General features: G+C 41.4%; 2 protein-coding genes across 3 annotated transcripts in view; one reads left to right on the forward strand and one right to left on the reverse strand.

Moving 5' to 3' along the window:
* The window catches only part of PDS5B (PDS5 cohesin associated factor B), a 3,703,643-nt gene extending 3,331,413 nt beyond the window's left edge, over nucleotides 1-372,230 (forward strand). For both annotated transcript variants that reach the window (XM_044073218.1, XM_044073219.1), the window contains exons 32-35: nucleotides 5,533-5,996; nucleotides 126,569-126,673; nucleotides 304,834-304,993; nucleotides 371,395-372,230. In XM_044073218.1, coding sequence (XP_043929153.1) covers nucleotides 5,533-5,996; nucleotides 126,569-126,673; nucleotides 304,834-304,993; nucleotides 371,395-371,424 — 759 coding nt within the window. In that variant the 3' untranslated portion in view covers nucleotides 371,425-372,230. The remainder of the gene's footprint in view (nucleotides 1-5,532; nucleotides 5,997-126,568; nucleotides 126,674-304,833; nucleotides 304,994-371,394) is intronic.
* Nucleotides 372,231-445,833: 73,603 nt separating this feature from the next.
* KL (klotho) lies at nucleotides 445,834-974,428 on the reverse strand. Its single transcript, XM_044073220.1, has 5 exons — nucleotides 972,821-974,428; nucleotides 566,570-567,080; nucleotides 534,955-535,223; nucleotides 448,052-449,168; nucleotides 445,834-447,797 (listed from the first exon to the last, which is right to left on the reverse strand). Exons 1-5 carry the CDS (start codon nucleotides 973,580-973,582, stop codon nucleotides 447,451-447,453), a joined length of 3,006 nt encoding a protein of 1,001 aa, XP_043929155.1. The 5' UTR covers nucleotides 973,583-974,428; the 3' UTR covers nucleotides 445,834-447,450.
* Nucleotides 974,429-1,008,566: the final 34,138 nt, after the last annotated feature.

The raw sequence follows: 1,008,566 nt of genomic DNA on the forward strand, positions 1-1,008,566 counted from the left end.
ATCTCTTGATAAGAAATATGTATTAGAGATGGTAAATAACATACAACAGGTTAGCAACCATTCCTTAAAATGTGGCTATGATGCACTGGAGGCTTCATTTAGATCAGCCATGACAGGCACAGTGATAAGAAGGCATGCATGGCTAAAGGAACAAGCTTTACCGGATCATGTTAAAGCTAAGTTGCTAGATGCTCCTATGGACAAGACAAGTTTGTTTGGTACACCTGCCCAGCAGGTTATGAAGAAAATGGAAGAAAAGGCAAAATCTGTTCAAACTGTTAAAGATTTCTTGCAGGTTCAACCCCCAAGGTTTAGCAGGAACTGGCCTGCCAAAAATTGGTCCTATCCTGACTCCACAAAATTTCAAAGGGGCAGGAATAGACGTTCCAGAGGCAGAAACCAATCCAGAGGAGGTGCCTACAGAGGACGACAGTGGCAAGGTAACAACAGAGGCACAGACACAGCCACTGCTACTACATCAGCACAACCACAGTGACTTAATCCTAAATCCGCCTACCAGGGAACAAATAGCAGCTCCTCTAGGCGGAAAGTTAACCTTATTTTCAAAGAACTGGCACTACATAACAAAAGACAAGTGGATTTTACAAACCATAGATCAAGGTTACCGGTTTCACTTCCACACTTTACCAGTCAAAAGAGGAATGCCAAATCTACCTCCAAGTCAAAAAACAGAGGCTCTACGCCAGATAATGGAGTTAGCAAACATGAGAGCTGTGGAAAGAGTGCCAACAACAGAACAAGGAAAGGGGTTCTACTCCAGACTATTCCTAGTTCCAAGAAAGGAAAAAAGTTGGAGACCAATTCTCGACCTGTCCACCTTAAATACATACATCATTGTCCCAAAATTCAAAATGCTGACCCTACAGCAACTTCTTCCCATGCTGGGCAAGGAGTCTTGGCTGGTAACTCTAGATCTCAAGGAGGCATACCTGCACGTCCCCATTCGACCAATCTGCAGAAGATACCTCAGATTTCTTGCAGGATCAGAGCACTATCAATTCTCAGCATTGCCCTTTGGCTTATCTACTGCGCCCAGAGTATTCACAAAATGCCTGGCATCAGTAATCGCCATTGCAGACTACAGGGAATTCAAATTTACCCATACCTGGACGACTGCCTGCTACAAGGGGACAACAAAAGCAAGCTGACAACAGATTTACAAAGGGTCATTTACTTGCTACAAGGACTGGGATACACAGTCAATTTACAAAAGTCAAGGCTGATACCATCCCAAACAAGGACATTCTTGGGCTGAATTGGACACAGTACAACAAATGGCATTCCTGACTACAGAAAAACAAAAGAACTTCCTCTTTACTTCTTGGCACTAACAAAACTGAACAAGTTAACAGCAAGAAAAGTTCTGCAGGCCTTGGGCTTCATGGCATCATGCATAATCTTGGTCCCATTTGCCAGACTACATATGAGGAAACTACAGTGGTACCTAAAGAATTTATGGTCCCAACACAGACACAGTCTAGAAACAGAAATCCCACTAATTCCATGCTTAAAACAGGAGTTCCTATGGTGGGCTCAGGCATGCCAGTCAAACCCAGGCCTACCCTTTCGCAGATGTCAACCAAGCCAGACCATCACAACAGACGCTTCAGACCTAGGATGGGGGGCCCACATGCTGAACAAATGCGTGCAAGGATTGTGGACACAGGATCAACTTCACCTGCACATCAATCTAAAAGAAATGCAGTAAAACTGGCAATCCAAAAGTTCAAACCATTTCTCAAAGAGGGCCAGTTGATGATAAGGACAGACAACACCACAGTCATGTGGTACATCAACAAACAGGGAGGCACTCATTCATACCCCCTATGCAGAATGACCTTGGAGCTGTGGACCCTGGCACTCAGCTACAACATTCAGTTACAGGCGATATTTGTACCGGGGAAAGACAATACTCTAGCAGACATATTAAGCAGAACCACTTCGGATGCCCACGAATGGAAGCTGCACCCGGACATCTTCAAGACCATCTCGAAGAAATGGGGAATGCCACAGATAGACCTATTCGCATCACCTCTCAATCACCAGCTCAAAAAATTCTGCACAAGGACATTCCACCCACTAGCATGGAAAGTGGACTCACTCTCCTTCAACTGGAAAGGCCTAACAGCATATGCATTCCCACCTCTTCCTTTGATACACAAGGTACTACTAAAAATCAAGGAAGAACGTCCAAGGATAATCCTGATAGCTCCAAACTGGCCAAGACAACACTGGTACCCACTACTGAAGAGCATGTCTCGGAACAATATGTGGCCAATACCCCTGATGCCTTTGATGTTAACTCAGAACAACTACAGCATCATACATCCAAACCTAAAAGCGCTGCAACTGACTGCATGGAACATCACATAGCAGCAGCTAATCCAGAACTTTCCCAAAGAGTTAAAGACATTATTCTTGAAGCACGCAGACCTTCAACAAGAAGGAACTATGCTGGAAAATGGAAAAGGTTTGTCATTTGGAGTACGGAAAGAGGAAAAGATGTGTCAAACATAGATATGCCTAACATTCTGGAGTATCTGGCCGAACTTCTTCATTCAGGCCTGTCCTACTCCTCCATCAAGATACATGCATCAGCTATTTCAGCAGAATACAGCTTTGATCCACCTGTTTTTCGCACCCTTTGCTCAGGCAGTTCCTCAGAGGAATCAAGAATGTAAAACCTCCAAGGAAACCACCATTACCAGCTTGGGATTTAAACTTTGTGCTAGAAAAGTTGACACTATCACCCTTTGAACCAGCAGCAACAGCAGACCTACAACACCTGTCATGGAAAACTGCTTTCCTACTGGCAATTACTTCAGCAAGGAGGGTTTCAGAACTACAGGCCTTAATGGCAGTGCAACCCTTCCTAATCTTCCACCAAGATAGAGTGTCCATGAGGACTAATCCTACATTTATGCCCAAGGTGGTATCCAGAGTGTCTTTAAACCAGGCAATCCACCTACCTACCTTCTTTCCCAACCCACAAAACAGAGGGAAAGAATACTGCATACCTTGGATGTACATAGACAGCTACGCTACTACTTGGACAGAACAAAAATAGCAGAAAGACTGACCAACTTTTTGTAGCCTATGCAACAGGAAGGGAAGGAAAAGCTATTTCCAAACAGACAATCTCCAAATGGATAGGAAATTGCATACGATACTGTTACTCCTTCCATGGAAAACCAATTCCATAGAACATAAGACCTCATTCTACAAGGGCAACAGCCACTACCACAGCCTTCTTACGAGGAGTGGCAACCAAAGACATTATTGAGGCGGCTACTTGGACCTCCGTGCATACATTTGCCAAGCATTATAATTTGCCTCTATATTCCAGATCCCGAGCAGGGTTTGCCACTGCTGTACTGCAAGGGATCCTAAACACACCATAATCTACTTTTATCCTCCTCCCCTAGTTGGCTATGGTATTCTACCCACTTGTTATGACTGCAGATGCATCCATGAAGGACATAGTACAGTTTTGTACCTACCATAAATGTAGATGTCCGAACTGGATAGCATCTGCAGTCAGGATTACCCTCCCTCCTTCCCCTCTGTGGTACTCCTAGGGTGTTTACCCTCCTAATAGCTAGCTGTTGGGGGGGAGTCTTTTATGGTGTATTTGTTTGTATATATGTACATATATGCTTATTGTTGTGTTTACCTCTATCTATTTGGAAACATTGGCATCTATCCAAATTTTTAGCCTGCAAGAGGGCTACTGGCATCTGGGGCAAGAAACACTGAGGAAAATGGCGTCGGCGCCTGGGCGAAAATAACTTACCTTAGCGTCTTCTAAATTATGTAAAGCCTTTCTTAAAGGGGCCTTTTTCCACAGACCTCCACTAAAGGATCCTTCTACTCTGGGATTTAACTATTGTGCTTCAGGCCTTAACCCAAACTTCCTCTGAACCATTAGCTAGAGCAGGTCTAAAATTTTTGGCTTAAACTTTTTTTTCTGGTTGCTATTCCATCAGCTAGATGAGTATCTGAACTGCAGGCTCTATCTTCCAAATCTCCTTACCTGGTTTTCCACAAAGACAGGGTGCCTTTGCAGACCAAGCTGTCTTTTTGGCTTAAGGAAAATTCTGAGCACAACATTAACCAGGTGAATAAACTCTCAGTTTTCTTTCCAAAGTTTTAAATAAGGGAGAGTACATGCTATATCTATTGGATATACATAGACAACTTTGCTTTTATTTCCGTAGAACCAAGGACTTCAGGTAAACTGACCAGTTTTTTTTTTCCTTCTCACCTAACAGATTCGGCAAACCAGTTTCTAAAGCTACACTGGTCAGATTGTTAACCAATTGAATCTCCTTTGTCTATAGTACAATAGAATCTCGATTATCCAAAACGTCAGTTATCCAAACGCAGCCTTCCAAAGTTTTCGGGTAGGAAAAATCATAAAGTCTGAATATGTAAACGTATGTATTCGCTTGTACTACAATAATATACTGTACCATTTTGTACTTGCAGTACATTTGCTTTATTTTTTTTTGTTTAACATTCATCAAAAACATTTTTAGAAGTTTTTTATATGGTTCATTTGTGTGTTTGATTATCCGTACTACCCTAGGTCCCAATTAGTTTGGATAATTGACTTTCTACTGTAAAAGATGATCCTTGCCTAAGCCTTTTAGAGCTCTTTCCACAAGGTCCATGGGCAGTCTCTTCAGCTTTTTGGTCAAGAGTTTCTGTAGATCACATTTGTGCAGCTGCAACTTGGACTAATGCTCACACTTGTATTGCTCATTACAGATGGATTTAGTTTAACATTCCATTTGTGTTGTCCATTTTCATTCTTCCTCAATTTCCCGCCCACCTTTCCCCCGTCCCTTTGCTTCAGGGATGACCTAAGAGTTTTCACAGGAATCTTTGTTCCTTGTTTGAGCTCCAGCTGCCCTTTTCTTTTTGCCTTTAACTTCTTTAACATGTAGCCCATTTATATGTAGGGGTGGCAGACTTGATCTGAGGTATGTTAGGATGTTGGTGCATTAGGGGTAAAGGAAGGGACTAAGGAGTTTTGGATCTGAAGATCTGGTAGAAGCAATGGAGTCTTATCCGAGTCTCTGATCAGAACCCTTCAGTTGAGGAATAATGAAAATGGACAATACAGATGGAATATTATGGTGAGTACATAACCTTTTTTTAAGCTGTATCCCTAAGTTTCACATCCTGTATTCCAGTATCCAGGTCATATATAGCTGTTTAAGGAAATTCTTTTTGTTGTGCTCTATTAGAATTAGAATGTGGCAAAATCTTATTTCTTATGAGGTTTAGCCATGCTTAATTCTGTTGGTTAAGGGTGAGTGTTTCATACAGTAGCAAAATATTAGACCATGTACCTAGCAGTACATGTGCCTTTGGTTGTTTGACATTCTTACTATCAGCAAAATGAAATAAATAAATAAATGATTTGTTGGAATTTGCTGCAGTCTTTCTCAATGCGGTGCTATATTACAGAACATAAAGTACTGATGAAATGATCTGTCTCTGCAGACAGAAGTAGAGAAGCCGAAAGGTCGAAGGAAGGCATCTGCTGGAGATCAGGATGACAGAGTAGGCAAAGAGGACACATCAAAGGTCGGACAGGAACCCAACAAGAAAACAGGACAGCGTGGTAGAAAACGAACAGCTGCTGCATTAGCCCTGGAATCGGATGATCAGTCTTGGCCAGAAGAGAAAAGACTGAAGGAGGACTCATTAGAGTTTGAAGATGAGCAAAACAGCCCGCCAAAGAAGGGTCGAAGGGGGCGACCTCCAAAGTCAGCTGCTGGGGGTACTCCAAATGAAGAAAGTGCAGGAAAGACCAGTAAAAAAGTGCGAAAGAAGGCAGCTCCAGTAGCAGTAGCAGCAGAAGAAGTAGCAGAGGAGGAGGAGGTGACAGAGGAATTAAAGGACATTGAAACAGAACAAAAGCCAAAAGGTGGTCAACGGTCAAAAACACCGAAGAAATCTAAAAAGTAAGGTTTATTGGGTAAAAATTATGTAATTCTGTGAACTGTTTTATTTTCTCTTGCTTTCAGAACACTTTGAGTAGGTAACAATGGGTAGAACCTCCAGGCCCCAGGTGGCATTCTTATAGATTTTTCCAGATCAGTTTTTTCCAGGGTTACAGACCTCTACTTTATTTGTTGTCATCATCTTTAACTTATCTCAAACTTATCATTTGTTTTAGTTTTGCCATTTTTTAATGTTTCCATTTTTTTCTCAAAAAAAAAAAAAAAAAAAGTGCACTTTTTTTTTTTTTTAAAGATTATTGTTAGTTTTCCATCACTGAAGATCTGTAAATAAGTCTGGGCTGGCTGTCTAGAATCGTACATGAACTAAATCTTTTCTGACAGTTGTGCCTCTCATGTGACTTACAGACTTTCTGCTACTAGCATCCAGACTGCTTTGCCACAGGAGGGGAGGACCCAGCAATAAAGAAACGGCTGTAACAATAAAAACAGTCTCCAGTTTTGTTTGCATCTTTCAGCTTTTCCCGGTTAGGGGTCGCCACAGCAGAACTCCGGTCCGCTAATGATTGGCAGTTGATTTTTACGTACCGGCTTGCCAGGCCTGATGCACAACCTTCAACAAAGGTACGCCCATTCACGCATGTCTCCACGCATAAGACGCTCTAGCTGAGAATCGAACCGGGCAGCGTCTTACTGTGATGCGACAGCGCTATCACAGCACCACCACCGCGATGACTAAAACAGTCTCCAGTGTGCTAGTATATTTTGAGATGTTTAACACAGATGTTTCATAAAAATAAATATGGCAAAGTGGCAAGTACATATACAGTTGATAGAAAAAAAAACATACAAACATGTCCTTTATTTTTCATGCAGTGTTCATTTAAAGTTTTTATTCACTCCAGCATTACATAAATTTGTCAGTTCTTGCCTTCCCTTTAATATTATTCCTCCTCCTGAACTTTGTTTTGCATATATTAACACAAATTCCATTTATTTCTGTGTAATTTGATTTGTCCCTTCAAGGATGCATCTGCAGTCCTCACATATGGGTTTTCCTGCCTCAGGCAGCCCTTCGGTCGGCCGGATTCCAAAGTCTGGGTTCGGCGTCGGCTGATGTCGCCCTTTCCCCGACATCAGAGCGCCTGGGGTATGAAAGCGTCAGCCGACGCCATCTTCCTCAGTCTTTCTTGCCGCGTGGTGCCCGAAGCAGAAGCAGTTCGCAAGTGCCGGTCGGCCAGCTCCTGTAATTCAGCTAACCGAAGACTTCAAAAGCTAAGTACCCCGTTGGGGACTCTTTCTTGCCTCAGCCGATGTCAGATAAAGTTAATAATTGCTTAACTTGTGGGAAACAAATACCTCATAAGGATTTCCACTCTTACTGCCTCCCCTGCCTAGGCCCAGACCACGTCTCGGCCTGTTCAGCCTGTGCTTCCTTCAATCGACGCACTCTTAGGCGTCGGGCGGAGTTTGCAGAGGAATTTTTTGGGGCTAGTTTCTCCTACAACATGCCGTCTGAGACTCCGACTCCTCATTTAGCCAAGAAACGGAAGGACAAGGACTGACACACGCGGACCGCGGGTTCGGCTGAAACCACGGCTAGGCCTACCGCGAGGGTCTCGGCTGAAACAGAGTCCTTGGTACTTCCGACCACCGAAACCGCTCAACCGACAACCTCGGCCCCGGAGGCCCCTACTGAGTTGGTTATTGAATTTCCTTCAGAAACTGGTGTCTTGGAAACTTCCGACACCTTTCCTTTAGACAAAACTACACCAGCACGTGGTGCAAGCCAGGCCTCCTGCTTCCATGTCCATAAAGGCTTTCACCAGGGCTAAAGCTGCTAAACGCACAAAAACTATGCCTCCCAGGGTTATTCCTCAGGGACCCTCTACAGGTTCACAGATTCTAAGTTTAGCAGAGGACCTTATCTCCTTAATTAGGGGCCCTCAGCCCCATCCAGACAGGGGCTCTCAACCTCCTCTAGACAAAAGGCCCAAGGTTGAGCCCTCTGATCCCCACTCCTCAGATGAGACTTCTGATGGCTCTGCTCTCTCTGACTACCAGGAGGAGGGTTTTTCGGCCTACGAGGATTCTGATGCAGAGGAATCTATCCCCTCGGCCTCCCCTCCTGAAGAACTATCCTTCGGGGAGACCCTTCACACTATGAGAGAGCATTTCAAATGGCAGGGCCAGGAATTCTCTGATTCCAGGAAGAGATTAAGGACTTTTCTGCATTTACCTCAGCATAGACCTTTGGCTATTCCTCCTGTTTTAAATGTCATTGATGATGTGTACTCTGAGTCTAGCATAACCCCTGACACTCTTCCACCGGCCACTGTCAAACCCGATAGGTACTACAGGGTCCCGGACTCGCATCTTTTTCTTTACAAGGCCCACTCTGCTGATCCAGAGACTATTTCCCAGGGCCCTAAAGGGGTTGCAGCTGCCACTTCTAAAAATCCACTTCCCTCTGAAAGGGAGTCAAGGGCTTTAGAGAGATGGGGTAAAAAAGTGTATACTTCTGCTACTCTTTCTATGAGGGCATTAAATTGTCAATTTCATATGATACAGTACCAAGAGTATTTGTTAGATGAATTGCATAAGAAACTGTCTTCTCCTGAACCCCTAGATCGCAAATCACTTCAGGATCTGGTACATAACTCCCAGCAGGTTAGCAACCATTTCTTACAGTGTGGTTATGATGCATTGGAAGCTTCATGTAGGTCAGCTATGACAGGTGCAGTCATACGTAGGCATGCTTGGCTGAAGGAACAATCTCTGCCAGACCATGTTAAAGCAAAGCTTCTGGATGCTCCACTGGAAAAGCAAAAGTTATTTGGCTCCACTGCTCAGGAGGTCTTAAAGAAATTTGAGGAAAAGGCAAAATCTGTACAAACAGTCAAAGATTTTCTCCAAGTCCAACCACCAAGATTCAGCAGAAATTGACCTACCAAGAATTGGTCCTTTCCAGACACAGATAGATTTCAGAGAGGCAAGAACAGACGTGCCAGAGGTAGAGGGCAAGCTAGAGGCTCCTACAGAGGACGTCAATGGCAGCCTCCCAACCAAAGAGGTAGTGCAGGACCTACAACTGCTGCACAAGGACAGACTCAATGACTTTACTTTGACTCCGCCAACCAAGGCTCAATTAGAAGCACCTTTGGGCGGAAAGCTTTCTTTATTCTCAGAAAATTGGCACAGTATTACAAGGAACAAATGGACACTGCAAATAATAGACAAAAGGATACAGGTTCCATTTTCACACATTGCCAAAAAGAAAAGGCATGCCAGACCTGCCACCAAATCAAAAGGCAGAGGCTTTGAAACAAATCTCCAGCTTAATGCAAATGAAAGCTATAGAAAAGGTTCCTCCTTCAGAACAAGGCCAAGGATTTTATTCCAGACTATTCCTTGTTCCAAGAAAAGAAAAACAATGGAGGCCTATTCTCGACTTGTCCGCACTGAATACTTATCTCATTGTGCCAAAATTCAAATTGCTGACTCTACAGCAGCTCCTTCCCATGCTGGGCAAGGGGTCTTGGCTGGTAACTCTAGACCTCAAGGAGGCATACCTGCATGTCCCTATCAGACAAAGTTGCAGAAGACACCTCAGATTTCTTGCAGGTTCAGAGCATTATCAATTCTCAGCATTGCCCTTTGGCTTATCTACTGCGCCCAGAGTATTCACGAAATGCCTGGCATCAGTAATTGCACACTGCAGACTTCAGGGGATTCAAATATACCCATATCTGGACGACTGCCTTATACAAGCGGACAACCAACAAACTTTGTTGAAACACTTGAATTATGCCATCCACCTACTTCAGGCCTTGGGATATACAGTCAACATTCACAAATCAAGACTTGTTCCATCCCAAAGAATAACTTTTCTGGGTGCGGATCTAGACACAATCAACCAAATGGCTTTTCTCACAGAAGAAAAACAAAGACAACTACCGGATTACTTCAAGAATCTGACAAGACAAACTCAGCTGACTGCAAGGAAAATCCTGCAGGCCCTGGGTTACATGGCATCTTGCATTCTTCTGATTCCACAAGCAAGGCTGCATATGAGGAAACTACAATGGTACCTAAGCAGTTTATGGACTCAGCACAGTCACAGCTTAGAAACTTTAATCCCACTCATTCCATGCCTCCAAAAGGAATTTATGTGGTGGGCTCAAGCAAGCCAGTCAAACAGGGGTCTGCCCTTCAGCAAACCAATACCCAGCCAAACCATTACAACGGATGCGTCAGACCACGGTTGGGGAGCACACATGGAGGACAGATGTATTCAAGGACTATGGTCACAAAAGGAGCTACACATGCACATAAACCAAAAGGAAATGCTGGCAGTGATACATGCAATTGAGGCCTTCAAACTCTTTCTGCATCAAGGCCACCTGCTAATAAGGACAGACAACACCACTGTTATGTGGTACATAAACAAGCAAGTGAGGTACCCATTCCTACCCTCTTTGCAGACTGACAATGAATCTATGGGAACTTTCCCTGAAACTCAATATAGAGCTGCAATCACAGTTTGTGCCAGGAAAAGACAATATACTGGCGGACAGCCTAAGCAGAAATATCATGGATGCATACGAATGGATGCTGCACCCTAAATTCTTCCTTCAGATAACTCAATTATGGGGGAGGCCGGACATAGATCTTTTTGCTTCCCACCACAATCATCAGCTGAAGAAATTCTGCTCAAGGGCATTCCACCCACAAGCATGGAAAGTGGACGCCATCTCTTTCAGCTGGAGAACTCTAACAGTGTATGCATTTCCACCTCTCCCATTAACGACCAAGGTCTTACTGAAGATCAGGACAGAGCAGCCAAAAGTGATTCTGATAGCTCCGGACTGCCCAAGACAGCACTGGTACCCACTGTTAAAGAGCATGTCACGAACGAAACCGTGGCCTCTTCCTCAATGCCCACTTCTGCTGACACAGCACAATTACAAAACTCTGCATTCCAACCTGAAAACCTTGCAACTAACAGCCTGAAGAATACCTTGACTCCTTCCCAGGATAAGCTGTCCAAGAGAGTGAAGGATATCATCATGGAAGCTCGCCGGCCGTCCACAAGAAAGGCATATTCAGCAAAGGAAAAGATTCCGCACTTGGAGCACCACAAAGGGCCTAGATGTGACAGTGATGAACATGGCACATATCCTGGAGTACTTGGCAGAAATGCTCCACAATGGCCCGTCTTACTCTTCCATTAAAATTCATGCTTCAGCAATTTCAGCAGACTACGATACTGATCCACCTGTCTTCTCTCATCCTCTCCTAAGACAGTTTCTAAGAGGAATTAAAAACATCAATCCTCCAAGGAAACCACCAGTGCCTACATGGGACCTTAACTTCGTGTTGGAAAAACTAACACTGCCTCCCTTTGAACCAGCAGCATCTTCAGAATTACAGTCCCTTTCTTGGAAGACTGCCTTCCTTCTGGCCATAACCTCGGCAAGAAGAGTATCTGAGTTACAGGCCCTCATGGCAGTACAACCATTTCTTATTTTTCATCAGGACAGAGTTTCATTGAGAACCAATTCCTCATTTATGCCAAAGGTGGTATCCAGGGTCTCATTGAACCAAGCTATTCACCTGCCTACCTTCTTTCCAAATCCACAAAACAAAGGGGAGAAACTTCTGCATACCCTGGACATTCACAGACAGTTGCGCTACTACTTGGACAGAACTAAAAGTTACAGAAAAACTGACCGTTTGTAGCATATGCTGCTGGTACACAAGGAAAATCAATTTCCAAACAGACAATTTCAAAATGGATAGGGAATTGCATTCGTTTTGTTACTCCTTTCATGGCAAAACTGTGCCAGCTAACATTAGACCTCATTCCAGCAGAGCCACAGCCACCTCCACAGCCTTCTTAAGAGGGGTGGCTACCAAGGACATTTTAGAAGCTGCTACATGGAGCTCCGTGCATACATTTTCCAAGCATTACAATTTACCTTTATATTCCAGATCCAGAGCAGGCTTTGCTACGGCAGTCCTGCAGGGCATTTTAGCTACACCTTCCTTTACATAGATCCTACCACCCCCAGATTGGCTATGGTATTCTACCCATATGTGAGGACTGCAGATGCATCCTTGAAGGACATAGTACAGTTTTGTACCTACCATAAATGTAGATGTCCGATAGGTATGCATCTGCAGTCAGGTTTACCCTCCCTCCTTCCCCTCTGTGGTATTTCTTGGGTACTTATCCCTCTCATAGCTAGCTGGAGTTATCTATTATGGTGTATTTGTTTTATATATATATATATATATATATATATATATATATATATATATATATATATATATATATATATATATTTCTGAGCATGTTTGGAATTTATTGCATTTCTCCAAATTTAGCCTTCCTTAGAGGGCACCTGGCATCTGGGGCAAGAAAAACTGAGGAAGATGGCGTCGGCTGACGCTTTTATACCCCAGGCGCTCTGACGTCGGGGAAAGGGCGACATCAGCCGACTCCGGACCCAGACTTTGGAATCCGGCTGACCGAAGGGCTGCCTGAGGCAGGACAACTCATATGTGAGGACTGCAGATGCATACCTATCGGACATCTACATTTATGGTAGGTACAAAACTGTACTTTTATCTCCTTTACAGTACTTAAGTTGCAATTGGCTTAGATTTTGATTTTTATTTTCTAGTGACTTTTTTTTTTTTTTTTTTTTTTTTTTTACAGACAGTGACATTAAACTTAGGTCTCTCAAAGTCTAGCAGTTCAGATGTCCTAGATTAAAAGTTTGTTACATACCCAAAAAACATGTTCCAAATCACTTCTCTCTTCCATCAGACCTCCAGTATCTCTCGAGCAATTATTTAAAATCTGCTTTGGATACAAATACACCTCCATGAAAAAATCTTAAACCTTCTGCACTTTTATGAGGATGGTTTCCTACCTTTCCCACGTGCATCATCATACGTCTCCCAGCACAATGTCTACATCCATCACCTGATCTACCAGCCACCTTCTTAATCCTCTTTACTAAATTTATAGGGCTGCGGCCAATGCCAATAAGGAACTTGAAGTTGTTCTGGAAGTCTGGCTTTCCAACCCCCCCCCCCATTAGTCTCTTGTTCTACATCCGCGGGTTTGTAAGTGCAGTGCAGAAGTCCAGTATATTGCCTCACCTCTGCAGCAGCTCAGCCTTATCCCTACCCTATCCCTCCTTTGTCACTCAGTGGCCAGCTGGATGTCCCCAGCCTCTGTCAGGACTGTCACAGGAGACGCCAATGGAACCACCCACAGTGGATGTTAATGCCCATCCTTCTAGTCAGACACTCAAGCTGCTAATCTAACCCTGATAGCCTGTATAGTAGTCAAGCCTTTATCCATCTTACACCACAGGAAAGGCTCACCTTCTGGATTTTCTTGCTTACTTAGGTGCCATGCAGATGGTAACCCCCACTTTTGCTTTGTATATTGCCTTGCCATTCTATCATCCAAATGTTTTCTAACCTTTTTCTGAGTGATTCTTGTAGTTGTGCAATATTTTACATACCTTTTAATAGCAACTTCTGTTATAGATTTAACTAAAAACTAAACCGTAGCTGGTGTTTTACTCAGCAGTCTTCTCTCCATTTTTCTTTGCTTATACTGTGTTGGCAATCACTGGTAGCGAAGGCAGTCTCTAACCTGCAATCCAAACTTCCACTTGGCCTCAGCCTTCTCCATTGCCTTTCCTTTTGTAGTTATTTGTTCCCATTACTTTGGTTCTTTTGATACTTTTTTTCCAATAAATTTCAGCCCCTTCTTGCCTATTTTCTGTGCCCCCTATTTGCAGTCATCCCTATTGATCCTTTACCATGTTGGCATAGTTCTTAGAATACTTCCTGCTACTTTTATAAGTAGTATAATCTGTGTGGCAGATGCTGTTAAGAACTTGGTTCCAAAGTCGTACTCTTCTTGTTTCTTGAATTTCCCCTTTTGCATTGTTATGCCTTTCCACTTTGATTTGTAACAGTCTGCTTCTGTTATGTATGAGAGCCTTTACTGAGTAGTTCTAAAGTATCTCTTCAAGTCAGGTAATCCTAAACCCTCATGATGTCCTTCCTTATCACTGTTACAGTAGTCAACACATGTGAAATCTCCTGACAAAGATAGCCAAGTATTTGGCCAGTATACCAAAGCCTTTACATCCTCCCAGAGTCATACGTCAGGCTTATGTTGCCCATGCAGATGCAGGGCATAAAGTTGATGTACACACATTCCATACTGTGAACTTCTTTGCCACCTGTCCAAATACCACAGTTGAACATTGGTCTGAACTCATTTCGCTGAACTGGTTTCTACCGAGCCATTTACAGATAAGTGCTCCTTTGGAGTTCCTTACTTTCCATTTTTCTCTTTGTGTCCTGAGACTTCATGTTCTCTAGGAAGGGAAAATGTCACTGTGGGACTGGGAGGCAGATTCCCCAGAAAGATTGTCACGAGAAGTGCTTGTTCTTTTTAGGTGCTGCGCATGACCATAATCTGTGTACCATTTGTCAGGCTTTTGTTACAAAAAATTCTTTGTAGCCTTCTGCTTTCTTTGGCTGTCTACCTTAAGAGCCTATGTCTGAAACTTTTGACCAAGGGTAACTTGGCCAAATCTGCCTGCCTCAAGGTACAGCCATCTCTCAAAAAGAAGACTGAAATGTCTCAGTCTGACTCTACTGCAGTCCAGCCTCCACCGGACGTCTGTCTCAGGGTGTATGAAGACCCCCAAGAATGTGCATTGCCAACACCATTTTCCTGTCCCACAACCAAATCAGAGGCAAGCATGGAACAGACTTCTTGCATGTCCTTTGAGGCTGTGCAAACATCCTCAAAGGACATGCAAGAAGGCTGTTCCAAATCAGAGGCAAGCACAGAACAGACTTCTTGCATGTTCTTTGAGGCTGTGCAAACATCCTCAAAGGACATGCATGAAGTCTGTTCCAAATCACAGGCAAGCATGGAGCAGACTTCTTGCATGTCCTTTGAGGCTGTGCAGACATCCTCCATGGACATTGAGAGGGAACCATAGCTGATTATTTCTGACTGGCCTAAGGGGATTCCCCCAATTCTTACTAGAGAGGAGGCTTCTGGTATCCTTAACGAGAATAGGCATGGCTCTGAGCCCACTAGGTTGGTCAAAGCTGACAACCCATTAAAACAGAATACTAAACATATTCTTCCCTTTGCTAAAGATCCTCTGAAAGAATGGCAGAGCTTTTCCCAGGGTGTGTTCAGTGTCTTGATGGTCTTGAATCCCCCCCATTACTTTACTGTTCCTGCTTCTCCTTGGTCTTCTACTCCAGCCAAAATGACTATGGTAGGAAATCTGATTTCTCAGATGAGGAGTTGGATTCAGGAGATGAATCATTGGCCTGTATCTCACATATCACTTCACCTGTAGACTGTGGGTCAGAGGAAGAGAGTTTCCTGAGTTCTGATCCTCCCTTTGAGGAGATGTCCTTTGAAGACACTTTGATTCACATGATGGAGCATTTTAAGTGGGATTGCTCTCAGGTCTCTGATATTCAAGAAGTATTCTGAACTGTTAAAAATTTGATCTCGTAAAACCGTAAACCTTCTGCTGTTCCCCCTGTTTTGGATGCTTTGTTAAATATATTTTCAGCTGCTGCTTTGGCTCCTGATTCCCAGCCCCAGCCCCCAAGAAGCCCAATTTACTTTTATAAGGTGGCTGCGGCCTTTAAATATGTTTACAAGTGTACTCCTTCAGACCCTGTTGTGGTCTCTGTTTTTGTGGACAAGCCATCCAAGCTTTTATCCTCTTCCAAACTTCTCCCTTCTGATAAAGTCAGTCGGGTTTTATAGTGGTTGGGGGGAAAACGGTTTACACTTTTGGTACTCTGGCCTTCAGTGCCATAAATTTAGACCCATATGACCAGGTATGTTATGACCCTTTTGTCTCAGCTTGGGCTGGGTCTTATCAGACCTTCTTGAGTTTGAAAACAAGACTACTGCCCTTTTCTTGTTGAGCTGTGCCTTACAGGTAGCCCGTCACTCTTGCAAATGCACTTATGATGCAGCCATTGCATCTTCTAGAGCTGTTGCTTCAGGTTCATTTATGAGAAAGTACTCTTGGCTTCGCCTCCAGGCCTTACCTGACAATATTAAGGCCAAGCTCCTAGATGCTCCCTTGGACAACCAGAATCTTTTTCATACGGTTACTGTTGGCTTGTTTAAGACTCTACAAGACAAATTTATGCAGGACGTTAAACAAATGTTTGTTTTTCTTATCCCCAAATTTCAGAGAAACTATCCTAAGTCTATCTTTGTTTGTAGGCAACCTAATCAGCCTTTTGAATGGAAAAGCGTTCCTAAGTGCATGTTTTCTGATATACCCACCCAGACATCTAAGACTCAAAGGCCCCCTTTTCAGGACAGATGTGCTCCAGCTGACATATTTTCTCCCAGTCTCCTTGGCCAAGTTCCCTTCCTCCTGAGACTTTTTCTGTCTGGCAACAGATTACTTAAAACTCTGGGTACTTTCCATTATCTGTCACAGTTACTGCATGATTTGGATATCCCTGCCCCCCTTCTCGAGTCTTCCTCACTGTCCTCCAGGCAGGCTTCCTCACTTTTATATGGTCCTGCAGGATCTATCGGATCAGGGAATCATCCAACTCATCCCAGAATTCCAGGGAAGAACAGTGGTTTATTCCACGATTTTTCTGGTTTCCAGAAAAGAAGGATCATGGCGACCTATCATGGATCTCTCCTTCACAACTTCTTTCTAAAGATTCTTTCAGGATGCTTTCCCTCCAGACTCTTGTTTCCCCTTTAGCTTCCACAGGCATTTCTAGTCTTCTAGGCTTAAGGAAATCTGTCTTCTTTTTCCCATTCACCATCTTTTCAGGAAGTTTTTACATTTCTCTGTTCCTTCCCCTCATTTTCAGTTCTCTGCTTTGCCCTTTGGTGTTTCTGTGGCTCCAAGGGTATTCATCAAATGTATGGCCCCTGGCATAGCCTTTTGCAGGCTTCAGGAGATCCAGATATTCCCATATCTGAATGACATGCTGCTTCAAGATCCCTCCCAATCTAGGTTTCTTCATGATCTACACGTCACCATTCTCCTTTTGTGCAGTCTGGGATCCTCCAGTCTCAGGAAGTCAGTCTTGATGGTTGCAGACTCCAAACAATTCCAATTTTGGCCTTTAGTCCTTCTCCTAAGGTTCTGTCTCTAACAGCATGCTTCCGGTCTCCATTTCCCTTTCTCTCATTCCTGTGAAGGAATTTCTCAGAGCCTTGAGGTTCATAGCATCTACCATTCCCATGCTTCTCTTTGCCGAGCTTCACATAAGAAATCTTCAATGGCACCTAGAGCCGTTTTGACCCCAGCATTGCTACGGCTTCTCCACTACCTTGTTTTAAACTCTAGGTTTCATTAGTGGATTCTGCAGATCTCCTTCGATCTAGGCCTGCCTTTTCAGACTCCTACCCCTATTCGAGAACTGTTCACAGACTCTGAAGGTTCATGGTCTGTGGCCCCATAATCAGCAGTCAAACCACATCAACATAAAGTAAATGAGAGTGCTTATTCTTGCTGTGCAGGCCTTTTTTTCTCTTTGGCTTCCAGGCCCTCTAAAGGTCTCTACAGGCAACACCGCAGTCATGTGGTACATCAGCAAACGGGGGGGGGGGGGTTCATATTTCTTTGTAGACTAGCCCTTCAGCCCTGGGACTTTGTCTGCCATCAGATAACCCTTCAGGTAGTCTAAATCGCTTTGGAAAACAGACTTATTACAGACTCTCTGAGCAGGTCTGGACATTATACATTGATAGGGTGTTTCTCAAATGGATCTTTTTGCCTCCCCTGTGATCAGGCAACGTCCTCACTTCTATTCCAGAATCCCAAGTCTGCTAATTTGGTAGAACACCAAGTCCTTTTCTTGAAATGGAATGTTCCTATATGTACCAAGAAGAAACTTCACAGTGTGGAGGATGTGATACCCACTTTCTGAATTATGTTATGCACCTAGTTGGCTTAATAAAAATTAAACTGCAAAATTTGTGTTGCAGAATAATCAAATAGAAAATAGTAGGTAGTCCACAGTAAAAAATGGAATATCCTTTACTGAAACACACAAACAAGGGATCCTAGTTGGGTGTAATGAAAAGCATCAAAAAACATTCCTTACTTGTATATAATCAGGTTGTTTATTTTGTAGCATGTATTTTACAGTTCAATTTTTATTAAGTGCCATTTTTAACTCAACTGTGGGCTACCTTCTCTTTTCTATTTGACTATTTTGTAGCATGTATTTTGCAGTTTGATTTTTATTAAGTGAACTAGGTGCATAACATAATCCAGAAAGTGAGCCTCACACCCTACACACTGCAAAGTTTCTTCTTTGTTTGTCTTTGACCCAGTATAGGTTGAATACTGTGTTTTTCCTGAGACTTTTAAGAGGGATACCACGCTATTTTCTTTTTGAATGTTCCTATATGCTTACCTCCATTTCTGATTCTCGGTGTCTTGTACAAGATCAGGAAGGACTCCTCCAGAATCTTGCTGGTGACTCCTTTTTGGCCTAGATAGGACTGGTTCCCTTTTTGCTTTCCCAGGAGGAATCATCACAAGTTACATCACCATATGGATCTTCTCACATAAGTCAAGGGGTCTCTTATTCCTCCTCATTTATCCACTCTTCAGTTGTCATTTTGGGTGATAGGGTCTTGATCCCTTTTTAGATGCCACTTTCTGAGGATGTGCTTAGGGTTCTGCAGGAGTCCAGGAAACCCACCACCAGAAAATCCTTTATGGCTAAATGGAAGAGATTTTCTGTGTGGTGTCTCAAGCCATCACTAGAATCCCTTCTCAGGGGGAAGGGTCCCTTTGGTCTTTTCTTACATGTGTTATCTGCTCTATCTGGCATAGCATATTTTTCTGTTAAAGCTCACTTCTCAACAATCTCTACTTGGCTGCCCTTGAACCCGTTGTTGGCCTCTCATTTTGAAGTGAAACATTTCCTTAAAGGCATCCTTCATATCAGGCCTCTAGGAAAACCTTTTCCTCAGTCTTGGGACCTTAATTTTTTTTATTGAAAAATTGATTCAGGCTCGTTTGGTGCCTGCTTCTTCCCCCTTGCAACAACGCACCTGGAAGACTGTTCTTGGTAACTCTTACTTCAACCAAGTGAATCTCTGAACTTCACGCTCTAGTTGCAGTTCCTCCTCTTTTCTGATTTTTCATAGACAGGGTGTCTCTGCATACTAATCCTCTTTTTATGTCCAAGGTGGTCAATGAGTTGCCTTTGTTATCCTGAGTCTGCTGCTGTTCTTTTGGGGCATTTCATTTCTGAGTGTGGAGCATACGTACGTCACCTTTATGGCCTACATTTGTACAGGGAGCATACGCTTTATCTACAGTGCTGGGAGGATGTAAAGGCTTTGGTATACTGGCCAAACATTGGGCTATCCTTAATAGGAGATCCCATATGTGATGAATACTGCAGCATTGAAAAGAAGGACATGTATTGTTATGCTAAGATCTTACACAGCTGTACTTTCTACAAAGACAACTTACCCCACTTAAATCTTTCCCCTCTTCCCCTCTCAAATAAATTCAGCTCTGTTTTTATTAATTGTCCTCAGCATCATCTCTTATAAAAATATGCTTAACATGTATATATACCTAAAGGGATTAGGGAAACCATTTCACTACTTGTATCTTATTATCCATATCCGTAATCAAGAGCTTCCAGCCTCTCGATCTTTGCATTATTTTTATTTTCTCATACATCTTTAGCTGCCATGACAGAATCCTTGTTTATCCATGCTGCTAAGTACTTTATCATATGTCTTCATAGTTATGGGCATTGCTCTTCCATTGTTTGGGTACATGGTTTACTGCTATAGCCTTTTTTTTAATCTTAGATCTGAAGTTTACTTCATTTGGTCTTCAACCTGTGGGAACACTGATCCGAGCCGGGAAAAATTACTGGGTTCATAGGTTCATAGATTAGTACTAGGCTAAATGTCCTTGCAAGGCATTTTAAGCCTAGCCAACTATGCCTTGTGAGATTCAAACCCTGCACCTTGTGTTTGTAAGGCAAACACCTTAACCATTAGGCCACCCTCCCAACCCTTTAGGCCATCCTCCCAATTCTTAGGCCACCCTCCCAACTAGCATCAGCTCTGAGCTCCAGACTCCTCCCCTTTCCTATAATATACCTCCACTGTCTTCCATCCCCAGATCTCGTTTGCCGCGATTTGTAAAACATCATATCTGTAGAGCTCCAGCTAGCAGGGTAATTCTGACTGTAAGTTTGTCTAAAATTTCTGTTACTTTTAGCCGTTTCAGGTTAGTATAGGTACCCTTTCTCCCCTCCCATTGCTTTGGCATGGAGTGTAGGTTTGTAGTTGAGTTAGTTTAGAGTAGATGTTCTTCGTGTTTCACTGTTGCAGTCATTACATTAGGGGGTTATCTCCTGGCAGGTTGTCCTCAGTCGGCCTGAATAACAGTCTTGGGTCCTGCATCGGTTGCTGTCTCCTCTTCCATGACGTCAGGTCGTCAGGGGTATAAAACATGCAGCCAACGCCATTTTATTTAGTCTTTCTTGCCGCGTGGTGCCCGAAGCAAAAGCAGTTCGCAAGTGCCGGTCGGCCGACTCCTGAAATTTTCGTATTTGAGTTTCAGAACCAAAGTCTTCAAACTAAAGCTAAGAACCCCGTTGGGGAAACTTTTTCTTGCTCCTTACCGATGTCAGTAAAAGTTAATAATTGCATTACTTGTGGGAAGCAAATACCTCATAAGGATTTTCATTTGTACTGTATTCCTTGCCTAGGCCCTGATCACAACGTGCCTTGCTGTCAGTTTTGTGCTACATTTAACCAACTCACTATTAAGCGACGGTATATTTTTGCTAATAAATCTTTTGGTTCAAGATTTAATTATCCTGAAATGTCGTCAGTAAGCAATCCGACTACCAGATTTCATAAAAAACGCAAAGAAAAAGGCAGAGACAGACCGTCGATGTCCAAAACCACCAACGAAGCTTCTCCTAAGCCGGTTCGCCGGTACTCAGTGAGGCGCTTTCGCAGCCCCTGATACCCGCTACTTTTGAGTCGCAGGCCTCTACCGAGACCCAGCTGGAGTCCGGTGTGCCGCGAGATCCTCAGAGTATTGAACACACGGATGTCTCTCTCTTAGATGGGTCCGGAGCTGCTGAGGGTGTTTTCAGGCCTCAACATTTTTATATTAAACCGATGCCAGCAACAAAAACAAGGTCAAAAACAACTTCTATGTCTAAAAAACTGATGCATGAGCTACGTGCTCAGGCCCCTATGCCTAAAAAACAGATTATCAAAATGGCTGAGGATTTAATTACACTGATCAGGGCCCCCCCTGCTAAGAGGCCTAGGCAAGGCACTGATTATGAATCTTCAAATCAGGTTTCCATTTCTTCTGATTCCTCTTCTGATCAGGAATTTTCTTTTACACTCTGTGATGATTCTGATGCAGAGGAATCCATCCCATCTGCATCTCCTCCTGAGGATTACTCTTTTGGAGAGACTTTGCATACTTTAAGGGAACATTTTCACTGGGAGAGTCAGGACTTCTCTCAATCAAAAAAGAGGCTTAGGGATTTCCTCCTTCTTCCTCAGCATAGGCCTTTGGCAATACTTCCTGTTTTAGACATTGTTGATGATGTGTTCTTGGAATCAAGCATGGCTCCTGATTCCCTGCCTCCGGCTCCTAGTAAGCCAGACAGATATTACAGGGTTCCTGACTCCCACAAATTTCTTTTCAAAAATCCTGCTGCTGATCCTGAAACTATTTCTCAGGGTCCCAAGGGTGTAAAGGCATCTACAGCCAAGAATCCTACCCCTTCTGATAGAGATTCCAGAGCTCTGGATAGATGGGGTAAGAAGGTATATATGCCTGCAACCTTGGCAGTCATGGCTTTAAACTGCCAGTTTCATATGCTTAAATATCAACAGCATGTTATGGGCTTACTGAAACAGAAAATAATGTCGATTTCTGATTGTGTGGAAAATAGAGTTACATGAATTATTGCATTCCTTGGAGGCCTCTTGTAGGGCCGCCGTTACTGGATCTGTGATTAGAAGGCATGCCTGACTCAAGGAGCAAAATCTGCCTGATCATGTTAAAGCTAAATTGTTGGATGCCCCTTTGCAGCATGATACTCTATTTGGTAATAAGGCAGAAGAGGTTTTAAAGAAAATGGAAGACAAAGCTAAATCTATGCAAACTGTAAAAGATTTCTTGCAAGTGCAGCCACCCAGGTTCAGTAGGCACTGGCCTACTAAAAATTGGTCCTTTCCTGTGTCCAACAGAGCCACTCAGGGCAAATCCAAGTGCTCAGAAGGCTCCAGATACCAATCACAGGGTTCTTACAGGTCAAAGCAATGGGGTACCTCCACCTCCAAATCTGGAGGAAGCAAAGCACAACCCTACAATAAGCAGTCTCAGTGACTTTCCTCTACCATCACCAAGCACTTATCTTTTGGCAGCCCCCTTGGGGGGGGAACTAGCACTTTGTGCTCAAAATTGGCAGTTAATTACCCAGGACAAGTGGGTATTAAACATAGTATCCCAGGGGTACAGATTTCATTTCCATACTTTGCCAATTCCAAACAGATGTCTAGATCTGCCACAAAACCAGTGGGCCAAGGCACAGAAACAAGTCATGTCCCTCATGGATATGGGGGCTATTCAACTGGTACCAGAAAAGGAAAAAGGACAAGGTTTTTATTCAAGTCTTTTCTTGGTACCCAGAAAAGACAGTTCATGGCATCCAGTACTGAATTTATCAATTCTGAACACGTTCCTGGACATTCCAAAATACTGACTTTACTACAGCTACTGCATATGCTAGGCAGGAATGCTTGGTTAATAACTCTAGACTTAAAAGAGGCATACCTGCATAACCCAGTAAGGGAATCATGCAGAAGATACCTCCGCATAGCAGGTTTTTTGCATCACCAATTCTCTGCACTGCCCTTTGGCTTATCTACTGCACCCAGGGTCTTTACAAAATGCCTGGCACCAGTAATTGCATTCTACAGACAAAGCATTCAAATTTATCCTTATCTAGACAATTGTCTCATTTAAGCAGAGGACAAGGACACTCTTCTTCAACGTCTGGTGTTTGTAAAAAGGTTTCTAGCATGCCTAGGGTACACCATAAACGAAAATAAATCACAATTGGTACCCTCTCAAATAATTACATTCCTGGGTGCAAGCTTGAATACAACTACCCAAATGGCTTACCTCATGCCAGACAAACAAAGGCAACTGACAACATACTTCAAACAAATGGCAACAAAAACTCAGTTATCTGCAAGACAAATTCTGCAAGCTTTGGGGTTCATGGCATCCTGCATCCTACTAATTCCATATGCGAGACTGCATATGATGAAACTTCAGTGGTACCTAAAAAGTTTATGGAGTCAACATTGTCACAGCCAGGAAACAATGAATGTGAAGTTGTTCTATCTCGCCGTTCTGTTCTGTTTCACGTGGGGTTCGGAGCAGATCCCTCGGCTCCGAGTCGGCCGCTTTTCAAGCTCAAACTCTCAGAGAAGCTCGAGACACAGTATATATCCCATGATGCTCTACTGTAAACCCCAGATCTAGTTTGCCACTGCAACGGATCTACAGACTCATTGGAGGAAGCTCAGGCCAGTGTTATTTTTCTATATTTAAAAAAATATTTTTCTCTTGTATTGTTAGCTAGTGTTGTTTTCTTTAAAAAAATAGAGTTTAGTTAGAGTTAGTGTGTAGACTAGTATATTTTTTGGAGTGTTTTTCTTAACGGCTGTTTTTTCTAGGCCTTTCTTAGTTTTTTGGGCGTGACAGGGCTCTGTCAGCTCCTTTGTGTGTGCTAATTTTATTAGTGGTAGTTTAAAATTAGAATATTTAGAGATTAGCTAGTTCTGTAGACAGTTAATATTAAAAAATATTTGAATAACATTTTTTTGTATTTTATATACTCGTAATATTGAGTTCAGGGATCTGAACATATATATATATATATATATATATATATATATATATATATATGTATATATATATATTTCCTCTCTCTTTTCTAAAATGTCAGAGAAGCAAAAGTCTGGCTTCAAAAGGTGTGAGTGTGGCCAGAAAATGTCTGTGACGGGCAACCACTCCACCTGTGTGTACTGTTTAGGATCTGTTCATTTGCAGGAAGTGTGCCCTATCTGCCACTCCTTTAGCACCAGGGTTCTTCTGGAAAGGCGCAGGAAGCTGGTGGATAGAGGACTCCTGAAGCCTGATTTTCAGGCTGCGCTGGACAAGACCGACCTTTCTTCCAAGGCTTTGAAGGAGTTGAAGTCGTCCAAGGGGTCCTCGGAGCCCAAGTCCTCGTCTCCGAGCTCCTCTAGTATGGTTCGATCATCGGCTCCACAGCCTCTGGAGCCGTGTACCGAACCTTTATCTCTGAGTCCAATTGTGGATCCAGTGTTGGAGACTACTCAGTCTCAGATTCTTCAATCGATGCCGTCTGCTTCGACCCATCCTTTGAGGTTATCTGATGTGGACCTGGACCGCGTGGTTAAGAGATTGCTAGAGAACGCGGCCCTGGCCAAAATGCTTTCCGCTTCGAGCCACTCTGCTTCAAAGCCTGAAATCCCAGTCCTACTCTCTACTCCTCCTCCGAAGCCAATCGAACTCTTGGAGCCGGGGCAGAGAGAACCGATGTTGGTAGAGCCCTAGGAGCCGAGGTTCGATCCAGCTCCTTCGGCTCCGTCGACCTTGATCTCCTCGGTTCCAACCATGGAGTCTTGGAGCTGACACTCCCTCGCTGGCTCCGGGATGGAGAGTCAAACCGAGTCTTCAGTTCCGACCCTTCCCCTCTGGGCTTCGGCGCAGGTGAGATCAGCTCCGTCCTCTGGATTGGAGCGCGGGTTCTCTGCTTGGGGAGGGCTGCCGGCCTCTTCGGAGCCGACAGACTTCTCGGACCGGGATTCTGGTGCCTTCGATGCCATGAGGAAGGTCATGTCTTCTAAGACCACTACCACTTCGGATCTTTCTTCCCCTCCCTCTAAATGGCCACGTTCTGTCTCTTCCCCACAGGTCCCTACCAAGTGTCGAGACCCAGAGCCTCAGGTATCCCCATTGGGCAGCCTCTCCTCTACAGGGACTTCACCGGACGCTCCCACTGATGAAGTACCTAGGAAGAGACTGTGCAAGAGGAGGCACTTGGATTCCCCACAGGAATCCCTGACATCGGACACTGACTTAGAGGAGTCAGAAGGGTCCCTACGATCCCCCTCAGGGGGTGTCTTATTTGCAGACCTATTGGAGATCTTAAGGCAGAGGGGTGATTGGCAGTCCCTTGCCCCTACTGAGGATGAGTCGGTACTCCTGAACGCCTTTGGGTCACAACCATCCACCTCCTGGGTTACTCCTCCCTTCGACGAACTAATGGATTTGGTTGCTCGAAGGGTGTTGGAGTCCCCTGATTCAATGGAACCGGTCCCTCGGTGGCCCAACAAGTTCATTACTTCCCCTGCTGACAAGGCCTTTCTTACCAAGGGAGTCCCAGTTGATGCCATGGTGGTAGTGGAAGCCACCAAGAAAGAGATGTCAGAAACCTCTTCTTCTGTCCATTCTCCTAATAGGGATTCTAGAAAGATGGACAGGTATGGGAGGATGGCCTAATGGTTAAGGTGTTTGCCTTACAGACACAAGGTACAGGGTTTGAATCTCACAGGGGATAATTGTCTAGGCTTAAAATGGCTCACAAGGGCAGTTAGCCTAGTACTAATCTATGAAAAAAAAAAAAAAAAATGGGAAACGCATATTTAGTTCTGCGGCATTTTCCATGAGATCGCTCAACTACCTAACCCACTTTACCCACCTTCAACGAGATCTCCTTAAAGAGCTGGGAGATACTTTACAGGGTAACACAGCTGATGCAGTTTCTGAGAAAGTGACTGCACAACTCATCACCCTCAATTCTGTAGTCAGCTCATCCATGCGGCTCATTTCTTATGCTGCCGATGGATCGAGTAGGGCTGCAGGTTCAGTGATAGCTCTTCGGATCGTCAATACCCCATTCGATGGTTCCGCCTTGTTCGGGCCTAAAGTTAAGGAGACGCTTACTAGGTGTGAACAAGAAGGAAAGACTCTGTCTGCTGTAGGAGTCCATTTTTCCACTCCAACTAGACCATACCCCAAAGGGCAATGAACTGGAAAAATGTGGTTTTGAAAGCCCCAAGGAGCTTTCCAGAACACACCTACTAATACCCCCTCTAGGGGCAGAGGAGGGGGTAAAAATGGAAGACGCCGCCCAAACGGCAGAGGGGGTCTGCAAAATCAGGGTGACAGGGAGCAGTTCTCTGGTAAGCCCTATCAGCGTTCCTGAAAGGAAGCCCGGCTGTCATGCTCTGGAGGTGTTTGGGGGTCGCTTGGCTTTATACCCAAACTCCTGGCTAAACATTACAAATGATTCTTGGGTAAAAAGCATCACTTCCAGAGGTTACTACATTCCCTTTACAAAATTCCCTCTCATGTGTACAAGTATTCCAGATGTTCCACCCAGTCTGCGAAAACTAGCAGCCATAGAGAGTCAAAACCTACTAGACAAAAGAGTCATCCAGCCAGTCCCGGCGGACCAGGTAGAATCCGGAACTTACAAAAGGTTCTTTTTAGTTCCAAAGAAAACAGGGGACTGGAGGCCCATATTAGACCTCAGCAAACTCATTCGTCAAGAAGGAAAAGTTCCGGATGGTCACGCTTCAATCAATACTTCTGTTTCTAGAAACGGGCGATTGGATGTGCTCTGTAGATCTCAAGGATGCTTACTTACCACATCAAAATGGCCAGATCACCCAGAGATCACTTTAGTTTCCAGCTGGCAGCCAGTCATTACCAATTCAGAGCCCTGACCTTTGGTCTCACCACAGCCCCTCACCACAGCCCCCAGAGTGTTCACCAAATGTATGGCAGTGGTCACGGCTCACCTGAGACGCTTAGGATTCCGGGTGTTTCCATATCTGGACAACTGGCTCCTCACCGCCACCTCCAGGCATCAACTAATTCAGGCAAGAGACTGCACTGTCAACCTGAGTTCCCAGTTGGGCATAACCTTAAACTTCAAGAAATCTGCGTTATCGCCCTCGCAGTGTATTACCTTTATAGGAGCAGAGATAGTCACTGTCGATTCAAGGATCATGTTGCCTCAAACAAGAATCTTATCCCTAAGAAGTCAATTGTCCAGTCTGTTGACCCAGAACAAAGCTCCTGCATCCCAGATATTGAAGCTGTTAGGCACAATGGTGGCTACGCTAATAGCAGTCCCGTTGGGACGCATGCACATGCGGATACTCCAGTGGTTGCTTTTCACACAGTGGTCTTACCAACAGCTGCCCATGTCGCACGAGATTCTGTTAACAAATCTTTGCAAGAAGGATTTCAGTTGGTGGCTGAACAGCGAGCAGATAGTCAGACGTCCCCTTGTTCTCCCCCAAGCCACAGTGACCACGGATGCTTCCCTGATAGGGTGGGGGGGGGCTATTTCAGGGAAAGACTGTCCAAGGTACTTGGTCGAGCATGGAATCACATTTGCATATAAATGTCCTGGAGCTGAGAGCGGTGTTCCTGGCGTTGCAACACTTTCACGACCGTCTTCCTCCAGGGACAATTGCAATTTAGACGGACAACATGTCAGTAGTCTGGTACATCAACAAGCAAGGGGTAACCAGATCATATCCCTTATGCCGAGAGGCCCTAAGAATTTGGCAGTGGGCTGTATCCACCAGGCACTTTCTGATAGCAACTCACATCCCGGGGTCATCTAACTTGATAGCGGACAAACTGAGCAGGGCCATCCTGTTGCCTCAACGAGTGGTCCCTCAAACAACAGGTGGTGGACAGATTTTCCGCAGGTGGGGCCAGCCTTGCTGTGATCTGTTTGCATCTCCGATGAATGCCAAATGCAGAAGCTACTTTGCCCTTTATCCCCCACCGGGGAGAAACCAGAGGGACGCGCTTGTACACGATTGGCCCCCGGGCCTCCTGTATGCCTTCCCACCAATTCCTCCAATTCCCAAGTTCATAAAGAAAGCCAAAAGTCTGGGAAGGACTGTTATTCTGATAGCCCCATCTTGGCCTCATCAGATTTGGTTTCCCTTCCTACAGAAGTATCAAGTGGAAGAACCATGGGTTCTGGACCCAGTGCCAGACCTTCTGACTCATTCGTCGGGAGTTCTTCATCCCTCCCTCATCTCCCTAAAACTAACAGCTTGGCTGCTCCAATTCCCATATTAGCCAGGTCTCAAGATTTGTCTCCCACATTCCAACGTATTATAGTTTCCTCCCATAAACTGTCAACCAGGAAGCTATATAATAGCAAATGGAAACGATTTGTTCACTGGGCTTCTCACCACGACGTCGACCCATATGTTGCGCCTATTCATACCATATTAGAGTTCTTGTCCTCCTTGTTCTATGATGGCACAGCAGCTGCCACCATAAGGGTTAATTTGTCTGCCATTTCCAACTTTCATGTAGAGTTTAACAGATCTAACATCATGTCCCACAGACTATGTAAAGCCTTTTTGAAAGGGACCCACCATCTCAGACCACCTATCAGACACCCTGTTTCTCCCTGGAATTTGAATCTTGCCTTATCCCAGTTGATGCTTACCCCCTTCGAACCCGCATCATCTTGTGATTTGAAGTTTCTGTCTTGGAAAACAATATTTCTGGTAGCCATTACATCTGCGCGTAGGGTCTTTGAACTCCAAGCTCTATCTTTCAGGCCCCCATATTTGATCTTCCGCCCTGATAGGGTGTCCCTCAGGACAAATCCTACCTTTCTTCCTAAGGTCTGCTCCGAAAGTAACTTAAATCAGTCCATTGAGCTCCCAACTTTTTTTTAGACATCATACCAACAGATTGGAGTATATGTTACACAAGCTTGATGTTCACAGACAATTGAGATTCTGCTTGGACAGAATGAAAGATTTCAGGCAATCTGATCAACTCTTTGTCTCCTACGCAGAGAACAAGAAAGGTTCTGCGGTATCAAAAGTCACATTATCTAAGTGGCTTTTTGATTGCATAAAATTAATTTATTCCTCCACTAATCAGCCATTACTGACTAACATCAAAGCCCATTCTACTCGGGCTGTTTCTACGTCATTAGCTCATGCAGCTCGTTTACCCTTGGATACCATCTGTGCAGCTGCTACTTGGTCCAAACCTCATACCTTTATCACTCATTACAAAGTGGGCAGGGCTTCCTTTGGTTCCACTGTGCCCAGGAATGTTCTCCCTTGAGCCACTCAGGATAAGGGTGCTTGGGACGCTACCCACATGTAAGAACAAAACGGCGAGATAGAGCAACTTCACATAAAGAAGTTATGTTCTTACCATAACGTTCCATGTGAGTTGTTCATCTCGCCTTTTTGTTCTTACATTCCCTCCCACCGTCTCCCTCCTGGTGAGAAAGATGGTTGCCTTGGTGGATTGGTTGGTCTTGTCAGCTTGTCTCCTTAAGACAAGACTGTCTTTCTTTCTTTCTGCAAATCTAGAGGTACCTAGATAGGTAGGTACTGCAGTGCTTATTTTTTTTTTAAGGCTGTCTTCGGATGCAGCATACTAGATCTGGGGTTTACAGTAGAGCATCATGGGATATATATTGGGTCTCGAGCTTCTCTGAGAGTTTGAGCTTGAAAAGCGGCCAACTCGGAGCCGAGGGATCGGCTCCGAACCCCACGTGTAAGAACAAAAATGCGAGATGAACAACTCACATGGAACGTTATGGTAGGTACATAACTTCTTTTTCCTCTCATTCCCTGCCTACAACATGAGTTTCTTTGGTGGGCAGAGGCATGTCACCAAAACAAGGGACTATCATTCACTCTGCCCCCTGCCACCCAAACCCTAACTACAGACGCATCATGCTTGGGGGTCCCACCTAGCAGGGAGATGCATTCAGGGCAAATGGAGCCCAAACCAAATGCATCTGCATATCAACCAAGAAGAGATGCTAGCTGTTCAGAATGCTCTGACAGCCTTCAAGGACTTACTTCATCCAGGACAACTACTGATAAAGACGGACAACACCACAGTTATGTGGTACATAAACAAGCAGGAGGGGTACACATTCCTGCCCTCTTTGCAGACTAGCCATGGCTTTGTGGAACACAGCTTTGACTTACCAAATACAGCTTCATGCTCAATTCCTGCCAGAAAAGCAAAATACTCTGGCAGACGACCGAAGAAGAAACCTTATGGACCCGCACGAATGGAAACTGGATCCACAAATCTTCAGCATGTTAACACAGAAATGGGGGATCCCAGACATAGATCTATTTGCCTCTCCCCAAAATTATCAGTTGGACAAATTCTGCACAAGAGCTCATCACAAAAAAGCATGGAAAGTGGATGCTGTATCCTTCAGCTGGAAAAAACTATCAGTGTATGCCTTTTCCCCCTCTGCCTCTACTCTCCAAGGTCTTACTAAAAGCCAGGCAGGGAAAACCAAAAATGATCCTACTTGCTCTGGACTGGCCTCGCCAGCACTGGTACCCGCTTCTAAGGAATATGTCTCACCTTTCTCCATGGGACTTGCCTCAAATGCCTCATCTGCTGTCTCAGCAGAACTATCAAATTCTGCACACTCGGCTCCAAACTCTGAATCTTGCAGCATGGCTAATCAACTAATTATTCAAACCAACTCCTCTCAGTAAATCTGTGATGGATGTCATTTTGGAAGCCAGAAGGCCTAGTACTAGAAAATCTTATGCTGATAAATGGAAGAGATTCTGTGTTTGGAACCAAGCACAAGGAATATATGTAGCAAAGCCCAATATTCCTCAGATTTTACAATATTTGACTAAGATGCTTGACAAGGGCCTGTCTTTTTCTTCAATAAAAATCCATGCCTCTGCCATCTCGGCTCATTATAACACAGAGCCTCCCCTATTTTCTCATTCTCTGCTTAAACAGCATCTTGGAGGGGCCAAAAATTTAAGGACAGCCAAAAGAGCACCAACTCCTGCATGGGACCTCAATTTTGTGCTGGAAAAACTCACCCTGCCTCTTTTTGAACCAGCAGTTACTGCGGATGTAAAATTTCTATTTTGGAAAATAGCTTTCCTTTTGGCAGTCACTTCAGCAAGAAGGGTTTCAGAACTACAGGGTCTCATGGCAGTGGAGCCTTTTTATTATATTTTACCCGGACAGGGTGTCCCTCAGGACCAATCCTTCTTTTATGCCTAAGGTGGTATCCAGTGTGGCTCTTAACCTGACCATTCACCTGCCAACATTTTACCCATATCCGCAGAACAAGGGGGAGCGGATTCTGCATTCATTGGATGTACACAGACAACTAAGATTCTACTTAAATAGTACCAGATCTCTAAGAAAGTCTGAGCAACTACTGGTAGCATTTGCTACAGGGTCAGAGGGGAAGGCTATATCAAAGCAGACTATTTCTAAATGGATAAGCCACTGCATTCGTTTCTGCTGTTTGCACCACGATAAACCGGTGCCCAAGGGGATCAGATCACATTCCACCAGGGCTGCCTCTACTTAAGCAGCTTTTCTCAGAGGGGTCCCAACCAAAGACATTCTAGAAGCTGCTACTTGGAGCTCTGCTCATACCTTCACAAAGCGTTATCATTTGCCTCTCTTCTCCAAATCCAGGGCAGGCTTTGCCACTGCAGTCCTGCAGGGCCTTATAACTGCTCCTAATGCTGTTTAGCTCCATCCTCCCATCCATAGCGTTGGGATTCTATCCAAATGTAATGACTGCAACAGTGAAACACAAAGAACATAGTACAGTTGTGTACACTTACCATAAATGTAGATGTTTGAGTGTATTCACTGTTGCAGTCCGGGTTACCCACCCGCCATCCCCCTTTCTATACCTTTTCTTTCCTTCACTATACTCAAAAGCCTTTGTGGTGTATTTGCTTTTAGTTGAAGGTAAAATTTGTTTCTTAAGTACAATTATATATTTACTGTTTGTGTATATATATATATATATATATATATTTTTTTTTTTTTTTTTTTTGCTCCCCATTTGGGGGCACCTGACATCTGAGGCAAGAAAAACTAAATAAAATGGTGTCGGCTGCATGTTTTTTTACCCCTGATGACCTGACATCATGGAAGAGGAGACAGCAACCGACGCAGGACCCAAGACTTCTTGTTATTCAAGCTGACTGAGAGCAACCTGCCAGCAGATTACCCCCTAATGTAATGACTGCAGTAGTGAATACACTCGAACATCTACATTTATGGTAAGTGTACACAACTGTACTTTTGTCTGTGGTGCCCCCCCCACCCCCCTTAGTCAATCCAGTGTGGTGAGTAGGTGTGTGTGTTATTAGCCTAAAGAAAGAAAGTTTTGTCTGTCTGTTTCTTTTTTAAGGCTTCTTTCCTTATAGTATGGCTGAAAAGCTTATCTTTAAGCGCTGCACAGAGTGTGGCCATAAGCTCTCCCCAACGGATTTCCACACCCTGTGCATGTTGTGCTTAGGTGTGGCCCACCTTAATGTGGATTGCTCCATTTGTGCGAGGTTCAATACCTGAGCTTTGAAGGATAGAAAGGCTAAGTTGGTCCTCAAAGGTCTTCTGTCTGCCACTGAACCTCCTTCCTTGTCTTCGGCTTCATCTCCCGCTTCTCTTCCTCTGGCCTCCCCTCCCTCCCAGGCTGGGACTCAAACTCCTGCATCTAAGCCTGTGGTAGCGGAGCAGAGGAGAGGTAGAGAGTGGGAGAAAGAGTGGAAGACGATGGAAAAGATGAAGAGGTGCCTGGACCTCTTGTCCCCGAGCAAGTCTGCACAGATCCGTGACTCCCCTCGGCTCTGGTCTCTGAGGCTCTTCCTGGAGCCGGACGAGGCACGTTCAGTCTCCCTGGGCCTCGGTTCCTTGACCGGCCAGGTTAGAGTTCGTGGCCTTGTCACAGTCTACCCATTCTTTACCGGACATGGATCTGGATAAGATGAGGCGCTTTATCCGTACACAGATCCCGATGGGGGTCTTGCCAGCCCCCCTCCCTCAGGAGGGGTGAGCTTGCTTCCCTTTTTTCAGCCCATTTCTCCTTCTCCGATCCGACCTTTGGCTTTAGAGTTCTCTGATCCGAAGTTGGCCTTCGTCAGGGGGTCGGCGCCGACAGCTGCCTGGAGAATCTCAGATCCGACCAGTTCGGATCTGAGACGCTCTCGGATCCGGAGCCTGGGTGTCGGATCCGAGGGAGTGGAACCTTTTCCATCGGCTTCGATGTTATTGGGCCAGGTTCCCTCCCTCAGAGCTCCATCCTCTTCGGTTTCGGCTCCAATTCTCACGTTGGATCCAGGGAGACCGGCCTCCTTATTAGTTTCCCAGGAGGTCCACTCTCCTTCGGCGTTCGATGTGGTAGAACGGGTCCTCTCTACCAAATCGAGGCCCCTTACCGCCCCCATGGATTCTGCCCGGACCCCCTCGGCTCTGTCTACGGTCCCCATTGTCTTACCAGAGAAACAGCCTGTCCTCGAAGAGCCCCAGACGGTTCCCCCAGAGGAACAGATAGCTTACGAGCACTCCCCGGAGAGCCCCACGGAAGATGTGCCTCGCAAGCATACGTACAAGAGGAGGCATTTGGACTCCCCCGAGGACACAGATTTAGATGATGGGGAGGGCTTCCCAAGATCACCTCCCGACAGTGTCTCCTTTGGGAGACATCATGGAGATCCTGCACCAGCAGGGAGGTTGGTCTGCCCCCAAGCCCTCCTATGATGAATCTGTGTTTCTGAAGGCTTTCGGCATGGGCCCATCTACGTCTGCATTTTGGGTGTCCCGTCCCACGGATCATCCTTTAGTGGATTTGATAATCTCACAGGCATGGAAGAAACCAGATACCATGGAGCCGATCCCCAATTGCCCCAATAAGGTTTTAAGTCCCCCTATTAACATGCCTTCCTGGAACAAGGGCACCCCAGTGGATGCCATAGTGGTAGCAACAGCCACGAAGAGGGAACTATCTCAGGAAAGTTCCTCGGTTCCCCCTCCTGACAGAGAGTCACGGATGATGGACTGCCTAGGGAAGCGGGTGTGTGCTTCAGCTACCTTTTCAGTAAGGGCACTGAACTACTTGGCCCATGTTGCAAGACTCCAGAGCGACCTAGTGAAGGAGCTGGAGGAGTCTCCACCCAAGTCCATGTCTCAGGTGGAAAAGGCTTCGTTCTCCGCAAAAATGGCCATTCTGAGAGCAGTATCAAATACATCCATGCGACTCCTCTCCCATGCGACGGAAGGAGCAGCTAGGGCGGCTGGGTCTGGCGTGTCCATGAGGCGTAACGCCTGGCTCAGGTTGTGCCAATTTACCAAACCCTTTAAGGCTTCTTTGACAATGTCCCTTATGACAGCTCGACTCTTCGGTAAGACCGTCAAGGAGATATACTAGTCCAGGGTGAGGAGGACAGGGCGACACTGTCTGCCGTCGGGATCCGCTTCTCTAACCCTCAGAGGCCCTTTTCCCGGAACCAGAGAGGGCAAAAAAAGATGTGGTTCCAGAAGTCTCTGTATTTCCCTGGACACTCAGGGCTCTTCTTCCCCTAGAGGCAGAGGGGGATAGAATGGACACCGGCCCAGAGCTCGAGGGGGTCCGCGGAACTTCGAGTCTCGTGAACCATTCTCAGACAGACCCAGGCAGCAACCCTGAGGGGTTGCCCAGCTGCTGTACTCTGGAGGCAGTCTGGGGACGATTGTCCTTGCACCCAGTGGCATGGGAGTCCATACCAGACCCCTAGGTTCTTCAAATCATATCCACAGGATATTCTGTCCCCTTTGTCGGTTCCCCCTTATCTCCCAAATATCCCCTGGACATTCCACCCATGCAAAGGGAGGCAGCAGCACAAAAAATTTCCAAAACTGCTAGGAAAACGAGCCATCGAAACCGTCCCCCCAGATCAGTCCGGATCAGGCTTCTACTCCAGGTTCTTTTTGGTGCCAAAGAAAACTGGGGACTTAAGGCCCATTCTGGACCTCTCTACCCTGAACCTGTCAGTTGCTAAAGGAATGTTTTGGATGGTCACACTACAGTCCATCATGCCGTACCTGCAAGAGAGTGACTGGATATGCTCGTTAGAGCTCCAGGATGCTTGCTATCACATAAAATTGCACAGATACTCCAGGAGGTTCCTCCGCTTCTGGCTAGGGGCCAGTCATCAATTTCGAGCCCTACCCTTTGGTTTTATCATAGCCCCAGGGTGTTCAAAGTGATGGCGGTTGTAGCGGCTCACCTGAGGCTTCAGGGGATTCAGGTCTATCCATACCTGGACAATTGGCTCCCTTACTGCTTCCACCAGGTGTCTACTTTCCCAAACCAGGGACTACTTTCTGACACTGGCCCTGACTTTGGGTATCACAATCAACACATCCAAATCTCTACTAGAGCCTGTACAGGTGATAGACTACATTCGTGCCAGGATAGATGCACTCCAGGGCAAAGTGTTGCTGACCTCGTAGAGAGTTCAAAACCTCAGGATGCATGTCTCCCTAATTTACTGTTCTCACCTCCCGACAGCGGAATCAGTGTTGAGGGCCCTAGGCTCGATGGCGGCGACCATAACTCTTCTTCCATGTACTCGACTAAACATTGTTGGATTTACCACTAATCTGTCCTATCCACCTAAGTCAAGTGTGTCAGTCGTCCCTCATATGGTGGATGAGCTCTCCGGACATTTTGCGGGGACGACCCTTCGTTCTAGCCCTGGCCCAAACCACAGTGACCACAGATGCCTCCCAACTCTGGTGGGGGGAGGGCATTGTTCAGGCAGGACAGTCCAAGGCCTGTGGTCCTCCACAGAGACTAGCTTGCACATCCGTGTCCTAGAGATGTGGGTGGTTCTTCTAGCGTTTCAGGCCCTTTATGCCTTTCTTCCTCTGTGGACGATTGCCATTCAATCAGACAACATGTCAGTAATCCAGTATATCAACAAATGGAGAAGGACCAGATCTTATCCCCTTTGTCGCAAGGCCATGAGAGTGTGGGAATGGGCAATCTCCACCGGTCGCTTTCTCATCGCAGTGCACATTCTGGGATGGTCCAACATTCTAGCGGACAGGCTGTCGGACCATTCTGATGCCTTACGAGTGGTCTTTGAATCTATCGGTAGCGGAACAGATCTTCAGTGAGTGGGGTCAACCTTGTTGCGATCTCTTCGCAACTCCTTCCAGCGTGAAGTGCTGCAGGTTTTTCACTCTGAAATTCCCACCCAGGGGAGACCCCCAGAGATGCTCTAGTTCGTGCTTGGCCTCCCGGTCTTCTTTATGCTTACTCGCCAGTTCCTCTCATCCCGAGGTTTCTGCAGAAAGCTTGTTGACTGGGGAGCAAAGTGATCCTCATTGCCCCATTCTGACCTCGCCAGGTTTGGTTCCCCTTTCTTTGGTCTCACCTTCTGGCTCCTGCTCTCATACCCATCAGGGATGTCAGAGTCTGGACAGCCTGAAGCTCACAGCTTGGCTGCTCCAGTTTCCATAATTGGTAGGACTCCCGGACTTTCCTCCTCAGTTAAGTCTATTTTGGTGGCTGCTCATAAGTCTTCAACCAGAAAGGTTTTATCGCAGCAAGTGGAAACATTTTTCTTTCTGGGCCTGTCAGAGGAGTTTAGACCCTTTCCTTTTTCCGCCATCCTTGATTTTCTAGCTGATATTTTCCAGCATGGTGCTAGTTCTTCTACTGTCAAAGTTCAGTTAGCTGCCATTTCTCATTTTCATGTGGGCGAGAATTCTGCATCCTTGGCATCTTCTAGACTGTGTAAAGCCTTTATTAAAGGCACTTTTTTGCTATGCCCCCAGGTCAGATATCCTGCCCCCCCGTGGGACCTTACTATGGTTCTCCAAGCTCTGGTCGCCCCGCCTTTCGAGCCTGCCGCTACTGCAGATCTAAAATTTCTATTGTTGAAAATGGCCTTTCTGGTTGCTATTACCTCTGCTAGAAGGGTTTCAGAATTGCAGACCTTGTCCATAAAATTCCCGTATATGATTTTCCATAAAGATAGTTTCCTTTCGAACCAACCCATCTTTTCTTCCTAAGGTAGTATCACCAGACAATATCAATCAGACTATACATTTGCCCGTGTTCTTTCCCAATTTTACCAACAGGATGGAATACAAACTACACATGTTGGATGTTCACAGACAGTTATGATTCTACTTAGACAGGACAAAACATTTTCGTAAATCTGATCATTTGTTTGTTTCGTTCTATAGACCCTTTTTGGGCAAACCTATTTCCAAGGTCACTATAGCTAGGTGGATTTCTTCATGCATCCTGCAGGTCTATAAGGACAAGGCATGTCTCCTCCAAGTCAGGTTAAAGCCCATTCCACTCCATGGCTACATCTGCAGCTTTGTAGTCTAGGGTATCTTTGGACGACATTTGTTCTGCAGCTACTTGGTCCTCATCTCATACGTTTATTTGCCATTACAAATTGGATTTGACATCTAGAAGGAGAGCATCCTTTGGCTCCACGGTGCTCCGGAATATCCTTCCATGAGGGCTTCCCAGGAGTTTAGTAGCTGGGGACACTCGCACAGGTTGAAGACCAAATTAAGTAAACTACTTCAGATAAAGAAGTTATGTACTTACCATAACGTTCCATCTGAGTAGTTGTACTTCATTTGTCTTCAACCGTCCCTCCCTCCTTCCCCCGGACCTTTGGCACATGTTCAGCCCTACGGGCTGCAGTATAGGTCACAAGTATGTTATCAGGTCGGGTTATAAGTATAGTTTCAGCAAACTCGATCTGGGGATGGAAGGCATTGGAGGTATATTATGGGTAAGAGGAGGAGTCTGGAGCACGGAGCTGATGCTAGTAATCTTTGCCTGCTCGGATCCGATATGGATCCGTATTCCCACAGGTTGAAGACAAATAGTACAACTACTCAGATGGAACACTATGGTGAGTACATAACTTATTTTTTTATTTATTTTACTGCCGTGCCAGTTATGCCCTTGGATTTGAGTCCTTTATTTTCTTTGCCAATGGCTTCAAGTACAAAGCAAGTAACAAGGGAGGAAAAAAGAAAAAGGTTAGATTATGTTCTTAATCCTATTGCCCAGAAATCTAAACATTATCTAAGAGACTCATGGCACTTAATAGAATTTTTAAGAGAACTTGACATCACTGAAAGACGAATTTATTTTGGCACTTTGGATGTCAAGTCGTTATATACTTCAATAGATCAAGAAAGGGGTGCTGAATATCTCACTAACCACACTGACTGTTCATATATCCTTCTAATTATTATTCTGTCAGGGAGTGCAAATGCTATCCTTACCCTGCTCATAAAATCCCAACTGTCTCTCTCAAATGCCTTCTCTACAAAAAGACCCTTCACGACTGGCAGCATTTTCTTATGCTTCGATTTCCTCTGGATTGTCATTGTTATGTTAATATTGTCAAATGTTTGCCTCCCCAGAAAACCACATTGAGCCATATCTGTCAGTTTTGGAAACACATTTGCCATTCCCTTAGCTTGTAGATATATGTACACTTTGTAGTCATTGTATGACAATGAAATTGGTCTGAAGCTGTATTTGAGGGATCTTTTTCCTGTTTGGGTAATACAGCCTCCACAGCTTTCTTTTAATATACTGATACTGTCCCTTATTATGAAGTGATAATAAATCCTTCCAGGCTTTATCCTTTTCTCTGATCCTAACTTCCATAGGAATACTATTTGTTCCGTAGACTTCCCTGTTGATTTGATTTTACATTGTCATTTTTCTCTCATTTCTTCCTGTTTAGCTTTTAGGTCTTAAGCCTCATTTTCATTTAACTGAGGCATAGTTACATCTTCCATAAATTTTCATTTTTGCCTTTTCTTGGTTTCTCCATTTCTCTGATTTATGCAGATGTTGATAGAATTTCATAAATATCATTTAATACCTGTAGAGAATGTTTGGATATTGATGTTCTTGTGTTTCACTGTTGCAGTCATCACATTTGATTTATCTGCCTGCAGGTAGCCCTCAGCCGGCCTGAATACCAGAGTCTTAGATTCCTGCGTCGGATGCTGTCTCTTCTTCCATGACGGGTCGTCAGGGGTATAAAACATGCAGCTGACGCCATTACATCAGTCTTTCTTGCCACACGGTGCCTGAAGCAGAAGCAGTTCGCAAGTACCGGTCGGCCGACTCCTGAAATTTTCGTGTTCGAATTTCAGATCCGAAGTCTTCACTAAAAAGTTAAGTACCCCGTTGGGGAAACTTTTTTTTTTTGCTCCAGACCAATGTCAGAAAAAGTTAATAATTGTATTTCTTGTGGGAAGCAAATACCTCATAAGGACTTTCATTCTTACTGTATTCCTTGCCTAGGCCCTGACCACAACGTTGCTAGTTGTCGGTTTTGTGCTAGATGTAACCAACGCACTATTAAGCGTCGGTACAATTTTGCATTTCACTATTTTGGCAGAAAGTTTAACTATACAGTGTCATCGGATAGCCATCCGACTACCGGAACTCACAAGAAACGCAAAGAAATAGAAAAGGACAGGCATCCGAGGTCCAAAACTGACTATGAGGCTTCTAAGCCAGTCGCCGGTTCTCAGTGAGGCGCTTTCGCAGCCCCTGACACCCGCTACTTTAGAGCCGCAGGCCGCTTCTGACTCCCACGTGGAGCCGACTAGACCACTAAAAACTCAAGGTATTGGAACCTCTGAATCTATTCCCTCAGATGGGTCCGGAGCCGCTGAGCAGGCATCGGCTTCTGAGGGTGTTTTCAGGCCTACACAGTTGTATATTAAAATGACTTCAGATTCAAAGGCAAAGACTAAAGCACCTCTAAAGGCAAAGAAACGAGTACAACAGCCCCATGGACAGGCCTCCATGCCTAAAAACAGATGCTCAAAATGGCCGAAGACCTACTTACTTTGATCAGGGGTTCCCATCCCCCTCCTGATGAGAGGCCTAGGCAAGAGACATAATATGAATCTTCAGATCAGGTTTCCATTTCTTCTGGTTCCTCTTCTGATAAGGGATATTCTTTACCCCCCCCCCTATGAGGATTCTGATGCTGAAGAATCTATACCTTCAGCATCCCCTCCTGAGGATTATTCCTTTGGGGAAACCTTGCATACCATGAGGGAGCATTTTCACTGGGAAAGCCAAGATTTTTCAGAATCTAAAAGGAGGCTCAGGGATTTCCTTTTACTACCACAGCACAGGCCTCTAGCCATTCCCCCTGTGTTAGACATTGTAGATGATGTGTTTTCGGAGTCTAGTTTGACCCCTGACTCCTTACCTCCATCTCCTGTTAAGCCTGACAGGTATTACAGGGTTCCTGACTCACACAAATTTCTTTTTAAAATACCTGCTGCTGGCCCATTTCACAGGGTCCCAAGGGAGTTAAGGCCTCTATAGCAAAAAACCCAACCCCCTCTGACAGAGATTCAAGGGCACTGGATAGATGGGGAAAAAAGGTTTACACATTTGCAACTTTGGCTACAAGGGCCTTAAACTGTCAGTCTTGTATGCTCAAGTATCAGCAACATCTCATGGGATTGCTTAAACAGAAAATGATGTTAAATTCTGAATGTGCTGAAAAGAAGGAAATGCAGGATTTATTGCATGTAACTGAACAAGTTGGAACGCATACTTTGCAATATGGTTTTGATTCTTTGGAGGCCTCCTGCAGGGCTGCAGTTACGGGTTCTGTAATTAGGAGGTATGCTTGGTTAAAGGAACAAAATCTCCTGATCATGTTAAAGTTAAGTTACTAGAAGCACCTTTATAGCATGATACTTTGGTGCTAAGGCAGAAGAGGTGTTAAAGAAAATGGAAGACAAAGCTAAATCTATGCAAACTGTTAAAGATTTTTTTACAAGTACAACCACCTAGGTTTAGTAGACACTGGCCTACAAAAAATTGGTCCTTTCCTGTGTCAGACAGACCTCAAAGGGGCAGATCCCAGGCGCAAGGTTCTTATAGGTCAAAACAGTAGGGTGCTTCTACCTCCAAAGCTGGAGAAGATAAAGCACAAACATATGCAGAAAGCAGTCCCAATGACTTCCCCCTGCCTGCACCAAGCACTTATCTTCTGGCAGCACCCTTAGGGGGGAAAATTAGCACTTTTTGCTCAAAATTGGCACATTATAACCCAGGACATGTGGGTTCTAACTATAGTGTCACAAGGCTACAAATTCCATTTCCATACTATGCCAAAGGCAAACGGTTGGCCAGATCTGCCAAAAAAATCAATGGGCAGAGACACAAAAACAAGTTTCATCCCTCATGGACATGGGGGCCATTCAGCAAGTACCAGAGCAAGAGCGGGGACAAGAAGTCGTGTAAACCCTATTATTCTTATTATCCAATAAAGAATCTAGTAACATGATGGCCTTCTTTTGGTGTAAACGTAGGTACATCAGCAGGATTTACAGGAAACCAACACATTCAAACACCTTTCTGCACTTTTCAAGTAATCACCCCTACCACCAAAAGAAGGCCATTATTAAAGGTCAGATGGTTAGGGCAACTCGAATGGTGTCTGATGATGCTGAGTTCGAGACTGAATGTGAAAACCTGCAAGGCATGTTCACTCATAGAGGTTATCCTGTTTCTTTGATAACATCAAGCAAGAAGTTTGCCATAAAAGAATAAATGGGCATTTTCAACCTTTACTTAGTAGGTCAAAGCAACAGCACATGTTACTAGATTCTTTATTGGATAATAAGAATAATAGGGTTTACACGACTAGTTTCTTATCTACGTTTTCCTTAGATTATAAACTTATTAGGGATATTATTAACAAAAATTGGAATGTCATCAGAGAAGAGCTAACGTTGATTAAAACATTAGGGGAGAAACCATGTATTACTTACAGGAGAGGGCAAAACTTAAAAGCACTACTTGAGAAAAAGATAAGAGTTGCAACTAGCAGGGGGAAAGGTATGTTCAAATGTGGTGCTTGCCCTCAGTGTAAACACATACTTGAAGGGACTAGATGCCTAATTAACAACAAAACATACATGATTGGTTCGAGATTTAATTGTGACAGCAAAAGCGTGGTTTATGCAGTCTTACGTTGCCAATGTAATGCTTATTACATTGGCAAAACAGAAAGGAAACTGAAACAGCATATGTATGAACATTTTTATGCCATTAGTAAGGGGGACATTAAAAATGCTTTGGCTAAACACACTTTAGAATACCCTGGGCATATTTTTAAATTTTTAGTTTTACAACACAGAGATAACGACATCAGAGGAGGCCTTTGGCAGATTTTAAATTGATTAGCTTATCTGGCAAATAAAAACAGGGGCATCCATCCCACCAGGGCTGAATGAAAATGTATCTATTAAATGTGTTTTGAAACTGCATGCCCTTTGGAGATGAGCACCTGATAAGTAATGATCTGAAGTAGGAAGTTCATTTGTCAGCAACCTGTGGGTCTTGGATCCGATATCGAATCCGAGCCGGCAACTTGTTTCAAGCTAATGGATCCGAGCTCCTTGCTCCTCCCTTCACCCATAATCCCCTGCTAACCCTCCATGACCTCAGATCTAGTTTGCCGCGCTTATGGATAGCTGGATTCCCTTGAGCTCATCAGCTAAGTAGTATCTAACTGTGTTTTTCTGTATAAATTTTCTTTTTTATTTAAAAATAAAAAGTGTGTAAGTGTTAGGAACCCTTTAATATATTTACTTTAATTTTTTCCCCTCCCTTCGCTGGTTGTTAGTGTGTGCGTGTGTGTTGTGTTTTTTGGGGCCTGTGTGTTTGTGTAGTTATCTTCTTTAAGTATGGCTGAGGCCCCAAAAGCCATCTTTTCTAAATGTACCGAGTGTGGCCATAAGCTCTCCCCGGCTGATGGCCACACTCTGTGCGTTCGGTGCCTTGGGGTTGAACACCTTACCTCAGGCTGTACCATCTGTGCAGCGTTCAACCCCAGGGCACTGAAAGAGCGGCGGTCGAAGCTGGTCTTAGCGGGACTTTTACCCCCGGACTCTGCTTCGGCCTCCGCTGCTCCCGTGGCTCCACCACAGCCTGTGGTTGCTGCCACTCCTGCCCCCCCCTTCCTCCGTCCGGGACTGAAACTCCCGCTAAAGTGTCGGAGGACAGGGAGGCCAGGAGGGAGAAACAGAGGGAGAAGCACCACAAGCAGCGGGCCAAGACCTCCGTTTCGGCCCCGCCAGCTAAGCGGGCTTCTCCCTCCACTGCTTCTAGGTCTCCTCCTCCTCGGCTCCGATCCCCTTGCTTCTCCCCGGGGCCCGAGGAGGAGGAGACCCGATCTCCGTCTAGGTCATCGAGGCGGCATTCCAGGCCTGCCTTGGTGACCTCTTCGAGGTCTACTTTTAGCATGTCCGATGCAGACTTGGACCGGATGATGCGAAGGTTCATCTAGGCCCAGCTGCAGATGGGAGTGCTCTTGCCTCCCCCCCTCCTCCGAGGGGGAGCTTGACACCCTTTTTCCATCCTATTGCTCCTTCTCCAACCCGCTATCCGGGCTCGGAGCGTTCGGAGCCGAGCAGCGTTGGAGCCGGGGGTGGGTCGGCGCCGACAGTACTTGGTACTTCGGATCCAGCCCTGCCCTCGAGCCTGTCGGATCCGACCTCTCAGAGCCGTGGCCCGAGCTTCGGATCCGAGGGATTCAGTGTGCCTTCGGCTCCGTCCAGGTCGGAGCGCACTGATCCTTCGGATCCGATAGTCTCGGCGCCAGCTCCGATCCCTTCATCGGATCCGAGTGGGAGCCGACTTTCGGATCCAATAGAGAGTGGCTCTCCCTCGGCCTTCGATGTTGTGGAGAGGGCTCTGTTGAGAGCATCCGGACCCCCGGTCCTTGTCTCGGCTCCTCCCTGCACTCTCTCTGCTGGGCCAGGCTTCCATCACCCGGCCAAAGGGACAGCCTGCTTCGATGTCACAGATGGTTCCATTGGAACAAGATGTTGCTGGCGAGGCCTCCTCGGACAGCCCCCCCCCCGAGGAAGTGCCCCGCAAGCATAAGTGCAAAAGGAGGCATGTGGACTCCCCTGAGTCCTTAACCGAGGACACGGACTTGGAGGAAGGGGAAGGCTCCCCAAGATCGCCCCCTGAAGATGTCTCCTTTGGAGACATCATGGAGATGCTGAGGATCAGAGGCAGATGGTCTGCCCCAAAGTCTTCCTCTGACGAGTCCGTGTTTCTGGAGGCATTCGAGGCAGGCCCGTCTACCTCTTGGGTGTCCCCTCTGGCCGACCCCCTGGTGGACCTCATTACCACCAGGGTGTGGAGGGATCCGGACACCATAGAGCCAATACCAAAACGCCCGGATAAAATACTTGGCCCCCCCCAGACTGATCACACTGGAGTAAGGGGCCCCCCCGTAGATGCCATGTTGACGGCGGCAGCCACGAAGAGGGAATTGGCTCAGGAGAGCCCCTCAGTCCATCCACCGAGCAGAGTCCCGCTTGATGGACTGCTTAGGTAAACGAGTTTTTAGTTCAGCGACCTTTTCGGTAAGGTCTGTGAACTATATGGCACATGTCATCAGGATGCAGCGGGATCTTATCAAAGAATACGCTGCACCCCCCCTGAGTCCATGTCGGAGGATGACAAGCAATTGTACTCCACCCGAATGGCCACTCTGAGATCAATTTCAAACACCTCTATGCGGCTATTGTCCCACGCCACAGAGGGAGCCGCTAGGGCTAGCGAAGCAGGCCTAGTCATGAGACGTCAGGCCTGGCTCCGTCATTGTGACTTTGCGGAGCCTTTTAAAGTGTCCTTTGCGAATGCCCCTTTCGATGGTTCTGCCTTGTTTGGCAAAACAGTTCGCGAGACACTTGTCCAGAGCGAGAAGGACGGGAAGACGTTGTCTGCCATCAGAGTCCGCTTCTCTGCTCCCCAGCGGTCCTTTTCGAGGAACCAAATGGGTCAGAAGAAGATGTGGTTCTGAAAATCACAACATTCCCAACCCGCTCTGGACAACCAGTCCTACCGTGGCAGAGGAGGACAGGGAGGACGCCGCCCCAGGGGCAGAGGGACTCCGAGAAACTTTGGGTCCAGAGAACCTTTCTCTGAGCGGCCCACGCAGCAGCCCTGAGGGGTTGCCCGGCTGCTCCACTCTGGAGGCAGTCGGGGGGGCGCTTCTCGGAACACCTAGCGGCATGGGAGTCCATCACGACAGACCGCTGGGTGCTTCGCATTATATCCAGAGGGTACAAAATGCCGTTACTCCATGTCCCCAAATCCAAGAACCTCCCCAATGTACCACCCGATCAGAGGGAGGCCGCAGCTGCAGAAATTCAGCAGCTGCTAAGGAAAAGAGCCATCCAGCCCATCCCCCAAGACCAGCTCGGATTAGGGTTCTACTCCAGGTTTTTTTTGGTGCCAAAAAAGATGGGGGACTTGAGACCGATCCTAGACCTTTCCCACTTGAACCTGTCAGTAACCAAGGAAAAATTCCGAATGGTCACTCTTCAATCTATTCTCCCCCTTTTAAGGGAGAAAGATTGGATGTGCTCCATAGACCTCAAGGATGCGTACTACCACATTTTAATGGACAAACGATCCAGGAGGTTCCTTCGCTTCCGGCTGGGGGCCAGTCACCACCAGTTCAGGGTCCTTCCCTTTGGCCTCACCACAGCCCCCAGGGTGTTCACCAAGGTATTAGCAGTGATTGCGGCCCACCGGAGACTCCAGGGAATACAGGTCTTTCCGTACCTGGACTGGCTCCTGACCGCACCAACAAGGCATCTACTTTGCTCAGCCAGAGACTTCTTTCTCCATCTAGCCCCACAGTTAGGCATTATTATCAATGTCGACAAATCTCTTCTGGCTCCAACGCAGGTCATAGAATTCATAGGTGCCAGAATAGACACCAGAGAGTTGCGTGCCTTCCTAACTTCCGAGAGAATCCGGAACTTACAACTCCATGTGCAGGCTATCCTCCAATCAGAGACTTCACCAGCGGAATTGGTCCTGAGGGCACTAGGCTCCATGGCGGCAGCGATTACGCTCCTTCGATGCGCCCGTTTAAACATGCGGGTACTGCAATGGACTCTACTAGTGCAATGGTCTTTTCTATCCCTTCCTCTCCACCATCCCATTGCTATCAGCAAGGCTTGCAGGAGGGCGCTACTATGGTGGCTTCAAGCCTCGAACTTCCATACGGGCCGTCCCTTCTGCACCTCTCCTCCTCTCGCCACGGTGACCACGGACGCTTTCTGCCTCTGGTGGGGGGAGCATTATTCAGGCAGGACAGTCCAAGGCACGTGGAACGATACAGAGACCTCCCTGCATATCAACGTTCTGGAGATGAGAGCGGTGCTTTTTGCGTTGCAAGCACTTCAGGACCTCCTCCCCACAGGAACGATTGCAATTCAGTCGGACAACATGTCGGTGGTCAGGGAGGAACCAGATCTTACCCTCTATGCCGCAAAGCCATGAGAGTGTGGGAATGGGCGATCTCCTCCAACCGCTTTCTGATTGCAACGCACATTCCGGGGAGGACCAACATCCTAGCGGACAAGCTCAGTCGCACCCTCCTTACCCCGTACGAGTGGTCTCTCAATCCACTAGTAGCGAAGCAGATATTCGCAACATGGGGGCAACCCTGCTGCGATCTTTTTGCGTCTCCATCAAACACCAAATGCGGCAATTTCTTCGCCCTAATCCCCCCTCCAGGGGAAACTCCAAGAGACGCTCTGGTGCATGCTTGGCCACCTGGTCTACTCTATGCCTATCCTCTTCTACCACTAATGCTACAACTCTTACAGAAAGCCTCACGGTTGGGGAGCAGGATGATCCTCATTGCCCCATTCTGGCCTCGGCAAATTTCGTTCCCTTGCCTGTGATCTCACCTTGTGAATCACCCTTGGATTCTAGATCCCACTCCGGATCTCATCTCCCATCCGTCGAACTTACCGACCCCAAACCTGGACAATCTGAAACTGACAGCTTGGTTGCTCCAGTTCCACTCCTAGTTAGGACTCCCGGTATCTCTTCACCAGTCAAAGCCATCCTCGTGGCAGCGCTTAAGCCCTCCACCAGGAAAGTGTATCGCAGTAAATGGAAATGTTTTTCCATCTGGGCGGAGCATCATGATCTGGATCCCGTTACGGCTCCTCTTCCATCCATATTAGACTTCCTAACTGAACTCTTTCAGGAAGGCGCTAGTTGTTCAACTGTCAAAGTGCAATTGGCAGCCATATCACATTACCATGTGGGGCATGATACAGGGCCTTTGATGTCGGCCAAGTTGTGTAAAACCTTTCTCAAGGGCACCTTTTTACTTAGACCCCCTGTAAAAGAAGCCGTGCCACCCTGGGATCTTACATTAGTTCTTCAAGCCTTGACTGCTCCACCCTTTGAGCCCACTGCTTCAGTAGATCTCAAATTCTTGTCATGGAAAACAGCATTCCTTGTAGCCATCACTTCAGCAAAAAGAGTGTCTGAGCTTCAAGCTCTCTCTGTGAAGCCTCCTTACCTGATCTTTCACCCAGATAGAGTGTACCTCAGGATCAGTCCCTCTTTTCTTCCCAAGATAGCATCAGAAACCAACATAAATCAATCCATAAATTTACCGGTTTTCTTCCCTAAATATCAGAATAAGGGAGAGTACAAGCTGCACTCATTAGATGTTCATAGGCAGCTTCGCTTTTATACTCATAGGACAGCTGGCCATAGACAATCCGACCAGCTGTTTGTTTCCTTTGCCAAATTTAACTTGGGGAAAGCTATCTCAAAAGTATCTTTATCTCACTGGATTTCTCAATGTATCCTATTGGCGTATCAAGCCTCGGGTAGACCCGCACCCGAAGGAGTTCGTGCTCATTCCACCCGCTCCATTTCTACCTCTGCGGCCTTCAAGTCTAGAGATCCATTGGATGATATTTGGATGATATTTGTTCTGCAGCCGCTTGGGCTTCATCTCATACCTTTATTAACCACTACAAACTAGACGTGCTTTCTAGAGGGAGAGCATCCTTTGGCTCTGCGTTGCTTCGTAATATCCTTCCATGATGGCCACCCAAGGTGCAGGTAGCTGGGGACTCTGTCCCACAGGTTGCTGACAAATGAACTTCCTACTTCAGATTAAGAAGTTATGTACTCACCATAACGTTCCTTCTGAGTAGGTAGTTTCATTTGTCTGCAACCATCCCCCCCTCCTTCCCCCTGGCCTTCTTCGGATCTACTGGTAGTTGGATATCTTTTTGTTGGATATATATTGAGGGGCAAACTCGATCTGAGGTCATGGAGGGTTAGCAGGGGATTATGGGTGAAGGGAGGAGCTAGGAGCTCGGATCCATTAGCTTGAAACAAGTTGCCAGCTCGGATCCAATATCGGATCCAAGACCCACAGGTTGCAGACACATGAAACTACCTACTCAGATGGAACGTTATGGTGAGTACATAACTTCTTATTTCATCTAGTATTTATACAAAATGGCATATATAACGCTGTATTTGTATTTATTATTTTTATTTATATCTTGCCACATTTTTTGGTTCATATATATGTATATATATATGTATATCTATATATATATATATATATATATATATATATATATATATATATATATGTATATATATATATATATATATATATATAGATATATATATATATATATATATATATTTATTAGTAACTACATAGGCGATGGATGCATTTATAAATTAATTAATTTTTTACATATATATTGTCTATCTCAGTTTGCAAACCACTTTATGGTTTGTCTAACCATTAACCTTGCTACGGTTAGTTTAGTTAATCAGTTATAAGGCTTGATGTTTTAATTCATGGCAATTTTAGGCACCTTTTGAATTAATGTGTATTGTTGCTCTTGCTATTTTTAATTAATTTAATATATAAAACAAATGCGTTCATGCTTGCACACGATTTTAAGTTAAAAATAGTGCAATTTAGCAGCGTATTATTTGAAGAATGTGTATGAAGGCTTTCTCTTTTAAGAATTGATTGGGTTCATTAATTAAGGTTTTAATATAATGATTGTCAGGTTTTTTTCTATATAAAGAATGTTAATTGATTTCTATCTTGTTTTAGTCTGATGAAGGTGAGGCACTGATCCACACCGAAAGCGCTTACTAATAAATGCCAGTTTCTTTTACTGTCAGTTTGCCAGCTCTCATTGTGTTCATCCTCGCCTATTTTTTAGCAGTTTGTTTTTTTGTTTTCCGTTTGTCCCATTCCACCAGAGCTGCAGCCACTTCAGCAGCCTTTATCAGGGGAGTACCAACCAGAGACATTTTAGAGGCGGTTACTTGGAGTTTAGTGCACACCTTTACAAAGCGTTATCATCTGCCACTCTACTCTAAATCCAGGGCAGACTTTGCCACTGCAGTTCTGCAGGGCCTCATAGCCGCTCCTAATGCTGTTTCGCTCCAGCCTCCCAACCATAGCTTTGGGACTCTACCCAAATGTAATGACTGCAACAGTGAAACACGAAGAACATAGTACAGTTGTGTACCCTTACCATAAATGTAGATGTTCAAGTGTATTCACTGTTGCAGTCCAAGTTTCCCACCCACCATCCCCCTTTTTTCTATGGATCTTATCTTTCCTTCTCTGATTTATACAACCTATGTGGTGTATTTGCTTATAGATGAAGGCAAAATTTATATTGGTGCTTTTATTGATATATGTTTGGCTACCCTTTTAAGGGGGCCCTTGACATCTGGGGCAAGAAAAACTGAAGAAAATGGCGTTGGCTGCATGTTAAGTTGTCTCTCTAGCCTTCATTCTTGCTGGTTGGGTTTGAAGCCGATCCTCGGCTCTGACTCAGCCATCTTCAAAAGCTCGAGAGCTACTTACTGGCTCACTCCCCCCTATATCCTATGATGCCTGGCGCTAGATACCCAGATCTCGTTTGCCGCTTCTGCCGCGAGGTTGCTTTTACTGGCTCAGGTCATATTTTTCAATTTTATTGTCATTGTATAAAAATATTTTATATTATAGTTGGTGTTTAAGATAGTGTACATTCAGTAGTTGTAGTTAGCTATTTGTATTTAGTCTCCTTCCCTTGAAAACTCGTTTTCTTGTTCGATAGTTTTCCCCTCCCCCATTTCTGTTCTTAAAGGTAGCTGATGTTCTTCATCTCACATTGCTGCAGTCCTTACACTTGGGTAGTCCGCTGTCCTCGGTCGGCCCGAATATCAAAGTATAAGGCTGACGTCGGTCAAGACGCATTTGACTGACATCAGGACGTCAGGTTACAAATGCGCATGACCGACGTCATATCCTCAGTCTTTTTTGCCGCATGGTCCGATGCAGAAGCAGTATTGCAAGTGCCGGTTGGCGTTCTGAAATTTTTCGTTTTCGGAGTTTCAGACAGAGTCAAAGTTGGCTAAGTACCCCGTTGGGGAATATTTTAGTTTTTTCTTGCCTCAGTGGTTTACCGGATGTCAGAAAAAGTGAATAATTGTATTTCTTGTGGGAAACAGATACCGCATAGAGACTATCATACTTTGTGTATTCCTTGTTTAGGGCCTGAGCACGACGTTGTTGGGTGTCGCTCTTGTGCTAGATTTAATAAGCGCACTATAAAGAGGCGATTAGATTGTGCCAGGTTAGTCTTTGGGAAGCGGTGCAATTACAAAATGCCGTCGGATGCTCCGCCCGCTTCTTCGAAGAAGCGCAAGGACAAAGCAGTGAAGCCTAGGCTAGAAGAACCGTCCGTACCGGATGCCGGTTCTTTAGAGGTGTCGGTGGAGCCGGTGGTTCCACCGGAGGTTTCTTTGGGATCCCAGGGAGAGACCTTGTTATTGCAGGATGTGGCCTCTCAGGAGGCAGGCCAGGGTGATGGGGCTTCTCAAGTTACTATACTCCCCTCCCTGCCTAGGGTGGTTAGGCCCTCTCCTTCTGTTTCCAAGGCTTCTCCTAGAGGCAGGCCAGGTTTAGCTTCAGTTGGTGTCACCCCTAGTTCTTCTGGAACTGTGCCCAAGAAGCATATGCTTAAAATGGCAGAAGATTTGATTACTCTGATTAGGGGTTCTTGCCCCCTCCTGATAAGAGACCTAGGGTGGAGCCTGAGCTAGGGAGTTTTGAGCAGGCTTCGGATGTTTCAGAGTCTTCGGCTGAAGACTTGCAGGAGTACTCTCCTTATTCTGATTCGGATGTGGATGATTCTACTCCTCCTGCTTCTCCTCCTGAGGATTTTTCTTTTTCAGAAACTCTTCATTCCATGAGGGAGCATTTTAAGTGGGAAGGTCAGGACTTCTCTGATTCCAGGAAAAGGCTTAGGAATTTTTGTTTTACCCCAACATAGGCCTTTGGCTATACCTCCTGTTTTAGATGTAGTGGAAGATGTTTTACAGAGGCTTCTCTTAATCCTGATTCTTTGCCTCCTGCTCCTGTTAAACCGGATAGGTATTACAGGGTGCCTGAAGTTCATAAGTATCTTTTAAGAGTCCGAGGGCGGACCCAGAAACTGTTAGCCAGGGGCCTAAAGGTGTTAAAGCTTCTGTTGTCAAGAATCCGGTTCCTGCAGATAAAGAAGCCAGGGCCTTGGATAGATGGGGAAAGAAAGTTTATACTTCTTCCACTCTAGCTATGAGGGCTTTGAATTGCCAGTTTCACATGTTAAAATACCAAAACTATCTCCTTTCACAGTTGAAGTCTAAGGTTGATGCTCTGGCGGAAGGTATTGATTGTAAAGAGTTACAAGATTTAGTACATGTTTCTGAACAGGTGGGTAAGCATTCTTTGCAATGTGGTTTTGATGCTGTACAGGCCTCGTCTAGGGTGGCTGCCACTGGGTCAGTTCTTCGCAGGCACGCCTGGCTGAGGGATCAAAATTTATCTGACCATGTTAAAACAAGGATTTTAGATGCTCCTTTACAATCTGATGTGTTGTTTGGTTCTCCTGTTGAGGCAGTTTTAAAGAAAATGGAAGACAAGGCTAAGTCTATGCAGACTGTTAAAGATTTTTTGCAGGTTCAGCCGCCTACGTTTAGTAGGAATTGGCCTGCTAAAGGGTGGACGTATCCTTCTTATGATTCCCAGTCTAGGGGTAGATCTAGACGTGGTAGGGGCAGAGCTCAGGGTTCTTTCAGGCCTAGAACAGGGAGTTCTCCTGCACAGTCTTCAGGTGAGGGTAGGGGTCAGTCCTTTCGTAAACAGACCCAATGACCTACCTTTTCAGCTGCCAGAGCCTTCTCGTCTGGCAGCACCTTTGGGAGGAAGGTTGGCACTTTTCAAAGAAAATTGGAGTTTAATTACCCAAGACAGATGGGTATTGGATATCATACACCAAGGTTACAGGTTTTATTTCCATACCTTGCCTCCTTTCAGGGGCATGCCAGACATTCCTCCTCAACAAAGAATAGAGGCTCACAAGCAAATTTCTCTGTTACTTCAACTAGGGGCCATTCAGCCGGTCCCTATGCCAGAAGTGGGCCTAGGATTTTATTCTCACCTGTTCCTAGTTCCAAAGAAGGGGAACACGTGGAGACCAATTTTGGATTTATCTATCCTCAACACTTATCTGGACATTCCCAAGTTCAAAATGTTGACGTTACAACAGCTTTTACCTCTGCTGGGCAAAGATCATTGGATGGTAACTTTGGATCTCAAGGAGGCTTACCTTCATGTTCCTATCAGACTAAGTTGCAGGAAGTATCTGCTTTCGAGCTGGGACTTCGTGACTATCAGTTCTCTGCATTGCCCTTTGGCTTATCTACTGCCCAGAGTGTTCACGAAAGTTCTGGCTCCAGTGATAGCTTTCTTCAGGCTAAAAGGAATACAGATCTATCCTTATTTGGACGACTGCCTGATTCTGGCTCAAGGAAGGAAGAGCTTCTTCATCATTTGGAATATGTGATAGCAGTGCTAAGATGCCTGGGGTATTCTGTGAACGAAATAAAGTCCAGTCTAGTACCCTCTCAAGACATGTGCTTTCTGGGTGTAAGACTGAATACAGCATCCCAGATGGCCTTTTAACCCCGGACAAACAAAAGAGTCTTTCCCTTTACTTCCATCAACTATCTCATCAGTCCGGGCTGACTGCAAGGACAGTCCTTCAAGCCTTAGGGTTCATGGCATCTTGTATTCTGGTGCTTCCCAATGCCAAACTGCATATGAGGAAGCTGCAATGGTATCTCAAAATGTATGGACACAGCACTGCCAGGATCTGGACACTGTCATTCAAATAATACCTTGCATTCAAAAGGAATTTTTGTGGTGGGCTCAGGAATGTCACCTAAACAAGGGACTCTCTGTGACCCGGCCAGAGGCGAGTCAGATTTTAACGACAGATGCCTCAGACAAAGCTTGGGGAGCTCATCTAAATGGAAAGTGGATACAAGACAAGTGGCCTGCCAGACTACAACATCTACATATCAACCTGAAGGAGATGTTAGCAGTCCAGTTTGCATTGATAGCTTTCAAGGATTTACTTCTTCCAGGGCAGGTGTTGATTCTAACAGACAACACAACTGTCATGTGGTACATCAACAAGCAAGGGGGAACACATTCTTATCCTCTATGCAGGCAAGCAATGATTTTGTGGGAGACTGCTCTCAGTTTACAGCTCAATCTTCAGGCAAGGTTTCTGCCAGGAGCACAGAACTCCTTAGCAGATGTGTTGAGCAGACAATTATGGATCCCCACGAGTGGAAATTGGATCCTCATGTATTTCAGAAATTGACAGTGTCATGGGGAACTCCAGACATAGATCTGTTCGCTTCTCCACTAAACCATCAGCTGCCAAAGTTTTGCACAAAAGGTTTCATCCCACAGCTTGGAAAGTGGATGCTCTTTCTTTCAATTGGAGCAATCTTCATGTGTATGCCTTTCCACCTCTGCCTCTCCTCCCAAAGGTACTTCTAAAGGTCAGACAGGACAAGCCAAGGATGATTTTGATAGCTCCAGATTGGCCTCGACAGCACTGGTACCCATTACTGAGAAGTCTGGTACGGAAGCCTCCATGGCCTTTGCCTTCGATTCCACACCTGTTGTCACAGGAGGACAGCCATTTGCTCAATGTCAAACTTCACTCTCTTCACCTAACAGCCTGGCATATTCTGTTTTGAACCATAGAGGGTCTCAGCTTCCTCAACAAGTTTTGAATGTGATTTTGGAAGCTAGAAGGCTTAGTACAAGGAAAGTGTACGCAGATAAATGGAAGAGATTTTTATTTTGGAGTGCAGCAAAGGATTTTGATGTTTCTGAGCCTAATTTAAGTGTGGCTCTTCAATATCTTACCGAGTTACTGGACAAAGGTTTGTCCTTCTCTTCTATTAAGGTTCATGCTGCAACAATTTCAGCTCACTTTGAATGTGACCCTCCATTGTTTTCTCATCCTTTGTTCAAGCAATTTCTTAGAGGGGCAAAGAATATAAGACCCCCACGAAGAGCTCCTACTCCTGCTTGGGATCTCAATTTTGTGTTGGAGAAACTCACTCTACAACCTTTTGAGCCTGCGGCTACTTCTGAGTTGAAATATTTATCATGGAAGACTGCCTTTTTGTTGGCCATTACTTCTGCAAGAAGGGTTTCTTAATTACAGGCCCTTATGGCGGTGGAGCCTTTCTTGATTTTCCATAAGGATAGGGTATCTTTGCGTACTAATCCTTCCTTTATGCCTAAGGTGGTTTCTAGTGTGGCTTTAAACCAAACTATTCATTTGCCTACTTTTTATGCAAATCCCCAAAATAAAGGGGAAAAGATTTTGCACACTTTGGATGTACACAGGCAGTTGCGATATTATTTGGACAGAACTAAAGGGTTCAGGCAGTCTCAGCAGTTGTTTGTTTCTTTTGCTTTGAGTTCTCAGGGCAAGCCTGTGTCAAAACAAACTATTTCTAAGTGGATTGGGTTTTGCATTGCTTTCTGTTATTCCCATCATGGCAAGGAGATTCCAGCTGGGATTAGGCCTCATTCCACTAGGGCTACTGCCACTTCGACAGCCTTTTTGAGGGGAGTGGCAACCAAGGATATTTTGGAGGCAGCTACTTGGAGTTCAGTGCACACTTTCTCTAGGCATTATCACCTGCCACTTTACTCTAAATCCAGGGCTGGTTTTGCCACTGCTGTTTTGCAGGGCATTTTGGCAGCTCCTGCTTCCTTGTAATTTGGCCATCCTCCCTTACCTCTGCTTTGGGATTCTACCCAAGTGTAAGGACTGCAGCAATGTGAGATGAAGAACATAGTACAGTTTTGTACCTACCATAAATGTAGATGTTCGAAGATCCACATTGCTGCAGTCCAACTTACCCTCCCTCCTTCCCCTCTGTAGTTAGAGGTGGTTGTGTGGGTTGGGTTGTAAATATTGTATATATTGTATATATTGTACGTATAATTAGTGCAAGGGTGGTTGGTTGTTTGTTTGCTGTCTTTTGGTTTTGACCTTTATGTTTAGGGTCTTCTGACATCTGGGGCAAGAAAAGACTGAGGATATGACGTCGGTCATGCGCATTTGTAACCTGACGTCCTGATGTCAGTCAAATGCGCCTTGACCGACGTCAGCCTTATACTTTGATATTCGGTCCGACCGAGGACAGCGGACTACCCAAGTGTAAGGACTGCAGCAATGTGGATCTTCGAACATCTACATTTATGGTAGGTACAAAACTGTACTTTTTTACTTGGAGGCTAATCCTCGTTTCAATTTTTTATGTAATAGTTTCTTTGTTAGAAATTGTGGTAGATTAGTAGGTCTCATTACTTTTTCTTAGATAATAGTGTGTGTGTGCTGTTAGGGTGTGGTAACTTGTGTTGAGTGTGTGTGTTTTTACTAGTTACATATTTCCCATTTGTTACTTTTTCTCTGTAAATTGATTTTTCCGTTTACAGGTATGTCTAAAGATACGAAAGTATCTGGATTCAAGAAGTGCGACTCATACTGTCAGAAGATGTCATTGACAGATGGTCACACTTCTTGTGTGTACTGTTTGGGTGCCCTACATCTGCAGGACTCTTGTTCGGTGTGTTATGCCTTTAGTCCAAGAGTCCTGCAGGAGCGTAGGAATAAGCTAATCCTTAGGGGTTTGCTCAAACCTGAAGGGTCACCGGCTAAGGTTCAATCAGTGAAACCCTCTAAGCCAACAAAGCCGCCGGCTCCCAGTTCGGAGCCGCCGCCGGGTGTGGCGTCTGCTTCAACTTCAGCTCCGACTGGAACCGAAGTACCTATCTCCCAGTCAACTTCGGTTCCGACTGGAACCGAAGTACCTATCTCCCATCCGGCCCCGACTCTGGTGTCGGAACCGTCAGGGAGTCGAAAACGCTCTAGGTCTCCATCCTTAGAGTCGATACACTCAGCTCCGGGGTCGCCTCTGTTACAGTCGGAGCGAAGTCACCAGTCCCACTCTTCTCGGTCTTCTAGACTATCTGGCCATGATTTGGAGAGAGTGGTGAGCAGGCTCCTAAAATTGCAGGCCCCTGGCTAAAATGTTATCCAGCCCCCCTTATCAGGGTTCGGCTCCGCCTGTCTCTGCAGTAGTTCCTCCTTCGACTCATCCCTCGAATTCGAAGCCAGAGCTTGCTGGGACTCGGATCGTGGAACCGTCGGCGCCGATACCTACCCTTTTGGTTCCGTCGTCAGCTCCGATCTCATCCATGGTGCCGTCCTTGGAGGGATCTGGGCGCCGGGACTCCCTCGTCGGCTCCGAGGGGGGTGAGTGGTATCGGACCCTTGTCCGACCCAGTTCTCCCTCTCGGAGCTTCGGCGCCGGTGAGTTCATCTCCTACATTGGCCTCGGAGCCGTCTCTCTCTCGGTGCTGGAAAGGATCCTGGTCTCTTTGGAGCCGGAGCCTTCTCCGGTATCAGGAAGGGGCGCCTTCGAGGTCATGAGAAGTGTGCTGTCCTCTGAGTCAGCCCCACGATCAGCCTCATCGGCTCCTCCCCCCATGGTGCCTGCGTCTGCCTCTGCCCCTCCTCCAGATCCCAAGTGTGGGGAACAAGCGCTCCAGGGCACCCCATTGGGTGTATCTTCCTCTTCCGAGGCCTCCCCTGGTCATTCAGAGGAGCCCCCTCGAAAGAGGAAATGCAAGAGGAAGCATGTTGACTCCCCTGAGTCTGTCACTTCAGATACCGACTTGGAGGATTCGGAAGGGTCCCCGAGATCCCCCTCTGAGGACGTCTCTTTCTCAGACATCCTTGAGATACTTAGGCAGAGGGGGAACTGGACTACCCTTAACCCTTCCGAGGATGAGTCGGTATTCCTGGACGCGTTTGGTTCCCGACCCTCCACCTCCTGGGTGTTTCCGCCTTTCGATCCACTGATGTCTGTGGTGGCTCGGAAGGCGTGGTTAGCCCCAGACACAGTGGAACCAACCCCCTGAAGACCCACAAAATGCATTACTGCACCACAAGACAAGCAGTTTCTGACTAAGGGTGTTCCAGTTGATGCCATGGTGGTAGCAGCGGTCACAAAAAAGGAGTTGGCTGAAACTTCTTCGTCTGTCCATCCCCCTAATAAGGAATCTAGGATGATGGACAGATATGGGAAGAGGATGTTTGCATCAGCGACCTTCTCCATGAGGTCGCTGAACTACTTGTGCCACTTTACCCGCCTTCAAAGGGATCTTATTAAAGAGCTAGGAGAATACCCTCCAAGATCCATCAGCTGCGGGGGTCCAGGCTAAGGTTGCCTCCCAGCTGGCGACTCTTAATTCGGTAGTAAACTCCTCCATGCGGCTCATCTCTTACACAGCCGATGGTGCGAGTAGGGCCGCAGGCACAGGCGTGGCCTTGAGGAGGCATGCCTGGATGCGGTTATGTAACTTTGCGGAACCCTTCAGGGCGTCTTTCACAAACACCCCCTTTGATGGTTCTGTTCTTTTTGGACCACAGGTGAAGGATACCCTTACCAGGTGTGAGCAGGAAGGCAAGACTCTCTCTGCTGTGGGAGTCCGTTTTTCCACTCCTTCAAGACTGTATCCCAAGGGTCAGAAGAGTGGGAAGATGTGGTTCCGGAAACCCCAGGGAGCCGTGCCTGACACACGTGGAGAGTTCCCCTCCAGGGGCAGAGGAGGGAATAACAATAGACGCCGTCCTCGGGGCAGAGGGGGGTCCACAAAATCAGGGCCAAAGATAATCTTTCTCTGACAAGCCCTTCCAGCATCCCTGAGGTGCTGCCCGGCTGTCCACCTTCGGAGGTAGTCGGGGGAAGATTATCGCTGAACCCAAAAGTCTGTCAAAGTATAACACAAGACAAATGGGTGCTGTCTGTCATATCCGAGGGCTACAAAATCCCTTTCTTTTGCACTCCCTATGTTCCCAACAAATCCCTTCCAGATGTTCCACCCAATCTAAGGGATCAAGCAGTTCAAGAAATTTCAAAACTGCTAAGAAAAAGAGCCATCCAGCCAGTCCCGGCAGACCAGCAAGGATCCGGAATTTACTCGAGGTTTTTTTTGGTACCAAAAAGACAGGGGACTGGAGACCCATTCTGGATCTCAGCAGACTAAACAGGTCTGTTCAAAGAACGAAGTTCCGGATGGTCACGCTACAGTCCATTTTACCCTTTTTGGGTCAGGACAATTGGATGTGCTCCATAGATCTTCAGGACGCGTACTACCATATCAAAATGGACAGACGCTCCAGAAGATTCCTCCTCTTCCGGCTGGGAGCCAGTCATTATCAGTTCAGAGCTCTGCCCTTTGGTCTCACCACAGCCCCCAGGCTGTTCACCAAATGTTTGTCAGTAGTTACCGCTCACCTGAGATGGCAAGGATTCCAGGTGTTTCCATATTTAGATGACTGACTCCATACTGCAACCACCAGGCATCACCTGCTGCGAGCCAGAGACTACACCATCCAAACTTGCTCCAAACTAGGCATCACAATAAATTTCGAAAAGTCTGCATTGTCGCCTTGTCAATCTATTTCCTTTATAGGCGCAAACTTAAATACAAAGGACATGTCAGCGAAACTTCCATTAGACAGAGTGCTAGGCATTCGCCAACATGTCCAGGTCTTATTAGGATGCAAATAAATTCAGGCCAGATTCGTCCTAAAGACCTTGGGTCTCATGGCAGCGGCTATCATACTAGTCCCCCTCGCTCGCTTTCATATGAGGATTCTTCAGTGGATGCTGTTCACCCAATGGTCTTTCCAGCAACTTCCAATGTCTCACAAAATAATGATCACACAGACATGCAAAAACCAACTTGCTTGGTGGATGGTTTCCCCGTCAGTACCCCAGGGCAGACCATTTGCTCTTCCTCCTCCAGTGGCTACTGTGACCACGGATGCCTCCCTGATCGGGTTGCGGGGGGGGGGGGCATTTTCAGGGCAGAACAGTCCAAGGCACCTGGCAGCCTCACGAGTACCATCTGCATATCAATGTCTTGGAGATGAGGGCCGTGCTTTTGGCGTTGCAAGCTCTTCACAACTCTCTTCCTACCGGGACCATTGCAATTCAAACAGACAATATGTCGGTAGTGTGGTACATCAACAAGCAGGGCTGAACCAGGTCCTTCTCCCTATGTCGAGAAGCACTCCGACTCTGGCAGTGGGCGATCTCTTCTCAACGGTTTCTGATAGCAGCGCACATCCCTGGGAAGTCCAATGTTATAGCGGACAGGCTGAGCAGAACAATTCTCATGACTCACGAGTGGTCTCTCAATCAGACAGTGGCGGACCAAATCTTCCGCAAATGGGGTCAGCCTTGCTGCGACTTTTTGCCGCCCCCTTCAACAGCAAATGCAACAATTTCTTCTCTCTCCTCCCTCTTCCCGGACACTCCCCCAGAGACGCTCTAGTTCATGATTGGCCTCAGGGACTTCTTTATGCATTCCCTTCGATGTCCTTCAAGGATGCATCTGCAGTCCTTACAAATGGGTCGTCCTGGCCTCAGGCAGCCCTTCGGTCGGCCGGATTCCAAAGTCTGGGTCTGGCCACGGCTGATGTCGCACTTCACCCGACGTCATAGCTGCAGTTCTGCGGGTATAAAGGCATCAGCCGACGCCATTTTCCTCAGTCTTTCTTGCCGCGTGGCGCCCGAAGCAGAAGCTGTTCGCAAGTGCCGGTCGGTCAGAACCAGAGATTACTACTACCGAAGACTTCTAAAAAGCTAAGTACCCCGTTGGGGACTCTTTCTTGCCTCAGCCAATGTCAGAAAAAGTGAATAACTGTTTAACTTGTGGGAAACAAATACCTCATAAAGATTTCCACTCTTACTGCCTACCTTGTTTAGGCCCAGACCACGACGTAGCAGCTTGTCTAGCCTGTGCTTCTTTCAACCGACGGACGCTTAGACGTCGGTCGGAATTTGCTGAGGAGTTTTTCGGCTCCGCTTTTGCTTACAATATGCCGCCGGAAACTCCGACTTCGCAATTAACTAAAAAACGCAAGGAAAAGGACCGACACCCGCGGTCTGCGGTTTCGGCCGAAACCGCGGTTAAGCCAACCGCGAGTGTCTCGGTTTCGGCTGAATCCGAGTCCACGGTTCTTCCTTCGCCAAAGCTTGCCTCCTACCGAGGCCTCATCCAGCATGGCTGAATCTGCTACTGAAATCCCACCTGCTCTTGCAGGTTCACAGGATTTATCTGATACTATACCTTTAGATATATCTACTCCTGCACGTGGAGCTGCTAGGCCCCCTGCATCCATGTCGATTAAGGCTTTTGCCAGGGCTAAAGCAGCAAAATCTACCAAAACTGTGCCTGCTAAGACCCTCTCACAGGCCTAGCTCTAGTTCTCAAATGCTTAGTCTAGCAGAGGATCTCATTTCTTTGATCCGGGGATCCCAACCTCACCCTGACAGGGCCTCTCACCCACCTCCAGAGAAGAGGCCTAGAGCAGAGCCCCCTGAGCCAGTTTCTTCAGATTACTCCTCTGATGATTCAGATAATACAAACCCTTCAGAGGGCCCTTATTCTCCTTATGAGGACTCTGATGCAGAAGACTCCATTCCTTCTGCCTCTCCGCCTGAGGAATTTTCTTTTGGGGAAACCTTGCATGCTATGAGGGAACAATTTCAATGGCAGGGCCAGGATTTTTCAGACTCTAGGAAAAGGCTTAGGACCTTTTGCATTTGCCACAGCATAGGCCTTTAGCCATTCCTCCAGTACTCACTGTTGTGGATGATGCATTTAATGATGCTTGTACTGCTCCTGATTCTCTTCCTCCGGCCCCTGCTAAGCCCGACAGGTACTACAGGGTTCGGACACACATTATCATTTGTATAAGGCTCCTTTTGCAGATCCTGAAACTATCTCCCAGGGACCCAAGGCTGTAGCAGCTACCTCTGCCAAAAACCCTCCCTCTGAAAGGGAATCTAGGGCTTTAGAGAGATGGGGTAAAAAAGTTTACACCTCTGCTACTCTTTCGGCTAGGGCCTTAAACTGTCAATTCCACATGATTCAGTATCAGGAATTTATGTTAGATCAGTTAACTAAAAAACTGTCCTCGTCTGAACCATTAGACAAAAAATCTGTTCAGGAAATGGTACATAACATTCAGCAGGTCAGTAATCATTCTTTAAAATGCGGCTATGATGCACTGGAAGCTTCCTTTAGATCAGCTATGACTGGTACAGTGATCAGAAGGCATGCATGGTTAAAAGAGCAGTCCTTACCAGACCATGTTAAATCAAAGCTCCTAGACGCTCCCATGGATAAGCTCAATTTGTTTGGCTCCCCTGCACAGCAGGTGCTGAAGAAGGTGGAAGAGAAAGCAAAATCTGTCCAGACAGTCAAGGATTTCTTACAGGTCCAGCCTCCAAGGTTTAGTAGGAACTGGCCTTCCAAGAATTGGTCCTTTCCAGACACCTCCAGAGCTCAGAGAGGCAGGAAGAGACGCCCAAGAGGCAGGGGTCAATCCAGAGGTGCCTACAGGGGACGTCAGTGGCAGCCTAACAACCAGCGAAGTACTGCCACAGATCCAGCCACCACCACTTCCACAGGACAATCACAGTGACTTGGCTCTGAGACCGCCTACCAGGGAACAACTAGAAGCACCCTTAGGCGGAAAGCTAGCCTTATTTTCAGTAAACTGGCATCACATCACAGGAGACAAATGGATGTTACAGACAATAGACCAAGGTTACAGGTTTCACTTCCATACTCTACCAAGGAAGAGAGGAATGCCAAACCTACCTCCAAATCAGAAGACAAATGCTCTACAACAAATACACCACTTACTAAGGATGAGAGCTATAGAAAGGGTACCGTCCATGGAACAAGGGCAAGGATTTTACTCCAGACTTTTCCTGGTACCAAGAAAAGAAAACCAATGGAGACCTATTCTCGACCTGTCTGCTCTAAACACATACATCATTGTTCCAAAATTCAAAATGCTGACCCTTCAGCAGCTTCTTCCCATGCTGGGCAAGGAGTCTTGGCTGGTAACTCTAGATCTCAAGGAGGCATACCTGCACGTCCCCATACGACCAAATTGCAGAAGATACCTCAGATTTCTTGCAGGATCAGAGCATTATCAATTCTCAGCATTGCCCTTTGGCTTATCTACTGCACCCAGAGTATTCACGAAATGCCTGGCATCAGTAATTGCTCATTGCAGGCTTCAGGGAATTCAAATTTACCCTTACCTGGACGACTGCCTGTTACAAGCGGACAACAAAAACAAATTAGAAAAAGATTTGAAAAAGGTCATTCATATACTGCAAGCCCTGGGATACACAGTCAATATAAGAAAGTCAAGGCTGATACCATCCCAGAGGATAACTTTCTTGGGTGCAGAACTGGACACATCAAATCAAATGGCATCCCTCACAGCAGAAAAACAGAAGCAACTTCCTCTCTATTTCATGGCATTAACAAAGCAAACCCAGCTAACAGCAAGGAAAGTCCTGCAAGCCCTGGGTTACATGGCATCCTGCATAATATTGATTCCACATGCCAGACTACATATGAGGAAGTTGCAATGGTACCTAAGGAATTTATGGTCTCAGCACAAGCACAGCCTAGAAACCCAAATTCCAATAATTCCATGCCTGAAGCAAGAATTCCAATGGTGGGCTCAGGCCTGTCAATCGAACAAAGGGATGCCCTTCCACAGCACTCAACCAAGCCAGACTATCACAACGGACGCCTCAGACCTCGGTTGGGGGGCACACATGCTGGACAAGTGCATACAAGGTTTATGGACTCAAGACCAGCTGAACCTACACATAAATCAAAAGGAGATGCTGGCAGTAAAACTGGCAATTCAGACATTCAGACCACTTCTTCGACAGGGTCAATTGCTGATAAGGACGGACAACACCACAGTTATGTGGTACATCAACAAACAGGGCGGCACACATTCATACCCTCTATGCCGAATGGCAATGGACCTCTGGAATGTGGCCCTGAGCTTCAACATTCAGTTACAAGCAATATTTGTACCAGGAAAAGAAAATATACTAGCAGACATCCTAAGCAGAACTACCACGGATGCCCACGAATGGATGCTACATCCAGACATCTTCAAATCCATTACAGAGAAATGGGGACTACCAGAAATAAACTTATTCGCATCCCCACACAACCACCAATTGAAAAAATTCTGCACGACGGCATACCACCCACTTGCTTGGAAGGTGGACTCCCTATCTTTCAATTGGAAAAACCTGAAAGCATATGCATTTAGCAGAGCTTTTCCACAATGGTCTGTCTTACTCCTCCATTAAGATTCATGCATCAGCAATTTCAGCAGAATACAACATGGATCCTCCAGTCTTTTCTCAACCTCTACTCAGACAGTTTCTCAGAGGAATTAAAAATGTAAAACCACCAAGGAAACCACCATTGCCTACATGGGATTTGAACTTTGTGTTAGAAAAGTTAACACTTCCCCCTTTTGAACCAGCAGCAACAGCAGAATTACAGTACTTATCTTGGAAGACTGCATTCCTACTTGCAATCACTTCAGCTAGAAGGGTTTCTGAATTACAGGCATTAATGGCAGTACAGCCCTTCCTTATCTTCCATCAGGATAGAGTGTCCATGAGAACTAATCCTACCTTTATGCCAAAAGTGGTCTCCAGAGTATCTTTAAACCAAGCAATACACCTGCCAACATTCTTCCCCAACCCACAGAACAGGGGGGAAAGATTGCTGCATACATTGGATGTACACAGACAATTGCGCTACTACCTGGACAGAACCAAGAACTATAGAAAAACTGACCAGCTTCTGGTAGCATATGCCACAGGAATGGAAGGAAAAGCAATTTCAAAACGAACAATCTCAAAATGGATAGGAAATTGCATTAGATTTTGTTACTCTTTTCATGGAAAGGCAACTCCAGAAAACATCAGACCTCATTCCACAAGGGCTACAGCCACTACTACAGCTTTCTTACGAGGAGTGGCTACCAAAGACATTTTAGAGGCTGCTACTTGGAGCTCCCTGCATACATTTGCCAAGCATTATAATCTGCCTTTATACTCCAGATCCCGAGCAGGTTTTGCCACTGCTGTTTTGCAAGGGATCTTAAATACACCATAAACTCTTAGTGCTTCCTTAGTGCCTCCTCCCCAGTTTGGCTATGGTATTCTACCCATTTGTAAGGACTGCAGATGCATCCTTGAAGGACATAGTACAGTTTTGTACCTACCATAAATGTAGATGTCCGAGAGGTATGCATCTGCAGTCAGGATTACCCACCCTCCTTCCCCTCTGTGGTACTCCTAGGGTATTTGCCCACCTTGTAGCTAGCTGGGGGAGTCTATTATGGTGTATTTGTTTGTATATATGTATATACATGTTTATTTCTATTTGTTCTCTATTGTTTGGAAACATTTGCATTTATCCAAATTTAGCCTTCCTAGAGGGCACCTGGCATCTGGGGCAAGAAACACTGAGGAAAATGGCGTCGGCTGATGCCTTTATACCCGCAGAACTGCAGCTATGACGTCGGGTGAAGTGCGACATCAGCCAAGGCCAGACCCAGACTTTGGAATCCGGCCGACCGAAGGGCTGCCTGAGGCCAGGACGACCCATTTGTAAGGACTGCAGATGCATACCTCTCGGACATCTACATTTATGGTAGGTACAAAACTGTACTTTCCCCCTGATTCCCAAATTGATACAGAAAGCTACCGCATTGGGATGCAAGATGATCCTCATTGCCCTTTACTGGCCTCGACAAATTTGGTTTCCATTCCTGCATCATTACGTTCTGGAGCAGCCCTGGACCCCGGACCCAGTTCCAGACCTCCTGATCCATCAGTCGGGTGGGCTGCACCAATCCCTCCAATCTCTCCAGCTCACTGCTTGGTTGCTCCACTTCCAACCTTAGCCAGGCTTCCGAACATCTCCCACTCGATGCGTGAAATCATCTTATCGCACATGTCTACCACTAGAAAGACTTATGCTAGTAAGTGGAAACGTTTCTCTTTCTGGGCAGAGGCTAGGAATATAGATCCCTTTTCAGCGGAACCTTTTCGTGCTGGATCTTCCTCTGCCACGATTAGAGTTCAGTTAGCTGCAATTTCAAACTTTCATGCAGGTCTATCGGATACTAGTATTATGTCCCATAAGCTTTGTAAAGCTTTCCTCAAAGGGACTACTTGTCTCAGGCCCCTAGTGAGAGATTCCCCCACCTCCGTGGGATCTAAATTTGATTTTAGCTTCCCTGATATTGCCCCCCTTTGAACCGGCAGCTTCTTGTTCCTTGAAGTTTCTTTCTTGGAAAACCCTTTTTGTTGTTGCAATTACTTCTGCCAGAAGAGTTTCTGATCTTCAGGCTCTATGTGTTCGCCCTCCTTATCTAGTTTTCCACAGTAACAGAGTGTCTCTCAGGGCTAATCCTTCCTTCCAAAGGTTTCTTTTGACAATAATTTGAATCAGTCTATTGATCTGCCTGTTTTTTCAAAATTATTCCAACAAGGCGGAATACAAATTGCATCAGTTGGATGTTCATAGACAGCTACGCTTTTGCTTGCATAGAACTAAGCAAATAAGAAAATCAGACCAGCTGTTCCTGTCCTATGCTGAGGGTAAACAAGGTCTACCTGTGTCGAAAGTAACCTTATCTAGGTGGTTGACATCTATCATTACATTTATATATCAGCTAAGGAAATAAAGAGCTTCCTGCTAAACCGAAAGGTCACTCAACTAGAGCTCTAGCTACTTCAGTGGCTTTTCAGGCAAGATTGCCAATGGAAACTATTTGTGCAGCAGCTACATGGGCCAATCCTCATACCTTTATTTCACATTATAAGCTGGATGTGGCCTCCAGGAGCAGAGCTGGTTTTGGTTCCACTGTTCTGAAGAGTCTGTTCCGATGAGCCACCCAGGATTGAGGTGCTATGGACGCTGTCCCAACCAGCAAGAATGAAGGCGAGATAGACAACTTAACATTAAGAAGTTATGTACCTACCATAACGTTCCATGTTAGTTGTCTTCTCGCCTTCTTTCTTGCATCCCGCCCTCCATCCCCCTATCCTAGTAGATAGAGAAGAGTTCCTTATGTTTTTCTCACTGACTAAGTCTTCTCTGGCTATTCCTTCTGACTAGTAGTCTCTCCAATAGGATTTATGCATTCTAGGACACAGGATTCCTGTATTGTTATTATTATTATTATGTCTGCAGTTAGACTTACCAAACGGGATCTGGGTATCTAGCGCCAGAGCCAGTAAGTAGCTCTCGAGCTTTTGAAGATGGCCGAGTCGGAGCCGAGGATCGGCTTCGAACCCAACCAGCAAGAAAGAAGGCGAGAAGAAGACAACTAACATGGAACGTTATGGTAGGTACATAACTTCTTATTCTTTTATACCCCTGACAACCTGATGTCAGGGAAGGGGCGATGGCAGCCGACACAGGACCCAAGACTTTGGAATTCAGGCCAGCTGAGGGCAACCTGGCAACAGGATTACTCAAATGTAATGACTGCAACAGTGAATATACCTGAACATCTACATTTATGGTAAGTGTACACAACTGTACTTTCTCTCTCGTCTAAGTATCAGGGCTATTCAACCTGTCCCAGCAGAAGAAAGGGGACAAGATTTTTATTCAAGACTTTTTCTGGTACCCAGAAAAGACAGCTCCTGGCGTCCTGTTCTGGACCTGTCTATTCTAAACACCTTTTTTGTAATTCCAAAATTCAAAATGCTAACACTTCAACATCTGCTTCCTATGCTAGGCAAATATGCCTGGTTGGCAGCCTTAGACTTAAAAGAAGCTTGCCTGCACATTCCAATAAGGGAATCTTGCAGGAAATACCTATGCTTCAGGGCAGACTCCAAGTACTATCAGTTCTCTGCACTTCCCTTTGGCTTATCTACTGCGCCCAGGGTATTCAGAAAGTGTCGAATTCTAGCCATTGGATTTTGCAGGCAGAGAAATATTCAAATATACCCATACTTGGACAATTGTCTGATTCAGGCAAAATGCCAGGACTTGCGTCTAAAACATCTGGCATTCGTAAAGAAACTTCTAACCTCACTGGGGTACACCATAAATTAAAATAAATCTCACCTAGTACCCTGCCAACAGATTGTATTCCTGGGAGCAAGCTTGAACACAACTTCCCAGATGGCTTTCCTCACTCCAGAGAAACAAGTTTATTTGGCAACCTACTTCAAACTACTGGTCACAAAGACCCAGCTATCTGCAAGCCCTGGGGTTCATGGCCTCTTGCATTCTACTAATTCCATATGCAAGACTGCATATGAGGAAACTACAATGGTATCTAAAAAGTCTATGGATTCAACATTCTCAGGACCTGGAATCAATGATTCCGATCATTCCTTGTATAAAGACAGAGTTCCTTTGGTGGGCAGAGGCCTGCTACCACAGTAAGGGGCTCCCTTACACTCTACCCCCTGCCACCTAAGCCCTAACAACAGACTCATCAGACTATGCATGGGGGCTCATTTGGCAGGGCAGTGCATTCAGGACAAATGGAACCTGAGACAGATGCACCTGCATATCAACCAAAAAGAAATGTTAGCTGTACAGAATTCCCTGACAACCTTCAAAGACCACATTCTTCCAGGACAATTATGTGGTACATAAACAAGCAGAGGGGAACACACTCGTACCCTCTTTGCAGACTAGCCATGGCTCTGTGGAAGACAGCCTTGCGCTACCAAGTGCACCTACAGGCTCAGTTCCTGCCAGGCAAGCTAAATTCTCTGGCAGACAACCTAAGCAGAAATCTCATGGATCCACACGAATGGAAACTGGAACCAAAAATATTCAACCTCTTGAGGAACAAATGGGGGACTCCAGAGATAGACCTGTTTGCCTCTCCTCAGAACTACCAATTGGACAAATTCTGCACAAGGACGTCCCACAGTCAAGCTTGGAAAGTGGACACCCTGTCCTTTACCTGGGAAAGCCTCTCAGTTTATGCCTTTTCCCCTCTGCCTGTCCTCTTGAAGGTTCTGCTAAAGATCCAACAGGACAAGCCAAGGACAATACTTATTGCACCAGAGTGGCCACGCCAACACTGGTACCCCCTCTTGCGCAGAATGACACTGCTGGAACCATGGCACCTGCCTCAATCCCCTTCCCTGCTGTCCCAGCAGGCGGGCCAGATTCTGCACCCTCAGCTTCAAACCCTAAACCTTGCAGCCTGGCTAATTCCTTGAGCTCTCCAATAGCATTCCTCAGTAAGCAGGTGCTATATGTCATTCTGGAGGCAAAGAGGCCTAGTACTAGAAAATCCTATGCTGAAAAGTGGAAAAGATACTGTTCCTGGAGCCAGATTCGGGGGATGGGCACAACGTTGCCCAGCTTACCTCATATACTTCAGTACTTAACAGAAATGCTCCACAGGGGCCTATCCTTCTCGTCAATTAAAATTCATTCCTCTGCAATTTCAGCACATTCTAATACTGAACCACCCCTTTTCTCCCATCCCCTGCTAAAGCAATTCCTCGGTGGGGCCAAAAATTTGTCGTCCCCCCCCCCCAGAAGAGCCCCTACTCCAGCCTGGGATGTTAACTTTGTTTTGGAAACGGTCACTCTCCCTCCTTTTGAGCCAGCTGCAACTGCAGAGTTGAAATTCCTTTCTTGGAAAACAGCCTTCTTTCTAGCCATCACTTTAGCAAGAAAAGTGTCTGAATTACAGGCCAGCATGGCAGTGGAGCCCTTCATTTTCTTCCGTGCCGACAGGGTTTCCCTCAGGACCAGTCCTTCCTTTTTGCCCAAGGTGGTGTCTAGTGTGGCCCTTAATCAGTCCATTCATTTGCTTACTTTTTTCCCGAATCCACAAAACAAAGGTGAACAAATACTGCACTCTTTGGATGTGCACAGACAACTTATATTTTATTTGGACAGGACTAAGCCTCTCAGAAAATCAGAACAGCTGCTAGTTGGCTTTGCTGCAGGGGCAGACCATTTCAAAGTGAATAATTTCTAAATGGATAGCCCATTGCATTCATTTCTGCTATAAGCACCATGGAAAACCTACCCTACAGGGGATAAGATCACATTCCACCAGGGCTGCATCTACCTGTACAGCCTTTCTCAGAGGTGTCCCTACCAAGGACATCCTAGAAGCTGCTACCTGGACCTCTGTACATACCTTTACCAAGCATTACCACATGCCTGTTTTTTCTAAATCCAGAGCTGGTTTTGCCACTGCACTCTTGCAGGGCTTTATAGCTGGCCCTTATGCTCTCTAACTTCCTCCTCCCTTTCTTAGCTTTGGGAATCAACCCAAATGTGATGACTGTAGCAGTGAAACACGAAGAACATAGTACAGTTGTGTACACTTACCATAAATGTAGATGTTCGAGTGTATTCACTGTTGCAGTCCTAGTTATCCTCCCTCCAGCCCCCTGACTTCTCTTGGCTCTACCTTTCCTCCTCCTTTGGTGTATTTAAGCTTTCTGGTGTCTTTGCTTTTTGATGGAGGGGTACCATAACATATAATTGCTTCCCATTGTGGGGGCACCTGACATCTGGGGCAAGAAACACTGATGTAATGGCATCAGCTGCATATTTTATACCCCTGATGACCTGACGTCATGGAAGAAGAGACGGCATCCGACGCAGGACTCCAAGACTCTGGTATTCAGGCCGGCTGAGGGCTGCCTGCAGGCAGATAACCCAAATGTGATGACTGCAGCAGGGAATAAACTTGAACATCTGCATTTATGGTAAATGTGCACAACTGTATTTTCTTGCTGTAGGCTGCCTAAATTTGGCAACAACCCTTTTTACATTCTGTTACCCAAGTCATTGTGCTAAGAGTTTTTGTACTCTGGAGTTATTAAAAAAGCAGCCTTTCTAAACTCCTGCATATTATCCAAATAGTCAGTTATTTTCCCTTTAGCACTCAATAGATGTTCTTCGTGTTCCACTGTATGCAGTCATTACATTTGGGTTATCTGCTTGCAGTAGCCCTCAGTCAGCCTAATTATTAAAGTCTTGGGTCCTGCGTCGGTTGCTGTCCCATCATCTGTGACGTCAGGTAGTCAGGGGTATAAAGCATGCAGCCGACGCCATTACATCATTTTTTCTTGCCCCAGATGTCAGGTGCCCCCCTTAATGGGATGCATTTAAATATATATATACAAGGTTGTACGTCCAACAAAAAAGCTAATACGCCAAAAAGCTTTTAGGTATAGTAAAGGAGAATAGAGGTATAGCCAAAAGAAGTCAGGGGGCTGGAGGGAGGGTAACCAGGACTGCAACAGTGAATACACTCAAACATCTACATTTATGGTAAGTGTACACAACTGTACTTTTCTCCTCTTGTTCGGTGAGATTCCCCTTCCACTGCAGTACTTTGACAGTCCCACTAAATAATTCCTATTACACCTTTCCCATATCTCTTTCCGTTTTCTCTCTGTCGTATTTCAAACTGAATTTGCATTTTATTCCATTCCTTAGCTATCCCTTCTGGATAAATGTCCGTTTCCCTAATAATTCTCAAATAATTTCCAGTACACGTTCCTTAAATTCCTCTGTTTTTAACAAGTAGGAAAGCACCTGTTTCTCATTTTTAATTCTGTGCTGTGCCAATTTATCTTAGATTTTATTGGTCCATGATCTGAAATAGTTATTGGATGTGTTTCAGAACTTTCATTTAAATCCCCATGTTCCTGTGAAATGTCATTTCTTTTCAATTTAACCCAGTTATTGCACCACGAAGAAGAATATATAAATTCTGTCTGAGCTCTTACTAGTAAATTCATATCTTTCATTCCACATACTCGTGCATTTCTTCATAAATCTATCCTCTTTTGTTATGTTTTCCATTCTAGGTTCCTCTGATACATCCTCATGATTGCAAAGCAAGTTCCATTCCCTTCCTCTAAATAATATTCCCTGCTGAAAGCTAATCATTTCTCCCAAAATTCTCTTAATCTCCATGGAAGAAGATTTAGGTGGAATATAAATACATGCTAGTGTAATAATCCTTCCCTGCCAATAACCCCTTATTACTGCAGATCTATCATAACTCTCAACGCTCTTTTCAGCTGCCACTATTGTGTTGTATTTACCCTCCCCCCCTTGTCTCTGGTAATCTGCTTAATATCATTCTGAAGTCGTTTCTTTGCCAAATTCATGCAATCATTTCTGTCTGGATACATCTCCTGTAGCATTATTCACACCATAGACATTTTAATGTAATTTAACTGTCTTAGCTTTTTGTCTACAACTGCAGTGCCTTTGACATTTCATAATAAAATCGATAAGGTAGTCATTCTGGTAAGAAGCTATTACTTACACACATTCTGCATGAAAGTTGATTTGAATATGTGTTGCCAACTTGCACACATTAACGCTTGGCAGGCTGACCTAGCATGCACATTACTGCTTCTCATCTGTTTGAACCCTTTCCACGTTTTCCCAGACTTTTTGCTTCAGTAAAAACACTCAAAAATAAGTATACTTTGAATCTCCAACCCCTTTAACTCACAGCGAACACCCAACTATGTGTACACTTTCTAAAAGGGGACGTTACCTCTCCATATAGGGGAAGTTGACGCAAATAACTACACCAACAGGTGTTACCTAATCTACATTTTGGTGTACTGATGCTGGAAGCACATGCTGGGGCTCGTTTCCCCCTTGCGCAGATACCATATGATGATCATGGTGCATTACTGTTGCAGTAATAGTATAAAGTATCCTTGCTGTTGTAGCCCTTGGCCAGCCAAAATGCCAGAGATTTCATCCCCTTTTCCAGGGCTGGCCCACGTTCTGTGCCTGATGCTAGGATGTCTGGGTATACGAGTTGTTGGCTTGCATCATTTTTTCAGTTCTTTCTTGTTTTGGGGGTTGAAGCATCTACTTGTTTGTGCCATATATCTCCCAAAGCTAAGTGCCCCTTTGGGAAACTTTGTATTGTATAATTAGATGTTGTGTAAGAGAAATACTTATTTAAAGTATTGAAAGCAAATTCCGCACCAGACTTCCATACTATCTTTTTTAATTGGGCATGAAGCACAACATGCCAGATTGCTGCCACTGTGCTTATTTTAGTAGCTGAACTGCTGAGTGTAGGACTGAGTCATTAGCGGAATTCTTAGATAAAAAGGGCTGTTGGGGGCTTTCATGCAGTTTGGTTTCTGCTGCCTTCAACCCTGTCTTGTAAACAAAGGGAAAAATGTCGGAAGCTTATAGCCGATGATAGTGATTCGTTATCCTCTAGTCCACCCAGACTCCTGATTGTCAAAGGAGAGGAGATGCTTTTGCAATCCCCTCATGGCTGAAGCCTCTGCCCAAGACCCTTTTGGAGTCTGATATGCCAGCAGCTGTCTCCACATCCGGCAAAGAATCTTTGGTTAGGTCCGGGATCTCTTTTCAGGTCTCTGCTTCTGACTCTAACTAGGTATTCAGAAGGGGAGGGTGGAATCCCCCTGGGTTCTAAATTTTGGTTTACCCATGCTTGAAGCACAACCTGGAGCCTGTGTTTCTCAATCGCATAAATAAAATCTGATGTTCTTCGTGTTTCACTGTTGCATTCATTACATTTGGGTTATTTTCTTGCAGGTAGCCCTCATCCGGCCTGAATATCAAAGTCTTGATTCCTGCATCGGATGCTGTCTCTTCTTCCATGACGTCAGAGGTATAAAACATGCAGCCAACGCCATTACATCAGTCTTTCTTCCCGTGCGATGCCCAAAGCAGAAACAGTTTGCATGTGCCCGTCGGCAGACTCCTGAAATTTTCGTTTTCTAGTTTCAGAATTGAAGTCTTCAAAAAAGCTAAGTACCCCGTTGGGGATCCTTTTTCTTGCTCTTAACCGATGTCAGTAAATGTTAACAATTGTATTACCTCTGGAAAGCAAATGCCTCACAAAGATTTTCATTCGTACTGCATTCCTTGCTTAGGTGCAGACCACGACATCCCTCGCTGTAGATTTTCTGCCTTATTCAACCCCCGAGCTATTTGTCGTCGGTCTATTTTTGCAGCAAATTATTTTGGTACTCGGTTTAACTATCCAGAAATATTTTCTGTAAACCATCCGACTAGCGACATTCCGAAAAAACGTAAAGATAAAGACAGAGACCTCATAGTTCCAAAACTGCTGACGACGCTTCCGTTAAGCTAGTCGCCAGTTCGCTGGTACTCAGTGAGGCGCTTTTGCAGCCCCTGATACCTGCTACTTCAGATTTGCAGGCCTCTACTGAGACCCATTTGACGTCCGGTGTGCCGCGAGATGCTTCTTCTACTGTGAAACTTGCGGATGTCTCTACCTTGGATGGGTCCGCAGCCGCTGTGCAGGCACTGGCTTCTAAGGGTGTATTCAGGCCTACAGATTTGCATTTCAAACCGACGCCATTTTCTTCATCAAGGCCTAAAAATCGACCCACGTCTAGAAAAACAATGTCCAAACCGCATGGTCAGGCCCATATGCCTAAAAAACAAATACTTAGAATGGCTGAAGACCTTATTACTTTAATTAGAGGAAGCCAGCCTTCCCCCTCTAAGAGACCTAGAACTGATTTTTCTTCTGATTCTTCTGATCAGGATTCTGAAATTTCTGTTTCTTCTGATTACCGGGATTTGCCCTTATCCACCTATGAGGATTCTGATGCTGGGGATTCCATTAGCTCTGCTTCCCCGCCAGAAGATTTTTCTTTTGGTAAAACCTTGCACACTCTTAGGGAGCATTTCCGCTGGGAAAGCCAGGATTACTCCGACTCCAAAAAGAGGCCTAGGGAATTCTTACTCCTCCCTCAACACAGGCCTTTAGCTTTCCCTCCTGTTCTAGACATTGTAGATTATGCTTTCTTGGAATCGAGCCTGGCCCCAGACTCTACATCCAGCTCCCAGAAAACCTGACAGGTATTAGACAGTATCTGACTCTCACAAGTTCCTTTTCAAGAATTCTACTGTGGATCCAGAGACCATTTCCCAAGGACCAAAAGGCATTAAGGCTACTGCTGCCAAAAACCCTGCTCCCTCTGATAGAGATTCCAGGGCCTTGGACAGATGGGGGAAGGAAGGTATACACTTCTGCTACTTTGGCCATTAGGGCCTTAAATTGCCAGTTTCATATGTTAAAGTATCAGCAGCATATTATGGGATTACTTAAACAGAAAATTATGTTGATTCCTGACTGTGCTGAACATAAGGAATTGCAGGATTTAATGCATTCTGCTGAACAAGTTGGTAAACATACTTTGCAGTGTGGTTTTGACTCTTTAGAAGCATCTTGCAGGGCTGCTGTCACTGGGTCTTTACTTACAAGGCTTGCTTGGCTTAAGGAGCAAAACTTGCCAGATCATGTTAAAGCTAAATTACTGGATGCTCCCTTAAACCAAGACCGCCTGTTTGGCAATAATGCAGAAGTTCTTAAAAAGATGGAGGAAAAACAAAATCTATGCAAACTATTAAAAATTTCCTGCAAGTAGAGCTTCCCAGATTTAGTAGGCATTGGCCTTCTAAGAATTGGTCCTTTCCAGTCTCTTCCAGGCCTTCTCAGTCTCAAACCCAGGAATAGCAGACCACCTAGGCTACAGTCTCAAGGTAAACACAGGCCTAAGCAGTGGGGGACTCCCACTTCCAAAGCAGGAAGTAGTAAGACACCCCCATATGGAAAAATGTCACAATGACTTAACCTTAACTCTTCCAAGTCCTGCTCAACTGCCTGCTCCCTTAGGGGGAAAGCTCGCACTTCGTGCAAAAAACTGGGAAATCATTACCCAGGACAAATGGGTTTTGAAAATAGTTTCCCAAGGAAACAGATTCCTCTTCCACACCCTACCAACCCCAAACGGTTGGCCAGACCTTCCCCCAAATCAGTGGGCAGAGGCTCAGCAGCAAGCTCTCTCTCTTCTAAGTATCAGGGCTATTCAACCTGTCCCAGCAGGAAAAAAAAAAGGGTCAAGGTTTTTATTCAAGACTTTTCCTGGTACCCAGAAAAGACAGCTCCTGGCGTCCTATCCTGGACCTCTCTATTCTAAATACTTTTTTGGCAATCCCAAAATTCAAGATGCTAACACTTCCAACAGCTGCTTCCTATGCTAGGCAAAGGTGCCTGGTTGGCAACCTCAGTCTTGCAGGAAATACCTACACTTCAGGGCAGGCTCCATGCACTGTCAGATGTTCTTCGTGTTTCACTGTTGCAGTCATCACATTTGGGTTATCTGCTTGCAGTAGCCTTCAGTTGGCCTGATTAACAAAGTCTTGGGTCCTACGTTGGTTGCTGTCTCTTCTTCCATGACGTCAGGGGTATAAAACATGCCTCCCACATCATTACATAAGTCTTTGTTGCCGTGCGGTGCCCGAAACAGAAGCAAGTTCGCAAGTGAATTTTCATTTTTGAGTTTCGGAACGAAGTATTCAACTAAAAGCTAAGTACCCCGTTGGGGAAACGTTTTCTTGCTCTAATCTGATGTCAGTAAAAGTAAATAATTGCATTTCTTGTGGAAAGCAAATACTTCAAAAAGATTTTCTTTCATGCTGCATTTCTTGCCTAGGCCCTGACCACGACGTACCTCACTGTCATATATGTTGTCGGAATATTTTCGCTTCTAAATATTTTGGTGCACGGTTTAATTATCCTGATATGTCTTCGTTAAGCCATCCGACTGCCTTCATTCTGAAAAAACGCAAAGGTAAAGACAAAGACAGGCCGCCGAGGCGCCGGTACTCAGTGAAGCGCTTTCGCAGCCCCTGATACCTGCTACTTCAGATTCGCAGGCCTCTACTGAGAGACATTTCGGAGTCCGGTATGCCGTGAGATGCTTCAACTGTGGATGTCTCTACCTTGACTGGGTCCGGAGCTGCTCTGCAGGCACTGGCTTCTAAGGTTGTATTCAGGCCTACTGACTTGCATATTAAACCAATGCCATCTTCTTCTTCAAGGCCTAAAACTCGAACCATGCCTTGAAAATTGACGCCCAGACCGCATGGTCAGGCTTCTATGCCTAAAAAAACAAATGATAAAAATGGCTGAAGACCTTATTACTTTAAACAGGGGAAGCCAACCTTCCCCCTCTAAGAGACCTAGGACTGAGTTTGCTTATGATACTTCTGACCAGGATTCTGAAATTTCTGATGTTCTTCGTGTTTCACTGTTGCAGTCATTACATGTGGGTTATCTGCTTGTAGTAGCCCTCATTCGACCTGATTAACAAAGTCTTGGGTCCTACGTCGGTCGCTGTCTCTTCTTCCATGACGTCAGGTCGTCAGGGGTATAAAACATGCAGCTGACATTGTTACATCAGTCTTTTTTTGCTGTGCGGTGCCCGAAGCTGAAACAGTTCGCAAGTGCCGGTTGGCCAACTCCTGAAATTTTCGTTTTCGAGTTTCAGAACCGAAGTCTTAAACTAAAAGTTAAGTACCCCGTTGGGGAAACTTTTTCTTGCTCTAGACCGATGTTAGTAAAAGTAAATAATTGCATTTCTTGTGGAAAACAAATACCTCATAAAGATTTTCATTCGTACTGTATTCCTTGCCTAGGCTCTGGCCACGACGTACCTCACTGTCTGTTTTGTGCCTTATTTAAACCAGGAACTATCCGTCATCGGTATATTTGCGCTTCTACATTTTTTGATGCTCGGTTCAATTATCCAGATATGTCTTTGGTAAGCCATCCGACTAATGACATTCTGAAAAAACGCAAAGATAAAGACAGAGACTGGCTGCCCAGTTCGCCGGTACTCAGTGAGGTGCTTTCTCAGCCTCTGATACCCACTACTTCAAATTCGCAGGCCTCTACTGAGACCCATTCAGAGTCCAGTATGCCACGAGATGCTTCAACTGTGGAACCTGCGGATGTCTCTACCTTAGATGGGTCCGGAGCCGCTGTGTAGGCACCGGCTTCTGACGGTGTATTCAGGCCTACTGACTTGCATATTAAACCGGCGCCATCTTCTTCTTCAAGGCCTAAAACTCGAACCATGCCTAGAAAACTGACACCCAGACCACATGGTCAACACTACTAGAAACTCCTGATGTCCACCATGGCAGTAAAACTTAATAGTAAAATCAAAACTTTAATAAAAAGAATATAACATAAAATAAGCAGTCCTCAGTCTTCCGATAAGCGCTTTCGGCAAATAAGCCTTCCTCAGATCATATGGTCAGGCCTCTATGCCCCAAGAACAAATGATAAGAATGACTAAAAACCTTATTACTTTAATCAGGGGAAGCCAACCTTCCCCCTCTGAGACCTAGGAATGAGTTTGCTTATGATACTTCTGACCAGGATTCTTAAATTTCTGTTTCCTCTGATGACCAAGATTTACCCTTATCTGCCTATGAGGATTCTGATGCTGAGGATTCTATTCCCTCTGACCCCCCCCCCCCCAGAGGATTTTTCTTTTGGTGAAATCTTGCATACTCTCGGGGAGCTTTTTTGTTGGGAAAGTCAGGATTTCTCTAATTCTAAAAAGAGGCTTAGGGATTTCTTACTCCTCCCCCAGCACAGGCCTTTAGCTATAACTCCTGTACTGAATATTGTTGATGATGCCTTTTCGGAATCTAGCATGGCCCCTAACACTTTACCTCCTGCTTCCAGAAAACCTGATAGATATTACAGGGTTCCTGACTCTCACAAGTTCCTTTTCAAAAATCCTACTGCGGATCCTGAAACCATTTCAGAGGGACCCAAGGGAATTAAAGTTACTACTGCCAAAAATCCTACCCCCTCTGATAGAAGCTCTAGGGCGCTGGATAGATGGGGTAAGAAGGTATACACTTCTGCAACTTTGGCCATTAGGGCCTTGAATTGCCAGTTTCATATGTTAAAGTATCAGCTGCATATTACTGGATTGCTTAAACAGAAAATGATGTTGATTCCTGATTGTGCTGAAAATAAGGATTTACAGGATTTTATGCTTTCTGCTGGACAAGTTGGTAAACATACATTGCAATGCGGTTTTGATTCACTAGAGGCATCTTGCAGGGCTGCGGTAACTGGGTCGGTACTTAGAAGGCATGCTTGGCTTAAGGAGCAATCTTTGCCAGATCATGTTAAAACAAAATTACTGGATGCTCCCTTAAATCAGGGCCTCCTGTTTGGCAACAAGGCAGAAGTTGTTCTTAAAAAGATGGATTAAAAAGCTAAATCTATGCAAACTATTAGACTTTTTACAAGTACAACCTCTAAGATTTAGTAGGCATTGGCCTTCTAAGAATTGGTCCTTTCCTGCCTCTTCCAGACCTTCAGTCCAAACCCAGATCAAGCAGATCACCCAGGCTTCAGTCCCAGGGGACGCACAGGACTAAGCAGTGGGGGGGGCCTCCACTTCCAAATTTGGGAGTAATAAAACTCCCCCTATGGTAAACTGTCTCAATGACTTCTTTTTAAAACTCCCAAGCACTTCTCAACTGACTGCCCCTTTGGGGGGAATGGTTGCACTTCATGCAAAGAACTGGGGACTCATTACCCAGGACAAATGGGTTTTAAATATAGTGTCCCAAGGATACAGATTTCACTTCCACATGTCATCAACTCCAAGCAGTTGGCCGGATCTAGCTCCAAAGCAGTGGGCAGAGGCCCAAAAGCAAGTACTCTCTCTCTTAAGCATAGGGGCTATTCAGTTTGTACCAGAAGAGAAAAAGGGACAAGGTTTCTACTCGAGATTTTTCCTGTTACCCAGAAAAGACAATTCATGGCGTCCTATCCTGGACCTGCCTACTCTAAACACCTTTTTGGTGATTCCAAAATTCAAGATGCTGACTCTTCACCAGTTGCTTCCTGTGCTAAGCAAAGATGCCTGGTTGGCAACACTAAATTTAAAGGAAGCATACCTGCACATCCCAATCAGGGAATCTTGCAGAAGATACCTACGCTTCAAAGCAGGCTACACGCACTATCCGTTCTCTGCACTGCCCTTTCGCTTATCTACTGCGCCCAGGGTATTCACAAAGTGCCTAGCTCCAGTCATTGCATTTTGCAGGCAAAGAAATATTCAAATATACCAATACCTGGACGATTGTCTAATTCATGCAGAAAACCAGGACATACTTTTGAATCATCTGACTTTTGTACAGAAGGTGCTAACTTGTCTGGGGTACACCATAAATGAAAAGAAATCACACCTGGTACCATGTCAACAAATTATATTCCTGAGAGCAAGCTTGAATACAACTTCCCAGATGGCTTTCCTCACGCCAGAGAAACAGATTCACTTGACAACCTGCTTCAAACAAGTGGTCACAAAAACCCTGCTATCTGCAAGGCAAATGCTACAATCCTTGGGGTTCATGGCCTCCTGCATTCTTCTAATCCCATATGCAAGACTGCATATGAGAAAACTACAATGGTATCTAAAAAGTCTATGGTGTCAATATTCTCAGGATCTAGAAGCAATGATTCCTATCATTCCTTGTCTACGCCTAGAGTTCCATTGGTGGGCAGAGGCCTGCCACCAAAACAAGGGACTACCATTCACACTACCCCCTGCCGCCCAAACCCTAACAACAGACGCATCGGACTATGCATGGGTTGGCGCTCCTGGCAGGGAAGTGCATTCAGGGCAAATGGAACCCTATTCAAATACATCTTCACATCAGTCATAAAGAAATGTTAGCTGTACAGAATGCTCTGACAGCCTTCAAGGACCACATTCTTCCAGGACAATTAATGGTAAAGATGGACAACACCACTGTTATGTGGTACATAAGCAGGGGGTACACATTCTTACCCCCTTTGCAGACTAGCCATGGTATTGTGGAGCACTGCCTTGAACTACCAAGTGCATCTACAAGCTCAATTCCTGCCAGGAAAACTAAATACACTAGCAGATGGACTAAGCAGAACCCTCATGGGCCCACACGAGTGGAAACTGGAACCAAGGATTTTCAACATATTGACAAGCAAATGGGGGATCCCAGATATAGACCCGTTTGCCTCCCCCCAGAACTATTAATTGGAAGCATTTTGTGCAAGGACTCTCCACAGACAAGCTTGGAAAGTGGATGCTCTGTCCTTCAGCTGGAAAAACCTATCAGTTTATGCCTTTCCTCCTCTGCCTCTGCTCTCCAAATTACTACTAAAGATCAAGCAAGACAAACCAAGGATGATTTTGATTGCACCAGCCTGGCCACACCAACACTGGTACCCCCTCCTGCACAGTGTGTCACTGTTGGCCCCATGGCACCTGTCTCAGACTCCTACCCTGCTGTCTCAGCAGGAGAACCAGATTCTGCACCCTCAATCACTGAACCTAGTAGCCTGGCTAATTACCTAAGCTCTCCTTTGCCATCCCTCAGTAAACCAGTGATGGATGTCATTTTAGAGGCAAGGAGGCCTAGTACTAGAAAATTTTATGCTGAAAAATGGGAGAGATTCTGTGCCTGGAACCAATCTCAAGGGATGAGCATAGCAGTGCCCAATTTACCTCAGATTTTACAGTACTTAACTGAGATGCTTCACAAGGGCCCGTCATTTTCCTCAATAAAATTTTACGCCTCAGCCATTTCAGCTCATTATAACACAGAACCTCCACTCTTCTCTCTTCCACTGCTCAGGCAGTTTCTCAGAGGGGCCAAAAATTTAAGACCACCCAGGAGAGTTCCAACTCCAGCCTTGGGACCTTAACTTTGTATTGGAGAAACTCACCCTTCCTCTTTTCGAGCCAGCTGCTACTGCAGATTTAAAATTCCTTTCTTGGAAAACAGCTTCCCTTTTAGCCATCACTTCAGCAAGAAGGGTATCTGAATTACAGGCCCTTATGGCAGTGGAGCCTTTCATCACCAGAACAAGGGACAACCATTCACATTACCCCCAGCCAGGCAGACACTAACAACAGATGCATCAGACTATGCCTGGGGGGGCCCACATGGCAGGAAGATGCATTCAGGACACATGGACCTCAAACCAAATGCATCTACATATCAATCAAAAAGAGATGCTAGCTGTTCAGAATGGCCTGACAGCCTTCAAGGACCTATTTCATCCGGGACAACTACTGATAAAGACAGACAACACCACGGTCATGTGGCATATAAACAAGCAGGGGGGCACACATTCTTACCCCCTTTGCAGACCATCCATGACTTTGTGGGACACAGCATTGACTTACCAAGTACATCTGCAGGCACAATTCCTGCCAGGAAAGGAAAACACTCTGGCAGATGAACTAAGCAGAAACCTCATGGATCCCCACGAGTGGCAGCTGGATCCACAAGTCTTCAGCATGTTAACAAGGAAATGGGGATGCCCAGACATAGATCTATTTGCCTCCCCTCACAACTACCAACTAAAACGATTCTGCACAAGGACTTATCATAGACAAGCATTGAAAGTGGACACCCTATCTTTAAGCTGGAAAAACCTATCAGTATATGCCTTTCCTCCACTGCCTCTCCTCCCCAAGGTACTCCTAAAGGTCAGACAGGAGAAGCCAAAGATGATACTGATTGCCCCAGACTGGTCCCGCCAGTACTGGTATCCAATCCTAAGGAACTTGTCTCAATGCCCACCTTGGCCCTTACCTCAAATACCTCATCTACTGTCCCAGCAAAACAGTCAGATCCTGCACAACCAACTCAGTACTTTAAACCTGGCAGCATGGTGGATAATGTAGTCATACAAAACACACCTCTCAGTAAAGCTGTGAAGGATGTCATTTTGGAAGCCAGAAGGCCTAGTACTAGAAAATCTTATGCTGGAAAATGGAAGAGATTCTGTGCTTGGAATCAGGCACAAAGAACTGATACAGCTGTACCAAATATTCCTCAGATTTTACAATACTTAACTGAGATGCTGGACAAAGGCCTATCTTTTTCGTCAATTAAAATTCATGCCTCTGCCATTTCGGCTCATTACAATACAGAGCCACTAATTTTTTCTCATCCTTTATTAAAGCAGTACCTCAGAGGAGCCAAAAATGTAAGGCTTCCAAGAAGATCACCAATACCTGCATGGGACCTCAACTATGTCTTGGAAAACTCACCCTGCTTCCTTTCGAGCCAGCTGCTACTGCTGATATAAAGTTTTTATCTTGAAAAACAGCTCTGCTCCTAGCAATAACTTCTGAAAGACGAATTTCAGAGCTTCAGGCACTCATGGCTGTGGAACCTTTTATCATTTTTTATTCAGACAGGGTCTCTCTGAGGACAAACCCAACATTTATGCCTAAGGTGATGTCCAGTGTGGCTCTTAACCAAACTATTCATCTGCCACCTTTTTATCCAAATCCACAGAATAAGGGGGAGAGAATTCTGCATTCTTTGGATGTACACAAACAGCTTAGATTCTACTTGGACACTACCAAAGTTTTCAGGAAGACAGAGCAATTACTAGTGGCATATGCTACAGGACACAGGGAAAGGCTATCTCAAAACAGACTATTTCAAAGTGGGTAGGCCACTGCATTAGTTTCTGCTACTTACACCATGGCTAGCCAGTGCCTAAGGGCATTAGGCCACATTCAACCAGAGCTGCAGCCACTTCAGCCTTTCTCAGAGGAGTACCAACTAAGGACATTTTAGAGGCTGCTACTTGGAGATCAGTGCACACCTTTACAAAGCACTACCATCTGCCACTCTACTCTAAATCCAGGGCAGACTTTGCCACTGCAGTTCTGCAGGGCCTCATAGCTGCTCCTAATTCTGTTTAGCTCCATGCTTCCCATCCATACCTTTGGGACTCTACCCAAATGTAATGACTGCAACAGTGAAACACGAAGAACATAGTACAGTTGTGTACACTTACCATAAATGTAGATGTTCGAGTGTAATCACTGTTGCAGTCCAGGTTACCCACCCGCCTTCCCCCTTTTTCTTCTGATGGAACCTATCTTTCCTTCTCTGATTTATACAACCTATGTGGTGTATTTGCTTGTAGAGGAAGGTAAAGTTTATATTGTTTCATGTATTTATAGATATATATATATATATATAAGTTTTGGCTACCCTTTTAGATGGCACCTGACATCTGGGGCAAGAAAAACTAAAGAAAATGGCGTCGGCCGCATCTTTTATACCCCTGACGACCCGACGTCAGGGAAGTGGCGACAGCAGCCGACGCAGGACCCAAGACTTTAGAATTCAGGCTGACTGAGGCAACCTGCCAGCAGGATTACCCAAATGACTGCAACAGTGAATACACTCGAACATCTACATTTATGGTAAGTGTACACAACTGTACTTTATGTGGTACATAAACAAGTAGGGGGGTACCCATTCATACCCCCTTTGCAGACTAGCCATGACTTTGTGGAACCCAGCCTTGAGCTACCAAGTGCATCTACAAGCTCAATTCCTACCAGGAAAGCTAAATACACTGGCAGACGAACTAAGCAGAAATCTCATAGACCCACACGAGTGGTAACTGTAAAAGTCTGTCAGTTTATACCTTTCCTCCTGTGCCTCTCTTCTCCAAAGTACTACTAAAGATCAAACAGGACAAACCAAGGACGATACTGATTGCACCAGACTGGCCACACCAACACTGGTACCCCCTCTTGCGCAGTGTGTCACTGCTGGCTCCATGGCACCTGCCTCAGACCCCTACCCTGCTGTCCCAGCAGGAGGGTCAGATTCTGCTTCCTCAGTTTCAAACCCTGAACCTGGCAGCCTGGCCAATTACTAATCCTCTCCTTTCCCATCCCCTCAGTAAACAAGTGTTGGATGTCATTTTGGAGGCAAGGAGGCCTAGTACTAGTAAATCTTATGCTAAAAATAGAAAAGTTTCTGTTCCTGGAATCAAACTCAAGGGATGGGCACAGCATGGCCCAGTTTACCTCAGATTCTTCAATACTTAACTGAGATGCTTCACAAGGGCCTTTCTTTTTCCTCCATCAAAATTCATGCCTCAGCCATTTCAGCTCATTACAACACAGAACCCCACCCCTCTTCTCTCGTCCACTGCTCAAGCAGTCCCTCAGAGGAGCCAGAAACTTAAAGACCACCCAGGAGAGCCCAAAGTCCTGCCTGTGATTTCCACTTTATAGTGGAAAAACTCACTCTACCTCTTTTTAAGCCAGCTGCAAGTGCAGAGTTAAAATTCCTTTCTTGGAAAACAGCATTCCTTTTAGCAATCACTTCAGCAAGAAGGGTATCTGAATTACAGGCCCTTATGGCAGTGGAGCCTTTCATCATCTTTCATGCGGACAGGGTGTCCCTCAGGACCAATCCCTCCTTCATGCCCCAGGTGGTATCCAGTGTGGCTCTTAATCAGTCCATTCATTTGCCAACCTTCTTTTCTAATCCACAGAACAAAGGGGAATGGATACTGCACTCCTTAGATGTGCACAGGCAACTTAGATTTTACTTGGTCAGAGCTAAACTTCAAAGAAAATCTGAACAACTGCTGGTGGCATTTGCTGTAGGGTCAGAGGAGAAGGCTATTTCAAGGCAAGCCATTTCTAAATGGATAGGCCATTGCGTTCATTTCGGTTATAAGCACCATGGAAAACCTAACCCACAGGGCTGCATCTACCTCTACAGCATTCTCAGAGGTGTCCCTACCAGGGACATCCTAGAAGCTGCTACCTGGAGTTCTGTACATTCGTTCAGTAAGCATTACCATTTGTCAATTTTCTCTAAATCCAGAGCTGGCTTTGCTACTGCAGTCTTGCAGGGCCTTATAGCTTGTCCAAATGCTATCTAAATTCCTCCTCCTATCCTTAGCTTTAGGAATCTACCCAAATGTGATGACTGCAACAGTGAAACACGAAGAACATAGTACAGTTGCGTACACTTAGCATAAATGTAGATGTTAGTGTATTCACTGTTGCAGTCCTGGTTAGCCACCCTCCAGCCCCCTGACTTCTTTTGGCTATACCTCTGTTCTCCTTTACTATTCTTAAAAGCTTTTTGGTGTATTTGCTTTTTTGTTGGAGGTATAACCTTGCATATATATATTTAATTGCTTCCCATTATGGGGGCACCTGACATCTGGGGCAAGAAAAACGAATATAATGGTGTCGGCTGCATGCTTTATACCCCTGACTACCTGATGTCATGGAAGATGAGTCAGCAACCGATGCAGGACCCAAGACTTTGATAGTCAGGCTGACTGAGGGCTACTGCAAACAGATAACCCAAATGTGATGACTGCAGCAGTGAATACACTCGAACATCTACATTTATGGTAAGTGTACACAGGTGTACTTTAGCATTGCAGGCCCTCCAGAATGCTCTCCCTTCAAGAACAATACATCAGTAGTTTGATACATCACCAAAGAAGGAGGCACCATGTCATATCCCTACTGTCAAGCAGCATGCAGTGTGTGTCAGTGGGCAATCTCATCCAGCCACTTTCTCATAGCAATGCACATTCCAGGGGAAGACCAGTGAGACAGAAGACAAATCGAGCAGGTACATTCTTCTACGTCATGAGTGGTCTCTCAACAAAAAAGTAACACAGGTGAACTTTTATCAAAGGGGCCAGCCTTGCTGCAATCTTTTTGCTTCTCCTCTAAACAACAAATGCAGCAGCTACTTTGCCCTAATCCCCTCACAGAAGCAATCACTGAGGGCTGCTCTACTTCACAGTTGGCCTCCCGATCTGCTTTATGCCTACCTGCAAATTCCATTATTTCCAACATGTCTGCAGGAAGCTGCCAGGTTGAAGTGCAAAGTCATCTTCATTGTACCTCACTGGCCTCATCTAGTTTACCAGCCTTGGATTCTAGATCCAATTCAAGACCTCCTGTCTCACCCGACAGGCATCATTCACCCAGACGTCTGAGACCTCAAGCTTACAGCCTAGTTTCTCCAATTTCATTAATAGCCCGACAACCAATGCTCTCTTCCCCTGTCCATCACATGTTTTTATCTTCCTTTAAACAGCTAGTTCCTCTACCATTAAGGTTCATTTAGCAGCAATATCTAATTTCCATACTGGATTTCAAGGTTCTTCAGTAGCCTCTGAAAAACTGTGGAGAGCATTCTTGAGAGGCTCTCTTCTTTGAGACCTCCATTGAAAGACCCTAGTCCACCATGGGACATGAACTTTGGTACTGCAGACATTAATACATTCCACCTTTGAACCAGCAGCTAAATGTGAACTTAAATTTCTTACTTGGAAAACTGTCTTTCTTCTAGCCATTTCCTCGGTTAGAAGAATTTTAGAAATTCAAGTCTTGTTTTCAAAACCTCCGTACTTGATTTTTCATACAGCTAGAGTTGCACTATGAACAAATGCTTTTTTCCTTACCAAGGTGGTGTCAGAATCCAATATCTATCTATCCATTAATTTGCCAGTATTCTTTTCTAAATTCGTAAATAAGGTCAGGTACATGTTGCATTTATTGGATGATGTTCATCGTGTTACACTGCTGCAGTCATTACACTTGGGTTAACCTGCCGTCAGGCAGTATCCCAGTCGGCCTGAGTTCCAAAGTCTTGGTCCGGCGTCGGTTGCTGTCGCCTCCTCCCTGACGTCAGTGCAACAGGGGTGTATAAGATGCAGCCGACGCCATTTTCTTCAGTCTTTCTTGCCATGCGGTGCCCGAAGCAGTTCGCAAGTGCCGGTCGGCTGACTCCTGAGATTTTCATCCGAATCCAGAACCGAAGTCTTCTAAAAAAGCTAAGTAACCCGTTGGGGAAACTTTTTCTTGCCTCAGACCGATGTCAGTAAAAGTTAATAAATGTATTTCTTGTGGGAAGCAAATACCTCATAAGGACTTCCACTCCTATTGTATTCCATGCCTAAGCCCTGACCACGATGTCACAGGTTGTCGGCTTTGTGCTAGGTTTAACAAGCGCACTATTAAACGACATTATTTTGGCAGAAAATTCAATTACACCATGCCGTCGGAACTTCCGACGACCGCAATGCATAAAAAGCGCAAGGACAAGGACAGGCATCCGAGGCCCAAAACTGACGATGAGGCCTCTTCTAGGCCGGTCGCCGGTTGTCCGGTTTTCAGCGAGGCGCCTACGCAGCCCCTGATGACCGCTTCCACAGACCGCCTCCGACTCCCACGTGGAGCAGGCTGGGCCTTCGGTCGCACTAGGTTTTCAGCTTTCCGATCCTAACCCTACAGAGAGGACCGAAGTAGCTGAGCAATCCACAGCTACAGAGGGTGTTTTCAGACCTACCCAGTTATCTATTAAACCCTCTGCTAAGTCGAAGCCCCCCTTAAAAGCAAAGAAACAGACACAACTCTCTTCAGCACAGGCTTCCATGCCTAAGAAGCAAATGCTAAAAATGGCCCAAGACCTAATTACCCTGATCAGGGGGACCCATCCCCCTCCTGATAAAAGGCCCAGATAGGATGCAGACTATGAATCTTCCGACCAGGTGTCCATTTCCTCTGACTCTTCCTCAGACCTAGGATATTCTTTACCCCCATATGAGGATTCAGATGCTGAGGAATCAATTCCATCAGCCTCTCCGCCTGAGGACTACTCCTTTGGGGAGACCTTACATACCATGAGGGAACATTTCCATTGGGAAGGCCAGGATTATTCAGAATCCAAGAAAAGGCTCAGAGACTTCCTTTTATTGCCTCAACACAGACCCCTTGCTATCCTGCCAGTTTTAGATATTGTGGATGATGTGTACACTGAATCCAGCTTAAACCCTGACTCCTTACCCCCAGCCCCAGTTAAACCTGATAGATATTACAGAGTCCTTGACTCTCACAAATTTCTATACAAAAGCCCTGTTGCTGACCCTGAAACTATTTCTCAGGGACCCAAAGGGATTAAGGCCTCATCAGCAAAAAACCCAGTTCCCTCTGACAGAGATTCCAGAGCATTAGACAGATGGGGAAAGAAGGTATATACGTCTGCAACTTTAGCAATGAGAGCCTTGAACTGCCAGTTTCACATGCTAAAATATCAGCAATTTTTGATGTCTCAGTTGAAACAAACGATGCTTCCAGATTCAGATCCTCCTAATTTTAAAGAAATGCAGGATTTATTGCATGCAGCTGAAGAAATGGGAAAACATACTTTGCAATGTGGGTTTGATTCCTTAGAGGCCTCCTGTAGAGCAGCAGTTACAGCCTCTGTCATTAGACGGCATGCTTGGTTAAAAGAACATACGTTACCAGATCATGTTAAGGTCAAATTATAGGATGCACCTTTGCAGCGGGATGTGCTGTTTGGAGTTAAGGCAGAGGAGGTATTAAAGAAGGAGGAGGATAAGGCAAAATCTATGCAAACAGTGAAAGATTTCTTACAGGTTCAGCCTCCTCGTTTTAGCAGAAAATTGCCAACAAAGAATTGGTCCTTTCCAGTCACAGACAGACCTCAAAGGGGCAGATACAGACGTCCAAGAGGTAGAGGTCAGACATAAGGCCCTTACAGGCCTCGACAATGGGGCACACCAGACCAGAAAGGAGAAGACAGGCCTCAACCTTATAATAAGCAGCCTCAATGACTTTCCACTGCAGCTTCCAAACAGCTCTCTCTTGGCAGCCCCCTTAGGAGGAAAACTGGCACTTTTCTATCACAGTTGGCATTGCATCACCAAAGACAAATGGGTTCTCAGCATTGTATCTCAAGGTTGCAGGTTCCACTTTCACACTGCCAAGGATAAAAGGAATGCCAAATCTGCCACCAAATCAATGGGCAGAGGCTCAAAAACAAATTACAGCACTTATGGACATGAGATCTATTCAAAAGGTACCACCACAGGAACAAGGACAAGGATTTTACTCAAGACTCTTTCTGGTTCCCAGAAAGGACAAAGCCTGGAGACCCATTCTGGACCTTTCTTCACTAAACACTTACCTGGATGTTCCAAAATTCAAGATGTTGACACTACAGCAGCTTCTTCCCATGCTGGGCAAGAAAGCTTGGCTCGTGACTTTGGACCTCAGAGAGGCATACCTGCATGTCCCTATCAGACAAAACTGCAGAAGATACCTCAGATTTCTAGCAGGTTCAATGCACTATCAATTCTCTGCGCTGCACTTTGGCTTATCTACTGCGCCCAGGGTCTTCACAAAGTGCCTGGCACCAGTAATTGCTTTTTGCAGGCAAAAAGGAATTCAAATCTATCCATACCTGGACGACTGCCTGATTCAAGCAGAGAGCAAGGACATTCTACTAAAGCATCTGGCGTATGTAAAAAAGTTATTAAGTTGCCTGGGGTACACAGTAAATGAAAAGAAATCAAAACTAGTGCCCTCACAACGGATAATATTCCTGGGTGCCAGCTTGAACACAACGGCCCAGATGGCTTATCTCACGCCATACAAGCAAGGACAACTGACTCAATACTTTCATTTAATGGCAACAAAGACCCAACTCCCTGCAAGAAATATTCTGCAGGCCTTGGGCTACATGGCATCTTGCATACTACTAATTCCGTATGCCAGACTGCATACGAGGAAACAACAATGGTACCTAAAGAGTGTATAGCCTCAACACTGTCAAAGTTTGGAAACAGTTATACCACTAATTCCTTGCCTACAACAGGAGTTTCGATGGTGGGCTCAAGCTTGTCACCTCAACAAGGGACAGCCTTTCACTCAACCCACAGCCAGGCTAACACTGACAAACAGATGCATCGGATTACGCCTGGGGAGCACACATGGCAGGAAAATGTATTCAGGGCGAGTGGCCCACAGAGCAAAGACATCTCCACATCAATCAAAAAGAGATGCTAGCTGTACAAAATGCAATTATAGCTTTAAAGGACCTGTTGCATCCAGGACAATTACTACTAAAGACAGAGACAACACCACAGTTATGTGGTACATAAACAAGCAAGGGGGCACACACTCCTACCCCCTCTGCAGACAAGCCATGACCTTGTGGAACACCGCTCTAAACTACCAAGTTCATCTGCAAGCACAATTCCTGCCAGGAGAGAAAAACACACAGGCAGACGACCTAAGCAGAAACATCATGGACCCCCACAAATGGGAATTGAACCCACAAATATTCAGAATGATAACACAAAAATGGTGGAGCCCGGACATAGATATGTTTGCTTCCCCAATGAGCTGCCAATTACAGAAATTCTGCACAAGGAGCTACCACCCACAAGCATGGAAAGTGGATGCCCTCTCATTCAGCTGGAAAAAACTACAAATATACGCTTTCCCTCCTTTACCTCTTCTTCCAAAGGTACTCATAATAGCCAGGCAGGAAGAGCCAAAGATGATCCTGATTGCACCAGACTGGCCACGCCAGCACTGGTACCCAATCTTAAAGAACTTAGCACAAGAACCACTCTGAATTTTGCCTCAGATCCCACAGTTGTTGACACAGCACAACAATCAGATACTTCACAGCCAGCTAAAGACATTAAATCTAGCTGCATGGAAAATTCCTTAGTCAAGCAAGCAATGCCTCTCTCCAAAGCTGTTATGGATGTCATTCTGGAGGCCAGAAGGCCTAGCACCAGGAAAGCCTACTCGGATAAATGGAAGAGATTCTGTGCTTGGAACCAAGCGCACAGCCTTGACCCTCTTGTCCCAAACTTTCCTCAGATACTTCAATACTTAACTGAGATGCTGGACAAGGGCCTCTCTTTTTCATCCATCAAAATCCACACCTCAGCTATTTCTGCTCATTGCAACACTGATCCACCAATTTTTTCTAATCCTTTGCTCAAACAGTACCTCAGAGGGGCTAAAAACATAAGACCACCCCGTAGAGCACCTACACCAACTTGGGACCTCAACTTTGTTTTGGAAATATTAACTCTACCTCCTTTTGAGCCAGCTAGCACAGCAGAATTAAAATACATCTCTTGGAAAACTGCTCTGCTAGTGGCAATAACATCAGCATGAAGAGTTTCAGAATTACAGGCACTAATGGCAGTGGAACCTTTCCTCATCTTCCACCAGGACAGGGTGTCTTTAAGAACTAACCCTACGTTTATGCCAAAGGTGGTATCAAGTGTGGCTCTAAGCCAAACTATTCACTTGCCAACTTTTTATCCAAACCACAGAACAAAGGGGGAGAGACTACTACATTCTTTGGATATTCACAGGCAGTTACGCTTCTACTTGGACAAAACCAAAGCTTTCAGAAAATCTGAAGAATTATTGGTAGCATACGCTGCAGGAACACATGGAAAAGCCATTTCAAAACAGACTATTTCAAAATGGATAGGACACTGTATACGTTTCTGTTACACCCACCATGGGAAACCTGTACCTAACAGCATTAGATCTCACTCCATCAGGGCAACAGCCACTTCAACTGCCTACCTCAGAGGAGTACCTACCAAGGATATTTTGGAAGCAGCAACATGGAGTTCTGTGCATACCTTCACCAAACATTACCATTTGCCCTTATACTCCAAATCCAGAGCTGGCTTCACCACTGCTGTACTGCAGGGCCTTATAGCCACTCTTAATGCCTTATAGATCCAGCCTCCCTACCTCAGCTTTGGGATTCCACCCAAGTGTAATGACTGCAGCAGTGTAACACGATGAACATAGTACAGTTTTGTACCTACCATAAATGTAGATGTTCGAGTGTAAACACTGCTGCAGTCCAGGTTACGCTCCCTCCTTCCCCTCTTACTTTCTGGTACTTACCTAGGTCATCTACCCTTTATTACCTATGGGGAGTATTTGCTGGTAACTAAAAATGGTTGTTTGCTTTTCTTTTGTATATTTTACTAGCAGTTTGAATTGCCTACCTATTTGGGGGCACCTGACATTTGGGGCAAGAAAAACTGAAGAAAATGGCGTCGGCTGCATGTTATATACCCCTGTCGCACTGACGTCAGGGAGGAGGTGACAGCAACCGACGCCGGACCAAGACTTTGGAACTCAGGCCGACTGGGGAACCTCCTGACGGCAGGATAACCCAAGTGTAATGACTGCAGCAGTGTTTACACTCGAACATCTACATTTATGGTAGGTACAAAACTGTACTTTCACAGACAATTACACTTTTACTTGCATAAGATGAAAAAAATCTGAAAAACAGACCAGTTGTGTGTTTCCTTTGCACATTTAAAATTGGGTAAACCATTTGAAAAGGTGACTTAAGCCAAGATGGTTAACTGTTTGTATTTCTTTGATCTGTAACAAATTGGGTCTTTCTTTACCAAAACCTGTCAAATTCCTTCCAACAAGATCCATGGCAGCTTCTTCAGTCTTTCTATCCAGAGCTTCCATGGACAACAGGCCAATTCACATACCTTTATTACTCATTACAAATTAGATCTGGGCTTGAGGAGGTAGAGCATCATTTGGTTCAACTGTGCTCAGGAATATCCTTCCTTTTAGTCCATCCGGGACTCTAGGTAGCTGAAACTCTGTCTCAACAGCTGAGCATAGAATGAAAATTGACAGTATCAGATAAAGAAGTTATGTACTCGCTATAACATTCCATCAGTGTTGTCCATTTTCATTCTTCCTCAACTTCCCACCCTCCAACCCCCATCCCTTATGTCTACCAACGTCTAGATGAATGAGATGGTGGAAGAACACCACTGTCCTTTTGCTTGAGCTTCTGATATAGTTTTGTCTACAGGACGTGTACAGTTTTATGTATCTTTTATTTATGCATGTTAATACATAGTACTACAGGTAAAATCAGCAAACAAGATCTGGGGTGTGTTGGGGGTTGGTGCATTGTGGGTCAAGAGCTTTTTGGGTACCATGAGCTTTAGTAACGGCAGAGTCAGATCAGAGGATCAGATCCGAACCCCAAAAGTTGAGGAAGGCTGGTTAGGGTTGCCTGGTCTAGGGCTTGGAGTAAGGACCTCATTGGTTCCTTTGAGCTTTTTTTTTTTTTTTTAAGTTGTTTCAGGTTTCAACCTTCTGTTATTTAAGAAGTCACCTTGTGAGTGTTTCTGCCATTTCACACAGAGCTAGACTGAGGAGGGGCACTGACCAAAACTCTGATCTGTGATGTATAACAATAAGTATCCTGTTTTTTTTTAAATTTTACTAGTAATTGCTTATTCTAGGTATTTGTAGCACTTTTTATTGCCTGCTGCATACTTTTTACTGTATTTTATATCTATAAACTCATCTGCACAGTTGTACTAAAATTGTCTGCCTAACAGGGCCTGATAAATAAGGGTTTTACTGTCACACTGTTTGTAAATCTTTTCTAGCTAGTTTCACTGTGTGTAAGGTATTAACTGGAAATTTTCTTCATTTGTTAAACAGCTGCCTGTTTTTTCTGATTTCCTGCCAAGGAGCGTATCATATAACTGATGTGTTTGCAGTTAAAGGAGCAAGGAGACTCTAGAGAATGTTTTTATCTGTTTAAAACTTTCATTTAGTAGCTAACTGCTGTTTGTCTGCTGTGATGAACATTTCTGCAGTGTTTTCTGCCTAAAATAGTTTTCTGCCCTCCCTCCCTATTGGTATCTTGTTATTATAATCGGTGGCTTTGCAGTTGCCCGCCCCCTACTGTAAATTTGATCTGGGACACTCTTCCCAGTCTAGTGTCATTAGCTCATACTACCTAATACAGAGAGTACATTTGAGAAGGCCAACCCACCTAGTTTTTTTTTACCTTGAATTATCTTCTCTTTCTCCTTTCTCCCTTTCCACTTTACTTAAAAAAAAAAAAAAAAAAAACTTTGGTAGAATCTCCTTGTGTTCTGACTGAGTGTGCTGCTCAAACAGTCTGGAAATATAGAGCTGACAAGTACATTTTTTGGCACTTTTTAACTGTTCAAAGTTGAATAAAACAGTAATTAAATTCAGTTCAGAATATCGTTTAAATAAACTGCATTTCTTTAAACTGAATTTGCTTTAATATTGCTACAACTCAAGTGTTCTAGCTTGCACTGGGTTTGAATTGTTTTTAGTGCTGTTTTAGCTGCTTTTCTGTAAAAAAAAGTTCTAAGCTTGTTTCCTGCCTTTCCTTTAAATAGTCTAGTCCAGATACAGATTTGTTGTATCCAGGACTGTTTGTAAGCTTCTCAGCCCCTTGTTTGAGGGAAACCTTCTAGCTTATCAGTGAGAGTGGTAAGCACTAGGTAGCCTATCTACCACAAGAGGAGTGGTTTCTGGCCCAGAAATTGTAGTTTATTGGCCGTTTGGGCAGTTTTTCCATATCTTTTAACTTTCTGGTTTAAAAGCCCACATTCAAGCTTGTTTCCTGCCTTTCCTGTAACTAGTCTAGTCCAGGTAAAGGTTTGCTGTATCCAGGACTGTCTGTAAGCTTCTGAGCTGTGCCAAAAAGTCTGCTCTTCAATTTTTCCCTTAGATCTGCTAGTTCTCTCCTCTCCTGCATGTTTATTAGTCTAGCACTTTGCCAAGCTTCTTGTAGCAATTATTGTAGCACACAAAAGTGCTACCAGCACTAAACATTCTACAAAGAAACCGCTCCAGTACTTATTATTAGTGCCCATCCCTCCAGGCATGTCTAAATGTCAGTTCCCTGTGCTTTCTCCTATTAAACTGGTGAACTTGGGCATCCTGAGGCAATGTAGCAACTGACTCATGTACACTGACAGTCCTCTCCTCTTACTTCCCAACACTCAGACTTGCGAGAGATACACTTGTATACCCAAATTAGAAGCCACGCACTCTAGAAGGTCAACACTTGCACCACACCACATGGAACACCACATGGAACACATATCCCTCCAGAACACGCACCAGCACTGCCTTCACATAAAAACACAAACCGCGCACCCACGTTCACAAGGCTCTCAATAAAAATCTACCCAAACAGCAGATGCCTCCAAGGCAGAAATGCACTCTACCACCACAACACAACATTAATTACGAGACACATAACTCTCCTAAAGAGTGTGCCACTCAACCAAAGTCCCTAAGGCAAAACAGCATGCCCAGCACACTAGTCATAAGTGACTCGATAGTGAGGCACACTGATATCCCACTCACTAGGTTAAATAAGAAGAAAAGTAACAGTCAGATGTTCTTCGTGTTTCACTGTTGCAGTCATCACATTTGGGTTATCTGCCTGCAGGTAGCCCTCAGCCGGCCTGAATACCAGAGTCTTGGGATTTCTGTGTTGGATGCTGTCGCTTTTTCTATCACGTCAGGTCGTCAGGGGTATAAAACATGCAGCTGAGGCCATTACATCTGTCTTTCTTGCCGTGTGGTGCCTGAAGCAGAAGCAGTTTGCAAATGCTGGTCGGCCGACTCCTGAAATTTTCGTTTTCGAGTTTCAGACCTGAAGTCTTCAGAAAGATAGGTACCCAGTTGGGGATCCTTTTTTCTTGTTTTAAAAATGTCAGAAAAAATTAATAATTGTCTTGCATATGGAAAGCAAATACCTCATAGAGATTTTCATTCTTACTGTGTCACCTGTTTAGGCCCAGGCCGCAACTTCCCTCGCTGTTGGTTTTGTGCCTTGTTCAATGCCCGAATTGTTCGTCGTCAGGCTATTTTTGTAGCTAAATACTTTCGTTCTCGATCTCCGTACTCTAAAATGGCTTCATTAAGCTGTTCGACTACCAATCTTCCGAAAAAGCATAAGGATAAAGACAGAGACAGACCGCATAGTTCCAAAACTGCAGACAACACTTCCGTTAAGCTAGTTACCAGTCTGCCGGTACTCAGTGAGGCACTTTCGCAGACCCTGATACCTGCTTCTCCAGATTCGCAGGCCTCTGCTGAGACCCATTCAGAGTCTGGTATGCCTCGAGATGCTTCTTCTACTATGGAACCTGCGGATGTCTCTACCTTGGATGGGTCAGGAGCAGCTGTGCAGGCACCAGCTTCTGAGGATGTATTCAGGCCTACGAATTTTCATATTAAACCGATGACTTTGTTTCAAGCTAAAAATACCAAATTCCTCAGGCCTAAAACTCACATTACTCCTAGAAAATCGATGAACAAAGCACTTTCTCAGGCCCACATGCCTCAAAAACAAATGCTTAGAATGGCTGAAGACCTTATTACCTTAATTAGGGGAAGCCAGCCTTCCCCCTCTAAGAGACCTAGAACTGATTTTCCTTCTGATTCTTCTGATCAGGAATCTGATATCTCTATTCCTTCTGACTACCAGGATTTACCCTTATCTACTTATGAGGATTTTGATGCAGAGGATTCCCTTCCCTCTGCTTCCCCTCCAGAGGATTTTTCTTTTGGTGAAACCTTGCATGCCCTTAGAGAACATTTCCGCTGGGAAAGCCAGGACTATTCACAGTCCAAAAAGAGACTTGGGGAATTCTTAAACCTGCTTCAGCCCAGGCCTCTAGCTATCCCTCCTCTTCTGGAGATTGTAAACAATGTTTTCCTGGAGTCCAGCCTTACCTCAGACACTGTCTCCAGCTTCTAGGAAAGCTGACAGGTACTAGAGAGTACCTGACTCTCACAAATTCCTCTTCAAGAATCCTACTGCGGATCCAGAGACTATTTCCCAAGGACCTAAAAGTATTAAGGCTTCTACTGCTAAGAATCCTGCCCCTTCTGTCAGGGATTCTAGGGCTTTATACAGATGAGGTAAGAAGGTATATACCTCTAGTACTCTGACTATTAGGGCTTTAAATTGCTAGTTTCATATGTTAATGTATCAGCAACATATTATGGGACTACTTAAACAGAAAATTATGTTGATTCATGACTGTGCTGAACTCAAAGATTTACAAGAATTAATGCGTTCTGTTGACCAAGTTGGTAAACATACTTTGCAATGTGGTTTTGATGCTTTAGAAGCATCTTGCAGGGCTGCTGTCACTGAATCTGTACTTAGATGGCATGCTTGGCTTAAGGAACAAAACTTGCCAGATCATGTTAAGGCTAAATTACTGGATGCACCCTTAAACCAAGACCACCTTTTTGGCAACACTGCGGAAGAAGTCCTAAAAAGAATGGAGGAAAAAGCTAAATCTATGCAAACTATTAAAGATTTCTTACAAGTACAGCCACCTAGATTCAGCAGGCACTAGCCTTCAAAGAACTGGTCCTTTCCAGTCCCTTCCAGGCCTTCAGTTCAAACCCAGGAGCAGCAGACCACCAAGACTTCAGTCTCAGATTATGCACAGATCTAAGGAGTTGGGAGGCTCCCACTTCCAAAGCAGGGAGTAGTTAGCCATCCCCTACGGAAAAATTGCACAATGACTTATCCTTAACTCTTCCAAGCCTTGCTCAACTACTTTCACCTTTAGGAGGAAAGCTCGCCCTGCATGCCAAAAACTGGGAATTCATTGCCCAAGACAAATGGGTTTTAAACGTACTTTTTCCCTAGGATACAGATTCCACTCACTTCCATCCCCAAGTGGATGGCCAGACCTCCCCTCAAACCAGTGGGTGACGGCCCAAAAACAAAGATGTTCTTCGTGTTTCACCGTTGCATTCCTCACATATGGGTTATCCGGCTCCCGGTATCCCTCAGTCAGCCCGAATGCCAGAGTCCTTGGTAAATGACGTCAGCTGCCGCCGGTTGTAAAACTGATGTCAGTACGTCAGTTATAAAGGGAGGCAGCTGACACCATTTCCTCAGTCTTTCTTACTGCAGAGCCCGAAGCAGATGCAATTCGCACTAGTTTCGGTCAGCCCGTTTACCTTCGTTTCACTTTCCGACTACCAAGTTGAAGACGACTTCAGATAAGTACCCTGTTGGGGATCCTTTTTTCTTGCTTTAACGAATGTCAGATAAAGTTAATAACTGTCTTGCCTGTGGAAAACAGATTCCGCACCGTGATTTCCATTCCTATTGTCTAACTTGTTTGGGCCTTGAGCAAGACGTCCCTAACTGCGATCTCTGTGCTTCCTTTAACCCGCGTACCATATGCCGTAGAGCTAAGATTTTGTATAAGCTTTTCAGAGTCTGGCCTAATTTCGTCGGTATGGCGTCTTCTGGTCTCCCGACTTAGGATATACCTAGGAAACGCAAAGACAAGGACCGCGACAGGCCTAGGGTTAAGTCTACTGACATACTGGTGAAATTGGTCGTCAGCACAGCAGTAGTCAATGAGGCATTTTTGCAGCCTCTGCAGTCCGCAGATTTTCAGCTGCAAGCCTCTGCCGATACCTTTACGGAATCCTCCATGCCACAGGCTGCTATTTCGTCTTCAGACCCTCCGCCTGTCACCACCTCAGATGGGTCTGGACCCGCTTTGCAGGCACCAGCTCCTGACGCCTCTTCTTTTCGACATGAGACCAGAACCAGACCAACTACCTTAATTCAGACTTCTGCAGTTGCTAGCCCCCCTGTTCTTTTGAGCAACCCATTTTTTTCTCACCCCTTGATGAAACAGTTCCTGAGGGGAGCTAGTAATCTTAGACCTCCAAGAAGAGCTCCTACTTCTGTTTGGGATCTTAGTTTTGTCCTGGAAAAACTTACTCTGCCTCCCTTTGAACCAGCTGCCTCTGCAGATTTGAAGTTTCTGTCGTGGAAGACTGCTTTCCTTTTAGCTATTACTTCAGCTAGAAGGGTATCTGAGCTGCAAGCCTTAACGGCAGTAGAACCTTTCATTATTTTTCACTCAGATCGGGTTTCTCTGAGAACCAATCTCTCCTTTATGCTTAAGGTGGTTTCCAGTTTAACCCTTAACCAGTCTATTCACCTGCCTACATTTTTCAGCAATCCCAGAAATAAAGGGGAAAGGATTCTGCACTCTCTTGATGTGCATAGACAGCTGAGATTTTACTTAGGACGAAATCCTTTCGAAAATCTGAAAAGTTATTGGTTACTTTTGCTCCTGGGGCTCAGGGTAAAGCTATTTCAAAACAAGCCATCTCCAAATGGATTGCTCATTGTATTCACTTTTGTACCTGCAGCATGGGAAGGTTCCCCCGCAGGGTATTAGGACCCATTCTACTAGAGCAGCCTCTACCTCTGCAGCTTTTCTGAGAGGTGTGCCTACTAAGGACATTCTGGAAACAGCTACTTGGTCTTCTGTCCATACTTTCACAAAGCATTACAATCTACCTTTGTTTTCTAAATCCAGGGCTGGTTTTGCCTCTGCAGTTTTGCAGGGCCTCCTTACCAACCCTTAATCTGTGATCCTTCCTCCCCCCTTTGTCTTCTTACTGGGCTTTGGGAATCAACCCATATGTGAGGACTGCAACAGTGAAGCACAAAGAACATAGTACAGTTGTGTACACTTAAATGTAGATGTTTGGTGTATTCACTGTTGCAGTCCTGGTTTCCCACCCTCCATTCCCCCTTTTTTTCTAAGGCACAGACTATGGATTTTTATTTTTTGTATGACGTGTCCAGGGTACTACCATTCCTGGGTTAGCCTTCTTTTGGGGGCTCCTGACAGTTAAGGCAAGAAAAACTGAGAAAATGACGTTGGCTGCCTCCTTTTATACCTGACGTACTGACATCAGTTTTATAACCGGCGGCAGCCGTCATATACCAAGGACTCCGGTATTCAGGCCGACTGAGGGCTACCGGGAGCCGGATAACCCATATGTGAGGACTGCAACAGTGAATACCCTCGAGCATCTACATTTATGGTAAGTGTACACAACTGTATTTTTGTTAACCGGGAAAGTCCATTGGGCCAAAATGAGCCCATTTTCAATAGGTGCCCAGGAAGAAAAGCTCCATATACAATTATTACAAAGATAATGTCAACAAAGTTAAGTACAATGCAGTTTTCAAAACTACTAAATACACAGTAATATAGAAGACAGAAAAATAACATTTGAGCAAGGTGTTGTAACAAAGCATTGAATGAAAATAAAGCATAAGTATTTTGTATTACATAAGTATAATTTAGAGTGCAGACACTTGTACTCTCAGTTTCATGAGGTGAGAGGTAGGAAGAATTAGCAAGAGAGTAGAACAGTGAAAGGTGAATAGGCTGAGTTATGAGAAAGGAGGAAAGGGAGCGGGAGTGGAAATGAAATGAAGGGAGTCACTAGGGTAAGTTATGAGAAAGGAGGAAGGGAGCGGGAGTGGAAATGAAATGAAAGGAGTCACTAGGGTAAGTTATGAGAAAGGAGGAAGGGAGCGGGAGTGGAAATGAAATGAAAGGGAGTCACTAGGGTAAGTTATGAGAAAAGGAAAAGGGAGTGGAAATGAAATGAAGGGAGTCACTAGGGTGAGTTATGAGAAAGGAGGAAGGGAGCGGGAGTGGAAATGAAATGAAAGGGAGTCACTAGGGTAAGTTATGAGAAAGGAGGAAGGGAGCGGGAGTGGAAATGAAATGAAAGGGAGTCACTAGGGTAAGTTATGAGAAAGGGAAAAGGGAGTGGAAATGAAATGAAGGGAGTCACTAGGGTGAGTTATGAGAAAGGGAAAAGGGAGTGGGAGTGGAAATTAAATGAAAGGAGTCACTAGGGTGAGTTATGAGAAAGGGAAAAGGGAGTGGAAATGAAATGAAGGGAGTCACTAGGGTGAGTTATGAGAAAGGAGGAAAGGGAGCGGGAGTGGAAATGAAATGAAGGGAGTCACTAGGATGAGTTATGAGAAAGGAAAAAGGGAGTGGGAGTGAAAATGAAATGAAAGGAGTCACTAGGCTGGGTTATGAGAAAGGAAAAAAGGAAGAGGGAGTGGAAATGAAGGAGAAAAGGGAGAGGGGAGTGGAAGTGAAATGAAGGGAGTCGCTAGCCTGAGTTTGACAAAGGAGATAAAAAAAGAATGGAGGAGCAGAAATGATATAGAGGGAGTCAGGTGGGGTGAAAGCATGACCATTCCCAGGGAGAAGACAGATGGGAATGGAGCATGGTCTTGAAGGCGGAGTGCTTTTGGGTGATTCGAATGTGGGTGGGGGAGTGAATTCCATAGGCGAGCGAGAAAGACAGGATAAATTGCCCCGGTGCACGTAAGGGTTTGTACACTTCGAGGAGGTTCTGGTTACTGGACCTGAGTAGTCTGTCAGGATGATGCAAAGTGAGTATGGAGGAGAGGGAAGGGCAGATGTTCATCGTGTTACACTGCTGCAGTCATTACACTTGGGTTATCCTGCCGTCAGGCGGTCCCGCAGTCGGCCAGAGTTCCAAAGTCTTGGTCCGGCGTCGGTTGTTGTCGCTTCCTCCCTGACGTCAGTGCGCCAGGGGTATATAAGATGCATCCGACGCCATTTTCTTCAGTCTTTCTTGCGCGGTGCCCGAAGCAGAAGCAGTTCGCAAGTGCCGGTCGACCGACTCCTGAGATTTTCGAAGTCGAATTTCAGATCCGAAGTCTTCAATAAAGCTAAGTACCCGTTGAAACTTTTCTTGCCTCAGACCGATGTCAGAAAAAGTTAATAATTGTATTTCTTGTGGGAAGCAAATACCTCATAAGGACTTCCACTCTTACTGTATTCCATGCCTAGGCCCTGATCACGACGTCACTAGTTGTCGGTTTTGTGTGAGATTTAACAAACGCACTACAAAAAGACGTTTTGATTTTGCTTTGCACTACTTTGGCCGAAGGTTTAATTATACCATGCTGTTGGATCAACCGACGACCTCAATACCGAAAAAACACAAAGACAAGGATAAAGCCAGGCATCCGAGGTCCAAAACCAACGACGAAACCTCTTCTAGGCCAGTTCCCGGTTCTCAGTGAGGCACTTTCGCAGCCCCTGACACCCGCTACCTCAGAGCCACAGGCCGCTTCCGACTCCCACGTGGAGACAACTAGGCCTCTGGAAACTCAAAGTATTAGGCCTACGGAAACTAATCCCTCAGATGGGTCCGGAGCCGCTGAGCAGGCATCGGCTTCTGAGGGTGTTTTCAGACCTTCACAACTTACCATTAAAACAACAGCCAAGACAAAGGTACCATTAAAGACAAAGAAACAAGTGCAGCATTCTCCTGGACAGCCCTCCATGCCTAAGAAACAGATGCTTAAAATGTCCGAAGACCTCATTACTCTAATCAGGGGTTCCCATCCCCCTCCTGAGAAAAGGCCTAGGCAGGATACAGACTATGATTCCTCTGATCCCTCTGATCAGGTTTCCATTTCCTCTGATTCTTCGTCAGACCAGGGATACTCTCTTCCCCCCTATGAGGACTCTGATGCTGAAGAATCTATCCCTTCAGCCTCTCCTCCTGAGGATTATTCTTTTGGGGAAACTTTACATACCATGAGGGAGCATTTCCATTGAGAAAGTCAGGATTACTCAGAATCCAAGAAAAGGCTCAGGGATTTCCTTTTATTACCTCAGCTAGGCATTGTGGATGATGTGTTCTCTGAATCCAGCTTATCTCCTGATTCTTTGCCCCCTGCTCCAGCCAAGCCAGACAGGTACTATAGAGTCCCTGACTCTCACAAGTTTCTTTACAAAAACCCTTCTGCTGATCCAGAAACTATTTCCCAGGGTCCAAAAGGGGTTAAGGCTTCCATTGCAAAAAATCCAGTACCCTCTGACAAAGATTCCAGAGCTTTGGATAGATGGGGGAAGAAAGTATACACTTCTGCAACTTTAGCAGTAAGAGCTTTAAATTTGCCAGTTTCACATGCTTAAGTACCAACAATATTTAATGGCTCAGTTGAAACAGAAAATGTTTGCAAGCTCAGAAGCTCCTGATTGTAAAGAAATGCAGGATTTATTGCATGCAGTTGAACAGGTGGGAAAACATAGTCTGCAGTGTGGTTTTGATTCTTTAGAGGCCTCTTGTAGAGCCGCAGTTACAGGTTCTGTGATTCGAAGACATGCTTGGTTAAAAGAACAGAGTTTACCTGATCATGTTAAGGCAAAATTATTGGATGCTCCTTTACAGCATGATACCTTGTTTGGTGTTAAGGCAGAATAGGTGTTAAAGAAAATGGAGGATAAAGCTAAATCTATGCAAACAGTCAAGGATTTCTTACAGGTACAGCCACCTTGGTTTAGCAGAAATTGGCCAACAAAGAATTGGTCCTTTCCAGTGTCAGATGGGCCACAGAGAGGCAGATACAGACGCCCAAGAGGCGGATCTCAACCTCAAGGCTCAAACAGACAACGACATTGGGGTACCTCAACCCCAAAAGCAGGGGAGGACAAGTCTCAACCTTACAGGAAACAGTCACAATGACTTTCCCCTTCGTACGCCAAGCATGTCCCTTTTGGAAACCCTCTTAGGGGGAAAACTAGTACTTTTTTCTCCAAACTGGCAAACAATCACCCAAGACAAATGGGTTCTGAATATTGTGTCTCAAGGTTACAGGTTCCACTTTCATACTTTACCAAGGCTAAAAGGAATGCCAGGCCTGCCACAAAATCGATGGGCAGAGGCACAAAAACAAATTTCAGCCCTAATGGACATGAGAGCTATTCAAAAAGTACCACAACAGGAACAAGGATTTTACTCAAGACTCTTCCTGGTCCCCGGAAAGGACAAGGCCTGGAGGCCCATACTAGACCTTTCAATCCTGAATACTTACCTGGATATTCCAAAATTCAAAATGTTAACATTACAGCAGCTTCTACCCATGCTGGGGAAGAAGGCTTGGCTTGTTACTCTGGACCTCAGAGGCATACCTGCATGTCCCTGTCAGACAGAATTGCAGAAGATACCTCAGATTCAAAGCTGGTACAATGCACTATCAATTCTCTGCACTGCCCTTTGGCTTATCTACTGCGCCCAGGGTCTTCACAAAGTGCCTGGCACCAGTAATTGCATTTTGCAGACAAAAAGGAATTCAAATATATCCATACCTGGATGACTGCATCATTCAAGCAGAGACAAAGGACATTCTTCTACAGCATCTGGCGTTTGTAAAAAGGTTGCTAATTTCTCTAGGGTACACAGTAAATGAAAAGAAGTCAAAACTAGTGCCCTCACAACAGATTATATTCTTGGGTGCCAGCTTAAATACAACGGCCCAGATGGCTTACCTCACGCCAGACAAACAAGTTCAACTAACTCAATATTTTCATTTACTGGCAAAATGTCCCATCTCCCTGCAAGAAAAATTCTGCAGGCCCTGGGATTCATGGCATCCTGCATTCTACTAATACCATATGCCAGACTGCATATCAGGAAATTACAGTGGTACCTAAAAAGTGTTTGGACTCAACACTCTCACAGTTTAGAAGCAGTAATACCAATGATTCCCTGCCTACAACAGGAGTTTCTATGGTGGGCACAGGCATGTCACCTAAACAAAGGCCAGCCTTTTACCCAACCCACAGCCAGGCAAACTCTAACAACAGATGCTTCAGATTACGCCTGGGGAGCACACATGGCAGGAAAATGCATTCAGGGCAAGTGGACCACAGACCAGATGCGTCTTCACATCAATCAAAAAGAGATGTTGGCTGTTCAAAATGCCCTGACAGCTTTCAAGGACCTTCTGCATCCAGGACAATTATTACTAAAGACAGACAACACCACAGTAATGTGGTACACAAACAAGCAAGGGGGCACTCATTCTTATCCCCTATGCAGGCAAGCCATGACCTTGTGGAACACAGCTCTAACGTATCAAGTTCACCTGCAAGCACAATTCCTGCCAGGAAAGAAAAATACTCTGGCAGACGATCTCAGCAGAAATATCATGGACCCTCACGAATGGAAATTGAATCCACAAATCTTCAGCATGGTAACGTAAAAATGGGGATGCCCAGACATAGATCTTTTTGCCTCCGCACTGTATTGCCAACTACGAAAATTCTGCACAAGGACTTATCACAAACAAGCATGGAAAGTGAACGCTGTCTTGTTCAGCTGGAAAAACCTAAAAGTTTATGCCTTCCCGCCACTGCCTCTCCTTTCAAAGGTACTCCTAAAAGCCAGACAAGAAAAACCACAGATGATCCTGATTGCTCCAGACTGGCCACGCCAGCACTGGTACCCTATCTTAAGGAACTTGGCTCAAGGACCACCATGGATTTTGCCTCCAATTCCACACCTTCTGACTCAACAAAACAAGCAGATCCTGCATGGCCAGCTCAAAACCCTAAACCTAGCTGCATGGCAGATACATTAGCCAAACAGGCAACACTTCTCTCTAAAGCTTTTATCGATGTCATTTTGGAGGCCAGGAGGCCTAGCACCAGGAAAGCATACTCAGAAAAATGGAAGAGATTCTGCACCTGGAACCAGGCTCAAAACCTTGACCCTCTTGTTCCAAACATTCCTCAGATTTTACAATACTTAACTGAGATGCTGGACAAAGGCCTATCCTTCTCATCAATTAAGATCCACGCCTCTGCCATTTCAGCACATTACAACACGGATCCTCCTTTATTCTCTCATCCCTTGCTAAAGCAGTACCTCAGAGGGGCTAAAAACATAAGACCGCCCCGGAGAGCACCAACACCGACTTGGGACCTCAATTTCGTTTTGGAAAAACTGACCCTACCACCTTTTGAGCCAGCCAACACAGCCGATCTAAAATCTTTATCATGGAAAACAGCTCTGCTCCTGGCAGTAACTTCAGCACGAAGAGTCTCAGAGCTACAGGCATTAATAGCAGTGGAACCTTTTATAATTTTTCATCAGGACAGGGTTTCTTTAAGGACAAACCCTACCTTTATGCCAAAGGTGATATCTAGTGTGGCTCTTAATCAAACCATCCATTTGCCAACTTTTTATCCAAAACCCCAGAATAAAGGGGAGAAACTTCTGCATTCTTTGGACATACACAGGCAGCTATGCTTCTACTTGGACAAAACAAAATCTTTCAGGAAAACTGAGCAACTGTTTGTAGCATATGCTGCAAGATCACAGGGCAAGGCTATCTCAAAGCAGACTATATCCAAATGGATAGGACACTGTATTCGTTACTGCTACACACAGCATGGAAAATCAGTCCCAAGTACCATTAGGCCACATTCCACCAGGGCAACAGCCACTTCAACAGCCTTTCTCAGAGGAGCACCTACCAAGGAAATTTTGGAGGCTGCAACTTGGAGTTCAGTGCACACCTTTACCAAGCATTATCGCCTGCCTCTTTACTCTAAATCCAGAGCAGGATTTGCCACTGCAGTTCTGCAGGGCCTCATAGCCAATCCTAACTCTTTATAGACCAGCCACCCAACCTTAGCTTTGGGATTCTACCCAAGTGTAATGACTGCAGCAGTGTAACACGATGAACATAGTACAGTTTTTTACCTACCATAAATATAGATGTTCGAGTGTTCACACTGCTGCAGTCCAGGTTACACTCCCTCCATCCCCTCTGAACTAGCTGGACTTATCTATACCTTTTTATCCTATACAACCTTTGTGGTGTATTTGCTTGTAACTGAATGTATTGTTTTTATTTTATATGTATATTTTTTATTAGCAATATGTATTGCCTACCTATTGGGGGCACCTGACATCTGGGGCAAGAAAAACTGAAGAAAATGGCTTCGGATGCATCTTGTATACTCCTGGCGCACTGACGTCAGGGAGGAAGCGACAGCAACCGACGCCGGACCAAGACTTTGGAACTCTGGCCGACTGCGGGACCGCCTGACGGCAGGATAACCCAAGTGTAATGACTACAGCAGTGTGAACACTCAAACATCTACATTTATGATAGGTACAAAACTGTACTTTAGAGGGTTTGAAAAAGAGTTTTTGAGCAGTTAACAGATGAATGTAAGAGAGATAGTGGGGGTGTTCCAGCCAGTTCAAGGAGTGGAGTGCATCACAATGGTGGGAGGAGGATTTGGTTCCAGTAGCAAACTTAGCGATTTTATTGTAGCAGGATGGCAGTTTTGACTTTAGGGAGGATTGAAGGTTGGTAAGGAGAGGGGCTTCATACAACAGAGAGGGGATGAGGTATTAGACAGTATATGTTTGGAAGAGGTAGTGAGATAATGGCTGTGATGATACAGCATTCTGAGCTTTTGGTGTGTTTTCTTAATACTAGTTTGTATATGACTGTCAAACTTTAAATGTTCATCAATAATAACACCTAGAAGTTTTGTATGGGAGACTACTTCAATGGGAATCTTATTCTGACTGACTATGGAGAAGGAATTTTTATCGATAGAGGTGTTTTTAGATGGGGTAAAGATCATGATTTTGGTTTTGGATGCATTGAGAACAAGGTGATTTTTCAATATCCAAGACACGGTGCCCGAAGCAGAAGCATTTTGCAAGTGCCCGTTGGCCAATTACTGAAATATTCAAGTTCGAGTTTCAGAACTGAAGTCTACACTAAACCTAAGTACCCCGTTGAGGAAACTTTTTTCTTGCTTTTTACCGATGTCGGAAAAAGTTAGTAATTGTATTACTTATGGGAAGCAAATACCTCATAAGGATTTCCATTTATACAGTATTCCTTGCCTAGGCCCTGATCACAACGTGCCTGGCTGTCGGTTTTGTGCTAGACTTAACCAATGCACTATTAAGCGTCTGTATAGTTTTGCATCAAAGTATTTTGGAAACGGATTTAACTACCCAGAAATGTCATCGGATAGCAGTCTACTTCCGGATTACATAAAAAAACGCAAAGAAAAGGACAGAGAAAGGCAGTCAAGATCCAAAACCGATGACGAAGCCTCTCCTAAGCCAGTCACCGGTACTCAGTGAGGCGCTTCCGCAGCCCCTGATACCCGCTACCTTTGAGTTGCAGGCCTCTACCGACACCCATGTGGAGTCCGGCATGCCACAAGATAGTCAAGGTATTGGACCGACAGATGTATCTCCCTCAGATGGGTCCGGAGCCGCTCAGCAGGCACCGGCTTCTGAGGGTGTATTCAGACCTCAACATTTGTATATCAAACCAACGACAGCTGCAAAACCAAAGACAAAAGCAACTTTTAAACTAAAAAACTGATGCATGAGCCACGTGCACAGGCCTCTATGCCTAAAAAACAGATGATCAAAATGGCTGAAGACCTTATTACCTTGATCAGGGGTACCCATCACCCTCCAGATAAGAGGCCTAGGCAAGACACTGACTATGAATCTTCAGATCAGGTTTCTATTTCTTCTGATCAGGAATTATCTATACCTCCCTATGAGGATTCTGATGCTGAGGAGTCTATTCCATCTGCATCTCCTCCTGAGGATTATTCATTTGGAGAAACCTTGCATACTTTGAGGGAGCAGTTTCACTGGGAGAGTCAAGACTTCTCAGAATCAGAAAAGAGGCTCAGGGATTTCCTTCTCCCTCAGCACAAGCCTTTAGCCATTCCCCCTGTTTTAGACATTGTGGATGATGTGTTTTCGGAATCAAGCTTGACCCCTGACTCCTTACCTCCTGCTCCCAGTCAGCTTGTCAGATATTACAGGGTCCCTGACTCACATAATTTTTTATTTAGAAACCCTGCTGCTGATCCTGAAACTATTTCACAGGGTCCAAAGGGAGTTAAGACCTCAACAGTAAAAAATCCTACCCCCTCAGACAGAAGGACAGATGGGGGAAAAAAGTTTTATACATCTGCAACCTTGACAATCAGGGCCTTAAACTGTCAATTTCATATGTTTAAGTACCAACAACATGTTATGGGATTGCTGAAACAGAAAATGATGTTGATTTCAGAATGTGCAGAAAATAAAGAATTGCAGGATTTATTGCATGCAGCTGAACAAGTTGGAAAGCATACTTTGCAATGTGGTTTTGATTCCTTAGAGGCCTCCTGCAGGGCCGCAGTTACTGGATCTGTGATTTGGAGACATGCCTGGTTAAAGGAACAAAATTTGCCTGATCATGTCAAAGCTTAATTGCTAGATGCATCTTTACAGCATGATTCTCTGTTTGGTATTAAGGCAGAAGAGGTTTTAAAGAAAATGGAAAGCAAAGCTAAGTCTATGCAAACTGTTAAAGACGTCTTACAAGTGCAGCCACCAAGATTCAGTAGACACTGGCCTACAAAAATTGGTCCTTTCCTGTGTCAGACAGCTCAAAGGGGCAAATCCAGACGCCCTAAGGGTTCCAAATACCAGGTGCAAGATTCATACAGGTCAAAGCAATGGGGCGCTTCCCCCTCCAATTCTAGAGGAGATAAAGCGCAAACCTAAAGAAAGCAATCCCAATGACTTCCTTCTGCTACACCAAGCACTTATCTTTTGGCAGCACCCATAGGGGGAAAATTAGCACTTTTTGCTCAAAATTGGCAGTTAATAACCCAGGACAAGTGGGTACTAAACATCGTATCACAGGGATACAGATTCCATTTCCACACTCTGCCAATGGCAAATGGTTGGCCAGATCTGCCAAAAAATCAGTGGGCAGATGCACAGAAACAGGTTTCGTCCCTCGTGGATATGGGGGCCATTCAGACAGTACCAGAACAGGAAAAAGGACAAGGTTTTTACTCGACTGTTTTTGGTACCCAGAAAGGACAAGGCCTGGTGGCCAATACTGGATTTATTTATTTTGAACACACACACCTGGACATTCCAAAATTCAAAATGCTGACTTTGCAGCAGCTTCTGCCCATGCTGGGCAAGAATGCTTGGCTGGTGACTTTAGACCTAAAAGAGGCATACCTGCATGTCCCAATAAGACAGTCGTGCAGAAGATACCTCAGATTCAAGGCTGGCTTAATGCATTACCAATTCTCTGCACTACCCTTTGGCTTATCTACTGCGCCCAGGGTCTTTACAAAGTGCATTTTGCAGACAAAGAAGTATACAAATATATCCTTACTTAGACGACTGTCTCATTCAAGCAGAGAACAAGGACACTCTTCTATGACACCTGGCGTTTGTGAAAAGGCTTCTAACTTGCCTAGGGTACACAATAAATGGAAAGAAATCACAACTGGTACCCTCTCAAAAGATATAACATTCCTGGGTGCAAGCTTGAACACAACTGCCCAGATGGCTTACCTCACGCCAGACAAGCAAAGGGAACTGACTACTTACTTCAAGCTGATGGCAACAAAAACCCAATCTTCTGCAAGACAAATTCTGCAGGCTCTGGGCTTCATGGCATCCTGCATCCTACTAATTCCATATGCAAGACTGCATATGAGGAAACTTCAATGGTACCTAAAATGTTTATGGAGTCAACATTCACACAGTCTGAAAACAATGATTCCTCTCATTCCCTGCTTGCAACAGGAGTTTCTATGGTGGGCAAAGGCATGTCACCAAAACATGGGACGGCCCTTCACTCTACCCCCTGCCAGCCAAACCTTAACAACAGACGCATCAGATTATGCCTGGGGGCCCACATGGCAGGAAGATGCATTCAGGGCTTTGTTGGAAAAGCTCACCCTGCCTCCATTTGAACCAGCTGCTACCGCTGTTATAAAGTTCTTATCATGGAAAACAGCTCTGCTACTAACAATTACTTCAGCAAAAAGAGTTTCAGAACTACTGGCCCTCATGGCTGTAGAGCCTTTTATCATATTTTACCCAGACAGAGGGTGTCTTTGAGGACAGATCCTACTTTTATGCCTGAGGTGGTTTCCAGTGTGGCTCTTAACCAAACAATTCATCTGCCAAATTTTTATCCAAATCTGCAGAACAAGGGGGAGAGAATTCTGCATTCTTTGGATGTACACAGACAGCTAAGATTCTACTTGAGCAGGACTAAAGCTCTAAGAAAAACTGAGCAGTTGCTAGTGTCATATGCTGCAGGATCAGAAGGAAAGGCTATTTCAAAGCAGACAATTTCAAAGTGGATAAGCCACTGCATCTGTTTCTGCTAATTACACCATGGTAAACCTGTGCCCAAGGGCATTAGGTCTCATTCCACCAGAGCTGCAGCTACTTCAGCAGCCTTTCTCAGAGGAGTACCAACGAAAGACATTCTAGAGGCTGCTACTTGGAGTTCTGTTCACACCATTACAAAGCATTACCATTTGTCTCTCTAAGTCCAGGGCAGGCTTTGCCACTGCAGTGCTGCAGGGCCTTATAGCCATACCTAATGCTGTTCAACTCCAGCCTCCCAACCATAGCTTTGGGATTTTACCCAAATGTAATGACTGCAACAGTGAAACACGAAGAACATAGTGCAGTATTGTACACTTACCATAAATGTAGATGTTCAAGTGTATTCACTGTTGCAGTCCAGGTTACCCTCCAGCCATCCCCCTGTCATTCTGAAGTTTATCTTTCCTTCTCTATCTTCTACAACCTATATGGTATATTTTCTTGTAGATGAAGGTAAAGTTTATATTGATGCATGTATATACATATATATATAATTTTGCTACCTTTTTGGAGGCATCTGACATCGGGGGCAAGAAAAACTAAAGAAAATGGCGTCTGCTGCATGTTTTATACCCCTGACTACCTGACGTCATGGAAGAGAAGACAGCAACCGACGCAGGAGCCAAGACTTTGGAATTCAGGCCGACTGAGAGCAACCTGCCAGCAGATTACCCAAATGTAATTACTGCAACAGTGAATACACTCGAACATCTACATTTATGGTAAGTGTACACAACTGTACTTTTCTTGGCATTAAGTTTGAGCCCATGGCTCTGGCACCAGGCATCTGTTTCTGTAAGGCCCTTTTGTAGAATATCCACATCATTTGGGAATTCAATAATGGCTCCCAGTTTGCAGTCATCTGCGAAGTTTGTTAGCCAGAGTGCCTTAATGTTGGCCTGTACTTTAGAGAAGTAGATACCAAACAAGAGTGGTCCCAAGACTGAACCCTGAGGTTCTCCACTTGTCTGAAGCTGGATTTGGAGTCGGCTACTTTTACAGTCTGGGTTCTGTCAGTGAGCCAGTTGGCAACCCATCGAGTGATTAGCCATGGGATGGATTTGGTTTTGATTCTTTTAGTTCTGGGGGGAGCGAAGCTATTTAGTCGGTTATTTATTTATTTATTTTACATTTGTTGACCGGGAGAATCTGACTGGATAAATGTCCATTTTAAGCAGAGGCCCGGGGGGTAAAGCTCCAGAGTTTGTAAATATACAAAGGCAAGCAAACACATACAGAGTCATTTAACAAATACAGAGCCCGGGTACAAAAACTTAACATATTAGAAGTATATAGAGGAAAGAAAAGAAAAAAAAAAAAAAAAATATATATATATATATATATATATATATATATATATATATATATATATATATAAAAATATATATATATTTTTTTTTAACTGCAAATTTTAGTAGCAGGACACGTTAGTTGTATGTCCAGTAATTTCTACTTGAATTAATAAGGGTATGTATAATTCACCCATAGATATGTGTAAATTTACAATATTGTATGTAGTATTGAAGTATGTAACAGCATCGTCAAGAAGGAAGGTTTTTACAGGGTTCCAGTTCATATGTTTTAGTGATGCAGAGAAAGCTAGAGGGTTGAAGTTTTTTAGGGTACTAGTTGTGATGTAGTTGTGGTGAAGATGGAGGGAGGATGGTGAGCGATGAGCAAAGGCAGGGAGAGATGATCACTGAGGGAGTTGGGTAAGGTGCCATTGTCAGAAATGGAGTTGGTGTGAGAAACTAATATCCATTCCAGAATACTACCGGAGTTATCTTTATTAAATCGGGTAGGAGAGGTAATTATTTGGGTGTAATTGTATAGGTTTATATTCTGAGGTGATGGAGGTGACTGAATAGAAGTTCAGTTTATATTTACATCACCTAGGAGTATAGTTTCATTGCTTATGTTGGATGAGAGCCAAGAGAGGATATCTTCTTGCCACAGTAAGCATTGAAAGCAGCATTTGTTTCCACCCTGCCTCAAGCCCCCTTTCAGGATTTAAAATTGGAACAGGGATTTGTTTTGTCTTTGCTTAAACTGAAGCCATCATCAGAACAGCCATTAGTGCCAGTGTTCCCCCTCTTTAAAAAAGTAAGAGGGTACCCCCTTCAGCAAGAATCCTTGGACCTGCAGGTGAATGAACTAATGAATTACTTATGTGGATGAGAGGTGCAGGTTTATGCAAGATGGCGTGGCTGAATGTCATGTCTTGTCCAGCATTTTTTGTATGTCCAGCATTAAGTACTGGATGCCTCTTTCCAGGAAGAATTCATCTTTGGGAAGCCTCAACAGGAAAGAAAGGTTTTGTCCCCCTTTCATGATTTGCACATATATGCTACCAGGAGACACAGATAAAGCGATGCAGTAAAAATGTTCATATAACCAAAATATTGATTTATTTGACATTTGTTGACCGGGAAAATCTGACTGGGTCAGGAACCCATTTTCAGCGGAGGCCAGGGCAGAAAAGCTCCACAGACTAAAAACATTGATGAAATAAAAGTGCAGAGATATTAAATTTACATATGGGAGTGTAGGTTACAATACGTTACAGGCAGACAGTTGGTATAAGATTGCCACAGTAAACATTGAAAGCAGACAATTGGTATAAAATTACCACAGTAAACATAGAAAAGAAGAAATACAGAAATATAAGTTTATACTGTTGGTGTAATTCTGTAATTCTTTTTAGGTAGACTTTTAGAATGCAATTCGAAAAGTTTTGTGTAGTTAGATGTCATATGTTTGATTTTAGGAAGACTACTGGTGTAGATTTAGAAAAGAGGGTAAAATAGTCAACTAATATACATCAGTAACAAATTTAGAGAAAAAAAAAGAGCGTAATATTTGTAATCAGTGAGTATATCAGGTTCCTTGTCAAATTTCAATAATATAGCTGCTTTGTCCTTTGAAGGGGGAAGAAGGAAGCAAGTGTAGTACAGGTAGTAGAGTAAAGTGAAGGGGGGAAGGCGAGGGGAGGAAGAAAAGAAGAGTAGTACGGGAAGTAGAGTAAAGTGAAGGGGGGGAGGCGAGGGGAGGAAGAAAAGAAGTGTAGTACGGGTAGTAAAGTGAAGGGGGGGAAGGCAAGGGGAGGAAGAAAAGAAGTGTAGTATGGGTAGTAGAGTAAAGTGAAGGGGGAAGGCGAGGGGGAGGAAGAAAAGAAGAGTAGTACGGGAAGCAGAGTAAAGTGAAGGGGGGAAGGCAAGGGGAGGAAGAAAAGAAGTGTAGTATGGGTAGTAGAGTAAAGTGAAGGGGGGAAGGCGAGGGGGAGGAAGAAAAGAAGAGTAGTACGGGAATTAAAGTAAAGTGAGGGGGGGGGGGCGAGGGGAGGAAGAAAAGAAGTGTAGTACGGGTAGTAAAGTGAAGGGGGAGACAAGGGGAGGAAGAAAAGAAGTGTAGTATGGGTAGTAGAGTAAAGTGAAGGGGGGAAGGCGAGGGGGAGGAAGAAAAGAAGTGTAGTACGGTAGTAGAGTAAAGTGAAGGGGGGAGGCGAGGGGAGGAAGAAAAGAAGTGTAGTATGGGTAGTAGAGTAAAGTGAAGGGGGGAAGGCGAGGGGAGGAAGAAAAGAAGTGTAGTACGGGAAGTAGAGTAAAGCGAAGGGGGGAGGCGGGGGGAGGAAGAAAAGAAGTGTAGTATGGGTAGTATAGTGAAGTGAAGGGGGGAGGTGAGGGGAGGGAGAAAAGAAGTGTACTACATGTAGTAGAGTAAAGTGAAGGGGGGAAGGCGAGGGGAGGAAGAAAAGAAGTGTAGTATGGGTAGTAGAGTAAAGTGAAGGGGGGAAGGCGAGGGGGAGGAATAAAAGTGTAGTACAGGTAGTAGAGTAAAGCAGAGTGAAGGGGAAAGGCAGGGGGGGAGGAAAAAAAGAGTAAAGTAAAGGGGGGAAGGTAGGGAAAGGGGGTAGGAACTGGGTTTTTAGGTAGTTTTGGAACAGGGGCAGCTACTTTGTTACTTGAATGCATTTTTTTAGTATGAGTTTAAAATTCTTGTGGTTTGCTATTGTTCTGATCTGTGCTGGTAAGACATTCCAGATTTTTGCTACAGTGTACGAGTGCAGGCACTGCCCAGCTTTTTTTTGTTTGGTTTTTGTAGAGTTACTAGGTGCTTGTCTTCAGATCGGAGAGTCCTGGTGAGTGTGTAGGTTTGAAGGAGTGATTTGAGAGCAGGGCAGTTATTGGGTTGATATATAACATTGTTTGCCATATTGAGTTGTAGGTGGTCTAGGGGATGTGGAAGTTTGAACCAGTTGAGGTCATTGAGAGCTGTACATTGGTGTGTGTAATGAGGTACATTTATTGCAAATTTAGCAATTTTGTTACAACAGGATTCAAGTTTGTTTTTTAGGGTAGTCTGAATGTTTTTCAGAATGGAAGCACCATAGAGGAGACGGGTGCAGGTAAGTAGTGACAAGGGTGGTTTTGGTGGTTCTATTCATGAAGTTTTTTGTGCCGGTAGAGCATTCCTAGTTTGCACTGAGGGTTTTTGAGTGCATTGTGGATATGTAGATTGAAGGAAAGCTTATTGTCTATGGTCACGCCTAATAATTTGGCTTGAGATACAACTTCTGTTTGAGTATTGTTTAGTGAAAAGATCTTAAAGTTGGCTGAGAGATTTTTGGGTGTGAAAAGGAGGAGTTTGGTTTTATTTGGGTTCAGTTCATTCGTTGAATCGGAGGAGCTGTGCATTGTTTAGCCAGGTTTCGATGAAAGAGAAGGCAGACTGGATTAGATGTAGAAGATGTTTCATGCTGTTGGAGGAGGAGATGATGGTGGAGTCATTGGCATATTGGATTAGGGAGCTATGGTGAGAGGCAGTATGTAGGTTGTTAATGAAGATGTTGAAGAGTAATGGCCCAAGAATGGATCTCTGAGGAACTCTTGTGTTATTTGGTCGATAGCAGGAGAGACTTACCTGCCATTTTACACATTGTTGCCTGTCTGTTAAGTAGCTGTTAAACCATTGTTGAGTTGTGGGGGAAAGACCAAGGGTAGAGAGTTTGTTATAGCAGTTTAGGGTGGGAAACTGTATCATAGGCCTTAGATAAATCAAGAAGTATTACAGAGGTTAGTTGTCGGGCATTCCTGGCTTTGTTGACTGTATCTGTGAAGTAGAGTAATGCAGTAATTGTATTATGTGACGGTCTGAAACCGTGTTGGGTGGCGGTAAGTAAATTGTTTTGAAGCGTATGATTAAGTAGTTTATGTATACATTTTTCTAGCAGTTTGGATAGGAGTTTAGGATAGCTGTAGGACAGTAATTGGAAATGTCATTGCATTTACTGCCTTGCCTTTGCGTAAGGAGGTTGTTATGTATTTTATTTCCATAGGGGGTGGGGATGTAGGATTCTGTGATGGATGGATTGATGAGTATGCTGATAAGATAAGCTAAAGCATCAGCAGCGTATTTTAAGTACTGTGGGGGGAAGGTTGTCAGTGGAGGGAGAGCAGGGTTTTAATTTAATGGGTAACCCGTGTATGTGATGAGTGGGTACTGGTTGGAGAGTAGAGAGAGGAGGATGTTGGTTGGTTGTAATTGTGTCCTGGGGAGAAAGGAAGAAGAGGAGGAGTTTTTTGTATTAGTTTGGTAAGTGTCAGGAATGTTCATGAAGTGTGAGTTGCAGGGTTTGCTGGAACGATTGAGTAAATTGAGTGTGCTGTTGATAAATTGTGTGTTGAATGTTTCTGCCATTTGGAATAGGGCTTTATCAGTGGCAGGATATGGGTTTTCTGTAGTTCCAGGCATGAGGAGTTGAGAAATGGTGTGCTAGGATTTTTTTGGTTGTTTTTATGGATGATTATCTGCTGGGCGAAATAATGCTTCTTATCTTTATCTACTTTTTTTGCTTAGTTGTCTAGCTGTTTATACTTTTGGTACTTTAGGTCATTTTTGGTTCTTTGCCAGGCTTAATCTGTTACTAGTAAGTTTTGGTAGGCTTGGTTAGCCAGGGAGCATGATTATTTTTTATCATTTTTGTGCCATAGTGGGGCTAGGTTGTTAAGGATATTCAGAAATATTTTGTTGAAGTGGCTGATGGCCTCATCCAAGGGTAGGATTTTTAGTATTGGCCAGTTTATTGATTTTAGTATTGAATTAAAGTGGGTGCAGTGCTTAAATGTGAGACATTAATGTGCCATTCTCACGTTGCATAATTGGATCATGGGAGAATACTAAGCTAATGGCCCTAGGGCCCTTGCAAGCCTAGCCAAGTTCAACCCTTGTTCACAAGATTATCTGTTTAAAGCAGACATTAAAACCAGTACCTACTGCCCCTGTCCAAGAATGACACAGGTGGAACCCGCTAGGGTCAATTTCCTGTTACCCATCCAATTGTCCAAATTGCGCTTAAATTGGGTCAACAAAGGGGCTCATTTAACATTAAATGCAAGCCTTTTCCAAAGGTGAGGTGACCTCTAAGAGACAAAAATCTATCCTTCCAGCAGGTTCTGTTGATGTCACATATCCGGTTTAGGTCCTTAGAACGAGTGACCTGTGTGCCATTTTACTTACGAATGTGCATTTCCACTGAAGCAGGGTCGGAGATTGCCTTATATGCAAGGCACAGGTCACCTCCGAGTAATCTGTATGACACAAAGTAAAGTGACAGTGATTTCAGTCTGTCCACATATGACAGATGCTGGAGACCCTGAGTTTTCTTTGTAAGGACCCTTTGTGGTCTCTCCAGTTGCTGCAGGTGCTTGGAAGGGTACATACTTTATTATTGGCCTGATGAGGGAAGAGTACAGGTGGGATATAACCTTTTTTTTCTGAAGGCAATGCCCTTACTTATGAGATGAGCAATATAAAATGCCCTTCTTACCACTGTGGAGACATGGTGATCAAAGGTAAGTCTGCTGTCGACCTGTGTGCCCAGATCTCTCACCACTGAATGCGTGTTTAGGGTGTTGCGATTGGTGTGGTAGTTTGCAGGAACATCGCCCTTGCCGAAGAGGAGGATGATGCATTTTTTTTGCACTGAGGTTAAGACCATGGCTTTGGCACCAATCATTAGTCTGCATAAGTCCCTCTTGCAGGATGTTGACATTGTGTAGGGACTTTGACCACTCCCAGTTTGCAGTCATCAGAAAATGTCAGCCATAGACCTTTAGTCCTTGCCTGGATTTCAGAAAAGTAGATTCTGAACAGTAAGGGTCCCAGAACCAATCCTTGTGGAACGCCATTGGTTATGGGTCTGCTGGAGTAGGTGGAGTCCCCTATTTTGACTGTATGAGTTCCGTCAGTGAGCCAGTTTGCAACCAAAGTGACAGTATATGGGTTGATACCCAATTGGGTGAGTTTATCAATTATGCCTGAGTGGGGGATTGTGTTAAAGGCCTTTGCTAAATCTAGGCAGGCCATATGCAGCGATTTACCCTTGTCTAGGGCTTTGGTGACTGTCTTGAAGTCCACCAAGTTTAACAAGTGTGATCTACCCTTGACAAAGCCAAACTGGGTGGGGGTCAAGCGTTTGGAGATTCATTGTTAATAAGGTCCATGACAATATGGTCCATGGCCTTGCAGATAAGGCTGGGCAGGCTAATGGGTCTATAGTTCCCAGGGTCAGTGGATGAACCCCACTTTGTGCAAAGGGATGACGGCAGCTGTTTTCCATTTTCCTGGAACAAAGTCAGTGCTTATGCTATGATTGAAGAGAGTACCCAGTAGTGGTGCTATTTCCTGTTTTAACCTATGTAGAATGCAACCTGAGATGTTATCTGGTACCATAGAGGCTGTATTTATGGCCTTGGAGAGAGGGTATTTAAGACCTGCTGTCTACAGATACTAGGTGATGGATAGGCTATAGGGATGCTTTGGGGTATGTGTGGTGGGGACAGGGGATGAAGTTTTCACTGAACCTGTCAGCCAGCAGGTTTGCTATATCCTCAGGTTCTGTTTATGTAGCCCTATTAACTATATGTTCAGCACAAATCTGGGACTTCCTTTGATTTTTCGTATGTAACTAAAGAACACCTTATGGTTGTCCTTAGTTTGGAAGCCAATATGGATTTGTAGTTAGCTTTGGAGGACTTCACTAGATGTATAATTTGCTTGTTTAAGTTAAGGAGGGAGTTTTTCCAGTTTTGAGGTTGTTCCTTCCTAATCCTAGATAACAATTTCTTTCTCCTGTTGATGTCAGATGTCCAGCAGTCAGGTTTGTTCTTCCTTGAAGATCTTAACTTTGGTGCTGTCAGGTATGACAGAGTCACTACAATTATACAGATGTTCATATAAAGCATTGGTGTATAACCCAGCATATAGGTATCCATACCATCTGTGTGGGGAGGAGCTATGAAGCTATTTATGCAGTCTCGTAGGAGGTTGTAATCGGCGTTGGAAACGTTTTTTTTTAGCCTAGTTGCTGCTAAGGGGGTTTCTGGTGTTATAGTTACTTCTAACGAGATTAGTTTGTGGTCAGATCTCACCAAGGAAGGCAGTACACTGGGGGTGGTGCATCCCATGTTGGTGAGCATCATAACCAGGATATTTGAGCCCCTTGTGGGGATGTCAACCAGCTGATCCAGGAATTTTTAGACAAATGTGTTAGAACACATGTAATTTTCCCAGTCAGTGGACAGGTAATTAAAGTCGCCCAAAACCAGGGTGTTAGGTTGAGTCTTGATTGATTCAAGTAGATCCAAGTAGGCTGAGTGGATGTCCTGACTCATGGAAGGGGTCCTATAGCTGGCTATGACTTGAAGCGAGGTCTTAACAACAGTCAGTTGGCCATGGAGTAATTCCAGGTTAACCAATCTAGAGGTGTATTTATCTTTAATGAGTAATGATACATCACCTCTTGTAGTTCTCACATTTTAAGTTTGTGGTCTGAACGTGTAGAAGGAAATGTAGCCTGGTATGGTTGGGGTGCTCTTTGCAGCCTTAAACCATGTCTCTTTGACTGCACAAATGTCAGCATGTTCCACGGTAAGGACGGCTTTCAGTGAGTGCGGTTTCAGATTTTTAGCAGCATAACCTTGAGGTTGTTTTTAGAGGGTATTTTTGTGTTGGAAATGTTATTCTTCTGACATTGCCTAAAAAAAGGCACTATGGCGGTGGCAAGAGCTTTAGCCAGTACCCAAAATCCCAGGGGTGAGAGATTAAGACTATCTCTGGCAAAGCATTGAGGTCTGTTGACAATATCGTAGGCTGACAGATACTGGATCCAGTTAGAATGACACCAGAAACTTAACCAGTTGTTGAAGTCAGTCATTTTTTTTGTTTATATTGTGATTATAGTATCACAGGGACTTTTTGTCCCCAGTATATTTTGATCTCTGGTTTAGTGTGTATATGTAAGTACTGAGGGTAAATGCAGGTAATCTTTTTGTGAATATATATTGTAATTGTTATAAGGTAGCCTTGGCTCTAGATGACTGTTACTGTTAAAGTGACACCCTGTCCCCATGTGTAAAAATTGGAAAAGGAGGTTGTGGATAGATACATGCAAGTAATAAGGGTGTGGAGGGAGCACATCCCCCAAATGCATATATCGGGAGCAGAGCTCCTCTGCAGAAACTCCTTCGTACTAAATTTGTCACTTTTGAATTCAAGTTGATGTAAAAGAAATGTGCTGGTATATTCACTAAACCTTCAGTGCAAGATTTTTATTTAAAACACAACAAAAAGAGTACTTCATTCCAAAGTTGCCCTAATCCACCTTTGCCTACATTATTGTAGATGTCCTTCATGGATGCATCTGCAGTCATAACAACTGGGTTGTCCTGTCGTCAGGCAGCCCTTCAGTCGGCCGGATTCCAAAGTCCGGGTCCGGCTTCGGCTGATGTCGCACTTCACCCGACGTCATCTCTGTTGGTCTTCGGGTATAAAGGCATCAGCCGACGCCATTTTCCTCAGTCTTTCTTGCCGCGTGGCGCCCGAAGCAGAAGCTGTTCGCAAGTGCCGGTCGGTCGGATCCAGAGATTACTTCTACCGAATACTACTTCGAAGACTTCTAAAGCTAAGTACCCCGTTGGGGACTCTTTCTTGCCTCAGCCGATGTCAGAAAAAGTTAATAATTGTTTAACCTGTGGGAAACAAATACCTCATAAAGATTTCCACTCTTATTGTCTGCCTTGTTTAGGCCCAGCCCACGACGTAGCAGCCTGTTCGGCCTGTGCTTCGTTCAACCGACGAACGCTTAGGCGTCGGTTGGAGTTTGCTGAACAGTTTTTCGGTTCTGATTTTGCGTACATTATGCCGTCGGATCCTCCGACTACCCAATCTGCCAAAAAACGCAAAGATAAAGACCGACACTCGTGGTCCGCGGTTTCGGCCGAAACCATGGTTAAGCAAACCGCGAGTGTCTCGGTTTCGGCCGAAACCGAGAAAACTGATCAAAGTACAGCTGAATCTATCTCTACAACTGAGGCCCCTGCTACCACTCTTGAAACGGCCTCAGAAATTTTATCCACTACGGTGGTTGCCACTGACTTATCAGACACCATACCCTTGGATGTCTCTACCCCAGCACGTGGTGCTGCTAGGCCTCCAGCAGCCATGTCCATTAAGGCCTTCACCAGGGCTAAAGCAGCAAAGACTACTAAAACAGTGCCTGTTAACCCCCCTACAACCAGGCCCTCCTCTAGTTCTCAAATGCTTACTCTGACAGAAGATTTAATTTCATTAATTAGAGGATCTCAATCTCACCCAGACAGGGCCTCTCAGCCCCCAGAGAAGAGACCTAGGGCAGAGCCCCCTGAGCCAGTGTCCTCTGATGAGTCTGCCGATGAATCAGACATAACTGATCAGCCAGAGGCTCCTTTCTCCAATTTTGAAGACTCTGATGCTGAAGAATCCATTCCAGCTGCTTCCCCACCAGAAGAATTCTCCTTTGGGGAAACCTTACATGCCATGCGAGAGCAGTTCCAATGGCAGCAACAGGATTTTCAGACTCCAGAAAAGACTTAGGACCTTTCTGCACCTTCCACAGCACAGGCCCTTAGCTATACCTCCTGTTCTCTCTGTGGTGGATGATGCTTTCAATGATGTCTGCTCCGCACCAGATTCTTTACCTCCAGCCCCTGCCAAACCAGACAGATTTTACAGGGTGCCAGACACTCATCACCACCTTTACAAGGCCCCACTTGCAGACCCCGAAACTATATCCCAGGGTCCCAAGGCAGTAGCCGCGACCATAGCTAAAAACCCTATTCCTTCTGAAAGGGAAGCAAGGTCATTAGACAGATGGGGCAAAAAGGTCTACACTTCAGCTACTCTCCCAGCTAGAGCTTTAAATTGTCAGTTTCACATGATACAATACCAAGAGTTTATGCTTGATCAGTTAACTAAAAAGCTAACCACTGATGAATCTCTTGATAAGAAATATGTATTAGAAATGGTAAATAACATACAACAGGTTAGTAACCATTCCTTAAAATGTGGCTATGATGCACTGGAGGCTTCATTTAGATCAGCCATGACTGGCACAGTGATAAGAAGGCATGCATGGCTAAATGAGCAAGCTTTACCGGATCATGTTAAAGCTAAGTTGCTAGATGCTCCTATGGATAAGACAAGTTTGTTTGGTACACCTGCCCAGCAGGTTATGAAGAAAATGGAAGAAAAGGCAAAATCTGTTCAAGCGGTTAAAGATTTCTTGCAGGTTCAACCCCAAGGTTTAGCAGGAACTGGCCTGCCAAAATTGGTCCTTTCCTGACTCCACAAGATCTCAAAGGGGCAGGAATAGGCGTTCCAGAGGCAGAAACCAATCCAGGGAGGTGCCTACAGAGGGCGACAGTGGCAAGGTAACAACAGAGGCACAGACACAACCTCTGCCACTACATCAACTCAACCACAGTGACTTAACCCTAAATCCGCCTACCAGGGAACAAATAGCAGCTCCTCTAGGCGGAAAATTAACCTTATTTTCAAAGAACTGGCACTATATAACAAAAGACAAGTGGATTTTACAAACCATAGATCAAGGTTACGGTTCCACTTCCACACTTTACCAGTCAAAGAGGAATGCCAAATCTACCTCCAAATCAAAAACAGAGGCTCTACAACAGATAATGCAGTTAGCAAACATGAGAGCTGTGGAAAGAGTGCCAACAGCAGAGCAAGGAAAGGGGTTCTACTCCAGACTATTCCTAGTTCCAAGAAAGGAAAAAAGTTGGAGACCAATTCTCGACCTGTCCACCTTAAATACATACATCATTGTTCCAAAATTCAAAATGCTGACCCTACAGCAACTTCTTCCCATGCTGGGCAAGGAGTGTTGGCTGGTAACTCTAGATCTCAAGGAGGCATACCTGCACGTCCCCATTCGACCAATCTGCAGAAGATACCTCAGATTTCTTGCAGGATCAGAGCACTATCAATTCTCAGCATTGCCCTTTGGCTTATCTACTGCCCAGAGTATTCACAAAATGCCTGGCATCAGTAATCGCCCATTGCAGACTACAGGAATTCAAATTTACCCATACCTAGACGACTGCCTGCTACAAGGGGACAACAAAAGCAAGCTGACAACAGATTTACAAAGGGTCATTTACTTGCTGCAAGCACTGGGATACACAGTCAATCTACAAAAGTCAAGGCTGATACCATCCCAAACAAGGACATTCTTGGGCGCGGAATTGGACACAGTAAAACAGATGGCATTCCTAACTACAGAAAAACAAAAGAACTCCCTCTTTACTTCTTGGCACTAACAAAACTGAACAAGTTAACAGCAAGAAAAGTACTGCAGGCCTTGGGCTTCATGGCATCATGCATAATCTTGGTTCCACTTGCCAGACTACATATGAGAAAACTACAGTGGTACCTAAAGAATTTATGGTCCCAACACAGACACAGCCTAGAAACAGAAATCCCACTAATTCCATGCTTAAAACAGGAGTTCCTATGGTGGGCTCAGGCATGCCAGTCAAACCCAGGGCTACCCTTTCGCAGATGTCAAGCAAGCCAGACCATCACAACAGGCGCTTCAGACCTAGGATGGGGGCCCACATGCTGGACAAATGCGTGCAAGGATTGTGGACACAGGATCAACTTCACCTGCACATCAACCTAAAAGAAATGCTGGCAGTAAAACTGGCAATCCAAAAGTTCAGACCATTTCTCAAAGAGGACCAGTTGATGATAAGGACAGACAACACCACAGTCATGTGGTACATCAACAAACAGGGAGGCACTCATTCATACCCCCCTATGCAGAATGACTTTGGAGCTGTGGACCCTGGCACTCAGCTACAACATCCAGTTACAGGCAATATTTGTACCGGGAAAAGAGAATACTCTAGCAGACATATTAAGCAGAACCACATCGGATGCCCACGAATGGAAGCTGCACCCGGACATCTTCAAGACCATCTCAAAGAAATGGGGAATGCCTCAGATAGATCTATTCGCATCACCTCTCAATCACCAGCTCAAAAAGTTCTGCACAAGGACATTCCACCCACTAGCATGGAAAGTGGATTCGCTCTCCTTCAGCTGGAAAGGCCTAACAGCATATGCATTCCCACCTCTTCCCTTGATACACAAGGTATTACTAAAAATCAAGGAAGAACGTCCAAGGATAATCCTGATAGCTCCAAACTGGCCAAGACAACACTGGTACCCACTGCTGAGGAGCATGTCTCTGAACAATATGTGGCCAATACCCTGATGCCTTTGATGTTAACTCAGAACAACTACAGCATCATACATCCAAACCTAAAAGCGTTGCAACTGACTGCATGGAACATCACATAGCAGCAGCTAATCCAGAACTTTCCCAAAGAGTTAAAGACATTATTCTTGAAGCACGCAGACCTTCAACAAGAAGAAACTATGCTGGAAAATGGAAAAGGTTTGTCATTTGGAGTACTGAAAGAGGAAAAGATGTGTCAAACATAGATATGCCTAACATTCTGGAGTACCTAGCGAACTTCTTCATTCAGGCCTGTCCTACTCCTCCATCAAGATACATGCATCAGCTATTTCAGCAGAATACAGCTTTGGTCCACCTGTTTTTCACACCCTTTGCTCAGGCAGTTCCTCAGAGGAATCAAGAATGTAAAACCTCCAAGGAAACCACCATTACCAGCTTGGGACTTAAACTTTGTGCTAGAAAAATTGACACTATCACCCTTTGAACCAGCAGCAACAGCAGACCTACAACACCTGTCATGGAAAACTGCTTTCCTACTGGCAATTACTTCAGCAAGGAGGGTTTCAGAACTACAGGCCTTAATGGCAGTGCAACCCTTCCTAATCTTCCACCAAGATAGAGTGTCCATGAGGACTAATCCTACATTTATGCCTAAGGTGGTATCCAGAGTGTCTTTAAACCAGGCAATCCACCTACCTACCTTCTTTCCCAACCCACAAAACAGAGGGGAAAGAAAATTTCATACCTTGGACGTAAATAGGCAGCTACGGTACTATTTTCACAGAACTAAAAGTAGCCGAAAGACTGACCAACTTTTGTAGCCTATGCAACAGGAAGGGAAGGAAAAGCTATTTCCAAACAGACAATCTCCAAATGGATAGGAAATTGCATACGATTCTGTTACTCCTTCCATGGAAAACCAATTCCACAGAACATAAGACCTCATTCTACAAGGGCAACAGCCACTACCACAGCCTTCTTACGAGGAGTGGCAACCAAAGACATTATTGAGGCGGCTACTTGGACCTCCGTGCATACATTTGCCAAGCATTATAATTTGCCTCTATATTCCAGATCCCGAGCAGGGTTTGCCACTGCTGTACTGCAAGGGATCCTAAACACACCATAATCTAGTTTTATCCTCCTCCCCTTGTTGGCTATGGTATTCTACCCAGTTGTTATGACTGCAGATGCATCCATGAAGGACATAGTACAGTTTTGTACCTACCATAAATGTAGATGTCCGAACTGGATAGCATCTGTAGTCAGGATTACCCTCCCTCCTTCCCTCTGTGGTACTCCAAGGGTGTTTACCCTCCTAATAGCTAGCTGGTGGGGGGGAGTCTTTTATGGTGTATTTGTTTGTATATATGTGCATACATGCTTATTTTTGTGTTTACCTCTATCTTTTTGGAAACATTGGCATCTATCTAAATTTTAGCCTTCAAGAGGGCTACTGGCATCTGGGGCAAGAAACACTGAGGAAAATGGCGTCGGCTGATGCCTTTATACCCGAAGACCAACAGAGATGACGTCGGGTGAAGTGCGACATCAGCCGAAGCCGGACCCGGACTTTGGAATCCGGCCGACTGAAGGGCTGCCTGACGACAGGACAACCCAGTTGTTATGACTGCAGATGCTATCCAGTTCGGACATCTACATTTATGGTAGGTACAAAACTGTACTTTTTCCCACATATTCCCACCCCTGCTCAAAGGTCTTAATTTTTGTCTTGTTCTCTCTGAAGTCTTCTTTAAACTGCTAGGATAAAAGGAATAGGGAGAACTACTTCTTTTCTCTACATTTCATAGAATATATATTTTATTATGGATTTTCAGTCTGATTTCTGGGACCATTGATGTTTTGGAACTGAATTCCTATCCCAGTTTTCTTGACGAGATTTATCTTTCTGTTTTTGCTCATTGAATGTATACTTGCTGTTTGTTAATGGATTTGATGCTATATTTAACAAATAATGGAGCATTTTGGAGACAGACTAATTTGGCTGCAAAGGGAGGCAGTTTCTCCCAGCCTTCCTAGCCATCTTCCCTTTTTAGTCCTGCTGTGCATTGTTACAGCATGGTGGTTGCAGAGCTGTTAATGTCTGTAAATCCGACTTATTTTAATTTTAAATTTCTTTGCAAGCCATTTCTTTGGTAATGAACCTTTCTTCACTGTTTAAATGTGGGTTAGTAATCCATGTTATCAGTGCACTTGTTCTGAATTGAATTTGGCATCTTGTGGAAGCTCTGCAGTCAGAGCAAACTGCCTGCATAACCATCCTGATTCTGCCTGCAGTCTTGTATTTGCCTGTTTTGCATGATGACTGAACATCTGTCTTACATTACCTGCTGAAAATGTTTTTGAAGATCTAGTTTTATCTTAGGCTCATTTTTAAGTACGGTATCAATAGTGATCCCATATATTACCTATTGCCATGTCTTTAAATTTGTATTTTCTGACGTAGGGCAGAGATAACAGATTCAAGTCAAGATGACTCTGGAATATCAACACCACAGAAGAAGCGCGGAAGACCACCAAAAACACCACAGTCACAACCAAAGAAGAATGCGTAAGTGGTGTATAACACCAGTCCCATATTTTTCTGTATATACGAGTTATTTTATATGTTAGTTTATGTACAATCCAGTTATCATCTTTGGGCATCAGTTTTCACTTCACAGCTACAAGTTAAATTTGAGTTGAGGAGTAAATCTTAATGCTGTCATCTTCATTTATTTCCCACTACTGTCATTGTCAGAATGTCTTTCTTAACATTTCTCTCAGAAAATTGACATTGTTTTTCTGATGAAGGAAGGGTTGGGGGAGTCATCTCCTTATGTTGTTAGTCAAATCTCAAGCAAGTACCGTCACTAGTTTAGCATGTTTCATGTGAATCATTCTTGAGAAACTAACAGATCCAATGTCAATTTCGTCTGATTCAACAGTTAGGTTATTGGATCTGACCGGATTCAAACTTGTTGCTTTTTCAAGAGCTTGGATCCATTGCATTGACTCTTCCCCTAACCATAATTCCCTGTGGTCCCCAGATTACTCTGGATCTCATTTGCTGCATGATTACTTCAGGGTGTGGGATTCGAGTCTCTGCAGTAGAATAGAATAAGTGATCTTTCTCGTTTTTTATTGGCTCATTTACTAGTTTGTTCTTTATCTTTTACTCCATTGTGTTTTATTTCAGCTGTTTGTTCTGATTTCCTTTTAGAAACTTAATTTTTTCTTTTTCCCTTTCGGACCTTAAAAAAGAGTTGTTCAATCTCGCCATTCATTCTTCACTGATGGGTTCGGAGCCGATCCATCGGCTCCGACACGGCCGTTAAAGGTATACCAGTAGCTCGAGACCAAGCCCCTTATACCATGATGCACTGCTGGAATTACCCCAGATCTAGTTTGCCGCAGCACGGATCTCAGGGGTTCCAGTTCGCTTGAGCCTTTTTTGATACAAAATCGCTGTTTGCAAGTCCTTTTTCAAAAACTTCTTTATCTCTTATAGATAATTACTTATATATATAGCTCCTGTAGTTGTGTCTCTAGACTTATTTCCTTGGTGCTTCATAGTTTATCATATTTGTAGCGGCCTCGTGGTAGGCCTAGTTTTTCAGTGTGTGTTTCATTATATTACTATAGTGTTCATAGTGTAGATAGTGTGCTGTTACACATTTAGTAGAGTTGGGCTTCCTTTCCCAGGCCATTGTTAGTGTGTTTTGTATTAAAGTTGAGCCCAAGGATAGCTTTAACATTTAGGCTGTATTATACTGTTGACCGTTTTTCTCGGCCATTTGTTAAACTGTGTTGGTTTATTAGTGGTGTTATCTTGACCCTAAGATAGATTTTTCTTCTAGGTTGTTGTAGACTGTCTATTCTGTATTTTGCTTATTATGTCTGAGGAAAAAGACAAGCATCCAAAGTCTGGATTCAAAAAATGTTCAGACTGTGGGCAAAAGATGTCTCTCACTGATGGGGCATGTTCAGTGTGTGTATTGTTTGGGTGCGGTGCACTTGCAGGAGTCCTGTAGCATTTGCCATTCCTTTTCTTCAAGGGTTCTTTTAGAGAGGAAAAGGAAACTTGTGGATCGAGGTTTGCTGAAGCATCCTTTTACTGAAGCTTTGTCTGACCAGGATGGGGCCAGCAAGTTCTCTAAATCATCAAAATCATCTACTGATTCCAAGGCATCTAAAAAGTCTAAGAAAGTGAAGGATTCCAGGACTTTGGCTCCACAGCTGTTGGAGCAGAGTGTCTCTTTCGGAGCCGGCCCACTGTCTTGGAGCCAGTCTCTGAGAGACCTGTATCTCCACTCCTCCAGTCGGCAGCTTTGGTGCACTCCTCTAGATATTTTGTCAGCCTCTCGGATGTGGATATGGACCGGTTGGTGCAGAAACTCATACGGGCACCAGGCCTTGTCAAATTGTTGTCGGCTCCGACCCCAGCGTTGGAACCGAAGATCACCATCCCAGATTTGACTGCTCCTCCTCCGAGCTGTACTGGATCTTCGGAGTTGGAGGGGGCCAACCTGCTGGTCGTGGAGCCTTTGGAGCCGAGACCTGCTTCAGTGTCATCGGTTCCATCTACTCTGACGTCCTCTGCGCCGACTGGGGACTCTAGGGGCCGACACTCTCCTGTCGGGTCCGGCGAGGGTAGCCGCACCAACTTGTCAGTGCCGATTCTTCCTCTCGAGGCCTCGGCTCAGATGAGCTCAGCTCCTACCTTCGGCTCGGAGCGGGAGGGGATGGCTATTCCTTCGGATCCGTCGACTCCTCATCGGAGCCGTGATGCTTTCGAAGCCATGAGGAGAGCCTTGTCCCCAAAGACATCCTCAACACCAGGTCTGGCTTCTTCCTCCCCCAAAGTGCCTGTGTCTGCTTCTGCCTCCATCGTCCAGGCCAAGCGTAGAGACCCTGAGCCTCAGGTAGCCCCACAGGACGCACCTTGCTCTTCCGAGACCTCCCTAGAGGCTCCCACTGAGGAGGCCCCCAGGAAGAGATTGTGTAAGAGGAGACACTTGGACTCCCCCACAGGAGTCTTTGACATCTGATACTGACTTGGATGAGTCAGAAGGGTCCCCCCGATCCCCCTCTGAGGATATCTCCTTTGCAGAGATACTCAAGATCCTTAGGCAGAGGGGTGATTGGCAATCCAAACACCCTACTGAGGATGAGTCAGTTCTCCTGAAGGCTTTTGGGTCTCAACCTTCCACCTCTTGGGTCTCTCCACCCTTCGATGAGCTCATGCAGCTGGTCTCTCGAAGGGCGTGGGAGTCACTGGAGTTCATTGAGCCTGTTCCTTGGAGACCCAACAAGTTCGTTTCTGCCCCGTAGATAAAGATTTTTTGTCTAAAGGAGCCCCTGTTAATGCCATGGTGGTGGCGATAGTCACCAAGAAGGAAATGTCTGAGACTTCCTTGACGATCCATCCTCCTAACAGAGAGTCCAGGATCATGAATCGATATGGGAAACGCATGTTTAGTTCAGCGACTTTTGCACTCCGATCCCTGAACTATTTGACCCACTTCACCAGACTGCAGAGAGATCTCCTTAAGGAGTTTCGAGATACTCTTCAGGGTATGTAGCTGCAGGGGCTTCTGACAAAGTTGCCACCCAGCTTGCTACCCTAAACTCCATCGTGAACTCGTCCATGTGTCTCATATCATATGCATCTGATGGGACGTCATCCAGAGATCATTTGCGTTTCCAGCTGGGAGCCAATCATTATCAGTTTCGAGCCCTGACCTTTGGTCTCAATACAGCCCCCAGAGTGTTCACCAAATGCATGGCAGTGGTCACGGCTCATCTGAGGCGTCTAGGATTCCAAGTGTTTCCATACCTAGGCGATTGGCTCCTTACCTCCACCACCAGGCATCAACTTATTCAAGCAAGAGAATACACTCTTGACACTCTGCTATCACTTAGACATTGCAATCAAGTCAGGAAAATCTGCCTTGTCTCCATCGCAGCATATTGTCTTTATAGGGGCAGAGTTGGACACTTCAACCACCACTCTGACTACCATCTGAGAGGGTTTTTCTCTTTTGCCAGCATGTCAACTCACAGCCGCAGAACTCATAAAAGTATTAGGTTTGATGGCTGCAGCGATCTTGGCCATACCATTAGCAAGGATGAATATGCGGATTCTTCAATGGCTGCTGTTCACCCAATGGTCCTATCAGGAACTTCCAATGAGTCATATGATTTTGATTACAAACTCTTGCAAGAGAGATATCCAGTGGTGGTTGACGTCTCTTCATGTAACCATAGGATGTCCCTTTGTTCTACCCCCTCCATTAGCCACTGTGACCACGGATGCTTCCCTGATAGGGTGGGGGGGGGGGCATTTTCAGGGAATGACCGCCCAAGGCACATGGACGGATCAAGAATCACACCTGCATATCAGTGTCCTGGTGATGAGAGCAGTACTTATGGCATTGCAGTACTTTCAGGACTCTCTTCCTCTAGGGACGATTGCAATTCAGACAGACAACATGTCGGTAGTCTGGTATTTGAATAAGCAAGGCGGGACCAAGTCTTACCCCCTTTGCCGAGAAGCCTTCAGAGTTTGGCAGTGGGATGTCTCCTCCCAGCACTTTCTGTTGGCAACGCACATCCCGGGGAGATCCAACGTGATAGCAGACAAACTGAGCAAGGCAATTCTGTTGCCACACGAGTGGTCCCTCAAACGAGATTGCGGACAGGATTTTCCGGAAATTGGGCCAGCCTTGCTGCGATCTTTTTGCCAGTCACGTCAACACGAAGTGCAGAGGCTACTTTGCTCTGAATCCCCCCCCCCCCCGGAACAACCCCCGAGAGACGCACTCGTACACGATTGGCCCCAGGGTCTCCTCTTTGCATTCCCTCCAGTCCCACTTATACCCAGACTTCTACAGAAAGCAGTGTTGCTGAGAAAGGACTATCATCCTCATACTCCACATTGGCCTCTGCAGATTTGGTTCCCATTTCTTCATCATCATCTATTGGAAGATCCATGGATTCTGGGCCCAGTTCCAGACCTTCTGACACATCCGTCGGGGGACCTCCATCTCTCATTGCAGTCACTGAAGCTCACAGCTTGGCTGCTCCAGTTCCCGTCATAGCCAGGCTTCATGATCTGTCTGATGAGACAAGACAGATCCTGTTGTTGTCTCATAAGCTGTCCACCAGGAGACTATATCTTAGTAAGTGGAACAGATTTTCCATATGGTCTTCTAGGCATAACATTGATCCTTATCAAGCACCTTTGCTGTCCATTTTAGAATTCTTGATTATGATTTTTAATGAAGGAGCTGCAGCTGCTACAGTTCGAGTCCAGTTGGCTGCTATATCTAACTTTCATCTTGGAGAGGACGGGCTAAACATAATGTCCCGCAAGTTGTCCAAGGCCTTTCTCAAAGGGGCCTTCCACATGAGGCCTCCAGTGAAAACGCCTTCTTCTCCTCCTTGGAATCTAAACTTTATGCTGTCTCGCATGATTCTTCCCCCATTTGAACCAGCATCATCTTGTGATCTCAAATTCTTATCATGGAAAACCATCTTTCTGGTGGCTATTACTTCTGCCCGCAGAGTGTCAGAACTTCAAGCCTTATCTATCAGCCCTCCTTATTTGATTTTTCATGCTGATAGAGCATCTCTTAGGACAACCCCCTCTTTTTTGCCTAAAGTTTGTTCTGAATCCAATATTAACCAAGTCATTGAGTTGCCAGTCTTCTTCCCTAACCATTCCAACAAATTAGAGTATATGCTGCACAAACTTGATGTTCACAGCTCAGATATTATTTGGACAGAACAAAAGATGTTAGAAAATCAGACCAGCACTTTGTGTCTTTCTCTGAAGCCAGAAACGGTAGACCAGTAGCTAAAACAACGCTTTCGAAATGGCTATCTGATTGTATCACCTTTGTTTATTCAGCTGCTAATATGCCCTTACTACACAAGATTAAAGCTCATTCTACCAGAGCAGTTTCTACATCTTCTGCATTTCAAGCCAAATTACCCCTTGCATAACATTTGTGCTGCAGCCACTTGGTCTAAACCTCATACCTGTATCACTCATTACAAGGTTGATAAGGCCTCCAGGGACAGGGTTTCCTTTGGGTCTACGGTCGTGAAGAATGTACTTCCATGAGCCACCTGAGATTCAGGGCGCTAGGGATGCTACCCATAAGTGAAGAATGAACGGCGAGATTGAACAACACATTAAGAAGTTATGTACTTCACCATAACATTCCATGTGAGTTGTTCCATCTCGCCTTCATTCTTACGTCCCTCCCTACATCCCCCGCCTGGCTGATAGTTGACCTAGAGACTGATCTCATCCTGGTTATTCAATCCTTCTCTCTTTTGGGAGAGTAGTTCTCTCACAGGGATATGGTACAAGCAGCAAACAAGATCTAAGGTAATTCCAGCAGTGCATCATGGGATAAGGGGCTTGGTCTCGAGCTACTGGTAAACCTTGAACTTTGCTAATGACCGTGTCGGAGCCGATGGATTGGCTCCAAACCCATCAGTGAAGAATGAAGGTGAGATAGAACAACTCACATGTAACATTATGGTGAGTACATAACTTGTTATTGCTGATTAAGTTTGGCTTTTGCAACTGCTGTTGATGTGTCTTTCGGCTTTTCCCGGTTAGGGGTCGCCACAGCGGAACTCCGGTCCGCTAATGATTGGCAGTTGATTTTTACGTGCCGAGTTGCCAGCCCTGACGCACAACCTTCAATGAAGATACGCCCATTCACGCATGTCTCCACGCAGAAGACAAGCAAAAGACGCTCTAGCTGTGAATTGAACCGGACAGCGTCTTACTGTGAGGTGACAGCACTACCGCAGCACCACTACCACTGCTGTTACCTTGTTGAAATTAATAGTTTCTAGTTATTTAGGGTATTGGCTATTGCTCTTTGTTTGTACTTGTTCCCTGGTTATTGGTACTGTGATTGTCTCTTTTCTAGCATGTCAGGCAAGCTTGCTGGTTTCAAAAAATGCTTAGCTTGTAAGCATAAGATCCCAGCACAAGACTCTGTCATTGTTTCTTTTTGGGCATGAGCCCTGCAAAGACCATGATGACAAATTACATTTGAAGGGCTGCCTTCTGCCCATGGGAGGATTGGCTCCTACTGCGAAGATGTCCTATCCTTCATTTAAGAAGTAGGCCAAACCCAAACTTACCAAGGACAAGGAGAGTGAAAACAGCAAGGAATAAATCAGAGAAAAAGAGTGGGAGTAGGAAAAGATTGCTGAAAACCGTAGAGAGGTGTCTCTGGAACTGTCAGAGCAGTGTGGTTTGAGATCTAATATCCTGAGATTACTTGACAACCGTTTTTCAATGCACATATAGCACATTTTAGTTCCATGATAGGTTTAGGGGGTGAAAGTATTTGTGAGGATTTTTTAAAAAACAGAAGGAATATAAGTTATAATTTGACATTTAGGGAATGGATGCATTAAAATAATTACAAAGTCGGAAGGATTTAATAACAAAACCAGACAATAAAGGCAACGAGTTAGTAGTTATGAATATAATACAATGTTATAGTGTGTGCATGGACCATTTAGAAAATAAAGAAGTGTATGAAAAATGTGACAAAAAAAATCTATGAACAAGCTTTAATTAATTATGAAGTTTTGTTAGATAACAATGTGAGGCTAGGATATTTTGCTGCAAAGGATGAGAGAGATAACAGTGAAAAAGCAGTTTTTTTCTGCCTGCCAAAAATACATGAAAGTTTAGAGAACTCTCCAGGTAGACCAATAATTTCGACCTGCAAGTATTTTCTACATAACATTAGTTTAGTGTTACATAAAGTGTTATTACCATATTTACAAAGGTCACCTGTATATGTACAAGATAGTTTTGACTTTTTTTGGAAAAAAATTTCTCCACTTGTATGAAAAAAAATACTGGTTAGTACTTGATGTAAAAAGTTTATATACATCGATAAAACATGAAGATGGGATAGAGGCCATTAGATACTTTTTGGGTGATACTTCTTTTTCTAATTTTATTATGGAGATGGTAGATTTTTATTTGAAAAATAATTATTTTTATTTTGATTATCAAATGTACAGACAAAAACAAGGTACAGCCGTGGGGGGCAGCTTTGCCCCTATGTATGCCAACCTGTTCATGTCCTTTTTTGAAATTATTTTTTTTTTATGTAAATTAAGTTTTATGAAAAAATAAGTTGATTTTTAATTTTGATATGTAGATGATTTGATTTTTGTGCTTGAAGGTGGTTGGGCAGAAGTGGAGAATTTTATAACTGATTTACATAAAAACCCTTTTGGCCTGTCTTTTGATGGCCTGTAAAAAGATAGAAAGGTTATTTATTTGGATTTAGTTTTAGAAGGAAAGGAGAATGGAAGTATCACAACAAGCATACATAGAAAATTTGAAGATGGTAGTCAATATCTTCATGCTACCAGCTGTCATCCCCCCATGTATTGAATGCCTTACCCCATGGGGAGTTACTAAGGTTATCCAAGTTGTGTAGTGATGAAAATATTTGTTACAAGAAATGAAACAAACAGTAAAGATGTTTTTGAGAAGGGGGTATGTTCCAAGTTCTATACAAGAAGCCCAGGATAGATACTAAATGGGATGAATGTAGAGAAGGGAAAAGAAATAAGAAATATGGGGTACCAGAGATGTGAGAAAAATAAAACATAAAGGACCCAATGTATTGTGTATCGGTTTATAATGTTAATAGTAAGGCAATGGTGGATTTGATTAAATATTATTGGGAATATCTAGTACAAGACAAATTTCTGGCAACTATTTTACCAAAGAAACCTTTTTTTTTTTCATACAATAGAGGCAAAAATATAAAAGATATGGTGGTCCGAAGCACCTTCAGTATGCCAGTAATGGAAATTAGAAGACCCCTGTCAGGACAGGGAACTTTTAAATGTGGCAGGTGTAGTATATGTGCACATATTAACACAATTTACAGTGTTGTTGATGTGAAATTTGTATCTAAGAGAATATTTTCTTGTGAAAGCAAAGGAGTAATATATGCTTTGTTATCCATATCATTTGTATTATATAGGGGGAGACTAAAATAAAGTTGCAAGTTAGACTTCTGGAGCATTTCAGAGATGTAAAAACACCAAAGAGAAGATAAAATAATATCCTCACATTTTAGAACTTATAATAGTGATTCTAATGTGCTGCATGGCACTATTTTGGAACAAATTGAATGTATAGAAGGTAATGAAAATATACTAAAACAAAAAATGTATAAAGAAAGTATATATATTTTAAAATACAAAACTTTAGATGTTCTTCGTGTTTCACTGTTGCAGTCATCACACTTGAGTTATCTGCCTGCAAGTAGCAGTCAGTCGGCCCGAATACCAGAGTCTTGGGATTTATGCGTCAGATGCTGTCTCTTCTTCCATGACGTCAGGGGTGTAAAACAGAGAGCCGACGCCATTACATCAGTCTTTCTTGCCGAGAAGCCTGAAGCAGAAGCAGTTTGCAAGTGCCGGTCAGCCGCTACCTAAAATTTTCGTTTTTCGAGTTTCAAACCTGAAGTCTTCTAAACCTAAGTACCCCATTGCGGATCCTTTTTTCTTGCTCTAACCGATGTCATTAAAAGTTAACATTTGTCTTGCCTGTGGAAAGCAAATACTTCACAGAGATTTTCATTTTTACTGCGTCACCTGTTTAGGCCCAGACCACGACGTCCCTCGCTGTCAGTTTTGTGCCTTGTTTAACGCCCAAACTATTCGTCGTAGGGCTATCTTTGTTGCTAAATTCTTTTGCTCTCGTTCTCCATATTCCGAAATGGCTTCGATAAGCCATTCGACTACCGATCTTCCGAAAAAACTTAAAAATAAAGACAGACACAAACCGCATAGGTCCAGAATTGCTTACGACACTTCCGTTAAGCTGGTCTCCAGTCCACCGGTACTCAGTGAGGCGCCTTTGCAGCCCCTGATGCCCATTTCTACAGATTCGCAGGCCTCTGCTGAGACCCATTCTGAGTCCGGTATGCTGCAAGATGATGCTTCGACTATGAAACCTGCAGATGTCTCTACCTTGGATGGGTCCAGAGCCGCTGTGCAGGCACTGGCTTCTGAGGGTGTTTTCCGACGTATTGATATTCGAATTAAACCAACGACTTTGTTTTTAGCTAAAACTACTGAGTTTCTTATCCTCAGAGTATGCACTACGCCTAGAAAACCGACCAAAGCGCATGCTCAAGCTCCCATGCCACAAAAACAAATGCTTAGAATGGCTGAAGACCTTATTACCCTAATTAGGGGAAGCCAGCCTTCCCCTGCTAAGAGACAAAGAATTGAGTTTCATTCTGATTCTACAGACCAGGAGTCCGATGACTCTGACCCTTCTGATTATCAGGATATGCTCTTATCAACCTATGAGGATTCAGATGCAGAGGAATCCATTCCCCTCTGCCTTCCCTCCAGAGGATTTTTCTTTTGGTGAAACCTTGCATACTTTAAGAGAGCATTTCCGCTGGGAATGTCAGGACTACCCTCAGTCCAAAAAGAGACTCAGAGAATTTTTAGAGTTGCCGCAGCACAGACCTCTAGCTGTCCTGGATGTTGTAGATGATGTCTTCATGGAATCCAGTGTTACTGCAGACACTTTACCCACGGCCCCTAGAAAACCTGACAGGTACTACAGAGTACCTGATTCTCACAAATTTTTCTTCAAGAATCCTACTGCGGATCCAGAGACCATTTCCCAGGGACCTAAAGGTATTAAGGCTACTACAGCCAAAAACCCTACCCCTTCAGACAGGGATTCCAGAGCTTTAAACAGATGGGGTAATAAGGTATATACCTCTGCAACTCTTGCCATCAGGGCATTGAATTGCCAGTTTCACATGTTGAAGTATCAGCAACATATTATGGAACTAATTAAACAAAAAATGGGGTTACTTCCAGATTGTGCAGAAAATAAAGATTTACAAGAGTTAATGCATTCTGCAAACCAAGTTAGTAAGCATAAATTGCAGTGTGGCTTTGATACCCTAGAAGCATCTTGCAGGGCTGCAGACACTAGGTCTGTACTGAGAAGGCATGCTTGGCTGAAGGAACAAACATTGTCAGATCATGTCAAATCAAAATTACTAGATGCTCCTTTAAATAAGGACTGTTTGTTTTGCACCAAAGCAGAAGGTGTTCTTAAAAACAGGGAAGAAAAAGCTAAATCTATGCAAACTGTTAAAGAATTCTTACAAGTGCAGCCACCTAGATTCACTAGGCATTGGCCTTCTAAAAACTGGTCCTTTCCAGCCCCTTCCAGGCCTTCTCAGTCCAAACCCCAGGGAAACAGGCCACCCAGATTACAGTCTCAGGGTATGCATAGATTTAAACAATGTAGTGCTCCCACCTCAAAAACAGGGAGTGGTAAGCCTCCCTTTTATGGAAAAAGCTCACAATGACTTTTAAATTATCATTCCCAGCCCTGCCCAATTACTTGTGCCCGTAGGAGAAAAACTTGCCCCTTCATGCAAAAAACTGGATGTCCATTACTCAGGATTGATGGGTCCTAAACATTGTATCCCAGGGGTACAGATTCTACTTCCATTCACTGCCATCCCCAAGCGGGTTTCCAGACCTTCCTCCAAACCAGTGGGCAGAGGCTCAAAAGCAAGTACTTTCCCTGCTCAATATCAGAGCTATTCAACCTGTTCCAGTGGAACAAAGGGGGCAGGGTTTTTACTCCAGACTTTTCCTGGTGCCCAGAAAAGAGGGCTCTTTGTGCCCAATCCTGGATCTATCAATTTTCAACACCTTTCTGGTAGTCCCAAAATTCAAGATGCTTACCCTGCAGCAGCTTCTCCCTATGCTAGCTAAGGATGCCTGGTTAGTCACTCCAGACTTGAAAGAAGCTTATCTGCACATCCCCATAAGGGAGTCATGCAGGAAATATCTACTCTTCAGGGCAGGCTCTATGCACTATCAGGTCTCTGCACTTCCCTTTGACTTATCTACTGTGCCCAGTGTATTCACAAAGTGCCTGGCTCCAGCCATTGCATATTGCAGGCAGAGAAATATCCATATTTTCCCATACTTGGACGATTGCCTGATTCAGGCGGACAGTCAGGAATTGCTACTTCAGCACCTGCCATTTCTAAAAAGCCTTCTCACTTCATTGGGGTACACCATCAACGAAAAGAAATCACAACTGGTGCCCAGTCAGAAGAGTGTATTCCTGGGAGCAAGCTTGGACACAACTTCCCAGATGGCATTTCTCACTCCAGAAAAACAGGTCTGTCTGACCAACTATTTCAAACAAATGGCCACCAGAACCCTGCTATCTACAAGGAAAATACTGCAAGCCCTAGGGTTCATGGCCTCATGTATTCTGCTAATTCCATACGCAAGACTGCATATGAGGAAACTTCAGTGGTACTTAAAAAGCCTTTGGTGCCAACATTCTCAGGACCTGGAAACAATCATTCCAATAATACCTTGTCTAAGGGCAGAGTTCCTTTGGTGGGCAGAAGCATGCAATCACAACAAGGGACTGCCTTTCACTCAACCCCTCTCTGCCCAAACCCTGACAGCAGACGCATCAGACTTTGCATGGGGGGCGCACATGGCAGGCAAGTGCATTCAAGGCCACTGGAGCCCAGGCCAACTTCTCCTGCACATGAATCAAAAAGAGAGAGATATGCTGAAAAGTGGAAAATATATTGTTCTTGGAATCAGTCTCAAGGAAAGAGCACAGCAGTGCCCTCCTTACCTCTAATCCTGAATTACCTAGCAGAGCTACTCCACAGAGGCCTATCCTTCCAGGGAGGAAGCGTGAGCTTTTCCAGTACAAAGTTAAGGTCCCAGGCAGGGGTAGGTGCTCTCCTATGAGGCCTTAGGTTGTTAGCCCCTCTCAGGAACTGTTTAATGAGAGGGGGATAAAATAGAGGTGACTCAGTATTATAATGAGCTGAGATGGCAGAGGCATGAATCTCACCCTCTCATCAAACAGTTCCTAAGAGGGGCTAACAACCTAAGGCCTCCTAGGAGAGCACCCACCCCTGCCTGGGACCTTAACTTCCCCCTTTTGAACCTGCTGCTTCAGCAGAGTTAAAATTCCTCTCTTAGAAAACAGCCTTGCTTTTAGCCATAACTTTAGCAAGAAGAGTATCTGAGTTACAGGCGCTAATGGCTGTGGAACCCTTCATTATTTTCCATGCTGACAGGGTTTCCCTCAGAACTAACCTGTCCTTTATGTCTAAGGTGGTAACCAGTGTGGCTCTAAACCAATCCATCCATTTGCCAACCTTCTTCCCTAATTCTCAGAATTAAGGGGAAAGGATCCTGCACTTCTTTGACATGCGCAGACCGCTCAGGTTCTACCTTGACAGGACTAAACCTTTGAGAAAGTCTGACCAGCTGCTAGTCAGCTTTGCTACAGGGGCAGAGGGCAAGGCTATTTCAAAACAAACCATTTCCAAATGGATAGCACACTGCATCCATTTCTGCTACAAGCACCATGGAAAACCTACCCCACAGGGGATCAGACCACATTCCACTAGGGCTACTTCCACTTCTACAGTATTTCTCAGGGAAGTCCCTACTAGGGACATTATGGAAGATGCAACCTGGAATTCTGTACACACCTTCACCAAGCATTACCACTTACCTATTTTTTCTAAATCCAGATCTGGATTTTCTACAGCAGTCTTACAAGGCCTGCTAGCCAGCCCTAACACTTCTTGACTGCCTCTACCCTTCCCCAGCTTTGGGAATCAGTCCAAGTGTGATGACTGCAACAGTGAAACACAAACATAGTACAGTTGTGTACACTTACCATAAATGTAGATGTCTGAGTGTATTCACTGTTGCAGTCCTGGTTTCCCTCCTTCCAGCTTCCTGGTTTTCTCCATATCCTTTCTAACTATCCTCTCTGTGGCCATTTTTACTGGCAGTGGTATTTACTTTTTACTGGTGATTTCCCCACCATATACTAGCTTCCTATTTGGGGGCTCCTGACATTTGGGGCAAGAAAAATTGATGTAATGGTGTCGGCTGCCTGTTTTATACCCCTGACATCCTGGAAGAAGCAACAGCATCCGACGCAGAAATCCCAAGACTCTGGTATTCAGGCCGACTGAGGGCTACCTGCAGGCAGATAACCCAAGTGTGATGACTGCAGTGAATACACTCGAGCGTCTACATTTACGTTAAGTGTACACAACTGTACTTTCCTAAAGGTTTGAATAATGAGTTAAATTGTAGAGGTTTGCTTTAAATTTAATAGTATTTTAATTAATTGTTTAATTAATTGAATGTAATTTAAAATGTGATATAAAAGATGTGGTTTTTGAGACTGTTTTATTCCTTGAAGGTGATTACACCGAGGCGCTAGAATAAAGTGAGCTTGTTTTACTACATGTTTATTTCTTGCTACTGAAAGGACAGAATTACATTTCCATTTGGATTGTGGTTTTCGAGTAATTTTGGGATAGGAGGAGTAGTTTTGGTTGTGGTGCTAAGATCCTGAGATGTTTGGATCCAGAGGTTCGTTGGATCCATTCACTATCTACTACTCTACATTTTTCCCTGGAGCCAGTCGGTCCCAGGCTTCATTCTCCTTACAAAAGAAGCATCATTGTTCTTCCCTGCCACCATTGATGGCTTCATCCTTCAGGTCCTTCCATTCATCGAGGAGTCTTTCAACAGCTGAAAGTTACAGGATGATGAGGAGGTTCATTCAGGCAAAGATTCAGCATGGGGTCCTCCCGGCTCAGACCTTTTTGGTGGTCTGTGCTGCACTGCCATTAATATCTTCTGTTCCAGTCAGATGTTTGGATCTAAAGCCCAGGGACTCAGTGCACTGCAGGACTAAGAAGAGCAGGTGACTAAGCAGGCTGGGAAAAATTGCCTCCTATAGAGCACCCACATCAGAGCAGGCAGTACTTTTAACTTTAGCTCCAACTGTTTCTCTCACTCTGTCAACTCCAGCCTCATCAGATCAAGATGAGCCTTGTGCTGAAGTGTAAGAGCTGAGGCTCTGGGATCGAGGTTGACTCTGAAGTTATTTAGGTCTTCCCTGCTCCTCAGTGCCTCAGTTCTGGACAGCTCAGCGCCACTGTCGATCTGTGAGTCGAGTTGTATCAGAGCAGGAGGCACTCCACCTCTTCCCCCCCCCCCCCCAGTGGCTCGTTTGGGGGGGGGGGGTCTTCTTCCGCACCAGTTTCATCTTCAGATTTTGAGGCATTCAACAAGGTTCTCTCCAAGGTCTAGAGAAGAGGTGAGACTCCATCACTTAGCTCTATCCTGACCTCCTGTGGATACTGTGCCCATGACCATACATCCTGATCAACAAGGGACAGTCAGCTTCATTTAGCAGCAAGGTTTCTTGTCAGGCGAGTTCCCCATCTGATTCCAAGCATTCCCCTGAAGCCCCCATGGAGAGAGGGCCAGAGGAAACAGACCTGTATGGAGAGAGACTTCGTCTCATCTCCAGAGTTGGTTACAGAAGACACACATTTAGTTGAAGGGTAGGGTTCCCCAAGATCCCCTCTGAAGGGTATCTCTCTTGGAGACATTCTGAAGGTAATTAAGCGAAAAGGAGGTTGGTCCATCGAAGCCCCTCCTTAGATTAATTGGTGTTCCTCAAGGCTTTCAGAGCTGGCTGTTCTACTTCCTGGGTGGTTACACTGCTGGCAAACTAATAGGCCTGGTTTTTCATCTGGCATGGAAAGAGACTGATGTGGTAGAGCCAATTCCATATAAACCAGATACAATGTTAGTAGCTACTAGGAGTAGGTCCCACCGAAGCAAGAGTTCTTTAGTAGATGCCAGGGTTGTTGCGGCAGCAATAAAAAATGAGCTCTGAGAGGAAAGCACATCTGTTCTTCTCCCTAACAGAGAATCCTGGGCATTGGACAGATTTGAGAAATGGATGCACACTTCAACATTTGCACTTGGAGCTCTGAACTACACACCTTACATGACATATTTCTAAAGAGACTTGACAAAAGGAGTCGTCAGAATCCCAGTCTGGTAACCTGCCTGTGGACATCCAAAAGTCAGTGGTGTCTTAACTATCTACCCTCCAATCCACGACTAATATATCTATGCATTTGTTATCAAAAACAGCTGATGATACAGCTAGGGCAGAAGGCACCAGCATTCCCCTCCCATCAGCACACCTGGATGCTCCTTTTGATTTTACAGAAGGCTTCAATATATCTTTCATCAGTGCCCCTTTAGTTCAACCCTTTTCAGATTTAAGGTGAAAGAGATGCTTACCAGAAGCCAGCAGGGAGGCAAGACCCTGTCTGCAGCTGGAGTAGACCTTTTACACTCCACAAAGGACTAGGAACCAAGAAGGGGAGTAAAAATTATGGTTTTGAAAGTCCCAGTGCTTTGGCCAGAACTCTTCTGCTGATAAAATCCCATTACTCCCCTGGGTAGGGAGGGGATAACTTTAATGGACATCACCCTAGGGGCAGAGGTGGACTGCAGAATCAGTTGTTTTGAGGCCTTTTCACAGAGAAACCCTTCCAGCACTCCTGGAGGGTTGCATGACTGCCACATTCAAGGCATATGGAGGTGCTTATCCCGGCACCCTCAGACCTGGCATTCCGTTGGTCAAAATTTCTGGATGCAGAGAATAATCAGTAGAGGCTACATTGTTCCCTTTGTTTCTCTTTCTTGGAAAAAGAAGAGAATTACTGATGTTCCACCCAGTCAGGTGGAATTAGCAGCAGAAGTCACAAAGTTGCTAGAAAAGAACTCCTTAAAAACTCCTTAAAAAAGGCACTCCTTAAAATGGAGAACATCGACATCTGTGCAGTGACAGAGACCTGGTTCAAGGCTCCAGAGAGTACCCCCGCATTACCAGGCTATAATTCATACCACACCTTTCGGCCACCTGACCTGGACCGAAACACTAAAGGCGGAGGCGTGTCCATATTCATTAAGGATATCCACACCTCCAGGCTAGTTGCTCAGTGTAATGCATCCGAAATTATCCAAGTGCAACTAACTCTGGGCAAGACCGCAATCCAAATTGTAGCTTGCTACAGATCCCCCACCATGCCCCAGGATTCCCACTTCTCATTTCTTAATACACTGCAAAATATTAGAGTACAACCTAACACCCTAATAATGGGCGATTTCAACTACCCTACCATTAACTGGGAAAACTACTCCTGTACCAATTCTTGTGCTCAACGTTTTCTGGAATTCATAAATTCCAATGCCATGGATCAACTTATCCACACCCCCACCAGGGGCAGCAATATCCTAGACCTGGTTATTGCCAACATGGGCAACTGGTGCTCCACACCAGAGGTCAATTCCTCATTGGTCAGATCCGACCACAAGCTAATCACCCTAGACACCCACATCCCTCCCCCACCCCCATTAGGGAAACCACAGTAAAAAATTTCTCCAAAGCCAACTTCACACTTCTTAAGACAGAGGTGGCAAACGTCACGACACCCATGCTGACGGACAATAGAGGTATGACTGCTGAATCCTACACAAATGCAATTTATAAGCACTTATACAAGTGCATGGATCGTGCAATCCCTAACAGAACCAAGATGCTATCCTCCAAAAAAAGGAAGCCAATCTGGTGGTCCCCTGCCAACAAACTCTACAACAGAAGAAAGAAACTGTTGCAAAAAAAAAAATTTTTTGTACACTTTTACCGAGGATTCACAATGATAGAGAGAACTATAAGGAACCTATGGCCAATGGTAACTATGCAGGAAGAAATTTCAGGATTTGTCCCCACGAAAATAGGGTTTGTCAAAAAAACAAACATCAATCTCAAAGGGTTATTTGAAAGGAATTTAACAACTGAGTTAAATTCAAGGAATAGTAGTGCAACTGTACACAATGGAACATTTCCATGTGGAAAATGTAATCAATGTCAGTACATTTTACAAGGGGCTCAAGTGCGCATTAAGGCAAGAAACACAACTTTATATGCCAAGGGGCATTTTACATGCAACACCACAGGTGTGGTTTACATTGGTCTATGTCAGGCTTGTCCGGCATTTTATGTCGGCAAAACTGACAGGGCTTTCAAGCATAGAATATACGAACACCAATATGATATCAACAAAGGCAAAGACACCAATGCCTTTTTTAGGCATTCGCTAACTTGCCCACAAATGGCCATAAGGTTCTTTGTTATTGACAAAATACAGCAAGATCAAAGGGGGGGGACTGGGAAACTCTCTTGGCTATTAGGGAACTTATTTGGCAGTTGCAGTTAAATGCAACAAGATATCCTGGTCTAAATGAGGGTACTAGTTTGGCACCAGTATTGAAAAAGAAAAGGAGCATACTATGATGCCCTAGAACTGTTTTTAAGTTTATATTTATTTCATTTTCCTTTTTCACGTTTATTTTTTATTTTTACTTTCCTGTTATGCATTTTATTTGTTTAAAGGTTTTTTCAAACAGTTTTATTCAATTTTAATGTATGCACAATAAAAATTAAACAATGAATGGTGTTGCCCACAAAGGGTCCCATAAGAGCTGAAATATTAAATCTGTCCAAGTCCATTTAGCATACTTTTAATTATTGTTTTTATATTTATGGGCAATTACATGTCAAACTTTTTGGAAATTATTTTATTCAACAAACATCAGTTAATTATTTCACTTTTTCAAGCATATTCAAATTGTCAGTAATATTGTAATATGTTTTTTAATTCAAGTTTTAAGTATTTAATATTTTCAGAGCAATTCATTATTAACTGTTTTTGAAGGGTACCAACAGCAGTCAAATGAGTTTTTAAACACATTTTTGTATAATGGATTTCATGGGGTTAAATGTTCTAGCTTGCAATGGATTTATCACATTACAATTATAGTGATGTATTAATTGAACTCCAATTAAGGCAATGCGCCTCTTGTATAAAGACTTGTTCCTTTTTTAATTCAGTTACACTTGAGAAAGCCTGGTATGACCAGGCGAAAGCGCTCGTGATTGAATCTGTCTTTGTTTGTCGTTGGAATAAAATTTTTTACATCGGATTTTGTGAAGGACATTTATATTCACTTTAACAGCCAAGCTGCTTTCAAAAGTTTGGTTCAGTTGGAATACAACCTTAATTTACAGAATTGTGTTGGAGTTATTGGTGTGCTTACTGCAGGGCTTGGTGGGTCCTTCTCCGGTGTTTTATTTGTGACGTTGGTTTTTTCATTTTATTGTTGCAAAAAAGAGCAAAATCCCATTATTGGAGAAACTCCCTGGTCAGCCTCAGTAAGAAGCTGAGATCCCTCATAAAATCCTCCAAAGCTAGTTATGAAAACAAAATCGGCACTGACTCTAAAGACAACCACAAAGCATTCTATAGCTATGTCAAGAATCTCAATGGCAACACTCAGATCTGCTCTGAGTTACAGCACAATGGCACTAAATATACAGAACCAACTGATATTGCCAACATCCTGACAGATAGGTTCAGTGCTAACTTTACCCCTCTGTCATCCCCTAAAGGGTCCATCTCTATATCAGAAGAATGCAAAGTTCCTGTAATCATGGCTGCACAGGTAAAAAACACACTATCCAAATCCAAGAACACAGCATCCATGGGACCTAACGACATTCCAGGCTGTGTTCTACATGAACTACAGAACGAAATGGCACCCCACCTAAGTACCATGTTCAGTCATAGCCTCACCTCAGGCTGTGTGCCCACTGAATGCCGCACAGCAACAGTTATCCCACTCCACAAAGGGGGAGCCACCACAGACCCTGGAAATTACCGCCCCATTAGCCTAATGAGCCTGTTCTGCAAGGCTATGGAGCGTATCATCATGGAACTTATAAACAATGACATTGGTAATCTCCAAACTCAGGACCACACCCAGTTCGGGTTTGTAAAAGGCAGATCATGTCTCCTAAACCTGATAGACTTCTTTGAAGCAGTCACCAAAGCCGTAGATGATGGTAAGGTGGTTCACACAGCCTATCTAGATCTCACCAAGGCTTTCGACACCATCTCCCACTCTGGAATTCTAGATAAACTCACTAAACTAGGTATAAATCCCTATGTCACAAGTTGGGTTGCCAACTGGCTCACTGACAGAACCCACACTGTGAAAGTAGCAGACTCCAAATCCAACTTCAGATAAGTGACAAGTGGAGTTCCACAGGGTTCAGTCCTGGGTCCTCTCCTGTTTGGTATCTACTTCTCTGAAGTACAGGCCAACACAGAAGGTCTTTGGCTAACGAAGTTCGCAGATGACTGCAAACTAGGAGCCATAATCAAAACTCCAAAAGATGTGGACATCCTACAAAAGGGCCTCACTGAGACAGATGCCTGGTGACAAAGCCATGGCCTCAAGCTCAATGCCAAAAAGTGCATTGTCATCCCTTTTGGTAAAAACTCAGTATCCATGAACTATCACATAGGTGGTAGTCTACTTAACACCGAAAGTGTGATAAGAGACCTTGGGACACAGGTGGACAGTAGTCTCTCCTTTGATAATCACATTGCCACAGTAGTCAGGAAATCCTTCTATGTGGCACACCTCATCACAAAAGGTTTCTCATCCAGGAAAAAAAGAGGTCATTGTTCCCCTCTACTCGTCACTCATTAGACCCATTATAGTGTACAATGCCCCTTTTGGTATGTACCTCACAAGACATATGTACCTCACAAGACATCTACAACAACTGGAATGGCCACAGAAATACCTCACAAAGAGGATTACCAGCCTCAAAGAGATGCCTTATGCAGACCGTCTCAAAAAAACTGCAGCTTTACTCCGTTGCATATCACCTACTCAGAGGCGATCTCTGCCTAACACACAAAGCTATGTCAAACCCAGAGCTTTTAGACATGCTCCACTTAAAGAAATCCCAATCCCTACGAGCTACACGCTCTAAGGACCTAAACCTCGTCACCACAATAAAGAGAACATGCTGGAGGGATAGATTCCTATCCCAGAGACTTTCCATACTCTGGAACAAACTACCTATCTATATCAAACAAAGCTCCTCATTAGCACTGTTCAAGAAATCTCTTGATGATTGGATGGGAGATAGGAAATTCACCCCTGGGGTCACTTCTGTGGCCCTGCTTGACAGTGGCACATGAAAATAATTTTCTTGGGTGGCGAAAGCCAGGGTACATTTGGCTAGGCTTATATAGGCCCTAGGGCCAATAGCCTAGTACCTACCTATGAACATCATCCAGCTGGTTCCCCTTGACCAACTAAGATCTGGAGTCTATTCAAGATTCATTTCAATTCTGAAAAAAAATGGACATAAGGCCCATCCTAGACCTGAGCTACCTCAACCAGTTTGTGAGACGGACAACAATTCCAGAGTACCATGGTTCACTCTGTTCTACATCTCTTGAGGACTGTGCTCCATAGAGCTTCAGAATGAGTATTACTGCATCAAGATGTCAGTACAGTCCAGGAAATTTCTCCATTTCTGACTGAGACCATCATTTTCAATTTAGAACACTGACGTTTGGCCTCACCACTGCCCTCAAGATGTTCACCACTTGCATGGCAGTGCTAGCAGCGTATCTTAGGCTTTCACAATTCCAGATATTCCCCTGTTTGGACAATTGGCACCTCACCCCTCCATCCAGGGGCCTACTAATTCAATGCAGGGATTTCTTGCGCCATTTAGCTCCACAGATGGAGATTTATATCAGACTTGCCAAGAGCCAGCTTACAGCAGTATAGAGAGAGTTTATCGGATGACACCTGGGCACAACTACTCAAGTAGGCATACTCGCACAATCTAGAATGTCATCTATGCCCCAGATGGATTCAGAGGTTTTCCTATCATCCTCATCTCGCAGGTAGACTTATTCTCTGGCTTCTAGACTTGATGGCATGTTTTGCTCACTCTTATTCCTTGGGCAAGATATTACATGAGAGCTCTGCCGTGGACATTTTCTGTTTAATGGTCCTTGTTGTGATGATGTGAGGTAGTGCTATCTGTGGCAGGAGAAGTAAGGCAGTGGATGTGTAATGTATACCAGAATAGCTGGCTGGAGTTTGTAAAGAATTATATGTCATTTGTATATCAAACAGAGTTGTACAGATGCTTGTGTTGAAAAAATGTATTTGTAAAACTGCTTGTGTTAAAAGTGTACCAACAGTGGGTCATGATGGACAGAAAAGAAATGCACCTTTATGTCAGACTGTATTGTAACTGCTGAAATGAGTATATTGCAACAGAGGATACTGGAAGAGAACAGGTTAATCTCAGTCCAGCTAATTTTGAAAAATAGTTTGAAATTAAATTGCATAGTTTAGGCCACAACGATTGTATTTTACAGATGTTCTTCGTTCCACATTGCTGCAGTCCTAACTATTGGGTAGTCCGCTGTCCAGTCGGCCCGAATACCAGAGTATATGGCTGACGTCGGTCAGGGCGCATTAGACTGACGTCAGTACGTCAGGGTACTAATGCGCATGACCGACGTCATATCCTCAGTCTTTTTTGCCGCATGGTCCGATGCAGAAGCTTTTTTGCGAGTGCAGGTTGGCGTTCTGAAATTTTCTGAAGCCGGAGTTTCATACCGAATCAGAGTTGGCTAAGTACCCCGTTGGGGAACATTTTGGTTTTTTCTTGCCTCAGTATTTAACCGGATGTCAGAAAAAGTGAATAACTGTATTTCTTGTGGGAAACAGATACCTCATAGGGATTACCATACCTTGTGTATACCTTGTTTAGGGCCTGAGCACGACGTTGTTGGATGCCGCTCTTGTGCTAGGTTTAACAAACGCACTATTAAGAGAAGGTTAGACTGTGCCAGGTTAGTGTTTGGGAAGCGTTGCAATTATAAAATGCCGTCGGATGTTCCGGCCGCTTCGTCAAAAGCGCAAGGACAAAACAACGAAGCCTAGGGTTGATGAACCGGCAGTCCCGGACGCCGGTTCTTTAGAAGGCTCAGTGGAGCCAGAGGTTTTGCCAGGAGTTTCTTTGGAGTCTCAGGCAGAGACTTTACTGTTACAGGATGTGCCTTCTCAGGAAGTAGGCCAGGCTGAGGGGGCTTCTCAGGTAACTGTTCTTCCCTCTCTTCCTAAGGTAGTTAGAGCCTCTCCTTCTGTTTCAAAAACTTCTTTGAGAGGTAGGCCAAGTTTAGCTTCAGTGGGGGCTTCTCCTAGCACTTCAGGCTCTGTGCCTAAGAAACATATGCTTAAAATGGCAGAAGATTTGATTACTATGATTAGAGGCTCTATGCCCCCCCCTGATAAGAGGCCTAGGGTGGAGCCTGAGTTTGAAAGTTTTGAACAGTGTTCAGAGGCTTCTGAGTCTTCTGCGGAAGATTTGCGGAGTTCCCCCCTTTTCTGATTCTGATGTGGATGATTCCACTCCTACAGCTTCTCCTCCTGAGGATTTCTCATTTTCAGAGACTCTGCATTCCATGAGGGAGCACTTTAAATGGGAAGGCCAGGATTACTCTGATTCCAGGAAAAGGCTTAGGGAATTCTCGTTTTACCCCAGCATAGGCCCTTAGCTATACCTCCTGTGTTGAATGTGGTGGAAGATGTTTTGCAGAGGCTTCCCTGAACCCTGATTCTTTGCCTCCTGCTCCTGTTAAACCTGATAGGTACTATAGGGTGCCTGAAGCTCATAAGTATCTTTTAAGAGTCCTAGGGCAGACCCGAAACTGTTTCTCAGGGACCTAAAGGTGTTAAGGCCTCTGTGGTTAAAAACCCTGTTCCCACTGATAAAGAGGCAAGGGCTTTGGATAGATGGGGAAAGAAAGTGTATACTTCTTCCACTTTAGCCATGAGGGCGTTGAATTGTCAGTTTCACATGCTAAAATATCAAAATTATCTCCTTTCACAATTGAAATCTAAGGTGGATGCTTTGGCGGAAGGTATTGAGTGTAAAGAGTTGCTGGATTTAGTTCATGTGTCTGAACAAGTGGGTAAGCATTCTTTGCAATGTGGTTTTGATGCTGTATAGGCCTCCTCGAGGGTGGCTGCCACTAGTTCGGTTCTTCGCAGGCATGCCTGGTTGAGGGATCAGAATTTAGCTGAGCATGTTAAGACAAGGATTTTGGATGCTCCTTTACAGTCGGATGTGTTGTTTGGTTCGCCTGTTGAAGCAGTTTTAAAGAAAATGGAGGACAAAGCTAAGTCTATGCAAACTGTTAAAGATTTTTTGCAGGTGCAGCCACCGAAGTTTAGTAGAAATTGGCCTACTAAGGGTTGGACATATCCTGCTTATGATTCCCAGTCTAGGGGTAGGTCTAGACGTGGTAGGGGCAGAGCTCAAGGTTCTTTTAGGCCTAGAACAGGGAGTTCACCTGCTCAGACTTCTGGTGAGGGCAGGGGTCAGTCCTTTCGTAAACAGACCCAATGACCTGCCTTTTCAGCTGCCAGTAGATTCTCGCCTGGCAGCTCCTTTGGGAGGAAGACTGTCTCTTTTCAAAGAAAATTGGGATTTAATTACTCAAGACAGATGGGTGTTGGATATCATTCACCACGGTTACAGGTTTTATTTCCATACATTGCCCCTTTCAAAGGCATGCCAGACGTTCCTCCTCCACAAAGGAAAGAGGCTCACAAGCAAATTTTTCAGTTACTCCAAATAGGGGCCATTCAGCCAGTCCCTGTATCACAAAGGGGCCTAGGATTTTATTCTCGCCTGTTCCTAGTACCAAAGAAGGGGAACACGTGGAGACCAATTTTGGATTTATCTATCCTCAACACTTATCTGGACATTCCCAAGTTCAAGATGTTGACGTTACAACAGCTTTTACCTCTGCTGGGCAAAGATCACTGGATGGTAACTTTAGATCTCAAGGAAGCTTACCTTCATGTGCCTATAAGACTAAGTTGCAAGAAGTATCTGCGTTTTCGAGCTGGAAATTCTCATTATCAGTTCTCTGCATTGCTCTTTGGCTTATCTACTGCGCCCAGAGTATTCACAAAGGTTCTGGCTCCAGTGATAGCTTACTTCAGGCTACAAGGAATTCAGATCTATCCTTACTTGGACGACTGCCTGATTCTGGCTCAAGAAAAGGAAGACCTTCTACAGCATCTGGAATATGTTATAGCAGTGCTAAGATGCCTAGGGTATTCTGTGATCGAAATAAAGTCCAGTCTAGTACCCTCTCAAGACATGTGCTTTCTGGGTGTGAGACTGAATACAGCAGCCCAGATGGCCTTTTTAACCCCGGACAAACAACAGAGTCTATCACTTTACTTCCATCAACTATCTCATCAGTCCGTGCTGACTGCAAGGACAGTCCTTCAAGCATTAGGGTTCATGGCATCTTGTATTCTGGTGCTTCCCAATGCCAAACTGCATATGAGGAAGCTACAATGGTATCTCAAAATGTATGGACACAGCACTGCCAGGATTTGGACACTGTCATTCAAATAATACCTTGCCTTCAAAAAGAATTTTTGTGGTGGGCTCAGGAATGTCACCTAAACAAGGGACTCTCTGTGACCCGGCCAGAGGCGAGTCAGATTTTAACGACAGATGCCTCGGACATTGCTTGGGGAGCTCATCTAAATGGAAAGTGGATACAAGACAAGTGGCCTGCCAGACTACAGCATCTACATATCAACATGAAGGAGATGTTAGCAGTCCAGTTTGCATTAATGGCTTTCAAGGAGTTACTTCTTCCAGGGCAGGTGTTGATTCTAACAGACAACACAACTGTCATGTGGTACATCAACAAACAAGGGGGAACACATTCGTACCCATTGTGCAGGCAAGCAATGATTTTATGGGAGACTGCGCTCAGCTTGCAACTAACTCTTCAGGCAAGGTTTCTGCCGGGAGCACAGAACTCCTTAGCAGATGTGTTAAGCAGACAAATCATGGATCCCCACGAGTGGAAACTGGATCTTCATGTATTTCAAAAGTTGACTGTCCTGGGGAACTCCAGACATAGATCTGTTCGCTTCTCCACTGAACCACCAGCTGCCAAAGTTTTGCACAAAGAGGTTTCATCACACAGCTTGGAAAGTGGATGCTCTTTCTTTCAGTTGGAAAAATCTTCATGTGTATGCGTTTCCACCTCTGCCTCTTCTTCCAAAGGTGCTTCTAAAGGTCAGACAAGACATGCCAAGGATGATTTTAATAGCTCCAGATTGGCCTCGCAGCACTGGTACCCATTACTGAGGAGTCTGGTAAAGAAGCCTCCATGGCCTTTACCCTTGATTCCACATCTGTTGTCTCAGAAGGAAGGTCGTCTGCTCAATGTCAAGCTTCACTCTCTTCATCTAACAGCCTGGCATATTCTGTTTTGAAAGACAGCAGGTCTCAACTTCCTCAACAAGTTTTAAATGTGATTATGGAAGCCAGAAGACCTAGTACAAGGAAAGTGTACGCAGACAAATGGAAGAGATTTTTATTTTGGACTGCAGCAAAGAATTTGGAGATTTCAGAGCCTAATTTGAGTGTGGCTCTTCAATATCTTACTGAGTTATTGGACAAAGGTTTGTCTTTCTCTTCCATTAAGATTCATGCTGCAGCAATTTCAGCTCACTATGATTGTGACCCACCATTGTTTTCACATCCTTTGTTCAAGCAATTTCTTAGAGGGGCAAAGAATATAAGACCCCCGTAGAGCTCCTACTCCTGCTTGGGATCTCAATTTTGTGTTGGAGAAACTTACTCTACAACCTTTTGAGCCTGCAGCTACTGCTGAACTGAAATACTTGTCATGGAAGACTGCTTTTTTGTTGGCTATTACTTCTGCAAGAAGGGTTTCTGAGTTTCAGGCCCTTATGGCGGTTGAGCCTTTTTTGATTTTTCATAAGGATAGGGTATCATTACGTACTAATCCTTCTTTTATGCCTAAGGTGGTTTCTAGTGTGGCTTTAAACCAAACTATTCATTTGCCTACTTTTTATGCAGATCCCCAAAATAAAGGGGAAAAGATTTTGCATACTTTAGATGTGCACAGGCAATTGCGTTATTATTTGAGCAGGACTAAGGATTTTAGGCAGTCTCAGCAGTTGTTTGTTTCTTTTGCTTTGAGTTCGCAGGGCAAGCCTGTGTCAAAACAAACTATTTCTAGGTGGATTGGGTTTTGCATTGCATTTTGTTACTCCCATCATGGCAAGGAGATTCCAGCTGGGATTAGGCCTCATTCCACTAGGGCTACTGCCACTTCAACAGCATTTCTAAGGGGGGTGGCAACTAAGGATATTTTGGAAGCAGCTACTTGGAGTTCAGTGCATACTTTCTCTAAGCATTATCACCTTCCTCTCTACTCTAAGTCTAGGGCTGGTTTTGCCACAGCTATTTTGCAAGGCATGTTGTCAGCTCCTGCTTCTTTATGATTTGCCAGCCGCCCTTACCTCTGCTTTGGGATTCTACCCAATAGTTAGGACTGCAGCAATGTGGAACGAAGAACATAGTACAGTTTTGTACCTACCATAAATGTAGATGTTCGAGGATCCACATTGCTGCAGTCCAATTTACCCTCCCTCCTTCCCCTCTGTGTTTAGGGGTGGTTGTGTAGGTGAGGTTATATGCTGATATTTTTGTATATACTTTTGTATCTATTGTACATATTTTTGGTGCAGGTATGTTGGGCCTTGTCTTTTTAGGGTCTTCTGACATCTGGGGCAAGAAAAGACTGAGGATATGACGTCGGTCATGCGCATTAGTACCCTGACGTACTGACGTCAGTCTAATGCGCCCTGACCGACGTCAGCCATATACTCTGGTATTCGGGCCGACTGGACAGCGGACTACCCAATAGTTAGGACTGCAGCAATGTGGATCCTCGAACATCTACATTTATGGTAGGTACAAAACTGTACGTTCTGGTTGCAGCCATAGACACAATGTCTTTGAAAACCAGGAGTAGGAGTCCTACTGTGTTGTCCTTAAGCATAAACTAATTGCTACCCTGGAAGGGTGGAACTTTTTGAAATGGTTTTATACTTTCCAGATGCTATAATACAACTTAGCAAAGTTCTCTGTGTGTGTATGGCAACACATAATGGAAAATTCTGGTTCACTTTCTAGTAAATGGTGTAGTGTGGGAACCAGATGTCAAGTGACCATATGTATCTGATGTCATTCTGTAATCCAGGATTGAAACAATGTTTTAATACTAGATGTGACAAGTCTCAGGACAGTCTGATTTTTAAACTTGACAAAGAAGGAAGACCACTCACCCACATCATCTTGCCTTCACTCTAGAAAGTGAAGTAGGGGACAGTAATTCTTTAGTTCAGTGAGGAAAATATGGTGAGATTAATTAAGCACTTTTTTCTGTATCTGCGTGAATCTATCCACCTGTGTTATTTTTAGTATTTCCTGTGATTGAAACTCTGGTGTTTACTGTAATTAGATATTTAGTATATTCATGTTATTTTATTATTTATTATTAAATATATTTAAACTTTTCATTGTGGCTGGTGTTTTAGAGAATATTTTAACCTTTGAGAGTGCTTATATTTATTTGGTGACACTACGGTCGCTCATGAAAGCCTTGCTGCATTGGTCAAACACTACCATTTGTATTAGTATTAATTTTACTCAATATAATTAGGTACCCTTTTAAGAGCATTAGCGTAGCTTGCTTTAGAGTGTTTTGGTTGCAGTGTGTACCTTATAGTCTGGATAGAGGGGGCATAGCTGGTAAATATGTGCTAGTCTTTCCCAGGTATTGTGTGAAAATCAAATCTCTGAGTGTGTGTGTCAGCTACTTGAAGCCCCGATACTGAGCACTTGTTTCATGGGGAGGGTGGTGGAGAACTTGACTAGGAACACTCTGATGAGGACTCAGCTCTACAGCTGTGGGCAGTGTGGGGTCTTACTTTGGGGCCTGGTGAAAGGGAGGGAAACCCAGCCCCAGAATGGGAGAGAACTTGTGCTTGTTGCAGAGTGCTGCATCTGGAAAATACTGTATGTATCTATTTTTGTTCCAAGTGAACATCACTCACTGGTGTCCATGGTGAGGATTGAGACTCCTTGATCACTGGTGCAGAGGAGGGTAATCACAGATGTATCATCCCCTTCATACAACAGTACATGTCTCGCATAAGAAGCACATCAGTTAGTGGTTAACCTTCCACCAGTGTCATGGGGTCACCCGTTCTCCCCACCACCCCCTGTAGCCACTGTAACCACGGAAGCTTCCCTTCTTGGGGTGGTGCATTTCAAAGGGAAGTGTGTTCAAGGTTTTTGGTCAACGACAGATGCCAGTCTTCACATCAGTGTCTTAGAGATGAGAGTAGTCCTCCTAGCACTGCAGGCATTTCAGGACTCCCTTCCCAAGGGTGTGATCTCCATCCAGTTGGTCAACATTACGATAGATATGTCAACAAACAAGGGAATCCGTTCATATCCACAGTGCTGGGAGCCATATGAGTTTGGCAGTGGGTAATGTCTTCCAGTTGCTTCTGACTGAAACACACATTCAGAGGTGTTCTTTGTACTGGCAGGCATGTTCAGCAGGTTTATGCTTATGCCTCACAGGTGGCCCCTCGATCAATGAGTGACAACGTTGACATTCATTTGCTGGGGCATACTTTACTGCAGTATTTATTTTTCTTACCTAGACAAGTGCAGCAGGTACTTTGACCTAATACCACCACATGCGACAGGCACCAAGGGACTCTGTAGTCCATAATTGGCCCCCCAGGTCTCTCTCATGCATTTTTACCACTCCTTCTGGTGATAGTTTCCTCAGAAAGCCAGGAGGTGCAAGATCAGGATCCTTCTGTATCATCTGTCTGGCCAGCCTCACTGAAACTTAGACAATGAAATTGACTGCACAGTTCCCCCAGTCTTAATGGTGGCCAGAGATACCAGGCTGTTTGCTTTGGTTTTTCAGATTTTTTTCATCTTTGCAAAAGACTAGTACCAGAAAGGTTTTCCTTAACTAAGTGGGAAAGATTTATCTTATGGACCTGTTCCTTAGGTTCTCATATTCTCAGTTCCTCTTCCATCATTTTGATTTTTTGACAGAATTGTTTCAAAAAGGCTCTACTTTTTTTAGCTGTCAAAGTCCAGTTGGCAGTCATTTCCAATTTTCATGTTGCACAGAATCCAACTCTTTAAAAATTTATAAGGCTTTCCTAAAGGGTTCTTTTCTCCTAAGACCTCCATTCAGGGACCTGGTTCCCCCTTGGGACATTACAATTATGCTTCAAGTTCTGACCAAGGCTCCCTTCAAGCCTGTTTTTTTCAGTAGATCTAAAATTTATTTTGTGAAAGGCACTCTTTTTGATGGTAATTACATTTGCCTGGAGAATCTCAGACTTGCAGCCTCTGTCCTGCAAACCTCAATATATTTTTCATAAAGATAGAGTTTCTCTTGGAACTAATTTTCAATTCCTTCCTAAGGTGGCCTCTGAAGTAAATATAAACCAAACCATTAACTTGCCAGTCTTCTTTCTAAAATTATATATATATAGATATATATATAGATATATATATATATAGATATATATATAGATATATATATATATATATATATATATATATATATATATATATATATATATATATATATATATATATTTTGGATGAAGGATTTTAGAAAACCTGATCAGCTTTTCCTCTCCTTTTCAGAAGCTAAGTTAGTCTCCTTTTCAGAAGCTAAGTTAGGTCAAGGAGTTTCTAAAGTAACATTACTCAGGGGGTAATTGTATTGCCTTTATTTATGGAAAGATGGGATCGACTTTACCTAGCAAACCAAAGGCTTATTCTACCAGAGCCGTGGCTACTTCTACTGCCTTCTTAAGTATGGTTCCCATTGATGATATTCGTGGTACAGCTGCTTGTTTTACAGTTCAGCCTTTGCATCACACTAGTTGGATATACAACCCAAGTCCCGTGCATCCTTTGGCTTAACCATACTCGGGAATATTCTTCCGTGCATCCTTTGGCTTAACCATACTCGGGAATATTCTTCCTTGATGCCAGCTGTTTTTTTGGGTAGCATGGGATTCTGTCCCATGCGTTGAATTGGATAAAAAAGACGATATAGTTTATGAAAATTATAGTGCTAAATCCATGTTGTCTTGTTTGGTCCATTTCAACATTCCTGTTTTGACCTTCCTTACTTATCATTCTTGGATTCTCGTTTGAACCTGACCAGGAGCCATGTGCTTTTTGAACAAACTTTCTCGTTGTTTTTCACATATTGTTATTGTTAGCTAAGGTGCTTAATTAAGGCCTGTTTGTTCGAGAGAGATTACAACTTTGAGCAGGCAAACTCAATCTGACGTAAGCTGTGAATCAGAGGTAGTTTGGGTAGGGGAGAAGTCAGAATCCTGGATCCTGAAAAAGTGCCAAGGTTGTTTCCAATAACCTGGTTGTTGCACTAGACAAAACAAGACCACACAGCTCTCGTATTATAGTAAGTACATAACTTTTGTTAACTGATGTGGCATCACATTTATCAGTACTTCACAGCATTGCTATGTCAGTCCTCAAGTTTAGTACTGAGCCACTTGTTTGATCTGATCCGGCATTCCAGTGCTCCAGTCTCAGGCTCTTTTAAGATTGCTTCCCTCATGTAGTACCCCTTCATACCAACTCTCCCCAGCCATATCCCATTCGCCATTTTCATCTTATGGTCAGAAGTTGAACCTTTGGCTAAGCTAAGCACTGCACCTTTATTTGCAGCTTATTTCTTTTTACTGTATAGGTGTAGTGGCTAGCTCTTCTGTTCTAACTGGTGTTGCATCTGAAGCAGGAGTACATTCCATTCTAGTATATCTGGGCCACATAAAAACAAAGTTGTTGTTAAAATCATGTACATCACCCATTACCTCTGAAGGAGAGGTAGCTCCTCCCCCAAGTGTTTCATCTAACACCATTTTGATATATGTAACTCTTCAGACTAATGAAGTATCCAATAATATTCATGTTCATATAGAGAAGGAGGTGGTGCTTGAGCTGGTTGTGAGGAAAAAGATATCAGCTACTACCAATGGACAGGTTTTTTTTTCTATTCTCCCCCTTCCGTTTTGCAAGAACAGGTTGAAATCGGCAGAAACAATATCAAACCGAGGCGGGCAAAAGAGGAAGCAACCGGCACACAAGTTAACTACACATACCATCAAGAAAATGTGGACATTAACCGATGCCAATTAATGTGGAATATATCTGAAAGGAACCTTAATGAATTTGAACTAGCCATGCTGAATAAAGGTTTGTCAGAGACTTTGATAGAATTTAGGCTTTTTACTCATGTTTGGTAACACTGAACTGGATAAAGCTGCATGTTTTTTTTAGAAAACCAAGTGCTTTTGTACTGCAAAGTCATCGTGTGTTAGATTTTTTTATGAAGGCATGTGAAGATAAACTATATAAACTGTTTAATTGCAGTAGGGAAGGGAGGAAGTTTTGTAATCTTGCGGTAAAAGAGGAAATGGCACTGTCTGATCTACAGATTGACCATGATATAATGATCAGGCCTGCCGATAAAGGTGGGCATGTGGTTGTGATGAATAGGGAATATTATTTCACTGGGATTAAGAATATGTTAAGTGATTTGAATACATACAGAGTAATTGACAGACCCATTGTAGAACTCATGAAAGAGCTGGTTATGGCATTTACTATCGAAAGAACTGTTTCAATATTTTATAGTAGAAAATCCCTTCGTACCGAATTTATATGGGCTGCCTAAGATGCACAAGGACCCGTATAATCCACCATTCAGGCTGATTGTACCTGGAGATGGGTGGCTAATGGAACCAATTTCCATCTATGTAGAGAAGCAGTTGCGAACTGTATTAGAACAGTATCCATTTGCATTGAGGGACAGCAAGCAGTTTTTACAAGACCTCTAAGTATATTTGAAAGATAATCAACAGGGAAGTTTTGATCTATTAGTTACACTTGATGTAACTTTATTATTTACTGTGATACCAAATTTGGAGGATATTGAAATGGTCAACGCATTCTTGATTTAGGAATAGTGGTTATGACATGCAACACATTGAATTTATTTGTTATGTCATGGAGCTTGTATTGGAACATAATGTGCCTGTTTTTGTGTGCCAATAGCTACGCCAACCTGGTTATGGCTGAATGGGAGAGCAATAATGTACTGAAACTAATGGGTCATCAGATTGGTTTCTTTTGACGTTTTGTGGATGACCTTTTCTTATTATGGAGAGGTGGGGTTGAACAATTCACTGAGTTTGTTGAGGCAATGAACTGTACCACTGAATTTTTTTTAATTCTTTTTCAGTTACTCAATGACACGTATTGACTATCTTGATATACATGTTATTAAGGGAAGTGATGGAAAAGTTTCCACTAGCCTGTTTAGGAAAGATTATCGCATCTTATGTACATCACAATAGTATTCACCCTAAACATGTGTTCTCCAATGTTATTGAAGGGCAAATGATGCAAACGTCGAAGGTTTTGGTTGAAGTAAATGACTTTGAGCAAAGTCTACAACAGATTAGCCGTGATTTTGTTAAATGGGGATATAAAATATCTGAGATTGAGGGAGCTTGTATGTTGGCTAGGAGTCGTAGGAATACTACTGGGAAACCTTATTTTTCCTCTCCCATTAAGAGTAGACAAACGGATTTAACTAGAAGCAGTTCTGTCTTTTGTTTAACTTATAGTAATGATGTCAGTGAGGTAAGGGATATCATTATTCGTAATTTGGCATATCTACAAACAGATGAAAACATTGCTGAGTTAGTAGGCTGTAGACCGGTTTTTAGTTATAAGAATAAAAAATCGCTTAAACAGAGGTTATATTATCCCAGGGCCATAAGAGGTGTGGGGAGGAACGATTTAGTAGGCATGAAGAAGTGTGATGCATGTGCCTTTTGCAAGTATATAGATCAGTCCCCGTTCTTTGTACATCCTAACACTGGAAGAACATTTTATATTAAAGCAGTAGCAGACTGTAACACTAAGCATATAGTATATTCGGCTCATTGTGAAAAATGTAGTGTGTGTTATACAGGAAAAACAAAGAGGCGGTTGAGAAGAATGTATGGGGGATCATGAGTATTGTAGGAGGAAAGTCTTGGACTACAGTGCCTTAGCTAAACATGTGAATGAAAAAGGGGATGATCATGGATTTCTTTTTCAGGTATTAGAGGTGGTACAAGAGAGTTTGAGGATAGGGGTCTTGGTTAATGAAACTGATCGTACTGAGTTACGGTTTACTATCAAAAACACGAAAATCACTTAAGTGAACGGTGATTTCCATGACAAATAACATCGACTCATACCTATTAGGTTGTATGGTTGATGCAACAAAGTTGACAATTTCTGTCGATTTTACTGTGTAAATCTTCTATTGACAACCATGCTGTGAGTCCCTGCCCTGTGTACGTCCTTCTAAACGGACATACACATGAACGTCAACATTCCGACTGTTGCTCCTACCATGTCCGAGGAGGAGGCTGTCGTGCATGTCAATGTCGACCTTTTGACTGTAAACCACTGAGTTACACTGGATGTTGAGGCTTAGACCCCGTAGAGGTTCAGGTTTAAATTATTTAATTTCTTTAAAATCAGAGTTGAAAAGTAGGAAGTTAAATAAGTAGATTATATATTTTTATGATTGAGCTGTGTTTATGTAGTATAATCTGTGTTGCCTTTTAGTTATGCAAGGCTTTTACCCTGCGACTATATGGGTACTCTGAGACTAGTTGATTGATTTGAGTGAACACAGTTGTATATACTATTTAATTAGCTTGTGCTTGTTCTTACTTGGTCTGAAAAAGCTAGTAGTTATTGTGAAAGTGCTTACCGTTTTATTAAATTCTGTTTTTAATACGTATCGTGTCCTATCCTTTGACAGTGCATCTGTGCGAGTCTGTTTGTATTTGCAAGTTCATGGTACTAGCTGCACCACATCATGCATGTTTACATATTTGGATGTTTGTATCCAAGGCCAGAGGCTACCTGTTACAACTCTGCCTATCTTTGGGCATTTCTGTAAATTATGAAAAATCAGATCTTCAGCCAACTCAATCCATACTGTTTACTGAATGCCATCTAGACACTGCAAAGTGCATAGCAAGTCTCACTTCAAATTTGATTCAATCAGAGCTTCATTGTTGAGGCTTCAGAATCATTCCTTTTTACCAGAAATCTTGGTACTTTCGGTCATGGCATTGATGGCTTTGACGATAGTCATGTTAATTTCTTTTTTAAATTGTTACGTTCACATTCAGAAATGGTTACTTAGAGTCTAGTGGTCTCAGATCACACTTCCACCCAGTAATTATCACTCAGCTGTGGAATAGTGGCTAACTTTAACCACAATTCATACAGGGAGATGATTTGTTCTTCCTTCTCCCTGGGCAACATTCGCAATGGAAGCCTCTTGTTTGGGGTGGGGGTGGCACATTGAGAGGAGCTTGGTCCAAGGACCTTGGAATCAAAAGTCAACTGTTGCATCACTACCCTGGAGGTGGGACTAATCATCTTAGCACTGCTGGAATTCCAGAACCTTCTACTTCCAGTAGTGATCTCCATTCAGACAAACATCGTGTCTGTACTGTGGTATTTGAACAAGCAGAGAGGAATCAGATCCTACCCTGTTTGCCGAGAGGCCATGAAAGTTTGTCAGTGGGCAATTGCTTTGCATCTGTGTCTGGCTGCAGTGCACATTCCAGGAAGAGCTAACTGCCTTGTAGACAGGTCCAGCACATCCATCCTTATGCCTACATCCATCCTTATGCCTCATGAGTGATCTTCTAATCCTATAGTACCTTATTACATATTCAGTTGCTGGGACCAGCCTTACTATGATCTCTTTGCATCCCCTGCCAACACCAAATGCAGCAAATACTTTGTTCTGATCCTGCTGGAATGATGTTCCTCATTCCTTTTATCTTCTGTTCATCAATATAGTTTTGGGCCATTAGCCCTTTCTTACTTCTGTTTCTACCTTTTGTTGGAATGTCTCAACTTAGCATCATTGGTATTAGTCTCTTACATTTCTACCTTTTTGCTATTTCCTTTACAATTGCAGTATATTTTTCTAGCTGATGCTTTCTCTGCTTGTTAACAGTTTCATTATACCAGATAAGCCATCCAGTTTTAAGAACTGCTAATCATTCTTAGTGTGTTTATTGATTGGGACCAAGACATTTGAATACTGAATGTGACATTTGTGCTGGTTTTAACCATAGGACACTGGTAGAAAGGAAGAACAAATTGATTCTGACAGGTCTCCTTTCGTCATCCTCATATTCTGCCTCTGGAACTCCACCCTCTTCTAAAAAGCCTTCAGAAGAGGCAGTGGAAAAAAGCAAAGAATTGAAGTGTTCCTCTCTCCTCCAACTTCTTTGGGCTAGGCTCTGCCTGAAAAAAATCTCTAAAACGTCAGATCCGTCAACTTCTTAAAGTCTGACCCCAACCAAATCAAAATCCTGTGATCCGACTACACCCTTGCATTTGACCCCAGCAAAGACTAAGTCACTTCAGGTCTCATCTAAACTTTCTGTGGAGCCAGTGACTTCGAGGATGTACTCCTTACCTGCAGGACACTGTTCAAAGGGTATCACATCCACCTTTAACATCCCTCGTTCCTCAGGTCATGAAGAGCCTAACAGAAGCAAGTTTGCCACAGACAAACCAAGAGACACTATGAAATCAACCCTTACACATCCTTTCTCTTCATTCCCCTCCAGCCTTGCTTGTGTTACAGCTCCTTGGATTGATAGCAGCTTTGTGTTGGTACACTTACGCATGAGGGTACTACAATGGACTCTGGTGGTACAGTGGTCAGTAGGGCACCATCTTTTACAGCACCCATTCGTATAACAAACCTTTGCAGCACACAGCTTTTGTGGATTCATGCAAAAGTTTCTTTGGACTTCCCGTTTATTCTTCCTTTGTCCAAGGCCACAATGACAATGGATACATCCCAACTTGGTGGGGGGGGGGCATTACTTGGGAAGGATAGTCCATGACACGTGGCAATCTTCGCATGCCCTAGAAGTGAGAGCAATCCTATTGGAGTTGCAGGCTTTTCAAGACCTTCTCCCTCTAGGGATGTTTGCTATTCAGACATACAATATATTGGTGGTCTGGTACATCAGCAAACTGGAAACTCGATCATATCCACTATGTTGAGAGGCAGTTGGGAGTCTGGCAATGGGAGATCTCTTCTGGGCACTTTCTATTTTTAATCCCTATTAAGGGAAAACTAGTGTGCTAGCAGACAAACTGAGGAGGTCCATTTTACTCCCTCACAAGTGGTCTCTCAGTCAGTGTAAATGAGATTTCAACATTGGGGTCAACCATGCTGCAATCTCTTTGCTTCTCCCCTCATTTCCTAGTACAGTAGGTACTTTGCCCTGATCCCTGTGGAGGGAGAGTCACCAAGAGACTCATGTTCATGATTGGCCACTCTTCTATACGTCTTTTCCCCCATTCCTGTCATCCCCATCTTTCTCCAGAAAGCATTGCAGCGGAAGGGCAAGGTAATCCTCATTGCTCCATTCTGGCCTTAACAGGTGTGGTCCCCTTCCTATAACCTCATCTGGTTCATCCTTCCTGGATGCTAGATTCTTTTCAGGATCTTCTGTCTCTCCCATCTGGATTGCCTCACCTAAATATTCAGTCTTTCAAGATAACCCCATGGTTTGTTCATTTCCATTGATAGAAACTCCAAGCTTTCTTCCCCGGTTCATGACATTTTTACATCATTCCAAAAAACTTATACGAGGAAAAATTGTAAGGACAAGTAAAAGATTTTCTGTCTTGCCCCTTCAGAGACAATTGGATCCCTTTTCCACACCTATTCCAGCAGTTCTTTAATTTCTTGCTTCTATTTTCAGTAATGGAGCTTGTTATTCAACAGCTAAAGTGCAACTTGCTGCCATCTGAAATTTTCACCTAGGCAAGAAACAGTCTTCTCTAGCCACCTTGAAGTTGTGTAATGCTTTTCTTAAGGATGCTCTTCTGTTCAATCTCCTATTAAGTATCCCGTTCCTCCATTGGGTTTAACAGTTATCCTTCAATCTTTGACCCAACCCCCCTTCGAGCCTTCAGCCAAGGCAGAATTAAATTTTTTTGTTATAGAGAACTCTCTTCTTTGTTGTCGTTACATCATTTGGGCAGGTATCAGAGCTCCAGACACTTTCTTCCCAGACACTTTTCCTGATTTTTCATAAGGATAGAGTATCCCTTTGGGCTAACTCTTCCTGCCTAAGGTGCTGTCAGAAACAAATCTTAACCGGTCAGTTGACGTACCAGTATTTCCAAATTTTTCCAGCAACGGAGAATATATGCTACATTTGTTGGTTATTCATAGACGACTCAGATTCTATATTCACAGAACTAAAAATTCAAGAAAATCTGAATTTTCTTTTTCCAAGGCTGTCATGCAAAGCAGTATGAAAAGTAACCTTGGCAAGATGACTCACCGATTGCATCATTTATGTCTACAAGAGTAAAGGTTTATCATTGCCGAAGTCACCTAAAGCACATTCCAGCAGATTTGTGGCAACATCATCCGTCTTTTCGCCCAGAGCGTCCATAGATGGTATTTGTGCTGCTGCTACATGGTCCAATGTTCATACTTTATAACTCATTAAAAATTGCATATTTTATCTCAGAATATGGCAGCATTTGGCTCCACTGTACTCTGGAATATCCTTCCTTGTTGATCACCTAGGGTTACTCTAGATGGGGACTCTGTCCTGTCAGTTGAGGAACAGATGAAAAAGACAACATCAGATATTAGTTATGTACTCAACATAACTCTGCATTTGTGTTGTCTGTTTTCATCCTTCCTCAGCTTCCCACCCTCCAACCCCCTTCCTTTTTGATAGTTTCCTAGTATGTCCTGAGGAGTTTCCCCCCATCAGCCTTGCTACATGAGCTGCAGATTTTTTTCTTCTTCTCCTTCCTTTGTTCTATCCTTAGGTTATAGTTATGCTTCTAAGTATGGTAATAGTTGATAATACTTTTTCATGTTGTGATTAGCTGAATAGAGGGCAAACTCGATCTGAGGTAACTGAGGAGAAGGGGATTATGAGTAAAGGGAGGAGATTAAGCTACAGAGCCTAAAGTCTACTGAAGTTGTCAAGGAAGAATCCATTGACTGATCTGAACCCATCAGTTGAGGAAGGACAAAAACAGACAACACAGATAAGAGTTATGGTGAGTATATATCCACCAAGTTTTAAAGCCAGTTTTTAACTAACATGCATGACCTGCATATACTTCCCAAAACATCACAATCCATTCCTCTCAACTGTCCAGATTTTTGCCTTGTAGTTTTCATAAGTTCATCATAAAATTTATGGATCTGATGTCAGTTTTCATTCTGTCCTCAACTGTTGAGTTCAGATCTGATCCTCCGATCCAGCTCAGGAGTTGCTAAAGCTCATGGTAACCAAAAAGCTGTCAAGCTTTTCCCTCACCCATAATGCACCGACTCCTAAAATACCCGAGGGCTCGTTTGCTGCTTTTCGCAAAAGGATGTGGTCAACCATAGCTCTTGAGCTTCATCGCTATTGTTCATCTAAGTTACAGTCTATCCTTTCAAAACTTAATTTTTTGCTTCTTCCACTTTAAATTTCTAGTTTTGTACTGATAGTATTACTCTATATACCATCATTGGTATTTATCTTTTTCTTCCATTACATGTTAGTGTTTTCTTAATTACCATTGTTGGTAATAACCTTTTGTCCTCTTCTAAATTCCCTACTTAGACAATTTTTTTAAATCTGCTTTATTTTTGTAGTTTGTAAAATTACCAAGAAGGGCCCTTCCAGTTTCAAAAAGTGTATGAAGTGTGGACACAATTTACCTGTCTTTGATTCCCACAGTCTTTGAGCTTACTGTTTAGGTCCACAGCACCTTCAAGAAGATTGTTCCATCTGCTACAGTTTTAATTCCTGAGTGTTAGTGGACAGAAAGAACAAACTAATACTGAAAGGTTTGTTGCCATCATCGTTCAGAGAAGCTATTTCAGGGGCTCATTCCCCTAAGCTGAAGTCCAAGGAGTTGAAATCTCCTGTTGCTTCTACTTCCTCATCTCCATCCTTGGAGTTGTCCAGGAATAGGACTAAGTCTAATTCAAGGAGGTCTCAAACCTCTTCCTCCTTGGATCCAAAGAAAAAGAGGTCTGTGGATCCGATGTCTTTGGAGCCGATTACGTTGGATCCTATTGTATTTCCTAGGACCCTTTATTCCCCATCTGTGAATTCAATTCCTTCCAGGGTCCCATCTCCCTTTATGGAAAGACTCCATGCTAAGTCACCTTCACCAGCCTTGTCTCAGTCATCCAGGAGTTTACTGAAGAAGATGTGGATCAGATGATGAGGAAATTTCTCTCGGAGCAGATCCAGATGTGTGTTACCGGCTCCTACCATTTTGGTTCAGGAGGCCCGTACATCAACCACTCCACCACATCAAATTCCTCCTCTGATTCCTTTGGTTGCTTTAGGAGTTCTTGGACCCAAGTCTCCTGAGTCCATCAGGCTTGGATCCAAAGATAGCTTTATCCTCGGATCCAAAGCTAACTTTGAGTGCCCTGGCTCTGACATCTTTGGACTCTTGGAGCAGAAGCTTCCTTGTTGGATGCAAGGCACTGGGATCAACTCCAAAGGTTTCTAAGCCATCTCTGCACCTTGGTGCTTCATCATTGGATAGGCTTAGTGCCAACTTCCTGTTTGGGGAGGATTGCTTTCAGGATTGAAGCAGATAGCGGTCCAGAAGCCTGCCTTCTTGGTACCAGTGCCTTCTCTTTCTCAGCCTTCGAGGATGTGAAGAGGGTGTTTTCTGCTTCGACAGGGTTGGCAGACCCCACCCCCTCGGATCTTCAGTACAACACCCAGATGTCGCTGCACTTGGAGCCTCATCATTCAACACCACTGGGACAGCCAGCGCAAGACCTCCAGTCTGCCCAGCAGGATTTTATAGTCTCTTCTGACACTTCCTCGGAACATCCCACCGAGGAAATCCATAAACTTTCTTGACTTTCAAAGTTAAGCTGATGTTATGTAAAAATTTCTGTGATTTTATGGAGCTTTTCTTCCCGGGCCTCCACTGAAAATGGGCATTGGCCCAGTGGACTTTCCCGGTTAACAAATGTCATAAATAAATATATGAATAAGAAGAGAAGGTGCAAGAGAGGAGGCACTTAGATTCTCCACATGAGTCAGTCACTGAGGATATGGACCTCGATGAGGGCAAATGGTCCCCAAGATCACCTCCAGAAGACGTCTCATTTGGAGACATCCTTGAGATACCCCCAGCAACCTTTCACCTGAGGAGTCAATATTTCTTGAGGCCTTTGGAGCTGGCCCATCTACTTCCTAGGTTACTCCACCTGCCTGTGAGCTCATTGATTTGGTCTCTCAGCTGGCATGGAAGGAGCCTGATACAGTTGAACCAAAGGCCAAATCCACATAGGATTCTAGCTCCACCTGCAGGAAAGGAATTTTGGGCTAAAGGAGTGTCCGTTGATGTCATGGTCATGGCAGCGGCCACCAAGGTGGTCATCCCCCTAACAGGGAATTTAGGGTGATGGACAGATTTGGAAAATGTGTCTATGCTTCAGCGACCTTTGCTGTTAGGTTGCTGAACTGTTTGGCACATTTTACTAGGGTGCAAAAGGATTTGATCAAAGAACTTTCAGGGATCGTTTCTGCTAAGGCCCAATCGTCTCTGGCTTCGCAGCTGGCTACCTTCCAGTCTATCTCAAATTCATCCATGAGGCTTATTTCACATGCAGCCAATGGTATCTCGAGGGCAGTGGGTTCAGGCATATCCATTAGGAGGCCCACCCGTATGTGTTTGTGATTTTGTGGAGCTTTTCAAGTCCTCATTCATCAATAATCCTTTTGATAGCACTTCTTTGTTTGGTCCCAAAGTGAAAAAGACATTATCCAGGTGTGAGGAGGATGGAAAGACCCTCTCTGCAGTGGGTGTATGTATTTTGACCTCTCAAAGATCCCTTTCGGGGAATCAACAAGGTGATTGAAAGATGTGGTTCAGGAAGTCCCAAGGTCTTTTCCAGGACACATGGAGAAATTTCCCCTAGGGGCAGAGAGGGGACTCCAATGACAGTGATGCTCCCATGGCAGAGGAGACCTGTAAAACCAAGGGACAAGGGATTCTTCCTCAGAGGACCCTACCAGCATTCCTGAAAGGAGGCCTGATTGTCCACCTTTGGAGGCAATCAGGAGTTGGCTCTCTCTGCATTGGAGAGCCTGGCTAGACATAACAAAAGATACTTTGCTACAAAGGATTATTTCCAGAGGTTATATAATACCCTTTTCCCCTTCCACCTACATCTTTATGAAAAATTTCTGATGATCCAAATCCAGTACAAATACAAAAGCTTCTAGAAAAGAGAATCATCCAAGTGGTCCCACCAGACCAGATAGAATCCAGAACTTGCTGAAGATTCTTTTTAGTACCAAAGAAAACAGATCAATTCTGGATCTTAGCAACTTGAACAACTCAGTTCAACACACAGAAAATTTTGGATGGTCACGGTTCTGTCCATTCTCACTTTTACTGAGCAAGGATGACTGGATGTGCTCGATAGCACGCAACCTGAAGGTCTGTCATACAGAGATGAACAGACAATCCAGAAGGTATCTACACTTCTGCCTTGGGAGCCAGTCACTACTAGTTCTGAGCTGTGCCCTTTGACCTAACCATAGCCCCCAGGGCATTTACCAAATGTATGGTAGTAGTTGCATCTCACTTGAGACTGCAGGGATTCTGGATGTTTCCATATCTAGATGACTGGCTCATTACCACCCTGTCCAGACATCTGTTAGTAAGGGCAAGAATCAGGTAGTCCAAATTTGCTGTCATCTGGGGATAACCATAAGATGTAATGGGATCCTATCTCGCCTACATTCATAACTGATGGGTTCGGAGCCAATCCGTCGGCTCCGACTCGGCCACTATACCTATAACGAAGTCTCTCATTGGCTTGGCTACCCCTTATCCCATAATGCACCACACCTACTTCCCCAGATCTCGTTTGCTGCTTTTCAAACCGGACGTGGTCTCGACTTGGCTGGAGCTAAGTGATTTTTCTTGACCTTTGGGTTGTTTTTGACTAGGGGTTCTGTCAGTATTTAAACAAACAGCTGTTTTCACAGCTTTGTGAGCATTTGTGATTACTTTCGTGAAAATAAATTTTTTTTCTACTTCGCGCTACTTGTGTACCGGGCAAGGCCCATTTAAGTTAGAGGGCTCTTGCCCTTATTGTATACTTATCTTTGTTTTTTTCTTGTTGTGACTGAATTAGTTTCGGGCTAAGCCCGTTTAAGGGGCTTTAGCCCGCGTACTTCTCTCTCTATGTTGTGTCGGGCTAAGCCCGTTTAAGTTAGAGGGCTTTAGCCCATTTGTCCTGTTTACTGTTTTTTGGCTTATTGTAAATTACTTGTATTTATTGTCACTATGTCTAAGGAACAAAAGTCAGGTTTCAAGAAATGTGCAAAATGTAATTATAAGATGTCTATTACGGACAGCCATGCTGTCTGTGTGTACTGTTTAGGGCCTAAACATTTACAAGATACCTGTAGTGTGTGTCATGCTTTCTCTTGCAGGGTTCTCCAGGAGAGAAAAAACAAATTGATTCTAAGGGGCTTGATTAAGCCTTCTTTTGAAGAGGCTTTAGCTTCTTCACCTGCTCCCAAAAAGAAGAGATCGTCGGCTCCAACTCCTAAGAAGCACAGATCGTCGGCTCCGACCAGTCCGTCGAACCCGACAACTATGAAACAAGGCTCAACGTCTTCTTCCTCATCTCCAATGGCTTCGGAGCCGATGGCTGAAGGGTCTGCCTCAGTGCTTCTCCCCTCGGCTCCATTGGTTTCGGAGCCGCAGGTGAGTGCATCAAGAGGCCAAGCACCTTCCTCGGCTCCATTGATCTCGGAGCCGTTGGAGGTGTGCAGCTCAGACTCTTCCCCCTCAGCTCCGGAGCCTCCTTCGGCGCCGACACTGTTGCAGCCGGACCCAGTCTCGGCTCCGATAGTGCTGGAACCCTTTCGGAGCCGGTCCCCTGCTTTATCGGAGCTGAGGCAGAAGTCTTCTCGGCCCCAATCTGTTTCCTCCAAATCCTCTAGGTTGTCTGATTCGGATTTGGATAGGGTTATCCAGAGGCTGTTCCAGTCCCCAGTCTTTACTAAAATGATCTCGGCTCTGGCCCACGCGGCTTCGGAGCCGATTCCACCTCCCATGCACTCGATTCCTCCTCCGACCTCCTTGGAGCCGTTGGAGTTGGTGCAGGTAGAACGGAGCGGAATCGTCCAGTCGGAGCAGGGACCCCCTCGGAGTTTTTCTGCTCCGACTTTCATTCCTACCCTGTCCTCTGTGTCAGGGTTTGGTACCGGGTCTTCCTCGGCAGGGGCCGAGGGCAACACTGTAGAGCTCGCCTCTTTGATGCCCAGTCTTCCCCTCGGAGCATCTGCCGCGGGCATTCCCGGTACCTCCGTGGTCCCTCAGCAAGTGCTCTCCGTGGAGTCTGGAGGGCCTGCTTTTGAGGCCATGAGGAGTGCGCTGGCCATGGCTTTGCCGTTTCAGCAGGTTTCTACCTCTCCATCCCAAGTTCTGGGTACTGGTGCCTCTGGAGACATTCTTTCCCATGACAATAGGGCCCCAGGGCCTGAGGATACCCCCTTAGGGGGTTCCCTTCTTCCGGGGGGTCCTTCTGAGTCTGCTTCGGATGAACCCCCATGGAAGAAACTGTGTAAGAGGCAGCACGTTGATTCCCAAGATGAATCCATCACTTCAGACACTGACCTCGATGATGCGGAGGGGTCCTCTAAATCGTCCTTGGATGACGTCTCTTTCTCCGATATCCTTGAGATTTTGAGACAGAGAGGCGATTGGCAATCCAAAGCCCCTACCGCTGATGAGTCAGTTTTCCTCAAGGCCTTCGGGGCCCAGCCCTCCTCCTCCTGGATGTCTCCACCCTTCGATGAGCTGTTGGACCTTATCTCTCGGAGGGTGTGGGAACATCCTGACACAGCGGAGCCGGTGCCTGCCAGGCCCAATAAGTTCCTTTCAGCACCCCCCCAGAAGGAATTCCTTACCAAAGGCATTGCAGTTGATGCTATGGTGGTGGCATCTGCCACTCAGCAGGACGTGGCAGAGGCTTCGACGTCTATTCATCCTCCTAATAAGGATTCTAGGAGCATGGATAGGTACGGGAAGCGTACCCTTTCTTCAGCGACCTTTACCATGCGGTCGCTGAACTATCTTTGTCACTTTACAAGGCTCCAAAGGAACCTCCTCAAGGAGTTAGGAGAGTCCCTTGCAGGTAACCTTCCTGAGGCGTTAGCACAGACTGTAGGTGCCCAGATGACTACCCTAACTTCCATTGTGAACTCGTCCATGAGGCTCATTTCCTATGCAGCCGAGGGGGCGAGTAGAGCAGCGGGCACAGGAGTGGCTCTTAGGAGACAAGCCTGGCTACGCTTGTGTCCATTCGCAGAGGCCTTTAAGTCTTCCTTCACCGACACCCCCTTTGATGGGTCTTCCTTGTTTGGACCCAAGGTGAAGGACACGCTTACTCGGTGCGAGCAGGAGGGAAAGACCTTGACTGCCGTTGGGGCTCGTTTTTCCGCTCCCTCTAGACCTTATCCCAAGGGCCAGAGAGGAGGGAAAATGTGGTTCAAAAAAGCCCAAAAGGTTTTCTCTATGCCACCGAGTGATCCCCCCTCCAGAGGTGGGGGGGGGGGATTCAGGAAGATGCCGCCATAGAGGTGGCAGAGGCACCGCGACTCCTTTCGTGGTTCCTCCTACCCTCAACGTCCCTAGGATGTGGCCCGGCTCTGCTTCTCCGGAGCCGGTCGGGGGTCGTTTTGCGAAACACCCACAGGCTTGGGAATCGATAACCAAGGATCAGTGGGTGCTTCGCATTATAACCAGAGGTTACCTCATTCCCTTTTTCAAGCCCCCTCCTCCTACAAGGAGAATCTCGGACGTGCCACCCAGTCAACGGGATCTGGCAGCCGTAGAAGTTTCAAAGCTGCTAAGCAAAGGGGTCATCCAGCCTGTCCCCGCCGACCAGATCGGATCAGGAACTTACTCAAGATTATTTTTGGTGCCAAAAAAGACAGGGGACGTAAGGCCCATTTTGGACCTCAGTCTTTTGAATCGGTTTGTGAAGAAGTCCAAGTTCCGGATGGTCACCCTTCAGTCCATTCTCTGTTATTGGAGAAGGATGTCTGGATGTGCTCCATAGACCTCAAGGACGCTTACTATCACATATTGATACGTCAGGAGTCCAGGAGTTATTTACGCTTCCGCCTAGGAACCAGTCACCTCCAGTTTCGTGCACTGCCCTTTGGTCTCACCACAGCCCCCAGGGTGTTTACCAAGTGTCTGGCAGTGGTGACAGTTCACTTGGAAAGTCTCGGATTCCAGGTGTTTCCCTATCTCGACAACTGGCTCCTCACTGCCACCTCCAAGCATCTACTGATTCGAGCGCTGATGGCCACAGTAACCTTGGGTCTCTCGCTAGGAATCACTTTCAATTGGGAAAAATCTGTGCTGCGGCCATCTCAGCGTATCACTTTTATAGGCGCAGAGTTAGACACAAGAAGGATGCGGGCATTTTTGCCATCAGACAGAATTCAGATTCTACAATCACAGGTCCAAAATTTATTACCCAAATCTCGAGTTCCTGCCAGACAGATTCTTCAGTTATTGGGTTCGATGGCTGCAACTATCCTCCTAGTACCTTTCGCCAGGTTGCACATGTGGATGCTCCAATGGCTGTTATCAGTTCAATGGTCATACCAAGAACTCCCCCTGAACCACCCGGTTCTGATTACGGACAGTTGTCGTCGGGACCTCCGTTGGTGGCTATGTCGGTCCAACCTGGACCGGGGGCGTCCCTTCGCCCTTCAGCCCCCTGTTGCCACAGTGACCACGGACGCCTCCCAGATAGGGTGGGGGGGGTCATTATCTGGACAGGTCTGTCCAAGGCACGGGGCAGGATTGCGAAGCCCACCTTCACATCAATATCCTGGAAATGAGAGCGGTGCTTCTGGTTTTACAAGCACTTCATCATGCTCTCCCCCAAGGTACCATTGCGATTCTATCTGACAACATGTCGGTAGTTTGGCACATAAACAAGCAGGGGGGGGGCAGGTCCTACCCCCTTTGCAGGGAGGCCATGAGAGTATGGCACTGGGCCAAAGCCTCTCGACGTTTCCTAGTAGCCACGCACATTCCGGGAAAAGCCAATGCGATTGCAGACAGACTCAGCAGGACTCTCCTGTTGCCCCACGAGTGGTCCCTCAACAACAGAGTGGCTGTGCAGATCTTCGCCAGATGGGGCCTCCCTTGTTGCGACTTGTTCGCCAGCCCCAACAATGTGAAGTGCACAGAGTTCTTCACTCTGACACCCTCTCAGGGACAGTCTCCCAGGGACGCTCTAGCCCACAATTGGCCCCCGGGTCTACTTTATGCCTTCCCCCTGATTCCTCTTCTCCCGAGGGTGATTCAGAAGGCCCTTCATGTCGGGTGCCAAATGTTTTTGGTCGCCCCACATTGGCCCCGTCAGGTTTGGTTCCCCTTTCTTCAGAAGTATACAGTACAGGGCCCTTGGATTCTGGACCCAGTACCGGATCTGTTATCCAATCCGTCGGGGCACTCTCATCCGTCCCTCCGGTCGCTCCGACTGGCTGCCTGGCTACTCCACTTCCATCCTTAGTTAGGGATCTTTCCTTTTCTTCAGAAGTGATGTACATCTTGTCTTCTTCCCACAAGCCGTCTACCGTTAAGCTGTAGTCCAGCAAATGGAAGAGATTTGTTTGCTGGGCCCAGCAGCGAAGCATTGATCCTCTCACGGCCCCAGTACCGCAGGTTTTGGAATTTGTAGCTTCATTGTTTCATTCTGGCTCTTCAGTCTCCACACTTAAAGTTCGACTGGCTGCTATATCTAATTTTCATGTTGCTATAGAGCCTTCTTTAATGGCCAACAGACTGTGCAAGTCTTTTCTTAGAGGAGCCTGGCTCCTCAGGCCTCCTATGGTTCATCCTGTGCCCCCTTGGGACTTAAATTTAGTTCTGGCCTCCTTAACTGCCCATCCCTTTGAGCCGGCAGCCACTTGTGATTTTAAAATTCCTATCTTGGAAAACTGCCTTTCTAGTGGCAATAACTTCTGCTAAGTGTGTTTCAGAGCTTCAAGCTCTCTGTTCTTCCCCTCCTTATTTGATCTTCCACATAGACATAGTTTCTCTTAGATTGAATCCATCCTTTTTGCCTAAGGTAGCATCCCCTTTATGCATTCAGCAATCATTGGAGCTCCCAGTTTTCTTCCCAAATTTTTCTAATAGAGCAGAATATACCTTCCACCAGTTGGATGTTCACAGGCAACTGCGTTTTTACTTGGATAGGACCACTCAGACTCGAAAATCTGACCAACTGTTTGTGTCCTTTGCGGAGAATAGGTTAGGTCTTCCAGTTGCCAAAGCCACAATTGCCAAATGGATTAAGGATTGCATCTCTTTCATTTACTCCCAGTCAGGCAAAGAGTTGCCTTTCCCAATCAAAGCTCATTCTACCAGGGCTATGGCCACCTCTGTAGCTTTTCACTCCAAAGTGTCAATAGATGATAACTGTGCGGCTGCTACTTGGTCTTCTCCGCACACCTTTATTTCTCATTATAAACTTGATGTGGCTTCCCGAGGTAGAGCTTCATTTGGTTCCGCAGTTCTCAGGAGTGTGTTCCAGTGAGCCACCCGGGGTTTTAGGTGCTAGGGACGCTGTCCCGTCAGTTATGAATGTAGGCGAGATAGGATCCCATTACATCTTTTAGTTATGTACTTACCATAACTTTGGATGTATGGGATCCATCTCGCCTACATTCATACATACCCACCCTCCTTCCCCCTACCTTTTGGATTTGGAGGAAACATTGGTCCTGCTCTGCTCTCCTCTGGAAGGGCTCTAGTTGGTTACATTTATCGGTATGTGTTCTGTACCTGTATGTATGTATGAAAGCGAACAAACAAGATCTGGGGAAGTAGGTGTGGTGCATTATGGGATAAGGGGTAGCCCAGCCAATGAGAGACTTCGTTCTAGGTATAGTGGCCGAGTCGGAGCAGACGGATCGGCTCCGAACCCATCAGTTATGAATGTAGGCGAGATGGATCCCATACATCCAAAGTTATGGTAAGTACATAACTAAAAGTTACGACGAGTCTCAACAACAAACTCAAAATTTGGAATTCATAGGAGCAGTTTTCAACACAAAATCAGTGATGGCCTCTCTTCCTCTCTCAAGAGTTCAGATTGTCAGCTTACAAGTCATAATTTGCATTACCAAGATTTCAGCCCGCTTGGTCCTTCAAGCTTTAGGATTATTGTCAACAGCAATAAGTTTAGTGCCTCTAGCCGGATTTCATATGAGAATTCTTCAGTGGATGTATGCAACACAGTGGTTAGTTCTTTACCAGCATATGTCACCATAAGTAAGAATCAGTCAGGTAGTGGATTTGATCAGGTCATGTTTTACAAAGTCGTCCATTCATTCTCCCTCAGCCCAAGGCCATAGTGACTATAGATGCTTCAGAGTTGGGGTGGGGGGCACCTTTTGGGGAAAACAGTCCAAGGCACTTTGTCCCCTGAAGAGTCCATACTGCATGTAAATGTCCTAGAGATGAGAGCAGTGCTTGTTAGCGTTGCAGGCCCTCCGAGGGATGCAGTACTTCATGACTGGCCTTGCAGTCTGCTTTGTGCATACCTGCCAATTCTGTTAATTCTGAAATTTCTGCAGAAAGCTGCCAGGTTGAAGAGCAGAGTCATCCTATTTGCACCTTACTGACCTCTACAGGTTTGGTTTCCCTTCCTATGGCCTCATCTACTTTACCAGCCTTGGATTCTGGATCAGATTCCAGATCTCCTTTCTCACCAGGCAGGCAAGATTCACCCAGACATCTCAAACATCAAGCTTACAGCCTGGTTTCTCCAATTCTATTAATTGCCAGACAGCCTATGCTGTCTTCCCCTGTCAGCAATATCCTTCTTCTCATTAGCCCTCAACATGAAAACTCTTTTCCAGTAAATGGAAAAGATTTGTTTACTGAGCACAACAAAATCTTATTGATCCTTTCTCAGCTCCTGTACATAACATACTTGAATTTTACCATTAAGATTCAGTTAACAGCAATATGTAATTTTCATATTGGATTTGAAGGTTCTTCAGTAGCTTCTGCTAAACTGTGCAAAGCATTCTTGACAGGTAGTCTTCTTTTGAGACCACCATTTAAAGACCCTACTCCACCATGGGATCTGAATTTGGTACTGCAAGCATTAATACATTCTCCCTTTGAATCAGCAGCTAAATGTGACCTTCAGTTTCTTACCTGGAAGCTGTCCTTTTAGTAGCTATTACCTCAGCTAGAGGAATTTCAGACATTCAAGCCTTGTTTTCAAAACCTCCCTACTTGGTTTTTCATAAGGATAGAGTTACACTATGAACCAATACATCTTTCCATCTGGATGAATGAGACGATATAAGTACACCACTGTCCTTTTGAATGAGCGCATGATATGTTTTCCTCTGTAGAACACACATACAAGTGTCGTTTTTTATATGCATGTTAATAGACACCACTTCTGGTAAAATCAGCAAACAAGATCTGAGGGATGTTAGGGGTTGGTACATTATGAGTAAGGGAGAAGCTCGAGAGCTTTTTGGTTACCATGAAATTTAGTAACAGCCGAGTTAGATCCAAGGATCGGATCCAAAAGCAACAGCTGAGGAAGAATGAAAATGAGCAACACAGATTGATGGCTTCTTTTTTATGACAAATCATTGAGGATTGAAGTCTCTAAATGCCACACATTTGAATTCCAGATTTTATATCCTTCAGAAAATGTACGCTAACAAAAAAAAAACTATTAATCTGCAACTTTCTAAGTTTATAAGGGCAATATTTAAAATCTGTCCCTATTTCTGGGTCTTTGTCCCCCATTATTTTAGTCTTTGTCCAGATTTTTTTCACCAAGAGGTTGAGAGGTATGGACAGTATCACACACACTTTCTACACAAGTAATATAAAATGGAAAATGTTATATTTTTCATAATGTTTTGCAAACACCTGTTAACTGTAGCCCTGTATTTTCCTCAGGTAGATAGCAAATGTTGGAGGGTTGATGGGGAAGAAAGAGGTAACTGTAACATATGTTTTGGGAGTGTAATGACTTGGCAGATTTTAAAAATTCCATACAGAGTAATCTGCCAGAAATATTGGATGAGCAAATGGCTGTAACAAAGGACATTATTCTTTTGAGCGGAGACAACAGGATCTGAATTGCATTGACATAGTAAGGCTTGCTAAGTGTATTTCTGCTGGCTTCCAAAAAAAATCAGTTGCTAGAAAATGGAAATCAAAGTCTAAACTAACTATATTTGAAGTATTGACTATTATGAGAGAGAGAGAGAAAAGAACTGGAAGCGAGATCCTTAGAAAAGGAAAGGAGCAAATTGCATAGAAACAAATGGAAATTGTGGGAACAATGCTTGCAGAATATTGTTCAGGAGGAGGTTTAATGGAAGGCAGGAATTGAGCAAATTAAGTAATTTTTGTGTGATTCTCAGCTGGAGTGCGGGGAGTGCCTTCTGTGTGGAGTCTGCATATCCTCCCCGCGGTTGAGTGGGCGTTTAAAAACATGCATAAATGGGCATGCCTTCGTTGAAGGTTGAACGTCAATCTGGCACCTCGGCGTTCGTGAAAATCTACTGCTAATCATTAGCGGACCGGAGTTCCGCTGTGGCGACGCCTAACCGGGAAAATCCGAAAGGCAACATGTCATTTTTGTGTGATGTAAAGAAAGAAATGTATGTGATGTGTATTATGTGTAATGTATATGGTTCCCTATTACGCTGTAGCAGACGCAGGTTGTCGAATGTGTCTGTCAAAAAGTAAAGCACTGAAAGACAAAATAGTGCAGCATCGTTTCAGCGAATTCTTTCCCTGGGAAAGAATTAATTTGGCCACTTTCGTTACTTTGCCTTTTCGGCACTGTAGTGCAGTCTCGGAGTTGGTATGTTTAAGTAGGAGGGGTGTGGGGGACAAAGTCCCTCACTTTAAATAATGTTTTACTGTTTTTTTCAGAAGAGCGATTGTTTTCCATTGGAAAATAATCACTGTACTGAAGTTTCGACGTTGTAAGCTTTCGCTTACATGGGATCTATTATCTGTCATTCGTTCTTCAATATGATAATATAGACCCATGTATATAAATGTAAAACATGTTAATGTGGCTTGTTTTCTTTCCTGTTGATGTATGTCTGCCTTTGTCTTAAGTGATAACTTAATGAAGGATTTAATGAAGGTGTTTGAAAAAGGAGGTGTTTGAAAAAATGTAGCCGTGTACTTTCCACAGTGACTGTTTGTGCTTGCCTAGTAAATCACGGGAGCTTGTAGATGGCACCTTAGTTTATCATGCACAACAGTTAATGAGATACTAGGCTTAATACTAGAGTATTGTTATTCATACCATCTATCTCAGACAGCTAGTTATGTTGTGCTTGTGTTTCTTACCCAAATGTGTATCGCGTAACATTTTTGTTTAATATAAATATGTAAAATAGTTTATATTTTTCATTGTCTTTTGCTAACATTCTTCATTAACTAGAGCTTTGTACATTCAACATTGAGGTTTTTATTGAGTGTACCTGCTATATCCTGGCAGCATATTTGCTAATGCAGATATGGGAAATATTTTGTCATTTATCTGACCTTCTGCCAGCACTTACTGTACATACCCAAGTGATGTTTTCACTGTGGATATTTAACATTAGAACACAGGCGCAATATCTGTGGAATTTCTGCAAAACCTGTCACTGGATAGTATTTGTGCAGCTGCCGCATTGTCTGTTTTGCATACCTTTGCCAAACATAGCTTGGATGTGGTCTGAAGATCCTTCCAAAGCTTCCTTTCAGGCTACTCTTAAAAAAATCTTGTGATGTTATATTGTCCTATCTCGCCTTCATTTTTACAGTGATGGGTTCGGAGCCGATCCTCGGCTCTGACTCTGCCAAATACTTAGCTGAAGATCTCAAACTTGGCTCGTGGCAAGAAGGTATCCCACAATGCAGTGGTGCAATTCCCCAGATCTCATTTGCTGCTTTACAAGGTTGGATGCGCTCATCTTGGCCGTGGCTAAGTTGTGAAACTTTTTCTTATATTTCTTGTCAAAACTAAATATTTTTGCTGATAATATATAGTTCTATCACCAATATATTGTATTCGTTGGCTTCTCTTTGCTCTTTTACCTCAATTGAGATAATTTTTTCCTCAGGCCCGGCTTTTTTCTGTTGCTTTATAGGCCTTGGTATCCCTGTAGTGGTGGTTGTTTGTTGTAGTTTGGTGTGTCTTTATAGCTCGTTTAAATTAGAGAGCTTGTTGTAGTTTGTTGTGTCTTTATAGCTCATTTAAATTAGAGAGCTATACGCCCATTTTAGTTAGAGGGCTTGTCCTGTTTAATAGTTTTGTGTTTGAAAATCAGAGCCGTTTAAATTAAAGGTTCTAATTTTCTTCCCTATTTTTTCATACTGGCATTGTTTTTGGTAGCATTAGTCTTTAAATGTTATACTGTCAGATATAGCTTCCTTTGTTAGTGTCAGCATGTATAAAGAACAGAAAAAAAGAGAACATAAGCCTTCGGGTTTCAAAAAATGTCAGAAATGCTTGCAAAAGATGTCCATCACTGATGAACATATTGGTTGTGTTTATTGTCTTGGTGCTATCCATCTCCAGGAGGACTGCACCTTCTGTCATTCGTTTAGTGCCAGAGTTCTTCAGGAGAGAAGAAACAAGTTGATTCTTAAAGGGCTGTTAAAACCCTCCTTTGAAGAGGCCCTTCATGGTTCTTTCTCTTCTTCTTCATCTCCTTCTAAAAAAGGTAAATCACATAAAAGATGATCTCCGTATGCATCAGCTCATTCAGAGCCCCACCAGTCAAACTACTGAAAATGTCTAAGGCCACTACTTCCTCGGCTCCACAGTCTTCGGAGCCGTCGGAAGTTCTTATGGTTGACAGGCCTGGTTCTTTGGCTTCAAAGCCTTCAGCGGCCGCAATATACCTCTACTTGGAGCCGATCCATTGAAATTTTGCCGGGTTCTCTGACCTTGAGATTGCCTATCCTCCATAGGTCTCGATCTCCTTTATTATCTTCCAGGTCTACAAGAAGCTTATCTGATGAGGATGTGGAACGGGTGATACGTAGGCTCCTTAAGTCGCTGGTGCTGACTAAATTGTTTTCAGCTCCAACCCATTTGGTTTTGGAGTCTACTTTGCCCACTATTGTTCCTTCTCCGAGCCAAGCTGGTCCTTCAGAGCCAGAGTGCTTGGTGCCGCCTTCTGTGGATTTGTTGGATCTGGATCCCCCTTTGGTCTCCATGGTGCCAACTTCTTCGACTCTCTTGGCGCCATCTGGTGAGTCTGGGAGCCGGGATTCCCTGTTCGGCCCAGAGGGGGATTCTCGGCCCTTATCTTCTTCGGTGCCAAGCTTGTCCCTTGGGGCATCTACTCCAGTTAGCTCTAATCCTCCATCAGCCTCGGGTCTGATCGCATTGGCTCCGTTGCCTCTCTCTGTCTCTTTGGAGACGGGGGGGGGTGTCTTCGGAGCCAGCAGGAACCATTTTTGAGCTGAGGAGTGTATTGTCTTTCCATTCAGCACCACAGAGGGCTACCAGTACTCTTCCCCCCAAGGCGCACTGGCTACTGTCTCAGCACCACCCATTCCTCAAGACAGCAGAGACCCAAATCCTCAGGATCCCCCTTTGGGTGAACCCCTTTCATCCAAGGCCTCCCCAGAATATCCGTCTGAGGAGCCACCTCGAAGAGAACCTGCAAGAGGAAGCATGTTGACTCCCCAGATGAGTCCATTACTTCAGACTGACCTCAATGAGTCGGAAGGGTCCCCAAAGTCGTCCTCTGACGATATCTCATTCGCAGATATTCTGGAGATCCGTAAGCAAAGAGGCGGCTGGCAGACCACTACCCCTTCTGTTGAGGAGTCAGTGTACCTGAAGGCTTTCACGTCTCAACCTTCAGCCTCCTGGGTGTCTCCGCTTTTTGATGAACTCATGGATCTGGTTAGTCGAAAGGTGTGGGAGTCACCTGACGCTTTGGAACCGGTCCCTCAGAGGCCAAACAAATTTTTGTCAGCTCCTATGGGCAAAGAATTCTTGACAAAGGGGGGGGGGTACCTGTAGATGCTATGGTGGTGGCAGCAGCCACCTAAAAGGAACTTACAGAGACTTCCTCATCTGTTCATCCTCCCAATAAAGATTTGAGAATGATGGACAGGTACGAGAAGTGTATCTTTTCTTCAGCGACTTTTTCTTTGCGATCGCTGAATTACTTATCCCATTTTAGAAGGCTACAAAGAGATCTCCTGAAAGTGCTAAGAGATACTCTACAAGGTTCACTAGCAGCGGCGGTGAATGAAAAGGTCTCCTCCCAGTTGTCCACCTTAAATTCTATTGTCAACTCCTCCATGAGGCTTGTATCTTACGCAGCAGATGGAGCGAGCAGGGCAGCGGGTGCCTGGATGTGCTTGTGTAATTTTGCAGAGCCTTTCAAGTCCACCTTTACTAACACCCCCTTTGATGGTTCCTCCCTCTTTGGATATAAAGTAGAAGACACTCTAACCCGATGCGCGTAGGAAGGAAAAACTCTCTCTGTCGTTGGAGTACGTTTTTCTGTACCTTCAAGACCTTATCCCAAAGATCAGAAGGGCGGAAAGATGTGGTTCAAAAGATCCCAGAGATTTTTCCAGGACGCACAGGCTGATATCTTCCCCAGGGGCAGAGGGGGAGGTAATAATGGTAGACGCCACCCCAGAGGCAGAGGGGGTCCGGAAAACCAAGGTGACCGTGATTCCTTTCACGGACGGCCTTATCAGTGCTCCAGAAAGGAGGCCCGGCTGTTCTACTCTGGAGGCAGTTGGGGGACATTTGCCGATGTACCCAGAAACCTGGCTAAATATCACCAATGACAAATGGGTACTAAACATAATATCCAGAGGGTATGCCATTACCCTTTGCTTACCTCTCCCGAAGACCAAAACTCTCCCGGATGGTCCACCCAATCTAAGGGAACAGGCAACTATAGAGGTTCAAATGTTTCTCCAAAAAAAGAGTCATCCAAGAAGTCCCCGCAGACCAAATAGGATTCAGAACTTACTCAAGATTCTTTTTAGGGCCAAAGAGAACATGGGACTGAAGGCTCATTTTGGACCTAAGCAAGTTAAACAAATCTGTCAAAACGTCAAAGTTCCAAATGGTTACATTGCAGTCTATACTTCACTTTTTAGGGAAAGACATTTGGATGTGCTCGAAAGAGCTTCAAGATGTTTACTACCACATAAAAATGACCAGGACATCGAGAAGGTAATTATGCTTCCCGCTGAGAGCCAGCCATTATCAGTTCAGAGCTCTGACCTTTGGTCTCACTGCAGCCCCCAGAGTGTTCACCAAATGTATGGCAGTAGTCACGGCTCACCTGAGATGTCTAGGATACTGTGTTTCCCTATCTAGACGACTGGCTCCTGTCTGCCACCACCAAGCATCTACTCCTGTAAGCCAGGCATCTAACGTTGGACATCTGCAATCATTTGGGCATTACAGAAAATTTGCAAAAATCTGCCTTGTTGCCCTCTCAAAGTATTACATTCATAGGCGCAAATCTAGACACTTCCTTGATGATAGCACATCTTCCAGCAGAAAGGATCTTCACTCTCAGACATCAAATTCTTCACATCCTTCCCATGGACAAAGTGAAAGCAAAAGTAATTCTTTGCTTTTTAGGAACAATGACCTCCACGATTACCCTAGTTCCTCTTGCCAGAATGCACATGAGGATACTTCAGTGGCTATTATTCTCCCAATGGTCTCTTCAAGAACTTCCTATGTCTCATCTGATCAGGATAACAGAATCATGTAAGAACAACTTGAGATGGGGGATGCATTCCACTCCTGTAACAGTAGGCAGACCCTTTGTTCCACTTCAGCCAATATCTACAGTGATCACGGACGCTTCCCAGACAGGGTGGGGGGCACTATCTGGAAAGAACAGCCCAAGGTACATGGCAAGATCATGAGGCTCACTTGCATATAAATGTTCTAGAGATTAGAGCAGTGCTCCTTGCATTGCAAGCAATTCAAGACTTTCTCCCTTTAGGGACTATTGTGATCCAATGAGGCAATATGTCTGTGGTTTGGTACATAGACAGGCAAGGGGGAACCAGATCCTATCCCATGTCGAGAAGCCCTAAGAGTTTGACAATGGGCAGTTTCTTCACAGCGCTTTCTAATCACAAGGCACATTCCAGGGAAGTCCAACGTGATAGTGGACAAGCAGAGCAATTCTAATGCCTCACGAGTGGTCTTTCAGTCACAATGTAGCGGAAATGATTTTCCAAACATGGGGACAGCCTTGCTGCGACCTCTTTGCCGCTTCCATGAATACCAAGTGCAGCAACTAATTTACCCTAGTTCCCCCTCCGGGGGAGACACCGAGAGACGCTCTGGCTCACAATAGGCCCTTGGGACTTCTATATGCTTTTCTACCTGTTTCTCTCATACCCAGAGTAATCCAGAAAGATCAAAGCTTGGGAAGCAGGATAATTCTCATTGCTCCTTACTGGCCTCGACAAGTTTGGTTCCCCTTCCAGTGGCCCCACCTTCAGGAGAAGCCTTAGATCGTGGACCCAGTACCAGATCTGCAGACTCATATGTCGAGGGAGCCTCATCAGTCTCTTCACACCCTAAAATTAACAGCTTGGCTGCTCCACTTCCCAGTTTAGTCAGGCTTCACAATTTCATTCATGCTGTAAAACATATTTTAATGTCCTCCCATAAAGCTTCTACTTGAAAGCTTTATTCTAGCAAATGGAAGAGGTTTTCCCTGTGGGCTCAAGATAAGAACATTGACCCTTTCTCTGCACCTATTCACTCCATTTTGGAATTTCTGTCAGAACTGTTCCAACAAGGCTCAGCTGCAGCTACCATCAAAGTTCAAGTTGCTGCAATTTCAGATTTTCATATTGGCGATACTTCTTCAAACTTAATGTCACACAGATTGTGTAGAGCCTTCTTAAAAGATGCTTCTTTACGAAGACCTCCCTTTAAGGAACCTCTTTCTCCCTGGGATCTAAATTTTGTCTTGTCCCATCTCACTTTACCTCCCTTTGAGCCATCTTCATATTCAGACCTTAAGTTCCTTTCATGGAAGACTTATTTCTAGTTGCTATAACTTCCGCTAGAAGGGTGTCAGAACTACAAGCTTTTTCTGTTAAACCACCATATTTGATTTTTCATAAGGATAGGGTTTCCTTACGCACTAACCCTTCCTTTTTACCTAAAGTTGCTTCTCCAAACAATATAAACCAATCCATAGAACTCCCAGTATTTTTTCCTCAACATAGCAACAAGGCAGAGTACACATTACACCAAGTGGACATGTGCACAGACAACTCAGATTCTATTTACATAGAGCCAAATACTTCAGAAAATCTGACCAATTATTTGTATCCTTTTCTGATGCAAAACAAGGGTCATCAGTTTCAAAAACCACTCTTTCTAATTGGCTCTCAAATTGTATTATATTTATCGACAAATCTAATAAGGATCTACCTTTCAAAGTAAAAGCTCATTCCACTAGAGCATTGGCGATGTCATCTGCTTTGCAAGCCAAAATTCCTATAGATATTTGTGCAGCAGCTACGTGGTCTACTCCACATACTTTTATTACTCGTTACAAAGTGGATTTGGCCTCCAGGGACAGGGCATCCTTTGGTTCCATGGTGCTGAAAGGTAAACTCCTGTGAGCCACCCTGGATAAAGGTGCTAGGGACGCTGTCCCATCATTGTAAGAATCAAGGCGAGATAGGACAACATAACATAAAGAAGTTATATACTCACCATAAGGTTCCATGTTTGTTGTCCATCTCGCCATTCATTCTTACGAACCCTCCCTCCTTCCCCCTGCCAAAGACTTCTTGTGGACCTGATAGATTTACTCTACCTGAGGGGCTCTTTGTCTCAGCTTGTTTCTCCTTCCAGTATGTTTGGTATGAACTTACATATTGTTTATATGTATATGTGTGTAAATATGTATATAGTATACATATTGCTCAGTATTAGCAGCAAACAAAATCTGGGGAATTGCACCACTGCATTGTGGGATACCTTCTTGCCACGAGCCAAGTTTGAGATCTCCAGCTAAGTATTCGGCCGGGTCGGAGCTGAGGATCGTCTCCGAACCCATCATTGTAAGAATGAACGGCGAGATGGACAACAAACATGGAACATTATAGTGAGTACATAACTTATTTTTAGTAGCACCCAGTGTCTTAGGAATTGATCCAATCATTACAGTGTACATTACAAATGGAGATGAATGTAAATACGAAAAGTTATGGACTTACCATAATGATAGATGTAGTTTATCTCTCTTCATACACTGTAACTAACCCAGCAACCATCTCCCTTCAAAATTTTCATTGTCCTCTGAGATCTGGAAGAACACCAACGGCCTAGAAATTAGCTAGTTAGGTGCATTTTCTGTTTTATGCTATATGTCTATTTTTTGTTGAGTAGAGGCAACATGACTAATCCCTGCAATTGGTTCTAGTGGCTACATTCAGTCTGGAGAGGCTAAACAGTACAGCAGTATTATGGTTAAGGGGAATAGCTCTAAACTCTTGAGAGAGGCTCAACTGCCGATATGGTGTGCCGTTGGTGTCCAGTCCAACGATTAACAGTGTATAGCAAAGATCAGCTGAATCTTTCATTGTGGTAAATACATAACTTTCATTTTTGCATCAAAATGCATTTTATGGAAGATATGAAGTCTGAACTAAAATGTCTGTCATTGTTTAGTAAGTGCAGTCCTTGGTGAATTCATAGCAGACTCACCAATGCCATAAGAGAGAGAGATGGCATTCACCATCTCTATCTCATTTCTTATCCTGCTAAACTGAAAATGTAGGTAACTGTGTTTTCTTGGGTGGTGGCTTTGGTGATCATCAGTGTGTTTCATTTTTGAAAGAAATCAACCAAGTAAGGCTTCTAAAATCCCAGCTTTGAGAGCACACTAGCACCGTAGCTCAGAGCATCCAACCTTCTTGTTCACTTTCCTGAAAAATGGAGCCCTCGTGAGAGGGATACCCCTGCCTTTGGCCCACTTCAGGGGAGGTGCAGTCTTTGTAACCCTTACTTGTTTAGATATTATATTGTTTGAACAGAAAAGAGGTTCCTAAAGGCATTGTCTTTTTCAAGGCTCTCAAGGTCAGGAGGGCTACTTTTAATTCCAGCTGGTGGATATGGATGTCGTCTTTATCTTTACAAGAGGGAACCAGAATTTCTGCACTGTGTGGAGCTAACCATCCTTTAGTCAGGGTATCATCAAAATTTGTGATGGCTTTAATGGCACAAAAGGGAAGTTCCACCAATGATTGGTGGGGATTGTCCACCACTCCAGAGCCAGACAACAAGTGTCTTATAACAGAAGAAAATCTGTGAGCAGGTGGTGTCCCTGAACGATACTGACCCCTAATAGCTTATTGCAACATACGAGTCATCAGGCATGCGAGTGGTGTTGAGATCATGACAGCCGTTACGGCCGTAAACTATAACAGATCTTGTACTGGAACGTATGTTTACACCCTTGTGTAGCTGATTAAGGTCATGACCTCTCAATCTCGCTCCTTGGGCAGGAGCAGCTGACTTTTGAGGGTATAAGCTGTGTGTTGATAGTGGCAGTCATCTGACCTAAAATCCTTTCTCCTTCCTCCTGTGCATGGTTACCCCCAAGAGCTGTAACCATGGCGTACCCACTGCAGGACAACTCCAAAGGATTAAAAAAAATAGTTTCTCTCTGGTCAGACACCAGGAACTGTGTTTTAATAAAGATGTGAATGCTGTAAATTGTTCATTTAATTATTCTGTTAGTACTTTTTGGATTATTTCTGGGGGAGTCCCTGGATAGCACTATCAAGAATCAGTCTTCCAAGTAAGGCACACAATTGTCCAACAAAGCTTCAACAATCGTGGCTAACTCCTTGATAAGCATTTGGGTGCTACTAAAAGCCAAAAAACAATATTTTGCATTGATTGTGATGCCCACTAAGAGCAAATCAAACCAATTTCCTGTTTGGACCCCCAGTTGCTGGTATGTCAGAAGGATTCATCTTATTCAGTGACACTGTCTTGGCACTCTGGGAGCAAAGGTTTGAGTCCCTGAAGGCTGACCATCCAAAATGAAATTAACAGGTGAGTTAAATGAAGTCACCAAGGACCAGAGCAGAATGCAACTCATTAGTTTCCTTCTGGACCAAAAAAAGGGTAAAGTCAGGTCCCCTCCTTCTGAAAATGTGCATTTTCTACAATCCATCTGAGTAGAGCTTGTCCCATGAGCTCCAGTGAGACAGATTACTTTTACAGTCCAGTTGTTTGTTTTTTTTTTGTTTGTTTGTTTTTTGGTGGGGGGGGGGGGGCTGAGCTCCAAAATGTGGCCTACTGACCACACACACAAGTCACTGTTTTTTGATGATGGTAATTCAGGTTAGGAGAGTTTGACAAATCTCTTCCTCCTCCATGTGGGGAGTCCCAAACAGAAGTCCTTGATTGTAGCAGAGCAGCAGGATGAGTTCCACTTCTTGAACAACATAGATGACATGGCAGGATGGTTCAGGATCCTGTGATGCTTACAGGCCTTCTTCATATACCAAGGAAATCTTCTGATGTGAAGTTGTTCAATCTCACCGTTCATTCTTACACATGGGTTCGGAGCCGATCCCTCGGCTCCGAGTCGGCCGCTTTCACAACGTGAGGTTTTACAGTACCTCAAGGCCAAGTTCCTATCCCATGATGTTCTCTGCCTCACCCCAGATCTAGTTTGCCGCTGCAACAGATGGGAGGTCGAGAGTGGAGCTCGGGCCAGTATTACTATTTTCAATTTATTATTAGATAGTTTACTTAGATTTTTTTTACATATATCTGTGTTTCTTGGCTAGTTAGCCTTAGTTTTTGTTTAGGCATTGTCCTTGTTCTCCTGTGACGAGTTTTCGTCTTTATAGAGCGGCTGCTATTAGGCCCTTCTTGGCCGTTTTTGAGTTTCTTCCCTATCCTGTTTTAAAAAAGTTTAAAAAGTTTTACAGTTTAAAAGTTTAGAAGTTTAAAATTTTTGAAGAGTTTAGCTTGATATTTATACCTGTTATAGCATTTTCTTAGTGTGTGTGTGTGTTTGCGCGCTTAATAGTTTTCAGCTTTTTGGATTGGTCTCTCTTTGTCTAGAGGGGTGTTCTGTCTAGACAGTTTATATGTAGATAACTTAGACATATACTGTTTGTTTCTTTGGATTATGGCGGGTAAAGAAAAAGAGAAACAAAAGTCTGGATTTAAGAAGTACCGTAAGTGTGGGCAGAAAATGTCAATCACAGATCTGCATGTCAGTTGTGTGTACTGTTTAGGAGTAGTCCATCTCCAGGAGGACTGCTCCATTTGCCATTCTTTTAGCAGCAGGGTCTTGCTGGAGTGCAGGAGAAAACTGGTAAACAGGGGTTTGCTAAAACCAGATTTTCAAGAATCGCTGGACAAGGCCGACCAGACTTTAAAATCTTCAAAAGCTTCTTTGGAACCGAAGTCTTCGGCTCCGAGACTTGCTGAGAAGGTGCGGTCGCCAGTTCTGCAGTCCGCGGAACAGAGCTTGTTTTTCGGAGCTGGTCACCGATATTGGAACCGGTCTCCGAAACTTTGAAATCACCCATTTTACAGTCGATGGCTTCATCGATCCCTTTGACTCTTTCTTTGAGTAGCCTCTCCGATGTGGATGTGGACCGAGTGGTGCAGAGGTTTCTCAAGAATCCGGCACTAGCCAAATTATCGGCTTCAGCCCAACCGGTTTTGGAACCGAAGACTGTTTTACCTACTGTGTCTACTCCTCGGAGCTGGGGGGAGGTGGAACTGATGATTGTGGAACCTTCGGAGCCAAGGCCTGTTCCAGTGCCATCGGCTCCTTCAACTCAGACTACTTCGGTGCCATTCGAAGAGTCTGGGAGCCGACACTCTCTGGTAGGCTCCGGGGGGAGAGTCGAACCGATGGGGTGGTTCCGACCCTTGCGCTTGGAGCTTCTGCATAGATGAGCTTGGCCCCTTCCTCTGGGTCGGAGCCCTCTGTGTTGCCGCTGGGGAGGATGCCATCTTCTTCGGAACTGGCTACTTCCTTGCGTCTGAGCAGTGAAGCCTTCGATGCCATGAGGAGAGTTATATCTTCCAAGACTCCCACGTCATCAGGGCCTTCCTCCTCCTCCCTGAAAGTGCTGCTTTCTACCTCTACATCACAGGTCCCTGTAAAGCGTCGAGACCCAGAGCCTCAGGTAGCCCCATTGGGTGACCCATGTTCTACTGAGATCTCACCAGAAGCTCCCACTGATGAGGTTCCCAGGAAGAAGCTTTGCAGGAGGAGGCAATTAGACTCCCCACAGGAGTCTGTCACATCAGACACCGACTTAGAGGAGTCAGAAGGGTCCCCCTCGGAGGATATCTCCTATGCTGATATTCTTGAAGTCCTGAAAAAGAGGGGGAACCTGGCAGTCCGTTAGCCCTACTGATGATGAGCTGGTGCTTTGGAAGGCTTTTGGGTCTCAACTCTCTACCTCCTGGGTGACTCCACCCTTCGATGAACTAATGGAGTTGGTTGCTTGAAGGGCGTGGGAGTCTCCTGATAATGTGGAATCTGTCCCTCAGAGGCCTAACAAGTTTATTACATCGCCACAAGACAAAATGTTCCTTACCAAGGGAGTGCCGTTAGATGCCATGGTGGTGGCAGCGGCAGCCACCAAGAAAGAGATGTCGGAAACCTCTTCTACTGTCCATTCTCCTAATAGATATTTCAGGATTATGGACAAGTATGGGAAACGCATTTTTATTTCAGCGACTTTTGCTATGCGATCGCTCAACTATTTGACACATTTTACCCGTCTTCAAAGAAATCTCCTAAAAGAGCTTGGAGATTCTCTACAGGGTATTACAGCTGAAGGTGTTCCTGATAAGGTGACATCCCAACTCAATACCCTTAATTCCGTAGTTAACTCATCCATGCGGCTCATTTCTAATGCAGCCGATGGTTCGAGTCAGGCAGTGGGTTCAGTAATAGCTTTTCGGAGACATTCCTGGATGCGCTTATGCTCCTTTGCGGAAGCCATCAAGTCCTCCTTCGTTAATACCTTATTTGTTGGCTCATCCCTTTTCGGGCGTAAAGTCAAGGAGACCCTCACTAGGTGTGAACAAGATGGAACGACACTGCCATAGGAGTCCGTTTTTCCACCCCTACTAGTCCTTACCCCAAAGGGCAAAAGGGAGGAAAAATGTGGTTCCGGAAGTCCCAAGGAGCTTTTCATAATTCACGTAGTGAACCCTCCTCCAGGGGCAAAGGAGGGGGTAATAATAAAAGACGCCGCCCAGGCGGCAGAGGGGGTCTGCAAAACCAGGGCGACAGGGATCAGTTCTTTGGCAAGCCCTACCAGCGCTCCTGAAAGGAGGCCCGACTGTCCTACTCTGGAGGCAGTCGGGGGTCGCTTGTCTTTGAATCCAGACGCCTGGCTAGAAATTACAAAAGATTCTTGGGTACAAAGAATTGTTACCAGAGGTTATGTCATTCTGTTCTCAGAACCTCCCTCTGTATGAAAGAAAATCCCAGACGTTCCACCCAGTCTCAGGGATCAAGCAGCCATGGAAATTCAAAGGCTGCAGGAAAAGAGTCATCCAGCCAGTCCCAGCAGACCAAATAGGATCCAGAACCTACTCCAGATTCTTTTTAGTTCCAAAGAAAACAGGGAACTGGAGGCCCATCTTGGACCTCAGCAGATTCAACACCTTTATAAAGAAGGAGAAGTTCTGGATGGTCACGCTTCAATCGATTCCTCCGTTTCTAGGAATGGGTGATTGGATGTACCTATAGATCTCAAAGATGCGTGCTATCATATCAAAATGGCCTGACCATCCAGAGATCACTTGCGTTTCCGGCTGGTAGCCAGTCACTATCAGTTCCGAGCACTGCCCTTTGGTCTCACAACAGCCCCCACAGTGTTTACCAAATGCATGGCAGTGGTTAAAGCTCACCTGAGGCGTCTAGGATTCTGAGTGTTTCCATATTTGGATGACTGACTCCTCACCGCCACCTCCAGGCATCAACTACTTAAGTCCAGGGATCACACTCTCCATCTGTGCTCTCAGTTAGGAGTAACTCTAAATTTCAACAAGTCTGCGTTGTCACCATCACAGTGTATCTCCTTTATCGGAGCAGACTTAGACACCACCACCGCCATGGCAAAATTGCCACTGGACAGAATAGTCACTCTTTGACAGCAGGTATCAGACATTCTGACGAGCAAAAAAGTACCAGCCTCTCAAGTGTTGAAACTACTAGGTACTATGGCAGCTACGCTCATAACAGTTCCTCTGGGGCGTATGCACATGGGAATACTTCAATGGTTACTCTTCACCCAGTGGTCTTACCAAAAACTTCCAATATCATTCTTGATGATGTTTACAGATTCATGCAGAAAGGATCTTCAATGGTGGTTGACCAGCCATCATGTAACTGTAGGTCGCCCATTTGTTCTTCCCCCACCATCAGCCACGGTGACCACAGATGTTTCTCTGATGGGGGGGGGGGGGGCTTTTTCAGGGAAGAACAGCCTAAGGCACCTGGTCAGAGACAGAATCACAGTTGCACATCAGTGTTCTGGAGATGAGAGTGGTACTTTTGGCGTTGCAGTATTTCCACGATTCTCCCTCTGGGAACCATTGTGATTCAGACTGACATGATGTCAGTGGTCTGGTATATCAACAAGCAAGGGGGGACCAAGTCTTACCCCTTACGTCGAGAGGCCCTGAGAGTTTGGCAGTGGGCTGTATCCACCGGGCACTTTCTCATAGCACCGCACATCCCGGGGAAATCCAACGTGATCGTGGACAAACTGAGCAGAGCCCTTCTGATGCCGCACTAGTGGTCCATCAAAGACGAAGTTGCGGAGATGATTTTCCGCAGATGGGGCCAGCCTTGCTGCGACCTGTTTGCATCCCCTATGAATGCCAAATGCAGAAGCTACTTTGCCCTGAATCCCCCAGCAGGGGAGAAAACCAGGGGATTTGCTTGGCCCCTGGGACTCCTATATGCTTTTCCACCAATTCCCCTGATTCTGAAATTCTTGCAGAAAGCCAAAGCCCAGGGGAGGGCTGTAATTCTAATAGCCCCATTTTGGTCTCAACAGATTTGGTTCCCCTTCCTTCGACTCTACAAACTAGCGGAACCTTGGATTCTGGACCCAGTTCTAGATCTGCTGACACATTCATCAGGGGCTCTTCATCCTTCTCTTCATTCCCTCAGATTAACAGCTTGGTTGCTCCAATTTCCAACTTAGCCAGGTCACACAATTTTTCCTCTGAAGTACAGTATATCCTTGTAGCCTCTCATAAAGCTTCCACCAGAAAGTTGTACGCCAGCAAATGGAAGCGTTTTGCTTTCTGGGCTTCGCAAAACAATATTGACCCATACGTCGCCCCAATTACTAGCATTTTAGAGTTCCTAACTAAGCTTTTTAATGAAGGTGCTGCAGCTGCCACCATACGAGTTCAATTGGCTGCAATTTCAAATTTTCACCTCGGCTCGGAAGGTTCTAATCTAATGTCTCTCAGATTATGTAGCGCCTTCTTAAAAGGTATCATACATCTTAGACTGCCAGTTAGACAACTTTTTACTCCATGGAATCTGAATTTTGTTTTATCAAGGATCATTTTTCCTCCATTTGAGCCTGCATCATCTTGCCAACTAAAATTTCTGTCTTGGAAAACCATCTTCTTGGTAGCCATTACATCAGCACGTAGAGTGTCCGAACTTCAGCCCCCATCTATCAAACCCCCATATTTGATTTTTCACCCCGACAGAGTGTTGCTGAGGACTAACCCTTCCTTCCTTCCAAAGGTATGTTCGGAGGCTAATCTGAACCAAACTGTTGAACTCCCAACTTTCTTCAGTAACCATTCCAACAAGTTGGAGTATATGTTGCATAAACTTGATGTTCACAGGCAATTAAGATTCTATTTGGATAGATCAAAATAATTTAGAAAATCAGAACAAGTTTTTGTTTCTCATGCTGACACCAAGAAAGGGCTACCAGTATCAAAAGTTACTCTTTCCAAATGGTTGACTGACTGCATAAAATTCACATATTTCTCCGTGAATCAACCATTAGAACATAGCGTGAAAGCACATTCCACTAGGGCTGTTTCTACTTCTTCAGCTTATATGGTTAGGCTGTCTTTGGACACTATATGTGCAGCTGCCACTTGGTCTAAGCCTCATACCTTCATTACGCATTACAAAGTAAATAAGGCCTCCAGGGACAGGGCTTCCCTTGATTCCACTGTCCTCAGGAATATACTCCTGTGAGCCACCCAGGATGAATGGTGCTTGGGACGCTACCCATGTGTAAGAATGAATGGCGAGATTGAACAACTTCACATAAAGAAGCTATGTACTTACCATAACGTTCCATGTGAGTTGTTCATCTCGCCTTCATTCTTACATCAACCCGCCTTCTCGCTCCAGGCTTCTTGAAAAACGAGTAAGAGTTGTTGCAGTCTGGTGGGTCTTATTCTAGGATTTCTTACTCCGGCTGTAGTAATTTTTATGTGTTTATTATGTTATACATGTTGGGATCAGCAAACTAGATCTGAGGTGAGGCAGAGACCATCATGGAATAGGGACTTGGCCTCAAGCTACTGTAAAACCTTGAGCTTGTGAAAGCGGCTGACTTGGAGCCGAGGGATCGACTCCGAACCTATGAGTAAGAATGAAGGCAAGATGAACAACTCACATGGAATGTTATGGTACATAACTTCTTTTTTTGTACTTTACTATGAAGAGACAAAGTGTACCAGAATTTCAGGAAAGGTCCTGCACCTGCAGTCATGGTATAAATAATGCTTAATGAAGATGTGAACTAATGGACAGGGTGATGCCATTCAAATGTTTACAGTGGAGTCATTTTTGTAGCAGTCAGAGGAAGTAGACAACATCCTTGGAGGAGTGTGTTTTGACAGCAGAATTTTACATTAAGCGCTGAGCTGCCTGGCTGAAGAAGATAATGCAGATAGCAAACCTCTTCGACAGGGTTTGTTTGACAACTGCTGTTTCTCTTCCTGGAAGAAAGGAGATAAACAGCTGATGTTCTTCGTGTTTCACTGTTGCAGTCATCACACTTAGGTTATCTGCTTGCAGTAGCCCTCAGTCGGCCTGATTATCAAAGTCTTGGGTCCTGCATTGGTTGCTGTCTCATCTTCCATGACGTCAGGTAGTCAGGGGTATAAAGCATGCAGCCGACACAATTACATCAGTCTTCCTTGCCGTGCGGTGCCAGAAGCAGAAGCAGTTCACAAGTGCCAGTCGGCCAACTCCTGAAATTTTCGTTTTCGAGTTTCAGAACCGAAGTCTTCAACTAAAGCTAAGTACCCCGTTGGGGGAAATTTTTCTTACTCTAAACCGATGTCAGTAAAAGTCAGTAATTGTATTTCTTGTGGAAAGCAAATACCTCCTAAAGATTTTCATTTGTACTGTTTTCCTTGCCTAGGCCCTGACCACGACATACCTCGCTGTCAGTTTTGTGCCTTATTTAAACAATGAACTATTCATTGTTGGTATATTTACTCTTCTAAATATTTTGGTACTCTGTTCAGTTACCCAGATATGGCTTCAGTAAGCCACCCGACTACCATCATTTCAAAAAACGCAAAGATAAAGACAGAGACAGGGCCGCCTAGGTCCAAAGCTGCCGACGATGCTTCTCCTAAGCTAGTTCGCCGGTACTCAGTGAGGTGCTTTCAAGGAGCCTCTACTAAGACCCATTCGGAGTCCGGTATGTCGCGAGATGCTTCCACTGTGAAACATGTGGATGTCTCTACCTTGCATGGGTCCGGAGCCACTATGCAGGCACCAGCTTCTGAGGGTGTATTCAGGCCTACTGACTTGCAAATTAAACCGACACCATCTTCTTCTTAAAGGCCTAAACCTCGATCCATGCCTAGAAAACCGACGCCCAGACCACATGGTCAGGCCTGTATGCCTAAAAAACAAATAAGAATGGCTGAAGACCTTATTACTTTAATCAGGGGAAGCCAACCTATCCCCTCTAAGAAACCTAGGACTGAATTTACTTATGATGCTTCTGATCAGGATTCTGAAATTTCTGTTTCCTCTGATGCTCAGAATTTACCCTTATCTACCTATGAGGATTCTGATGCAGAGGATTCTATTCCTTCTGCTTCCCATCTAGAGGATTTCTCTTTTGGTGAAACCTTGCATACTCTTAGGGAGAATTTTCACTGGGTAAGCCAGGATTTCTCTGATTCTAAAAAGAGGCTTAGGGATTTCTTACTCCTGCCCCAATACAGGCCTTTAGCTATCCCCCCTGTATTGGACATTGTTGATGATGCCTTTTCGGAATCTAGCTTGGCCCCTGACTCCTTACGTCCTGCTCCCAGAAAACCAGATAGATATTACAGGGTTCCTGACTCTCTCAAGTTCCTTTTTAAAAATCCTACTGCGGATCCTGAGACCATTTCACAGGGACCCAAGGGCATTAAGGCTACTACTGCCAAAAATCCTACCCCCTCTGATAGAGATTCTAGGGCGCTGGATAGATGGGGTAAGAAGGTATTTCTGCAACCTTGGCCATTAGGGCCTTAACCTGCCAGTTTCATATGTTAAAAGTATCAGCAGAATTTTATTGGATTGCTTAAACAGAAAATTATGTTGATTCCTGACTGTGCTGAAAATAAGGATTTACAGGATTTAATGCATTCTGCTGAACAAGTTGGAAAACATACTTTGCAATGTGGTTTTGATTCACCAGAGGCATCTTGCAGGGCTGCTGTCACTGGGTCTGTACTTAAAAGGCATGCTTGGCTTAAGGGAGCAATCTTTGCCAGATCATGTTAAAGCTAAATTGCTTGATGCTCCCGTAAACCAGGATCACTTGTTTGGCAACAGAGCAGAAGTAGTACTTAAAAATATGGAGAAAAAAGCTAAATCTATGCAAACTGTTAAAGATTTTCTGCAAGTACAGCGTCCAAAATTTAGTAGGCATTGGCCCTCTTAAGAATTGGTCCTTTCCTGCCAATTCCAAGCCTTCTCAGTCCAAGCCCAGAACCAGCAGAACACCCAGGCTTCAGTCCCAAGGTACGCACAAGACTAAGCAGTGCGGGGCTCCCACTTCCAAAGCAGGGGGTAGTAAGACTCCCCCGTATGGTAAACTGTCTCAATGACTTGACTTTAAAACTTCCAAGCCCTTCTCAACTGACTGCCCCTTTAGGGTGAAAGATTGCTCTGCAGGCAAAAAACTGGGAACTCATTACCCAGGAGAAATGGGTTTTACATATAGTTTCCCCAAGGATACAGATTCCACTTCCACACTTCAACCCCAAATCAGTGGGCAGAGGCTCAAAAGCAAGTTCTCTCTCTCAAGTATAAGGGCTATTCAAACTGTCCCAGAAGAGGAAAGGAGGCAAGTTTTTTCTACTCAAGACTTTTCCTGGTACCCAGAAAAAACTCCTGATGGTCCTATCCTGGATCTCTCTATCCTAAACACTTTTTTGGTGATCCCAAAATTCAAGATGCTAACTCTTCACCAGTTGCTTCCTATGCTAGGCAAGGATGCCTGGTTGGCAACACTGGATTTAAAGGAAGCTTACATGCACATCCCAGTCAGGGGAATCTTGCAGAAGATACCCACTCTTCAAAGCAGGCTTCATGCATTATCAATTCTCTGCACTGCCCTTTGGCTTATCTGCTGTGCCCAGGGTATTCTCAAAGTGCCTAGCTCCAGTCATTGCATTTTGCAGACAAAGAAATATTCATATATATAACATAAATATACCCATACCTGGACGATTGTCTAATTCAGGCAGAAAGCCAGGACATACTTTTAAATCATCTGGCGTTTGTACAAAAGGTGCTAATTTCTCTGGGGTACACCATAAACGAAAAGAAATCACATCTTGTACCCTGCCAACAAATTGTATTCCTGGGAGCAAGCTTGAACACAACTTCCCAGATGGCTTTCCTCACACCAGAAAAACAAGTTCATTTGACAGCATACTTCAAACTACTGGCCACAAAGATCCTGCTATCTGCAAGGCAAGTAATGCAAGCCTTGGGGTTCATGGCCTCCTGCATTCTCCAAATTCCATATGTAAGACTGCATATGAGGAAACTACAGTGGTATCTAAAATGCCTATGGTGCCAACATTCTCAGGATCTAGAAGCAATGATTCCTATCATACCTTGCCTACAGTTAGAGTTCCTTTGGTGGGCAGATACCTGCCACCAAAACCAGGGACTGCCATTCATTTTGCCCACTGCCGCCCAAGCCCTAATAAAAGATGCATCAGACTATGCATGGGGGGCTCACTTGGCAGGGAAGTGCATTCAGGGCAAATGGAACCCAAATCAAATGCACCTGCATATCAATCAAAAAGAAATGTTAGCTGTACAGAATGCTGTGACAGCCTTCAAGGACCACATTTTTCAGGAATATTAATGGTAAAGACTGACAACACCACTGTTATGTGGTACATAAACAAGCAGGGGGGAACCCACTCATACCCTCTTTGCAGACTAGCCATGTCTCTGTGGAACACAGCCTTGAGATACCAAGTGCACCTACAGGCTCAATTCCTGCCAGGAAAGCTAAATACAGTGGCAGATGAACTAAGCAGCAATCTCATGGACCCACACGAGTGGAAACTGAAACCAAAGACATTCAGCATGTTGATAAACAAATGGGGGGAGCCCAGAGATAGACCTGTTTGCCTCCCCCCAGAACTATCAGTTGGACAAATTCTGCACAAGGACTCCCCACAAACAAGCTTGGAAAGTGGATGCCCTGTCCTTCACCTGGAAGTATCTATCAGTTTATGCCTTTCCTCCTCTGCCTGTCCTCTCCAAGGTACTACTAAAGATCAAACAAGACAAACCAAGGATGATACTGATTGCACCAGACTGGCCACGCCAACACTGGCAACCCCCTCTTTTGCAGCGTGTCACTGCTGGCACCATGGCACCTGCCTCAGACCCCTACCCTGCTGTCCCAGCAGGAGGGCTAGATTCTGCATCCTCAGCTTCAAACCCTGAACCTGGCAGCCTGGCTAATTGCCTGATCTCTCTGTTACCATCCCTCAGTAAACAAGTGTTGGATGTCATTCTGGAGGCAAGGAGGCCTAGTACTAGAAGATCTTATGCTGAAAAATGGAAAATATTCTTTTCCTGGAACCAAACTCAGGGGATGGACACAGCAGCGCCCAATTTACCTCAGATTCTTCAATACTTAACTGAGATGCTTCACAAGGGCCTTTCCTTTTCCTCCATCAAAATTCATGCCTCAGGCATTTCAGCTCATTACAACACAGAACCATTCCTCTTCTCTCAACCACTGCTCAAGCAGTTACTCAGAGGGGCCAAAAACTTAAGACCACACAAGAGAGCCCCAACCCCAGCTTGGGACCTTATCTTTGTATTGGAAAAACTCATTCTACCTCCTTTTGAGCCAGCTGCAAGTGCAGAGTTGAAATTCCTTTCTTGGAAAATAGCCTTCCTTTTAGCCATCACTTCAGCAAGAAGGGTGTCTGAATTACGGGCCATGATGGCAGTGGAGCCTTTCATCATCTTTCATGCGGACAGGGTGTCCCTCAGGACCAATCCCTCCTTTATGCCCAAGGTGGTATCCAGTGTGGCTTTTAATCAGTCCATTCATTTGCCAACCTTCTTTTCTAATCCACAAAACAAAGGGGAACGTATACTGCACTCCTTAGATGTGCACAGACAACTTATATTTTAATTGGACAGGACTAAACCTCTCAGGAAATCTGAACAGCTCCTGGTGGCATTTGCTGCAGGGGCAGAGGGGAAGGCCATTTCAAAGCAAATAATTTCTGAATGGATAAGCCACTCATTCATTTCTGCTGTAAGCACCATGGAAAACCTATCCCACAGGGGTTAAGACCACATTTTACCAGGGCTGCATCTACCTATACAGCCTTTCTCAGAGGTGTCCCTACCAGGGACACCCTAGAAGTTGCTACCTGGAGTTCTGTATATACTTTCACCAAGCATTACCATTTGCCAATTTTCTCTAAATCCAGAGCTGGCTTTGCCACTGCAGTCTTGCAGAGCCTTATAGCTGGTCCTAATGCTATCTAATTTCCTCCTCCCAGCCTTAGCTTTGGGAATCTACCCAAATGTGATGACTGCAGCAGTGAAACGCGAAGAACATAGTACAGTTGTGTATTGTACACTTACCATAAATGTAGATGTTCGAGTGTATTTACTGTTGCAGTGCTTGTTACCCTCCCTCCAGCCCCCTGACTTCGTTTGGCTTTACCTCTACTACTTTTTACTATGTTTAAAACTTTTTGGTGCATTTTCTTTTTTTGTTGGAGGTGTAACCTTGTATATATATTTAATTGCTTCCCATTAGCGGGACACCTGACATCTGGGGCAAGAAAAACTGATGTAATGGCGTCGGCTGCATGCTTTATATCCCTAATGTCATGGAAGATGAGACAGCAACCGACGCAGGACCCAGGACTTTGACAATTAGGCCGACTGAGGGCTACTTCAAGCAGATAACTCAAATGTGATGACTGCAACAGTGAATACACTCGAACATCTACATTTATGGTAAGTGTACACAGCTGTACTTTCCATTTCCCTAAACTCATGCAGCTGCTTCAAGTAGAATGTGACTTTTTGCGAAGGGCTTTACTAGTCTGGTTTCTGTTACTGCAAAGAAAACGGGGGGTGAATGAATAGATTCAGTAAGTTTTTATAGCCTGTATTGGATGGTGAAGTGAAATAATCCTAATGGACACCAAGTCCCTTTTTAAAAAAAAAAATATATATATATATATATATATATATATATATATATATATATATATATATATATATATATATATATATACACACATATATATATACATGCACACACACATTTATATGTACGCATAGATTTATATATATATATATATATATATATATATATATATATATATATATATATATATATATATGTATGCTTACCTTTGTAAAGTGGTGCGAATGCTCATTTGAGTGACTCGTAACCACGAAAGTGAAAACGCCGACAGTCCATAATGTTTGAAAAACAGCAAATTGAAAAGCAGATACTCTGTTTTTCAAACATTAATATCGAATGCAAAAAAAAGAAGTGTAAACCAAGGGGGGCAATTCCACCTGCACCCCCCCCCCCCATGCGGGAGGCTACACCCCCCCCCCCCCACACACACACACCCTTACTTTACAATTCTAAGTCTGAGATCGCACTACAGTGGGGAAGGGACTATTTTCTGATTCCCACTATAGTGCAATCTACCCCACAATGTCGAATTTGCAGTGAGCGAATGTCACTCTGCATTCGCGCATTGCACATTCAAACCTTTTTTCTTTTGGGGTTTGCAAAATTTGCAAACAGCCTTTCGAACAATTACTGTTTGCCCAACTGTGTATCGCCTTTATAAAGGTAAACCATATATATATATATATATATATATATATATATATATATATATATATAATAGATCGCTAGACATAAGGGCTTGCAATTCAGTGATCCTAAGAGCAGAGGTGACACCCACAAGAAAGATCATTTTCCAATAATAAAAAAAAAATCTTTCAGTGACACTGAACTTATACATTCAGACTTGGAATTGGAGATGAGCAAACTTGTTGGCATGAAGTTTTAAGAAACAGCTTCATCATTGGGTGCAAAGCCACAACCCCTCCCTCCACAAAGTCTAAAATGTTAGGAATAACTATGTCATGGATCTTGGCCATGAAATAACTAAGGCTGAAATTACATGTCCAAGGTTGATCAGATCTACATACAGATTCTCAAAATGGGATGGTATAAGTTAGTATTGTGGCCAGATCAACAACTTTTAATCAGCAGGGTACATCTGTGGAGTTCAAGGCTTCATGGTAGCTTCAGCAACTTCTGGTCACCCAGCAGGGAGATCTGGTATAATCATGATCCACAGAAAAGGGTGGCCATAATCTGGTGCCTTATGTAATTTCAGCTGTGGAGAACCTCTGTGGCAAAAACCAGCAGAGATTTTCTGTACTATTGGAGAGACGATCCTAAAACTGCATCCTTCTCAGCAGGTATTTCAATGGTTGAGGTGGAGACTTGGGTAAAGAAGTAAATCTTTTGTGTGCCCCAATTCCATCATACCTGGGAATGTGCAAACCCTGTACCAGTGTGATGTGTACTGCCCCAGGTATCTATGCATCACCAGTGAGTCCTTCAGTTTACTTGTAACCTGAGAGCAGGCAGACTTCCTATAAATATAGAAAAAATGTTTTGACATCTACAGTGACAGCAAGCATTATGTTTCCATAGTTTTTAGGAAGGTGCCACATTTACAGATTGGGGGGTGCATTGAGAGATTACTTGAAACCTATAAAGAAAGCCCTTAACCTGCATCAAGTGGTATACCAAGAACATACTTTTTGTTCATTATGGACTGTCACTGGTGGGTCTCCAACTGGGATGAATTTCAAGAAGCATTTCCCCCAGAATAGAAGGTGCCAAAGGACTGTCAAAATGATAAAGACTCAGAAGGCTGTGTCCTGAAGTAGTGAAAGACCGAAAGTGACCCAAATCCTGGAGTCGTAGTGCAAGCAGTAATGCTTGCTAAAGATGTGAACTGGTAAGTGACCATGAATAATGTTTTGTAAGGAAGGTAATCTTGAAGCAAACATTGGAAGCAGCTCTTCCTCCAGTGGAGTAGTTTTTGACAGCAGCATTTTCAAGTGTAAAGGGTGAGCTACTTTGTTGCAATAGATAATGTGGGTGGCCATCCACTTGGAAATATTTGCTTGTTGACTATACAACCCTTGTGTTCATGGAGCAAAGGAGGTGAACAGCTAATTTGTTTTTTTTTTTAAACACATGCACCTATTTCAGGTAGAAGGAACAGGATTTTAGTTAAACCAGTTCATTTATTTTCTTGTTTTTCCTTTACTGGGGCAGAAACTAAAGAAAGATTTTTCATACTCCATACAGATATATATATATATATATATATATATATATATATATATATATATATATATATATATATATTACATGTTTAGGAAGACTGAGCAGCTTTGCAGCTCCTTTATTGATGGATAGTCAGCTGCATTATCTTTTACTGTTAGGAGGCAAACTGTCCATTCTGCAGAGCTTTCTGCAGAGACAGTACTGCTTCCAGTGATTGCATCAAAAATGTCTCCACTGTAAGCCAGCTTTGTGGTGTATAGGGATAAAATCCTGACAACAGGCAGGCAACCAGAGTTTACTTTACGTCTTGGGGGTCAAGGTGCTGGCATAGAAGCATGGGTGTTTGCCCATCCTTGTGGGGTGCTCACCTGGACATTTCTTATACTTTATCCCAAGTGGAGGGCTTGGACACGGGAGGGAGGGGTGTGAACAATTGGAGGACATTGGTTGAGTCATCGCACAAGTAGGCCAGTATGCCAGCACATCTCCAGTGTACTCCTGTCCATCAGATGTCAGCAGGTGACCATACAGTGAAATGAGAAGTTAGAGCAGAAGCAGAACCACCAGTATCAGCAGTGAGAGATTGCACCTGGACACTTCAGTCTCCTCACTCTCTCCAAGCATGGATTGTAGCAAGTTTGGAGGAATTAGGAGAGTCCGGTAGATGTGAGGCACCAGTGGAAGTAAGATGATCAGTTGTATAGTGAAAAAAATCTCCACTTCATATGTGCCATAGTCATTTTGTAGTCTGTTCACTTGTTCACTAGGTGTAGTTGCACCTTGACTTAAGGAGTCAGAAGTGTTTTGATACTTCACGACTGTGGAATTCTGAGCATTCACCCCTTATGATTTTACAGTTTGGGATTCTTCCTAATCGTAGACTAATTCGGTCTGTGGTCCCTGATATCATAACACACTTTCTTAACATATCAGTTGCTGTACAGTGAGGAACCTTCTTGATTGGTCAGAAATACTTTTCTACCTCTCGCTGTGTCTGGTCATTCCGTCCATCCAGAGACTGTTGTTAGATTTCTCTTGTAGGGGTTTGGATGGAGTCTAGGCTTAAGTGCATTTTCTTAGTTTCATGAGTGATATCAGGAAATGAGTATGCATCCCTGACTTCAGAAGCTCAGCAGAAAAATAATTGAACTGGAGTGGAAGATAGGATAATCTGAATTGTAAAGTTACCAAGGAGGTTTGTATCACAGGGCATTTGATATGGAAAGACATCCCTCTTAACATTCTGCACTTCAGTCTAGATAGGTTGCATTCTCTGGGGAAAATGTTGCCCTTTGGCCTATCCTCCCAGGGTTTTCATGAAAGTACTATCTCAGGGTAACTGTGTCCTTGTGGAGGTGCAGTCCCCTGGTCTCCCCTTACATGTATGACTGGTTGCTGCTAACCTCCAGAATTTCTGAGGGTATTTGTATCTTGGGCATTATTTTGAATGCATTTGTTTTTGTTAACATTGTCTTAACTAGTTCTCACTAGTCCAGTTGCAACATATTTCATTAATATGGTGATTCTGGAATCTGTCTAGATCTGCATCCTAATTCCTTTATAAACATGTCTTGTTCAGGGATCTTTTGTTTTCTTTCACTTTGTCGTTCTGTTTGGGCTGACTTCACTTGCACGTCTCTACATTGGACAATTTGCAGCCAGTGTCAGTGGTGTCAACATTCACTTTTAAGTATGCTTGTGATTCAGAAGTCCTGCTTACTGCTTCACTGGTTGACGAGTCTTTGCCTGAAAACTGGTGATGGGGTTTCCCTTCTCAAAATTATCTTCCTTCAGCCACCAACCTGTTCCCCATATCAGGCATATCTGTGCAGGATTCAGCAACCTAGTTCATATCTGTCCCGTTTGACCGCCATTGGTACTTCTGAAGGTAGATCTCCATATCAGCTTCCTTGACATGAGAGTGGTTCTCTGGCTTTGCTGGTGTAAAAGTGTATCTTAGGCAGGATCATGTGTTAGTGAGACTGAGCAGTTGGACAGTTATGTAGTATCTTTATAACCACAGCCTGTATTTTTCCTGTTGTAGATTCCTTTTGATGGATGTGTTTGTCAGGCTGTATTTCAAAGAAGTGATGCTCTATAAATTGACTTCTTTGCTGTTCAGTTAGTATCTTTCCATCTATTGTTCTTGAGTCTCTTCCAACTCCTTCAGTGACTATGAACAGCTGTTATCATCCACAGAAGATTACTATGCATATAGAGAAAGGAAGTGGATTCTGAGGCTTTCTTCCATATAGAGAAAGGAAGTGGATTCCAAGGCTTTCTTCCATATCACACACTCACATACACCCCTACCTACCTACCTTTGGACAGTTTAGTTATATGTGCCTATCATTTCTTTAGGATGTTGGAGAAAACTCATTTAAACACAGGAAGTATATGCATATTCTGCAGAGATGGCAGCCCAGCCTAGAACAGACCTGGAGAAGCTCTTGCTGTCAGTGCACCACTGTGATGCCCTTCAAGTAAGCATAGTCGGCTATTCAAAAATTACTGCTTGTAAGATTGTAGTGTGTGTGGGCTGTAGACTTACTATCTCTGAAGGGTGGGTGGTGAATATGTTCCTCCCCCACCCTTTATCCTCACTTGTTATTTCTGACTGGAGAGGCCAAGACTTATTTCTGATGTCCTGTGTGGTTCAGGAGAACCTTTCCTACCATTTGAATATTGGCCTTTCCAGAAATTGTATTGTTTGAGGCATGGAGGCTCCATCTCTTTGTCAAGATGGCAGCCTTTCCTTTAAAGTATAACATTTGCAGTAGTACTTGCTCAGCCACCCAATGCCACCAGGAGGTTTTGGATGTCTCAGAAGTTACTAGGAAGCCAGATCAGTAAAACACATGCATCTGGAAAAGGTTCTTTAAGTAGAGAAGAAACATCTTCCTTCTTAATCTGTAAATTGTAAAGATTGATGAGTCTGGTCTCTCTCAGGCTTCTTTTTCATCTGTATTTCAGTTATTCTGCTTTCATTTTAGATCTCACAGCATGTTGTCATTTGTCATAGGCCATATTCTTCTACATAAGCTGATATCACACATTCTGTTTCTGTAGCATCTCCTCCATCTTGAGTGAGTAATCCATCTGTGCCCAGTTTCTGTAGGAGTTCCCTCATCTCTGATTTCCAGTAAGTAATCCAGCTTCACCATCAGGCCTAAACTTTGTTATTGGCATGTTGCAGTATGCACCATTCAACTTATTTATTACAAGCCTGAGGTTTGTGCCCTGAAAGACAGGTACTCTTAGTGGCCTTTATTCTCTGGTGCTGAATTTATGTGCAAGGATTACTAACATTTACTGAAAGGGACCGCTATTGCTCAGGATGAGCGTCGTCTCAAAAGTGGTTACTGAACTCTCCTACACCATATCCATTCATCCTACATTTTTTTCTAGATGCTAAAAATGAGAAGGAACATACTGTTTATATCCTAGTTTTGCAGTACTGGTTGTTGATGTACCTAAGCAGACATTGTAAACCTAGAAAAATGACATCCATTTCTTTTTTCTCTTGTGATAGAAGTGTTTGCACTTGCCACACAGTCCTTATACTAATGTATGGTCAGTGACAGTTTCATCTTTTTATCATTAAGAAGTTAAGATGCTAGGCTTCCAAAGGTGGGCTTAGCTGCTTCTAGTGCCTGCTTCATGATTTTGTTCCCTGTGGACATCTCTGCTGTAGTCACTTAGTATTTTGTCCATTAACTGAGGTTTAGAGCACTAGTTAGTAAGGGTTTGCTAAAGGCATTCTGCCAAGAAGTCATCTTCATTTAGTAAAGGTATTGTCTCATTTTAGTTTACTGCTTGGAGTATTACTGCAAGTGTACTAATTTCAGAGTTTGTTATACTATGGTGTAACAGTATGAGAGTACTCAAGAGTATCATTAGTCTTTGAGAGGCCCTTTTGCAGTGAAAGCATCATGTCCACCTCCCATCGCCTCTGCTTGGAATACTTCAGCGGCAGTATAATGATAGCACAACTGGTAAACCTTAAGTAAAAAAATTTATAACATTGTTATTTAAGGCATTTCTTGCAGATGTTACTCACATGGCACACAATTCTGTTAACTCTGGCTGAGATGCATTATATGTTTGACCTAAATGAGTTGTTTGCACCCTAGGTGATGTGCCCAAACATTTCAACCACTGCTGAGGGCTCCCTGATCATTGAACATCATGGGTTCTCACATATTTTGGTTTAAGTACTTGCCTTCTGACCAGGTAGGTTTTGCTAGGTGTGGTATATTATGCCAGCTCTCCCTAGGTCTTCTGGCATCAAAAAATGTTGTAATGTTAAGTTTTTTTCTCTGAAATGGAATCATTTCACTGTGTGGGTATTTTCAAAGGGTTTATATTCTATTCTGTTAACATGGCATATGTCTTAGAATTACTGATGTCCTTACATTTTACTGCTGCAGTATTCTTTACAAAAGGGATCCCCTGCGAAAGACGGCCTGACATCCGGCCAGTATACCAAAGCCTTTAGGTTGTTTTAAGGTACGCCATATGTCACATGTATGCTTCCCACGTATAACTTAGGCCATAAAGGTGACAACTGGACATACCATCCTCAGAACTTTGTTTACCGCCAGTCTGAACACCTTCATTTGATCATCGGACTGAACATGTGCTTCGTTGCTGTTTCACCAAGCCATTGCAAATAAGTCCCCCATTGGGGTTTTTGCTCTTATCTCTTTTCCTTTTGTTTGTTGCTTGTGGGGTTTCATGTTATCCAGAAAGGGTAAATGCCAGTGCGGGAGACAGATTCCCTGTAAAGACCACCACAAGCATTGCCTGTTTGGTCTCAGTGCCTCCCACGATCATATGTCCTGTTCCATTTGTCAAGCTTTTGTCCCAAAGATTTTCCATAGTTGGCTTTCTTCTTTGGCCTTGTATTTAGAAAACCAATGTCTTAAGCTTTTAGCAAAAGACACTATGGGGGAACTTCCCACTCTGATTGTCAGCTGTCCATGAAGATGGCCAAGAAGTCTCGGTCTGATTCTTCTGCTCTACCACCTCCACCAGATGTCTCTCTCTCTCTCTTAAGGCTAGTGAAAGCCCAGTGGTTCACTCGGTTCCTCCGTTGGATTCCTCTGCCGTGACCCCTTCGGAGGCCAGCATGGATCCGATCTCACTCGCATCCCTGGAGGCTTTGCAGATGTCTGCTTTGGACGTTCATGGGGAACTGTGGCTGATTATTACTGAAGTGCCTAGGGTATTTCTTAGATTCTGGTTAGAGAGGAAGTTCCGACTAAGATTGTGGAATGTCATCCGCCATCTGAACCTTCTAAGTTTTCCAGGGCTGATGTCCTTTTGAAAAAGAAACAAAAATCAAAGCATGTTTCTCCTACTCCTAAGGACCCACGGAGTGAATAGCAGAGTTTCACTCAGGGTTTGTTTAATGTTCTTTTGGCTTTGAAACTTTCTCAAGGAGTCTCTGTTCCTGCTCCATCTTGGTCCTCAACTCCTTTTAAAAACCCTAGGGAACAGGATTCCTCTGAGAAATAGGTGGATTCAGATGAAGAATCCCTTGCTTATTCATTCCTGATTCCTTCCGCTTTAGACTGTGGTTCTGAAGAAAAGGAGTATACTAGTCCTGACACTCCTTTTGAGGAGATTTCCTTCAGGGACACAATTTCCAGGATGATAGAATTTTTTAAATAGGATTGTGCCCACGTTTCTGAGGTGGAGAAGAGGTGTTACAAGCTTCTGCAAATGGACTCTGCCAGACCTTCTGCTGTCCCTCCTGTTTTGACTGCCTTGTTGGATGCCTTTTCTACTGCATCTCAGGCTCCAGATTTCCAGCCCTCCAAAGAACTGATAGGTTTTGCAGGGTGCCTGAGGATTGCAATTTTTTTTATAGATGTCTTAGATGTCTTCAGCTGATCCCTCTGTGAGATCTATGGCATCTGACAAGCCACTTCAATTACTGCCTTCTACAAAGCAGTACGACTATGGAAAGGCTAGGTAAGAAGGTTTGTACATGTGCTACCTTGGCTTTTTAGGGCTGTCAGTTACTAGACCTATATGTCCAGATATATTTTGGCTCTTCTTTCTCAGGCCTTGTCGGGTTTATTCTGATCTTCCTGATTCTAAAGGTAAGACTTCTATTCATTCCTTGTGGACTTCTCAGGTGGCTCACCGTTCTATTAAGTGCAGTTATGATGCACTAAATGCTTCTTCAGAGCTGCTGCTTTTGATCTTGTAAAGAGGAGATATTCCTAGCTTTGGTTTCAACCTTTGCCTGAGGATATTAAGACTAAGTTGATGGATGCTCCTCTGGATAGCACTTATTTGGTGCAGCTGCTGCTGATTTGTTTAAATCTGTTCAGGATAGGAGCAAGGCATTGCAGGAGCTTAAACATGTTTTTGTTTCTCCTGTACCCAAGTTTCAAAGAAATTATTTTTATTTAATTATTTATTTGCAGTTTGTTTGCCAGGATGGTTCATTGGGCCTGGAGGGGCCCGTTTTCAATGGAGTCCTGGGGAGAAAAGCTCCAAGTTACATAGGTTCATAGGTTAGTACTAGGCTAACTGCCCTTGCGAGCATTTTAAGCCTAGCCAATTATCCCTTGTGGGAGTCAAACCCTGCACCTTGTGTTTGTAAGGCAAACACCGTAACCATTAGGCCATCCTCCCAACCCCATTATACATAATAAAAAAACATAATAAAAACATAATTAGGTACAAGTTATTACAAAATACAGAAGTAATGGTATTAATAAAACAGTACAGGTGTTAGGTGCAAAGCATTCAATAATTACCCTAGTAAGCTGGCCTTTGTTCATAGGTAGTCTCGCCCTCCTTCCAAAGGTAAAAGGGGGGGGGTAAAAGGGCTTCTCCTGCTAAAGCTACCCAGACTCCTGTGACCCCAAAATCTTTTCCTGACAGACCAGTTGATGTTCCTCTCAGCCACATTACTCTCTCTTCATCTCTCCCTGTCTCTTCCAGTTTGGTTAAAGATTACTCAGGATTTCTGGGTTCGTTCCATTGTCTGCCTTAGGTTATTACATGGTTTGGAAATCTCTTAACCCTTTCAGGGGAAATGTTCTTCATGTTTCACTGTTGCATTCCTCACTTGTGGGATTTCCTGCTGTGAAAGCCCTTGGCCAGCATAAGTACTAGAGAAAATTCTCTCCTACTCCTAAAGGTGGCGGACACCCTAACTGACATCAGTACACTTGGGTAGATAGGGAGCCAGCCTATGTCACAAAATCAGTCTTTTCTTGTCATCAACCCCCTCAAGAACAGTTGGTTGTTCGTGTTTCACTGTTGCAGTCATTACACTTTGGTTATCCTGCTGGCAGGCTACCCGCAGTCTGCCTGAATTCCAAAGTCCTGGTCCGGCGTCGGTTGCTGTTGCCTCTTCCCTGACGTCAGTGTGCCAGGGGTATAAAAGATCCAGCCGAGGCCATTTTCTTCAGTCTTTCTTGCCACGCGGTGCCCGAAGCAAAAGTAGTTTGCAAGTGCCAGTCGGCCGACTCCTGAGATTTTCGAAATTGAATTTCAGAACCGAAGTCTTCAATAAAGCTAAGTACCCCGTTGGGGAAACTTTTTCTTGCTCCAGACCGATGTCAGTAAAAGTTAACAATTGTATTTCTTGTGGGAAGCAAATACCTCATAAGGATTTTCACTCTTACTGTATTCCTTGCCTAGGCCCCGACCATGACATTGCTAGTTGTCAGTTTTGCGCTAGATTCAACCAACACACTATTAAGCGTCGGTTTGATTTTTGCTTTACATTACTTTGGCCGAAGGTTTAATTATATAATGCCGTCGGAACAACCGACGACCGGATTTCATAAAAAACGCAAGGACAGGCAAAAGAGGTCCAAAACCGACGACGAAGCCTCTTCTAGGCTAGTCGCCGGTTCTCAGTGAGGCGCTTTCGCAGCCCCTGACACACGCTACCTCAGAGCCACAGGCCGCCTCCGACTCCCACGTGGAGACACCTAGGCCTCTGGAAACTCAAGGTATTGGGCCTACAGAAACAATACCCTCAGATGGGTTCGGAGCCGCTGAGCAGGCATCGGCTTCTGAGGGTGTTTTCAGACCTACACAGCTTTCTATCAGGACTACTTCAGCAGCCAAGACAAAATCTAAAACACCTATAAAGACAAAAAAACAAGTTCAGCATTCACCTGGACAGTCATCCATGCCAAAGAAACAAATGCTTAAAATGGCCGAGGACCTAATTACTATGATCAGGGGTTCCCATCCCCCTCCTGATAAAAGGCCTAGGCAAGATACTGACTATGATTCCTCTGACCAGGTTTCTATTTCCTCTGATTCCTCTTCAGAACAGGGATATTATCTTCCTCCCTATGAGGATTCTGATGCTGAAGAATCTATCCCTTCAGCCTCCCCTCCTGAGGATTATTCTTTTGGGGAAACCCTGCACACAATGAGGGAGCATTTCCATTGGGAGAGCCAAGATTATTCTGAATCCAAGAAAAGGCTCAGAGATTTGCTCTTATTGCCTCAGCACAGGCCCCTTGCTATTCCCCCTGTACTAGATATTGTTGATTTTTCTGAATCCAGTTTGTCTCCTGATTCTTTACCCCCTGCACCAGTTAAGCCGGATAGGTACTACAGGGTCCCAGATTCACATACATTTCTTTATAAAAACCCTGCTGCTGACCCAGAAACAATTTCACAGGGTCCCAAAGGAGACAAGGCTTCCACTGCAAAAAATCATGTTCCCTCTGATAGGGATTCAAGAGCACTGGACAGATTGGGGATAAAAGTCTACACCTCTGCTACTTTTGCTGTAAGGGCTTTAAACTGTCAGTTTCACATGCTTAAATACCAACAATATCTGATGTCTTTGCTCAAACAGAAAATGCTTACAAGCTCAGAATGTACTGAAAATAAAGAAATGCAGGATATGTTGCATGCAGCTCAACAAGTGGGAAAGCATACTTTGCAATGTGGTTTTGATTCATTAGAGGCTTCTTGCAGAGCCACAGTTACAGGTTCTGTCATTCGAAGGCATGCTTGGTTAAAGGAACAAAGTATCCCTGCTCATGTTAAACCAAAATTGTTGGATGCTCCATTACAGCATGATACTTTGTTTGGTGTTAACTACGAACCAGATATAAAACGTAAAATGCTGCAAGCCAATCCAACTAGCGTGAACCAAGTGAAATACGCCAATAACCAGCGAAGCTATATTATAGCTTCGCTGGTTATTGGCGTATTTCATTTGGTTCACGCTAGTTGGATTGTTTGGTGTTAAGGCAGAAGAGGTGTTAAAGAAAATGGAGGATAAAGCAAAATCAATGCAGACAGTAAAGGATTTCTTGCAGGTTCAGCCACCCAGATTTAGCAGGAACTGGCCTTCAAAAAATTGGTCCTTTCCAGTGTCAGACAGGCCACAAAGAGGCAGCTACAGACGCCCAAGAGGCAGATCTCAGCCACAAGGCACATACAAACCTAAGCAATGGGGTGCTTCTGCCCCCAAAGGCAGAGAAGACTAATCTCAACCCTATAGGAAACGGTCCCATTGACTTCCCTCTACCAATGCCAAGCACTTACCTCTTGCGGGCACCCTTAGGGGAAAAACTTGCACTTTTCTCACAAAATTGGCACAAAATTACCCAAGACAAATGGATACTAAATATTGTTTCCCAGGGTTACAGGTTCCACTTTCACACCCTTCCAAGGCTAAAAGGTATGCCAGACCTGCCACACAATCAATGGGCAGAGGCGCAAAGACAAATTTCTGCTCTCATGGACATGAGGGCTATTCAAGAAGTACCACAGCAAGAGCAAGGACAAGGATTTTACTCAAGACTTTTCTTGGTACCCAGAAAGGACAAAGCTTGGAGACCAATACTGGACCTGTCTACTCTAAATACTTTCCTGGACGTTCCAAAATTCAAAATGTTGACACTACACCAACTTCTACCCATGCTGGGCAAGAAGGCTTGGCTAGTTACTTTGGACCTCAGAGGCATACCTGCATGTCCCAATCAAACAATCTTGCAGAAGATACCTCAGATTCATAGCTGGCTCAATACATTATCAATTCTCTGCACTCCCCTTTGGCTTATCTACTGCGCCCAGGGTCTTCACAAAATGCCTGGCACCAGTAATTGTATTTTGCAGACAAAAAGGAATTCAAATATATCCCTACTTGGACGACTGCCTTATTCAAGCAGACAGCAAGGGCATTCTACTAAAGCATCTGACATTTGTAAAAAGATTAGTAATTTGCCTAGGGTACACAGTAAACGAAAATAAATCAAAACTAGTGCCCTCTCAAGAGATAATATTCCTGGGTGCAAGCTTAAATACAACTGCCCAGATGGCTTATTTCACGCCAGACAAACAAAGGCAACTGACTCATTATTTTCAAATGATGGCAACAAAGACCCAGCTACCTGCAAGAAAAATTCTGCAGGCTTTGGGCTACATGGCATCCTGCTAATTCCATATGCAAGGCTGCATATGAGGAAGCTACAATGGAATCTAAAAAGTGTTTGGACTCAACATTGCCACAGCCTGGAAACAATAATTACTCTCATTCCCTGCCTGCAACAGGAGTTTCGATGGTGGGCACTGGCCTGTCACCACAAAAATGGACAGCCTTTCACTCTACCCACAGCCAGGCAAACACTAACAACAGATGCATCGGATTATGCCTGGGGAGCACACATGGCGGGAAAATGCATACAGGGCACGTGGCCCACAGACCAAATGCATCTTCATATCAATCAAAAAGAGATACTAGCTGTACAGAATGCCCTGACAGCCTTCAAGGATCTGTTACATCCAGAACAACTATTACTAAAGACGGACAATACTACAGTCATGTGGTACATAAACAAGCAAGGGGGCACACATTCCTACCCCCTCTGCAGGCAAGCCATGACTTTGTGAAAGAGAGGCAAGTGATAGTGCTTGGTAAAAGTGTGCACTGAACTCGAAGTTGCAGCCTCGAAAATTTCCTTGGTTGGTACTCCTCTGAGAAAGGCTGCTGATGTGGCTGCTGCCCTGGTAGAATGTAGCTTAATATTCTTAGGCACTGATTTGCCATGTGAAGGTCTCTTCCTTTCGGATTTATTCCCTTCAGACCTTTGTTCCCACTACTGCTTCCTCAAGCTTTTCTAGTGTCTCAGGACCTCAAGGATGCTTTTCTTCACATTCCAATTCATCCCATTTTCAGAAAGTTTTTACATTTCTCTGTTGCTTCCTGTCATGTTCAGTTCTCTCCTTTGCCCTTTGGGCTTTCTACTGCCCCAAGGGTACTTCACCAAATCCCTCACTCCTGTGATTGCTTTTTCCAGGCTAAGGGAGATGCAAGTCTTTCCTTAATTAGACAATCTCCAGCTGCAGACATCCTCTCCAGAGATTCTGCTGCAACATCTTCACTTTGGCATTTCCTTTCTGCAAAGCCTAGGGTTCACATTAAATTTCCAAAAGTCCTTTCTGACTCCTTCACAAGATCATGTATTTCTTGGGTGCAGGATCCAGAGTATTCCAATGCCTGTATCCCTGCCTCCTCCCAAGGCCTTGACTCTCACTTCTCTCTCTGTCCCCTCTTCCTGTGGCCTTAATCATAACACGGGAGTTTGAGAGAGCTCTGGGTTTTATGGTCTGTACCATTCCTATGCTCCCTTTTGCCAAACTCCACATGAGAAAACGTCAGTGGTTTCTAAAGTCAGTTTGGCTTCAACAATCTGAAGTAGTTAACTTCATTTGTCCATCAACCTGTGGGTATCGGATCCATATCGGATCCGGGCCGGCAGCTTCAAACAGCTAAGATCCGAGCTCCAAGCTCCTCCCCTTACCCATAATCCCCTGTCACCCCTCTCTGATCTCAGATCCGCGGTTGACTCAACAGCTTTGAACGAGTTCCAGGCATGGGAGTTAGTCGTTCCGTGAGAACAAAAAAAAATTTCTGTTCTAAATTTTCTGTAGATTGATATTGCTTGTTGTTGTGTGTGTTGCCCCTTCTATTAAAACCCTTTAGTTTTAATATTGTTATCTCATTAATTTTAGTGTAGTTCATTCCTCCCCGTGTGTGTGAAGGCGTGTGTGTTGGGCCTTGTGTTGTTTTTAGTTTAACTATGTCCGAGGCCCCAAAAAACTTTTTCTCTAAATGCACCGAGTGTGGCCATAAGCTATCCCCGGCAGATGGCCACACTCTGTGTGTTATTTGCCTTGGGGTTGACCACGTTTCCTCAGGCGGCACTATTTGTGCAGCCTTCAACCCCAGGGCTCTAAAGGACAGGAGGTCAAAGTTGATTCTAGCGGGACTTTTGCCCCCGGATTCGACTTCGACTTCCTCTCCCTTGGTGGCACCTGCCGCGGAAGTGCCCCCTTCCACCCCTGCTCCCCTGGCGGGACTCAACCTCCCACCTTAGGCCAGGAAGAGAGGGATGCTAGGTGGGAGAAGAAAAAAGATAGACACCACAAGCGGCGGGCCGAGTCTTCCTCCTCTGCTCCGCCAGCTAAACAAGCTGCTTCTCCCAGGGCTTCCGGGCCTTCTCCTTCCCGGCTCCATTCACCTCGCTTCTCCCCGGAGCTGGAGGAGGCGACCCAGTTGCCTTTGAGGTCATCGAGGCAGCACTTCCGGCCCGGCTCGCCTTGGTGGCCTCTTCTAGGTCCACCCGAAGCTTGTCCGCTGCAGATATGGACCGGATGATGCGTAGGTTCCTCCAGGCCCAGCTGCAGATGGGAGTGCTCATGCCTTCCCCCCTCCTCCAGGGGGGAGCTCAACCCCCTTTTTCGCCCCTATTGCTCCTTCTCTGAACCACTTCCGGGGTTCAGAGCCTTCAGATCCAGGTTGCATAGGAGCCGGGGGAGGTTCGGCGCCGATAGTGCTTCGTACTTCGGCTCCGACCGCACCCTGGAGTTTGTCGGGTCCCTTTTCGGATCCGAGCTCTTGGAGCCTAGAGCTGAGCTTCGGATCCAGAGGGGTCAGTGTGTCTTCGGCTCTGTCTCGGTAGGAGCATACTGGCCCTTCAGATCAGACTGCTTTGGCGCCGGCTCTGATCCACACATCGGATCCAAGGGGGCTGCACTCAGATCCTAGAGAGAGCAGTTCTCCCTCGGCGTTCGATGTAGTTGGGAGAGTATTGTCGAAGGATTCCAGGCCCCAGGCTCCGACTATGGGTCCACCCTGCACTCTCTCTGACGGGTCTACCTTCCATCACCCGCCCCCAGCGACAGCCTGCGCCTACATCCCAGATGCTTCCCTTAGAGGAACAAGATGTGGTTGGTGAGGCCTCTTCAGACAGAGGAAGGGTCTTCAGAGGAGGTCCCTCACAAACGCAAGTGCAAGAGGAGGCACTTGGACTCACCTGAGTCTTTCACAGAAGGCACGGGCTTAGAGGAAGGGGACATTATGGAAATGCTTTGAATTGGGGGGGGGGTCAGCCCAAAAGCCTTCCTTGGATGAGTCTGTGTTTCTCTAGGTGTTTGACGCAGGCCCATCTACCTCTTGGGTGTCCCCTCCCGCCGATCCCCTGGTAGATCTCATCACTACCAGGGCATGGAAGGAACCGGAGACTGTTGAGCCCATTCCAAAGAGACCGGATAAAATCCTTAGCGCCCCCCCCCCCCACTGATAGGATGTTATGGAGCAAGGGTGCTCCTGTAGATGCCATGTTGGTGGCGGCTGCCACCAAGAGGGAACTGGCCCAGGAGAGTTCCTCGGTCCATCCTCCCGACAAGGAGTCTCAGATGATGGACCACCTGGGGAAGCGGATATTAGCTTCAGCTACCTTCACGGTAAGGTCGCTGAACTATATGGTACATGTCATACAACTCAGCGGGATCTCATCAAGGAATACGCCAGGTCGCCCCCAGAGTCCATGTCGACTGAGGATAAGAAGGTGTTCTCACCTCGAATGGCCACAAGTCCATCTCGAACACTTCTATGTGGCTCCTCTCCCATGCTACAGAAGGAGCCGCTAGAGCTAGTGGAGCGGTTGTTGTTTTGAGATGACACGCTTGGCTCCGCCTCTGCGATTTTGTGGAACCCTTCAAGGCATCCTTCGCAAATGCCCCGTTTGACGGTTCTTCGCTTTTTGGCAAGACCGTCGGCGACCCGCTGGTCCAGAGAGAGAAAGACGGGAAGACGTCTGCCGTCGGAGTCCGCTTCTCGGCTCCCCAGAAGTCCTTCTCCAGGAATCAAACTGGGCAGAAGATGATGTGGTTCCGGAAGTCTCAACAGTCCCGTTTCGCTCCGGACACCTCGTCCTTCAGAGGCAGAGGAGGACAGAGCGGACGCCGGCCCAGAGGCAGAGGGGGACCAAAGAATTTCGGGTCGAGATAACCCTTTTCGGATCGGCCCGCACAACAGCCCTGAGGGTTACCCGACTGCTCCTCTCTGGAGGCAATAGGGGGACGTTTCTCGAGGCACCTAGCAGTTTGGGAGTCCATCACAACAGATCGCTGGGTGCTTCAAATCATATCCAGAGGTTACAAAATTCCCTTTCCTGAATCTCCCTCCCAGACACCGGAGCCTCCCTGATGTCCCACCCAATCAAAGGGAGGCAGCAGCCGCAGAAATAAAGCAGCTGCTAGAAAAAAGAGTGATCCAGCGCGTCCCCCTAGACCAGTTCGGATCGGGCTTCTACTCCAGATTCTTTCTGGTGCCAAAAAAGACGGGGGACTTAAGGCCAATCCTCGACCTGTCCTTACTAAACCTGTCAGTGGCTAAAGAAAAGTTCCAGATGGTCACCATTCAATTCATTCTCCCCCTCTTACAGGAGAACGACTGGATGTGCTCGATAGACCTCAAGGATGCATACTACCACATATTGATGGACAGACTGTCCAGAAGGTTTCTCCGCTTCCGGCTAGGAGCCAGTCACTACCAGTTCTGGGCCCTCCCCTTTGGTCTCACCACAGCCCCCAGGGTGTTCACCAAAGTTTTGGCAGTAGTAGCGGCCCACCTGAGACTCCAGGGTATACAGGTCTTTCCCTACCTGGACGACTGGCTCCTGACCGCCCCCAACAGGCATCTACTATGTTCAGCCAGAGATTACTTCCTCCACCTGGCCTCCCGGCTGGGAATCACAATCAACCTCAACAAATCTTCCCTTCATCCAACCCAGATTTTAGACTTCATAGGAGCCAGATTAGACACAAACCTATTGAGAGTCTTCTTAACTCCGGACCGGATTCGTACCCTGAAGCTCCATGTACTGGCCCTTTTACAATCCTCGGCTTCTCCAGCGGAATTGGTTCTGGGGGCTCTATGTTCCATGGCGGCCACGATCAATCTGCTACCTTTAGCGCGCTTGAACATGAGAGTTCTACAATGGACCTTGCAGGTTCAGTGGTCCATCCTGCTACGCCCGCTGAGTTCACCCATCCCCCTCAGCAGGGCTTGCAGGAATTCCCTGCTCTGGTGGCTCCAATCACCGGACCTCCAGATAGGGCGCCCCTTTTCTATGTCCCCGCCTCTATGCTTCTCGCCTAGGGTGGGGGGGGGCACTGTGTGGGCAGAACCATCCAAGGCACGTGGACCCATTCAGAGACCTTATTGCATATCCATGTCCTAGAGATGAGAGCGGTGCTTTTTGCATTGCAAGCACACCGAGCCCTTCTTCCCTTAGGGACAGTTGCAATTCAGACAGACATGTCAGTGGTCTGGTATATCAACAAACAGAGGAACCAGATCCTACCCACTTTGTCGAGAGGCCATGAGAGTTTGGGAATGGGCGATCTCCACCAACCACTTTCTCATAGCGACGCACATTCCGGGTCGGTCGAACATTTTGGCAGACAGGTGAGTCGAACCATCCTCTCGCCATATGAGAGTGGTCTCTGAACCCCAGAATAGCGAAGCAAATCTTCCTCAAGTGGGGTCAACCTTGCTGCGATCTCTTCGCGTCTCCTTCGAACGCAAAGTGCAGCGACTACTTCGCTCTGATTCCCCCACCAGGGGAATCCCCCAGAGATGCTCTGGTGCATGTTTGGCCATCCAGTCTACTTTATGCTTATCCTCCTCTTCCCCTAATTCTGAAATTCTTGTAGAAAACCCGTCGGTTGGGCAGCAGAGTGATCCTCATAGCCCCATTCTGGCCTCGTCAAACATGGTTCCCATGCCTATGGTCTCATCTAGTGAATCCTCCATGGATTCTAGATCCCACTCAGGATCTGATCTCTCACCCACTGGGTTTACCAACTCCGAACCTGGACAACCTCAAGCTCGCAGCTTGGCTGATCCAGTTCCAGTAATAGTTAAGGCTCCCGGTATCTCGTCCCCCGTTACGGCTATTTAAGTGGTCGCTCATAAACCTTCTACGAGAAAGGTTTATAACAGCAAAAGGAAACTCTTTACTATCTGGGCGGAGCATAGAAAGTTGGATCCCTTTACAGCTCCCATACCAGCGGTGTTAGAATTTTTGTCAACCTTATTCGACCAAGGTGCTAGCTCTTCCACGGTCAAAGTCCAGTTAGCTGCGATTTCCCATTATCATTGGGAAGTGACCTCGGTTCCTTAGCATCTTCCAAATTATGTAAGACTTTCTTAAAAGACACCTTCCTCTTAAGGCCTCCGGTGAAAGACGTAGTCCCTCCATGGGATTTAACTCTTGATGTAATGTGATCCTATAAACAGTAACAGAGTGCAATCAGCTCGAAAGAACTCTCAAATCTTCTTTGAAAAATTTTAATGACACGTAACGAACATCCACATTAACGCTATTCAATCCACAACTGTTATCATGCGTTTTCGTCCAAACCAATGGACTTCATCGGACAACTACTAATAATTAATTGGGCATTTAAATACAAAACTCATTTAAACACTGGCCAATGAGACATAAAATGCAACTTTTAAATGTGCAAATCAGGCAATCCTAACTCATGAATATTTGATTAGTTAAAACTATTCTAACTGTGTTACTATTTATTATATAAAAATCTTGACAACATCTATAATACATATCATAACAATTTAAATAGATAAAATATATGTCTTATAGCATTAATAAATAGGAATAAATAATGTAATTTAATATAATAAATTCTTAAAAAATATATAAAAATATATTATCCTCATAAAATCTAATTGTAGACGCCCTCTGGTGTTAAAAAACTCTTACTACACTTATATTGTATTAGCTTTTAGCTTTAACAAAGAAACTATACTTAAAAAATCATTTAAGCCAGGTTTTTTACCTGCTTCTAGGTGTACCTGCCACCACAGTTCCCTACTCTCCAAAATCTCTTCCCAAATACTACCCGTGGCATCCTGTTTGACTTGTTGAAGGACAAAAAACTGGAATCTACAACCCACACAATTTCTACTATGTTTAAAGAGTGCATTTGTTTCCTTTTCCCTTAATATATCATAGGAATGTTCATACATTCTTTTCTTTAATTCTCTTTCAGTTTTTCCTACATAGTAGGAGGGACATTTATCACAAGTTGCCAAATACACCACACCTTTGGTATCACAATTATAAAAACCCTTACTTTTAATCAATAAATTTCTACTTTCTAAAAAAATTTCACTTTTGTTACTAATGTAGGAACATTGATTACACCTAACACATCTAAAAGTTCCTACCTTTTTGTTGTTACTTATCTGTGGTGTGTTCTTTTTCCTTTTCTCTAACATGTTCTTTAGACTTCTAGAATTTCTATATATTATTTTTGGTTTAATATTATTGATTTCCTCTATATCAGTAAGGGCTACAAATTTATCCCATTCTTTTTGTAGTGTATCTCTAAAATTAAAATTATACATATTATATTCCACTATCAAGTTTCTTTGGAACTTTTCTTCTCTAGTTTTAACTTTGTTTTGTCCCTCTTGAAATGTCATAAAATCATTTATTCCTATAATTGGCCTAAATCTGTCCCCCCTACCTTCTTCTACTTCTCTTTTTATATTGGACACAAACTTCTTCGGATACCCCCTTTCTATAAACATCTTTTCCAGTTTATTACATTCCTTTTCAAAATCTTCATTTAGACTGGTCATTCTCGATCCCCTCACGAATTGTCCCTTTACTATGTTTCTTTTACAGTGCAGGGGATGAGCACTATCAAAGTGCAAATAGGAATTGCAATAGGTGTCCTTTCTAAACACCCTAGATTCAAAACTGTGTTGGTCTTTATTCTTACATATTTCTATATCCAAATATTGCAGTACCTCTGAACTGACATTATACGTAAATCTAAGGAAATTGGTAGTGTGGCCAATATACTCCATGAATTCTAAAAACTTTTCATGACCCCCAGTCCAAAAAATGACTATATCATCGAGGAATCTTCGGTAAAGTAACCATTCTTTATTGAAGTCAGAATTCAAAACAAAATTCTCTTCCCATTTGGACAACACTATGTTGGCGTATGTGGGTGCACACGCTGCCCCCATGGAGACTCCTTCTTTCTGTTGGAAATATTCCCCATCAAATAATAAAAAATTATATCTTAATATAGTATCCATAAGGGCTACTGATAGTATTTTTTCATTATGTGTCATAGTGTTGTCCAAAAATATACTTTCTTCGAACATTTCCATCCCACTATTGTGTGGAATACTCGAAAAAAGATCCACAATATCTATAGTAATGAACAACAAATCTTCCTTAAAAATCCCGGGAGAAAGTTGTTTAAAAAAATCCCAGGAATCTTTTAAAATGGTTTTATTGTTGACCCAAATGTGTTTTGTTTTAGAGTCTACGTATTTCGCTAAAGGAGTCGTTTTTGACCCTTCAGCCGTGACTGTAGGTCTAAGGGGGGGGTCTAACCAATTTTTATGGACTTTAGGGATTCCAGACATAGTTGCTATCCTAGGTTTATGCACAGTAAGAAACTTAAATAAATCAGGATCCATAATTCCTTCAAACATATAGTCTTTTAACATAATGTCTATACGTTGATATGCTACAGTGACTTCGTTTCTGGAAACTACTGTATATTTGTACTCGTCCCTAAGGATCATGTTCATCTTCCCTTCATATGTAATATTATCCATAATTACAATCCCCCCACCCTTATCTGGCTTCATTACCCTTATGGAAGTATTATTCATTAATTCTACTAACACTTCATTCTCACCCTTCTTTAGATTATTTACATGTCTGTATTTGTTCTTGTCCTGCATATCTCTGATATCTTCTTCTAATATCTTTTCAAAATTCTTTAACTGTGGTAATAAGGGTGGATTGTAAATAGATTTTCTTCTCAACCCCATTTTATTACTTCCATTCTCATAACCATTTCTGGAAGCTAAAATTCCTAAATTAATTTTCCTTACGAAGAGTTTTGTATCTAGTATAGTGGTGGCTATATCACCCTTACTCCACGGTATAAATTTACATCCTTTACTAAGTAAATTAAAATGATCTTTGTTTAAAATAAAATTACTATAATTGTAAATAGAAAAGTCTTTGTAAGTGTATTTGATGTTGTCAATCACAATATTGTCGACACCAGCCTCATTGGCTATTGTGGAGGGGCTGTCTAAAACCTCCCCCTCCCCCCCCCCCCATGTAAAAATTTCCCCTTCTGTTTTGAGGCATGAATCCTCCATCCATTTCCCTTTCTAATGGCGGGAATTCCTGTTCATAATAACTATTTTTCCTGTAGTCATTTTGTGTGGTATCCTGTTTGTTCCATTTTTTATCATTTACATTGAAGTCCCTTTTAGAGAAGGATGGTTTGGGGTAATTATTACCAGACTCATAGTCTAAAATGTCTCTATTTAATTTGCCCATCTTACGTTGCATGACTTCCTCACATTTTCCATCAATTTCTTGTCTAATTTTATAATACTTATTCCTTTCTTCCCTAATACCATGTATTAGGTCTTTCTTAATACAGTTGTCAAGCTCATCTATTTCTTTGCCCAAACATTCTTGTTTTCTTTCATTTTCTTCTATTATAAGTTTAATTATATCTAATCCACACTGATTAAAAACTTTTACCAAACTGGTATGAAAAACAGATCCTTCTTGAACATTATTCGGATATTTGCATACACAAAGTCCCTTGGGGACAATTTCTTTCTTTAAACATTCTCTCAAGTATGCATTCTCAATATTTATAATTTTAAATTTTGTCATTAGAGTTTTCAGTTTATCTAATTTAATAAAATAAGGCTCTCCATCTGTATGCCTCGAGCCAACATTGTTGCCCATACTGAACAAAAACTCTCTCTTTAACCACTCAGAAGTTGTAACGACATTAGTGCTCATAAAAACAGTACCTGTGCTTAAACCATTGGAAGTCGGCTTCTTAGGACGAGTCCCAGCTTCCAAAAGGGGCTCGCTTCTCTCCTCAGCCCCTTCAGGTTCAGTACCAAAAATAGATGGGGTATTGAGTGGATTGAAATTAGTTCCCTTTCCATGGAAAAAGTCGCCGGCGTCATCTTCCTCGCCCATAAGCTCCCTTTTTCTTTTGCTGTTTTGAAAATGCAACCCTTCGGTTCCATTTTCATCTGTACATGATCTTGTTTTGCTTACCAGCAAATTGTGGCAGAGGCGCATTAGCAAATCTATGAGTTATATATTTTTATATATTTTTTAAGAATTTATTATATTAAATTATATTATTTATTCCTATTTATTAATGCTATAAGACATATATTTTATCTATTTAAATTGTTATGATATGTATTATAGATGTTGTCAAGATTTTTATATAATAAATAGTAACACAGAATAGTTTTAGCTAATCAAATATTCATGAGTTAGGATTGCCTGATTTGCACATTTAAAAGTTGTATTTTATGTCTCATTGGCCAGTGTTTAAATGAGTTTTGTATTTAAATGCCCAATTAATTATTAGTAGGTGTCTGATGAAGTCCATTGGTTTGGACGAAAACGCATGATAACAGTTGTGGATTGAATAGCGTTAATGTCGATGTTCGTTACGTGTCATTAAAATTTTTCAAAGAAGATTTGAGAGTTATTTCGAGCTGATTGCACTCTGATGTGATAGTGTTCAATCTCGCCGTTTGTTCTTACACATGGGTCCGGAGCCGATCCTCGGCTCCGTGCCGGCCTCTTGCAAGCTCTGCATCGAGAAGAAGCTCGAGACAATCTAATACCCACAATCCCCCTCTGCCTTTACCTCAGATCTAGTTTGCCGCTGCTGCATACGCATCGTTGGGAGCTAGCTCGAGAGTCTAAGCTAAGATATAACTTTATTTTGTTATATTTTATTAGGATTCTATTTCTATTTGATGTTTCAGTATTATTCTGTATGATTGTGTTGTGGTCTCGTTGAGTTATTGGTACCGTTAACTAATTTTATCGGTTAAATATTTTTCGGGGCCTACACCCTTCATAAATTTACCATAGTTGAGGAAACTTTATACGGATTTGACAATTTTATCGGATTTGACAAACTTTAACGGATTTGACTGCATTACTGGATTTGTCTCTCTTTCCTATAATGTCTGAGAAGGTGAAGTCAGGTTTCAAGCGTTGTCAGTGTGGCCAGAAAATGTCAGTGACTGACAACCATAGTTCCTGCGTCTACTGCCTTGGCCCTCTCCACTTGCAAGAGGACTGCTCCATCTGTCACTCTTTTAGTGGGAGGGTCATGACAGATAGGCGAGGAAACTAATGGACAGAGGTCTATTGAAACCTTCTTTCCAGGAGGCTCTGGATGCTTCTGACCAGGCATCGAAGTCCTCTAAGGAATCGAAGACGTCGGAGCCCAAGTCATCGGCTCCGAGCTCTTCAACAAAGGTTAGATCACCGGTTCCACAGACTTCGGGGCCGAGTGTTCAACTGGTATCGGTTCCTGAGCCTCGAGTCTTGGAACCGGTGATGGAGCTCCCTCCTTCGACCTTATTGAGGTCGGCTCCATCTTCGGTTCCTTCGACCCGTTCTTCCTCCAAACTTTCGGATATCGATGTGGATCGCGTGGTGCAGAAGTTATTGGAGCATTCGGCCCTCTCCAAACTTATTTCGGTTTCCACCCAGTTGGTGTCGAAACTTGAAGGCCTCCCTGTATCTCCATCCATTCCTCCTCCGAGACCGATTCAGTCTTTGGAGCCGGAAGAGGCTGATCTACTGATTGTGGAGCCCTCGGGTCCAGAACCGTCCTTTTCTCGGTCTGTTCCTCTCACCTCGACTCCGTCGGACCCGATACCGAAGTCTCGGAGCCGACGGTCTGTCCTTGGTTCCGGGGCGAGTCGAACCCACGTTTGGTTCCGACTCTCCCCTCGGGCCTCAGCGGATCGATTCGGCTCCGTCCTCGGGTCGATGCCTTCGTGCCCGTGTCGGGGATTCTTCCCATTTCCTCGGAACCGGGGACTCTTCGATGCAGGACCGGGAGCGTTCGACCTGATGAGGAAGGTGTTGTCTACCCAGACAACCACATCAGTGGAAGCAACCTCTCCTCCCCATAAAGGGCCGTTATCTTCATCTGCACCCACGGCCACATCCAAGCGTCGGGCACCAGTGTCTCAGCCACCCCTGGAGGGTGCCCCTCTTCCTCCGAGGCTTCTTCGGATGCTCCCCACGAAGAAGTCCCTAGGAAGAGATTGTGTAAGAGGAGACACTTGGATTCTCCACAGGAATCCTTGACATCTGATACTGACTTAGATGAGTCAGAGGGGTCCCCTAAGTCACCTTCGAACATGTCTCTTTTTCGGACATATTGGAGATCCTGAAACAGAGAGGTGACTGGCAGTCCCTTCCCCTTCTGAGGATGAGTCAGTTCTGCTGAAGGCATTTGGTGCTCGCCCTTCTTCCTCCTGGGTCACTCCGCCCTTCGACGAACTAATGGAACTAATTGCTCGAAGGGCGTGGGAGGCTCCTGACACAGTGGAACCAGTTCCAAAGAAACCTAATAAATACATCACGGCACCTCAGGACAAGTCCTACCTTACAAAAGGAGTTCCAGTAGACGCTATGGTGGTGGCAGCAGCCACGAAAAAGGAGATGTCGGAGTCTTCTTCGTCTGTCCATCCTCCTAATAAAGATTCTAGGACGATGGATAGATACGGGAAGCGCATTTTCAGTTCAGCGGCTTTTTCCATGCGATCCCTGAACTATTTGACCCATTTTACACGTCTGCAGAGGGATCTAGTCAAAGAGTTGGGAGATACTCTCCAGGGTACTACAGATGCGGCTGTCTCAGAAAAAGTGACAGCGCAACTTAATACCCTTACATCTATTGTTAACTCGTCCATGAGGCTGATTTCCTACGCATCCGAAGGTTCGAGTAGGGCAGCAGCTTCAGCGATTGCTCTTCGCAGACAATCCTGGATGCGCTTATGTTCCTTTGCGGAAGCCTTCAAGTCTTCCTTTACTAACGCCCCATTTGACGGTGCCACTCTCTTTGGCCCCAAAGTAAAGGAGACCCTTACCCGGTGTGAACAGGAGGGAAAGACTCTGTCTGCTGTCGGAGTCCGTTTTTCCACCCCAACCAGACCGTACCCCAAAGGGCAACGTGGTGGAAAAATGTGGTTTCAAAACCCCAAGGATCTTTCCCAGGCACACAGGGTGATGCCCCTCTAGAGGCAGAGGAGGGGGCAGAGGTGGAAGACGCCGCCCTGGCGGCAGAGGGGGTCCGCAACATCAAGGTGACAGGGAGACACTCCCTGGTAAACCTTTCCAGCACTCCTGAGAGGAGGCCCGACTGTCCTGCTCTGGAGGCAGTCGGGGTCGCTAGCTTTATACCCTCAGGCCTGGCAAAATATAACTACAGACAAGTGGGTAAAAAGCGTGGTTACCAGAGGTTACAACATACCCTTTCTATCTCATCCCATCCCAAAGAAAAGACTCCCAGATGTACCACCCCATCTGCGAGAGCCAGCAGCTATAGAAATTTCAAAGCTGCTAGAAAAGAGTCATCCAACCAGTCCCAGCGGACCAGCAAGGATTCGGGACTTACTCAAGGTTCTTTTTAGTTCCAAAGAAAACAGGGGACTGGAGGCCCATTCTGGACCTAAGCTACCTCAATACCTTCGTCAGGAAAGAAAAGTTCCGAATGGTCACGCTTCAATCGATCCTTCCATTCTTACAGAAGGACGACTGGATGTGCTCAATAGATCTAGAGGATGCATACTACCACATCAAAATGGCCAGGGCATCCAGAGATCATCTGCGCTTCGGCTGGGGCCAGTCACTTTCAATTTCGAGCCCTGCCCTTTGGTCTGACCTCAGCCCCCAGGGTCTTCACCAAATGCATGGCAGTGGTAGCGTCTCACTTGAGACGCCAGGGATTCCAGGTGTTTCCGTATCTGGACGACTGGCTCCTTTCTGCCACCACCCGGCGTCAACTACTACAGGCCAGAGACTTTGTTCTTCAACTGTGTGTTCACCTAGGGATTTCCGTAAACTTGAAAATCCTTACTTCAGCCATCACAACATATCTTGTTCATAGGAGCAGAATTAAACACACGTCAGTTGATTCTGAGGCTTCCCCCAGAAAGAATATTATCACTTCAGACTCATATCGTCTTCTACTCTTGTCAAGGAAATCTCCTGCAAAACTAGTACTGAAGGTGTTGGGCCTCATGTCAGCCTCCCTTATTGCAATTCCCCTGGGAAGGCTGCACATGAGAGTCCTACAATGGCTGCTGTTTGCACAATGGTCGTTCAACAACTACCTCTAACACACGAGATTCTTATAACAAAGACATGCAAAACAGATCTAAACTGGTGGCTTCAAACGTGCAACCTTTCCAAGGGGAGACCGTTTGTGCTACCCACGCCCACAGTTACGGTGACCACGGACGCTTCCCTGATAGGGTGGGGGGGCATCTTTCAGGGACAGACAGTCCAAGGCGAATGGACCAATTTGGAGTACAATCTGCACATCAATGTTCTAGAGTTGAAGGCAGTGTTTCTAGCGTTGCAACACTTTGCTCCCCTTCTTCCTCTAGGGACTATTGCAGTTCAGACGGACAACATGTCGGTAGTCTGGTACATAAACAAGCAAGGGGGAACCAAGTCCTATCAGCTATGCAGAGAGGCCATGAGAATTTGGCAGTGGGCGGAGTCCACGGATCGCTTTCTAATAGCAGCGCACATCCCGGGGTCATCCAACGTCGTAGCCGACAGGCTGAGCAGAGCAATTCTGTTACCGCACGAGTGGTCCCTAAAACAGTCAGTGGCGAAAAGGATTTTTCGCACGTGGGGCCAGCCTTCCTGCGATCTGTTTGCATCTCCAATGAATGCCAAATGCAGGAGCTACTTTGCCCTACTACCCCCTCCAGGGGAAGTCCCCAGGGACGCACTGGTTTACGATTGGCCCCCGGGACTCCTGTACGCATTTCCTCCATTTCCTCTGATATCAAAGTTTCTCCAGAAAGCCAGGAACCTACACAGGACAATAATCCTCATTGCCCCATTCTGGCCTCGTCAAATTTGGTTTCCCTTCCTGAAGATACACTGCATTCGGGGACCCTGGATTCTGGACCCAGAGCCAGACCTATTGACTCACTCGTCAGGGGTTCCCCATCCCGCTCCTGTCCCTCCATCTAGCAGCTTGGCTGCTCCAATTCCCAACTTAGCCAGGTCTGATCTTTTGTCATCAGCAGTCCAGGATATATTGGTGGCTTCATAAAGCTTCCACTACTAAAACATATGCTAGCAAATGGAAGCGATTTGTATTCTGGGGAATACACACCATGTGGATCCTTTTATAGCTCCTTTGAATAAGATATTAGAGTTCTTAACGGACTTATTCCATCAGGGTGCTTCTCCTGCTACACTAAGAGTTCAATTGGCTGCCATTTGAATTTCCATGTGGAAGAATGTGGAGCTCCTGTTATGGCTCACAGACTTTGTAAAGCCTTTTTAAAAGGGGTTTTTCATATTAGACCACCGGTCAGATCTCCTACGTCACCTTGGAGTCTAAACTTATTGTTATCTAAATTAATGTTGCCCCTTTGAACCTGCCTCTTCTTGCCCATTAAAATTTTTATCCTGGAAAACTCTCTTTCTGGTAGCCATTACTTCCACTAGGCAGTATCTGAACTTCAGGCTCTCTCCATCAAGCACCCTTATTTGATCTTTCACTCTGACAGAGTTTCTCTTGAACCAATTCATCCTTCCTCCCTAAAGTGTGTTCTATTAACAATATTAATCAGTCCATTGAATTACCCACTTTCTTCAAAACCACTCCAACAAAATGGAGTATATGTTACACAAATTAGATGTTCACAGACAGCTAAGATTTTACTTGGATAGAACAAAAGATCACAGAAAAACAGATCAACTCTTTGTGGCTTTTGCTGATAGCAGGAAAGGACTTGCAGTTACCAAAAGAACTCTTTCTAAATGGTTAATGGATTGTATAATCTATGTCTACGATTCTTCAAATCAAACCCTTTTACACAAACCCAAAGGACATTCCACAAGGTCAGTGTCTACATCTTTGGCTCATGCAGCCCGCCTACCACTGGACGCTATTTGTGCAGCTGCTACTTGGTCTAAGCCACATACATTCATTTCTCATTATAAGGTAGACGAGGTTTCTAGGGACAGGGCAACCTTTGGTTCCACTGTGCTCAAGAACGTCCTCCCGTGAGTTCCTCAGGAACAAGGAGCTAGGGACGCTACCCATGTGTAAGAACAAACGGCGAGATTGAACACTATCACATATAGAAGTTATGTCCTTACCATAACGTTCCATGTGGAGTGTTCATCTCGCCTTTGTTCTTACAGTCCCACCCTCCCACCCTTAGGAAGAACGTTCTTTGATGCCTGGCCAGGAGCATTCTGCTACTGTTGCAATATTGTGTACATAGTTGGCATATATATATTTATGTGTCTGTTTGGCTTATATATATATAGTTATGTGTAGATTCTTTCTGTGCATATGTGATGTAAGCATGAATGTGCTATTCTGTAGATTGGTTTGCTTGCAAACTAGATCTGAGGTAAAGGCAGAGGGGGATTGTGGGTATTAGATTGTCTCGAGCTTCTTCTCGATGCAGAGCTTGCAAGAGGCCGGCACGGAGCCGAGGATCGGCTCCGGACCCATGTGTAAGAACAAAGGCGAGATGAACACTCCACATGGAACGTTATGGTAAGGACATAACTTCTATTTACTGTTTATTTGGTCCTTTGAGTGCTTTCCACTGCTTTTTACTGGTAATGTGATCCTATCTCGCCTACATTCTGTACTGATGGGTTCGGAGCCGATCCTCGGCTCCGACTCGGCACGCTACACTATAGAACGAAGTCTCTTATTGGCTGAGCTATCCCACCTCCCAGGATGCACCACCACTGCTTCCCCAGATCTCGTTTGCCGCTTCTACAGCAAAGACGTGGTCTCGGACTTGGCTGAGCTAAGTGCTTGTTACTTAAAATTTCTGTCAGAAATTTTTGGCTAATCTACCCAAAAGCTGTTTTAACAGCTATTCGTTGTTGTGTGACTGTGAGATTGAGTTCTTTTTGTGGTAAAATTGTCTTAGTTTATGGGAAAGGATCCAGTTTAAGTTAGAGGGGCCTTGCCCTCGCACGTTGTTGGAACTTCTTAGTGTGAGTCTTTTGTGGTATAGTGTTCTAGTTTGAGTACAAGTGATTCCGTTTCAGTTAGAGGGGCCTTGTCCTCAGCTTACGTATTTCTTTAAGCTAATTTTTTGTTAAAGATTTTTTCTGTGGTAATAGTGTGTCAACATGTCGAAAGAGCACAGACCATCTGGATTCAAAAAGTGCTCTAAATGCAGTTACAAAATGTCCATAACGGACGACCACTCTTTGTGCATTTATTGTTTAGGCCCTAAGCATCTTCAGGAGTCATGCAGCGTTTGTCACGCTTTTTCCTCCCGTGTCCTCCAAGAGAGGAAAAACAAATTGATTTTAAAAGGACTTATCACCCCTTCCTTTGAGGAGGCTTTATCTTCTTCCTCTTCACCTTCAAAGAAGAAGAAATCGTCGGCTCCGACCAGCCCATCGGAACCGGCTACAAAGAAATCTCGGCAGGCTTCTCCATCGGCTCCACGGACTTCGGAGCCGAGGGTGGAACGGTCTGCCTCGATGCCTCCAGCCTCGACTGCTTCGAGAGGCGGGTCACCTTCATCGGCTCCACTGTCTTCAGAACCGATGAGAGTTGCCCGCTCAGACTCTTCCCCTTCGGCGCCGAAGTCCTCTTCGGCTCCGAGGGAAATTGCAATGGTTGTGGAGTCTCCCTAGGCACCGATATTTATCGAGACTATTCAGAGCCGGTTCCCCAGTCCTTCGGAACCGGTGGAGAAGTCGACTCAAACTCGTTTGGTCTCTTCTCGGTCTTCGAGAATGTCAGATTCGGACATAGACAGGGTACTCCAAAGGCTGTTTCAGTCTCCGGTCTTCCAAAAGTTGGTTTCGGCTCCAGCCCAGTCTGCTCCGGAGCCGGTTGCCCACCCTGTTGTCTTGGTTCCTCCTCCAACAGCCTCAGCACCGTTGGAGTCTGTGCTGGTGGAGCCGGTGGAGGTTTTCGGGTCGGTTCCGACCCTTACTCCAACCCTGCCCTTCGGGTCGGAGTTCGGTACACGGACCTCCTCTGTCGGCCCCGGGGGTGACGCTTCGGGACCGATGTTTTTGGTTCCGAGCCTCCCTCTCGGTGCGTCAGCTGCGGGAGTGCCGTCTACTGTTATGGCCTCGGGGGTTGGACCTTCCCAGGACTCTGGGGGTCCCGCCTTCAGGGCCATGAGGAGTGCTTTGGCCAAATCTTCTTTGGCCACCTCCACCGTCTCACCATCACCTTCCCTTGGCACGGAGACTGGTTCCTTTGTAGTCCCCCTGTCACAAGACAGCGGTGCCCTGGGGCCTGAGGTCACCCCCATCGGGGGTTCCCTCCTTCCCGAAGGTCCCTCCGAAGCATCTTCGGAGGAACCTCCGAGGAAAAGACAGTGCAAGAGGAAGCACGTCGACTCCCCTGACGAGTCTCTCACCTCGGACACCGACCTCAATGATGCGGAAGGGTCCCCCAAGTCGTCCTCGGATGATGTCTCCTTTGCAGACATTTTGGAGATCCTGAAGCAACGAGGCGACTGGCAGTCCAAACCCCCTTCCGCTGAGGAGTCGGTACTCCTCCAGGCCTTTGGGGCTCATCCCTCCGCCTCCTGGGTGTCTCCGCCTTTCGATGAGCTTCTGGATTTGATCTCTCGAAGGGCGTGGGAACACCCGAATTCTGTGGAACCGGTGCCAGTTCGCCCCAATAAATTTCTCTCAGCACCCCCTGAAAAGGATTTTCTCTCTAAAGGTGTGGCTGTAGATGCCCTGGTAGTGGCATCTGCTACCCAACAAGATGTGGCAGAGGCTTCAACGTCTGTCCATCCTCCTAATAAAGAGTCTAGGAGCATGGATCGGTACAGGAAGCGCACCCTTACTTCAGCAATCTTTACTTTAAGGTCTCTGAATTATTTGACGCACTTCACCAGACTTCAGAGGGATCTGGTCAAGGAACTCTCAGATACCCTCTCTGGTAACTTACCTGAGCAGTTGGCCTAGACGGTTAACTCTCAGCTGGCTACCCTATCATCGTTATCGAACTCGTCCATGAGGCTCATTTCATATGCAGCCGAGGGGGCGAGCAGGGCGGCGGGAACAGGAGTTGCTCTACGGAGACAAGCCTGGCTCCGCCTGTGTCATTTTGCGGAGGCCTTTAAGTCTTCCTTTGCCGACGCTCCCTTTGATGGGTCCTCTTTGTTTGGACCCAAGGTAAAGGACACCTTGACTCGCTGTGAACAAGAGGGTAAGCCTTTAACTGCCGTAGGGGCACGGTTTTCCACTCCCTTCAGGCCTTATCCCAAGGCTAGAAGAGGGGGGGAAATGTGGTTCCGTAAATCTCAAAAGCCTTACTCTTTGCAGCAGAGTGATCCCCCTTCTAGAGGCAGAGGAGGGGAAATTTTTCAGGAAGACGCCGTCCCAGAGGCGGCGGAGGCCCCCGCAACACTGGAGACCGCGAGTCCTTTCGTGGCTCCTCATCCTTCCAGCATCCCTGAAGGAGTGCCCGACTGTGCAGCTCCGCAGGCAGTCGGGGGTCGTTTTTCGAAGCACCTAAATGTCTGGGAGAGTATCACTCAGGACCGATGGGTGCTCCGAATCATCGCCGGAGGTTACACCATCCCCTTTTCTCAACCCCCCCCCCCCTCCATCCCGAAAAATCCTGGACCCACCACCCAGTCAACGGGATCTTGCAGCCAACGAAATATCAAAGCTGCTTCAAAAAGGAGTCATCCAACCTGTCCCCGCAGGCCAGACCGGATTAGGGACTTACTCAAGATTCTTTTTGGTGCCAAAAAAGACCGGGGACTTGAGGCCATTTTGGATCTCAGCAAGCTGAATTGATCAGTCAAAAAGTCCAAGTTCCGGATGGTCACCTTGCAATCCATTCTCCCGCTGCTGGAGAAAGGTGTTTGGATGTGCTCCATAGATCTCAAGGACGCCTATTATCACATCCTGATAAATTAGGTGTCCAGGAGACACTTGCGCTTCAGCCTGGGAGACGGTCAGTTCCAGTTCTGTGCACTGCCCTTTGGTCTCACCTCAGCCCCCAGGGTGTTCACCAAATGTTTGGCGGTGGTGACTGCTCACCTGAGAAGTCTAGGATTCCAGGTGTTTCCATACCTAGACGACTGGCTCCTAACTGCCACCTCCAGGCGTCTACTCTTGCAAAATCTAGCAGCCACGATATCTCTAGGCAACTCCCTAGGAATCACCTTCAATTGGACAAAGTCCGTGTTGCTGCCATCTCAGCGCATTCGGTTTATCGGAGCAGAGATAGACTCAAAGCAAATGCGAGTCTATCTTCCTGCAGAGAGGATAGAAACACTACAGTCTCAAGTTCGAGCTTTACTCCCCAAACGTCGAGCCCCAGCAAGGATGGTCCTACAACTGTTAGGTTCTATGTCGGCCACCGTTCTCCTAGTCCGCTTAGCAAGACTACATATGAGGATTCTCCAGTGGCTCCTGTCAGTCCAGTGGTCTTATCAGGATCTCCCACTCAGTCACCACATTCTGATCACAGAGACGTGCAAACAGGAACTTCGTTGGTGGCTTTTTTCCACCAACCTGGATCAGGGGCGACCCTTCGTTCCACCACCTCCAGTGGCCACATTGACTACGGACGCCTCCCAGACGGGGTGGGGGGGACATTACCTGGGTAGGTCAGTCCAAGGCAAGTGGCATTCTGACGAGAGTCTCCTCCACATCAACATACTGGAAATGAGGGCGGTGTTTCTATCGCTGCAAGCACTACACAGTTACCTCCCCCAGGGCACGATCGCCATTCAGTCCGACAACATGTCGGTAGTCTGGTACCTGAACAAGCAAGGAGGGACCAGATCCTATCCCCTTTGCAGAGAGGCCATGAAGGTATGGGATTGGGCGATTGCAACCAAACGTTTTCTGGTAGCAACACACATTCCAGGGAAATCCAATGTGATAGCCGACAAACTGAGCAGAACTATTCTCTCCCCTCACAAGTGGTCTCTGAAAGACAGAGTGGCAACTCAGATTTTCAGGAGATGGGGAATTCCTTGTTGCGACCTTTTCGCAACCCCCCTCAACACGAAATGCCGACAGTTCTTCTCTCTCACCCCAGTTCTGGGGGAGATCCCCAAGGACGCCCTAGTCCAAGCTTGGCCCACCGGTCTGCTATACGCCTTTCCACCGGTTCCCCTTCTTCCCAAGGTGATCCAGAAGGCGATTCGCTTGGAGAGCAAAATGATTCTAGTGGCCCCATACTGGCCTCGTCAAGTCTGGTTTCCCTTTCTTTGCAAATATGCTCTGGACGGTCCATGGTTCCTGGACCAGGTTCCGGATCTCTTGACACATCAGTCGGGACAGCTTCATCAGTCCCTCCACTCGTTGAAGTTAACAGCTTGGCTCCTCCTCTTCCGACCTTAGTCAGGAACCAGGCTTTGGACCCGGAAGTCGTACATATGTTGTCCTCGGCCCACAAGGCTTCTACTAAGAAAATGTATAGTAGCAAATGGAAGAGATTTGCTATTTGGGCCCAACTCCGGGGCTTAGACCCCATGACAGCCCTCTGTCAGAGGTCCTGAAGTTTTTAGCTTCTCTGTTCAATCAAGGTTGTTTGGTCTCTACCATCAAAGTTCAATTGGCGGCTATTTCCAATTTTCATGTGAGCATAGAACCACCTTTGATGAGCAACAAGTTGTGTAAAGCCTTCATGAAAGGTGCTGGGCTGCTACGGCCCCCGATATCTCATCCCGCTCCACCGTGGGACCTTAATGTCGTGTTAGGTGCTTTAACCTCTTCCCCCTTTGAACTGGCAGCAACTTGTGACTTAAAATTTCTTTCTTGGAAGACTGCTTTTTTAGTTGCAATTACATCAGCCAGGCGAGTTTCAGAACTCTAAGCCCTATATGTTAAACCACCATACCTAGTTTTTCACAAGGATAGAGTATCCCTCAGACCAAACCCATCCTTTGTTCCTAAGGTTTGTTCTAATTTTTGTCTGCAACAATCACTGGAACTTCCAGTTTTCTTCCCGAAGTATTCAAACAGAGCGGAATACATCTTTCACACCTTGGATGTCCACAGACAATTACGCTTCTATTTGGATAGGACGCACCAAACACGGAAAACAGATCAGTTGTTTGTGTCCTTTTCGGACAATAAATTGGGCAAAGCCGTCACGAAAGTCACTATTGCCAAGTGGATCAAAGACTGTATCAGTCATACTTACTTTATTTCTAACAAAGAGCTCATAGCTACAGTGAAAGCTCATTCTACCAGGGCTATGGCCACTTCGGCAGCTTTTCATTCCAAGCTTGCTATTAGTGATATTTGTGCGGCGGCTACTTGGTCTTCTCCTCACACCTTTATTTCTCATTACAAATTGGACGTGGCATCTCAGGGACGAGCTTCCTTCGGTTCCACAGTTCTCAGGAGTGTTTTCCAGTGAGCCACCCAGGAATCAGGTGCTAGGGACGCTGTCCCATCAGTACAGAATGTAGGCGAGATAGGATCACATTACATCTTTTAGTTATGTACTTACCATAACTTTAGATGTATGGGATCCATCTCGCCTACATTCCTAATAACCCACCCTCCTTCCCCCTGCCTTGGAGATCAGAAGAGACCGGACGGTCCGAGTTTAACTGTTTCATCTCTTGAAACAACTGGCAATATTATATCAACAGTCTATGTATGTGTGCATGTGTGCAGACAAACAAGATCTGGGGAAGCAGTGGTGGTGCATCCTGGGAGGTGGGATAGCTCAGCCAATAAGAGACTTCGTTCTATAGTATAGCGTGCCGAGTCGGAGCCGAGGATCGGCTCCGAACCCATCAGTACAGAATGTAGGCGAGATGGATCCCATACATCTAAAGTTATGGTAAGTACATAACTAAAAGTTCTCCAGTCCTTGACTGGCCCTCCGTTTGAACCCGCAGCCTCGGTGGATCTGAAATACTTATCTTGGAAGACGGCCTTTCTCATCGCTATCACTTCGGCTAGAAGGGTTTCGGAGCTTCAAGCCCTTTGCGCCAAACCACCGTACTTGATCTTCCATAAAGATAGAGTTTCCCTCAGGACCAGTCCCTCCTTTCTACCCAAAGTTGCTTCTGAGCCCAATATTAATCAATCTATTAATTTACCAGTTTTCTTTCCAAATTATCAAAACAAGGGTGAATACAAATTACATTCTCTGGACGTACATAGGCAATTGAGATTCTACTTGCACAGGACCGCTGAACATAGGCAATCTGAGCAACTCTTTGTATCCTTTGCAAGACCCTCTTTGGGCAAACCAATATCAAAAGTTACATTGTCCAGATGGATTTCCCAATGTATACTTCTTGCATATAAGAGTTCTGGTAGACCTGAACCTGAAAGTCCACGCTCTTTCTACCCGATCGATTTCTACTTGTGCTACCTTTTGCTCCAGAGTGTCCTTGGACGATATTTGTTCAGCAGCCACTTGGGCTTCATCCCATACTTTCATTAACCATTACGAGTTGGATCTATTTTCCAGAGGGAGAGCATCCTTCGGCTCTGCAGTGCTTTGGAATATCCTTCCATGAGGACCCCCCCAAGTTTGGATAGCTGGGACTCTGTCCCACAGGTTGATGGACAAATGACGTTAACTACTTCAGATAAAGAAGTTATGTACTCACCATAACGTTCCATCTGAGTAGGTAAACTTCATTTGTCAGCAACCAACCCCCTTCCATTCCCCCTAACCTATAGTGCGTCCTAGAAGGATTCCTTGTCCTTTTCTCCGGCTAACACCAGGTTAGGAGTTGCAGGTGATCCTTTTGTTGTAATATGTTGTTTTACTGTAGCAAACTCGATCTGAGGTCAGAGAGGGATGGCAGGGGATTATGGGTAAGGGAGGAGCTTGGAGCTCGGATCTTAGCTGTTTGAAGCTGCCGGCTCGGATCCGATACCCACAGGTTGCTGACAAATGAAGTTTACCTACTCAGATGGAACGTTATGGTGAGTACATAACTTCTTTTTCTCATCCTCTGAACTTCTTAGTTCCTGTTCTTCCATGAATCAAGCTGGAATTTCAGTGGTGGAGTCAGCAGTTGACTAACAATTTAGGGTTCCCTTTTCAACCCCCTTTTTCCTCTCAGGAGCTGTTCACAGACACTTTAGACATGGGATGGGGGACATCCTTTGGCTTTCCAAAGGTGCTGAGTCCTTGGCCGCCTCACCAAAGGAAAAGACCACATTAATATCAAGAAGATGAAAGCTCTTCTGTTGGCTGATCAAGCTTTTCATCCTCTGTTCTCCCTAGGGCCTTTCAAGGTGTTGACAGACAATACCACAGTGATGTAGTATGTCAGTTCGCAAGGGGGAACAAGATCTTACGTACTTTGCAGGTTGGCTATTCTGTTGTGGGAACTAGGTATCCAGTACCATGACAGCCTGTCTGAACAGGTCCATAACACAATTCCACAAGTGGATGCTTCACAAGGATGTGTTTCTGGATGTTGTCCACCAGTAAGGTACTCCTCAAGTAGATCTGTTTGTCGCCCCCTCTGTACAAACAACTTCCTCTTTTTTATGCCAGAGTCACAGGTCCTCTAGTCTGAAAGGTGGACATCCTGTTTTTCTTGGGGGATTTTTTGTATGCCTTTCCTCCCCTTCTCATTCCAAATCTCCTGTCAAAATACAACAGGATACTCCCAAAATCTTGTTGGTGACTCACTTTTGGCCCAGACAGTATTCATTCCCTCTTCTACATTTATCCATGTGCAGTCATCACAAGTTACCTCACAGGGTGGATCTCCTCACACAAGACAAGGGATCTCTCATCCATCCTCACCTGTCCACTCTTCAGCTGACACTGTGGATGATAGGATTTTGATTCCATGCAGACACCTCTTTTCTGAAGATTTACTTTGGTTCCTGCAGGAAGCTAGGAAACCCACAACTAGGAAATTCTACTTATCCAAATGGAAGCAAAGGCATCCTTCATATTAGACCTCCCAGGAAGCCTGTCCCTCCTCCCCAGGATGTTAATTTTGTTTTAGAACAATTGACCCAGCTCCTTTTGAGCCTACAATTTCACCTTCCTTACAGCATTGTTCTTGGAGGACTGTATTTTTGTTGGCCCTTACAAGCCATAAGGACTTACAGCTGTCACTGGTATCTGAGCTGGAAGCCCTTATGACTTGTCCTGTTTTTTTAGTTTTTTTTGTATAAGAACAGGGTGCCTCTTCATTGTTCATTTGCCCACTTTTTTTCCCTTCTTCGCATTCTGCTAGTGAGAAGTTGCTGAACACCTTGGATGAGCATAGCCAACTCAGATTTTATTTGTAAGACTTTTTTTGCAAATCTGGTCAGCTCTGTTTCTTTTTATCCTAGATCCTTAGGTTTGTCTGTTTCCAAGCAAACTATTTCTTCTTGGATTTCTAAGGTCATTTCTTTTTGTTGTGCCTTCCTGGCAAGAGCCTTTCTTCTGTTAAAACTCATTGTGCTAGTGCTGTGGCTTCTTCTGGTGGTTTTGTCAAGGGCTTGGATACTAACTCTATTTTTGAGGGAACTATCTGGTCTTCTGTGCATACATTTACCAAACAACACAAGTTGGATGTGACTTCCAGAGCTGGAGCTGGCTTTGCAAGAGCCATTCTCCATGGGCTGTTGAAGAGCTCTGCTGGTCCATCTTCCTCCCTCTTTTCTTCCTGTGCTTTTGCGCACTCCCTTTATAAAGAATACTGCAACAGTGAGATGAAAGTACACAGTACAGTTATGTGAGATCTTACCATAATGGTAGATGTCCAGCTCTTCACTTTTGCAATATTCACTCCCTCCCTCCTTCCCCTTGGTTCTTTTCTGTTCTGGATGTAGTGGTTACCTCTTTTTCCTTGGGCTGGTTCTGAAGATGGTACATCTGGACTTCACCTTTATGCCCTACACGATAAGTGGGAAGCATACATGTGACGTATGGTGTACCTTAAAGCAACCTAAAGGCATTGGTATACTGGCCAGACCGTCAGGTTACCCTTGGTGGGAGATCCCTATTGTAAAGAATATTGCCACAGTGAAGAGAAGGACTTCTACCGTTATGATAAGATCTTGTACAGCTGTGCTTTTTTCGCTTTGAGGCAAACTATCATAAAAATGGAAAACAATATTTTCCAGCATTTGATGGGATTTATATACTAGTTGAAGCATCAGTATCGTGTTTACTTCATTTTAATTTCTTATAACTAAAAGTAACCGTAATGAGACAGCCTCAGGGACATGATTTGGTTTTTCAGTCTTGTTTTCCTCATCCAAGAGTGGAGTTTGGGTCCGTGTAATATGACTTGACCTAGACATTTTAATTAGAGTGATAGTGAACTGTATATGCAATCAGCTTTAGTTTTGTTTTTAACTGAATTACTCTGATCTGTGCTTAATTTAGTTTGTTAAGAAGGCTCCCTATTGTAAATCCAAAACTTGCATGTGACAGCCCAGAATTACGAAAAATAACTTAAGAAATTCCAGGAGAGCAGTGAATGCCAAACCTTCAGTATGCATCTGCCAATGTGGTATACTTAACTTTTTGTACTTGTGAACAAGAGTATCTTTATGTAGTGTTGCAGTACAGTTCATCCCAATTTTTCATGTAAAGAATTACAACTAATGTCTGTTCTTCCTTTAAAGATTTCTCCAGCAACTAAGTCTTTGGACAAAGTTTCCTCATTGGCTGTTTATGCCCATTACTAGCTTCAGCTAAACAGTGTTAGATGTAAAGTTGTGAGTGTTGACTAGCACTGTCAACTGCAAAATCTGTTTAATTTCTGCAAAATCTGTTTAAATTCTCCAATTCTTTTGGGTTTCTTGTACCATGATGGGAACGGATCACATTCCTAAGTCAAAGTGTGATTAAAGTTCGTGAAAATAGTAATGTGAAATTGTTCAATCTCGCCGTTTGTTCTTACGCATGGGTTCGGAGCCGATCCTCGGCTCCGAGACGGCCACTTCTACAGCTCTGCATCTTGAGAAAGCTCGAGGCACAGTCCTATCCCACAATCCCCTAGTGCTAACCCTCAGATCTAGTTTGCAGCGGCAGCAGATGCATCACAGAAGCTCGGGCCAGTAAACTTTTTCTATTTTTCGAAGTTTTCTATAACTTACCTTATTAGTATAGATAGAAATATATATATATATATATATATATATATATATATATATATATATATATATATATATATATTAGTCTTTTACTAGTGTAGTTGCAGGGGGAGTTGTATATTCTTCTTATTATTATTTTATAACTTTTTCTAAGGCAATTTTCAGGCCAATTATCCTGTCTTTAACTACACCATGCAGGCAGCCCAGGCCTAAGCCAGATTCCGAGGCCTTGGCTGATCCGGTCTCCGGTCCTCAGTGAGGCTCCGGCGCAGCCCCTGACTACCGCAGATCTGGAACCCGAGACCGCTATGGAAATTTTGACGGAATGTACCAGGCCGACGCAGTCTTTTACTTCAGGCCCTTCCGACGACTTTGCTTCAAAAGACGGTGCTACAGAAACGCCATCGGTTTCTGAAGGCGTTTTCAGACCGGCAACTCATACCATTAAAACGTTTTCTAAGTTGAAGACTCCTTCTAAATCTAAAAGGACTGCACTTCAGTCTCCTGTTCAAGGCCCTATGCCTAAGAAACAGATGCTCAAAATGGCTGAAGATTTGATTTCTTTAATCAGGGGTTTACAGCCCCCTCCTGACAAAAGGCCTAGACAAGAGGAAGATTTTGCTTCCTCTGAGCAAATGTCCATTTCTTCAGACTCCTCTGAGGACCAAGACTATTCCTTCTCTCCTTATGAAGATTCTGATGCTGAGGACTCCATTCCCTCAGCTTCTCCTCCTGAAGACTACTCCTTTGGGGAAACTTTACACACTATGAGCATTTTCATTGGGAAGGTTTCATTGGGAACATTTTCACTGGGAAGGTCAAGACTACTCTGATTCAAAGAAAAGGCTCAGATAGTTTCTTTTACTCCCCCAACACAGATCACTTGCCATCCCACCACTTTTGGACATTGTGGATGATGTTTATTTAGAATCCAGTTTCAACCCAGACTCTCTACCTCCTACTCCAGCTAAGCCTGACAGATACTACAGAGTGCCTGATTCCCACAAATTTCTTTACAAAAGCCCAGTAGCTGACCCAGAGACTATCTCCCAGGGTCCCAAGGGGGCTAAGGCTTCTATGGCTAAAAACCCAGTACCTTCTGAGAGGGATTCCAGAGCACTAGACAGGTGGGGGAAAAAGGTTTACACCTCAGCCACACTAGCTATGAGGGCACTGAATTGTCAATTTCATATGCTTAAGTATCAGCAATTTCTAATCTCTCAGTTAAAGCAAAAAATAACCACTCTCCCTCAGCAATCTGAATTGAAAGAAGTACAGGATCTGTTGCACGCCACTGAGCAGGTGGGCAAACATACCTTACAATGTGGGTTTGATTCTTTGGAGGCCTCCTGCAGAGCAGCTGTCACTGGGTCTGTTATACGTAGGCATGCTTGGTTAAAGGAACAAACTCTGCCTGATCATGTTAAAGCAAAACTACTAGATGCTCCCTTATAGCAGGATTTTCTTTTTGGAGTTAAAGCAGAAGAAGTTTTAAAGAAAATGGAAGATAAGGCAAAATCTATGCAGACAGTCAAAGATTTCCTACAAGTACAACCCCCTCGCTTCAGCAGAAACTGACCAACAAAAAATTGGTCCTTTCCAGCCACTGAAAGACCGCAGAGGGGTAAATACAGACGCCCAAGGGGCAGAGGACAACCACAAGCCCAGTATAAACCTCGCCAATGGGGCACTACAACACAGAAGGGAGGAGAAGACAGGTCTCAATCCACTAGATGGCAAACTCAGTGACTTGCACCTCATCTGGCCAAGCAATATTCTCTTGGCAGCCCCCTTGGGGGGAAAACTCGCACTTTTTGCAGACAACTGGCACATTGTCACGAAGGAAAAATGGGTCCTAGACATAATTTTACGAGGATACAGATTCCACTTTCACACCTTACCAATGAAAAGAGGAATGCCAAACCTGCCACAAAATCAATGGGCAGAGGCACAAAAGCAAATTACAGCTCTCATGGACATGAGCCATTCAACTGGTACCTACTCGAGAGCAAGGCCAAGGATTTTACTGAAGACTCTTTCTAGTGCCCAGAAAGGACAATGCCTGGAGACCAATTCTGGGCCTTTCAATTCTAAACACTTACTTACAAGTACCCAAATTCAAGATGCTAACACTACAGCAGCTACTTCCCATGTTGGGCAAGGAAGCATGGCTAGTAACGTTGGACCTCAAGGAGGCATACCTGCATGTCCCTATCAGACAAAGTTGCAGAAGATACCTCAGTTTCATTGCAGGTTCAACCCATTACCAATTCTCTGCACTGCCCTTTGGCTTATCTACTGCGCCCAGAGTTTTCACAAAATGCCTGGCACCAGTAATTGCATACTGCAGACAGAGGAATTCAAATATATCCATACCTGGACGACTGCCTCATCCAAGCAGAAAGCAAAGACATTCTCTTACATCATCTGGACTTTGTAAAGCATCTACTAAACTGCCTGGGGTACACAGTAAACGAAAAGAAGTCAAAACTAGTACCCTCACAAAAAATGACTTTCCTGGGTGCCAGCTTGAATACAACAGCCCAGAAGGCTTATCTTACGCGAGACAAGCAACTACAACTGACTCAATATTTCAAGACAATGGCAACAAAGACCCAATTAACTGCAAGAAAAATTCTGCAGGCTTTGGGCTTCATGGCATCTTGCATACTAATAATACCATTTGCAAAGCTGCATATGAGGAAATTACAGTGGTACCTAAAAAAACGTATGGTCTCAACACAACCACAGCTTGGACACAATGATATCTCTCATTCCCTGCCTACAACAGGAATTCCTATGGTGGTCACAGGCATGTCACCTCAACAAGGGTCAGCCTTTCACCTTGCCCCCAGCCAGGCAGACTATGACAACAGATGCTTCAGACTACGCCTGGGGGGCACACATGGCAGGACAATGCATTCAAGACCTATGGACTGCAGATCAAAGAAATCTGCACATAAATCAAAAAGAGATGCTAGCTATACAGAAAGCTCTGACAAGGATCTATTACATCCAGGACAACTTGCAATAAAGACGGACAACACCACAGTAATGTGGTACATAAACAAACAAGGGGGTACACATTCTTACCCTCTATGCAGGCAAGCAATGATCTTATGGGACACAGCTCTGGCCTACCAAGTCCAGTTACAAGCTCGATTCCTGCCAGGACAGAAGAACACATTGGCAGACGACCTCAAATATTTGCAATGATAACTCAAAAATGGGGCCTTCCAAACATAGACCTGTTTGCCAGTCCTCAAAACTACCAACTGACAAAATTTTGTACAAGGACATTCCACCATCAAGCTTGGAAAGTGGACTCTCTCTCTCTTTCAGTTGGAAAAACCTGACAGCATATGCCTTCCCTCCATTACCTCTCCTCACAAAGGTTCTTTTGAAGGTCAAAAAGGAGAGACCATGACTGATTCTCATAGCCCCAGACTGGCCACGCCAGCACTGGTACCCGCTATTGAAAAATATGGCCCACAGCCCACCATGGATATTGCCTCAAATACCCCATTTGCTCACCCAACAAAACAAACAGATTCTTCACAGCCAGCTCAAAACTTTAAATCTGGCTGCATGGCAAATCAACTAAACATCCAACCATCTCCTCTTTCACAAGCAGTTCTGGATGTTATTCTGGAAGCCAGGAGGCCAAGCACCAGGAAGGCTTATTCGGACAAATGGAAAAGGTTTTGTGCCTGGAACCAAGCTAAAGGCCAAGACACAATTCAGCCTCACATGCCTCACATTCTACAGTATTTAGCTGAGATGTTGCACAAAGGACTTTCCTTTTCCTCCATTAAAATCCATGCTTCAGCTGTTTCAGCTCACTACAACACGGACCCACCTTTATTTTCATATCCTCTTCTAAGGCAGTTCCTCAGAGGGGCAAAAAACATTAGACCACCCAGGAGAGCCCCTACACCAACATGGGACCTCAACTTTGTTCTGGAAAAACTAACGCTACCTCCCTTTGAACCAGCTTTCTCTGCAGATCTTCAGTTCCTATCACGGAAGACTGCCCTGCTCCTTGCAATAACTTCAGCTAGGAGAGTCTCAGAGCTACAGGCACTAATGGCAGTGGAACCTTTCCTCATTTTTCATCAAGACAGAGTTTCTCTACGAACTAATCCTTCCTTTATGCCTAAGGTGGTTTCCAGTGTAGCTTTAAATCAAACCATCCACTTACCCACCTTCTTCCCCAATCTGCAGAACAAAGGTGAGAGACTCCTGCATTCCTTGGACATTCACAGGCAGCTTCATTACTACTTGGACAAAACTAAGGCTTTCAGAAAAACTGACCAGCTCTTTGTATCCTATTCTACAGCTTCTCAAGGGAAGGCTATATGTAAGCAAACCATTTCTAAATGGATAGGTCATTGCATACGTTTCTGCTATACCCATCATGGGAAACCAGTTCCTGCTACCATTAGATCCCAATCTACCAGGGCAACAGCTACCTCTACAGCCTTTCTCAGGGGGGTTCCAACCAAGGAAATTTTAGAAGCTGCAACTTTGAGTTCAGTACACACCTTTACCAAACACTATCACTTACCTCTTTACTCTAAGTCCAGGGCGGGCTTCGCCACTGCAGTTCTTCAGGGCCTTATTGCCTCCACTAACCCTCTATGATACCTCCCCACTACCTTAGTTTTGGGATTCAACCCAAGTGTGATGACTGCAGCAGGGTAACACGATGAACATAGTACAGTTTTGTACCTACCATAAATGTAGATGTTCGAGTGTTAACCCTGCTGCAGTCCAGGTTACCCTCCCTCCATCCCCTCTGATCTACTGGCAAAATCTCTTCTATGTCTTACTGATGTATATGCTTATAGCTGAAGGGATTTTGTATTTGTGCAGTGTTCATTCCATTTGGTACTAATTCTGACCACCTTTATGGGGGCACCTGACATCTGGGGCAAGAAAAACTGAAGAAAATGGCGTTGGTTGCATTATATATACCCCTGGCGCACTGACGTCAGGGAAGAGGCGACAGCAACCGACGCCGGACCAAGACTTAGGAATTCCGGCCGACTGCGGGACCGCCTGACTACAGGATAACCCAAGTGTGAAGACTGCAGCAGGGTGAACACTCGAACATCTACATTTATGGTAGGTACAAAACTGTACTTTTCCTGCCTTTCCTGTAGGTCGTCTAGTCCAGATACAGATTTGCTGTATCCAGGACTGTTTGTAAGCTTCTGAGCCCCCAAGCCTTTCTGTGTTGGAGGGAAGCCTTCTAACTTAATTTTGTCTATTAGAACTAGCCATTTTTCTAGTTTCAGCACTCAAATCTGTTTTTGAGCTTGTTCAGAACTTGTTCAGAACTCATTGTAAGCACTAAATAAGCTACAAATTACTACTGCACTCAACTTTCCTCACTTGTCTAGAGGAAAACTGTTTTTAGTACTTAATAAATAAGCACCTATCCAGGCATGTCTAAGGGTCAGCTCCCGGTGTTTTCTCCTGTCTACCTGATGAATCTGGGCATCTTGGGGGCAATGCAGCAATTGCCTCATGTACACAGACAACCCTCTCCTCCTACCACCCAACACTACAACCTGAGAGAGATGCACTTATATAGCCAAACTGGAAGCAAAGCTCTATTCATCCAAGACTGGACTAGACAGTCAAGGAGAAGGTAAATACTTGCACCACACCACAATCCTCACATAGTCCCTCAAAACCTACACCACCAAAACACACACACACACACAAACACAAAATATACACCTACATTCGCGGAGGATCTCAATGAAAATCTACCCAAGCAACAGGTACCTCCAAAGCAGAAACGCAAGCAACCTCCACCCCCCACACAACCCAATTGACACATAGCCCACAAGCTCAGTGTGCCACTCAACCACAGCCCCTAAGGCATAACAGTGTACCCAGCACTCTAGTAATAAGTGACTCTATAGTCAGGCACACTGATGTTCCACTCACCAGGCTAAACAAGGAGAAAGTTACTGTCAGCTGCCTGTCAGGTGCCAGGATCCGCCACATAACGCAAGCACTTAGATCACTCCACAACAAGTACAAATATGACTCTGTCATTGTCCATGTTGGTGTGAATGACCTGAGACATACCTCCCTGGACTACATGAAAAGATACATGGAGGAGCTGTCCAATCTTGTAGCCCAGGCAGGTATGACCCTAGCCCTGAGTAGCATCCTGCCATCACCCAGAATGATACCATAGTACAAGAACAAAATGATTGACTACAACAATTGGCTAATCTTCTGGTGTCATTCTAAGGGGATCCAGTATCCGTCTGCCTGGGATGACATGATCGACAAACCACAATGCTTTGCCAGAGATGGCCTGCACCTGTCGCCCTTGGGATTCCAGATACTGGCTAAGGCTCTTGCCACCCTTATAGTGCCTTTTCTAGGCAAGGTTCAAATGACAAATTCACCACCGTAACAGGTACAAGCAAGCAAAATCTGAGGGTAATACTACTTAATGCTAGAAGTCTAAACCTCAAAATGCACTCACTCAAGGCACTCCTTAAAATGGAGAACATCAACATCTGTGCAGTGACAGAGACCTGCACCCCATGCATTACCAGGCTATAATTCATACCACACCTTTCGGCCACCTAACCTGGACCGAAACACTAAAGGTGGAGGCGTGTCCATATTCATTAAGGATATCTACACCTCCAGGCTAGTTGCTCAACATAATGCATCCGAGATTATCCAAGTGCAGCTAACTCTGGGCAAGACCGCAATCCAAATTGTAGCTTGCTAAAGATCCCCCACCATGCCCCAGAATTCCCATTCCTCATTTCTTGATACACTGGAAAATATTAGGGTACAACCTAACACCCTAATAATGGGCGATTTCAACTACCCCACCATTAACTGGGAAAACTACTCATGTACCAACCCTTGTGCTCAACGTTTTCTGGAATTCATAAATTCCAACGCCTTGTATCAACTTATTCACACCCCCACCAGTGGCAGCCGTATCCTAGGCCTGGTCATAACTAACATGGGCAACCGGTGTTCCACACCAGAGGTCAGTTCCTTGTTGGTCAGATCCAACCACAAGCTAATCACCGTAGACATCCACATTTCACCCCCCGCCCCCCATTAGGGAAACCAGTGTAAAAAATCTCTCCAAAGCCAACTTCACGCTTCTTAAGACAGAAGTGACAAACTTCATGACACCCATGCTGAAAGACAATAGAGGTAAGACTGCTGAATCCTATACAAATGCACTTTATAAGCACTTACACAAGTGCATGGATTGTGCAATCCCTAACAGAACCAATATGCTACCACATAGGCGATAATCTACTTAATACCGAAAGTGTGATAAGAGAACTTGGGACACAGGTGGACAGTAGTCTCTACTTTGATAATCACATCGCCTCAGTAGTCAGGAAATCCTTCTATGTAGCACACCTTATCACAAAATGTTTCTCAACCCGGAAAAAAGAGGTAATTGTTCCCCTCTACTCATCACTCTTTAGACCCATTATAGAGTACAACGCCCCTTTTGGTATGTACCTAACAAGACATCTACAACAACAGGAAAGGCCGCAGAAATACCTCAGGAAGAAGATCACCGGCCTCAAACAGGTGCCCTAAGCAGACCGTCCAAAAAAAACTCCAGCTTTACTCTGTCGCATATCGCCTATTCAGAGGCGATCTCTGCCTAACATATAAAGCCATGTCAAACCCAGAGCTGTTGGACATGCTCCACTTAAAGAAATCCCAATCCCTCCGAGCTACATGCTCTAGGGACGTAAACCTTGTCACCACAATAAACAGAACATGCCTGAGGGATAGATTCTGGTCCCAGAGACTTCCCATACTCTGGAACAAACAACATATCTATATCAAACAAAGCTCCTCATTAGCACTCTTCAAGAAAAATTTTGATGATAGGAAATTCACCCCGGGGATCACTTCTGTGGCTCTGCTTGACAGGGGCACAGGAAAATAATTTTCTTGGGTGGCAAAAGCCAGAGTACCATTTGGGTAGGATTATGTAGGCCCTAGGGCCAATAGCCTAGTACCTACTTATGAACCTATGAAGAACAGGACGAGCAAATTGATTTATAGTCTGGATTTTGTTCCTAGATGGCAGGGCTGTTTTACGTTTTTTAGTCTTCCAAAATATTGCTTACTGAGATTTGTTAACATTTGTTCATGTTTTATTGCCGATCCTTCATCACTTCCCAAGTATTTATATAATCCCTTCTGTTCAAGTTTCTTTATTCCACATTCCTATCCCAAACTTACATTTTCCTGGTGTTGCAACTTTCCCGCTTTAAATGTTGCTTTTGCACATTTATCAAGACTAGATGCCATTCTTGTGTCATCTGAGAAAGTTTTGACCACTTGCAATTGCGCTTTCAGCTCCTTATCTGATAAACTATATAGTTTTCATCCTCAAAAAGAGGATGTCTTTACACTTTTTCTGAGAACCAAATTGTAACCATGACCTAATCTATTTAGTAGACCACTTAATGGGGTAAGGGCAAGATAAAAGAGCAGTGGTGACAAGAGTCACCCTGGAATATCCCCCTTGGAATTTTTATCCCTGGGATAATAAATTTTGTAAGAAAAAATATAGGAGAAATTTCACCCAACAAAACCAAGAATCCGCTTCAAAAAGGTGAAAATCGCAGACACCAGCCAAAAAATATAAACTTTATTTAACACTACCAGTTACCACACATTTTCGTCTAGCCACGTAAACTTCTTCAGAAATCAAAAACATTGCACAAAAGAGTCATCCATTTTTATAGGTGTGCCATTATAATGCACCAATCCAAATCCTCCCCCAATCAGTTAAATTAGTTAAATGAATTAATCAAATTAATTGATAGTTCCTTATAAATGAATCTGATAAAATCCAGTTGAAAGACATAGTTTGTAGCACTTTAAAATTCATATCCAGAATTACCATGTAAAATACAGTAAACATAAAAACAGTTCAATATATTGTGCATATACAAATGTTTTAACTAGTTCAACCACATATTAAAAACATTTTAATCAAAACAGACCATCTACTGGCCAACAAATATATGTGTGTTATCAAATCACAACTTACATAAAATCCTATCCAAAATGACCATTGTCTGAATAAAGAATGTTAAAATATATATAGTTAATAAAGAAATAATGAAAATTAGTTGATAAAGGAAATGCACAAAACAACCTACTCTTATCATATCAGAGCTTAGCAGCTCTGAGTTTCAATAATGGGGTTATATTAATGTTTTCATTGAGCCCTGGGTCCCTAGCTGCATCCAGGGTTACCTGCCTGTAAAGTTCCCTATATTCTAACAGGTTTTCCCAGGGCCCACCCCTATTGTCCACTTGTACATCCTCCAAAATAAAAAAGTAAACTTTGCTTGTTTGCAAACCTATGTCTGCTTAAATAGAGCATTTCTCTCATTCTTGGTCCTAATCTCATACATGTGTTCATAGATACGTCTTCTAATCTTACGCTTTGTCTTCCCAACGTAAAATGCACCACAGAAGGAGCAATTAGTCTTCCCAACGTAAAATGCACCACAGAAGGAGCAATTAGCCAAGTAGACAACTCTTTCACTGTTACATTTAAAATAAGACAAACCAGAAATCTTCCTGTCTCTACTAACAATATAAACAATGTCACAGTGTGCTATATATTGACATTGGGAACAAGTCCCACACCGAAACGTCCCTTTATGTTTACTACAGAAGTTCAAGGGTCTACCATGATCTTCAAGAATACTTTTTAAATTCCTCCCCTTCTTATAAGTGAACTTCAGGGGGGGCAATTTTGCCACGGGATAGGTCGGTAAATTCTAGAATATTGTTCCATTCATCTCTAATTATATTGTTACAATGAAGGAAATCCATATTATATTCGTTGATAAAGGCCATTTTGTTCTCACCTTTATCTGTTTGCTTAATTCCCTCATCATATTCATTACTAGTTCCTACACCTAAAACTGGACTGAATTTCCCACCTCTGTTAGATACAGTGTCAGTTCTAATCTCATGTAGAAACTTAACAGGATACCCCCTCCCTCTGAAGAGGCTGTCAAGGTAGTCACATTCAGTCTCAAAGTCACCATCCTCAGAGGTCATCCTACTAGCCCAGATGTATTGTCCCCTTACCAAACACCTTTTTTCGGAATTTGGGGTGAAGGCTGTTGAAATGCAAAAAAGAATTCGAGTAGGTGTCTTTTCGAAAAATTTTAGATTTTAAACTACCCTTTTCGTTCTTTTCAATAAGTACATCTAAGAAATGTAATGTATTTTTTAGAAACATTACTAGTAAAATGTAAGAAATTGGTGGTTGCTTCAATGTACTGCAAGAATTCCTACAGTTTTTCATCAGACCCTACCCAAAACAAACAAATGTCATCCAGAAATCTAATGTATTGTACCCAGCAATTCCTAAATTCTGATTCGAGAACAAAAGTCTTTTCCCACCAGGCTAAAACTGTGTTGACATATGTTGTGGCACAATTGGCCCCCATTGCCACGCTTTTAGTTTGGTGGAAGAATTCTCCCCAAAGAAAATTAAATTGTTGTACAAGACTAATTCCATCAAATACAGAACTAAATGCAGGTCACTGGAAGAGATATTTCGTTTTTCAACCAATGTTGCCTCCAACCACTCCAGGCCCATAGTGTGGGGAATTACAGAGAAGAGGTCCTTTAATGTCTATTGTTACAAAAGTCAACTGCTGATAGTTGACATTAAGCTCAATTCCCTTCAAAAATTCCCATGAGTCCTTGAGTATTTGGGTGGTAAAACCCAATGACTTTTGCAACTTCTGCCCATGCTGGGCAAGGAGGCTTGGCTAGTAACTTTGGACCTCAAGGAGGCATACCTGCACGTCCCAATCAGACAGTCGTGCAGAAGATACCTCAGATTTATAGCAGGCTCACTGCATTACCAATTCTCTGCACTGCCCTTTGGCTTATCTACTGTGCCCAGGGTCTTCACAAAATGCCTGGCGCCAGTAATTGCATTTTGCAGACAAAAAGGAATTCAAATATATCCCTACTTGGACGGCTGCCTTATTCAAGCAGAGAGCAAAGACATTCTTCTAAAGCACCTGGCATTTGTAAAAAGATTGCTAATTTGCCTAGGGTACACAGTAAACGAAAATAAATCAAAACTAGTGCCCTCTCAAGAGATAATATTCCTGGGTGCAAGCTTAAATACAACTGCCCAGATGGCTTATCTCACTCCACACAAACAAAAGCAACTGACTCATTACTTTCAAATGATGGCAACAAAGACCCAGCTCCCTGCAAGAAAAATTCTGCAGGCCCTGGGTTTCATGGCATCCTGCATTCTACTAATTTCATATGCAAAACTGCATATGAGGAAACTACAGTGGTATCTAAAAAGTGTTTGGACTCAGCATTGTCACAGCCTAGAGACGGTCATAACCTTGATTCCATGCCTACACCAACAGTTTCGATGGTGGTCCCAGGCCTGTCACCACAACAAGAGACAGCCTTTCACCTTACCTACAGCCAGGCAGACAATAACAACGGATGCGTCGGATTATGCCTGGGGAGTACATATGGCAGGAAAATGTATTCAGGGCATGTGGCTCAAGGAACAAATGCATCTTCACATCAATCAAAAAGAGATGCTAGCTGTACAGAATGCCCTGACAGCCTTCAAGGACCTAATACATCCAGGACAACTATTGGTAAAGACGGACAATACCACAGTTATGTGGTACATAAACAAGCAAGTGGGCACACATTCCTACCCCCTATGCAGACAAGCCGTGACTTTGTGGAACACAGCACTGACCTACCAGGTACATCTGTAAGCACAATTCCTGCCAGGAACAAAAAATACACCGGCAGACGAACTAAGCAGAAATCTCATGGATCCTCATGAATGGAAGCTAAATCCACAAGTGTTCAACATGATAACAAGGAAATGGGGACGCCCAGACATAGATCTTTTTGCTTCCCCTCACAATTGCCAAATACAGAAATTTTGCACAAGGACTCATCGCTCCCAAGCATGGAAAGTGGATGCTCTATCATTCAGCTGGAAAGCCCTGACGGTCTATGCCTTCCCTCCAATGCCTCTTCTCACCATGCTGCTTCTAAAAGTCAGACAAGAGAGGCCAAAAATGATCCTGATTGCACCAGACTGGCCGCACCAACACTGGTACCCAATCCTAAAGAGTTTGTCCCAAGGTCCACCTTGGCCTCTACCTCAAATCCGTCATCTTCTGACGCAACAAAACAATCAGATTTTGCACAGTCAACTCAGAACCTTAAACCTTAGCAGCATGGCAGATAATGTAGCCACTCAGACTGCACCTCTCTAAAGCTGTTATGGATGTTATTTTGGAAGCCGGGAAACCCAGCACTAGGAAATCTTATGCAGAAAAATGGAAGCGATTCTGTGCTTGGAACCAGGCACAAGGGCTCGAACCACTTGTCCCTAATATTCCTCAGATTTTGCAATACCTAACTGAGATGTTGGACAAAGGCCTATCTTTTTCATCCATTAAAATCCATGCCTCTGCCATTTCAGCGCATTACAATACGGATCCTCTACTACTACTCCTTTCACATCCTCTACTGCAACAATACCTCAGAGGGGCAAAAAATATAAGACCCCCCTAGGAGAGCACCAGTACCTACTTGGGACCTCAATTTTGTTTTAGAAAAACTAACACTGCCTCCATTTGAACCAGCCAGCACAGCTGATCTAAAATTATTGTCATGGAAAACTGCTCTGCTCCTAGCAATAACTTCAGCAAGAAGAGTCCCAGAGTTACAGGCACTGATGGCTGTGGAACCTTTCCTTATTTTTCATCAGGACAGGGTTTCTCTTAGGACAAACCCAACATTCGTGCCAAAAGTGGTCTCCAATGTGGCCTTAAACCAAACCATTCATTTACCTACTTTCTACCCAAATCCTCAGAATAAAGGGGAAAGACTTCTGCACTCTTTGGATATACACAGGCAGCTACGATTCTACTTGGACAAAACAAAAGCTTTCAGAAAAACTGAGCAACTGTTTGTAGCATATGCTGCAGGATCACAAGGAAAACCTATTACAAAGCAGACAATCTCCAAATGGATAGGACGCTGCATCTGCTTCTGTTATGCACAACATGGAAAATCTGTGCCTAAGGGCATTAGGCCTCATTCTACCAGAGCAGCAGCCACTTCAGCAGCTTTCCTCAGAGGAGTACCTACCAAAGACATATTAGAAGCTGCAACCTGGAGCTCAGTGCACACTTTCACCAAGCACTACCACTTACCTCTCTACTCCAAATCCAGAGCAGGCTTTGCGACTGCAGTTCTGCAGGGCTTGTTAGCCTCGCCAAATCCAATTTAGACCCAGCCACCCAACCTCAGCTTTGGGATTCTACCCAAGTGAAATGACTGCAACAGTGAAACACGATGAACATAGTACAGTTGTGTACTTGCCATAAATGTAGATGTTCGAGTGTATTCACTGTTGGAGTCCAGGTTACCCACCCACCACCCCCCTTTTCTTTGCTGGGACTTTTCTGTACTTCTCAACTCTCTACAACCAATGTGGTGTATTTGCTTGTAGATGAAGGAAATGTTTTTAGCAATATATGCATGTTTGTTTGGCATATTTTTATCTTTTCAGCCTTCCTATCTGGAGGCACCTGACATCTGGGGCAAGAAAAACTGAAGAAAATGGCGTCTGTTGCAACTTTTATACCCCTGGCGCGCTGACGTCAGGGAAGAGGCGACAGCAACCGACGCCAGACCAAGACTTTGGCACTCTGGCCGACTGCGGGTCGCCTGCCAGCAGGATAACCCAAGTGTAATGACTGCAACAGTGAATACACTCGAACATCTTACATTTATGGTAGGTACACAACTGTACTTTTGTCTTATTTTAACTGTAACAGTGAAAGAGTTGTCTACTTGGCTAATTGCTCTTTCTGTGGTGCATTTTATGTTGGGAAGACAGAGTGTAAGATTAGAAGACGTATCTATGAACACATGTATGAGATTAGACCAAGAATGAGAGAAACGCTCTATTTATGCACACCCAGGTTTGTAAACAAGCAAAGTTTACTTTTTTATTTTGGAGGATGTACAAGTGGACAATAGGGGTGGGCCCTGGGAAAACCTGTAATAATATAGGGAACTTTACTGGCAGGTTAACCTAGATGCAGCTAGGGACCCAGGGCTCAATGAAGACATTAATATAACCCCATTATTGAAACTCAGAGCTGCTAAGCTCTGATACGATATGGGAAGGTTGTTTTGTGCATTTCCTATATCAACTAATTTTCATAATTTCTTCATTAACTATATATTTTTTTACCATTCTTTATTCAGACAGTGGTCATTTTGGATAGGATTTTATGTAAGTTGTGATTTGATAACACATATATTTGTTGGCCAGTAGATGAAGTCTGTTTTGATTAAAATGTTTTTAATATGTGGTTGAACTATTTAAAACATTTATATATGCACAATATGTTGAACTGTTTATATGTTTATTGTATTTTACATGGTAATTCTGTATATGAATTTTAAAGTGCTACGAATTATGTCAACTGGATTTTATCAGATTCATTTTTATGGAACTATCACTTAATTAATTCATTTAACTAATTTAACTAATTGATTGGGGGAGGATTTGGATTGGTGCATTGTAATGACACACCTATAAAAAAGGATGACTCTTTGGTGCAATGTTTTTGATTTCTGAAGAAGTCTGTGTGGTTAGACAAAAACGTGTGGTAACTGGTAGCGTTAAATAAAGTTTATACTTTTTGGCTGATGTCTCAGATTTTCGCCTTTTTGAAGTGGATAATAAATTTTGTCCTTTATCATGGCGTAACTCCAAAGTGGTTTATCACTGCTTCAAGGTCACTGTAATGTAACTGATCAGTGAAGGATATATTTTATATGTTTGTAAGCACTCCTTTATCCATGAATGTGAGAGGCTATCATATGCTTTTTTGTAACTTGTCCATGCTGTTGGATGCTGTCATATGCTTTTTTGTAACCTGTCCATGCCATGCTTAGATTTCTCAACTTTTTAACAATTCTTCATTGACTTTAACAACAAATGGTCCTTTGTTTCATATAACTTTCTTTTGTTACCCTTCTGCTCTGTTGCCATGATTGAGTTTTCTTCTAAACGACTATGAACTCTGTCGGCATCAATTCCAGTATATACTTTATACATCGGTAGGCAAGTTTTTGGTGAGTAGTTTTTAGGATAGGTTGCTGTGTGGAGGCATGCGTGAATGGGCGTACCTTTGTTGAAGGTTGTGCGTCAGGGCTGGTAACTCGGCACGTAAAAATTAACTACCAAACATTAGCGGACCGGAGTACCACTGTGGCGATCCCTAACCGGGATAAGCTGAAAGACACAACAACTGTTTCTTTTACTTCTCTCTGTTCAGCATCTTTATAATCCACAAGATCTTCATATACATTTTTCTGAAATGAATATCTCTCCTTTTTTGGTGGAGTTTTTATTCCTTTAGCTTTGTTTCCTAATTCTATACTTTTTTGGGTCATCGATGAATTGCTTATTTTGTACTTTTCCTTTATATTTATCTGCACATCTGCTAAGGTTTTCTGCATGTGCTGATATTGTTAGTGTAGTTTATTGTTTGCAGTAGTGTACAATATATCCTGATCTGTTTTGATGCTGCATATTGCTTTTATCACAGTCTCTTTCTAAGTGTTTTTGTTGATGTGCTCCATACTTTTCTAATAGTGACACTTGTCTTAATTGTTTTAAACTAATATTTCCATGTTCTTCTTTTATTTCCCCTTATTTCCCTGTGTTTTTGAGGTAAGACTTTATCTCATTAATTTTGCTTCACAATAGTAACTGTTGTATCACAGAATTTCTGTTAATAGTCTTACTGACTTTCAGTAATCTGTTTCTTTTATTGATCTTAATATGTCTGTCTTTATTAAGTCAAGCAACCCTTTCCTTAGATCATTTTTTTCTAAACTAAGGGCACGTTCTTTGTTTCCTGCGAGCATTAAACAGAAAGTTCCAAAATATCTTCTTATGGCCTATTCTCTTCAGCTGCGTCCTGCATTATTCATTGATTTTTCATATGGGAGTTCACTGTCCTATCTCTCCACAACATTGACTGCATCAGAGTTGCCACTATTTCCTGCACCTTCTCTTGCTGTGCAACTCCAACTGAAGTTTTGTCGTGGCTTCCTACCGATTGCTCCAAAGTGTATTCATGTGGCAATTGATCAGATGCTTCCTGTTCCACCTCTTTCTGCTTAATTTGGGGTCTCATTGTTCCATCATGCTGTGACATTACCAGAAATGGATTTTCTACACTAAGCCCTTCACTTTGTAAGTAATCCATAACTTCAGTTTCCATTTCCTTAGCTTCTCCATTACTAATCATCTTTTCTACTGTTCTCCTTTGTATTGTGAAATTGGCTATAGCCTGATGCCTTTGCCTATATTTCTCTTCAAAGATCTTTGGTGCTACATTTTTTGTATTGATCAGTTTTGATTTCTGTTTTGCATAAATATTGCACCATATTAAATCTCTCGTTCTGTCTTTCCCATGTTCATATTTCTTTTTCAGATGTCGCGCTCCACCTGTTTCCCGTTACTTTGGGGACTCATTTCTCCATCATGCTCTGATATAACTTGCGTTATGACAGCTTTCTACACTAAATCCTTCACTTTGCAGTTAATGTCAGAAAATTCAACTTGTTTGTTTAATTTTTACTTTACTCATCTTCTGTTCTGCATCCCCCCTTTGTGCTTTTATTTTTTGTTTTGAGAAATGTTCCATATCTGGGTGCCTTTGCCTGTATTTCTCTCTAAATGTAGTTGAAGTTTTTTTTATATATTGATTAGTTTGGCTTCTCCTTTGTATAAATATTGCACCATATCAGACCTCTCTTTCTTTCTTTCCCATGTCCATACTTCTTTTTTATACCTTTCAAAAATCTCTAGATTTTGTTCTTCGTATTTTTGCACTTCCTCAGTCACTTCTTTTTCTGAACGGCTCAAGGTTTCTTGGTCTAAGTAATGTTTCTCATCAATCTGATGAATGCAAATTCTAATGCATTTGAAGCTTTTGACAGTTTTTCTTATGCAAGTATTTTTCTTTCCTCTAATTTCTCTGTCTTTTTGTATATCTTCTGTCCTTAAACTCTGGGTTTCTTGCATAATAGTAACAATGCATAGATTATATTGTGTTTTGCAGTCATTACACTTGGGTTATCCTGCTAGCAGGCTACCCGCAGTCGGCCTGAATTCCAAAGTCCTGGTCCGGCATCGGTTGCTGTCGCCTCTTCCCTGACGTCAGTGCGCCAGGGGTATAAAAGATGCAGCCAACACCATTTTCTTCAGTCTTTCTTGCCGCGCGGTGCCCGAAGCAAAAGCAGTTCGCAAGTGCCGGTCGGCCGACTCCTGAGATTTTCAAAATCTAATTTCAGATCCAAAGTCTTCAATAAAGCTAAGTACCCCGTTGGGGAAACTTTTTTCTTGCTCCAGACCGATGTCAGAAAAAGTTAACAATTGTATTTCTTGTGGGAAGCAAATACCTCATAAGGATTTCCACTCTTACTGTATTCCTGGCCTAGGCCCTGACCACGATGTTGCTAGTTGTCGGTTTTGTGCTAGATTTAACCAATGCACTATTAAGCGTCGGTAAGGGACAGCCATTCACCTTACCCACTGCCAAGCAGACACTAACAGATGCATCAGATTATGCCTGGGGGGGCACATGGCAGGAAAATGTATTCAGGGCACATGGCCCACAAACCAAATGCATCTTCATATCAATCAAAAAGAGATGCTAGCTGTACAAAATGTCCTGACAGCCTTCAAGGACCTACTTCATCCAGGACAACTACTGATAAAGACGGACAATACTACAGTCATGTGGTACATAAGCAAGGGGGCACACATTCCTACCCCATCTGCAGGCAAGCCATGACTTTGTGGAACGCAGCATTGACTTTTCAAGTACATCTGCAAGCACAATTCCTGCCAGGAAAGACAAATACTTTGGCAGACGAACTAAGCAGAAACCTCATGGATCCTCACGAGTGGAAACTGGACCCACAAATTTTCAACATAACAGGGAAATGGGGATGCCCAGACACTGATCTATTCGCTTCCCCTCACAACTGCCAGCTACAGAGATTCTGCACTCAGACTTATCACAAGCAAGCATGGAAAGTGGATACCCTTTCATTCAGCTGGAAAGCCCTTACAGTATATGCCTTCCCTCCTCTACCTCTCCTCTCCAAGGTACTCCTAAAGGTCAGACAAGAGAAGCCAAAAATGATACTGATTGCCCTAGACTGGCCACGCCAGCACTGGTACCCACTCCTAAAGAGCTTGTCTCAAGGCCCAGCCTGGACATTGCCTCTAATACCTCATTTGCTGACCCAACAGAACAATCAGATCCTGCACAGCCAACTCAGAACCCTAAATCTGGCTGCATGGTAGATAATGTAATCATTCAGAACACACCTCTCTCTAAAGCAGTTATGGATGTTATTTTGGAGGCCAGGAGGCCCAGCACCAGAAAATCTTATGCAGAAAAATGGAAGAGATTCTGCACTTGGAACCAAGCGCAGGGAATTGACTCGCTTGAACCAAATATTCCTCAGATTTTGCAATATCTAACTGAGATGCTGGATAAAGGCCTATCCTTCTCATCAATTAAGATCCATGCCTCTGTCATTTCAGCTCATTACAATACAGACCCTCCTATTTTTTCTCATCCACTGCTAAGACAGTTTCTCAGAGGGGCCAAAAACATAAGACCTCCAAGGAGAGCTCCAATACCTACATGGGACCTCAATTTTGTCTTGGAAAAACTCACACTGCCTCCTTTTGAGCCTGCCAATACAGCAGGGATAAAATACTTGTCATGGAAAACCACTCTTCTCCTAGCAATAACTTCAGCAAGAAGAGTCTCAGAGTTACAGGCACTAATGGCTGTGGAACCTTTTATTATTTTCCATCAGGACAGGGTTTCTCTAAGGACAAACCCAACATTTATGCCTAAGGTAGTGTCCAGCGTGGCTCTTAACAAAACCATACATTTGCCTACCTTTTATCCAAACCCACAAAATAAGGGGGAGAGACTTCTGCATACTTTGGACATACACAGACAGCTACGCTTTTACTTGGACAAGACTAAAGCCTTCAGAAAGACTGAGCAACTCTTAGTGGTATATGCTGCAGGTTCCCAAGGAAAAGCCATTTCAAAGCAGACTATTTCAAAATGGATAGGTCACTGCATTCATTTCTGCTATTCACAATATGGCAAATCAGTGTCCAAGGGCATTAGGCCACATTCTACCAGAGCAGCAGCCACTTCAGCAGCCTTCCTCAGAGGAGTACCAACCAAGGATATTTTGGGGGCTGCAACATGGACTTCAGTGCACACTTTTACAAAGCACTACCATTTACTCCTCTACTCTAAATCCAGAGCAGGCTTGGCCACTGCAGTTCTGCAGGGCCTCATAGCCACTCCAAACTCTATTTAAGCCCAGCCGCCCAACCTCAGATTTAGGATTCAACCCAAGTGTAATGACTGCAACAGTGAAACACGATGAACATAGTACAGTTGTGTACCTACCATAAATGTAGATGTTTGAGTGTATTCACTGTTGCAGTCCAGGTTTACCCTCCCACCATCCCCCTTTTTTCTTTGCTGGGACTTATCTCTACGTATCTTTTCTATACAACCTATGTGTTGTATTTGCTTGTAAATGAAGGTTATGTGCATGCTTTTTTATGATCATAATTTTTACAGCCTACCCTTTTGGGGACACCTGACATCTGGGGCAAGAAAAACTGAAGAAAATGGTGTCGGGTGCATCTTTTATACCCCTAGCGCACTGATGTCAGGGAAGAGGCGACAGCAACCGACGCCGTACCAGGACTTTGGAATTCAGGCTGACTGTGGGTAGCCTGCCAGCAGGATAACCCAAGTGTAATGACTGCAACAGTGAATACACTCGAACATCTACATTTATGGTAGGTACTTTTTTTTTCTTATCCGCAGTCTCCACTCTGTCATCTTTATGGCTCTTTTTGGCATATATGTTTTTGTGATTTTTGTGACTACTACTTTCTTCTTCAACAGGGGATCCCTGCTGTGCAGCCTAAGTCATGCAGGAGACAACTCAGTTTTTCTCTTAAATGATGTGAGGTTTGAATAGGAAAAAAAATGGTGACACCTTTTTCTGTGGCAGGGGAGATGAGTATAAATGAAAAATTTTAGATATGAACAGTACTGAAGGGTTTCTCACCACTAAATGTTTGGGGGATAGTACCAAGAACAGAATAACTCTGGGATAAAGTTACCTACATTGGAGGGCGGAGAATTTTCTTTAAGATTTGTCATTCTGCTGTCTTGGCATTTCATGAACTTGTGGATGGTGGGATGGTAGGACTTTTCCTAGCTGGATATGCTTTGTACATTTTGGAGCAATTCTGCTTCTAATTTGAAAAAACTCTTTCCATTGGGTCTTTTGTTAAGAGTTCCCTGTTGTGTACTCTTTCACCTGATTAAGGAGCACAACACAAAGGAAACCCACATTTGTCTGTTTTTTAACCCAAGTACCAGTGAGAAAATGTCCTGATCTACTTGATTTCTTATAGGATGACAATAACAGAGGGTCTACAGCAGTGGGTTTGCATAAGGATACTGCATGTTTCCAGGCAAAACTCTTGAGCACATAGAGGTGGTGGTCCAAATTTAACAGAAGTTGCTCACTGAAGTGGTCTTTGAAAAAAAAAAAAAACAAAAAAAAAAACACGCTATAAGGTCTCTCTCAGCTAGTGAGGTATTGAGGTCAAGCTCATCAACAGCTAGCAACTTAGAAGGTGGTTGGAGAGGTACCACTTGGTTTTCCACCTTTGGAGGAGAGTCTTTGCATGTTAATGGTGTTCCCACTGCTTGAGTTTCTGGTGTCTGCTGGAGTGCTGTCTGTCCACATTAGGTGGTTGCTTGACTTCCATAGTTATAGCACCATACTTCTCAGCTGTCCAGATTTTCTCAGAATGTCCAGATTTTTTTCTTATATTTTTGGCCTGTTCTTCATAATATTTGTGGTTTTCTGACCATTTGTTGAGGAGTGAAGTCACTAAATAGTGACACACATTTGAGTTTCAGACTTTATTTCCTTCAGAAAATGCATATTAATATAAAATCTACTATCTGAGGTTCACTAATGAATACCAAATAAGGGCCTGAGTCCGAGGTAAAATAGAAAAGTTTAATGCCACAAACCAAGCAGGAAAAACTGATAACACGTGTTGGAAAACACCGAAGCACATTAACGCTATCAAATAGTACGTTTTCGTACACCTTCATCAGATGCAAATACCCCATACTAATTTAACTGTGTTCTTATGTGTGTGGCTATAAATCATAAACCAATCCCTACTTAGAACAATTGATTGATTGAAACCGATCAAATTCATTATTTGGAAAGAAACTCATGGGTATTCTTTATACATCAGGGTTAAAATCACCTTAATAAATACATGAATGAAAATTGTTTGCATTTAAAATACATATGCTGTATAGTTTCTCCTAACAAAACATTAAAAGCAATAAATAATAAATAGGTAAGTATATAAATAGATAAATAAATAAATGCTATTAGCTGTTAAATCCATGAATACATAAGAGATGCAAAACTACCATCTAGTGGCTTTGTGGAAAATTACAATTTGGCAGCTCTTAAGAACTGGAAGAATAGAGAGCATGTCATTCAGAAAAGGACTTCTTGTAGCTTCCAAAATGATCTGCCAATATAACTCACGGTATTCCAATTTAGCCTCCCACATGCCGCCTCTAATCTCTTTGGGCACAACCTCCTATACAAAAAATGTAAAAGATGCCTGTTCACATACCACCTTGTGACGGAATAAAGCATTGTTCATATTTTCTTTCCAAATTTCATAAAGGTGTTCATAAATTCTCAGTTTTAATTTTCTTTCTGTCTTCCCTACATAAAATGAGTTACAAAATGGACAGGTAGCCAAGTAAACCACACCACATGTATTGCAATTGGAATAACAGGTGCTCATAATTTTCTTATTCCTACTTTCTGTTTCTATGAAGGATTCATTGTATATATGTGGACACTGGGAGCAAGTCCCACATTTGAAGGTCCCCATTTTTCCTTGTCAACCTTGTTGGTTCTGGCCACCCCAAACTCAAATAAGTTCTTAATATTTCTATCTTTTCTGTATGTTAATTTTTTGTATTGGAGGTTGTGCCCAAAGAGATTAGAGGGGCATGTGGGAAGCTAAATTGGAATACCTTGAGTTATACTGGCAGATCATTTTGGAAGCTACGAGAAGTCCTGGTCTGAATGACATGCTCTCTGTTCTTCCAGTTCTTAAGTTAAGAGCTGCCAAATTGTAATTTTCCACCAAGCCACTAGATGGTAGTTTTACATCTCTTTTATGTATTCATGGATTCAACAGTTAGCAATATTTATTTATTTATCTATTTATACACTTACCTATTTATTATTTATTGTTTTTAATGTTTTGTTAGGAGAAACTATACAGCATATGTATTTTAAATGCAAACAATTTTCATTCACGTATTTATTAAGGTGATTTTAACCCTGATGTATAAAGAATACCAATGAGTTTCTTTCCAAATAATGAATTTGATTGGTTTCAATCAATCAATTGTTCTAAGTAGGGATTGGTTTATGATTTATAGCCACACATATAAGAACCCAGTTAAATTAGTGTGGGGTATTTGCATCTGATGAAGGTGTACGAAAACATACAATTATTTGATAACATTAATGTGCTTTGGTGTTTTCCAACACGTGTTATCAGTTTTTCCTGCTTGGTTTGTGGCATTAAACTTTTCTATTTTACCTCGAGCTCGGGCCCTTATTTGGTACTCATTAGCGAACCTCGGATTTTGGTTTTAGTTCTATTATATGTTCACTTTCATCGTATTTTTTTGGTATAAAACCTGCTATCTTAGCAACTTTCTAAATTTATAAGAGCAATATTTAAAATTTGTCCCTATTTCTGGGCCCTTGTCCTCCCATTATTTTTGACTTTGTCCAGATTTCTTCTGTCAGAACCGGCTCAAAGAGGAGGTTAAGGAGATTCCTTTTTCATGTGTTTAATGGGTCCGTGGTTTCCTTGTGTCAAGAGATGCACGAAAACAATAAGTAGCAAGGTGTCACGAAAAAAACAATTGGCAAAAACCAAAAGAAAAACCCAGCCAAGCAACTTTACTTCCTATGGGCATGCATGTTTCAGGCTGAAACATGCATGTCCACATCTAGTGGGGTTTGACTTTATTGGCCTGAATTTGTCTATAACAGACTTAGAAAAAAGTCATGGGCATTCAGAACTGCCATATAGCTGAAACACCTGATGTCCTTAAGGGGTCATGTGCATATATCCCATGTTGCCTCTAATACAAGAGGTTTTAAGGAATCACCCAATGGAAAATCTAGCTTGTCTGGTGTCGAGAGATGTGGAAACGGTGTGAAATTATCTGTGTGCATTTTCTAGTTCTGGATACTACTGTGGCTTCCTGTGCATAAGCACTTCTCTGACACATCTTTTTTTTATGTTGGTAACCCATTGCCTGACATCCATACCTCTCAACCTCTTAGAGCAAGAAATCTAGACAAAGCCATAAATAATGGGGGGGGGGGGTCAAAGGCCCAAAAATAGGGACAGTTTTTAAATATTGCTCTTACAAACTTAGAAAGTCGATAGACTGAAAGATTTTGCATTAGCATGAATTTTCTGAAGGATACCATTACATCCAAGTGACGCCTCCAGGTGCATCTGCAGTTAACACCTACTGACGTGTCGAGGCATCAAATATCAGTTGTTCATATTTGCATCAATAATTCCTAAACCATGCTATGTACAAGGTTTTAAAAGATTTCATCTGAAAGCTGACACAACAGCAAACTCAACTGGGTTAATATCTGACCTCTGTTTAGTGCAGGTAAATATATATTAACTCTTGTTTTTTATGATATTGTTTTATATAGTTATCATTTTCAATCTTTTGTAAATATCTCAACAACCAAGTAACACAGACAAAACTCCTTAACCTCACATGAAATCTCTCAGCTAGATGAATAAAATGCTACTTGACAGTATGTGTGTACCTTGAATGGTTGCTGCAATATTATAAGTTGTTTACAAAATATTACAAATGTAATAGTTACTGTGACTTATGAAATTCGGTTTAATACTTAGAACCTAAAGAATATTACCACTATAAAAATAGTTTGTGCTGAAGAGTGTGCTATTTATACTTCTTTCATAATCCCTTTGGTTCCAGAGATATGAACATTTGTTTGAAATGTGAGGATATAATTTGATCCTGTCAGAAGGCTTAGGCTCCATCTATTGGAAGTTGCAGTGCAAACTTCCTGAGCTCCATTGGAGTGAATGAGTTAAGTCTGAAACTCAAATGTCTGCCTTTAGAGAGGTCAAGATGGCCGCTGTTCTGTGAGTACTGCTAATACCTAGCTCTCTGAAATACCCTGGATTAAATAAACCCAGAAGACAACACAGAACACAAAAAACACAGAAATAAGACTAAATATTTATTTCTGATAACAAACAGAAATCAAAGGATTGGAAAAAAGCAACGGATTCCTTTTAAATATGACAGGATTAACCAAGATTTTGTCAGACAACTGGAACTGTGATACTGAGGCCCTGCTGTTGCACACAAAATCTGAAAACTCTCCTAGTTGCAAGATGTCGAAAGAAGAAAACAATATGGAGACTCTGACAACTAAGACCACATTCTCGGTTCTAACCTCACCAGATAAGGACACAACTTCAAAGAGACAAAGGACAAATAAACAGCCAGATAATATTAAATCTACAAGTAAAACCAGGACAGACCAGCCAGCTAGCCTGGAAGACATTAAAACAGCCTTACTACCTATGCAGCAAGCAATGCGGGATCTAACCTTACAGTTTCAAACATTCGGAGATTCACTTAATCAAATGTTATCCAGAGTTGAAAAATCAGAGGCAAAAATACTTGAAAATGAAATAAAAATGGACTCTGTAGTGCAGAGAACTGATTCCCATGACAAAGAGCTGAAAGGCATACAAGCAAAAATAATAGACCTTGAAGCAAGAGCTTGGAGAAACAATATTATCATAAGGGGAATACCTGAAAGTGTGACTCATAACTTAATACCAACTATTAAAAACACCTTTAAATCCCTGCTGGATGACCCTGAAGAAATACAATGTGATAATTGAGAGAGCTCATAGAGCCCTGAGGGTAATGCAATCTCCTCTGAGACCAAGACCTGTCTATATTAAAATCTTAAACTACCAGGATGTAAATAAAATGATTTTTGCAGCTACAAAGAAAGGGACACTCACCTGGAATAGTAATAACATTTCCTTGGCTCAAGACCTGCCCATCCAGATAAGGCAAGCAAGACAACTTCTGTCTCCATACTGCAAGTTTCTAATAGAAAAGAAAATTAAATTCCAGATGAAATACCCAAACCTTCTCATTTTCACTGTAAAAGAGGTTAAATACATGGTTGCTGACCCCAAAGAAGCAAAACAAGCATTTCTAGCCGTTTTTATGCAGATTCCACCTTCAGAAACAAAATAAAACATCCAGAAACTGAAAACGACTCGAGTGAATAATCGGCTGAATTACGATAGTTTTGGATGGGATACCAACTCTGAGAGCCTCCCCTTGCTTCCTAGGCCCTTAAAATGACGATGGGAGCAATGAGGAACACAGGAAATGCATAAGAAAACCAGGTAGGAACTAAAATACAACTGCTGTTTCCTATGCACGCCTTATGAATGAGCTCCACTTCCTGAGAATATGGTATGTAAATTCATTCCCCCTTCCAGCTCAAAAGTCTCCATTACAAATAGGGTTACCACCTGTCCCACTTTGTGAGGGACAGTCCCTCTTTGGGCAGTTGTGTCCTGACAAAAAATTGTAAAAATAGCAAATGTCCTGAGATTTTAGGACAAAATTATTTCCTATATTTTATGTAATAGTTGCATAAAACAGTTATTCTGTATCTGAAATACCTAAATGTTATAAGAAACAGAATAAGCAACTAAACTGCTACAAGAATAAGCTTTTATTTAGGCAAAAAAGTTAAGTTCTTTCCTTTGTACTGACCGTGGGTATGTGTCGGCCTGTAACATCTGATGTTTGTACCAAAAATGTCCCACTTTGGCCATTTGAAAAGGTGGCAACCCTAATTGCAAATCCAAAACGACCTGTAATGAAGACGCACAGTAAGGCTAGGAAATGAATATTGTCTTAGAAATGCAAAAATTGATTAAACCAACTAAAAGATAAAACCTGACTGAGAAGATGACCAGAAACCTGCATAACAAGAACCTGATGTCTAAGTTACTGTTTCATTAAAACAATCACTGAGGCTTTGACTCCCTTATTAAGACTAATTATGCAAAATCCAGCCTTAACTATTGGATGAGAGACTGTCTGAAGCTGCTTACTTGAAGGCTGTTTGACAGAAATACTGTTGTCTGATTAAGATAACTGAGAGAATGACAAAAACACTTTAGAAAAGAGAGAATACCTGATCATGCTAATATTGACTTTTTTCTTTCTAACTGCAGAAAGCATGATTATAACCTAAATATGTAGACTATAATAAAATATATATTGAAAACATTTTTTTTCTCTCTTTCCCTCACATTCTTCTATCTATAGGTGTCAATAACATAATTTATGTGCATATTAGGCTTGTACAATAATCTGCATACCAACTAAAATAGGGAAGTTCTTTAGTATAATACATAGGAGGGAAAGAGAAATATAGGAAGTAGAAATATGTGACCAGGACAGCCCTGGTTTAAAAGGCATGGTATATTGTTGTGTATCTTGTTTTATCTAACCGAGGATTTGAATACTAACATGCTGTTTGCATAGGACAACCCTGGTTTAAAAGGCATGGTATAGTGTAAATATGTGAGCAGGACAACCCTGGTTTAAAAGGCATGATATATTGTTGTGTATCTTGTTTTATCTAACTGAGGATCTGAGTACTAACACGCTGTTTACAAAATGTTTTATCAGAAGGTTTAAGTCATAAACGAAAAAAAATATAAGTTGTCTTTACACATTACTATAATTGTATATAGGTTAAAGCAAGAGACTAGGGATATGATGTAGCAGCGCTTTTTTAGGGAACGTAAGGGGGATACCTTGTTTTATACCTATACACAAAGAGAATACACAACTTAAAAACAGAGGGAAATTTATAGTATACAACAAATTCTCATTGTATTCCCCTGGTTATTCCTGGTCCAGGGATATGGTGGTTAGGCACAGGGAGGGGACTGGAATAGTATGATGCTTTTCAAAAATACTGTACAGCAACACATACAAAAATCTTAAATACAAGTTAACACATACATCAGGCAAACCAAACATTTTTAACACATAAATGTGGGAAATTGAGACATGGAACGTTAAAGGACTCCAAAATAAATAAAAAAGAGAATTGTTTCTGCACCTTACATTGAAATCCAAAGCCAATCTTATACAAGAAATGCATTTAACTACAGAGCAATGGTCCGATATTGGTAAAAAGAAGTGGATAAGACAAATTACAGCATCAGAGGGTAAGACTAACAGTGCTGGTGTAGCAATAATAATCAAAAATCAATTTCAAGATAAAATACTTGAAACTAAGAGTGATAAAGAGGGGAGGTGGTGTTATGCAACTTTCACCAACCCAGTATTACCAAATCCCATAATGGTGCTTAATATATATGCACCGTGTAACAACCAACATCACTTTATTATGTCACTTTACCCAATCTTAAACCAAATTAAAGATCACTATATAATAATTGGAGGTGACAGGAACACGCATCAAAACCCAGAAAAGGACAAATCTAACCCGACCAAATCTCATAATAAGCTGCAATAGCTCTAAATGAATTTAAATGAGATTTTAAACTGTATGACCCCCTTCAAGTATGGGAATAATGACAATACAACTGGGAAGTTCACATTCTATTCCCAGTGCCAGAAGATGTGGTCGAGAATAAACTATTTTTTAATCTCAGACCCCTCAATAGTCATACACACCAGATTTTTCTCGGACCATTCCAAAGTTGCATTGAATATCAATTGGGACAAAAGATGGCATCTAGCAGATAGAGGTCACAACTGGTCTTTAAATCCTAATCTGCTTACCAAAACAGATATAATAAAAGAAATTGGCATATTAAAAACATCCCTTGTAAATGTCCCCACAAGTCCCAGTGGATATAGAATGGGCGGCGGCCAAAGCACAAATCAGAGGAGTACTCATCAAAAAAAGCAGCACATTATAAAAAAAAATGCAACTAAAAGAGGGGAACACACCTTGAAACAGAAGATAGAACAACTTGAAAGAGAATTACTAAATGACACTAATAATCAAATGGAAGTTGATCTCCTAAAAACACAGAGAGACCTGTATATGTTAGAGAACAGAAATCTATCTTTTAGCCAATTATGCAGAAGCACAAATTCCCTCCAGAGCTTTGTCCAGAATTATTTCACAACATAAAACCACCTCAAATACAGCAGAAATAAATTACAGGGACAAAAACTATATAAAAAATGAAGAAATTATCAAAGTATTCGAGCAAATATATTCTCAAATATATGGAGAACAGACATTACAAGCCTCTAGGGAAGAAAGGACTCTTTTGCTTCAAAAATTAAAATTTCCTAAACTAATCTTAGAACAAAAAAAAAATTAACGGAACATATTTCTATTAATGAGATAATCACAACAGTTAAACATTTGAATTCACACAAGGCCCCCGGACCGGATGGACTGACTTCAGAGTTTTACAAATCTTTCACTCCCCTTATTGCAAATCTTTCACTCCCCTTATTGCTAAAGTACTATATAATGTGCTGAACTATATAATAACTAACATAAATGATATTCACTTTAACGCCTCCAAAACTATTTTCATATTAAAAGAACATGCAGATCCCAAAAACCCAGATAGTTATAGACCCCGCTCCCTTTTAAATATAGATTTAAAGATCCTAACTTCGATACTCACAAACAGATTAAAAAACCTAATACATACAATAATTTCTCCAGAACAATCCAGGTTTACACCACATAGACCAGTGATAACACGCTAACAGTGGATGTATTGATATATTTTGCAGATGAACATTAACATTTACACAATGGTGGTAGATGCCCACAAGGCATTTGATAGGGTCAACCTAGAATTCTTACTTCAAACATTACCTTATTTTGACATACCTAACAACTTTGTACAGATTATTCAAATTTTCTATAGTAATCCCTATACATCTCTTTACATAAATAAAACATGGTCAAATAGAATTTCGATAAAAAATGGAACAAGGCAAGGATGCCCACTATTGCCTTTTCTATTTAACTTATACTTTGAACCACTGTTTTTATATATAAAAAAATGCTTATCATAATCCCCCTCAATTCATAACCTCAAAATATTTCTTTCCACTTTTGCAGATTTAAATATATATTTCATTACACCAAACTCCGACATGACCAAAATAATAAATGCAGTTGAACAGTTTTCCTTGATGTCTAATTACAAACTAAACCTTAAAACTAGTATCTTCCCTTTGAGGCCAAACAGGCTTATTTCATTGATACCACTTTTAAACACCATAAAAATAAAGGATGAGATTAAATATCTGGGAATCACTCTTTTTCAAAACAATAAGGAATTCTACCAACATAATATAACTCTTAAATGGCAAAGCATTATGCAAGACTGTACAAGGTGGAACAATCTTAAGCTTTCATTTCTGGCCAAAGTCTCAGTAATTAAAATGAACATATTACCTAGGCTAACGTGTAAATTTATTACATCACAAATATTTATATATAATAAATTCTTTAAACAAATTCATACCTCCCTAGCAAAATTTATATGGGATCTTAAAAAGTTTAGAATCTTGTACCAGAAACTAACATTCCGCAAGAACAAAGGGGGTCTGAACCTACCAGATTTTAAAACGTATTACTCTGTTATCCACACAGACAGAATACTGAGAATAGCAGAGTATAACCCGTCAGCAAATACTTGGTCACCACAATGGGTGATAATATACTACAGATGCATCAAATCGCTAGGCATCAATCCCAAAGTACTTCCCTTTTGAACAAAAAAGATCTAGAGGCACACAAAATTATAGACCCTCTAAAACATTCTATAAACATAACACAAAAGTTATTTCATTCCTTAAACCTGGGGCAAGCTCTGATAGCATTACAACCCCTCCATAAAAATCCTAATTTAAAAATAAATAACAAGATGCTAGATTTAGTTTCCTTTCCCCATTTAAAAGAAAAAAGAATACAAGACATCTACCCACTACTTAATTGTACTGTCCAAGAAATGAGAAATAATCTGAATTTTCCTAAATCTTACGTCATAATGCTTAGACAAATCAAAGAGATGTGTTCCAGTTACCTCCAAAATCCTACCATACCCGATAGTGACATGGAAAAATGCACTCTGCTCTGGGAGACTATCCTCATGACAAAGAAAACTATAACAAACTCATACAAAATGACAGGGGAAATCAAATTTCAGAAAGACCTCCTTTTCTGTAAATATTGGAGGAAAATACAACCATCTTTGGACAACCACCAGATACAAAATGCTATTAGCCTAATACTGAAAAGCTTACCCCTTAAAAAATTGTTGTGCACACAGCTTATGATAAATAACAATGCATATTTCACACCTGCATTACTACACAAATCCAATGCAACAAAATCACCATACGGTCCACACTGCAAGGATCAGATAGCAGACTTAATGCATATATTTTGGAGTTGCAAATGTGTCTATAAACTCTGGAATTTACTGAAATTGCAATTGCAAAAAGTGGGATATCAATCATCAACACTTTAATGGGAATTTACCATATTACATATTCACCCATCTAACTTCTTAGTAAAACAAGCTAACTCACTTATAACCATATTCTCATTAATGAAACTATATATAGCCCTCAAATGGGTAGACTCTATGAACATCTCTTGGGAGGGTTTTAAGAAAGTGGCTATTAAACATCTGTTAGCTCACAAAATAGTAATGGATAAAAGAAACAAAAACAGCAAAACTCGAGCAACTTGGGAACAAACCTTTAATATCATACTAGCATAAAACATCATACACACTATAGAGTAACGTGTTATAAGGGAACCTAGCAATATATCCACAAACTCGCAACAAAATATGGTATTGCAAACATTAATGTATGTGTTGTCTTTATATTGTTTAAACTTGTTTGAGAAAGCATCTATGTATATAGTATAAATAGGTTTGTTATATGACCTTCATGTTTCTATATTGACTACAATGTATAACTTTCTCTTATGGTCATGTTGTACGTATGAAAATTTTTGTGTCTTTTGTAAATGCAAAATGAAAATAAAAATTATTGAAAAAAAGTCTGCCTTTAATTTCTAAATTTAGTCCTCAATGATTTGACAGTGATTTGCCATAAAACCACAGTTTTATGAGAAACAGGCCAAAAATACGAGACAAAAATCTGGACTGTTGAGAGGTATGCTGACACCTGGTACCAGCCTGCCATTTTTCAATGCTGCTCAAGCATTGGCTGCCCTCATTCAGTGCGTATAGTAATAAATAGGCTTTGTGTCCCTCATTATCTGCCTGGGAGAGTGAGTCTAACAGCAGTGAGGCCTCATTTCACAGACCGTGAATTGATAACTCTCTGCCCTATGGCTCTCCATTGCCCCTTTTTGCAGAGATTGTTAGGCTTGCAGAGGCCTCTGTTTATTCATCTGTACCTTTCTGCCATTTTCACCAAAAGACACTGCTAAAATCTTAGTAAAAATGACAAAGAACTCTGAGCCTTCCCTCCTCCTTTTTGGAAACTTAGTAGTCTAAAGATATGCAGGCGCACTTCCTTGTATGTCGAAGATTGTAGAGAAATTCAGTAAACCCCCAGAGAAGTGGAGTAACATACTCACCAAACATCTTGAGAGACATTACTTTGCGACATATTTGGTAATGGGTACCACAACAGCTTGCAAGTTGGGTACTGTATATTGCTTTCTGTCCAAAACAAGAGCATCTGTTCTTTGGCCACTGTGGGACTTGGAACTCTTAATTTTACTTTTAGCTGCAGGAAATGTAGTTGTCAGTTCTTGCAGAAGTTTGCAGAATTCCCTGATTCTGAGATCAGGTTATTTCTAATAAAGGCCCTTATGGTGACATACTTAGTGATGTCCTTCTATTCATATGCTACTGTATTCATGACATCAGGGAGTTTGCCTCTGGTGAACTCTCGTACATCCGGCCATTATACAAAAGTTAAATGCTACCGCTAGGGTGCGCGTGACTTCCTGCACCTCTGTCAGACATCAGTCTTAAATGGACGTCCGCATGCACCTCTTCAGAACTTTACTGCCGCCTGTGTGACTGCCAGCTCCAGTTGTCGCGTTGCCAGTAGAAGCATTTCTTCATCCAACTTCAGATAAGTACCCCTTAGGGGTTTTCTATTTGTTACTTGCTACTGTTTTGGGTTACATGTCAGATAGGAAGGGCAAGTCTAGGTGTGGAAGGCAAATTCCACATAAGGATTCTGATGAGCTCTGCCTAGGCCGTGAACATGGCCGTACCACCTGTAGTATTTTGTCAGGCCTTTGTCCCCAAGACCCTCAAAAGCCATCTCGCAGCCTTAAAACTATACCTTGAAAATCAGAGACTCAAGCATCTAGCTTCCAGGATGGGCCCAAGGTCAGAACCCTTGGATGATCCCCCAGTCAAGAAGGCCAAAAAGGGTAGGCCTGAATAGACTGCTACACCCTCCACTCTAGTCATTGCTCTCGAGGTCAGTGAAGGCCCGGAGTCCTCGGAGCTTTGGTGGAAGGCCCGGAAGAAATCTCTACTTTGCCCGAGATCACATCCTGGAGGGAATCTCAGGCATCCGATTCGGTCGTTGAGAGGGAACCAAGGCTGATTATATTTTAGGGTCCACGTGATGTCTCCCAAATCGTAGTACATGAGGTCATAGTCTCTTGATGTAGTGGAGTGTCGGCCGGCGGCCAGCCCTCCGTCCCTCCACTGTATTTCTGAATTTTCTCCTCCAGACACCCATAAGAAGGGGAAACAGAAAACTAAACACATTTCTCAGCTTCTGCTTGCTTCATCTGTTGAACAGAGTCCGGATTGGCAGGCCTTCACCAAGACCTGCTCAGTGCCTTTCTGGCCTTGAGTCGGCCCAAAACCTGCACAGACCCCCATGCCCTGTACCCCTAAAGGGCCTGCTCCAGACGTCTCTTCCACAGAAGATTCATCGGATGATGAATCAGTAACCTATACTTCTCAGATTACTTCAACTCTGTGATGTGCTTCGCCAGAGGAGGAGTCCAACGGTACTGACTCCCCTGGTGAGGACCTCACCTTTGGTGAGACCATCACCAAAATGCAAAACGTTTATAAATGAGACAGCAGTCAGGTCACTGGGACCCAAAAGAGATATTATGAACTCATACAACTGGAGTCTGCCAGCCCTACTGCTGTGCCACCAGTACACCCTGTCTTTCTGGATGCCTTCTTGGCTGCTTCCAAAAATCCTGGCTCTCAGCCCCCAGCACCCAAGCGTCCAGACAGATTCTTTAAGGTGCCTGAGGAGGCAACCTTCCTGTATAAAACCCCTTCTGCAGACTTTGCAATTATTTCTGTGACCACTGACAAAACCTCAAAGTTACTAACATCCTCCTCGCTGCTGCCCTCTGATAAAGAGAGTAGAATGATGGAATGTCTGGGAAAGAAAGCTTATACTTCTGCCACCCTAGCAGTAAGAGCAATTAACTACCAAATGCACATGGCCAAGTATTCCTTGGCTTTCTTGGAAGATGTGGTCAAGCAACTGGGAGAGCTCCCTGACTCTACTGCTAAAGCTAAGATTTCCTCTCTCCTGAACTCCTGCACACAAGTGACCAAACACTCCAAGTGCACTACAGTGCTGTAGAAGCATCTGCAAGGGATGCTGCCTCTGAATCTGTCATCAGAAAGTACTCCGGGTTAAGATTACAACCTCTCCCTGATGACATAAAAGCCAAGCTACTAGATGCGCCCCTGGATAACAAAAACCTGTTTGGGTTAGCTGCTGCTGAACTCTTTAAGACCCTCCAGACCAAAGGCAAGGAACTTCAGGAATTGAGACATATCTTTGTCTCCCCAGTTCTACGCTTTCAGAGAAACTATCCAGCTTAAACTTATTTTGTTAGGTCCTCAACTAGGAGATTGCAAAGTAAACCTAGAAAGGACCACAGGAAGTAGCATTCTTCAGGTCTCTCTCCTCTACTCCACCCTCTAAACTGTCCTTTCAGGGGAAAGCCTGGTAGTCTGTGACTACCAGGCCCTCCTTCCAGACACCCCTCTTTCCATGTGCCTCTCCCTTCCCGCTTGGAAGCAGGTTACCCAGGACTCCTAAGTCCTATCTATCATAAAACAGGGATACTTCATTACCTGGGAGACCAAACCCTCTCCCAAAGGTATCCCTCCCCCGGCCAGAGACCAAATCCCCTTTCCCCCCAATCCTACAGGAACTTCTGTCCCAAGGAACCATTCAAGAGGTCCCAACCTCTGCAAGAGGGAAGGGATTTTACTCAAGAATTTTCCTAGTCCCCAGGAAGGAAGGTCCATGGAGGCCCATCCTGGAGCTATCCCACCTCAACACCTTCCTCCGAGTCCCCTCCTTCAGGATGCTCTCTCCCCCTACCCTTCTTCCACGTATTCTGCCTCAGGCATTCCTAGTGTCCTTGGACAGAAAGGATGTCTACCTGCACATTCCTGTCCATCCGCTATTCTTCTTAGTGGATTCTGCACACTATTATTTTTGTGCTTTACCCTTTGGTCTTTTTATGGCCCCAAGAGTATTTACAAAATGTCTGGCCCCAGTCATGGCCTTTGCCAAGACGAAGGGAATACAGCTTTTTCACTATCTAGATGACATCCTTATCCAGGCTACTTCAAGCCTTGGGTCAACCTGTTTCCAAGCAAACTATATCCTCTTGGATATCAAAAACATTTCCTTTTGTTACACCAACCATGATAAGTCACTTCCAGCCTCAGTTAGGGCACACTCAACCAGGGCAGTGTCCTCTTCAGGGGCTTTCCTTAAAGGATTGGACACAGCAGTTGTCCTTGAGGCAGCTATTTGGTCCTCAGTTCACACTTTCACCAGACACTACAAACTGGATATGGTCTGTAAAGCCAGGACAGGATTTGTCAGAGCCATCCTACATGGGGTTTGTGGAAACCGCTTTTGGTCTGCCTCCCCTTCATTAGAACAGGAACTTTTGCACTCTCCCTGATGTCATGAATACAGCAGCATATGAATAGAAGGACATAGTATTGTTGTGTAAGAACTTACCATAACCTTAGATGTCCTCCTGTCTATATGCTGCTGTATAGTTTCCCACCCAGCCTTCCCCCTCACACTTGCCTGATTCTAGTTTCCTGGAGTAACCACTCCATAGTCACTGATTCCGGCGGCATTCAGTTCTGAGAGAGGCACAGGACGTCATGCTCACCCTAGCAGTAGCATTTAAGTTTTGTATAACGACCGGACATGCAAGAGTAAACCAGAGGCAAAGTCCCTGATGTCATGAATACAGCAGCATATAGAAGAGAAGGACATCTAAGGTTATGGTAAGTTCTTACACAGCAATACTGTCTTCCACATATCCAACTGTAGTTTGTTATTCTGATACCATTACCAGGGCTTTGATATTAGGTGCTTGCCTGCACCAGATGACATGGCTTAGGCCTTTCTCCTTCAAAGACAAGCTGAAAGTCCTTTCTCAAAGTAATTTTCATTAGACATGGTTAACAAGATCATATTAAAGATCAGCAAAAGCAAAGCAGGTGTTAAGTGCCTGTTAGATTAGGGACTTCCATTTTAACATAGTTATTAAGCATTAGGCAGACTAAAAGGTAAAAGTGGCCTAGAAATGTAGTGTCCGAATTGTGTTTCATTTATGCATGCATTTTAGAAAAGGCAGTCAAGCAGAAGGGAAGAATAACCTTGCTGGTCAAGCATGAGAAATGGTTTCCAAGGGAAGGCTACAGACTGTTCTTTTTCTAGTCCTTTCTCAAGGGAAAGATACAATCTTGCCAGCTACAAAATGTTCCTTTCTCAAGGGAAAAGATGTACATAGCAATGGAATGCTAGATAGAGGCACATGCAAGGCTAAGGAAGCATGTAAAGAATTACAGGGTTTTGGTATTATTAAAAAATACTTCAGATACAATTAGGGAAGTCTGTTAGTTAGTTCGGCCTGACATACAAAAAGATTAAATATCCAGCATTTTATAAAGGAATCTATAAAACAGACACTCGAGTACAGAAGACAGGACAAATAGACTGATGTCCTTCAAGGATGCATCTGCAGTCATAACATATGGGTTGTCCTGCCTCAGGCAGCCCTTCGTTCGGCCGGATTCCAAAGTCTGGGTCTGGCCTCGGCTGATGTCGCACTTTCCCCGACGTCAGAGCTTCTGGGGTATAAAGGCATCAGCCGACGCCATTTTCCTCAGTCTTTCTTGCCGCGCGGTGCCCGAAGCAGAAGCTGTTCGCAAGTGCCGGTCGGTCAGATCTAGAGATTTCAGCTACCGAAGACTTCTAAAAAAGCTAAGTACCCCGTTGGCGACTCTTTCTTGCCTCAGCCGATGTCAGACAAAGTAAATAATTGTTTAACTTGTGGGAAACAAATACCTCATAAGGATTTCCATTCTTACTGCCTTCCTTGCTTAGGCCCAGACCATGACGTATCAGCTTGTTTAGCCTGTGCCTCCTTCAACCGACGGACTCTTAGACGTCGGTCGGAGTTTGCAGAAGAGTTTTTTGGATCCGCTTTTGCATATAAAATGCCGTCGGAGACTCCGACTACACATTTAGCCAAAAAACGCAAGGAAAAGGACCGACACTCGCGGCCCGCGGTTTCGGCTGAAACCACGGTTAGGCCTACCGCGAGTGTCTCGGTTTCGGCTGAAACAGAGTCCCCGGTTCTTACTTCTGCCGAAATCACACCTCCGACAACCGAGGCCAGAGAGGCCCCGGCTGCATCGGCTACAGAAATCCCTACCGAAGAAGCAAGCGCACAAGAATTGTCCGACACCATTCCATTGGACATTTCTACTCCTGCACGTGGGGCAGCTAGGCCCCCTGCTTCTATGTCTATTAAGGCCTTCTCCAGAGCTAAAGCAGCTAAAATTTCAAAAGCCTTACCTGCAAAAGCTACTTCTCAGAGACCACCCTCAAGTTCTCAGATTCTCAGCCTTGCTGAGGACCTTATATCCATGATTAGGGGTTCCCAACCTCACCCAGACAGGGCCTCCCACCCTCCTCCTGACAAAAGGCCTAGGACTGAACCCCCTGAACCTCTCTCCTCAGACTACTCCTCGGATGGATCTGATTTATCAGACCATCAGGAAGGGCCATATTCTCCTTATGAGGATTCAGATGCAGAAGACTCTATTCCTTCTGCCTCCCTCCTGAAGAATTTTCTTTTGGGGAAACTTTGCATTCAATGAGGGAACACTTTCAGTGGCAGGGTCAGGATTTCTCTGACTCTAGAAAAAGATTAAGAACCTTTTTACACTTACCACAGCATACGCCTCTAGCCATACCACCTGTGCTAACTGTAGTTGATGATGCATATAATGATGTCAGTTCTGCCCCTGACTCTCTTCCCCCGGCCCCTGCAAAACCTGACAGATATTACAGGGTCCCAGATTCTCACTTCCATTTGTATAAAGCCCATGCTGCAGACCCAGAAACTATATCTCAGGGCCCAAAAGGCGTTGCAGCTGCCACTGCCAAAAACCCCCTACCCTCTGAAAGAGAGTGAAGAGCATTAGAGAGATGGGGAAAAAAGGTTTATACATCTGCTACTCTTTCTGCAAGGGCATTAAACTGTCAATTCCACATGATACAGTACCAGGAATATTTGTTAGATCAGCTGAATAAAAAGCTTTCTTCTACTGAACCTTAAGACCGAAAGTCCCTTCAGGATTTGGTACACAACTCTCAGCAGGTCAGTAATCATTTCTTAAAATGTGGCTATGATGCACTGGAGGCTTCATTTAGATCAGCTATGACTGGGGCAGTAATTCGAAGACATGCTTGGCTAAAAGAGCAACCCTTGCCAGACCATGTCAAGGCTAAACTCCTAGATGCTCCAATGGAGAAACAAAGTTTATTTGGCTCCCCTGCACAGGAGATTCTAAAGAAAGTGGAAGAAAAAGCAAAATCTGTGCAAACAGTAAAGGATTTTCTGCAGGTTCAACCTCCGAGGTTCAGCAGAAACTGGCCTTCAAAGAATTGGTCCTTTCCAGACACCTCCAGAGCACAGAGGGGCAGGAATAGACGCCCAAGAGGCAGAGGTCAATCAAAGGGTGCCTACAGGGGTCGTCAGTGGCAGCCTGCCAACCAGAGGAGTAGTGCCACAGCTACAACTACAACCACTTCCACAGGACAGACACAATGACTTGACTCTGATTCCGCCTACCAGGGAACAACTGGAAGCACCCTTGGGCGGAAAGCTGTCTTTATTCTCGAAAAACTGGTATTGCATTACAAAAGACAAATGGACATTGCAAACCATAGACAAAGGATACAGGTTTCACTTCCACACTTTTCCAAGAAGGAGCAGAATGCCAAACCTTCCACCAAACCAGAAGCCAGAGGCTTTAAGACAAATCCACAATTTACTTCAGATGAAAGCTATAGAAAGGGTGCCATCTATGGAACAAGGCCAAGGATTTTATTCCAGACTATTCCTTGTACCAAGAAAAGAAAACCAATGGAGACCTATTCTCGACTTGTCCGCACTAAACACATATCTCATTGTGCCAAAATTCAAGATGCTGACCCTACAGCAACTTCTTCCCATGTTGGGCAAGGAGTCTTGGCTGGTGACTCTAGATCTCAAGGAGGCATACCTGCACGTCCCTATACGACCAGATTGCAGATGACACCTCAGATTTCATGCAGGATCAGAGCATTATCAATTCTCAGCATTGCCCTTTGGCTTATCTACTGCGCCCAGAGTATTCACGAAATGCCTGGCATCAGTAATTGCACATTGCAGGCTTCAGGGAATTCAAATCTATCCATACCTGGACGACTGCCTAATACAAGCGGACAACAAGACAAAACTAATAAAGGATTTGGCCTATGTCATGCACCTGTTACAGGCCTTGGGATACACAGTCAACATCCAGAAGTCAAGACTAGTGCCATCCCAAAGGATAACATTTTTGGGTGCGGATCTGGACACAATGACTCGGATGGCTTTTCTCACAGAAGAAAAACAAAAGCAACTACCAGTCTACTTCATGGCTTTGACAAGACAAACTCAGCTCACTGCAAGGAAAGTCCTGCAGGCCCTGGGTTACATGGCATCCTGCATAATCTTGATCCCGCATGCCAGGCTACATATGAGAAAATTACAATGGTACCTAAGGAATGTATGGTCTCAACACAGGCACAGTCTAGAAACCATGATACCAATCATTCCATGCCTGAAAAAGGAATTCCTGTGATGGGCTCAGGCCTGCCAGTCCAACAGAGGGTTGCCTTTCAACAAACCACAACCAAGGCAGACCATCACCACGGACGCTTCAGACCTAGGATGGGGAGCACACATGGAGGACAAGTGTATCCAAGGCCTATGGTCTCAGGACCCGCTGAACTTGCACATAAACCTAAAGGAGATGCTGGCAGTGAAACATGCAATCGAGACATTCAAATCATTCCTCCAGCAAGGACATCTGCTGATAAGGACAGACAACACCACAGTCATGTGGTACATAAACAAACAGGGAGGCACGCATTCCTACCCTCTATGCCGGATGGCAATGGATCTGTGGAACCTAGGCCTGAATCTCAACATCCAGCTGCAGGCCAAATTCGTACCCGGAAATGAGAATTCATTAGCAGACGGCCTAAGCAGAACTACCACGGATGCTCACGAATGGATGCTGCATCCAGACATCTTCAAAATCATAACAAGCAAATGGGGAATGCCAGAGATAGACCTGTTCGCCTCCCCACTCAACCACCAACTGAAGAAATTCTACTCAAGGGTATACCACCCACAAGCCTGGAGGGTGAACTCTCTCTCTTTCAGCTGGAATGCCCTAACAGTGTATGCTTTTCCACCTCTCCCATTGATGTACAAAGTTCTACTGAAGATCAGGGAAGAACAGCCAAAGGTGATACTAATAGCTCCAGTCTGGCCAAGGCAGCACTGGTACCCGCTACTGAGAAGCATGTCCCGGGCGAACTCATGGCCTCTACCCCTATGGCCTCTTCTTCTAACGCAGAACAACTTCAAGACCCTGCATCCAAACTTGAAAACACTGCAGCTAACTGCCTGGAAAATTGCTTAAAACAAAACAAAACTGTTTTATCTCAGAGGGTCAAGGACATTATCCTGGAGGCTCGCAGACCCTCCACAAGTAAGACATACTCAGCTAAATGGAAGAGATTCCTTATTTGGAGCGCATCAAAGGGTACAAATACCACACTGGCAAACCTAGCACACATCCTAGAATATTTAGCAGAACTGTTCCACAATGGCCTGTCCTATTCCTCCATTAAGATTCATGCTTCAGCAATTTCAGCAGAGTACAACATGGATCCACCTATCTTCTCTCACCCTCTCCTCAGACAATTTTTAAGAGGGATCAAAAATGTAAAACCTCCAAGGAGACCCCCTCTGCCTACATGGGATCTCAATTTTGTGCTGGAAAAATTAACATTACCCCCTTTTGAACCAGCGGCATCAGCATACTTACAGTTCTTATCTTGGAAAACTGCTTTCCTTCTGGCAATCACTTCAGCAAGAAGAGTATCTGAGTTACAGGCATTAATGGCAGTGCAGCCTTTCCTTATTTTTCACCAGGATAGAGAGTGTCTGAGAACCAATCCAACTTTCATGCCAAAGGTGGTATCCAGGGTATCCTTGAACCAAGCTATCCATTTGCCTACGTTCTTTCCTAACCCACAGAACAGGGGGGAAAAACTTTTGCACACCTTGGATGTACACAGACAACTAGTCTACTATCTGGACAGAACTAAAACCAGCAGAAAAACTGACCAACTTTTTGTAGCATATGCAACTGGAGTGCAAGGAAAAGCAATTTCCAAACCGACAATTTCAAAATGGATAGGAAATTGCATTCGTTTTTGCTACTCTTTTCATGGAAAGACAGCTCTTGAAAATATCAGGCCTCACTCCACAAGAGCCACAGCCACCACTACAGCTTTCCTATGAGGGGTGGCTACCAAGGACATTTTAGAAGCTGCTACTTGGAGCTCCGTGCATACATTTGCCAAGCATTACAATCTATCTTTATACTCCAGATCCCGAGCAGGTTTTGCAACTGCAGTTTTACAGGGGATCTTAACTACACCATCCTTATCTTAGTACCTCCTCCCCCAGTTTGGCTATGGTATTCTACCCATATGTTATGACTGCAGATGCATCCTTGAAGGACATAGTACAGTTTTGTACCTACCATAAATGTAGATGTCCGATAGGTATGCATCTGCAGTCAGGATTACCCACCCTCCTTCCCCTCTGTGGTACTCCTAGGGTGCTTACCCCTTCTTCAGCTAGCTGGGGGAATCTATTATGGTGTATTTGTTTGTATGTATGTATATATATATATATATATATATATATATATATATATATATATATATATATATATTGTTTGCTACTGTTTGGAATTTTCAACATTTATCCAAATTTAGCCTTCCTAGAGGGCACCTGGCATCTGGGGCAAGAAACACTGAGGAAAATGGCGTTGGCTGATGCCTTTATACCCCAGAAGCTCTGACGTCGGGGAAAGTGCGACATCAGCCGAGGCCAGACCCAGACTTTGGAATCCAGCCGACCGAAGGGCTGCCTGAGGCAGGACAAACCCATATGTTATGACTGCAGATGCATACCTATCGGACATCTACATTTATGGTAGGTACAAAACTGTACTTTTCAGTTTACATCATTTAGGACAATCAGAATATACATGCAGAAACTTTGGATATATTTAGCAGCACTGTTATTAATTACAAACCAGCATTCCAACAAACTGTTATTGTTTATCAGCACTGTTATGAATTCTGATATTGTGGAATCTAATAAAGCCTTATTAAATGAACTACAATATTTGGAGCATTCATTCTGAAAAGTACACAAGACTTGGCCCATAAAGGAGAGACTGGTACCTGTTCAGCACGAGTTTGGGTAATTAACAAGGACTTTTGTTCCAGTCTCATTTCAGTTGTTTCCAGTTAATTCCAGTATAGTACAGTCTCGTCAATTCTTTCAATGGTGAGCCACTGGAAATGGGGTAAAACAGTTAAAGACCCAAAACCCCATAGCAACCTTGCATCAGCAGTCAGACTATGTATGTTCTACAAAAAATTTACAAAATACCAGTGTTTCATTCCAGGCAACCTTATCAGTGCTGCATGTACCTGTGTTCATTCAAAACTTCAACAGACACAGCTGTACAAAGTAACCTTTTCACGCACATTTTTTAGCACAGCAGCCAGCTTAACTTCAAGGTTTCATTAACAGTTTACAATGACACTTTTTCCAGTCTATCAGTAAGTTCAGCAAATGTTTCATAACTGACTTTCAGTAACACACTAGTGTTTTTCCATAACTAAAGACTGTAAACTCTATACAGAATAAACCAAAAATTACGGCACTACAGTTTCTTATTACACAGCAGACCTTTCGGTAAGACAGCACTAATATTCCATATGTAAACTTCATAAAGAAAACAGCCAGAGCAGTTGACCTCTACATACAGTAATTGTAGCTGTTAAATTGCAGAGCACCAGTGATTACTTCAGAAAAAGCCTCAAACAAGTTCAACAGACCAGCACTAAATCAAAAAACTTCAGCAGTGTTCATTCAGAACCTACAATAACAGCTATCTACACAAACTTTGAAGTTCTAGTGTGACATCACACAGCCAAATTAAAAAAAAAAAAAAAAAAAGAAAGAATTTAAAAAGTTGCAAACGACAAGACACATTCTTCCAGAATCATAGTTATGTAAGACTTTATATGCACTTTTTAGTTAACATCTCAAAAAAGTTTAAATTCATCAATAAAAGTCCTTTGCATACCTGTTGTATAAACATGTCAAGTAATACTTCTACAGTTAGGACATCAAGTAAATGTTTGGTTTAAAATTAAAAACTGGGTCAAGTAGTCTAAAAAAATAGTGTTCCACAAATGTTCTTTTAAAGTTAAAGGTTATTAGTTCAGGAATGTTAAAAATTTCTAAACGCAAAAGGGTTAAATCACAGAAGCAGGCTACAGCAAAGCAGTCGCATAATGAGTTGGTTTCTATCAGTACAGTTTCAGACTTAAATAACACAAATTCTTGTGTAAATGCTTCAGTGCATATAATTCAACATATAGAGTTAAGTTGTAGTACAGTTTCAAGTACAAATTTTCAGAATGTAATACATTCTTGGTTACATGTAATTCCAGATATAATAAGTACCAATATGGTAAATGCAGACAAAAACGTCAGTGTACAAGCCAGTGCAAATATTGCACTGAGGGGGAATAATATACAGATTTCATTGCAAACTGTTTCAGAGCAAAGTAAAGAAGTAATGTGTTCCATAGCTAGAGTCAGTGTTGTTGCTAGTTTTATAGCAAAGGATTTTCAGCTCATCTGTAAAGGGTTGACAGTCAACTACCAAACCAGAGCATTTACAATATTTCATTGTTTACAGAAAAATTATGGAATAATGTACTGGTTAATACAGACAAATCAACTTCAGTTACACATAGATCTTTATTAGAGGATGCAAATGCAGGTTTGTCAGGATTTAAAGGGTAAAAGATTACAGCAGCTAACCGTTCAAAGTGTAACAGCTCCATACCAAGTATAAATATGTCATTAGAGTTGCATGCTGTTTTAGACTTCAATAACCAGATTTTTGCAAATGTACAGAATTTAAAGAATGTTTTTATGACAGAAACATGCGGATTTGTGGTTTAAAGATTAAATAAATTCCATTTCAGCTGATACAGCTAAAGTGCTCAGAAAGACATATTGGGTGTGGCCAGTTAGAAAAAAGTTTAACCATATACATCTATGTCTTGTATGGTATACCAGAAATGACAGTCAAGTTAATTTGCAGAGTAAAGGGTTTACAGCTACAAATTTGGCAAATACATGTTTTTGTGTTATTGTTTTGTTTAGCAGTCATTAGTTAAGAGCTTTGTATTAAAGTTTTGCAACAAGTGGGAGGGTGGCGTAATGGTTACGATGCTTACCTTAGAAACACAAGGTGCAGGGTTTGATTCTCACAGGGGGTAATTGGCTAGGCTTAAAGTAGTTCATGAGGGCAGTTAGCCTAGTAATAATCTATGAATCAATGAATGCATAAACAATATCTTAATACAGAGACAAAACAAGCATTCACAAGTATTAAATAATGTTTTGTTAGTTTATAGAATGTAAAAGTCAGTGCTACATTGTAAAAGTGACAGTACAAGAGTTCAAATCCTATGCATAAAACAGTACATCATATGTGTCATTAAAACCACAGGTTAAACTCTTATGTTATAAAGAATAGACAAGTAAAACTTCTAGATTCAGTTTAGTTTAAATCTGGTAATAAATATATCTATGTAATCAGTTTAAGATTGTATATATGCCATATAGAAATTGTGGTTTACCAAGCACACCAGATCAGATTACAGCCAGCTTAGTAAACTAAATTAAGGGCAGTACTGTATGTCATAAGGCAGTATGGTAAAAAATCAGTTTAATGCATTTACTGTTTTTACTATTTATCCAAGAAAATTGTAGATGGATGATAAATTCTTGCAGAATTCAGTAGTACTGAAAAGTTAAATGACGTCAGCTAAAGAAATGGTTATGGTGAGACAGTGGGTGGAGTTTCACTCAAGAACAGTGTGTTAAAATCTGAGGGTCATGAGAGTAAATGTAAAAAGTTCAGCAGTTAAGATTAATTGTATGCAGGTACATAAATGCACAGTGTTAAATTACTATAGTTTCATTTGAGGTTATGACAAGAAAAACACTGTCACTAAAATTTCAGTTTGATTTAGTAATAAAAGTTACAGCCTTTCAATGTCACTATTGTACATTTCACACTTGCAAGAGTTTATTAGCAGCAGATGTTTTTCATGCAGAAGAATGTAAATAAATTCAGGGCAACAAGCATTGCTATCAGTTTATAAATGTTAAAGCTGTAAATGTTTATTTCATGCAGAAAAGTGTAAATAAAGTCAGGTCAACAAGCAATGCTATCAGTTTATAATTGTTAAAGATGCAAATGTTATTTTAAGGACCTGATACTAAATAGAGTCAAAAATTTTAGCCACCCAGCCTTGTACAAGAGAAAAAAAAGAAGTTTAAAATGTCTAACTATAAAAAGGACACTTCTATATAAATTAAGCTGCTACTCCATGGCTAAACTGAAATTATTAGTAAAATACCCCACTCGGGCATTATAGATAAGCTTAAATATAAACCCCTATGTCACTAGATGGGTTGCAAACAGGCTCAAGGACAGAACCCACATGGTTAGAATTGCTGGAGCCATGTCAGACTCCAAACCAGTTACAAGTGGCGTCCCACAAGGCTCAGTCCTGGGATCTCTCTTGTTCGGTATATATTTCTCGGAGGTACAGGCCAACACGGAAGGACTGTGGCTGACCAAGTTCGCAGATGACTGCAAACTGGGCGCCATAATCGACTCTCCAGCCGACACAAGCATCCTCCAAAAGGGCCTCATAGAAACAGGCAACTGGTGCCAGAGCCATGGCCTCAAGCTAAACGCCAAAAAGTGTATAGTCATCCCCTTTGGCAAAAACAAAGTGCCCACAAATTACCACATAGGTGGTAATCCATTAAGTACAGAAGAAGTAATTAGGGACCTGGGGACTCAAGTTGATAGCAATCTTTTATTTGACAACCACGTGGCCAAAGTGGTTAGAAAAACATTTTATATAGCCCACCTAATCATGAAGGGATTCACATCTAGATCAGGGGAGGTCATCATGCCTCTTTACTCATCCCTCATCATGCCCATAATTGAGTACAATGCCCCTTTTGGGATGTACCTTACCAGACACCTGCAGCTACTGGAAATACCCCAAAAGTACCTCACCAAGAGGATCAAAGGGCTCAAACAGATGCCATATGCTGCCCGGTTAAAGAAACTCCAGCTCTACTCAGTGGCATACCGCCTGCTCAGAGGCGATCTGTGCCTGATGTATAAAGCCATGTCCAACCCGGAATTAATGGACATGCTGCACCTCAGAAAATCCAAATCCCATCGAGCTACGCGCTCGAGAGACTTGAACCTCAGCACTAAAATAAATAGGACATGCTGGAGGGACAGATTCATAACCCAGAGGCTCCCTTCACTCTGGAATAAAATCCCAGTCCAGGTTAGGCAGAGTCCCTCATTGACTCTCTTCAAGAGGAATCTTGATGAGTTGGTGGGGGATCGTAGGTTTATCCCGGGTATCACTTCTGTGTCACTGTTAGACAGAGGCACAGTATACTAACCTCGAAAAAGGGCATAGCAAAATTAATTTAAAATGGGTGGCGAAAGCCAAACACACTCTGGCTAGGCTTATAAATGCCCTAGGGCAGATAGCCTAGTATGAACCTATGAACACCAACACCAATACAAGAAGCAGCTTTGAAAAAATCTTCTTAGATCTCCTTTTCAACTTTCGTTTTTATTAAAATACAGAACCATAAAATTCAGAATGCTTAATTCACAAGTATCCAGTCCCAATAAAGTGAAACAATGTTTCTAACAAAAATGCAGATAATAATTAGAAACAAAGTGGCGTATCTTTAGTTGTAGCCTTTCAAAGCTAACATACTATTCAGTCTTTCTTATCATCAACAGTTCTTTTATAACAACGAGAACTCAAAGAATATTGTATTGTATTGAACGCCTTAATTTAGATAGTCTAACATAGTAACATTTAGTTTAGCACAGTCCTTTGACGCTGCTAAGTAGTTGTACTCTACTTTAGCTTCCTTATATAAGGCTTCACACCACTCACAGAAGAAATTCTTTAGAAACAAATATGTTTAAAATGTATCAAGTAAGTCCACAAAGTATGTCCTAACTCTCACACGAGAAGTGCTTTCGGATAAACCTTCTTCAGATCATATAAAACGGGACTCCATTACTCTTTATTTGAAATAAATCTACAACCAATGGCAACCTGAGTCACTAACAACGCCTTTGATGACATCAGCTATGCAAGACCATTTTAGGTTTTATGCCAAGCCTCTTCAATTATCCAATGGTAGGTCTTCTAGCCTTCAGAGTTGGTTTTAAGGGAATAACATTGTTCAGCCCCGGAGGGAGGTCCGCTCGCAAATTAATGATCCACTTAGTAGTTCACTTGGTTCCGTTCTGTTCACTATGTCACCTTTCCTATTTCCCACGTGAATTTTTTCAATAACTTTAGATAAAAAAGTATGTGTTGGAAATCTAGATACATGCAGCGCCAATGCATTATGCAAATCTTCTCTGCGAATATCACTAAGATGTCAAAGTATTCTTTTTTTTTGAAAATCTGATTAGTCTTACCAACATAGATTGATAAACATTGTTTACAAGTTGCCAGATAACATTTTGAGAGGTACACATAGCTTTGCAATGAAAAATAAAATCCTTGCCCATATCCGGATGTTTGAATGTATTACTAGTATCAATATGATCACATGCAGAACAGTTTCCACATCTAAAAGTGCCTTTACGTCCTGTTAACTTAGGTTTAGGAAAACCATCTTTCATACACAAGAGCCTTTTGATGTTCTTTTTATTCTTATAACAAAATTGTGGTTTATCACCTACTATATTACGAAGTTTTACATCTTGAGTAAGAATCTGCCAATACGTATATATGACATCTTTGATCAATTTGTTGTCTGTACTGTATGTAATCATTAAATGCATGGGGAATGCTCCTTGATTTTTCTCTCTTAGGTTAGCGTCTGATCTTTGAACTTGGTTACTGTGAAACAAGCCCATTGCTAGATTCATATCTCTCTCAGTATAACCACGCTTATGCAGGCGTTCTTTCATATCAGCCGTTTCTTTTTGTAAATTTACATCCTGTGTTCATCTTTTTTGTAATCCTAATAAGTTCATTTTTCATTATATTACTCGTAACATGCTTGGGATGCATGCTGTTTTTATGAAGATAGTGGTTTTTCCAAGTTGGCTTCCTATATAGAGAGGTCTGAATTTGCCTTTCCTGATAAAAAAAAATATTAATATCCAAAAAGTTAACAGAGATACGGGAACATTGCCATGTAAATTTCAAAAATGTGGTCGTATCATTAAGATATTGCATAAACAGCAGAAATTGATTTTCATTCCCTTCCCAAAGCAGGAATAGGTCATCCACAAAACGACCATAGTATTTTACCTGGGCATACCATGGATTAGTGGCAGAAGATTTTTTCAAAGCTGCTTCTTGTATTGGTGTTGGTGTTATTAATACATTTCAGTTTAGCCGTGAAGTAGCGGCTTGATTTATATAGATTCGTTTTTCATACTTGCCGCTACCTTAATAGTGAGTAATACATTTATTTGATTAAAAAGGACACTTGGACATTAAAGCAGGCCTTCCAATACTGCGGTGCAGAAGTTGACTGTGTTTCAGTTATTTCTTCAATGCTTAGAGTTAAATGTATGAGTTAAAGCAAGTATGTATCTTTTCAGACAGTTATAGAACAGTACTAGTTTCAGTTTGTTTTTGTCCATCTTCAGACAGTACTGACAAAAAGGTTAATAGCTTAGACACCAGAATATAACATTAACAGATTTCAGGGTTTTTTTTACAGTGGATATAAAAAGTGTACACACCCCAGTTAAAATGCCAAGTTTTGTAATATAAAAATGAGACCACAATAAATAATTTCAAAACTTTTCCCACCTTTAATGTGACCTACAGCTTGTACAATTCAATTGGAAAACAAACATATCTGTTAGGGGGAAAATATACAAAAACAAATAACGTACAATGAACTGGTTGCATAAGTGTGCACACCCTTAAACTAATACTTTGTTGAAGCACCTTTTGATTTAATTACAGCATTTAGTCTTCTTGGGTAGGAGTCTGTCAGCATGCCATATCTTGACTTGGCAATATTTGCCTACTCTTCCTTGCAAAAGCTCTCCTGATCTATCAGATTTCGAGGGCATCTCTTGTGCACAGCTCTCTTCAGGTCACCCCACAGATTTTCTATTGGATTTAGGTCTGGGCCATTCCAAAACTTTCATTTTCTTCTGGTGAAGCCATTCTTTTGTTGATTTGGATGCATGATTGGGTTCATTGTCATGTTGAAAGGTGAAATTCCTCTTCATCTTCAGCTTTCTAGCAGATGCCTGAAGGTTTTGGGCCAAAAGTGACTGGTATTTGGCTCTGTACATTCCCTCCACCTTGACTAAAGCCCCAGTTTCAGCTGAAGAAAAGCAACCCCAAAGCATGATACTGCCCCCACCATGCTTCACCGTGGGGATGGTGTTCTTTTGGTGATGAAGTGTTGTTTTTGCGCCAAACGTACCTTTTGGAATTGTGGCCATAACGTTCAACCTTGGTGTCCTCAGACCATAACACATTTTCCCACGTGGTTTTGGGAGACATGATGTATTGTTTTGCAAATTTTATCCAGGCCTGGATGTTTTTCTGTGTAAGAAAAGCCTTCCTTCTTGCAATCCTACCCCATAGGCCAGACGTATGGAGAATATGGGAGGTTGTTGTCACATGTAGTACACAACCAGTACTTGCCAGAAATTCCTGTAGCTCCTTCAGTGCTGCTATAGGTCTCTTGGCAGCCTCCCTGACCAGTTTTCGTCATGTCTTTTCATAAATTTTGGAGGGATATCCAGTTCTTTGCATCATCACTGTTGTCCCATATTTTCTCCACGTTTTGATGACCGTCTTTTCTATGTTCCATGGTATATCCAATGCTGTGGAAATTTTTTTTGCACCCTTCTCCTGGCTGATGCCTTTCAACAGTGAGATCTCTTTGATGCTTTGTAATCTTTCTGTGAACCATGGCTTTTGCTGGAGCAGGCAACTGAGTAAATGTCAGGAAAATCCTACTAGGACAGCAGAACTTTATTTGGGGTTAATCAGAGTCTGTCTAATTGATGGCAGGTGTGCACCCAAGAAGACTGAATGCTGTAATTAAAGTAAAAGGTGCTTCAACAAAGTATTAGTTTAAGGGTGTGCACACTTATGCAACCAGCTTATTGTACGTTTTTTATATTTTTTCCATAACAGATTTGTTTTTCAATTGAATTGTGCAGGTTATAGGTCACATTAAAGGTGGGAAAAGTTTTGAAATTATTTATTGTGGTCTCATTTTTTATATCACAAAAACCTGGTATTTTAACAGGGGTGTGTACACATTTTATATCCACTGTATGTTCAGACAATACTGACAGGAAAATGTGCTAACAGTTTGGTTTTCAGAATATAACATTTACCACTTTTCAGTTATGCTTTTATCTGTGTTTAGGTAACATTGACAAAAGATAGTCCTTTAGTATTAGTTTAGTTAGTTTCTAGAATATACATGGCTATTTTAGATGTTCAGTATAAATATGTATCAATTTTCAGTCAGGATTCAAAATATGACATTCATATTCAGTTGTGTTCATCATAGTACATTTAACTCAGATTTCAGAATATAAGAATAATCATTTAGTTTTAAGGGTAAACTGACAGAATTATTTATAGCAGATGTATTATTTCATACATTTCTACTACATCATCATTGTCATTATTCAAGTGACAGAATTGTTTATTACAGGCTTATTAAGATAAGATCTGAAGTAGGATATTCATTTGTCTGCAACCTGTGGTTATGGATCCGATATCGGATCCGAACCGGCATAGTTTTCCAGCTATGGATCCAAGCTCTCAGCTCCTCCCCTCACCCATAATGCCCTGCTCTACCCTCATGACCTCAGATCTTGTTTGCCGCGCTGGTAACTAGATGTGGATACATAGCTCTCAGCTAAGTAGACTATTTTTCTTGTTCAAAAATAGAGAATTTTTTCTTTATTTAACAATTTTTGTGTGAAAGTTGTAGGTTTCCTATTATTATTGACTGTTTTTAGTTTAATTTAATTTTCAGTAGTAATTTTTATTCCCTCCCCTCGCTGGTACGTAGAGTGTGTGTGAGGCCTGTGTGCTTCTTTTATTGTTTAAGTTACTTTCTGTAACTTTAGGTTAAATTTAGAGACTATGGCTGAACAGCCTAAGTCCATATTTTCTAAATGCTCCGAGTGTGGCCATAAGCTCTCACCGGCTGATGGCCACACTCGGTGTGTTAGTGTCTTGGGGTTGAACACCTCACATCTGGTTGTTCCATTTGTGCAGGGTTCAACCCCAGGGCACTGAGGGAGCGGAGGTCCAAGCTGGTCTTGGCGGGTCTTTTACCGCCGGACTCGGCTCCGACCTCCGCTCCTTCGGGGACTCCTGCGGCTGCAGTTGTTCCCCCTGTGGCACCCCCTCCTGCTCCTGGGACTCAAACTCCCGCTTCAGGACAGGAGAGGGATGCATCTAAAAAGGACCGGAGGGAGAAGCACCACAAGCGGGCCGAGACCTCTGTTTCGGCCCGCCAGCCAAGCGGCTTCTCCCGGCTTCCTGTCGGTGCGGTCTCCTCCTTCGGCTCCGGTCCCCTGTGTGCTTCTCACCGGGTCCTGAGGAGGAGGAGACCCGATCTCCGTCGAGGCTATCGAGGAGGCATTCCAGGCCTACCTCGGTAGCCTCGTCGAGATCTACCCATAGCCTTCGATGCTGATCTGGACCGGATGATGAGAAGGTTCATCCAGGCCCAGATGCAGATGGGAGTGCTCTTGCCTCCCCCCCCTCCGGGGGGGAGCTCAACACCCTTTTTTAAGCCTATTGCTCCTTCTCCGACCCGCTACCCGGGTTCGGAGCAACTGGAGCCGAGCAGCTTCGGAGCCAGGGGGAGGTCGGAGCCGATAGTACTTGGTACTTCGGATCCGACCATGCCCTCGAGTGCGCCGGATCCGATCTCTCGGAGCCTGGATCCGAGCTTCGGATCCGGGGGGATCAGTGCTCCTTCGGCGCCGTCTGTGTCGGAGCGCACTGTCCCTTCGGATCCGAGTGCTTCGGCGCCGGCTCCGATCCACTCTTCGGATCCGAGGGGGAGCCGATTGTCGGATCCTTTGATCGAGGTCGGCTCCCCTTCGGCTTTTGATGTAGTGGAGAGGGCTCTGTTGAGGGTCTCCGGACCCCGGCACTTGCTTCGGCTCCGCCGCTCCCTCTGCACTGGGCCAGGCTTCCACGATCCCGCCCCTGGGACAGCCCGCTTCTGTGCCCCAAGTTGCCCCCATGGAGCAAATTGCTGTTTGCGAGGACCCCTCTGACAGCCCCCCAGAGGAGGCCCTCGCAAGCATACGCAAAAGGAGGCACATTGACTCCCGAGTCTCTCACTGAAGACACGGACTTGGAGGAAGGGAAGGCTCCCCACGGTCACCCCGAGGATGTCTCCTTCGGAGACATCATGGAAATGCTCCGTATTAGGGGGGGGTGGTCTGCCCCCAAGTCTTCCTCGGACGAGTCCGTGTTCTTGGAGGCATTCAAACGGGCCCGTCTACCTCTTGGGTGTCCCCTGCCGACCCCTGGTGGACCTTATTACCACCAGGGCGTGGAAGGAACCGGACACCATGGAGCCAATTCCCAAAAGACCTGACAGGATCCTTAGCCCGCCTCCGACAGGACCCATTGGAGTAAGGGGCCTCCTGTAGATGCCATGTTGATGGCGGCGGCCACAAAGAGGGAACTGGCTCAGGAGAGTCCCTCAGTCCACCCACCGAGCAAGGAGTCTTGGATGATGGACCGCTTGGGGAAGCGGATGTTCAGTTCGGCGACCTTCTCGGTAAGGGCGCTGAACTATTTGGCACATGTTATTCGGATGCAGCGAGACCTTATTAAGGAGTACGCTGCATCCCCCCCTGAGTCCATTTCGGAGGAGGACAGAGCTCTGCACTCCACCAAAATGGCCACTCTTAGGTCAGTCACAAATACTTCTATGCGGCTACTCTCCCATGCTACGGAGGGCGCCGCTAGAGCTGCGGGGACAGGACTGGTCACTAGACGACAGGCCTGGCTCCGCCACTGCATTTTTCTGAGCCCTTCAAGGCGCGCTTGAACGCCTTTGATGGTTCTGCTCTGTTTGGCAAGACCGTTCGAGACGTTGACCCAGAGCGAGAAGGACGGAAGACGCTGTCTGCCGTCGGAATCCGCTTCTCTGCACCCCAGAGGCCCTATTCTAGGAACCAAAAGGGTCAGAAGAAGATGTGGTTCGAAGTCGCAGCAGTCCCAGCCTGCTCCGGACAACCAGTCCTTCCGTGGCAGAGGAGGACAGGGAGGACGCCGCCCTAGAGGCAGAGGGGCTCCCAGAAACTTCGGGTCCAGGGAACCTTTCTCTGAACGGCCCGCAGCAACCCTGAGGGTTGCCCGACTGCTCTACTCTGGAGGCAGTCGGGGACGTTGGGCACCTAGCGGCATGGGAGTCCATAACATCGGACCGCTGGGTTCTCCAAATCATATCCAGGGGATATCGCATTCCTTTCCTTCACCTTCCAAAGATGAAGTCCCTCCCAGACGTACCACCCGGTCAAAGGGAGGCCGCTTTGGCAGAAATTGGCCATCTGCTAGAGAAAAGAGCCATCCAGCCCGCTCCCCAGACCAGATCGGATCAGGGTTCTACTCCAGGTTCTTTTAGTGCCAAAAGACGGGGAACTAAGACCAATCCTAGACCTCTCTCTCTTGAATCTGGCAGTCCCCAAAGAAAAATTCAATGGTCACTCTACAATCTATTCTCCCCTTCTGGGAGAAGGCCACTGGATGTGCTCGATAGATCTCAAGGACGCGTACTACCACATCCTAATGGACAGACGCCCAGGAGGTTTCTCCGCCTCCGGCTGGGAGCCAGTCACTACCAGTTCCGGGTCCTTCCCTTTGGTCTCACCACAGCCCCCAGGGTGTTTACCAAAGTACTAGCAGTGGTAGCGGCCCACCTGAGGCTTCAGGGGGTGCAGGTCTTTCCCTACCTGGACGACTGGCTCCTTACCGCCCCAACAAGGCATCTACTTCTCTCGGCGCGAGACTCCTTTCTCCATCTTGCTCCATTTCTGGGCATCACAATAAATACAAACAAGTCCAACCTGGCACCCACTCAGCTCTTAGATTTCATAGGGGCCAGACTAGACACAAGGAGTTTACGAGCCTTCCTCACTGCGGACAGAGTTCTAAATCTGCAGCTCCAGGTGCGGGCCATTCTCCATTCATGTTCTGTTCCAGCGGAGTTGGTCCTGAGGGCTCTAGGGTCCATGGCTTCGTCGATAGCACTTCTTCCTCTTGCCAGGCTCAACATGCGCATTCTACAGTGGACGCTCTTAGTACAGTGGTCATACCTTGCTCTCCCCATGCATCATCCCATAGCGATCAGCAAGGCCTGCAAGCGGTCCCTCTTGTGGTGGCTCCACTCCCCGGATCTCCACGAGGGTCGCCCATTTTGTGCTTCTCCCCCTCTCGCCACGGTGACCACGGACGCCTCCCGCCTCGGGTGGGGGGGGCACTTTGCGGGCCAGACAGTCCAAGGCACGTGGAACGATTCAGAGACCTTACTGCATATCAATGTTCTAGAGATGAGAGCAGTGCTCTTAGCGTTGCTAGCACTTCAGGACTTTCTTCCCTTGGGAACAATTGCGATTCAATCGGACAATATGTCTGTTGTCTGGTACATCAACAAGCAAGGGGGAACAAGGTCTTACCCTCTTTGTCGAGAGGCCATGAGAGTTTGGGAATGGGCAATCTCCACCAATCGCTTTCTCATAGCAACGCACATTCCGGGTCGGTCCAACATCCTAGCGGACAAGCTCAGTCGCACCATTCTGACCCCTTACGAGTGGTGTCTCAATTGTCAAGTAGCGGAACGCATATTCGCACGGTGGGGAACCCCTTCATGCGATCTCTTTGCTTCTCCCTCAAACACCAAGTGCGACAGTTTTTTCGCTCTAATACCTCCTCCCGGAGGTACCCCAAGAGACGCTCTGGTGCATGCTTGGCCACCCGGTCTTCTGTATGCCTATCCACCCTTGCCTCTGATGCTGCAAGTTCTTCAGAAAGCCTCTCGGGTGGGTTGCAGAATGATTCTCATTGCTCCATTCTGGCCTCGACAGATCTGGTTCCCCTTCCTAAGGTCTCACTCGGTGAATCCTCCTTGGATTCTAGATCCCATTCCGGATCTGATATCCCATCCATCCTGCATTCCTCCTCCGAACCTGGACAACCTGAAGCTGACCGCTTGGCTGCTCCAGTTCCACTCTTGATAAGGACTCGGTATTTCTTCACCGGTAAAGGCTATTTTGGTGGCGGCTCATAAACCATCCACTAGAAAGGTTTACCGAAGCAAATGGAAACATTTCTCTGTGTGGGCGGAGCGGCAAGGCCTAGATCCCTTCACGGTTCCTCTCCCTGTAGTGCTTGATTTTCTAACCTCTCTCTTTAATGATGGTGCCAGCAGTTCCACAGTCAAAGTTCAACTGGCGGCAATTTCTCACTATCACATTGGTCAAGAGTCTAATCCTCTTATGTCAGCCAAATTGTGCAAAACATTTCTCAAGGGTACTTTCCTTCTCAGGCCCCCTATAAAGCAAGCAGTTCCTCCTTGGGACCTTTCTTTGGTCCTACAGGCCTTGACCGCTCCCCCTTTCGAGCCCGCGGCTACAGTGGATCTCAAATTCTTGTCTTACAAGACAGCCTTTTTGGTAGCCATTACATCAGCCAAGAGAGTTTCTGAACTTCAAGCTTTATCAGCTAAACCTCCTTACTTGGTTTTTTATCCGGACCGTGTCTCCCTCAGGACCAACCCGTCCTTCCTTCCTAAAATCGCTTCTGAAGCAAACATCAATCAATCCATTAACCTCCCTGTTTTCTTCCCTAAGTATGAAAACAAAGGTGAATATAGGCTACACTCACTAGATGTTCACAGGCAACTAAGATTTTATTCAACAGGACAGCTGGTCATAGGCAATCCGACCAGCTGTTTATTTCCTTTGCAAAATTCAATTTGGGCAAGCCAATTTCTAAAGTTTCTCTGTCCCGCTGGATTTCACAGTGCATTTTATTGGCTTATCAAGCGTCAGGAAGGCCGCACCGGGGGGTGTTCATGCCCATTCAACCCGGTCAGTATCTACCTCGGCAGCCTTCAAGGCTAGGATTCCTCTAGATGATATTTGTGCAGCAGCCACGTGGGCTTCATCTCATACATTTATTTCTCACTATAAGTTGGATCTTGCATCTAGGGGTAGAGCATCCTTTGGCTCCGCGGTGCTCCGGAATATCCTTCCATGATGGCCGCCCAAGATTCAGGTAGCTGGGGACTCTGTCCCACAGGTTGCAGACAAATGAATATCCTACTTCAGATTTAGAAGTTATGTACTCACCATAACGTTCCATCTGAGTAGGTGTATTCATTTGTCTGCAACCATCCCGCCCTCCTATCCCCCTGGCCTTTCAGTTTCCTGCATATTCCTTGTTACCCTTTTGAGGGTATTGTTGCTTTGGCAAACTCGATCTGAGGTCATGAGGGTAGAGCAGGGCATTATGGGTGAGGGGAGGAGCTGAGAGCTTGGATCCATAGCTGGAAAACTATGCCGGTTCGGATCCGATATCGGATCCATAACCACAGGTTGCAGACAAATGAATACACCTACTCAGATGGAACGTTATGGTGAGTACATAACTTCTAATTATCTAAAGAATAGGTAGTATTAGTTATTCAGTATACTCAAGGCATAACAGGGCAGGCTTAATTTAATTAATTTACAGATTGCAGTGCACTTTACATAATTATTGTACATTACTCAGAAAATTAAAAGGACACTAACAAAAAATGCAAAAGTATATACCTGAAAGCACAGGTTTTAGTAAACTGTTATAGCTCATAAATATTCGTAAAATACTTCAGACACAAATTTAGGAGGCAGATATATAAAAGTTAAAAAGGTAAGTGGTGGTATTAGCAAATCTAGATTAAAAATTATAGCCATAAGTTAATACAATATATGGTAATTATGCTTCAAGACCAGTTATAAAGTTATCTGTTTAGTGCTGATTTCACTTAGTCTTCAGAAAATAGCCAACATGCTTAATAGGCTATACAGGAAAAAAGAAAATGGATTAAACAGTACAATGTTTAAAGATATAAATCTATAAACAGAAAAATGTTTTATTTGCTGTAAGGGAGAGGCATCGTGGTACACTAAGGCACCAGTTCACAAGATAAAAAACATAGACAGTAGTGTCATTTTACCATTACAGCATACAGAGATAGGAAAGAAAAATAGGCAGGGTTAACGGTTCGTACTCTTAACTAAAATAAAGATTCACAAAGACAGGTTAAGAATGTGTATGGCATTTTCTTATTAGCTTTAAAAGCCACAGAATTAAAAGACACTCGTTCTCAGAATAATACAGGTTTTAAATATATCATTCGTACATCAAAACTTAGACTTAAAGACTCTAAAGACTATGAATCTAGGTAATATAAAAATTAAATCATAAAGCTGACTTCAAGCCTAGTGGTCAAAATTAAAATTGCAAGTTTATTCACCAAATTAAAAAAAAATTGCCTAAATTAAATCATAAAGTAAGAGACTTCAATCCAAACAGGCCATAAATGCTCATGGCATCTAGTGGGCAAAATTAAAATTGCAAGTTTATTTACCAAATAAAAAAAAAATAAGCTGTATACAGTAGTTAGCAATACGAATGTATGGTAACTACAAAAGTAGGTCCCTGTAGACTTTCATCAGGGACAACTGTTAGATAAGGGACTTCCATTTTAATGTAGTTATTAAGCATTAGGCAGACTAAAAGGTAAAATAGGCCTAGAAATGTAGTGTCAGAATTGTTTCATTTATGCATACATTTTAGAAAAGACGGTTAAGCAGAAGGAAAGAATAACCTTGCTGGTCAAGCATGAGAGATAATGAGAGATAACAGTTCCCAAGGGAAGGCTACAGACATTTTTTCTTTTCCCTTCTCAACGGACATGTACAATCTTGCCAGCTACAGAATGTCCCTTTTTCAAGGGAAAAGATGTACATAATGGGAATGCAAGATAGAGGCTCATGCAAGACCAGGCTTGGAAACCAAGGTAACCAAAGCTAAGGAGACATATAAGGCATTACAGGGTTTTGGTATTATTAAAATACACTTCAAATACAGTTAGGAAAGTCAAGTTAGTTCTGCCTGAAGTACAAAAAAATTAAGTATCTAGCATTTTTTAAAGGAAGCTACAGTACAGACACTCGAGCCTGAGTACAGAGAACAAGTCAAATAGACTGTTTAAGTTTACATCATTCAGGACAATCAGAATATATGTGCAGAAATTTTGGATACATTTAGCAGCACTGTTATTACTAACCAGCATCCCTGCATTTCTACAGACTGTTATTGTTTGTCAGCACTGTTAATAAAAACAGTATTCGGATATTGTGAACATCTGATAAAGCCTTATTAAATGAACTTAGTGTTTGAAAAGTAAACAAGATTCGGCCCATAAAGGAGAGACTGGCACCTGTTCAGCATGAGTTTGGGTAATTAACAAATATAGACTTTTGTTCCAGTCTAATTTCAGTTGTTCCCAGTTAATTCCAATATAGTACAGTCTCATTAGTTCTTTCAATGCCTAAGAATGTCTTCATGACACTGTCACCAGTTGCATCAACCTCTGTAGATCTTCCCATCACAGCATGAAGTCCTTTCATAGGGTGTGAAGGGCAGCTGAGCATCAACTAGTCCTTCATCCTTCAAGTACCTTTTGAGTGTCCCAAAAACCCAGTTCTGCACACCTATTTTGACTCCTCCATGGGACTGCATGTAGGAGTCTTCTTTAGATTTGCTCATGCTGGGAGAACCATAATCACAGGTTACTGGTTTTACTTACTTCATCATTCAAGCTTGCCTATGATGAGTTGAAGTGCCACTCTTGTTCTGCACTGAGACTGCAAGAGCTGCAGTCTGCACCACCCTTGAGTGGACCCAGTGGTGAGAGATTTAGGTACTCTGATAGTAATCTGAATTTTGACCGCCATGTGTCCTTGGTGTGTTGACAAATTTCTTCTGTGTGGCTCAGCTTTATAAGTAAGGGCATGGCATCCAGATCTAAGGATGTCATAGTACCACTGTACTCTGCCCTCATCACACCAATAATCGAGTACAATACATCCTTTGGCATGTACCTCTCCAGGCACCTGCAACAGTTGGAGCTTTCTTAGAGGTTTCTTACCTAAAAAAAAAGGGACGTAACCAACATGTGATATGCAGATCAATTAAAAGCCCTATCACTATATTCAGTTTCTTACTGATTACCGAGGGTGATCTGTGCCTGATCTACTAGGCAGTCTCTGACCCAACCTTGACGGAAATGTTGCATATTTGCAGAACTAACTGCATGAACATTACCTGCTCCAAGGATCTAAAAGCGCTCTCAGAATAGATCATGCCAGAGTGACAGATATGTCCTCCAGAGACTGCTCCACCTCTGAAATAGGCTTCATGTTGATGTGAAGCAGAGCCCTTCCCGGACTATCTTCAAACAGTCTGGACCAATGGATGTGAAATCGCAAATTCACTCCTGGGGGCTCACCCCATGTCCCTTATGGACTAAAGCAGTCTGTAAAATTGCCAAAACCACACTCGCTGACCCTTGCTATTTTTCCCCTAGGGACAGAAAATCTGGGTAAAACTGGCTAGGCTTGTAAGGGCTCTTGAGCCATTAGAATAGTAATCACCCATGACCCTATGAAGCAGTCCTATAACACTGCAAACCTCCAGTGCTACAAGACTGGTTTGTAATTTAGCACTTGCACATTGTAGTCACTGTACTGAATGCCCTTAATTAGAAGTGTGCTTTAAACTTCTAATTGTTTTTAAAGTAGGTTTAATCAGGGCGTGGAAGACATGGCCTGTGACCACCAAATCCAGTAACCATAACCGTTACTGCCTGGCATGAAGATGCACACTTGGTATGGGCAGTTGTGTGAAGTCCCTCCAGTGTTGTAGTTGCTTAATTCACCACTACAAAGTGGTGTTAGGACCTTTACAAAATGCCTTCAGTTACTGTGGTGCCAGCAAGGGTACAAACTGTCTTCACTGCTGTTTTGTGTGATAGCTTCTCTAGGCACTGTATGTTACTCAGATTGAGTCTGACCAGGGGAATGGCTTTATTATCAGCAGACATGGAGACAAAGGAACTATGTGGGGAGAAGGTGATTAACTGCTTTTTGACCAGTACTGTTAAAGGCCATTCCACCAGAGAGTTTCTTCTGTTGTCTGTTGCAGAAATGAGTATGTTTGGACATTTCTACCATGGCCACGGTGTAATCTGTTCACACTTCACTGCATTTTGTTTTGACTCTAATTCCAGGAGTTGGATAATCTATGATACTTAAGTGCTTCAGAAGTTCGCATTCTGATCCCTTTTGCCTCTAGTTCTTTGATTCTGTCTCTCTGCTTTGTGTCTCATTAAGTGTTTTCTAGGTACTTCATGAGATTCTTCCCAAAAGTGTACGTGTCAGCTTCTCTGAAATCTGGTCTTTGTTACTGTATTTTTATTGCACTCTCCAGTTTCCTCTATACTGTATGGCCTTCCTATCCTCCTTCCATGCCTTTACATGCATATTTGTTTGGTTTGTTGGTCTCGGACTGAGGATTGCAAGGGCCAGATGCACCATCCTAGCCTGAACTGTCACATCATGATGTGCCCTCATCTATGATGCTTGCATTTGCACTACAGAAGTTAGAGTATTTGTCAAGTGTGGACTCTTGTAACACCAGCTTGATGACACAGAGGGATAAATCCATGACAGTGACCCATTAACTGACTCTGTTAACAGCCTGAACAGTGATGGAGCTGACTTGACAAGAGAGAGCAGTAACTGAAGTAGAAACTGCTTGTCTCCCCCTCCCACCCCCACCCACCTGAGGTGGCAGAGGTATGAGAGAGATATGCCTAGAGAGCAGACCTGAAGGTGCTTGCTTTGAAGATGTCATGGCTTTTGAAGGGACATCTCTCAGAGAAGTGGTAGACACGTTATGTACTCCAAGTTTACTTCATCCTTTGGACTAGCAAGCATGCGTGAAAGGGGAATTAGTAGAGCCAACTGAACAAACTCTGATTTCCCAAGTAGGATGAAGACCCTGCATCCACTACTCACTGTTTACCCTTAGAAGAAAGAGGCTGGCACTAGAGATCTCACCTTAGTCAGGCAAGGGAAGCTTGATAATTACCAAGAGCAAAAAAAAAAAAGTACCCCTTCAAAAAAAAAGAAAAAGAAAAAAGTGGAAAACCCGTAAGTGGCAGATTACAAGAGGGCCTTCTTGCATATCATTTGATATGCAGTGAGTGTACATACCAGATCTTTTCCCAGCTTTAGATCTGAATTTTCTTCTGGATTCTCATTTGTTCTGTTTGAGCCTGCCAGCTTTATCTGTATAAAGCCCTTTTATGAAAAATGCTGTTCATAAAAACTTTTCAGCACCTTCTAAGCTTTTGGATTGTGTACGTTATATGATGTGATGGCCTTTTTGAGCTTTTCATCGAGGCAAAGTCTCCATGTGTATAAACGTCTAAATGACTTCAGTTTGCAATCATATATGTACCTGTGACTGAGTGGGAAGAAACCACCCAATTGAGTCCCTTAATATTGACAGATTCTGGAATGTATAGCATATATTACCATGTAAAGTAAACTGAATAATTATTCCTTTTTGATTTAGGTCATCATGGCACTGCTGTCATAAAACGGACTTGTGTGGCAAATTCTTCAGTTCTGCATCAAGTACACGTCTATATCTTTCTGTGTTTTAAGATGAATGAACTCTCTCGCTTTAAAGGGGAGTGGCAGACTTTCCATACCTAATTTCTTTTCTTACTTGAGCTTATTTGTTTTACGAGCAGTTTGTTGAATTCCATCTATTTTTCAGTTCATTTCAAAAATTTGATTTTTAATTATTTTGTGTGTTCTTTGTTTCTTAGCGCATATATATATATATATATATATATATATATATATATATATATATATATATGTGTGTGTGTGTGTGTGTCTACCTGATAACACCAACACGCCAAAACACCGACAACGAAATAACTGACACGACAAAACCGGGGGGAAAAAACAAAAGTTCAAAAACACGAAACTTCACATGCCCGACAAACCACAATCCTGACAATCAACAAAACAAATACCTTTCCCGAAAAAACACACACACAACACAAGCACACCAAAAACCTTACAAACCTTCACTAAACCTTACATACACAACTATCTATGCACTAACTTTAATCCAAACCCTAACCCTAAGGTCCACCACTATCGCACACTTACCTTACCCGCACCCTAACTCACTTAATCCGCCCCTAACCCTTAACTCTGTCACTATCGCACACTTACCTTACCCGCACCCTAACCCACTTAACCCACCCCTAAACCTAAAGTCCGTCACTATCTCACACTTACCTGACCCGCACCCTACCCTAACATCCGTCACTATCACACACTTGCCTTACCCACATCCTGACCCTAACGTCAGTCCCTATCGCACACTTACCTTAACATGTCGGTGTTCTCAGCGTCGAGATTCTCAACTGTCGGTCTTCTCCGTTGTCGATCTTCCGGTGTCGGTGTTCTTGTCGTCGGCGTTTAGAAATTTCAGCGTTTTCAGGTAGACCCGTATGTATATATGTATGTATGTATGTGTGTGTGTATTTTTATACATCACATTTTTCTAAGTTTTTCTTTGTCAAGAAATTTGTTGCTTTCAAGATGTTGGGGATCCTTTGACACCCTGTCAGTATGAGGTTGGCACAGTTTGTATGGTTTGTAGTTTCAAAGGTAAATACTAGGCTGTCAGTCTGCAGACTATTACAAGCCTATCCTATAGCCAGATGTTAGAATCAAGCTCTCTACCTTGTATTTGTGAGGTAAAGCCCTTAACCATTATGCCAACCCCTCCCCTGCTTGTGAAATTATCTGAAAATCTAATGTGAGATTTGCAAAGCTTGTGATATGACCATGTATCACAGGGTGAAGGCAGTTCGTGAAAGGGCCAAAAGTTCCTTTGCTTCTCCATCAGTGTTGTTGACCTCTTCTGATGGTGGTCCACCAGCGGCTTACCTAAAGATCTCTGAATCTTCTTAATCCAGAAATCTTTTCTTCATGCTTGGCTGCTGACGCAACACATTGTCATTGTTCAAAACTTTATAACAAATTTCTTATGGCAAGGGAGGTTACTACTAGTTATTTATATGTTAACCCGGAACAGATTTGCCATTTGAGTAGGATTAAAAGTCTTAAACCTTTATTCATGTGAACTTAATTTTGGTGTTGAACTAGCATTTGTTCAAGACCACAACAATGGCTGAAGTATTTGACCATCAAAGTTTAATTTTCAGCCTTCTGTCTTTCGTGTTTTTTTTTTTCCTTCAGGGGTGACTATAGGCACATTTAGATGTGTAAAAATTGACTCTGTAGTTTTGATCCATCTAAAAACTCTAATTAAAAAGCTTTTTTTTTTTTACACAATTTAAATTTTGCCTTAAAGAGCTTTCTTAATGTTTGTTTACCTGCTTTTGCATGTGACTTGTTTTCTTTCTTAGAGTAATTTGTTTCTCTTGGTGATTACTTTTTTCTGGAAGGATTTCTGAGCTTCAGGTTTTGTAGTCCATGAAAAACTGTGTATGATTATCCATTAAGCTGGAATAACTATAAAAATTAACCATAGTTTGTGTCAAAGTTGATTTCAACATTCACCTTTAACCAGTTCATTAATTTTCTGATGTGTTTTCCATTCAAATCTAAACTGGACGAAAACTTACTGAATAAGGTAGACGTCCATAAGGGAGTCGTAGTACTGCTTTCTGACAAGTAAAGACATTGTAAAGAAAAATAAACATTGTGTCTTTTAATAGACTTCCTTGGAAGGTCTGCTGCAAAGCATTGTCTTCTCGATGTAGTGTGTGCATTTCTAAACGTTGTTCAGTACCAGAAAAATATCATTAGCAGAGGCGGTTAAGACCCCTCTAACTTGGAGTTGCCAGTTGCTGTAGGATGACTTTATTACATGATCTCTGTGGCCTGGGCTGCTTGTAATACTTTTGCCAAACATTACAGCTTGGACGTGTAGTCCAGCGCAGACATAGGTTCTTACATGAGACAGCAGTCTTACTAGTTGACTTTTTTTTTTTTTAGAAACTTGCTTATTTTTACCACTTGTGCATGCTCCTAATTGCTTTCTCTTAGCAGTGCCCTTTCTCCTTCATCCCCTTTGAATTAATCACTTCATTCATTATATAGGTTAATGGTTCATAGTTGATTTTTCATAGTTGAGTTGAGGCTAATGACCCCAGGGGAGCCTATTTAAGCCTAGCCATGCTTCCCAAGGGTGAGAATGACACCTTGTACCTTTAACCATTATACCAACCCTCAACAAATAGTGTAGGTTCGTAGGCCATTCTAAGGCTAAACAATTTTCTTGCAAGGGTGAGAAACCTTGTGTCTGTGACGTAAACACCATAACTATATTCTGTTTGTTGCTCAGAATTTTTTTTTCTATAGTGGGTTTAGTACTGTAGTAAATAATGCAGTAATTCTACCGTGTTATATTATGATAAACAGTTTGGACAGTCTTCTTTTGTCCTTGCATTGCCCTTTTAAGGTGTTTATCATTCAGGATGATTTAATTATTAGTCTCACTTGCTATGCTCAAAATAAGTTTTTGTATTGAAAGTAGAAATATTGTAGTATTGCAATGACAATTATAATTTTAATAATGCATTTATAGTGTTTAAAATGAGTATTCATGTTTGTGTACCCCTAATAAAAGGCAGCAGTTGATAACTGTTTATTCCCTTTTGTCCCGTTGGCACTTTAGCACAGCCTGTCCCAAAATGTTATCTTTTTTTTTTTTTTTTTGCTGTCTGCCTTTCTGGTTTAAGTTAAAATTAGTAAATATGCATGCTTTACATTTTCAGACAAAAAGGGCGAGCCCGTAAGTCATCAGCAAAGGACATAGACTCTGAGGAAGATGTTGAAACATCTCCCTTTAGCCCACCTAGCAATGAAGATTACTCCCGTGATGAAGTGGTGAACATGGAGGAAGAAGAGGAGGAGGAGGAAGAACCCGTAGTTACTGTATGTACTGATTATGCTGCATGTTGTTCTCCTGGCCTGCATTTTGTAGAGTGAGCTTAGTAGATGCAGTGAGATGTCTGTTTGTACTTATTGGGCTTTGCACTAGCCACTGGAATGGGAGCTTCCAGTTCATAAAAAAACTCATCCTTTTGCCTCATGCATGACACAGTGAGGTTTAATGGAGTTGCACAAGAGAAGCTAAGTATTTATTCATTTTTTTGTTTGTTTACCTGGAAAGTCCATCTGAGCACAAGGCCCCTTTTTAGTAGAGGCCCAAGGAGAAAAACTCCATACACACAAAGGTAAACAACACACTCTACGTTCTATGCAAATACTAAGACATTGTATGTACATAGTAATAATACATAAAACAGTATACATTTTAGCATAATAGCACAACATAGTGTTACAGAAATGATCCTGAACGTAATGCATATTAACAGTAGCACTTTGTAGGAGTGTTTAAACAATGCTACAGTTTCAGTACTGAGGTTTTCAACAGAATTTTAAGTACAGTGTTTGTTATTGTGGCAATGGTAGTCAGTAATGTTATCCTGGAGTATAGCAGCCACATATCCAAGAGTTGAGGAGGAGTTTTAGTTTAGTTCTGAAAGCATATGAGTTTTCATTGAGGCTAATACGGAGTAGGGTGGAGTTTCAGGCCTTCAGAGCATCTCCAGCTATGTTGCTGGATTTTTTAACCATGAGAAATTGTTTATCGCTAGATGGAGTTGTCAACTGGGGATGTACCTTTGTAGCATTCAGAACATTGCACTACACTGTGTGCTGCTTATAGTTGAGAGCAAGTAAGGCTGTAGGGTAGCTCTAGCCAGTTGAGGTGCTTAAAGGCAATGTAGTAATGATAAGAGTAAGCTTTTCGGTGACCTGGAGGGTGGTGAGAGCATATAAGAGTGTGGGAAGAAGATAAGAGGAGGTGAGGGATGTCTGCTATTTTCACTGAGATAGTGTTTGACTCTGTGTACGAGACCCAGCTGCTGGTGATTTTTTTGATACCTTGTTGAATATGTAAGTCAAATTTTGAGAAATTGTCAATAGTGATACAGACTAGTTTAGTGCTAGAAACTTATTTTGATATATTTAAGAATATGGTAAAAAAATGTATTATTCCATATTGTGGTAAGCTTTACTGCTGGTATTAAAAAACATAGATCTAGTGCGAGATGTAGGTCATGTAACAAGTTACTGTTACCTCAGTTGTGCTTTACCTGCTTTTCAAAGAGCATACCATGCTTTGTTGAGTTTTTTTTTTTTTCTTTGTCAGATATCAGTTTATAAATCTAAGCAATACTTTGCGTGGCAGCAGATGTTTTGGTTGAAGGGGGCAGTTCCTGTTATGCTTTCATTAAACTAAATATAGAGATGGGAGCAGTCATGGACACAAGCACTTTAACTAAGAACTAGGTTGTGGGAAAGCCTTGACAAATAGTTTCACTACATGTAGGTGGTAAGGAGATCATAAGCAGAGGACCTTTAAAATGTAGGTCCAGAATAGTAAGAGGTAGAGCTGTCTGTTGCTAAGTAACTATATTACAGTGCAGCTGCACAGACACTACAGTAACTAGATCTGCTTTCTATGCAAGTAACAGACTGGGGATGGAAATGGTCAGCATATACCTACTCATAGTAACAGAGTGAGGATATTACTTATCAAATTGTTTGCAGTAAATATAGAAGTCATTCTATTGCTGAGAGGTCTACCCAAACACAAGCATTTATATATTGATATATATATATATATATATATATATATATATATATATCAATCATCTTCTTTCGGCTGTTCCCGTTAGGGGTCGCCACAGCGGATCATCTGTTTCCATTTCTTCCTGTCCTCTGCATCTTGCTGTGTCACACCAACCACCTGCATGTCCTCTCTCACCACATCCATAAACCTTATCTTAGGCCTTACTCTTTTCCTGTTACCTGGTAGCTTCATCCTTAGCATCTTTTTCCCCAATATACTCAGCATCCGACCTCAGCACATGTCCAAACCAACGTAATCTTGCCTCTCTGGCTTTGTCTTCAAACCTTCCAACCTGGGCTGACCCTCTAATATACTTATTCCTAATCCTGTCCACCCTCGTCACACCCAGTGCAAATCTTAACATCTTTAACTCTGCCACATCCAGCTCTTACTCCTGCCTTTTTGCCAATGCCACTGTCTCAAACCCATGTAAAATACCTGGTGTCACTACCTTCTTGTAGACCTTCCCTTTCACTCTTACTGGTACTAGTCTGTCACAAATCACTCCTGACACTCTTCTCCACACACTCCATCCTGCCTGTACTCTCTTCTTCACCTCTCTTCCACACTCAGCATTACTCTGAACTATTGATCCCAAGTATTTAAACTCATTCACCTTCGCCACCTCTACTCCTCTATCCTCCCTTTCATTCACACACATATATTTTGTCTTAGTCCTGCTGACCATCATTCCTCTTCTCTTTAGAGCATATCCCCATCTCTCCTGGGTCTCCTCCACCTGTTCCCTACTCTCACTACAGATCACAATGTCATTTGCAAACATCATAGTCCACGGGGACTCCTGTCTGTTCTCGTCTGTCAACCTGTCCATCACCATTGCAAATAAGAAAGGGCTCAGAGCTGATCCTTGATGTAATCCCACCTCCACCTTAAACGCATCCATCACTCCCACCGCAGACCTCACCGCTGTCCCACTACCCTCATACATATCCTGTACCACATTTACATACTTCTCTGACACTCCCGACTTCCTCATACAATACCACAACTCCTCTCTAGGCACCCTGTCATATGCTTTCTTGAAGTCTACAAAAACACAATACTACTCCTTCTGACCTTCTCTGTACTTCTCCATCAGCACTCTCATAGCAAACATCGCATCTGTAGTGCTCTTTCCCGGCATGAAACCATACTGCTGATCACTAATCATCACATCCCTTCTTAACCTAGCTTCCACTACTCTTTCCCATAACTTCATGATGTGACTAATCAATTTAATCCCTCTGTAGTTACTACAGCTCTGCACATCACCATTATTCTTAAAAATAGGTACCAAAACACTTTTTCTCCATTCCTCAGGCATCCTCTCACTTTCCAAGATTTCATTAAACAGTCTGGTTAGAAACTCAGCTGCCATTTCACCTAAACATGTCCATGCTTCCACAGGTATGTCATCTGGGCCAACAGCCTTTTCCGATGGTCTTCGTGTTTCACTGTTACAGTCATTACATTTGGGGTAATCTGCTGGCAGGTTGCCCTCAGTCGGCCTGAATTCCAAAGTCTTGGGTCCTGCATCGGTTGCTGTCTCCTCTTCCATGACGTCAGGGGTATAAAACATGCAGCCGACGCCATTTTCTTTAGTCTTTCTTGCTGTGCGGTGCCCGAAGCAGAAGCATTTCGCAAGTGCTGGTCGGCTGACTACTGAAATATTCGAGTTTGAGTTTCAGAACCGAAGTCTTCACTAAAGCTTAGCACCCTGTTGGGGAAACTTTTTTCTTGCTCCATATTGATGTCAGAAAAAGTTAATAATTGTATTACTTGTGGGAAGCAAATACCTCATAAGGATTTCCATTTATACTGTATCCTTTGCCTAGGCCCTGATCACAACGTGCCTGGCTGTTGGTTTTGTGCTAGATTTAACCAACGCACTATTAAGCGTCGGTATGTTTTTGCCTCAAAGTTCTTTGGAAACAGATTTAACTACCCAGAAATGTCGTCTGATAGCAGTCCGACTACCGGAGTACATAAAAAACGCAAAGAAAAGGACAGCGAAAGGCAGTCCAGATCCAAAACCGACGAAGCTTCTAAACCAGTCGCCGGTTCGCCGGTACTCAGTGAGGCGCTTTCGCAGCCCCTGATACCCGCTACCTTCGAGTCACAGGTCTCTACCGACACCCATGAGGAGTCCGGCATGCCGCAAGATACTCAAGGTATTGGACCGACGGATGTATCTCCCTCGGATGGGTCCAGAGCCGCTGAGCAGGCACTGGCTTCTGAGGGTGTATTCAGACATCAACATTTGTATATCAAACCGACGACAGCTGCATAGCCAAAGACAAAAGCAACTTCTAAAACTAAAAAACTGACGCATGAGCCACGTGCACAGGCCTCTGTGCCTAAAAAACCGATGATCAAAATGGCTGAAGACCTCATTACCTTGATCAGGGGTACCCATCCCCCTCCAGATAAGAGGCCTAGGCAACACACTGATTATGAATCTTCAGATCAGGTTTCTATTTCTTCTGATTCCTCTTCTGATCAGGAATTATCTATACCTCTCTATGAGGATTCTGATGCAGAGGAGTCTATATCATCTGCTTCTCCTCTGGGGGATTATTCATTTGGGGAAACCTTGCATACATTGAGGGAGCATTTTCACTGGGAGAGTCAAGATTTCTCAGAATCAAAAAAGAGGCTCAGGGATTTCCTTCTCCTCCCTCAGCACAGGCCTTTAGCCATTCCCCCTGTTTTAGACATTGTGGATGTGTTTTCGGCCTCAAGATTAACCCCTGACTCCTTACCTCCGGCTCCCAGTAAACCTGACAGATATTACAGGGTCCCTGACTCACATACATTTTTATTTAGAAACCCTGCTGCTGATCCTGAAACTATTTCACAGTGTCCAAAGGGAGTTAAGGCCACAACAGCCAAAAATCCTACCCCCTCTGACAGATTCAAGGGCACTGGACAGATGGGGAAAAAGGTTTATACATCAGCAACCTTGGCAATCAGAGCCTTAAACTGTCAATATCATATGCTTAAGTATCAACAACATGTTATGGGATTGCTGAAACAGAAAATGATGTTGATTTCTGAATGTGCAGAAAATAACGAATTGCAGGAATTATTGCATGCAGCTGAACAGGTTGAAAAGCATACTTTGCAATGTGGTTTTGGCCCCTTAGAGGCCTCCTGCAGGGCCGCAGTTACTGGATCTGTGATTAGGAGGCATGCCTGGTTAAGGAACAAAACTTGCCTGAGCGTGTTAAAGCTAAATTGCTAGATGCACCTTTACAGCATGATACTCTGGTATTAAGGCAGAAAAGGTTTTAAAGAAAATGGAAGACAAAGCTAAGTCTATGCAAACTGTTAAAGACTTCTTACAAGTACAGCCACCAAGATTCAGTAGACACTGGCCTACAAAGAATTGGTCCTTTCCTGGGTCAGATGGAGATCAAAGGGACAAATCCAGATGCCCTAAGGGTTCCAGATACCAGGCGCAAGATTCATACTGGTCAAATATGGAGGAGATAAAGCGCAAACCTACAGAAAACAGTCCCAATTACTTCCCTCTGCCTACACCAAGCACTTATCTTTTGGCAGCACCCTTAGCGGGAAAATTAGCACTTTTTGCACAAAATTGGCAGTTAATAACTCAGGACAAGTGGGTACTAAACATAGTATCACAGGGATACAGATTCCATTTCAACACTCTGCCAGTGGCAAATGGTTGGCCAGATCTGCCCAAAAATCAATGGGCAGAGGCACAGAAACAGGTTACGTCCCTCATGGATATGGGGGCCATTCAGTCAGTACCAGAACAGGAATTGGACAAGGTTTTTACTCAAGACTGTTCTTGGTACCCAGAAAGGACAAGGCCTGGCGGCCAATACTGGATTTATCAATTTTGAACACATACCTGGACATTCCAAAGTTCAAAATGCTGACTTTGCAGCAGCTTCTGCCCATGCTGGGCAAGAATGCTTGGCTGGTGACATTAGACCTAAAAGAGGCATACCTGCATGTCCCAGTAAGACAACTGTGCAGAAGATACCTCAGATTCAAGGCTGGCTTAATGCATTACCAATTCTCTGCACTGCCCTTTGGCTTATCTACTGCGCCCAGGGTCTTCACAAAGTGTCTGGCACCAGTAATTGCATTTTGCAGACAAAAAAGTATACAAATGTATTCTTACTTGGACGACTGTCTCATTCAAGCAGAGGGCAAGGACATTCTTCTTCAACACCTGGCGTTTGTGAAAAGGCTTCTAACATGCCTAGGATACACAATAAACAAAAAGAAATCACAACTTGGTACCCTCTCAAAAGACAACATTCCTGGGTGCAAGCTTGAATACAACTGCCCAGATGGCTTACCTCACGCCAGGCAAGCAAAGGCAACTGACTACTTACTTCATACTAATGGCGACAAAAACCCAGTTATCTGCAAGACAAATTCTGCAGGCTTTGGGCTTCATGGAATCCTGCATCCTACTGATTCCATATGCGAGACTGAATATGAGGAAACTTCAGAGTCTGGAAACAATTACTCTCATACCCTGCCTACAACTGGAGTTTCTATGGTGGGCAAAGGCATGTCACCAAAACATGGGACGGGCCTTCACGCTACCCCCTGCCAGCCAAACCTCAACAACAGACTCATCAGATTATGCCTGGGGGGGGCCCACATGGCAGGAAGATGCATTCAGGGCATATGGACCCCAAAACAAATGCATCTACATATCAACCAGAAAGAGATGCTAGCTGTTAAAAATGCCCTAATAGCCTTCAAGGACTTACTTCATCCAGGACAACTACTGATAAAGACGGACAACAGTCATGTGGTATATAAACAAGCAAGGGGGCACACACTCATACTCCCTTTGCAGATTAGCCATGGCACTGTGGGACACAGCTTTGACCTACCAAATACATCTCCAGGCTCAATTCCTGCCAGGAAAGCAAAATACTCTGGCAGACGATTTAAGCAGAAACCTTATGGACCCTCACGAATGGAAACTAAATCCACAAGTCTTCAGCATGATAACAGAGAAATGGGGGAGCCCAGACATAGATCTGTTTGCCTCTCCTCAACGTTATCAATTGAAAAGAATCTGTACAAGGACTTATCACAGACAAGCATGGAAAGGGGACGCCCTATCCTTCAGTTGGAAAAACCTATCAGTTTACGCCTTTCCTCCTCTGCCTCTTCTTCCCTCGGTCCTCCTAAAAGTCAGATAAGAGAAACCAAAGATGATACTAATTGCCCTGGACTGGCCCCGCCAATACTGGTACCCAGTCCTAAGGAACTTGTCTCAATACCCAGCTTGGACCTTACCTCAAAGACCACAACTACTGTCCCAGAAAAACAATCAGATCTTGCACAATCAACTCCAGACACTGAACCTGGCAGCATGGCTGATCATGTAGTTATACAAACAACTCCTCTCAGTAAAACTGTGATGGATGTCATTTTGGAAGCCAGAAGGCCTAGTACTAGAAAATCTTATGCTGATAAATGGAAGAGATTCTGTGCTTGGAATCAAGCACAAGGAACTGATACAGCAGAACCAAATATTCCTCAGATATTGCAATACTTAACTGAGATGCTTGACAAAGGCCTATCTTTATCTTCAATTGAAATCCATGCCTCTGCCATTTCGGTTCATTACAATACAGAGCCACCAATCTTTTCTCATCTTTTACTAAAGCAGTATCTTAGAGGAGCCAAACATTTAAGGCCTCCTATAAGATCACCATTACCTGCATGGGACCTCAGTTATGTATTGGAAAAGCTCACTCTGCCTCCATTTGAACCAGCTGCTACCGCCGATATAAAGTTCTTATCATGGAAAACAGCTCTGCTACTAGCAATTACTTCAGCAAGAAGAGTTTCAGAGCTACAGGCCCTCATGGCTGTAGAGCCTTTTATCATATTTTACCCAGACAGGGTGTCTCTGAGAACAAATCCTACTTTTATGCCTAAGGTGGTTTCCAGTGTGGCTCTTTAGCCAAACAATTCATCTGCCAACTTTTTATCCAAATCCACAGAACAAGGGGGAGAGAATTCTGCATTCCTTGGACCTACACAGACAGCTAAGATTCTACTTGAGCTGGACTAAAGCTCTAAGAAAAACTGAGCAATTACTAGTGACATACGCTGCAGGATCAGAAGGAAAGGCTATTTCAAAGCAGGCAGTTTCAAAGTGGATAAGCCACTGCATCCATTTCTGCTACTTACACGATGGTAAACCTGTGCCCAAGGGCATTAGGTCTCATTCCACCAGAGCTGCAGCTACTTCAGCAGCCTTTCTCAGAGGAGTACCAACAAAAGACATTATAGAGGCTGCTACTTGGAGTTCTGTTCACACCTTTACAAAGCATTATCATTTGCCTGTCTACTCTAAGTCCAGGGCAGGCTTTGCCACTGCAGTTCTGCAGGGCCTTATAGCCGCACCTAATGCTGTTTAGCTCCAGCCTCCCAACCATAGCTTTGTGATTCTACCCAAATGTAATGACTGCAACAGTGAAACCACGAAGAACATAGTACAGTTGTGTACACTTACCATAAATGTAGATGTTTGAGTGTATTCACTGTTACAGTCCAGGTTACCCACCCACCACCTATGTGGTATATTTGCTTGTAGATGAAGGTAAAGTTTATATTGATGCATGTGTGTGTGTGTGTATATATATATATATATATATATATATATATATATATATATATATATATATATATATATATATTTATATATTTTTGCTACCTTTTTGGGGGCACCTGACATCTGGGGCAAGAAAAACTAAAGAAAATGGCATCGGCTGCCTGTTTTATACCCCTGACGACCTGACGTCATGGAAGAGGAGACAGCACCAACACAGGACCCAAGACTTTGGAATTCAGGCCGACTGAGTGCAACCTGCCAGCAGATTACCCCAAATGTAATGACTGCAACAGTGAATACACTCGAACATCTACATTTATGGTAAGTGTACACAACTGTACTTTCTTCATCCTCTTCATAGCTATTCTTACTTCCTCCTTGCTAATCCATTGCACTTCATGATTCACTATCCCCACATCATCCAACCTTCTCTCATTCTCTTCATTCATCAGTCCCTCAAAGTACTCTTTCCATCTGCTCAACACACTCTCCTCGCTTGTGAGTATGATTCCCTCATTATCCTTTATCACCTTTACCTGCTGCACATCTTTCCTAGCTCGGTCCCTCTGTCTAGCCAATCGGTACAGGTCAGGGTTGATCTATTGAAGGCAAATTCATATTTGTCATTTTTGCAGAGCCTAGGGAGTGGGGGTTGGAGCCCTGTTTTGGACATTAATTTATTCATTATTAACAAAAAGGTTTCTGGTGCTGGCAAGCAGGACAGTTATTAATACATACAGTTGTTTACATTTTGAAGGAGGGAGGAGAAGTTGAAGGGAACCAGTTGCTTTTGACCTGGACAATTATTCTACTGAGAAGTGAGTTTACATTGCAGATGCAGGGGAGGTGGGTGGTTATATGTGTACCATTTCTACAAAATTATACACCATGAGCCTTGCTAGGCATGTCAGTCAGCAGAACCAGCAAAAATGCTCAGTGGAAGCTTCTGCTTTGCTGCCAGGAACAGTTTGATTTATTGTTACATCGTGCAGCATCCACTCTGATGGTGTCCTTGGCCTGATTTTGAACAAGTAGTGCAAGGTACACGGAGTCGTTTTTTATGAATCCCAGTTCTAGTCTTATTCATATTTATTGTTGATAACATTTTGGTAACTCTTCTTGCTTGTAGTTAAAAATGAAGTAAACTTATGTACTTGAACTTGTACTTTCATCCTGAATGTTTAGCTTTGAGGCACAGTCATTCTGCAGACTATGAAGTGCATAATTTTATGTCAGATTCCAGATATATGGGGGCAGTCATTCCCAGAGTCTATTTTTCTTTTGCCACACAATCTGGATCATGTTCTTGGCTAACATTAGTGAGGTTCTTATGTTTGCATGTTTTACAAACCAGCTTAATGTCAGTTGGCCATCAGGACTCCAGTCAAGATTTGCGCGTATATCCTGTGTACCTTTTGGTTGAGAAGGTTGACCTGAGGCACTGCAGCAAGTACCAGAGATCCAAAAGTGACACACACACTGTCACAGGGAAAAGCTGTTGATCTGTGTCATGACTGAAAAGATGGCAGCAGCTGAGAACTCAACTGGGCACTAGGTTGAGGGTATTCCACAGAGCAAGGCATATGCTAGAGCATTACCGTATGGACCAAATCTTGGAATGCTGGTGTAGATCTAATCTTTCTGGATATTAATTAATTTCAGAAGTAGATTTCTTTATTGTGGAGTTGCTGAGCTTGTTCTTAGTTGATGAAGTCTTGAGGTTGTTTTAGTCCTTTGCCTTAGGAAGGGAAGGCAAAAAATGTTAGAGGAGGCACCTCTGGTTCTTGCTTTGGGGAAATGGTCTGAGATGCCAGCTCCATCCTCTTTGATTGGCTGGGGTCTAAGGTCTTTCATCCAGCTTGAGTCTGAGGAGCTTGTTTTACTTGTTAACATTGCTGATGCCACAATATCAGGGGGCCCACTGGTATCTTTGGTGTGATCTGGCATGATGTGAAGATGAGTTTGCTTGTGTACCTGATAAATGTCATCGCATCTTGCTTTGGAATAGCATTGGGCACATACCCGAGTATAGAATTTCATAAAGAAATCACCAACTTCTGAATGGCAGCAAAAGTGAAACCATCAGAGGTCCCATTAAAGAGGTTCCTGTCATAAATCAATTGAGACAGTAAGACTGTGTGGTGTTTCTGTATTTATTCCTTTATACAGAAAATTACAGATCTGATGCCATTTTCATTCGTCCCTCAACCTGTGGGTCTCAGATCTGATTGTTTGCTTTACAAGCTTAAGATCTGAAGCTCAAGCTCCTCCTCTCCATCCCATAATGCCCCATCCCCCCGGATTACCTCAGATCTCTTTTGCCACTTGTCTGAAAAGCATTGAGGTTCTGAGCTCCCGTAAAAGTTTTTTTTTTGTTTTTTGTTGTGTGTGTGTAAAACGGTAAGTCGACCTTGAGCCGTGTTTTCCTTGACTTTTTACTATCCTCTTCTCCCTTTTTACCTCTTGGCTCTTAAATTTATATAAAAAAGACTTTCCTGTGCATTCTTCTGTACAGTCCTTTGCTTCTTCTCCTTTCCCTCTTCTCTTAAGTAGGTAGGTGTGTTCCTTGTTAGCTTATCATGGTTGAGAAGTCTGATAAACCATTGGGCTTTAAGAAATGCACTTCTGTGGGCACAAGAGTGCATTTACTGTCTAGGCCCAGCACACCTGGAAAATTCTTGTGAAGTCTTTAATCTACAGGTGCTGCCAGACCATAGGAACAAGCTTGTTTTAAAGCCTCTCCCAAAAGTGTGTCCAGACCACCATTGGCACCCTCTTCTTTCAGGTCTTTCCAGAGCTTGTCCGAGCATGAGGTAGATAGATTGAGACAGTTTCTCAAGATCCAGATCCAGATGGAGGTTTTGCCAGCTCTGTCCCCTTCTGGATCCGTGTGCAGACATTTCCCCTTCTGTCCTTTAATTCCTTTTCCTATCCAATCTATGCTTTAGAATTGTCGGATCTTATATAATTTTCTAAACAACGGCGATTACACACTGCATCTACTTGATGTTCATAGACAGTTGCGTTTTTAGCTGGGTAGGGCAAAATCTTTCAGGAAATCTGATGAACTGTTCATATCTTTCTTGGGTGTTAGAAACTGGGCAGCTGTTGCCAAACCCACACTGGCTAAATGACTACGAGATTGCATTTCCTTTGTTTATTCCTGAAAAGGTATTCTTTGTCTGGACATATCAAATCTCATTCTACGAGATCCATGGCCATATCTCAAGCCTTTTACTCGAGTGTCAATTGATGATATTTGTGCAGCTGCCTGTTGGTCAACTTCTCATACCTTTATTACACATTATAAACTAGACGTTATTTCCAGGAATAGGGCTACCTTTGGCTCTGCAGTGCTCTGGAATATCTCTCCATGGGGGCCACCCTAGGTTGTTGTAACTAGGGACTCTGTCCCATAGGTTGAGAAATGAATGAAAATGACAACATCAGATAAAGAAGTTATGTACTTGCTATAATGTTCCATCTGTGTTGCCCATTTGCAGTGTTCCTCAACCTTTCTGCTGTCCTTCCCCCATCCATAATTATGGAAGACCTGATGGAGATACTAGTGGAACCACAGATCTGAAGTTATCTTAATTTGATCTTCATCCTGAGGGTTAATGGATCCAGCACGGATCCAACTCAGCCACATATCCAGCATCTGATCCAAACTCAAAGCTCCTCCCCTACCCATAATGCCCCTGTCTCCTTCCTCCCTTCAGATCTCATTTGCCTCGCTTCACATCCGCATCGCGATCCGTGCTGTCTGCTGTTTTTTTGTGAGTAAGTGACTTTCTTTTACTGTTAAATTCTTCTTTCTCGTACCTTTTTTACTCTTCTGCTTTCTACCTCCCCTTGCGCTTCTGCGTCAGTTTACAAAAAAAAAACTTTTTTCTGTAACTTTCTACCTGTCGAGTGTGTGTGTGCTGGACTGTAGGTTGGGAGAATGTCAGATCCCCCAAACCAGGCTTCAGAAAATGTACAGTGTGTGGCCACAAGCTCTCTCCAGCTGACGGCCACACACTGTGCATCATTTGTCTTGGGGCAGCCCACCTGCAGACCTCCTGTTGTGTCTGTGCCGGGTTTAATCCCCAGGAACTGATGGACAGGAGGAATAAGTTTATCGTCAAGGGCCTCCTTCCGTCTTCTTCCTCTGGGACTGAGGACCCTTCTGCCCCAGCTCTTACCTGGGTCTCTGCCCCAGCCTCTGCGACTCAAACCTCTGCCAAGAGGACCAGGGATGGAGACAAGTCAGCTAAATTAAGGGATAGACACAAGAAGCGATCCCCAGATCGCTTGGCTTTGGCCGGCCCTCCGACCAAAGTTAAGTCGGCTCCGATGCCGGAGTCTCCCTGACTCCGTTCCCCTCTGTTCTCTCCAGAACAGGAGCAGCCCCGGACCCTGTCACCAGCTCAGGCCTCCCCTCACCGCCCTTCTAGGCCAGTGTCGGTGGCCTCCTCTTCCCGCTCCATCTGTAGTCTTACTGAAGAAGAGGTGGATAGGATGATGCAAAAGTTCATCCGTACCCAGATGCAGATGGGAGTCTTGCCTACCCCCTCTCCCTCCAGAGCGGGGAGCTTGCAGTCTGCATTCGTCCCTATTACTTCTTCCCCGATCCTACCCCCAGTTTCGGAGCCCTTAGATCAGAAGGCACTCAGCATCGAGGGCCAGTTCCGATAGTACCTTTTACCTCAACACCGGCCATGACCTTGAGCAGTCGGATCCGACTAGCTCAGATCAGACAGGTTCTCAGAGCTGTAGCCTTGGCGTCGGATCTGACAGGGTGGTGTCTGTTCTGAGTTTGTTGGAGCAGAGCTTTCTCCTTGGTATTTCAGTGCCTGGAGGTTCGGGTCTGACTCCCCGTCAGATCAGAGGGTGATTGCTCTTTCTCTGGTCCTTTCTCAGGAGATCCGTTCCCCTTCGGCTTTCCTTGTGGTGGTGAGGGTACTCTCGATTCCTTCAAGACCCTTGCCAGCCTAGTCTTCGGATTCTACCCTGGCTCCCTCTGTTTCTGGTGCAGACCTGGCTATTCTACCATCTCAGGGACAGCCTGCCACCTCTTTGCCCCAGGGTGCTCCCTCTTGGGAACAGGAAAACATTGCTGAGTCCTCCCTGGAGACCCCCACTGAGGAGGTCCTTCATAAGCATAAGTGCAAAAGGAGGCACTTAGACTCCCCACCGGAGTCCCTCACCGAAGTCACTGATTTGGACGAAGGGGAAGGTTCCTCCCGAGGATGTCTCCTTTGGAGACATCATGGAACTCCTTCGCCAGCGTGGGGGTTGGTATGCCCAAAAACTGACCCCAGACGAATCAGTGTTCCTGGAGACATTTGGCGCAGGACCCTCTATTTCCTGAGTGTCCCCTCCCTGCGTATCCTTTAGTGGATCTTATTACTTCTCGGATGTGGAAGGAACCAGACATTGTGGAGTCAATTCCCAAATGTCCAGACAAGGTTTTGAGCCCCCCTTCAGACAGGTCACATTGGAATAAAGGATCCCCGGTTGATGCCATAGTGGTGGCAGCTGCCACTAAGAAGGAGCTTGCTCAGGAAAGCTCTTTGATCCACCCTCCTGACTGAGAGTTAAGTACGACAGACCGTTTCTGAAAGCAGGTCTACGCTTCAGCGACCTTCTCTGTACAGGCGCTGAATTACATGGCAGATGTAATTCGACTACAGCGAGACCTGGTAAAGGAGATCGCTGAGTCGACCCCTGGATCCATGGCAGAGGACAAGAAGGTGTTTTCTGCTCGTATGAAGTCAGTTGCTAGCACCTCTATGCATCTCCTCTGCAATGCGACTGAGGGCGCTGCTAGAGTTGCCATCAGGAGACACGCCTGGCTCCAGCTCTTTGCATTTTCGGAACCCTTAAGGCATCTTTTATGAATGCCCCGTACAACGGTTCCTCCCTTTTTGGTAAGTTGTCTTTCTTGTCGAGGAGCCCAAAGCAGAAGCAGTTTGCACGACTGCAGGTCGGCCGCTACCTGAGTTTTCATTTCCAAATTGAAGTTGAAGTCTTCTAAAGCTAAGTACCCCATTGGGGATCCTTTTTTCTTGCACTAACCGGTGTCAGAAAAAGTTAATAATTGTCTCAGCTGTGGAAAGCAAATACCACACCGAGACTTCCACTCTTACTGCGTCACTTATTTAGGCCCAGACCACAACTTCCTCCGTTGTCGCTTCTGTGCTTTGTTCAACACCAGAACTATCCATCGTCAGGCCCATTATTGTAGCCAGATATTTTCGTTTACTATCCTCGAATTTTGATATGGCTTCTGTCTGCCATCCGGTGGCAGATCTTCTGAAAAACGTAAAGATAAGGACAGAGACATACTGCACAGGTCCAAACCTACCGACGACGCTTCCCTTAAGCTAGTCATCAGTCCTCCGGTACTCAGTGAGGTGCTTTCGCAGCCCCTGATGCTCACTTCTGTTGATTCGCAGGCCGCTGCAGAGACCCTTTTGGAGTCTGGTATGCCGCAAAACTCTTCTTCGTCTAAGGATCCTGCGGTCATCTCTACCTTGGATGGCTCTGAAGCCACTGAGCAGGCACCGGTTTCCAAGGAAGACCTTCGCACCACGGAATCTCAACACTGACCGACGTCTTTCGCGACTACCGTTCTTTTGAAAACAGTTCCTTAGGCCCAGGGTTTGAACCACACCCAAGAAACAGACTACCCACTCTCAGGTGCCTGCTACCTTGCCACAGTCTCAAATGCTTAAAATGGCAGAAGACCTTATCATGCTGATCAGGGGAAGCCAGGCTGTCCCCTCAAAAAGGAAAATAGATCTGTCCCCAGTAGTTGTGTCTGAACAAGAGTCAGATGAATCTGATGCATCTGACTATGAAGACATGTAACCCCTCTCTACTTATGAGGATTCTGATGCAGAGAAATCCATTCCTTCAGTCTCTCCCCCAGAGGATTTTTCCTTTGGGGAAACCCTGCATACTTTAAGGGAGCATTTCCACTGGGAGAGTCAGGACTACTCTCAGTCTAAAAAGAGACTCGGGGAATTCCTAGATCTTCCACAACACAGACCCTTGGCCATCCCAGTCTTGGATGGTGGTGGATGATGTTTTTCTTGAATCCAGCTGTACTCCTGATGCCCTACTTCCTACTCCCAGAAAACAAGGTGGGTACTACAGAGTCCCTGACTCACACAAATATCTTTTTAAAAATCCAACAGTGGACCCTGAGATAATTTCTCAAGGGCCAAAAGGGATTAAAGCAACCTCTGCTAAGAATCCCACCCCCTCAGACAGAGATTCCCGAGCATTGGACAGATGGGGTAAAAAAGTATACACCTCAGCTGCTCTTGCTATCAGGGCACTAAATTGTCAGTTCCATATGCTTAAATATCAGCAGCATACCTTGGAACTCCTTAAACAAAAATGTCTTCCTTTCCTGCTTGGGCAGAATTTAAAGATTTACAAGACTTAATGCATTCTGCAAGTCAAGTAACTAAACACAATTTGCACTGTGGTTTTGACACCCTAGAAGCTTCTTGCATGGCAGCAGTCACTGGATCTGTCATTGGAAGACATGCATGGCTTAAGGAACAACCCCTGCCCAGACCATGTCAAATCTAAAATGTCGGATGCCCCCTTGCACAAAGATAACTTATTTGGCACTACGGCAGAAGAGGTCTTAAAAAAGATGGAAGAAAAAGCAAAATCTATGCAAACAGTTAAAGATTTCTTACAGGGCCATCCCCCTAGGTTCAACAGGCATTTTCCCTCCAAGCACTGGTCCTTTCCTGCTCCGAGTAAACAGGCCCAGGTGGAAACAGACCCCCCACCCCCCCAGACAGCAGCCCCAGGGAATGCAGAGATCTAAGCAGTGGAATACCTCCACTTCAAAACCAGGGAGTTCTAAGCCACCCCCTTATGGTAAGAACTCACAGTGACTCCCCTCTGCCCACCTTCACTTATCCCTAGGAGGAAAACTCTCCTTTCACTCAAGCTCCTGGGCCACCATTATCAAGGACCAGTGGGTTCTGAACATTGTCTCAGGGATACAAATTCTCCTTCCACACCCTTTCTACCCCAGAAGGGTTCCCAGATCTACCACCAAATCAGTGGGCAGAGGCTCAAAAGCAAATCCATTCCCTGCTCTCTTTGAGGACAGTAGAGCACGTTCCTGCAGAACAGATAGGGCAAGGCTTCTACTCCAGACTTTTTCTGGTGCCCAGAAAAGAGGGCACCTGGCACCCCATCCTTGAGCTATTCATTCTAAACACCTTCCTGGTGATCCCAAAATTCAAAATGCTCGCCCTCCAGCAGCTGCTACCCATGCTTTCCAAGGATGCTTGGCTAGCCACTCTGGATCTAAAAGAGGCCTACCTCCACATTCCTATCCGGGAATCATGCAGGAAATATCTCCGCTTCAGGGCAGGATCTCAACACTTTCAGTTCTCTGCGCTTCCCTTTAGCTTATCTACTGCTCCCAGAGTTTTCACAAAATGCCTGGCTCCGGCCATTGCCTTTTACAGACAAAGAAATGTTCAGATTTACCCCTACTTAGACGACTGTCTTATTCACGCAGACAGCCAGAAAAAGCTGCTCAAGTACCTGGCCTTTGTAAAGACCCTACTAACCTCCCTAGGGTACACAGTCAATGAAAAGAAATCAAAACAGGTGCCCACCCAAAGGATAATCTTCCTGGGAGCAAGTCTGGACACAGCATCCCAGATGATATACCTTACACCAGAGAAACAGATTTTCCTGACAGCCTACTTCTCTCAGCTGGCCACCAGGCCCCAGCTTTCTGCAAGGAAAATCCTCCAAGCTGTGGGGTTCATGGCATCTTGCATACTACTCATTCCGTATGCCAGACTGCATATGAGGAAACTTCAGTGGTACCTAAAGAGTCTTTGGTGTCAACACTCTCAAAATCTGCAAACTCTTCTGCCTGTTATTCCTTGCCTGAGGAAGGAATTTCTTTGGTGGGCAACAGTATGCTCCCCAACAAGGGACTGCCCTTCTTGCCACACCCCACCGCCCAGACCCTCACCACAGACGCATTAGACTATGCTTGGTGTGCACGCCTGAACTGCAGATGCATACAGGGCCAATTGAGTCCACAGCAAATCCCCCTGCACATCAGTCAAAAAGAGACGATGGCTGTGCAGCACGCCTTGATAGCTTTCAAACCCCTTCTCTCTCCAGGGGTTCTCCTGATCAAAACAGATAACACCACTGTGATGTGGTACATCAACAAGCAGGGAGGGACTTGCTCATACCCTCTATGCAGGCTGTCCATGACCCATTGGCTCACAGCCTTTTCCATCCAACTACACCTGTTAGCACAATACCTACCAGGGTCTAGCAACTCCATGACAGACCAATTAAGCAGAAAACTGGATATCTGTTCACACTTTTACCAAGCATTACCACCTGCCTCTCTTCTCCAAATCCAGCCCAGGGTTTGCCTCTGCAATTTTGTAGGCCATCCTAGCCAGCCCCTAGGTTCCGTGACTGCCGCCACCCATTTCCTCAGCTTTGGGAATCTACCCAAATTTGATGACTGCAACAGTGAAACACGAAAAACATAGTACAGTTGTGTACACTTACCATAAATGTAGATGTTCGAGTGTATTCACTTTTGCAGTCCTGGTTTCCCTCCCTCCATCCCCCTTTTTTCTATTTCTCCTTTTTTTACCATTCTTCCTTGTTCTCCTTTCCCTGCAAGGGACATATTGGTAATTATTTTCCACTGGTGGGATTCTTCCACCAGAACCTGGCTTCCTACTTAGGAGGCTCTTGACAGGTTAGGGCAAGAAAAGCTGGTGTAATGGCATTGTCTGCCTTCCTTAATACCACTGACGACCTGACGTCAGTCCTCAAGCGATAGCAACGGATGCAGAAATACTAAGATGTTCTTCGTGTTTCACTGTTGCAGTTATCACATTTGGGTTATCTGCTTGCAGTAGCCCTCAGTCGGCCTGATTATCAGAGTCTTGGGTCCTGCGTCGGTTGTTGTCTAATCTTCCAATACGTCAGGTAGGGGTATAAAGCATGTGCCAACGCCATTGCATCAGTCTTGCTGTGTGGTGCCCGAAGCAGAAGAAGTTCGCAAGTGCCAGTCGGCCGACTCCTGAAATTTTCTTTTTCGAGCTTCAGAACCGAAGTCGTCAACTAAAGCTAAGTACCCCATTGAGGGAACTTTTTCTTGCTCTAAATCGATGTCAGTAGAAGTCAATAATTGTATTTCTTGTGGAAAGCAAATACCTCATAAAGACTTTCATTCATACTGCATTCCTTGCCTAGGCCCTGACCACGACATACCTCGCTGTCGGTTTTGTGCGTTATTTAAACAACAAACTGTTCGTCGGTATATTTACGCTTCTAAATATTTTGGTACGTTGTTCAGTTATCCAGATATGGCTTCAGTAAGCCACCCAACTATTGACATTCTGAAAAAAACGCAAAGATAAAGACAGAGATATGCCGCCTAGGTCCAAAGCTGCCGATGACACTTCTCCTAAGCTAGTCGCAAGTTCGCCGGTACTCAGTGAGGCGCTTTCGCAGCCTCTGATGCCCGCTACTTCAGATCCGCAGGCCTCTACTGAGACCCATTCGGAGTCCAGTATGCCGCAAGATGCTTCAGCTGAGGAACCTGCGGCTGTCTTTACCTTGGATGGGTCCGGAGCCACTGTGCAGGCACCAGCTTCTGAGGGTGTATTCAGGCCTACTGACTTGCATATCAAACCAACGGCATCTTCTTCAAAGCCTAAAACTCAATCCATGCCTAGAAAACCGACACCCAGACCACATGGTCAGGCCTCTATGCCTAAAAAACAAATGATAAAAATGGGTGAAGACCTTATTACTTTAATCAGGGGAAGCCAACCTTCCCCCTCTGAGACCTAGGACTGAATTTGCTTATGATTCTTCTGATCAAGATTCTGAAATGTCTGTTTCCTCTGATGACCAGGATTTACCCTTATCTATGTATGAGGATTCTGATGCAAAGGACTCTATTCCCTCTGCTTCCCCACCAGAGTATTTCTCTTTTGGTGAAACTTTGAATACTCTTAGGGAGCATTTTCGCTGGGAAAGCCAGGATTACTCTGATTCTAAAAAGAGACTAAGGGGTTTCTTACTCCTGCCCGAACACAGGCCTTTAGCTATCCCCCCTGTACTGGACATTGTAGATGATGCCTTTTCTGAATCTAGCTTGGCCCCTGACTCCTTACTTCCTGCTCCCATTAAACCAGATAGATATTACAGGGTTCCTGACTCTCACAAGATCCTCTTTAAAAATCCTACTGCAGACCCTGAGACCATTTCACAGGGACCCAAGGGCATTAAGGCTACTACTGCCAAAAATCTTACCCCTTCTGATAGAGATTCCAGGGTGCTGGATAGATGGGGTAAGAAGGTATACACTTCTGCAACTTTGGCCATTAGGGCCTTAAACTGCCAGTTTCATATGTTAAAGTATCAGCAGCATATTATTGGATTGCTTAAACAGAAAATGATGATGATTCCTGACTGTGCTGAAAATAAGGATTTACAGGATTTAATGCATTCTGCTGAACAAGTTGGAAAACATACTTTGCAGTGTGGTTTTGATTCACTAGAGGCATCTTGCAGAGCTGCTGTCACTGGGTCTGTACTTAGAAGGCATGCCTGGCTTAAGGAGCAATGTTTGCCAGATCATGTTAAAGCTAAATTGCTGGATGCTCCCTTAAACCAGGACCGCCAGTTTGGCAACAGAGCAGTAGTAGTACTTAAAAAGATGGAGAAAAAAGCTAAATCTATGCAAACTGTTAAAGATTTCCTGCAAGTACAGCCTCCAAGATTTAGTAGGCATTGGCCCTCTAAAAATTGGTCCTTTCCTGCCTCTTCCAGGCCTTCTCAGTCCAAACCCAGAACCAGCAGAACACCCAGGCTTCAGTCCCAAAATATGCACAGGACTAAGCAGTGGGGGGGTTCCCACTTCCAAAGCAGGGAGTAGTAAGACTCACCCTATGGTAAACTGTCTCAATGACTTAACTTTAAAATTTCCAAGCCATTCTCAACTGACTACTCCTTTAGGGGGAAAGATTGCTCTGCAGGCAAAAAACTGGGAACTCATTACCCAGGACAAATGGGTTTTAAATATAGTTTCCCAAGGATACAGATTCCACTTCCACACCTTACCAACCCCAAACAGTTGGCCAGATCTACCCCCATATCAGTGGGCAGAGGCTCAAAAGCAAGTGTTCTCTCTCTTGTAAGTATAAGGGCTATTCAAACTATCCCAGAAGAGGAATGGGACAAGGTTTCTACTCGAGACTTTTCCTGGTGCCCAGAAAAGACAACTCCTGGCATCCTATCCTGGATCTCTCTATCCTAAACTTTTTTGGTGATCCCAAAATTCAAGATGCTAACTCTTCACCAGTTGCTTCCTATGCTAGGCAAGGATGTGTGGTTGGCAACACTGGATTTAAAGGAAGCCTACCTGCACATCCCAGTCAGGGAATCTTGCAGAAGATACCTACACTTCAAAGCAGGCTTCATGCACTACCATTTCTCTGCACTGCCCTTTGGTTTATCTACTGCGCCCAAGGTATTCACAAAGTGCCTATCTTCGGTCTTTGCATTTTGCAGGCAAAGAAATATTCAAGTATACCCATACCTGGGCAATTGTCTAATTCAGGCAGAAAGCCAGGACATGCTATTTAATCATCTGGTGTTTGTACAAAAGGTGCTAACTTCTCTGGGGTACGCCATAAACGAAAAGAAGTCACATCTTGTACCCTGCCAACAAATTGTATTTCTGAGAGCAAGCTTGAACACAGCTTCCCAGATGGCTTTCGTCATGCCAGAGAAACAAGTTAATATGCCAGCTTCAAACTAATGGCCACAAAGACCCTGCTATCTGCAAGACAATTACTGCAAGCCTTGGGGTTCATGGCCTCCTGCATTCTTCTAATTCCATATGCAAGACTGCATGTGAGGAAACTACAATGGTTTCTACAAAGCCCATGGTGTCAACATTCTCAGGATCTGGAAGCAATGATTTCTTTCATGCCTTACCTACAGTTAGAGTTCCTTTGGTGGGCAGAGGCCTGCCACCAAAACAAGGGACTGCCTTTCACTCTACCCCCTGCCGCCCAAACCCTAACAACAGACACATCAGACTATGCATGGGGTGCTCACTTGGCAGGGAAGTGCATTCAGGGCAAATGGAACCCAAGTCAAATGCACCTGTATTTCAGTCAAAAAGAAATGTTAGCTGTACAGAATGCTCTGACAGCCTTCAAGGACCACATTCTTCCAGGACAATTAATGGTAAAGATGGACAACACCACTGTTATGTGGTACATAAACAAGCAGGGGGGGAACCCACTCATGCCCTCTCTGCAGACTAGCCATGGCTCTGTGGAACACAGCCTTGAGCTACCAGGTGCACATACAGGCTCAATTCCTGCCAGGAAAGCTAAATACACTGGCAGACGAACTAAGCAGAAATCTCATGGACCCACACGAGTGGAAACTGGAACCAAAAACATTCAACATGTTGATAAACAAATGGGGAAGCCCATAGATAGACCTGTTTGCCTCCCCCGAGAACTACCAATTGGACAAATTCTGCACAAGGACTCCCCACAAACCAGCTTGGAAAGTGGGATGCCCTGTCCTTCACCTGGAAAAATCTCTCAGTTTATGCCTTTCCATCTCTGCCTTTCCTCTCCAAGGTACTACTAAAGATCAAACAGGACAAACCAAGGATGTTACTGATTGCACCAGACTGGCCACGCCAACATTGGTACCCCCTCTTGCGCAGTGTGTCACTGCTGGCACCATGGCGCCTGCCTCAGATCCCTACCCTGCTGTCCCAGCAGGAGGGCCAGATTCTGCACCCTCAGCTTCAAACACTGAACCTGGCAGCCTGGCTAATTACCTGATCTCTCCGTTACCATCTCTCAGTAAACAAGTGTTGGATGTCATTCTGGAGGCAAGGAGTCCTAGTACTAGAAAATCTTATGCTGAAAAATGGAAAAGATTCTGTTCCTGGAATCAAACTCGGGAGATGGGCACAGCAGCACCCAATTTACCTCAGATTCTTCAATTACCTAACTGTGATGCTTCACAGGGGCCTTTCCTTTTCCTCCATCAAAATTCATGCCTCAGCCATTTCAGCTCATTACAACAGAGCCACCCCTCTTTTCTCATCCACTGCTCAAGCAGTTCCTCAGAGGGGCCAAAAACTTAAGACCACCCAGGAGAGCCCCAACTCCCGCTTGGGACCTCAACTTTGTATTGAAAAAACTCACTTTACCTCCTTTTGAGCCGGCTGCAATTGCAGAGTTGAAATTCCTTTCTTGGAAAACAGCCTTCCTTTTAGCCATCACTTCAGCAAGAAGGGTGTCTGAATTACAGGCCCTTATGGCAGTGAAGCCTTTCATCATCTTTCATGTGGACAGGGTGTCTCTCAGGATCAATCCATCCTTCATGCTCAAGGTAGTATCCAGTGTGGCTCTTAATCAGTCCATTCATTTGCCAACCTTCTTTTCTAATCCACAGAACAAAGGAGAACGTATACTGCACAGACAACTTAGATTTTACTTGGACAGGACTAAACCTCTTAGGAAATCTGAACAGCTGCTGGTGGCATTTGCTGCAGGGGCAGAGGGGAAGGCCATTTCAAAGCAAACCATTTCTAAATGGATAGTTCGTTGCATTCATTTCTGCTGTAAGCACCATGGATAATCTATCCCACATGGGATAATACCACATTCAACCAGGGCTGCATCTACCTCTACAGCCTTTCTCAGAGGTGTCCCTACCAGGGACATCTTAGAAGCTGCTACCACTACCTGGAGTTCTGTACATACTTTCACCAAGCATTACCACTTGCCAAGTTTCTCTAAATCCAGATCTGGCTTTGCCACTGCAGTCTTGCAGGGCCTTATAGCTGGTCCTAATGCTATCTAATTTCCTCCTCCCATCCTTAGCTTTGGGAATCTACCCAAATGTGATGACTGCAACAGTGAAACACGAAGAACATAGTACAGTTGTGTATACTTACATAAATGTAGATGTTAGAGTGTATTTACTGTTGCAATCCTGGTTACCCTCCCTGCAGCCCTCTGACTTATTTTGGCTATACCTCTGTTCCTTTTTACTATGCTTAAAGCTCTTTGGTGTATTTGCTTTTTTGTTGGAGGTGTAACCTTGTATATATGTTTAATTGCTTCCCATTGGGGGGCACCTGATATCTGGGGCAAGAAAAACTGATGTAATGGCGTCGGCTCCATGCTTTATACCCCTGACTACCTGTTGTCATGGAAGATGAGACAGCAACCGACGCAGGACCCAAGACTTTGATAATCAGGCCGACTGTGGGCTACTGCAAGCAGATAACCCAAATGTGATGACTGCAACAGTGAATACACTCGAATGTCTACATTTATGGTAAGTGTACACAACTTTACTTTTCTGGTATTCAGGCTGGCTGAGGGCTGCCCTGGCAGGGATAACCCAAATGTGATGACTGCAACAGTGAATACACTCGAACATCTACATTCATGTTAAGTGTATACAACTGTACTTTCTCCCTTTTAATTGTACTGGCAAAGGGCAGTTACCACAGACTGGATGATTCAACCTTAATAATCACTTAATACATACATTAACAGAAAAGAAAAAAACATATTAACATTTTCTTATTTACTTACATTATACAAATCATCCTTTCTTTTTTTTGTAATTATCAATACAATGCATAAATTGCTAAATTATTGCCTTCCCTTAAACTTCACTCCTCCTCCAGAACATTCTACAAGTATCATTACCAAAATTTCCATTTATTTCTATATAATTTGATCCTTCCTTTTTCTGAAGATCCATCTTCCATTTTTTTTTATCTCCTATACTCCTATGTTCAGTACTTCATGTAGAATTAGTTTAGACTTTGATTTCCATTTTCTAGTAATTTTTTTTTGGCAGCCAACAGAATTAAACCTAAGACCTTACTGTGTTTAGGCAATTCATATCATGTGCCCCAGCTCAAACAAAATCATATCCTTAGTCGCAACCATTTACTCACCCATTATATCTGATGGAGTACTCTCTCCTCTCTGTCTTCCAACTCATTACACTCCCAAAACATGTGTTCTGACTTTCCTCATTCCCCGTCAGACCTCCAACATTTGATGTCTACCTGAAGAAGAATTGTATGATGTCTGCTTTGGATATAAAAGTAGTTATACCTACACTTCCAAACAAACATCTTAAACCTTCTGGACTTTGTTGCACACTTGAGAGCCAGACATATGTCCTCCTATTGTTCTCTATTAAATTGCTTTCCAGTCTCTCTTCCTATTCTTTCATAATCTCTACTGATGGATTTGTTATAGTTATCATTTAGTATTTTATATGCCCTACTAATTATCCCTTCTTAACAGCTTCTGCTCTAAATTCGATTAAAAAAAACACCAATCTTTACTGAAGATTCCCATATCGTTTTGTTTGCCTGTACCCTGTCAGTACTTGGTAGGGAAGGTAGTGTCTAGCCTGTAGTCCAAATATTGTCTTGGCCTCCCCCCACTCTATTACCTTTCCCCCATAGTCATTTGCTCACAATACCTTGGTTTCTTTGCCAGTGTTCCCCAGTAAATTTCAGCCCCATCTTGCCTATTTTCTGTACCCCTACTTGCATTTATCCCTGTTAGCAAAATCTCCTTTCTCCATTCTCATGTTGACTTAATTCTTAGAAATACTTTCTGCTACTTTAGGAATATAATGTTCTGTATAGTTGTTGTTATCCTTAAGGATCCGCATCCAGGAACCCCACCCCCACCTCCCGCTTAACTATCCCTTTCCATTTTTAATTGTAACCTTCTGCTTGTATTATGTATACGAGTCTCAGCTGTGGAGTTCTAAAATATCCCTTCAGATCAGGTAATCCTAAACTACGTCTTTCCATTGGAAGGTTCAGCTTATCCCACTAAACTGTTGCAATCCTCAGCTCTCTATTAATTGATGCCCACATCTTCACCTCCGGTTGATAAAATATGCCTGACCCATATGTAAAATTATAGGGAATAAAACATTTTCACTGTTTGTATCTTACTGTCCGTATCCACAAAGACGATATTCCAGTTTCCTAATTTTTGTATTATCGTTTTAGTTTCTTCCCACATCTTAGCTGCCACAACAGAAGCCTTTTAATCCATACTCCTAAATACGTCATCTTATCGTGTTCCCACAGGTATGGGTATTGCTGAACCAGTTTGTGTTAAGGTACATAAAGCAAAGGATATAGCTGTAAATTATCTTCATTAATTTTACATCCCAAAACGACTTAAATCAAGAAAAGGAGCTGACTCTCTCTAAATTTGGTACAAAATTGTATCATCTGCAAATAGTCAACTTTTCTTTGTTAGCATACCATTTATATCCTTGTATTTCTGAGTCCTTTATTTTCTTTTCTAATGGCTCTAAATATAAATCAAATAATGAAAGGGGAAAGAGGACATCCCTCATCATTCTGTTTAAACACAACTTGTCAGAGAACAACCCTCATGCTTTAATTCTTGCCTAAAGTCCTTCATATAGTCTCCTATTGAACCTGGGAATGCAAGTGCTTCCATTGCCCTACTCATAAAATCCCATTTTAATCTGTTAAATGCTTTCTCTGCATTAATACCAAACAACAATAATGGTATTTTCTTCCTTTTTGCTTCCCTGGTTGAGCTCTCTGAGTATGTGTCCCAGGCAGGTATGTCCCTAGCCTTGAGCAGCTTACTTAACCTCACCTAGAATGACGCCACAGTATAAACAAAAAATGATTGATTTAAATAATTGGCTTAGTTTTTGGTGCCATTCCAAGGGGATCCAGTTCCTGTCTGCCTGGGAAGCCATGGTCAACAAACCTCGCTGCTTTGCCAGAGATGGTTTGTGTCTGGCACCCCTAGGGTTTCAGCTGTTGGCGAAGGATCTTGCCACCCCTATACTGCCTTTTTTAGGCAAGGTCTCAAACAACATTACTGACGTGAAATTAACCAATCAGGACAAATAACGGTCATGCTGTTGAGTGCTAGAAGCTTAAACCAAAAACTGCACTCCCTGGAAACACTTCTATCACTAGAAGATGTAGATGTCTATGCAGTCACAGAAACCTGATTTAAGGTGTCAGTGTGTGTCCCGGACCTGTAGGCTACAATGCCTTCCACAACTTTAGACTGCAAAAATGAATGTGTGAAAACCAAAGGAGGAGGTGTTTCAGTCTATATTGAGATAAATTCACCTCGCATCTACTTAGACTAGACAACTCCATGCAATTACTCCAGGTCCAGTTTACGGAGGGTAAGACCCCCATTCAAGTCCTAACCAGTTATAGATCCCCCTCCATAAGTCATGACACCCACGAAGCCTATTTAACCAAACTGAAGACGATCCACATTTTACCAAACACACTGGTTATGGGGATTTCAGTTATCCCACAATCACCTGGGCAACCTACTCTAGCCCAAACTTGCTAGCACAAAAGTTCTTTAACTTTTTGAATTCAGATGCCCTGGAGCAAATTGTCTGTACCCCGACAAGAGGAACAAACATTCTAGATGTGGTCCTCACCAACATGTCGAACCGGTGCACTGTTACAACTGTTGGACCCTCATTAGTTAAGATTGACCACAAATCAGTCACCTTTGAACTGACACTAACACCAGAACTCACAAAGGATGACATCAAACTAAAAGAATTCACCAAGGCAAACTATACCCTCCTAGGTGAAGGTATAAATGCATTCCAAGCCCCACCCCAAACTGAAAGTCGTAACTACACCGAAGCTTACACTAAAGCCCTGTACAGTCACTTGCATAAGTATATTAACTTGTCTGTACCAGATAGAATCAAAGCTAGAGCCCCAAATAAATTCAAGCTGCTATGCTGGACTTCCAGCGTCATCAAACTCTACAGTAAACACAAAAGGTTGCTGTCCAGGAAAACAAAGACAAGGACCCAACAATGGAAAACACCCTTCTCAGCCTTAACAGGCAAATAAGACAACTTGTCAAATCCTTCAAGAGCTCCTTTTAGAGAAACCTAGCAAGTACTGCCAAAGGATAACCATAATTCCTTTTACAACCATGTACGTAACCTAAAGGGTCACACCCAAGCATGTGCAGAACTGGTGGCAAATGGTATCACACACACTGAACCCACAGAGATAGCAAACCTGCTAGATGATAGGTTTGGCAAAAAGTTTCACTCCCTTATCCCCTCCTAACTTACAACAAACTCTCCTCCAAACCCCCCACCTTGCATAACTGAAGAGTAGGTCCTCAGAGCTCTGTCCGAGGCACAGAACACAGCCTCTATGGGACCAGATGACATCCCAGGCTGTCTTCTAAACAGGCTAAAACATGATCTAGCATCACCACTAAGTATCCTTTTCAATCATAGCCGTAACCACAGGCTTTGCTCCTGTGGAATGGAGAACAGCTACAGTTTTTCCCCTCCACAAAGGTCGCCTAGCAACAGACTTGGGGAATTACAGACCCATAAGCCTGACCAGACTCATCTGTAAGGCCATGGAACATATCATTATGGACCTCTTAAATAAAGACATAGGTGACCTCCAAACCCTGGATCATACTCAATTTGACTTTGTGAAGGGCAGATCCTGCCTGTTAAATGTGATGGATTTATTTGAAAGTGTGACCAAGGCCATTGATGAGGGCATATCTGTGCACACGGCATACCTCGACTTGGCAAAGGCTTTTGACAATCCCACTTTCAGGCATTACCGATGAACTTAGCAAACTGAAAGTAAACCCCTTCCTTGTAAGATGGATTGCCTACTGGCTCACAAACTAGATGCACACTGTCAAAGTGGGTGACTCCACATCAACCAGCAGATCTGTTATCAGTGGGGTGCCACAGGGGTCAGTGCTAGGCCTCCTACAGACTTTCTTCTTGTTTCACTGTTGCAGTCATCACATTTGGGTTATCTGCTTGCAGTAGCCCTTAGTCGGCCTGATTATCAAAGTCTTGGGTCCTGCGTCGGTTGCTGTCTCATCTTCCGTGATGTCAGGTAGTCAGGGGTATAAAGCATGCAGCCGACGCCAATTACATCAGTCTTTTTTGCCGTGCAGAGCCTGAAGCAGAAGCAGTTCGCAAGTGCCGGTAGACTGACTCCTGAAATTTTCATTTTCAAGTTTCAGAACCGAAGTCTTCAACTAAAGCTAAGTACCCAGTTGGGAAAACTTTTTCTTGCTCCAAACCGATGTCAGTAAAAGTCAGTAATTGTATTTCTTGTGGAAAGCAAATACCTCATAAAGATTTCCATTCATACTGTATTCCTTGCCTAGGCCTTGACCACGATGTACCTCGCTGATGGTTTTGTGCCTTATTTAAGCAACAAACTGTTCGGCGTCTGTATATTTACACTTCTAAATATTTTGGTACTCGGTTCTATTATCGAGATATGTCTTCGGTAAGCCATCTGACTACTGACATTCCGAAAAAACACAAAGGTAAAGAGAGAGACAGGCCGCATAGGTCCAAAGCTGCCGACGACACTTCTAAGCCAGTCGCCAGTTCGCCGGTACTCAGTGATGCATTTTAATAGCCCCTGATACCCGCTACTTCAGATTCGCAGGCCTCTACTGAGACCCATTCGGAGTCTGGTATGCCGCAAGATGCTTCAATTGTGGAACCTGCAGATGTCTCTACCATGGATGGGTCCGGAGCCGCTGTGCAGGCACCAGCTTCTGAGGGTGTATTCAGGCCTACTGACTTGCATATTAAACTGACGCCATCTTCTTCTTCTTCAAGGCCTAAAACTCTATCCATGCCTAGAAAACCGATGTCCAGACTGCATGGTCAGGCCTCTATGCCTAAAAAACAAATGATAAGAATGGGTGAAGACTTTATTACTTTAATCAGGGGAAGCCAACATTCCCCCTCTAAGGGACCTAGGACTGAATTTGCTTATGATACTTCTGACCAGGATTCTGAAATTTCTGTTTCCTCTGATGACCAGGATTTACCCTTATCTACGTATGAGGATTCTGATGCAGAGGACTCTATTCCCTCTGCTTCCCCCCAGAGGATTTCTCTTTTGGTGAAACCTTGCATACTTTTAGGGAGCATTTTCGTTGGGAAAGCCAGGATTATTCTGATTCTAAAAAGAGGCTTAGGGATTTCTTACTCCTGCCCCAGCACAGGCCTTTAGCTATCCCTCCGGTACTAGACATTGCTGTTGATGCCTTTTCGGAATCTAGCTTAGCCCCTGACTCTTTACCTTTTGCTCCCAGAAAACCTGATAGCTATTACAGGGTTCCTGACTCTCTCAAGTTCCTTTTTAAAATTCCTATTGCGGATCCTGAGACCATTCCACAGGGACCCAAGGGCATTAAGGCTACTACTGCCAAAAATCCTACCCCCTCTGATAGAGACTCCAGGGTGCTGGATAGATGAGGTAAGAAGGTATATACTTCTGCAACCTTGGCCATTGGGGCCTTAAACTGCCAATTTCATATATTAGAGTATCAGCAGCATATTATTGGATTTCTTAAACAGAAAATTATGTTGATTCCTGACTGTGCCGAAAATAAGGATTTACAGGATTTAATGCATTCCGCTGAACAGGTTGGAAAACATACTTTGCAATGTGGTTTTGATTCACTAGAGGCATCTTGCAGGGCTGCTATCACTGGGTCTGTACTTAGAAGGCATGCTTGGCTTAAGGAGCAATCCTTGCCAGATCATGTTAAATCTAAATTACTGAATGCTCCCTTAAATCAGGGCCACCTGTTTGGCAAGAAAGCAGAAGAAGTTATTAAAAAAGATGGAGGAAAAAGCTAAATCTATGCAAACTGTTAAAGATTTCCTACAAGTACAGCCTTCAAGATTTAGTAGGCATTGGCCCTCTAAGGATTGGTCCTTTCCTGCCTCTTCCAGGCCTTCTCAGTCCAAACCCAGACCCAGCAGAACACCCAGGCTTCAGTCCCAGGGTATGCACAGGACCAAGCAGTGGGGGGGGGGGTTCCCACTTCCAAATCAAGGAGTAGTGAGACTCTCCCTATGGTAAACTGTCTCAGTGACTTAACTTTAAAACTTCCAAGCACTTCTCAACTGACTACTCCTTTAGGGGGAAGATTGCTGTGCAGGCAAAAAACTGGGAACTCATTACCCAGGACAAATGGGTTTTAAATATAGTTTCCCAAGGATACAGATTTCACTTCCACACGTTACCAACCCCAAACGGTTGGCCAGATCTACCCCCAAATCAGTGGGCAGAGGCTCAACAGCAAGTACTCTCTCTCTTAAGCATAAAGGTTATTTAAACTGTACCAGAAGAGGAAAAGGGACAAGGTTTCTACTAAAGACTTTTCCTGGTACCCAGAAAAGACAATTCATGGCGTCCTATCCTGGACCTGTCTATCTTAAACACCTTTTTGATGATTCCAAATTTCAAGATACTAACTCTTCACCAGTTGCTTCCTATGCTAGGCAAAGATGCCTGGTTGGCAACACTCTATTTAAAGGAAGCCTACCTGCACATCCCAGTCAGGGAATCTTGCAGAAGATACTTGCGCTTCAAAGCAGGCTACATGCACTATCAGTTCTCTGCACTGCCCTATGGCTTATCTACTGCGTCCAGAGTATTCACAAAGTGCCTAGCTCCAGTCATTGCATTTTGCAGGCAAAGAAATATTCAAATATACCCATACCTGGACGATTGTCTAATTCAGGCAGAAAGCCAGGACATACTTCTGAATCATCTGGCATTTGTAGAAAAGGTGCTAATTTGTCAGGGGGTACACCATAAACTAAAAGAAATCACATTTGGTACCCTGTCAACAAATTATATTCCTGGGAGCAAGCTTGAACACAACTTCCCAGATGGCTTTCCTCATGCCAGATAAACAAATTAATTTGACAACTTACTTCAAACTAAAGGCCACAAAAACCCTGCTAACTGCAAGCCTTGGGGTTCATGGCCTCCTGCATTCTACTAATTCCATATGCAAGACTTCATATGAGGAAACTACAATGGTATCTAAAAAGCCTATGGTGTCAACATTCTCTGGATCTAGAAGCAATGGATTCCTATCATACCCTGCCTACGGTTAGAGTTCCTTTGGTAGGCAGAGGCCTGCCACCAAAACAAGGGACTACCATTCACTCTACCCCCTGCTGCCCAAACCCTAACAGACACATCAGACTATGCATGGGGGGCTCACCTGGCAGGGAAGTGCGTTCAGGGCAAATGGAACCCAAGTCAAGTGCACCTGCATATCAAAAAGAAATGTTAGCTGTACAGAATGCTCTGACAGCCTTCAAGGACCACATTCTTCCAGTACAATTAATGGTAAAAACGGACAACACCACTGTTATGTGGTACATAAACAAGCATTGGGGGTACCCATTCGTACCCCCTCTGCAGACTAGCCATGACTCTTTGGAACACAGCCTTGAGCTACCAAGTGCATCTACAGGCTCAATTCCTTCCAGGAAAACTAAATACTCTGGCAGACAAACTAAGCAGAAATCTCATGGACCCACACGAGTGGAAACTGGAACCAAAGACTTTCAACATGTTGATAAACAAATGGGGGAGCCCAGATTTAGACCTGTTGCTTCCCCCCCGAGAACTACCAATTGCACAAATTCTGCACAAGGACTCCCCACAAACAAGCTTGGAAAGTGGATGCTCCATCCTTCAGCTGGAAAAATCTATCGGTTTATGCCTTTCCTCCTCTGCCTCTCCTCTCCAAAGTACTACTAAAGATCAAACAGGACAAACCAAGGATTATATTGATTGCATCAGACTGGCCATGCCACTACTGGTATCCCCTCTTGCTCAGTGTGTCACTGCTGGCTTTATGGCACCTGCCTCAGACCCCCTACCCTGTTGTCACAGCAGGAGAACCAGATTTTGCGCACTCAGCTTCAAACCCTGAACCTGGCAGCCTGGCTAATTACCTAATCTTTCCATTGCCATCCCTCAGTAAACAAGTGTTGGATGTCATTTTGTATGCAAGGAGGCCTAGTACAAGAAAATCTTATGCTGAAAAATGGAAAATATTCTGTGCCTGGAACCAAACTCAAGGGACGGGCACAGCAACGCCCAATTTGTGAATAAGTGAATAACTACTACATGATAAGCTAATCTTTTAATTAATGCTAGAATTTATAAGCACAACAGGAATTTGCAGTGCTTTTTTGCTAGTCACCATGAAAAGCAGACGCCAGCAGCTCCTATCCTTTCTCTTTGGTTACCCAATATCCTCATACTGTTTCTGTGTATATTCTCCTGTTCTTTACTTTACCCTTCCCTGAATTCATTTCTAGCCTCACTCATAACTGCATTTGTTAGTGCACCTGCCCTATTTTACTGTCTTCAGACTCTTACATATTGTTTTTTTTTTTTGCCCTACTTTTAGCCCCCTCTCTGTTGTAGCTTATTTTAACCATATAGCACTGGTTTTGCTTCAAGTAAATATACTTGTGTAGCTTGAGGCCAGTGTCCTTTTGTAAGCTTACTTCTGCTCATATTTTATTTCTTTTTTATTTATACCTTTCGAAACTTTATATCCTTGACTCGCAAGCTAGTTTTTCACTATCTTTTTCTGATTGTTTCTCTGACTTCCTCTTGACCAGGGTGCTAGACCCGCTCCATCCTTGCTACACTCTGGCTCACTTCGCTACCCTACCCCCATTCCCACCCATCCCCATTACAATTACCTTTATACTTAACTAACCTTCCCCTTCCTGTCCCACTAGCCACTACAATTCCACTTCCTGCCTATTGCCACAACCACCTTACTAATCTGTCAATCTTGTTAACACAACTTCCTCTATACCACTGTCTCTACCTACTCTATCTGACCATATTTTATTCCAACATGTATTATTTTCTAATATCTTCTACACTACTCCTTATTCTCTCTGTCTCCACCTCTTACCACTCCAATCTCTCTGACCCACTCCTATGTTCACCAACTTCTCACTCATACAACATATATCCAACTACTTCATCTTTTACCATCTCCCCTAATCTCTCTACTACCTCTACTTCAAGTCTGTATAAACTATCCATAATGTTGTTGTTTGCCTTTTCGGCTTTTCCCGGTTAGGGGTCGCCACAGCAGAACTCCGGTCCACTAATGATTGGCAGTCTATTTTTTTTTTTATGGTGCCGAGTTGCCAGCCTGACCCCCCCCCCAACCTTCAGCGAAGGCACGCCCATTCACGCATGTCTTTCGGAGGCCACTCGACCGCGCTATCCATAATATAGATTTTGAAACCTTCCCACAAAGCTAAGTCAAAACTATACAAACTCCATCTAGCATCTACTACACACTCTCTCCTCACTAAAAACTTACTTTATTCTGGAGATGTCCATCCCAACCCTGGCCCCTCTTCTTCTCTTTTCACCCTCACTCTCCCCAAAACTACCTCTACACTGCTCCCATCTTACTCCTCTAATAGTCACCAACCTCAGTAACAACAATCATCTCCATCCAAATACTTAACTATTTACTCATTGACTATTCAAAGTCAAGCAAATAAAGTTACTGAGCTGCACTCATGGATAGCTCTCAATACCCCTCACATCTTCTCCCTGTGTGAAACCTCGCTCAAGCCAAAAATCTCAAATAGTGAAATACTCCCACCAGCTTATAATATCTTCCAATCTGATATACCTGTAAAAAAGGGGGGTGGCATGGCCATCCTCTACTCAAACAACCTTAACATCTCACCTTACCCTTCCCCAATTCCTGACTTCCTCCCAGCTGAAATCATCATCCTTAACTGCCATCTGAATCCCCACAAAAAACTTGCAATTGCCTCTCTCTACCTTCCTCCTGGTAACAATCTGCCCATTCTTGAAAACATCCTATCCTGGTTCTCCCACAACATACCATATGAGACACTTATCCTTGGTGATGTCAACATTGATTGGTCCAAACTCACAACTGACTCCCCTCAACTCAGTATCCACCTACACTGTTTCCACCAACTTTTAACATCACCCACTCGCTTCCATAAAAATTCCACCTCCAACTCCATCATAGACTGGATCCTTACCAATTCCCCCCACCAATACCACAATCCCACCACCTTACCTGACTCCCTCTGTGATCATCTCCCTGCCACCATCTTAAGACACTACTCCCATGTTCCTAAACCCCACCTTATCAAAGATTGTCGAAAACCATCGACTTTCAGTTTATCCCAATTTAACTCCATTCTCCACAACATAGATTGGACCATCCTAAAACACCTCCCCGTAAACTATGCTGTAAGCACTTTCAATAGCATCTTCATGAGTACTCTAAACTCCTTAGCTCCCTCTAGGAAGATCAGAGTAAAATCAAATCCTGCTCCCTGGCTCTCCAAGGAGACTAGGTCCCTTATGAAACAAAGAGAGAGTGCTTGGAAAACCTGGACTAAAACTAAACAACCACCTCTTCTTCAAAAATACAGGCAACTGAGGAACCTTGCAAAAAACATGCAAATAATGACAAAAAGTTCAACTAAAGCTCTGCTCAGCTTAACAATAAAAAACAATCCTCGAAAATTTTGGTCAACTCAACAACATTCTCTATCCTGGAAAGCCTTCTAATCCCTCCCCATACCCTAACTCTTCCTCTCAGGAAACAGCTACCCTCCTGAATAAACACTTTATCTCTTCCATCCAAAATCTGGTAACCTCTAGGCCAAACTCTACTTCGACACACACCCCTCCAAGTCCCACTAACACAACTTTGTTTTTATTTGAGCCAGTTCCCATTTTTTTGTCTCTTTCAGCTTTTCCCGGTTAGGGGTCACCACAGCGGAACTCCGGTCCGCTAATTATTGGCAGTTGGTTTTTACTTACCGGCTTGCCAGGCCTGATGCACAACCTACAACGAAGGTATGCCCATTCACGCATGTCTCCACGCAGAAGACTCTCTAGCTGAGAATCGAACCGGACAGCGTCTTACTGTGAGGCGACAATGCTACCGAAGCACCACCACCAGTTCCCATTACTTACATCAAATCTCTACTACTCAAGCTAAAACCTTGCTCTCCTTCCACTGACAATCTCCTACATTCCTCAAACTTGCTGCTGACTCAATTGCCTATCCTGTATCTATACTAATTAATCGATCTATTCTAGAATCAACTGTCCCCACCCTTTGGAAATCTTTCTTTACTATCCCTCTTCATAAAGGTGGAAACTCCGGCCCCTCAAACTACCAACCCATTGCGATTCTGTCCCCCCTCTCCAAGATATTAGAAAAATGTTTTCACTCGCAGCTTCTCAATCACCTCCTCACTCACCACTTAGTTACCCCTACCCGACATGGATTTCGTCCTCACCACATCACCACCACTGCCCTCCTCTCCTTCACTCATATAATTGCAGAGGCCCTAGACAACAATAAACTCATTTCCTGTCTCTTCCTAGATCTCTCCAAAGCCTTCGATACTGTCTCTCATCCTCTACTACTATCCAAACTCGCAAATCTCCACCCATCCCCCTCCACACTTGCCTGGTTTAATAGTCATCTATCTGGCAGGGAACAATCTGTCAAATGGCTCTCATCCTCCTCACCTTTCCTTCCCATCTCCACTTGTGTTCCCCAAGGCTCCATCTTCGGACCCCTTTTGTTTAACATCTTCACCAAGTATCTTTACATCTCATGCAAAAAATCCTCCCTTATTCAGTATGTTGACGACTCTACACTTATATCCATCTCAAATAACATTCTTGACCTACACTCCCTGACCCAATAAGCCCTACTATCCACTGAACAATGGCTCTCTCACAACCTACTGATCCTAAATCCCAAAAAGACTAACTCCTACTTTTCCATCCCCGTTCTCTTTCTCATCACAAAACCTCCTTTTTTATTGCATCTTCTAACAATACAACTATCCAACCTGACACCCACACAAAACTCCTAGGGGTCATTATCGATGAATAACTAAAGTTCAACCTACACATACTCCAGTGTATAAAAAAAAAACCCAGAAACTAGGTCTGCTATATCGGAACAAAAAATTCCTTAAGCCCTGAATCTAGACTTACCCTGGGCCAGGTAATCTTCCTCCCCTCCCTCTTATACAACGCCCCAGTTCTTACCAATATCCAGGCTTCCACTCTAAAGAAACTCCAACAGACTTACCATAAAATAGCCAGATTCATTACTAACTCCCCTTACAACTCACACCACTGCATTTCTTTAAACTCTCTTCAATGGCTTGAACTTCCCCAATTTCTGCTATCTTATCAATTTCATATGCTACACTCTATTCTTTATAAAACTTCCTTCTGTCCATCTCTATCTTCCTTAGTCTCCATCTATATCCCATCCTGGACCCTCTGTACTTCTAACCAACAATTACTTGATGTCTACCACCCAAAAAGGTCAGTAGGCAAGCTACTCTACAAAGACTCCCTTGTCCATGCTTGGAACAAACTTCCCCTTGACTTATGTTCAGTCTCCCACACCTCACACTTTAAAAATGAACTTAAAGCTTATTTTCTCAATTCCAGGACCTGCCCTTGCCATGACCCCACCTAGTCTTCCTTCCCTTTATGTACTCTCAAAAGGTCCATACTTAGCACCTCATTACACCTCTCTCTCTCCAATGTGTCTACTATGCATTTGCATAATTTTATACAAACAAAAAAAAATTTTATTGTTGACCTATTGAACTATATCAATGTAAAATTGTTGCTAGGCTTCTTTTTAATGCAACTAACTTTATGCATGTAACCCAACATGTGTGAATCTTTTTGCTATAACTGCTATTTATATCAGTATTATTTAAAATTGTACTTGGTTGAAAAAGTACTAGTGGAGCTTTTCTCCTCGGGTCTCCACTGAAAATGGGCCACAAGCCCAGTTGGACAAACCCGGTTAACAAATGTCAATAAATAAATAAATAAAATTTACCTCAGATTCTTCAGTACTTAACTGAGATTCTTCACAAGGGCCTTTCTTTTTCCTCCATCAGAATTTATGCCTCAGCCATTTCAGCTCATTATAACACAGAACCCACCCCTCTTCTCTCATCCACTGCTCAAGCAGTTCCTCAGAGGGGCCAAAAACTTAAGACCACCCAGGAGAGCCCCTACTCCAGCTTGGGACCTTAACTTTGTATTGGAAAAACTCACTCTCCCTCCTTTTGAGCCAGCTGCAAGTTCAGATTTAAAATTCCTCTCTTGGAAAACAGCCTTCCTTTTAGTAATCACTTCAGCAAGAAGGGTATCTGAATTACAGGCCCTTATGGTAGTGGAGCCTTTCATCATCTTTCATGCGGACAGGGTGTCCCTCAGGACCAATCCCTCCTTCATGCCCAAGGTGGTATCCAGTGTGGCTCTTAATCAGTCCATTCATTTGCCAACCTTCTTTTCTAATCCACAGAATAAAGGGGAATGGATACTGCATTCTTTAGATGTGCACAGACAACTTGGATTTTACTTGGACAGGACTAAACCTCAAAGGAAATCTGAACAACTGCTGGTGGCATTTGCTGCAGGGGCAGAGGGGAAGGTTATTTCAAAACAAACCATTTCTAAATGGATAGGCCATTGCATTCATTTCTGCTATAAGCACCATGGAAAACCTATCCCACAGGGGATTAGACCCCATTCAACTAGAGCTGCATCTACCTCTGCAGGCCTTTCTCAGAGGTGTTCCTAACAGGGACATCCTAGAAGCTGCTACCTGGAGTTCTGCACATACTTTTACCAAGCATTACCATTTGTCAATTTTCTCTAAATCCAGAGCTGGCTTTGCCACTGCAGTGTTGCAGGGCCTTATAGCTGGTCCTAATGCTATCTAAATTCCTCCTCTCATCCTTGGCTTTGGGAATCTACCCAAATGTGATGACTGCAACAGTGAAACACGAAGAACATAGTACAGTTGTACACTTACCATAAATGTAGATGTTCGAGTGTATTCACTGTTGCAGTCCCAGTTACCCTCCCTCCAGCCCCCAACTTCTCTTGGCTATACCTCTACTCTCCTTTACTATGCTTAAAAGCTTTTTGGTGTATTTGCTTTTTTTTGGTTGGGGGTAAAACCTTGTATACATATATATATATATATATGTAATTGCTTCCCATTAGGGGGGCACCTGACATCTGGGGCAAGAAAAAATGATATAATGGTGTCAGCTGCATGCTTTATACCCCTGACTACCTGACATCACGGAAGATGAGACAGCAACCGACGCAGGACCCAAGACTTTGATAATCAGGCAGACTGAGGGCTACTGCAAGCAGATAACCCAAATGTGATGACTGCATCAGTGAATACACTCGAACATCTACATTTATGGTAAGTGTACACAACTGTACTTTTGGTACATACTTCTCAGAAGTTCAGGTCAAAACTAAAGGGTTGTGGTTGACCAAGTTTACAGATGACTGCAAACTAGGTGCAACCATTGAATTCCCAAATGATGCCAGTGTACTTCAGAATGGTCTCACATAGACCAACGACTGGTGTACAAGTCATGGTCTCAAACTTAATGCAAAGAAATGCATCGTCATTCCCTTCAGCACAAACAATGGATCTTCACACTATCAAATCAATAGTAGTACCCATGAAGTGGTAAGGGTCCTGGGATCACAGGTTGACGGCGACCTTAACTTCGATCACCACGTGCCTACCATTGTAAGGGAAGCTTTCCATGTAGCTCACTTGATTAGTAAAGGCATCACCTCGAGAGCAAAAGAAGATGTTCTTTGTGTTTCACTGTTGCAGTCATCACATTTGGGTTATCTGCTTGCAGGTAGCCCTCAGTCGGCCTGATTATCAAAGTCTTGGGTCCTGCATCGGTCGCTGTCTCATCTTCCATGACGTCAGATAGTCGGGTATAAAGCATGCAGCTGACGCCATTACACCAGTCTTTCTTGCCGTGCGGTGCCAGAAGCAGAAGCAGTTCGCAAGTGCTGGTCGGCCGACTCCTGAAATTTTCGTATGAGTTTCAGATCCGAAGTCTTCAACTAAGCTAAGTACCCCGTTGGGGAACCTTTTTCTTGCTCTAAACTGATGTCAGTAAAAGTTAATTGTATTTCTTGTGGAAAACAAATATCTCATAAAGATTTTCATTCGTACTGCATTCCTTGCCTAGGCCCAGACCACAACGTACCTCGCTATTGGTTTTGTGCCATATTCAAACCTCGTATTATTCATCTTCGGTTCATTTTTGCATCTAAATATTTTGGTACTCGGTTCAATTATCCAGAAATGGCTTCGCTAAGCCACCCGACTACCAACGAAAGATAAAGACGGAGATAGACCGCATAAGTCCAAAGCTGCCGACGACGCTTCTCCTAAGCTAGTCGCCAGTTTGCTGGTACTCAGTGAGGCGCTTTCGCAGCCCCTGATACCCACTTCTTCAGATTCGCAGGACTCTACTGAGACCCATTTGGAGTCCGGTATGCCGCAAGATGCTTCTTCAACTGTGGACCCTGCGGATGTCTCTACCTTGGATGGGTCCAGAGCCACTGTGCAGGCACCGGCTTCTGAGGGTGTATTCAGGCCTACTGACTTGCATATTAAACAGACGCCATCTTTTTCTTCTAGGCCTAAAACTCGATCCATACCCAGAAAACCGATGCCCAGTCTGCATGGTCAGGCCCCTATGCCTAAAAATCAAATGATAAGAATGGCTGAAGACCTTATTAGTCTAATCAGGGGAAGCCACCTTCTCCTTCTAAGAGACCTAGAACTGATTTTCCTTCTGATTCTTCTGATCAGGATTCTGAAATTTCTGTTTTTTTTTTTCTGATGACCAGGATTTGCCCTTATCTACCTATGAGGATTCTTATGCAGAGGACTCCATTCCCTCTGCTTCCCCTCCAGAGGATTTCTCTTTTGGTGAAACCTTGCATTCTCTTAGGGAGCATTTCCGCTGGGAAAGCCAGGATTACTCTGACTCCAAAAAGAGGCTTAGGGAATTCTTACTCCTGCCTCAACACAGGCCTTTAGCTATCCCTCCTGTACTGGACATTGTAGATGATGGCGTTTCGGAATCTAACCTGGCCCCTGACACCTTACCTCCTGCTCCCAGAAAACCTGATAGGTATTACAGGGTACCTGACTCTCACAAGTTCCTCTTTAAAAATCCTACAGCAGTTCCTGAGACCATTTCACAGGGACCCAAGTGCATTAAGACCACTACTGCCAAAAATCCTACCCCTTCTGATAGAGATTCCAGGGTGCTGGATAGATGGGGTAAGAAGGTATACACTTCTGCAACATTAGCCTTTAGGACCTTAAACTGCCAGTTACATATGTTGAAGTATCAGTAGCATATTATTGGATTGCTTAAACAGAAAATTATGTTGATTCCTGACTGTGCTGAAAATAAAGAATTACAGGATTTAATGCATTCTGCTGAACAAGTGGGAAAACATACCTTGCAGTGTGGTTTTGATTCATTAGAGGCATCTTGCAAGGCTGCTGTCACCGGGTCTGTACTTAGAAGGCATGCTTGGCTTAAGGCGCAATCTTTGCCAGATCATGTTAAAGCTAAATTACTGGATGCTCCCTTAAGTCATGACCGCCTGTTTGGCAACAAAGCAAAAGGAGTACTTAGATGGAGGAAAAAGCTAAATCTATGCAAACTGTTAAATATTTCCTGCAAGTGTAGGCTCCCAGATTTAGTAGGCATTGGCCCTCTAAGAATTGGTCCTTTCATGCCTCTTCCAGGCCTTCTCAGTCCAAACCCAGAACCAGCAGAACACCTAGGCTCCAACCCCAGGGTGCTCACAGAACTAAGCAGTGGGGAGGCTCCCACTTCCAAAACATGGAGTAGTAACCCCCCCCCCCCCCACCATGATAAATTGTCTCAATGACTTAACTTTAAACCTTCCAAGCCCTGCTCAACTGATTGTTCCTTTAGGGGGAAGATCGCCCTGCTCAACTGATTGTTCCTTTAGGGGGAAGATCGCCCTGCATGCAAAAAATTGTGAACTCATTACCCAGGACAAGTGGGCTCTAAATATAGTTTCCCAAGGATACAGATTCCACTTCCACTACTTACCAACCCCAAACGGTTGGCCAGACCTACCCCCCAAATCAGTGGGCAGAGGCTCAAAAGCAGGTTCTCTCTCTTTTAAGCATCAGGGCTATTCAACATGTCCCACAAGAAGAATGGGGGCAAGGTTTTTACTCAAGACTTTTCCTGGTACCCAGGAAAGACAATTCCTGGTGTCCTGTCCTGGACCTGTCTATTCCGAACACATTTTTGGTAATCCCAAAATTCAAGATGCTAACTCTTCATCAGCTGCTTCCCATGCTAGGCAAAAATGCCTGGTTGGCAACCCTGGATTTAAAGGAAGCCTACATGCACATCCCAATAAGGGAATCTTGCAGAAGATACCTACGCCTCAGAGCAGGCTACATGCGCTATCAGTCCTCTGCACTGCCCTTTGGATTATTTACTGCGCCCTGGGTGTTCACAAAGTGCCTAGCTCCAGTCATTGCATTTTGCAGGCAAAGAAATATTCAAATATACCCATACCTGGACGGTTGTCTAATTCAGGCAGAAAGCCAGGACATATTATTAAATCATCTGGCATTTGTAAAGAAATTGCTAACTTCTTTAGGGTACACCATAAATGAAAAGAAATCAAATCTTATACCCTGCCAACAAATTGTATTCCTGGGAGCAAGCTTGAATACAGCTTCCCAGATGGCCTGCCTCACGCCAGAGAAACAAGTTCATTTGACAGCCTACTTCAATCTACTGGCCCCAAAGACCCAGCTATCTGCAAGGAAAATACTGCAAGCACTGGGGTTCATGGTCTCTTGCATTCTACTAATTCCATATGCAAGACTGCATATGAGGAAACTACAATGGTATCTAAAAAGCCTATGGTATCAACATTCTCAGGATCTAGAGTCAATGATTCCTATCATACCTGTCTGAAGATAGTTATTTTGGTGGGCAAAACAAGGGACTGCCATTCATTCTACCATCGCCATCCAAACCCTAACAACAGACGCATCAGACTATGCATGGGGTCTCACTTGGCAGGGCAGTGCATTCAGGGCAAATGGAACCCAAGTCAAATGCACCTGCATATCAATCAAAACGAAATGTTAGCTGTACAGAATGCTCTGACAGCCTTCAAGGACCACATTCTTCCAGAACAATTATTGGTAAAGACGGACAACACCACTGTTACGTGGTACATAAACAAGCAGGGGGGAACCCACTCATACCCTCTCTGCACACTAGCCATGGCTCTGTGGAACACAGCTTTGAGCTACCAAGTGCACCTACAGACTCAATTCCTGCCAGGAAAGCTAAATACACTGGCAGATGACCTAAGCAGAAATCTCTTGGACCCACACAAGTGGAAACTGGAACCAAAGATATTCAATATGTTGAGAAACAAATGGGGGAGCCCAGAGATAGACCTGTTTGCCTCCCCTCAGAACTACCAGTTGGACAAATTCTGCACAAGGACTCCTCACAAACAGTTTATGCCTTTCCCCCTCTGCCTCTCCTCTCCAAAGTGCTACTAAAGATCAAACAGGACAAACCAAGGACAATACTGATTGCACCGGACTGGCCACACCAACAGTTGTACCCCCTCTTGCACAATGTCACTGCTGGCACCTGCCTCAGACCCCTGCCCTGCTGTCCCCAGCAGGCAGGCCAGATTCTGAACCCACATTTTCAAGCCCTGAACCTTGCAGCTTGGCTAATTACCTGACCTCTCCTTTACCATCCCTCAGTAAGCAAGTGATGGATGTCATTCTGGAGGCAAGGAGGTCTAGTACTAGAAAATCCTTTGCTGAAAAATGGAAAAAGACTCTGTTCCTTGAGCCAGACTCGGGATGGGTACACCAGTACCCAAGTTACCCCATATTCTTCAATACTTAACTGAGATGCTTCACAAGGGCCTTTCCTTTTCTTCCATCAAAATTCATGCTTCAGCCATTTCAGCACATTACAACACAGTACCACCCCTCTTCTCTCATCCACTGCTGAAGCAATTCCTGAGATGGACCAAAAACGTAAGACCACCCAGGAGAGCCCCTACTCCAGCTTGGGACCTTAACTTTGTATTGGAAAAGCTCACTCTTCCTCCCTTTTAGCCAGCTGCAAATGCAGAGTTGAAATTCCTTTCTTGGAAAACAGCCTTCCTTCTAGCCATCACTTCAGCAAGAAGGGTGTCTGAATTACAGGCCCTCATGGCAGTGCAGCCTTTCATCATTTTTCATGCAGGCAGGGTGTCCCTCAGGACCAATCCCTCCTTTATGCCTAAGGAGGTATCCAGTGTGGACCTCAATCAGTCCATTCATTTACCAACCTTCTTTTCTAGTCCACAGAACAAAGGGGAACAAATACTGCACTCCTTGGACATGTGCAGACAACTTTGATTTTACTTGGACAGGACTAAGCCTCTCAGGAAATATGAACAGGTGCTGGTGGCATTTGCTTCAGGGGCAGAGGGGAAGGCCATTTCAAAGCAAACCATTTCTAACTGGATAGGCCATTGCATTCATTTCTGCTATAAGCACCATGGAAAACCTATCCCACATGGGGATTAGACCCCATTCAACTAGAGCTGCTTCCTTGGCTTTGGAAATCTACCCAAATGTGATGACAGCAACAGTGAAACACAAAGAACATAGTACAGTTGTGTACACTTGCCATAAATGTAGATGTTCGAGTGTATTCACTGTTGCAGTCTTGGTTACCCTCCCTCCAGCCCCCTGACTTCTGTTGACTATACATCTATTCTTGTTTACTATGCTTAAAGCTTTTTGGTGTATTTGCTTTTTTGTTGGAGGTGTAACCTTGTATATAATTGCTTCCCATTATGGGGGCACCTGACATCTGGGGCAAGAAAAACTTTATACCCCTGACTAACTGACGTCATGGAAGATGAGACCGCAACCGACGTAGGACCCAAGACTTTGATCATCAGGCCGACTGAGGGCTACCTACAAGCAGATAACCCAAATGTGATGACTGCAACAGTGAATACACTCGAACATCTACATTTATGGTACGTGTACACAACTGTACTTTATAACCCTCCCATACTTGTCACTTATCCAGCCCATAATTGACTTTAACTCCCCATTCAGTATGCCACCAAAATTTTAACTGCTCTTTCTCTATCCTCCACCCCTCTTTAAACTTCTGACTTATTTCCTTCTTGGCTATGAAAGGAAATGAATTATACTATGTAAATATGTTCCTGTGGTCTAGTTCACATCTGTCTTAAGGACAACCTCATTAGCTTATACTGTCTTGCTTCCTTGCTTATAACCTATTCTCTTGCTAACTTCTCAACCTTACTATCACATCACATCCCATCCTTCTCAGTACATTTGACGCAATTTGTACATATTACTATTTCTTTAATACATTTGTTTAAATTTTTGTAATACATTAAGTTGTAACTGTACCTACTTCTATATCAGCAATGTCTTTGCTCACATTGTTTGTACTCTCTTTATATTTTTTGTACTATTTTGTGTGGGGCTTTTATCACCGGGCCTCTGCTGAAAATAAGCTCCAGCCCAGCCAGACACTCCTGGTAAACAAATGTTAAATAAATAAATGTACTGTGCTGTGCACCTACAGGAATTAGAGAGACCTCCGAAGTTTCTATCCAAGAAGATCAAGGGCCTCCAGCATGTGCCTTACATGGACCAACTAAAATTCCTGTCACTATCCTCCATATCATATAGACTTCTTAGGGGAGGCTTGTGCCTGGCCTACAGAGCAACCCAAGACCCAAACGTAGTGAACATGCTGCATATCCGTAAATCAAATGGGTCTAGGGCCACCCGTTCCAAGGACTTTAATATGACCTGCAACTTAAATAGGTCATGCTGGAGGGATGAATTTATCTCCCAGCGACTGCCACATCTTTGGAACAGGCATGAAACAGAGCACCTCTATGACACTGTTGAATGAGTGAGTGGATGGGGCACTGTAAATTCTTACCGGGGATAGTGCCCAAAACCCTCCTGGACATGGACAGTCATCACTAAATGCAATCTCGTGTATTGACTAGTAACTCTATGGTATTACATGGGGTTGAAACAGCTAGGCTTAAAATGACCTCTGGGCTCTGGGTCGGTAGCCTAGTAATCCCCTTTGATCCTATGAAAAGTACTCCGTTGTGATTCTTTGTAAATTTCCCTCAGAGCAGAATGTACAGCTATCCTCAGATACAGATCTCTACTCCTGAACAATTATTGAAAAAAGTATGATGATTGGCATATAGTGTAGTAACATAGATGTCACACTAATAGTTGTCTACCGTAAGATAATAAAAACCATTATACACTTTACAAAGCATCTTATTCTGTTCTAATTTGCTTTTACTTCAATGTAAATGCATTTATTAGGTGAGTTATCGTCCAACTGACTGACTGCTACATTTACATGTTGTAATCTCCTATAGACTGCAGAAGGCACCTAACTGCTGCAGATATGTCAAACTGTATATAATGACAATTATAGTTTTAGAATTCTTGGCCACATGACATGGAATTAGGAAGTTACCAGACAACTACTTCGCTTACAGTAAATAACAGTACAAGCTTGACTATACATAGTAAGCATAGTTCCACTGAAGTAACTCAAGTAAAATCTATGTATTTTATAATCAGGAAGGCCACTTTACTTAATGAGAGCAAAATTACAGCAAAAAGAAATGGTAACAAAAATTTTGGCACATGATCTTTAAACTTGATTTTGTCCAGTCTTTCTTCTGTTATACTGTAAAGCAAAAAAAAAGTACTGTACCACCTATAACATTTTCTGAAAAGATCCCCCCCACACACATTTAAAATATCCCTGACTACACAAAACTGCATGACATTATATATATATATATATATATATATATATATATGATGCTGTTTGTATTGTATGAATACTAACAAGAATAAAAATTGTTTTACTTACTTTTTCCTCGTTAGTGTCCTTCTAAACATTAATGACATAAAGTAAGGTGTATGTTTTACAGTCCATCCACAAGTTTAACGATGTTTTCAGCCACTTTTTCTTGCAAAGCCATTTTTTACTAATGTGATGGAGATGCTTAATAGTCTTCCATTTATTCACTAGTTTCAGTGTTGCTGGTGGTCATCTCCTAACACCAGAATCTGGTTCAAGCCCAAGGTACTCCTGTATCTTCTAGTCAACTCTTGTGCTTATTTCTGTCTGTCAAAGCATTTTCCTTTGGGAACATTGGAAAAATGTTTCACTGGCAAAGTCTTCTATGAACTGTGATGTCAGAAGAATAAGAAGCAGATTCCCCTTCTATTTGCTGGCTCACTTTTTGTTAGATAAATTTTATTTCCTCCTCAGCCTATTTTGCATGAAAAAAATGACTGGTCCTTCAGGGGGAAAAAAAAATACTCTGAAGACTACCGGATACAGCAGCTTGAGTCTCACACCTGCCTCTCGCCATTCCCTGATTGCTCGGATAAATTTGCTTCTCTTCGGCCTGGTGTGCAGTAAATAAACTTTCTACAAACACTTTACTCTGTCCAGTTTAATACTTTGCTGTTCTGCCACAGTCTTGTTAGGATCAACTTTTTCTGCTGGTATGATATATGATATGACCCATATATACTAATCTATCCAAGAGTAACCTCAACAAAATGGAAAACTCCTACAATAACATTGCCAGATTTGCCACAGGCAACCCATTTAGAACACACAATTGTTATAATCTAAAGCAGCTAGGTGGTTTGAGCTACAAAATCGGCTTAAATTCCACCAACTGACCATTGTCCATAAGACCCTTTACCAACCTTCCAATACTACCTACCCTCATCCCCTATAATAATCTTAAAACCTTAGATCAATCACATAAACTTCTAGTAAATATTTGTGAATCTAACAACATGGCTGGGGACTCTGTCTTCTCTAATACTGTCGGAAAATCCTGGAACCTTCTTCCTAGTGAACTTTCATCACTGTCCTCTTTTCAGAAACAAACTTTTCCTCAGAACACACTGGTTATGCCCCTGTACTAAACCTGACTAATAAACTTGCTCTTCTCACTAGGTTCTGCCTACCCTCTACTTCTCATTAACAAGTCCTATTTTCCTTAATGACAATGACACCTTTTCCTTCTAGATAATGTTGCTTACATCTTCTGTGGATACTTATTGTGACATTTTTTTTAAATAATTATACAATAAGTTGCCTTCTTTGTTAAATTATGTATCGTACCTGCATTGTGTTATGAATTTTGCCTTCTTTGTTAATTCTGTATTGTACCTGCATTGTGTTATGAATTTTGTGTTCTCAGAGCTTATCTCCCTGGGCCTCTTCTAAAAATGGACATATATCCAGTTAGACTAGCCCGGTCAACAAATGTAAAATAAAAATAAATAAATGATTGCATCCTTAATAATATAGGTCTTGGCTGCTTTCTTATGGCCATGTTCAGAGCAGGCACACAATGTGCCCTTTTAGTTAACAAATCCTACTGTGGCACATCAATCCAGTTGCTTATTTGTGCTTCCATAAAATTAATACAGTCTGTTCTAGTTTCTCTGGTATGGCAGAGAATCTTAGGTTTTCTCCGTGCGCTCTAACTTGTCTGTTGTTTTTTTTTTGAAACGGCTGTTCTTGAGAAGCCTCATACTCAGCTTTTTCTTCATTTCATTTTCTGAGTTTTGCAGTTTTATCAGTTATGTGAACAACTAGTTAAAGCTGTGCTTCTATTTTTCAATCCTTTTGTTATTTCAGTTGATGTATATTCCTTCAATGTTTCATTTATTTTAATCACATCTGAGTACATTTGATTTATGTTTCCTCCAAATTACTGGAAGGCATCCCTTGAACCAGATATGTGGCTTGAACTGGTTTTTGCTAAGCAGCTGCATAGTCTTTCCCAAACAGTGTTTTTCTGTTCACCTTTTCTGTCTGATTTTCTTTCAGGTTTTCCCAGTTTCTTTGCTGGCATTCAGGCAGTGTACTTGTCAGCCACTCCTTTTTCTCAGTTTCTGTTTTCACACTGGGAGAGCTGAAGTTGATCTATAGATCACTGTGCAGCCATCTTGGAAGTCTCTAAGTGATTCAGCCGTGAGTCTGTTTACACAGTTGTTTCAACGAGATGTGTGCAGCAGGTGTTAAAGCAGGCCAGAAAACCTACTACTAGAAAATCTTATATTTATAAATGGATGGTGTTTTGTAAGTGGCTCCTAAATTGGAACAGAGTTGCTTGAAAACATCCCCAGGTCTTGAAATGCTTGTGTGAGCTACTTCAGGTGAGTTATCGTGCATGTCCATTAAGGCGCATTTAGCAGCCATCACTGCTTATCTGCCAGTGGATCCTCCCTCCCCTTTTGTTTTTTGGAAAAAAAAGTTTATGAAAGGAGTATTGCATAGGATACCCCTTCAGTAGCAAATTCCTCCTTTGTGGGATATCAGCTGTGTTTTGGAGATATTGACCTTACCACTTCTTGAACCTACTGCATAAGGCTGATCTGAAGTCCTTAATGTGGAAGATTGTTTTGCTTATTGCTCTGACGTCTGCAAGGTGAGTCACTTAACTGCAGCTCCATTGGTGGGACAACCTTACCTGATTTTTCACATGGATAGGGTTGTGTTGTATACTTTCTCTCATGCTTAAAGTGGTTTCAGAATTCACCCTCACTCAGTCCATTGACCTCCCTGTGTTCTTCCCAGAAGCTAAAAATAAGTGATCATTCATACCATGGATATGCATTGGCAGCTCAGATAACTGCCTTGACAGAACTCTGGAAAGGTTTTTTTTTTTTTTTTATTTCCTACACAGGGGCAAAGAAGGGTCATCCTGCTTCTACACTACCCATTGCATGTTGGTTGTCCTCTAGTATTTTTTTGTTACACCCACCATGGTAAGACAAATTCAGGCACGGTAAAGGCACATTCTACCAGGGTCTTTTCCTCTTCAGTATCCAGGAGTGGAAGTTAGCATTCTAGAGGCAGTACCTTGGTCCTTTGTCCATACCTTTTATGAAGCATTACAAGATGGATGTCTTTTCTAAATCTAGAGCAGGCTTCACTAACACCATTCTCCAGGGGCTCCTGGACCCTTATTCTTTTTCATATCTGGTTGGGTAAGCTTTGGGACTCTACCCATATGCCAGTAAGGCAGATGTTGAGCATAGTACAGTTGCAAAAGTCATACTTAACCATAGAAGTAGATGCTCGTAGAACACACTGCTTTACTGGAAGTACCCACCCACCATCCCTCTTTTTGGATGGACATGTTTAGTATTGAACTTGACATTGAGTTTAGGTCAGTGATATTTTTTGTTTGGTTTGGAGCTGTAGGTGTTTTCAAGCCTGCATTTTCATCTTCTCCTTTCTGGACCCTAGAAAACTGACTGCATCATGTTTGTCAGTCTGAAAGGCAGTCCCTATCCTCCCAGGTGATTGTTCCATTATACCCACAGACAGGCAGTGGGAAGAGTTCTGAGCTTTAATAGACTGCCAGAGAGAGGGTAACAGGGAGCCAACTATGCATATGCTAGTAATGCATTGTGTTCTACAAACATTTGCTGTTTCAGGTAAGTAGGACTTGCACAGCTGTACATTTACAAAGGATCAAGGGACGGACATTAGTATAGCTCCAAAGTATGCAATAAAGTCCAGAAAGCTTATGATTTTTGCTTGGAAGTGTTTGCATAGATATTGTACCTCAAGCAGACTTTAGAGAATTATTTCCTTGGGTAGATAGAAGATGCTGGAGGTGTGATAGTAAAGAGAGAGAGGTAACTGGAAACATGTTTTTTTGGGAAGTGTAATAAGGAGGCAGATTTTACAAATTACCTACAGAGTCCTTTATCAGAAATTATTCTTGTGAATTTGGATACAGGATCTGAACTGCCTAGGCATAGTAATGCCTTGCTAAGCATAACGCAGTTAGTTTCCAGAAAAAACAGTTAGTAGAAAATCAAAATCAAACCAACTGTAATTGAAATACTGAATGTTGTAAAGAAAATAACAGACCTGGAAGAGGAGATCTTTAGAAAAGAGAAGGAGCAAATTACATAAAAGTAAGGGGAATGGGTGGGAACAGTACATGCAGAATAATGTTCAGTAGGAGGATTCCTTTTTAATGAAAGGCAGAAATTGAGCAATTTATCTAATTTTGGAGTTAATGGTTAAAATGAAAACGTATGTGCACTGCATAAAAATAATGAAAATGTTACTATGGTTTGTTTTTATTAATATGTATGCACATTTGTCGTGTAAATTGTGATTTTAAAAAGGTGTTTAAAGATGAGTTAACAGCCAGAAAAGATGAATAGATGCCTCCCTTACAGTTCTTTCACCTGCTTCGTAGGGCAGTCTCTCAACCTCCTCACTTTTTGTGATTTTTTTTTTATATATATTTTTTTGAAAATCCTGCAAGACTGACTTTTTGTCTTTCATCTCTGCAAGACAGTAGAATAAATATAAATCACGAGCATGTTTAAAGTGCAATTTCATAGATACCCTTGCCAGCAAAAAGATAACGTCAGATGAACAAGGTTTTTGTCCCTTTTGCCTAAGGCCAAGACCATTGCACAAAGGGCTTCCACCAATGCCAGAACTTTAACCATCTATCCAGCCAGCCGTTTTCATGTCCCCATTGCAGGGGCACAGGTGGAGCACCTTCTGTGAACAGGTGAAGATGCTTGAGAGCATTAGATTTGCTTGGTGAACAAAATGTGGTCCCTGTCCCAATATTCATTATCAGAGCAATGTTACAGACAGTGCATGGATCACTGTTAATAGCTAGCTCACATTCCCCAGTTCATTGCCTTTTCACTGATTTACCAATTTCCACCGTTAATGGCTTGGGAAGGGGGAGCTGTGGCTTTGCAATAGTTTTGCAATAAGTAAGCAATATTTCACTTTTGCAGATACATGGTCCAAAGCTTAGATTAGAGAAACTGATCCTGTCTGTATGATTCCTTTATACCCATTCAATTCAGATGAGTGCCCCTACCCCAGTCTGAGGTAATGGTAAGGCTTGGTGCTGCTGATGTCAAGGTCCCAGTCATTTGATCTTGATGGTATCAGCTTTGAGGCAAACATCGAGGGTTTTTGGACGTTATAGTTGAAACCACTAATTCTTATGAGCAGAATGTCTTCAGCCACACATGTTGCTTCTTGCTTAAAATCACTGTGTTGGGTTGAGTTTCAGGAGTTTACCAAGGCCCTGGCTGATTTAACGGGTATCTTTCCCATTGAAGACCCATTCAGGTGGCCTGGAGTATTCCCTTGGATACTATTTTCAGCACTGTGTAGTTCGCTGATGTGAATTCTTCAGACACTGACTAATGTGCCAGAGTTTGATGATTTTGAGAAAGTTTTGTGTCCCAGACCATGCTTCCCTTTTCTTGTGGGTTTCCAGGTTTGAGAATCTTGTTCTCATTTGAAGATCCTTTCTTTGAGGAGCTCTTCAAAAAATTTGGCTTTATCGGTGTCTTAGACTTGGTCATGGACAAAAAAAAGAGGTGGACGATTACTTAAAACTAACATCAAAAGACTCTCCGTAAAGAGACATGGTTGGGATCATACTTTCCAGCATTTGGAATTCTGACCAGGAATGTTTCTTATGGTTGCCATGTTATGTGCCGTGTAATAAGTGCTTCTGTTCACCCACATCTACCAGTGCATTTTTAGTGCTGAAATACTTCAGATCTCAGTCCTAACATTAGTGATTTTTTTTCTGAATTAGGGTCTTATAAATTAAGTGTCCATATGGCTGTGTGATTATTAGCAAAATCCACACCGACTTTGCCTTGGTGAGGGGCATATGATAAGACACTGCTGTAACTGTCATTGTTTTAATCCTGCTTACTTTACTCATGACTCAGAAAATGGTGGCTGTAAAAACATTTTCATCCACAGAGAACAGCAAGAGTGTTTGCCTTGCAGTCGCATACACACAAGGGCCATTGGAGGGTAAGCCAGAGGCTTAACCCTCTTGCATGTAAATCCAGTGATAGGTTGGCCCCTCAACCTCTTTAGGTGATAGGCTTGTTAACTGGTACAATCTTACACACTTCTTAGTCCTAAACTTAGTCCTAAACTTTTAAGAGAAGACAAGGAGGACCATGGGGAGAGGTGTGCCTGTGGCTCTCGCTTTGCAGTGCATCCTGTCTTGCACTGTCACCCAGATGCAAGTTGATTGGCTGGAAGTGCTGGAAAGCTTGGGGATTTGACACCGTCAAAGAACAGAGAAACACAGGGCTACAGATTCTGTCCACCCCCAGAGGCCTATCTCCATCAGTCCGCTCTTGTTGAAGGGGTGGATAGCTTGACAGCTTTTGAGCAAACCTGCACCAGGAGAGTGTGTTAAGTGGTAGGTAACACATTTGCAAGTACAGCAGTGAACCATCAGAAGTATCACTTTAATCAAGGTCTGAGTCCAGAAGAGGGCTCGCTTTCCTACATGCATATTCATTCACTATGTGATCATTCCCTATTGCCCAACACTTGCCCTGTATCAGATACACACTTGCCTTTTTGTGAGCCCATGAGCTTGCTCATACCTTGTAGAAGTTTGGAGAGTGGCATTCTTGTCCATTTAAGCTGGTATGAGTAGTCCACGGATCCAGAGGCTGTTGTCTTTTTGAGACAGACAAGGGTAATGATTTCAACCCCCTCCCCCCATCCCACACCAAACTATTCATTTCTGTGTGATTTTAGACTTATAAAAACGTTTCAGCTGCCTTCAAGCCTTTAGTCCTTTCTTAAAGACATACTGTGTAGTACCTGGGGAAAAGTCTGAGTCCTGGGTCATCACCCCACAGAGCTATTTAATAGGATAATTTTTAGGTAATCTGAAGGCATCCAACCCTCTTAAAAAAGCAAATTCTGTTGGTAAGCACCCAGTTGAGTGAGAAGAGCCCCTTTCTAGCCAGCTGCATTTTGTTGCCTACGTCTGGATACTGCAAATTCTGGTGGTTTAATCCCCCCTCCCCCGATTTCTTTTTTTACTTGGCAGGGTTTAATGACTTAATTACATCAGCAAATGAGTAGTTACACGATACATTGTGTGTGGGGTGTCACACCTTGGGTCACCAGTTGTGAATTCAGAATAGATGGTAGTTATAGTGCAATGTTAAGTTGTCATTCTCGCCTTCATTCTTGCTGGATGGGTTCGGAGCCGATCCTCGGCTCCGACTCGGCCTATACTATAGCTCGACAGCTATTTTTACTGGCTCGAGGCAGCCCTATATCCCACAATACCATGCGCTAACTCCCCAGATCTCGTTTGCCGCTTCGCTACGAGGTTGCGTTTTTACCGGCTCAGGTCAGTTAAGAACTTTTTGTGTAGTTTTTTAGGTAAAAGGTTAGATTTCCCTATCTAATTATATTCCCCACTGTATTACCTAATCCTTAAATTTTATTAGCTCTTCCCCCCCCTTTTTAGTCAAACTTATAGACGGGCCTTCAGGCCTTAGATTTTCTATAGTTTTTCCTATAGTTCCGCTTTTTAGTGTGTGTGTGAGTCGGTCCTTTAACTTCTCCCCTTGTGTTAGAGTTTGAGTGTGAGTTGTGAGTGCTGACTGTGTTGACTCTTAGTGTCCACCATAATGTCTAAAGACACTAAGATTTCAGGATTCAAGAAGTGTGACTCGTGCTGTCAGAAGATGTCTCTGACAGACGGTCACACTTGTGTTTATTGTTTAGGACCCTTGCACATGCAGGACTCTTGTTCCGTTTGTCACGGATTTAGTTCAAGAGTCCTGCAGGAGCGCCGTAATAAGTTGATTTTGAGGGGCTTATTGAAGCCCGACAACTCCCCGTTTAAGTCTGGCTCGGGGAAGTCGCCCACGCCCGCCAAACCCTCGGCTCCAGCTTCTGAGTCGACGGCTGGCGGAACCGAAAGTGCTCCGACATCGGCTCCAGCCGGATCTGATGCGAGCAAGACTTTGCCCGCTCCGAAACCCTTTTCAGAGCCGACAACAGCGCGCAAGCGCTCTAGATCGCCCTCAGTAGAGTCCGTTCGATCGGCTCCAGCATCGCCCTTACTGTCGGAGCGGAGTCATAGGACTCATTCTTCCAGGTCTTCCAGGCTGTTCGACCATGACATTGAGAGGGTGGTCAGTAGACTCCAAGTCCCAGGCACTGGCCGAAATAATTCAAAGCCCATCTCATCAGACTGTGGCTCCCTCGGTACCACTTTCGATTCCTCCTCCGACTCTTCAGTTGAGTTCGGAGCCGGAGTTTGTCGGAACCGGGACCTTGCCCACGTCGGAGCCGATACTACCACCTTCGGCTCTGACGTCGTTGGCTCTGACCTCTTCATTGGTGCCATCCGTGGAGAGGTCCGGGCACCGAGACTCCATCGTCGGCTGCGAGGGGGCGAGTGGCATCGGACCCTTGTCCGACCCCGTTCTCCCTCTCGGAGCATCGGCTCTGGTTAGTTCGGCCCCGACATCATTCTCGGAGCCTTCTCTGTCGGCGCCGGGGGTGGTCCTGGTATCCTTGGAGCCAGGGCTGTCTTCGGTGCCTGATTTTGATCACCTTTGAGGTGATGAGGAGCGTGCTGGATCCGGTGTCCGCTCCAAGGTTGGTTCCTTCAGCTCCTCCCTCTACAGTGCCTGTTACGGTCTCTGGTCATCCTCTTGAAACTGATAGCAGAGATCCAAAGTGCAGGGTACCCACTTTGGGTGTCTCTTCCTCGTCCGAGGCCTCCCCTGAAGTTTCAGGGGAACCCCCTAGGAAAAGAAAGTGCAAGAGGAAGCACGTGGACTCCCCCCGAGTCTCTCACTTCGGACACCGACTTGGATGAGTTGGAGGGTTCCCCGAGATCCCCCTCTGAGGATGTCTCCTTTTCAAACATCCTAGAGATCCTAAAACAGAGGGGGAATTGGTCCACCCTCAAACCCTCCGAGGACGAGTCGGTTTACCTTGACGCTTTTGGGTCTCGCCCTTCCACCTCCTGGGTGTCCCCTCCTTTCGACCCACTGATGGAAGTAGTGGCCAGAAAGGCGTGGGCAGCTCCTGACTCGATGGAACCTACCCCTAGGAGGCCTTCTAAATTTATTTCTGCTCCGGTAGACAAACCATTTCTGACCAAGGGTGTCTCGGTAGATGCTATGGTGGTAGCAGCCGCCACTAAGAAGGAATTAGCTGATCCTTTTGTACCTGTTCATCCTCCTAACAAAGACTCTAGGACTATGGACAGGTACAGTAAGCAGACGTTTGCTTCAGCGACCTTTGCCATGCGGTCGCTGAACTATTTGTCATTTCACCCGCCTTCAGAGAGATTTGCTCAAAGAACTGGGTGAAACCATACAGGATCCTTCTGCTGCGGGGTATCAGGACAAGATTAACTCCCAGCTGGCTACACTGAATTCCATTGCCAACTCCTCCATGCGGCTTATCTCTTATGCAGCCGATGGAGCGAGTAGGGCCGCAGGCACAGGTGTTGCATTGAGACGGCACGCCTGGATGCGACTCAGTAATTTTTCTGATCCCTTCAAGGCGTCCTTCACCAACACTCTTTGATGGTTCAGAGTTGTTTGGACCTCAGGTGAAGATGACCCTCACCAGGTGCGAGCAAGATGGTAAGACTCTCTCTGCCGTGGGAGTCCACTTTTCCACACCATCTAGACCATGCCCTAAAGGTCAGAAGGGTGGAAAGATGTGGTTCCGCAAACCACAGGGAGTCACGCCTGCCGCACGTGGTGAACTTCCCCCCAGAGGCAGAGGGGGGAACAATAATAGACGTCACCCCAGGAGCAGAGGGGGTCCACAGAACCAGGGTTCCAGGGAATCCTTCCCTGACCAACCCTTTCAGCATCCCTGAGAAGCTGCCCGACTGTCCACCTTCGGAGGCAGTCGGGGGAAGATTATCTCTGTACCTGGAAGCCTGGCAATCCCTCTCTCAAGACAAATGGGTACAGTCGATCATATCCGAGGGTTACAAAATCCCCTTCATTTCCCCTCCGATCCAATCGCCCAGACCCCTCCCAGACGTACCACCCGCACAAAGGGGTCAGGCACAGCTCGAGATAAAAAAGCTGTTAGAAAAAAAAGAGTCATCCAGGCAGTCCCAGCAGACCAGCTAGGATCCGGAATTTACTCCAGGTTCTTTTTGGTACCAAAAAAGACAGGGGACTGGAGACCCATTTTGGACCTCCGCAGACTGAACAAGTCTGTGCAGAAGACAAACTTTCGGATGGTCACGCTGCAGTCCATCCTGCCCTTCTTGGGCAGAGACAACTGGATGTGCTCGTTAGACCTTCAGGACGCGTACTATCATGTAAAGATACACAGGCGCTCCAGGAGGTTTCTCTGCTTCCGGCTGGGAGCCAGTCATTACCAATTCAGAGCCCTGCCCTTTGGTCTCACCACAGCCCCCTGGGTGTTCACCAAATGTTTGGCAGTGGTCACGGCTCATCTGAGACAAAAAGGATTCCAGGTGTTTCCATATTTAGACGACTGGCTCATTACCGCTACCACCAAGCAGCATCTTATCATAGCCAGGGATTACACCGTTCGCATTTGCAACAAACTAGGTTATTTCCATAAATTTTGCAAAATCCTCCTTGTCGCCTTGTCAATGTATAAACTTCATAGGCACCCTGTTAAACACCACAGAAATGCCTGCAACATTACCACCTCAGAGAGTGACAGACATACGGCGGAATGTTCAGTTTCTGTTTCAGTCCAACAGAATTCAAGTCAAGTTAGTACTGAAAACATTAGGCCTCATGGCAGTGGCGATTCTCCTTCTCCCCTTAGCCCTCTTCCACATGAGAATTCTCCAGTGGATGCTTTTTTCTCAGTGGTCCTTTCAACAGCTCCCAATGACTCTCAACATTTTGATAACCCCAACTTGCAAAAAACACCTCTCCTGGTGGATGGGTCTCCCCTCAACTTCTTCAGGGCAGACCCTTTGTTCTTCCCCCTCCAGTTTCCACGGTGACAACGGATGCCTCCCTGATTGGGTGGGGGGGCACTATCAGGGCAGGACTGTCCAGGGCACATGGCAACAATTAGAATGCCACCTGCACATAAATGTCCTGGAGATGAGAGCAGTGCTTTTATCGTTGCAAGCCCTTCAGGACTCTCTTCCCATGGGGACTATAGCAGTTCAAACGGACAATATGTCTGTAGTGTGGTACATAAACAAGCAGGGCGGAACAAAGTCCTACCCCCTATGTCGAGAAGCACTCAGACTTGGCAGTGGGCGATCTCCTCTCAGCGGTTTCTGATAGCAACTCACATCCCCGGGAGGTCCAACGTCATAGCGGACAGCCTGAGCAAAACAATTCTCATGCCTCACGAGTGGTCTCTAAATCAAGCGGTAGCAGAGAGAATTTTCCAGAAGTGGGGCCAGCCTTGCTGCGACCTTTTCGCAACACCTCAAAACAGCAAGTGCCTCGACTTCTTCACACCCTTCCCTGTACCAGGCCATCCCCCCAGAGACGCTCTTGTCCACGATTGGCCTCGGGGTCTTCTATACGCTTCCCCCCCCACTTCCGTTGATTCCGCAGTTAATTCAGAAAGCGACCGCATTGAGATCCAAAATGATCCTCATTGCCCCGTACTGGCCTCGACAAGTATGGTTTCCGTTCCTGCACCGTCATCTACTGGAACAGCCCTGGCATCTGGAACCATTTCCAGACCTTTTGACCCATCTGACGGGCAAGCTGCACCAGTCTCTTCACTCCCTCAACCTCACAGCTTGATTGCTCCACTTCCAACCTTAGCCAGGCTTCCCTTTATTTCTCTTCCTGTCCGTAATATCATTCTTGCCTCCCATAAGTCCAATACTAGGAAGACTTATGCGAGTAAATGGAAGCGTTTTTCGTTCTGGGCAGAAGCTAGGTCCTTAGATCCTTTTAATGCACCAATTCATAAAGTTCTAGTTTTTCTAGCGGAGCTTTTTCATTTAGGGTCGTCGTCGGCCATTATCAGAGTACAACTAGCGGCCATTGCCAATTTTCATGTAGGGCTCTCGGAAACCAATATTATGTCACATAAGCTCTGTAAAGCTTTCCTCAAAGGCATCTTCTTGCTCAGACCTCCCATTAAAGTTCCTCATCCACAATGGGATCTAAATTTAGTGTTAACTTCATTAATTCTCCCTCCCTTTGAGCCTGCAGCTTCTTATTCCCTCAAGCTTCTCTCTTGGAAAACTCTGTTTTTGGTAGCTATAACATCTGCCAGAAGGGTGTCGGAACTTCAGGCCTTGTCTGTCCGTCCCCCTTATTTGGTTTTTCATAAAGACAGGGTAGCTCTCAGAACAAATCCTTCCTTCCTACCAAAAGTCTTGTCTGAATCAAATCTGAACCACACTATTGACCTGCCTGTTTTCTTCCCAAATTATTCAAACAGGGCTGAACAGAAACTACATTCCTTGGATGTTCATCGTCAACTGCGGTATTATCTAGACAGGACAAAACAGTTCAGAAAGTCAGAACAGCTCTTCCTCTCTTATGCTGAAGGAAAGAAAGGACTTACGGTATCAAAGGCAACTCTTTCCAGATGGTTAGCATCCATCATTACCTTTGTCTAAGAGTTGAGAAACAAACAACTTCCTTCAAGACCTAAGGCTCATTCAACCAGGGCACTATCAACCTCAACAGCCTTTCAAGCAAGGTTACCATTAGATGCCATTTGTGCAGCAGCTACATGGGCTTCTCAACATACTTTTATTACCCATTACAAACTTGACATAGCTTCCAGAAATAGAGCTGACTTTGGTTCCACTGTACTCAGGAGTCTGTTCCGTTGAGCCACCCAGGACCAAGGTGCTAGGGACGCTGTCCCATCCAGCAAGAATGAAGGCAAGAATGACAACTTAACATTAAGAAGTTATGTACCTACCATAACGTTCCATGTTATTTGTCTTCTTCTCGCCTTCTTTCTTGCGTCCCTCCCTCCTGCCCCCTAGCCTGGACAGACTTGAAGGTCTCTGAGTCCTTCTCTTTCATGATACATAGTTATCCAGGGTTATCCGTATCATGAGTATTACCAGCAAGAAGACCATATCTTTATATAAAGGCTTATTTTTTGGTAACAATAAAACTATACTATGTGTTAGCTGCCAATGAGATCTGGGGAGTTAGCGCATGGTATTGTGGGATATAGGGCTGCCTCGAGCCGGTAAAAATAGCTCTCGAGCTATAGTATAGGCCGAGTCGGAGCCGAGGATCGGCTCCGAACACATCCAGCAAGAAAGAAGGCGAGAAGAAGACAACTAACATGGAACGTTATGGTAGGTACATAACTTCTTATTATCAGGGATATCTGACATGGTAAGCATCTCTGCTGTGCGGCTGCTGCTGTTGTAATTTTGTTTTTTTACTTCTTTGAAAGGTTTAAGAATTTTCAGAGTTCTCCCAGTCAAATGTCCCCTTGAACGCCACCATCAGGAAGGTTTCCCTATGAAACATCACTGAAAACAAATAGTTTTAGGGTTTTATCCTCCTTCAACGGTTGCCATTTTTTGTGCTACTTTTCCTGAAGTCTTGTTTATTGAATGATTTTTGCACCAGTATGTTCTGTGCTGGGTAATAAACTGGAAGTATCAAAGATGATATGTTTTCAACTTTGCCTGGAAAATTGTTCCCGTTTTGACCCCATGTGATAAAATGGGAGGGAGCATCCTGCTGCAGTGCCCCTTGATGGTTTCATAACAATAGCAAGGTATTTGTACTGCTTTCTTTGTGCCAGCACCTTTCCATCAGTAGTGGCCACTTCCAAATAACAAAAGTGGTCACGTTCTTCACAACTAACCTGAAGTAAGTTTTCAGGTAAGAAATAACTGAAGTGGCAAAACTTTGTGACCCACCCAAGGCAAAGTGATTCATGTAGCAGACAAGCGCTCAAGTGACATTAGTATTTCACTCTAGCCAGTTGAGCACAGCAGGACAACCTGTGAGATTCTCCCTCTCCTGACTTGGCATCTTCCACTTTGTTATACCAGTAACACAATGCATCTGTCAGACCATAGGCATATTTCTTGAGTTTCCACAGTCATACTACACATCTTGTTTTAGGGTGGGGTGCAAAAATCAATATTATAAGAGAGCTCCGTAGCTAGCAAAAACACACACTTGACGTCCATGAAATGAACTTTTGACTGCTTTTGACAAATTATGGCCAAATGGGGTAATATGTCTTATGCACATGTTGTTGACTCTCTTGGAAAATCATCTCTCTAGAATTTTTCAGACTTTCTAGCTGCAAGATGTGATTTTCGATGCTTTTCCTTTTCTAGTGTCATACCCATCAAGTGACAGTTTATTTTAGGCCAGCATTATGCTTCCAGCTCCTTAACACAACCTGTTTTACTGATTCAAGCACTGCATCTTCAGTCAGGAATATGCCATGTTTCATATCTGAATCAGAAAGCTTGTATCTCTTAGTATCTAATTCAATGTGAATATTTTCTACATGTGATGTGAACATGCCCTTTTATGCCTGAAAAATCAGCTGGGTGTACAAATTTCAAGTTATACCTGATAATCTTCATAATATTTGCAGTTGCTGTCATCACGTCTGGGATTTCTGCCTACTGATGCCCACTGGCCATTCCAGCATCCAGTGCTTTACCTTTCCTCTCCTGGTTTTGGCTAACTCCCTGCCAGTTTGGACATACAAGAGGGTTAGCCAGCAGATTTTTCGTGGCACAGTCCATGTGCATTTATATGCTGTGCATAGAGCTGTCAGTCCAGGATGTTAGTCTGATTTATAGAGATTTTAGACAGGTATTCCATGGGAGAATCTTCTTTTTCCATATTCTTCATTAGCACTCTTCAAGAAAAATTTTGATGAGTGGATGGGAAATAGGAAATACACCCCGGGGATCACTTCTGTGTCTGCTCGACAGTGGCACAGGAAAATAACTTTCTTGGGTGGCGTAAGCCAGGGAACCTTGTTGGCTAGGCTTACGTAGGACCTTGGGCCGATAGCCTAGTACCTACCCATGAACCTGTAGTATAAATGCCTGATAGTGATTCGGTGATGCATCATAAAAATAATAGTGTTGAGTGTGACAAACAAATCCTTCACAGTAGTTTTTATAACTGATGCCTTTTCTGTTTAGGCTGACAGCATGGCATGGAAGGCTGTCTGCATTGTGCACGGTTTACCCCAAGACAGTCCACCATAGAGCTACATCTTTCCCAGAACCACATCACTCAGAATAAGATGCACTTCTGGTCCTGTGTCACCACTGCATTGACCAGGGCCTTTGAGAACCTTCCTCAGAGGTGCAAGCAAGCTAATAATCGTGAAGAAAAGCAAGAAATCAACCACAGCATGATTTAAGTGTAAGATTTTCCTTAAGTCTGGCAGCACTAGGACCAGAGAAGCACTTGTGAAGCTCCCACCATAGAAGTCTGTTTCAGACAAGGCCTCTGGTGTGACCCTTGTGGAGGCTGTCATGCCATCTGTTTTAGGCAATTTTTCCTGGAATGAAACAGCTGCAGCATCAGTCATCTTGGAGGCCTCTCCGACATGCAGCTAATGCTTGCTTCCTGTTCAACAAAGGGAGGGGCTGTGTCTATCTGCTTTTAATCCAAAAGAATGTTTCTGGAACCAAGATGAGATCCTTAGTCCCCCCCCCCCCCCCCCTTCCAAACTGAGGAAACTTAATTTGACTGCAGAAGTGCTTCTCTGGTCTGCTAGGAAACCAAAGACCAAATTGTTAAGCTGATATTGGTGTCTGCTTGCTGACTCTTTTCTCCAGAGCTGCTGCATCTGGATCAGGTTGGAAGAGAGTCACTTGGCTCCATTCTTAAAATCTTCCTGATATTAAATTTCAGATTTTAAATTCTCCCTTTGATGAAAAGATTGTTTGGCTTTTCTGTAGTTGTGGTGCTTAAAAGGTGTGATGAAAAGGGAAAAAACTCATTCAAGGAGTGACTCTGATCTTTCAACTCTCCTTTAGGAGACCAAGTAATAGTTTTCCCTCCTCTTCAGCCTCCTTTACCAGTAAACGCCTTAAACAGCAAGAAGCCTGCAGTCAGGGTTTGACAAAGCAGTGGAAAAGGAGGTTCAAAAAGTAAAGGAAAAGCCTGCAAAAGTCAAGGACAGGCCTATCAGTCAGCTTGACTTATCCACTTGTGCAGGTGCTCCAGAGGCTTGGAAAATGGTTGCTATGTCAGTCTTATGGAAAGGGGAATTCCTTTATGCTTTTCCAGTGATTCCAAAGGTCATGGTCAGAGTCAAGGAGGACAACCCAAAGATGCTGTAGGTGACCACTTTTGGCCCAGACAATATTGGCTCTCCCTTGTTCATCACCTGGCCAGAGGCAATCACCAAAGGTTATTCCACAAGACAAACTTGCTTTTTTTTGGATAATAGGATTTTGATACCACTCTGGCATCTATTTTCTGAGGACGTGTTATAGGTATTACCGGAGGTTAGAAAACCTGCTACAAAGAAATTGGGTACTTGCATATTATCGCAGCCACTTTTCTAACCGATAATACGTAAGCACCAATTACTCGTGTGGTGTTCAGGTGGCGAGAAAAGCATTGACTTAATTGTGTCAATTGCAAACTGAAGAAATATTGAAAATGTTACCAGATGTTTAGCTTCCTGTCCTCCCATTATGTTAGGTTTCCACCACATGTCATGCACCACCATGTTGTCATGAATGTGTGTCATCGTTACTTAGCAGGCAGACCTTCCCTTCAGTTACGGGTGAAAGGTGAATGCAAAAGGTAAAATTGGTAAAGTCCATTTTCAGTTTGTGACATGCACCGATCATTTCCCCGGAGAAAGAAATGAACTGGCCCATTGCATATAACTGCTGCTTTTCTTCCGAGTGCGAGCGATTGCTTCAGTGTAATGAATTCACACTTGTGTGACTGCCATTCCAGCTATACATACCTGTCAACTGTCCAGATTTGCGCACAATGTCCAGGTTTTTTACACTTATTTTTGGTATGGTCCTCATAAAATGTGTGACTGTCTACCAAGGCAGCCAGATTATCTCAGGATGGAAGTCGGTAACTACTGAAATACGTATACGGTGTGTGTAGCAGTGGCCAGGTTAATTTTACTTTTCAGTAAGTGTCATCACAATGGACAGTCTCCAGGTAGAGGACTTTACCCATTATGCCTGTTCCCCTTTCAGAACCCGTGTAATACCCAAGTTATTTGGAGTTTACACAACCCTTTTTACTTTCCCATGCACTTGTTTTGCGATGACATTATCCATTACACCACGTTAGAAATGTGGTTGCGGTAATACGCAAGTACCAGAAGTTGTATATTTCCAAATGGAAGAGGTTTTCTATTTAGTGCTAACAAAAAAAAAAAGACCTATCAAAAAGGTATTCCTACTATTCTGGTCCTGTTTGTGTGAGATAGTCAGTTCATATCTGGCATATTCTTCCATTAAGTCATATCTGTCAGCCATCTCTGCCTGCTTACCTTTGGATTCACCTTTATCTGCACATTTTGAAGTCAGTTTCTAAAAGATCTCCTTCATATCAGGCCACCAAAAAATATATTTTTCTTCTTTGAGACCTGAGCTATGTCTTGGAAAGGTTGACACTTAACCAAAAATAGAATCGCTACGGAGAACCAGATGAAGGTACAGACCGGCAACCAAGCACAGTGAATTCCAAGGCAGTTTATTGATAAATTCCAAACGCTGGTATACAAAAATACGTTTTCGAAAATCTTTTTCAAGGCAAAAACAACGTTCACAAATCACTTCCACTTAAATACAAATTTAAAATCTTGCATAAACCAATAAAATCGTGAACCCAGTTACCTGTTTAAATTGATAATTAAAGTAAAAAACACACATGTAAAGGAACCAGGGGAAACGATGGTCTTTCTCTTAATATAAAAACTCATTCAAAAACCATTTTGTATATATACAAATTAATAATCAATTCTGTATTGTATGTACCATAATTAAAACATTAATATAATTCATTTTTTAAGTTAATTGTTTCTGATATTTATAATAAAAAATAATATTAGTGACATCTAGTGGTAGTTTATGGTTTTGCACTTCTTAGCTTTAAACTGGCAAATGCTGATGTACAAAAATACATTTTCTAAAATCTTTTCCTAAGCAAAAACAACGTTCAAAATCAATTCCATTTAAATCAAATTTAAAGATCTCCTTCATATCAGGCCACCAAAAAATATATTTTTCTTCTTTGAGACCTGAGCTATGTCTTGGAAAGGTTGACACTTCCTCCTTTTTAACCAGCCTCTCTTTCCTTTCTGAAGTTCTGTATTTGTAAGACTGTCTTGCTGGTGGTAGTTAACTTCAGCAAAGAGTGTCCGAGTTCTCCTCCTTTTCTCATCTTTCACAAAGACAGGGTATCCCTGAGGACTAATCCTTCTTTTATGCATAAGGTTGTTAATGAAATGTCTGAGTCCATTAATTTGCCAACTTTCTTACTCAACCCCCCAAAATAAGGGGAACATGGATGTTTATAGGCAGCTCAGGTTTATTATCTAGACAAAACTTAGAATATTAAGAAGTCTAATCAACTGTTTCTTTCTAGGGCATACAGATGGGTTTTCCTATTTCTAAACAAACCATCTCTAGATATATTTCTTTGTCTGTTTCTGCCTGCTACACCTTTCATGAGAAATCCCTTCCATACCAAGTTTGAGCTCACAATATTAGGGCTGTAGCTTCTTCTGGAGCATTTTTTAAGGGTCTAGAATCAAAATCCATGCTGAAAGTTGCCACTTCGTCATTCACACCTTTACAAAACACTATGAGTGTTTTTATAGGGCCAGAACTGGGTTTGCTAGATCAGTTCTGCTCCTCAAACCTTCCTCCCCGATATTGTATGTAGCTACAGTAATCTCCACATATGTAAGCAGTACTGCAAGATTGATCATTGAAGAACATATTGTTGTTTAAGATCATGCAGTCGATGTCTGATTTAGATAGCTGTTACATACTGGCACCTTCCCTCACATACCCTGTTCTTTCATTGTATTATAAATTCCTTTTTCTCATGGCCGAGGTGGACCTGCTACATTTTTACCCTTAAATTGTTATGATGTTTTTCTTTCCTTATCCTTTTCTGCCTTGTCTGATTTAGGGCAAGGAAGTCCTGAAGACTTCCATGCTTGTACATCCTTTATGTACTGCTTAGCCCGCTCATGCTTAGGCTATATGCCATGCATATTGCAGTACTCTCCTATGTAAGCAGTATTGCAGCAGTGATCTAGTGAGACATCTACTGTTAATGGTAAGTTCTTATGCAGCTGTACTTTCTGAATGTCATTATTTTTAAAAACAGTAATCAGCACTGGTTTACACTTTTTTATGTATAGTGGCTATGGCACTGACCTTCAGCATTAGTAATTGAAATTACCAAGTTATTCTTTATATCTGCTTTTTATTCCCTACTGCATGCCACTTATCCATCCTCCTAAGATCATTGTCTGTGCCAGTTGTGTGGTAAGAGCTGATCACAGGAGGCCATCTCCTGAGCAGTCATAAGAATTGTTTCTAACCTGACCAGTAAGCCCTTCATCAGTTGCTATCATACATGCTTGTAGATGGAAGGGCTTACATTCCCTTTCCCAGTGGGTATGCAGTGACATTCCCTTTCACAGTCCAGGAAGGCTTCTTATGACAACTGCTTTGCAGTGAAACACATCTCCAGCCCATACACTACATTACATTTCATGAACTACTGTGTCTGATGTATAACATCTCTTCAGCAGGCTGAACTGCTTCCTTCCCCTTAGATGGGTCATCCAGTATATGCTGCTGATTCCCACCAATCCATGCCTGGCTGTTACAGTTTCCAAGCTGCAAATTAGTCTGGTCATTTTTGTGGTAGGGCTTTATGTGGAAGTTTCTCAACCTTATTTAGGTAATATTGAAAAAAATATTTATCTTTAGCCCTAGCCAGGTTATAGATTTAAAGATGACTTAAAGTGTCTGATGCAAAAATCTTCTTGAAAATTGCTTAAATGTTGTAATAAATTGATAGTCCTTAATAAATTGTAGTAAATGAATGCATTACTATTAATTTTTTTCAATAATTTTTGAACATTTACGTGGTCTGCTATAATGATTTTGTTCTTCAACAGGTGCGACGGAGGTCCTCAAAGAAAAGATGAGACATTGTCTTCAGCAGTGCCAGCAGCTGAAATACTGATAAATTTTTATATTATAAAACCCAAGACAGTAGGCAGCTGTCATTAGCACGAGAGGATGCTGGAGCAGGGAAAACTCTGCATCTGCCAGTTGTCTGTCTGTGCAGTTTCTAGGTCACAAGTTTCAGCCATACACATAATGTAAAACCCACACACATGTTAATACCATTGGACATGCTTTGTAATGTACGCTGGCTGTGTAGAGATATGAATAAATATGTAAATATTTTTTTTTTATTTTTGTGTTTTTGATGCTTGTAAAGCTTTTATCTTGGTCATTGTAAACTTGACATTCAGCTGTATTATCATTTTTACTGAATTTCAGAAAAAACATGATTAGGATTTCCAGCAACATCTGTCAATGTTTGTATCTGTACTGTTTTAGGTGTTCACTGTGATGAAACATCACTTGAACAAAAAGTGTATCATTATATGATGTTATCTATTTCGGAAAGTAAGTGAATAACTAATTTAATCTCTTGTTTTTTATTATGTGTATTCTGTAAAAAAAATACTTAGCTGATCAGTTCTGTACAGTAAAAAGTGTTTTGGGTTGATCACGAAAGTTGATCCACATTGTAAATCTATCTAACTTTTTGCATCATTTCAAAATACAAATTCGTGTTGGCAATGATCAGGCCTTTTTGGTGGCCATGGTCATTAAACATTACATTTAACGTATCTTAATTTTGTGGGATACAAGAAGAGTAACGTGCCACTTTTATCTGCCCTGTTTTTATCAGCTGTATCAATAAAATTATGTAACATAAGACTTTTGTTTTACATATATCATTTGTTGTTTAATTATTTTTGCCTTTGGATGCAAGTCTGACACACAATCTTTTTAGGAAGGCATCTTTAAGAGTAATGTCTTACGGTTGCCATCAGTTATTTTGTTCTGTCTTTAGCTAGCTGTTTCTTCCTGCAGGAGTCTTTGTAAGGGCTGCATACAACCCCATATTTGTAATGCAATAGAAATCCTGTTCATACAGTATATGTCTCTCCATTAACTCTTCCCACTGTTTTGCAATTCGCATTTCTTACAACATTATCCAGTACCAGGAGAGAAAATCTACTTTGTTCATTCACTACGTCTTTAAGAAGTTAATTGTCACTGCTAAATATTGACTTGCATGGATGATGGACTGTGGAGGCGGAAGGAAAGGGAAATAGCTTGTCAGCATTCATTGTACTCGCTATAGTATAAAAATAATTGAGGCGTGTTCACATAACCATTTCATTTTAAGGACTGCATTGATTTCCCTTTACACTTTTGTTTTCATGGCATGTATTTTCCTAATGCTGTTTATAAGAATTTTGAATATTTACTGGAAAAATGTATGCCTTTATTTTTATTATCTGCCTTTGCATTTTTTTCTCCATCTCTTCTAGTATCTTGCTTGTTTTGCATTGACAGACATTTCCCCCCAGGGCTGTCCTGTTTTTTGCATTTGTTTTTTGAGCAGCGATATACCGTGGTGCCTGGTCAGAAATATTACCCTGCTTGAGCTTTGTAAACTTTAAGAAGATGAAAAAGGTAGAAAACAAAGGTTCTACATCACTGAATCGTGTGTGTGATAATTGATTATTTCCATTGATTGGTGGTTTCATATATGGTCCTACTACAAAAAAAAAAAAAAAAAATTAGGAAAGATATCCTGGTGTTCACAGTTTGTGACAGCACTCGAGTTAATATTTGAGTGGCTGTATTTTGATGTAGTGCGATGCCTGCCAGCCATGGCCCTTTAAAGGCACACTAAGAATCGTCATTTTACAGCAGCTGTTAGAAAGTTATTGACCTTGGTAAATTTATTACAAAATCTATATGCCCTATACCAAGATGATGTATGATTGTAAGTGGTTGTCCTAAATGCCAAAAGTAAATGCTGCAGCATCTGATCATGTCTTATCGTTGCTCCATTTTTTTTTTTTTTTTTTTTTTTGCAAAAAAAAAAAAAAAAAAAAAAAAAACGTTTTACTGATGTGCTTAAATTTAGTTACTCAAGCAAGAATTTGCAACATTGCTGTGTAGATAATTCATAATGAAAATGATAATTTGACTCCCTGTTAGGGCAGAGAATATGAGAGGAGTGAGCAGAGCTCCCACTCCCTCCAAGATTAAAACTGTAATCATAATGGTGTATAATATTGAAACTACCAGTTTTAAGTCGCAGATAGCACTTATTCTTTGACTGCTTAAGAAAAAAGAAAATAGATGTTTTCCTTGTCTTTTGAGTGAAGGATTTTAGAAAGCAGAAAACAGTTTTTGTAGTGAATCAGAAAGGAAGCAATGCAAAAAAGTCCTAAAGACTGCAAGATTCTGTCTGTGAAGGCCAACCCAAGGCACTAACTGTATTACCTGAATTTGATATGCATGTAATTGTTCCATCAAAGTTCAGTTACTGACTTTTAAATAATTAGACATTTAAGGTACTTTTGACTCATATTTTTCGTCACTCTACATAAAGGGTACATGGTTGTAGTATATAGCATACCAAAAGTAAGACTTTGGGTGTTTAGTGTGGTTTTTCCTGTAATATTTACTGTTCTAATATCGGCTTTATTTTTATACTTCTGGTAACAGTGAAGGAGAACAATACTGTAAGAAGGAAATTAGCTGCACTTGCCTATCTGCGCAGGCAGACAAATTTCTTGGTTCAGTGAACTTTGGAAACATTTTTAGGAACTTTAGTGAACCTTTTAAACATTTAAATGAACATTATAGTATTGTACTCAAAGCAACTGTCAAGAATTAAAGTAAATAACAAGGAATAGAATTTTCTGCTTTCTGTGCAGAGCTGAATATATGAGATAAATTTGAAATGCAATGGTTGTTAAAAGCTTAGCAAATAAAACTAAAAACAATGCGTCTGTAATTTTTGTGTGTTATTTTCATGTCGAGAGGAAAATACTTTTTGGCCATTCTGATGCTTAACTGGGCCCCAGCATTTAATGAAGGGGTGTTTACTAGACCTTTACTAGAAAGGATCACCCAGACTCTGCTACACTTGCTGAGGGAGAACAGTTAGTTTGATTTTTGTTTGTTGTATTTTGTATTACTTTATTGCCTTTTTCTATTTTAAATACTATGATTTGTTTTGTTTACCTTGTGTTTTACTTGTATTCTGCTTTCAAGTGCATATTAAAACTTGAAAAGAGACCACAGCTCTGTCTTTTGTGAGTCAGGCAGAAATCAGAACATATCAATTAAGGACTCAGACATAAGATAGAACAGGTTAGTTGAGGTTAATCATCTGTGAATTGAGGGATACAGCTAGGAACTAAACCTATTTAAGGGGTAAAATAAAACTTTTCAGAGCTTTACTAGAAAGGCTCACCCAGACTCTGCTGCACTTTGCTATGAGGGAAAGGTTAGTTTGCTTTTTATTTGTTGTATTTTGTATTACTTTATTGCCTTTTTCTGATTTGAATACTGTGATTTGTTTTCTTTACCATGTGTTTTACCTTTATTCTGCTTTTAACTGCATATTAAAACTTGAAAAGAGAGCACAGCTCTGTCTCTTGTGAGTCGAGCAGAATTTTTTTCCCACCTGGTTACTGTTGTGTTCTTAAGCACCACTGTCTTTCTATTTGCCTCCCCCTTATGTTAATTTGACCATATATCTCATTTCCTCTCTGCTTTTACTGGTTTATGTGAGTAAGCGCAAAATTATCATTTTGTGAAATCACTCCCCTTCAACTATTTAAATTTATTGGCCATCCTACTGTATTCCATAGTACCAGAATACAAAAGTTACCACCCCTTTCAGTCTATCTTGCCGTTTTAAAAATAGTGACTCTCCACTAAAACTTAACTTTTTAGACAGGTAAAACTTAGGTTACCTACTTTCACATCTAACTCCTCTAGTGCACACTGCAGTGTGTAGGATAAAACATTTTTTTTTCATTTTAACTTTAAGCATACATGTGACTAGCACTTGCTCTAAAACCTGCTGAAAAGCACTAGGAAGCCTTAAACTGATACAAGCACTCCCCTCTCGTTGTTAATAAGGAGAAATTAATCGTAGGCACTAAACAGCCTACAACTGAAAAGTACCTTGCTAAGGTAAGGGAAAACAGCTCTTGTACTTTACAAAAAAAAAAAGCACCAAACCAGGCATGTCCAAGGGTCAGTTTCCAGTGATTTCTCCTGTCTACCTGGTGAATCTGGGCATACTGGGGCAATGCAGCAGTTGCCTCATGTACACAGACAACCCCCTCTTCCTACCACCCAACACTACAACCTGCGAGTGATGCACTTACATAGCCAAACTGGAAGCAAAGCTCTCTCCACCCAAGATTGTGCTAGACAGTTAAGAGGAGAAAGTTAACACCTGCACTACACCTCAAGCAACACATAGCCTTTCTAAACCCACACCACCCAATACCCTCACATAGCAACACTAAACCCTCATATGTGGAGACCCTTAACAGTAACCTGCCCAAGCAACAAGGACCTCTGAAGCTGAAACGCAAACAAACACCAATCACAACCAAAGTGTCACATAGCTCACAACACCAGTGTGCCACCCAACAACAGCCCCTAAGGCAAGACAACATACCCAACACTTTAGTCATAGATGACTCTATAGTCAGGCATACTGATGTCCCACTCACCAGGCTGAACAAGGAGAAGAAAATGGAAAGGGACTGTTCCGATTTTTCCAAAGGGAACGTCTTTTCCTGGCCAAGACAGCCCTTCAGGAACTTCAATAATGAGACACATCGTCTTCCTGATACAGGTGCGCAAGTGAATACTGGCTCAGGAGCTTCCTTCACTTCCTGTGCAGCGTCAGTCCATCATTCGAGAGCCGATGAATCGGCTATTGACGTTCCTAGGGCTACTGCACCTAACGTAGAATCTCTTGCTCGTTTAGATACAGCTTTAGCTGTATCTACCTCCACTGAGCGTTTAGATAATGCTTTTGGAACTAGTATGGCTACTGTGAGAGCCGATAAATCGGCTGTTGACGATTCTAGGGTTGCCACTTCTAATGCAGAGTTTTTTACTCACCCGAGAACAACGGTAACTGCCTCAACCTCTATTGAGCGTTTGGATAACGCTCTAGATACTTGCACACCTATTGAACCGGTGGTACGAAGGAAAACCAACACAGCTATAGGATCAGAAGCGGATGTACGCTCTAGTGGAGAATCTAGTCTTGTTTTTCCGCTTCCTTTTCGTGTGGAGCAGAGACAGTTGTGGAGTCCACATCAACCAACAAGAAAGAGGAAGAATTCAGGAGGACCCCTCGAGTTTCAGAGAAAGACCCTGAAACCTATAACAAGGACTTAGTGGTAAACCTTTCTGAGTATGTACTAACTGATTTTGAAAGTAAGCTTTTGAATAAAGGCTTGTCCTTTATACCTTCGCAAAATGTAGATGTTAGTGATTGTATATTGGATATTAAGTATTTTACCAGGAATGTGGCTTTAGGAATGTTGTATAACAATGAAACTAATGGAAATGCTACACCCAATGTATTCAGAAAACCCTCAGTTTTTGTACCTAACATGCATCCTTTGTTAGAAACTTTTGAGAAAGCTTGTGCTAGTGATTTAATGGCATACTTTGAGAACAATGACAAGAAGGCTGATTTTTACAACTTAACTAAAGGAGAGAGGGAAGCTTTATATGATTTACAGCATAATGACAGTATCACGATAAGAACTGCAGATAAAGGAGGGGCTATAGTGTTATTAGATAGTGTCTTTTATTATGATGCCATGAATGTAATGTTGTCTGATGTATCCACATATAGAAAGTTAGATAGGGTTGCTTTGAGTAAACTAATTAATTCTGTGCATGCTGATTTGTATGATATGCTCATTTGTGGAATAATAGATGAGACCTTATAAAAATATTTTTTAATTGAAGACCCTGTTATACCTGTTATTAGAGGCCTGCCAAAGATACATAAAACTATGGTCAATCCCCCACTTAGACCTATAGTATCAGGACGTGGGTGGATAACCGAAACCATATCGATTTTTTTGGAGAAAACACTTAGACCTAAGGTAGACTCAACTAGTTCAGTTTTGAGAGATACTCAACAACTTTTAGAGACTCTATCAGCCCAGAATGGTAATTTTGGTACTACACAACCAGCCATACTAGTAACTCTAGATGTGGCCTCCCTATTCACCTGTATACCCAATGATATAGGGTTAGACTACTTAAGGTTGTTCTTGATGAGAAAAGGGATGAATAATTCTGAAATAATAAGAGTTACTATGCTTTTGGATATCGTCCTCAAAAATAATGTTTTTCTTTTCAAAGATGTCTATTTTTCACAAACCCAAGGTGTGGCGATGGGAACATCTTGCGCCAACTCTTATGCCAACCTTGTGATGGCATATTGGGAGACCACCTATGTACTGGAACATTTGGTTTTCTCAAAATGTATAACATATTACAGGCGTTTTGTGGACGATATCCTTTTTATTTGGGAAGGTGATGTAGATACCCTTAATGATTTCATGACATATATCAATGGTACCACTACTTTTTTGAGCTTTAGCGGTAGCACTTCATCCACTCGAATAGATTTTTTGGATGTTACTTTGAAGCTAGAAGGAGGCTTTTTAACATCTGACATATATAGGAAACCTTGTAGACGTAATGCGATTCTACATAGGACTAGCATGCATCCACGACACATCCATAAGAATAAGTGAAGAATCAGCTCACCCGTTTTTCACGCATTATAAGTGAGGATGCTGATTTGGTACAAGCAATAGATACTATGCATCATGAATTCATAGAGAGGGGTTACCTAGAAAAGGATCTACTACCTATAGAATACATGAAGAATGAGCGTACGATACCACCTATTATGAAGGATAGTGACAAAAAATATAGACACACACCAAGATGTAGTGATAGAAGGAAGAGGTTATTGATTCCATATACTAACACCAATAGTTCAGTAGTCGACATAATAAACAAGAATTGGAATATTTTGCTGCTAGATGATAAGATTAAGGGATTAGTGGGTGATAGACCTGCGATTAGTTATAAGAATACGAAATCTCTCAAACATCATTTATGTTATGAGAAGAGTAGGAGTACCAAAATCAGTTCAAAGAGGAAAGGCACTTATGCTTGTAGGAGCTGCAATCAGTGTAACTTTATTATGAACTCCAATGTATTTGTACACCCAGATAATGGCATTAGATATGAGTTTAATGATTATGCAGACTGCAGATCTAGAAATGTTATATACCTAGCAGTGTGCAAGAAATGCCAGAGTTTCTATGTGGGGAAGACCAATAGAACTCTGAGGGAGAGGATAAGGGAGCACATTTATGCAATAAATAGAGAAAATGAGATTAATGCCTTGGCTAAACATGTGTTGCAGAATGGCTCCTTGCACACTTTTTGCTTTATGGTTATAGGACGTCAGGAGGTAACCAATAGACTAGGCAACATAAATAATAGAACAGAGCAAGTTGAAAATAAATGGATTATTAAGCTTAGAGCAGATAGAGGGCACGGCTTAAATGATAAATTGTCACTGAAACCTTTTTTAGCAGAGAGACCTTATAGACGTTAATAGGGTCTGACATTTACTGTTTTTAAACTTGTATTGTTCCTTTCTTTTTATATACATACACTTCTTTCCTTTCCTCCCCATAACCCCCCCTTCCCCCCCTTTCCTTCTCAATCCCCCCCCCCACTCCCTACGGCTGTTTTCCTTCTTTTTCTTTTTCTTACCTATAATCCACTTTTTCCTTCCTTTTCCTATATTTATGCATTCACTTTCTCTATATATTCATTTTCAGTTAATATGTTTATACATTTTTAAAGTGTAAACTGTATTATTATAAATACATTGATTCATCATTGTATAAAAATGTTTAGAGAATATATATATATTTCCAGTTTTTAATATTAAGTATATTTAACTTGTTTTTTAAGGAGCATATGTGCTTTGTTTTTATTTTTTATTTTTCATGTTATGAGAAGTAGGGATTTATTACTAAGTGCTTCATGTGACTTTATCTATATATCCTACTGGATAATTTGAATTATATGGATATGATTGGCTATGGTTACATATATATTAAGTTGAAGTTAGTATGTTTTCATTGAAGTCTGAAGAAGCGTTCTGAGCAACGCGAAAGCGCTTGCTGTCTACTAGTAATAAAGGATTTTCACTTTTATCTGCTGCATTGACTTATTGGTTGGCTTCGATTGTCCTGGAGTGTCTACCTCTATTTTTGGACTTTGAACAAGGAGAAAATGACAGTCAGCTGCCTGTCAGGTGCCAGGATCCGCCATGTAACGTATGCATTCAGGTCACGCCACAACAAGTACAGATATGACTCTGTCATTGTCCATGTTCGAGTGAATAACTTGAGATGTACCTCCCTGGACTACATGAAAAGAGACATGGAAGAGCTCTCGGATCATGTGGCCCAGGCAGGTATGACCCTAGCCCTGAGTAGCATCCTGCCTTTGCCCAGAGTGATACCACAGTATAAGGACAAAATGATTGATTTCAATAACTGGCTAAGCTTCTGGTGTCATTCAAAGGGGATACAGTATCTGTCTGCCTGGGACAACATGATCGACGGACCACAATGCTTTGCCAGAGATGGTCTGCACCTGTCGCCCCTGGGATTCAGGTTACTGGCTAAGGCTCTTGCCACCCCTATAGTGCCTTTTTTAGGCAAAGTTCAAAGGACAAAACCACCACCATATCAGGTACAAGCATGCAAAATCTGAAGGTAATGCTACTCAATGCTAGAAGTCTAAACCTCAAAATGCACTGTCTCGAGGCACTCTTAATAATGGCAAACATCAATATCTGTGCAGTAACTGAGACCTGGTTCAAGGCTCCAGAGAGCACCCCTGCAATACCAGGCTACTTTTCGGCCACCAAACCAGGACCGAAACACTAAAGGTGGAGGAGTGTCCATATTCACCAAGGATATTCACACCACCAGGCTAGTTACCCAACACAACGCGTCTGAAATTCTCCAGGTGCAACTAACACTAGGTAAGACTGCAATCCAAATTGTAGCTTGCTACAGATCACCCACCATGCTCCAAGATTCTCACTACACCTTTCTAAACATACTGGAAAATATTAAGATACAACCAAACACCCTAATACTGGGTGATTTCAACTACCCTGCCATTAACTGGAAAAACTACTTGTGTACCAACACCTTTGCCCATCGGTTCTTGGAATTCATAAATTCCAGTGCCCTGAATCAACTAATCCATAGTCCCACCAAGGGCTCCAACATCCTAGAACTGGTCATTACCAACATGGGAAATCGATGCTCCACACCTATGGTCACCCCCCCCTTTGTTGGTCAGGTCTGACCATAAGCAAATCACCCTTGACATCCACATCCTTCCCCCACCCCTTAGTAAGGAAACCTGTGTTAAAAACTTCTCTAAAGCCAACTTCATGCTACTCAAGTCAGAAGTGACAAACTTCATGACACCCATGCAAACCAGGAACTGAAAGTTCAACTGCTGAATCCTACACTAAGGCACTGTACAAGCACATCCACTTGTGCATGAATCGTGCCATCCCAAATTGAACCAAGATGCTCTCCTCCAAAAAAAGGAAGCCAATCTGTTGGTCTCCTGCTATAAACAAACTTTACAACAAAAGGAAGAAACTGTTGCAGAAAAGAGGAAACTCCCAGGATGCAAAAACTCCCTTACCAGCCTCGGTAAGAAGCTGTGATCCCTCATAAAATCCTCCAAAGCTAGTTACGAAAATAAAATTGCTAAAGATTCCAAAGACAGCCACAAGTTATTCTATAGCTATGTCAAGAATCTAAATGGCAGTGCTCATATCTGCTCTGAGCTACAACAAAATAGCATTAAATATACTGATCCCAAGGATATTGCCAATATCTTGTCAGATCGATTCAGTGCCAACTTCACCCCCCTCTCACCCAGTAAAGGGCTCATCTCAATACCAAAAGATTGCCACATTCCAGTAATAATGGCCACACAGGTAAAAACTGCGCTCTCCAAAGCTAAGAATACATCCATGGGACCAGACGACATCCCAGGCTGTGTACTACATGAACTACAAAATGAACTGGCACCTCACCTAAGTGTCATGTTTAATCATAGCCTCACCTCAGACTTTGTGTCCACTGAATAGCGCACAGCTACAGTTATCCCACTCCACAAGGGGGGGATCCACCTTAGATCCTGGAAACTACCGCCCCATCAGTCTGACGAGCCTGATCTGCAAGGCCATGGAACGTATTATCATGGAACTTGTAAACAAAGACATTGGCAACCTTCAAACACTGGACCCCATCCAGTTTGGGTTCGTGAAGGGCTGATCTTGTCTCCTGAACCTGATTGACTTCCTCAAATCAGTCTCCAGAGCTGTGGACGAGGGTAAGGCGGTCCACACAGCCTATCTGGACCTCGCCAAGACCTTCAACGCCACCCCCCACTCTGGAATCATAGATAAACTTACTAAGCTGGGCATTAATCCCCACGTCACTCGATGGGTTGCCAACTGGCTTACTGACAAGAACCCACACTGTAAAAGTAGCCAACTCCAAATCCAGCTCCAGACAAGTGGAGTACCTCAGGGTTCAGTCCTGGGACCGCTCTTATTTGGCATCTACTTTTCTGAAGTACAGGACAACACTAAGGGACTCTGGCTAACAAAGTTTGCAGATGACCGCAAACTGGGAACCATTATTGAATCCCCAAATGATGTGGATATTCTACAAAAGGACCTTACAGAAATAGATGCTTGGTGCCAGAGCCATGGGCTCAAGCTCAATGCCAAGAAATGTATAGTTATCTCCTTTGGGAAAAAACGTACCCATGAATTATCACATAGGTGGCAGTACATTAAACACCGAAAGTGTGATAAGAGGCTTAGGGACACAGGTGGACAGTGGTCTCACCTTCGATAACCACATCGCCACAACAGTCAGGAAATCCTTCTATGTGGCACACCTCATCACTAAGGGATTTTCATCCAGAAAAAAGGAGGTCATTGTCCCACTGTACTCATCCCTCAATAGAACCATTATAGAATGTAACGCTCCATTGGGTATGTACCTCTCAAGACATCTGCGACAACTGGAAAGGCCGCAGAAATACCTCACTAAAAGAATCACAGACCTAAAGAAGATGCCCTATGCTGACCGTCTAAAAAAAACTCCAGCTGTACTCTGTCGTATATCGTCTACTCAGAGGCAATCTCTGCTCAACATACAAGGCCATGTCAAACCCAGAGCTGTTGGACATGCTACACTTAAAGAAATCCCAATCCCTCAGAGCCACACGCTCCTGGGATGTAAACCTTGTCATCACAATGAACAAAACATGCTGGAGGGATAGTTTCCTGACCCAGAGACTCCCCAGACTCTGGAATAGACTGCCCATACATGTCAAGCAGAGCGCCTCTTTGGCCTTTTTCAAATGAAACCTTGACGACTGGATGGGAGAGAGGAAATTCACCCCGGGGATCACGTCAGTCGCCCTGCTAGACAGGGGTCCAGGGAAGTAAATATTGTGGGAAGAAATAGCCAGGGGAGTTGTTATGGCTAGGCTTGTATAGGCCCTAGGACCAGTAGCCTAGTACCAACCTATGAACCTATATTTTGAAAGTGAGATGCAGATGTGACAGTAATTCAGAGAGGGGGAGGCTGTGAAATGGATGGTAGACTCATTGGAAAATTATAACAATGTTCTCCTGGCTATATTTAAGACTGCTGTATATGAAACTCTTTTCTGTTAGAGATGGATTATCTTCTACTTTAAACTGTAATAAAAAATGTAAACTATTTTGTAGTCTTTGAAAGTTTATACAAATTAATGTTGAATGTTATTTTTATCTGAAATTAATGAGTTTATAAGGCATATACTATTTAAGAAGCAAGAAATGTTATTCACATAGATGACTGTGCAACAGAAGTTAATGTAATGTTATATTTATTTTTGAATTCAATGCCAATTTGTAGCTTGTGCAACCAGAAGTTAAGGTTAATGCCAGAATGGGGAGCATACTGCAATTTGATCTGATATATGAAAAAGTAACGTGTGCAGTTTTATCATGGAATGTTAATGTTTTTTCCAAAACCCATACCAGTTAAAACAAAAAAAAAATTCTTCTGCTGTTTTTGTTTAGTTTTTAACAAGTGCCAGACATGCGTGCACAAGTTGCCACTTTCTGATCCACATGCTTTGTGCGTGTGTTGTTTGGACCCAAATTATCTTCAGGTTCCACCTGTAAGGCTTCCAGCCCTCAAGCAATCATGTACTGGAAAAATAAATTTATCTTGAAAGGACTGCTACCTTCATCCTTTTCAGAGGTAGTTTTATGACCCCCCAATTTAAAGGAGCCTTCAACTAAGTCTTCAAGGCTTTCAGGATCCTCAACTCCCTTGTCAGATCCTACCATGGAACTGCCATGGATAAAGCTGAAGTTGGATCCAAAGACAACTACTGCTCAGCTAGTATCGGAGTCAACAAAGGCTTCTTCATATCTTAACTATTTGGATCCGAGACCTTTGCCCAGGACCAGGTATTCCTCCTCCATAGATCTGATACTCTGTTGAGTACTGTCTCCATATCTCAAATTCCACCAGCACTCTAGGTCCACATCGATAGCTTCCTCTTGTTCTTCCAAATGTCTGACCAAGGCTGGATGTGGACAGAATGATGAGGAAATTTCTCTCTGTGCAGATACAAATGGGAGTTCTCCCGGGTTCTACCCCTTTGGGTAAGGAAGCCCTTATTTGTATTACTCCACCAATCTCTGCTCCTTCTTTGATCTGACCTATTGTTTCCAAGGCCTTGGATCCGAGTCTCCTGGGACCATCTGGATCGGATCCGAAGATGTTCGTATCTTCAGCTCTGAGGCTGTCTTTGAGTGCACTGGCTTTGACAGTTTCTGAGCCGGATGACTTTCGAACTAAAGCATCCCTGTTGGATCTGAGGCATTAAGAGTCGACTCCAAAGTTTTTGGAGCTGTCTCTTCCCCTTGTGGCCTCGGCATTGGACAGATCGGCTCTGACTTGTGCCTTGGGTGGACTGCCTTCAGGGAAGGGGAGCCGATGGAGCAGAAGCATGGCTTCTTGGCCCCATTGGCTTTCTTTTCCCCGAAACATTCTGCCTTTGAGGTGGTTGAGAGAATGCTTAGGCAGGATGGAGGGTTCCTACCCCCTTGCATCTTCTCTCTGGATCCCGTGTATCTTTGCGCCTTGAGCCCCATCATTGTATGCCACAGGGACAGCCAGCACAAAGTCTCCAGGTTACCCAGCAGGGTATTACTAGCTCTTCGGACACTTCTCCGGAGCACCCCACTGAAGAAGTCCCTAGGAAGAGGAAGTGCAAGAGTAGGCACTTGGACTCCCCACAAGTCTGTTACCAAGGATACTGATTTTGATGAAGGGGAAGGGTCTCCAAGATCACCACCTGAAGACATCTCATTTGGAGACATCCTTGAGATTCTTAAGCAGAGGAGTGGTTGGTCTACCTATAACCCTTCCCCAGAGGATTCTGTATTCCTAGAGGCCTTTGGGTCTGAACAGTCTATCTCCTGGGTAACTTTGCTTGCTGACAAGCTCATGCTTTATCTCTAGGCGGGTGTGGAGGGAGCTAAACACAGATGAGCCAATTCCCAAAAGATCGGATCAGATTCTGGCACCACCTGTAGGGAGAGAGTTTTGGAGCAAGGGAGTGCCTGTAGATGCTATGGTTGTGGCTGCCAAGAAGGAACTTGTTGACCAGAGTTACTCTGTTCATCCCCTTTACAGGGAGTCTAGGGCTTTGAACAGATCCTGGAAAGCGTGTGTATACTTAAGTGATCTTTGCTCTTAGATCGCTGAACTACTTGACACACTTCACAAGACTACATAGGAGAATTTGCTAAAGGGACAGTCAAAATCCTTTTCTGGGACCACTACTGCTGCGACTCAGTCTTCTGTGGCCTCATATTTGGCAAGCCTATAATCCATTTCTAATTAGTCCATGAGGCTTATCTGTCATGCAGCTGAAGGTACCTTAAGGGCAAGCGGGTTCAGGGATTTCCATCAGGAGGCATGCCTGGATGCACTTATATGATTTTGCGGAGTCCTTCCAGTCTTTGTTCATCAGTGCAGTTTTTGTATGGTCTTAAGGTAGAGGACACAATCTCCAGGTGTGAGCAAGATGGAAAGACCCTCTCTGCAGTGAGAGTATGTTTTTTCAACCCTTAAAACTCCAAAAAAAAAGATCACCAAGGTACCAAAAAGAACTTGTAAATGTCCACAGGCACCACCAGGGATGAACACCCAGGTTCAGATGTAAAAACACAGCTTTAATGAAAACAAACTGAACACACATACACTGCTGACATTAACATTCCTAACTGATACGTTTCTGTTTAAAAACACTTCTTCAGATGCGGACTGACATCCAAAACCCCTCCATTTATACTTGTTCTACACTATAAATTTAATTCATTAACCAATTGAATTTAAAAAAAAAAAAAAAAAAACAAGATCCTAATTCCTTGGGACATAGTGAAATGCTAATAAAGTGACTGTGTGCATATAATTTTTGAACCTTTAAAGAACCACCTGTAGAAATCAATGAGGCGTCAAATGATGTGGTTCAGAAACTCCCAGGGTCCTTTCCAAGATCCATATGGAGAGAGTTCCACCAGAGGCAGAGGAGGGAACATGAATTTAAGATATCACCCACGTGGCAGAGGCGACCCACAGAACCAAGGATCTGGAAATTCCTTCTCTGATGGACCCTACCAGCGCTCCTGAAAAAAGGCCCGATTGTCCCCCTCTGGAGGCAATCCGGGGCCAATTGTCCCTACACCAGAGCACCTGGCTAGACATTGCAAAAGATACATGGATGCAGAGGATTGTTTCAAGAGGTTATATAAATTCCATTTTCCCTTCCACCTTCATCTGTGTGCAAATTTTTCAATGTTCCACCCAGTCAAACGAAACCAGCAACACTAGAAATACAAAAGTTGCTAGAAAAGCGAGTCACCCAAGAGGTCCGACCAGTCCAGATAGAATCTTACTCGAGATTCTTTTTAGTGCCAAAGATCTTGGATCTCAGCAACTTGAACAAATCAATTCAACATACAAAGTTTCAGATGGTCACTGTTCAGTCCATTTTGCCCTTGTTATGCAGGGATGACTGGATGTGCTCAGTAGACATTCATAATGTGTACTGTCACAAAAAAATGAACAGACAATCCAGAAGGTGTCTACGCTTCCGGCTGGGAGCCTGTCATTACCAGTTCAGAGCATTGCCTTTGGCCTCACCACAGCCCCCAGGGTGTTCAGCAAATGCATGGCAGTGGTAGTAGCTCACTTCAGACTGCAGCGATTCAGTGCGTTTCCAAACCTGGATGACTGGCTCATCACTACCCCCACCAGGCATCTACTTATTAGAGTACAAGATCTGGTATTCCAGACTTGTTCCCATCTTGGGATAACTCTGTTAGAACCATCTCTAACATTGGAATTCATAGGAGAAAATTTCAACATGATCAGTGACAGCTTCTCTTCCTCTGTTAAAAGAGTACAGATAATCATATTCCAGGTCAGAAATAAATTCACAGTACTTATAGTTTCAGCCTTATTGATTCTACACGCCTTAGGATCAATATCGATGACTATAGTCCTAGTTCCTTTAGCAAGATTTTACATGACAATTCTTCAGTGGATGTTGGCAACAATTTTCTGTTCATTACCAACACGTCAGACCAAATAAGAATCACATATACATGCAAAAGATGCCTTTGGTGGTGGATTCGAACAGATCAGGTTCTACAAGGCCATCCTTTCATTTTCCCTCAGCCCAAGGCCATAGTGACCATGGATGCATCCCAGATTGGGTGGGAGGGGTACTTCCTCAGAAAAGTGGTCTAAGGCACTTGGTCCCCCAAAGAGGCCAACAATGCATATCAATGTCCTAGAAATGAGAGCAGTACTTTTAGCATTGCAGACCTTACAAGACTCTCTCCCCCTTTTGGGACAGTTATGATTCAGACAGATGATATGTCAGTAGTTTGGTACATCAACAAACAAGGAGGAACCAGGTCTTACCTCCTTGTATCGAGAAGCCCTCAGAGTGTGGTAATGGGCAATCTCATCCAACCTTTTTCTGATAGCAATGGATATTCCTGGAAAGTCCAGTGTAATAGCAAATTGAGCAGGTCCATTTTACTACCTCATGAGTGGTCTCTCAACATGAAGGTGGCACAAATGATTTTTCACCAGTGGGGACGGTCTTGCTGCATTCTCTCTGCATCTCCCCTGAGTAACAAGTACAGCAGCTTCTTTGCCTTAATCCACCCACAGGGGGAATCACAGAGAGAGACACTACTACACGATTGCCCCCCCCCCGGTCTCCTCTATGCGTATCCCCCAACTCCCTTGATCCCCAAATTTCTGCAGAAAGCTTTCTGGTTGAAAAGCAAAGTCATCCTCCTTGCACCTTACTGGCCTTGATAGATTTGTTTCCCCTTTCTTTGGCCCCATCTAATTTACCCACTTTGGATCTGATTCTGGACCTCCTGTCTTGCCCAACAGGCATGATTCACCCAGATATATCCAGCCTAAAGCTCACAGTCTGGTTTGTTCACTTCCTTTAATAGCCATACAACCCATGCCCTCGCTAGTCATATACTTTTATCTTTCCATAAAGCTTATACAAGAAACCTTTACAGAAGTAAATGGAAGAGGTTTGTTTGGGGGCATTTCAGAAACATATTAACCTCTTATCAAGTGTACAAGTGTCCTTGAGTTTTTGGCAACAATTTTCAATGAAAGAGCTACCTCCTCAGCCATTGGAGTTCAATTAGCAACCATCATTAATTCTCACATTGGATTCCAGAACTTCACCCTGGCTTCATCTAAACTTTCTGAGGCCTTCTTGAGAAGTTCCCATCTTTTGAGACCTCCTTATAAAGATTCAACTCCTCCATGAGACTTAAATTTGGTACTGCCGGCCTTGATTCATTCCCCCTTTGAACCAGCAGCAAAAATCTGACCTTAATTTCATGACCTGGAAGACTGTCTTTCTGGTGGCCATCACCTCTGCTAGAAGGATTTCAAAATTTCAAACATTGTCTTCTAAATCTCACTACTTGATTTTTCATAGGGATGTTGCAACATTATGAACAATCCTTCTTTCCTTCCTAAAGTGGTGTCAGAATCCAACATCAACCAGTCCATTGCCAGTTTTCTTTGGTTTATTATGAAAAGGGTGATCAGACTTCATTCAAATTTCGTAAGTCCGAAACCCCAATTCGACATTCGGAAATAATGGAAAAAATGTTGAAATTCACAACAGTGAATGCTAGTGTGCATTCGCTGTTGTGAATTTCAACATTTTAAATGTAGATAGCACTATAGTGGGGATTGGGAAATGTACCCTTTCCCCCACTGTAGTGCGATCTCCGAGTTTGTATATGTAAGTAGCAAGGGGTGGGGTGGGGGGGCTTTCTTTGCTGTTGACCAGAAGTGTAGTATTTTTGGTAAAGTTGACATTTATGAGATGTCGACTTTTCCGAAATACCTCCTTAGATATTTTTTTTGTTTGTTGATTAGATTTTCGTTATTCCAGTTCGGAAATCTGAGCACTCACACAATATCGGTGAGAGATTTTGATAGTAAACCATTTTCTTTCCTAAATTTGCAAAGGTGATTATATGTTGCACTTATTGGATATTCACAGACAATTACATTTTTACTTAACATAGAACAAAAGAAGTTGAGAAAGACAGATCAATTATTTGTCTCATTTGCAGATTCTAAATTGGGTAAATCATTTGCAAAGGTAACTTTAGCCATATGGCTGATGGATTTTATATCATTTGTCTGCAATAAGTTGGGTCTGTCCTTACCAAAACCTTTAAGAGCCTATTCAACTAGGTCCATGGTTACTTCTTCAGTGTTTTTATCTAGGGCTTCCATGGATGACAGATGTGCTGTTGCAGCTTGGGCTAATCCTCATACATTTATTACTCATTACAAACTGGATTTGGTCTTGAGGGGAAGAGCAGCCTCTAGCTCACCTTTGCTCAGGATTGTCCTTCCTGTAAGTTCACCTGGGATTTTAGGTAGCTGGGGACTCTGTTCCAACTGTTAAGGAATGAATGAAAATTGACAGCATCAGATAAAGAAGTTATGTATTCACCATAACTTTCCATCTGTCTCCCATTTTCATTCTTTCTTAACACCCCTCCAACCTTTGTCACAATTGATTTCTGGAAGAACAAGAACTTGTAAGGACACCACTGTTTCTTATGTTGTGCTCCAGATAATGGCTTTTTCTGTAAAAAATATGTTGGTAATATTTCTTATGTTATGTCAGCCAGCAAACAAGATCTAATGTATGTTAAGTGTCGCATTATGGGTAAGAGAGGAGCTCGAGAGTTTTTTTAGTGGCCATAAGCTAGAATAACGGCTGAGTTGGATTCAAAGGTCAGATCCAAACCCAAATGTTGAGAAAGAATGAAAATGGACAACACAGATAGAACATAATGTTGAGTACATAATTGTTTTATTGTAATTATACCAACTGTTAATATGTATTTGGCCATAATGGGTAAACTACAGCTGTCAGTATGATTTTTTATTTGTAGATGCAGTCTTCAGTTTGCTTGTTTGTAGGTATCCTCCATTTTCAAATCATTTGTTTTATTGTAATTATACCAACTGTTAATATGTATTTGACCATAATGGTAAACTACAGCTGTCAGTATGATTTTTTATTTGTAGATGCAGTCTTCAGTTTGCTTGTTTGTAGGTATCCTCCATTTTCAAATCATTTGCATAATTACGATTTGCATGCATACGTGTTGCAAAACAGTGCTAGTTAGATACTAGCTATCACTGCAAAACTTTTCCAGCATTGTGTGCGTTTTCATTTGATTTACAAAACCAGTGCTCCAAACCGGTAGAATAAGTTACCTCTACAGGTCAAAGTACTACTTTGGCTACCTTTAAGGTTAGTCTTGATGAGTGGGATGGATTAACAAAAATTTACACCAGGGTTAAATTTGGCCCTGCTCAGTTTGGGAGGTGAGCAATTTTAAGTGCTTGAAAAGAGTGGGTCTTAAATGTTTATGTAGCTAGGGATATTCCCTGTGATAATTTCCTTAGCATTTTTTTAAATACCTTTATTGAATTGTCACTGAAGACATAGGCAAACTTGCAGTTATATAAAAGGGAACATACCATATTAATATGTTGACAGTTACAAACATTATACACCACTTATATTGTTCTTTAGAATATAATCAATCCAACATTATGTAAGTTGATCAGTTTCTGCCTTCCCTTAAACCTCATTCCCCCTCCAAAATGTTTTTCTGCATGTATTGTTCCCACAGTTTACATTTTTTTCAATGTAATTTGCTCCTACCATTTTCTAAAGATCCAACTTTATTTTATTTCTGTTAAAACATTTACTACTGAAAATACAGTTGATTTAGACTTTGATTTTCAGTTTCTAATAATTGCTTTTTTGGCAGCCAGCAGAATTACACTTAAGGCCTTAATATTTCTAGGCAATTCAGATCATGTGTCCCATTTCAAAATAATTTCCTTACTTAAGGTATTTACTCCCCAATAATTCTAACAGAGTATTCTGTAGGGAATTTTTGTAATCTGCCAGCTTATTACACTACCAAAACATGCTCCTAGTTGCCTCTTTCTTTCCCATCATATCTCCAGCAGTTGCTATGTACCCGAGGAAGCATTCTTTGAAGTATGCTTGGGGGAATAAAAATACACATGGAAACTCTTCCTAGCAAAAATTTGAAAACTTCTGGACTTTAATGCATTCTTAGGAGTATATATATATATATATATATATATATATATATATATATATATATATATATATGGTTCTACTTCACCAAAATCCCATTTCACTGACACTCTAAAGGCATAACACTGAAAACTTCATTTCACTGACAGCTTACAGTGCTACATTTCACAACACTAAATGGGAAACAAAGACAAACTCACAAAAGTAAAGCCTGCCTCCTTCCACAACTTAAAAACTACTGATTTATCCTCTTAACAGAAACCAGACAATATAAAACCAAACTAAGTGGGGGGCTATGTCTCTCCACACCCCCAATGTGGGGGGCTGTGCCTCCACACCCCCATAACTATATATACTAACTCCAGGTCGTACTACAGTGGGGATGAGGGCATATACACTTTACTTGTATCACAGTACTCTGCACATTGCCACCTCAAGTCTATAGCTTTACAATTCAGTGAAATGAATTTTCAGTAATTTGAACTTTAGGTGATTTGGTCTCATTTTCTGACTTTCTCTGATTGATTCTTATAGATGTCCTTCTATTCATATGTTGCAGTATTCATAACATAAGAGAAGTCTGCTGCAGGCTGTCCTGAACATCCGGCCAGTATACGAACGTCTAAAGCTACTGTTAGGTATGTGTGATGTCGCGCACCAGTCTACGTCCATCGTCTGCCATAAAGTGATGGATATGAAGTAGACATTGGCAAGTACCATTCTCAGAACTTTTCTGCTCCATTCTGAACGCCATCTCTGGTCGTTTGCTCTACAGCAAAGTTGCTGATTCCAGTCAGATAAGTGCTCCATTGTTTTTTTTTTTTTCTTTAATTTTTATGCTACTTTTGCCCTTCTGAGATTACATGTAACCTCAGCAAAACAAGTGTTCGTGTGGAAGGCAAATTCCACATAAGGATTCCCATGACCTGTGCCTTTTTTTTTTTTTTTTTTTTTTAATAACTGTAGCACCGACCATACCTGTTATGCTATTTGCAAAGTATTTGTTCCTAAGACCCTTCACACCCGTCTCATTTCTCTTAAGTGTTTAGCTCACGACATAATGAAAGGTATGTCAGACCCTTCAGGGAAGCTTGTTTTAAAAAAAGCCAAGAAATCTATGTCTGAGGTCTTTGCTGCTCCACTAATTCCAGACATCCCTTCCGAGGCCGAAGTTGGCCCAGAGACCCATTCAGAGGAAAGCGGTGATTCTTTTGGGGGTACCATAGTGGAGGCCGCAAAGGATCTTGCTTAGCATGTCCTCTTGGGAAATGCAGACATCCTCAGTGGATGTACAGGGGGATCCCAAGCAAATTATCTCTGAAGGTCCTTACAGCATACTGCAGATCCTTGTGTGTGAAGAGGTTCCAGGCACCATTATCGAATGTAAGCTTACATCTGGTCCCTCAACCTTTCACCGTTTGGATGTTCCACTAAAGAAAAAAGGAAGATTCTGCAGATTGGCAAGCCTTTTGTCAATGCTGTTTAATGCCTTTATGGTCCTTAGGCAGTCTACAGGGGTCTCTCTCCCTTCCCCTTTTACAGTTTCTCCTCAAAAAAAGAATTAGGGTTGAGGATTGCTCAGATGAAGATGATTCCTCTGGTGAGGAGTCACTGGCATATTCTGCCCAGATTTCCTCTCCATTGGGGTATGCTTCCCCAGAGGAGGAATCGAATGGTACAGAATCTCCTGGTGAGGATATTACCTTTGGTGAGACCATTGTGAAAATTACATTTTTTAAGTGGGATTGCTGTCAGGTTTTAAGGTGCAAAAAAATACTATGACATGTCACAGATGGATTCCCCTTCCCCATCTGCAGTGCCCCCAGAGTTTGGATGCCTTCTTCTCTGCTTCTAAGTGTCCAGACTGCCAAACCCTTCCCCCTACACGGTCAGATAGATTTTACAAAGTGCCAGAAGATTGCAAGTTTTTATTGACGTGCTTTCTGCAGATCCAGCTACAGTCTCAGTGGCTGCTGATAAGCCCTCAAAGCTTTTGCCTTCAACTTCCCTTCTCCCCTTGGGTAAGGAGAGTAAAGTTATGGAAAGGTTGGGGAAAAAACTGTATACTTTGGCCACTCTTGCATTTAGGGCTACAAGCTATCAAATGCATATAACCAAATATGCCTTATCCCTCTTTATCAAGCCACTCAGCTCATTTCTGAGCTTCCTGAGTCAGTCATTAAATCACAGCTTCCTTCCATTTTGGTTTATTCTTCTCAAGGGACATGTCATTCCATTAAATGCAGCTATGATCCAGTTGAAGTATCTGCTAGAAGTCCAGCATGTGGCTCTGTTTTGAGATGCTCTTGGCTGAGGCTCCAGCCACTTCCAAAGGATATCAAAGCTAAAATAATGGACGATCCATTAGATAATAAGGCCTTGTTTGGATCTGCAACTGCAGACATTTTTAAGTCCTTGCAAGAGAAGGGTAAGGAGCTCAATGAGCTTAAACATATTTCTTGTGTTTGTAAGGCAAATGCCTTAGCCATTAAGCCACCCTCCCAACAGTCCCCAGTTCCAAAATTTCAAAGAAACTACCTTTGTTGGGAAACAATCCAGAGCATCTCTGTCCAGGGGTAAAAAGAGTGACAGAAAATGTTACAATGCCACGATAACTTCTACTATTCCTGTTCAGAATCAGCCTTTTCTGAGCAAGCCAGGTAGTCTGTGACTACCAACCTCTTTGCAGCCAGACCCCCCCCCCCCATTCTTATGTCTTTCCGTGTCTCTCCCTGCTTGGAAAATGATCACCCAAAACTCATGGGTTCTTTCTGTTATGCCCAGAGGATACTTCATGGTATGGAAAACGTTTCATTCCTCAACCTCCAAGAGACCAGCTGGAATTTTTTCCTCAGGTGATTCAAACCTTGATTACTCAAAGAAAAATTCAAGAAGTACCTATTTCCCAAAGAGGAAAGGGAGTCTACTCAAGAATGTTCCTAGTCCCCAGAAAAGATGGTCCTTGGAGACCCATTTTAGATCTCACATCTAAACACCTTTTTGAATGTTCCAACCTTTTGTATGCTTTCCTTAAACATCCAGCACCCTCTCATTCTTCCACAACCTTTTATGGTGTCCCTAGACATCAAGGATGCCTACCTTCATGTCACTATTCATTTTACAGGAAATTTCTGCATTTTGCTATTGCTTCCTCACACTTTCAATTTTCTGCCTTGCCCCTTGGTCTATCTACAGCACCAAAGGTCTTCACAAAATGCTTGGCTCCTGTAATTGCCTTCTGCAGACTCAGGGGTATTCAGATCTTTCCAAACCTGGATGACTACCTTCTCCAGGCTTCTTTACCAGACATTCTTTTAGAGAAACTTCATTTCACAGTTTCCCTTCTGGAAAGACTAGGTTTCATTATAAACTTCCAAACATCCTTTCTCACTCCTTCACAAGAACATGTCTTCATAGGATGCAAAATACAGACAAAATGTTGGCTTCCTTGCCTCTTCAAAAGTCATCTCTCTACCCACTTTCTTCCAGACCATCATTCCACTTCAGTCTGTGACAGCCAGGGAGTTCCTCCCCCTTCTAAACTTCATGGCATTCACTATTCCTATGTCATATCTAGCCAAACTTCACATTAGGAAATTCCAGTGGTATGTCAGATCATTCTGGATGCAACATGCTCATCCACTGGATTTTATTTCTCTCCTTCCCTGCTTGAAAAATAACTTCAGTAGTGGAATTAACACATTACCTTGGATCCCAGGGCCTCCTCTCCAGCTTTTCTTCTGTCTCAGGAGTTATTTGCAGGCACCTCAAACATGGGATGGGGGCAGCCTTGGCTTCTTCAAAGTTTCAAGACATATGGTCTCCTTCCCAAATGAAGAAACACAGAAATTTAAAGGAGATGAGAGCTTTCGTTTTGGCCCTGCAAACTTTTCACCCTCTTTTTTTCTTTCAGGTCCCCTAAAGTGGTTCACAGACAACACCACAGTTCAACAAGTGGGGGGAACCAAGTCCTCTCTCTTGTGCAGGTTAGCTCTCGAGGCTTGGGAGTTGACAACTCTGTATCAGCTAACTTTTCTGGCAGTTTACATTCCTTCCAGTCAGAATGTTGTGGCAGACTCGGGACATCTATGGTTATGTTAAGATTTTACCCAACTATTCTTTATTGTGCATTATTTTATATTCCCTAATACTTAACTCTTTTCAACAGCAGCTTCAATTCTCGATTTGGCTAAAATCTCTACCAGAGCAGGTCCTGCACTTAACACTCCCATATGCTTTTCTGTTTGCCTACACACTGATATCTGTTTATGGTAGGGAAGGCAGTGTCAACCTGCAGTCCAAACGTCTTGGCTTCATCTCACTGTGTCACCTTTTCCCTCTCTAGTTATTTACTCCCAATACATTGGTTCATTTGCCAGTTTTCTCCAGTAAGTTCCAGCCCCAGCATGCTTATTTTGTGTGCCCCTACTTGCAGTCATCTCTAATACCAAAATATATTTTCTCCCATTCCCATATTGGCTTTGTTCTTAGAATACTTTATGAAACTTAATGAATATAATATTATGTATGGTGATGGTTCTCCTTAAGAATCTGCATCCAAAATCCCACTCTCTCATATCTTGCATCAGCAATAATCCCTTTCTACTTTGAATTAGAACCTTCTGCTTATGTGCATGGACCTTAACAGAGTCGTTCCAAAATATTCCTTCAAATCAGGTAATCCTAAACTATTTTGTTTTATTGGAAGCATCAACTTATCTTGCCCTGTTCCCCTCCCAGGGAACTTCCTTCAGCTATTGTACACAACTCCTCTAGTTGACAAAAATATGTCTGATCTGAATATAACAACATTTTCGCTGCTTGTAACTTGCTCTTGTTTATGGATATGGTTAGTGTCAAGTCTTTCAATTTTTATATTATATTTTGCTTAATCTGTTCCCACATATCCTTAGCTGTCATAACAGAATCCTTTTTAATCCATCCTCCTAAATACTTCATCATGTGTTGTCACCATAAATATAGGCATCACTGAACCAATTCATGTGTGTACAAAAAAGCTATAGCTAAAACTTATTTTCATTAATTTTATATCCAGAAAAGATATGAAACAACATTTTCCACAATACTGAAATGTCTTTTTCTGGATCTATCAAGCTCAAAATAATATCTGCAAGTAAAGCCAACTTTTCTTGATTACTGATCTCTGGGCTTTGTCTTGGTTCCTGTGCTATCCATACCCTTATTTGGATAAGAGGAAGCTTCTTTGTTTCACCAGTGGGAGTGGGGAGCACTGAGCAACCTATTTGTCCCTAGAGGATTGGTTCCAGCCCAGAAACTTGTAGTTTATTGGCCATTTTGGGTCAATTCCTGGCTCTTTTCAACCCCCTGCTATAAAGCCCGCTTTTGCGCGCTTTAGCACGAAGTTGCCCATAGAGCAGCGCAGGGCAGCGCCGGTTAATCAAGTTTAAATTATTTCTGGCTCCGTAAAGTCTGCTCTTCAATTTTTCCCTTAGAACTGTTCTACTTGCAATCTATACAGCCTATACTCTATCTGAAAAGCTCAGCACTTGCTCCTAAAGCATTTCTTTATACAAGTAAAGCACTCTTAAACAAAAGAAAGTACTTCATTCACCTAAATTCCCTTGAGTACCCATGTCCCTATAGGTCCTTTCTGACTCAGTTACACAGCAATCTTTTTCACTATTTCTAGCATGTCGAAGGATCAGTTGCTAGCGTCCTCTCCTGTTCAGCTGGTGAATCTGGGAATCTTGAGGCAATGTTACAGTTGCCTCATGTACACAGACAACCCTCTCCTCCTCCCAACAAATACAAATATATGCGAGAGATGCAACTATATAGCCAAACTGGAGACTGAGCTCCCTCAATTCAGTACTGGCAAGACCAGTCAGGAGGAGAAGGTAACCACGCACACCACAAACCCAGTCTCACGTAGAACTATCACAATTGCAAACCAAACACATAAACACACAAAAACATACTCGGAGGCGCTGATTAAAAATCTACCAAAACAACAGAGGCCTCCAAAGCAGACACCCAAGCAACCGCCATCTCAAGGCATAGCACATGCAACACATAGTTCACATAGTCAGTGTGCTAAACAGTCACAGCCCTTAAGGCCAAACAACATGCCAGACACACTTGTAATAGGTGACTCCATAGTCAGACACACTGACGCAGCTCACCAGACTGAACAAGGAGAGGGTCACAGTAAGCTGCCTGTCGGGAGCTAGAATCCGCCACATAACACAAGCACTCAGGTCACTCCACAGCAAGTACAAATATGACTCAGTCATTGTACATGCCGGTGTGAATGACCTGAGACGTACCTCCCTGGACTACATGAAAAGAGACATAGAGGTGCTCTCTGATTATGTAGCCCAGGCCGGTATGACCCTGACCCTGAGCAGCATCTTACCCTCACCAAGAATGATGCCACAGTACAAAGACAAAATGATCAGTTTTAACAATTGGCTTAATTACTGGTGTCATTCTAAGGGGATCCAATGTCTGTCTGCTTGGGATGACATGCTTGACAAGCCACGCTGCTTCGCAAGGGCCTGGGCTTCCGGATATTGGCCAAGGCTCTTGCCACCCCCATAGTGCCTTTTTTAGGCAAGGCTCAAAGGACAAACCTACCTCCCTAGAAAACACAAGTGGAAAAAACTAAGGGTAATGCTGCTCAATGCCAGAAGTCTAAACCTCAAGATGCACGCCCTCGAAGCCCTTCTCAGTATGGAGAACATCGATGTCTGTGCAGTGACTGAAACCTGGTTCAAGGCTCCTGAGAGCACCCCAGCACTATCAGGTTTTACCTCATATCATGCTTTCCGGCCCCAAAACTTGGACCGAACCAAAAAAGGAGGGGGAGTATCCATATTCATCAAAGCTACCCACACCTCCAGGTTAGTGGCAACGCACGAAGCATCGGAGACCATCCAGGTGCAACTAACCATAGGCAAAACTGCCTTACAGTTTGTAGCATGCTACAGACCACCCTCTCAAACTCAGGAACCCCACACAGCCTTCCTGAAGACACTAGAGAGTATGAATGTCTCTCCAAATACCATTATATTGGGAGACTTCAACTACCCAAACATAGACTGGGAACATTACTCAAGCCCCAACACCCTAGCCCAAAGGTTCCTAGAATTCATAAACTCAAATGCAATGGAACAACTGGTCACCATTCCCACAAGAGGAGACAGTATATTAGACCTGATCATCACAAACATGGGGACAAAATGCTCCACACCGGAAGTATATCCCTCTTTGGTAAGATCAGACCATAAATTAATCTCACTGGAAATCCACATCCCGCCCCCACCCCCCTTGCACAAAAGACCACAGTGAAGAACTTCTCAAAAGCCAACTTCACACTTCTGAAGACTGAAATGGTATCCTTCAAGGCCCCTGGGCTAGTGGAAAAGTACAGTTTTGTACCTACCATAAATGTAGATGTTCGAGGATCCCCATTGCTGCAGTCCTTACTATTGGGTATAGTCCGCGTCCAGTCGGCCCGAATACCAGAGTATAAGGCTGACGTCGGTCAGGGCGCATTAGACTGACGTCAGTACGTCAGGGTACTAATGCGCATGACCGACGTCATATCCTCAGTCTTTTCTTGCCCCAGATGTCAGAAGACCCTAAAAAGACAAGGCCCAAAATACCTGCACCAAAAATATGTACAATATATACAAGAATATATACAAAAATATAAGCATGTAACCTCACCTACACAACCACCCCTAAACACAGAGGGAAGGAGGGAGGGTAAATTGGACTGCAGCAATGGGGATCCTCGAACATCTACATTTATGGTAGGTACAAAACTGTACTATGTTCTTCGTTCCCCATTGCTGCAGTCCTTACTATTGGGTAGAATCCCAAAGCAGAGGTAAGGGAGGCTGGCAAATCATAAAGAAGCAGGAGCTGACAACATGCCTTGCAAAACAGCTGTGGCAAAACCAGCCCTAGACTTAGAGTAGATAGGAAGGTGATAATGCTTAGAGAAAGTATGCACTGAACTCCAAGTAGCTGCTTCCAAAATATCCTTAGTTGCCACCCCCTTAGAAATGCTGTTGAAGTGGCAGTAGCCCTAGTGGAATGAGGCCTAATCCCAGCTGGAATCTCCTTGCCATGATGGGAATAACAAAATGCAATGCAAAAGCCAATCCACCTAGAAATAGTTTGTTTTGACACAGGCTTGCCCTGTGAACTCAAAGCAAAAGAAACAAACAACTGCTGAGACTGCCTGAAATCCTTAGTCCTGCTTAAATAATAACGCAATTGCCTGTGTACATCTAAAGTGTGCAAAATCTTTTCCCTTTATTTTGGGGGTCTGCATAAAAAGTAGGCAAATGAATAGTTTGGTTTAAAGCCACACTAGAAACCACCTTAGGCATAAAGGAAGGATTAGTACGTAATGATACCCTATCCTTATGGAAAATCAAAAAGGGCTCTACTGCCATAAGGGCCTGCAACTCAGACACCCTTCTTGCAGAAGTAATAGCCAACAGAAAAGCAGTCTTCCATGACAAGTATTTCAATTCAGCAGTAGCCGCAGGCTCAAAAGGTTGTAGAGTAAGTTTTTCCAACACAAAATTGAGATCCCAAGCAGGAGTAGGAGCTCTACGTGGGGGGTCTTATATTCTTTGCCCCTCTAAGAAACTGCTTGAACAAAGGATGCGAAAACAATGGTGGGTCACAATCATAGTGAGCTGAAATTGCTGCAGCATGAATCTTAATGGAAGAGAAGGACAAACCTTTGTCCAATAACTCAGTAAGATATTGAAGAGCCACACTCACATTAGGCTCAGAAACCTGCAAATTCTTTGCTGTACTCCAAAATAAAAATCTCTTCCATTTTTCTGCGTACACTTTCCTTGTACTAGGTCTTCTAGCTTCCATAATCACATTTAAAACTTGTTGAGGAAGTTGAGACCTGCTGTGTTTCAACACAGAATATGCCAGGCTGTTAGATGAAGAGAGTGAAGCTTGACATTGAGCAGATGACCATCCTTCTGAGATAACAGATGAGGAATCAGAGGTAAAGGCCATGGAGGCTTCCTTACCAGACTCCGTAGTAGTGGGTACCAGTGTTGCCGAGGCCAATCTGGAGCTATCAAAATCATCCTTGGCCTGTCTTGTCTGACCTTTAATAGTACCTTTGGAAGAAGAGGCAGAGGAGGAAAGGCATACACATGAAGGTTTTTCCAACTGAAAGACAGAGCATCCACTTTCCAAGCTGTGTGATGAAACCCCTTTGTGCAATACTGTGGCAGCTGGTGGTTTACTGGAGAAGCGAACAGATCTATGTCTGGAGTTCCCCATGACACTGTCAATTTTTGAAATACATGAAGATCCAATTTCCACTCGTGGGGATCCATGATTTGTCTGCTTAACACATCTGCTAAGGAGTTCTGTGCTCGCGGCAGAAACCTTGCCTGAAGAGTTAGTTGCAAGCTTAGCGCAGTCTCCCATAAAATCATTGCTTGCCTGCATAGAGGATAAGAATGTGTTCCCCCTTGCTTGTTGATGTACCACATGACAGTTGTGTTGTCTGTTAGAATCAACACCTGCCCTGGAAGAAGTAACTCCTTGAAAGCCATTAATGCAAACTGGACTGCTAACATCTCCTTCATGTTGATATGTAGATGCTGTAGTCTGGCAGGCCACTTGTCTTGTATCCACTTTCCATTTAGATGAGCTCCCAAGCAATGTCCGAGGCATCTGTCGTTAAAATCTGACTCGCCTCTGGCCGGTCACAGAGAGTCCCTTGTTTAGGTGACATTCCTGAGCCCACCACAAAAATTCTTTTTGAAGGCAAGGTATTATTTGAATGACAGTGGCCAAATCCTGGCAGTGCTGTGTCCATACATTTTTGAGATACCATTGTAGCTTCCTCATATGCAGTTTGGCATTGGGAAGCATCAGAATACAAGATGCCATGAACCCTAATGCTTGAAGGACTGTCCTTGCAGTCAGCACGGACTGATGAGATAGTTGATGGAAGTAAAGTGACAGACTCTTTTGTTTGTCCGGGGTTAAAAAGGCCATCTGGGCTGCTGTATTCAGTCTCACACCCAGAAAGCACATGTCTTGAGAGGGTACTAGACTGGACTTTATTTCGTTCACAGAATACCCTAGGCATCTTAGCACTGCTATAACATATTCCAGATGCTGTAGAAGGTTTTCCTTTTCTTGAGCCAGAATCAGGCAGTCGTCCAAGTAAGGATAGATTTGAATTCCTTGAAGCCTGAAGTAAGCTATCACTGGAGCCAGAACCTTTGTGAATACTCTGGGCGCAGTAGATAAGCCAAAGGGCAATGCAGAGAACTGATAATGAGAATCTCCAGCTCGAAACCGCAGATACTTTCTGCAACTTAGCCTTATAGGCACATGAAGGTAAGCTTCCTTGAGATCTAAAGTTACCATCCAGTGATCTTTGCCCAGCAGAGGTAAAAGCTGTTGTAACGTCAACATCTTGAACTTGGGAATGTCCAGAAAAGTGTTGAGGAGAGATAAATCCAAAATTGGTCTCCACGTGTTCCCCTTCTTTGGTACTAGGAACAGGCGAGAATAAAATCCTAGGCCCCTTTCTGATACAGGGACTGGCTGAATGGCCCCCATCTGGAGTAACTGAGAAACTTGCTTGTGAGCCTCTTTTCTTTGTGGAGGAGGAACGTCTGGCATGCCTTTGAAAGGGGGCATTGTATGGAAATAAAATCTGTAACCGTGGTGAATGATATCCAACACCCATTTGTCTTGAGTAATTAAATCCCAATTTTCTTTGAAAAGAGACAGTCTTCCTCCCAAAGGAGCTGCCAGGCGAGAATCTACTGGCAGCTGAAAAGACAGGTCATTGGGTCTGTTTACGAAAGGACTGACCCCTGCCCTCACCAGAAGTCTGAGCAGGTGAACTCCTGTTCTAGGCCTAAAAGAACCTTGAGCCCTGCCCCTACCACGTCTAGACCTACCCCTAGACTGGGAATCATAAGCAGGATATGTCCACCCCTTAGCAGGCCAATTTCTACTAAACTTGGTGGCTGCACCTGCAAAAATCTTTAACAGTTTGCATAGACTTAGCTTTGTCCTCCATTTTCTTTAAAACTGCTTCCACAGGCGATCCAAACAACACATCAGACTGTAAAGGAGCATCCAAAATCCTTGTCTTAACATGCTCAGCTAAATTCTGATCCCTCAACCAGGCATGCCTGCGAAGAACAGAACTAGTAGCAGCCACCCTCGAGGAGGCCTGTACAGCATCAAAACCACATTGCAAAGAATGCTTACCCACTTGTTCAGACACATGAACCAAATCCAGCAACTCTTTACACTCAATACCTTCCGCCAAAGCATCCACCTTAGATTTTAATTGTGAAAGGAGATAATTCTGATATTTTAGCATGTGAAACTGACAATTCAACGCTCTCATGGCTAGAGTGGAAGAAATATACACTTTCTTTCCCCACCTATCCAAAGCCCTTGCCTCTTTATCAGTGGGAACAGGATTTTTAACCACAGAAGCCTTAACACCTTTAGGCCCTTGAGAAATAGTTTCTGGGTCCGCCCTAGGACTCTTAAACAAATACTTATGAGCTTCGGGCACCCTATAATACCTATCAGGCTTAACAGGAGCAGGAGGCAAAGAGTCAGGGTTCAGGGAAGCCTCCGCAAAAACATCTTCCACCACATTCAACACAGGAGGAATAGCTAAGGGCCTATGCTGGGGTAAAAACAAGAATTCCCTAAGCCTTTTCCTGGAATCAGAGTAATCCTGGCCTTCCCATTTAAAGTGCTCCCTCATGGAATGCAGAGTCTCTGAAAATGAGAAATCCTCAGGAGGAGAAGCTGTAGGAGTGGAATCATCCACATCAGAATCAGAATAAGTAGGATACTCCTGCAAGTCTTCCAGAAGACTCTGAAGCCTCTGAACACTGTTCAAAACTATCAAACTCGGTTCCACCCTAGGCCTCTTATCAGGAGGGGCATAGAACCTCTAATCATAGTAATCAAATCTTCTGCCATTTTAAGCATATGTTTCTTAGGTACAGAACCCAAATGCTAGGAGAAGCCCCCACTGAAGCTGAACTTGGCCTACCTCTCAAAGAAGTTTTGGCAACAGAAGGAGAGGCTCTAACTACCTTGGGAAGAGAGGGAAGAACAGTTACCTGAGAAGCCCCTCAGCCTGGCCTACCTCCTGAGAAGGCACATCCTGTAACAGTAAAGTTTCTGCCTGAGACTCCATGGAAACTCCTGGCAAAACCTCTGGCTCCACTGAGCCTTCTAAAGAACCGACGTCCGGGACTGCCGGTTCATCAACCCTAGGCTTCGCTGTTTTGTCCTTGCGCTTCTTGGCTGAAGCGGGCGTCGGAGCATCCGACAGCATTTTATAATTGCAACGCTTCCCAAACACTAACCTGGCACAGTCTAACCTCCTCTTAATAGTGCGTTTGTTAAACCTAGCACAAGAGCGGCAACCAACAACGCCGTGCTCAGGCCCTAAACAAGGTATACACAAGGTATGGTAATCCCTATGAGGTATCTGTTTCCCACAAGAAATACAGTTATTCACTTTTTCTGACATCCGGTTAAATACTGAGGCAAGAAAAAACCAAAATGTTCCCCAACGGGGTACTTAGCCAACTCTGTTTCGGTCTGAAACTCCGGTTTCGGAAATATTTCAGAACGCCAACCTGCACTCGCAAAACTGCTTCTGCATCGGACCATGCGGCAAAAAAGACTGAGGATATGACGTCGGTCATGCGCATTAGTACCCTGACGTACTGACGTCAGTCTAATGCGCCCTGACCGACGTCAGCCTTATACTCTGGTATTCGGGCCGACTGGACGGCGGACTATACCCAATAGTAAGGACTGCAGCAATGGGGAACGAAGAACATCCACAACCCACACTGCTGAATCCTTCGCAAATGCCTTCTACGGGCACCTTCAAGAATGCATGGATCATGCAATCCCAAATAAAACCAAGACCCATTCCCCCAAAGGCAGGCGCCCGGTCTGGTGGACCCCAGCCATAAACAAACTCTACAACAGGAGGAGGAAGCTACTACATGACAGAGCAAAATCCCTAAAAGGGAAGACATCTCTGATCAGTACTAGCAAAAAACTACGATCACTCATAAAATCATCCAAGGCCAACTTTGAGAGAAAAATCGCAAAAGACAATCACAAGGCCTTCTTTAGCTATGTTAGAAACCTGGGTGGAAACTCCCAGATATGCTCAGTTAGTCCAAAATGATACAAAATACACTGAACCCACTGACATTGCCAACATTCTGGCAGACAGGTTCAGTGCAAATTTCTCCTCCCCCTCCCCCCCAAAAGGAGAAATAACTATCCCAGCAGAGTGTAACCTGCCTAATATCTCAGATGCCCAGGTGAGAGCCGCCCTCTCTAAAGCTAAAAACACAGCATCAATGGGACCGGACGGTGTCCCGGGCTGTGTGCTACATGAACTCCAAGAGGAACTAAAACCACACATAAGGCTACTGTTTAATCTTAGCCTTACTACAGGATACGTACCCAAAGAGTGGCGTACGGCGACAGTGGTACCACTTCACAAAGGCGGTGCTTCTACGGACCCTGGAAATTACCGCCCCATAAGCTTGATGAGACTGGTCTGCAAAGCTATGGAGAGGATCATTATGGAACTCATAAAGACATTGGGGACCTACAGACATTGGATCCTACCCAATTTGGCTTTGTCAAAGGCAGATCCTGAGTTTGAACTTGATCGACTTTTTTGAAACAGTCACTAAGGCCATTCACACAGCCTACCTTGACCTTGCAAAAGCCTTTGACACAATACCCCACTCGGGCATCATAGACAAACTCACCAGCTTAAATGTAAACTCATATGTCACAAGATGGGTTGCAAACTGGCTCAAGGACAGAACCCACAGGGTCAGAGTTGCTGGAGCTATGTCAGACTCTAAGCCAGTCACAAGCAGTGTCCCACAGGGCTCAGTCCTGGGACCCCTCTTGTTCGGCATTTATTTTTCTGAGGTACAGGCAAACATAGGAGGATTGTGGCTGACAAAGTTCGCAGATGACTGCAAACTGGGCGCCATAATTGATACTCCAGCGGACACAAACATCCTTCAGAGAGGCCTCATAGAAATGGATAATTGGTGCCAGAGCCATGGCCTTAAGCTGAATGCCAAAAAATGTATAGTCATACCCTTTGGGAAAAACAAGGTACCCACAAATTACCACATAGGTGGTAATCCATTAAGTACAGAAGAGGTAATCAGGGACCTTGGGACCCAGGTTGACAGTTACCTCTCATTTGACACTCACATTGCCAAAGTGGTTAGGAAGACCTTCTATATTGCCCACCTTATCATGAAGGGTTTCACATCTAGATCAAGAGAGGTCATTGTGCCCTGTACTCTTCTCTTATCAGGCCAATGATTGAGTACAATGCCCCATTTGGGATGTATCTTACCCGTCACCTGCAGCAGTTGGAAAGACCCCAAAAGTTCCTCACCAAGAGGATAAAGGGTCTTAAACATATGTCATATGCTGCCCGACTGAAAAACTCCAGCTCTATTCAGTCGCATACCGCCTACTCAGAGGTGATCTGTGCCTGACGTACAAGGCCATGTCCAATCCGGAATTAATGGACATGCTCCACCTCAGTAAATCCAAATCCACCAGAGCCACGATAGCAAGAGACTTAAACCTCAACACAGAAATAAATAGGACGTGCTGGAGGGACAGATTCATAACCCAGAGGCTCCCTACACTCTGGAACAGAATCCCAATCCATGTTAGGCAGAGCCCCTCACTGACTCTATTCAAGAGAAATCTTGACGAGTGGATGGGAGATCGTAGGTTTACCCCGGGGGTCATCTCTGTGTCACTACTAGACAGAGGCACAGTAAACTAAACCCTAAAAGGGCGTAGTATTCTCATCCTAAGGGGTGGTGAAAGCCACACACACTCTGGCTAGGCTTATAAATGCCCTAGGGCAGATAGCCTAGTACGAACCTATGAACCTATAACAAATTACTTTAACAATTATATTCTTGAATTTCTGAGCTCCTTATTTTCTTTCCCAGTGGCTCTAAATATAAACCAAGTAAAGGGGAAAGAGAACATCCCTGTGTGGTTCTCTTTAAACCCAACTTATTGAAAAGGAACCCTTCCACTTTACTTATTGCCTCTGATCCTTCATATATTAACATCATTATTGCATCAAGGAATGTAAATGCTTCTATTGCTGTACCCAAGAAATCTCAGCTTAAACTGGAATGCTTTATCTGCATCAAGACCCACCAACAATAGCAGAATAGCTTTCTTAAGTTTTGTTTCCCACTGGATCATTATTGTTGTATTAACTCATTCTCTCCAGTACAGCTCTTTTGAGTGTGTACCTTTAACTACTTGTGTGTGTGTGTGTGTGTGTGGCTTGAGCCTTTAAAAAATGAAGACGTCCTTCTATTCCCATGTTGCAGTATTCATCACATATGGACTTTCTCCTCTAGCTACTCGAACGACCGGCCAGTATGCAAAAGTTTTCAGTCACTGTATGGTGCATGGGACGTCTGATGTGGCTAGCACAATGTGAGCCATAAAAGTGACATCTGCACACCCCAGCCCTCATAACTTCTCGGCCACCAATTGAACATCAGGTGTTCCTGCCAACCCAGCTGCCGAATTAAGAGAAATCAGATAAGTGCCCCATTGGGGAACCTTTCGGTCATTTTATTTTGTTTAATGCCTGATCTGAAGTAGGAACTTCATTTGTCAGCAACCTTTGGGATACGGATCCGAGCCGGCAACTTCTACCACAGCATAGATCCGAGCTCCTAGCTCCTCCCTTTACCCATAATCCACTGCCAGCCCTGACTGACCTCAGATCTAGTTTGCCGCGCTTCAAGCTACAAGCTGGATTTCGAGCTCCTGCTATTTGGATAACTTTTGTGAGAAAAAACTTTACATTTTTCTTCCCTTTTCTTGTGTGAGTGTGTACGAGTGTTTAGGTATCCTATTTTTTTACTTATTTAACTTATTTTGTGTTTATTTTCCTCCCTGCCCTCGCTGGTCGTAGTGTGTGTTTGTGGTGTGTGTAGGGGCCTAGCGAGTGTGTTTTCTGTATACCATGTCGGAGGCCCCTAAAGCCATCTTTTCAAAATGCACCGTGTGTGGCCATAAGCTTTCACCGGCGGATGGCCACACCTGGTGCGTTAGGTGCCTTGGGGTTGAACACCTCTCCTCGGGATGTGTGATTTGCGCAGTGTTCAACCCCAGGGCACTTAAGGACCGGAGGTCGAAGCTGATTCTGGCGGGCCTTTTGCCCCTGGACTCGGCTCCGGCCTCCGGTACTTCTGTGGCCGCTACCCAGCCCTCGGTGGTAGCCACCCCTGTCTCCCTCCCTCCGGTTGGGACTCAACCTCCCACTTCGGCTCTGAAGGAGAGGGAGACTGGGAAAGCCAAACGGAAGGAGAAGCACCATAAGCGGTGGGCCGAGGACTCCTCCTTGGCCCCGCCCACCAAATGGGCTTCTCCATCCAGAGCTTCTGGATCACCTCCTCCTCGGCTCCGGTCCCCTTGTTTCTCACCGGGACCCAGGGAGGAGGGGACCCGGTCCCCGTCGAGGTCATCGAGGCAACACTCTACGTCTGCCTCTGTGGCCTCTTCGAGGTCCACCTTTAGCATGTCAGATGCAGACATGGACCGGATGATGAGGAGGTTCATCCAGGCCCAGCTGCAGATGGGAGTGCTCTTGCACCCCCCCCCCTCCGGGGGGGAGCTTGACCCCATTTTTTGCTCCAATCGCTCCTTCTCTGACCCACTTTCCGGGTTCGGAGCCGAGCCGCATTGGATCCGGGGGTGGGTCGGAGCCAATAGTACTGGTTACTTTGGCTCCGACTGGTCCTTCGAGCTTGTTGGATCCGACCTCTCGGAGCCGTGGGTTGAGCTTCGGATCCGAGGGATTCGGTGTGACTTTGGCTCCGTCCCAGTCGGAGCACACGGGTCCTTCGGATCCGAGGGTCTCGGCCCCGGATCCGGTCCCCGCTTCGGATCTGAGTGGGAGTTGACTCTCGGATCCTATCGAGAGTGGCTCCCCCTCAGCTTTCACGGTGGTGGAAAGGGCACTGTTGAGTGCATCCGGGCCTCCGGTCCTGGCTTCGGCTCCCCCCTGCACTCCCTCTCAGCTGGTCCAGGCTCCCATCACTTGACCTTCGGGGCAGCCTGTTTCAGTGCCTCTGGGTGTTCCTTTGGAACGTGACATTGCTGGTGAGTCTTCCTCGGACAGCCCCCCCCGAGAAGGTCCCTCACAAAGCTAAGTGTAAGAGAAGACACGTGGACTCCCCCGAGTCCCTCATGGAAGATACGGACTTAGATGAAGGTACAAGGCTCCCCAAGATCACCCCCCGAGGATGTCTCCTTTGGAGACATCATGGAAATGCTCAGGATTAGGGGAGGGTGGTCTGCCCCCAAGGCTTCCTCCGATGAGTCCGTATTCCTAGAGGCGTTCGAAGCAGGGCCATCTACCTCTTGGGTGTCCCCTCCCCCCAACCCCCTGGTGGACCTTATTTCCACCAGGGCTTGGAAGGAGCCGGACACTGTAGAGCCAGTCCCCAAGCGCCCGGATAGAATCCTGAGTCCCCCTGCAGAAAGAACCCACTGGAGCAGAGGCCCCCCCGTGGATGCCATGTTGGTGGTGGCGGCCACTAAGAGGGAGTTGGCTCAGGAGAGCTCCGCGGTCCACCCGCCGAGCAAGGAGTCTCTAGCGATGGACCGCCTTGGGAAGCGGGTCTTTAGTTCAGCAACCTTCTCCATGAGGGCACTGAACTATATGGCACATGTCATCCGGATGCAGCGAGATCTAATAAAAGAATACGCTGCCTCCCCCCCCAGAGTCCATGTCGGAAGGGGACAAGCAGTTGTACTCCTCCCGAATGTCCACTCTACGTTCAGTTTCCAAAACTTCTATGCGGCTCTTGTCTCACGCCACGGAAGGAGCCGCTAGAGCTGGCGGAGCCGGCCTGATAATGAGGCGCCAAGCCTGGCTCCGACATTGTGACTTCTCGGAACCCTTTAAGGCATCATTCGCGAATGCCCCCTTTGATGGTTCTGCACTGTTTGGCAAAACCATTCGTGACACTTTAGTCCAGAGCGAGAAAGATGGGAAGACGTCTGCCATCGGAGTCTGCTTCTCTGCTCCCCAGAGGTCCTTTTCTAAGAACCAAAAGGGTCAGAAGAAGATGTGGTTCTGGAAATCGCATCAGTCCCAGTCTGCTCTGGACAACCAGTCCTCTCATGGCAGAGGAGGACAAGGGAGGATGCCGCCCAAGAGGCAGAGGGGGTCCCAGAAATTTTGGGTCCAGAGAACCCTTCTCTGAGAGGCCCACGCAGAACCCGAGGGGTTGCCTGGCTGCTCCACTCTGGAGGCAGTCGGAGGGGCGTCTTTCGAAGCACCTAGCAATGTGGGAGTCCATAACAACAGATCGCTGGGTGCTTCGCATCATATCCAGAGGCTACCAAATTCCCTTTATTGTAACCCCCAAAACCAGAAGCCTCCCCGACGTACCACCCAATCAGAGGGAGGCGGCTGCTACAGAAATTCAGCAGTGTTTACAAAAAAGAGCCATCCAACCCGTTCCCCCAGATCAGTTCGGATCAGGGTTTTACTCCAGGTTCTTTCTGGTGCCAAAAAAGATGGGGGACTTGAGGTCCATCCTCGACCTCTCTTTCTTGAACCTGGCAGTACCCAAAGAAAAGTTCCGAATGGTCACGCTACAATCTATTCTCCCCCTGTTACGGGAGAACGACTGGATGTGCTTGATAGACCTCAAGGATGCGTACTACCACATTCTTGTGGACAGATGTTCCAGGAGGTTCCTCCGCTTCCGGCTGGCAGCCAGTCACTTTCAGTTCAGGGCCCTCCCCTTCAGTCTCACCTCAGCCCCCAGGGTGTTCACCAAAGTCTTGGCGGTTATAGCGGCCCACCTGAGGCTTCAGGGAATTCAGGTCTTTCCGTACCTGGACGACTGGCTCCTCATCGCCCCAACAAGGCATCTGCTCTGTTCAGGCAGGGATTATTTCCTCAATCTTGCTCCATGCCTAGGGTTGACTGTCAACATGGCCATATCCTCTCTGGCTCCTACACAGGTAATAGATTTCATAGGGGCGAGATTGGATTCCAGAATAATGCTTGCCTTCCTGACTCCCTATCGGCTTCAGAACCTGAGGTTGCATGTTCAGGCCATTCTCCAACTTCCTGCTCCACCGGCGGAATTGATCCTGAGGGCTCTAGGGTCCATGGCGGCAGCAATTCCTCTGCTGCCCCTAGCCTGTCTAAATATGAGGGTCCTGCAGTGGACCCTCCAGGTGCAATGGTCCCTGTTTCGCAACCCCCTGTCCCATCCTATTCCCCTAAGCAGGGCTTGCAGAGGGTCGCTCATGTGGTGGCTCCAGTCCCCGAGTCTCCACACAGGACGACCATTCTCGATGCCTTCCCCCGTCGCCACAGTGACCACGGACGCCTCTCGCCTGGGGTGGGGGGGCACTATTCAGGCAGAATGGTCCAAGGCACGTGGAACGACACAGAGACCTCCTTGCATATCAATGTCCTAGAGATGAGGGCGGTGCTGTTGACGTTGCAGGCACTTCACAGCCTTCTTCTGATTGGGACAATTGCAGTACAAACGGACAACATGTCAGTGGTCTGGTACATCAACAAACAGGGGGGAACCAGGTCTTATCCTCTTTGTCGCGAGGCCATGAGAGTGAGGGAATGGGCGATATCCACCAACCGCTTTCTCATTGCAACGCACATTCCGGGACGGTCCAACATCCTAGCAGACAGGCTCAGTCGTTCGATTCTGACCCCATATGAATGGTCTCTCAATCCTCTAGTAGCAAAACAAATATTTGCCCAATGGGGGCAACCCTGTTGCGATCTTTTTGCCTCTCCTTCAAATACCAAATGCAACAGTTACTTCGCTCTAATCCCCCCTCAGGGGGAGTCCCCGAGAGACTCTCTAGTGGTGAGTACATAACTTCTTATTCATGTCACACACAAAGGGTAAGTGTGGCCATCATATACCCCACAAGGATGCCCACGATCAGTGTCTCTTCTGTTTAGGTCAGTCGCACGACTACAAGGCCTGAGCCATTTGTCAGGCGATTGTGCTCAAAATCTTGGGCAGATGTCTGCATGCACTCTATCTCTACCTAGAAAATCAATGACTAAAACAAATAACTGTAGGTATGGAGGGTTCTGCTGATGTGCCTGCCGAACCACCAAAAAAGAAGGCCAAGACTACCAGGCCTACCTCTACCACTGCACCTCCTGTGGCTGAAGTCGGCCTCGTAGAGAATCCAGTCTCCGCCACTTCGGATTTAGTGGGTACCTCCATGGAAACTGCACAGTCCTGCATGGAGGGCACATCCTTTGAGGCTTTACCAACATCAGTCTCTGATGCCGGGATGAACCAGTAATTACAGTAGGTCTTTCGGATGCCTCCAGTTCCTTATAGTCACCTGAGTTTAGGCCTTCCTCCCTTCAGATGCCCACCAGGCCTCTTACGAGAGAGGAAAAAAGGAAGCATGTCTGATTGGCAGGCCTTTAGCCAAAGTTTGTTTAATGCCTTCATGACCTTACAGTCTTCCACTACCGGGACTTCTATGATGCCTCCTTCTACTCTGCGCCTAAGGCCTCATGTTAAGTTGTCATTCTCGCCTTCATTCTTGCTGGATGGGTTCGGAGCCGATCCTCGGCTCTGACTCGGCCTATACTATAGCTCGAGAGCTATTTTTACCGGCTCGAGGCAGCCCTATATCCCACAATACCGTGCGCTAACTCCCCAGATCTCGTTTGCTGCTTCGCTGCGAGGTTGCATTTTTACCGGCTCAGGTCCGTGTAAAACTTTTTTTCTTTTTGTGAGGACTTTTAAAATTTAAGGTTAGTTTTCCCTATCTGTTCATTATCTTACCCTTAAAAGCTTATTAACAGTTTTCGTTAAGCCCCCCCCCCCTTTATTCAAATTGATAAACGGGCCTTCGGGTTTTAGTTTTTCTTTAGTTATCTCTATAGTTTGCCCTTATTGAGTGGGTGTGTGTGTGTTTTCCTAGTCAGCCCTTTAACTTCTCCCCTTGTGCGAGTGTTTGAGTGAGTTGTGTGTGCTGACTGTGTTAGATTGTTTGTTAGTGTCCACTATAATGTCCAAAGACACTAAAGTCTCAGGATTCAAGAAGTGTGACTCGTGCTGTCAGAAGATGTCTCTGACAGACGGTCACACTTCTTGCGTTCATTGCCTGGGACCCTTGCACCTGCAGGACTCTTGTTCCGTTTGTCACGGATTTAGTCCAAGAGTCCTGAAGGAGTGCCACAATAAGCTAATTTTGAGGGGCTTATTGAAGCCTGATGACTCCACGTCTACGTCTGGCTCGGGGAAGTCGTCCAAGCCCACCAAACCCTTGGCTCCATTTCTTGAGTCGACGGCTGGCGGAACCGAAAGTGGTCCGACATCGGCTCCAGTCGGATCCGATGCGAGCAAGACTTTGCCCGCTCCGAAACCTGTATCGGAGCTGACAGCGCGCAAGCGCTCTAGGTCACCCTCCGTAGAGTCCATTCGTTCGGCTCTAGGATCGCCCTTACTGTCGGAGCGGAGTCATAGGACTCATTCCTCCAGGTCTTCCAGGCTGTCCGACCATGACATTGAGAGGGTGGTCGGTAGACTCCTCAAGTCTCAGGCACTGGCCCAAATACTCCAAAGCCCATCTCACCAGACTGTGGCTCCCTCGGTGCCAATTTCAATTCCTCCTCCGAATCTTCAGTTGAGCTCGGAGCCGGAGTTTGTCGGAACCAGGACCTTACCCACGTCTGAGCCGATACTACCACCTTCGGACCCGGCGTTGTCGGCTCCGACCTCTTCATTGGTGCCGTCCATGGAGAGGTCTAGGCTCCGGGACTCCGTCGGCTCCGAGTGGCATCGGGCCCTTGTCATGTAAAACATTAACAAACATCATAGAGGCTTCCTGTAGAGTCCACCTTCCATTCAGACATCAGTTGATCATCAGGTGATTTAACAAAAGGCTGTAGCCATATCCTACGCCCTCTAGGACAAAACATATTAGAACTATATGCCCAAATATGTTTTTGATGCCAAACATTGGCTCATAACTCTTTCATGGCCAGTATTAGTTGTTCAAAAACCTCAATACAAGAATTGTCAGACATCCCACCCTCCATATCAGTGTTAATTAAATTATCAAAACCAGTTTGTGTTTTTGCGTCTATATCACATTATCAAAAGTTTACTTAATCGAATCAATAAAGTTCAAACTTTATTGATCGATTAAGTAAAACATCGAATAACGTAAAAAAAAAAAAATTTAAAAACTAAATGGCGTAGGCAGAGGGGCAAGCCCCCATGCACCCTCCACCCCCCCTACTTAAATATACCAACTCCGAGACCGCACTACATTGAGGAAAATGGAAATCTCCCCTTACAGAGATTTCTGTTTACTTGCACGATGTTCTTCACTTTCGATATTGTCGTGCCAGCAATATCAGACTCAATATTGTCAGCTTACGACAATGTGAAGTAGACCCGTGTTTTTACACCTCAATAAATTTATTATATTTGGTTGCTGACTGTTGTGCTGGCTTCTTTAATGAAACATTCACACTTTTAGCTGTGCACTTATTTCCACATGGACAGTTGTGTGATAGGGCCAAAGGATGTGAAGGTGATTCATTATATAAGGGGCAGTTTACACAGCTCACCAAACAGTTAATTGATTTGGAAAAGGATTTGAAGACACGTATGGTCAGGAAGTTTTCTAGAGATTCAAGGGATTACAGACAGGGTCAACCATTTGTGGTTCGGACAAATGTGAAATTTTCTGATACTAGAGTATCCCCCTGATCACTCCCCAGGCGTAAAAGGAAGAAATCTATTTTGAAGCAGAGTGGGTCTGGTCCGGGAACTTCAGGTACATCTGGTGAAGAATTTTCATCTACTACTGATACTGATTGGGGTACGCCTAATACTTCACCTTTACCCAAAAGGAGAAGTGAAGGTATCCATTTAGTCAGCCTGGGTGCCAGAGGAGGAGGGGCCGTAAACATCACAGGTGTGGATCAAACATTGGAGACCCTGCTTCAGTTAATGACCCCTTAGATACATGCATTGAATATTTCATCGTATGTTTTATCTCCAGATGAGATGGATTTGCTGAATAAAGGTCTAAATTTTGTACCCAGTCATCTGGTTGGTGAGGAAATCTTTGCACATAATGTCATTGATTTTTGCAGATTATTAAATCTTAGGGTATTTCTTCACAATCGGTCTAAGGATCATGGTAATTTTGATTCTGATACGTTTCGTTTCAAACCATCTACATTTATGCCACCTCCTAACAGGAATGTTATGTTTTTTTAGGACCTGGTGTTAAGGGAATTACATGCCAACTATGGGTCACAGCTCAATATTTTTCCACATAACCTTACTGTTTCAGAGAGGGCAGCATTGGACAAACTGAGTAAAAACAAAGACTTTGTTGTTAGCCTGGCTGATAAAGGGGGGAGCAGTTGTGGTATGGGACTGGCAGATGTATCAGCAGGAGGCACATAATCAGTTAATGTATCCAAGGGACTTATATTATCAGAGGATGTTTTTGGACCCTACACCGGTCTTCAAAAAACAGATTGATGATTTTTTTGAGCTTGCTAGGGAGGAAGGTATCGTAAGCAAGGAGATTAAGTTTCAGCTCATGGTTAAAGATCTGGCTAAACAATATATATATTTGTTACCAAAAACACAAGAATTTGCAAAGTCCACCTGGCAGACAGTGTCAGGGATGGGATCCTTAATGGAGCCACTTTTGGCTTTCTTGACTCAGTATTTGAAGCCCCTTTTGACCCATGTTAGGTCAAGAATACAAGATACTACTGAGTTTCTAAATATTTTTCAGGATACTCAAATAGAGCCGGGGTGATATATGTGCACCTTGGATGTCAGTTCCCTTTATACGAATATACCACACTGGGCGGGCATACAAGCCCTGGAATATTGGTTGGCTAAATTTTCTCTCTCTACAGTCCAGGCATTAACACTCTGTTAATTTGTCTTGCTGAACATATATTGACCAAAAATGTGTTTTATTTCCAGCATGAATGTTATTTACAACTGAGGGGTATGGCTATGAGGGCATCTTTTGCCTCCATATGTGCTGACCTATTTATGGGTTATGTGGAAGAGTATCTGATATATGATCCTCTGCATAATATATATCTTGAATCTATGGATATATGGCATAGGTATCGATGATTGTTGGTTTGTGTGGAAATCTGGGATTGAGTATTTACATGAGTTTGTTGGCTATTTGAATAACAACAAATGGGGATTGCATTTTACAGCTAATGTTGATACAACTCGTATTGTGTTTTTGGATATTGATATACAGGTCCAGGAAGATGGAACAGTGTTGACCCAAGTATATAGGAAACATCCTGAGATTAATACTTTGTTACATTCTAAGAGTTGCCATCCCAAACATGTGATTCGTAATATCCCCAAGTCCCAGTTTATGAGGGTACAACGTTCTTCCAATGAAGTGTTTTCCACACATAGTAAACAATTGTCGGATAGATTTTTAATGGGGGTTATGATAGAAAAAAAATGTTGGATATTGGTAACAGTGCATATATGTGGGATCGTAATTTGTTGCTACAATATCAGACACAGGATTGTAAAAATAATAATACATTGAGGCTTGTGACCCAGTATGGTAATAACACTTCTGTACTGACTAATATTGTTAACAAATATTGGCATATTTTGACTGTGGATGAACATTTGAATAATGTAATTCCCCCCAAGTGTTCATTTTCCTTTAAAAGAGGTAAAACTATAGCAGGGTGGTTGAACCATCATAAACGGGTGACTTATAGTAAGACTAATAATCAACAGAGGACTTTGGATGGTGGATTAGTTAGAGGTTCCCTGCAATCATTGTAGTTTTTGCAAGCATGTTAATACCATTATGGAATTTAGTTCCAAGAACATGTCTCGAGTGTTTTGACATACGTGTTCAGGGTAATTGTACTTCTCAATGGGTCATTTATTTGGTGACCTGTAAGTGTAAAGCATTTTACGTGGGACAAACCTCACGTCCATTTAAATTATGCATATCAGAGCACTTGAGTGATATAAGGTGTGCCAGACAAAATAATGCCCTTTACAAACACACATTACAACATAACTCAGCTTCTTTTAGATTTACAATTATTGATGGTATTAAATTTCAGGATGTGGACAAAGTTGCTTTTCATGATATCCTTAATAGGAAAGAAAAAAAGTGGATAATCATGTTAGGTGCTCTTTTTTCACCTAGATTAAATGAGCATCTATGATTGGATAATTGTATGTATTTTTTCTATATATTATGTGGTTAGATTCATTTGAATGTCATTACACACTGATGGTTTGTTAACCGAAACCGGTTTGTGTTTTTACACCTCAATAAATTTATTATTGTTGGTCGCTGACTGTTGTGCTGGCTTCTTGTATGAAGGATTCTCACTTTTAGCCGAGCACTTATTTCCGTACGGGCATACTATTTGGCCTCGTACGTCTGCCCCATCCATGAGGGAAGAAGAACATTTTTCTGATTCTTCATCTGAGGAATCACTCTCCTATACCTCTCAGCTTCCTTCTCCATTAGGGTATGGCTGCCTAGGGGAAGAATCCATTGATCCTGACTCCCAAGCTGAGGATTTGACCTTTGGGGAAACCATTTACAAGATGAAATAACATTTTAAGTGGGAAATCTCTGAAATGACTGAGGTTCAAAAAAGATATTATGACACCATTCAAATGTATTCCCCAACCCCTAATGCTGTCCCTGCAATTTTCCCTGCCTTCTGGATGCCTTCTCCTCAGCATCCTTGAACCCTTATTCACAACCCCCTGCTCCACGCAGGCCTGATAGATTTTATAAAGTCCCTGAAACTGCCAAGTATCTTGTAAAGTGTCTTCCAGCAGACTCTTCCACAATTTCCATATCCACAGATAAGGCATCTAAACTATTGTCCACCACCACCATTCTCCCTGCTGAAAAAGACAGGAAAACCATGGAGTGTCTGGGTAAATAATTTACACTTCTGCTACTCTGGGCCTTCAGGGCTACAAACTACCAGACACATATGGCTAAATTTGCCTTCTCTCTCCTGGAAGAAAGCCTCCAAGGAATTGTGTGATGCACCAGATTTGGCTCCCAAAGCTTCACTGCCTTCCCTTCTGACTCACCTCCCAAGTTAAAGGCACTCCACAAAGTGCAGTTATGATGCTGCTGAAGCCTCAGCTAGGTCAGCAGCATTAGCATATGCCTTGAGAAGATACTCATTCCTATGTCTCCAGCCATTCCAGATGACTTTAGGGGGAAGCTGATTGATGCCCGGCTGGATAACACAGCTTTGTTCAGTACTAAAGTGGCTGATTTACAGCAAAAGGGGAAAGAGATGCAGGATTTAAAACACCTGCTAGTCTCCCCATCCCAAAATTCCAAAGTAAATACCCTGCTAAAACTCAGTTTAGTAGAAAGCACTCATCACCCTGCTGCTCCCACTAGGTCTAGAAAATCAACCAAGAAGCAACCCCATCCTGCTAGAGCTTCCCTCCTCTAGCCAGAGGCCACCCTTTCAAGACATGGCAGGTAATATTTGACTACCTGCCATCCTTGAAACTCCCACCTCCTCCTCCTCCTTTCCCTTTTTCAGTTCTTCTCTCTCACTGTCTTCCTGTGTGGACATCCATCACATCAGACAAATGGGTCCTTTCAATCATTCACAACGGGTACTTTATGACCTGGCTTATGCCCCCAAAGCGAAAGCATATACCACAACCTCCTAAACAACAGATACACCTATTGCAGCCAGTACTACAAACCCTGCTAGACCAAGGCACCATCAAAATGGTGCCACTGGCTGCAAAAGAGAGAGGTTTCTACTCCAGGATTTTCCTAGTCCCAAGAAAAGATGGTCCTTGGAGACCAATCCTGGATCTCTCTCTCCTCGACCTCTTCCTTCATGTTCCTACTTTCAGGATGTTGACCTTACCAACTCTTTTTCCCACTACTACTTCCCCAAGGTTTCATGGCCACCTTAGCTATAAAGGATGCCTGTCTTCACATCCCCATCAAGCCCAGTTTCAGGAAATACCTCAGGTTTACCGTGGGCCCTTCTCACTTTCAATTCTCTGCTTTACCCTTTGGGCTCTCCACTGTACCCAGGGTATTCACTAAATGTCTGGCTCCAGTTATTGCCTTTTGCAGAACAAAAGGAATCCAGATGCTTCCCTGTCTGGATGAGCTGCTTATACAGACAGACTGCAAGGAGACCCTCCAGCAACACATACTTCTTGCCACTTCCCTCCTACAGTCCCTGGGATTTCAGATCAGCTTTCCAAAATCCCACCTGAAACCTTCTCAAGGCATTGTCTTCCTGGGGTGCAGGATTCGCATAGACATCATGAGATTCCCAACAAAAGGTGGAAAGCTTGACAGAACACCTACTAATGGTCCTTTAGACAACAGAATTGACAGCAAGGCAGTACCACAGGCTCCTGGGCTACATAGCAGCCACTATCCCCATGTTACCATTAGCAAGTCTCCATATGAGAAACTTGCAATCATACCCAAGGTCAGTCTGGACCCAGCACTCACACCCCTTTGGAGTACAGGATCCCCTCCTGCCCTGCCTCAAACTAGAAATCCAGTGTTGGTTGAAGCAAGTGAACCTCAACTTAGGTCTTCCCCTCCAACCACCCTAACCTAAACAGATCATGCACACAGACTTGGCTGGGGAGCAACTCTGGGCCATCTGAAAGTGCAGGGACTGTGGCCAGAGCCACATAAAAAAGAACACATCAATGTCCAAGAAATGAGGGCAATTCTCCTGGCCTTTCGGGCCTTCCAAACTTATCTCTACAACAGGGACCTCTAAAGATATTTACAGACAATACCACAGTGTTGTGGAATGTCAACAAATGGGGGGACCAAATGTTTCTTACTTTGCAGACTAGCTCTCCTAGTGTGGGAACTGGCCACCTCCCAGGGAGTTACCCTGCAGGCGGTGTGCATTTCTTTACTGCTGAATGCTCAGGCAGACTTTTTCAGCAGATCCATCACAAACAACCACAAATGGATGCTGCACAGGGATGTTATTCTGGACCTGGTCCACTGGTAGGGTAAACCTCAAATAGACCTGTTTCCCTCCTCCATCAACAGACAACTTCCTTAGTTCCACACCCTCAGGCAATTGCAACAGATGCCTTCTCAATCTCTTAGAAGGGAAAGTTTGTCTATGCATCCCCCCCTTCCCACTTGTACAGAAGGTTCTGCTGAAGATTCAGCAGGACAGACCAAAAATCTTGCTGGTGACTCCCTATTGGCCAAGACAGCATTGGTTCCCCCTACTACAACTATCCAAGGGCAATCACCACAAGTTACCCCTCAGAGTGCACCTTCTCACACAGCACAAGGGATTCCAAATCCACCCACAGAGGCAGTTGCTGCATCTCACCCTGTGGCTGATAGGATTTTACAGTGAGAGTGTGCTCACTGTCTGCAGGAGGCCAGGAAACCAAATACTAGAAAATCTTACCTTTCTAAGTGGAAGACATTTTCTATATGGTGTCTCAAAAGACAATTTGACCCACTTTCTAGCGAGACCCCTGTAGTTCTGTCTTACCTGTGTGAACTATTGCAGGCATGTTTGGCCTACTCTTCCATTAAAGCCCACTTGTCTGCCATTACAGCATGCCTTCCTCTGGATCCCCCATGGTGTCCAGACTACCAGACAAGTTATTCCTTAAAGAGGTCCTTCACCTGAGACCCCTCCCAGGAAGCCATATCCACCCCATGGGATTTCAACTATGTTTTGGAAAAACTTGTACTTCTTCCTTTTGAGCCAGCAGACAAAGCTTCCCTAAAACACTGTACATGGAAAATGGTGTTACTCATGGCCTTGACCTCAACCAGAAGACTCTCAGAGCTACAAGCCGTCATGGCTATTCCACTTTTCCTGGCATTCCACACTGACAGGGTTTCTCTTAGAACCAACCCTTCCTTCATGCCCAAGGCAGTGAATAGTCTTTCCCTAAATCAAGCCATCCACCTTCCTACCTTCTTCCCTAACCCCCAGGGGACAGTGAGAGAGTACTCCATTCCCTCAGATTTTACCTGCATAAACCCAAATCCATCAGACAAGCTGACCAGCACGTTGTCTTCTTCCATTCCAGGACCCTAGGGACGACAGTAACCAAACTATTTCAACCTGGATTTCCAAAGCTATCACCTTCTGCTGCCAATTCCATGGGAAATTCCTGCAAGGTTCTATTAAAGCACACTCTGCCTCAGGAGCCTTCTTCAGCGGTTTGGACACCTCTACCATTCTTGAAGCAGCCACTTGGTCATCAGTGCATACCTTCACCAAACACTACAAGTTAGACCATATTTCCAGAGCCAAGGTTGGCTTTGCCAGGGCTATCTATCCTTCATGGATTCCTGGAGACCGTCTCTAGACCACCACGCCCTTCCTCACAGTGAGCTTTGGCACTCTCCCATATGTGATGAATACTGCAACATGGGAATAGAAGTTGTGTAAAATCTTATCATAACCATAGATGTCCTTCTCTTCCATGTTGCAGTATTCCTTCCCATCCACAATATCCCTCCTATTATACAGCATTTCCCTTTCTGGATGGCACAGGGCTGGCATTACCCTTGCTAGGACTGGTTCCAACTGGGGATTACAGTTCTGAGGGCTGGTGTGTGGAGACATCAATTTTATGGCCCACATTGTCCTAGCCAAATCAGATGTCCCACACACCATACAGTTATTGAAAACTTTTGTATACTGGCTTGGACATTCAAGTAGCAAGAGGAGAAAACCCATATGTGATGAATACTGCAACATGGAAGAGGACGTTTATGGTTATGGTAAGATTTTACATCACGTTTCTTCATCACCTTAAAGTTCAAACAAATATTCATATCTCTGAAACCATAAGTGAATTGTAATAAATTAATGATATTGGTGGCATTCATTCATTTTGAAGCTTTAAACTGGATTTTATAAGCCAAAATAAAGGCATTGAACATTATAATTTGTAATGTATAATTTTTTTATGATATCTCAGTAACTAATCAAGCAAGACGCATACTGCCAGCATGATGATCTTCATACAGCTGTGAGCTTTCATGTGAGGCTATGCAGTTCTGTCTGTATTATTTGAATGCTGAGATATTTAGAGAAATATGAAAATTGTTACAATGCAAATAGTATACAGATATCTCTTTAGATGTGTTAAACAGAGGCCAAATATCAATACAGTTGTGTTTGTCTTCATGTATGTTTTAAAACAAAATCTTCTGATACCTTGTATGTAGCACGGTGTTGGAATTACTAATGCAAATATGAACAATCAATATTTGATGCCTAGAGGCTTCAGTAGAAGTTAACTGCAGAAATGCCTGAAGGCGCACTCAGCTGTAATGAGTTAATGTTTTCAAATTTATTTCTCTGCCCTCCACAAAACCACATTGATCCATATCTATCAGTTTTTAACACTTTGCCATTCTTTTAGCTGTTATAGACATGAACACTTTAAATTTCAGTTTAAAACTGAAATGAATCTATATGAAGGTGGTCCTGATGGGTCTTTGCCTTTTGGGGGAAATACGGCTACTACTGCTTTCCTCCAAGATGCTGGTGCTTCACTGCCCTTTAAAATAATATTAAATAAAATCTGTCTGATCTTTATCACTTTCTTACCTTATAACTTCCAAACTTTCACAGAATTTCCATCTGTTCCTGGTGAATTCCCTGCAGATTAATTATATGTCACTATTTTATCTCATCTCCTCCTGTAACTATTAGTCATTGCCGGCATAATTAAGTCTTCCATAAATATTTCCATTTGTGCCCCTTTCTGGTTTCCATATTCATTTGCTTTATACATATTTTCATAAAATTTCAGAAGTATCTCTAAAACGTCTGTAGGATCTCTGGTTGTTTTTCTTGTCATAGGCTCCCTACATTTGACTTCAACCCTTTCTGTTGCCCAAGTCATTGTGGTTAAAGTTTTTATGCTGTGGAGTTAACAAAAATAGTTGCCTAACAACAAACTTTCTAATCTCATGCATATTTTCCAAATACTCCATTATTTTCTGTTTAGCACTCTGCAGTTGCTCCCCTTTTTGTTCTGTGAAATTCCCCTTATTCTGCATTATTTTAATAATTTAGCGGGACAGACAAAGTTCATAATTCTTAGCCATATCTGTCTCTTATTTCTACTGTATTTTTAAATAAATTTTCATTTTATCTCTCTCGAAGAAATGCCTGTGTTCTCCCTAACTCTCATATGATTTCTATTACCCAATCCTTGAATTAATCTCTTTTTAAACGGTAATCAGGAAAGCTTCGGAGTCTCATTTGTACTTCATTACCGTGCACTTTTATCTTATTCTGAAAGTTATTGAATGTGTCATAGCATTCAATTAAATGCATATGCTCTTGTAAACTACAATTTCTTTACAGTCTAGCCCAGTTATTGTACCTTGGCGAATATGTAAATTCTGTCCAAGTTCTTACTATTGAATTTACATCTTTCATATCAAATATTTTATAAATTTCTTTAGAAATGTATCCTGTTTTGTTATATTCCGTTTTAGACCCCCCCCCATACATCTTCATTATTGCAAATCAAGTTCCAGTCCCCACCAATATGTAGTGTTTCATTTTGAAAGGCAATTATTTCTCAAAAAATTCTCTTAAGCTCCATAATAGCAATTTTTGGTGGAATATAAATATAAGCCCAGCATAATCCTCCTCACTTGATAATAGCCCCTTACTACTATAAATCTACCACTATTTTTTTTTATCACTTTTGGAGCCCATCTAGCATTTGATATTATTACTCGTTTTCCTTCCCCCCCTTATTTGCTGAATATCAATCCTGAAATAATTTTTGTGAAATTTACATATTCATTTCTTTCCACATCTCCAACAACATTGCTATTTTCAGTCTACGTTTGTTAATATAATTCAATATTCTTTCCTTTTTGTCTATACATGTAAGGCTATTTACCTTCCAAGGTAGCATGGCTAGAGTAGCCATTATGCTAAAAAAAGTCTTCCAATCTATTACATATGATAGTTTTTTAAACATGTATTTCCAACTTTTGTCTTGCATGCACACACTAATATTTGGCAGGCTGATCTTTTGTACAGTTGTTTCTTCTCATCTCCATATGAACCTTTGTAACATTTATCATGATGTTTTGCTTTAACAAACCCTCCAAACAAAAAACTAAATATTTTTTCAGAACATCTCATTTCCTCTTAACTTAGAATAAAAACACAAAGCTATGTACATTTTCAGCACGTTTATCCCTCCAGATAGGAACAATTGCCTCAAATTGAGAGCTGCACCAACAGGCATAATCTAATTTCCCAATTACAGATTGTCTATTTTTTTTCTCTCTCTCCAAATGTGAAAGATACCCTGTATGCCTTCAGAAAACATTACCCTTTATCCCAAAGAAAATTGCACTTGCTACCTTTAAATAAAACTAAATTATGCACTGTTTTATTAAATGCATTAAAGTATTAAGGCTGTTGAGGAGGCTACTCTTATTCACTCCCCATAATTTCAAACTTTGTTCCCCTGAACAGCTTGTCATTTTACTATTAAAGTTTACATTTTCCTCAGAAAAGAATACTCAGAACTCTCAAGATTAACTGTTTGCACCTGTAGACAGCTTCTCTCCATATAAAAGTAGTCAACAATGAGAAAAAACAGCTAACAACTTGCAGATATATCAAGGAATCTTTGAAAATTTCACTTAGAACAGAAAGTACCAAATTCCCCTGGCCTCTACTGCCTTCAGATACAGGCTTCTTACTTTTCACTGAGAACAAGTCAATATCTTTGCAGATGCAAGACACTTGTAATTTTCATGGCTTTTATCATTTTGCAAACATATTTGCTCATTAAAAAGCATTGTTAATAGCTTAAGCCAATCATGTTAATCTAGACATCAACCCTTATAAAGACAAGGGAAATTATCATCTTGGTTCTACATATAATCTGTAAAATGTTACACCTCTCGCCTCAACAGCCCAAGAACACAGAATTATATTAACTTAAACTCTCTTCTGTTCAGCCTTTCTTCTCTTGTTATACTGTAAAACCTGTATTTCTTACAACTAAAAAGTAATTGTTTACATTAATATCTTTAATGACTGTACCAGTCACTGAAAAGACCTCCCACATACATTTAAAACACCACTGACTGCATACTATACAAAATTGCTCTACAATATAACATACACCTTATAAAATGAAATGATTTATACAAATATGAACAACAAATTTTTCCTTTTAGTCTTCTTCTAAATATTAAAAACATAATGTACTTGTATGCTTTACACTCTACCCACAAGTTTTTATTTGCAGAACCGTAATTCACAAATATGATTGATGTTTTATAATAATTTATTTTATTTATTTATTTATTTATTTTACATTTGTTGACCGGGCTAGTCCAACTGGATACATGTCCATTTTCAGCAGAGGCCCGGGGAGATAAGCTCCGTGCAGAAAAAAAAAAATAGCAAAATAAAACATTTTTACAAACAATGTTGTTACAGGTTAATACATAAATTATCATAGAAGTCTAAGTACCTGTAATAATATAATTTTTTCACTAATTTCAATGTTGCTGTTTTTCATCCTTATCTCCATCTCCAGTCAGTAGACTCATTGGTTAAAGTCCAGGGTACTCCTGACTCTTTTAGTCAGTTCCTGTGATTTGTTTTTCTGTATCTCAAGCATTTTCCTTTGGAACATTAGAGAAGGTTTTACTGGGAATGTCTCTCTCTGAGCTTTATGGTCAGAAAAATGAGAAAAGGAGTCCCCTTCTGCTTGATGGCTCACTTTTTGATAGATAAACTTTTTGTTTCCTTCTTAGCTTGTTCTTCATTGAAAATGAATTTGATCCTCCAGGAAAAATACTCCAAAGATATCTGGATATAGCAGGTTGTATCTCATACCTTCCTTTTAACATCACTGATTGCTGAGATGAATTTCTTTCTCTTCTGCCTAGTGTACAATGAATAATCATATGCCACAAACCCTCTGCTCTCCCCAATATTTAATAATGTTTCCTTCTGCCACAGTTTTGTCAGGTCACCTTGTTCTTTTGGTATGATTGCATCTTTACTAATTTAAGTTTTAGCTCCTTTCTCATGGCAAGGTTTGGAGCATATACTCTTATGTGCCCTTTCAATTTACACAATCTGCAGTGGAGTAACAGTAGATTTGCTTATCTGTGCTTTCATAAAGTTGATACAGTCTGTTCCTTATGATTTCTCTGGTACAGCAGATAATCTCAAGACTTCTATGTACTCTGTCTTTTAACTCTCTTTTTTGAAACCAGTCTTGGAAGTATCCGTACTCCATCTTTTCTTCATTTCAACCTCTCATTTTTGCAGTTTTATCAGTTCATCTGAATAGCTAGTCCAAGCTGCTTTTATTTTTTCCAACCTTTTGTTATCTGAGTTGGTATAGTCCTTCGGTGTTTTATTTTCATCACCTCAGAGAACATTTGATTTATTTTTCCTCTTGAACTGCTTTTTGCTGAACAGCTGCAGGAGCCTTCCCAGCCAGTGTTCTGTTAAACGTTTCCATTTAATTTTCCTTACAGGTTCTCCAAATTTCTCCTTTGCCAGTAACTGGCATCCAGGCAGTGTGCTTACTAGCCAGTAACTGAATTTTACCCAAATAGTTTCAATGGCATTCCTTTTTCTCAGTTTCTCTTTTCATACTGGGAATGCTGTAATTTAAGCGGTCAGGTTTGCTGCCATCTTGGAAGTCCTGCTTACTGATTTATTCTTGTCATCCGCTGCAATCATTGCCTCAGATTAAGCTGTCTTGTATGTATAAAAACAAGGAACACTATCAATTGCTTCAAGCTGTGTCAGGTCCAGCATCTTAAAGTGCTGAGATCTGCTTGTGATTTGTTGGGCATGTTGAAATAAATTCAGATTGTGCGTATGGGTAAACTATGAGGGTAGTGTGTAGCCAGAAATGATTCATACATTCACAGAGTCAGTGATTTGCAAAAACAATGATTTACACAACTGCACAGTCAGTGATTTGCACAGTTGCAGATACAGAAATTTACCCAGTAAATTCACAGAGGCAGTGATTTCCTACCTTTCAGCCTGTGGGCATTGAAAGTAGGAACAAATGTCCTTGAACAGTAAGAACATCCAGCTAAAAAAAAATCTGGGCTTCTTATCAGCATAAAATTTGAATACCAAATAGCACATAACATTTCCCCACTTCCAGTAATGATGTGAGATACTACTCAGAAACACGTGACAAAAAAATGATGAAGAATGTAAGCATATTCTCAAAGTGACAAAAGTGATGGTGTAAAATCTGTAGAGTTTAACTGTATTTCAAAATTCTATAACAAGTCATTTAGTTTTGCTTCAGATAAAGGAAGATGTAAGATGTGTGTCCTCTTTCTTTAAATTGTTGGTTATATAGTGTTGTTTCTCTGTAAATAAAAAAGCTGGAAGCAGCGCACACAAACCGCACTTTAATCAAAATCAAATGAAATCCAAAACTTGATCACAAAGTTAGTAAACGCTTTAAAATCCAATACATGCGTTTTCGTCAGCCTATAGCTTCGACTTCATCTCTGTACTAGGCAGTTTTAAAAATCACGTGATGAGGTAGATTCAGAAAATTGTATGGGCATACCTCCAAAAACAGGGATATCCTTAATCAGGCTTGAAAGTAGAAATGTTCCTCCAAAATAGGGAAACTTACAGGTACTGAGACTCAAAGGAACAATGTTATTATGAATACAACTTAATAAAAAATGTCATATTTCATGTTTTTATAGGAAAGTAAAAGTTTCTCCAACTCATAAATTAAAGACCTTATTTGTCAATGGTATTCTCACTGGGATCACATCCAAATATATATAAGTTATTGCAGTACATATTTTATTGTGTGCTTAAATGCTGGGGTAGTTGGTTGAATTATTTAATAGTAAAAGTTCATAATATTCATTATATCAAGTCGGAGGGCATGTGTGAAGGGGCAAAGCCCTGTGCATAGAAGCTGTTTTTTTTCTTTGTAATAGTAAATATAGTTTACATGTGTGATTACTTTTTTTAATTGATTTTAGTTCTGATTAATATAATTATCAATGAGGAGTTCAATGTTTTATTCTTCAGTCAAATTTACCAGAAATTATAAACTCCCACACACACAGAAAAAAACACAAAATAACTCACCTTGTACTGTAGAATTTGAAAGCGTTTACAAGAATAAAGTGTTGAAGAATCTGTTGCCTGCTCATTTTTTCGTTTACGTAGAATTTGAATATGTTTTAATATGTTTTCATTATTACTTTATTTTTATGACTGTGCCTGTATCATTGCATTTTACTTATCCTTGTTATGCTAATTATTTTTAACATTGTGGCTCAACATTGACTCATGTGATTAAGTTATGTGACTCTCTCTGTGCTCTATTTAATAAAATGTTTGATTAGGACAAGATAGGTCTGACAACCAAAAGAAGGCGTCACTTAACTCATTTTGTTGTTTTAATAAAGTTTGGTGTTCAGCTGTTGTGAATATATAGTGTTTGTTTGACCATATAGAACAGCAATCAGAAAATCATTCTACCCAGCACAGCTGATATCTGGAGGCATATCATTCAGATGAAGTTATCTGTCAGTGCACATTCTTAATTAGGCCAGTTATGGAGTGCAGGTCCCCCTTTGGCATGTATATAGCTAAACACATCAATAAATAGAAAGGCCCTGGAGGTTTCTATCTACAGGACTACTAGCCTAAAGATCCTGGCCTACCAGAGGAGACTTGAAGAATCCAACCCTACACCCAGTCTCTTACAGGCTCTTATGTGGAGGTCTTTGTCTTGCATTCTATGCCATTAGGGACCCAAGTCTCCCTGATATCTTGCATATCAACAAGACAAGCAGCTTTACAAATACCAGAACTAAAGATTTGAAACTCCACCAATATATCAATAAAACATGCTTAAAGGGTAAATGTATTACCCAATGTTTACCCCATTAATGGGATAAACTTTCCATGCATGTCAAGCAAAGTGACTCCCTTGCACCATTCACATTATAACTTTTTTTTTTGACAAGCACATATATATATATATATATATATATATATATATATACTTCTACAATATGCTGATTCCACTCTATCACTTCTGTTCACAGCATTCCTGTACTTCTAGTGCTCACTCAACACACCTTCTTCTCTGTTAAAACCTGGTTTTCTGATAATCGACTCATACTAAATCCAAAAAAAAACTAAACTCCTCTTCCTTCCTAAAACACTTGCTCTGCACAAACCCTCTTTCTCTATCACCTCCTTCAACAACACCAGTATCAAACCTGAACCCCATACCAAACTACTTGGAGTAAGCAATGATGATGATCTAAAATTCGATATACATATCCAACAACAATGTATAAAAAAACAAACAAAAAAAACCCAGAAACTTGGTCTTCTCTATCGCAACCAAAAATTTCTTACACCTCCTCCAACCCCTCCCTAGCTCATTCACTCCTTCTATCCTGTCTTCTTTACACTACCCCCATTCTTACTAATATTCAAACATCTCTTATCTCCAATCTAGAGCAACTATATAACAAAATAGCCTGATTTACCTCCAATCTTCCATACAAATCCCATCAATGCCTCGCCCTTAAAACACTCCAATGGTCTGAATTCCCTGAACAACTGCTTTCTCAATTACATACTGCACACTCTATCCTGAATAATCCCTCTTGCTGCCCCTCCATCTCTAATCTACTGTCCTTCTATAACCCCCAACACCACCTCCATACTATCAGCAAACACCTCCATGACATATACAATTGTACCCAATAAAAACATTGGAAAGTCCCTTTATTAAATACTCCATAGCCCATGCTTAGAACTTACTCTCTCTCGATATAAGAAGCACTCCTCAAAAATACCTGTTCAAACAAGAACTTAAACTTTATCTACAAAATACGTGGTCCTGCCCTTTGTCAACCCCCCCCCCCCACTTGACTTATTCTCTCTTCTTATCTACATAATTTATTTTTCCTCATACAACCCTGCACCTTCTGTTACTTTTCCTATTGTTAAATGCACAAAAAAATAAATAAATAAATAACAGGTTCTTGTATTACTATTGACTCTTTGTACATTGGAATGACCTCATGTATGTTATTCCACTGAATTTCATACTCTGTTTTTTAATATGTAATATTTATAAGATTTGTTACCTGTTAATAGATTTATGTCATTTTATTACTTGCTAGTAGACTTGTTATCTGTTGATTATCTGTGTAACTTTTGTAATAATTGTTCATTTTCTGGAGCTTTTCTCCTCTTGTCTCCACTGAAAATGGGCCCCTGGATCAGCTGGACTAACCCGGTTAACAAATGTCAATAAATAAATATAAACATAACACTACACAAAAGAAAAAAAATTGATTAAAACAAAGACAAACTATCAAGCAACTAAAAAAATATAACAGAATTGGCAAGAATGCTATGTACAGTACGCAACTTCTTAACAGAGCATGTAGATTATAATACCCATACAGCTTAATCTGCTTAGAACTTCAAAGGTCAGGGGTTAATATAACACGATATTACCATAGCAAACAGGAGGATGTAAAACCTTATCCTTTCCTTAGGCCTTCCCTGGTGCCTAGTCATCCAAGTTTCCTTTCCTTATCAGTACTGATAACTGAGAATAACAGACCCATATATTTTAGAGCAAGCTATGAATCTCCTGGCAAGTCCCCTCTGTTAAACCATAGTCTCCATTTTGAAGCATGTTTCCTCATACCCTTTTCATTCCCTATCCACCAGTCTTTGCTCTGCATCTGCCAGTTCTTCCAATAATAATCGTACCACATCCTGCTGCTTCCATTCCTGAACTTTCTTCCACTTTCTCATTATCCCTTTCTTCTTCAACAACATATGTATCCCAATCATCTGTTCCACTTCAACCTTTACATCTGAAAACCATCCTAATAAGAAGAGTTTTCATGAGCTCCAAATCACTTTCAACCACTCTCCCAAGCAGCCACTGCAGAAGAATTTTATAACTTTCCAAATTCTCACAGTCCCAGAATATATCCTGAATTACTTGCTTCATACCTCCATTAATCAAATTTTGTTGTTGAAAAAAATCCTTGCTTACCTATGTGATATATAAAAATGTTGATGCAGACATTTTCAAGTAAATACCTGAAACTTCCTAGATTGTGTTGATTATCCAGTGATCCATACCATAGTTGCTCATTCCTCACTTAGAATATCTCTCTGCATTATTTGACACCTCTGTACCCTGGTTTTCTCTGCTGTTCAATGCCTGCTATTCCCTAGGACTTTATATGTTCTAGATAACTTTTTGATCCCTTTATTTTCCTCCCTTATACCTACCAATCACTACACTATCTGTGGAGGGTTGCCTGGCATAACCTTGCTCCAACACCTCAATGCCCCCTGCCTCAGAATACAGTAATTCCACCTACACCCCTCACCCAATTTGAATTCCCTCTGAGCATCTTCCACAGCGTGTACCACTCCAATGTCCTTGTTTGGCTAATTTCTAATCATAATCCTCCTTTTCTTTCATCTCCAAGTCACATCTTGTTGAATCCTATCCAGTTTCATACATCCTGTTATACAAATTAAACAGTAGTGATTGGATGGCTGCCCACAAATTCACTCTTGGCCTTATGTTCTTTACTTTTTTTCTAGAAATGGGAGCTACAACATGTGGCATTGGCAACTTGCAGATAGTCTTCTCGACTCAACTGCCTTGTAATTCCTGTGATCCAATGCACAAATGACCTCCTCATATATTTTAAGTTACTGTTGTCATAGGTATACACATCATGCCTCCTCATCCATACCTGCAAAAGACAGACACCTTCTGTTTATCATTCTGATCTCAGATTGATAAAACAACTGAAAAAACAAATATAACACAGTAATGCATTTAAACGTGTTGCTGTCAGATGCATATATAGAGCATGCCTCCTTACCCCAGCACCCCAAAGATAGCCAGTGGTACATACTGCATTGACACCTTTCTCTTTGGCTCAAGTTGTTAATGCAGTAAGTTTGGAGAAGTAGCAGAGGTAATGCAAGGTTCAAATACATTTTGCTTACACTTAGGGATTGGCATAATGGTTAAGGTGATTATCTCAGTTACAAGGTGCAACATTTGATTCTCACCTTTGAAAGGGAAGCTGACTAGGCATAAAATGGTCCACAAGGGCAGCTAGTATAGTACTTACCTATGAACTTATATATCTAATTTTTGATTGTGAGGAAAGTGAAAAACAACTAAAAGAAATTACTGGGTGAGACTTGATATTTTCAGATGACAGGCATGCTTATTACCATAAGTCATTTGCCATACTACATAGCTATTATATGATACAATGTGACAACACCTCATTTAAAAGCAATCATTTTAGTGCATGTATAATACACACTTAAGCACACATCGTTTTATGATCTAAACCAAAATATATAAAATAAGATCGGTAGCACAAATGAGCATATTTCAATAAAGGATTGTCCAAAAGTTCTTTCTTTGCTGCCAGCCAGGAAGAACTATAATATGTCAGCTCCTTTTTACTTTCTTTTATCACATGCTTGCAGGTAGACTGAAAAGTCTTTTCATTCTCATTGTGCTTTTAAGTGTTCTTGGGTATGACTCCCTGATCATATTATTCTCAAATCTTGTATCAGCCTATAAGTGTGCTTATAGGTTCACAGGTAGGTACTAGGCTATCTGCCCAAGGGCATTTATAAGCCTAGCCAGAGTGTGTCGGCTTTCGCCGCCACATTGATTAATTAACTGAGCCTCTGTCAAGCAGAGCCAATGAAGTGATCCCAGGGGTGTACTTTCTGTTACCCATCCACTCGTCAAGGCTTCTCTTGAAGAGCGTTAGTGAGGGACACTGCCTAATGTAGTTAAGAATTTTGTTCCAAAGCATGGGGAGTCTCTGTGACAGGAATCTATCCCTCCAGTATGTTCTATTTATTGTTGTGGCGAGGATTAGCTCACTAGAGTGTATGTGGCTCACAGTGACTTGGATTTCTTTAGGTGGAGCATGTCCATCAATTCTGAGTTGGACATGGCTTTGTAAGTCAGGCAGAGATCACCTCTGAGTAAGCAATATGTCACTGAGTACAGCCGGAATTTTTTCAGTCGGGCTGCATAGGACATATGTTTGAGGCCAATAATCCTCTTGGTGAGGTGCTTTTGTGGTCTTTCAAGCTGTTGGAAGTGTCTTGTGAGGTACATCCCAAATGGGGCATTGTACTCTATGATGGGTCTGATGAGTGACGAGTAGAGGGGCACTATAACCTCTTTATTTCTAGATGCGAACCCCTTAGTAATTAGATGGGCCACATAGAAGGATTTCCTAACTACTTTGGCAATATGATTGTCAAAGGAGAGATTACTATCTACCTGGGTCCCCAGATCTCTTATTACCTCTTCTGTATTAAGGGGGCTGCCGCCTGTGTGGTAATTTGTGGGTGTTTTGTTTTTCCCAAACGGGATGACTATGCATTTTTTGGCATTTACCTTGAGGCCATGACTTTGACACCAGGTGTCTGCCTCAGTAAGGCCTTTTTGGAGGATGTCCGTGTCAGCTGGAGAGTCAATTATGGCTCCCAGTTTGCAGTCATCAGTGAACTTGGTTAACCATAGTCCTCCTGTGTTTGCCTGTACTTCTGAGAAATATATGCCGAACAGTAGGGGTCCCAAAACTGAGCCTTGCGGGACACCACTTGTGACTGGTTTAGAGTCAGACCTGGAGCCCGCTATTCTTACCGTGCGAGTTCTGTCTGTAAGCCAGTTGGCAACCCATCTTGTGATGTAGGGGTTTATGTTCAGGCTGGTGAGTTTTTCTATAATACCTGAGTGAGGAATGGTGTTGAACGCCTTGGAGAGATCAAGGTAGGCTGTGTGAACCACCTTTCCCTCATCTATGGCCTTGGTAACTGTCTCAAGGAAGTCAACTAGGTTTAGTAGGCATGATCTGCCCTTAACAAAGCTGAACTGGGTCGGGTCAAGTGTTTGGAGATTCCCAATGTCTTTGTTAATGAGTTCCATGATGATATGCTCCATAGCCTTGCAGACCAGGCTAGTCAGGCTTATGGGGTGATAGTTACCAGGGTCAGTTGTGGCTCCTCCTTTGTGGAGCGGAATAACCATTGCTGTGTGCCATTCTATGGGCATGTAGCCTGTGGAGAGGCTGAGGTTGAACAGCGTGTTAAGGTGGGGGTTTAGTTCGTTCTGTAGTTCGTGCAAGATGCAGCCTGGGACACCATCTGGCCCCATTGATGCTGTGTTTTTGGCTTTTGAAAGGGCTGTTTTCACCTGTGCTTCTGTGATTTCCGGGACACTACACTTTTTCGGTATTGTTGTGGGCCCTTTTGAAGGTGAGAGGGAGTTGAAGTTATTGCAGAATGTCTAGTATTTAGAAATAGCCTGTCTCAGACAGACTCTTAAAGGCAGTGTAGAGAAAAGCATACAAAATCTGTTTCAAGAGACAAATGCACATTATGTAATGACATAAAATATTAACCTGTTTACGCATCTCCAATAACAATGATCACAGTAATGTATTCCAACATGATGCAATTTGTTCGCACTCCTCTGAAGTTTGTGACAAAAATAAAATAACTACACTGTTTATTGCTCCACACAAACTATAGTAACTTCTGTGCAAACCTCTGAAGTTTGATTGTGAGAAAGAAATAGTGACCTCATTCTTTCCAGCCTCCAACACATCTAATTGTGCTTGTGTCCACAGATAAAATTCTGTGATATTACTTTTCACACACACATACAAACTCTGCATGCTTAACTACAGGCAAATTGGAGGAATGACAATTCACCTATGGCATGTCTTTGTGGTGTTGGGGAGGAAACTAGAGTACCTGGATAAACTGACACAGAGGAGAAAGGAAGGATATACAGATTGCATATAATGAAAGCCACAACGAAGAACTCAACCAAAGACCCCAAGTGATATGACATGGCAATGCTACTTGCTGCATTACTGTGTCAATGATAGTTGCTTTCACATGCATCTTGTTGAGACTAACAAAAAGCCACTTAGTAGACAGCTGATATTTGACTGAGAAGGAAAGTTAAAAATGTGGCCACTTTTGTACTCTTAAATACAATGCAAGACTCCCCTCACAGACACAAGCATAAACCATAGCAATCAGTGTTTACATTGATTTTAGTACATACAAATGATTGTATGACACTACTCCTGCCATGCTAGTTCATTGACTGTTTAACAGCAATCAAACAGCAGCAGGGTTAAGTCACTTTTATCCACAGACAGCCTCAATAAATATACTGTGTAGACCTTAGATGTCTGAGTAGATAAAATGGACACAGTAAAGTATTTCAACTTTATATAAATGCATGATTGTTCATAGGTAGGTACTAGGCTATTGGCCCTAGAGCCTATTCAAGCCTAGCCAAAAAGGTACCCTGACTTTCGTCACCCAAGTAAATTATTTTCCTGTGCCCCTGTCAAGCAGAGCCACAGAAGTGATCCCTGGGTGAATTTCCTGTTTCCCATCCAATCAACAAGACTTTTCTTGAACAGTGCTAATGATGAGCTCTGACATAGATAGGTAGTCTGTTCCAGAGTATGGGAAGTCTCTGGAACAGGAATCTATCCCTCCAGCATGTTCTGTTTATTGTGGTGACAAGGTTTAGGTCCCTAGAGTGTGTAGCTTGGAGGGATTGGGATTTCTTTAAGTGGAGCATGTCCAACAGCTCTGGGTCTGACATAGCTTTACAGCTCTGGGTTTGACATAGCTTTGTATGTTAGGCAGAAAGAGTTTTTTGAGACCGTCTGTGTAGGGCATCTGTTTGAGGCCAGTAATCCTCTTTGTGAGGTATTTCTGCAGCCTTTCCAGTTGTTGTAGATGTCTTGTGAGGTACATACCAAAAGGGGTGTTGTACTCTGTAATGGGTCTAATGAGTGATGAGTAGAGGGGAACAATGACCTCTTTTTTTCTGGATGGGGAACCTTTTGTGATGAGGTGTGCCATGAAGAAGGATTTCCTGACCACTGTGATGATGTGATTATCAAAGGAGAGACTACTGTCCACCTGTGTCCCAAGGTCTCTTATCACATTTTCGGTGTTAAGTAGACCACCGCCTATGTGGTAGGTCATGGGTACAGAGTTTTTACCAAAGGGGATGACAATACACTTTTTGGCATTGAGCTTCAGGCCATGGCTTTGACACCAGGTATCTGTCTCAGTGAGGCCCTTTTGTAGTTTGTCCACATCGTTAGGAGTTTTGATTATGGCTCCTAGTTTGCAGTCATCTGCGAACTTAGTTAGCCAAAGACCTTTCTGTGTTAGCCTGTACTTCAGAGAAGTAGATACCAAACAGGAGAGGATCCAGGACTGAACCCTGTGGTACTCCACTTGTCACTGGTCTGAAGTCTGATTTGGAGTCTGCTACTTTCACAGTGTGGGCTCTGTCAGTAAGCCAGTTGGCAACCCATCTTGTGACATACAGATTTATACCTAGTTTAGTGAGTTTATAATTCCAGCGTGGGGGATGGTGTCAAATGCCTTGTCGAGATCTAGATAGGCTGTGTGAACCACCTTACCCTCATCTATGGCTTTGGTGACTGCTTCAAAGAAGTCTATCAGGTTTAGGAGACATGATCTGCCGTTTACAAACCTGAACTGTTTGGGGTCCAGAGTTTGGAGATCTCCAATGTCTTTGTTTACGAGTTCCATGATGATATGTTCCATGGCCTTGCAGACCAGGCTCATCACGCTAATGGGGTGGTAGTTCCTGGGGTTTGTCGTGACTCCCCCTTTGTGGAGTGGGATAACCGTCATGGTGCACCATTCAATGTGCACAAAGCCTGAGGTGAGGCTATGACTGAACATGGTACTTAGTTGGGGTGCCAGTTCATTCTGTAGTTCATGTAGAAGGCAGCCTGGGATGTTATCTGGTCCCATGGATGCTGTGTTCTTGGCTTTGGAGAGTGAGGTTTTTACCTGTGCAGCCATGATTACAGGAACTTTGTATTCTTCCAGTATAGAGATGGGCCATTTAGGGGGTGGTGGTGGGGGGGGGGTAAAGTTAGCACTGAACTTATCTGCCAGGATGTTGGCGATATCAGTTGGTTCTGTATATTTAGTGCCATTATGCTGTAAATCAGAGCAGATCTGAGTGTTGCCATTGAGATTCTTGACATAGCTATAGAATGCTTTGTGGTTGTCTTTAGAATCAGTGGAGATTTTGTTTTCATAACTAGCTTTGGAGGATTTTATGAGGGATCTCAGCTTCTTACTGAGGCTGACCAGGGAGTTCCTCCAATCATGGGATTTTACTCTTTTTTGCAACAGTTTTTTTCTTCTGTTGTAGAGTTTGTTTATGGCAGAAGACCACCAGACTGGCTTCCTTTTTTGGAGGATAGCATCTTGGTTCTGTTAGGGATAGCACGATCTATGCACTCATGTAAGTGCTTATGAAGTGCATTTGTGTAGGATTCAGCAGCCGTACCTCTGTTGTCCATCTGCATGGGTGTCGTGAAGTTTGCCACTTCTGTCTTAAGAAGCATGAAGTTGGCTTTGGAGAATTTTTTTTACAGTTGTTTCCCTAATGGGGGTGGGGGGGGGTGGGCGCAGGATGTGGATGTCTAGGGTGATTAGCTTGTGGTTGGATCTGACCAACGAGGAATTGACCTCTGGTGTGGGACACCAGTCGCCCATGTTGGTGATGACCAGGTCTAGGATATTGCTGCCCCTGGTGGTGATGTGGATAAGTTGATCCAAGGCGTTGGAATTGATGAATTTCAGAAAATGTTGAGCAAAAGAGTTGGTACATGAGTAGTTTTCCCAGTTAATGGTGGGGTAGTTGAAATCACCCATTGTTAGGGTGTTGGGTTGTACCCTAATATTTTGCAGTGTATCAAGAAAAGAGGAGTGGGAATTCTGGGGCATAGTGGGGGGAATGTAGCAAGCCACAATCTGGATTGTGGTCTTGTCCAGAGTTAGGTGAACTTGGATAATCTCGGATGCATTATGCTGAGCAACTAGCTTGGAGGTGTGGATATCCTTAATAAATATGGACATGCCTCCACCTTTAGTGTTTCTGTCCCAGTTAGGTGGCCGAAAGGTGTGGTATGAATTATAGCCTGGTAATGCAGGGGTGCTCTCTGGAGCTTTGAACCAGGTTTCTGTCACTGCACAGATGTTGATGTTATCCATTTTAAGGAGTGCCTTGAGTGAGTGCATTTTGAGGTTTAGACTTCTAGCATTGAGTAGCATTATCCTCAGATTGTGCTTGCTTGTACCTGTTATGGTCGTGAATTTTGCATTTGAACCTTGCAAGTATCCAGAATCCCGAGGGTGACAGGTGCAGGCCATCTCTGGCAAAGCATTGTGGCCTGTCAATCATGTCATCCCAGGCAGACAGATACTGGATTCTTTTAGAATGACACCAGAAGCTTAGCCAATTGTTGAAGTCAATCATTTTGTCCTTGTACTGTGGTATCATTCTTGGTGATGGCAGGATTCTACTCAGGGCTAGGGTCATACCTATCTGGGCTACAAGATTGGAGAGCTCCTCCATGTCTCTTTTCATGTAGTCCAGGGAGGTATGTCTCGGGTCATTCATACCAACATGGACAATGACAGAGTCATATTTGTACTTGTGGAGTGACCTGAGTGCGTGCGTTATATGGTGGATCCTGGCACCTGACAGGCAGCTGACAGTAACTTTCTCCTTGTTTAGCCTGGTGAGTGGAACATCAGTGTGCCTGACTATAGAGTCACCAATGACTAAAGTGTTGGGTACGTTATGCCTTATGGGCTGTAGTTGAGTGGCACACTGAGTTTGTGGGCTATGTGTCATTTGGGTTGTATTGGGTGATGGAGGTTGTTTGAATTTCTGCTTTGAAGGTCTTGGTTGGTTGGGCAGATTTTTATTGCTAGCCTCCGTGAATGTAGGCATGTGTTTTGTGCTTCTATGTGTGTGTTTTGGTGGTGTAGGTTTTGAGGGACTATGTGATGAGTGTGGTGTGGTGCAAGTGTTTACCTTCTCCTCTTGACTGTCTAGTCCAGTCTTCGGTGAAGAGAGCTTTGCTTCCAGTTTGGCTGTATAAGTGCATCTCTCTCAGGTTGTAGTGTTGAGTGGTAGGAGGTGAGGGTTGTCTGTGTACATGAGGCAATTGCTGTATTTCTCCAAGATGCCCAGATTCATCAGGTAGACAGGAGAAAACACCGGGAGCTGACCTTTAGACATGCCTTGATAGGTGCTTATTTATTAAGTACTAAAAACTGTTTTCCTCTAGACAAGTGAGGAAAGTTGAGTGCTGCAGTGATTTGTAGCTTATTTAGTACTTACAATGAGCTCTGAACAAGTGCTGAACTCAAAGAAACAGATTTGAGTGCTAAAACTAAAAAGCTGGCTAGTTGCAAGGGAAAATTTGAAGAGCAAACTTTATGGCACCAGGAAGTTAAGTGAGGGGGGGCTCAGAAGCTTACAAACAGTCCTGGATACAGCAAATCTGTATCTGGACTACAGTTGTTACAGGAAAGGGGGGAAACAAGCTTAGATTTTTTTTCAGTAAAGTGGAAATGGAGAAAGCTGGAACAGAAGTAAATTCAAGGTTAAGAATCTTGAGTGAGTTGGCCTTCACAAATGTTCTCTATTAGATTGAATGAACTAATGACACTAGACTGGGAGGAATGTCACAGATCAAATATACAGTATGGGGGGGGGGGGGCAACTGCAAAGTCACCAAGTATAAGAACACCACAACAATAGGGGGGGTGCGTGGGAAACTATTACAGCTCCTAGCTGTAGCCACTAAATGAAAGTTTTAAACAGATCAAGGAGCAAGCAGACTCTAGAGAATGCTTTTAACTGCAAACAGACTAAACTAGAACACAGAAACCTTAAAAAATCAAAACATGGATAGAGTACTCACAAACAGAAAATACAACTCTCCGTATGAAAAAGCAGTTCACAGTTAAGTAATTCAGTAAACATGCAATTAGAGTAATGAAATTATCTAACAATGAAAAATACAGTTAAACAGTATAAAACAGTACATAAATGCAATGAAACATTAAAAAAGCTTTATAACAGTACAAAATGTAGTAGATTAACTGTATAGCACAATTATAAGCATGTCAGAAGTGCAATTCAATGAAATAAGTGTAAGAAATAACTTATCCTGCTCTTGGAATCTTAAGGAATTTCTGCTTAGTTTCAGTAATGAATTACCATCCGCAACCTGATAAATACAATGTCCTAGACAGCCAGACTGTGTGTTTAACCTTATTATGGTACAGTATGATGGCAGAGTCAGTCATTTTCATCCACAGATAGCCCTCCATACTCACCAATTATAACCACATTATTCATTGCCTTCACCTCAAATGTCTGTAGAAAATAATAACAATAATTATAATGGGCACAGTACCATCTTTCAAGTTTATTTCACACATACAGTAGCCACAGTAAAGTACTCTTACTTGCTTCACACAAATACACACTAGTTCTGTGAAGCCAGATTAACTGTTTAAACTACGCAGACACGATGTAAATTATCCACTGACAGCTGCCCAACCCCACCCAACAGCTGTAGCCACTTTGTTGACAGTGTATAACTTAGATGTCTTAAATCTGATAAAAATGGCTACAGTAATGTATTTCAGTTTTGTTTCAGCCAAACAGTAGTCCAAGTAAAGTATTCCACTTGCTTTACGCAAGTCACATTAGTCCCACAAAATCTGAATAATGAACAAATGACAGCAGTTAATCATCTTCATCAACAGACATTGCTTGTATACAGCAATTATAGCTATATTGTGGTCTGTGTGCATATCAAATGTCTAACAACAATAAATATATCTATTTCACACAAAGACACATTTGCTCATCAGCCACAGCAAAGCACTCCAACATCAGCCCTGAAATGCCATCCACTTCCCACATCTAGTTGTCTGCTGAGATTAAACAAAAATACTTCAACCTACTACCAGCTGCTGCTCCCGCTCTTCTCCACAGTGATCATCAACTTTATCATTTAATATGTGGGGGCTTTCTGCTCCTTCCTGTCACATGAATCAGATAGAGCATGGGATGACAAACTGGTTAGGTGTACAACAACTATCCCACACAGAGTTGCAGCTGTGGTTGCTTTGAAAAGGGACTCCATAGACCATTCATTTATTTTCCGTAAATAAATAAATGATACTACTATGATTCTTTACCTTATAAAAAAGATGCCAGAAAAAAGTTATCTGAATGGCACCCCAGCCAGTCACCTATACACAGAATTACACAATGTTAAAATGTTATTTTTTTCTGATCCTTACAGGATTATGCAAAGTGTGAACACATTCCAGCACATTGAAACCCATAACAGCATACTGTTTGAAACCATCTGATTCCAAAACACTTTATTTGTTAGACCTTTGCATTCTCATATAGTAATTCCACTTTAGTTTTGTTTGGACTTTTGACAAAGAAAAAATGATGTCTAAATAGGACTGGTAAAATTTTTTCTTTGCATTATCATTTGGCACAACAGCTTTCTCTAACACTCGACTGCAGTCTTTTTCTTAGTCATCTACATGGAAAATTATTTGTAAGATTTCTGACTTGGGCACAACAAAACAGTTGTAGCATTATGTTCTGCTTATTGTTTTACTCACAATAACTGCTTATTAAAGTATACTTGACAAACACATTATCTTATCTGTGTCTTTCCCTCTTACTGTCCATCATTCAGCCTCTACTCGACTTTTTGACCTTAAACACTAGTTCAGAATAAAGTTACCCAGACCCTGAAGTACTGCAGATCAATCAGAATAAAGAAAATAATATGCAGAGCTGTAGGAAAAAGTATAATGTCTTAACAAGGATAAGCAAAAATGTTTTATACCACTTCTACATTAGCTGTAGTTAGCCACTTTTTTTTGTTTGCTGCATGCAGTCTTATATATGTTTTTAAGGTGAAAGAATCTAAGAAAAGAGAATGAAACATCTGTATTGCTCATCTGTGCTCCTTAATGTTATTATTACTATGCGTTTGGATAGGGATGGTGGGTGCTGGTCATTGGCCATAACTTCTAGCTCAAGTGGCATTTGAATTCTGAGATGGCAAACAAATACAGAGTCTACTTCAGCACTGCAGTTGACCACTTAGACAACACAAAGAGCAAGTTTGTATTTGCTAATATGATGAACGCCTCATTTCTGATTTACCTTTCTTATCAATGACGTGTGGGAAAGAAACAGAAGAGCTCTTTAATAGTGTCTCACAATATATTTTCTTTTTATTATACAATATGTACAACATTTGCAGGTTTAAAAACAATATTGTAGATACAGAATTTAAACATTTAAATCAAAAACGCGTTAAAAACATTTATGAAATTACAGTATTATGCTTGAATTTCTACAGTTACATTAGGTGACAGTAAATAAAAAAGATCATCATATTACCATGGTAAATGAAATGATATAGTGCTGATTCATGGTCTTTATTAGTGAGATTAAATGTTTGAAATAATTAACTTATGGGCACCGATTCTTAAATAGTGGCTTTCTGGCACACCTAAGGTTTACACATCTGCAGTAATCAACAGTATTTACAGAAAGTTAATTTTTTTCACATTACTTTTATACTGCATTTGAGTATACTAAGGCTGCAATGGAAATTTTTTTTTTATCCTTTGAGTGCAACATGGCATTGGTTTCATTGCCTTCCTCACAGAGTGCTTAACAGAGAAAACACATATGTTGCTGAAGGAGTAGGAAATCTCTTTTTGATTTCAGTCTACTATAAAACAAATGGCATATAATGTAAGAATAGCTTTCAGCAATGTTTATACTCTTCTCTCATTGTTATTGAAGACCCTGTAGTGCTGTCTAGGGCTCTTTGAATCAAATGTGAATCCTGCGTGATTGACATTTATAATTACAATAACAAAAGACTGCTGGTTTCAGCAAATGATTTATATTCAAAACTCACCTTTCAGAAAAACAATATTTTATTCTACACACAAAATGATGAATATCGGAGCCATGTTTGTATTCCATCACTGTCGATCACATGACATACCTTTGGACAATTCATTAGTTTTTATGTGAGTAGTTGTTTTTATCACATTTTCTTTAAGCCTTTTTCTTTTTTCTGTTAATATATTTATCCCACAAATAAAATAATCTGCTGTATAAATGATAATACTAATTTCATGCTTAAAAGTTGGTCTTATGAGGAAATCAAAGAATAAGAAAAGAAAACCTTTCTATAAAGACGGGATAGGGAAACTGAATACTATGGCAGCCATAACCGTATGTACCACAGGGATTATGATACTTTCACTAATTAGAGGAGCAGGACAACTTTTCCAGACAGACAAGCAACTCCTGAATATTTCTTTCTCCAGAACAGGCAGTAAGACAAGACAGACCTGAGTAAACTAGACACATAACAGTGGAATAAGTCTTCTGGCAGCTTTTAAGACAAAATACTAAATGGTGTACTGGGTGAATTCTGTATTAAACAATCTGAAGTTTAAAAAAAAATAAAGAAATGAAATGCTGCCCTGAAGAATGTTGCCCATGACTTGCTTGAAACAATCATAGAAGATGCAACAGAAGGTTGGCGGGCAGGGCACGATAACAATTGGCTCAACACTTTTAGACTTCGGTGGCAGATAGACAATATGGCTGACAAGCAGAAGTGTTGCTAGGGTGGGGTTAAGGGGGAAACCACCCCAGGCATAAAGTGTTAAGGAGCATGACTGGGTTGCATTTATGATCTGAATGAAGCAGCGCTTTAGTGATGTGTGTTATATAAAAAAAAAAAACTCTCTAATTTTAAAGCTTAACAATAAGTTTCCTACACTTTAAAATAAAAAAAAATTCCCTTTTTTCATTTCTGTTTTGAACTGAAAGAACCTGGCTTGCTCCTTACATTAGACATGCCAGACCAGGGTCTACTCAACTTAGGAGCACTAGATCAGATGAATCTTTTTTTTTTTTCTTCCACAACTTAAAGCTGGGGAGGGGGGGGGGGCTCTAGCTACAGCTCTTACAGTAATACAATCAACATTTGGAAAATGATAAATTTTTAATCTGTGAACCAGAGCCATTATTTATTTACTTGGCAATTTGGTCAATGCGCTAATTGCAAATAATCTTTTCAGCTGTGACACGTGACTATCATAGATGGTAACATGGTTAATATAAAACAGTAGTGGTGTAATAGCAATTAGGTACAGGAAGTAAACAAAACTATAAGTTAATAAACCACTGCTTTTCTAATATTCCATTTTCTTGGTGTACTAGTGACAATATGGTAAATAAAAAAAACAACTGTTGAGTAGAAAAGTAGCTCAAATTAAAACTAAACTGTAAGACAACATCATTTAGGTAGAAGGTAATCAAAATTTAGTTTCAAATGAATTAGTACCTAATATTTTGTACAATGAATTTCATCTGTTAATAAAAATACCTCATCAGAAGCATGACAAACATTTTCAATCATTTTCCTGTACTCTTTAAACACCATCAAACATCATGTGACTTAATCGGTTACAGCACTAGCAAACTGCAGTATTGACTGTGTAGTACTGTACACTTCAATGAAGAAGGCTTATGGGAAATATGCAAGTGACTCCTTAATGACAAACAGGTGTTTCAGCTACATGCTTTCTGAATGCCCACTGGCTTTCTATGTTTTATATTGAGGCCAATAAAGCCAATCCCCATTAGCTGTAAACATAATGTGTTTATAGGCTTAGCAGTATAGCATAAGCAGATAAGACTGGCCATTTTCTGAAAACAGTTTAAAAAAAAAGCCTTATGTCCAAAATGCTAGGCTGAATGCAAAATTTAACACACAAAGAACAAAATAAGTAAAAAGATCACACACAAGATGCAGATGTTAACAAGGTAAGCCCACTGGATATACGCGTCCCTTCTGATGGGTGACGAGCACTGCCTGGTCAAATGAGCTGCTCAGAATCAAAGAGAAGGCAAATTTGATGAAAGGAATGGAAACCTGTACCCCTGACAGTAGAAAACATCTTGTTAACAGCACTGCACCTTAACCCTGTGCACTAACTGCCACACTGTTTTGTGGCGTTATCCCCTAATCTAACGGAGACTCACTTAACTCAATCCCCTCTCTAAATACCCACTTTATCTCCCACTCCTGGCTTTTATGGTAGCTATTCTACCAGGTACTACATTACCTTTATTTTAAGAAAGGTTATCATTACTGTTTTTGTGATTCTTTCTACACCAGCTTGTTTGTGTAAAACCATGTGCTCAACTTCTGAAATCTGAGGTCAGGAGCTTTGCCTAGTACATTTAGGAAAGCATTCAGATGCTTTATTTATTTATGTATTTATGGTAAGAATTTCTATTGATCTTTTATAAGGAATTTAAGATAACTATTAATGTTATGCTACACAGTGTGAAAATTAACAAGGCTAATGCTTTAACTTAAGGGACTGAATTGAAAGTTGTAATATTTGATAAAATATTTGTGTACATTGTATTGTGTTTCAGTTTTGGCTTTTCTGATGGGTTTTGATAATTTAAATACAGGGTTTAAAAATTAATTTTTTAAGAGAGTCATGGTTTGAGAAGAGTTATGTGGCTTGTGGACATAACTGATACCAGGAATATGCTGCACTAACTTCCTGGCTCACTTATTCACTCCAGCTTTTTGACTGGATGTCCAGAACATATAAATACTCCAGGGATGGCATAATACAGGAGTAGGCAACCTGTGTTGAAGAGCGACACTGAAGCACATTTTGATTGGCACTTCACCGGGGACGGGCAGAGGAGTGCTCTTGATAAATAATATAACTTTATTTATTTTTTTTACTTTTCTTACTGGATTTCTTACAGATTTAAACATATTTTTGATTGTGCTTAATGAAGGATATAGTTCATTTATTTAAAAAACATGTGAATAGTCAAGTGTCCCTTATACCTTTTCCACAGCCTGTTACTTGAATGTCTTCCAGCTCTACTCAGTGGCATACTGCCTGCTCAGAGGCGATCTGTGCCTGACGTATAAAGCCATGTCCAACCCGGAATTAATGGACATGCTGCACCTCAGAAAATCCAAATCTCATAGAGCTACATGCTCGAGGGACTTGAACCTCAGCACTGAAATAAATGGGACATGCTGGAGGGACAGATTCATAACCCAGAGGCTCCCTTCACTCTGGAATAAAATCCCAGTCCAGGTTAGGCAGAGTCCCTCATTGACTCTCTTCAAGAGGAATCTTGATGAGTGGATGGGAGATCGTAGGTTTACCCCAGGTATCACTTCTGTGTCACTGTTAGACAGAGGCACAGTATACTAACCTTGGAAAAGGGCATAGCAAAATTAATTTAATATGGGTGGCGAAAGCCATACACACTCTGGCTAGGCTTATAAATGCCCTAGGGCAGATAGCCTAGTATGAACCTATGATCTATAGAAGTTATGATTTTTAGTAGTTGGTTCAGGAAAGGCTGCCTGACCTTGGTATAGTGCTTTATCTTTCTGGCACCTTCTGCACAACGTCATTCTTAGGATTGTTTTGCCTCCAACTCCAAAATCAGAACTTAGTTGTGCTAAGAAACTTATATCTGAATGTTGATGGTTTTGAGTGGCATTTTGCTAACAAATCATTGTGTTTCTGAACTGCTAAACATCTCCACAAGCATGAAAGCTTGCTCTGAATCACAACATCAGAGATGTTGGTTTTAGCCAGTGACTTGGGTGTTCCAAGATGTGACTATGGACAATGACTGAGGCAGTCACTGGGCTGCATTCCCATCTCAGTGAGAGAGGTGACCAATGCTACAAATCCCCTGGCTAAAGTTGGCGATTGGGAATATGCAGGAACATAGTGGTAGTGCACGCACAAATCCCTGGCCAGGCTGGATGCCTGCACTCTGACAGATCATTTTCTGGCATTGTATGGGGCATCAGCTTTACGTAGGGTCACTAAATGGTGACATCTTTTAAAGTCCTAATCTCTCACCTGTGATCCTAGTGTTTTCTCCATTGCAGTGTCAGTAGCAGTACCTGTTCCTTGAGTGGATACAAGACTGCTGATAGGGTCAAGGTAGCAGGAAGAAGAATGAGTGGCAAATGCTGCAGGTAAATCAGGAAATCCTGGGTAAAGAAATACACTAGCATAAAAATGTTTTTGAACTGTCAAATCCTTTACATAAACACCATCACCTGGAAAATAGGTACCATTATAGTGTACACTGACTATAAACCAGTGTTGCCACAGGATCTGAAATGGTTATTTAAGGTCTGTCACAAGGAAATGCTTGAATATTTACATTCATGGGTCTGTTCACCCTTCATTCCACATATTGCTAGAACCGATTTTCAACTATTGAGAATTTCTGCTCTCTTCATCAGGAGTTAAAACAGTCGTCCAGTATAATAGCACAAGACCATACTGTCCTATTTAGAATCATGCCCTGTAGTCATGTAAACCCAAACCATCTGTGATCACAGGTGATGCTGTACTGTACCTAATAAATGCCACATACTTGAATTCCAAGAACAAAAATGGAAGTGAAAAATAGTAAATGACCACTAATGCAGAGACAATGAACAAACTTAATATGGCTTTAGTCTCTGTGTTGCATCAATATTCATTTTTGTTTTTAACATTACAGACCCATCTGTCTACATTTAATTATGATGCAGAAAATAAACTGTTCTAAAATGAGAAAGTGTTACATATACTGGGTAATGTGGAGGAAGGAGAAGTTGGGGGGATAGAGACTTGGAAGTTAATAAAGAAAAAAATCTCCACTAAAACACAAATGCTAAAATAGTGCATAAAAATATATAATATAACAAGATAATTTAAAACACTTAAGACCCTCTGTGACCTGACTAAAAAGACATTACAATAAAGTGTATCACAGTATTCAACAGTGCAAAGACTGAGTGGAACAGTGATTGTAATATTTTGTACAATTATAAAAGCATCAGAATGAAACAATTTATAATCTATAAACACTATAATTCTTTTTGCCTTTTCGAGAATAATAAATAACAAGTATCACAGTTACAACAAAGGCAAAACAAATAAAGGCTATAAATGCTAATAAGGACTTTCGAGTCTGAAAAAAACATCCCGGACATGAGACATATTCCTCTGGACATTCTCTTATAGCAGTATCTGGATCAAGAAAGCCATTACTGTCAATTATTTTTTTGTAGTACTGTAGGGAACGTTTAGGCACATATTCATTTGCTGCATAACTATACAGTCCATAGCTTGGATCAGCTTTGTCGGAAAAGGAATAGACAAAATATCCACGTACATCCACTCTATCCAGTTTGTAAGCTAAAAGAAAGCCAGACAAACAGATAAGGTTTTGTTTTCAAATACAAAACAACTGTACAATCAGATATTTATGGCAATCATTAGTAAAACATCAGTAACTATCAATGCAAAAAAAAATATTTCTTACTGTTCAGATATTAAACAAGTGCCCTTATATATAACAACTAGTGTTAATTGTTATTTTTGTACCACTCATCAGGACATGACTTGAGGTATAAAAAGAAATGGATCTTATTCCTGCACATTCAGCTTACCTTTCAATGCTTCATTAACATAGCTTTGAATGTAATAACTTCTTATTTTGTCATCAAGTTGTTTCTGATCATCATCGATTCCTGTAGCCATGATATAGATTGGAATATCACCATACCGAGATTTCACCCACTTCAGCATTTTACGCAACCCCCAAGGGACAACAGCACTCTTATTAGGTGATGTCAACCACGTGATGTCATTCATTTGATGCTTTTGCAGGTAACTGTCATACACTTTGTCATTTTCCATTTCCTGAGAAACAAGGACAGTGCTATAATGGCTCAATGCAAAAAAATCAAACGATCCCCGAATAAATTCTTTGTCTTTTTCAGGGAAATACCCTGAATAAAAGTTCAGTAAATGTTTGTTGTTGGTCTGATGTAGCCAGTCCCACATAGTGCTAGGGTAGTTACCTGAGCCAAAGATTGGCTCAGCAAACCAGCCAATGTTAAATTCCAAAACCCTGTTTGCTGTTTCGATGTGACTCCTAGACATATGATATGCAGGTTCTATCCAGTTTGCGAGCAGTGCAATAGATATCTGTCCATTCTGGGTTTTTCTAAACTCTTGATTGTACATATGCCAGACTGAAGCATGAGCTTTCAACAGATTACGTCCTGCAACATATCGTAATGTCTCTACGTTTGGCTCATTCATTGTTATCCAAAGCTTTACATAATTGCCGAACACCTTAAAACAAACTCTGGCATAGTCAACAAAGGCTTTCACAGTACTTTCATTATTCCATCCTCCATGATGGTGTAGTACAGATGGAAGCCCCATGTTCTGCCCTGTAGGCTGCCATAGTGACACAGCAGGTGTTATGTTTGCCCTCGCCAGTTCACTTACAAAACAGCTATAGTCATGTATCATTGTGGTATTGAGTTGACTGATGTTTCCTGTTGGAACCATAAAGGACCACGTCAGTGGAAAATAGAAGTGAGTAACGTGCATCTCTCGCAGTAGAGAAACTTGTTGTAGAATGCTGCCATAATCGGCACAATTCCTTATGTGCCTGGGGGCAATCATCCCTTCAACTTTTATAAGCTTTTGAGTATGATGGATGTCCCAGATATAAATATTAGGATCAGTAAACTGGGAAGGGATTGCCTTTACCTATGGAAATAAAAATGTAGTTAGTCATTGTATGATACTTATTAATACTGACTGTATAGAATTAATTTCTATACAACTAAATATATCTGAAATGCCCATAACCTTTTAAGCTTCCTGTAATCAACAATGTTTAGCACAGCTGTTTATTGTCACAGGATGATCAGTACCGCTTATTGTACAGTGTAATCTACAAAATAATTACTGTAATAAAGACAAAGGTTATAACATACACTACAAACTGTAATAATGACAAAACTGACCATGAAGTAGTTTAGAAAGGGAGTTCAGACAAGACTCAAAAGTTAGATCAGATTTATTTGTTTATTTTTAGAGTGATACAGTTCTGAGATTGGAGGTTTGTATACTGGTTAAGGTCTTTACTTTACAGACATGGTACAGGGTTTGATTCTCATATTGGGAAGCAGGGGTGCATAACTGGCATTTATTTATTATTGCATTTGTTAACTGGGAAAGTCTACTGGGCCTAGGTGAGCCCATTTTCAGTAGAGGCCTGGGGAGAAAAGCTCCACATAACATTAATAGTACATACAAGGAAAAGCACAATATACAGTATATACGCAGTCTCAATGCATGGAAATAAATATTAAACACAATGGTACAAGATATTTACAAACATTACACATCAACATTGTGCACAATTTGATCATTGAGGATGGAGTTAGGCAGGGTAGCAGTTTTGATTACTTGTTGGAGTTTTGTTAAGTATAAGCAGTTGAATTCAGCAGGTCAGAGAGAGCTCCTAAGTAGTGATATTGTAGAGGGATATAATAATGCATCGGGTGTTAAGAGGGAAGCAGGACTATTCGACCACGGACTGTTCGCCCCCAATGCATTTCTATACAATTTCATGTATAAATTTATATGTATTGTATATGTGATTTTTTAGTGGACAGTATGACCCTGGAATATATGACCCCAAATATATCCTTTTAAGTACTTTATCATTAAGTTATTAATTAATCAAATCAATTATTCAATAATAACACTGTTAATTTTTCATTGTAAATATTTTTTTATTAATATTTTTATTTTATTTAATTATTACATTGGTTAGTATAATATAACATTTAAATCTTTAACATATAACAACTAGTGTTAATTTTAACATACTATGACTACTGTTACTTTATAACATACTTTATGACATATGTGTTCCATCAATTAAATATATATATTTTTATTTTATATTATGTTGATATGTTAACTAATCTATTATCTACTACAAATAATTTATTTAAAATTAAATGAAATCTATTTTTTATTCAGGTTAATATGCCTTCTTCGTCTTGAACATTTATACTACCATCAAAGCTCAAGCAGCAACATGCAATTTTCACCATTTCCTACCGTCTACCATCAAAGCACACCAGAACCTCAGGAAAGTAGATATGGATGTATGAGTAAATGATTTCCAGCAACATTGATAGTGTGTAGTGCTGCAGAGGACAGATTGCAAAGGCAAACATACACACAATAAGTCTAATCCATCTACAGTGCACAAACATTCCTAAGTAAAACACTGTTTTTAAGTACTCAAGAATTTATTTGTAAAAAGTATCAACAAGGAGTTCAAAGCTTAGAAGTGCACTTCTAGGGCCAAACATCCATTTCACTATCACAATGCTCAGTGCATGTACAGCTTACACCCTCAGCCCATTAACTTCAGCAGGGAAACAAACAGAACATCAAAGCAGACATCTGTCAAAATGACTGCCCATTATGTTTTCATTTTTAAATATAATTTATTTTTAATCCTTACTTGTTTTATTGCTAATTTTCTTTATTTGTATGTAATAATGACGTTATCGTTATAAGGAAACTCAGGACTAGTTAATGCCGTGAACTTCTGGATTAGTCAGCAAATGTTTCTTTTTGGCACTTACTGTTTTTGTATATATAATTAAAGTTCCAATTTTCACTCACTTTAAAGTAAGTGTAGTCGAAGCACATAAATAGAAAAGAAATACTTTCTAAACCAATTTTAAGAATGTTTAGACAGTCTTTAATTTCTATTTTTTCTTTGATGTGCTTCGGTTTCACTTACATTACATTTTTTTTACTGGGGTCCAACCGTCTGGGGTCAATTCGGTTGGGGGCAAATTGTCCTGGGGTGAATCGGCAGGGTCCAAACGCCCTGTACCTGTTAGGAGGTACTATTTTGGCACAAGTACATTACCAGAGAACAGAGGTGTGATCTGAGAGACTTCCTAAAGAGACCAGGATTACTAATTGTTCTAATAGAAGGTGGGAGGGCATTCCATAGTTTTGAGACAGTAAAATAGCACAGCATTTGACCAGCTGCAAGGTTGGGTTTTTCAACTTCCAGCACCCATTGCAGCTAGACCACTTTGATTCACAGACGAGTTTGGAGTAAGGTTTAGGACATTTTTGTGCTTACCATGCCTTCTGACCCAGCTGTCATGGTGGTAAAGTGTCCAGTGTCAATGTACATCAGGGAAAATATCCCTTCAAAACAGATACCCACAGACCCCCCCCCCTTTCAGGCAGCTTACTGAACTACAACTCACCTTAGGGAAATGTAATATCGGGCTCATTGCCCACTATCAATCACTTTCGATGACTCCACATGACCACGATAAATTTCTGGCCTTCACAAAAGATATTCCTTTAAGCAATGCCTCTTTTGTCTGTGGTGACTTCAACAATCCATCCTTTGATAACTTCCAATGTTAGGTAAAGAAAAATGTCCTGGATCAGTTTTTCATCAAATCAACCAGGGTTGTCAATATTCTTGATTTTGTACTCCCAGACTTGGTCTTGTCTGCTCCTCTTCCATGGTCAGTCCTTAATATGTTCATAGATTAGTACTAAGCTAACTGACCTTACAAGCCATTTTAAGTCTATCCAATTATCCCTTGTGAGACTCAAACCCTGCACCTCGTGTTTATAAGGCAAACACCTTAACCATTAGGCCACCCTCCCAACCCTAATATGTAAAGTCATACCATAATCTGGTTACCCTTTCTCTCAAAACTTCCATTCTCTCAGCTACAAATGCCACCCTCTTTCAAGACTTAAAAAAAGCCAGTCTCTTAGTAAACTCTGGTCATGCAGCAGTTACATTGAGGACCATGGTGACATATTCATGCCTGCTACCCTCAGCAAGAATGAATAAATCATGGAAGCTGAGGTGTACATGAATGGGAATTAACCTTAAGAAGATGACTGCAAGTTTCTCCTTTAGTAGTATGAGATGGCCACAATCTTATAATTTTGTAGAACATATTTCAGAAAAAGAAAGAAGCCACATTCATGTGTATGGGGTGGACTAGGATGATTCACAGAGTGGTGAAGAGAATACAAGGTTAACAGTTTGTAAACTAAAAAAGTGAGGTAATATGGGATCTAATATGTCTGACACTATATTCCAGTATTATCCAGTTTATATTAGACTCTCAAGAATGCTCAAGTCCAGGATGCTTTTTTGCAAGTTGTATTTTGATTTGTGGTATTAGCTATTCATATTATGAGGCTGGATTCTTTGTGGTTCACAGAAGAGTTTGCATTAAGGTGTGGGGTATTTGTGATCCTACCACTTCAGACCTAAAAATAATGATGGTGGATTGATGAGTGTCAGTGTACATCAGAGAAAATAACCCTTAAAAACGGATACCCACAGCCCCCCCCCCCCCAATCAGCTTACTGAACTACAGTTCATCTTAGGGGGAATGTAAATTCCAGCTCATATCCTACTACTGATCAACCTCTATGGTTCCAGATGACCACAATAAGTTCCTGGCCCTTCCTTATTAACAACAGCTCTTTAATCCCTAGTGACTTCAGCTATACTTCCTTTGGAGTATCTACACTTCCAATGATAGGTATGCTCAGCATTTCTTGGACTGAGTAAACATAAATGCTTTAGATCAGTATGCCCTCAAATATACTGGGGTGCAAACACTGTTGACTTAGTCTCCAAAACGTGGCCCTGTTTGCTCCTCTTCCATGGGTGGTCCTTTACTAGTAAAATCTTACCATAATCTGGTTACCTTTACCCTCAGAAATTTCACTGCCTCAGTTACCAACATAACCCTCTTTAAAGACTTCAAGAGGCAAACCTCATACAACTATATGATGAAATCTCTAAATGAATCTATGTTAACTCCACAGTAAACCCTGGTGATGTAGCCAGTTACATGAGTGATTGTTATGCCAATTTAGAAAATCTATTAGCTTAGCAGTTCCTCCTGAAATCAAATATGATGGTAAATTACAAAATAAACCATATTTGTGGTCTACTCCATAAAGAATCTTACAGCATCAAAATAGTATTGAAAACCTCACTAGAAAACTGAAAGCAGCTATAAAGACCAGCATAATAAAATTAAGTCTGGCAAGAAGCAAAGGATAATTATAAGTCATTCTTCAGTTATGTCAGAAAACTAAGAATAACTCTCACTTCTGCTCCAAATATCTCCATAATGGAGTCTCCCACTCATAGGTAGGTGCTAGGCTATTGGCCCTAGGGCCTATATAAGCCTAGCCAAAAAGGTACCTTGGTTTTCGCCACCCAAGAAAATTATTTTCCTGTGCTCCTATCGAGCAGAGCCACAGAGGTGATCCCCGGGGTGAATTTCCTATTTCCCATCCAATCAAGATTTTTCTTGAAGAGTGCTAATGAGAAACTTTGTTTGATATACATAGGTAGTTTGTTCCAGAGTATGGGAAGTCTCTGGGACAGGAATCTATTCCTCCAGTATGTTCTGTTTATTGTAGTGACAAGGTTTAGGTTCCTAGAGCATGTAGCTCAGAGGGATTAGGATTTCTTTAAGTGGAGCATGTCCAACAGCTCTGGGTTTGACATAGCTTTGTATGTTAGGCAGAGATCGCCTCTGAGTAGACAATATGCGACGGAGTAAAGCTGGGGTTTTTTGAGATGGTCTGCGTCGGACATCTGTTTGAGGCTGGTAATCCTCTTTTTGAGGTATTTCTGCGGCCTTTCCAGTTGCTGTAGATGTCTTGTGATGCACATACCAAAAGGGGCATTGTACTCTCTAATGAGTGATGAGTACAGGGGAACAATGACCTCTTTTTTCCTGGATGAGAAACCTTTTGTGATGAGGTGTGCCATGAAGAAGGATTTCCTGACTACTGTGGTGATGTGATTATCAATGGAGAGACTACTGTCCACCTGTGTCCCAAGGTCTCTTATCACACTTTCGATCTTAAGTAGACTACCACCTATGTGGTAGCTCATGGGTACAGAGTTTTTACCAAAGGGGATGACAATGCACTTTTTGGCATTGAGCTTGAGGCCATGGCTTTCACACCAGGCATCTGTCTCCGTGAGGCCCTTTTGTAGGATATCCACATCGTTAGGAGTTTCGATTATGGCTCCTAGTTTGCAGTCATCTGCGAACTTCATTAGCCAAAGACCTTCTGTGTTAGCCTGTACTTCAGAAAAGTAGATACCAAACAGGAGAGGACCCAGGACTGAACCCTGTGGTACTCCACTTGTCGCTGGTCTGAAGCCAGATTTGGAGTCTGCTGCTTTCACAGTGTGGGTTCTGTCAGTGAGCCAGTTGGCCACCCATCTTGTGACATAGGGATTTATACCTAGTTTAGTGAGTTTATCTATAATTCCAGAGTGGGGGATGGTGTCAGTACCTTGGTGAGATCTAGATAGGCTGTGTGAACCACCTTACCCTTGTCTACGGCTTTGGTGACTGCTTAAAAGAAGTCTGTCAGGTTTAGGAGACATGATCTGCCTTTTAGAAACCTGAACTGGGTGGGGTCCAGAGTTTGGAGATTACCAATGGCTTTGTGTATAAGATCCATGATATGTTCAATGGCCTTGTAGACCAGGCTCGTTAGGCTAATGGGGTGGTAGTTCCCGGGGTCCGTGGTGGCTCCCCCTTTGTGGAGTGGGATAACCATTGCTGTGCACCATTCAGTGGGCACAAAGCCTGAGATGAGGCTATGACTGAACATTGTGCTTAGGTAGGGTGCTAGTTCATTCTGCAGTTCGTGTAAAACGCAGCCTGGGATGTTGTCAGGTCCCATGGATGCTGTGTTCTTGGCTTTGGACAGTGTGGCTTTTACCTGTGCAGCCGTGATTACAGGAACTTTGCATTCTTCCGGTATAGAGATGGGCCCTGTAGGGGTGAGAGGGGGGTAAAGTTAGCACTGAACCTATCTGCTAGGATGTTGGCAATATCAGTTGGTTCTGTATATTTAGTGCCATTGTGCTGTAACTCAGAGCAGATCTGAGTGTTGCCATTGAGATTCTTGACATAGCTATAAAATGCTTTGTGGTTGTCTTTAGAATCAGTGGTGATTTTGTTTTCGTAACTAGCTTTGGAGGATTTTATGAGGGATCTCAGCTTCTTACTGAGGCTGACCAGGGAGTTCCTCCAATCATGGGATTTTACTCTTTTTTGCAACAGTTTCTTTCTTCAGTTGTAGAGTTTGTTTATGGCAGGGGACAACCAGATTTGCTTTCTTTTTTTGGAGGATAGCATCTTGGTTCTGTTAGGGACAGCATGATCCATGCACTCGTGTAAGTACTTATAAAGTACATTTGTGTAGGATTCAGCAGTTGTACCTTTATTGTCCACAAAAAGACATTGCAAACATTCTGGCTAGCAAGTTTATAGTACATTTCTCCCCTGAAACTACCATCCCCACTCAAATTATTCCTGAGCCACTCCCACCCCTCCACCATTAATACCAAGGAACATGTTCTTAATGTGTTAAATATACACTTCTTGACTCAAATTGTTTAACCTAAGCCTTGTTAGAGGCTATATCCCTGAATCCTGCTGCACTGCTGTAGTAATGACCCTTAATAAGGATGGACCCACCACGAACTCAGGGAAATATAGATCCCTCAGCCTTAGAGGTCTTATATTAAAAGCCAATGAGCACATCATCACTAACCTCATAAATTATGACGTCAAAAACCTTATTAAACCAGACTCATTGCAATTCGCTTTATAAAGGGCAGGTCCTGCCTGGTGAAACTTATCAGCTTCTTTGAGAAGGTCAGTGGAGGTTGACAGTGGTTACACCATCCATGCTGCCAAGGTATTTGATACCATACCACATGATGGAGTTATTTATAAGCTGATGGCCTTAAATACAAATTCCTCCTTGATAAGGTGGATCATACCTCTCAACCTCTTAGTTCTAGATATCTGGACAAAGCCTGACATAATGGGGGGAAGGTCCAACAATAGGGACACATTTTAAACACTGCTGTTATAAACTTAGAAAATTGCTAGAATAACAGGATTTGCATTAGTATGCATTTTCTGAAAGATATGAAGTCTGAAACTCAAATGCACATCATTATTTAGTGACTTTAATCCTTAAATCATCCCAGTGATTTGTCAAAAAAACCCCGCAATTTTTATGAGAAACAGACCAAAAATATGAGGCAAAAATCTGGACATTCTGCGAAAATCTGTACACTTGAGAGGTATGAGTGGATATCCAGTTAGCTCAAGAACAAAATGCACATTGTTCAAGTAGGTTACTTGTCCTCAGAGAGGTGACCATTGGCGTCCTATATCATCTGTGCTGGGTCGCCTTGCATCTGTTTTTTAGACCTCCAAACGTACAACAGTAATCTTTGGTTAACAAAGTTTGTTGGTGACTGCAAGTTGAGTGTGGTTGTTAAACCCCTCTAGAAGGAACTAACTAAAATCAGTTCCTGATATAAAGAAAAATGGCTCAAACTAAATTCCAAGAAATACAGCAGCATCTCTTTTGGGAAGGAAAAGCACTCTGCATTCTTCTGCAATGAAAACACACCTTTACCATACAAATCAGTGATCAGTGATTTGATAGCTCACACTCCTTTCATGCGGCAACCCTAGCTAGGAAATCCTTCTTCACTTTGCAACTAATTGCAAAAGGCATCTGTTCTAAAACTAAGGAAGCCAATGTCCATCTGTATCCTGCCCTAGTGAGACCTGTTATGAACATAATGCACCCTTTTGTATGAAACTGACTAAACATATAAACAACAAAAAAAAACCTTGAAAAAGAGACTGCAGTCCTTACCCATGTACTCAGTTTCATACAGTCTTCTGACAGGACAGCTGTGCCTAGTTTACTGTGCTCTTACAGATTCAATTATTGTTGGCCTGCTTTTCCTTGATGACTCAGATTGTGCTTCCAACATCAAAACTAAACACCTAAACCTTTTTTTTCTTACTAACATTTATTTTATTTTCATGAAGTATACATTTTAACAGTTTTCATTCACTCCAATATTACATAAATTGCTTAATTCCTGCCTTCCCTTAAATTTCAGTCCTCCCCTGAACACTATTCTGCATGTATTGCTCCCACAAATTTCATTTATTTCTAAGTAATTTGGCTGGCTTGGGTTCTTTTTATCTCATTTACAATATCCAGTACTTCATTTACAGTTGATTTAGTTTCTGAGTTCCATTTTCAAGTAATTCCTTTTTTTGCAGCCAATATGTCTTGAGAATTCAGATCCTATATCCTAGCTCAGAAGAATAATTTCCTTAGTTACAACCATTTGATCCTCCAACATTTCTGACAAAGTATTCTGTAGGGAATTTGTTTAAAACTCATTGCATTCGCAATTATGTCTCTCTTGCCCATTAGCCCTCCAGCAGTTGCTCTCTGCCTGAGGAAAATACTCTGAAGTCTGCTTGGGGTATAAAATAAAATCCTAAACCTTCTGGACTTTATTGCATACTTTGGAGCCATACAGATTTCTCCTTGTCCCGTTGAATAGTGTATTTCCATTCTCTCTTCCAAGTCATTTCTAATCTCTGATTGGTTCTTACAGGTATCATGCAATATTTTATATGCCCTGGTTCTTATAGCTATAATGCAATATTTTAAATGCCCTAATAATTATCCCTTTTTTTAACATCTTCTGGTATATACTCATCTAATAGCACTAATAGTGCAGCATTTCATTTACCAATCCCCTGTCCCTTTTTCTTTGCCTGTAGTCTGTTATCAGTCTCTGATAGGGAAAGCAGTCTGTAACCTGCGGTCCAAACTTCTGCTTAGCTTCATCCAACTCTATTACCTTTCTCTCTCTAGTTATTTGCTCCAAAAACCTTACCACCTTTGCTAATTTTCTACAGTAAATTCATGCCCTCTCTTTCTTATATTGAATGCCTCTACTTGCACTCATTCCTACTGGTAAAACCTCATTTATCCATTCCCTTGTTTGCTTAGCTTTAAAAATTTTTTCTGCTACTTTATAAATATAATATTCTGTATGGTTGTTCATATTCTCCTTAAGGGACTCCATCCAAAATCCTACTCTCTCCTTAATTCAACACCCATCCCCCATTTCATCATCCTTTTCCACTTTGACTTATAACCTTCTTTTGACCTATATATATATATATATATATATATATATATATATATATATATATATATACACATATAAAATAGCCTTCATTCATATCTGTAAAACATTCCTTCAAATCGGGTAATCCCAAACCAACTTTTTTTTGTGGAAAGAATCAGCTTATCTCACTTAAATCTTGCCCTCTTCCCCTTCCAAATAAATTCTTTTTAGCTCTTTATTAATTATGGCTCACAACTTTTCCTTGGATCTGTATATAATACTAAAGGGACAATAAATATTCTCTCTGCTTGTATCTTACTATCCATAACCAAGAGCTTACAGTTTGTCAATTTCTGTATTATTTTTGTTTACTCTACATATATCCTTAGCTGCCATAATAGAATACATTTTAATCCATTCACCTAAATACTCCATCTTATCATGTTCCCGTAAATATGAACATCACTGAACCAATTCATATATGGATAGTTTACAGCTCTAGCCTTTTTTTTTATCTCCGTTTATTTTATATCCTGAAAAGACTTGAAATTGGCTCAAACATTCCGCAACACTAAGATATACTTTTCTGGATTTAGTCATCTGAGAATAAAGCTAACTTTTGTTAATTACCCCACCAGGTATACCCTTGACTTTCTGAATCCTTTATTTTCTTTGCTAATGGTTCTAAATATAAAACAAATAACAAAGGGGAAAGAGGACATCTCTTGTCTTGTTCTTCAGTTCAAACACAGCTTGTAGGACATAATCCCTCCAACCATAATTATTGCCCCTGAACCATTATAATTCCCTGCTTTATACAGATCACCATACATTTTAGAGCTGTTTCAAATAATTCTGTAGGCTCTCTTGTTATTTTTCTTGTTAGCAGGCTCCCTAAGTTTGGTAACTACTTGCAATAATTCATTGTGCGAAAAATTTTTGTGCCCTGGAGTTATCACAAAATTATTGCTTAACAGCAAACTATCTGAACTCATGCATGTTATCGAAATACTCCCTTATTTTCTCTGTAGCATTTTTCAGTCGCTCCTCTTCTTATTTGAGATTCCGCTTATTCTGCAGTACTTTAACCTTTGCCTTACCACTTTTCCAAACTCCATTTTCATTTTATCACACTCACTAGCTATTTCTTCTGAAGAAATTTAAGTCTTCCCTAATAACTCTTAAATAATTTCCACTACTCATTTTTGCTTACTATAGGGACATTGAAACATATCCACTGACACCAACAAGTTTATCAGAGCTAGCACTTATAATCCCCCATTACATCCTATGCTGTCTTTATTTGAACGATTTTGTGAAAAGGATATTAGAAAGCTAGTTAAGTAACCAAGATGTCCATCTGCAATTAACTAAGGACAACTTGCTATTAATGAATGATTTAAAAAAATTGAGCTTAGAATCATGAAGCCAGGTAAAGGGGGTGGGGTAGTTTTGGTGGACACTATTGATTACCTGCCCAAGATGTATGATTTACTTGAATCCTGTTACACTAGGGTATCCAGAAATGAGACTAATATGTTTTATTATAGGATGAATTTATATCCTAAATACCTTCTAGATCAAGGCTAGGTTGATCACATTTTATTCAAACACTTATTGGTAGAGTGTCCAGTGATACCAGCTATATTCAGTAAACCCAAAGTTCATAAAAACGTCCAAGATCCCCCTCTGCACCCTAGCATTGCTGCAGCTGGATCAGAAACTCATTCTCTAACCCTGGTTGTGGATGGAACCTTGCAGCACTTTCTAGAAAAATACCCAAATATTATAAATGATTCATGAGATTTGTTTGGGACACATCAAGCAGAAATTTTACAATGAAGACTGGATACCTGCTATTATAGATGTAATAGATTTATTTTCATGTATTCCCCATCAAACAGGTATTGAATGGTTCAGAGAATTAATATTTAATCTAACAGCTCAATAAAAACAATAAAACAAAACAAGAAATGCAAAGTTTGATGAGTGCTTTCAGGGTGTGCCCTTCATCAGATAAATTGCTCACATTCAAACACTCATTTAAAGGGAGTAACAACTTTTAAATGAGTGTTTGAATGTGAGCAATTTATCTGATGAAAGGCACAGCCCGAAAGTGCTCATCAAACTTTGCATTTCTTGTTTTGTTTTATTGTTTTTGTTGAGCTGTTGGATTAAATATTCATTTTCCAAGTGGTGGTAGCTGCTTTTTTTACATTTGGTTGGACTTTGTTCAGCAGCTTTACCTTGAGTGAGGTCCTTTCTGCTTGTTTCTTGCAATAGTTCAGAGAAGTTTGTTTAAATTGTGACACATTACAAAACAGTTATGTCAGTTTACTAGTAGAATTTATGGAGATGGTATTAGAAAATAATTTCCTCTCTTTTGAGGGGGAATATTAGAAGCAGATAATAGTTGTGGCTATGGGGACTGCATGTGATCCCTTATATGCCAATATAGTACTTTCATACCGGGAGCAAACTATGTGTTCAAAACTGAGTACATGCATAATGCAGTAACTTTTCTGCACTTTTTGGATGACATCTTTGTAATTTGGAAAGGCAATTTGCTGCAGCTTGATCATTTCTTAGCATAATTAAATTCAACCACAGAATTTTTTAAATTTACTTATAATTATTCACTTGAATCTGTCAACTACCTAGATGTTATGCTATCTGAGGATGTCAATTTGTGCAATTTTAGTTCCAAACTGTATATGAAACCAAGACTTCCAAGATGTCTGCATATTGAGTAACAGCTTGTTTCTAGCTCTCCCAGTGTGAAAACAGAAACTCAGAGAAGGCCGGTAGACTTGTGTTTATGGGTAAATTTCAGTAGCTATACTGGAAAAGTTGGAAGGAACAGGCTGCATTAATTTTATGAAAGCACAAATAAGCAACTGGACTGGTATTCCAGAGTAGGAGTTGTTAATTGAAAGGGCACATCATGTCTACACTTTAAACCTAGCTATAAGAAAGCAACCTAGACCTTTAATAGTAAAGATGCAATCTTACCAGCAGAAGGAGTTGATTCTGACAAAACTGTGGCAGAAGGACAAAATACTAAAAGTGGGAGACAGCAGAGTATTTGTGGAGAATGATTTCTCATTTTACACCAGGCAGAAGAGGAATAAATTAATTCCACTATTCAGGAAATGTCAAGATGCAGGTGTGAGATTCAAACTGCTGTATCCATCCGTCTTTAAGGTATTCTTCCCTGGAGGGAAAGTGAAACCTTTTCCAGTATTTCAATGGAAAATGTTGGAGAGAAGGAAGAGAGCACAAGAGTTGACTAGAAGAATCAAGAGTACATTGGAAATGAAGCAGACAGGATTTGGGTAATGGAGAAGAACAGTAATAAAACCAGTAACTTACTGTTGGATTACAATGCAATAATTATATTAGTGAAATATGACAGAACAAGAAAATCTGGAAATATTGGACTTTTTCAAAATTTGTTGGACTTGTGGGGGAGTCTAAAGTATATGCCCTACTGGATTCACTTTATATGCTCGAAATCCTGAAATATCGAATTTCAGCATCTTGAGCCCATAAAGTGGAAAGGCTAAAATATCGAACACCCAGAAGCACGAAATCCAAAATCACAACTTCTATACTGCACACACATACACATACAAACACTTTCCTCCCCATAAACAAACACACAACCCAATCCTATGTACAAGTGGGGGAGGCTGCATCCCCTACACCCCCATGTACTCCAAGGTCGCACTACATACACAAACACACAAAACACCACCACACAAGCTACATCCCCCTCGTACACACACACCACAGTAACAAAACACACTAACACACATTACAGCCCCTACCCAAAACCTTTAAAACATAAACACTTACCACAATCCATGAACACAGCGCAGCACCAGAACCGCTAATTCAAAATCTCCGAAATGTGAGATTTTTAATTTCGCACTTCTGAGTGTTTGATGTTTTAGCCTTTCCACTTTATGGGGTCGAGATTCTGAAATTTGATATTTCAGGATTTCAAGCATATAAAGTATTTCCGCCCTACTTTATGTCATTAGTCTTCAGAAAAATTATTTTGGGAGGGGAGAAGCTAACTGTACGTAAAGAAAACATTCTTTTGTTAATAGTACTGTATTTGTGGTGTATGGTTTTCTTTGCATGCCATTTTTAAGTGTAATGGGGACTGTACACAGGTGCTGTTGTTTTTTTTCTTTTTCTCCCCTTCTCTCTTTCTTCTTGTGCAGTTTTGAGAAGTATAGGCAATGCAATGTGAAAAAAAGAGCTGGTTAAAAAGGCATGACAAAGTTAAAATTAATGTGCTTTTTTCATTCTTGGATGGGGAATAACTGTGAATGGGAAAATGCAGTACCAAGATGGTGGCGCCCTGAATGGCAGTGGCTACTCTGGTTTCCAATGGTGTGTTTCATGTTTTTCATATTTATGTAGTTTTTATGTTGGTATATAGTCCATTTTTGTGAACCGTGTTGTTGTCAGGTGAGTGCTGAATGCAGCAGTAGTGTTTTCTGCATGTCTCTGGTGAATTTGCCTTGTTTTTGGATCATTGATTCTTTCAGTGACTGTTGGGCTGACCATGTTCCTCTCGGATCTTCAGGATGGCGGTTGTGTCGAGTGCAGGAATTGGAACCTAGCTTATGGATTTTGAACTCGGGTTGGATCTGTTGGGTCAAGGATTGGTCGGGTCTTTGGAATGTTGCTGATTTTGTGGATGGAGTTGATGACCTTGGCGAGGATGGTGTGACAGGAAAGGACTGTTGTGGCACTGTAAATTGTTTGTGCCTAAGGTAGTAGTGTGCCAGTGAAGAAGACTGGAGTGATCAGAGAGGAACGGATGTAGACTTTGGAACATTTGTTGGAGTTGAGAACAGCGTGGACTGTGTTAGATGGTAGGATGGCTGCAGTTATTGAAATCGTTATTAGCAGCTTTGACCACTTGGACTCTGTTGTTGCAGTGCTGTGGCTGCTATTGCTCTTATGTGTTTGTTTTTAACTGTACATTAAAATAAAAGTTTTTGCACATGAACTTTGAGAAACATAATTTCGTTCAGTTGTGCACTTGCTGTATGGTATGAATGACAAAGTTCTACTTGACTTGACTGGATTAAGGACCTCAGCTTGATTAGTTTTAAGAGAGAGCAAGTAAATGAAAAAGAATATTGACTAGCATGAGTCTTTTTTCTAGCGAATGTATGTATACTTAGTAGCAATGCTGCAGCTGGTATTCATGTTTCCATGGAAACAATCTGATAAAGAGAAACTGGCTGTCTGGTTCTCATGTCTCCATGGAGACAATGTGATAAAGAGAAACTGGGGGCAGTCAGGTGGAAGAGGATTGGCTGAGGGAAAAGGAAAAGAGAAAATGGCTAGGACATATTGTTCTCTGAAAGCAATCAGGGGTTTTCCCAGCTGGGAGAGAGTTAAAAGATAAGACAAAACCAATTATACTCGAAGTAAAGTTTTCTCAACATTTTTTAATGCAATGGGGATACTATTATAAACAGGTGCTTTTTTTCTTTTTCACCCTACTTCTCCCTTTTTCTTTGTTCAGTTTTAATAAATGTAGGCATTGTGATGTAAAAAAAAGAGGAAGGGGAGAGAGGAAGGGTCTGGTTAAGAGACTATGACAAAAGAAAAATATGTGTGCTTTTTAACATGCTTGCATGGGGAAATGACTGGGTTAAGACCCTAGGTGTTATCCAGTAACAAGGTTTTTACAAAGCATGTAAATGAAAAAGAATATTGAATATTATAAGGCTTTTTTCTGGTAAACAAGGTATCTTTAGCAGTTGTGTGTCTGGTTTGCATGTTACTAGAAGACAATTTGATTAAGAGAAATGGCTTGAAGATAGTGTTTACTAAAAGCATTCAAGTGTTTTCTCAGTTGGGAGAGCTATAAAGATAGACAAAACCAAATAGCACTTACTAACAGCACAGGATGTACCATGCATCTTAGCATGACTAACCATTCTTTGTGATTAACTCTAGCCTGTGTGGCTATCAACTTGAACTTTAGTTCTTATTACGAAGCAATAACTTCAACATTTGAAGATGTATATAGTTTTGTGTGTTATTATGACGTTGATAGGTTTTACGGGGGCTTGGGGGTTGTTTGTTCTTTTGAGGCTTTCAAAAAAAACAGAAAGTAATGCAAAATGTGGCATAGGCTCAAATGGATATGACAATAAACAACTGTATAAAAGATCAACCTGCCGAACAGTATATGCATGAAACATAAAAGTTGGAACTAGACATTTAACAAAAAAGCAGTTTTACATAAACGGTGGTAATAATAACTATACAAGAAAATGATGGTTTCTGTAATGAAATTCAGTCTGAATGGTCTTACAGATAACTATATAAAAAGAAAGAGTGGTGAACTATATTAAAAAATGTAGCATGCAAGTAGCTATGCTACAGGAGACACCTTGAAAGAACTGAACATGTGAATTTGATAAAGAAAGGTTTTTAGGATGGTTATTCAGTGGAATATCAGGGGCAAAGGAAAACAGGAGTACTTATATTAATTGCAAGAGGAGTTCTAAAAGTGATAGGAGAGGGAAAACAGATAATAATGGAAGAAATATAGTACTAAGGGGCTACTGACAAGGGAGGAGGATTATACTGACATGCATTTACATTCCACCTAAAACTGCTATAATGGAGCTTAAGAAAATTCTGGGAAAAAAAATTAGCTTTCAGCAAGGAATATTACTTATAGGTGGAGACTGGAATTTGGTTTGCAAAAGTAAAGATGTGCATGGGGGCCTAGAATGGAAAATATAACAAAAGAGGGTAGACATTTGAAGAAAGTTATGAAAATATTTGGCACTGAAGATGTGCATTCAGTACTAGGAGTTCAGAGTGAATTTACATATTATTCTCCTAGATACAAAAGCTGGGCTACGCTAGGTAGAATTTATATCTTACAGGAACATGTGCATTTAATTGAAGGTCTTGAAATGCACCCGATAACTATTTCAGATCATGTGCCAATAATCACTAAAATAAAAACACAAGGTAATGAAATAAAAATGAGACACTGGCACTTTCCCACCTATCGGTTGAAAAGAGAGGAATTTAAGGAATGAGTTTTGGAATTAATTCAGGAGCTACTAGAGAAGATAGAAATTTCTTCTGAAAATATAGATAGGGAGTGGGATAAAATTAAAGTGTAGTTTAAAACTAGTGTGGAAAAATGGAAGGAGAGTATGGCTAAGAAGTAACAAGAATTATTTAGAGGGACTGACAAATATTAAAGTATTGCAAAACGGGGGAATCTCTCAGTATAAAAAAGGAGCAACGGCAGAATGCTAAATAGAAAATAAGGAATTACCTCAATAATATGCCCGAGTTTAGGAAGATTGGTGTTAAGCAACTGTTTTCTGTAAAAATACTATAGCACAAAAACCTTTAGTATAACGAATCAGGCAACAGAAAGTGGAAAGGATTGTCACCAAGCTTAGGAAGCCTATAACAAGGAAGATAAGAAGAGATCCTGTAGAAGTATTAGAAATATTTCAGAAATGTTATGAAAGTTTGTATAAAGCAGAGAAATATGGAAATCAAGAAAAGTGAAAATGTGTATGGAAGAATTAAATATGCCAAGGTTAGAGGTAGATGAGGCTGATTTACTAACAGGACAGGAAGAGATGAGACAAAAATGGCTATGTATAACCAATCTACAGGAAAGTCCCACAGGAAGAGATGGCATTTCTGTGGAAGTTTGGAAGCTAGGAGGGAGAAAAACTGATAAAGATCTTACTATCCATATCCAAAACTAAGGGCTTGCAGTTTGTCAATTTTTGTATTATTTTTGTTTAGTCTCCATATATCCTTAGCTGCCATAATAGAATATGTTTTAATCCATTCACCTAAATACTTCATCTTATCATGTTTCCATAAATATGAACATCACTGAACCAATTCATGTATGAATAGTTTACAACTCTAGCCTTTTTTATCTTCATTTATTTTATATCCTAAAAAGACTTGAGACTGGCTCAAACATTCTACAACACTAAGATATCCTTTTTCTGAATTTAGTCATCTGAGAATAAATCTAACTTTTGTTGATTACCACACCAGGTATACCCTTGATGTTCTGAATCCTTTGTTTTCTTTGCTAATGGTTCTAAATATAAAACAAATAAAGGGAAAAGAGGACATCTCTGTCTTGTTCTTCAGTTCAAACACAGCTTGTAGGGCAGTATTTTACGAGGAGGAGGAGGAGAAGTACCAGCATCCTGGAAGAAAGTGGTGGTAGTGGTAATACCTAAAGAGGGTAAAGATCCATCGGATCCATCTTCATACAGGCCCATTTCAATACTAAACCATGATTATAAAGTGTTTATGTCTATAATGGCTAAAAGAATGACAAAAGTGATGCCAAAACTGATAGATATGGATCAGTGTGGTTTTATGGAGGGGAGGCAACCATTTGACAATATTAACAGAACACTGATGATCTAGATGGAAGTGGAATGTAAGAAAATACCATTGTTATTGGTGGATCTTTATGCAGAGAAAGCATTTGACAGAGTAGACTGGGACTTCATGAGGAGGCCAATGGAAGCATTTTATTTTCCCTGATACAATTATAAGGTTGATTAGGAGTATATATGATGGATTGGAGGCAAAACTTAAAGTGGGTGGGGGTCCTCTCTGATAACTTATGCTTGAGTAGAGGAACCAGGCAGGGTTATCCGATTTCCCCTTTGCTGTTTGCATTATATTTAGAACCATTGGCAAAGAAAATAAGGGACTCAGAGATTCAAGGATATTATTTTATACATGACAAAAACAGAAAGGGACATTACAGTGCTGTAGAATATTTTAAGACAGTTTCAGATCTTCTTGGGATGCAAAATTAAGGAAGCTAAAACAAAGGCAACAGCGGTAAGTTATGTACCCACACACAAATTGGTCCAACAATATCCATATTTATGGAGACATGATAAAATAAAGTACTTAGAAGTATGGATTAGAAATTACTCTGTTGTGGCAGCTAAGGATATGTGGGAAGAGACTAAACAGAAGATAATGCAAAAACTGAGAAACTGGAAGATTTGTTATATGAATATGGATACTAAGATATGAGCAATTAAAATGTTTTTAGTCCATTTAGTCTTATACACAGGTCATGCATATTTTCATCAACCAGGGGAGAAGCTGTGGATAGCAATTAAAAAGAGCTGAAGGATTTTATCTGGGAAGGGAAGACAGCAAGGGTCAAGTGGGATAAGCTGATTCTTCCAATAGAACAAAGTGGACTAGGATTACCCAGTTTGAGGGGGTATTTTACAGCAACACAGCTAAGGCTCTTATACATAGCACAAGCAGAAAACTATAATTCAAAGTGGAAAGGAATGATGATGATATAGGGAGGAAGCACAAGAAATAAGGAAAGATTGGGATTTTGGATGCAGATTCTTATGGAGAACAAAAATCATACAGAGTATTATATTCATAAGATAGTAGGGAGTATTCTAAGAACTAAACCAGCATGAGAATGGAGAAAAGAGATTCTTCCAATAGGGATGACTGTGGTTAGGGATACAGATAATAGGCAAGAGGGGGCTGGAATTTTTCTGGAGAAAACTGGCAAAGGAACCAAGGTATTGGGAGGAAATAACTAGAAAGGGAAAGGTAACAGAATCAGAAGAGGCCAGGAATTTATTTGAACTGCAGGTTAGAGATTATCTTCCCTATCAAGTATTGATATCAGACTATGGGCAAACAAAAAGAAACTGGGGTCTCCTAAATGAAAGACCAGCACTGGTAGAGTTTTTAATAGCATCTAGAACAGAAGCCACCATTAAAAAAGGAATAATTAGTACAGCATATAAAATATTGCACAACGATTAGAAGAATCAATCAGAGGAGCTTACAAAGGATTGGGAAGAGAGATTGGATAAGCAATTCATAAAGAGACAATGGGGGATATATGTGTATCGGCCAAGTATGCAACAAAGTGTAGAAGATTTAGAATCTTTGTCTGGAAGTGTTTACATGGGTATTTTTATACCCCAAGTAGACTCCAAAGAATTTTTCCTCAGGTTGATAGCAAATGTTGGAGGTGTGATGGGCAGAAAAGAGGTGGCTTGGAACACATTTTTCAGGAGTCTAGTGAGCTGGCAGACTTTAGGGATTCCCTGGAGAGCACTCTGTCAGAGTTGCTGGGTGACCAGACTGAATTGACCGGGGAGATGATTTTTTTGAGCTATGATACAGAATTGGAATTGCCTAGACATAATAAAGCCTTGCTGAGTCTAACTATGGTAGCTGCCTAAAAAAACAATTACTGGAAAATGGAAATCAAAGCCTAGACCAACTTTATTAGAAGTAGTGAATATAGCAACAGAGATAAAACAACTGGAACTGGGATCTTTAAAAAAGGGAAGGAGCAAACTGCATAGGAAAAATGGGAATTGTGAGAACAATATATGCAGAGCAGGAATGATATTTAATAGGCAGGATTTGAATGAGCCATATGACGCTTAACTGACAATGACTGGATAGATTAGAAGTGATGTATAATGTCTGCAACTACAGTCGTTTCAATGGTGTCTGTGATGTATAATGTTTGCAAGTAAAGTTTGTTTTTCATTTACATAAAGGTAAGATTGCCTGTGTCATACATGATAACTTAATAAAGATGCTTACTGGAAAAAGAAACAAACTGTACATGAAACCCACCTTTTCAAACAGTTCTTTGTATTTCACTAGTAACCATCCTTACCATCAAAAAAGAGTTTGGTCAAAGGACAGATGGCAATTATTTCTAGAACTGTTTCTGATAATGATCAATTTGTATTTGAAATTAATAAAGTAATGGAAATGTTCATGAATAGATGTCTGATTGAAATGCTTCACAAAATTAAGAACGAAGTTAGTACAAAAGAAAAGTATAAGTTTTACCCTATTTGGGGGAAGGGAAAAGCAAGGAACACAGAAATGTGGCTAGTGCAAAAAATTACGAACAGACTATGATTATAAAACATGTTTTTTGGTTTTAGCATTGTTAAAAAATAGTAAATAATAACTGCAGCCTTACAGAAAGTGGTGACTATGTAAAAAAAGTACTAGTTGGGGCCCACAGTTTATTTATGAGACATCTGAATTTAAAGGAAAGGTTGGAAAGGAGAGATATTTATTGTGACTTTACAAGCTCCCAAAGAAACAACAAAGATATGTTGTTTCTTTGGGAGCTTGTAATCATATCTTTGTTGTTTCTTTGGGAGCTTGTAAATTCATTTTTGAAGAACGTGAATTAAAGTTGAATACTATTCCATTTGAGTTTAAATTACATAGAACCTGTGACTGCAACTCAGCTAGAGTTGTTGACATTGTTTCTTGTTATGACTGTCACTCATTCTATATTGGTAAAACAGAACGTGTCTGAAAAAAAGCGCATCTGTGAGCATTATTATGATTTAAAAAAATCATAATCATAATAATGCATTGTACAAGTATATGTCAAACTGTGCAAGCAATAAAAGGTTTTTGTTCTTTATTCTGGAACAACTGTCTCCAAATCCTAGGGGTGGTGCTACGGAAGACATGTTAGAACATCGTGAACTGCTGTGGCAGCTAAGGCTGGATGCCAGCACCCCCCCAGGTTGAATGATATGTTATCCTTTTTTCTTCATTCTGGAATACTTGTCTCCAAATCCTATGGGTGGTGCTTGAGAAGATGTGTTAGAACATCATGAACTGCTGAGGCAGCTAAGGCTGGATGCCAGCACCCCCCAGGTTTAATGATATGTTATCCTTAAGTAGTGTATGGGCAGCTAAGTTGTAAAATTGTTAACATCACCATTTAGTAAAGTTGAAACAATTTTAAATGGTATTTATTATATGTTATTTACATTAGTTGCAATTAACCATTATTATTTTTTAAAAATACTTTAAAAATAGATACTTTTAACAGTTTTTTGTTAATTGATGTAATTTGTGGTGGATGGTCATGTGATTTTTAATTGAATGTGTTTTAAATACTATGTTGTGGTAACTGTTTTTTAGTTCTGAAGAAGTCCTATTACTAAGAGGGACAAAATCAGTTTACCCTCTTTTGTTATTAAAGCTTGTCTGGAACATAACTGTAATGTCAGTTTTGGTTCTTTACTTTTAAGCAGCTTTTAAATAGCTCTTATGTGTAAGACTGTGCCAATGCCTTGGTAGTTTTGTTGTTAAAAGTCCATTCTTTCCACTTTTTCTTGTACAGTCCTATCTCACAAATGTGATTGTTGCTTTGTAATCTCATATTTATTCAGTAATTTTTATGCTGTTGGTCTTCTTCATGTTCATCTCTATCGACATCTCCCAGCTACAGACTCTGGTACTCCCAATTCTTCTGGTCAGCTTTTGTGCTTTTCTCTGTCTCTCAATCATCTTCCTTTGGAACACTGGAAAAGGTTCCACTGGTGAAGTCTCTTTGTGAGCTTTATTATCAGAAGACTGCGAAGCAAAATCAGTGGGCCACAGTTTTGGACAATATTTTGTATTTCCTCCTTAGCCTGTTCTGCATTAATAAATGATTTTGATACAGTAGGAAAAATATTCTGAAGACAGCTAGAAGTAGCAGCTTGAATTTCACACCTCTCAACATTCTCTGAGTGCTGGAATGAATTTGCTTCAAATCTGCCTGGTGTACAGTGAATAATCATTTTCCACAAACACTTTACTGTCTCCAGTGTTTAATACTTTGCTTCTTTGTCACAGTTTGTCAGGATTAACTCTTTCTGCTGGTAGGATTGCATCTTTACTAACACAGGTCTTGGTTGATTTCTCATGGCCAGGTTTGGAGCGTATAGATGATGTGCCCTTTCAGTTAACAAATCCTGCTGTAGAATCCCACACCTGTTGTTTATTTGTGCCTTCACAAAATTAATACAGTCTGTTCCTTCTAATATTTTTGGTACAGCAAAAAAACTTGGTTTCCCTGTGAGCTCTCTATCATCTAATTCTACCATTTTTTGAAATATATCTTCTTGAGCAGTCTCATCATCAGCCAGCCTTTTCCTCATTTCAACCTCAGATTTTTGCAGTTTTATCAGGTCATCTGCATATCTGTTTAAAGTTTCTTGCATTTTTTCAATCCTTTTGTTATTTGAGTTGATATACTCTTTCAGTGTTTTGTTTATTTTAATCAACTCTGAATACACTTATTTTTTTTCCTCTAGATTACTGGAAGGCATGTCATACTCAAAGCTGGAGCTGGAACTGTCATTTTGCTGAACAGCTGCAAGATTCTTCCCAGACAGTGTTTTCTTTTCATCTCTTCTACTTGAATTTCTTTCAGGGTCTCAAAGTTTCTTCTTTGCTGACATCCAGGCAGTGTACTTAACTATCCTTTAACTGGATTTATTAAAAGTGGAAGAGTTACTGGTCCTGTTCTTTCAGTTTCTTTTTTCATTCTGGGCAAGCTGAAGTTAAGCTGTTGATCCGTGCGCAGTCATCTCAGAAGTCATGATTTCATCTTATTTTCTCCACATTTCTTCTTTGCCAGCATCCAAGCAGTTTAATTGCTAGCAAGGAAATACATTTACCCAAATGAATAACTGTAACTGCCATTGCTCTACTCAATCTCTTGTTCATTGTGTAAAACTCCTGTAACTCCCCAGAGACCTAAACCTTCATTACAAAAAAAAAATAGATTGAGTGATAGGGTCATCATCCTTCACTCCCCTTACTCTGGAATAAACTAATTTGAGTAATAGAGTCATCTCTCACTCCCCTTGGCTCTGGAATAAGCTAGACTGAGTGATAGGGTCATCATCCTTCACTTCCCTTGGCTCTGGAATAAACTAGATTGAGTGATAGGGTCATTATCCTTCACTCCCCTTACTCTGGAAAAAATAGTTTGAGTGATAGGGTCATCATCCTTCACTCCTCTTGGCTCTGGAATAAACTAGACTGAGTGATAGAATCATTATCCTTCACTCCCCTTGGCTCTGGAATAAACTAGATTGAGTGATAGGGTCATCATCCTTCACTCCCCTTGGCTCTGGAATAAACTAGATTGAGTGACAGGGTCATAATCCTTCACTCCCCTTACTCTGGAAAAAAATAGTTTGAGTGATAGGGTCATCATCCTTCACTCCTCTTGGCTCTGGAATAAACTAGATTGAGTGATAGGGTCATTATCCTTCACTCCCATTGGCTCTGGAATAAACTAGATTGAGTGATAGGGTCATTATCCTTCACTCCCCTTGGCTCTGGAATAAACTAGATTGAGTGATAGAAACATCATCCTTCACTCCCCTTACTCTGGAATAAACTAAATTGAATGATAGGGTCATCATCCTTCACTCCCCTTACTCTGGAAAAAAATAGTTTGAGTGATAGGGTCATCATCCTTCATTCCCCTTGCTCTGGTATAAACTAGATTGAGTGATAGGATCATCATCCTTCACTCCTCTTGCTCTGGAATAAACTAGATTGAGTGGTAGGGTCATTATCCTTCACTCCCCTTGGCTCTGGAATAAACTAGATTGAGTGATAGGGTCATTATCCTTCACTCCTCTTGGCTCTGGAATAAACTAGATTGAGTGACAGGGTCATCATCCTTCACTCCTCCTGGCTCTGGAATAAACTAGATTGAGTGATAGGGTCATCATCCTTCACTCCTCTTGGCTCTGGAATAAACTAGATTGAGTGATAGAAACATCATCCTTCACTCCCCTTACTCTGGAATAAACTAGATTGAATGATAGGGTCATCATCCTTCACTCCCCTTACTCTGGAAAAAATAGTTTGAGTGATAGGGTCATCATCCTTCATTCCCCTTGCTCTGGTATAAACTAGATTGAGTGATAGGATCATCATCCTTCACTCCTCTTGCTCTGGAATAAACTAGATTGAGTGATAGGGTCATCATCCTTCACTCCTCTTTGCTCTGGAATAAACTAGATTGAGTGATAGGGTCATCATCCTTCACTCCCCTTACTCTGGAAAAAAAATAGTTTGAGAGACAGTGCCATCATCCTTTACTCCCCTTGGCTCTCGAATAAACTAGATTGAGTGATAGGGTCATCATCCTTCACTCCGCTTGCTCTGAAATAAACTAGATTGAGTGATAGGGTCATCAGACTTCACTCCCCTTGCTTTGGAATAAACTCCCCAAGCAGATCAGGTTGTGTGATTCCCTGTCATTCTTCAAACATAGCTTGAAAAACTGGATGAGTGCCCTTAAATTTACACTGGGACTTGCAGGTATCACCCTCCTTGCAAAATATGGCAGAGTTTGAAGGTGGGTATTGGCAAGGTGCACATGGCCTTTGGTTTGACTTCCCCTATATATCCTATAATCCTATACATTGGATCATGATGTTGATGTATGTAGGCAAAGGGATGGTGTGTGCTTAGCAAAAATTTGAGATGGGTCTTGCACTGCTAGTAATCTTTAGTCATCAGGTCATGGGCTGTGCTCCTCATGATTATGTAATGAGGGTAAATATTTACATTTGGAATGTGATGTATGCATGGGGTACATAATGTTCAGATTATCTGGTACCTGTATGTTTGAACAGTGTTTGTGAGCATGTATTTTGGTTCCATTCTTTCATTCTTTGTAGCATCAGTTCTTATTTTTGCATACAGGTCATGGTGAGTCAAATGTCCCAAAAGATTGACTGATTTATTGATTGATTGACTGACTGATTAACTGATTCAAAGTGGCATATGAAAATCTTGTCAGTGGGAAACCCCAAAAGGTTCTAAGAGTTGTAAGGATCCATAACATCCTAAAAACACTTATATTGCTTAGATGTCACTGCTGAAGACTATGACATGGATTTATGGTGTTATTCACTCTTATTTGTTTTTATTTTCAATGATTTTTATCTTATACTGCTGTTGTTGGCCACAGTGGTACAGCAAGAGGTTCTCCGGTTCGTTTCTTGGCTGGAGTGCCTTCTGTGTGGAGTCTGCATGTCCTTCCTGTGGTTGATTGAGCTTTAAAGATATGTAGGTGTGTGTGTGTGTGTGTGTGTATGTGTGTGTGTGTGTGTGTGTGTGTGTGTGTGTGTCTGTGCACGTGTGTGTATGTGTGTGTGTGCCTTCTTTGGGGGTCTATATTAAGTAATCAAAATGTAGGTAGGTGTGTGTGTGTGTGTGTGTGTGTGTGTGTGTGTGTGTGTGTGTGTGTGTGTGTGTGTATGTGTGTGTGTCTCTGTGCACGTGTGTGTATGTCTGTGCATGCCTTCTTTGGGGGTCTATATTAAGTAATCAAAATGTACTTACTTCGAACACCTATTCATTGATGCCAGAACAGCAAAACACACTTCAGCGAACATTGAAAATTTTACAAGGGTAAGTAAGCACTTGTCCACCATAACACCACAACACACACTGCACTAAATCAAACCCACTGAAGTGGGGGGCTTTGCCCCACCAAATATATATATATATATATATATATATATATATATATATATATATATATATATATATATATATATATACACCAACTCCAAGATCGCACTATGGTGGGTAAAAAGGGCAAAGTTGTGGTGTTGGGGCCAATGACTTCCTTACCCTGGGAAAGTTTTTGACATTTGCAGAAGTGAATTTCTCTGTTTTCATATTGATGAATAAGTGTTTGAGGTAAGTACATTTTGATTATTTTATACAGACTCCTTCTGTGAAGTCTGGGCACCGGGCTGGCAACTCGGCACCATAAAAACTCCACTGCTAATTAGTCTGTGGACCGGTGATCCACTGTGGTGACCCCTAATGGGAGAAGCTGAAAGACATTGCTTACTGCAGTTATAGCTTGGGAGACTCTCAGGCTATGTATTGTATTTATCTACTGGTCTTTTCTATGATATAACTCAAAACACTCTACATTGGCACAAACACATGAAGATTTATAAAAACAAAAATTAATAAATGTAAATAGGTGTATGTGGAAAGAGACAAAACAAAAGATAATTCAAAAACTGAGCAGCTGGAAGCTCTTGATTATGGATATGGATAGTCAAATATAAGCAGTGAAAATGTTTCTAGTCCCTCTAGTTTTATATACAAGTCAGGTGTTTTATATCAACTGGAGGATAAGTTGTGGACCATAGCTAATAATGAGTTGAAATAATTTATTTGGGAGGGAAAGAGTGAAGAGTTAAGTGGAATACATTGTTTCTTAACCAAAAGGTGGTTTAGAATTACCTGATTTGAAGGGATACTTTAGAGCTACACAGTTAAGGTTCATATTTATAACAGAAGCAGAACTTTATAAATCAACGTACAAAGGCATGACCATAAAATGAGGTGGAGTGGAGGAGTTCAAGAAATTTGGATAGAGTATGAGTTTGGATTTAGGCCCTTAAGGTGTATAGCAACAACCACAGAGAATATTATATTTATAAAGTAGAGGAAGGTACTGTAAGAAGTATACCAGTATGGTAATGGAAAAAAATACTAATAGGGATGAATGTAAGTAGAGGAATTGAAAATAGGCATGATGGGTTGGAATTTACTGGAGAAAATTACAAAAGAAACCAAAGTATTGGGAGCATATAGGAAAAGTAAGAATGGGATGAGGCCGAGTGGAAATTTAGACTGCGGGTTATTGACTATTTTCCCTAACAGGAATTAGTAACATAGTATAGACAAAGAGAAAGGGATAGGGGTGTGCTAAGTAAAAGACTAGCTCTGTTTGAGTTTTTAGTTAAGGCTAGACTAGACTGCTCAAAAATGGATAATTAGGGGTATAAAATATTTCATGATAACTATACGAATGACTTAACAGAGGTTAGGAAAAGACTGGGAAGAGAAAGGGAATATATATAGGAACCATGTTAAGGCATCTGTATGGCATACAAGTATGCAACAAAGTCCAGAAGGTTTATGATTTTTGTGTGGAAATGTTTGCACATGTATTTTTATACCTTAAGCAAACTGCAGAGAAATTTTACTTTAGGTATATAGTAATTGCAGGAGGTGTGATGGAAAAGAGAGAGGTAACTAGGAACCTATTTTGGTAATGGAACAATTTGGGAGATTTAAAAATTTCCCTAAAAGTACTTTGTCAAAAATGTTACAGGAGCAAATGACAGTAACTGAGGAAATTATTCTTTTGAGCTGGGACTTTATCTCCATCACATTTGTCTTCCTCAGTTGTTCTCCCTTCACTGTCCAGGTTTTTTACTATACAGTATTACTGGTTGCACCACTGTTTTGTACACATTCCCTTGGATTTACTATTCTTCCATGCAGGAAGCAGCCGTTTAGGAGCAGGATGGCAGAGCTCTCAGAATATACACTCCCTCGCAATGAAGAACAGCAGAAAGGCCAAAAGAATGAGCGAGACCACTCATAGGTGTCCACATATCCCCAGCAACATTCCCCTACATGTACAACAGCAATAGTAAATACATATAAAATAAACAATCCCTTTTTGTTTTTTTATGAACCCAATTAAAGCTGTTGGTGCGCGGGTGTGCCCATCGCTTAGCTACAGTTAATGCAGCTTAAATGGCTGAAGAGGATAACAAGGAAGATATATGCAAATGAAGCAGTATAGCAATAGTGTAGTGGGCAGAGCATTTGCCTTACGAGCAGGCATTCCCGGTTCGAGTCCCACTGCAGCACATTCCATTTTCTATGTGAAATCAGTTTATGAACATTTTTTTGCTGTATAACCTATTAAATAACATATGATTGTGAACTGGAGTACTGCATTAAATGCACATATGAGGTATCAGTGTCATAATGTTGCAAAGTCCCCAGATAAGCACATGTGCCCCATACAGTATATGTACACAGGAATCATGTATACAAATGGAAGGTAAAATGTGTAATGAATGACAACTCCATACAGCTACCAAATCCCCCACCTTCCCAAGAACCATTAGATATTACTGTCTAAATCAGTACAGATGTAAGTGGGAGTAAGTACTAGTAAGCAAGTGTAAGCACCAATAAGTAGTAGTAAGCATATTAAAGCACTAGTAAGCGTGTTTAAGCCTGTTTGCATGGGGGTAAGCAATGAGCACACAGGTTAAGAAATTTTGAAGCTAACTCTCTGTAAGCATAAGTAACCGGAGGTTAGCATTACTTACCTTCACGCAATCCTGCGCAAACCCACTTACAACTGTTCAAAAGTGCCTTAATCACTCTGTATCCAATGGCCCTTATTCTGCCCAGCAACAAAATAAACAGCCTTGCAGGTCTTGAACCCAGGACCCTATAGTCACAGTAGTTAACCACCAAGCCATCACATCAGTACAGAAGAATGAGGTATCACCAAACAAATCCTCACTATAGTAAAATCAAACTGAACCTGTGAAAGGAATCAGTATACAGTCATATGTTCTATAACCCACTACATAACATAAATATGTAAACTGGAGTACAGCAGTAAGCCCAGATGTGAGGTGTAATTGTAATATAGAGTGTTGAAGTCCCCAATAAAACACAAGGACCCCATACAGTGTACGTACACATGAATCATGGATACCAGGCATATATATAAGATGTAATGAATAATAAATCAATGCCAGAAAGAAAATATAATGCAAAGTCTAATGTAAGCAATGCTAAGCATTGCACAGGCCAGCATAGGAGATGTAAGCAATGTGTAGGCCAGTTAACTCAATGTGCCCAGTGTAATACCCCTTTAAACAATGCCAACCTCAGGTAAGCAGGTTTGCTCATAGCCTAACCTTTTCAAAACTATCCAATCATGGTAAACTCCAGGAAATCTGCCCTAGTTAAACCCAACAGGTGGGAATACATCTCATAACCAGTTGTAGCTTTCCCTTGCAGGCATCATGTCAGTAAGGGGAGAGGGGATGCACTTTCGAGCACAGCGCTGGCGCATCCAGGAGTCCAGAGTCATGCCAGGACTCCTTGTCAAAGACCATGAGCAGAGACTGCTGCAGGGCCAGTACCAGGGTTCCCAATATAAGGCGGAAGCCTGGGACTGTCTCGCCCGTGACCTCACCAGTGCCACTGGCATACTCCAAACTGGTGAGCAGGTCAGGCATCACTATGCTGACCTGAAGTGATGTAAGGGGGACCTCTTGTAGCAGTAAATCCAAGAGGCTATAATGACAGGGGATGGCCCTGCTGTGCGTATCACTCCACTATGTGTGTAATTGCCATCTCATGTACATCATGGATAGGTATGGCTAAATATTCCTCTTATGTCCTCCACAGCTGCAAGTGAGTGGGCCACGAACCAGGAGGCCCATGGAAGTCATCTGGAGAGGTTGCAATGTGAGCCAGGTCAGTAATACTCCTGCATGTACTGTCATAGAAAATAAATCTAAAAGTATTAGTACATTAATTAGGTTCATAGGTTCATAGGTTCATACTAGGCTATCTGCCCTAGGGCATTTATAAGCCTAGCCAGAGTGTGTTTGGCTTTCGCCACCCATTTTAAATTAATTTTGCTATGCACTTTTCGAGGTTAGTATACTGTGCCTCTGTCTAACAGTGACACAGAAGTGATACCCGGGGTAAACCTACGATCTCCCATCCACTCATCAAGATTCCTCTTGAAGAGAGGCAATGAGAGACTCTGCCTAACCTGGACTGGGATTTTATGCCAGAGTGAAGGGAGCCTCTGGGTTATGAATTTGTCCCTCCAGCATGTCCTATTTATTTCAGTGCTGAGGTTCAAGTCTCTCGAGCGCGTAGCTCGATGGGATTTGGATTTTCTGAGGTGCAGCATGTCCATTAATTCCGGGTTGGACATGGCTTTATATGTCAGGCACAGATCGCCTCTGAGCAGGCGGTATGCCACTGAGTAGAGCTGGAGTTTCTTTAACCGGGCAGCATATGGCATCTGTTTGAGCCCTTTGATCCTCTTGGTGAGGTACTTTTGGGGTCTTTCCAGTTGCTGCAAGTGTCTGGTAAGGTACATCCCAAAAGGGGCATTGTACTAAATTATGGGCCTGATGACAGATGAGTAAAGAGGCATGATGACCTCCCCTGATCTAGATGTGAATCCCTTCATGATTAGGTGGGCTATATAAAATGTTTTTCTAACCACTTTGACCACGTGGTTGTCAAATGAGAGATTGTTATCAACTTGGGTCCCCAGGTCCCTAATTACTTCTTCTGTACTTAATAGATTACCACCTATGTGGTAATTTGTGGGCACTTTGTTTTTGCCAAAGGGGATGACTATACACTTTTTGGCATTTAGCTTGAGGCCATGGCTCTGGCACCAGTTGTCTGTTTCTATGAGGCCCTTTTGGAGGATGCTTGTGTTGGCTGAAGAGTCGATTATGGCACCCAGTTTGCAGTCATCTGCGAACTTGGTCAGCCACAGTCCTTCCGTGTTGGCCTGTACCTCCGAGAAATATATACTGAACAAGAGAGGTCCCAGGACTGAGCCTTGTGGGATGCCACTTGTAACTGGTTTGGAGTTTGACATGGCTCCAGCAATTCTAACCATGTGGATTCTGTCCTTGAGCCAGTTTGCAACCCATCTAGTGACATAGAGGTTTATATTTAAGCTGGTGAGCTTATCTATAATGCCTGAGTGGGGTATTGTACCGAAGGCTTTTGCGAGGTCCAGGTAGGCTGTGTGGACCACCTTCCCCTCGTCAATGGCTTTGGTGACTGTTTCAAAGAAATTGACCAGGTTTAAGAGGCAGGATCTGCCCTTAACAAAGCCGAACTGGGTAGGATCTAGTGTCTGTAGGTCCCCAATATCTTTATTTATGAGGTCCATGATGATCCTTTCCATAGCTTTGCAGACCAAGCTAGTCAGGCTTATGGGGCGATAGTTTCCAGGATCTGTTGAGGCACCACCTTTGTGGAGGGGGACCACTGTTGCTGTATGCCACTCTTTGGGTACATATCCTGTAGTAAGGCTGAGATTGAACAGTAGTTTTATGTTTGGGTTTAGCTTTTCTTGGAGTTCATGTAGGACGCAGCCTGGGACACAGTCTGGTCCCACTGATGCTGTGTTTTTTGCTTTGGAGAGGGGAAGCTCTTACCTGAGCATCTGAGATGTCAGGGGGGCAGCACTCTGCTGGGATAGATATTTGCCCTTTTGGTGGGGAGGGGGGAGGAGACATTTGCGCTGAACCTGTCAGCTAGGATGTTGGCAATGTCTGTGGGTTCGGTGTATTTTTTGTCATTTTGGACTAATTCTGAGCATATCTGGGAATTCCCACCCAGGTTCCTAACATAACTAAAGAAAGCCTTGTGATTATCCTTAGTATCCTGTGCACTTTTTCTCTAGAAGCTGGCCTTAGATGATTTTATGAGTGCCCGTAGTTTTTTGCTAATACTGATCAGAGATGCCTTCCCTTTTTGGGAGTTTGCTCTCTCATGTAGTAGCTTCCTCATTCTATTGTATAGTTTGTTTATGGCTGGGGTCCACCAGACAGGATGTCTGCCTTTGGAGGTTTGGGTCTTGGTTTTATTTGGGATTGCATGATCCATACATTCCTGAAGATGTTCATAGAATGCGTTTATAAAGGATTCTGCGGTCTGGGCCATATTTTCCACGGGCCCGGGGGCTTTGAAGGATTCCACCTCAGTTTTGAGGAGTGTGAAATTTGCTTTAGAGAAGTTTTTCACTGTGGTTTTCTGGGCAGGGGGTGGAGTCGGGATGTGAATATCCAGTGAGATTAGTTTATGGTCTGATCTTACCAGTGAGGGATACACTTCTGGTCTGGAGCATAGAGTCCCCATGTTGGTGATGATCAGGTCCAGTATGTTTTCCCCTCTTGTGGGAGTGGTAACAAGTTGTTCCATAGCATTTGAGTTTATAAATTCTAGGAACCTTTGGGCTAGGGTGTTGGAGCTAGAGTCATTCTCCCAGTCTATGTTTGGGTAGCTGAAGTCACCCAATATAATGGTGTTTGGAGAGACCTTCATAATTTCCAGTGTGCTCAGGAAGGCCGAGTGGGGTTCCTGGGTTTGGGAGGGTGGTCTGTAGCAGGCTATAAACTGGAAGGCAGTTTTACCCACTGTTAGTTGCACATGGATAGTCTCTGATGCTTCGTGCTGTGCCACCAACCTGGAGGTGTGGGTATCTTTGACGAATATTGGTACTCCCCCTCCTTTTGTGGTTCGGTCCAAGTTTTGGGTCCGAAAAGCATGGTATGAGGTATAACCTGGTAGTGCTGGGGTGCTCTCGGGATCCTTGAACCAGGTTTTTGTTACTGCACAGATATCGATGTTCTCCATGCTAAGGAGAGTTTTGAGTGTGTGCATCTTGAGGTTTAGACCTCTGGCGTTGAGTAGCATGCATTACTCTTAGTTTCTTATCCCTTGTGATACCTATGGAGGTGGGTTTGTCTTTTGAGTCTTGCCTAAAAAAGGCACTATGGGGGTAACAAGAGCCTTTGCCAATATCCGAAAGCCCAGGGGTGACAGGTGCAAGCCATCCCTAGTGAAGCATCGTGGCTTGTCGAGCATGTCATCCCAGGCTGACAGGCATTGGATCCCCTTTGAATGACACCAATACTTAAGCCAATTGTTGAAATTGATCATCTTGTCTTCGTATTGTGGCATCATTCTTGGTGAGGGTAAGATGCTACTCAAGGTCAGGGTCATACCAGCCTGGGCTACATGCTCAGAGAGCTCCTCTATGTCTCTTTTCATGTAGTCCAGGGAGGTACGTCTCAGGTCATTCACACCAGCATGGACAATGACTGAGTCATATTTGTACTTGCCTTGGAGTGACCTGAGTGCTTGTGTTATGTGGTGGATCCTAGCGCCCGACAGGCAGCTCACCATGACCTTCTCCTTGTTCAGCCTGGTGAGCGGGACATCAGTGTGCCTGATGATAGAGTCACCTATTACAAGTGTATCAGGTGTGTTGTTTAGCCTTAAGGGCTGTGACGGTTCGGCACACTGGTTTTGTGAGCTATGTGTTGCATGTGTTTTGTTTTGGGGTAGCGGTTGCTTGGGTGTCTGCTTTGGAGGTCTCTGCTGCTTAAGCAGATTTTTATTTAGAGCCTCCGAGTATGTTTTTGTGTGTTTATGTGTTTGGTTTGCTGTCGTGATAGGTCTATGTGAGACTGGAATTGTAGTGAGTGTGGTTTCCTTCTCCTCCTGACTGGTTACGCCAGTACTGAGTTGAGAGAGCTTAGCCTCCAGTTTGGCTATATGGTTGCATCTCTCACATTTGTTGGAATTTGTTGGGAGGAGGAGAGGGTTGTCTGTGTACATGAGGCAGTTGTAACATTGCCTCAAGATTCCCAGATTCACCAGCTAGACCGGAGAGGAGATTGACAACTGACCTTTGGACATGCTAGAATAGTACTGGGAATTCCTTTATAATTGATAAAAAGGGCCAATGGGGAACAAAGTACTCAAGGGGAGTTTGTGAGGGTGTAGTGCTTTTAATTTTTTAGTGCTGACTTATATAATTGCTTTAGTGAGCAAGTGCCAGGTAAATTAATGCAATGTGTTACAGGTAACTTAAATGCAAAAACGACAAACAGTAACTTTCTTTCAAGTGAAACAAGGAAATAAGTACAGTAAGCAATGCAGATATCACTAGGGATCCACAGATGCACAGAAAAGCCGTGTTTTAGGTGGAATTAGCATTTCAGGGAAATAACAAGCAAACAAACAACAAGCATACAAACAAAACTAGATTCAGCAGGCCTGGATCTAGTCTATGCTACAGCAAACAAGGTGTACCAATTTCAGTAAGAAACAGTTCAAATATGCAGGCACTATAAGCCTTTAACCAGAAATTCCCAGCTCAGAAGGGCAGAGTCCAGCCTCTCCTCCCACAAGAGTGCAGACCACGAACCTTCTTAATGTAAAATAAATGGCCTGAAGCCCAAGTGCTTAAACCAGAACTAATACACTTTTAGAATAACAGACACTGAGCCCTCAATCAGCAATTGCCTGTATAAAACCTGTATTGTTTAAGGCAAGTACTGCATACACCAGAGAATATGGCAGGAAGAGTCTCATATAGTTTGTATGTAAATAAAAGCATAATAGCCTGACAATAAAGGTCTAACTGCTGGACTGCATGTATATACTCTGGTATCATATGGTAATATAGATTTGCAATCACGTATTAGTACTGTTGTATTAAGCACTGTTACCCATACGCTGCACCATAAATAGAATGTGTAGGAATGCCTGTATATGATTGCTGTAATCCCCAGAGACCATTTAGTACAACTGAGAGACACACAGAAAACAGGGAAAAGGCAGCCAAGAAAACCCGAATAGCACATGCAACTGAGACGTAAACTGTTGTAATTTTAGCACACACAGCCATGGTTCGAATCCTGGCAGTGGTAGTAGTCTGCATACAGAATCATACCCCACAACTGTACAGATATGTCCAGAATGTCCAGTAAAGTGGCCCATATCTGTTGCCTGTCAACCTGTCCCCCTGGGAAATCAGTGGGATGATCCCAGATGTATAGGCAGCAAACAGGAAATACAACTGATTGACACACATCTATGAGAACAAAGCTGGCACACTAGCAACTCCCCAAAACCTTATGAGATTAAGAAGCCACGTATGTCCCATTTACACCCCCATTTTGCCAAGCTGTGGCCAGAGTGTGTACAGTAACAGAGTGAGATGTATGTGCATAATAGTAATGTGGAATCTGGTAGTGTGTGTGGCAACATTCAGGTAGTGCTAGCAAACATTTCGTCCACAGGTCTGTCAGATACCAGCACTGTGCCCAGAAATACAAGAATGATACCCTGTACTGGTACTGTTTACTTTGGTATTGTATGGCATTGTGACTGATGCAGTTGCTCTGAATATTAAGGTATTACTCATCACTGTCGTCCACACTGTCCTACAAAATATAACTGTCTAGTTAATCCTGCATAAGAGTGTTGTAATACAAGTTCAGAATGCAAAACCACAGGAGAATTATAAGCAGAAATCAGATAGGAGATATACAGCAATCTCTATATAGCACACACAACTCTGATGGACAGTGTTTCAGTCGTAGCATTCACAGCCATGGTCTGAATCCTGGGAGTGGATGTAGGCTGCATACAGAATCATACCCCACAACTGTACAGATAAGACTAGAATGTCCAGTATATGGGCCCATATCTGCTGCCTGTCACCCTGTCTCCCTGGAAGTCTGTGGGATGATCCCAAATGTTTAGGCAGCAAACAGGGAATGCAACTGATTTTCACACATCTATGAGAACAAACCTGTCACTCTAGCAACTTCTGAAACTGTTATGAGAGTAATAAGCCAAGTATGTCCTATCTACACCCTCATGTTGTCACGATGTGACCAGAGTGCATACAGTAACAGAGTCAGATGTATGTGCATAATACTAATGTGTAATCTGGAACTTTGTGTGGCAACATTCAAGTAGTGCTAACAAACATTCCTCCCATAGGTACATCGGATACTAACACTGTGCCGAGAAATAAAAACCGTGATACCCTATACTGGTACTGTTTACAATGGTATTGTATGGAACTATGAGTGTTGCAGTTGCCCTGAATAATAAAGTATCACAGATCACTGTCATCCACACTGTGCTGCATAATATAACTGTGTAGGAAAGCATGTATGTATATGTGAGTGGTAAGTCACTAAAGAGGGCAATAGTCTAGATATGTCCCAGCACACCTGCATGTGGTCAACACATGGCCAGAGTCTGTGCAGAAAGAGTTGGATAGTTATGTGTACATCAACCTGGAATCTTGGAGTATATGTAGAAACAGTTAGTTAGTGTTAACAAACATTCCCTCCACAGGTATACCAGGTAAGAGGTGTATACTGCAGGCAAAACCAGTTCATGTATAACAATGACAACAGCCATATCACTGTCCAAACTAAGGCTATAGGGTAGTGTAGTAATACTTGTAAGGTACAGATAACAGCACTGACTAGGAAAGTAATGTGGACTACAGGAATATACTTGTTGTTAATTGACACCCCCCCCCCACAACATATCTTCAACAATAAACTACATACCCATCTCAACCGGTATGTAATGACTCCGCTCTTCTGATTCTGTCCTATTGGTTGATATATATTTAAATTTGTTTCCATGCATGTGCTATATTGAATTATTCCAACACTGGTGGCATGGTGCCATCAATGTACCTGCATGTTGTTATTACCACTGTGGTCCCATATATGCATGTGTTCCGTTTGCTATGCAACTGTTCCGTATCTGGTGTCTGGGTTAATGGGAATATCTATGTATGCTGTTATACCTAACCCTGGAATGTGTTGACTATTACTAATCCACAAATGATGATAAAATCTGAACACTATAGCACGTTTGGAAAGGCCGGTCCCAGCGGTTCCACCTGTCCTACCTCAGCTGGCCATGGCACTGGGCACCAGCATGTCTGGGGCCCAACCTGGGACCTCCTTGTCTGTTGGTCCTGCACCACCTTCGGGTGGAACTGCCTCAGAGGATGGGGCTCGCCCCCCCTGGGAGCGGGCGCAGACAAGGAACCTGTCACCCATTGCCATGTTCGGGTCATGGTGCATAGCGAGCTCTGCAGGGAGGTCAGAGATCTGCTACACCAGCTCAAGGGCCATGTGCCGCAACTAGAGGGTCGGCCTGACTCTGTGACAAAGCCCCCCAGCACAGCCACCTTCTGGGCTGTGAAGGTGCAGTGGTGACTGCCCATGGGTGGGGATCTCAGTCCCACTGTTTCTACTAGGGGGCTCATGGGCTTCCGATTTCCCAACACCCCTCCCCATCAAGGTGTGTACCCCCCACATATGTTATATACCGGCCCTGTATGCATCTTTTTTGTCTTGTCTTTTAACCTACCTCCCCAAATATACCTACTATCCCTCCCCAACATCCCACTCTCACCTGAAAAAAAAAAAGGCAATTCCCACAAAAAAATCTTGTCCCATACATAGCTGTCCATTTCGCACACGTCCACTGGACTCGTGCAATATGGTCGAATTGGCATCACAACATATTATTGTTGTCCTCACCCCTTTCTCAGGGGTTTGAGTGTCCTAATCTACCTCCAAATGCAGTGTATATGCACAGCTGTTGCTGTAGAAGAAATGGACAGCTGTGGACCTTCCCTACACCCTTCCTGCACATCCCTAGCTATTTTCCCTGCTGTCTTTCCCTCTTTGTGCCCCTTTTTCACCACTTTCCTATCAACCCTTTTTTCTTTTCTTTTAAAGAAATTAACATGGGGTAAGCAGGAGTAAGCACTTTTAAGCAGCAGTAAGCGGGTTTAAACCTGTTTGCATGGGGGTAAGCAATGCCTACACAGTTTAAGCAATAGAGAAGCTAAATCAGTATAAGAAACTGTAACCGGAATTTAGCAGTGCTTACCTCCACACAAACCCATGCAAACCCTCTTACAACTACTTAAAGTGCCTTAATCACTCTGTATCCAATGGCCCTTGTTCTGCCCAGCAACAAAATAAACAGCCTCTGCAAGGCTCGAACCCAGGACTTTGCACACCATAGCCAAAGTGATTTACCACTTACCCATGTCAGATATACATAACTCTGATGTTTTCGCAAACATATCATCCAACGCAGTCATTCAATAATATAGGGAATGTATTCCAACATGCAGATATATGTGTGTATATATATATATATATATATATGTATATATATATATATATATATATATATATATATATATATATATATTAATATCTAAATAGATATAACATAACTATATATGTATATGTATATATATATATATATATATATATATATATATATATATATATATATAAACATATATGCATACATATGCATACATCTATAGATGCTATATGTGTGTGTATATATATATATATATATATATATATATATGTATATATATACACAGCAAGTTATATATATGTAAGCAGATATAATATATATATATATATATATATATATATATATATATATATATATATATATAGGTGGGTCTACTTCTAATGACCGAAACGCCGATTCGCCGACAGTGAAATCACCGACACGAAACGACCGACAACGCAGTTGACCGACACGCTCGAATCCCGACAGACGGAAGACCGACAAGGGGAATGTGTAAGCGCGACCTGGTAAGTATGCGATAGTGAGGGATTTAGGAGTAGGGAGTGGACAGGTAAGTGTGCAATACTCAGGGATGTAGGGTTAGGGTGTGTGATAGGTGAGTGTGCGGTAGTGTCGGAGCTTGGGGTTCAGGGTGTGTAAGTGAGTTAGGGTTAGGGTGCAGGTAGGGAGAGTGTGCGGTAGTGTCGGAGCTTGGGGTTGGGGTGTGTAAGTGAGTTAGGGTTAGGGTGCAGGTAGGGAGAGTGTGCGGTAGTGTCGGACCTTAGGGTTAGGGTTTGGGTTAGGGCTAGTGGATATGTGTTGTAGTGTACTGTGTTGTTTACGTGTAGTGTGTCGGTGTTATGGTGTTCGGTGTTTCACGTTGTCGGGTTTGTGTGTTGTCGGTTTTCTGGCGTCGGTGATTTCACTGTCGGCGAATCGGCGTTTCGGTCATTAGAAGTAGACCCATATAGGTATATACGGACATACATCTGTAGATAACAATAGGAACATAACAAAAACATAGACGTCCACATGCACAGGTAATGGGGTTGAGAGGCCCCAAACAACATACGTCTAGTAAGAATAGGTATCATCCCCCCCACAGCCAAATATGTCTGCCCTGCAATACACTACCAACTGTTGCAGATCCCATAACCAGGACCTGACAATACATGGGCACAAGACGTTAACAGTACTCCATCCCACCTGTATGATGTCAGGCTGGTATCAGTAACATATGATGCAGTACAGTCTGGCTCCCATAGGGAATGTACATTGTGGAAGCAATCAACATCCCTAGGATACATATACACAGACACATATATGGAGATACAGATATATATATATATATATATATATATATATATATATATATATATATATGTGTGTGTACATATATATATATATATATATATATATATATATATATATATATATATATGTAACTACACATATACACGCAGAGATATGTATGGTAAGATACATATGTAGAAGGTGCACACAATATGGAACAGCCACTAAGCCTACAGTTACCACCTTACCAACTGGAGACTGTATGAGCCACACATACAAATGACAATCGTTGCCTGCAACATATACCCACAGAGAGGTCAAAGGATATAACACCACACACAGGTTTGCATACATGGGAAAGCTTTATTTATGTACTATTACAGTTGTATATGCCATGTCATATAGCTGTTTAGATACTGACATCCATATAATGCAGCTGTGAAACAGTTATACTAATACAGTATTCTGGAAAGGTTTACAAATGTTGCTGTCCAGGCCGATGCCTTCAAGTAGTACAATAGTAAAGATGGACTGGGCCACAGGATACCAAACAATCAACAGTAAGTAATGCAGATGTATAGTTCAGCAGTCTCTATCTACACTCTGTACACAATCCCTAGGGGGTAAAGACCTCAATTGACACAATGCGATGTAACTGATACATAACAAGGCATAACTGACACCATCACAAGCACACTGACAAACAGAACAGTCTGTATGGCAGGAAGCAGTAGGCCTACATTTACCCAAGGGGGATTGCATGGTAATGTACATCCAGATAGATTAAGGCAGCTTACCCCTGATACCCTCACATGTTGTAACAGCCTAGGTTAGTTGTGGTGCATCCCCCTCCCCCTAGACTCAGTAATACAGGGCCATATACCACCGTTACATACACTGGCCTCTGGAGTGCATAAGAGCACACATGTATTGTGTAGGTGAAGGCCACACATATAAGGCCCCAACCCCATCGTATGTGTGGGGGACACAACAGCAGTGGGCTGATGGCAGGAATGGCAGCATGACATACTCACAGCCCACTACAGAACAACCCCCTGACTGCATGTCATATGTGCAAAGCCTGGTATGTAGGTGGAGGACAGAGGCTGGAACACAGGCCCATATATGGAAAACTGTTGCCATACACTAAGCAAGTCACTGGTGTTACAGGATAGTCTGCAACATACCCTTAATCAGGAATTTGAAGTTAGAAACAGAAATGGATGTAGCCATGTACTGATAGCACTCAACACACACACTGCCAGTGAAATATCTGACACAAGACCAGTGTGGTGGACAGACAAAACATAATAGGCACACCTCTGGCCATCAAGAGGATAGGCCCACAGTTGAGAGCTATGCAGACAGACTGCATTCCAAGTTAAACTAGTATGTACACACAAACCCTGTAACACCAGTACTATACAATGCATGCAACAACTCTACTCACACTCTTGTCTGTAGTTCTGGAACCTCCTACAAATATGTAGCTGGCCTGAGTGTGCTAGTTCTCCTGTAAGAGGTATTGCTACCTGCTGTCTGTAACACTGATGCCCACACACAGGAAGGATGTCCATCACACAGGAAATGTAAAGGGACCACACCCACATGATGCAGGGATTTATATTAGGTGGTTGCCATGACAGTGGTAATTGGAAGTACTACATAGCAAGCTGCATGCAGGTAGCAAGTAGAGGACACTGATTGATGCAGAGGCCATCACCTGATCATGTGCATCACCTACAAAATCCATGCTGCAATCTATTCAAAGCAGCTCAATCCATTTACTGGAGAGAGACTGAGAGAGAGAATGGAAGTGGAAGTGGAAGCGAAAGCCAAAGCCACAGCACAAATAAAAAAAAAACAGTACTTACATCCTGCAAACTATCCAGAATAGACATCATTCCCACAACAGGTATGCGAAGTAAATATGCATGCAATTGAATGTAGTACTTGGTCCATAATAATGGGTTACATGATGTGGATTGATTTATATGTGCCATCAGATGTTGTTGTAATAATGTTCAACTGAACAACTGCTATGGACAATAGTGTCTGTCCCTGTGGGTAGTGGGCCATAGCCATCAACTATGCAGATCAGCACTGACTGACAAGATGTACGCCATCATAGTGTGTGTTGTGTAATGGGAAGTATGTATATTACGTGGCCAATAGCTGGTGGTGGAAGTAATGCCATTATGATGGACATGTGGTATCTACATCCCACCCCTTGCAGGATACTCAGGTTAATCTGTGATCTAGCATGCAGGAATGCCACAGGTGTGTAATAAGATTACCTGCAATCTGGTCCTACATATACCCCCCTAATGTCAGGGTGTGTCCATATGTGTCACCTGTCTGTGTTGTAGCAAGGCAGAACAGTGCAGTTGTGCAGGAAGGTGTTGTGGGTTTGTGGACCTGATGTCTGAATGTACCCCACATATAGGTATACATATGTGTACATACGTACACATATAATATACATATATATATATTCACATGTATGCCCACAAATATACAGATACCCATGTGTAGACATATATATGAGCACATATATACATCACATACATCTATACATATATAGATATATACCTATATACACATGTCTACATATATACAAACACACACACAAACATATGTAATGTAAATGCATTTTCCCTATATTACTACCACAGTGATGCATGCTATGTGTGAGGAAACAGCACACATAGCAATATACACAGATATCTACAGCTGGCAGTGTGTGCAACAAGGACAGGTGTGTCACATGTTAACCCCTTGTTGGGACCACAGTGCCCTCCTCTGTGAAGTATGGAATGGGAACATGGTATGGCAGGTATAGTTGTGGAGGTGGTCAGGGTTGGTAGATATAGTGGACAGTCTACAGGGGTGGTATGTGACACATGTGGTGGGTAAACACCCTGGATGGTGTGTGTGGTCTGTGATGTGGATGCCCCATGGGCCCCACCATGGACACAATGGGAACAAGCCTCCCAGCCCTGCTACTCACAACAGCAGTCCACGTCCTGAAGTTGCCTGGCCTGGAGGCTGAGCAGGAGGAGTATGTCAGCCCTGTGAATGTGTACTGGGTGCCTCAGAGTGATGTAGGACATCCCACATGTGTTTGTGGAGCCCATTATGGAACAGACCCTGGACCTGACCTCAGGGGACAGGAGCATGTCTGTGTGTGCCCCCGGGGGGGACAACATCCCCTGGGTTGGTTCCACCTGATGGTACTGCTGGACCAGGACATGAGGAGGCCCCAAGGTGGGACACACATGCGATGTGGCCAGGTAACATGGGCAGATGGGTTTGGAGAGGTGGTTCTGCTGGGCAATAGTACATATACATGTTATTGTGTCACTGTTATAGAACATATGTTGGCAGTAATAGTCTACACAATCCCAGAACATGTCCAACAGCATGCATAGATATCCCCAATAACACAAAATGTCAGATGTGCAGCAATCACAAAGCAGTCATACCACAGGCATATATAGAACCATAGTGGCCCTGACAATGGCATGCAGGTGAATAGTCTGTAACAGGCCAGCAATGATAGTGTCCACACAGGGAACATGGCTACAATCACATAGCAGAAAGTGTGGTACAATGCAATATCTGTCCCACTGGTAGGTAAGCTGTAGCCATACCTAATGAGTTGTGTGTACAGTTTGTTGTAGCTGATATGGTGGGGGGTGGGGTGGGTGGGGGGTGACAGAGATGTGTATTAAGAACTGTGGTAACCTTGCTGTATGAGTTGCTCAGACCTGTTTCCATCTTTATGTCTTTCAGCCAAGATGTCACATGCGCGTCTGCCAACATATTCAGCAGCCAAAAATCAAGTGCTGATTACATATTTAATCCAGCACTACCTTGTGCTGTTTGGCAGGGCTGCCTATGACCAGCAGGAGTGGACCATTTTGTGGAACGACCTAGTCCACAAGGTCACTGATGTCAGACTGCACAACTGAAGTTATCAGCATGTCCGGCATCATTGTACTGACCTGCTTCGTAATGCCCATCGGTGTGCTGCTGCAGTCTGGGGGGGAATCACCTCACCACGGGGGGGCCATGCAATCCATCCCCCCGACACGTGTGGAGGAGCTCCTGGCCAGCCTCGTGGCACCTGCCCATCTGGCTAGCTACCAACCACCAGACACCTTTGTGGAGGTGGGTTCCACCCACACACTGGCCGAGGAGCATGCAGGTAAGGACACAGGGCACATCAGTAGACCACTGTTGAGTATACATCTGCATCAGTACAGGTAGATCATGCATATCTGACATGTCATAGATATATTGTGTTGCTGCATACTAGTAATAAACAGATGTCCAGATGTGTTAGTATTGTGGAAATGTACCACTGATGTATTGTACTACTGCACCCACCCTGTAGCAATGCCATAGTTGTGGCCCCTGACATTGCATCTCTCACCCTCTTATGTAGGTCCCTCCGGGATACCACCAAGGCAGCAGCTTGTAGCTGGTGAGTATGGTTTATGTAGATGCTTGCCAACACACCGGGCATGTAATGGTGATGCTATATTCCATGCACACATCAAACACACCTATCCAGAATGCATGCTGTACATATGCATGTATTGTTGCTGTGAAATGCATGGCGTCACAGGGGTGACCATGAAAGGGTATTGGAAGGGTATGTCAGACACCTGCATGATAACTAACATCCTGTCATTGCAAAATGTGTCCACAGGGAGTAACATAATGGTGGGAGACATGGCCTACAGTAGGGACATGTTCAGAACAACACCCATATACAGTGCAACACCAGTGTATATACCTGTAGGACAATGGCAACTGCTGCAGAGATGCACTGTGGCATAAGGCATTACAGTAGTCCACATTATCAGCTGGGACTAGGCTGTAACGTGTGGTGTTCAGTGTATGGAACACTACAAACTGACACACGTGTAGGGCTTACCTGTCATGCATCTGCAAAAAGGCTGAAGGGGGGGTGTCAGCATGACACACCAGTGGACTGCAGCAGGGATCCTAAGGATGCTAGGAATGGCTCTATCTTCACATACTCAGGTTCAGGACCTGTGGCAGCCATAACCCTACCCCCACAGCAATAGTGATGACAGTGTGTGAACACCATGGGATGTGTACATGAGTAGACCTTGAAATCATTCAGAATAGGGGGACATGTGTAGGGCAGACTGAACATACTCTGGCAAATGCAGATGGCCCACGCTGGTATACCCCTGTCAGGAGTAGTGACTGCTGTAGTACACACAACAAGAGGTGCGATAAACTGTCATGATAAGGGTGTGCACACATATGCTCACATGGTGTGTATGCATGGTGGTCAGCATAACACAATTCATACACACTGCATGTGAAAGTACAGGACATATGTCACATATCGGGCTCATGTACTGCTAAGATATGTGGTGATGTGGTTCCATGGCAGATCAAGGATGGTTGCATCAAATCAATAAAGGTGTGTACAACCCCCATAGCCATGGTATGCTCTGATTGTTGTCAGTGTAAGAGTATTAGATTGGTCATACATAGTCCACTGATGTTGAGAGCTGTGCATTAGACATCAGGCATTCACAAATGACATCTGTCCTCATATCATACCAGGTATGTGTTTCTGGAAAACATAGGGGCTGTGAGCATTAAAGCTGACATAACAGACACAGTAGTACACATTCAGCAATGGGCTGTACACCTGTGGGGTGTGGTGCACAGTACATGGCAGGGTACAGAACAGTTGCCCAGGAATACTGTGTTCATGGGCACAGTGATATCCAGGGGAAGGGGCTTCACCTAGTGACACAGCACATGCATCAAACTTGTGTATACTGTTGCAGCATGGATTGACTATAGCTGCACTGCATGCTGTCAGGTACCAAGTTATACATGTTGACAAAGGGGTAACAGGAGGACTGTTTGTACTTTCATTGTGCAACCTCATCTGTATATGTGTGTGTGTGTGTGTGTGCATCCTGGTGGGTAGTCAGTTTGTCTGTAGGGTCACTCTGGTGAAGTGGAGGGAGGTTGATGCTTGTAGGATGCTTGTGTGCATGTGTGTGTGTTTGTGTGGCTGGCCATGTATGCACATGTGTGATTGTGGGGTGTTCATACAACAGTACCTCCCTCTGGGATCATGCAGTACATGTACATGGACTGCCACATTACACACCAGGAATACCTGTTGTGTGTAATCACAGGACAGTTGCTGATAGTATAACATGGACTGTAGCATGGAACTGGCATCCAGAGGGAATGTAGACACCAGGTACACTCTTAATATCGCATTCAGCAGACAGGTCACCTACAACCCAGGTATGCAGCACTACAGATGCATTGGGGAAGTACTAGTCAACACCAGAGAGGGTATCCAAATATTACAATTGTCACATGAGAGGCTGAAGGAGCAGCATATCTGGCATATACTGAGCATTACATAAACATGGCACACCAGTGCGTGATATTATGGATAGAACATAGTCACCCACACATATAGGGGCCATGCTCATGATGTCTGAATATACAGAGGGTGCATACTGAATGACAGCAGTGATGTCATGTAAAACCACTACACACAGGTCAGGCAGGTAAAGTAGCAACAGGCCTTGTGTTGTGACTACTTGTGTAGGCATTTAGAGGACTGATATGTTACTGAGTGGTATCAATGTGTGTATGCTTACAAGTGTGATGCAGGATGGGGTACCACATGGACATATATGTGGGACTGTCTGTAAAGCCATGGACAGGTAGGTATTACAGAGGTGTGTGTGTGTGTGTGTGTGTGTGTGTGTGTGTGTGTGTGTGTGTGTGTGTGTGTATTGTTATGCACTGCTGTACAGGTTTTATAGTGCATTTATTGTTTTCCCCTACAGGTGGCGAGGTGGATCAGGGTCCCTCCTGCATGCAGTCTGATGTAGGTGTCCATACAGACACCAAAGATGATGATAGTACTGTTGAGGCACAGGTAGGGTTGTCAGGGGCCGACACTGAGCTAACATTTGACATCCCCCGTTTAGCCACCCCAACCCCACACACAGTTTCAGTGCCTATACACACCCCATCACCAGTGGCCATAGTGGACGGACAGCTGGCATTTGGTAGCAGTGCACAGGAAAGTGTGGTAACCATGCCTACTCTGTCCGGTCACAGCAGGTATAGCCAGATGTCTGGCAGGGCACCACATAGGCAGATGTCCCAGGGTGCACATGGTAGGGCCACTAGACATCATGCCCCTGGCAGAGGCAACATAGTTGGTACCAGCAGGTGCATGTTTCAGGCTGTCATGATGGTGCAGGCAAGTATAGAATGTTACTACAGACAGGGCCTGAGGCTGCAGAGGGCTGCTTTCACATCTGCAAATGACAACTCCCGTGAATGGGCTGGTGCCATCCATGAATTAACTGAGTTCATGGATAGACAGTCTTGTGAGATGATGGCCCTCATTGACCATGGTCTGTCCATGCTTGAACGTGTGGTGGGGGTACAGCGATGGCCACGTGGATGTAGGCTAGCAACACCAACAGCTGGTAGTCTACGTGGATGTGTTAGGACACCAAGGGGCTCCCGTAGTGGCAGTAACAGCCCCAGCACTGCGGGGGATGCTGTCCACACCACACCACAGCAGGCCACAAGCACGTGGTCCTGGCCAGTCCCAGGGGGGACCTAGTACCAGTGGACATTTGTCATCATCAGGTGAGAGTAGCACATCGAGGCCTGTACCTGGACGTGCCCATGGAACCCCTGGCAGGAACAGTCCATGTGTCCATGGCCAGAGGCAGTGAACTGCACACCCTGCCAGGTATGGTCTGCAGCTGTCCATAAACACCTGTGTATGGCAGCCACATGGCAGAACTGTGTACATGCATACCCATACACTATGCAAACACACCTAGGGCAACCACATACCAACACACACCACATCACCATGCCAGCTCACCACAGTACACCCCTTACCCACACACATGGTGTCAAATGTATGGCCCACCCTCAGCCTCTGGCAAACCAACATCACACCCTGTGCATATGATATCTGTGCCACATCCCTGTCATCCATACCATCAATGCAGGGACAGGCTGATGTGGTTCTGATGCACACGGTGACTGTACCGCAGTACTGCAGTATAACATGTTGTAGGGATTAAAGTGTAATGCATATACGGCAGGTAGTGTAGCTGTCCAGCAATGATGCCTTATAGCTGTTAGTAACACTGGTTGGTTGTGGTCTCTATAATGTTATCCATTTGTGTTGTAGGTGTACATGTGTCAGCACAAGGATAGCCTGTGCATATGATGATACATGTGCCACATCCCTGTCATCCATACCATTGATGTAGGGACAGGCTAATATGGTTCTGATGCATGCAGTGACTGTACTACAGTGTACCACAGTACTGCAGTGTAACATGTTGTAAGGAGTAAAGTGTAATGCATATATGGCAGGTAGTGTAGCTGTCTAGCAATGATTCATTATAGCTGTTAGTAACACTGGTTGATTGCGGTCCCTATAATGTTATCCATTTGTGTTTTAGGTGTACATGTGTCAGCATGAGGATGGTCTGCAGTCATACTCCACAATGGCGTATGGCACTGTGATGACACCATGGCTGTGACATATCTAGGGTACAGTTTAACACATGTCACAGGTTACCAAAACGGTTATTGCCTATGCCACATGGACAGATGACCCACTGAGGAGTGTATACCCTGCAATCTGATGTAGACCCATCCACATACACACACACTGTTACTTGGCAACACTGGGACTAGACCCCTACCTAGCTATGTAGTGATACTGAAGTGTGTGGCTTACATTGCACACACCACACAGCGTTTAGGGTGAGGTGTGTCCCAGGTTACATGTTACATGCAGAACATCCCCAGACATGTACAGTATGCTAATGGGGTATGTAATGGGTGTATATGGATAATACGTAGTGTGACACACTGTCATATACAAATTAACAGACACATAGTCAGACACACATCCAAGATACCAGGGCCTATCACTGCTAACTAACTTGATGGTGTGTCCAATGTGTTACAGGTAGGCTTCACACAGCACATGCATAATTGGCCTGGATTGTGGTATCAGTTACCTGTATGGTTGATGGTGACAGTGGTAACCATAATGTGGTATATGGGACAAATACCGGGTGAACCTTGGTATAATGACAGTGTACACAGCACCCACATCCCCCATTGGATATTGTACTCCCTGAAACCCATGATGACACTCTGCCATACCCACCATCACACATTGGCCTCGACTGCGATACAACACATAGTATACCCAAACAATGGTACTACAGGGATATGCATCTAATGCACATGCCACACACATAGTAGGGTGTTGCATTGTCATGCCTCACCTATGGGCAGCAACAACAGTATTTGTACTACTCTGTGGCAATGGGTATTGTAATAGGAGTATGTGGCCTCAGAATGCTGTACCCTACAGATATATGGACATGCACAACTACACACACATGCCAGAACACAATGGGTATCCTATGCCTATCAACCCATTTGTAAAACACTGTTGCACTGGTACTGCAAGGCTTATGTAGCAGGTATGGGGGGGGCTTAACAGGGTACATGTAATGTCCCATACAGCAGCAGCCACAACTGACTATGGCAATGGGTGTTGCATTGGTTGTGAAGGCCCTCATGGAATTCCCAAGTGCATGTGTGCTAACACACAGACACTGTTATACTCAGTCATGCACACGTACACGTGTCAGTACAGGGGTGCATCACTGCAGGTGGTCATAGCTGTGCACCTAGCTATTGTCCAAGGGGAGATGGGTTGTGTAGGGGTTGTGTGTACAATGGTATCCTGCCACCTGCTAGGTGGCAGCAGGAAATCTATTGATAGACACTACTGTGGTGACCCTCAGGGTGAGAATGACATGCATCACCCAATCCTCCAGGTGCCTCCTGTGCATGGTCACTGAGGTGATCAAGTTGACATGTATGCAACATAAACTTACAACACATGGTTAGTGTCTATGATGGAGACATGTACCCAAGCATGTTCTGTTGACAGTGGTAGTGTAGTGGAGGTACCCATGGTATATGGTGCATACAGGGTGACATCTCCTATATGAGCCAGTTCTTACACAGCTGGGCAGACATGTCAGTGTCAATCAAGCTTAGGTTGCCTGTACGTATCCCAGCTGGATACCTGCCATCTGCACATCTGTACAGGGACTAACAGTCATTAGCTTGACAAGTAGCTATGCAGTAGCATGAGTGTGTGGACAGATAGACATCTAACAACAATATGTATGCCATAACTACATGTCAGAAGCCCTCACTAACATATGCTGTACAGACGGTAGTCTACAGTTACATTCCACATGACGGCTCATTACCCAGTAAGGGGTATATACTGTGACACTGCTCACACACCAGGGATACAACAGGGAGGCCTCAGTGTCCAGCTATGCCTGCAGGTGTGCCTGTTGTCAGTACTACATTTAGCACTCTGCTCTTGCCTAGGTTAGCACTGTCAACAGTAGTACTGCCATGATACACTACATGCCAGTGTGACAGCATATACCCTGGGCTACTACACCTGTATGTAACAGATTCACATGGATAACAGTGCTGTACAGGCCTCATATATGTCTGTGTCCCACACATGACACTCACACCCCTTGCTACTGTAATGACAGCACATAGGCGCATGTTTTGAACATGGCATTACATACACTTATTACAGATTATCAGACTGGATGGTGTGACCTGGATACCAGGGCTAAGCCATGCTTTGCAAGTATCAACATTGCTGCAATATAACAGCTGAGCTGATTTGTGCAATGGTAAGCGAAACCTACACAGTGTAAGCACCTGTATATTTATCCATAGCTCAGCACTGCTTAGCTTTGTGCAAACACGCACAAACGCTCTTAAAGCTGCTCAAAACTGCCTTAACTGCTCTGTATCCGACAGCCCTTGGTCTGCCCAGCAACAAAATGGAACAGCCCTTGCAGGTCTTGAACCCAGGACCCTGTACACTGAAGTCACAACATTTAACTACTATGCCATGACCACTGTGAAGACAGCTGTTGTTTTACCAATATAGTTGTCAATACACATAATTAGTAGTATTGAACAATTGCCTTTAGTTCCTAAATTGTGTAGTCCTTGTTATTAATATGACTGTTGCATCACATATGTTGTTTTATCATAATGTACACATAGCAGATACATACGGTGAGATACATCTGGGAGAGTATACACAACTGTGAGGTTTACTCATGACAGGAACATGGTTGTATACATATAATAGGTCTATATATGTCAACATGTACATACACATGTATACCCATACACATCTGTATACACATCAGTACAGTGCAACATATATATATATATATATATATATATATATATATATATATATAGCCATGTGTATGTCTCTTAATATGTACATGTATATTTATATATATATATATATATATATATATATATATATATATATATATATATATATATATATATATATATACATATATGTACATATAGATATATGTATATATAGAGATACATATATATATATATATATATATATATATATATATATGTGTGTGTATATAGCTATATATGTATGCACATCCTATGTGTACAGATATGCCTAGTTATGTTGGTATATATGTAGATATCTATAAATATATGTTCATACATATCTATTCTGATATACCTACTACTGTTAATATATATGTAGAGATCCATACATATATGTGCATATGTATCTCTATCTGTATATGTGTAGACATATATTGCTCTGTATATGTATATATCTGAGTGTTTATATGTATATCTATGTACATATACATATCCATCTATGTATGTCAATATGTATATGTGTATATATCTGTATTGATATCTGGAGAATTATATACACATATATACTCACCATGTGTCCTGAACATGGAGTGGAGCCCTACCTCAGCCCCTATAGTCCCAACTTCGTAGTGCAAGAGGATGTCAGGTATGTATTGCAGGTATATTTGTAGACTATTGCTACTGTAATAGGGATTGTCTTCATAGACATGGTGTGGGTGGGAGGTCACATCTGCTTTTAACATGTGCACCATTGGCTACTGACAGACATCCTAAGGACATCATAGTATAGTAACACTGCTAGCACACTAATGCTCCTGTGGACTACAGCAGAGATATTGCCCAATATATGTGGACAGTCTGACGCACCCTGGACAGTCCAGAGGTATACACAGAACCCCTTAGTGCAAGACATGTGGACCAAGCCTGACAATGTGGATGTTAATAGCCATGTAGATGGGTATAACACATACCTACTGGTATGCATTTGCCCCCATAGGTTATGCATTCACATACTCCTGTCTGTCCTGACACATAATAACCGCTGGTACAGAGGTGCCATGGCCACATAGTACCCAATAGTTATTGACATACATCTGTACTGCATCCCACTGCTTTGTCTGACATACATGACTGTTATGGTGGCCCAGCAGCAGTACATCTGGCAAGTATCTGGACATGACATCTCACTGGGTAAGTACACTAAGCTAGCTAGACATGTAACAAAGCACTGTGGAGGCTACAGGCATACTGGCTCAACACTGGCCAACATTTCCAATGGGGGAATACACATGTACCTGCATATGTAGCAGGCTCTACAGGCATGTCACAGCACAGAGTAACAGGCACCTGTGTGAAAGTGCATAACCACAACCAATGTGAACACAGCCACATATGGTAAGCTACCGTAATATTACAGTATATGGACTATCTGTTCAACACCACCCTCATATGTGCCACTCACACACTAACCCTACAAATATTGGCCCGCTACACAGTCTGGTCCAATGCCTGTCTGTAGTATGGGATATGTGTGTGTTTGGCCCTACAAACATGTAAGCCGATAGGGTAACATACAGTGGAGCAGCATGTAACATCAGATAGACCAGGACCAAAAACAATGACATCTACCACAGTCTGTACACAGGCCAAGGTACATATTAACAATACACACACACTGTCAACAATCACCATAAGTACACAGACCTCAGTACTGTACATACAACCACAGAATGTCCAGGTTTTGTCATCAAATATAACCTCTACTATACATAACATGTGTAGCAGTCTGATATATCACTGGCTTGTTATCAGATATGATGTCACTAAATATGGTCCACAGCACATATGCACCTCCACACAGGATATGAATGACAAACACACACACACACACACACACACACACACACACACACACACACACACACACACACACACACACACACACACACTTGCCATGTCTCAGATTAGAGCTCCTACCTAACTAGTTTACTACACTACAGTACTACACAGCTATAGGATGTGCCATGGAGATTAATGGAGTACTCTTTCCCCAAAGGTGTATTTCACAGTTAATGACATCAGCAGGATTGCCAAAGTAGGGCATTTAAAGTGTAGTGAGTGTGACTAGCCTAAAATGCATTGCTCCTTACACAGACATACACAAAAAATCCACAACTTCCATGTGTGGGAATAGGACCCCTACCAGAGTTCTATATCACACTAATGCATGAAGCTCTTATAGGACACACCACAGGGATTACTGGAGTACTCTTTCCTGAAAGGTGTATTTCACAGTGGATGACATCAGCAGGATTGCCAAAGTAGGGCATTTGAATTGTAGTGAGTGTGACTAGCCTAAAATGCATTGCTCCCTACACAGACTTAGACACACACAAAATCATCCACAACTACCATGTGTGGGAATAGAACCCCCTACCAGGGTTCTATATCACACTACAGCATGAGGATGTTATAGGACATGCCATTGGGATTACTGGAGTACTCCTTCCCCAAAGGTGTATTTCACAGTGAATGACATCAGCAGGATTGCCAAAGTAGGGCATTTGAATTGTAGTGAGTGTAACTAGCATAAAATGCATTGCACCCTATGCAGAGAGAAACACACACACACAGTTGCCATCTCTGGGATTAGAACTCCTACTTAACTAGTTTATCACACTGTAGCAGTACGCAGTTATAGGACACACCACAGAGATTACTGGGCTATAACTTTCTGAAAGGTGTATTTCACAGTGTATGACATCAGCAGCCTTGCCAAAGTAGGGCATTTGAATTATAGTGAGTGTGACTAGCCTAAAAAGCATTGCCCTCTACAAAGACAGAGATACACACACACAGTTGCCATGTTTGGGATTAGAACTCCTACCTAACTAGTTTATCACACTACAACAGTACGCAGTTATAGGACTCGCCACAGAAATGACTGGGCTACAGCTTTCTGAAAGGTGCATTTCACAGTGTATGACATCAGCAGCTTTGCCAAAGTAGGACATTTGAATTGTAGCTAGTGTGACTAGCCTAAAAAGCATTGGTCTCTACACAGAGACACACACACTTGCCATGTCTGGGATTAGAACTCCTAACTAACTAATTTATCACACTACAGCAGTACACTGTTATAGGACATGCCACGGAGATTACCGGGCTACAGCTTTCTGAAAGGTGTATTTCACAGTGTTTGACATCAGTAGCCTTGCCAAAGTAGGGCATTTGAATTGTAGTGAGTGTGACTAGCCTAAAATGCATTGCTCTCTACACAGACAGAGACACACACACACACACACACACACACACACACACACACACACACACACACACACACACACACACACTTGCCTTGTCTGGGATTAGAATTCCTACCTAACTAGTTTATTACACTACAGCAGTACGCAGTTATGAGACATGCCACAGAGATTAATGGGCTATACCTTTCCCAAGGGTGTAATTCAAAATGGATGACCTCAGCATGCTTGTCATAGTAGGGCTATGGGGAGGGCAGTGTGTGTGCATGGGCCATAACCCATTCATCTGGAGGTTGACACACCACATACGGGCACGCGCAGGGTTATATTCCACAGGTACATGTATACAGCTGGTAGATGACTACTTTCTTGTACAGTCATGTTGCACAGCTAACACTTGCACAACATAGTCCATAATGCTGATAGTTACCGGTGGCTAATGTCTACAGTGAGTGACATCTGATCCTCATGGTTGTAGCCATTTGGCTGTGTGCCGGGTGGGACAGGCCTCATAATGGATGGCTCCTTGTCACAGTTACTCTCTTCCAGACATCTATGTACATCTACTTTTGGCTTATTATATATAGTGTGTTGTCCTTGGATATATGCCTGTATTCTTATCCACTGTGTGTGCAAAGCATGACTGGTGCATACTGAGGAGTCTATGCACTAACATCTGCAACTATCAGATATGTATGGTCCACTGTTGTTCGCAGACATAGGCTTTATTTATTTAAGTGTGTGAGCATGCCCAGTATGCCCTTCTATATTGAATGTGTGGATTGATTCCAGGCAGTTTGTACTCCAGTGCAGACCTTTGTGTTGTACACCTGCAGGTAGCAAACTGTTTCTACAGGGTATCTGTTGATCATTTGGCAATATGGGGACAAACTGTGCAGGGCATAGTGTGTACTGTAGGTGATTGTGTCTGTGCTGCTTCAGCTGTATGGTACTACTGTTAGCAGATATAGTCAGACATGTGTACTGTTATACACAGTGATATTTTCTGTCCTCATGTACTGTCAGGTGGACATTCTTGCTCACAGTGATGTCTTGGGGGACAAGGGTGACTGCAGCTGTCTCTGGTATTGTGGGCAGACACCTACGTATTCATGGTAAGTTATGCCATTCTGGAGGGGGAACTGCAGACACTTGCTGCTGGGTCTGTGTATCCGGTTCAGCACCTTGGTACAGTGCTGGCAGAGGATCCCATACTTGTACACCCACAGACATGACAGTATGGGCTTATCTTGCTGTGGCAATGCCTCACAGCTGTACATATTTGCACAGGTTACCCACAGGCAGGGGCCATGGGTCAGGACATTACCTCTATTGTGGTGTATGGGCAGGTGTGTAGCCATCAATATATTTGTTTGCAGCCAGGGATAGTGTGTGCACACAGCTTGGTGTCAGACCCTGCACATTCCATGCTGCTAATGCCCCCCTCTCTGTTATCATAACCTCTTCCATACATTATGCATACATTCTCTGATCCTTTCCCTAAGGGTATCACCCATCACAGGTGTGTGTTAGTGTTGGTCCACAGTTCATGCAGTGGGACATGGACATGTTACTGTGGTTTGTCCACATGGCCTTGCATATGGCTTATGTGGAGTGTGTTATGTTGTTATTTTGGTGTCCATGACATAACATGCATTGGCAGTACGTGTGAGACACAGGCCTTTGGCAGAGGCCTGTGGGGGATTAGGTGTTGCTGAGGGCCAGATGTGGCAGGCCATTGCATTCTGTCAGTCCTACAGTCTCAGACCACTGTACAGTATATTCCCCCTGAGCAGGGATATGACCAGAGAGGTGCCTGTGGGTGGTGTTTGCATGAGCTGGGTGCATGTGTGCTATGGATACTACTTGCATCTGATACACAGATATGCATGGGGCATTCCAGTTATGCTGGCATGTGCAGGTACATCAGCTGTTTCCCAATACATTAGACCTACCTCCTTTGTGATCTGCAAGTGTTCAGGCCAACATCACCGGTATCCCCTGCTACAGGACCAGTTACTATGATGGATACCTGTATGTACAATTTCAAGGGTGTCTCCATTTCACAGTGACACAATATATACTGTATGTCTGAGGTACTTTCCACTGTGTACTGCTTGTACATCTAGCCCAACAGCCATGCCATGTCAGTCTTTCAGATGGTGACACATATTACCACCATACATTTACAATGGCTTACTGCTAGCATGTGTTATACTGGGGGGATTGTCTTTGGCACTGCAGTTTTGAGGGCTTGTCCTTGTCATCAGCAGTAGTGGGCAATGGCCACCAGGTCTTACCTCAACATGCATACATACTGCCCACTCTCACACAATATGAAACACACACCATCCTAACACACACAGACCTGCATATTGTGCAAATGCTACAACCTATCCTACTACCTTGGTCACCTCTGGGCATCTGTGCTCCACTCGTATTATACCTATTCATACATGTTACTACATTTCTACACAGGACTGGGGGGGGCACACCTGACTGTTACTGCATTTCTACACTGGATTGGGGGAAGGGGCACACCTGACCATTTCTACATGTCTATATAGGAGTGGGGGGGGGGCACACCTGACTGTTACTATATTTCTACATAGGATTGTGAGGGGACACACCTGACTGTTACTACATTTCTATGCTGGATTGGCGGTAGGGGCACACCAGACTTTTTCTGCATGTCTACATGGGAGTAGGAGGCACACCTAATTATTACTACATTTCTACATAGGGTTGTGTGTGGGGGGGCACCTGACTGTTTTTACATTTCTACACAGGATTGGGGGGCACACCTGACTGTTACTACATTTCTACATAGAATTGGGAGGGCACATTTCACTGTTACTACATTTCTACACAGGATTGGGGGGGCACACCTGACTGTTTCTACATTTCTACACATGATTGGGGGGGCACATCTTACTGTTTCTACATGTCTACATAGGATGGGGGGGACACCTGTCACTTGTACACATTTGCTATGACTACAGGTATGTCAGGTATTCCATTTCATTCTGTATTCTAACCTATCACGCTGACTACAGGCATATCATTATACTACAGGTCTTAGCTTTGGTTGACCTACATATTAGTGTCTGACTTCCTACCCTTCAGAACTAACATGCCACTGCCTGACTTGCTGTAGTCTGTCTGTTGAGGCCTGGGGGGGTTACCCATAGACATTATTCAGAGGCCATAGCACAGCCTCTGTTTGTGTTTGTCTACACCTGTCCTGCTTGCTGAGACTGTTGTTGGGATGTTAACCTCCCTGACTGGCATGTGTGAGTCATATGGACACACATGTCACCCAGTACATTTCCTGCAGTGGGTTTTGTCGCCCAGTGTAGTACTGGCTACTATGGTGACTCCAGTATTTGTTACAGATGTCATGGTGCCACTATGGGTGTCTACTATCTGCTGGCATACCATTCAGCCACCCGATTCCCTTGCATGCTCACATCCATACCACAGATACAGGTAACAACACATTCTACTCCATTCAGCAATTGGTAGGTTGATTTGAGGGTGGTGCTGGAGTGCTGCCTATGTCGGATGCACATAGTACACTCCCTATACATGGTTGAGCACAAATAGTGTCATGTTTGGTATCCTTTTACTGTATGTGCAAGTCAGAAAGAGGCGTCATTCCCTGGGTCCCTGCTGTGCCAGTGTATGTGCTATGTGTTGCCTCTTTGCCAAGGCCAGGGAATACTGGGAACACCTCCATCTGCCTACTTGGGCAGGTTTAGGTTGTTCCTCCTACAAATCACTCTGTGCCTGTGCAGGCCTTGGCACTGGTGGGCGGGCTGTGTGGCCCTGCTCTATGCTGTTCCTGCTGCAGCTGTTTCCACAGGATCATATTGTGTAGCATGACACATACCATAACAATTTGAGTACACATAGCTGGTGAGTACTGCAAGGCTCCACTGGATGTATCCAGGCACTAGAACTGTGACTTCAGCATCCCAAACACACGCTCTATTATAAGTCTGGTCTGTGCGAGTGCCACATTATAGCGCTCTTGTTCGGGTGTGTTTGCATTTTTGATGGGTGTCATCAGCCACGGCTCCAGTGTGTAACCAGCATCCCCCACTAGGTGACCATAAGGGATGTCCCCACTGGAAAATCTCTGGTACAGCTGCATCAGATGCCAGATGTGGGAATCGTGATAGCTTCCAGTGCAGTCAGCACACACATTCATTTTAATGCCCTGGGCATCATACATGACCTGGCAGTTGATGGAGGGGAGGCCCTTGTGGTTGATGTAGACCCTACTCTGATCACTGGGTGGTGCTTTGATGTGTATGTGCATGCAGTCTATAGCACCCACTACCTCAGGGTATTCTGCTATTTGGTGGAAGAGACGCATATTGCTGGCCAACACCTCACGGGTGTTGAGGAAATATACGTGCTCACCTGCATGTACTGACATGGCATTCAGGAACTGGTGGAATACTCTGGATGCTGATGCCTGTGAGATCCCCATGATATCCCCAGTTGAGCTTTGGGAGGCACCTGTGGCTATTATTCCTAGGCCTACACATACCTTGGTATCCACTGGGATGGGTTCCCCTCTGTCAGTTCGGTGTGTCAGGCGTGGCCAGCACAGCTCAACAATTTGCTGTCGGAGGTCCCTGTCCACTCTATAGCACTCCACTATCTCCAGCTCATGTAGCCCCTGGTAGGTTACCCTGGGTCTTTACACTCTTCTCTGTCTCCTCACTGTGGGTTGGTCAACAGCATTCACATCCTCACCACCCCAAGCCTCTTTCCACATGTTGTTGTATGATGCCTGCTGCTGCCCCTATCATTTTCTTGTTTTGTTTGTTAAAAGTTCCCTGCTTGTATACACCAGTGGTGTAGAGCATGAGAAAAAACAGAGGGGAAGGTGTTTGCATAGTTTATAGTAGTGTTCTGGGCTGGGCTGGTCTGCTGCCTATGTAATTGGCTGATTCTGATACATTTCACCTGCCAGGTTGCTAGTTCTCCTAGATTATCTTCCTACTGCTGTTTTCCCTTCCCATTGCCTTCCTGTTTAAGCCCTGAGGTGCACTGCACAAATACAGTGCTCAAATGTGCACAGAACTGCTATTTCCTGATTTACTTTTTTTTTTAAAACCCAGTGCGCGGCGTGCACACCCGCGTAGGGAATGTAAAGAGTGCTAGGCAGCCTCAGGCACTCCCCCTTGTCTAGCTGTGCTAAGCTAGGAGCAGACCTGAGCCACAGGGCTCCAATCCACTTACAGTATGCCTGACACACACCCCTATGATGTCAGCTAACCCCTAGGCTTGCACCAAGCTATTCCTGCTCTTGCACTGTTGGGAGCTGACTAGCATGCAGGGGAAATCTGGGATTCATTATCATTCCCCTCATTTGCATAGGATTGCCTGCTAATGCATAGTTACATGTCTCACACTGAGCCTCCCCCCTTAGCAACCACTATTCACTGGCCATGTTGTCTTCTGCCTGCCATTGACTCTAATGGCAGAATAGGGATTTTAGTTAGAATGCTTATTTTAGGTTTATTTTCCTATTTTCCCCCAATCCCATTTGCGCGCCGCTGCCCTACGCTTAAACAGCCGAGATCAGCTAAAAAAAATAAAAGTTGATTTTCTTTCAACTGTTTTCCATGCCAATGGCATTATGCTTGGCCATTGGCATGCTTTCTAAATGATATGCACTCTTTATTTGGAGCTGTCTTCACTCCGTTTTGGTATTTGCAGAAATGTACTCCGTTACTGGCGAAGTACATTTTTGCAGATTACACTAGTCCTGCACAGATAGTTTCCAGCTTCCTGGATCACAAATTCACCTCATTTGCATGGATTTCTCCTGCAAATGGGGTAATATGCATACAGGAGTTGAGTCCATGCAGGACTAGTGCAGGAGCACTTGTGCACACCCCTACAGGTTATTCCTGGATTGCACAGCAGACATATTACCTGCTGGAGCTCCTGCACTTATCCTGCATGCCATGCAGGACTTGAAGAATCTGGGGGATTATGTTTCAGTTTTGTTTGCGTTCTTCTGTAAGACATCACCCCTGACATGCTTTGCCAGCTGGCTGCAGCCCTTCTAACTCCAGCTTTGCCTTCATCATTCAGGCATCTCTTCTCCTCAACCACCCCTATGAGATATTTGAAGCTGTTAATCTATCCCTTCTATCTCAGTTTTCAGCTTCTTCGCATTTCCCCTCATTTGCAGCCATGATAAATGTCTTGTCTGTACTCAGATTAATCCATGTGCCTTCAGTTTTGCATTCCATTCCCCTATCACTTGCTGAAGTTATTATTCAGATTCTGCTTGTAATGGCACATAGGCTGCATACAGCATCTTTGTTGATCTGTCCCATCCAAACTGTTGACAGCAAAGGGCTGATCCGTGATGCATACCCACTCCCACTGGGAATCCCTCTTTAAGAGCAAACACTGTTTGTGCTTGTGTCACTGGGTCATTGTACAAAATCTGCACTAATTTTACCATTGTTTCCAAGATGTCATACCATCACAGGATGAAAAGTATGTGTGCTTTTGCTTGCATTCTTCAATTCTCTGTAGCACCAGTTCTTATATTGGCATACAAGTTATGGAAAGTTAAATGTGCTGTTAGATTTACTGATTGATTGACTGATTCATTAATTTAAAGTGGCATAGTCAATAGGAAAACCCAAAAGGTTCTAAGGGCTGTAAGGATCCATAAGGTCTTTAAAAATCAGCTGTTGTGGAATCTTGTCTTATATTTTCTCCAAGTCTAGGAATGTTCAGTTTGACTCTTTCTTCATCTGTAGCTTCCTTTCAACTATTTATCTCACTGCAAACATCAGGTTGGTTTTACTCCATCCTGATCTAAATCTGAACTGCTCATCTCCCGTCTTACTTTCTACTGCTCAGCGTACTCTTCTATCATTTGCCTTTGCCAATACTTTCATGCAGTGTGATAGGGGTATGATACCTCTGTACTGCCCACAGTTGTGAGTATCCCGTTTGTTCTTGTACACTGGGACTAAAATGGTTACTCTCCAGTCATCAGGGATATGCCTTTCTCTCCATACTGCCATGTGTATCCCTTGGAGCCATTTCTCTCTCTCTCCTAACTCACCTAACATCTTGATCATATCTGCCACAACCTCATCTGAGCCTGCTACTTTCTCTAATTTAATTTTCCTTAATACTGACTCATAGGTTCATAGATTAGTACTAAGCTAACTGCCCTTGTGAGCCATTTTAAGCCTAACCAGTTATCCCTTGTGAGACTCAAACCCTGCACCTTGTGTTTGTAAGGAAACACCTTAACCATTAGGCCACCATCCCAACCCTGAAATAAACAGCTGTTGCTGGTCTTGAACCCAGGACCCTGTACACGATAATCACAGCAGTTAACCACTAAGCCATCACAGCCTTACTTCTTTTATGGTGGGCTCCTCCTCTTCTCTCACTGTAGGCTGTGCCTGGAGCAGTTCAGCTTCTTTGTGATTTTTCTTCATTCAGAAGCTGCTGGAAGGACTCCTTCCATCCGCCTTTTATGTCCTGTGGACTAATGAGTAGGTTGTAGGTGACAACCCTTATGGAAGATATCTGATGACTACCTTCTTTATCTTTTTGCGTCACTTTCCAGAAGCTGGTACAGTGCCTCTGATGCCTTGCTCTTTACTATTGCCACTGCTCTCTCTAGCCTCTTTGTTATGCAGCCAGTATTCCTTCCTAGCTTGGTCCATCTTTTCTATCTTCCACTTTTTTCTGCACTCCTTTTTTATTCTCTTGATAGCTTCCCAACTTCTGAATTCTACCTCCAGCTTTCCTTATGTGTCTCACTTTCATACCTGGCCCAGCTGCATCTCTTTTCTCTAGTCCTCACCCATGCTGTTTTGAGATGCTGCTATTCCTCTACAAGTCTGCCCATTTCTTATGCTTTCTGAGGTGCTACAGCCCTGTGTATTCCCTCAAGCTCATCATGTTTCATTCTAGTAAACTTCCAGAGCTTCAACCTTGTCTCTGTTGAGTTTAGAGCATTGTCTGGCCACTGCCTGCAGCTGATTATTGTCTAGGGTTTGTGCTGTGGGCTTACAGTCACTGTCTTTGACTCTACCTCAACATCCTTAGGAGAAAATCCACTTAAGTTGCATGTTGGCCACTGTTGTATGTAATCTTGTAACTATCTCTCTTGCTGAACCATGTGTAGCCCACTATCAAGCTATTTGCCAGACAGAAGTTGAGAATGGTCTCTCCTTTATTTCTGCTCCTTACCCAGGTGAATCCGGGCATTTCTGATATCCTGTTCTCTCTGCCCCAGTATGAATGTTTAGTTCCTTCACTGTCAATACCAACTCATGTTTCCCTTCTTTATCTAGTAGATCCTACAACTACTGCCCAAATGCCTTATTTTTCTTGCTATCACAGCCTTGCTGTGGGGCATAGGCTGAGATTATGAGTACTGCCCTATGTTTACACTGAGATCTGATTGCCATGCGTATATCACTAATTCTGATGTCATCACTCAATGTCTTCTGAAGTCTCTCCCTCACCACATTGCCCATACAATTTCTAGTCAGTCCTCTCCCTAAATAGTAGACTCTGGATCCTAAGCCAAGTGACTTTTTTTGCACTGCCCTTTTCTGTTGTTTCCTGGATATACAGGAAGCTCAGCCTCCTACTTACCATCATGTCATCAACTTGCAACCTGCTTTCTATCAATGAACCCATATTGAGTATGGGATCCTTAGTTCATGTTTGGCAGGTTGATTGGATTTCATTCAACAAAGTTATACCAAATAACAAATAACCCAAGTTGGGCAACTGGACACTGGCTGACCAGTAGCTTTTTGCTGCTGGGGTTTATGACAGCCATACACTCGGCAATAGAGGCACATAGTTCCTTCCCCAAAATAGGCCAGGTCCTCAACCCACTTATCACCAATAAATACCCATACCCATTATTTCTACCTTATTTTTAAACTCCATTTTCATGTTATGCCACTCACTAGCTATCACCTCTGAAGAAATTTCTATCTTCTGTAATAATGCTTGAATAATTTTCACCACCCATTCCCTAAATTCCTCTTTTTTAACAGGTAAGTGTGAAAGCACCAATGTCTAATTTTTATTTAATTACCTTGCATTTTTACATTTGTTTTTATCGGTACATGATCTAAAATAGTAATTCGAATCGATGTTGAAGCTTTCAATTAAATGTACATGTTCCTGCAAAATATAATTTCTGTCTAGTCTAGTCCAGTTATTGTATCTTGGGGAATAATATGTAAATTCTGAGTTCGTGCTACAGAATTCACATCTTCCATACCAAATATTTTCATAAATTTCATTAGAAATCTAGCATCTTTTGTTATATTTTCCCTTCTTGGTCCCCCTGACACTTCCTCACTATTGCAAATCCTGTTCCAGTTCCCACCTAAAAGTAATATTCCCTGCTGAAAGCTGATTATTTCTCCCAAGATTTTCTTAAGCTCCAGGACAGCAATTGGGGGTGGAATATAAGTACATGCCAGTGTAATCCTTCTCCCTTGTCAACAGCCCCTTACTGCCACAAATCTACCATTACTTTTTCTCTCTTTTCTGTCACTACTGGGGCCCATCTAGCAATCAATGTTATTACCCCCATTTTCTTTTGTCCCTGATATTCTGCTGAATATCCATTCTGAAATCCTTTCTTTTTCAAATTCACTTGCTCATTTTTTTTTCAAATGTGCCTCCTGCATAATTGCTATTTGCACTCTGCATTTCTTAATATAATTCTGTACTCCTTCCTTTTTGTCTATACCTGTAAGGACATTTGCATTCCAAGATAATATGGATAGTTTAGTCATTATAATAGGCTATTATTTCCATCTAACATACACATTTTCTTGAATGTGTATTTCCAACTTTTGTCTTACATACACACTAATGTTTGGCAGGTTGATCTTTTATGCAGTTGTTTCTTCTCAACTCCATTTGTACCTAAGTCACATTTTCAATCCTTTTTCTTTTAATGAAAACTCTCAAACAAAAAAACTAAATACATTTTCAAAAAACCCATGCCCATTTTAATGACATTAGTCAACATGACCAAATCACCTAGAGTCAATTTTTATGCCATTCTGTGGCTGGGCTGTGACCTATGTTTTCTTATTTAGAGGACACTGCACATTATAGTTGATACCTAAAGTGATTGGTCTAAACAACTCTTCACTTGGTAGGCACCACTTACGAGTCTGTGCTTCTGCCCACCACTCCAGTTTTGAGCAAGTTTGAGGTAGAAACACCAGCATATTCTTTGGGAGGTGGGAGGAACCCCACAAAGACACAGGGGAGCATGCAAACTCAGTATCAAACTTTGTACCTTCTACATGGGAGGTGAAGACTTGAACCATTGTGCCAACCGTGCTGCAGTATACAAATTCTATGCTACTTAGGTGCCCAGATTTTTTTTTTTTTTTTTGGTGAGCCATACCTACTTTTCAAGAGCCTCTGTCCAGATTTTCATTGCTTACAAGTTGAGAGGTATGAATGAATGACAGTCAGCAAATAATAACAATTATTATAGTTACACCTTGTGATTCATTAACACCTACACTAAGTGTACACAGTACTGACTGAACAGACAACACAAGCATAACTCACATCTTCTTCTTTCCAATTTTAGTTTTCTAACTTATTTTCTTGCAGCCTTAAAAATTGAGGGGCGTTCATAAAGGTTACCACAAAGAGTGGACTACATGTACAGTTAGTATAATCTTTCTGAGTGACAGAAAGTACAAAAATGTGGTAGGGATGTTCTTGAATACAGACAGTATACACCTAGTGTACACTTGAACCAGGAAACAAAGGTATACACAAAGTATAAAACCACTGAAAGTGTAACTAGTCGATCTAGTGTACACTTACTGTACACCTTGTGCAGGCATTAATGAATCTGGCCTACAGACTTTTTTACTTCATAAAATACAAGTTAGTTCAAGCTCTGAGTTTCTATCCACTTTCTCAGTTAATAGTACCCATATTTAAAATATTTAAATATATTAATAAATGATTTAAGTAAATAATACATAATCAATAATATTTTAAGGAGTTCCTGGTACAGAAATATGCCTCTGGCTTTCTATGCTTACTTGTTGCTTTATTGTCTGTACTACGTCCTTCTACATCTCTTTCTTTTGCTTCTGACTGGCCTCTTCTGTGCTGTTCTCTGTTCATCTTTCTTTCAACACCCCACTCAAAACATTGAGCTGGCTAGCTCACGTTATTATGTAACACAAACTTATCACCATCCTCCACCTAATACTTCTCTTGATATTCCTGTATAAATACTACGATAAACATTGAGTTTGTATGAAGTGCTAACCATTGCTTAAAGTTATAATTCTTTTGATGACCTCAGAAAGCTACACAAGGATAATTCAAATTCATTTCTGTTTAATTAAATCTACCTGTTTCTTCCACTTTTATCAATCACATTGGATAGAATAAATGATTTCTTAAGAATTACAGCTATGTTGCCTATGTTATAATATAGTTCTGTTGATGCAGTACAGGAAGGCCTAGAAAAACAAAAAAACAAAAAAATAATCCTTGTTTTCCCGCCTCTCCTCGACTAGTTTAGACCAGTTTACAGGCATTGCTGTATTCTGGGCTGTGGTGCAGTTCCTGTGTTGTCCATTACCTTACTTGGATAGAAGGAAGTTTCTTTGCTCACCAGTGGGAGTGGGGAGCCTTGAGCAGCCTACCTGTCCCTGTAGGAAGTGACCTCAGCACAAGAGCTGTAGTAATTGGTTGTTTTGGACCATTTCTAGCTCTTTTGTAGTTCCCTGTTTAAAATCCGCCTCTGGGCATTTTTTTCTGGCTATACTGCTCAGACAAGCTCCTCGTGGTCCTGCAGAATGGTCCTAGCTACAGAGAACTCAGAAAAGTGACTACTTTCTGGATTTAAGTATCTTTGCTTTTTTTTCACTTGGAAAAGCTTCTGTAGCTTACCCTGAACAAGCTTAAACTGTTTTTTTAGCTGTTTGCTGCATTATTTTAAAATCTGCACTTAAAGTTACTTTTTAGTCGAATTTTATCGAAAGTTTGTTTGTTTGTTTGTTTGTTTAATTTAACTGTTGAGGCTGCCCACTAAAATGTGCTAGCCTGTGTAACTGATTTATCACTGTTTCTGCATTTTCTGTGTGTTTCTATCAAAAAAACAAAAAAGCAAAAACATAATCCTTGTTTTCCCGCCTCTCCTCGACTAGTTTAGACCAGTTTACAGGCATTGCTGTATTCTGGGCTGTGGTGTAGTTCCTGTGTTGTCCATTACCTTACTTGGATAGAAGGAATTTTCTTTGCTCACCAGTGGGAGTGGGGAGCCTTGAGCAGCCTACCTGTCCCTGTAGGAAGTGACCTCAGCACAAGAGCTGTAGTAATTGGTTGTTTTGGACCATTTCTAGCTCTTTTGTAGTTCCCTGTTTAAAATCCGCATTTGCGTGATTGTGCACATAGCACAGCGCTGGTTAAACAAGGTTAAACTTCTTCTGGCTCCGCCAAGTCTGCTCTTCAAATTTTCCCTTAAGGAAGCTCTACTCTTAGTATAATCAGACTACTCACTATATTATAAGCCTAGCACTTGTTCTCAATACTTTTCTACTAAGTAAGCACTCTCGTACTAAGTAAAGCACTACATCTACTTACCACCCCTGTGAATATCCACTTCCCTTAAAGGCACAGCACTCCCTTATACTGTTCTAGCATGTCGAGTGGTAGACTACTGGTGTCCTCTCCAGTTCAGCTGGTCAATCTGGGTATCTTGAGACAATGCTACAATTGTCTCATGTACACAGACAACCCTCTCCTCCTCCCAACAAACACAAATACATGTGAGAGATGCAACTATATAGCCAAACTGGAGGCTGAACTCTCTCAACTCAGGGCTGGCATGACCAGACAGGAGGAGATGGTAACCACACACACAACAATCCCAGTTCCACATAGACCTACCACAACTGCAAACCAAACACATACAAACACAAAGACATACTCAGAGGCTCTAATAAAAAACTTACCAAAACAACAGAGGCTCCCAAAGCAGACATCCAAAAATCCACCACCTCAAAACAAAACACATGCAACACATACTTCAATAAATCAGTGTGTCAACCAATCACAGCCCTTAAGGCCAAACACCATGCCTGATACACTAGTAATAGGTGACTCTATAGTCAGACACACTGATGTCCCTCTGACCAGGCTGAACAAGGAGAGGGTGACTGTGAGCTGCCTATCGGGAGCTAGGATCCGCCACATAACACACACACTCAAGTCACTCAAAAGCAAGTACAAATATGACTCTGTCATTGTCCATGCTGGCGTGAATGACCTGAGACATACCTTCCTGGACTACATGAAAAGAGACATAGAGGAGCTCTCCGATTATGTAGCCCAGGCTGGTATGACCCTGAGCAGCATCTTGCCCTCACCAAGAATGATGCCACAATACAAAGACAAGATGATCAGCTTTAATAATTGGCTCAAGTACTGGTGTCATTCTAAGGGGATCCAATGTCTGTCTGCCTGGGATGACATGTTGGACAAGCCACGCTGCTTCGCAAGGGATGGCTTACACCTGTCACCACTGGGCGTCCGGATATTGGCTAAGGCTCTTGCCACCCCCATAGTGCCTTTTTTAGGCAAGGCTCAAAAGACAAACCCACCTCCTTAGAAAACAAAAATGGAAAAAAACTAAGGATAATGCTGCTCAACGCCAGAAGTCTAAATCTCAAGATGCAGGCACTCGATGCACTCCTCAGCATGGAGAACATCGACGTCTGTGCAGTAACTGAAACCTGGTTCAAGGCTCCTGAGAGCACCCCAGCACTACCAGGCTATACCTCGTATCATGCTTTTCGGCCCCAAAACCCGAGCCGAACCACAAAGGGAGGGGGAGTGTCCATATTCATCAAGGACACCCACACCTCCAGGTTAGTAGCAACACATGAAGCATCAGAGACCATACAGGTGCAACTAACCATAGGTAAAACTGCTATACAACTGGTAGCATGTTACAGACCATCCTCCCAATCTCAGGAACCCCACTCAGCTTTCCTGAAGACATTGGAGGATATGACTGTATCACAAAATACCATCATACTGGGAGACTTCAACTACCCAAACATAGATTGGGTACATTATTCTAGCCCTAATACCCTAGCCCAAAGGTTCCTGGAATTCATAAATTCAAATGCACTGGAACAATTAGTCACCTCTCCCACTAGGGGAGATAATATACTAGACCTGATCATCACAAACATGGGGACAAAATGCTCCACACCGGAGGTATACCCCTCACTAGTGAGATCTGACCAGAAACTAATCACCCTGGATATACATATCCCACCTCCACCCCCAGCACAAAAGACCACAGTGAAAAACTTCTCAAAAGCAGACTTCACTCTTCTTAAGACTGAGATGGTATCCTTTAAGCCCACTGAGCCAGTGGATACCACATCCCACAATGCCGAATCCTTCACAAATGCTTTCTATGGACATCTCCAATAATGCATGGATCATGCAATCCCAAATAAATCCAAGTCCCTCTCCACCAAAGGCAAGCGTCCTGTCTGGTGGACCTCAGCCATTAACAAATTGTATAACAAAAGAAGGAAGCTACTGCACGTCAGAGCAAAATCCCATAAAGGGAAGACATCTCTGATCAACATTAGCAGAAAACTACGTTCTCTCATAAAACATCCAAGGCCAACTTTGAGAGAAAAATCGCTAAGGACACTAAAGATAACCACAAAGCCTTCTTCAGCTATGTTAGAAACCTGGGTGGAAACCCTCAGATATGCTCAGAGTTAGTTCACAACAACAAAAAATACACTGAACCCACAGATATTGCCAACATTCTGGCTGACAGGTTTAGTGCAAATTTCTCCCCTCCCTCACCCCCAAAAGAAGAAATACTTATCCCAGCTGAATGTAATCTCCCTGTCATCTCAGATGTCCAATTGAGAACCACCCTAAACAAAGCTAAAAACACAGCATCAATGGGACCTGATGGTATCCCGGGTTGCGTGCTACGTGAACTTCAAGAGGAGCTAAACTCGCACATAAAAATGCTATTTAACCTTAGCCTTACTACAGGATATGTACCTGATCACTGGCGAACAGCAACAGTGGTCCCACTCCACAAAGGGGGTACCTCTACAGACCCTGGGAACTACCGCTCCATAAGCTTAACCAGCCTGGTCTGCAAAGCTATGGAAAGAATCATTATGGAACTCATAAACAGAGACATAGGGGACCTACAGACACTTGACCCCACCCAGTTCGGCTTTGTAAAGGGCAGATCCTGCCTTTTGAACCTGGTTGACTTTTTTGAAACAGTCACTAGAGCCATTGATGAGGGCAAAGCAGTCCATACAGCCTACCTGGACTTGGCTAAGGCCTTCGACACAATACCCCACTCAGGCATCATAGATAAGCTCAACAGCTTAAATGTAAACCCTTATGTCACTAGATGGGTTGCAAACTGGCTAAAGGACAGAACCCATAAAGTTAAAATCACTGGAGCAATGTCAGACTCAAAGCCAGTCACAAGTGGTGTCCCACAGGGATCTGTCCTGGGACCCCTCTTGTTCGGCATTTATTTCTCAGATGTTAAAGTAAACATGGGAGGGTTGTGGCTGACAAAGTTCGCAGATGACTGCAAACTAGGCGCCATAGTCGATACACCAGCGGACACATACATCCTACAAAAGGCCTCACAGAAACGGACAACTGGTGCCGGAGTCACGGCCTTAATCTAAATGCCAAAAAATGTATAGTCATCCCCTTTGGGAAAAACAAAGTACCCACAAATTATCACATAGACAGCAACCCACTGAGTATGGAAAAAGTAATCAGAGACCTAGGGACCCAAGTCGACAGTGACCTCTCATTTGACACCCACGTTGCCAAAGTGGTTAGAAAAACATTCTACCTTGCACACCTCATCATGAAGGGATTCACATCCAGACCCAAGGATGTCATTGTACCCCTATACTCCTCCCTCATCAGACCCATGATTGAGTACAATGCCCCATTTGGTATGTACCTCACTCGGCACCTGCAGCAGCTGGAGAGACCACAAAAGTACCTCACCAAGAGGATCAAGGGTCTCCAACATATGTCTTATTCTGCCAGACTAAAGAAACTTCAGCTCTATTCAGTAGCATACCGCCTGCTCAGAGGTGATCTCTGCCTGACGTACAAGGCCATGTCCAATCAGGATCTGATGGACATGCTCCACCTCAAAAAATCCAAATCCATCAGGACCACGAGAGCTAAAGACTTAAACCTCGGCACAAGTATGAATAGGACATGCTGGAGTGATAGATTCATAACCCAGAGGCTTCCCATGCTTTGGAACAAGATCCCAGTTCATATTAGGCAGAGCCCTCACTGACTCTCTTCAAGAGAAATCTTGATGAGTGGATGGGAGATCGTAAGTTTACCCCAGGGTTCACATCTGTGTCACTGCTAGACAGGGGCACAGTAAACTAATTCTATTATATAAGGGGACCTTCATTGTGTCACTACTAGACAGAGGCACAGTATTCTAAATTTATTCTGTACATTTTTGTACCATTTCATGGGGTGGCAAAAGCCACATCACTATGGCTAGGCTTACAAATGCCCCAGGGCAGATAGCCTAGTACTAAACTATGAAACTATGAAACTAAGAAATTATGGAAAATATAAGGCACACTCACTTCAAAAGCTTTACTGAAGTCCTGGAAAACTGGCAGTCACATGACATGTATCCTCTTTTGTTGATATCTATTTTTCAAGAGATATGACACAATATTCTAAATCCACCTTTCTTTAATATTAAGAAAACTATATTAATAAATGGGAACACTTTATAAGCTCAAAATACTGAAATCTCGAATTTCAGTATCTTGAGTTCATAAAGTAGATGGATTGGAAGATTGCAACCCCAGAAGCACGAAATTCAAACTCTCAAATGAGGGAGATTTTGAATTAGCGGTTCTGCTGTTGCGCTGTGTTCGTGGATTCAGGTAAGTGTTTATGTTTAAAGTTGTTGGGTAGGGGCTGTAGGGTGTATTAGTGTGTGTTGTTACTGTGATGTGTGTGCGCGAGAGGAATGTAGTTTGTGTGGTGGTTTGTGTCTGTGTATATGTACTGCAACCTTGGAGTTAGAATATTTAAGTGGGGGGGCGGGGGCGCATAACTTGCATATAATAAGGATAGGTGTGTGCTTGTTTATTTGTGTTCGTGTGTGCTGTAATGGTGTTTGAAAGTGTTGGGAGTTTGAATTTTGTGGTTTTGCGGTTTCGGGATTTAGGGCTCCGTGATTGTGTGTTTTCGGGTATTTGGATTTTCTACTTTATGGGCTCGTGATTCTGTAATTCGAGATTTCAGAATTTCGAACTTATAAAGTGAATCCTAATAAATATACTGATGTAGATTACAGTATTACGTACAATTGTTTCAAAAGACTTATACAATTATTCTGCCATTTCATGTGCATAATACATTGAAACTAAATGCAGCAACGTACTCCAGATTTCAAATAGGACATAACTTAATACTTTGATTTAACATTCTCTTCCCTTTTCTTTTAATAGCTATTCTTTGATTGCTTTCATTTCTCCAAGTCTTTTGGGTTTCTAATACTATGATGGGAATGGTCCAAATTCCTAAGTCAGGGTATGATTAAAGTTCATGATAAAATCGGTATTGTTTCAGTTTTGATGTTAGCCAAAAGTGCCCGGAATTGACTCCTTCTGTAATGCATGTGGAGTTACATGTATTGCTACCATACCTAAATACAACTGTAAATTCATTTTTATGAAATCCAATATTGGAACTGTTTGGTATCCTTCTTTCCACACTACCCTCATTTCTGCTTGCCTGATATTTTGTGAATTTATGTCTCTCATCACCCCAAAACTGTAAGTTAAAACCGGGAGAGCAAATTGGTTTATAGCTTGGCTTTTATTCCACAGATATCAAGGCAATTTCCAGTATTAGTTTCATTCTAAAGTATTACATATTAAGTTTTATTCACATTTATTCATGTTTTACTGCTGATCCTTCACCATTTCCCAAATATGTATGAACTTCTTCCTGCTCAAGTTTCTTTATGTCACATTCCTGTCCTAGCTTTATACTTTTTTGGTACTGCAACTTTCCTGCTTTAACATTTATCAACACCAAATTACATTCTTATATCATCTGTTAAAGTTCTAACCACTTGCATATGTGCTTTTAGCTCCTCATCTGATGAACTATACAGTTTTAAGTTATCCACAAAAAGATGACGACAGGTCTTTAAACAAGGTTGTTTACTGGGAGCCAAATTGTAACCATGTCCTAATCTATTAATTAAACAACTTAATGGGTTAAGGACAAGACAAAAAAGTAACAGTGACAAAAAAAAATCACCCTGGAACATCCCCCTTTGATTTTTTATCTGTGAGATAATCATTTTCCTTTTCTTGTGGCTTAGCTGCAAAGTGGTTTGCTACTGTTTAATAGTCACTGCATTGTAACTGATGTATGCAGGATGTGCCTAATTCATCTGTAAACATCGCTTTTTCCATCAACGTGGCATGCTGTCAAATGCTTTTTTTGTAATCTATTCGTGCCATACTTAGCTTAGTTCCCTTTTTATTTTTATCTATTATCGTTTTATTTAACAGCAAATTATCTTTTGTTCTACATAACTTTATTTTGTTATCCTTTTGTTCTACTGCTATCTGCATGTCCTCCCTGTGGTTGCGTGGGTTTCCTCCGGGTGCTCCAGTTTCCTCCCACATCCCAAAGACATGCTGTAGGTGAATTGGACCCTCTAAATTGGCCCTAGGTGTGAGTGCGTGCATGTGTGTGCCTTCTGTGGAAGGTAGGGCACCAGGCTGGCAACTCGACACCGTAAAATTTCGCTGCCAATCATGAGCGGACAGGTGATCTGCTCTGGCGACCCCTAACCAGGAAAAAGCCAAAAGAAGAAGAAGTTTGCATATCTTTGGGAGGTAAGTTATTGTTTTATAGTTTTTAGGATGGCTTGCAGGTCTGGTCCACTCTTAAGAAGGACTATAATTTTTCCTGTTGTTAACCAGCTTGGTGTTCATTCAGGATTCACATATAAGTAATTATACTCAGTGCTAAATCTTTGTGCAAAGATATTAATACTTTTAGATAAAAGTTAGGTACTGTGTCTGGGCCTGGGGTTACCAATTAGAAGCTTTCTTAATTTTATTTCAGTTTCTCTGGTTGTTGCTTCATCCCATTTCATATCCTCTACATTAGATCTCCTTATTGTTTCTTTTAACTTTTCTATCCACTTAGCATCTTCATTATGTTCCACAGGGTCTTCATTAATATTTCTCCAAAATGTATCTATTTCTTCTTTTTTGGTGGTATTTCTATCCCTTTTGCTTTGTTTCCAAGTTTGCTATAAAACTTTTTGGGGTTATCAATGAATTGCTTAGTTTGTTCTCTTCATTTATATTTATCTGCACAGCTTCTAAGCTCTTCTGCCTGTGCCAATATTTTTAGTTTATTACTTACAATAGTATTTGATAGATCCTGGTCTGTTTTGATGTTTGTTGCTTTTACCATGTCTATCTTTCTAAGTATTTTTAATGATCTTTTTCCTCTTATATTCTTCTAATAGTGATACTTCTCTTAACTGTTTTATAGTTTTCTCTATTTGATGCTACCATGGTGGCATTTTATTTTTTGCCTTACTTTCCATACCGTTCTATGTTTTTGGTGGTAAGACTTTATCTGTTATTAATTTAGCTGCACAGTAATGTATCCTATTTATTTCTATTATATCACAAGAATATATCTTAATAGTCCTAATTATGTTCATCTGTTTTACCAGACTTCTAACATTTAGGGTCTTATTGACTTTCTGTAATCTATTCCTTTCACTGATCTTAATATGTCTATCCATCTCTATGAAATCAAGCAGCTCTTCCCTTAGATCATTTTCTTCTACCTGAGAGCACCTTCTTTGTTCTCCATTTCCTCTAAGTATTTTACAGAAAGTTCCAGAACATCTTCATGCAGCATATCCTCTTCAGATGCAAGCTGCTTCATCTGCTCCTCTTTCATATGGAAACTCAGTGGTCCATCACTTCGAAACATTGCCCATGTCAGAGTTACCACTGTTTCCTGCTCCTTCCCTTGATGTGCAACTTCAACTGAACTTTTATTGGTCTCATAAAAGGCTGCACAGACTAACCATGTGGTAATGTGGCAAGTCTTCAGATGCTTCCCACTCCACCCATTTCTCATTAATTTGGAGACTCATTGTTCCACCATACTGTGGCTTTTCCTGTGTTGATTTTCTACACTGAATTTTTTACTTCACAAATAATCCATAACTTCAGTTTCAGTTGTTTAACTTCTACCTTACTGAACCTCTTTTCTACTTTACCCCCTTTGTTTATTTATTTATCTTTTTTGCATTGTAACATTTTTCATGTCAGGGTGCATTTTACCTGTATTTCTTTTCAAATATCTTTGGAACTGCTTTTTGTATTTATCAGTTTAGCTTTCTCCTTTGCATAACTATTGCATTGCATCAGATCTCTTTTTCTTTCCCAAGTCCACATTTCTTTGTATACCTTTCAAAAATCTCTGGGTTTTGTTCTTTATATTTTTTCACTTCCTCTATTGCTTTTTTTCCCCACAGGTGACCCAAAGTTTGCACTTCTATGTAATGTTTTTCATTGATCTGTTGTATTAATGAACATATTTTTTTATTTGAAACTTTTCACAGTTTTCCTTGTTCAAGTATTTGTCTTTCGTTTAATTTCTCTTTTTATCTTTCGGAATATCTTGTATCTGGAAATTCTGGACTTCTTATCTAATAGTTGGAATATATAATTTCTTCCTTAACCTCACTAGCCCACTCTTTTATCTTTATTTTTTTTGGCCTGTCAGTTTTTGTGATTTTCGTGGACTACTACCGCCTTCTACAATGGGGGGGGGGTCCTCCCCCTGAGGCTGACTTAACTGCGCTGTAAGAATGCTTCCATATCTTGAGGATTCTACACTGCCATATTTTCCAGCCCTGGCACAAGTGCGTATACCAGGATTGGGCACTGTTTTATCCTGGGACCTATGCACCTAGCTTTCTTTTTAAATTTTTACCTACCTTTCTCCATGATATATGTCATATAAAAATTACAGTCTATGCATCAATATTGCCTTGGTGTGACTTTGTGAAAACAGGGTTTACCATGTGAAGGTAGACACCAAGATTTAAGGGTGAATTCAGTTCCAGCAGTACACTACTCTCCTTTCTTGCTGATTTCATTTCTCCATTTTGGATCTTCAATATGGACAGTCTAAATATTTCTGCTGCATCTTTATAAGTCATTCATACTGCTATAGCTTTATAGCTGGTGGAGTCATTGCTTTGAGAATGTTGTTGTTAGACTATACCTGGCTGAAAATCTTCATTCCATTAAGCTGAACCACTAATATCAGTGTGTTCTGTCACTTCCTGATTCTGCACGTCATGCAACAATCTTACTGTTTGTTCTCAGAGAAAGTAATAACACAAACCTAACTTGGAAACACAAACGTCTTCTCAACTAACCAGAAATCCACTTTATTGTAGAACACAAAAGTACTAAAAACTGAATAAGATTAAGCACTTTTCGTTTACCACTTTGGCTAAACTTCTTCAGATAAACATCACCTAAAATTACATGCTTATAAAACACTGCTCATTAAGCTTAATTACACAAGTGTTTAAAATCAATTAACTTTGAAAATCACTGTGGGTGTCGTTTTACAGAGAACCAAGTACCTAATTTAAACCTCAGCTAAATGTGCTTCATCCCTACTATCTGCAGGTAAGTATAATTTTTATATTTGAGTTGGTTGTTGATAAAGATGGATATATCCCAGTTGTTATGGGGCATAGCTTCAGATCGGGACAATCTGGTCATTTTTGGTCTGTGTCCAAGTTATTCTCATGAACAGGGGGTGCTATTTCCTCCTAAAGACAGTTGTAAAACTCTTTTTGCCAAATTAAACAAAGGCATATGGACATTAAGAAGCAACATTTGGCACTATAAATTATTCAAGGCTTACTTGGCCAAAAATATTACACCCAGAGGACTCAGAATTCACATACAACCTTAGTTAGTAATCCTGATGAGACATTGTTGAAAAAAATGGGTGGATGCACAACACCAGGCAACAATGCATTTGTTCAGATTCTTGCTGAACATTTTGAATGTAACATTGATACAGAAATTATCAATGTTACTAAGCTGGGGGAAGAAACTATATGCTTTGAAGGACTGCCTGCCTCTACCTCCTGTTTTAAACAACTTAGTAATGATTTACTACACCTAGAAGAACAACTTAAGGACAGGAAAAGGAAGGAACTCCTCTGGGATATGGGAGACTACGACAAAGGGGATCCCTTTAGCAGAGATAGGACTAAAAGGGTATGTTTTTTTCCAGACCCCAAAAAATATTTCCAAAAGGAAACAGGTACGCCCTATCCGCAAGAAACCATCAGCATCTAGTGCTGAGAGTACTGGGAATGATTCTTCTTCCAGTTTTGAACCAGATATCTCGGGTTCTACAGGTTCACCTGCTCATAAACGTTCCAACACTTGTCTCCCTTTAGGACAAAATGCAGACGGGGAGGCAGGAAGCACAAATCAGGCAGACAACATTCACACTTTGTTAAAAATGATAATCATGAAACAATGAATGTTTTTAATATCTCCTCCTGTTTTCTTACTGACACTGAGATTTCAATTTTGAATAAAGGTCTGTCATTCATTTCTGGTTTCTTTGTGGCTGAAGATTGTTTTGCAGATGATGTTATCAGATTTTGTAGAAATTTAAATTTAAAATTGTTTTTTCATGGTAAGAGAGACTGTTGATACCCAGAATGAGTTCAGGTACTACAGCTCTACATTCATGTCTAATATGCATCATACTGTTTATTTGTTTCAGAATGCTATACACAAAGATCTACATTTTTATGCCAAGGAAACCAGGGTGAAACCCAGCAACATTTCTAGGGCTGATATGGAGGTCATTTCAAATTTGGTCAAGAATCATCAGTTGGTCATACTGATGGCAGATAAGGGTGGCGCTGTTGTAGTCCAGGATTGAACTCAATATGATGCTGAGGCCAAAAGGCAACTCATGGATGGCAGGTATTATTCACATTTAGTTACTGACCCTACTCCATTCTTTAAGAGACAAATTGATGAATTTTTAGCGTCAGCAAAGGATGAAGGGATTATTACATCAAATACTTTATGACATATCACGGTGGATGAACTTGCGCACCAATATATTTATTTCCTGCCCAAAATACACAAACATGCCACCAATCCCCCTGGCAGACCTATTGTTTCAGGCAGGAATTCCTTAACCAAACCACTCTCTTTATTGTTAACCAGATACTTGAAGCCTCTTCTTAAATGGGTACGTGTGAGGTTACAAGATACCATGGAATTCCTTAGGGTTGTTGCAGACATGCAGTTGGAACCAGGCTGGTTGCTCTGTACTCTTGATGTTAAAGCACTTTATACTAACATTCCTCATGGAGCTGGCGTCATGCGTTGGAATATTGGTTGTACAAATCTGAGCTATACCAGCTTGGTTTCAACACCTTCCTCGTTATTCATACTGAACATGTTCGCACCAAGAATGCCTTTTTTTATCAAGGTGAATGTTATCTTCATACTAAAGGAACTGCTATGGGGGCATCTTTTGCCCCTATTTATGCTGATTTATTTATGGCCTTTGTTGAAGAACAAATTATTTATGATCTATCTCACAATCTATACCTTGATGAAATCGACATTTGGAGGAGGTATCTGGATGATTGCTGGTTGGTGTGGAGGTCGGATGCTGATTATCTACATGAGTCTGTAGATTACTTAAACGAAAATAAATGGGGAATTGAATTTATGGTCAATTATGACCCAAACAACATTATCTTTTTGGATGTTATAGTTGTGAGAAATCTGGACAACATACTTTCCACTCAAGTACACTGTAAATTTCCCCAATATAATTCTCTCCTCCACACAACCAGCTATCATCCTCCTCATGTCTGCAATAATATTCCTATGTCCCAATTTATACGAGGGAAACGCATCTGCTCTGATGAACATTCGTATAAGCACCATAAACAAGATCTTATTTCCAGATTTAAAGACTGGGGCTATCAAGCTGGTTACATATACCGGGCTTCCAACACAGTTGACCACTTGGCCAGGACTGATCTCCTTCAATGCAAAGACAAAATTGATCAGGATAATTCCACCATTAGATTTGTAACCACATATGGCAGGAATACCAATTCACTCATGCAAAGTGTTCAACGTCACTGGAATATGTTGCTGGCTGACAATACGTTGTCTGACATTTTACCTGCCACATGTTCTTTTTCTTTTAGAAAAGGCAAGAATCTGGGATCTTATTTTAATCATTACAAACTCCATACATCATCTGATACGACCCTAACACAAACTACCCTAGTGGGGGATCAGTTGATTGGATGTTTTCCCTGTGGTCACTATTCCTATTGTTCCAAAATTACCAAATCCAAAACTTTTAGCAGTAGCAATACTCGTCATGTTTTTGACATTACTTTTTTTGCTAACTGTCAGTCAGCCTGGGTAATTTAGCTACATGCCATTGTTCGGCATTCTATGTAGGGCAAACTTCACATCCTCTGAAGTTCCGGATGGGGGAACATTTTTGTGATATTAAACACAAAAGGAACACAAATTCCCTATATAAACATACATTAATATATCCATCTGCCTCTTTTAACTTCATTATTATTGACAGAATTACAGCACACAGATCCAATAAGGTTGGCTGTCATTATATTTTGAACCAGGAAGAGAAAAAGTGGATTATTACATTAGGTGGATTGTTCCACCCGGGATTGAACGAGCATCTCTAATTGGATCATGTGATTTGGATCAAGATATATATTGGAAATGTTTGATGTTAACACTTTTACACTGAGGAAGGCTTACAAGTGTTTTAGCCAAAACCAGTCTGTGTTACATGGTTATGGAGTTTTTACTACCAGCCTAATAAAGGATACTGATGCTACAGCTGCTGGTCTATCTTTTCTGTTTTGCACTTTGCCTTGGTTTGAGTCCTTGCAGCCGCCATACTTGCAGAGTCCTTTTGTGTTTGTTCCTTGTATTTCTGTCATAATAGAATTTCTTTGTCCACTGATTTTCTTGGTTGTCTGTTAGCAACAAAGAAGCAGTATTAAGTAACTTACTTTTCTTTCTTCCCCCCTTACTGTCATTCTGACATCTCTTTTCCAGTGCCCCATGTTTTATGCTGGGTCTAAAAGCACTCGTCACTCTGGATTCATTACCTTAATTTAAGCCATTGCCAGTGAGGAACCTAAGGACATCTGGAGGGCCTGCTGTCCATCTTCTAGCAGGGCGGAGTTACATATGACCTACCCACTTTCCCTTCCCCCTTTCCTCATTGACACACATCTAAGGGAGTAACTCTCTTCCTTTAGACCATGCCCCCCCTTAGGAAGCATCATATACTAATGCCCTCGCCCCAGGATGTGCAAGCCTCCTATGAGTCCATCAGTCTCCAGAGCTGCTAATTGAACCTGGGTCACCTGGGCTGAAGTCTGGACTTTATTGTTCTACACTACCAGAGAAACCAAGTAGCTTTCTTTTATATCTCTTTCCCATAAGATGCTGGAGACAAACCTACTTCTTGAAGATATGTATGTTTCAACTCCAAAGGGGTTGGTAATGACCTATTACATGTGTACTGTCATTTTTTTCATTAGATTAGTAATTGTTTGTACTGTCCTTTCCACCTGTTCATTTCCTCTCAGAGTAACAAGAACTAGATATTTGTATGCATAAATTGCAATGTATTTTCAACATCTCTGAATTTCCTGGTACATTGAAGTCCACTTTTTGAAACAACTTCTTTAAGTATACATTGCCTTGAAAATATACTCTTGAAGGCACCTGTCACACTGGCATGCATAGTTATCTTTAAATGTTTGATGTCTGAGAATTTGGAATAATGTTCTACATGCAACATGTAATGATTCTCTTGGTACTGAGACAAAACTTCGTCAGCTTAGTTTTAAGAAGATCCGTTACCTCATGCAGGAATCAGTTCCTCTTTTGCATTCTGATTAGAGTATACATTGCAGACGTCACATCTTATCGGTTTCTCTGTCTGCTCAGACATCTTCAACTAGTTCATTTTGTATTTTATTTTCTTACATTAACATTCCTGCAACTTTTTCAGAATTGCTTTTATCTGAATTGCTATTATCATCTTATCGGATTTAAACATCAAACCTTGCACCTATGATATTTCCTCTCCATAATGGTAATATGTTTGAATACCTCTGCACACAGCTGTCATCTGTTCAGGCTAACCATAGCATATTTTAGCAACTGCATTTCTTTACCTTATCTAGCAGAAGCATAGCTAGGTTGAGGCAAAGGGGGCAACCACTCTGGGCTCAAGGTGACAGGGATCATGATTGGGAGAGCAGTACCGGTATTCATTTCCATACCAGCATTTCTGAATGATCGTACAAAAAAGAAGTGATACTGCTTTTGCAGTCAGGGGATATACTGAAGCACCTCAGCACTTTGTGTGCATTATTAAGTTGTAGCACACAGTATGGTGCAGCTGATAAAAGTAGAAAGAAAAAAAAGTCTAAAACAGAGTTTAATGCAGAGGGCAAGTCTCCTCCACCCCTATGCCCCCTAATTATATACACTAACTCTGAGATTGCTTAATAGCAGAGAAAGAACAAATTGTGTCGATTAACATATGTCGAACTTAATGACAATCGACTAAATTAGAGTTTTCCACACATGCACATACATACACACGTTGTACAATGATAAGCCAAGGAGTTAAGTACCTGAGGGCTGCTAACTCAGCTATCAGCTTTGTCCTGACCCTGTAAAGATTAAAGCAGCTGCCTTTGAATCTGTTTCTGAACAGCTAAGAAAATATCTGGAATCTGTGTGGGCCAAAGCCACACACACACACACACACACACACACACACACACACACACACACACACACACACACACACGGTTACAAGGAGTATGAGTTCAGTTAACAGGAGAGGGAGTGAGTGTATAAGGTTCTAGAATGACACAGTGGCACAGTGAGCAGCACTGCTACATATGATGAAGAGGTCCTCCCTTTCAGTTCTTGGCTGGGGGCATTCTCTGTGCAGGCTGTATGTCCTCCCCATGTCAGTGTAGAGTCTCTATGTGTGCTTTAGTTTCCTCCTAAAAGAAGTGTAGCTGGTTCAGTGAGCATCCTTGGCTGGTACTATGAATAAGCAGCCCACTTCCTCAGCTCTTCAAATCATTCACCATGTGGCCAGATGCACGACAAGTACCTCCCCCACCCAGATGCAGCCATTCAAGTCCTGTTTCTGTGCACCTGCCTCCAAACCTCCTTTAACATACCCTGCCTGCATGGTCTCTACAGCGGTCATGCTTTAGTTAGTTAAAAACAAAACAAAACAATTTCTCCTTTTTAAACTGTAGCAAACCGCTTGCTACATATGAAGTAAACAGTTGCTACAGTTTATACCCTGCCTGCATGTAGTGCTACAGTGCTTAGGTTTTACTTAAAAAAAAAAAAAAAAAAAAAAAAGACTTTTTTTGTTTGAACTGTAGTAAACTGCTTGCCATAACATAGCAATCAGCTGCTACAGTTCAGTCTAGACAGAGAACACTCGGGTTTGACTACAAATGCAATATTGGTTTTTAAAAGCCAGTGTTGCGTTAAAGAAAGATCCTGTTTGACTGACCATGCCCCCAGCACTTGCTGCTAGAGCTATTACCTCTCTCACTCCACCCTAGCTACACTACTACCTCCTAAACATATGCTGTAGGTTCAATGTCAGTCTTCCATACTGCCTGAATGTGTGCTTAGTGCCAGTCTATGATGCAATTTACAATAACATTGCACCAATAATTAAAGGTAACAGTACACACACACACACACACACACACACACACACACACACACACACACACACACATATATATAAATATAAATATATATATATATATATATATATATATATATATATATATATATATATATACACACACACACACACACACACACACACACACACACACACACACACACACACACACACACAGAGATCAGTACATTCAGAAGAAAATATACTTGGAGAGTAGTAAACATGACACGAGTGAGAGACATGGTCATATATAAATTAGAAGCAGAATTTTGGTGATAGCCTTGTGTAGACATTTACATAACATATATCTCACAGTTTTGGAAGATGTTAAGACTTGAGAGGTGTAGGACCGGGAGCTAAAGGCTTTGCCAGTTGAAGTTAAGTGGCATGTTCTGTGCTGTAGCCTTTGCAAGTGTTTTGTTTGAGAACTAATTGCTTGATTTGAGATTGTCACTTGGTTTAGGTGGGAATATTTGCAATGTAAGGTAAAAAAATGGATTGCCGGAGTTTAAGATCAAGTACTGAGCAACTTTTGTCTGAGCAATGGAGGTTTATTGAGGGAGTCTGAAGTGATAGTGCAAAGCCAGATTTATTCCTGAGGTTATAAGTGAGGCGGTAGAAGTAATAAGTCTCATGGTGAGGTCTGATGGGGCTTCTTGGTGATATAGTTTACAGAGGAGACAGCCAAGTAGGAAATTAGTTCTACCTGTGATGGGGAGCCATTTTGTTTTGGAGAGTGTGACACAATCATATTCCTGACAAGGTGAGGTCTTTATGAAGTAGCAAATTTTGTTGGAAGTATTTTGTAGTGTTGTGATGTTTTTATTGGAGGCTGTGGCAAAAGTCTGTAATCCATCTCTGGTACGTGAAGACAGAACCTGAACACATTTTTGTGCCCAGAAGAGGAGGTAGCTGATTTTAGTTATGACTTTCTTGATGAGCATGTGAAAGTCAAGAGTGATTGATCTAACCAGATGCCAATGTATCTGAAATGTGAGCTGCTTTCAATGAGATTGTTGAATTGTATATCAGTGTGTGTGTGTGTGTATGTGTGCGTGCGCACGCGTGTGCGTACTGCAGGGATCAGTACTGGGCCTTCTCCTGTTTCCAATTTATTTTGCTGACATCCAAGCCACTATTCCTATTGTAGGGTGGCCTAATGGTTAAGGTGTTTGCCTTACAAATGCAAGGTGCAGGGTTTGAGTCTCACAAGGGATAATTAACTAGGCTTAAAATGGCTCACAAGAGCAGTTAGCTTAGTACTAACCTATGTAACCTATGTAAAGTGTGGTTAACAAAGTCTGCTGATGACTGCAAGCTGGGCACTGTTATTTGTTCTTCCACTGATACTAATCTTGTCCAAGAAGAGCTAGAATATGCACATACCTGGTGTGCTGAAAATGATCTTAATGATTAATGCAATAAAGTGCAGCACAGTAGCATTTGGCAAAGAAAGCTGTTCCTACCTCATATATCATAAATGGTGCTCCTCTTCAAACAGATACTGTCATAAGGATACTGGCTACTTATAAGGACAAATCTCTCTCTCTTTCATTCATTCATTATATTTCCACCACACTCAAGAAATCCTTGTGTCTGGCCCAGATAATTTTAAAGGAAATATCTTCAAGATCCAAATAACTCATTTTACCACTGTATTCTTCCCTTATCAAAACCATCATTGAACACAGTGATCCACTTAATATATTCAAATCCAAGCATATCATTCATCTGAAAAGGTCCCAATGATTTTTAACCGAACAGTTAAAGGCCTTAAATCCTTCAACTACCCTGATAGAATAGCACAGCTCTTCTTATACTCAGTTGGTACCAACTGCTCCAAGGTGACCTGTGTCTTGCTTTTCAAGCCATGAATGGCCAGTTCTATTTGACCTTCTATTTTTTTTTTCACAAAACCACTGACTCTACAAACACCATACCTGTGACCTAAATTTATACCAGCAAATAAGACTTGCTGGAGGGATAGGTGCCTAATTCGACTCTCTGGAGGGACAGCTGCCTAACTCGACTCGCTGGAGGGATAGGTGTCTAATGACTCACTGGGGGGATAGGTGGCTAACTCAGAGTATTTGCAACCTATAGAATAAGTTTCCACTACAGGTCAAGCAACGTGCTACTTCATCTGCCTTCAAGGCTAGTCTTGATGATTTCATGGGTCGACATACATTTATACCAGGGTTATCATGTACAGCCTTGCTTGATTTGAGAGGTAGGCACTATTAAGTACTTGTAAAGGGTGGCAAAAACTTTTACTTGTGTCTTCTTAAGGGTGTATACGGCCAGGCCTCTTATGGTCCCTGTGATTGCTTGCCTACTGTTGTTCCTATGTTACCATATAATATTTTTTACTTCCAGTTGATTGTTTTTTTTAACTCCCGAAGGAACATTACTTATTCAGTGTACCCAGTTATGTGAATGCAGACTTACCTGTAACACTAGAAATTCTGCTTGTTGATATAGAACATTTAAAGGCTTGTTATAGTTATCTTTTTTGTACTATGCCATATGGTGAGTCGGAAAATGGTCCATAGCAATCAGCACCGATTAACAATAAAATGAAAGAATGAAAGCAAGAAAGACATTTACTACACATAAGTAAAAAATAAACCTAATCACTGAAATATTATAGAATGCACTTCCAATTAGTAGAAAGTTAATGTGAGTTAATCAGGTTCCCACTGTTTATATTAGCATGTTCCAATTAACACTTTTGCAGTAAGACAGGACAGGATGTTACTGTCTTGTGCAACTACATGCATATATGCACACATCTCTAGCTCATCTTATTGTTTTTATCTTTTTTATAAAATTCTACAAAGATGGAATAAGCTGAGTAAATAACTGGGACATAATAAAATGTATCATTCTTTATATGCATATTTGCACCTACCATCCCTTTAAAATGTACATGTATTTTCCTTCCATATTCTCCACACAGGAAATGTAATTATCCACTTTTGGTAACTTATCATTTAAAACACACCAGGTTATTTTGAGTGATTTATATGACGTTCATAGCCTGTAATAATTATTATCAGTGGCTTACACCTAATTCAGTACTGTGGACTAAATAATGCAGAGAAAAAAGACATACAACTTGAGAAATCTGCATGCAAAGGGAGTATGCCTCGTTACAGCCTTATGAAAAGGTGTAGCTAGGATGAGGCGAAGGTGTCAGCACTAGCCAAATCTGCTAGTGACCCAGGTCAGTTGTCAGTTCCCTGAGGACTGAATGGATGAGAGAGTCTTAAACAGCTGTTGACCAACTACCACTCATGAGGCCGAAAGAACAGGAACAGTTCACTAGATCTATGACCCTGTTATAAGACTGGACATCACAGATATAGGGAGGACTCAGGTATTCACTGAAGCGATGACCCAGACAGAAGTAAGACAATGGCACAGCACACTGATGTGCTGACATTACTGCATTACACAGAACATCTAGAACACTAAATCAGAAAATATCTGCTTACCAGACACAATATACTCAATGTGGTCCTCCTGAAACCAGACATTGATGGGAACACATAGGAAGGTTATTGTCAACAGTGGTGAGAAAACAAAAAAAGAATGAAATTTAGCCAGCAGCATGTGGTGGTGCTGCTGTTGGCCAGCTTCTTATTCACTGACTGAGTATCCAATCAGCACTGTCTAAACTACAAGTCATGTACTATTCTTATATTTTAATAACTACAGTGGAAGCTTTCGGGATATAAAATTAATGCTGCTTGTGGTTCTTCAGATGAAAAAATATATCTAAACAATGTAGTTGGACATATGTACATGACTACAATAGCAGCTGATTAAGCAAGCATCGATTATGAAAAAACAGAGGCATGTACCTTGTAATCAACAGTGATAACATCTCCGATAACCTTATTGATACATGATGAGAAACAGTTTCTCGTATTTGTTTATATTTTTATCTGAGAGCAGCTATGACAAAGCAGTTCAATTATTTCCAGATTGTGAATTCATATGACCGGGTATGAGATGACTGATTAATATTTAACTAATTGATCTTTACCTGTAGGTCATTTGCAGTTGTGCCCCATGCAAACTTGCACTGAAATGTTCCTGTTATCGGCTCATTTTCAGGCAGTGGTGGAAACCCATTTTTCTGTATCACATCTTTGTAAAAGTAGGCTGATGATTTTGCAACTCTCTTCTTGTCTTGGCTTAGAAAATCCACATAAAACAGCCCTCGCCGAATGTTGTACCCTCGATCCCACTCAAAACCATCAATAAGAGACCATGCCGTGTAGCCAATAACATTTACGTTGTCCTTTTTAATTGCTAGGAGAGAAAGGGGGAACAATTTGTTTTTATTTATTTAGTTCTTGGATAAGGTCTTTAAATGCAGCCTTATATATACGTAGGCTCCAAATTTCCTGAAAAATAAAGTAACAAGCATAGTGTTTTACAAAGTATACTGTAACTAATTTTAACAGTTTTACAACAGGAGAGTAAAAGATAAAAATATAAATAATATTACATAGGAATAATTCAATCAGGTAATGCATGGGGTACGAAAAAGCCACCTTTCTTTTTCTTTACATTTTCTTCTTAGAAAATCAAAACAGAAGTGTCCAACCTCCTTATATTTTCTGCACAATGGCTTACAATTTTTTTTGCATCATGTCCCATCCCGCATTGCCCATATTTTTTTTTATAACAGTCTCGTACCAAATTATATTCATCACCTTAGAAATAACAAGTTTTTGGCTGATCCCCAATATCTAACAAAAGCTCTCTTCCCTTTATCAACACACTATTTGTAATATGCTAAAATGTCCTTCATTAACATGCACTGTGACCCACACTTTCCACACCCCAGTGCACACATTTCTATCACCATATGCTTTTTAACATTTATTTATTTATTTGCAGTTGGTTTACCAGGATAGTCCATTGGGCCAAAAGAACCCGTTTTCAATGGAGTCCTGGGGAGAAAAGCTCCAATGCAGACAAATTAGGTGCATACAAAAATTACAAAATGATTGCACAGAGTAGAAGATAAAACATTTAAGCTCACAATCCAAAAAGCATTCAAATCAGTACAATCTGATGAGGATTAATGAGAGGTAAATAAAATGAAACAGTAATGTGATATACATTCCGAAGAGTTATTCAGAAGTAGACATAAAATAACATTACAGAGTAGATATTCTGACGGAACATAAGCATTGTTAGGTAGAGGTGAGTATCATAAGTGTAAAGGATGATCATAAATTTATGAGGGGAGGGAGCAAGAACAATCCCATTGGGATCTTAGATATGTATGGAGAGATTTTTTGAACGTGTACCGGTTTGAGGTGGTACGAATGGATGGTGGGAGTGAGTTCCAGAGGCGGGCAAGGTTGAAGGATAGTAAGTGTTTACCTGTACTTTACTACACAAAGGAATAAAGAACGCTTTTAATTCAATCATTCATTTCTGAAGTTGTGAATTGTATACTTAGCTTTCTTTTCAGTTGTAGTCCCAAATGTTGTAATGAATAATTATTTCAGAGTGCCACCGCATTCCATTTGGCAAATTCGCAAATAATACATTTAAATACGGTACCGCAAAACTTTCTCAAATGTCACATCACATAAACTTTCAAGTTCTAAGTGTATGGATGCCCTTATGTTTTCCGCAGTACATCCTAATGGTAAAATATCTGTATACATAATTTTATGTCTGTTTGCAACGCCATTACTACCAGTTTTACTACCGGATGCCTTCTTATTGTCACTCACCATTTCTTTTCCTTGTTTTGGTTACCTCACTGCATCAGCATACATATGCTTCTTATTACGAACACAAAGCCCTTTTGCAGAGATACCCCTAGAGAACTAGCTTCTGCTCTGCCAGGGGATAACTTAGATTTGTCTTTTCCATCTTCTGCTAGGCCATCCTCTGATCCCTCGGTCACTTCTTCCTGTAGAACTCAATCTTCCATCTCAATCCAAGGAACTTCTTATTCTTCAAGTGGATCATCCTGATGCATTATTTTCACTAATACTGGTTTTGATAAACCTCCATCCTTTTTGATAAATCATCTCTTCTTTGTCTTGTTCTGTCACAAATGTATCTCTTGCTCAAATCACTCAACCTGCTATACTCCTTTTGTTCTTGGACTCTGGTGTCACCTAGCAGTTCCAGAGAGGAGAGGAAGTTGTCTGGTGCCCAGGCCAAATTTCCCTAGTCAGTAAGAATACTACCTCAGGCCTCTCTTGAAATAAGCTCACTGGCCTGGTCGGCAAAGAGTAAATAAATAAATGAACAAACATTGATCAGAAGAGGATGTGGATTGCCAGGCACTTGCATATAGATGAATTCAAATGAATAGCAGGAGCTTAGTTGTGGATGCACCTGCACTTCAGGGGAGCCAGAGACCTGTTTGTAGGGGAGAGCCACAAGCCAGCCTGAACCAAACTGAAGAACCAGTGCTATGGAGTATGACAAATTATTATCTTCTTTTTAGAGATTTTAAATGGAAATGAATTGTAAGTAACTGGGTTAACTGGGTTAAGATGGCGCAGTGGTGCAGTGGTTAATATTGTCACCTCACAGCAAGAGGTTCTCTGGTTCCCTTCTCGGCTGGGGTTCCTTCTGTGCAGAGTCTGCATCTCCTCCCTACATTTGTGTGGGCTTTCTCTGGGTGCTCCGGTTTCCTCCCACTTCAAAGACATACCTCTGGAGTGTTTTTCCTCTGGCGTCCACTGAAAATTGGCTCGTTCCAAGTCAGACTTTCCCAGTAAACAAATGTTAAGTAAATAAATAAATAAAACAGGGTATAGCTTAGAGCAGAAGAATGCTTCTTCTTTAGTTTCAAGTGCATAATGAACTTTTTTGGATTCGTCATTTCAGATATACTGCATGTGATCTAAACAACTGTCTTCAATGGGCTAATGCACTATTCCACTTACTACACTGGTGGATATGTGGGCATAGTTTGGTCATTATATACCAATTTGCACTCATTTTCACTCATGTTTTGTACCCTGCAAGTGTGCAGCATCTCTACGTTAATTATGACACCCCAAAAAAGATAGAGGGAGAACAAATTATTGTAAGAGAATGGCTATACTTTGTTAAGTAAAATGGAGACTTTGATAGAGATCCTTATGTAATCCAACATGAATATGGGTCAGCATACTGTGGCTCTTCAGGAGACAAGTACTGCAATCCAAGGATGGGTGAGTTTGGGAGATAGTGTACTGATCACCCCAAAGATGACCATACCACTAAAGAAACTAAGAAAGGATGATGACATCGAAGAGCAGCTATGACAACGTAGTTCAACTATTTCCAAAGATTTGGGCTTAGTCTCACTGGGCCAAAATTTTATTCTCATAGCTTACAACAGAAGTCTTTATGGACATGGAAGGTGCACTGCCTACATGAAGTATCAAACGCTAGAAAAGCGGGTGTTAGTTACTGCTGGTGTGTCTTCTGAGACATAAACAATGAAATTTGAAAATGGAACATTTATTGCAAGTAAAATGGTGAGTACATAAATGCCTGGTGTAAACCATACATTAAAGCTATGATTATAATATAAAGTTAACAGTGAAATAAAACGATAGATATTCTAACTGCTTGTAGACTCAAAAGAGCACTCTCAATTCATGTACAAAAAAGGTCTTTTTGGTTGAATGAACTGAAATGTCAACAGCTAATGAGGCACTATTTCAAACTGAGCAGCACAAGCCTGTAAATTGAGAATGAACAGATATTTGTGAGCATCCAAAAACTGTCAGCAAATGAGACAGTATGTTTTAAATTTGGGAATGAGAAGAGGCAGGTTTTTAAGTACTGTTAAACTAGTTATAGGAGTGCTATACTTCTATAAAAATGTGATTTCTAACCAATATGCTGATAATGAAAAGGTACCAGTGGAATGTGACACAGTAACTGGTACAATAATAAAATTAGCATATTGTGCCTGTACCAATAATAAGCTAATCTAAATATATGGTAATTGTAGATGGGAATAAAGTGAAAAGGCTGCTGGATTCTGGGAGAATGTCACACTTATTAAGGAGTCATATGTCTGCATGCATAAAATAAATGACAAAGGAAATGTGGAAACAGTATCTGCTCATTGAGATGGAAAGGAATATTCTACAACACATGCAAAGATTCAGACTGTATTAGGCAAACTACAGCATTCTATATCTTTGGCACCTAATTTAGCACATGCTATCATAACAGGTCAATACTAACCCTACCTCTCAACTTCTCATTGCAAGAAATCTAGACAAAACCTAAAATACTGGAGGGGCAAAGGCACAAAAATCGAGACAGATTTTAAATATTGCTCTTATAAACTTAGAAGGATGCTAGAATAGCAGGGTTTGTGCTAGCATACATTTTCTAAAGGATATAATGTCTGAAACTCAAATGTCTGTCATAATTTTATGAGAAACAGACCAAAAAGTAGGAGGCAAAATCTAGAAATTATGTGATAATCTAGATAGCTAAGAGGTATGATACTGCTCCTATTTCAAGGCACTGTGGAAATTGTGGTTGGAACAAAGATAGATACCCTGTAGCTAGAATATACCTCAAATAAAAACGTGAGTTACAGCAGCTTGTTACTGTCATGAATACTCAGCACTGAATATACCCACAGTAAAAATGGGGGAAGAGCAACTGCACCCTGAAATGCTGTTGAAAATGCAGAGCCATGATAATGAAAAAGGAACGTGTAAATGCTTCAGATGGAACAGAAAAGGCTTTCTCTCTGAAGCGAAGGGAGTGAACAGCTGATGTTGGCTCATCCATTCTTGGGGAAAGAAGGCAGCCTAGGTGCATTGCAATAAGTATTATATGAGCCTCTTAGGAGGCTGTGTATGACAGGAAGCATGTGTGTCCCTCTTATGGGTAGCAGCTGAGGTGCTCACAAGGTTTTCATGGGGATGATCACTAGGGCACATTCCCTCTTATGGGTAGCAGCTGAGGTGCTCACAAGGTTTTCATGGGGATGATCACTAGGGCACATTCCCTCTTATGGGTAGCAGCTGAGGTGCTCACAAGGGTTTCATGGGGATGATCACTAGGGCACATTCCCTCTTATGGGTAGCAGCTGAGGTGCTCACAAGGTTTTCATGGGGGTGATCACTAGGGCTCATTCCCTCTTATGGGTAGCAGCTGAGGTGCTCACAAGGTTTTCATGGGGGTGATCACTAGGGCACATTCCCTCTTATGGGTAGCAGCTGAGGTGCTCACAAGGTTTTCATGGGGATGATCACTAGGGCACATTCCCTCTTATGGGTAGCAGCTGAGGTGCTCACAAGGTTTTCATGGGGATGATCACTAGGGCACATTCCCTCTTATGGGTAGCAGCTGAGGTGCTCACAAGGTTTTCATGGGGATGATCACTAGGGCACATTCCCTCTTATGGGTAGCAGCTGAGGTGCTCACAAGGTTTTCTTGGGGGTGATCACTAGGACACGTTCCCTAGCAGCAGTATAAGTAGCAGCGCTCTTGATCTTCTCACTGACTTGGGTTGGGCTGAGCTCAGGGAGACTATGGTAGGTTCAGTAAACCCAATGAATGATGACAGGAGCTGATGAGGATAAGAAATATCTTTGGCTGAAAAGGATAGAAGAACCTTTGTATTACCAGAAACCTGTTACTGAGTTTTGCCATAAAATCCAAGTTAATAAGTTAGTGAAAGACATCAGTGCTGAAAACGAAAGGGAAATCCCCATAGTGCATGATAGGGAACTTGGTCTGAAGCTTCCAGACATTAAAGTAATGCGTGATGTCTGTGCAGAGACAGCAGTGAGAGCCCCATGGAGATAAACTCACTAGCAGAAGAAAGGCAGCCTCAGCAGAATCCTAGCTTTCCCATCTGTAAGGGCAAAACAGATGGCTAGTCAGATACAGGACTCTGAAAGCAGGTACTTAATAAGATAGATATTACTGAGGTTCATAGGTTAGGTTCATAGACTAGTACTAGGCTAACTGGCTTTGTGGGCCATTTTAAGCCTAGCCCGTTACCACATCTGAGAATCAAGCTCTACACCTTGTGCTTATAAGGTATGTCAAGCTCCCACTATTTTATTTATTTGTCTTTGTTTACTGGGAATGTCCAGCTGGGTAATACCCATTTTCAGTGGAGGCCCGGGGATAAAAGCTCTATTTGCTTACATTGCATTATACTAAGTTCTAGTCAAACACAGAGTAGTTACATTTCTATTTACATTTATACACAAGCAGTTATACACACATATATATATATATATATATATATATATATATATATATATATATATATATATTTTTTTTTTCCTAAGATTTTACAGAGGTGGAAATTACTAAAGAGAAAGCACACATGCAACTTACTGGATTGTACAGGCAGCAGTTATGTATAAACATTGCTGTAATTTCAGTAAGAGGTTGACAATATTACATGTAAGGCGAGTACTTGGATAGTATTGTACAATGAAAAAGTTTTAACTCTGTGATGAGCATGTACAGGACCAGGATTGGTTAAAAAGTGTACTATATTGATCAAGCATTCCACCCTTGTAAGGAAGATGTCCCTGGACTGCCTTCACCCATAACAACCTGCATCACAATTTAAAAGTGTGTTGTCCCCAGAAAGGTGTCAGCATGTATGTAGAAATATCTACTTGTTTATACATATTTTAACTAGTGTTTAGTGGTTATGTACCCGCGGCGTACACAATAGCAACCTTCTGCAGTCCGCAGTCATCCTTCCCTCCTTCCCCGATTTAATAATTTCTACCTGACCCATAACTGTATCATTATGACTTTTCGCCACTAGGTGGCAGCATTTACCCACATTAAATAGCCATACCCCGCATTTCAGCCCTATCTAGATGCATCCCTTACCCTTGGATTTTTATAGTTTATATTTTTGGATTCCTGTATTCTCCTTCCAGGACAGAATTCTACCAATCCTCCCAAGAGAAACTTACTTACCTAGCTTCCCGCTGTTGTACTATTCCATTCCCAAGGGATTAATCCACTGATTGTTTTTTGTGGGGCTTTCACTCCTCTCGGCTCATCATCCCTTTGCTTTTTCCTCCTACCCCCCCACCCCACCTACACCTCCCTGTCCCCTCCCTCTTTTGACTAACTTCCTCCCACAAGGTTATAACACAGCGGTGCTACCTGAGGCGCCATTTTTAAAATCTGCCCCCAACCTGTAGGATGGTCCTGCAGTAAGGCTGCTTGTTATCGCTTGTCAGTAGGTCATATTTGTTCAACGACCCTAATAACTCAATATCCTGCAATGTGTTAAATGTTACTGTAACAGCTGCTGGAACATCAGGCATTTGTGATTTTTATGTAATACTTACCTCTGCATGCCCCAGCTACAACGGGACTACACAACACAAGTCCTGTGATACAATGTGCTTTTGATATACGCTGTTCTCAAACAAACTATATGCCTAGCACTAACAAACATCTTAACATTATACACCCCAAACAGAACTCTAAGATCTACCCACCAAAATCTAATTTCTGTTTATAAACCAAACTGTCGCGCTAGTCAGCTTCTCCTATCCTTTTCCGTTGCCAAAAAATGGGATTCTCTCCCTCCATCTCTAAGAATTTCTGAACACTTCAAAACCCAGCTGCATTCTTACCTCTCCCAAAAATGGAAATGCAATTGCACTCCACCTACCTAACCTGCTTAATACATAAATACTTTATAACACACAAAGTTTGTTCTTCCTTACACACTAGTGATTAACCCTATGTACTGCATTCATGCTAATGCTACCTCTGTACCACTCTCAGAGGATTTAAACCTCTGTATTAATTTAACTCATGCTAATATTCATGCATAAAGAACTCATCCATGCTAATGTTACTTCTATATCATTCTCAGATGATTTAAACCTCTGTATTAATTTAACCGTGTACTACTGTTCTCAACCACTAAACATGTAAATATGCTTTACATCCTTCTCCAAGCTGCTGTTTAACTTTTGTTTAGTTTTTTGCTATTTTGTATGTAAAATTTGCTTAGTTTGTTTCTGTTTCCACTATGTATTGTACTTCATATTATGGAGCTTGTGCTATGTATTATTGGAGCTTTTCTTCCTGGGCCTTCACTGAAAATAGGCTCTTTGAGCCCAGTGGACCTCCCAGGTCATCACACTGGAAATAAATAAATAAATAAATAAATAAATAAATAAATAAATACATATTCTGCCTTAACAGCTGCTTTCGGGTTGCATTTGGATCAGTACTAGCTACAGTCTCAGTCTAAGCTGTTTAAACAAACGCTATCTGTTGTATTTGTACCAGCACTAACAACTTCTTTGTATATTCTGCCTAAACGACTGCCTTTTGTTGAAATTGCATCAGTAGCTGCTATTGTCCCTCTGCTCCACGCACGCTTGTTGGAATTGCTAACTGGAACTGAAATTAGCATTATTACTACCTATAATAGTTCTTATAAGATTGTTGTAGGCTACAATTACAACTCAAGTTAATGCATACTGTTCTCTTCCAGTTCGCATGTGCGTGATACTGTTTTACTGCTGTTTGTTTTTTAACTGCTTAGAAATTGTGTGCCTGCATCAGACAATGCACTGTATTTGAATTCTTCCTGCACTCCTGTTTTATGGCCTGCTAGGTACAACATAGTACTGTTGTACATCTTGTTTCTGCCCTTTTGCTGTGCTCACATCCTCATCTCACTGCACTATGCTCTTGTACATTACTAACTCTCTAACCATTCCTGTAGCATTTTATTTTTTCTTTTAATTGCTAGGCCACTGAACACCCTCTTTTCTCTCTCTACAGCTTGCTGTTAACCACGTAGTCCAACCTCAGGTCCACCCCAAAGTATGCTACATTGACCAAGCATTTCCACCCTCCTAAGGAAGACGTCCTTGGACTGCCTTCACCCATAACTACCTGCACTGCAATTTAAAAGTGCGTTGTCCCCAGAAAGGAGTCAGCTTGCATGTAGAAATATCTACTTGTTTAAACCTACTTTAAATAATGTTTAGTGGTTACGTACACACGGCGTACACGATAGCAGCCTTCTGCAGTAATTAGCCATCCTTCCCTCCCTCCCAGATTTAATAATTTCTACCTGACACATTTTACAGAATAACTGTATCACTATGACTTTTCACCACTAGGTGGCAGCATTTACCCACATTAGATAGCCATACCTCATATTTCAGCCCTATCTAGTTGCACCCCTTGCTCTTGCATTTTTATAGTTTATATTTTTGGATTCCTGTATTCTCCTTCCAGGACAGAATTCTACTATTCCTCCCAAGCGAAACGTACTTACCTAGCTTCTAGCTTTTACACTATTCCATTCCCAAGGGTCTAACCCACTGATTGTTTTTTGTGGGACTTTCACTCTTCTTGGCTCTTCCCTCTCCGTTCGCCCTTCGGGCTCACTCCACTCCCCTCCCCTCCCCCAATTCACACCCACCACCACGACCTGCTCATTTATAGCCACACACATCCCTCCCCCAACTCACCCTCTTCCAATCACACATAACCTCTCATTATACCCCACCCTATTCCAATCTCATCAACACTACACCACTAAATCACTCTGCACTCCATCCCATTACCAACTGTTATAACAGCTAGCCTACTAATCACCCTCACCTGTTTTACCTACCATACATATCTCCCCAACACACACCATATTTCTCACTCACACACCACATTCACAAACCATCAATATCCTACCCTGCCTTACTCACTCATTTCCCCTGAACTCTTTCCTGCCAACCCAACCTTTCTATTCAAACCCAAACTCCTCCCTACCCCACCCTCCCTATACTCAAATCTCAATAGTCATACCAAAAAATCTCTACCCCCTTCATAACATTAAACCCCTCTCCCCATCACACCACATCACTCAACTCCTCCACCACATATCTCTCTCACTGTCTGATGACATCCACCCTAACCCTGGCCCCAGCACTAAAGTAACTAAACGCACCACCCAGCCTCAAAAATGCAAGTCTATTTGCTTTACCACACTTAATGCACAAAGCCTTAGAAATAATCATAACCACCCTGACATAACCGCAATCTCTGAGACCTGGCTTAAACCCTCCATAAAAGATAATGAAATTCTACCACCAGGCTACCAAATCCTTCACAATGACAGAGCTAACAAAAAAGGAGGCAGTATAGGTATTATCTACCCCTCCTCCCATACATTAACTCCTTAGACCAACCACATCCCAACTTTTGCCAACGCTGAAATTACAATAGCTCTATTAAAAATAAACAACTATAAGTCCATATGCATCAATGCCATCTGCATCCCCACAGGCAATAACATCAAAACACTTGAAGATATCCTGTCCTGGTTCTTCTCGAACATCAAAAATGAAACCTATATCCTCAGTGACATGAACATCAACTGGGGTTCTATTACCTCTGCCATCCCTTCCCTCACAATTAATCTGTTCAATTTCTCCCAACTCATGAACTCTCCAACCAGACCAAATGAAGACGGCACCACTGGTACCACCATAGACTGGATTCTAACTACTCAGCTCAACCTTATCTCTAGTGCCAGAATACTACCAGACCCTCTCAGTGACCACCTACCTGCCTTTGCTGATCATCTCCCCTCCTTTCTGCAGAAACAACACCACTACACTCAAACCCGCAACCTCTCCTCTTTCAACCCACATACTTTCTCAGAATGTCTAAAGCATACTAACTGGACCCTCTAAAAACACATCCTCTAGATAGTGCTGTATTTTACTTCAACGAATCATTCCTCACCCTTCTAAACCAACAAGCCCCTCTAAGGACCAAATGCATCAAAATCAATCCCTGCTCCTGGCTATCAAATAAAACTAAACTTGCTATGTGCCAACGTGACAAAAAATGGAAACAATATCAAAAAGAAAAATCTTCCAACTCACTGCTAGAATTTAAGCAACTTCAGAACTCCACAAAAAACTGATAACAAAAGACCGCAAAGCCTACTACTACAAATTCCAATCCATGCATTCATCCAACCCAAAAAAGTTCTGGGACTCCATCTTCTCCATTCTCCACCCTGGTAATAAAGATAACCCCTGTCCAGACCCCAACCTCTGACCTAGAAACTGCTACCCAATTCAATACATTCTTCATAGAATGTATCACAAAACTATCCTGCTCTTTCCCACCACCCCCTCCAACTCTTCCCCATCTAGCCCCCCATCCCCTCAACCACCCACCTCCCTCCTCCCATTTCACCCTTTCACCCATCCCCCCAAGTACAATAAAAACCCTCCTCCTCAAATTAAGACCATGTGCAACGCAACAGAAAATTTACCCTCTCTCTTCCTCAAACTTTCTGCAGAAAACATAGCCTACCCCATCTCTAGTCTTATAAATAGATCCATGCAAGAATCCTATGTCCCTGGTACCATGCTTACATCATCCCCCTCCACAAAGGTGGTAAAAACACAGACACCACCAACTTCAGACCCATTGCTATACTCTCTCCTCTTTCTAAAATACTAGAAAAAACAATCCATGCACAACTCATGCCTTACCTAACCCTAAACAACCTCCTCTCCCCCACTCAACACACCTTCCAGCCTGGCCACACTACCATGTCAGCCCTCCTTTCCTTTCTTGAAACCATCAACATAGCACATGATAGTGGCAAATTTGTATCCACATTATTTTTTTTAGATCTCTCTAAAGCATTTGACACCATCTCCCACACACTACTTCTATCCCAGCTCTTCACTGTACATCTCTCCCCCACCACTATAACCTGGTTCTCCAGCTACCTTTCCAAATGGCAACAAACTGCCCAATGGAAAACATGAACCTCTCCCTTCCTACCTACACTCACAGGAGTTCCCCAAGGTTCCGTTCTGGGTCCCCTACTCTTTAACATATTCATAAATAACTTTCACCACTCCATTCCTGAATCCCCAGTCATCCAGTATGCAGATGACCCGACCATCATATGCTCATCCTCCTGCCCCTTCAAACTGCTACTTAAAACCCAACTAGCCTTCTCCAAAACAGAAACCTGGATGTAATCCAATCACCTAGCTCTTAATGCTAATAAAACAAAACTAATGATCTTTACCCCTTACAGAAACTCCAAAATCGACAAACACTCATTCTCCATACTTAGCCAAAATAACACCACCTTAGAAATCTTTCCACATACCAAGCTACTATGCATCATCATTGATGAAGACCTAAAATTTGATACCCACATACACTCCTCAATCAAAAAAACCCATCAAAAAATCGGTCTCCTCTATCGTCACAACCGCTAGCTCAGTCCCCCTACACACCAATCTCTTGCATCCACCTTCCTTCTCCCCTCCCTTATGTATGGTGCTACCCTGTTCACCAACCTCCAGCTTGGCCTATGAGCCAAACTCGAATCCTGTAAATGCAAAAAATTCATCCCATCACTGCCACTCCCTTGACACCCTCAAATGGCTCGAACTTCTCAACTACCTGAAATACCTCCAACTTGCAATTGTTCACAAGCTCATCTACAAATCTGCAAGCTGTCCCTCTCTTACCACAGCCTTACAACCCTACATACCTAACCACTCCCTCAGATCTGAAAGCCAAAACATCTTACTAGTTTACAAACCCTCACACCCTCCTGGCCAACTACTACTGTCCTGTTCCATAGCAAAACAGTGGAATTCTCTTCCATTCATGTTACGTAATCTATCTAACCATAACAACTTCAAATCTCACCTATTCTCCTACTTATCATCCAAATGGGACTGCCCTTGTGTACGCCCCAACTTAAACACCCCCCCACCCTACAATATCCATACCTTATATCCTATACCATTAATATACTACTGTTCCAGTACATGTATACTTCTTTTTCAATGCTCAAGTTATAATATGGTACACTATCTATGATGTACTACCATCCACAGTACCTATATGCTTTCTCAACTCTCAATGTCTACCTAGCTTACTATGTTCATTAACTATATGTTGAATATTTCCAGTTTTCTGTTTTCCAGTACATGTATGCTTCTTTCCCAATGCTCAGTGAATAAGACAGTACCACACCTCTCAACCTGGAAACATCAAAAATCTGGACAAGGCCCATGAAAAATAGGTACAAATCTGTATGCTGATTAACTTAAAATTTGGATACATAATTACACAACCCACCCACTCCAATGGAATTGTGGGATACCAACTTTCAAATGCAAACTGAAGAACAGAACCAAAATATAGCACCAGAGTCCTGCTGCAGCCATTCCAATGTCCCATTACCTGGCTATTTCACCCCATTTACCATAAACACTAATGTGTCCATACTGCTTTATTTCCACAATGATTATTTGGATTTTATTTTTTTTTACATTTTATAGCACAATGCACAAACTCTAAAATATATCTGCTAAACAAAGCAATACTGTCTCACAATGAAAATAGACTTGGCATTAAAACTTCTCTGCCTTTGAAACTCACATTCATTGAAACAGTATTGAAACCCAAACCACATCCAAAGAAAATGCATCTGGCCAGTGGATAAAGATTACCTTTGGGCTGTTTTCAAATCAGAGGCCCCTTGTACACAAAACAAGAAACATACATGCATTCTTTGATACATCTTCCTGACGTTGGCACCCCCCACACCCCCTACTTAAATATTCTCACTCCGAGGTCGCACTACATACAAACACACACAAAACACCACCACACAAGCTACTTTCTCTTCGCACACACACATCACAGCAACAAAACACACTGGCACACACCACAGCCCCTACCCAAACCCCTTAACACACACACACACTTACCTGAATACATAACCATAGCGGAACTTTAGAAGCGCGAAATTCAAAACCTCCAGTATTCGAGGTTTTGAATTTCGCACTTCTAAACTTTCGCTATCATGTGGATTCGGCTTCTTGGGCTCGAAAAACTGAAATTCGAGATTTCAGTATTTTGAGCTTCTGAACGGAACCCATATACATATATATATATATATATATATATATATATATATATATATATATATATATATATATATATATATATATATATATATATATATATATATATATATATAAAATCATCACAGTAGTGTAAGCCATAAGCATGTTGCACACCTTCTTGCACTTATTTTCAATTGGGGGGCAAAAAAACAGGGACACATTTTAAACATTGCTTGTATAATTTTGGAAAGTTGTTGAATAAAACATTGTGTTACCACCATGAATTTCACTGCCAAGACTTGAATCCTGGTCCCTTTACAATACAGTCAGAACAACATACCACTAAGCCAAATCAGCAGTTTCCAGAAAAACTGGAAGACTGAAACTTAAATGGCTATTATTTAGTGTATTCACTTCTCACTTCTCACCATAGCTCTCAACCTCTTAGCTCAAAAAAACAGAACAAAGCCAACAATGGGGGAATACAGCCCCAAAATAGTGAAACATTTCAAATACTGATCTTAAAGCTTAGAAAATTGCTAGAATAAAAGGTACTGTTTTACCATTTATTTTCTAAAGAATATGAAGTTTGAAATTCAAATGCAAAATTCTGAAAACCAGATGCGAGGCATAAATTCACAAGTGGTGGTGGCTAGGGACTTTCGGCTCTTTTTACCTGTACCCAAGTTACAGGGTTTGAGCCTGAGTACCTCTAGCCACCAGATGTATTCAGTTGGGGGCATTGTCACACACCAAACACCCCCCCTTAGATACCTTAAGGTCGCCACCTTCTTCTGTCATCATCAGGTTGTAGTGTTAGGACTATAACAAAATGCCCTCAGTTGCCTGAATAGCTGCCAAGCACAAACAATCATTATGGCTCTCTGTATGATGGCTTCTCTGGGTTAAAAAAAAAACACAGCTGTTACAGCTGTAGACCACAGAGAAAGGTACTGTAGTACCAACTAATGCATTTTGGAATTACCACAATGATAACACAAAAACAAAATTTGGAATATAAAGACTGGCATGTTATTCCAAAAACTGGTTCAGTAAACATGTAAAAAAAATAACAAGTAAAACCTATGCATATAGCATTAGACATTTTTTCTTGTTAAAGTTATATAATTTTATTTGATGTTATGGATCATGTGGCAAGAGATTTTACAGGAGGTGTCAGGAAACTGGCTTTGGAATATGGGGAAAATAACTAGAAAATATGTTGAAGGCATATTTATATCTTGGTTTGAAAATAATTTGTCAGTTTTTATCAGAGCATTAAAAAGAAAGAGGTCATTTAAGCATAAAAAAAGGCAGACACCTACTCTCTCTCTCACACACACACACACACACACACACACACACACACACACACACACACACACACACACACACACACACCTCTAGATACCTTAAGGTCGCCAGCTTCTTCTGCAGCAGTTGTACAGTCCAATAGCTCCGCTCGCTTCCTCTGCAGTTGCAAAATCCAATATGCCTGACTCACTAAGAAGCCCGTAAACTCCAGTATTCAATCCATTTCAGCCTTCTAAATAAGCTCCACTCTGCCCAAACAGCCCACCGGACAGTATTCAAACAGCTTCAGCATTCAAACAGATGCGCGTCACACTCGCACACATCTGAGCTTAATTCCGACAGGCTGACAGAGATGACGTCATTGTGCATGTGATGACGTCAGCTCTGAAAGCGCGGAAACTAAAAAAATAGATTGTAAAATTGGAAATGAAGGGGTGCCACTCGGGAATCGTGGCACCCCATTATTGGGACCCCAAAACTCGGTAAAAAACGAGTAATTCAGGATGGTTGGGAGGTCTGGACATTATACTACCTATTATGTACTATTTACAGTACCAGAATTTATTCTGAACTCCCAAAGTGTACCTAAACTACTATGTTTAATAACTATATGTTGTATATTTTACATAATGTATATACTGTGTATATATTTTCAATATTTGTGTATCCTACAACATGTTAATACTGTATGAATTTTGTTTGGAGCTTTTCTCTCTGGGCCTCCACTGAAAATGGGCTCTTCTAGGCACAGTGGACTTCCCTGGTCATCAAACTGAAATAAATAAATATTCTTTAAGCAGTGGTTTAAAACTACCGAGTTTGTTGGCGAGTTGTATCTGCATGGGGATACTATTCCAGAGTTTAGCAACACTCTGGGAGTACAGAGAGTCTCCTGCAACATTATTTGACTTATTTGTAAGTAATAAGAATTTGTTACTAGAACAGAGGTCCATTGCTGGACAGTAGGGAAGTAGTAAGTTCTGTAGTGCAGGGCATTTTTTTGGATGATTAATAGTTTGTGTGCTGTAGTTAGTTAAGAATATGTTAGGTAGTCGTGTAGTTCAAGACAGTTTAAATGCTTTAACCTAAGACAATGGTGGGTCCTATAAGGAAGACTGGTGGCAAATTTAGCTATTTTATTGTAGCAAGAGACAAGTTTCTTTCTTTGAGTATTGTTTATGTTTGTTAGCATACGAGTGGCGTATAAGAGAGTTGGCAGTAAGCAGGTGGTGGCTAGAGTTTTTTCTTGCAGTATATCTAAGGAATCCACTGAACCTATAAAGGGAGCCTAGTTTCTGGTGTGGAGATTTAATGGTTTGCAGTATATGCTGGTCTTATTTGAGATCGACACCTATTATGTTGCCTAGAAGTTCACTGTGAGTTACACTTTCAATGACAGTCTTCTTCTTCTTTCGGCTTTTCCCGGTTTGGGGTCGCCACAGCGAATCATCTGTCTGCTCATGATTGGCAGTGGAGTTTTACGGTGTCGAGTTGCCAGCCCGGTGCCCAACCTTCCACAGAAGGCACACACATGCACACAGTCACACCTAGGTCCAATTTGGAGTGTCCAGTCCACCTACTGCATGTCTTTGGGATGTGGGAGGAAACCGGAGCACCCGGAGGAAACCCATGCAACCACAGGTAGGGCATGCATACTCCGCACAGAAGGCACCCCAGCGTAGAATCAAACCTACACTTTCAATGACAGTATTATTTACTATCTTTATGGTAAAAGATTGCTTTTGATTTTGACAGCTTTTTGAGGTGAAAAGCATTACCTAAGTTTTCTTGGGGTTGAGTAGGAGGCTTGATTATTTGAGCCAGGTTTCTACAGAGGAGAAATATTTTTGGGTAATGTCTTGGAGCTTATTTATTGGTTTACTTTAAAAGTAAAGGAAGTACCAAACAACATAAGCAGATGAAAGTCACTGATATAACCTGCCATTTATAGAAAATGGAGAAGTGGAAGAAGAGATACATAGACCTATATTAATAGGTGAAGAAGCTGTAGCCTGTCTTCTTGCAGCTGGGGCAGCAGGTTAAAGACGTGAGCTGTAGTTCCTGTGGTACAGGGTTTGATTCTATCAGCCCTCATTTGCTTGCTGTGTGGCACTGAAAAGTTGTATAACCAGACATTGTTCCTGGATCACCCCTGAACATGGTTTGTTTGTCCAGTGGGCCTATCCGATTAACAAATGGGCATGCCTTTACTGACCACTTCATGCCAGTATACTAATGAAAGTGTTCTTGACTTCGCAGATTTTCAGATAAACAATGAGAATTTTAAGAAAGTGGAAAGATGACACAGGGACTAAAGAAAATATAACCAGAATGGAAGAAACAGATGAGCAGGTTGACCTTATCCCGTACCAATATTTTGAGCTGAAGAATGACTTGCCATATAGGAAAAGCAAAGAAAATGAAGAACTACACTGCACTGACTGCTATTTCAGAATACTTGTGACTAAACTGTGAAACAGCCATAGTTTGACAGGACCATTAGTTATGCACAAAATCAAAGCTAATACTTTTGCTTGGTTTTATTGGTCTGATTGGACGTGCATTAGGTGTTGCTCGTCTGGTCTGGATAAAACAGACGAACATTCGTGAGTTCTGTTGAAGCAGCTTTATTATGTTACAAACCCATCAGGATTGAGGCTTAGTAACTTTAACTTAGATAAACTTATAAACAAACTGATTATTGCACTCGTACATGTTCACACTTTGGCTTCACTCTCAAAATGGCACTGAAGCTAGCACGTGCTTGCTACTTATATGCACGTGCTGTCCTTGAAAATGCTTCTTAAAGGTACAACACACACTATTCTACATTAGGCTTCAGCTCTGAGCACAGTTGTTCCTAACAGTGATGGATTACATTAGCGAACAGGTTGGAAGAGATAAATCAACAAAGCTGCTGTATGCAGACGACGTGACATTACAGGCAGACTCTGAACAACTTCAGCAAAGGCTAGGGGAATCGAATACAAAACTTAAAGCACATGGAATGAAACTGAGTAGAGATAAGACAATTGTCATGGCAGCAAATGGGAGAAATTAGAAGAAAGTAAAAACTGAGATAGGAAAAATAGTGGAACAGGCTAATAGCTTCAAGTATCTGGGAGAGGTATTTGAGGAAAAGGGACATCTGAATGTGATGGTAAAAGCTATAATCAGAGGGACTGCAGCCAACTGACACAGAGTGTCAGGGATAGTGTGTGAAAGAAGAATGTGAAAGAAGCTGAAAAGTAAGATACGGAAAACTGTGGTAAAACCCATACTACTACATGGTACAACATCTGGGCAGGGAAGGCACAGCAGCTGAGGAAGCTAGAGGTGATGGAGATGAAGTGTCGTCTGAGATGGGTGATAGGATGCACACTGTGAGACAGATGAAGAAATAAGGATATCAGCGCAGAAGCCCAAGTAGCTCCAATTGCAGAGAAAGTCAGAGAGAACAGATTATAGTGGTTTGGGCACATGTGTAGACAAGCAGAAAACAATCTAGTGAAGAGGATCTGGGCAGACTGAAAGAAGACAAGAAGAAAAGAGGACATTCAGCAAAGTAATGGATGGATGGTGTGAGAAAAGACCTGCGGCAGTCAGTCACAGAAGTTGAGAGATTTGCACTGAGTATATATAGAGAGAGAGAGATGGTGACAATTGAAAGGGGGATGATGATGATTGCTCTGATGTAATGAACAACACTGTTGCACTGAGTATATATAGAGAGAGAGATGGTGACAGTTGAAAGGGGGATGATGATGATGATGATTGCTCTGATGTAATGAACAACACTGAGAACTTCTGTATAGCATGTCTAGAATGTCAAAAGGCTGCATCACACCCTGAGTTCAAAAATCTGTTGACTCCGATGCCTGTTATTAAAGTCCCTTTTGGGCAGATAGCCATGGACCTTTGAAGTGAGCAGTCTGTGTAGCCTCTCACCGATCCTATTCAGTCACTGGATGCTTTGCCAGAAACTCTATGAGGCTTTCTAAATTGTATTCTTCATGGCGTCACTGGAGTTCACCCACAGAAAGGCTTTCACCTCTGCGACTCTTGCAGCTGCTGCATTCATGGTCTGTTCATATGTAGAGGTTAAATATGGAAATTTCCTGATCCCTTGCTAGCAGCGAGTGAAAGACCTGTTTCATTAATATGATAGCTTCCTTCACTACATACATTCTCCAGCAGGTACCAAAAAATCTAAAATAGACACCAACGTCAACAAATATACTTTATAGAAATACATGAAAAAGACTGGGGCTAAACCAAATCAATCTCCAGCAGTCCCTAGAGTTCACAATCTGTTTTGCAGCATTTCTTTGATACCCATTTATAAAGAAATATGATCTACCCTGAGGTGTTAATTAAGGTGTATTTAGATGAAGAATATTTGATTGTCTGTCATACTGAGGTACAGTGGAGGCCCCACACCTCAGTCATTTGCCTTTTTTCATAGCAAGTTCAGAGAACTGGATTGGGTGAATAGCATTTCACTGAACTGTATTGTAACATGCATTTAATACCACTGCAGTACTGGCTAGCCTGTATGGAAATATCTTAAGGAAATATTTGTAGTGGTCTACCACAACCATCCAAATGGAAGTCGAAACAACTAACTGTTCATCCCTACCTGCTCTGATACATAATCTCCCAAAGTCTTGGAAAGTACAATTATGTTACCCTCCATCTACAATTTTTCAGAATGTGTTTTGCCAGAGCATTGCTAGCAATTTTAATTTTACTCACCAAATAAAAATTTCAGCTTGACAGTTATATGTTGCTACATATCTGAAAAATGTCTGAAAATTTGTTAGCCTGATATCTTCCCCTTTTCATATCATTTTGCATTACTTACTTTCATAACAATGACAGCTGGTTTTTCTTAGCCACATCTGTTACCAGCATATATTACTGAGTTATTTTAATCCCCTTTTTTAACCCAGGCATTATACTAAGAAAGCCATTTAAGCCTGGTGGAATACTTGTTCCAAACTGCAGCTGCCAATATAATTTAGAAATGTTCATCATATGGATTATTGCTACAGTAGCCTTAGCTATATGGGTTATATCCTGCTAAGTATATAATAGCGGCTGTTATTGTTATATTGGCTTAATTACTGGTGTCATTCTAAGGGGATCCAATGTCTGTCTGCTTGGGATGACATGCTTGACAAGCCACGCTGCTTTGCAAGGGACGGCTTGCACCTGTCACCCCTGGGCTTCCGGATATTGGCCAAGACTCTTGCCACCCCCATAGTGCCTTTTTTAGGCAAGGCTCAAAGGACAAACCCACCTCCCTAGAAAACACAAGTGGAAAAAAAGTAAGGGTAATGCTGCTCAATGCCAGAAGTCTAAACCTCAAGATGCACGCCCTCGAAGCCCTTCTCAGTATGGAGAATATAGATGTCTGTGCAGTGACTGAAACCTGGTTCAAGGCTCCTGAGAGCACCCCAGCACTATCAGGTTTTACCTCATATCATGCTTTCCGGCCCCAAAACTTGAACCGAACCACAAAAGGAGGGGGAGTATCCATATTCATCAAAGATACCCACACCTCCAGGTTAGTGGCAACGCACGAAGCATCGGAGACCATCCAGGTGCAACTAACCATAGGCAAACTGCCTTACAGTTTGTAGCATGTTACAGACCACCCTCTCAAACTCAGGAACCCCACACAGCCTTCCTGAAGACACTAGAGAGTATGAATGTCTCTCCAAATACCATTATATTGGGAGACTTCAACTACCCAAACATAGACTGGGAACATTACTCAAGCCCCAACACCCTAGCCCAAAGGTTCCTACAATTCATAAACTCAAATGCAATGGAACAACTGGTCACCATTCCCACAAGAGGAGACAATATACTAGACCTGATCATCACAAACATGGGGACAAAATGCTCCACACCGGAAGTATATCCCTCTCTGGTAAGATCAGACCATAAATTAATCTCACTGGAAATCCACATCCCGCCCCATCCCCTGCACAAAAGACCACAGTGAAGAACTTCTCAAAAGCCAACTTCACACTTCTTAAGACTGAAATGGTATCCTTCAAGGCCCCTGGGCTAGTGGAAACCACAACCCACACCGCTGAATCCTTTGCAAATGCCTTCTACGGGCACCTTCAAGAATGCATGGATCATGCAATCCCAAATAAAACCAAGACCCATTCCCCAAAGGCAGGCGCCGGTCTGGTGGACCCCAGCCATAAACAAACTCTACAACAGGAGGAGGAAGCTACTACATGACAGAGCAAAATCCCTAAAAGGGAAGGCATCTCTGATCAGTACTAGCAAAAACTACGATCACTCATAAAATCATCCAAGGCCAACTTTGAGAGAAAAATCGCAAAAGACACAAAAGACAATCACAAGGCCTTCTTTAGCTATGTTAGAAACCTGGGTGGAAACTCCCAGATATGCTCAGAGTTAGTCCAAAATGATACAAAATACACTGAACCCACTGACATTGCCAACATTCTGGCAGACAGGTTCAGTGCAAATTTCTCCTCCCTCCCCAAAAGGAGAAATAACTATCCCAGCAGAGTGTAGCCTCCCTAATATCTCAGATGCCCAGGTGAGAGCCGCCTCTCTAAAGCTAAAAACACAGCATCAATGGGACCGGACGGTGTCCCGGCATGTGTGCTACATGAACTCCAAGAGGAACTAAACCCACACATAAGCCTGCTGTTTAATCTTAGCCTTACTACAGGATACGCACCCAAAGAGTGGCGTACGGCGACAGTGGTACCACTTCACAAAGGCGGCGCTTCTACGGACCCTGGAAATTACCGCTCCATAAGCTTGACGAGCCTGGTCTGCAAAGCTATGGAGAGGATCATTATGGAACTCATAAACAAAGACATTGGGGATCTACAGACATTGGATCCTACCCAATTTGGCTTTGTCAAAGGCAGATCCTGCCTTTTGAACTTGATCGACTTTTTTTGAAACAGTCACTAAGGCCATTGATGAGGGTAAGGCAGTTCACACAGCCTACCTTGACCTTGCAAAAGCCTTTGACACAATACCCCACTCGGGCATCATAGACAAACTCACCAGCTTAAATGTAAACCCATATGTCACAAGATGGGTTGCAAACTGGCTCAAGGACAGAACCCACAGGGTCAGAGTTGCTGGAGCTATGTCAGACTCTAAGCCAGTCACAAGCGGTGTCCCACAGGGCTCAGTCCTGGGACCCCTCTTGTTTGGCATTTATTTTTCCGAGGTACAGGCAAACATAGGAGGATTGTGGCTGACAAAGTTCGCAGATGACTGCAAACTGGGCGCCATAATTGATACTCCAGCGGACACAAACATCCTTCAGAGAGGCCTCATTGAAACGGATAATTGGTGCCAGAGCCATGGCCTTAAGCTGAATGCCAAAAAATGTATAGTCATACCCTTTGGGAAAAACAAGGTACCCACAAATTACCACATAGGTGGTAATCCATTAAGTACGGAAGAGGTAATCAGGGACCTTGGGACCCAGGTTGACAGTAACCTCTCATTTGACACTCACATTGCCAAAGTGGTTAGAAAGACCTTCTATATTGCCCACCTTATCATGAAGGGTTTCACATCTAGATCAAGAGAGGTCATTGTGCCCCTGTACTCTTCTCTTATCAGGCCAATGATTGAGTACAATGCCCCATTTGGGATGTATCTTACCTGTCACCTGCAGCAGTTGGAAAGACCCCAAAAGTTCCTCACCAAGAGGATAAAGGGTCTTAAACATATGTCATATGCTGCCCGACTGAAAAAACTCCAGCTCTATTCAGTCGCATACCGCCTACTCAGAGGTGATCTGTGCCTAACGTACAAGGCCATGTCCAATCCGGAATTAATGGACATGCTCCACCTTAGTAAATCCAAATCCACCAGAGCCACGAGAGCAAGAGACTTAAACCTCAACACAGAAATAAATAGGACGTGCTGGAGGGACAGATTCATAACCCAGAGGCTCCCTACACTCTGGAACAGAATCCCAATCCATGTTAGGCAGAGCCCCTCACTGACTCTATTCAAGAGAAATCTTGACGAGTGGATGGGAGATCGTAGGTTTACCCCGGGGGTCATCTCTGTGTCACTACTAGACAGAGGCACAGTAAACTAAACCCCAAAAGGGCGTAGTATTCTCATCCTAAGGGGTGGTGAAAGCCACACACACTCTGGCTAGGCTTATAAATGCCCTAGGGCAGATAGCCTAGTACGAACCTATGAACCTATGAACCTATTATGTCCTACACTATTTAATGTACAATATAATATTCAGAATGAACATATGATGATTTTTATTAATCAACAATGCATGCTGGGATGTACTGAAAATATATTACTGCATAACCAGGCTTATAAGGCATTCCTCCACTCATCTTGCACCTCATAACACACTGGGAATAAAGTAATATTGTCACTTCTTACATATACAAACATCTAACTTTCAGGCTTTCTTTCTATCTTCTTTTATTTATTTAGTCCAACAGTGCTGGAAAATAAAAAAAAATACAAAAAAAACAAAACATTTGTCAGAGCTATAGTGTACATAATTTTTGTTTATTACCACTCTACCCATCCATGTCATCAGGAATGTAGATACCTTCTACCTACATCTTCATGAGTTTGGGTATATTTTGTCTGCAAAATCTGTAACAAAGTCCTACACCTACCACAGTTAAAACTAACCATTTTCACATTCTGCACAAAGAAAATATACATAGACAAATCTCCAAAGCAGCAACACTCACCCAAATCTAACCTTAGAAATAATATCCAATAAAAAAGAGAAAATAAAGTGGAAAAATATAACAAGACAATCAAAACAATGCATTACCTACAAGTCAGGCTGAAATTAACAAAAGCATTAACAAAACCAAATAAAAACTTAAAATCCACAAACTGCACAAATATATTACAAAAATAAATTATATTAACCTAACTCTAATTACAATACCATAAAACTAGCAGTATATAACCCAAACACAAAAAAGAAACAAATGAATAAAAGATATAGTTACCTCACAAAACTAGCAGAAAATGACCTGCAAGATAGTTCCACTCATAAAACGCTAAGGAAATTATGTAAACCCTATTCAACTGACAAGTTACACAATTACTACATCCTGTGCCTTAAATATTAAATAAAATATGTTGTACTGTCGAATTAAGCAATTTGGTTCAAAATGAGTAATGATACTTATCTTCTCTGAACCAATAGTACAATATTTCATTTATTCTGCAGCAGACTCCTACAGATTATATCTAGCTATATCTATCTATATCTATCTATGTATATATATATATATATATATATATATATATATATATATATATATATATATATATATATACATATATATTTTTTTAAAGGTGCGCATGACATCCGCAATTTCCAAAAAAAACATACTTTGAACAGTTGTTAGGTGCATATACAGAAATAGGAGACAGACTTTCCAAAACTTACAGTCACATTGTTGTTACTCTCTCTCTTACTGAAACAAGCTCTATTGAATGGCAACCAAGTGGGGAGCCATGCATTTTATTTTGTTTTATTTTATTTATACCTTGTTAAATAGACGAAAACACTGATCCAACTGAAGCATTTGAGGCTCAGCCTTGAAAAATATGACAAGTAGAATGGGGCATCTCCTTAGGGTTAGAGTCTCAGAATAGAAGAGAGATCAGCGCCCCCCCCCCCATTGGAGAAGTCTGGTTTCATAACCAAAGCTGTGTGTATAGATAAGGCAAAGTGAATGTAAATGGTACTTAAACTGATACACAAACTGTGGCTCCTTAGCTGGCAATGATAGGACATTCCATCTCCCAAGAGACAGTTTCCATTTCCATGGCCTAGTCCATCTTAATCCATCCCTTTCCTGCCTTCCACTTGATTGCCATCACTGCTGACTCCTTCCCTTTAACTTGTGGGTGGTGAGCTTATATGGTGGCTTCACACTGTGTTTTTGCACCGAGCCTGGCTGGGAAATTTGGGTTACCCAGTTCCTAGGCACTTGCCTTTGAACAACATCTTCAGGCCTGGCTCCAGGGGTGGTTGTCAGTGTTTTTGTTCCCGGCAAGGTTCACAGATTCCTTAAATGAACCTTCATAGGGTGGATATTCTAGGCCACCATTTGTCCCCTCATCTTAGACCAAAGTGCCAAGGATGACCCTACCATGAGTATAAAGCTTTGGATAAAACAGCTTTCAGGATCTCTCGAGCAGACAAACTTTATAGATGTTGAATGTTTCCTAAACTCGTCCCATTTTTGAGAAGAATTTTTTTGGTTCAGGGCTACAATGTTTATCAAAAATATCTTTTTGCTCTCAAAGTATGTGTATTATAGAGGATCATGATTGGGTAATGAACATAACTTGCTTATTATGTGTTTGAGACATGTATGCCAAGAAAGTCACCTTGAAAGTGAAGCTCAAAGTGAATTTTTTGGCATCCATATTGAGGACACATAATTTAAGGTTATGATTGGTGACCCAATCATAATCCTCTGTTATTTAAGGTTATGATCCGTGATGCAATCATAATTCTTTGTAGTGCATGGAGCTTTATCTGCTCCATGTACTGCTATTTATAGGGGAAAAATTGCTAAGCGTTTTCCCAACTTTTCAAGCTGCAAAACACTTAGCGAGCACTGTCAAGAGAGGTAGTATACAATCCATTAAACACAGTCCATTACATTTACATTTACCTTTCATCCCTCTCAGGTGTCTAGATTTTCACTATACATCCAGATTACTGCTTCATATTTTTGGTGTGTTCCTCATAAAATCTGTGTTTTTCAGACAACCACTGAGGACTGAAGTCACTAAATAATGGTATACATTTGAGTTTCAGAGTTTGTATCCTTCGAAAATGGATGCTAACAAATCCTGTTATTCTAGCAACTAAGTTTGTTTGAGGAAGTTGGGGACACATTACCAGTACGGACAGCAGGCAGAAACAAATCTTTTGATGTCCTTCTATTCATCTGTTGCAGTATTCTTCACATGAGGGAGTTGCCTGCCCAGGCGACCCAACGTCTGCCAGTATACCAAAGTCTTTTACTTCCATGAGGTGCACAGTATGCTTGATGTAAGCTGCTATCGGACATAGGCCATAAAAGTGATGTATGGGTGCACCATCTTCAAAACATCTTTTCCACCAGTCGGATCGCCAGTCCCGGACGTCGCTCTGCTGCCTTAATTGTTTTCTTCAATAAAGATAAGTGCCCCATTGGGGAACCTTTTTGTCTTTTGCTACTGTTTTTTCTTGGTTGAGATTTGATGCCATCCAAGAAGGGGAAGTGTGAGTGTGGAAGGCAGATTCCATACAAGGACAGCCACTCCTCCCAAGAGACCTGTGGCCCTCGGGATCCTAACTTTGTGCAAGAGAAATTGACCGTAGCGCCTTTCATGCCTGCCTCCTCTAGCTCCCTCAAACACTGCACCTGGAAAAATGTCCTCCTAGTGGCTATAACCTCTGCCAGACCATTCTCTGAGCTCCAGACCCTGATGTCTTCTCCCTCCCTTCTTGGTCTTCCACAAAGACAGGGTTTCCCTTTGCACCAACCCTTCTTTCCTGCTAAAAGTAGTTAATGAGTTGTCCTTAAACCAGACCATTCACTCGCCAAAATTTTTCCCCTCTCCCCAAAACAATAGTGAGAGGATCATACACACACTTGACTTGCACAGACAACTCAGGTTTTACCTTCACAAAACTAAACTTGTTAGAAAATCAGACCAACTATTTGTGTATTTCCACCCTAGGGCTCTGGGATTGCCTGTATCCAAACAGACCATCTCCAACTGGATCTCCAAATCCATCTCTTTTTGCTATGCCTGTCATGGAAAATCCCTTGCCTGCTTGATCAAGGCTCACTCTGCAAGAGCAGTGTCCTCCTTGGGGGTTTCCTCAGGGGACTAGACAACAACTCCATTCTAGAAGCAGCAACTTAGAACTTGGTCCACACTTTCACCAAACACTACAAACTGGATTTGCCAGGGCCATTCTTCATGGTTTCCTGGAAAATTCTTCTGCTACCTCCACCTTCCTTTCTGCATGAACTTTGGTATTCTCCCTCATGAAAAGAATACTGCAACAGATGAAGAGAAGGGCATAGAATAGCTGTGTAAGAACTTACCATAATGATAGATGTCCTTCTCTTCTCTTTTGCAGTATTCTATTCCACCAACCTTCCTCACTTCCTTCAGTTCTTGGATGTACTGACTGTCTAGCCCTTGGACTGTCTCTTGGTCTGGGGCTTCAGTTCTGAGGATGGTGCATGCATATGTCACGTTCATGACCTACATCCAATAGCAACCTACATCAGACATATGGCATACCTCGTGGTAGTAAAAGATTTTGGTATACTGGCTGACGTTGGGTCGCCTGGGCAAGCAACTCCCTCATGTAAAGAATACTGCAGCAGAGAGGAGAAGGACATCTATTGTTATGGTACGTTCTTACACAACTATTCTTTCTGCCACTGTCATTTACTGGGCAATACTGGCTGATTTTACTGCCTGGTGCTAGATCTGACCTTAACAGCTTTAGTGGGGGGGTGCTTAATATTTGTTAGGGTTGGGTCATGCACCGCTCTGGCCCTTAGCTGGTTTGTCTTTTTCCAAATATAGGTGCGTGATCACTGCACTCCATGCACTACAAACCTATTATCTAAATTACTTGTTAGACATATCACAGAATGCAGTACTTGTTTTTGGACTGAGCAGTACTGGTCACTAATGATCAGCTCAACAAAGACAGCTCAGACTTGGCTGAATGGCCAAAAAGTACATTTCTTGAAATTTTCTGCATCCATTTTATCATAGGATCATAGGATCATATGATGTTACTAGGCTATTGGCCCTGAGGCCATTATAAGCCTAGCCAAGAGTTTAACCCATGCATAGATAAATCAGCACCCGATGCCTCTGTCCAGCAGGGACACAGGTGGAATCCCAGGGATGCATTTTCTATTTCCCATCCAGTTATCCAGATTGCACTTAAAAAGGGGTAAAGAGGTACTCTACTTAACGTGGCAAGAGAGTTTATTCCATAGATAGGGGATTCTCTGGGACACAAATCTGTCCCACCAGCAAGTCCTATTGATGTCACAAACCAGGTTGAGGCCGCGTTTGCGGGTTACTTGAGTGGAGCTTGACTTGCGAATATGCAGCAGTCCCATCAAGGTGGGGTCCGAGATCGCCTTGTATGCCAGACAGAGTTCACTTCTAAGGAGTCTGTATGAAACAGAGTAGAGGGATAGGGCTTTTAGCCTATCTGTGTATGGTAGATTTTTGAGGCCCTGGATTCTCCTGATGAGGGACCTCTGTGATCTCTCCAGCTGCTGCATGTGCTTTGCGAGGTACATGCTGAATGGGGCATTGCACTCAATAATGGGCCTTATAAGGGAAGAATACAGGGATGTTATGACCTCCTTGTCCCTGGATGAGATACCCTGACTTATGAGGTGGGTGATGTAGAAAGCTTTCTGTACAATGGAAGGAATATGGTGGTTAAAAGTCAGGCTGCTATCAATCTGGGTGCCCAAATCCCTCACAACTGACTGCATGCTTAGAACGTTGTTATTAATGTGATAATTTGTGGGGACATCTCTCTCCCCAAAGGGGATGATGATGCATTTTTTTTGTATTCAGCTTGAGGCCATGTTTCTGGCACCAGTTAATTGTTTGGGTGAGACCCTCTTGGAGGATGTCCACATCACTAGGGGAATTGATGACAGCTCCCAACTTGCAGTCATCTGCAAACTTGATCAGCCATAGCCCACTGGTTTTGGTCTGTACCTCAGAAAAGTATATCCCATATAACAGAGGCCCCAAGACCGAACCCTGGGGGACGCCACTTGATACAGGTCTACTGCTTGAGGCAGCTTCCCCTATTTTGACTAGGTTGGTTCTGTCAGTGAGCCAGTTGGCTACCCATCTGGTAACATATGGATTGATGCCTAGTTGACAGAGTTTATCTATTATGCCAGAGTGGGGAATAGTTTTGAAGGCTTTGGCCAGGTCAAGTTAGGCAGTGTGTACTGTCTTCCCCTCATCCATGGCTTTGGTGACTGTCTCAAAGAAGTCGTCCAAATTTAACAGACATGACCTCCCCTTGACAAAGCCAAACTGTGTGGGATCCAGTGTTTGGAGGTTGCTAATGTTCTTGTTAATGAGGTCCATGATAATCTGTTCCATGGTCTTGCAGATCAGGCTAGTTAGGCTGACGGGTCTATAATTTCCTGGATCGGTGGATGCTCCACCTTTGTGTAAAGAGATGACAGTGGCTGTCCTCCACTCAGCAGGGACAAAGCCAGTACTCAGGCTTTGGTTGAATAGGGCACTTAATGGTGTTGCAAGTTCCTGCCTGAGTTCATGCTGGATGCAGCCTGGGATGTTATTGGGTCCCATGGAGGCTGTATTTTTTGCCTTTGAGAGAGCAGTGATGACCTGATCACTAGATATAAGGGGAAGGGGGCAGGTACTGGGAATGTCCCTGATTTACTGACGGGGGGGACAGAGGGGTGAAATTTTTGCTGAATCTGTCATCCAGCAAGTTTGCTATATCTATGGCATTTGTATATGTGGTGTCCTTGATCACCAGTTCTGAAGAGATCTGGGTGCTACCTTTGAGATTACGGACATATGTGAAGAAGGCCATATGATTGTCTCTAGTAGATGTGATCAATTTGGACTCTACGTTTGCTTTAGAGGATTTCACTAGTGCTCTTATTTGCTTGTTTATGCTAAGGACAGATTGCTTCCAATTGGATACCTGCTCCTTCTTGGTCCTGGACAGCAATTTTTTTCTTTTGTTATAGAGTTTATTTATTGCAGATGTCCACCAGACAAGTTTACTCTTCCTTGTGGAGGATGATTTATTCCTGACAGGTATTCCTGATCCCATGCATCTATATAAATGTTCGTATAGTAATTTGGTATAGTTTTGGATACTGGTGCCAGTTCCTAGAGAGGGGGAGGGAGCTGTGAAACTGTTTATACCATCCCTCAGGAGACTGTAATCAGCTTTGGAGAGGTTTTTTGATTGGCCCTAGCTGGGGGGGGGGGGGTCAGGGGAGATAGTGACTTTGAACGTGACCACTTTATGGTCGAATCTTACAAAGGAGGATGATGCTGCAGGTATGCTGCAGTGGTTACTCATGTTGGTTAATACCACGTTCAAGATATAATCACCTCTTGTGGGGGTATTGACTAGCTGTTCCAAAGCATTTGCATTGACAAACTTGAGGAATCTATGGGCATTTGTGCTCTGGCAAGAGTAGTTCTTCCAGTTACTTTCTTGAAATAAAGTAATCTTGGAGCTGATTACAGGTCATGAGGACTTGCATGGGATGGGGTTTGCCTGGGCACTGGGGACATGGGCAAATAGAGCCCAACAGGAACAAGTTCATGAAAATGTCCTAAAAATGTCACCTTGTAATTATTGTCTTTCATGTGTTGCACTTTGAAGTATTATCCTACACCCCTTTGGGTCAGACCTGACTCATCATATTAAACAACTAGAGTGAATACAAAGATACCACACAAAAAGGATAAATGATTACAAACAGGAAAATTATGAAGACAGACTAAGAACTCTTCTGCTAATCTTATTTAAAAAAGTATCTGAGGAGAGAACTTTGGTTACTTCCCAAGTCCATGAATTGTTACTTTAGGACTGTGATATTTACCTTATTCATACTAGTTCTTATGGGCATACTAATAAAACTAAACATTAATATCACTAAGAGAGGGAACAGCATTATGGCTCAGAGAATATAGCTCTCTTGGAATAGGACCTCACTAACTATAAAAGAGACGGCAGTGTGCACACTTTTAAATGTAACCTGGATAACTACATGGGAACAAATGGCACAGATGGATGGAATGTTACTGAACTTTCCTAATGACCAGTAAAACCTTGACTTACAACCTATGAACCTAAAGAGCATATGATTAGCATACGCGTCTCTTAATCTCTAAAACTCTGTCTTTTCAAATGTATAATTTCCATGAGGTATTAGAATATTTCCTTTATACCCCCTTTGTCTCACCTACACTGTGCAGGTTATATTCTTGGAATCATGCTTCAAAAGACATCTCATGCAGCCCTTCTTTCATTTTATCTGTCTTCTCCTGAGATGCCTACAGTTGAATGAATAAAAAACAGATCTCATCCTATTTATAAAAATCATAGTTTTCTGTAATGTAACAAAAAAAACCCACATTTATCAGTGGTCATTAGATATGGTGCATAAAAGCCTACAGAATAACACAATCACTTATTCCCTTAAGGATGTAAGCCTCTAGACTTGTATCTTAGCACAGCTATGAAGCATACATTTCTAAAACTAAACAGAAATGCGCTAACAAAAACAGTAAAGTGGTAGTTGCCATTAAGCTTACCTTTCAGGGTTTCTGTAATAAACTGTTTTAAATAATGCATGTCCTTTGCTCCTTCTGTCTTTGTGTTACTAGATGCATACCATCCATTCTCCACAATATATATTTTGGGGCTGTTGTATTCTGCACTTATCCATGAAAGTGCCTGCCTTAAATTAATTGACTCACTCTGCTTGAATTTAGGAATGATGTCTGGTTTCTGAAAACTGAGTACTGGTCCAAAAGAGAGTGCAAAAAAATCAGCCGTGTCCCTTACAGACATTTTATCACTTTCATTGAAAACTGGCAACAAGTAAGAAAGATTATCTCTCATGCAGGCAGGATAATCTCCATCCACAAATATTGGTTTTGCAAACCATCCTAGTACAAAGTTGAGTGAGTACTGGCACGCTCTGATGTCTTGGTCGGTCATATGCTTGGGTTTTATCCAATGGGTGCCTAGAGCAATGGACACCTGGCCCCCTTGATGCTGACGGAAAGTCTCGTTGTAGAGATGCCAGACTGCTGCATGTGCCTAGTGGGGAGAGAAGCAAAATAAGTAAAACTGTATGCAATAATCATGTTGAAAATACTGACGAGACTAATTTGCAACACATTCTGCTCTATGTTTAAACCACGGGAATAAGATGCACACATGCATATATCAATTTCAAAAAATACTGAAAATGTATATAAAGATTTAATACTATTTTTTTATAGAATTTAGATGTGTGTTCCACATTGTAAGCACTGCCTGAATATTTATATCATATTCACCTACTGTATGCTGTTGATTGAAACCCTACTCTTCCATACCTCTCAACCACTTAGTTCAAGAAATCTGGACAAAGCCTAACATAATGGGGGAACAGAAGCCTAAAAACAGTGACCAATTTTAAATATTGTTCTTATACACTTAGAAGGTTGCAGGAATAACAGGATTTTGTGTTAGCATGCATTTTCTGAAGGATATGAAGCCTGAAATACAAATGCATGTTGTTATTTAGTGACGTCACTACTCAGTGATTTGCCAAAAAAAAAAAATATTTATGGGGAACAGACCAAAAATATGAGGTGAAAATCTGCACAGTTAAGAGGTATGTACCCCTCTAATACCATGCCATTTAAAAGCCACCAAAATGAAAAAAAAAAAACACAATTCACTGGTTCATCATTTTTTTCACTCTGGCTGTCTAGAATACAGTAATACAGCATTGTGTTTTCAGCAAACCGACCCTAGCACCACTGATGACCGCATGAATTATATTTCATTAGTTAAACTCTGATAATGGTTGTTGCTTGTAGCATAATATTTAATTAATTATATATTGCATCAATGTTATATCATGAGTTTAGCAGTATGTAGCATAATGTGATCAAAGATGTAGCTAGGTCAACTGGTGCCCTGAACAGTCCCCAGACTGGCACCTCTTGTTGGTACAAGCTGATGGGAGAAAAAATTCTTTAGAAGTTGACAGTTGATGACCGAGAATAAAATGGTCCTCCAAATATTGAGGACTAAAAACAAGGTTCTTCAAATAGCAGAGTTATACTAGCTCTTTGCTACAGCTAGTAACTCATCCACATACATGCACATGTGTATGAGCATGTGAGCATGTAGGCGCGCACACATGCAAGTACACACACTAAAAGCACAAATAAACAGATTAATTTAAGCAGCCACAATATCAGCTGTGGCTGTTTAATTGATTGATGAAACTGTACTTGCTCCTGGTTGGTAACACTTCTGCCATGCAGACTGCACCCCTTGTGAGCTTGCACCAGGGGCAGCCACCCCTTCACCTTACCAAAGTGTTAGTGCTGAACACAATGTACGTTTGGCACATTCATTCTGGCCAGCATATTTTACCCAGTTAGTAAAATGAACCTATGAATAACAGTATCGTATCTACCATACAGATCTTGAGGCTTTTTACATCACTCCACAGCAGTAGTATGACATCATATTCAGATCAAAAGCATCATTTGTGTGTGTGTTTGTAAAGTGGAGTAGTGCAACACTACAATCCTCCTCCATTTGATATGTAATATTCATTTTCATCACAAGCGCGCACACACACACACACACACACACACACACACACACACACACACACACACACACACACACACACACATTATATCAAAAATAAAAAAAAAAATAGCACCTCTAATTATCAAGCACAATTGCTCAAAATGTACGATTGAAAAAATAAATTAAAAACTTGTCTCCCCTGCACCCCCTCACACCCCTTGCTAATTATATACATATCAACTCCAAGATTACACAAAATCACTGACGAAAGGTAGAACATCCATGGAGTTTTGGAGTTTTCATCAAAAAGAGACAAGCTGGTACTGCTGATCAAAAATCATCTGTTCAAAATTTGCTGGACTTTTTTTGTAAGATCACAAAACAGCTGGGATCGGAGAGTTTGCTCTTTTTCCACTGTAGCACAATTTCTGACTTGGTATGTATATTATTATCAGGGGATATGGGGTGTGGGGGTGTTTGTCCCCTGCAAAAAACATGTTTTTATTTCTTTTTGTTATGTCTGGATTGAGCATTTATGCTCGATGACTGGTTCAAGCTTGATTTTTGATTTAATGTTTTATATATACATATATATATGTATATATATATATATATATATATATATATATATATATATATATATATATATATATATATATATATATATGGTTTCACTTCAGAATCCTGAACTTCATAATCCGGAAGCCCAAAATCCTGAAAATTCAAAATCCTGAAAACTCAAAATCCTGAATCCCAAAATACTGAAAACACACAGGATACATATACTGACCATAGACAACACAAACCATATGACATTCCACCGAATATAAGCAGGGGGGCAAGCCCCTCTGCACCCCCCAAGTGGGGGGCTATGCCCCCCCCGCTACTTAAATATATCAACTTCAAGATTGCACTTCACTACACTATCATGAGTTATGTTGTAGCATAGCAAGGTAAAAGGGAACATTACTAAGGTTACAACAGATAGTCATGAAACATGTGATGGTATGTTTGACATTTTTTTTCTGTGGAGTGCAATCTTGGAGTTGATATATTTAATTAGCAGGGAGCCCCACTACCTATACTTGGTGAAAAGTGCTATCCTTTCTCTTGTGTTTCTGTGATTCCTTGTGCTGGAATATTGTCATTCTTTGCATCCTGTATAGTTTCAGTATTTTGGGATTCAGAATTTTGAGTTTTCAGGATTTTGAATTTTCAGGATTTTGGGCTTCCAGATTATGAAGTTCAGGGTTGTGATATTTCAGGATTCTGAAGTGAAACCATATATATATATATATATATATATATATATATATATATATATATATATACATATATACGTTGCCAAAGTGGTTAGAAAGACCTTCTATATAGCCCACCTTATCACGAAAGGTTTCACATCTAGATCAGGAGAGGACATTGTGCCCCTCTACTCATCAGGCCCATAATTGAATACAATGCCCCATTTGGGATGTACCTTACCCGACACCTGCAGCAACTGGAAAGACCCCAAAAGTACCTCCCCAAGAGGATCAAGGGACTCAAACAGATGCCCTATGCAGTTCGGCTAAAGAAACTCCAGCTCTACTCAGTTGCTTACCACCTACTCAGAGGCGATCTGTGCCTGACGTATAAAGCCATGTCCAACCCAGAATTAATGGACATGCTCCACCTCAAGAAATCCAAATCCCTTAGAGCTACACACTCCAGGGACTTAAACCTCAGCACAGAAATAAATAGGACATGCTGGAGGGACAGATTCATATCCCAGAGGCTCCCCTCACTCTGGAACAAAATCCCAGTCCAAGTTAGGCAGAGCCCCTCACTAACCCTCTTAAAGAGAAATCTTGATGAGTGGATGGGAGATCGTAAGTTTATCCCGGGGATCTCTTCTGTGTCCCTGTTAGACAGAGCACAGTAAACTAACCTTAAAAGGGCTATCTTCTGTGACCTACTATTCCAAGGCACAGTCTACTAATCTAAAAGGGTGGCGAAAGCCAAACACACTCTGGCTAGGCTTATAAATGTCCTAGGGCAGATAGCCTAGTATCAACCTATGAACCTATATATACACACGTTTGTATATATGGGTCTACTTTTACTTACTGAATTTCTACTTCTTTGAATCAGAAATGGCCGACCCCATTTCAGCGAAATACCATTCAACCAAAACCACGGACCACTGAACTGCTTTCCCTGGGAAATGAAGCACTTGGCCACCAGGTGAACCTTGCCCTTTTCCCCAGTGCAGTGCAATCTTGGAGTTGGTATATTTAATTAGGGGTATGTGGGGGTGAAGCTCCAAACTTGGGTGCCTTTAACTTCTTTCCATTGAATTTTTTTTCCCTGGTGGCAAAGTGTTTTTTTTTCTCAGGGAAAGCAGTTCAGTAGTCCATGGATTTGATGGAATGGTGTTTCTCTGAAGTGGATTTGTCAATTTCCTATTCAAAGAAGTGTAAATGCAGTGAGTAAATATATATATAAAATTTTGTGTGTGTGTGTGTGTGTGTGTGTGTGTGTGTGTGTGTGTGTGTGTGTGTGTGTGTGTGTGTGTGTGTGTGTGTGTTTTGTGTGTGCATGTGTGTGTGTTTATATGATGCAGAGTGAATGACTCTGACTCTGAACCACACAAAGTGGCTGTGCACCAGGTTAAGTGCTGTACAACACTATGTTCATGGCCACAGTAATGGCACACCATATACATCTGTGAGTGCAGCATGTGTTAGCAAGACACTGCTCTGAACAAGTACACATTAAGTACAGGCCCTTAACTTGTAGTTATATGTGAATACCATACGTATCTATGAGTCTGAAACTGTTTTGTGCATGCAGGATCTACCACAAAGTGTACATACATGCATCATACATGACAATAGAAGTACAACATGCATGGAACGGAAGCCACACATTGGTGCAATGGCACTGTCTGAAGTTGGAGATACTTGAGATGGAGTAGGGGTCATTAATATGCAGTGTGTTTCACCTAAATATAGGGATAAACATTCAGTTAGAAGGACAAGTTATTTTGCTGCATGATGTACCTTTAGTGTTATAAATACTGCTGTAAGCAGTACCATGGTCAACCCTGACAGTCAGATGCCCAGGATAATGTAAGGGAAATCTTCTGTTCCTATCCCCTAGTTTGTCACTGTTCTCTCCACTCACCATGTAAATATTTCTTAGAAATGGTCATTGTAACATCAGAACAAGCTTATTAACATCACTGAATGCTACCTCTGGTTACCTGTAAGCTTGTGTCAAAACAAACTGTAATTCACAGCCTGGCTTTGTGACATACAGGAATAAATCCCTTTCTATGACCCAGATGAAGTGAGTTATAATAGTAGCTTGAACAATTGAAGAGCCAGGCACAGGAGGACTGGAATGTATGGCTGGTGCTGGCTTGCCCTTCCTGAGGGGATGGAGTGGTGGTTTTGACTGGCCAATGACCATAATGCAACTAAAGGCTTGCACAGCACAAAAGGCTAGAAATTAAGACATGGGCTTGGTGGTACCAAGCTGGTGATGTAATTATCATTAGCATGTGGATATGTGGATAGAAGTATGCATATACATGGGGTGGGCAGGATTCCCCATGGTGGCACAGGTGTTCACATCAGTGGGAGGTTTAGGGCCTTAAAAGTAATGCTGTCTTTGCTAAGATGTTGGGAAAGACACAAGCCATGTCCACAGCTGCCTGAAGCATGGACCCTACAGTCAATTGTCACCTCTTTGCTGAGAATAGTTAATTGACTGAAATGAATAGTCTCATAACTGATATGGAGGCTTGATTTCTGACATGCACCAACGTGAAAAGCACATAGAAAAAAATGTAATTCAGTGGCTCTGACAATGATCTGAGTAGTGAAACTTAACGTGTCAGAGCATCTGGCTGTATTACTTATTATTGTGCTTCACCAACACTTATTGTACAGCTACGCATGGATATTAGTGTGAAAACTCATGGCAAGAGCTTCAGGAACAGACGGAATTATGTACTCCTTGTAATGTGTCATGCATTCTATACCATTACAGACCTGCTGTGCTGTACTCATGTTTAAGAGTGTTTAATGCAGTAACATACAACTACTGTAGGCTGAGATAGTACTGTGCAAGTGAGCTTCCACCTGCTTCTGGCTACAAAAGCAAGTGGCTGGGATGTTGTTTGGGGGGCTGAGGCTTATTAAATTGTTTGATGATAGTGTGCCTCTGTTCTGTTTACAACATGGATACATGTGGTAGTCACAAAAAGAAGGTGAACAAAGAGCTGTGAGGGCACATTTGACTGAGTTAGTAGCTGACATTAAAGTGTTCGTTAGGCATGGCAGTCTCAAATCTAAGTGACATCATAGGGATACTGACATGACAGGTCACACAAAGAGGGAGGCAAGAAATTTTCAACTTCAGTGGCAATGTGGACATGCAGACATTCCAACTGATAAGGCAACAATAGTGGTCATCTTACCCATGTGTCCATTGGTGGTACCAAGTGCTTACTTGGAGTTCTACAGTGGTTAAGTGCTTTCTTACTGACAACACAGATTCTCTGCATGTGTATGCTATTTAACTTGACTGGATGAATGAACGTTTTCATCACTCTATGTGTACAGGTGGAATATGGTGCCAAGGAGGATAGAGGACCAGTTCACACAATGGTGGGCTGCATTGATGTCACAAAAGATACAATGTCATGCCACTACAGTGCTTGCAGATCACCATTCAGATATGCCATTTTGTATTAATGTTTACACAATTATCATCACTATGTCACATTTCATTCTTGTTCTTTCCAGTCACATGACCAGTACTCGTGCTACAGTCATGACTGTTGGGACACATGTTTTTCAGCGTAGCATTAATAAAGACAAACAAGTTGGCACATAAGCTATTTGTCTAGCCAGACATAGTAGGGAAGTCATGTAGCTGTGACTCCTTCTCTGGATACAAAACAGATGATAACATGATGCAATATGTCTTTGCTAAGCTTGATACATGTATTGGTGGCAATCATGTTACAGTGAATATTTCTAAAGGTTTCAGAAAATTAGACAGTTTACAGGGCTGAGGCAACACAAATTTCACAAGATAGTTGGAAATACTGTGGGAACATGGCCATTGATTGACATAGCTATTGTCAGGCAGACACGCACACACACGGAGAATCGGTTTAAAGCAATCGGAAACAAGTACCACAGATATAGACATGAGGTCAGTCTGTGTGATAGCTCCAAAGCTGTGTGCAGCATGGCAACAAATATGTGGGAAGTTGAAAGCACTGACTGTGTGGCTGCAGGTGATTTAATTATTTATTTATTGACATTTGATTACCGGGAAAGTCAGAATGTGTAGAAGCCCATTTTCAGAGGAGGCCCGGGGAGAAAAGCTCCAAATTATTGCAAAACATTTTAAGAACAATAATTTTACAATCTTCAAAAATAAAACAAAAACATCTGCAGTTTAAATAAGTACAACAAAATAAACATAATATAAAAACAGTGGTTAAGAATCGATACAAGGTATATGACAATCATTTAATATTTAGAAGAATTTTAGACAGTTTTTAGACAAATTAAAGGTAATTTAGTCTAATACAAATAGGAATTGCAATATGAAGTGAGGGAAAAATGGGTTTATTGTATATTTAGAGAGAAAGTCAGGGAAGAGATTTCAATAGAGGTAAGTAAATGAAGAAGGGACAGTAAGGAGGTATAAGAAATGAAAAGGTACCTGTTCACATTTAGGAATATAGTTTATCCTGGTTTTGAGCAAGAACAGAGTCAGATTTTAGCTAAGAAGTCTTTCAGAGTTGATTTTGAAATATACAAAGGAGGGTATTGGCTTGATGGATACAGGTAAGGAGTTTCAGGCCTTAGCAACCTTGTATGAGTACAGACAAGGCCCAGCAGATGTGATAGGTTTGTAAACAGACAGGAGTTTTGGTCACTGGATCGCAATCGCCGACTGGGAATACAGTTGTGTCTAATGTTTTTTAATACTGATCAGGTAGATGGATACTGGATGATTTTATAGGTGGTAAGAAGTTGTAATTATGTTAGTTGATGAGGCAGTTCTAACCAATTCAGGCTTTTTAGTGCTAAACAGTGGTGGGTTCCGAAAGGGGTATTTGCTGCAACTTTAGCAACTTTGTTATAGCATTGTTCACGTTTTAATTTTCATGATGCATGGGGGTTAGTAAGGATGGGAGCACCATAAAGAAGTGTGGGGAGGAGATATGTAGTGACAAGTGTAATTTTAGTTGCATCGGTTAGAAAGTTTTTGGCTCTATAAAGCATCCCTAGTTTTTCATGAGTTTTTCTTATGCAATTTTGTATATGGAGGTCGAATGTAAAATCATCATCCTCTATCACCCCTAATAATTTACTATGAAAAGTGACTTCAGTGGTTGTATTATCAAGAGAGAGGACTTTAAATTGTGTTTTTTTCATGAGAGAGAAATTTGGGGGAAAAAATACTAGTTTGGTCTTTTTTAGGTTGAGCATGAGTTGTGAGTTATGAAGCCATTTTTCTGTGGCTGTTAAAGCTTCCTGAGTAATTTTTTGGAGGTGTACCATGTTGTCAGATGTGCAAATGAGAGTGGAATCATCTGTGTATTGTATTAGGCTGGCCTGTTGTCTGATGTACAGAGGGTGTTGGTGAAAATGTTAGAGAGGAGGCTAGACCCTGGTTGTACACTGGTGGTGACTGGGAGGTGAGGAGAGAGCATGGAGTGCCATTTTACTGACTGATAACCACTGGACGTGTAGTTTTTGAACCACAGAAGGGTCGGCTGACAGAGACCTAGTGTGGACACTTGAAGTAGAAGTTTGCTGTGACAAACTGTGTCAAAGGCTTTAAACAAGTCTAGAAAGAAGGAATAAACTAGTTTGCCATTATCTCTAGCTTTATTGACAGTATCTATATAGGTTAGAAGGGCAGTGCCCATACTATGGGAAGGACAGAAGCCATGTTGTGTGTGGGATAGGAGTTCTTCCTGCAAGAGATAGTCTAGCAATTGTTTTTAAATTCAATGTTCAAGTATTTTGGTGAGGGGAGATAAGATTACTATAGGTCTAAAGTTGTTAATGTCTTTTGAATGTCATTCTTTGTGCAGAGGGATAATGTGTGACTTTCTCCAGAGACAGGGAACATGGGATTCCTGGACTGATCTATTTATAAGGCTTGAGACAGGATAGGCAATGCTACTGGCTACTACTTTTAGGTACTTGTTTGGAAGGTCATCAGCTGCAGAAGAGCATGGTTTAAGTTTGTTTAAGAGGATTTTTTTTTACAGGATGCAGACATGGGTTTGAAGGTGTGTGGTGATACATGGCTGTTGGGCAGCGTTGGGATTATTTGCTGAGGAATCCTTGGTTAGAGATACTGTACTATCAATAAAATAAAAGTTGAACCACAGTGCAGTTTTAAGAGGTGAGTTATTGGGAGAGGGGTTTGGGTTGAATTTTTGGCTGGGATCCAAGATTTCTTTAATGGATGTCCAAAATTTTAAGGTTGTGTTTTTTTAAATTATTCGGAAAGTTATTATAATATAGTTTTTGTCTTCATTTATTTGCTTTCTAGGACAACTGCAAAGCATTCTGAGGTTTTCAAGATATTGAGATGTTTTACATTTTTGCCCTTCTTATCATGCTTTTTTTCTCTATCCTGCATTAGCATTTTATTCTTTTTGGATAACCAAATTGCATCATTTGTTTTTAGTCTCTTCCTTCTAGGAGGTGCAAGGTTATTTAGGACATTTAGAAAAGTCGTATTGGATTAATTTACAGCATCATCTAAGGGGAGGATTTTTAGGAAGTTCTACCGCAGGTCAAATTATAACTGAGAGCAATCAGTTTATAGCCAGCACAAAGGAATTAACAAAGAGATACAAAGTAAAACAGGTTTTCAGTCATTTTCTGAGGCTAAATAACCGGCATATGCAGTATAGTCTACTGGTCAAGAAAAGGGGACAGTGGCCAACTTAGTAAGAGGTCTTTAGAGTGCACGGACTATTTCACAGAGACTTGAAGTTGCACAGCAGGCATGTATTTGACTGACTAAAGTTAATACACAGCAAGGTCCTTCATGCTAAATGTGCTAACATTATACAATGACAACATTCTTAGTAAACTTGTAGGTGTAAGGTCTTGTGACAGAGCTCCTGCAAAGGGGTGAGATATAGTGACCACAGACTCTGAAATGAAAGAAAAAAACCTCTACTAAGCTGTAAAATTACATTGAGGCTTATTATTATACAAAAATGAGATGGATTAAGAATAGCAGTACAGTAAGAAAGTATATGGATGTAAGCTAAAAAGTAGTTTTAGCAGAAAGTATACTGATAAAGGACCACAGTAATGCAGTGTAAATACAGAGCTGTATCTAGCATTTATCAGAACATGGGACTATACCGATATGCACAATATAACACCATTACTTAGCATTCATGAGATTAACCAGTACATCAAAACATTGATATATATATATATATATATATGTATACATACATATGTACATACATATATATATATATATATATATATATATATATATATATATATGGGTTCACTTTATAATTTTGAAATACTGAAATACCGAATGTCAGTATTTTGAAATCATAAAGTCGAAAACTGAAAATCCCGAAAGTGCAGAATCGCGAATTCGAATATCTCGAATTCACGGTTGTGCCTTACGGTACATGGCGTGCGGTGTTGGGAGTGTATCGTGTATGGATGTAGGTGCAATTGAAGGCAAGTGAGTGTTTTGTAAGGGTTTTGTGTGGGAGTTTGAGTGTGTCTGAATGTGTGGATGTATGTATATGTGTGATGTTTGTGTGTGTATGAGGGACTGTGAAATGTGTGGGTGTGTGTTTCCTTTTTGTGTCTGTTTGTGTGATCTCGGAGTTAGTATATATAAGTAGGGGGGTGTGGGGGGTGCAGGGGGGCTTGCCCCCCAACTTACATGTAGTGTAGGTTTGTTTGTTTGTGTTTTTGTGTTTGGGTGTGTTTTGTCTGTTGCAGTGTGGGTTGGACGATGTATGTGTTGTGTGGTGTATGGTTTGTATGTAACATGAATGAAACCCAACCAGGGTATAACTATAAACAAATAGAAAAAATCCCAGCAACAAGCGAAAATCACACTCCGGCTTTATTTTTATAAAGGCAGTATCCAACGACTAAGCGCTTTCGCCAATAATTTGGCTTCTTCAGAGTCATTGGAAAATACAATCTAACCATTTAAATAGTGACATCAATTAATTTGTAAGCCAATCCTAAACCTTGAATTTAGATGGTCACATGTCTACATATCTAAATGTTATTTACTCAGTGCGTCCTAAAGACAATACACAAATATATACAAATACAAATAATTCATTGCTTTAAAAAATATATTTAAAAAAAAAAAAAAAATATATATATATATATATATATATATATATATATATATATATATATATATATACACACACACATTATTATGGTTTGTATGTGTTTGTGATTGTGTGTTTCGCGATTGTGTGCTGTCAGGGTTATGGACATTCGACTTTATGATTTCGAAATACTGAAATTCGGTATTTCAGTATTTCGAAATTATAAAGTGAATATATATATATATATATTTATACAGGAACATCAGCAATCAACATTACATGCATCTATGTTAAAGGGAAACACCCTCAGCATAAAGCTTATCTGATCTGAATGCAAGTGTTGCAAACATAACACATTACCAAAGTCTAAAGTGAGACACTGGCCCAGTGGCCCAGTGGCCCAGCATGCTGCCACACACTAGAACAGGAAAATACACACTGAAGACATCAGGGAAGGTCTGATTCAGAAAAGCTTGCCACATTGTACTATGTGAATTTATGCACTCACAGCCACGTGCATGGTGGGTGCAATTCAGAAAAGCCAGCTACATGACACGGCTAGGCCAAACAATGTGGTTATCCTTGTCATATGCTAATTACTGCACAATGAATGGCCGTGTATGACAATGAGAAAAAACAAGAAGGTGGAGAGATTCAGCAATGTTTAAATGTCGCACAGTGACACTGAGTTTGTTTTTGATTTGAACTCAGCCATATGCCCATTTTCAGAATGAGTACATTGAATAAATATGCTTGGGGGTGCTGCAGCCATTCTAAATGGGTATCTGAAGGAGGCTCTCATTACAGCTACTTTGCCTGACACTGTGTGGTGCACTCAGATAAAAAAAAAACACAAAAAATATGTATACAAAATATATACACAAAAATAATATTTAAATCTATCTATCCAGCTATGAAAACAATACAAATGTACAAATGGTCAAATGTTTGTAATATCAAACAACTGTAATACCGGCAAAAAACAATTGAATAGTCATATGATCTCAGAATGCTGGCATTACTTTGTGGGAAGTTGCAGTACAGCACGATGGCGGACTTTGTCCTTACCCTGCTGTTGTGCAATTATGGAGTTAGTATATGACTGATATACAAAAATAATTTTTTATTTTTTTCTATATTTTGTATTTCAGTCTTTTTAGATTGATTATTTATGGTTTGGGTTTTTGTGTCTCTCTGATTATTTGAAGTACACTAATATCCATCCATCTATCGCTCTGTCTACCTATTTATCTATCAATAAAACATATATGGAGAAATACTATCAGTGTGTGGAAATCTATCACCAGACTGTGTGTACTCATAGGCAAACCAACTAAAAAGGCACAATGGGCAGGGCATAGATATCAATGTTTGCACAGATGAGGAAGTAAACTGGCTGTACTAGGAAGTGCATTGGAAGAACCACTGCTGTGATTAGACGTCTGTGTTCCAAAGCTTCTTCCTAAGCATGATGAGGTTATCTGCCTGTTATTCCATCGTTTCACCCTTTGGGTGCAATGATTATGCTAATTAGAGCTCAGCTCATTATTGTTTCTGACTCACTCAGTATGCATGATATACAAACGTTGTAAACATCCCGATGACTTCTACATAATGCCATGCATACATATGAGCACCTGCAGGCAGCTCTGTGGACAGGTAAACAGCCAATTATTTTAGGGAGGTGGAAATTATCATCCCGTATTTAACCAAGTTCAGGTAGAGACATCAGTGTAGAGCATGCACTCTCAACAGCATATGCAGGGGTGGAAGTCTGCCATGTTTCACACCTTAAATTGCCATTGTGACCATAAAAACACAATACCTATATCTTCAGTTTGTCTTCCATTGCACAAGTAAGGTGTCTGTTGATTTCTACTACTGCAGTGAGGTTGGGACACATGAGAACTGTTTAGGGCAACAATTCTCTGCCATTTGTGGTGAGATTTTTCAATGTAAGACATTATGACTGGAGATGGAGAGGTTAAGTGCACCTTTTAGAGAACAGAGGTGGTGTGAGAGGAAGCCAAGATTTTCTGGACACCTTCCTTAGGGATTACAACCACAGGCTCATGTAGGAGGATTATCCCAGGTCACAGTATAAGGCTGATGTGTCGAATAGTTTAGCCAAGGCTGTCACCCGTGCGATTAGTATCCAACACATTTAAGAACAGTGTCATCAGTACAGTGACATGAAATGATACAGGCTTCATCTGCTTCACCAGTGGGATGATGACATTATGATACAGGAACTACCTCTGTACTCTTAAGTATAAAATCTTTTAGCTACCCAAATAACCTGCCACTGTGTGCCACCACTCAGTTTTTCAATGCAGTCCTTTTATATCTCTAGCCGCTGCAGAGATCAAAAGGCAGATGCACTGGAGCAGCTAAGACAGTGCTGGGGAGAGTATATACATTGTCATAAAAATGTCTGTTATTAATAGTAACAGTAGTAGGCATTACAAAATAATGTATATCATTAAGAAACCAGTGGCACATCTGTCATTACTGGCATGGAAGAATGACATAAATATGACTGTGCAGTGATAGAGGTGCTTCTTCTTGAACAGGTGGACAAATAGATCTTCAAGTTAAATGTCTTTGTGTGCTCACGTTGATGGAGATGTCATTCGGTTTAATTTTCACCCCCCCTCCCTACCCCATACTATACTGATCATATAAAACATTTCATATACACTTGTTTCTCCATTAGCATCAGTGCAGCAGTGCAAAGCCAAAACATGGAAGATCATCATTATGAGTAAGATTTTCCAGAAACACAGCTGGCTCAACCAGCACCCTGCGCTGGTACCCTGAAATAGCTCCCCACCCTCTCTGCTCTTCAAGTGAAGAGCAAAAAAAAAAATGAATGTTCCTTCTACTGGCACACTAACTAAGTTGCCAGATGTCTGTTCCCAACTCTCTTGCGTTTTATTAAAAATAATAATAGTAATTTCTTCTTGTTATTATAAATTGTAGCAAACTACTTGTTACGAATGTAGCAAACAGTTCCTGCAGTTTACACCCTGCATGGATGAAGCACTGTAGTGCTCAGGTTTTAGTTAAAAATAGTTATTTTTTTTTTTACTTTAAACTGTAACAAACTGCTTGCTGACTGTAGCAAACAGCTGCTACAGTTTAGGCCACACACTGAGCCCTACAGTAGTCAGGTTTGACTGCAAATGCAATACTGACTTTTAAAATCCAGTATTGCTTTGCAGATCAGGATAGGCTGACTGTCCCCACAACCCTTTGAGCTTGGGGCAGTTGGCCCTCTTACCCTGACCTAGACTGGGATTGGCTGCCCTATGCCTGTCAGCTGTGACTGAAATATGTACACTTGAGGAGCATGTTTACCTTGTGTATGCACAATATTTTTAGACATCAAAATGCATCTCTGAACACAGACACATGTTGCTCTGTATAATAACCCCAGCCATTAATCTTCTCTCTATAATACTACTGTTAGATTCCTGTGTATGTGAGTGTGTGTGTGTGTGTGTGTGTGTGTGTGTGTGTGTGTGTGTTTGTATATATATATATATATATATATATATATATATATATACATACATACAGCATGCCATCATTACCAACAATAGGTAGAATACAGGTTTCATTGTCTTTGTATTTCTCTTCTCCTGCTCTCTTTGGCAGTCTCCTATTTTTTCAGTTATTTTTTCTTTCCCTCCACTTGTTTTACTGTAATATGCAGCAACACACCAACCTGCAACTCACCCAAGCCCCCCCCCCCCCCCAGGTGCCAGCAGCAGCATCCCAACCCCCAGTTGCTGAAAGATCCAGAGCATTTGGGTCCCAACCTGCAGTGGCTGCTTCCATACCTCCTGCCCTACCTGCACCACCTCTGTCAGGTAGCCCTGCACTGAGGGCTGGTACAATGCTATCAGCCAGCCTGTAGCAGTAGGGTTGCCAACTTTTCATGTAAAAAATTCAGGGCATGTATGTGAAAGCAAAATGCATGTAATTTTGGTACCCCCATCCCTTCTACGTAGCTATTGCAGTGTCCCATTACTTGGCTGTTTCTCCATTTCTTTCCAGTTGCCATAAACACTGTTCAAAACTCTCAGTGTGCATACACACAATAATTACAGATATTTGTATTTAATTCAAAACTTTTATTTCAAATTTTATAACGCAAACATTGCTAGACATTTGCAAAACAAAGCAATACAGTTTCACAATGAAAACAGACTTCTATGCCTTTGAAACTCACATTCGCTGAAACAGCATTGAAACCCACATTCAAAGAAAATGCATCTGGCCAGTGGCAGATTAAGTTTAACTTTGGACTGTTTTCAAATCATAGGCCCCTTGCAGACATTTTTAGGACCATGCAAAAGTTCTTTGATTTACCTTCCTGATTGTATTAATATTAATATACAATAATTAAATTACATCTCTTAGGGCGTGTCTTAAATTTATAGTTTTGAACATTTTTTCAGTAAACAATGAAATAAAACATATGAACCAATAATGACAAAACTGCCCAATTCAGAACATTTCAACCATAAAAGGCCACTCAAACCTCTGCCATTTTAATCCACCAATATGTCAATATGCACAATCTCTGCAGAAGTAAAAGTCATTTGAATAATTCCACATTAAAGAGATCTGTAAGTAATAAAAAGGTTGCTGCTAGCAAGCAACTTTATATTTCAGTGTTTCATCTAGAAATCCAGTGTCTGCTCCCCTTAAAGAATAAATTGCCTATGTTACATTAAATAGTGGTAAGCTGGTAATATTGTAGTAGGGAATAGATGGCAAAAAGAAAACAGGTTCATAGTTACTAGGCATCTCATCCAAAGGAGGGCATGCTCAGGACTGTAGCACCCCACCCCCTTAAAATACAACAGAGTATCAACAATCCATCCACATGCTGTGGAATACTACTTCCGTATAAGAGTTCACATCAGCCCAAGACATACAGTATCCAAAACTGCATACAACTGGTTTATTACACTTTCAGTTGCCTATGCACCTCGAAGTTACAAAAAAGTTCACAAACCTATAGTTTAACTACATTCTCTACAATTTGGTAAAGGCTATGTTACACAGTAAGAAAAGTACAGGTATGCTGAACAGCCTAGTTAGACTTTACTGCTCCACTGTCAATATATTATATTGTACTAACATGTTGTTGGTCCAGCATGGGCTTGCTTAAATCACTGCCTAAAATCAATGGTAACTAAGTTATCTATTTCCAGGATACTTCATTGACTGACACCTTATTTTAGAGATCTTTATCACTTTTATGTCTTTCCATCACAAAGTTCCACTCTGCTATGTTCCTTCCCATTCAATAACTTTACAAAGCATGTGTTATTAGCAGATCCAAGAAACAGACTACTCTCTACAGATCACACTTTTGTACCTTTAAAACATTGCAATACATGGAATTCTTAAAGTATGTTACTGTTTTTTTTTACTTTGTTATTATGTCTACTCTGTTAAAATATCTGTTACTGCATTTCCTGCCCCAATACTTTGATATTATGGGCTGAATGAGTCTGGAAGGAATAATGCACTGAAATCTGTAAGAATGCCTTACTTTCAGAAAAGTCACATTAATGGAAACAAGTTTTGAAAAAGCAATGTGCTTATAAATATAGGAAAGTAATACTTAAAATTACTAGCTAATCCTAACAATTCATTTTTGGAAATGTTTGGTAGCAGTCTTTGCATCTGAATGATATCAAAACAGAAAGAGTAAAAGGTGTTTGGGTCAAATGAGTTCTAAACAAGCTTTAACAAGAGAAAAAAACACACATAAGCTCTAAACGAACTGTAATAACAGAATAAAACCATAAATATAATGGTGAGTTCAAAGTTAATACTATTATTTAAAAACAGGAGTAAGTATTATAATTCTAATATATTACAGTGTTACAAATTAAAGAAGCACACTAACACGAAACCTTTAGACACATACCTGATATCACAAAAACTCAGCTCCTGCCTTGCTCTGCCCCCATCTTATGCATATGAACATACCTCTCAAATGTTAGGATTTTTGCCTCTTATTTTTGGTCTGTTCCTCATATGACTTGTGCTTTTCCGGCACATCACTGAGCATTTGATTTAAGCTGCTAAATAATGACACACATTTGAGTTTGATCCTTAATATACTTCAGAAAATGCATGTTAATTTGAACCCTGTTATTCCAGCAATTTTCTAAGTTTATAAGAACAGTATTCAAAATCTGTCCTTATTTGTGGGCCATTGTTCCCCAGTGGAGTCTTTGTCCAGACTTCTTTCACTAATAAGTTGAGAGGTATGCACATAAATAATAGACTTTCTTCTCCCAAGTATTCACAGCTTACCATAGAAAGAAACAGCAGTCAAAGCCCCCTAGGAACTATCCCATAGTGCAAACAGGCTTCGAAATGTAAAAAAACAAGTTTGTTTAATCCTCAACTTTCCTTGACTGTTGAGGCATTTGTGAGAGTATGTGAAAATGATTTATATGAGATACTAAATAAAGATTGTAATAAGACTTTCTACAATTTTACTAAAGAGGAATATTTGACCCTGGAACAACTGAGTAAGAATATAGGAATTTGTATTCTCCGTGCCGACAAGGGTGGATTGATTGTCATTATGGACACTGACTGTTATTTAAATAGTATGTTAGAACTTTTAGGTGATTCAGCTACTTATACTCTATTGCCAAAATATGATGTTAATCAGCTTGTACAAGAAGTGCATGTCTGTTTCTATGATTTGCTGTTCACTAATATGTTAACTAAGGAATTATATGATTTTATGTTGGTAGAACAGCCGGTGATCCCATCATTTCATGGTCTTCCTAAAATACATAAAAGGAAGATCAATCCACCCATACGATCTATTGTGGCTGGAAGGGGATGGGTCACCGAGCCTTTGTCTATCTTTGTTGAACAACAACTTAAAATGTGTTTAGATAGAGCACCTTCAGTCTTGAGAGATACTGAAGATTTTCTTCACACTTTTGGTAAATGTATAAGGGAGCGAGATTTTACAAGCAAGAATTTTATACTGCTTACTTTAGATATTTGCACTCTGTTCACCATTATACCTAATGATTATGGGGTGGATTCTATAAGATCTTTTTTGAATGTTTCTAGTGATTTGACACGAGTGTATTGAGCTGATCTGTGTATTGTTGGAATTGATTTTGAAACATAATGTATTTATATTTGATAATTTTTATTTGCAAAAGCAGGGTGTGGCCATGGGCATGCCTTGCACTAACAGTTATGCCAATCTAGTATTGGCTAACTGGGAAGCAAAAGTGACCCACTCCAATCATGCTTTTTAAGGGCAACTCATTTTTTATAAACATTTTGTTGACAATATCTTTATCCTATTGGACGGAATGCATGAGTTGCTGTGTGATTTCGTTAGCTTTTTAGATAGTAGTAGCCGCTGTCTTAGATTTACTCTGCATTCCTCTACTAGAAGTATTGATTTTCTGGATACTACATTGGTTTTTAGAGAAGATGGCCATGTAGATTCACTGATGTTTAGGAAGGAATGTAGAAAGAATACTTTGCTCTCTAGAATGAGTATTCACCCACCCAGGATTTTTAATAATTTTCTAAAGGGGCAGTTTCTTCATGTCTCCAGACTACAAACTGAGGATAGTGATTATAAGCAAACCACTGACACTTTAATTAATGACTTTATTAAGAGGGGCTATAGGCCTAGAGATGTCAGGGAGAAAATAGTTGAAGTACAGAGTTTGAGAAGTACTGTAGGTAAACCCTACTTAAATAGAAAGAAGGACCGTCTTCAGAGTAGTACTCCAAATAAATCGAGGTGTGTTTTTTCTTTAACTTATAGTAATAATATACAATCAGTATGTGATGTTATTAAAAATAATTGGTCAATTCTTCATTCTGATGGCAAGGTCAGAGCAGTAGTGGGGGATACACCCAGTTTTATCTTTAGAAATAACCTATCCCTGAAGAGGCAGCTCTGCTATAGACCCTTTAGGAAAGAAATTAGGGAGACTAATAGCTTTGGTACATTTCCCTGTAGGTCATGTAAGGCTTGCAGTTCTATGTCTTGTAATAATGTTTTTGTTCATCCTATTACATCTAGGGGCTACACCTTTTATCTGTATGCGGACTGTAATTTTAATAATCTAGTGTATTTGGCTAAGTGTGTAAACTGTGAAGCATTCTATGTAGGCAAAACCAATACAAAGCTTAAAGAACGGGTGTTATAACATATGGGAGATAATAGGAGAAAAAACTGCCTTAATGCTTTGTATAAACATATTAAATTAAATGCAGGACATTCTTTTATGTTTACTGTTTAGAGGGTATTAGAAATAGCCTTAGTGGTGGAGACATTGTCAACAAAAGAGAGTTAATGGAAATGAAATGGATAGCAACCCTACAGGCACATAGGCCACCAGGGTTGAACTTTACTATACCTTTAAAACCAGCCTTAAAGGCTTGCCCATTACATCATTAATGATTTGTGCTTTTGGATTGGTTATTTCTACTTTAAATAGTAGTTCTATGTCTGTAAGGTTTTGTAGGATCTGATGAAGCACATTCTGTGAAAGCGCTAATCCTGTTTAAATAAACCTGTGTTTTATCTACATTTGTGGATTTATCTCTGAATTTATCTCTGGATTTATGCGCTCTTCCTTCGTGGTCAGACTGTTATTTTGTTTTTACCTTGGACTTGTTGTTGCAGGCTGACCTTTAGTCATTTGTATTACTTTACTTTTCATAGTTCTGCAATTAACAACTACTGAAATTGCATTTTTTTTTTGCTCTTCAACTTAGTTGAGGGGTGCGGATTGGGGAGAATGGACGTGGCTCATGAAAACAGTAGTATTAAATTAGGAAGGGGGACTTTTTGAGTTTGAGAAGGGCTAGATTGGAGAGAACAAAACCAGGTGGAGATGAGTCAGCTACATCTCTGTTACAAGTTGTCATGCTGCCACGATCATCTCCACTACTAAAGGTGCTTGGTTAGTATCAACAATGTTAATATGTCTTCAAATTTGTCTTTCAACATCATCTGTTCAGTGACTAGTTCTTACATCATATATGAAATATGATGCCTTTGATTCATGGCCTGCTCTGTATTCATGCATACAGGTGGTTATGTGCTGATTTGCCTACAAACTACGGTCAGTATCTGGCATGGGTATCACCATTTTACAGTTAATACATCTGTGACAAACCAAAATGCTGCCAGCACAGCTAGCTGGAATTTTGTAAATAATTATATGTCACTTGAAAATATTAATATGATTTATATAGAAATGTGACAAAAGGGAAATAATGCCAGTCCAGCTATCTGTAATTTTATAAATACTCATATGTCATTTGTGAATATTAATATGAGCCGTAGGCTTGTTTTACAAATGTAAGAGAACTATATCTTATGTGTATATTAAACTACTGGCACAGAAGTGTGTGTTGAACTGTATATTCTGTACTGAGCTTCAAGAATGTAACTACAGCGTACCCTGCTGGAAAAGAGCAGAAATGTGTATAAACTATATGCCTATGCAAATGTATGTTTTGATGGTAAAGGCTGGACATGCAGAGTTAACTTGGAAAACCTCAAGAAAATAAGTGAAAATTCTTTACGATTCTGTTATCTCTGTTTCAGCTCAGAGCAGACACAATGTCTAGAGTTGTAGATTTTCCTATTATCTGGAAACAGAAATAATTACAAGTTTCAAAGTTAAAAGTGTGTAACCGTTTAATGACTTCCAGTTCCAGGCAAGCTTCAGAGATAAGTGTTTTTGACACAGAAATGCCAAATTTTAAGTTTCTGTTAGCCTGGAAACTGAAGGTAGAAGTGTCAAAGAATAATGTAATCTGAGATAACACAGCAGAAATGTTTGATAGTAATTTAAGAACTATCTCAGAGAGTGAGTCTGTGCATTTTGTATTTGTCTTTGGATCTGACAACGCTCTCTCATCAGCACTTGTCTTGCTCTGAAAGTAAGACTTAGATTACAGTGATTTCTCTTAGAGATAGATAGGAATTTAATAAGATTAGTTTAGATGTTTTCTGTATTTATGTGAGACTGTCCTGTGATGTTGTTTTAAAACATTTCCTGTGATTCTGAACTCTGTTGTCACTGTATTGAGTTATTGAGTATTGTCTTGTTATTTTATTATTTATTATTAAATATATCTAAACCTTTTAATTGTGTCTGGTTTGTTTAGTGATATTTAAGCTCTTAGTTTACGTGCATATGTATTTGGTGACACTGTACAGGCCAGTCTTAGATGGCCTTGCTGTTGGTTACATTTACCATTTGGATAAAAGTAACATTACACACTAGAATTGCTCACCCTTTGGGAAGGGCTTTATAGTAGTTGATAAGAGTGGTTTGTGGCAGCTGGTATTACCTTATAGTCTGGTCAGAAGGGGGATAGCTAGAGAACCTGTGCCAGTCTTCCCCAGGAGTGTTTGTGTGTTTGTATATAAATCAAATCTCAAAGTGTGTGTATGTGTGTGTGTGTGTGTGTGTGTGTGTGTGTGTGTGTGTGTGTGTGTGTGTGTGTGTGTGTGTGCGTGTCAGCTACTTGGGCATGGACACAAAGCTCTGGTTGGACAGAGAGGGTACTGGAGGTTTTGGCTTGACCACTCAGCTGAGATTTTAACCCTATAGCTGTGCCAGTGGAGAGTCTTATTGGGGACCTGGAGAGAAAGGCAGAAACCAGCCCCAGACTGTTTGTGATCTCTGTGTGCTCTTAAGGGAAATTGTACTTTACTGTGTGTGTACTTGTCATCCTCCCAATGTGCACATCCCTCACTGGTGCTAGTGGTGAGGATTGAGGCTCCTTGATTACTGGGCCAGTGCAGGGGCATCACAACATCTGTCTCTCCAAACCTCCTACCTTGAGATAAAATATTTTTTTAAACTGTTTAGGGGAGGTAGGTTGGCATAATGGTTAAGATGTTTGCCTTACAGACACATGGTGCAGGGCTTGATTCTTACATAAGATAATTAGCTAAGCTTAAAATAACCCACAAGGGCATTTAGCCTAATACTAAGCTATAAACCCAGGAATTACAGAGTATATGCAGTTTTACTATTTGCAGACTAGCAGTTTATTCACAAGCATTAAGCGGTCACGCATTATAATGTCAAGGACTGGTGGAGGTACCAAGTCTGATTTAAAAAAAAAAACAGCATATGCAGAAAATAAAAGAGCACCAAAATAACCATAGCATTATGCAAAAGATTCACATTTCTGCTTTTAATTTATTACATGAAGAATCAAAGAGTAATGCATATTCACAAAATATGTACTGCCTATTTGTGTTCATTTTGACAGTCAGATAAATGCATGAAGACACAAAACACATGCTTTCAGGAATGACCTGACCCAGAAAAGTGCAAAATAAAGAACTCACAACACAATGATTGATAAGACATGATAAAGACAACAAAATTATTAGAGCAACCTTAAAGAAAGCAATATATTTTCTATGTTTCAACATGACATTTAATTGTGTGGAGCATAAATTTATATCAGTTGTATTAAGAACATAACAGTCTTTCTTAACAAAATGTCAAATAATTGATTGTGTAACAGCTGGAGTCAATCATATGCTTATAGTTTACATTCAGATTATTTATGTTTTACGAGGGATACCTCAGGGTTACATTCTAGGCTCTTTTATATTTACTGTCCTTATTAATGAGTTAGTGGAAGTCTGACTGCAAATGGAATGTTTGCTGCATGTAGTCAATGTGGGTGGAATCCTTCCATGTTACATTTGTAGCAACATTTTGAATAAAAATACAATTATTGAATATGTATAGGCTTATTGAGAGCCGCGGTGCTACAGCGGTAGCATTGTTGCCTCACAGCAAGAGGTTCTCTTGTTCGATTCTTGGCTGGAGTGCCTTCTGTGTGGAGTCTGCATGTCCTCCCCGTGGTCGAGTGGCCTCTGAAAGACATGCATGTATGGGCATGCCTTTGCTGAAGATTGGGTGTCAGGCTGGCAACTCAGCACCATAAAAATCTAATGCTAATCCTTAGCGGACCGGAGACCTGCTGTGGTGACCCCTAACCGGGAAAAGCCAAAAAGACAAACAAAAACACCATAGGCTTATTCTGAATAACAGAAAATCAGAATATATGATTGCTGAACACCTAACAATTGCCCAGTAATTGAGTGGAAAGAACTTGACAGGGTTGCTTTTTTTTTCTTTGCAGGTATGATATTTAATGGCATAATGAATTTCTTAGCAAATATCACTTATTAAATGTCAAATAATAAAATATTTAGCATGATTCTTTTGTGCCAATTTAAATAGTCTCTTAATGGTGAAAGCAAGAGTCTGTCTTGTCGTGTCTTTTCTAGTGGGTAAAACTGAGTATAGCCTTTTTTTTAATTCATTGCACGTTGCAGTGTTAAGTTTTTTTCTAACTCTGAAAAAGTTGTGACACTACTTTTAAATTTATAACAAACTTTGCAGACAGGCATTTTGGTATTCTAGCATACTAAACAAGATCATAAGTGGAATGGAATTTTTTTTTCATATACATTACATAGACAGGCTACTAAAGGAAATATATGCCTAGATTCATGAAAGCCTGCACTTCTCAATAAGTGCAGTGGCGAGTGTGGTCTTTGTGATTCATTAAACAATACTACATGCCGTGCACAGCTGCAAAACAAAGGTAAGCAGCAGATTATGCTAATGAAGGCATAAGTGGCTTAATTGTATGGTAATGAAGCATTTTGACATGGTTGAGCAATTCAGGAGCATATAAAACCTGTGTCTACATGCACACAACTCTTCTAATGAGATATTTGTTTATGCCAGGCATATACAACACATTTAACAGGTTTTGTTTTTAAAATGGAAGTTTCACATTGCTACTACTAATATGCATTTCTCACATGTTTACATTCTCAGAGAAATGTTGTTGTAAAGTCTTATAATATTAGATGAGGATCCCTTCCAATAACAACTGCTTTACCTTCTGCAGCAATACAAATGGACAAAGTGCAGACATCACTCTCAATTTTCTATATAAAGACAATAACATCACAACTGTTTAACTATTACTTGCAAAAAAAGATCACATACCTTGACAGGAGTTGTAGTAAAGTTTGGCAAAATTTAAGCAACTGCAGCAGTTCAACAACAGTATCTGAAGTTGGTGAATCCAAGCAGTCTGCTCTACTACAATACAAGTTTAGCTCCATGTTGTGCTAATATACTGCAGAGTAACATATCTGGACACTGTGACGATGTAGATCAGCTGACAGCTCATTATCATTCATGAATCACTCAATCTGCTTGAATTTCTAGGCAAGTAAACATGGTTTGAGGACATACATGATGCCATGCCCAGGCCCTAGCAGAGCAATAGTGAGTATTGACAAGTGGTGCTTACTAAGGGCTTCCAAGTGTGAATCATTAGCAGGACTGCAGGAATAACTGTCATATACTCTTTACACTTTGATGTATACTTAATTTGGGTGTGGCAGGCAGGGTAGTCTTACAAAAAAGTTGGTGATTACATTGACTGACTTAGGAGATAACCTTTATACCACTTTTACCAATACATGCTTAAGAGGTAACTGTCCCTCTGAGTAAAACATTTTCTAAACTTTATATCAAGCATATAACAAACATAAAAAGCATATAACAAACATACAGACAATAACTAACTGCAAGTTATATTGTAGCCATTTTACAAACATATCAAAAGAGACTCCTTCATTTGATAGCATAGTGTCATGGTTAACTGGTGGAAATATCCCACTCATCCAGATATATGCTGTGAAATGACAAAGAAAGAGTGTGAAAAAATGGTTATGCTGGACTCTTAATGTGAAGTGTTACAATGTCACAGCTTGAGTATCATAGTACATATAGGTATGTGGCAAATGCTGTTAATCTTTTTAATGTTTCATAACAATGCTTTCCTGTGTTGCACTTAATTTAAAATCATTTTTTTCTCTAAAAATTGCAATTTACCTGATTTTGGCCTAGCACTCAAGTGTGGGGTCATTTATTGCACTGTTGTGATTATTTTGCTGCTTGTGTATCTCTGCTACCTTTAAACTACAACAAAAAGAAAAAAAAAATCTTGCTTTTTTCCCCACTTTCTGAAAGTTAAGAAAGTTCAGTTACAGATTTGCTGTTCTGAAATGTTTGGAAGTTTCTAGAAGGCCAGTGCTTGCTTGGGCTAAAGGGAAGTCTCTGTGTTCACCAGTGGGAGTGGTTAACACTGAACAGCCTGCCTGTCCCTGGTGGAGTGGTTACTACCTAGAAGCTGTAGTTTTATTGACCATTTTGGGTCAATTCTAAACTCCTTGATCTCTCTCTGTTAAAACCCTACAACTCTCTTTTTGTGCGGTTTTGCGCACTGAGCAGCGTTGGGCAGCGCCGCCTAAACAGGTTTAAACTATTCCAGGCTCCACAAAGTCTGCTCTTCACTTTTTCCCTTAGAACTGTTCAAACTTTCAAAGTAATCACTCTATTCTCTTTCTAAAGCCCTGCACTTGTTCAGCTCTTATAAGGAAACACTAACTAACTAAAGCACTACACCCTCCTTGACTTCTCATAAGTATTAGACTCCCGATTGGTCCTTCCTGATCAAGTGAAAAATCAGTTCTCTTTCCTAATCATCTGATCAGTAAAAAAAAACAGTTCCCTATACTAATCTGGTATGTCCAAGAGTCAGTTTCAAGGCTACTCTCCAGTCCAGCTGGTGAATCTGGGAATTTTGAGGCAATGTTACAATTGCCTTATGTACACAGACAACCCTCTCCTCCTTCCAACAAACTCTAATACATGTGAGAGATGCAGTTACACAGCCAAACTGGAGGCAGAGCTCTCTCAACCCAAGACTGGCACAGTCAGTCAGGAGGAAAAGGTAACCACCCACACCACAAATCCAGTCTCACACAGACCTATTGCATCTGCACACCCAACACATAAACACACAAAAACATACTCGGAGACTCTAAATTAAAATCTGCCTAAACAGCAAAGACCTCCTAAGCAGATATCCAAGCAACAGCCACCCCTTAACAATATCCATGAATTACATATCTCACAAAATCAGTGTGCCTCACAACCACAGCCCTTAAGGCCAAACAACACACCAAATACACTTGTTATAGGGGCCTCTATTGTCCGGCACACTGATGTCCTGCTCACCAGACTGAACAAGGAGAAGGTCACTGTAAGCTGCCTGTCGGGTGCCAGGATCCACCACATAATGCAAGCACTCAGGTCACTCCAAAGCAAGTACAAGTTTGACTCCATCATTGTCCATGCTGGTGTGAATGACCTGAGACGTACCTCCCAGGACTACATGAAAAGAGACATAGAGGAGCTCTCTGACCATGTAGCCCAGGCTGGTATGACCCTGACCTTGAGTAGCATCTTGCCCTCACCAAGAATGATGCCACAGTATAAAGACAAAATGATCAGTTTCAACAATTGGCTAAAGTATTGGTGTCATTCAAAGGGGATCCAGTGTCTGTCAGCCTGGGATAACATGCTCAACAAGCCACGTTGCTTCGCTAGGGATGGCTTGCACCTGTCACCCTTAGGCTTTTGTATACTGGCCAAGGCTCTTGCCACCCCTATAGTGCCTTTTTTAGGCAAGGCTCAAAGGACAACCCCACCTCCATAGACAACCCAAGGATAAAAAAACTAAAGGTAATGCTACTCAATGCCAGAAGTCTAAACCTCAAGATGCACGCACTCGAGGCTCTCCTCAGTATGGAGAAAATTGATGTCTGTGCAGTAACAGAAACCTGGTTCAAGGCTCCTGAGAGCACCCCAGCACTACCAGGTTATAACTCATACCATGCGTTTTGGCCCCAAAACTTGGACCGAAGCACAAAAGGAGGTGGAGTATCTATATTCATCAAAGATACCTACACCTCCAGGTTAGTGGCACTGCATGAAGCATTGGAAACCATCCATGTGCAACTAACAGCGGGCAAAACTGCCTTTCAGTTTGTAGCCTGCTACAGAACACCCTCCCTATTACAGGAACCCCACTTGGCATTCCTGAGAACACTGGAGAATATGAAGGTCTCTCCAAACACTATGTTATTGGGTGACTTCAACTACCCAAGCATTGACTGGGAAAACTACTCAAGCCCAAACACCCTTGCCCAATGGTTCCTTGAATTTATAAACTCTAATGCAATGGAACAACTGGTTACCACTCCCACAAGAGGGAACAACATATTGGACCTGGTCATCACCAATATGGGGACTCTATGTTCCACACCAGAGGTAAACCCCTCATTGGTAAGATCAGACCATAAACAAATTTCCCTGGACATCCATATCCCGTCCCCACCCCCAGCCAAGGAAATCACTGTAAAGAATTTCTCAAAAGCCAACTTTGCACTTCTCAAGACTGAGGTGGAATCCTTCAAAGCCCCTGGGCCAGATGATAATACAGCCCAATCCACAGAATCCTTTACAAATGCATTCTATGAGCACCTGCAGGAATGCATGGATTGTGCTATCCCAAATAAAACCAAAACTCACTCCTCCAAAAACAGGAGACCGGTCTGGTGGACCCCGGCCATAAATAAGCTATACAACAGAAGGAGGAAGCTACTACATGACAGAGCAAAATCCCAAAAAGGGAAGGCATCTCTGATCAGTATTAGCAAGAAACTTCGATCCCTCATAAAATCATCAAAGGCCAGTTTTGAAAGAAAAATTGCCCTAGACACTAAAGATAATCACAAGGCTTCTTTAGTTATGTCAGGAACATGGGCGGAAACTCCCAGATATGCTCTGAATTGTTGCATAACGGTACAAAATATACCGAACCTACAGACATAGCCAACATCCTGGCAGACAGATTCAGTGCAAACTCCCCTCCCCCCAAAGGAGCAAATGCCTATCCCAACTGAATGTAACCTCTCTGACATCACAGATGCACAGGTGAAAGCTGCCCTCTCCAAAGCAAAAAACACAGCATCTATGGAATCGGACGGTGTCCCAGGCTGTGTCTTACATGAGCTCCAAGAAGAACTGAACCCTCGCATTAAGTCACTTTTCAAACTTAGCCTTACTACAGGATATGTACCCAAAGAATGGCGTACAGCTACAGTGGTCCCACTCCACAAAGATGGTGCCACAATGGACCCCGGAAACTATCGTCACATAAGCCTGACTAGTCTGGTCTGTAAAGCTATGGAGCATATTATCATGGAACTCATAAACAAAGACATTGGGAGCCTCCAGACACTGGACCCTACCCAATTCGGCTTTGTTAAGGGCAGATCTTGCCTCTTAAACCTAGTTTATTTCTTTGAAACAGTTACCAAAGCCATAGATGTCCACACAGCCTACCTGGACCTCACAAAAGCCTTCGACACAATACCCCACTCGGGTATCATAAATAAGCTTACCAGCTTAAATATCAACCCCTATATCACAAGATGGGTTGCAAACTGGCTCAGAGATAGAACCCACATGGTCAGAATTGCAGGTGCCATGTCCGAATCCAAACCAGTTACAAGTGGCGTCCCACAGAGCTCAGTTCTGGGACCTCTCTTGTTCGGTATATACTTCTCTGAGGTTTAGGCTAACACAGGGGGATTATGGTTGACACAGTTTGCAGATGACTGCAAACTGGGGGCCATAATCGAATCTCTAGCTGACACAAGCATCCTCCAAAAGGGTCTCACAGAGATGGATGCTTGGTGCCAGAGCCACGGCCTCAAGCTAAATGCTAAAAAGTGCATAGTCATCCCCTTTGGAAAAAACAAGGTGCCCACAAATTACCACATAGGTGGTAATCCATTAAGTACGGAAGAAGTAATTAGAGATTTGGGGACCAACGTAGATAGTAATCTCTCCTTTGATAATCACGTTGCCAAAGTTGTTAGAAAGACCTTCTATATAGCCCACCTTATCACGAAAGGGTTCGCATCTAGATCAAGAGAGGTCATTGTGCCCCTCTACGCATCACTCATCAGGCCCATAATTGAATACAATGCCCCTTTTGGGATGTACCTTACTCGACACCTGCAGCAACTGGAGAGACCCCAAAAGTACCTCACCAAGAGGATCATGGGCTACAAACAGATGTCTTATGCAGCTCGACTAAAGAAACTCCAGCTCTACTCAGTTGCTTACCGCCTACTCAGAGGCGATCTATGCTTGACGTACAAAGCCATGTCAAACCCAGAATTAATGGACATGCTCCACCTCAAAAAATCCAAGTCCCTTAGAGCTATACGCTCCAGGGACCTAAACCTCAGCACAAAAATAAATAGGACATGCTGGAGGGACAGATTAATTTCCCAGAGGCTCCCCTCACTCTGGAATAGAATCCCAATTCATGTTAGACATAGCCCCTCACTGACCCTCTTCAAGCGAAATTTGGACACGTGGACGGGAAATCGCAAATTCACCCCTGGGATCTCTCCAGTGTCCCTGCTAGACAGAGGCACAGTAAACTAATCTTAAAAGGGTACCTTCTGTGACCTACTTTACAGAGGCACAGTAGGCTAATCTAATAGGGAGGCGGAAGCCAAATACACTCTGGCTAGACTTATAAATGCCCTAGGGCAGATAGCCTAGTATCTACCTATGAACCTAACCTATGAATCTATGCCATGGTTTAAAGGTTCAGATCTAGACACTGTGGTTTTTGTGTGAAAAGAATGATCTGTAATTTCCACATTTTCATGTCATAAGATTATAAAGTTGAGAAAATATCACACAGAGACAGTTTAAAATGTTTATTTATTTATTTATTTGGCTTCAGCCTTTGCACTCTGCTTAACAGTGTATATTGGGGATTGTCAGCAGTCACTAGCAGTGAGTGATAGTTCACTTCCCTACACAAAAACTCAAAAATTTAAGTAGGAATGCCATCAATAATGTAAAAGAGACTGGCATTGTTGCACTTCCTTCAGCAGTATGGATAGTACTGAGTGAAGAAAATATATCTATCATATATTTTTTCTGTGGCTCAGGGTGTTAATGCAGTAACATGAGTAACAGCACCAATAATGCAGGGATTCATTCCACTGTTTTCTAATTTTGCTTTTGATATTTCAAACTTACTTTTCACAGTTACACAAATGTTTTGTGTTGGAACCTAAACTACTGTTATTAGTCATACCACATTTTGATAATCATGATATAACAAGTGTGACATGGAAGGAATAGAAGGAATAGAAGCATCAGCAAGGGTGGGAGGTTGGCATAATGGTTAAGGTGTTTACCTTTCACACACAAGGTGCAAGGTCTGATTCTCACATGGGGTGATTGGCTTGGCCTAAAAATGGCCCACAAGGGCAGCTAGCCTAGTACTAATCTATGAACCTATGAACATAATAAATATAAAAATATGGATAATTAATGAAAAACATTGGAAATAAGTCAAAATTAATATTAACAACAGTAATACATTTCCTTTATAAAGATGTAAATCTTACTTGTATATTCTGTATATTAAATGAGGTTGTGTAATGTTCTGTGTGACCCCTTCATAAAGAAGTGCGATTATGAAGGTATGATGGAGGTGTAACAGAAATACAAGTTATCACATGGCAGATACTGCTAAAATATTGAATGTTTTAGGCTAATGTATAACTGATGGGTTTATTGCTACATATTTTAGAATACCACCATTTGGCTAAATTAGCAGATTGACTGCATTTTTTTATCTTCTGCCTTTGTATGCAACTTGCTGATATGCAATGATGACTGGTGACCTGCACTGAAAACCTGGTTAGATTGTGAAGGCTAAAACTCAAAGTTTAGTTTGGAATATGCTATTAGTAGTGCAAATGAGACTGGCACTGGTATGCCTCAGTCAGCATTCAGAGCAGTACTGTATGCAAAAAATATACATGTTATGAAACTCTTTCTGTAGCTAAATATGTTAATACAGTACAGTCTGCATAAAAAATAAGTAATGCAGGTTTGAAGCCAGATTGCAGACTGGGGGTCAGAATAACTACTGTCCTTAACATGTGTTACTGAGATCAGTCACATCAATTAAAAGCACTTTGTTGCCAGGTAATAATTTTCTCAAAATTAAAGCCCAATAACATAACAAGTGTCACTCCAACACATTGTCTTGTCAGATTTAGGTCTAACTCCACTAGTGTTCAAATTGTTGTACCTCATAGTACAACCTGAACATGTTAGTTTTCCTGTGGCATTAACAGTTAACACATAGAGTTTAGCAGTGCATCATTATTTTTTGGTCATGGGTTCAATTCCCAGGTGCTATCAGTCATATTTTGTAAAATGTATGTCCCACCAAGACATATCACAATTAAAATACTGTGTCTATTAACAACAATTATTACCAACATTATTGAAAAAGTAATGTAATATCTTTCTGTCACAAAAATATATAGGTTCATAGGTAGGTACTAGGCTATCAGCCCAAGGGCCTACGTAAGCCTAGCCAACAAGGTTCCCTGGCTTACGCCACCCAAGAAAGTTATTTTCCTGTGCCACTGTCGAGCAGAGACACAGAAGTGATCCCCGGGGTGTATTTCCTATTTCCCATCCATTCATCAAGATTTTTCTTGAAGAGTGCTAATGAAGAACTTTGCTTGACATAGATGGGTAGCCTGTTCCCGAGTATGGGAAGTCTCTGGGACAAGAATCTATCCCTCCAGTATGTCCTGTTTATTGTGGTGACAAGGTTTAGGTCCCTAGAGCGTGTAGCTCGGAGGGATTGGGATTTCTTTAAGTGTAGCATGTCCAACAGCTCTGGGTTTGACATAGCTTTATATGTTAGGCAGAGATCACCCCGGAGTAGGCAATATGCTACAGAATAAAGCTGGAGTTTTTTGAGATGGTCAGTGTAGGGCATTTGTTTGAGGCCAGTAATCCTCTTTGTGAGGTACTTCTGTGGCCTTTCCAGCTGCTGCAGGTGTCTTGTGAGGTACATTCCAAAAGGGGCATTGTACTCTATAATGGGTCTAATGAGTGTCGAGTAGAGGGGAACAATGACCTCTTTTTTCCTGGTTGAGAACCCTTTTATGATTCTGTGTGCCATGTAGAAGGACTTCCTGACTACTGTGGCAATGTGACTATCAAAGGAGACACTACTGTCCACCTGGGTCCCAAGATCTCTTATCACACATTCGGTGTTAAGTAGATTGCTGCCTATGTGGTAGTTCATGGGTACAGAGTTTTTGCCAAAGGGGATGATACTGCACTTTTTGGCATTGAGCTTGAGGCCATGGCTCTGACACCAGGCATCTGTCTTAGTGATGCCCTTCTGTAGGATGTCTACATCATTTGGAGACTTGACTATGGCTCCTAGTTTGCAGTCATCTGCAAACTTCGTTAGCCAGAGGCCTTCTGTGTTAGCCTGTACTTCAGAGAAGTAGATAACAAACAGGAAAAGTCCCAGGACTGAACCCTGTGGTACTCCACTTGTCACAGGTCTGAGGTCAGATTTGGAGTCTGCAACTTTTACAGTGTGGGTTCTGTCAGTGAGCCAGTTGGCAACCCATCTTGTGATGTAGGGATTTATACTTAGTTTAGTGAGTTTAGCTATAATTCCAGAATGGGGATGGTGTTGAAAGACTTGGCGATGTGTATGATTAGCTTCCACTACACAGACAGCATGTCCGGAGGTGCTAAAATATAATTTCCAAAAGGATGCCCTCAACCAAAAGAATATGCTGAATTCACAGTGAAACATTTATATATATATATATATATATATATATATATATATATATATAAAGAGAGAGAGAGTATCACATATGGCTAAGTGTCACTGCCATCCTTCACACCTGCATTGTACTTTGAAGTAATCATATTCAATGTATCTACCATGCCTTTTTGTGCTATCTAATATGCAAATGCAGTTAGCAAGGTTGCACAGCTGGTACATGTGAGATCTCAATTTGGTGCCAATTCCCTGCCACATTTTCAGATATTCTTCAGAAGACATGGAAGGCAAAAGTGATGATGCTGCTCAATTGTGAGCCCAAACATGGTGAGTAGAGAAGTCCTGAATCTTTGTGACACTTCTCATAAAGCAGTACAGCCCATAGGCTACTGCAGGAAGACTATTCCAGGTCTCAATACAAGCCTGTGGCTTGGAATAGCTTGGCCAAGCCTGTCACTAGTGCAATTGGCATTCCATGCACCTGCTGAATAAGGTTGCCACCATTACACCTGAAGAGGTACAAGCAAAACCTCCTGAGCTGATGGGAGGCAGAATTTAAAACTGCAAACACCCCTGACATTTGTAAGTGTAATGACCTGCCTCCAGCCAATACAATACCATGGTTTGGTAAGATAACAAATTATACATTTTTGTTTTCTGTTTTCTGTTCTGTACAGCTGCTGAAAAGATAACAGGGACCAGAGAGGCATATCCATAAAGACTGTCTCATCTCAAAGAGGCACAGGGTAAGTATGGCCCAGATATGAATGTAAGATAAATCAAAAGACATCAGAAATATCATTAAATTAAAAAATGCAGGGCATCAGTAAATATGATCTTGAGACCCTCACAACTGAGTAGGCAAATATTATCTATATAAGAAACATACATACCTGTAGTGGTGCTGCAGTAACGTTGTCGCATCACAGTAAGACGTTGTTGCATTCGATTCTTAGCTAGAGCGTCTTCTGTGTGGAGGCATGCTTGAATGGGTGTGCCTTCGTTGAAGGTTGTGCGTCAGGGCTGGTAACTCGGCATGTAAAAATCCCCTACTAAACATTAGTGGACCGGAGTTCCGCTGTGGCGACCCCTAACTGGGATAAGCCGAAAGTCACAACAACATGCCTGTTCCAATGACTCTTCATGATGGCACTAGGCAAAGTATGAAATATCGTATTATATATATTGTGGTTCCAAATCCAGGCAGCGACAATTAGATCTTAATACTGAATAATATAATTTAAAAAATATGTAACCAATAAAGTATCATTAAAAGTAAACCTTTGTAAATTGCTTTCTTTTATTGAAATGCATATATTATGTATGCAATATTCTACAAGTATATATCACCTAATATGTATAACAAGACTGAGATTAATGTGTTTTATCATATATTTATGACTTCACATTTGTATGTGAAAGTGGAAACTGTTACCATATGAATATGTCATTTTGGACATATTTTGAAATATAATATTGACATGGAATTGATGTTATTTTATCCGTTTTCTCTATCCCCACCCTATATCTCTCTTATAATTTTTTTTTTAGGCAAACATTCTTGTTGCAACACAAATGATCATCAACATGGGGAGCTGGACTGATCATTAGGGATTGTCTCACCATACCGCCAGTGGTGGCTGTAGCAGCAACATCACTGGCAGCATGGACACCCAACACATTGAGGTTAGAGAGCAGGTGCAGACACGCAGGACATGTGAGACAGACACAGATGGTGTGAGACACAAAAATTGGGGAGACAGCATAATTGGGGATAGGTGTGGGACATCTGAGGCACATCCACATCTAGCATGAGTATAGTGATACTCTATTAGCTCTGCCCCAGAAACTGGTGTAGTGGGGCCTACCAGGAGTAGAACTGTGAAGGTGGAGATTTTATTACCCATCAGTAGCTGACAGGGCTGGGGGGGACATTATGGAGAGGAGCCTCAGTGCTTGAATTTACAGAGCTGAAAAAAGTCCTGCATTGCATAGCTAAATTGATGCCCTGTCCAGAACTGACCATTATCTATGACAGGAGACAGTGATGACAGTTATGAGGCTGAGGACTAGATTCTCACTGTACTCATACTGGACATATATTCACCTCCAATATCCACTGTTCATTTCAGCACTGTCCTAGCACCCATTTTAAGATGTTTAATCTAGTCCAACATTTTAGAGGAATAAAGATGTTTGTCCATTACAACCACTCCCCCACCCTTATCAGGTTTCATGATGTGTTTATTGGTGTCACTTGCTAATCTGTAAAAAGCTCCTTCTCGTCTATGGTGAAGTTATAAAATTTTGGCCTCTTGTTCTTTTGGCATTATTCTCTTAAGCTCTTTTCACGTAGTTGCTCAAATAAATGTATACTGGGATGCAGAGGTGGATTGAATGCACTGGATCTCCATAACTCAGGGGATTCTAGACTATCTAGTATCCTCAGATGACAGGATACATTTCAAATTAATCTTCCTAGTAAATAATTGGCAAATGACACCGATATACATATCATGAATCCTGATAAGAGTGGGGGAGTCGTCATACTGGACAAACATCTTTATTCCTCTAAATTGTTGGATTACTTACACAATGGAAAATACTTCATGGAAGTTTTCACATAATGAGGTCAACACTGCCTGTTTTGCAGGGCATTTTTGTCACATTTGACTTACCTATGACCACTAGGGAATTCCTTACTGTTGAAATACCTAGAATTTCTGGAATCTTTGGGGTTCCAAAGATCCATAAATCAGTTTTGGGTTCCCCACTAAGACCCATTGTGGCATCTGCTGGGTTTATGACAGAACCATTGGCCAAGTTTGTAGATTTCAAGTTGAAATCCTTTTGTTCTGATAAATGGCACATTCTGAAAGATTCATGTCATTTTCTTGAAATTATCTCCGGGACACCATTCATGCTGGGAGCCTTATTTATCACCATTGATAATAAAGATTTATTTTCCATGATTCCCCATGAGGAAGGACTGGATTGATTTCATCAAACCATGGTGCAATTTAATAGACTGAACAATGGGGAAATCAGTTTATTACTCCAATGCATGGAGCTGGTGTTGACAAATAATTTTGGATATTATGAAGGAGAGTATTTTAAGCAACACAGGGGAGTGGTTATGGGGGCAGCGTCAGCCCCCATTTTTGCTAATATGGTCCTGTGGTTCTGGGAAGCATTTTTTGTTTTATGCTCTCCTTTTGCTTCCATGCTGGGGTTATACTTAAAATACTTAGATGACATCTTTATTTTGTGGAAAGGGCCACTGATTTCCTCTAATTCCCTCACCAATGGAATGACAGGTCTATCGACTTTCTTGACATCACTTTATACAAGAATTTTGAAGAATATTTTTAGGAAGAACACTTTTTCGAATGCCTACTTGCACTACAATAGCCAACATCCAGCATGGCAGAAAAAGAACTTGGTAAAAGGGCAACTGATTAGACTTAGTCGATTTGTATCTGATGACATGGTATTCCAAGCTGAAGTTGATACATTATGTGATCTTTTTAAGAACAGGGGATATCCACAGAATATGTTGGATGATATTAATGGACTTGTGAAGCAGCTTAGGAACGCCAGATACAGCCCTTTACTGTGGTAAGATATGGCAGGCAAAAGATTAAACAACCATAATGATAATGTGAAGGATCCATCTCAGGTGTTTGTCTTGCAGTTTAGTAATGACATTCACTCTTTAAAGGATTCCATCAACAACCATCAGTGTACTTTTTGTGGGAATCTTGGGCTTACTAATAAGCTGGGATCCCAACCAAGATTTATATTCAAGAACAACAAAAAATTTTAAAACTATTCTTGAATCAAGAAAAAAATTATGAAGGGTCACCCAATATAGGCTTGGGCATGAAAAAATGTGGAGCATGTTAGCAATGCAGACACAATTTTGAAGAAAGTTGTTTCCACGTCTATGTTTTTCCAAGTTTAGTCAACGTAAAGGGAAGATTTGATTGTAGTACAAAAGAGTGGTATACATTGTTTTTTGTGTATCCGGTCCAGCCTTGGCAAAACCATTGGCCCCTATGTACAAGAAAATACCAACATAATTATGCCATTAGTAGAAAAAAAAAACAATGCAACACCTTATATAAACATTCTGTGACATGTAAAGATTGCATAAAATTTAAATTTACCATGTTAGAGAAGGCTGAATTTCCAGAAAGAGGTGGTGACTGGGGGATCTTGGTAGAAAAGCGGAAGTATTATTGGCAAATACTTTTTAAATTCCACTGGCCCAGGTTTGAATGATCTCATATCAATTAAGCCTATAATAAAAATGAAAGCTGATAATCTGTCATAAGGTACTTAGGGGAGGTTTCTTTTCAAAATGTAACTAACTTACTTAATATTGTTGTTGAATGATTATGATTTCCATTTTATGTAACAATTTTAACATCTTAATATTATTCTCAGTTTCTCACATTATATCAAAGATATTTTTATCATTATTATTATTTTTCTTTTTGTAATGTACAAATTCATTTTATTTTAATAGCTGTATGCATTTCTGCATTAAATATTGTGGTGTGTGCGTCTTTAGGCTTTTCCCGGTTAGGGTTCGCCTCAGCGGAACTCCGGTCCGCTAATGATTGGCAGTAGAGTTTTACATGCTGGCTTGCCGGGCCTAACACACAACCTTCAACGAAGGAACGCCCATTCACACATGTCGTCACATAGTAGACGCTTTAACTGAGAATCGAATGGGCAACGTCTAACTGTGAGGCGACAACGCTACCGCAGCACCACCACCCATAGGTGGTATTTCAACAGGAGATGGTTTTCCTATTGGATGTAAAGAGTGCAAGACATTTTTAGCTAGTATCCCTTAAAGAAGTTTGATTGCTTAATGGCGCCTTTTAATGTATTTAAAAGGAAGGAACTGATGTATTATTTCAGTTCTAAAGACATTCCTAGTATATGGAATGAAAGCTCTAAATAAAAGATTTGTTTCTGGTTCCTGGTGCAGCTTTTCTTTGTTTTACTGTGGAAACATGATGGTCAGATGATACAGAGTTATTAACAAGAGTACCTAGATCCTTACAACAGTATCTGATTGGAGAAGTTCATATCCTGTACAGTAAGTGAACTGTTTTGTTTGCCAACATGAACTATGCTACATTTTTCACATTTAATTTGAGACCATTGTCCTTACACTGATTGTTAATATGGTCTAAGCCATGTTTGAGCAATTGTGAGTCAGTTGAAGATCGAATAACAACACCAAATTTACAGTCATCTGCAAACTTACTTAACCACAGGGCAGAAGTGCTAGCCTGAAGGGCTGAGAAATATATACCAAATAGGAGAGGGCCCAAAACTGAGCCCTGTGGTGCCCCGCTGGTAACTGTTTTGCTTTCAGAAGTGACACCTGCTACTCTAACCCACATGGGTTCTGTCAGACAACCAGTTAGCTATCCATCACACAATACAAGGATTTATATTCAGATTTACAAGTCTAACAATAATGCTTGCATGAGGAATAGTGTCAAAGGCCTTGGCCAGGTATAGATATGCTGCATGCACTGCATAACTACTATCCACTGCTTTAGTTATTTTTTAAAGAAGTTAATGAAGTTAAAAAGGCAGGACCTTCCTTTGATAAAGCCAAATTGATGTGGGTCCAGGGATGACAAATTTTCGATGTCCAGATTATTAATGAAGTCTGAGATAACATGCACAACAGCTTTACATATGAGACTAGTGAGACTAATGGGTCTGTAGTTACCAGGGTCCATAGTTGGGCCACCCTTGTATAATGGCATTACAATAGCTGTTTTCCATGCTTCAGGAATGTATCCAGTGTAGGGGTTCAGAACAGCCATATTTGACAATGATAATCAGGCAACCTAATATGTTGTCAGGGCCCACAGATGAAGTGTTCTTAATTTTTGAAAGGGCTGAGAGAACTTGTTCCGTAGTAATTAATGGTAGTGGCTAGAATTATGGATCCTGTTGGATAGCTGTAACTGTAGGTGGAGTAAAATTTACACTAAATTTGTTAGCTAGGATATAAGCTATTTCCTTTGAGTCAGAGTGTAATATTGTGGACTAGCTCTGAACACTGTTGGGTTTTAGTTCATAACTTCCTGACAAAATTAAAGAAAGATGTGCAGTTATTTTTGGGTTTAGTGGCTATTTTAAGTTCAGACTCAGCTCTGAGCTTCCTAATGGTTCCCTTAAGCTCTTTCTTGGTTTGCTTAACTGTGCTCTTAAGGTAGGCATAATGAGACCTATTATAAGCATTAAGTAGATGTCTTTATATTCAGTGTTGCAGTATTCTTTACATATGGGTTGTATTCTGCCCTACAACCCAACATCAGGCCAGTATACAAAAGCTTTTAGCTACTGCCAGTATGTGGGACATTGCGTGTCTGCTTTGACAATGTCAGCCATAAAAGGAAGTCTGCACGTACCATTCTCAGAACTTTTCTGCTGCCATTCGGAAGGTTGACTCCTATTTACAGTCTGCAGTTGAATTTTGTGTGTGTGTCAGGACCAGCTTCAGATAAGTGCCCAGTTGAGGATTTATTTTCTTGTTACTGTTGTCTGTTTTTGTTCATGTCATCCAGGAAGGGCAAGTGTAGGTGTGGAAGGCAGATTCCACATAAAGACAGCCACAACCACTGTTTTTTCTGTTTAGGGCCTAGTCACGATTTCTGATCCTGTTCCATCTGTCAGGCCTTTGCTCTTAAGATGTTGTGCAGCCATCTGCTGGCTCTTAATCTGTATCTTAAGAATCAGCAGCTTAAGCATCTAAAGATGTTATGGAGTGTTCCAGGGGTCCTTTAACTGAGTGAGTTTGAAGATGAAGGTGAGTAAACAGAAACCAGAATCTTCTTCCCCTTCCTCTTCTACCTCGGACATACCCCTTGAGGTCAGTGAAGACATGGTGGTACGGTCTGAGGTCGGGTCCATGTCTTTGGCAGGTACCTCTGCAGAAGCTGCCAAGGGAGTGGATCACAGCACATCTGAGGCTTTGCAGACATCCATTTCAGGCAATATGGGGGAACCACAGCTTCTTGTGCTGGAGGATCCGGTGATGTCTCTGCTGTTGCTGCTGCCATGACTAGGGATCCTTCTTCAACTGTGTCAGCCATTAGGCCTACGTCAGGTTCTTCCTTGTCCCCTATCACAGAAAGACATGTGAAAAAGAAACAGAAGACCAAATATTCTACCATCCCTTCTTCTCCTCAGTTGGATTGGGACACCTTTTCCCATGGTCTGATTAAGGCCTTGATGGCCTTGAAGCCTACTCTCTTTCTTCCTCAGCCTTCTTTCACTTCCTCTCTGGTTCAGGCTGTTGGGTCTCAGGTGCTTGACACTGATTCTGAGAATTCTTCCTCTGATGATGACTCCCTGGCATATTCCATGCAAATTACTTCTCCTCTGGAATATGCATCTCCTGAGGAGGAATCCAGTGAAGGGTATTCCCCTCAATAAGTAATTTATTTTGGAAAGACTATTAATAAAATGAGGGAGTTCTTCAAATGGGATTGTTCTCAGATTTCTGAAGAACAGAAGAGGTATTATGACCTCCTTCAGATGGAGGTTCCTTCTCCCTCTGCAGTTCCTCCAGTCCTCCTAGCTTTCCTAGATACATTTGCTTCCTCCTCTAAAGCTCCAGACTCTCAGGATCCCACTCCCAAGATGCCTGACAGATTAAGGTACCAGATGACTGCAGGTTTCTCTACAAGTGTCCCTCTGCAGTTCCAGCTGTGGTCTCCATAGTTTCTGATAAGTCTTCCTGGTTATCTCCTTCTGCCAAGCTTCTTCCTTCAGATGAAGAGAACAAGATTCTTGAGGGACTGGGTAAAAAGGTATAGACCTCTTCCATTTTAGCTATTAGAGTTATTAATATTAATTACTAGACCCACATGTCTAGGTACTCCTTAGCTTTGCTTTCTCAAGCTTCACAGGCCTTATCTTCTTTGCCAGACTCTGAGATTAAAACACAGGTCATGTGACTTTTGGCTACATCCTCTCAAGTGACAGACATTCCATTAAGTGCAGCTATGATGCTGCTGAGCAGCATCAAGAGCTGCTGCTGCTTCTGCCTCTGTTCTTAGGAAGCATTCATGGCTCAGAGGACAGTCTTTACCAAATGATATTAAGGCAAAGTTAACTGATGCTCTTTTGGACAAGCCTTACCTTTTTGGATCTGCTGCTGTAGCCTTACTTAAGGCTCTGCAAGAAAAAGGCAAAGAGCTTCAAGACCTCAAACACGTGTTTGTTTCTCTGATCCCTAAATTTCATAAAACGTCCCTTTCAAGACTTCCTTTGTTAGGAGACCTGCTCATTCTTCCTCTGCTTCTTCTTCTGCTCCTAAATCTAATAAGTCCACTAGAAGACCCCCTCAATTGAAAACATCTTCTTCAGTCCCCTCATCTCAGCAGTCCTTTCAAGCCAGATGCAGGTCTCTGTCACTGTCTTCCTTCTCTTCCAAGACATACTCCTCTTTCCCTTCACCTTTCCCTTTCTTTTTCAGCTTGGACAAGGATCACTCAGGATGCCTGGGTCCTAACCATTACCCTAAAATGTTTTTCTTTGACTTGGAAGAATCTCCCTCCTTTCATGGGAATTCCACAGCCTCCCTCCGGTCAGTTGCATCGGTTTCCAGAACTCCTTTCACACCTGATGTCTCAGGGCACCATTCAAACTGTACCTTTGGATCAGAGAGGCAGGGGTTTCTACTCAAGAATTATCCTGGTCCCAAGGAAAGATGGTCCTTCGTTGACCAATTCTAGATCTCTCCCAACTGAACACTTTCCTGCACGTTCCTTCTTTCTCGATGCTGTCCTTGCAGACACTCTTTCCCCTCATTCCACCTCAGTCTTTCATGTCTTCCTTGGATCTCAAAGATACTTATCTGCATATCCGCTTTTCGTCACACTAATAGAGTGACTTATTTGGAACTCCCAAAATACATAACAGCATCATAGACCCACCTATGAGAACATTGGTGGATGCCAGAGATAGCATAACGTATGCTTGTGCCAAATATCTTGATCAAATATTTAAAATAATATGTAGCCAAACAATCACATATTTGTAAAGACTCCTGGTCTTTCCTCAACAACATCTCAAAGTTGAAATTTCAGGAAAATCTTAATTTTCTAACTATAGATGTAAAAGATCTTTACTCATCTGTTCCATACATGGAAGGTATAGAATGGTTGAGCATCCTTCTATCAAGGATGGGAGCACCCAAGGCTAAAATTGAATTAATAGAAGAATTATTGGACTTGATTTTATCCAATAATTATATAATTTTTAACAACAAGTATTATCTGCAACAGATAGGATTAGCCATGGATCCCCTTGTGGAGCTAGATTTTCCAATTTAGTTATGGCTTACTGGGAAAACAAATTTATAAATAAAGCACCACAGGCATCAGGTTGTATCCGTTTTTACACTCGATTTTTGGATGATATGTTTATCCTGATCGAAGGAGATGAAAATGTAGCTCTCGACTTGGTAACATTTTTCAATAATACAACTTCATTTTTAAAATTCGCACACTGCTTTAGTCTGGATAGAATAGCTTACTTAGATGTGGACTTAATGAAGGATTACACTACTAAGAGTTTTACAGCTAAAATATTCAAAAGAGAAACTTATTCAAATGCGTTCTTGCACTTCACCAGTTGTCACCCTATGCTCCAAAAACAATCAGTGGTTAAGGGCCAACTGGTGAGGGCAGCAAGAATGGTTACACGAGTCAGATTTTATAGCAGAATGTGATAAGCTGGGAGAAATGTCCCTAATAAGAGGTTACCCAGTATCACTAGTGAAAGAATTAACCAAAGAAGTCCAGGTAAAGAGAGCTAAGGGGATATATCAACCTATTTTAAGACTCAAGATGGTTACAACACAGATAGAGACTTCTGAAACATACTGTATAAGTAGGGGTATAGGTGATGCCAGTAGCTTCATTACTACTTTTAGTATTAATGCATACGACTTAGTAAACATATTACAGAAAAACTGGGAGCTGATTACCTTTGATTACACCTTGGTTAATAAAATGCAACAAGTACCTAAAGTGGTATTTAAGCACGGCTACAATTTGAAGAACATGCTGGAAAGTACTAGTAAGAAAATGGGTCTAATAAAAAATGTAGGTACGAACAAATGTTCTATGTGCCCTTATTGTAAATATATGGATGTGGGTCAGCGTTTTACTATTAATGGAGTCAACTTTGAGTTGAAACATAAATCTAACTGTAACTCTAAAGGGGTGGTGTACTTGGCACAGTGCCAATCATGTCCGGCTTTTTATATTGGTAAGACCGATAGAAAAGTAAAAGAAAGAGTGTATGAACATCTGTACAGCATCAGAAAAAAGAAACATGAAAATGCATTAGCTAGGCACATAGACACCTTTACAAACCATTTATTTAAATTTAGAGTTATCGACCAAGTTTTGATGGATGGAAGAGGGTGACCCTATTCATTATTGTTGGAAAGACTGGAGTTATATTGGCAATTACAAACTCGTGCATGTCAGTACCCCGGCATGAATGATTCATATTCAATAGCTTGTATTTTAAAATTGAAAAGCCTTTCTAGATAATGTATATATATATATGTACATTTGAGTATGGTTGTAGCTTCACAAACCCCTTCTTTAAGAAGTATGGACTGGACAATGGGGAAGCACATAAATGGAATAATTACAGGGCAGTCCTGTTTGAGTTAGAATGCTTGTAATTAAATTTTATTATTTATTTATTTAATCTCAACAATGTATTTTAAAAACAGTACATATTTTATTATTATTATTATTATTATATATATATATATATATATATATATATATATATATATATATATATTGGTTTTTAGTGATGTATTATATCATTGCTTAAGTAGACTATTTATAGTAGGCACTTTATCATGCAGACAGTTAACTTTTGTGGAATTTCAATGGTGGTTGCGGTCACATGATGTTGGGACAATGATTTAAAAACTGTAATTATTTTAACTAGAGTTGTCTGAAGAAGTCACTCTATTAGTGTGACGAAAAGCACTTAACTGCATATTGATTAAAGTTTTGTTCTATATTTACACAGCTTGTACTGGTTCTTTCAGCGTGGCGAGTACTGGGTCTAGGCTATCCAGTTTGTTTGCTATTCAGTTTGTCTTGTGTTTTGGATATACTTATCTGCATATCCTCATCCATCCACTATAGAGGAATTTTTTACATTTCTCGGTGAGTTATTTGCACTATCAACTTTCTGCCTTGCCTTTTGGTCTTTCCACTGCCCCAAGGGTATTCACAAAGTGACTGACTCCTGCCATTGCTTTCTTGAGGGTTCAGGGTGTTCAGGTTTATCCTTACCTGGATGACCTTCTCTTCCTACCAAGCAACACAGATCTCTTGTCTTAAAATCTGAGGGAGACCATTCATCTCCTTCAAACTTTGGGTTTCACAATAAATTTCAAAAAATCCACTTTGACTCCATCTCAGGATCACATCTTCTTGGCATGCAGATTCAGGACAGACTTGATTATAGTGTTCCTACCAGCAGACAAGGTTTAGTCTCTCAGTTGTTTCATAGACACCCCTATGACTCTCTCTTCTATCTCAGCCAGGGAATTCCTACGACTTCTAGGCTTCATGGCTTCCACAATTCCCATGTTGCCCTATGCAAAACTCCATGTGAGAAAATTTCAGTGTTTTCTAAAGATCACCTGGCCTCAGCATGCTCATCTGCCAGATGTTGTGATTCCACTTCTTCCCTGCCTGAAAATAGAGTTCATCTGGTGCATTCAGCAGCTGCCTCTGAATTCAGGCCTACCACTTCTCTTGCCCCAGCCTTCTCAGCAGCATTTTACAATTGCTTCAGACATGGGCTGGGGCAACCTTTGCCTCCAAGAAGGTTCAGAGTCTTTGGTCTCCATCTCTAAAGAGTGAGCACATCAACATCAGACAAATGAAGACTTTGTTTCTAGCTTTGCAAACTTTCCATCCTCTCTTTCAACCAGGGACTCCGAAGATCTTTATAGACAACATAACTGGACCTTCTCTTCCTACCAAGCAACACAGATTTATTGTCTCAAAATCTGAAGGAGACCATTCATCTCCTTCAAACCTTGGGTTTCACAATAAATTTCAAAAAATCCACTTTGACTCCATCTCAGGATCACATCTTCATGGGATGCAGGTTCAGGACAGACTTGATGATAGTGTTCCTACCAGCAGGCAAGGTTCAGTCTCTCACTTGTTTCATAGAGACCCTTATGACTCTCTCTTCCATCTCAGCCAGGGATTTTCTAAGACTTCTAGGGCTCATGGCTTCCACAATTCCCATGTTGCCCTTTGCAAAACTCCATGTGAGAAAATGTCAGTGTTTTCTAAAACTCACCTGGTCTCAGCATGCTCATCTGCTAGATGTTGTGATTCCACTTCCTCCCTGCCTGAAAATAGAGCTCCTGTGGTGCATTCAGCAGCCGCCTCTGAATTCAGGCCTACCACTTCTCTTGCCCCAGCCTTCTCAGCAGCATTTCACAATTGCTTCAGACATGGGCTGGGGCAACCTTTGCCTCCAAGAAGGTTCAGAGTCTTTGGTCTCCATCTCTAAAGAGTGAGCATATCAACATCAGACAAATGAAGACTCTGTTTCTAGCTTTGCAAACTTTCCATCCTCTCTTTCAACCAGGGCCTCCGAAGATCTTTATAGACAACATAACTGGACCTTCTCTTCCTACCAAGCAACACATATTTATTGTCTCAAAATCTGAAGGAGACCATTCATCTCCTTCAAACCCTGGGTTTCACAATAAATTTAAAAAAATCCACTTTGACTCCATCTGAGGATCACATCTTCTTGGGATGCAGGTTCAGGACAGACTTGATGATAGTGTTCCTACCAGCAGACAAGGTTCAGTCTCTCACTTGTTTCATAGGGACCCTTATGACTCTCTCTTCCATCTCAGCCAGGGATTTTCTAAGAATTCTAGGGCTCATGGCTTCCACAATTCCCATGTTGCCCTTTGCAAAACTCCATGTGAGAAAATGTCAGTGTTTTCTAAAAATCACCTGGTCTCAGCATGCTCATCTGCTAGATGTTGTGATTCCACTTCCTCCTTGCCTGAAAATAGAGCTCCTGTGGTGCATTCAGCAGCTGACTCTGAATTCAGGCCTACCACTTCTCTTGCCCCAGCCTTCTCAGCAGCTTTTCACAGATGCTTCAGACATGGGCTGGGGCAACCTTTGCCTCCAAGAAGGTTCCGAGTCTTTGGTCTCCATCTCAGAAGAGTGAGCACATCAGCATCAGACAAATGAGGACTCTGCTTCTAGCTTTGCAAACCTTCCATCCGCTCTTTCAACCAGGGCCTCTGAAGATCTTTACAGGCAACATCACTGTTGTTTGGTACATAAACTAGCAGAGGCACCAAATCTTACCTTCTATGTATGCTAGCTATCATGGCCTGGGAATTAGCCATTCAGTACAAGGTCACTCTCCATGCTGTTTACCTACCCTCTGCTCAAAACTCTGTGGCAGAAGCATTAAGCAGGTCCAAGATACACTCCCACAAATGGATGCTTCACAGGGATGTGGTCCTTGACCTGGTTCATCAGTGGGGCACTCCACATCTGAACTTATGTGCCTCCCCTAAAAACAGACAGCTTCCTCTGTTTTGTGCCAGGATTCCACATCTTCTGGCTTGGAAAGTGGACACCCTGTCTTTCTTATGGAAGGGGATGTTTCTTTATGCATTCCCCCCCTTCCCTCTCATCCAGAAAGTCATGCTGAAAATTCAGCAGGACAAACCAAAAATCTTGTTGGTGACTCCCTTTTGTCCAAGACAGCATTGGTTCCCTCTTCTTCTGCAGTTAGCCAAGGGCCATTACCACAAGTTACCTCATCAGTTGAACCTGGTCACACAGGATGAGGTGTCCCTGCATCATCCACATCTGTCAGCATTACATCTGACCTTGTGGGTGATTAACTTTTGATCCCTTTCAGGCACCTGTACATTCAGGACATGCTTGGGGTTGTGTAGGAGGCCAGGAAACCCAAAACAAGGAAGTCTTATATTTCCAAATGGATAAGATTTTCTATCTGATGCTTTAAAAGAGGTCTAGATCCACTTTCTGTGGCCATTCCACTTGTACTCTCTTACCTGTGTGACCTACTTAAACGTGGCTTATCATATTTCTTAGTGAAAGTCCACTGCTCTCCTATTTCTGCTTGTCTGCCACTATCACCTCCTTTAGCTCCCAGATTGGAGGCTAAACTTTTCATTAAAGGTGTCCTACATATTAAGCTCCCAAGAAAGCCTCCTCCTTGGGACCTTAATTATGTTTTAGAAAAGCTAACTCTGCCCACCTTTGAGCCAGCAAGTTCTGTTTCTCTGAAGTTTTGCGCTTGGAAGGCTGTGCTCCTGGTTGCCTTGACCTCTGCTAGGAGGGCCTCTGAGATACAGGCTTTGATGACTACTACACCTTTCTTAGTTTTTTACAAGGACAGAGTTGCCTTGAGGACCAACCCTTCTTTCATGCCTAAGGTGGTGAATGACTTGTCTCTTAATCAGTCTATCCTACTGCCTACTTTTTTCCCTTCTCCTTAGTCCTCTAGGGAAAACATTTTGCATAAGCTTGATGTGCATAGATGGGTCTATATTATATTCTCGAAAGCCGACAATGTAGAATCTGACATTGTCGACACGAGAATATCAAACGGTCAGAATCTCGAGAGTGTAAATGGAAATCTCTGTAAGAGGAGATTTTCATTTACTGCAATGTAGTGCGGTCTCGGGGTTGGTATATTTAAGTAGCGGGGGGTGTGAGGGTTGCAGGGGGGCTTGCCCCCCTGCTTAAACCCATTAGGGTACTTTTTTCTTTTTTTTTTTTTGTCTTTTTATAAGGTCGATGTTTGAAGGCATTGACCATATGGTGTTGGCAATATGTTGTTCGATGTTTTCAAATGTCCATCTTATAATATAGACCTGCATAGACAATTTAAATTTTATTTGAACCAGACTAAAGCTATCAGGAAATCAGATCAGCTTTTTGTGTCCTTTCATCCCAGGGCTCTGGGGTTGCCTGTCTCTAAACAAACTATATCATCTTGGATTGTAAGATTGCAATTTTAAGATTTCTAAGGCCATTGTGTTTTGTTATGATTTCCATGGCAAGTCCTTGTCTACTTCTGTCAAAGCCCACTAGATTTGTGGCTTCTTTGGGGGCTTTCTTTAAGGGTCTGGATACTAATTCCATTTTGGAGGCTGCTACTTGGTCCTCTGTAGCTGGACTCTATTTCTAGGTCCAGGGCAGAGTTTGTTAGGGGTATTCTTCATTGGTTTGTGGAGAATTATTCCTTGCAGCCTTCCTCTGTTCCCACCACCTTCCATGGCCCCTAACAAGCTATGGCACTCTACTATATGTTAAGAATAGTACCTAGATTTGCTGCCCAACAAACCTACAAATCCCATCACTGTTTCTCTCTAAAACACCTAAACTGGCTTGAATTACCCCACCAGCTTCTTCTCTCTCAGCTCCAGATCATTCATTCTATCCTATACCAGCCTTCCTACTGCCCAACACTATCACCCTCTCCTCTCCCATTATTCTCCCTCCAGACCAAGACCTACTACAAATCATCTACACCCTTTCTCTAAACGTTGCACCTTATTGTTTTCACAGCACCCTTCCTACTTCTCTCCACACTCACTTCATATCACTCCCACATTTCCTATCCCCCAGCACAATCTCCTACCTCCCACAACTATGATACTCAATCAACTATATCCTTCTTTCATATCTCATCAACTTTATTCAACCTCTCCACCTCATGTCCACACAAACTGTGTATACTCCAAATCCTCACTCCTATCCAGAAATCTAAAGCTAAGCTACACAAAGTACTTATATTTATCACAACACACTCTCTTCCCACTAACTACCTACTCACATCTGGGGACATCCACCCTAACCCAGGCCCCACTCCACATCATAACCACACACCTCTCCCAACATTTAACTCCCCTCTCTCCTCACACACTTCATCAAACTCACCCCTATCCAAACACTTGTATATATACGGACTAAACATTCAGAGCCTATCCAACAAAATCACTGAGCTCCATTCCTGGATAACCCACACAACCCCCCACATCCTTGCCTTATCTGAAACTTGGCTTAAGCCTCACATCACCAATAAAGGAATTCTCCCACCAGGCTATTATATCTATCTCTCCAATAGATTCCCCCCCAAAAAAGGTGGTGTTGCCATCCTACACTGCAACAGTGAAACCTCTCCCCATTTCCCTCTCCCATCCCGACTTCCACCCTGCTGAACTTATTATCTTATACTGCCACCTCAACCCCCACAAAAAAATTGCAGTTACCTCAATTTATATCCCTCTAAGAAATAATTTTTCCACCTTAGAGAATATTCTGTCCTGGTTTTCCCAGAATATACTCTATGAAACCCTTATCTTAGGTGACATTAACATAGACTGATCCAAACTTAAAACTGACTCTCCCCAAGTTAGTATCAACCTACATGGCTTCCAACAACTGATATCTTTCTCCACCCACCTTAATAAAAATACTTCTTCTTTCTCCACAATAGACTGGATACCCACCAACTCACCCCATTGCTACCATTTTTTGCTTATTTGTAGTAGTTATTGCTTATTTTAGATATGTATAGCAATTTTATTGCATACTGCATACTTGTTGTGTATTTCATAGCTATTGGCTCACTTGTGATAAACATTTCTGTAGTGTTTTCTGCCTAAAATAGTTTAGGTGGTAGCTGTAATATTGTCCATATTCCTGATTGTGCTTGTGATAAACATTTCTGCAGTGTGTTCTGCCTAAAATGGTTTAGGTAGTAGCTGTAATATTATCCATATTCCTGATTATGTTGTGGGCCTAGTTGTTTGTTAGAGGCTGTTTTCTGAGATCACTGTCCAGGCCATCTTAGTTAGCAAAGACCATCCCCCACTTCAGTGATAGTTTAGTGTTTAAGGTCATTGTCTAGTTGGGTTGCCAGGGCTACGGCTTGGAGAAAGCACCTCATTGGTCTTTTGAACATTTTTTAAAGTGTTTCAGGTTTCAACTTTCTGTTAAGAAGTTAACTTGAGTGTTTCAGCCATTCCACACAGAGCTATCTGAGGAGGAGCAGCTGATCTGTGATATATAGCAATAAGTAGCCTGTTTTTTGCTTATTTGTAGCAGTTATTGCTTATTTTAGATACTGACAGCAATTTTATTGTATACTGCATACTTGTACTGTATTTCATAGCTATTGGCTCACTTGCGATAAACATTTCTGTAGTATTTTCTCCCACCCACCCACTCTCCCTATTCACATCTTGTCTTTATACCTGCTGGCCTTGCAGTTTTGCACCCCTACTCTAAATTTGATCTTGGACACTACTCCCAGTCTAGTGTCATTAGCTCATTCTACCTAATACAGAGAGAACATCTGAGAAGGCCTTCTGTTCTTCCTTTCTCCCTTTCTTAAAAAAAAAACTGTATTTGCCTTAATATTGCTACAACTCAAGTGCTCTAGGTTGCACTGCATCTGAATTGTTTTAGTGTGTTTTAGCTGCTTTTCTGTATATATAGACTATTCTATATATGTAGACTAGCTTCTTATTCTACTGTATTACTGCTTCTTAAATCTTTTTTTCAGTTGTGCACTTGCCTTGCTTCATTTAAAAAGTTTTAAATTGTTAATTTTGTAGAATTTTAATTGTATTTACTGTTTAGGGCTACACACTCAAGTGTGTTAGCCTTTTCTGTGTTTATTTAGTGTATCATTGCATTGTTTAGCCTGTTTTAACAACAACAAAAAAAACTATCTTGTTTGCTCATTTTCCACCTTTCCTAGCTAGTATAGTCCAGATCCCAGGCTTTGCTGGTTTCAGGACTTTATTTTCTGTGTTCAGAGCTATCCAGACCTTGCTGTGGTAGAGGGAAGTCCTACTGCTTACAAGTGGGAGTGGTGAGCATTGTACTGCCTGTCTGACACTAGAGGAGTGGTTTCCAGCTCTGAAATTGTAATTTTAGCCATTTTGGGCTGATTTCTATCCCTTTCAACTTTCTGGCTTAAAAATGCATGTGGCTGCACATTTTTCACATTGTGCAGCACCGCCAGGCTACAGTTAAACTATTGCAGGTGCCAGAAAGTCTGCTCTTCAAATTCTGCCATAGACCTACCTGGTTTCTCAGTAGTAGCACTAAAATCTGAACCCCTGTGACTAGCACTTGCTCTAGAACCTGCTGGAAAGCACTAGGAAGCCTTAAACTGATACAAGCACTCAACTCTCCTTGTTAATAAGGAAAAATTAATCGTAGGCACTAAACAGCTTATAATTGCAAAGTACCTTGCAAAGGTAAGGGAAAAAGCTCTTGTACTTTACAAAAAAGCACCTAAACAGGCATGTCCAAGGGTCAGCTTCCAGTGATTTCTCCTGTCCACCTGGTGAATCTGGGCATACTGGGGCAATGCAGCAACTGCCTCATGTACACAGACAGCCTTCTCCTCCTACTACCCAACACTACAACCTGCGAGAGATGCACTTACATAGCCAAACTGGAAGCAAAGTTCTCTCCAGCTAAGATTGTGCTAGACAGTCAAGAGGAGAAGATTAACATCTGCACTACACCTCAAGCAACACATAGCTCTTCAAAACCCACACCATCAACACCCACACATAGCAACACTAAACCCACATATGCTGAGGCCCTTAACATTAACCTGCCCAAGCAAAAAGGACCTCTGAAGCTGAAACGCAAACAAACATCAGTCACAACCAAAGTGACACATAGCTCACAACACCAGTGTGCAACCCAACAACAGCCCCTAAGGCAAGACAATGTACCCAACACTTTAGTCATAGGTGACTCTATAGTCAGGCACACTGATGTCCCACTCACCAGGCTGAACAAGGAGAAAATTACAGTCAGCTGCCTGTCAGGTGCCAGGATTCGCCACATAATGCATGCACTCAAGTCACTCCACAGCAAGTACAAACACGACTCTATCATTGTCCATGTTGGAGTGAATGACTTGAGACGTACCTCCCTGGACTACATGAAAAGAGACATGGAAGAGCTCTCAGATCATGTGGCCCAGGCAGATATGACCCTAGCCCTGAGTAGCATCCTGCCTTCACCCAGAATGATACCACAGTATAAGGACAAAATGATTGACTTCAACAATTGGCTAAGCTTCTGGTGTCATTCAAAGAGGATCCAGTATCTGTCTGCCTGGGACAACATGATTGACAAACCACAATGCTTTGCCAGAGATGGTCTGCACCTGTCGCCCCTGGGATTCAGGTTACTGGCTAAAGCTCTCACCACCCCTACAGTGCCGTTTTTAGGCAAGGTTCAAAGGACAAAACCACCACCGTAACAGATACAAGCATGCAAAATCTGAAGGTAATGCTACTCAATGCTAGAAGTCTAAACCTCAAAATGCACTCTCTCGAGACACTCCTAAAAATGGAGAACATCAATATCTGTGCAGTAACCTGGTTCAAGGCTCCAGAGAGCACCCCTGCAATACCAGGCTACAACTCTTACCACACTTTTTGGCCACCAAACCAAGACCGAAACACTAAAGGTGGAGGAGTGTCCATATTCACCAAGGATATTCACACCTTCAGGCTAGTTGCCCAACACAATGTATCTAAAATTCTCCAGGTGCAACTAACACTAGATAAGACTGCAATCCAAATTGTAGCTTGCTACAGATCCCCCTCCATGCTGCAAGATTCTCACTACACCTTTCTAAACATACTGGACAATATTAAGATACAACCAAACACCCTAATACTGGGTGATTTCAACTACCCTGCCATTAACTGGGAAAACTACTTGGGTACCAACACATTTTCCCAATGGTTCATGGAATTCATAAATTCCAATGCCCTGGATCAACTAATCCATTGTCCCACCAGGGGCTCCAATATCCTAGACCTGGCCATTATCAACATGGGAGATAGATGCTCCACACCAGTGGTCACCCCCTCATTGGTTAGGTCTGACCATAAGCAAATCACCCTTGACATCCACATCCCACCCCCCAGTAAGGAAACCTCCATAAAAAACTTCTCGAAAGCCAATTTCCTGTTACTCAAGTCAGAAGTGACAAACTTCATGACACCCATGCAGATGGGAGCTGAAAGTTCGACTGCTGAATCCTATACTAAGGCACTGTATGAGCACATCCACTTGTGCATGAATCGTGCCATCCTAAATAGAACCAAGATGCTCTCCTCCAAAAAAAGGAAGCCAATCTGGTGGTCCCCTGCCATAAACAAGCTATACAACAGAAGAAAGAAACTGTTGCAGAAAAGAGGAAACTCCCAGGATGCAAAAAACTCCCTTACCGGCCTTAGTAAGAAGCTGATCTCCCTCATAAAATCCTCCAAAGTAGTTACAAAAACAAAATTGCCAAAAATTCCAAAGATAACCACAAGGCATTCTATAGGTATGTCACGAATCTAAATGGCAATGCTCAGATATGCTCTGAGCTACAACAGAATGGCATTAAATATACTGATCCCAAGGATATTGCCAATATCCTGGCAGATCGATTTAGTGCAAGCTTCACCCCCTCTTACCCCCTAAAAGGCCCATCTCAATATGAAAAGATTGCAAAATCCCAGTAATCATGGCCACACAGGTAGAAACCGCACTCTCCAAAGCTAAGAATACAGCATTCATGGGACCAGATGATATCCTGGGCTGTGTACTACATGAACTACAAAATAAACTGGCACCTCACCTAAGTGTCATGTTTGCTCATAGCCTCACCTCAGGCTTTGTGCCCACTGAGTGGTGCACAGCTACAGTTATCCCACTCCACAAGAGGGGATCCACCTTGGATCCCAGGAACTACCATCCCATCAGTCTGATGAGCCTGATCTGCAAAGGCATGGAATGCATTATTATGGAACTTATAAACAAAGACATTGGCAACCATCAAACACTGGACCCCACGCAGTTTGGGTTAGTGAAAGGCTGATCTTGACTCCTGAACCTGACTGACTTCTTTGAATCAGTCTCCAGAGCTGTGGACGAAGGTAAGGCGGTCCACACAGCCTATCTAGACCTTGCCAAGGCCTTCGACACCATCCCCCACTCTGGAATCATAGATAAACTTACTAAGCTGGGTATAAATCCCTACGTCACTCGATTGGTTGCCAACTGGCTTACTGACAGAACCCAGACTGTAAAAGTAGCTGACTCCAAATCCAGCTCCAGACAAGTAACAAGTGGAGTACCTCAGGGTTCAGTCCTGGGACCGCTCTTATTTGGCGTCTACTTCTCTGAAGTACAGGCCTACACTAAGGGACTCTGGCTAACAAAGTTCACAGATGACTGCAAACTGGGAGCCATTATTGAATCCCAAGATGATGTGGATATTCTACAAAAGGGCCTTACAGAAACAGATGCTTGGTGCCAGAGCCATGGGCTCAAGCTTAATGCCAAGAAATATATAGTTATCGCGTTTGGGAAAAAATGTGTACCCATGAATTACCACATAGGTGGCAATACACTAAACACCGAAAGTGTGATAAGAGACTTAGGGACACAGGTGGACAGTGGTCTTACCTTCGATAACCACATCGCCACAACAGTCAGGAAATCCTTCTATGTGGCACACCTCATCACTAAGGGCTTTTCATCCAGACAAAAGGAGGTTATTGTCCCACTGAACTCATCCCTCATTAGACCCATTATACAGTGCAAAGCCTTGTTTGGTATGTACCTCACAAGATATCTGCAACAGCTGGAAAGGCCGCAGAAAGACCTCACTAAAAGAATCACAGGCCTAAAGCAGATGCCCTATACTGGCCATCTAAAAAAACTCCTGCTATACTCTGTGGCATATCGTCTACTAAGAGGCGATTTCTGCCTAACATACAAGGCCATGTCAAACCCTGAGCTGATGGACATGCCCCACTTAAAGAAATCCCAGTCCCTCAGAGCCACACGCTCCAGGGATCTAAACCTTGTCATCACAATGAACAAAACATGCTGGAGGGATAGATTCCTGACCAAGAGACTCCCCATACTCTGGAACAGACTGCCCATACATGTCAAGCAGAGCACCTCCTTGGCGCTCTTCAAAAGGAACCTTGACGATTGGATGGGAGATAGGAAATTCACCCCGGGGATCACGTCAGTTGCCTTGCTAGACAGGGGTCCAGGGAAGTAAATATTGCGGGAAGAAATATCCAGGGAATTGTTATGGCTAGTACCAACCTATGAACCTATGAACCTATAACCCCACTACCCTACCAGATAGTCTTAGTGATCACCTCTCTACCACTATTCTAAAATATTCAGCCAATCACCCAGACCCCACCTTTATAGAGACTGTCGTAAGCTCACTAACTTTAATTTATCCCAATTTGACTCCACTCTTTCTAGTATAGACTAGTCCATTCTCAGAAATATCCCTCTCAATGACGCTGTCAGCACTTTCAACACTATCTTCCTGAATACCCTAAACTCCCTTGCTCCCTCCAGGAAGATCAGAATAAAATCTAATCATGCTCCCTGACTTTCTAAAGAAACCAAATCCCTTATGCACAATAGAGATAGTGCTTGGAAAGCCTGGATTAAAACAAAGGAACTACCTCTCTTACACAAATATAGACAACTTAGAAATCTTACTAAAAAACAAACCAACAATGATAAAAAATCCTATTTTAATTCTGCTCAACACAAATACAAATCCAAGCCTAGGAATCTTGGTCAACTCTTAACAGAATTCTTTCTCCCGGCTGTCCTTCAAACCCCTGTCCTTACCAAAACACATCCCCTCTGGAAACAGCTACTCTCCTAAACAAGTACTTTATAGACAGCATCCAAACACTCTTGCCATCAATGTCTAGCAATCCTACATTACCCACTTCTCCTAACTCTTCTGCAAAAAATCTTTTCTCTTTTCTCCCATTTCCTACATCATATATCAGGTCTCTTTTACAAAAGCTCAAACCCTGCTCTCCCTCCACTGATAATCTACCTCCTGCCTTTGTCAAACATGCTGCTGACTCAATTGCCTATCCAGTATCTAGTCTAATCAATAGATCAATTCAAGAATCTACTGTCCCTACCCTTTGGAAATCCTTCTTCACTATTCCCCTGCATAAAGGAGGTAACTCCACAAACCCATCTAACTACCCACCCATAGCTATCTTACCCCCACTGTCAAAAATCCTCGAAAAATGTATACACTCACTGCTCCTGAAATACCTTCTCCAAAATGACCTTCTCACCCCCACTCAGCATGGTTTCCGTCCTAACCACAGCACAACCACTGCCCTCTTATCTTTTACACATACCATTGCTGAAGCCCAAGATAACCACAAACTCATATCATGTCTTCTCCTTGACCTCTCCAAAGCCTTTGATACAGTCAGCCACCCCCTACTAATGTCTAAACTTGCTCAGCTCAACTTCTCCTCATCCTCCCTTCACTAGTTCAGTAGTTACCTATCCAGCAGGCAGCAATATGTTAAATGGCTGTCATCTTCTACTCCATTTATACCTGTCCCAACTGGGATACCCCAAGGCTCCATCCTGGGTCCCATCTTGTTTAATATCTTTACCAATGACCTCAAAACTTCCTGTAGACAGTCCTCCCTCATCCAATATGCTGACGACTCTACCCTCATCTCCATTTCTGGCAACACATCTGAACTCCATACTGCTACCCAACAGGCCTTTCTTTCCACAGAACAATAGTTATCCAATAACTTACTCATCCTTAACCCAAAAAAGACTAAAGTCTTACTCTTCCTTCCTCGATCACTCACTCATCACAAATCTACCTTTACTATCACATCCTCCAACAACGCAATAATCCAACCAGAAGCCCATTCAAAACTCCTAGGAATCATCATAGATGATGAACTCAAATTTAACCTACACCTGTTACAATGGATAAAAAAGACACATCAAAAGCTCGGTCTCCTATATCGCAACAAAACATTTCTGACCACAAACTCTAGACTATTCCTTGCACAAACTCTACCCCCCCCCCTTCTATATGCTGCACCAATATTTACCAACATCCAAACTACAACCTTGAACAAATTAGAGAAAACTTACCACAAGATAGCCAGATTTGTCACTAACTCTCCATATAACGGGCATCAGTGTCTGCCCTTAACCCTCGACAGTGGCTTGACTTCCCCCAACTACTACTGAGACTATTCCAAATTCTACACTCCATCCTCTACAACCAGCATCCTGTCCTGCTCTCTCATCACTCATCTCAATCTATTCTCCACCTCGGACTCTTTGTATCTCTAATCAGCAATTACTTGACATCTACCAACCCAAACAAATAGTAGGCACACTCCTACACAAACATTCCATTGCCAAGGCTTGGAATAAACTCCCAACAGAGATACATTCCATCATGCACCCATCTCACTTTAAAGAAAAAATCAAACTTCATCTACTTAACTCGAAACTCCGCCCCTGTCAAGCCCCTATTTAACTCCCATTACCCCTCCTTTCTTACCCCATTTCTAAAACTCCCTCTACTTCCAATGTACTCTACAATGGGTATACTTACTAACTAAATCAAACACACTGAAAAAACTCTTGCTGTAAATATGTAAATATTTTGTTACTCTGTACAAATATGGTGCTCTGTTACAAGCTTCAATGTGTTCTAACTTTGTAATTGAAATGATCTATTGTTAATACTCTTTACTTACTGGACTGTTAAATTTCTGTGCAGTATTTTTAGAGCTTTTCTCCTTGGGTATCCACTGAAAATGGGCCACTAGCCCAGTTGGACCAACCCGGTTAACAAATGACAATAAATAAATAACTCTACAAACCCAAGTCTAAATTTGGATGTAACATGTACAGCTATCACCCCACTATTGCCTGGAATAGGTTCCCACTAGAAATCAGGACCCTTACACATCCTAAACAATTTAAGACAGCCACCAAAAAGCACTTTAAAAGTCACTGGTCCTGCCACTGCACTCTCCCTCCTTAAACATCCCCTACATGCCATACCTTAATCTACTTTCTGCCCTTAAATCACTCTTCTCACTAGCTCTCTTTAATCTTCCTTGACTGCTCTTTCTTCTGTCTTCTAAAACCTATTAAGCTAATGGTCTCAGAGGAACATTCTACAGTAATTGTCTTGCTTCATGCAACTACATTATGATGAAACTGGGTTTTTGTAGCCACTTACCCCCCCCCCCCAAAAAAAAAAAACTATAGTCATCTTAATGACATTATTTCTTTTTATACATCTTGAAAGAACTTTGCTGTACTCCTGATTATTGACACTGTATAACATACTTAATGCCTTGTAATAATTCTGAACATTGCTGTTTAATACTAATTTATAATGAAAATTGTATAATATGTTGGAGCTTTTCTCCCCGGACCTCCGCTGAAAAAGGGCTCTTCAGCTCAGTCGGACAAGCCCGGTCAACAAATGTAAAATAATAAATAAAATAAATAAATAATAATAAATAATACTGCAAAATTGAATAAAAGGACATAGAATAGTTGTGTAAAATCTTACCATAACCATAGATGTTCTTCTCTTCTATGTTGCAGTATTCTTTCTCTTCCACCCTCCCCCTGCATCTTGTCACTTCCCTGGATGACTTATTGTTTTCCTTAGGGCTCTTGTTCCTCATGGGGCATTTCTATTCTGAGGATGGTACATGCGGACGTCCTTTTATGGCTGACATTGTCAAAGCAGACATGTGACGTCCCACATACTGGGAGTAGCTAAAAGCTTTTGTATACTGGCTGGAGATTGGGTGGTTGGGTGGAATGCAACTCATATGTAAAGAATACTGCAAAATAGAAGAGAAGGACATCTAAGGTTGTGATAAGATTTTTACACAACTATTATTTTTTTTCTCTTGTTATATAATTTATTTATATAGGTATTCCACCACAGTGGTTTGTTTTTAAACTTCTCTTTATATTTATTGCATATAGGGACTGCCTTATCAATGCAAATATTTAATTGGGAGTAAAAGTCAGAAACATAGGTAGCAGTTTTAGCAAATTGCAGCAGAATTTATTTATGTTATCAAGTAAGTTAAGAAGGTTTGTTTTGAAAAGTCCCTAAACAGAGAACTGTTTACAGGGGAAGTATCAGCAGTTTTAAAGGAAAATATCAGCAAGTGATGGTCTGATTTACTGATACATGATGACACATATGGAGTTGTGCAAGAAGTGGCCATATTTGTGAGGACTAGGTCCAGGATATTGGGGCCCAATAGGATGATTAACTATTTGTGATAGAGAGTTAGCATTTATAATGTCAAGAGCATACTGGGTATGCTGATCATTGGCAGTGTAGATCAGTCAGCGTTATTGATGGATATTTGAAGTCCCACAGTAGAATGGTGTTGGATTTCATAGGAATTTCAGTTACTGTGTTAAGATAGCTGTCAAGCTCACAAGGGGATATAAATAATGTTCTATAGCTAGCTATGAAGTGGTAGTCAGCTTTGTTTAGCATGATTTGGACTTCTAGGAGTTCCGATATTTTGTCCCAAGGAATTTGTTGTGAGGTGCTGATATCCTTGACAAATACAGATACTTCCTCACAACTGACTGTACTGTACTCTCACTTGTGTAATTAGATAGGTAGGTGGTTTGAATCCAGCAATTACACACTTGAATCAGAGTGTGTGCATGTGTGCGTGTATGTTTGCATGTGTGCGCATGTGTGTGTGTGTGTGTGTGTGTGTGTGTGTGTGTGTGTGTGTGTGTGTGTGTGTGTGTGTGTACGTGTGAATCTAGATCTGTGTAGTAACTGGCATCACCCATAGGTCTGATCTGTACATTGACACCAGGAGGGGGATCTCCCAGCACTTTTAGCCCACACATCTGCTTTGTTAAATAATGATGCCACCCCCTGAAATGTGCTTTATCTCACCCTTGGGTTTAATTTCTCTATGTTTTTGGTTTTCTAATACCATGACAGGAATGGACCCCATTGCTAAGTCAATTTATGATTACAGTTCATGAAATGAATATCAGTTCAATCTTTGATGTTAGCCAAAAGTGTTCTTTGCAACACTAATGTGCCCAGAACTGACTCCTTTTGCAGATCATGTGGAGTTTCATGTATCGGCAACATATCTAAATACAACTATAAATTATTTTTAATGAGATTCATTGCTCCTACTACTATTGGAACTGTTTGGGCATCCTTCTTCCATATTGCCCTCATTTCTTCCTGAACATCCTAGTATTGTATGACTTTTGTGTCTATCTGTACGTAAGACACAGTAATTACTGGGTGTAGCAATTTCAATAATCAGTGCTACTTTTGTCTTCTTTTCATGATCTACTATATCTGGTTTTCTCTCATCTATTTTTTGAACTGTTGGTAATGGGTGATCCCAGTAAGACTTCACTTGTGGTGATGGAGATTGACACATTGCTCTTTTGCTAGTGGATTTAGACAGGCAGCTGTTCATATCCAGCAAAGGCCAAAATATTGTGACTGTATTTAGATGAAACACAGACTTGTCCAACATCCCTCCATCTTTCCATCTCTTTTAGGTGACGCAGGCTGTTCAGCATATTGATGAGGACATCACATTCAAATCTATGTTCTGTGTGCCTTGAGATAACAGGTCACCTGTGGTGAATGTAGTTAAGACCGAGCTCTATAGCATGTGCAGCTACATAGGCAGCTGTTCAAATTTTGTAAGGTACATATGCCCATACATATTGATGTACAAAAGTGGTTTAAACAACAAACAGTTATATTACTAACTTACAGTAGTGTGAAGAGTAGCATTCCCAAATCCTTTGGACCCCTCAAAAAAAAGTATTAGTAGATACATAACTATGCAAAACATTGCTTAGTTCAGACCTTGAAGTGTATCCTTACTGAATCATGTACATTAAGCTCTCCTGTGGCAGAAATAGCTAATACACAGCCCTGTAGACTGTGGAGGGTGGTAGGCGGGTGTTCAAGGCAAGGTGTAAATAATGCATATATCAGGGAATGCATACAGGCATTATTCACTTTTAAAAAAATGCTCTTTATTCTATGAGTTCATGGAAACATTTATGTATGACTTTTATTATTTTGTTCACAGTATGGGGGTTTAAAGACAAAAATGGCTTATTCATCAGTTCCTGATGTGTGTCATGCTAAAAATGCTCATAAAGTGTGGGTACATGTGTCTTTTTATGCTTTCTTACTGTTTTTTTTTTTGTAATTACTTTGAATATGTCAAAACTTTACAATCTTGAACTCAGTCAACTTGACTCTGCCAGTATCCACCCAATGGAGGTAGTGACCTAGGCATGGAGGATGTCATTTGTTACAGGCCAGAGTGCAGCTTTTGTATGTGTAATGTGAATTTTTCACAGTTCATTTAATAATTGCTGTTAATGCTGTACCTGCTTGTAAGCTATGGTTGTGTACTGTCATACAGGTAATAGTAACGTGTGCCACAATACACACTTCAGGGCAATATGTGATGTACAACATGATGCTATACTGCATTTAGAGGTGTAGTGTACCAATATTTTGTATATCGACATGTGTTGTGTTGCAGTTGCAGCAGGAAGGATACACATACTATCGATGTTTATACTTCTAAAAATCCATTACAGTCAAATAATGTTTACATGGCATTTGATACATTTCCCTATAGTTGATGGTGTTATACAATAACAATGGCATTTTCCTAAATCTTCTATGTGCTACCTATACATTTCTGGGTCTTCTTATCACAAAGCTGTACAACATATACATAGGCGTATACTGGCACTCCTACATATACAAGCCTGTCACCACACGAGTGACTACACATGAGATTTGCCTTGATTCATGTACATGTCACAGGAGAGGGCCCCTCATGTCTTCTAATAACTCCATCTCACATCTGTTATACTTACTTATATGTACCTATGGCTAGCAGCACCCTTTTCTGTTAATATGCTGGCCAAAGTGACAGTTCTTTAAATGTCAGGTTCTTCTGGATTGCAGTATGTACACACATGCCATGCATGAATAGTTACACTTTCTACCATTCAGTTAATGACAGTTGCTGACACAACTGAGTTTTTCAAAGATTGTTCACTTTCACTGCAATGATTTTATCACTGTGCATGATTCTTCTCCATATGTCTCTGATGTTACATGTGTGTACACTGGCATTGCAACTTCATATTCATGTTTCAGTCATACATGCAGGCATAAAAGGGGTAACATGGTTTGGCCTCTCCCTGTGTTCAAACATCAGTTGTATTCATTATTTATTTGATTAATCTTGCTTGGCTGACTTTCACAATATTGTTCACAACTTGTGCAATAACTGCATAATATGTCATGTACCCTACTGCATGTGCTTTCATTGCCCATCTGTTAGTTCACCTGCATACCTCTCAGTTGTCCAGATTTTCACAGAATGTCAAGATTTTTGCCTCTTATTTTAGGTCTGTTCCTCATAAAACTTACGATTTTCTAGAAAATCTTTGAGGACTGACATCACTAAATAATACTAAATAATGGCAGACATTTTGGTTTCCGACTTCATATCCTTCAGAAAATATATAATAATGCAAAATATATCATTCTATAAACTTTCTAAAGTTTATAGGAGCAATATTTAAAACCTGTCCCTATTTTTGGGCCTTTGTCCCCCCATTATTTCTGTCTTTGTCCAGATTTCTTGTTCTGAGAGGTTTGCTCACCTGTGAAAGTTCACCTACACATATGCATGATATTCAGTCAATGTGCTGGTTTGTCTCTCTCATCTGTTTTTGTCAAAAACTTTTTTTTTTAAATCCATAAAAACATGTCATTGTCTGCTCGTGATTAATACTATTATGACTCATAATTAATTATGCTGTTACTTGTACAGTAATCTTTTGATATAACAATACAATTTTAATTATGTTTTTAAAGTTGCCCTTTCCTTGTATTGTGGCACCCACAAATGCTCACTTACTGAGCTTTGGCTTATTTATAACTTGTTGTGTATACTTTGTGCTTGAGATGATCTGCACCTCATCATGGCTGTTAACAACTGTTCTGGTCACAACCAGGTGCTCCTCAAAGTGTAGGTTTGTTTAGCAGCTTGCATTTGATATGGACATTTGCAAACTCCGAAGCAAACCTTCAGCCTTGGGGCTACCCACAGATACTATCCAGTGTCACAGCAGCTAAGACCAGCTAATGAAAAGCAGATCTTAGGCTGTCAATGGGGTAATAATATCTCCACTGATGTGTCAGTCCCTTTGGAGGTGCCGCAGGGCTCTCTCCTTGGCCACATCTGTGTTCCATCAGTGAAAGATATATAGAAATGCTGCATTACTGCCTGGATAACTCAGTACATAACTTACTGCTGCTTTGTTGTAATGTGACTATGTTAGCTATACAGTCTATAATGCAGAGCTGATTTACTTCTGTTCAGGCTTAGTTATTTGACTTCAGCCTATACCCGGACATCCTTAAAACAAAATGGATGTTGTTTTGGAATATACCAACCCCTTCTGTATCTACTTCTGTCTTGCTTCTGCTTATATCTGGAGAGCTCTGACTGAATAAACTTATTTGAAGATTATTAGGATATTTGCAACAAGCAGTTGCTATGTTTAAAAGAGAAAATAGTTTTTTTTTAACTAAAACCTGAGTGCCATAGCACTCTGTGAAGTGTATAAACTGTAGCAACTAAAATTTAGCAGTTGCTACAGTTTAAAGGAGAAAAGATTTCTTTCTTTTTTTAATGAAAACCTAAATACTGTAGCACTCTGTGCAGAAATATACTGCAATTTAAAATAAAAGAAAACAAGATTTTTTTTTCTTTTTACTAAAATGAAAAGAAGGAAGGTTAGAAGCAGGCAGTAGAAATGAGACCTGATTGGCTGAGGTGGGGGAGGGCATGTTGTGTACCTGGTTGGTGTGCCAAAAGAAGGAGTGGATTTTTTTTTTTTTTTTTAATTGACATGAGCAGATTGGATACTGTCTGCAGGAAGACAAACAATTGCAGAAGTATCTTTTTTTTTTGCTTTCTGAGGAAGACCTGGGGGAGGGGACATGATGAGTAGATTGGGTACTGTCTGCAGGAAGGCAGACAACCGCAGAAGTCCTTTTTTTTTGCTTTTCCCTTGAAAAGCTGAGAGGAGAGGGTGGGGTACTGGTTTGTGGTATGGCACTGGCACTGTGGTACAGGGTGGTGGTCAAACCTTCTGTTTATACCTGTAATACACTAGCAGAAAGCTTGGTTCAGGACTTTGTAGTCATAGCCGGCCTTAGGCATCCACCCATAATAATCTCATTGAATGATTCAATGATGATATTCTAGATAATGCAGTTAGATGAATTTCAAAATGATGAGCTGACAGTAATGATAACTGCAGAATATTAACCTTATAGAAATTCCATTAATTGCAGCCTGTCTGTCAGTGTGACAGTTTTGTTGACACACTTTTGCTGATTAACAGTACAATCTGCTCTCCAGACTAGCGGGCTGAAGAGGAATGAAGCATAAGGCAGCACACACATACATGATATTTGAATTTTGCATGGTCATCTAAGCTGCACACCAATAAAAATTCCACTCTTTTTCCCCCAACATACTGCTCCACAGTACAAATTCAAACTGCAACTGGACGTGTCCAGTCATGCATTATCAACTACAGTCGTTCACGACAGCTGAATGGTACACACTGCTAACCTGTACATGCTCCAAACTACAAATTCAGTTGCAAAATAAAATATAGCTCAAATATATTTTCAAGGTAGTTGAACTGTACACGTTCCCTTAAGTGCAATACTAAAAATGAGGGGAAAAAATATCTATCTATCTATCTATCTATCTATATATATATATATAATATTTATTCTCATCCACTTACTGCCATAACAGATATATGATCACACAGGAAGCTGAAGATACTCAATAAAATATAGAACTAATACCATTAGAAACACACAGGACATTAGACTGCACATAAAAACAACATTCGGGATAGCCAAATGACATGTTATAGTCCAAATGTGCCCAGAAATCATTGCAACCTTCCTACTGAAGAATTACCAGACCCGAGCCAGTACCTGCATTTTATAAACCTGCATTACAGTCAAACCTCTAGTATGATTTTCTTCCCAGTAGTGGAGACCCTTCTCCCACCCAATAGCTGGCTGTCTATTGATAAAACCACAGCGTTTTTCTGTTGTTTTTCATGGGACACTGAACAAAGGACCATGACATCTTCATTTTTTAATGCTTAGGACCCACATTAATGGGCCTCTGCCTCATGAGTGGTACCACTATTGTTGTGTAGATATAATGGGACATGTTATTTCACACATGAGCTGCAAAGTTACCTCAGATAGGAATTGTGCCATGACACTTCAGATTTAATGACACAGACCCCACCCAAAATGAGTATCTTTTTATATTTTTTCCTCAGAATGTAACAGACTTCCATTTTTAGACTGCGCTTCATTTAATATACATTTAAAAGTTCATAATTTTAACAGCAAAATTGGAAAATGCCATGCATGGAGCTTACCTCATGAGTAACTGCACTGCACACTTCCATCCAAACAGGTGTTTCATTTGGTGTAAAAAATACATTATTTTTACACAAAAATTGCAAAACAAGATCTAGGTTCTCACCTCATGAACAATTGCTCTGTCTTGCACACTTCCATCCTACCAAGTATTTCATTTGGTATGTATTTAAATATTCAGCATTTTTAAAGCAAAAAGGCAAAATGACATCTATGGATTTTATCTCATGAACAAGGATAACTCCTTCCAATTTGATGTTGCAAATCAAAACTCAGCAAAAGATTTCCTCAGTATTGCAGTTTTACAAGCTTCAGTTCCCCTTCTTTCTCACTCATTACCGGTGACATAACAGAACTACCCACACTTAATGTCACTCTATATGCTGATGATATTTTACTTCTAGAAGCCAATAAATCATATACAAATGTATAAGTACAACTACAGGAAAATCTTTCAAAACTTTGCCACTGGACATCAAACAATAAACTACATCTCAATCCTAGAAGAACAAATGTAATGATATTAACCCCCCTCCTCCAAAATAGCAAGCTTACCTTCTATCCCACAAGTAATACAATTCCCTATGTTTCCAAATGCAAATACCAAGGAATAATTCTTGATCAGTCCATCACTTTCACCAACCAAACTGAACTATTACAAATAAAGTACTTTCATAACTGAAGCTCTGTTACAGGATATCTCATTTCCTCTCTCCAAAAGCCAGAGCTAGAATGGCACAAAACATACCCCTACCAAACCTGGAGTATGGCCTACCTTTACTTGCCCTGTGGTAAAGTAAGGCCCAGATTTGTGCTGAATTCATAATTAATGGTATTACATACACAGAACCTATGGATATAGCAAACCTGCTGGCTGACAGGTTCAGTGAAAACTTCACTCCATTGTCCTTACCTCCCTACCACATATACCCCAAGGTATCCCTAACACATGTCTCCTACCTAGTATCTCAGAGGAGCAGGTCTTAAAAAATGCCCTCTCCAAGGCTAAAAACACAGCCTGTCGGGGACCAGCCAACATCCTGGGCTGTGTTGTACATGGGTTAAAACTGAAATTAGTATCACCATTAGGCACAATTTTCAATCACAGCCTAAGCACTGGCTTTGTCACAGAAGAATGGAAGACAGCTACTTTCATCCCTTTGCACAAAGGGGGTGCATTCACTGACCCCAGGAACTATATAACCATTAGCCTGACCAGCTTTATTTGCAAGGCCATGGGACAAATTATCATGGATCTTATTAAAAAAGTTATAGGAAATCGTCAAATGCTCAACCCCACCCAATTTGGCTTTGTCAAGGAATGATCATGCCTGTTAAACTTGGTGGACTTGTTTGAGACAGTCACCAAACCCTAGATGATGGCAAATTTGTGCATATGGCCTACCTAGACCTAGTCAAGGCATCTAACACAATCCTCGACTCAGGCATCATTGATAAACTCACCCATCTGGGTATCAACCCATATAGTGTCTGGTGGGCTGCAAACTGGCCCACTGATAGAACTCATATGGTCAAAATAGGGGACTCAACCTCCTCCAGCAGACCCGTAACCAGTGGTGTTCCACAGAGATCAGATTTGGGACCCCTAATGTTCGGAATCTACTTCTCCAAAGTATAGGCTAAAACTAAAGGACTGCGTCTGACAAAGTTTGCTGATGACTGCAAACTGGGAGCGATCATTGAAACCCCTAGTGGTGTCAACATCCTGCAAGAAGGTCTTACACAGACTTATGACTGGTGCCAAAGTCATGGTCTTAAACTTAATGCAAAAAAATGCATTATCATTCCCCTTCAACAAGTATGATGATCCTGCAAACTACTACATCAATAGCAATGCCCTAAGCACACAGTCAGCGGTGAGAGATCTGGGCACACTGGTTTTATATTGCTCATCTCATAAGTAAGGGCATTGCCTCCAGAAAAGAGAAGTTATAACCCCCCTGTATTCCTCCCTCATAGGACAATAGTAGAGTACAATGCTCCCTTTAGTATGTTCCTTTCAAAACACCTACAGCAATTGGAGAGGTCACAAAGGTTCCTTACAAAAAAAATTCAGGGTCTTTAAGATCTGTCTTATGCAGACAGACTGAAATTATTGTTACTTTACTCTGTGCCTTACAGACTACTTAGAGGCGACCTATACCTTGCATATAGAGCAATCTCTGACCCAGCTTTAATGGAAATGCTGCCAATTTACAAGTCAAATGGCACATAAGTCATTACTCAATGGACCTTAACCTGGTATGTGACATCAACAGAATTTGCTAGAGAGACAGATTTGTGTCACAGAGGTTGCCCCACCTTTGGAACAAGCTTACTATTCATGTTAAACAAAACTCCTCATTGACCCTATTTAAGTGTAATTTGGATGATTGGATAGGTAACCAGAAATTCACCCCGGGGGTTCCCCCTGTGTCTCTGTTGGACAGGGGCAACAGGAGTTAATTTTAGTGTCTGCTTGAACCAGACACCCTTGGGAACACAGGTTGAACTTGGCTAGGCTTGTAAGGACCCTGGTGCCATTAGCCTAGTAACCTCCTATGATCCTATGATCCCTGTACTGCAACTACAACACTCAAAAGATTAGTGATTGCTGAAATCAATAGTTTTAGATTTTCCATAGCAAATGCTCAGACTCACTACTCTAATCTCATTGGGGATATACACTGACTGCCAGTGTCCAAGTGTACTACTTATCTTTTTAAGAATGCTCTGTTAAAAATATTAAACCTACGACTCTTCCCACTGCCAAGATCTAAAATAACATTTAGGGAACCAAACGTATTCTTTACGAAATACCAAATCTGATAACATTACACTAATCACACCACCCTTCAAAAATAAAGTAGGAGAAAAAACTTTGTTACGACTAGAACCTGCCTCTTGGAATAATTTACCTGCTGAAATCAAATCAGTAACCACAAAGAATGACTTCAAGAAAGTACTATGCAAACATCTTATTGAGGAAACCATTAGCAATTGATACAGGGAGAATGGATGGCCTAACATTAAACCCTAACATTAAACCTTAATATTATTAAAAATACGTGTCAATCTGTACAAACTGTAATAAATTTATTTGTGTTAAAAATAACAATCTGTGCATACTGTAATTAACTTACAACTATACTACCCTTGTATTGAGTCATTGTCTGCTAGTCTTCATCATGTTTGCAGTGCTAATTAATTACTTATAATTTCATGCTTGTCCTATCTAAATTGGGTTTTGGTTGAAAAGAGTCAATAGACCAGCACAATTACCTGGTCAATAAATAGTAAGTAAGTAAACAAATAAATAAATAAACTGCTCTGTCCTTGCACATTTTTCTTCTTAATAGATGACTTTGGGCAGGAAATATCAGATTTCACAATGGATACCAGATCACCTTTTAAGCCAGAAATATACAGTGATACTTCAGACTTCATCGCGTTGTCGCCTCACAACAAGATGTTGTCCCGTTCAATTCTCAGCTAGACCGTCTTCTGTGTGGAGGCATGCGTGAATGGGCATGCCTTCGTTGAAGGTTGTGCGTCAGGGCTGGTAACTCGGCATGTAAAAATACACTACCAAACATTAGCGGACCGGAGTTCCGCTGTGGCGACCCCTAACTGGGATAAGCCGAAAGACACAACAACAACAACAACTTCAGACTTTATCACATGGACCTGTCAGCTGAGTAGTATGAACGTTTATCCCAACATATTACTGAATGCTATACCTGTGAGTTTGTATTTAATTTGGCAAACTGTCTGTGTAACATTATGCCCTGTACTGGATATTTCACCTAAGAAACAGCTGCAGTATTTTTTTTTCAATTTTTCACTTTTTCTCCCCACTGCATCATCCTATTGCTCCATACCCAGTGCCCCATGTCCATTACTGAGTATACCAGCCATCTCCTAACTACTCGGCTTCCTCCAATAAGGCTGGGCGCTTGCAAAGATCATATGAGCATCGTGTGTGTGTGTGTGTGTGTGTGTGTGTGTGTGTATCAACATCTGCTAGGGGGGATTCATTTCACCTAGCTTATTAAACCCCCTCCTGGTTCTTTTGGCAGGGTACAAGGGGCAGACATGCAATGGAGATGTGTGTCATTGTGCCCTGCTTCCACAGCAACTCAGCTACATTTCCATCTTACCTCCCCCCTTTGGATGATGGATATAAATAACAGTATCCACAGCCTTCACCAGGGTCATTGCAGGAGATGCCCACAGAACCACCCTACCACCAGGGATAATAATGCCCATCTCTTCCTGCTACTCTGTTAGTCTCCTGCGCCACTAACTGAACCCAGGTCGACTGAACCAAAGCCAGGGCTTTACTCATCTAGGCAACTAGAGTAACCCATAAGCAGCTGCAGTATTCTTGCACATTCATTCACTCTCTGAGACAACTTTACCCATTTCAAGATCACTGGAGAACCACAGGCTATACCAGCACTCAGTAAGTATAGCATGGATTGGGATTAGAGAAATACATTCTGCACAGGATGACACTAAATCACAGCATTTTACTCCATATTTCCATCCCTAAAAAGGGATTCCATCTATTAAAAATTAAAAAAAGCATGTAGTAACTGCAAGATTAGCTTTTTAGAAGAAATAACAGGACACCTCAAATTCATGACATAGAACTCTTAAGATAGATTTTCTGAAAGTTATTTCTTCACAGCCAAATAACAACCAAAGTTATGTCAACAGTTAACCTGGTAAACATTTTGTCATTAATTAAAGTTCAGCACTTTCATAAAAAAATGCAAAATCTCATGTGTGTGACTCCTCAGTTTATGAATCACTGTACTTTGATTGCCTATTTCCACCCCAAATGCCAATTTCAGATAGCAAACTTGAAAAAAAAAAAGTACAGAGACAATATCACTTTTTTGAGATGAAACTGCAGTCATACCTCAGACTTCCTGATAAAACCCCATAATCTGTGCATTTTGAAACTCATCTCTAAGGTTGCCCCTTCTCCTAAATTCATGCTTACTTTCTGTGTCCAGGGTCACCCCTGCTACTGCCCAAATCCATGGTCAGTATTCATTGCTGTTGGTCTTCTCATCATTCAGTTCCCGAATTCATATTCTGGTAGTCAGGTGTCTCATACCGCCTAGATGCAGATGTAGTGATTGTTGTTCAAACTCATATGCCAATTCCCTGAATTAATCTTCTTTGTTCGTGTCCAAGGTCACCTTCTGTAGCTCATGAACCCATATTTATTGCTCAGGGTGCCATATTAATGACTGATGGTACCCCACAATTCCAGTATCATAGTTTTTTTCCATGATTTCCAGTTACAGTCATTATGGTTTGCCCTCTGCTTGTAGAGGTTTCTTTAAAAAAATCTGGTTTCTTTTTACCTCCCAAAAACATGCTGTCTGAGGGACAATTTTAAATTCTTCATATATAACCTTTGACTTTCTCCATGTTTGTGCTGCCTGGGTTGGGGCTTTAAATGCTGTATAAAATGTCCACTTAAATGTTTATTAAACTATTAACTAGATACATTTTGGAGCAGGAGCAGAGCATGTTAAAACTGTACTTCACAGTGATTCCTCTGAGCACTTGTTTCAGCTCCAAAGACAAATGTAAATGGTGCACACTGTTTATATATATTTGTTTTAAAAAACATTCCACATTTTTTTAAATGAGATGCATTTGAGTTCCAGCATAATTTTTACATATACATGTCGTATAACCAGGGACACATACCTGCATTTATTAAAAAATAAAATTCTATTTTCATGAGCTGAAATTCCATGAAATTTCTGGTCGATGTCAAGATTCTGTCTTCTGTTACATTCCTTGGGTGTGAATATATATCATAGTATTAAAACATATTCTAAATACAGACTGGCTGCATTGTGCAAAGGCACAGAGCCCATACTGTGACCCATGTGACTGAGCTTTGATTAGTGGCCCCAGCACTGGAGGAGCCAAGTGGGGGTGGGGGTGGGGTGGGGACTGAAGGGCCATTTGGAGGGTAGTAGGTGCCTGAGGAGCACATAAGGAAGTGAAATTTCTCTGGTGGAGACTTTGGAAACCACTTACCTTGCTTGATAAGAAAGGCGGTGGTGCTTATTGTCAATGACCCTTGTGGAAGTGAGGGGTGAGCAGTGAGGACAGGCCCACTGCATGCCCCTCTGTCTCTACAAGCCAGGCATTTATGGGGATGGTACGGCTAAAAGAAAAAAAAAACTCAAACCACCCCTTATAGCTGTCTGCATGATGGGCCCTCCCAGTCAACCCTCACCCCATGTTGGAGACATAATAGGACGATTGGTTGGATGGGGGCAAAGAGAGATTAAAAAAACATATTCTAAGTACAGAAGACTGACAGAAGCAAGCTGATAGTTTTACAGATAGTAAACAGAAGCAGAAGAAATACAAGTTAAGGTGACTTAATTAATTTCTGTTCTAAAACAGGGCTTCTTAAACTATGGGGTCACATAACTCAATGTTGGGGTCACAGTGGCATTGACTGCCCCCGCTGGCTCGGAGAAGGCCCACTGGCCGGGAGATTAATTTTCTTTTAATTTAAAAAAAAATATATATATATATATTTTTAAGGGTGTTCTTTAAGAACTCCCTTTGCAGCTGGTTGCACAGAAGGAGAAGATGAAAACAGGTCGTAAACGTCTGATTGTTCCAGTTGTTTACAATTTTGTTTTCTGTGAGAGCAGAAATTTAATTCAAGAAGATGTTTGGACTGTGGACCATGAACAAAGAAATGAGAGGTAGGTGTCTGTGTGGGTGTTTAAGTGTTTTAACAGGTGTGTGTGTGTGTGTGTGTGTGTGTGTGTGTGTGTAAGAAATAGGTAGGTAGGGGTGTGTGTAAGAAGTAGGTAGGTAGGGGTGTGTGTGTGTCTGTGTGTGTGTGTGTGTGTGTGTGTGTGTGTGTGTGTGTGTGTGTGTAAGAGGGAAGTGGGGGGTCATACCTCTCAATTGTCCAGATTTTCCCAGAATGTCCAGATTTTTGCCTCATATTTTTGGTCTGTTTCTCATAAAATTGTGTTTTTCTGGTAAATCCCTGGCAAATCATTGAGGACTGAAGTCAGAAAATAATAGCAGACATTTGAGCTTTAGACTTCATATCCTTCAGAAAATTCACACTAATGCAAAACTCAACATTTTAAGTTTGTAAGAGCAATATTTAAAAGGTGTCCCTATTTCTGGGCCTTATTATTTGTGGCTTTATCCAGATTTCTTGCTCTAAGTCTAAGAGGTTGAGAGGTTTGGGGGGTGTATATGTGTTTCATACCTCTCAACTGTAAATATTTTTACAGAATGTCCAGATTTTTGCCTTTTGGTCTGTTCCTCATAAAAATTGTCTTTTCTGAGAAATGTCTGGGATGATAAGGATTAAAGTTACTAAATAATGACATACATTTGAGATTCAGACTTCATATCCTTCAGAAAATGCATTCAAGCACAAATTCTGTTATTTTAGCAACGTTCTAAGTTTATAAGAGCAATATTTAAAATGTGTTCATAATTCTGGGCCTTTGTCCCCTCACATTATGCCAGGCTTTGCCCAGATTTTTTGTGCTACCAGGTTGAGGTGTGTGTGTGTGTGTGTGTGTGTGTGTGTGTGTGTGTGTGTGTGTGTGTGTGTGTGTGTGTGTGTGTGTGTGTGAAATGCTCTAGTTAGGGTTAGCAGGTGGTTAGTAATTTGCTTAGGCGCAAGCCCTGTACCTTAGCTACAGGAAACAAGAGCCTGAATCCTGTACCCCAACTACCAAGTTGCATTTTTGAAGGAACTGACTTTCAGGTGCGTTTTTTCAAGGAATTTAGTTTCAAGTGCATTTTTAAGGAATTGTGAGCCTCAAGGGAAGAGAAGTTTACTGCTGCTCATGCTAAGTCTGTTTACAATGTGCAACTGTTTTGTTTAGCAAATTATATCACTACTTTAGTTTAAAATTTTAAAAGTGGTGTTAGTATGACAGTGGGTAGCATACCCGCCTTTTGAAGAGAAGGTTGTGGGTTCTACTCCCACAGCATGTAGGTGAATTGTTGATACTCTGTTGTATTTTAAGGTGGTGGGGTGCTGCAGTCCTAAGTATGTCCTCCTTTGGATGAGATCATAGTAACTATGAACCTGTTGCCATCCATTCCCTGGCCTACTGCTTACAATATTAGCAGCTTACCATTTTTTAATGTAACATAGGCAATTTATTCTTCAAGGGCAGCAGGTACTGAATTTGTAGATGAAACAAAACAGTAGATAAAACACTGACATATAAAATTGTTTGCTAGCAGCAACCTTTTCATTAGTTACAGACTTCTTTAATGTGGAATTATTCAGATGATTTCTACTTCTGCAGAGATTGTGCATATTGACTGATGTTGGTGGATTGTAATGACAGAAGTTTGAGTGGCCTTTTATGGTTGAAATGTTCTGAATTGGGCAGTTTTGTCATTACTGGGTCATATGTTTTGTTTCATTGCTTACTGGAAAAAATTTAAAAACTATAAATTTAAAACATGCCCTAAGGAATATAATTTAATTATTATATATTAATATGAATACATTCAGGAAGGTAAAGCAAAGAACTTTTGCATGGTCGTAAAAATGAGTGCAAGGGGCCTATGATTTGAAAACAGCCTAAAGGCAAACTGAAAATGTCACTGGCCAGATGCATTTTCTTTGAAAGTGGGTTTCAATGCTGTTTCAGTGAATGTGAGTTTCAAAGGCAGAGAAGTTTTAATGCTAAATCTGTTTTCATTGTGAGACTGTATTGCTTTGTTTAGCAATTGTCAATCAGTGCTTGTGCTATAAAATTTGAAATACAAGTTATAAATTAAATCCAAATATTTGTAATCAATGTAGAAATAAAGCAGAAAAATGTGTGCACACTGAGATTTTTGAATAGTGTTTATGGCAACTGGGTATTAATAGCCAAGTAATGTCACACTGGAATGGTTGTGTGGGGGTGGGGTGGGGGGTGGACTGAGTGGGGGAGGGGTCGACCTGTATATCTGGGGTCACATAAAATTTTCTCTTGCAAAAACTGAGTTGTGAGTAGCAAAAGTTTAAGAAGCCTGTTCTAAAATGCAGCAGTCTATAAACTGCATGCTTTTATGCTACTCATAAAGTCCAAGTTCTGTAGTGTTAAGGTATTTTCAAGGGAAATTAGAAAACCATGTCCTTCATTACAATGTTTTATTGTGAGAAAAAATGCATTTGCAAATATTACATGAAAACTTGGCATTCAAAAACTTGTCACATAAAGCATAAAACCACAATGTTCTTTATTTTTCAAAAAGAAATCTACATATTGTAACACTACATATAAAATATACTAATAGTTTTATAATGAATTATTTAAGTGCCCCATACATTGCCTTATCCTAATAGAGATTGCCTTGTGCTATTTAATTGTGGTAGTCATACTATGCGATTAAATTAGCATGTATTTTTCTAAGACTCTACCAGTATCTGACAGTGCAGATGATTAAGACTATGGAGCTGTTAATGAGCTGCTTCCTGTAGTTCAGGGTTTGATTCCCTCATCCCTTGTTTTCCTGGTGTGTGACTCTGAACAAGTCAATTAACCAGACAGTGGTCCTGGGTTGCCCCTGAAAAAAGACACTTGTATGCAGTGAGTTAACATGGTTAACTAATAAATAAAGTATAAAACACATTGTTGTTTATTTGTAGCATTGTTAAACATGCTAGTACAAAGTTTATTTGCCATGTTTTTATTTCTGCTTATTTTTCTACATATTAGTTCTATATGGCCCCCGGTCGAGTGGCCTCCGAAAGACATGCGTGAATGGGCGTGCCTTTGCTGAAGGTTGGGCATCGGGATGGCAACTCGGCACCATAAAAATCGACTGCCAATCATTAGCGGACCGGAGTTCTGCTGTGGCAATCCCTAACCAGGAAAAGCCGAAAAGACAAACAAACATTAGTTCTATATGGCTTATGGTCAGCATTTAATATTACTGCCGTTGATTTTGTCTTGAAATGCTTGTTTCCTATTTTTTTTCTTTTTGCTTCTTTTTTGTCTTTAAAATGTATTTGTAAATTTGTCTTGCTTCCCATTACAAATGAACCAGTTGTGTTTGTGTGTGTGTGTGAAGTATATGTTTACACAGATATGCTCATGTAACTTCACTGACAAACATCAACCTATACCAACATGTTCATGGCAACTAATTGATTTTACCGGTTCAGAACAGCAATTTCCACTGTTCTAACAGGATAACAAGTTCGCCGTCACTCCCAGTCACCCCACCCAGAGCCATACTTCTCAACTGTACAGATTTTTGCAGAATTTCCAGATTTTTGAAACATATTTTTGGTCTGTTTCTCATACAATTGTGTTTTTCTGGCAAATTACTGGTACATTGTTAAAGATTGAAGTTAGAAAATAATGCCAGATATTTGAGTTTTAGACTTCCTACCCTTCAGAAAATTCATGCCAATACAAAACCTGTTATTCTGTCAACTTTCTAAGTTTGCAAGAACAATATTTAAAATTGTCCCTATTTTTGGGCCTTTGTCCCACTTTTATTTATGGCTTTGTCCAGATTTCTTGCTCTAAGAGGTTGAGAGGTTTGCCCAGAGTTGCCACTCTTTCCAGGTGTTTCTGTTTTCCCTGTAGTTACAGAGCTGTAGTTGACTAGCCATCCAGTTGTAAGCATCCTAACTGTTGTACTGGGGAGTTGGGTGTTAGGGCTGTCTAATAGAATCATGTATATGCATACATCTGATATGGTATTGTGTGTGTGTGTGTGTGTGTGTGTGTGTGTGTGTGTGTGTGTGTGTATTGGGTATGACTTCAGTGGAAAGGGCTGCACAGCTATAACATCATGATTGTGAAGGAAGAGAAACAACAGTGATCAAGATCCAATGTCACATTTTCACACTTAATAGCATTTGATATCAAGTCAAAAGATGGCAAAATATCACGTTTCATAGCTTTACAATGACATTTCTGAATTATGGAGATAAAAAGGGTAACCAGCTTTCTCATCCCTGTAACTGTTTTGTTTCACCATCATGCTAACCAATATAACTCCTTGGCAACTATTAATTATCACCATCATGTAACTTTCCAGATTCGGCAGACTCACTACAACATCTCGTAGGCTGTGGATACAAGCTATAGGAGTGAAAAATCATCTAACAGCCTTCTGTTTCCACCAACTCCTTTCTTATTGCTTGATGGTGCCTGACAACACTAACTTGTGTGATAAAGAATAGTTGTGTATAATCTTACAATAACCATAGATGTTCTTCTCTTCTACGTTGCAGTATTCTTTACAGATGGGTTGTATTCCGCTCTACGACCCAACGTCCGACCTGTATCCAAAAGCTTAATGCCACTGCCTGTATGTGGGATATTGCACAAAGGCACAGAGAAGGTCAGCCATAAAAGGGATGTCTGCACATACAATCCTCAGAATAAGGTAGCCCCACGATTAAAAAAAAACCCATAGGGAAATTAAAAAAAAGAGTCATCCTAGTAAAGAGCAAGACGTAGGGGAAAGGCGAGTGGGATAGAATACTGCAACATAGATGAGAAAGACATCTATGGTTATGGTAAGATTTTACACAACTATTCTATGTCCTTCTATTCATTGTTGCAATATTCTTTACATATGGGAGAGTGCAAAAGCTGAAAAGGAACCCTGGGAGGGGGCAGGAAGAAAGGATGACTAAGCAGAAACTTTTTCACAAATCCATGCAAGATTGCTCTGGTAAATCCTGCCCTGGATCTGGATATATTATCCAATTTGTAATGTTTTGTAAAGGTATGAAAAGAAGACCACGTAGCAGCTTCCAAAATGTATTGAGCATCCAGTCCTTTGAAATAAGCCCCTGAGGATACAACTGATCTGGTGGAATGGGCCTTAGAAGAGGATAAGTATTTTCCAAAAAAATCATAACAAAACACAATGGCATTAGAGATCCATGAAGAAATAGTTTGCTTAGAAACAGGTAATCCCATTGCCCTGGGATGAAAAGACACAAAAAGTTGATCAGATTCACTAATAGACTTAGTTTTGTTAAGGTAGAATCTGAGCTATGTACATCAGAGGAATGAAAATCCTCTCACTAGGAGTTGAGAAGGAAAAAAATAAGCAACTGGATAGACTGATTCAGAGACAACTCACTGACCACTTTTGGCATAAAGGAAGGGTTAGTTCTCAAACATACTCTATCCTTGTGAAAAAACAAAAAGGGGGGGTGAAGCCACTAATGCCAGAATTTCAGAGACCCTTGTAGCAGAGGGTAAAGCTACCAGAAGTACTGTTTTCAAAGTGCAACACTTTAGAGAAACAGAGGTTGCTGGCTCAAAAGGGCCCTGAGTAAGCTTCTCTAACATATAGTTGAGATCCCAAGGGGGAGGAACTGGTTTCCTGTATAGGACGCCTTTTAGGAAAAGCTTAACCTCTAGCCTGGAAGCTAAGGGAGGAGTTAAAGGCAAGCAAGCTAACCAGGCTGAACAGTGGACCTTGACATGAATAAGAAAGACCATTGTTGAGCAGCTCACACAGGTAAAAAGCACTAAAGGAATATCTGACAAGAAGGGGTTTTCTTTTCTTTTTTGGCATCAGATAGAAAATCTTTTCTACTTGGAAATGTAATATTTCCTAGTACTGGGTTTCCTGGCCCTCTACAAAACCTGAAGCATGTCCTTAGAAAACAGGTGCCTGAAAGGAATCAAAAGTTGATCACCCACAGCAAAGTCAATTGCAGAGTTGACAGTTGTGGATGAATCAGAGATCTCTTGTCCTGAGTGAGCAGGTCTATCCAGTGAGGCAACTTGTGGTGTTGGCCCCTGGTTAATTGCAGAAGAAGAGGGAACCAGTGCTGTCTTGGCCAAAAGAGGATCACTAGCACGATTTTTTGGTTGTCCTGTAGAATTTTCAACAGGACTTTTTGAATTAAAGGGAAGGGGGGAATGCATAAAGAAACATCCCATTCCATGAGAAGGATACAGTGTCCATCTTCCAAGTCTCAGGGTGAGGGACCCTGCACAAAATAAGAGGAAGTTGTCTGTTCAAAGGGGAATCAAAGAGATCCAGTTCTGGAGCACCCCACCAGTAAACTAAATCCAGGAACACATCCCTGTGAAGCATCAACTTGTGGGATTGTGTCATGGATCTGCTTAATGCATCTACCACCAAGTTCTGAGCAGAAGGAAGGTACACTGCATGCAGTGACACTTTGTACTGAATATCTAATTCGTATGCTTTGATGGCTAAGTGACAAAGAAGATAAGATTTTGTGCCCTCCTTGCTTGTTTATGCAAGAAATGACCGTAGTATTGTCTATAAGAATCCTGAGAGGTCCTGGTAGAAACATTGGATGAAAGGTCTGCAGGGCTAAAATAAGTGCCCTCATTTTTCTGATGTTGATGTGCTCCCTTTTTTGAGATAGGGAGCAAAGACCCTGTACCTTTTTGGCAGCAAAGGTTACCCCCCAGCCTAAATCTGAGGCTTCTGTGAAAAGTTGCTGGACTAGCCGAGGTATCCAAAGTGGTAAGCCAGGATTCTGACTGAGTTGCTGCATCCACCAACCCAGCTCTACTGTCAAGCAAGGGAGAAGGGGGAATCAAAGCCTCCAAGGGACGAGCATGATGGGACCAAACTGTCATCAAAAACCACTGGAACATCCTCGTGTTGTTTGGCAAAGGGCAACATGGGGATTGTAGAGGCCATGAATCCCAGTAGTCCCAGAAACTTCCTGGCCATGATAGAGGAAAGAAGCAGAGGAGACTCTATGAATGTTGTGAGTGAAAAAGCCTTTTCTGAAGGTAGAAACACCATCAAGTCTGTTCTGAACCCGCAGTCCAGGAAAATGAGATCCTGACTTGGGGTCAGATTTGATTTCTTGAAATTTATTGTGAATCCTAAGCCTTGTAGAAAGGGAATAGCTTGGTCCAGGTTGGGGCTGCTGGCCAGAAAGAGCAGATTGTCCAATGGCTGGGGCTAGACACTCTGTGAAAACCCTTGGAGCAGTGAAAAGACCAAAAGGCAAGGCAGAAAACTGAAAGTTCAAAAAACCTACCGAGAAATGCAAGAACTTATTTTATTTTACATTTGTTTACCAGGAAAGTCGGACTGGACACATGTCCATTTTCAGCCGAGGCCCGGGGAGAAAAGCTCCACATGAAACAAAAGGCAAACAGAAGTAACATATATTGGTGGATTACATACAGTTATTTTACATACAGGTAGTTTACATACGGTTAGTATTTAGTCTTTCTGGATAGTATCTTTGCAAGATAAGATTGTACACAGTCTGCCATACTAACATTTATAATTAATATCTTAGTATAATAATCATAACATTGCAACGCATTTATCATATGAATAAGCAGTACATCAACATTTGAGTTTTTTACTACATAACGTCTTTCCTAGGCAATAGCTGAAGAGAATAAGTAGTTAAGTTTATTCTGAATGTCCTCGGCTTTTAAATCCAGCAGTTTGAGTGGTGTTAGTATACTAGGGTCTATGTAATAGATAGGGTTAGTGGTTGTGGTTAATTCAAATCAGGCTAGTGGTGATAGGAAAGGGGTTAGTCAGAGGCAGAACAAGGGCACATCCATTTGTTTTAATAGGTTTTTTTTAGAGTTGATTTAAAGTGGACAATAGATGTAATGGATGTAATGTTTTCTGGGAATGCATTTCAGATATTTCCAATATAATTTGAGAAGAAGGAGTCCCCTGCTTGTTTTTTGCTTATGCTGATTTTTATATGTTGTTTTTAGTGGATCTTAATGTTCTACTGGTGGTATAGGGTTGGACCAAGGTTTGTAGGGCAGGTATTTTGTCAGGTTCATATAGTATTTTGTGGGCCATAGTTAAGTGGTTGTAATGAAGGATGTGTGGGAGCTCAAGCCAGTTGAGTTGTTTGAGAGCATCGCAGTGGTGGGTTCTAGCTGTTAAGTTTGAAGCGAATCTAGCAATTTTGTTATAGCTGGATTCAAGTTTTGCAATCTCAGATTTCTTTAGGTTTGTGAGTATGGGGGCTGCATATAAGAGAGTTGAGATTAAGTGTGATTGGGTAATGGTAGCTTTAGTATTTTTGGTAAAGTACTGTTTGTTTCTATATAGGGTTCCTAATTTTTTGCGTACTTTTTTAACTGTTTGTGAAACATGAATATCGAACTTTAAATTGATGTCAATTTCAACACCTAAGAGTTTGGTGTGTGGAGTTGGGGAGATAATGGTGTTGTTTAGTGACATAATGTTAAAGGTATTAGTGATTAAGGTTGTTTTAGTGGGGTGGAATATCATAAGTTTTGTTTTTTGGGATTTAAAATTAGTAAACAAACACGAAAAAACCAAACTAGTGAAAAAATGAAAAGTGGCAATAGCGAGCAAAATGAAGCTGGAAACTTGGAACACAAATTCTGCAACATGAAGCTGGAAACTTGGAACACAAATTCTGCAACTTCAGAAAAACACAATGTTATTTATTGTAGATAAGCGCTTTCGGTAGAGAGCAATCTCCCCACCTTCATCAGATCACAAGAAATGTAACATCACACGTTCTTATATATACAAATCCATCCCAGTCAATTAGAGAAATAATTAACAAAATTAACAAATTTAATACAATAATAAAGTAATAGATTGTTAACCAATCCGCCTCATTATCTAAACCATTCTTGTTAGATAAACAATTTAAAAGTATTTTAAAAAATGCATATATATGTGTAAATACATTAATGTAATGACCCTAAAAAACCTGTTTTTTATTATTGTGGTCTTTTTGATTTAATTTAATTTAGTTTAAATAAACCAAAATAAAAGACTCGTGCTTGTTTGAAACTACAAGTAAAAAGAATGTAAGTAAAAACACTTGATAATAACAAATTTGAAAAATCATCATATGTAACATATATACTATAAAATCTATAAAAATCTAGTGTACAATAAAAATCTAATGTACAATAAAAACCACTATCCATTAGAACAGCATGCTTTTTGTGTATTTAATATATGTGTATTAAAGGCTACCATTACTGAGCCTTTTGGGGAAATTTATATATATTCAAAAAAGAAGAGAAAAAAGGCAACTCTTTAACCAGTCTTCAAAAGACTTGCTTAGAATGAAAAGCTATTAGCCATTGAAGTGAAGGGAAATAGAAAGGGAATAAAAAGGGAATAAAAAATTGGTTTGAAAACCTATATAAACCTAAATAAACCAAAAAGGTTTATAAAGAAACATTTCTCAATAACTGTGTCAACACAATCCAATAACATAACATCCATAATCAAGCATCCTTTGTCTTCCATTTAACCCAACCCTATTCTATCTCATCAGGGCCTTTAATTTCAAGGTACATTTAATGGAGACTAACTCATTAAGTCCCGGAAATGTGTATGATGAAGTCCTAATTTGCCAGAATACCTCCTGCTCCTCTAGTTGCAATTGCCAAGGCCCTCCTCTTAGGGCTGGCTGTATTTGCTGGATAACTGAAAACAAAAAGGTTTTTATTGTACATTAGATTTTTATTGTACACTAGATTTTTATAGATTTTATAGTATATATGTTACATATGATGATTTTTCAAATTTGTTATTATCAAGTGTTTTTACTTACATTTCTTTTTACTTGTAGTTTCAAACAAGCACAAGTGTTTTATTTTGGTTTATTTAAACTAAATTAAATTAAATCAAAAAGACCACAATAATAAAAAAACAGGTTTTTTAGGGTCATTACATTAATGTATTTACACATATATATGCATTTTTTAAAATACTTTTAAATTGTTTATCTAACAAGAATGGTTTAGATAATGAGGCGGATTGGTTAACAATCTATTACTTTATTATTGTATTAAATTTGTTAATTTTGTTAATTATTTCTCTAATTGACTGGGATGGATTTGTATATATAAGAACGTGTGATGTTACATTTCTTGTGATCTGATGAAGGTGGGGAGATTGCTCTCACCAAAGCTTATCTACAATAAATAACATTGTGTTTTTCTGAAGTTGCAGAATTTGTGTTCCAAGTTTCCAGCTTCATTTTGCTCGCTATTGCCACTTTTCATTTAAAATTAGTAGCTAGGAAGGATTGTTGAGTAAAGGCATGCAGTTCTTGTATTGTGGGAGTGACACATATTACCATTGAATCATCTGCATGTTGGATGAGAGAGGCTAGTGGGGTTGAGATGTGTAGGTTATTAGTAAATACAGAAAAGAGTGGTGGACCTAAGATTGAGCCTTGGGGGATACCCATTGTCACTGGTAGTAGGGGAGATAAAGTCTGTTGCCAAGAGCCTGCTTGTTGGTGACCAGTCAGGTAGTCCTGGAACCAGGCAAGAGTATTGTGGCAAAAGTTTAGTTTGGAAAGTACATTTAGTAGTTTGCTATGGGAAACCATATCAAAGGCTTTTGATAGGCCAAGGAAGATGGAAGATATGTAGTTCTTATTATTCCTATGATAGTTGACAGTGTTGGTAAATGCCATTAGAGGCATAGATGTACTGTGAAATGCGTGGAAGCCATGCTGTGTGTTGGTTGGCAATTTGTGGGTATGCAGGTAATTACAGACTTGCATGTGAAGGATCCTCTCTAGAATTTTGGATAGGGGTGACAATATTGCGATGGGTCAGTAGTTGGTGAGTTCTGTTGATGAGCCACCCTTATGGAGAGGTAAAATGTGTGAAATTTTCCAAATGGCAGGGACGTTATGTTCAGCTATGGATCTTTTCATAAGAATTGGTACAGGTTAGGCTATACCTTCTGCTGTTAGTTTTAGGAACTCAGTAGGCAGGTTATCTGCAGCTAAAGTGGTGGGTTTTAGCTTCTTAAGTAGTTTTTTGATTGTCTCTGTAGGTAAGAGTTGCAGGGAGAAGTTGGATTTGGTGTTGGGAGAGACAGAGGTAGGGGGAGTTGAGGTAACTGAGGGAGTTTGGTTTCTGGCTAAAGCTAGTATTGTTTCAGTAAAGTATTTATTGAACAGGGTAGCTGTATTGTCAGAGTTATTAGTAGTATTAGGAGGAACAGAGGATGAATAGGGATATCCAGATAGGCATCCTTGAGATCCAGAGAAGCTAGGAAAGCCTGGGGTGGTACAAGGGGGAAGAAGAGGTTGCAGAGATAGCATCCTGAAAAATGCACCACCAGGAAGGTGTTTAAAGTTGAGAGTTCTAGAATGGGCCTCCAAGGACCAATTTTGTTTGGAACCAGAAACATCCTGGAGTAAAACCCCCTTCCTTGCTGGCCTGGAGGGACAGGTTGAATGGTGCCTTGGTTAGAAAGTTGAGCAGTTAACTGAGGAAATAGGTACAGTTGATTGGTGGGTGGCTGAGGAATCCCCTGAAAGGGGGAAGAGCCTTCCAAGTCATAAAGTATCCATTTTGCATAACTGAAATCACCCAGGAATCCTGAGTGATTTTCTTCCAGGCTGAAAGGGATAGAGAAAGGGGAATGGATAGAGGAGTATGACTTGGAAGATGAAGTTGAACGTCACAGAGAACCTTGTCTGGGCTGAAAAGGCTGCTGGGGAGAAAGGACAGAAGCAACAGCCTTAGACTGAGGAGGCCTCCTTGAAGACTTATGTGGCCTAGTTCCAGAAGGAGTAGAAGAGGATGAGTGAGCAGGTTTCCTGACAAAGGGAGTCTTGGCAGGGAAGTTCCTATGGAATTTAGGAATGGGGGAAACCAGCAAGCACTTTAAATCATGGAGCTTCTTACCTTTTTCCATCAGAGTCTTAAAAAGTTCTGCAGCCACTTTGCCAAAAAGGGCAGAATTGTCCAAGGGAGCATCAAGTAATCTGGCCTTGATATCATCAGGGAGAGCCTGGAGATGTAGCCAGGAATACCTCCTGAGAACAGAAGCAGAAGATGCAGCTCTGGAGGAAGCTTTAACAGCATCATACCTGCATTTGATTGAATGTCTAGTTACCTGGGAGGTTGCAGCAATTCGGGTAACTGGGACAGGGCCTGAGAAAGCAAGGCTAGAGCATCCGAGACATGTCTGTCTGGTAATTAATTACTCTGATAGCCAAGGCAGAAGAAGTATAAACCTTCTTTCCCAACCTTTCTAAAATCTTACTTTCATTGTCAGAAGGAGCAACATGAGAGGATTTGTCAGACTTAATGGAGACCACAGCTGGATCAGCTGAAGGACATTTAAAAAGAAATGTGCAATCCTCAGGGACCTTATAGAAACAGTCAGGTCTTTCTGGAGCAGGAGCCTGAGAGTCTGAAGTTTTAGAAGTAGATGGAATAGCATCTAAGAAAGCTGGAAGGAGTGGAGGTACTGCTGAAGGAGCAGGTGCCTCCAGCTGAAGAAGATCGTAATATCTTTTTCACTCCTCTGAGATTTGGGAAGAATACCACTTAAAGAATTCCCTCATTTTATTGATAGTCTCCTCAAAGGAAAGTTCTTTTATGGGGGAATCCCCACATTAGACTCTTCCTCTAGAAAAGCATATTCCAAAGGGGAAGGAATTTGTGTGGAGTATGCTAAAGAGTCTTCATCTGAAGAAGGCCCCTCAGATTCAGAATCCTGTACTGGGTAAGAGGCCGACTGCATAGTAGGATACTCCTGGGAGGCAGACAGCAGAACAGGAGAAGAGGAAAAGGCAGGCCCTGAAATGGGTGAAGCTGAGGTTGGAGGTCTCAAGGCCATTAGAGACTTAATAAGACGGAGGGGTGGAAGGGACAGTGGAATGCCTCATCTTCTGCTTCTTTTTAACATGCTTCCCTTGAGGTAGAGGAAGGGCAGATGTAGGTCTAATGCCCGGGACTTCTTTAGATAGGGAAGCAGGAACGATTCCCGAGTCCACCGAAATAACAAGCTGCAGTTCCCCCAAGTCATCCAAACCAGATGTCTGCATTGCCTTGGACATGCTCGGATCCCCACTTCTGATGGCTTGCAATGTGGTATGAAGTTATCTACCCATGTTACAAGGTTTGAAGTTACCTATGGATGTATCAAGGTATTTTATTTATTTTATTTTATTTTATTTTTTATTTAACATTTGTTAACTGGGAAAGTCCGACTTGGAACGAAGCCAATTTTCAGCAGAGGCCTGGGGAGAAATGCTCCAGATGCATGTCTTTGTAATATGGGAGGAAAGTGGAGCACCCGGAGGAAACCCACATGAATGTAGTGAGGACATGCAGACTCCACACAGAAGACACCCCAGCCAAGAATCGAATTGGAGGACCTCTTGCTGTGTTAGGTGACAACGTTACCGCTGTACCACTGCACCAGCTATATGAAGTTATCTACCCATGTTACAGGGTATGAAGTTATCTACCCACGAACTAAGGTATGAAGTCACCTACACATGTATCAAGGTTTGAAGTTATCTACCCATGTTACAAGGTATGAAGTTACCTACCCATATTACAAGGCATGAAGTTATTTAGCCCTGTACCAAGGTAAGAAGTCACCTATGCATGTATCAAGGTTTGAAATTATCTACCCATGTTACAAGGTATGAAGTTACCTACCCATCTTACAAGGTATGATGTTATCTACCCACGTAGCAAGGTATGAAGTCACCTACCCATGTATCAGGGTATGAAGTTACCTACCCATGTATCAGGGCATGAAGTTATCTACACATGTTGCAAGGTATGAAGTTACATACACATGTATCAATGTATGAAGTTATCTACCCATGTATCAAGGTATGAAGTTATCTACCCATGTATCAAGGTATGAAGTTACCTACCCATGTATCAAGGTATGAAGTTACCTACCCATGTATCAAGGTATGAAGTTACCTACCCATGTATCAAGGTATGAAGTTACATACACATGTATCAAGGTATGAAGTTATCTGCCCATGTATCAAGGTATGAAGTTATCTACCCATGTATCAAGGTATGAAGTTACCTACCCATGTATCAGGGTATGAAGTTATCTACCCATGTATCAGGGCATGAAGTTATCTACACATGTTGCAAGGTATGAAGTTACATACACATGTATCAAGGTATGAAGTTATCTACCCATGTATCAAGGTATGAAGCTATCTACCCATGTATCAAGGTATGAAGTTACCTACCCATGTATCAAGGTATGAAGTTACCTACCCATGCATCAAGGTATGAAGTTACCTATCCACGTATCAAGGTATGAAGTTACCTACCCATGTATCAAGGTATGAAGTTACCTACCCATGTATCAAGGTATGAAGTTACCTACCCATGTATCAAGGTATGAAGTTATCTACCCATGTATCAAGGTATGAAGTTACCTACCCATGTATCAGGGTATGAAGTTACCTACCCATGTATCAAGGTATGAAGTTACCTACCCATGTATCAAGGTATGAAGTTACCTATCCACGTATCAAGGTATGAAGTTACCTACCCATGTATCAAGGTATGAAGTTACCTACCCACATATCAAGGTATGAAGTTACCTACCCACGTATCAAGGTATGAAGTTACCTATCCACGTATCAAGGTATGAAGTTACCTACCCACGTATCAAGTTCTTACATTTTGCAGTGGGATGTTTTCAATACTGTAAACCAGATGGAATGTTTGTTTGCCAAATGCAACAATATTGCATTTTTAACATTTAATTTTAGACTGTTTTCAGAGCATCAGCTATTAAAATGTGTAAGTTCACTTTGTAGCTTCTGCATATAAGAATAGACAGTAGGAGGGCCAATTATTTGAAACAGGGTTCTCTGTGTTTCATTTGAGTGAGCACTTTCTTTTATGAAAGGTTATCTCTGAGTAATCAGTACTTGGAGAAGCACAGGAGGTTTGTGATGCTACCGTAATTCCTACCAAATTAATGGACTGAGTTACTGAACTGCTGTTTTTGAAACTCTTTCTATGTGATACTTACATGACGCATAGGATATTGAGGGCTGGGTACTTCAAATTTATGATGTGGAACAAAGCAAAATAGTATGTGTACTACTCAGAATAATGTTTTTTTTTCCACCTAAGGAAACCATGATTTGGAGAAATTTGCTGAAAAGGAACTTGAACAATGTCACTTTCAATAATTGACCCATAATTATTCATTTCTTTTTAAATTGAATGTTCTACGTCTGCAGTGCTTGTATATGGTACAAAGGTTACATCATATTTCTCAAATATGTTCTATAGCTGTGTTGCAGAAGTGTTTACTATATACTTAATAATAATAATTATGTACAGTACTCTTTTCTTGCAAATACCATCTGCATGCACATTGCCTTTTGTATGTGTTTATTTGTCAGTTTGGTAAGTGAACTAATTCAAAAATGCTTTTCAGGCAGAATTTAAGCCAGATGGATGTAAACAGAAATTACATTCATTATGAAGGATTATACAAGTTACTTGAGGTCACAGTCTTACAGAAGGCAAAGAGGCAAGACATTAAAGGAAAATGACATTAGCACAAAATGTTTTGGTGCAGAAAGACGTACACACAAACAACAGTGTTTTCATAATTTATAAGTGCAGAACCATTTATTTGTACCAATTGTTAATAAACCTTTAGTGAGTGAAATTGATAATGAGATGTGTAATGTTTATAAAGGGAAACCTACGGAAGCTCGGGTCTCAAAAATTGTTTTGTATTATCAGATTTTATTAGGGGAATGTATAACTGAAGTTATCACAAAGTGAAAAGATGAATCATAAGTACGACCAAAAAAAAAGGGGGATCAAAATGTTCAATGCCGAACCTCTCACTTAAAACAGGCATTAACATGTTCACGGAATTTCTTGTTGTTTGATATTGCTGCATTATTAAAGACAAGCATTAATCAAAGTGCGACATACAAACCAACAGATTCAGATTTACTAGCAAAACATTTTAATTAAATGCATTCCTACTTTAGTTGAGATCAAAGGGTGCTAACATGAAAACGTATGAGACATCAGTGCAGAGCAGACCTCTCAACTGTCCCTGATCTTCAGGGACGTCTCTGATATAGACTCCGATTTTATGTCTGTCCCTCTTAATCCCCCTGAAAACTGGTGAGCGCTGAAAAAAAAGGTGGTGAATTGCCCTTAATAAATAATGATAGTAGTACAGAGTTATAGACGTTTCATGTCAGAAAACCTATATTAATCCACATTCCCTTATTCTGCAAATGTTTCCGGTTAATACTACAAATATTTAGAAAATGTCCCTGATTGTCCCTGATCATTTGAAGAGTTGTTCCTGATTCTGTTGAGATTTGTCTCAGATTGGTTGAGAGCTATGGTGCAGAGTCTATAATAACAGAGCTCTTACAATTTTTTACACTGGACCCTGGATTCAGTAGCATTTCCTGCATGGAAACAACTGTGTACATTCAGCATGGCAGCAAGCCATGCTTATGTATGAAGGCATGGTGCCGTGCCCTACTACATACACGGGCATGTGTACAAGTGGAGGGGTGTGTGTCTCTCACAATACACACGCCCCATGCATGGAAATGTTCATTAACGAAGAGTGTGTGTCCGCGGACACTACTGTTAGTGTCCATGGACAGAAAAAACACAAAATTTAAGTAAAGTAAGCACATAGCACATATTCCCCATATCCAACAGCAATATTTAAAGTCCGTCCCTATTTGTTCCCCCATCAATAACTGTCCACCCAGATTGTGTGCAAGTGTAAGCTAATGCAGATCCCCTGTCATGTCACAACATACAGCCCCTTCAGATAAAGGAGCAGAAATCAATGCTCATACCACTAATAAAATAATTAAAACACATATATTTAAAACCCCATCTGCAATAAAGTTTAAAATGTAGCAAAAAAATAAACAGCCCTTGCACCCAGGACCCTGGAAACCATAATCAAAGCACTTAGCCACTAAGCCATTTGAGATGTAGAATAGTCTGACATTGTACCTAACATATCATGCAGTCTGGTCATTTAAATTAATGAAAAAAAAGTGTCAGTCCCAAGTCCAGGACCCTATACACCATAGTCAAAGCACCTAACCACTAAGCCATGTGAGACGTAGAATAGTATGATGTTTTACCTACAATATCATGCAGTCTGGTCATTTAAGTTAATGGAAAAAAAGTGTCAGTTTCAAGTCCAGGACCCCATACACCATAGTCAAAGCACCTAATCACTAAGCCATGTGAGACATAGAATAGCGTGATGTTTACCTAACATATCATGCAGTCTGGTTATTTAAATTAATGGAAAAAAAAATGTCAGCCCCAACTCTAGGACCCCATACACCATAGTCAAAGCACCTAACCACTAAGCCAGTTGAGACATAGAATAGCATGATGTTTTACCTACTATATCATGCAGTCTAGTCATTTAAATTAATGAAAAAAAATGTCAGCCCCAACTCTAGGACCCCATACACCATAGTCAAAGCACCTAACCACTAAACCATGTGAGATGTAGAACAGCATGTGTTTTACCTACCATCTCATGCAGTCTGGTCATTTAAATTAATGAAAAAAAAGTGTCAGTCCCAAGTCCAGGACCCTATACACCATAGTCAAAGCACCTAACCACTAAGCCATGTGAGACGTAGAATAGTATGATGTTTTACCTACCATATCATGCAGTCTGGTTATTTAAATTAATGAAAAAAAATGTCAGTCCCAAGTCACAAACACCATAGTTAAAGCACTCAACTACTGAGACATTTGAGACATAGAACATCATGATATTGTACCTACCATATCATGCAGTCTGGTTATTTACCATTAATGGAAATAAAGCTGTCATTCCTAAGTCTTTAACCCAGGACCATGTATGCCACAGTCAGAGCCCCATACCAGTACACCATCTGAACTGTACAAGTCACTGTTGCTTTTCCAAAGTTATCATGCAATACAGGTATACCACCACCATGTGAAAGCTCTGTAGAATCAATCATGTGTTGCATATAGACATATATATGGAACCATAAATACCTAAAATACATATACACATATAAATATATGACTGAAAACATTATATATATATATATATATATATATATATATGTGTATATATATGGGTCCACTATGTAATCCCAAAATACTGAAATCCCGAATTTCAATATTTTGAAATTACATAGCCGAAAACTCAAAGTTCCAAAACCGGCAGAGGCTCGAAATTCAAAATCCCGAAGTACGGAGATGTTGAATTTCCACTTCTGCTGGTGTGGTGTGTGGATGGATGGGTGAAAGTTTAGGTAAGTATGTATGTGTAAGTGTGTTGGTTAGGGACTTTAGTGTGTGTAAGTGTGTGTTGTGACTGTGATGTGTGTGTAAGGGACTGTAAAATGTGTGGGTGTGAGTTTCCTTTGTGTGTCTGTGCGATCTCGAAGTTAGAATATATAAGTAGGGGGGGTGTGGGGGGGTGCAGATTGGCTTGCCCCCTGCTTATCTGTAGTGTAGTATTATTTATTTGATTGTGGGGGAGTTGTGTGTATGTTTATGTGTGTGCTGTATGTGTAGCGTGCATTCGGGATTTTGAATTTTGCGGTTATGCGGTTTTGGAATGTGTGCTGTATTTGGGTTTTCGGCTATGTAATTTCGAAATACTGAAATTCGGGATTTCAGTATTTCAGGATTACATAGTGGACCCATATATATATATATATATATATATATATATATATATATATATATATATATATATACATATAAACATTTCTCTACATATATATACACATATATATGTATAGATATATTAAAAAATATATGTTTTTCATTAAAAAATATATATGTGTACTCACAAAACACACAGTGCATAACCCAGAAACATAACTATCAATGTCTAACTGAAAGTAACATGTACAAAATGTCTGTACAAAAGGAGAGAAATGGAGCACATATAGAGACATATGTAGAAAATAGCTGTCAGAACCAAACAGTTGTACAGCAAAAGGGTGCATGTCAGCAAAAGTGTCTAAAGGATGTGTGGCTGGGAAATGACATGTTATGTCATTATTCACTGACATAAATCCTGGGATCATAACAATGATTTCACAGATAATTACAAATAAACTGTGGAACTGAACCAATGTATGGGCCATACACCTGGACATGCGGCAAGCAGCCTGGCAGTGGAAAGATATGCTCAGATCCCTTTAGTGCAATGAATCTGGAACAAGCCAGACAAAGTGGGTGGACAAAGGCTTGACAATACAGAGATATCCAAATAATGTGAGTAGATAAACTGAGGAAGTTGTTGTACAAATACTGTTACTGCTAGCATATTTGGAGACAAATATCACAAATCTGGGACTCATGTTCTCTGTATAATGTAGTGACCCTAATCCTCACATCATCCCACTGATGTGTCAGGAATACACAACAGTGATGGTGACCACACGTAAGATATTGGCCAGAAATTGTACCATTCCCCACTCAGGAATCATAGAAACATGCACTAAGCTAGGCCCCAACAACTGTATCACTAGATGGGTTGCAAACTGGCCCATAGATAGAACCCACAGTGTGAAAGTAGCTGACTCCAAGTCAGACTGGTGACCAGTCATGAGTGGAGTCCCACAGGGTTTGGACCTGGGTCCTCTTCTATTTGGTATCTAGTACTCTGAAGTTCAGGCCAACATGAAGGGACTGTGGCTGACAAAAATTGCAGACGATTGCAAATTTGGGGCTATAATTAACTCCCCAAATGATGTTGACATCCTATAGAAATGCCTCAATGAGACCAACAACTGGTGTCAGAACCATGGCCTTAAGCTCAATGCCAAATAATGTGTCGTCATCCCCCTTGGTAAAAACCCAGTTCCCTTGAATTACCACATTGATGGTAGTCCACTGAACACAGAAGGCGTTATAACAGATCTCGGAACACAGGTTAACAGCAACCTCTCTTTTGACTACCACATTGTCACTGTGGTCAGAAAGTCCTTCTGTATGTCACATCTCATTACTAGGGGTTTTGCAACCAGGAAGTAAGAGGTCATTGTCTCCCTCTACTCTACCATCATTAGGCCAATCATCGAGTATGATGCCCCATTTGGCATGTACCTTACTAGACACCTGCAACAACTGGAGAGGGCGCAAAGGTACCTCACAAAGAGGACCATAGCCCTAAACACTTGTCCCATATGGACAGACTCAAACAAATCCAACTAGTCTCTGTCTCATATTGCCTACTTAGAGGCGATCACAGCTTGACTTACAAAGCCATGTGTGACCCAGCTCTGTTAGAAATCCTACATCTAAAGAAATCCCAAGCCCTCCACACCACATGCTCCAGAGTCCTCAATCTCATTACCACAATTAACAGAACATGCAGTAGGGACAGGTTCATAACCCAGAGACTGCCCATAATATGGAACAGACATCCCATACATGTCAAGCAGAGCACCTCACTGGCCTTCTTCAAGAGAAATCTAGATGAGTGGAGTGGAAATAGGAGATTCACCCTGGGGATCACTCCAGTGGCTCTACTCGACAGAGGCACTAGGAACTAAGGTTGGGTGGCATGATGCCAGGGTAATCCTATGGGCTAGGCTTGTAAAGGCTCCAGGCCCATTAGCCTAGTACACACCTATGCCTCTCTCTCTACATATACATAATATGCCAAGAGTGTTTTAGACGTGAAGAGAGTATCTGACAGAGTGATGTTTATGAAGCTCGAAATTGATGGTGTAATGATGAATGTTGTTAGTACATATGCTCCACAAGTTGGGTGTGCGATGGATGAGAAAGAGAAATTTTGGAGTGAGTTGAATGAAGTTGTGGTGAGTGTACCCAAGGGTGAGAGACTAGTGATTGGAGCGGACTTTAATGGGCATGTTGGTGAAGTGAACAGAGGGGATGAGGAAGTGATGGTTAGGTATGGTGTTAAGGAGAGGAATGCAGAAGGTCAGATGATTGTTGATTTTGTGAAAAGGATGGACATGGCTGTGGTGAATACGTATTTTAAGAAGAGGGAGGAGCACAGGGTGACATACAAGAGTGGAGGAAGATGCACACAGATGGATTATATTCTATGTAGGAGGGCCAGTCTGAAGGAGATTGGAGAATGTAAAGTGGTGGCAGGGGAAAGTGTAGTTAAGCAGCATAGAATGGTGGTCTGTAGGATGACGTTGGTGATCAAGAAGAGGAGGAGGAGTGTGAAAGCAATGCCAAGGATTAAATGGTGGAAGTTAAAAAGATTGTGAAGTGGAGTTTAAGGAAGAGTTAAGACAGGCACTGGGAGGCAGTGGAGAGTTACCGAATAGCTGGGTAACTACAGCAGAACTAGTAAGGGAGACTGCTAGAAAGGTGCTTGGTGTGACATCTGGACAGAGGAAGGAGGACAAGGAGACCTGGTGGTGGAATGAAGAAGTACAGGAGAGTATACAGAGGAAGAGGCTGGCGAAGAAGAAGTCGGATTGTCAAAGAGATGAAGAAAGACATGAGTATAAGGAGATGAGGCGCATGGCAAAGAGAGAGGTGGTGAAAGCTAAGGATTAGGCATATGGAGAGTTGTACGAGAGATTGGACACTAAAGAGGGAGAATAGGACCTGTACCGATTGGCAAGACAGAGGGACCGAGCTAGGAAAGATGTGCAGCAGGTAAGGGTGATAAAGGATAGTGAGGGAAACGTACTCACAAGCGAGGAGAGTGTGTTGAGTAGATGGAAAGAGTATTTTGAGAGGCTGATGAATGAAGAGAATGATAGAGAGAGAAGGTTGGATGATGTGGGGATAGTGAATCAGGAAGTGAAACAGATTAGCAAGGAGGAAGTAAGGACAGCTATGATGAGGATGAAGAATGGAAAGGCTGTTGGCCCAGATGACATACCAATGGAAGCATGGAGGTGCTTAAGAGAAATGGCAGTGGAATTTTTAACTAGATTGTTTAATGAAATTTTGGAAAGTCAGAGGATGCCTGAGGAGTGGATAAAAAGTGTTTTGGTACCTATCCTTAAGAATTAGGGTGATGTGCAGAGCTGCAGTAACTACAGAGGGATAAAATTAATCAGTCACAGCTTGAAGTTATGGGAAAGAGTAGTAGAAGCTAGGTTAAGAAGGGAGGTGATGATTAGTGATCAGCAGTATGGTTTCATGCCAGGAAAGAGCACTACAGATGCAATGTTTGCTCTGAGAGTGTTATTGGAGAAATACAGAGAAGGTCAGAAGGAGTTGCATTGTGTCTTTGTAGACTTGGAGAAAGCATATGACAGGGTGCCTAGAGAAGAGTTGTGGTATTGTATGAGGAAGTCGGGAGTGGCAGAGAAGTATGTAAGAGTGGTACAGGATATGCACGAGGGTAGTGTGACAGTGGTGAGGACTGTAGTGGGAGTGACAGATCCATTTAAGGTGGAGGTGGAATTACATCAAGGATCAGCTCTGAGTCCTTTCTTATTTGCAGTGGTGATGGACAGGTTGACAGATGAGATCAGACAGGAGGCCCCGTGGACTATGATGTTTGCAGATGACATTGTGATCTGTAGTGAGAGTAGGAATCAGGTTGAGGAGACTCTGGAGAGGTGGAGATATGCTCTAGAGAGCAGAGGAATGAAGGTCAACAGGGCTAAGACAGAATATATGTGTGTAAATGAGAGGGAGGGTAGAGGAATGGTGAGGATGCAGGGAGTAGAGTTGGTAAAGGTGGATGAGTTTAAGTACTTGGGATCAACAGTTCAGAGTAATGGTGAATGTGGAAGAGAGGTGAAGAAGAGAGTTCAGGCAGGGTGGAATGGGTGGAGAAGAGTGACAGGAGTGATTTGTGACAGACGGGTAACAGTAAGAGTGAAAGGGAAGGTCTACAAGAGGGCAGTGAGACCAGCTATGTTATATGGGTTGGAGACAGTGGCATTGACAAAAAGGCAGGAGTCAGAGCTGGATGTGGCAGAGTTAAAGATGTTAAGATTTGCACTCGGTGTGACTAGGATGGATAGGATTAGGAATCAGTATATTAGAGGGTCAGCTCATGTTGGACAGTTTGGAGACAAAGCAAGAGAGACGAGATAGCGTTGGTTTGGACATGTGCTGAGGAGGGATGATGGGTATATTGGGAAAAAGATGTTAAGGATGGAGCTGCCAGGTAAGAGGAAAAGAGGAAGGCCTAAGATAAGGTTTATGGATGTGGTGAGAGAGGACATGCAGGCGGTTGGTGTGACAGAGCAAGATGCAGAGGATAGGAAGAAATGGAAAGAGATGATCTGTTGTGGAGACCCCTAATGGGAAAAGCCGAAAGATGATGATGATACATATATATATATATATATATATATATATATATATATATATATATATATATATATATATATATATCTATATGTATATATCTATATATATATGTATATATCTATCTATATATATATATATATATATATATATATATGTATATATATATATATATATATATATATATATATAGTTATGTGTGTGTGTGTGTGTGTGTGTGTGTGTGTGTGTGTAGTGTGTGTGTATATATATATATATATATATATATATATATATATATATATATATATATATATACACACACACACACACACACATATATATACATATATAAAATATCAAAGAACCCAAAAGCAGAGTAACACTGTAAGAAGGCACAACATCCAAACATGTAAATCCAAGTATAAAACTCCTTTATTGTACAATATTAAGCACTTTCACGGTTGAACAAAACCGCTTCATCAGACAAGGAATGATGAAACTAAACACCTTATATACATACACAATGAAACCAATTAAAATTCCCTCCAAAACTCTTAAAGGGACATGAACAAAAATCAGCCCTTGCCTAGCTTCTTCATTTTCAGTACGGGCTTGACAGATACAGATTCATTCAAGCCATATTGTTTATGTGCTGCAAGTCTAAAAATCCACTGTAGTTCCTCAGTATTAGACACAATGGGGCCTAATCTATTACATTTATGCATGACATGAAGGACTTGAAAAAGGAACCTATGGTCAGATCCATATTCTAATGTGTGCTTGGACAATGCACTATAAATAAAAGATTTCCTAGTGCAATAGTCATGGTCCCTTAATCTTATTCTCAAACACCGATTAGTTTTCCCCACATAAAAATGGAAACATGTAACACAATGAGCCACATAAATTAAATCAGTAGTGTTACAATCTGCCCAGCATCTCAGTTCCCATAATTTACCAGTGGCTGGATGTTTAAAAAAACCTAGATTCATCAATGAACTCACAGAAATTACAGGAACCACACTTGTGTGTTCCTGTAGCCACTAAAGGTGCTTTGTAAAACTTAGGATAGCACAAAAGTTGCTTCAAACTTCTTTTATTTTTAAAGACAAACTTAGGTTCATGTCCCACTATATCACTAGTTTTAGAATCAACCAACCAAATTTGCCAATTGTCAAAAATCATCCTTTTTACATTGTCAATATCGCTTGAAAAAGATAACACAACAGGTAATTTATCCCCAGCCATGTATTTAGTATTAAAATCACCTGATACAACTTGTGCACGCGACCTATCTGAAAAAGATGACTTAGCTAGCCCACTATGCTCAGCTTGTACTTTATTAAAAGCTTTAGAAACTATGGTGGGTCAAGGGATGAGGGTGTCACGGCTATCATGTAAGGAATGTGATTTTAAAAATGAAATGGAATATTTACATGATGCTTTTATACAGAGAGGCTATTCCTCATATAAAATTTCTAAAGCTTTTAATAAAGTGCAAGCTGAGCATAGTGGGCGAGCTAAGCCATTTTTTTTCAGATATTTCACCTGCACAAGTTGTATCAGGCGATTTTAATACTAAATACATGGCTGAGGATAGATTACCTGTTGTGTTATCTTTTTCGAGCAATGTTGACACTATAAAAAAGGTGATTTTTGACAATTGGAAAATTTTGTTGGTTGATTCTAAAACTAGTGATATAGTGGGACATGAACCTAAGTTTGTCTTGAAAAATAAAAGAAGTTTGAAGCAACTTTTGTGCTATCCTAAGTTTTACAAAGCACCTTTAGTGGCTACAGGAACACACAAGTGTGGTTCCTGTTATTTCTGTGAGTTCATTGATGAATCTAGGTTTTTTAAACATCCAGCCACTGGTAAATTATGGGAACTGAGATGTTGGGCAGATTGTAACACTACTGATTTAATTTATGTGGCTCATTGTGTTACATGTTTCCATTTTTATGTGGGGAAAACTAATCGGTGTTTGAGAATAAGAATAAGGGATCATGACTATTGCACTAGGAAATCTTTTATTTATAGTGCATTGTCCAAGCACACATTACAATATGGATCTGACCATAGGTTCCTTTTTCAAGTCCTTGCCAAGGCCTTCAACAGCATCCCCCACTTTGGAATTACAGATAAACTCACTAAACTAGGCATGCATACCAATGTCATGAGATGGGTTGCCACTTGGCTTACAGACAGAATCCACACTGTGAAAGTAGCAGACTCCAAATCCGACTCCACATCAGTGACAAGTGGAGTACAACACGGTTCAGTCCTAGGTCATCTCCTGTTTGGCATCTACTTCTCTGAAGTTTAGGCTAACACAGTGGGTCTATGGCTAACAATGTTTGCAGATGACTGCCAACTGGGGGCCATTATTGAATCCTGTAAAGATATGGACATACTACGAAATGGCTTCACTGACACAGATGCCTTGTGTCAAAGCCATGGCCTCAAACTTAACACCAAAAAATGCAATGACAACCCCTTTGGGTAAAACTCTGTGCCCAGGAACTACCATATGACAAACCCAGAGCTGCTGGACATGCTACACATAAAGAAATCCCAGTCTCTCCAAAACACATGCTCCAGGGAGCTAAACCTCATCACCACAATACACAGAACATGCTGGAGGGATAGATTACTATCCATAACATGTCCTATACTCTGGAAAAAACTACTCATGTATGTGACACAGAGCTCCTCATTAGCCCTCTTTAATATAAATAGTGACATTTGGATGGTAAATAAAAAATCCACCCTTTGATTCACCTCTGTGTGTCTGCTCGACAGGGGCATAGGACATTATTTGTCTTGTGTGGTGAAAGCCAGGGAATCCTTTTGGCTAGGCTTATATATGCCCTAGGGCCAATAGCCTAGTATCTACCTATGAACCTATGCACACACACACACACACACATATTTTATATATATATATATATATATATATATATATATATATATATATATATATATATATATATATATATATATATACATATATATATATATATATATAGGAGCCCTTCATTTGTTAGAACTTTCAAATGTTCGAAACTCATATGGCCGACACCATATGAGCGAACGTTTGAAAGGCCGACAAATGATAGCGGAGATCCTGCTACAGTGTGGTACTGGGAGATTCCCCTTTCCTACACTGTAGTGCAATCTCAGAGTGAGAATATTTAAGTAGCATGGGGTATGGGGGGGTGCAGGGGGGCTTGCCTCCCTGCATAACACAGTTTTCCTGTGTTTATACATATCTATATGTGTATGTAGTCATATAACATGCAGTGCAGACATACCTCAGAATCATACATATCAACATCTTAGTGCAAGACAAATGAACAAAGGCTGTACAAAGGTTGGGTAATGGGCCACATATATGGACAGAATCAGAATATTACTGTCATAACTGAACAGTTGTACAGCAACAGGGACTGCATCAACAGAACTTTCGGAATAATATGGGGATGGGAATTGACATGTATGTCAGTCTTCGCTAACATAGATCCTTGCATCATAGCAGTGTTACCCAGAGAAATGCAAAGAAACTGTGGAACAGTAACAAATTAAGGGCCAAACACCGGACAGTCTTCAAACAGCCTGGCAGTGGAGAGGTATGCTCACAACCCTGCAGTGCAATGAATCTGGAACAACCCAGACAAAGTGGGGGGACAAAGGCATGAAAATAGAGACATATCCAAATGATGTGAGTAGATAAGCTGAGAATGTTGTTGTTGTAGTAACATTATTCCTGCTAACATATATTGGCAGAAATATCACCGTAGGCATTTTAGAGTTAATGTATATAAAATAGAATATAGTAGATGTTGGTGTCAGCTCTATATAAACTTGTTAATGTTAGTCTAAAAAGCTTTCAACAATGATGTTACACAACGAAGAATATCTTCTCATTGGGAAGAAAGTTACCTTTATATAAATTCGTATAGTCCTTTCACGACCTTTATTTATATAAAGGTAACGTTCTTCCCAATGAGAAGATATTATGTGTAACATCATTGTTGAAAGCTTTTTAGACTAACATTAACAAGTTTATATAGAGCTGACACCAACATCTACTATATTCTATTTTATATACATTTAATTTGTTCAGTTGGTGTAACAGTCGGCAAAGTGTTTTGGCTGGTTTGTTTCATTTTTATTTTTAGTTATTTTAGAGTTAATGTTCAGAAGCCAAATGAAAACACCACCTCAATAGATACATGCATACATAATCTGAGGGTTATGCTACTGTGCTGTGGTGATGCTATACATCACTACTGAAGGCCCTGTGGTTGTCTCTGCTATCTTCTGCAATCATGTTGTCATAGGTACCTTTACAGGTGTTGAGGAGAGATCACAACCTTTGGTTGAGGCTGATAAAGGAGTATTCCCAGACTTGGGACTTCATCTTATTCAGCATGAAGTACCTCCTTCTGTTGTAGGGTTTCTTTATGGCAGGGGACCACCACATTGGCTTCCTTATTTCTGAGGAGAGCATCTTGGTTGTATTGCGTAAGGCGAGATCTATGCATTTGTGTGTGTGTTCATACAGTGCATTGGTGTAAGATCCTGTGGTCATGCAACTAGTCTCCATCTGCATGGTGTATGTGCCCAAACCTACCTTTGGAGAAGTGTTCATGGTGGTTACCTTTGTGGGGGGAGGGAGGGATGTGGAATTCCAATGTGATTAGTTTGTGTTAATAACTAACCAGGGAGGAGTTGCCTATTGGTGTAGAGCAATATTTGCCCATGTTAATAATGATCAGGTCAAGGATGTGGATACCTCTAGTGGGAGTAAGAACGAGCATGTCCAGAGCATTGGAATCAATTAATCCTAGAAAGCATTAGCCATGTGTATTGGTACATGAGTAGTTTTTCCAGTTAATGGTGAGGTACTTGATGTCGGGCAGTATGAGAGTGATAGGTTGGAACCTAATATTCCCCAGGGTGTTTAGGAATGGGAAGTGTGAGTCTTGGACCATGTTTGTGAACCTGCACCAGGCTAAGACCTGTATTGCTGTCTTACACAATGTTAGCTGCACCTGAAGTATCCCAGATGAATTATGTTGTGCTAACAGTCTGGAGGTGTGTGCATCCATTATGAATATTGAAACACCACCACCTTTGCAGCTGCAGTCCAACTTTGGGACCACAGAGATGTGTAATGAGTGATAGCCTGGTAGTGCAGGTGTGCTTCCTGCCACCTTGAACCAGTTCCCTGTTACAGCACAAATGTTAATGTTCTCCATTTTAAGGAGTGCTTTGAGTGAGTGCATTTTTAAATGTTGACCTCTAGTGCTGAGCAGCATGATCCTCAGATTATATTTGTTTGTAGCTGTTACAGTGGTAATGTGGTCTGTGGAACACTGCCTAAAAAAGCCACTATAGGGGTAGCAAGAGCCTTGGCTAGTATCTGGAAGCCCAGGGGTGACAGATGCAGGACATCTATGGCAAAGGATCATGGACTGTCAAACATGTCATCCCAGGCACACAGATAGTGGAACCCCTTAATATGATACCAGAGATGTAGCCAATTGTTGAGAACAATTGTTTTCAGCTTGTACTGTGGTATCAGTCTGGGTGATGGTAGGATGCTGCTCAGGGCTATGGTCATACCCGTCTGGGCTACATAGTCGGCGGACTCCTCCATGTCAGTTTCCATATAGTCGAGGGAGGTACATCTCAGGACATTCACACCCACATATACAATGACAGAGTCATATGTGTACCTGTTGTTGGGGACCTCAGTGTGCGTGTTATGTGGTGGATCCTGGTGCCAACAGCCAGTTGACTGTCACCTTCACCTTTTTCAACCTAGTGAGTGGGACATCACTGTTCCTCACTATCAAGTCAACTAGGCCTATTGTTTTGGCCATGCTGTTTTGCCTTAGCCACTTTGGTTGAGTGGCACACTGTTTAGGACACATATGTGTCTTGTGATTAGTGTTGTGTGGCATTGGTGGAGTGCATGTCCACCTTGGAGGTCTCTGCTGTTTTTGCAGCTTTTCATTGAGATCCTCTGCAAAGGTGGGTGTGTCATTTGTGTTTTTATATGAAGGCAATCCTGGTGTGTGTTCTGGAGGGCTGTGTGTTCCATGTAGTGTGGTGCAAGTGTTGACCGTCTCCTCTTGACCAAATATTCTGGTCTTAGCTGGGGAGTGTGTGGCTTCCAATTTGGATGTATATGTGCATCTCTTGCAAGTCTGAGTGTAGAGAGATAAGAGGTGAGGGTTGTCAGTGTACATGAGGAGTTGCGACATTGCCTCAGGATGGCCAAGTTCAGCAGGTTAATAGATGAAGGCACAGGGAACTGACCTGTAGACATGCCTGGAGGGGTGGCCATTAATAATAATTATGGGAGCTGTTTCTTCATAGAATGCTTAGTGCTATTAGCATGTTTGTATGGTAAAATACTTGCTACAAGACGTCTGGTAAAGTGCTAAAGTAATATGCTTTTGAAAGTGCAGGAGAGGAGAGAACTAGCATATCTAAGTGACACATTGAAGAGCAGACTTTGGCAACACTCAGAAGCTAACATACAGTCCTGGATACAGCAATTCTGTACTTGGACTAGACTAGTTACAGAAAAGGTAACTAATTAGTATTATTTTAATAGCCAAATGTCTGGTATATTATAAGTGTCTCCATGTAGTGTAGCTGGTGTACAATGGATGTGTGAGTGCATATCACATGTCCAACCACCCATGTATACACGTGTCCCATACAGTATACTCACACCCCTTGCTACTGTAATGACAGCACATATATGCATGTTATGTACAGGAAATAATATACACCTGGCCTGCAACAAAATATACAACCCTTGAACCTGTACACAACAGTCAAAGCATATAACCACTAACCCATCTGAGCTGTACTATTTTATGATGTTCTCAACCTTAGCATGCAGTGCAGTCAGTTTGTCATAGGAAAGGAAGACTGTGGAATCAGTAATGATTTAGTTGTCAGTAACTTGCAGCACTATCAGAGCCAAGAGCACCTTAGGACAATTCTGGAACATGCCAGATGAAGTGGGGGGACCAGTCTATTGACATACAAACACACTGATAATAATACAAAGGGACCCATGCCACTGACATCTGCTGCCCCCCCCCTACACAGTACAACTAATAAGTACACAGTACACTGCTATAAAATCAGGATACACCATACACAATGGCCAGACATACACTGACCTCTTAGCAATATAACTAAAATGACTGAGGGCAGTAAAACAACAGACAACCAGCCATCAATACACAGAAATGTTTTAATGTGTTTTGCCATCAAGTATTACATTACAAAACATAATTGCCTGAAATACAGGAACCAATTGACATTTAATTACATATGTTCTTCAACAGTCTCTACTTACACACCTCAGTTAACCCCCTATGGGATACAGTATCAAATGATACTATGTAAATTGATTCTACACAAAACAATGGTTCTAAGTGTATGATTAAACTGGGAAGCAGACATTTTCCAAAAAAGTACATTGTAACCCACTACAGTCCCCATGGTGAAATGTATGACAAGTAACAGCTATAGAACATTTGTCCATGTAATAACTAATATCGCTCATATAGGTTCATAGGTAGGTACTAGGCTATCTGCCTGAAGGCATTTATAAGCCTAGCCAAAATGTGTTGGGTTTCACCTCCCCCTTAGATTAGTTCCCTGTGCCTCTGTCCAGCAGAGCCACTGAAGTGATCCTGGGATAAATTTTCTGTTTCCCATCCACTCATTAAGGTTTCTCTTGAAGAGTGTTAGCAAGGAGCTCTGCCTAATGTAGACTAGAATCTTGTTCTAAAGCATGGGAAGTCTCTGGGACAGGAATCTATCCCTCCAGCATGTCCTATTTATTGTTGTGGTGAGGTTTAGATCTCTAGAGTGTGTGGCTCAAGGGGATATGGTTTTCTTTAGGTGGAGCATGTCCATCAATTGTAGGTTGGACATGGCCTTGTATGTCAGGCAGAGATCACCTCTGAGTAGGCGGTATGCAACTGAGTACAGTTGGAGTTTCTTCATTCGAGCTGCATAGGGCATCTGTTTGAGGCCAGTGATCCTCTTGGTGAGGTACTTCTGTGGTCTTTCCAGCTGTTGCAGGTGTCTTTTAAGGTACATCCCAAATGGGGCATTGTACTCTATGATGGCTCTGATGAGTGATGAATAGAGGGGCACAATGACCTCTTTTGATCTGGATGCGAACCCTTTTGTGATTAGATGGGCCACATAGAAGGATTTTCTAACCACTTTGGCAATGTGATTATCAAAGGAGAGATTACTATCTACTTGGGTCCCCAGATCCCTTATTACATCTTCCGTATTTAGGGGACTACCACCTATGTGGTAGTTTGTGGGTACTTTGCTTTTTCCAAATGGAATGACTATGCACTTTTTGGCATTTAGCTTGAGGCCATGATTTTGACACCAGGTATCCATCTCAGTGAGACTGAGTTTTCAAACAGACTGATTCTAAGCAATGTCCTACTATTCCGCAGACCCACCTCTTCACTGTACAGGGTTTTACATGCTGTCCAGCCTTTGCACTCATATGTATGGCCCCTACCTCCCTTAATGTGTCTTATTACACAACATCACAGGGATGATAGCTGGAATGTCAGCACTACATATTGATAGACCATACCTATCAACCTTCTACTGCATGACAACTGGACAAAGCCTGTCATATAAGTGGAGGTCAGAGGTCCAAACACAGGGCCATATTTGATATATTGCTGTTATATGTTGAGAAAGTTGCTGGTGTAACAGGGTTGGTTGCAACATCTCAATTCTGAGGGATATGAAGTCAGAAACACATATGGATGTTGCCATTTACTGGCAGCAATTACCGGAATATGCCACTGATTTGCCAAAGACAACACCTGTCTGGGTAACATGCAAAACATAACAGGCAAACCTCTGGCCATTATGTGGATAGGCTTACAGTTCAGATCTATGCAGACACATAACTTTGTCAGACTGACATCCATGCAGAAGGAGCATGTACACACAAAGCCCATAAAACTAGCGGTATTCACACTATATAACGGCAATACTCACATTTGGTCCCTAAGTCTGTAACCTTCTCCACCATTTAGTTGTCCTGTCTGCACAAGTCTTGTTGTAAGAGTTATTCCCATCTGCTGTGTGTAACACTCAGTAGCCATAGACCTCCAGGATGTGTTCCTCACAGCCAAGGCAAAGGGACAACACCCACATTAAGTACTTAAGTACTCAATTACAGGAGTGTGTTGCTATGACACTGGCTATTGGAAGAACAACCCACCTGCTCTGCATGCAATTAGCAAGTGGGGAACACCAATTGGTGCACAGGCCATCACCTGGTCAACAGCATTACCTACAAAGGGCATGCAGATACCTATTCCAAACATATGTCTACCAGTGCTCCATGTTGGGAAACAGAAAGACGTAGAGCAACCTGCTGATACAACCCAGTGCAGTGTGAAATAATAAAAAGGTACGTGAAACAAGTCAGCATATAAGTGAATGTAGTATGTGTTTTCTAATAATGGGAAATAGGATTTTGACAGATTTACGTCTGAGCGAGACTTACTGTAGTGATGACTTGCTAAACAGCATCTATGGCCACAACATCTGCCTCTCTCTGCTGTGACATAGAACACAGCTCAGGACCCTAACTCACCCCAGGAAAGGACAGCTCACACATGACAAACACTGGAGTCTATGTCAAACACTACTGACTGTGCCACTGCTGGGCCAGCTACAAGGATATTGTACATATCCATATGCTACCTGTAAATATGAGCATGCTACACATGTTTGTTGTGTAAATCTATGAGAACTATATAGTGTGTATACACCTTCCATAGCCAGAGAACTGGCAGATTCCACACATCTGGATGAACAGGGGTGCTCATAGGTGGACTGCTGCCCATCATAGCCCTGCCACAAGTGCCACAGCAGGTGTCTCCAAACACATGTTTTGGGCTGTCATGGAGGCACAGGCACACATCAAATCTAACACTGGACATATTCTCAGAGTCACAAATGCAACTCTTCATGCTATGTGTGGCAACATCCTTGATCTTGGAGATGCCCACCATTATTATGCTGAGGTCAGAGATAGACGGTTGGGTGAGATGGTGGTAATCGTCAATTGTGGGATGTCTGTGCCACAGCATGTGGCAGGAGTTAGGCATCACCCACGTGAATGTAGGACAGCACATGTGCTAGGAGTACAATGGTGTAACACTGTAAACCATTGCCACATTTGTCACTCAAACACACACAGTCAGAATACTGATCTCACACACACAAACATACACACTTGGCACAACTGAGATTAGAACCACTACCTACCTAGGTCTTGCTATTCAAGTGCTCTGCATTTATTGAACATGCCAAGGAGAAAGTAGGGTGAAGTGTGCTCCACAGTCCCTCTAAGGTGAACAACATCCACTGGCCTTGCATAGTATGGGAATGGGAGATGTTCTGGGTGAGAATGGCCAGGAAATACTATCAGCTACAGAAATGTACACAATGACCAACACAGATATAGCCATACACACATTTGCCACACCTGTGGTTAGCAGCCCTGCCTATCTTGTCATTCAGTCCATACTGTTACAGAGTGTTGGCACACAGCACATGCCTTATTGGGCTAAAGAGTGTCATCAGTTACCTGTATGGTTGATGGTGACAGCGGTCATCATACAGTGGACCTTGGGACATATACTGGGGGTACCATGATGTAAAATATTACACCCAGCATCCCACCCACACTGCATATAGTACTCACTCATACCCACGATAATACTATGTCAAACCCACAATCACACATTTACCAGGAATGAAATTCAAACCTTTGCCTGCCTATGTGATTATTGCTATTATACTGACATGCATTTATCGCACGTGCCACAGAGCTAGTAGGGTGAAGATTGTTCCATGGCTCTCCTAAGGTGAGCAACATCACCATCCCTTGTAATGTATGGCACTGTGCAGTGTATTTGGAGAATGGGACCTCAGAATGCTGTCTCCTACAAATATGTCCATGGAGATATGAGAAGAGTAGGGCATGTGAGTACACTGGTATCATGGCACCTGACATATGTCAGTGTGCCATCTATCGACTACTGCCACCTGAGTGATCCCCAGGGTGACAGGTATATTCACCATCCACTCATCTGCATTTCTCTTGAAGAGGGCCAGTGAGGTGCTTTGATTGACATGTATGCAACATATATTGCATAGCATGGCCATTGTCTGGGTTATGGACTTGTCCCCAAGCATGTTCTTTTGAATGTGGTAATGTGGTTGAGGTATCCATGGCATGTGGTGCATACAGATTGTGGTTTTCTAGCTGTGGCATTTGTAACACAGCTGGGCAGACAGTCAGTCAAGCAGGGATTGCCTGTAAGTAGCCAAGATGTGACCGGGAACACTTGGAGGTTTTGGGCTCTTTCCATATCAGACAACTGTTTCATGCCTAGGGTCATACATGTCAGGTACACTTGCAGCCTACCTAGTTGTTGAAGGTGTCCACTGAGTTACATGGCAAATGGACCACTGGGCCTGCTGATTGGCTTAATGAGCAGGGAGTAGAGGGAGACATTGATCTCTTCATTCCTGGATGCCACATCTTTAGTTATGCAATGTGTCACATGGAAGGACTTTCTGTCCACAGTGGCAGTGTGGTGGTCAGAAGAGAGATTTATTGTCAAGATGTGTTCACAGACCTCCTATAAGGACATCTGTCTCCATTAGACTACCACCAATATGGTCATTTGTGGACAGCACACTGATTCAGCAGGGAATTGGGACACATTTCTTGACATTGAGACTAAGGCCAGTGTTCTGACAACAGGTGGAGGTGTCAGTGGAAACTTTATGCAAGATGTTAACATAATGTGGGGATATAAACAGATCCCCCAATTAGCAATTGTCTGCAAACATTGTTAACCACAGTTCATTCCTGTTGGGCTGGATATCAGAGCCACATACAACACACAAGTCTGGACACAGGACAAGAACCTGTGGTACTCCACACATGACTGGCAGTCTGACACCACTCATGACTGTTTTGCAGTCCGACATGTAGTCTACTGCTTTCACATGGTGAGATCCATCTGTGAGCCCATTTGCAGATCACTTAGTGACATACCGATTAATGAATAGATGAGTGTGTTGGCCTATGATTCCTGAGTGTGAATTTGTATCATAGGACTACAAGGGCCACATATCTTGTTTTGGACTCCATATTGTTCTATAGTAATATCACATGGCAAGCAGATTATAGGACTGAAGAGTGTCCACAGCTACCACAAAAGTGGGCCCTGTACAGTGGGCATTTGGTAGTTTGCTGGGAAGACCACACAAAAGTGTAGCAAAACCCACCCTCCAACCACAGACACACCCACATACACACTTGCCAGGACCGAGATTCAATCACCTACCTAACTAGTTTACTGCACTATAGTATTACACATTTATCAGGCGCATCACAATGCTTTCATAGTTGCGTACTGTCCAAAGGTATCTTTAAAGGTGAGTGACATCAGCAGCAGGGCTAAAGGAAGGGAAGGTGAAGTGTAGTAAATGCCACTGGCCTCAAAATCATGTTTCCACAACTACAGACACTCTCACACAAACACATTTTACATTTACAAGGACCAAGTTTACAACGTCTACCTAACTAGTTTACTGCACTATAGTATTATACATTTATCAGACATGCCACAAAACTTACTTATTTGACAGCTGTCCAAACGTATCTTTAACAGTGAGTGACATCAGCAGCAGTGATAACAGAGGGGAAAGGGAAGTGTAGTAAGTGCCAGTGGGGGTCAAAATCATGTCTCTATAACTACAGACCCTCTCACACAAACCTTTACATTTGCCAGGACTGAGATTAAAACTCCTATCTAACTAGTTTACTGCACTATAGTATTACGCATTTATTAGACGCACCACAAAGCTTACATATTTGAAAGCTGTCCAAAGGTATCTTTAACAGTGAGTGACATCAGCAGCAGTGATAAAGGTGGGGAAAGGGAAGTGTAGTATGTGCCAATGGGCTCAAAATCATGTCTCTATAACTACAGACCCTCTCACACAAACTTTTACATTTGCCAGGACTAAGATTAGAACTCCTACCTAACTAGTTTACTCCACTATAGTATTATACATTTATCAGACACGCCACAAAGTTTACATATTTGACAGCTGTCCAAATGTATCTTTAACAGTGAGTGACATCAGCAGCAGTGATAAAGGAGGGGAAAGGGAAGTGCAGTAAGTGCCAATGGGCTCAAAATCATGTCTCTATAACTACAGACACTCTCACACAAACACTTTTATATTTGCAGGACAGATATTAGAACTCCTGCCTAGCTAGTTTACAGCATTATAGTAGTATGCATTTATCAGACACACTGCAAAGCTTACATATTTGAGAGCTATTCAAAGGTATCTTTAACAATGAGGGACATCAGCAGCAGTGATAAGGGAGGGGAAAGGGAAGTGTAGTGAGTGCCAATGGGCTCAAAATCATGTCTCTATAACTACAGACCCTCTCACACAAACCTTTACATTTGCCAGGACTGAGACTAGAACTCCTACCTAACTAGTTTACTGCACTATAATATTACATATTTATCAGACTCACCATGACCTGATCATCACCAACATGGGGACTCTATGTTCCAGACCAGAAGTGTATCCCTCACTGGTAAGATCAGACCATAAACTAATCTCACTGGATATTCACATCCCGACTCCACCCCCTGCCCTGAAAACCACAGTGAAAAACTTCTCTAAAGCAAATTTTACACTCCTCAAAACCGAGGTGGAATCCTTCAAAGCCCCTGGGCCTGTGGAAAATATGGCCCAGACCGCAGAATCCTTTATAAACGCATTCTATGAACACCTTCAGGAATGCATGGATCATGCAATCCCAAATAAAACCAAGACTCAATCCTCCAAAGGCAGATGTCCTGTCTGGTGGACCCCAGCCATAAACAAACTATACAATAGAAGGAGGAAGCTACTACATGATAGAGCAAAATCCTAAAAAGGGAAGGCATCTCTGATCAGTATTAACAAAAATCTACGGGCACTCATAAAATTGTCTAAGGCCAGCTTTGAGAGAAAAATTGCACAGGACACTAAGGATAATCACAAGGCTTTCTTTAGTTATGTTAGGAACCTGGGTGGGAATTCCCAGATATGCTCAGAATTAGTCCAAAATGACAAAAAATACACCAAACCCACAGACACTGCCAACATCCTAGCTGACAGGTTCAGCGCAACCCCCCCCCCCCACCAAAATGGCAAATATCTATCCCAGCAGAGTGCTGCCCCCCTGACATCTCAGATGCTCAGGTATAGCTGCCCTCTCCAAAGCAAAAAACACAGCATCAATGGGACCAGACGGTGTCCCGGGCTGTGTCCTACATGAACTCCAAGAAGAGCTAAACCCAAACATAAAACTACTGTTCAGTCTCAGCCTTACTACAGGATATGTACCCAAAGAGTGGCATACAGCAACAGTGGTCCCTCTCCACAAAGGTGGTGCTTCAACGGATCCTGGAAACTATCGCCCCATAAGCCTGACTAGCTTGGTCTGCAAAGCTATGGAAAGGATCATCATGGACCTCATAAATAAAGATATTGGGGACCTACAAACACTGGATCCTACCCAGTTCGGCTTTGTTAAGGGCAGATCCTGCCTCTTAAACCTGGTTGATTTCTTTGAAACAGTCACCAAGGCCATTGACGAGGGGAAGGTGGTCCACACCGCCTACCTGGACCTCGCAAAAGCCTTCAATGCAATACCCCACTCGGGCATTATAGATAAGCTCACCATAAATATAAACCCCTATGTCACTAGATGGGTTGCAAACTGGCTCAAGGACAGAACCCATATGGTTAGAATTGCTGTAGCCATGTCAGACTCCAAACCAGTTACAAGTGGCATCCCACAAGGCTCTGTCCTGGGACTTCTCTTGTTCGGTATATATTTTTCGGAGGTACAGGCCAACACGGAAGGACTGTGGCTGACCAAGTTCGCAGATGACTGCAAACTGGGCGCCATAATCGACTCTCCAGCCGACACAAGCATCCTCCAAAAGGGCCTCATAGAAACAGACAACTGGTGCCAGAGCCATGGCCTCAAGCTAAATGCCAAAAAGTGTATAGTCATCCCCTTTGGCAAAAACAAAGTGCCCACAAATTACCACATAGGTGGTAATCCATTAAGTACAGAAGAAGTAATTAAGGACCTGGGGACCCAAGTTGATATCAATCTCTCATTTGACAAATACGTGGCCAAAGTGGTTAGAAAAACATTTTTATATAGCCCACCTAATCATGAAGGGATTCACATCTAGATCAGAGGAGGTCATCGTGCCTCTTTACTCATCCCTCATCAGGCCCATAATTGAGTACAATGCCCCTTTTGGGATGTACCTTACCAGACACCTGCAGCAACTGGAAAGACCCCAAAAGTACCTCACCAAGAGGATCAAAGGGCTCAAACAGACGCCATATGCTGCCCGGTTAAAGAAACTCCAGCTCTACTCAGTGGCATACCACCTGCTCAGAGGCGATCTGTGCCTGACGTATAAAGCCATGTCCAATCCGGAATTAATGGACATGCTGCACCTCAGAAAATCCAAATCCCATCGAGCTATGCCAGAGACTTGAACCTCAGCACTGAAATAAATAGGACATGCTGGAGGGACAGATTCATAACCCAGAGGCTCCCTTCACTCTAGAATAAAATCCCAGTCCAGGTTAGGCAGAGTCCCTCATTGACTCTCTTCAAGAGGAATCTTGATGAGTGGATGGGAGATCGTAGGTTTACCCCGGGTATCACTTCTGTGTCACTGTTAGACAGAGGCACAGTATACTAACCTCGTAAAGGGCATAGCAAAATTAATTTAAAATGGGTGGCGAAAGCCAAACACACTTTGGCTAGGCTTATAAATGCCCTAGGGCAGATAGCCTAGTATGAACCTATGAACCTATGAAGCTTACATGTCTGAGAGCTGCTCAAAGGTATCTTTAACAGTGAGTGACATCAGCAGTGGTGATAAAGGAGGGGAAAGGGAAGTGTAGTAAGTGCCAATGGGCTCAAAATCACGTCTCTATAACTATAGGTGCTGTCACACAAACTTTTACATTTGCTAGGACTGAGATTAGAACTCCTATCTAATTAGTTTACTGGACTAGAGTATTATGCATTTATCAGACACACCACAAAGTTTACACATTTGAGAGCTGTCCAAAGGTATTGTTAACAGTGAGTGACATCAGCAGCAGTGATAAAGGAAGGGGAAGGGAAGTGTAGTAAGTGCCAGTGGGGTCAAAATCATGTCTCTGTAACTACAGACCCTCTCACACAAACCTTTACATTTGCCAGGACTGAGATTAGAACTCCTACCTAACTAGTTTACTGCAATATAGTACTACACATTTATCAGACGCACCCCAAAGCTTACATATTTGAGAGCTGTCCAAAGGTATCTTTAACAGTGAGTGACATCAGCAGCAGTGATAACAGGGGGCAATGTAAAATGGGAATGGCCTCAAAATCATTAACCTATGGACAAACACACAAACAGACACACCTTTCCATTTGACAGGACTGTGATTAGGATCGCTATATAAATAGTTATTGGTACTCTACTGTTACACAGTTATGAGAAGCACAACAGGGCTAACAAAAAGAACGTGTACAGTGACTGACTGCAACACATGTTCTGATATTGGGTAATGGGATGTGTACTGGGTGGGGATGCTGTAAAACAGCAATCCATTCATACACACACAGAGAGTTGCCAGGAGCAAGATTCAAAACCCTACCTATCTACTTATTGCTTACACAAGTTATGGATTTACCACATGCACTATTGAGCTTACAGATTTGAGGCTTGTCTGAAGGTGCATCTAAGGTGACATACATCAGCAGATAGTGTAGAGTGGAACTATGGGATGTGTACTGGGTGGGAAAGGCTTCATAATGGTACTGTCTTTCTCACTGTCTGTCTCTCTCTTCCCCATGTATATGTGTGTGTATGTTTGAATTATTGTAGTATGTTGGCCTTAGATATGTGTGTGTGTGTGTGTGTGTGTGTGTGTGTGTGTGTGTGTGTGTGTGTGTGTGTGTGTGTGTGTGTGTGTGTGTGTGTGTGTGTGTGTGTGTATCACACAAAACAGATGGGGACTTACCACATATCTGCCACCTACAGCTGGCTGTGAGTTTTCCTGTCCAATGTGTGTGTGTGTGTGTGTGTGTGTGTGTGTGTGTGTGTGTGTGTGAAGACCAAATAGTTTACATTTTGGTGTGTGTGCACAGATATCTACAGATAACAGATACATATGGTCCACTGTGGTGTCAGACATGGGCTTTATTTCTGTAAATGTAGGAGCATGCCCAGTATGACCTTCTATATTGAGTATGGGGATCCATTCTCTAAGTGTAGGGGCATGCCCAATATGAGCTTCTGTATTGTGTGTAGGGATCCATTCTCTAAGTGTGAGAGCATGCCCAGTATGACCTTCTATATTGCTTGTGGGAATCCATTCCAGGGAAAGTTGTACTCCAGTCCATGGTTTTGTGCTACAGCTACACCTAGCAAGCTATGTTTTAGGATATCTGTAGACAGGTTGCCAATATGGAGACACAATTGGTCCAAACATGGGGGATACCATGTGTAACTACGTTTCCTATTACTGTCTGTGTTGCTTGTATAACATGTTCTGTTTTATCATAGACTTTTGGACATATGTACTGGTTTACAGTGTAATGTATTGTGTCATCAATTACTGACAGATATCACTGTTTGCTCACAGTTGTCTACCAGGGAAATACAAGAGCAATGCAGCAGAGACCAATATTGTGAGGCGAATACTAGACATTGTGGCACAATCCTGCCATTGTGGAGGTGTGGTTACAGACAATTGATTGATTGGTCAGTGTAAATGGTCCAGCACCTTGGTGCTAAGTTGACTGGGGATCCCCTTCTTGTGCATTTCTCAATTTAACTGAATGGCCATATCCTGCTGTGGGCACACCTCTCAGCTGTACAGATTTGGCCAGGTTATCCAAAGGCAGGACTCATATTTCTGGTGGATTTCCCTTCACATTGTGGTTTACAAGCAGGTTTGTGGTTGTGCATTCATGGGTTTGCAGTTAGGGGGAAGTATGAGCAGACATTTGAGTTTCAGACTTCATACACTTCATGATATCCATACATTTATGTCCCCCCTCTGTAATTATATCCTTTTCCCAACAGTATGGTAGCAATATCTCAGATGTATTTCTATAGTTTGACCTTTATCACAACAGTATTTATGTATTGGTCCACAATTCTTGCACTAGGACATGGAGAAGTATGCTACTGGCATTTGTCAGCATGGCCTTTCATTTGTTTTCTGCTTTATGTGTTATGTTTTTAGTAAGGAGCCTATGACATTCCATATGATGGCACTATGGGTGAAGCATATGATGGCACTATGGGTGAGCCATGGGTATTTGCCAGAGGCCTGTAGGCCACATGAGAGTGATGCAGGCCACTGCATTTTGTCACTCATACATTACCAGGCTGCAAGCCACTGGATTTCCCTGGGGTGACATGGGCAAGTGGGTGAGGTGTTCCTGGCAATCCTTCTAGTTCATAGTGATACATCAGTCTGGATGTGTGCAGGGTGCTTCCTATGGCTATGGACACACCTGCATGGGACACCATGTCAGCATGCTACATCCTGTGTGTATTCCATAAAAGACATGTCCTGATTCTGACATCATTCCCAACAGCAAGGATATGACTGATAAAATACATGTGGCTGTCGTGGGGGGTGGTGGACTGAGTGCATGTGTGATATGGAAGCTTATGGCACCTGACTCACAGATATGACTGGGACCTTCTCCTGCTCCTGCTTTGTATGCGGACATCAACACTGTGTCATTACTTTATAATTGTGGTTTATGTGGGCTGCCAGTGATTGGGCAGACAACCAGTTTTCCAAATTAGACAGACAACTAATGTAATGCAAACCTCTATATTTAATTCCAAAGGTGTGTGCAGTTCATAGTTACTTTCTAGGCACTTTGTAGAGTTCTTCCAACTGTGTAATGTTTCTATGTATGGACCCCTGTTCATAGTCTGTCCAGGTTTCTGACAGTAACACATATTGACGTCTGGACAGTGAGTGTGTACAACTAGTAACATAGGTGTAGTTGAGAAGCAGATTGGTTGGCACTGCAGTAGTTGGAACATGGCCCTGTCAAACACAGTACTGTACCTAGGCCACTGAAACACAACATCCAGGCACACATGCTGTCCACTTCCAGACAATATTAAACACTCACTAAAGATTGGCACACTGACTCCTGCATATAGTGGACATACACCAATTATCATGTTGATTGGGACAGCTCAGGCAATTTGTGCTCCACTGATATTACTCTACAAATGTACATGTTACTGCCATTTATACATGAGGTTGGAGGGGCACACCTGACAACTGTCCACATTTGCACCAACTTCACTGGTATTTCAGCTAGAACTCTGTTTGCTTCCATTTAGTATTGTATTGTGCCCTATCTTGCTGATTGGAGGCATATCAGTGGAGTACTCAAGTTAGATTCTAATGGCATACATTTCAGTTTTAGACATCTTACTCTTCAGAACTATACTGCAACTGCCAGACCTGTTGTGGTATGTCTGTGTAGGTCTGTAGGGGGGCTGTTCACCATTGCCAGCATTTGCGGAGCTTTGACCGACCTTTATTTCTGGTCATCTACATATGTCCTGCTGGGTGAGGCTGGGGGGGTGGGAATGGGAACACTCATTGACATCCATGTGTGTGACCTGTGGACACCCACAGTTAGACAAGCCACCACATGTACTGCAGTGGGAGTTGTCACCCTGAGTACTGCTACCTAGTATGGGGACACCAGTATTGTTTATGGATTTCATGCTGTCCCATATAGTTGTCAGCTATCTGCTGCTATCCCATTTGGCTGACCGATTCCCTTGCATGCTTGCATCCATAGCATAGATATACCTATTAGAATATAGTACTCCAGTAATTGATAGTAAGTGTGACATACCTTGTGCCTGCGGTGGTATTGAGGATGGTGCTGGAGGGCTGACTATGTGGGACGCACGCAGTACACTCCCTATAGATAGTAAAGTACAGGTAGTGTCATGTTTGGCATTCCTTCTACTGTATGTGCGAGTCAGAGAGAGGTATCAGTCCCTCGGTCCCTACAGTGTCAGAGTATGTGTTGCCTCTTTGCCAAGTCATAGGCATGGCATACTGGGCATGCCTCTGTCTGCCTCTAGGGACAGGCTCAGGAAGTTCGTCCTCCATGTTCCTCTGTGCCTGTGGTGACCTTTACAATGGTGGTGGTCTGTGTGTCCCCACCCTGTGTTGTTCCTGCTGTGCCTGTTTCCACAGTATCATGCTGTGTAGCATGGAACATACTGTGAACATTTGCCCACATGTAGCCTGAGAGTACTTCAAGGCTTCACCGGATATGACAAGGCAGTGGAACCATGACTTGAGCATCCCAAACACGCACTCAATAATGATCCTGGTTTGTACAAGTGCCTCATTATGGCATTCTTGTTTGGGGGTGTGTGCATTTCTGATGGGTATCATCAGCTACAGCTCCAGTGCATAGGGAGCATCTTCCACTAGATGGCCAATTGGGATGTCCCCCCTGGCAAACCCCTGATACAGCTGTGAGGAATTCCAGATGTGGGAGTCATGATAGCTTCCAGTGCTGCCAGCACACACTTGCATGATAATGCCCTGGGTATCGGCACAACCTGGCAGTTGATTGGAGGCAAGCACTTGTGGTTAATGTAGACCCTACCCTGCTCACCGGGTGGTGCTTTGATGTGGATGTGCGTGTGGTCTATGGCACCCAGTACCTGTGGGTATTCAGCTACATGGTGGAAGAGACACATATTGCTGGTGAATCCCTCACAGGTGTTAGGGAAGTGGATATGTTCATGGACATCTGGTAGCATGGCATCCAGGAACTGATGGAGTACTCTGGATGCAGATGCCTGTGACACCCCAATGATATCCCCAGCAGGTGTTTGGACAGTACCTGTAGCTAGTATTCTTAAGGCTACACATTCCTTACTATTCACTGGGATGGGTTCCCCTCTGTTTGTTCTGGATGTGAGGCGATGTCAGCGCAGCTCCACAATTTGCTGCCGTATGTCCCTGCCCACCCTGTAACACTCTAGAATCTCTAGGTCATGTAGCCCCTGATAGGTCACCCTGGGTCTGAACACTCTCCTCCTCCTTCTGGGTCTGTGGCAGGTGGCAGCATTATCCTCCTCACCACCATCACCCTCCAGAAAATGGTGATGTATCCGAGCAATGGCAGCCCCTAGCATTTTGTCAGTTTAAATTCCCAGGTTTACTCCGAAGGTGCAGAGTTTGTGGGGAAACACAGACTGAGGGGTGTTTCCATACTTTCTAGTGGTGTGATGCTACTGCTGCTTGTCAGATTGACTGTTTCTGATTCTTTCCAGATGCCAGCTTACTTGCTCATGGCTTGGATTTAGCCACTGTGAGTGTTTGAAACATTACTGGTGATTTGTTGTTGGTAGTGTAAACAGCAAGATATGTCCCTCCTTGCACGTGCACCCTCTCTTCAGTTCATGGAGTATGAATAAACAGCCTCAGACACACCCAATCTCCTAGCTGTGCTTAGCTAAGCAGACACCAGGTAACAGGGCTCCAATGTGCTTCCAGCAAGCATGACACACTCCCTTTTCATGTTCCTTGCTTATCCTGCCTACACAATGGTGTTAGAGCACCTACATGGTAAGGTGCAGTCTGACACTTAGAAATTTTCCCCTCCAGCCTGTGATTCAGTATAACTCCCCTCATTTGCATAGGACTGACTGCTAATTCCTAGTAACTACACTCACACAAAGCCTTCCCCCTTAGCAACCATTATTCCCTAGTATTGCTTACCTATGCATGCCATTGACTGTAATGGCAAAATCATGAATTGTGTGATAAAGGCTTATTTCACCTTTTCTTGGTAATTTTGGCCCGATCCTGTTGGTGCGCTGCTGCCCTATGCTTACACAGCCGGAATCGTCCAAAAAATAAGTTATAATTTTATAATATTTAAACTATTTTTCATGCCAATGGCCATACACTTGGCCATTGGCATGCCTAACCCTTATAATACAAGCTTTTGTATGAGCTGTCATGCCTCCATTTTGTAGTTTGCAGAAATGTATTCAGCTATTAGCTGAATACATTTCTGCAGTTTACACTACTCCTGCATGGACACCTGCCAGCTTCCTGGATTGCTAATTCACCTCATTTGCATGCTTTTCACCAGCAAATGGGGTGATTAGCATACAGGAGCTTTGTCCATGCAAGAATAGTGTAGGAGCGCTCATGCATGTGCCGGGAGCTCTATCCTGGATCGCTCAGCAGACATATTGCATGCAGCAGCCCTTGCACTATTCCTACACTCCGTGCATAGCTTACGGAATCCTGGGATGGGACTTGCTGAGCAGAAAGGCATGCAGCTTTTTCCCCCTCCCAAGAGATTATACTCTCAGGAATTTGAGCTCTAAAGGGAATGAATTTACATACCTCTCAACTTCTTAGTGCAAGAAATCTGGACAAAGCCTGACAAAATGGGGTGACAAAGGCCCAAAACTAGAGACAGATTTTAAATATTGCTCTTATAACCTTAGAAAGTTGCTCAAAAAACAGTCCCCCAGATTCAGCAAGCAGCTGTGCAGGAATAAGTTATTCCTGCATGGCAGGGACCGTTCTTGTTCAGCATGGCATCGCACCATACATATGTATGAAGGCGCGCTGCCGTGCTGTAAAATGGACATGGTTCCATGTATGAGCGGAGGGGGTGTGTTTAACAGTAAATCTCCCGAATATACACACCCCCTGCACCCCAGAATTGCCTGTTGGCAATTTAAAATGAGTGAGAATGCTGGTAACACCCCCCAACCTGTCAGGATAACAAATATGGTCAAAGCCATAAGGGACAATTGTCCCTACCAAGACAAAAGTTGTTAGAATAACACATTTAGCATAAGCACATAGCGCACACCTCCAAACCCATCAGAGTAAGGAATGTGAACAAAGCCAAAAGGGACAATCGTCCCACAAAGCAGAAAGTTGATAGAATAACAGGTTGAGCATTAGCATGGATATTCTGAAGGGTACAATTTAAAAAAAACACAACAAATCATTTTTTAAGCATGCAATAAAGTTTAAGCATAGCTGCACGGGTGTGCCCATTTCTTAGCTATGCTTAGTCCAGCTTAAACAGCATAAGAAGTTAAATAGCAAGAGACATCCAACATAAGCAGTACTGAAATAGTGTAGTGGTTAGAGCATATGCTTTGCAAGCAGCCATTCCTAGTTTGATCCCCATTTTAACCAATGTGCATTTTACATGTGAAAGCAGTACATAAACATTTTTTTATATAATTAGCTACTAAATAACATATATTTGTTAACCAGAGTACTGTAGTAGGTCCAGATGTGAGGTGTCAGTTTAATAAAGATGTGAAACCCCCATATAAACACAAGTGCCCCATAGTCACATGTGAATACATGTAATGAAAGCACGTGGGGGTTGTCAGGGACAGTTAACAAATTTATAATATGTAATGCATGATGAATCAATCCCATACAGCAGATAGTTTATAAAATAAAAAAATAAGCAATGCTAAGCATTGCATAGCTTTGCTGACTGGGTGTAAGCATTGTGTACATATGAATACTAAGCAATGAATAGCCCAGCTAAGTGGCTTTGCCTATTGGTAAGCAATGCTGAACCTGCCCCTTTAAGCACTGCCAAACTTAGCTAAGCAAGTTTGCCCCTAGCTTAGCTGAACTCAGCATATTCAAAACCATCCAATCACGGCATAGAGTGGGAAATTGGCTGTATTTAAACCCCACAGGTGGGAATACAGCTCATAACTGGTTGCAGCTTCCCACTGTAAGCAGTATGGCAGGAGTTGGCAAGGGCATGCACTTCCGGGTGCAGTGCTGGGGCATACAGGAGTCCAAGGTCATGGTAGGACTCCTGGTACAAAACAATGACGAGAGACTGCTGCAGGGCCAGTACAAAGGCTCCCAATATAAAGCGGAAGCCTGGGACCATCTCGCTCATGATCTCACCAGTGTCACTGGTATCCCTTGGACAGGTGAACAGGTCCGGCACCACTATGCCAACTTGAAGCAGAGGAAGAGGGAGCTCTTGGACAAGTGGGTCCAAGAAGCAAGACGGAAGGGTGATGTTCTAGCAGTGTGTAAGTAGTCATACCAATAACTGTTTACTAATGTCCAGTCTGTGTATGTGATGGATAGGTATGCCTAAATATTTCTCTATTTCCCTTACAGCTGCAGCTGAGCGGGCTGTGAATCAGGAAGCCAATGCTAGTAGGTTGCAAAGGCTGCATCGTGAGGCTGGTGAGTAACAATCCTGTTTGTAGTAGTCATACCAAATAAATATAAAGTAGTAGAAAGTCACCTGGCAGGATAAAAACTGTGTATGGGTTGTACTGAATAAACCAGACAATATGACAGTAATAGTCCCATATAGGTCATATTTAAATAAAACTGTAACCACCTGGCAATAAAGTTCTAAATCCTGGACTGGTTGTGTTTACTCTGGTATTGTATGGCATTTAGTGTTGCATTCTCTGAATAATAATGTTGTGTTAACCACTGTTACCCACACTGTGCTACATAAAAAATGTCTAGGAATGTCTGTATAAGACTGTTGCGAGTACAAGGTTAGATTGTACAACCATGAGAGACTTAGACAGAAAACACCAAAGGATGATACAGCAATATCCAAATAGCACACTCTGATAAAACTTCAATTGTTTTATTTTTAGCAGACACAGTCATGGTTCGAATCCTGGGAGTGGTAGTAAGCTGTATGCATAATCATTCCTCTCAGTTGTACAGATTTTTGCAGAATGTCCAGATAATTTGCTCATATTTTTGGCCTGTTCCTCTGTCCCCTTGGCAGATTAGTGGGATGATCTCAGAATTGTAGTCATTAAATAATGACATACATTTGATTTTCAGACCTCAAAACCTCCAGAAAATGTACATTAAAACAAATCATGTTACTCTAGCAACTCTCCACGTTTATGAGAGCAATATTTAAAATATGTCCCTATTTGTAGCCCCACTTTGTTAAGCTTTGTCCAGAGTGTGTGCATTAAGAGATTGAGAGGTATGTGCATATTATTAACTAGGAATCTGGGAATATGTGTAGAAACAGTCAGGTAGTGTTAACAAACATTCCCCCCACAGGTCTGTCAGATAAGATAACTGTAAGTGCCTGGAAATAAAGATTTAAATCCTGGACTGGTAGTGTTTATTCTTGTATTGTATGGCCTGAGATGTAGCATTCACCAACATCTGATATCAGAATAGTACTGTTGTGTCAACCACTGTTTCTCACACTGTGCTACATAAAAATATGTCTAGGAATGTCTGTATAAGACTGTTATAATTACAAGGTCAGATTGTACAACCAAAAGAGACTTAGACAGAAAACACTGAAGGAACAGACAAAGTGGCTAAACAGCTCACTCTGATGAAACATATATTGTTGGTTGTATTTTTAGCAGACACAGCCATGGTTCGAATCCTGGCAGTGGTAGTAAGCTGTATGCATAACATTCCCTCCACAGGTCTACCAGATAAGAGATGTAAAATTTAGCTATAAGACAGTTGAAGAATACACTATGTACAAACATATCACTGCCCAAACCAAGGCCATAGGGTATTGTAATAACACCTGTAGAGTAGTGATTAGAGCAATGATGATTAAGGTTGTGAGTACTGCAAGGCTATATAAGTTGTTAATTGACATCTCCCCCCACCATATCTGCAAAAATAATCTAAACACACAAATCAATGGGTATGTTTACACCAAACCTACTGTTGTGACATATGTCCTATTGTTCAACAAATATTGAAATGTGTTTATATTAATGTTCCATGTTGAAATACTATCATTGGTGGCCTGTTGCTATCAATGTAACCTGCATGCCGTGGTAATGGCCACCGTGGTTCCATATATGCATGTGTTCTGTTTGCTATGCAACTGTTCCAAATCTGGTGTTTTGGGTTAATGGGAATATCTATGCATGCTGCTATAACTAATCCTGGATTGTGTTGACTATTACTAACCCACATATGTTCTAAAACTGCAACACCATAGCACGTTTGGAAAGGCCGGTCCCAACGGACCCACATCTCCCACGTTATCTGGCCATGGCAACGGGCACCAGCACATCTGGGACTCACCCTGGGACCTCCTTATCTGCTTGTGCTGTACCACCTTTGGGTGGAAATGCCTCAGGGGATGGGGCTTGTCCCCCCACAGACAGGATCCTGTCACCCAAAGTCAGGTCCGGGGATTGGTGCGTAGCAAGCTCCGAAGGGAGTTTGGAGATCTGCTATGCCACCTTTGGGACCGTGAAGGTGCAATGGTGACTGCCCATGGGTGGGGACCTCAGTCCCACTGTTTCCATTTGGGGGTTCATGGGCTTCTGATTTCCAAAATTCCCCTCCCCATCCAAGGTGCTTACCCACACATGTGTCATATACTGCCCCTGTATGCTGTCCTGTCTGTCTTGTCTGTCTTCCTACCCACCCTACCTCCCCAAATATACCTACTATCCTTCCCCAACATCCCACCTTCACCTTAAAAAAACAAAAAAAAAATGGCAATCTATTCCCAAAAAATTTTTTGCCCCATACATAGCTGTCCATTTCATATGTGTCCATATGTGTAATTTGGTCAAATTGGCTTCACAACACATTATTGTTGTCCTCACCCCTTTCTCAGGGTGTTTGAGTGTCCAAATATACCTCCAAATTCACTATATATGTACAGTTGTTGCTGTAGAAGAAATGGACAGCTATGGACCTTCCCTACACCCATCCTGCACATCCCTAGCTACTTTCCCTATTGTCTTTCCCTCTTTGTGCCCCTTTTTTCACCACTTTCCTATCACCCCTTTTTTCTTTTCTTTTAAAGAAATTCGTGCAGGGGTAAGCAGGAGTAAACATTTTTAAGTAGTAGTAAGTGGGTTTAGGCCTGTTTGCACAGTGCTAAGTAATGCCTACACAGATTAAGCACTTTTCAGGCTAACTGTCTGTAAGCCTATTAAACCAGAAGTTAGCATTGCTTACCACCATGCAAACCTATGCATACCTGCTTACAATTACTTAAAAGTATCTTAATCACTCTGTGTCCAACAGGCCTTGTTCTGCCCAGCAACAAAATAATCAGCCTTAGCAAATCTCGAACGCAGGTCCCTGCACACCATACGTGTAGCAAGCTACCACTAAGCCATTTGAGCTATAGATAAGTGTGATGTTTTCTCAAACATATCAGGCAGCACAGTCATTCAACAGTAGGGAAAATGTATTTATATATGTATATGTATGTGTGTGTGTGTGTGTGTGTGTGTGTGTGTGTGTGTGTGTGTGTACACACACACACACACACACACATATATATATATATATATATATATATATATATATATATATGTATGTATTGCATTCAGACATCAGATCCACACTCTGATTCTCTCACTGCAAAACATCTGACCAATGGCACCGTAAATGGGGATGAAGGGTCCCAAAATAGGAATCCCTTATAATTATTGTCATTATCCCTTCCTCCACAGTTGAACTGATCTGCCTTGCAACAAAATATCCAGCACTTGCAAGTCTTGAACCCAGGACCCTGCACAACATAGCCATAACAAGTTATTAGTAAGTCATCTCAGCTGTAAGCTGCTAGGATGACTTCTCTAACATATCCTGCAGAACAGTCAGTCTACCATAGGGAATGTACAATGTGGCAGCACTAAACATTCTAATGATACATACACACATACACACACACACACACACACACACACACACACACACACACACACACACACACACACACACACACACACACACACAAATATATAAATACTTATAGATATACATAAAGACAGTATATATAGGGTGCACAGCATATCAAACAGCCATTATTCCTACAGTTGCTACCTTTTCAAATGGCCAGTGTCTGATTCTTTCCTACTAATGAGAATTATTGCATGAAACATATACCCACCCACACAATGCAAAGGACATGACACCACATTCAGTTTGCATACATATAAATGCTTATTTGTGTACTATTTCAGTTGTTTATGCCATTGCTTGTAGCATTTAGGTGTTTGAAATACATAAGAACTGATTAATGCAACCCTCAAAGAAAACATATGATACAGTAATCTGTAAAACATAACATACTTTGTTGTCTAGGCTAAAGCATTCAAGTAGTACAACAGTGAAAAACACACTTGCCTTGAAGATGAGAACCAATTAACACTTAATTACAGATGTAGTTCAACAGCCTCCAATTACACTGTGTACTCAACCCCCTAGGGGGAAAAGTATCAGTTGTCACAATGTAAATGTATCTGTTACATAACGTCACTATCACACTGACAAACAAAACTGTGTGCAAGACAATAAGGTCTAGCCCACCACTGTTCCCATGGTGAAACATATAAAAATGTACAGCCATATACCCTCATGTTTCTTATTACTGATATTCCTCACATATTGTAACAACCTAGGTTAAAAACATTTAATACCCCTCCCCCATAAAATGTCTTACAAGGGCATATAACAATGTTCTCCATACACTGACCTCCAGACTGTACAGGGCCACACATGTTTTGTCCAGTTGTAGCCCTCATATATATGGACCCTACCCCACAATTTGTGTGTGAGTCCACAACATCACTGGAATGATAGCAGGAAAGTCAGCACTAAATAATGATAGACCATTACCTAGCAGTGTCTTACTGCAAGACATCTGGACAAAGTCTGGTATGTAGGTGGAGGATAGAGGTTGAAACACAAGGCCATATTTAAAATATTAATGTTATACACTGTGAAAGTTGCTGGTGTTACAGGATTGGTTGCAACATACCCTTACTCAGGAATATGAAGTCAGAAACACAAATGGATTTTGCTATCTACTGATAGCAATCAATGGAGAGAATGCTACTGATATGTCAGGGACAAGACCTGTGTGGGGAACAGACAAAACATAGCAGCCAATCCTCTGGCCATCATGTGGATAGGCCCACACTTGAGAGCTATGCAGACAGACTGCATTTCATGCAAAACTAGCATGAACACACAAACCCTGTAAAACCAGCAGTATTCAATGCATATAACAGCAATAATTACACACTGTCCCTAGGTCTGGAACCTTATACAAACATGTAGTTGACCTGTGTGAACACGCCTTTTTGTAAGTGGTATAGCTACCTGCTGTCTGTAACACTGCTGCCCACACATAGGAAAGATGTCTTCCATACAGGAAAGATAAAGAGGCAATGCCCGCACTATCACTGCATACAACAAAATAAAATGTGTACTGTTACTGATTGTTGCATTGCCATGATACTGATATAGGTACTACAGTAGGCATGCTTATCACATAGTAATCAGAGAAGTGTACAACTGTGTTATGCCCCACTGTCCATGCCTACCACAAACAGCTATATCAACACCCACATACACTGGATATCAAAGTGTACACACCCCGGTTGGAATGCCAGGTCTATGTGCTGTATGCCATTGAGACCACAGGAAGTCATGTCAAAGCATTTCTCACCTCAAATATGACCCATAACCTGTAAAATTCTATTTAAAAAGAAACAAAGCTGTTTCATGGAAGGTGAGCAACCATTGCCAAGTGAATATGTGATATGACATTAGAGTACACATCAAGACAACTGGATGCTGTAAACACTCAGCAGGTGTTTACACAACATACCAGTGTTAGGGTGTGCACACACATTCATCTGGCTTACTGTACTAAGTATTACTTCCCATATGCTGGAGGGACAGGTTCATAACCCAGAGACTGCCCATGCTATGGAACAGACTTCCCATACATGTCAAGCAGAGCACCTCACTGGCCCTCTTCAAGAGAAATCTTGATGAGTGGATGGAAAATAGAAAATTCACCACAGGGATTGCTCCAGTGGCTTTAGTTAACAGAGGCACTGGGAACTAAGGTCGGGTGGCATGATGCCAGGGTAATCCCATGGGTTAGACTTTTAAAGGCTCCAGGGCTATTAGCCTAGTACACACCTATGAACCTATATGTTTCCACAGGACAGTTTATGTTCCCTATTGAACTGAGCAGGCTATAGAACACATCACAGGTGGGGATTGTGTTGACATGTGCTTTTGTGGAGTCATGTTCCAATTGCACAAGTACCATGCATTGTAACAGTGGTGTGTATACTTCATGTCCACTGTAGCTATATGGAATCAGCAGTACCTTACCTGTACAACCATCCTCCACCAACGATAGAGTAATCCCCCTTGGTGGAGACCACCAAGACACAAAGCACATAATAGGTTGTTACAGTGGCTTTACAGGGACACATAGGTGCAGACCACAACTTGGAAGCAAGTGCACCTCTATCTGAGCAAGCGTGTAGGTTCACAGGTTACTTCCTGTAAGGCTGACTATGATTAGAAATCAGACACATGCAAACCACCAAGGCCAGTTGCAACCATGTCTACACATATGTATGCAATCTCAGAGCCAGTAACACAAGTCAACCTGTACTTGGGGTAAAGCACATCTCAAACATACATGCCATGGATACAGGCAACCTGCATCAGACAGGATAGGTTGGAACAGTGGCATCCTGTCCACAATAGTAGTACAGGGGGATATGCACATCACCCACACTCCTGCCCATATCAGTGGTGAGCATGGACATAATGCCGACTGATGGCAACAACAGCAAGTCTCCATGGGGCATGAGAACATCACAGTTTGCCTCTTACATTAACACAGGCATGTGCTCACAGTCCTATCACACACTACAGTCAAACACACTCATGCCACCATCCACACAACATCCACATGGAAGATGGCCACTGTCATCCCTCTACACAAAAATGAATGGTGTGTAGTGGATTATGCCATTAAGTGTCCAACATTGGGGGAACTGGACAGGTCAGGGCCAGGAGTGTAATGTAAGATATACACACCATGACAGCTTACAGTGTTATGGTATAGTCTGGATTATTTGCAAGTAATACCCACTGTTGATGTGCATGTGGACAACTGTATGAGGTCCCTTGACCTTTTTTCCTGTTTATGTCTTCCAGGTACAATGTCCCAGGAATGCCTGCCTGCATACACACCACTGGAAAATGATGCTATAATCCAGATGTTCTTCGTGTTTCACTGTTGCAGTCGTCACTTTTGGGTTATCTGCTTGCAGTAGCCCTCAGTCAGCCTGATTAACAAAGTCTTGGGTCCTGCGTAAGTTGCTGTCCCTTCTTCCATGATGTCAGGTCATCAGGGGTATAAAACATGCAGCCAACACCATTAAATCAGTCTTTCTTGCTGGGCAGTGCCTGAAGCAGAAGCAGTTCGCAAGTGCCGGACAGTTGACTCCTGAAATTTTCCGTTTTTGAGTTTCAAAACCGAAGTCTTCGACTAAAGCTAAGTACTCCATTGGGGAAACTTTTTCTTGCTCCTTGCGATGTCATTAAAAGTTAATAATTGCATTACTTGTGGAAAGCAAATCCATCATAAAGATTTTCATTCGTACTGTATTCCTTACCTAGGCCCTGACCACGACGCACCGTGCTGTCGGTTTTGTGCTTTATTTAATCAATTCACTATCCGTCGTCAGTATATTTTCGCCCCTAAATATTTCACTTCTCGGTTTAATTATTCAGAAATGTCATTGGTTAGCCATCCGACTACTGGGATTCTGAAAAAACTCAAGGATAAAGACAGAGACAGGCTGCCGAGGTCCAAAACTGCTGACGATACTTCTCCTAAGCCAGTTGCCAGTTCGCTGGTACTCAGTGAGGCACTTTCGCAGCCCCTGATACCCGCCACTTCTGATTTGCAGGCCTCTACTGAGACCCATTCAGAGTCCGTATGCCACAAGATACTGCAGCTATGGAACCTGCGGATGTCTGTACCTTGGATGGGTCCGGAGCTGCTGTGCAGGCACCGGCTTCTGTGGGTGTATTCAGGCCTATGGACTTGCATATTAAACTGATGCCTCCTTCCTCTTTTAGGCCTAAATCTCGAACCATGCCTAAAAAACGATGCCCAGGCTGCATGCTCAGGCCTCTATGCCTAAAAAACAAATGATAAGAATGGCTGAAGATCTTATAACTTAAATAAGGATAAGCCAGCCTCCCCCTTCTAAGAGACCTAGGACTGAAGTTGTTTATGTATCTTCTGACCTGGATTCTGAATTTTCTGATTCTTCTGATGATCTGGATTTGCCCTTATCTACTTATGAGGATTCTGATGCAGAGGACTCTATTCCCTCTGCTTCCCCTCCAGAGGATTTTTTCTTTTGGTGAAACCTTACATACTCTAAGGGAGCACTTCCACTGGGAAAGCCAGGATTTTTCTGATTCAAAAAAGAGGCTTAGGAATTTCTTACTCCTGCCTCAGCATAGGCCTTTAGCTATTCCTCCTGTACTAGACATTGTTGATGATGCTTTATCAGAATCTAGTTTGGCCCATGATTCTTTATCTCCTGCTCCCAGAAAACCTGACAAATATTACAAGGTTCCTGATTCACACAAGTTCTTTTTTAAAAATCATATTGCGGATCCAGAGACTATTTCGCAGGGACCCAAGGCCATTAAGGCTTCTACTGCTAAAAATTCTACCCCTTCGGATAGAGACTCCAGGGCACTGGATAGATGGGGTAAAAAGGTTTACACTTCTGTAACCTTGGCCATTAGGGCTTTAAACTGCCAGTTTCATATGTTAAAGTATCAACAACATGTTATTGGATTGCTTAAACAGAAAATGATGTTGATTCCTGACTGTGCAGAAAATAAAGAATTACAGGATTTAATGCACTCTGCTGAACAGGTTGGAAAACATACTTTGCAATGTGGATTTGATTCTTTAGAGGCCTCTTGCAGGGCTGCTGTTACTGGTTCTGTGCTTAGAAGGCATGCTTGGCTGAAGGAGCAATCTTTACCTGATCATGTTAAAGCTAAACTGCTGGATGCCCCTTTAAATCGGGACCTCCTGTTTGGCAACAAGGCTGAGGAAGTTCTTAAAAAGATGGAAGATAAAGCTAAATCTATGCAAACTGTTAAAGATTTCTTACAAGTTCAGCCTCCTAGGTTTAGTAGGCACTGGCCCTCTAAGAATTGGTCCTTTCCAGCCTCTTCAAGGTCTTCTCAAGCCAAACCCAGACATAGCAGGAACCCCAGATTTCAGTCCCAGGGGACACACAAGACTAAGCAGTGGGGGGGGGGGGGTTCCACAGCCAAATCAGGGAGTAGTAAGACTCCCCCTATGGAAAACAGTCTCAATGACTTGCTTCTAAAACTTCCAAGCACTTCCCAACTGAATGCTCCTTTAGGCGGAAAGATTGGTCTGCAGGCCAAAAACTGGGAACTCATTACCCAGGGCAAATGGGTTTTAAATATAGTGTCCCAAGGATACAGATTTCACTTCCAAACCTTACCAACACCAAGCGGGTGGCCAGATCTACTCCCAAATCAGTGGGCAGAGGCCCAAAATCAAGTACTCTCTATCTTAAGCATGGGGGCTATTCAGTTGGTACCAGAAGAGGAAAAGGGACAAGGGTTCTATTGGAGACTTTTCCTGGTACCCAGAAAAGGCAATACATGGCATCCTATCCTGGACCTTTCTACTCTAAATACCTTTCTGGTGATTCCAAAATTCAAGATGCTGACTCTTCACCAGCTGCTTCCTATGCTAGGCAAAGATGCATGGTTGGCAACACTAGATTTAAAAGAAGCATACCTGCACATCCCTATCAGGGAGTCTTGTAGAAGATACCTACGCTTCAAAGCAGGCTACATGCATTATCAGTTCTCTGCACTGCCCTTTGGCTTATCTACTGCGCCCAGGGTATTCACAAAGTGCCTAGCTCCAGTCATTGCATTCTGCAGGCAAAGAAATATTCAAATATACCCATATCTGGATGATTGCCTAATTCAGACAGAAAGCCAGGGCATACTTTTGAATCATCTGGCCTTTGCTCAAAGGGTACTGACTTGTCTGGGTTACACCATAAACAAAAATAAATCACACCTGGTACCCTGTCAACAAATTATATTCCTGGGAGCAAGCTTGAATACAACTTTAAATCCAAAAAGCAGGCAAACAAGGAAAAATCGCACAAATAAACAAAAGAATTAACCTGGATGCCACTTTTCAGTGAAACAATAAAGCCATGGAGAGAAATGTAGGCAGACTTCTGTTTAATAGTAAAAGCCACAAAACAACAAAACACATAAATGTATTCAACACTTCATTTTCATTTCTAGCACTTCCTCAGATGTGGGCTGTCACAAACCAATCCACTTCATTACTTAGACTCCTGATACTTTTTTTCTCAGCTCTTACCTCCTAGGTAGGGCTCAGCCTAAAGCTGGGGAAAAAGTATCAGGAGTCTAAGTAATGAAGTGGATTGGTTTGTGACAGCCCACATCTGAGGAAGTGCTAGAAATGAAAACAAAGTGTTGAATACGTTTATGTGTTTTGTTGTTTTGTGGCTTTTACTATTAAATGGAAGTCTGCCGACATTTCTCTCTGTGGCTTTATTCTTTCGCTGAACAGTGGCATCCAGGTTCATTCCTTGAACACAACTTCCCAGATGGCTTTCCTCACGCTAGAGAAATAGATTCATTTGACAACCTACTTCAAACAAGTAGCCACAAAAACTCAGTTATCTGCAAGGCAAATACTGCAAGCCTTGGGGTTTATGGCCTCCTGCATTCTTCTAATTCCATATGCAAGGCTACATATGAGGAAACTGCAGTGGTATCTCAAAAGCCTATGGTGTCAACATTCTCAGGATCTAGAAGCAATGATACCTATCATACCTTGCCTGTGGTTAGAGTTCCTTTGGTGGGCAGAGGCCTGAAACCAAAACAGGGGACTACCATTCACACTACCCCCTGCCGTCCAAACCTTAACAACAGACACATCAGACTATGCATGGGGGGCCCACCTGGCAGGGAAGTGCATTCAGGGCAAATGGAACCCAAGTCAAATGCACCTGCATATCAATCAAAAAGAAATGTTAGCTGTACAGAATGCTCTGATAGCTTTCAAGGACCACATTCTTCCAGGACAATTAATGATAAAGACGGACAACACCACTGTTATGTGGTACATAAACAAGCAGGGGGAGACACATTCTTACCCCCTCTGCAGTCTAGCCATGGCATTGTGGAACACAGCCCTGAGCTATCAAGTACATTTACAAGCTCAATTTCTGCCAGAAAAACTAAATACACTGGCAGACGAACTAAGCAGAAACCTCATGGACCCACACAAGTGGAAACTAGAACCAAGGATTTTCAACATGTTGACAAGCAAATGGGGGAGCCCAGATATAGACCTGTTTGCCTCCCCCCAAAACTATCAGTTGGACAAATTCTGCACAAGGATTCCCCAAAAACAACCTTGGAATGTGGATGCTCTGTCCTTCAGCTGGAAAAACCTATCAGTTTATGCCTTTCCTCCTCTGCCTCTGCTCATCAAAAAAAAGTACTACTAAAAATCAAACAAGACAAACCAAGGATGATTCTGATTGCACCAGACTGGCCATGCCAACACTGGTACCCCCTCTTGTGCAGTTTGTCCCTGTGGGCACCATGGCACCTGCCTCAGACTCCTACTCTATTGCCTCAGCAGGAGAACCAAATTCTCCACCCTCAACTTCAAACACTGAATCTAGCAGCCTGGCTAATTACACAATGTCTCCTTTACCATCCCTCAGTAAACCAGTGATGGATATAATTTTAGAGACAAGGAGGCCTAGTACCAGAAAGTCTTATGCAGAAAAATGGAAAAGATTCTGTGCCTGGAACCAAGCTCAAGGGATGAGCGCAACAGTGCCCAATTTACCTCAGATTTTACAATACTTAACTGAGATGCCTCATAAGGACCTGTCTTTCTCCTCCATCAAAATTCATGCCTCAGCCATTTCAGCTCATTATAACACAGAACCTCCCCTCTTCTCTCATCCACTACTTAAGCAGTTTCTCAGAGGGGCCAAAAATCTACGACCACCCAGGAGAGCTCCAACTCCAGCATGGGACCTCAACATTGTATTGGAAAAGCTCACCCTTCCTCCTTTCAAGGCAGCTGCCACTGCGGACCTAAAATTCCTTTCTTGGAAAACAGCTTTCCTTTTAGCAATCACTTCAGCAAGAAGGGTATCTGAATTACAGACCCTCATGGCAGTGGAGCCTTTCATCATCTTTCATGCAGACAGGGTGCCCCTCAAGACCAATCCCTCCTTCATGCCCAAGGTGGTATCTAGTGTGGCCCTTACTCAGTCCTTACATTTGCCAACCTTCTTTCCTAATCCACAGAACAAAGGGGAACATATTCTGCACTCCTTAGATGTGCACAGTCAACTTAGATTCTACTTGGACAGAACTGAACCTCAAAGGAAATCTGATCAACTGCTGGAGGCATTTGCTGCAGGGGCAGAGGGGAATGCTACTTCAAACCAAACCATTTCCAAATGGATAGGCCATTGCATTCATTTCTGCTACAAACACCATGGAAAACCTATCCTACAAGGGATCAGACCCCACTCTACCAGGGCTACATCTACCTCTACAGCCTTTCTCAGAGGTGTCCCTACCAGGGAGATCTTAGAAGCTGCTACCTGGAGTTCTGTACATACTTTCACCAAGCATTACCATCTGCCAATTTTCTCTAAATCCAGTGCTGGCTTTGCCACTGCAGTCTTGCAAGGCCTTTTAGCTGGTCCTAATTCTATTTAAATTCCTCCTCCCACCCTCAGCTTTGGGAATATACCCAAAAGTGATGACTACAACAGTGAAACATGAAGAACATAGTACAGTTGTGTACACTTACCATAAATGTAGATGTTAGAGTGTATTCACTGTTGCAGTCCTGGTTACCCTCCCTCCAGCCCCCTTATTTTTTGGATATACCTCTACTTTCCTTTGCTATCTTCAAAAGCTTTTTAGTGTATTTGCTTTTTTGTTGGAGGTATAACCTTGTATATTTATAGATTTAATTGCTTCCCATTAAGGGGGCACCTGACATCTGGGGCAAGAAAAACTGATGTAATGGCATCAGCTGCATGTTTTATACCCCTGATGACCTGACGTCATTGAAGAAGGGACAGCAACTGATGCAGGAGCTAAGACTTTGTTAATCAGGCTGACTGAGGGCTACTGCAAGCAGATAACCCAAAAGTGATGACTGCAACAGTGAATACACTCAAACATCTACATTTATGGCAAGTGTACACAACTTTACTTTCCTCATAGTCCATCATGCCATCCTCTTCGGCCACAGGGCCCAGGATCTGCAGGAGAGGACCAACCTGTGGAATGAGCTCGTCCACAGGGTAAACAATGTCAGCCTGCACAACCACAATTATGGGCAGGTGCGGCATCACTGCGCAGATCTGATCCACAATGCCCATCAGTGTGCCACTGCAGTTAGGAGGGACCAGCTAGCCACAGCTGGGGGTCATGCCATCTAGCCCCCACTGACACATGCCGAGGAGCTCCTCGCCAGCCTTCCGGCACCCACCAACCAAGCCAACAAGCTGAAGACAGCATTGTGGAGGTGGGTGTCACCCACACAATGGATGAGGAGCGTGCAGGTAAGGCCCCAGGGCACATTAGTAGACCACTGTTGCTTATCCATTTTCATCTGTAAAGTATCTACATGCATATGTCAGATAAGATAGTCTGTTGCTGCAGTGTAGTAATGAACAGATGTGCATAATCTCTAGTATTGTGGGTTTGTACTGTTGATGTGCTGACATGCTGCTCCCACCCTGTACCAATGCCACAGGTGTGGCTACTGACATTACATCTCTCACGCAACTATTTAGGTTTCTCTGGTAAAGCTGGTGATTATGAAGTTGTTTTGTTCTGGTTTGCCAATACGCTGGCCATGTTATGGCCATGCTATTTTCCATGCACACCAGTAACACACCTACCCATAATGCATACTGTACATGTTCAGTTATTGTTGCTGTTAACTGCACTGCATCACAGTGATCACCATGGTGGCATATCTGAAAGTTATGTAAGAGTTCTGCAGTATACCTAACAACCTGCTAGTGCAAGATTTGTGGACACAGATGAACATAATGGTGGGACAAATGCCTACAGTAGGGACATGTCTGAAACATTACCCTTATACAGTGGTTACAACAGTGTATACACCACTATTACAATGGCAACTGTTCATGATCTAAACAACGGCAAATCACAATACCACATTCCATACTTTTTACAACCTGTAATGTGATCCTAACATGAACAATGTATGTGTAAGATGGAAACCTATGTTAGGACAACAAATATGGGAAATACATACATATTGTGGAAGCAGCTTGTGAGGTACTGACAGCATTCACTCTTCTTGAGTACAGACCTTCCATCAAGTACAGGGCCTTAGTGTCACACCAAGTAATGGTCTGCTCTTCAAGAAGTATGTCCATGACATTTGCCCACTCACCTGCAACAGAGGCAACCATGGCTTGCACACATCTTACAAACCATGAAATGGATCCCATATCTGAAAGGTAGCACTCAGGAGTGGGAAAAGTAGCCTTACCTCACCATTGCATATACCATGGCAAACAGTGCAGACAGTCATGCATGTATGTATGAAGTATGGGACAACATTAATGTAGAAAATAAATAGATGCCCATCCAAAACAGATGGCAACATATGTTGCAAACTGGTCATGGAGGTTGTCCAGAAACATGCAGCAACACTGGGGGACTTGCAGAAATGTCTAGCAAGTACTGCATGTGCAGTAGCTGTGTCAACAATTGCCTGGAATCTGCATGAGTGTGACCTATGGGTTAGGGTAATCAGACAGAAGAGTTGTTCCACAGGCAACATCATCCAGGGCTCTCTACAGATAGTATATGCATAACATCAAGTCTCCCAAAGGCATGTGTTGCAATGTGTAAGGTGTTATAAGACCAAAGCTGAAACCTACAGAAAGTATTCATAAAGATACATGTGGTGCACAAGCAACACCTCACTCCACCTCAGGACCGCTATCCCCACTTTTACCTTGCTGGTGTTCTGTTCATTAACAGGAACTAGGCCGGTAGACATGGTATTCGGAATTTAGAACACTGCAAAATAACACTCATGTGTGGCCCATAGTTGTCAAGCATCTGCAATAAGGCTGAGGATGGGGAGGGGTGTCATTCTGAAACACAACAGTGAACTGAGAAATACATCAAATGCTCAATAAGAAAGGCTGTATCTGAACACAGTAAAGGTCATGAATTGTGTCAGACATAACCCTGACTCCACAGCAATAGTGAAGCCAATGTGTGACTTTCAAGGTCTGTGCACACGAGCTGACCTCGCAATCCAGCAGAGTTGGGGGACATTTGTAGGGCGGAGTGACCAAATAATGACAAGTGAAGATGGGCCATGCTAGTGTACCCCTTTCAGTTGTAGTTCACTTAAAAGGTGCTGCAACAAACCATCGTGTTAAGGGTGTGCACACTTATGCAACCCACATATTGTATGCATCACAATCAGCATCTGCATGACTAACACATTTGTTTGATACTGCATTGGATTGCACAGTTCATATGTCACATATCAGGTGTGTGTAATGGTAACGTGCAGTATTGTGGCCCCATTGCATACCATTGTAGAGGCTAACATGTCAACAAGGGTGCGTACACTCCTCATATCCACATTAAGCTTTCAAGGTTGTCAGTGTAATCAGATTTTATTGCTCATACATGCACTGCTGATGATGAGATCTGCAAATCAGATGTCAGGTATTAACCATTGACATCAGTTCTCATATCATGCCAGGTATGTGTCAGACAAACACATAGGGGCTGTGAGCAACAGAGCAAACATAACTGCCACACATATACACATTCAGTAATGATGTGTACACTCCTGAGGTATGGTGCACAGTACATGCCAGTGTGCTGTATAGGTGCGCAGCAATACTGTGTACATGGGTGCAGTGTGTTCCAGGGGAAGAGTCATTACCTACTAACACAACTCATGCGTCACAGAGATGTTGGTAACAAGGATTGAGTACGGCTGCAGTGCATGCTGTTGAGTGCCATATGTCATGCATGTTGACTGTTGGGTAATGAGAGGTCTGTGTAATATCTTTGTGCCACCTCACCTGTAAGTATGTGTGTGTGTGTGTGTGTGTGTGTGTGTGTGTGTGTGTGTGTGTGTGTGTGTGTGTGTGTGTGTGTGTGTGTGTGTGTGTGTGTGTGTGTGTGTGTGTGTGTGTGTATGTGTGTATGTGTGCGAGTGTGTGTAGAGGTAAATCATAATGTACAGGTCTTAAATTACAATTTTTGTTTGCCCCTCACAGGTGGCAAGGTGGGTCAGGGTCCCTCCTGCAGGCAAATGGATGTTAGTGCCCATACAGACTCTGACAATGATGATAGACATGGTGAGGCACAGGCAGTGTTGTCAGGGGCTGAAGCTGTGCCATCAGTTGACATCCCACTTTTATCCACCCCATCCCCGCACACAGTCTCAATGCCCATACATACCCCATCACTAGTGGCCATAGATGAGGGACAGTTGGTGGGTGGTGGCATGGGACAGGACAGTGTGGGAACTATGTCAAGTGTGTCTGTACACAGCAGCCATAGCTGGATGACTGGTGAGGTGCCATACAGCCAGATATACAGGGGTGATCATAGGAGGCCTGCTGGCCATCATGCCCCTGGCAGTAGTGCCACAGCAGGTGTCACCAGATGCATGTTTTGGGCCATCATGGAAGCACAGGCACATATAGAACATTACACCAGACAGAGTCTGAGGCTCCAGGGGGCTACTCATTCTGCTGCCCTTGACAACATCCGTGATCTTGCAGGTGCCCACTGTTATTTTGCAGAGGTCCTGGATAGATGGTTGAGTGAGATGGTGGGAATCCTCGACCATGTAGTGTCTGTGGTAGAGCATGTGGTGGGAGTAGGGCGGCAGCCACATGGACATAGGTCAGCAACACCAACAGGTGGAGGTCTACGTGGACATGCAACAACTCATGGCCGCTCCATTAGTGGCAGTGCCAGCAACAGCACTGCAGGGGGGTGCTGTCCACACCACAACACAGCAGGCCACGTGCATGTGGTCCTGCCCAGTCCCAACAGGGATGCGGATCCAGTGGACAATTGTCATCATCAGGGAGAGTAACATATCTGGGCTTCTGCTTGGTAGTGCCTGTGAAACCCCTGGCAGGCACAGTTCCCATGTCCATGGCTGGAGACAGTGAACTGTACACCCTGCCATGTACAATCTGCAGCTGTCCAACAAATCCCTGTATAGGGCAGTCACATGGCAGACATATGTGCATACACACACACACACTTCACCAACACAACTAGGGCATCTCCATAACTACACACACCACATCTGCACAGCCCATTTAATAAAGAACCCCCTAACCTACACACATGATGTCAACCAAATGGCTCAGCTTAGGCCCCTTACAAACCTGCCAAAACACCATGTGCATATGATGATACCTGTGCTACATCCCTGTCAACCATACCATCAATGCAGGGACATGCTGATATTATTCTGATGCACAGGGTGAATGTCCTAAGGTTTAGCAATGTAATGCTGTTGAATGTGTTTTCAGCTGGAATGATTAATGCTTACACATTAGGGTGTGTAGCTGTCTAGCCATGATGCATTATAGCTGTTATTAACACTGACTGATTCTGGTCTCTATAATAATGTATTCTGTTTGTGTTCTAGGTGTCTATGTGTCAATAGGATGTTGATCTGCTGTCCTGTCCTACAAGGGGTGTAGCACTGTGCTGAAACATTGACTGTGTCATATCCCGGGTACAACTGAACACAGGTAACAGGTCTATATAGCAGTTACTGCATGTGCCACATGGCTGATAGGTCTGAGGGGTGTATACAGGTGAGTGCATGGTGGCTGATGTCAGCAGCTCTTCTACAGTGGACAATTGTAAGTGTACTGTGTGGCTCACACCAAATGTCCATGAATAACACACACACACACACACACACACACACACACACACACACACACACACACACACACACACACACACACACACACACACACACACACACACACACAGGCTTTGGTGTTGATGCAATACACAGAGAATACTGTTCACATGGATGTACTTCATTTTGCAGTAAACTCATTTTGGCCTATGTAATTCCAACCAGACCAAATTGCCAAGTCATCACATCAGGAAATAATCATTTTGCCAGTTTAATGTCATTGAGAATGGTACTGACAGGGTATACGTCATCTTCCCAAATGTAGTGCAATCCTGGAGTTGGTAAACATAGGTGTGCTGGTGTGGGTGGCACAGCCACCCACTTTGGAGGGTGTGGGTACCACACAAAGTGTGATTAACAACTACTTAACCTGTTAACATAAACTGTACAGTATAACAGCACACTAAGCAGGGGGTGGCCACAGCAACCACACCCATGTATATATATATATATATATATATATATATATATATATATATATATATATATATATATATATATACCAACTCCTGTATCACTGTACAGCTGTACAGTGGGGAAGATGGCATGTACACATCCACTACTAGTTTTGCTTGAATTTATTTCTACAAGATGATTGCTCTGAAATGTTACCTTAAGCCAGTCAGTTCTTGGACAGATGACCTCCTGGGACATGTATTTTCTGCAAACTGAAGTATAACCCTTCATATGTACACACACTTACATGGCAACACTGAGAGTAGAACCACTACCTAGGTACTTATTGCTACTAATGTGTTTGGCTTTCATTGCGCACACTCAGTCCAAAAACTCCTCGCAAGTACGGCAAGTGCCGTAGCCCAAAAATTCATAGCAAATACATAAATATAGGGCCAGCACCAAAATGAAGTTACTGAATATATATTTATTGGATAAGCATATTCAAAATACTAAGGGTGGGATATTCAAAATACTAAGGGTGGCCACCCTTAGTATTTTGAATATGTTTATCCAATAAATAAATATATATTTGGCAACTTCATTTTGGTGCTGGCCCTATATTTTTGTATTTTCATTGCACACACCACAGAGCTTTTAGGGTGAGTTTCCTGTTAAGTGAAGAACATCACCAGGCCTTGTACAGTATGGTAATGGGGGATGTATTGAGTGTTAATGAACAATACATAGTATGACATACTATCATATTAACATTGACAAACACATACAGTCATAGACACATCTGACAGACATGGGTTTAGCAGCGCTAACTACATTATTAGTGAGTCCATTCTGTTACAGAGAATTTGCACATAGCACATGCATCATTGGGTTGAATAGTATAATCAGTTACCTGTATGGTTGATGATTACAGCGGTCTTCATACAGTGGACCTTGGGACATGTACTGGGGGTACCATGGTGTAAAGACAGTATACCCAGCACCCACACCCCACATTGGATATTGTATTCACTGAAACCCATGATAATGCTCTGACATACTCACAATCAACATTGACCAGGACTGCAATACAACCCCTTGTCTATCTAATCAGTGCTACTACAGGGATATGCATTTATTGCACATGCCAAAGGGATAGCAGGGTGAGGGTTTGTCATGGCTCTCCTACTGTCAGCAACATCACCATCCCTTATAATGTATGGCAAGGTTTACTGTATTTGGAGAATGTGGCCTCAGAATGCTGTCTCCTACAAATATGCACACTCACAAACATACACACACTTGCCAAGACTCAGTGGGTAACCCACGCATATTTACCCATTTGTAGAATAGTGTTATGCTGGTACTGCAAGCTCCGCATAGCCCATAGGGTAAAGAGTGTAACAAGGTACATTTAACATCAATTACAGCAGCAACAGTTTCTAAGTATGGCAATGGGGGTGTAGTGGGTGAGAAGGCCCTCAGTGTATTGTCAACTACAAGTTTACAAACACACAGACACTGTTATTCTCAGTAATGCACACTGACACATTTGTCAGTACTGGGGACCATAGGTGCAGGTGTTCCTAAGTGTGTACCAGGCCAATGTCCATGGAGAAATGAGAAGAGCAGGGTATGTGGGTACACTGGTATCATGCCACCTGACATTTGTCAGCAGACCATCTATCAACCAATGCCACTTGAGTGATCCCCAGGGTGACAGTTATATTCAACATCCAGTCATCTGGTTTTCTCTTGCAGAGGGTCAGCGAGGTGCTCTAATTGACATGTATGCAATATATATTATATAACATGGCCAGTGTCTGGGTTAGAGACCTGTACCCAAGCATGTTCTGTTGACTGTGGTAGTCTGGTTGAGGTATCCATAGCATGTGGTGCATACAGGGTGGGGATTCCCTAGCTGTGGCATTCATAACACAGCTAGGCAGACATGTCAGTGTCAGTCAAGCATAAATTGCCTGTAAGCAGCCAAGATGGATACCTGACATCTGCACATCTGTACAGAGGACAGACAGAAATCAGCTAGCCAACAAGTTATGCATTAGGATGAATGTTTTGACAGATAGACATCTAACACTGATAGGTATGGCATTACTACATGACAGCAGCCCTCAATGACATGTCCTACACACATAGTAGTCTACAGTTAATATCCACATATCAGATCAATATCCAGTAGGAGATACTTAATAACATACAGCTCACGCACCACGAACATGATAGTCAGTACTCAGAGTCCAGCTTTGCATGCAGGGGTGTATGGCTCCAGTACTACAATCTGCAATCTACTCTTACTTAGAAAAGCACTATTAAAAGTAGTAATGTAATGATACAATGCACGCAAGTGTGACTGTATATTACCTGGGATACTACCCATGTATGGAACACATACAAAGAGAAAAGATTTTTGTACTAGCCATGTATACTCAGGTGTCCCATACAGTATACTCACACCCATTGCTACTGTAATGACAGCACATAGAAGTATGTTATGTACATGGGATTAAATACACTTGTTAAAGATGTCATTACCCTGTTATTTTATCAGACTGGAATATGATCACTGGTTACGAGGGCTGAGCTATGCTTAGCAGGTGTAAGCATTGCTTAAATGTAAATGCTAAGCAGATTTGCACACTGGTAAGCAAAGCTGACATGGTGTAAGTGCATATTCGTTTAACCATACATTAGCACCGCTTACCGTCATGCAAACCCACGCAAACCCACCTAAAGCTGCTTAAAACTGCCTTACCCACTCTGTATCCAACAGTCCTTGTTCTGCCTAGTAACAAAATAAACAGCCCTTGCATTACTTGAACCCAGGACCCTGTACACTACAGTCACAGCAGTTCACCACTAAGCCATCAGAACTGTGAAGAGGTCTGTTGTTTTTTTTTCAAATATATAATTCAGTACATATGCTGAATAGTAGTGAACAACTGCTTTGACTTCTACAATTGTTTAGTACTTGTAAGTGAAAATAGTGTTTAATCAGTCATGTTTTTGTATCTAAATGTACACATATCAGATAAATATGGTGTGATACAGCTGGGAAGGTATATACAACACTCATGTTTACACATAACAAGTGTATGGACATATATATATATATATATATATATATATATATATATATATATATATATATATATATATATATATATATATATATATATTTTATTTTACATTTTTTAACCGGGCTAGTCTAGCTGGATATATGTCCATTTTCAGTAGAGGCCCGGGGAGAAAAGCTCCACACATAAATCAATTACAAAGAGACATATTAATAAAAAGTTGAGTACAATAGGAATATGCATTTAATAACAAGAACAACAAAATACCTAAGGTACTCCAAAAAATATACTAGTTCAGTAGAAGCATCACAATTAAACAGAAAAGATTAGCAAAATTGTTTTCACTAATCTGTTGGAGAGAGAGAAGTAAAACAGAAGTAAAACAGGGATTAATGAAGAAATACAAGGGAGGAGAAGAGAGAGAAGCAAAGGTCAGTAAGGAGAAGAAGTAAGAAGATGGAAAAGAGGACAGGGGAGAGAAAAGGATATATACATACATATGTAGATATATGTATACATGTACATACACACATATATATTTATATATAGGTTCATAGATAGGCACTAGGCTATCGGCCCTAGGGCCTATACAAGCCTAGCCATAACAATTCCCTGGCTATTGCTTCCCACAAATATTTACTTTCCTGGACCCCTGTCTAGGTGGGCTACTAATGTGATCCCCAGGGTGAATTTCCTTTCTCCCATCCAATTGTCAAGGTTCCTTTTGAAGAGGACCATTGAGGCACTCTGCCTGACATTTATGGGCAGCCTATTTCAGAGTATGGGGAGTCTCTGGGTCAGGAACCTATCCCTTCAGCATGTTCTATTCATCATGATGACAAGGTTAAGAACCCTGGAGCATGTGGCTTGGACGGATTGAGATGTCTTTAAGTGTAGCATGTCCAACAACTCTGGGTTTGACATGGCCTTGTATGTTAGGCAGAGATCGTCTCTGAGTAGGCGATATGGGACAGAGCATAGCTGGAGTTTCTTTAGACAGTCAGCATAAGGCATCTTCTTTAGGCCTGTGATTCTTTTTGTGAGGTATTTCTGTGGCCTTTCTAGTTGCTGCAGATCTCTTGTGAGGTACATACCAAACGGGACAATATATTCTATAATGGGTTTAATGAGGGATGAGTACAGGGGGACATTGACCTCCTTTTTTCTGGATGAAAATTCCTTAGTGATGAGTTGTGCCACGTAGAAGTACTTCCTACCTGTTGTGGCTATGTGGTTATCAAAGGTGATACCACTGTCCACTTGTGTCTCTAGGTCTCTTATTACAGTTTTGGTGTTTAGTGTACTACCAACTATGTGGTAGTTCACAGGTATGTGGTTTTTCCCAAAGGGGGCAACTACACATTTTTTGGCATTTAGCTTGAGCCCATGGCTCTGGCACCAGGCATCTGTTTTGGTAAGGCCCTTTTGTAGTATATCCACATCATTTGGGGATTCAGTAATGGCTCCCAGCTTGCAGTGCAAACTTGTAAGCCAGAGTCCCTTAATGTTGGGCTGTACTTCAGAGAAGTAGATACCAAACAAGAGTGGTCCCAGGACATACCACTTGTCATTTGTCTGGAGCTGGATTTGGAGTCGGCTACTTTTACAGTGTGTGTTCTGTCAGTAAGCCAGTTTGCAACTCATCGAGTGATGTAGGGATTAATGCCCAGCTTAGTAAGTTTATCTATAATTCCAGAGTGGGTGATGGTGTTGAAGGCCTTGGCGAGGTCCAAGTAGGCTGTGTGAACCATGTTACCCTCATCCACGGCCGAGTCAAAGAAGACAATCAGGTTCAGGAGGCAAGATCGGTCCTTCACAAACCCAAACTGTGTCGGGTCCAGTGTTTGAAAGTTGCCAGTGTCTTTGTTTATAAGTTCCATGATAATACGTTCCATGGCCTTGCAGATCAGGGTCGTCAGACTGATGGGACAATAGTGCCTGGGATCCAAAGTGGATCCCCCTTGTGTAGTGGGATGACTGTAGCTGTGCGCCACTCTGTGGGTACGAAGCCTGAGGTGAGGCTATGATTAAACATGACACATAGGTGAGGTGCCAGTTCACAGCAGTTCACCATTAAGCCATCAGAGCTGTGAAGATATCTGTTGTTTTTTTCAAATAATCATTCAGTACACATAATGACATACACACACACACATATATATATATATATATATATATATATATATATATATATATATATATGTGTGTGTGTGTGTGTGTATGTATATATAACATATGCTGATAACATGTAGTGGAGTCATACCTCAGCACCATAAGTCACAACCTCTTAGTGCAAGGGAATGTAAGTATTGCAGGTATAAATGTAGAATGTTGCTACTGTAACAGGGGTTGTGTCAACAGATATGTTGTGTAGGAAGTCATTTCTGATACTGACATGTATGCCATCAGTTACTGACAGACATCATAAAATCATCATAGTGAAGTACCACACAAATCACAGTAATGATCCTGTGGAATACAGCAGAAATATGACCAATAAACGTGGACAATCTAACACAATCTGGTCAGTCCAGAGGTATACACAGAACTCCTTAGTGCAAGACGTGTGGACCATGCCTGACAAAGGGGATGTTTGCAACCATGTAAATGGGGATATCACACAAATGCTGGAATAGATAAGCTCACACAGTTTATGCATTCACATCCTCCTGTCTGTCCTAACACATATTAACTGGAGGAGCAGAGGTCCCAAGCCCACATACTTCCCACTAGTTAGTGACATACATCTTCACAGCATCCCACTGCTTTTTCAGAAATACACAACACATATGGTGGCCAGGCAACAGTACATCTAACAAATATCTGGACATAACATCACACTAGGTAAATACACTGAGCTGCTAGGCATGTCACAAAGCACTGTGTAAACTACAGGCAGACTGTCACAACACTGACCCAAGTTTCCTATGGGGGAATACACATGTACTTGCAAATACAGCAGGCACTACAGGCATGTAACAGCATGGAGTAACAGACACCAGTGTGAAAGTGTATACCCACAACAAATCTGAACACAGTCATATTATGGTAAGCCTAATTAATAGTGCAGTATATGGACTGTGTGAACAAAACCATCCTCATATGTGCCACTTGCACACTAACCCTACATATACTGGGCCAATACACAGTGTAGTCTGATGCCTGACTGTGGTATGGGACATGTGTCGGTCTGGCTCTACATACATGTATGCTGATAGGGTACCATAAACTGGAGCAACATGCAATGTCAGATAGAACAGGACCAAGAACAATGACATCTACCGCAGTCTGTACACAGGCCAAGTAACATATTCACAATATACTGCTACACAATACTGACACTCTGTCAACAATCACCATAAGTACACAGGCCTCACTACTGTACAAACTACAACAGAATGTCCAGGTTTTGTCTTCAAATATAAGGCCTACCATACATAACATGTCTAGCAGTCTGATATCTCACTGATTTCTTATCAAGTATGATGTCAGTAAATAATGATATACTGTACATATGCACCTCTTACTGCATGACATATGGACAAAGGGGTGACAGACTTGGGGAACAGAGGCACAAACACAGGGCCAATACTGACAAATTGCTGTGATTAACTGAGAAAATTCCTGTTGTGACATATTTCTTCTGAGGGATATGAAGTCAGTAACTCACATGGATGTCACCATGTACTGACTGCAATCATCAGAGTATGCTACTGCATTTCTAAAGTCAGGAAATGTGTGAGTAACACACCACATCTAAGACTCAAAACTGTCCAGTCTGCAGATAGCCCTACAGGTGAGAGTTTCCAAAACCATATAACACTGTCATGCCAGACTTTAAATCATGTAGAACAGCCATATCCACATAAACCCTGTTAAATCAACATTACTTCAAATGTAGAACAGCCATACTTATATTCTGTCCCCATGTCTGGAACATCCCCTCCTGTTTGTTGACCTGTCTCCACAGTGTATGTTGTAAGAGGTATTTCCATCTACCCTCTGTGATGCTGTTTGTTAGACACCCACATGAAGTCCTGCTCACAGTGAAGGAAAAGGGCCAACACCCACATGAAGTGCTTAGTTACAGGAGTGTATTTCCATGCAATTGGCTACAGGAATGATATCACAGCTGTTCCACATGCAATTAGCAAGTGGGGGACTCCAATTCGTGCACAGGCCATCAGCTGATCATGAACATTACCTACAAAACTCAAGCTTCTGCCTATGCAAAACAGATGTACTTTTCCACATCCATCAGAGAGGGAGAGAGACAGAGAGAAAGTAAGAAAGGAAGGGACTAAGAGCCAAGCGTGTTTGTGTATGATCCATGGGTGGTGAGTGGTATCTGGGTATTATAATGGTTGCCTATATTGTTTACTAATCCATACTGTCACATAGTAATTGTGCATGGCTGTACACATTTATAGCTGAGGATTGCCTACATCAACCTCTACAGTGTTTAAAAACTGTTCGCCTTGTAATGTGGACATTGGGACATATAGGTCCTCAATATAATGATTTAGCAAAATCCAGACTGCCATGGATCCTGTCATTACACAATCACCCCACCACCCACACAGGATATTGATGACACACACACACTTACCAGTACTAGTTTCAACCCCCTACCTGACTATGTAGTGCTATTACAGTGTTAGGTAGTTATTGCATGCACCACAGAGTTACATGCTAGAGAGCTGTCCAAAGGTATCTTTGAAGGTGAGTGATATCAGCAGCAGTGCTAAAGGAGGGGTAAGGGAAGTGCAGTAAGTGTGAATGTCCACAAAATCAGGTGTCAACAAAGACACATGCGCACACACACACACACACACACACACACACACACACACACACACACACACACACACACACTACACACACATTATCACAGTTCAACTCGAATAACACAATTAACTAAGAAAATACTAAAAGTGCAGCACCTACGGAAATGATTGAATCTCTAAGTAAACTTGTAAAGTCACCAAGTCAATCGAAGCAAGTAAAAGCCAAGGAACTCTTTAATGAACTTTAAGCGCTTTTCGTCTACTGAATCAGTAGACTTCTTCAGAAGTTATAAAAACAAGGTCTAATCAGTCAACATTTATAGCTCTGTGTTACCAACAATTATTCAAATGAATACAAAGTGAAATGTTACTAATCAGCTCTTAAAGTAACAGGCTGTAAAATCCGACAACAGGAACATGTTAAAAATAAAAGGGACAAAGGTTTAAACAATAAACCCTATAAACTGAGTACTGATGAAAAATAGTAAAAATACATATTAGTAAAAAAATTAATTATAAAAATTAATTATAAAGACAGATATTAGCATGACACTAAATTTAAAAGTTAACTTGTCTTACTGAGTAAGTGGGCTATGTTGTTTCATAATCACTTTAATTACAAAGGGTAAGCCTTGATTTAGTGCAACTTTTACCTTCTTAAACTTTTTAACTTTAGTACACAACTAATTGAACATTGGTCATTTAGACCAGGAAATACATAAGAATTCAGTTTGATTTGCCAAAAAAGCTCTCTTTCTTCAAGTAACAAATGGAGGGGGGCTCCTTGAAAGCTGTCAGTAATTTGGTCTATAATTATAAACCTAAAGTTATGATCATTAAATAGAGAAATGTGCTTTGCTAGCGCATTCTCTAATTTGTTCCTCCTAATAGCATAAAGGTGTTCATAAATTCGGTCCTGGAGTCTACGTTCGGTGTTTCCTACGTAGAACCCTGGACACTGTTGGCACATAGCTAAGTACACTACCATACGAGAGTTACAATTTGTCCTATGTCTCAAACTAAAAGTTTTACCATTGATACTAAACTTATTAATTTCAAGAATACTACTGCACCTGTTACAATTTACAGTTGAAACAGCTAAACCTATTATAAAGGTGAATTACACTGGTGATTTTAAAATTTATAATTTTTCTTCAGTGTCTATTCCCATTGAGTTGATTGAATTACTTGCTAAGGGTTATACTTATGTTCCTAAAAACAACTTGGATCTGGTCAAAACAACTTTAGATATTAAATTGTTTTCCAGAAAATTAAACTTTAACCTAATGTTAGGTGGATATGAGGCAAACAGTATTAAACATAACCCACTTTGAGTTGCTAGTACATTTAACCCTCCACTACACCCATTGATCCAATTATTTGAAACAATGTGTGAACTTGATCTGAGACACAACATTAAACACGTTACGAATTCTGATGTTAATAGTAAAGAGTGTGAACTGATAGAATTTGTTAGTCTTCACAATTTGCGTGTTTGCAAACCAGACAAAGGAGGAGGGGCAGTTATTTTTGATCAGGAAGACTATTTAAATAGGATGAGTGATTTAGTCAACAATGTAGCGTACCAGGCCAGTTCAAGATCTGAGACCAATAGGGCTTATTCACTCATTAAGAGTACTATTGAGGACATGTTTATTGAGGGGATGTTACAAGAGGAGCAATATCACTACATGTCAACTTTATATCCAAGATACCCTAGGCTTTTTGGTATACCCAAAATCCATAAGGATATTTCCCATCCCCCCATGCATCCTCTAGTAGACAGTCGTGGATCACCCACATATACTTGTGTGAAAGTTGTAGATACTATCCTTAAAAAATACCTTGCTGATGAAGAACATATTTGCAAGGACTCTTGGTCCTTTTTAGCCAAGATTAACACTCTGGACTTTGGCATCGACTGTAATTTTTTAACGGTCGATGTCAAGGATCTCTACACTTGTATTCCACATTCCACAGCAACTGATTGGGTAGCTGCCACGCTTAAAAACAAAAATGCTTCCACAAACGAAATCTCCTTAGTGATTGAACTTTTGGAAATAATTTTATATAATAACTTTTTCACTTTGGGAGACAACTTTTACTTGCAGAAAGTGGGGGTAGCAATGGGCTCCCCATGTGGAGCCAGTGTAGCGAACACAGTAATGGCATATTGGGAAAAAGAATATGTGTTTAACAACAATTTACTGAAGGAGAAAATCCGCTTTTACACAAGATATTTGGACGACATATTTATACTTCTTGAAGGGGATGAGACAGTTGGGCACACTATAGTGGACATATTTAACTCCTCTACTGAATTTTTGGAATTCACCTCCACTTTTAGTACTAGTGCTGTGGCCTATTTGGATATCTGGTTAGAGAAGAAAGTAGACTTAAGAGCATATACCTCTACCATTCATAGAAAAGTGACGTATTCCAATTCGCTCTTACATTTCACAAGTTGTCACCCTAATTTTCAAAAGAAATCAGTAATTAAGGGACAACTTGTGAGGGCAGCCCGAATAGTAAACCTGGACGCAGATTTTGAAGACGAGTGTAAATATCTTAAATCCATGTTTTCCTCTAGGGGGTACCCCCTTGTACTCCTTGAATCACTTATAGCAGAAGTAGCTCAGAAAAGACGTCTAGGGTTATTTAAACCCATATTGAGTACAAGACACACATCATTACAGATTAGTGAAGAACGTAATGTGAGTGCCTCCTTTAATGTATCTAACTATGGGCCATCAGACTCCATTGGTCCTAAGGAAGAGAACCACCCTAGACTTATTTTAACTTTTAACATGGATAGTTATAGCATAGTTGACATCATTAAAAAGAACTGGGATATTTTTAAATCTAACTCACTTTTGTACAACAAATTGGGGACTAGACCCGAAATTACATTTAGGAGGGGAAGAAATTTGAAAAATTTATTGGAAAAATCCCCAGTTAGATTTGCTAAAACTCCCGGTACATTCAAATGTCAAAATTGTAACAGGTGCAGTAGTATTCTTGAAACTAATAAGTTTAGTATCAATGGTAAAACTTTTAGTTTGAGACATAGGACAAATTGTAACTCTCGTATGGTAGTGTACTTAGCTATGTGCCAACAGTGTCCAGGGTTCTACGTAGGAAAGACCGAACGTAGACTCCAGGACCGAATTTATGAACACCTTTATGCTATTAGGAGGAACAAATTAGAGAATGCGCTAGCAAAGCACATTTCTCTATTTAATGATCATAACTTTAGGTTTATAATTATAGACCAAATTACTGACAGCTTTCAAGGAGCCCCCCTCCATTTGTTACTTGAAGAAAGAGAGCTTTTTTGGCAAATCAAACTGAATTCTTATGTATTTCCTGGTCTAAATGACCAATGTTCAATTAGTTGTGTACTAAAGTTAAAAAGTTTAAGAAGGTAAAAGTTGCACTAAATCAAGGCTTACCCTTTGTAATTAAAGTGATTATGAAACAACATAGCCCACTTACTCAGTAAGACAAGTTAACTTTTAAATTTAGTGTCATGCTAATATCTGTCTTTATAATTAATTTTTATAATTAATTTTTTTACTAATATGTATTTTTACTATTTTTCATCAGTACTCAGTTTATAGGGTTTATTGTTTAAACCTTTGTCCCTTTTATTTTTAACATGTTCCTGTTGTCGGATTTTACAGCCTGTTACTTTAAGAGCTGATTAGTAACATTTCACTTTGTATTCATTTGAATAATTGTTGGTAACACAGAGCTATAAATGTTGACTGATTAGACCTTGTTTTTATAACTTCTGAAGAAGTCTACTGATTCAGTAGACGAAAAGCGCTTAAAGATCATTAAAGAGTTCCTTGGCTTTTACTTGCTTCGATTGACTTGGTGACTTTACAAGTTTACTTAGAGATTCAATCATTTCCGTAGGTGCTGCACTTTTTGTACATTATCACAGTTGGCAGGATCAGGATTAGAACTCCTCCCTAACTAGTTTGCTACACTACAGCATTATACAACTATTGCAAGTGCCACAGAGCTTATAGGGCTGAAATATGGCCAAAGGGTTATTTCAAGGTGAATGACATCAGCAGGCATGCTAAAGTAGGGCAATGGAAGGTGTAGTGAGTGTGAATGGCTTCAAAAAACATTCATCTCCACACACACACACACACACACACACACACACACACACACACACACTTGCCAGTACTGAGATGCATAGATTCATTGCTTCGCAGGTGTGTAGTAGGTGAATGGGCCTGGAGGCTGTACAAGGCTAGGCAAAGGGAATACCTTGGCATCAGGCCACATGACAATAGTTGCCAGTGTGGCTCAGGGGTGTAGTCCCTGGAGTGGTCCCCAGGGGTGTGTATTGTATTCACCATCCACTCATCTGGGCTACTATTGTGGGTGGCCAGTGATGTGCACTGCTTCCCATGTATGTGATCTATATTCTGTAACATGGACAGTGTCTGAGTTGTGCACGTCCCACACGCATATTCTTTGAGGTATGGAAGTGTACTTCAGATCTCTGTGACATGTTGTGTGGACAGATTGTTATCTTCTGATGTAGTATACCTGATCACATTTGCTCATTTGGTGAGACCTGGCTATGTAACGGACGTCATCCTTGCACCTACACTGACAGCATGATATAGGCATTCAATGAAGTTGTGGCGTCTGTCCATACAGGGCATGTGTATAAGGCATGGTATTCCCTTTGTGGGCTATGTTTGCAGGTGTCCAGTGGGGAACATAGCAAAAGGGCCACTGTACACATTTATTTGCCTACTGCTGGGATGGAACAAGGTGCCATGTCCTTTTACTTGCTTGATAACACTCATTCAGTCAGGAGATGTAACACATCAAAGTACTTTCTGATGTCAGTGGCACTGTTGTGATCAACAGGCATGTAGTCCACTGCAATCACACCATGGTTACTATCTGTGAGGCAATGTATAGGTTCATAGATTCACAGATTAGTACTAGGCTAACTGCCCTTGCAAGCCATTTTAAGCCTAGCCAATTATCCCTTGTGAGACTCAAACCCTGCACCTTATGTTTGTAAGGCAAACACCTTAATCATTAGGCCACCCTCCCAATCACCTAGTTGCAGGGAACTATCAATACAGTGGTTGTTGCCTAGCCAAGTGTGTTTGTGTATGAGACATGGGTGGAGAGTGTTCTCTGAGTAACAGAAGGGTTGCCTTTATTGTTCACCAATCCATGTCACATGTAGGGCTATGGATTGTCTAAACCAACCTCTCCGGTGTTTTGACATCTGTTGTCCTTGTAAGGTGGACATTGTGACTTATACTAGGTCCTCAACATAATAATTTAGCAAAACCTGCCCTACAATGGATCTTGTTATTACACAATCAGAGCAACCTCCACATAGGATACTGATGACATACACACACACACACACACACACACACACACACACACACACACACACACACACACACACTTGCCAGTACTGAGATTCAGACCCCTACCTAGCTATGTATTGCTACTATAGTGTACCACATTTTTTGCACACACCATGGAGCTTATAGGATGAATGTTGTCCCAAGGTACTTATAAGGTGAGGAACATCACCAGCCCTTGTAAATACTGGCATTGGGTGATGTAGTGGGTGAGAGATCCCAAAAATAATCTTACCCTACACACACATTTACCAGCGTGAGGTTCAAATCTCTATCTAACAATCTTTACAGACCATTATGGTTATGCATTTACCACATGCACCACTGACATTACAAGGTTTAGGGTTGGCAACAGGTACTTCTAAGGTGGATGATATCTGCAGGACTGCTAAAGTCAGGTGCTGAGATGTGTACTGGGTGTAAATGGGGCCAAAATCTTTGAGGTATAGACATACATATGTACACACACAAACACTTACCATGGATGAGATTCAAACCCATACCTATATAGTTACTGCTACTACATTGTTCTGCATTTATCGCATGCACCACAGAGCTTATAGGAGGGATGTTGTCCCAAGGTACTTCTAAGGTGAGGAAAATCACAAGCCCTTGTAAATACCAGTATTGGGTGATGTAGTAGGTGAGAGATCCCATAAATAATTTTACCCTACACACACATTTACATTTGCCAGGGGTGAGGTTCAAACCTCTATCTAACAATCTTTACAGACCATTATGTTACATAATTACCACATGCACCACTGACCTGACATGGCTTAGGGTTGGCAACAGGTACTTCTAAGGTGGATGATATCTGTAGGATTGCTAAAGTCAGGCTTTGAGATGTGTACTGAGTGTAAATAGGGCCAAAATTGTTAAGGTACAGACATACATATGTACACACACAAACACTTGCCACAGATGAGATTCAAACCCCTACCTATGTAATTACTGCTACTACATTGTTCTTCATTTATGGAACATGCCATGGAGCTTACATGTTGGAGAGCTGTGACAAGGTATCTTTGAAGGTGACTAACATTAGCAGCAGTGCTAAAGGATGGGTAAGGGGAGAATAGTAAGTGTCAATGTCCATAAAATCAGGTATCATCAAAGACACACACACACACACACACACACACACACACACACACACACACACACACACACACACACACACACACACACACACACACACACACACACTCTCTCTCACACAAACACACATAGTTGCCATCTCAGGGATTAGAACTCCTACCTAACTAGTATACTACACTACAGTATTATGCAGTTATCACAAGCACCATGGAGCTTACATGTTAGAGAGCTCTCCACAGGTATCTTTGAAAGTGACTATCATCAGCAGCAATGCTAAAAAAGGGGTAAGGGGAGAGTAGTAAGTGTCAATGTCCATAAAATCAGGTATCATCAAAGACTCACACACTCTTTCACACAAACACACAGAGAGTTTTACAGTTTCCATATCCGGGATTAGAACTCCTACCTAACTAGTATGCTACACTATAGCAATACTCAGTTATCGCAAGCGCCACCAAGCTTATGGGGCTTGTACTTGTCCAAAGGCTTATTTCAAGGTGACTGACATCAGTAGGCATGCTTAAGTAGGGTAATGGAAGGTGTAGTGACTGTGAATGGCCTCAAAATCATTCATTCACACACACACAGACACACACAGACACACACAGACACACACAGACACACACACACACACACACACACACACACACACACACACACACACACACACACACACACACAGTTTTACAGTTGCCATGTCTGGGATTAGAACTCCTACCTAACTAGTATACTACACTACAGCATTATGCAGTTATCGCAAGCACCAGGGAGCTTATGGGGCTAGCAGTTGTCCAAAGGGTTATTTCAAGGTGACTGACATCAGCAGGCATGCTAAAGTAGGGTAATTGGAGGTGTAGTGACTGTGAATGGCCTCAAAATCATTCACCTTAACACACACACAGTTTTACAGTTGCCATGTCTGGGATTAGAACTCCTACCTACTTAGCTTTCTACACTACAGTATTATAAACGTATTGCAAGTGCCACACAGCTTAGAGGGCTGAGACTTGGCCAGAGGGTTATTTCAAGGTGACTGACACCAGCAGGAGTGCTAACATGGGCAATGGGAAGTGCAGTGTGTGTGAATGGGCCATAAACCATTCCTCTTGAAACACACACACCCACACTCAGTCACACACAACTTTACATTTGACAGGACTGGGTATACAAATGCTATATGAATACTGATTTGTACCATCATGTTACACAGTTATCACAAGCACCACAAACACTATATGGCTGAGGGCTTCCAAAAGCAATGTCTACAGTGATTGACATCAGCACATCATGTGATATTGGCCAATTGGATGTGTGGTGGATGGGACAGGCCTCATGATGGAAATCTCTTTGTCACTGTCTGTCTCTATCTTCCCCACATCTCTGTGTGTGTATGTTTGACATATTCTAGTGTGTTGGCCTTGGATATGTGTGAGTATTCCTATCCAATGTGTGTGCAAAGCATGAATGGTGTACAATGTGGTGTGTGTGCACAGACATCTGCGACTGACAGATATGTATAGTCCACTGTGTTGTCAGACATGGGCTTCATTTCTCTACGTGTAGGAGCATGCCCAGTATGACCCTCTGTATTGAGTGTGTGAATCCATTACAGGTAGGTTGCACTCCAGTCCAGGGTTTGGTGTTCTACACCTACAGCTAGCAACCTGTTTCTGCAGGATATCTGTAGATAGGTTGACAATATGGAGTCACAATGGGTGACAGATAGTGGGATACTGTAACTATTGTGTCTGCTGTTTGTGTTATATGGTTGGTGTTAGCAAATATATTCAGACATATGTACTGTTTTACACTGTGGTGTATTATGTCATCAACTACTGACAGATATACTTATTTGCTCACAGTTATTTCCTGGGAAATACAAGATGAATGAAGCTGTGTTCAGTATTGTGGTCTGCAGCCTACATATTCTTGCACACTCATGCCATTCTGGAGGGGTAGCTGCAGACACTTGTTGATGGGTCTGTGTAAATGGTCCAGCACCTTGGTACTGTGGTGGCTGATGATCCCCTGCTTGTACATATATCAACATAACAGAATGGCCATATCCTGCTGTATACCTCTCAGCTGTACAGATTCACCCAGGTTACCCAGAGGCATGGCTCATATATCTGGTCAGTTCCCTTCACATTGTGGTTTATGAGCAGGTTTGTAGCCACCAGTATGGGCATACATCAGAGTTTCAGACTTCACACACTCCATGACGTCCATGCTTCTACACCCCCACTCTGTTATTCTATCCTCTTCCTAACATTATGCAAGCAATATCTGAGAAGTATCCCTATAATTGTCCCTTCATCCCAGTTGTATTTAGGAGTTGGTCCTCAGTTCATGCAGTAGGACATGGTGGGCATGCTACTGGAATTTTTCAACATGGCCTTGCATTTGTGTTCTGTTGACTGTGTTATGTTGTTAGTTGGGAGCCCATGAGATAACATACATTGGCAGTACAGGTGAGGCACAGGCCTTTGACAGAGGACTGTAGGCCATTTGGTAGTGATGTAGGCCATCTGTAGCAGGCCAGTGCATTCTTTCACTCCTGCATTCCCAGGCTGTGAGCCACTGGATTTCCCTGGGGTGACAGGGTAAGTGTGCAAGGTGTTAATGGCAATAGTTCCTGTCCATATTAATCCATTGGTCTGGATGCTGGCAGGGTGCTGCTTACAGCTAGGGACACACCTGAATGGGACACCTCTTCAGCATGCTGCATTCTGTGGGTATTCCCATACAGAAGTGGGGGGTCATACTGTACTCATTCTCAACAGCAGGGATATGACCTGTGATAGACCTGTGGCTGATGGTGGGGTGAGCTGAGTGCATGTGTGATATGGATGCTTCTTGCAGTTGACTCACAGATATACCTGGGACATTGCCCTTATGCTGCCTTGTGCAAGGACATAGGCATCCTCTCATTACTTCATAACTGTGCCTTTGTGGTCTGCCACTGATTGGCCAGACTACATCAGTATTCCATACGACACGGACAACTAATGTGCTGCTAACCTGTACATGCAATTCCAAAGGTGTGTCCATTTGACAGTAACATTTTATACACTCTCTGTCTAGGGTACTTCCACCTGTGTACTGTTTGTATGTCTGGGCCCACATTTATGCCATGTCCATCTTTCAGACGGTGACAGATATTGATATCTGGACAGTGAGTATGGACGACTGCTGACATGGGTATTGCTGAGATGCATTGTGGTTGGCACTGCAGTTGTCGGAACATGGCCCTGTCATCAACAGTACTGGTTATAGGCCACAGAGACACAACCCTCCATGCCTACATGCTGACAACTTCCAGACAATATTGAACACAAAACAACCTAACACACGGACCCTGCATATTGTACACATGCAACACTCCATCCTGTAAATTGGGCCAGCTCAGGTAATCTGTGCTCCACTGTTATTAAATCCACACATACATGTTACAGCATTTCTACATAGGATTGTGGGGGGGGGGGCACACCTGACAATTTTAAACATTTGCTGTGACTGTACTGGTATTTCATGTACTTTGTTGGCTTCCATTTCATTTTGTATTCTGACCTATCATGCAGAATAGAGGCATATCAGTAGAGTACAGATCTTAGGTTTTATTAACCTACATTTCAGTTTCAGACTTCTTACCATTCAGAACTAACATACAACTGCCAGACCTGTTGTAGTCTGTCTGTGTAGCTCTGGAGGAGGGCTGTTCACCATTGCCATCAATTGGAGGCCTTAGCATAGCCTTTCTTTATGGTCATCTACACCTGTTCTGCTGGCTGAGGCTGGTGTTGGGTATGCAAGCCTCACTGACATGCACGTGTGTGTCCTATGGACACACATTTGGGCTACCACATGTACTGCAGTGGGATTTGTCACCTTGTCTAGTACTGCCTACTTTGTTGTCACCAGTATTTGTTATGGATTTCATGCTGCCCATATTGGTGTCCACTATCTGCTGCCATCCCATTCAGCCACCCGATTCCCTTGCATGCTCACATCCATAGATACAACTAGCAGAACATACTACTCCATTCAGCAATTGATAGGAAGAGTGACTTACCTTGTGGCTGTGCCAGTATTGAGGATGGCGTTGCAGGGCTGACTATGTCAGATGCACATAGTACACCTCCTATACATGGTAAAGCACAGGTAGTGTCATGTTTGGCATCCCTTTTACTGTATGTGCGAGTCAGAGAGAGGTGTCATTCCCTGGGTCCCTACCGTGTCAGTGTATTTGCTATGCGTTGCCTCTTTGCCAAAGCCTGGGCATACTTGGCACGCCTCCTTCTGCCTACATGGGCAGGCTCAGGTTCCTCCTCCTCCAAGTCCCTCTGCGCCTGTGATGGCCTTGGCAATGGTGGGGGGCTGTGTAGCCTTGTCCCGTGCTGTTCCTGCTGGAGCTGTTTCCACAGGATAATATTGTGTAGCATGGCACATTTGTGTACATGTAGCTGGAGAGTACTGCAAGGCTCCACCAGATATGTCCAGGCAGTGGAACTGTGACTTGGTGCACCCCAGACACACGCTCTATTATGATTTTGGTTTATGCACGTGCCTCATTATGGAGTTCTTGTTCAGGTGTGTGTGCATTTCTGCTGGATGTCATCAGCCACAGCTCCAGTGTGTAACCAGCATCCCCCACTAGGTGGCCATTTGGGATGTCCCCACTGGCAAATGTCTGGTACAGCTTGTCATATGCCAGATGTGGGAGTCATGATAGCTTCTAGGGCTGCCAGCACACACATTCAATATAATGCCATGGGCATCGCACATGACCTGGCAATTGATGGAGGGGAAGCCCTTGCAGTTTATGTAGACCCTACCCCGCTTGCCAGGTGGTGCTTTGATGTGTATGTGCGTGCAGTCTATAGCACCCACTACCTCAGGGTATTCTGCTATTTTGGTGGAAGAGATGCATATTGCTGGTCAATGCCTCACGGGTGTTGAAGAAATATATGTGCTCACCGGCATGTGCTGACATGGATTCCAGGAACTGGTGGATTACCCTGGATGCTGATGCCTGTGAGATCCCCATGATTTCCCCAGTTGGCCTTTGGAAGGTATCTGTGGCTAGTGTTCTTAAGCCTACACATACCTTGGTATCCACTGGGATGGGTTCCCCTCTGTTGGTTCTGTGTGTGTGAGGCATGGCTGGCACAGCTCAACAATTTGCTGTAGAATGTCTCTGTCCACCCTATAGCGCTCCACTATCTCCAGCTCATGTAGCCCCTGGTAGGTTACTCTGGGTCAGTACACTCTTCTCCTTCTCCTCACTGTGGGTTGGTCGTCAGCATTCACATCCTCACCACCATCAGCCTCTTGCACATATTAATGTATGAGAGCAACAGCAGCCCCTAACATTTTGTTAGTTTTGTCAGGTAAAATTTCCCCGTCTGTGTACACCAGTGGTGTAGAGTTTGTGGGAAAAACCAGAGTGAAAGGTGTTTGCATAGTTTATAGTAGTGTGCTGGGCTGGGCTGCTGCCTGTGTAATTGGCTGATTCTGATGCATTTCACCTGCCAGCTATGTTAGTTCTCCTTGATTGCCTTCCTACTGCTGTTGTCCCTTTCCATTCCTTCCCATTTAAGCCCCGAGACTTGCCGCGCATACCTAGTGCTCAGATGTGAACAGAGCTGCTATTTCCTGTGTTTTTTTTTTTGTTTAAAACCCAGTGCATGGTGCTCACACCCATTTAGGCAATGTAAACACTGCTAGGCAGCCTCAGACACACCCTCTTCCTTAGCTGTGCTTAGCTAAGGGCAAACATGGGCCACAGAGCTCCAATAAGCTTACAGCATGCATGACACTCCCCCTTATGAAGTAATTTACCTCTTATACCATGGTGTTGCTGCACCTACACTGTTGGGTGCAAGCTAACACTGAAAGGAATTCTGTGATTCAGTATTAGTCCCCTCTATTGCATAAAACAGAATGCTAATTCATAGTTACCACATTCAAACTGAGCCTTCCCCCTTAGCAACCACTATTCCCTGGTATTATTGTCTTATGCATGCCATTGACTATTATGGAAAAATGCTGATTTGGGTTTAAAAGCTTATTTCCAACTTTTTTTCTTATTTTCGGGCCGATCCCATTCGCGCAATGCTAACTTACTCTTAAACAGCCAAAATCAGCCAAAAAAAAGTTATTTTTTTATAATTTTGCAACTATTTCCCATGCCAATGGACATATATTTGGCCATTGGCATGCCTACTACTTTGAATACATGCTTTCTTTGGAGCTGTTATGCCTCCATTTTGTAATTTGCAGAAATGTATTCGGTTAGTAACCGAATACATTTCTGCAGGTTACACTATTCCTGCACAGACGCCTGCCTGCTTCCTGGATCGCTAATTCACCTCATGTGCATGGTTTTCACCAGCAAATGGGGTAATTATCATATAGCAGTGGTCTCCATGCAGGAATAGTGTAGGAGTGCTCATCAAGTCCTGGGAGCTTGTTCCTGGATTCCTCATCGGCCATATTGCCTGCAGCAGCTCTTGCACTATTCCTGCACTCCATGCAGAGCTTGCTGATTTCCTGGGAGTGTTTGTGTTAACATACATTTTGTGAAGGATTTGAAGTCGGAAACTCAAATGTATATCATTACTTAGTGACTTTAATCCTCAGCTCACCCTAGCGATTTGCCAGAAAACTACAAATTCTATGAGAAATAGACCGAAAATATGAGGCAAGAATCTGGACATTCTGTGAAAATCTGGACAGTTGAGAGGTAGCAGATGCTTTTTTTCTCTGATTGTCAAGCTCAGTCACTGGAGTATGGAAGTACAAAAGTTTTGGTAGTAAAGAGAATAAATATTAATGTGGAGGGGCAGTAGTAGCAGTGGTATGAGAACTGCAGTTTCTGATCAAGGGTTGTTAATGGTAATTAGGCTTTTCTCACATTTGAAAAGAGTTTTACTTAGGATGAAATAGTGGCACTCTGTTCTACTAGACTGAGATGAAAACTTGTAAATGTTTTCCCCTTCCCATGTACATGTCCCCAGCTGGCCATCAACTACCTGGATATACCATTTATCCTTAAGTGCCCCTAGTACCATGCCCTGGGGGTGGGACTGAACCAGTGGTGTGTTGGGTAGATGAAATGGAATGGAGAAGCCTGCATCATGTATATTTGCCCTGCATGCCAGGGAGGATTTCTGGTATGCCCTAAATGGGTGGAGCTATTGACATCAAAAGCATCACTGCATACAGTACCAGCTTGTTCTAGTCCTCCCCCTCGGATGACATAGTTTTACTGGCAATATGTCCCACAATTATGGCACATCCCCAGCACCAGGGATGTGTCCCTAAAATGGACAGAATTCTCTCTCTCTCTTTCTCTCTCTCTCTCAGAGTGGATGATCTGGCAAACTGCTGTTTCCCACCTTTTGCTCCCCGGTTCCCCAGTGATTAAGCTGATAGAACTTGTAGATTTCTGAGAGTGATTTAGATTAGGAAAGGGACAGTGTATTTCAGTTTACAGATTAAGACAATTTTGTTGATAGCCACATAATCTTATGAAGTTTGAATTCTAGATCGAACAGCTGCTTAATGTTAAACGTGTTTTGATGAATATCCCCTTCCTCATACTTACCAAATGGGGTTAGTACCTTGAAAAATCTCCCTCACCTTTGGCAAAAACATTCTAAGCATGAAAAAGGGAGCACATTTGCTGACAAATTCAAGTAGCTGGACATAAAGTAGTTTTTTGCAGTAATTTAGTTAAAGTTGGCAAGCAGGTTGATATAGGCCTAAGAGCAGATGTACATGTGAAGGTGTGAATTTTTAGCAGAAGAATAGAGACAGTGTGTTTCCAGAGATGGGAAGAGTATCAAAGCTGAGAGAAATTTTCAAGCGTCAGAAAGCAAGAGGGGTCAAATGATGAATGTCGATATCCTTTTTAGGAAAGTGGGATGCGGCGAGTCAACATGGAGTACAGATTTCATCATGTAAGTTAAGTTTCCTATCCTCTTTGCTTGTTTTCTGTCTAATATGAAAGTCTGGAATGAGGGAAGAACTGAATGTGATCGTGAAAAACAAAATAAAAAAATGTGTTACGGTTAAATAAATCAATTATAGTTTCTCACAAAAATGGTGGTTGTTACAAATGTTACAGTATATAAAATGTGTGACATATATCAAATATAAAAACAATGCAATGAGTATGCCTATTAAAACTGTTAGTAATTGAAACCATTTTATTTTTATTTATTTTAGTTACTTTGCTGCGGTGGTGGTGCTGCGGTAGCATTGTCGCCTCATAGTAAGATATCGTCCTGTTCGATTCTCAGCTAGAGCGTCTTCTGTGTGGAGACATGCATGAATGGGAGTACCTTCATTGAAGGTTGTGCATCAGAGCTGGCAACTCGGCACATAAAAATCTACTGCCAATCATTAATGGACCAGAGTTCCGCTGTGGTGACCCTTAACCGGGAAAAGCCGAAAGACACAACAACAACAACTTTGTTTTTCTTTACCAGGTTTGCCGAATTGGGCTAAATCAAACCTCCTTAATTTGCTTCCCAAATATCTGTACATTTGCAGTGCCTTGATACAGTGGTTATACATACAAGAAATCAAAATATTTTTTTCAAACTTGATTACAGACACATGATACTAATGGTGTTATGTTCTACAGCTGATGAGTCTTTTCATATTTTCATAATAGTAATGACACTGTTGTGGTAACATACACATGACATAGAGGCAATTCTTTGGAGAGGACCTTTATGATACAGAGAAATATAATATAAGAGCAGATAGCTATGGCTGATATTAAATTGCACAGCACCATTTAATATACACCTGTAGTGTATGACATCATGTTCCACAGTGAGGGACAGCCTGTAAGAGGTCAAAGACATAACAAAGCTTACTGTTATGAACGAAAGGAAGAAACATGTTTACTTCTCTACTTCAGTGTATACAGGTAGGCTGCTGAGCATGTGCTGTGAAGAAAATCATTGTTAGTTATCACTTGTATTTGATCAGGCATGATGCAGTTTTAATAGCTGGTGGATTTTTAATATTTTCTGAAAATTACTGTAGTTTTATGAGGTTCTTATGAGGAAGCTTATTTTACATTATTGAACGGAAGTAATATCAGGGTGCCTAGGAAAAGACTGACTCTAAAGGATTTTAAATATCAGGGTGCCTAGGAAATGACTGACTCTAAAGGATTTTAAATATCAGGGTACCTAGGAAAAGAATGTCTCTATTTAATATAGGTAACTACTGGATTTTACAAAGTAGGTTACAATGATGCATCCTACTGTTTATAAGTATGCAAGTAATACAAATCCCAGATTTTACTTTTAGCAATTTGTAATTTTTGTGTATTATGGGTAGAATGTAGGCATATGACAGCTATTGATTATTCTAATTTGAGAATTAGAACATGTTGGGCTATAGATGCTCTTGCTTCTGGATAAATGAGGTGTGAGATTTGATAGCATAATTTTAGCTGTAAAAATACTTTCTTGAAATGTTGTATGTGTGTGGTAAAGCTGAGTAAGGAGTCAAACGTAAATCAAAGGGACTTTTGCTCTTGTGTAATAGGGATGATGTTTCCTTTCAAATTCTTAAGTATTAAGGTGGGCAGTCTATGCAGTTTCTTTTGTGTTAAAAATAACATGACACTTGTCTTGTTGGAGTTAATTAACAGTCTATTTGAGTGTAGCTATGTACAGAGAGAAGAAAATTTGGTTCGTAGATTGTCCTAAAGGGAAGCAAGTATATGTCTACCATCAGACATAAAAATATCATCTGCAAACGTTGTGATATTATGGCTGGGAGTTGTAAGAAGAGGCCCTAAAACAGAACCTTTGTCTGAGAATTAATTACTAGTGAAAATTTGAAATGTTTTGTCTTTAAGGTTGTTATGGAACCAAGCTATTGTCTTTTCTCCAAAAGTTAATTTTCTAAGCTTGTTTAAGAGAGAGTTGTGGTTCACTGTTTAAAAAGCTCTTGTAATGTCTACAAAAATGCTATCTAACATCTGTCCATTACCTACATATGTATAGATATTACCTGAGACAGTGAGTAGGGCTGTTACTACTAAAGGGATTTCTAAAACCACACTGTTGGTTGCAGAGTAAGCTGCAAAAAATTCTATCCAACCATAACCCCTTTTCCCATTTTTGCACATGCGGTTGGGGTGTCACTTCAACAGTGACAATCACCTAGAGCCAAGGTTTACAATGCCATGTGGGTGAGCATACTTTGTTATTTATACGTGAGCATACTTTATGAGCATACTTTGTTATGTGTAGGTCAGCATACTTTGTTATTTGTGGACGAGCATACTTTGTTATGTGTGGATGAACATACTTTGTTATGCATGGGTGAACATACTTTGTTATGTATGGTGAACATACTTTATTATATGTAGGTGGGTATACTTTCTTATGTATGGGTGGGCATACTTTGTAATGTCTGGATGAACATACTTTGTAATGTGTGGATGAACATACTTTGTTATGTATGGTTGAACATGCTTTATGTATGGGTGAACATACTTTGTTATGTATGGGTGAACATGCTTTGTTATGTATAGGTGAACTACTTTATTATATATAGGTGAGTATACTTTGTTATGTGTGGGTGAGCATACTTTGTTATGTCTGGATGAACATACTTTGTTATATGTAGGTGAGCATACGTTGTGTGGATGAACATACTTTGTTATGTCTGGGTGAACATACTTAGTTATGTGTGGGTGAGCATACTTTGTTATGTGTGGATAAACATACTTTGTTATGTGTAGGTGAGCATACTTTTGGTAGTGGCATTGCTCCTTCTTGGTTGCGTTGTTTTCAGTTTGTTAGCTTTAGGTCCTATAGCACTGACATTGAAGTCCCTAGTATAATGCAGTGTATATAGTAACAGCACACTTGCTTTTGATGCAGAAAGCTGTGGGTTCTATTTTCACACCAGATAGATTGATTGCAGACAATGCATTGCAGTATAAGGGTGGTGCTGCACTCCTGAGTGTGTTGTCCTTTGGTTGAGATTTTAAACTGGGGCCCCATCTGCTTGAGTTGGTGGTAGCTGAATGTAAAAGATTCAACAGCACCTATCAAAAAGAATAGGGGTTCTTTATTTATATACAAAAATAACTCTTATTTACAAAATATTTACATATTTACAAATATAAATATGCAAATCTGTTTATACACAGGCATAATTTCCTATGCAATCATGCTAAATTTTCATCCTTATTAGACTCCCACTCCTTTTACATAACCACCATCTGATTTTACTTAATACTGTTGCTAAAATCCATTTGCCATTAAACATCATTTCATCTATTCTTTCATTCCATATAACCCATATAACATAAAACAACTTTTTTATCTATTCTTTACTTCTGTTCTTATAATATCCACATTTAATCATATCAGTGCTTGTTATCCACTTCTTTTATATCTTCAAAAAAATCATCCGTACATATTTTCCCCACAGCGTTTTAACTCTTTAACATTTCAAAAATATATGTTTTATAGTTTCTTTTTCTTGACAATGTCAACACATTCTATCACTTTTCTTTTATTATGGCATATTTCTCTTTACTGGCAATTTATCTACTACCAGTCTCCACATAAAATCCAGACATTCTACTTTCTGATTATACCATTTGCTTCTTATTTTTATAGCTTTATTTTTTTATATGCTAGATTTCTCTATGGTTTTACATAATAATGTTTTATCATTACATTCTTATGCCATACTTTTCTTTTTCTATATCAATTTTTATTTTCCACAAAAAATATTTTTTATTGGTAACATTTTATTTTTTCATGTATACACTCTTTTTCTCTGTTTTACTACACCCCAGAATCTATTATACTTATATATATATATATATATATATATATATATATATATATATATATATATATATATATCTATACAGTTTTACTACTAATCGCCCATCTTTCTCATTTATCCACTTTACAGATTTAATGAAGCAGCGTATACCACTGGGTTAATTAACCCTAAATCTCCTTCTTCTTTATTTACACACAAAACTCCTCCTTTTTACTGGGTTTAATCTAGAACTCCATATAAATTAAAAAAATATATATATCTGCAATAATCCTTTTTCAAATACTGTTGGCAACATAAATACAGCTGCTGAATGTACTATTTTTCCATCACTAATGAATTAATCAAATAAGCCTTTTTCTGAATGATAATTTATATATTCTCAAAAAAAAGACATATTTGCTTTATTTCCTCTGTTGTTTTTCCCTTTGAGTTCATGTTTATTCCCAGATGTTATACCTAACACAGACATTTCATTCATAGTAAAGTATATACCCCTGATCTTTACTACATCACCTAAACCTTTACTCTTCTCTTTAGTTAAAGCTTTCATCATCTCTAAGCACTCACTTGTGCAAATTATTACTTATTTTATACAAAGTTTGTTCTTTGCAATTATTATAATGTCATCACATATGTTAACAGAACTGGAATTATTAAGCCTTCAGGTGTTATATACCCTGCCTCCTTCATTTTGTAATTTATTTCACATACTACCATATTCATAAGTAATGCAAAGAGTATACAACTCATTGGACATCCCCACCTTACATTACTCTTCAAGTGTACCTCTTGGCTTAACCAGCCATTTACAAGTATTTTTATTTTATTATTACTATATGGTGACATACATAATTTCCTAACTTTCTCACATATATCATATTCTTTTTTTATTACAAACAAGATTTCATATCCATTTGTGTCAAATGCCTTATTAAGGTCTCCTATCATGATTTCCCCTTCTTCTTTTTTGTTCATATCTTCCACAATTTCTTTAACTATCATTAATCATTCTTGACAACCCTTCCCTTTTATACTGTATATGCTATTTTCCATAATATTTCCCATTTTAGTTTCAAATCTATTTTGTATTATTTTCATAAAGATCTTATAATCATTATTAGCCAATACTATTGGTCTCCAGTTTTTTAATTCTCCTCTATCTTCCTTCTTCCATATGAATTTAAGTATTCCACTACAAAATTTTTCATACATAAAACCTTCATTTAACCATTTATTCAAAATCTTTAAAAAATATATTTTTTGCCAGTTCCTTAAATTTTTATACATTTAATACCCTATACCATCTAGGCCTGCAGCTGAATTTATATTTACTTGCCCTAATGCTTTATCTAGCTATTTTAAATAAATCATCTTTTCTGACCCTTTATTCTCTTTTTCTGATAACTTTTGTACTTTCCATGTTTTTTCACTACCTTCTTTTTCCTTTTCAACATTTCTTCTACATATTGTACTACACTATTGATAGTATTTTTCTTGAGTTCTTTCTATTTCTTCTTTTACAGTTTTTATTTCTCTATTTACACTACCATTGTCCTTTACTAATCTGCATAAGTAACTCAATACTTCTTCTCTTTTCCCTTGTAAAAATATTTTGGCTTGCATAGCAGTTCTTGCATCTTTTTCTTGATTTCTTTCATATCATTCTTTTTCTTAGTCAAAGTATTTTCTAACATTATGTTTTAAATCTTCCAATGAATCATTATATATTCTTTTATATTTTCTTTGTATACTTTTCTCACATCATATTGCCAATGGAAAAAGAAAAAAATATATTTTTCCTTAAATATCACCCACCATTCAGACTAATTTTTATAAAATGTTCTCATAGTAATATGATTGTTCTATAACTGCATTACTAATCTCTTTCCATTCATTCCATGCTTTCTTTATCCTTGTTATTCCTTTGCCTATTTTTATATATTCCTTGTTTTCTTTTATCTCTAGCCATATTGTAAGATGATCAGGAACTCCTGTTTCAACTACCTCCCCTTCTCCTGTAACTAAACCTTCTGATACTATAAAATAATATATTTCAGTTCTATACATACCTCTTTTGTAAGTCCATGAATTTCCCAACGTTTTAATTTACCAGATATTATAACTTCTAACATTTTTCTTATATCATTTCCTTTCTTTTTATGCTTGCCTCTTGAATCACAATTAAAGTCTCATTACTATAATATTAATATTTATCACTACATCATCTAAAATCTGATGAAATAAGCTTTCCCTTTCTTTACAGTTAGTATAAGCATACAGTGTTATAATTCCATATACTTGTTCTTTCCATTTTAAATCTACAACGGTTAATCTTCCCATTTTTGCTAAAATTACATCTAATATCTTTACTGTATTTTTACAGAATATGGCTATTCCATAATATCTCTCATTTCCCAAATTCCATTTTATCTTTCCTCCCCATAGTTTCTCTGTTTATAATCTTTATTTATTAAAAATATTATGCCTTCTAGTATAATTACCTCGATATCACATGTATTAGACCACTCCAAAATTCCTGTTCTTCTTACCATGTTCTTAATACTGTTCTCATTTACAAAAAGCACTGTAAAACTTTCATTTTCCCTATTTTTAGATTCATGGTTTCATAAATTCATAGTTAATTACTGGTCTATCTTTCATAATAGGCCATTTTAAGCCTAATCAAGCTCCTTCCTAAAGGTAAGAATCAAACTCTGTACATTGTGTCTGGGAGTCAGAGACCTTAGCCATTATTCAAGCCCAATCTTTTGCTGCATATATTCTTTTTCATCTCTTTCCTTTTTTTTTCTTTTGTACCGATCTCTTTAATTTTCTTTTTCTGCATTTTACACCTTTACAAATAGATTTTTTCCCTTTTACTACCTCCCAGTTTATGTATTCTTCATAATTTATTTCAGAATGTTCTTGTATGTCCTCTTTATTTGTTTTCTCAACCATTTTTTCTTCTATTTCCACTACTAAATTTTTCTTTGTTCATTTTCTTTTCTTTTCTTTGTTTTTCTTTTTCCTTACTGTTATTTTCATTTTTGCAATCCAGCCATAGTTTTTTGCATAGTCTCCCATTTCCCCACAAATATAATATTTTCTTTTGACACACTTATTAAATGTCCTTCTTTTCCAAAAAACAAACAAACATGTTTTGGGTTGTTCCAGTATTTTACAACACCTTTACTTCCCTCCACATTTATCATGTTTGGTAGATGTATCATTTTTTCTCCTTCTATTTTTAACACAATATTACAATCCCAGGCACCAGTCAATAACCCCTTTGGTCATAAATGTTTGCAATGTCTAGTACTTCTTTACATAAAGCTTTCAAATGTCCTTTGAAAGTCTCTCTTTCTACCTCTGTTCAAAACTGTACATGCATCTTCTTTTTTGTTTCACTGTTAAATGCTTTTATCACATAAAGATTTCATGAGTAACAGTCTTTCTTTTTTCATATAATCCAAGAATAATTTCCTTAAAAAAAACAGTCTCAAATATAATGTCATAAAATGTGTGTTTGTTAATAAGAATAAATCTTACCTCATGTGCTTTTACACCCAAAGGAGCTATTAGATTGTCTCACACTTCAAAACAGTCCATTTTGTTGTCTTCCTTACTTTGAATCCTTACCATGTACTCCCGTTTTTCACTTTCTTCTGCCTTCTTTTCTCCTACTCCACTTTTGCCTTCTTTTACTTTCTCTGCATATGTTTTCTTTTCCATCTTGCTATTCTTTAGGATTCATCCTCCTTTTGTATTTTTTTCCATAATGTCTCCCCAGGAAACATCTCCTTCGTTTTCTGTCTCACTCTTCACCACCGTTTCTTTAAGTAAATCATCCTGCAACCCTCCCAACTGGAGAGTTGTAATTAAACATCCATCATTTGCTGATTCATCTCCATTAAATATTTTTTAAACATTTCTTTGGACTCCTGCACACATTCTCTGGTCTTGATATTTGCTTTCTCCTTCATTTCTTTCACTCCTGCATCATCTCTTTCCCTCTCCATCTGCCTCCATTTCTCCAGGCCACCTCTGCATCTGGAATTGAAACAGGAAGAGCTCTTCTAAAATTGGTCCCACTCACAACAGTAAAAAGTAGGGGAAGTTCCCTCATGATCTGTCCAATGTTCCCTAGTAGTATCAATACCACCTCAGGTCTCCCTTAAAAGAGGCTATTAGCCTTGTGGGACTAACCCAGTTAAGAAAGGATAAATAAACTAAATAGGGATGGATAAATAAATAAACAGAGTTATTATTAAAGACCTTGGGGTAAATATTCAGTAGATCTTGTTGCAATGTTGCTATTGAGTGAGATGGAGGGATGTATAGTGCTGCAACTGCTAGGGGATTTGTCATGACTTGAGTTGGATTTATTGACGTTCATGACTGTAATGGAGAGGTGGTGTTTGATAAGGAGCATAGCACCCCATTCAATGTTTTACAAATTCAATAATATAAACTAGATCACATAACATTATTTCAATTTCTGTTGTTATGGAGTTTAGTATAATTTTTGGTAATGTAAGTGGATGGGCAAAACTCTTCTTTGGCCTATGTTTTTGATGGTTACCATAATCTATGCCAAACTTCCACTGTTGTCTATTTGTTGTTTATGCTGGAAGGATTGATATAGGCAGTTTTGGTGGCATGCTATTGATGTTAACTTGTGGAGATGTGAGAGGTTGTTTTGTGGGGCAAAGAAACATAGATTTGGATGTACATCCCATGACAGCTTTAGTTTCTAAGCAAGGTAAAATATTCTGTAGGTTCGGTGCAGGGTTAGGATTACCTGTAAGAGTGAATGCAGTGTTGGATTCTGAACATACTTTCCTAGTACTTTCTTAAATTCTCTCATGAGGATTTTGAGGAGGGTATGCATTTTGTTGTTTATATGTAGATGCTGCCTACCCCCATTTTGGGCTATCAACCCTTGTAACTGTCCAGTGTCCTCGGAGGGCTGTTTAAGATTCAAAACCAACCAGTCACTCAGGCATTTTGCTCAAAGGGGGCTATAGCTCTCTTAGTGAAAATACTTCCTCAGGTTTTTGTAAGTTAAGTTCACTCCATGTACATCTAACAGCCCCTCTAGTGTCCTTGCATTGACCACTTCTTTTTCTCATGTACAATTTTGTAGACCTATATCCTATCTCTTCTTGTTCTCTCTTCCCTAGTGTGCAAAAATATATTTCACCACTTCCAAAATCTGTTTGCACTCTTTCCTTCCTTCTGCTATGTATACAAAGAAGCTTTTGTTATTCCTCTTAAGCCTGTTCCATTTTTTTTACTCTGCTTTGTGAATGGTCTGATTCTTCTAGTTGAATTGTCTCTTTTTCCTATTCGTCTTCTACCTTTTCTGAACTTGTACTGTTCCTTGTATTAGACATGCCAATATAGTCCATTATGGCTGCTCCACAGGATACTTGCAAATGAAGTTCTTTTACATTAATCAGACATGACTTCTTCTACATTTGTAAATGTTAGCACTCCACCAGTTCAAAACATCTTCAGTATGGCAGAAAAAAATGTATATTCCCTAATGCTGTCTGCATACTGCATTTATTGTAGAAAAGTAGTCTCTGAATACTCACATTCCACACAAAAGGGCCAACTATCCACTGAAACTGTCCTTCCTCATTGCCACAGATGCCAAAAACTTGTTATCTTCAAGCCACAAAATGAATCAAGATACTTATAAGCAGTGTCAGTCAGTGGCAGACTCATCACTTTGTCAACACCAACTGAACTGATCGAAAGCCCGTCTACTTCACCACCTTTGTTTTATATAGTCTAAGAAGAAAACAGCTTCCTCTCATATTCAAGTTAATCTCAAGTTTTTGCCTCTGACTTTTATCTTCCTTTGCATCTGATTAATGATCTACATTTCTTAGTTGTCCAACTGTTTCAGATGCCTCATCAAAAATCTCAGCAGCTTGCTGCTTAATTATCACCATGAAGCTCTACACATGTACAGACAAGTGATATGTGTGTGTGTGTGTGTGTGTGTGTGTGTGTGTGTGTGTGTGCGTGTGCGTGTGCGTGTGTGTGTGTGTGTGTGTGTGTGTATGTATATATGTCTGTCTGCAGTATGGCATAATGGTGTTTGAATGGTGCAGATATTACCAAACGCCTGTGGGTGTTGTAAGACATGGGGTCTACTTTAAAATACCGACACGCCACTTCGCCGACACACAAACCACCGAGACCAGATAACCGACAACACAAAAAACCGACAACGCAAAACACCGAACACCATTACACCGACACACCGAACGTAAACAACACATTACACTACATAACATAGCCACTAGCCCTAACCCAAACCCTAACCCTAAGGTCCGACACTATCGCACACTCACCCTACCTGCACCCTAACCCTAACTCACTTAACCCACCCCTAACCCCAAGGTCCGACACTATCGCACAGTCACCCTACCTGCACCCTAACCCTAAATCACTTAACCCACCCCTAACCCCAAGGTCCGACACTATCGCACACTTCACCTACCTGCACCCTAACCCTAACTCACTTAACCCACCCAAAAACATAAAGCCCGTCACTATCGCACACTCACCCCACCCGCACCCTAAACCTAACTCACTTAACCCAACCCTGAACTACAGTCCCTCACTATCACACACTTACCTTACCCGAACCCTAACTCTGACACTAACACACACTCACCTTTCCCACACCCTAACCCAAAATCCCACAATATTGCACACTTACCTGACCACTCCTAACTCCGTCACTGTCGCACACTTACCGAGTCGCGCTCACACATTACCCTTGTCAGTCTTTCCGCTGTCGGCAAATCACCCTTTCGGTAAACTTACCTGTCGGTCGTTTGGTCTTCGTCTTCCGCGTGTCGGGGAATCGTCGGTTCGGTCAACTAAAGGGGACCCAAGACATGAGCCCTAAGGATGTGCAGTAGTATCACTCCCACGCTCACCCTTAAGTGTCTCATTGTACTTGGGTTTAATTTACATTATCTAATTTTTAAAATATCGAATCTCATATGGTTGAGACCACACGATCGATGTTTTGAAATATCAAGATATTTGCACTGAGGTTGCGGTACAGTTGGGATTGGGGTATTTGCCCTTTTCTCAACTGTAGTTTGATCGAAAGCTGGTATATCTAATTAGCAGGGAGTATGTTGGGGGTATGTCCCCTATGTGGGAGGTGCATGGGTGCTTGCCCCCTGCAAAACACTGTATGTGATGAACGTTTACATTTCAGTTTTTTAAAACATTGATCATGATGTTTGATGTTTTAAAAATTTGATAATACAAAGTACATGCTGTTGCACTTATAAAGTTGACTTCTGTATTCTTTTACAGTTTGGATTTTACATTTAATAGTTTATGCATGATAATTACATGTTTTGCAATATATTTTAATATAAAAGAGTTTCTCCATCTTTTTTAATAAGTGATTGATGGCAACACTATAACTTTTTAAATGTGTTTAATTTTTGAATTAATTTTGAAATTATGTCTTTAAGGAACCTTCTGTCAAACTGTAATGTGCTGCTGTATAGTTCCATTTATAAACACGAGGCGACACTACACAATATCTCACCAATAGTCCTTCGTGCATTAACTTTCTGGGACAATAAGCATTTTAGAATTGGTCTTAAAAGTCATAAAAACATTCATTTTAGTGCAGCATTAAGTTCAACGGTGTGAGATACCAACAGTAACAGTAACAGAATTTTTATAAGTAATAGGTTCCTTGCTGTAAGAAGTTATGTATATGATATGGAACTCAGCAACAGCTGAATCTCAGATCTCTAGACTGGAGTTCTTGGGCAAGACAAGAGCCCTACAGCCCTTTCATTCCTACCCAGGAACCTTAATCACCACTCTGTTCACTGGTGAAAATTGGTTGGACAATTTGCTGATCCTAGGGGATGGCTTTCCCTCTCTCTATGACAACAACTTCCCGACAACTCTTTGGAGCAAGTGCTTGCTATCTCCAGGGGGAGGGATTTTGTCTCCACACATCATCTTCTTCTCATCTTCCTAGTGTTTGATAGTCTCTGGCTTGGACACCACTGGGTAATGTCTAGTGCTCCTACTAGATGTCACCCTTGTGGTGAGTCAGGAGTGTCTCTATGCCTTGAATGGGTGAGCTAGCATTAGCCCTCACTCCTGTCTTTTCTGCACCAGTTGCTAGAGGAGCCACAGATGCTGAACTTGTGATGTAGTCATGGATGTGTCCCTCTATACCATACAGCTAGCTCTCTTTACTATTATTTTTATGCCAATTTAGGAATGTATTTGAGGTAGGGGGATGTTTTCTGGGTTTACTGTTGTTTTTTTATTGTTTTGGTCATTTTTTGGGCTATATATGTACTTAACAGTTTTCTACTGTTAAATGACTTTTCAAGATGATAACCATTTGCTGGAATTTGAAGTTCATGAGGGAGCAAGGATCTGTGATGAAATATGTATATATAACACACACACACACATATATATAATATATATATTTATATGCATATATATATATGGGTCTATTTCTAAATCCCGAAGACCACATTATCGAAGACGAAAATCCCGAGATGAAAATCATGAAATCTCAGAAACCCAAATGTTTCACCATGGTAAGTAAACAGTTGGCGACTGCTAAATGGAATGCACACCAAAGCCAATATGCCCTTTTCTCCACTGTAATGCGATCCCGGAGTTAGTATATTAATTTAGCTGGATGTTACTTACCTCAGGGTGCTTTCTGTTTTGCATTGGACAAGTGTGTACTTAGCATGATCAAACTCTGACATTCATGTTTTTTGCAGTTTTGTGATTGCGGTTTTGGGATTTTCGTCTTCGGTAATTTCGTCTTCAGGATTAAGAACTAGACCCATATATATATATATATATATATATATATATATATATATATATATATATATATGTATATAGTTGCAGTTCACTTGGTTGATGCTCATTTGTATGACAGAAGTAAATTAGTGTATGTTTTTTGAAGGGCCCTTTGTGTGAACACCATTTTGAATGACTTCCAGTTGGCCGACAAAGGTAAGTAGTGGGACTGGAAGTTTGTGTGTGAGTATGTGTGCTTTAGGGTTAGGGTAAAAGTTAGTTAAGGGAATAGGAATAGATTTAGTGCATATGGTAAGTGTCTGAGCTGTCTTGTGAAGTGTTGGTGTTATGGAAAAGACTTTTTAGAGGTAAGCTGCATGTTAGGGTTGGGGCAGAAAGAGAGGGTTAGGGTTAGTGGAGCAGGGAGGACGTGGCTCTTTTAAATGTGTCTTGAGATTTTGCCTTTAAATGTGCCCTGTACAGTCATATTAATAGATGGATGCAGCTGTGCCTACCAGAAACAACAACAAGCTCAAAAGCAATATATGTGTGTGTGTGTGTGTGTGTGTATATATATATATATATATATATATATATATATATATGTGTGTGTGTGTGTGTGTATGTTTGTATATATACATATATAAATACACATACACACACACACACACACACACACACACACACACACACACACACACCTTGACCTGTGGGATATGTTCCACTACAGGTTAACAAGGCACTGCTTTGATAACCTTTAAGACCAGTCTCGATGACTGGATGGGTAGACTAAAATTAAAACGAAGACTGTCATGTACAGAGGCATGCACTTTTCAATGTATCTACTTACATGTAGGTATGGGTAGGTACTTTATAGTCTTCATGAACACTTGTCTAGTATTACTCCTATAGTGTTATGTTATGTAGCATTTCGTGTGAACAACATTAGTGTAACATGTTTACAAACAACTTAGGACATTGCTAACATTCCAGATGTTCAGCTGATACACACATCAGGATTGGTTGAACATGCAGGATTCCGAAATACCTAACAGACAATGTAGAGCAGCGATAATAATCCCAATACATAACGCTTAAAATACCTGACATAGAGTGGAGCTTTGGTTATACTCAGCAACAGTATAACAAATTTTTCCACAACTTGAGTACACTTCAAATCCCCAATGTGGAGCATGCTAATTTACAGCTGTTTTCCATGTGGTTCTTATCCATATTTAGACCACTGAATACACATTCCTTTGAATGTTTTTTGTTTTGGTGCATATTACAGAAAATACACTATAAATTTTATGCAATATAAATATTTGCAGATTTTATCCATACTTGCCCTGTTTTATGTATACTAACTAATGATGGAACTGTGAAGATATGAGCTATGAACTTAACCAAGACAATTACAAAAGCTATATTTCTATTTCTTCTCCCAATCTAACTTAAGCTATTTTCTAAATGCTCCTAGTTCATAGGTTCATAGGTTCATACTAGGCTATCTGCCCTAGGGCATTTATAAGCCTAGCCAGAATGTGTTTGGCTTTTGCCACCCATTTTAAATTAATTTTGCTATGCCCTTTTTTGAGGTTAGTATATTGTGCCTCTGTCTAACAGTGACACAGAAGTGATACCCGGGGTAAACCTACGATCTCCCATCCACACATCAAGATTCCTCTTGAAGAGAGTCAATGAGGGACTCTGATTAACCTGGACTGGGATTTTATTCCAGAGTGAAGGGAGCCTCTGGGTTATGAATCTGTCCCTCCAGCATGTCCTATTTATTTCATTGCTGAGGTTCAAGTCTCTCGAGAGTGTAGCTCGATGGGATTTAGATTTTCTGAGGTGCAGCATGTCCATTAATTCCGGGTTGGACATGGCTTTATACATCAGGCACAGATTGCCTCTGAACAGGCGGTATGCCACTGAGTAGAGCTGGAGTTTCTTTAACCGGGCAGCATATGGTATCTGTTTGCGCCCTTTGATCCTCTTGGTGAGGTACTTTTGTGGTCTTTCCAGTTGCTGCAGGTGTCTGGTAAGGTACATCCCAAAAGGGGCACTGTACTCAATTATGGGCCTGATGAGGGATGAGTAAAGAGGCACGATGACCTCCCCTGATCTAGATGTGAATCCCTTCATGATTAGGTGGGCTATATAAAATGTTTTTCTAACCACTTTGGCCACGTGGTTGTCAAATGAGAGATTGCTATCAACTTGGGTCCCTAGGTCCCTAATTACTTCTTCGGTACTTAATGGATTACCACCTATGTGGTAATTTGTGGGCACTTTGTTTTTGCCAAATGGGATGACTGTACACTTTTTGGCATTTAGTTTGAGGCCATGGCTCTGGCACCAGTTGTCTGTTTCTATGAGGCCCTTTTGGAGGATGCTTGTGTCGGCTGGAGAGTCGATTATGGTGCCCAGTTTGCAGTCATCTGTGAACTTGGTCAGCCGCAGTCCTTCCTTGTTGGTCTGTACCTCTGAGAAATATATACCGAACAAGAGAGGTCCCAGGACTGAGCCTTGTCTTGTAATTGGTTTGGAGTCTGACATGGCTCCAGCAATTCTAACCATGAATATGCTTCACCTCAAAAAATCTAGATCCCACAGAACCACAAGGGCGGGAGACTTAAACCTTGACACGGTTATAAATAGAACGTGCTGGAGGGACAGATTCATCACCCAGAGACTCCCTATGCTGTGGAACAAAATCCCAGTACATGTGAGGCAGAGCACCTCGCTGGCCTTGTTCAAGAGGAATCTTGACCAATGGATGGGAGATCGCAGATATACCCCAGGGATTACTTCAGTGTCACTGCTTGACAGAGGCACAGAAAAATGATAGGCATAGTTTTTATTCAAACTAAAGGGGTGGCGAAAGCCACATAACTATGGGCTAGGCTTATAAATGCCCTTGGGCAGATAGCCTAGTATGAACCTATGAACCTATGAACCTATGTGGGTTCTGTCCTTGAGCCAGTTTGCAACCCATCTAGTGACATAGGGGTTTATATTTAAGCTGGTGAGCTTATCTATAATGCCAGAGTGGGGTATTGTATCTTAGGCTTTTGTGAGGTCCAGGTAGGCTGTGTGGACCACCTTCCCCTCATCAATGGCCTTGGTGACTGTTTCAAAGAAATCAACCAGGTTTAAGAGGCAGGATCCGCCCTTAACAAAGCTGAACTGGGTAGGATCCAGTGTCTGTAGGTCCCAAATATCTTTATTTATGAGGTCCATGATGATCCTTTCCATAGCTTTGCAGACCAAGCTAGTCAGGCTTATGGGGCGATAGTTTCCAGGATCCGTTGAGGCACCACCTTTGTGGAGAGGGACCACAGTTGCTGCATGCCACTCTTTGGGTACATATCCTGTAGTAAGGCTGAGCTTGAACAGTAGTTTTATGTTTGGGTTTAGCTCTTCCTGGAGTTCATGTAGGACGCAGCCCGGGACACCGTCTGGTCCCATTGATGCTGTGTTTTTTGCTTGGGAGAGGGTGGCTCTTACCTGAGCATCTGAGATGTCAGGGGGGCAGCACTCTGCTGGGATAGATATTTGCCCTTTTGGTGGGGAGGGGGGGGGTTTGCGCTGAACCTGTCAGCTAGGATGTTGGCAATGTCTGTGGGTTCAGTGTATATTTTGTCATTTTGGACTAATTCTGAGCATATCTGGGAATTACCTCCCAGGTTCCTAACATAACTAAAGAAAGCCTTGTGATTATCTTTAGTTTCCTGTGCAATTTTTCTCTCGAAGCTGGCCTTAGACGATTTTATGAGTGCCCTTAGTTTTTTGCTAATACTGATCAGAGATGCCTTCCCTTTTTGGAATTTTGCTTTATCATTTAGTAGCTTCCTCCTTCTATTGTATAGTTTGTTTATGGCTGGGGTCCACCAGACAGGACGTCTGCCTTTGGAGGATTGGGTCTTGGTTTTATTTGGGATCGCATGATCCATGCATTCCTGAAGGTGTTCATAGAATACGTTTATAAAGGATTCTGCGGTCTGGGCCGTATTTCCCACAGGCCCGGGGTCTTTGAAGGATTCCACCTCGGTTTTGAGGAGTGTGAAATTTGCTTTAGAGAAGTTTTACACTGTGGTTTTCTGGGCAGGGGGTGGGGTCGGGATGTGAATATCCAGTGAGATTAGTTTATGGTCTGATCTTACCAGTGAGGGATACACTTCTGGTCTGGAGCATAGAGTCCCCATGTTGGTGATGATCAGGTCCAGTATGTTTTCCCCTCCTGTGGGAGTGGTAACAGGTTGTTCCATAGCATTTGAGTTTATAAATTCTAGGAACCTTTGGGCTGGGGTGTTGGAGCTAGAGTAATGCTCCCAGTCTATGTTTGGGTAGTTGAAGTCGCCCAATATAATGGTGTTTAGAGAGACCTTCATATTTTTCAGTGTTCTCAGGAAGGCTGAGTGGGGTTCCTGGGTTAGGGAGGGTGATCTGTAGCAGGCTGTAAACTGGAAGGCAGTTTTACCCACTGTTAGTTGCACATGGACAGTCTCTGATGCTTTGTGCTGTGCCACCAACCTGGAGGTGTGGGTATCTTTGACGAATATTGATACTCCCCCTCCTTTTGTGGGTCGGTCCAAGTTTTGGGGCCGAAAAGCATGGTATGAGGTATAACCTGGTAGTGCTGGGGTGCTCTCGGGAGCCTTGAACCAGGTTTCTGTTACTGCACAGATATCGATGTTCTCCATGCTAAGGAGAGTTTTGAGTGCGTGCATCTTGAGGTTTAGACTTCTGGCATTGAGTAGCATTACTCTTAGTTTCTTATCCCTTGTGATACCTATGAAGGTGGGTTTGTCTTTTGAGCCTTGCCTAAAAAAGGCACTATGGGTAGCAAGAGCCTTTGCCAATATCCGAAAGCCCAGGGGTGACAGGTGCTAGCCGTCCCTAGTGAAGCATCGTGGCTTGTCGAGCATGTCATCCCAGGCTGACAGGCATTGGATCCCCTTTGAATGACACCAATACTTAAGCCAGTTGTTGAAATTGATCATTTTATCTTCATATTGTGGCATCATTCTTGGTGAGGGTAAGATGCTACTCAAGGTCAGGGTCATACCGGCCGGGGCCACATGCTCAGAGCGCTCCTCTATGTCTGTTTTCATGTAGTCCAGGGAGGTACGTCTCAGGTCATTCACACCAGCATGGACAATGACTGAGTCATATTTGTACTTGCCTTGGAGTGACCTGAGTGCTTGTGTTATGTGGCGGATCCTAGCGCCCGACAGGCAGCTCACCGTAACCTTCTCCTTGTTCAGCCTGGTGAACGGGACGTCAGTGTGCCTGACAATAGAGCCACCTATTACAAGTGTATCAGGTGTGTTGTTTAGCCTTAAGGGCTGTGACTGTTCGGCACACTGGCTTTGTGAGCTATGTGTTGCACATGTTTTGTTTTGGGGTAGCGGTTGCTTGGGTGTCTGCTTTGGAGGTCTCTGCTGCTTAGGCAGATTTTTATTTAGAGCCTCCGAGTATGTTTTTGTGTGTTTATGTGTTTGGTTTGCTGTTGTAGTAGGTCTATGTGAGACTGGAATTGTAGTGAGTGTGGTTTCCTTCTCCTCCTGACTGGTTATGCCAGTACTGAGTTGAGAGAGCTTAGCCTCCAGTTTGGCTATATGGATGCATCTCTCACATGTGTTGGAATTTGTTGGGAGGAGGAGAGGGTTGTCTGTGTACATGAGGCAGTTGTAACATTGCCTCAAGATTCCCAGATTCACCAGCTGGACCGGAGAGAAGATTGACAACTGACCTTTGGACATGCTAGAATAGCATTGGGAATTCCTTTATAATTTAAAAAAAGGGCCAATGGGGAACAAGGTACTCAAGGGGAGTTTGTGAAGGTGTAGTGCTTTTAATTTTTTAGTGCTGACTTATATAATTGCTTTAGTGAGCAAGTGCCAGGTAACTTAATTGCAATGTGTTACAGGTAACTTAAATGAAAAAACGACAAACAGTAACTTTCTTTTAAGTGAAACAAGGAAATGAGTTACAGTAAGCAATGCAGATATCACTAGGGATCCACAGAAGCGCTGAAAAGCTGCGTTTTAGGTGGTATTAGTGTTTCAGGGAAATAACAAGCAAACAAACAACAAGCATACAAACAGAGCTAGATTCAGCAGGCCTGGATCTAGTCTATGCTACAGCAAACAAGGTGTACCAATTTCAGTAAGAAACAGTTGAAATATGCAGGCACTATAAGCCTTTAACCAGAAAATCCCAGCTCAGAAGGGCAGAGTCCAGCCTCTCCTCCCACAAGAGTGCAGACCACGAACCTTCTTAATGTAAAATAACTGGCCTGACGCCCAAGTGCTTAAACCAGAACTAATACACTTTTAGAATAACAGACACTGAGCCCTCAATCAGCAGTTCCCAACTTAGAAGGATGTGTTATGTTTTTTTTTAAGAAGAACTGGTGGATGTTGCAGGATCAATAAAAAAAAAAGTCTTTTCAGTGTGTGTCATAACATTAATGCGGACCTTTCCAATTTAATTGCCTCACAAAGAGAGTAGATGGTGTTTCTAATTTGAAGAATTTTTCTAAAAAGGGGAAACAGTGTTTGTTGAAAAGATTGTTAGACTGTTTAATAGAAAGGTTGTTGCTTCTCTCAGTGGGAGCTATAGTTATTATTTTGTAATGTAAGACAGAGGTGTTCTCTAGGGTTTCACAGACTTAGGAATCCAAGCATCTTGTTGTTTGTGGTCCTGAGTATGGTTCTGTTTTGTACTGACATTAATGCTGTTAATGGCAATGCATATTCCAGTCTGGGAAGCAGTATATTGACAGCAGTTACTCTGTATGCCTCATGGGTTAAAAGATGAGACATTTTAAAGGTTAACTAATTTGGTTTAAGACCTTTTGAACTTGAGATTCTGTATAGATACTACATGATTTGTAGTGGGGTACATGAAAGGTCTTTTATTTCTGGGACTTGTCATGATAATAGTCTTTGTTGTGTTCATTGGAATACAGCTGTTGTATTCTGTGTCTTAATATGTAGGCTATTTCTAGTAAGCCAGTTTTATAAGACTCTGAACTATTTTATGTTGATCTGAGTTAAGTGTACAACCTAATTTATGTACTCTGGCAATGTGGCAATGGCTATATTGTCAGCCGATAGACATTTGATGTGTGGGAGTTCTCAGGGTGAAATTTTAGTAAAGAATGAGACAAGTAAACATCCTAGAACTGAACTTTATCGGACTTATTTCTTAAGAGGATTAGTGCCCGTGTAGGTATTAGTATCTGCAACAGTAAAGGTGCTGTATCTCAAGTATTTTCTTGAATCATTGGGTTATTTTCTATGTCACACCATATCCTCTTACTTTTTACAGTAGTACAGTATAGGTTGCAGTTCTGAAGGCAGATTTGATATCTAAGAATATACAATTTCTTTGAAAAGCTTGATCTGTAATAGTAAACTTGGTTGGTAATGAAGTAAATGGGTGTTGAGTTAATTTTGGATGGAGTCTGGGTTACTTGTCAGTACTTATTACATCTTTTTATATATATTTGAGTAGTTACTTGTAAATTATCCTCAGCAATATTTTGTAACAGGTCAAATGTTAGCAAAGCATCAGCAGTCACTGATGGAGTGAAGAAAAGGAACATTTGGGAAATATAAGCACATGTTTAAAGTTAGCTGAGTCCACTAGTGAATGACAGGTTAAAGTATGAGTTAGTGGGTCTACCAGTAGTTGGTTGCCAATCTGTAACATTTTTGTGATATTTTTGGATGCCAAATATGACAGCCAAGTTTGTAGTGAATACCAAGTTCATCCAGTAGTTCTCTTAAATTTTATTTTGTAATTGATTTAAAGTAAAAAGGAGAGAAAGAAAAATATTTGTGAGCTACTGATAATAGGAAAAAAATGCAGTGTTTAACATATAATAGTGGGATGCTGCATTTTTGTGACCTACTGACAAATGTCTCCACTGGAAGGACTTGAGATGTGAAACTAACTTCTCATACAGAATATAAAATGATGTTACAACTGTGCACTTCAATACACACACCAACAGGAGCAAAATTCTCACAGCAAACTATTTCATAAATGAAAATCCACTTTAATAATAGCCACAGTAATTTGTTATTATCTCTCATTTTTTTTACACTGGATAGAAATACATTAGCATTCTTAATATTCAACTCAGTGCTTCTAAGTTCTTTGAACTGTGTAGTTTACAGATGCTTCCCTTTTGGCTACTGACAGCACTTCTATTTATGTACGTATGTATGTATGTATGTATGTAGTTAATTGTTTTCCTCTCTAGAGTAGATGTCAAAAAAACCCTTAGTAAAATTAACCAGAATACTGCAGCTCACTCTGATGGTCTGAAAGTCTTTCACTTGAAAAAGACTGGAGTTTAAATGATTCCATGTTTAGCAGTATATATTTTGGATATGTCCTACTGGTGACCAGTGGCTTCATAGCAAGGGGTTAGGAGACTGCAGGATGCAAGTGGATGGGTGGGATGAATGTAATTGGACTGGGTTCTATTACAGGAGGTCAATGACCGTTACCCATGATGAAACAGCAGATGGGATCATTCACCTTTATCCAGAGACTTTATCAGTATGTATCCACTCATTTTATCCACTTTACTGACTATATGGTTGTTAGATTACTGGCTGCAATCAACAAAGCCAGCCTTATGTAAAATGGAGCCCTCTGTTACCCACTAGTCCCTCATGCACTTCCCATTGTACATTCCCTTGTTTTCTCTTCATCCTGACTACATGGCTCCACATTATCAAGATAAATTAACTCTTTCTCATTGTTCCACACTTTGTTTTACTTTTTAGCCTACCCCACACTCTTACTTTTAACACACCCTAACTAGCTAAGACTCTACTATAATTTAATCTCAAGGAAGTAAATGGATTAAGCCCTGGGCCTGGGAACCATTATGCCCTCAGAAGTTATAGAAGTGTGGATGCTCTAACGTACATCTCAGAGACAGTTTTGAAAAATCTGATTTAATGATGGCCCAAACAAAAATTCACGAGTAAGGAAAGATAGTCTTATTTTTTTCTTTCAAGGAAAAATGAGTTGTGTCTAAAGCTTAATGTTCAATTCTAAGAAAATAGTAGTTCACCAATAAGTTGAGAAGATAAATGCAAGGACATATAAATCATAACTGAGAATCTGTTCCTGCCTTCCTAGCCTTCCAAAAAGACATAGTTATCTTTTGTGTACCATTCTTTTGTTACGCTGGGATGAAAGTAAAATTACAAATCATCAGAGGCATATATTATATAGCTGAGGGTCTGGGTAGAAGAAACCAAAGTGTATGGATAAAATCCACACAGAGACAAGGAGTACACATAGATTTCACAGACAAGGAAAAAACAGTCAAAAGCTCAGTGGGAGAAGCAAGCACAGTTAGATAGCAACACTACTTGATACAACACTGACAATGATCAGTCGCTATAACACACACATCCTGCCCAGACCACTACAGACATCTGCTTATTGTGTACAATGCTGATGTTTAGCTGTGATGGAAAGTTGAAAGAATATGCACACCACTTCTGTAAAGTCAAAATAATAGCTGTTTATTTCAAACAAATGACATCAATCACTTCATCCACAGACAACTCCTGTACTCAGCTATTAAAACCAACTGCATTGACTGTATATAGGTTAGATATTAGAATGTAATAAAATACAACTACCAATAATTGGCTACAGTAATTTATTTAAACTATCGCACATACAGATGTAACCATCTATTACATCCGCTTGTATGACTGTGACTGTACACCTCAGATGTTAGATTGCAATCATATGAATGAATGAACGCATAAATAACTGTCTCACATGAATTTTTTATCTTCTCAGTTCACTGCTGTTAGAATACATTGCAATCCACTGCAAACTCCTCCCACCACATGCCTCTCAATTACTCAAGACAAAAGCTAAAAATAATGGTGAACAAAGGACTGAAATCACTGACAGCCATTTCTTCTTAGTCTTAGAAACCTAAAGTAACATGTTTTGCATTAACATGCTTCTCAGAAGGCTAGGCTGAAACTCAAATGTCTGTCATCATTATTTAGTGATTTCAATCCTTGTTGATTAACCAGAAAAAGACAAAAACTTTACAAGAAATAGACCACAGTATGACACAAAAACAGAAACATTCTACAAAATTAGGGACAGCTGCCAGAATCTATTCCCCCATAAATACATACTTATATGTAAACCACACACAGTAAAAAAAATATGTCAAAACTCAAAGCCCCTTTTCTGAAGTGCCCTGACAGAAAGAACTGAAGGTAAGTTTTCACAAAGTATATGCACACATTCAACTTAAAATATATTTCCTGTCCAATCTAACACTTACATGAACAAATGAAAGTTCTCAAAAGCAGTATGCTTTTAACAGAAAATTAGCCTCCAATACTTAAAAGTAAGTCCTTGACAGAAAACTTCTGATATTGTAAAAATGCCAGTTTTCTTAAAGGGGAAATAGCAAACAAAATATAAATATTTTCTTAAAAGATCAATAATCCGTGTATGGAAGGGCTCCCCTATGGGGACTAATCTGCTAGAAATGAAGCTTGAAGCTGATGGCTTCTCCTGTGAAGCCTCAAAGCTGTTTCGTCTTAATGTAGCAAAAAAATACTGAAATCAACTCCTGTCTGACTGCTGATTTTCCCTCCAAGGGCCTAGCCAATCAGCATTCAGTGTGTAGGTGTAAGAGGGAGACGGAGCTTTGTGTAGCTGGCCAGTTGTTATATCCTAGGCAAAATACAACCCATATAGTCAAAAGCTACTGCAGCAGTGAGAATGATGAACAGATGAAGTAATCTTAAGAAGTTAATTTAAAAAAAATTGTGTTAGTGATCCTAAGTTTACTGGGCAACCAAGCTACATATCTTATCAAGAAAATACACAATCACAGGTGTAGCCTGGAATTCACTGCTGTATAATGATAAGAAGAAACATACCTCCAAAATGTTACTGTAGTCTTCTCAATGGGCTGCAAGCACCACACAAATAAATTGGAAATCAGTCTTATTTCCCACAAAATGATCAAGGCAGAAGACTAAGCACCATTAACTATAACATGACTACTCCAGCAAAAAAAAAAAAAACAGTACATTTATGTTATAAGCATATAGACACAATCTGCAGGACTTTTTTCATCCAAATAACTTACTCTTAAAAAGTCCATTGTGGACTTCTTCACTAACACAGTAACATAAAAAGGAAACCTGTGAAGGATGAGTATCTTCATCACACTGAATCTCATGTAACTCTCTAATAAACACCTATGACACTTTATAGATAACTATTGGAATTTATAAAATAAGAGAAGCTTTTATGACAAGTTTAATATCCAATAATCGGGGAGCATCAACGAAACCCTTTAATCACAGGTAAAAAAAGATGTTGCTATATTTTTAATGCATCAGAAAATGGTTGTCACTAGTTAAAATCTGTCAAACGTCACTACTAAATTATCCTAATTATAAGAGTTTGATTTCTTCATTCAATCAAAATAGGCTATGTTTCACTGTATTTTGATGCAACTGGACTAAATTCTAAGGCAATGACATGTCGGTGCTGGTCTGCCTTAATTCTTTACTGAAGCTGCACATACTCCAATATTCAACATAATCAAGGTCATTATAGTCATAAAACTAAAGGCTGATATGTTTCTGAGTTGTTTTTTGTTGATGCAGGTCATTATGTACTCACAGCACCTAACTAGCAATGTAGGTGGCGGTGATATTAAGCTGCAATAAGATATAAAACAGAAAGCATCCACACAGTGAAGGTATGGGCAGAAAAAATAATAAGCATTGACTTATAGCTAAAATGCAACATCTTTCCCTCCCTTTAAACTGCACATCTCCTTTTACTATGTCCCTTTACTAAGGTGTTGATGCCCCCAGAAACTGGTAGGCATTACGTTTGTAGTACAATGGTCAACACAAGGCACTCTGCTATCATAATATCTCATACATACAACATTAATCCTTCTTCTTTGCAGGAAGTCAGACTCCTGCTAAACTTTACTCACCACCAAATACTGACAGAGAGAGAGAGAGAGGGAGAACTATGGTTACCATTACAAGCTGTATACAAACAGAAGTGACTGCAAACATACTAATGACTAATGATCTCATTTACAGATTGTAATTGTTAAATATGCAAATCATCATCATCAACCCCCTTTCTCCCATTTTCTGCACAGGGTCGGGGTGTTGCATCAACTGTTGCCATCTCTTTCTAATCAATGCCACTCTCCTACCTTCTTCAACACTCATGTCTGACTGTTGCAGGTCTTTTCTCACACAAGCCATCCATCTCTTTGCTGGATGCTGTCATTTCTTCTTGGCTTCTTCCTGTCTGTCCCAAATCTTCTTCACTGGATTGTCTTCTGCTTTTCTGCACATCTACCTGAATCATAGTAATCTGTTCTCTTTGACCTTTTCTGCAATTGGAGCTACTTTGGCTTCTGTTCTTATGTCCTCATTTCTTTGTCTGTCCCACAACATGCATTCTATAACCCATCTCAGGCACTCCATCTCTATCACCTCAGTCTTCCTTAACTGCTTTGCCTTTACTGCCCAGGTTTCTGTAGCATACAGTAGTACTAGTCACATCATCATTTTATAGATAATATTTTTCAACTTCTTTGACATTCTTTGGTCAAACGCTGCCCCTGATACTCTGTTCCAGTTGACTGCAGCCCATCTAATTCTAGCTTTGACTTCTTCATTCAGACTTCCCTTCTCAACCACCCCTTCTACATACGTGAAGCTGTTAACTCATTCCACTTTTTCCCTTTTATCTAATTTCTCAGGTTCTTCTGATTTTCCCCAGTTGCTGCCATTACAGTTGCCATATCTGTACTCATTTTCATCCATTGTGCCTTCAGTTTTGAATTCCATTGCCTTACCTTTGCTGAAGTTCTTGCTCAGAGTCTGCCTGTACTGCCACATTGTCTGCATACAGCAATTTTTCTGATCTGTCCCCTCCAACCTGTTGATAATGTAGTCCATCACCAGTATGAGCAGCAGTGGGCTCAGAGCTGAACCCTGATGTACACCCACTCCCACTGGGAACCCCTCTGTGAGACCGGACACTGTTTGTACTTGAATCATTGGGTCCTTATACATAGTCTGCACTAACTCTACAAATGTTTCTGGGATTTAAGACTACCACAGGACTACCCAAATCAGCTTTCTTGGGACCGTCTCACGTGCTTTCTCCAAGTCTAGGAATGCCCAGTTGGACTCTTTCCTCATCTCTAGCTTCTTCTCGAGTATCTGTCTCACTGCAAATGATAGGTGAGTTCTGCTGCTTCCTGATCCACCTTGCTCATCTTCCCCATCTTACTTTCCACTACTCTGTATTAATTTATTAATCGCCCTCTCTAGAACTTTAATGCAATGTTATAGGAGCTTGATACCTCTGTACTGCCCAAAGTTGTGAATGTCCCCTTTGTTCTTGTACACTGGCACTAGTATGCTTATTCTCGAGTCAACTGGGATACGCCTTTCTCCTCATACTGCTATGAGTAGCCTCAGGATCCATTTCTCCCCTGTCTTACTCAGCATCCTTATCATACCTGCTGTGACCTCATATGACCCTGCTGCTTTCCCTGACTTCATTTTCCTTAGTGCTGTTCTTACTTCTTCTATAGTGGGCTCCTCCTCTTCTCTCATTGTACGCTGTGTCTGGTGCAGTGCAGCTTCTGTGGGCTTTTCTTCATTCAGAAGCTAATGGTAGTACTCCTTCCATCTGCATTTGATGTTCTGTGGACTGGTGGGTAGGTTGTTGCTGAAATCCCTTATGAAGGATGCCAGACTATCTTCTTTATCTTTCTGTCTTTGCCTTGCAACCTGATATAGTTTCTTTGTGACATCTACTGAGTCACTTTCTACAAGATGGTAGGGTGTCTGTGATGCCTTGTTCTTTCCTGTTGCACTCCTCTCTGAGTCTCCTTTTTAGTGAACTAGTATCCTTCCTAAATAAATTAAATATTTTGAAATATAACACTTTAGTACCTACAAGTTTGAACTGTGAAGTTAATTGGAAATATTTTATTTGACTGAATAATGGGATAATTGCATTACTTGGATGGATTTGTATATAAAGGGTCCTTTTTTAAAATTGGTATGTTACTCCTTGAAGGTCTTTGACCGAAGCGCTAGAGATAATAAAGTGGAAATTGGATCTGCAGTTCGTGGTTTATTTATTTATTTTCGGACTGAGTGTGTATTTGTGGTTTTGGTAGTACTCCTTCCTAGCCTGGTCCTTCTTTCTTTTGATGACTTCTTAGACGTCTGCATTTCTCCAGCAGCTTTCCTTACATACCTTATTTCTGTACCTCGCTTGGCCTCATATCTGTTCTGTAATACTCATAACCCCCACACCTGCTGTTTTGAGGTGCTGCCATTGTTCTTCAGCTCCACCTATTTTCTCTTCTTCTTGAGGTGCTACAGCCCTGAGTAGTTCCTTAAACTCTTGGTATCTCTCTCTCTAGTTATCTCCCAGGTCTTCAGCCTGGTCTCTGCTGACCTTAGAGCCTTCTCCGACCCCTGCTTGCAGCTGATTGCTGTGGTTTATGCTGTGAAATGACTATTTCACTGCGGATGACTTTGCAATCACTGGTTCTACCCCCACTGCTCTTTCCTTACTAAGAGAAAGTGTGCCCAAGCTGCATGTTGGTCACTCTTGTATGTGATCTTGTGACTTTCTCTCTTGCTGAACCATATGTTGGTCACCCTCAAGCCATTTGTCAGACAGAAGTCTAGAATGGCCAGTCCTTCTTTATTCCTGTTCCGTCACCTATGTGGACCCAGGCAGTCCCAGTCCTCATATCCTGTTTTGTTTGTCCCTATATGTGTATTCGGGTCACCCATTATCAGCACCAATTTCTTGTTGTCCTGCTTTATCTAATAGGTTCTGTAACTGATGCCTGAATACATTCTTTTCCTCTCTATTACAGCCCTGCTTTGGGGTACAGGGACACTGGGGTTTGACCGCCGTGAATCTGTCATTAATTACAGCATCCCTCACTGTATTTTAAAGCCTCTCCCTCACCACAATTCCCATGCCATTTCCAGCCTGTCCTCCTCCTCCTCCTCTTTACCATAATGTGATCCATTTCCAAAATTCATCCTGTCACTGAGCCTACTCTGAGTAAAGCAATTCTTAGTTCATGTTTGGCAGGTTGATTGGTTTTATGTCCAGCTTTCGCTTAACAGAACTACCCCATGTAGCCAAGAGTGGGAAACTGGACACTGGCTGGACAGTGGCTTATTGACCCAGGGCTGCTGGGCTTTATGGAAGGCACACATTGACCAATAGGGGGTACATGCACCCATTCTACCATTAGCATGGGTCAATGGTGTAGGTTGGGTCATCAGCTCACATATCACTGACAAATACACATTACATTACATAACATTAGTCAACAAGACCGAATCACCTAGAACCATATTTTATACCTTCAAATGGCTAGCCTTGCCACAGTGCTCAGTCTGTGATCCATGTTCTCTTACCTTGAGGATATTGCGCACCACAGTAGGTGCCCAAAGCAGTTGGTCTGTATAACCCTCCACCCGATAGGACACCATCTACAGTCTGTGCTGCTTCCCACAACTCCATTCTTGGGTAAGTTTGAAATGGAAACAGCATTTTTTTGGGAGTTGGGAGGAACCCCACAGAGAAACAGGAAAAACATATAAACGCCACACAGACATTGGCAAGTGGTCAGGATCAAACCTTGTATTGTGTGTATGGCAGGCAAAGACCTTAACCATTATGCCAACTGTCAAACAACAAACAAACACACACACAAAAAAAAATCACACTGCAAGGGCCGTCAAAACCTTCCCCGCTTCTATAGATAGTGGCCAGTACTAGGTAAAAATAAGGAATGCCCATATTATAAAAGAAATTATTGCACATTTTCCTTATAACATAGGCATACTGCTAGACAAGATCCTTCAATGAGTATCAGCAAAACAGTGAGAAGCATGTATAGCAGGGAGTACGGTGGGGGGGGGGTGGTGACAGCCCACTTGCTGGATGTATGTAGTCATCATACACTGATATTAAGTCACTAATGACCGATATTAGAGTTTCATATTTTTTACTTTAACATAGTTAAACCTTTTATGGTTTACAAAGTACAAATTTAGAATAACATTAAAAAAAAAACAAACAAACAAAAAAAAACTACCACCACTCTTAAATAACTACCTAAATGAGATGTCAATTAAGTTAGCACTGCCCACATCTCTGCAAAGAAGGATGGTGAATCGTAAGCAAACAATAATGCCCAACAGGGTGTGTGTTACTGTGTAAATAATGATTGCCCAGGGCTGTTATGAGGCCCGTCACCACAGTATTTTCCCTCTCACTGCACTTGACCTGCATTTAACAAAAAATCTGTAATTTGCAGTTCAGTGAAAATTGTTATCCCAAGGCACCACTTCAAATTGCTGTATTCTTTACATCGTAGGCATGGTTTGCCTATACTCAAAGGTGATCTGAGATTAACTTTTTTATACTCTGCAGTTCACCGCTTGGTGGATTTTTATTCCATGGGCACACTGAACTTTATTTACATTTTTTCCCCTACTTGTACACATCCATGAACTCTGTAAAAATGAGCACTGTGACTTGTTTCTACTGTAACCTATTTCTCTGGATGCATGTATTGTTCAGAAATGGGAGTCACCTAGTGTAGCTATATGTGATTACCTAACCTGCATATAAAATTATGTGTCTTCATAAGAAAGAAGAATGGGGAATGGTCACACTAATCATGTATATGAGCCCCTTATAAGCAGGCACTTATTTGCTATACAAGACAAGATTGTATTTCTGGAGATATGAGCTGAGTAAAAGTGGGCACAGCCTCTCATATTACATGGGATACAAGCACTGATAAGGACAAGTCAGACTGGAAAAAGTTCTGTAATAAAGCTTTCATAACTAGCGCCAAGGAATATGAGCCACACATAGGTAGACACAGCCTCTCATATTGCATGTGCTACAGAACAGGCTAACAAAGTCTGGTGAAAACCTTGTAAAAGCAGGCATTTTTCAATGATCACAGTATAAACCATTCTATTGTACGGACCTGATGAAGTTCAAGTGAAAGTGTTTTCTTAAATATAGTTATATATTGGTAGCTGATGGTGTGTTGTCATGTTTTATTTGTTAAAAGTAACAATAAAAACCCTGTGACTAAGAATGAGGTTCCACAGGCTGCTGAGCTGGTAAACCCTCACGGGTCTTTCAGGAGTATTCAAATAAGGGACTAACCTCTAAGCTTTGGGATTGGCTCCTTGTTTTTAAATCTCCCAGATTTTCCTCCAATCAGCTCCCATGGACCCTCCCATCATTGTCTGTAACTGTCTTTAAATAACTGAACTGTTTAATGTAATGTTTTAGAACAAGAATACTCATCCATCTACCTGCTTAACTGAAAAAAAATACTTGGAACTTCAACAAGGAGTCTTTATTCCTCTCACATGGAGGGAATCAAAGAGACTCTCCTAGATCTGCTAGCTAAAGTGATTTTATCTGGACAAATCCTTTGTACGCTGGATTCTTTATATATAGAGAAAATGGCATACTAAATTGGCCTATGTTCCTCATTTACAATATAAATCAATATTTCTTTCTTTTTTCTGATTGGACTAATGTTGCACTGTTAACACACAAAAGCAGATACAAAGAAAGGAAGGGAATAAGAAGCAACGTTTTGAAACCTTTTTATGTTGTCCTTTTCAATAATTTGACAGCAGAGTCTATATACAAACAGAAGAAAGGCATATGGAATGCTGGTGCCTTTTCAAGCTCTGTTGGGATGTTGAGCTCATCACAAAATTATGCTACTTCTTTTGACATATTACTATAATATGGAGTGTCAGACTGACAGTGACTTCAGCATAGTTTACTTATTATACAAGCAGAATGTTATCAATTGATAGTGACTTCAGGATAGTTTAATTTACTTATTACACAAGCAGAACTGAGAAGAATTGCTATCTCTCAGTATACACATTAAAAATGCAGACTGTTCCAATATATCATCAAAAGACATTACAAATGATAAACATGAGTATCACTAGTGAAAAGAGAGCAATAATCAATAAAAATTATACGCTGACAAGATCACATTATCAGATATTATTCAAGGCAGAGTTAATGTCTCTTGGTGTTATTCCATTGCAATGCCACAGGAATTATTACACAATAATTTCTGACAACTGGTATCTGTTGCCATGGTGCAGATTACGGTGAATAACAACAGAGGCTGCAGATAGTGACAGAAATTGTGGATTGGGTACAGGAGGGGCATAAACATTTGCAGAATCAGTTAAAATATCCTTGTCTTCAGAGTTTCCCTACTTAATACACATTAAACTGCATATTGACAGTACACAGTTTGGACTTTTAACCTGGTCTCTAAGTCTTTGCTGGGTCATTGATAAGAGCAGTGTAAAGGAATGTACACAAAGAAAGTAAAACCCACTAAAGGCATTTATAAACATACAGCAGAGTTCATAGCCTTGACCTTATCTTCTGTCTATTCTATGTACTCTGTCCAAACAGATTCTGCAAATGTTATCTTGCATCTAAAGCAAATATTATCATTTATCCAGGCAGGAACTGGGCCAAAGGATGAGTTCTCTAACAACTCTGAATGAGGAGACACATGACCTTCTCTCCCGCTGCCCAGATTCAGTGCAGGCAAATCCTGCAAAGAAGTATAAACAAATATGAAGAACTAGACAAACAAATCAATGTAGTGCACTGAGTGTGGTGATTGCACTCCAATACTGGGAAAAAGACAAATCACTTAAGCGCTACTATATTGTGAGACCTGATCTTAACAAATGTTAAGCATTCCGTTCTTAACTTGTTAAGGCTGGGTCTCACACTAGGCAGTCAAATCTGCCAGTACTGACCAGCAAGGACAGTGGCAGTCATACCTCTCAACTGTACAGATTTTCGAAGACTCTCTAGATTTTTGCCTCATGTTTTTGGTCCATTTCTCATAAAGTTGTGGCTTTCTGTCAAATCACTGGCAAATTACTGACGATTGAAGTCAGAAAATAATGCCAGCCATTTGAAATTCTGATGTTGTACCCTTCAAAAAAGTCATGGTAATGTAAAACCTGTTATTCCATCAACATTCTAAGTTTTCAAGAGCAATATTTAAAAATTGTTCCTATTTTGGGCCTTTACCCCCCCCCCCCCCCCCATTACTTACGGCTTTGTCCTGATTTCTTATTTAAGAGGTTGAGAGGTATGAATGGCCAAATAAAAAATAGTTTCTGCTTGCTGTCCCTAGTGATAAGGTGTTCCTTCCTCTTATAAACTTAGCTTGAATAACAGGATGTGTGAAGTCTGAAACTCAAATGTATGTCATAATTTAGTGACTTCAGTCCTTAGTGATTTGTCCGAAAACCAAAGACTTTACGAGGAAAAGGCTAAGCATATGAGGCAAAAATCTGGACATTCTGTACAAATCTTGGCTCATAAATCCTAACTAATCTTCAGTCTTCTCTCCTTTCCAAATTAGAGTCTACCTATAGCAAAGTAGCCAGATTGCTTCTAACCAGTCTTTCAAATCTCATCACTGCTTGGCTCTGAAGTCAATTAAATGGCTAGAGTTTCCTTATCAATGCTTATTTTCTCAACTACGAGTTATTCATTCCATACTAAACAAATCCAACAAATGCCCTAGTCTCTCAGCACTCATCTCTCTTTACAGCCCCCCTCGATCTCTCAGAAGTTCTGATCAACATCTACTTCAAATTCATAAACCTAATAAATTGATTTCTTCACCTCTTCTCTTGCCTCCCATTGGAATAAACTTCCTCTATCCTTGAGAAATATCTCAAATGTCCATGAATTTAAAAAAACACTAAAATTGCATCTTAATAGTATCTGGTCTTGTCTCTGTGATCATCCTACTTGAGCTCCTCCCCTGCTCTACCTCTGCTTCCTTCCTACTATCATCCTATTGGGTCTTGTCTCTGTAATCATTCTACTTGAGCTCCTCTCCTACTCTAACTCTGCTTCCTTCCTACTATCATCCTATTGGGTCTTGTCTCTGTAATCATCCTACTTGAGCTCCTCCCCTTCTCTACCTCTGCTTCCTTACTACTATCATCCTATTGCTTGTCTCCAACCTTCTCTATCTCCTTACTCCTTTCTTATAGCTATTAGATATTTTTATTACTGCTGATATTGTTCATTTTTGTAAATATTTGTCTTTTACTGTATCTCATTGTAATTTTACTACTGTCTATGTGGAGTTTTTCTCCCCGGGCTTTCACTGAAAAAGGGTTATACCCAGCTGGATCATCCCAGTTAACAACTGTCAAATAAATAAATAAATTTGAGAGGCATGGTAAGGCAAAGAAGGGACTGTATCGCACTGTCTTTCTGATAGTGCTTGCTAAGCGCTTTATGGGTTTGAAAGCTGGAAAAACACTTGTGTTTTTTTGTTCTTTTCTGTAACTAGTAGTACATGGAGCAAATAAAGCTCCATGCATTACAAAGAATTATGATTGGATCTCTGATCATAACCTTTAATTTGCCCTCGAGGTGAACTTCATGGCATCTGTGTCTCGAACACATAAATAAACAGGCTATGATTGGCAACCTGATCATAATCCTCTTTGTTGTAACATTTGCAGCTTGCATCTTGGTATCGATACTTGCCACATATTTGCAACTTATTAACTAAGATTTTATAGGGTCCCAGGCTATGCTAGACATGAGAAAACTGGTTTATTCATTTTAGTAGCTCTTAAGCTGTTACACAACAGCATGTTCTATTTCTGCTTTACTGATTGTAAGCTTAAGTCCACCTTACAGCCCCAGTTCATCAAATCTCTTATTTTAATGACTCTTCTAGCAAAGAAAATGAAATAGTAGCAGCATTGCTAGTACAGAAAAGTTGTCAGATTTTGCTTTTTTTGTTATCATCTGTCTACCAGTGCACAAAAGTCAATCCAAACAATCTGGATGGCATGCTGTATTCCATAGGTTCATAGGAGATTACTAGGCTAATGGCTTAAGAGCCCGTAAAAGCCTACCCAATATAACCCAATTTTACCCAATATATAGCCCCTTAGGGCAACAGAATGGCATATATTTCTGCCTATTTCTTGGGTATCTTGGAGATTGCCCATGTCCATAAGGGACACAGGCACTACCCCAGGTGTGAATTTGCGATTCCTCATCCATTGATCCAAACTGCGCTTGAAGAGGGCCAGGGAAGGGCTCTGCTTAATGTGAATGGGAAGCCTGTTCCAGAGAAGGAGCAGTCTCTGAGACATGCATCTGTCTCTCTAGCATGTTATGTTTGAGTCATTGACTAAGTTTAGATCCCTAGACTGGGTGACCCTTGTGCTGTTTGACTTGTGGATGTGTAGCAGCTTCATCAGGGCTGGATTTGTGAGTGCCTTTTAGGTCAATCATAGGTCCCCAATTAATAGTCGGTAGGAGACAGAATAAAGGGATAAGTCTTTTAGTCTATCTGCATAGGACATGTTGTTTACACCCTCTATTTTCTTTGTGAGGATTCTCTGAGGTCACTCCAGCTGCTGTAAGTGCCTGGTCAAGTACATGCCAAATGGCGCACTGTACTTGATTATTGGTTTAATAAAGGATATATGAGGGTTCCATGAGGGATACATGGGTTACATTGATGTTGATTGGTTTACAGTGGGATTCAAACCCTTATGAGTTGCATACTGAGGCCTGAGTTTTTTGATACAGCAAAACTATTGAGGTTAAGAAGTTTTCCCCTTACCACAGGGGTTGACCAATCTCAAAGTTAGTGTATATAAATGGGTAGAAGTGTGAGGTTGCTGTGTTTTTGCTTGGGATAATTGAGAAAATCATTCTTTCATAGTACTAACTTTATTTTATTGATAATTTCAGTGTGGTCATAGCAACATCAGTTAATTAATAAACTTCTGTTTTATGACTGTGTACTCCACAGTCCCTAATCTTGTTTAGAGTGACACCTTCTCACTGAGCGAATGAACCACACACCGTCACTGGTATGCTTGCAGAAAGTTGTTTTGCTTTTTAATCTGGATTCTGTGCAAACAGTACTTTGGTGATGAAATGGCTGCTACGATAAGTCTCTTGTTAAGTGTCTGCCCTGCCAAATATGTTCTCTAGTGTGACTGACAGAAATAGGGAAAGCTACAACGCTGGGGTGAAGATGGGGCCAGTCAATCACTTTATTTCAGCTGTTTAAAAATATTTTTCTTTCTTACTTTAAATTGTAGTACCAAAGCTGAATAATGTTTTCAAAGGGCAACTGAAAAATCAGATGCGGTTCATTGCGTTCAGTTCTGACTCCCACTTACAATGTCATTTTGACGAAGTATCCCAGGCACCAGTCTGCACTGGTTTACTGAAATACATTTTTGCACCAAAAATCACTTCTTTGCATCCAACACATCATGTAATTCTTATTAATAGTGTTACTATTTCACTTTTGTCTGATTTTAAAATATCACTTACTAAAAATTAGACTTACATGTTGTAGACATCCTAGTGTGCTTTGTCTCAGGCTGTGCATTGTTTTGAAGTCACAGGATATGGGAAAAAAAGCAAAATGTTGAGATGCACGTTTTCTTACTCGTTTTCCTTTTTCTCTGAGTCTTAGTTGATAAGTTAAGGGTCCAAGGCTTGAAACTTTTCTCTCATTTTCACTTCAGTTTTTTTAAACACTTAGGCAATATGTGGTGGGTCTGTATTAGAACACTGAACATTCATAATGTCGAGTGTTCTAATATCGAACCCTAGCAATCGAAAAAAAAAAAAACATCGAACATTCGGAACAGCGTATTTTTTCCTAGGGAAAAAATTTGCTGTTCCAAAACACATACATACAACACAAGCACACCAAACAAACAGCAATCCACACACATACACCTAAACTCTAACACCTAACCCTACTCTAAACTATACAAACACCACTAACTATCCTCTTACCTTAACCCAAACCCTAACCCTAAGGTCTGTCACTATTGCACAGTCACCTCACCCAGTCCATAACCCTAACACACCTAACCCACCCTAACCCACACATCCACACAATCGCACACTTACCTGAATCTGACCCGTAACTTTCCACCAGAGCGCTGAAAATACCAAAGCAACAGAAACAGACAAACAAATTCTTTCCCTAGGAAAGAATTCAGTTTCCTGTTACTTTGATATTTTCAGCATTCACTGAAAACAGGTCGATATTAGAACATTCGATATTTCAAATGTTCGGTGTTCTAATATAGACCCTATTTTATGTGTCCATCGTGTCAGTATATATAGGAAGAGGTTTACTATGACATTTACGAGTACAGGTTCGACGAAAATGGGAATGTCGAATCAAAGTTGGTTGATTCCCATTTTCACCGAGCTGCACTAGTGCAAGTGTACAGTTGAGCGAATGCCACTGTGCATTCAAACATATGCCAACGGAATTATGACTACAGATCGCGGTACAGTGGGGAGCGGGAAATTACCCTTTTCCCCACTGTAGTGCAATCTTGGAGTTGGAATATATTATTTTCCAGGGGTATGGGGGGCATAGCTCCCACATGGGGGTGCAGGGGGGTGTTGCCCCCCACACAAAAAGATGACATTACGTAGTATGCAGTAGTGATTTCCTTCACAGAGTGTCTAAAGTGTGAATTTGAATTTGTTGGTATGTGTACTTCAGCATTATGTACTAATTGATATACTGAACTTCGCACATCTGATTTGCAGATGTCAATGGATTTTTTATGCACTTGACATTCTCATAGTAAACCACAGGAAGAAATGTGGTGGCATAGAGCACTGCCATGCTGTATATTAGTACCAAAAGTGCAGTGTCTGAACTGAATATTTTTAAATGCCTTTAGAACATGCTGTATAGAGTTTCCTTGGTGCCTACTGTGACCCCTGCCCCACATATTTTGCAATGCAAAACTTTGTTTTATTGAGTTTTAAGTTGATTTTAAGGCACAGTATAAAAGTTATCTCTGGTGTCTATTGCTCCTCCCTGCCCTTCATACTGCAAAACGTTTTCTATTTTTTAAGTATCGTTATGGCAGAATGTAAAGAGTTATCCATGTTGTGGTGTTCTCCCCAGCCCACATCTTTTATGCTGCAAAACTGTTTCTGTTTTAGTTTTAGGTGTCTTTAAGGCATAATATAAAGAGGATCCTTGGTATCTAGTGTTTCCTACCCCCAATACTGCTAGATTTGCTCATTAATCTAAATGAGTGTGGGGGTATGACAGCCCCCCCCCACAGTCACACATCTATACATGGATAAACACACACACACATCTCCTCCACCCACTCACATTCACTCGTACACGCACAGAAACACACCTTCCCTACTTATTTCCTAACTAACCTCCCACTCATACACACACGCGTGCACACACACACACACACACACACACACACACACACACACACACACACACACACACACACACACACACACACACACATGCAACCTCCACAACACTACCTGTCCAGTAAACTCTCCAGCCCTAAACTCTACCAGGATGGGTGAACACAAGCTTTTGGTTGTGTTCATTAGCATGGGCAGCTGAGTGATTCTGTAAATTGTTTGGCTGCAGAAATGTCTTAACACAGGCATTTCTGAGGGGGATCACATGGCTAATTAGTATAGGCCACTACTTTGGAATGCCTCATTAACATTTAGCATTGTCACGGAGGCAGCTCACCACGGTGATGAATATCTTTGTGGTGAGACTGTTTCTTGTGTACACATTACGGTAACCTTTCTGAATCTAGCCCGTTATTTGTAATGGCTTCTGTCATCATTTTATATGGTGGTCACATCACTAACTTGCTTTCATAATATTTAACAATACAAGGCTTCTTTCATATGATGAAAAGTTGTCTTTCTTTTTTCTCAAAGTTTCTGTTGGAGTTCCTGACATTCAAGTAAATACATGGTCCACAGACATGATCAATATGTTGTGTCCATCCCAGGTTGAATGAGCAGGACAAAAGCAAACATATATATGGTGAAAGACATTCTAGTGTCGAGAAAAACTTCACATTTACTGCAGTTAAGACTGTACTGAAAGGCACATCCCGGTTGTGTGAGTGCACAAACATGCATTCTGCATACTTGCACTAACTGCTGTATATACTCCATCATGAATGAATCTTTTTCCTCAGAGGATACCACAGAATCATACAGACTTCTCTTACTGTATCTATAACAAAAGAAGGTCCAACTAAGGTGTTTGTTGTCATTATGTACCCCCTTTTGCTGTGTACTTTCCTTTAGGTACTAAGCTGAAGCAGAACATAATGCATTAATGAAGTGAAAAGGGAAACGACCAGTACCCTTGGTGGAGGACAACTACTTTCATGAGTTACCCTTCAAAAGTGATTTTCTACATGAAAAGAAAAGCCTGTGCCTGTATTTGTAGGAGAAAAGGCCACTGCCTCCACTTTATCTCAGAATATTCTGGGAAATACTGACTTAGCTGACCTCTAGGTACATTGTGTTAAGTTCAAATAAACTGACTGGGAATATGAAACTCCGAGTAGAGCATCAGGTAATATCAACAGAGTAGACAGAGAGCCAAAAGAACAGAAAAGACCCACTATATATCCCTATTTTGAGTTAAGGAATGACCTACCACGTGGAGTAACCAAAGAGACAGAACAGGCACAGAGCCAGTTATTAATTCTAAAACATTCAGAGCCCTTGTAATGAAATTAGAGAACAGTCACATTTTAGGTAGTCTTTTAAGAATGGAGAAAACAAATGCTAGATTTTATTGTCCTGGCATTGTGAAAAGCGTAGAGAACTTTTGTGCAGCCTGTCCTGAGTGCCAAAGGACAGCCCCAAACCCAGGGTTTAAGAACCCCTTTGATAACTTTGTTCACTGTGAAGGTTCCTTTTGGCAGTACAACAATGTTTTGTTCTACTTGTAAAATCAAATAATGGTATCCAGAAGAGCCTGGTAATTACTGATAATGCAACAAAATTTCCTGACGCAGTGCACCTACGAAGAGTCCATGCATCCATAGAAAAAAGAAGCAGTAATGCTTTCTGTGGTAGGAATTCCCTGACAGGTTCTTACTGACCGAGGCACCCCTTTCATGTCCAGTGTAATGCACAAGCTTTTGCCAGTTCCTTAAAGTAAAACAGCTAAGGACATTTGCATATCATCCTCAAACAGATGTGCTAGCTGAATGCTTTAATAAAACTTTCAAGTCCATGTTTGAATGACTATACAGTGGTAGAGGGTAAAAACTGGGACCAGTTTCTGTCCTATTTTGCCTTTGCAGTTAGAAAATTATCCCAAGCCTCATCTAGATTCACACCACTTGAACTGCAGTATGGTAAATGTCCTAGAGGCAGACCTCTCAACTATCCCTGTTTTGGAGGAACATTCTTATTTTCAGGCCTGATTTACCCCCCTGCACGTGATGTACCTATTTTTGGAGGTATGTCCCTATTCTCAGTTTTGATATACCCCTTCATGCAATTTACTGAATCCCGTTCATTATACATGATGTTTGAAGCTGTCTAGTGTACAGAAAACAACACTACCTGACCATCATCCTGGTGGCAACAATAATTTAAAGAAAGAGGACATACATCTTAACATCTCTCTTTTTGAGAAGCTAAAATAAATTACCTTGTGTGCCACAATTCTGCAATACAGTTAATTAAAGTGTACAGAATTTAGTCTCTTAAATAATTTGCTTATATTTTTCTATAATTGTCACTCTGTTTTTAAACATATTTTTGAATAGTATCCCACATAACTACTAGAAATGGGAATAATTGTGTGATATTTGGTATTCAAATGTTATGCTTATTAGATGTCAAGATTTTTGATTGGATTACTTTTCGAGGGCCTTTGTACTTATTTTCAATGTCTGACGTTTGACACGTATGCTTCGAGGCTTGCTAGATATAGCAAAAGAAACATGGGTGAAAGAAAACGCCTTCCTTTAAAAGTGTGATAGGACATTTTTTTTTAATTTGCAGGGCCAATTTAGATGTGTCCAAATAGCTTTAAGCTAATTGAACCAGCAGGTTGAGCTCTAAGCTTAACATAGATCTTAAAGAGATTTTTATTTTTCAAAATGCTGCAAAAGATTCTACTGCACAATCATAAAAATGATACGGTGACTCTTGGTTCTTCTTCAAATGAAATTCTCCTTTATTCTGCGATCTTTTCTGAAGTTAGGTCACCGTGTCATTTTTATGATTGTACAGGAGAATCTTTTGTAGCACTTTGAAAAATAAAAATCTCTTAAGAACTGTGTTAAGCTTGGAGCTCGACCTACTGGTTCGATTAGCTTAAAGCTATTCAGGCACACGTCTAAATTGGTTTGGTGGTATCGGTACAAAATACACTCAAGGGAGAGCCTTGGTGCACTGCTCTGATCACAGGAACTTCCAGGTGCTAGGAAAAAATTTGCAGGACCAGCTAAGATACCTGTAGTGAGAAGACATATGGAAAAGGCACAGCAGGTAGAGAGTGAAAAACAGAATTACTCATTTTAGAGAGATCAAAGAAGGCGCTAAAGTACTTGTACTATATTTAAAACACAGAGCACTAGTGCACAGCAGATTTGTGACCCTTGGGTCTGAGGATGATCCAGGGAGAACTCCAGTTGGAGTTATATAGACCACAAAGAAGGAAGAAGGCAACCTGCAAGATATCCCTACAAGTGAAAGGGCCTGACCCTTCACAGCAGAAACCAGCTGGACTTATTACTGCCTGAATATATGCTAAAGCTTTGTTGTTTCCTTTTGCTGGAATTGGGAAGGCAACTACTCTGTTGTCCAGAGACCTCTGTTAAGTACTGTTTTACTTTTACCAGTTACTCTTGACAGTTTCTTTGTAGAAGGGAACACTGCATCTCCGTGTAAAAATTTGCTGTGAAAAAAATCTGTTTTAAAGGTGAACTTATTTATGCTGGACTGCAGACTAACTTGTTTAACAAGAACTGTGCTTCTTTTCTGAACACTGATATGTCAATAAATATGAATTTTAAGTCTTAAATATGACTTCACTGACTGCTTTGGCTGCTACAAACCACAGGGCATGCTAGAATACATCAAAATGTGTAAATACAGATCAAAGAAAAACACATACAGCACTGTGAGTGTTTTCTGGAGGGAAAAAGACACACTGCACTCCAGCACAGGAGACTGTATCCCCCTACACCCCACAACTTTATATATATATATATATATATATATATATATATATATATATATATATATATATATATATCTATATATATATATATACATACATATATATATATATATATATATATATATATATATATATATATATATATATATATATACTATCTCCGTGACCCCGCAACAATGGTCAAGGAACTCACACTATTTCTATTAATACCTGTCCATCTTCACCTGATGCACAGTCAGACAGTAGGTACATTAGTCAAAAGACTGGGATTTGTATATTTGTACATGGTGGTATATTGACTGCCAAAATAATAAAGCTGGGAAGCACACTGCAAGTTGTGGGGTTGTGCATGCTATTTATACACCACTTGCGGTTGCCTTTACTAGAAGGTGTGTTATAGAATGGAAATTCAGAGTTTCTAAGTTTGAAGGAGTCAGGCAAACCAGAGAAAGGCAGCTCTCATAGATTCATAGGTTCATAGGATGATACTAGGCTGTTGGCCTGGAGACCCTTATAAGCCTAGCCACGAATTTTTGCCCATGTTTCCCCAAAGTCAACACCTGTTTCCCCTGTCCAGCCTCTTCATACAAACTAATAATATTAAAGTCTCTAACTCTAATAATCTCTTACTTCTCTCTCCCCCTCAACCTTCCCTCAGGAAATATTATCAAATATAACTCCCCCTACTATCATTAGGGAACAGGTCCTTAACACTCTCTCTAAGACCAAGGAGACTGCATCAATGGGCCCAGATGATACCCAAGATGCCTTCTAAATAGCATGAAACATGACCTATCAGGGCCTCTGGAATTACTATTTAACTGTAGCCTCCAAACAGGCTTTGTGCCTCATGAATGGAGAAAGGCAACAGTCATCCTTCTGCACAAAGGTGGGCCATCTACAGACCTTGGAAAGTACAAACCCGTACATCTGACTGGTCTTATATGTAAAGCCATGGAAAGAATTATCATGGAGATGATCAACAGCGATATAGTAAACCTCCAGACACTGGACCCAACCCAGTTTGGTTTCGTCAAGGGCAGATCATGCCTACTCTGTCTGGTGGACTTCTTTGAGAAGGTTACTAAAGCACAGTGGATGAGGGCAAAATCATTCATGCTGCCTACCCTGAACTGGCTAAGGCATTGGACACAATATTCCACTCGGGCATTGTTGACAAACTTAAGAGGTTATGTATAAACCCATATGTCACCCAGTGGATAGCCAACTGGCTCACAGACAGGACCCAGGAAGTTAGAAATGTTTGAGTCCACCTCTACAAAGAGGCCAGTTACAACAGGAGTCCCTCAGGCACCAGTCCTTGGACTGCTCCTTTTTGGCATTTATTTCTCAGAAGTCAAGGGTAAATGTCAGTGGTGTCTGGCTGACTAACTTTGCAGATGATTGCAAATTAGGAGCTCTCATTGAATCTCGCACTGGCACAAATATTCTCCAGGAGGGGCTGACACAGACAAACAACTGGGTGTCAGAGCCATGGACTAAAACTAAATGCCAAGAAATGCATAATAGTATTCTTTGGGAAGTCATCCATTCCTGGTAACTATCATATTGACAACACATGCCTTAAAGTTGACCCAGTAGTCAGGGACTTAAGGACACCCATAGATAGTAATCTACCCTTTGATCATCATGTGTCGACACTGGTGAGGAAATCATTCTATGTTGTGCAACTTATAAACAAAGGTATGGCATCTAAGTCCAAAGAAGTCATTGTTCCACTGTATTCATCATTCATCAGACCTATCACTGAGTACAATGCACCCTTTGGCATGTACCTAACCAGACATATCCAACAATTGGAACATCCACAGAGGTTCCTCACTAAAAGAATACAGGGTGTAAGTAATATGTTCTATGCAGAATGCCTCAAGGCTCTATCCCTGTATTCTGTCTTCTAGACGCTTTTGAGGGGAGATCTATGCCTGGTATACAAGGGATTGTCAGGCCCCACTCTAACGGACCTCCTGCATATCCACAAAACAAACAGCACCAGAATTTCCGATTCTAAAGACTTAAACCTTGCCTGTGATATAAATAGGACCTGTTGGAGAGATAGGTATGTATCTCAGAGACTACCCAGTCTATGGAACAGGCTCCTTATCCATGTGAAGCAGAGTTCTTCCCTAACCCAATTTAAGTGCAACTTGGACAATTGGAAGGGGAAACTGGAAATTCATCCCCGGTTTGGCACCTATGTCTCTAATGGACACAGGTAACCTGTAAATTGTTCATCTCCCAGGCACATGCTTACACTTATCAAGGGTATCAGAACTTGTCAGAGGTTTGGGATGCATGGCTAGGCTTAAAAAGGCCCTTGTGGTCATTAGCCTAGTAAACACCTATGAACCTATGAAGCAGCTGCCTCTAGAATTGCATAACAGCATTTACTTCTTGAGGGAGTCATATTCCTGAAGTGGAGTTTCCAGGGAACTACTGAATATACATTTTTCCACCTTAACTGCCATAAAAGCTATCCATACTCCAATAATACCTCCACGTTCCACCCCTAGGGTCTTTAACTACCTGTTCTAAAATGGCAAAATAAAATTTCTGAAAACCTTACAATTTAATGTGTTTGTTTATGTAATACATTGTTTTCATTGCACTTACTAATATCATAGTTATGGTTGTAAATTCGAACCTTTAAAGCCCTTTCTGTTTTAACAACAGAAAAACCAATACATACAGCCAGGTAACAAATCCCTATAGTTTTGCAATTTCCTTTCCTGGTTTTTGACACATGGCTGATTGAAATTCATTACCAAAAATAATTTCATCCATCTCTAAAATATATTAGCACTGTCTACATGCTTCACACTTTCTCATACCATGGGGCTTCTGAATTTCTTAGTAGCAAGAAAGGCTGTTCGTTTCTAGCATACTTTTAATGTTGTGCCCTGTTTTAAACACATATTGGGGATCCTTTTAATATATCCATTTCCATTTAACAATATCCATAATTATTGACTTGTTTATATGTGGGTCTACTTGAAAACACTGACACACCAAAACACTGATGACGAGAACACCGAGACTGGAAGAGCGACAACTGAGATGACCGACAGTTTAAAAGCATGAAACTTCACATGCACGACAAACCACAATCCCGACAATCAACAAAACAAAACAAATGCCTTTTCTGAAAAACACACACACAACACAAGCACACCACAAACCTTACAAACCTACACTAAACCTTAGATACACAACTATCTATGCACTAACCTTAACCCAAACCCTAACCCTAAGGTCTGCCACTATCGCACACTCACCTAACCCGCACCCTAACCCTAACTCACTTAACCCGCCCCTAACCCTAAAGTCTGTCACTATTGCATACTTACCTTAACATGTCGGTGTTCTCAGCATCAGACTTTTAAACTGTCGGTCATCTCAGTTGTCGATCTTCCGGTCTCGGTGTTCTCGTCGTCAGTGTTTTGGCATGTCGGTGTTTTCAAGTAGACCCTTACATGTATATCACAAGCTATAGGGTTAGATTTTTTTTTCACAACTTTCTCGTTGAATATAACTTTTAGATTAGTGGGAGGTATTATTGGATTATAGAGAGCTTTTATGGCAGTTAGGGTTAAATGCTCACACCATCCCAGGTCTCAATGAAAAAGTTTCTTTTAATGCAGTACTACAGTTAAGAGCAGCCATAATTGTGATTTTTAACACTAAACACAATATTTTAATTATGTGGTTAGATAATTTGTTTGGTTTACTATTTTAACTATCTTCTATTTACTGTTTTATAATTTTTAGAGAGCATGAATTATATTTTTACAAACGGTTGAGATGTGTGTGTAGCTTTAAGAATGGACTATTTAAGTCAACACTTGCTTGTTCTGCAAATTAGTTCTGATGAAGTCCTGGATATTGAGGGGATGAAAGCGCTTAACTTTTGTTCATTGGATTTATTGTTACTGCTATTAAATTGGAATGTGTACTTTTTTAAACCCGGTTTGGTTCTTCCTTATGAGTGTTTCTACTAGGACTTTACCATTTCTTGGTTCTTGGTTTAGGTCCTTTTTTGTATTTCAGGGAAACAAAAGAACAAGACAGACTCACTTCATAGTCATACTTTGAAGTAAGATGATATCTGAACTGCACGATAATTACAGACAGACAACAAACACTGAGTCAGCTATTTGCTCTAATGCATTTTACAACACTTAAGAAGATGTTTTAGCACATTGCCACATTTTAAGTATCATATAGGAATAGATGACATCAAAGACAGAACTTTAGGTAGATTTTACTTGCCTGGCATTAGTTCTTTTGTAGCTTGCCCAAAATGTCAAAGGACAGCACCCAACCCAAGGTTTAAGAATGCTATGATACCTTTAGCTATCATGGAAGTCCCATTTGAAAGAATAGCAACGAGCATTGTGGACCCACCTGCAAAATGTGTAAGGGCTGTCAGAATATCACAGTAATCATTTCCTGAGACACTGCCCTTATAAAGAGTTAATGAAAAGTCCATACCAAAGAAAGTATCAGTGCTCTTTTCTGGTGTAGGAATTCACCAAGAAATTCTTATTGACTAAAACATCACATTCATGTAAAGAGTTATACATAAACAGGTATGGAAATCTGTACATGACACTTAAACAAATGGGCTAATGGAGCACTTTAATAAAACGTTAAAGTCCACGTTACAAGAAAAATGCAATGGGAGAAAATGGGACCAGCTGTTTCTGCATCTTTCATGTGCTTTAAGGGAATTATCATAAGCCTCATCTGGATTCACACGTTTGCAGAGGAAGCTGAGGTCCCCACAGCATGTCCCAAAGTCAGAGTAGATGAGACATTATCAATGTTTCAGAAGCAAGAGGTAAACAAATTTGTTCTTAGCAATAAAGAAATATACTCAGAATTTCCTGAAAGAACCAAACTCATCCAGCACAACACAGAAACCATACCTTTTTAGAAAATAAATTTGAAAATAAACTGAATACCAGAAGCCCAACATTGAACAGTTAAAAAGGTACATAAAATGTACAAACATGGGGTCATCCATGGGATAATATCCAAGGGATTGGAGTACCCCCCTTAAACTGGTACCCAAGGCTGATGAGCTATAAGGTTTAGCAAAGACTTCAGAAAATTAATTAAATTAATTGATGAAACTTTTATATTAAAATTTGATTACTAGTCTATGCTCTGACTGTACAAACTGATCAAAAAAGTGGACAAGGCTAGCCTTCAGATGGAAGAGGTCTTGATTAAATAAAATGCTGAAAACCTACTGAATTTTTATTTAACAAAGTACTGTTCTGAGCCTGACAGTGGTGCCTTTTTGTTTTTATTTATCCATGATAACATTTAGGGAAGCATTTGTCACCACTTTGAGAATATCCTTAGACAATCCTCAGACAATCAGCTTTACTACATTTAGTGAATAAGATATGCCTGTAAGAGCTGCAACTGAAATTTTAGGGAACTGAAAACCTTTGAAACCTGGGATGTTTTAACTCTAAACAGTGATTCTCCACGGTTCTAAAACACTCACATATTTTTGTAGGGATCAAAATATATCTTCCACAAGCTTGGAGAAGGGGAGAAAGATAAAAACAGCATAAAACTCACCCTTTCTCTCTCTGACTCAAAGTGCAACTGAACCAGCTCCAGCATTCCAGACATCAGTGGATGCAAACCTGTAGCCTTCAAGTTAAGGCATTCTGGGACATGCTGAGCATCACTTAACTAGAGAGTGATGAACCGTACATTTTCTGAAATTGTATCTATCTATCTTTCTTTCTATATATCTATCCATCTATCTATTTTTCATCTACCTGTTGTAGAATAGTATGTCAGGTCTCACCCTAAGATGTGTTAAAATTAAAGTGAAGTGGGATTTGGGATTGGCATAATAGTCAAGGTGTTTTCATCATAGACATAAGGTACAGGATTTGATTGTTACCTTTGGCTGGGAAATTTGGCTAGGCTTAAAATGGCCTGCAAGGGCTTACAACCTATAACTCTTGTAAACAGTATTGAACTCTGGGGTTTTTTGTAAATACTGCTGTTTGTATGTGTTGTGTTTTTCTATAGGACAGAGGCAGATATCCTATGTATTAGGAAAGCCTTTTATAATTGTCTAACAATAACTCTGAGAACTGAATAAATAAAAAAGGAGGAGTCTGGCATTGGAAGATTAAGGAAATTGATTTCTCACTGCAGGGGGATTATTGTACCTAAAGGAGCAGTTCTAGTGAGTCTGCTCTGGAAGAATGAAAACCATCTGAAGAAGCCTTAGATAAGCTAGAAGCATTCTCGGCGGAATCCAGTCTTTTTATTTTTGGACTCGACCTCACTGCTAAACAGACTAATATTTTTTGCGTTATTGCCTTTATGTCAGGGTAAAGAAGCTACATTACTGAATCTTTTATGTTACGGGTAATGTGCTTCTGTTTTTTTTATTTTGTTTTCTTTTTTTTTATTTAGTATGACAATTATTTATTTATTTTTATTTTACATTTGTTGACTGGGATAGTCCAACTGGATTAATATCCATTTTCAGTGGAGTCCCGGGGAGAAAAGTTCCAAGGTAAACAGATAAGTGATAACAAAGAAGGCATATTACCAAGGTAGACAGATCAGTAATAACAAAGAAGACATATTACAGATGAGATATTTACAAATGACATAAGCAGACATGAAATAGACAAAATGACAAGTTCAAATTACCCCTGGTAACAGTCAGGGGAAAAAATAATAGTAATTTGACTAATAGATTATATACATTCATGTTGAGAGTTAGCCAGGCTTGTTACAGTGGCAAAGCCAGTTTAGTGCAAGATGTTGTTTGAGTTTAGCTTTGAATTGGGATAGGGAGGAGAGCAAAGTAATGTTAGCTGGAAGGAGGTTCCATACTTTGCCTGCAGAGTTTGCAAAGAGGGAGTCACCGGCTACATTGTTAATTTTAATTGTCTTAATTTGTAGTCTGTTTGAGGATCGGAGCAGTCTTGGATTGTTGTGTGTGTGTGTGTGTGTGTGTGGGGGGGTGATCATATTTTTAAGAGCTGGTGTGTTATCTGGATAATAGAGGATTTTATTAGCCATAATCAAATGGTTATATTGGATTAGACTGGGAAGTTCCAGCCACCCAAGCTGTTTAAGGTTGATGCAATGGTGTGTTCTAAAAGGTGGACCAGTGGCAAACCTGGCAATGTGGTTGTAACAGATTGAGAGTCTATTAAGTACAGTTTTATTTAGATTAGCGAGATGGGGGATGCATATGAAAACAGGTGGGAGCGAGCTATGGCAACCATAGCTGGAGGGGTTAGGAAGGCTTTTATTCTATACAGTGACACTAGTTTTTTTATTGATGGTTTTGATCATCTGGTTTACATGAAGGTCAAATTTTAGATTATTATCAATTATTACTCCTAACAGTTTTGTAGAGGAGTCGGGGGTGATTATTGTGCCATCTTTTGCATTTATAGTGCAGGTAAACGGTGTGGACCTTTGTGTTGAAGAGAATAACAGCATTTTAGTTTTTTTGGAATTTAGCAACAAACGACGTTCGGAGAGCCAGGTTTCTATAGTATTAAAGGTGGATTGGGTAACAGACCTTAATTTTGAGGGAGATGTGGCTGAGCAAATCAGGGTGGAATCATCAGCATATTGGATACAGCTGACATTCGGGATGACTGTATATAGGTTGTTTATAAAGATGGAAAACAGTAGGGGTCCTAATATGGAGCCTTGTGGCACTCCAAGGGTGTTAGGTAATATGTTGGAGAGCTTGTTCCATCAGAGGACAGCCTGCTGTCTCCCACTGAGATAAGATTTAAACCATTGAATGGCACTGGTATTTAGACAGAACGATTGCAGGGTGTGAATCAAAAGTTGGTGATCCACCATGTCAAATGCCTTAGAAAGATCCAAGAAGAGGGATGAGGATATTTGATTATTGTTACGGTTATTATTAATGGTATTGGTGAATGCTAGTAGGCCTGTGGTTGTGCTGTGGTGTGGACGGAAGCCATGTTGGATATCGGCCATGAGGTGATTCTGAATTAGGTGGTGCATGAGTTGTTTGTGTATACATTTTTCCATAATCTTAGCTAGTGGAGAAAGTATAACTATTGGTCTGTAATTGGAGAATTCAGTAGAGGAACCTCCTTTATGTAGTGGGATTACATAGGATGTTTTCCAAATGGTGGGAATTTTTGCCTCTGCTATGGTGCGGTTAATTAGTATAGATACTGGATAGGCTATGGCATCAGCTGATTTTTGAAGTTACTCAGCAGGGAGTTGATCAGCTGAGAGTGTGGTGGGTTTTAATTTTTTGAGCAGGGTACGGATAAGTGATGTGGACACTGGTTGGAAGCTGAATGAGAGTAGGTTTATAGGGGTGGTACTATCAGAGCCAGGGGAGCTGGGAGGTAGTTGGCTAGCTAGGGCTTGAATTGTCTCTGTAAAGAAATGGCTAAAACTGTCGGAGACATCCTCAGGAGATTTATCAATGGTAGCAATGGGGATAGGGGTAGATATTCTTCCATGATGGGGTAGATTATTCAGACCTGCCCAAAACTTCTGAGGATTGTTCTGGTTTGCTGTCTGTAAATTACAGTAGTATTGTTTTTTTTGTCTTGTAGTATGGATTTTGTAGTCTCATTCCTAGCTTGCCTGTATTTAACATGATTGGAGGGGTCTTTAGTGGAGCCATAGAGCCCAGATTTTGTTTCTGCTGGAAATTTTTAGTCTAGATTCTTTAGACAGCCATGGGGCAGTTTTTGCCTTTGTTCACTTAGAATGGGCAGGTGCATGCAAGTCAAGGATATCAAGAAATCGATTGTTAAAATGTGCAACTGCCTCTTCTAAGGGGAGGTGTTTTAACATAGACCAGTTACAGGAGTTAAGTTCCTGTTTGAATTTGACAGGGCCAAAGTTTACTTTGTTTCTGGCTTTCCTAAGTAAGGAGTGATGAGGAATAATGACTTTTTGCTTAACTATATAAGTAAGAAGGTGATCACTCAGCTCATCGAGGAGGGTACCAGCAGTGTACAGTTGAGGGTTACTATTTACAAGTACCCAGTCTAGTATGCTTTCTTTATGTTTGGGATTACCTAGCCTGGTTGGGGTGGTTATGATTTGAGTAAATGCATGCAGGTTGGTGTTGGTGGCAGGAGATTCTGAGGAACAGGTGGCCCAGTCTATGTTAAAGTCACCAAGTCATAGGGTTTCTTGAGGGTAATGACATGAAATCCATTGTAGGGTATCTTCGAGTGTGGTTATATTATTACCCGGGGGAATATACATGCAGATAATGTTGATACATTTTCTTTTGTTAATTTGCAATTCAGTGGCCAGGATTTCTGAGTTATTAATTTGAGGTGGTTGATTAACATCTGTGGTCACATTCAATGCGGATTTATAGAGTATAGCTACCCCACCCCCCCCTTCCTGGAAGTGCGGTCTAGCCTGTGAATGTTATACCCAGGTGGTAACACTTCATTATCAGTGGTGGTAGGTTTTAACCAGGTCTCAGATAGACAGAGAATCTCAGGGGAGTGCACAGCCAGGAGTGCATGCAGTTCATGTACCTTGTTATTGATGCTTCTAATATTGAGATGACAGGCCAGGAGAGAGTTGGTAGGTCTACTGATTGTAGTTTTGTGGCTTTGGTGGCAGATAGAGGGGGTATATATATCAGAGGTGCATGGGCCAGGGTTGGGATGAATGTCACCACCAAGTATAAGACTAGGGCTATACTTAGTGTTAAGTTTCAGGAGTTTGTTTAAAAGTTTACAAACACGCCAGCAAGTAGCGTGAAAAACCAGGAATCTGGAAACTGTGCTGAGACAACGTTGGTTTATTAATTAAAACAAACAAAGGTTAACCGCTTTCTTCAGTATAATACTGCCTTCATCAGAACAACACATACTAAAATTCATCACCTTATATACAAACATCCCACAAGAAAAACCCGCCCTTTACATCAATTAATCAATTATGTCATTAAATTCAAAATTTATATAACATAACCTTGTACTAATAAGGTTTCTGTAAAACTCTTCTCATATAGCGCATAAAACCATACGTATTGCAAAATTCATACATCCAAGTATCCATATTGCAAAATAAACTGTTTTATATACTGTTACATATAAAATCTCAGTAAAATTGACCAAGATAAATGCATAAAAATCCAATATGCTGGAAAATTTCTTAAAATATACCTACTAACACTATCTGCTTGGACATTGTTCTACCACCAAACGCAAGTGAAAATTATTTATGTACCTCCTAAATACTTTATTACTGATCTACTTGCACTGACCCTATAAAACTAGGTGCTGTACTAACTCATATCAAAACATGGCATTATTAACCATAGTTAGCTGATGTTCCTACATTAAAAATGTGTATTACAAACCTGTGAAGGTTCAAAGAAAACTGTGAACATGTAATATAAAGAAAATAGAAAAACAAATGTAATTACAATAGATAAAGCTGCACAATAGTTCTAAATCCTAACAAGGGGCTTAGTTGGAATCACCTCATTAAGGCCCGGGGGGGTAGCTGCATCTAACTTGATCTGCCACCTGATCTCCCTTTCCCCCACTACTGCCTTGATATTACCACCTCGTGGGTTTGGAATGACCACATCCAAAATGGCAAATTTAAACATCTTACATTGTGGATTGTTAATAAGGTGTCTTGACAAAGCGTTGTTTACATCACACTTCCTCATACAATAAGTGTGGTCATAAATCCTATTCTTTAAACTGCGATCGGTCTTACCCACGTAGTAGCTCATACATGTTTGACAAACACCCAGATAGACTATATGTTTAGTCAAACAATTACCATTACAAAACCAGACCTTACTTCTTAAACTGTTCTTTAATTCAATATTAGATGTATCCAATATGTATTTACAAAATTACATTGACCACATTTTTCGTACCTGTTTTCTGTACTTTCTTGGCCTGCTGATAATTAGATTTAATTTCAATAATTCTTTTCAAGTTATTGCCGGTTTTATAAACAAAGTGTGGTCTAACAGATACTTTGTCTTTTATTGACAAATCACTTGTCAAAATGTTCCAATTTGTGGTAATTATATTTTTCACTTCATTAGTGTGCCTACCGTATTTGATTATACAAGCCTTTGTGTGTTCATTATCCAAAACTTGTCTACCTATTGTATTGTTATTATCATTACTGTTGTAAAGGTTGACATTACCAACCCCTAATAAAGGTTTGTATTTATGTCCCCATTCATTCGTGACATAAGTAGTGATGTCCTTAATCATTTTGGGGGTATCCTTTATCTGCAATTAGATGCCCAATGTATGCCATCTCTCGGAGCATGTAATCCCTCTCGGATGTCATGCGAGCAGCCCGGATACACTGCCCCTTAATAATGCCCCTTTTAGTACTGTAAGAATGGGCACTACTAAAATGTAAGTATCCGTTACTGAACGTGTCCTGTCTATGGATCACGAGACTGGAACGCTTCACCCTTGCTGTAGATAAATACATCAAGATAGTTAATGCCAGTACAATCATACTGGTGGGTGAACTTGAGATAATCGGTGGTACTGTTAATGTATTTCATAAAAACCAGTAAATCCTGTTCACAACCCTCCCATAGAATGAAGATGTCATCCAGGTACCTGACATATCTCTTGATTTGCAACATCCATTTGGAATTAAGTATAAATTCCTTTTCCCAGTCCAATAGGACCAAATTTGCGTATATAGGGGCACAGGCAGTGCCCATAGCTACGCCCATTTTCTGTTTGTAGTACTCCCCCTCAAAGTAAATGTAATTGTGATCCAGTACAATGTCCATGAATTCCATCAATACAGAAATGTCATCCTGCCCCAGGCCACTCACTTTACAGACACTGTTATTGAATCTGCTTAGCCCATCCTCCTTGGGGATACTTGAAAATAAATCCTGAACATCAATTGTGACATAAATAAGATTGGAACTCCACAGATCCTTTTTAAATATGCCCAGGAACTCCCAGGAATCTTTCATGATGTGGTCCACAGTTTTGTAAATATGTTTCAATTTGTGATGGATCACCTGGCCAAAGGGGAAGGCCTTACTTGCACTACCAGAAATTATAGGTCGAAATGGAGGATCATTAACATTTTTATGGACTTTAGGAATACCAGTGATGGTAGCAAGAACTGGGAACTCAACCTTTAAAAATCTGTATAGCTCTTCACTTATTCTATTTTCTAAAACAAATTCTTCTAAGTAGGAATCAATACGTCCGTGAGCAATGTTAACTTCATTCAAGGATGAGGGTACATATTGTGTTGAATTGTTCAATAATTCAAAAATCTTACTTATATATTTCTCATGATCATAAAACACAATGCCCCCACCCTTGTCAGCGGACATAATTCTAATATTTTTGTCACACAAGGATTCAATCACATCCATTACGTCACACCTAGACTGTTTCTCACATTTTAGATGCTTGTATTTATTATGTAAAGCATACACCTGTGTATTTACCACATTTTCAAAAGATGTTAACGTGGTACACATAGGGGGAGTAAATGTACTTTTTTTTCTTTAATTCACCCACTTGTGAAACATTAATACTATTTTGGTTTTTGAAAAAAATTCCTAAATTCAATTTTCTCAAAAATAATTTAAATTCCACGAGTGTGTCAGTTAAATCCAAACTGCACTCTGGTATGAACTTCATACCTTTTGAAAATATTGTAAAAAACTCAGGTAAAACTGGGTGGGCGCTGTAGTTATAGATTTTCATCTCACCACTACTATGTACTATCCCACCATTATTGAATACCAAATGATGGTCACCACAAGTAGTACTGGCAACCATGTTATCAATGTCGGACTGAATAATAAATTGGTTTGGACATAAAAAGTCAGATGTTAATTGTATCTTCGACTTCTCCAAACAGTAGATGTATCCAATATGTATTTACAAAAATTACATTGACCACATTTTTTCGTACCTGTTTTCTGTACTTTCTTGGCCTGCTGATAATTAGATTTAATTTCAATAATTCTTTTCAAGTTTACGGAGGTACATATTTTCAACCTGAATATTTTTAACCTTGCTTAAATTGTTACCAAATGAATAAATAAGCTTCTTTAAAGAAGGATAATCACCTACGCCTCTTTCCTTGGGAAAAGTTATACTTCAAACAGTATGAGTATGCTGAGAATATGTATAAGAAAACTTATGAGAGAAAATGTAGGAAGTTACAGAGGGATATTGCACAGTATGAGAAAGGAACTGCATATAGGTGGAAGACTAACAATGATAGAAAATATGTAGTGGATAATTCGGACAGGAAATATTCTAACTTCCGTAATGACAGTATGCCTTACCCGAATGAAGAGGAGTGTTTTTTAGAGGAAGGGAGAGAGCAATGGAGAACTGTAGAGCGGAAGGGGAAAGGGCGAAATGTTTGGAGAAGTCGAAGATACAATTAACATCTGACTTTTTATGTCCAAACCAATTTATTATTCAGTCCGACATTGATAACATGGTTGCCAGTACTACTTGTGGTGACCATCATTTGGTATTCAATAATGGTGGGATAGTACATAGTAGTGGTGAGATGAAAATCTATAACTACAGCGCCCACCCAGTTTTACCTGAGTTTTTTTACAATATTTTCGAAAGGTATGAAGTTCATACCAGAGTGCAGTTTGGATTTAACTGACACACTCGTGGAATTTAAATTATTTTTGAGAAAATTGAATTTAGGAATTTTTTTCAAAAACCAAAATAGTATTAATGTTTCACAAGTGGGTGAATTAAAGAAAAAAAAGTACATTTACTCCCCCTATGTGTACCACGTTAACATCTTTTGAAAATGTGGTAAATACACAGGTGTATGCTTTACATAATAAATACAAGCACCTAAAATGTGAGAAACAGTCTAGGTGTGACGTAATGGATGTGATTGAATCCTTGTGTGACAAAAATATTAGAATTATGTCCGCTGACAAGGGTGGGGGCATTGTGTTTTATGATCATGAGAAATATATAAGTAAGATTTTTGAATTATTGAACAATTCAACACAATATGTACCCTCATCCTTGAATGAAGTTAACATTGCTCACGGACGTATTGATTCCTACTTAGAAGAATTTGTTTTAGAAAATAGAATAAGTGAAGAGCTATACAGATTTTTAAAGGTTGAGTTCCCAGTTCTTGCTACCATCACTGGTATTCCTAAAGTCCATAAAAATGTTAATGATCCTCCATTTCGACCTATAATTTCTGGTAGTGCAAGTAAGGCCTTCCCCTTTGGCCAGGTGATCCATCACAAATTGAAACATATTTACAAAACTGTGGACCACATCATGAAAGATTCCTGGGAGTTCCTGGGCATATTTAAAAAGGATCTGTGGAGTTCCAATCTTATTTATGTCACAATTGATGTTCAGGATTTATTTTCAAGTATCCCCAAGGAGGATGGGCTAAGCAGATTCAATAACAGTGTCTGTAAAGTGAGTGGCCTGGGGCAGGATGACATTTCTGTATTGATGGAATTCATGGACATTGTACTGGATCACAATTACATTTACTTTGAGGGGGAGTACTACAAACAGAAAATGGGCGTAGCTATGGGCACTGCCTGTGCCCCTATATACGCAAATTTGGTCCTATTGGACTGGGAAAAGGAATTTATACTTAATTCCAAATGGATGTTGCAAATCAAGAGATATGTCAGGTACCTGGATGACATCTTCATTCTATGGGAGGGTTGTGAACAGGATTTACTGGTTTTTATGAAATACATTAACAGTACCACCGATTATCTCAAGTTCACCCACCAGTATGATTGTACTGGCATTAACTATCTTGATGTATTTATCTACAGCAAGGGTGAAGCGTTCCAGTCTCGTATCCATAGACAGGACATGTTCAGTAACGGATACTTACATTTTAGTAGTGCCCATTCTTACAGTACTAAAAGGGGCATTATTAAGGGGCAGTGTATCCGGGCTGCTCGCATGACATCCGAGAGGGATTACATGCTCCGAGAGATGGCATACATTGGGCATCTATTTGCAGATAAAGGATACCCCCAAAAAATGATTAAGGACATCACTACTTATGTCACGAATGAATGGGGACATAAATACAAACCTTTATTAGGGGTTGGTAATGTCAACCTTTACAACAGTAATGATAATAACAATACAATAGGTAGACAAGTTTTGGATAATGAACACACAAAGGCTTGTATAATCAAATACGGTAGGCACACTAATGAAGTGAAAAATATAATTACCACAAATTGGAACATTTTGACAAGTGATTTGTCAATAAAAGACAAAGTATCTGTTAGACCACACTTTGTTTATAAAACCGGCAATAACTTGAAAAGAATTATTGAAATTAAATCTAATTATCAGCAGGCCAAGAAAGTACAGAAAACAGGTACGAAAAAATGTGGTCAATGTAATTTTTGTAAATACATATTGGATACATCTAATATTGAATTAAAGAACAGTTTAAGAAGTAAGGTCTGGTTTTGTAATGGTAATTGTTTGACTAAACATATAGTCTATCTGGGTGTTTGTCAAACATGTATGAGCTACTACGTGGGTAAGACCGATCGCAGTTTAAAGAACAGGATTTATGACCACACTTATTGTATGAGGAAGTGTGATGTAAACAACGCTTTGTCAAGACACCTTATTAACAATCCACAATGTAAGATGTTTAAATTTGCCATTTTGGATGTGGTCATTCCAAACCCACGAGGTGGTAATATCAAGGCAGTAGTGGGGGAAAGGGAGATCAGGTGGCAGATCAAGTTAGATGCAGCTACCCCCCCGGGCCTTAATGAGGTGATTCCAACTAAGCCCCTTGTTAGGATTTAGAACTATTGTGCAGCTTTATCTATTGTAATTACATTTGTTTTTCTATTTTCTTTATATTACATGTTCACAGTTTTCTTTGAACCTTCACAGGTTTGTAATACACATTTTTTAATGTAGGAACATCAGCTAACTATGGTTAATAATGCCATGTTTTGATATGAGTTAGTACAGCACCTAGTTTTATAGGGTCAGTGCAAGTAGATCAGTAATAAAGTATTTAGGAGGTACATAAATAATTTTCACTTGCGTTTGGTGGTAGAACAATGTCCAAGCAGATAGTGTTAGTAGGTATATTTTAAGAAATTTTCCAGCATATTGGATTTTTATGCATTTATCTTGGTCAATTTTACTGAGATTTTATATGTAACAGTATATAAAACAGTTTATTTTGCAATATGGATACTTGGATGTATGAATTTTGCAATACGTATGGTTTTATGCGCTATATGAGAAGAGTTTTACAGAAACCTTATTAGTACAAGGTTATGTTATATAAATTTTGAATTTAATGACATAATTGATTAATTGATGTAAAGGGCGGGTTTTTCTTGTGGGATGTTTGTATATAAGGTGATAAATTTTAGTATGTGTTGTTCTGATGAAGGCAGTATTATACTGAAGAAAGCGCTTAACCTTTGTTTGTTTTAATTAATAAACCAACGTTGTCTCAGCACAGTTTCCAGATTCCTGGTGTTTTCACGCTACTTGCTGGCGTGTTTGTTTACTTTGTTGGACACTGGGATCACTCTTTTCTGTTTGTTGTTTAAAAGTTTGTAATATTGTTTGGCTCTAGAGCTTGTGTGCCTGGGATTTGCATGCTGAAAGAGTGAGCAAGGCTTAGAGTTGGACCCATATTGATTAGTATGGCTAAAGATGGGCTGTTTTACATCTGGTGTGATAGTATGGCCATACTGATAATCAATAAGCATCTAGTTTTCATACAAGGTGATTACATAAGTAGCCAGCAGTATGGGTATTAGAGAATAGGGTGACATTATAAGAGAAGGAGTGTATTTAGAAGCAAAGATGGCAAATACAAAAACAATCACAGCATACAATAGTTCCATCAGAGTTTAAGTCTTGGCCTAAATAAAGTCCAAATCGTAGTTACAAATATATGCAGAGATAAGTCACAAACAGTACAGTAAAAAGAACAATATTAAGTCTTGGCATTACAATATACAAAAATATGTTACATTATAAAGGAGAGTTTAGCTGTGGTAACAAAGGTATGCTTTACGCAAAACATCAAGCAGTAAAGAGCAGTAGTAATTAAACAAGGTATTTGTCAACTGAATGACAAGACATTTGAGTTTCAGACTTCATATCCTCCAGAAAACTCATAGTTTCATAGTTTCATAGTTTCATACTAAGCTAACTGCCCTTGCGAGCCATTTTAAGCCTAGCCAATTATCCCTTGTGAGATTCAAACCCTGCACCTTGTGTTTGTAAGGCAAACACCTTAGCCATTAAGCCACCCTCCCAACCCTTATAGATTAGTACTAGGCTAACTGCCCTTGCGAGTCATTTTAAGCCTAGCCAATTATCCCTTGTGAGATTCGAATCTTGAACCTTGTGTTTGCAAGGCAAACACTTTAACCATTAGGCCACCCTCCCACTGGCAGCACAAAACCTTTTACTGTAGCAACCTTCCAACTTCATAAGAACACATGGCAATTCTAGTGCTGTATAAGGCAAAATACTTTTCCCTAGCAGCAAGGCGTTCAAAAAATGCAAATGCCTTGATTGTAAACCATAATAGCTGTATGTATATGTCTCACGAAAGGCAACCAGAAATAGTATTAGAAAGTACACCAAATAAAGAGACAGGAACCTTTACTTCACTGTGCCATGATCATGTAGAGCAGTGAAACTAGGATGCCAACTGATTAATTACAGGCCAAATATTTAGCCTTAGACCACATTGTACCTGAAGCGTTTAATGTATTCATCAGCAACCACATTTTTGATGAGAAGGTAGCCATTCTCTTCATAAAACAACCTCTGCTCCAGAGTGAGACGATAATTATTCAGAATGTATCTCAGCTTGACAGAATTGCTGCTATAAGGAACCACTTGTGCAGAGGTCGGCAAGGTTGTTTAGAAAATAAAACAGCTTCTGTCTAAGGAATTTATCTGAGGCATCCACAGATAGCACAGAGCCTAAAAGATCATTGCAATTTGAACTGACAGTCACAAACACTTAAGCAAAATCAGGTTTCCACTCTTCATCCAAACGTACACCAAAAATAGGCATTTTACTGAACTACGTATGTCCAGCTTACTGAAGCATGTACACTTTATGTAACTTATTTCGTCTGCTTTTATGTACAGTAGTACTTCTTACGGGATGAGCAAAATCAACAATACAGGCCCTTACATTTCCACACCGCTACGAAGTACTTACGTTTCCTACCCAGATTGTTCTTAGTTTCGTCTAGTACTCGCTACTCAATTCTGCATCAGTGCCCATTTCAAACTGAAGATTTAAATGTTTTGCACTGAGTAAAGAATAAATCATAGACTTGAACATAACCCAAGGAGTAGTTAGCCATGCCAACCACTCAAAAATAGTGTCCAGCTGTGTACACCATGCAATACAATAGTGGAGAATGCGGGCAAATCTGAGAATGTTTTTATTCTAGTCAAGATCCTCCGTTTAAATTCACTGATTGAACTTTTTCTTCCACTGAAGAGATAGTAGTATTGTACTGTGTGGAGTATATCTTTTTCTACTAAGATGGGAACAATTGAGCAAATTCTTCTCACTACTGCTGATACAGTTGAGGGGGTGGTGGTGGTGGTCAAATCAGTAGCCATGCTGAAAACAGTTCCACCTCTAAAACAAGTAGTTAGAGATAGGAGCAAAATCTCAAGAAGTACCTCATGACCTTTGAACAGTACACCCACCATGTGCAGTGGGATTGAAGTGACTGACCTTACAATACTCTCTGCACAGCTGATGGGGACACATTAAAGGGCATCATAAGTATTTAAGGAACTGAATATCAGGGCTATGATAAGGTCATAAAAGTACTGTTAGAATTAACTGGTGTCATCTCTGAGATACAAGTTCAGTAATTTCATAGCTGGACGTTTCTCATAACAGGAAGATAAAATATCAGTTATATGACAAAGTATGTATTTAAAATATGACTGCATCCCAAGGTCAACATATTAAAAGTAAAATGCTAGCGATGTTATCCACTGAAAGATTTAAAAATGATTTGTCTGCTATTTTAAGAAATTGTTTGTAAGAATGCTGGAAATGTTATTGTACTAGTAGAGAGAGATTGTTATGCAATGAAACCATGTTTAAAACTGAACAATACTCTGTTTTAAATGTGGAAAAGTGGGTCAAATAGTTAGATTTTGCACTAGTAACAATAAGAGTCTGCTACTAATGATATTGAACCTACAAAGTGTGATAAAATGACTGCCAGAATAACTGTGCCTAGTTGCTTCTATTCTGCCACTGCAAAATTAATTAAGTGAAACATCCTAGTCGATTGTTGGGAAAGTACAATTGTATAAGCTGCACTTACCCATAACAGCTGATGTTTGAATGCCCAAATGTTGCTGTAGCCTTTAGCTATGTGGGCAATATCTTACTCCAGACACAACATCTGGTCAGCTTCCAAAAACCCTGGAGTCCTCCCAAATTTCAACTGTGTCTGCTGATTGAACATCCCTAAGGAGGGAAAATCAGCAGTCAGAGTGGAAAATCTTCAGGACTTACCTGCCTAATAGTTAAGAGGTAGTGTACTCATCCTGATCTAAACAAAATGGAAATAATACAATGCACCAGAAGTGGGGTGGTGGGTTAGTGTGGCTGCTTCAGCAGTGAGGAATTTGAACATCTAGCATTATGGCTAAGTGCAACTTAAACACCTATACTATGTACACCATGTACACTGCTGCAATAGCTTTTTAAGATGTATAGGCTGACTACTACATCCTGACCAACCTAGTATGAGGAAAATATGGCTGTAAGAGCCCCTAGAGAATGGTCCTAGTCAAGCCAGTCCTGGATCTAAGTAGAGGAATCTTTTATGTAATTGCTCATACAGTTAAATACAAAGGACCATATAACTGTCTCTAGAAAGCTTCTACCCCTTTCCAGTATAACACCAAAAAGACAAAGTTCTCTGAGAGTAATCCTTAATGCTGGCTATAACAAAAGGCAATAGCAGAGGACAACTGACTGGAAACTGATTGTTTGACTTGGGCTGTTCTTTTTAGCCCTATTATAAGAAATAAATAGCTGATAGGCTTCTCTAAGGGATTTGGTTCTCTTAATATAGGACCTGCGCTGCTAATGCATGCCTAGAGTATGAACTATCTTTTATCTATAGTTCTGAAGGTAAGGATTGAACACTGGGAGAATGATGGTTTGATTTAAGGACACTGTGAAATAACTTTGGGTATAAGTCAGGGAATAGCTCTTTCAGATACTTATCCTAAAGGTAGACCAGACCATGTTTACCCATCAAGAGAAATATTGCAATTCAGATACTGATCTTGCAATGCCAGAGCAAATAACTGAATAGTTTTCCATGTAATGAACCTAAAATATGCCTGATGTGCAGGTTCAGATAGAAATGGGGTTAATTTTTCTTGCAAATAGGATCACAGAAAGTAGCAACCTGTTTGCAAGATGATCTCCATTGAGAAACTCCAATAAGAAACTGTTTTATTAAGAAAACGAGGAAAAAGAAGGATCTATGGGCTGACATACTGAAGTGGCCACAAGATGTGCCCTGACAAAGTAGTATAAAGGCCAGAGGATCATAACTCATGCAAATATTGAGCAAATGTCTTCCAAATATAAATATAATATTTTCTGGTAGCAGGATTTCTTGCCTCCTTTATTACCTGCTGCACATCCTCAAAAATTAGGTGTCTAAAAGTTATCAGCATCCAGGCAGATAATTTAAGATGACATAGATCCAGCTAGTGAGAAGGCTTGTGATAACTGCCCCTGGCAAATTCCATAAGAAGGGAGAACCAAAAATGCCTGGGCTAAAAGGTAGCCACTACAATTATTTTTGGAGAGTCCTGAATATTCAGAATACCCTGGATATCAGTGGAAAGGGTAGAATGCATAAAAGAATAACATTTTAAGGGATTGGAAAAGGTATCTATTGCCTGTGTTGAAAGGAGGCTAACTGCTCTGTTTGAGGTATTCCCCAGACCTGGATCAGTACCTGAAAGACCCCTTCCCCCCCCCCAAAAAAAATACACATATATATATATATATATATTTATATATATATATATATATATATATTATATATATATATATATATATATATATATATATATATATATATATATATATATATATATATATATATATATATATATATTCAGCTGCTCTTACTGTAACTGTCTTAGTTGCTGTTCTGCGGGCTATCTGTTCAGTTGTTCTTACTCTGCACTTATTACTGCTTGTTAGTAGCCTTCTAATTTAATGCCTTCTGCACTTGTTTTTTAGTCATTTGTTAATTTAATTGCATTTAATTAAACTGTATTTGCCGTAATATTGATATACGTGTGCTAGCCTGCACTGCATTTGAATTGTATTTACTGCCGTTTTAGCTGCCTTTCTGTTAAAAAAAAAAAAAATCCTAGCTTATTTCCTGCCTTTCCTGTAACTTGTCTAATCCAGATACAGACTTGCTGTATCCAGGACTGTATGTAAGCTCCTGAGCCCCCCAAGCCTTTCTGTGTTGGAGGGAAGCCTTCTAGCTTATCAGTGGGAGTGGTAAGCACTAGGTAGCCTATTTACCACAGGAGGAGAGGTTTCTGGCCCATAAATTATAGTTTATTGGCCGTTTGGGAAGCTCTTCCATCTCTTTCAACCTTCTGATTCAAAAGCCTGTGTTTGTGCTTGTTTCCTGCCTTTCCTGTTACTAGTCTAGTCCAGGTACAGATTTGCTGTATCCAGGACTCTTTGTAAGCTTCTGAGTCCCCCCCCAAGCCTTGCTGTGTTGGAGGGAAGCCTTCTAGCTTATCAGTGGGAGTGGTAAGCATCAAGTAGCCTATCTACCATGGGAAGAGTGGGGTTTGGCCCATAAATTGTAGTTTATTGGCTGTTTAGGCAGTTTTCCGTCTCTTTCAACTTGCTGGCTTAAAAGTCTGTGTTTGCGTTTGTTCCCCACCTTTTCTGTAACTAGTCTAGACCAGGTACAGATTTGCTGTATCCAGGACTCTTTGTAAGCTTCTGAGCCCCCCAAGCCTTTCTGTGTTGGAGGGAAGCCTTCTAGCTTATCAGTAGGAGTGGTAAGCATTAGGTAGCCTATCTACCACAAGAGGAGTGGTTCCTGGCCCAGAAATTGTAGCTACTGGCCGTTTGGGCAGTTTTTTTCCATCTCTTCCAACTTTCTGGTTTAAAAGCTGCACTTGCACTTGTTTCCCACCTTTCCTGTTACTAGCCTAGTCCAGATACAGAGTTGCTGTATCCAGGACTGTTGGTAAGCTTCTGAGCCCCACAAGCCTTTCTGTGTTGGAGGAAAGCCTTCTAGCTTATCAGTGGGAGTGGTAAGCACTAGGTAGCCTGTCTACCACAAGAGGAGTGGTTCTGGCCCAGAAATTGTAGATTTTTGGCCGTTTGGGCAGTTTTTTTTTTCCATCTCTCTCAACTTTCTGGTTTTAAAGCCCGTGTTTGTGCTTGATCCCCACCTTTCTCGTAAATAGTCTAGTCCAGGTACAGATTTGCTGTATCCAGGACTGTTTGTAAGCTTCTGAGCCCCCCAAGCCTTTGTGTTGGAGTGCAGCCTTCTAGCTTATCCGTGGGAGTGGTAAGTACTAGGTAGCCTGTCTACCACAAGAGGAATGGCTCTTGGCCCAGGAATTGTAGTTTATTGACCATTCGGGAAGTTGTCCATCTCTTTCAACTTTCTGGTTTAAAAGACCACATCTGTGCTTGTTCCCATCTTTCCTGTAACGAACCTACTGGAAAGCACTAGATAAGCCTTAAACTGATATAAGCCTTTTAGCTTAAAAGAGAGACTTTGGAGTGATTGAGTATCAGTTTTCTGTATTTTCTTGCTGTACTTAACTGTTTTCCACCTAAACGCTGATTTTCCAGCACGTATTGTGATTTAAAAGCTTGTTTTTTTTCACATATTGTACTTATTTGACTGTCTGCACTTTTAAAAAGTTGTTTTTTGTTTAAATAAATTGTTTAACTGTTGTAGGCTACACACTAAAGTGCGATAGCCTTATCTGATCACTTGTAGTCGTTTAAAGCTGTTTTAAGTGTACTTTTTGCTGTTTTTGCCTTATCTTTTAAAAAAAAGAAATACATAAATTTCTTGTTTCCTGCCTTTCTAAGCTAGTATAGTCCAGTCTTCAGGCTAGTGCTGAATTCAGGGCTGTGTTGCAAGTTTCTGAGTTGCCCATACCTTACTTGGATAGAGGGAAGTTTCTCTGTTCACCTGTGAGAGAGGGGAACTTTGAGCAGCCATCTGTCCCTGGAGGAGTGGTTCCAGCCCAGAAGTTAGTAGTTTAAAAAACACGTTGCATGGTTTTGTGTGTCGGGCAGCACCGGTTAGCTAGGGTTAAATTATTCCTGGCTCCACTAAGTCTCCTCTTCAGTTTTTCACTTGAAACTAGTCTAACTCTCAACCTAAGCACTCAAAAAGCATCCTACAGTCCAACACTTGCTCAGACCTAATAGCAAGCACTAATATACCCCGACACTTGACTGCCCAGCAGGGCAAGGCTCTTTATCCACCCCTCACCAACCAAGTGACTAAGCAGCTCACCCTACTATTTAGGCATGACCAAAGAGCAACTTCAGGTGTACTCTCCTGTCCAGCTGGTGAATCTGGGTATCCTGAGGCAATGTTACAACTGCCTCATGTACACAGACAGCCCTCTCCTCCTACCACAAAACACTAACATATGTGAGAGATGCAATTATACAGCCAAACTGGAGGCTAAGGTATCTCCACCCAAGACTGGAACAGACAGTCATGAGGAGAAGGTTAACACTTGCACCACACCTCCAGCCTCACATAGACCTACTAAACCAGCACTGGCAAAAGATACACATAAATACACAAAATCATACCCGGATGCTCTAAATAAAAACATGCAAAAGCATCAGAGAGCTCCAAAGCAGACACCCACAAAACCTACACCTCCCATCACAAACCAGACAACACATAAAACACAAAATCAATGTGCCACAGAATCACAGCCTTTAAGGCAAAATAACATACCTAACACACTAGTAATAGGTGACTCAATAGTCAGGCACACTGACGCCCCACTCACTAGGCTGGACAAGGAGAAGGTTACTGTTAGCTGCCTGTCGGGAGCCAGAATCCGCCACATAACACAAGCACTCAGGTCACTCCAGAACAAGTACAAATATGTCATTGTTCATGTTGGTGTGAACGACCTTAGCCATACCTCCCTGGACTACATGAAAAGAGACATGGAAGAGCTCTCTGATCATGTAGCCCAGGCGGGTATGACCCTGACCCTGAGTAGCATCCTGTCCTCACCAAGAATGATACCTCAGTATAAAGAAAAAATTAGCAATTTCAACAATTGGCTAAGCTTCTGGTGTCATTCAAAGGGGATCCAGTGTCTGTCAGCCTGTGATGACATGCTCGACAAGCCGTGTTGCTTTGCAAGAGATGGCTTGCACCTGTCACCCCTTGGCTTTCGAATACCGGCCAAGGCTCTTGCTGCCCCCATAGTGCCTTTTTTAGGCAAGGCTCAAAATTCAAACCTACCTCCGTAAACAGCACAAGTAAAAAACTGAGGGTTATATACTCAACGCCAGGAGTTTAAATCTCAAAATGCATGCGCTCGAAGCACTCCTAAGTATGGAGAATGTTGACATCTGTGCAGTAACTGAAACCTGGTTCAAGGCTCCAGAGAGCACTCCAGCACTACTGGGCTACAACTCATACCACACATTTCAGCCACAGAACATGGACTGAAACACAAAAGGAGGGGGTGTATTCATGTTCATCAAGGATACCCACACCTCCAGGTTAGTGGCGCAGCATGATACCTCTGAGATCATCCATGTGCAACTAACATCGGGCAAATCTGCAATGCAAATTGTGGCCTGCTACAGATCACCCTCCATGACCCAGGACCACCACTCCGCCTTTCTGGAGACACTGGAAAAGATGAAGGTCCTACCGAACACCGTGATCTTGGGAGATTTCAATTACCCTACCATTAACTGGTTAAACTACTTGAGTACAAATTCCCAGGCTTAGTGCTTCCTGGAATTTATCAACTGGATCAGCTGGTAAACTCCCCTACCAGAGGCCATAACATATTGGACCTAGTCATCACCAACATGGGTGACAGGTGCTCTGTACCAGAGGTCAGCCCATCACTGGTTAGATCAGACCATAAACTAATTACCCTGGATGTCCACACCCCCCCACCACCCCCAACCAAGGAAACCACAGTGAAAAACTTTTCTAAAGCAAACTTCACCTTACTTAAGTCAGAGGTGGTAAGTTTCACAGCCCCCATGCTAAAGGATAACACTGCCCAAGATGCAGAATCCTTTACAGTTGCACTCTATGAGCACCTACAAGGATGCATGGATCATGCCATCCCTAGCAAAACCAAGACTCACTCCCCTAAGAGAAGGAAACCAGTCTGGTGGACCCCCACCATAAACAGGTTATACAACAAAAGGAGGAAACTAGTTCAGAAAAAAAGCAAATCCCAAGAAGGTAAGACATCCCTGATCAGTATCAGTAAGAAACTAAGGTCTCTCATAAAATCATCCATGGGTAACTTCAAAAGAAAAATAGCCAAGGACTTGAAAGATAACCACAAAGCCTTCTTTAGCTATGTCAAAAATCTAAGTGGCAACTCACAGATATGCTCTGAGATAGTGCAAAATAGCACAAAATATACTGAACCTACTGATATTGCAAACATACTGGCAGATAGATTCAGTGCAAACTTCACCTCCCTCTCACCTTCAAAAGGGCCCACAACAATACCAGAAAAGTGTAGTGTCCCGGAAATCACAGAAGCACAGGTGAAAGCAGCCCTTTCAAAAGCCAAAAACACAGCATCAATGGGGTCAGATGGTGTCCCAGGCTGCGTCTTGCATGAACTACAGAACAAACTAACCCCCCACCTAAACACGCTGTTCAACCTCAGCCTCTCCACAGGCTACGTGCCCATAGAATGGCACACAGCAATGGTTATTCTGCTCCACAAAGGAGGAGCCACAACTGACCCTGGTAACTATCGCCCCATAAGCCTGACTAGCCTGGTCTGCAAGGCTATGGAGCGCATCATCATGGAACTCATTAACAAAGACATTGGGAACCTCCAAACACTTGACCCAACCCAGTTCGACTTTGTTAAGGGCAGATCATGCCTACTAAACCTGGTTGACTTCTTTGAGACAGTTACCAAGACCATAGACGAGGGAAAGGTGGTTCACACAGCCTACCTTGATCTTGCCAAGGCGTTTGACACCATTCCTCACTCAGGTATTATAGAAAAACTCACCAGCCTGAACATAAACCCCTATGTCACAAGATGGGTTGCCAACTGGCTTACAGACAGAACTCACACGGTAAGAATAGCGGGCTCCAGGTCTGACTCTAAACCAGTCACAAGTGGTGTCCCGCAAGGCTCAGTTCTGGGACCCCTACTGTTCGGCATATATTTCTCAGAAGTACAGGCAAACACAGGAGGACCATGGCTAACCAAGTTTGCCGATGACTGCAAACTGGGAGCCATAACTGACTCTCCGGCTGACATGGACATCCTCGAAAAAGGCCTTACTGAGACAGACACCTGGTGTCAAAGTCATGGCCTCAAGCTAAATGCCAAAAAATGCATAGTCATCCCATTTGGGAAAAACAAAATACCCATGAATTACCACATAGACCGCAGCCCCCTTAATACAGAAGAGGTAATAAGAGATCTGTGGACCCAGGTAGATAGTAATCTCTCCTTTGACAATCATATTGCCAAAGTAGTTAGGAAATCCTTCTATGTAGCCCATCTAATTACTAAGGGGTTCACATCTAGAAATAAAGAGGTTATAGTGCCCCTCTACCCGTCACTCATCAGACCCATCATAGAGTACAATGCCCCATTTGGGATGTACCTCACAAGACACTTCCAACAGCTTGAAAGACCACAAAAGCACCTCACCAAGAGGATCACTGGCCTCAAACATATGTCCTATGCAGCCCGACTGAAAAACCTCCGGCTGTACTCAGTGACATATTGCTTACTCAGAGGTGATTACTGCCTGACTTACAAAGCCATGTCCAGCTCAGAATTGATGGACATGCTCCACCTAAAGAAATCCTAGTCACTGCGAGCCATGCGCTCTAGTGAGCTAAACCTCGCCACAACAATAAATAGAACATACTGGAGGGATAGATTTCTGTCACAGAGACTCCCCATGCTTTGGAACAAAATTCCTAACTACATTAGGCAGAGCCCCTCATTAACACTCTTCAAGAGAAGCTTTGACGAGTGGATGGGTAACAGAAAGTACACCCCTGGGATCACTTCATTGGCTCTGCTTGACAGAGGCTCATTTTTATTTATTTATTTATTTGCAGTTGGTTTACCAGGATGGTCCATTGGGCCAAAAGAACCCGTTTTCAATGGAGTCCTGGGGAGAAAAGCTCCAGGAAACAAACAAACTAGGTACAAACAATAGAATGATAATAAAAAATAAAATTGTAAAAGAAACACACATTAAGTTCAAAATTCAGGACATATTCAAACAGTACAATCTAGTGAAACTGATGTTACTATACACATACAGAGTAGTTATTTTATAAGGAGCATATGCTTTATAAGGTACAGTCAGGTAACATGAGTGGAAAATAAGATGTAAATACCATATATTTATGAGGGATGGGAGCAAGAGCATTCCCATTGGGACCTTAGATACATATGTAGAGATTTTTTGAACATGTAGTGATTGGGAGTGCTGCGAATGGATGGTGGGAGTGAGTTCCAGAGACGGGCAAGGTTAAATGATAGTAAGTTTTTACCTGGGGGACGATTTGGTTTATGTACTTCTAGTAGGTTTTGATTATTTGACCTTAAAACTCTATCTGGTAGGTGCTTTTTGAAGGCAGAAGACAGGGAGGGACAGAGAGATGGGTTGAGAATGAGCTTGTGAGCTAAGGTTAGCTGAGTATAGTTGAGTTGATTAGGAAGTTCAAGCCAATTTAGTTTTTGGAGAGAGGAACAGTGGTGAGTGGAGGACCTATGACCGTTTGCGAACTTAGCGATTTTGTTGTAGCAAGAGGAAAAGTTGTTTTTTTAGAGAGGACTGAAGATTGGTTAGCAGAGGGGCTCCGTAGAGAAGGGAGGGGATAAGAAAGGAAGAAGAGAGAGTGATTTTAGAGGGACTTGTAAGGTACGGATTCTGGCGATAGAGCATGCCTATTTTTTGATGTTTTTTTTAATATTTAGTTGTAGATGTGAGTTGAAATTAAGCTGGTTGTCAATTTGGACACCAAGTAACTTGGTTTCAGACACCAGTTCCAGGGATGAATTATTTTCACTAGTAATTGAGAATGTATTGAAAATGAAAGGAATATTTTTTGAAGGGGTAAATACCATTAGTTTAGTTTTGGAGGCATTAAGAGCCAGGTGGTTTATTTTCATCCATTGTTCAGTAATTGAGAAAGCTTCTTGAGTAAGCTTTTGGAGCATAGAGGGAGATGTGGCAGAGCAGATAATGGTAGAATCATCTGCATATTGGATGATGCTAGAGAATGGAATGGCTTTGTGGAAATCATTTATAAATATATTGAAAAGAAGGGGACCGAGAATGGAGCCTTGAGGAACTCCGGTGGGGGTACTAAGAAAAGAGGAAGTGGCCTTTTTCCATTTTACAGCTTGGAATCTATTTGATAAATAGCTGGAGAACCAGTTCACAGAGGAGGGAGAGAGATTCAGTTTTGAAAGTTTAGTTAAGAGCAGGCTGTGTGAGATAGTGTCGAAGGCCTTAGAGAGGTCAAGTAGTAGGGTGGAGACAATTTGGCCAGAGTCACGTGCTTTATTGACAATCTCAAGATAGGAGAGGAGGGCTGTCATAGTGCTATGATTGGGCCTAAAACTGTGTTGAGTAGGGGTTAGAAGGTTGTTATCTAAGAGATGAGGTAAGAGTTGAAGTTGGACACACTTTTCTAGGAGTTTAAAAATGGGGGACAGGATAGCAATGGGTCAGAAGTTGTTGACGTTACAGTTATTACCACCTTTGTGCAGAGGAATGATGAAAGCTTGTTTCCAGAGTTGGGGCACTGTACATTCATGGATGGAACGGTTGATTAGTATGCTTATAGGATAGGCAATTGCTTCAGCAGCTATACTAAGAGAGTGAGAGGGAATATTATCAGGTGCATTAGTACATGGCTTCAATTTCTGAAGGAGTTTCTTTATAGTAGAAGTGGGTATAGGTTTTAGTGAGAATAAAACTGAGTGGGGAGAGAGAGAAGTAGAGGATGGTAAGGAAGAGGTTGAAGTCGGGGTAGGAAGAGAGGTGGAGGATAGACAGTGAGTGGATGGGAGTGTGGAAGGAGTGGTAGTGTAGGGTGGAATGTTAGTAGGAGATGGTGGGGGTATTTTAGGTGGTGTGGTGGGGCTGAAGAATGAGGAAGTTAGTTTGCTAATAGATTCAATGAAAAAGGAGTTGAATTGAGTAGCTAAGTCTAAATCAGGGGCATTTGGGTCTGGGGTAGGGGTGTGTGGTTTACTGGGATTAAGGAGGGTAGAAATTCCTTTCCAAAATTTTTGAGGATTTGTTTTATTATTGTTTTGGAGTGTAAAGAAGTATTTTTGTTTATCAGAGATGATAGACTTTTTTACTTTATTTCGAAGAGTTTTGTACTCAATATGATGTTCAGGGGTCTTGTTTTTCTGATGTAGTCTCCAGGCTTTATCTCTAAGGCGCATGGTTGACAGTGTGTTTTTGGTAAGCCAGGGGACAGAATTAGCTTTTATTCTCTTTGTCCTCAGAGGGGCTTGGGCGTTTAATATTTCTAGGAATATTGAGTTGAAGTGAGCAACTGCGTATTCTAAGGATAGTGTTCTTAGATTGTTCCAGTTAACTGCTTTTAGGGAATTTAAAAAGGTTGTTGGGTTGAAGTTTTTGTGGTTACGGGTAGTAATATAATTGTGGGTGCGGTATAAGGTACTGGGGAGTCGGTAGGTGAAAGTGGGCCTGTGATCGCTTAAAGGATGGAAAGAGTACCACTGTCTGAGAAATAGTGGGGGTGTGACACTAGAATCCAATCTAGAATACTGCCACAAGAGCTGTTTTTAGATGGGTGTGTAACAGTGTTGATTAGTTGGGAAAAGTTATATAGGTTGATGTTAAGGGGGTTAGTTGGCGACTGGATGGAGGCCCAATTAATATTTACATCTCCTAGGATTATGGTTTCATTGTTGATGTTGTTAGAGAGCCAGGAGAGGATATCTTCAAGTGTGGAGATATTTTCTCCTGGGGGAATGTAGAGGGATGCTAGACATATGTGTTTATGCTTATTAACTTGTAAGTAATTCGGCGTTGTTAAATTGTGGAACAGGTTTGTTATAAGGAGTAATTAGTAAGGCAGATGAATATAGGAGAGCTACTCCGCCTCCTTTTTTGTGGGTCCTGTCTTTTCTGAAGATAGAGTAGTTAGCTGGAACTATTTCAGAGTCTTTTATAGAGGGTTTTAGCCATGTTTCTGAGATAGATAGGATGTCAGGTTTGTTGTGCATGAGCCAGGCATGGAGGGTTGTGACTTTGTTGACTATGCTTTGGGAGTTTAAAGAAGTGAATAATATAGGCTTGTGTGTGGAGGTGGAGGGGCCTGGGTTGGGATGGATATCACCTGATAAAAGAGTGGTAATCAGATGAGCGATTGGATTAGTGAGGTAATTTAGCAGTTTGATAAAAGGATTGGGTTTTATTGTGATAGTAAAGGGGTTCATATTTGCTATGGGAGTGGAGATTTTTTGAGAGCTGAATAGTTTGTATGAGAAGGATAGGAGATGATTTATAGGGTATAGATGGGGAGAAATAGATGAGTGTGAATGAGTGAGAGGGGAGTTAAGATGGTTAGTTATGTGATAGCATTGTGTATGGTAGGAGGTACAGGGTTGGGTGAGGTAGTGAAGATACGAAAGTTTAAGAAGTAGTAGAAGTAAAATAGAGATGGATGAAGGTTTTAAGAGCATGTTGATTAAGGTTGCTTGGTGGTGTTATGTTGTAAATTATTCAGTATAAGTTTATAATTAATCAATGGGGCGGCGAAAGCAGACACACTCTGGCTAGGTTTATAAATGCCCTCGGGCAGATAGCCTAGTACCTACCTATGAACCTATGAACCTATTCAACCTGTATTTGTGAGGGTCTGTCCTCCTGGTTCTCTTCAGTTTGTCTGCCACTATGTTTTGCACTGATAGAAAGTAATGTGCTTGGTGGGTTAAAGAATGCTGAAGAGCTAACTCCTGAAGGATCACAGCTAGCTTGTATAGGGGTGTGGCCTTGTACCTCCTAGCTTGTTGATGTACCACAAAACTGTGCTGTTGTGCATCTATTTGAGAATTATGTGCTTTGGTCTGTCTGAAAAATGCAGAGACATCTCAAACTTACTCTTATAGAAACTGTACTCCAAGGAAACTCTGAGGTGTCTTTAGACACAGATTGACTTGGAGGTTGAAACGAACAAGGAGAGATGCATAATTGCTTACATTTGTAGTTTCAACCAGTGCAGTTCCATGATACAGAATCCAAGACTGGATCGAGAAGCTCAGGAAAGTCTCCAGACAAAACCCTAAGTTCTCAACTGTCACAACTTTTGATATGGAGTGTCTATGAGACATTCTAGAAAGACAATTTGGTGTGAAGAGGTCAAGGAGGATTTCAGAACGTTTATCTAGAATCCCTGAGTGGTCAGAAAAGTTAAAATCTATGTTAAGGACTCCTGACATCTGGAAGAAGTCTGCAAAGGTAAGTAATATATTCCAAACAATGAAAACATGAAAGGCATTCTGTTGTAGCAAGTCACTTGCAACTAAACTTGATGCAGAAGACTGATCATGTGACCCATGCACAGGGGTTCCAAGATCTTTTAGGTCTCATGTTACCACAAAGCTTCCCTGCAGAATAAAAGGCAACAGACTTTGTAGGGTCAATGTCTTGAATATCGGAAATTACCCTTAGAAAACTCTTCGTTGGTACCAGAACCATTCTGAGTAGAAGCCTTTGCCTCTAGTTAAAATGGCACTGGTTCTATGATTCCTATTGTAACCAAAACTGAAGAAGCTGAGGAAAAAAATCTGTTTAGCTGGAAGGGTGGGGAGGAACTCCCTGAAAGGAGATTGTTTTTATCCAGTGCCAACTGTTTCTCTTCTCATCTACCTTTAACCCCAGTGAGTCTGTGACAATCTGTTGCCAAATGAGAATGAGAACAGACAGGTGTTAGGATAGGTTGTGGCAGATAAGACACAGAAGTGAATAATGAAAAATTGAGGCATGCTAGTATACCCATCATGAAGTTGTAAACTGTCCCTTTATTCTAAGGGTTTCTGTTATTGTTCCCCTCCTGCCATCTCTAGTAATTTCTTATTCATAAGAGAGGATTTGTGAGATTTGAAAGAGTGGCCCAAAAAATTTCTCTCTTTCATCCATTTGTTTGTGGACCAGAGTAGCAGATGGGCCAAATAAGACTTTTTCCTCTAAAGATGAAATCAGAGATTCAGGCTTTATTTTACTTAAAGCACTTCTGATATCATACACAGATAAATCTCCTGAACACAGCAGGAACATACATTAGTTCCCATAAATATACATCATTTATCCTGACAATAAATTTGAGAAAGAAATCTCTTCCCAAAGAGGTTGAGAGGAGCAGATTTCCTCCACATCAAAGAACTGGACTCATGAATCTGTAGAATCTGAAGCTCTATGTTTGTCTGTGTCAGATTCATCTGATGTGTCTTCCTCAGGAACATTTTGATTGACCTGCCTAACATGTACTGAAGGTCATACACCAGGGCTGACTGTCAGTAACATCTACTAAGCTAAAGTAAGAAAATGATCTTTTCTCACAGACACTATGTCTTCAGGTGAACAAAGCTTAACTGTGTTTTTTTTTTAAATAGGTATCTTCTGTGACCAACTAGATGACGAATCTGTGTCCTTTCAAAAGGACTCTTTCCCTGATGCATCCGGTAGTATCCCCTAGAGAAGCTCTGTGTCCCAGTAAAGATGATTCCCCATGCTCATACTCAGACACTGTAAACAGCCAAAGAGAATTTGGCTGATGTTCAGTTCATGGCAGCCGAAAGGACTGCACTAGAGGAAGCCAGAAAGGTAAGTAAGTGGTCTGAGGAATAAAAATGATAGCAGCAGGTTTACCCACTATCAGCTGAGGCACAGACTAAGCCAATGTAGTCACTATGTTCCCAGGTAAGTTATTTTTTCTTTCTAAGAACTGCCGCAGTCAGACCAGCTGGGTTAAGTGTCTTTGCTGTGAACAAGAAGTATGTGGTTAGGATTGCTGGAATGAGTTGGTCAGAATGTAAGTTGTCCAAGAGTTACACAAACAGCACACTTCTCCCCATGGACAAAGTCCCCCAAAACAATGTAATGCAGAAGCAATACACTAAAATCCTGTCAGAAAACCTTTAAAAGAAGATACAGTCGAACAGAAATAAATGGCAGGTAATCTGCCATGCCATGAACACTTGCAACATATGCCCAGTAAATGCATGAACAATACACTAAAATCCTGTCAGAATCCCTATAGAAGTAAAATTAGTCTGACAGAAGTAAATGTCAGGTGAGTTGTCACAGCATGAAAACAAGCCATATATACCCCATAAATGCAGAATCAGTACACTAAAATCCTGTCTGAGTCTCTTAAAAGTAAAAATTGGTCTTGACAGGAAAAAAATAGCAGGTAATCACATGGACGGTGCAGAGGTGCAGCTGTAGTGTTGTTTCACAGCAAGAGGTTCTCCTGTTCGATTCTCGGCTGGAGTACCTTCTGTGCCGAGTCTGCATGTCCTCCTTGCATTCATGTGGGTTTCTACTGGGTGCTCCGGTTTCCTCCCACATTTCAAAGACATGCATCTGGATCATTTCTCCCCAGGCCTCCGCTGAAAATTGGCTTTGTTCCAAGTCAGACTTCCCCGGTAAACAAATGTTAAATAAATTAAATAAATAAACAGTTTGTCAAAGCATTAACATAAGCACTACACACATCATCATTGCCTCTGCCAAAATATAACACTGACCCACATTTAAACTTTTATAAATATATCTATATCTATCTATATCTATCTATCTATATATATATATATATATATATATATATATTTATATATATATATATATATATATATATATATATATATATATATATATATATATATATATATATATATATATATATATATATATATATATATATATATATATAATGATATATATATCTATATATAATTGATATATATATCTATATATATATATATATATATATATATATATATATATATATATATATATATATATATATATATATATATATATATATATATATATATATATATATATATATACATATATATACGTGTATATGTAAATTGGTCCACTTCTAAACCTCATAGCCCATAATACCGACATTCACATTCTCGAGACAAGTATACTGAAAACACAGAATCATGAAAGGCTCAAGTTTCCCAGGACAAGTAAACACTTGCCCCGCATGTTCATAGGTTCATAGGTAGGTACTAGGCTATTGGCCCAAGGGCCTAAGTAAGCCTCGCCAAAAAGGTTCCCTGGCTTATGCCACCCAAGAAAGTTAATTTCCTGTGCCCCTGTTGAGCAGAGACACAGAAGTGATTCCTGGGGTGTATTTCCTATTTCCCATCCACTCATCAAGATTTTTCTTGAAGAGTGCTAATGAGGAACTTTGCTTGTCATAGATGGGTAGCTTGTTCCACAGTATGGGAAGTCTCTGGGACAGGAATCTATCCCTCCAGCATGTCCTGTTTATTGTGGTGACAAGGTTTAGCTGCCTAGAGCATGTGGCTTGGAGGGACTGGGATTTCTTTAGGTGTAGCATGTTCAACAGCTCTGGGTTTAACATAGCTTTATATGTTAGGCAGAGATCTCCTAGGAGTAGGCAATATGCTACAGAGTAAAGCTGGAGTTTTTTGAGACGGTCAATGTAGGGCATCTGTTTGAGGCCAGTAATCCTCTTTGTGAGGTACTTCTGTGGCCTTTCCAGCTGCTGTAGATGTCTTATGAGGTACATTTCAAAAGGGGCATTGTACTCTATAATGGGTCTAATGAATGCTGGGTAGAGGGGAACAATGACCTCTTTTTTCCTGGATGAAAACCCTTTTGTGATGAGGTTTGCCACATAGAAGGATTTCCTGACTACTGTGGCGATGTGATTATCAAAGGAGAGACTACTGTCCACCTGGGTTCCAAGGTCTATTATCATACATTCGGCATTAAGTAGACTGCTGTTTATGTGGTAGTTCATGAGTACAGAGTTTTTACCAAAGGGGATGACAATGCACTTTTTGGCATTGAGCTTGAGGCCATGCCTAAGACACCAGGCATCTGTCTCAGTGAGGCCCTCCTGCAGGATGTCCACATCATTTGGGGGCTCGACTATGGCTCCTAGTTTGCAGTCATCTGTGAACTTAATTAGCCAGAGGCCTTCTGTGTTAGCCTGTACTTCAGAGAAGTAGATACCAAACAGGAGAGGTCTCTGGACTGAACCATGTGGTACTCCACTTGTCACTGGTTTGAAGTCAGATTTGGAGTCTGCAACTTTTACAGTGTGGGTTCTGTCAGTGAGCAAGTTGGCAACCCATCTTGTGATGTAGGGATTTATACCTAGTTTAGTGAGTTTAGCTATAATTCCAGAATGGGGGATGGTGTCAAAAGCCTTGGCGAGGTCAAGACAGGCTGTGTGAACTAATGTACACTTGTCTACGGCTTTGGTGACTGCCTCAAAGAAGTTGATCAGGTTCAGAAGGCATGATCTGCCTTTCACAAACCCAAACTGGGTGGGGTCCAGAGTTTGGAGGTTACCAAATTCTTTGTTTATGAGTTGCATGATGATACTTTCCATGGCCTTGCAGACCAGGCTCATCAGGCTAATAGGGTGATAGTTCCCAGGATCAGTGGTGGCTCCCCCTTTGTGGAGTGGGATAACTGTTGCTGTGCACCATTCAGTGGGCACAAAGACTGACATGACACTATGATTGAACATGGTGCTTAGGTGGGGAGCCAGTTCATTCTGAAGTTCATGTAGAACGCAGCCTGGGATGTTGTCCAGTCCCATGGATGCTGTGTTTTTGGTTTTAGAGAGTGCAAGCTTTTACCTGCATAGATGTGATTACAGGGACTCTGCATTCTTCCTGTATAGATATGGGCCCTTTAGGGGGTGAGAGGGGGTAAAGTTAGCACTGAACCTATCTGCCAGGATGTTGGCAATATCAGTTGGTTCTGTAATTTTCATGCTGTTGTGCTGTAACTCAGAGCAGATCTGGGTGTTACCATTGAGATTCTTGACATAGCTATAGAATGCTTTGTGGTTGCCCTTAGAATCAGTGGGGATTTTGTTTTCATAGCTAGCTTTGGAGGATCTTATAAGGGATCTCAGCTTCTTACTGCGGCTGACCAGGGAGCTCCTCCACTCATGGGATTTTACTCTCTTTTGCAACAGTTTCATCCTTCTGTTGTAGAGTTTGTTTATGGCAGGAGACCACCAGATTGGCTTCTTTTTTGGAGGATAGCGTCTTGGTTCTGTTTGGGATAGCACGATCCATGCACTTGTGTAAGTGCTTATAGAGTGCATTTGTGTAGGATTCAGCAGTCGTAACTGTATTGTCCATCTGCATGGGTGTCATGAAGTTCACCACTTCTGTCTTAAGAAGCATGAAGTTGGCTTTGGAGAAATTTTTTACCATGGTTTCCTTAATGGTGGGTGGGGGCAGGATGCAGACATCTAGGGTGATTAGCTTATGGTCGGATCTGACCAATGAAGAGTTGACTTCAGGTGTGGAACACTGATCACTCATGTTGGTAATGACTAGGTCTAAGATACTGTTGCCCCTGGCGGGGGTGTGGACAAGTTGATCCAGGGCATTGGAATTTATGAATTCCAGAAAGCGTTGAGTGAAGGAGTTGGTACATGAGTAGTTTTCCCAGTTAATGGTGGGGTAGTTGAAACTGCCCATTATTAAGGTGTTTGGTTGAACTCTAATATTTTCCAGTATATCAAGAAAAGAGGAGTGGGAATCCTGGGGCATGGTGGGGGATCTGTAGCAAGCTACAATTTGGATTTCAGTTTTGCCCAGAGTTAGTTGCACTTGGACATCCTCGGATGCATTATGAAGTGCAACTAGTCTGGAGGTGTGGATATCCTTAATTAATATGGACACACCTCCACCGTTGGTGTTCTGGTCCAGGTTAGATGGCCGAAAAGTGTGGTATGAGTTATAGCTTGGTAATGTAGGGGTGCTCTCTAGAGCCTTGAACCAGGTCTCAGTCACTGCACAGATATCGATGTTCTCCATTTTAAGGAGTGCCTCGAGTGACTGCATTTTGAGATTTAGACTTCTAGCATTGAGTAGCATTGCCCTCAGTTTTTGCTTGCCTGTTCCTGTTATGGTGGTGAATTTGTCATTTGAACCTTGCCTAGAAAAGGCACTATAGGGGCAGCAACACCCTTAGCCACTATCCAGAATCTCAGGGGTGACAGGTGCAGGCCATCTCTGGCAAAGCATCGTGGTCTGTCGACCATGTCGTCCCAGGCAGACAGATACTGGATCCTCTTAGAATGACATCAGAAGCTTAGCCAATTGTTGAAATCAGTTATTTTGTCCTTGTACTGTGGTATCATTCTGGGCGATGACAGAATGCTACTCAGGGCTAGGGTCATACCTGCCTGGACTACAAGATCAGAGAGCTCTTCTGTGTCTCTTTTTATGTAGTCCAGGGAGGTACATCTCAGGTCATTCACACCAACATGGACAATGACAGAGCCATATTTGTACTTGTTGTGGAGTGACCCAAGTGCGTGGGTTATTTGGCGGATCCTGGCACCCCACAGGCAGCTGACAGTAACCTTCTCCTTGTTTAGCGTGGTGAGTGAGACATCAGTGTGCCTGACTACAGAATCACCTATGACTAGTGTGTTGGGTACGTTGTTTTGCCTTATGGGCTGTGGTTTATTGGCACATTGAGTCTGTGGGCTATGTGTCATTTGGGTTCTGTTGAGGGGGGTGGAGGTTGCTTGCATTTATGTTTTGGAGGTCTCTGTTGCTTGAACAGATTATTATTGAGAGCCTCCTTGAATGTTTTTGTGTTTCTATGTGTGGATTTTGATGGTGTAGGTTTAGTGGGACTATGTGATGAGTGTGGTGTGGTACAAGTGTTTACCTTCTCCTCTTGACTATCAAGTTCAGTCTTGGTTGGAGAGAGCTTTACCTCCAGTTTGTCTAGATAAGTGCATCTCTCACAGGTTGTGGTGTTGGGTGGTAGGAGGAGAGGGTTGTCTGTGTACATGAGGCAATTGCTACATTGCCCCAAGATGCCCAGATTCATCAGACAGGAGAGAATACTGGGAGCTGACCCTTGGACATGCCTGAATAAAAAAATACTTTCCTCTAGACAAGTGAGGAAAGTGAGTATAATAGCTGTTTTTCTCTAAGCAAGTGAGGAAAGTAAATACAAAAACTGTTTTCCTCTAGGTAAAGAGGAAGGTTGAGTGCTGTTGTAATTTGTAGCTTATTTAGTGCTAACAAGTTCTTAACAAGTGCTGAGCACAAATAAGCAAATTCAAGTGTTAAAACTAAGAATCTGTACCTGGACCTTTTGGTAGATAGGTTACCTAGTGCTTACCACTCCCACTGATAAGCTAGAATGCTTCCCTCCAACACAGAAAGGCTTGGGGGGCTCAGAAGCTTACGAACAGTCCTGGATACAGCAAATCTGTATCTGGACTAGACTAGTTACAGGAAAGGTGGGAAACAAGTGCAAATGCAGGCTTTTAAACCAGAAAGTTGAAATAGATGGAAACACTGCCCAAATGGTCAATAAACTGCAATTTCTGGGCCAGATACCACTCTTATGGTAGATAGGCTACCTAGAGCTTACCACTCTCACTGATAAACGAGAAGGCTTCCCTCCAACACAGAAAGGCTTGGGGGGCTCAGAAGCTTACAAACAGTCCTGGATGCAGCAAATCTGTATCTGGACTAGACTAGTTACAGGAAAGGTGGGAAACAAGTGCAAATGCCGGCTTTTAAACCAGAAAGTTGAAAGAGATGGAAAAACTGCCAAACGGCCAATAAGCTACAATTTCTTGGTCAGAAACCATGTAGAAAAATGCCTTTATTTCTCCACTGTAGTAGTGTGATCCTGGAGTTGGTGTGTGTGTGTGTGTGTGTGTGTGTGTGTGTGTGTGTGTGTGTGTGTGTGTGTGTGTGTGTGTGTATGTGTGTGTGTGTGTGTGTGTGTGTGTGTGTAGTTAGGTGGTGGGGTGGTGCAGCCTCCCACACTGGGGGATGGGTCGTACCTAAGTGGCTGTTTTATCAACTGGTGTGTTTGCATTTAGTCTTGGACAATCGCTTACTTGGCCAGGGAGACTTGAGCCGTTCTTGATTATGTGTTTTCAGTATTCTTGTCTCGAGAATGCAAACACCGGTATTATTGGCTATGAGATTTAGAAGTGGACTCATGTATATATATATTTCACATAAGCATTCCATTACTTCTAGATCAAATAAGCCCTTAACACTAGCCAAGGCTAAAAATAATAGTCTCAGACAGGAAACAGACAGTAATTACAAAATATCAGATTTCTTAATGGACTACAACTGCTAAAAGTAATAAAAGTAGAAAACACTTTTTTAAAAACATACATAAAAATATACATACCAATTAAATTTTTTGTGTGGAAGGATTCTTTAAACTGGATTTATCTACCAGGAAAAAGGAGATAAAGGGACAGCTGTTGCTCTTGTGAACCCTCTAAGCTGCTTCTTCATGAGACAGCAAGAAAGTGCTTAGATTTTCCACTCTTACTGCTCATTTTCCTTCTTCAGGAATGTCCAATCAGCAGTCAGAGTGGAATAGTGGGAGGGACCTAGAGCTTTTAATAGTTGGCTATTTGTTGTGTTTTGGGGAAGACACAATTCATATAGCCTAAAGGCTACTGCAGCAGTCGGAATGATGGACACCTGGAAGGACTAACAGACTTAGGCAATATGGTTACATTTATAAAGCAACAATATGTGTGAAAGAAGACTCATGCTAAAAAGTAGTTCAAATAGTGTACATTCATGGAGACAGAGCCAGCCTTAGGTAAACTGGTGCCCCAGATGAAAAGGCTCCATGGTGATCCCCCACTGCCCACACATCCTGGCCTACTTACACTCTCCACATTATTTTTTTTCTTCATTTTTCTCACAATTTGTCTTAGTCTTCATTTTCTTCCTGCAGGTATTCATTCATTCAACGTCTAGGCAACACTAAACTCTAATAACTGTGGTGGAAACATGTGTATTAAGTTGGGGTTCTGGGGGCAGCAAGGTCCCAAGAAGCCATGAGGTTTCTAAATGCTCTGAGATACATTTTAGAATTTTATTTATTTATCATTTGTTTATCGAGAAAGTGCAACAGAGCCGATTTTCAGTGGAGGTCTAGGGAGAAACACTCCAGATGCATCTTTTTGTAACATGGGAGGAAACCAGAGTACCCAGAGTAAACCCACATGAACACAGGGAAGATATGCAGACTCCACACAGAAGGCACTCCAGCCGAGAATCGAACCAGAGAACCTCTTACTATAAGATGATAACACTACCGCTGCTTCACTGCTCCATCCATTTTTTTTTTAAACAACCTTTGCATCCAACAATGGCCTGAATGAAAACCATGATTAGGGAAAGAAATTTAGTCTTTCTCTTCCACTTTGCCTTTTCCTGCCTCCTTTCAACATACTCTAAGACAGGGGTGTCCAACCTTTTCAGTTGCAAGGGCCGCATTGAGTCAACAGAAATGGTCTGAGGGCAAAAAAAAGTGAGGACCAAAAAAAAAAAAAAAAAAAAAAAAAAAAGAGGTCTCTAACGACACGTCATAAGCTGAGGAGCAAAAGACCACAAGTATATGCGGACTAATACAGAGTCGACCCACTGGCTGTATTGTACGTGAATTTGAAACAATGAATAAATTAATAAATGCATAATATTTGCCCTAAAATTCAATATCTCATTCTAACCCAAAGGCTCCCTTCACTCTGGAATAAAATCCCAGTCCAGGTTAGGCAGAGTCCCTCATTGACTCTCTTCAAGAGGAATCTTGATGAGTGGATGGGCGAACATAGGTTTACCCCGGGTATTATTTCTGTGTCACTGTTAGACAGAGGCACAGTATACTAACCTCGAAAAAGGGCATAGCAAAATAAATTTAAAATGGGTGGTGAAAGCCAAACACATTCTGGCTAGGCTTATAAATGCCCTAGGGCAGATAGCCTAGTATGAACCTATAAACCCACCTCAGGGCAGAATGGGAGGAGAGGTAGTAATATGCTGGAGGGGGTCACTTTGGCAGACACTGTTTCACTTGTGTAATATGCTTATATATACTATGAATTATGGTAGTAAAATAATGTAACAGACAGCCACAGTGTGTATACACTACTAGATAATATGGTAATGAAGTATTGTAGCAACCAATCAAATGTAAAAGACCTGCATCTTTACTGTTGAAAGAAAGGTCTGTAGGCTAAATAGAGACATTTATCTCTCTCTTGAAGAGGGACTTGCAACATTAAAAGTGCAAACTCTTGAAGGCTATAATAATCAAAAGAGGCTGTGGAATTACCAGTGGAGTACTAGGAGTTTTCCTGTGGATTCTTCAAGTAATTAAGTTGTGGTTATATCTAGCTAGGGATATAGGCAGACTATTCTAAGCTGCAGCATCAACAAAAGGAGCTACATGGACTTCTAAGTTTCTGAAAGACTTTAAAATTGAACTCTAAGTCTAAGTGAAATCAATAATATGTTTTTTTCTTTTGTTGAAAGTAACTTCAAGCTGACAAACTGCAAATAAACTGCACATAACCAAGAGTCATCAGTGTGCTAAACATATTACACTGCACACAAATGAATATGCACATTTTAAAACTGCTTTTACTGCAGTATAAACTAAACCTCTGTATATATAAAGTCTGGTTAATAACACTTTTGAACCACTTATCAAATGTAAAACCTCTGTCTTAACTAAATACAATTGTTGAAATATCTATTTTTTAAATTTAGTCCAACATTTGTTTTGTCCACAACCAGAGTCATGAATGAAAGGATCTTAGTGCCAAGCCATTCACCTAGTTTTCAAATAAATGCATAAATATATATACATGCATACATCATGCTCCACCAAATCATGAGCGTACCTAAAGTTACCTGCTGGTATCAATTAAAAAAAAACAGAATAAGACACAATGCAATTTCTGTTTTGTTAACCCCTCACTTTCACTGTAATAGACTTATCTATAAAATACAAGAGGGAATATAAAGGGAGGCCATACCTGCTTACAAATAACACTAAGGGCAAAAATGAAGAGCACATGCATTTAAACATGGGCAAAATATAATGCCCCACTAACTACAGACTCAGGAAAATGATGATGACTGTTTTGTAAAGACACAAAGCCCATTTCAACTCCCTCACCTTTGTTGATATTCTTAAACTAATGTGCAAATACCTTGGTAAACTGGTAAGTAAAGAGTCATCAGAATCATAAAATATAACATAAGTAGACTGTCTGTTGTGCCTCCTGTTTATTATATAAGTAATTACTCATTGTGTGATGCCTCAGTCTTCTTCCTAGCCACCACTACCCCCCCCCCGCCCCACTGCATTTATAGTTCGTCTAACTCTAATCTCCACAAAGCCACAAGGGGTGCTGTTGTTGCAAAAGTACAGATTAACCTATTTTATTTCCCAGGGCTGGGAGTTAGCCAAAATGTTTCTGTCCCACCTGCTTTCCTGTGTTGGCCTTCTATTCATTTGTTGAATCCAGGTCACCAGTTTAACAGGCTAGCATCTTGCTCTTATTGACCAGCCACATTGCAGTCCTCTTCTCTTGACAATACAAAACATGGAAAGTTTGTTTTTCTTAGACAAAAAGTGGCCTTCCATCAACATTTTCCATGCATACCATACAGTGCAACTTTAGCAAGTATGCTAATGAAAGAAAAGCTCTCTTAGCTTCCTTATCAAATCACTTGTGGTGGATAGTAGCATAACAGATATTTTATCAGTTCTATACAGTGCAAATGTTGTCTCAAAGACTAAATCTTCTCATGCAAAGATCACAATATCACCATGTTCATCTACAGATCTGTAACTGGACCTCTCTGAGTGTCCTTGTCACCACCCCTACTTTGAGAGTTGACAAACTTTTCTTACTGCTTGAACAGTAAAGTGTATCAACTGTAACCCGACTGTCATTAACACCCCATCTGTTAGCCAATGCAGACATTTAAATGAAAACATAACAATGCACTACGCTACCAGTATTATACACAGAGGAATACTGACGTCCATTTTAAGACAGCAAACCTACAAATACAAAATAAATGAAAGGATGATGCAGCTTAAGTGCAAACTGGCCTTGTTTCACCTTCCTCTTAGTCCCAGCCAGAATCCCATGTTTCCCATTTCACTGCAGCCAGTACTACTTGTTCTCTGGCTATTGATTCTAAATTGCCAAGGCTGTGTTCATCCAGACACACCTAAAACAAGCACACTCTCATATTAAGTACATACTGTCCAGTCTTGTTCTTTCATCCTTTTTGTGTGAGGTTGTACCTGCTCCTTCATTTACACTTCCCCTTTACATAACTGCATCCATTCAGTAAGATGCTTACTCAGTTTTACTGTGTATGCAGCTGTAGGAATTGCACAGTCATGATGGCCACCAACAATGGAATAGTACTTACACACTTCAAACATTACTTTAAAATCAATGCCAGAAAGAGAATGCGTAAGAAACATAAAACAAGGCCTTTTTTGCCCCCTTTTTTTTTTTTGCATATGAAATCCAAACATACTATACAGAGGTACATGGGAGATATCAGTTGTTGACATTTTGTTTTTTTGAACTGTGCCACCAGAAGACGATCAGCTGAATAGAAGTCAAACTATGCATAAATTATCAAAATGCAGTACAAGTTTAAAACTGCACAGAAGCCAAATCTGCCTTTTGAAAAGGCTAGGCTGAGTGTCATAAAGACAAACCAAAGGACAGCCATGAGAAACAGAAACACCCACAAGCTAGCACCTTCAAAATAATAAATGTGAGTTTTTATACAACTGATTTTACACAGTTAAACATTACAGAAGCTGGAACCATTTGATGCACTATATACTTCTCTAAGGTTCAGAGCATCAACCAATTAAACAAATGAAATTACTTAGCTTACCTTTTACTGCTGGAGATGTTGTAGTGTAGTCTGTGAAATAAAATAAATCCTCTCTCTCTTCGCCACGATCTCGCTCCTTCCTTCAGCTTTACCGCAAATATAAAAAAATGACCGAACAGTGTTTTGGCGCATGCGCATACCAGCTGAAAGACGCTGGCATGAAAAAAACGTGAAAAAAGTAAGTTGGCGCATGCGCAGAACAGCTGAAGTACGTGGACGTGTAAACACACGGAAACAAACTTAAATTTCAATTAAATTTCAATTTAAGGGTCGCGGGCCGCATGGAAGAGCTCTGAGGGCCGCATGCGGCCCGCGGACCGCGGGTTGGACACTCCTGCTCTAAGACAACCCTGTAATAACTAAATTAAACCAGAGCATGGGGGGGCTACTAGGCAACTCAAAGCCATGGGGCTATAAATGCTATGAGGTGCATTTTAGAGTTTTCCCCCAACTCTTTGATCCAATGATGGCCCGAAGCAACAGTCATGCGTATGAAAACAAATTTAGTTTCACTTTTTTATTTCAAGGATGAAATAAGCTGTATCCAAATTAATTTTAATGCTCAAAGCTGACCAAACACCAGTTCACAATAAACTGAGACGAGAAATGCTTGTGAGGATACATATAAAATAGGTAATTATTTTCTGCATATCCTTAAAACTTCGTTGATGAGCTCAGTCACAATAATTTCCAAAAATCATGAAACCCAGGTAGTGTTCCAAAGCAACAAGCCTCTATTCGTTACAGACAAGCAATCCTCAGTAACAACAAATAAGAAATATTTTAACAATGTTAAACATATCAGCTTTTACATACTTAGAAGTAGGTGTGGAAAATGTATGTACTGTTTAATTTTAAACCAGGTTATTCATGGCAAACAATATAATAAGAATCATTCAATGAAAGGGTGTGTTACAAGGATATGAAGTTAGGAAGTATAGAAATGCACAATCCAGGCAGAATATTAAACTTTCTCTCAAGCTAAAACAGAATGGCCCCAGAAACTAAAAATTCTAAGCAGCAAGTGGGTGTTGAGAAGGAAAACTGTAACAAGAAGGACTTCATATGGCTTGTTGAAGAGAAAGAAACCATATCTGCTCAGATTTCTAAATCAACTTGTCAGCATAAGACAGAAACCTCAAAAAAGAGCAAATTCTAGGCAACAGGCATTTGGAGTAAGGAAAAAGGAAGTACTAAAGATAAATCCATTACACAGGGAGAACAACTTACAGAGGGAAAAGAACTTGAGAGGATGGTGTTCAGCCACTCTGAGAGAAAAGGTTGTTCACATAATTAAGGAAAAGAAAAGGAGAAGGTAGTCTACACTGACAAGGGAACTCTGAGCAGACCCTTACTCATATTCCTATAGAGATAAATACAGGAACTCCAGGTGAAAGAGAGTACGGTATATCAGAGTCTTAAAGAAACAACACTAGAAAAGTTGAATCAGGTAAGCCAGCAACATACTCAAAATAACACTTCTAAACTGCCTTTTTAAAGTGAAGATTTAAACACTGAGACTTCAGTGCCTGTGTTGGTAGGAGAGGAGGCAGTGCCTTTTATTTCATAACTGACTGACCCTGAAGAAAATCCAGAGATGACTGACCTGCAGGTAAGCCAGACAGACTTCAAAAAGGCATACCAGCTGCTAAGTATGAATATCTGGTAATGTATAATGAAACATACACTATTAAGTGATAGGCCTGCTGCTAAATGTTATACTTCTTTTTTCTTCTAATTTTCATATTTATTTATTTATTTATTTATTCATTTATTTTTGCTTCTCTCTAAGGAAACTACATCTGTTTTGTAATGGATCCTCATAACAAGAATCATGAAACATCACAGATACTCCAACAGGAACAAAACTCATGTTGATTAATATCACCAAAAGGCATTTATCGCAAGGTGTCAAGACCCCTATCCCAGAATAAGTTAAAAGACATCAGAAGTAACTACAGACGTATACTGATATTCACTGAGTGCTTTCTTCCTTGTAAGAAGCAGGACTTCATTAGAATACAATCTAATGGGTTGTGTGCGTGCGTCTATATCTATCTATCTGTCTATCTATCTATATTACTTTATATTCAAAAATGCTCTAAACCTAATTACACATCTCATTTCTGATGTTTCTGTTAGGTTCCTAACATCTCCTCCTCGTCTACCAATATTGACAGACTCTGTCACCATAAAATTAAAACTGTGTGTCTCATCTGCAGCTTTTACATGTTTAGCTAACGCATTAGTATCGGACCCAGTGCTGATGGCATACAAATGTTCCCTAACCCAGTCCCTTAATCTCCTGTCTGTCTTGCCCCATGTTTAGCTAACGCATTAGTATCAGACCCAGTGCTGATGGCATACAAATGTTCCCTAACCCAGTCCCTTAATCTCCTGTCTGTCTTGCCCACATAATAGGAGCAACACCCTCTACATTGAGCTAAATAAACAAGATGGTAAGTACTACAAGTTGCATGCACTTTAAATCTCCATTCTCTACCTGTGACTGGGTGAATGAAACTACCACTAGAGTCAATATATGGACAATACTTGCATTTCATGCAAGGAAACGTCCCTTTCAAGTAACCCATCATATCCTTATTGTTGTCTGTTCTCGGATAGCAGAACAACTGTTTTAGGTCTTTCTTATTTTTATACAAAAAGTTCGGTCTAGTCCCCACAATAGACCTCACCTTGGGGTCTACCAGAAGAACTTGCCAATGTTTCTGCAAAATATCAGTGATTTGTCTTACATTACAAGACTAGGTTAAAGGTAACCTAACAGTGGTACGATGATTTCGTTCCTCCAGTAGTGTATCATTCTAAGAACACACTTTCTCAGTAAAATATGGTCTAGCCCTAGTAGTACATAAGGCTGTAATAGGGCGTAACTTCTGGCTCACTATACCCTCTTTCCATAAATCTATCCCTTAAAGAGGCTAATTCTTCCTGGAACCACACCTCATTGGCATTTAGTCTGGATGCCCGCATGCCCTGTCCCTTCATCTCATTTTTAAATATGTGTGTCTGGTGCATGGTCTGGCGGTGAAGATAAAAATTTCTACAGCAATACTTCCTATAAATCCAGGTACTGAACATGTTATCAGCTTGTTTGGCTACTAGCACATCCAAAAACTCAATTTCACTAAGGGAATTATTAATACTACACTTCAAGAATGATGTAGAGTTATTTAAATATTCAAAAAACTGTTGTAACTGGGCCCCAGTGCCTCTCCATAAAATGAAGGTCATCAACAAATCACCTATAAAAATGGATGCTTTCACAAAACATAGATCGTAAGATGACCTTTTCTTCCCACAGAATCATGACTATATTGGCGTAGCTACTGGCACTGTAAGTGCCCATAGCTACACCATCCCTATGTAGGAATACTTCCTTCTCAAACATCATCACATTGTTCTCCAAAATAAGCTCCATAAATGAACACAAAAGATCCTTGAAGCCATTGTCATAATTATTGTTTTTATCCAAAAAAAATCTCAACATCTGTACACCTTCTTGATTGGGTATAGTGGTGAAAAGAGATTTCACATCCAACGTTACTACGATGAGATCTGAAAGATCTAAAATATTGCTCACAGAAACATACAACTCATTTAAAAAATGTTGGGTGTCCCTTAAGATAAACTCATTTTTGTCCACCAATGGTCTTAAATGCTTCTCATAAAAAAATCACATATGTTCTGTGCACCACCCCTTCCCAGCAACAATGGGCCTAAAGGGAGGTCTCCTGGGATCCTTGTGGACCTTGGGTAGGCCCCGGATACTAGGTATTTTTGGTTCACTTATCAGAAAATATTCATATAAATCAAAATGTATAGCACCTTCTAACAAACACTCATACAATGCATTGTTCACTCTCTTTATAAATACCTCCACCTCATTCATATTAACCTTCCTGTAAGTGTTTACATCTTATAACATCTTTTTCATTTCAGTTACATAATAGTCATAGTCCATAATAACAATGAGCCCTCCCTTATCTGCTGGTCTCAGAACTATTGAGTTATATAATTTTGTAATGTGCATTCAGCATTAGTCAAGTTAACAAAGGATCCCTTAAGAGCACCTCCCTCAAACAACTTGTAGATTATCTTCTTCACATAATTTCTCATACACATCTAACACTGTATTGTTATTAGGGATAAAAGTACTGGGTTTACGGAACTTTCTGCCAGCATCAACATTAGCAGTGTCTTTGTACAGAATTTTTAACATCACATTACGTAGAAACAATTTAAGATCAATGACTGTTTCAGTTACCTCTGTCCTTTGAGATGGAATAAAACTAAGTCCTTTTTCCAAAATGCTCTTCTCGGTCTCAGAGATAATACGTGAGAATATATTCCATATCATGGACTTCCCCTCATTTGCCAAATCTTTTTCAAAGTTCTGCTGCTGTCGTTGTCCACCTGATAATCCACAAAATCCGACTAAAACTGTAAACCAAGGAACTTGTAAATAAAATACAAATTTATTCTTATCAAATGAAGCACTTTTCGCTGGCACAAATGTGTCAACTTCTTCAGATTCAAAACAGTTTTGTGAAATACACACACCACTTAAAACAACTTACTCTTGTCATGTGATCAGCATCAGCTGGTGCTGCTGTTCTAGAGCCTGCTCATATTTAAAGTGATATTATATATAAAAAGCAGTAATAAAACACATTGTGCACGCTGGTACAACATTCAACAGACTGATAAAACCTAAACTAAGCTAAGCAGATTAACTACGCTTAGCAGTCACTTTCGACTGCTTAATAATAAAGAATAAATCAATTAATATTACAGTTAAACAAGTTAAACTTATGGCAATCCTGGTTGAATAACAATCCTAAGAAGTCAGAAATTGCCCACCAACAACTCAAACAGGATTGGTTCTATGCTGTCAGTTAACTCAATTTTACAATACAAGTAAAAATGTTAAAAATACATCAATAACCAATACGTTTATACAAATTGTACTTAAAAAATGCTGACAAGTGACTATCTCAAGAAGTCAGAAATTGACCATTGGTCAATGCCATTTTTTTAAAATACAAATATTTAAGGTTTATAAGAGGCTTGATGTTTATAAAAACTATTAAGGGCTTGCCCACAAAAATACTTCTAGTTATAAATCACCAAATTACTAAATAAACATAATCAAAAACACATTGTTGTAAGTTACAAAGTTCCTGCTTCATCTATTTAGACTTTTTAACTTTAAGAGGCAAGCAATATTGCAGGCATCATTCAGGCCAGGACTTAGAAATGCATTTAGTCTCACCTGCCATAATAGCTCACGTTCTTCGAGCATCAAGTTAAATGGTCCGCCTCTCACATCAAAGCTCATATAGTCTATAATTTTGAAAAGAAACTTGTGGTTACTGTGTTCAATAAGGTGTCTTGCTAATGGGTTATCATCTTTTTTCTTTTCTATAGCATATGTGTGCTCGTATACTCTATCTTTTAGCTTATGTTCGGTTTTACCGATATAGAAGGCTGAGCATGCTTGGCACCCGGCCACATAAACCACAAGCTTAGAGTTACAGTTGTATTTAGACCTCAACTTGAAAGTCCTACCATTAACAACACAACTCTCCCCTATCTCGATGTGTCTGCACGTTCTGCAGTTACCGCATGTATTCATTCCTATTCGCTTTGACAGGGATCCCATACTCTTTCTTTCGAGCAAAGTTTTCAGGTTTGCTCCTTTCCTAAAGACAAGGTTTGGCGCTTGTCCAAGTTTAATGGTCAAAGATCTATCAAGTAAAATGAATTCCCAATTTTTGTTCAAGATAAATCTGACCTTTTGACTGTCATTACTAAAAGTAGTTATGAAACTAGTTTGAAATTCTTTAGTTGTCTCCCCAGTTGTTACTTCTGCTGTCAGTGCGCGGTTACTAATAGTGCTGCCCTCTATCAAGTTCGTTACCTCAACATTTATTGTGTTTGCAAAATTACTGTTAAGTAAAGGTTTAACTACACCTAACTGTCTCTTAAGTCTCACTTCTGTTACCAAAGATTGTATCAGCTGTAAGGGGTAGCCTCGTTGTATAAACATATTGCTTAACAATAGACACTTGTCATTAAAATCTGAGCCTAAAGTAGTCATCCTGGCTGCTCTAATAAGTTGTCCTTTCACTATTGAGCGCTTCTGGTGATAAGGATGATTACTAGTAAAATGCAAAAATGAGTTAGAGTACGTTTCCTTTCTGTGTATTCTAGATACGTATCTCTCATTTATAATGTCTTTGATGAGTTTACAATCCAAGTAGTCAATAGAATTTGTGCTAAAACTAGATGTAAACCTTAAGAATTTAGTAGTTGAGTTTAAATACCTAATGAATTATTGTGCCTGTTGTTTATCTCCCTTGAAAAGGACGAAAATATCATCCACGAATCTGGTATAAAATGCTATGCTCACCCTGTGTAGTGGATGTTTAAAAACAGAATTGTTTTCCCAAAATGCCATAACTAAATTGGCAAAACTACCTCCACAGGGTGAGCCCATAGCCACTCCACAATTTTGCAAGTAGAACTCACCATTGAATACAAATAAATTGTTAGTTAAAATTATATCCAATAAGAGTTCCACTAATTGGATTTCTTGTGGTGGGATGTCCCTAGACTTCAACATGAGACTTACCCATTCGATTCCATCTGAATGTGGAATTGATGTATATAAGTCTTTAACATCTATGGTTAAAAAGTTGTTGCTTTTATCAAACCTCAATTTGTTAATGTTGTCTAAGAAGGCCCAAGAATCTTTGCAAACCTGTGGTTCTAATAATATATATTTCTTCAAGATAGAGTCAACTACTTTGGAACAAGGGTATGTAATAGATCCTCTCCCATCAATGAGTGGCCTCATTGGTGGGTCAGTTAGGTTTTTATGTACTTTGGGGATGCCAAAAAGAACTGGGATTTTAGGCCAGGACGGTGTGATGTAATTGTAAGTGTCAATGTCTATCAGTGACTCAATAAATAAGTCACTGAGGTAACTCTTAATTCGACCATATGCAGTGTTGACTTAATTTAACGATACCTTAGAGTATGCTTCACTATTTAATAACATCAACATTCTATTGTTATAGTCAACAAAGTCCAAAATAACAATCCCACCCCCTTTATCTGGTTTCACTACCCTCATGGGTGAAGATTTTAACAAATTCAATAATTCATTTTCCTGTGATGTAATGTTTCGACACTTGTTTCTGTTCCCATATTTATGTGTCTCCACGATGTGACGGAAGTCCAGTTCACAGATTTGCTCAAATACTTTTAAAGTCTGGTGAAGAGGGGGGTTGAAAGTACTTGGAACCCTAAGAGCGTTGTTTGAAGTAGTATTGTTCCCAAGTAAAACCGTTAAGTTAAATTTTCTGACAAACAGTTTCAAGTCAAGAACCAGGTGTTCCAAGCTAGAAGGTTTACTGGGAACAAACGTGTTACCCTTTGCTAGGAGGTCAACTAGTGCGGGGTCAATGTGGAAGGAAGAATAATTAAAGATTTTAAAATCCCCTGTTGAATTCAAGAGAATGTCTACCCCCAAAGGGGGTATAGCCCCTATCTCTTGAATCTGTTGTTGCGTTTGTTCCTCTGGTTCTTCTGCATGTTGTTGAACTTCTTCTTCAGAATTGCTCCTAAGTCTTTGGTTACACGAAAATTTTGGTTGGAATCTCTTCTATTATTCATATTAGTGCTGTGTGTAGTTGTCCCGTTACTGTTATTGTAATTTTGGTTACGAATTCTTTCACTACGTCTCAGGGTGTTGTCATTGTTGTCAACTAAAATAGGTTTAGGACTACCTATGTTGTCAAGGGTAGAATCCGCATTGGTGTTAAGCAAAATTTGTGTATTCCCACCTAGTGCTGCTGCTGACTGTGCACTAGATGGTAGAGGATAAGCAGTGCCAGTATCATAAGCTTGTCGGTCTCTATTGATCTTCTTGAGCTTATTTGTTTTAAGTTTTCTTAGAATTCATTAGGTATTTAAACTCAACTACTGAATTCTTAAGGTTTACATCTAGTTTTAGCACAAGTTCTATTGACTACTTGGATTGTAAACTCGTCAAAGACATTATAAATGAGAGATACGTATCTAGAATACACAGAAAGGAAACGTACTCTAACTCATTTTTGCATTTTACCAGTAATCATCCTTATCACCAGAAGCGCTCAATATTGAAAGGACAACTTATTAGAGCAGCCAGGATGACTACTTTAGACTCAGATTTTAATGAGGGGTGTCTATTGTTAAGCAATATGTTTATACAGCGAGGCTACCCCTTACAGCTGATACAATCTTTGGTAACAGAAGTGAGACTTAAGAGACAGTTAGGTGTAGTTAAACCTTTACTTAACAGTAATTTTGCAAACACAATAAATGTTGAGGTAACGAACTTGATAGAGGGCAGCACTATTAGTAACCATGCACTGACAGCAGAAGTAACAACTGGGGAGACAACTAAAGAATTTCAAACTAGTTTCATAACTACTTTTAGTAATGACAGTCAAACGGCCAGATTTATCTTGAACAAAAATTGGGAATTAATTTTACTTGCTAGATCTTTGACCATTAAACTTGGACAAGCGCCAAACCTTGTCTTTAGGAAAGGAGCAAACCTGAAAACTTTACTCGAAAGAAAGAGTATGGGACCCCTGTCAAAGCGAGTAGGAATGACTACATGCGGTAACTGCAGAACGTGCAGACACATCGAGATAGGGGAGAGTTGTGTTGTTAATGGTAGGACTTTCAAGTTGAGGTCTAAATACAACTGTAACTCTAAGCTTGTGGTTTATGTGGCTAGGTGCCAAGCATGCTCAGCCTTCTATATCGGTAAAACCAAACGTAAGCTAAAAGATAGAGTATACGAGCACACATATGCTATAGAAAAGAAAAAAGATGATAACCCATTAGTAAGACACCTTATTGAACACAGTAACCACAAGTTTCTTTTCAAAATTATAGACTATGTGAGCTTTGATGTGACAGGTGGACCATTTAACTTGATGCTCGAAGAACGTGAGCTATTATGGCAGGTGAGACTAAATGCATTTCTAAGTCCTGGCCTGAATGATGCCTGCAATATTGCTTGCCTCTTAAAGTTAAAAAGTCTAAATAGATGAAGCAGGAACTTTATAACTTACAACAATGTGTTTTTGATTATGTTTATTTAGTAGTTTGGTGATTTATAACTAGAAGTATTTTTGTAGGCAAGCCCTTAATAGTTTTTATAAACATCAAACCTCTTATAAACATTAAATATTTGTATTTTAAAAAAATGGCCTTGACCAATGGTCAATTTCTGACTTCTTGAGATAGTCGCTTGTCAGCATTGTTTAAGTACAATTTGTATAAACGTTTTGGTTATTAATGTATTTTTAACACTTTTATTTGTATTGTAAAATTGAGTTAACTGACAGCATAGAACCAATCCTGTTTGAGTTGTTGGTGGACAATTTCTAACTTCTTAGGATTGTTATTCAACCAGGATTGCCATAAGTTTAACTTGTTTAACTAACACTAATTGATTTATTCTTTATTATTAAGCAGTCGAAATTGACTGCTAAGTGTAGTTAATCTGCTTAGCTTAGATTAGGTTTTATCAGTCTGTTGAATGTTGTACCAGCATGCACAATGTGTTTTATTACTGCGTTTTATATGTAATATCACTTTAAATATGAGCAGGCTCTAGAACAGCAGCACCAGCTGATGCTGATCACATGACAAGAGTAAGTTGTTTTAAGTGGTGTGTGTATTTCACAAAACTGTTTTGAATCTGAAGAAGTTGACACATTTGTGCCAACGAAAAGCGCTTCATTCGATAAGAATAAATTTGTATTTTATTTACAAGTTCTTTGGCTTACAGTTTTAGTCAGATTTTGTGGATTATCAGTTTGTTTTTTGGTTTGACTTATGCCGTTGTCCACCTAGATATAAAAGTGTTTTGGCCCTCTTTAAGGCTGTCAAATATGTTTTGTATTAATTAGAGAAGCTCCTTTAAATTGTACTGTTAACAAGAAATTATTTTGTGAGTTGGATGTACAAAAATAGAGAGGTTATAGTGCTTGAAGTTGAGAGAGATTGGTCGCACTATAGGGGGACTTGCAAGTTTTGTACCTGAAACAATGTGTCAAGGGGGTCTGTTTAGAAGACAGAAGATCACCTGAAGAAGCCCGAGACAATCTTAAGATAGTCAATGAAGAATTCAGCCAGGAGAAAGCTGCTTCAGTTTTTTTTTCTTTTGGACTGAATCTAATTGTTAAAGAGACTGCTACATTTTTGGAGCTTTTGCCCTTTTTATGCTCTGGACAAGAATTTTTGGCAATGAACTTTTTATTTTTATCTTCTTTTAAATGATTTTATGCTACATATATATATATATATATATACTTTATACTAAAAAATGCATTTTTTATGTAGCCAAAACTAAAAGAAGGCTACAACAATGTATATATGAACATTTATTCAGTATTAAGAATGGAGAATGCAGTAATGCCTTGTACAAACAGTTTCATGGGTGGATTTTAAAAGTTTGATTTTTTTTTTATTTTGGAAAAGGTGTGTAAAGATATTAGAGGGAATGTCTGGCAGAACATGCGTCTTTACTTGAAATTAATGTGGCAAATCATATACCAGAGTTTTATCAGACATAAATGAGAACAGATACATTATCTCTGTGTTAAAAATGAAAGCTGATAGCTTGTGATTTGATGTGACACACTCTTTGTTAAAATGTTTGGTTATTTAATGTGTGACTATTGCAGTGTCATTTTATTCTGATGACGTTTGCTTTTTTGGGGTGAAAGTGTCCCGTGTTCAATAAATATCAGCACAAGTATGTGGCTACTTTTGTTGCTTTTCTACTTATTCTTGGTTGTTGGAAATTACCCCAACCCCTCTGACATGGGAGACTGCACCCCATTACCCACACTACTTATATACACCAACCCACAGATTGTTGTATCTAAGAGAAAGTGACATTTCTGTGACAGTGCAATCTTGACCTTTAAGTGCAATTCCCAATATTTGCCCATTGCTTATCACATATTAATGTCCGGATCATTCTTGGGTTGAATACAGGCTTGGCACACATTTTGTCTCACACGTTAAAAAGCAAATTGGCAGAAAATGGGCAAACATATCCTAAAGATACATATACATATTTGTATATATGTGAGCCCTGGCTGGGACAATCAGCTACTGAAGCTGTAAGTAGAAATAAAAAATACATGCACAGCAGATCTGATTATGTGAATTTATATAGTATATGGTGCTGAATGCATTACTGTACAAATGGATTTGTATGAACAACAAAAATATCCTCACCTTTAGAGTTCCCCTACTAAATGCAAATTAAACTGCATATCATCTGTATACATCTTGGATTTTTAATCAGATCTCTAAGGCCTTGCCAGGTCACTGCTAGTAGCAATAAGCAGGACGGCACACAAACAATGTGAACATTCAGTAACTGTATTTATAAACATACAGCATAGTTCATGGCCTTCAGCTTATCATCCTGACAAGATACTGTATGCTCTATCTAAATACATTCTGCAAACGCTAGCTTGCATCATGATCTAAGATAAGTGTAATCATTTATCTAGCCAGGAAGTGGGCCGAAAAGTGAGTTGTATAACAAGCCCAGATGCAGACACATGGCCTGCTCACCCCCTGCTCAAATATTATACATGCAAATCATGCAAAAAGAAAAAATAAACACTATGAGAAACTCAGCAAATTAATCAATGTTGTAGCACTTGCAGACTGTGTCTTGAGATCAGTACTACGCTGCTTATTGTTAACTTATCAAGTAAGATTTTATGGGGTCCCAGAAAATGTTAGATATATGAAAAAAATGCTTTTGCTAGCTTATCCATTTAGGCTAGTAGCTCTTAAACTCTTACACGATGCCAGAATCTGTTTTTGCTACACTCATTTGTAGGTTTTTCAACTTTATAGTTTCAGTTCATCAAATATTATTCTTCACTTAATGACTCCTCTTGCAAATTATGTAAAGTAATAACAGTATTATCAGTACAGACAAGTTTTCCATTTTCCTTCTGCTACTCAACTGTCTACCATTATACAAAAAATAAACCCAAAAATTAGAATGGCATGCTGGTGTGTTTCATAAATGGATACATGCATTACAATAATGTTGGTTTGTTTTGAATGGAGTTTTAATCCTGATTACAGGCATGCTGTGGCTTGTGTTTATTGAGACTACAGAACTGTGGGAATAAGGAAGCTGCTTTCTCCCTACCCAATAGGTTTAGCAGTTAGTATACTTAGAGAGGCAAGAGTGCATATGGGCTTAGTGATTTTATTTGGGGTTAATGCAGAAAGTCAATGTTTCATGGCGTCAACTTATTTTGATGATGTTTCCAAGTGCAGTTATAGTAACAATTGATTAATATCTGTTTATTTCCTGATTCCACTTTAGTCCCTCAAACCCTAATCTTGTTTAGGCTGACACATTCTCACTGAGTGAAGCAGCCAGCGAAACACTGCATACCACTGACTAACTTCAAGAAAAAAATAATCTGGATTCTGTACAAACAATATTTTAATGATGAAGTGACTGCCAGGTTAAGTTCCTTCTTAAGTGATGAGCCTGCCAAACATGCACCCTGGACTGACTGCCACAGAAATGGGAAAAAAACCCTAAAAAGCTGGTGCAGAGATAGGGTCATTCATGTGTGTTTATTTCAGCACTGATATTTTTGTTTCTTAGCTTTAATAGCAGTGCCAAACAGCGTTATGCCTTCAAAGGCAATTGAAAAATCAGGGGGTATTCACTACATCCTGTTTTGACTCCCATTTACAGTATCATTTTGAGGAACATATGCCATGTACTGGATTCATGTCATTAAAGTGAACTGCTGAAAGTCAAGTGCCATAGCATTGACCTCCTGAATGTTGAGAACTATAGTACGACAGTCAGAAGGGCAAACTCGTTAAAAAAACCCCACAAAAATAATTGTTTCTGTTCTTTCTGCAGGGAGCAAGCCCCCCACCCGCTAATTATAAATACTAACTCTGAGATCACACTACACCTGGGAAAGGTCCAATTCCCCCAATCCCTGCTGTACCATGCTCACACAATACAGGCTCCCTGTTGTTCCCATACGTTGACATTTCTGACGTTAAGGATTTGCCATTCAGACAGTCAACCTTTATGTCCATCTGCCCATTGTCATGAAATCCCATGAACCAGTCTGAACTGTTTACTTAAAGAATATGGTATGAATGCCTGTGTCTGGGAGATGCTATACAACTACAAATCCTAAGACCATGTAACTTAAGCATACAACAGCACACACTCACATATCCTTGTGTGTCTTCTCACATGTCTGGCACAAGAGCTATTACCTCAAAGAAAAAAGCTTAAAGTCACTTGAAAAAAAATCACATTCTTTTGCACTTAGGTACTTGGACTGTGGTATTACTTACCTTATTCTACACCTTTCTATACCAACTGTAATTGGGCTTTTCTTCTCAAACATTTACGTCACAGTCATACTATATCAGCTACATCCCTATGTGTCCTTGTGTGTAGAACTACCCCCTGGACATGCACCTAACCTATTTGTAGAACTATTTACTCCTTACCTATTCATTCCACCCCCCCGTACTTCTAGCTACTCATTAGATTAGGGGTTTGTGGTGCTGCGGTAGCGTTGTCGCCTCACAGTAAGACGTTTTCCTGTTCGATTCTCAGCTAAAGCGTCTTCTGTGTGGAGACATGCGTGAATGGGCGTACCTTCGTTGAAGGTTGTACGTTAGGGCTGGCAACTCAGTACGTAAAAAATCTACTGCCAATCATTAGCAGACTGGAGTTCCGCTGTGGCGACCCCTAACTGGGAAAAGCCGAAAGATACAACAACAACTGTACATATGAATTTGAGCCATATGTTAGAAATCAAATCCTGGTGAATTCTCACTAAATAAAAACTTCATTATGGTACTTGTACATCATGACGTGGACAAGGTTTTTATCTCCCTTCTTAATGTGAATTATATTTTTGGGTCATTGCTATCTTGTAATATGACTAACGATGATATAAACCCATATAGCTTAGGCTACTGCAGCAGTGATCCATATTATGAATGCCCTGTATTGAAATTCATGGATTATTAAAGAGAATAGCCTGGAGCCATCTTATCTTGTAAACATTAATTTTATTTTTGAAAAATATAGGCACTTATGAAACATGAGGAAATGATGACATGAATGGAAAAGCAAGTGAATAATTGAAAGTGGCTGTGGATTCAAAAACTGTAGTCTTTTTAACTTTCATTCATTCACTGTAGTGAAAATTAATCCTTTTTCCATGTGCTATGAATTTTGTTGTACATATTCTTGTCTGTGTGTGGGTGTGTCTGTGTTCTGTGATTAATTGACTATTATACAACGACCCTCCATTAATATTCAAAAACGTGCATGCTGATTGGTCAGCGTGCACGTTGTAAATCAGAATTATAGTAATGGAAAAAGCTCCGGTCGCCCGGACTTTTTCCGTTACTATAACTCTTTTTTTACAGCAACGGAGAACGCAAGATCTCCATTGCTTCACACTGTCTTGCTATGTTAAAGGAGTTTAACATAGCGAGACAGCTTTAAAAAAAGCAACGAATCTCTGTTGCTTTTTTTAAACCTGTCTCGCTATGTTAAACTCCTTTAACATAGCGAGACAGTTTGTAAAAAGCAACGGAGATCTTGCTTTCTCCGTTGCTTTTTTCAAAACTGTCTCGCTATGTTAAATGGGTTTAACATAGAGAGACAGCTTTAAATAAAGCAACGGAGATCCGTTGCTTTTTTTAAAGCTGTCTCGCTATGTTAAACCCATTTAACATAGCGAGACAGTTTGTAAAAAGCAACGGAGATCTTGCTTTCTCCATTGCTTTTGCCCACAGCTCTGATGTACTGCATAGGCATATGCATGCGCAGTACATCAGAACTGCCGCAGAATACCAGACAGCTGTGGAAGGGCAGCAAGGAGGCATTATACAATGCCATTATTTAAGAAAAGTAATTATTTTTTTTCTTAAATAATGTCATTGTATAATAGCAATAACCCACTTCTGGGTGTGGGTAATGCTGGATTTACCCATGGTTGGCTTTGTTTGGCCAATCGGGCTTCGCCCTCGTGATCAAACCACACCAACCATGGGTAAATCCAGCATTACCCACACCCAGGCATGGGTTATTGCTATAATACTATATTTCTTGATGAAACTGTTTATACACCATATTTCATGAATGAACAGTGACCTAAATATTTAAAATAAGGTTTATAATGCTAGACAGATCACAAACAAGTAAATTGTCAGTTTAGCAAATCTGATTCAGTTAAGTCACACTGTTTGTTGAAGAGGAACCATTGAATCTGCTGTTTGACAAAAGAAAAAAAAATCTTCATACAGCAATAGAATGACATGTTGCCAACATGACCTCCTTCAAATAATTTATTTAGGTAATTTTTAATATTTAGGGAGATAAATTTGGGAAAGGGGAAATGCCCTTACCCAATGTACTGTAACTTTGGAATTGTAATATTAAAGAAAAGAGTATAAGGGAAAATCCCCACTATAGGGGTGCTGGTGAGCTTTCTCCCCATGCAAAAAAGTTTTACCCTGGGATTTAATAAACTTTGTGCATGCTTCGTGCGAGGCCTACATGGAGTTTACATGTATGTGCGGTGAGTAACAGTGCTCATTGCATATTCATGCTGTGCACCACGTTTAAACGTAAATAAGTGAGGTTTTGTGGCTGGCAACTGTGTTGCTGCTCAGGAAACTGTGTAAGTGAACACGGATAGCAATCCTGTTTAAATCAGAGCACTGATGGTCTATAGTTTTGCACGGAATGCCACAATGATCACCAGGGCTTAACAGATAGCTGACAGTCTCTTAGTGCAAGACATCGGGACAAAGGCCAACATAATGGGGGGACGATTGACTCAGAAATAGGGACATATATGATGTATTTGTTCTTTAGAAATGTGCTAGAATAACCAGGGATTTGTGTTAAGATACATGTTCTGAAGTACTTGAAGTCTGAAACTCAAATGCATGTAATTATTGAGTCACATCAGTCCTGCGATCATCCCAGTGATATGGCAGAAAACCACACATTTGATAAGGAACACACCAAAAGATGTAAAAGCTAAAACTTGGACATTCTGTGAAAATCTGGACAGTTGAAAGGAATGCTTGTTAAGTATATGGTCCAAACACACTGCAGGACAGTCTATCTACAGTGCAGATTACTGTGAAATACCATTCATGGCATTCTGTACTTATGGCTGACATGTAAAATAAACACTCAGGGGAAGTGTGTGTGTTGAATAAGGATACACAGATGAATTGTAGGAATGAACAAAGGGAAAGAGGACAGGTGAAACAACCTAATATACAGCGGATGAGGGCATGTCAATGGAAGAAGGTTGTAGCAGTAACACCAATCACATAATCTGGCACAGTAGGGGCTTCACAGTGAAAATGTGTATTATGTGACTGTCACACAAGGTGATATAACAAGTAGGAGAATGTCTCTGTGAGATAAATATCCTTACATGAATAATGCAGAGGACATCTATCAGGGATGCTACACACAACTGGTGTAGGGTGCATAATGTGAAGCTGTGCAAACTGATTTGCCTAAATATGAGTGTAATCTCAGCAGAGGTCTCCAGTAAGTGGAACACAGGTAAAGGCTCATAGACAACATTAAAAGAAGCAACCACAATCATGGACAATATCAGAATAATACCACCAGCAATACCATGTCTGTGATATGACATATACAATTTAGAGTGATCAGAGATACTTTTGCACAAATACACGTGTACAACTATTATGAAACATCCACACTCTATGAGGGTAATCACACATAATGTCCTGGCACTGTAACATGTGCTGGAGGTGTTAGGAGGGACACTACTATACCTGTATGCGACATCATGATCAATATGATCAATACAGGCTAGTTGACTGGTGTGTATGGCATATATATATATATATATATATATATATATATATATATATATATATATATATATATATATATGGCACAGTTCACACTGTCATGCATGTTACCCATGCCATTAATGCTGTCAAACACCTATATATGTACTGTGTGCATCACCAGAATAGGTAGCACACATGCATCTTGTGTACCAACTTGATGGGGATTCCACACCATCAAACAGTATGTTTATGCCACAAAAAGAATACCTAGGTATGGCCAATAAGATGCTGACAGCTCACTGTGACAAAGGTGGTTACAACCATTAAGAAAGGTATTTTTGAGTGTGGAAACTGTGTCTGTTGTAAGTATATGTATACTGACAAACTGTTCATTTAGTGAATGGTGAAGAATTTGAGCTAAGAGCGACAGGGAATTTTAATACTAGGAATTTATTATATCTGGCCTTGTGTGTACGCTGTGAAGCTTACTACGTAAGTAAGACTAATCAAAAATTGAAACAATGTATTAGTAATCATATCTCTGAGATTATGAGACAGATATTAACTAATGCACTGTATAAACACAAAGCTGATAGAGGGCCAGAGCATAACTTTAAAGTTTGTATTTTGCATGTTCTTTATGAATCTTTGCGTGGTGGTTAACATTTCTCATTATACTGAATTGGATGAATTGTATTGGATTTTATGCTTGAAAGTACACTTGTCTCCAGGTCTGAATGGGCATGTATTGTTGAAACCACTTTTTAATAACATACATATGAAAGTATGAAATGATTATGTACATACAAGTTCAAACTTTTGATTTTAGTATATTTATTTGTATATTTAAATTTTATGGAAATTTATTTTATTGAATTTTAAATGTGACACACGACTAGCATTTATATGTCATTTGACCATCTCACATTGTATTTAAATGTGTCACATGAGTGGCATATATCATGTGACCATTCCACTTTATATTTAAATAGTGGTTACACTTGTTCTATTTAGCTTTGTCTGAAGAAGCCACTCTGTGTGGCGAAAGTTTTTAACTCGCGATCTTAGCATAAATAAAGTATTTTTGTACTTTTAGTGCTTTGTGTGTTTACTTAATATTTTCCTGACTTAACAAATCCCCCCATGTTTTCTTGTCATTGCAGGTGTTGTCATGGCTGTGACATCAATCTTTGGTGTGTGTTGATACTGTCTGTATTACACTAATATCACAGTTGGAATCAATGATTGCCCATAATCTGTAGTCCTTCAGGCAGCTGTTTGGACACAGGATGTGTATGTCATCTGTGATGTCCATCACTTAAATAATGGACAGAAAAGGGCCTAGCAGTCAGCCTGATGTACTAACCTGATTACTGGACCTGAGATATAGGTCACTTCACACGTCAACATATTTAGATGCCATGTATATGATACACTGGTCTACCCACTTGGTGATATAGGTGTATATGGCAAGATTTGACAGTGTTGAGTGAATACCTCAGTGTGGATTCCTGTGAAATGCCTTCAGTTTGTCAGGTTCAAAATGCTGATAGTGTTATCATTATGCATGCCCTCAATGACCTCTTTGAGGACATCTAACAGATGTAACAGACATGATGTGCCATTAACAACTCACACAGGTGTGTCGCACACAGCTGGGATATCACTAGTGTCCATTTAGAAAAGATCCATGATGACAGGTTGGTCTCCTGCACAGATGAGGAGATTCAGGATGTGTCTATACATGCAAGCATAGGGTCCTGTCCTCCCCAATTCACACAGATGCATATTGAAAACACCCTTCTACAGCAACACATAGACTGTGTGGAAGGTGTTTTGAAGTGTGCATTCAACCATGTCAGGAAGGTCTATGTGATGAGTCACATGATAGGCGTTCTGTGATGTTGTCACAGCCCATTGATTCTGTGTGATAGGCCTGGATGAAGGTAACACAGTGCATACTGGCTATCCCCAATTGGCCTAGGGTTTGAAGACAATCCCCCACACAGGGATCATTGAAAAACTCTCCCAGCTGGGCATTAAACCTCATGTCACTAGATGGATAACCAAATCATCACTGACAGAACACATACTGTGAAATTTGGTGAAACAACCTGTACCAGTAGAGCTGCCACCATTGGTGTACCCCAGGGATCTGTGCTTGGCTCTTTACAGTTTGGACTCTATGTCTCAAGAGTTCAGGCTACAGTATACAGCATTTGGGTTACCACATTTCCTGATTCTTGCAAACTGGGTGCAATCACTGAGTCCACTTGTGATGATAATATACTACAGGAGGGGCTAACACGGACAAATGATTGGTGACAAAGCCACACAGTCTACAAATAAATGCAAACATGTGTCTTTATTTTGATTTCTACAAAGTGGAATTCCTTGCTAATTACAGCATTGACAACAGTACCACTATGCTGAAACCCAGTGATGCAAGCACTGGGAACACATGTACATAGCACTCTGAACTTGACCGCCAAGTGTCCACACTGGTATTGAAAGCCTGTGTTATGCACATTATTAGTCACGCCATTGTATTCAGATCCCAGGATTATATTACAGCACTGTATTTGAACCTCATCGAACACCAATATAGAGTATAAGTACAAAATAAACAATTTATTGATGATCCAAAAAAAGTTTTATAGAGAATTGGGAAACAAGGTAAAAGGAATTGAAAGACCACCAAAAAAGAAGAAATGGATGTATTTTGGAGAAGTATTTATGAAGATCCTGTGGAACATAACAAAGATGATAAATGGATAGAAGAAGTAAAAGAAAGAATAAGAAGTTTAAGGGTGCAGGATATGAAATGGGATGTGTGCACCCCGAACAGACATCAGCCTGGTTACTGACAGGAAAACCAATGTTCCCACTTAAGAGTAAACCTGCAAGCTAGCCTAAAAATTATAGACCAATAACTTGCCTTCCGGCGGTGTATTATATTCATTTAGAAGAAAACTCAATTATAGCAGTAGAACAAAAGGGTAATAAAAGAAAGTGATATGGAGCAAAGGATTATTTGTTGTTAAATAAAGTCATAGTAGAGAACTGTAAAAAGGGGAAGAATTTAAGTATGGTATGGACTGACTACAAAAAAGCATTTGGCAGTATACTACATTCATGGATAAAAGAGTGCTTAAAAATGTATAAGATATCCCTACACTGATCGATTATATTACAATGACCATGAAACAGTGGAAAACTACTTTGCAATTAAGCCATGATAAAGGACAAATTATTATTCCAGGAAAAAAATTCAAAGGGGGATATTCCAAGATGACTCCCTGTCACCGCAGCTATTCTGTTTTGGCCTTAACCCATTAAACTGTCTACTTAACAGATTAGGTCATGGCTATAATTTGGCTCCCAGAAAGCAACAAAGTGTAAAGACTTATCTTCTCTTTGCCAATGATTTAAAACTGTACAGCTCATCAGATGTGGAACTGAAAGCACAACTGTAATTTGTCAAAACTTATTCAAATGATATAAGAATGTCATTTGGCCTTGATAAACGTGCAAAAACAACCTTTAAGGCCGGAAAGCTGCAGCACCAAGAAAACATCAGTTTGGGACAAGAATGTGATATAAAAGAACTTGAGCAAGAGGGAGTGTGTAAATATTTGGGAATTGATGAAGGGTCAACAATAAAACAGGAACAGATATGAATAAAACTCAGTAAGGAATATTTTAGAAGACTTAAATTAATCCTGAAAATAGCGTTCACATCTAGGAACATAATTCAGGCTATAAACCAATTTGCTCTTCCTGTCTTAACTTGCAGTTTTGGAGTGATTGACAGGCCCCAAAAGGTGTTGAATAGATTAGACAGGAAAACAAGGATACTTCATGCTCATCAAATGATTTATAAAAATCACTGCATACCAAGACTATGTATTCCCTGTTCCGAAGGAGGGATGGGCCTCCTTGAAATTGATTACATGTATAGATTTGCAATTGTGGGACTGCACACATGTCTGCTGATGTCACAAGACCGAAATATAGTGAAAGGTTTGAAACATGAGGAGAATAAATCTAAGATGACTTCTTTTCTTAGTCTATTAGAAGCATACTGATGTCAAGCGGGAATGGAAATCAAACCAGAAGTAGATAAAAATAAGACAGCAACTGAATGTGCCAAAAAACAAAATAAAGAATATAAGGTGAAGGATCAGATGAGAAGGTAAGAAATGTGAAAAATGCATAAATATATTTGCAAGTATATAAAACTCTTGGAAGAACCCCATGTTGATTAGGATCGAATGCAGGAATGGTTAAGGAGAGGCAAATTCAAACCAAAAGATGAATGGTTAATATTGGCAGCCCAAGATAGTGGGCTACATGCACATTGGTTTACAAAGTCCATTGAAGATGTGGGGGGAAACAAGCAAGAGTTGCACACCTTGTTGCTGGTTGTGACATACTAATGGCAGAAGGACTGTATACTGAAAGTCATAATAATGTGGAAAGACTGTAACACTGGGGATTGTGCAAACATTATAATACTGAAGTAGCTGAAAAACACTAGAAACATGAGCCACAAAGCATCACAGAAAATGATGAAGTCTACATCTCATGGGATCACCCATTAACAACAGCTCAAAAGATAGATGCAAGAAAACCAGATATAGCAGTCTGTGAAAAGAAGACAAAAGTAGCATTGATATTGAAATCACTACACCTAGTGACTACAGTATCTTGCATACAGAGAGACACAAAAGTCAGAAAATATCAGGATTTGCAGGCAGTAATTACAGCAATGTGGAAGAAAGATGCCAAGACAGTTCCAATAGTAGTAGGAGCAATGGGTCTTATAAAAAGACTCTACAATCATATTTAGATATGTTACCAATACATATAACCCCATTCAAATTGGAGAAGGAGTCATTACTGGACACATTATTATTCTGACAATTCCCATTTTTTTTCTATGTAATTTGGTCCTACCCTGACAATTCCCATTTTTTTCTATGTAATTTGCTGCTACCCTTTTATAAAGATCTCACTTCAATTTTTTTATCTCTGTTACTATATTCATTACTTCTAGTATGGTTGGTTTACACTTTGATTTCCATTTTCTAGTAATTGCTTTTTTGGCAGCCACCAAAATTAAACTCAGCAAGGCCTTACTATGTCTAGGCAATTCCAATTCTGTATCGTAGCTCAAAAAATCACTTTCTTTGTTATACCAATTTACTCACCCAGTATTTCTGACAGAGTAGTCTGCAGGGAATTTTTAAAGTCTACAAACTCATTTCACTCTCAAAAATATGTTCCCAATTAACTCTTTCTTCGCCACCACACCTCCAATATTTGCAATCTACCTGAGGAAAAATTCTTTGGAGTCTGCTTAGGGTATAAAAATATCTATGTAAACACTTCAGAGCAAAGATCCTAAATCTTCTAGACTTTGTTGCATATTTGGGAGCCATGCATACATGTATACTCCCATTGTTTCTTTGTGAATTGCTTATCTAGTCCCTCTTTGCAATCATTTCTAACCTCCTCTGATTGATTCTTATAGTTATCATTCAATAATTTATATGCCCTACTAATTATCCCTTTTTAACAATAGCTTCTATTCTAGATTATTCTAAAAACTCAACCAGTGCTGGTCTTTCACTTAGGATCTCCCTACTTTTTTTCTCTTTTCCCTTTGCTTATATGCTGACATCAATCCTTGATCAGGAAGCCAATCTCTAGCCTGCAGTTCAAATGAATTATTGGCCTCTTCTATTCTATTACATTTCCCTCTCCAATTATTTGCTCCCAGTGCCTTGGTTCCTTTGCCAGTTTTCTCCAGTAAATTCCAGCCCCATCTTGCCTATTCTCTGTACCCCTAATTGTAGTCATCCCAACTGACAGAGTTTCCTTTCTCTATTCCCGTGTTGGCTTAGTTCTTATAATACTTTCTGCTACTTTATAAATATAATATTATGTAGGGTTATTGTTATTCTCCTTAAGAATCTGCATCCAAAATTCTAATGTCTCCTTATTTCTTGAGCTTTCCCCTGTTCCATCATCATCACTTTCTACTTTGAATTACAGCTATCTGCTTGTGCATTTTATAAGAGCCTTAATTGTGTAGCTCTTAAGTACCTCTTTAAATCAGGTAATCCCAAACCATCTCATTATATTGGAAGGATCAACCTATCCCACTTAACTGTTGCCCTCTTCCTTTCCCAGAGAAAATCCTTCAACTCTTTATTAATTGTTATCCACAACTTCTACTCTGGTTGATAAACAATATGCCTGACCATTTACACTGCTTGTATCTTGCTAGCCATATTCATAAAACAGAGATTCCAGTTTCCTTGTTTTTGTATTATATGTTAAGTCTCTTCTCACATACCCTTAGTTGTCAAAATAGAAGTTTTTCAATCCATACTAAGTACTTCATTTTATCATGTCCCCATATAAATGGGTATTTATTGATGAATGAACCAATTTGTTTGTAGGTACATAGTTTACAGCTATTGCTTTTATTTTTATCTTCATTAATTTTGTATCCTGAAAAGACTTGAAACTGTCTCAGTGTTCCACAGCAGTAAAATGTTCTTTTCTGATTTTATCAGGTACAAAATAATACAATTTGCAAATAAAGCCAATTTTTCTTGATTACTATACCAAGTATATCCCTGAATTTCTGAGTCCCTTATTTTCTTTGCCAATGGTTCTAAATATAATTCAAATAACAAAGGGGAAAGAGGAAACCCCTCCCTGGTTCCTTTGCTCAAACAAAAGTTATCAGAGAGGACCCTCCCCGACTTTAAGTTTTACCTTTGATCCTTCATATATCCTTCTAATCAGCCTTATTATTTTACCAGGGAATGCAAATGCTTCTATTGCCTTACTCATAAAACCCCAGCTTACTATGCGGAATGCTTTCCTGGCATCAAGACCCACCAACAACTGTGGCATTTTCATGCATTCTTCTTTCCTCTGGATCATCATTGTTCTATTAATGCCTTTCATCCACAGAACCACACTGACCTATATCTATCAATTTTGGCATCACCTTTGCCATTCTTTTAGCCTTTATAGACTTAAACACTTTATAATCATGGTACAGAATTGAAATAGGTCTATATGAAGTCCAATGGTCTTAACCATCTTTACATATTACAGCTACCACTGTTTTCTTCCACGACGTTGGTGCTTCTCCTCCTTTTAAAATACTGTTAAACAAAACTTTCCAGATCTTTATCTCTTTCTTTCCTCCTAGCTTCCAAACTTCCACAGGAATACCATTTATTCCTGGAGACTTTCCTGTATTGATTACTCATCACCATTTTTATCTCATTTAACCGTTAGTAATTGAGTGTTATCTGTCTCTAACCCTGGCATATTTAATTCTTCCATAAACCTTTCCATTTACACTTTTTCTTGATTTCTACTTTTGTCTGCTTTATACAGATTTTCATAAAATTTCCAAAATATTTCTAATATCTCTACAGGATCTCTGTTTCTTTTCCTTGTTATAGGCTCCCTAAGCTTGACAACAATCCCTTCTACTTTCTGTTGCATGAACCATTGTGCTAAAAGCTTTTGTGCTCTAGAGTTATCAAAAAGTGTTGCTTAACAGCAAGCTTTCTAAACTCATGCATATTATTGAGGTAGTCCATTTTTTCTCTCTTTAGCACTCTGCAACTGGGCCTCTTCCTGTTCTGTGAGACTGCCCCTATTCCGCAATACTTTAACTTTTGCCAGTCCTTCTAAATAATTCCTGTTACTTCTTAACAATATCTGTTTTTCTTTTATTTTACCCTATTTTTAAAATTCATTTTCATTTTTTCCCACTCCCTAGCTATATTGTCTGAAGAAATCTTCCCTAATAACTTCCAAATAATTTTCACTACTCATTCCTTAATTTCCTCTGTTTTCAACAAATGGGTGGGGAGGTGCCAGTGCCTTATTGGGTCTATATTAGATCAGTAAACTCTTAAAAAAGCGAACGCTGATTGATCGACCTTATGTAAGCAAAAGCTTACAATCTCGAACTGTCAGAACAGCGATTTTTTTCCTAGGAAAAAAAATTGCTGATCCAAAACACATACACACAACACAAGCATACCTAACAAACAGAAATCCACACACATACACCTAAAATCTGTCACCTAACCCTACACTAAACTATGCACACACCACTAACTATCCACTTACCTTAACCTAAACCCTAACCCGAAGGTCCGTCACTATCGCACACTCACCTCACTCGCTCCCTAACCCTAACTCACCTAAACCCACCCTAACCGTCACGTCTACACAATCGCACATATACCTAACCCGCGCCCTAACCTTAACTCACCTAACCCACCCTAACACTCACATCCACACAATTGCACACTTACCTGAATCTGACCCGTAACTTTCCACCACAGCACTGAAAATATCGAAGCAACAGAAAGGGACAACCAAATTTTTTCCCCAGGAAAAATTTGGGTTTCTGTTGCTTCGATATTTTGAACATTCACTTACATAATGTTGATCAATCAACGTTTGCTTGTTTAAGTGTTCGCTGATCTAATATAGACCCTGCCTTATTTTTATTTCATTACCCTGCATTTTTATTTTAGATATTATTGGCACGTGATCTGAAATAATTATTGGATGTGTATCAAAACATTCAATTAAATGCACATGTTCCCATGAAATATAATTTCTGTCTAGCCTACCCTAGGTTTTTGTACCTTGGGAAATAATATGCAAATTCTCTGAGCTCCTACTACTGAATTCACATCTTCTATGCCAAATATTTTCAAAAATTTCTTCAAACATCTACTCTCTCTTGTTATAGTTTCCCTTCTAGGTTTCGCCGATACAGCCTCACTATGGCAACTCAAATTTCTGTCCCCACCTATAACTAATAATTAAGCTCCACTGTAGCAGTTTTTGGTGGAATACAAATAAATAAAATAAAAACCAGTGGAAAAAGAACTCTTCAAAAACGACCTTTATTACACCAATTCTACTAGTTAAGCGCTTTCATCCCTAATATACATAACGGGACTTCTTCAGAACTCTGAAATCCTTTCTTTATCAAATTCACATGCTCATTCCTTTCCAGATTTGTTTTCGGTAGCATAACTATTTGAACTCTGCATTTTTTAATATATTTCATTATTCTTTCTTTTTTGTACAAAACTCTGAGACTATTCACATTCAAAGATAACATGGAATCATCAGAATTAACCAATCTAGGGACATAATCCTCATCTGTGACATAAATAGGACATGTTAGAAGGACAGGTATGTGTCTCTCCATGTGAAGCAGAGGTCTTCCCTTACCCAATTCAAAAATAACTTGGACAAGTGGATGGGGAAATGGAAATTTACCTCTGGTCTGGCACCTATGTCTCTAACAGAAAGAGGCAGCCTATAAATGCTAGACTACCCAAGCCCAGGCCCACATATACTCCTTAAAAGAATTGCATAGCAAAAATTATCAGGCATATTTAGGAAGCAATGTCTGGGCTTAAAAAGACTCAATGATCATTAGCCTGGTATACTCCCTAATGAACCTGTTGTGTACAGACATTTGATTTGTTTAAGCTACAGTGTTTTCTGTAGCATTATATGGATGCAAAAGTTGCACCGTGAAGAAAAGACATGAAGAAAACTGACAACTCTGAATTATGGTGTGGGCAAGAATACTGTACATAGAATGGACTGCTACTAAAACAAATTAATTAGCATTGTAGGAGATAATTTCTGAGATTTCCCTGGAAGCTTAAATGATGACACTTCTGCATCATACTTTGGACACATTATGTTAAGAGAATGATTACTGGAAAAATACATTATGGTTGGCAAGGTTAAAACTTAATACAAAGGAGGAAGATCAGCAATGTGATGGATCAACACACTAACTACTGCAAAGAAAGCTCCTCTACAAACTATCTGCAGTATGAATAAAGATCAAACACAGTTCAAAACTATTATCCATAGGATCATCAAGAGCTGGTATGGACTCAACATCACTTAACAGCAATATGTCTGATATTATTATAGGCTTAAATGTGATGATTGTTATGATGATGTGAGGTATTGCCAGCTATGTCAGGAGAAGTAGGGCAGTGGATGTGTAACATATACCTGGATAGCTAGCTGGAGTTTTTTAAATAATTATATGCCATTTGTATAGCAAACTGATTTGTACAGGTGCTTGTGTTGAAAATGTATTTGTAAAGCTGCTTGTGTTAAAAATGTACCAATAGTAGGTCCGGCTGGACAGAAAAGAAATACACCTGTATGTCAGACTGTATTGTAATTGTTGAAATTAATATATTGTAACAGAAGATACTGGAAGAGAAGAGGTTAATCTCAGTCCAGCTAACTTTGAAAAATAGTCTGAAATCAAATTTCCTGGTTTAGGCCATAATGATTGTATCTTACAGATCTGATTGCAGCCAGAGACAAAACATCTGTGAAAAACAGGACTAGAAATCCTACTGTATTGTCTTAGGGGTGAACTAATTGCTACCCTGGAAGGGTAGAATTTTGAAATTGTTTTACAGCTTTCAGATGCTATAATACATCTTAGCAAAGCTCTATGTGTGTATGTAGTATGACACCTATGTGTTAGATTCTGGTTCAGTTTCTAGTAAAGGGAGTAGTGTGGGAACCAGAATCAGATGACCAGATGTGATGTCATTCTGTAGCCAGCACTGAAATGATATTTAGCTATTAGTGAGAGATGTTACTCAGCTCTCAGCAGTCTGTTTTTGAAACCTGACAAAGAATAATCACTCACCTAGATCATCTTGCCTTGCTCTAGTAAGTGAACCAGGGGACAGTAATTCTTTAAGCCAGTCAGGAAAATATAGTGAAATTAGTTAAGTATTATTTTTCTGTATTTGTGTGAATTTTTCCATCTGTGTTATTTTTAATACTTCCTGTGATTGAAACTCTCGTGTTTATTGTAAATAGATATGTAGTATTTTATGTTCTTGTATTATTTATCATAAAATACACCTAAACTTTTCATTGTGACTGGTATTTTAGAGAATATTTTAACCTGTGTGAGTACTTATATTTATTTGGTGACACTGTGGCTGCTCCTGAAAGCCTTGCTGTTTGGTCACCATTGGTGTTAGCATTCATTTCACTCAGTATAATTGGGTACCCTTGTAACAGCCTTAGAGTAGTTGGCTTTGGAGTGTTCTGGTGTCAGTATCTACATTACAGTCTGGGCAGAGGGAGCATAGATGGTAAATCTGTGCCAGCCTTTACCAGGGGTGTGTGTATGTGTGTGTGTGTGTGTGTGTGTGTGTCTGTGTGTGTGTGTGTGAAAATCAAATCTCAAAGGGTATGTGTCAGCTACTTCAAGCAGGGACACAGAACATTGGTTTCATAGACAGGGGGTGGAGGAGTTGGCTTAGAACACTCGGGCTCAACTCTACAGCTGTATCAGTGGAGAGTCTTATTTTGGGCATGGAGAGAGAGAGAGAGAGAGAGAGAGAGAAGGAGACCTAGTCCCAAGATTGAATGTGCTCCCTGTGTGCTCTTAATGGAAATTGTGCTTGGTGCAGAGAGCTGCAGCTTGAAATGCTGTGTGTATCTATCTTTGTTCAAAAGAACGTCCCTTACCAGTGTCAGTGGTGAGGATTGAGACTCCTTGATTACTGGCCAGAGCAGGGATGTCATAGTTGTTATTTACAGCATGTGGCAAGACTTGATTCAGGCATAATAGACTCATTCTGAATTTTCTTATTCAGTACATTTGAACTTGTTCAGTTTACTCTAAGAAAACATTGTTTATCATGGTTCTGATTTATGAAACAGACACAAGGGCAGTGCAAATCCCTCCAACATTTTTTTAGATACATTTTTGGCAACATCTTAGAAGATGGACCATCTTAGATAACCTCAGTTTTATCAAAAGTTGCTTGCCTACTTGCTTTAGCTTTACATAGATCTGCAGTTTTGCATTTGTGTCTGTTTTATGGGTTCATTTCTCACTGACTCTACAATAATGAAACAAAATGATACAAATTATATTTATATAACAGAGTCTGTCATTATTACATTGATTAGAAAAGATCCTCATTTTGTAAGATGCATATTGTTTTCATTTAAAGATAAGTAGATGTCTTAGTAGCAAGAAAGCAATGGGAAAAATAAAGGTGCAAAAGATACTCTGTTCCCCATATTTTTGCCAGTACCTGAACATGGCAATTTTAGGATTTAGGTCTGGCTTCAGCCCTTGCTTCTCATCCGTAGAGTCGAGACTATTGTTTAGAGGTTTGCTTCAAGTGGGATTGGGGCACATGTAAATTTATAAGCTGAAAGGAAAAGCTGGGAAAAGTTATGCAGGAATTAAAAGCATGCAGAATAAAAAAGAAAAGTTAGAGTTTTTGAAAAGATAATTACATCTGTACTATTTGCCACAAAGTCTGAGAATCTGTTCAGCACTTTACAAATAACATGTTCACTTAGGGCTGTCAGCTCAACAGCTGCACTCTGACAGTATAATCTAAGATATTGAATGTTTTGAAGGTAACCATAAGTCCTATAATTATCTTTCTATAAAAACTAATCACTGATGAATGCTTGAAGTTGTTTGTAATAAAGTTCACTGCTTATGATCACATCAAGTGACTGAAAAATAATTAAATCTTGCACTTTATTCATTTGTTATGGTAAGTGAATTGGACCCTGTCATCAAGTAGGATATTTTTACCATGTGAACAAAGCACTGTGCTCTGCAGAATAAATTACAATGACCTTCATCAAAATGGCTTTGCAAAAGTACAGCTAGAATAAACGATTGCAGTTGTACCTTCTCTGCTGATGACATTAAGTAAGGACAACATTATTTCTGTAAGGGATTAACATTTTCATGTTCCATGTATAATTCTGTTACAGCATGCAATGAGTGGAAAGCAACATTCATTTGTATATTAAAATAATCACAGGATGCCATTTATATTTCTAGGCTAGTGTATATTTAGTCATACACTGGGTTTATGAATATAATCTAGAGATTAGTTAGGTAAAAAGTGTCACCTTGCAGAAACAGGTGCTGGGTTTTACAGGCAACAAAACCATTTGATTGTTTAGTGCTAACATCATACAATTCAGCTATGCATTAAGGCTGCACATTCTAGAAAAAAATATTGAAAGTAAAAGTTTGTTTACATTGTAGTTAATATTTCATGAAGTGCATATGCATTTTTGCTCTACCCAGCGTGGCACTATTCGGGCAAAGTAGATGAACTTAAATGCCCATTTTTACAGTTAAAGCAGGCAATTAGAGTATATCATGAATCATAGTACCACAAGGTACTCAGCACTGACTGTCTGCAAGAAAAGTTGCTAATATATTTATCATTAGGAGGGGGTAGTTGGATCAAGGTGTGTCACGTAACATATGTTTTATATTGACTTCTATAGGCTATAGATATGACTGGGATGGAAGCAAAAATGCTTATATTCAATTGGATTAGCTATAGAACACTGTTATCTAATATTAAAAACATTTCAGGGATTATGTCTAAAGATGTTGCTTGACAAGCACTAAATGTGTATATTAAGGATAAAACAATAAAACAAATCACAAATGTCAAGCCTCTCCATGTCAGCAGACGTGCTGCAGGTAGGACACCTAGGGTGAAGAACCCCCATGGGGGAATTGGGAAGATTTACTGTTCTGAGCAGAAGAAGGGGGGTGCTTAGGGATGATGAGTAGGCAGATGGACAATGAATCCAAAATGTCTGTACCCACTTGGTGTGTAAACGAGGTTTACAGATCACACATACCTTGGTATTCATGCACAAAGGGCACAGCTGTGTAAATGCATCTTACAGTCTACATATTCTGTGCCATTGGGGACTGCCATGATTTGCAAACATGAATCTTACTAGCACTTAGGGGGTCCAGTGCCATTCCCAGTATCTTGAATTGTGCCCAGAAGTGCCCAGGTGCTCCTGTGTACAGGAATGACTGAATGATTGGGCATATGCAAGGCTAACTCTTATTTAAAAGTATCATAAGCCCACATGGGTACTGAGGAGCCAAAATGAATATAGTCTAACACAAGAACCTTTTCCTTCTGTCATGTGCCATTCCACAGGTAACCTAATTCACCTTATATCCTCTACCAATTGGGAGCAAAAATATTTGTTATATCAGACCCTAGCATACATAGCTCTTACAATCCGGCAGAAAGAATGATCATATACATGAGTTCTGTAAAGAAAAGATAAGTAACTCAAGTTATACTTAAGGTTATTAAATCCAGTGTTGCTAAACATATTTTCTTGGTTATTCTGTAGCAACAGACTGATCATTCTCTTTGCCAATAGTCCATCAACAAACATTTTTAAAATGATGTCTGGATTTCCAGGTCATTGTGATCGCTTCATACAACAAGGTGCTTAGTATTAATATCTCTATTTCATGGTGTGGTGTTCATTGCTGACATCGGGATACTGTCTATGTGATTTTCATGGTGTGGTGTTCAGTCCTGACATCGGGATACTGTCTATGTGATTTTCATGGTGTGGTGTTCATTGCTGACATTGGGATACTGTCTATGTGATTTTCATGGTGTGGTGTTCATTGCTGACATCGGGATACTGTCTATGTGATTTTCATGGTGTGGTGTTCATTGCTGACATCGGGATACTGTCTATGTGATTTTCATGGTGTGGTGTTCATTGCTGACATTGGGATACTGTCTATGTGATTTTCATGGTGTGGTGTTCATTGCTGACATTGGGATACTGTCTATGTGATTTTCATGGTGTGGTGTTCATTGCTGACATCAGGATACTGTCTATGTGATTTTCATGGTGTGGTGTTCATTGCTGACATTGGGATACTGTCTATGTGATTTTCATGGTGTGGTGTTCATTGCTGACATCGGGATACTGTCTATGTGATTTTCATGGTGTGGTGTTCATTGCTGACATCGGGATACTGTCTATGTGATTTTCATGGTGTGGTGTTCATTGCTGACATCGGGATACTGTCTATGTGATTTTCATGGTGTGGTGTTCATTGCTGACATCGGGATACTGTCTATGTGATTTTCATGGTGTGGTGTTCATTGCTGACATCGGGATACTGTCTATGTGATTTTCATGGTGTGGTGTTCATTGCTGACATCGGGATACTGTCTATGTGATTTTCATGGTGTGGTGTTCATTGCTGACATTGGGATACTGTCTATGTGATTTTCATGGTGTGGTGTTCATTGCTGACATTGGGATACTGTCTATGTGATTTTCATGGTGTGGTGTTCATTGCTGACATCGGGATACTGTCTATGTGATTTTCATGGTGTGGTGTTCATTGCTGACATCGGGATACTGTCTATGTGATTTTCATGGTGTGGTGTTCATTGCTGACATCGGGATACTGTCTATGTGATTTTCATGGTGTGGTGTTCATTGCTGACATCGGGATACTGTCTATGTGATTTTCATGGTGTGGTGTTCATTGCTGACATCGGGATACTGTCTATGTGATTTTCATGGTGTGGTGTTCATTGCTGACATCGGGATACTGTCTATGTGATTTTCATGGTGTGGTGTTCATTGCTGACATCGGGATACTGTCTATGTGATTTTCATGGTGTGGTGTTCATTGCTGACATTGGGATACTGTCTATGTGATTTTCATGGTGTGGTGTTCATTGCTGACATCGGGATACTGTCTATGTGATTTTCATGGTGTGGTGTTCATTGCTGACATCGGGATACTGTCTATGTGATTTTCATGGTGTGGTGTTCATTGCTGACATCGGGATACTGTCTATGTGATTTTCATGGTGTGGTGTTCATTGCTGACATCGGGATACTGTCTATGTGATTTTCATGGTGTGGTGTTCATTGCTGACATCGGGATACTGTCTATGTGATTTTCATGGTGTGGTGTTCATTGCTGACATCGGGATACTGTCTATGTGATTTTCATGGTGTGGTGTTCATTGCTGACATCGGGATACTGTCTATGTGATTTTCATGGTGTGGTGTTCATTGCTGACATCGGGATACTGTCTATGTGATTTTCATGGTGTGGTGTTCATTGCTGACATCGGGATACTGTCTATGTGATTTTCATGGTGTGGTGTTCATTGCTGACATCGGGATACTGTCTATGTGATTTTCATGGTGTGGTGTTCATTGCTGACATCGGGATACTGTCTATGTGATTTTCATGGTGTGGTGTTCATTGCTGACATCGGGATACTGTCTATGTGATTTTCATGGTGTGGTGTTCATTGCTGACATCGGGATACTGTCTATGTGATTTTCATGGTGTGGTGTTCATTGCTGACATCGGGATACTGTCTATGTGATTTTCATGGTGTGGTGTTCATTGCTGACATCGGGATACTGTCTATGTGATTTTCATGGTGTGGTGTTCATTGCTGACATTGGGATACTGTCTATGTGATTTTCATGGTGTGGTGTTCATTGCTGACATCGGGATACTGTCTATGTGATTTTCATGGTGTGGTGTTCATTGCTGACATCGGGATACTGTCTATGTGATTTTCATGGTGTGGTGTTCATTGCTGACATCGGGATACTGTCTATGTGATTTTCATGGTGTGGTGTTCATTGCTGACATCGGGATACTGTCTATGTGATTTGCATGGTGTGGTGTTCATTGCTGACATCGGGATACTGTCTATGTGATTTTCATGGTGTGGTGTTCATTGCTGACATGGGGATACTGTCTATGTGATTTTCATGGTGTGGTGTTCATTGCTGACATGGGGAACTGTCTATGTGATTTTCATGGAGTGGTGTTCATTCCTGATATCGGGCTACTGTCTATGTGATTTTCATGGTGTGGTGTTCATTGCTGACATGGGGATACTGTCTATGTGATTTTCATGGTGTGGTGTTCATTGCTGACATGGGGATACTGTCTATGTGATTTTCATGGTGTGGTGTTCATTGCTGACATGGGGATACTGCCTATGTGATTTTCATGGTTTGGTGTTCATTCCTGACATCGGGATACTGTCTATGTGATTTTCATGGTGTGGTGTTCATTGCTGACATCGGGATACTGTCTATGTGATTTTCATGGTGTGGTGTTCATTGCTGACATCGGGATACTGTCTATGTGATTTTCATGGTGTGGTGTTCATTGCTGACATCGGGATACTGTCTATGTGATTTTCATGGTGTGGTGTTCATTGCTGACATCGGGATACTGTCTATGTGATTTTCATGGTGTGGTGTTCATTGCTGACATCGGGATACTGTCTATGTGATTTTCATGGTGTGGTGTTCATTGCTGACATCGGGATACTGTCTATGTGATTTTCATGGTGTGGTGTTCATTGCTGACATCGGGATACTGTCTATGTGATTTTCATGGTGTGGTGTTCATTGCTGACATCGGGATACTGTCTATGTGATTTTCATGGTGTGGTGTTCATTGCTGACATCGGGATACTGTCTATGTGATTTTCATGGTGTGGTGTTCATTGCTGACATCGGGATACTGTCTATGTGATTTTCATGGTGTGGTGTTCATTGCTGACATCGGGATACTGTCTATGTGATTTTCATGGTGTGGTGTTCATTGCTGACATCGGGATACTGTCTATGTGATTTTCATGGTGTGGTGTTCATTGCTGACATCGGGATACTGTCTATGTGATTTTCATGGTGTGGTGTTCATTGCTGACATCGGGATACTGTCTATGTGATTTTCATGGTGTGGTGTTCATTGCTGACATCGGGATACTGTCTATGTGATTTTCATGGTGTGGTGTTCATTGCTGACATCGGGATACTGTCTATGTGATTTTCATGGTGTGGTGTTCATTGCTGACATCGGGATACTGTCTATGTGATTTTCATGGTGTGGTGTTCATTGCTGACATCGGGATACTGTCTATGTGATTTTCATGGTGTGGTGTTCATTGCTGACATTGGGATACTGTCTATGTGATTTTCATGGTGTGGTGTTCATTGCTGACATCGGGATACTGTCTATGTGATTTTCATGGTGTGGTGTTCATTGCTGACATCGGGATACTGTCTATGTGATTTTCATGGTGTGGTGTTCATTGCTGACATCGGGATACTGTCTATGTGATTTTCATGGTGTGGTGTTCATTGCTGACATCGGGATACTGTCTATGTGATTTTCATGGTGTGGTGTTCATTGCTGACATCGGGATACTGTCTATGTGATTTTCATGGTGTGGTGTTCATTGCTGACATCGGGATACTGTCTATGTGATTTTCATGGTGTGGTGTTCATTGCTGACATCGGGATACTGTCTATGTGATTTTCATGGTGTGGTGTTCATTGCTGACATCGGGATACTGTCTATGTGATTTTCATGGTGTGGTGTTCATTGCTGACATCGGGATACTGTCTATGTGATTTTCATGGTGTGGTGTTCATTGCTGACATCGGGATACTGTCTATGTGATTTTCATGGTGTGGTGTTCATTGCTGACATCGGGATACTGTCTATGTGATTTTCATGGTGTGGTGTTCATTGCTGACATCGGGATACTGTCTATGTGATTTTCATGGTGTGGTGTTCATTGCTGACATCGGGATACTGTCTATGTGATTTTCATGGTGTGGTGTTCATTGCTGACATCGGGATACTGTCTATGTGATTTTCATGGTGTGGTGTTCATTGCTGACATCGGGATACTGTCTATGTGATTTTCATGGTGTGGTGTTCATTGCTGACATCGGGATACTGTCTATGTGATTTTCATGGTGTGGTGTTCATTGCTGACATCGGGATACTGTCTATGTGATTTTCATGGTGTGGTGTTCATTGCTGACATCGGGATACTGTCTATGTGATTTTCATGGTGTGGTGTTCATTGCTGACATCGGGATACTGTCTATGTGATTTTCATGGTGTGGTGTTCATTGCTGACATCGGGATACTGTCTATGTGATTTTCATGGTGTGGTGTTCATTGCTGACATCGGGATACTGTCTATGTGATTTTCATGGTGTGGTGTTCATTGCTGACATCGGGATACTGTCTATGTGATTTTCATGGTGTGGTGTTCATTGCTGACATCGGGATACTGTCTATGTGATTTTCATGGTGTGGTGTTCATTGCTGACATCGGGATACTGTCTATGTGATTTTCATGGTGTGGTGTTCATTGCTGACATCGGGATACTGTCTATGTGATTTTCATGGTGTGGTGTTCATTGCTGACATCGGGATACTGTCTATGTGATTTTCATGGTGTGGTGTTCATTGCTGACATCGGGATACTGTCTATGTGATTTTCATGGTGTGGTGTTCATTGCTGACATCGGGATACTGTCTATGTGATTTTCATGGTGTGGTGTTCATTGCTGACATCGGGATACTGTCTATGTGATTTTCATGGTGTGGTGTTCATTGCTGACATCGGGATACTGTCTATGTGATTTTCATGGTGTGGTGTTCATTGCTGACATCGGGATACTGTCTATGTGATTTTCATGGTGTGGTGTTCATTGCTGACATCGGGATACTGTCTATGTGATTTTCATGGTGTGGTGTTCATTGCTGACATCGGGATACTGTCTATGTGATTTTCATGGTGTGGTGTTCATTGCTGACATCGGGATACTGTCTATGTGATTTTCATGGTGTGGTGTTCATTGCTGACATCGGGATACTGTCTATGTGATTTTCATGGTGTGGTGTTCATTGCTGACATCGGGATACTGTCTATGTGATTTTCATGGTGTGGTGTTCATTGCTGACATCGGGATACTGTCTATGTGATTTTCATGGTGTGGTGTTCATTGCTGACATCGGGATACTGTCTATGTGATTTTCATGGTGTGGTGTTCATTGCTGACATCGGGATACTGTCTATGTGATTTTCATGGTGTGGTGTTCATTGCTGACATCGGGATACTGTCTATGTGATTTTCATGGTGTGGTGTTCATTGCTGACATCGGGATACTGTCTATGTGATTTTCATGGTGTGGTGTTCATTGCTGACATCGGGATACTGTCTATGTGATTTTCATGGTGTGGTGTTCATTGCTGACATCGGGATACTGTCTATGTGATTTTCATGGTGTGGTGTTCATTGCTGACATCGGGATACTGTCTATGTGATTTTCATGGTGTGGTGTTCATTGCTGACATCGGGATACTGTCTATGTGATTTTCATGGTGTGGTGTTCATTGCTGACATCGGGATACTGTCTATGTGATTTTCATGGTGTGGTGTTCATTGCTGACATCGGGATACTGTCTATGTGATTTTCATGGTGTGGTGTTCATTGCTGACATCGGGATACTGTCTATGTGATTTTCATGGTGTGGTGTTCATTGCTGACATCGGGATACTGTCTATGTGATTTTCATGGTGTGGTGTTCATTGCTGACATCGGGATACTGTCTATGTGATTTTCATGGTGTGGTGTTCATTGCTGACATCGGGATACTGTCTATGTGATTTTCATGGTGTGGTGTTCATTGCTGACATCGGGATACTGTCTATGTGATTTTCATGGTGTGGTGTTCATTGCTGACATCGGGATACTGTCTATGTGATTTTCATGGTGTGGTGTTCATTGCTGACATCGGGATACTGTCTATGTGATTTTCATGGTGTGGTGTTCATTGCTGACATCGGGATACTGTCTATGTGATTTTCATGGTGTGGTGTTCATTGCTGACATCGGGATACTGTCTATGTGATTTTCATGGTGTGGTGTTCATTGCTGACATCGGGATACTGTCTATGTGATTTTCATGGTGTGGTGTTCATTGCTGACATCGGGATACTGTCTATGTGATTTTCATGGTGTGGTGTTCATTGCTGACATCGGGATACTGTCTATGTGATTTTCATGGTGTGGTGTTCATTGCTGACATCGGGATACTGTCTATGTGATTTTCATGGTGTGGTGTTCATTGCTGACATCGGGATACTGTCTATGTGATTTTCATGGTGTGGTGTTCATTGCTGACATCGGGATACTGTCTATGTGATTTTCATGGTGTGGTGTTCATTGCTGACATCGGGATACTGTCTATGTGATTTTCATGGTGTGGTGTTCATTGCTGACATCGGGATACTGTCTATGTGATTTTCATGGTGTGGTGTTCATTGCTGACATCGGGATACTGTCTATGTGATTTTCATGGTGTGGTGTTCATTGCTGACATCGGGATACTGTCTATGTGATTTTCATGGTGTGGTGTTCATTGCTGACATCGGGATACTGTCTATGTGATTTTCATGGTGTGGTGTTCATTGCTGACATCGGGATACTGTCTATGTGATTTTCATGGTGTGGTGTTCATTGCTGACATCGGGATACTGTCTATGTGATTTTCATGGTGTGGTGTTCATTGCTGACATCGGGATACTGTCTATGTGATTTTCATGGTGTGGTGTTCATTGCTGACATCGGGATACTGTCTATGTGATTTTCATGGTGTGGTGTTCATTGCTGACATCGGGATACTGTCTATGTGATTTTCATGGTGTGGTGTTCATTGCTGACATCGGGATACTGTCTATGTGATTTTCATGGTGTGGTGTTCATTGCTGACATCGGGATACTGTCTATGTGATTTTCATGGTGTGGTGTTCATTGCTGACATCGGGATACTGTCTATGTGATTTTCATGGTGTGGTGTTCATTGCTGACATCGGGATACTGTCTATGTGATTTTCATGGTGTGGTGTTCATTGCTGACATCGGGATACTGTCTATGTGATTTTCATGGTGTGGTGTTCATTGCTGACATCGGGATACTGTCTATGTGATTTTCATGGTGTGGTGTTCATTGCTGACATCGGGATACTGTCTATGTGATTTTCATGGTGTGGTGTTCATTGCTGACATCGGGATACTGTCTATGTGATTTTCATGGTGTGGTGTTCATTGCTGACATCGGGATACTGTCTATGTGATTTTCATGGTGTGGTGTTCATTGCTGACATCGGGATACTGTCTATGTGATTTTCATGGTGTGGTGTTCATTGCTGACATCGGGATACTGTCTATGTGATTTTCATGGTGTGGTGTTCATTGCTGACATCGGGATACTGTCTATGTGATTTTCATGGTGTGGTGTTCATTGCTGACATCGGGATACTGTCTATGTGATTTTCATGGTGTGGTGTTCATTGCTGACATCGGGATACTGTCTATGTGATTTTCATGGTGTGGTGTTCATTGCTGACATCGGGATACTGTCTATGTGATTTTCATGGTGTGGTGTTCATTGCTGACATCGGGATACTGTCTATGTGATTTTCATGGTGTGGTGTTCATTGCTGACATCGGGATACTGTCTATGTGATTTTCATGGTGTGGTGTTCATTGCTGACATCGGGATACTGTCTATGTGATTTTCATGGTGTGGTGTTCATTGCTGACATCGGGATACTGTCTATGTGATTTTCATGGTGTGGTGTTCATTGCTGACATCGGGATACTGTCTATGTGATTTTCATGGTGTGGTGTTCATTGCTGACATGGGGATACTGTCTATGTGATTTTCATGGTGTGGTGTTCATTGCTGACATCGGGATACTGTCTATGTGATTTTCATGGTGTGGTGTTCATTGCTGACATCGGGATACTGTCTATGTGATTTTCATGGTGTGGTGTTCATTGCTGACATCGGGATACTGTCTATGTGATTTTCATGGTGTGGTGTTCATTGCTGACATCGGGATACTGTCTATGTGATTTTCATGGTGTGGTGTTCATTGCTGACATCGGGATACTGTCTATGTGATTTTCATGGTGTGGTGTTCATTGCTGACATCGGGATACTGTCTATGTGATTTTCATGGTGTGGTGTTCATTGCTGACATCGGGATACTGTCTATGTGATTTTCATGGTGTGGTGTTCATTGCTGACATCGGGATACTGTCTATGTGATTTTCATGGTGTGGTGTTCATTGCTGACATCGGGATACTGTCTATGTGATTTTCATGGTGTGGTGTTCATTGCTGACATCGGGATACTGTCTATGTGATTTTCATGGTGTGGTGTTCATTGCTGACATCGGGATACTGTCTATGTGATTTTCATGGTGTGGTGTTCATTGCTGACATCGGGATACTGTCTATGTGATTTTCATGGTGTGGTGTTCATTGCTGACATCGGGATACTGTCTATGTGATTTTCATGGTGTGGTGTTCATTGCTGACATCGGGATACTGTCTATGTGATTTTCATGGTGTGGTGTTCATTGCTGACATCGGGATACTGTCTATGTGATTTTCATGGTGTGGTGTTCATTGCTGACATCGGGATACTGTCTATGTGATTTTCATGGTGTGGTGTTCATTGCTGACATCGGGATACTGTCTATGTGATTTTCATGGTGTGGTGTTCATTGCTGACATCGGGATACTGTCTATGTGATTTTCATGGTGTGGTGTTCATTGCTGACATCGGGATACTGTCTATGTGATTTTCATGGTGTGGTGTTCATTGCTGACATCGGGATACTGTCTATGTGATTTTCATGGTGTGGTGTTCATTGCTGACATCGGGATACTGTCTATGTGATTTTCATGGTGTGGTGTTCATTGCTGACATCGGGATACTGTCTATGTGATTTTCATGGTGTGGTGTTCATTGCTGACATCGGGATACTGTCTATGTGATTTTCATGGTGTGGTGTTCATTGCTGACATCGGGATACTGTCTATGTGATTTTCATGGTGTGGTGTTCATTGCTGACATCGGGATACTGTCTATGTGATTTTCATGGTGTGGTGTTCATTGCTGACATCGGGATACTGTCTATGTGATTTTCATGGTGTGGTGTTCATTGCTGACATCGGGATACTGTCTATGTGATTTTCATGGTGTGGTGTTCATTGCTGACATCGGGATACTGTCTATGTGATTTTCATGGTGTGGTGTTCATTGCTGACATCGGGATACTGTCTATGTGATTTTCATGGTGTGGTGTTCATTGCTGACATCGGGATACTGTCTATGTGATTTTCATGGTGTGGTGTTCATTGCTGACATCGGGATACTGTCTATGTGATTTTCATGGTGTGGTGTTCATTGCTGACATCGGGATACTGTCTATGTGATTTTCATGGTGTGGTGTTCATTGCTGACATCGGGATACTGTCTATGTGATTTTCATGGTGTGGTGTTCATTGCTGACATCGGGATACTGTCTATGTGATTTTCATGGTGTGGTGTTCATTGCTGACATCGGGATACTGTCTATGTGATTTTCATGGTGTGGTGTTCATTGCTGACATCGGGATACTGTCTATGTGATTTTCATGGTGTGGTGTTCATTGCTGACATCGGGATACTGTCTATGTGATTTTCATGGTGTGGTGTTCATTGCTGACATCGGGATACTGTCTATGTGATTTTCATGGTGTGGTGTTCATTGCTGACATCGGGATACTGTCTATGTGATTTTCATGGTGTGGTGTTCATTGCTGACATCGGGATACTGTCTATGTGATTTTCATGGTGTGGTGTTCATTGCTGACATCGGGATACTGTCTATGTGATTTTCATGGTGTGGTGTTCATTGCTGACATCGGGATACTGTCTATGTGATTTTCATGGTGTGGTGTTCATTGCTGACATCGGGATACTGTCTATGTGATTTTCATGGTGTGGTGTTCATTGCTGACATCGGGATACTGTCTATGTGATTTTCATGGTGTGGTGTTCATTGCTGACATCGGGATACTGTCTATGTGATTTTCATGGTGTGGTGTTCATTGCTGACATCGGGATACTGTCTATGTGATTTTCATGGTGTGGTGTTCATTGCTGACATCGGGATACTGTCTATGTGATTTTCATGGTGTGGTGTTCATTGCTGACATCGGGATACTGTCTATGTGATTTTCATGGTGTGGTGTTCATTGCTGACATCGGGATACTGTCTATGTGATTTTCATGGTGTGGTGTTCATTGCTGACATCGGGATACTGTCTATGTGATTTTCATGGTGTGGTGTTCATTGCTGACATCGGGATACTGTCTATGTGATTTTCATGGTGTGGTGTTCATTGCTGACATCGGGATACTGTCTATGTGATTTTCATGGTGTGGTGTTCATTGCTGACATCGGGATACTGTCTATGTGATTTTCATGGTGTGGTGTTCATTGCTGACATCGGGATACTGTCTATGTGATTTTCATGGTGTGGTGTTCATTGCTGACATCGGGATACTGTCTATGTGATTTTCATGGTGTGGTGTTCATTGCTGACATCGGGATACTGTCTATGTGATTTTCATGGTGTGGTGTTCATTGCTGACATCGGGATACTGTCTATGTGATTTTCATGGTGTGGTGTTCATTGCTGACATCGGGATACTGTCTATGTGATTTTCATGGTGTGGTGTTCATTGCTGACATCGGGATACTGTCTATGTGATTTTCATGGTGTGGTGTTCATTGCTGACATCGGGATACTGTCTATGTGATTTTCATGGTGTGGTGTTCATTGCTGACATCGGGATACTGTCTATGTGATTTTCATGGTGTGGTGTTCATTGCTGACATCGGGATACTGTCTATGTGATTTTCATGGTGTGGTGTTCATTGCTGACATCGGGATACTGTCTATGTGATTTTCATGGTGTGGTGTTCATTGCTGACATCGGGATACTGTCTATGTGATTTTCATGGTGTGGTGTTCATTGCTGACATCGGGATACTGTCTATGTGATTTTCATGGTGTGGTGTTCATTGCTGACATCGGGATACTGTCTATGTGATTTTCATGGTGTGGTGTTCATTGCTGACATCGGGATACTGTCTATGTGATTTTCATGGTGTGGTGTTCATTGCTGACATCGGGATACTGTCTATGTGATTTTCATGGTGTGGTGTTCATTGCTGACATCGGGATACTGTCTATGTGATTTTCATGGTGTGGTGTTCATTGCTGACATTGGGATACTGTCTATGTGATTTTCATGGTGTGGTGTTCATTGCTGACATCGGGATACTGTCTATGTGATTTTCATGGTGTGGTGTTCATTGCTGACATCGGGATACTGTCTATGTGATTTTCATGGTGTGGTGTTCATTGCTGACATCGGGATACTGTCTATGTGATTTTCATGGTGTGGTGTTCATTGCTGACATCGGGATACTGTCTATGTGATTTTCATGGTGTGGTGTTCATTGCTGACATCGGGATACTGTCTATGTGATTTTCATGGTGTGGTGTTCATTGCTGACATCGGGATACTGTCTATGTGATTTTCATGGTGTGGTGTTCATTGCTGACATCGGGATACTGTCTATGTGATTTTCATGGTGTGGTGTTCATTGCTGACATCGGGATACTGTCTATGTGATTTTCATGGTGTGGTGTTCATTGCTGACATCGGGATACTGTCTATGTGATTTTCATGGTGTGGTGTTCATTGCTGACATCGGGATACTGTCTATGTGATTTTCATGGTGTGGTGTTCATTGCTGACATCGGGATACTGTCTATGTGATTTTCATGGTGTGGTGTTCATTGCTGACATCGGGATACTGTCTATGTGATTTTCATGGTGTGGTGTTCATTGCTGACATCGGGATACTGTCTATGTGATTTTCATGGTGTGGTGTTCATTGCTGACATCGGGATACTGTCTATGTGATTTTCATGGTGTGGTGTTCATTGCTGACATCGGGATACTGTCTATGTGATTTTCATGGTGTGGTGTTCATTGCTGACATCGGGATACTGTCTATGTGATTTTCATGGTGTGGTGTTCATTGCTGACATCGGGATACTGTCTATGTGATTTTCATGGTGTGGTGTTCATTGCTGACATCGGGATACTGTCTATGTGATTTTCATGGTGTGGTGTTCATTGCTGACATCGGGATACTGTCTATGTGATTTTCATGGTGTGGTGTTCATTGCTGACATCGGGATACTGTCTATGTGATTTTCATGGTGTGGTGTTCATTGCTGACATCGGGATACTGTCTATGTGATTTTCATGGTGTGGTGTTCATTGCTGACATCGGGATACTGTCTATGTGATTTTCATGGTGTGGTGTTCATTGCTGACATCGGGATACTGTCTATGTGATTTTCATGGTGTGGTGTTCATTGCTGACATCGGGATACTGTCTATGTGATTTTCATGGTGTGGTGTTCATTGCTGACATCGGGATACTGTCTATGTGATTTTCATGGTGTGGTGTTCATTGCTGACATCGGGATACTGTCTATGTGATTTTCATGGTGTGGTGTTCATTGCTGACATCGGGATACTGTCTATGTGATTTTCATGGTGTGGTGTTCATTGCTGACATCGGGATACTGTCTATGTGATTTTCATGGTGTGGTGTTCATTGCTGACATCGGGATACTGTCTATGTGATTTTCATGGTGTGGTGTTCATTGCTGACATCGGGATACTGTCTATGTGATTTTCATGGTGTGGTGTTCATTGCTGACATCGGGATACTGTCTATGTGATTTTCATGGTGTGGTGTTCATTGCTGACATCGGGATACTGTCTATGTGATTTTCATGGTGTGGTGTTCATTGCTGACATCGGGATACTGTCTATGTGATTTTCATGGTGTGGTGTTCATTGCTGACATCGGGATACTGTCTATGTGATTTTCATGGTGTGGTGTTCATTGCTGACATCGGGATACTGTCTATGTGATTTTCATGGTGTGGTGTTCATTGCTGACATCGGGATACTGTCTATGTGATTTTCATGGTGTGGTGTTCATTGCTGACATCGGGATACTGTCTATGTGATTTTCATGGTGTGGTGTTCATTGCTGACATCGGGATACTGTCTATGTGATTTTCATGGTGTGGTGTTCATTGCTGACATCGGGATACTGTCTATGTGATTTTCATGGTGTGGTGTTCATTGCTGACATCGGGATACTGTCTATGTGATTTTCATGGTGTGGTGTTCATTGCTGACATCGGGATACTGTCTATGTGATTTTCATGGTGTGGTGTTCATTGCTGACATCGGGATACTGTCTATGTGATTTTCATGGTGTGGTGTTCATTGCTGACATCGGGATACTGTCTATGTGATTTTCATGGTGTGGTGTTCATTGCTGACATCGGGATACTGTCTATGTGATTTTCATGGTGTGGTGTTCATTGCTGACATCGGGATACTGTCTATGTGATTTTCATGGTGTGGTGTTCATTGCTGACATCGGGATACTGTCTATGTGATTTTCATGGTGTGGTGTTCATTGCTGACATCGGGATACTGTCTATGTGATTTTCATGGTGTGGTGTTCATTGCTGACATCGGGATACTGTCTATGTGATTTTCATGGTGTGGTGTTCATTGCTGACATCGGGATACTGTCTATGTGATTTTCATGGTGTGGTGTTCATTGCTGACATCGGGATACTGTCTATGTGATTTTCATGGTGTGGTGTTCATTGCTGACATCGGGATACTGTCTATGTGATTTTCATGGTGTGGTGTTCATTGCTGACATCGGGATACTGTCTATGTGATTTTCATGGTGTGGTGTTCATTGCTGACATTGGGATACTGTCTATGTGATTTTCATGGTGTGGTGTTCATTGCTGACATCGGGATACTGTCTATGTGATTTTCATGGTGTGGTGTTCATTGCTGACATCGGGATACTGTCTATGTGATTTTCATGGTGTGGTGTTCATTGCTGACATCGGGATACTGTCTATGTGATTTTCATGGTGTGGTGTTCATTGCTGACATCGGGATACTGTCTATGTGATTTTCATGGTGTGGTGTTCATTGCTGACATCGGGATACTGTCTATGTGATTTTCATGGTGTGGTGTTCATTGCTGACATCGGGATACTGTCTATGTGATTTTCATGGTGTGGTGTTCATTGCTGACATCGGGATACTGTCTATGTGATTTTCATGGTGTGGTGTTCATTGCTGACATCGGGATACTGTCTATGTGATTTTCATGGTGTGGTGTTCATTGCTGACATCGGGATACTGTCTATGTGATTTTCATGGTGTGGTGTTCATTGCTGACATCGGGATACTGTCTATGTGATTTTCATGGTGTGGTGTTCATTGCTGACATCGGGATACTGTCTATGTGATTTTCATGGTGTGGTGTTCATTGCTGACATCGGGATACTGTCTATGTGATTTTCATGGTGTGGTGTTCATTGCTGACATCGGGATACTGTCTATGTGATTTTCATGGTGTGGTGTTCATTGCTGACATCGGGATACTGTCTATGTGATTTTCATGGTGTGGTGTTCATTGCTGACATCGGGATACTGTCTATGTGATTTTCATGGTGTGGTGTTCATTGCTGACATCGGGATACTGTCTATGTGATTTTCATGGTGTGGTGTTCATTGCTGACATCGGGATACTGTCTATGTGATTTTCATGGTGTGGTGTTCATTGCTGACATCGGGATACTGTCTATGTGATTTTCATGGTGTGGTGTTCATTGCTGACATCGGGATACTGTCTATGTGATTTTCATGGTGTGGTGTTCATTGCTGACATCGGGATACTGTCTATGTGATTTTCATGGTGTGGTGTTCATTGCTGACATCGGGATACTGTCTATGTGATTTTCATGGTGTGGTGTTCATTGCTGACATCGGGATACTGTCTATGTGATTTTCATGGTGTGGTGTTCATTGCTGACATCGGGATACTGTCTATGTGATTTTCATGGTGTGGTGTTCATTGCTGACATCGGGATACTGTCTATGTGATTTTCATGGTGTGGTGTTCATTGCTGACATCGGGATACTGTCTATGTGATTTTCATGGTGTGGTGTTCATTGCTGACATCGGGATACTGTCTATGTGATTTTCATGGTGTGGTGTTCATTGCTGACATCGGGATACTGTCTATGTGATTTTCATGGTGTGGTGTTCATTGCTGACATTGGGATACTGTCTATGTGATTTTCATGGTGTGGTGTTCATTGCTGACATCGGGATACTGTCTATGTGATTTTCATGGTGTGGTGTTCATTGCTGACATCGGGATACTGTCTATGTGATTTTCATGGTGTGGTGTTCATTGCTGACATCGGGATACTGTCTATGTGATTTTCATGGTGTGGTGTTCATTGCTGACATCGGGATACTGTCTATGTGATTTTCATGGTGTGGTGTTCATTGCTGACATCGGGATACTGTCTATGTGATTTTCATGGTGTGGTGTTCATTGCTGACATCGGGATACTGTCTATGTGATTTTCATGGTGTGGTGTTCATTGCTGACATCGGGATACTGTCTATGTGATTTTCATGGTGTGGTGTTCATTGCTGACATCGGGATACTGTCTATGTGATTTTCATGGTGTGGTGTTCATTGCTGACATCGGGATACTGTCTATGTGATTTTCATGGTGTGGTGTTCATTGCTGACATCGGGATACTGTCTATGTGATTTTCATGGTGTGGTGTTCATTGCTGACATCGGGATACTGTCTATGTGATTTTCATGGTGTGGTGTTCATTGCTGACATCGGGATACTGTCTATGTGATTTTCATGGTGTGGTGTTCATTGCTGACATCGGGATACTGTCTATGTGATTTTCATGGTGTGGTGTTCATTGCTGACATCGGGATACTGTCTATGTGATTTTCATGGTGTGGTGTTCATTGCTGACATCGGGATACTGTCTATGTGATTTTCATGGTGTGGTGTTCATTGCTGACATCGGGATACTGTCTATGTGATTTTCATGGTGTGGTGTTCATTGCTGACATCGGGATACTGTCTATGTGATTTTCATGGTGTGGTGTTCATTGCTGACATCGGGATACTGTCTATGTGATTTTCATGGTGTGGTGTTCATTGCTGACATCGGGATACTGTCTATGTGATTTTCATGGTGTGGTGTTCATTGCTGACATCGGGATACTGTCTATGTGATTTTCATGGTGTGGTGTTCATTGCTGACATCGGGATACTGTCTATGTGATTTTCATGGTGTGGTGTTCATTGCTGACATCGGGATACTGTCTATGTGATTTTCATGGTGTGGTGTTCATTGCTGACATCGGGATACTGTCTATGTGATTTTCATGGTGTGGTGTTCATTGCTGACATCGGGATACTGTCTATGTGATTTTCATGGTGTGGTGTTCATTGCTGACATCGGGATACTGTCTATGTGATTTTCATGGTGTGGTGTTCATTGCTGACATCGGGATACTGTCTATGTGATTTTCATGGTGTGGTGTTCATTGCTGACATCGGGATACTGTCTATGTGATTTTCATGGTGTGGTGTTCATTGCTGACATCGGGATACTGTCTATGTGATTTTCATGGTGTGGTGTTCATTGCTGACATCGGGATACTGTCTATGTGATTTTCATGGTGTGGTGTTCATTGCTGACATCGGGATACTGTCTATGTGATTTTCATGGTGTGGTGTTCATTGCTGACATCGGGATACTGTCTATGTGATTTTCATGGTGTGGTGTTCATTGCTGACATCGGGATACTGTCTATGTGATTTTCATGGTGTGGTGTTCATTGCTGACATCGGGATACTGTCTATGTGATTTTCATGGTGTGGTGTTCATTGCTGACATCGGGATACTGTCTATGTGATTTTCATGGTGTGGTGTTCATTGCTGACATCGGGATACTGTCTATGTGATTTTCATGGTGTGGTGTTCATTGCTGACATCGGGATACTGTCTATGTGATTTTCATGGTGTGGTGTTCATTGCTGACATCGGGATACTGTCTATGTGATTTTCATGGTGTGGTGTTCATTGCTGACATCGGGATACTGTCTATGTGATTTTCATGGTGTGGTGTTCATTGCTGACATCGGGATACTGTCTATGTGATTTTCATGGTGTGGTGTTCATTGCTGACATTGGGATACTGTCTATGTGATTTTCATGGTGTGGTGTTCATTGCTGACATCAGGATACTGTCTATGTGATTTTCATGGTGTGGTGTTCATTGCTGACATCGGGATACTGTCTATGTGATTTTCATGGTGTGGTGTTCATTGCTGACATCGGGATACTGTCTATGTGATTTTCATGGTGTGGTGTTCATTGCTGACATTGGGATACTGTCTATGTGATTTTCATGGTGTGGTGTTCATTGCTGACATCGGGATACTGTCTATGTGATTTTCATGGTGTGGTGTTCATTGCTGACATCGGGATACTGTCTATGTGATTTTCATGGTGTGGTGTTCATTGCTGACATTGGGATACTGTCTATATGATTTTCATGGTGTTCATTGCTGACATTGGGATACTGTCTATGTGGTTTTCATGGTGTGGTGTTCATTGCTGACATCGGGATACTGTCTATGTGATTTTCATGGTGTGGTGTTCATTGCTGACATCGGGATACTGTCTATGTGATTTTCATGGTGTGGTGTTCATTGCTGACATCGGGAAACTGTCTATGTGATTTTCATGGTGTGTTGTTCATGTGAATGACCTGAGATGTACCTCCCTGGACTACATGAAAAGAGACATAGAGGAGCTCTCTGAGCATGTAGCCCAGGCCGGTATGACCCTGACCTTGAGTAGCATCTTACCCTCACCAAGAATGATGCCACAATATGAAGACAAGATGATCAATTTCAACAATTGGCTTAAGTATTGCTGTCATTCAATGTGGATCCAATGCCTGTCAGCCTGGGATGACATGCTCGACAAGCCACGATGCTTCGCTAGGGACGGCTTGCACCTGTCACCACTGGGCTTTTGGATATTGGCAAAGGCTCTTGCTACCCCCATAGTGCCTTTTTTAGACAAGGCTCAAAAGACAAACCCACCTCTATAGGTATCACAAGGGATAAGAAACTAAGAATAATGCTACTCAGTGCCAGAAGTGTAAACCTGAAGATGCACACACTCGAAACTCTCCTTAGCATGGAGAACATCGATATCTGTGCAGTAACAGAAACCTAGTTCAAGGCTCCTGAGAGCACCCCAGCACTACCAGGTTATACCTCATACCATGATTTTCCGTCCCAAAACTTGGACCGTACTACAAAAGGAGGGAGAGTATCAATATTCGTCAAAGATACCCACACCTCCAGGTTGGTGGCACAACACGAAGTATCAGAGACTATCCATGTGCAACTAACAGTTGGTAAAACTGCCTTCCAGTTTATAGCCTGCTACAGACCACCCTCCCAAACCCAGGAACTCCACTCAGCCTTCCTGAGAACACTGGAAAATATGAAGGTCTCTCCAAACACCATTACATTGGGTGACTTCAACTACCCAAACATAGACTGGGAGCATTACTCTAGCTCCAAAACCCTAGCCCAAAGTTTCCTAGAATTTATAAACTCAAATGCTATGGAACAACTTGTTACCACTCCCACAAGAGGGGAAAACATACTGGACCTGATCATCGCCAACATGGGGACTCTATGCTCCAGACCAGAAGTGTATCCCTCACTGGTAAGATCAGACCATAAACTAATCTCACTGGATATTCACATCCCGACTCCACCCCCTGCCCTGAAAACCACAGTGAAAAACTTCTCTAAAGCAAATTTCACACTCCTCAAAACCGAGGTGGAATCCTTCAAAGCCCCTGGGCCTGTGAAAAATATGGCCCAGACCGCAGAATCCTTTATAAATGCATTCTATGAACACCTTCAGGAATGCATGAATCATGCAATCCCAAATAAAACCAAGACCCAATCCTCCAAAGGCAGACGTCCTGTCTGGTGGACCCCAGTCATAAACAAACTATACAATAGAAGGAGGAAGCTACTACATGATAGAGCAAAATCCCAAAAAGGGAAGGAATCTCTCATCAGTATTAGCAAAAAACTACTGGCTCTCATAAAATAATCTAAGGCCAGCTTCGAGAGAAATATTGCACAGGACACTAAGGATAATCACAAGGCTTTCTTTAGTTATGTTAGGAACCTGGGTGGGAATTCCCAGATATGCTCAGAATTAGTCCAAAATGACAAAAAATACACCGAACCCACAGACATTGCCAACATCCTAGCTGACAGGTTCAGCGCAAACTTCTCCCCCCCTCCCCACCAAAAGGGCAAGTATTTATCCCACAGAGTGCTTCCCCCCTGACATCTCAGATGCTCAGGTAAGAGCTGCCCTCTCCAAGGCAAAAAACACAGCATCAATGGGACCAGACAGTGTCCCGGGCTGCGTCTTACATGAACTGCAAGAAGAGCTAAACCCAAACATAAAACTACTGTTCAATCTCAGCCTTACTACAGGATATGTACCCAAAGAGTGGCGTACAGCAACAGTGGTCCCTCTCCACAAAGGTGGTGCCTCAACGGATCCTGGAAACTATCGCCCCATAAGCCTGACTAGCTTGGTCTGCAAAGCTATGGAAAGGATCATCATGGACCTCATAAATAAAGATATTGGGGACCTACAGACACTAGATCCTACCCAGTTAGGCTTTGTTAAGGGCAGATCCTGCCTCTTAAACCTGGTTGATTTCTTTGAAACAGTCACCAAGGCCATTGACGAGGGGAAGGTGGTCCACACAGCCTACCTGGACCTCATAAAAGCCTTCGATACAATACCCCACTCGGGCATTATAGATAAGCTCACCAGCTTAAATATAAACCCCTATGTCACTAGATGGGTTGCAAACTGGCTCAAGGATAGAACCCACATGGTTAGAATTGCTGGAGCCATGTCAGACTCCAAACCAGTTACAAGTGGCATCCCCCAAGGCTCAGTCCTGGGACCTCTCTTGTTCGGTATATATTTCTCGGAGGTACAGGCCAACACGGAAGGACTGTGGCTGACTAAGTTCACAGATGACTGCAAACTGGGTGCCATAATCAACTCTCTTGCCAACACAAGCATCCTCCAAAAGGGCCTCATAGAAACAGACAACTGGTGCCAGAGCCATGGCCTCAAGCTAAACGGCAAAAAGTGTATAGTCATCCCCTTTGGCAAAAACAAAGTGCCCACAAATTACCACATAGGTGGTAATCCATTAAGTACAGAAGAAGTAATTAGGGACCTGGGGACCCAAGTTGATAGCAATCTCTCATTTGACAATTACGTGGCCAAAGTGGTTAGAAAAACATTTTATATAGCCCACCTAATCATGAAGGGATTCACGTCTAGATCAGGGGAGGTCATCATGCCTCTTTACTCATCCCTCATCAAGCCCATAATTGAGTACAATGCCCCTTTTGGGATGTACCTTACAAGACACCTGCAGCAACTGGAAAGACCCCAAAAGTATCTCACCAAGAGGATCATAGGGCTCAAACAAATGCCATATGCTGCCCGGTTAAAGAAACTCCAGCTCTACTCAGTGGCATACCGCCTGCTCAGAGGCAATCTGTGCCTGACGTATAAAGCCATATCCAACCTGGAATTAATGGACATGCTGCACCTCAGAAAATCCAAATTCCATCGAGCTATGCGCTCGAGAGACTTGAACCTCAGCACTGAAATAAATAGGACATGCTGGAGGGACAGATTCATAACCCAGAGGTTCCCTTCACTCTGGAATAAAATCCCAGTCCAGGTTAGGCAGAGTCCCTCATTGACTCTCTTCAAGAGGAATCTGGAGAGTCCCTCATTGACTCTCTTCAAGAGGAATCTGGATGAGTGGATGGGAGATCGTAGGTTTACCCTGGGTATCACTTCTGTGTCACTGTTAGACAGAGGCACAGTATACTAACCTCGAAAAAGGGTATAGCAAAATTTATTTAAAATGGGTGGCGAAAGCCAAACACACTCTGGCTAGGCTTATAAATGCCCTAGGGCAGATAGCCAAGTATGAACCTATGAACCTATGACATCCGGATACTGTCTATATGATTTTTATGGTGTGGTGTTCATTGCTGACATCGGGATACTGTCTATGTGATTTTCATGGTGTTGTGTTCATTGCTGACATCGGGATACTGTCTATGTGATTTTCATGGTGTTGTTCTCATTGCTGACATTGGGATGCTGTCTATATGATTTTCATGGAGTGGTGTTCATTGCTGACATCGGGATACTGTCTATGTGATTTTCATGGTGTGGTGTTCATTGCTGACATCGGGATACTGTCTATGTGATTTTCATGGTGTGGTGTTCATTTCTGACATCGGGATACTGCCTATGTGATTTTCATGGTGTGGTGTTCTTTGCTGACATCTGGATACTGTCTATGTGGTTTTCATGGTGTTGTTCATTGCTGACATCGGGATACTGTCTATGTGATTTTCATGGTGTGGTGTTCATTGCTGACATCGGGATACTGTCTATGTGATTTTCATGGTGTGATATTCATTGCTGACATCGGGATACTGTCTTTGTGATTTTCATGGTGTGGTGTTCATTGCTGACATCGGGATACTGTCTATGTGATTTTCATGGTGTGGTGTTCATTGCTGACATTGGGATACTGTCTATGTGATTTTCATGGTGTGGTGTTCATTGCTGACATCGGGATACTGTCTATGTGATTTTCATGGTGTGGTGTTCAGTCCTGACATTGGGATACTGTCTATGTGATTTTCATGGTGTGGTGTTCATTGCTGACATCGGGATACTGTCTATGTGATTTTCATGGTGTGGTGTTCAGTCCTGACATCGGGATACTGTCTATGTGATTTTCATGGTGTGGTGTTCATTGCTGACATCGGGATACTGTCTATGTGATTTTCATGGTGTGGTGTTCATTGCTGACATCAGGATACTGTCTATGTGATTTTCATGGTGTGGTGTTCAGTCCTGACATCAGGATACTGTCTATGTGATTTTCATGGTGTGGTGTTCATTGCTAACATGGGGATACTGTCTGTTTGATTTTCATGCTGTGGTATTCATTCCTGACATCGGGATACTGTCTATGTGATTTTCATGGTGTGGTGTTCATTGCTGACATCGGGATACTGTCTATGTGATTTTCATGGTGTGGTGTTCATTGCTGACATCGGGATACTGTCTATGTGATTTTCATGGTGTGGTGTTCATTGCTGACATTGGGGTACTTTCTATGTGATTTTCATGGTGTGGTGTTCATTGCTGACATCAGGTTACTGTCTATGTGATTTTCATGGTGTGGCGTTCATTGCTGACATCGGGATACTGTCTATGTGATTTTCATGGTGTTGTGTTCATTGCTGACATTGGGATACTGTCTATGTGATTTTCATAGTGTGGTGTTCATTGCTGACATCGGGATACTGTCTATGTGAAGGGGTGCCTATTCACATCATGTCTGCAGAGTTTTTCTCTGAGTACTGCAGTTGCTTCCTATCTCCCAAAAATATGCTGGTTGATTGGTTACTTCTGCCTGTGAGGTCTACCATAGGTTCATAGGTTAGTACTAGGCTAACTGCCCTTGCAAGCCACTGTAAGCCTAGCCAATTATCCCTTGTGAGGCTCAAACCCTGCACCTTGTCTTTGTAACGCAAACACCTAAACCACCACTGGCTTGGGATACCAAGTCCACATCCCTTGGTCCTGTGGTCATTCCTGCCATGAAATCCCCTGCTAAGGGAACTAAGGGATTTGTGGTGGGGATTTTAGTTATAATAATATTTTTTTTACTGATGACCTCTGTCTATAAGGGACATGGGGACCAGACCAGGGGTAAATTTAAAATTTCCATCCAATTGACAAGGTTTGATTTGAATAGGGTCAGGGATGAAATCTGTTTTACATGGTTGGGGAGCCTATTCTATAGTGTGGGGATCCTTTGGGATGTATATCTGACTCTCCAACATGTTCTCTTTCAATTAACCGGAGGCTGTTGCTCTACATTTAGCATCTTTTGTCAGGGGTCTAGTGTGTTTCTGCTTTAATGCAAGGCATCCAAGGGAAAAAAACAAGAAAATAAGTATATTTTATGACTGATTTGCACTTTCTGAAATGCATTTTATCAAATTGCTGCATCATTTCTGTCTTTTTTTAACTGTTTTACTGTTTGTGACTGCTTCATTCTCTGCACTTGATTTGCACTGAACTGATGCTTAGCTAGCATAGACTAGATTCAGATCTGCTGAATCTAGCCTGTTATTGATACACTAGAGCACTAAACCCAGCATCTTACATTAAGAAGGGCTCCCCTGCACGGTTGTGGCAGAAAAGCGTGAATCCATCCTTGTTTGAGCTGGGAATTGCTGGAAGAAGGTTCATTGTGTGCTTTCCTATTGGTAGATTAGCTTAAAAGTGTTTTGCCTGTATTTATGCCTCCTGTTTGAGCGTCACTGCATACCATGCAACGGAAGTTAGGAGTGCCCTGTATAGAAGCAAACATCTTCAAACATTTATCATCCATAGCCTTCAACAGAACAAGCCCCTTTGTTAGTCTTAGCGAAAAAAACTGGTCAAACTAGCCCACCCCCTACCCTAATAGTATACATAGCAAAAACTTGCTATAATGGGAGAGTAGTTTCCCATTATTTCTCTGGCCAGCCTGATCAACATGGGCATCCTGAGGCAATGTAGTAATTATCTCATGTACACTGACAACCACTTACTGTTAAAACAAACAAATGTCCTGTGTGAGAGATGTAATTACACTACGAAATTGGAATCAATTCTGTTATGTCACAACAAACCAGACATCAGACTGGTTGTCAGCATGCACGGGCACACTTCACCTCTCACACAAAAAAGGTCATGACACATAAACCCACTTAAGAAGAGGTACTCACTAGAAGTCTACCAAAAGCTCAGAGACCTCCCAAATGAAAGCCACTTGCAGACACTGCTATGCAAATAGATACTACTACACATAATAACACATCACATATACCAGTGTCTCAACAAATAAGCCCCTAAGGCAAAACACCTCAAAATCAAATGTCTTGATTGAGACACACAGATGTCCCCCTCACCAGACTGGACAAGGACAAGGTCATGGTCAGCTGCTTGTCAGGTGACAGGATCGATCGGCTTACGCATGCACTCAAGTCACTCAACAACAAGTACTATTATGACTCTGTCATAGTCCATGTTGGAGCGAATGACTTGAGACGTACCTCTCTAGGCTACATGAAGAGAGACATGACTAAACTCTCAGATTATGTGTCCCAGGCTGGTATGACCCTAGCCCTGAGCAGCATTCTACCTTCACCCAAGATGATGCTACAATATAAACAAAAAGTGATCGACTTCAACAATTGGCATAGTTTTTGATGTCAGTCCAGGGAGATCCAGTATCCTTTAGCCTGGGAAGGTATGGTTGACAGACCACACTACTTTGCTAGAGGTGATCTGCACCTGTCTCCTCTAGGTTTCAGATACTGGCAAAGGCACTTGCCTCCCCCAGTGTGCCTGTTTTAGACAATGTAAAAACCTCTAAATTTCCAACATAATAAAATCCACTCAAGACAAACTGAAGGTTCTTCTGCTTAATGCTAGGAGTTTAAACATGAAACTGCACTCTTTGGAAGCACTCCTCACGTTGAAAGATGCTGATGTCTGTGCAGTCACTGAGACATGGTTCAAGGCCAAGGAAAGCACCCCGGCCGTGCAAGGCTACAATGCGTTCCACACATTCAGACCTGAAAATGAGCAAGAAAGAACCAAAGGTGAAGGAGTAGCCATCTTCATTAAAGCCAAATACACCTAGAGGCTGGTCAAACAGTATGACTTTCTTGAACTACTCCATGTCCAATTAACTACTGGCAAAATACCCTCTCACATCATTGCTAGCTCTAGGTCCCCCATCATGAATCAAGAAAAGCACAATGCCTACATGGACTTACTGGAGTCACTTGTCATACATCCCAACACCTTAGTCATGGGAGATTTCAACTATCCTTCCATTGACCAGGTGTCATATATGAGCACAAACATGCTCTTCCAGAAGTTCCAGGACTTTGTCAATACAAATGCTCTGAAACAGATAGTTTGCACCCCCACAAGGGGCTCAAATGTCCTAGACATAGTACTCACCAACTTGGGGGTGGGGTCACTGCAATCCTCCCTGTTTGATGTCCTCCCTGGTAAGGTCGGACCATAAATCAGTCTTGTTTGAAGTTACTATTGGACCTGACACCCTCAGAGGAGTAAAATGCTAAAAAACTTTTCCAAAGCAAACTACAGCCTACTAAACAATAGTATAAAAAAGATTTATACCCCTGCAATCACAGGCAACAATGAGTCCTATGCAGAGGTGTGCACAAATGCTCTGTACAAACACTGAAGCAACTGTATAGATTTGGTTGTACATGACTGAATCAAAACCAGGTCCTTCTGAAAAAAACAAGCCACCCTGGTGGATCTCAGGTATAAACAAGTTATATAATAAGAGGAGGAAACTGATGTCTAAGAACAACAGGAAGTTGACTCATCTGAGGAAAAATTTCTCCACAGCTTGAACAAGCAAATCAGAAATTTTGTAAAGTCCTCTAAAGCTAATTACGAAGGCAAACTAGCACACCTAGCCAAGGATAACCATAAGGCATTCCTTAACTATGTCTAAAACCTAAAAGGGTATGCCCAGCTATGTGCCAAACTGGTAGTAGATGGTATCACTCATACTATACCAGAGGAAACTGCCAACCTGCTAGCTGACACATTTGATGCAAACTTCACCCCCCTGTCCCTACCAGCCATACCTCAAAGCATACCTGATACTAGTCCTCTACCTAGTATCTCTAACGATCAGGTCATACAACATGAAATTGACTCATCTGAGGAAAAATTTCTCCACAGCTTGAACAAGCAAATCAGAAATTTTGTAAAGTCCTCTAAAGCTAATTACGAAGGCAAACTAGCACACCTAGCCAAGGATAACGATAAGGCATTCCTTAACTATGTCTAAAACCTAAAAGGGTATGCCCAGCTATGTGCCAAACTGGTAGTAGATGGTATCACTCATACTATACCAGAGGAAACTGCCAACCTGCTAGCTGACACATTTGATGCAAACTTCACCCCCTGTCCCTACCAGCCATACCTCAAAGCATACCTGATACTAGTCCTCTACCTAGTATTTCTAACGATCAGGTCATAAAATTCCAAAAACATGGCCTCAATGGGACCAGATAACATTCCAGGTTGTTTACTAAGCAATCTAAAACAGGACCTAGCAGACCCACTTGGCATTCTCTTTAACCATAGCCTGAAAACTGGCTTTGTACCAGCAGAGTGGAGAACAGCAACAGTGATCCTCTTGCAGAAAGAGGAGCCATCAACCAACCCTGGGAACTAAAGACCCATAAGTCTAACCAGCCTTACCTGCAAGGCCATGGAAAAAATCATTATGAGACCTTATCAAAAAGGACATACGTGATCTTCAAACTTTAGACCCAACCCAATGTGGTTTTGTTGAGGGTAGATCATGCTTATTAAAATTAGTAGACTTCTTTGAGAAAGTCACCAAAGCCCTGGATGAAGGTAAGACAGTGCCTACCTCAAGCATACCTCCTGTCTTGACTGAGCCAAGGCTTTTGACACAATCCCCCACTCAGGTATCATTGAGAAATTCTCCTAGCTGGGGATTATCCCTTAGATCACTAGATGGGTATCAAATTGGCTCACTGACAGAACACACACACTGTCAAAGTTGGCAATTCCACCTCTACTAGTAGACCCATCATCAGTGGTGTACCACATGGATCTGTGCTGGGCCATTTACTGTTTGGAATCTATTTCTCAGAAGTCCAGGCTAACATTGACGGCCTTTGGCTTACCAAGTTCCCTGATGATTGCAAATTGGGTGCAATCATTGAGGCCCCTAATAATGTTAACATATTACAGGAGGGGCTAACATAGACAAATCACTGGCGACAAAGCCACAATCTAATACTAAACGCAAAGAAGTGCATTATTATCCCCTTTGGCAAAATGGAATTTCCTGCTAATTACAGTATTAACAACATCCTCCACTAAATTCAAACCCAGTGGTTCGAGATCTGGAAACACAGGTAAAACTGAACTTCAACCACCAAGTTTCCACAGTGGGAAGGAAAGCCCTCTATGTTGCTCATCTCATAAGTAAGGGCATTGCATGCAGGTCTAAGGATGTTATAACTCCACCTTACTTAACCCTCATTAGACCATTAATAGAGTACAATGCTCCCTTTTGCATGTACCTCACCAGACACCTGCATCAGGTGGAGAGACAACAAAGGTGTCTCACCAAGAAAATACAGGGTCTTCAAACCATGACTTATGTGGGTAGACTGAAAGCCCTGTCACTGTACTCTCTATCATATAGACTGTATGAGTTGAAATAAAGAGCAGTCAGATCACCAGGCCAAGTCACACTTTTAATAAAACCACAGATAAAATCCAAATACCATTAGTGCTTTCGGGTCCAAGCCCTTCATCAGATAACAGGCATATCTAACAACACAAATTTTAAATAAGACACTAACCAATCAAAACTTCAATATTGCACCGTCCTCCTTTTTAGGGCTGGTTTTAAAGGTATAACCCCATTTAAACCAGGAGCTTTGTCTGCTGCTAATTCAATAATCCACTTCATTTCATTATATTCTGTGTGATTGCCCAATTCCCCCCTCTAATGTTAATGTGCGTGATTTGTAAGACCATGAACTTAAAAGTGTAGCCTGGATTCCTTTGTCTGTGCTGGTAGAGTGTATTATGCACATTCTGTAACCTTATGGCTGAAAGATGTTCCAAAATTCTATCTTTCAACATACAGTTTGTTTTACCCACATAGAACGAGGTACACATCTGGCTCATGGCCAAATAAACAACGTTCCATGTCCTACAGTCTGCATAGTTATTTAGGTAATACTCCCTACCTGTTAAGGGGTGTACAAACTGATTATGTTCCATAATATAGGGACATGCTTTGCATTGTCTACAAATAAAGGTATCCCTACAATGAGATAGTTTTTACTTCTCTTAGGAACCTTTAGTTCCTGGAAAAGTAAATCCTTTAAGTTTTTATTCCTTCTGAAACTGAAGGATGGAGTCTGTCCAGCTATATTACCTATCTTCTCATCTGTTAACAACACCTTGCAATTACATCTAATAATCTCACATACACCCCCTTTATTATTGCTATATGTTAACATCATACTCATACTGTTGTCACTGCCATTAAGTGTAAGGCCATTCCTGGCCACATTACTCTCTTGTTGCACTTTCTCTGAGAACCATGGTTTTGCTCCATTCATTCTGTTAAGCTTACTACTATTGATTAGTCCATGGGCGGCCACGGTGGTGCAGTGGTTAGCATTGCCGCCTCACAGCAAGAGGTTCTCCGGTTCGATCCTCAGCTGGGGTGCCTTCTGTGCGGAGTCTGCATGTCCTCCCTGTGGTCGCGTGGGTTTCCTCCGGGTGCTCCGGTTTCCTCCCACATCCCAAAGACATGCTGCAGGTGGATTGGACACTCTAAATTGGCCCTAGGTGTGCGTATGAGTGTGCCTTCTGTGGAAGGTTGGGCGCCGGGCTGGCAACTCAACACCGTAAAACTCCACTGCCATTCAATGTGCGGACAGGTGATCCGCTGTGGCGACCCCTAACCGGGATAAAGCCGAAAGAAGAAGAAGACTATTGATTAGTCCATCTACCTTGGAACTCAGAATTAACAAGTCTAGGCTCATAAGGGCGCTATGGCCGATAACCTAGTAACCTCTTATGAACCTTTGAACCTATGTCCCAAGTGAAGTTCAGATCCTAGTGTTTCTGGTACTGTTTGTTTTGCACATGTGCAACAGATCCATCAGGACTAGGTCTGAGGAAGCCCTTGTAATCCAATCAAAGGTCCCCTTTCAGCAGCCTGTAGAAAACTCAGTACAGAATTGGAGCCTGTAGGCAATCAGTCTCAGACAGGGTATTCATGCCTTGAATTCTCCTGGTGAGAAACCTCTGTGGAAGTTCCAACTGTTGCAAGTGTCTGGTTAGGTACATGCCAAAGGAGGCATTGTACTCAATGACACGTCTGATAAGGGCCAAGTAAAGTGGTACAATAACTTCCATGGACTTGGATGTTATACCCTTATCTATAAGTTGGGTGATATAGAATGATTTTCTTACTGTGTTAGCTACATGGTGGTCAAAGGCCAGATTGCTGATTACATATGTTCCCTGGCCCTTTACTATTGAGTCAACTCTTATGGGTGTTTTATCGATGAAGTAATTAACTTGGTAAACAGTTTCCCAAAGGGCATTATAATACATTTTTCTGGCTGGCATTGAGTTTTATGGCCATGGCTTTGGCACCAGTCGTTTTCCTGTGTTAAACCCTCTTGCAAGATGTTGGTGTCTTGGGAGGAATCTATACTAGCTCTTAATTTACAGCCATTTACAAACTTGGTGAACCAGCCTTGACTTCCAAGAAGTAGTTGCCAAGCAGAAGTGGGCACAGCATGGAGCCCTGGGGTTTTTCACTGGTGACTAGTCTCTCAGTAGAGGAGTTCACACCTATCCTGACTTCTTGGGTCCTGTCTGCAAGCCAACAGTCAATCCAGTGAGTTATGTAAGGGTTTGGTCAAGATACACAGTATGAACTCTTTTACCCATGTGCATTGTCTTGGTGACCTTCTCAAAGACGTCTACCAGGTTAAGTAGGCATGACCTGCCCTTAACAAAGTCAAACTGGCATGGGTCCAGTGTCTGCAGGTTGCCAATGTCCTTGTTTATCATTTCCATGATAATTTGTTCATTGGCTTTGCATTCTCATTGTCTTATTAGGCTGATGGGTCTGTAGTTCCCTGTGTCAGCTGATGGACCGCCTTGTGTATGGCAATGACTGTTGTGACTCTCCATTCACTAGGAACATAGCTTTGTTTTGAGGCTATAGTTGTAGAGTACTTCAGATGGTCCTGACAGGTTATGTTTTAGACTGTTCAGGAGGCAACAGTGGATGCTGTAGGGATACTGTTCTTGGCTTTAGTGAGTGCTGCCAGCACCAGGTCCCTGCTAACAGTTGGGAAAAGTATGCTGAAGGGGATTTCACTCAGAGGAGCTGGGGAGATGAGGGGGGACATTTGAGATGAATTTTTTCAGCCAGCAGATTTGCTATGTTACCCTGATTGGTGAAGGTGGTACCATTCACCAGCAGTTAAGCACACTGTTGTGTGTTACCTTTAAGGCTCTAGACATAACGGAAAAAGGCCTTGTGATTATCTTTAGCCTGCAAGGCTATCCTGACCTTGTTGTTGGCCTTGCTGGTCTTAATCAGACCTCTTACTTTCTTGTTTAGTTGGGTAAGAGAACACTTGTCTTTAAGTGAGTTGCTCTTCCTGATTTTGGCAAATGATTTTTTTTCTTTTATTATATACCCTGTTAAGGTGAGGATTCCACCAGTGGGGTTTGTTCTTAGTGTATGTTTTGGGTTTACATCTGGTAGATATGTCAGCCTCTATGCAGCCATTCACTTACAGGGACTCTATGAATAATTCTGCATAGGTGGCTGTGGGCCCATGGTTAGGGCAGCCTTGAATTTTGACAAACTGTTCACTTAATAAGATGCATTTTACTTCCTAACTGTTATTGGTTTAGCTGGGTTCCAGGTTGATTTTTACTTCAAAGGGGATAGCTTTGTGGTCAGACCTCGCTATTGAGGATGTGACATGGGGGTGGGGACACAGAGGGGTAGGGCAATGCTCTCCCATGTTGCTGAGCACCAGATCCAGTATATTTGATCATTTGGTTGGAGCGTAGACTATCTGTTCCAGGGTGTTGGTGATAATAAAGTCCAGAAAGTATTGTGCCTATGAGTTTGAGGCAGTGTAGGTTTACCAGTCTATAGATTGGTAGTTAACGTCACCCATGAATATGGTGTTTGGATGGTAAGCATCTCTAGTAGGTTTAAGTAAGAGTTGTGAGACTCTATGGGCATAGATGGTGACCTGTAGCTAGCCATGATATGGTAAAGGACCTTAACTATGGTGACTTTCACATGGATGAGCTACATGGTATTATCCTGTTTAACCAAACTGTAGGTATGTTTACTGCTAACATATATCAAGACATCTCCATCTCCAGTCCCAGATTGTGCCATTGTTGCCCTAAATGTGTGGAAGGCACTGTAGCCTTGCATGCTGGAAAAGTTTCTCTGGCTTTAAACCACGTCTTGGTCACAACACAGATGTTTGGATTCTACAGACTGAGGAGGGCTTGAAGGGCATAGAGTTTTTTTTTTGTTTAAGCTCCTAGCATTAAGCAATAGCACCTTAAGTATGCTTGGAAATGTTTTCACTATGTTGATAGTTTTCTCTTTTTGGCATTGCCTAAAATAGGCTTTAAAGGGGTGGTTATGGTTTTAGCCAATATTCAAAAGCCTACGGAAGGATCAATGCAGCCCATCCTTGGTAAAGCAATGTGGTCTGTTGACCATGTTCTCCCATGCTGACAGATATTAGATTCCCCCAGAATGACACCAGAAACTAAACCAATTAATAAAATCAATAATTTTATGTTCATACTGTGGCATCACCCTTGGAGAAGTTAGAATGCTACTCAATGCAAGGCTCATGCCTGCTTGTGACACATTTTCCAAGATATTCATTATGTCTCTTTTCATACAGTTCAGTGAGGTACATCTCAGGTCATTTAGACCAACATGGACTATGATAGAATCATATTGGTACCTGGGGTGCAGTGACTTGAGTGCATATATGATTTTGCAGATCCTGCTCCAGATAGGCAACTAATAATTATCTTCACCATATCTAACATGGTGAGTGGGACATCAGTGAGTTACACAATGAAGTCCCAAATGACAAGAGTATTAAGTAACGTATATGGTTGCCTTATGGGCTTTGCTGTTGGGGTACCACTGGGTGTAGGCTTATGTGACAAGTTTGGTGTTGCTTTTGGTGTGTGCTTTAGTGATTGCTAAGGAGCAGTACTGCTGTTGGGCAGCTTTGGAATTCTTTGCAATTTGGAAAAGTTTCTTTTAAGTGCTGCAGCCTAACACAACTTATGTGTGTAGTGTGCAGTATGAGTGAGGGATGTAATGTAGATATTCTTGACAACTCATTTGGATTGAAGATGTTTACCTTTAAGGAAGTTGTACATTTACATCTCTCACATAGTATGTTATTTTCTTTAATGATTAACTGGTTTTCTGAGAACATGAGACAATTGCTACATTGCTTTAGGATGGCCAGATCTACCCAGCTGGCCACAGAGACATTAAGAAATTGCATATCCATGTTGTTAGGTACTGTAATAGGACAGGTTATTTAGGATTAAGGATTGGGTTTTAACAGGTGTCTCCTAGAGTAGTTTCTGGGGTTAAGGGCAAGATGTTATATAGTGCTAGGATATGGTAGTGCTACTCGATGCACAACCTAGCTGCATTAAGCTTAATTCCCCACAATGCCATGCTGTTTAACAGGTTTTTGACCTAATCCTAAACTTATAGGGAAATTTTACTGTCTAGGCATTTACTACAATACAGGGCACTGTGAACCTTTGCTGCATGGTGGGCAGTTCCATTCAAACTTTCCTAATTAATAGCAGAGAAAAAAAAGCTTGAAAACTGACTCATATACCATCTAGCAAGTAAGCAACCACACTTTGAGCACCCTGGAGTGCTTCCCAGCTCAGAAAGACCAGGTAAACACCTTCTGCCACAAGATGGATGATCCTGGGATTTCTAAATGTATAGGGATAGAAAAAGAAGCTCTCAACCTGCAGATTAAACAACAAACTACCAAACAGCTAAGTCCCTGACTAATTCACCCTCTGGCTTTCTGTCTTAGACCTCTAAAAACCCACATAGCCAGCTGATCTCTCTCTCTACATCTGCAGGTTGACATATCTGTGGCTACATTGTTGTCCTGAGTAGGGGATTTCTGTCAAGGATGACAAGTGATCCTTTAACACTTGTCAGGTGTCAATATTATTTCCATTTGGAGCTGCAGTTGGTAGTTGCAACTTCTTCTGGTAGAACTCCTGCAACAGGTAAATGAGGATTTTGGTCTCTTTATCAGACCAGCTTGGGGCTTGACCCTGGGCTACAATAGAAGGTATAGGTTCATAGGTTGGTACTAGGCTATTGGCCCTAGGGCCTATACAAGCCTAGCCATAACAATTCCCTGGCTATTTCTTCTCACAATATTTACTTCCCTGGACCCATCTAGCAAGGTGACGGACATGATCCCCGGGGTGAATTTCCTATCTCCCATCCAATCGGCAAGGTTCCTTTTGAAGAGGACCAAAGAGGTGCTCTGCTTGACATGTATGGGCAGTCTGTTCCAGAGTCTGGGGAGTCTCTGGGTCAAGAACCTATCCCTCCAGCATGTTTTGTTCGTTGTGATGACAAGGTTTAGATCTCTGGAGCATGTGGCTCTGAGGGATTGGGATTTCTTTAAGTGTAGTATGTCCAACAGCTCTGGGTTTGACATGGCCTTGTATGTTAAGCAGAGATCGCCTGTGAGTAGACGATATGCAACAGAGTATAGCTGGAGTTTTTTAGACGGTCAGCATAGGGCATCTGCTTTAGGCCTGTGATTCTTTCAGTGAAGTATTTCTGTGACCTTTCCAGTTGTTGCAGATGTCTTGAGAGGTACATACCAAACAGGGCATTGTATTCTATAATGGGTCTAATGAGGGATGAGTACAGTGGGGCAATGACCTCCTTTTTTCTGGATGAAAAGTTCTTAGTGATGAGGTGTGCCACATAAAAGGATTTCCTGACTGTTGTGGCGATGTGGTTATCGAAGATGAGACCACTGTCCACCTGTGTCCCTAAGTCTCTTATCACACTTTTGGTGTTTAGTGTACTGCCACCTATGTGGTAATTCATGAGTACATTTTTTCCCAAAGGGGATAACTATACATTTCTTGGCATTCAGCTTGAGCCCATGGCTCTGGCACCAAGCATCTGTTTCTGTAAGGCCCTTTTGTAGAATATCCACATCATTTGGGGATTCAATAATGGCTCCCAGTTTGCAGTAATCTGCAAACTTTGTTAGCCAGAGTCCCTTAGTGTTGGCCTGTACTTCAGAGAAATATATGCCAAACAAGAGCAGTCCCAGGACTGAACCCTGAGGTACTCCACTTGTCACTTGTCTGGAGCTGGATTTGGAGTCGGCTACTTTTATAGTGTGGGTTCTGTCAGTAAGCCAATTGGCAACCCATCGAGTGACATAGGGATTATGCCCAGCTTAGTAAGTTTATCTATGATTCCAGAGTGGGGGATGGTGTTGAAGGCCTTGACGAGGTTGAGATAGGCTGTGTGGACCGCCTTACCCTCGTCCACAGCTCTGCAGACTGATTCGAAGAAGTCAATCAGGTTCAGGAGACAAGATCAGCCCTTCAGGAACCCAAACTGGGTGGGGTCCAGTGTTTGAAGGTTGCCAGTGTTTTTGTTTATAAGTTCCATGATAATACGTTCCATGGCCTTGCAGATCAGGCTCATCAGACTGATGAGGCAGTAGTTCCCAGGATCCAAGGTGGATTTCTCCTTGTGGAATGGGATAACTGTAGCTGTGCACCACTCAGTGGGCACGAAGCCTGAGGTGAGGCTATGATTAAACATGACACTTAGGTGAGGTGCCAGTTCATTTTGTAGTTCATGTAGTACACAGCCCGGGGTGTCGTCTGGTCCCATGGATGCTGTATTCTTAGCTTTGGAGAATGCGTTTTTTACCTGTGTGGCTGTTATTACCGGAATTTGGCAATCTTTCAGTATTGAGATGGACCCTTTAGGGGTGAGAGGGGGTAAAGTTGGCACTGAATCGATCTACCAGGGTATTGGCAATATCCTTAGAATCAGTATATTTAATGCCATTCTGTTGTAGCAAAGAGCAGATCTGAACATTGCCATTTAGATTCTTGACATAGCTATAGAATACCTTGTGGTTGTCTTTGGAATCTTTGGCAATTTTATTTTCCTAATTAGCTTTGGAGGATTTTATGAGGGATCTCAGTTTCTTACTGAGGCTGGTAAGGGGGTTTTTTGCATCCTGGGATTTTCCTCTTTCTGCAACAGTTTCTTTCTTTTGTTGTAAAGTTTGTTTATGGCAGAGGACCACCAGATTGGCTTCTTTTTTTGGAGGAGAGCATCTTGGTTCTATTTGGGATGGCACGATTCATGCATGAGTGGATGTGCTCGTACAGTGCCTTAGGGTAAGATTCAGCAGTCGAAGTTTCAGTTCCCGTCTGCATGGGTGTCATGAAGTTTGTCACTTCTGACTTGAGTAGCATGAAGTTGGCTTTGGAGAAGTTTTTTTACGGAGGTTTCATTACTGGGGGGGGGGGTAGGGGAGGGATGTGGATGTCAAGGGTGATTAGCTTATGGTCAGACCTGACCAATAAGAGGGTGACCATAGGTGTGGAGCATCGATCTCCCACATCTTAAGGAAGTCCCAGAGGAAGAAGAGTGAAGTATCAGAAATTACTTGGAAAAAGCAGTATTTGATTTAATTAGTAAGATATGTTGAGTAGTAACCTTGTATTTACCATAAGACTTGAAATATACTACTATTTCCGTTGTGTAGAAACAAGATAATTGGGAATGTGTGAAGTACTATTTTTCAGTGCTGTCTATGTATGTCATGGGGTTAACTCTGACCATTGTCAATATCAATGTGTAAAGAATAGGTTGATACTAAGCATAAGATTACCTGAAGTAGTGAATTACATACACTAATCTCTTACCTTACCACATTCTCACAGCCAGCATATACATTTTTCTATTATTAATGTAGTAGCGGAAAATACAATATGTGCAGTATGGATAGCAAGTTTTCAGAATTACTGCTGCATGGTATATTTCAATCACCATCTTTTACTTCTGTAAGACAGTACCAATTATAGACCAAATTTACTGCAATTATTATACAGGGATGACAAGTGTGTTTTTTGTCACTTTTGTCACAATTTGTGACTGCAGAGTACAGCATGATGCAGCAGAAAGAAACAAGACAAAGGAGAGACTACTGTACTGTGGAAGTGAAGCACATCCTTATAGATGCTCTGAAGACATACAGTAAACATTTATTTGGCAATGCGAGGCCAAAGGAGGTGGACAGAGATAAGGCATGGAATCAAACATACCTCTCAACCTTTGGGCATTAAAAATCATAGTGCTAACCTTTAAAAATCTTAGCAGGAGTTCAGAAAGAGGAGCACTTCATTATTTGTCCCAATAGAAGGTCTTTATATCCTAAGCCCTATATTGTTAATAATGAAGAATCTTTGTAAAGGCTTACTTTATTTAATAACAGCAGAAGCTGGGCAGAAAGCAAATGCCCATAGCATCACTAATGGTGGCCCTTCCAGACCTTGATGCTGAGAAGAAGACTACTAGAATCATCACTGGTAGTGTAGACACCAGTAATCATGCCACACCAGCAAATGCTGCGCCCCCCTGCTACTTAAATATGCCAACTCCGAGATCGCACTACATTGAAGTAAATGGAAATCTCCACCTACTGAGATTTCTATTTACAGTTTTCGACGGTTCGCACTTTCGATGCATATGGTTCAATGCATATGCATTCGCTGTTTTAAGCTTTCGCGTAAATAAAGTAGACCCATTTTTGGTCTGTTCCTCATAAAATTTGGGGTTTTCTGGCAAATCACTGAGGATTGACATCACTAAATAATGGCATGCATTTGAGGTTCAGACTTCATATCCTTCAGAAAATGCAAGCTAATAATGCAAGCTAACACAAATCCTGTTATTCTAGCAACTTCCTACGCTTATAAGGGCAATATTTAAAATCTGTCTCTATTTTTGGGCCTCCCCCCATTATTTTAAGCTTAGTAGATTTTTTTTGTACTAAGAGGATGAGAGATAGAGGTGAAAGTGGAATGATTGTGGAGAAAGATCATTCAGCATTTGTTAGATAAATACAGTATAACCTAATGCAAAGGAAAACATGTTTGTAAAGTTATCTGCATTCTGTTTTAATAGGGAAACACAGATGATTAGAAGTTTTTTCCCCACATATATAAATGTTAGATATTATGAATATAAGGCTGAAATTAATTTGGTTGTAAATATGCTGAAAGATAAAGCATAGAATAAAAAGTTTGCTTGAATATATGTATAGAGTTTATCAATGTAAAATGTGCATTCATAATGTATGTATAACAGACAGGCTTCTCTTCACAGCATCAAAAAGAAAAAGCCTAACAAAGCAATATTGGAAAGCAAGGATTACATGATTTTCTCATGTTTGCAGAACAAATATCTATTAACAGACATCCTTTTTTATAAACTCAGCAATATGTGATGTTTTTTCAGAAGGAACAGAACAGATGTTTCCTTTCATATTTCTGTTATTCTGATTGCGTGCATTTGTGTATTTTCACATCAGCAGAACTGCTGACAGGACAATAGAAACGTCTAAAAACAGACGTCATGTGACTTCCCACAGAAGGCCAAAAAAAACATACCAAGAGGAAATAACAATCTATGTGCATGACTAGCACTCTATATAACAACTGTAGTAATTCAGTTATGTGAGAAAGGGACAGAGAGAGGCATTTTGTAGAAGTCATCATTCATATCTGTAATGAAGGAAAACTTTGTAAATATATGCTACAAACTAACAGAAACATTACTTATTGTTTGTTATAAAATAAGTTATCTGTAACTGTGCTTATGGCTGCAAAATATATTTCTTTATCAATGTGCAATTTGAAAGGCTTGGTGCTTTAAACAGACTACAGATGGAGTCATGCAACGCTCTGTGTCTCTGACTCAGCAGTAAACTGACTGTGTGCCTTAAGAAGACTTTGGCTCCAGCACAGCATAGGAGCAGAGCACACAAATTAAAATAAAATTTTCAGTGGTGACCCTGACATTTCTAGCCTCTATCCAAAAACAGGGGGAGTGAGTCGGTAATGCCTTGTATAAGGTCACTCCTGTAAAAGCACAGTAACTAACTTTATGTGAAGTACTACAGTTTTCTACAGTTTGTAGCAATAATACAGTTTAATAGATGTCTATATCCAGTGAGACTGCATTGCAGGAAGGTGAGCCGTTCCATAAATTCTCCAGAAAAGGTACAATACAAAGTTGTAAGACTGAAACTGCCAGTTTTGCTGTACCAACTTCATAAGTGACTACAGAGGCTTTTCAACCATCTACAGTAAAGCAGCTTGGCCATCTGCCTCTCTGTTGACTGGTAAGAAATAGTTTCTGGGTTACATACAGTATGAATGCCACAGAGGTAATAATAATAATAATAACAGAATGAAATGTTGTTTATACAGCATATTAGCAAATGTAAAACCTTATTAGGGCAAGTTAATAGTAAGGCATTATGCAAATAGATTGCAAGTTGATAGTAAGGCATTATGTAAATGGATTACAGTATTTGACTGGTATCTGAAACAAAATCATGTGTGGTATAAAAAAATGTTTATTATGTGTACAATGTCATAAAAATACAGTGCATGCCACTATTCACAGGTTAGACTGTTGTTGCTGTTGTTTGTCTTTCGGCGTTTCCCGGTTAGGGGGTCGCCACAGCGGAACTCCGGTCCGCTAATGATTGGCAGTTGTTTTTTTTTTTTTTTTTGATGGTATCGAGTTGCCAGCCCGATGCCCAACCTTCAATGAAGGCATGCCCATTCAATGCATGTCTTTCGAATGCCCACTCAACCGTGGGGAGGACATGCAGACTCCACACAGAAGGCACTCCCAACCCAAGCCAAGAATCGAATGGGAGAACCTCTTTCTGTGAGGCAACAATGCTACCGCTGCACCACCATGGAATAATATTCAAAGGTTAGACTGTACAGACAAAAATTTTAATGGTAAAGAAACCAAGAAAAGTTAATATGCTGACATTATATTCAGATGTTAGACAGTTATGCTCTGTCACCAGACGTAAAAGGTTTATTTCAGAGTTGCAGCAACAGTCAAATCAGTTACTGATAGAACCTCTAGTACATTTTGTTACAAAAAAATGTAATAAACTTTTAAAAGACAGACACAATGAGTTCAGGAAGCTTAGACAAGTTCTACATACATTTTTTCAAAAGTGCATAGGCGTTTCAAATTCAGCAGAACAGCTTACTAAAGAATGTCAGAAAGACCATGCAACATTACAGGAAACTCTTCAATAGCAGTTGAAGGGACTAAATTAGCTGAACTGACAGAGAATGGGGACTTCCTGCATACACAGCTAATCTGTGCAAAAGAAATATATTTTATAATATGTTTATGTTTTGAAAATGGTTAAATATACATGGTAGGATGGTAGGATCTGAATCTGGACAAATCATTCTTAAATGTTTTACCTTCATTCAGTTAAAGCAAGACATTTATCAGTAGTAAAGTCTATAACTGCTATTCTAATAGCATAGTCAAAAGGTACACACCAGTTTTAGTGTATAAAAATTAAATAAAAATAGTTACACAAAACTGTTCTAGTGTATAAAAATTAAATAATAGTTAATAAGAGTAACGATTTAAAGTCACAAGACTGACATGCTTGTATAAAGATATAAAGATACAAGACAGACATGCATGTATTTTCTTTTCATCTAAAATACATCTGTTTCAATACACAAGAATAACAGGCAGACAACAGCAAATATAAATAATGTAAATATAAACACGTGTTAGTTAAGCTAATATCTATTTGTTTTATACAATTTTTTTTATAATTGTATAATAACACCACACCAAACAGTTAAAGTTCTGAATTTTAAAAGGAAATAAAATCACAAATGGTATTAGTCAAACATTCTTTGTAAAATGAATGGCAGAGTAGTTAAATAAAATAAAAAAATACTGAAAGCAAAAGTTAAAAAATATGTAAGCTAATTATAAAATAATGTCTATTTATGTAGTATAAATGCATAGTTATGCAAATCACAATCAAATTAAAGGAAAAATGCCAAAAGAATTAACTATAGTTTACAGAGTATAAAATGTGAGCTCAGACCTTCCTAGACTAGATTAATAGTTACAGGAAATGTTGGAAAGATAAGATAAACAAGACTGATTGCCAGACAAGTAGCTTGAGTTTTTCTAAAACATTATTGTTATTAAAACATAATTGTTAAAATGTTTACAGGCAACACTGTTTGGTAATTGTAATAAAATATCACAATTGTGCATAGATGTCACTAATAATCTGTTTGCAAGTAAATGTTAAAAGAAAAAAAACCCTCAGTTGCATCAAGTACAGCCAGCAGATGGGCTATAGTATGCATACAGTTCAAATCAATTGTGCAGGAGGGTGAATACCTACTAGTGGTAATAAACAGCAAAAGCTTTATAAAAAATGATCAAATCAGACAGGGGTTTATAGTTTGGTAGCCTAGTGGAGCAGATGTGTGGCCAAAGTATTGGGCTGGTGTACATTCTAAAGCAAATAAAAATACTGCTTTACTACAGGGGGAGGGGCACATTCTCAGTTTTACACTGACTGTATACGCAGTACTGCACAAGGGTCTGAAATAGAGCTACAGGAAGAACTATCTCATTCCTTCTTGACAACACTCTTTTAGGGGGGAAGGAAAAAACAGGTATTAATGCATAAGAAACACTGGCAAACAGATTAAATCTGAAAGTCCAAGATATTTTATGCTAGTTATTATTGTATTGCTTAGTATTAAATTATATTTGCAACATGTTAAATTGCAAAGCTATACACAAGATGTTTTAAAATTGCTTTATTACAGCTATACAAGAGAGAGTACAAATATGTAAAAAATTGAACAAGACTGGTCACTATTCGCTATTTTAATATGTTTTTGGCAAACCAATGTTGGTATAAAAAAGCACGAATATTTTAATGTATATAGCATTCTCTAGTGTATAAATCATGTTTTTTTTTAAATCCTCAAGTATTAAATATACTGAAATAATTGCATTCAAATATTTATTATCTAAGCCCAGTTCAGTATTTTACCAAGGTGTTAATGGGCAGCTCAGAAATATAACCACAATGTTATGGTTAAAATGACATTGAAACTGTATATTTTCAGCAGTGTATAAATGCTTGCAGTAGCACATAGTTCTTGTCTCTTATAGTTAATTCAACAGTTGCAAAGAGTTAATAAGAGTTCTAAATAATAAATTAAATTTTGTAATTGCAAAAGAATTAATTAATCAAGTTAAAAAATAAAATTAAAGCAGACACAGCCCATAATTGATTAAATATTTTCACAGAATGGTCTGCAAAAGAAAACATTGTTAAATACATTCAGTTTTGGTAGTAATACTTTTATATTATTGTATTAACTATGTAAAATTGCATTTTGACTTGTATCAAAAAAAGACTAAAGGTTTTGTTTCTTAATGTGTTTTCTGTATAATGTGATCAAAAAATACATATCAGTATAAAGTGTTTTGAGTATGTTTAAAAATAGAGGGAATTGTTAGTTATTATGAATATAAGAGAGTGCCTTCTATGTGGAGTCTGCATGTCCTGCCCGCAGGTCGAGTGGCATTCCGAAAGACATGCATGAATGGGTGTGCCTTTGTTGAAGGTTGGGCGTCAAGCTGGCAACTTGGCACTGTGAAAATCTACTGCCAATCATTAGCGGACCGGAGTTCCACTGTAGCGACCCCTAACCGGGAAAAGCCGAAAGACAACAACAACATGAATATAAGGCTGAAATTAATTTGGTTTTAAATATGCTGAAAGATAAGCATAGAATAAAAAGTTTGCTTGAATATATGTATAGAGTTTAGCAATGTAAAATGTGCATTCATACTGTATGTATAACAGACAGGCTTCTCTTCACAGCATCAGAAAGAAAAAGACTAACAAAGCAATATTGGAAAGCAAGGATTACATGAGTTTCTCATGTTTGCAGAACAAATATCTATTAACAGACATCCTTTTTAATAAACTCAGCAATACGTGATGTTTTTTCAGAAGGAACAGAACAGATGTTTCCTTTCATATTTCTGTTATTCTGATTGTGTGCATTTGTGTATTTTCATATCAGCAGAACTGCTGACAGGACAATAGAAAAGTCTAAAAATAGACATTATGTGACTTCCCACAGAAGGCTAAAAAAAACGTACCAAGAGGAAATAACAATCTAATTGTGTGACTAGCACTCTATATAACAATTGTAGTAATTCAGTTATGTGAGAAATGGACAGAGAGAGGTATTTTGTAGAAGTCATCATTCATATCTGTAATGAAGGAAAACTTTGTAAATATATGCTACAAACTAACAGAAACAATACATGTTGTTTGTTTTAAAATAAGTTATCTGTAACTGTGCTTATAGCTGCAAAATATATTTCTTTATCAGTGTGCAATTTGAAAGGTTTGGTGCTTTAAACAGACTACAGATGGAGTCATGCAAAGCTCTGTGTCTCTGATTCAGCAGTAAACTGACTGTGTGTATTAAGAAAACTTTGGATCCAGCACAGCATAGGAGCAGAGCACACAAATTAAAATAAAATTTTCAATGGTAACCCCACCTAACATTCCTAGACTCTATCCAAAAACAGGGGGAGTGAGTGGGTAATACCTTGTATAAGGTCACTCCTGTAAAAGCACAGTATCTAACGTTTATGTGAAGTACTACAGTTTTCTACAATTATCTGTAACTGTGCTTATAGCTGCAAAATATATTTCTTTATCAGTGTGCAATTTGAATGGCTTGGTGCTTTAAACAGACTATAGGTGGAGTCATGCAAAGCTCTGTGTCTCTGATTCAGCAGCAAACTGACTGTGTGCCTTAAGAAGACTTTGGATCCAGCACAGCATAGGAGCAGAGCACACAAATTAAAATAAAATTTTCAATAAACATCAGGAATAAGAATATGAGAACAGGCTAGAAATCATAACAATAAAAATAGGTGATAGAGGATGCTATGCTAGATAAAAAAATATGAAAGAATTTAGACTGAGGTGAAAACATCTGGTTAAAATTCAACTGGCCCTTAAGAAGGCATAAGGGAAAGGTCCTGAAGGTACAGAGAAGAGAAAAGTTTGCTAGTCAGGTAGAAATTATCAGCAACTAAATTGTAGACTGGTTGTAATGTAAACTATGTGTGTTTATCATTATTTAAAATACAAATATCTTTTCAAAATATTTCTTACTTCTGCCTAAAATTTTCTGTAAGTATGCATGTTTATGTCAGGTTACAAATATAGTTGTTACTCATGTACATTCTCAGATTGAAAGAGTAATGTGGAACTCTTTTGCCCTTTTGTTTGATACCAAGAGAGAGTCACTCATCCTAAATAAGGTGGGTTTAGATTTAAAATACTAAGAGGTAAGTGCACATTCCTAGGAAGAAAAAGATTTATGGGCGACAAGACAGGATGATCTGCACAGCCTGTCAGTTAAAAATGCTTTGCCAGTCAATTAGGCACATCAGAGATTTTTCTTGAAAAAAATTCTACTTTCTTCTTAGAGATCTCTGACTGGTAATGGGAATAAATGTTCTTCCTGTCAAAGCCGATCCTCCAGAATGCGAGCATAATCACTATTAGTCGTGTTTTTACCTTGTTCTTCTTAGAGCATGAAATCCGGAATCAGTCCTGAGTTCACATGTTATCAGATGAAAAAGGAGTTATGTGTACAGAATGGTGGCTCAGAGGTCTAAAGCAGTACTTCATTGCTTCATGGTCTGAGGTTCAAGCCTCACCTTTTATCATGCTGTGCATGTCCATTGTTGCTCTCCCTTCATCTGTGTGGACCTTTTCCAGTTCTCCTATTTTCTCCATATCCATCCATCCTTCCATAACCCCTTTTCCCCACTTTTGCAGATGGAGTCAGGGTGTCACATCAACAGTGACAATCATCTAAACCAGTGTTCACATTGCCAGGTGACTAGCCCAAAGATGATAGTTTATTAGCTACTCTAAAATGCCTTTATATATCTGCATTTATCCCAGCCGAACTGCAATTATTCCAGCCCTGGTGTCCTGGGTCATGACTAAAAGCGATCTGAGATAGACCAGATCACCAAACTAGTTAAAAATGAAATACAGTAAAATAAAAAGGTATATGAAGTGGACAAAAATATTTAAGAAAATATGTCACACCCTGTTTGCAGATTGACACAAGCTTGTTTAGATGATCTACTATGGACTCAAGGAGAGCTTTTATTTTTATTTATTTATCCTTTGTTGGCACAGGGTAGGATGAAATTGTTCTACATTGGCAGAATTCAAGTTTCTGTACTGAACCAGCTCATGATATTGGGCTGCATGAACCATTCCAGTGGTGTAGAGGGATAAAGCACTGACCTGGGTTCAGTTAAATATTGGGATGACTGATGGAGTGACAGGGAGAGATGGGCATGCCTATTTTGGGTTGGAGGGTGTTTGCTGATGACTGGTAGACCAGACATGGATGTGAGGCACTGGGGCTGGACATGTAGGATGAGGTCTGAGGGGAAATGTGCATATATCGATATATAGGTTCATAGGAGGCTATTGGCCCTAGGGCCTAAATAAGCCTAGCCATGTTATATCCTTGGTACCTTATTGAATGTTGTATGGTCTATATTTGCAGCACAAGTGTATGATCAGCACTGGCTGCTCTTATCCAAGAGGAACCTAGGTGATACACCCAGAGTAAATTTATGTTCTTCCATCCAGTTGTCTAAGTTACACTTAAATAGAGTCATTGAAAAGCTCTGTTTTATGGGACTTGGGAGTTTGTTCCAGAGGAGTGGCAATCTCTGGGTGCCATATATATATATATATATATATATATATATATATATATATATATATATATATAGACACATGCACATATATCGTTTTATATATATATATATATATATATATATATATATATATATATACATATATATATACATACATACGGATCTAGGACTATTGAACAAAAGTTCAGCAGTCCGAATCCACAATCACCGAACACACTTTAAGGAAAGTGCTTTCACCGAAAAATCGCTTTCGTTAAAGTGTGTTAAAAAAAATTACATTTACTTTTTTGCAGGGGGGCAAGCCTCCCTGCACCCCCCACACCCCCCTACTTTAATATTCTCACTCCAAGGTCACACTACAGTGGGGAAAAGGGAAATTTCCCTTATCCCCACTGTAGTGCAATCTCCGCAACAGGCATACTTATGCAAAAGTGCTTCTTCGGTGAAAAGCACTTTCACGCAAGTATGCTTGGCTGAATCTGTTTCGGTGATGTTGGCATTCTGGGATCAGTACGGATCCCATATACACATGGGTCTACTTTTCTTTATTGAAATTTCACAATCTCAAAAATGAAAAGTAAAACCCCACTTCCGCGAAAGTGCACTACATCGAAAGTGCAAGCTGATTCACCGAATAGGAAAAAAAAACCCCTACTACATACCCCCCTACTTAAACATACTAACTCTGAGATCGCACTACAGTGGGGAAAAGGATATATTTCCTTATCCCCACTGTAACATGCTTCGGTGAATTGGCTTTTGCAAAAGTGCACTTCCAATGTAGTGCACTTTCGCTTAAGTGGGTTTGACTTTCTGTTTGTCAAGAAAGTGTGTTTTCAACAAACAATAGGAGACCCATATATATATATATATATATATAAATCCTGTGCTGCACAAAGGACAGCCCAGCTGGGATGAAACTAGGCTGTGGTCAGACCAGGAGACTGACTGGCTTCATCTCTAAATCTGATGTCATTACACCAGACTAGAAGATGAAGTAAAGAGAATATCCATATTGATGGCGTCATAAAGGTAAACATCTGAACAAATTGGAATCCTTTCATAATACAAAGAATTTGCTTTAAAGCTATACCAAATCCTTGTCAACCTAGATGTAGAATTCACCTGGAAGAAACTACTTTGGGCTATTCAACACCCAGCTGATGAGAAAGTCACTACGCTCCTGAAGAAATGTGCACACACAGAGTAGGAGATGGTACAGAAGGAAATAACCACAGTTCATTCTTGTGCTCGTGACATACTGAGAAGAGGTTAAATTCCCATTATAACCTGGGGCAGCTACAGGAGTTGCTGATGAAGCATTACAATGCTCTCCATTATACTCCTGCCATGACTGATGAATAACAGAGAACCCTGAATGACTATAGGTGTTGTCAGAGAAGGTCTGTACTACAGATGACAGGTTATTAATTTATAGCAGATCAGAACTAATATCAGGGTTGGTGCTGACAGCCTTCATTTCACAATAAAGCATCTACAATAGGAACTAACAGAGGAGACATTCATGTTACCTTCTTGACACAAAGTCAGGAGCCATGTGTAACCACAGGTGGGAAAATGCTATGAAAAGTTTCAGCCATGGTGTTTTTTATTAATCAGTATCAGGACCTTCTTCTCCCACCTGGGAGCCCCTGATTGAAAGCAGTTACCTGCCATCACTTTGCCTTCACACAATGTCATACTTCTTATATAAATATAAAGCATATCTGGCACCCTGATGGGAAAATGGAGAGGATAGCAGTAAGAACTCCTTGTTGTGAACTAAGTTAACTGTGACTCATATACAAGTCATATTTTGAACTGTAATTGTAAATTCATAGGCATAAATCCCTGTGTCACCCAATGGATAGCCAAATGGCTCATAGACAATTAGGGTGGGGGAATCCACCTCCACCAAGTGGCCTGTTACTATTGGTGTCCCACAAGGCTCAGTACTGGGACGTCTCCTGTTTGGAATATACTTCTCTGAAGCCAAGGCAAATGTAGAGGGCCTTTGGCTGATCAAATCTGTAGATGACTGCAAGCTGGGTTCAGTCACTGAATCCTTCCAAAGATGTAGATATCCTCCAGGAAGGTCTGGCATGGACAAATAACTGGCGCCAGAACCATGGTCTAAAACTCAATGCAAAAAAGAAATGTGTAGTTATACCTTTGGGGAAGGCAACTACCCATGCAAATTACAACATTGATAAACTACCCTAAAAGTAGACCCAGTAGTAAGGGACTTGGGAACTCAGGTTGATAGTAACCTGAACTTTGATCACCATGTGTCCATGGTAGTGAGAAAATCCTTCCACATGGTGCAGCTTAAAAGTAAGGGGATGGCATCCAGATCTAAGTAGATCATAGTCCCACTATACTCAGCCCTCATTAGACCAACAATTGGGTACAGTGCACCATTCAGCATGTACCTGTCCAGGCATCTGCAACAACTAGAGTGGCTACTGAGATTCTTGACTAAAATAATACAGGGTGTAAATAATATGGCTTATGTGGACCACCTCAAAACTCTGTCTGTGTACTCGGTCTCCTACAGAGTACTGAGGGACGACCTATGCCTAACCTACAAGGCATTCTGCAATCCAGTCTTGATGTACAGTATCTGCTACACAAGAGCAAAACAGACAGTGCTACAATTACCCACTCTAAGGATCTAAACCTTGTGTGTGACATAAACAAAACATGTTGAAGAGATAGTTATGTGTCTCAGAGATTATCCCTTCTCTGGAACAGACTCCCCATTCATGTGAAACAGAGTTTTTCCCTAGGCTTATTGAAATGCAGTTTGGACCAGTGGATGGGAAATTGCAAATTCACCCCTAGCAAACACAGGTGACAAGTTTCTAGATGATCTAAATCACAGGCATATACCAAAGCTGTTTAGTCCATGTACATTGATAATTGGGAAATTTGGTGAATGAATGTCTAGGCAGAAAAAGGCCATTAGCCTAGTAACATGCTATGATCCTGTGATCATAATAAAAATGCAAAGTATGTTCAAGAAATACTTATATACATAGACATAGTATGCACCCACAGCATATTTTTAAAAATGTTGTAAAGGGGTAGGCTCTCAGAACATCTAGCTAATTATGAGAAATTTTGTGATGAAATTCAAAATCTTGAGGGGAGATTTTTGGAGAGAGGATATACCAGCCAATAACGTCTACAATACTTCTGTCTAGAGAAAAAGAAGGTAAGCCCTACTTCTCTGAGCCCTATAACAACAGCCAGAGACAACAGGCCCAGATTAATACAAGTTTGAGAATTCCCATGACTTATTCCAGAAATATAAAACTTTTACTAGGAATATTTGATAGAAATTGGAATATTTTATCTGCTGATGGCCCAGTTCAGAATATAGTGGGAGATAAACCCAGATATGCTTATAAGAACAAGAAATCCCTGACAACGTTATTATGTGGCCCCAGACACCAAAGTACATCTCATAAAAAGGTATCAGATGTAAACTATTGTACATTTCCATGCACAAAATGTAACTGTTGTCATTTATTGGATAATAGTGCGACATTTCTACATTCGGACACTGGTAAAACTCTGCTTTTTAAGTTGGTAGCTAATTGCAATACCACCAATTTAGTATATTTAGCTTACTGTGTTCTGTGTATATAGGAATGACTATGCGTAGGTTACGTGACTGAATAAAAGAACATGTATATGATATTTATAGGAAAGCAAATACCAATGTGCTAGCAAAGCATTTAATGGAAACAGACACATTACATAGCTTTAAGTTCATGGTTATTGAGTAAGTATAGCTAGGAACTAGAGGGAGTTCCGTGAAGAATAAAGTGGAAACGAAAGAATTAGAGTAGAATATCAGAATGCGTGCAATTATGGGTAAAGGACTGAATGATAAAATGTCCATTAAACCCATATTAGCTAATAGACCCCTTACCAGATGACTATGTATCTGTCTTTAGAGTGTTTTCAATTGTTGCTTTAAGTTTTAATTGGAATGTTAAATGGATAATTGAGTTGGAGCTATGATTGGATGGAATGGATTTAAATAGTAAAGAATGTAACAGGTATTTGTCTGATGAAGCAGCTTTGGCTGCAGAATCGCTCACCTGTTTGTTTTAAATAAACCTGTATGATTTTATCAGCTGTGGTTTGGTGCCTTCTTTTATTTTTCTTTGGACTGATTTTGTTTTTGAAGGCCCAATTTACCTGCACTACTATCATATACTTTTTTTGTTGATTAAAAAGAATATGTTGTAGTTTGATAAAAACAGATTATAGCTCATTGTGAATAGAAGACAAATAATTACATTGTGGCAACTGAGCACAGAAAAAAAACTGAATATAAAAGATTTTCAATGAAAGTTCATTCTGAAGGTGAAGACTGATGACTTTTGGAATAATCTAGGTAAACATTCAGTGTTGTTATAAGTACAGTTGGTCAAGTTCTGAAGACAGCAGCAGAAATAAGATCTTATCCCTAAGAGTCTTACTATGAATCTGGGATATCCAACAATGCAGTTAAAATGAAGATGAGACACAACTGTTACTGAAGGATTGGGCAAGCATTATCAACCAAATCAGTACCACTAAATGTGACAGAACTGGACAGGCTGCACAGACCATGAGATGATTAAGAACAGTACTGCCTAAACTACAAGGACAAAACATTCTCTTTCATCATTCTTGGAAAAATCCCCTCATAATCCCATCTTTTCATCATTCTTGACAAAGCTAATACTTTGTTTTCAGTAAGTACTGCTTGATTTGCTGCTGTCTAATCTTGTGACACCCCACCAGTAATCAAGGACCCTTAATCCTCACCACTTGCACCAGTGGGGAATGTACACCTGGGAGAATGACAAGTACACACACAGTATTTCCAGATGCAGCTCCTTGCATCAAGTGTAATTTCCCTTAAGAGCATGCAGACACCATAGTCAGTCTGGGGCTGGTTTCTCACTCTTTCTCCAGACCCCTTATAAGACTCACCACTGGCACAGCTATAGAGTTGATAGCAGATGAGTGGCCAAGCCAAGATCTCCGGCACCGTCTCTGTCCAACCAGTGCTTTGTGTCCCTGTCCAAGTAGCTGACACACACATACTTTGAGGTTTGATTTATATGCGCGTACACACACACACACACACACACACACACACACACACACACACACACACACACACACACACACACACACACACACACACGCCTGGGAAAGGCTGGCACAGGTTTACTAGCTATGCCCCCTTTTTCCCAGACTATAAGGTAGTTATCACTGCTACCAGTCACTCCTTATCAGCTACTTTAAGGACCTTAACAAAGGGTGTCCAATCTTACTGTGTAATGATACTATTAATGCAAATGGTAGTTTGACTAAGAGCAAGGCTATTAGGAGTGGCCCACAGTGTCACCAAATAAATATGCAAGTACTCTCAGAACTTAAATAATTCTCATAAATATCAGCCACAATGAAATGTTTAAATATATTTAATAATAAATAACAAAAAAACAAGAAAATAATCAGTAAATAATCAGTTACATCAGAGTTCAAAATCGCAGGAAATACTTAAAACAACATTGCAGGGCAGCCCCAAATAAATACAGAAAACATCTAAACTATACTTCACTATATTTCTGACTGAATCTAAGAGAATTACTATACCCTAGTTAACTTATTTACTGAGCAACAAGGCAGATGTGGTGAGTGGATGTTCTTGTCAGGTCAAAGACAAAATGCAAAATGCTATCTCTCTCAGAGAGTTCTTACATTAATATCCCAAATATTACTGCTGGGATAGCTTGCAGAATGACATCATTTCTTGCCAGGTGAAAACTCCACTGGTGCAGCTGGTAGCATTCAGCATCTACCTGTGAAAATGCACAAACAAGGACCCCTCCTAGATGTAAGGCAGATCCTGGAAGTCATAAAACAATAAACACTTCCAAGACAATACAAAAACCTTCTAGATCTAGACATAGTGCTACTGCACTGAAACTGAAAGACAACATCCCTTTATTATGCGGTTATAAATTAATTTAAATTTCAGCTATTTTTCTGAAATTAACCTCCTGTGTTGCAATTTCCATCATTAAAATATATACATCTAAATAGTCACAATAATGCAGGTACATTCCTGTTCTAATTCAATAGGGTATGCTGTGGTTACATTTTAGTGCAGTACTTTACAAAATATCTTTTCTGTACCAGCGGTTTGATATACGCATAACATACAGTTCTAATACAGTTGTAACACAAGCATATGCATCATGTTGATATTCATAAATGACATATAACTATTTTCAAAACTCCAGATAGCTTGGCTGGCAGTATTTAATTTCATGACATTTCTATATAACTCATATTAATATGCACAGATGACATATAATTATTTACAAAATGCCAGCTAGCTGGGCTAGCAGTATCTCCTTTCATGACAAACCTAACTTCAGAATACCTCCCTAAATACTAAATTCGTAAATCATCAGGGTCTACTTATTAGTGCTCTGTATAGATGCTGACACCTTGAGATGACATTTGTTCTGTGAAAGCATACTTGAATTTCACCAATACCTAGTTACACACAGGGCACTTAGTTTGCAGTGACAAGCATTGTCCTCAGAGTTGCAAACCAGATACTCCTGACATTACTTTATATTCTCTCTCCAACTATCTAATCAATAAAAAGGGTCTGCTGTCATGTATATGAGCTTTCCTGCTATCTCTGTTACCGGGTCTGTACTGAATACTCGAAAGCCGACAATGTTGAATCTGACATTGTCGGCATGAGAATAGCGAAACTGCAGGATGTCGAAGAAGTTAATGGAAATCTCTGTAAGGGGAGATTTCCATTTACTTCAATGTAATGCGGCCTCAGAGTTGGTATATTTAAGTAGCGGGGAGGTGGGGGTGCAGGGGGGCACATTTTTTTTTTTTGGGACATTCGATGTTTTAATAGTTTGATCACTAAGGGTCGACCTTTAGTGATTCGAACTGTTAAACATTCAATGTTCCAATATAGACCCTCTATTACCAGCTGAGTGGATATGGTCATCCTGTGACAATGTAGAAACTGCCTCATGTTTACTAACAGCCAACTAATTCTCAAACAAACTGATATGGTATGTGAGAGATGTATTTACATAATGTCACTGGAGGCAAACCTTTTGCCTAAAAGCACTCCTAATGTTAATAATTTTGTCAGTAGTACATGCACTGCACCCATCAAACACTGTTCAAAGCAGATATATAGATCCACATATGCTGAGGCACATAAATGTAACCTTCCTAAACTCCAAAGACCTCCTAGATGAAGTACACATAAACACCTTCATCAGCCCTGAATACACTCTTTCATAACACCCACTTCAATCTCTACAGTCACATCTCATGGAGCCTCTACTTCTAAGTCCATAAGGCAAGCCACCATACAATTCAACATACTGGTCATTTGAGACTCCATTGTGAGACACACTGATATCCCTCTCACCAGGCTGAGTAAGGAGAAAGTCATGGTCAGTTGCATATCAGAGGCCAGGATCTGCCACATTATGCACACACTCAGGTCACTGGACCACAAGTACCAGTATTACTCAGTCATAGTCCATGTAGGAGTAAATGACCTGAGACATACCTCCTTAGACTATATGAAGAGATATCATGTGACCTTCAGAATATGTGTCCCAGGCTGGTATGAGCCTTGCACTGAGCAGTGTTTTACCTTCTGCAAGAATGATGCTACAATACAAACAAAAGATGACTGACTTTAATAATTGGCTTAGTTTTTGGTATCATTCTAAGTGAAACAATTACAAGGGTGCTGCTGTGCTGTATTTACTGTACTGAAACCAAAGTTTTCTTAAGACACAAAGTCTTGCTGGCTGTTTACTGCTGAATCAGAGCCTGGTTATTACACAGAGGTTTGCATGACTGGATCTACAGTCTGCTTAAGGCACCGAGCCTTGCAATTGCACACTGATAAAGAAATATACCTTGCAGCACAATACTATTTTACTGTAAGCACAGATACTAATGAATAACTTATTCTTATAACAAACGACATGTACTAATGTGACAGCTTTAGGCTTTACAGTCAAAGTTTGCTCCACAATCAGTATGGATGATAATTTCCTATACAATACCACGGAACAAGTGTGCTCCTACCAAATACCTCTAACACAGCTGAATTTTTATAGTCAACTTACATTGTTCTTCTCATGCACTTTAGAGCCTGTTTTCCATCTTGGTATTATTTTTGGACTTTATATGGAAACATCTGTTCTGCTAATGCTTTACTTTACAGACTTTTTTTTAAGGAAATATCTTGTGGGAAAGGACATACAATTGCTTTTTCTGTTGACTATATCCATTCATCTGTGAGGAATTACATCAAGCTTTTATTGTGACAAACATGTTTTTAAGGAAACATCTTGTGAAAAAGCACATACTGCTGATTTTATAAAAAGCCATGTCCATTCATCTGTCAAATTCTTTGCTGGTACTGTGGGAGAACATGTTTTTGAGGGACCAGCTTGTAAGGGAGCACACACTGCTGATTTTATAAAAAGCATGTCTATTAATAGTTGTTCATTGTCTTTCAAAATACAGTCAAAACTATGTCACATTGTATGACTACTCATTACATATTGCTAAGCTCTATTCCTATATTTAAGCAAGCTTTTATTTTATTTATTTTGCATATTTATAAAATAATTAATTTCAACCTTTATTCGTTGTTTAACACACTCTAACAGTTCCCCTTTTTATTTTAAAGCAGGGAGACAAATTCATCATTGTTTGATAATACATTTTATTATGGCAATTTACAACACTAACTTGTTGATTAACTCTTGTTAAGCAAACTTTAATACATGTGAGTAATATATGCAAGCAAGCACTACAATAACAATAATAGCAATTAAAACTATGATAATTTTTCCTGTCCACCCTGTAAATAGATTACTAAACCACTCACTCTGTCATTCCAGTTTTTTCTAGTATGTTGTGACACTTGTGCAATGACCTATAAATGTGCTTTTAGAGACTCTGTTTTACCCGGAATAAATGTACAACATTGTTCTCCTATTAAGACACATGTACCCCCTTGGGACACTAGTATGTAATATAACGCCATTCAGTTTTGTAAAACCATAGTTCATATGGCTGTCATTTTGACAGTGATGTCTGAGATTGCATTGAAAGTGGCATTTGCCACTACTTCAACCAATTTAGATTTCTTAACTCCCAAATGGCTTTTCCTGCTCCATACCATGGGAATATACCTGCTCCCAGAAATTATATCATCTCTTAGATCCATATCTTTTAATTTTAAATAATCAAGATTTTGCTGGTAAATACTTGATGTATCTAAGTTGTTTACTGGATTTTCTGGATTTTCAATTACAGGTAATATATCTCTTTCCTTTTTTGCATTTCTAATGCTTCCCTTTGGTAACTCTTTTACATAATGCATTGCTGGTACTACTAACCCATATAGCAGGTTCCATCCCATCCCTTTGGTAACCATTTATAAGCATATTTACCACAAATGTAATATAACCCATCTGACAGGGTAACGCTGCTATTTACTATACTGCCATTTACTTGTCCTATAATAGGAGTTTTACTGTGTACAACCGTAAATTTTTTATTTTTTTTACTTTGCCAACATGTGGCATTGGGTTTGCACTCATTTTTATCATTGTGTGAAAAATGAAATACCGCTGTATCACTTAATATTAACTGACCCTTGGTTGGTATTAGAATGGGAAAACCATGAAAAAATACCCCACGTACTGGTATGTGGTTATGAAAGTTTATCATTTCAATTGCTTCAGTACAATTACTATTACCCACTGGGATGGTTCCATTTTGTTGAAAGCATGTGATTCCCTGTACTACAGCAGATAACTGTACTCTTGCTTTACATAACTGTACATTTATAACTTGGTCTCCTGTCTCATTTATTAATACCCTCCAACTATTAACAGTATTTAGTGGAACTGACACCAGAGGCATAACTTCTGTTATTTTAGGTATTAAACTACATACCCAGCATTTAGAAACATTCATAATTTTTGCATACCAACATTGTCTTGCCAAAATGTATTAAAAGATGGTGACCAATCTTGCTCAGTTTTCCACATCTCTTTACTCTCTGTCTTGTGTAACTTTACAGTTTGATTAACAGGTTGTAAGTACAATTTAATGCTAAATAATGCAATAATATTTAGTATGATAGCTATTATGAATTAAAAAAAAAAAACATCCTTTAAATAGAAATTCCGTTGCTGAATCATTTTGCCTTTGGTCATCCGAAACTGGATTTCTAAAAGGACGCACTTTAAACCATATCAATTTCATTATGTTTTCTCTGTAGGAAACCTACAAGAGAATACACTTAATCAGATTTACATTGCAAACTAGTTTTAATAACTCTTAACTGATCTTTATGTACCAGCATTGTTGTTCTTTTTTGTTTTTTCCTTTCATTTTATAGACTAATGGTGCAATTTGTTCCGTTACTTCAAAAGGGCCTTGCCAGTTGCTATCCCACGGACCTTCCGTTTGGAACATTTTTACCAAAATTTTTTTTCCACAAGGGAAGGTTTTCTTCAGGTGGGAAAATTGGCTCTTTTCTCCATACATGGAACTCTTGCTCTCTTACACTGTAATCACATATTTCTGTAAGCCTTTTTAACCATTGCTGATGCTTACTGATTTCTAACATAGACCTATCATTAGGTATATCTGGATCAAATGGTAGTTGTATGGGCATTTTATGACCTGTAATTTTTTCATATGGTGAAATACCCATTTTGCTATTTGATGTTGCCCGAATATCCATTAAAATGACAGGCAAATGCTGTATCCAAGTATTGCCTTTTTACAAGCATGTCTTTTTTAGACGTTCTTTTAACATCTGATTAATGCCTTCTACTATGCCATTGGATTGTGGATGGTATGGTATATGAAATCTTTGATGTATGCCCAACAAATTACACATTTGTTTAATGAGATTTCTAACAAACTGTGGACCATTATCTGATTCTATGACATGTGGCCACCCCAATGACAGAAAATATTTTTACATAAGGCTTCTGCTGTTGCTTTTGCTGTCATGGTTTTGGTAGCAATTGCTTCTACCCATTTTGAAAAAACATCCACTATTACTAGTAGGTATCTATATCCTCCTGTTGCTGTTGGCAACGGACCTGCATAGTCTAGTTGAACTGCATACCATGGCCCATCTGCTGGCTGCACCCGATGTAACTGAGCTTTTTTGCTTTTAGCATTTACCTGTAAACAAATCAGACATTCTTCTACAGTTAGCCTACAGACCTTTTTTAGATTCAGGTTCCAATATTTTTCTTTTACGATTGCCCATAGCTTATCAGCTCCTACATGTCCCAGTATTTGGTGATTTAATTTGACCAAATGACATGCTAACTGATATGGCACATAAGACAACCGTAACTCTTTAGTAGTGGGATATACCTAGTATTCATTTTTCGGTACTCCTGCAGTCATGCATTGGTCTGTTTCTTCTTTTACACCTTGCTTTCTTTGAATATTTATGAGAGCTTCCTTAACTGATTGTTGGTCTAACTCTTTTAGGGTACTAATTTCTGTTTTTAAGGCACTAACTTCTGTATCAGTGTACGCATACCCTGAAAGTTTTTTCCCACTTTTCTCTGCTTGTTTTGCTAATGAGTCAGCGAATGCGTTTAACCTGAAACTTTCACTTGTTGGTTTTTGGTGTGCTTTTACTTTTAAAATGCTGTACTGCCCTTGTTGATTTGATATTGTTAGAACTTTATATATGTCTCTTAATACTTCGGCATGACGTAATGGTTTGCCTAAACTGTCTACAAATCCTTGCCTTATCCAGGTGTCCATGTGCAGTCTTAAAAATTTACTACATAAGCACTGTCTGAGAAAATGTTAACAAAATTATAATACCTTAGCATGTGCTGTACTGCCTCCAGTTCAGCTCTTCGAGCTGACATATACCCTGGTAACTTGATTAGTGTGTGAGAACACATTTGTGGATTTTCTGGACCTACAGAAAATCCTGTCCAGTACTTGCCTTTGTCCCAATACTATGCTCTATCTACTAAGACGGATGGTTTAAAGTGGTCAAAATCAGATGCCAGAAACTGTACGCCTGGTGACATTATTTTTTCTAGGCAGTTATGCTGTTTTCCTTTATATCTCATGTGATTTGACAAATAATATTTGTCCCCTAAGCAGATAAATATATTCCTGTATCTGGGTAAACGCTCGGTCTTCACCTCAAAGCTTCAGCAACACAGAAAAACAAAGAGAATGAACTGACCATGACTGAATAATGTAGAAAAGAACTTTTAATGCATAAAAGTAAGCGCTTCCACGATCCCAACAACCGATCGCTTCATCAGACTAGTTTGCAACAAGCAGCATCTTCAAATTTAAACAATAAAACAACCAATAACTATAAAACATTTCATTCAACTCTAATTGAAAGCACCACCTCCAATTAAAAATGTAAATGATGCATATTTGTAACTTACATTCCTAGCAATGCTTTCTGTTTTACTTTAAAAACAAATGCAATAGTTAGTGTTTGAGGGGTCTAACCCTAAGAAAAGGTTTTGGTGACAATGCACTGTTTATACCTGGTGTTTTCTCTGCCTGCAGTTGCAGAATCCATTTCTGTTCTGCTGTCTCAGTCCTGTTATTTAAGTTACCACCTCTAATGTTATGTTCTATAATCACAAGTACTAAAAAATTAAAAACCTGTTGAGAGCCCTGATCTTTAACATGCTTAGCTAATGCACTGGTTTCTTTTTCATTAGCTATATATGTGATGTGCTCCAGAATGCGTTCTTTCAGGCTCCTATTAGTTTTACCTACATAAAAAAACATAACAAACTTTACAAAAACTGAGATACACTATATGTTGTGTCCTACAATCAGCATAAAAATCAAAATTTATAACAAAACTCTGACTGGGATGTGTAAACGCTATATTAGTGTAGATAAACTTGCAAGCCATGCAGCGCCTGCATGGAAATGTTCCTATCCTTTGTGAAACTCTATCACCATTTTTGTTCACTAGTGGTTTATAACATAATTGTCTTTTCAGGGAGCGGTTATTCTCCCAGGAGCAGAGAGAGAACAATACAACTAGCACATCAACTGAAAACATAACCTCTATTACATCTTTTTTAGAACCCAAGAAAACAATCCAAACACCCATTCTGCCTTTTGTGTTAGGCAACCTGCTGCCAATACGAGAAAGGTCCAAGAGCAGAGGGCGGAAAGGGAGATATCAGCGCCTGCAAGATGGGCAGGTACAACATACCAGGTTGACAACTTGGAACAACAACAACAAGAACTGGTAATCAATCTTTCTCAATTTAAACTAACTGAAGAGCAAACGTCTTTGCTGAATAAAGGTCTTTCCTTTATTCCAGCACAGAAAACTAACATGACAGATCTTCTCAAAGATCTGAGACTGTTTGGGCGTATGTTGATGCTCAGAACCCTTTTTAAAGATAACAATGATGTGTCAGATATGCAGTTTAAGAAACCTAGCATTTTTGTACCCAAAATACACCCAATTGTTGAAACTTTTTTAACAGTGTACGAGAAAGAGATTAGGGAAGTGTTTAATGATAAAAGAGCAGCAAAATTTTACAACTTAAGCAAATCTGAAAATGAAGCCTTGGCACAACTGAAGGCTATGTTCAGTACAGAAATTAGGCCTGCAGACAAGGGCGGGAGTGCTGTAGTAATGGAAAAAAACTTTATATATATACAGAAAATGATGTTATTGCTTGGTGACACTAATACATATTTGCAGATTTCTAGTCTGCAAGTGAAAGCTATTATAGACAGGGTGTCTGTTTATGTATTTGATTTATTTGTGTCACAACAGATTACGGAAGATATATTTAACTATTTTCAGGTAGAACATCCCATTACACCTATGATATATGGATTACCTAAGATACATAAGAGCATGACTGAATCTCCTATGAGGCCTATTGTTTCTAGCAGAGGATGGTGCACAGAAGCATTATCCATTTATGTAGAGAAGCAGCTGCATCCAGTGTTAGATACATGAAACACTGTTATTAGAGACACAAAAATGTTTTTAAAATTTCTGTATGAAAAAATGTCAGTGATTGACAGTGAGTTTATGTTTGTCACCATGGACATCAATTCACTATTTACGGTGATACCGAACTCCTAGGGCATTGAGAGGGTACGTGAACTATTGAATATCAAGAGAATATTCACACATACCAAAGTGAATCTGATATGCAACTTGTTAGAGATTATTCTTGAAAATAATGTTTTCCTATTCAATGATAATTTCTACCTGCAAAAGGTTGGCGTAGCGATGGGCACGGCGTGTGCCAATAGCTACGCCAACCTAGCATTGGTATCTTGGGAATTTAATCATTTGCTACGAAACAATCAGTTTGTCAACAGTATCATTTGGTATGCACGATTTGTGGATGATATTTTTCTTCTGTGGGGAGATATGAGTAGTAGATTAGGACTGTTTATTGATTATCTACATGGCACTACGGATTTCCTTAGGTTTACGTATGACTTTTCATCTGAAACTATTAATTTTTTGGATATAACTATTGATAGACTTTGATGTACTGAACTAGTTACAAAATTGTATAGGAAACCCTCTACAAAGAACAGTATTTTACACAAAACTAGTATGCACCCCAAACATGTTAATAAGAATGTAGTTAATGGACAAATTATGAGGATCAGCAGACTGCATAATACAGATGATAGATTACACCAGGCAGTGGACATGCTGAAGGATGGATTCATAGATAGAGGTTATAATGTAGCAGATATAGATGTTAGTATTAGGGGGATGTATGAAGCACACAATGATAAGATGAAACCGTTTTTTTTTTCAGATAAAATAGATGAGAAGCATACCATGCAGACTAATGACAGACAAAAAGTGAGGTTTCCTATTACATACATGTTAGAAAAATATATATATTCACATATGTGCTGCCTAGAAAATATATATTTACATACATGCTGCCTAGAAAAATATATTTACATATATGCTGCTTAGGAAAATGTGTATTCAAACATTCAAACATATATAAGTTGTGTGGTCAGATATATAGAGAAATGTGTACTTTAGACAGGAATAAATGTGCTCAAATCTATATAGGGAACAAAGGTTGAAAAATAGTATGATATGTAATGCATTTAATTCTGTTTTACTAGAATAATAGTAGAAATAAACTCGCATATTATTGCTTGAAGCATAAGCTGCAGTGTAATTAGAAATTTGGCCTTGGCAGCGTTCAGCGCGGCCTGGCTCATGTCTGTCAGTAAAGATTATTTTGCAAAGTTAGAAAATAATAAATCTGTCTGCATGTGTATCTTTTCCTGCTTCCACCAGAAGAATAGCCTTGTGCGCACTATCAGAGATAGTGTCCAGCTGGTAAACAAGAGAGGGACAAAGAGAAGCATTAAAGAAGACATGCACCCATTGTATTCGAACTAATCTAAGAGCCTTGGATTGGCTACATCCTCAGAAGGACATTGTGACTGACCAGGTGCTTGCAAGGCTGTAATATTCTCATGGGAAAAAGATTTTTGAAAAACACCATCTCAGCACTTTTTCATAAGTTACTATGATGTAAAGACCCTGTCACTGACCACGTCAGTGAGGTGGGCAAAAGCTGATAGTAAAGTGTATAAAATACCATATGTCTCACCAATAAAATCAGACAAAACTCTGTACAAGTTTGTGTATGGTTTTTTGCCTCCTAATGTACATTAGAGTATTAGAGTTTTAGATACTTGAGTTTTCCTGCATTACTGTTTGTCATTGACTGTCATTATTTTTTAATGCCAGATGAATTTTACAGTCTGACTCTAACAAATTTATTTAACATTTTGGTCCTAATCGTGCCGGAATTCCCTTGGTAAGCTGCAGGTCAGAGTATATAGGTGGCACCAAAACCTGCGCAGGAGAAGGAAAGACCTCCGACTGAATTGTCGTATCTAAAGAGGCTGTCCACTTGTCTGATCTGTGGCCGAAAAGCGGAAAACTGGATCCTAAAAGAAGTTTCGAACAGTAAGCGGGAGGCTCGGGTAAGCAGAATTCCTCTCTTTGTTTTGTTTTAGATCAGGGACCAGGTTACACTGTGCTATTGCTAAGGTTTGTGATAGCAGGGAGAGAGGTAGTCGAAGTATTGTATCTTGAGTCATAGATCAGGAAGTAAACAAAGCAAAGTAAAACAGTTATTCTAGACACTACTGTGGATACGGGGAATAAGATACCACGTGGTACAAGAGAAAGGGTTACGTAACAGTTCTTTTTTTTTTCTTTCAGAGACATGGGAAATGAATGCACTAAAGGGTCACGTGACCCGCCCCTAACAGAAGATGCAAAGTATATGCAATTGCAAAGAGCAGATAATGTGAGATATTTTTCAAAATGGGTTAATAAGTATGACTTTGATGGTAAATTAGATAAAATATCATTAGTAAAACTTTTGAAACAGTTAAAATCTGACGCAGAAGGTCAGGCAAAAAAACAACAACAGTTGGGCGTTCCTCAAGCACATAGGTGGATTGAGGAAGTGAACCGAAGGGAACAGAAAAATAAAAATGCAAAAGCATTGTTTTTAGACAAAGAGGATAATAATACAATAGTAGCATCGGTCCCTCCCCTACCACCTCCTCCGATGCCTTACTTAGAATATGAAGCGGGAGGCGGGCTGGACCCCCACGTTATCCGGAGACAACAGGGATATTAAGACAACCATTTGTAAGAGAACCTATCGGAACTAGATCCCGAACACGTCAAACATTTATAGATGTTCAACCAAGCGGAAATTCATTAGATGAGAGTGAGGAAATCTGTCCATTAATTGAAGTACCAAACCCACAGGCAGGACAGGAGGGCCAGGCCTCAACTCTCTTAGTGTATAGACCATGGACACTGGAAGACATCCGGAAAGCTACAGAGGGAATTCCCCATCCAAAAATTAACTTTGAGAAATTTGTACAAGATTTACAGGGCATGAGATTGAGTTACCACCTGAATGGGGAAGAGGTAGAAAAAGTAGTTAGACAAATTTTAGGTCCGGACTGGCACATGATTTGTGGTGCCTGGAATGCCCGTGACGCGCAACTCAGGCCACTCCCACATAGTGGCGCAGAACTAGATGCTAGATTGAAGGGTCTTACAGACCGCATTACTGAAAAGTGGAAACCTAGGGCAGACTGGACTTGTATTAACCAATGCGTACAACAAGATAATGAAACAGTAGACGCATACTATGGTAGATTATTAGAATGTTTTAATAACCATAGTGGTATGACTATTCCTGAAAATCAAAAGAATGATAGCTCATATGAACAGCAGTTGAAGAATGCATTTTTAAAAGGTTGTATTGCCCCTATCAATAGCTTCGTCACGAAGCATATGATAGATCACCGAGCAGTAGGCTTCAAGCCTTGTTAGAGTATGCTAGACATGCCGAAAAACATTTTAACAGTAAAAAGAAAAAGAAAACGCAGGTCTTCACAGCTGAAGACGGTGCGGAAGTTTTTGTAGTACAAACAGCCAAAAAGGGTAAGCGAAATGCTCAGGGTAACAAACGTTCTGACAGAAACTCAGAATTTTATGAGGACAGGAAAAAAAGAGGTGAGTGCTTCAATTGCGGTAAGAAGGGACATTTGGCAAGGGATTGCAGGAGCAAGGCACCTGTGGAAAAAAAGGATAAGGATGATGAGGATTGACTAGATGGCAGTTATACTGCTCGGCAGTCATTAGGAGAGACTAATGAGCAGGGGAATAATGTAAATACCTTAGAAGAAACAAATGACATGCAACTGGATGTAGAAGTTGGGGAAAGTGAAGTTTTGGACTTGGCACTACTGAGCTTGGAGCTCTATTTAGCAGACACTAAACCGGAAGTTACACTTCTGGTGGAAGGGAGAAGTCAAATTTTTGTGTGATTCAGGAGCATCACGAACTTTGATACATCCTTCAAAGTTACCGGAACATTCTGAGTCACCCGATTACATATTAGTGAAAGCAGCAAACGGACAGCTGTACAGGGAACCACTTTCCCATGATATAGCAATAACTGACCCCATCTCGGGTATAACCCAGAGAAGTAAAATAGTACTTTCTGCCAAATGCCCCATGAACTTATTGGGAAGAGATCTTATGCAACTCTTTGGCATAGCAGTAGTCCCTACCATGAATGGTATGGAGGCACAGAGACAAACTGATGCTTTTGTAGTACGATCGGAGGGTGAGGCCTATTATTGGTACAGCCAGGATCTGGTTACAACCGGTCCAGGGGCAGTGACCAAGGAACTGATGAATGTAGCCACCAGCAAGGTGCTTCCCCTCGATGTTGATCAGCAACATTTGTTACATTGTACCCTATATTATTGTAGCACATCAGGACCTGATAAAGAATATGAACAAAAATTGTTCAGGAATCCCGCAAATAGACTAATACTATGGACTTTATACTGAGACACTGAGGGCAATAGTGTAGTGAGTTGTTCATTGCCTCAGGAGTTCTTGGAATTGTACAAATCCAATAAACTACCGCATGTTAGCCTAACCAAGAACAGGAATGTTAGGTGGGTAGACTTGGGAGACAAAGTGACAAAATGGGAGAAACTAACTGACTTAGAGTTATCGGACTTAGGAGTACAGAAACAAAAACTAAATTGGTTAGCATAAGCCGCCCAGCTGTACACTTACAACAGAGTGAAGACAGCTGACTGGCGTTCTTGATAGAAGAAGAAGAAAAAGCTTTGAGTAAAATACCAAATGTTCTTTGGTCAACAGGAAATCGGATGTAGGACTTATTGAACAGCAGGGCCAGTAGTTATTACACCAAAATCGGCCTTTAGACCAAGGAAAAGACAATATCCTTTGAGCAAGGATGCAGAACAAGGAATCAAACCTATCATAATGGCATTACTTAAGAAAGGGATACTGGTAGAATCCTTGGATTCACCATGTAATACTCCTCTATTTCCTGTTAAAAAGCAAGCGGGGAATGGCGGATGGTACAAGATTTACAGGCTGTGAATGATGCGGTAATACCAAGGGCACCTACGGTGCCAGACCCATATACCTTGTTAAATGATTTGAAGCCGCAACAAAAATATTTCACCGTGGTAGATATTAGCAATGCGTTTTTCAATACCTATCCACCCTGACAGCCAGCATTGGTTTGCATTCACATTTCAGGGCAAAAGGTATCGTACACCCGACTACCACAGGGATATAGTGAAAGTCCAACAATATTCGCACAAGAGATGGCTAGCAACCTGGCGGGGTTTTCTCCACCAGGGGGCAGCCAAGTACTACTTTATGTAGATGACATCTTGCTTGCAGCTCCTACCCAGCAGCAATGTAGGGAAGACACAGTAGCATTGTTGAAATTCTTAGCTGAGCAAGGGCATAAAGTGAATAAACATAAATTGCAACTTTGGAAAGAACAGGTTAAATACCTGGGATATGTGATATCCAAAGAAGGTAGAACATTAGATGAAGATAGGAAAACAGCAATCTTACAAGCACCTAGACCAACTACCAAAAAGGAAATGATGTCCTTCTTGGGAACGACTAATTTTTGTCGAAGTTGGATACTGAATTATGCTTTAGAAACGGCTCCATTGGCTGATTTAATATTTAAAACACCAATGGCAGCACAAGAAACACTACATTGGACACGGAAGCAGAAGCAGCTTTTGCAGACTAAAACAACTGATAGTCTCATCGTTAGTTTTAGGGCTTCCGATTTACCTTAAGAGATTTTTCCAGACTCTAGATTGTAGGCGGGATATATGGCGTCAGTACTGACGCTTAACAACATGGCGGCAAGCAACGCCCCATAGCTTACTATTCATCACAGTTAGATCCGTGGCACGATCATTACCACCCTGTGTACAAGCAGTTGTCGCAGCAGCTATGGCAGTGCAAGCTTCGGCCTCAGTGGTATTGTTTCATCCTCTCACGTTGAGAGTACCTCATGCCGTTCCGATAATTTTACTGCAAGAAAAATAGCATTTTATCCCCTGCCAGACATCTTTCTTGTATGACCATACTATTGAGTCAACCCCATATGACAATTGAGCGATGCACGACATTAAATCCATCGACATTACTTCCGATTCCTGTAGATGGCACACCACACAGTTGCCTACAGGAAATGGAACAAATAACCACACCTAGACAAGATCTTACTGATGTGCCTTTAGCCGATGCAGAGGTGACATTTTATGTGGATGGGTCCTGTAGACGAGGTCCTACAGGAAAGAACCTAGTGGGTTATGCAGTAGTGACTGATAACGAAATCATAGAAGCACAACCCCTGCAACATAACCTGTCAGCTCAAGCAGCAGAATTGATAGCTTTGACACGTGCTTGCACTCTAGCGAAAGACAAATGTGTTAACATATATACTGACAGTCAGTATGCTTTCTCTACAGTGCATGTCTTTGCACAACAGTGGAAAAACAGGGAATGATAACATCTACTGGCAAACCGATTAATCATGCACAATTGATTTTGAACCTGTTAGATTCTATTCAGTTACCCACTAGAATAGCTATCTGTAAATGTGCAGCCCATACCAAGCAACAAGATAGAATTTCAAAGGGAATGCTCGGGCTGATGCAGCTGCAAAGCAAGCTGCCTCAGACCTAGAAACTGTGTTTTTAAATGAAGAACTACAACCTTCTGAGACTCTAGATTTAGAAATATTAAAAACAATGCAGACATTAGCTACAAAAGCAGAAAAGCAGAAGTGGATAAAACGAGGAGCAATCCTTGAAGAGGGACTGTACATCTCCAAAGAGAAAAACCAATATTGCCATCTAATTTATTTAGATATGCAGCTTTGTTGAGTCATGGGCAGAGCCATGTCTCAACAGGGGGGATGGTACAGTTAGTTAACAAAACATTCCAAACATACGGATTTGAATTATACACAAAAATTTTGTGCAACATGTCATATTTGTAGCAAACATCATGCACAGGGAGCATTTAAACCGAAGCGAGGGAGCTTTCCAACACCACCCTATCCGTTCCATACTATTTGTATGGATTTCATAGAACTGAATAAATGTGAAGGGAAAAAATACTGTTTAGTGATCATAGATATGTTTTCAAAATGGGTAGAAGCTTTTCCAACCAGGAATCCAGATGCAGCAACAGTAGCAAAAGCCTTAGTGAAAGAAATCATTCCTAGATTTGGCATACCGGAAAGAATCTATAGTGACAATGGAACACATTTCGTAAACCAGACAATACATCAGCTTGGGAGATTTTTTGGGATTTCTTTGAAAAACCATTGTGCTTATCACCCTCAGTCAGCAGGACTGGTGGAGAGGTACAATGGAATTTTGAAAAACAAGTTGAGAAAATTGATGAGTGAGACACAAAAGACTTGGATTTGCTGTCTGCCTTTAGCACTGCTGAGCATGAGAACTGTTCCAAATGTAAGGGGCTTGACCCCTTTTGAGGTAGTGTTTGGAAGAGCATATTGTGTGCCACAATGGAAGGCCCTCATGCCTGCAGAGCTGGAGGCCGATGGCTCATTAGCTAGTTATATGAAGAAATTGTTAACAAATAAGACTGTTTTGCAGTTGAACTCTTTTTCAGACAAACGAGAAGCAAAACCGGAGGCCGTGCTGACCCCGGGGTCCTGGATCTGGCTGAAAGTCATCAAAAGAAAGAACTGGGCGAGTCCAAAGTGGGAAGGTCCGTACCAGGTACTATTGGCAACACCTACTGCAGTAAAAATTGCTGAGAGATCATCTTGGGTTCATTTGACGCACTGTAAACCACTCAAAGAATTTAAATTGGACAAACATTTTTTAACTGACATTCCACAGATACAGGATGGCCAGAGGCAGAGTGAATAAAAATGTGAAGCAACCCCAAAGACATTGGTTCACTGGCCTGCTGATCATACATTTATTAACCATGTTTGTAGTGACCTTTTTGTTGTTATGGTTTTTCTTGCATATAACTACAGAAGTGAAATTGATAAAACGTGATGAAGGACTGGCTATAGACTGGCACCCGAACTTCAACACATACCTGGCTATGAAACGAGTCTATGTAGAGACTATGAACGTTTCAAATTGCTGGGTTTGTACTGCAATACCCACAGCATATGGAGGACTTTTAATGTCTGCTGTCCCCTTGGGGATAAATGAAACTTGGGAAAACCTGTTATTTGACACAGGTACTGTGAGATCACAAGACAAAGTGGCATTATATTTACCCGTTACTCAGAAAGGAATTGTTTGTTTTGTTATAAATGATACACTCCAGGTTGGTTGGAGTAACTGTAACATAACTGTGTCTTACAAATGTTATATAAAACCTGTAGACCAAGGTACTAGTTGTAGCACGAACTATGGTTCGTATTTAAGCTTGATGAAAACAACATTGAGAGATGTGCAAAAAACTCCTGAAATATATAGACAATTATCTGTTATAGATAAAAAAATGTTTCATTCAGGGTTAACCCGCATCAGTACTAAAGTTGAAAACTGTTATTTTGTTTGTGGGAAAAAGGCCTATAAATGGTTACCTGAGAATTGGTCCGGCAGTTGCTTTTTGGGTTATCTGGTTCCAGCCATAAGACATACTGCAGAATTGCCCCTGGGTAAAATACGCAATGTGAGAAATATAGCTCAACAAGCCGAGAATACAGTCAGAAAACCTGCTAATCCAGTGGGTAAGATTGAAGCAAGCTGGAAGGATCATTCGGCTGTGAAGGACAAAGAAAAATTGACCCATATGGACTTGAGTGACAGTGTTATATCCTGGGCTGGGATATTCCCAGCCTACGGAGCAGTCAAATCGATTTGGGAACTGAGGAAATTGTCAAAACTCCTCGAAGTAATGAGCAATGCGACTTTTTCCGCTCTTGAACTTGTGACTGATGAAATGAATGCAATGAGAACAGTCGTATTACAGAACCGAATGGCTCTCGACTTCACCCTGGCGGCGAGAGGTGGTACGTGCGCGCTTATCAAAGAAGAATGCTGTGCGTACATTCCAGACAACCAACATGAAATCAATGATCACCTGGAGGTAATACAGCAGGTGTCAGCAATGGCAGAACCAGGCCCAAACCCACTGACAAACTTTTTCCAGAATCTATTTGGAGGGTGGGGGTCGGTCCTTATGAATATTCTGATAGCAATTTGTGTAGTACTGCTCATAATTGGAGCATGTGTCTGCTGCGGCATACCCTGTGTGAAAAAATTAGTTAAAGACTTAGTTGACATATCAGTAACTGAAACTATGTACCAAGACATGGAATTGAATTTGTTGATACCAAGCGAAAGCCTATCTGAAATATAAAGCAAATGACTTACTTAGCTAAAAGTCCTTGAAAGGAAAAGGCTAAGAAATGAAATGATACTGTTTATGTTTCAAATAGAATGAAATGCATTAACAGGAGGGAGAATGTTAGAAAAATATATATATTCACATATGTGCTGCCTAGAAAATATATATTTACATACATGCTGCCTAGAAAATATATTTACATATATGCTGCTTAGGAAAATGTGTATTCAAACATTCAAACATATATAAGTTGTGTGGTCAGATATATAGAGAAATGTGTACTTTAGACAGGAATAAATGTGCTCAAATCTATATAGGGAACAAAGGTTGAAAAATAGTATGATATGTAATGCATTTAATTCTGTTTTACTAGAATAATAGTAGAAATAAACTCGCATATTATTGCTTGAAGCATAAGCTGCAGTGTAATTAGAAATTTGGCCTTGGCAGCGTTCAGCATGGCCTGGCTCATGTCTGTCAGTAAAGATTATTTTGCAAAGTTAGAAAATAATAAATCTGTCTGCATGTGTATCTTTTCCTGCTTCCACCAGAAGAATAGCCTTGTGCGCACTATCAGAGATAGTGTCCAGCTGGTAAACAAGAGAGGGACAAAGAGAAGCATTAAAGAAGACATGCACCCATTGTATTCGAACTAATCTAAGAGCCTTGGATTGGCTACATCCTCGGAAGGACATTGTGACTGACCAGGTGCTTGCAAGGCTGTAATATTCTCATGGGAAAAAGATTTTTGAAAAACACCATCTCAGCACTTTTTCATAAGTTACTATGATGTAAAGACCCTGTCACTGACCACGTCAGTGAGGTGGGCAAAAGCTGATAGTAAAGTGTATAAAATACCATATGTCTCACCAATAAAATCAGACAAAATTCTGTACAAGTTTGTGTATGGTTTTTTGCCTCCTAATGTACATTAGAGTATTAGAGTTTTAGATACTTGAGTTTTCCTGCATTACTGTTTGTCATTGACTGTCATTATTTTTTAATGCCAGATGAATTTTACAGTCTGACTCTAACAAATTTATTTAACAATACACAAGCGACATTAAGATATTTTGTCGGATTTTCAAAAAGAACTGGAATATATTAAATTCCATAGAAGAACTGGATGAGGCCATAGATGTAGGGCCACAATTTTGCTATAAGAATAACCGGTCTCTGAAAAGACAATTATGCTATAAACCGCTAGTGAACAAAAATGGTGATAGAGTTTCACAAAGGATAGGAACATTTTCATGCAGGCACTGCATGGCTTGCACGTTTATCTACACTAATATAGCATTTACACATCCCAGTCAGAGTTTTGTTATAAATTTTGATTTTTATGCTGATTGTAGGACACAACATATAGTGTATCTCAGTTTTTGTAAAGTTTGTTATGTTTTTTTATGTAGGTAAAACTAATAGGAGCCTGAAAGAACGCATTCTGGAGCACATCAGAGATACAGCTAATGAAGAAGAAAACAGTATATTAGCTAAGCATGTTAAAGATCAGGGCTCTCAACAGGTTTTTAATTTTTTAGTACTTGAGATTATGGAACATAACATTAGAGGTGGTGACTTAAAGAACAGGACTGAGACAGCAGAACAGAAATGGATTCTGCAACTGCAGGCAGAGAAAACACCAGGTATAAACAATGCATTGTCACCAAAACCTTTTCTTAGGGTTAGACCCCTCAAACACTAGCTATTGCATTTGTTTTTAAAGTAAAACAGAAAGCATTGCTAGGAATGCAAGTTACAAATATGCATCATTTACATTTTTAATTGGAGATGGTGCTTTCAATTAGAGTTGAATGAAATGTTTTATAGTTATTGGTTGTTTTACTGTTTAAATTTGAAGATGCTGCTTGTTGCAAGCTAGTCTGATGAAGTCATCAGTTGTTGTGATCGTGAAAGCACTTACTTTTATGCATTAAAAGTTCTTTTCTACATTATTCAGTCATGGTCAGTTTGTTCTCTTTGTTTTTTCTGTGTTGCTGAATATTTGTCCCCTGTCTGAACTGTGACAGTTTTCATTCTCTACAGTGCCATCCATTTTGCAAAGACTGCCTGACTAATATCATCTGTGATTTTATTCATTTCAAAATTATCTACTAAAGCTTTTACTGCTTGGTGTGGTGTTTGTACTATAATACTGGAAAATATGCTCAGATACTCAGTTTGCCTAATACCCCAGTAAATGGCCAATAACTGCTGTATGCAAGGGTGGTAGCCCAATTCCACTGGGGTCATCTTTCTACTACAGAAAGTAACTGGACATAATGTTTTTTCTATTCTGTTGTTGCCACCATGTGGCCATTCCTGTAATAGCACCACAGTTAATGTTTTCCTCCCTGCTACTGCCTGTAGCACAAATGGTAACTTTGGTGTTGGTGCTATTAATTCTGTAGCTTGTACTAATTTTATTTTCATTTGTGAAAATGCCTCATCCTCAGTGGGTCCCCACTCTAAAAAGGTGGAGCTCTTCTGTACTTGTAACATTTTGTAAAGAAGAACAGCCACTGCTGCATAATCATCTATAAATTCCCTATTGTAATTCATGATTCCCATTAATTCATGTTGATCTGCTATAGTCAATGACTTTTCCATTTGTAAATTGCCTTGCACACACATTGGGCAAAGAGACCTTCCTGATGGTTTTATAACAGTACCTAGAAACTTAACTTATTGAGATATAAACGGAATATTTTCACTTTTAACCTTAAACCCTGTCAGCTGTATGGTATGGTTGTATGGAAAACTTTTTCAAGAAGCCATATACGCTCTTCTACTGTCTCAGACTGAATCAATGTGTCATCAATGTAATGTAACACTGAATCATCCTTTTCTAGATGTTGCAGGATGGATCCTACTGTCGGTGAAAAATAACTGGACTGTTTTGAAATCCTTGAGGTAATCTTGTCATGACATATTGCTGGTTTTTAAATGTAAAGGCAAATCATGGCCAGTCTTTTTTCCTGAGGAGGTACTGCAAAAAAGCCATTTGCTAAATCTATTACTGTAAACCATTTACTTTGTGGCTTTAATATGTGCAGCCAGCTCTGGAACTCCCGGAATCAAATGTGCTCTAAGAGTTGTGCATTGATTAACCTTCTGTAAATCAATAACAAGACGATAGCTACTGTCTTTTTTCTTGATTGGTCAGATTGGTGAATTCATTGGACTGTTGCCTTTTTGTATGATTCCTTCCTTTTCCCATTCTGCAATACATTTTTCCATATGTTCTTCTGCCTCCCTTGGAATGGGATATTGTTTTTGAAATGGAGATCTATAATCCTGAAAACTATCCACCCCTACTGGCATTTCTAGTTTTCCACAATCACTGGGACCCTTGGACCACAGGTTTGGGAATTGCTGTTGTAAATGCTGACACACATCCTCACTGTCTGTATTCACATATCCTGTAGGCTTGTCAGGTTTTTCAGGAAGAGGGATTGCACAGCAACCTGCAATTTTCTCTCCCTCTCCTTTTTTCCTGTCTCCTATCCACAGAATACTGTTAGGCAAGTCAATTACTATGCTCAAAGGTCCTAGAATGTCCATGCTAATAATGGTAGTTGAGCAGGAAGGATGCATCAAAAATGCACCCTTCCATGTCTGTCCTTCTTGGTTAAATTTTATGTCTACATCTTGGCTACACACGGCATAGCATCCTGTGCCATTAAATGCTAAAATGCAAACCTTCTTTTATAGGATTTACAGGTAACTGTCTATTTGTGATGGATATTGCTGCTCCTGTCTCTAGTAGGGCATTTTTCCATAGTGACCCCTCTACCCAGATATCAATCAGTGGTCATATATCTCTACTCCTTTTAAAAGTAGTCAGAAAATATACCAGAGTGGTGGTGGGGGGCACACTTTTATTGTAAGGAGGTCCACTCACCCCCCCCTTTATTGTCAAAAGCAATATGACACACTGCATGTTCTTGCTTATCATCTTCCTCTGTGGTGTGATCTACATATTTAGGTTTTTCAATCTCTTTTTGTAACTGCTACCTAGCCATCCCTTCTGCCTGCTCTACCTGAACCTGATTGACTTCTTCGAATCAGTCTCCAGAGCTATGGGACAAGGGTAAGGTGGTCCACACAGCCTATCTAGACCTTGTCAAGGCCTTTGACACCATCCCCCACTCTGGAATCATAGATAAACTTACTAAGCTGGGCATTAATCCCTATGTCACCCAATGGGTTGCTAACTGGCTTACTGATAGAACCTAAACTGTAAAAGTAGCCGACTCCAAATCCAGCTCCAGACAAGTGACAAGTGGAGTACCTCAGGGTTCAGTCCTGGGACCACTCTTGTTTGGCATCTACTTCTCTGAAGTACAGGCCAACACTAAGGGACTCTGGCTAACAAAGTTTGCAGATGACTGCAAACTGGAAGCCATTATTGAATCCCCAAATGATGTGGATACTCTACAAAAGGGCCTTACAGAAACAGATGCTTGGTGCCAGAGCCATGGGCTCAAGCACAATGCCATGAAATGTATAGTTATCCCCTTTGGGAAAAACATGTATCTGTGAATTACCATATAGGTGGCAGTACACTAAACACCGAAAGTGTGATAAGAGGCTTAGGGACACAGGTGGTCAGTGGTCTCACCTTCGATAACCACATTGCCATAACAGTCAAGAAATCCTTCTATGTGGCACACCTCATCACTAAGGGCTTTTCATCCAGAAAAAAGGAGGTCATTGTCCCACTGTACTCATCCCTCATTAGAACCATTATAGAATACAACGCCCGGTTTGGTATGTACCTCTCAAGACATCTGCAACAACTGGAAAGGCTGCAGAAATACCTCACTAAAAGAATCACAGGCCTAAAGCAGATGCCCTACGCTGACCACCTTAAAAAACTCCAGCTATACTCTGTCGCATATCGTCTACTCAGAGGTGATCTCTGCTTAACATACAAGGCCATGTCAAACCCAGAGTTGTTGGACATGCTACACTTAAAGAAATCCCAATCCCTCAGAGCCACACGCTCCAGAGATCTAAACCTTGTCATCACAATAAACAAAACATGCTGGAGGGATAGGTTCCTGACCCAGAGACTCCACAGACTCTGGAATAGATTGCCCATACATGTCAAGCAGAGTGCCTCTTTGGCCCTCTTCAAGAGGAACCTTGACGATTGGATGGAAGAAAGGAAATTCACACCAGGGATCACATCAGTCGCCCTGCTAGACAGGGGTCCAGGGAAGTAAATAGTGTGGGAAGAAATAGCCAGGGAATTGTTATGGCTAGGCTTGTATAGGCCCTAGGGCTGATAGCCTAGTACCAACCTATGAACCTATGAACCTATGAACATACCAAATGTTTTGAATTTACAGGTAAGGCTGCTTGAAAATCTATGGGGCATACATCCCCTTTTCCTGTGTATTGATGGCTCTTATAGCTGTCTTTACCAATATTGTAAGGTCTCTATACATAGACCCGTTTTTCTGATTTTTCTTGCAAATCTTTTGGTTCTGTTTTTGGAAAGACACCCTGTTCTTCCTTCTTTTTATGCCAAGCTTTTTAATGCTCACAATTTTGTTTTAACATGCCCTATTTTCTTACAGAAAAAACATGTTGGTGCCTTTTATTCATTACCTACACCCAATCCTGGCACTACAGACACAGGAACAGGAGTTGATGATGCAGACGTAGCTCTACCTGCTGGTGGTTGTTCACACCACCGTTGCCTTCCTCAGTTTGTAATCTCTCCAATTACCTCAAATGGATCACTACCCTCTCCTAATGCAAAGATATGGTGTGAGTAAAATGTCCCATCATTGGCCATTGTCCGTCCCCTCATTAATTTTTGTACCAAATCAGCTTGTATAGGCCCTAGGGCTGATAGCCTAGTACCAACCTATGAACCTATGAAACTACCAAATGTTTTGAATTTACAGGTAAGGCTGCTTGAAAATCTATGGGGCATACATCCCCTTTTCCTGTGTATTGATGGCCCTTATAGCTTGCATTTAATATCCCCCTGGGACCCCTTTGACCTGCTCTAGAAAGCAATGAATTAACTGTTTTTGTATTTCTGTTTTTTTTTGCATGTCCCTATCTGACCTTTGATATATGATTTGAAAGGCAAGTCTGAAATGGTGAGCTTGTTCCATTAATTTATCTGAGCTGGTGATTTTAAAATTATCTAACAGCTTAGCTGTGAGAGGCTGCCCTTGTGTATATGCCATTAGAACAGCTGTCATACATCCTACTTTACTGTTTAACTGATAAGTATCTTTCTTTAACTGAATGAAAGTTTTAAAACATTTGGGAATAAAAATCCAGAAACATCTAAGTAATGCATCTGTCCATACATCAGATCCTGCTGTGTATGCTACCCAATCTTTAAATGCAAGCATGTTGTAAAATATGCCTTTTTTATCATTCCACTGTGGTAAACTTTGTAATAATCTAGACTGTGTAACTAGATCTGCAGTAGTTCCCTGTTCTATGACTTGTACTGGTTTTGTGCTCTGCAATTCCTCCTTTAACTTTTCTATTCAAATATTAGCTTGTATTAATTTATCCTGGACATCACTAACCAGATTTTCTTTATCCTATAACTGTTGCTTAAGATCTGATATTTCCTTTTGTAGTTCTTTACAGTTTTTATGATACTTTTTAGTAGACTCTTCTTTTGATTGCAGGGTTCCTGTGCACTTTTGATAGAGTTCTTGTATATCACTTCTGAACCTTTTGACCTCATCTTGTCTGTCTCTTAGAAATTTGTTAAATTATTCTGTTAAATGATCAAGAACCTTGCCCCTGTCCTCATCTGTTGTGTGTTGAGCAGTGGCTTCATTCCACTGTTGTACATATTTTTTAAAGAGTGTAACAAGATCTACATGGGATTCTGTCAGTAATAGATTTGACTGCTGTTCTAACTCTGATATCAATGCAGTAACAGAACACAATTGTTTAATATAGGGATATAAAAAGCATTTTACCTTTTGTCGGTTTGTCACCATTAACAGGTTTGTCTTTACAGTCTAACCTTTGAGCTATGGCCCGCGCTGTATTTTTATGGCATTGTACACAAAAAGCAGTCTTAGATGATTCACACAATAAACATTTACTATGACATGCCTCATTTTTTTGTTTCAGATACCAATCAAATGTTGCAAACCACTTACATAATGCCTGAACATCAACTTACCCTAATAAGGTTTTACATATACTAATGTGCTGTGTATACCAACATTGCATTTTTTTCCATATTTTGTCTGGTTCTTCTGAGACATTAAGAGTAAAGCCTTGTTTACATCTCCTGCTATTGTCCCTAATGGCATCAATACTTATATGTGACACAGAAAAAAGTCTTACCATTTAGCAAGAGAACAGGTGATCAGTCTGTTGTTCCAGGTGGGCAGACACTTTTTCTTTAGTCACCCGAGAAGCTGGTGAAATGAAGCTGGCAGTGGGCAGCTTTGAAACCTTGTTCTTCACCTGACTTGGAGAATTTTATGGGACTGCGACCTTCCTGCATTGCAGTCTCACTCTGGATTCAGACGTCTGAAAACTGTACTGCTGCAAGCTGTATAAAGCTGGAGTACTCCTATGTAGGAATCACTTATTTATATACACAACCTTTAGTAACTGCGCCTTTACTGGGGTGACCCTATGTAGGCATCACTCCCCCGTGTTCAAATGCAGGTTAGACTCGCCACTGAAAATTTAAGAGAGTGCTGCTGTGCTGTACTTACTGTACTGAAACCAAAGTCTTTTTAAGACACAAAGTCTTGCTGGCTGTTTACTGCTGAATCAGAGTCTAGTTATTACACAGAGGTTTGCATGACTGTATTTACAGTCTGTTTAAGGCACTGAGCCTTGTAATTCCACACTGATAAAGAACTTTGCAGCACGATACTATTTTACTCTAAGCACAGTTACTAATGAATGACTTATTCTTATAACAAACGACACGTACTAATGTGACAGCTTTAGGCTTTACTGTCAAAGTTTGCTCCATGATCAGTATGGATGATATTCTCCTATACAATACCTCAGAAAGTACAGTTGTGTACACTTACCATAAATGTAGATGTTCGAGTGTAGTCACTGTTGCAGTCATCACATTTGGGTTATCCCTGCCAGGGTAGCCCTCAGCCGGCCCAAATATCAGAGGCTTAGTATTTCTGCTTCGGTTGCTGTCACTTCGGGACTGACGTCAGGTCATCAGTAGTATAAAGTAAGGCAGCCGACACCATTACATCAGTTTTTCTTGCCCTAACTGTCAGGATGCCCCAAGTGGGAGCCAGGAAATACTGGAAGAACCCCACCAGTAGAGAGTAAATACCAAAAAGTTCCTTGTTAGGAGATATATATATATATATAGAGAGAGAGAGAGAGAGAAGAGGGGGACGGAGGGAGGGAAACTAGGACTGCAGCAGTGAATACACTCGAACATCTACAATTATGGTAAGTGTACACAACTGTACTATGTTCTTCATGTTTCACTGTTGCAATCATCAGATTTGGGTTGATTCCCAAAGCTGTGGAAAAGGGTGGAGGCAGTAAAGGAGACTAGGGGCTGGCTAGGATGCCCTGCAAGACTGCAGTGGCAAACCCTGCCCTGGATTTGGAGAAGATAGGGAGGTGGTAGTGCCTGGTGAAAGTGTGAACAGATATCCAGCTGGCAGCTTCCAGGATGTCCCTGGTGGGGACTCTTCTGAGGAAATCTGCTGAGGTGGAGGCTGCTCTGGTGGAGTGAGTCCTGACCTCCTTAGGGGGAGGTTTTCTATATTGCTTGTAACAGAAATGGATGCAGTGTGCTATCCATTTGGAAATGGTTTGTTTGGAGATGGCTTTGCCCTCTGGCCCAGCAGCAAAGCTGACCAGTAATTGATCAGTCTTTCTAAATGATTTAGTCCTGTCTAGATAGAATCTGAGCTGTCTGTGCACATCTAGAGAGTGCAGGATCCTTTCCCCCTTGTTTTGTGGGTTACGGAAAAAGGTGGGCAAATGAATAGATTGGCTGAGAGCCACACTAGACACCACTTTGGGCATGAAGGATGGGTTAGTCCTGTGGGACACCCTGTCAGCATAGAAGATGATGAAGGGCTCTACAGCCATGAGTGCTTGTAGCTCAGAGACTCTTCAGGCTGAAGTGATGGCCAGAAGAAAAGCTGTCTTCCAGGAAATAAATTTTAACTCTGTTGAAGATGCTGGTTCAAAGGGGGGGGGGCAGGGTGAGCTTTTCCAACACAAAGTTTAGGTCCCAAGCTTGTGTGGGTGCTCTTCTGGGTGGCCTCAAGTTGTTAGCCCCTTTTAGGAACTGTTTGATCAGAGGGTGTGAGAAAAGAGGGTGCTCAGTGTGGAAATGAGCAGAGATAGTAGAGGCATTAATTTTAATAGAGGAAAAGGAGAGACCACTGTTTAACAGGTCAGCTAGGTAATCCAGGATGAGAGGTAGGGAGGGCTGTGCCATATCAGCTACCTTAGCCTGAATCCAGGTGCAGAACCTTTTCCATTTGACAGCCTAAGACTTTCTCGTGCTAGGGCGTCTAGCCTCACGTGTAACATCAAAAACCTGTTTACTGAGGTTGGCAGATTGATCAGAGGTCAAGGAATAAGCCAGGCTGCCAAGTTGAGGGTTTGCAATTGGGGATGCATGAATTCTCCTTCCCTCTGGGTTAGGAGGGTTGGGGTCTGAGGGAGATGCCATGGTTGCAGTGGGGACAGGCTGTGCAGCAGTGGGTACCAGTGCTGGCAAGGCCAGTCTGGAGCAATCAGAATTGTCCTTGGTTTTTCCTCCCTTATTTTGAGCAGTACCCTGGTGATGAGAGGTAGTGGGGGAAATGCATAGACTGAGAGATTGACCCATGGGAGGGATAGGGCATCCACTTTCCAAGCCATGCAGTGATGCTCCCTGGTGCAGAACCTGCTGAGCTGATGGTTGGTGTGGGAGGCAAAGAGGTCGACTTTCAGGGTGCCCTATTTCTGAGTTATCAGGGTGAAGGTTCTTTGCTCTAGCTGCCACTCATGCGGGTCCAGAAGATTTCTGCTTAAGTGGTCTGCCAGAGAGTTTAGAGAGCCTGGCAGGAATTGTGCTAACAGATTAAGTTGCATGGTAGAGGCTGTGTGCCAAAGCTTCATGGCCAGCCTGCATAGAGGGTAGGAGTGAGTCCCTCCCTGCTTGTTGATATACCACATCACAGTGGTATTGTCTGTTTTAATCAGGAGAGCCCCTGTGGAGAGAAAGGGCCTGAAAGCTGTCAATGTGTGCTGGACAGCTAACATCTCTTTTTGGTTGATGTGCAGATGGATTTGCTGTGGGCTACATTAGCTCTGTATGCACCTGCCGTCCAGGTGTGCACCCCAGGCATAGTCTGATGTGTCTGTGGTGAGGGTCTGGGTGGTGGGGGTTGGTGAGAAAGGTAGTCCCTTGTTGTGGGAGCATGCTGCTGCCACCAAAGAAAGTCTTTCCTTAGGCAAGGTAACATTGGTATAAGCGTTTCCAGGTCTTGAGAGTGTTGACACCAAAGGCTTTTTAGGAACCATTGTAGTTTCCTCATATGCAGTCTGGCATATGGAATGAGCAGAATGCAAGATGCCATGAACCCCAGAGCTTGCAGGATTTTCCTTGCAGATAACTGGGGTCTGATGGCTAGTTGAGAGACGTAGGCTGTCAGGTAAGTTTGCTTTTCTGGTGTAAGGAATGCCATCTGGGATGCTGTTTCCAGACTTGCTCCCAGGAATATAACCCTTTGGATGGGTACTAGTTTGGATTTCTTTTCGTTGATAGTGTGCCCTAGGGAGGTCAGTAGGGACTTTACAAAGGCCAGGTGCTTGATCAGCTTTTCCTGTCTGCCTGAATTAGGCAGTCATCTAAGTATGGGTAAATTTGGATATTCCTTTGTCTGCAAAAGGCAATGGTGGGAGCCAGACATTTTGTGAAAACTCTGGGAGCAGTAGATAAGCCAAAGGGAAGTGCAGAGAACTGAAAGTGCAGAGATCCTGCCCTGAAATGTAGATATTCCCTGCATGATTCCCTGATAGGAATGTGGAGGTAGGCCTCTTTTAGGTCTAGGGTGGCTAGCCAAGCATTCTTGGTAAGCATGGGTAGGAGTTGCTGGAGGGTGAATATTTTGAATTTTGGTATCACCAGGTATCACCAGGAAGGTGTTTAGAACTGATAGATCAAGGATGTGGTGCCAGGTGCCCTCTTTTCTGGGTACCAGAAAAACTCTGAAGTAGAAACCTTGACCTATCTGTTCTGCAGGAACGTGCTCTATTGCTCTCATAGAGAGCAGGGAAAGGACTTTTTTTTTGCCTCTGCCCACTGGTTTGGTGGTAGATCTGGGAACACTTTTGGGGTTGGAAGAGTGTGGAATGAAAATTTGTATCCCTGGGACACTATGTTTAGGGCACAGCGGTCATTGGTAATGGTGTCCCAGATGCTTGCGTGGAAGGAGAGTTTTCCTCCTAGGGGCAAGTGCAGGTGGGCAGAGGGAGGGGCTGGGGAGGAGAGTCATTGTGAGTTCTTACCATGAGGGGGTGGTTTAGAACTCCCTGGTTTTGAAGTGGAGGAATTTCACTGCTTTGATCTCTGCATTCTCTGTGGCTGCTGTCGGGGGGGGGGGTCTGCTTTCCCAGGGTCTAGGCTGAACTGACCTGATGGGGGCAGGAAAGGACCAGTGCTTGGAGGGACAATACCTGCTGAACCTGGGTGTCTGGACCTGTAGGAAATCCTTAACTGTCTGCATAGATTTAGCTTTTTCTTCCAACTTTTTTTAAGACCTCCTCTGCCTTGGTGCCAAATAAGTTGTCTTTGTGCAAGGGTGCCTCCAATAATTTAGATTTGACATGGTCTGGGAAGGACTGTTTCTCAAGCCAAGCATGCCGTCTAAAGACAGAACCGGTGACTGCTGCCCTGCAAGAAGCTTCTAGGGCATCAAAACCACAGTTTAAGTTGTGCTTAGTTACTTGACTTGCAGAATGCATTAACTCTTGTAACTCTTTAGATTTGCACAAACAGGAAAAGAAGACACTTTTTGTATGAGGAGTTTGATGGTATGTTGCTGAAATTGTAGCATATGGAAATGCCAATTTAGTGCTCTGATAGCAAGAGTAGCAGGGCTATATACTTTTTACCCCATCTGTCTAGTGCTCAGGAATCCCTATCTGAGGGGGTGGTATTCTTAGCAGAGGCTGCTTTCATTCCTTTAGGCCTTTGAGAAATTACCTCAGGGTCAGCAGTAGGATTTTTGAAAAGAAATCTATGTGAGTCAGGGACTCTGTAATACCTGTCAGGTTTTCTGGAAGTAGGAGGGAGGGTGTCAGGAGTCAAACTGGATTCCAGGAAAACATCGTCCACAACATCCAGGACTGGGGGAATGGCCAGGGGTCTGTGCTGCTGAAGCTCTAAGAATTCTCTGAGTCTCTTTTTAGACTGAGAGTAGTCCTGGCATTTACATTGGAAATGCTCCCTTAAGGTATGAAGGGTTCCCCAAAGGAAAAGTCCTTGGGTGGAGAGGCTGAAGGAATGGATTCTTCTGCATCAGAATCCGCATAAGCAGAGAGGGGTTGCATGTCTTCATATTCAGATGAATCAGAGTCATCAGACTCCTGTTCAGATAAAACTACTGGGGGCAGATCTCTTTTCCTTTTGGAAGGAGTAGCTTGGCTTTCCCTGATCAACATGATAAGGTCTTTTGCCATTTTAAGCATTTGAGACTGAGGCAAGGAAGCAGGTGCTCGAGATTGGGTCGTCGGTTTCTTAGGTGTGGTTCGTACCCTGGGCCTTAGAAAGTCAGTAGTTTTCGAAAGAATGATAGATGCAAAAAAAGTTGTCAGTTTGTGTCGAGAATTGGTAGCGTGAAGTACTTCCTCTGAAGCTGGCACCTGCTCAGTGGCTCTGGACCCATCCAAGGTAGAGACAACCGCAGGATCCTTAGTTGAAGAAGAGTTTTGCGGTATACCAGACTTCGAAAGGGTCTCAGTAGCAGCCTGCAAATCCACAGAACCGGGCATCAGGGGCTGGGAAAGCACCTCACTGAGGACTGGAGAACTGACGACTAGCTTAACGGAAGCGTTGTCAATAGGTTTGGACCTGTGCGGTCTGTCTCTGTCTTTATCCTTACGTTTTTTCAGAAGATCTGCTGTTGGATGGCTTACTGAAGCCATATCAGAAATCGAGGGCTGTAAGCAAAATTATCTAGCTACAATAAGGGCCTGATGACATATAGTTCTGGAGTTAAACAAAGCACAAAAGCGACAGCGAGGAATGTCGTGGTCTGGACCTAAGCAAGTGACGCAGTAAGAATGAAAGTCTCTATGTGGTATTTGCTTTCCACAGGCGAGACAATTGTTAACTTTTTCTGACATTGGTTAGAGCAAGAAAAAAGGACCCCCAATGGGGTACTTAGCTTTAGAAGACTTCACCTTCAGTTCGGAAGATGAAACTCAGGTAGCGGCTGACCGGCACTCATGCGAACTGCTTCTGCTTCGGGCTCCATGGCAAGAAAGACTGATGCAATGGAGCTGGCTGCCTTACTTTATACTACTGATGACCTGACATTAGTCCTGAAGCGACAGCAACAGATGCAGAAATACTAAGCGTCTGGTATTCTGGCCGGCCGAGGGCTACCCTGGCAGGGATAACCCAAATGTGATGACTGCAACAAGGAGACGTGAAGAACATCAAGTGTGCTCCTACCAAATACCTCTAACACAGATGAATTTTTATAGTCTACTTATACTGTTCTTCTCGCTCACTTTAGAACCTGTTTTCCTTCTTGGTATCTATTTTTTTGGACTTTATACGGAAACATCTGTTCTGCTGATGCTTTACTTTCCAGATTTGTTTTTTAAGGAAATATCTTGTGAGAAAGCACGTACAATTGTTTTTCTGTTGACTATGTCCAGTCATCTCTGAGGAATTATGTCAAGGTTTTTCTAATATTGTGACAAACATGTTTTTAAGGAAACATCTTGTGAAAAAGTACATACTGCTGATTTTATAAAAAGCCATGTCCAGTCATCTATCAAATTCTATTCCGATACTGTGGGAGAACATGCTTTTCAGGAAACAGGTTGTAAGGTAGCATGTACTTCTGATTTTATAAAAAGCGTGTCTATTAATAGATGTTCATTGTCTTTCAAAATGCAGTCATAACTATGTCACATTGTATGAATGCTCATTACATATTGCTAAGCTCTATTCCTTCATTTAAGCAAGATTTAATTTTATTTATTTTGCATATTTGTAACAGAATTAATTTCAACCTTTCTTCATTGTTTAGCACACTCTAAGACAAAGGAGGTGCGGTATTTGTCAGCATGGAAGGAGATGATCAACAGACCACGCTGCTTTGCCAGGGATGGTCTGCACCTCTCCCCTCTAGGCTTTCAAATATTAGCTAAAACATTGTCCTCCAATAGTGCCTTTTTATAGGCAATGCCAAACTGAAAGTACTTCTGACATAGCAAATCAAAACCAAGAAAATCTAAAGGTGTTACTGCTTAATGCTAGGAGCCTAAACAAAAAACTCCACTGCCTATAAGCTCTCCTCACACTATAAAATGCTGACATTTGTGTGGTCACTGATACATGGGTTAGAGAAGCTGAGAACACACCAATAGTGCAAGGTTATAGTAGCTTGCACACAGTTAAACAAGCTACTGCACAGGCAAGGACTAAAGGTGCGGGTGTCTCAAATTACATCAAAAATAAATATACCTTAAAGCTCATCAAACAGGACAATGCACTTGAGTGTTCCATGTTCAAATCACCATAGGCAAAATCCCATGATACTTCCTTGCAAGCTATAGGTCCCTCTCTATGACCTAGGAAATCCATATTTAAACTTATTGTAATCAGTCACCATCCAACCCAATATCATATCAATGGGTGACTTTAATTATGCCACTATTAACTGGGAATCATAAATGACCCCAAACATCCAGGCGCAGTGATTCCTGGATTTTGTAAACACAAACTCTCTGGACCAGATTGTCAATACACCAACAAGGGGTGAAAACATACTGGATCTGGCCCACTAGGAGAGTACTGCACACCTCCTAGTGTAATGTCTTCTCTAGTAGGGTCAGATCACAAAATGGTCTCCTTGGAAGTAAAAATAAAACCTGGAACCCTGGCTAACCCTGGAATATTCAGGAAATACTCTAAGGCTAACTTCCTACAATTAAGTGATAACCCAGCAAAATTTCAAGCCCCCATAAGCCCTGAGAACACTGCTGCCTACCCAGGACTGTTCACAGAAACACTACACAAGCATGTTGATAGCTGCACAGAGGCAGCTGTACCCACCAGGAAGAAGTACAAAATTAACTAAAAAACAAGCCTCCCTGGTGGAATCACAACATCAATAGGCTGTATAACAGAAGGAAGAAAGTCATGGCAAAAATTAAGAGGTGTAGCATGCAGTAGGATAAAGCACTCTCATCAAACTAAACAAATAACTCACAGGACAAATAAAGTTTACCATAAGACAAATTTTAGGTAAAATTGACCTCCTAGGCCAAGGACAGCCACAAGGCATATGTCCACAACCTCAAAGGCAATACTAAATTGGGTGCAGCTCATTGTTAATGAATCCACCTGTACTGAGCCAGAAGATGTAGCAAACCTACTGGCTGACAAATTCATCTCTAACTTTACCTGTTTCTCCTCCTCAACCTTCCCTCAGGAGATACCATCAAATGTAACTCCCCCTGCTGTCACTAGGGAACAAGTCCTTAATGCTCCCTGTAAGGCTATGATCACTGCATCAATGGACCCAGACAATATCCAAGGATGCCTTTTAAATAGCACAAAACAGGACCTATTAGGCCCTCTGGAATTGCTATTTAACCGTAGCCTCTAAACAGGTTTCATGTCTCATGAATAGAGAAAAGCAACAGTCAACGCTCTGGACAAAGGTTGGCCATCTACAAACCCTGGAAACTACTGACCCATAAGCCATACTAGTCTCATATGCAATGTCATGGAAAGAATTGTTATGGAAATTATCAATAATGACATAGGAAAACTCCAGATGCTGGACCCAACCCAATTTGTTTTTATCAAGGGCAGATCATGCTTACTCGAATTGGTGGACTTCTTTGAGAAGGTCAACAAAGCAATGGATAAGGGCAAAATGGTTCACACTGCCTACCTTGACCTGGCCAAGGCATTTGACACAATACCCCACTTGACATTGTTGACAGACTAAAGAGTTTAGGTATAAACCCTTATGTCACCTAGTGGATAGCTAGCTGGCTCACAGACAGGACCCAGGAAGTTAAATTTGGTAGTTCACCTCCACAAAGAGATCAGCCACAAGTGGAGACCCTAAGGGATCAGTCCTGGGACTGCTCCATTTTGGCATTTACTTCTCTGAATTTAAGGCCAGTGTCAATGGCCTCTGGCTGACTAAATTTGCAGATGACTGTGCAAATTAGGAGGTGTCACTGAATCCCATACTGACACAAATGTTCTCCAGGAAGGGCTAACACAGACAAATAACTGGTGTCAGAGCCATTTCCTAAAACTGAATGCCAAGAAATGCATAATAGTCTCCTTCGAGAAGTCATCCACCCCTGGAAACTATCGTATTGACAGCACACCCCCTAAGAGTTGACTCAGTAGTCAGGGACTTGGGGATACACATAGACAGTAATCTAGCCTTTGACCATCACATGTATACAGTAGTGAGGAAATCTTTCTATGTTGTACAACTTATAAACAAAGGTATGGCATTTAGGTCCAAGGAAGTCACTGTTCCACTGTGTTTGGCATTCATCAGACTTATCATTGAGTATAATTCCCCCTTTGGTATGTACCTAACCAGGCATATCTAATTGAAACATCCACAGATATTCCTCACTAAACAAATACAGGGCTTAAGTAACATGCCCTGTGCAGACTGCCTCAAGGTCCTGTCCTTATATTCTGTCTCCTACAGGCTGTTTAGGAGAAATCTACGCCTGGCATACAAGGCATTGTCAGACCCCACCCTGGTGGACCTCTGCATATCCGGAAAACAAACAGCATCAGAATTACCCATTCTAAAGAATTAAACCTTACCTGTAATATAAACAGGACCTTCTGGACAGACAGGTATCTATATCACAGATTACCCCTTCTCTGGAACAGGCTCCCCATCCGTGTGAAGCAGAGTTCCTCCCTAACCCAATTCAAGTGAAGCTTGGACAATTGGATGGGGAACAGGAAATGCATCCTTCATTTGTAGCTATATCTCTAATGAGCACAGGCAACTTGTAAGTGGTTGATCCCCCAGGCCCCTGCTTGTAAATGGTTGATCCCCCAGGCCCCTGCTTGTAAATGCTTCATCCCCCAGGCCCCTGCTTGTAAATGTTTAATCTCCCAAGCTCCTGCTTACACTTATCAAGGGTAGAAGACCTTGTCAGCGAATTGAGATGCATGGCTAGGCTTAAAAATGCCCTTGTGGTTGTTAGCTTAGTAAACACCTATGAAGCTTCAAACCTACACAGGTCTCACTGACGTTTCTTTAATCAGGATTGTAGCAAGTATAGTTAGAATCTAAAAGTGACCACAATGCAACAGGGTAGAGCAAGGGAAGTTCTAGGCAGAAAATTCCTACACTGATTTTCAAGATGCTAGAAAAAAAGTGTTCCAATCCAACACCAAAAAGCAACACTGCTCATACCTTTGGAGGATTAACTGAACCATGCAGAGAAGTCCAGGTGGTGCATTGTTGCCTCACACCAAGAGATTCTCTGGATGGATTCCCAGCTAGGGTGTCTTCTATATGGAGTCTACATGTCTTCCCTGTGTCCATGTGAGTTTTCTTCAGGTGCTATGGTTTCCTCCCACATTCCAAAGACATGTTGTAGGCAGTTCAAACAGTCTAATTGTTGGTAGGTGTGTATGTGTGTGTGTGTGTGTGTGTGTGTGTGTGTGTGTGTGTGTGTGTGTGTGTGTGTGTGTGTGTGTGTGTGTGTGTGTGTGTGTGAGCTAGGCAGCAGTGTGAACATTGGCTGTAGATGCCAATTAATATGACAGCTTGACCCCCTGTGCAAAATGTGATAAAGTGGTTTGAAACCAACAGAGAACTCCCTGGATTAAAACTGTCCTTGCTCAACATCTTCAGCCTAGCCAGTGATGCAAAACTGAAAAGAAAAATGAAAAACAGACCTTCACAGGCTGAACTATCAAAAAAAGAAAAGACGGACAGCACTGTGACTTTCATGCATATAGCAAGCCACAAGTATTTCATACCGGCATAAATCAAACTTGCAAATTTTCATAGCTTTATAAAACAGCATAAAATCCAAACACAGTGAATTAAATGCCATGCCCCACTAAAACTGTGAAAATATGAGACAAAGTGCTTGTTCTCTACCTGTTTCCTTGGTTGAACTCTTATTTGTGCCTGTACACAACCATTCTTTCCAGTTAGAAATCATTAGGAGAATGAACAAAGTTAGCTTGGCGGTTCTTATTTGTTGTCACTGCCTAGGACTCTGTCAGATTACTAGTTGATTAAGTTATTTTACATGCTCAGTGCCCGCAGTGAATGTTCTATCTAGCAGGTAGTTTGTAAACCAAGTGCAGCATCATCAGAAAAAAAGCATTTCTTTAACTTTTTTATTAGTATATTATGATCAACACATTCAAAAGTTCATTTTAGATCTTTGAACATGGCTTCAGTAACCAAAATAAATCTAGTAATATCCCTGATAGTCCATAAAGCAACTATAAATCCATCGACAACAATCAAACAGGATAAACAGCACCAACATCAAGTTTTTCCCCAGTATTTATTCAAGAAAATTAGTGCTTTCATCTGTGATAACAGACTTCATCAGAGCTAGTTCTGAAAGTGACCAGTGCAAACTGACTTTAGTGGTACATTCTTACGTACCTTTTTTATTTATTTTCATGACAGAACCTGTATCAGTTACTTGCACTTCCACGTTACTGTTACTCAGCTATTTATTTTTTGTTCTGCATTATTCCTTCCTTAACTACATTTGTTCATTTGTTTTTACTCCAAAACAATACATTACTCATTGACATGAAGGCTTGGCTGTATACAGCTGTCATGTTACTCACACTTCAGAGAACTTTCAGAATTACTCTATGGGCCTGACTGCTCTCAGTGTAAGTGACTTACCCTGGCGTAAGCTCGCTTTATAGGTAGAACTTACACCAGAGTAAGTCACTTATGGTGAGAGCAAGTCTTTTGGAATCTGGCACCCTGTCTATCATGACAGATAATGACTACATGAGGCAATGTAGAAATTGCCTTATTTCCAGAAAAACACCTGTTTTAAGACAACTTTGTGCACAATGTCTTTTATTTTTCAGATATAGGAATAATTTGTGTTTAAAGTCTATGGTTTACGATACAGTGATTTAAAAACTTATTCTCAATGCCCACTTATTTAAGTGTATTCCTTATTTAGTAATGAAATGGAACAGGCATCCTCCCGCATTGTCCTTTACAGATATTTTGAGAAGTACTTTTTTGCATAGGTCTTGATTGAATGTTTTCTGGTCTACTGCTGCAGTGTAGACCCCCTTAAATTGATCTTCCCATCTCTACTAAGTACACTTAACTTTAGTGCATAATCACTTAGGGTGGGAGTTGCCAGCACGTCAGACTGGTGATGTCTGATGTATGGGATAGGAGTGGAATCTGACAGCCACCACTGTTGCTCACAAAGCTTTGGGCTTGTTTTGCTACAAGGATGCAGTATCACCTTATGAGCTGTCCCTATTTCCAGAGGCCACTGTGATCCATGAGTTGTGGATCCCAAGGAGTTACTCTGCCCCTCCTTAAGGCAGACAGAACCTTGCTCAGTCTGTTCATACTCAGTACATCAACAACTCATTCCTCACCCCAAATCCCCAAAGAAAGATGAATAAGCAAAGCCTCATCATTTTTCCCTTCCCCTGGCCCCCCATCATGTACCTGGACCACTAATCAAACCTAGGCTGAGTGAGCTGGAGCGAGATATTTACTGTGGCATCTATGCCATTGCAACTGACTGATAGTGCTCTTCTTATAGGACTTTTGGCAACAGCAACAATATTACACCAAAACTGTACTTAGCTTGATCATACCACCCCTGATCTGAAGAAGAATACTGTGGTCAGTGGGAATGTCACTACTAGAAATCTAGACTACATTCTGACAGCATTCTAGCCTCACTGAATAAATGTTCCTCCCTGTTTTGATTATGGTCAGTAATATCACTGCATAGACTGCGAAGTGTAGTCTATTCAAAAGCCACCTTTAGCGTGACAGAGTTCTCAAGTGAATATCTTTTATGTCTGTAGACTTGCTCTATTAGTTCTGTCCTTCTGTAGCCTTGAATAAGGGAGAAAGCACCCTAAAATGAATCAATTTGTATGAAATGATAATATAATGTGTAATTTTGCATTTTTGCTACATCTACCCTTTCTCACAGTTGTGTGATTGTGGAGTTAGTACATTAAAGCAAAGGGGTGCAGTAGGCTGAAACATGATGAAGTCTATATGTTTTAGATGAAAGCGCGCTCAATCCCAGTTTCGTCTATGTAGTTGTGTTACTTTTTGAGTGTCTATTAAATATATTTTATTGATTACCTGTGCGTTGGGTCCATACGTTGGTGGAATTGTGCAACTGTACTACTTTATTATCGTTTGGAAATCAATCTCTATATTGGTTTGGATTTGTTTGGAGGGCAGCCTTTTATGGCATAGCCAGCGGAGGTCTATTTTTTCCATTTTCGTGGTGTTTGATGGAGAAGAAGTGGTGGATTGTGGTAGGCTGAAACATCTGCCAAAACCTCTTGGGTACACAGGGAAGACATAATATTCTCTACACATAAGGCATACCAGTCAAACACATATTGATGTATTTTTTAAGTAAAAGCATGAAAAAGTTGCAAATGTTCACATTTCTTTTACACTATAAGTCAGGGTGACAGGATATTCAGATGTCTGTTTTAATATTGCACACTTCAGCCTTCTTAATTCTCAGGTGGATGGAATGGAATCACATCCCATTACTGTCACTGCATTGCACTATTAAAGGGATACTCCAATCCTGAGTGTGCCATTCACTGGATGAGACATGAAACCAAGATCCCATCAAAGTGAGATGATGATGTAGATGTAAAAGATCCCACAACATGCTTCCAAACATTTTTTGGGAAGTTCTCTGATGTTCTGGCCAAATTTCCCGTAATGCACTTAAAATGTACCTTTGCTCCCCTGAAAAATGGTTGCTGGCCTAGAAAGTCTAACCAGATCAACAAATGGCATCTAAAAATAATAAAATTACATTTACTAGGCAACAAATGAATGGAAATAGATTGTCAGGCCTTTTCACCATATCATATTCACATACACCTATAGACAATATAGAGCTGTCAATCCACCTCCTATACGTCTTTGAGATGTGGGAGGAATCACAATAAGGATATATAGTGGAATGTGTACATGATTCTTGAGCATCTCTACTATTGGTGGAGAGTCTACAGACATATATACATACATACATGAAAAGAGACATAGAGGAGCTCTATGACCATGTAGCCCAGGCTGGTATGACCCTGACCTTGAGTAGCATCTTGCTCTCACCAAGAATGATGCCACAGTATAAAGACAAAATGATCAGTTTCAACAATTGGCTAAAGTATTGGTGTCATTCAAAGGGCATCCAGTGTCTGTCAGCCTGGGATGGCATGCTCGACAAACCATGTTGCTTCGCTAGGGACGGCTTGCACCTGTCACCCTTAGGCTTTCGTATACTGGCCAAGGCTCTTGCCACCCCCATAGTGCCTTTTTTAGGCAAGGCTCAAAGGACAAACCCACCTCCATAGACAACCCAAGGATAAAAAAACTAAAGGTAATGCTACTCAATGCCAAAAGTCTAAACCTCAAGATGCACGCACTCGAGGCTCTCCTCAGTATGGAGAAAATCGATGTCTGTGCAGTAACAGAAACCTGGTTCAAGGCTCCTGAGAGCACCCCAGCACTACCAGGTTATAACTCATACCATGCGTTTTGGCCCCAAAACTCGGACCAAAGCACAAAAGGAGGGGGAGTATCTATATTCATCAAAGATACCTACACCTCCAGGTTAGTGGCACTGCACGAAGCATCGGAAACCATCCATGTGTAACTAACAGTGGGCAAACTGCCTTTCAGTTTGTAGCCTGCTACAGAACACTCTCCCTATTACAGGAACCCCACTTGGCATTCCTGAGAACACTGGAGAATATGAAGGTCTCTCCAAACACTATGTTATTGGGTGACTTCAACTACCCAAACATTGACTGGGAAAACTACTCAAGCTCAAACACCCTCACCCAACGGTTCCTTGAATTTATAAACTCTAATGCAATGGAACAACTGGTCACCACTCCCCCAAGAGGGAACAACATATTGGACCTGGTCATCACCAACATGGGGACTCTATGTTCCACACCAGAGGTATACCCCTCATTGGTAAGATCAGACCATAAACAAATTTCCCTGGACATCCATATCCCGTCCCCACCCCCAGCCAAGGAAATCACTGTAAAGAATTTCTCAAAAGCCAGCTTTGCACTTCTCAAGACTGAGGTGGAATCCTTCAAAGCCCCTGGGCCAGAGGATAATACAGCCCAATCTGCAGAATCCTTTACAAATGCGTTCTATGAGCACCTGCAGGAATGTATGCATCGTGCTATCCCAAATAAAACCAAGACTCACTCCTCCAAAAACAGGAGACTGGTCTGGTGGACCCCAGCCATAAATAAGCTATACAACAGAAGGAGGAAGCTACTACATGAAGAGCAAAATCCCAAAAAGGGAAGGCATCTCTGATCAGTATTAGCAGGAAACTTCGATCCCTCATAAAATCATCAAAGGCCAGTTTCGAAAGAAAAATTGCCCTAGATACTAAAGATAATTACAAGGCCTTCTTTAGTTATGTCAGGAACATGGGTGGAAACTCCCAGATATGCTTTGAATTGTTGCATAACGATACAAAATATACCAAACCTACAGACATAGCCAACATCCTGGCAGACAGATTCAGCGCAAACTTCTCCCCCCCTTCCCTCCCAAAGGAGCAAATGCCTATCCCAACTGACTGTAACCTCCCTGACATCACAGATGCACAGGTGAAAGCTGCCCTCTCCAAAGCAAAAAACGCAGCATCTATGGGACCGGATGGTGTTCCAGGCTGTGTCTTACAAAAGCTCCAAGAAGAACTGAACCCTCACATTAAGTCACTGTTCAAACTTAGCCTTACTACAGGATATGTACCCAAAGAATGGCGTACTGCTACAGTAGTTCCACTCCACAAAGGTGGTGCCACAACGGACCCCGGAAACTATCGCCCCATAAGCCTGACTAGTCTGGTCTGTAAAGCTATGTAGCGTATTATCATGGAACTCATAAACAAAGACATTGGGAGCCTCCAGATACTGGACCCTACCCAATTCGGCTTTGTTAAGGGCAGATCTTGCCTCTTAAACCTAGTTGATTTCTTTGAAACAGTTACCAAAGCCATAGATGAGGGCAAGGTAGTCCACACAGCCTAACTGGACCTCACAAAAGCCTTCGACACAATACCCCACTCGGGCAGCATAAATAAGCTTACCAGCTTAAATATTAACCCCTATATCACAAGATGGGTTGCAAACTGGCTCAGAGATAGAACCCACATTGTCAGAATCGCAGATGCCATGTCCGAATCCAAACCAGTTACAAGTGGCGACCCACAGGGCTCAGTTCTGGGACCCCTCTTGTTCGGTATATACTTCTCTGAGGTTCAGGCTAACACAGGGGGATTATGGCTGACAAAGTTCGCAGATGACTGCAAATTGGGGGCCATAATCGAATCTCCAGCTGACACAAGCATCCTCCAAAAGGATCTCACAGAGACGGATGCTTGGTGCCAGAGCCACGGCCTCAAGCTAAATGCTAAAAAGTGCATAGTCACCCCCTTTGGGAAAAACAATATGCCCACAAATTACCACATAGGTGGTAACCCATTAAGTATGGAAGAAGTAATTAGAGATTTGGGGACCAACGTGGATAGTAATCTCTCCTTTGATAATCACATTGCCAAAGTGGTTAGAAAGACCTTCTATATAGCCCACCTTATCACGAAAGGGTTCGCATCTAGATCAAGAGAGGTCATTGTGCCCCTCTACTCGTCACTCTTCAGGCCCATAATTGAATACAATGCCCCTTTTGGGATGTACCTTACCCGACACCTGCAGCAACTGGAGAGACCCCAAAAGTACCTCACCAAGAGGATCATGGGCTACAAACAGATGTCCTATGCAGCTCAACTAAAGAAACTCCAGCTCTACTCAGTTGCTTACCGCCTACTCAGAGGCGATCTATGCCTGACGTACAAAGCCATGTCAAACCCAGAATTAATGGACATGCTCCACCTCAAAAAATCCTAGTCCCTTAGAGCTACACGCTCCAGGGACCTAAACCTCAGCACAAAAATAAATAGGACATGCTGGAGGGACAGATTAATTTCCCAGAGGCTCCCCTCACTCTGGAATCGAATCCCAATTCATGTTAGACATAGCCCCTCGCTCACCCTCTTCAAGCGAAATCTTGACACGTGGATGGGAAATCGGAAATTCACCCCTGGGATCTCTTCTGTTTCCCTGCTAAACAGAGGCACAGTAAGCTAATCTTAAAAGGGTACCTTCTGTGACCTACTTTACAGAGACACAGTAGGCTAATCTAATAGGGAGGCGGAAGCCAAATACACTCTGGCTAGGCTTATAAATGCCTTAGGGCAGATAGCCTAGTATCTACCTATGAACCTATGAACCTATATGGCAAGATATACTCAAGTGTAGCTTACCTGCTTGCTGCATGTCATCTATGGAAATCTTCTACCAACCCATTACAACATGAAGCCCCTCAACAGCTACTTCAGACACACGCACCGACAACCTTTACTTGCTATCCTTTTCTGCAAAGAATGGAGCCATTATTATAATTGCATCTTCTTTATGTCATAGATCAGAGACCCATACATATTTATATGCACCTGTCAGGAGGCAGGTAACCTGGCCTCTATTCACAGCATGGTGTCAGTGGTTACAGTTCCTTTGAAGTTTCCTACCTTCTGTCAGCAATAGAGTCCTTGGCTGCCATCATCTAAACCAGACCTGCCAGTTTTCACTACTTCTAGCCCCCTGAGAGTAATCACATTCCCTGAAGTCCCCCCCCCCATGTGTCCATATTTGCAACCTACCACCTCCACAGGGTCTTTTTTGATAGTTGGCATAGCTTGCTAACATAGCAATGCTCTGAGTTGTGACTTGTATACATCCTGCATCTGCAACACTTTTAAAGAGGGTCAGATTACATCACTTACTCCTGACTCTACCCCACATGCCAGTGACTCCTCTGACCTCTCCATAACCACAGACTTGCATGCAATGCTACCCTACTGCCATAGCTAAGTGGTCTCAGCAATAACAGGACAAAATGAGGTGAATTAATTACTAGGTTCAGAAAATGCATCTCACTTGCATAGTGCAGTGTGACCAGGTCAGCATCCTATGCCAGAAATGTGCTTGTGCAAGACCCCTTTGACTACCCCTACTCTGCACTTTCCAGACTCCTCCCACCATACTCTGCTCAGTGTGTCCGGTAATACAGAACACCAGGAATTTTTCACAGTTCCCATCCTTTACATTAATCAGTTACACATTGTTCTGTGAATTGTTTGAATTAATGAATAGCAAACAATAAAATGTTTACTCTGCATTGTTCTCTTCCCTTACTTAATTGATTTTATTGTTTAATCTGAGTAGCAGATGTCTGATTGCACCTCCCTTGTATTATTCATTAAAAATGTTTCTGACTACTTTTCTCAGACAAAGTTAGTCTGAGTCAGAATCGAATGAAAAATAAATATTGCAATAAATATGTCATACCTTTTTTGCAGTTTTAATAAGATATTGTTCTCCTAGGACCTTACTGAAATAACTGAAAAGCATAGCCAGTTTGACTTGCTACATAGCGTGACATTACACTTATTTAACTTAAATGTTTATCACTGCTGTTAGTCTGCAAGTGAAGACATCAAGCAAAATACTATTGATTTGTCCACTGCAGAGGATATTCTGTGCAGCAGAGAATGAAAGCTGGATCTCACTGTATCATAATCAGTACTGGAGCACACACTTCAATGGTGGTGGTCCAGCATCGAGGGCTTACAGAAGCATCCTGCAAAAATGGTGTATACATGCTCCAGATATAATTTTCTTTAACTGCTGGATAGTATTTCATGTGTGGTAAAATGAGACAGAAACAATGTAAAACACAACCTTTCATACACAGAAATATAAAAGAGCACATAAAATGTTGCCATTTACAATAGTTTTGTAAGATTTCACTTTCTGTGTCACCATATTTATATTTTAGTAATCATATTTAATATCTATCACTGCAACTACTTCTGAAGTCAGATTACCCAGATGCATTAAAAATAATAAGAGATTTTGTTCCATTTGTAAAAGTAAGGGCAAAAATTAAAATCATCTCCATCAGCAGATAATGCAATCCTTAACCAAACTGCCATATTTTGTGAAATATCTTAGACAAACTGTTTTAAAGTCACTGAAGAGTTTGAGTATAGCCACAAAATATATGCTTATTACAACTTTCTGACTATAACCCGCTGGAGTTACCTTGAAATGTGCAGTAATAATAAAAGTGCTATTATCCAGGTACAAAAAAAGCATATAGGCAATAACACAAGACAAACAAGGTACCTCCTCAGACTACAGGGTAAAATGTGTGAACTAGCATGTTTGTCAAAAATATGAAAAAATATATAATGCTCACTACTATAGACTGGAATTTCCAATGTCACTGGATACTAAGGGCAGCAGTAAAACACTAACTGAAGTATTGCAAAGGAATAGATTTGTGTTGTATTTTGTGAATATATTAATTACTGTTGCTCTGAATATAGTATTAGTGTTTTCCAAAAACATCCATTTGTGGCCTAATGGTAATTAAAGCTAGTTTATTAATTATACACACAGTGCATAGTACACTGGCTACAGATATTAAAGCATTTGATATTTACCACAGTATGTTGCTCTTTGCTACTGGCTATATGATAAAAGACAAATCAGTTAAGCCCCAGAATGGTGCACAACCAGACCTTAACAAATGTTAAGCATACCCTGCTTAAGTTGTTAAGGTCAGGTCTAGTGCTTGGCAATGCAATCTACCTGTACTGACCAACAAATAGAACAAACTATTTGTTTCTGTCCATACTGGTAACATGTCTAGAATCACAAGATGTGTTAGCAAGCATTTTCTGCAGTACATGAACCCTGAAACTTAATTATTACTTAATGACTTCAATCCTTGGTGGCTTGTCTGAAAACCACAGATGTTATGAGGAACAGACCAAAAATATGCAGTAGCAATCAGAATGTTCTACAAAAATCTGGCTGCTGAGAGGCATGGAGGTGAGTGTAAACATAACGGAATGTGTTACATTACCTTTCTGACACTGTCGGCTAAGTATTTTATGGCTTTGAAAGATAGCACAACACTTAGCGATTTTCCACCCTGTGCTAGTACTACATGGAGCAAATAAAGCTACACGCATTACAAAGACTTATGATTGTGTCTCCGATCATAACCTTAAATTATATGTTCTCAACGTGGAGACCAAGATTCACCTTGAGGTGAATTTTTTGGCATCTATGTCTCAAACACATAATGAGCAGGTTATGATCTGCAACCTAATCACAGTTCTCTATATTGGCTGCAACTTCATTGATCTATTTGGTTTGAACCATTTATGGTCAAATAAATTAGCAAATCAGAAAGCATCTGTATATTGCGATAGATACAATTATTTTGTGTTTTGGCTAAATGTTGCTGCATTTGTATTAAGTACTGCCATTCCTGCAATCATCTCTAAAACTAGATACTCAGTCCAAAGAGAAACTTAATTCAGAGGCAATACATAAGTACCAGGCAAGCACTCAGCTGAGAACAACTTGCAGAAGTTAAAGTAATTCAGTACCCTTTGGCAAAATGATTTCCAGAGGCTTGTTTCTGTATAAGACTATATACTCTGAACAACGTCAGCCAATTTACTGTAGATAGAATCAAGTTGTACAGGATTTAATTACCTACACTGATAAAATGATTCTGTTACTCAGCTAAATAACACAGACTTATTATGATCAGCTGCTTTCATCTATTTGCGCTGCAAGGAACCCGTCTCTCTACCCTAGTACAGGGTGTACGGCTGCTGAGTGATGTAACATCTTGTAAAGTTGAATGAACCTAAGAAAGGGCTTTCAGGCAGAACTCACAGAAGGGCATCTGACAGATGTGCTTTGCATTCAGAGTATCTTTTTTTTTCCAATAGAAATGTATTAATTTTGCAACATATACAAACCACATACCTTGCAGTTTTGATATCTCCAATATAAAGACAGAGAGCATCAAAATCAAACATAAGAATAAAACTTAAAACAAGTAACCATATACAAAATATTACAATTGTGTTGCTTGACTACATTGATAAATCAAGGAATAATATAATATTTGAGTAAAAAAATTCATAACATAATAATCATCATATTAATTTTATAAGAGGATTAGGAAAGGAAAAAACATCAAATATATCCTTGGACCAAAGGATAGAGAAAGAGAGGGAAAAAAAGAAAGAGATGTAAAGTCTAAATAGTGTAATATTCTTTACCATCCAGTATCTAGTCATTGAAAATATTTTCAAACAGGGTATTCCACAGTTTCTGAAAGTAAATGTGTTTATTAGCATTTCTGATAATAAGCTTTTGGAAGGTTATATATTTAATCGACATGATTCTAAAGCCTTTCCAAGGCAACCTAGTCGAATCAAGCCAATTTCTGGTTATGTATAGTTTAACTAAAAGACAAAGTGTGATTAAGATGTGTAATTTCAAGTTGGATAGTTTAAGATCAGTGATGTGAAGTATCGCCATTTCCCAAGAAAGGGTTGATTTGTGGTAACCCATTTTGTCCAATCGCACATTGAGAGAGCACCAGATACCATGTGAGTATCTACAGAACCACATAACATGGAGAATATCAGCCTGTGGGTAGGAACAACAGAGACATGCAGGGGAAACTTTAGAGTTAAATTTATTTAAGATAGAAGGAGTAAAGTATGACTTATTATAGTATTATTAATCATAAACTGTGTATATATAAGTTCATTAAAGGGGAAATTTTAAGGGTGGATTTAATAGCTGTTAGTTTTTGTTCTTCTGAGAGGACAGAACCTTGTTGATCCCAACATTTTGAGTAAATCAGTCTCTTTTGGTATTTGATTAAATATATGTATTTATAGGACAAGGCTAACATATTTTTTCTTCCTAGAGAGAGCTTTTAACATCTCTGAAACATGATTAACTTCAGTTTCATCAGTCTTAATACCCTTGGGAAGAAATGTGGTGATTTCTCTTATCTGACGTAGTATTATCGTATATTTTTTACTTAGATTTAATATATCTCACAGATCAGAGAGCGAACTGTCCCTAAATTTATAAATGTCCTAAAGTGTGCAGTGTCTTATTAGAGGGTAGTCTGCTAGAGTAATCCTGTTATTGTTCATTTTTAGATTAGGGTTTAGATGAAAAGGTTGAAATAGGAGAAGTACTTTATCAAGCTTAAGTGATCTAAATATCTCTTGAAAAGTTTTATCTTTCTCCTTCAATACATAGTTAATATTATTTTTTCTAAGGAGTGTCGCTTCCACAAAGGGAAGCACTTTGGGGTTAAATTTGTTGCTAGATACATGATTATGCCACATCTTAATCCAAAAGGGGGCCCATGACTCACTACTTTCGTAGTAATTTGCAACCGAAATGACTCTATTAGCACATATGATCTTATAATAAAGTTGTAAGTCTGGCAAGCCAAGTCCCCCTCTATCATTCTGTATTATAAGCTTTTGGTATGAAACTCTAACTGCTTTAGGGTACCAGATGAATTTTGCAAATGCTTTATGCATCTTAGTGAAAAAGTTAGTTGAAATGATGGAAAAAGATGCATTGAGATGATACAAAAGCTTCAGAAGGATATTCATTTTAATGATGGCTGTTTTTGACAACATAAGTAGTTTCATCTGTTGCCCTCTAGACATATCCTGTGAGATCTCTGCACATAGTTTCAGTGCATTACAATGCATAATGGAGGGGTAGGAATGATCATAGCAAATTACTAGATATTTAAAGGAATAGACCATGTTGAAAGGGGAATTTGGGAAGTAGTTTTCCTTGTAGCTTGCAGGATTAACAGGAAAAATATAAGATTTTTTCTGTTTAATTTTATAGTTAGAGATGCTTGAAAAGGAATTTAAAGCTGTGACCAATTTCTCAAGATCTGTGTTGGGATGTTCAAAGTATATGTTAAGATCTTCCGCAAAGGCGGCCAGACTTATTTTGGTATGCAAGACTTTGGGTATTGAATGATATGCCTTTTGCATAAGAAACAGAAAAAGGGGCTCCAGATAAAGGTTGAAAAGGAGGGGAGAAAGTAGACAGCCTTGCCTTATTCCATTTATTGGTTTGGAATAGTTTTTATTAATAAATAAGCATGTATATGAACTATTATATAACTTCTTAATTATGTCAATGAAATCTATGGGAATATCAAAATGGGATAATGTTGCAAACAAGAACCTCCAGTTGACTCTATCACATGCTTTATACGCATCTAATATCAAAGCATACCTTGGATTTTGATAATTTTTAGCAAGTTTAATCATAGTTTCTAGGGTCAAGATGTTATCCCAATTATGCCTATTGCACATAAAACCTGATTGTTCATGGTAAATTAGGGAGGGTATAACTTTTTTAAGTCTTTCCGCCAATAGAGATGATAAAATTTTGATGTCAACATTCATCAGTGAAATTGGTCTATAGTTATTCAGATTCGATTTATCCATGTTTTTAGGGACAAGTATGGTCTTTGAATCGTTTATATAAGGATCCAAAATGCCATTGCGGGAGATACAATTATATAGTTTAAGCAAGATAGGAGCCAGGTTATGTTTGAAGGTTTTGTAAAAGTCCGGAGTATATCCATCTGGGCCTGGAGCCTTTCCTAATTTGAGATTACCAATGGCATCTAATATTTCCTGTTGATTCAGTGGGGGCAGACAGAATCCCTTTTTGAGCTTCATTTAATTTCGGGAATATGAGGTTACCAAGATACCCCTCTATGTCCGAAATCAGGGCTTGTTGATCATTACCAGCATAGATGTCAGAGTAGACTTGGTGAAATAGCTGTATAATTTGTAGGTCTGATTTATAGCTGCTGACCACCTCCCAGCTGAATATCTTCAAAAAGCAGCTGATGCCACAGCACTTCCCATTTCTATTCTGATTAACAGATCCATCTCAGAGGGCTCAATCCCAGCAATATGGAAAATATCTCATGTTATACTTCTCCATAAAGGAGGTAGTTCCACAGAACTATCTAACTTTAGACCCATAGCCATTCTTTAACCACTAGCCAAAATCATGGAAAGATGCATACACAAACAAATCATGCACTTTCTTATTCAAAACAGAAAGCACGCTGACTCTCAGCACGGCTTTAGGCCATTCCACAGGACCACCACTGCTCTCCTATCTTTCTCTAATGTCATCAGTCTTCATCATAACAACAACAAACTATCTTCAGCACTCTTCCTAGATCTCTCAAAAGCTTTCGACATGGTCAGCCATCAGCTACTGCTCAATACCCTACAAACCATCGGTTTAGACCGACACGCAATACAATGGTTTCACTTCTACCTACACGGTAGACAGCAAGCTGTCTTACAGCAGAGCAAGCTGCCATCCCAACTCCCTCTAACCCTAGGTGTCCCACAGGGGTCCATACTAGGTCCCTTTCTTTTCTCTATCTTTATCAATGATCTGCACACCACCATCCCTGGAGCCACCTGCATCCAATATGCAGATGACTTACTGCTAATATGCTCCACCTCCTCTCCTACACAAATACTAACTCTTACCCATGCCACTTTCAGCACGGTAGAAACATGGCTAGCTAATAGCCACCTGGTTCTAAATCTTAACAAAAGCTACTACTTTTCTCCCCAACCATAGAATTTCTCCTCCTTCCTTCAACATTAAATCTAGCAATTACACCATTATCTCCCCTGATGACCATACAAAGCTTCTAGATGTAATAACTGACAACAACCTTAGATTTGATAAACATGTAAATCGCACTACCAAGTCCATCAACAAAAAACGTGGCTCCCTGTACAGAGCCAAAACTTTCTTCACCCTTCCCCAGCTAGGGTAGCTATTGCAAGATCACACCTCCTCTCTAACCTTATGTATACCTCCCCTGTACTCACCAACCTATCCAAAACTAATCTCCACAAATTATCAGGATGTTACAATCTTATAGCCAGATTCACTACTGGCATGGCTTTTAGGACCCATTATTGCCAGAACCTCAAAGCACTGGGATGGTTAGAGTTTCCTACCCTTCTGCATTTCAACCAGCTTATAGTAGTGCATAAAATACTCCATCAGCCTGAAAACACCCCTGCCCTCAAAAATATTCTCATCCCTCATAGCGCCTCCAGGCCATTATGCTCAGCTGAAAACTAATGATATTGACCCAAAAATCCAACAACTCTGCAGGCGATGCTATATTTGCCAACTCAACCGGTAAAATCTGGAATCTACTCCCTACTACCATTACCAAGGAAACCCCACTACCCCAATTTAGAAGAGAACTAAAAAAAAAACTCATATCTCATTGGCTGTGCTCTTGGTCTAAACCTAACTAACAACTTCACTAATACATGTCTTGCTACCCAACCTGCTGTTTAGCCAAGTATCTATGCCTCATAGCATCTGAATGTCTAAGAATTGTTAATTATGATATCTTATTGTATTCTTTGTTTACATTTTGATACGTTTCTGCTAATCATATGTAAGTCTGCACATTATGTATAATGATATCTGCTTGCATTCTTTGTTTATATTTTTTACATGTCTACCTGAGTTTATCACTCAGTGATGTATGTATTGTCTCTTTATTCTTTGTTTATATTTTTTTACATGTCTACCTGAGTTTATCACTCAGTGATGTATGTATTGTCTCTTTATTCTTTGTTTATATTTTTTTACATGTCTACCTGAGTTTATCACTCAGTGATGTATGTATTGTCTCTTTATTCTTTGTTTATATTTTTTTACATGTCTACCTGAGTTTATCACTCAGTGATGTATGTATTGTCTCTTTTTGTAAGTGCAGCTTTTCTCCCTGGGCCTCCGCCGAAAATGGACATGTATCCAGTCAGACTACCCTGGTCAACAAATGTAAAATAAACAAAATAAGTATGTTTTATCTTGATGGTAGATAAGGGATACCCTATGGGTCTCCTGTTTATTTTCAATTAATTTAGCTAGAGCTTTAGAGAGTATTTGCATCCATTCAGAGTACTTAGCTGTGAATTTCAATTCCTGCAGAGAGTAATTGAATTGGTGTAAATCAAATAGTTCTTTTTGTTTATTTACTATTGGACATTCCAAAGCTGGGGTATGAGTCTCTTGGTATTTCCTATCTAGTTCCCCAATTTCAGATAGTAAACGACTCTCTTTTTCTTTCCTCGTTTTCTTAAGATAAGTGGCTTTCTGAATAAGTATTCCTCTGATCACCGCTTTACATGAAGCCCACCGTATATCATATGGGATATCTATGCTATCTAGGCCCGCATCAAATTCAGCTAGGGTTGTAAGAATATCCTTAGTCACTTCTGGGTTATACAGTAGGTTATTATTTAAAGACCAGTTACAGCCGCTAGTTATACTGGCTGAATCTTGTGCAAAGTTTATAATTAAGGTAATCTTTGAATGGTCTGAGAGAAACCTAGGTTCAGCTAGATAATTTATTTTCCATGTTATTAATCCTTTTGAAATTAGAAAAAAATCCAGATGTGACCAAGAATTGCGACATTTAGAAAAAATATGTTTAACTGTTATTTTTTTGAACCTCCTTCCCAAAAGAGATGGGATCAACAAGACCATAAACTGACAAAAGGTCAGCCAAAGCCAAAGAGGCTTGTATGTTGTATGATTTGGATTTACTGGAATGATCTGATTCTGGATCTATTACATCATTCCAATCTCCCCCCAGAATATAATAATGGTTAGGAAAGTTAACTAATATGTTATAAATTTTTAGGATAAAGTCTTGTTGTCTAACATATGGACCGTAAACATTCAGAAATAGGGTTGGTTTGTCAAGGAAAGGGTTCATAGATGAAAAGTAACACCATCTACTCCCGGGGTCCATTCCAAGATCTACAATTGAGATCTGTAGTGAGATCTTAATAATAGTTGCTACTCCTTTAGAGTTAGAGCTGTCCCCTGAAGAAATGTCTTTTATCCATTTTGTATTATTCTCACTTGCCCATTCCTCTTTATCCATATGTGTTTCTTGAATAAAACAGATATTTGCTTCTGATTTCAGAAGTAAGTGCATCAGCAATTTCCTTTTATTTTTATTGTGTAACCCTCTTATGTTCCAGGAGCTTAACTTCCACAAACTACACATATTCTTAATTGAAGCATTACTCTAGGAGATGGGATGGAATTGGGATGACAAGAATCAAGATACATTTTTGGATGATCCAAGGAGGATTTTATGGTACGTAAAACTGGGTCATTTGACAGTAGTGCAGCACAAAACTCTTTCAAAACTACTCCTGTGCATACCCACTTGTCCACTTTATTTGAAAGAGAAAGAACGTTGAATGACAGCGCTATCTTTAAAATTATCGAATAAATATCAACAGTTAAAATGCAAATTCTGGTTAAGAGTAAAACTATCCATAAATTATCGAATAAATATCAACAGTTAAAATGCAAATTCTGATTGAGTAAAATGATCCATTTTGTTAGACAACTATATCTACACTCTGTGTACATCACTATATTGATCCCAAATGTCGCCATCTACTACCCTACTTTAGACATCCACAATGTCCCTAGATGAACGCTTTGCAAGTTAAAAGTTTGTAGCATCATAAGATATCAGATGGCTGAAATATTAGATCAATATATAGCAGAGATTTAGTATATATCCTAATGGTCTAAAAAGGAAAACTAGTCTGCTAGTAAAAAGGCTGATTAAGCATCACATCCTGAATCTTGCTAGTATATATAAAACGTTTCATATATCAGACCAAAGGACAATAAATGCATAGATATATAGAATGATATTCAGCACTACCTGGAATTCCAAAATAGGGAAGTGTCTGTGATTAACTTTGTACAATAAATTTAGACAGTTCAGGACATTTTGCACAAACTGATTACTTCAACACAGGAAAGTTAAAGCAAGGGTAAAATTTGATCTTCTTGCTCCAGGTTTCTGGTAGAAAAACAAGCACTAAGCTTTATAAAAATAAAAAAAATTCATAGCTAGCCTGTTAATACGAATAGTTGATCTATAGTCACTACATTATATTTAAGACTTGTGTATGGCAGATATTAACAACATATTTAAAATTAGTAGATTTAGTTTTTACTAGTTCAGAACTTTACAAAATTAGATACACTAATAAACATAGCATGAGTCCTAAATTTAAAGAATAAGCTGTTAGCTAGAAATTATCATTACATGCGGAGCATCAGACATTTGTTTCCCCTTAACTCGCTGATAAGTGTTGTTCCGATCATGACACGCTGCTAAAATTAGGGAGCTGAGTAAGGGGACCTTAGCATTATCAGAATTAACCACTTTTGCTTACATTAACCACTGAGGTAAAAATAAAAGTTGGTTCATGCTCTGTTTCATATAATAATCTGTTCTTTTAGGTCAGGACTGCTCGTGCTAGAGCTAAAACAAAAGGAAGTACAATGTCTTACTTGCTTGATCGGCTAAGTTAACCCCAAAATTGTAAAGTTGATTTGCCTGTGAAATCATATAAGCTGGCGAAAATTGGTTAATAATTAAATATTCACTTTGATGACAGCCACGCCAGTGCTGTGTTTAAAAAGGGTTTAATTTCACAGTAAAAAGAAAAAAAAGATGCTGGAAATCCTCCATCACTGATGAATCTGGTATAGAAGGGAATTCCTCTTAAGGTGACATCCTTTAAACTCGGAATGTGTTACCATTTAAGGGCTCCTGATGTCTAAATTGCATAGGAGGTTTTGTTCCTAGGGCCCATAGGAATAACTGTACAATTATCGGATTTTTTTTTTCTTTTCTTTTCCCTTTTCTTCCCTTTTTCTTCTTTTTTTCAAGAGTGACGACACTACAAGGATCCTTTGGTTAAAATCCGGGTGCTTTACCAAAACACTTCACAAAGACAGATTTGGCTTCTCTAGGTGAGTCTATGGTATATTTTTCTTCATTATGGAGAAAAGTCAATGTGCTAGGGAATCTCATCTGAAAATTCACTTTACGCTTGATGAGATCTGCACAATATGGAGATAACTTGCAGCACCTTTCTTTAATTTCCAGAGGCAGATCTTGTGAAAGAGAAATTGCGTGGCTGTTCCACTTAAAATGTTTTTTGCTTTTTGAAGGCAGATAAAATATTGTGTACCTCTTGATAATTGATAAGTTTGGCATATATTATTCGTGGATTAACAGTGCTTTGTTTTCTGTAGAGTGCATGGTGAGCTCTTTCAATTATAATCTCACTGATACCACTATCCGATTGAAAAATAGCATGGAATACTTGTTTGAATATTTGGATAAGCTGATTGTGTTCAAAGATTTCTGGAAGTCCTGTAACAATAATATTATTTTGCCTACCTCTCGCTTCCAAGTCTATGACTTTTTGTTTTAAGTCGGCTATTGCTATGCCTTTGGTGCTCAGTTCTTCTTTTAATAACTCCAGCTGATGCTCGTTTGCCTTGTTTTTTCTTCCACTAAATCCAAGCGCTCTGCAATCTGATTAATAGTATTTCCAAATCTTGAAAGCTGTTCAGAAAAACCTTGCACTGCAGTTTGAAGTGGTAAGAGGGCCGTTTTGAGTTTGTCTACGTCAATGATATTTTCTGACTTTTGTTTAGCATTGTCTTTGGATTGCTCTTGTTGAAGTTTGGAAGTTTTCTGCCTTTTGGATATGACCTCCTTTTCAGGTGAAGCAATGGCAGATAATTTGGTTTTTGAAATTTGAGTTTCCATGCCTTCCAGCTCTTTGGGCATTTTATCAGAGTTACTTGGCTTCACCCACGTCGATGCTGTCCGCTGTCAAAGTGCTGATGTTTTCCAGGCCTCTTATTTACACGTGGCAGATCATGTCAAGGTTCGTCAGAGAGAAAAGAAAGCAGTTAATCCTTTGAAATCTTGGTTCTGCTACTCAGGCAGGTTAGCAGCTGTATGAGTACTCGGTCGTCCCTATTAATTTAGTCCTTTTTCCGACGTTAGCTGGCTTTAGAACTAATTTTCAGTTAGAAGGATGGGAGCTTTGTGGACAGGGTGTTTTCTAAATGAACACCATCTTGCATCCATCGCATTCAGAGTATCTTAGAATTGTGCTGTATACTAATTAGCCTTTAGTACGTTGCTATTTACAAATGCATATCAGTACCCTTTCATGTGAGAGTTGCAAGTCTTTTTAAAGACATATTATTACACCACCTTACTTTTACATTTTGCTTGGACTACTTTCATTAATTGTAAACTTTGGATAACAAAGAAAAATATATTGAACTGTTATTAGCGCAATGTGTCGTCGAGTGATTTTAATACTTTCAAAGAAAAACAGAGAGACTAACAAAGCCTAAAGTAGGTCATGTACTAAGCAAAACAAAAAGACATGCCATGACATTACAGAATAACAGTGTCCAGAGGTGCTGAAGTCATGGTAATAACAGTGTCCAGAGGTGCTGAGGTCATAGTAATAACAGTGTCCAGAGGTGCTGAGGTCATAGTAATAGTATCCAGAGGTGCTGAGGTCATGGTAATAACAGTGTCCAGAGGTGCTGAGGTCATGGTATCACTATTCCTGAGGAATTACTGTTTTGTTTCTGTTTTCATAGCTGTGTAATTGTATAGCATGCATAGAGAAAATGAATGCCTAAAGGAAAAATTAACATAAACCTTTAAGTAAATGATAGTATTGCATGTCTAGTAATATCCAAGTTTTTAATGATTTGAATACTAACTGAAAATATATGTGTTCATCTTTCATTTTCTACTGCGCAAACTGTACTCTGCAGTGGATAAAGTAATAATATTTTTCATGATGTCTTCACTAGCAGATTAACAGCATACACATGGAAAATCTCTGTTTGTCTTACTCTTGAATTTTCTGTAAAGATTATTATGATGATGATAATACAAAGGGTAGAAAGGATTTGACATCAACTTATGTGGTCAGTACACACAAAACAGATAGCTATTTAATGCCCCTTAAATAATATATATGGAATGCCTGCCAACATTGTCCATTTATGTATGTCTGTATGCATGTATTTATTTATTTATTCATTTATATTTATTAATCAGGCAGGTGGGCTGGTCAACCAACCCTTTTCCACCAGGGAGGTTGGCATAATGATTAAGGTGTTTAACTTACAGACACAAGGTACAGAGTTTGATTTTCATACAGGGAGACTGGCTAGGATTAAAATGGCCCACAAGGGCCAAAGTGCTAACCTAGGAACCTATAAAACAATCCTAACTCAAAAGGCATAATTACAAAGAGAACATGTCTAGATTTTCATCCATGAAGTACTGACCTTCTCTCAAGCAAGGCAAATTACACAGCACCAAACTGTTATGTTGTTTTGAAGTGACAGAGATTTGCTCAATAGCACCCCAATGAAAGATTATATCAAATAAAGTCACAGTCACCTGGCCTCTTTGGTGTGTATAGATAAAGCCCTTAATGTACCTCCAGTGAGAGGTGTGACTGACAACATGGTTGATACAGGAAACAGTCAAGCTAGGATGGGAGTGGGCAGCCATTGTCCCCATCCTAAGAAAGGGTGGTGAGTTGGCTCGCTGCTTTGGCAACACATGCAGGTAAATTAGCTGTAACAAACAGGTCAGTACACACACACTGTCTGTGGTGCACTGCTCAGCCATGAAACTTGGCATATGTTGTGCACTAATGACTCTTCTAGAAGCAGCACATTGTGTAGGATACAAGTCACTGGGGAGGGAGGCAAGTACAGTCTGCAGGATCTGCTGACTGACCTATTCTCTAGCTACTGATTCCCCTGATTATTGTCTGCAAAAAGGGGGGGGGGCAAATGGGCTGATCAGGCTTACTTATCAGGAAGCAAATGGGTCAGGGTCTCTCACGTTAACTGCTGAAGCCTGGTTCTTACCTAAATGAAGGAATGAATGGACATATTGAGTGTAGAAGAAAAAAGCCATTGGGCTGATTCTGTAGATCTTCAAATGATCTGGTGGATTCCCCCACAAACAAATGCCTGTATCCTGGAAAATTCATGGGGTGACCTCACACACACACACGGTAAGGAAAAATATTTATTTTTAATTTCTGAATCCCCTTTTAATATTTTGGGTTGGATTCTATTATGCTTCAGGTTCGTACTACACTGTGGCCAAAGGATATTAATAATTAATATTTCTCCTAAACTTATTTAATTTTACTGTTGCCTAATTGAGGATTGCTCAGCTTATGCTGCAAAGAAGTAATTGGAATTTTTGTAGGCTGAATGTAAGTGACTCTGTGTTTTTCTGCTATGAAGTTAGCAGGCTCAGTGCCTGGAATTTTAAATATACTTTTTATCTTTGCTTAAAACAAGAAAAAGAGTTTACCTCTGTAAACCATATCTCCCCCAAACTGACAAACTACTCATCATTATTCATAAGACGTAGTAAATATGATGACAAAGTTAAAACTAATATTGATAATATTATTGATAATATTATTGCAATACAACTCAATACCCTGGATGATGTCCTAATTAAAATAATTTGCAGTTCAAGAAAAAGTAATGACTACAAAACTGTCTTAAACCTTTTCTTCTGCATAGTGGAAGAAGGTTTCATTGGTTCGCAGTCGCTGAGCATTGCCTAGTTTCCAAATGCATAACCGTAATGTTTTACCTGCAAGTTGCTGATGTTTCCCTTTTCATGTGTTTTTCTTTCTAGTCTCTTGATCTTTCTCTCTTGCACCGTATCTGATTCTCTGTATATGCATCCACTTCTGAGACGTCAGCACTATTTTCACTGATGGACACGGAGATAAAAATCAACACGAAAATAAAAAATAAACACGCAGTGCCCCAAAGAGCGGTCACAGTACTTTGTGACAACCCATTCATTTATTTCAGTACCACACATGTCATCGCTGGGTCTTTTAGAACATATAACTACCTAGTAGAAAAGGCAAAGGAGGCTCCAGACCACAGCTAATGAAAGCATATAAAAAAATGTAATTCAAATGGTGAGCGCTTTCGTAGCCCAAGGCTATTTCATCAGACAAAGACATATTACAAGGCAGCAGTTTATATACCATCAGCACAAGTAATCAATCAAATAAAACTTCATTAAACAAATTAAAACCAATTAACTTAAAGGCATATAACTACTGCATGTACACTCACTATCTAAAACATTTAAAACATAAAATTACATTACATACCTCAAAATCCATTTATACACCTAAAAAACAAAACTGGTGTAAGCAATACTGAACCTGTTATGTACCTATATAACTATTTTCTTATACCGCTATCCATTAATATTGGCTTGATACATACTTTATCATTGATGCCCCTACCCATATTCGCCTGCAGCCTAATGATCCATTCAAGTTCCTTGAATTCCATTTTATTTTTAACTTCTCCCCCACCAATATTAAAAGGAACAGTTTCTATGACCAAGAATCTAAATGAATGTTCATTTCCATGTGCTATAATGTGTTTAGCTAGAGTGTTAGTTTCTATTCTCCAAGAAATATCATAAATATGTTCTCTCATACGATCATGTAATCTACGTGTTGTCATACCAACATAGAAACTGCCACATACTATACAGTAGGCTAAATACACTAAATTAACAGTATTGCAATGTGTTGTCAGTCTAAAAGTATATGTTCTTCCTGTATCTGGAGGTGTAAACCTACCTGTACAGTCAGGAAAATCACAAAGCTTGCATGTACCACATGGGTATGTGCCATATTCCACTCTTACATCGGGGCTAACTGATCCAGGACGAGTTCGCGATCCACACAGTAGCCTTTTCAGAGACTTCTTATTTTTATATACATATCTTGGCCTTTCTCCTACTATTCCTTTTACCTGGTCATCTGCACATAAAATATTCCAATTTCTATCAAAAATATGTTGTAATAACTGCATATTACTTGAGTACGTAATAGGTACTTACATGGTGTTACATCTCTGTTTGGGTATTATAGATGTTTCTGGTTGTTTAGAAAAATATGGTTTAATATCCATTTCTCTTCTAGTTGGTATATCTGCTGTCACTTGTTGGATTTCACTTTCACTGTAATCTCTCTCAATGAATCTATCTCTCATTTCAGTAAGCTCAAGTTCAAACTTGGCATCATCAGTTATTAATCTAGAGGTTCTCACCCCCTGCCCCCTAACCACATTCTTGAAGACATGTTTGGGGTACATGCTTCATCTATGTAAACAGGAGTTTCTAAAGCACTCCTTTCTATGTATCTCTTTATCAAACTGGCTGTCAGATTTCTGCACAATTTTGACATCTAAAAAGTCAATGGTAGTATGTGAACTATTCATTGTAAAATTAAAAAACTGTGTACTATTACCCAGCCTAGTGAAGAAGGGGGTGAAGGTATTAATATCACCATCCCATAACATAAAAAGGTCATCCACAAACATTCGGTAGAAGCCAAGTCTGCCTTGCATCTCTACAATCACATTCTGTTTCTCACAAGCTGCCATAACAATGTTGGCGTAGCTATTGGCACAAGGTGTGCCCATAGCTACGCCATTCATCTGTCTATATATGGTGTTCCCAAAAACAAATATATTACTTTACAGGATGAGTTCCATCAAAAGAGCTAGAAAGTCAATGAATTGACCATCATATGTCCTATCCTGTAATAAATATTGCTTGAATAGTTCTATCCCTTCTCTATTTGGAATCATAGTAAAGTGGGATTGAACATCCAGGGTGACGATCAACCACTTTCTATTTGAATTTGCACCTTCAATAAACTCATGCAAGTCTCCTAAAAATTTAGTATCTTTAAGTATATACTTATTCTTCACAAGAACAGTTTTCAAATGTTGCTCTACAAACACAGAGAGTAGTTCGGTGCACCTTCCTCTCCCAGCCACAATAGGTCTCATAGGAGGTACCGATAGCTACGCCATCATCAGCTGCATGTTAGCCCCCCTGCTAACAGCATTTAGGTAAGTGTTGGTTGGGATTTTGTGTTTACTTTACATGTTCGGCTTTTCAAAAGTTGATCATATGGTCTCCGCCATATGAATTTCGACTTTGTGAAAAGTTGATCATGTAAAGTAGACCCAAGACAACATATTTATAATATTTCTAGGAGAACAGAAACTAACGCCCTAGCTAAACACATTATAGCACATGGAAATGAACATTCATTTAGATCCTTGGTCATAGAAACTGTTCCTTTTAATATTAGAGGGGGAGAAGTTAAAAATAAAATGGAAATCAAGGAATTTGAATGGATCATTAGGCCGCAGGTGAATATGGGTAGGGGCATCAATGATAAAGTATGTATCAAGCCAATATTAATGGATAGAGGTATAAGAAAATAGTTATATAGGTACATAGGTTCAATATTGCTTACACCAATTTTGTTTTTTAGGTGTATAAATGGATTTTGAGGTATGTGATGTAATTTTATGTTTTAAATGTTTATATTAGTGAGTGTACATGCAAACGTAGTTATATACCTAGGTTTAGAAAAACCCAAGCATAATTCTTTGCACTGCATGGAGCTTTACAAACTACCATGTATCACAAAATTCAGAAAAAATTTAATGTACTGCGGCCACAAGCCATTGAACACTCCATTCAGAATTTTTTTTTTCTTTTTAAAGCTTAAAAAGAAAGAAATAAAGTCTGAGCAAAGAGTGTAATGGTTTCCTGCTCCTGTTCCTTGATGGCCACTGACCGCTGTTAATGTTCTAATGTGATAGAGTAATGGTGGTGAAGGATGCTTAACAAGTTTGCAGTGCATACAGCGTCACGATTACACTACAATTTTGCAAAAAAGACAAATCAGTTAAGCGCTGCTGTAGTGTGATACCTGATCTTAACTGTTAGTAAGCAATCCCTGCTTAAGTTGTTAAGACTGGGTACCTGCTAGGCAGTAAAATCTGCCAGAAGAGGCCTTCAAATGACAGCGGGCAGAATTAAAATCAGATTTCTTTCTGCCTGCTGTCTGTGTTAGTAATCGTCCCTGTATATTAACTTTATTACCCTAATGTAAGACTGTCATGCTGTCTTTTTACAGCACTCTGTAAGTGCTTTACAGGTTTTAGTGATGGCAAAAACACATGGGTATTTTTTTCTGTAATTAGGAGTAAGTGAAACAGATGAAGTTTCATGCACTATAAAGAATTATGATTGGGCCTCCAACTGTAAACCTAAATTATGTGTTCTCAACATGGATGCAAAGATTCACCTCGACTGTTGAGAACATATAATTTAGGGTTACAATCAGAGACCCACTCATAAGCCTCTGCGTCAGAAAGGTGCTAAGAAAGTCTATTTTTCCGTGATTTTAGAGCCTAACTGTGGTGCTCGATGCACCACAAATAAATAACAAACCTCCTACATGCAGTACTGTAGTGCAGACCTACAGATAATAACTAAATACTTAGCAAATATATTTTTTCACACCAACTTTTCAAGCTGTCTCTATGGTTTGATAGATTGTGAATGTTGAATTCCAAGTAAAAAAAAAAAAAAAAAAAAAAATATATATATATACATATATATACTCATATGCACACACACACACACACACACACACACACATATATATATATATATATATATATATATATATATATATATATATATATATATATATAAAAGGATCTATGTCAGAAGATCGAAGTTTCAGAAAGCTGAACATCATATGGTCGAGACCATATGATTGACTTTATGAAACGTCGAGCAAGACTAAACAACAAAAATCTATGTTTTTGCAGGGGGCAAGCCTCCTGCACCCCTCACACCCTCTGCATATTATATATACCAATTCTGAGATTGCAACAGAGAGGGGGGGAAAAGTGTAAATTCTCCAATCCTCATTGTACTGCAGTCTCCATACAAAATCTATGATGTTTTGGAAAGTTGATCATATGGTCTCCACCACATAATGTTCGACTTTCTGGACCTTTGATCTTCTGAAGGGGACCTGGTATTCACCATAATAACAGATATTCAGATTTGGTCATGTTTGTGCATAATTTCTCTCCTTTCTTTCTGCTTGGTCTTCAGTGATTTAGAGTTTGTGTTTTTCTGTATAGTAGGTATCTTGTCCTAAAGCTTGGTAATGTTGCTGGTGTATATATATATATATATATATATATATATATATATATATATATATGAAAACTGAATTTGGAACCTATCCAACCTGTTGTACAGAATAAAAGATTACACTGAAGCAACCATTGTGGGGAGTGTGCACCTTGGCTTGGTTCACGGGTTAAAGTAAAATTAAGTGAATAGCTGTTTTTTTTCAATGGCTGTTGCATGAGGTATGTAAACAGCAGGAATGTTCCACATTTCTATGATAAGCGGTACTGTTGTTATGACAGTAAGGAATTTTTAATTATTTCTTTGTTATCCTGGAGTACCATGGTAGTATGGTCCTTCAGTTCCTTTTTATATTTTTTGTGTTTTAGTTTGGACTGCTTCTTTGAAGATCTTAGTATGTTTCTACTTCTTGCAGTCTACACGACCTATGACCCTAAAATAATTGAAGAATCAGCCAGCAAAGAGATGGGGTGCTGTGCAACTAGTAAAAAAGTGGCTAAAATGGATATTCAGAAGTGGGCATATACCCACAAGCTAATACCTGTGACAGACAAATGAATCTGTACATCTGTGATTACAGTTTGTGCCTCACTCAACCAAGTTTTTGCAAGACTGACTTGTTCACTTATGTACTATATAACAGTATAGTGTATGAATCATTTTATTTTATTTACATTCATTAACCACATTTGCAAAATGGTCTCAAGAACCTTTTCAATCCTGACCCAACTGTGTAAGCAAATAGGTGTACACAAATGCAATGGTACAAATTTGCACTCTAGGAAAGGACTTACCATACATATATTCTGCAGAAAGAAGGCAGTGAGCAGTTAAAGGATACAAATATAATCTGGCAGTTTGAGAATTATAACAGAATAAGAAAAAATGACAAATAGGAAAACATAAAACTAGGGAAAATGTATTTGTATTATTTTAAGAATGCATGTAGTTACCAAATATGACCTGTAGTGGCAATAGAAAATACAGTACAGCAGGCTAAGGTAATAAGGCCATACAACAGTACAGGTAACATTAAAGAGGTCATCAGAGATTGAAAGATGCAAATTTTGTTCTTTAGTGTAGGCAAGATCTTGAACTTGTAGTCACCATCGGGTGCTAGAAAAGGGACAGCATATGGATTGAAATTTAATGAATATATATATATATATATATATATATATATATATATATATATATATATATATACATATATATATATATATATACATAGTTGCACCAGATTTTGATCCAGGTTGGATACCAAGATTCAGCAGAAGGATCATAGCAGGCTATCTGAATTAGACTGCTAGCATTAATGATGTGGTAATGTAAATTAAATTCTGGGAGACTTAAACCGCCTTTGGTCTTAGGGGTAATAAGTTTCCTGTATGATATTCTGGTTGATTTAGGGAACCATAAAAACTCTTGAGATTGTGGTTTCCATTTTTCTGAAAAAATTTTTAGAACATTTAAGAAGATGGAGTTAAGATGAAAATGGATTCTAGGTAAAATATTTATTTTAATGATAGCGGATTTTGATAGCAAAGAAAGATTGATGTTTTTCCATCTAGTTAGATCGTTATTTATCTGATCCCAGACTCTGTATAGGTTTGCTTTTATTAGTTCTTGGTGAGGGTGTGTGAAATTTATTCCTAGGTATTTGAGTGTATATTTGAGAGGAATGTAATATTCTAAATGATTTGCAGGGTTTAATGGAAAAATAGATGATTTTGCAGGGTTTCATTTATAATTAGCAGCCTCAGCAAAAAGATTAATAGAATTGCGGAATTTATAAAGATCGGTGTTCATACCTCCCAACCGCACCGAATTACTCAGTTTTTACTGAGTTTTGGGTTCAAATGAAGGGGTGCCACGATTCCCGAGTGGCACCCCTTCATTTCCAATTTTTTTCTTTGTTTTTTTAATTTTCGCGCTGACAGAGCTGACGTCATCGCATGTGCGAGGACGTCAGCTCCGTCAGGGCTACCAGCCTGTCGGAATTGAGCTCCTTGGAGCTCACGTCACGCACGCAGAACTTTCTGCTCAAATGCGAGTGGGAACGGCAGAAATAACGGCAGCACTGAGTCGATTATGGCAGACCTGCACAAGCAACTATCAATTCAGACAGATTTACAAATGCAAGCAGGGAACTGCAGCACTGAATGGATTTGCGAGCAGGAACAGGTCGGCAACACTGAATGGATTATGGCAGACCTGCAAGTAAGTAAGAAAACCGTGTGTGTGTGTGTGTGTGTGTGTGTGTGTGTGTGTGTGTGTGTGTGTGTAGGATTTACAAATGTGAGCAGGAATGGCAGCAATGGATCGGCAGCACTGAATGGATTATGGCAGACCTGCAAGTAAGAAATCCATGTGTGTGTGTGCATCCTGTTTATTTGGGGACTGGGCATGGGCTAATAACACATTTGTTGTGGATTTGTACAGTGTCATCTGCATCTGAAGTCTAAGTATTTTGGTTTTAATCCACAGAGGGAGAGTTGGAATGTGTTTTTTTTTCATTCCCATGTTGTTAAGCTTAATATAGTTACATTAGTGAGTGAGGGACAGATAAATCTTGACACCCCTTCATTTTTTATGCCATCAGCTACTGAATGATCCATGTTAGTAGATTAAGTTTAGCTGTCCAATATCATCATGGGCCTGTAAAAAGACATGATAATTGACAACAGAAAGCCACGTGTGATTTTATATAAATATTTAATGAACTGTTTAGAGAGATTTAGTAAAGCCATAGTTATCAATCCATATGTATTTAGAGCTATTAATGTTACTGTTTTATTTTACCTTTGTTGTTTAAGCTGTGAGCTGTAATAATTTCTGGTTCAGCTCATGCATGAAAACACTATAGAACAATCCAAAAAGTTGTTTTTTGTATAGGCTTTTTGTACTGTGCTAATGATTCACTCAAAAGGGTATCATTTGGAATCAACACTATTAACTGCAAATGACACAATAATTAAAATAATCTGGAAGTTCAGAATATTAGCAGTTTAGCTTTTGGAAGTGTAAACTGGAAGATGTGTCAAAATCATATCATGAAAAGTGAAGCTTAAAAACCAAAAACTATGAAGCTATCTTTATTCTGAGTTATGTAGTTTTCTAGAATGTATACAGTTCTACTGCATTATATAAAATAAAAAGATACAGTAACATAAAAATTAAATATTTCAGTTTCTGTAAATGTTAGAATACTGTAACAATCTGAGAACAACCTTCATGCTGAAAATGGCATGCCAGAGACTTCCTAAGCTTGGTAGATGTGGGCTTGGCACTAAATAAATTTGGAATTATTTATTTTTCATGCTGCTGCGGCAATAGCTTGTTATTTAACTTTTGGATAACAGTGATCACAAACACACAAACATGCACACAGACACAGCAAGTCAAAAGCAAGAAGCAGTAAAACAGTGTAGGCTTATGTTATGGCTTATCATATTGTGAGTAACAAGTAGCAGCTATAAAGTAATATTTGGAGATGGAACAAAACTAATAGCGGAGCCAAGTAAATACTGTTCATACTCACAGTTTGAAAATGTTTAATTACTATAACTGTCTCACACATTAGTGTTTATGGTAAATGGGGAGAAATAGCTAGGTAATGGGACATCGGAATGGCTGCAAGGGGACTCTAGTGCCATATTTTGGTTGTCTGTTCAGTTTGGGTTTGAAAGTTGGTATCCCATAATCCCATTGGGGTAGGCGGAGTTACATAATTATGCGTGCTAATTTTATGTTAATCAGCGTACAGATTTGTACCTATTTTTCATGGGCCTTGTCCAGATTTTTGATGTTTCCAGGTTGAGAGGTATGTCGGTGTTAGGAAGCCCAAAATAGATGTTTAGGTCATCTGGAAATGCAGAATAATTTATATCAATGTTAAAGACTTTTGGGATATGGTGATAAGTCTTTTGATTAACCCAGAGAAGGAAAGGTTCGAGATATAAATTTAAAAGATAAGGTGAGAGTGGGCAGCCCTGTCTAGTGCCATTGGTAATTTTAATAGGGCGTGATAAAGTTTCATTTATATACAGGGAAGTAGAGGCATTGTTATAAAGCATCTTAATAGTGTTGATAATAAGATCGGGAAAGTTAAAGAATTTCATAGTTAGGTAAAGGAAGTTTAGATCAACTTTATCAAAGGCTTTGGTAGCATCAATATTGTTCCCATTCTCCAACCTATTCACCTAAACCCTAACTTAAAAATCAATAATAAAATGATCGATCTAACAAACTTCCTTATTATTAAGAAAGTCATAGTTTGGCACTTTTATAACTCTAAAAATGCTGCCGAGGTCAAAGCCTTATTTGGTGCTCCTAACAAATATGATCCTCTCTTAAGACAAATTGGCTCACTTATAAAACAAAAATTCTCTTGCTATAGAGTGAAGGAGCAAGACATTACAGTATCACAATCTATCATTAAATCACTTTCCCTCCGGAACAAAATGATTTTAAATACCTATAAACTTGTGTCAAGCATTAAATATAATCATTCACTTTTATTTTCCAAATATTGGGATGGCATACAAGGAGAAATCTCTATGGAGTCTAAGTGCGAAGCAATCAATAATACCCTGAATCTAACCCCCTTCAAAAACCTAATTTACACTCAAGTTATGATAAACAACAATTCCTACTATACCCCAGCAGTCTTACTGAAATTCAGATATAATAAAAACCTAACCTGTCCGTTCTGTTCCCTCCCACATGTAGATATACTTCACATATTTTGGAGCTGTAAGAATATTTATAAACTTTGGTGTTCTCTCAGAACTCAGTTGAAAAAAATGGGATACGAAAAAAATACATTTTCTTGGCAAACCATGATTCTAAATATAATTCCTAAATCTCTTAAGGGTATCCATCGCCACATCTGTGTTACGGCCTGCGCTCTTCTCAAATATTTTATAGCCAAGAATTGGATCAATCCCTCAGCAATAGCTTGGAAAAACTTTACGTCAACGGCAATCAAATATATATCTGCACATAAGTTATGCAATAATAACAAAAAGAAAAAAGAATATTTTCAGAATTATTGGGGTAGCCTTTTTGACCTAATCCAAACTAAATTTTTTGTGAAAATAATCTTCCAAAATGTGGATCACTAACATTACATTCCAGGAAATCCTCCATCGGTATCATATCTGGCCCTATAATCATTAGACATTGTTATCGTCACACTGTAACTTTTGATTTTACAAAGTATTTTGTTATATTATTTTGTTATCCTCTGGCATCCATGTTGTAAATATAGTATAAATAGTTGTACATGGTGTAAATAGTTGATTTATATGGATATACCCTCCTTACCGCTTTTCTTTCTACAGTCATTACTCCTCCTTCCAAGCCATTTTCCATTTGTATTTCTAGACTTTGACTGTAATAGGTTATTGGGGGTCTTTACTGCTTATATTATTCTCTAAGATGTAAGTTTTCCTGTAATTTTACAAATGCATAGCTGTTTTATATATATATATATATATATATATATATATATATATATATATATATATATATATACCTATACTTTACTGCTTCCTGTAATGACTTACAGTTTTGGAGAAAGCATATGACAGGGTGCCTAGAGAGGAGTTGTGGTATTATATGAGGAAGTCGGGAGTGTCAGAGAAGTATGTAAGAGTGGTACAGGATATGTACGAGGGTAGTGTGTCAGCGGTGAGGTCTGCAGTGGGAGTGACGGATGCGTTTAAGGTGGAGGTGGGATTACATCAAGGATCAGCTCTGAGCCCTTTCTTATTTGCAATGGTGATGGACAGGTTGACAAACGAGATCAGACAGGAGTCCCCTTGGACTATGATGTTTGCAGATGACATTGTGATCTGTAGTGAGAGTAGGGAACAGGCGGAGGAGACCCTGGAGAGGTGGAGATATGCTCTCAAGAGAGGAGGAATGAAGGTCAGCAGGACTAAGACAGATTATGTGTGTGTGAATGAGAGGGAGGATACAGGAATGGTGAGGATGCAGGGAGTAGAGGTGGTGAAGGTGGATGAGTTTAAATACTTGGGATCAACAGTTCAGAGTAATGGTGAGTGTGGAAAAGAGGTGAAGAAGAGAGTACAGGCAGGATGGAGTGGGTGGAGAAGAGTGTCAGGAGTGATTTGTGACAGACGAGTACCAGTAAGAGTGAAAGGGAAGGTCTACAAGAGGGTAGTGAGACCAGCTATGTTATATGGGTTGGAGACAGTGGCATTGACAAAAAGGCAGGAGTCAGAGCTTGACGTGGCAGAGTTGAAGATGTTAAGATTTGCACTAGGTGTGATGAGGATGGACAGGATTAGGAATAAGTATATTAGAGGGTCAACCCAGGTTGGAAGGTTTGGAGACAATGCCAGAGAGGCAAGATTACGTCGGTTTGGACATGTGCTGAGGAGGGATGCAGAGTATATTGGGAAAAAAGATGCTAAGGATGAAGCTGCCAGGTAACAGGAAAAGAGAAAAGCCTAAGGTAAGGTTTATGGATGTAGTGAGAGAGGACATGCAGGTGGTTGGTGTGACAGAGCAAGATGCAGAGGACAGGAAGAAATGGAAACAGTTGATCTGCTGTGGCGACCCCTAACGGGAGCAGCCGAAAGAAGAAGAAGATGTTTGAAAGGCTTGTAAAATTCAATAAAAAAATATTTGAGAAAAAAAAAACAGTACAGGTAACAGAAAAGGTACTGCAAATACAAATATTAAGAACATTGCTTAAATCTTACTATATCATAAAAGGTGATTAATACTGAGGAAAGAAGTGAAGTGTTTCAGAACTAGTAAAGTTTGCTTAATTAAAAGGTCAGGTAATAATGTAGATTATTTAAGAGGTATGAAGTCAAAATAATTTGGTACAGTTATTGCTTATAGAAAGAAAGCTTTAGAAATGAGTCATTAAATACAGAGTTTATCCAGAGTCCTGGAAGCATGAATATTTACAACGTTGTAAAAAAAGTAATCTTTGTGTTTCATGAAAAGTGAGTGGGCTATGTTAGAAAATCTTGTATTTTATGTGTAGGGTGTTCCAGCAGACTGGCATGAATTTACAAAAAAACTCATGTACTGACAGTTTGAAATGGAGGTATAATTGGTGGAATACTTTCTTAATTCTGCAGTGAGTAAGACAAAGTGAATTGACAGTGGATGAACTGTAGTTTGAACTGAGTAATTTGAGTCAGTGAGTTTAGTGGAAGGTTTTCCGAGCAGTAAATGCCTGTTTGCCACAGAAAGAGTTAGACACTGATGCTCCCCATTGCTTGTCAGACTTTAACTTAATTTATTGTGTGAAGTTTAACTGTTACTCATTAATCTAACTTCTGTGTTTTACTCCAAACCCTGAAGGATAACACCAGCAAGGAAGATTAGGGCTAACTGTAGCACTAACATTTACATGGATGGTGCAGTGGTGCAGTGGTTTGTGTTGTCACCTCACAGCAAAAGGTTCTCTGGTTTGATTCTCGACTGGGGTGTCTTCTATGCAGAGTCTGCATTTCCTCCCTGTGTTTGTGTGGGTGCTCTGGTTTCCTCCCACATTACAAAGACATGTATCTGGGGCATTTCTCCCAAGACCTCCACTGAAAATTGGCTTGTTCCAAGTCAGAATTTCCCAGTGAACAAATAATAAATAAACTGAAGAAGAAAATGGCGGGTGATCAGCTGCAATGTATGCAGTGGAAGTCCAGTAAAATTGAGAGATAGAATATATTTGTTTACTGAGAAAGTCTGACCCGAGAAGAAAAGCTCCACATTTGGCAATAGTTATGATATATATATACATATATATATAACATAAGATACAGTGACAGATATCAGGAAGAATACAAAATATAGGTAAGCATACATACACGACAGAAAAAAATTACAATAGCTTACATAAACATTTAGGGACACAGCATGTACATAGCATGCAAAGGTATATACTGTGTTAAACATTCATTACAAACAGACACAGGCTTATATAGAGCAAAGAGGGATATAGCATTGCAAAAGATACTACAATATTACTTGCAATTTCTAGCAATTAAAATAATGAAAAAGAGATATATTAACCGTGGAAATTTTAGAAAGGGGGGAAGGTGGTTGATAATGAAATATAGTCTAATATGTTAGTAGTTGATTAACTATGAAAATATCGTTACACATAAGATTGAGATGTAAAGTAATTAGGAAAGTGAGAATGCTTGGGGCTACTTGGACTGATTATAAGGAGTACTAGTTTTGGATAGATGAGGAGACAATGATGAAACTGTGACAGAGAATATAGTAATCATTTAAATGACAACAGGATACTTTGTGGCATTATGAGTCCTACCAAACACACAGTAGTGACATGAATACCTCAGATGTGCAAATGAGTTACAGCATTTTTAATTACCCTTTTGGTATACAAAATCATACTTGGTTTGCTGTCCTTTTACACGTATTAATGAGGGAGCTCTGTTGTTTTAAAGTGTGTCACATTATCTGAGTAAAGTGTTTTTGAAATAATGATTAGTTAACTTAATTACAATAGTTTATACTTCTGTGGAAGAATACAAGCTGAATGATACAATATGTAAAAACATTCTTTTAAACATCATCCCAAAACCTCACCACTAGCAAAATAAGTCACTGACCTAACAAAGCTAAGGCTCAATTACTTACTGACTAGTAATGCTGAAAGTGGTATGATCCCATCCCTGAAGTATGATAATTTAATATTTAGGTATCTGTCTGTCTACTTACAAGTGTATCTTCCTGTTTATTTTTAAACCTAGCTAGACGTCTTTGTCACTTTGTATAGCTAGGTAGACACAGACAGACAGTCAGACACGCATGTATACACACAGAGGCACACTCACATGTCTGTGAACATGCACACACACACACACACACACACACACACACACACACACACACACACACACACACACAGGCACACACATACACACATGCATGCAAGCATGTGCACACAGGCACACACACACACACACACACACACACACACACACACACACACACACACACACTGGACTGTCATAAACTTTTCTGAGCTACTGCATACATCCTCAAACAAGGCTACCTTACAAAGGGATGAGCTGTCATAATCTATGACTGCAAGCTCTTACTTTAATTAATGTATTCATGTCTCTGTATGAACACATGACTGCAAATGTCAAAGGGAATGATGCTGACTCCTGTTCTTGAGAGGCAGAAAACACATTAATATATGCATATTTCCCTTTGGTAGCAGACAAAGTACAGGGACACTACAAATGTGCAGCTGGCATTGGGCAAGCTGGCAGGGTTAACATAAGTGTAAGAATAACAGGACAGAATGTATGAAGTAGCAGGACATGTGTTGACTGTGCTAGAGCCTAGTAGTCTAAATGAAACCTAAATTATTCTATAAGACTTTTTCCTAATAAATTATGGCATTTGGTTTTGCAATGTGCAGAGAACGTTTGCAGATGGTGCTGAAAGAGCTCTCTCTCTCTAAGTTCAACAGGGTGAAAAATATGGTATACGATGCTTGCCTTTGGTTGTTACATGTCCTGTCAATACACTCAGGGCCACACAAATGAGGAACAGCAGATAGACACTGCAGATGAAATATTACTGCAGTTATAACCAAATTTTCAGTCTTGGATATATTACAACTCTTAGGATGTAATGAAGACACAAAAAATTCCCCTTTCTGTCTCTCTTGGCCTACTACTGTAGGTCAGATTGGCTCATCTATCTTCCCCTTGTATCCTGGTTTCTTTCTTGTGTAGTTCCTGCCTGACCAACACTCCCCACCCCATATATCTGTCACCCCACTGTATGCCAGTGTTTCTGATGTATCAAACTTCTCCCACTTCCCACTCTCCCTTCCCCCTTCCCACTCTCCCTTCCACCTGTTCTTTTTTGTGATTGCATTTACAAGAGCTTTGATCATTCTCACATGCCCTAATTTCTGTATACATCACGTTATTGATCAACCACTCAGCATAGAATGACTCTGATTCAATCTCATATCTTCTTGGCACCTTCCTTTGCTGCTTGCTTTACCCCAGATCTAACTCTGTTGCTGGCAACAATGATGCCACCTCTTCAGTTCTAGAATGTGTCACTGACTTTGACTTAGAGGGCAACAAACCTTCTCAAGCTATTATCTTCACATTTTTGCATAGTCACCTGTAGCTAACATTCAGATTAATAACTTCTTCTTCTTCTTTCGGCTTTTCCCAGTTAGGGGTCGCCACAGCGGATCACCTATCCACTCATGATTAGCAGTGGAGTTTTACTGTGTCGAATTGCCAGCCCGGCACCCAACCTTCTACAGAAGGCACACACATGCACGCACTCACACCTAGGGCCAATTTAGAGTGTCCAATCCACCTACAACATGTCTTTGTGATGTGGGAGGAAGCCAGAGCACCTGGAGGAAACCCACGCGGCCACAGGGAGGACATGCAGACTCTGCACAGAAGGCATCCCAGCCGAGGATCGAACTGGATAACCTCTTGCTGTGAGGCGACAACACTAACCGCTGCTCCACCGCGATTCATCACTTATGATTTGATAAATACAATGGCATCTCACTGCAGAATAAACCACTATTAGTAGCTTAACCTTGTAAATGCAAACATCCTTGTTAAATCAGCACATTATGACTCGTGTCCATATGCCTGCATGTGGAGGGTATCTCCTCTAGTTAACAGAATTATGATCGGCATTTTGTTCCCAGCATCATAAGCCCTTATACATTGCTCTATTTACTGACACACCTGACAAGCTTAATGTCTGCTCAAGCTGTTATAATGCTGCAGCTAAAACACTTAGAAAATAGATTAAATTCAGTCACAGATGCTAACCAAACGGATAAAACATACACATTTATAGTAAAATGCCTCTCTGAAGCAATACTAAGCTACAAAGTTTAATTATAAACTAAAATTAATAAAAGTAAAGCACAGTGATGTATAACAGCTTCAAACATCTTCCAGGTATGTATGTGCGCATGTGAGCCCCTATATATGTTTATTTGGGTGCTAGTGTTGTATGATCTCGGAATCAGAATATAGTTGTAGCAGGGGTATGGGAGTGCAGGGAGGCCTGCCCCCCTGCAAAAATGACTGTTCCAAATTTGCATACCCTGACGTTACATCTCTGAGCATGCACATTGGAATTTCAATGTTGCCTTTTTGATTCTTTTTTGTTGATGTTATGTATGTCAACATTTGTGTGCTTCATTGCTTTTTAGTTCACCCTTATATAAACCCTAGAACAAGGGTTCTGTACAGGAATTGCATCTTACAGCTTATCATAACAAGACAAGCAAAGGGTGGAAAGGCAAATGACTGGTGCCTGCAAAACAGTCATTGGGATTCATTTTTAATTTAAAAGGTGTCATCAGGTAGTGCGAAGACACACACTGCAGCAATTAGGTGTTAACAAAAGAACTCAGACCTTTGGCATGAGTGAGATTCTGCAGGGATGGGTCAGAATGAAGTGAAGGAGAGGTGATGAGTGCTTTCCATAGATCATAACAATTTCAAGTGTTTACGGCCAAAGAACTGGACAATGAATGTTGTGATATCATTATTCTTCAAGGTACTATATTTATTAGCCTTTTGTGGGTCTTTTAGGATCCCAGAGCTAGCCACCTTGAGTGTTGGGAGCAGTTATGCAGGTAGAGATGCCTTTTGTGAGTCTTTTAGGGTCCCAGAGCTAGCCACCTTGAGTGTTGGGAGCAGTTATGCAGGTAGAGATGCCTTTTGTGGGTCTTTTAGGGTCCCAGAGCTAGCCACCTTGAGTGTTGGGAGCATTATGCTAGTAAAGAGACAGATGACATCTAGACCCATATAAAGAGGACTAAACTAGATCAACAGGAGAGGGGTATTTGATAAATACTAGGCTAGGCTGTCACAGCCATGTTGCTTAGGTGTGAAAAGGCAGACTTTGAATGTTAAAATATTGTGGGAGGACTGGTGAGAGGGGACATGGATCAAGGTGGACCCTTGTAGACTTTACTGAGTAGTGGGTAGGCTTGGTCCAAGGCATGGGACCTGCAGTTCGGTTTTGCATATCCCTTCATTCATTGCTGTAGGCTGCATTGATTTTCATGGGACTATTGGATTTGCATGAGATTATTATTGGTTTGTTTATGGTTTGCCTCATTTATGTTCTTTCCAAGTCCTGTCCTTTCTGCAAATGTGGTTATTCACTGATCAGCATTGGCTGCCATGATTAATCAGTCAATCTGACCAGCATTTGGTCTGAATTAGCACATTAAACACATGCATGTGGCCACTTGCTTCCACTACTGGTGTGTTGTGTGATTACTGGGTACCTGTGACTATGTTTAGTTTCATTCTAAGTCAAAGAAAACGAGCCAATACAGTGAAATCCCAGCAATTTTGCCAGGGAGCAAATAACATACTTCATGGTGGGGGGGGGGGGGGTTAGGATAAGTTAAGAGCAGTACAGAATATAAGTGAGGCATTTAGAAAGTGGAGGGTCTGAATAGGTAGCCGAGTAGTCAGAATAACCTTTAAAAGACAGACTTGTCTAGGGGGTTAGATCTTTTCCTAGCACAAGAAGAGAACAAGTAACAGAGAAGAAACTCATGCATCTACCCTTCTACGTAAAAATCAAGGAGTGTAACTTAAAGAGGCTATTTTGCTGCTTTTCCTGTTTTTTTTTCAGGTTTCTGCCTTCCCAGAAAAGGATGGAGGTCACTAGACTAAGACTAAGGTCTTGAAGCTATCTTGTTTGGGTATAGAAGGGCGGAACTGGAAGGCTATTTTTTGGGGGGGGGCAGAGGAGATGGACTCAGATAGACCAACTACAGGATGGTGTTTCAGTTCCCTTTGTTCATCACTGTTAGCTGATTTGTTTTTCAGGAGACTCTGCTCACATTTTTCATGAGGTGATTGTTGCTTTATTGGCCTGACTGCTGTTCCTTCCAAGTCCTACCTTTTGTGTACATCTGGTTATTCACTGATTGGCTTGTTTAATCAGTCAGTTGCCATTTGATTAACATGTAATCTTAACTGGTACAATAAATGTAGGCTGTGGCCATTGTCCTGTAATACAAATATGTCCAGTGGTCATTGGGTAGGTAGAAATATGTTTATGTCCATCTCAAGGCAAACTACATAGTGCTTCTGCTTCATTTGACATGATTTACAGGACCTCATGGAAGACAGCCACAGTCAATATACCCTTCCCACAGCAGACTACTGCTTTTTCACAGACTGATTCTAAACATACCAGCCCTAAGCTAAAGCTTTTGATGTAACTGATTGATTGTTGGTTTGAAAGCTTGTTCCCTGCAGAAATCAATATTGTATCCCAAATGATTTCTCTCATACAGGTAAAGCAGTAAACTGCTAAAACAGACAAAGATGTTCCAACTCCCTTTACCTCTTCTAAGGGTATACAATGTCCGTCTTTGCCTTTCACTGGATGGTGAGCAGAATTTGAAAACATTTCAGGAAATAAGATTCCTTAGTTATTGAGATAAGTATTGAGTTTGCATATTTCACCTAACACCCGGACTTGCAGTATAGTTTAGAATAGAAACTAATGTGAACTTGGGTGAAAAACATCAGACAGTCATGGAGTTGAGTTTCTTGAGGCACTGTGTGGATATATTACAGCATGTTTAGAAATAATAAAACAAATCAGTCATAACCAAAAACGGACAGTACAACATTAATACCTTCATAAGCAAATCTCCATAATTCGTTGCAACCACTCTGTATACAAATGCACATGGGATACACGTAGCTGATGTGTACATGCTAGAGACACACGCATATACAGCACACCAGCACCGGACATTACTTGTCTACACTCTGTAGCTGGTTTGCTTACTATGTGTTTTTTTTTTTTTTTTTGGTAATTTAGTTGTAGTAGTAAAGGTACTGTCTTAACTGCGGTGGTGCTGCTGCGGTAGCGTTATCACCTCACAATAAGACGTTGTCCTGTTCGATTCTCAGCTAAAGCGTCCTCTGTGTGGAGACATGCGTGAATGGGCGTACCTTCGTTGAAGGTTGTGAGTCAGGGCTGGCAACTCGGCACGTACAAAATCTACTGTCAATCATTAGCGGACCGGAGTTCCGCTGTGGCGACCCCTAACAGGGAAAAGCCGAAAGACACAAGTAAAGGTACTGTTTTACAGTAGTTCTACCACCGTGAGTTAGGCAATTGAAAGTAGCTGACGACTAGGCTTTTCACATGCAGAGTGTAGTCCAACGCAATGCTATCCCGCAAGAAACCAGTCAGCACCATGCACTGATATCCAGGTACTCCAGTTATATTAATGCAAACGTGCATGGTGCAGGCACGAGGGGACCCCACGAGCCTTTCTTCATTCACGAGGTAAATGCACGCACCGCAAAGAGTAATCCGGTATGCAAGTACTGCAGCCTTAGTTTTTACCCTCTGCAGTCTGCATTTTATTAAAGAACAAAATCAGCAGAGGGTCAGGACAGGATGATAAACTAACTTGCCATGTTGATCTTTCCTTTGAAATGCCCATCGTTGTGACTTTGCACCTACTTCCCTAAAAGCGTGTTTTCAAGAGCTTTATAGTTACTGTTCGCCGATACTGAGTGCGTTTACCAAGCAAGCCCCATTGAACGCTTTATGAACTTGCTGAAGAATATAGTTCAGTGGTTTGTTTGCTATTTGCTCCCAACCTTCAGTTCCAAAATGACATTCTGAATCTTTGGTACCCATCAACAGCATTTTCTTTGATTCGTTTAATACCAAAAATGTATTGTCCTATTGATACAAACTGGCTAGTTGGGATAGATATGGGTATATGGGATACTAGTCTTGACCAAACTCCAGTGCAACTAAAAAAGCTCTAGGGACAGGCATCAGAATATGTGTTATGCAAGGGCTACCTGCTCTTACAAGTCATAATTGTTTAACAACATCCAGCCTTTAACTAACTAATTTACCCTAAAGTTTCACTTTGAAACGATTAGGTAAGCAAATCCAGAATTCAGCTTGTTAGCCAGAACGCTCAGATTAATATTCCGTAATTAAGCATGTCTAAAGCAGTTGACTCTCATAGGACAAAGCAAAAGTAATTATTTAGAGTAAGGAAGGGCATTGCATAGCTCCCAGCTATACAGATTTTCGCAGAATGGCAGAATGTCCAGCTTTTTGCCTCATGTGTTTGGTCTCTTCCTCATAAAAATTGTTTTTTTTTTTTTGGACAAATCACTGGGATGATCTAAGGATTAAAGTTACTAAATAATTATATATATATATATATATATATATATATATATATATATATATATATATATATATATGAGTTTCAGACTTCATGTCATTCAGAAAATGCATGCTAACACAAATCCTGTTGCTCTAGCAACTTTCTAAGTTTTTAAGAGCAATGTTTAAAATATGTCCCTATTTTTAGATCTTTGTCCCCCACTATGTCGGGCTTTGTCCAGAGTTCTTGTGCTAAGAGGTTACGAGGTATGATTTTCAGGTTTACATACCTATACTTTTCTTCAGCCTTGAAACATGAGAAATAAGTGGCAGCATAGCTCCCTGAACCATTGACACCTGCTGTAATTTTAATTGCAAAATACCACAGAACAATAAAACCCAACTTCACAATGTCATATATTAATCAAGCAATATATCTAAACTAAGAAAACAAAAAGAGTTTGACACTGTAAATTCATATTTAGTGACTATTAGTTACCAGCTTGCTCTGGATTGCAAGGTATAAAATTACAGTATTACATTTAGCGTCAGATTATATTTACAGTTTGATTACCAATTGGAAAACGATATATATATATATATATATATATATATATATATATATATATATATATATATATGTGTGTGTGTGTGTGTGTGTGTGTGTGTGTTATAAATGCAGAGACAGGAATACAACCGGTGAATAATTCTTACCTTAATGAGGTTATGTCCAACTCTGTATAGGGTTCCTTGATCTCCCCTGACACCAGGAGCTAGCTTACCAGTATAGTAGCCATGCCTAGCTATTGCGTAGGGGTTATCAATCGTGATCCAAAACTTCACGGACTCCCCAAACACCCGGAAACAGAATTCCGCATAGTCTTTGAAAATCTCCACAATTGATTCGCTTGTCCAACCGCCGAAAGCATCCTGCAGAGTTTGGGGTAAATCCCAGTGATAGAGTGTCACCACTGGCTCTACTCCAGCCTGCTTCAACTTCTGGATGAGTTTGGAGTAGTAACCGACTCCTGCTTCGTTTAAACTGGTTACTGAACCGTTGGGGAATATTCTAGGCCAAGAAATGGAAAATCTGTAATGTGTGACCCCCAAGATTTGCAAAGCCAACAAGTCCCCTTCAAGATTGTTGTAGGAGTCACTGGCCACATCTCCTGTAACAGGTGGCGAGGTTGTAGTATTTGTTGAACTATTCCACAAGGATGATCCGTGTGTAAAGTTGTCCCATATAGACTGCCCTTTACTGTCCCCATCCCATGCCCCTTCAATCTGATACGCAGCAGTACCCACGGACCACATAAAACCATCAGGGAAAGTGTCATACAGGAATAGGTCATCTTCAGGGCGAGGTAACTCTGCAAATCGCTTCCAGACTCCTTTCCCAGCGTCTGGATCCGCAGTCAGGATGCATATAGTTGAGCAGAACGCAAACAGAAATAACGACCAGGTTGCTGCTAGCATGCTGTTCACGAGTTTGCAGTTTCGGTGTGGGTGCACTTCGCTTGGTTCTTCAGTGAGAGTGTAGCTCTGCCTTTAACTCACCGTGTCTCTCTCACTCAGTGTCTCTGTCTGCCTATTCCATAATATCGAACACTTAGGACCTCCATGTATCCCTGGCCCCATCAGCGCACACATGTTTGCTAGGCGAACACCTATTAATAATTAGCCAGCCAGCACTGCGGTACCTGCTGTTTGCAGGTTTTGATGCACCAGCTGTGGTAGGAGAATAGTGACTGAGGTCTGCAGGGAAGAGCAAGGTTGGGGGGGGGGGGGGGTCTTCTATTAGAAGGGAATTGTACGGAGTTAAGACAAGCAGCAGGAGCACCACACATAATTTTCTCCATTACCTTAACTTTTTTGCACCTTGCAAGCGGACATAATTTTCTTTAACTGCTTGCAATGTTGTTTATGACTTAATTTTTACTGCCATGTGTCCTCAATGCAGGCTTTCTTTTGCGAAAACTGGAATCAATGCCATATTTGCTACCTCCTCGCCAGCTAAAGCTTTAATACATTTTCGAAATTTATTTATTCAGCTTTGGAACATTTCTAAACCTTTGTATTTTGAGGAGCGGAAACAAATGGTCTGCTCAGGTCAAAAGCGTTTTATTCTCATCCTAAGAGTTAAAAGGCAGAGGCGCAGAACCAAGCAGCGCAGGCGCTTAAGAAAGAAGAGGGGTGCCGTGCAGCCAGTCTGTAAATTACGGACTGTACTGTAAAGGGATTGAATTTGAAAATATACTCACTATTCCTCTCCTGTTATAGCTTTTATTTTCACTGCAGCTGTGATTGAGGAGCTGAAGTAAATCGAAGGCATGTTCATACCAAATAGTTTTATTTTCTTCCAGAATATAATCCATGAGATACAAGGAGTTCTCGCCGTCAATTTCAACAGCAAAGGATTGGAAATAAAAACCTAATGAATATTTAGGTCTGATTATTTATTTACAGGATTACTTTCCCTTTTACTCGTTATCAGAAGAATCAAGGACAAAGCTAAAAATAATCAGGAACAAAGGTTATAAATCGGGAATACGTGTTAAGTGTTGGTCCTATTTAGTCAGAACATTGAGGAAAAAAAAGGATTTGCTCAGTGCCTAGCACTATTTGCTCTCTGTAATAACCAAAGTTCTGTTACAAAATCAGAACTTTTAGCAGGGATAAAAAAAAACGGTGACTGCTTTAAAATCAGTGGCAGGCTGGCAGCTGAGAGTTTTTCTGTTTAGCACACTAGCGACTCATTATTGTGAACGGGTCTTTATTCATAAACACACACACGCAGTTGTATTTAGTCATTCATGGAAACTGAAGCAATAGGAAAAATAAAGCTTGTGCCAGTACTGACATGGGGGGTGGGGGGTTTGGGGTATACTGGCAGATGGCACTATATAAATTATGATGTAAAGCATAATTCCAAGTTATAATAGTATGACCGACTGAAGATATCTAAGTTTCATTAATAAATGCCGACCCCTACACATGTATTGAGCTTGATGCTGGAAAATAGCTGTTTTTTCTCGTAATGATCTGTATTTCAGTGAATGAATTTATGCATTCGAAACAAGTTACACGTGGAAAAAAGGGAAACTGCAAACGCACGATAGCTTTTCCTTATTCAGTGCGTTAAATTGCAGCTTCTAACCGATAAAAACGTTAATCCAGAAATATAATATCATAGCTCTCAACCTTCCATCTCCAAAACGAGGAGCACTAGCCCTCATAATGTGGAACAAATGGCCAAATGTGGAACACATACTAATGGCTTACTAACAATTTCAACTAGGAAGGCCATAGGATGGTTAAAATATGCTGGTTTTACTTATAAAGAAGATATTTTAATGAATTAATATGATTCATTTCTATTTACCATGGATTTCACTTTAAAAAGTTCCTAACACTAAATGTGTAACAGGGTCTTTCAATGTGGAACTTCGAGGAACTTTGAGGAACATGAGCTTTTTAAGACCCCAAATGAGGTACGTTCCTCGTAATGAGGTACACTTGTGAGGTATGGAAATATTAGTTACTAACTTGAAAGTGTAAGATGCACAATGACAGTAGGGATTTGCACTGTTCTGTATTTCTTCTGAATATTTTCTTTTTACAACTGCAATACCAGTTCCTGATCCTGACAGATAAACCCATGGAAGGACTGCAAATCTGTGGCTCTGCTCGACAGTGGCACAGGAAAATAATTTTCTTGGGTGGCGAAAGCTAAGGTACCTTTTAGCTAGGCTTATATAGGCTCTAGGGCCAATAGCCTAGTACCTACCTATGAACCTATAGACCTATGATCATGGGGTAGAGGTGAAGGGTAAAGCCCAGACAGTGCATGATAACTCACTGATTATTGGCAAATATCAAAGTACAGTGGAAAATCCCCCCCCAATCTACATTTTTTGGGAGGCATTTAAAGGAAGGTAGAAAATATGCACACATGCTGTATTAATGCCATTGATCGGTGAGAACGTGAAGGGGAAAAATCTGCCATTCACCATGACAGGATTCAGATAGATTTTCCACTGTGGAATAGTACCATATCTTACCCATGTCTGAGCACAAAACGAACCAGACGGTGTTTCTGTTAAGGGTTAGGGACTGGTTTAAGTAAAGCAGATATCAAGCTGACTGGCGTGATAATAATAATAATAATAATAATAATAATAATAATAATAATAATAATAATAATAATAATTTGTTACCAGGTAGGGCCAATAGATATGCAATTTCTTTCCATGAACTGTAACAGTATGAATGTAGTTTTTTTCTTTCTTTCTTTCTTTCTTTCTTTCTTTCTTTCTTTCTTTCTTTCTTTCTTTCTTTCTTTCCCTTCCGTCCTTCCTTCCTTCTATGTATTTGTTTACTGGGATAGTCCAACTTGGCAGAAAAATAATCCCTTTTCAGCAGAGGTCCAGGGAGAAAAGCTTTGCAAAATAATATCATTAAAATAATTGAAAAAATAGTTAAACACAATGTTACAACAGAAAGTAATATGCAAAGAATGAGAATACAGTTTAACAGGTAGCACAACTGACTATCTCAAATACTTTTGGGATGGGGGCAGAAACTCTTCTGGGCCCTCATTAGTTTATGTGGTTCTTGACAATGCATTGACTGGTGACTCTGCTGAAAGTTCTAGGTGAAAAGAGATAGAGGATCAAACTGCATGCTGAATGTGACAGTCTTTTGCTGAAAAATTTTCAAGCCTGCATAAACTAAAGCACTGCTTGTGATTCCCTGCTAGGTGAGGAAAGTAAGATTATATTTTTGTCTGTGACTGATAGAACTACTTTATGTTTTATCTGCTCCATTCTGTTTTCTGTTTTAAGAAATCTGCACATGGCCTGGTGGCTTTATTTTATGTGAGAGATAGACACTTTTATATAGGTTGCACATTTCATGTTTTTTTCACTGGTTAATTGTCTCTTGAGTGATTCTTAATTATACAGTGAATTTCTGGGACTTTGTCTTTTGCTGAAAAGATTTCAAGCCTGCATAAACTAAAGCGCTACTGGTGATTCCCTGCTAGATGAAGAATTTAAACCTATATTTTAGGTCTGTGACTGACAGAATAGCTTTCTGTTTTACCTGCTCCATTTTGTTTTCTCTTTTAAGAAATCTGCTTGGTCTGGTGTTTTTGTTCTATGTGAGAGATAGATACTTTATCCAGGCTGCACATTTCACATATTTTTCATTGGTTAATCATCTCCTGAGTGATACTTAAACACACAGGGAATTTCTGGACTTTTGTCTTTTGCTGAAAAGATTTCAAGTCTGCATAAACTAAAGCAATGCTGGTGATTCCTTGCTCGTTTTTCCCAATTGCTGTTCCCTTTGTTGATCTCATTTTTAAACCTGGTGATTTTAAGCTGCCCACCCCTCCTGTAAATCGAGCTTAATAAGCTCCACCTTTTCTACACTGCTTTTGATATATTGAATTATTTAGTTGTCTTTCCTTGTGCTTATATTGAAAAAAAGTGCATTTTGCCTCTCATTGTCTGTTCTACAGATTTTCTTGATCTGAATTCATTGACCAGTTAGCTGTTGGATAAAGTAGTTTATTTTTACACTCTAGCCAGCACTTGTTTTTACATATAGAGGTCAGTGGATTTTCTATCTAGTGCACTGGGAGGTAGTCCAGTTTGTTTAGTTTGGGGAAACACTTGCAATTTCTACATGTAGTTTTATTGGTTGGAGACCTTATTAATTAGCTTATCACATTTTTAGTGCCTTTATAAATTCTGTAGAATTGAGTGGCTCTTGGCTCATGTATACAAAGTGAAGTATTTTTATTGAATAATTGCACTTTTATAAGCTGCTTAAAGTACACTGCTGTATTTGTATCCTTAAGTTTGTTTGTGGTAGCATTTCATATATTTTAAGTTTGTTTGTGGTAGCACTTCACTCCGGACACTCCTTTACCATGCTTTTACATTAGGAGGACCGGGATTTTTCATTTAGTGGCAGTAGGTATTTACCTGGTTTATCTGAACTGGGAAACTCAGAAAAGGGCTCTAAGTATTGTTTTGACTTCTCTTATATACTGTGTGTATATATCTATCTATATGTGCATATATATATATATATATATATATATATATATATATATATATATATATATATATATATATATGTGTGTGTATATAGTCAATGCAAATGTTCTGGAACAGCTAGTTATCACAACATCCACAACAGACTCAGTTGTGCTGGACATAGTACTGACTAACATGGGAGAGCATTGCACCCCCCCCCCATTTGATGTCCTCCCTGGTAAGATCGGACCATAAATCAGTCTTGTTCGATGTAATAATAAGACCAGATACTCCATCAAGCTCAAAAACACTTAAGAATTTTTCAAAGACAAACTACCTCCTACTAAGCAATGGTATAAGAAGTTTCAAAAACCCCAGAACACAGCTAACATGGACTCCTATTCAGAGGTGTACACCAATGCCCTGTATAACCATTTAAGCAGTTGTATAGAATTGGCTGTACATGACCAATTTGAAACCAGGTCTTGCCGAAAAACCAAGCCACCCTGGTGGACCCCCAGTATAAACAGGCTATTCAACAAGAGAAAGAAGCTAATGTCCAAGAACAAGCGGGAACTAGCTCAGCAGAGGAAGAAATCCATCTCTAGCTTAAACAAACAAATTAGAGATCTTTTCAAGTCCTTCAAAGTTAATTACAAAGCAAAAAATAGCCTCCCTAACTAAGGATAACTACAAGGCATTCTTTAACTACATACGAAATCTAAAAGGGAATACTCAGCTATGCACTGAACTGGTTGTGGATGGCATCTCCTGTGGTAATAGCCAACCAGCTAGCTGACAGATTTGGAACAAACTTCACCCCCTTGTCCCTTCCAGTCATCTCCAAAGGTATACCTGCCACCATCCCTCAGTCTATTATCTTAAGAGAACACGTAATCTTGGCATTCTCCAAGGCCAAAAACATGGCATCAATGTGACCAGACAACATTCCAAGTTGCCTTTTAAACAATTTAAAACATGACCTAGCAGACCCACTTGGATCCCTGTTTAATCATAGCCTGTGAACTGTCTATGTTCTGGTGGAATGGAGGACAGCAACAGTAATCTCTCTGCAGAAAGAGGGACCATCAACCAACCCTGAGAATTATAGGCCTATAAGCTTGACTAGCCTCATCTGCAAGGCAATGGAAAGAATCATTATGGACCTTGTTAACAAGGGCATAGATAATCTCCAAACTCTAGACTCAGCTCAGTTTGGGCTAAAGGTCGATCATGCCTGTTAAACATGGTTAACTTTTTCAAGAAAGACGCCAAGGACCTGAATGAGGGACAGACAGTGCATACTGCCTATCTTGACCTAGCCAAGGCATTTAACACAATGCCCCACTCAGCTATTATAGATAAACTCTCCCAATTGGGAATTAACCCATACATTACCAGATGGGTAGACAACTGGCTCACTGACAGGACACATACTGTCAAAGTGGGTGACTTCACCTCAAGCAAAAGACCAGTCACCAGTGGTGTATCATAAGGTTCTGTGCTGAGCCCCTTACTGTTTGGAATTTGTTTCTCAGAAGTCCAGACAAACTTGGATGGCTTGTGGCTGACCAAGTTCCCCAATGCTTGCAAATTGGGAGCAATCATTGAGTCCCCTAATGATGTTAATATACTGCAGACAGGGTTAACACAGACAAATGATTGGTGCCAAAGCCATGGATTAAAGCTAAATGCAAAAAATGCATTACTATTTCCTTTGGGAAAACCAACATCCTTGCTAATTATATTATAGACAGCACCCCCTAAGTGTAGACCCAGTGGTATGTAATCTTTGTACTTTGACCACCACGTATCCACAGTAGTAAGGAAATCCTTCTATGTGGCACATCTTATAAGTAAAGGCATCATATCTAACTCTGAGGATGTTATAATTGCATTTTACTCGGCCCTCATCAGGCCAATAATTGAGTACAGTGTTCCCTTTTGCATGTGCCTCACCAGACACCTGCAACAAATGGAGATACCACAGATATTTCTCACCAAGAAATTACAGGGTACACAAAAGTTTTATGGGGAAAGACTGAAAGCCCTGTCACTGTATTCTGTCTCCTACACATTGTTAAGGGGTTACCTGTGCCTGGTTTACAGGGCAGTCTCTGACCCAGCCCTGACGGAAATGCTACACACTTGTAAATTAAACTGCATGAGGGTCACTCGCTCCAGGGATCTTAACCTAGCCTCTGACATGAACAGATCATGCTGGAGAGATGGATAAATCTCCCAGAGACTGCCATTTCTCTGGAACAACCTTCCAACTCATGTAAAACAGAAACAGCACCAAATCTCATGGATGTATAAAGCAGAAATCCAAACTAAAAACATCCAAAGCCAACCACTCAGCGAAGAAATATCTATTTATTTAGTGCTTTCAACCAAAGTCTTTATCAGAATAAAACAAAACAATCCTTTCCATCCACATTTAAATACCCATTGCAATTAACAATATCCAATGAAAACCTTAATAAAAAATTCAGGGAACATCTCAAAATTCACGTCAGATAATACTTAAGAAATCATTTATAAAAAACATTTAATACATATGGTTTAATTTAAACCAGGCTTTTTATCAACCTGTAATCTTAATTGTCATAAGGTCTTCCTTTTTAACACAGATTTCTTGTAATCACCCCATGCAACTTTTTAGCCACTGTTTCTAATACAGAAAATAAAAAAAATTTGTAAACATCACATGCTGAAGTATGCTTATAAAGTGCATTATTGCCATCTTTACTTCTTATAGCATATAGATGTTCTTTAATTCTAGTTCTTAATTTTCTTGTAGTCATGCCTACATAAAACGAAGAACACCCTGAGCAAATATCAATGTAAATAAGCCATAAAGAGTCACATTTATAATGCCCTTTCACTTCCAATACATGTTCAGGACTGTGCAAAAATATACCCAGACCCAAAAATGTAGGTACACACATCATAGAACCCACATGGAAACATTCCATTATTTTTGTTAGTTTTCACATTAAATATTTGAGTGTTATCTGTCTCCAAATATTGTTTAATTGATTTAGCCTTTTTTACTATAAACTGTGGTTCTTCCCCCACTATATTTGCAAAATCTTTATTACGTCTTTATTATGTTTTTGGTTTGGTCATGTGAAACAGAGCCCCTCAGTGTCCCTTTTCAAATGTAACCTAGATCAATCGATGGGTGACTGCAAATTCAGTCCTGGAGTTGCACCCATGTCCCTCATAGACAGGGAAAGTCATTATTAACTACCATAGGCCCTTCCCTCTGTGAACTTCACTTACCTAACCACTGACAACTGGGGCAACTCGGGATAAATATGGTTAGGCTTGTAAGGATTCTAGGGCTGTTAGACTAGCAACCTTCTATGGACCTATGAATGCTGTTTATTTAGTAAACTGCACTTAGTGTATGCCCTTTTATGTCAGTAAAAACAACTGAAAGTTTAGTCATCACATGAATTAATGTATTTATGATATAAAGAAACCCTACAAATGCGCTTGCAAAACATTGTATGAACTTGGGTTCAGAGTATACCTTTGAGTTCATGGTTTTATAACAAGTAAAGTACAAAAGGGATGATATTATTATGTGCTCAGAGCTATCCAGACCTCGCTGTGGTACAGGGAAGTCCTACTGCTTACCAGTGGGAGTGCTGAGCATTGTACTGCCTGTCTGACACTAGAGGAGTGGTTTCCAGCAATGAAATTGTAATTTTATTAGCCTTTTTGGGCTGATTTCTATCCCTTTCAACTTTCTGGCTTAAAAACCGCTGTGTTTGCGCATTTTTCGCATCGTGCAGCACCGCCGGGCTACGGTTAAACTATTCCAGGTGCCAGAAAGTCTGCTCTTCAAATTCTCCCTTAGAACTAGCTGGTTTCTCAGTAGTAGCATTAAAATCTGAACCCCTGTGACTAGCACTTGCTCTAGAACCTGCTGGAAAGCACTAGGAAGCCTTAAATTGATACAAGCACTCAACTCTCCTTGTTAATAAGGAGAAATTAATTGTAGGCACTAAACAGCCTATAATTGCAAAGTACCTTGCAAAGGTAAGGGAAAAAAAGCTCTTGTACTTTACAAAAAAGCACCTAAACAGGCATGTCCAAAGGTCAGCTTCCGGTGATTTCTCCTGTCCACCTGGTGAATCTAGGCATACTTGGGCAATGCAGCAACTGCCTCATGTACACAGACAACCCTCTCCTCCTACCACCCAACACTACAACCTGCGAGAGATGCACTTACATAGCCAAACTGGAAGCAAAGCTCTCTCCAGCCAAGATTGTGCTAGACAGTCAAGAGGAGAAGGTTAAGACTGGTGCTACAACTCAAGCAACACATAGCCCTTCAAAACTTACACCATCAACACCAACACATAGCAACACTAAATCCACATATGCGGAGGCCCTTAACATTAACCTGCCCAAGCAACAAGGACCTCTGAAGCTGAAATCAGTCACAATCAAAGTGACACATAGCTCACAACACCAGTGTGCCACCCAACAACAGCCCCTAAGGCAAGACAATGTACCCAACACTTTAGTCATAGGTGACTCTATAGTCAGGCACACTGATGTCCCACTCACCAGGCTGAACAAGGAGAAAATTACAGTCAGCTGCCTGTTGGGTGCCAGGATCTGCCACATAATGCACGCACTCAAGTCACTCCACAACAAGTACAAACACGACTCTGTCATTGTCCATGTTGGAGTGAATGACTTGAGACGTACCTCCCTGGTCTACATGAAAAGAGACATGGAAGAGCTCTTGGATCATGTGGCCCAGGCAGGTATGACCCTAGCCCTGAGTAGCATCCTGCCTTCACCCAGAATGATACCACAGTATAAGGACAAAATGATTGACTTCAACAATTGGCTAAGCTTCTGGTGTCATTCAAAGGGGATCCAGTATCTGTCTGCCTGGGACGACATGATCGACAAACCATGATGCTTTGCCAGAGATGGTCTGCACCTGTCACCTCTGGGATTCAGGTTACTGGCTAAAGCTCTCGCCACCCCTATAGTGCCTTTTTTAGGCAAGGTTCAAAGGACAAAACCACCACCGTAACAGATACAAACAGGCAAAATCTGAAGGTAATACTATCAGTGCTAGAAGTCTAAACCTCAAAATGCACTCTCTTGAGGCACTCCTAAAAATGGAGAACATCGATATCTGTGCAGTAACTCAGTCCTGGTTTAAGGCTCCAGAGAGCACCCCTGCAATACCAGGCTACAACTCTTACCACACATTTCGGCCACCAAACCAAGACTGAAACTCTAAAGGTGGAGGAGTGTCCATATTCACCAAGGATATTCACATCTCTAGGCTAGTTGCCCAACACAATGCATTTGAAATTCTCCAGGTGCAACTAACACTAGGTAAGACTGTAATCCAAATTGTAACTTGCTACAGATCCTCCACCATGCCCCAAGATTCTCACTACACCTTTCTAAACATACTGGACAATATTAAGATACATCCAAACACCCTAATACTGGGTGATTTCAACTACCCTGCCATTAACTGGGAAAACTACTCGGGTACCAACACCTTTTCCCAATGGTTCTTGGAATTCATAAATTCCAACTCCCTGGATCAACTAATCCATTGTCCTACCAGGGGCTGCAATATCCTAGACCTGGTCATTACCAACATGGGAGACAGATACTCCACATCAGTGGTCACCCCCTCATTGATCAGGTCTGACCATAAGCAAATCACCCTTGACAGCCACATCCCACTCCCGTCCCCCCCAGTAAGGAAACCTCCTTAAAAAACTTCTCCAAAGCCAACCTCATGCTACTCAAGTCAGAAGTGACAAACTTCATGACACCCATGCAGATGGGAGCTGAAAGTTCGACTGCTGAATCCTACACTAAGGCACTGTACAAGCACATGCACTCGTGCATGAATCGTGCCATCCCAAATAGAACCAAGACGCTCTCCTCCAAAAAAAGGAAGCCAATCTGGTAGTCCCCTGCCATAAACAAACTATACAACAGAAAAAAGAAACTGTTGCAGAAAAGAGGAAAATCCCAGGATGCAAAATACTTCCTTACCAGCCTCAGTAAGAAGCTGAGATCCCTCATAAAAACCTCCAAAGCTAGTTATGAAAATAAAATTGCCAAAAATTCCAAAGACAGCCACAAGGCATTCTATAGTTATGTCAAGAATCTAAATGGCAATGTTCAGATATGCTCTGAGCTACAACAGAATGGCATTAAATATACTGATCCCAAGGATATTGTCAATATCATGGCAGATTGATTTAGTGCAAACTTCACCCCCCCTCTCACCCCACTAAAGGGCCCATCTCAATACCAAAAGATTGCCAAATTTCGGTAATCACGGCCACACAGATAGAAACCACACTCTCCAAAGCTTAGAATACAGCATCCATGGGACCAGATGACATCCCGGGCTGTGTACTACATGAACTACAAAATGAACTGGCACCTCACTTAAGTGTCATGTTTAATCATAGCCTCACCTCAGGCTTCATGCCCACTGAGTGGCACACATCTACAGTTATCCCACTCCACAAGGGGGGATCCACCTTGGATCTTGGGAACTACCGTCCCATCAGTCTAATGAGCCTGATCTGCAAGGACATGGAACGCATTATCATGGAACTTATAAACAAAGACATAGGCAACCTTCAATCACTGGACCCTAACCAATTTGGGTTCGTGAAGGGCCGATCTTGTCTCCTAAACCTGATTGACTTCTTCAAATCAGCCTCCAGAGCAGTGGACAAGGGTAAGGCAGTCCACACAACCTATCTGGGCCTCACCAAGGCATTCGACACCACCCGCCACTCTTGAATCATAGACAAACTTACTAAGCTGGGCATAAATCCCTATGTCACTCGATGAGTTGCCAACTGGCTTACTGACAGAACCCAGACTGTAAAAGTAGCCGACTCCAAATCCAGCTCCAGGCAAGTGACAAGTGGAGTACCTCAGGGTTCAGTCCTGGGACCACTCTTGTTTGGCATCTACTTCTCTGAAGTACAGACCAACACTAAGGGACTCTGGCTAACAACTTTGCAGATGACTGCAAACTGGGAGCCATTATTGATTCCCCAAATGATGTGGATATTCTACAAAAGGGCCTTACAGAAACAGATGCTTGGTGTCAGAGCCATGGGCTTAAGCTTAATGCCAAGAAATGTATAATTATCCCCTTTGGAAAAAAGCATGTACCCATGAATTACCACATAGGTGGCAGTACACTAAACACCGAAAGTGTGATGAGAGACTTAGAGACACAGGTGGACAGTGGTCTCACCTTTGATAACCACATCATCACAACAGTCAGGAAATCCTTCTATGTGGCGCACCTCATCACTAAGGGCTTTTCATCCAGAAGAAAGGAGGTCATTGTCCCACTGTAGTCATCCCTCATTAGACCCATTATAGAGTACAACGCCCCATTTGGTATGTACCTCACAAGACATCTACAACAGCTGGAAAGGCCACAGAAATACCTCACTAAAAGAATCACAGGCCTAAAGCAGATGCCCTATACTGACCGTCTAAAAAAACTCCAACTATACTCTGTGGCATATTGTCTACTCAGAGGCGATCTCTGCTTAACATACAAGGCCATGTCAAACCCTGAGCTGTTGGACATGCTCCATTTAAAGAAATCCCAATCCCTCAGAGCCACATGCTCCAGGGATCTAAACCTTGTCATCACAATGAACAAAACATTCTGGAGGGATAGTTTCCTGACCCAGAGATTCCCCGTACTCTGGAATAGACCGCCCATACATGTCAAGCAGAGCACCTCCTTGGCGCTCTTCAAAAGGAACCTTGACAATTGGATGGGAGATAGGAAATTCACCCTGGGAATCACATCAGTCGTCCTGCTAGACAGGGGTCCAGGGAAGTAAATATTGTGGGAAGAAATATCCAGGGAATTGTTATGGCTAGGCATGTATAGGCCCTAGGGCTGACAACCTAGTACCAACCTGTCAACCTATGAACCTATGAAAAAAAATATAAAGACTGCAACTGCATTACATATTAAATACAACTGTCTATTCAAACTTGAATGGAACCTGCAACCTTAAGCCAGTGTTAAAAATAAGAAATGTGAAGGGTTACTTAGCTATCAGATTCTGCGATCTGCATGTATGGAGAGAAATCATATATATGTGTGATAATGTCATGAAAGGTTGAAAACTCAAAAGAGAGAATCACAAAACACTGAATATTTCTCTCCCACTAAGAAAAAAAAAACACCGTATATCAATAAACCCCAGATACAAAACCAAGATCAAATGTCATCTTGGTAGTCGTACTGTTAGTGAAAGGATTTTTAATAATGCAATGTGTGGAGTTAGGGTTAAGGGCAGGAGTAAGGTCAGGGTTACAATACCAACTAGAACCAAATTCAAAAAGACATCAAAATAGACACTCTAAACATGAAAGGTCTTCAGAAAAATGTCACCACGCAGAAGTGAAAAATAGAATTAATCTGCATGGTGGCATTTTTTTTTAAGAAGTTTCATGTTTAGTGTGCTTATTTTTTTAATGTCTTTTTGGATTACAGTTAGGGTTAGCAGACACAAGTAAGGTAGGCAGAGGGCTTCCCTAACATAGCAATCCTGCAGGAAGTCACTGGTCTGCTAGACATTACAGAATACACATATGCTCTCACACCTTTCCTAGTATCTGTTTGCTCTGTTTCAGTTACTGATTTCCTGGTAGGGTATCTGCATCTGTCATTTGTTTCCCTTGAACATGTATTGTATTTGCAGTGAAGCATCTAAGCCTCATCAACAGCTGTTGACATCTTTGAGAAACTTTATCTAAGTCAGATTAGTTTTTAAGTGGTACCAGTAGTTGGTGATATGTCTCTAGCTGGAGACTGTCCAGGCCTATAATATTAATATGAAAAACACTCATGTGCTCATGCTCCTGCTAGGTATCCTTTTTTAAATTTGAGAATGTCCCCTCTCACTCTCCATTAATGTTTTGCTGTGATAAACCTGCTCTAGTATCGTAACTGCTGGCCTCTATAATGACAGCTGTTAGTTTACTGACTTCACAATAGGCAGGTACTGGTGTGGACACTCAGAAAGACTTGGTACTTTTACAAGCTTGTTCATGGGGATTACTTCATGTTTATTCTACTTATTTAGCAGTTCTGTTAGAGGATGAAGCACTATTCACAGCCCTGACCTGACTTTGCCCAGAATGTTTACCATGCTAAGCATTTGTTAGAGTTGTATGAGATTGTCTAGATTGGACAACCCACCTGGTCATAGGTTTTACTTTACCTGAATCTAGTCTGATGCCATTCACACTAACACAATGTCCAAAATACTGAATTTTGTCTTGGCTCCATAGGAAAATGGATGGAGCTCTGACTGACCTATGTGGCCAGAGTTTAGTGGCACCAGCACTGAAGGTGTCAGGTATGGAGAGAAAGGAGTGAAGGGGTGTGGTTTGCTCACCTTTCCATGGAGTGGGATGAGGAAGGTTATGTGCAGAGGCACACAGGGAAAGTGAGATTTCATTACTGGAGAGTGAGGAAACCTTCTTCTATTCTTTGGAGGAAGGGAGCAGGGCTTCTTGAAGGGAATGTCCCTTGCAAAAGTGAGGTGAAATCTTTCACGGTCAGCCCATTGTACGCCCCCTACCTCATACTCTACAGGTGTACTTGAGGATATAAGGGCTAAGAATAAGAAAAAAACACAAACAACCCATGATGGCTACCTAATGATGGCCCCTTCCAGTTGTCCCTTGCTCTAGTGATGGGGAATGAAAGGACTGATTGACTAGGATGGGACTGATAAATCTCCAAGCAACATGGGGAGAAGTAGGTTTAAAAGCTCTGAATTTTTGGCTTTGCCAAAACAACACTCCTCTTTATTGAACTTGAACTCTGGTTTCTCAGTGGTCTAAAGCATAGCCTTCAGTCTCTAATCATTAGACTCATTAGTAGGTCCAAATTCTAAAATGTCATCCATCACGACCATTATGCCCTTGGACGGTGCAGTGGTGCAGCAGTAGCATTGTCGCCTCATAGCAAGAGGTTTTCCAGTTCGTCTCTCGGCTGGAGTGCCTTCTGTCGGAGGCTGCATGTCTTCCCTGCATTTGTGTGGGTTTTCTCTGGGTACTCCGGTTTCCTCCCATGTTACAAAGACATGCGTCTGGAGTGCTTCTCCCCAGTCCTCCGCGGAAAATTGGCTTTGTTCCAAGTCAGACTTTCCCGGTAAACTAATGTTAAATAAATAAAAAATAAAAATTGTATCTTTTGGGAAAGGTGCTCATTTTACCCAGAAAGATTTCAGGTAATGAAATTTCTAAAAGTAATCAACAAAAGCTGAATAATGTATGTGGCCATCCTTCTATTGTTTCTACCAAGGGGTACGTGCCAAAACCCATTCAACACATCTAATGTGAAGAACACCCTTACTTCAGTTAGACTGGGAGCTATATATGTTTCAAAACAGACAAGATATACCTTTCCCTCATAGCAATATTAGACATTTTAAGTTAACCCAACTTCTTGCTTTGCCATTTTTCATTACTACTGATACCACTGGGGCACCCTATGCTGTAGGTTTTGTAACCTTGTCAATCACCCTCAGGGACTGCATTCAGTTTAGCCTGGCCTCTACTTTATGGATAATAGGGAATGATATTCTTCATGGTATAGTGTGTACATAAGGAACTATGCCAGATTTCAAATATATCTTTATAGCCTCACATTTACAGAGTCTGACATCACCAAATACATTAGGATTTATTTCTTTAATTCTGGCAATTAGACCCAGTTTGCACACTATGGCTCTATTCAGCAGATTTCACACAGAAGGATCTCATAAGCTATAGATCAAAGCTCATATCTACACCCTGTCCAGTCAAAAATGGCTAGAAATTTTCCCAGACATCTGAGCTTTACCCCTGGACTGTATGCTTCTATTTCTGCTTTGCCAGCTGTAGACATTCTGAGATGCTTGTATATATACCGTGTGACATTACAGTTATGTCTCTCCCAGGATTCACTTTATAATCTCGAACTTCTGAAATCTTGAATTACAAAATCTCGAGCCTATAAAGTAGAAAATCCAAATACCCAAAACTACACAATCACGAAGCCCTAAATCCTGTAACTGCAAAACCACAAAATTCAAACTCCCAACACTTTCAAACACAATTACAACACACACGCACACAACTAAATAAGCACACACACCTAGCCTTATTATATGCAGGGGGGCAAGCCCCCCTGCAACCCCCACACCCCCCTACTTACATATTCTAACTTCAAGGTCGCACTACATGCACACAGACACAAAACACCACCACACACAAACATCACAGTAACAACACACACTAACACACACTTCAGCCCCTACCCAATAACCTTAAACATAAACACTTACCTGAATCCACGAACACAGCGCAACACCAGAACCACTAATTCAAAATCTCCCGCATTCGAGATTTTGAATTTCGTGCTTCTGGGGTTGCGATCTTCTGATCCTTCCACTTTATGAACTCGAGATACTAAATTTCCAGATTTCAGTATTTCGAGCTTATAAAGTGTGCCCCTCTCCCAGTATCTATCTTAAACATTACTGGAATGCCACGAACTGGGTCTGACACACCATTCTTTATCTGAGCCTGACTCTTTACAGAACACCCCAAAAAGCTTCCTTTGCATTGCCACACATTTAGCATATGCTGCCAACTCACTGACCACTTTTACCTCAAACAAAACAGCAAAATATCTAATTTTTGTTACAATATCAGCACCTTTGGCTTCTTGCCAAACACTGCTCTGATTCATTATGTACATGGCTGCATTTGGCACACTTTTCTTGCTTACATTAATTACTTTTATCTTCACTTGCAATTTAGATTGATCGACCAAAGCTTGGTCATCAGTCTATTGCATGTTTTTATTTAATTTCACTCACAATTCCTACCATTGTCATATCTGCACTATGCTTATTCATTTATTGAAACTGATGAGCAATTTGTATTAAGTATTGCTAATGGTAAATTTGGCTTCAGCTATAACTTTTGTGAAACTTCATGGTCTGCAATATGTATGATAATCCTGTCTCTTATTTGCCTGTCTTTAATGATGCACACAGTTCTTTTTCAGGGGTAACCTAGAAAGAATGCCTAGTTAAGTGACTTGCTCAAGGTTGCACAGTACGCAAATGGGAGCTGCAGGAGCCACAGCTCACAGTCTTAAACCTCTGCATAAGACAAGCTCACAGCATTCTGCCAGTTCTACTAATGTCTCACAAATCTTTCTACAGACTCACCTCCATTCCGAACTCATTGGTGGAAGCACATTCTGTTGTGTATTACAATTCTTTTAGTCACAAAATATATCACTAGCTTTGCAGTCACTGCCAAAAAAAGGAAAACCTCAGCAAATGTGAAAGTGCAAAAATAGGTTTAATATCTCTGCCCACAGCATAAGCTAAGAAGCTTACTTAACCCTCATTGTCCTACTTGTGTAAGTTTGCTGCTATTCTATAGCTTGTAAACCTTTGCTTTCATGTAGGCCATGCTAACAGTTGTGCCAAACTAGGTGGCTTTGGTGGATTCAATTTTATTTTTAATGTCATTTTTATATTTACCTTTTTTGCTGCTTTTCACCAACTCACTTCATAAATTTATATGAACCTATGAACTAGGCAATCAGTATGCAGACCATTAGAAGCCTAGCCAGTAATCTATATTCAGAATTTCCCCTCTAATCACAAGTAGGGCAAAATACGATAGACCGGGGAAGAATTTGAGGCTTACCATCCATTTATCTTGATTTACTTTGAAGATGGCAAGGGTGTTACTCTGCTTGACATGTACTGGAAATTTGTTCCAGAGGAGGAGAATACATTAAGATATAAAGCTTCCTTGCCAGCATGCTCTGTTTGCCTGCTTAGGAAGGTTTAGTTCCATTAACCAGATATTTTGAGAACTATTTGTTGTGCCAAGCAATATGAATGAGAGAGGGCTGGATATTTTGTGGCTTGAAAGGCTTGCTAAGATATTGAGTACAGACAGAGGGCAGACAGTCTATCCTGATAACTAAATTTTTTGAGTCTACTGATCTTTTTAGTTATGAATCTCTGAGGTATCTCCAACTGAGTGCTAAGTTTATACAATTACATGCCAAAGAAAGAATTATATTCAATATTAGGTTTGATGAGATATGAGTAAAGGGGAGTTGAGACTTCTATTGATCTAGAGGAGATGCCATATAGAAGGCTTTCAGAATTATTGTGGAAACTCGCTGGTCAAAAGATAAGGGATTATCAACAAGAGTGCCTAGATCCCTTACAACAATGTCTAATTGGAGGAGTGCTTCACCTATATGGCACATGGACATGTTTTGTTTACTAAAATGGAGTAAATTACATTTTCACAATTAATTTGAGACCATTGTCCTTGTACCAATTGTTAATGTGGTTTATCCCATGCTGGAAAAACACTCAGTCTACAGTTGTCTGCAAACCTATATCACCATAAGCCAGGAGTGCTGACCTGAAGGTTTGAGAAATTGATACCAAACAGGAGATGGCCCATTATCAAGCTTCCAGTGACACCTGCAAATCTAACCACATTGGTTCAGCCAGACAGCCTGTTAGCTATCCTCAGCACAACATATGGGTTCATATTCAGATTTACAAACTGTCAATAATGCCCGAGAAGGAATAGTGTCAAAGGCACTGTCAGGTCCATATAAGTTATATGTACTTCATATGTCAGGTCCATATAAGTTATATGTACTTCATAAGCATTATTCACTGTTGTGGTGACTTTTTAAAAAAAAAAATAAATGAGGTTAAATATGCAGGACTGTCCTTTGGCAGAGCTGAATTAATGAGAGTCCAGGGTTATGAGATTTTTCAATGTCAAGATTAAAGAGGTCTGTGGTAATATATTCCATAACGTTGCATATGAGGCCAGTGAGACTAATGGGTCTATAGTTACGAAGGTCTGTGGTTGGCCCACCCATGTGTAATGGCATTACAATAACTCTTTTCCAGGCTACAGGAATGGAGTCAGTGCAGAGGCTTAGATTACACAGGTTGAGTATGGGGATCAGAGAGGCCATGTGTGGTACTAATAATCAGGTAACTTAATATATTATCAGGGCCCATAGCTGAGGTGTTCTTCATTTTTAAGAAGACTGTGAACCACACCTCTCAGCTGTCCAGTTTTTCACAGAATGTCCAAATTTTTGACTCATATTTTTGTTCTGTTACTCATAAAATTTGTGGTTATCTGGCAAATCATTGAGGATTGAAATCATTGAATAATGACAAACATTTGAGTTTCATTCTTAACATATTTCAGAAAATGCACGCTAATGTAAATCCAGTTATTCTAGTGCTTTTTAAGTTTATAAGAGCAACTATTAAAATCAGTACCTATTTTTGGGCCTCTGTCCCCCATTATTTTTGGCTTTGTCTTGATCTCTTGAGTTAAGAGGTATAGAAGTATGCTGTGAACTCTTGTTCCATAGTAATTAAAGGAGGTGGCTAAGCCTATGGTTTTTGTGAACTAGATATAAGTGTGGGTAAGGTTAACTTTGCACTAAATTTGCCAGTTAGGATATTCATTATTTTCTTAGCATCAGAGCAGCCAGTATTATTGCCGACTAACTACAAACATTGTTGGGTGGTAGTTTTTAATTCATTCAAGCCTATAGCACATGTTTTGTATACTTTCCCTTAACACCAATAGCTTCTTATCATATCCAGACCTTTTTTTGGGGTCTGTATTCTTTAACTAAGTAACTTAACATGTAATAATAGACAGTATTAGAAAGGGAAATGAGCTGTTAACAAAATGACACTAAGGTTATAAATCTTGCATATCCTGCAAAAGATAAATTAATCACTGTCTGTAACTTATGATTCATATTGTCATATTTATGTTCATATTTTCAGAACTGATGCACTTACTTACTATTGAGGGGTATGGTGTGAAATGTCATGGTGAGAAACAGGAAAATTCAGTGCCAATGTCAATTTATATCACACATATTGTAAGCTGCTCATTATGAAAACAAGCAGTATTTACATACATACTTAATACTTAAAAAAAACAAGTGACTTACATACTATTTCAAGGTATCAGGTGAAGCTTTAGGTGCTGTTAAAGAAAGCTGTCATTGGTGTTTGAACATCTTGAGAAATGTTCAATGTTATTTATATTGACAATTATAAAATTAAGCATATGTTTTCATATTTTGCAAGCATCTCAATAAACATGCACTCAAAGAGGAATTTCTTGCTGTCATGTAAAAGTTTTATGTCTGGTTAACAAAACTGTTCTAACAATATATACAGTTTCCAAGGTATGACAGTTTGAGAAAGTTTAGTCAATAATATAATTCAGAGTCTGTGTACATTATAATATACTATAGTATTTATGGAAATGCAATGAATACACTGGCAATTATCACTGACGAAGCCATCTTACTGATAACATTGCAATTTGTACAGTTTTAGTAGCTTTTATTGTTCACAGGATATTAACGTTTGTTTATATTATACTTTTAAGCGGTGGTGGTGCTGCGGTAGTGTTGTCGCCTCACCGTAAGACGTTGTCCTGTTCAATTCTCAGCTAGAGCGCCTTCTGTGTAGAGACATGCGTGAATGGGCGTACCTTCGTTGAAGGTTGTGCGTCAGAGCTGGCAACTCTGCACGTAAAAATCTACTGCCAATCATTAGTGGACCGGAGTTCCGCTGTGGCGACCCCTAACCGGGAAAAGCTGAAAGACACAACAAGCTAATTTTTCAGGAACTGCTCTAGAGTGCAAAGATGTTTGCGTAGGCTGCTTGAGGTGTGACATTCCACACCATATAAGTGTTAATCCTGACATACTTAAAGAAAGATTTATAGTAATTTTCGGTTTTAGAGCTATAGGCTAGTAAGTTCATACTCACCTCTGAATGTCCTAATGGTTCTCTTAAGCTCTTTATTAGTTTTCTTCAGTGTACTATTAAGATAGGTAGAATGAGAACTATTATATGCATTAAAAGTAATTTATCTTTTTATGATTTATTTATATGGACATTCTACTATAGGGGTTTGTTTTTAAATTTCTCATTATATTTAGTGCAGATAGGGACTGCCTAAAAATACAACTATTTAAGTGGGAACAGAAGTCAAAGGCATAGGCAATGACTTTAGCAAAGGGAACCACTGAAGAAGCATTACATCGGAGTTTAATTAAGTCATCAAGTAAATGAAGAAGGTTTGCTTTTGATAACTCACTAAACACAGATGTATTAAAGGAAAAAGTCACTGATTTATGGTCTGATTTAACAAGGGAGGATGATACATACGGAGTAATGCAAAAAGTGACCATATCTGTGAGGACAAGATCAAGAGTAGTGGGGTACCTAGCAGGATGATTAATTATTTGTAAAAGCTTTTTTTGTGCTTGGTGCCATCCCCCAATGTGGTATCCTCTCAAGGATAAATCGAGAACCAATAAAAGAAAAACAAACAAAAAAAATAAAGAGGTCTGAAGTCAATTCCTTATTTTCTGCTTATTAAGCCAGTTCCATTCATTCTTATCTACGCTGCACTCCTCAAACACTTGAGGTGCAAACAAAAAAAAAATTATCTGAGGACCATTCCCAATCTGGTGCTCCTTAAGCCAGGTCTGTGTACCCCTAGCAAAATTAAAAAAAAAATGTTTTTTTATGTACTGTTACAGTATAACAAAGTGATTGCTGCATTTTTAACAAGCAGCTGCTACACTTAGTACTGCACATGGAGCACTGAAGTGCTTCAGTAGTGACAATAAATTTATTATGCCAGTATTGCAAAGAACAATCAGGATCTACCAGTTGTGCCCCCTGCAATTTGTACCCAGGATGGATGTCTACTTTGCCCCACCACAGAAAGAGAGTTGACATTTATAATGCCAAGGAATCATTGGGAATGCTGACTATTGGCAGTGTAGGTCTGCTAGTTTTTTTAGGCATGTTGGTTTAATGAGGATTCAAGTGTTAAGATAGCTATCATGCTCAGAAGGGGACATATAGGGTGTTCTGTATCTTGCTATAAAGTGTTAATTAATCTTGCTTAGGGTGATTTGGACCTTTAGAAATTTAAATTTGGTGTCCCAAGGAATCTTTGAACAGAAGGAGTATTTTCATCAAAACCATGACAATGTAACTGCACAACAGTAGTGTAGCTAGGGTGGGGGGCAAAGGGAAGCAACTCCCTTGGGTGCAAAGTGTTGGAGGGGGGCACAATCAGTTGATCCTAATCACTATTTTATGCATACTGGTTTTTAAAAGATGGTATTGCATTTATGGGTCAAACCTGAGTGCTGTAGTGTTCATTGTGTGGACTAAACTGTAGCAACTGCTTGCTTAATTGTAGCAAGCAGTTTGCTGAAGTTTAAGAGTAAAAACAAAATCTTTTTTATGTTTTAGCTGAAACCTAAGGACTGTAGCATGCCATATGGGGTGTAAATTGTTAGCAAGCAGTTTGTTGCACTGTAATATATATATATATGTATATATATATATATATATATATATATATATATATATATATATATATATATACACACACACACACACACACTAAAACCTGAGCTCTGTAGCACTCCATGCAGGGTATAAACTGTAGCAACTGTTTGCTGCATTTATAACAAGCAGTTTACAACAGTTTAAAAGAAAAAAAAATCTTTTTATTACTAAAATGAAGGGAAGGAGGGTTAGGGTGCATAAATGGGACCTGATTGGCTTTGACAGGATGGTGAGGGGTGTTGTGTATCCACCCACTTGGTGTGTCAGAAGGAGTTTTTTTTTTTTGCTCTTCACTTGAAGAGTTGGGGGGGGGGTCTATAGGAAGCCAACCAATTCATATGGCATCATGCAGTTTTGCTGAAGTCCTTTTTGCTCTTCGCTTGAAGAGCTGAGGAGGTGGCCCACTGGTCTGTGGTACAAGCATAGGGCACTGGTTGAGCCAGATATGCCTCTGCTACACACGAATGAATTGTTCAAGTTGCAGGTAAGCCTCAAATTCATGCATTTTTTGTTAAGACTCCTAGTGTTGAATTGAACTACTTTAAAGTGTTCCGAATTAGAATTTACTAGGTTGGAATGTTCAGGAGATAACACTTACCTAAAAAGGCCTTATGGGGGCAATAAGAACTGTCTGCTGGGCATTTCAGCCTTGCAAAATCTCATTCAAAATATGTTAAAGTGGCTCTACTCAATGGCTGGCCCACTTCTCAAATGTCTCCTGTTTGATTTTGCCAATGTTTTTGCCATGGCCTTTGTATCATTTTTGATTTTCTGGTAAATCACTGAGAATTATGGTCAGTCAATAATGCCAGTCTTTAGAGACTTCATACTTCGTATTGTTCAGACAATGCATTATTTTTTCACACCTTTGTTGAATTTTCACTTAAGACAAAGGCAAACATACATTAACAGAAAAGAAAACAAACCATATTAACACTTTTTTTCCTTTTACATGTATTAAACATCTCAGGAATCATAGAAAAACTCACTAAGCTGGGCATCAACCTCTATATCACTAGGTGGGTTGCAAACTAGCTCACAGATGGAACCCAAAGTGTGAAAGTAGCTGACTCCAAGTCAGACTGCTGACCACTCACGAGTGGAGTCCCACAGGGTTTGGTCCTGGGTCTTCTCCTGTTTGGTATCTACTTCTCTGAAGTCCAGGCCAACAAGAAAGGACTCTGGCTGACAAAGTTCACAGACAATTGCAAGTTGGGAGCTATTATTAACTCCCCAAGTGATGTTGACATCCTGCAGAAAGGCCTCACTGAGACCAACGACTGGTGTCAGAACCATGGCCTTAAGCTCAATGCCAAACAATCCGTCGTCATCCCCTTTGGGAAAAACTCGGTTCCCGTGAATTACCACATTGATGGTAGTCCACTGAACACAGAAGGTGTTATAAGAGATCTGGCAACACAGGTTGACAGCAACCTCTCTTTTGACCACCACATTGCCACTGTGGTCAGAATGTCCTTCTATGTGGCATATCTCATTACTAAGGATTTTGCATCCGGGAAGAAAGAGGTCATTGTTTCCCTCTACTCTTCCCTCATTAGGCCAATCATTGAGCACAATGCCCCATTTGGCATGTACCTCACTAGACGCTTTCAACAACTGGAGAGGCCGAAAAGTACCTCACAAAGATGATCCTAGGCCTTAAATAGTTGTCCTGTATGGACAGACTCAAAAAACCCCAACTATTCTCTGTCTCATATCGCCTACCTAGAGGCAATCTCTGTTTGACTTATAAAGCCATATCTGACCCAGCTCTGTTAGAAATGCTACATCTAAAGAAATCCCAATCGCTCCACACCACACGCTGCAGAGACCTCAACCTCATTACCACAATCAACAAAACATGCTGGAGGGACAGGTTCATAACCCAGAGACTTGCCCATGCTATGGAATAGACTTCCCATACATGTCAAACAGAGCACCTCACTGGCCCTCTTCAAGAGAATCCTTGATGAGTGGATGGGAAATAGAAAATTTACTCTGGAGATCACTCCAGTGGCTCTACTTGACAGAGGCACTGGGAACTAATGTTGGGTGGCACAATGCCAGGGTAATCCTATGGGCTAGGCTTGGAAAGGCTCCAGCATCATTAGTCTAGTACACACCCATGAGCCTATGACCCTATGAGAGAATAGCTGATTCATGGAATAGACTATCAAACTGCAGTAAAACAAGCACTACTTTAGATATTTTTCTACAACCTGGCAACTTATTATGGAAATAACTATGCTGGTATATTGGCAGGCTAGAAGGACATTATTGTCTGTGCCTGAAATACTTGTATGATCTACAAGTATGTAAAAGTTGCCTTACCTGTTGTAGACCAGGCTCTGTGCAGCAGTGCGCTGAACTGAGCAAACCACTGGTTATTGTTTATAAGGCACTGCCCCCCCCCCCCCATTGAAGTTGGTCAGTCAAAATGCGGCAATACCTCAGAGAAGCTGGCAAATCAAAAAGAAGCACACTGATCCTTTTCTGAAACCTAAGTTCAGGCAGCTGTCATGTCTGTTTTTATCAGGAGCTGGAACACTGCAGACCCAGTTCTAGGAAGCGAATGAAGTCCTTGTACTGTGCTGAACTAGTAAGAACTCATAACAAAAAGGGCTTTGTGGTCTTCACCTCCTTCTCTGTAGTATCCTTTTGTTTTTTTCTGGATTGTTCATTAGAGTACAAACAGTCCAGCACTGAAGAATACTAAACTGAGCAAATCTCCAGTTACTTTCTACAGTCTTTTCCATAGCAGTCGATGTGGTGATATAGACCTCCAAATTGCTGTCTTCTCTGTATTAGAAATATTTGATTGCATTTTCACCATTTGGGTTCAACCTTGTGTGAGGTCTTTTTTTGTGTGAAAGGCAAGAGGGAATCATCTTTCTCTGATATAAGTGCCTTATAGTCTGTGTTATGCTGAGTAGTGTGGGCAAGTCAGCCCTGGTGTGTCATGCTGCAACTTCATACCTTGGTTTCTGCTGCTGTTACATGTTCCATCATTCTGAGTACACTTAGATACTCAAGAATTAGTGCCCTTTGGACTGGTGATTTTTGCACACTTTGCATGAATGCAGATTTAAAAATGAGGTGGGTACATAGCCTGGGTCACTTAACCAGCCAGAAACATTTAAGCTGGAATGGTAGGTTGTTGCTAGAAGATGTATAATTTGAGGACCTCTAAAAGCACACAAATGCAGCTTATTTTGCCAATCTGTTATGTAATTGCTGTTTATATCCATTTCACTACCATAATTTTCCCTCTCCATTACCTGTTTAGCTCTCGAGATAAATGTCCACAGTAGTATAGACAAGGAGAGGCAGCAATAGTAACTACAATATGCCTATTTACCCACTGACTTTAATGATTATGACATTTGTAAAATGGTTAGATATGTGCATAGTTCCTTTTTTTCTCTTCATGAACTTATTTTCAGTGATCTCACTTGAACACACATCACTGATCACATTCAAGTGTAACAACATTGTAGCAAATGCTACAGGATTCAAAATTAAAAAAAAATATTAATTTATCATACTAAGTGTATGGCCAGCTGGAAACCTGCACACTGTTCCAAAACTTTTTTTTTGTAGGAGATCCAGTCCCCCTGCAACTCTGTACCCTTGCAGTTATTTGCAAGAACTCCAAGACTGCAGAACCAAGGAGAAAAGGGAATATTTTCTATTGACATTTTAGCTCCTGGAGCAAACACATTAATGTAATACAACAAATAACTATTTACATAAGCATCTACATCAGTTTTTGCTGTATGCATTAATAAAACTCAATAAATAGCCACATGCTGATCATAGAACATAGAGTAATATTTCTCTGTTTCTGAGTTCACTTTAATCCAATAATTGTATTCTGTAATTATTTTGTTTTCATGTTAATAATATACATTTTATTATGACATACAACAGCGACAGTATTTATAAATTCTGTAAATGAATGCATAATATAATTTTTCAATGTTTGTTTAGTAATTTTCCTGGTTATTGATAATAAGCTTCAGAGATGTAGGAGTTATTAATTGGGTACATATCTGGGAATTGGGGCACAAAACAACACCAAAGGTTTAGTTAATATAAAATTATCAGACCACAGTGCCTGCAGGAAACACTGATTTCCCCCAAAAGGTTGCATAACTTTGCAATCATAAGCCATATCCTGCCAATCTGCTTTGACTAAGGATTTACTTCTCCAGTAACCAAATACCTTCCTTTTTTGTATGCAAATTCAATTTTATGGTGAGTGAAAAATTATCTATGTAGAAATTTCCTAGATAATAATCTATAAAATAAAGATGATGCATTTTTTGAGGATATGAAAATAATTTTTATCTATTTTTATTAAAGTTGGGCCATGCATTTGGAGAGCATAATCCCAATAGTAATCTTTTGATACATAAATTATAATTCTTATTTATTAAATATAATTTAGATATATCTTATTTTCCTATGACACTATTTGTTTTGAGATTGTTTAGAAAATCAGGCTAACTTTAAAGATTACGAACTGTCTTCTGACTTGTACAATAAGCTAGTTTCCCATATCCAAATCATAATTACCCATAAAATAGTTTGTGTAATACACTTTAGTCTCTCTTAACATTTGATTCCAAAAGAACAAATCCCTATTTTTTAAACTTAACATTTGTGAAAGTTCAAACTCTCCATATATTCTGGTTTAAATGCCATAAGGAGTAATGCTAAACACCATGGTTTTATCTCCAAGTGCAATATATACAATTTCCAATGCCTTTAATATAGTTTTTTTCTGTTACTAGAATCTGTTGGATTATTAGTGTGTTTAAATAAATATTTATTTAACAGCCAGTTCATATTATCATTTAAGATTTATATATGTTGCATTGTGATATTTTTCTTTATTTAACCAAATAGTGCCATGTATTTTTCTAACTGGCTGAATAATCACAATTTAGCCAGAAAGCTATTATTTTAATAACTGAAGTTATAGCATATGTTTCTAGATCAGGAAATCATATTTCAGCATTGTTTAATTCTCTTGCATAGCTTCCCAAAAGCTATTCTAAGTTTAATGGGGTCCCATAAGCGCTTCATTCCAAATGTTGTTAATTTTTTTTTTAATTTGTTCTTTAAGGGGAACTAAAAAAGATGTCTGTATAGGTTTGCTATCACTTACCTGAATGGCAGTCAGTCGAATGGCTGATTATCAAAATCATGGTTTCCAGGGGCAGGAAACTAAAACAAAAGTGGTCGACCATGTTTAGTTGAGTTGCATGGTGCACTCAACCTTTCAGCAAGCAATGTACCGGGACTTCACGCTTCAGTGAGAAACAGGGAATTAGCCCAGTTCCTCACTGTAGTGCGATCTTGGAGTTGGTATATTTAATGTTAAGGGGGTATGGGTGACACAACAAAATAGTAGAATTAATGTACTGTTGAATGTAGAGTTCAATGGTACGTTACTGTGCATAGCAGGAGGTGAGTGATGTCACCTCCTGCTATGTTGAATACATCAAACCATGGAGTTCGATGCATTCAGTTTTGTTGTGGGTTACTATTAGGAATTTTGGATTCGACATTTAAGATTGACATTGTAAACATTCAACCGATATTGATCCGATATTCCCATAGTAAACCATCTGTAGAATTCATAGTGTTTTGGGCAAAATAACCATTTTGATTAAAATCAACCAAACTTCCACATAAATGAATAACCTTCTATTTACTTATTACTGTTTAACATTTTCTAAAATATTTTTGTAATGTATATTTGCTATTTTATTATAATTGCATGTAAGAGTAACCCCTAAATGTTTAATCTCTTTACTATCCCATCTATGTTCACTATTAGTTTCCATCAAATAATTAACTCTTTATTAATTAATTAGATAATTTGTTTTGATTTAACTCCAGACCTGACATCAGTTAAAAACATTTTATATTTTTTTAATATTTATTAATGAAGAATCAGTTTAACATATTGTTAACACTATAGCTTCATCAAATAACTGAATTTTGGAAGCATGTTGATTATTTATTTTGAATCCTACAATATTGTTAAGCTTTATATAATTGGCTAGAGGCTCAATAGCCAAAGCAAGTAATAAAGGAAACAAGACAAAACCATGTTTTATGCCCTTGCTTACCGTCTTATCTTCATTGCCTTCAACATAAAAGATCCTAGTTTAATATATGAGAATCAATTTAGACACATATATACCCGTGGTGGTGGTGCTGCGGTAGCTTTGTTGCCTCACAGTAAGACGCTGTCCGGTTCGATTCTCAGCTAGAGCATTTTCTGCGTGGAGACATGCATTAACGGGCGTACCTTCATTGAAGGTTGTGCATCAGGGCTGGTAACTCGGCACGTGAAAATCAACTACCAATCATTAGCGGACCGGAGTTCCACTGTGGCGACCCCTAACCGGGAAAAGCCGAAAGACACAACAACAATTAGTAAAACATATACAAATGCTTGGAAATCTGCATATTTCTGATACTTTATTAAAATACATCCAGTTTACTTAATCAAATGTTTTATTTTGATCCAGGCTGATTATAAATAGTTTTATTTATTATTAGCGCAATCAAAGTATTTATTATTTTGATGTTATACTGTCTTTGCCTATTTAATATAAAGCCACTTTACTCTTGTTCTCTTAATGCAGGTAGTATATTTTTAATCTATTGGCAGGGAGTGGAATAAAAATGCTGTAATCAATATTCAGTAATGATATATGTTTATAAGAAGAACACAGACATGCATATTTATCCTGTTTTAATAAAGCAGAAATGATGGTATAGTTTCCAGGATAGAAGTGTTCTAAAATGTAGTTTTAATTTCTGTAAATGCTTTCTGTAAAAGAGCCATAACACTGTGAGGTAATAGTTTATATAATTCAGGAATTCTGCCATAATTACCACGAGCTTTATTTTCTTTCAACCTTTTTATTTGTTCCTTTTTTATTATAGAAATGTTTTTCTGCTTTTCTATTTGCTCCAGAAATATTTTTAAATACATCCCTAACATTTGCATTTTCTACACCACTATTCTGTGCATTAATTTTCTTATGACTTTTCAAAAACAGTCCAGAATTTCTTCCACAGACATATATTTCCTATTATTAACAAGACGATCGATACTGTTGATATTAGTTCTTTCTATCATTTTGGATCTAAGAGCTGACTTATGTAAGCCTTTAGGTTTAGAGAATAAAAATGCAATTTGACTTTTTCTAAATTAATAGAAACCTTATACTTTAGGATCTTTTGAAACTCTGGCTTTTCATTTCTGATAACAGACCTTTTTCTCCTTTTTGTATTTTTAACTTTATTTTGTTTATCTTTTCTTTCGGTTCTGATAACAGTCTGTAAAAAGAAGGAATAGTTGTAATTCCGTCTTGGGCAAAATTTTGCGATCTTAAGGTTCTTATATAGATGTTTGTGTATGGAGGTGGATGGAGCAATGCCTCCTATGTCAGATAGGGCAGGGACTGGCATGGTCCCTCCAAAATCATTCATCTTCTGTATCATTGCATGCATTGCTGTTATTTGGTATATCCGACGGTAGCGTTGTTGCCTCACAGCAAGAGGTTCTCCCGTTGGATTCTTGGCTTGGGTTGTGAGTGCCTTCTGTGTGGAGTCTGCATATCCACCCCGCAGTCGAGTGGGCGTTCGAAAGACATGCGTTGAATGGGTGTGCCTTCGTTGAAGGTTGGGCATTGGGCTGGCAACTCGACACCATAAAAACCAACTGCTAATCATTAGCGGACCAGAGTTCCGCTGTGGTGACTCCTAACCAGGAAAAGCCAAAAGACAAACAACAACTTTATTCAATGTGTGGCAGCAATTTCATTGAACTGTTGATCGAACGGTGGCCTACAAACTGGATTATGATGAAGTAATTTTCTATCAATTGAATTAGATCCTTTTTACGTTGACTTGCTTTTATTTTTGATACAACCAGTTTAGTTTAGGCTTTAAAATACATTATCTGTTAAGTGTGACTATGTAAAATAAATTCCATATTTGACAGAGTTTGTTTTATGTTTTGGAATTCTGTATTCTGTTGTATTACAGACATTAAGGCTACACTTCTGACATCTATTTTAATTGCATTTTTCAGATGATGTGCTTTTTTATTTTACAAATGATTTCCTTAATAATAGTATAAAGCATAACTTGCTGTTTTTTGCATCTAAGGAATACAAAAATAGATTTATATCAATACTGAACACATTCATCTTTGGCAGAACACAAGATGTTTAACAGATCAGGATACTTCCTTTCCTCTTTCTGTTTCTACAGTAAGGGGAAGATAAGAGGGAAGCATTGTAACACTAATTAATACAGTATGACCCAATTTTGTAGTTTTGAACTCTTGCAAAAACAAGGATGGCTGACATTGGGGCGGGAGGGCTCTTTGTAATCTTCTCAGTACATTTCTTTCTTTCATTGATTTATAGTCTGTTTACCAGGGTAAAGCACTGATCCATATGGACCAATTGCATGCTCATCCTGGGAAAATACCAAACATATAATCAGTGAGATGAAACAAATAGATGAGTACAGAACTTAGAACAGTAGAACATGCAACAGTGCAGAGCAGTTGTAGTGCACTGACAGTAGTAGTGCAATGTACATGTACATAGAGGATGAGACATTTGTACAAAATAATATATGTATAGAGGGATCAAAGACATGGTCAAATGAAGCACTGTAAAATTATTATTGAAAAGGAAAAGAAGTCCAAGTCAGCAGATGTCATTGTACACGTGACCAGAGGTGAAGAATGACAGGTGTATGTGAGAAGGTGGGTCATGAAGAAGGTATGCGGAGAGAAGGAGAGTGGCAGAGCAGTAAGGAGGTATGAAAGGGTAGGGATAGCGGTATAAGACTGGCACAGAGGAGTAGTGAGCAGAAATGTATGGTATAATGATGTCATGATGAGAGAGGTGCCATGAGTTGGCTACAGATGCTACAGTGGTTATAAGGAATTAAATAATATGACCGTAACTGAAGCTATTGCAATGGGTCTGCCTTTGAATATGGGTTCTAAGCTGAAACTTCCATTTTAAATAAGATATTTCAGTATTACAGGGCAATAGGTTATTATAGCATTAATGAGTGGTTTTAGTCTGTATTATAATGTTTGCTGACCCGGTCTCACTAGTGAAACAAAGCAAAGTGAGTATATGACATTATACCCTACCTATAGCTATGTATGACTATTATCAGATATTGGCTAGGGTATTTTAGGCATTTTGTTTTGTAAACAGAAATAATTATTGATACTTTGGCATTTCTTGGACATGGGTATGTATGATTTTTCTTTATTTATTTATTTATACTTTGTTAACTGGGAAAGTCAACTGGTCTAAGCAAACTTTTCAGCCATGACTCAGACCACAATGGCAAAGATAATAACAAGTGAGAACTGCAACAATACTGACGTTAGGGCAATTGACACAGTCTGCATGAGCAATACATAGCTAAAGTGTTACACTGAATAAGTAAAACATTAAACAACATTTACAGGTATGCATACATTATTAATGCTTAAATACACCATCTTAACCTCCTTATAAATACGAATTTGTATGTAAGCATATTGCACAGCTCATAGATCTGTAAGGCTTTACTACAGTGTAATGGATTAGGAACCATCTTGTGAATGTTGCATGGAGAAAGAAAGGGATTGAGAATAATTATATCTGCATTACTCTTCTTGTCCTAAGGAAGTACCAAACAGACTAAACCTGGAAATTTGGGAATGGAACCACCACTACAGTGGAACTTGTGTACCTTTGTTTTAGCCATGTCTATATAGCACCTGTATTTACTTTCTTTGAACAGGTGGTCAATGAGTGTTTTTTTGAAAGTCAGTAGCTATCTGATCACTATATTCCTAATGTTCTCTTAGAGATTTTTCCAATAGCTGTGACTATTTGTTTTGACTATTTTTTTTTTGAGAAAGCTCTTTCACACATAGCAAATGTAATGGGGTCCTGTCTAACTGAATATGGTCATTGTTTAAAAGAGTACAGGACTGGTTTCTACACTGCAGCCTGCTCAGGAGTGGTGGATAGTAGACATCATGTAATATTTATTAGGCAAGTATATTGAGCAGCAAAGTATCTCTACCTACGACAGGTAGCCAGTCGTTCGACGTGATGTCCATGCTTGTTAGTCAGGTGTATGACTAAGTCATTTATTCTTAGCCGATTGAGAGACCCCAGTATTGTGTGCAGACAGAAAAGTGTGGGTAAAGGTAAAAGTACACTATATTAATTTGTGGAGGGGTACATTTACCGCAATGGCTCACCTAGCCTCAGTGTTTTGTACTTGACTTTAAATTGAGCTACTACCTTGTTGACATGAGCATCTGTGGGTTGGTGGAATGATAAGTTATGGTCTAACAGTAGTCCTTGGTGCCACTGCTGTGTAGTGATAGTAGGAGTAGTGCCCAGAGGTCCGTAATGAAGTTAAGGATGTTTAGTTTTCTAGAGATGCCAAGTAGCATCACTGTCTTTGTGTGTGTATGTGCATGCGCACGCATGCGCGAGTGTGAGCGTGCATGTGTATTGATGATTATACAATGACCCCCCCCCCATTAATATTCCAAAACGTGCACGCTGATTGGTCAGTGTGCACGTTGTAAATCAAAGACTTATACTAATGAAAAAAGGTCCGGTCGCCCGGACTTTTTCCATTAGGATAAGTCATTTTTTTTTTTTTTTTGACAGCAATGGAGAATGGAAGAGCTCCGTTGCTGTTATCTTGCTATGTTAAATGAGTTTAACATAGTGTGATATCTTAAAAAAAAAGCAACATAGATCTTCCTTTCTTTGTTGCTTTTTTTAAAGCTGTCTCGCTATGTTAATATATATAACCCAGCCACTGGGGATGCACAAGCCAGTGCATTTCTTTGTGCCGGTCCCAAGCCTGGATAAATGGGGAGGGTTGCGTCAGGAAGGGCATCTGGCGTAAAACTTCACCATATTTTTTCATGCAGTCACCAGTTAATATTTCCATACCAGATCGGTCGAGGCCCGGGTTAACAACGACTGCCACCAATACTGTTAGCCAACAAGGTGCTGGCGGAAATTGGGCTACTGTTGGCCGAAGGAGGAGAAGAGGCAGAAGGCATGGCCGAAGGCAGGAAGAGAGGAGAAAGGCTAGGACTGTGGTAGTGAGGGTCGGAACTTTGAATGTTGGTAGTATGACTGGTATAGGGAGAGAGCTAGCTGATATGATGGACAGAAGGTTGGTATATTGTGTGTGCAAGAGACCAGATGGAAGGGGAGTAAGGCTAGGTGTATCGGAGGTGGGTTCAAATTGTTTTATCATGGTGTGGATGGGAGGAGAAATGGCGTAGGAGTTATTCTGAAGGAACAGTATGCGAAGAGCATTTTAGAGGTGAAAAGGGTGTTGGATAGAGTGATGTTTATGAAGCTGGAAATTGATGGTATAATGATGAATGTTGTTAGTGCATATGCTCCACAAGTTGGGTGTGCAATGGATGAGAAAGAAAAATTTTGGAGTGAATTGGATGAAGTGGTGATGACTGTACCCAAGGGTGAGAGAGTGGTGATTGGAGCAGATTTAAATGGGCATGTTGGTGAAGGGAACAGTGGGGATGAGGATGTGATGGGTAGGTATAGTGTTAAACAAAGGAATGCAGAAGGTCAGATGGTAGTGGATTTTGCGAAAAGGATGGATATGGCTGTGGTGAATACGTATTTTAACAAGAGTGAGGAGCATAGGGTGACATACAAGAGTGGAGGAAGATGCACACAGGTGGATTATATCTTATGTAGGAGGGCCAGTTTGAAGGAGATTGGAGACTGTAAAGTGGTGGCCGGAGAAAGTGTAGTTAGGCAGCATAGGATGGTGGTTTGTAGGATGACGTTGGTGATCAAGAAAAAGAGGAGTGTGAGGGCAGCACCAAGGATCAAATGGTGGAAACTGAAAAAGGGTAATTGTGAGGTGGAGTTCAGGGATGAGTTAAGACAGGCACTGGGTGGCAGTGAAGAGTTACCAAATAGCTGGGTACCTATAGCAGAGCTAGTAAGAGAGACGGCTAGAAAGGCGCTTGGTATCACATCGGGACAGAGGAAGGATGACAAGGAGACATGGTGGTGGAATGAGGAAGTACAGAACAGTATACAGGCAAAGAGGTTAGCAAAGAAGAAGTGGGATTGTCAGAGAGATGAAGAAAGTAGACAGGAGTATAAGGAGATGAGGTGCATGGCAAAGAGAGAGGTGGCGAAGGCTAAGGATATGGCATATGAAGAGTTGTATGAAAGGTTGGACACTAAGGAGGGAGAAAAGGACCTGTACCGATTGGCTAGACAGAGGGACCGAGCTAGTAAAGATGTGCAGCAGGTAAGGGTGATAAAGGATAATGAGAGAAACGTACTCACAAGCGAGGAGAGTGTGTTGAGCAGATGGAAAGAGTACTTTGAAGGGTTGATGAATGAAGAGAATGAGAGGGAGAGAATGTTGGATGATGTAGGGATAGTGAATCATGAAGTGCAATGGATTAGCAAGGAGGAAGTAAGGATAGCTATGAAGAGAATGAAGAATGGAAAAGCTGTTGGCCCAGATGACATACCTGTGGAAGCATGGAGGTGTTTAGGTGAAATAGCAATGGATTTTTTAACCAGATTGTTTAATGAAATCTTGGAAAGTGAGAGGATGCCTGAGGAATGGAAAAAAAGTGTTTTGGTACCGATTTTTAAGAATAAGGGTGATGTGCAGAGCTGTAGTAACTACAGAGGGATTAAACTGATCAGTCACAGCATGAAGTTATGGGAAAGGGTAGTGGAAGCTAGGTTAAGAAGGGACGTGATGATTAGTGATCAGCAG

This window comes from Protopterus annectens, chromosome 5.part1 (assembly GCF_019279795.1).
Source record: "Protopterus annectens isolate FY-2018-M chromosome 5.part1, PAN1.0, whole genome shotgun sequence".
Lineage (NCBI taxonomy): Eukaryota > Metazoa > Chordata > Ceratodontiformes > Protopteridae > Protopterus > Protopterus annectens.

Coding starts and splice junctions, on each gene's coding strand:
- KL (XM_044073220.1), bottom strand. CDS start 973,582: ATGCTAGCAGCAACCTGGTCGTTATTTCTGTTTGCGTTCTGCTCAACT. Junction 567,081..972,820: donor TTGGACATAACCTCATTAAG/GTAAGAATTATT, acceptor TCTCCCCACTAG/GCACATGCAGCAGTCTGGCA. Junction 449,169..534,954: donor CAACTGCAAATGACCTACAG/GTAAAGATCAAT, acceptor TTATTTCCATAG/GTAAAGGCAATCCCTTCCCA.